General features: G+C 40.7%; 1 protein-coding gene and 2 long non-coding RNA genes across 21 annotated transcripts; 2 read left to right on the top strand and 1 right to left on the bottom strand.

Annotated features, from left to right (window-relative positions):
- Nucleotides 1–367,744: 367,744 nt before the first annotated feature.
- On the top strand, nucleotides 367,745–855,695 carry ADGRL3 (adhesion G protein-coupled receptor L3). Of its 19 annotated transcripts, none has more exons than XM_088164012.1 (28): nucleotides 367,745–368,021; nucleotides 368,303–368,419; nucleotides 456,046–456,112; nucleotides 541,403–541,653; nucleotides 593,480–593,500; nucleotides 594,245–594,458; nucleotides 647,086–647,195; nucleotides 682,340–683,140; nucleotides 712,994–713,074; nucleotides 750,175–750,480; nucleotides 752,159–752,262; nucleotides 761,501–761,686; nucleotides 764,358–764,396; nucleotides 776,710–776,893; nucleotides 777,711–777,833; nucleotides 779,941–780,149; nucleotides 780,827–781,003; nucleotides 790,107–790,316; nucleotides 790,813–791,033; nucleotides 797,771–797,837; nucleotides 799,251–799,342; nucleotides 812,156–812,182; nucleotides 815,345–815,513; nucleotides 818,271–818,396; nucleotides 821,036–821,132; nucleotides 836,795–836,923; nucleotides 840,330–840,347; nucleotides 842,425–845,305. In XM_088164012.1, the coding sequence occupies exons 4-28, from the start codon at nucleotides 541,599–541,601 to the stop codon at nucleotides 843,228–843,230; spliced, it is 4,572 nt and encodes a 1,523-aa protein (XP_088020138.1). In that variant the 5' UTR covers nucleotides 367,745–368,021; nucleotides 368,303–368,419; nucleotides 456,046–456,112; nucleotides 541,403–541,598; the 3' UTR covers nucleotides 843,231–845,305. The 19 variants fall into 19 exon arrangements, 16 of the variants coding, with proteins under 16 accessions (XP_088020138.1, XP_088020139.1, XP_088020148.1 ...); XR_015803336.1 differs by lacking the exon at nucleotides 367,745–368,021 and adding an exon at nucleotides 834,938–835,011 and having other exon boundaries at nucleotides 368,040–368,419; nucleotides 842,425–842,539; XR_015803337.1 differs by lacking the exons at nucleotides 367,745–368,021; nucleotides 840,330–840,347; nucleotides 842,425–845,305 and adding exons at nucleotides 834,938–835,011; nucleotides 851,799–855,695 and having other exon boundaries at nucleotides 368,040–368,419.
- Nucleotides 855,696–889,639: 33,944 nt separating this feature from the next.
- On the top strand, nucleotides 889,640–1,130,590 carry LOC148224033 (uncharacterized). Its single transcript, XR_015803572.1, has 5 exons — nucleotides 889,640–889,799; nucleotides 935,925–936,029; nucleotides 937,006–937,129; nucleotides 1,098,517–1,098,641; nucleotides 1,130,523–1,130,590. It is a non-coding gene; the product is annotated as an uncharacterized LOC148224033 (long non-coding RNA).
- Nucleotides 914,668–917,392, bottom strand: LOC148224034 (uncharacterized). Its single transcript, XR_015803571.1, has 3 exons — nucleotides 917,122–917,392; nucleotides 916,791–916,903; nucleotides 914,668–915,292 (listed from the first exon to the last, which is right to left on the bottom strand). It is a non-coding gene; the product is annotated as an uncharacterized LOC148224034 (long non-coding RNA).
- Nucleotides 1,130,591–1,130,851: the final 261 nt, after the last annotated feature.

The raw sequence follows: 1,130,851 nt of genomic DNA, 5'->3' as shown, positions 1-1,130,851 counted from the left end.
ACAAGTCATAGATGAGGAAGACCTGGATAATATTGATTTCAACAGATGTAAACTTTTCAATCCTTTCCAGGCACATAGAAAAAGCAAACACTTAAGGTCATGGAAAACATAACCATAACTTCCTTGTTATGTGTAGTTGTTCCTGTGTCACTTACATGAGGTGACACTGCCTTGGCAAGGAGTTGGATGAGATGATCTCCAGAGATCCCTTCCAACCCTAATGATTCTATGATTCTGTGAACAACAAACTTAAAATATCAGAAGATAGCTTAAAAAATTCATCTAATATGGATTAATCAAAGCTTTATATATTAATATAAAATCACATTCTATATCATACTACTTCAACTTGAGAAAATTTTGTTGCCTAGAAAACTGATAATAAAATATTGAAAATACTTCATATTATGCTATAGATTTTAAATAGAACTGACAAAACTCAAATGTAATTATCTTGTGTTAGGCCAGCTGATATAGCAACCAAAACTAGACAAAATTTTACAATTAGTGTTCTGTTATAAATCCATAGAAAGAATAGAGCAATCCAGCTTAACTGCAGGTTAATGATTATAGCTCTTAATGTGATCTAATTGCATAAATCAATTGGACCACAAGAGAGGGAGAGGTAGTTAACCTCTGTCAATGGAGAGGAGGGAAAGCTCTTAGCATCTGTGCAAAAGGAGGTAGACAGCATAAAAATTTCTGTGAGCAATAAAACCAATATCTCTTGTTCACAGTTTTAGTATCTTTGTTATGAACTCATACCCTAAAATTGGCTTTTCAAAGTATTTTGTACAACGTCTTCCCAGTTTTCCTGATTTATATTCTTGGATTATTGAGGATTTAGTGAAATGATAGCACTGCTATTTTAAACTCACAGTTCTGGAATAAGACACCTAACACTTAGCTTTATTCCAGACAGATCATTGAAAGACCAAAACCCTCATGGACAAAAGAATGGATGCTACCGAATGACAAGATTAAAACAAGAGAAAAAATGCCAAATCATTTGGTTATCCAAAAAGGGAAGCAAACCTAAACACTGCTTACCAAGCAAAGGCCAGGAAAAAGTGAACTGTAAAATCAGAGCAATGGTTCCCATCATAATTTCCTTGAACTTTTGCTTTTCTCTTCTTTGTCTAAAAGGATTTCTGTGCTCAAATGCTTGTCTGCTTTCTCTGCAATCATATCAAATTCTGCTCTTCCAACAGAGCTTCATCTTGCTTGTATTCCAACACCACGGCTGCAACAACCTTACTGTCCTGGACTTGTTATTTTTTCCTGAACCATCTAGATTATAAATTAAATTAGTGTAGATTCAATAAAAAGATATTTTACAAATATGAAGTAACATAACAGCAAATGACAGTGTGTGGGAACAGTATCACTCCACTTCTAAAATAGTTTTCTTTCCTCTGTCTTCTTGCAGGCCAACTGCTGGCACTAAAACCCTAGAATGTTACAAATGCTCTAGCTCAGGAATGACACATTTGATACTTAAGGAAGTTTTCCAAGGAACCGACTGTGAAGTTTAGACCAGCTCCTGAAAACAGTTTATGCAAAGCTATGCAGACTGTGAAAGAACTGTACCAAAAAGTATAAAAAAGTACCAATAGTAATAAAATATCCAGGGTTTATACTTCTCAGAGCCGTGTATAAACATATAGAGAAATCATTATACCTTTGCTAATCCTCACTAAACATTCTGTTGGTTTTCACAGCAGCGACAAAGAGGACCAGGCTTTGAACCCCAGTAAAAAGTACACAGAACTTTCCTTATGTTAGACAAAACCACCTAACTCCCTTGAGTAAGAATAATCATGCTTGTAGTACATTTATAACCTGGTTTTAGAGATTTGCAAACCAAGCAATAAATATTGAAGTGTTAGATATGGTTATGTGACACTACTGAGGTCTGATTCAATTATTCAAGGTATCCTTAAGGAAGTTTATACTTAATAAGAACAGTGACAGAGCCACTGCCCAGAGGAACAGAGTACATCTATCACAAAATGAGCACACACAGGGCACATATATGAGCATTACATGCATTGGGGATCAAGAGAAACTTTATTCCAAGATGGCACTGTCAGCATCTTCTCACCACTTTCTAATTCTCTACTTCATTGTAAATATAAAAAGCTTTAACATAAATAACCACTCACTAGGAAATTTACTTCTTAATTAATATAGTCTTAAACTAAAGCATTGATTATAAGAGGAATTATAAGCTTGTCTACTAGAGCAAGTTATCACTTGAAACATCATTTATGAAGACTTGATGGAACACTCTAATGTTAATAACAAATACTCTGCAAGCAATATATCCAGAGTGCACAATATACACAAGAGCACATCCAACTATCAAAGTTCACTGATTGACATATCTTCAAGACTCTGCAGCTAAGTCAAAATGAAAATAGAGCAGAAATTCAGAAATTATGCTCTAAGGATCTGCATCAGAGATAATAAATTCCTGCACTTGATATAAATTCTCTATAGAAAAACATAATTCCATTTCAAAATAAAAACTGAATACTTTTTGCTGAATAGAATGCCAATTTTACATGTAAAACATAATCTTAACTCATCAAATTTAGATTGTTTTAGTAAGAAGAATTTCCCAGTTTCATTCTCTAATCTTTTAATAAGGTATTTTTCAAAATCCAAAAACATGTAAAGCAGACGAAATAGAACAGAAGCAGGTTGTAGTGTAAAAAATATTTCACCCACCAAAAAGCAACTGTTGTGCCTAAGCATCCACCTGGGCATGTAAATATTGGTAATATAGGAATCAACATCTCATGGTGTCACACTCAGGATTATCTAGGCCTCCCAGGGTAATGCAATTCCCTGTCTGGCAACAGGGAAGGTTCCTCCCTTATTTTGCCCTCTTCTTCTGTGCGAGCCACATCCAGCCATAAATTTTTTCAGTTTAACCCAGATAAAAGTGAACTCACGACTTTTGTGTCTTGTTAGGTCAATTTATTCCAATAGACTTTTTCTGACCAGCTCCACTTTGGAAGTCAACCTATGCTTGTGCTGAAGAAAACATGTCATGCTAAGTGTCATTTTTGGATATATTTTTCTCTTCACAGATTAGTCCCCAGTACATAAATTGAAACAAACATCCTTCATTCCTCTGTCTTGTCAAGTAAGAGTTTAATTTCCTGATTGCAGTGACTTATGTGCATTTCCAAGTCTCCCTGCAGAGAGCTTTGAATTCGCTGGGGCTCCGGGGTGCTGCTGGGGCTCCATGGTGGGCGTCAAGGCACACAAAAGCAACAGTGCAGGATCCAAAGCAGAAGTGATTCATACTGAATTAGAGCTCATAAGACCTCCTCATTAAAAAATTCCACAGTGGCTCTACTTACCATGCATGTCATTCCCTAAAGTACTTGTGTAGCATCTGCCGCCCACAAATAATTAACTGCCTAAGAGTGAGGAAAGGTGCGTGCAGCGAGTCACATTGGCTGCTCCCCCATGTTCTGCTGTTAAAGGGATGGAAAAAGGTAAAAACACCAAGGCCAAGCAGCAATTACTTCGCCACACAAAAGCACAAGGCAGCAAAGAATGTTTACACTTGAGCACTGGCAGAGCAGATGAACACAGCTACCACAGAGCAACACGATAAGCTCTGAAAAGATTTGCATTTAAGCGCTTATTAAACTCCCTCAGAGCTTTCCTGCCAACACAAATTGTGCTGGCTTGACTACAGTGGAACTGTCAGGATTCTGCAGCCCAGACCACACGTACGTGTGGCTACAGGAGCACGGAGATGCTCACACAAGCTGACACAAAGTCACACAAGGATAAGGGATCATTGCAGCAATGTAAATGCATCCAGCCTAGCAAAACTGTGCTGCTGTAACAGAGATCACAACTAGGAGCAGCGTCTTTTCACATAAGCAACCTGCCTTTTAGAGAACAGATTTGCTCAGCCAACACAATGCAAAGGCTCAGAGAAACAAGAAGCAAGGGGATTCTGAAATAGGAGCAGCAGCTCACAGAAGATGAAAAAGGGGAGGCACTAAGTGCAGCTTTATAACAGCCACCATATTACTGACCAAATATTATTGCATTAAAGCTACAGGGTATCACTGAGAATCTTTTTCAGCATATTAGGTGCCAAAAAATACAGAAGAAAATGATAAAAATTATGCAGGGACCAGATCCTTACAGAGAGAAAGAACACATGAAACATTCCCCTTACAGTGGCTAATACCTTGTTTACATACTGGGAGAAACAAAACTGGAAAACCAGGATATAGGGTGAGAGAACGGTTCTTGTGTGTAATATATCAGTAGCCAGGCCCTAGCACTTCATGAAACACAATCAAAGCAGCACAGCTGGAATTTGTAGCCCACTGTGTTATCAGTTTATGAAAAGCTGCTTAATAGAGACAGTGCCATCTGGGCCAATTGCAGACAGCACATCTTAGGCACAATGGAAAATTATTCCAAGTCACTGTTAAAATTCAACATAGTTTTCTTTTGTCTTGCTTTTCCTTTGATTTTGCCTACAAAACAAGGACTATAAGCAATGACTTTGGCTTAGAATAAACTTACTAAAATCCTAGGGTAATTTCCTATCTACTTAACTGAAGGGATTTGGATGCAAAGATTTATAAGGGAAGAAATCAGCATAGTTTTCTGAAAGTTTCAATATAAAAGAACAAATCTCAGTTTTGGACTTGTCTACTCCCTCACACTTTATATACAAAGCACTCGTCTGGGAATAAGCAGACCAGTTTTCACTCCTTTACTATATTCAGATCACATGTAAGAAATAAAAAGAAAACATGCTGTAATGTCAACAGCACACCATTACAATAAAGCCTATGCAATAAACCAGAATAAAATAGAACTATAAGGATATGAATATTTTTACTCTCCTGATGCCCTAGCTGCCAACATTTTGCATCAGCTCAACTGACACATATTTTATGCCTTTCTGTTTGCTTTTCTTCTAACAAATACTGCTTAGGCAAAACTAAATCATACATGGGACCTGTCCTTTGGACTCCCAGCAGGACTGTAATATGCAGTAATATTCAGCATAAAAAAAATCTCTGTTTAAGAAAAACATTAATGGATATAGCCACCAGGTGACATTTAAAGGAATAAATTATTCTGGAAATAGGAATAAATTATCCTGGAAAAAATCCTATGTTTAAAATGTTACATTGGTTGTAAATAACTTACTGAATATTCAACAGTAAAAATTTCACTGGGCTACATAAAGCTGCTTAACATCCTAAGGGGGAGTTATCCTCTCTGCAGAGAATACTGGGATCTTGTTCATTCCTGTGAGGAACACTGCAAAAAGAACAATTAATCCACAGAAATTGGTCTTTTAGCCCCACCATGTAGCTGCTCTTGACCTTTAGCAGAAGACACAGCAACGTCATATGTGGTAGATATGTTCAGTACATGTTCAAATAGGCACCAAAACTCACAGTGAGGAGCTCTGAGCCTTCCTGTTATAAAATTGCTTCAGAAAAGTGCTTCATTCCAATACTTCAGTTTAAATTTGTAGGAGCTCACCTGTCAAATGTAAAAACAGAACTGCTCAGTAGGGAACTGTTATCATCTACCTTCAGTGATTGGTTTTATAAAATAATTGCTTCTTTCATTATTCTCCAGGAAAAAAAAAGGCAAAAAAATTATGAACAATCCTGTCTTGCAGTTACTTATATGACAACAAATAAAATCTATTTTTATTATACTGAGTAAAGTTTGTGTTGTTTAAATTTATAGGTAAACAAGCACAAGGAGGGTGTGGGAAAATGACAGGGGAAATAATTAGAGAAAACTGGGAAGCTATATTCACATTCCAACAGAAGTTATAATAGTAAGGTAATTCTAGGGTGAAATGCAGTGGCTAAATATAATGCCCTAAACCTCTGTAACATTCCCCACACAAAACATGCTAAGGGAAATGAAACAAAGGGTGAAGCAGAATGAAGACACCATGGCAAGGTTCTGTTTCAACCTCTGCAGGAATGGGAACTTGACATTCCCAGGTAGGTGATAAACCACATAGCAGCTGCTAACCAGGGGAGAGAGATGTCCTGCTGCTGAACCAGCAACTGTGGCAAAATCGCTCTCCTCAGGTGAACTTTGTCCATTATATTGTCATTGTCATAACTAGCTCACACCTGCATCCCAAAGTTACCCTTACTGGCATGTGATCTTTATTTTATTGGCTGTACATCTGAGAGCCAAGGGAGAGAATTTTACACCTCTAGGCTGCTCTGTGCAGAGTCCCCATGATGGGACACTGACAGACTGGTTGGACACAGGGATCTCACCTTTCCTGAGGCACTGATAGACACCAAACACAGAGGGTTTGAGGAAATCCTCCCTTTCTCATGACACTGGGCTCCTGTTAAGAAGAAAAATGTCATTCAAAATAACTTGGTGAAGTATTAGGACGTGCTGATCGTTGACTGGGTAACAGAACAATGGAGAAGTAAAATCTCACAACACACTGATGGAAACATTTCTGGAAGCAAACATATACAGAAAGACACTGCTTTATGGTAGCAAGATATTTTCATAACCAGAACCATTAGATTTAATCTTTCATTCTGGAATGAATATTCTAGTTGGATGTTGGCATAAAGCTGAACTCAATGAAGCATGAAATTACAGGAAGGTATTCTTATACTATTTGCTGCTTAAGTGCATCTGCATTTTTTCACTGCGAGTACTCAAATGACTCTATAAATACCAATATTCTATTTTAAAGACAGGGAAACTGAGATTCTGAATGGTGATGTTTGCTGCACAGGAATAACAAGCAGGTTTGCAACAGAGGTTTCACACCTAGTGGGGCTTAATTCAAACAGTGCTACCTCATGAGCCAAGCTCCCAAGTCATGACTGTGCAAATAACTTCTGTATGTTTTTGCTCCTCTGGAAAATCCTCTCTCCAGTCAAGAGACTTCTAGGTTGTCAGACAAAGAATATTAAATTCCTTTTGTTGCAGTAAGCAAGAGAAATTTTTTTTTTCAGAGTTCAACCTAATCAGAAGGAGGTGGGGTTTTTGCTTTTATGGCAAGGGCATCAAAGCAACTTAACCATAACAAGAAATAAGAAATGATTTAGGAAACTAATTTTTTGGAGACCAAACTGCAACAGAATCCCAAACCTTGAATTTGGTAGCTAGACACCGAGGGAGCTGGGGAAAATCGAGAGAGTCACATTCAGAGTCCTTGCTAGGGGATTCTTTTCGATGATCAATCATTTACTGTAAAATAGAGTAATAACCCCAGGTACGTAGAGCAGAATAAAACATTGATTATAAGTTTCTGAATGTTTTTTGCTTTTGATCTTTTTGAAAGTCTTCTTGAGGTCTGTAAAGATATATACACATAACGGCAAAAGACATAAACAAATAATCTTTTACATGGTAAGATAGAAAAAAACCCTACCTAGAATTTTCTCAGCATAAATCAGTACTTTTCAGAGCCACATTTTTGCAGTTTATTTTATAATAAACGTAAAAGTTGAAGTATCCAATGGCATAGCATAATGGAGGCGATACCTTCTTTGCTGGTTGTTAATTTGCAGAATAATTCATAATGATGGAAGAAACTTTATTTCCTAAGAAAATTTCAAGTCAAAAACATGTTAAATTAGAAAAATGTCTGCAGAGATGGAACTGCAGTGCCTGCATACTGAGCAAGAAGACTTTGGGATTAATTAAAAAACTACTAGCTACTTCTACCAGCATGCATTCACAGACATTGCAAAAACTCACCAGATATTATGAAGTGGCAGCAGTAACCAAGAACAAACAAAGCAAACATTTTTTTTAAAAAGCACACACAAAAAAGATCATCTCCAAAGCAAACATCTGCATCTAAAAGAAGTATAAAAGCTCGAAGTATGAGAGAGAATTAACTTAAAAGAAATAGAACTTTTAAAAATCTACTGAATATCAAAAAAATTTTTGACCAAAAAAGAGTTATCAGTAATATTTGTGATTATAATTTTAGTGGAAAAAGTTGATTTAAAAATGTGAGTTTAGGATAGCAATTTCTCTTTATTTGCAGTATTATTGGTACTTCACACTATGAAAAGAAATTTCCATTATTATTATTTTTTTAACCTACGTTTCCACCAACTAGAAAATGAATCAATCTCCAGTGCCATTAAAAATCTTCAATCCACTCTATTTCAATCTATAGGTATTCTAATTCCTGTGCATTTCCCTCAGTTCTTCATATGAAGCTCCTCCATCATTGATATATTATTATTAGTTGATTATTATTAGCTAATCTATCACCTTTGATAGAGAACAAGTAAAACATCACAACAGGCAAAGAAATCTTTAAAAAATTCAATCCAGTACTTTAAAATTTGGGATGTCCAACTAAAGAGACACTCGACAGCTTCAAGAAGTGTTGGGGCCTACATGATAAAAAGAACAAAAAACTTCCCTGAGTAAATTCTTATACCATTCTGAATTTATATAATCAGGATTTCTGGACCAGGAGAATAGCTGGAACAAAAATTTTTAAGATCCATGAATCTGTCCCTGCACCTCTGCACCCTTTCATCTACTCTTCTCTGCATTATTAGTTAGAAAATATTAAATTTATTAATTCTTCTTTGTGAAGACAGTGTAATATGCATATATAAAAGCAGAAGAAGCATCTATCCAGAAAAAAAATTACCTTTTCTTTTAACTCAGAAAACAATAATTAATCTCTTATGAATCAGAATACTCACTTTCAAAATATGGTGACACATTAAAAAGTAAGGTAAATGTGTTACTTTTTATTCTTTGCGTTTTTGTTTTTTAAGTAGCAGGTGTAGGCAAATTAAGAAATATAAATGTGTTTACACTCTTTAGAATGGATATACAACAGGAGAGAGAACTGAGACATGAGATAAAATGCCCTGTGTTTTATATAAATAGCAACAAGGCAATAACATATCTCTTGTACTAAACAAAGGTAAAACAATAAATCTATAAGAAATAGGAAAGTACTGCATCTATGGGGCACAGTGGTCAACTTATGAATTCTTGAGACCAGACTGAGGAGATAAAGCAGCTTCAAAGACAGTCTGGCATTGTTTTCTCAGCTACTCCTCTCACAGAATGTCTTTCAGTACAATGAAATGCAAGTTTTATTCAGGACTTGGACTCAAAGATTCTTACTGGTCTCTTCCAAATTGAGATATTCTATGATCTATAAAATTATTGCATTTTCACTATCAGCTTTAGCAGGCTACCCTGGAGATTTATGACACCAATCTCTCTCAACATTATACTTTCATTTAGACTATGGTGAGCCCATAGCTGTGCAAAGGAAGAAGATCCCAGATTTTATTTCCAGAGGAAGTTATTAAATGAAAATAACCCTGAGTAGACTTAAAGGAAAAAAAGTTAATTAAATGAAGTTACTTATTTTAATTAATGTTTTAAGTTTTTTGATTAAGCAAGACAACTGGTTCCTATGAAGTAATTATTCCTTGAAGAGTACTACTCAGCACCAGCACATCTGTGTCCAGCCTGGAGCAGCAGAACACTTGAGCACTGGCAAGAGCACCTTAAGTGCTGTTCTGCCACACATCCTGAGATGTCCCTTTGAGGGAAGGTGCTGCAGCACATGGCAGCACCGTGCCCCTCATAGCATTGTCCTTGCCTTACTGGTGCCTGCTTGGCAGCAGTTTAGAGGCTGGAGACACAAATTGAAATAAAAGACCTGCACATTCGTCTGCTGGGGCAGGCAGGTTTTTGATCTCTCAGCAGAATGTATTTGGTAAAAGGAGCACACCACAGATGCCTCCTCAAGGCAGCCCAGAATTCCTAGCTGCCAGTGGCACATAAGGTTTAATCAACACATGAGAAAGAAGGAGGGAAAGCATCTGCTGGCCTGCTCTAGCCAAGACACAGACAATTTCATTCTTCTTAAGATAAAGTAACTGAGCAAGCAATTCCCTGTTTTATTATGGGGGAAATGCAAGGCAGCCAACCATCCCTACTAAATCAAGATATCCCAAGCTGCCCTCTGAAGCTGTAATCCTCAGGATTGAAGTCTGCGGTCTGCCAAATTAAAACATTAAAACATTACTTAAGTAATCACCATTTTATAAATAGGAGAACAATTTCCCCTGTAGCCAAATGTCCATATGTGAGACAACAAGCAAATGTTTCCATATTTTAAATATCAACTCTTCTGTAGACACACCTCATTTAAGATGGTATCTTGTTAACATGCCAAGTCTCGAATAGCTGTACTATAAGAACGCTGGGTTATATCCTCAGCTCTGTAAATCATTGTCTTTACTTCAACAGAAATAACTCAATGCACATCAGCTACAGATCCAACACACTGTTTATTGCTGAACTTGCATAGAAAGAAATGCTTTGAAAAATATAATGTCCCTGTCATTCATTTAAGGAATGTATTTTCATGATGACTGGTCAAAGCTGGCTTCTCCCTTGTATTTTCCCTGCTTTACTGGCAGCTATTATGGGCAATTTTATTTATTTTAATAGGCTTGTCCTCATCCTTCTTATAGGCTCCCTTTGGGCATGGAAAGTCACAGCAAGGTCTCCCCTGAGACCTCTCCAAGTCTCTTGAGGTTAAACATACAGCAGTCCAACGTACAGATGATATCCAAATATGGCTATAAGTCAATCATTTTACTCCATAAATAGGGGACAGCCTGGTGAACTCTCCAGCGAGGGCTGCACACCAGGATCTCCCCTTGACTGGGGAAACCTCTCAGAATTACTCCTGGAGGCAGAGCAATTCCTTGCAACAGTTTTGCAGTGTGAATATCAGCATGTTAAACTTTGAAATCTTAGATATGTGATATAAAGGATGGATTGTAGACATATAATCCTCTAGACACAAACTTTTGACCAAGTCTCAGACTAATTCTGGTTCCAACTGCACCCAAATTCCCCTCAGAAGGGAATTTGCTGGAACTTTCTTTCCCAGCCAGATGGATATCTTTAAAAAATTTCTTTCAAGCATCTGCAATGAAAATGTGGTCATGTGAATGTGTGAATCAGGAATAGGTGTAAAAAAAACCTCAAAAAAAGAGAGACATTGAATAGAACTTTCACCTAAAAACTATGGATAAGCACACTTAGTTTTGACATCTAACCTTGTTTCTTTTGCTTGAGCTCTCATGGAGACCTTTCAGCTGGAGCAGATGTTCAGACCAATGGTTTTGACAATAACTGGTCGGGACAAATAAATGTTGAACCTGAGTTTGGCTAACACAGAAATACGAGAAACTGTGCCTGAGAAAGAAGATCAGGGAAAGTTTATGAAGGTGTTTATGTGTAAAAATAATATAAAAAAACCACATGGGCAGTTTTACTTCAAAGACTAATGTAAAAAGAGTACAGTAGAAAGTTATTATGTGGCTTCTTTGGTTTTCTTTGGGTTTTTTTTAAGTAAAATTAATCTAAGGACAGGGAACAAAATGAAGTCTAAGCAATAAGTTCAAAACAAAAGTGTTATTCTAAATAAAAGAATAAGTCTCCCAGTAACCAACCTTTTATTATTTAGACTCTGTAAAATTACAAATAACACTCATTTCCATCCAAAAAGCTGCAAAAAAGAATAAATCAATGGAACTTTTTAAGTCAAGCATAGTTATCTTTATTCTGGTGGAGGACAAAACACTGCACAGCATGATAAAGGGAGTATTTGTATGCATCCAGTATTTACATAATATCTGACAATGATGAGTTTTATCAGATTTCAATGTGTGCCCAATTTACATAGTCATAAAAATGTCTGAAAATACAGCCCCAGTTTATGGACTGTTTATGGACATCCTATATCTTGGTTACAAACAAACAAGGCCTCGCTTGAGCACACACAACATGCACCAAAGTTGGATGGAGAAACAAACCACACTTGATACTTCAGTCTTTTCTGTATGCAAGTGATAAAATCTTTTAATTCATAACCCAAAACATAGGAAAACACTGCCAGTGTGCAGACACAAAGCTGATTAAAGAGTCAGGTTGTCAGTGGAGCAGCTTAGTGACAATTAGTTACCTGAATAAAAGGAAGATGGTCACAACAGAGCAGCCTCCTATGATTTACAATCACCTTTGTACTTGGACTAAATTTGCCAAAAGCACAGAAATATTTCACAGTTTGTAAGAAAAACTTGCTAGAGTTCAAGGACCACATTTAAAGAGAGGAGTATTATTAATTCACCAGCAAGTGCAGACATTTAAAAGCTTAAAGGCAATGAACACAGGTTCATTGTTTGTGGGGGAAAAAGTAATATATAGACATAGACATAGATCATATAGATACATTTTCTTAAATAATAGCCCTGAAGTTCTGAAGTTTAAGGAACAATTCACTGAAGCATGCCAGTTGCTATTAGCCCTAAAGAATTTGTGAAAAAAGGATGAATGGAGTTAAATTGCATATTTTGTACCAACAGCAAAAAATGCTAAGAAAAAGAATATGAATGGTAGATTATTTTGACAGAGAAAACAGAAATATGCAAGAAGAACAGACATGCAAGTCCCCAAAAGATCACGTATTCATTACTGGTGAAGTAACAAGTCCACTTAAGTTTCCTTGAGCTGCTTAATATAATTGATACAGAGACTAAATCTGAACTATCACAGCCTGGCTGCAGAACTACCATGATGTGATGGGAATGACAGATTCTGATTACATGACATCACATTTTAGAAGAAAAGGGAAAAAACGTGTTTGAAACTTGGGCCAAAATGTTCCCTGTTGTGTGCCTTAAGTTGTCACCAAGAGAAATCTGTACTTTGGCACCTAAGTCCAATTGTCTTTATTTCATCACTCACAGCTACTAAATAAAGCCTTTGATGTGAGACCAATAGAAGATTCAGCACCTGTATAAATCCCAACATTTTAATTTGCATATCTATTTTCAGTATAAAACCTTGAAAAAAAAGGTCCTGAGAAAATGAAAGCGCAATTGCCCCCACTCATGGCCAAACATATGATGCAATTAAAACCATAAAAAAACCCATGCATGAAGGTATTTTTTAGTACTTATGAAATTGCTTCAGAGACAAGTAAGTCAGGCCTCTAGGTGAAAAATCACACTGAATTGATTAAATTTCAAATGTTAATACATTAACATGTAGCATATATAGGCTATTAAGGATTAAAATAGTCCAAATATTCCAAGACAGATTACAATGCATGAGATATAAAATAATCTCTTGCACAGATGGAGTTTTCTTGCTGGAAGAGCAGAAAATATAAATATAAAGAACTCTAGATAAAATCTATTTTTCAATAATAAAGAAATCGCTTAGCTAAATAGGGATTCATCTATATATACACTGATATTTTCTTAGTATCAAATAGGTTATAGATAACTCTGAATGAGACAGATTATGCGTTTCATTCCAAAGTGTTGAGTCTATGTACAGATCCATGTTCATCACAGCAGACAGGTTTCCAGCTTCCACATATAATTCCTTTCTGCTTTGGATAAATCACAAACACAATCAACTTTTACAGGATTATTTCTCTATGCATTGTGTACAATTAGAAGCAGAGGTGATGACACCTCTCAGGGTACTTTTGGCTGCACAAGAAAGAGGAAACAAGAGGAGATTTTATTGTCTGGTTTTGCATTCCAAAGAGGTTTAGATACCTGTTTATTCAAATAGGCAGGTGCTTAGCCAGCCTTACCCTAAGAATGGCTCGTAGATCTCCCTGCAGTAATCAGAATGCAGAGTTTAGCACTCATTTGCAAGGATCATAATTAATACAGTAGAAATCTTTGTTTAAATGCTGTCTTGGCTGAGCACATTCAAAACTGATGTCACATTGAATTATTGAAGTTGATGCTTTCATTTACATTTAATATGGGACTCAGATCTGTGGTTACTGCATTAAAAAAAAAGAGAAAGAGAGAGCAAGGACAGTAATACATATGGATTTTTTTAAGGGAAAAGAAAACTTGAACTTTTAACTTTATTGAACGGATAGTTTGTATTTAAAGCATATTACGTGGAGCTAGCATGGGATAGTAGCTCATTGGACAATTGGGAAATACATCTATGGGACCGTACTTCAGGATATGTCTCACGGGAAAGACACCAGGTGTTAACTTTTGTTATGAATTTCACTTTATTTTTTACTATATTGTCACCTTGGGACACTTTCTCCCTAACTGAAGCTATAGTCAGTTTATCAGCCTGGGAATGGACTTGAGAGTTAGGAGAAATTCAGGCTTGAAAAAGAATTTCCAAGCTGTAATTCCCTTGCTCTCTAAATGTGTGTGCCCACACAGATCCCTTGTAAGAATTTTGGAAAACACTGTATGCATCTTCATTTTGTAAAAAAGCTCTTAGTGTTCAAGGGCGTTTCCCCCCAAGTTTCAAACTTGGCAAGCAGTTGCAGGCCTCTCAGTGATTTCCATTTCAACATTTCATTTGTTAAAAATACCCTAGATATAGTTTAATTTACTTGCAATTTTTTTCCACCTGTCTTTAAATAGAAAACCTGTGCACTTGAAAATTGTTTATTTCCACAGCAGCATCTCCAAATATCTGTGTAACGTCTGTTGAAATTCTATTCTATAAATTATTGCAGCAGTATTTCTTCAGGCATCATAGTTTATATGCTTGTAACTTCTCTAGTAGCTGCTTTAAGGGAAAAATTTTTCTTTGTCTTTCCCAGTCCTGGATAAAGAAAAGTCCGAATTAAGTTTTCCCAGATCAATTCCGTAGTGTATTTACTGATAAAGAAAGTGAGGAGAGAACAATTGTAAAAGGTTTTATTTTTATGATGGAGCAACATGCTACACATGTTGCTTGTGTTGCAGAGACATGTATTATCACAAAACATTCCTTAATTTACAGTATTTGAGATTCTTTGGTATATTTAATCCAAAATCATAAGGACTTTGCAATCAATAATCAGTTAAGTCAGTTTAACAGGAGTTCAGATTTTGGATGATAAAGTTCTCATGAGATAAACCCTTTCTAGTTTTATTCAAAATACTGGCTTCTTCTGCCTTAAAACACAACTTGAACCCAAAACTCTGTGGCATGTCACCTAGCAGCTTCCTACAAGGAAGGGTTTATAAGTAACTTAACACAGTGACTCCTTCCTGCAATGCACAGTCAGAATACTTTGGTAACTGCAGCAAATATAACTTTCAGATTCTGTTTTCCTGTGGTCGTGGTAATTTGGGTAATCAAAATTTAAAGATAAAAAATGCTCATTCTTCAAGCTATGTCTTTTTAGTGATAAGTACTATAACTGGACAGAAAACCCCTCAACCTATTGTAAAGTTCACAGTATTTGGTGCCTATTAGCCTCCAAATAAACTTATTTTCTGTCTGCAGTTGTACATACATGCAAATTAGGCTATGACAAGATGAATTCTATCCGATGAAAAGTAGTCTGGACTGAAAGTTAGGCTGCAGATATTTTCCATGTGAAAAGACTTACCAAGAAAAACTTTCATGAAATATATCTTACATTAAATCCAAAATATAATATAAGAAATTAATCTTATAACTTCAATGGAGAAATATCATCTTAATGATTCTTCATATGTAACATCAGGAAGTATTATAAAATATTATATATATATGTTACTGATTTGCCACATTTTTTGTCAAATTTCTGATTAAAAATGAAAAATTCTAATTTGCTACGTTTCAGGTTAATAGTACTCCAAGTTTAAAACATATTTTAAAGATAATTAATTCGGATTAATAAATTTCTATCAAATGACCAATCTCTTGATTATTTTAATTAGAATTTGCCAAATGTACATTATTTCTACTGCTAGAGTAGGCAATAAATTATATATGCACTTAGTTTTATATGCCTTACAGGCTTGACAAATTGCTTATTCAGAATGACTAACTAATCCATCACTTTTTTAGCAAAGAGTACAATGTGTATAAAGAATCCTAATAAATTTACTAAACACTGTCTATGTACAGAATGAAATTAAACAAATTAAATTAAAATTTCATTTGCACACACGGTTAAGCAGGAGAATGTTCTCAGATACTAGAAGCTAACAATTAAATGCAATGAACATAATAACTGTTTCCATGTTCTAGAAATGTCTGCATTTTAAAGTAATTACCAATACAAGCTCTTTTTGCTTTTCTGGGACACTCATTCAATAAAAGCAGCACAAAGGACAGAAGTTACTCCACCCTAAGCCTGAAGTGCAGGACTGTTTTAAGGTTTCTGGAGAAAATTAATTTATAATTTCCTGAAAATGAAGCCAGAACACAGTAAAGTTAACTCATACATCCATAGTGGCTACTCTCGGGGGACAATGCCATCCTAATAGAACCTGACCTGATGTGACAGCCTTTAGGCCAGGCTTAGTGGGCTCTAAACTCACACTACACCAGGTGTACTTCCAAGCACCAACTCGGTGTCTGCCAGCAGTCACTGATACCACCTCTCCTAAGAAACTTCTAGAGATTTCTGTCTCCCTATTTCATTTTCCAGTGCACAGCCCAAATTTAGCTGAGCTCTTCTTTCTGGGGCCCTGACTGTGTAGCCATATTCATGAGAAAAGAAGGATTTGGATATGATCTAACTCATAACTACACCTGTTTTTTTTTTTACAGCCTGTGAACCTCCTGATGGCTTTCTCAGGTACCTGGTGAAAAGTATTATACAGACAAGTCATCTGTACAGCAGGGGAAGCAGAAGATTTCTGCAGGATATAATTCTCACCTAGAGGCCTGGGTTCACATTTCCTGTAGGGCCATGCATGCATACCCACTTATGCAAACTGATTCTTCAAGGGAAATATAAAAATGCCCCTCCATCACAGATGTTTTTCCTTTGTGGCACCACTGGATGGGAATTATGCTTCAAAACATCCCATATTATTACTATATGGATACAAAGAGGGTTCTTAAGCAAAGATCCTTGCTGGTGCCCACAGAACTGTGGTCAAGTAGAGGAAAAGTTTTCAGACACTTCTCTTTTGCAGCTTACCCCAGTCTGGCTTTAAACAAAGCTATTATGAATTACAAAGCTTTGGTTAGTTTCTAACAGTTCTAGAGGCCTGGAACAATAAAGGAAGGTCTGCTCTTCTGTTCAAGGCAGCTGAGACGGTTCAGTGTTAGCAAAAAAACAATCAGTGGTTCTTTCAAAAATGCCCAAAAAACCAGAAGTCTTTCGAACCTTAATCAAAACTTGGTGTCTGTGAATTGTTCCAGACTAAAATGCGTCAAGATTGTTATTTAGCTATCAACTTCTCAATAAAACTAAACCAATATTGACACCTTTTATTATACAGATTCCTTAAAATCAGAGGTGAGGGTGAAGATATTTACATGTTTCATCTCCCATGTTAGCACTTCCTTTGTTGTTCAGCCTCTACAATTTAAGCCTGTGAGGAAGGCAGCAGTTCAATCCCTGCAAAGCATCTAAGCTGTGAGCCCCAGATCTCAGGCTAAAGAATAAAGAACCATGACACAGCTGTCATCGCTGGAGCCTACAGGATTTTTAATCTTCTAAGAGTCTGCCTAATAACTGTTGTCTGCCTTATTGTCTCAGAGCTATAATTTGGCCAAGCATATGAGTGCAATTTTGACATCCACCCCTTAAAATCCATTATCTCTCTGCAACAGTGTACAAAACACTGAAGCATTCAAAGCAGGAGGAAAATCAATAACAGCCTGATAATAATATTATTCCAAGCATCTATATTAAGTCTGCACATATCCCTTTCCATCCTCAATTTGCTATCAGCTGTTATCAACAGCCTGCTGAATACCACAGGAAGTGGGAGAGTAAAGATGATAAATGCATACAGCTTTCTCTGTAAGCAGGCAATATTGTGAACATACTGCTGGAATAACACTGAGATCAGCAGGTCTCTCTATTGCTGAAGATTTTCTTGCATGTTTACAGTACAAGAACTGATGGCAGTGGGTGTTTTCCACATTCTGTAACAGCAGTCCATCACTATATGTATTTATGTAACTAGAAAAAATGTATGTATTTATGTAACTAGAAAAAAAGAGTAAAAGTGTTTATCAAGTTTTGAAACTTGCTTGTATCTTCATGGGAAATAGGTTGGTGTAACAGTTCAGGACTGAAATAAACAAGCTTTGTATAAAGAAAAAAGAAAGTGTAATTGCACAATTTTAAGGGCAGAAATCCTGTTTTAATGACGGACACAGAACTTGAAGTTATAAGAGGAAACTTCAGCTTTCTGCTTATTCTTTTTTATTTCTAGAGACAGACAGCTGCTGACATGGTTTGACCTAACTGTTAGCAAAAGCACTTGAAAGCTAATTGCCAGGATTGTCCATTCATCTGCCTTTTACAGAAACAATATATTTTCTTTTCATTTACATACCTCAACACGGTCTTAGATACTGAAGTTTCTCAGTTTAGAGGACATGGTCTTTTAGACCAAAGCTTTGCTTCTCACCACTAACAAGGGAACATTTCTTAAGCATTACCTTTGTACTCCTGCCAATCTTCAACCTACAGCAAGAGCTTCAGTACTCACCTCCCCACTGTGCCTTTCCCCAGTGTTTTCCTCTAAGGCTTGGTGATAGAAAGAACAGTTTTCTTGTTAGCAGCTCAGTCATCAGTGGACAGAGTCCAGCCACGTTTCTGCTAACTCCTTTCTTCTTCTTTTCTTTCCTAGGTACAAGCTTCTGCAGCACCTGGGTGCCTCCTTACAGCTTAGGCTCCCCTGCTCATCATTAGTGTGGCTCCCATGTTCAGACAGCTCTCCTTAATCTTTGCTGTGCAAAAGCACCACAATTAGCCTTTCCATCGCATTTCTCTTCTCAGCCTTTTGTTCCCCACTGCCACTTCTTTTTTCTTATTTTTACTTCCCTTGTCCAATAATGTTTGGCCTTTCTTGACACGTTTCTGGCGCACAGAAATCACATATTCCTTCTTAGGATCCGTGTTTTGTGAAAATAAATTAATATGCATAGAGTAGGATGACTGAAGGTAATAAAGGCATTTAAACAAGAGGAAGAAGGGTAAGAAGAAACTGCTTGCTAGTGTAAATTTTTTGACTGCTGTCTCCACAGAAAGCAGAAAAGCCTCCAACACAGTGATTTTACCATCAAAAATTCTTTTATGTTTTATCATTCTCAGAAGATGGATTTAAGATACATTCTGTTGGACATTATAATGTGCTATCAGTATGTATCCATTTTACTAGGGAAAGTGGTATTCTGTTATACTCTATTGGGGAATAGGCATTAAATTTTTTCTTTCCCTGAGTTGCACAGCATGTGAGTGTGTTAGGGTTCATGATATTGAAACCCTAATTCTTTTGTTTATGCAGTTAAATATCGTTCATTCTGTCTGGAAATTCAGTTCAGTCCTTGTTGTTTTGGCCATCTTTTCACTCTCACACAGTTCACCCAACCTGTGCATGATTCCTTTTATAAAGGAGGCAAGGTTTATAGAGGAGCTGTGGTATTATTTGTTAGACAATTGATACATCCACGAAACACAGATCATCTTTCAGGGAAAGTCTTTTAATTTTATCTTAAATTTTCTCTTAAATTTATTTTTCACAATTTTTCTCAAGTAGGATATCCTTTCAGATGTTGTTTTAGCTATATCTTCAGAACATCTTGTCTACCCTACTTGTACCACACCAAACACAAACCTTCATGCCTAGAGGAACATGGACAGGATAAAAAACCCTACTGTTAAATGTGAAAGCACACTTTCTTCATGGTTGTCTTCAAAAGAGAAGAAAGTACCAGCTGGAAAACAAAATTCTGCTAAGCCAGCTTGAAACATTTATACTTTGTTCTTTGAACATATGCAGTCTTGGGCACACTGACTTAAGGGATATAGGAAGGAAAGAACAGAGCATTGGAAATAAGACAAGAGGGAAGACCTACACATGGATAATTTATAGATACCTGTTTAGCTTAGTCAGCTAGTTTGGATCCAACATTTCTGCATGGCAGTTATTCCATGGAGTCATGGTTCTCTGAAATCTGCATGGGGAAAGAAGATCACTGCTCCATAGAATTGCTATTGCCTCAAAACTGAGTATCTCTGCACAGGGCATAAGAAGAGGCAGGAAGGCTCAGTTTCTGGAGGCATAAACCAGTTCTGAGTCTGAGCAGGTTTGTGTCTGGTCCCCTACTGCCATACTTTCGAATATTGCTGTCCAGAGTCTACCATCAGTCAGCCATTCAATTGGTTTTACACTGATACTCTTGTGACATCTGCATATCTCCCAGGCTTTCATATTCAGCTCTGTGATGCAGGAAAGAACAATCTCCAGTGGGGTCACAGCTCCTGGCAATGCAGGCAGGTTTAAGTGACTTCCCAAAGATCAAGCAGCTCTGTGGCAGAATAGGGATAGTTACAACAGCTCTTTGTAGCATTTTGAGGCACTTCCATGTAGCCTAGGGTAATTGCTTCAGGAATTCTTACCACAGAACCCCATGAAGACTTGCCAATCAATTGGTATGCAATAGTCCTTCTTCGGGACTCAGGACCAGTACATACTCTCTGAAATATAAAGTTATTTGAAAATATTTGGATTTTTTTTCAGTGATGAAACAGGAGCTGCCTAATAAAAATCATCAGGGTACAAATGAGGGGAGACTAGATCATGAGACCCTTTCACGAAAGACACTTTCTCTTATTAAAAACCATATTGAATTAATATCCACTATTTCAGAAATGTTTAGTTTTAAGCCAAGTTTGTCTTTGAGTGTATACAACAGGGAGCTCATCACTGCAGAGAAGATCATCCAGGGAAACAGAACTCTGAAAATTTATTTAAATATTAGGTGTGTTGTTTGCATTTTTTTTTTCATAAAAAAAGGGTCCAGCATAATAATTGCTTTTTCATAACTGTGCAAATGAAATAACTCACTTGAGATTTTTTTAGTTTAACACATATATGATTCCCTTAGCCATTATGCCCTTCCTCAAAAACTTTCTGTCCCTAAGGAAAAGCTGTATTGCAGTGTTAAAAGAGGTGTGGAAAGTACACTACCTGTAATGAAACATTTGATTTTGAAGTGTATTTAAAAATGCAAAATCTCTCTTGAAATGGAATTATGATATTTTTGAAACTGTGCTGGATTGGGCAGATTCAGCTAAAAATTAAATTACCCACCATAAGAGCAACCTTTCTGCTTGAAGCAACTCTGAAAGAGCATGACAAAGAAATAAATACATCTCTTATTTCAGAAGGAGGTGATGTAAAGCCTGTTTCATTCTTTCAAAGCTCAGCTTCTTGTAGAGTTGAACAGTTCTGCCATGTGTGGAGGGAGCATCCTTGACATCTACCAAGTCTTAAAGCGAGTAAGGGAGAACCCTGGCATTTCAGAAATGAGCACACCCTTTCTAAGCAGAGACTTCAAAGGGGACAAGACAGAATGCTTTTCCTTCTTTGAAATATTCAACTGCTGAATGAAACTGTATTTCTTATTGATTTTCATCAACTCCACTCAGCTTACAGCTCAAACCTTGAACATAAAGGTTATTTTGCAACCCATAATTAAAAATAATATTCCCCTGGAGTGTAAGAGTGCATTTTAAATTATTGCAGTTATTTTTTTCTTTGCTACTGTGTCTGATTTTTCTTTCTGTGAGGTCTTTCACAATTTTATCAGCTCTTGCCTTCTGCAGATTTTGTGCTTTTTCCAATGTTTGGATGAATGTTTGTGGGAATGTTTAACGTTTCTTGAATATTTGAATCTTTCCAAGTCCTGTTCCAGCACCCCTGTATTTAGTGGCACTTTCAGTTTCATCCAAACACTGAAAACAATGTTCTGTTGTTCGTGACTGTGACAGGTGGAAGAGGGTTCAGAAGAGATGGCCAAGGGAGATGTGCCTGTGAAACTGAAAAAATGTGACTGCCCCGACCTAGCCAGGCCACAAGCACAGTCATTTTGTGGCTCCACACAACACAGAGTATAAAATCAGACCAAAAGATCTGGGAAGAGAGCAATGGCTTCAATCCACATATACACAGCATCATGAAGATGGACAGTGGGAATCATGATATTGTGATTAAACTCTATATTGTAATTACTATGTATTTTTCTAAGTGTAACTTACAATAATATTGTTTTATGCAATATATTCTGTCCTTAAATATGGTAATTTGGTATTGACCATTACACTCTCCACATGTGAAATGCCTAAAAGAAACTGGTCAGTAGGTATTGAATTCTAAAAATGAATCTGAATAAAGAGCTGAGAAAAAAACCCAAAAGGTTTAAAAACAGTTCAAAGGAGTCAAAATCCAGAAGACACAAATGTTCAAGTCCTTTCCTTAAGATTTTATGTTAATTAAGTTAATAATTAACACAATTATTAAGTTAATAATAACATAAGTTTTTGAGGCCTGAATTATAGTCCTGGAGAAATAATTTTGTGCTTGGTGGAGGCTGACTTTTGGACATGCCATTTTCCCCCCACCATCAGAAGCAAATGGGACAAGAGTACATGTCACTTTTTAAATTTATTCTAAATTATAATATATTTTCAGAGGTACTCATTACCCCCTTTATGCCTGCTAAATCTGCTAAATTTTGCATATTGTATTATTAATAATTATAATCTATATTTTATTTTTACTCTATAATATATTATTATATATCAATATATTGTATTTTATGTTGTCAGAGTATTATTGCTTAAATAACAGATGACGCTGTAACTTCAGGCACAAATATATTATCTAGCTAATTTAAAGTTTTTATTTTATTCCTTGAATCACTAGACTAATCTGGACAGATCTAGGCAGAAATATTTGCGTGCAGGGTCTGAAGTAAGTCCTTAAGCAAATTCCACCACATTTCAAAATAGGTAATTTATGGGAAAAATGTCTCTGTATGGCATAGAGTTATTGTTTATTCATTTGATTTCTTGCCAAATAATGGGGCATAATTAAAGTAAGTTCTAGCTTGTTGTATGGAAAGGGGAGAGTTTGTGAACTTTGGACTGGATTTATTTATCACAAGCCTGATAATTAATTCAATATCTAATGTAAGTCTTCTTAAATTATTCTTAAAAATAGTTTAAAAGAAAGTTCAAAGACTGTTAGACTGTTGAACAAGTCAGCATTATTCCGTTGAATTCAATGCAGAAGGGTATTTGCTATCTGTGACTTGGTTTTCTTGTAAATTCCCACCTCTGTAACTAGCAGCATATACTGCTCAGGGCTTTTTGCTTATTTGGTTACTTATAACAATTAAATAGAAAGGAACTAGAGTGCATTTACATTGTTTTGAGTGTGGAACATGGCCTCATTCTGCCAAGACCTTTGACTTAGTGTTGGTTCAAATTAATTTCATTGTGTGACTGAAACTGATTTCTAGAAAGGAACATGAAAGAGGTGAAGAAAAATTACTCCAACTCCTCAAAATTCTAGATTTTGAAATCACACCCCACACATTTGGGCAGTGTTCATTGGCTATTTCTGTCTCTGCTGTCAATTTCTTACAAATATATTCTGACACAGACAGACGGTAATAAGGGGGAACAACACACACATCTCTTGTCAATATGGTAGCCCAAGGGAATTAGGCTGCCTAAACATTTGTGGAAGCAGGACTTTATGTTGCTGACCATTTGTGAATGGTCATGCCATAAAAGAAAATAAAAGGAAACCAAAGGTTGTCATTATAGTCTACTTTCTGCCTTGTCTACTTATCTGTAAAACAAACCATACAACATTAAACCTGAGAACTTGTCTAGTTTCATTTAAGGAAAACAAATACTCAACACTGCTTTTAGTAAGTAGGTCAGGAAACTCTTCAGGGCATCCAACATGCATTTTGTGTAAACATGAGTTGTTAGGCAAATGAACTTTAAAAAATGGATACAGAAGATTTTAGCATTTACATCATGATCTCTTCTTGGAATTAAAAGGAAACAAAAGAAGCTGTAAGAGTCTTGGCTCAATATTCCTCTTCCATGATATGAAAGTGCGCCTCAGAAACCTTGGGCTGTGTAAGCTTAGGTGTAATACCAGTGTACATTTCCTAAAGCTTTGACTCTGTCACACCTCCCCCCAGTTGACACAGACTTTGGGTATTAGCAGCCCATTTGAAAAGGGATTGAGCTCAGCTTTCGCACCCAAAGCAAAAGGACATTTTGTGTTCCTCCAGATGCTCCTGGGTTGCTACTTCGGGAGACAGGGTATAAATCTTCAGGCTTTCATATCCCATATTAGGACTCATTTGTCAAACTTCTCAATCTCTCATAGTGCAGGGTTGACACTGGCTGGTAGCTACAAGGGGTTGGATACTTCTACCAACAGCTGGCTCTTGTGTGGTTAAAATTATCTCCCTTCTTACTGCCTAAGTGGTTAATGGAAAATATCTAGTGAGGTGAATTTCAAACTATGACCCTCCCCTCAAAATGTTCCTTCTGATTTGCATGGTCTTTGATGTGATCCAACTCTCTTTGGATTTGGGTGTTGCTGGAAGCTGTGAATTCTTCATGGGCAGTCCATCCTGGCCTATCTGGACTGAGAACTACAACTTAATTATTGGAATGAATCAAGGAGTTCATCATCACCAAAAATCTAACATTTTTTGTGAGTGTGTTGCCAACAACCAAGCTGCAGTTCTCTTAGCTGTATTTGGTATAAAGCATAACCCAGTAAACAGTTTTTATGGATAATTCTGGCTTTATTATAGGTGATCTCCAAGGAATTCCTAGTGAATATCCAGTATTTGGAAGCAAAGAGGTTTTGCAGTGGCTACTCAGAAAATATGTCTTTCTGAGCAGATGAGTTCAGTTCTTGAACTTGATTTTCAGTGTGACTACTCCATTTCACTTTATTTTCTTGTGGATGCACATAGCTTAAATGTCATATCATTTTCTAAGCAACATGATATCAATATTTACTGATGTCAGCCATTTACTAGACTTGTGCTACCAGCATTCTTACTTTCTGGCCATATAGAATGATGCATTTAAGAACACTTTAAAGCTCTCCAGAATTTTTAGGCATCCACAGTTCCTTCTGCACCATTGCATAGGTCAGCAACAGAATAGGATGTCAGTAATTACCCCACCATACTGCCAGTAACAAACCATCTGTGTGATAGATTGGAAGCTCATTACATGGCTCCTTAAAATTAAGTAAAGCTTCTTCTAATGGAACTTAATCTGATCAAACCTGCAGAGAACTGTTGCTCTAATAAACCAGATCAATTGAAGTTCTGCTCTCTAGCATGGAATTCCCTCCTTAGTCTTATAATAGGTAGGTTTGCACTGCCATTCATTAGCTCTATTGTCATTGACCTGCTAATTGAACCCTTTGCCAAGTGGGAATAATCTGGTAGCTAACCCATAAAATACTAAATGTTCAGAAAGACAATAGGATAAAATACATTTTGTCTCAGTAATGAAGCTGTAATTAGGCACATTACAATTCCATATCTATTCATAATAAGGGCATATAACTACAAGCAAGCTGGGAAATATACCAACTTTAATTTCCAGACAAGTGTTATCTGTCAGACATTTTTAAGGTTATACATAGAAAACAGAAATACATTTTTAAGTATACAACTTGGGTCATTACTGTGCCCTTCCACTTCTTTCATGTTTACTTCCAGAATTTGGTTTTTAGATGAAAAAAGGTACCTTTTTTTTTTTTTTTTTTTTTTAGGGCAGAGATTCAATCCTAGCTACTGTTTGTAATATGCTTTTGAGGCATTTGGAGAAAAGCCAGTTTATAAATGCAAAGTATTCTTATTTGTTTTCTTTGTTATTGTAATATTTTCCCATCACTTTAGAAAACCAGCCACCTTTCCCCTCTGAAACAAAAGCTTCCATATTAAATGCAGCTATTCTACGCTTAAAAAGCATCTAACATTTGGGGAAGAAAAGAATAGAAATGTCACAGCATAAAATATAATTTCTTCTTTGTGAAAATTTCTGTCATATTTTATCTGCATCCTACATCTACATATGAATGGACAAGTATTCATCGTGAAACCATTAGGCCTTCACAGGATGAAAGGAAATATAAATCACTTGAAAAATGAATACAAATACACATGCAATATGTGTATTTTTTCCAGCATGATGTACGGTATTTTTCTGCTCTGCATTAGACCAAAATGTGAGCAGATTAAGGGCTTAAAGAGTTGGAAGTGTTCAAAAATATTCTGATTGGAACCATAACTAAATCAGAAATATGAGCAGGCTTTGAGCTACTGTACCTTAACTCCAACCAACACAATGAGCCCTTTGTGAGATCATTTAAAATGCACGTGTAAATCCCTGTTTGCCCAAGGCAGTCCTAACTAGCCAGAATTATAGATCTCCTATCTGCTTATCATCTCACCCAGACCAATTCTTTAGCCCTCTCTTAAAGGAAAAAAAACCAAAAAATTTCTTATCCCAGATCTTCAGGGCATGGTTTAGAAATGTCTCCCCTCCTTTAAGCTATATCCCCATAGTCATACCATAGCTGCTATGCAGAAGTAGTTCTATCAAAATATCAGCACCCCATCTTATCTAAAAAACATCAGTCTTATCCTGTTCTGAACTCTAAACAAAATATGTCAAACTTGCCAAAAATTTAGGTCAGTTCTTGTGTTAGAAAGACCTTTTTAAAGTATTTATATTGGTGAATAGGTGTAGGGAATTCAGGTGGATAAGAATCCCACACTTTTATTGCTGTAATATTTGTGTCCATTGCTCTGGTCAAATGCTTGCAGTCCTACTGATCTGGAAAGGATAAACAGCAGTTTATTTTACCTCAGTGATTTTATTTCCCATATTTTAATATGGAACGCATATAAAGCAATCTACCACCCACTAGGAAAAAAATAATTCTGAGACAGTCATCCACAACATCTGCAATATGTGAGAAATGTGAAGATTATCCTCTAAAATATACTGCCAGGTGTATGAAACCAAGATTCACTGTGACCTTTTTACAGCTAAAAGTTTGAACTACCTACAATAATGTGTCATCTGATCTTACGAAAGAGTACATGGAAATGATAATTACTGCTGCTTGTGCAAAGATTTTTTTACTATTGCTTCATAGTATTAAAAAAATACTTTCCTTTAGGTGCATTTGAAATCTGACCTAGGAATTAACACAACCTCCAGTGTAAGCAAGCTGAATTTTCTGGCTGCAAAGGGTTCGTCTGCTCTCACCCCACACTTTATTGTCTCCTCTGAGAGATTAGACATGTACATGCTTTTCCTATACTTTTTTTTTTTTTTTTTTTTTTCCCTGGGAAGCAATACATCTATGAGATAGTGGTCAAGAAATCAAAGCTCCTTGGGTTTGGTTTCCTCAAGTCTGCAGCACTGAAAATCTCAACTGAAACCCTTTGTTAGGGTGACGCTGGGTGTCCAGCATAAGAGATCTCTAAGATTCCTATTTTGTGGACAATGTGAGCCCAGAACTTAAAACACCTGAAGCCAGGTCTGCAAGAGCATAGACATCAGAAAATTTATCAACTAAAGAACTGCAGATGCTATAATACAGCAAATGTATTTCACCCAGATCATGAGACAAAGTTTGGTTCTTTACATCTTTATTTGTTAGCAGCAGAAAGCAAGTTGTGTTTCAAATGCAGTATTTTGCTTCTGTTTCCTTGTGGATGGAAGAAGTCAAGTCCTGAAAGGTATTTCCTTTGTCCACAGCCTAAAGATTTTTATTAGGCACCCTCTTGAAACGCATTCATGCTTTGTCTCTTTGTTACTCCTCCTCCCAGATGGATTTCTCAAAGCTATGCAATTCTCTCCCCAGTGCCTGGGGTTTGGGTAGAGCCTTTTCTTGTTTTGAGCAACTGGTTACACCAATGGGAGATCCTGAAGAGAGCAGCTTTCTGTTATTCCTTTGTGGAAAAGAGGTCTTAGACTTCCCAGACCACAAGCTCTGCCTCAACCCTTGCATATAGAGAATAAAGAACAAATGTCAAGGGTAACTGAGCGCTGGAACAGGTCACTCATAGAGGGAAATATCCAGCTTTAATTGCTATATTTACCAATTAAATTACTCTACAACAGAGGTTGTGGACTGTCCCTTCTAGATATCCAAAACCTGCCTGGATGTGATCCTGTGCAACCTTCTCTAGGTGAGTTGGCTTTAGCAGTGGGGTTTTGCCAGAAGATGTCCAGAGATCCCTTCCAACTCCAACACATTTGTGGTGACTCTGATTCTGTGGATACTTAAAAAAGATCTTTTCCCTATTGCCCCTGAGATGAAGTTGTTCAGCCCATTAGAAGAATCTCCTTTTTCCCACATCTCTAAACAAACAGTAACTCTTTTGTGTGTTTATTACCAACTCAAGAAGAAAGCTCCTGCCAGCAGTTAAAGCTGAAATACTGATTTAAAACAGAGTTCAACATTGTCTGGCATAAAGATACTTGGTTTATCCTGGAACTTTGATGCTGTAAGCCAGAGAGGTCTGCAACCTACCTATTACAGATTAATTCTGTTCAAGGATTTTGGAAGATATATGGGGAGGGGGATGGAGTGCTGCAGTTTTTTCTACTTTTCTCAGGGTGTCAAAAGCACATGAGGTCTGACCTCCTTGCCATAAAAAATTGAGATAATGAATGGAAAGTGCATGTGTGTGTGAAAAGTAAATTTTAAAAAAAACTACACTGAGATAGTTATGGGAAAAACTTCAGGAAATTTATCTCCTCCCAAACTAAGTGTGTTCTGATAAAATATAAAGTATTCTGTTGAATAGGGCTTTCTGCTTGTTAACAAGAATGTTCAGATTACCCAACACAATCAAGTTGTAGATGAAATGTCAACTGTAAGAAATAAATGAAATTTTCCCCTTCATATAGAACAAAGTCACAGGTCTCACATTCTGGTTTTGACTCGATTACCATTTCTTGATGGAGTGTCAATCCACGCTTTCAATGAGGTAAGTAATAACACCTAGAATGCTTCTATACTTTCACAGTAGGCTTCCATAGCATACTTTTACCTAACAGGTTTATGTTCCTCCACCTTTTATATTTCTATATTAGCTTTGGGGGTTTTAGGCAAGTGTTAACATGTGATGAGAAAACATTCATTTTGCCCACTGTGATGGTTTTCTAGATGTGATGCCCTTTTTGCCTCAAAGATTTTGGAGGTGGAGAGTCCTCAGTCCACTGGGAAAGGACTGGAACCAGCTTCACAGCATGCACAGAAATCAGTGAAGAAGAAAGATGATCCTAGGCACTGAAGTGCCTTGAGCTCTCATGCTGAATGCCCTTGGGCACAATGCTGACTTTTGCCACCCATTTGCTCTGCTTCTGTCTGCCTTCCACCCAGATGTCTCAAGGGTCATGAGGAATCACAAAAAATAGTTATTTTGTGCCTAAGGGCATAAGAATCAAGCATGGTTCTTGTTCATTCAGAAGCATGGTCTTACCCCTTGCTGGATTAATCTTGCTGAACCTAGAAGCAAGTGGATTTGATGGGTGTCACATTTGTCTTCTGAAGTTTCTTTCAGAGTATTATTGCTCTCTTTGTTCTCTGCTTTCAGTTAGAAAGCTATATCAGTACATCAGTGTGAGTCCTCCAATTCCCAATAAACAGGAATTCTTTCCTCCCCTGAGACTGAATGAATCCAAAGGCATTGTAGCCTTTAAAGAGCCTGCATTCTGAATCTGTATTGAGGTAATTCCATCCTGCCTGCTTCCTCTTCCTGGGATAAGTGTAGCCACATGGGAGGATTGGTGGTAGTAAAGACATGCATCTTACTATGCCACATATACTGGAAGAATATTCTTGGCTGCCTGTGGGGATGAATCTGAAATTAGATTGTTTAGACGTATTTAATGCACTAGACTATTTTCTAAAATGCTGGAAGAGACTTAGGCAAGTCGTTTCACCTCTCTGTGCCTCTGAGACACCTCATGCTGTCTGATGTTTTTAGATAAATGGGATGCATTTCAGGCCAGGGCTAGACTTGACTTTCCTGTTACAGCTAACCTGCAGGAATCCCTTTCTTTCTGATGAATTACAAGAGCAGGAAACCATTAAACTATTCATGTATTAAAAAGAAGGCATTGGAAAATCACACAGAAGGAACTGTTGTCTGTATATCAACTGGTTCACTGCTGAAATAATTCCTAGTGCTACCTGGTCACCTCTGCATCCTGAGCTGCTCCATAATGGTCCAGTGGGTCTCTACCCAAAGTAATGAGTTGATTGCATTTGAGGTCTCAAGACACTGACAACTTGTCTTTGGAAAGCTGCAAGTGTCTAAACCTATTCATCTTTCAGGTAATCTGATCTGGCTAGCGTCATTTTGTTCCCTTGGTCTTTTTGTCCATATGTCTCTCTATTCAGCCCCCTGGCTTGGTTTCCTGTCTCACTGTCACTTTGAATTAAATGTTTCCCCTCCCATTAAATCAGTCATGTTTGTGCTGTCATTCTCCTGCATGTCTGATGATCTTAGTCTTCACTTAACTTGATTTGCCATCCACTCTGGCTTTTATAGATGAGCTTTCCTGCCTTCATCTGCAATAATGCTCATACAGGTGAGAGCACACGTAACTTCTTAATGGCACTTCTTCATTAATGTAAAGTCTGGAGGCTCATGCAAATCCATGAGATTCCCTGTTTTCACCACATTTCCATCAGCTTATGTCAGATGAAGAACTAGTCAGGAATTTTTCTTCCCACCTCTCTCCTAAAAGCCTCTGGAAAATCTCCTGTGTGCAAGTCATGAAGAAACACCTCACATTGTTACTATTGAAACTGCTGTTTAGCATAGACAGGTGACACAAAAAGGGAATGTCTAATTCCCACTCCTAAAATGATGCAAGAGAAATACTGCTTCCATATGTGAGCTGACTCAGAAAGAAATTTAAGCTCAGATTTTAGTTTAATCTCGAGCCAGAAACTCCAAAATCTGAAAACCAAGCCTTGCTGAAAGTCTGTGGGACTGTGGTTCTCAACACTGGGGTTTGTGAGTATTAAATAAGTGAGAATTAAGCCTGAGTTCTGCTTTGTTTCAGTATTGTCTGGGCTTCTCTTCTACACAGATTCTCTCTGTGACTGAAGTAGAAAATCCTCTTAAAAACAACAGAAATTATTCAACAAAATGTTTACTTTACTTTACTTTAAAATTCAGATGCAGTCAATTAAATCACTTGAAAGCTCTAAGAGTACTGCCTATGTACCTCAGAAAATCTGTGTCTCACTACACACTGAACAGGTTTTTGTCTGACTTAAAAATCATGATAAATACAATCACAGAGTGTAGCTGTGTGTATTTACATCTCTATGATGTCCCAAGCCCATTTTCAAACCGTAATAGTTCTATCAAAATTGGCTGAATAGATGATGCAAAAATGTTTTATTTGACAGCTTCCATGAAATTATGGGCCTAGGCACTCAAGAAAGAGCCTCCTAAAACCTGCCGGATGGAAACACTGCAGTACCTTTTCTTTTGTGTTTTAAGACACTTGAGAATACTCCAGAGAGGAGTCTCCCACTGTAGACACAAGACTTCATTACAAACTGGACTTTACTCTCCCCTGTAGCTAGAAATCTTGTGGTAAAACCAGGCATTTAAAAATTCAGGCACAGACCTCTCAAAACATTTCATTTGCATTACTCTTGAGCTCCACTGAATACCTTGGGGAAAGAGCTATATCTTTCTGGAAAAAGTGCTTCTGCAAGCACTTAAATATTTACCCACTGAAAAGTGATTAATTAACTTTCTGGGATGTTTTCTGTTTGGTGAAATTTACTGTAATGCATCCATCAGGACAGTTAATTTAGTGACACAAGCACAACATGAAGAAATGCCATGTCAGCCAAAGCTAATGTCTTTCCCTAACTTCTGCTGGAGATCACTAGTGTTTACAAGATTAATACTATTTACCAGAGGATGTAATGTCAGGACAAGGGGAAATGGCTTCAGACTGAAAGAGAATAAGTTCAGACTAGATATTAGGGAAAAATCTTTTACTGTGAGCATGATGAGGTGGTGGAACATGCTGCCCTGAGAAGTTGTGGCTGACCCATCCCTGGGAGCATTCAAGGCCAGGTTGGATGAGGCTTGGAGCAACCTGGTCTAGTGGAAAGTGTCCCTGCCTAGGGAAGAGAGGCTGGAATTAGGTGATCTTTAAGATCCCTTCCAACCCAATTAATTCTAAAATTCATTCCATAATCCACTCTATGATTACTGGTTGTTGTGGCCCCCAGTGGTATCACTGTCCATTGAGGAAGCAGAGGTGCTCAGTAACCAATGCCTGTGTGCAGCTTGGCTCAGACCCCCTGGCTTAACTCTGTGTTGCCTCTGTCTTCAGTTTATGTACCTAGATGTTATTTACCACACATTCAGTTCTATTGTTCTCAGAGTTATTTGGTTTCTATTTTACTTACGTTTCCTCTTCTTCATAATGGCAAACTATGCTTCTTTCCTCCTTCAACACCCCATTAATAGAATTTTTCCAAAAAAGAATTTTGCCTTCTGCATTTTTTTCCCAGTTGTTGAGAGGAAATATAATTTGTGTCCAAAGCCATCATGTTATACTCCTCTTAATTAATGAAATCACTGTGGATATGAACTGCCTTCTTGAGCAGTGTGGTTTAGCCTTTAGTGCCTACATTTTCTGAGGAATTTTGTAGAAGGATGTACGTGAAATCAAAAATAGTAGAAAAGTTGAACTGCTCCCACATTGCTTTGCTTATTAGTAAAAATTGGCAAGGCAGCCACTAGACATTTTAAACCAATTCACATTTTAGAAAGTGTTTTATAGTTGGAAAATTCTGCTTCCTTTTGTTTAGTTCAAGTGCAACACTTTCAGAGAGCTGAGTACAGACTAAAATGCTCTGTAGAGCCATTCTGAGTGGAGACAGGTAGCACTCAAGTCCTTCAGAAGTTTTCCATTGCCTCTTCTCTCTCTTCTGAGGAATGATACCAGTGTCTAAGTTCTCCAGGATTCTTGCCTTAGTGCATGCCATGGCCAGACCTCCTTCCTCTCTAAGCAATGTATTTTAAATGGACTGAAAATCACCCACAGCGACAGCTCCTTTATTGCTTCTAGAAAGTATGAAAATACATACCCTTAAAAAACTATTCTCCTGTGGTGGTTTGAATAATGTGCTTCTACTTTACAAATGGTTTTCAGATAATGTACCACAGGGGAAACCCTTTATGCCCTTGTAGGCCTATCCCTTGCATGCTGTATATCAGCCCTGAGATACATAAAATTTTTAACAGTAGCCCTTGTGCTTAAACTTTCTTCCATTCACACAGCATTTCCTTATTACTTACTTTTATGGGCAGTGAATCTGTGGTGTCCATTACATAGATCAGTGTTTACTATCCCTCTTAATGTGTTTCATTTAGACTACAGCTTTATAGTGCATCTCCTTTTTTCTCTCCACTGTCTTACTATTAAATACTGCTGTTTGGCCTTTGCTCATGCATGCATCTTTTTTTTTTTTTTAGAAAAAGATTTCTTCCAGTTGTAATGTCCTACTTTTTTTTTCAGTACACTTCTTTCCAAATTAAGTCAGTTTTTGCAAGAATTTACTGCAAGGATATGTGAAGACACAACTAAATGCAACCTGTGATGAAGTGGTGAAATATCAGGCCTGTTGTACTGTGCTAGAAATAGTTTTCAGGATTTGAGAGCAAAAGAGCATACAATCCTAATGTAAAGAAGCTGAAAAAGGGAATTGTAGCACAAAAAACCTCGCTGTGTTTGGGCTGATGTTCCTTCTCACCATGTGCTGCTGTCTTTGTATTCGTAATCTACTAATGTGGATGGCTGAGACAGGGATATAAGTGTTAATACTTACCTAAGGGAAAGTAATGATATATTCATATTTACACCATTTTAAACGAAGAATAACACAAACCAGAGAGAGAATTACAGATGCAGCTGGCCACCCAGCCATCATGGGCATGGAATTCCATGAAATAACTGCCTATGTGGAAACTTTGAGATAGGAATGCTTCTGTCTAGTTTGAAGCAACATGCTTAGAATAAGCAGATTTTTCCAGAAACGGCAACTCCCTCTTTCCACACAACTGTGCTGTTTTTCTGCTCTATCACATTCTCTTACCTTGGGGTAGAACATCTTGTTCTGCTGCTAAGTCTCTCCTGGATGGCTTAAAATGAAGTCTGTTCTTTGACATAAGGTATCTCAGGATATTGCTGTATTTTGGTTGCTACTGTGAAAATTCAAAGCCAAAACATTTTCTACAGAGAAACAGCTTTTCTCCCAGTTGCTGGTGTGGACACCAAAAAAAAGCATATTACAGATGAAAAAGAACCCCACTACCCTACCTAGCTGCAGATAGAACACTTATGTGAGGACTGGAATACATAAAAACAATCTAGATTAATGTATCTGGCAGAGAGAATTCAAGAATTCAAGTTGTCTACACATATTTCTTAGTAGTAGGAAAGAACAGAGTGGGTTTTGGTTCAGAACTGCCAATTTAGCTATTCGTTAAAAAAAAAAAAAAAAAGAATTTCAAGGAAGTATTTCATCCCTCATTCTGTCTAGAGGTTTAGAAAATACAGGGTTAATGTAGTAGGAGAATCCTGAGAAGATGACATCAAGCACAGCTCTGTTGTTCCATGTGAGTCAGAAGGTGTAAGGATTTAGGCGAATTAAGGAGAAAATATATCTTGTGTCAAATATTACTCTCATTAAAGGACTGCATGTTGGCCTGGTCTGTCGTGTGTAAGTTTAAAACTGGAAGATATGTCCTGTTATATATTTGTTAGCAGAAGAAGAAAATTTCTCATGACATTGCAGCTCCCAAAGCTTTTCCAGAGTCTGTAGTGGCAGCAATAGAATCCATCTAAACTCATTTTATTATTGCTTTATGTGATGGAACAAGGAGCAATATTAATACCTTTAATTATTTACTTTAATTTCTCAATAAGACTGAGGGGTTTTGGAGTATTCTCATCTTTCCATTGGGAAGTTTTCCTTTGGAAAGTTTTATGACCAGCTCCATTGCCTATCAGCGCTAACGTTTTTAGCACCATTATTAATGGGGTTGAGAGTTTCTACTAAATGGAAAGACATAAAAATCTTGTCAGTCTAAGCAGTCTTACTTTTGGGTTTACCAGATTCTCAGCAGCTCATCAGCTGGCAAACTTTTTCAAATAATATCAGAGATCAAGATCAAAAGATCTGAAACTATAATGTAGACTCTAATTAGGCTGTCAAAAGTTATGCAGCAGGGAAGATAATTTGGCAATTAATCAGTGCATATCTAAAACTAAGAAAAATATATTTATTCAACCTCAGATCTTAGTACATTTCCATTGAAGTTTTCTACACTTTGTCATTTTCAGTAAAATGTTCATAGAAAGATCAAGTAATTTTATAGTTAATAGTTCTAATTCCTTAAGTAGGACTTAAAGTATTCTTTAATACTGAAATTTTTCAATTTTGAAGAACTGTATGTTTCAGTTTTGTTTCAGAGGACAAAATCGGGGTAAAAACTACCTATATGAAATGAAATTTTGAAGATGAGAACAGAAAAGTTTATATAATGATATCACTATCTAAAATTTTTTTTTTTAATGTCTAGACAAAACAGAGTTTTATGTTTCAGTTCTCTTTAAAGGACAGTGAGTTATCAGATTTCTACATAATTATTAATGCAAAAAGCCCCACTTTAACTGGCCAAAACTGCAGCTAGTGTTAGGCTTGAATTCATCCACTGGTTTATGCACCTAGATGAGATATTGAAAGCAGAGGACCAGTCATTTGAGGCTGCAAAGAGATGCACACATGCAGACCATTCACATATTCATTTTCATTTTCCCTCTGTACATGCCAGACTCTCAACTCTGTCGGGAGCTGAGGATAGATATTTTTTTATGAGCTGCCTAAGCCTATATCAGATATGTCTAGTCCTTGGACACCTCCTTGGTTGTGGACTAGATTTTTCTAGAGACCCTTCACATGAGTACCCAGTTCCTATTACTTTTACTTGCTTTTGTTATCAGCCTCTTTTGCTGGGGCAGGGCTTCAGTAAACAAGCTGGCAGGTGAATTAAAGCCCTTTCTCTTTCAGGTTAGGTGAAGATGCCCCTGTCAACAGCTCCCAGGCAGAGTCTAATCCATTTGCTGGGTTGGACAGTGTTGAGAAAGCTTTGAAACAGTCCACTCTTCATCTCAGTGTTGTCATTAAATTTGGCTTCCACATATTTGTTTTAAGACTGTCCAAGCAGCCTTAAAGCATAACCTGAGAGCATGGAGAAAAGGCAAGAACCTGGCCTGGCTGAGGAAGCAGTGTTACATGCCTTGGTGTGTATAGGTTTTCATGCTCCCTGCCTTTGGGAGATAACAGTAAGGATAACAGCCTGACTACCAACTTCACTGCACATTTTTTGCTTGCTTAGTGGTATAAAGGTTCAGCTGGCACCTGCTGTGCCAGGTCTCGAATGTCCATCTGCTGTTCAACTATTTTATTTGATAACAGCTGATGCCAAACTCTGGGGCACCTCTTTGGTATACTCAGCCTTTGAGCACAGAGAGTTTCTTACAAAGAAAAGAACTGAAACTGGGACTGGCTGATGAAAACAGATGCAGTGAATCAATAGCATCCTCACAGAATGAGCAAAAGGCAAACCACAACTCACTGCAGATTGCAGGTGGGCCAGAATCCAGTGATCTGTGCCAAATGATAACAATAGAGATTTGGAGCCAGCTTGTACTTTTTTATTTCTTTTAAGATGTGCTGAATGCTTCATAGAGTCTGAAAAATATTCCATGAGAATGCAATTCAGCCAACATACTGCTTTGTAATTAATGGCTCTCACTTGCTCTTTTTTTCCGTCTTAAATGGACACATTTGCATGCAGACAGCATCTCTCTTTATATAAACCCTTCTGTTCCTACCAATCACTCAGTTGAAGTCATAGCCCGTTTTTTGTGACACCAACATGGGTTGCTGTGTGATTATGATGTTAAGGAGAGTACATTATGGCTCCAGGTGAGGAATGAACAGCAGGGGCAGGCAAAATTGCAACTCAAAAATATACTGCTTGCATGCAAATACTGACATTGTCATATCACAAATCTCATGGTGTAAGATTTTCAGAATATGAAACATGCAAAAAATTGTAAGCAGAGTTGTTCTCCAGGCTCTCCAAAGTTCTCTAGAAACCATTACTTTAAAAAAAAAAAAAAAAAAAAAAGGTGAATTGCATGATTTTTTTGTGAGCATGAATTCTTAGGGTTTACTGACTTCTTTTTCTGTGAGGAAATATCTCTTCTGCTCAACTTTTTTAATTTCCCGTGTGTTCCCACTTTTAGTGTTTCCAGTTCTCAACTGTGTCCCTCAGTCAGCGGGCATTTTGGTTTGAACACAGCCTGGCTGCTCAGAGTCTTTGCTACCAGTAAGAGTTCTTTCTCAGAAATGAAACTTCAGAAACTAAGCCAAACTTCAAACAGAAGTACATCAGTGTGTTGGGCATTTGGGCATTCTTGCGCACAGAAAGTGCAGGAAAACTGTCAAAATTATTTCAAATGTGTGCTTTTTATAATGTATGACAGGGATTTTTTGCAACTGTGATGTTCTGATTAACAGTCTTACACCATCTTGAAAATTAGGTAACACAAAAGGACCTCTGATGATCACTTACTTAGCTGTCATACACTTTTGGTCCTTTTTGTCATATTTTCTTGCTATTAGTAATAACAATTAATAGAATAATTGTGACTAGAAAGAACAAGGCCTCACTTCACGAGATACAGAGAAAAGAAAAAATTGTTGCCTTAAATAATTTAGGATTCTGAGGATACCAGAACAGCAAGAATTTACAACAAAAATATCCCCCACTGAGGCTGAGGTTTTCATAAAATCATTCCTACTGTCTTGAATTGGAAAAATGTTAAACACCCTATGAAAAATCAGAAACTAGTTTGTTCATCAAGGAGGAAGGTAAATGAAACCTCTTCAACACGTGTGCCATATCTGGATTCGTATTGCAGCAAGCTGATAACTGTATTTATTACCTGTATTGATTCCTTACTATTTTTTCCCCTAGTGTTGACTAGGAGACATTTCTGATTTTCTTAAAATAAAACAGTGCTCAAAGTGAAAAGAAAGTTGAAAGGCTTCAGAATAATTTTTTTTCAGTACTGATTAGAGATGGGTAGAATTCAGATATGGTTCTATCCCCCGACCTTGAATTAAGGCCAGTCTGAAATCTACACAGCTGGGAAATACAGTTGGTGAGAAAGTCAAAAGAAATAGGGTATGTTCTCTGTCCACTAGTGAAACAGCAAAGAATTTTCCCCCCTTGGCTTGTTTGGAAAGCTTGCAAAATACTTGCAAATAAACAAACAAACAACAACAACAACAAAAAGAAAAAGTCAATATTTTTAATGTATACTTGTAATCCCAAAAGTTGAGTGGAATAAAATACTTCTACCTTAGCTTTCCCTCTACTTCAGGTGAACTGCAAGTGTTCTCTAGATTTATGCATTGTGAAGTGACTCTCTTTTTGCAGCAGTACTCCTTACAGAGTTGAGAAGCTCAACATGAGCCAGGACTGTGTTCTTAAAACAATCCAGAAATCCAGTTGTGTCCTGGGCTTGTGGTTTAAGCCCAGATGAAAATTAAACTGCACACAGACACTTGCCCCCTCCCAGTGGAAAGGGGAGAAGAATGAAAGTAAAACTTGTAGGTTTAGATAAGGACTATGTAATAGTTGAAAATAAGGTAAAATACAGAAATAATGGCAAATAATTATATTGATTATAATTTATATCATTATAATGATAATAAAAAGGGTAAAACAAGTGATGCACAATGCAATTGCTCACCTCCCACTGACCAATGTCAGAGCCCCCTTCCTGAACCCACATCAGCCCCTCCTTCTGTGTAGCTGCCCCCAGTTTATGTACTGGGCATGACATTCCATGGTGTGGAATATCCCTTTGGTCAGCTGGGGTCACCTGTCTCAGCTGTGCTCCCTCCCATTTTCTTCTGCAAACCTTCTCACTGGCAGAGCACATGACTAGGGGGAGGGAAACCACCTTTAACTTAGTTTAGACATGATTTAGCAAAAAAACAAACCATCATTGTGTTATCAACACCATTCTCCTTCTGAATCCAAAACACAGCACTGCAAGAGCTCCTGAGAAGAAATTTACTCTACCCTGGTTGAAAGCAGAGTACCTGGGCTGCATCAAAAGGCATATGACCAACAAGTTGAAGGAGGTGATTAAACCCCTCTACTCTGCTATCATAAGACCCCATTTTGGAGTTCAGGAGGAGGTCATGGACTTGGTGGAATGGGCTCAGAGGAAGGCTACAAAAATGATCAGAGGGATGGAGCGCTGCCATAAGGAAAGGGTGAGAGAGTTGGGTTTGTTTTTCCTGGAGAAGGGAAACCTCTGGGTAGACTTTCCAGTAGACACTTAGTTCCTATGAGGACCTACAAGAAAGCTGGAATCTTTGTACAAGGGCATGCAATGATACAACGCAGGGTAATGGCTTAAAACTTGAAGGATGTAGGTTTAATTTAGATATTTTTCACATCACGGTGGTGTATCACTTATATAAGTTGCCCAGAGCAGTTGCTCCTGGATGTGTTTTTAGGTCATGTTGGGCAGGGCTGAGTAACCTGGTCTAGTAGAAGGTGTCCCTGCCCATGTCCAGGGTATTGGTGCAGATGGGCTTTAAGGTCCCTTCCAACCCAAACCATTCCATAATTCAGTGGTTCTAGGTTTGCTGAAACCAGAAATGTTCCCCTGATTCCTAGGGGAATCTGGTGGAAGACCAAGATTTAGTGCTGTGATAGAATGTCTTTAGCCTCTTACAGTTTCTTCTTATTAATTTACGCCTTTTATCTTAGAAGTAGCTTCCTCTTTGGAGGAAAATGCATACCTTGGATCCCTTTGCTCACCAAGTCTCCAGTATAAATATAGCTGGATCTGTGATACAAAATATGATATTGCTTCCTCCTGCTGTTAAAATATCTTTAATCTCTTTATCCATACGTTAGACACCCATCATATATCCTGCAAAGACCTGGGAAATAGGACTTTATGGGAAATAAACTTCAGGAACCATTAGGTGGTTGAACTACAGCAGGCAGGAAGTACCACAACAGTATTTCAGAGTCAGCTCAGGTACAGTTACACAGCAGAATATATATTTATATAAAGATGTAGTCATGATTATATAGAGAATATTCATTACCCAGGGTCAGTGGCTTTCTATAATCTAGAAAAAAACCCTATCACTAAAACCTGATTTGCAAATGACCTGCCAGCAGGACTGGACATAGGGCAAAAATATTTGCATTTAAAATCTATTCAGAGGTGGTTAGCTCATGCTTTCCTTAGCTGTGTAGTATTTTCTTCTTGTGCAAATATTTGCTAGCCATAGATGATGGGGATTAATATATGTAGATGTGTTGCACCATTGGATTAAATGTTAAACAGACTGCTTCAGGGGTGTGCTCAAACTAGCTTCAAAACTGAATAATATCCACATTTTTCATTTCATTTGGTGAGGGTGTTGGGGGAGATGGAAAGAATGGGATGGTTCTGGCAATGCTAGCTATTTTCAGTTGGAAGGAAAGGAAAGCAAAGGAAGATTGTTGTTGAGACTGAAAGGAAAACTTCTCCCAGCTTGACTGAGCTGTAATGTTAAGATCACAAAGGAGACAGGACTTAATTAGTGAATAGCAATATTCTTTCTTATTATTCCTTGCTATTTCTGGCCTGGAATAGCTCCACTATTTTCTGATGCCCCTTGAATTGTGTACTAGAGAAAAGAATGAGCAACTTTCAACTTAAACAAAGCAGAATTCCCATTCAGCTATACTTTGGCTGTTACTAAGCCACAGCAAATGGGGGTCACAAAAACCTTTACAAAGACTTCCTGGGAGAATCTTGTACCTCTTGTCCTCCAGTGGAGAGAAAATATTTTTCCTCTAGAAGTGAAGATATCTACAAGCTAAATGAAAAAGTTCCATAGAAGACCAAAAAAAAACAACAAACAAACAAAAGAAAAGGCTTGCCCCAAGAGCTGCTGGGGGATTAACTTTTTTTTTCCAAATTGGACCAGTTATTTCAGTGTCTAAGCACAGACTGTTGGAGCATATCTCTTGGCATTTCCTTTGGCTTCCTATGGATAGACAGAAAAGCAAGCCTAACCTAGCAGAGTTGTGAGATGGTTGGGCAGCTTTATCAACTGGTTTTGAAATTTCTGGGTATAACCTAATCAGTTCACTGACGCAGAGCACTGAAGACTTTCTGGGCTGCTTGAAAAAAGTATGAAATTATTTTTCTTTTGTTTTTACTTGGTATTTTTTCCAAGACTTTATATCCTCATTTTAGTTGGAGTCAGTAACTTCTATAAATCTGGACAACTTGGCAAAATTTGGAAGATGAGGCATTGTGTGAATTAATAGGCTGGACATTTCAAAACTTGGTTGTAATCCACGACATTTACACCCTAACTTCCTGTCTACTAGAAGTCCTGGTAAACTGGAGATGTCCCAGTTGGCTGGAAGTCAGCAAATGTAATGCCCACCTACAAGGATTGGAAGGAGGATCCTGGGAATGGAGGCCTGTCAGCCTGACCTTGGTGCCAGGGAAGGTTATGGAGCAGATCATTTTGAGTGTCACCATGTGGAAGGGATAACCAGGGAAACAGGGACAGTCAGCATGGGTTAAGAAAAGGCAGATCCTGATTTTCCCCCCCTATTTATTATTTTATTTATTTATTTATTTTCTGTAAATTGTTGACAGGTCTTTTGCCCCTGGTTGCTGTGGAAGCTGACACAAAGCAGCTCTGTTTAACTTACTTCCTTTTCTTCCTCTTGCCTAAAAGACTCCATTTGTTGTCTGAAGTTGCCTAGAGGACCTGGTGGTATAATTCTCCTTAGCTTTCATAGAATCATAAGATCATTAATGTTGGAAAAGACCTCTAAGGTCATTTAATTAATTAAGTCGATTAATTAAGCTAGCTCCACCTTGTTCCCCACTGAATCCTATCCCAAATGTCTCTAGGTTTTTGAACACTTCCAGGGTTGGTGATTCCACTGCTTCCATGGGCAGCCTGTTCTGAGGTCTGGCCATGTTTTTAGTAAAGATGTTTTTCCTAATACCTGATCTCAACCTCCCTGGAGATCATTGCTGTTCTGGTTTTTGTCACCTGGGAGGAACATGTTCACCACATGGCTTGAAAAATCAATGCAATTGTCAGTGTACTCTGCCATGTTAGCTATAATTAGAAACTTTTTTTTCTCCTAGTTGTAATATCTTTGAATAAGCAGAAGGTGTGAGAAATGGTTATAGTGGAAGCAAAGTACATGTTTTCTCATAATTCAAGCCAGCTCTGTGATCATGACAATTGGTTTTGTGGTCAATTGACAGCAAGAGACCTTGGATCTGCTTAGAGGAAAAATTAATCTTTCAAAAGACTGCAAGAAGTAATGCAAGTGGTGTTTCAGGATTAACCTTTAAAGGACTTATGATAGATCAGTATAATTAAAATTACAGTAACCAGTAAATAAAATTATTGCTATGCCCTAGACTTTTTCAGTCCTGAGAAACACTAAGAATTTCTCTAAAAAATAGACACCATTAATTCTAACTTCCTTCACCTCACCTATTTAGACTGATAATTTAGTTTCAAAATAAGACAATAAATACTTTACATTAGATTATTGATTTAATACTTATTAGATCTCAGAAACAAGCACATACCTATAGAAAACATTATATACTCAGTACCCAGCAAATAAAAGGGAGCTGTGGAGCAGCCAATCTAATTACTTTAATCTCTCTACCCAGGGAAGAGTCTTCCCATCCCTCATTAGGATTCTGAGCCACGTCTGTAGCCTGAGGAGAACAAAGACATGAGGTGAAGGGGCAATGAAAGGAAAGTAGGGAAACATAGACAGTTCTTTATTTTGCTGAAGGAAAGGGGGGCAAATGACATAGCCAGGAGCCACAGAGGTCCAGGTGAAAGTTGTATTCTGTCCTTTCTGTGCCACTGCCACCGTGTGCTGCTTGCTGTTCAGCACTTCTCTCTGCTGTCATTTACTAAGGACATGAGCTCTGCAGCCTGGCTAGGCAAGAGTGTCACGCTGGAAAACTGCCTCTTGGGCAGTGACACATCTGGCCAATGAGTCCTGCATCTGCACAGGTAGTGGGATTAATTATGGCAATTCTTGTGTGTTCCTGACGAATCTTGTATCATCCTCTCTTGGCCCCTTTCTGGGTACCTACCATGCTGTCCAGCAAATTCTGTTCCCCCTCTTTCTCTTGACACGACCTCTGTTCAACCAGAATCCACACAGTGTGTCTTTCTGCACCTTGTCAAGTTGTTGGTAGCATAAAATTCCTGTCCTTTTTTGAATGAGGCTGTACAAAGGAAGACCTACAGCTTGATAACAAGGCCCTGAGTTGAGAGAGGACAGACAGACATCCACTGCACTGATTTCACTCCTGCTAACAGGTGAGATACCGGGGGACTGCTTAGACGTGGAAGAAAACAGGTCTTCAGTCTTCCTTGCAGAGGAGGAGAATGCCTAAGTCAGATTTAGGAAACTGGAAATTTAAGAAGTTAAAACAAAGGGGAAATGCCCCAGGATATGAAAAACAGATGCCATCTGTCCTGGGACCCAGAACTGGCTGGATTACATGCACCTATTCCAGAAAGACAGTGCATGGAAAGGGATTTTAGTTTCTAAAATTATCTTATTGGATAAGAAATAGGGAAAATTCAGATGTGCAATGTGAGCTAAACAAACCAGTCCAAAGTTCCTTACAGGAACACAGTCCAAGGCCAGGACAGCAACTTCCAGAGCAGTTCAAATTCCACCAAGTCCACTGAGGTAAATCTGAGGCAAATAGACAAACACATTAGTTTCAGCCACATAAATTTCGTTGGGACTATGAAATGTTTTCATAGGCCTATATCTAAGCCACAGGTTCTTGTCATACAAGCGGTTGTCACTGGAATAAATAATTGTACAAGTACAGAGGATAATCCTGAGGGTCATTTTCTGAATGGAGAATCTACCTTGACATGCAGGACACTAAATCTATATCTGTTGAAATGGGTAATTTAGTGGTTGATCTTAAATGATTGATCCAGACTCCCACATTTTTGATGTGAATTTTTTTGCTTATGGCCTGGCTCGTTTCATGAGGATAGTTCTCCAGGAAACCTGGACACTGAGCCAGAAGGATTGTATTTCATCATCAACACAGAAATAGAGAGATCAGGAACATGATCCCAAAGCCTAGCACAAGCATCAAGACTACAGAATGTCGATAGGAGGTTATGGGGCATCCTCTAAGTATAAGAGATGGAAAGTAAGAAACTCAGGAAACATTGAGGTTGAATTTGGCTCTTTTTCCCAAGAGGGTTATTTTTCAATGATTCCATTCAGATGGATTCTGAATGACTTGAGAGATTGGTCCACCCTGTGCCCCGTGGACTACGAGAATCCTCCCTCCTTGATGCTGTCTGTGAGTCTTCTCTGATGTAAGGAAAAAGAGTATTAGCTCTATGGATTTAAACAAGTAAATAATTTCTTGTAGATAAATCATGTAAATGTTTTTCAGTGTGTGAGAGCTAGGATTTTCTTTTCTTAGTCAAGTCTTTAACAAAGGGAACATGGAACAGCAGGAAAGCTGGCTCCCCTCCAAGAGCAGGGCTATATAAAGTTCAATATACTTGCAACTTTGCTGCTATTCTTGAATGACAGCAGCTTTTCATATCTGTTACTTTCCTTTAAATAATCTTTACTTTACATCCTACTTAAGTCTGTATATAAAGGTTTGAATAATATGTCAATTATTTATAATATCAAATTTAATTTTAATAAGTAGATTAAAAGACCACTTGGTTTCCTTTTTTAATGTTTTGCCAGTGGCAAGGATTTTTAAAAATACTTTTGTTTACAGAAAGACTTAACATTGAATATAACTGCTTGAAAATTATTGCTTATGGTTTCTGAAATCATTACAATTTTATTGGCAATTGTGTAAAATGCAGAACACACCTGTGCTGAAGGGTTAACAAATCATTATGGATAAAATGACGGAAATAGCAATTCACTATGATTACAGGGATGCATGGGATTGCTCCTCCATCCCTGAAGATGAAACATCCTTTTCATGTACCTGTGTGACTACTGGGAACACAGAAAGTGCCAAACCAACTCTGCCCCTCTGCCTGGCTCGGTAGAGTGGATTCACAACACAGTTCCCAAAACCTCAGAGTAGGAAATTGTATGATGTCAGGTACTTAATTGATGGCCACTGAAACTTATGCTGTTCAGGACTTGGAAAAATCATACTGTAAAGCCACAAGGTGATTATCCACCTGCACTTTTTTATAGGAATCATGGAAAAGAAAATAAATATATTTTCAATATATTACTCATCTCTAAATAGTATTCTTCATATCTAGTTACTCATTTAAATTGTCTTTTTGACAGCAATGGTGAGCCAAATGATGAGCAATGATGTTGCTTTTGGTGTATATAATGGAATCTGTGGCATTGAAGTATATTCAGATGATTAAAATCTCCTATTAATGCCGTGGAAATATCTCAACACTGTCACTTTCTCTGCTTGAAAGTCTAAAATATGTGTTCATTGCAATTGGGTTACTCAGTTGTCTGTTTGGTCTCCTGAGGGTTTGCCAGTGTGGCTGAATTGTTCCTTGCAGCCCATAACCATGGCTGGGAGCACCACTGGCAAGATGCTTTTGGGGCAAAGGCTGAAAGACACTTACTTAAGCTCAAACTCTGCTGGCAATGCATTGGAAGGTGTCAGAATCCATCTTCTTAAGACTAATGGAAGCATCTGGTGATGCTGTTTGGCTGCTTCCTTTTGGCTTCCCCCATGGGAGTTGTGCTCCGCCAGGAATGTGGTCCCTGCTGTGCAGAAAGGCAGGTATAAAAAACTGCAAGTCTGTGTTATAACGTGAGCCAGACCATACAGCTGGACAAGATAACAGGGTTTGTGCTGGCAGCAATCAGCTCCCCTTAAAACATGTTTTAATCTTACAGTGAAAATACAAAAACACTGATGAGTTTCTGAAGAGTTTGGTAGTTGGTACAGCTGCAACATCTCTTATTGGTTTTAAGTGTTGATTAAGTTGATTTTTTTCTCCAATTATTTCCATATTATTTCACTCATTTAATTTTCTCCTTTTCCTTGACTAGTCATCTTAACAAATTCCTTGAATAATGTAACAAAAGATTTTTATCTAGTCTGTTCCAGAAAGGATGTTTTCCTCTACTATAATTCTTAATACTGTTCTTGGACACTGTAATATTTGAATTTGTCTTCCTTGCAACAAACTATCAGAATAGTGGTTCATCCCACAAGAATGTAAAGCGCAAAACATTTCCATAATCTTTAGAATCCTACACAGACAGATGTCTCAAAATTGAGGATGACGGATAAAGTTCTGCTGGATTCTTGCTGCTTCTTGACAATGCTACTTAAAATGTCCCAATCTCATCGCCATCTCTCGTTTCTAAAAATCAGAACCAAGTTTAATAAGCTAGTGATCTCCCATCTCTTTTAGCTTTCTTCTTCTTTGTGCTTTAGCTACTTGTCTGTCTTGGGTTTAGCTTTGAAGACTCTCCCTGTATGTGTTCCTCTCTCCCAAAAGACTCCTAGATTAAGAGAGATATTTTCTCCATTGAACCTCAGTTTATTGCTTTCACTCAAAGTTGTGTTTCTCACACTTTTGATTCTGACATATTTCTCCCTGTGTACCCTCCTCATGGACTGAAAAAAAGAAAATTAAATTCAGCCACTTTTCAAGACATTTATACTAGCACTGAGGCAGAACTTGTCTTGGATGGAACAGCAATTTAGAGGTCATGAATGTCTGACACTGATATCCTATGGAATCTGGATATGTTTGCATCCTGAATTCCTCTTCCTAGGATTAGGACTAGGGGTTAGTGGTAGGGGTTAGGGCCAAGGTTAGTTAGTGTTAGGATAAATATTAGGATTAGGGATTAGGTTTACATTTAGGGTTGAGTTTGTGTTAGGTTTAGTAGTTAGGGGTTAGGGCTAGGGATTAGGTTTAAGGTTAGGATGAGGTTCAAGGTCAGGATCAGTGTTAGGGTCAGAATCTGGGTTAGGGTCTGAGTTTGAATTATGGTTATGGTCACGGTTATTCTTGGGTTAGGATTTAGAGTTAGGATTTTAGCTTCCTTTCAATTAGCATTCAGGTTGCTAAATAGTGGGCCTTATATCTTCATAATTTTCTTTTGGGATCAGCTCCAGGCTGTAGGCAGTAAAAATATTTGTCTGCTGGGTGGGAACGGCTGTGGAATTACCGTGTAATAGCATATCCTGTGAACAAGTCACAGGTACCATAAACAAGTTTGCTTATAAATCCTTGTCCAGCTCAGATCAAGGAATGTTTGGGCATAAAGGCTGAGTAAAGGGTGCTAGTCAAGCATGTATAGTGGTCATGGTATGCTATCCAGTGCTCATTTGGATTTATCAATACAAGATACTAAGAAAATTACTGGAAAAATCAACTTCTATGAATGTACTTGAAAAAAGAAGACAGACCGCAATGGTTCTATTTGGCATGCCTGCCTTTTTTGTTCATCTTGCCCCTTGGATTTTATTACTCCATTTATGTTGATGTTGCAGAAAGTAGGGGTGTATACATATGTGATCAAAATATCACTGAGGGATAAGCTAAATGCTTTAAAACAAGTGGCAAATTACCTGCACTTCATTTGGTATTGATTGCAAAAACATTAATCATGTTGAATTCTTTTGCTATTATGCATTTGGATGCAAGAGATATTCCATCTTAAGCACTGAATATTTCTAAGGGTAAATAATCTAAATACCATCCTGATTGTGTCTCACAGCTCTATACTCAAAATACAAGTATACAGCAAAGGAGGAAGAACAAGCTATAATTTATTGGTCCTTAGCAGAACAGCCAAAATTGTTTTTGCTGTCAGGCTAAGCTGTCCATCCACTCTGCTGATACACAGGCTGAACACCGTTTTCCTTTCCTGGAGTCTGTTTTTGTTGTAATGGGATGCACTTTCATGTGGATGACAGGAGAGAGGTGTTAAGATGTTATACATGACCGTGCAGCATGCTCGTATTTCCTCCTGTTAGCCAAGAACAACTAATTGGCAAAGCTGTTTTGGCAGAAGTTTCTTACTCAGAAGTAATTTCAAACAAAGGGAACAGAGTAACAGAGACCACTTATGTCTCAGGGTCTTTCCAGTGAATCAAGGACATCCCTTTATGCTCAGAATAATCATCTCTTTCCTGAAAAGCACGGGATTCTGAGGATGGTATGCACTGCAATGTATATGCAATGTATATGCAATGTATATGCTTCCCCACTGGGGAGCAAATCCCTGAATGGCTCATTCCTAAACCTCATGCTGGTTTACCTCCAAGTGGAATGGCCCTGCTGAAAAACGAACATGCAAATTATACCAATCTCCAGTTCTCAGTGGTCAAATGCATGAGAGGACAGACCTGTGCAGAAGTTTTCTCAGTGTCTTATTCCTAGGTCTCTGCAACACTTAAAAATGCTATTTTTTAAGCGTCAGTGAACAGAAGCAGCGCTGTATTTGAGAGAAAAAATCTTCAGAGCTGTAGAAATACAAACTTAAACCTCTCCTTTGATTGGCTGGCATATGCCAGATAGCACACTGGGTCTGTGTGGACTGACAGGATATCAGATCTTTGTGCTCTCCATCCTGTCACACCTCTGTTACAGCTGCTTTTGTCTGTAACACATCGTAACAACACAGATCATCATCAGGCGACAGCAGGTATAAGCCATAACTTGAAATTCTTGAAAAACTAATGTGGGATATCCCAAGGGAAGATATTTATGCCAGCAGTTGAAGCACTTCCAGCAGCAAACCACTATTAGAAGTGCGTGGGCCAAGTGTAGCTTTAGCTTTATTGCTTCATCCATAATCTCAAGGAGAAAGTGCACTAGGCTCTCTCTTTTGTGATTTCTGACTTGTTACTCTGTTTTTCTTCTCAAATTTTGAATAAAGCAGTTCTCAAACTTATCACCAACACAGTTAAGCACATTTAATTTACAAATATTGTCCAGACAACCTGTTTATTAGCAGTCAGACTCCAGTAAACTCAGCAACTAATTAAATTAATGCTTAATTTCGACAATAGCAATTTAGACTCTTGGTTTATATGGGTGATACAGTTCAGACAGGATGCAGGTCAATTAATTTGGACATGCCAATGGCTGTAAATGCTCTGCCATAGCTGATTTAGATAATTTTGGCTGTTGCACTGCTTTAGGCATGTCTGAGCAATTATTATATCTTCTTCTGGCTCATATACTTGCCAGTGTGAAGTGTCATTTAAAGTAGTGATGCTGAAACAGACTTGGGTTATTGAGTTTTGTACATAAACTTTTTGACTCTTGACCCAAATTTGCTATGAATTTGCTACTGAGGCATATATATACACAGTGCAGGCATTGGGAAGTGGTGCCATGAATCCCATAGCTGTTCACGACATTAGCCTTTTCTTCGCCACTTAGCAGCTGGACAAAAAAGATAAATTGGTATTTAGTGGCTACAATAGAAAAAAATATCATGGGTGAGCTGAAAAAACTCCAAAACTTTCCTGTTTTTTTTCTATGTCTGAAGGTGCCTCCCCACTTCATAGCTCACTGGGGTTTCTAGTGGATGGCTTGCTGTTTCCCAGACTCCAAGAAAGCAAGTGAAGCAAAGCGCAGGTGTACCGAGTCTGTGTGCTGTGAAGATGTTTCTCATTTTCTTTTGAGAGCATGTATCCATGGATTTAGTTTGGGTTTTTTAGGGCAGTAATGGGAACCAGCAGGCATAAAAGAGCTGTCTACAGAGCTGCTCTCTGTCACCTCACGTGCTTCAGGTATTCTCACCTCATCTCCTGGGACTTGAGTACAAGGGAGGGGTCTTACCTCTTCATCAAGCTCTTGTAGATTTGCCTTTCCAAATAACTAAAGAGAGATGTTGGCTCAAAGTCTCTCATTTAGGAAATTGAGATTATAAGGCATTTTTGAACTCTGCATTCCCATATGTGTTGATCCTGATGGATGCTCAGGGTGAACTTCTTGATACATGGTACTGAAAAGAAACTGCAGGGAAGATGGAAGACCTTATACTGGGGTTTCTTAGTGCACTGGAGGAAAATAAGCAGCACAAAGAACTATTTGGGGGAATAAATTTAATTTACTGCCAATCAATAAGAAAGCAGTAGAATAGCAAGAAATAGAACCAAAACAAAACATGCATTTCCACCGCTCCCTTTTCTCACAAGGTTCAACTTCACTCAGCAAGCAGCACAGCAGGATGAGGAAAGGGTGTTGTGGTCTTCTCACAACACTTTGTCTCTGCTGTTCCTTTCTCTCCATGCTGTTCCTCTGCTTCAGAGTGAGGTCCCTCACGCAGGACACAGTCCCTCATGGCTGAAGACCATTGAGGGAACCTGAAGGAGCAAAAGTACACGGGACCTCCTGAGATACATCTGTGAGTCCTGAGACTTCCTTGGACAAGGAAGTGGCTAAGCGACTATCCATCATATTTGAGAAGACATGTCAGTCTGATGAAGGTCCCACTGACTGGAAAAGGGGAAATATCCTATTAGTGCTGTGAGGGAGACCTTGCAGAGTGCACTCATTTTTTATAGATGCCATCGGATTTAAGTCAGGCAGAGATGTAATGAATATTTTAAATATGGGAAAAGCTTACTAGAAAATTCAGCCAAGAGATGCAGGGCCAAAAGAACCAGATTGAGATGATTCAGTTTTCATAGCAATATGTTTATATTTGGAGATAAGTAAGCTGTCACTTAAGTTTTGGTTAGAAACATTCACTTTATTTGATAAACAAGTCATCATTCATAGCCAAAAAAGCTTAAAAATACTTCTCTACGAAAACTACAGTTTTCTGTAGAAAATTGAGATGCTTTATGAAAAGCAATTTCGTGTTGGTAAGACACCTATTTTGAATGAATTTTTATTTGAAAAAAAAATAGAATAAAGTCCCTTGTTGCCTTTGAGTCTGAATGCAAAAGGTGAAAAACCTGAGCATTAGGAAAGCCAAAAAAAAGGGGAAAGGTTGCAGAGGATGATGAAGGAAACTGAATGGAGGTGGGAAGGACATGTCAGGTTGAGAAAGGAAGAACTTTCCTTTCTTCTGTATTTTGCCTCATTCTGACATATATTTCACTTTTAGAATAGAAGATCTGAGACATATTTTCCTTATGATATGTACGATATGAAATAAAAATTCAGCTCAATTCAGAAGAAAACAAGTCAAACTTTGCAATGGGAATGTTTTTCCTGTTTAAGTCTCCTGTTGGTTACCTGCATTTCTGGAAGAAACTTCAAGCACCTAAGTTGATTGCACATTGTAACTGCAAGCAAATTGCAAACTGCCTGAGCAATCCATTTGGAGAATACATGGTAAAAAAAAGTCTTTGGACATAGATAATGGAAGCTAACTTGCTCTCATGAGCAATTATCCTGCTGATCAATTTCCTCTAGACGTAGAAGCCTCATCTGGGAATCATATTTATGTCCAGATTGGTTTGTTTGTTTGCTTTGTCAGAAAATGTTCATCTGTTCCTTACAGTTTTATAGGTAGTGTAAAGCAACAGATTTTTTCAGCCTACATTGCTTCCCTGGGTGAAGAGACAGTTCGTAATTTTTTTGTTTGCTTGTGTCTTCCTTTTTGATGTCTATGTTAGGTTGTTCAGGTTTCAAAGCAAATTATGTTTGCAGTGTTTTCTGTTTCTGTGGGAGTTGCCACCTGCTAATAAATCTTGCCCAAGGACTCATAATCAGTCAGAATTTGGTCTAACCATGACACTTCAAGGTGTGAAGTTTCCAAGAGCCCAGAGAAAGATCTGTGGTCTGTCCCATACATATGTGTGTGTATACACATATATACACTTTTTATTTATATATTTATTTTAATTTATCTGGTAACCTCCATTGAGTGAACATGTGGTTAGAGAGGCTTGCTGAAATGGAAATTCACATACATAACAGCTGGTTCCAGGTGGACCTGCCCACGCTGGATACTGCTCTTGAATGAGTAGTGGGAACAGTCCAAGAAGCACAATGAACTCTTCACCATTAGGTTTTCAGAGCTGTAAAAGTTTTCTGAGATCACTGAATTTTACGTGATTGCCAGTGTAGTGCACAAGCTAAACATGCACTGCTGGGATATTTGATATATTTACTGCAAAGGTGTGATCAGAAGAGTGGACCTTGGACCCAGATCTGAAGAGGGCTTTTAAAGGAATTGAGAAATGAAGAATTGTAATTGGCATCTGTCATTTGCCTTATTTTTCCTGGGTTGCTAATCAGATGTAAGGCAGTCAGAGTGCAGAATGGCAACAGACATCTTTGAATCTTGGAGGTAATATTAGTTTTTTTCCCCAGAAGATGACATTTTTATTATCTAGGCCACCAAAAGATGTTACAGTTCATTTGGAGACCTTCCTCCCAGACAGAACTTCCAAGCAGTATTTAAAATTAAAAATATCGATGTATATATTTGTAATAAATACTCTTTTCTCTGTCAAGCTGTGATGTTTTATTAATTATTAAGCAATAGTTTTATTTGCCCATTTTCACACAAGGGACACCAATATGTAGATGAAGTCTTTGAGAAGGGTATAACATTGAAAATTGGATCAGGTTTTTATATGTTTTCCAGGTCATGAGAAACACCCACATTCAAACTAGGGAGCCAACCTCAGCCACATTGAAGGCTGGAGGTTTTGAAGGGCTTCACACTGGTTTATTGTAGAAGAGGAAATTCCAGCAAAGTGAGATTTGGTGTGTTTTTTATTGATGAGTCAGCAAAAGAAACTTCAGCCAAGAACTACAATGGGAAGAGGGAAAGGTACATGATTAAAGAAGTGTCCTGACTCTGATGAGGCAGGGGCAGCTATCTCCCAACAGAGGTGCTCTCTCACACACCACCTCTGACACCACAGCAATACTGCCCTGCTCCTTCAGCTTCCCAGGAGCTGGGGGTTGATTTCAAAGCATCAACACTTAAAACCTGAAATTCAGAAGGCCAGAAATTCAGAGGGCTGGGACTGGATTAAGCCACTTTCCTCTCCTGCTGCTGCTTTCTGGGAGGAGAGATGTCCCAAGCTGTCTAGATACCTATGACTGTGGCCTTTGAATGGCTCATGCACTGAAACATCCCTAAGTCTATGCTTTCTTGTAGTGAAAGGGCAAGCAGCTATAAAATACCTTCACGGTTTCATGAAAAATCTGGCTTTCTTCAGATGCCTCATCTTGCCCTTAATTTACTGTTGAGGGTGAAGGACATAGCAGTGTCTTTTTTTTATTATTTATTTATTTATTTCTCATTCTGGCAAGCAGGCTATGGTTATCTGGAATACATTTCCCCCTATGACAGCCACTTTTAATTTGTTTCAGTGAGTGATCTCTCCTTTCTGACACTTCTGCTGTTTGAAAAATATGATGCTGTGTGATTGAGGAGGCAATGTAATTAGCCATGGTACAGCTAGGACCACCAGATTTTTTTTAGCTTTACACAAATGCAACTCCTCCATTTTTGGGCCTGTGAATCTCTTTACTCATGTGCTAAGTCTAATGATTTTGGGGTGGGTTTCTTTGGTTTTTTTACAAAGCTCAGGATTACTAAATACTGGAATGTCACAAAAATATTTTTTCTATATATTTCAGTAGTATAGAAGTCTACTTTGTGTTACAGGACAGGAAAAAACCCTAATTTTTAATAATTCTATTTCAGAAAGTTTGACCAATGAAGTTTGACAGAAAAGACATTCTATTCAGTGTTTTACAGCTGGAAGAGTAAAACAGACAGAATTCCTGGGCTACCAACACAAGTTTGTAGGTGGATAAGAATAAAGGTGTAATCACCTTTACCTTCATAACCCCCTCACTGGAGGTCCCACACTTCAGGCTACAACACTGTTCTTGTCCTGACAGAAAGGTTCCTCCAGCTGCTGCTCAGAAACTTGCCTCTACCATGGAGATGAACAAGTGCACTTTGTGATGGATGCATAATAAAAGCAAGAAACTTATTAGGACAAAAACATTTTAGGGTCTGATTAATCTAGATAATGATTGAAGTACGGGGAGGATGTTGGAGGGGACTAATCCATTTCAGTGAATATGCAAGACAATATTGCTGAAGTTGATGAAGACGGCTTTATATGTAAAGAGATCAGGATTCAGAACACTTTTTGTGAATAATTAGGCAGAGAAAATTATTACTGCCCATTAAAATATCACGTTTCACACAAAATGGAAAATCTGATTAGTGCACCTCAGAGTGGCTTGCTTCTAGAATGATAAAATTAATGACTATATGAAATATTTAATTTCATGCATAAATATCTGTTAATAGAAATTAATTACTGCATGCAATAAAGGTCATTTATTGCACATTAAATATGGGATGAAATAAAAATGTGAGAATTTTCATTGCTTATGTGTAAGTGATTTGATTATCTGTTGAAGATTTTTGTTGCTGTATAAACAACATAGATCAACCTCAGTGATAAGATAAACTCTCTCTATATTTTTAGTGTCTCTCAAATGGTAATAAAAGAAGTCCTTGCTCATGGAGAGGATCACCTGTAAGTGCAATTGAGCTCAGATATCATTGGGAGTACAAGAAGCTAATGAAATGAAATAAATACTTGAGAGTTTACAGAACTGTAGCCTGTGCTTCCATCATAATGAATTTTCAGGCAATTGGACTATGAGAATAAGTACATCTGCAGCTTTTGCAACTGTCCCAGATAAACAGAACTCTCATATGTTGATTTTTGATACACTGATCCTCTGATCTGGCAGGCACATATTTGATATGCCATGATTTAAGTTGAGCTTATCTTTCAGCCGACTCCTGTCACTTGCACCGGATTTACTGGCTTCATTATTATGCATCACCTCATCTCCCAGTCTTCCTCTACTGTGTGAAAACTTTCTCTGTGTCCATGCAGGCAGGCCATTCACTGTCCTAACCTTATCAAGCTGCAGCTTCTGCTGATAGTTGTTTTCTCCTCCTGGTCTGAGCTTCTGGTGCACCTGCTTGACAGCAGAGCTTGGCAGACTAAAAAAGCCCTAGACTCAGAATAAACATTACTTAACAACAATCCAAGCATCAGTGTGTTATCAGTATTCTTCTCATAGCAAAGACAAAACACTGCACTGTACCAGCTACTAGGAAAAGTACTAAGAAAACCAGCTCCATTCTGACTGAAAAGGTATCTAGGTGAAAGTTCCCAGCTTGCAGCCTGAGGCTCCAGCAAATCCAGCTAGTTGTGGTAATCAATTAAGGTAAACAAATAGCATATTAAATCACACGGTATTATAACTCTGTGCAACTCATTCTATTCAAAACAGACTTATTTAAGCTGAACAACTGATCTCTTAACAGTAGATGGAAGTGTGCAGGAATAAGGCAGTATTCTTTTATATAGATTAAACCAGGTAGTGCTAGCTAATGTGTCCTATGAAATGTTGAGAGGTGTTGGTAGGAATGGCATGTCCAGCTGTATTTAATTAGCCATGATATTTGGAATTCATCTGTGCTAGTCTCATTCTTTCATTGTGCTTAACAAAACAACTGGAGGTGAAAACAGATACAGTGGTCTAACAAAAACAGAATTTCTGCCTGAAGCTACATGGCATGCAAGGAAATAGCTCACTTTTGGGAGAAACAGGATTACAAAATGTCTGACTGCTCAGGGAAAATGGACTAATGGGGGGGTCTATCCTCTTCTGAAGTAGGCAATAGAGAAAGGTTTTAAATGTTGTTAGTCATTAATAATGTAAGTGATAAGAAAGGGTGCTTGGGGTGGATGGCAAAAATTGGCAATTTAACAGCTACTTTTAAGCTTGAGGGTAAAAACTACTTAAATTGTAGAGAGTACTTTCCCAATGCTCTGTTGCCCAAGGCCTTGGAGGTCTACTTTAGAATGAAATCCAGAAAAAGAAACAGTTTCTAGGTGGTTTTTTTATTAAGAAAGCTTAAAAATTACTGCTGATTTGGATGGCTATTTGAGTAATTTTTCAAGTTCATCATTAGCCTCTGCAATCTAGAATAGATAAATTATTTGTCTTATTGATTGGTGGCAATCATATCCTAAAACTTACTTAATTAAAGTCTCTCTAAAAATGTCCTATCATACTTCTAGTCACTGTCTTCAAAGGACAGCTTTGGCTGTACTTATGAGCTGGCATTTGAGCTGCTGCATGAAGTCCTTGTTTGACTGAGAGACACACCAAGTATCACTGGATGTGATCACCTCTGTTAAAATTATGCTGTATAATTGAAAGCTAGCAGTAAAAACACAGAAAGTTATTTGCAAGTTCTAGGCATGAAGCAAAGGAGACCAAATATTCATTTTTCTGAGGTTTGGTTGTGGTTCTGTGGTAATGCCATGTTCAAAGGCAACTTGAACAAGTAATTTAAGCAAACTTTTTGACATGATCTCCATATAAAACCTCAGCTGTGAGGATCTTTTCCTGAGAATGGTTATTATCCTGATATATAACTTAAGAGTGTTACATCCTACAAGCAAGCTGTCATGGCAGAGTTGTTCTGTGCCCATGGTCTGCCTTGTTGAGGCTAAGAAACTCAGAACCCTTGGATGGCAGATTTTCCCATAGGAAGTAGCTTGCAGTGATTCTCAGACACGCTTATAGCAATCATTGCTTGAGATGGGTGGCTATACTGAAAGTCCTAGAAATATTGCTTTTCAAATTTCTTTGCCTTGTCAGAGCAACAGTGAGCTTCAAAAACCACAGAAAAGTTATGTGGTTAGTTTTCAATGAAAAGGTTTCTCACTGTCTCTGAGTAGAGTTTATGAATTGCTAGTCTGAATCCTTAATGCAGTGAAGGGACAGCTGATTGTACTGATTATTGCCTCCTGGCAGGGATGGGCAGATTTGGGGGTTAGCCTTGGGAAAGTAACAAATTTGGGTTCCAGGCAACAAGAAAATGTGTTGGGAGGTGTACTTGTGGGACTGGAGCCAGAGACAGCTGATATATTTTGCTTGAAGGTGATTAGGGACTTACTAACCCACAGATACTGTGGTGTTCATTGAGGCTTTCAGCAAATCTTACATGTATTTAAAGATGCTCCTTTGTTTTCCTGGGAATGGCAAGATAATGTGTGGCAGAGAATGTTAAACAGACTCCTTTGAAGCTTTTAAACAATGTATGGTTTAATTGCAGTAAATGTCCATTCTAGGCACCCTGCAGAATTATCCTCCAATTCTTTCAAGAGCTGACTCTTTACGGACAGTGGTGATATAAGACCTGTTTTTCCCATAATGATAAAATGGAAATTAAACTTGTTACCCCTCTACAGAAGTATCCTTGTTTCTTGAAACAAATGCTATCAAAATTTTCAATTAAATGTCACATTACTACAAAAGGTTGGCAAGGTATATTGAGGCAATCAAGAAATTTATGCTGTGTTACTGGAAAAAATAGCCTACAATATAGTGCAAACTTCTTATTGGTCTATGCAAATTTATTGTGATTTTACAGCATATTATATCAGGTTCTAAAGTAAATGTTACACTGAAACTTAAAAGGTTTATTGCAACTAATGTGAGGAAGAGGATTTGATTAAATCTGGAGTGAAGTGAGATACGAAATGGCTTTCCCACCTGAAGTGAGTGTCTGCAGGAGGGAACCAGCTACTGCCAAAACACTGTGAAAGATCTCTCCCTGGAGTGCCAGAAGCTCAGGGATTAGCATGGTTACCCACTTGCCTCGTAGCAGACTTGATTTGACAGGGTTGTCAGGTGGAAAAAGACCAGAGATGGCAGAAGCTAACTTTCAAACCTCAGTTTTTCCTTTTTTTCCTCTTTTTGTGTTTGTTTGTTTTCTTGTTTTATTTTTTCAAGGAGTGAAACACCAAGCAACCTTATCTCCTCTTTTCTTCCTTTAGAATCCATTCATAGTTCTGTCCTGTTTAAGTTCACTAATAGCTTTAGGGAGGGGATTTATTTTAAACTACATTTACTAAAGAACTTACATGAGCAACTGTGCTATAAACCTGCTTGTTAAAATATGATATTGAGTGAATCAAAACCCCACTGGTAGGGTCAATGAGTGAGGATATGGCCATGCTGATCTTCCTGATGATACAATGCAACCATGACCACTGTGCAGAGAGGATAATTGATGTCTGGCCTTAAAATCTGAGGGATTTTAATAACAAAGTTGATCTTAGAGGATTAAGTAATTGAAAAAAGAATGACAGAGCTTCTACTCTCAAAGGACTCAACATCTCAACATAGATCTGCCTGTTTAACTGCTTTAGGAAGTGTGCAGACATACAAAACTAGAAATCCATGTTGTTTCAGGTTGTTCAATTCACTTACTGGTTTGGGACTTAGAATTTGAATCTCAGAGACACTGCAAGGACTCTGAAAGTACTTGTAAATGCAGCAAGGATCCTCGGTACAGTAGGTATCACTGGGATGATGCAAACTTTTAAAAAGAGGTTGTTTTATAAGATATCATTGCTGACATGTAAAAATAACTGCAAAAGGCACAGAAGAAGAAACAAGGTTCCAACTACTCATATTGACCATGGAAATGTAAACCTGCTGACCTTCTGGTATTGGATTTAATCCTTTTCTTTGCCCTCAGGTTTGTCTACTTTCATCTGGGTTGACTTTCAGAGCAGGAAAGCTAAAAGGACTGTCCCAACAGTATTGGAAAGGTTTACACTTGCACAGTGGCTTGTATTACAGGGATAAAGCTATGCATAGCATTATGGTTTCATGTCAGCTAAAAGTCCTCTGATCTAATGCCATTCTTTTCTCTGAATCTGGAAATTATGATCTTTGTCATGTCTTGTTAGAGAGCATGAAATTGTATTTGGAGATACTTATGCACAGTATAATAGCACTCTGTTAGTAAAATGTAATGCAATATATATTCCCTCTCACACCCTCCCTTTACTGTGAAATGGACTCAGCAAAGGCTCAAGAGCAAAAAGGATCTCAGGCTATTTCACTCTCAATTGTCTGCTTCTTAAACTTGGAAAACAACAGCCATGTATGATTTTATTAACTCCCTGTAGATACCATCTATGAGAGGCATTTCCTATATTCATGCCTAATCAAATCCAACACGTAAAATAAAACTCAGTGAGGGATGATTAAATTCACCTCTTTCTTCCAACCAGCTGCCTTGCAGTGCCTACCACATCCCAAATATGAGAATGTCAACTACCACAAAAGGGAAGTGCTGTGTAAATGGCATGAACCTGAGTCGGGGGAGGTTTAGGCTGGATATCTGGAAAAAGGTTTTCCAACCAAAGAGCTAAATGACAAGCATTGTGTGTTAATGGGCTTAGACCATACTTTTTGTGTCTACAGTGAGAGTGAAGAGAAATCCAAATTTTATTTCACTTTCATCCTCTGGGCCTGTTTGCAGTTATTTGCTAGCTCTTCCTTTTTTACAATCATATGTCATAGCACGAGTGCTGTGGCATTCACTTACTTCCACTTCCTTGATTCAGGACTTCCTTCACTGCAGGCTTTGGAGGCATGCTGGCAACTCAGGCTGTGTGCACTGACACAGTTAGAGTGCAGATAAATAGTACCATGCATTTCTAAATGTACATAGTAGCCATGATGACCTCATGCCTGAGTTTGTCCCAGAATTTGCATGTGAGATTCAACTAATATTTAGAGATGGCTTTTGCTCTCTCTCCCTTCCTACTTCAAAGAGACGTGTCTCCACAAAGAATGAACAATCCTTTGAAGTATTTTTTTGAATTCTCAAGTACTTGAGAACTGCACTTCTGAAGAAGAAGGAAGGACATTGAAAAAGATCACAGAAAAATAATACAATTTATCACAGAATCATCAACCTTATCAGAAACTTGCAAATCCTACTCTGGTAGTTAAACATTTACTCCAAAATTAGCAAATAATGCTTCAAGACTGAGCTCTTCAACATTCAGTCTGTGTATGAATTGTTCAGAAATTCATTGTTCAATATTTAGGTCCCTTGCTTTGTAGTTTGTTGTTTTTCTTTTCTCCAAGAGGAAGATCTAAAGCATCCTTCTTTTTCAAAGGTAAAAATCTTCACACAATACATGGAAAGAATGGAAACTGAAGTCCTTTGCTCAATTGTTAAATGTGTAGAATCAATAAAAGATGACGTATTTGCTTGCCTGAGCCTCACATAATTACTGCCTGTGTTGTTTCCTTTATAGCAGCTGCTTAGAGGATTAAAATTAGTTTTTATTTAAAATTGTGGCATTAGTTATCAATTATGTCAGGTGTCAGGGGTTGGGTTGGAGTTCATGCTTTGTGTAGAGTTGCAAAAAGATTTTAATTCATTATCCATGTCTGAGTTTCTGTTTGCCTGTCACAGAGCAAATGTGTCACATTAAACACTGAAAGCAGTGGAGCTTCTCCAGAGCCTGGGTTGCCATGTCCCCCCAGTCTCTTGCAGACCAGGGTACATATTTTTTCTTGCAGATGACATGTGATAAGTTGTGCAAGAAATAAAGACATTTGCTTTAGGACTGTCTCAACTCCACTTTCCCAAAATAACCTTGAAAAACAACCTGTATTTATCTCATTTATGTTGGTTTAAATCAAGGCATGTGATATTAAAACAGCTGAAATCAGAATCTGGCCCTTGGCGTGGTGAAAAATGTTATGGCTTTCTCATGAGTTTTGCAAGTTGTTACAGAGACTGTCCTTCAGAGCACAACCTGACCTTTTTCTTTGAGAAATGTTTATGCAGCATATGACTTATATACGAAATTATAGCTACAGAGAAATTGTGCACAGAGCTATTAATTTGGTTGAATGTCTAGTAGACAACAATTAATCTAGCTGACATTATGAGACCCTGATAATAGTCCTTGTTGATGGGTTGCAACAAAAAGGTTTACAAGCTTCTTCATTAGTAAAAAGTCAGTTAACAAATAAAGCTAAGTAAACTTGATACTCAATTCTGTTCAGCTCAGGTAGTGGTTTGTGCTGTGTGCTGCCCACTGTGTCTTATTCATTAAAAAGGGAAAGAAAACAGGGTTCAAAGCCCATTTAACAAGCCAGTGCTTATTGCTGTGGGAGTATGCATATATCTGTGAGCAAAACAACTTTCTCTGAAAGGGTCTGTTGGCTCATTCCTTTCATCAGTGAGAATAGCAACTGTACACATCATTTGCACAAGAAGTTGCACCTTTTAACTCTTTGCTGAAAACACCTCATTATACTCCTCTGTAGAATGGCTCTGGATGCTAATTGTGTCTGCTGCCTTGAGGAATGAAGTTATTTTCCAAGATGGGGATAAACTTGGTGTACAGATTTGCTCAGGACCTACACAATATGGAGGAGTATTTGTGTAACAATTTCCACAGCTGGGACTTTTTTTATTTGCTTCAGTTTTTCATTGCAGCTTTCTGTTTTGCTCAGCCAATGCTGCGAAGCAGCTGGGGCATTAGAGATGTTACAGGAATTATTTTTTTTTAATCTTTTCTCCAGTCCTCCCCCCTTCACCCCACCTTTCTATCAATGCTTGTGCAATGATTTCAGCTTGTGCATATCCTGCCGAGAAGCAACTGCTGCTTTCATCAAGTAAAACTCTGCAGTACTTTGGTTTGTGAAAGCATCTGAATGCCCTCACTTGATATCAGAACTTAACTCTTTCTGTTAGGGAGATATGAGGAAGAAAACCTTCTTGTGCCTAGGAGTGCAAAAAAAGCTAGAATTGTCACAGCAAATGGCTGTGGAGTCTGCATCCTTGGACAGAGTCCAAAGCCATCTGGACACTGTCTTGAGCAAGTGGCTCTGTGTGGTCCTGCTTTAGCAGGAGGGTTGGACGAGAGGACCTCCAGAGGCCTGTTCCAACCTTAATCATTCTGAGATTTTGTGATAACCTACCTTTGGGTCAGAGTGGAGAAGGCTGGGGGATCACTGATAGAATTACAGTTAGGAGAGACAGGAAGAAAATGTTGGATTCATTTATATAAAATATATATTCATATACACGCTCAGCTAAATCTATATATACTTCTTTTCTTCTTTTTTTTTTAATTCATGGCATCCTAGAATCAACAATATCCCACACTGAGATAGACGAATAAAATATGTTAGCAGGATATCTTAGCATGCTCCTGGTTTTAAATATCGGAAAGGTTTTTTTATCAGTGATCTCAGTGATTTTAGATGACCAAGGGCAACTTTGGAAGTCTGACACCTGAAAAGCTTGGGATGTACTTTTGAAGGTGTAGGTCTTAGAATTTTTGAAATGTTGATTTTTCAAATACATGTCCTTCATTCAACTGACAAGAAGTTTTTAACCTAGTAATTACTACAAAGACAGCTAAAAGCATTACAGGAAAAAAAAAACCCAGTATTCTTTTCTGTTCTTTGTGGACTACTAAGAAAATAAGGGGGCCATGCTCTCATTCCAGAATCTCTTTTGTTGTTGGAAACACTGTATATACCACTGGCTGGAAAATGAATACTGCAGGAGTCAAAATGGATGATGTCACTGCAAAATGTTTGGTGGTTTGAAGTTTTGTTACATTTGGTTTTATTCCTCCAGAAAGGAAATGGACAGGTGGTCAGAAATGTAGTTGTTTGAGCTGCCATCTGAATTTGTGGCGAATAAAAGTTGGGCATCAGTTGCATCAGCTTTTTGTTTTCTGTCTAGAAGAATAAATTTGAAAATATTAACTGCTGTGGGGAAAGAAACATACCTAGTTCTTCATTGCATTATCACATTTCTGTGCAACTAGGACAAAGTAATCATGGTAAATCACAGATTGCAGCATTACTTTGATATCTTTGAGTCTTCTTTGGGAGCAGTGATAGAGTCAAATGCCAAGCCTAGCCTAGATTGACACAATATGCTGGCTGGCAATGTAGAGAGTCTCATTGCATTTGTTGGGTTTGCTCTGATGGAAGTGAAGATACCTGAGACTAAAAATAAAACCATGGCTCTGCTGTAGCCTCCAGCCTTCTCAGCTCACTTCAGTGAGACACAGAATGTGAAGTTTTAGTTGCAGAAGGTCAGACCAGGTCCCCTCCCAATTACTCTCTTAGTTAGCATGATAACATGGCATGGCATGTTGCCACAGCATGAAGTGAGATGCCTGCCTTTTCCTGTCACAAACCTTGTAAAAGCATTATGAAGAGAATCTATCCCTCTCCATCTTTTACTCTTTGGAAACATTGCCTCCTTCAGCAAAGCAATGGATTTTAGATGAAAACATCTGATAGGACAGTGGATGTATGATAATATATCTTCTATACATGTATATGAATATATGAGCACATACATGTGAATTTATGTACTGTCATTTAAAGTAGCTTAATGTTTCCTGGTCAGCATTTTTCTCTGATCTATCAACAGTGTGCTAAAGGCTGTAGAGTGATGCATATGTAAAGGTGACCAAGCCTCTCCTTTCTTCTTTTTGCATCTTAGCATGAATTCCTTAGATAAACTCTGAAATTAAAGGAGATGTCTTGTCAATGGATTATTCTGTACTTAGCTGAGACCAGACTGCTCTGTTAACAAGTTAGGGGAAATGTTATGAGAATAAGCCAGGGAAAAGAAAGCTTCACTAAAGTGGTTTGGTTGGCTGAGGTCTTAAAGAGATCTGGAGCTACAGGGAATTACTTAGGCACTGCTAGTAATGGGTGTAGGGGCACAGCATCTGTTCCACCCTCACAGTCCCAGCATGCACAACCCCTTTGTGCCTTGTGCCTGCTGGGTTTTGTAATGCTCAAACCTGTCAAGGTGATCTCCTGCTTCTACCCTTAGGGGAAGCTGAATATTTAACTCAACATTCCACTGAACCTGACTACCAGCTCTGTGTCAGTGCAGGACACCTTTTTAATCAATCTGTTTTTCTCAGTGAGAAGCATTCTCTATTAAGTTTACAAGATGACAAGAAAAACAGATTTATTACCAAAGTTAATGTCATAATTTCTGTGGAGTAAAAGCACTATGGCTAATGCTATGATGAGGTATCACTAATAGCATTACTAATTATAACTGCTGCATATTTATAAATAGCTAAAGAATATCATTAAGTATGTGAATCATGAAGAGCTGGCTTAATTGTGTCTTGTCTTGTTATCAGACAAAGACAGCTCTTTGACTAATACTTAAAGCTCCTTATCCATGAAAAACATCAGGATTTCATTATTTAACTGAAATATTTCAGTACTGATTCAGTACAGATACTCTGGTTCCTTCTTCTCTTTCCTCTGCTCTCCAAATGTGAGCCTCTTTTTTATACATTAATGTTCAGATTAGCTTCTGTTTTACACAGACTCTCTGAAATCTTTCATGCCTCAACTCCCAGCAGTATCCTTTGCCTAATTTTGTTTCATTCACATGAGAGGCTGTGAATGTGACTTGCAAACACCCTTCAAATGTGGGTCTTGATCCAAGCAGGATTTCAAAAAGAGGTATAGATGCAAATGTGATACCGAGACTGTAATTTGCCTGACTACTTTTAGAGGTTACTTTAAAATTTGCCCATGGGCTTTGGGATTTATTCAGTGTATATTATGCATTGTTCATAAGCTCCTCAGAGCCAGCAAGGAAGTAGATTGCATGATCATTTACACTGTAAGTGCAAAAGGAAATTTTAGATCTTTTCTGTGCACAGCAGGAGCTATTTGGTGATAAGCAGAGTCCAATAAAGAGTTTGGTTTAAGGTTGTATGTTAAAATCTGAATTTTTTATTAATTTTATTCCTTTTTCTCCTTTTTTTTCCTTCTTTTTTTTTCTTTCAAAATCTTTATTATCTTTAAATACACTTTTCAATGGCTTCTAGTCTTTGAATATCTGCTCTGAGATTCGGATATGTTCTTATTATGATTATTCTTCATCAAAAAAACCCAAAAAGATATGTGAAGGACAGGCTGGGGCTGCAGGTACACTCTCTGAAGTTACTGTGCATGCTGCTTCACAGTTACAATGCATTTCTTGAAATAAACTTGTCTCAAGGTTAATGTCAGCTGAGGAATTGCCACCAAGACTGCAATTAAATCCAGTCACCATCCAAAATCTTGGTCAATACATTTTAGAATTATGAAGCAAAAGCTGCACTACTGATTTGGGGCTGAGCAGTCCTTTTAGATGGGACCCTTTGTTAAAAAGACTTCTATCACCTAACCCTGAGCAAGGCAGTGTGAAGATTCATGGTGATTTAAACAGGAGGCAGGAAAGGTCTCTCCTACAAATCAGCTTTACAGCTCCCTATTTATGAACTTCCAACCATGTATTGCCCTTGTGGTAAACAGACTCTTAAAAGAACCTGATGTTGGCAAATAAATTTCATGAAGACAGTATCTGATGGGGTACCCCAGTCTGTTCTTTAAGCCTGGAAACACCACATTTTATGTCATTTATTTGAAAATTCAGAATGTTTTAAGATTCAGTGCTTTCTCTAGCTAAGTAATGATGCCTATGATCCTGAATATTCATTGGTGGTGACACCTTCTGTGATATCACTGTCAGGAATTGAAGACAGGAGAAAAGAAGAAAACCAAAGTTTCCTGTATAGACATTGAATTCCAGACACTAAGAGCTTTGAATAAAATGTGCCCTGTGGTCTGGGAAGAGAGAAAGGCTTCACACAACTAAATATTATTTGTATATTTGCATTAATGCCTGTATTTTGAATTTTGTCATAAAGCATGAAGAAATAGAACTCAAAGTTTCAAAAAGCTTGTGCTAAATGGCCACTTAATATCTTTTTTCAAAGACTTAATCTTTAAATGTAACCATTGTTACATTGTCTCAAAGAAATGAGAATGATTATGTAATGCATTCAATTCACAGTAACTTAATTGGTAAACATCTTTCATACATATTGTGCCTGGTAAGAAGTGGAGCTGAGGTGTTTTTTGCTTTACTTACTACAATATAGTTGTAATTTTACAATTTATATATATTTATAATTTTCTTCTTTCCTTTTTAAAATTTTTTTAAAACAACTGTAATCAGTATTTTTGAAATAATTCCTATGGAAAAAAGAGAAGTATCTGGGACAAGCCTTGTGTTTGGTATCGGTATGTAATCTGGACAAAGACTTTGGCTGTAACCTGAAGATTTTGGTCTTCTTAACAAAGCTTTTAGTGCTACTGACTTTAGTAGCAGAACTTCCTCTCCCCCTTCTCCTCCCCCAAGCCTGATGGTTTTTTATGTAAGCACAGCAAAATAGGTTCTGAGAAACTCCAAGCCCAATCAAAGTAATATTCCTGAGCATGCCACACCCCCAGCCTCTCTGGGAAGGAAAGGAGCTCATGGGCTTGGCAGCCATAGGAATGTCCAGTCTTCGTGCCTATTCTGAGAGAATATCTGGGCTTTCCAAACAGCTGTTTGGATTTTGCTACAGATGTTCTTTGAAAGTAAAAAAAATGGGGGAAGCATACTTTAAAAAGCCAGAAGTATCCTATCAAAACATTGACAAGAATTTGAAACTCGAGGGTCTGAAAGCATTGCATGCATAGTAAAAGAAATGTAACTGGCTAACTGTAAACGTTATTTTTTAGATATTGATATAGCAGAGTAAGCAGGTATGATGCTTAAGCACACGAAAAGTTAGGTTTTTAAGAAGAAAACTTTGAAAATTCATTTGCACAATATAAATCTTCAATTTTTCAGTTTAAAAACATTCACACTACTTGTGATATGATCCTGAATGTAGAATTTAAGCCTCAAAGACTGCTATATCTTCAAAGATCCTTAGAACCGAAAATTTCCACATCCTACCTCTAAGATCCAAGCTATTGTTATTCTCAAAATTACTAAGTCTGAAACAACTGTATCCTTTCTTCTTTCTCATATGTTCTCATTGATGGCACAGAAGAATTGAAAGGCCTCTAAAGACATTGCATGTGTGGGTTGCTGCACTCCTTTTCCAGGCTGATGCATCTCATTCTTAAGCTGTTCCTGCTGCTAAAGCCTTTGCTCATCTTGTCACCATCTTGACCCCTCGTTGCGTTGCTCGTGTCTTTTCAGAGAAGATTAGAACCCTGCACAGTGCTGCAGATTCAGATGCTGCACACATTTAACGCCATAATCTGCTCTTTGCTCCTTTCCTAACTTCTTTTTTGCTTACTGACTATTGCTGAGCACTGAACTTATATTTTCATGCAGTTAACTGTTTTTACCTTATGACTCCTTCCTAAGTGGTAGCAGTCAGCTCAGAAGCTGCCTTTGAACAGTTATATCAGGATTGTTTTTTCTTGTTTAATTTCAGTGCCCTGACACTCAGTGTCATTCTCCCACTCATTCATTCCTCAATATATAATTAAATTTTCAGGCTGCTGGCTGTACTTATCAGAAATGGATGTTGATTGCAGCGTGTATTCCTTAAATACAAGCTGTGTACCTCTAGATGGAGTCAGGAGCTTTCATCTGTGTCAGGCTTACAAGTACAGCTGAGTTGTTTTGCTTCTCACATTTTTGGGCATGATGCTCCCAAGGAGCATCTGGACACTGAGTGATCTGAGCAGACTTTTTTTGCCTTTCATTTCTTCTACTCCTTTTTTGTGACCTTTCATAGGCATTGAATTTGTGGAGAGAATACGGGTTAAGTTTGGAAAAGGCAGGGTATTGGACCTCAGATTTGGGTAATTTAAAGAGAATTAGAGCTCTGAATTAGAGCTGCCCTTAGGGGCTTGCCACAGTCATCAATTTCCAGCTTATTTTGTGTTCTCATGTTTCTTTGCTTCTTGTTATCTCAAATTGCAAATTGCAGTAGATGGGCTGAAACTTTCATGGTGGGTGAGTCTGTAGTGCATTTTTTTTCACACCTACGGCTTTCCTTACCAAATTATTTTTTAAGACCAACTTTCAATTACAGTTTTACTTAAAAGATACCTAGTTGGAAGCCTGTCAGTAGTGGCATCCCCTACAGCTCAATACTGGGCACAGTGGTGTTCATCTTATTAATCAAATATTTGGATATAGGGGAAGATTCTTCCTCAGCAAGTTCACAGATGACACAAGGCTGGGAGGAGTGGCTGATTCCCCAGAGGGATGTGCAGCCCTTCAGCAGGATCTCGACAGGATGGAGAGATGGGCAGAGAGGAACTGTCTGAAACTCAGCAAAGGTAACTGCAGGGTCCTGCTCCTGGTAAAGAATAACCCCAGGCATCAGCACAGGCTGGGGCTGACCTGCTGGAAAGCAGCTCTGTGGAGAAGGACCTGGGGGACAACAAGCTGTTGTCAATGTCTGCCTTTGGGTGTCTGAAAAACGATGGAAACTTTTGCATGAATGTTCAAAATTTGCTAGATTTCCACAAGGAATTATATTCCCTGTGCTAATTCAAGCATCAGTGTCTGGATACAATTATGATAATTTCCTCTGGGGTTATACACATCCTCAGAAGATGTGGATTGAACACATTCATTTAACGCTGTCAATAAAATAATTCCTGTCACCAAAAAAAATGGTTGACATTCATCTGTGTTTGTCTTCCCCATTTCTGTCAGTGTATTCCTTTCTCAGTCCTGCTTCTTTATAAAGAAAATTTGTTTAGATGAACATGCTTTCCTTTTGTAACTAAGACCTGTAACAACATGAAGACATCCACAACTAAATTAAAGATTTATACTTTAAGGGAAGAGACCTAAGGAATGCTAATTTTAGGAATGAATCTAAAAGTACTAATGAAGCTGCCTGTCTAAGGATCATTCTAATAGGAAGACTTGTGTGTTCTGGCCTGTGTGTGACAAGGGTAAAGCAGCATCTAGGAATACTTACTTCGTCAGAAATATGTTTGCTGTTTTATACTGGGCCAAAGGCAGAATTCAGATGCTCTACTTGACCAAGACACTTTACCCAAAGTGTGTTGGCTTGCAGACAGGAAATGGAACCCAGGAAGACATTCTTCTTCAGAGAATTGCTCCCAATCAGCTTTTTGTGTCTTGGGTTTTACTATTATAAATTGTCCACACATCATTTTAAAATATTACTCAGCAACAATTCATTAAAAATATGTCTGTACATACATAAGTGTGTATAAAGGCAGAAGGCAAAGAGGAGATCTAGTGAAATACTTGATATTTTTCTCTTTATTGCTCTGCTTTCTAGCCCTCTCACCAGCTTTGCTGTACTCTGGATGCATTCAAGGACCTTCACACCCTTCTTAAAGTGTGGGGCCCAGAAATGCACTCAGGGTGAGGCTGTCTCAACGCTGAGTGTAGTGGGATAATCACTCTTTTCATGGGCTGCTTGTGCTGTGATGCACCCCAGGGTGGAGTTTGCCTTTTTGGCTGCTGGTGCACACACTGCTGGCTCACTCTGAGCTCCCGTCAGCCAATATTCCCAATATTCCCTTTCTGCAGGGCTGCTCTCCAGCCAATCCTGTCCCCATTTACACCTCTGCCTAGACTTGCTTTGTCCTGGATGCAGAACCGAGCATCTCATCCCATTAATCATTCCAGTACAAGAAAGCTCAATTTACTTGACTTTAGGTGGTCAGTAGATCTAATGAGTCTTCAGGTTTGGGGTTTTGGTATTGTGGGGGCATTTTTTTTACTTTTTAATTTTTTTTTTCTAAACAGCAAGTTGTTTCCGGTTCTTGTACCAGCCCAAATATTTCCACAGATGCCTCAGGCAAAAAGCTGGCAACTAGCATACAGGCAACACACAGTACTCACCAGTTTTATCCCAGCCACTGCAAACAGCTTGAAATTGCTTATTCCAAGCCAGCCACACTACAGAGAGGCAGGAGAGAGGAACAGAAAGCAGCCAGAAATCTTTTGGCAATTGGACCTCAGTGCTGAAGTGCCACAGTGAAGACATGAGCAAGGCTGGTTTTTAGCATGTTCTTACTGCCTGACTCCAGCCAAGGGCAGTATCTGCCAAGCCCCTGAGAACAAGAGCAGCCAGGAGCTCATCCCATTTTCTATTTCCCTGTGGAGGTGACAAAGGCAGGCTGCCAGGTTGGTGCTGACTCCTGTAGCACTGCAGATAACAGGATCAGAGATCCTGAATATCTCAGTGGTGTCGTGCCTAAGTCCAGACCTGGTGTATAGTCTGGAAATCTAAGACATGCATCAGTAGAAGTTCTTCTGTGACATTCTAGGAAAAGGCAAAATGGGATTTTCTAATCCAAAAACATTCCCTGGAAAACCAGAGAAAGTATCAGTAAACAAATGAGCATGATAAATTTTTATAGATTAATAAGAAAAGACTTCCTATATCATGAACACATTACAAAAAGAAATATAGGTTACCTAACAGTCTATAAAGAAAATAAAAATTAATTATTGGATTAGCAAACAGAGGAAAGATGTTATACACCAAACTTACTGAAGTCTTATTAATGACCTAGAAGAAAAATCTGGCAGAATCTAGTGAAGTTAATGAAATTTGAGAATGGTGCAAAATTACCTCACAACCTTCTTACTTCCCCAGATACCAGAAACCCAGGAGGGAGGTTGGCTGCTGGCTCTCTATGCTAATATTGCACAGATTCCTAGGCTTGGGTTACTGAGCTGCTCAGCTAATGAATCAACACTTTTGGTGCCTTGTGTGTGAGAGGAATAGTGAGGGAGCCACGGTTCTCCCCACATCCTTATTCACACATCCTTACCCAGTGACAGTGAATGAAAAAGCTCAGTGCTCTATTTGTAGGTACACAGTCCATGAAAATTATTAAGACCTGGTGTTGCTGCTGCTCCTGAAAGTGTTTTGGCATGAAGCAGTGTTTGCACTTTAAAATAATAGTCTTGAGTAGCCCGGTTTCCAACTAGAATATGTTGAGGAGCTCCTGTCCTGTTGCATTGGATGTTTTGAGCCTTGAGCTCAAACTGTGAGGAGTGCTCAGCTCTGGGCAGTCTGAAAATGCACCAGGCTGCAAAGTCTGTCTCATTTCTGAGCTGTTAAATTTAAGTTTGTGCAACTATTACTCAGCTTCTATTTGGACTGTGTTATCAAAATTATTACTATAAAGAGAAAAGCATGTGGGAGGGTTTGTTATTAGTTTTGTGAGTCTGTGTTGGGTTTTGTTTTCCTCAAACAAAAGTTAAAATTTGTAGTGTTCCTACAGATGGTCATTGTAGAATGGCCTCTCTCTCCTCACTCATGCCTGCACCTCTCTCCATACACATGATTTCTGAGATATATAATGGCCCTTCCACACTTTTCCCTTCTTTGAGCTTAGTATTAATTCTTCTAACCTTTAAGCATTTGTGTCAGTCCTTATGTTGACAACAGTGAAAATTGTATTTCTTCTGACTGATACATATATCCAGTCAGATTTTTCTTCCTGCAATATACTTTATTAAAAAAAACCCAAATGATCAAAAGTAAAGTGTTTTCTTAAATTGTTTCCTGAAATGAAAATTGAAAATCTGTTTAGATAGGTAACAGCATTTTATTTTGATCTTTGTGGAACAAAACTTTCTAATCTTCTATTTTGAAATAACTGATTTCAGTATTTTCTTGAGTTCATATTTATAAAACAATAGAAAGAAACGCTTAAAAATTAAATATATTGACTTTTCAACACTAAGTACATAATGTGATAGACTTTTCAGTTAACAGAATATTTACATGAAAGACTTCTGTTCAGCTACTGAAGAAAAGGCATTTCAAAATTGGGAAACAGCTGAAGACATGGACATCACATGGTTTCAATGGATAGACAAAAAGCATGTTGCAGCATCAGGAGATTTCACCAAGTGCTTCATCATTCAAAAGCTAAAAGCTGATAGCTATTTAATAATGAATTTAATTAATTGTGTTAAATTAATTCAATTTAATTGTGTGAGACACAAAGCAGTTCATTTTGTGTCTCACAATTAGTAGTCTATCTTCTATAAGCATGTCAGTTTTAGGAACTAGAACGTTTTAAGCACTTTGCTTCTGTGAATTGCCAGTCTATGTCCAACAGATGGTTTCAGAGTGGCTGTCACAGAGCAATAAAATCATAGTTCCTTCAGCTGTCAGTGAAATAGGAAAAATTCTTACAAATTTTTACATACTCAGGTATATTATTAATATTATTGCTGTAGAAAACAAGTATTGAGAAAAAGCAACCTCCTTTACAGCACCTGAAGCTGAGAATTCAGAAATCACTCTCTGCAAAATTGTTATTCTGTTCAGAATGAAAATTTCCTCATATTTCAAATAACAATATGAAGCTTAAAAATGAGAAAGAGGAATTCTTAAAAAAAAAAACAATGAAAGGAGAAAGAAAGGCTCACGGTCTGCTGGACAACAAAATGCAAACAACTGCCTGTATTCAAGATGTTGGTCTGTGTCACGCTCTCTGTAGCCATGTCACTGGTCCTTCACCATGTTTCCATTACAATGGAATACACCTTTTATTTTTTAATCAAGTTGGAAACACCAGAAAACTAGCAAAAACCATAGGAGCAGAAAGCTGTTTTACGTCGCCATAGTAACAGAAATTTAACAGTAACCATATTTGCCAGAAATTTGTGAAACATTGCTCTGGGCAAATTTACATTGAACAAATTTCTAATTTCTTGTATAATTATTAAATAATGCCATTCAAATATAATGAATAATGCAATTCTCATTCGTATTCACCAAGGACTTTACTTTTAATAATTCTCATGAGTCTGGACAGTTTGCTTTTTGGGGCAGAGAAGCAGGAATTTATCTGAGATTCTTTTGATGTGCTTTACCTTCTGGAATTCAGGGAAAGGGAAAATAATGAGAGTCTGTGTTATCATGGAAGTGAGTAGCATATGATTAGACAATAGAGTACATAATTCATAACCACAGTCTATTATTTAGGATTAAATGTTCCTCGCTAAAACAAAGATATCAACAAATGTGTTTAGCCATGAAAAAGTCAGATAGCTTGCATAAAGAGCCCCTTTGGTCCAATTTTCCACTGTGAGAAGAATCAGAACAAAATTCTGGTTCAAAAAAATCCAGTGGCTGTTTTGTTAAATAGGATTAAGATTGGGATTAGTGCTGTAACCTCAATTTCCGCCCATAACATGGAAAGGCAGTTCTGACCAAGCCAGGGATATCTAGCAGTTCCAATCCTGCTGTTTACTGTCATGCTATCACTCCCCTATCAGATCAGCTTTTCCACCTTTAGGGCCCTCTTCCTTTAGTGAGAATGTTCCATCTCCTCCTGCTAGCTGAATTCTAATTTCCAGGCAGCAATTTGTGTAGGACAGACAAAGGTGTAAGATAGGATTCTGCCAAACAGAGGCATTTCGAGCGTTTTTGTGCACATTTTCTGGGTGCATTGCATGGATATGAGAAAACTCAAACAATTTCTTCCTAGCAGATAAGAGTGCTGAGCCTTTCTGGGTTAAAGAAAAGGAGAAAGGGACGTAAGTGAGTGTTGGATTTAGCTAGTGCATTATCTGTGAGTAGAGCAGTTATGGAAAAACATATGTTGTCTTCACCTGCTTTCCTGGGTTTAAATTTATCCACAGATATTAAAAGAAAATATTAAAGTGATTTCCATACCTATCCACTATGGCTGGAATAGCTGGACATCAAGCATTTTCCATAGAAACCTCTGGATCTCTTAGAGATTTTAAAAATATTTTTGTTTCTTATCTGCAACTTATATTAATTTTCCTTGTTTACATTTCTTTTATAGAAAATCAATGGGCCTCAGCAAATTACAAACATTGTAGCAGCTTCCCTTTAAGCTTGCAATATATTTCTTAATCATCCTTTCTATTAATAATCCTTGTACACATACAGTTATTCAATACTTAAAACTAAAACTGTAAATGCAATATAGTGCCTTACTTCAGCTTACAACTTGTACAAAACCAAAGTTTTTGTTTTTTTTAAAATCATTCAGCTCTTTCAGGATCCACTAAAATGTACCATTTATAGAAGACAATCATTTTAAGCTTTATTATGGCTTAAATACTATCTTTCTTTACACTAAACTTTGTAAGAGTAAACCTGTAAAATAAAACTCTCTTTTGTTTTCCTCTTCTGTTCTTCAGCATTTATAAATGGAAGAAAAATACCCCCTTTATGATAACAGAAAAACCCCCAAAACTTAAAACTGAAAAACAAAACTTTATCATCATTTTTGCTAGCTAAATACATCTACTCCATGTCTTTTATGTGTATGATCTGGAGAAAGATGATTTCTTTTCTTTAGGAACTAGAGAGGAGGAAAAGCTAGTTAGCTCTTCCCTAATTTTCAAGAGGTTGTTATCGTTATACAACTGCTACCCAAGTTTTGCCCTAGCAACCAGATGCTTATGAATCTGTACATCAAAACTCCCTCCAAAAGACTTCTGCTTTAGTTATGGATAATTTTAGACTCTGACCTTTGAAGCTTTTGATACAAATCATCACCTAGTGTCTAAGAGGGGCACTTTAAGAGAAGAGCTCTTTATCCAGAAGGGTACATCTCCTTTTTCTCTTTATGCCAGCAAATCACTACATGTCCCCGTCCCTGACATTTAATTGCAGCTAAAGCAGGTGGAGAAGGGGTGTGTGTGGGGAGGCAGGAGGTGTTTCCATTGCAATAAATGGCTATGCTTCTTTTTCTACACTTAGTACTTTGAAAAACAAGGAAGCCTAATTGCCTTTGAAAGGAGTGCTTAAAGTTATTTTTAAGCTAAATTTAAATATATTTGTTGAAATGTGTCACTCTGATGATCTGACTCCCTCTTCGGATTTCACACAGGTAGGATATTTTTTTTCATGCTCTGTTGCAATTTTAAAGGGAAAGAAAGCAGTTTAAAGCATTTCATAGCTCCTGTTATATTTGAAGAATATATTTTTGTGGCAGGTAGATATAACCTTTGTCCCAGCCCTGACTTAACCTAGCCTTCCAAAATCCGGAACTGGCTATAATGACATTAGATCTTCCCACATGTGTGAATCACAGTACAAATGGGTTAAATTTAAATAGGCTGACATCCCTAAGATATAACATATGTTACTGGCCTTGTGATATCTGTGATAATTAGTAGCCAGAAACTCACTTATTTTGCTGGCTCAGTCCTCATCTGATAGTGTCGGATGGTTACTGCTTTAGGACAAGGAATTGACAAATGGTGAAATATACAGGGTGGCAAAAATTGTAACCATATTATCACAGGATGATCCAGGATGGAATGAACATCTGGTCCAACATCCCTGCTCAGGTAGGGACAGTTGGCCAGGATTGTGTCCAGACAGCTTTTGAATATGATGGAGGATGATTTCACAGCCTTTCTGGTCAACCTGTGCCAGTTCTTGGTCACCCTCACAGTGAAAAGGTGTTTCCTAATACTCAGGAGAAACCTCCTGTGTTTCATTTTGTCCCATTGCTTCTGGCCATCACTGAAAATAGCCCAAATTCAGAGTCATTAAAAACCCCCTCCAAAGCATTCTTTTCTCCAAGCTGAGCTGTCCCAGGTGTTTCAGCCTTTCCTCACATGAGAGGTGCTTCAGTCCCTTCACATCTTTGCACAGCTTCACTGGACTGTCTCCAGAATATCTCTGTCTGTCCTACTGGGCATCCCAGAACTGGCCACAGTACTTCTGGTGTGGACTTAAGAGTGGGGAAAATAAAAATCATATTGTACAGGGGAAGGAAAACATAATTTCTGAGCTTTGTAATGCCTAAATTGGATTAAAAGGAGGGACTTTCTTCACTTTTCAAGTTTTTATTTAAACCAAGAAACTATTTTTTAAATTTATTTGCCTTTTAACAATTGCAAGGAGGTGTTGCTTTTTTTCCCAGTGAAAAGAACTTTTTCATCACACTCCTTAAGACCCATGCTGAAAGGAAAAAAATCTTGTTCCTCAAAAATAATTTTTTTGAGAAGCTGAAGCACATCCTTTTTCCAAGACATTAACTTGAGGTGCCAACAACTTCTGCAAGCCAACCTCTATTCTCACATAAATCTGCCCTGTGCTTTTGATGTCAGGAGAATAAAAGTGGCCCATGCCAAATTTTTATTGCTGGCATCTGCATGACTGATGTCCAAATTCACTTGGGAAAAGAAAAGAGACAAGGAGCACAGCAGAGAGTGAGGATATTCAGTTCTGCTGGCTTCATGTGTCCATGCTGACAGCCTCAGGCATCAGAAGAGTGTAAACTTTGCTGAATTGGGGGCAGGTGCTTCCAATGATTGTCTCAAACTCCTTGGCATTTCAGAGCTACCTTTTCTGGCTTGACAGGCACGGAGGAAGGAAACAATACTTTTGGTACTGATAATTTTTCAAAACTAAACGATTTAGCCACTGAATTTCTGCAAGGGGACAAGATTTGTGGCACCTCATCTCTTTATCAGTTGTGGTGCTTCAAAATATACTCTTTGCATCTGAATATTCCCAGTCCTCATCTTCCCTCCTCTCCTTCAAATTTCCAGACAATTGGTTCTGACCCCAAATCTATACTTGTCAGTGGATTACATAACACCTGAAAGTATGCTTTATTCCTCAAAGAATACAGCCAGGTAGGGAGTAAATTGTAATTCATATTTTCCAGCTTAAGATGACCCATGGCAGCAAACTGCAGTAGCAAGAATCCTGAGAGGGTGACTTTTGTTTGGTTTGCAGCTAAGCCACAGAGAAAGTAAAGCATTCCCATAAAATACCTTGTGCTTGTGAGTATCAGTGTGTTGGTGTATTTTCCCTTTTCCACTCTTGCTGACCTAATGTCATCTGCTGAAGATGGATATAAGATATAATAGCATGCTCTATGAAAAATAAGATTAAAATATTTTCCATCAGAAAAAGCTTATTTCAGGGTAAGTTTTCCTAGGAGTTTTCTTAGTTCCCCAGTGTTCACAGTGAAGTTATGGCAGAACTAGACTGATTTTACTAATCATCACTTCACAGTGGATTGCAGTGCTTTGGTTTTGAAATGGCAGTTAAAAAGAATATCTGAACAGTGGAATGGATAAACATTCCCAAGGGTAATTCCATGGTATGGGTAAACATTCCAGAGGGTAATTCCATATCATTCCCATCAATTTGTGCCTCCCCTAATGAACACCCAGAACAAAAAAACGTTCTTATATTCTCCACCTCTTGACTTTCCAGCATCCACACACTCTACAAAATAAGATGCTAGCAAATTACCTATTTGTCCTCACATTAAAAAAACCCAAAACTTTCTAATTCTTTTCAGTTTTTTGAGTTCAGGATACATTTAGACTAAGCTTTAAAAGATTTTGTTTTTCACAACCAAATTAAAATTATGCTTGATTTAAAAACCAAATAAAAATAAATACCATTTGCAAGAAATCACCTGATACCCAGGTTCTGGACTTTAAGGTAGTGTGGCAGGGAGAAATAACATTTTTGCTTGAAACACATCCAAATTGCCCAAACCTGTTAAGACGCATCACTAGGTCAGGAAAGGAAGAGATTCTCTCATTTGCAAGAGACTATCCACAAACACAGGAATTTAAACTGCAGAGCACAATTTGCTTCTTTGTTTGTTTCTTTTTTTTAATTTGGCCACCAAACAAGAAATAAAATTAAGCAGAAAAACATCCACTGTTCACTGAGCTTGTCTCTGCCTTTCTGAGTTCCTAGCTTCCCTTCATGGCCCCAATACATTTAGCACAGCATCCTGTCTCCTGCATGGGCTGTGGGTCAGCTGCAGCATGTGAATGGTATATGTGTTTGTCTTTTTCCCCAAGGTCAGGAGCAAGAGGTAGTTTCAAAGGCAAGTTTACAATGCTACCGTCCTTTGTGAAAAACAGAGCCATTTAATCTCCCTAATAGTGACTCTAATTAAGGATGCAAATATTCAATTAATTTGGAAAACGCAATGGGCTTCACAATTGAGTGAAATAATATGAATGAAGTAATTGTCCAGGGACCACAATTTATCTTTATACTCTCTCCATTTCACAAAGGCATTACTTTGCTAAGAGTTATGTTTTATTCACACACTTGAGTACCAAAGCCCTGGGGATGTGGGATATTTAATTACATCACAGCAGCACACACAATGGTTACAACTCACAGGACACGTTTTCTATATTCCCAACCCTGTTAGCACAAAACCCCCTGCTTTGCTGTCCTGGGAAAGAGGTATATGGAAGGAAATGGCTTTGAAGAAGGTGCATTTATAGAGTGCTTAGAAACTTGTATCTCAAAGCAATCTTTTTGCCTGAGCAAGACTGGCAAATGATCATTACTCTGAAAATCCTTTGTCATAAAGAAATTACACAATATGCCATGATGGAGAGAAGCAAACCAAGGAAGAACATTTTAATGGTGGGAAGATGCACAGCACCATGCAACAGGCCCAGACCTATTGGCCGGGAGTGAGATCTTAATTTGTGTTCTATTATGTTGTATGAGCTGTTGGATGAATTTCCTATATATCTTGCAACTCTGCAGTCCCTTGGTGGTTGTTGGAGCAATTCTCTTTCCCTCCCTAGCTCATTGATAATAATAACAGGCTTTCCATTCATCATTTTGGATATTGCTCAGGGGTCACAGTGGAGACAACTCATTCCAGGTGTAACACAAAAAACCATCTCACAGAACAGCTCCTTCAACTCAGTCTTACTCTGGGCACTACCACAGAGGAAGGTATTGCAAAGGATTGCAAAGGCATGGGAAAGGATTTTTGTATGGAACTAGTATTTTAGACGGGTTTTTTCCAAAAATATACGGCATCTTCAAAAGGAATAAGCTCTTATAGCACCCCATCTCACTGCTCACTGGTATGAGTTAAATGGAATGTCTTGTCTCACAGCAGCTGCTCAGGTGAGGTGCTGTCTTTTTCCAAACAAAAAAGGAAATATCTCGGGAGCTCTCAGTCAGAGATATGTTCTGTCTGTCTGGAGCATACAGCCAAAAATCTGGCTATAATACCCAGGAAGAGACACATTCAAATGATTGGTAATTGCTAAATATCAAGTTCCAGGGCATCTATCACTATCTTAATGTCCTTTCACCTCCAGTGAACTGTGAAGACTTCATAAATGATAATGTTGCGTGAACTCTGTCAGGTGATGCATCCCCTCATTTTCTCTTAGCAAGAAGGCACAGATCCACTATTCCAGACTCAGCGCCAGAAATCAGAGGCTGAACATGATTCATCAGGGTGTGCTCACAGCTCAGAGAGCCAAATGTGGTCTGGGCTGCATCCAGAGCAGCGTGGGCAGCAGGTGAGTGAGGGGATCCTGCCCCTCTGCTCTGCTCTGCTCTGCTGAGAGCCCACCTGGAGCACTGCATCCAGAGCTGGGTCCACAGCACAGGAAGGACAGGGACCTGCTGGAGGGAGTCCAAAGAAGGGACACCAAGATGATCAGAGGGATGGAAAAGGCTGAGAGTTGGGGTTGCTCAGCCTGGAAAAGAGACCCGACCTGATTGCAGCTTTCCAGTAGCTCAAGGGAGCTGACAAGAAAGATGGATTTTTTTGTGAAGATATTTACTTTGTTAGTTTTTCTCAAAATCGTCTTAGCTTCAGAACTAAATTCACCTTTGATAAAACTTGTCATAGGATTAGGGTTCCACTCTCTGACCTTGTCAGAGTAGCACCCTCTTATGTCTTAAAGCTGACCTAGGCATTGAAATACTTATGCTGTATTTCCTTCTATTTTTTCCAACATGTTTTTCATATCTTTTCTTGGCCCCTGAAAATCCCTAGCCAAATTGTGGCCAGATGCTCAGCACTCCGGAAGAAATACTGTAACAGCAAGAAAATGTGTGCTTAAAAAAGCTGAGGCGAAATGGATTTCAATAATAAAACATATTTTCAAGTTCCTGAGATATTACTGAAAGAATAAGCAGAATAAATAGGCAAGGAAACATGAAAGATATGTTGACAGAGTTCTAGCAAGCATTCAGCAAAAATGGGAAGTTAAACTGATGCTCACATCATGCCTTTTGTAATGGCATCCATTAAGGATTCCCTGGGCAGGAGTTCACTTCCTCCTGAAAGCTAAAGATTACTATAATCTTAATTTAATATGTGCTCTCTCTGATTCTAATGTCTATTTAGAATGCAAGAAGTCTCACACAGTTACAGCCCTTTTTATTTAGCATTGCATCAAACGATTGAACAAATAACACAAAAAAAAATTCTTAAACGACATTAGGCTTGCAATATCAGGCTGTTACAAGCCAAAAACATCAGAACTTATTTTAGCCCCATTATGTACTAGAGGATAATGACAATGCCCAGGTTCATCTGACTGCTTTCCCTCAGAAAGCCTCTCCAGTTCCTGCAGAGACAGAATCATCTCAGGAAGTGGCAGGACTGAGGAAATTTTTTTGCTTTGAGTCAATTGGAATTGCATTTCAGGTAACATTTCTCTCTTCATTTACCAGAGAGGCAGCCTAAGACTGCTCAGCTACCTTAGCCAGCTGAGGTAATTCCTTGACATAAAGCCACATGAATACTCTCCATATCTGAAGAACTGGGCTACAGCTGCAAAGAACAATTCTCTGACAAAAATTTTCAGGTTCTGTTTGCTGTCTTTCCTTTGGCACTGAGTTTGTACAATAAACCCCAACTTTCTGTTGGAAGCTCTGGTTAATCATACCTCACTATCTTCTAAACTGTTGGAGAAAGGAAGATCAGTGGACATATGTTTTTATTCCAAATATTCAAAGCTGGGTTGGAAAGGCAACTCTGGTTATTTAATAATTTCTGTCTCTGAACATGTCTTTTCTCCTCTGTAATTTCTTGTTTATTTTTAGTATCAATAATTCTATAGCAACAAGCAGTCTGTACTCCATATAAAATCAGGAATACTTTAAAATTCAAGCATCAGCATTTTAACAAGCTAAACAAGGGACAGCATTCTAATTCTGTATAGGATTTTCAAGTGAACTATCCTCAAAGGACTCTATAATCATTAAAACAAAGAGGTTTGAAAATTGAAATTAATATTGCACTTCAGCATGTCAGAGAAAATTCTTTCATGGCTTAATATATTTTTCCTAGCTCAAATAATCTTGCTCACTTTCCTATGAGTTTAACAACTTGGCTTTAACTTGTTATTTGTTGTGGCTATTAGGTACTTTGATAATCACTTGATTTTGCATTTATGCTCTGGAGTAAAGGGAAACTCCAGGTAAAGTATAATAAGGGCCAGAAAGATCAAAGGAGAAAAAAAAGAGAAGAATAGCAACACTAGCAAATCTTTCAATATAATCTCTGGTACCAAGAACATCACCTTTTGTAACTGAAAGATTAGTGGATTTTGCAATTTCATTTATCATAAATACCAGTCACATTTGGGTGGGACAATGAAAAGCACCTGAAAGAATTAGATACTGAAACCCATGTTAAAAGAAAAAAAGAAATCAGGTTTTTTTTAAGAAACACTGTTTCTCGAGCTTAAAAATAAATGTTTCTGTTTGGCTTTCCTCCTGCTAGGTCCTGCAAAATATTGTGGGACATCATAAATAAATCATACAAAGGAAAAAAAATAATAGAAGACCATTTATATGTTCTGGAAAGGCCTAAAGGGGGCAGTTCTTCATCTCCAGTTTGCAGTGAACTGCAATCACCAAAATGCAGCTAATCCAGTGGAATTTCTACCTTTTGTGTTCCAGAATTTCTGGATTTTTCATCAGCCCCTTCAGGCTAGAAAGTCCCAAGCAGTTCAGCCTCCATATACATATATATATATATATATATATATATATATATATATATATATATATGGTAACAGACTACATATGTTATACTTGAAAAAAAAGGTATTGTTAGTATTATTTCAACAGATGTTGCCTGAGAGATAAATTTAAAAGCTTGAATATTTCAAAATTGCTGTGCCTCAGAAATTGCTTTATGCAGACATAATTTATTTTTGGAAGGATACCCTCAAAAATTTATTTGCCTAATTGACTGGTCAGCAACATTTTCCAGACCCATGTGGAGAAATTTCTGTGATCAGATATTCAACAAAGGAAAAGGATAACTGTTGGACAGCTCCTTGGGTGGTATATTCAGTAATCTTTTGTGAACTGTTCATGAGCTGTCACCATTCTGAAATGAAGGAAGATGTCTGGGGCTATTTGCAGAATGCCAAGTGTTCAGTTCTAAATCTGACTGTTGCATTTGGAAAGAATCCAGGTGATGACTATGCAGGTAAAGGAGGTTGAGATCTGAGTACTCGAGTTCCTGAGCCATCACTTGGGAAAAGTCCATTGACATTTTTAAACTTTGAGCAAGAACAACATTCAGCACAACCACAGGCCATTTACCAAAGGGGAAAATATTAAAAATGCCATATTATGTGTCATTCTCCTAGCAGAGTTTCATTAAAAGAAGATATCCATTGAAAAGGGAATCTGAAAAGGGCAGTCATAGCTCAAAACTTTTAACTTGATATGACTCAGTTTACTACTAATGTCTTTGGCAGTGGGGGACGTGAGGTTATTTCTTATAAATCCTCCAAAATATATTGCCAGCTCTCAGAGAAGCTATGGATGCTACAGGCTTGCTGCTTGTTTGAAAGCAACCTTTAACTCTCCTTGTTTTCCTTAACACACACACACATACACATTTCTATTTCTATTTCTATTTCTATTTCTATTTCTATTTCTATTTCTATTTCTATTTCTATTTCTATTTCTATTTATATTTATATTTATATTTATATTTATATTTATATTTATATTTATATTTATATTTATATTTATAGGGGCTACATGAAAAGGTAAAGAATCAGCAGATATTCTTTACACACTCAAGTTTTGACCATCCCAATCCAGTTACCATTTGCTCTGCCATCTAAACTTTTTATTCTCCGATGCTTCAATATCTGTACTGCTTTACTATTTCCTATGCCTTGTATTCTTCTCTTGTTACCTCATGTAGTGTACCTATGTCCATGCTGGATCCCTTTTCTGCTAGTCTTTCCCGAGTGTCTTTGCTGAACTAATACAGCCTAAGATAAATGAAGGCCCGTTTTCAATGAGGACAAGTTTTTAGCTTGTTAGAACCAACAAGAGAGAGGAGCTATCCTTACCTAGGGACACATTGGCAACAATGGCAATCTGACCCCACTGTTGTGGCCACCAGGAGCAAAATGACTGATTTGGGGTGAAGTGGAAGAAAACCAGCTCAGAAGATCAAGGACAAAGCAGGCTTGTCTGCCATTTATTTGCAGGACTGTCTTCTGCTTGCACACCTCTGGATGAACTGGGAGTTTGCCTCCTCAGCTGAAAGCACATCTATTTCTATAGACTTTTATTAGAGCTGGCAGCTTGTCATGCCAGTACATCCTTCTGCTGCAGAGTACTACATGGCACAACATAGCAGCGTGATGAAATGAAATGTCGGAGCCACATCAGATGTATTTAGAGTTTTATGTGCCACTGTCCAGAGGGGGAAAAACACTATTAGATCACAGAGCCATTTCACCAGGTGGTACATGTGATGAGAAGTCTCTTTTTTGCCAAGCTCAGCTACTCTTATCATAATAGGAAGCTCATCTTTGTAATTTACTTCTTCATTGCCACAAAATTAACATGAAACAATTAGACAATTTTAAATCTGTCCATCATTTTGTCACCTGCAACATAGAAGTTGCATAATGAATGAATGGATTGATCCAGGCAGCAAATAAGATGGAATCCCAGTGTTCACAGCATTTTTATTAGGGATCTGCAAGAAGCTAAAGTGATATTTTTGTTAATAAATTGTACCATTGACATCATCTGGGTAGATTTCAGTCATATGAACACCAGAATGAATGAGGGTTGCACAGTCTAGCGTGTAAGTCTGGTCTCAGAGAATTTATTCTTTGTTTCTCATTCAGGTGGTGACCTGCACTGAGTTCTAGAGGAGGTCACCCAATTTTATGGAAAGGAGATTCAGTTGCAATTGAAATTTTATCAGTATTTTTAAAAGGTATTTTAGTCCATTTGAGAAACACATACCATTTCTCAATGAAGATTACATTTTCTTATTTTCAACAAAATTATATTCTCATGGGATTTTAATGTTTCCATTGGGATTTTTATTTTCTTCTCTCTTGTTTTCAAACAGAAGCAAAACTATATTTTTCCAAGTACTTTTTCTGTCCAGCTATTGAGACTGCAAAGGAAGTTTTGTTTTTTACAATTCCATATGAGGACCAAGCATCAAGCCATTCTTCCAAACATCATTGTAATACTTCAGAAGACCACCCAATATTAAGAGTGGGGATGAGTGAGGAAAATATATTTTCTAGGGCAGTTGAACATGTGCCTTCATTCTCATTGATGGCTATAAAAGCAGAAAAAAATTGCATCACTTATCTACTGTAAAGGTTCATTGAGGACACACCTGCATGTCCTGGCTAATGAAGCTCCTGCAGTTTTATATTTGCTTAGTTTTCATTTTCCAGGAGACAGCAGGAAAAGGGATGTGCTCCATCTTCTCCTTAAACTGTGGGGTTTTTTTGACCTTCTAGGTTATACATCATCTGAAGATACCAGATTGTGTAAGAAGAAAAACATTAGTATTGTAACATAACTCACTAATAGTAGCACATTCTTCAGAGTTGACATTATAGGAGGGTTCAAGTTACAGACAGACCCAAAGAAAAGGGAATGGAAATGGTCTTACTGGGCCCCACAGATATTTTTGTATTTGCTCTTCCTATCCTAAGAAACATGGATGTTTCACCTCTAACAAACACTTTCTTCAGAGAGAGTGGTTGAAAGGTCCTTTTCTGCAGACATTCATCTTTGTAAGGGGAAATTATAGGTTTTATAGAACTGCCAAAACCTGTATAAAAAGGATTAGACAAAAGTGTGTCTAAAAGTAAGCATATTCAGAAAAATGAAGCTGCAGGATATCAGAATTCCAGCACTTTAGAATGCCTTAAATTCTAGCATTTGTTAGCTTTTCAACTTTGCCACCATTTTGATGATGGACAAATAGATTGCTCCATTCTCCCTGACTCTTTCAATTTTAGCTAACAATAGCAGGAACATTCCTTCTAACCTTAAGATAAAAAGATTTAATATTTTAATCTCTTTTCCATAGAATGTCTCTGATTGTCACATAAATGCTCCAAGGCGTCTTGTGCAAGTGTATTTATATATGGGACCTTTTCTGAACTGAATTGAGTGCTTTGAGGACCATAAACTTGGGAAGCTGACCTGGGACATAATTACATAGATTTCTATATACAAACTGTTATGAAACAAAGCACCTTCATATGTATAAAATTGACTCACCTGCTTCTCTTTTCTTCCAGATGTACACTGCTTGCCTTTCAATTATTTTATCTTCAAGAGAAAGCATATTTATGACAACATTCAATTTTCTGTCATTTTTGCAGTCCTTATAAATGAGAAGCATGCAAGGATGTAATTTAACAGGGGGTGCATTTGTCCACAAATTCTTAATTACATCAATAATGAAAGGTTTCTTGTTGATCATCTTCTGTAAATATGCAAGTGTGAAATTTTACTGGCTTAAATACAGTATTGGTATATATAAAAAAATGATGCTGCTATGCTTAAATGTTCACTCACAAAAGTATTTTTTGAAGTCGGGTTTGTGAATTTTTCATTTATATCATGCTCATTATTCACATAAGCCACATAATTAAGGAATTTCATAAGAAACCCCATAGCAGAAGTGATTAATCAACTGACTATTTGGAAGTGATTAAACATCTGAATAATTTCAAAAAACTGGTTTATAATCCAAACTTCAAAGATATTCAAACATCTTTGAATATTATGGTGATAATTAATGGATTAAATATTGGAAAACAAAATTCGTCCAAAATCATATTTTTTGGTAACTTTTGGTTTCCTCAGCTCACAGTATGTAAATGGAATTTATTATCTGCTCTGAAATCAGAGTAGAAAAGTAATAAATACATGTTTATTTGCCTTCATTCAACTCCTGTGTTCATTCCAATAAAATGTTTCCCTCTTAATGCTTTCGAAGCAACATAAGGAAGTTAGTTGCAATTCCATTAGGTCCTTTTAAGCCATAGCATATCAAATACATAGATATTAAATTCTCAGGTCTTGGTAGCTTATGTCAGTTTAGTAATTTCTCATTAAAAAGAAACAGAAATTGTTTTTAAAGGAGCATGTCACCCTGAGTGCCACTGCACAGCTCATAAATCCAGTCCTTGTTTTAATTTAGTGTGTCAGAAAATGACTCATTTGTTCATTACGCCATTAATTCGCTCAGAACAGTACTTTGTCAGGGAAGTGCAGCTACTATAAAACTAATCATCTCCGACTATCTACTCCCTGGAAAGCCAAGGATACCTCCTTCTCAGGATGGGTGGAAGCATACCCGGGCTCAAAAAAGGCTTATGCTTTAAATTGTATTTGGCTTAGTAACAAGTATTCTTAGAAACCAACCAACAAATATCAGTGGCAAGTATTCTTAGAATTACCCCAATTAATTAGGGTAGATTAGTTTAAAGCAGCCCTACCAGAGTATTAACAGAATCACAGAACGGGTAAGGTTGGAACATATATATCATTTCCAAGTATTTCTAAAGATAGAGAATGAGAAAACAATTTTTGTGAATATTGTCACTTCTTTGCCTTTGGTGGGGCAGAGGGTGCATCCTTCCCTGGAGTAGATGGTTACACTCTGCTAAAAATCTCTGCTTCATGAGCACTCCAGCTCCAGTAGCTATCCCTGTGCAGTGCAGTCAGTTGTGGAAACCAGAGCTCATGACATGGCAGTGCTGAAAATATTTCGTTCCCTTGGATCCTCCTGCTTACTAAACATCCAGTTTTAGGGATCCCTTACTCTTAATCCTGTGTGATTGAATTGCCTGGTGTGGGAACTTCACTGTCAAGGGAATCAGACCTGAATGCAGGCAAGTGAAAGGACAGTCCCGGCTCTCAGAGTGAAGAATGGACAGAAATTAATAATTTCCTAGGTTATGGATTCAATTTTGGATTTGCAGCTTCCCTTGATATTGCTTATATAAGCTGTTTATTTATCTTAGAAGAGCATCTACACGTCTCAGTTGGGATTAGAGCTTGTTGGTGACACATGGAGCACGGGAGATGTGTTGTTGAAGCTGGTGATCAGCTGGCTCTGTTATACCAAATCCACACTGTTATCTCCACAGCCACATTCCTCTGCAGCTACTTGGACCACTTGTGAAACATACCAATAACTTCTATTCCACCAGGAACACCAAAGAAAATGCAGTGTTTTCCTTGGAGAACTTTGTAAATGGTTTCCTGAGTGTCTGTCAGCTCTTCTAACTTTCAGGAGTCATTTTCCTGGTGAATGAGGAGAGGTTATCTTACTCTTCTTAAGGGTTGTGGGTTAGAAAGGTTTATTGTTATTATTGTAACATGTTTGTATTTCCAATATGCTTTATTTACCTGGAGAGTTGTGAAAGGCACTCTGCAAGTTAGGCAAGGAAATCATGTGCTAAGATTTTATTAATAATTAATCAAAAATTATGGCAAAGATTACTTTCCTCTTCTTCTTCTCCCACATTGTTTCTCTGCTCACAGTACTACTCTTGTTCCAGACATATTTGAAGAATAAAAGGCTGAATGTCTTGAAACAAAGAATATGAGCCTGCAACAGTTAGTGTGGTAAAAGAAATAGGTTTTGTCACTAAACAGGATTAAGCCACTATGAAGCAAGGTGAATCTAAGGATACACAGTTCAGACTCTGACAGAGTTTCATTAGTTTCATTGTGCTCCTGTTAAAGAGATAAGTGCTTCATCTGAGCTTTTATAGTAACAATCCTGAGGCTACTTTTCTACTTTGTTATAAATTCAGTCATAATGCAGATTGTAGTTTATGTTGACAAAAGCTGGAATTAAGAGAAGTCATCGTAGTGTATCTTCCATTCTAGGAATTTTCTGGGGGTTTTTTTCCAGTACAATTACGTAATGTGCAGAGACAGAAAAGAGGCTAAATTTTTTAAATGGAGTATTTCTAAGACTGTTCTGTATCCATTTAAAAAGTGGGGGTTTTTTTCTTCTTGTTTGACTTTGGTTGGCTTGTTTGTCAGTTTGGTTGATTTAGGGGGGATTATAATTTTTGCATCATTAATTTCTGTCATTGTGCTCTTTGAAATGTATTATCCAAGACTGCTTGCTTTTATTGGAGGCCAGTTATTTTCCTACTATTACAGAGCAATGGCTTTCTAACCAGAAGCAGACCCAAAGCTAAATCACAGATCCAGCCACTTCCTCTGTACTGTGGATATTTAGTATCTGAATATTCTTCTAGTCGATGAGCCTTCCATTTTCAGTGCATACATTAACCTTGAAGGTGATTTTGAATGAAAAAAACATATAAATATGCCATCTAGTTGAAGTCTGTCCTTCAGAGAATTAACACCTACATTTGAGTGTTAAATGACCCGATACAATTTGCCAGCATGATGCTTATTCTTCAGTAGTAGTGATTGTAGTGAAATCACAGCAGAAGTGAATTTGCAAATAAGGGCTTTGTTTAATTCTCTGAGTTGATGGGATGCCAGATTTCAATGGCATTAGATGGGCTATAATGGAAAACATGTTTTCCTATTAGAAGAACTATATTCTGTAGCTGTAGGAGACAGCAAAAGGGTGGTCCCTCATTGCCCCTTGCTAGAGATAAATCCATGGTGTGTATCCACTGGAGTTTATTCATATTGATTTTTCATTTTATAAATCACTTCACCATTGCAGCACCTTGACAAGCTTACATGTTAAAGCACAATACATTAATAATTACTTGCTGCCTAAAAGCCGCATACAGGCTTTCCTTGCTTTCTAATGATATTCAAGCATGAATTAAAAGAGACTGAAAAAAACAATCTCTACAATGGGAATTCATCTGATTTATACCTCAAAATGGGAAATTATTATAGCTGTAATAATATACTTTCACATAAGCTGTCACAGGTGGAGCAAAGCTTGGCCAATAAAGACCCATTTTCTGAAATGGAAGAAATCAAATGATCAGTTCTTAAATGTCCAGCCAAAAGCAGTTATTAAAACTTGGAAAAATTTCCTCAAGACATGGGGAAGGGAAGCTGCTTAAAGGGCCCAGTGTTTGTTGTGCACCCATGGGTAGGGAGTAGGGAAAGATCTTATTCCCCAGTGTTTGCATTAGTTATGAGCAGTGTCTAAAATAACAAGCAGAGGATTTATTTCCCTGGAGTTTGCACTTAGCTGTTTAAGACAAAATTGCACATCTGCAGATGGCACAGATGCAGTGGGTGTTGGGGCTCATAGGGAAGCCAGCCTCAGGGAATGAGGCTGGGAATGTTCTCCCATTGTCTTCTGGAGGATTATCTGTCCCTATCTTGTCAGGGGCTGCAGGAGGTTCCTGTGGTTTTACTTGCCCCTTGGTAGGAAGGATTATGCATTCCTTTCACCAGGTGGTTATGGCCTGGTGAGTGAGGTGCTTTGGTCTGTTCCTTCCTCCCAAGGAGAGAAAGTCTGGCAAAAATGCTGCCTTTGGCATTAGAGCATAAGGTAAATGTCTGCTGGGTCCAGAGGCATCTGTAGGGATTTCCAAAAACTTTTTTGAACATGTACTCAAACTATTCCCCCACACCTTTGTATTTTAAAATTACCTGTGGCTGTGAAAAGTTTATTCTGAGTCTGTGTTAATGGTTCTGTGAAGTGAATGCTTTGCTCTAGAATCATGTGTATGCTCTGGGGAAATTTATGAGTTTCTCTTTTTCAAGCATATAAGGGTTGCAAATTAAGCAGTAGGATTGAGACGCTGCTTTTATTTGGCGACTTCTAGCAATTTATAAATTTGCCAAGATTTCTGCTTTTTTGTTGTTGGGGTTTTTTAACAGTACTTTTCTCTCTCTTAGCTTCCTAGGTATAAATGAATGAAAATGTAGTTTTAGTGAAATGGTGTGAATAGCACTATGGTTGAGAAGACTGTAAAAGGCTTTGGTTAAACTGATAACAGTGGGGTCAGGTCTTTGTAAGCCCATGGAGTCCTGTTACAAAGGGTATAAAGTGGCTGGCCAGAGTATAAGCTAAATCAGAGACAGAGATGGGACTCTCTTAACCCCTTAGCTGAGATTAACCCTACCTGAAGTTTGGCTGTCTTAGACTCTCTCTGCAGCTGACAAATTTGAACAAGTTCTGCCCAGAGTGCAATTCCTTCTAACCATGCCAAGAAACTTGCTTCTTAGTAAATGAAGGAAGTCTAAAAGCAGAAGTTCAGGGACAGGAAGCTTATGCCACTAACTTGGAGAGCACTTTTGTGAAGTAGGAGAGTGGATGAAAAATCTGCTTAGGAGCATACTTTTCACTTAAAAGGTCCTTTCTTATCTATAAAGCTAAAAGCACTTTTATAAATCTGTACTCTGTATTTTTTTTTTACCTGTCTACATATGCAGAGGGTCTAGAAGCAATTTGTACAAAAGCTGTGTTACAGTGAATAAAATCTTTCTATTAAATTGATAATCAAGCTCTTCTTACCAGACCTGTCACAAATTTTTGGCACCATCTTTGATGGGATGTTTGGGGCCATGCTCTCTGGAAAGTATACTTCCCACCAAAGCACTTGAATGAAGTGATTTCTGCTCATTCTCTGCACCCAGCAAGGATTTCTTTAGAAATATTCTCATCTTATTCTGTTTCCTAAGAAGTAATAAAATGCTTGCTGACCTACAGCTTTTCTGTCTCTTCTGTCTAGCCCTGCTAGGAAAAAACCATCTCCTCGATGGGGATAGAGAGTTTTCAGGCTCTCATTTCTTCATGAATAGCTCATGAAGGGCTCATTTATGGAATAAATACTTTTATTTTACTTTTTATTTTACTTTTTTTTTTTTTAATTGCTGCGATTACAAGACTTTTATTGTGGGTGCTGTCAGCACTTTTTATCCTTCCTAGATGCTAAAAATGTTCAGGATTTTTGTCACAAGTGCTGTGATCTTGGTATTTTTCACTCTGAGAAAGAGGTCTTGCACTCTGAAAACAAAAAGTTCCTGCTGCCCGCATTATCTGTAGTTATCTCTTTGATCACTAGAGGTTGTTGTGTACATGCAGGCTTAAAAACTGCCTGCTCTTCAGAGATGCCATGGAATAGGCAAGGAACTCAGGTGTTGAGGGAGAAGACAAAAGGGATTTTGTTCATAAGGACTGGCAATCCTGGCGTTGGGGTCAGTGGTCAGAAATATACTCTGAATTTTGTGTTCTTGTCCTGTAATATTGAAAATTCAAGCTCTTTGTTAACACATAACTGTACCAGAGCATAAATGCACTAGCTACAAACTCCAAATTAGCATTCTTTGCTCTAAAAGTCCCTAGATTTATTACAACTTTGTGGGTTTAAAGATTATTTTCTCTAGAATGAACCTTGAAGTGTGGTGTTTCATCACACAAAATTGAAAATATTCTTCATTAGTCACAATTTCTTGTTCTTGAACCAACCTCTTGTGGACTCTCCTGGATCAAGGGGAGAGATTGGACGGAATAATTTCATTTCAGACAAAAAGGATTTTTTTTTTCCTTAATGACCAGTATATTGAACAGTAAATTCCAATTAGTACACACACACAAAATAAAAAAAATCCCCCTCAAACCTGCATTCTCATCCCTCCACACATTACCACACACACACTCCTAGGCAGAATATAGATATATTACACGTCGGCCTGTCATGGGAACCCAAAGGTCAAGACTTGACAGGGGAGAGGTTTTCATCCATTAATGGAGAAAAGACAGATTTTGTTGTCATGGACTGGCATAGGAACAAGCCATTTTCAGTGATGTGACAGGTTTAATCTTTCCAACAGTCAGGGAGACCTACCTTCAGTGTCTTGTCCATCCTTATATGTTTCCTCCCACCATAGGCTGGTATTTCTTATTTAGGGGTAGGAAGCCTGAGTTAGAATGAGTGAAGTGTCATCAGAGGAAGGTGAGCAAGAGATCTGTGTCCCTCCCTGAGCTTCTGGACACACCAGAACTGGACCATGGATGCACCTGATTGTCCCTGTGGTGTCCAAGTGGCTGTAAGAAGTGGCAGAATTATCACCCTGGCTCAGCTGGAAACCCCTATTATAGCTATCAAAGTGGGTGTCTCTTATCTAATATTGAGAAAGGTTTCACTGAGAGCTCAGCTGCAGCCTCTCTGCAGAAAGATTTTTATTAGATAATGGTTCTGATTTATGATTTAATTTAACTGAGTTGGATCAACATCTAACAGGGCTTCCTCTGATTTTTCCCTGCAAGTTCAGCTGGGACAGTATCTTCTGTCTCTTCTGAGGTGTCCTCTTTACAGTGTCAGGAAGTGAATGTCTATTTTGCAGTGCCAAAAAAGCCCAAACCCAAACCAAACCAAAACCCCGAACAAACAAACTTTTCAAAAAATAAAGTCATGAGTAGTTCTTGCTTACAAAGTGAATGACACCTCAGGGAAAGATCTCTTATATTTCAGAAGAGCTGTGCCTGACCTCTGAAGAAGCACTTCTATTTTGCTCAAGAAATAGACTAATTTTTTAACCATTTTTGTTAATATCTGGGTTTCTAAATTTTATAAATGTCTATTAAAAAAGCTAAACTCTTACCAACAGTCTGCCACTTAAAAGTCTCATCAAAATTGAAGGTCCTTTTTTTTCATACTAAAACGACAGGTGTTGGGTAACAGAAAGAAATGTGGAATAAACCTGAAGTGAATGCTGACCGAAGAATGCCCACAAAATAAAATAAATATGGGAGTGAAACAGGGACATAACGCATGTAGTCCTCCTTCTACTTGCCCTTGCTGAAGCTAAGAGGAAAAAAGAGGCCAGATTAGAGGGTTTGTTCAGGAAGGGAACAGGCTGCCACATGTTATGATGTTAGTTTGCATTTCTTCTGGCCAGTGGGAAACAAATACTGCAATCAATATCAGGTGTCTATTTTACAGCAGTTTGCACACTTTTGCATCACTTTGGTTTTTCTTATAAAAAAACTCTGCTCATAGAGAAGAGTACGTAAAGCATGATGTGACTTAAATGAAAATGCACAATAGTATATGTGAAGTGCTCTGTCTCTGAATCTGAATGGTAAATCATCCTTCTAAATCAACATAACTTATAGTGGACCTAAGTTGATGTAATGGATTTTACGTTTTATTTTGTGTTCGTTTTTATTAATGCTCCATAGTAAATGCTTCTTTTAAATCTTTATGCCATAAGCTTATACCTGTTTAACATTTTCAACTTCACAGGGTTTTTTGTGAGTTTTGCTCCTTTAAAACTGTGAAGTAATCAGGGGTTTATGTAATTATGAAGCCCTGTGTTTCCTGAGAAAACTAGGACACAAGTTTCCCAGGAGGAATTAGAAAATAATTAAAATATTGAGGAAAAGAAAACAACAGTGAAGCATCAGCCAACAGGGTTACAGATCTCTGATATTTGACAGCATTTTTATTTGGTTTGTTTTTAAGTATTTGGCTAAAGGATGTCCTGTGCTTGATTCTTGTGCTGTTGTTTTGGGGTGAAGGAAAGTAAATGCAAGAAGAACTGGACTCCCTGAGTTCAGCCCTGCATCTGCCAAGGTTAATGCACATGCATCTGCTTCATAGTTTGTCATCTCTCTCCTATTCCATGTTGTTCTTTTGTCCTCCTTCTTTTTGCCTCCTCCCTTTGTCCTCCCTTTTCCTTCACTTTAGACAATCAGTATTCCTGCCATTGTTTGATATTTCCTGTGCCTCTGCCAGAGGCAGAATGACATATTTGTGACAGCTTTGGCTTTACTCGTGCTCTTCTGCGTCTGTGATTCCACAAAACAAAGTTTAAGGTGACCTTTCGTCCTCTGGAGTCTGAGGTCTGAGATCAGCCTCATGTCTCAGGGTGCATGTATCTCCCCCAAAGTTAGGCTTCCTTTTTGGAATTATTCCCTAGGGAGAAGAGGGAGCAGAGACTGGAGACATGAGACCTCTGAACTACAGTTTGCATATGCATAGAAACAAACTGATACCTTAAAAGTGCAGCTCTTGTGCAAAACTTGTGATTGCATACTTATGATACTTGTGTTAATTTTCCTTTTTTTTGTGGAACAGAAGCTCATTGATTTAATCTTTTTTTGCTAATCATATTATTCTCAGTAGTGCTTAATTTCTGTAGAAGTTGAGGGAATGGTGATCAATACTACAACTCTTACACTTGGCTGAAGAGTACTTATTGACTGCCTTTTCACCTAATTACATGTGACCATCTAGTCTTCATCTTTAAAAAAAAGAAAAAGAGAGTTCTTAAGCCCATTTGGAGATGGCAAGAAAATATCTTCCCATACTTTGCAATGGGCTTCATATTACCTGTTAAACCACTGCACATCTGTGATGAGAAGCCATTTGAAAGGCAATTAAAGTTAAGGGGTCTGTGTGTGTATTATATATAAATCTCTGAAGTTGGTTTTTGTGCCAGGAGTACCTTTCTCCTCAAAGGAATTATTATTTCAGTGATCACAGTCTAAGAAGCAATAAACTGCTGAAGAGCAGGCTCAATTAATGATCTTAATTTCTAAACTGAAGTGTCTGTTTAGGAGCATATGAGTGAATTATGCTCAGATTTAATTCTGAACTCAATACACTGTATTAACTTTTGGAAGCCAACCTGTCAAACACCAGCTGTGTGTTTTAGTGACAGGTTTTGATAGGAGCCAGTAGCCTTTTTGTTTCAACAGATGAATTTACTGTTCACATCATGGAAAAAAAGAGAGTGTCCATAGCTGCATCATTCATATGAGAATTCATATGAAGGTCTTCTACTTCAGCTGTGAAAATTTGTACCTGAAGCTGTATTACATGTTTTAGTTGTCATTGTTACTTATACAATATTAAAACTTCCTTGTTTCAATGGCTTTTATAATACCCCAAGTAACCATTATTTGGAGGTTGAATTAAATTTTTTCTATATCCTAATAATTTTTGAAATTCTCTCCAAACTAAATAAAATCCAGCTCATTTTGATTCCTCTCTGGATTATTAATCAAGTTGGTGAAAGACAAAATGGCTCCAGCTTTTATAGAAAGCTGTAGGAATTCTGACATACTGTAAGCAGAGGAGAGAGAAATCTGCTTCAGGGGCCTGATGAAATGAATGCTGATTCGCTCTTAGCTTTGATCTCTGGCTGGTAAGGTTGGCTTATTCCTTACAAATATTCTTTTTCATCTCCTTTACAACTTCGTTCCTGAAAGTATGGCTATGAGTTCTCAACTGAACATAATTGAGTTATAGTGACTTTAAAAGTGCTGTCTGTGACTAAACCTTGGCAACCAGCTGTGTGATTATTCTGACTTAGCTCCAATGCTAGGGAAAAAGAGTGTTAGCCCTAATGACATCACTGTTTGTTAAAAAGCTGGTGAGTAATGGGACAGGGTATTTCAAGGTAATTTTGTTTCCAAAGGCATCAGTAGGGCTCCTATTTGTCCTGGATGAAGATACTTTATAGACAATAGAATTCAGGGTTTTTCGAGGAATCCATTAGTGGAGACAACAACAAATCTTCAAATGAGAAAGTCTTCCATCTGCAAGAAATGAACTTGTTCAGGTAGTGGGCTGAGGAGTGTTATTTTTGAGGTCATTGCAATCCATAAGCCAGCAGTGAAACAAGCCACACCCCTGATCTGTAATAGTCAGAAGAGATGGCGAATGAGAAACAGTTGTAGCCATTTCTTTTTCTACTTCATCATTAGAAGACAGCACAATAAACCTTATCTGGCCAAACCTCTCACTCTCCAGAAGTTAGATTAGTGTTTCCTTGGCTTTAGTCCTGCCTGGTGTAGAAAGTAGACACTTTAAGAGAGTAGACCTGAGGAAAATACCCCTACAGTCTGAGTAGTAAAGCTTTGGTAAAAAAAATTTAAAAGTTGATTGAAAAATAAAAAATAAATCATCCAGGTTCTTTTCAGAAACAGCTGATATTTGCTTTAATGCCCAGTATTTTATCTTCCTGTTCTCACCTTGTCCTGTGATGAAGACCTCTAGGGGTGTCTAATATAATAATACTTCAGAATGAAAGCAGAAAGGGCAAAGAAAAATATGAAGAACAAGTCACCAAATTGTATTAAACTTTCTTAAATGTGTTAGGAACAAGAACAGAGTCAGGAGATTTTTCCATTACTTCAGAGGCATCTGGATGAGCAGTTATAGAAGAGGAGGGGGTAGTTGCTCTCAGCACCCATCAAACTGAAGATCCAGTGGCTTGCCTTGAAGACAGGAAAGTTTCAAGTTTTGCTGCATTGGCTTCAATTCTCCTTTTGAAGGAACTTTAATTTAACTGCTTTAATTTCAGTAGTACAGATTTAAGAGTCTAATTACAAACACTGATGACCTGTTTAAGAAAATGTGTGGTTAAGCTCTGGGCACTGGAAAATATATCATAATCCTTCTGTTGCCACCATGTGGAGTTTCAGAATGGTGGCATTTTGGAAGGTTTCAGTTCAAAGTAAAGCTTTCCATTTAATCTGAAAAACTATCTCTGAGGGGATCCTTAAAGATGCCAAATCTGGACAATTTTTGATCTATCTGCTCTGATTGGAACTGTTTTCTTCAGGAGACTGACTGGATGACTTTCTGAAGTCTATTTCAAACAATGTGACTGTATGATCATGTGGGGTGTCTCCATTTATTTGTATTTTGGGATGGGAGGGAAAGCCTAGGAATAGCACCGAGGGATGAGATAAACAGGAATAATAACACAAGTGAGATATGGTCTAAGCCAAGACTTAAAGCTGCAGGAAGCCTTGTCAGTCTCTGCTCCTGCCTTACTAATTCTGCAGGTAGAAAAGCTGAAGTTCCCCTCTCAGGAGCCAGTTTTGATTGGGATTATTACACTCTACAGACTTGTCTCTAACACTGCTCTCAAGTGGACCATGGCTTCAGATAATGTCTTTTTTGGGGTCCGGGATTAAACAGCTTGGCATTACATCACATTGCTCTCTAAGAATTTGTTTCTGAACTGCAGTACTCTTCACAAAGTGACACACACAAAAACAGGCAAGGGATGCTATTCCTATTAGGAACACAAGTGTTGTATGCATAAAAGATTTATGGTCCTAAATTCTTGTGTTTAAGCTTGATTGTACCCTTTGTCGTGGCAGGCCAGATACTTCATACTACTCTAAAAGAAGAGTCCTCCTTTAGACCTCCCATATTTTTTTATGGAAGGAGATGAAACTGTTCAAAAGCTCTATATGCCAATCTTGCAGATTTCTAGACCAAGTTAGAAACTAGTGTTTGATAGGAAACTTTGAATTTGTCTTTTCCCTTCTTCCCCGTAAGCAAATAAATGACAGGATGGCAATGCAAAGCAAACCAGTTTCCTTATTTCTGTCCCAGGCAGGAGATCATAATAGAAACCATCTGTCATGTTTCAAATCTTTTGTGCACCTGGACTACTACTGGCATTGCTGCTCAGTGGGTATCTTTCCAACAGATGCATATTTACACTTGTTTAGAGTTTAAAAATATATAATTTGGGTTTCATAAACCATCAAGTCATTTACATTCAGCTGCCATTTTCCTCACATTCTCAGGCTGTCTTCTGCTTCTGTGACTTCCCCATTCTCCTCCCATCCTGACTCCAGTTATGTTACATTTTGACCTTATGTTTTTTTTTCTCAAAATAAAATATATATACAGCTGTCTACCCAACCTTGTACTAAACTCCTGCTTTACCTTGAGGCAGATACTAATATGCATGTGTAATGCATTCCAGGGCTGAAGCTCCTACATGGTTTATACTCACAGCCCAACAGTGTTATGGAGCTCTATTTTACAGGGTGCCAACAACTTTATGAGTTTGCCTTAGTTTGCATTCCAAAGCAGTTGCTTAAACTGTGACTTTGCCTTGTTTGCTTACAAATAAGCAATTTATTTTTTAAATGAACTCCTTTTGGCACTTTACTGCTACTCCCTCAGTATGGTGTGTTTAACGTCTGTCATGGTTTCATCTTGCTATCAGAAAATATCATAGGAAAGAGACCACTTCCTTAAAATTAGACACCAAGACAGCCCTTTGCAGCCCCAGGTTTTCATCAGACTTCTACTTACTTACATAAGTAATTTGATTTCAAGGGGGCTATGCATAAAAAAATGATAGTGCCCATATGAACCATGTCTACATGGTTCAGAATATGATTAGGTGCCCCTGCAAGCAGTGTTATTGTTTCCAGCTCCACTTGCTGAAGCCACTAATTGCCCAATGAGACAGACAGCTGTAGAGCATACGTTTATCAAATATATCTTCCATGAAAATATTCAAGTATTATATGTGTGAAAATCTATAATAATGAGAAAAAAATAGATTTTTGTTTCTCTCCTGAAATGTAACACGCGCTTTGAGACATCTGGTTTTCTTGGCAATACAGAATAAAATCTTAAAATGCATGGATGTGTTTTCTTTCAATTACATCCTAAATGGGCTTATTAAAATTTGAAACTTTTGGAAAAGTTCTTCTCCTGTAATAGGCACACTGTGCTTGGCATAAGAGCTAGGCTGATATGGTGATTGTTTTTCTCTCTATTTATTTCCTTATCAATACTAAAGATTGAGGCGGAGGCAGGGGAATAGCCTTAACAAAATCACCATTCTGGGTAAAACTGGGGTCATGCTGAATTTGAGTTAAGACTCCCAGAACTTGACAGAAATGCCCATCACTGACCTTTGATAAACTTACTGCTCTGAAAACGGTAAAAGGTTAATTTGCTGTTGCTGTATTAAGTCAAATACAATATTGCCTTTCCACACAACTTTACTTACCCTGAATTGGATTCTGTCTTATCTTTCAGCTTGAGTAAACTTTACATAAACTTTGAATTGCTAGTTTGGCTAGTTAATGTCACCCTTGTGTTATATATATCAGATCTAAATCAAATGCATATTGGAAATGCACCTGTTGGAGGGTCACAATTACAAAGGGACAGCCTGGGAATGGAAAGGATAAAATTGCTCGTTGGCAATATTAATCCTTTTTGAAATCAAATAAGCAGGTGTTGAAATGACTCAGATATGTCTGACGATGGGTTTATGCCAGGCCCTAGGGGAGTTACTAAATGCACAACTTAGAAGTCCTTGAATTAGTCCCATTCTGTCAAGGGACTGCCTCAGGCTGGGTGAAGTAGTTTTGTTTCATAACATTTCCGGAGTACTAAGCTCTAGAACTTGCTGATCTGCAAGTTGGTGAAGAAAATTAGAATAAACACACACAATTGCCTGCATACTCCTGAATTACTCTATGCTGCACTGAAGCCAGGAGATCTCCTTCTGCTCCTTCCCAGCCCCTTCACTGTTTAACACTTTATCCTGTGTTTTCTTGATTATACCAGCACAGCTGTTTGTGCACCTGTATGAAAAGCTAGACTCAGGAAATTGATCTCAGTGAAGTGGTGCGAGAAAAGCATCTGAGTGGGTGTGGGGTGTGCTGTTTTTGGAATTGGTTTGATTGTTTGTTTTTAATGACCCTGCTTTGAGTAAATGCAGCAGTCTCTACAAAATGCACAAGTGACTGAGAGCAGTTTTGCCAGCCGAGAGGACAAAAACCTAGAAGTCTTAAATGTTGATTGATCAACTGAAAGTTTAAGATGTCATATTCTCTCAGCTATAAACAGTTTGTTAAATGCATTTTCCCTCTAAAGCACTGAGGATTATTATTATTATTATTATTAGCTTAAAACCAGACAAGTGGTCAGATATATTTTAATGTCAGTAAAGGTGATGTACAAAAATGCAGCCATTTACACAAAGTGTATAGGGGGTTATTTTAGCTTCCTTCTGTCCCTCACTATCAGGAGGTAATGGCAGCTGATACAGCTGTTAGGAAATGAAAGGGCCATTTAAAAGCAAGCTAAGTAACCTGCAGCTGCCATGTACATGAAAAGAAAGCACTTTTTACTTTCTCATCACCGTTAAAAGCTCAGTATTTACTTGAGGTGATTTTTGAATTCTGGAAGCCTGTTTAGTTTGATTTATTTGTGACTTGAGAGTTCAGATGCATATTTGTCATTTAATTCTTGCTGCAAGGCTTGCCAAATACCCTGTGACTCTAATGAACCTGGAGGGAGATTTCTTTAGTTATGAACATACTTTAAATTAAAAGCACCAACTGGCAGCTGAATTCTGAAGGTTGAGTGCACAACAGGGGGAAAGAGCAAATGATAGAGCACTGCTCATATCCACAATTGAGGACATTTTTCCCCCTGGAAAGGTGTGCCCTTATGGAGATTTCGAAGAGAGTTTTCTCCACCATGCTGCTCCTTGTCCTTTTTCTTGAATGCCAGAGTTAAAACCTGGCTTTAATGTTTCTCCATTTTGATGGATGCTGAGCACCTTGGGCAGTATGTGTTTCATTGCCAATGCAACGGGAAGCAGAAGGTACTCTGGAAAAAGCTGAAAAATAATAATAAAAAAAAAAATGAGCTCTGGAAATCATCTTCCTTCTAATGATCTGCTGAAAACTCGAGCAAAACAGTGTCCAGTCCTAGCAAAGATACAGGCAGGGTCCTCTTGGTGGGCAAATCTAATAAGGTTAGGTTTTCTTTGGCAATTATAAGCACAGAAACTACTTCTCTCCTAAGGCTCACATAATAATGTTTCCTCTCTGCAGGAGGAAGACTGAACTCTTCTTTTCATGTCAAGACAAATAAAAAACAGTTACCATTGAATGTGATAGTATCTATCCTTTATTAAGTCTCACTTAATTTTTAATTTGAGGCAGAAATATTACTTTTTTTGATGGATAAGTATTGTCTCTCAGTAATGGTCAGGGTAGGACTAACTCTTACTTTGCTTGAAATCAGGCATTCTAGTGACCTTTAAATTTATGGACATTCACCTTCATCCTGCTGGTCACATCTATATTGCATCTGGACTACGGGCTGAGCAAGCAGTGAGATGTGGCAAAGCAGTAGGGATGAAGAGGTGAGTTTGCTGCACTTCTATGAAACATTTCCTCCTCTGTGCAGGTAGCCAGGTACTCCCAAGCAGCCAAGACCTGGCCAACAGGTGATTTGCAGGGTCAAGGTGTCAGTTTTACAACATCCAAGAACAGTGGTGAAGATGTGCACATTTTGAAGCTTTCAGATAAACATTTAGACAACAAATGGAATTGTTAGCAGACCCTCTGCACTTTCTGTTGCATGAGAGGCTGTCCTGTAAGAACAGATTAAGTTGCTATCTTTTTTTCTCAAAGCTGATGCCTGTTATTTTTCTTTCCCCTTGACTTTTAATAGAAGAACATCTAAAGAGTTGCATCAGTTCTGTGTGTGATTGGTTGACTGCACACAGTTGAAAAAACCTACTTTTAGGGACAACAGGATCATCTGCAGACGTTACTTTTCTGCCAATTTTCATCTTTTTTTTTCACTGTAGTTTCATTCATCCTCATGAAAAACAGTAATTCCGGGTTTTTACCATCAAATATCCCAGCTTCCAAGCATCCAGCTCAGACTGAAAGGCATGACTGAAATCTCCAGTAAGCATTCTGTGGAAGAAATACAGACCCATTTAAGTAGTTCTAGGAAAACTGCCTTGTGCATAAATCTTTAGCAGATGCAAAACTTCCCATTAAAGTTACTTAAGGCTACAGTAGTTGCAGCTTCAAAGAAAGGGAGGCATGAGAGCTGAATTATCCATTTCCACGTGCTCCATCTGCAGTCTGCTTCCCTTTAACATGCTATATTACCATCTGGGCCTGCTAATTGTGCTTCATGAGTGCACATTGTAACTGACTTGCCAAAAGCCAAGGTATTAATCTCTCTAATCTTCCACTGAGGTTTATGCTCCCACAGTTGTGCTGAATTTCAAATTGGCTGTTGTGTGGCCACTGTAAATGGTGGGGCAGAGATTCTCTGTGAACTTTTACAGACATTAGTGAACATGGAAACTAATCTGTTGGACATGAAAACAACTACTAAACCAATTACAGCTCTACAATCTTACTGAGGTAAAATTACATTTTAAGATTAAGATTACAGCAGATCTTAGCCCATCAGTCTGGCCTGTCCAGTTCTCTCTGCAGAAACTTCCTACCCTCCAGCAGACAAACATACCAAACCAGCTTGGTGTCATTTGCAAAATCACTGAGGGTGCATTCAATGCCCTCATCCGGATTATTGATAAAAATATAAAACAAAACTGGTCTCAGTACTCAGCCCTTTCAATGCAACGTAATTGATTTTAAACATATTTTTAGAATAAATACCACAATATATAATTTTGCACCACTGACAACTTTTCTTCAAGGTGTGAATTAAGGAGTTTTGAAAACCAAAGTGCTTCCTGTTACAAGTTAGGGTCCATTCCTTTCTAATGGGGTTTTAATCTGGAGATCTGCCTCTGCCTGTGTAGAGGATGAGCAGAGCTGCAGCACCACAGGTTAGAATGTGAAATTTCACAGCATCCACCAAGCTATGGAGAAGCTCCTCCCCAAGAAACTCCATGGGGCCTGTGGTTTCAGGGATACTTCTGATGCCCTCTTCATAAATTCTTTCTTACCTTGCAAGGGGTTCAACGTGAGATTTTTTTGCTTGTTGGTTTTAATCTGGTGCTAGCCTTGTTCTCTGACCCCACAGGATCCATCTATTAGAGGTCCCTCAATCAGATATGAACTTCCTCAGGACTGCCTTTTACCCTACAAATGTAGAAATCTGCATTACTAACAGTCAGGCAAAGAAGCTTATGCTGTTATGAGGTCATCTGATCAGTAAGTATTTAATTCCACTGCTGAATCTCACTTTAATCTGTTCTGAATTATTTATGCACAAGAGCTCATGATAGAGATCTCTGACAAATCACAGACAGTAAGTACTGAGGGCTATTATGCCTATTGGTCATGCACATCTATTTTATCAATTTATTTCTTCTGAACAGTGATATTTTACATCTCTATTTAGTTCAAGTTGTCACTTCTCTGCCTCCTTCATGAACTCTCTATTTTCTCCTATTTATTTTCTTGAAAGAATCTTCTTTGTATAAGAAAATATAGTGTCCATGTCTCTAGTTGTAAGTTTCTGCAACATGAAATAAGGATTGAGATTCTTGGGAACTATTTAATCTCTTCTTTTTGTGCAAGGATATAGTGTCTTTTCCTTTCTGAACTTTATTCATTTCTCATGGGCTCACTACTCAAGTTTGTCTAAGCCCCTCTGGATGGCATCCCACACTTGTGTTGTGTCAACAGCACTGCTCAGTCTCATGTCACCAGCAAACTTGCTGAGGGGACACTGGATCTCTCTGTGTCAAGGATGAAGACATTAAAGAGCACTGGTTACATGACAGAGCCCTGAGGGACACCATTCATCACTGGCCTCCAGCTGGACATTGAGCCATTGGGCACATCCCTCCATCCTTCTCTGAACAGCCCACCCTTCAATCCCATGTCTCTCCAATCAGATAAGAATGTAGGGCAAGACCATGTTGGAGGCCTTATTGAATTCTAAATGTGTGACATGTATTGCTCTTCCCTTGTCACTCCGTCATAGGAGGCCACCAGATTGGTCAGGCAGGATTTGCCCTTAGAGAAGGTGGGCTGGCTGTCTCAGAAAAATGGGAGAACTTCTTGGGAAAACTCCTGAGCCAGTGCTCCCGGTGGGGTAACAACAGAGAAGAACTGAGGTGGATGCATACCCTGGAAATGCTCCACTGTGGTCAAGCATCAATCATGGCACTACACACATATTTGTTATTAATTAGAACTAATTTTATATCACCAGTCAGTGGAACCTGCTTCATATGAAGAGATGCAAACATCTGTGTTTCTAATCCCCGTTATCTGCTTTACACAACCTCAGCCGACATGGTTCAGATGTGCCAAGGGTCTGGTGCTAGTACTGAGGGCTATCATAAAATCCCATGGGAGAAAAGACATTACTTTGAAATATCTGCTTTCCCAACAGTCTCAAGAATAGAGATAAAACAATGCAATTAATGTATCTGGCTGCTTTATTTCCTTTTAGTCAGTTCAGAAATCCAAGACACCAAAAAAGCATCCAAAAGGATTCAAAGACTGTGCTTAGCTAAAGAGAATGAATAAGAACTAGCTAATTTTTGTAATCCAAGCTCGATTAGCAGTTAGGTTTAACTCAACAAAGCAGACAGAAGACATACCCTGTAACAAACTTCTGCACAATGGAAGAGGGAAAATTTATTTTGAAAACACACTAAGGATTTAGACAAGATAAGCAAATGTTAGAAGCAGAATAATGGACAGCTAAAACACTGAGGTTTTTTGACAGTTGAAGGAATTAATTAATATTTTGTAAAGTCTGTAATTAGGCTGGAAATTTTCAAAGAATCAAATATATATGGCATTAAAACAAGCAATGTAATTTTTGCTGTGAATCCAAAGAATGGGAGGGAAATTGTGGAGGAGAGAAATGAAGGGATAAAAGACATAAGGATTACAGATTAAGACCGTTTTACTTCTGAGGCTTTCCTGTGCTTCATACTTTGTCTTTACTGCTGAAAAATTAGTGGCTGAGGCAAGGTCTGGCTACATGTTTTATGCAGTCTGGTGTGCTGTGATGTGCACCCCACTAAAGGGAACAGCCACAACAGTAATCTGTACCAGCTCTGAATGATGTGTGTTGCTTGTTGTTAACTCATCCTGTGCCACTCTCAGTAAGTGGCTGGGATGCTTCCCCAGAAAGCGTTGGATATAGGGGGGTTAAGAGGAACACCCAGTGTGCAGCAGCATGCTGTGCATTGTAGCCAGCTCCTTTCCTTGTACTTGATGACAGCCAGCTGCAAAAAGCTCTAGGAAAAGAGTGTTTGGATTCAAAACCAAAGGGCAACAGGCAATGACCTGCATGGTGCTGTCATGGTGAAAATGCAGATGAAAACCATCTCTGCATCTTTCACCATTTTGGTGAGGAGTGAGGAACTGATAATTCCCTCATGTGCATGAGGCTGAGGATGGTTAGAGGACTTCCCTTCCATCTGTCCTTTCAATAGGCATGCTTGAAGGAGACACAGGCATGCTGATCTCTGGCAGATGGGTATGTCCATGTGAGGACAGGTTTAAGAATCTGAATCTGGAATTTGGCCGCTAATTTTCCCTTCTAGGAAGCGAGTAAACTGGATGGCATTCATTCATTAGCATAAGATCTGGAAGTTGACAAAGGAACTGGATCTTTCTGTACATGTCACGATTTGCCACAGCTAAAAGCAGAGCAGTTTGGAAGAGATGCCAAGCCTGGAGTTTGAGTCTCTGTTTGTGAGATATCGAGATATCAGCAAACAGACAGATGTATATGACAGCTAAATCCTTTCAGAGAGTAATCCAATTCTGTCTCCAGGAGGAAACTGTACAAAAAAAAAAAAAAAAAAAAAAAAAAAGAAAAAAAAAAAAAAAAAAGCCAAGGCCAGGTATGTGCTTAAAGTTCAGTGACTCCAGATTGGTGGATTTTATCTGTCTGGGAGGAAATCCTTGACGTTATGTTGAAAACTGAGAAATGGGGAATGCTTCTGTCCCTATTCATCTGGTTGTTTCAATCCTTTCTTACAGAGTACACAATTTTGGTATTTCACCTTTATTGTGCTGTTGATAATCTTTTGAAGGAGGAAAGTTCTTTGAGCAAAGAGATCAACATTAATGATGATTGCTGATTGCTAATTTCTAATAACAGACACTTTCTTATAATCACTTTTTCCAGGTTCAACTAAAGTATTGATAAAAAATGTGCAACTTCTGAGTTGTTGAGGAGGGTGAGGCTACTTCTGACCCAAAACTGTACACCAATCAAACACTTTCGAATGCTGCAGCATGAAACAAGTCCCTTATTTGTTTTTTGTTTTACCTTACAGAAAATAATATTATAGAGGAATTACTGAATAATCTTGTACCTGAATATCACTGTATGCACCATGAAAATATAGATAGTAGTAACTCCATAATTCTAAAACACTCATCTTATGTTTTCCTGCAATCTTTCATTAAGACACGACTTGGAAAATTTATGTAATGAACTTCACATGTAAATTCTGCAATAATATCTATTGAGGAAGAAGAGAAAGTTGATAAATGGTTTTCCCCTCCAAGTGTTGGGGTTTTTTAATAAAAAGTAGATAGATTGGTTTAGTCTTCTTCCTGTACAAAACCCCTCCCAAACACCAAAAAACAATAAACTATTTTATCCCGCAGTAATCTGGAGCACATTTAACATTGGTCTTAATTCCAATGGAAACTTCAGGAGTACTGTACCATGCATGTTCCCCAGCACATTTCTGTCACTGAATGGGTCAGAATTCAGCTAACTTCCCTACAGCTTTGCTCCCTTCATAGTGGCAGATGTCTGGACAGTGACATGTCTTTCTCCATGGAAGGTACAGCTTTAGGTCCTGAGGTGCACCTTGGGCACAGATCAATCTGGACTTTACTTGAAGGCTGTTTGACTGTGCATGTGCTGCTCTTCAGGTTTATACAGACACTGCAGAATGGGTTAGAGATGCCAGTGTGCATCAGGAGACAGTCAGCTGTCTCCTTGCCACCTGGTGCTCTCTCCCATGCAATAATGTAGAATTTATGGTTTTAATTAACTCACAGCAAATTCATTTCTTGTCCACCTTGTAAAAGCACAGTAAAAGGGTACAGATGTGCACACAGAAAAGGCCTTGGGTTTTTTCAGAAGGCAGAGGAGTGTACATTGCAAATTTTGTAGGAGCTATGCATCTACCTGGCTGGCTTTCAGGAAGGTTTATTGCAATTTTAAGTGTTGCTCACTGGTCTTTTCTCCAGAACCTGAGGTTTCTATGGAGTACAATTGGCAAGATGTCAAGCCTGTGACCATGCCTGATGCCTTAGTGTGGACAAAACCTGGGATAGGAGCTCTGTGTTCATGTGTCAGATTTTTAAACTTCATACCCCCTGCATGTCTTTCCATTATAAGTCATCTGATTAACTATTTTAATTAAGTCTGATTTCAATGCAAAGACAGCACTAGTGCATGGATTGTGGACTGGATGAGAGCCCCACCAGGAATCAGCAGCTCTCATGAGCAAGGAGGACCTGGCACAGGCATTGCCAGGAGCAGTTTTTGTGTAGATTGCCCTGTGAAACTCAGATGGATGAGGTAAGTTTTATTTTGCAACATATAACCTGGAAGATAGGAAATGTTTCATATCTGTGTGCATGTGGGTGTATATCTGTAGAAACATCTCCATAGATAGGTACACACAGAAAATTAACAGATGAATCTATGCTACAGGCATTTATCAGTCCTGCAGTGTGTTAACACTTTAAAGACACTTTTATTTATACATACAATAAATATAAAAAATAGTATATAAAAATATAAAATTAATATAATATAATTAATATAAAAATATATAATAGGTGTACAAAAATAATTTAAATGAAGATTTCAGAGTGTTCAACAAGAATATTTAGATGATGGTTGCATCTAAGAAAATATGGATACGACAGATCATGAATTGCCTGTGAAAGACCTGATAACACATCATGGTCTCTCTAAGCCAACCTAGGAAGCCAAATTAAGGATGGATACAAAGAGTAGAAAAGACTGCATTTAATGAATGAATGGTGTTATCAAAGGGCAGATTATCTCAAAGAGGTTAGGCATTGAAATGCCATGTCTAATATTTTTCTAGCTTATACCTAGTTGAGAGTCCTTTTGGAGATAATGATCTCATAGGTTTTAAAAAGCTGGGAATTTCTGAAGAACAGAATGACAAAGAAGGATTGGTTTTACTTTGTGGAGGTTTTTTTTAATCTAATTTTGTCACCCTAAAGGTCAATTTATCTGCAACTGGATTCTTCATGGTGTGAGGGAAAGCAAGAGGTAATAAAGGGTGATGTAGTTGGGCTTAGCTGACTTTTGGGGGAGCAAAATGACTCATGACATTTGCTGCTGAAACTCCAAGGACTATTCACTGGCTGTAGGTAGCTGAAGGCATATATTTTCTTGGCTGCTAAATCAGTTGTAGTTAGTTGCATAACTTAATTAGAATGAAAGACCTTGTGGTACAGTGTAATTTGTGTGGTGGAGGGAGTTTCTGGGGAATCAGGTGGAAGACACTGAAGATAAGCACAGATCTTGCCAAGAGTGTGGAAATATCCTGTATGTTTGTTTTGAAGTGTTGACTTGGTAACCAGATATTTCTGGTAATCATGGGAATACCGTCTGGTTCTGTGTTCTTAAACTCCCCTGGGTATTGGTATGAGAGGTCAGTGATTTGTTTTGAGCTCAAGACTAGAGTAACTGTGTAGTTTCATGCCTGAACAAATTTGTGGCCGTACACTGTCCTGCTGAGTCCCTGTGTACCTCATCTTTGTTCTGTGCTTCAGTTTTTCAACCAAGAAAACTGCCAGAGGGAGCCTCTTTCTACAAAGCCTTTGAGAAGCTCTGGAATTAAAGCCTCTTCCCAATATTGTATGTTGCATGCAGGTGAATGTGAAGCTGCTCCTTTATATGAATCCAAGGCAGAACTTCTTGGGTTGTTCCTGTGGCATAAAGTTCCTTACAAAGGGAAAATAAGATGCTCAAATGGAGCCACTGCACAGGCCACTGAGTGAGCAAGCACAAGCACCTCATGCTGGGGTGTTAAATATTTATCTAAATTTATCTAAAATAAATGATCTGACTCCAGCTCTGGAAGTACCATTTTATCTCTGCTGAGTAGAAGGGTTCTAGAGGACTACAGCAGACATTCCCAATGGTTTTTGCAGTATCCCCACTTGTAACTTTTCTTGTCACTGCCTCCTTTACCTGACTGTAGTGCAATCCTCCACTTGTGTTAATTGTTACTCTGGAGTTTATTCCATCCTAACATGAAAGCCTTGCAATAGAACAGAATTCAAGGGACCTCTATGGTTTGAAGGATCAAAATCCTACCCTGTCCCCTTGTTTAGGTTCTGTCTGCAACAGACAGCTACATCAAATTTTAAGAAGAAATTGGACAAGTCTTGTCTTTTTTTATGTTTCCCCTCTGAGGAACTTGAAGACCAAATTCTAATAAAATACAGGTAAAAATTTGAATGTATCTGAATATAGGGGGAGTAAGATTTTTGCTATTATTTACATATGTGTGTCACAAGAGATTGTTTTTCTAAGTTCAGCAGTAACTTACAGACATGCAAAATATTATTTATGCACAATGCTGTGTAATGAAAGATGAAGAATTGAGAATGTATGTCTATGTGTGTTCTCAGTGCAGTTGTCTTCATACCAAGGCTTATGGATTGGATGCCAAACTATGCTGGTATTTGATGCCTATTGGTAACTTCAATAAATGAACAGCAGTTCAGAAAATTTCAGTAGGAACTGTGCATGTGTATATCCATGGGAACATTTGTCTCCTGGGCTATCAGAATGTATTTTATCCTTTATCCTCTCTTCAAACCAAAGTAAACAAGTGCATCAGGGACACTGTATATGATACTGTAATAGAAAGAATAAAACTGAATCTGTGCTCCTTTGCTAAAGTATGGGCTTCAGAAAGAAATTAGAATCGATTTCTTTAAATGTCTTTAGCAAGAGACATGTGGATCTTGCATACAGGGGTTTTGGGTCTTCTTTTTCTTGTAGCTCTTTTTATCATCACAAACCAACACTGAAGTTTCTCCCAAATAACTTCAATAACTATGTTAAAGGCAATTTAGTAGGATCTATATTATTAAGGTATAATTTTTCCCAGCAGTGTAATTTTAACTTCATCTAAGGCACAAGACTGCTCCCTTGGGCCTGCTGAAAGCAAATATTGCTATAGTTTTCACTGTTAAAAGAAAAAAAAAAAGAAGAAGAAAAAGGAGAAGAAAAAGAAAAAAACTCACTGCAAGAAACTTAACCCCTGCTTACAGAGCATTTGCCTAGGTAAATAAGGTGAATAAGTTTTATTGGGAGTAGCTGCAAAATCTGCAAAATGATTGTCAGAAGTTCATGGGAAGGTAGAAAGATAAATGGAAGGACTGTGTGAGGAAGATCATAAAGTAATATTCTTTTACCTCATGTAATAGCTGTTGCTTCTGCATGGTGCTTAAGAGAGGAAGGAGGAGTTGTATGGAAGGGTGAGAGGCTGGGAAATGATTGCCTGGATGAAAATGTTGAGGACAGCAGCTTGGGACACTGGTGTGCAATGGCTGCATGGAGCAAAGAGGGAAAGATGCCCTGTGCTCCAGCACTGTAGGCAAGGGCCACTTGTGAATGAAGTGCTCATCTCTGCTACACTTGTGTTGATGTGCAGGTGAAGATTTCATTAAGCTTTACATTCTAATTTTGGTGATTTTTTTCCAGTGATAATGTCATTTCTATAAGGATTTTAACAATGTGCATGTTTAGATTTTATTATGGTGATTGTAGGCATTTGCATGAACCATTTAAAAAGCTGAGACAGGTACAAAATGCTGCTTTTGGAACATATATGGCAACATACCACTTACATAAATGCCATAGGTTGTCTCAGTCATTAAAGAGTCATGCTCCTATCAATGAGATGAGAATTTCTTGCAGTCAGTGATTTAATCACAGTCTGTCATGTACAATGGTTGGCAAAGGTGCTTTAGCACATATTATCTTTTAAAGGTTAAAATATAAGCCAGCTGGCAACTGGAGTAGCAAATATACTTCCATTATATGGTAGAGGCAGCAGAATTATCATCTTGAAAGAGCCTCACAAGCAGGGATACTCATACTAGAAACTGTACAGTCATGCATTCCAGCACTGGGTCTTACTCCCTCACCCTTTTCAGACAAACTCCAGAATAAATAAGACACTGACTTTTAGATCTATTCTGAGGTCAGGTCTGAAGGCTATTTTCTTTAGGAGAGGAGCAAGATCCCAAAGTGAGAACTGTCTCATTGAAGTATCTCTCAGTCAGACCTTGCTCTTGTGAGCCTGAGGGCTGTTAGCTCTAAATGCATCAGCAGCTGCTAATTGCTGCAGTACAGCAGGAGGAGAGTCAGTCTCCAGAGCACTGCTGTAAGATAAATACTGCTGCTGATTGTGGTATGTGAAATAGCTAGATGCCAAATCAACGCTAGGATTTACCTTTGCAAGTGTTAAGAGGATGAAGTTTTTCAGGGTTTGTTTTTCTGGTTTTTTTTTTTTTGGCTATGATTCTGGCATTAACTAGGAAAGGAAAAAGTTCACTGTGTTTAACCATGACTCTCACAGCATATGTAAATTTATGTAGATTTACTTGGAAAGTGGTGCTTGCAAAAAACCTTAATTCTGGACTTTAAGGTTTTATTTTCCCCGGGAAATGCCTATACTTGTTGATTGTTGGGTCATGGTAAAAGCTCAACTCTACTGTTATTATTCATTCATTGAGCAAATAAAGATAAATAGTTTAACTGTCTGCAAGTCCTAAAGGAGCCTGGATTGATTTTTGTGCAAAATTCTGCTATTCTCCAAAATAAGAAGGATGTGAACCTGTTAAAATTAGTCCAGAGTAGGACCGTGAAGATGATCAGAGTGCTGGAGAATTTCTCCTATGAAGACAGGCTGAGAGATTTGGAGCTGTTGAGGCTGGAGATGACAAGGCTCTGTGGACACCCTACAGCAATGTTCTGGTACCTCAAGGGGGCCTACAAGAAAGCAGGATAGAGACTTTGTACAAGGGTATGCAGTGATAGGACAAAGGGTAAGAACAGAGATTTAATTTAGATATTAGGAAGAAATTCTTTATTGTGTGGGTGATGAGACACTGCAACAGCTTGTCCAGATGCCCATTCTTGGAAATATTCAAGGCCAGGCTGGATGTGCCTTATTTTTGGCAGTAAACTTTTGAAGTTACTCTGCTGTGTACAGATTTAAAAGCTTAACTTCACTGCTGTGTTTTACAGTTTTGACTTATGTTGCTTCTGAACTGCCTGGAGACAACATGATACATATTTTTCATTACTATATCCAAGTACAGTCCTGAAGGATTTCTTTTGTCATTGAGTTGTTTCTCGGAATATTGCTGACTGAATTGTATAATGTTAGGTTGATACCATGGCTTTCTAAAATCAAATACTGTCTTACTGAATAACTTGGGGTTAAAGTTAACTTTGAGAGTAAAAGCATCCAATAAAAGTTGTAGATTTGGTCTGGTTTCTGCTTTGTCCCTATATTGTGTTTGGATGAGTCCTGAAGCTCAGGTTGTAGTGTTTGGCAGATTGCTACTGAAAAAACAACTTGAATAAAATCCACCCAGGCTTCTCTGAATCAAAATGAGCCCTGGCCACTGAGGAAAGCTCTTCTCAGCAGGCTGGATAGTATCACCTCACACTCTTTCTGGGAGGAATTAGGGAAGGAATTTAGATACCTTCCTATATTAGTTTTCTAATGGGTATTAAAAATTGCTTTTTGCATTATTGTTATCTCTTCAGAAAACACATCTTGATTCTTACAACTTTGTCACTGAATTCTCCAAATTTTTAAGGTCTGTATTCTCAGCTCTGCCTTCCTGCACTGCTAAATGAGCCATATAGACAGTCTGAGAACACTCTTGCGCTTGGGGTTAAATCCCATGCTTGTTCCAGTCATTGCTGCTCTAAGGGATCAATTAAAGAAGGTTTTACTTTAATTTACAGCTGACTCCAGCCCCTAGGAACGCGTGCATTTGGGTATTCTTGGGCACATGCAGGCTGTACCTAACCTGGCATGTAAGAGATCTGAGTATGAAGTAAAATGAATTTGCATTTCCAAATTTGTCATCTTTGCTAATTAGCATAGCCGCAGGCAAACTCAGGTAGGTCTTTAAGGATACCTAAAGAAAATCTCAGAAGGCACAACCATTAGAGAGTCTGTGTCATTCCAGCTAATCAGGGTTTAATTTCCCTCCCTTCCACTTCCTAACCCATTAAGTGAACTGTGCTTATGGATAATGGTTTTAGAAGTCAGCCTGTAGTCACCTGTATCTTGCCAAAAGAAATCCCACTCAGGGTACGAGAAATTCTGTTTGGGAGATCACATTTCTGGATATATAGTCTTTGAAAGTGCAGGTATTACATATTCAACAACCAGTTACTGTTACCTGGCTGCAATACCATAATATACTGACTTTGATTCTGTCTCTTTGCATTGCCTGCCTACTTCAAAGTCTGTTGTTTTAAGGCAGCACAGAACAGCAATTGATGTGAAATTAGTGATTTGAAGTCTTTATTGCTCAACTGGCACACAGGAAATGACCATAAATGTGTCATTCAAATGGGAACTTTTAGCTTTTTTTTCCAGAAAACTACGCAATGTGTAAGTGATAATTAGCTTTGATGCAGAATTTTTTAATGGAACAGCTGTCCATCACCACTAGCGTTATTCAAAGCAGTTTTCTGTTGATGAAGCAACAGTATTTGGAGGATTCTCTGATGCTAAGTGACCTGTAAACCAGCTGCACCTAGCACATGGACCATTAAATGGGAGTGGAGATGGTGCTTAACTTCAGTAAGATGTATGCTGCTTTGTGAGCTGTCAGCCTACAGAAGAGAGCAAAAAAAAGGTGCATGGAAACAGCTGCTGAACAATGTTACAGGGAAAAAAGTTCTCTTTTTGTGCCCAAAACATGGGCACAAAATATGTTTCCAGATCTCTCCTTCCTGTTGGTCACCATATGATATTTTCATGTTTAAGTGACCCCATCACCTCAGCTGAGCCCATGGGTTTCATTTCCCAGCATCTACTCCAAGGATCCATCTCCCGGTCTGAGGTGTGGGGATGGGCTGTATCCTCCTACACTCGGTGTAGAAGAGGCAGGGCATTAAGAAAGGCACTGTGTCACCACCCTGATGTGGGAGTTTGCTGCACCTCTTTCTGCAGGAACAGCTAATGGACCCATGAGAGGAGCATCCCAAAAACACTGATACTTGTGACTGTGCCTCAGATGCAGAGCAGCTCTGCACTGCTAATAACCAGGAGTGTTTCTGTGTTGATTTTTTCAAGCAACCCCTGCAAACTGCATCCAGTGGCTCCAGCACTGAGGGAGGTGTCTGGGAAAGCAGTCTAAATAACTCTCTAGGTTTGACCCAGACTTCCTCTGTTGCCTCAGTGCTGTCCTTGAGATCCAGATATTCCAGAGTGTTTGAGGACTTAATGGGCTTAGGACAATCTGAGCTCAGTCTTCATTCACTCTTCATCCAAATGACATAGGATCAAAATTAGCTATTGTTTCCTTTTACCTTTCTTGGCACAGGTATTGTAATGGTTGTTATTTCCAGTGCAGACTGGAAGCTTTTCACTGAGGAGGACTCACAACATTTGCCATTCTCTTCTGCTTGCCAACAGACAGTAACTAATGCTTCTGGAGACTGTGAGTTTTCCTCTTCCCTTTGATATCTACCCTGCCTGCACTCCTACAGTCTCCCCAAGGAGGACAACATACAAATTTGGATTTCACTCTGACTGCTATATGACAGGTTCAAGCAAATGTTCAGACTTCTTGAGTAGTTCCAGATGCAGGGACTGCCTCCTGTTAAAATATATAATCTGCAAATGATCAGTGGGGTATGGAATTGACTGGGCTGTCTCACTGGGCCACAATTAGACAGTAAAACAATACCTGCAGAAAGAGAAAAAAAATTAGAATTGTTTTGGGATTCTCTGCTGTTGTTCTTGCTGTGATCTCCTCTTCCCCACACTCCACTCATCTGTCCTGAGCTGACTGCACAAACTATGACCTTCTATTTCTCTAAGCAGATTTCAATAGACAACTGCATGAAAAGGCAGTGTGGGAGGTGCATGACATTCCTCTCTGTGTGTTGATTTTAAGAATTAAAAAAAACCCCAGACCCTCTCCAATACATCTTCAGCTGATGGAAATTGGAAGAAAAATGCCCTGGTTTGCTATGTCTGGTAATCTGGGATGGAATATGAGCACTATTTCATACCAACTATCCTGCTCATGTATTCATTCCATGCTGAAAAATAGAATGGCCTCTCTTCTTTCATTGGAATGACTGCATGGAATTTCCAGTTCTGGCGAAAGCAGTGATCAGCTCTTTAAATGTCTGTAACTGCTTTTGATGATGGTGAGAATAATCTCATTGTCCACAATTTACTTGTCAGCCATGTTCCTGTTGGGAGCAAATGAAAGCAAAACTGTTTTGTGCTTCCCCCAAGCACACATTTTCGTGCTAAAGCAATATCTGTGCATTGATGTTGGTTTCACTGCTCTTCTCTGTAATCATCAGACCTATATATATATATATATATATATATATATATATATATATATATATATATAATGTTGCGATATCAAATGATATTGGTTCATAAAAATGCTTAAGTGACCTTACTTGTTTGCCTGAAAAAAATGTTTGATTTCTGTGGTCACCTTCTCTGATCCATGACAAACTTATAGTCCAGCAAGAAATACCTTCCCTACTATTTAGAGACAGGGAATGTTTTGCTCACCATGTCAACAGCCCTACTAAATGGTTTCCAGCATAGCTGGAGCAATTGGCAAGCTTGGTGGTTTGTGTTCACTCCTGGCACCTCTTGATAAACAAGAAGATTTGCAATTTGGAAAGCTCACATGAGGTAGGTGTGTATATGTGTTATGACTGGCTCAGTGCTCATGTAGAGTGGTTGGACAAAATGTATAAATCATATAAAGAGTACAAATGTAATTTTATTCAAACCTAATCCTTTCCCTAAAGAAAAGATGACTTTGGATCTTGGACTATACAAAAATGTTTTGATTTAAAATAACTTTATTGTGGCTGTATTTCCTAAACCTACCCCTCAGCTTTGTGGATCAAAAAAACACAACACACACACACACACACACACACACACACACACACAATTAACGAAACCAAAAAACCCAACCATTTTTTCATAATAACTCCTTCTAAATGACTTGAAGAGGAAGTTAGAGATAATCAGCTAGATTGTTAGCACCGGGTGAATACACTTGTGCTCACATTGCTCTGCAAGTGACAGGACAGGCAAAATTCTCCCAGTGGATTACTGGGAGGCCTGGTAATATGCTTTTATTAGATTTCCTAGATCTGAGTTGATTTTTCAGTCACCTTGGCTGAAGAGTGACACAGTACCACTAATTTAATGTAAGCTATATAGCTGTAATATGTTAACAAAACAATGATGAATCAGACCTCTTTTTCTACCTAATAATAGCTGGGCTTTATAGTGAACTTTTGGGGTCTTTGTTGTTTTGGAGTTTTTTCCCAAAGGAGCACAATAAATGGACTCTTCCAGTTAGTCAAGAAACAAACAAAAAGGTTGCATCGTACTTTCTTGTGTAACTGCTCTGGAAAGAGTAAATGGTCACAGATTTGTACTCAGCAAATACAGATTTGTATTAGTTTTATTAGGTTAGAAAAATATATCATTGAAGTGAAGCAACTCTTCTGTGTAAGTGGTCTGAAATCAGTTTTGAATGTTATCTTGTGATTTTTTTGTTTTGAAAAAATGAGTGTTTCCAAGCTGAATCACAATGAAGAGATTGGGAATGGGATCCTTCAGCTGTGTTGTGTTACCTGTCTGTACAACCCAACTAGTTCTGCAGAGCTTGGTTTGCTTTTTGAATCTTCCTTATCTGAATTTCAGCATCCAAATCTGAAAGTCTTTATAGTTTATTACAGTTCACAGGTCTATCTAGTCCACACAATTAATTTTGCTTTAGTGTTCATACTTACAGCCAAAATATCTGACACTTGAGTTTTTTTCAGGGTAAATTTATTGTGTATTGAAAAATGTAGTCCAACATAGTAATGTTGAAATTGTGCTTGAATAGGGAATCCTTTTGTAGTGCTACAGGAAATCCTCCCTGGCTGTGTTGGTGTTTGGGTTTCTAAGTAGGTTCCCATAAGGCAATATCTGCTGGTGTCCTTTGAACTGGATTAGACTTTGTGTCTGAGATAGAGCTCAGTCAGCTTCACACTGCATGGTACAGAGTTTAAACACCATTCCATGTGCTACCACATTGCCTTGCATATTCATTGGTTTTAACACCTTTTGGGAGAGGCAGGTTTTTTTTTATGGAATTGGTCGCATCAAAGCTGTCCCAGGATTTGAAGTATTTGCTGATTTGAGGTGGTTTTGCAGTATTACCAGTACTGGTAACAAATTAAAACTCTTTCCTGTATATGTACCATTGTTAAGGGCACTTCATTTACTTTCTTTCAATGACTTCCAACTGTGTTGCTCTCACCATGCATTATCCATGTGCAGCCTTGTAAATAGCTTCTAGTTCTTACAGCACTGATATAAATCAGAGGGCCATTTTCTCTAGGGAACTTCAGCCTTAAGCTGTACAGCTTGTTTTGAAATGAAAACCGTGTTCAATTAAGGTGATTTGTTTGCTGCACAAAGATTTAAGTATCTCATACTGCCATTTATAGAGAGGCAGAGTTGGGAGGATATAAGCATGAGTATTTCTTGTGTGTTCTGCTTTCCACTTCCACCTATCTCTTTTCCAGATATCTCCAGCTGAGATACAGTCTGCTGGAAGTGGGGTGTGGTGAGAGTGCCACCAACAGTGTAGGCTGTGAGATTATCTATTCATAGACGATTCTGTTCACAGAGGTGGAGGAAAGACTAGGGTGCATCTCACACACACACTGGCTTGAAGTCAAGTTCCTAAATAAATGAATGTCTTTTCAAGACAGCTTGCTAGATACAAACCAACGGAAAAGTGGAGCAGGAAAAAATGCTCCTGAACCGATATTCTTGGCCTTGAGGGGGGATAAAATATACGAAATTGCTTTGAACCAAGATATTGTCTTGGGGGGTTTTGTGTGTCATTCACAGAGGGAGTTAGAAGGATATTTGGAAAAGAATGTTCAGAGTGCTCTGTGGTTTTGTAGTCTCATGGTCCCATGAGAATCCATATGGTCCTTATGGAATCCTTATGGTCCACCCATAAGATTTCTGCAGGGCTGTCAGTGCATTAGCTCATTGCCCTGCTTTGTGCAGCTCAACCCCCTGCACTGGCCTTGCTCTGTATACCTCTGGTAACTTCTGGCTCTCATTCCTGTAAAACTAGCCCCAATAACAAAGCTTATTTTGATGAAAAAAGTCGAATTTCTGTGAAGAGGCCAGGAGGAAAGAAATGCTGCTCCTGCCACATGGCATATCAGGCCTGTGACAGGCTGTGAGATGGGAAGACACATCTGATGTGTATCCCTGACATTTTTCTTTGCTACATGGGCGACTTTTCAGACAATGCCATGAAGATTACCTGAAGGGAACCCCACATAGTTTGACTCAGATCTTTTGATTTTCGGCAACCCTATTCTTGGCTCTCTGTGTGGAAGCTTTTTGCTTCTGCTGCTGAAGTTGAACTTGGTTCTCTGTTGTCCTTGCCTCTGTTCCATTTGTGCCATAGTGAATGCTCTGGGGTAGGGGAGAGGGATTAGGACTAGGGTATCTTCCTATACTAACCTGTCACAGGTGTGATCTCAGGGCCACATCCTCAGGAACCGAAGCAACAAACCCTGAAGATTTTCACATCCCCATTACACATATCCTGTGGGATTTACTTCAGGCTACATTTTGTTTGGTCCCAAACATCCTAACTCAGCATGTTTTTTTGGAGCTCTCTCAAGGAAAACCATCTTTACTTGCTCTACCACAGGACACAGTTTGAGACGTTCTCTGAAGTGCCACATGAGGATACCCTCAGGTAGATGAAGGTATCACTTGAGTGCACACATCCATATCCCTGCTGACAGTCTCCATGCTGAATTTGGACAGCATCTCTTGTTTTGTGTCTTGAAGGGAAAAGTGAAAGGCTTAATCCCAAAATTGTATCAGCTCATTCAGAATAGGCAAGGAATGATAAGGAAAAAAGAGCTGAGCAGGCACAGAAAGAGCCTAGTAAAGCAAAAGGGAGAGAAAATCAGATCAGGACCCCGCCATGGAAAGGTGATGGGGCCTGAAGACCCAATTGCAAGGAGGGAATGAGGAGGCTGTGAAAGGTCTGCATAGCAAATGACTCTTTCAGCAACTGGTATAGAGGGGTCATGGTATAAGAGAAATGAAGGTTGAACAGATACGGAGTGAGGAGAAGAGGGAAAGGCAAGGAAATCCCTTGTCTGCAAATTTCTCAGAGTGGGTGGTGTACCTTGAGGAAGTATTCCTACAGACTTTCCTTGCTCTTAAACTTTTCCAGTCATTCACTGTTGGCCCTGTCAAAGATGTTCTTCCTTCTCTTGAGGAAGTTGTTATTACATGGCATATACAGAGTTAGCATTTGGATATACACTCATAAGATGAGGAAAGGGATGACCAGATTATGTATCAGCAGAGAAATGAGGACTATTAAAATGTGAAGATGCTGTTACTGGAGGTGGAAAGTACAGAAGTGGAGGGTGGGATACAGAAGAGAAGCATGCATGATGGCCAAATGTATGGGCAAGCTTCTGTCTGTATGCTGGGAGCAGTGCAGCTGTAATATTCAGGTCACTGTTCCAATCCCGTTTTTGCTCCTCCTGCTGTCTCCATTTGCTTTATGTCTTTTAATTCTTTCTTTCACAAAAGCAGCCAGCCTGCATCTAGAGGGAAAGGGAAACGCAGCAAACTGACCTTTAAAACCAGGGATGCTCTTGGGTGCTTCTTATACTTTTATCCAATTGTTCAGTGCTCTTTAGCTAAAAACAAAACTGAATCATAGCAAAATTGCTGATACAGTGCAAGGGAGCACATCACTTACACATGCAATTTAAACACTGGAGGTTTTTGCAGAGGGAGGAGAAAAGCAGTGGTGTGCACAGCTCTGTGGCTGTAGAGCTGTTCCAATACTGTTGCAGCCTGAGTTGCTCCAAATCCTTTGGGGACATTTTCAGCTTTTTTCACAGTTGTGTGCACACTTGATTACTGTGTTAGTGCAAATCTCCAGCAGAGAGAGAGAGAGTCAGTAATTCTGGCAAAGCAGGACAAAACTGGTAAACTGTGGGAGTCTTGACAAGGCCATTTGTTGTCATAGTCTCAGGAGGATAATTTTGGTATAAGACCAAAAGGGTGCAGGGGAGGGAGTGGGGTGGAGAAGGAAAATGTGAAGAGTTTATTAAGGAAATGCACAAATGGATAAGAAGCTGGCTTATAACTAATCTAAAGAATTACTATAGAATTACTGGCTATTGTGTGTTAAAAGGAAGATAATTAGAATTCTGTAATTAAATATGTATTACACATATGGAACTGGTATTTTATTTTTCTGTGGATGTGATAGATATGAGTTTAATTAATATGTTTCTGTGCAATGTCGCAGTCTAGATGAGTCATGGTGTTTATGTATGTGTGTATGTTTATGTATATGTGTCTGTGTTGATAATCTCTTTGCATTTACATGACCAAAACTTCCAAACTCCTGTCAGAGACTGGAGGAAAATCTGTAGGGTGATAGAGGGAGTTTGTAGAGAGTTGAAGAGCATTTCCATACAGTGTAAAACTCCTTGCCCCAGGGGAGGTACCTGGGCATTCCCACCTGAATCTGAGAGTATATTAACCCATTGAACTCAGTGTTTTGTGGGCTTCCCTCATCCTTGAGGGGTCAACTGTGATCATCACTTTGACCTATAGACATCAAAATTGCAACAAGCAGGTCTTGTCAGGGGATTCACAGGTGGTCACTGCATACTTTTCTACTCTTATCCTTTGTTTCTCTTTCTTTCTTTTCCCTTATACTTTTTCTCAGGTGTTATTTTTCTGCTTTTATGCTGTTGCATTCCTAATCAAAATGGCTACATTTTCAAATTTGCCAAGTGCCTTATTCGACCTTAATGTTCTAAAGTGTGCAAGCAAAAGTTTATCAAAGCTCCTAAGAATGTTGTTGTTTCTCCTGTACACTTCCCAGAGTAAATCAAACAACCTTCCCCTAATCCAACAAGCGGACCCGGCAAAAGAATAGTAGTACTTCTATGTTGATGTGTATTCTCCCTTAAAAAAATATTGATGCCTTCAGCTTTAGACAACTGCCTCTAAAACCTGAAATATCTGAGAGGGAATTTCTAAGAGAAGGAAAATCCACTGTCCATCTTCAAGTTTGCTGTACAATTGTGCTTATTTTCAAGATTTGGAGAAAGAAAAATGACAGAAAACAAGAGATCTTCATTACATATCAGTGCCCAGAATCAAGTTATGGTCTGTGCTGTACTTCTCTTATCCTGCTGGTTTTACTGGAATGTCAGCTGTAACTGCACAGCAGAATTTGGTTTACTTCTCTAAAGAGTAACTAACTTAAAAACCAGATTTGTAACATACTTTTGCATCCATATGTAATGTCTTCACACATATGTCTATGAATACACACATACCTAGATTCACACATTCTGCTTGTTTTTATCAGTGCAGTTTTAGAACAATCTCACTTGCTGACCAAGATAATTGCCACAACACCCAAGGGCTAGTTCAGCTTTTTCTGTTGCAATGCTTGCTTTGAGCAACATGACCTTTAGGTGCAGAGTATAACCTCTGACTGGGGAATGGAAGATAAATTAAGCACTGCTGGCTTTCAGCATGAAACATTTAAGTTCTAACATTTAAAGCACATAACTTAAATACTGCGGTCCAAAGAGAAAATAATTTGGTGATATCTTACATTTCATGCCACGTGCATAAATTAAAAGGCAGCTTCTCTTAACATTGATGAGAGCACAGCCAAGTTTTGTACAACCCCTGTGCATAAGTAGCTCTTGTCAGCTGCTCTGCAGCAGGTGTCAAAACATTCAGTGACATCCTTTGCAAAGGGTGAGTGAAGTCTGAACAAGAGAGCCTGCTCTGAGTCTGGCCAAAGCAAGCCAAGGAGTGGACGAGAAGGCCAGCCCAGGGCAGAGCAGGTTGATGGCAGCTCTGTGCTGACAGCCTGAAGTAGCTAATGAGAACAGCTTTGGAAGAACTTGGTATGATCCAAAAGAGGCATGAGCATCCCTGCACAGGAGTGTTTCTGGAATGTTCAATGACATTATTCTACAGAATCCTTCTAAGATAAAACAAACCAGTCTAGGAAGGCTGCCAGAAAATGCACATAACCTTTCTGCTTCCTTTATACAACAGTGACCAAGGGGATACCAGAGAGGTCTCTAAGGCTATGATGCCATTTGATGTCAAGTCCCAGAGTTATGAGTCTTTGCTGCAGATTACCACTCACTCTGATTCCAAGGATGCCATAACTTAGAGGGGGATAGTCCATTTCTACACCACAGATGCCTTAATGTCCTGCCAGCTATTTTGTCATTGATTCATGGTTTGTTTTCTTTCTGAGAGATAATGGATGGCAGGATGGGGACTGGAATAACTAGGTGATTCCTACAAATAAGCAAACACCAGGTTTGTGACCACCTGAGGAACCTGAATGTACATGAGTCAAGCCAGAATGCTGAGGAATTGGCTGATGTAGTTGGCAAGCCACACTCCATATTTTAAAATCCATGGCAGTCAGGTGAAGTCCCAGGTGACTGGAAAAAGGGAAGCTTTGTACGCACTTTTTAAAAGGTTTGAAAGGAGCACCTGAGAACGACTGAGCTGTCAGCCTCATCTCTATGCCTGGGAAAGTCATGGAACAGTCATGGATCCTAAGGCACATGGAGGAGAGGAATGTGATACAAGTCCTGCCTGGACAACCCAGTGGCCTTCTGGGATGAAGTGATTCCATCAATGGACAAGGGAAGGCCTACAGATGTCATTTATTTGGACTACTGTCAAGTCTTTGACAGGGTCCCCAACAACATCCTTTTCTTTAAATGTTGTTCTTCTAGTAGTAAACCTCGCTTTAAACTGGAAGCTTTTGCCAAAGAAAAGAAATGAAAAGAAAGAAAAGAAAGAAAACAAAAAAATCTTCCTTTTATTAAATTATAAAACAAACTACTGAACAAATATTTATTTTAAAATAAAAGGTACCCTCTTCATTGCATTTTCCTGGTAAAACTGACTTCATTAGTTTTATTGCACCATTTCTACTCATTAAAATTTAATAACATTTGTTGATGAAATAAGGGAAGCTAAATACATTTTAAAATAATTCAGCACTAACTTACTCCCACTAATATATGGAGATGCTACATTGCTTTCTGGAATATTTTGAGCGTAATTCTTAAAGGCATTTCAAGATTTTAGTGAGTTCTATCAAATTCATTTAAGTAGGAGTTTTTATCCTTCATTTAGTCCTCACTTTGTGGCTGGAAGGGTCTTCTGAGGGAAAGGAAAATGGAAAACCTTATTGTTCTGTTCCTGTCATCACCCAGACTCCAAATGAGATGGGGGATCTTTCTGTATTGGCTGAGTGGGGAAAAACAGTCACATTCCATTTTCATGTATTAATTGAGGGGATGCTTATTTTTCTGTGGTCCACATACTAAAATATTTACAGTGGAATTGTTAGAGGAGGATACCAGTACGCCTTGAATAAAACAAAAGGGTCTCATATCACCAAAATCCTCCTCCTTTCCTTCAGCATGTAGAAAGAAAATAAGGTTTTGGAAAAGAGCAGCCTTCTTTTCCAAACAATCCAGACAATCTGAAACCACTTTTGGCCTCCCTGATTTTGAGAGCTAGTTCTTAAATAAGGTCTTCACTAACAGACAGAATAACATGTAAGTTAGGAAACAGGTAAGTGTTCTTGTGTGCTAAGGGAAACTGGGATTTTATAGATACCTGGTCTTACAGATGTGTAGCAGGTGCTTCCATTTCAACTCAATTCACTTTGCAGCAGAAAAACAGAGTCTACACTAAAAATGTTGTGTCTTTGAACCAATTTGCTCAGTTGAACCAACGTTTTCACTAAGAAAATTTGTCACACGTGCTTTCATTTGAAACAGACCTATATTCAAAGTTTCAAGAAGGTTAATAACATTGTGACTTCTGGAGAATAATTAATAACACAGCTCATTTTCTCTCCTACCTGTCAGATAATGCAAATATAGCTTGGCATTGTGCAATGATTTTACAATAAATAGTTTCTCTGTATACCAACGTTTTAGACAATTACAGGATTAGCTCATGTCTAAATTTACCCTACCCTTCAGTGTAGTTGGTTATTTCATGTGATGCTTGTATTTCACTGTATAAAGTATTATTTTAAATTTAAAAAAAAGAGTTTCTTGGAAATTTGTATTTATCTCCCAATTCCTTAAAGGGTTTCATTCAAATATGTAGTCTCTCTAATAAACACCTTCAAATAAGACATTGCTCACAAACAGGCCATTTTGGTTAAAAAAGGGCAATGTAAGATGTTTTCAAAAGGACCTACTTATTAATTCACTCTCCTATGCTACTAGTAATCAGTTGTGTCGCTTATTTACAGAACTTGGGTTCCAGTATGGCAGGCTTTGCAGAGTTAGCAGTGTACATTTTCACTTTATGTGCAGAAAATAGGGATAAAAATTGAGGCAAAAACATGAGGTTATTATGTTAACTGGCAAAACTGGGTCTATTTGCTGGGCCTGAATTTAGTTCCTTGAAGTCTGACAAACACTTCTAAATTAAAAAATAATGTAATGTAAAATTATAAGAATTTAGAGGGACTCAAAGGCATTCTGTTTGTATTATTTAAAGCCAGTGGCAAATTAACAATTGTCCTTCTGGCATCCGGGACAAGTGCTGCATTGTTCTAAATGTTATATTATAGAATATAAATAATTTGGTAATTTTAACAAGTTATTTAATTTCCATGCAGGCAGTGTTATGCCTTCTCAGTGCTTTGAAGCATGCTCTTTGTTTTCTATTTGTTTAGACAAATACAAAGTCTTGTGCACTAGAGTTCTGGGTATCCTCTGAGGGTGTTGAAGTGACATTTCCATTTCTGTGAATGCAAGACGTAGTAAAGAGTCTATAGGTGGCAGCCACTTGCAGCCTAGAAGGGTCCTCCACAATAATTCTTCAATGAAACATAAAACATGAACAGAGTTGTGATGTTGACATGGCTGTGACACCATAAAAACTGAAGAATTAAGTCATAAAATCCATGGCTCTCACCTCGGGCTTTTCATTTTCATTATGAGGAGACCTCTTGAATTAAAATAGTTTGAAATGAACCTCTGCTGTGTCCAGAGGAGTAGATCATCTGGAACTAATGACTACTAGTCTACTGGATATTGCTACTGCCAAACCTTTCAGGCTGAGCTCTGGGTCTTTTCAGAATGTATTTTACAGCTGACTGCTAATACAATCACTGCTTAGTCAAGAGCCCAGATCCAGGGCTTTCTATGGAAATGTCCAAACACCCTCATAAAGGGTCTGAAAATGCATTTGATGATGATTCTTCAAAGCATAGCAGCAACTTTATTTATTGTCTTGATATTGTAGGAAGGTTTTATTTGGCATTACTAAAGAAAACTGGCATTTTATCTGATTTTCCTCCATTTTTCTTTTGATTAAGAAAGAAAATTCTTTTGCTTTTGAATCAGGAATTAAAGATCTCATCTGCAAAGACCCGTGCCTCTCCCAAATGGCTGTAACCTGGCACAGCTAAGTCAAAGCCTAAAACTAATTTTTTTTTTCCCTAGCATACTATGGTAGATATCTGTCACACAATTTGAAGGAAAACCTTCCACAAAGTCATGTTGTCTTACTAGCACTAATCCAATAATATAATTATACAGGTCCCTGTTTCAGAGAAAGTGATAAATTGCAGCTTATGTGTTTGCAAACTTTGACAATTAATCTAACATTTGATTAAAGCTGAATATTAATATTTTAAAGCCAGATGTTTAAGTGCATAGTGATAAAATAACTGGGTGCCTGGGTACAAAGCAGATAAAAAATAGGTTTCTTTTTCACGGATCTTAACAGCTATTGAGTGCTGCTGGAAATGTGGCTCCATTGGGGATAGTAAAAGGCATTTACCATCTGGCCCATGAAGATATACAGTGCCCTGGGAGGCTGGGAAGATCAGGTTTTTCTTTCTGTGTTAGGCTTTGGGTAAGTACCTGCATTGCTTGTTAATGTGCTTCCCACCTGCAGAGCCAGGGCAGAGAGAGGGAAATGGCCATTCATCCTCCTGGTGATGCTGGGGAGGGGACAGTGGTCTTGATCCCCTGGTGTGGTGTGCTATGCACAAACTGACCTAGGATGAAAGGCTGCCCCTTTTGTCTGTAGTGGGCTGTGTGTGTTTTCTCCAGAGAGGTGATGTCCTGCAGGGGCAGATTTAAACCCAATTGAGGTGAGCTGAATGATGACTTCACACGTTCTGTACACTCCAGTCAGGTTTTACTGAGTCTACTGGTCACACTAGGGATGGACAACAAAGCAGCTATTACATTTAAACTCATCTGAGATGGGAATTTATTAAAATAAAGTCAAAAATTGTGAGACAAGGTAGCGTGTACAGCTCATCTGTCAGAAAAGAGCTCTGTTAGAAGATGAGTGTGTCTGTCAGTGCTTCAAATCATACAATAATGAAGAAGATACAAGTAGTGAACATAGATGGACATTGCTGTACCATAACAAACTGTGTCAGTCTTCATCTGAAAAGTGCTGGGGGCCTAAGCAGTGCTGCACAGACGTATTTGAAAAGTAATTCATAAAGGCAAGCCCACTATTGGCAGACATGCCCTGCAGTGATTTACATCTCCACTGAAAAATCCTATGAACTACAAAAGGTTGAAGATCATGGCTGCAGTAGGCACAAGGCAGCTTTGGCTGAGTCTCTGCTCTGTGGTCGTTGCCACCTCACAATGTCGTCCTGTTCAGAGCATTCCTAGGATTAATATTCCCACACCACTCTGCTCCACACCCTCTCCACAAGATTTACTTCGCTGTCAATTCACTCACTGCCTGCTATGGTGAAAAGTTCCTTGGATGACAACTGGAAATGTCATCAAAAACACACAAAAAGCTCTGCAAATGGCTCAAAATATAACAGTTTTCTCATGGATTATTTACATCATTCTCAGCAGCTCAGGCTGCAGTTAAGACACCTTTACTTTTTTTTTTCCAGTATTCATTTAGACTTTTGTCTGGTGAACATTCCTAGGATGTCCAGCTGCCCTTTCATCTCAGCATCCTTGGAAGATCCAATATTTTATTGGAAATATTTTATATGGACAGAAGACATATCAAAGAAGGGGACAAACAGTTGGTACTAAATATGTGTCCTTTAGTTGGTCAAGACACTGGATCATGTTCATCTGAAAACTTTTCACATTTTTCAAATTTTCACTTGAAATACTGAATGGGAAGGGCTGTAAGCTAATGCAAAATTGGTTCCAACTTTAAAAATTATTTCTGAGATGAATTGTAATTTTGGGAGGTTTTGTGTATGTTTTACTGTGTACTTACATTGGCTATCCAAGAAAATAAGTGTTTCATCCAAATGTAATATGTTTCCTGGGAGCTACAGTTCTATGTTCCCCATCTTTTTTTCCCAATTCAGACTTCTTCATGAGATCATTTTTTCTGTGCCTGTCTTTGATGCAAATGTCCTGTTGCTATGACTGGAATTCTGCCTGCAAAAGTCAACAGCAAATGACACTCAAGCCATCTTGGTTCATCAGATGCCATGTGGCAGCTTTCTGAAATGACTTGCTTCAATTTTCAAACTAATTGAGAGTTCAAACTGTCAATGGAAAGAAGAAATTTCTGTTCTGTACATGGAGAAGCAATTATTATTTTTTTTTCCAAATGGTTTTAGTGGCATGAAAGCTGTACAAGTCATTTGGATTGTGACAGCTATAATTCTTAGAGAACCCATTAGCTCTTATTGTGAGACACCCCCCTCTTTTTTTTTTTTTTTTTTTTTCTTTTTTTCCCTCCTTTCAGAAGATGTCCATAACAGTTTGTGGCAGTCTGGCTGAACCAGACTTATCTCTAAGTGAGAGTGTTAGCAGGCATTTTTCAAAGGTTTTTTTTTCCTGAGAATGTGACCTTTAACACAGGCGCCTCATTAACTGCAGTCATTTAACACGAAATGCCAGTAGCAGGGTATTTTTTCCAGTTACCATAGCAATATCATAGGATATCAGATGGTGTCAATAAACAAAACTCCACTGAAACATAATCATTTTTAAGCCATCTCTATTAAGACAGTTTAGTTTATCTAAGATCAGGTGGTAATGAGTTCAGCTTGTATTTTTGTACCTTCATGTGACATTTGGTTGGTTTGGGCATGTGTGGCCCTTATATTGCTTGCCTACACATCCTCCTACTCCCCTCAAGGACTGCTGTGCTAAAGCGGGTTTGTAAAAACTCATCACTCCCCCTGCCTTTTGGCCACCTGCAATCTCTGTGGTTCTCCTGCCTGATGGCAGGGAGTGTCGTGGTGAAGGGATACATGTAATAAGCCTTTTATTTCCATCTGCCATTTAGCATTTTATCAGTTCTTTTAACCTGATGTTTAAGTTTATAAGTTCTTTTAACCTGATGAAGAAGTAGCTGTCTGAGCATTCCTTCAGCCCTCCATATCTCACCAGGCCTCCAGGATTCTTTACCCTTATCATGACTATACTTGTCTGTTTTGGTGTTTATTTTGGTGCAAGACCACAGACCTGTTTTTCCTTCTGGCATACAGAAGAACAGATAAAAATACCCATATAGTTCTCCATGTAATTTTATCCTTCCAGCCTCAGTGAATTACCATCAGGAAGAAGTGAATGGAAGAGGGTTATACCTTTTTCTTGACAGGGTTTGAGCCAACACATCTTCAGATATTCAGATGTTAGATGCATAGGCCATCTGACAGTGTCAATTCCTATATTGGAAAAGCTGTGCAAACATTTACAGAAGTGACCTCACTTGTTTTATGAATATTTTCCTTGCCCATTGGCTGCATCTCATGATGCTTAGGGTCTCATGGAAACAGAACTAATTAAAGCAACACTCACAAAAGCCAGTGTAAATCTCACAGTTCAACGCCAACATCCAGTACATGCATACAAAACAAAATTTAAACTACTACAAAGAAACAGAGGCATTTAATTTTAATTTTTTTAATGTGCATGATGCTTGGGGGAAAAAAAAGCCACTGAATAACTAAAACTGGTACATGAATTCTTTATAGACACTAGGTGTTCTTTAGGAGAAAGTGTTTTCCTCCCACTGTCATAAGGCAATACCATGCTCAGAAATCTTAATTAGTGATGGGCCATGAGGCAATCTGGGTATAATTTTGTGTCCACCTACTCCCAGATATCAGCTAGTTCAGTTGCAAAATCGTGATGTTGAGATCATTTCTAGACTTTTCAGCTGTAGTCCAAAACATTAGAATTATGTACAGCTTCACCTTTTTGCCCATGTTTCTACCATTTTCTTACCTGATCCACTTCATTTTCTGTATTCTAGATGTCACATTTTCAGCTCATGGGAAAGGTATAGCTGCTTTTTCCACTAATTTGCATCTGTCTTTTGAATATATGGGACAGTATCCCCTCTGGGACAGAATTTATTTACCAGCTTTTGTTTCCTTACAATCAAAAATTTTAGTTTAGGAACTTTAAGTCTCTTGAAGTACTACCTGAATGGGAAAGTTTTGTCCATTTTCAAAAATAAAATGCTTCAGTTTTGTATTCTGGAAGTTTATCTCATTGTGCACCAATATAAACAGGGAAGAACTTAAAGTCTGCTTGTTCAGAGGTGTGCGTGACTGTAATACAATGGGGCACAGCACACAGCAATTTGAATGAAATCCTCACATCACAGCTGGAAAGAAATCCTAATAGTTATTGTTATTAGGACTTGGGGTTAGAAATAAAAAAAAAAAAGCTCCTTTTTCAGCTTAGTCTCCAGATTCCCTATGTGTATTTCTTGCCTGTAGATATATATAAAAAAACAAGCATCAATAACAAGCAAATTGCCATACAGATAAAGTGTAGTCAAAACACTCTGTTACTGTATAATTTGATCCAGAGAAATATTTTGAATTCAATTCAAGTGGTCACAAGTGGTTTGTGTTTCTGCAGAGAAGTACAACATTATGACTTGAGAAAGCCTCCCTACTGAAAGGCTTAATAAATTCATAGTCTGTTCTCAAGCTGGATGAAATACTAAGCAAATCTAAATAAATTGTTCTTTCTACAGAGAGACTAGAATTTTTAGTTTGCTCTTGTGTAAGCAAATTTGCAAAAGTGAGCTCCTCTTTTTTTTTTTTTTTTTAAATCTGCTTAACTGAAGAAGAAATAAGTTGCACTTGAGATTTTAGATAGAGTCGGAGTCATCCAGGGCTGAAAACTGATCTTCAGTTGTAGTTGACTGAGTTTATTGAGACTGTCATTTATTGAGACTGACATTTATTGAATGAAGTAATTTGGAATCAGTGTCACACAAATGTTTGAACAACTTGCCACTACCAGCCTTACCCAAGTGCAGAGTTTTCTGTCAGGATTAGTTCTTCCAAGAGCAGTTAGAGCTTGGTGAGGATGGCCTTTTCTTGGCACATAGAAAGACTTAAAACATCAATCATAAAATGATGCATTCATGGGAATTTTGTCTGTTCATAGTAAATAGGTTTTGAAGAAATACAAGAAATTACCTTTTTTTTTAAAAAAAAGGATCTACTCCTTCTTTACACTGTTGCATTTCTAGTTCACTGAATATGTCCTCTAAATAAAGAGCTAAGTACAATTCACTTTCCCTAAAACATTCATAGGCAACAACCACTTTTTATGCTTCTACCTCTCTTCGCTTGTTACTTTAGTTCTTCCAAGTGAAAGAGTCCCCATATAACCTTCTTCGATAGTTCTCCAGCTGATTTAATCCCTCTTTTCAAAACCTCTTCCATCTCTATCTCTTCTTTCTTTTTTTTCCCCCTCCCTGTAGATAACCAGAATTGAATGGGATTCCGTCTGAGAATACAGTCTTCATATTATCTCAATGCATTAAATAATTTCACTATAATTTTCTGTACCATTTCTGTTTCACAGTCCTGGGATAGAGTGAGAATATATTTTGAAAAATATGCCCTCACAGTGTTTATTCCTTCTGGTCTTGTCTCCCTTCAACAGTCCTTTATTGAACTGTTCTGCCAGTTCATCCCACCTCCACCTAATTTTGCCAGCTGCTTCTAGAATTCATCATAATCTTTTCTGGTGACTAATCTGAATATTCTGCTCCCATCTGTTTCTGTGATATGACATGACTATGATAAGCAATAACATTTCTATAAAGTCTTTTGGTGTTAATTTTCCTTTCAGAAGAGGTGATCTAGTGCTACTGTATGACATGACAGCTGATGGGAGGCCACAAGGGCTGTGGCTCATACTGGTTTTCCAGTAGTGAAAGGGAAATTTATGAAAAATAAGTTGGACTTAGATGGTATTAAAGGTCCCTTCCAAACTAAACCATTCCATGATTCTGTGATGGGGGGACAGAAGATTGGGAGAAGTTGTTTATTCTTTCCAAAAAAAAGGGAAAGGCTAAAAGACTTCTAAAAAATTGCTATATACAGTAAGTTTAGAATGACGGCAAGGGAACAGCTTTCCCTGCACAATATAGAGTTAACCTGTAGAACTCCTTAAAGAGCAGTTTAAGAATAAATTGATTCAGAGAGATGTAGGCCATATCCATTGTCCATGAGCATGATGACTGGAGTCTTTGGCTCAGGATGACAACATAAGCTGTTTTTAGGACATGAGATTGCACAGGTGAGGAAGGATCAGCAATGCTTATCTTAAAGGCAAAACTTTGGCTTGGACTAATCTTTGATTTTAGCAATTGGAGCTAGTCATACTGAACATGGATATTTCTATGTGGGACACATATTGAGAAAGTAAGAAAATTACAGCCTGAAAAATATTCCAGGCTGGAGCTTCTCAGCTCTGTTCCCAGCCGATAAGCTGGTCCAGCTCAAGGCTAGGGAGAATTTCTCCCAGGGTGATAATTTAGTCAAAATAAAAAGGAATTAATAACAAAGATAGAACACCTGTTGTGGTGTGTGACCAGGCCCTGGGAATGGGGTGTCTTCTCTCTGAACCAATCACCTTTCCTCTACTCTTGGAGTTGTGAGCCATGCTATAAAACCAAGTGTGTTTCTGAATAAACTTATCTCTTACTTCCTGTCATGAAAGACGACCATGTAGCTGTGCATCTTCTTTCTGCCGCTCTTAAAGGGTTAAAACCCCTTTCCAGGACTACATTTTTATTATTTTTCTGTACTTTGGCCACTGTCTTTAAAATGGAGGAATGATGTTCACGAAGATTCCCTTAAAATCTTGCAGTCGAGATGTGAGCACAAAGGCACAAAGTGTAGACAGCCATCCACTGCTGTATAAAACAAACAAACAAAAAAGAGCCACCAGAATTAGATGTGCAAGTTGACAACTTATTTCCTGCCATACACATAATGTTGTAGAGAATCCTCTGAGTCATAAAGATGCCACCAAATTTGTAGCTTTACAGATTGCTTAGGATGTGCCACCTGTCCTCAGATCTGTAAACATGGTTCTGACTACGGAGGAGATTTGCATTAACATAAAAATAACAGAAAAAATCTTTACATGATACAGAACTTTTTTTGCATTGCTATAAGGATTGTACATTCAGATATGAACATTCATTGAAGGAGACAGGCTGTGTAGAGTTTTCATATAAGAAGTGCTTTCATATATTCTGCTAGCCTATAGACAGAATCCAGCTGACTATATCACTTTATGCCAAGGAAATTTTCAGCACATGCATATCTCTTCCTATCTTCTTTCCCCAAAGAAATCAATTTAGATGGATGCTGAAATGAATAATTTCATTGGGGAAATCATTGTAACTGCTGGAAATTAATCTAAGTAGACCTATAATTTAATTCTTAGAGTGACAGTGAATCTAGTTTCATTATTTAATGTAAACTAATAGTTTATTGTAACCATAGGGATAGAATGGGATAACAATGACTATCATACAAGTAACTATTACAGTCTATGTGCCTAAATCAATGCAACCTTTTCTTTGCTAAAGCTATAAAGCTGTAAAATTATAATATACCAGAGATATGAGGTAGAATGGAGTTAGGGATTTTCAGGTGCAAAATGTGGGAAGGAACACTAGGGGTGCCCTCTACTCAATAAACGTATTCAACAGAAAATTAAAATATTATATTCCATTTTCTTATGTAGACACCCTTTTATTGGTGGACGCAATAAACGAGGCATTTGAGTTCTGGCATTTGAGTGTATTTCCCATCAGCAGATGTCTAAATTTGTTCTTGAAATTTAACCACGGAGCCTGAATAGATGAGGTGGGACCTCTGCTGCTGTTCATGGTGTCATATTTAGAATTCAATGACTACTTTTTATTTTTTATGCTACATGGGCATGATCATCATACACACCTTGAATTTGCCATACCTTTGCTCATGCTTCACGATTCTGTACTGTATGATTCAATAAAATCCTTTTCCTACGTTATCATGAAGACCTGGGTTTTGTGGGCAGGTTCTTTCTCTCCTGATTTTTTGACCAACATCTGTCCACGTGCTCTTCTGTGGTATATGTGAGAGTATTGCAATAGACAGGTTAAAGGCGAAGTTTAGGAGCTAAAAATGTGCTCACTGAGAGCTCTAGGTCTGGTAGACCAGATATCATGGCATGAACCAGGAAAACAACTTTTTGGGCCCAGAAGAATCTAGTTCACTGTAAGAAGCTCTGACTGGAGGTGTCTGTCCTGCCTAAAGCCACTAAACTCTGCCACACAGTATAGTTCATAAACAAACAAGCAAACAAAAGAAAGCTCTGCTAGAAGTAGCTATAGGTGCTGTTAAATGTCAATGATTGCTGCACCTAATAGGGCACTTTGTTCTGAATATTTATGTGTCTGCTTGGTCTTTGAGTCCAGGCATCTCTAAAATGAGTTATTTTCTTAATATTTATGTAACTGGAGTGTGCTAATTAATTGCTGTACAGTTTGGAAGAATCAGGCTGAGCAATTTACCTAGATCAAAGTAAGGTGATGGCAGGGAGAAAGGGCAAAGATTCAAACCCACATCTCAAACATTAAGCCACAACTTAAATTATACAGATTTTTCTTTTTCCCTATTAAGAGATATCACTTTCCCCCACCTCCATTTAGGACAGTCTGAATTTTATGTAACATTTAGAATTAAGCTTGACCTTTCACATTACACTGGAAAAACATGCATTCTCCTCAATTTACAGCACTTATCTTCTCAGGGTGGAATGAACTTCTATTAGAATTTACAAGTAAGCCATTAATTAGTTTAGGACTGAAAATTAATTTTAAGTTACGTCTTCTAAGAAATTTAGCATCTGTGCTACTGGGTTGTTTTTTTTTACTGAAGGTTCTTAGTTCTCTTAGAGAGTAACCAAATTTCTTCAAGCTATTCACACCATTAAAGATAATTGAAAGTGTGCATGCAAGTTATATTTAAGGAAGAAATTAGCTCGCAATTAAATGAAATTATTGATGATAATTTCTTGACTGTGTAATGATGGGTTTTAGGAAATACATAATGTCTCGGTAATGTTTTATTTTTTACCCTTAAGTTAGTCCCAGCCTTAAAACTATCTTAGCTTTATTTGTTTGGTAATTGGCACTCCGGGGGAATTTGAAGTACATCATACAGTTGGATTTGCTCCAGGTCCTTCTCTCTCTCCCAAAAATGATCATAGTACTTATTTTGGGGGTTGGAGTAAAGGTGGACTCATCTGCATAATACTCCCTCCTTTCCTTTCTTCCCCTAAGCAGCTCTGGGATGCAAAGCCCCAGGTTCTGCTAGAAGGAAAGATGGGCTGGATTTATTTCAAGTACCTTAACAACAAAATATTCTGTTCCTTTGTAAGCATAACCTTGGGAGGATTGCTTCCATGACAAGGTCTACACACAGTGTGCTGACAGTTCTCTCTTGTCCTGCCCTACAGCCTTGGATTTACTGCATAAAGGGTTCAGAACCTGACACTGAGCTTGCACTCAAGGTTCTGTGCCTTGAAGCATGTGACTGTCACACAGTCAAACCCCTCAGGAGGCTGAGTCCATTCGGCCTCCTGGCACACAGTGCAAGCCAGGACTTTTCATCCTGTCATGCTGAAATGAGGGTGATCTTTCACAGGTAACCATGGAGGACCTTCCCCAGACAAGACAGAGCATGTTTGCTGCTGTGTGCTTCACAAGCCCTCCTCTGGATAACATGAGAAACAGAGGCTTAGGATGAGTCTGGCTGCTCCCATTGAAAAGCTGGAATGGAGCTTTTTGCCATCTAGGAGGTGCAGGCTGAGGGAAAGCAGGAGCTGCTGCTCTCTCACTTCCCCCAACACCACAGAAATATTTTCTCAGGACATGGGGGCTATGAAGTGAACAAATTTTCTTTGAGATTAGGAGGTTCAGTTGGTTGGCATGAGTGATGCACAGAAGTTTCTGTTGGCAATTCTGAGTACTGACAACTATTTCCAACATCAAATCATTACTGTTCCCTTCTTACCCACAATAATGGCTTCAACTGGGTCAAGAGAAGGTAGCCCCTAATAGAAATTTGAAATTTGAGGTTTTTTACATTTCACATACTTGAAGTGCTACAGTGGCATGGCTCCCCTCCTTGTTAAAGGTGAATAAAAGCCAAGGCCCAAGTTGTTCTCAGCATGGACATGCTTTACAAGACCCACATCACCTTGCAGCTATGCTGTGTGTTATAAAATGTCAAATACAGCCACTCTGACTTGTTAGATGCATTATCCTTATTGCAGTGGAGTACTTAAGAAGCCACTGTGCAAAGCATCTCCCAAGCTTTCATGGATCACTGTGCCCATGAGGATGGAGCACTGAATGACAGAGCATTGAAAATGGAGATAATTTGTATCTTTACCCCAAAATGCTGTGGCAGTGAAAATAACACATTTGGGAATTTACAGTAGAGCTGAACCTTTCTCTGTGACAATCCAACTGTGCATCAGAAGGTTTTGGGCTAAGTCCAAAGTCAGAAAGTGCTCTTCTTTCCAGTAGAGTATAACCATGGTAAGAAGTGGAATGGCTATTCCGTGAGGGTGGGACAGAGATTAAGTTTAATTAAGACATGCAGATCAAGCAATTTTGCCTTAGTTCTCTCTAAAGACAGTGATGAAAGCTCATTATGAGAGAAAAAGGAGAACACAAAGACCAGGGAAATGGAAATTGCTATATTCAGAATGTATAGAAAGTTTCAATGATTGTATGGGGCGTTCAGGTGTTCACCATCTCACATCACACACTTCTCTTCCACTGCTCATACCTGCAGCTCTCAAGAGTTGAAGGTCCCCCCCTCCCCTTGGAGGACCCTGAGGCAGATTGTGAAACCACCAGTGAAATACTGCATACTGAATATACAATTTTGACTCTATTTTTGCTATTTCCTCACCACATTTTGGAGCTGGCTGCCCCACAGTGTAAACACAGGTAAAGGAATCATGCATTCCCTTATTTTTTATGCATAGTTCTGAACACCTGTTTGTGGCTGACACTGTAGGGGTGATGCACAGGGGAAGGACTCCAATTCATCCTTAAACTGAGGTGTGCTGTGACCTGTGGCTTTCAATAGGACAACATAAAGCAAAGTAATCTAACTCCAGACAAAAGGTGACAGATTCTGAATTTAGGGAGTTAATCTGTGGTGTGCTGACATGAGATATACAGAGAAATAACAGATTAATGGAGAAACTCACTTGAGACTAAATGTAGGATGGATGGCTGCATCAAGTATATCATACAGTGTCTTATCTAGATTCCTGTCACACCTGTGAGCACAGTACTGTAATTGATAGCTTAAAAACTACAAGTATGCTGTCAGCTTGCAGCTTCCTTATGCATATCCAGTGCTAAGGAAGGAATTTTCTAGAGTTTCAATTTATTTCAAACCAGTAAAATAATCTGGTTAAGAAATAAGTGCCCATACCAAAATGATGAAGAAACAAGCCATCTGAAAGTAATATATAAAATGAATTCCAAAACTGTGACTTCAGCTTTAGTGAAAAATTGTCAAAATGCTCTGAAATTGATCTTGGTTGATGCAGTCCTATCTCCTCAAAATCTGAATTACCTTTTAGTGAACTAAAACAATTTCTAATTAATCTGATGAAAAACTTCTGACTGGCTGTTTCCCTAGAACCATATAATTTCATGCTATATCCTTGATCCAAAAACAGCGACATTTGAACTTATGACATTGGATAAAAAGCATCCCTTTTAGCCAGTGAAAGATCTTTGGGCATTGTGTTGTATTTTTACATGTCTTCTGTATTAACACTAAGTATTCCTATTTGCAAGAAGGCTAAAAGTATACAATTGAAATAAATAAAGAAGCCTAACAAAGAAAGAGATCTGAAAGGCTGTCTGAGAGCCTTTCAGAGTGTTCAGAAAAACTATAAGTATTTCTAGGTCTGCGACTGAACTATGTTAGTAACACTGGTTGAGCTTTTTCACTTTTGCTGGTATGATATCCAATGCCCATAGCACCTATTCCATCTGATACATAACATTTTTTTTTGCCATAAAAAGGCCATGCTATGACAACCCACTATCTAACCCTTGAATGTGAATCAGTTCAGAGTTTAGAGCTAGATATCATTACCTGAATCTACCTCAGGAAGATGGTAAAAACAGCATTGGTTTAGAGGAACACAGCAAAAAGCAAAGGTGGTTGCCCACAAGGCTGTCAGTACAGCTGAACTCACATTTCACTTGCCCTGAGACCTCACAGTTTGGTACAAAGCTAAACAGGCTCTGGTTTTACACGGCTAAATCTGATAACAGCTTACAAAGCCAGCAGGCCCTAAGCATCCTCGTTTATCAATATGCAAAAAACAACATGAAGGCAAAAGAAGTTCTGGTATTAGAAACAAACAGTTCATCTTTTCTATCCTTTCTAACCCATATAGGATATTCCTAGCAAAAACTTGGGAGATATTTTTCTTGGTTGTGTTAGGGATTTTCACATCTATCAGGCTCTTTTCTCATCTGGAGTAAATCAGTCTGGTTGCCCAAACTTCATTATTACATGCAGAGGCAGAAAAGGGTCCTGTGATTCTTCATAACAGGACATAAAACTTTTTGTTTATGCTGGAGTGTAAACATTTGGTTATAAGGAAATGAGGGAGTATATGCTGCAAAACTAAATATACTCTATGCCAATAAAGAATCACAGCCAATGTCAGCAACAGCTGATGTTCAATTTGGTGCCTTCAAGTAATCTAGAGATGGATGTATCTGGCCTTAGGTGTACTTCTGGCCAAAAAACACCTCTGATCACTGCTTTGGATAGGAGGGGCAGAAGATTGCTTAAAAATATTTCAGAAAACTCAAGAGAAAATAGTAACTCCTGCAGAAAATAAGTGGATGGCAACTTCCTTTTCCTGTTATTGCAGGCCTGAGCCTTTATTGAACTCAGATTTATGAATAAACTTGATTCTGGAAGGGTGATTCTACTACCTCAGGTGGCTTCAAAGTAATGCAAACTGCAGAAAGTTCATGCAAAAATAGAATTCTAAGCCATTGAGGTCAGTGGTGAAAAGAATAAAATTAGATACCTGAAGTAAATATTTTTCCTTCCTGAGCTGTGAGATGCAAGTTTAGATTTAACTGACAAACAACACCAGTAGGAGTGTTACTATTTTTTGGAGATGTTAAATTTGGTTCAAAGCTCTAAGTGCAAGAGCTGGGTTAGTAATTGATGCATGTAGAAAACATTCATCTTGTAAATCTTTCAGTGACAATAATGATGAACAGTAGTTTGTACTCATCATGAGGTCTCCCTAGGAAGGTCTCAAGGATCCTTGACAATCAATAATTAAGTCTAGTTGCAGCCTCTGTGCTGCTTAAAAATTTTACTAGCTTCAAGAGAAGGAAACTGATATAAAGACAACTTTCTTCCCAAACTTCTCTGTATCCATCCCATCTCTCCTGCCATGTTGTTAGAACGTTAGAGAAGGGCATAATGTCAGAAGGTACCATGGATATTAATTTGAAGGAGTAGCACTCTCTGATAGGACAGAGAATTTGTCTCATTCGACTGGATGGAAATTTGTGTGGATGAGCTGGTTACCCAGACCTTGCACTTTTGGAGAAAGACACTTCTCATGCTGTACTGGTTCTGGGTGGAATATAGTTAATTTTCTTCATGGTAGAAGATAAAATAGTGTGGTTTGGATTTAGTATAATTTAGAATAATGTTGATAACACACTGATGTTTTTCATTGTTTCTAAGCAGTGTTTCTACCAGAGTCAAGGACTTCTCAGCTCCTCGTGCCCTGCCAGTGAGGAGTCTGGAGAGACACAAGAAGCTGGGAAGGGGCACAGTCAGGACAGCTGACCCAGACTGGTTAAAGGGATATTCCATGCCATATGACATCCCTCTCAGTATACAAACATGGGAGAAACTGGTTGGGGACCCCTGCTTGGGAACTGCTTGGGCATTAGTCAGTGAATGGTGAGCTATTGCATGATTCATCACTTGTTTTGTATATTGCACTTCTTTCATAGCAGTATTATAATTTTCTTCCTTTTTCATAAAACTGTCTTAATCTGAACCCATGAATCTTCTCACTTTTCCAGTTTTCTCCCCCATCCTGCTGGGGTCAGGGCAGTGAGAGAGTGGCCATGGGGCTTTTTTGCTGGCTAAGCCAGCAAGCCCTTTATATAAACTCAATAGAAAGGAGACATTTGAAATAGGACAGATGAATGAAAAGCTAAAAAGTGAGTGTTCTTCCTCACTGACAACTAATATATCTAGATCAAAACCATAGATATCAAACTTGCACACATATCGTACTAGGCAACACAACTTCCACATCCTAAACTCCTTCTGTCTTGAAAGTCATTGTTGTTGTTAGTGGACCTCAAAGGATCCCTGGCTTACATTACCAGGGAAGAGGAAGATGAAAAAATACTGAAACATGGACTAGAGTTTTCTAAAAATGAGTTGTTGGGAACCTTTTCTTGGCCCCACTGATACCATAGGAAGTTCTGACACTGACCTTGCTGGGGTCATTAATTCTCAGTGTCTCTGTAGACAGAGTGGGTGCCCAGCCCAATTTAATCCAGATGTACCTAATCTAGCACAGTCTAGCACAGCATATGGCCATCTATCTGTTGCCAAAGGGAAGTTCCATTATACATAGAGCAGAGATGCAAATTTTATTTTTCACTTGAAACTTATTAGACAGAAATATCTCACTTCAAGACCAGTCCAGTCCCCTCCCAACTCTGACACTGCTCATTATTATCAATCCTTTTGACATTTTCCAACACTCGGTTTACCTGCCCCTGCTGAACTGTAATTAAGTCAGAAGAAAAATGGTATTTAAAACTTTTAATAATTTTGAAATAGCTTTTTTCAGGTCCAGTAAAGAACATAAAGCTTATAACATTAGCTTTTGATAAACAAAAATCCATCAAGGCCAGCCAAACACTTTACTTGACTTAAGACTGTCAGTGTGGTTTTCACGGGTCGTCTCCTGAGTCCAACAAGTCTAGTATTTTGGCATGGCCTGTCATTAATGTTTCATTGTAGTCTCTAAAAGCTGGGAAAGGGCTTATCCTCTGATTCATGATGGCTTTAATGCCTTGTATGTTCAGAGGTTTTTTCCCTAACACTTGACCTCACTTTCACCATTTTTTTTCCTTTCTTGGTCACATTCTACATAGCAGTTCAGGGACTTGCTGTCATCCTTGTTTTGCAAGTGGAGACTTTGAAATGCAGTTATCAAAAAGAGAGCAGCAGCACTGAGCATAAGCACAGACTCCCCAAGAACTTCTGGTCCCAGTTAGTCCAATAACCCAACAAAATATGCAGAGGGGACTTAAACTAAGCTTACAAAAATTGAACACCTCACAAAAAAATAGGTACCTTTGTACCTAATTGGCACAGGAGAATTTACTAAACATTTTTTTAGTATCTAATAGCAGTTAGAGGCTGTAGGATACTAATATCTCAGGACACCTGACATTTTCTCTCATTCATTTGCCTCTGTGATGCTGATTTGAAGCAAAAATATTAATTTTAAAATAGAAGCATCTTTAAGGATGTAAAAGCAAAGAAAACATCAACATTATTGTAAGAAATAACATTGCCCTCTAGTTTTAGTCTTGAGCAGGAAGAAAAGGAAAGGAGTCATTGCAGGTATCAGGACAGGGAGTAAAGGGAATGCTCAGACGTCCTACCTGTGATGTCAAGACCAAGAGCAGAATTAAGACAGCAAATGGCAAGTTATAAATGGCTGCGCTTTCAATAACTGAAAAAGGGAGCAAGAAATAAGCTCTCTGCAAAGTATTAATTGCCCTGAAGGAGGGAGCAAAGCAAGAAATGTTTTGTGGAGGCTGATGAATGACATAAGCCATCTGCAAAGTATTCAATCCCCTATTGTTGAGTGGGTGGAGAGATGAGAGACCTCTCTTACCTGGGCAGGGTTGTCAGATTTTGCCACTCTACCCAATGCATTTTTAGTAGAAAGTGTTGTTGTTTTTCCTGTTCTCTTTACCTGAATGAGTGTTGCCATTTCAGAGAAAACTATGTGGAAAGAATAGCTTTGATTTCTTATAATTTAGCATACATGTGAGTTTTTAAAAGGAGTCTGATCACCCAGGTCATCTGTTGAACATGACAAGCAGAAAGGGGAAGAAGCAAGTGATGGGTGATAGAAAAGAAATACAGGGAAGAATAAAGGTAAGAAGAAGAATGGAAAGAGAACATCAAGATGGAGGCTGGCTGTACGACAGTGATTTTAGGAGCTTGGGAGACAGGGTTTTCTGAAGAAGAGCAGTGGAAGTTTCCAGTTTTTATACCACTTTCTTTATCATTGATACTTTGAATGAAAACATGCTGGAAGTGTGTGCATCAACAAGCTGCACCAAGAGAAAAATGGAGTATGGTTTTCAAGGTACGGATTACCAGTGTGCTGAGAGATTGTTGCAAACCCTTCAGTGAGGAAATATCTACCAAGTTTGAAAGCTTAGAGGCTGTGGTCAAGATCTGCAGCCCAGACAGCTCACCCTGCCCTAGCCCCAGTATACAAGAAATTCTGGATGTGCCAGAGGGTTAAGAACCACAGCACAGTGGTGCTGTGTGCTCTTCATCTCCCTGGGACATCTCAGGGCTGAGGTTTACCAGCATCCGCAGACAGGAGGGTTTAAATTCATTTGAAATAAATATGAAAGCTTTCCCCTGAGATATTCTCTCCAAGGAAAAACAGCTTTTACAGAAAGCTCATGATTCTTCTGCATACTTTTGCAAAGAATGATCCCTTTCTTGGAGGAGAGGGAGAGAAATGTTGAATGAAAACATGTTTTATGGCCAAAACAAAAGCAATTTTTCTAAGCTTGTAGCTGTTTTTGGCCAGAGAGGCTTTTATGGGTGTTTACCTTCTTGGCAGCTGGTAAATACCCTGCACAGCTTTATGAGAAATTAAATTCTAAATGTCTACAAATTTAATATTTCTGCTGCTGTTATCAAACTATGATTTCAGGCCAACTTAAGGGAAAGTTTATGTGATAAGAGTTTTTTACTTCAAAAAGAGTATTGTTATATTGTTTGGGGGGGGGTTCTTTTTAGACTGCTGTCTGCCAGGAATATGTCAAGGGAATTTAAATTAAGAGGAAACATACTTGCACAGGGATTAAGACAGGGGTGGGGGGGGGAAATGTTGGGGAGAAATGGAGTTAATAACTGCATCTATATTAGTGTTTGTGATTGGAGGCTAAAGTTACACTTCCCAGCTCTACAAAAAGAAGACAAGGAAAAAAAAATAAGAAAGAAAGAAAGATTGGCAATAAGGCAATGACAGAGCAAGAAAGCAAGATAAACACAATGAGGTACAAGTACAATTTCTTTAAAGTAGACTGTCGATTTAGATAATTTGCAGGCATCTGGGCATTGTGGCTATCAACACAAATATCTTAATTGCTTTCCCACAGGTCTTACACAGTAGTGCCTCTTCTTTATCTACTTTTTCTTGAAGGCATCTTGTTGAACCTTTCCTAGCCAATTTTCTTTCTACCACTTTGGAATTTTTTGCACTTTTAAAAGTTACTCATCTTCCTATAATCACTTAATACAGTAAGTTTTTTGTTTTTTCAGTTGTTGCTGGCAGGGGAGAAGCTCACATTTGTGTGGTCCACTCATCAGTCTGAATAAATGAGGATGAATTTTCTACAGGTAATGTGTTTGCAATTATTATTTTCTCTGCTTGAAGTTGTGAATACATCACAGAAAGAGTCAGATCACACTGATCATGGCACCTGATTTCTTCTACTGAATAAAGAGCTGAACAGAGAAAAATTTGTTAGTTGTAAACCCCCTCAGAAGAAATATAACACTCCAGTGGAGAAATGCACACATGAAATGAAATGTCAGTGACTGACACCTACTCTATTGCCTTAAGAGCTCTTTGGGTTTTGGACCTTGACTGCTGTAAGCTGTGTTTGTCTGAAAAATCCAAATACTCTATTGAGAGAAACAAATATGGAAAGATTTCAAAAGGATGTTGGAAGTTTCATTCTGTTTCTGTTTTCTCTTTGTATAACTGTGCAGTAGAATGCTAAAATTTTTGTGTTCAGTATAGCTGGGTCAAAGAGATGTTAATTATTTGTTAGTTTCATATATGCCTGTGAAGAGTGTGTGGTTTATACTTGAAAAAAAAATGTACCAGATGAAATCTCCTTTTTTTCATTTGATGCATTTTTTGTGTGAAAAAAACAAGAAAGTGAACATAGGGCAATAAAATTTGCCTCATCCTTGAAAAACAGAAGAAATTAATCAATACTGTTAGTAGAAATATTCCTCAAAGTCTCTACACTAATAGAAACATTCAGTAAGATTAAGCCTTCCTGTCTTAGCCCAACATGATGGAAGAAAGATAATTAAACTGTTCAGAAATGTCACAGCATTGCTGCCTGTATGTTTGCATAGGCAGAGAAACACAAGGAGCTTGTAAAAGGATTCTTGCATATAAATGTTGAATCAGAAAATATGTGTCCTTACAGTGAAACCATCAGAGATGGCAGAGGCAGGGGCTGACTGGGATAACAGGATTTCTGTTCTGTGAACAAGTGCCTCGGTGCTTGTTAAGAGACAGGGATAGCAGATGTTAGAATACTGAAAATGGTGTTTTGGCAATGACAGAGTTAGTTTTCCTGCTGGTTGGTACTAACCTAGAAAGGACAGTTCTGCTTCAGCATTTCAAATAAGCTGCACTGCTGCTACTGCCACCCTCTCCTCTTCCCTAAGCCAGGCTTTCTGACCATTCTCTCTCATAGGAATACTCCCATGTCCAACCTTGTCTCATGAAGACCAAGTAAACAGAATTTGTGTCAAAATGTCATTTTTGCTCAGTATTTTCTGCTTTCATATTTGTCTGTTACTCCTTCTTGATACTTTTTGTCAATTTGTATTTCTTGTCTCCCATGTAAAAATGAAAAAAAAAATCTGTCGATTGAAGAAATTTTTTAAAAAAGGGGGAGAATGATTTTTAAGTGAACATAATGGGGTTTTTTTCAATGATTGAGAAGACCATAATAGAAAGCCTGATCTTCTTGCCAACAATTTAACTGTATGTACAAAACTATGTTTGCGGTGGAGTGGTGTTGTGTAGTGCAGCAGAGTAGTCCTTAGCCAAGGGGGTGATATTACTGCAAAAGTGTTTCCATCAAATGATGTGTTGTTATAAAACCCAGTGTTATCTGTATGAGCAGCTCATAATAAAAAGTAATGGGTGTATAAAGTATTTAAAACATGTTTTGATTTTGAAATGGGTCATGAACAAATATATAAGAAGTTATGTTCAGTTTCACAACAGTTCTATAATATGAAATGGGATTAATTTAGTGGCACATAAAGCCACGTTGCCAGGACCATGTTCATCTGAAATTTAGGTTCCCAGCTGTGGTTCCCAGGAATTCCCAAGACAGATTGGGTAATGCTTCTGGCACAGGTCAGGTCTTTAAACCCTTGTAGCTTTATTTTAGCGAGGTGGATGCAAATCATTTTTTTGGTTGTCCTTAGTCTGGTGGGCTTGAGCTGGATGCCACAAAACTCCCTTTCTTCTCATGAAAAGCAACCAGTTTAGGCATGTGGAGTGCAAAATCTGACCCAGGAGTTTTCACTTGAAAATAGGCTTTTGAGGGACTCCAAAATACCCAAACAGAGGGATCAAAATTGGCGCCTCTGGTCTGGAAATGGAGTCCTAAAGAGTAATGCTTACTGTATGAACAAAGTATCAGAAAAAAATAAAATAGCTGGCAATGCCGGTTGTTATCTAAATTACTTAATAGCAAACTTCCAGGCATGCAGCGCTCCACTCTGCTTGCTTTTAGACAGATTTTTTGCGGCTTTGAAATTGGTCATAATCATATTAAAAGGTTGTTTAATTTTTTCAAGAATTGTTACTGGATTCAAACATTTTTGAACCATTTTTTGGCAAAATTATTATTTTCAGTCCCAACCATGGCAGAGACCAAATGTGCTCCCTTGCAAATATTTTTGCGAAACTCTAGACAGACAAACCAATCCCTCCAAATCCAAGAGGTGCCAGTGTTGAATGACTGTCTTTTTCACTTGATCCCACCAAAAGAAGGCCTGGATTTTTTGGAAAGGGGGGTGAGGGGTGTCCCACCATTTTTTTGTTTTCTTTTTGGTTTACTCTGTGCTTGGTGCAAAACATTTTCCTACTTTCAGACCACTTAGGGGTGCATAAACATCTCCTCAAATGCACTCAGCTAATGCACCATTAGCCACTGGTACAACTACTGGGCAGCTGCTGAAGTGCTCTGAGAATATCCTACAACATTTGCTCTGACCAGGCTTTTGTAGATTCAGTTTGTGCCTTTCAAGCCACTCAGCAAAGGGAAAGGAAACACCCCCTGTTACATGCGGATCTTTTTGGGTCTCAGAGAGCAGAAGTGACTCTGGCTCTCGAGGGACTCGTTCTGTCAAACACACACCCCACCATTACCATTTTGATACCACTACTACGGTGCTGATTAGAGTTTTTAAGCAACTCTTGTGGTTTCAGCATCTGTGACAGGGAATTTAATTGGTGCAGCAGTGCTGTGTTAAGCAGCTGAAGTGTCCTCAAGGGACTGCCTGGCTCCCAGCTCTCTGTGAAGACAGGAGGAGATCCTCAACAGCTTGTCCACAGTAGCTGATGATCTTATCCCTTATGTTCATGTTTTGCCAAGGCTTATTGCTGTGGGCAAACATGATGTTTCAGCTTCAGCTGTGCCTTCTGAACAGGGTACCTCCTTGAGCTACTCATGTCTGAAGGAAAGCCTGTGAAAGGTTTAGCTGAGGACTGAAGTACAGGCCAGGAAATGCACAGCCAGAAATACAGCAGCCACACAACAAAAATGCACTAATCCAGTTCAAATAGTTTGGCCCTGAAAGCACAGCTGTAATGTCAGATCAGGTCCCATCAGCTGGGGGGGAGCAGTCTGGTACTGCTGCATGACCCAGCAAGATCCTGCCCTTATTCCAAAGACTTTGTGTCGGGAACAAGGCTGTAATTCCAAATCTGTTGCTGGCTGCATGGTTCAGACATTATTGTAAATGTAAAATGAGTACAGAAATCACTTTAAAAAAAAAGAAAGAAAAAAATTCAGGTCAGCTGTAGAATGTTTCTGCTCATATTTATTCCATTCTGATTTTCCTGAAACCATTCAAAATTATTTTTCCCAGCCATGAAAAGGTTTTGCTTTAGATCAGCTGCTTTTTTCACATCCTTGGCTTTACTAAATCATCAGGTCTTGAGGATATTGCCCTGTGAGAACAGCTAAATGGAGAAGGTGAGCTCATATACACCATAGAAAGCTCAAGACCAATTCCCAGGTAAATAACAGTTGTTGACAATTTCCCATTACTACGCTTTTTCACAACAGGGGATTTATGTGAATTTTCTCTAACTGTGCAATCAAGTAAAACCTGCAGACTTGAGCACTTGGTTAATATTGTCTCTTTGGCACATCATATAGATAAGTAAATTTTTTTTGCAGTAAAGTTCATGTTCCAGCATTATACTCTACTTATGAAAGTATTTGTAATGTGCCTCTTAAGCAATTGCTGTTCAGTTGATGAGCTCAAGATAAATTACAGCTTTCTGTGTCTTATAGTTTTTCTTTAAATTTTGTTTCCACAGAAAATAAGAGGGCTGAATAATCTTTCCAGAGTCCTAGCTCAGCTTCCATTGTTCTTCTTTCTCACCAAGTATTTTAACAAATACTATAATCAAGAAAATACAGGTGGCTTGCACAGTGCAACCTCTTACATTATCACATCTCCTTTATGGATAATAAATGCTGACAGGGCCTACAGGCTGTTAGACCCCCAGCTATTTCTGTGCCCTGGCTTCTTAAGTGTTGTTGGAGCTGACTGCATACCCTTTCCTGACATGAGATGTGCTCTCTTCTCCAGCAATGTGTGAACCACACAGAGGAATGAGTGTCTCCTGATGTTGCTCTTCGTTGCATCTTTCTTTACTGCTTTACTGTAGTAAAACATTCAGTGAAGCAAGCATCTCAAAGATGGCAAGGAATTCAAACAAGAGACTTCTTCAGACTGAAAAGAAATGTTGCAATGAACAAACTTTCAGAATATTTTCTCTCATCAAAGAGAAAATTTTTTGCTTTGCTTTTTTTATTTTTTTTTCCAGAAATCTGATGCTCACAGCCTTTCTGTCTTATGTTTGAATTTCCAGATAAAGAGGCAATTTGGAAAGCTGTAACATTTAAGTATAATTCCAAATAACCTGACAACCTGAACCTCTAAAACCATGAAATAAAGCAAGCTCCTGGGGCGATTTTTTTTGTCCTTTTAATTTTTTTTCTAATCCAAAATGGCCTAATTTCTCCCAACCTTGGGATTTATGATAGCCTGGCTTTTGATCTCTCCCTCTTCCATCCAGTAATTTTCTTCATGACATAATTATTCCTGTGTGGAACTACTACTTTAATGTGTGACGAACACATAAGCTTCAGTACTGATCACCAAGACCTGAAATGTTTCACTACAAATCATTCCTGCTCTCTCTGCCAGCAATGAAGAATTTCTTCACTGAAAACAGTATCAAGCATTGGAAGGGCTGCTCAGGAAAGTGGTGGACTCATAATCCCTGGAATTATTCAAGAAATGATTTGATGAGGGACTTAGTGCTGTGGTTCAGTTGCTATGGTGGTGTTTGGTCAAAGGTTGGGCTCAGTGGTGTTGGAGATCTTTTCCAGCTTTAATGATTCTCTGAATCTGTGATACTTGCCTTTGTGCCATGCTTCCCATCCTGTTGTTCCCACTTCATAGGCTAGGGTATGGTGTTCAGCCCCCACAGCATGAGGCACCATGGCAAATGTGTGGCATCAGGGCAGGATCAATGGGTGAGAAAATGTGCCCTGCACTGGTTCTTCCCACCTCTGTCTGAAGGATCTGATGTTGGCTGCTCTTAAAAAGAGGGGATGAGCTCTATAGATAAATGCAGCCTGACAGATCCTGTGTTCATAGAATACATTGTTTGTTAATGAACAAAGTTGGATCTGCTGTTTGTTCACTTTTCACAATGATTTATCATTTGGGGATGAATTTTTCATGGAGAATAAAAAAAATTGAAAACACCTGAGGCATTCAAACACTCTCAAAGCTCCAAAGAAGCCTTTTTACTTAGATGTTCTGCTAGCTGACTTAAATAGAGTGATAGAGGTAATAGATATTAATTCATACCACAGGGTGTGCATGCCAGGTTGCCTCGAGGTATTTAGGGAAAAACACAAAATTCAGTTAAATCCAAACTCACTTGTGTAGATGTAATCCATATACCAGAATGCCACACATAACAAATCAAAAATAAAAGGAAAGACTTGATGGTAGTTAAAGAGGGCATTTTTTGCTGTGTACTTGCAGTGTGTTTGAGGGTGTTGTGATGGGAGTACCATATAACTTTAGAAAGAAAATTGAACTTTTTCTGACTTTTTGTGAGGCTTTAGCACTGTTTGCATCCCTGTGAATCGGGTGCCTGTGGTATGGACTTGGTAGGTGCTGATGCCAGTGGTCCTCGTGGAAAGAGGGGGGTGATACCTCTTCTGAAGGATGAGCTAGTGCCCAAACAAACTGGTCATGTTTTCTGGAGGAGGATGGGTGCTTTTTGTTGCAGGGACAGTGTACTAATCCTACTGGTATTCCTCTGCTCCAAAATCATCTATTTCACTGTGATTTATCCTAAGCTGACTTTGTCCCCAGGTCAGGCACTCAAGGAAAGGGTTTGCAGCCCAGGTTGCACCCTGAATGTGATGAGCAGCATTTGGCAAAGTCATCATCACATTAAAAATCATCTTGCAAACTGGATTTGTCCTCAGTTTCTTTTGTGTCCTGGAGGCTCAGGTCAAAATCACTGAAGTTCCAAAGTGCTTTAAGGAATCCTGGGTTTAAGCTATGTTCGTTTGGAAACAGTGCAGGGTCCACAGCCTTGTGCAGCATCAGCCAGTTGGGTCAGAGGGTTTGCTTTGAGTTTTGCTGTTCCAAGAGTGTTTGGGAACTGTTTGTAGTACATTCATAGCCCAGGCCAGACCAAGATGCTTTATTGTATGTGCACTGTGAGAGCAAATATAAACATTTCTGTACAAGGAAACAAAAGATGATTTTGACTACATAAAATTGCTTCCAGCAGTAGGACACTGGAGATGCAGATATAAGCAGTGTTGTATTTTGGACATAACTGCATGAGGAAAAGGGAGAGCTAGAGCATAAAGGCACGAAGTTTTAGGACTAGGACAGCTGACACAAACTGAAAAAAAAAAGGAATGCTTCATACATTATGACATCAGCTCAGATATAAAAAGTAAGAAAATGACAATGGCACTCCTTCCTTCAAATGTGTCGTCTTTACCTCTCTGTTTGGCATAGTCAACAAACTCTCTGAGGGTGCACAAAAGAATGTGAAAAATCAAAGTATTACGTCAACATTGCTTTAAGTACAACTATTTTGAGTTGTAATAGAATTTAATCCCAATGACACAGAAAAAAAACAGCCAAATCTGTTAAACCAGTGGCACATAACCATTCACATAAAAATGGGAACCCAGCTGCTGATTCCACTTAACCACGACTCTTCTTTGGAGAAATTGGGAGATCTGGATACCATAAAAGGAGTCCAGAAGGGCTTTGAATAGAACTATGTGTGGAGAGACAAACAGCTCAAGAAAAACATGCCTGGTTGAAAAGCATTTGGTTCAGCTTAAGCTCATCTGCAGAAGACTTTTGGCTCACTAAAGAGTTATAAGAAAGTGTGAGGAAAGGGGACTGACTGATCCTGGGAGAAACTGAATGCACATCTACCCTTTTCAGGCAGGACTGTCTTTCTCCTTCTCTCTCTTACTAGCTAGGTGATAATTAAAATACATCTATGCAGAAGAAAACTTCTATCTCCCTGAATAAGAGAAGCCTTGAAGTTCTGGAAATTCTTGAAAGTGTTAAACAACCTTAATGTGACACAAAGCAATTTTTAACTTGTCAGTGCCTATGGAAGGAGTAAAGCTGGAGCACTCATTTTGGATTTCCTCAAAACTAGTATATGCTTGCAGTTATACAGAACTCTCAAAAGGATGAGAACCAAAGGTCAGTATGATCAAAAGTTCAGAGTGTCCTGAAGGGATGACTAGGAATGCTGTAAGTGTGTTTAAGGATGATGTTTTATTGTCAGTGAAAATAACGGTAGGGGATGTCTTAGCTGGCACATAGAGAGAGTGTTCTGTGCTGTGACAAAAGCTCATGGGGCCAGCCTCAACTGAGAGCCACATAACAGCTGTCACTCTGCATGTCTGGCTGACTGGCTTTCTCAAGACTGAATTAAACAGCCCTTGGCCTGTGCTTCCATTTCTAAGCAGCACGAATATTTATGTGGCAGCTTTCAGACTCATCTCCTGCAGCAGGATTAGCCTGTAGGCAGGCTCACTGTCATGGGAGAGTGCTCTTCATCCCAGCAGCAGCTCCTGCACCAGAGGGGGAACAGCCATGCTCAGGGCACTGTGCTGAGGCAAAGTGAAATGCAAGACTTTCAGTCTTGCCAGTCTTGGTAACCCCTCGGCATGCTTGTGCCTATTGACCTGCCAGTGCATTCCAACAGCAGAATTTCCTAAGCCAGATGTTAACTCAGGATTTCAGGTGAGTCACCTGCAGGTCATAACCTAGATGTATGTGTTTTTCAGAAATATCTTTTGTACACTCCTGTTTGGTAGGCTGGCAGATTGTCTTTTATTACTACAAATTGCTTTCATGGTGTTTTGTTTCAGCTGTTCTGTCATACCAGGAGGTTTTTCTCACCTGGCTCAGGAGAGATGGGAACTCTGTTTGAAATAGTCTGTGACAAACATGCAAATAACCTCATCCAGACTTGGGTGTGAATTTTCATTTCTCAAAAAGGCAATCTTCTTTCAAACTGGGGCCTTTGCTCTGTCCTTGAAAGAGACAGGAGCTAGTTGCAGAATGCAGATCTGTAGGAAAGTTTTTAACATCCTGCTGTGTGATGGCCTATACCTTGGATTTAATTTCAGGTCACTTTCTAGCACTGGGTATTTAATTTCTCATCTGTCCTATGAGTCCTACTTTACTTTACAATTGTTGATGCCTCTGAAAGCTCCTGCCAACAGTTTGCCATCTGTTTTAAACTAAAACGATTTAGTTTCTCTTGATGTGAGACAAAACCATCTGATACAAAAATATGAACAGTAGGTGGCCAGCTTATCACTTTTTAATGTACATGAAAACTCACAAAGAGTATGCAGGGGCTTTGGTAATGCTCACCATCCATAGATCCTTCCAGAGAGCCTCATTCGAGGTTAAGTGCAGCCATCTCCTAGATGTGCAGGATTATGACTGCTCTTCAGCTCAAGAGACTGCTCCTTCATCATCATCACTATTCATCTAAAATATATGTGAAACTGTGATAAAATTTTGTTTTCTTGTTTGAAAGGATTCTAACTTTTCTTAATGTATGAGTCTTTGAAATGTTTGTGTTTTGTGCTCCTAGATGTTCCTTAAGTGCCCCTGGTGTGAGTGGAGAGGGAAATGACTGCTCATTATGTCCCTTATGAGAGAAATGAGGGCTGTCAGGTGAAAATAGCAGGAGATAGATTAAAAACAAGAGGTAGTTCTTGTGTGTGGCACTCCTGGCCAAAGCTTTGCTGCAAATAGTTTAGGGGATTCAAGTGGAGACAGGAAAAGCTAATGAACTACACTGTGAGGCTTTCTTAGATATAAAAACAGCATCCATCTCAGGAAGCTGCAGGCTGGGAAGCACATGACAGAAATGTTGCTGTATGTTTGACTTCTGATATTCCTCCCTAGAATATCTCTCCTGGCCACTCTCAGGACCCAGAGGTCTTTGGTCAGCCCTAGCACAGATTAGTGGCATGGGGTGGGATGTTGGAGGCATGGAGTGTGGTGCACCTTTGCTACCATCAGGGGGAAGAAATTTTGCCTTCTGATGAACTGACAGTGACTGCCATGTGACAAAGAAATACCCTCCAAGCCTGCTTAGACTGAAAGCAGCCTTGGTTTTCCAAAGTGACTTTCATTCCTTCAGGCCATTTTCTCAAATTACTGATCTAAATGGAGGCACCAGTGAATTACTTCATATCAAAAATGCACATTTCAGTTGAGATGAATCAACATGAAGCAACAGAGAAATCTATAATGATGCATCATAAGAGCCAAAATCTGTAGGAACTCTGTTTTGTAATGGTGCTGGTTTTTAGCTGAAATAGTGGCTCACCATTTGAACCACTCCAGTATTGGGGGAAAAGACCTCAAAGCAGGTCTCAAATGAATTAATTTTGCTGTTCCTCTTATGTAGGACTACCTGCTGTTACAGCTGGAACAAGAGGAAGGGTCAAAGCTGAATGTGAGGCAGGCGCTAAGGCAGCCGTGGATGGGTGAGGGAAAAGTAGGAAGCAGTAGCAGGACCTGGAATGGAAGATAAGGGAGCAAGAGGAGCAACTGCCTAGAAATTTACCAAGAAACAGAAAGGTCTGCAGAAACGACGCTTGTTCATAAAAAGAATATATCTTGGAAAAGTATCTGTATAAGAGAAGAGGCAGAGGAGTCTGTAGCCTGTTGCATTGTGCTAAAATGGAAAGGCCAGAGTTTGCAAGCCCTGGTCACTTAGGAACCAGGTCAGACCTGTGGTTCAGCAAGATACTGACCTCTATGTTTCTGCTGTACTTTTTAAAGTGATCTAATTACTTAAGGGAATATTTTTCAGGAGTTATCATAGGGGGATTTAGGAGTACACAGCTCAGTACCTCTCAAAGACTCTTATGCTCCCAAATTAAGCTCTCTTGAAATCTCCCTAGTAACCATTATTTATAATATAGTCCAATTCTAACAGTTGCATCTTAATTTTTCCCTTTCATTTAAGAAATATTAGTGATCATTTTAGTTGCTTGGAAGATAAAGGACAATGGTACAAATTGTATTTCTTCCAACTTGCTTTTTTATAATTAGCTCCCAGCCGGCCTTTTTCATCATTCCTGAAATGTAACTGAACCAGTGATAGAGAGAAGAAGGAAACAAAGGAAAATCAAAGCTGTGTTTGATCAGTATTGGAGTATGTATCAATCCTAAAACAAATGTTTCTGGCAGCTTACAAAAAAAGGAATACAAAGAAAGAAATTATATAAGGGGAGAGTCATCTGCAAATCACTGTTAACAATAATTAACAGTACAAAACAAGGGATTCTCATGGGAATATGCATCTTCCAAAGATAAGGTAGTGGTGTTGTAGCTCTAAGTGATTACATGAATTGATGCCTTGATCACAGCACTTCAGATAAGGCACTGACAAATCAGTGCTGCCAATGGCACTTAGGAGAAAGAGGAGCAATCGGTGCAGTTTCTGGGACCATTCTCAGTGTACTGATCCTGCACAAATGTGGTGTCAATAAAAAGTTTTCTTATCCAACCCAAAACACTCTGGGGGAAAATGAGAGTACCTGTGCAGGACAGGGACCTTGCCTTGCTTTATTGGAGCTTCCACCCAGAAAAACTGATAACGAAATTGGACCAGACAACACTGTGACTGTATCCACAAGTTTTTAGTTTAAGAACAGTATATAGACTCTAAAAGAAGAGAGAAGCACTTCCCAAAGGAGCCTGGGTGGCATTAGAGGTCAGGATTGAAAATGTTTTAACTTAAAACCTTGAATACCACTCCACTAGGAAACAAAGGGAAGTTTTTTTGTACACTAAGGGAAACTTTTTTTAAAAGGGAAATTCTGCTTTAAAACAGAGATAAACTTTTTACTGGATTTGGGGCTCCAAATTCCTTCTATTTTTCCAAGATGTAATATTTTAGTCAGTCTTGTGGTTACACCTTACTTTGCTGGGTTTCCATTTGGAAAGAGGATATATCTTTCCTTACATCTATGCAGAACAGGACAGACTTCCAGTTGTCTGCACATCACGTGTCCTTCAGTCTGGTTATCCCAGTTCATTCCAGATGAAGTTCAGGTCTAGTACAACCCTATGCAATCCCTGAAAAGAGACTCACATATGAAATTATGTGGCTCAAAACACAGACTGGTTCAATGTAAGTATGGACCATAAAATTCACATTGATAACCACTTTAATGTGAGCTAGATTATTTTACCTACATGTACATTGAAGACCCAGTCCTGCAGCACCTTTTCATTCACTCTCCTACAGTAGATGAAAAAATAGTTTGTTTTGATGATTGCAGTGTGAAAGACTTTTTCCAGTAGGTTTTACATGTAATGTGTCCAGATGGCCACTCTGTTAGCAAAGGAGAATAAAGTAGGAGCCCCCTCAGGATGTGAAGTTCAGCTGTTTGTCAGCTGGATTTTCAAAGCACAGGCTGATCCCAAGATCACCCACCTCTGCCTTGCCACATTTTGTGCTGCACCTCTAAAGCTTGTCATCCCCAGCTGCCATGCCTGACCTCACTGTGCATTCAGTATGGAAACAGCTTCCTAGAAAACACAAGGAGTGGGAAAAAAACACCCCAATTTTCTCATCATAAGCACATTTCAAATGAACAGTTTTGCTGAGGGGATTTGATGAAAACTTCATTCTTAAACTCATGCAACTATTCCTTCCTTCCCAACTCTGAGATCATACTAAAGATTACTTTTAATTGCTTTAAACATTAGGAATAAGATAAGCCTGAAAACATGAAGTATAAGGCCATAAGCCTTAGCTGTGCTTTCTTGTTCATACACATTCATGACACAAGTTGTTCAGAAAGGCAGAGAGGCAGTGTGTGGTGCAGGATATTCCACCTAAGCAAAATCAGGACACTTCTGAAAGATTTCCACTTGGTAGTTATGAACTGAATTACAAGTAGTAATTAGCCAGGAAAAAAATTGAAATTTAGGCGGCTGCTTCTAGTCAGATAAAAGTTAAGCACATGCTTAGATTTAATGGGATACCTTGAAAAACCCACTTGTGTCAGCATGAATGCTTATATTATGCATATATTTACATTTAAAATATATATTTACCGTGGAACAGAAAACAGAAATTCTCTTAAGTAAATTGTGATCCCATGAAGAAATAAAATTTCTCCATGTGATAAAAGTGGCAAAACCCCTATGTGTTTAGATTTGCTGCTAAGGCAGAAAACAGTCTTTCTGCAGTGTCACCACTACATTGAACGTTAAAAATATCATGTACTCACCTTAATTTTCAAAATGTCTGTGAAAGCATCATAGCGAAGACACGTGGGCGGAAAGATTTGGTCAGATGAACACTCAGTTTTCACTTTACACAGAATTTGAAGTCAAACACTTTTTGGAGGTATGCAGCACAAGGATAATAAACAATGCTTTACTTAGCACAGGCTAATAATTAATAGATGCAACAAAAAAGAGTCCGTGCAGTGGGAGCAGCTGAGAACTGGAGCAAGCTGTGGAGTGTCCATCCTTGGGTAATTTTGAAACTAATCTCTGCCAGAGAAGAATAGACTCTGCAAAATTTCATTTGATTGAACTGTGCTTTGAAAAAAATTGAGCCCAAGGCCTCCAGAGAGCCTTTCCAACCTGAGTTATTTGGTGATTGAGATGTTAACATCAAGCAAGAGAGAACCAAGTGAGGGAATGTAAGACAATGCAGTAGGAGTGACTAAAATCGAGAATGAGTTGCTGTGAAGGTGGTGAATTGATGGGCCACAGACTTCATTATTGAGAAGAGCATGAGATATCTGAAATGATCCCCTTTGTGAAGACTGTGGGCTCCTGAAACTGTGCAGTACATGCCAGGTGGGATTTTGTGAAGTACTTAGATGTCTTTTGTTGGGATTCATGCCAAGAGGCCCCTCGGCCTCTGGGTTTCAAATGTCAAATGTCTTTAAAGGTATTTGGGACTCATTATTCATGTGGGGCCTGCTGGAATCTACCTTGCTTTTAGATTTAGGTATTGGTAAAGCATAACTTGAAGTGTAGAAGTAAATTCAAGATTGCTGACTTTGGTTCTCCAATATGAAGTCACACACAACTAAAAGTGGTTTTAAGGATGAGTCCAGAGCAAACTTTCACCACCTACAGAGGTGTTTCCCAGGATCATTCTGAAATGCTTTTAGGACTGACTCAAATCTGATTGAAGTTTAAAAAAAAATTTAAAAAAAGTTTTACAGTAAACTGTAAGATGTTGAGTAATGGCAAGAAATAATTTTAAGAATTTCACTTGAAGCTTTTATTTTGGGATCAATTGCTACTGGTGAATTAATGTAGAAAAATATTGGGAGTGTTTTCAAACACTGAGAACAAAATTTTGTTTTGACCTTATTCACGTGCCTTTTGATCTACTATTTGGTCATAGACCAAATCTATAGAGGTGTCCATGAAAAGCTGGTTTTTAAATAAATCCATCAAATAAACCATCCCAACATGAGCATAACTAATCAGTATTACATCATCCAGTTGGGGAAACAGAAGCTGAACTGTGTTACCATGGTAACTGTTCTCTGTTTGACTACACTCTTGGGAGCATCACATTTTGATAAAGACTATTTGCATCATTTTTGGCTCAGACAATCCTCTCTTTTCCTGTTTTAAAAAGGAAAGTCCTTATATTTAATGCAAATATCTCAAGAGAAAAGCTGATGCTACCCTTCTAACGTGGCCTCAACATCACATCGGGTAGGTTTGGATGTAATTAATTGCAAGTGGAATGTGAAGGAATTGCATGCCAAAAAATCTTTAACATAATTTCTAATCATGCCTTATGCCAATCTCTCAGTCCTGCCAGTATAAGCTAATGATCCTAGGGATGGGATTTGATATACTCTGGCACCTGAAAAAAACTGTCAGTAGTTTTTGGAAATAAAAATGTGAGAACTCTTAATAGAATTTACCAACTCCAGGATATCACTTGCTGAAGGCTGTTTGACAACAAAAATCAGTGTGTGCTCCAGGAGAGAATGGTAGCCTCTACCCAGAGAGGAGACAAAACATCCGATTCCCAGACATATCCCCACCTGTGCCAGACTGTGAGCAAACTTTCCTCCTTTTTATTTTCTCTCTCTTAACACCAGTCCATCCTCTTCCTCACTTGACCACTGAATGGTCAGATTCCTACCAAAACTGTTTTCCTGGCTCCAATAATCATGGCCTGAAACATGCAGACAGGTTATTGAATCTGAAAATCTGCTCATTCAAGTGGACATGCCAGGTAGCAGAGAGCAGCAGAGCTGCTTTGAAGTCAGGATGAGAGCCTGGATCAGAACTAACTTCTCTGGAGATCCAACTGTTGTACTGCACAGTCCTGGGTCTGGATTCAAACACCCTGTCCAAAAATGGAGTTGGTGTTACTGAAGGGGAAGCCATATGTATGCTCAAAACCACATTTATCTCCTTTTTGCTTAATACTGGGCTCTTTGTTTAGTTCAGCAACAATAACATATCCCAACATTTGAGCAGCTGGGAAGCCCTGGAAGAACCCAAGTATCACTTGCCAGAAGACCCTGAGCTTGAAGTGACTCAAGACTGCATAAAAAGATAACATGGACACCAGGTATATTTGCATTGTAAGCCATCAACTTCTTTTCAGCCACTATGTACACCTGAAAAAATCTCAATAATTCTCATCAGTTGCATATGAGTTCTGCAAGGTTGTCTTACTCTGGTTTCTCCCCCAGTCTCTGTCACAAGCAGACTGGCTCCACATTTTGTGTTCTAACTCCTAAACTTTATCTCCAACTCTAGTGGTGACATCTCCTGGGATGGGAGCCACTGTCACAGTGGTAAGGGTGGGTACCGTCTGCACTGCCATGGCAACTGTGGGAGACTCCAATAAACCAAATTTCCTCTAACCCGACCTCTCGTCCTGTCTACATTAGACACCAAATTGGGAAGCTCTTCCCAGTTAAAAAAGCATAAATACTTAAGAACTGCTGACATCTAATAAAATTGCAAAGGAGGAGGTAGTTGATGCACAGCTGATAAAAACAAGAACTGGAACAGAGCACTACAATGAGAAGAGCATATCTGGTTTAACTTCCAAAGAAAAAGAATTCTGAATACATCAAACTGTGGGACATCACCTGACTTATCCTTGATAACACCAGCAAGATGAGCCCAGAGAGTTCACCGTGTTGCCTAATTGGCCAGACTGATGAAAACAGATGTCCAGGTTTCTATCTGTGAATATGTGTGGCTACATTTGCTCCTGGTGTGCACCAGCCTGAAACCTTTCCTCACTGAGCACCACACAGTCCCTGGAGCACAGGCTACCAGCTGCACCCTGGGGAACCACTGCCATGTGCTCCATCCTGCCCCATCCGACTGTCCTGACAGCAATTAAGCCCTGAAACAGGAATTTCTGTGAAGAGCTCATGGTTAAAAACTGAAAAGGAATATGAGCGCTGGTTCTTGCCTCTGTTTCTTTGCTGTGGGCATCCTTGCTGTCTTCTTGCCATCCTGATGACTGCAGTGCCCAGGCTTTCTGTACCAACCCAGTGCAGCCTGACTGCCCCTCTCACTGCTGGGGCCCTTGACAAAAGAGTGTGTTATAGGCAAGTCCATGCATTCAGAGGAGGTGTCTGGTTCCTTACTCAGCTATGGTATTGCCCCTTTGTGTGTGACTTTCAGCATTACACCTCCTTGACTTCATTCAGCAGAGCACTTAAACACGACATCTGCATTTGGTTTTGTGGCTGAAGCTTGTTTTACTTTTTAAAATTCTTTTTCTAAAATCTCCAAAGATTTATTTGGCAATACAGAAAAATTTCCAAAAATTTTCTCAGGTTTGCTGAGTTGTTCCTGTAAAAACAAAGTAGAAAAAACTTTTAAACCAATATCTATTTTGTCATTTTTAAGTTTCATGTGCTTATTTACCTGTTCAGATGAATTTTGTCTGATAGAATAAGAGAAAAAAGTCTAGTGGAATGTCCTGCATGGAGCATCAGGAGGTAGCTGTCCCCAAACAAGGAAGAAGGCAAGCCTGGTTAATTTTGAGGCTGTTCCAAAATGACATTTTTGCAGCTTTTTTCCCCATGATGATATAAACTGCACGAGCATGTCACCCAACATCTGGTAGGATATTGAAAAGTCCTGAAAAATATCACAGGTCAATTTTTTTCAAAGCATTTCCTTCCAAGTGTATCTGACAAAAACTTTTTTACAACTGGCTGTTTTCTAAGGCACATGTAAAAGTATTATTTTGAAAATCTCTCCTTCAGCCCTAAAAGAAAGAACTAACCACTCAGCCAGTATCAGAGCTACTTGTACACAGCAAAGGAACACTATATTAACCATTTGGTATTTTGAAATCATGAGTAACAGCCTCACCAAGACTTCTTAGGCTTGATAAAGGATTTATTTTCAATTTAAATTGCATCTCTGCTCATTATCTCATTTCTCCTCATTGTCACTGTGCAACAGATATTTTGCCTGTTGAGGCAAATCCATCAGCTCCTGGTGCTGCTCGTCTTCACCCTCATTCACCACGCTCACGGTGACTCAGTACTGAGTTACCCTGAATGTAAACAACGTGCCTTCCATCCTGTGTGTTGATGAATTTCTCTGATATGCTGATGGTGTGTTATCTTTCTAGTCGCTGTGGCAAGTCACATGATTTTATGTGCTGTGTCTATAATACCAGCCTGTTCCCACTAGCGTTGATGACAGCCAGGAACAGGGAACCTGTTTGCATTAAATCAGGAGTGTGTTGAAGTCTGTCACTTCAAGTGACTCTGACTCTCGGTGCTCTCTTCTTCATTGAGTGTCTGTGTTTGAGAAATGAATGGTCTTGCAGGTATTACACCATGATACATCAATGAAAGTATTCCAGTTTTGCTGGTTTTACCAGATGACAGTTTTCTGGGACCACAAAAAGATTTTGGAGGGAAGTTCCTTGCCTTCAAAGTAGCTGTTAACCACAATGGCCTACATACCATTTTTATTTTTGAGAAATATTTGTCCTGCATGGCTGTAATTTTGATGAACAAGTGAGGAAAGATCAAGCAAGCAGGAACACGAGGTGAGGATGTTAACCTAGAGGGGGTGAAACCTAGATTCAGTCTTTGTTCCAGGAAAAGTTTTCTGCAATTTGAATAAAAGACTTTGAATCAAATGCAGAACAGGAAGGATATTTCTCTCTTTAATTTCAGGGTCTCTTTTGGTATGGCTCCAGGTCTGGCCCAGATAATATTCTCTAGTAGAGCATCACCCTGTGGGAGGCCTAAATTCTGCATGCAGACAGAACCCAAGAGGACAGAGCATGAGGTGAATGAGGGGGCAACTACTGACAGCTACAGAGAAAAGTCTGGAATTTATTGCTGGTCACTAGGTGATGTATGTAGGGAGTAGATGAGCATTAGAGGCAAATAAATCAGTAGTTATAGAAATGTTATTCCTGTTTTTTAAAATCTTGACCTTCTTACTATCCTCCAATTATTGTGATTTTCCCAAGCTGTGATTCTTGGGCATATTTGCTGCACTGTAGAAAGTGTCTCTGTGCTGTTTCAGCTGTTTCATGTTCTGCCCTGGCTTCCTGCATGCTCTGAAGTTGTTAGTTGTCGTGCTGAGCCTGAGGTCTGTAGACTCTGTATCAGATTGCCTTTATGCACTCTAGATATGATACATGAATGAGCCAAAGAAGACAGGGAAAATTATATTTTACATTCTAACAGGCTGTGAAATCCAAATATAGCATGAGAGAAACCATGAAGACTGAAAGCTTGCAAAAACATGGTTCCTTGAAACATCTCATGACTTCATCTTCAAAAAAATATTCTGTACCATATCAGAACAAATTGTCATCAGATATATGATAACAGATTAACTTTTGCTGACTTCAGTCACTAAGCACTGTGTTCCCCTGAGCTCAGTCTTGCTTTCTTGGCTTCCCTGGGATCTGCAGGAATTGGTTGAGACAAATGCATTTGTCTGACTGTTCCTGGTCAGACCATGAGAGTGTGTACTAACAGAGGGTGTCATGTTAATCCTCATGTAGTCTTTCCTCAGCTAGTGATAGCTCCAAATCAGATTATTGTACAAAAATGTAGTGCTTTGAAATGCTTCTCTACATGGCTTATGTTAATTCCATTATAACGGACCACAATCACACAATTGTGATGGTAATATTTTTCACTGCTGTTGAAGATAGCTTGGCAGGGGCCCAGAAAAAATGTTTCTCCAGACACAAACAGATACCAGCCCTTACATTCTTGATTAGAAGATACATTCTACACTCTTCCATAAAAATGCAGCAGTGAAAGATTATTGACACAAACATTAGAAATGGCTGTAGGTTTGGGGAGCAGGGAGGGGTTTGGTTGTCTTTTTTTACATATGCAACACATCTTAATGGTGTATTAAGAATTGCTTTCACAGGTGTGTGAGGGGAAGAAGCCCAGATAATGAATGAAAATTCTCTTTATGCTGATAGAGAATGAGAAGATTGAAATAAGTCATATGGTCTCTAGTTAGGCTGAAATAATGTCAAAGGATTATCAAGAGTCATCAATAACACCTTAGCAAGGGACAGAATCCAACTTATTGTGAGCTACACAGAACTTCCATGAGACAGTGAATTAATATTGTGTGCAGAAAATAACAGTGTATTAGACTAAATGGAGATAAAAATACACTACCTGCTTTTATGTTAATGTATGATAACTTGTCACTTCATGCACTTAAATATTTTGTGACCCCAGTGTCTTGTTTCAAAGCCTTTTCAAAATGAGGAAACTGAGGCAAAGTGAAAATGAGATGACTTGTCCATGGTTGTTCAGTTGGCAATTTCAGGTCCCAGGCCACTGTTGGAACAATAAGATTTCTTCTAAAAAAGCCAGGGTATTACTTTGGAGGACTGTCACCATTTTTATTTAGCTCAAACATTAAAGGAAAGCATGCACGTACTGAGGGCAGAAGCCCAGGAAAATCCATGTCCTAAGTGGGATGATGGGAGAGATGAGCAGAGGTTGGGGCTTGGGCCTTTCAATTAGTTGCTCAAGCAAGGAATAAAAGAGTTGCACAAAGGGCACAAGTAGAGGAGAGCAGATGTATGAGAGATTTAGAATTAATTGAGTTGAGGTCTATGATGACTGAATTATTCTCTGTCTAAAGATGGAAATATTTCCTTACCTTCTGTTTGTGACTGCTTACTGTTGAGCTTACTAGCAAACTTGAAATATCTTAGAGAGAACGCTGACCTCTTTTGTCATTGATTTAATCATCTGTCTAGCCTTACAGGTCCCTAACAGTTTGCAAAATATCAGTTTTCATATCATAACTTCTTTGGTCTTTTTCACATTATCTCATTTTGGTTTATCTTTCGAGGATATTCCATGCCTGATTTGATTGAATTAATGCAAGGAGAATATGGTAGGAAGAGATTAATTATTATTTTTCTATGGGAAGGCTAGACAATCAGCCTGGATAAATCCAGGGGTACCTTGGGAATAACAAAAGCGACTAAGGTTATCCATATTAAAGTCCTTGGCTACATATCAGCTGTCTGGTGTGTGTGAAAGCCAAGAATGCTGTGCAGACCCTGCAGGTTGGATTTGAGACCAGACAGACTATGACAGTCACAAGTCAGGTTACCTGCATGTACCATCAGCCCTGCTGGAGGGATTAAGAAACCTTGCTTCCCATAACTTTGCAGCCACACAACTTTACAATGAAGATTCAGGAAATACGTGGTGGTGTTATTTGTCCTGGATATAGCACACTCAGCATGTCTGTGCCACAGCTGAATTTTTGTGTTTGAGTCTGTGCAAAGGGGTAGCAGATTTCTACTTACTGCTTTTATGTTGTGAAGTTTTTATCTTGCCTTCATTGCTGCTCAGTCAAGGTTAGGGATGTGTAACATCGCAGGAGTAGAGATGTTATCTTAACCTCTTTGTCCTTCAGTCCTTCTAAAAATGCAGGCCTGGAGTAGGAAAAGAAAAGAGCGATTTGATCCATAAGATGATGTAAGACATGTATATATTTCCCTTAGGTCAGTAGATGACAACTTTTTTGGACTATATACATTACAACTGAAATGGAGAGAAGTAATAAGAAAAAAAATGGGTAACATATTCTTTCTTGTGCTACAATTTCATAGTATTTTGCCTGAAACACTGGGTTTTGTGTTACTGTGATCAGGTATTATATAACTCTACAGCAATACAAAAACTTCCATCAGTTGCTAGTGGCATCCAAAGGAAAATAGTTAAGAACATGTTTTCAGGGCTTCTTTTTCTTTTTATTATTATATTCATGTATCTGGTAATCAAAGAGGAAAGCCAGGCCATCTTCTGCTTGGGCAGATTGGGAATGCTCAAAGTATCCTGGGGATGAAAATTGCCACTCACATACATGCTGCTATTCATCCTGTCTGGAGTCTGTAAGTAAATGTGTGTTCCTAAACCTAACAGTGACAGAGAATAAATGCAGTCTGCACCTGGGAACACCACAGGGAGCCTGGGCCAGTGCTTAGGGAGGTGGTGGAGACAATGGATGAGTTATACAGCAGTAGCTGGGAGGATGGAGGGGGAAGGAATTGGAGCTGTTTTCCCTGTTAGGTAAGTACAAGCACGTTGGAGACTTTTCTCCTAAAGGCAGACCTCCTCTGATGAGCAGCCAGTGATGGAAACAGCCTTTTCCTTGTTGATTTTCTCTCAAAACCGTGTTTTCTCACTCTAAGAACAAGCACCTTGTGAAGCCTTTAGGAAATGGAAGCAGAATAAAACCTCAGTTCAGCAGAAAATTTTGGGCTGACAGAATTAAATCGCTGAAGTGAGGTTGCAGCAGACTGAAGGCAGCTCCAGGTGCTGTAGCAGACAGACTGAGCCCAGGACCAGGAACACTGCTCAAGGGACAAAATTGGGCTGCGTTTAGCTAGGACTGAGCTCTGGAGAGAGGAAAAGACCATCTGGGATACACCCTAGTGGTGGGATTTTGAATGCTTCCCTCCAGACTGCCGGGGGACCTGCACACATTTATCTTCTACTGACAGTCTGCATTTCAAGATTTACCTCCATAAATACAAAGACCATGAATATACAGAACACCTTACTGGAAAAGGACTCTGTGAAATAAAGGAAAATCTTCATGGTCATTAATTTCTTTTAAAACTGTAGTTAACACTGGTTCCAGCAGCAGAACTGTGATTTTATTTACTTGAGGAAACCAAGACTAAGAAAAAGTAGACATATATCATTCAGTAATTAAATCAATTTTCAAAACCTTGATAATATGGCTGTCCTAATAATTTTGGAAAGTCAAATACTTCTTCCAATGATTGTAATTACAGAGTAAGGCTTTTATGTCACTATTTTTTTATTCTTAAATGATCATTGCTTTTTGGGGTACAAAACAAAAAATTAAAAGCCACAATGAAACAAATCTTCTATGAAGTAGAATCATCCTTATGTCTAAAATGGGATAGAAATTTAGATGTTTCAAATATTCTGACAAGTCAATTTGCAAATCCCTAGCAATTAAGTCTTCTCATAATTAATCTCTAATTTTTATCTCAAATCGAAAAGAATTGTTTTTTCTTTTTGTGAAGAAAGCAATCTGAAGGAATGTTGGTTAAGGAATTTCAGAAACTATCAAGTATCTTTTTTTCTCTCTGAAATACTGAAAAACCTCAGTAATACAAGATATGTGAGGAGTGTGGGTTATTTTCCCTTTGCTTTTTTTAGCAAAGAAAAGTCTCTTAAAAAGAAGTTATACTTATGGGTTTATTTGTAACACCGAACAAATATTCATATTTCAAAGTCTTGGTGGCTTTTGAATGTACCCACCCTTTGTTAAATTACACCTTAGTGAGCACACAGCCTAGCTCTGTGCAAAATAATCCCCTTCTCCTAAATTATAATCCCTCTTTATTCTTTCATGGCCTCTTTCAGGCATAAGGGGTGAAGAGAGAAACTTAATCTCACAAATTTAGGTAATAGTGAACTTTCAAGTTATATCTAAGAGAGAGATTGATCAGAAGTAGTTAAGCAGTTCAGGAAAAAAGCCCAACCAAAGAATCAGAAAAACCCACACTCAGATACTGTATTCCCCTTCCACTTCTGGTGAACTGGGGATTCCTTCCTACTGGTTGTTTTAATGCATTTTGCAGATCTCTGTCCTCCTGTGGAGAGTATTTATCATGCATTAGTATTCTAGTGAGGTATTTTTCTTGAATTGCACTGATTTTCAAGACTATAATTTTTCAACGAGCTTCTGAAATTTTTTTAGTTACTTCTGATTTTCTAACCAGAGAAAGAATTCAGGAATTAATCCAGTTCAAATCCAAACCTAAATAGTCCTTCACTTAACTTCTCATTGGCAAAGAATGTGAGAAGGTGTGGATCAGGAAAAACAACACACCCCCACCCAAACCAAACCCTCTGTGATAGATTTTACCAATGTCCTCATTGAGCATTCTTAATGAAACTGGGAGAAGGATTTACTGATTCAGAATCTGACCTCAAAAAGAGAAGTAAAGAGCAGCTCAAGAAATTCTGACATTAAAGGATGTCACCTTGCACTTCCTAGAGGTTCTTTAGATGTTACAGCAGATTAAATTGTAATGTATGTTCCCATAGTAACCACATTTTTCTTAGTTTTGTTCCTGCGTACATTTATTAACTTTTTGAGCTTAAATGCAATAATAATGAAATATATCATGCCATTCAAACCCAACTGAGCAAGAGGGTAAAAAAAAATTTTAAAAATGTTATAAAAACAAAGGGAGAAGAAGGACAACAACAAGGCAATTTTAGGGATGGGCAGCTTAGACAAAAAGAATTAAACATATAAACTTACGTTATAAAGCATTGTGGACCTTCCACTAACCATTTCTGATGTGCAAAATTGTCAAAGGATGGTGTGGGAGCAGGACAAACCATTGGTTTTAGGAACAATGGGATTTCTTACTCTACATTTTGTATGTAAACAGCAGTAGAGAGAAAGTAGCAAAGTATTCATAGCTGTGCTTTTGGACTTGCTAGCTCTAGTAAAAAGAATAATTCGTTTATACTTCTAAGGAAAAAGTACTGCAGGGCTTTTGCACCCTTCTTTTGGTATCTGTAGACCTTGGTATCATTTTTGGTTTGTAGCATCTAATACCTGTAATATGAGAGAAAAAGACAAGTTCCTTCCACTCAGTAGCCCCTAAGTAACATTGCAGGTAACAACTATAAAGCTGTTTTTCAGTTATTTATCTTTCCTCAACCTGTGGGATTTAATAGTGCTAGAAAAGTTTAAATAACTGTTTAAACATTTTGCTTTTGTTTCGTTTTTTACTTTCCCTTTGAACTCTGAGTTTCCAAAGACTTTTATACTGTCCTAGATGTCAAAACCAAAATGTAAAAAAGATATATGTTTTCTCTCAGAAATAAGCAAATCTGAAAGCTTTGCTTTTTTTGCAATGAGTATACTAACATTCTATATTTCTTTAAACATTTCTCTGTTCAGTTGCAAGGGAACACAAGGTGGAAGCTATGCCAGAATGCTTTACTGAAGTATGAAAAACTAAGCAGTGACTTACAGGTACTGACAAAATTGTACCCCATGTCTCCAAGCTCATAAACAACACAACTTTCTTTAAAATTTACATATAAATCGGAAAATAAAACTACATTTACCTGATCCAATCTATGAAATTAATCAGGTGAAGAATGCTTCATGCAGATTAGTGTGCCCTTCACCCCAGAAGATGCAAAATTAAACATAAGAGATATTTAAATTCCATGTATTTGCTAGTGGAACCTTGCTCTATGATGTTTCACTGGAATAAAGCACAAGCATCAGTGATTTACATTGCCCTGAATGGTATCTCCCATTTTCCTTGTTCTCCTTTCTTCTCTGTGTTCATAACAACACATTCCACCATCATGTGAGTGAGCTGAGGACATGACCTAGAACCACTCCACCTAAACATCACATTTCCGAATTTCTTGTTAGATAAAGGGTGCAGCAGGGCTGTCAGCTTTCCACACAGTCCCCCAGGAATTAGCAAGTGGTGCTTGCAGCTAGGGAGATTAGGAAATGGGTAAGGTCACAGGGAATTGTCCCCCCCTTATCCTGGCTGGTACATTGGCCTTGTGTGACATGCCACAAAATACACCCAACAGCACCACTGAAAATGGGAAGTTCAAACTCTCAAGGACAGAGAAGCAGTTTTGAGCTCCTCTGGGGCAGACCAAATTCCTGCTACCTGGTTTTCTGTGGTAATTTCAGTTACTTAAGTAAATATCTGTGGATGGCACTCTAAATCTTTGAGTTCTGTTGTATTTATGTGTCTTTACATATATGTGTGTGTGTGTGTGTGTGTGTGTGTGTCTTTTTATCCATATACGTGGTTGCTCAGTCCTTCTGTGTTTAGTAATGTCACAGAGGAAATTCCTGCTGCAGAATGTTGTACTATAAAAGAGTGTGGAAACACTTATAAATATGTAAATATACATCAGGGGAGAAAAAAAACAGCTTGAAACATTCTCATTTTTATTTAAGATTTAAGAATAAGAGCTGATAAGCTCACATTCTCCCTTAATCTTTCAAGGCAACACATCAAGATTTAGTTGAATTTAGGCTTTTATTCCTATTGATTTTCAATCTCTATTAGTAACACACAGGCAAGTGGTGTTGTCACATTGCTCACTATCCTAAAAAATGAGTCATTTTATGTCAGTGGTTTTATTCTAACCAAGCACCTGTTTCTAGACAAGAAACAAATCAACTTACCTACAAAATCTGGTGCACTGAGTTCCCTAAATTAGACAGACATAAGTATGCATGGCCAGGCCTCCAGACTTTTCAAAATCTCACATCATCCACTGAGCTTCCTGTGAGTTGAAAGGCACTTTACAAAAGCACTTGCACCCCTTGGGACTGACATTGAATCAAAAGGCCAGAGAGCTGGCACACAGCTTGAAAGGTATTAGGCAGGATGCTCCACAGAGCAGAGTCAAGGCAGAAAAAATCTGCCTTCAGCTGAAGGGACAAACTCCTAGAAACTCATCCTCTTCTGTACTCCTCAGGACATTCACTTTTTACCAGGTAAATTGTGACACTAATCCACAGCCCCTGAGACTGTAGCTTCACTCCTGTGGCTGATGGTTTGTTACTGTGGCTGGGGGATAAGGAACTTCATCATCACTTTTGCATAGCTGTAACATGACATGTAGGTAGAGGAAAAAAATGGTTATCTTCTTCCTGCTTAGCATATGCAAACACTTAGGAACATCTTTGCAAAACTTTTTTCTGACTTCTTTTTTAAGTTTCAAATTGCATTCCCAGAAGAATGCAAAAAAACCAGAAAGCTGTTTTCCTGCCCATAGCAGATAATTGTTTCCAGACCAAAGGTGGTTATACTGTAATTACAATCTTTCTGTCAATGAAAGTTTCATATCCTCTAATGAGTAGGTAGACAAGTACACAGTTATGTTGCCTGCATAAATATGAGCACTCCTATCCTGCACCAAAACAGGCCAATTAGTTTTGCAGTTGTTTTTTTTCTCAGCATAGATCTCTGTTTCGGTAATGAAACATCGTTCAGGAAATCCCTCATTTTCATCATAATTTTATTTATCGAATGCATCTTGGTATTGCTTGGCTGTAAAACTCAAACCTTTATCCTGCTGTTGAAGCATTTTTTATTTATATATTCTGATAGTACCTGCCATGGCAGTGCCATGGATCATGAATCGTGACCATGTAGCATGTGCTGCCTTAGCAAGACACCAGTGGGAAAGACATGAAGCTTGTGGTCCAAGCATGTGGAAGCAGTGCTGCAAAGTGCCCTTCAAGGCCCACAGGAACCATTCATGCCCATTTTCCTGGGGTACAGGTGTTTGAGCACAGTCCAAGGACAACACTTTTGCCTTCAGTTGGACACCAGTAAATAACAAACAATAAATAGCACAACTTCAATGCTACTTTCAGGTGGGCAGAGATAGATTCAGAGCAGAGGAGAGATTCTTTTCAGGAAGTACTTTGTAATTTTTCTTTGTGGTGGCCAAAAATCTCAAAGAAGTATCCTGTCTAACCAGACAAAGCAGCTTGCTATGGTGCATGGGGCAGGGATCTTGGGCCCTCCATTCAGAAGCCCTAATACAATGCTGGGAGAAGGAGGGGGTTTGTGCAACCAGCCAATATTTTGGTAGGAGGTCTTGCACGGGGCTGACCTTAACTGATTTGCCCAAAGGCTTTCTAAAAGAATCCTCCAAATAAATAGATCTAAGCAGTCCCATGATCATTACACAACCTCCTCTGCAATAAAACACTAATACTATATAAGATGAGAAATCAAACAGTACTTCAAAGAGTATTTTCCTTTTTCTCCACAAGAAGACTGTGAATAAAGCTGAGTAAATAATTTATAATTAATTTATAAATGTTGGCTGTTTTCCATTACTGAAGTGTTCACAACATGAAGACAATTTTCTCAAAGGTACTCAAAATTATTCACTGAATAATGTCTGCAAATAATCCTTAGTCTTTAACATATTCATAAACACTTTCTTGCAAATCAGAGATTTCAGAAAATAGAACAATTTTGACTGGATACCCCAATCATATAGCATGTTCCTCTGTGTGGATAAAATTTGTGGAATACTGAGGATTTTTGAAGCAAACTATGAAATATCCTGTCTCCATCTTTGATGAATATTCTAGCACATTTACAATTCTGAAACAGCAAATTTTGTTGCAGATAAACTCGTTTGCAAGTCAAAATAGTGCCCAATGGAATCACTGAAAGTCCAAATTGTTTTGACTGTCATTTCTGAGATGGTTCCTAAATTCCAGCTGATGCTTATGGAGCAAGCCACATCTTCTATTGTGACAGATAGTGAGGAAAGGGTCAGGAGAATCCACTGATTCCTCCTATACCTTTGGATAAATCAGAGCTTCTTTAGACTTCCAATAAACTCTAATACCTCTAAGAAATGCTACTTCATTGATTTGTCCCAGAATGAAATTAACTGGCAAGCTATTAAAGGTGTGAGCTCCTTTATTTCATTAGTGAGAGACAAAGAAAGCAGTCAACGTTGAGAAAAACAGCTGGACTTAAACATGGCCGTATTTTTGAGAGAGGAGACCCATGCTTGTGTAGTAACACCTCGTCAGGCAGAGCAGCAAATTACATTTTCTCCTTTGACTCTGAGGGTCCAGGCTTTAGAAGGCAAAACATTTTGGCTCCTTTCCATAGCAGGGAACAGAAAATGATTCCAAGTAAAACTTTGCCTTTCCCTTTCATGCCAGCACAGAGCTCTGCAGATAAGATTCCCCTACTCACCTAATTATCTGTTTATCTGTACAGAGAAAAAAAAAAAAAAAAAAAAAAGAAAAAGAAAGGCACAATGAAAAGTGGTTGACCCCTCAGGAAAAGATTGAAAAGATTCAGGAGATCCTTTGGGAAAGCTAGACCAGCTCTGTAGCATCCTTTAATCTTACAACTCACCTAACATGTCTATCCCTGCTTCACAGCACTCTTGCTTTATGATTCTCCAAGCTTACACTGACTTAGTAAAAGTTCCTTTCATAGCCAGTCTGGAAGTGCTTGTTTGCTTTGCTTTGCTTTTCTAATCTATGTTCTTTGCAAGTGTTCAAGTGCTTGACTAAACTTTCACTAAATTAGCTGTTGGGATGGATGCTCCTTTTCTGCACAGAGAATTGTGTCAAAGCTTGGCACAGCCAGTGATAAGTCTGCTTTTGGCTGAGGTTCTTCCTCTTTCTGAGTGAAACCTGGTCTGTTCCAGTGAGGTGGTGTGGCTGCCAGGTAATCATGTAAACCAATCATTTGGGTCACATAAGAAATTAAGCTGATAGATAAAACTCTGTCCATCTTATTCTGCCACTATAACAGGCCACTGACCTTTGAATGAAGTTGAAAAAGATCTTAGTAGAGCAGGTGAAAATTTGTGCAGTTTGGTTTTTTGGAATTTTGATCAAAAAGAGGCCTGTGGAAATGATATTTCTTCCAATTACCTTTTTTTCAAAAGAACTAATGTTCCTTTGAATGCCATTGATTTGCCACAGCATTCAAAATGAAATAATTTCAGCAATCATCTTTTGCCCTTTTTGAGTGTTTTTGCTTAAAAAATAAATTAGAACAGCTCAATTTATCTCAGCTTTTCATTCCTTTTCTTGGAGAAAGACAGCCTAACAAGGGAAAGGTATTAAAAATAAAGAGTGGGTCTTGACCATTAAAACAATTTAAACCATATTTAAAGAACCCTTTATAAATTAAAAACTTCCAAAATTGCAAATCATCTTTGAACTAGTCATTTTCTATATGACGTTTAATTGCACTTTTTAACTATCCTTTTTTTTTCTTTTAGAGTCAGTGAGCACATATCAATATCTTTCTTCTTTCTTAAAAGTTAAATAATGAAAAATAATGTTCCCAGTATTTACCTGACTTTAAAATAGATTTTTGAGAAAGTCTGACTGCCCTACAATTTTTAATGTGTACCTGTCACCAGATGAAATAATTTGGAGCTGCAGGACTGAAGTTGCCCAATAGAAATTATTCCTTTAAATATATATATATATATATATATATGTAAAAAAAGTGTACTCTGCAATTTTCTGGGCAGCCTTACATGTTGTTTTCTTTTTCCACCACAAAATCTCTAAATACTTGCAAGTAGTCCAAGTGGTATCTCCTATGGATGCAAAGAACAAGGGAAACTTTGGTGACTGCTCTGCCTTGAGAGGTAAATTGTGTTTCCCTCCCGAGCAGATCAGCAAAACAGTAGCGAGGTGAATTCCTCTGTAACATAGAGAAATAGCTTGGCATTTCCCCTCTTCTTTAAGAGTTAGAGTTACAATGCTAATTCCATTTGTTCCAGTCCGCAAACACTAAAAATTGTCCAGTTTTAACATATCAGTGCCTCTCTAATGGCTCACTGTAGAAGAAGCTAAAACTCCCAATTCATCTTCCAGCAACTTCCTTTGCAAAGAAAGAGCTGATGAGGACTCTCAGCAAAGTAGACAAGCTGGTCTTTTAAAAGACAACTATCTCCCCCTTCCAATTTTCAGGCCGAATATTTCCCACTGATGAATTTTTACAAGGATATCATGACTATTTATGAGGTATCATTACATTTATGAGGGTCTCATGAAAGGGGCATTTACTCTTCATCTGTTGTCCTTACTGAGAGTGTAGGAAAGAAATAAAGGAGATTGAAAGGGTCTCCTTTCCCATACAGATGTGGATTTCCCCTGCCAGAGATTTAAATGTTGGCATGAGTGTGGTGTAACTACAGGTTCAGGAAGATGTTCCCAGGTTTTTGTGATAATGTGCATACACCTGGGTGACACTTATTACAAGAAAGACATTGAGGGGTGGAGGAGGTTCAAAGAAGAGCACCAAAGCAGGTGAAGGTTCTGAAGCACAAGTATTATGAAAAGCAGATCAAAGAACTGGGGTGGATTGGTCTAAAGGGAAGGGGTCTCAGAGGAGATCTTATCACTCTCTTCAGCTATCCAAAAGGAGCCTGTGAAAAGGTGGATGTTATTCTCTTTCCTCTGGAAACAAGTGATAGGATGGGAAGAAATGACCCCAAGATGCAGCAAGAGAGGTTTCAACTGGATACTACTGGAAAAATTTCTTCACAAAAAAAGGTTATCAAGCACTGAAATAGGCTGTTCAGGGAAATGGCCGAATTACCATACCTGGAAGTATTTAAAGGACACATAAATGGGGCACTTGGAGACATGAGCTCAACTGGAAATTAAGCACCGGCTGGCAACTCACTCTTTCTGCCCCTACTCTAGTGGAATTGGGAGGAGAATCAAAGTAAAACTTGTAGGTTGAAATAAGAACAATTTAATAGTTGAAAATAAAGTAAAAGACAGTAATAATTGTAACTAATAATGATAATAAAAGGGAAAAAGAAGAGATGCACAATGCAATTGCTCACCACCCACTGACTGATGCCAGACTGTCCTTCCCCAGCTGGGCCACTCCTCTGGGTAACTCCTGCAGTTTATGTACTGGGCATGACATTCCATGGTGTGGAATATCCCTTTGGTCAGTTGGGGGTCACCTGTTCCAGCTGTGCTCCCTCCCAATTTCTTTTGCAAACCTTCTCACTGGCAGAGCACGAGACAAGGGAGAATAAAAGTTCTTGACTTAGGATAAATATGACTTAGCAAAACCCCAAAACTTCAGTGTGTTATGGACACCATTCTCATTCCAAATCCAAAACACAGCACTGTAAGAGCTCCTGAGAAGAAATTAACTCTACCATGGCTGAAACCAGCACAGCATGGCAGTGTTGGCTTAACAGTTGGACTGGGTGACTGTAGAGATCTTTTTCAGCCTTAATGATTCTATGATTCTATGACTGTGGTCTCCATATTTGTGTGTTTTCATGGGTAGGAACTGAATTAGATTAAAAGTAACCCTGCCAGAAAGCCACATGGCCCAAGTTGTGGCCCCATGCTAGCTCAGCAAGTGATGTAAAACTAATCCACTCTGTCTTCTTGTCTGGCTTCCTGGGATTGTGCTATTTGTCACTGCTAATTACAAAGATGGTAATGGTAAATTCATTGGGAGATAAGAAAGGCAGATGGCATATCGTTTAATAAAACATCACTGACTCCTTCTATTTTCTGTAGCTCTTTGTGCCTTCATTAGGATTTAAATTTTAAATTATATGTGATCTAATAAACCAGCATGGCACCTCATTAACAAGGATGTATCTTCAAGTCTCTACCTGAAGGGACAGTTGAGGGTTTTTTCTGCTTTGTATCCCTTGGTTTAAGAACCTGCTGGTTTGCTTTATCTCTGTTTACTTCAAAGTTTCCAGTTGTGTCAATGCAAACTTGGCAACTTGGCAAAATGCAAATTCAAAACTTTTGGCTGATTCCAAACAGTATGCGGGGAGGAAGATGTGGATTTACAAAGCTCTGGCTTACTCAATGGAAGTGTTTAATTAGCCATTAACCAAATATCTCCTTTTTTTGCCTAGGACCAGAAAGAAGGAGAAGGCAAACAAAGCTTTGTAGGCTTACAGCTTATTCTGGAAATCAGTGGAAACACATTTAGTTCTTTTCTTAGACACGTTCAATAACATTAGTTATGACTCAGATAAGAGATGCTGAGAGCAACAGGGGAGGGTGGGACTATACATGTTCTCTGTGAAAATCAGGTGCAGGGCAATAATTAAGGCATAATCAGAGTATCTTCCTGCTGCTTTTCAATCACCATTCAGCTAATAATGACTTTATAGATTAAATACCAAGTTGCAGCTAAGTTAGGCAAGTGCAACATAAAAGCAATACTGATGTTTAAAGAAATTAGGTAAACAGTCAATGAAGCATAGCATCTCATTCATATTAATCTCCAGCAGAGACCTGGTTGTTCCAGTCACTGATTCAATCATTTGCTTACTTAAGTATTTTACTTCCCCCTGTGCATTCTCCATTACATTCTTTCCTTCAGCATTCACCTCCTTCCTCTCTGGTGTTCCCAAGGTTAAACACCAAGCCCTCAACCCCACTTCATGGCAGTTTCTATATGAAAGGGGTTAAGGAGGAAAAAAAACAAGAAAACAGCAGCTAGAAAACATGTGCATACACATATACATGCACACGTATACATACATTTATATTAAAAATTATCTGCAATTAGCCATTAACCTCCACTGTCTCTCTGTGGCAGAGCTATAACCCTCATAGATGTTGGCAGCATAGTAAAATGCTTCTGTTTTTAAAGACTGTTTGATAGTTATTCTTGCTGCAGAGCTCCACAGCAGGTTGGGCTGTGCTGCCAGGAGAGCAGTTGGAAAATAAGCATGGTCAAAGCTGGGCAGGCACAGGCCCCCACCACTGTCCAACTTGTCCTTGCAGTGGCTATGTAGGACATTGGGCAGCAGCTCAGAGTGCAGGGCAAATCTGCATTTGCACATCCCATATGCACAAACCCCTTGTTAAATGCTGCCCTAATCTAACAGCATGAAAACAGGCAACTACCGAAATTGGGTTGATGATTGATTGGCATGTTCCTTTCTTCTCTTGTCATTATCTTTGCTTCTTCAGTAAATGCACTTGGCAAGTTTGGGCAGGATGTCTCCTTGTCAGTCAGTAGGACTGGGAGCAACAGCACAAGTCTTTCCAAAGGATCACAGTTCTTTGAGCAGCTGTCAGGGACCAAGCCATGGGTATGGAGGCTCAGCTCTGGTGCAGCTCCTGTTGAGGAGCACATCACTTCCCCTCAGTCTGTGCTGCCAATAAGGCTCTGTACTTACAACTCCACACTCTGACAGAGCACTGGAAACATAAGAAATATTAACTGGCTTTAGCTGTGAGTGCCTTTCTTTTGCTGGTTTAGATACTTTGTACTGATGAAGATTTTAACTACAGTCAGAGGATTAGGAAGATTGGTGACACTCAAAATAGATGTTATTGAAATGTGAGCAGTTTGAGAAGAATCACAAATTGTAAGAAAAGATTTGCTCTTTCTGCTATCCTCCTTTTCAATATCAGTCTTCTTGTATGTGAATTGTTCCAGAGAGGATTTTTTTTTTTTTGCCAAGAGGAAAGAAATTACACATAAACAGAAGAAAGAATGGCATTAAATTAGCAAAGATAAAATATTAATTATGTGAAAATGCAAAGCAGGGAGAGAAATCAATTGTGAGGAAACAGCATAAGAAAAGAACCTCTTAGCCTCGTCAGATGGTTTGTGGCACAAAGCCTTCAATCAGAAATGTGCTGATACTAAATTATCCCTGGATCTGATCTAGCTCTAATAATTGAAAACTCCCACTGCTGGAATGAAACCAGTTTGCTGAATGAACACTAATTTCTCAGACTGGATATTAAGTAGACAAAGCTGTTGCATGCATCTAATCAGATTTGTATTTTTATTCCATGACTACATCCTACACTGTTGTGATTTAAAACTATCACAGCCTGCCCTGTGACATGCGTCAGTGAGAGTTACATTTTCTTTAGCACTTTCTGTCTTCACAGCTGTGATTATAACTTCTGAAAGCAGATTTTCAGAAAGATATATTGGAAAAGGTGTGCAGATTAAATAAGTTGTTTATTTAGTGCCTTATTAACACTATTGGCCCCTGGATTTTGTAGTTGTGTCTGCCAGATAGCTCAGTATAATTTTGCAAATAAGGCTTGCATGTGAAGAGCACTCTTCCTTTCCTCCTGTTGTTAGTGGTGGTTTCCCACATCTCTGAAAAAAAAAGATTGCACTCTAGTAACTGTGGTTCTAAGCCCTCTGACCTGACTTTTTCTCTTTCTTTTTCCCCAAAAGGAGAAATATATTTAGTTTGAAAGACAAATTGTGAATTTTGCTTGTGAAATAATATGTAGGAAAAGGGAGTAGAAATAAGAACAACAGAACAAATTAAAACCTTGCTTAGTGTAAAATATATTTAAAATTCATTAAACATTTTACTTGCAGTGACTATTAAAATGTTAAAATTTCAGTAATAATTATTACTGATGTGGGACTTGGTGTTTATCCTTTTTCTCTCCAACAAGTTGTTTTAAACTTTCCTATAATCTTTTGGCTTATTGCCTTGCAATAATTACTCATTCCTTTGGATTGACCAATGGCTCTTGTTGCCCACCCTGGTCACTGACAATTGTCCAGCATCACCACTTAGAGCTGTATTTGTCCCTTGTGTCCTTATTCAGGGCAATACATATGCACAGATAGCAGGACAGATCAGTTTTAAGGTGATAACTTTTAGCATATAGTTATGTGCATGTCTGACACTGGGTAGCCTGCTTGGATAACGATTTGAGGGGTGTCATTTCAATGACATTTTTATTCAATGCAACATGAATCAACACTGGAAAGCAGTCAGGAAAACAGGGCATCAAGGAGTACTCCAGCTGAGCAAAACTTCAGTGCTCAAGCTCAATACTAAAGTATTAGGACTATTCCATCAGGAAAACTTCTTCAGTGCTATATTTCTGATTACCTGGTTCTTTGAGGAAGTTATACATTGCTACTAATTCTCCTAATATGAGTAGTTGAAACTGGGACTTTATTTCACAGTGTAGCAATAACCTTTCATTTAGATTTAACATCCTTTAGAAATAGAGTTGGTTTTTTGTAAGAAATTTTATACAATTGCTTGATGGACAAAAAAGAAAAGCTCTCTCTCTCCATGAACCAAAAAGGTCTGCTCTGCAATTTCACTGTGGGAAAATCTATTCAGGGTCTACCCAATGTTGCACGAAAGCAGTTTCCAGCATCTGAAAGGATGTAAAGTTTTCTTGCTTTATGCACTCATCTATCTATCTATCTATCTATCTATCTATCTATCTATCTATCTATCTACCTATTTTATTAAAACAGCTGTTTTATTGAGCTGACTACTGTTGGAACTTTCTTACTGAGATCCAGGTAGAATCATTATCATCATCGTCATCCTCATCCTCATCATCATCATCATCATCATCACCCAACCATCACAGCGAGTGGTTTGGGTTAGAAGGCACCTTCAAAGACCACCTAGCTCATACACCCATGGTCATGGACAAGGACATTAGAGAGGGTTTCTCAAAGTCCCATCCAACAAGACCATGAACACTGCCAGGAATGGGTCTTCCACAGCTTCTCTGCTGTGGAGAGGATGTGTTCCAGTGTCTCCCTAGTTTCACAGTGAAGAATTTCTTCCTTATGTCTAATCTAAACCTACCCTGTTTTGGTTTAAAGCCTTACCCCTCATCGTATTGCTACAATCCCTAGGAAATCCTCCCCACCTTTCTCGTAGCCCCCCACTAGGTACAGAAAGGCTGGTGTAAGGCTTCATAGAGCCTTCTCTTCTCCAGGTTAAAGAATCCCAACCCTCAGAGTGTCCTGATCATGATCATGGCCCTCCTTGGGACCTGCTCTAACAGGTCCATGACTTTCCTGTGCTGGAACCCCAGAGCTGTTCACAGTACTCCAGCTGGGGTCCCAGGAGAGCAGAGTCAAGGGACGGAATCACCTCTCTTGACCTGATGGGCACAGAAAACATTTGGCTTTCAGGGCTGTGAGTGCACAGTGCCAGCTCATCTTAATTTTTTTTAGCCACCAATATCCCAAAGTCTTTCTCCACAGGGCTGCTGTCAATCACCCATTGTGCAGCCTGTTTGGGATTGCATTGTTTGTCTCTCTCTCACCCTCACTCCCACCAGCACAGAGCAATCATCCTCAGGGAAGTTCTGCTGAGAGCATAACAAACACTCATTCATGCTTTCTGGCACGCAGCAGAGCCAAAATAAAATTTAATTATAAAATATAATTTTAAAGTTAAATGTTACTTGCTACTAAACTTTTATTTCAACTTTGATAAGCACATCTTGCCTTAAACGCTCAAAGGAACGATTTATGACTACAAAGACAGCTTTCTAAACTGGCGTTTTTTCACCTGCTCTGCAAAAGTAGGTAGTTTAAAATAAATACAGGGTATAAAAATTACACAATCTTCTAGCTTTTCTGCTTAAAAAGCATGATTCTATGGATGGGAAATGGAAGAGGGTTGTCGGCATCTTCTTGGCACATGGCAGCTGTGTAGGAAACTGTCTGTAGTGTGTCTACTGTGATGGACAGGTTACAAAAGCCCTATCCACTTGATGTTCTCCCAGTCTCTCTGGCCTGACCAGTGCTAAACCAAGGTGCAAAATGCAAAATGTATTTCCAATTCCACTTGCCACCTACACCTGGTGGACTAAAGTTTGCACAGAGATTAAGTCTGGTCTTCACAACAGACTTGAAGTTATCCCCAGGATGTGATGTAGCTGTGCCTGAGTGTTGGTTGCTCATGCAACTGGAAACATTTCCCACTGAAGAGTGATGCATGGAGAAGGCAGAGCACAAGAGGCAGAATATGCATGCAGAGCAATCAGCAGTGACAGTTATGAACCCATGCCTAAAATCTAGACCCTGATTATGCCTTTGCTGTAGTCTTGAGTGCAATGACAATTGTGTTAATGAGGGCCAGCACTTGTGAAGTTACATAACAACCCTTATGCCGTGCCCTACATCAGCTGTAGAGTCTTAGAAAAGCCTTGGACCCCTTAGCTCCAGGCTGCTGAGTACCCCAGTATGGGGGTCAGCTTGTAGCAAAAGCCACAGAGCTGTTTATATTGGAATACTGAGGCTGGAATTGAACTGAGATGGAAGAACAGCAGCAGGGTATCAAACAAAATTGAGCTGTTACATTTCATCATTTTCCCTTTTCTGCTCAATAGACCAAATCTGCTCCATTTGTATTTCTGCTAAAACCTCATTGCTGGATGAAATGCAGATAATTACCTCTGCAATGAAAGTAACTTGGCCATTTCATTCCATACCTTGGGGGACATGTTGAGGAAAGGGATAGTACTGCATAATGAGCTTCTCCTGTGGTGCCAGGGGAGAAGGAGTATTCAGAGCTTGAGATGGTACTGGATGGCTCAGGCTGAGAACAGATGCATGCCTCCAGGGCTTGCCAAGCTGGAAACTGTCCTTCTCCTTTATCATGGTTCAATCTCCCACATATGTAACATGCCAAGGCTGCTTCAGTTTTATGTTTGCCAGTTGGGAGAGGTGAGGCCACAATTCTCTTTCAGTCTGTGAAGCCTGATAAAAAGGTATTTTACTTTGACTGACAGGATGCTAATAGCACAATCTCCCAGCACAACTGCTATTATAATTTGGTCTGTTGAAAATACAGTTGTTCTTGTAACTCTGAACAAACACTGCCCTGTTTACTTCTCTGTTAAATGCAGATCTTCAAGTGACCAGACAGTGGGAATGTTGGATAACCCTGGCTGCTGTAGAGCTAGCCAAAACGAGGGGCTGGTGAAATGGGTCCATCTAGGCTGGAAGTTCTGAGAGATGTTCAACAACTACTGCTTCAGCTTTACCCTGACCTCCATCATGCTATTCTGCCTGCTCCATGGGGAAATCCAGAGAATAAGTGGTGCATGGAACAGAAATTGTGTAACAGTAGCTCGTGTGAAAGTGACCCTGGTAGATCTTATTCTGGTCAGTTCAGGCTGGACGTGGTGAAATTTGTTAGGTAAGGGATTATTCCATGGCACTGTATGGAAGGTAGCCATGACACTGAGCAAAGTGGCAGCACCAGCTAATCCTCAGCAGCCACAGTAGCAGAGTTATTGTCACACTCTTGGGCCTCTCTGTGATATGGGGGTGGCACCATCTGTGAGACAGAGCCTGCAGCTGGGAATGTTGGGTGACATTCCTTGTGAGCAAACAGCTAAGCAGGAGGCTGGATGGCTTCCTCCCTAGGCAGCTCCACATGCTCCACAGCCTGCAGCTCCAAGACGGCCCTGACTGACTCTCTCATTCCAGAAATCTCCATCTCCTCAGAGTTTGTGGAGACAGCCATGCTGCAAGATTTCCCTGTCAACAAACCTCTGCTCCTCCTCACAAAATGTGTCAGCAGAGCCACAAGTGTTGAATGCTTCAGTTAAAAATGTGCCATTTTGAAAACACAGAGCCAGTCTGGGAAAAAGTTGTCTTCATAAGCTGGAGTTTGAGCAACTTAAGCTTAAAAAGATTTTGAAAATTAATTCTGATACTCCTTCTCACTTCGACTCTTGTGAACACAAGGTCCTTCATATCTTACATGCAGCATTCATTTCTCTCCTTAAATATTTGAACCATTACTGCCCATCTATTTCTAGACACTATTTCTCTAACGTGACCTTTGATGTCATGAAACCTCACTATGGGAAAATAAGGAAACAAATCTCTGCCCCACAGCCATAAAATCAAACCCAAATGTCATTTTTTAAACATCAATTTTCATGTTTCCAACAAATTATATTTTTCATATATTCCCAAATATTCCAGGAAAAACCATTCTTGCCAAGTTAACATTTTGAATGAAATACCAATATAGCTAATTGGAAATCAATTTTTATAAATTCAGAAAATATAAGATTTAGAGAAACAAGCAAACCTTAGCATCCTTTCCGATGAGAACTACACAGAATTGCTGAGGTTCTGACATCAACAAGCTTATTGGAAGAGTGGAGGTCTCAGGAGAAAACCAATCTTCTTAATGGTATCAGTCCAGTACTTAGCACAACAGGATCCCATGTGTTGCTGCAGTACAAATGCATGAATCAAAATACTGCTGTTATAATTTATTATTATTATTTTTATTTTATGTGGATAAGAAAAAGCTCTCTCAAGTGTCAAAAATAATAAAATGGAAATGCTTCATAATTCCACTGTGAAAATCAGTGAAAGCTACAAAATGTTACTTTATAATGACTTAGAATGTTTCAGATAATATTCAAAAAACATAGTTTCATCACTATCCATGGGATAAATGCCCAGAGTCCCCAAATCCTTTTTACTATGAAACTGTCTTCTACACTGTGATAATACCTTGGTCTTTAAGTATCTGGGAGCTCAAAGTTGAGGAAAGGACTGCTAGTCCTTCAGAGACCCATGAGATGGTAATATGAATTGAGAAAAATAAGGTGGGGTGAACTGTAAGGTTTGTGTCTTGTTAGAACACAGACTCATATTTCTTCATTCTTCTGCAACAAATGATGAATAAACATGGTATTACTGTTTGCAAAATCACCAAACATGGTAACACTGATATCAAGCAGTTGGCAGTTGTGCTTTGGTTCCAAACCAAGGGTCCTCTTTTCATGATCCATTATTACTATTCATGTCTCTGCCCTTGATAATGGATTTGAGCTAGATGATCTTTAAATTCCATTCCAACCCTAACCAGCCTATGAATCAATAAGATTGCACAGCTCAGTGGATTCTTTAATGGTGGGGGAAGCATTGTCCTGCAGGTGTTCACCACTGCTAAGAATTAGCACCACATCTTTAAACACTCCTACAGGTGACAAAGCCCCTCAACAGATCTGTGAAAACCAAACTGGCTGTGTATCAGGATGCTCTTTTGTTGCTTATCAAATATGCTCTAACATTTTTCCTTTACAAGAAGAATTTCCCAGCTAGGAGCTGAATACTGTAATCACTGTCATAATTCATGAAAGTCACTTGCTTTGAAAATAACAAAAAACGTTATCATAATTGTCAAAATGATGGTTCAGTAATCTAGGAATGCTTGTTATCTTGCTGGCTGTAAGTTGTGGACCTGGTCCAAAATGCAGGAATATAAATGAGAGGCTTTTCATTGGCCTCAGCAAGTCTTGGATCAGGCCTTCCATTAAGATTAAGGAAAGAAACAGCCATTGCTGTAGTGCTGAGACAGAGTGCATGAATAAAGAACAAGTCCTAAGGTCAGTGAAGTGGTTCCTGGATGCCACATGTGGAGTATAATAGCATCCAAAATGGTCCATCAACACAAGGCAAAGTTACAATTCCAGATATTACAAACTGGGTTTCACAGGCGTCTCTACCATTCATTGGATGTGCATTCTGCTTTCTGGCAGCATTTTAAAATTCATTTAATAGAATATTAAACTAATCATGACGAATGATAAGCCAGATTTTATTATGTTCTGCTTAATTACAAAATCATATCTACCTAGTCTTATAGAAAGCAGATTAGTTGAAATGTAATGGGTCTTCCCTGAATAGCCATGGAAGGAACGAACTAAAGAGGAAAGGCAGGAAGCAAATCACCTAAGTCAGTGCAAAAAGATTTAGGTGCACCCTTTTTGCTGTGATCCATAATAAAACTCCCCTCCCCTCAAATATCAGGTGAATATACCTTTTAAAAGTCTGAAACAACCACTCATTTTTATACTGGGATTTGGTTTTATGACTGTATCTTAATTCAAGCATTTTCTGCACTGCTATTCTGCTGATTTATGACTGAACTGCTATTTATTTAGTGGAAAGGCATCCTATTAGGAAATGATTGTGTCCTACTCCGAAGGAATCAGCCGACAAATCACGCCAAAACCTTTCTTAGCGATTACTAGGTAACACTTACTAGTGAAATTAAAATTCATGAGAAAAGATTCTGATAACTGCTGAAGCAGCGGCTCACATTTCCAGATGGTCTGCACAAAAGTGACATCCTACACCCCTCGTGATAATACGATGTGTTGGCAAGTGATTGTGCACGTTTGCTTATTTAATTAATAGAGGGCTGCACATCATTCAGCAGTAAAGCCTGTGCGCTCAGCTCCACCCAAAGTCATATGTGCTTCGAGCAGGGATTATGGAGGATTTAGGCTCCACTGTCAAAACCTGCATTCCTCAAAACCATATCAGCTGCCATCTACCACAGCAAAATCCACAACTTTCAACTGAGGGAACAAGGGAACTCTTCTGGCATCACAGATGGATAAAAGCAGTGGCAGAAACCACTATGTTTTAAAGTACAGGAGAGGACAGACCCCACCAAAAAAGACAGTAAAACCCAAAACCACCATCTGGCTGCTGGAACACGCAGATTTCTAGGAAGAACCATCAGGTAGACAAATTTCAGTGGTTTGTTGCAGTCCAGCCGCACAGCCACTCCCTTTCAGGAGTGTATTTTCCTGACATAAAATCTTTTTTTCCAGTGTTTCCACTAATGATCATTGGAGTAGTTTGCAAGCTGCACATAGACACACATCCCTAGTGATTGGAGTAGACTTACAGGCAACTTACAGAAGAAAAGAGAAAGCGTGATAAATTAGTTTGCAGTGGGAGCAATACATGTGTTATGAGATAGTGAAGAAAAACCTGAGTGCGTGTGCATATAGCCATGTTCCATCATGGCTATAACAGCATGTACTTCCACACCTATTTTTGCCTAATAGATATCGTCTGTTCTCTGTTCTTTTCTTGGCTCCCTTACTTCACTCACATTTACTGCAGAGTTTGCTTTTAGTGAGTTTTATGCGCTGGGATTTTCAAAGTGGCTTGAGGCTATTGACTTTCAATAGGATTTGGGTAGCTAATTGCCTTTTCCTTTGTACTTTACAAATTCCAGACATAGCTCTTCTGTGAGTTCATTTTAGTCTTTTATGATTGAATTTCCTGAAATGTTATATCCCTTTTGAAAGGAAAAAAAAAAAAAAAGAGAGAGAGAGAGAGAAAATAGTGCCCCTGTCTCTTTATAATGTAAACCAAAGGAAATAGTTGTCCTTTTTCCTCTAAAGGTCCAAAGCTCTTGGTCTTTCATCTATTTAGGTTAAACAGTATAGACTTCAAATGCACTAATTCAAGTCCGTTGAGTTCTTGATTACAGCCTGGCAGCTGATGTGGGTGATAGAGATTTCCCCTGTAAACTCTTCTCGGTGTGTGCCATGCTGGTGGCTTAGAGCCTGTTAAGGGGGGGTGAAAATGCTGAAAACACAACAGATATCCTTGGGGCTGCCCATTCAGAAATTTCATTTTCAGTCTTGCACACCAAGCCTGCGTAAGCTATTGCTGTCTGTCAGAGCTGACATGCAGCTTTGACCCCTGGCTGCCCAGAGTACCTTGTCTTCTGTCTCACTGCTGGGGTTAGCTCTGTGTTAACAGCTGCTTACTGCCCATCTCGGAAAGCAAAAGGCAAGAGATGGCCAATGCAAAACAGGAGCAAACCATTCGCCTAACACAGCAGTTAGGCCATAAACGTGAAAGGAAAAACAAATAGATACTTTATACTGGTAGCAGAAGTCTGCCGAAGGCATTCAGAAAAAACAGGAATGCACAGAAGAAGAAAACTGCAGTGTGAGATTTTGTAATGCTACCTCAGCAAGAGTGAACCAGGCAGAGGCAAACTGAGAGAACTACATGTAGAAAACAAATTAGGGGAAAGTGGAGCTCGTAGGTAAAGGGTAAAATGCAGGGGGAGAGAGAGAGAAGCATTAGTCACTGGTTACCGTTTGTCCTTTTTTCTATTTTTCTCTGTCTCTGCTGAGCGCATGGACTGTGCTCTGGCTTCAGGCAACTCAATGCCCTTCTCAGCAAGGGATGGGAATAACTCCACAGAGCAGGTGTGCTGTAAGCTGTTTTAAAAGTAATTTACACACAAGGAGACTTCACTGGAAATGGAAAAAAGTAGGAATAGAAAAGCAAATAGAACATTCTGTAGCAGCCTTTTTGGTCCAACACAAATAGTGCTGTGTGACTGTCAGAAGAAGCATTAGGACAAAGACACCTCTGTTAGAGACTAAAAATTGTTTAAATTTCAAAAATTCTATTCACCTTCAAAAAAGGTGCAAAATGGAGTTAGCAGTTTATTGAGGTCACACTAGCTTTTGGAGGACATTTGCCTAATGAAAGAAGCTACAGAGTCTCCAAGATGATTTTGTGTCCACACACCTTGGGTCAGTTATTTTGACCTTCCAAACCATCTCCAGACACACGAATCTGGAGGAAAGCTGCCGTACCTGAACCTGTGCCTAGAAAAGGGTATTACCTCTCCTAAAATCCAGCTGCAGTGTCAATACCACTAAAGGATGGGTATGACCTGTTTCTAGATAAGTAAATACTGATGTCAATGCTAGCTCCATTTCACTTCCAGGATTCCCTGAGTAATGTGCCTCAGGATTGTTCCTCATAAAATTTGGAGTCATGGTTACTGCTTCTCAGCTTCCTTAGGCACAAAATGTGACTCTTGCTGATTGAGCTATCAAAGGAACTGCTTTAGAGTTTCATGCTTTCAAACCACTGTGACACATATTCAGGAAATCATCTTTATTCAGCAAAGTGTGGTAGCCCTTTCTGACTGTATACTTTATTGCAAAGGTTTCAAGCCATGTATCTCCATCAGAACTCCGCAGTCTGAAATAAAGAGCCAGATTTTTGTCTACTGGGTTATCACAGGTTTGGAGTTCCCACACCTTAAACCAAAAATATAAGTTAAATACATACTCCTTGGCATTTTATGGACCGAAATTTCCAGGGCAATAGAAGCCCATCTGGGAAAAAAAGAACTTAAAAAGCTTCCAACAAGATACCAGTTAGAAGATAAAAGCCCAGGTGTTGCACTTTGCATTTGGACTTGTTGAATTTCATTAGGTTCTTGCTGGCCCAGTTAAGTGTGTCCATCAGACCGCACAGACTTGTGGCTATTCAGGTTCATCAGGTGGTCTCAAACCTGCTCTTTGCTTACAGTGGGAGGGACTTCTGTCCCCTAACCCCCACCTAGAAGTTCAGGGGCTCAGAGATGTGGTAAGCCTGACTGCCAGTGAAAACTGGGTCAAAGTACCTCAATCTTCTACATATCAGTTGTCACCAGTTCTCCCTTCTCATTTTTCTCCTTAGCACAACACAGAACATGTCTACTTCAGCTAGGTTAAACTTATTCCTGAATCAGTCTGTTTACTACCCAGGAAAGGACCTGTAATTTCTGCCAAGTGAACTGCAGACAAATTGATTACAAATAAATCAAAATCAGATACATGATGTATGGCAGATTTCACCTTGATATCATTCATGTTGGGAAGAAATGGTCAGAGATAAGAGAAACAACAGCGACATAGTTTTCTACAAACAAATATCCCCAGGCTATGAAGCTCACCTTCATCAATTTGGCACAATTTAATTACATTATTTAGGATTTTCTTGCAAATCATTTTATAATTAGGTAAATTTGAGTATTTAAGTCAGCAATTACCAGCACAACTGCATTCATACATTGAAAATTGTTTTATTGAGTGTCATTGCCCTGTATTTGGGAATCTATCACAATTCAGGTAATTGTAACATGCCAGCATGACAGGAAACTAATAACACATATAAGCACATTCCTTGGGTTTTTTGCAATATTGTAATGAGCTATGAGACTAGAAAAAGCTGATAACCAGTTCTTAGTTTGTGCTCATATATTGCCATTCCATACAATGACAGTAAAAGTAAGTCAGGCTGTTAAAGATAAGCCAAAGCAACTCAGACAGAAGAAACTTCCCTCCTTTATCCCCATCTCATCTGTTTCAGTAGCTTAGAGCATCTCTTTCTGTAGTTTCATTTCTCCTCATCCCCATGACAGCTCGGGGCAGGAAAAACACCTCCACTAGCACCCACACTGGCTCCAGGCTGGTCCATGTTGGACTACACCACTGCAGAGCAAATTATGTCAGGGAGGCTGTCAGGGAGGTTTTGAGTTACTCCATTATCAACCCTGGAGTCAGCCCAGGCTGCTTCCTTGGACAGCTGTGCCAGATGTGCTGAGATGTGCTGCTTGGAGAGGAGGCTTAACAAACTCACCTTCTCTGCAAAACCACATTTTATTGCTTCCCAGTCATTTAAATGTTACTGTCTGGCCTCTCAGGTGAAATGTTTTCTGTAGGACCCCTAATATAAGGAGGAGAACACAATATTTTTCATCATGAGTAAACAATTGGATTTATTTCAGGATGAGTTTCGGATGAAGGCACTTTAAAGACATCCTTGTACTCTTGTGGAATAGAGAAATTTTTCTCCAAGTCACTGAGTTTCAGCACACCAGAACAGCAGAGGATATTGGAACGCTTTTGTGCTTTGAAAGTGTCAAGGCTGGCAGGAGGGACACTTGAATATACAGTCACTGTTACAGAGGAACCAACAATATTTCATGTATGAGGACATTAATCCTTAAGAGGCATATGAAAGTAAGAAATTATTTCTACAGGGGGGAAAACTGAGTTTCAGAGGCTGAACTTATTTAGGGCCAAGGCTGAGAGTAGGACCAAGCCCAAGCCTTCAGTCACAAGTCACAGTCCCATGATTTTCTTAAAAAACATTGTTTCATCTAAATAAAATAAATAGTTATTTCCCCTCAGTTCAAAAATGTTTCATGGGAACAAATCTTTTCCCTTGCCAACAGGAGTATTCAGATGTGACCAAAAGTCAAACCATCTCAATAATATGAATTGCTTTAGGTTACTTGTTTCTATCTTTCTCTCTGCTTTACCTCTGAGTTGATGTCTGCCTGACCTCTTCCAAAACATGATTTCAAATAGAAATTCTAGCAGTGCCCCATAGAGGCCAATTTAACTTGAAGATTGCAGGAGACAGAGAGGATAAAGTTAATAAAATCGTCAGACTGCAAATAGCCACTTGATGTTATTTAATGTTTTTTCTGTTCAAAAAGGTCACAAGGATCATCTTCCAGTTCTCTTATGAGGAAAATCAAGCATTAAGGGAAGGAACATTTGTATCAAGCTCACTTCACTGCTGAAGTGCAAAAAAAATGCAGAAAATTGCTATCACTAGCTAATGACTGCATCATACTTTGTTGAACTGTGGCTAAAAATAGATGGATTAATAAAATATTCCTAATAAGAATTAAAATGTTAAAAAAACCCTCTAATTCCTTTCCCTCTTCAAAAAGGTAAGGAATAAGAAGGTGTCATCTGGCAGCTAATCACCACACAGCTGCTACTTCATTCCCCACCACGTGTGGTGGGGGAAAGGATCAGAAGGGCAAAACAGAAAACTTGTGGCTTGAGATAGAGACTTTAATAGGTAAAGCAAAAGCTGTGCATGCAAGCAATATATAAAAAATTCCTTCAGTATTTCCCAAGTGCTTAGCCATCCCTAGGAGACCAAGGCTCAATTTTCAGCATAAATCCCAAATATAGCTCCACACAAGCTACTATGAAGAAATTTAACTCTTTAATCTAAAAGTAGCATTTCTACTTATAAAAAACAAGAAAAAAATAAGCTTGACTTCCATATCCTCTTTTTAATTTTGAGACTGTAGTTTTTTAAGTATCTTCCACCATATAACGAGTTTCTACACGATAACAAAATGTGATTGCATCTTTCAACCCAAGGGCAAATCAAAGTCCAAAGGTGTTTCATCTCCAAGGCACTTAACGTGCAAATAATCTGACTCAAGTCTAAGTTAGGAAAAATTATATTACACATATATCCTTTGTGCATTTCTGACCCTACCCAAAATTTTTGATCTTCATATGCTTGCTACTTACTTAAAATCACACGTTGTCTTTATGTCAAACATCATTTTCATTAAAAGTCTGGAATTTCTATTATAGATATGCCACCTTTGTGTCTGCAGGCTGAAATTAAAGTTATTTAAAGTGGCTGAAAAATATGACTGGAGATTTTACAAGCAATCAGAGGCAGGTAGGAGGTGTAAATTAGAAAGATTATGACACAAATCACTGTAAATTCTTGTGCTAACCAATTACTGGCATACAAAGTACAATTTTTTTCTGTAGTACTTTCTGCAGAAGAGTATCAATGACCTGGCAAAAATTTATGCTCTAGGGAAAGGTGGCTTGGAAAGATAATTGGAGACAGAGAGAAATATTAATTACCTACAAAATCCTCTTCTGCTAGGATATGGATACAAATTTGGTCCATGATCAGCTGCCACTGAAAGGTATTGTCAGATTAGTAATGTTCATGGACGTTATAGTCTCCAGTTTATTTCCTAGAAGTCATTAATTAATACATCTGCTTTGGAGATCTGAAGAAAAAAGATGAAAAATGGAACTGGAAGTCAGGTAGGGACTACCTGGCTACTCCAAACAGATTCAAATTATACAGATACTAAAGAAATATTTTGAGACTGAGTTATAAGTACTTCAAGTCTACCACCAGACCCATTTGACATCCATCACTGCCACTTGCTGATAAGAATTTGATATTTGCATGTCTAATGAAGTGTAGTGCAGCTGTGAGGACCAAAAGATCACCTTCACATGAATACTGTGCTTCATTATGCAGCAGCATCTAAAATGGACTCTCTTCTCTGAGGGCATTTATAGTTCCATTTTTCATTGCCATCAGTACACATCTCCCAGACTTCTTCCAAAGATGAAGCTCTGATTGCAACTTTCATCTAACTGGGTCACAATAGACATCTGTTCTTTGTGCAGGACTTGGGAGTTTGTTCTGAATTGAAAATTCTGCTAATTTTCAGAGATACTTAAATTATGATAATCCTCTTGACAATTGCTTACTGAACCAGGAAAGATAATTATGTCAGCATATGTATCCACAGTTCTCACACCCTTTTAATAAAATTGGAAATTGAACAAAGCCTAAGAAAGGGATATTGAAACTATGGATCAGCTCTCAAGCAAGGAATGACCAACAGAGTAGACTAAATTTCTCCACCTGGGCAAGAGACAACTGAAGATATGTTAGATACAAAACTGTGAATAACATACAGAGGATAGAGAGGGATTGATTATTCACTCTCTTCCAGTATAAGCATCAAGAGTATCAAATGAGGACAGCAAAGCCATAGACTAAAGGAGGTGGTTCTTCAGGCAATGGGTGGTAGAATTACCTGTTCAATATCTTTCCAAAGGACCTTGTTTCTGAAAGAGATTGTCAGGAGTTCAAGGATAGACAGAATGAAAGGCTTGGAGGAAAGAAACATGAAGACCTTTCTAAACAGACAAACTATGTCAGGAAAAGCCCTGCTCAGCATGAGACCCAAGAGCAGGGAAGTGTCATATATGCTTTGCTGGTGACAGAAAATGGCACTGGATTGGACCTGTGAGCAGAACTAGTACAGCTGTGCTTATCAATGCTTTCCATGTTCCATACTTCTGTCCATATAGTTAGGCTCCATCGTTTTGGAGAGCTCAAAAAGCACCTCCCTCAAAAAAACTACAGCCAATAATCTTTCCCATGTTTCAGTTTAAGCTGCTTTGCCACAGTGTTCTTGCTTACTCCTCTCAGAAAGAATGCCACAGCAAGGAGATTCCTGTATCCTAAGACCTCCTGGACACGTGTCAACCCTTTAATACCCTTTATAGAATAAATATATTATTTTTATTTAGGATGCTTATCCCCTAAGCACTTTGTTGCCTTCAACTGAAGTAGAGTGGGGGAATAACTCTGTCTGAGGAGATAAAAGGCATTTAAATATTTTTTTCCTCACTAGAGGATGGTATGAATAAAAGTTATATAATATTAATCAGTTATTACTATTATTATTATTATTATTATTATCAAGTATGCTCAGATTTTACCTCAGGCACTTTTCAGAGACTCATTTCTGTCACATTTTGCCAGGCTAACAAAGCATAATTAGTAGAACTCTAAAATAGTACAGTTTTTCCAGATCTAGAAGCTTGAGTTGGTGGAAGAACACAGTGGGGGAATCTTGTGTTGGAGTAGATGGATGCCATTAGTTCCTAAATGTCAATGTTCTGCAAAACATGCTTGGAATCCAGTTCCTAATGAGATATGCAATGCTTAACCTGAGTTCTAAGCATGGTGTTAGGAGGGCAACTAGATGTGTAAGAATAAATATTGTCATGGAAGCTTGCCCTGTCAATCATAAATTTCTTCACATGCTTTTTGATCGTGGCCCTCTCCTAACATACCCAGCTTTAATCAGCTGTAAAGGCTAATTAACCTCTACGTGTTTTGAAGAATAAAGGGAGTTTAAAATAGCACCTGTGCCAGTACTGTCAGACACTGGTTCCTTGCTCAAAACTGAGTTACTCCTGTTGAAGCAGGAGATAGCAGGGAAAAAAACTTGGGCAGAAAGAGCTCTAAAACATTTGTTGGACAGAAAATCCCCCTCTTCCAAAGTGTAATGGTTACCAGGTGTAAAGGGGATGTAGAGGTTAATGGTAATGGGACCTAATAAATGTGTCTCCTGTCCATCCTCTGATGAACAGAAAAGGAGCAGTGGAGCAGCGGAAAGGAGTACCAGGATCTTGGATTTTATGGGAAGTTTGAGTGATCTATGAAATCATCTTGTGGAACACAGAAGTCACAAGTGGGACACAAGATGAGGTTTTCATTGTGACAGATGTGATTAAGCTGCTGTAGGACACAGACCTTTGCTGACATAAGTCTTAATGCTGTTAAACTCTACTGACAAATGTGTAGAATCTTTTAATGTGTTGTTTTATACTTTTCTTTGTTATTTCTTAATTTGCCACTCACAGCTTCAGAATTCATTTTGGGAAAAAAATTAACAGACATGATAACTCCTCATTTTATCAAGATGTTCATCCTTGACTATTTACCCTGAGCTCCAGGAACCATGTGATTAGCTGAAGATTTTTTTGTAATCAATATAGTTTGTTTTGTAATCTGGTGACAGGATTTTAAAAACCTGACAAATCCACTGCCATGAAAATAACCCCACTACATTCTGAAAATTGGCATAGAGAGACAACTGAATTCCTAGGCACTACTATCCAAAAACAGGAAGCATGGAAGTCGTCTTCTATAAAATGTCCTCCACACTTACATATTCTTACATATTGAAGTGCTTAATCTATTATATCCTAAACATATCATGTGAATGAAGCTGCACTTAAGGTTTTTGCAGAAACAATTACAGAGATTTTTTTCCTGAAACCTACACAAAGTATTTGCAATGAAGATTCCTTTCTGTGAGCAGAAATTTAGAATAAAACCAGCGTGCCACCAGTTGTCATGGTGCCAGGATTTGACAGCTACAGCTGATACAGCATAGTATCACTTTCAAGCCAAAGTTTTTGTAGAGATGGAAGAGTCTTCAATCAGGAAACCTGATGAATTGATTCCATTGTGATACGTGGGCAGAGAGTAAAAGCAGAAATACCAGCCATTACTGAAATGAGATTGTGGAGTTAGAGGAGATGAGGTGGAAGGGAAGAGCAGTAAAATCAGGGAAGTTAAAAAAAGGAGGGGATGAGTGGGAAAAGAGAAGGAAGGACGAGACAGAGAGTGTTTGTTCAAATAGATACAAGAAAAGACAAGAGGGAAAATAATAAAAACAAACAGATAAAAAAACCCAAGAGAATGAGGAAAAGGTAAACAGAAAAACAGAAGAGGAGTTTACATGAGCATTATTTTTTAAATTTACAATTGATTAGAGTTGACTGACATGATCAGTTATTTACAGTGAGAAATCAGGAGTTTTCTGGTTTTGTTTGGGAGACCGTAAGGGATTTTTTTTTTCGTAAGGGAATAGAAACCATGCAGTATTTTTTGAAGTAGGAGTATACAAGTTGTTTAATCACGTCTATTTCATAATAAAAATAAGCTTCAAATAATCTTGGTCTTTCTCAGAGCAAAAAGGTAAGGATACATTAATTATCCTTAATTACAAACACACAAAACAAATCTAAGACAAATTCACATGTATGTGTTCAGTGGGGCTCTAAATTAGGGCTGTATCCATCTAGGTGCTTCCATCTTTCAAGCAGCACAACCCAGCTCTGGCATTTCAAACAGAAATGTGCCCAGTGAAATTAAATTACCCATTGATGAATGTGGATCCAGTCACTTATTTGAGGGAGTAGCATCAGAACTGTCAGCTGGGATATAAAATATGTGTTACTCTGTGTCCTCTCTTTAGCAAGTCAGCCCGGGCTCATGACACACCACTGGCAAGTGTGGCTGCTGGTTCTCACCATTTGTCTCAGGCCAGGGGCCATGGAAATGTGCTAAAGTTCACTGCAAGGGAGGATACACTTCCCCTGGGAAATGTGTAGATTCAGGGGACATCCAAGTCCATCCAAAGTGGGATACACTGAGGGACAGTGGTCAAAAACATTCTCAGCATAGAGCCAAACAGATTTCCAGTGAGGCATCTGGATGAGGAAGGGTTTATGAAGCTCATGGACTTGATTCCTAAAGGAACTTGAAAGGTAATAAAGAGCTATAAAGGATTGAAAACTATTGCAGTCTAAGCTGAGACACTCTCCCTGCATAAATTAGAATAAAAGTCAGGCTTCCTTTACCCAACCCTTGAGACATGCACAAATCAACTTGACAGCATTTATCTCTATTATAATTTATATTCTGATATTGAAAGTAAGAAGGCTAAGTACACAAACAAACAAAAAAATCGAAACCTCCAAAAAAACCCAAAAAATGCAACATAAAAAAATGGCTTCCAAATAGAAAATTGGAGAAAGGCTTTTCCAGGAGATAGGTCACCATGGAAAACTGATTTAATAAATTAACTTTACACACATGCTTTGTTTTAAAGCATATATTTATTCCATATTCATCAGAGAATTTAAATCTGTATTAGGCAGTCATTCAATAGAATCAAGGTGTACATACAAGATTAAACACGGGTTCAAATGCTTTGCTGAATCAGGGCACAATTTAGGTATCAAGGAACTGTAATTCTGCTCTCTCTGCACTTGCTAAATTTGATAGTGATGTGCAGGTTATATCCCTTCCATGCCTCTCAAATTATCATCTGTGGGAGTACCACAGTGTGACTCTGACATACAGAGAACTAATGAATACTTCATGAGACTCTCAGTTATTATTTAATCACAGCTCCTTTATGAGCTGATGGAATTTGTGTTGATACGAAGGCAAAATAGCACAGCACTGAAATGTAATAGTGAAAACAAAGCTAAATGTAAACTAAGTTACTATTAAAGTAGGAGAAGCACAGAAGAGAAATATAAAGTAATGATTGAAAACACAGATATTTGAAAGATTTCATCAAAAAGACCAGTGTAAAAGAACAGGCAAAGTACTCAGTTCTATGGTATGACACTACAATTCATTCTTATTTAAAGGATCAACTTTTTCCACAATGTGACATTAAATAATCTGAGAGTCAAGGCTAAACTAATCTACAAGTAGAATGCATTAAAAAAAATAAGCATTTAAAAACCTGGCCTAAACTGCCAATTTTTTTTAATAAACTTATTTTTTTTCTCTAAGAATATATGCGGCAGAATGTAAACTATGGGTAGTCAAAAATGAAATCTTTTCTTTATCTAATAAACTACTACCACCGAAGTTAACAGCCCAATCAAGATTATTAACGCTAAAGTTAACAACTTTAATAATTTTCTTACTTAGATTAATCGCATCTGAGATTTCTTTTTCCAAACCATTGTTATTATGACCAGTTTTATGTAGAACGAGTCACTATTCCAGATTTCATAACACCCATGTGCCAAGTCCCAATTCTCTGTGCTCATACTGCATTATTTATACTGTTGTAATAAGGACTGATCTAAAGCCCTTTGAAGTAAATGAAAAGACTCCCACTGACTTCAAAGGACTTTCTATTAGGCCCAGAGTATTTTCCTTGCAGAGCTTTTGTACTTGATAATATCTGATATGGTAAAATTTGTGCTGCCTCTCTCCCCTTCACCCTCACCCTGGTGTTATTTTCTATGTTTATGGGTTACTTATTATCTGGACTTTTTTTGTTTGTTTGTGTTATACAAGGATAATTTTTAATGAAGAATAACACTTTAAAAGCAAAAGATTGAAAAGTCACACTTCAAGAGTGTAAAATTCAAATATTTTGGAAATAAAAAATTCATTTTGTGAAGACTGAAATATTTTAAATATTCAGTAAAATATTTACTCAGTATTTTAGTATTTCTTTTTCCTGCAGGTTTCACTTGGATTTGTGAATATCCAAGTGAAATTATCTTCCTCAAATCATATTTCTATTAATGAGTTTTCAATGGGTGTCAAATATAATGTTTAGCTATAAAAATCCAACTGCTGATAATTTCAGAGGAAAACAAACTTTTGCAATTTTTAGAAATTATTGCCCCTATTAATCTTAGTGCCTATGATAAAGATTTTGAAATAGGTTTCCTTGGACCTGCTCAAACTCCTGTGTATCATGACTGCATTTTATAAATTTTATACTTCACAGTGAGTCCACTTTTGTTTGAGACCTTTGGGATGTATAGCCCTCTGTCTCTTCCTTCCCTTCTTCTAAATTAAAGTACTGGATTCACAGTCTTCCACCTTATCTCTCTTTTGTGTAGTAAGATGTGGGTGTTAGCAAGAACATCTTACTTCCTCTTTTTATGCAGTTAGGCCCTCCAAAATAATTTGGAGGGGGTTGTTTACCATTCAGTCTACATGGAATCTCCATTGCATTTTCATTACTTTTCATTCATTAGAGGATATAATTTTTCATTAGCATTTTTCAGGCCAGCACCTTCTGGGGAATGTATTTTCTCTCTTACATACAAAATCCTGAGTAAATGCAGATCAGTTCTTTCAAGATCAGCAACAAATAACTATGTGATGTATAAGGACACTATGTGGTTTGTTTTCTTTTACTTCCACTAGATAAATACCTGAATGCCCTGATGTTTAGATCAGTGGGCTACAAGTGTAAAGGGTGTGAACCAAAGTATACTGAAATCTATAGAAATCTTTAAATTTATCAAAATGGACTTTTGGTCTGAATTTACACATCCAACAAATTAATTTCACTTACTGTCAATCTGATATTACAGATTAATTTCTCTAATGGGGAAGCTGTGAGCTAACAATTTCAATTTGCATTTGTTAAAAGATTTATGTATCATTTATAATGAAACCATAAGTACAAGGCATTTGTAACAGAAGATGGAAGCCAAGCAAGAGATGTAAGTACTTCACAGACCCTCTTTGGAAAGTAGATATCTCTGGTAGTGAGCAGTGTCATGCAGATCAAATGGCACAACGACCTCAGCTTACCTCCACCCCCATGCTAAAGGCAACGTCAGATAAAAGGCACCCTTCACAGTCCTTGCAAAATAATGCTGAGCCCAGCAAACTCCTTAAATAGAGCAAAGCAGAGGAGTGGAAATATGGTTATACAAGGACTCAACAACTCCACATGCTGCAGTTCCATCCTGGAATTAACTAGAGCCCTCCTTTCTCATGCCCTTAGAACCTCACAAGTGTGCTGCCTTTCAGCCAGCATGGTGCCTCCTTAACTTGAAAGGGAAATGATGAGTCAATACTGTTTCCAAACTGTTCCTGTAGCACCAACTGAAGCTGGAAACCATCTCTGATGAACAGACCCACCGTTCTGGTCATCTGGCTGGGCTGACACCAACTGATTCAACACCTTCGGATCTGAAGATGACGAAAGTTTCAGTTCTTTCATGTATTGATGTTATTCTCTGTCCTAAGGGTTGTCATCTGGAGGGGAATTAGTAACAAGCAGCCAACCTGGAATTGCATTTGAGACTGTGGAGGCTGAAATTTGTTCCTGCTGAGCACCAGGACAGTGCACACTGATTCATGGAAGAGAGAAATATCATTATTCACAAAGAGTTTCCTCCAGCTGCATATGCCATTTATCACTTTCAATCAGTATTACTCACAAAGAAAGAGCAAGCTCAGGGCATGGCCACCACGTTCACTCTTTTGACTCTTAAATTTCTAATTTACCAAACAGAAGATATTTGTTCATACTTTACAACGGCCTTGTGGTGAAACAGGCAGCTAAAAGCACTCATTTCATGTTACGTATTTCAGGATCTTAAATGACTCTATTATAGTCACAACAAAGGGCCATAAAAGTAACTTGTGGGTAAAAAGAGTTGGAAAATTCACCAGAATAGACATATCCATCTACCATACTTGCATGGCCACACAAATCTAATAAAAACAGAAATATATATCGGATGGACAGAGAGAATTAAGACGCCTCTAACATCTGCATTTGCAAAGAAGAGTGCCCAAAACCATTTGCAGAATCAAAGGATAACTGAGGTGGGAAGGGACCTCTGAAGTCAAGTAGTCAACCTCCCCTACACAAAGCAGAGTCAGCTAAAGAAGGTTGCCTAAGACTCCGACCATTACCTTTTTTAAGATCTCTGAGGATGGAGACTGCACTATCTCTCTACACAGCCTGCACCCGTGTTCAATCAGCCTTAGGATAACAGACTTTTTCTTTACATAGAATTTTCTATATTTCAGTTTGTGCCCATTGCCTCTTGTCCTGTCACTGGATATCTCCAAGAGGTCTCTTGCTCCATATTCCTTAGCCCTCTCCATCAGTTGGTCAGATGGTCATCCTCTATCACATCCTGTCCCTTATTTGAACAGCAAAACCCAAAACTAGAAAAGCATTTAAACTGGGACCTTGCTACTGCCAAGAATAGAAGACTTACTGAGAATACTTTCCATATGAAAACCCTTTGTGGAAGCACCAGATGTGTCCTGCTAATAGAACAAAGATGGAGAGCCTTCAAAAAGGATGAGCAATCACCTGTTGCTCTTGCTCATGAAGGAGCTATGATATCAGCATGCACCCGTACTTTCACACCTCTACATGATGAGGAGGGTGTCAGTTTCCTGAAAATGCATGGAATTTGAGTAGAAGTTGCTTCTAAAGAACCATGAATCACTTCTTTTTAAGATGAGCCATCTCTCATCCCCCAGAATGTTATGAGAAGCGTCTCAGTCAGTGCAGAAATACAAATTAGCCATTACAGATATCTTCATCCTTCCTGAAGGAAGAAATATGTTCATTATAAGCCCAGTTCACCAATTGCTAGGTAGGCTAGGCAGATCCGCAGCAGAGTGCCTGGCAGCACAAAATATGTCACACATACTATAAGACTCCCAGTATGTGCAAAAAAATCATTGTGGGTATCGTGGTTAAAACAGATCAGATTTGAAGTGGGCACTGCCTTGTTTGATTGGTGGTTTTCTAAGATTTTGATGATGAAACTTCAAGCCCTTCTGCAATGACACATGACACATAAGAACAACCTTGTCTGTGGGTGGGTACATACATGGAGAATATATAAATACCTTTTATCTTTTCTTTTTTTTTTTTTTTTTTTTTAATTCTTAGACCCATCTAACTCAAGGGTGTTTTCTAACCCAGTTTTGGATAAATGGAGGAACAGTAGCTATACCACAAGTGATCCTTTCAGTTGGCATGAAAGTGACTCCAAGAAGAATTTTCTGTGTCCCATTGAAAATAACTTCACCTTTCTCATCTTGACCCACAAATTTGCCTCTTCAGGGGCTTTTTAATTTGCTTCTTCAGGCCATCATGATTGTGTCTTTTTATCATCATGCAATGCAGTTTTTACAGTACAACCTTGCAAGACGTAGAGAAAGTGAATCTCCCAGGAATAGGATAAAGAAGGGATGCTCTGATTTGCATGTAATGAGCACAAAGTTTGACACTTGCAGAGAGTGTCAATATGAAATACTGCATGTACAAGTAAAATAGTTTTTCTCTTTCACCCTGACTGCAAAGAGGAAAGGTTGATCCGATTGTCTCCCATCATAGAACATCATTTTGAGACCACTTGGGATCCTGGGTGCAAGGGCTCTGAGGGAATAGGATTATATAGTTGCCAGAACACTCTCCCTCATATTTGAAAAGTCACAGTAGTCAGGCAAAGTCCCTGGTGAATGGAAAAGCAAAATCTTCCCACTCATTTTTTTAAAAAAGTAAAAAATAACTACCAGCCTTTCAGCCTCCCCTTTGGGCTTAGTAAGACCATGGAATAGATCCTCCTGAAACATGAGGTGAAACATGGAAGGCAGGAAGGTGATTAGAAAAAGGCAACAGGGCCTCACAAAGAGCAAATGGTGCCTGACAGTGTAATGACAGCATCAGTGGGCAGGGGAGGAGCCATGAATGCCATCTACCTGGACTTCTGTAAGGCCTTTGACATGGCAATCCACAACAACCTTACCTCTACATTGGAGAGATACGGTTTGATAGTTGGACTGTTAGATGGATAAGGACTTAGCTGGAAGGCTGCATCCAAAGAGTTACAGTCACCTGCTGAATGTACTGGTGGACACCAGATATAGGCAGAGCTCCTCAGGGGTCCTTACTGGGACCAGTGCTATTTGATGTGTCCATCTCCAACACAAATAATGAGGCTGAGGACATGCTTGGCAAGTTTGCAGGTGACAAGCTGTGTGGTGGAGTTGATTCAGTGCAGAGAAGGGGCATTCAGAGGGACTCTAAAAGGCTTGAGTTGGGCCCATGTGAATCTCTTGAAGTTCAACAAGGCCAAGTGCAAGGCCAGGTTGGATGGAGCTATGAGCAAGCTGGGAATGTGTTCCTGGCCATTGCAGGGGATATGGAAATAGATGATATTTCAGTGTCCCTTCCATTCCAACCCATTTTATGATTCTATATACACAAGTTTGATCTGGCCCATGTTTTGATTTATTTCCTTTGGGAAAACTCCTACCTTCTGTTTACCCTCATGTATTCTAAAGAACAGGATTTTTAATGAGGAGAGTAAAATTGACATATCTGTGTTTGCAGTAACCAATCCTCCTCCACAGTTGAGATGGGGACAGTATTTAAATGACTTTTCTGCATCAATAATTTAGATTTCTGTAGCAGAAAATTAATTTGTCTCTTTTCTGTTGAAAATAACTCAATGCATATTCCTGTATCCCAGCTGGACCAGCAGCAGAGGAGAAAGAAGCAACAGCACACCTAGATGAAGAAATAGGATACAGACCTCTTCCAAAAGACAATTATATTTTCATCAGATCCTGATGTGTATTTCCCTGTTGTGTTAAACACAACACAAGCAAAACTTGGAAGACAAAGAAACAGAAACTATAATGAGCAAAAATAATCATTATATTGATGCAATACAGGAGTGCAGTGCAAGTAAGCAACAGAAGTAGTGGAGCTTTTCATCTGACCCCTGCAAGAATTTCTCCTTTCCTCTCACTTTTCATATTCCTATGTAAATATCTGCTGCTGATCAGCAGCACCCAGGATGAAGAGGAGAATACTGGCCTAGATAGGCCTTCTACTGTGAGCCACTCTCATACTTAGCAAGATCATGTTCATCCTCAGGTGCAGAGTCATGGCCATATGAATGCTCTCAGAGCCATTGCAAACAAGTTCATTTCTCTGAATCATGAACTACCATAATAGAAATATTCACAAAAATCTTCCTGCTTCCTTCCTCGTACCAGTCCTACAGTCCAACCTCTGTTTCCAAAAATAAAAGAAAAAAGAAATCAAACGATACTGGCAAAATTTGCACCCAAATCTTTTTACCTGAGTATTGAATTGCATTTTCAAAGCAGAACCTATCTTGTGATTACAGTCAGAACATAAACTTAAAGCCACATTGCTTGGCATTTCTTATTCAAAGCCTGGGTACAAAGCTACAGGTGCTGATGCCAGTGGCACATAATTTGCTCCTGCAGTGATATTGCCTGATTAGCCATCTGCTACTGCATCAAGAGTTTTGTTACCTTCAGTTTAACCATGTCATGTTTTCAGCTGATCTGCATTTTGGTTTATGAAGGAACATTGCAGCAAAAGCACTAGTGGTTTATAAAGCTGGTAAAAACAGTGATAATTGTACCAGGAAACAAAAAATGCAAGTGAAAACATTTCCCTGTTGTCTGCTCTCTGAAAATGACAATACATTTAAAGGTGAACACTTCCTATTATCTCTACTTATATAGACATTACTTGGAAAGGGGTACTTGAGGTTTCTGTAAAAATTAAACAAGTTCAGGCACTGAGGAAGGAATTAATTTGCTTCTGATAATATTCAAAAACGAGGGCAGAATTCAGGCTAGCACACAACTAGAGACCTCATGGTGAGATATAGCACAGCCACAAGGAACCTAAAGAAATCAAGAAAAACTGTCCTGTCGAAAGGAACAGGAATATGAATGTTCACATCAGAGTGAAGGCAACCATTTTCTTTGGTAGTTTCAGCCACCCCTACAGCCCTTGCTTGCCTGTAAATTTATTTATATTGTTGAACATATTTGTTTCAAACCATCTGCTTAAGAGCAGGGGCTAATGGAAAATAGGAATGGCCTTGGAACAATTAATGGAAGGCTAGTGCCATTAAATGAGAAAAGATTGAGGAGCCAGATGGCTGGTGTCGACGCTGACTTACAGCTACAGAAACTTGCCTGACTTTCCCTGCAGAGAGAAGTGATTAGCTCTGGTGAAACTAGATTGTCAAATGTTCTCTCATAGCCTGTGTGTGTCAGAGGGGAGAGGAGAGAGAAGACCTGTGTAGCTCGCCCTAGATTTAAGGCCTGTTGTGTACTTTCAGAGCTCAGCAGAAAGTCACAGACTGATCTTCACGAGGTGGATGAGCAGCACACTGCACAGATCATACAGTGCTCAGAAGAAAGCAAAGCATCATCACAATTTGCTAATATTTAACCCATACTCTTCTTAAGATACAGGTCATTGTAGAGTGGGGTACAGAAGTTGGCTGCTCTCAATATTTACTAGCTGAAAATTCAGACTTTTTATTGGAACAGATCCTTATGTGGACACCAATCAAAACCTTTTGTGAGAAGTTGAGTCGTATTTCCTTGCAGAGAGAAAATCCCTTGATGTTTTCAGTCCTTTTGTAGAGAAAATACAGAATAAAACCAAATCCCATCACACAAAATTATACACCTTTTTCTGCAAGTTAGAACTTCCTTTCACTTTTCCTTTTATTTTTTACCAGATTCCCAAATGTCCTTCCTCAGGTCAAAACCAAGGAAAATAGATCCATAGCAGAGATATCTCAGACAACAGAATTTGTCTCCCAGCATGGGTATTGAGGTACCAGAAATCCAAACTGTTGCTGCTACACACTCAAGGAGATCCTGTTTGCCCATATGCTTCAATATGAACATTTATTCTTCCACTCATAAGATTCTGCCAGAATCTTAAATACTATTTATCATTCTGCAGGGTCCATGACTGAAAGGCAGAATATAGCCTACAGATCCAATAAATCTTCTGAGAAAGAATTTTAACTGCATAAGAAATTTAATATAAATACAAAATGATACATTTTTTCATATATGTAATGAAATTAAGAATTCACTAAAAGAAATTCTGTTACCTGGCAAGTACAATCTAAGCTATTAATGTGTCACAGAATGTGTTAAGATACAAATTAGGATTCCTGTGAAAGGAGCTTGACTTTTACATATTTGTGTTCATGGATTTTAAAGTGATACTAGAATCAACTTGTTAGACTATGACAGAGTTTCCATCTGGATTTCAAACACATCCATTTCTAGAATGAAAAATTATGTTCTTGAGAAAGAAATATAAGGGACAAAATACAAAGAAATAAGATATTTTTTTATTTCCTGCAGAGAAGAAAGACCAGGAAAACACTGATTTTTTTTCTTCCTGTAATGCAAACATTAATAATACGGAAGTGACAAGAAGGTAGTAACTTTTCCTGTGGGTAAGAAGGAAGCAGGAACAGAGGAAGGAGCACAGATGAAACAAATTAATAAACATCTCTAGCACATGAAAAGAATCTACTTTAAACGACTAGGATATTTAAAGTATGTCTTCATGGGGAAGGGAATCCATTTTCCTCCCATGTTTGACCATCTCTTTGAAATGTCAGCAGGTTAAACAGACAGAAAAATAGAGAAAATAGGAATCTACCAGATGGTGCTACAAGTAAAAGTTGGTCTCGTTAAAATTTGAGTAAATTATTCATATACTTTTGTCATGAACAAAGGGCCAGTAGAAGTGGAATTAGAAGTGCATGCTTTGTGTTCCATGAACAAAACAATTTTCATTTGGCACATGACTTTTAGTCACCTGATTTTGCTCCCTAGCAGTGATCAGCAGCTATCCTTGTGGGAAGCTGAGCTTATGCACTTGGAGTAGCTGAAGATTTTGGTCTCCATAGTGGTACTCAGGCCATGGTAGGGATTATGAGCAACAGCAGCAAGAGATATGTTGCATAGTTTAATTCTTCCAAAGAACATCTTGAAGGTCTGTGGGGGATGTAAGGGAGACTCATCATGCAAAAGCATGTCCTGTTACCTTCAGTTATGTGTATGCCTTCATCAATAGCAATATTAGAAACCACCCACTGCAGCTCCTGAAGAAAAATGCCATGGAAGTATTCCACCAAAATGCTCTATTTTTCCTGTAAAACCTGAACCCTCTGAGTTATATTAACGATTCCATTAATATGATTCCAAACAATCTCTGTTGCAAACTTACCAGTTTGAGTCCCCTCAATTCGACTGGGCCAAACCCAAGAGTCTCAGCAGAAGTAAGGGTTTATAATTACTGGTTGCTAAGGGAGCAAAATTAATATGTCTTCTGCCATGCCTGCAAGACAAGGGAACATGGGATGAGGGCAAAGGCAGCTTGATGTAACCTGTAAAGGTGAGGAATTGAATCTGCTGTAGCTCAGATCTGCTGTAGCTCTGTCTCTTAAACAATTCAGGAAAATGTGGCTAATTTGAAAAGAATCACAGCATCATAGAATCATTTAGGTTGGAAAAGACCTTCAAGATCACAGAGTCCAACCTACCACTGCCAAGTTCACCACTAAACCATGTCCCTAAATGGCACACTTACACATCTTCAGGGGTGGTGACTCAACCACTTTTCTGGACAGCCCATTCTAATGCTTCCTAACATTTTTTGTGGAGAAATTTTGCTTAATATCCAATATAAGCCACCCCTGGTACAATTTGAGGCCTTGTCCTCTTGTCCTGTTGCTTGTTACCTGGAGAAGAGACCAGTCCTGACCTTGCTACAACCTCCTTTCAGGTAGACATAGAGAGTGATAAGGTCTCCTCTGAGCCTTCTTTCTTCCAGGCTAAACAATCCCACATCCCTTTTCTGCTCCTCAAAAGATTTTTCACCAGATTTGTTGCCTGTCTTTGGGTGCTTTTTTTTTTTTCTTTTTCTTAAACAATTTGAAATGCTGAAGCTCAGCCAAAGAAGTTCATTACAAGTGTGGACATATAAGGAAGGTGCACATAGGAAGAAAGAAAACTGACTTTGGTGTTAGGTGTTGAAGATTTCAGGATGGACAGGATCAAACAACACTATTTGATATGGCCAGTGCTATCTAAACCACTAGTACTTGAAAATTCCCTTTGACACAAGGAACTCAATGTGCTGAAAGAGCTTTGTTCCAGGAAAGAAAAGAAAACCTATTAACTGTGTGTGCACACAGGTTTGTGCACATGCACACATATTTGGGGCATGTTTGTCCCACACACTTCAGACATAGGTTATCTGGACAGCTAGCACTCACTACCTATATTTAAATGCCTTTATTTATATGGGAGACTTTCAGTTATGGTCATTACAGGAGCTATCAGGGAGAAGCATTACAAAAACATTTCTTGATTCCAATTCGTAGCATGCAGTCAAGTTTTGATTTTCAGCAGACTTGCTACACTGCATTTTTGAGCTCAGACAAAACTTTTAGAAGAGTGGTGCAACACTAATAGTGGATTTCTCTCTAAGCTCTGACTAGTTAATGTTCAAGGCTGAGTTACTCCTGAGAAGCTACTGTTAGCATAGAATTAAAATTACTGGAAGAAAATATTACCCTGTGTGGTTTTGTACCACAAAAAAGGAAAGGAAAACCTCTAAGGTTTTCTTCCTCAAGTAGTAGTATATAGCCAAAGCAGAACAAAGCCCCTTCAGGAATTAAAACTTTTAAAAATAACAGCAAATATTTTACAAATCTCAGAATTGCTGAATTCTATACAATTGGGTGGAAGGGGTCTTTGCCATGGAGAGAATAAGCCCACAGTAAACTGCAAAGGTGGTTCAGTTGCAGGCTTCTTCTTTTAGGTTATCTTCAGCCTGCTTGTGAATGGAACATTAGCATTGAAAATGGAGAGAGAAGGAGTAGAAAGTTGAATAGGTACGAAAAACCACAGTGAAATTATTGGATATAATTTTATTCTCAGACAGATTTTTGCATCAGTCATCAGATTTATCAATGCAGCTAAGTGAAGGTTAAACCATTTCTACCATAGGTTTTCTGCTGTGGTCCCATATGTGAGTAATCAGTACCAATTTTACATTGTGATGTTCAAATTCAGTATGAAGAGAAAAAGTCTAGTTTGTCTGGCACGGATAAAGCACAGATATTTTTAAGTAGTATTAAATATACAAGCATCAATGCATTGAAAACAAAATTAATTTGAAACACATTTGAGCAGTAAGAACAGCAGTATCTTTCAGCAGTGTAATAGCCTTAAAGTTTTTTCTTCTAACACCTCACAGAGTCTTTTCTAGACTAAGTCAAGACAAGAGCAAAATTAAAGCCAACTGTACACTGACCTTTATTCACCTCATCTCAGTGCAATATGATAAAAAATTATTTTGTTTAAAGGACAAATGATCCATACTTTTTCCTTCTTTGTCAGCCCTTCACAGAACATTTTGGACATTTTCTCCTAGATTTGTACTTGCAAAGGAAGTAAAAGTTTCCACTCCCAAAGTGAATTCTCTTGGATCAGCAGAAAGTTTACCATGTGTTTTAGACTACAAAGGTATCTATTATGGGCAACTTCCCAAGTCTGAATTTCCTGGTAAGTATTCCTTAAGGTGCTCTGAGGAGACTTCCAGTAAGCATTTTTGAGCTCTCTAAATTGAATGACAGTGTGATCCTTCCTACTTTCTTTCAACTTTACAGAGTCTACAACGTAAAATTGTCAAATACATGGAGGTGTGCAGCCACCATTGAAGCATCTAGTACAGCAGAGAGAAGCAGACCTGGAGAATACAAAGTGGTGAGTCTGAAAGATGAAATGTCTCCAGAAAACATCATCTGTGAGAGTGAACTTACTAGTGCCCACATCAGTAGCAGCCAGGCTCAAGTGTCCGCTTTAAAGAACATCTCTGCACTGCATGGACCATCAATCTAAGCCAGTGAAAAAATTCCTATGGGAGTTCTATAAGCAAAAGTTATTACTTCACCCCTAAAAGGAGAGCTGTAAAAATGAACAACTTGAAAATGTTCCACTGGAAAAATACAGAAATTTTGCAAAGTTATTTTCCCTTACTGTGTCTAAAAATATATTTGAAGCTTGTGAAAGATAAAAAGGGATGTTTTTGAAGGGTTTTATTAGAAACAATTTATCAGTTTGTAGCCATGGAAATTAAAAATTTAGCAAATGCTTATTAACATGTGAGGAAAATTGGTGGAACATCCATTAACTGCAACTAAAATATTAATAAAATGCTCATAAACATCACAAAAGAGTAGAGCATTACTAGTGTCCCTTGAGTCACACAACGGTATAGATAAAGATGTCCTCTGCAGCAGGATTATTGGGGAACTGCTCAGATTCCGACTCCATAAGAATTTTACCAAACACTACTACTATTCCAAGGAACAGATCATCTTTGAGAGCACACACTCGGACCCTTCCATAAAACATTTATACACATCAGCTTTTGTTTTTGTTTCAGAGGGTTTGGATCACTGATCTTAGTGTTTATCTACTTTCTCTACTACTTTCTTCTAGACCAGAAGTCATTTTTTGAGCAAACTTTCTTCTGTTTAATTTGACCATCCAATTTACTTTGATACAACTTTTAATTTGTAATGTTTGTCTTTCAAGTTATGTGCAAGCAGATAAAAATGAAGTTAAAAATCCCCTTTAAACTTGTAAACTCAGACAGCATATGAGAAAGTTTATATTTTTATACATATAATACATTGGATTTCAAATTATACTACTTAATGTTATATTCTCCATTTTTTTCATGAGCATGAATATCTGTCTAGGAGGCCTCCAGATTTTATACCAAGGAACAATCCAGTTACATTTGCTCAACTCTATCAAGCAAAATGAGTAGAGAAACAGCTACTTAGGAATGTAGGAAATCCACACTGAAATCCCTGTAATGAATCGGGTAGAGGTAAAACTGACACTGTCCTTCACCTCAGATGAATATATCAGGAATTCTAATCAGTGTGTCTCTTCTTGTCTAAATTATTATTAATTACTTATGAAATAGGGCACAGCTGCAGCAGGGAGACATAAAAAAAAAACATCCTCTAGCAGTCAGCAGTTCAACACCTCCAGGGAGGTTTGTGCACTCTGAGTTTTTGGGTGGATCTGTCATTTTCTCCCTGGCCTTAATCCACAGGCCATCACATCCTCCTGAGGAACATAGTATGAAAAAATTCCCCATGGGAATGAGGTCTAATGAGGTCTCTCAGATCTCTCTTCCCATTATCCAAATACTCAGCATTTGGAGAGACAGAAGTCGAAGATACAGAAACATCCTAGTCCACCTGCCCAAGCTGCTATCCACTTTTTCTTACAAGACATTATTAATTTCTAGGCACTGAGCCTTCTCTCCACTACTGCTTGTCAGCACAGTGGAGGATGAAGATGGTCACTCTTGCCTCCCCACTGACATGACAAGGAGGAGAAGGTTGTATCTGACAACATGGTGAAGCAGAAAGCCCTTTTCCTGATCAATACATGGTTTTTGGGGAGAGAAGGGGCAGATCAAGCACGATTACTTGGTTCCTGGCATTTCTACCATGATATCTAACAGGTAGCACCTTCCAAAAATCATTTGCTGTGGTTCTATGACCACCAGAAGTTCAGAAATGCTCCTCAAGGACCACACTTGCAAACTATCCCGTCTTCCCATGTGAAACTAAGGGATCTATTAAACAGGCAGGACATACAGCTTTCCTTAGTCTCACAACTTGTATTTGTGATATGTCCTTATGTAAAGCACTGATAAAGCACCACTAAGGAACATTGGCATATATTTAAACATAAATAAATACTAGCCACAGGGAACCAGAAACAGCCTCACAGAATCCCAACCTTACGTGGCCAGACCAGTGAGTGTCACCAGAGACAGCATTGAGTGGCAGTTCCATGAAATTATCTGCCCCAGAGAGGGCATCTTCAGTGCCACGGCCTGAGATGCAAAGACAGACTGGTCACATCAGGCCCCAAAGAGATGGACAGTTCTGTTCTTGAAAAGTCTGTCTCTACCCAGCCTAGTCATTGGGCTCTAAACTACACCAAGTTCTGGTGAAGAAAACATGTGGGCCTTAAGCATACTGAGGTAAAATCCCATAAGTCTGCTGAGTGAGTAAGTGGTTCCTTCTGCTGCTGAGGTTTTCCCCAGATTCATCTAAATTATGCTTCCACTTTCCAGGTTTAGGGAAAAATATTGACCATAAATTGAACATTTCCAGCAGGAATAAATTTCATACCAGTATTTTAGATGCATTTCTATTTTAAGAGGTGTTTTACTGAGTGCATAAGCTATAGCTGTATGGATTTGGGCAAGCAAATACTGCTGTGAAATGAAAATCCCATTTTACTCCTGTCTTCCTTTTATTCTTCTCCCACAAAGAGTAAAGCTGAACTGTTTGAGGAATGTTGCTGTCCATCAGATATAATAGCTGGAAATATGCTTTCTCTTTTTAATAAAACTGTTGTGAGGATGTTATTGTAAACTTTCTGAGATTAGTGGAAAATTGTAAGAATAGAGGGTCATAGGAAATAGTTTGCTAAAAAAAACAAACTGCACCCTGATTTTATTTGCCTCTTTTTTTCCTTTGCCAATATTTCTTTCTCCCTTCTTTTTCTGTTTTTTTTCCTCCACCTCACCCCTTCCAGTTATCAAATAAATCCTTTCAGAACTATCACTGAAGTAAGCATTTACTGAATAGAAACTTCCTGTTGCAGTGGAACAGAATAATGAATTCTGTTCAACAAGGAATTGCTTGTTTTAACATATAGAAAAGACCCTCCATTTCTTATGCATGTGAGCATATTGGGAGTGCCTTGAAAAGTGACAAGATGTCTATAGTCACTCAACTGCTAATTCTTCCCAGCACAAAAATGAGAATAGTGCAGAAACCTCTTTAACCCTGTGTCCTGAGCAAGTGGATTTCTAAAACACTCAGCCCTTGATAAGTGCATGTGGCAGGTTGTAAAGCACTGATCCCATCTCCTGGGCCTTTTAAGATCTACTCTTTGACATTTTTTAAAATGGTAAAGGAAAAGAAATAAATAAGAAATAAAATTAAGACACTCCACATGTTGTTAATCTCTGTAGGGAAAATGATCATTGGTTTTCTGAACTGTCTTTTCTGATGCCATTTTCTCAAAAGCATCTTTATGAAGGAATTAAAAGAATTATCAAGGAAACTTCTCTATTCACTCTGTAAACTGGGACTTAAATACTGCTTTATTCATTATTTAAAGATACATTTATCTAGGAAATTAGACAAACTGCTTTATATTTTCTTGGAATGGATTGCTTAGAAATATTGGTTTCTCTGCTTTTTTTTACACCTTTTTGCAACTCAAAGATTTTTCCACTCCTGCTTTGCTAAAATCCTCAGGGTATCAGCAGAAGTGAATGGAACATTGAATCATTTCCCCCTGAGCAACAGAAATTCTTGTGAAAATAACAGGACAGGCAGTCTAAGATGCAGAACCCAGATCCACTAAAAGTGTGCTGCTCCATGGAGTCTGCTGCCAAAATATTAGAGCAGTAAAGCATAGAAAATGCTGGAGGATCCTGGGTTTTGAGGCACTTAGCCCACTAACATCCTACATACTGGGATCTTGCCTGGCTTACCCCTATCAGCAGTAAAGCTATTCTCTGCTTTTATCTTCAAGCCAGGCTGTGTTGAAGATGAGAAATGCTATTTGCCTTAAGGAATGCACAGTTCTCTAATTACTCACTCAAACAGAACAGAGGTGAACACCTGATCAACTAAAAGTTTATTAGAAGTGCCACGAAGACAAAGATGGCAAAATGTCCATGGAGAGGAAGCTGATTCTGTTATTTTGGAGCACTCCAGTTAAAACTATTTTGATCCAGTAAATTCTGTGTCCTGGTACTGCACTGTTAAACTTACATTTATAATCATGGGATGCCTTAAAGGGTAAACAATCACATTGACATAATGCTTACCTCAAGTCACATTGGTATAAATGAAATAAAAGTATTAATTTACAAAATTACTGAAAGGAAGTACAGTTGATAAGAGTTCAGGAAGTTACAGGAAGAGAAACTGTAGAGTTACTGATCAACTTAGTAAATTTGTACAAGCAAATTCTTTCTTTGCTGAAAGTAGGTGGTAACTTGCAATGCCATGTTCTACATTCACTACAAGGCATTTCCAAAACCAAACCACTATGTTTCATCTAAATGGGTTTTTTCCTGTCTACAAGCATAAGATGGTATTTGTGTCTCATTATTGGATCCTGACAGAAACAAGTCAGGATCAATTAAAACACATGGGATCATGAAAATCTTGGGCTGAATGATCTCAACCGTGGTTCTAAAGAAAAAACTAATCCAAGAAGTGACTAACCCAGGCAGACTCTCATATGTAGAGAAGAAAAAAATGATATATAAAGAAATGAAACCATGAGTCCCAGCTAATTTCATTCTTTTAACATTTGCAACTGTTGTATCTCCATTTAAGTCAATTAACATTCATTTGTCAGTGAGAAAAGACAGTAAGTAAAAAACTCAATAATGGAGTACTAGGTGAATACCTGTTCCTACATGCACAGTTCTGTGAAAGCTCTGTGATTTTCACAATATCTGCAATTCTGTTGAGTTTGAAGCATAAGCATACCACCCCTGGCATTAAGCAGCAGGAGAAAAGCCAAGAAGCACTCTGCCAAATAAGCAACCCCAAAAATATAATTCATGCAACTTTGAAATGATCTAAGGCCAATCTACTGTAAACTTGGGATATTAATGTATAGAATATGCCTCTGACTGGATCTCAGATTTGCAATCAAACTGCAGTTCTGAAGCACGCTATCATTATAACCCAATCGTAATGTCATATATGAAGAGTTTTCTTACAGCAGCTTGGAAATAATTTCCACCTTGAGTCTTCAAACTCCTTTGGAAGCATTTCAAACAAGGAACTGTGAGGAACCATATAACCTGAGTAATAGAGCACTCCTCTGAGACAAGAGCAATACAATGCAGCCCTACAACTTAAACTCATGAGGGTTCTTAATGTTAAAGACTGAGGAGATGCTGCAGCTTTATGCAGGAAATGCTGTAGAATAGGTAGGTAGCTGGGTTGATCAGTTATTACTATTTATACTTCAGAGCACAGGGAATATTGGGGCAAGTATATGTACAGTTTTTGCATAATATGGTTCTGATGGTTAGACTCTTCACTGGAAATTTTTATGTTCAGATTACTAAGTGGAAATATCTTTTTATCTTTTTCTTCTTCTCAGATACATTCAGAAAGGAAGATGTTGTAAATATAATATCAAAGAACTAGTTTTTGTAGAAAATGAAGTTTCTTGGAAACATACTAACTATTTCTTGAAGCAGAAAGTTGGAGACCAGAGAAGAACCATCAAATCTCACAGCCACATTCATGGTGTAAGGCAACATCAGATAAAGTGTTATAAGAAAACTCAAACATTGAAACTTTATCTAAAGTGGAAGATGAAATCTTACCATAGCAAGGACATGTGTTCTGCATTATTGATTAATGAGTCTAGTCTAAAGAATAAATGGTGTTAAGAAGGCATTTGGCCACATTCAAATTCCCGAACTGATGTTTCATCAAGACCACTGTGAGGAAAGTTATCATCCTAAATTACCTCATGAAAAGGACATTTTACTGTGTTTGCCTTCCATGCTTCTATAATGGCTACAGAAAAGTCTTAATCACTGCAGAAGGTGCAACTACCCTCATTTCTGGTACGGCTTCAGCTGGATTGTATTTGCCCAATATGATCATAGTACCTGGATAAAGTCCACTAAACTCATGAGTAGCTTCTTCCTTTGGGATAAATTTATAGAACATGCATGCTCTATGACTGCTATAACTTTTTGGGATACAAAATGCCAGCTTTGAAGACAAGAGAAAGGTGACACCTCTAGAACTCATGAAAAGAAATCACACTTACCAGATCTAGACCAAACTGGGAAAGAATGGGAGTTCTTACAGAAATTCTTTCCCACCTTTCAGGAATTCACTTGCAATCTGTAATCCCATTCCAGAACACCAGCTGGTGTCACTGAATGACATTATCAATTCTGAAAGCAAGGATGAGGAGCTTGGCTCTGAGCAGCTTCCACCTTGCAAACGCTGCTGCAGATTCCAGCACATACCACACATGTGGCATGCAAGTCATTGAGCAAGGATGCTCTGTCTAACAAGCTGTGGCTGGGTGATTGTTGCCAAAGAGACTCTGAATCACCAGCAGACCAGAACTGCTGGCACCTACAGTCATTCCAGAGATTAACAGATGAAGCTCCTGTGGAGGAAGTGAATGTACACGTGTTGGGGAAGGTCTCCTGCATGGACTGTGAAACTTACAATAGAGTGCTCACCAAAAAGTTGACGTTAACTTTTTGCCACAATGGACAAAGTAATTTCAATGTATGTTTTGAGGGAAAAATAAAATAAATTTATTATATAATTTAAAGTAATCTGGATAGGCTGGGATTTACCTACCTGAACCTTTAGACTTTCTTTACAGACAGAATAAGACATTAACCCTCCAGATGGTGATTCATGCCATATCTGTCAAGAGGGAATGAATCAACCTCTGTTTTTAGCACTTTCTCTGTTGATTACAAGAAAAGCTGAGATGACTGTCTTATACTTACCACTCTTTTGAACAAAGGTTAATCCACCCATTCTATGCTCCAGATGCCATACAGTCCAGATGCCATACAGTTCATCCAACATTTTTTTCATTATGGAAGAATACTCCTAGTGCTATCTACTTAGTGCTGTACAGGACCCTTTAGGACAATAAATGTTCACCTAAAGCTGCAAATAATGAGACTATAAAAGTAAGGAATCAAATATTGTCTCTGCTCACCTATTGTTCTACAAATTTTATGCTGGCAAACATAAGTCAGGTTACAAAAAGCCTTTGAAGGCATCATGGTGACTTCATCTCAAATGGCACAAATAGTTAAAATTTCTTGCCTGAGATCTGCAGAAGTACATCAATTCAATAGTGTTTCATCCCCACAGAGAATCTGGGAATCTTGAAGGGTGTTTCATTAGTAGTCATGGTCACTTGTCTTTCCCTTTTCTACCTCTTTCAAATTAAGAGTTCAAGCAGGAGTTCAATAGGAATATCTCCTGTAGAAGGCTGGCAAGCATTAGCCCAGCAAGTCATTTGCATTGCTCACTGCAATTAGAAGGAAATGTGTGGCTTTGATAAAAGCAAACTTCTTTACCTAAGCAGCAACCATTGGAAAGTCCTTTTCCAATTTTTGTCTATTCTTCTGCTCTGAATAGTTCCTATCTCAATATTTTCCATATTTATTCAATCAAGTGTTATTTTATCCAGATTTATGGTAGGTAAACTAGTTATACTGAGAAGATCATGATTGTTTTCTCATGCTTTAAAGCATTGCTGATTTTTATCATACACTATATAAAAAAAATCATCTCTCTATTGTGAACATACTCAAGTACTTGCTTTTAGTTATTTCCATTTTTCTCCCGGAGTTTAGGATGCATCTCCTCAAAATGGATGATATTTATTTTCTCTTCTTTTCTTCTAACTTAGTTTTCCACTTCAGCTGCACCTACTACAATGGAAATTTGAAACAGCACAGTGAGAAAATGAAACACAATATATCAAGCTTCATGTTACCTCACCTTTAGGCTTCCTCTCTCATTTCTTTACAAAAGACATGTCTTCTGCTCCATTATTTAGTGGTTTGCACAGAATAGATTCATCATCTCTGAAATGGGCTCTGCAACGTAGGCATTCCTTTTTTTAAAAAAAAAGTCCTCCATTAAAATCTCTTATATATCTTTTATTCTGTGAGACTTCTTGACATGCAACTACTTAGGAAAAAAAGCCTTGCCACCAGTTTCAAACCTAAAGAAACACTGCAAAATTTGCATCTTCCAAAATTCTCATGGCCTTTAAGAGGGTGGAATCAGGCCATGTATAGAGACAGCTATTGTTAAACAATACTGTGAGAGTTTGTATATTTACAAGGTAAGGAGAATACAGGCAGTTGCTTCTCTTTCCCTCTGCCCTTACCTCCTTGGATTCTTCTCCTTGAACAACTTTAAATTTTCTTTAGAGTGATGAGATATGGTACCTTACATATGTGGAATGTGGCTCCAAGAATGTGGGAAGAACATTTAGGAAAGCAAAATTCTCTTTAGTACTTGGAGCTTTTGTTTGGGGGGCTTTTTCAAGTTTGGGAGGTTTTTTGTGTTTTGGGTTTTTTGGTTTTTTTTGGTTTTGGTTTTGTTGGTTTTTTTTTTTTTCTTGTTTGTTTGCTTGTTTTTTGATGTAAGTTTTTTTTCTGTTTTGTCTGTGATTGGGGTTTTTTTCTTAAATTTCCGTGGTTGCTGAGGATAGAAAGCCCCTCTGATGTTTCTGTTTATGTGCAGTTCAAAATTAAAAGGTCCCATCTAACAAGCCTAAAATGTTCTCACTGGAAAACTGCAGTTGTGCTGGAAAAAAAGTTTTTCCCAAGGATATTGGAAACTGGCAGGTTGCTATCTACAAGCTTGATTGTTTCTATTTTCTTATCTATAGACAGATTCCTGGAAAGTCTGCATCATGCTCTATCTTTTTTCATTGTAGTTTCCACAAGAAGGTGGAAAAAGGCACACAAAGCCATGAGAGTCAGCATTCAGTCTTCTGCAATTTGCCCATGGATTTTTTTTTCTGTTGAAGAGTGAAAAGGCAGCAAGTTGTAAAGAGAAATAGTTTGAAAACTTTCTTCAATTTAAATATGTATGTGTTTTTCATGCAAATCTGGGATGTATTTTGTGATGCAATTTATCCCTGGAAGTAATTTTCACTTTCTGAACTCCTCAGATATTCAAAGGGGAAAGCAAACCTAATGTCCTTCTCCCTTCTCCTTCTGTTAGTCAATCAAAGCTTTACCTGCCTCCATACACAACTTTTTCAATTAGCTATATTTAGCTAAATGGAAAAAAATTCACCTTGATGTAATGCTGTTACTACCCCAGAGTTTCTGCAGTATTGAATTTGGCCCCTAGGAATTCATTATTCTTTTGGATAGATGGCTGCATTTTATGAATGACACTCTTAATGTGGTCTAGAGAATATGATCTATGTAATTTGGTAGGCTATCTCCCTTTAAACCCAAAAACTAGACAAGTTCCTCCATGCAGTGAGTGTTTACAGAATCAGAAATTACATAAGGTTATGTTATGCAATATATTCAGCCTAAACTCTGCATATGTGCTTGATGATAGACTTGTAGTTACTTGAGAGGCAAAGCAATGCTAATGATATTGCCTGGTGATTTTAGAATGGTTGCTAAAAATGGTACAAATCCATGAGGATGTAAAAAAAAGAAAGCATTTCCATTTTCTTACTTTTCCATTTGCTTTTTCACTCCATACAGTTTTGTGCAAAATTTGAAGCTGTGACCCTAAAGTTGACTGAGACGTGGTACTGACATTGCTAGCTCAAAAGGACAGGAATCTATCTGGAGTCATCTAGTTCACACGAGCTAAAGTAAATGAATTTTTGATTGAATGGTTTCCTCTGAATCAGAAAAATCAGATTTTATTTTGAAATACCTCAAATTTCTTGAATTGAGGCTCCACCCCTCATTCATGGTGGAGTTTCTCCTTCAGTCATAAACCAATCTTAAATTTTTTATTTAGTCATGAGAAGAAATATTTTGTTGACATTGTTCTAATCCTGATACTCATGCATACTCTAAGCAATTGTTTAATACAGCTGCAACATAAAAAGTCCTAAAATATATTTCATATAAGGTAAATTCTTTCCCAAACCCAATGCTTCCCTCTTAGGGAAACAATTCCTAAAACCTGGATAGCTACTACAGCAGAATATATGTATCTCTAAGAATGAAAATTGAAAGGCTCTATATGCTGTAGTCTATTACTATTTTCTGGGGAAGTAATTATGGTGAGACAGCTAGGTGCTTTCATCTTTTTTTTTTTTCCTTGCCAAGACCAGCTTCTCTCTGTTATGCTTCTTACCTGGTGGATAGAACTCGAATAAGGTGTTTAATGAAAATTGTCTGTCTAGAGGAAAACAGTTTCTTAAAAATCTTCAATTCATTGAATCTTCTACTTCAGGGCTCTGATCACCATATAAGGTTCTCCATGTTGGCACAGCTGTACCTGTTGTGGACACAGCAGAAATAGGCATAAGAGAGAGCTATAAAAACAAAGCATCTCTCCTGACCAGTGTGGGAGACAAGCAGCCCATAACACAAGCTGTTAACAGTCTTTGGAAGGGCCCCATTCACAAGGATTCTTTTCTTAAATGTTTCTGACTAGCCCTATTAAAACTATTAATAAAATCAAAGGGCGACATGAAGAGGATGAAGAGGTAAAATTGGTGTCCTTTATTACTGGGATCAAAGACCCAGTTTCACAAAGCTAGTCTAACAGCTTGTTATCCCTTCTTTATTCACAGCATCCTGTCCTTGGCAGAGAACATACACACATTTTAAAGGTATCACTTTTGAAAATGGTTATATCCCCTCAGAGACACTCTCTGGTACCTTCTCAGCTTCATACTAAATTAAAACACTATATTGTCATACGTGTACCTCTATATACACATATATAGGAGTATTTATTGTACTGGTGAAATATTAGTTCTTGGCTGTTCATCTTGCTTCCATATTAATACTGCTTTTAATTTCACTAACACTTTATAAAAATCTCACAGAACTTCAGCATCAGAACAAGAGCAACCCAAATTCATAACAGTTTCAAGAAAATGTTTTCACTGTGCTGTTTTAAGCCACTCCTAGTCCAGTAATTCTACATACCTCAAGGTGGTCTTGCCTCATCATCCCATTAAAAAAAGGAAGAATTGCCTTCTGAATCAATGATAAATCTTTGCAAGTCAACTTACACAGCTTCTTTTTTGCATTCTGGGAAACATCCCAAACAGCTAGGCCTCCTGAGGATCCATGTCCTCTTCACATGCACTGCTTCATTTGGTTGCCAAATTTGGCAACCAAAGAATGGTTTGAGTGGGAAGGGACTGTACAGTTTAGCTGGCAGGTGCAATACTACTGGATATGATAAGGATTTGCCTGTATTCCCATTTGTCCTTAAAATTCAGTACTAAGAATGAAAAAGAAAACAACAACAAACAAACCAAACAAAAAAACCCAAACAAATGCACAAAATCAATCATAACCAAACCAAAAAACAGGGAATTGATCATGTCTGCTATTTTGCTTTTTGCTGAAAGAGGCATAATTCTGAGAATTTTGATTCATAAATATAAAAGTATAAAGCAGTACTATAGAAATTCCTCACTGGAATCAGCTTCCTGACATTATCTAAGAAAGATAAGCTCTTAAAGACATTTTCCATAATCTTTATGTTTTCACGTAGGCCTAGTTTCACTATATATTGTCTAAGAAGGGTAGCTATCACAGTGATTCCAAGAAATGGCCAATCGTTGCTAAATTTGGGCAAGGAAACAACTCTTACAAAGGGACAGTAACATTTTCCAAAATTTTTCCTGTCATAAAATCTTAGCACTTCTGGACAAGGATATATATGTGGCAATATACAGAAAAGAGACTCTTTGAGGTGGCCAATGAAACAAAGGAGCATGCTCCAGCCAAAAGTATCCAAAGTTTTTCCTTTAACTGCAGCCCCCAGAATGTTTTTTCATCATTCCTGCCATTTTCCAGGTGGTCAGACTAAGGCAGAGCTATGTTAAGTGCCTTGTCAAGAATCAATAAGCAGCTGAGTAAAACACAGGTTTGTCTGCCTGATCCTTCTAGTGCCAGGGACGGAGATTATAGGAGAGCTGCAAGTCCTCTTTGAGAGCAGCAGTGGGAGAAATATGCCTGACATATGACTCAACCTTAATTCTAATTCTGTACCTCAGTGTTCTTTCACGGAATACTTATTCTTGCTCCTGGAAAAAACAGGACACAAGGCTGAGTGGACACTTGATCTCGTCCAGCTTCTCTTGGGCTGCAGTCAGACACACCTTCTTTAAAGTTTAAATTTTACAATGTTTGACTACTTCATATTTTAACGACCACAATACTCAGAATCTTAAGACCCATCTGTACTGATTTCTGGGAAAATGCTAGTAGCATTTAAAGCCTGAGGGGAAAAAATCAAAACAAATTCCTCATTGCAATTAAAATAATGAAAACAGACTAACAAAAATCAATTCCAACTAAGTGACATTTCTCCTTGTGTTTGGCTATAATCTGCATAAAAGAAAAGGTAATTTTTTAAAAATAATCTCAAAATAATAAAATGAAGGTTAGTTGTGAAGGTATTGGTTTACTCTGAAGAGTCCTGATTGGGTCTGTGGTGAAGATGGGACTGTGGAAATACACCTCATGGTTTCATTTTGTCACAGTTTTCGGGTGACAAAAAGGAGCCACTAGGTTTGCAGCAAGCCTTACTGATATGTTAAAACAAACTATGAACTCAGATGTCCGAGAGCAATACAGGCCATTTCTGGCAGGTAATTTTCAAGGATGGGAAACTCATCTTGTGTTCAGGGATTAGATGTGATATTACACTTACATGAGCTATATAGTGCTTCCCGAATAGTACCAGCAAAGTGCTTTCTTGATCAGAATCTCAGCTAATAATCTGCCCTCGTGCTACTTTCTGTTTCAGATAGGAGCACACACAGTGCTCTTAGTAATTTTTTTCACTCATTTTAAGTGGGTATCTCAGTTTTCACTCAGAGTACCCACTGCTATTTTACCTGCAGTGACGCCTTTTTGCCCTGATCCTGCAATGCAGGGCAAGAGCAAACAGCTGTAGCGTATTTTGTTTTAGCTCCAAAGTTTTGAAAGCTATTCAGACAAAAGACAATCCTTCTTCAGTCCCTGTCCTTCTGCCTTTTTAAGTCCCCCTCCAGCCTTGCTTCTGAGCGGCTGCAGGTACGCCTCCCACCCTAATGGTGGCAGAAAAACCCTACACTTCACTCCATTGACTGCACATAAAGCAAGACTGCAGCGGGGGAAAGAAACGGGACACATCCTGCCACAGTGTAGGAAAAAGGAAAAAAAAAGAAAGCCATCGACAAAGTGAGAGATGCTCAATAGATCATTGTGAGGGAAAAGACTGCAACTGTTTAATTTAGAGATGAACTCGGAAGTTACATAAAAGACTGAGCCAAATCTATAAATGATAAAATCAAGAGGCCTTATTGCTCACAGACTGGGGGTAGAAAATGCTGGAAGAAATGCTATAAAATTCTTTCCTAACCCTTGGAATTCACTGTCAGAAGGCTTGGTATTTTTAGCACGAAATAACAGCAAAACAAATTTGGTATCTTTGTGGATGTCTCCTAAACAGTTATAGTAGATGTGGAATGAAATGAGTGTGTTTGTGTAACTGACTTAGAGTAAAAGGTGTTTGCTTAAGAGCCAAGCTAAAATTTGGCTTATGTTTTTGAAAATTCACTTTTTTCTAGTAGACAATTATAAAATTCCCTTGGCACAATCAGCTTCTGAGTCAGCCAGAGCCAGTCATGCATCTCCTACACTTATCCTATGGTTACATTACACAATTTGACAAGTTAAACTAAACTGGAATCACATCAATCACCTGATCCTAACACAGAATATTGTTTAAAAAAGAAAACCAAAGGGAAACAATGTTTCTGATTACAAATAGCAGTCACAAACTTAAGGCCCTGCTATAAAAAATCAAATGCATCATCCTGTGTTTGATGGGGCTAAAAAATAACTTTTTTTTTAAGGCAAAAGACAGTTCAGCATAAGCAACTCAGGAATCTGCTTGTTTTAGATCCATCTATGGTGAAATGCAGTCATCACTAATTAATGTTAGTAACATTTTCATTCCTCCTACTTTCTAAGTGTGTACATCTGTCAGAACAATTGATCCCTTGCAGAAATGACAGGAGGAGCACTGAATTTTCTCATTATGATCAAAATAGGCTGAGTGATTATAACTTACCATGTCTGATACCAAGCCTTAGCTCCTCAAAATTTATTGATATAGTTTATTTTCAGAAATGCTTAAAATGGGGTAATAGACAAAACTGGAGCTCCTTCACATTAGTGATATGATATTGGTAATGTAATTCTAGGAAGACTCACAGAATTCATGCATAAGGTTAAGTTGAAAAAAAAAAATTTGTTAAATTAGGCGGAATATAAAGACACAATATAAAAGAAATCCTTGTCCTCTTGTCTGGGTACTACCCATGCTGCCATAAAGCCCATGCAACAACCGTATGACATGATTAAAGACAGCATCAACTAAAAAGTTAGTTTGGAAGGGATTTCTGGAAACTGCCCAACCTGACGTGGGACACAGTGCTATACAGATTGAGCCATATTTTTCATTCCTCAAAGTTCATTTTCTTCCAGATAATGCTTTCAAAACAATCATGTTTACCCTATTTTGAACTCCATCCTAATTTTGACTATTTCTGCCTCCTTTTCCATATCCCGCTTGCCAAAGGCAAAAATTTCACAACTAAAAACCGCATTTGTGAAGTGGACAAAAGGGTTACCGAAGAGAGAAAACAGTGTCAAGACAACAGTCAAAAAGCACCCAACCCCCTGGAAAACAATCTGTCTAAAGCATACCTGCTACTGTAGGTTGTGTTAGGATCAGTGGATAGGAAATAGGCATTTGTCTCCAATCATGGCCGTGGGCAGTGAGAGCCCCCGTGCATTACTGAGCAGGAGCCTGCAAAGCTGACATCAAACAATGCCTCACCCGTGTCTGAAAGGTGCAGACAGGGGTCAGCTCTGTGACTGCCAGTGGTGATTTAAAGCACGTGTGTAATTGGAAACACAAATGGAGTTTGTGTTGTTTGGCTTTAACAGGGAGCTTTTGAGAGTGGCACCGTGTGACTGCACAAAGAGCAAAGCCACCAGTCAACCCTGCAAAGAAAGAGTCACAGAACGGGACAGGGGAGCTCTCCTCCGCCAATGCTGCACAAACTCAAGGGCTTCCTGGCAGATCCAAAACATCCAACACAAACTCCTGCTCCTCTGAGAAGGACTGTCACCTTACCTGTAAGAATCCACCAAGAAAGAGATACCGTTTGAATCTTAATAATGTTTATCCTCATCTGCCAGGAAGTTGTCAAATGCCTCAAGGTCTGAGTGTTTGGAAGAGGCTTGAAGTCTTTATAATCTGATGCTGCTTTAGAAGTACTACTGCAGCTCAGGTTCTTTGCTTTTTAATAAGGAGGCTCTTCTTCTCTTAGTCCCTGAAAAGGCTGAAAGCCTTCAAGCTTCTGATGGTTGTGAGAAGCACGATCTAATGTGTATGTTATGCAGAAACATTCATTTCATCAGAGTGTTCAAGCTTACTTTCTCCTGCCTAGAGTTCCTAGTTGCTCCTCTGCACAGCAGTTGCAGGTTTCCACTTTATATCCTTTTCTTATTTTCTGTGATTTTGTTGAGTCACGTTTGATTGGTTTAGTCATTAATTTTATTCAATTAGGATCAATGGCAGTTTCAGCTTATTTTGAATTGCAGCAGTCACACACCTTCTCTGTAAGTTCAAATTTATTCAATCACCCTTTTTACTAGCATTTTCCCATATCCTTCTTCATTCTTGTTGAACCTCAATTAATTTTGCATTATCCTTTTTATGATTAAGTATCTAGAACTGAACATAGCTTTTAAAGTAAAGTAGAGCTACTAATATAAATAATGGTGTTTATAATTGTTTCTATATTATTATTTATCCTCCTGCATTATCCTCCTACTTTTTTGTCTTCTCTTACCAAACCTGCACATCAAGCAAAAGACTGTATGGATCTGCCAAAAATTCTTTGGTTAAATTGTTTCAAGATCTCATTCTTCTAACTTTACCTCATAGCCTAAGGCAGAATCTTTTTGACTCTGAATTCCTGAAAGCCCCCTAGACAGAAGCCATATGTAAGTTGCTGCAACATTTGTGCAGAAGATGGACAATAGAGTTGTACAAGCTAACCACAACATTTTGAAATACCATCCCTTGTTCCATATGACTCGAGTAGAGGCTGCCAAACAAGAACAGAGTGTAGGAGGAGGATCTTCAAAAGCTGTTAGCTTTAGACTGAAATCCATAATACCCAGTGGGAAGCTCTTGTAAGTGAAAGGTTCTGCATGTTTACTGCACGCTTCCAAAGATTTGCTGGACTAACATGCTGCTGGAAAGACAGAATTTTGCTTCTTGAGCTCTTTCCTCTTTCAGGAAATGGCTGTGTCAAGATCAGGTAATTTTCAGATTTTAAGTCCAACTAGTGCTTTCTCAAGGGAGGATACACAAGAATGCTGTTTTCTGAAAAGATAAGGAAGTATTCTTCACCAAGAACTTGACAGATATTACTGTGCAGTGGCTGCACTTCAACATCAAGGGCTTTCTCCCATCTCAGAGTTTTCCATGAATGTGAATTCTTGTCTCATGTCACTCGAGTACTTTGGAGAGGAGCCCCAGACAGAGCATTCAATTTATTTGGCTTCTCCAGGCATGGATATTCTTCAAGTATAACTTCTAACAGTGTTCTGCTTTCTGTTGGTTCATTTTTGATCTGAGTAAATCAAAGTGATGTACACAGTTTTGTACCCCTGGCTAGCTTTAGAGAAGCCCAGTGCTTTGCTCAGCCCTGCTGGGATTTATTTTTGTATGTACACTTGATTTTCCTGGAAATTTGAATTTCTCTTTGTCTGATACAATTTCATGGCTGTGGCAAACCCACACAGTTCAGCATGAGGTTGGAAACTGTTGCTATCATAGTGCCAAGAGATAATTAGCTCAGCAATGTTAACACACATGCTTGGCATTCATTATCAGACAGGGTGGGAACAGAATGCAGCAAGATTTCCACCACAGTTGTCCACTGACCCTGCTGTCTGCTCTGTCCCAGCTGCCCACGCTTCCACTCTTCCTCTGCAGCCGTGGCATCAGTTTGTGCAGGTACCAGGTGCCAGGAAGCACTAAACACATGCATCTGTGCTTCTTTCTCCTCCAGGGCACCTTCCCTTCCCTTCCCTTCCCTTCCCTTCCCTTCCCTTCCCTTCCCTTCCCTTCCCTTCCCTTCCCTTCCCTTCCCTTCCCTTCCCTTCCCTTCCCTTCCCTTCCCTCCCCTCCCCTCCCCTCCCCTCCCCTCCCCTCCCCTCCCCTTCCCCTCTCCCCAGTGCCCAGCTCTCCTTCTATCCATGTTGACCAGCAGAACTCTGCAGGCTTGTTTCCCGATTTCTAGGAAGAGAAAATGGAGTTCAGAAGGATGTGCATGGAAATTTCCATCCTTAAAATGAAAGCTCACTGATAAGGCCAGTAGAGGTGATATTTAAATGCCTGTGTTTCGAAAGCTCTGTGTTGGAAAGCCACTGTTTTCCATGCTTGGTGCATTTGACCATGGAAGACTGAAGCAGTTGTCTAAATCAGAAAACAGCTTTGCACACAGGGTGTCTAAATAGCTGGCACATATTCATTATTGACAATGTGAAACAATGTAAAATTCTTTTTGTCTCAGAAGGGGATGAAATCCACCTTCTTAGAAGCAATACCTTTGGGGTTTATGGCCTCCAGACACAAATCTTTCCTTCCAAGCAGCTCCTTTTAGCCCTTGATCATAATGTTAAAAATCCCAAGAGAGGCCTGACACAGTAATTGTTATTAATTATCATTCTTTCATCTCTTTATGACCTTTATTTCTGAGAAAATGGCTGCCCGTTACTCAGTGACCATTTCAGATGACAGTGCAATTTCCGAGATAGCCTTAATGTTGGGACAGTTACCTGAAAGAAAAATTTATGTACATTTCTGTCTGTCTGGAGGATGTTTTATACAGTAGAAAGGAAGAAGATGATTCTTTCAAAAGACAAATCAAAACAAAACAAAAAAGAAAAACCACAACAAAATAACAACATCCTCACTATTAAGGAAAACCCCAAACCAAAAACCCGTAGCCTGATGTATGTCCTTGAGCTGAAGATATTTGATATTATTTCAATTGGGACTGTGGTAGGTTTGGTTAATCCTTGTGAGTATTTCATATTATGTAAACAGCTCTTATTATTACACAATGCATTTTCTAATACATCCCAATTAAGCAGTTTCCCAAGGGAATAAAAAGAACTCTTTCTTACTTGGAAGTACCACAAGTAAACCAGATTGAAAGTCATGTTATAAATCTCAAAGCAACAATATTTTTAAAAACAGCACACAACAAACCTTCTCTGGCTCAGGAGCAACAGCAAATATGTTAATATATAACAGCACGTATGTTACTATGTATGGGAGGAGAAAAAAAGTGCTTCTGCAAAAGTTATGTGGGAGATAGATTTTAAAAAACACACAGCAGTCCCAGAAATTCTAATGTTATTTTACTGGGCGAATCTGAAATACTATTGAAACCCTTTGAAAACCCAGGTCTGCATGTTTGTGTCTGAGATGTTGGACAGTATATTTATTTGGAAAGTCAATGGCAAGTCCTGATTTTTGAGGCTGGTGTGCACCTACAGGTCTTACCCACTTTATCTTGGATGAAGAAATTATGCTTGCAGTTTAACTCTTCCCCATCTTTGGCCACAGAAGCAATGACTGCCAGTAAACTTTGAGCCTAATTTTATCAATATTTTTGAACAAAATGTACAGAACTGGAAGAGATTCATAAAATCTCAAAGAAACCAACTTATTTATATGCAATGTGTTTGACTATCTTAACCCTATAGAACTAATATTTACTTCTGATAGAAGGAAGAGAGAGAATTTCAAAGTGAAAAGGGAAGAATTAAAATGCAGAAATGGAAATTACTCTGGCTTGTGTGATGTAAAACATTCTCACTGCATATCAAGGAGGTCAGTCTAGTTAGCATCAGTATGCAAAAGATTTGGAGCAACAGCAAATCTTGTACCACTACCTGTAGGGCTGAGGCAAAACAGAAGTGAAAAAACCCTCTAGTAGCAAATCCACTGCCATTTTATTTGCAGTGCACCTTCTTTAAATTCCAGGCAGATACAAACAAACTGCATGTTAGTTCTCTCTGTAGGAATATTTGTTCTGGAGTGGGATCAGCAGTATTCCCTAATCCCCATTTTTATTAGTAGTCCACAGAAAAATTTCAAAGTGACAGTTATAAAGTAGTGAACCCCACTACATCAGCAGAAAGCACATCAACACACCAAGCAGCAATTCTTCCCATAAAGCCACACTGCTTTATGTAGGAGACATTTCCTATTCAGGCAGCCCCTTAGAGAACTGGACAGCATTTGGGATAATTCCCAAATATCAAAGAATACAAAGTAGGCAGAAGTTAAAGAAGACAGTCAGCCAAAATATTTCGCTTTCTTTAACCCTGAGAAAGAATCCTTTGAAAAGTGCCAGCGCAGAATCTGTCCATTCTGATTATTTTGAATAATCCTTTGTTCCACCGAGTTTACCCATTGAAATGATACTGGAAATACTAAGAATCTTCATTAACTCTTTTGGGATGAGGGGAATAAATATGAGAAGAAAGAAGGAAAATCATGTTATAAACTTTAAAAAACCCCAAAACAAACAAACAAGAAATGAATGGACCAAAGACAAATATGTTACAGCATAAAATAAAATGAAAATCTTCTTTCTTTTCAGTTTTTCTTTTCTCCACTTCCTGTTTTAACAGCAGAGGGCTGTTTTTCCACTCAGAAATGCCTCTTTACAATAAGCATGTCCAGACCCGATTAGAAAACCGTTTTTCCCAACATCATTTGGCTTTAGTTGAATTGCTATGGTTTCCCACCCTTCCTATGAATCAGCACTCCTTTTTCATCATCCATCACTTTCCACACAGTCTGCACTGTTCTGTCTACCCAGGGCCTAAAAGAAATAATGCACGGGCTATACATCTGCCTTTTTCTGAGGTCCTTTACACCCACTCAGGAATGTACATCTAAAAAGGCAACAAGATGTACTTTTCTTACTTTGGAGGAATTAGGACATGTTGAATATTAAAATATTTTCTCAGAGCTATGCAAAATATGCTAATGTTTACATATTTACATATTATAATAGAACTCACAGGTTCCAAACAAGTATTAGAGATCCTTAGCTTGGGGCTCCATATAATGCAGCCAAAACACAAAGGCAACACACAAGCAACTGATGGATGGAATAGGAAAATTAAAAAAAAAAAAAAGAAACAAACAAACAAAAGAAACAAAAAATTAAAACTTATGGAAGAATAACTGGAATGTTAGTGAGTTTTAAACATTGTTCTTATTATTTTACAGTACTCTGTCCTTACCAAAGTAGCACAGAAATAGAAACAAAGGTATGGAGTGGATTTGTGGCATCTGTGAGTCTGCCCCACAAATTATAGTTCAATGAGAGAAGCAATTCAGAGGACAGGACAAACTGAAGCAGAAGCTTCAGAAACAAGGACAAAAGAGATTAAGCCTTTTGATGGAAAGGAGAGGAAGTAGAAACAGCAGAACAGGTGATTTTCCCTTGTAAAATTCATCGCTGGTGCTGCCAGGGTGAAACTCTTTCACCCTTCACAGGCTCAGCCAACCATAACGAGGACACGGGCTCAGCCTGTGAAGAACCAGGAGCAGAAATGTTTAGTGTAGCACGGACTGATTCTCTAAAAGGCTGAAACAAAATCTAGAACAAACTTGGGTCTTGTTTTAGCTGAGTGCTGACTGCTGCTCCCTGAGAAGCTCAGACAGGAGCCGCAGATTGCATCCTGCAAACTTCAGTGGGCAAGAAAATCAGGACATTGTGAGAAACACAGCCAAGTGTAGGATGGGTTAGACCAAAATGAGAATAACAGGGGAGCTGTACTACAGGGGAAGGTTTCAAAGAAAGGAACATCCAATGTGATACCAGGCACCTGTACTGCTGAGGGCAGAGAGATAAAAATCTGTAGGTCAGTTTCTACAGAAGTAACAAATAACAGTAGCTAGAATAAAGGAAAATGGAAGACATAAAGAGATAAATAAACTCAGTAAAAATTAATTCAGGCTTGGCATTCAGACGTCATTGCTGAAGGCCATGCTACTGACAAAGACCACTGATAGGCATCTTTTTTAATTTATCTGTTTCAAGTTGAAATCACTGTTAAAAAGACAAAATACTGTATTTTATTTTCATGGGGACCTAATCACTGTCAATATGCACAAATATCTGAAGGAATGGTGCAAGTAAGATGGAGCCAAACTCTTTTCAGTGGTACCCAATGACAGGACCAGAGGTGGTTGACACAAACTGAAACAGGGAGGTTTTTTACCCTCTCAACACAAGAAAACTCTTTTCACTGTGGTTGTGACAGCAAGGGCACAGGTATCCCAGAGAAGCCCTCTGGAGTGTCCCTCTTTAGAGATACTCCTGTCTAGAAAATATCCTGAGTAACCTGCTTAGGCAGGAGAGCTGAACCAAGATGACCTCCAGTGGTTCCTTTCAGCCCAACCACCCTGTGATTCTCTTTTACAATAACGAATCAATTAATAATTTTCATTTTACAGAAAAAAACAGCAATGTTCCCAGCCAATGCCCTCATTTGTATCTTTAAGCAGGATGTTACTTGACAGAGGTCGCCTTTACACTCTTTAGGACTGAAAACAGAGACAAAAGAACATGTTCAAAATGGATGGAGGAGCTAACACTAAGTACCTACCCCCATGGATCACTGGAATTTTTAGTTCACGTATATTTTCACATGGCAACTGTGCTCTCTTTGCTTTCACTACATGTTGAAAAGAAAATCATAAAAGCTTTTGAAGGCTTTATAGTTGGTTAGAAGATATTTTAGGGTATGCTACCTAACAGGAGCAGCATGTGTAATAGGTGTTTATGAAAATGTCAGTGAGGAAATGTTGCACACAATTATAAGCAACCTATTGACTTCTTAGAAACTTAAAACAAGGTATTAAGCATCTATGAGTAATTATTAACTTTAAATAAAGTATCTCTGTATCTATCGGTTCATGCCTACCTTCTCATACTAATAGCTGAAAGAAACTTTCATTTTTTTTTATATCCTCTACTTATTTCATGCAAGAGACTTAAAAGAAGTGTTTCTAACTGGACAGATGAGCTCGTAGACTGAAAGGTTTTTCACTTCTTTTCTTTTCCAGACCTGGTAACATTATATTTCCAGTGCATCCCCAAACCAAACACAACGTCCTTGGAAAGTATATCAGGAAGTAGCAACTGTCTGTTACAATTAAGGACAAAATGAAAATACTGTGTTAGGTATTACTCAAATATCTCCTGCTTTTTCTTAAAAATATATGTTAATTTAGCATGACTGCATTGAGAACTGCTAGGATTTTCATGGTGCTTCACTGTATCTGAAAAGAATAATAAGATGGAGAAGTGTTCAACCTTTCTCCTTATTGAACATAGATCTTACTGTCAGCTTTGGAAGCAATAAAACTATGATTTGTTCAGTGAGCTTGATTGGTAGAGACAAAATACAGGAATCTTTGGGGTTGGAATCATAGATATTGTGTGATGTTTAAGGGGAAATTTTTTCTAAATAAAACTAGCCAAGGTGACAAGCGTTTGACTAGCCATCAGCTAACTGATATCCAGGTAGACAGGGGAGAGGGGGGATGTGGACAGATTTTATGCACAGAATCTAAATAGAATAAAGCTGATCCAGGCATTGTTTTTTATATTATAATTTCATTCTCTCCTGAAAAGCAGGATAGCTGGGACAATTCCCTCAAAACCTAGAAAAATAGGAGTGCTTCTTTTCTTGAGATGTTCACTGCAGATAGAGGTACATAGAGAGAGATATAGATGCATAAATGTACTTACACATAGAAACTCACAGAGAAAATATGTGATGAAGTGGAGTGATAGAAAATCTTAAATTCATATGCTACTCCCACGTGGCAGACACCAGCAAAGTGGCCATAACTTTCCAAACACATGTACACAGATTCCTTATTCTACATAGGTCTCACTATGAGTTCTGCATATGCCATCTATTTACAGTTCATCTATTTTAAAGAATTGCAAGCAATCATAGCCATTATGTCTCCCTCTGCCTAATCATCAAGTGCCTTTGATACTATCAGTTCAGATACTGCAGCCAGGCCAAAATATGCATCCAACATGTTTTAGACATCTCTGACCTTTTGACGTCTTGCTAATAGGCAATGGTGTGAACGTACCAAAAGCAATATCTTTGATGCTACCAGCGTCAAAATCCTGTGTAGTGTGCTGGTGTGTGGTGTGCATTTCCACCACCTGTCAGAAATCCCTGCCTTTAGGATTTTTGATTTTTGTTCTGTTACTAGGCAAGGAGCAGATTTTGCCTGTCCTGGGCCCCAGTGAGTTTTGGAGGGAGAGAAAAGGGATTAGAAAGAAACTGCAGTTGAAGTTACTGGGAGGGAAATAGTCTGGGTAGATTTTAATTAGAAGTGTTAAATGCAATTATGCAATTCTTCATCTAGTCTTGCAGCTCACCATTGCAGCCATTAAAAGAGAGGGATACAACCTATTCCTCTATTTCTGCATCTCCCAGTTGTCCCTTCCCACAACCAAATCAGGAAAGTATGGATTAAAGTCTCTCTGGTTTCCACATCAGCTGCCACAGCATTCTCTGGCAGCCCTATGGAGGAGTAGCTGTGAGAGCTTTGTTCAACCCTGCATGTCAAAGTGCCTCTTTTGGGCCACTTGTAGGGCAGATGTAGAATTCATATGCCCACCCTTCCTTTGGCTGTTCCTGGAGCACTGCCCCTGTGAGTGCCCAGAACAGGGAGAGTCCTCAGGGAATTGCAGTGCAGCACACAAGGAAACCTCTATTAAGCTCAGTCCAAGGCAGATTTGTCAGACACGTTAAACTTGGACACACATTTTGCCTGAAACACATCTCTCTGAAACCAGCCAGCCATGCTGCAAGTTGTCTTAAAAACTCTAGTTCTTCTAGGAACAGCTAAGACTTTCCAGAAAAGAAAAAAAAGAAAAGAATGGAAAAAGCCATAGAATTAATTCTTCTCTAATTTAATTAATCATTTTAGCTGTTACTTAAATATAAGGCAAATGTAATAAAAACATCAGTTTGAGACAAACTGCTGCTGAAAGTGTTGGCTGGAGGCATTAAAATGTGGCAAAGTTGCACACGGCTGAATATTGGCAGCTGCACTTGCTGTGTCTGTTTATGGCACCACTGCCATGCAGTATTCTGCACATTACAGGCATTTTTACTGCTTGCTCAGTGCCCACCACTATCTCAGTTTTTGGAGGTTTGAAGCCTTTCCAGTCCTGAAATCTCTTAACAGCTCCCATGTATCAAATATGCTATTGAAAGTGGAAGGCTGTTTAAAAATTTACAGAAGGTGACAATCCTCCTTATATCTGCCATGCAGCCACCTTGAAAACATGTGGATTCCCACTGAATTAGAGATCCAACCCCTGAAAATGCATTTTTAACAGCTAAAATTCCTGAAAGTGACAGGAAGGTTAAAGGTGTGTTGAAACAATTTAAGGAAGAGACCAACCAAACATCAGAGATTCACTGTCATTATTTCAACATAGGCATTATAAATCTGGGAAATTAATAAGTAAGTTTTAATTTAAAATAAGCAAGCTGAGTTGTGGAAATGCCCTCACCAACAGCATAGAAACTGACTGCTTTTACTGAAACTATGCCATAATGCAGTGATGATTAACATAAAATAGACACTGTGACTTCTGAGATCTGAATACAGTTACTGTAAATGATACATTAGATTCAAATAAAATTATAATTTTGCCCCATTTTGACACTAGAGCTTTCAATAGAGTTGAATGCAAAGAATATTTGAAGAAGATCCATAGCAATTTTTTTTCTGACTAAAAAGGTACTGATGCTTAATGCGACATCTAGAATGCTACATTCAATTTTAAATTAGCTTAATCAGATAAATATGTTCATGTATTTGTTTAGAATTTCATGCAAAATTCATCCTTTGCCCAGTCTTTGCTGTAATTCCAAAGAAGCAAGATATAGTCTTCCTCACTAGTGAAGAGACCAAATTACTGTTAACCATATAAACTCATCTCATCTTAAAGAAGAACAAAACTTCTGTAAAATTTGAAAAACAGAATAAACTATCACGTGAAGAAAAGGTTCACCTTCCCTTGTCTATATCAGACCTTATCAAAATCTCCAAGACACATAAGCAAACTAAAAACCTGGGAACTGCAATGGAAAGGGAAATTCAATGTTGACAAAGTAACATATGCAGTAGGAATAATTTGTATTTTTACTAGGCTTTCAATCTGGTATTTAATCCTAAAAAAAAGGTAGACTGTTCCCCCAACCCAAGATAAGCATAGCTGCAAAAATTCAAAGAAAACCTACACTAAAAATACTACTTCAGAGGTTGTTCTTCACAAAGAACTATATGCCAAAGATAGAAATTGTCCCTGGGAATTAACTAAGTGCAAGGAAATGTCTCTTTAAGGAAAGTCAAACATTCATGCTATTAATTTTAGAAAATAAAAATGCAGAATCTGCTATGAAAAAGGTACCCACAGTGTCCAAATGTGCTGTAAAGGGAAGAAAATCTTCTTCACAAACAAGACTTGAAATCTAAATATGGAAAATTGAAAGCTGATCATGAGAAAAGCTTTCCCATCCTACACATTCCCTTATGAAAATCCTTGCTACAAAGTGTTGATAGAATCAGTAATTCAGAAGCATTCAAAGTAAGATACGGATATGGAAAATGCTCAGGGTTTTATACCATGTAAACAACAAAGTGTTTTAGAAGGGATATAGGTCTGACTATCTGTTCATTAGCCTTATCTCCCTGTGAAATATAAAATAAAAGCTGCTGTTGAGGGCAGATACAGACCACAACGGATCTGTCATCAGATTCAGCTTTACAAGACAGTGCCCACACTGCCACTGCTTCCCTGCCACCAGTGGCCTTTCTTAAAATACATTTCTTTAAAGTATAGTAACCTTCTCACCATTCACATATTCACATATACCTTACATATGAGACTAATTTCTCATACTGATATCTTGGATTTTGGACATGCAGGCAGCCGATCTGTAATCATCTGTCTTCTAAAGCATGAGTGTAATGGGGTTTTCCTGAAGTGCATCACAATCACAGATCTGCTTGTTAAAGCAAGAAGAGACCATTAGATAATGTAGTGTTACTTGATTTATTACACAGGTAAACAGGATGAGTGGGAGCCTGTTTTGCAGTCCAGTTGTCTTTTTTGATTCATACAACTGTTTCACATGTTCACAGAAGAGTTTAGCATATCTGGATACTGGCTTGTGTTAGTTACAAGCACGTTTGGACAGTTTCTTTTTCTTTGATGTGTGTATAGCCCAAGGCTACCCCAAAAGTATAATCTTGCTTAACAAAATATATTTCAAATTGAAAGAGAGGAAATACAGGTTAGATATATGGAAGAAATTCTTTACTGTGAGGGTGGAGAGACACTGGAACAGGTTGCCCAGAGAAGCTGAGGATGACTCATCCCTGGTAATGTTCAATGGGATGGGGCATTAAACAACCTGGTCTAGTGTGAGGTGTCCCTGCCCATATCAGGGGGATTGAAACGGGATGATTTTTAAGGTCCCTTTTAACCAAAACCATTCTATGATTCTATGACATCCACGTTTGGAGATTGCTTGTGATGAGAAATTTAATAGAGCCTTCAATGTTATATGTGAAAGAAACTTAAATGACCATAAAAATAAACACTTGTCTGTAAAATTGGAAACAGGTTCAGTTGCCTGCTTTATGTGCTATAAGATTTTTTAACTTAAGCTCAGTTAAGTTATGCCAATTTGTACATATAATCCTCAAGAAGTTGGCCTCCAAGAATGGATTCCCCGAAATTTTCACTCACTCCAAGACAAATAATCAGCCTCTCAGTGATGGGCTTCTACCAGCAGCTTTGATGCCAATGCATGCACAGAACTGTAAAAGTGGGACCTCTGGGAGAAGCAAATTCAGAGAGCACAGCTATGGTGTCTGCAAGAAGACACATTGCAGGTTGCCTGCCACAACCTTGTTGCCACAGTAGCTCCCTCTGAACGTGTGTTGGTGCACCCAGGGTGAGAATGAATCAGCAGCATACCACTTCTCCTATCAGGAACACCTGTTGATAATTTAACAGCCTGAAGAACAGCTGAAAAATGAGTCTCAGTGCTGGCAGCCAGAACATCTATTCAGCAGTAAATCTTTCCTGTTCAGCGGTTATTCAAGGCTCTTGCTCCTACACTCTTGTTTACAATGGCTTAGCTCTGTTGGTATTTGTGTGTGAAGAGAACACAAGAAAAGAAGCAAAGTAGGCTGTGTATTATCACCTAAGGCAAGAAAAGGCTGCCTGCCTCCCTGGCACATCAAAACTAGGATTAATCACACATGTATATATATATATATATATATATATATATATATATTTAAAAAAAAAACAAACTAAAACCAAAACAAACCCAACAACAACTTCTGGAAAAACTGTTTTAATTAAAAAAAAAAAAATACAAAAGATCCCTAATAGATATCTTACATGGAGGATAGAACGAGAGGTGAAACTGGATACTTTCCACCAGAAGAAAAAAGAGAGAGCAGATCTAATCTTCTAGTGCCTGAGGAGAGAGAAATGGGCATGCCCCTTTTACTGGGGCCTAGATGGAAAGCATTGAAAGGTTTCACTTCAATTCAAGGGTAGAATGAGAACATGTATGAAGTAATCTTAAATTCCTTAATGCTGTGGGCATATTTACCAATTTATCAGTTTTCTGTCTCACCACTGACAGATGAGCAGGGGGCTGAAAGACACCTGAAAAACCCAGCCTAGTTGTAGCCCTTCACCAAGATCCTTGCAGCTGTGTCCAAGGGTAACAAAAATGCAGTCCATACATGATATCTATTTTGAGGTTTCTGTTGTGGCTCTAACCATGTTAAGTTAAATCTAACCAGATTTAATCTCTGACAATTCTAGACAAATATCCAGCTGTACCATTTCACCAGAGCATATTTTTTGTGTTCTAGAGGAGGGAAATTTAGTGTACAGATAGCAGTGGAGGGAGAGAACACAAATAGTCAGCAATAATGTGTGCATATCATGGCAATATTTGCTTGTGGTTTCCTATGTCAGGAGGGAATCATTGCTCCTCTTTTGGAAGCCATCGTATTTCAAAGGACATAGCCACAAACTACATCATGGCAATTACAGTCAGCATTAAGAAGGTCGGAACAGTCTCTGACATATAGCTGAGTTTAGAAACAGAGCACTAAAATAATATCCTGCCTAAATGGATTTTGGACAATGCTAGAAAATGTTGCCTATTTATGCAGTGAAATTAAAATTAAACAAAAAGATTCATAAAAGAATACTTGAAACACTTTTCAAAGCTTTATAAAAGTCACAGTTCCAGCCCTCGCATATAAATCTTGATGATTTGAAGAAAAAGGCTAAGAAGGTAATACTTCAGGGAAAGTTTTGCTCTAGCTACTGTGATACCTTCAGATACATCCCTCTTCATTAATTTCTCTTCTTGATAGAAATTTTTACATGCTATATTCAGAGTATGGGCTCTTGGAGTGTTGAATTTCCTCATTCCCACACATCTTTGGACTCTATCTGTTTGTTCTAATGAAGAACAAGGACAAATTTCATAGAATCACAGAATGGTTTGGGTTGGAAGGGACCTCAAAGATCATCTAGTTCCAACAGCCCTGCCATGGGCAGGGACACTTTTCAGCAGTCCAGGTTGCTCAAAGCCTCGTCCAACTTGGCCTTGAACACTTCCAGGGATGGGACATCCACAATTTATCTGGGCAATCTGTTTCTGTGCCTGGAAAATAATTTCTTCCCAACTTCTAGTCTAAACCTACTCTGTTTCAGTTTAAATCAATTTGCCCTTGTCCTGTCACTACATGCCTTTGGAGTCACATTTCATCTTTTTATAGGCTTCCTTCAGGTGCTGGAAGGCCATAATTAGATCACCCAAAAGTCACCTCTTTTCATCCTGAACAATCCCAGTTGTTCTTAGCCTTTCCTCATAGGAGAGGTGCTCCATCCCTCTGTCATCTTGGCGTTTCTCCTCTGGACTCACTCCAGCAGGTCCCTGTCCTTCCTGTGCTGGGACCCCAGAGCTGATGCAGTCCTGCAGGTGGGGTTTCACCAGAGCAGAGCAGAGGGACAGAATCCCCTCCCTCCCCTGCTGGCCACGCTGCTCTGGATGTGTTTGTCTTTCTGGGCTCTGAGTGCCCACTGCCATCTCATGTCCAGCCTCTCCTCCACCAGCAGCCCTGAGCTCTTCTGGGCAGGGCTGCTCTCCATCTATTTATCCCCCAGTCCATGTTGAAACCAGGGGTTGCCCTGACCCAGGTGCAGAACCTTGCACTGGAAACCCCCAACACTGCCACAGAAATATAGTTTTTATTGTCTGGTCAACTTCTATTTGTAAAACAAATTCAGCTTAAAATCAGGTCCAAGAAAGAAAATGTTTTGTCTTAAAGATATGACAGCACACACACTGGCTAAAGACATTTACAAATGCACTTACAAGGCCATGATTTTCAAGCAATGTTTTATAAAGTTTTTGATTTCAGACCTCTGGATATTTATTATATGGCGGAAACAACACACAGCTCTCTCTATAATGAAGAATTGGAGAGTTTAGGGAAATAATAAAGTTAGTCAAGACGCTCAGCTATGCAAGAACTATAGAAAAGGCAGTGTAAGGAAGGAGCAGTTTCTTCTTCAGCATCTAGGTAGAGGTTGCAAGAGGTCTGCTTGGATGACAAGCAGAGGCCATTGTGATCAGTGATGGATTCAAAAACTTAAGCCCATTACTTAATAAGATCACTGGAGATTAAAAAAAAAAAAAAAGAGAGAGAGAGAGAGACAGTGAAAAATTTAAGTATTAAAACATAAAGACTCCCTGATTGACATCTATAATTACATTTTGAAACCCATGCCAGAGCAATATGTCTACTCATCTGTAGCAAGATCTGAACATTCAGCTTGGTAACAGTTAGGGATTTTATTTGGAATGTTTTACTGTTTCACTAATTGGGTTTTATTTAATAAACCTTTTCTCAAATGGCTAATATTAGAGGAGGAAGTGTGATTTTTTAATCTTTTAACTTATATTATGTTTTGTCACCTAATATTCTAATTGGATGTGTCTGATTGAATTATGCAGAACTGAATCAGGAATGGTTTAGTCATCTTGAAAATACTGTGATAGTCCAGGAAGAGGATAAAACACAAAAAGTTCAATTTTAACATACTTATTAATATTTTAGAAGAAAAATATTCTAAAAGTATATCAAAAACTGGTGTCCATCCAGAAGTTTGTCATTGTAGATAATGATAAATCTTATTCCTGCTTATTCTCCCAACAGAAGTATATTTTTTTTTAGGAATGTATGATATGAACTGTGACCCATTTGAATAAAATGGAGATGAGCCAGTTTTAATAAGTGGATTTTGTTCCCTTCTTTCATTTCCATGAAGACCATGAAAAATTGGACCAAAATAATTGGCTGCCTCTTTTAGCTGGATTTCTATGCACGGAAAGGATAAATAGCACTTATGCCTGGTACTAGCACAAGGCCTGAAGCTACAAAATGAGCTCTTATATGTTTCCATTGGAGGCCAAAACCAATTTAAACATCAATGACCTCAATGGATTTTTGGATCAGACTACTTGGAAAGAAAGCATAGAATTAGTTTGGACTATCTCTGTCCAAGTTAGAGTGAGCACATTTTTCACCACTCTTAAATAGCAGCAAAGGGAGAGTTAGGAAGGCAAACAAGAGCTTTTTCAAAGATCCCACCAGTTTTAGAAAAATATCTCATATGTTTGAAGACACTCTTCCTATAAATCCAGACTTTTATAAAACACTGACAAGTAAATTTACTTCACAAAAGCAAGTAATAATACTACTAATAATTTAATAATAAGAGTTTAAAAATACTTTGGAAAATTCTTAATGCGATTTGTTTTCCTTTAGGATAGGACTCATGTTGTCTAAGTTTTATCATCTGAAAACTGGTGGTTTTCCTCAGCTAGACATTCTTTGGACACTTGTTCAAGAAATTTGAAAATTACAGAGGCAATTGAACCTGCTGAATTCTGCATGCTGAGGCAGGGTGGGTTGCTTTGTCCATAGATCATAAAATGAACAGGAATAGTTTGGATAAGATGTTTAACATTTTAGAAAAATCATGTTAAGCAAAAAGAACCCAGTTCTCCATACAGATGAAAAGGCCTGATTGAAGGTGCCAAACAGTTACAATTGAACTCCTGTCTGAGGGTTGTGCCATTATAGTTGAAATGGAATAATTAAATAATAATACAGGAACTTATAAAAGTTCTTGGAAATCATTTTTCAGTCTGTTCTTGTTACAGGAAAGTCTGTTATCTCAAGCCATTTCAAGGCTTTCAGTAATGTACAGTTTATAGATTGCCTTGGGTCATGAGGATACACACCTTAAAAATAACTAGTGAGAGACAGAATTGAAGCTTACAAGCATAGGGGAAAGAGTTTCCTTCTGATCTCATTACATAATGGCTTGTCTCAATTTTGAGACTATTCTCATTTCTAGACAGAGAGACAAAAGCCTTTCTTGGGAAAGGGGGAAAATTTAAACATGTGGAGAGTCCTGCCAAGAATGAACTTCTCTTTCCATCCATACCAGGATAGAAGGAAGGAAATAACCTCCAACAATGAGTGGCTTTTTGCAAGAAATAGGAATCTCTTCAACCCTCACAATCTGTTCTAGAGGAGAACAAGTGCTCACAGAAGTATTCTAAAAACAGGGTGAAGGAATTCATGGGTAGCAACAGAAAGTCAAAGATTTGTGTTCAGTGGAACAGATCACATGATTGTGACCTCCTTAGACGTGACTTGTATGAGTAGCTGTTGATGGGAGAGAGAAATTATATCACTAACCTTAGCATACTTGGTATTACTCACCCTCTATTCCACTTATTATTATTATTATTATTTCTTCAAAATATTTTGTAGTGCTTCCAACAGATTTTCAGCCAAGATGATAGAATATCAGTCATAGTGACAAATTCTAATTAGTCTCTCTCAAGTCAAAATTAATAACATCAAAGTTATAATTTCTTTAAAAATTTCAATATGTCTTCATGGTTGATTTAATGATGATTGTATTCTAGCATATTTTACTATGCATGATGCTTTCTATTTGAGTTTTGATATGCTATGCATATCCTTCTGTCTGGGAAACTGGGATTGATAGTGTGAATCCTGAAATATTAACAGATTGTTTAAAAAAAAAAAGAGTAAATGAGCTTTAGACAAAAAAAAAAAAAAAAAAAAAAAAAAAAAAAAAAGACCAAAAATACACTGAAACTAGGCAGTTCATAACAAGGCCTAGTCCTTGGAAGAAGCAGATGAGGATGTATATCTAGTGAAAATATGATATAGTGAAATGGTCTAGTGAAAGGTGTCCCTGCCACAGCAGTGAGGTTGGAACTAAATTATCCTTAAGACCCCTTCCATCCTAAGCCATTCTATGAATCTATGGTGATTCTATGATGATTCTGTGATGGTTCTATGATGGTTCTACAATGATTATATGATTCTATTCTTCTATGGTATAATACCTTCTTTCACATTAACAGCTCCCTGGTAAGTTATTATCATCTGACCTAGAAAAGAGACCAAATAATACTCTGAAAAAGAAAGAACAGTTAAAAATGGGAACATCCAGGCCAATACTACCATCAGCTTTTCTGGCATTATAAACAGAAATTTCTCTAGTAAATTGAAGCTGACCCCATGACTTCACATTCACCAGGGTCTCTGGTAGAGTATTTGCAAGCCAGAGGCTCTCCACGCTGTGTAATTTCCTGTCTTTTGTGGCAGTGGGGCACTATAGCCAGATTACACTGCATTTGCCACCCCACTGTATTTTTGTCTAGGCAACCACAGAAATGCTTTGAAACTAATGGGCAAGGACAGCTGTCTCAAAGGGTTCTGCAAAACCACGATTCAGGTATGACACTAGGATGGCTTGTTTGCACAGAAAAGTTGGCAGTTGTAGCTACTGCGAGTGCGGAGAAAACAAATCTGATTCTATTTTAGTTATGCTGGTATAATGTCCACATCAGAGAGTTCTATTTCAGAGAAAAAGTCACTCTGTTCAGCAGCAACACTTTACCTCACTGGAGTAAAAACAGGCCAACACCTATTTTTCTCAAATTAGAGGCTGAAGGGATTTTCTTGCCGCTTTTGTTATTTTTCTCTTTTTGAAAAAAGAAACAAAACAAAATTGGTTCTGCAAGTTTCACCAAGAGGAATAAAAGAAGGGGAGAAAAATGGATTTTGTCTGGGTTCTTGCCCTTGCACACATACACTAAATAAAGGAATATTGAGGACAGACAGTTCTAAATCACAAGAGAAAAGCGTCAAAGGTAAAATAAAACCTTCTGACTGAATTGCAATGTTGCTACTTCCCATGCCCTTTCTGGAACACTTTATAATGAAAGCGTTTCATTCACTTGTTCTGGGGTTTTGGTGAGGTTTTTTGTTTGGTTTGGGGTTTTTTTGTGGTGAACAAAAATGACAGGAAATCTGGAGAGAACATTCTTCCTGTGGTGGCCCAAGGCCGGGGGAGTGATGGGGGCAACCACAGGTAGAGAGGAAGTTGTGTCCCAAGTTTGACTTTAGTAGCATCCATGGTTATACACAGGCAGCACCCCTTGGATGTGCATTCAGTGAGGAGGGAGAAGAGAGAGAAATGCATGGAAGCCCATTGAATGTATGTTGACTGGTCTATGCTAGCTAATTACCCAACAGGCCAGCATTCCAATGGAGCATGATTTACAAAGAAGCTGTGTAGTGAATGCATTTGCTGTGGTACCAAAATTAGGGTCACTCATTTGATAAGAGGGTCTGTTAAGGACTGTATGTCTCCCTGATGACAGTTTAGTTCTGTGGGAAGCTAGAAAAGCACAAAACTGCTGCTAAGAGTAGCTCTGACAGGAATAGGTAAGTGTGGGTTGAAGCAATCATGATTCATGATTAACTTATGGGAGCTAATCAAAAATCCTGTGGGCAATCCTTGGACCCCTACTGTCTTCAAAGCCTCTCACAGCAGTGTCTCAGCATGAAGAAGGGATTACATAAAGATGGAGAATGATTTTTAAGGGACCTGAATGAGAATCTGATGGAATGGGCTCCTGGGCAGACCTGTGGTTGGCAGTATCATCACCTTTCCCATGACATATACCTGTGAATTTGGCTTGCTTGGTGAGCCTGCTTCATCAGGTTAGGATACACTTTCAGACACAAAACCAGATCTGAATAAAAGATCAAAATTATTAAGACTCGTCAAAAAATTCTGGCCTTGGCATGCCTAAGAGAACAGAGATGTTGGGTGTCCTGCCTTGTCCTCCCACTTCTCTCCTCCCCTGCTGCAGTCAGACGCATATGAAGAGTAGATATGGTCAGACAGAGAGGCTCCATGTGGGCCACAGTGGGAGATGCTCTTGGACTGGGCAATATTAAGGTGATACAGCAGGAAACAGGAACTGCAGCTTTAATTTAATCATAACCCATATATTTTCCTTTGAAACATCAGAATCTGATAATACTTAGTGCTTGCTGAGATTCCCAGTTTGGCCACAGAGCACACAAGGTTATGTGAATCACTGTCAGAGGGCAAGTTTAAATTGTGATAAGTAGCCTATATGTAAAAGCAGTATTTCTGCATCAAGTAATAAGGCTATGTTTCCTGGGAAAGGAGTGGTTGAAATCCATCCTTTGTCACACAGTATCATGAACAATAAATGTAATTTTAAGTCCATTAAAATGCTGCCAAATACATTAAACAAAAATATACAGAGGATTTATTCAGCAGAAGATTTACAGATTTCCTTAGTAGTACATCATTATCGGAACTGTCAATTTGAAAATAAAAATGTCAAGTACCACTGAAACACCGTAAAAGCTGTGACAGAAATAGACAATAACTACTAAGTTTTTTTAAAAATAAAACCCTCAGCAAACCCACTCTACACTCAATTATCACCTCAGTGGACTACCAAGGAAACAGTAAAGTATTGAAGGATACCAAAGAGAAGTCTGGTATCCAGCATAGTTAGCATCAGCACTTTCCAGTTATTAAATGTACTGTTGAAAAGCAGATTGTTGTGCATTTAATGATGGGATCCAGAGGAGCTAACCTCCTAAACAAATAAAATCCCAGCTAAAATATAAGCATTTGTTGTCACATTGCTGTGGTTTGGATTTGAACCCCTCACTGGACTCCTGTCTGGTCAGCTTCATACTTGTTAGCTTCCTTGGTTAAGCTGAGACAAAGACAAGAAATAGTTTTGTCACAGTTTGCAGGAAATTATTAAATAGATTTGTGACATACAGTTTTTGGTAAGCCCTTCCCACTTACAAGTTTACCAGGCTGATGTGTTCAAATTCCAGGAAGCCAGTCCTACACCTTGCTTTGATCTGAGAACACCAGAGTGCCATCTTTCCCTTCCACATCTTTTATGACCACTCCACCTGATTTTTTCCTGGTAGACACAAGATTATATTGCAATATTGACCCACAAGTAAAATCTTGGGCTATCACATCCTGATAGTCTAGTAGTTTAAGCAAGTGTTTTTCACCTCCCATATCTTGCAGGTTCTTCAGATTTATACATTGACCCTCATAAGATATCTGAGAGTTAAAAACAGACAGGCACAGAGCCCACAGAAGTGATTCTATATGTGGTTGATCTGAAATCCATCTATAACATCTATACTGTGCTGTCCTATTTCCCTAGTGCTGTTTCTTCATCATGCCTGTCCACTTTCTGAAGATAGAAGGAACCTAGGATTATTCACTTTGATAGAGCATCTTTTTTGCAACACATGAGCTCTCTTTCCCAAGAAGCCCACTTCCTATCTTACTCACTAGCTTTAGATCCACTTGCAACAAAAGTATGCTTCACTTTCCTTCCCAGAAGATGGTCTCTTATCACATCTTTGCCATTTTATTTTTAAGGTGCTACAACGAGCACCTGTTCACAAAGAAATTCTTGTTCTGGTCCTTTGCAGGGAAGGTCTGTGCTGTTACCATCTCACTGCTTCACAGGGCTTCTGCTTGGATGAAAGTCATTTAGTCCATTATTCTTCATGTTAATTACATGTCCACTCTTGATAAGATTTCACTGACCGCAGATGTAAAAGATAACAGAGAAAGTAGCCAGTGTTCCATTCAAAATGAGTTTTCAGTTTCACACTTGGAAGCATAAAGAGATCTGAATAGGTGGCTTATTAACAGATCAGGAGGAGTCTTAATGAACTCCTATGGCTGAGAGATGAAGCAAGACTATCCCAGTTTAAAAGGAACACTTTATACAGGGAGAAAACTTAACCCTTTAAATGACTTAGCAGGGACCATGATTCTGTGCCTTTTGAAATCTTCATGATAAACTTGCAAGTTCTAAAATATCTCTGTTGGGTCCTCTTCTCAGGCTTGTACTGAAAAGTAGGGGGGACTGATTATCAGAATATTTCCTAGCATAAGAACAGTACCTTTACTTTATGAAGGGGCTATGGTGGCTGTTTCACTGCAAAAAGTATTTCAGAGGAACTTGATACTTGCACATAATGGTACATCTTGAAGAAGATCAACAGTAAAATAGAGACACCCATAAAGAGCAACACTCATAAAGAGCTTTTCTAGTAAACGATTGACCAGAGTGAAAGAGAATGAATGAACTGGTGTTGGGTCAGTATTTCTTCAAGATGGATTTGAATGTGAGAGTCTTCATCCTGGAATCAGACGAAGGCAACATTGAATTGTCTCCACTGAATCCAGTGTTGGGGACCTGCAGTTTTGAAGTCAGTGACTAAACCTGCATTGGCTTAAATAAAACCTAGCGAAAAGTTGGAGGGGTTGTGATACAAAATTGAATGGAATTACTGCAGTGTAGCAAGTTCATTGTGGTTTAGATTAACACATTAGTTTAATGCATTTTAGATAGCATTTGCTGGTGGCAAAGGACACTGCTCCAGTCAGTTCCTGTAGCTCTGCTGATGTCATTAAGATGCGGTAATTCATTTGTCTATTATCATGCTAAGCTTTTCCCGACTGCTGGTGTACCCTGGATTATGATCAGTTTTGTATTATTAGATGGCAAAAACTGACCTTCTGTTTGGTTGCACCTTTATTCAGCTTTACAAAATGCTATTTGGTCACTTAATACCATGCCTTGTTAATACTATCCTTAAACTGTGGTATTCTATAGAATGATTTGAGCTAATGCCCTGAATGTCCTTAGCTGGTCTGATTATTTATTCTTGCTGGATCTGTACCCCAGCCATATTCCTTTGTATTTCACGCTGTTACACTTACAATATTACTGTTTATTAACCCTCTTTTACAGATGATGAAGAAGTGAACTTGAAGAAGCAATATAATGAGTGAGACTTTGAAGGACCCTGCAAACTCACTCCTGCTTTAAAAAGGAAAACTGAAGTAGGTATGGTTACAGAATCAGACTCTCTCAAGCACAAACATCACTTATTTGTGGTATTACTCCCTTTTGCAAAGGAAAATCCCAAAAGCTTGAAGTAATTTTTGCAGCACAAACATAATTTGGCTTGATTTGCACGTTGTTATCCTTTTGAAATCCTGGCAACCAGAGATAGGTGTCTTGCTTTGGTTGTGGACATCTGGTCACCCTCAAATAGAGCCAGTAATGCTAATTAATTCTAGGACTACACAATGCCTTGTTCTGTACTGTCATAATTCACTGAAGGCAGTGAAAGCTATACCCCTCTCTGTGAGGTTGCAAGCAAGCACGTGACTGGAATATTATTCCATCTGTATTCCATCTTCTTCATTAGCCGTCATTTATCCCAAAAGAAAGTTCATACTTGGGAAAAACAGCAGGTTAATTTAACTTGCTGAATAGACTTTTAACCACTAGAAAAGCTTAATAATTTCTGAAAACACCACCAGTTTTGTTTATTGCATATTAACTGCAAAATTATTTAAATAAACAACTACCTTATCTTCACTTATATTCCAAAATCTCACAACCAAACAAAAATCCAAGCCAGTCCCTTTGAGTTCCAGTAAGGTTTAGCTGTTTAATAGGCTTAAGTGCCTTTGAAAATACCCTGTTTAATGGAAGAAATGTTGCAATATGAGGGGTTACAAATCATTCACATCTGCAGAAAAAGATAGTAATTTCAGAGTCCCAATTGCTTTATTTTAAGAATCTGGGGGCTAAGTGACATTTTCAGTACAGGTACCAATCCTCTATGTATTCAGATTCTTCCATCACTGGATTTATCTCCATTCCAGATTGTTGCATAACATGCTTTTAAGAAAAACTTTCAGCCAATAGAACCTAAAGCTAGATGGCAAGGCATGGCTTAGTGAAAATATTATTTCAGTGACAAGAGTGATATACCAGATTTGGTGGGGTGGGTGTGATGACAACAGGGGGTACTCAGTAAATGCATCTACAGACTTAATTCATATGCACACCAGATCATATCTTTAAAGCAAATTTACTGACTTTCTACATTTTCCTGTTGGATATCATCAGATATTGTGATGGCAGCAGCAAGGGAAGCTTGAGTAATAACTCAGCAGTAATTTCCCTAGTGCCTGTAAATAACAAACATTGTTAGCAAATGAGTGATGGAGGTCAATGGGCCATAGAGTCATTAGATGGTTTAATGATATGCTGCAGGTTATCTCAGGGCACGGTGCTCTAATGACATTCTCAGCCTTCCCTGCAGCAAATAACCTCTGCAACCCGAGATAAGCACTTGCATTGCGCAATACAGTACAATATCAAATGACCCCAGCAAGAAAATTTTTCTTCTGTTTGACATTTAATGGGCAAGTATCCGTCAAAATCTGTCCTGGGAAGAAAGCTGCCCTACTTTTTTTGCTAACTGAGAAGCTATTGAAGGGCAGAACCCAAAAGTCCTCAGACCTGTGGCTTATGGATTGAAGGGTAATAGTTAGAGAATAATTCTTAAGGCATAGTCCAGTGTGTAAAAGTATAAACAATATGGTCTGTTTTTTACTAGAGGTCATAGTAAAACATAATAGCAGACCGAGTAATGCAAGTCTTTGAATTTGTGAGAACTGCTGGGTCACTTGTCAATGGGAAGTTTAGGCGTATGATGGTAATTCAGGTTATCTTGATTTGGCATCAGCATGTTTCATAAGTATAAAAGGGTAAAGAATTTCAGTGTTACCCCAGAGCTTAAAGGAACCCAAAAGTAGGTGCCTAACAATGAAATACTGATTTTTTTTTTCAGTCTGATTCTACCATCAGTGGCACCATACTGTGTACACAGACATCACTTAGCTTAAACCAGCAGACCACATTCAGCATTTTCTTTTTGTTACCTCTTCTGTGCCAGTACAGAGAAGTGGCTGTTCAGACCCTCAATTACTGAGAGTGGTATAAGGTAAAACTAGAGATGTAGGACCGTGTTAAACAAAGGCATGCATGACATTTTGTCAAAGAAAGGATAGGGCAACACAGACTTGGGAGTTTCTCAGAACAGACATTATAAACGAAACAGAAAATATGCATCTGAGTTTTTCCATGGCAAGGAGTTTAAATGTAGACAGTATGTCTATTATTTAATTGATTTTAAGTTTAATAATTAATTATTTCATAAAACATGTTTATTAAGCATTAAAAAGTTTGTAATTTAAAAGAAAAAAATGCAGTAGAAAAAGTGTCTGACACCACAAGGGCAACAAGGAGTAGAGGCTGGAGAATCACTGTGAGATTTCCAGGAATCCTCTTTCTCTTCCAAAGGCTACTTAGCAAGGTCATGAGTTGGGAGCCACTTACTTCATCTAGCTTGTTACTCTGTTATGACTTGCTAGTGTGTCAGCTTTTAATCTGGTGATCACTTAATGTATGGTTGCAGTGGTATGAGTTCCTACCCATTATCTCTGCCTCAGCACCCAGAAGTATTATGTATATATAGCAAGGACACTTAACAAGCTGAAGTACTTGTTACCACTCTATATTTACAACCTCTTAAGACAAGACTAGAATTGTAAACATGAAAACAATTGTGTTAAAGTCTTAAAATGAAGAAGTAGTATTCTGATGATGAAATACAGTCTTTGTTCAGAACATAAAGGTACTATGAAATTTCCTGAGCTCAGATTACTGGGAGAGCCAAAGAGTGAGCATTTTCTATAGAGGTACCCTCTGCTACCAGCACACTGATGAACAATTATGTGAGAAATAATGGACAAAGTTGTAACACTGGTCATCTGTTTTTGATAAATGTTATGTTAGAACACTGCTGGTAACACCCCTATACCATTTGCCTGACTTTCTGGGAGAAGGAATCAGGAAAGGAATACGCACACACAACAGTTTAAACTCTGAGAGCTGGTGAGATAAATATGAAGAGGACAAAACTTGAAGTGAAATTCAGCATAAACTGTGGAGCAGATTTGTGCATTTATCGGGCTTCTAAATGGGCAAGACTTCCAAAGGGATCAATGGCCTCCCATTTAGAATAATTGAAACACTTCCCTTTGGGTCAGATAATGCAATTCCTTTCTTGAAGGTCTCACTTGATTCATTTGATTGCAAGCCTTTGAAAATTTCCTGAATACAGCAAATAAAACTTAGCATGCTTTTTTTTAATGGCACCATAAATTAACAGACCAGCCCATCCTGGGTGGTGCTGTGCATTTGTAAGACTTGGCCTCCTCAGTCACACTTCTCGGACAGCAATCAACATGTACAAAAGCTATCAGAGGACAACAGACAAAGAGATATGGACTGACAGCATGATCACCCAAGCCTTGTTTTCACAGGCTGACAGGCTACAGAGTTGAAGTCAGGTATCTGAAAGCTAGAAAGTCATAAAATCCTTTTACAGGTAAAACAAGGTCTTGAGAGCCGTAGTTGACGAACATAAGCTGTTTCTACTCTGTGTCTTAGCTATTCTGAAGTTTTAGAATGCAGCACCCAGGGACACTCGATTCACCACTGAATGTCTGAGGCCTCTAAACCACGAAGCACCTTTCCAGGGTCCATTTTTTAAAATGTACAACTGATTGGGGACATCATGAAAGTCCTGGGGTTTTGGGTCTTGCAGGATTAATACAGTTACTTGAAAAACAGCTGGGAATAGGTGAGAATGTGACTTCTAAATTAAAACATGCATCACGTTTGTGGTTATGCACTGCCTATCTCTCACAAGTGAGATTTCATCCTACTAAAACTAATGAGAGCCAGCAAAGACTCGGTGTCAACAAAACATTAACGTACTGCGAGCAGGTTGCTGGCCCATAAAATAAGGGCTTAAGGCCAGATAGTCTGCAAGCATTAGACTACTTGGCATGGGAAGTGGAGCTTCCATGTCAGAATACGAGCAGGGAAGACACTTAGACACACCAGTCAAAACACTTAGACCTCAGACCCAGAAGCAGCCTGCTGCAGCAAGAGTCTCTTCATGCTGTGATACGCACAGACACCACCAAGCTCCCCTTCACTTCTTCCTTCATAGACCTTTACTCTGACTTGTTTTTCTATGTAGATAATATAAATCTTTCAGAGGCTTCCAGAGCCATGCCAGACCTCCACAGAGCGGGACTGTGCCGTGATAGGGCTGCTCATTTAACACCCCTGAGGAGTCAGGGCAATCTACATCCAGTGTACACCACAGCAGAAGAGTGCAAGTGGATGTTTCTTACTTTAAAACTGGTTCACAGCCCTAATTGTGTGAAACAGTCTTAGTTTTAATGAAGTCCAAACCCTGGACTTCACCCAACTATCCAGTCCCAAGAATGAAAGGCAAAGAAAAGCTTGACAGGAGGTAGAAACTTGACAAAACCCACAAGTTTGTCATTATCATGTTGCCTCCCTACAAAGCTGAGGTTCATCATATCTACAGAGCTTTAGTTTATTCCACTATATTACTTTGAAGTACCTATTTTTAAGTACCAGAAGTTCCCTCTTTCTTCCCTCCCCCATTTCTCATTAGCTAAGGATGAGGCATCAAATGCAAGACTGGCTTCAGAAAGGCAGATTCACACTGTGTACTCTGGGGTTTGGCACGTTCCAGGACACAAAGTGAAATCCATTGAAACAGCCACAGCTTAGTAAGAATAGAAACAAGAGAGTTTTGTTTCTGGATGATGATAGCTGTCACTGTGAATGGAAAGGAGGACAACCCAGTATGAATGACACATGTATGAGACAGTAAACAGCACAGTGCCAACCGTAGATGTTTCTTCTAGTTTGGATGGGATTGGCTACAATAATTTACTGTCCTGCCCTGGAACTTACTCTTTCTTTCATTTGAAACATTCTTAGCTGCAGGGCTCAATTAACTGAAACTTTATTTGGGGCAGGGGGGGAAGAGGGAGATGGAGGAGGAGTATGAGGAGCTGTCTTAAAAGGGAGTAATTCCCTTTAAAATCTGTCTTACTCTACAGCAATCACTCACATAATTATGTACGATACATTCTGGTGTAACTCAACCTTTGGTCTGCTCTACACGGGGGAAATTAACCAGCAGAGCTGTTCTGTAATAACTTCCATTATTGCTATTTTGATATAATTTAACTATTCTGGAATAACTCCCCAGTGCAGACATTCAGCTCCAGAATAAAAGCAATTTTATTCCAGAATAATTACTCTGCTTCCAGGAGGGAATAATCATTCTAGAATAAAGTCACTTTTATTACAAAACCAAATATGCAGGGAGTTACTTGGGCATAGCTCCCCAACAAAGTTATTGTGGTGCCAGTTAATTTTCTCATGTATGCAGAAATGTTAGTAGCCTTCAGCAAAGATGTGTCTTGTTACATTTATCTGTGTTTATATGCTAATCTCCATAAAATTATGCACCAAAATCTAGTGGACAACCTGTTAAGCAACGTGAATTTTCTTTTTTACCTTGTCTTACACACAGACAGTTCAAGATTTTGTAATAAGCACATATCTCAACTAAAGAAAGGAAAGAATGCTTGAATACTTTCCTCTGCATAAATTGTATGATATGTCAGTGCAACCTGAAGTTTATTTCCAACAGTTTGCAAAAATAGTCAAACAAAAAACAAGTACACATGCACACACAAAACTACTTTGAATTTCAGAATTGACTTGGTAAACATGTAAAATGACTGCAAAGGCAACTTTAAAGCAATTTAATTGCACAGATCCTCTTCTAAGCTGTGCTAAGGAACATGGAGGATGGAGAGGTTTTGAGATTTGGATTTGAGACACCCAGCACATCTTCACCAAGGGCAGGTCCTGCCTGACCAGCCCCATGGCCTTCTGTGACAGAGTGACTCCATCCATGGACAAGGGAAGAATTATGGATGTTATCCCTCTGGACTTCTGGAATGCCTTTGATACTGTCCTGCATGACATCCTCTTCTCTAAATTGTAGATATATGGTTTTGATGGGTGGGTTCTATGATGGATAAGGAATTGGATAGATGTTTGTATCTGAAGAGCAGTCAACATCTCAGTGTCCAGAGGGAAATCAGTAATTCAAGCTGCCCTTCAGGGGTCTGTACTAGTATCTGTACTGTTTAATATCTTAATATCTGTTTAATAACTCAGTATTTGATTGTAGTTCAGACTACAAAGGGTCAGCAGAAATTTGGAGACACTTCCCTACCTGATTAGCCAATCACTTGATGTCAAAAGAAACATTCTAATTGCATCTCAGTCAAATCCTAACTCTGGGACAAGATGCAAATTAATAAGCATTTCATAAGAATTTTTCAGTTCCCCCAGTTTCAGTTATGGGAAACTGCACATAAAAGCAAGCAAACAAACAAACAACAATTTTACTTAACCTTTAACAATTTTTTGTCTATAAATTCAAAAATTAAATTCAAAATATTAGGAAAACTACAGGACATCTCTTATGTATAAACAATGCTGTGTTGTTTCAATTCAGATCAGAAAGTGAAGTTGGTAAACTGGTATTTATTTGAGGTTAGGAATGTTCTTTCACAGTTATTCTGCTGTCTGTGAAAATCATCTATTTTGAGCAGGATCCTGACAGTTTCTGAGCTTCTTCTGTCAGGCATTCAGCACCTGTCAGAAGCAAACTCTTAGGTACTTCTTTTTAATACACAAATTTATATATACTCTATGTTAAGGGAGTTGACAGATAGACAGACTGGTATGTATTTTGAAGAAATAGCAAATTGTTCTTCTACAGTGCAGTTGTAGGCTGCTTTCATGGTCATTAAAGCCTATTTTAAGTTTATCCAATAATTTTCTTCCATTTGTGTTGGAAAATCTTAGACTGAAAATTGTAGCAATCACACTGAAAATTAATAAAAAAAAGTATATAAAGTCTGAGAGAGGATATTTAGAATTATTCTGGATTTATGGCAATAAATTTTGCCTGGATTTTAACCATCTGTTACTTCACATTTTAACTTCAGTTACTTCACATTTTCAGTACCGTCACCTTGGGATGAAGTGGCTGTATTCAGAAAGCAGAGTTTATACTTAAATTAATTAAGGTGTTGAATTGGGTTAGTTTGGGGTCTTTTGAAGGTGTTGCTAATGATTTCAGGGTGAAAATGTCCAGCTGCATGTATGATGCCCACCTTGTTTTCAAGTTTGTCAAGATAGAGAGTATGCTACTCTCACGTGACAATCTTGGTTGATTTGTAACACAAGCAACTTTTGGTCTGCACATCTAATCAAGGGCCTGTCTTCTGCACATCTGTCAATTAATTCAAAGTCCATCTCAAAATGTCCCACCTGGAAAACATAAGATATTAAGCTGATACAAAAATCAACACACGGAGATTTCCTCTGGATAATCAGCATGGTTACAGGAGTACAGAAGAATGTATGCATGTGCATATTTAAAACGATTTACATTCTAATCTATTTCATTCTGAGTTGTTTTCATTTGACAGATGGAGAGAATTTTGCAAACAGTGTTTGAACCAGCAGTATGAAGTAGCTCTTTCTGGCTATACATCTTGATGAGAGTAGACCTACAAAACGATCTTTGTGACATTACTGTGCTCTCTCAGAAATAGCTTTCAGAAAGTTAAAAATGGAAAGCTAACTCTTCCAATTAAAAAAAAAAATAACCCAAATCAAAAACAACTAAAAAAGCAATATGATGGGCCACTCCCTTGTCCAATTATATTTTCTGTTTTTCACAATGAAGCCTGACACTGGTGCACTTGTTCTGGTTTTATTTCTATCATTCAAAAATAGTCAATTTCTTTAGACTTTTGATTGTTTTCATTGTGCTTGCGAATTTTGCATGCCCATTCAAGAGAGAATAGGGGGTTTTATCCCAGATTTAAGAGCCAGATTGAAAAAATATCACTCTTGCTGCAATAATTTTACTTTAAAGCTGAAGTATCATTCACTACCTTTCATAAATCATTATATATACAAAGCTTGATATTAATTTGCTATACGAGAGAAAAAGTAGCGAATGTGCATGCATTGAGCATGTGCTTTTCACAAAGGGAAAATATAAATTTTAGGACAAAATTAGAGAATAATCTAAGGCCTGATAAGGGATTTAGGGCTCCTTTTAGATATATGGTTGGTAACAGCCCACTCTGAACAGTGATCCTGCCATATGCAAACACAGTCCTGCACTCAGACCTGCTAAAAAATTTCATAATCTCTCTCTTCCAATAACGTGCCTGGGATATTCCTGGGCATTTCCAAAGATAACAGAATTGCTGCATTTACAATGCCCACTGATTGTGATCCTAGAATTTAGTGAAGTTGTAGAGCAGACATACATATTCTTCCAGGGTTTTCTAGCTAGAAGTATGCTCTTGTGTTTTATCCTTTCACGTTTAGTGCTTTGTTAAATATCTGATTTTTTGTGTGAGAGCATTACCTTCACAGGAAAACCCAAAAGCCAGATTTATGGATTATAATGCAGTTACCATTTGACTGGCATTTCTGCCTGACCAGAGTCAAGCCAGAGCTCTGCTGATCTGGCAAGTTGATGGGATGCCAGCAATACCAGCCCATGTGCTCGCATTTCTCCTTCCACACGGCCAAAAATTTCAGCTGGAAATAAAACCTAGCTATGTCATTTAGAAATATCTGAATTTTCCATATCTAAAATTCATGATTTTGTATTATTAAACAACTCTTCTTCTAAGTCACCATCATTCTTGAAAGCTTTGAGTCAGGTCATGAAAATATGTATAAGAGAGGTAAAAGCAACCGGATTTAAAAAAAAAAAAAGGAGAAAAATTTTACCAGCTTCTCCAGAGATCAGAAAGATAAATCCAACTCTATTCAGACTATGTAATAGCGCTCCTTTTCATCTTTATCACATTCAGATCTCAAGCTTAACCCACTCATTTGTAGATCGTTGTCATATGTTCATAGTACCTACAAATACACATGGTCGAAGTATGGGGCTAGAAGTACTTAAGCAGCAAATAAATGTCTGTTTTCTTCATAAGTTTCCCCCAAACCCCTGGCAAGGGATGTGAGGTATACTTCTGGATGATATGGAAGAGCTTATCCAAATGCTCTCTCTAAAAGAGGCAGCACCATCCTTGCTCCAGTCTATACCTGCCTCTGAAAGCTCTTGGAAGCATAAAAGCACAGTAGGAGTTTAAAAGTGGTTGACAAGGGAATACTAAACTTAGGACAAATCATAATTTCTTCAGTCTCACCTCCACAGCCCACAGTTGGATACGTTACAGGTTGAAGAATGGAAGAGTCTGGTCTGGTTTGGACTCTGCTCACCGTGGACATTTTTCCCTTATACTTTGGAAAGGATTTACAAGAAGGAAATTTAGCAGCTGGCTGGAGCTGCATTATCACAGCAGTGGGAAATTCGGTGGGTATCATCAGATTTCTGTGAACTAACGTCAGGCTTCCTGAACTGCTGCTTTATTTGTGCCCTGTGGGAACGCAGCCAATATTGTCATGGTATCACTGAGGCAAATCACAGAACAAAACCTGCTGATGATTTCCTGTTTCATACTCCCTATATACCACCCTGTTGCCAGTGATTTCATGAAAGTGATACCACAGCCCATGCAGATGCACTGGACTCCTGATTTATCCTTCATTACAAGGTGGTCCCTGTCACACCACCTACCTGCCTTGCCCTACTATGCATGCATGATTTCGATTAAAAAAAGAAAAAAGAAAAAGAAAAAAGATGTTCACTTTCAAAGGCAGTCTGCATGTCTGCATTTTCAGGCAGCTTGCCTCTTAAAAATTTCCACTTATCTACACTAAGCACATCTAAAAAAATTGAGACCTTATTGGGGAGAATATTAATTTTAGATATTCTAGTCCTGTATAGTTAAAACCTAGATGTCTCAGACTGTGGAAAAACCACCCTCAAATTGTCCATTTCCCTATCTAGTAAAAGGACTTTACTTTTGCAGACTGTCACACATACAATGCACCCTCCTTTGCTTCACATCCTGACTACCCTGTTGAAATTAAAATGCATATTTCCTTTCCTCTTGATGCCTCTCCCCCGTGACAATTTGTCGTACTAGTTGAAGAAGCAGCCTGTGCAACAGAGAGTGACACAGAATAATGTGTCATGTCAAATACATTAAGCATTTTAAGGCATCATAGACCTGGAGGATTTCAGATAAAAAGAAACAATTGTTTGAATCCTTAAAAAATGTTCTAAAAAACCACAGGGAATTTGATATTTATACCTGAGCTTTAATAGTGCCTGTGATTTCTGTTTAAGGTGGAGGTGTGTGCACAGTAATGTTAAGATTGCAATTGCCATCAGATTTTTAACAGCATTATTTTGAAATGCCAGACTTAATGTTGTGTGCTTTGGGGTTTTCTTCACTATTTTTTTTTCCTGTAGACATTGACGACGTCAGCAGGGTTCAGCCAAAAGGTGTCAGTAAGTTCTGGTAATCACCTCTACCAAGTGACAGTGAAGTAGGATTTTCTTTGCTTTAGTTTTGTAGGGTCCCTGATTTTGTTGGGATGCTGGGTGGCTGCTGAACACACTCTGCACAATGGGGCTGTGGAAAGCTGAACCACCTAAAGGTCTTTAACCCAAATTCATGTGGAAGTAAGAAAGTCAAAGGCCTCGTGGTGTGCTAGTAAGTTACACAGATAGGCCAGAAACCTCCCACAATACCTCCCTCTTTCTTTTGCCAGGAAATTCATTCCCAGAATCCACTAACAGCACCAGTTTTAATTAGAGTAACTAGGAGACAGAGCCACATTCTTACTCTTTATGTTTCTTTTTGATTGGTTTTTATATTAGTGAATCTGCTGCTCTGATGAAGACTCGTTTTTATTGTGTGATGAAACCCTAAAGCTTGCCACAAAAACTCTGCCTTATCATGAGAAAGAGAACCAGGAAGAAGGAGGTGAAGAGAAGTTCCAGTGCAGCTGTAGAAATCCAGTGGTTTTTTGGGTATCAAAATTAATTGATGTTTGAGAGAAAAGAGGATTTGTTAAATTTAGCATTATTAAGGCAGTTCCACTGGAATTGTATAACAGCCTAGCTAAGGTGAGGAAGAACAGTTATGTTTATGAGATGTGTGTCCCCAAATTTCCGGCATGACCAGAAGGAATAACAGCTTTGAGAGGTAAGTTTTGTAAGTTTTGAAACCAAAGCCTTTACAAAAGTCCAGGGACTTTACATTTGCACAAGACATTACTATAAAGAGGGAGAGTTTGCAGCACTCATAATTTAACATTAGTTTCCCAAGGACTTCTGAGGAGTCATACAGAAAATATTACTAGATGTCCTTGACTGAAGCTTAGAAGAAAAAGTTAAATGGTGTCAGTCTGCAGAAAAGAGATGGGTCAGTCTCAACATGTTGGAAGCAAAGCTCAGTGCTCAGTGGACTAGACTACCAGATCACAAATCACACAGTGAAAGCAAAACTGAGAGGGTATGAGAAATCTTAAAAAATACTTAAAATACAAAAACCTTAAAAATTCAGTAAAAATACTGGACTAGAGTAAAGAGCATGAGAGATTTTCTTTTTGCTTTCTGCATTGATCACAAAGAAACATAGCATCCAATCTTGAGACAGAGCTGAAAACACATCTTCAAAATAGCAAAGGTTGTTGCTTCTGTAGAATATGGAGAAGGGTGAAAATACACCTGAAATCAGGCTTCATAGAGATAAAATGTGCTGTAGAAGGACAGGAATCCACATTAAAAAAATCAGACAAAAACTAAAATAATTGCAAATATGAAGACAATAAAGATATGGTGATTTTCCAGTATATATGCAAATGCCATAGGGAAAAGTCCTAAAATAAATATTTTCAGCATGAATAAAGTTTTGGAATCAGGAGAACAGAGAGAATGAAGAGCACAATAAGATTATGTGCCTCTAAGTGTGCTGAAGAAAATATAGGATCCATGACCCAATATTGTCAGATGTGTGTGTTTCGTAAGGATCCTGCAATGTTCTCCCAGCAGCTAGAGTGAAACCTAAGTGTGAATACAGGTGCCTCTCCTGGAGATTTGCCTTCTTTGTAAAAGCAGTGCTCTGAAGTAGGGAAAGAATTCAGAAAGCATAAGAAATGCCTTCAGCTTCTTCCAATACAGTGCACAAGGGAGATGGAGAGCAAGGGTGTTTCCTCTACCCCAGTCTCTGCTTGCTCAGAGATAAGTTATCCAGGCTGAAACAAAATGGATTCATCCACAGTTAGTCCTAGGGAAATACGTAAATTAATTTCTGAAGAAAGACACCTACCAAACTTCCTTGACAATAAATGGGGTCTTGAGGACATCTCAGGTTGTGTATATAATACGAAGATGAGCAAAATAAGCTGAGATCAATCTCATGAAGAGTTTTGAAGGTTCAAATCTCATATACAGAACCAAAGTATCAAAAGCATTGGCAGAGGCTGCTGACTAGAGCAGTATGGGACTGAACCCCACAAGTTTTTTCAGATGTACCCAAGTGATTATTACATGAAAAATATTTCTGTACTAGCTTTTACTGCAAGGGGTAAGTGTAAAATAATGCCCCCTCTAAGGGCTTGAAAGATTTTGATTTGAGCCAATAGCTGTTAGAGTTCCAACTTGTTTTATGTGCTCTAGAATAAGTGAAGCAACACAAGAGGCTCCTTAGTTATCATGCACAATGAACAAGCCCAGCAAATTCAGTGTTAAACGTGAGAAAGCTCAAACACACCAAGACTTGGCAATGCATACTCTTGGCACAAATGAAATTTTAACTTGTCCCTTTGGAATATCATGCAATACCACTGTCATTTCAACAAGAGCACTTGAATACCTTTGGCCCAGATGAAACCAAATCACTTTGGTAAAGACCATGGTTTATTTCCCTGTCTTCCACTGGCATCAGCAAAGAGAAATTATCTTGCATGGCTGCTCTAATTATGCATGCCCACACCATGAAACTTCCCTGTCTTTTAAGTAGTCTAGTTTAATTCATTGGAACATGTAAACTAATAATTTACTTGTAATGCCTTGAAAAATTCACCCTGTGCCCAGAGAATAAGTCTTGTCAGCTTGCAGTGGTTTTACTGTGGTTTTATAACCCCAGCATTTTGTTCTTTGTTAAGAACAAAACTCAGCTGCACAATGCCATAAGCAAGAGCCTCCAAAGTCTAGAGCAAGGTTCCTGCACTTAGAGTCCACTGCAGTGTGCCCTCCTCAAGTCTAATATGAAAGATTTTATTTTCTGTAAGTCTTTTGCTGCTGTTGACTGCCCATGCCATGTCTTCATTTAATAGCTGCGGCTTCCACTAAGTTTATTTACTTGCACCTGAAGCTTTGAATGAAGGACCGCTTACATTTAATTACTTTATAATGCAGCTTGAATAGTAAATGTGTGCCTGCTAATTGGTAGCTCCTTCTCAATGAGGCTTTTTATCCCTGCCTGTCCTCTCAGGTGCTCTGGGTAACTTCTTTATTAGTATTGCTGATTCAAAGAGAAAGGGTACAGGAAATACAGATTCGATACTCTACAGTGTAGCCCATCAAATGTGATCCACATCTGACTTCCAGGGAGATGTGTTCAAAGGGGAATAAACAGCTGTGCTGACGACAGAAGCACATGGATTGCATGTCTGAGGCTAGGCTGCCACTGCCTAGTCGCCCTTTACAAAATAAACTTTGTTTAAAATAGGTGTGGGTGAATTAATCAGGTCAACTGAAGACTGAAGCAGATAGTCATAAGTTCAGCACTCCAGGAGCATTCTCAAGGGACCATTGTCCAACAGAAGAAACATCAGTGTGAACATTGCCACTAAGCTGAGAAACAACGAGACACTGTAAACAAAATTTTGGAATTTTGAAATTCTCAGCCACAGATCGCTGTTTTCAATAAACACAACCATCGTGGTTCTACCCAGGAAACGACTGCTGTTTTCTACTCCCGCCTGAGGTGGGGCCCTCTCATACTTGTCTTCTACTTCCCAGAGCAGTGGCCTGTCTGCACTGGACTTTAGACTGTTCAGGAGCAAACAATAATCTCACCAATAGTTTTGGAAGAGGGACGATCAGTACTGCTTGGACAGATGATAATTAATAATTTATGGCTCATGCATATATCCATGTTTTTGCCCAGAGTGAAATGATCTTGCTGAAACAGAAATAAGCATTATGCATTGTTTAAATGGGAACTCAATATCTGAAGAAAAAGTCTTTGTTGCAACCAGTCTGGGGAATTGTTCAGGTAGAAGCAGTGGCTGCTGAGTGATGTTTCAGGATATGACACAGCACCCGGAGACTTGGATGAAACTTTTCGTATGAAGTGCTAAGGAGATGGGCTGTGCAGTAGCAGAGATAGGCTATTTAGTATGCCTGCCTCTGTTACAGGACTCAAAATGTTTTCCCCTTGGGAAAACAGAAACAAAAATAAAACAAAACAAACAAAAAGTTTGTGGACATGTCACACAGACAAGCAAATGTACATGGCTTATTCTTGTACTCCAAAGTTTTGCACTGGATGCTGGATAGGAATACTTTAGGAAAATCAGAAGTGCAAATATAAACCTTACAACAATTTCCAGATGACTGAAGCTATCGTTTCACTTAGAAAGCTTATTATGAATTCCTTGTCTTATTGCAATAGGTGTACAATCAGCATTGTGCTAGGCACTACGTTAGAGATTATTCAAAGGCAATTGTCCAGAGTTATTTGGGGGATTGGCATAAATTGCGCTCTTAAAGAAAAGGGAAAAGCTTGCTCTTTGTGTTTGTGTCATAATATAAGAAGTAGCCTGGAAATTGCATCCTTATAACGTGATCACAAGCTCCAAATACATAGCAGTGTATTCCTGAAGTTTTGGTACCTACTTCCTTTACTCTGGAAGTACATAGAGATTTATGGAACATCCTTGCTTGTACTGAGTATAACATGAAATATTTCTGGTTTTCTAGAGCAACTGATAAGCAATACCAAGCTTCCATTTGTATGTGAGGATTTTCAGCCTTCTGTGCTCAGGTACAGAAAATTATAACTGCATAAGGATTTAACCAGAAAACATTTTCAAGCAAAGGCTGGCATACATTCTCGTCAGAGATCAAGATTCATCAGAAACACATTCACAGTTTATTTTACTATCCTTTCTAAACTTTCTGCAAGTCAGATGAATTGCCAGGCAGGTTTCTGTTGTCCTTTTTTAAAAAAGCTGTTCTTCAAAAGCCCTCTTTTTGCTTTGTAGTTTCAGTGGAGATAAAACAACTGTGCACATCTGTGCTTTTCTAGTTACTGTATTTATTTGTTTTGTTCTTGCATTTCTTCCTTATTCTTTGCATATCTGCCTGAATTCTGATAGAAATTGCTGTGCTCAAACAAACTCTTCCTGTCTTCTTGTCTTTCTCTGTTTATCCTTTTCATATGACCTTGGCATATTTTCTTCTCTGTTGTCATTCCTAAATATTGTTTTCTCTTTCAGGTTCAACTTTTTTGACTTCTTTGCTACCATCATCACTTTTATGATTCTTATTTTAAAGCCCATCATAAAAATCTTTGGTTTTTGTTTTATGTCTTTGTCTTCCCTTTCTTTCTTGTAAAAACACTGACTGTTTTCTGAGGAAGCTGTTAGGTGTCATTTATTTTCCCTTTGTTTCCCCTACATTATAGCTTTAGATAACAGAGGATATGTAACAAAATATACATGGTTTTGGAACAACTACATATAATTGAATTAAAATTACAACCAAAAAAATGAGGAAAAATAGATTCTACAAGACAAAGGGCAGATGCTATTCGCTTGTTTTGGTACTGGACCTTACTGAGATATAACTTTGGAGGTCTAGCCTTCCAGGCAGGAGGCTTTGCAGCATACAACCCTTAGAACTAAGCATTTTAGAGGTCCTGCTGAGGCTTTTCTCCATCTACTCTGGTTTCCACCCTCTGGGTTCTGAGCTGTAGTTAATGCTTAGCCTTTCATTTTACACTGAATATGATAATTAAAGGATTTCTGACATCAAAAAAGCACAGTCACAATAAATAACAGGCATTGTCCATTCGGTCAGAAGACACCAGAAGTTTTTGAATTCATTATTTCCAGTGGCAGACACCTTACCATAATGCATGGTCATCTCTTGGTCATAGAACATATCTTTAGCAGGAAGTTAAGTTCTAAGAGGACACAATTTCTTTTGTTGCCAGTGATCATGACTGGATAAATGGAACAGAATATTTCAGGTGAGTATTCAGCATTTGCAGGGGTGTCTTTTGATCGATTCCTAGCATGATGTTTTGGATACCAATCATCATAAATGGAGTCAGATTGGAAGGAAAAGGTATGTTACATGAGGTGGGATTTGCTTTGGTTTTGTTTTGGTTTTTATTTTCAACAACTAGATGAACTTAAATTAGACCTAGAGCTCAAACTGCCACTTGGCCTCCATTAAGACCCTGTTCTCCAAGTGGGTCCTCTGGAGTGGATAAAAAAATTCAGTTGAACAACACAACCCAAAGTCTAAAGCTCAGCATCATGTAAAACACTCAAAGTGTCACTGCTTGAAGAGTAAACATTAAGCAAGATTTTTAAAAGAGCTTTAATTCATTAATATTTTCTGCAATCTAACTAAATACTTTCTAGTAATCAACAGATTAAACATTACATTTTACAAACTGCTTCACTTCCTGAATGAATCATTACATGAAATCATGCAAGCTAGTGCACTCCATAAGCTCTTAAACTTTCACTTTAATGGCATTATGCAGTGATTGTTTAATGTAAAAAAGAGAACATCCTTACTTAGAAAGCCTGCGCCCATTCCCCGACTGCTGTACGTCACTCAGCATTACCTATCCAGGACAACTGCCCAAATCATTACAAGAGAAGGTCACATATGTTTTCAGTTTCTTTTATCTGGTCAAAAGAGTTTTATAGGCTTTGCTGCATAACGTGAAAAAAAAAAAAAACCAAAACATAAAAAAGGAACGGAAAATATCCTTTAATGTAGAGCAGCACCTTTCTGAAAAGCAGCCTGCCTGGTGGGTATGCAGCTCTGTTGGGCAATAAAAGTTTAATATTCATCTACATCTTCTGCACTCTGTAGGATCCTGTACACACTTCACAGACATCTGATTCTCTCATGTTTTAGGACCTGCCTGGTATACTCCCCCACGTGAATTTTTGGGAGCTCACACAGATGAGTACTGATTTCATGACCACATTCAGTTGTGACAAGATAGTTGCCCTATTCCAACAAACCCATCTTCACTTTCCACGTATTTTTATCCCCTTCTGATTTAGTCGTCCTCAGAGTCCAAGGTTCCTTACCTTTTTCCCCATGGTGATTGGTATTTCCTGGCACAGGAATTTCAATTGCTGTATTCTCCTTAGCTGAGGAGTAAAAACTCACTCTGTATACACTTAAAGACTCATTTACCTCAGTTGAGCTGTACTGCTTTGTGCCAGCTGAGGACCTGACCTACCTCTAAGAAGTGTAAGTTGACAGGAGGCACTCTTTGAACAAAAATATAATAATATTGTTTGCTACCTTTCTGTACACTGATAAGTTCTTTCATTTCTGCAACTGACACCTAAACATCCGAATTCAACACCCAGAGATAACATAGGCAGTGATACTAAAAGACTTTATGTACTCCAAGTAGTCCCCTGGCATAAATCTTTGAAGGCTCAGAGCCCTAACAAATACAACTGATGTACATGTATTGGTTCATAAATTCTGTTTATTACATCTTTGGCTGCCCTCTATTTGTTTTCCATACTCTCCTCTGCATGCTGAAAAAGCTGTTCCCCTACAGCTCGTGAGCACTCTGGTACATTTTTTGCTGTAACAAACTAAAATACTGGAACAGGTTTGGTAGCAGCGGATTTTTTGAGTTTTGTCTTTGCAGTGACAACAAACGCATCCTAATGAATAGTCAAGTAAGCAGACATAAATAATTAACAGATTTTCTTATTATTTTTAGAACATGCTAATTCTGGCTGGATCCTGGCATATAGAACAAGGGAATGCTTTGTAAAATCCCCTGTTGTATTACAGAAATGTTACAGAAATGTTACAGTTTTTTTCTTCTTGCTCAACTTCCAAATTCTTATTCCTCTTGAAGACCAAGACAACAAAGTCAACCTACCACAGTAGAATTTTAACCAATGGTTAATTAGCCATTCAGCTTCAATTTAAAACTAAATTGCTTTCTAAAATTCTTTTGTATATTTCTTGAATTTCCTGGATGAATTTTTCCTTTAAAAGAAAGGAGGATTATTTAATTGAACACCCCAGGTTTTGCTTTCCAGGTTCTTGTAATTTTTTTTTTTTTTTTTTTTTGGATATGGTCTTACAATGGTAACTGGCAAGCAGTCCTGTCTCAATAAATCAAAAAGTACAGCTGGGTGCCAAAAGAAAACTGACTTGCAATGAGTTTCTCCTATTGAAACCACATGATTTTAACTGATATTGACAAGCAGTACATTATATATCTTGGTTGAGAAAATTTAGTTAATATTGAATCACACACCCAAAAAATGAAAAATAAAAAAATAGTTTCAGAGATCCCAATTTCTCTACCTTCACGCACTCTAACAATTACCCAAAGGGAGGTATTTGAAGGTAGTGTGAGCAAGACACACGATATTTAATAGTGCTGGACTCTAATTCTGACCGGCTGCCGTGATTTTCTTTCCAAACCGCTGCGCATCTTTCATTCACGAGTGCTTTATAGACTTTGGAAAATAAGAGCCGGTTGAATATATGACATCATTGCAGCTAACACCAGGGAACAAAGGAGGCCCATTTACATGAGAAAGGTGGCTTTTCTGCAGCGGTGAGGGGAGGGAGGGTCATGGGTTCATTCCTCTGTTGGCAGGCTATGGATAGCGCTATAGGCTTACCGTGCCCCACACTGCGGGGCTCGCAGTCAGCACAAACCGCGCCGAGCCCACTGCTGACTACAAAAAGACCATTATCCCCTCTTAACAGTTGTGCTGTCTGTGACTTTTGCATGGCACTGGGAGCTCGTTTCATGTTCAATGGCTCTCTGAGAGGAGAACAAACCAGTCTGCCTCTTCTTTGTGCGGGTTTGTTCTGCGAGGGCAGCGGACCAAGAGCAGGGGAAGTTGTTCGGTGGCTGCTGCTGTCAGCAAGTCTCCCCCACGCTGCTACCGACTTCATCTGACCTCTCTGTGGGAGCAAGCGCCACGCACATGCTGTGCGGGAATTAAAAGATGAGTCTTTGGATCGCAAGAGCTCCTCAAAATGCCGCAAAGCCCCCAAATTAATTCCAATATATCGTTTCCTGCAGCTCAAAACGTCCATAGTATACATAAAACCACATTAACAGGGGACGTTTTGACAATTAAAACGTATCAGAAAACTAGCTTTCTTTGAGTATACTTATCATACAGAATTTTTGGCTCATGCAACAGCTTTGAGGGAAAAAAAAAAACAAACACTAGGGTTTTGCTTTTGGTTTGAGAAAAGAAGTAATGATCTGAGATTGCAGTGTTATGGATGTCTGGAAATATTTTTACATCACGCAACATGCTCTTCTTAGTTTCAGGGAGAAAGTGGGAAGTGTGCTCTTCCTCATCACGACTTGTGAGACTAGCAGGAAGAGGAGTGCTTTTGGAGATGCTCTGCAGGCTCAGGGAGTATTCCCTGATTATACTCCCTGTTTGTAGAAGTAAGCAAAATAAACCACCCCACCCTTTCAGCAACATCACTGTGATTGATTCAGTGTTGCAGAAGGTATATTAAAGGACTCAGCGAAATTGCAAAGACATCTAGACTTTTTCTATAAAGTGAAATAGCTAATATCAAGGACTGTAGGTCCTCATGAAATGATAGACATATCATATTCTTTAAACAGATGTTGAATGGACAGGAATCTTTTAAAGTTCAAATCATGTGGCTCTAAACTATCAAAAGACTAATGTCTTCTTCCTACTTATTCTCACGTGCTGGAAAGGTCTGTCTCTTATTTGCCAACGGAATGTCACAGACCTTACCTAACATTTTTAATAGATAGCTGACAACAGAGCAGCCCAGAAATTGCTGCATCAGTAAAGTACTCTGAAAGGGATACTGTAATCTTAAACCAACAAAGGCTGAGTCTAAATTAAGGGCCACAGTCATATTCTACTCTAGTGTTCCAATGAAATAACATCAGCAATTCCTCCTTATGCACAAAAATCCCGAATGTGCCACAAAATCCCCTTGCTTTACCACTGCACCTGAGGTGACCCTGCCACAACAAACCAGCACATGTTATCATTGCTGGAATCATAAGCAGCAGACAGACTGTTTCACAGAGCAGGATATTTATATACCCAATGTGTTCGACAGGCTGCTCAAAAGAGCAGATGAGCACAGCATTTAAAAACACTGGGTGTGTTTGTGTGATAAGCCTGTGTATGTAGCCAACTCAAAACACTGTTCTCTTGAACTCAGACAGTTTCCAATATCAATTTATCGAGTTCTTTATTTATTTATTTTGGTGACTATTTGACATTCCTTCTTAAGCTTAGAAAATTAAGCCTCCTTCTTCATCATTCAACTCCCTCCCTTGCCATATGGTTGCTCTGATTCATCCCAGCCATCAGCTGGTACAGTGCACAGTTCAGGGATGTTTTAAGTTTTACCATATTTAAGGGCAGGAGGATTTATATGTTGCTCATCTTTTTGATATTCTGGACTTGAATGTGCCAACTAACAACACTCATCACTGTCTGAATTAATGATATTCTTTTTTCTTTCAAACGACCAGTCAATGCAGGAGATGGGAAGGGGAAAAAGTATTTCAATTCCAATTCTCCTATGCCCAAGGCTGTGAAACCTGTAAATGTAATGTAGTGTATTTTCTCTGTTGCAAATTTAGCCCAATTCCCTCACAGCAAGTACAGATACATTAAGAAAAAAATAGACCACATTGTGTACAAGTGATTTAAGCTGCAACTGCTGGGCTTTGGTGTTATATTTATTCCCTGAAAGGTTTATCCAAGTGTGTTTGAAATGTAGAAAATTGATGACATTAGACAGCATTATACACTGGCCTGCTCTTTAAGTACCAACAAATCAGTCAAACAAATAGCTCTACAGAAGGAAACACAGGCAGGAAAAGCATTTTTATGAAGGCACAAGACAGGGCATTCCCACTATGGAGCCTATTCCCACACTTTTTCTATTCCCCAAAGACAAGAAGACACTTGTCTGCCAAGCCTCAAATCTCGAAGCCCGGAACCAGTACTACCACCAAGGCCATCACCAATATCCTCAAGTAAACAGTAACTAAAGGATAGACCCACCTTTGTACCCACAGCTGCTTCAGATAAATGTTGAGCACATCTGCCAGCCACAAAATACACAAAAAATCAAAATACAGTTTACCCAACCCATTACAACAACATCAAGTTGACTATATTGGGCTTTTTCTCAGTCACTAAACAAACCACAGAGAAGAAAGAGTAAGATGGATCAGAACCGAACAAATAAATGCAACCACTGGAAAAACAATGGATATTTTCACTCTGTTTAAAAGCATAGGCCACAGGCAGCTTTATCCAATTTAACGAATTGTTTTTATGTTCAGAAATATTTGCAAAGGAAAGAAGTCTAATTTCTGATGATTAAAATCTGTTTGAATAGTGTGACGGATAAACACTGTGTAACATTTACACAGTACTTCTTACATAGATTTGAGTGTTTAAAAGATTGGGGTTTGGATTAGATGATCTTCAGAGGTCCATTCCAACCTTAACTATTCTGTGATCTTGTGACTTGCATGTGTTAAATTGCATCTTATATAATTGACTATAAAAGAGTATTTCTAAGCCAGGCAAGATTTAAGCCAGAAGGAGGTTTGCTTTTTGGTGTTTTTTTAATTACTGGTATAGTCAAAACAGACCAGCTTTCAAGTATACAGGCTCTTTTTCAAGCTTGAAAGAACAGCAAAGGTCTTTGGAGTTTCATGGAGGCTAAGAACAACTACTTTGAATTTGTTAATCAGTTAAATCATTTGAGAGAAAATGCAGCAGATACCTCAGAAACACCTGCAGCAAAACAGACAATAAGATATGTATCTCCTGTGAGAAAAAAGTTATTGATCATCAGTTGAACTTGTGAGAATTAGCAGTCACGGAAAAAAGAAGTGCTATGAAATGTGCTATAAAAGTAGTATTTCTCTAATCAATTCTTTATTTCCGATAGTATTACGAGTTTTAGTTCCCAGGTCCTTATTTTGAAGCATTTCTCAGGTTACCCTTGAAGATAAGAACCAAATAGGCAAAAATTAAGTGAAAGGTTTGTAAGAAATATTCTTTCTGAGATCTTTGAGCGTGTCTGTTTTCCACCAACTATTCTCTCGTTCTGATGTTTGTTGGTTAGTTAGTTACACACATGAAATTTCCTTGTGGATGTTCGATGTGCTCACTAAAGTATATCACACATGGGATATGTAAGCTCCAGGTCTTGGAATGATCCAGTGGAGGACAAGGCATTGTAAGAGTGGAGATGTGTGGGCAGCGCTTACACGTGATGATCATGTGTTATGAATCTGTTTATATGTGTTTGTCCATCAGAGTGCTGCTGTAGCATTCAGTAGAGATCCACACTGAGGGCTGGAGGGCTGTTGAAGGAGATAGGGACTCATATTGCATTTGTGGTGGACTACGGGGAAAGACTCCAGAAGATAAAGGTGTCATTTATATAATCTGATGTACAGCATAAGTGTAAGCAGGAGCATGATGGAATAGGCATTTAAAATATCTTTTTCAAGGTGGCTCATTGCAATATCCTCTGCATGAGGCAGCTGTGCCCTCACTGTCAGACATGGAAGGTGAAGTTATGTGTGAAAATTTGAATTTCTGAGGATTACTCTCCGTGCTGTACATACTCAGAGTAGCTTGGGGGCTTTCATATGTGGGGTTGGTGAACAGGTAACATATGTCAAAACTAGGCTGGTCCTGGTGAAGTTGGCTTAGGTTGTGTGGTTTATGAAGGAAGTCTCTGTCCTGCAGGAAGGACATGCAGCATCTCCTTCAAGTTCCATCACCGTCTTGAATGTATTCTTTGTGGAACAAGACATTATACATCTTTGTCTGTTGGCTTAATCACAAAATTAGGACAGTGTTTTAAGCACTACTAAGGGTGGTCTTCAGAAAGAGGCTGTGCTACCACATTTTTATGTTGAACATTTAAATGGCCATTCTTATCCTAAAGTAGTCATTCTAGCAGCCCCACATGGGATTTTGGCTAAGCTTGTCAACCAGACTCCTTCTTTAGACTATGGAGGCATTTCCCTGCAGAGGCAGAACATGACATTTTGTCTAAGGCAGGTGGGAAGTACCATTTGAAGATATCCATGGTACTCGCCTAGCTGCCTGTAGTTAATACAAGGAATCAGTTTTCTTATCAAACACTCCCTTTCCAGTCACCTTCTTCACAAAAGAAATGAACATTTGCTCCTTCACAGGGTGAGATTTACAGGTTTCTTTTCCCAACCTATTGGCATGAAAATGTTTAATGGTGGTATTCCTACAAGCACCAAAGAATTTCACAAGAAAAAGCAGTTCTTCAATAATTTCTGCTTAAAAAAACAACAAAAAAAATCCTCTTACCTCTCAAAAGCCCATCAGAAGGAGGACTGAGGAAGAAAAATTGACACACGAGAAAAAAGCAGGAGTAAATTCCTTCAGCTCAGCAGTTCCTATAGTTCCAGAAAAGTGAATGTTTCCAACACAGATCTTGGATGAGTTGGGCAATCCATCCACAAATATTTACTAAAGATGTGTGAGCTGGCACTGGTGTTTGAGAGTCAGTCTCTATCCAGATGGTCCTGTTTTAATCACTGGACCAGGACTGTTGAATTTCTCTTAGTTTACAGCAGCTAGAGTCAAAATAGGACAATAAAAGTTTCCTGCTCATTTTTACATCCAGGCTCTCTATTCCTGTTCTTGCAGCCTTGGCTCAACTATTCCTGTTTCAGCAGCTTCTCAGCCAAGGGCTTCCTCTTCTGATGGTCTCTTGGGACAGAGTGAAAGGAATGGGCAGCTAAGCTCAAGCAGCTCAATCACCAGACTGTTATCCATGACAGATCATGGCAGTTTTATTCCTACAACATACTGGCACCACACGCTGTCTAGCTCTGCCCTGTTGTCCTGTCTGTACAATCTGACTGACTGAAGCAGTGCCCAGCAGCCCCTTTTGGCCTTTTCAGGGTTTCTGTGGGTTCAGAGAGTGTCTAATTTGCCTAAACTACATGTTTTAGATTTTCTGGATAAAATAAGACAAAACCCGGACTGTTTGGCTTTCAAGAGAAGGTGAGTTGAAGAAAGACATGCAACCTTAGGAACTGCAAGGCTTCTGAAGGACCTACAGTTTATATCAATCCATCTCAGCAGATCATAATTTCTTTCCAATTACCATTTCTATAAAAACCTAAGATGCTCCGAAGGTAACAACGCCAGAGTAACCTCATTCAACTTAATCTGCATCAAATGCTTACTAAATACTGCTAGCCACAAACAAATGTTGCCAGTTTGTCTCACTGTCAGTGATCAAACTGCCAACATAGCGAGGCACTTTAGTTCATTAACAGTGAATACGATACTAATAAGTACCTCAGGCAATTAAACCAAGCACTGCATTGTATTAGGGTACTTGCTGCACTTTGGACAGCCTGGTGAATATGTATTTCATGCAGTCCATGCAGCAGTGCCAATGACTCCAGATTGAAAACCAGCTGTATCTTTGGTGCTTCTCTTTTTTTTTCTTTTTTTTTTTTTTGACTACAAAATCCTGTCAGGTATGTGCAAAAATCTGCGGAACACAAACAAAAAAAGTAGGTGGGTGCTAATAAGAACGGCTTGAAAATCTGTTAATATAAAATCCAGAAGTTTCTTATTAAAGAATTTAAAAGTATTCTCAAAGCTAGCACCAGCTGCCAGTGCTACTATGCCAGAATTGTTTAGATGCTATGGTAACAGACAATGAAAAACACTGAGGTAGTTTCACAACACTTTACTTCATTCGACCATTACATTTACTTTAAATTCATATGCACCTACCAGTGGATGTTGTAGATTAAAGCTCCAGTGAATTCAAAATCTGAAAAAACCTTAGCTAAAACATCCACATTTCACTCAGTTAATACAGAAATGAAGCATACAATGCCAGTCTGTGCATTATCTCTTAGTCACTCTCATCCCCTTTTCCTCTAACCCAAACACAACTTTTTTATAGCTTCAAAGAAAGCTCACTAGAAGTTTTGATGAGTGAGTGTGAAAGACATGATTCCAAGATTAGGTCAAACAGTTCATGGAGACCTAAGAACTGTCGTGTCACTGTTCTATTAGCAAAAAATAATAAATAAATTGGAAAAGTTTAAAAAAACCCAAACAAACAATAAAACTTCACACATTTTTCCCTAGGTACACTGTTAGTAATACTTGTGTGACAAGTAAGGATTACACACATTTCAGATCCTGTTCTATACGAGGCAAATTACAGGTCAAATAATTATCAAACACCTCACTTTTTAGTATCTGAAACTAACCTCATCATCCCTTTAGCTCTGCCTCTAGAGTCTAAAGAAAGGCTCTGTTAATTCAGTGTTAACAAAACAAGAGCAACTAGGATAGCTGGTATCTAAACTCAAACAGGACTGAATAAACCTATTAGCAATGTGGTTGGGTAGAAGCTACAATTTAAATTAGATAAATGTGAAGTGATATGGAGTGCAAGAAAAGGCCTAATTATTTTTCACACACTGCTGGGATCTAAATTACCTAGAGATCTAAATTACCTAGAGTATTTCAGGAACAGATCTAGCACTTATCGTTAGCAGGCTGGCATGCTGCTGAGATTTCAGAACAAGAAAGTGATTGGAAAAATTATAAAAATTGCAAGGATTGCTAAAAGAAATATTGGAACAGACTAGAATTTTATGATTGGGTGATACTTCCCCCCACCTTAATACTGTGCACAAGGTAGTCTGTCTCAAATCCAAACTCCTGTGTGCCACAGATGGTAAAGTTTTACATGGACAGGCGATAAGAAAGTGGAAGAGAGATTAAATATTGAGAACAATTAAACAAACAAGGCTATTTAGTTTAAAAAGGAAGAGTATAAGAATGACCACCCAAAATAATGAACAGTTTAGGGGAAAGAGTTCTGGTACTCCTCCATAGCCAGTTCCAGCCCCGTAACACAATTACAAGAGACAAGCTGATTAAATTGACAGGCAGAAAATGTGAAATGAACAGAAGGGAAAGTGTTTTAAAGTAGCACATTATCAGTCCATGGAATTCAATGTCACAGGAAATTGTTGAGGAAAATAATTTAACAGGATTTTAAGAGGTTTGAGTTATTTATATTGACAAATAAAACTTTTGTGCTTACATGAAGTTAAGTCAAGAATGTGAGGGACTTTAACCCTTCAGACAGTAGAAAGCTGTGGGTAGGGGCTTGCAGAGAAGCATCAGAATGCATGAAGCCAAGGGGAATTCTTCCTTGGAACTTCAGAGATGGCAGAGTGCCTGTTAGGGCAACCTTCGCATTTGCAGTATTTGGTGAGGAAGGAAGAAGAGAGAAGAGAGCACTCTGGTATTTGATTGTGGTCAGGATAACATGTAAGATCCATGTGAGCTCTTCCTGAAACACCAAACCTCCAGCAATATTTAATGCACCAAAGTGCACTGGACTCTGAGTGCTTGCTTGCAAAAGCTGGAGAGCTGCTCACTGCAGTGCTGCCCCTCCCTGCTCCTTCCTCAAGGAATGATCATGTGTGCTCAGCTAAAGCACTATTACAGTGCTCTAATACACACTATGAAGACTAGACACTAGATGATCTTCTTTTCAAATGTTTTGCAGCTTTATCAGATCACAAAACAGCGAGAAAAGATAATGAAAGTATTGCAAAGTGTCTCACATTCCCTTAATCCAAATGAAGCTACAATGAACAGATGTGTAACGTTATTACACAAATCATATGATACTTATTTGAATGGGACACTTTTAATAAGGAAGCGTTCACAAGGAAACAACATTATTGCTGCTAGAATGTATGTTACTTATTGAATTGCAATGTTTGGGTATTTTTTAAAGCCGGTTGAAGCTAAGTACATTACCGAGCTTAGACATCCTACCAGGCAGTGTGGATTGCACCATTAGTTGCCTAAATACCTTAGCACTGTGTTGTTTTGGTTCTCAAGAGTTATTTAAATGTCTAATTCCCAGTGAGTTAGGATCAAAGGTGCCAGGTTTCCTATAGTGCAAGGATAATATTGTCAAGCCCAATAGGCATACTCACAGCATACACCCTCTTCCATATCTGATGCATCTCAAATTGCTGTTTGCATTTATCATATTTCTGTGAACTTAGGAGTGGATTTAACTCCCAGTGAAATCAGCAAGGCCTAAACTCAGACCTCAGGTTAAACACATGTGAATGGATTCTGAATGAGATGAGAGTGTTGAGTTATGATGTTATGACATTACAGAGGGATAACAACCTAGGCAGTACCAGCCAGCAGCTTTGTGGGTTTTCATTTGTGTTTCCAAATTGTTCAATGCACTGTCAAAATGTCCCTCTTAAGAGCTCTGGAGAAGCATATTTCCCTGCTTTTTCAAGAGATTGCTTTCATCAGTTCCTGCAGAGTTTCTCTAACTAAATCAGTGCCTCATTTTAATATATTTGACACAATAATGCTCTGCAGCTGCACACAGAAGGCACGGATAAACAGAGCAGTAAATTAACAGGCCTCTGAAAACTTCCCGGCTAAAATTCTTGTCAGATTTTCTCAGTTACAAAAATGAATAAATAAATAAATAGTTTTAAAAATCTCCAAAACCCTAATAAATATCCATCAGTGCTTTATCTTGCACTTAAAATTCAGATCCAAATAGGTCTTGGTTTTTTATCCATTATGATTTTCCATAAGGCATTTCATTGATATTTAACTCCTTGATATACATTTAAAGGGAAAGTTAACAAGACTTGGACCATTTCTGAATGATAGGGAAACAGCCCTGGTAAAATGCTTGTCTTTGCACCTACTTGCTGACTACTCAGAAAAAGAATTGTGGCATGTTAAACAATTAGAAACCACCTTCAAGCCTGTGCCAAGGTCGAGGTTCTGACTAAAGTAATATCCTTGTATTTAAATATCTTCTTTTATATCACTTGAAAGATTATATTTATGATCTAAACCCATCCACTGCCTTTGGTATGCTTTAATATTTCCCAAGCTATTTCCCAGTAAGATCTGACTTCTAAGACTGAAGTCCATCCGGGTGACTATTGCTGTGGTAAATCTGTATTATAAGAACCTAATTTTTCATCAATTTGGTTAAGAATTTGTGTGAGAAAACTTTCTTCCTGTTTAAAATAGCTTTTAAACTAAATGGAAGCTTGCACTAATTATGTTTTTAATCAAAGCATATCAGGTTTATGGCAAAAGACTCATATGTATCAGTTGCAATTGGCTATGAAAACAAAATAAATTGCTTTTGGTTGAGACTTTTGCAGAGGAAAAACATTACTTCCTAGTTATTTATAAATTTGCTCCTGATCTAATAAGGAAAGTACAAAAGAAATAAAATCTAAGAGATCCTAAAGTTTAGCCATTGATTATTCACATGTGGTTGCCTCACTGGAAGGAGGAATAACCTGGGAGATGCATGTCAGATTCCTTTATGCACAAAGAAACTTTGCCACTCTTGCAGAAAGCTGCAGCACTTTAATGCAACGTGCTAAATGAAATTTTATGCCCAGAAGATTCAGCTAACTTCTGAGCAATGTACTCTCAGCAATATTTAAAACTCACTCTGAAAGTCTGCAGCTGGCAGCTATTTTCCACTCACCAAATGTATTTCCCTTTTCCACATTTTAGGTAACTTTTTGCTTGCCTCTCTGGTAGGTCACAGCATATTAATCTCTCTCCTTTCCTTTTCTGGTTTTTTCCTCCTGCTCCTCCTCCAGTTTTAGACCAACATCTGCAGCTATCCACTGGCAACCTTCTCTCCCTTTCCTCTGGTGGATAACTCTTGCTTTGACAGCCTTTTTTCCTCCGGTACTCCTTGAGTTCAGGAGCCTATGCAATGCACTGTAAAACAGATATAGGACAATGTCTGTGACACATAATATGGAGGAAACACATGTTTTTATAGTCATGCTACTGTGGTTCTTGCTCCTTTAGGGTGTGGTTTCATTCCTGTCGACATTGGTCATTTGCCTTCAGCTATAGAATAAAAGTTTATGAGGGCATAATCATAACTGTTCTCTATCCTTTCATGCATATAAAATCTCAATTTTCTTCCATTGTTACAGAGATGAAAATGTGCATCCTATGAGGTTTGGATGTTTACCAGTCCCTCAAATCCATAACTACCTGTCCTACCTATCATGGCAGGGTCACTTTATGTCTTTATTCTGCAAAAGTAGGTAAACAGGGATTTGGGATCTGCCAGATAAGAGTTCAAAAAGTGGCACCCTAGTTTCTTTGTATGAATATTAAACTTCTCATGAGACAATAGAGAAGAATGGGAATTAATCTTAATGTTCTTGCTCAAAGGTTCAACTGCAGACACTGTCCAGTAACCCAGCAACTGATGCATGTCAGTGATGCCAACACATTTCTGCCAAGCAGAATGCTCCGATGCATTCACTTGTTAATCAGGATATCCAAGCACTCCATGTATAGCCTGAGCATATTTATAGTCTTTAGGCTGAAAGATGTTAGGTGAGTGTGCAAGATTTGTGATGACAGTAGCATTATGCCTTTAAAATTCCTGTTTAGTTTTCCATTTTCCAAGGAAATGGATTCATGCAAATAAATGGGTTGTAAGGCTGGGATTTTCAGAAGCACTTAGCATTGGCCTGTATCAGCTATCCGAATTCCAGAGGGAGTCTGCTCCTGACATCAGTGCCAGCAGATGCTCACAAGAGTGACAAGCACTTTGAAAGATCCCACACACAACATTTATTCAAATTTATTGTGCAAAGTTAAACTGAAGGTGAACATAGCAGAAGCATTCAGCACCCACAATTGGGACCAGCAGAATATAGTCCCTGTCTACAGAAATCAATTATCTTTAATAATAATTGTTAGTGCTACTGGAGTACTTAGTTCCCTTTCTGACACAACATCCTACAGATTCTGCCTGAGCCATGATTAAAGATAAGATATAACTCCTGGCTTCAGTGTCTCAGAATTGGACACAGAAGAAAGACAGTGCGTGACTCCAAAACAGACAAAGCCTGGCTGGAAACAAATCTGTCAAACTCAACACCTGCTGGCTTCTGTTCACTGAGCCAAGCTAAACAGGGCTCTGGTGCAACTACCTGATGAAATGAATAAAGATGTAAGCACGTGGAAGTGTATCTATATGAATCTTTCGTCTCTGTTTTTTTTGTACAGAGGTGCAGAATTATTGCATGTCTTTGTCACAGGAATATGAGGAAATAATTCTGCACTGATCACAAGCCATTAAAAATAATAGTTTGCATATTCCTAAGGTGTTGTCGGCCACTTGTATTAGAATGCTTTTATTTCTTGATTAATTTTTCTTTTTATTTTAGCTAAGAAAATTTTCTTCATTAGAGACCATATACAGACCATGCAGTGTTTGAACACTTAAAATAAATTAGTCTGGCTCATTAGAGACTCGTTCACTAGAAACTCCACCTAAATAACAGTCTCAGAGCAAGAGAATACCTGCAAATTCTCCCCTCTAGGCAGAGATTTTTAGTTTTTTCAAACCTTAGTATGAAAAGTCTAATCTTTAACTTCTCCCTGTCCTCCTCCAATTAAAATAAAATTCTGTGTAAGAAAGATGCTGAAATGAAAATCTGAGTGTGTTTTAAAAGAAAAAGAAAGAAATACAAAATCTGACACCGGGAAATTTCTCAGCAGAAAGGTTGGCTATGAAAATCCAAGCTTAGAGAAGCCAGTTCCTGGCTATATCCCCCATCTGCAGGATAACACACTTGTAGTTTCATGTTCCTAACTCTAGTGGAAGAGCTGGACCTTTGTCCCAACTACAGAAATGTATTTGAGCCCTACTTTTGTCAAAGAGAGTTAGGAAATATTTCCATTTTCACTTCCATCCAGTAGCAGGGGATTGTCAAGAAGTGAGGAAATCTCAGGGATCCCCATAAGAGTCCCCAGTCAACACCTACAGGTGTCCTGGTCTAGCTGAATCACTGGTGCAGTTTTTATGTCCTACATCCTCAGTGCAGTTTCTATGTCCCACATGCTCGCCTCTTCCCAGCTGCCTGTGTGGCACATCCCACACTCCTGATGGAGCACAGCCAGAACAAGGTAACTGCAGCAGACACCGGCACTGCTGCACTGCTATTTCTAGCCCGTACATTGTACCAATCAAGCTCTTCTTTGAGAGAAGCAGTCCTTATTAATTTGGTGACATGTGCACATAAAAGTTCTGGATTCCTAAACAACTCCCCCAGTGCCTCCCCCACAAGCTGAATAATAACCATCTGGTGGAGCAATTTTTAAAAAGTACAGAGATGCCAGAATTTTTTGGCAAGGTTTTAATCAAATTGAAGAAGGCAAACCCACAAACAACAGACTCCTTCACTCCACAAGCCTGATCCATCCACAGACATTATCCCTCCTGTGCTTTGGAGGAGTCTGGTGTCCTGTGGGGGGGGAAAAAACACCACAGAGTATAATTGTTTTGTTAAAAATCATACTTACTGGGGAGCAGAATAAATTCCACAGATCCTTGTGTTTCTGGAACTTATCAGCTCTCTTTTCTCAATTATGAAAACTTCTCAGTCTTTTGCATGTTTCGTGTCTGTGTGAAACTGTAATTGCCAAACACTCTCCAAGTTTTATTTCAGTTTTGATTTTCTGTAATGCACTTGCTGTGCAAAGTTTTATCCATTGAGTTTCTGGGTGAATATCAGCTGTTCAGATTTGGAATTTGGATGTTTTACATGCAATGTCCTTCTTTGACAGAGTTTCTTTCACTTGCCCATGAGAAAAAGCATCATTTTGATGCAGCTTGGACCGTGCTCTAGCAGTTGGAATAGATGCAGTTACTCTACTAAATGTACACTGACATTAAGGCCTTACACTGTAAAAATGCCCTTTGAACAGCTCACATGTGGACTGTTCTGACTCCTTTCCTAGGTCAAAGTCTTTTATAGTGAATATTATGTAGTCACAGCTGCAAAGATTTTCGTATGCTACCAGAAAAACTTTGAGAGAAAAAATTCTAGCATGCTCTGGAGTTACTCAGCCCTCCAGAGCTGCTCCTACACTTACACAGGCAGGTGTCTGGGGTTTCCTTCTGCTGTTACTTGCTCTAGAGCTGGAATGGGAATGCTGTGTTCCTTTATCTGAATGGACAGCACATATTTTCATCCTGTAGCATCAGTGTTGTGAGACTCCTGCCTGGAAACTGGCTCCACCCAAGAGCTGGAGCTGGGCTGTGTTCATGCAGAGGCAAAAGGGTTCCTCCACACCAGGAACAATTCTCCTCTAGCATGGACTGGGGGTTGGAGCAGTCATCCATCTTCACTTCATCTGCTCCCTCTGCAGCCAGTATTTACACTGCCTCTGCTGAATGATGCCATGCAGGCAGCTGGATGAAAGCAACGGCTAGTCTTTAGTAATTGGCAGCATTTCAACAAATACAAATGCTAGAAAAGATGTTGTGCTTGGCTGAAAGGTCAAGCCCCTGCTATCTCTTTTTCTTGATTATCAGATTGCCAGAGTTTGCATTTCTGGGATTTTAATCTCTTCCTTACACAAGGGAAACAGTATTTCATTTAAGATAGAGGCCCTTCTTCAACACCTCTTCCACAGCAGGGTGTTGATTTCAATACCACATGTCAGAAATAATCAATCTGGTTTTATTTCAAGGTTAACTAGAGGAATTTTATTGCTTTTGAGTAGAGAATTAATGTTACAGAGCAGAAATAGCACATCCACTCAAAGTAAAAGTGCTTTGGCCTCTGGAGTTAATGGAGAGTCCTCAGCAATCTGTGACAGATATCGCTAATCTTTTGACTAAAATTAAAAGAATGTAGAAATTATTTCACACCTAAATCAGCAAAAGGGGTGGGGCCCTTTCTCCTTTTCTGGGAGATGTTTGCTTTGAGTAACTGGATTCAAAGCTTCTCTTAATATTTAACTTGTATTAAAATAATTGTGAGTAATTACAAACTGTTTTCAGCAAGTCCAGTGAGTTGGCTCCTGATCTTATTTCCCTCATAGAGTAGTTTAATAAAGCTCTATTTGTACAGGCAGGAGCACAACTCTGATTTTGTACTCCTGCAGATCAGTCTGAATTGCTGCAAAATCACATCCACCCTGTTCATGCCTGGGTACAGTGGCTGCACTTCTGAGAGTGAAAGAGAAACTTTTGTTTCAATGCTTTATCTGAACCCCAGACAGAAAAACTCCCTGCAATTTGTATTTTGTAAGTGCCACTACTTCCCATTTCTGCCTCCACAATCACATCAGCATGGTGTCAGAAGGGAAAATTTTTTCCAGTAATGGGCCATCTGACAGACTTATCAGGAAACTCCAAGCACATCGTTAACATTTTCTACCAGAGAAGCCTTGACAGTGTCTGTGCTCATTCATCTTTTTCCTTCACCCCACACCCAATTTATCACACCGAATACTCATTCTACTGTGCTGCTAAACTCCTGATGAAAAACAGGGACAGCCCAGGTTGCTTCAGGAAAATGTCTTAAATCCATTTGTTACTTGAATGAAGAAAAGGATGCTTTGTTTGAGGAGCTAACAAATGAGGGAACATTCCAGACACTGAAAGAAGTTACCAGTCTTTGGTTATGCAAGCTGAGAGCATCCCAGTGAAATCAAAAAAGATCATCCTTGTCATCTGTTGTTGACATGCCTGACAAAGTGATACCTATATTTTCACAAACATCTAATGTGACAGAGATTTTCAGAGAGAGATTTACTGGCACTGATCACAGAACAGGGTAGGAGACTTATAATACTACAAATTTTCCTACTCCTTTCCCATAGTACAGCTGTACTTTCAATGTTAAGTGGAGCCAAGTGCTACTAAAAGGGAGCATCTGCCTTGCTAAATATAACAGCCCCAAGTGGTTGATGGCCTTTTGTATTGTATTGCTCACGTCTGTGTTTGCCTACTGTGATAAGGGTAAAAACCTAGTAGATATTAAGCATATAAGGTGAAGGGGGGGAAAGGGGGAAAAGTGTTTCATTAAAAGATTTTTTTAAATTCAATATTTTTAGAGAATGTGCTGAAGAACTAGATCTCCATGTGATAAGACAGTTTGGGACCTGGTTCAAGTAATGTCTGATATTTATTTAAAAGAGTCAGTCTAATTTTTTTATTTTTTTTTTACTAGTAATAGTAGTAGTAGTAGTAGTAGCAGTAGCAGTAGCAGTAGCAGTCATAGTACTAATAGTATTTCAGTCTTTCGGTTTGCTCTTGTTCTGCTTTGGTTTGAAGTCAGTTGTATCCCTTTTTTAGTCTAATACCAAATTCTCTATGTAAGTAATGCAGTCAAAATGCTTGGAGGGAAAGCAGCAAAACCCACTTTCCTTTCTGCAGTGATATCTTTCTCCTCTTCACAGTCAGTCATAGACTGGAAAGAACTCGTGTCCCAGAAAAGATGAAATAATTTTATGTGTGCCATAATATTAATCATCCTTCTAATATTATAATAACATTTGGAGAAATTCCCATAACCCTGGATTACTTCTAAGTGAATGTGTTATTTTTCTTAACAAGTTTTCATAAACCATGCTTCAGCCATTATCAAAAACCGAATACCTGTGCGTGCCATGGATTTGGTCTGCTGCAAAAATGTTGGGTTTTATTGACTGATAGACTACATGATTGAAAAATATAATTCTTTGCATAATAAAACTATAGGGTTCAGGGTTGCTATTTGGAGCTTGAGCTGTAGTGCTAATAAAAGAGAACTTTATGGAAGAAATTCCTCTTTAGCTTTATGGAATCATCAGAAACCAAGAGCCACGCCCTGTTACGGTGGCTGGCATAATTTCCACGACAAAACAAAAGTTTCAAGAACTCCCTCAGAAGCTGGCTGAAACCTTGAGCTTAATTATCAAAATAATTGGTCTCTGGTTCAGATGGAAGAACTGTGGTATGGTAGAGATGCAGCATGGTACAGATGACGTTTAAATCAGGTTTCCTAAATATGCACATTTAGCGTACTTAATTGACTGTAAAATAATTATTCTGTGCTGTATAATTATGTTGTGGCAGAGACCAAGGCTTCTAAACATCTCAAAGGCAAATGTTTACAGTCCCGGAATTAAGACATTATTCTCTCCTAAAATATACAGCAAAACAACAAAAGGATTTTATCTCCACAATGAAGTCTTTGCATCAGACTTGAGGCTCTATTTAAGATCGCCTCGTTGTTTTTTTCCACTAATTTTCTATCCTTCCTCATGCTACTTTAGTTAAGCAATACAGATGTAATTAGTCTTCAAACCATGGGTAGCATTGAGGATTAAAATCCCTGTATGACATGAGTGGCTTCAGCTAGAGTGGCATATCTAAATCTACCCAAGTGAGAATTTCAGGTGTCAAAGAAGTAGGCATCTCCTTCCGTTGGGTGTTGAAGGTGGATAATGGGACAAGATCTCGTGGAATGCTGATATGTGAATAGACCAGAGAAAAATTTGTTTTCCTCCTATTTGAGAGTTTTAGCATAACCCTGGCTGAGGGAGTATGTTGCAGCGCGAGGGTGTTCTTCCCTGAGGGATAAAAATCAGCTGGGAGCACAAAGCAGAGTTATATTTCAGAAAAAAAAATAAAATTAAGTACCAACTAGAAATCTGATTTTCACAGATCTCCCCCTCGTCTAACACTGCTGTTTATTTTCAAAAGTATCCTCAACACAAAGCAGTTTCTTCACAAAGGTATTGCCTCTGTAGAAGGTTCATCAAGTCTTGTACCCTCTACCTGAATGCTTAGGGAGAAACACATTGTGTGGAACAGTCGTATTTTCAACTTGCTTTCCAGAAACAACAGGCACTAAGGCTTTCCAGCTGGAAATCTTTCAGTGCCTCCAGTAGTGCTTCTCAGCAGTCACATTTATATGGACCACACCATTCTTACTTCTGAAAGTTTTTTGGTGGGATTTGCAAGAAAGACCCACCTTGTAACTAATGAGCCTCATGTTCTGCCCATCAGGAGGCAGTGAATTTGTGGAATTAGGGCTGCCTCTGCTTATGATGGGTGCAGAGGAATCTGCATGCTATCATCATGTTAAGAGGAGAAAAATAGCAGATGGAGCAGTGAGAACTGCAGACGAGGCTGTGTTCTAGGTTAGCATTATTATGTCACGAACATGGAGCCTTGAGCCCTGAAGCAGAGAAAGCATCTGCCCCTTTTCCAGGGAGATGTAGAAGTGCTGAAACTCTCTAAGACCCCCTCAGGAACAGAAACATCTGAAACTCCACTAGCAATGAGATGAGAGAACTGCAACATTGGCAACCTTTTTAAATAGACAAGGATTGACATAGCAGAGGAAAAACTGATTTATTCTTTTGATTAATAATAAATCCTGTTGCCCTTTCAGGAGACATCTTTAATTCTTAATATTTATCATATATCTTAGATAATAGAATACCCCAAATATAGCCCATTAGCTTTAAACACTGGAGGACATTAGCTGAGCAGGCTTTTGTATGTGTAGAAAAAACAGGAGACAGATTTGATAAATTATTGGTCATGGAGAATTTGAGCAGCCCATCTTCTCCATTCTCAAATGCAATAAATTTTTTAAGATCAGACTGTATGTCAAATGGAGTTCATAAAGTGGAAAATAACACTATTTACTTTTATCAAATAAAATAATGTCAAAATTTATAGCTCTGCACCTCAGAAATCTGTCAGAATACTACTGCTATTTTGTGTAACACTTTAGCAACCCAAGCTAATAGACTTATAAACTAAGTTATGCCAGTAGAAGTTCCTAATAAATTTTAAAATATTAAATTCATAAACTGAAGGAATGCTCCTAGTTTTTGACTTCTATCTAAGGGGAAATTTTGTAAGTCTATAATTAGCAGAGATGGGAATGTCATCTAAAGTCAGCTGAGAAACCTGACCTGTGTCTTGACCACACCTTGAAATGAGATGTAATGGTTTTAACCATCTTAACATGCAGATAACAGAATGTAAATCTTTACATAAAACAATAAAAATGGTCCTGATCTAGTTTTGCCAACATGGTATTTAATTGCACAGTGTCAGCTGGATTTCTTTAATATTGATATAGAAATCACTAGAACAGTAACATATACTCCATCCCTGTTTCAACTGCACTGAGGGAAACTGGGCCTATGAATCCCCAGTCTCATATTTCCAACTAAAATGATTATTAATATTGTGATTATTTAGACAGTCATCTTGATCCACCACAAAATTACTTTTTTGTGCTTTTTTCCACTCTCCCCAGTGTAAGGAGATCACATTTGCCTGTCTCAAACATTCTTAAGATCACAAATTCCCACTGTGGCAAAGTGCGTCAAGCAAAGATCACCCCACATTATGGGACAGATGTGGTGAATATCTGAGGCCACCAAAGCTGCCTCCCCTGTTCCCCCTCCTTTTCCCTGACCCAAATATGCCACCATGGATTCCTGGAACTCTTACTCTGAGTTAGGTCATCTGATGGGATCTTGAGATAAGAGACAAGATGAAAGTGGTACTATTGTCTGAGTGTTATCCCAGACCTAGGAGGAGGTAAACAAAGCTGGGGGAACACCAATATTGGATGCAATGACCTCAAGGGAAGACAACTCAGCAACTGTGCTGAAATCAGCTAATTCCAGCAGGAGGAGAACAGGACTCTTCAACTCAAGAAACCCACCAACTCAAAGAAGAGAAAGATTGAGCACAGGATTAACTAACATTAGAAGCGAGGGAATCATTTAAACAATAGAATAAGAGAATTGTGTAGCCAATGAGGATTAATTCTTTGTTTGCTAATATAAAAATTGTGAAGCCTCCAACTACCTTGGGACCCACAACACCTCTGAGGTCTGGAAATGGATACATCTACTGCAGGTATGTTTTGGAACAAGGCTTGGATGCTCTTGTAATAGAGGAAACTGTGAAATAACTCCTTTGTAGTAGTGCCAATGTACAGTGGTGGCTCTTACCTTCTGTTTCTGTCCACAGATGCCCTTGTTGCTTTGATTGGAAGAATCCAGCTTAAATACAGGTTCATCTAGTTAAAAATCTGAGGTGTAGAATTAGCAACCTTGTCGGTAATATCCTGATGTCCCTTGGTATATGCAGCAGCTTGGTAAAATATCAGTAGAAGTCTCAGCTAAAAATGTGTGCCCTATAACAGAAGGATAACTTTAAAATATAGTCATCCATACTTGTGAGGAGTTCAACTACAAAGATAGTCAATGCTCTTTGATGTTTATTCTATAAAGTAAAACATTGAGCAGCTGGAAATCCTTAAAGGGCTAAATGGTACTTAGCTGGGTTTTTTCCTACCTGACTCTCTGACTGTATCTCCCATTTCTTTCCTCCAGTCTGTAGTTAGAGCATTTACCCATTAAGTTAGCAAAAAGCTTCAGGCTGGGTTCTGTGACCTGACCTTCCCTCCAGTAATGTAAATTGAACTGCTGAAAGCCCAGAAATGAAACACCACTTGGCCAAGAGGCAACAGAAGGGAGACAGTGCAACTTGCATGAATGCAACAACTTTCAGTACAGAGCCTCCAGCAGCAATAGCTTCCCTTGATGTTAAACATGAACCAAAGCCAAGTTAGGAAACACGTTGGATTTTTTTTTCCTTCCTCTTAAAAACAGTTTGGACTGAGGCCCATTTTCTTTTTCCATGCTCTAGCTAGGAATTCTCAGTTAGCATTCCTGCTAGAGGAAATATAATACCTGCACTTCCTACTGCTGAAGAGTCTGGGCAGAGATGAGCCACAAGCTCAACCCCCACATAAACACATGAATTCATCTTTAAACTCCCTCTCTAATTTGAGTGGTAATCAGCGTGGGTAGTTACCATCTGATAATTATCTGGCACTGAGACGTTGTTAGCCAGATTTCTCCCATTTCGAGACGCTTTATAGAGTTGCGTGATGACAGGAGGAGGATGAGAGCCAATCGTGAGCCCCAGAGTGCACAACATTCCCTCTAAAAGGAGTCTGACACGTATCGGCAACGCAACAGGGTGCGGAATCTCGAGTGTGAGCAAATGAGGTTGGGCCCAGGAAATATGGGCCTGTGTGATCAAACAGCTTACACATTACACCAAACAGATTGCTGCCATTAATATTTATACACGGAAACTTGAGGTCTGTGACTCAAGCAAGGACAGCTAGTTTATAATAAATCACTATGCTGTTTATAGTTCTGCAAAAGAAAAGTAAATTAAATGTCTCCTTTCCACGAATGATCTTTGACAATAATTATACTGAAGAATTAACATCCTACAAACCTTTGTAAACTAATGCCATGCAATAAGGACTCTTCTGTTTTATGCTGGGATTAAAATTCAGCTTTCTGTGGTGAACCTTCTCAGCAGCACTTGAGACTGACACAGGGAAAGACTCAAACCCTAATTTATCAGACTATAATCATGAGAAGAAATTTAAGATGCAGAAAGCTATTAGCTTGACCTGTCCATACATTGTCATAATGTGCTTCATGCCCTTGCTTCAGTAACTGACAGGAGTGTTTAATATAATCTCTTACTTCTCAAAACCAAAGCCATCCATGCTGAAATGAGAATGGATTTTTGCCCTGTGAAAGCCCTGGCACAGTACAGGAACAGAAGAATGCTGTCACAGGTGTACACAAACGCTCTTGCTCAGCTGATCCTTGTCCTGATCCACGCAGCTCACCAACAGACCTATGGAGCAAATATTTTCTTCTTTTTGTAAGTCCAGGGCGTTCTCATTTGTACCTCACAAAATGTGAAACTGTATCTCTTCATCTTATTAGTATATTCCAGGAAATTATTTTTGCAATTATCAGATGTTTCAGATTCACTCTGACATTTAATCAACTAAAACACAGCTTATTGCTTGATGTGTTCAAGTGCCATGAACATTATCCCTTAAATAGAACATGTTTTGTTTTATGGTTTAATTAGTTACTGCTAAAAGACATTATCTTATTGCATTCATGCTTGTCTAGATTTTCTATTTGCTGTAATTGGCAGATAAAATACAGGTAGAGAGTATTATCAGGAAGCAAGTTTATATCATTTCATGCATTCTAAAAATTTGCAAATAAAGATGTTTTTCAGGGTAACAGAAGGGTATGAACAGGTTTAGAAGAAATTAGCAGGCTCTGATGTTATCTAAGAGCACAAAGGTGGAGGCAAAGTAAAGACCATTTTGGTGGGTTTTTTTTTAAATCTCAGCAATGCAACTATTCAGAAGTACAATGTGCTGGCACCCACTTTATTTCTTAAATTCCTATGAAGATGTGTGAAAGGGTGATACTCTGCTCCTGTTTCAATGATGAAACACAGTAGGTGGGATTCTCTGCAGTGTTTTTCTGGTTCTATCTAAATCTGCTCCAGCCAGCTTCAGGAGAGGGGTCAGGCTTCAATAGTCTTGTCCCTCAAGGTGGCTGTATGTTTGCTGCTACCTCAACAGAATGTATAGCTGCAATTGCATGGTCACACTCACTAGGCATGGTAAAGCTGGGAATGCAAACACTGATCTTCTCTCCTTACGCTAGAGGAGAGAAGATTCCTCCTCCATTCCAACAGTTCCTACATGTTGTGCTTAAATATAATTGCAACTTAGCCCAGCTGGTCAAAGTGGGGCACATACTTGTTCTGCTTAGCTGAGTTGTCCTCTGTGCTGCAGCCATAGGGGAATCCGTGGTCTCTTTGTCATCCTTGCAGAAGGCAGGTTAAAATAAGCTGGCTTTCAGTAAACTAAATTCATATGCTAGTGACCTACATCTCCACCGGAAAATCCAGACGTGAAATGAAACAGAGAGAGAGGAAAACCAATTCTGGATGGGCCTCTTTGAAAATTGCTCTGCCTAGAAACTGTTATAACCAGAAGTGCTTTCTGGAATACAACAGTGTGGTGGATGCCTGAAACTTGCTGCAACTGCTGTGCATTAATAATGTTTAGGATATCAATTCAGCAAACATGAATTGAGACTTGAAGGATGTAGATGTATTCTTCATCACTAAAGTCTGAAAATACAGCTGGGCAAATTCTTTTCAGAAGATAAAAAGCTCAAAAATGTGATTTCATGAATTTTTGGGCTGAAGTTGACAAAATGTTTTGAGGAAAAAATTGTAGGCTGTAACATCAAAGTACTTCAATGTTTTCTAAAGCAGAGTTTTCTACTTTTTACTTGGGAGTGCTGTTCACAATTCAAAACGGGGGAAAAAAATCAACAATATGAAGCCCTAGGAGAATTAATTTACTTTAAAGCTTGCCAACATGTTATGAATACACTCCACTCTTTCCATTTGGACTTCTGGTTTAATAAAAGTTTGTTTTCTATCTACCCAAACCAACACTTTCTTTTTTTATTTCATCACCACAAACACCTTATTTCACTCTCTGTTCTCTTTTTTCATTCATTTCCACGGTCTTCATGTTGCAACCAGGACATAGTAGAGTTTCAAAGTCACATATGAAAGTCAAATATGCTAATGCTAACATTAATAATTTTAAGATGTTTGGAGGCAGGATTAAAATGCAGCAATTTCTTTGACGGGGGAAAAAAAGGCTGATCAATCCCCACAGCCAAGCTGAGACCATGAGCTTTATTTAAGGGATTTTACTCAACAATATTCTCTTGCACAGGCAGGCTGGAGACATTCCTTGCACTGATTTCCTCACTGTCCCTTTCCTCTCCCAGCTTCATCCCAGCTCATATCACAGCTCGTGTCTGGCTGCAGCGGCCGCCGTGTTGTAAGGCTGCATTTGTCACTCTGTGCCCACCTGTTGGACTTGCTTCTGTAGCCACAACTGAGTTATTAATTAGAGTCATCTGGGGAGGCACAACTCATCACTGCTCCCTGTTCTGGGAATTCACTGGAGAATAACATCCGTAACCAGACCTTCCAGAACACGCACGGTACTTGAACGGTACTTGAACTCCTGGAATACATTTTTCTCTCCCGCAGGCATGCTGCTGACCTTCAAAATCTAGATTATTTATCCCCTTTCAGACTAGTTCTGCATGTCATCGATTTTGTTATGTAGGAGAATTCTCTTTGACCTATCATCATAGCTCTGATGTAGGAAATACCTTTTTTTTCCCTTCTAAAAAGGAAAAAATCAGATAGAGATGTTTGAAAGCTTAATGAAATAATTAAAATAATCTTTAAATAAATACATTTAACAACTCTGCAAAAAGAAAAAGAGAATAAAAAGCAATGAAGAATATATTAATTGGAATATTCTAATTGGAAATATATTACTCTTGCAGATGTTGACAAACCATATTGTAGACAAAATTAGCCAATTTATTATCCACATTATAATAATCAAGGATTAAAAGGTTAAGGGTGTGAAATCCCTTACAATCTCTGTTGTGTTCCAAAGTATATTTATTTCTATTTTTTAAATCTGAGAACTAAAATGTATTGAGCTTATTAAATCTTACTAAATAAACTGTATATGGATAAAGGGGAGAATTATTAGACAATAAGAAACGCTGGTATCTCTTCTCAGGTCTTCCAGGCCTTTCATACAACTCTCCTAATTTGTGGTTTAATGAGAAAATCTGTGCAGGATCAATGTCATGCATAGGAAGCAATGCAGTGGAAAGTACTGATGTTCCTGATGCAAATGCATTTCTTTCTCCTATCATTGGCATATTTTATTTTTTTTTTGTAATGAATTGATACTTATGCTGTGTTATTTATCTAGTGGCACACATTAATTTCAAGCTTTCATTGTCTGACATGACTCAAATTTCCAGGAACATCTATTGGACATCCAGACCATAGAATGGGTTTTCAGTGAGGCACTTTGCAGAAGATCCTCAGAGGTTCTACCACAATTGTAAGTGGCTCTGGAAATTCTTAAGCCCCAAATTGACCACACCTTCTCTATTTCACCACACAAGAAGTCTCTTGAGTCTCAACAGCCACATGGTCACAGCAGGCCTATTTTTTTATGCATCTTGTTCTGAAAACAACTTTATAAGCAAAAATTTACTGGTGCAGACGTTCAGAGATATCAGATATCCGAAAATCTGAATATCACTGCAGCCAATGGCCCATGAATACATAGAGAACCCCTCTCTGCCTTCTTGCTTTCAATTCCCTTTGAGACTATATAGAGTAAATTTCATCAGTACCCTCAGAAAGTCCCAATGGAAAAGCCACAGGCTTCAAACCATAAAGCATTTCCAGTCTAGTGTCATTTACACAACTTCGCCAAAGGCTTCTTCTGCTGATTAACTAGTTTATCACTTAAACCAGTCATTTAATAGTCCACAAAAGTCTGTAATAAAATGCTCTGCTGGCAATTATTGTAATTAGGCATACCTGTCATTTTAAATCTGATTCTGCATGCATCTCCAGAGATTTAATAATTCAATGTAGATCACCAAGTAGCTGGTTGAGTTAATTATTTGAATAATCTACAATTCAGACACTTAATATTATACCTACATATTCCCATGTGTACCTGCATTTTCTGCTCGCGTCTGCAGGAGTTTGGCAATGCTAAAGGGAAGCTTTGCTGTGGGTTGTAACAGTACAAGATAAGGGCATTGTTAATCCACTGCTGCTGTGGATTCTTCTGTCCCCAGATGAAATGGGTTGGCATGAAGACTCATGTGAATCTGGGCAGTCAGACCTAGGCACCAAATCAAGAGTGGGACACTTAAGCTACATAAATTTGAACAAACAAGTTTAATCTCGGCTTGTCACTTTTAGAACTGTGTGGTGGTTTGACCCTGGCTTAATGCCAAGTGCCCACCAAAGCTGCTCTTTCACTCTCTCTCTTCAAATAGATGGAGGAAGAGAAATTTTTTAAAAAGCACATGGGTCAGGAAAAGGGGATCTGTTGGATTGGGGGAAAGCTGCTGGCAGAGAACCTATCCCTGTAGCCCTGCCCTACCACTGCAAAAAACTTATCAAGCAAACCCAATAAATAGTGAAAATAAAAGGAGCCTATATCTTAGTTGTAAGTCCTAAGAACAAATCCAAGATCCCTTCACGTTTCAAGCAGGAATTTTTCAGTCTAGTGGTAGAAACTGGAATTAAAATGTGCTCAGAAGCATATGAGAGCAACCACCCAAAGCATTTAAAGGAGCACAGCAAAACCATCACTGTAACCTCTCTTATTTAATGATCTCCACTCTCTTACTTCCTTTTAGGGAGGAGAACTGATGGTCTATACCAGTTAATGTAACAAATATGTGCACCATTCAGTCTGCTGAAGGAAGAAACAACTCAAATGGCCACAAAGTCTATTTTTTTTTCTGAGAAAATATGGATGGGGAATAGCACTTAAAGATGAAGGGCATGAAGTACAGTAGATCTTTGGATGTTACAAATCAGGAATATGCTGCCCCGGCAGATCTGGCACAAGCTCTGCTGTGACTCAACTACTGCTAGAATTGAGCAATATCAAAAACACTGAAAGAGCTATTGGTAGGCTCGCTTGAAAACTTCAGTGTCCTTTCTCTTCATCACGATTCTTCCACCTTTTACTTGCAGGAGAATCAGACCTATCCTTCCCTCCAGGGAGCAATCATTGAGATCAGGAACTGGAACAAGAAGCTTTGTGCAGAAGATCCAGGATAGCAGTGGGAAAATTAATCCCTTGAAATAATGGGAAGAAATAAGAATGCAAATCTCATTATCTCTCTTGAGGAGGAAGAAAACAGTTGACCTGGGATCTGTAAATTCTAGAGGTTGCTGCTTATCCTTAATCTTCCCTTTCTTTAAGAATTTCCAAAATAAGATATGAAAGAAGGCTGCAGCTTTCTCCCACATAATAAAGGTAGTAAAACATGATATTCATAAAGGTCACTGTGCCTTAGCAGAGGAGGAGGGATGGATTTCTATTACTGGATTTCTCTCTTCTGTCTGCTTTTGTATGAATCACATGCTGACGTAATTTGAACTTAGAGGACACGATAAAAAGATAAAACATTTGTTTACCCCACTATACTTGCAGACTACACTAACAGAGGCACTGCTATTTACAGAGAGGTGGGTGATGCAATCCACCTCTGCAGATTCCAGGAAGTGCTCAGGAACTTTGAAGGGGTTGGGAGCATCATGAGACTCTCCCCTCCTTTGCATCTCTTGGGGTTGGGAGCAAAGTATATATCTGGTGTGCACTTTTCCTGATCTGCACCAACAGGGAGGGCAAGGGCTAACCTGGAAAACTGCAGAGGGTTCATCCCATCCTCAGATTGTTTACATGTGTCCTTTGCAATGTGGCTAATCCTCGAGAAAGCAAGTGCCTGTAAGCAAGTACCCAGCCCTTCCTCACTACAGAGCAAAAAGACTGTTTTTAAGTTGCCATATGTGAAGCTGTATTTTTTAACAAGTGTCTAGCATACAATTTTTCCAAGTGGTGATGTGCAGCAGGCAGTTCATTAAGATGTATCTTCATCTAATTGAGAGTTTTCCACTTAAAGTATCATTTGGCCAAAAGCCAAATGAGAACTTAGGAGGTAAGGTACATGTCATGTTCATCACGTCCCAAATCCTGCAATACACCCACAGAACTACGGATTGCAGAGGCTGATACGAGTCTGGGAGATGGCCTCAAACTGAATTGTGACTATCTGCATTTTCATTGCCCCCTGATGCACTCCTGAGGCTGCTGTCACGTGGCTCCAATCAAAGGAAGTCTCTTCTAGTGTAAATTTATTTTGTGTCGGTGGTAGTAGATAAGAATAATACACATAGCACCTTCTATTGAAACCATATGTTAAATCAGGTTCATATTTTAATAAAAATGTACATCTCCAAGGAGAAATGTGAACAGTAAAGGTATTGTTTAGCACAAAAAAGGTTGGAGAAATTATGGATGCCACCATATAAATGGTAGTTCATGAGCCTGAAATGTTGCAGCACTCTAAGTTTAACCCCTGACCCCTGGAAGGTGCATTCTTTACAGTTACTACATATCCATGAAAAATTGTGTTTCTGTTGAAAGCATGACTGGCTTCTCGTTGCATCTTCATGTTTTCTTTCCCATAGAGAAAAGGAAATAGAGACTCCCAGGCTAAAATGTTGAAAGCAGCCAGGAAGGGTCTGGTCTGATCCTGCTGAGGCAAATAGAATTCTTGCATCAGATTTCTGGAAATGCTCAAAGCTGCCTCTGGACTGGAGGATTTAGAAAACACTGTCTTGCTGTTTGCAATCATGCCTTTACAAAATAATTACCTATATTTTATGTTCTACATGTTGTTTCATAGCCTTTGAAAATGATCAGGAATTTACCATTAGAAAAGCCTGACTTGCATTTTTCCAAAATGCGAAAGAAACCTTCTAAAATACAATATGTCTAAATTAAATAATATTTCAAATTTCTATTTCTCTGGGTATTCAATTGATAGATGGTCAGGCTTACAAAGTCAAACACTCATTTGCATGTGTCTGCACAGATAAATCCCATCAAGACAGCTTTTCAGGGTCCTTGCTTAAGGAGTTCAAGGCTTTTTCCTGATTACAAGAAAGGTGACTCTCAAATAGTGCCCAATGCACTTCTATTTTCCATAACTAAGGCCTTCAAATTGGCAGCTTAATGTATTTGAAAACAAAGATTCCATCGTTTTTTCATAGCACTTGCTGAGGTAGTTCTAGTCTCTAGATAAGAATATGACATCCAATAACATATATTACAGTATAAATTTTGAGGTACAGAAAAACTTGTGAAGAATAAAATCTGTTCCTTTGCTTCCGGTCAAGCACAAAATACCTATGATGTATTCCCACTTTCTTGGTGTGCTTCCAGTTTTCCCTTGAAAATTATGCATGCAATTCCCAAATAATGTGAGAGAAAACTGTTGGCTCAATGGGAATCAATGAGCAAGGAAAAGACATCAGTCTCACTAGGAGCAAAAGGTCTGATGGGAAAAAATGATAGCTCTGTTTCTCAAAAAGGCCAAAAGGGAAATCAATGGCACAGTTAAAAGAACACTGTGCAGAGGAACTAGGCGAGTCTTTGACAACTTATTTTTTGCCATCTTGTTCCCCCCAACCTTCCAGAAAAAAAACAAACCATAATCTATTTTAAGTGTCCTTTGGGCCACTAAATACTCCAGTCTTCCCAAATGAGGGATGTGACCATCTGAAGCAGTTCTGTTGCTAAGAAACTTGCTAACATTAAAGCCAGGACAATGTATTAATCAGCCTCCTGCATTTGTTAAGGCAACCTCCCAGCATCCTGTGCCTTCTGTGCTCTTGTGAATTGGCTGGAGGTTGAAGTTAATAAACTGATACCATGTTCCGAAGTGTTTGCAAACAGCAAAGCAAACATTTCACCTTATCACAAGCTCCCAAAAAACAGGGCTGGCTGGGTCAGTGAAGAGAAGTTTTGGCTCCAAAGTGGACAGTATTGAAAAATACTTGGTAGTTATTTCAGGGATCTTACACTAAACAATCCTGCTGAACTTCAGTGTTCTTTGCTCATCTGTAGCTGTACAGAGCTCCGTGCAGTTCATTCAATCACCTATTTTTATAGAGAATGTAACTTTTTAAACCACAGTATTGAATTCCAGAAATACTGAAAATGCATGTCATAGGCTGTATAAAAAGTTTACTGAAAGGTAATATGATTTCTCCATATAGCACTGATTACTGTGGCACAAGTTCAATGAGTTAAATGATGCATGCTTGAAGAAGTGGCAGCTGATTTTTCCAGAGAATAAGTAGGATACTAGGCTTTTAAGATTGGAGAGTTCACTTATGTAAGTCCATAACTGCAGAAAAGCACTGGGGGTTAGTAACCTGAGCCCAGGACTGGTCACCAGGAGTGCTTGGTAAAGGTATATTTGCACAAATTATACAATTTTTCTCTTAGATGGGGGTGGGAGATAATAAAGGCATTGTGAACAAAAAAGCATTGAGAGTAATGCATTTCAGTCCACATAGATTTCTCCAAGAGAACAGTGATGTTCTTGAACTGACTGAAATTTGGACCCATTTCCAATTATTTCCTGTTAGTAAGATATTGTATTTCTCTGAGACTGATACACACTGACCTCTACTCCTGCCTCAACATATGGTGTCCTTTTTCCATAGAAACTCAATAGTAGCAGAATAACTTGTGATTGATCTCCTCTGAATGTTAACAAGCAAAGAACATGCCATTAATAAAATCCAAAGTATGAAAATCTATCTGTCATCAGTATGATGAATCTAGCCCATAATTCCACAAATCAAATCCCTCTGTGCAAGCAGTGGCTGTTCACAGATCAATTTGTGGATTCAAAGTAAATCAAAAATGAACTGCCCAGAAGCTAAACATTGAGTCTACCTAATTTAAAAAAGATTCTAGTTGCTAGGTCAGATTATTCACACAGTTAGTGTACGGCTTACTTATACCTACAGCTGCAGATTAGTCACCATTTTAAACACTCTTTCCAGCCAAAAGTGGGTACTTGGTAAAGCTGTGGAAATGAGCCATCACATAAGAAGTGAGCTGGATGTGGACATTTGCTGTACTCCCAAGTTACAAGTGACTATGGGTGATTTTTTCTTGTTACAGATGAAGACATTGGAAATATAGCCCTACTTCCTAGGGGAGAAAAAGGAATGATCTGCAATAAAGAGTCCTTTAACCTCTAAGCTGATCACAAGTATTCAATCATCTTTCACCCTTCTTGTGCAATGGCTTTCTTTATGTGTGAACACAAAGAATGAAATCCAGGAGATGCAAAGGTGGATCTTGTTTTCCAATGGCTTTCCCTATTTACCCCAGGGAAAATTTGGGTTCCCAGGCAACTATACTTAAACAGCCTAAATAGTGCAGGAAGAAAGGTGTAAAACTGAAAGCAGAAGAAAGCCTTTAAAATGTTGCTGAATTAGTTTTTGGAAACAGTGTCCTGGGTTTATTTCAGAAACTCTTTCATATAAAACTTAGAATTATTTCCATGGGGACAGACTTGTATCTTTGCCACCTAAGTGCCCTGCCTGCTATGCCACCCTCTCTGCTTCCTGTCCTGCTACATCCAGTCTCTGGGACTTGAATTGCCTTCTGCTAGAAGAAAATTTTCAGCAGCTCAGCTACTCCAACTCAAACAGCCTCTTGCCAAGTGATTAGGGAAGTTTCCAAAGGGACAGCTCTCCTTTTCCACTCTCTGCTGCATATCTTTGTTGACAGCACTAACCTCTACACTGTTACAGAAATGATGAACTAAATGTCCAGCTTTTGAAGGAAAAAGTCGGAGGCTAGTATTTTATTCTAAGCGTGGGATAGTTTTCCTTCTTTCTACCTTTGCAGATGCACCTGATAAAAAAAGTGTTTTCCTGTCAATCCCCTCTCTACAGTGTTTGGTATTAGATGATGTAAGCATTCCCTATCTATGCTGCATAGTCCCAGCCAAGCCATGGCTTTCCTTAGTGCTTGTGTGCAACAGCCAGGGCACCCTGTAGATCATCTCACATGGTTCAAGCTGAACTGTATCTAAACACACAGGGAAAATCCTGTCCGCTCACTGCGGTGATTAACCCCAGGATATTTGCTGGACTTCACAATGCCTCTGGCACTTCTGAGCATGAAGTGCCATTGGCTGGAAGGAAAGAGCTGGCAGGAGGACAGGAAAGAACACTCTGCCTTCTCTATTTAATCATCACCAGATTTTGTTCACTTTTGTCTGCAGAAACCACTTTATTCAATATGGATACACTGCTAAGAGCAATAGGGAATCAGAATCGTATTTTACAGATCAGACACCAGTGGAACTGAACACTTACATAACTCCATGAGGTTTTCACATGTCAGTCTGTGCTTGCAAGAAACAAAGAGCAGGATAATCTCCCAAATGAAAAGCCAGTGTCCAGTTCAACCATTAAAATCTGGCAGAAAAGCAGAAAAGTTTGTACTGGTAAAAACCAGCTGCTAGAGAAAAGAGGAATAAGGCAGAGGAGAGGAGAGCTGAGTCCTCAGAAGCAGCTTTTCAAGTGTTCAGCAAAACAAAAAAACACTGAGGAAAAGCTTTTACTATCAATAGTAAACAACAAACACAAGTGATCAGGGAAATGCAGGGATTGATATAGAAAAGAAGCGGGTATGAAGACAATAACCTTGTAGATGAAACACTAATCTCGTGCCAGTCCAGGAATACAAGGTACAGCCTTAGCAAACCACCAGTGAAAATGAAACCAGGCCTGCACAAGCTGTGAAGACAAATAAAATCTTCTGCAGTCATATAAAGCAGTAATCTTGCTGAGTGAGCACTGTAGGCTTTGAAAGACAGGGCAAGCATACAGAACCAGAAATCTCAATGACTTCCTTACATCCATGCTCACCAGGGACATGGGAGGAAGCAGGAATAATTTTGAGGCATGTAAGCAGGGGAGAAGAAAAAAACTAGCAAGTGAGGAAGGTACTGGAAGAATCAGAAAGGAATTAGACCAGTCAAAAAAACTCCAGATAGCTTCAGGACTTGACAAAATGGGACATTTTCAATATTTTCATTGATGGTAGCCAGGGACTAGAGACCTCCCCTGTTTTAAGATGTTAACAAGGGAGGAACCATGAAAATACAGCCCTTTACAAAAAAGTTCACATGTGTTTTCAAGTGAAATAATTAGCTGGTTTTGCTCTTTATTAATGAGATGCAAATTAACTATTTTGTTTCTTTAACAAGTAAATAATTATATATCATCAAAATAAGCTTTCGTGTCCAAATGAAGTTCAGGTCTTTTCCCTCAACTGTTTGGCTGCTGCTGTTTCAGAAATCTGGTCTTTAACAACCAACCCTCCTTTCAGCTGGAGACTGCAATGAAGTCACAAATCCACAATGAGGACATCAAATTGTTGCTACCAAAAAAAAAAAAAAAAAAAAAAAAAGCCATGACACAGATTCAATATCAGCAGTTTTTCAAGATTCAGAAGAGGGCAAGAAAATCTGTAGAAGTGCCAAATCTTACTTGAAATCATGTCCTTCATAAACAAGTATATGAACCAATTGAAGATAACACTGTCACTGTTAATTGAAGACGCTTAGATATTTTAATCTTGAAGCCCCACTAAAATGCATTAACTGCAGCCCTGGTTTGTCTTTTTGTGGGGGAACATGAATACCATCCAACTTGTGCTTGCGTGCTACAAAAGAAATGTGCTTTGCATATTGGATCTTAGGTAGATATTTTCTCTGACACACTGATGACATTTTTTTGCACTTACATTGCAATATGTGAGATTTTACCTTAAAATGTAGTTCCTGCCAACATATGGCTTTATATTAATATCACATATTTCACTTAAAATGCATCTATGAGGACCAATTTGAAAATATGAACCAAGCATGCCCTGATGGAAAATAAGGATAGACACAATCTTTAATTTTTTTCAAGATATCTCACTTGCCTTTTAGTTAAATCACATTTTCACTAACACTGACTTCTAACTTTTTTGTTTGCTACTAGAAAAACTGCCTGTATGAATTAATGCAAAATAGAATTTGAACATTACAAACAACATGGCTCTATTTTCTTTCAGTCACCAAAGATAGCAATGGACACTTTTCAATAAAGTTGTTTTAATTGCTGCATGAAACCTTATGGCTTGGTTCTGTCCTGTGTGACTTCTCTAACCTAAGTGGGTTTATGTGATGTGCAAAAGCAGATGTATAGATCCGAAAGAAGGACAAAAGCATTTGGGCAGACGTGGAGAAGTAAGCATCACAATGTCTGCTCTGGTGGACCACAGAATGGTCAGAAACAGGGTGGTGTAGAGCTACATGCCACCAAAACACACTTTTACCCAGGAATTAGGGCACGTTGCGGAACTTTCCCTGCAAACTTTAAGGAATATTGGAGTGAAACAAATCATAGTGTCATAGAAGACTTGTTGTGGAGCTAGAAAGACACTGTGAATGTTCACTTTTTCAATACTCATGCTCCTACCACTCCCAGGATATCCTTCAACCTCTTCATAGCAATGTAAGAGACTGTATAGATTTACCTTCAGAAACACCTTATTGCCAAAAGTAGTCCCTGAGAAAAATAGTTTCTCAACTCTTATGCTCCTATTTAAATATTTAAAGGCTTTTAAGTGTTTCAGTAAGAATGTGGTGAGCAAGAAAAAAGTTGTCTGCTGTAACTACATCGCATGCAGATCCTCGTCCTTTCCCTCTTCTGCATCGTTTTCTAACCAGTGTTGCAAGAATTTCAGCAGTAAAGCTCACTGGGTTTCAACAAGCTGGACAGAGCATCCAGTGCCAGGCTTTGATGGTTTTCATTGGTACCAGCTGTTCTCCACACTGCAGTAGTATCTGCACTGCCAGATACTATTGGCCACTTGGGTTTGAACTTATCCTTATCAGATCCTAATCAGCATGGAAAGTAGCTGTGTGTCTATAACAAAACAACAAGTTATTACCATTACTGTTGCTGTTGTTATTATTATTATTATTATTAAAATTATTATTATCATCATCATAATCATGGCTATCTATTATACTTATCAATATAAACTGGGAAGCTGCTAAAAATGTTAGTGTAATTAAGCTGAGGAAAATTTTACTTTCTGAAATTGTTGGAATTTTTTACCAGTTTAACTATTGGGTAAAACCCCTCAATCTGAAGGTGCATTCTGCAATTGTGCAAATATGGTTGCCAATTCGGCCAACCAGGCCATTGGTGAATAGTCCAGGAATGTATTTTAGCATCTTGTTACAGAAAAAAATACTCAAAATGCACACAGACTGAGAAGCTTTATTCCATGTGCTATGCCCACTACTCGTCTTGCTTTTCTGAGAGTTTGGGGGTTTTTTGTTTTTGCTTTGTTGGGGGTTTTTTTGTTGTTTGTTTGTTTGTTGGGTTTTTTGTTTTGTTTTGTTTTGTTTCGTTTTCTGGTTTTATTTTTTTGTTTTGTTTTGTTTTTTTAACCAGTAGCCCTCAAATCACAGAACCACAGAATCATTAGGTTTGGAAGGGATCTCTGGACATCATCTATTCCAACCCCTCTGTCAAGAGGGGAGTAACCTTAAAGCAGGTGATACAGGAACACATCCAGGTGGATTTTAAATGTCTTCAGAGAAGAAGACTCCATGACCTCACCGGGCAACTGTTCCAGTGCTCTGCTACCCTCAATGTGATGCAATTCTTCCTCATGTTGAGGCAGAACTCTGGGGTTTAGTTTATAGCTACTGCTCCTTGTTCTATCACTAGGCACCACTGGAAAGAGTCTGGCACTATCCTCTTGGCACCTACCTTTGAGATATTTCAATATGTTGATGAGAAAATCTATTAATTGATGGTTTAGCTAGTACCTTAGATTTGCTGAGGTCAAGTCTTAATTCACTAAACCAAATGGGTACTAGTTTTTGCACCATCCCTGGCTATATGCATAAAGTACATATTTTTTCCCCCCATGGCTACTTGAAGAGAAAGCAACTTGACAAGCTTTGGAAAAGAGGAAAAATCTATCAGAAACTCGAGTCTGCCTAGTCAGAAGTGACAAAACAGCCAGGCTCTGAGACTTGGAGAGTATTTCTCCATTACAGCTGTGCTGACAGGATCCCATAAGAGCAAGCATCAGATCTATGGGAGATGCAAAATCAATCAATAGATATATGGAGAGAATGCAGCACATGGAAATGTGGTGAAACATTAAAACTATTAAATAAAAGGGCTATGCAATCTATTTTAACATTTAATCTGCAGAAGGGTATTCAGCTGTACTAATTTCTCCCAAAGCTTTGCATTTAAGTGTATGTGTTTAACATTAAGTCAGACTTTCCAATGCCAAAAGCAAAAATTGACATGGTTTCCAGATGTAGATTTTAGTAGATCATGTCTCGGATAATTAAGGGCTGTCAGATCTGAGTGGGTTAGTAATTGAAGCTGTATAGAACACAATTTATTGTCAAACAATACCAGACCTTCAGTGAAAAGCAGAAATCACATCTCTCTAACACAAGCTTTTCATTCTGGGAATAAGCTTGAAGGTATGGATTGAAAACATCAGATTTTCCTTCCAAATGGAAAAGTTAAAACAAACAAAAAGCAGTTCTCTGGAACATTCTTTATATGTGCTGTGTTATTTGTCTCACCACATTACCATGTTTGCTTCTTGTTTTCTTCTGGAAAACATGTACAAATTACGCAGTTTCCCTAACCTACTCTACTTAGTCAGAGAGGCAGACCTGAACATCAACTGTTTGTATTCAGCTCACTGCTGCTCAAAATAGTTTATAGTTGAGAATAAACTGAACCATCAGAAATAGGATCTCAATCCTTTGAAATGTCAGCAGATCAAGTTCACTGCACAAGCAGGAGCTGAATTTTCAATCCAGAAGGCTGCATCATTGTCAAAAGCTCAAGATTATTTAGGTGAACTGATTTACTAACATGGCAACTAACGAGATTTGTGCTCCAAAGTTTGATTTATACTTTGGATTCATCTTGTCAGACTGGCTGTAAATAATATCTGCTAAGAGCAACATTTTACATAGTCCATTTTCCGTTTGCTCAGATTGCTGAGAAGCCCACGTAAGTCATCTCAAGCATCAGACTCAAACCCTGCTTTGTCCTGGGCCTCCATGTAGGAAAGCTAAAAGAATACTTGCAAATGGGATGTCAAGGGGTGGCAAGAAGCTGACCCAGCATCTGCAAAGGCTAAGCAGGTCTCCTGGTTCAGGATATCCCTGTTTGTCTCTTCACAAGTTGGACAGGCTCACGGAGGGAAAGAACCAGACCAGTGGCTGATCTTCCCTACATCTCTTCACTGACATCTAGGAGCAGAATTATCTAGCACTGATAGCATTAATTCACTGAAACCAAGGGTGAGATGGTCCTTAACTACCACGAAGGTTTAGCAGGTCTTTGGTTTTAACCTAAGGGAGAGAATAAAATACACACAGCCTTCTCTCAGTCTGCCCTACAAAAAATTAAAAAAAAAAAAAAAGGTGACTTGGGCAACTGACACATCAGTGCTGAAGAAAAATCAGAGAGCAGAGAAAGGCAAAGAAGGGCTCTTGCTTTCCAAATCCTGTCAGGCAGCTTCAAAAAGTTGTTCTTTCACAGCATTCACACCTTTAATCTTTTATTGTTGACTAAATCTGAATATCACAATGAAAAAAAGAACAACAAAGAAGTGTTGAAGAATCTTTTCATTTTTTCCTTTTATAGTCTAACTTTAAAAGTTGTTGGGAATATTAATGAATGAATAAAATAGAAGCACATTTTAGAAAGAAGGCAGTGTGTTTTCACTAAGGTTTGGAAATACAAGTTGCAGTTCAGGTACATAACATGAACTTCAAGTAATGATCTGCAGACAGCTTCCCACAGAGAAATCGGTGCCACCTATAACAAAACCAGTTTGCAACATACTTTTCTGTCTTCAAAATGCTTGAAGTTCATCAGAGCACAAACAGAAAATGTAGCAAGGACAGACAAAATTCTGCAAATGGCAGCATATTAAAAGGCTGTATGTCTCAGAATTTCCTTTTGGGTCCAGTGGCCAACTGGGTAAAGGACAGGGAGTGTCTATGCTGCGTTTTCATACCTGCACTAGACTCAGGTTTCCATAAAGAGATGTCACATGTCTTCAGATAGGTGGCTTCATTTCAGCAGTGCAAGGACAGGTCCTGTATGCAGCTGCTGGATGCTGCCAAGCTGCAGCAACCCATGACAGAGGAGCTGTGTAACTTCTGAAGTCTGGTACCATGTAATTAAAAGCAGAGCTGGGGCTCAGCTTCCCAGCATCTGCTCTGCAGCAACCCCACACCCCAAAACAGCTTCCCTAGCAGAGCTCAAATCCTTAGTACAAAGGAGTCATTGAAAAGCAAACCATTTTAATCTGTGTGATAGAAAGAGGTTCTGTAGCCAAGCTGAAAATTCTTGCTCTTTAGTACTGATTGAATGGTCATTTGTAATAATGATGGCTAAAACATTCAAGCAGATGCTACAAATATTGCTGTTTTGATTTATAAATGTAGAAAACTGTCTGCTTGCCACAGAAAACAGAAAAATGCAAAACCTCACATCCCCTGTTCTCCAAACACAGTTATCCAAGTAGATTTTCGGGGGTATTTGTCCTTTTGCTTTTCATGTTTTAATAACAGAATATTTCACAGACCAATGGCAAATTTGTGAAGGCTAATGATGTGGTGCTATGTGTCTACCTCAGATCTCCACCTCCAGTGCTAGGGAAGATAAGCCAGGATAACTCAGCAGGCTTGCTAACTTACCATGTCAACAGGGAATGTTTATTCTGCACATGCAGGATCAGTTTTACCTCAAGAGGTTTGGCACAGAAGAGCTGATAAATTCACAGCATGTATTCAAAAGCTGCTTTCAGCAAAACATTTCCACTTTTATTCTAGTGATGCTCAGATGTGGCTGAAGAAATCTCCACAAAGTGAAAGAGGAGAGGGGCCAGGAAGTACAGATTAAAGAGAAATCATAGATGAATTGTGCTTGATTTTTCAGCTGCATCAGATATCAAGGGCTTGCTCATTGCACAATGGAAGGAGGCAAATGAATATGGCTATGACATGGACAAGGTCTGGACAACGGTAATGAGGATGACTATAGCAAATAAAAGGGAGCAGTACAAATACAAGTAAGCAAATTAGCATATGGAAGGTAAAAGCACCATTTCATCATGCCACACCGACAAAATTACCCCAGAAAATTGAATGTAGAGCTCTAATTGATGCAATTGAGAGAGACAGTGAAGCTAATCTGGGTACTTAATGACTATGATGGGAGCATCACAATGTAATTGAAATGTACTTTTTTGCCACAATGTATCATCACACCACCTCTGTTCCTCTGGAACAAATACATTTATTTGAATAGAAGCACTTAGATCCCCAAATCCCTTTGTTTCATGACAAAACCTGCACGCCATCTACCCCGTCAAGGCGCTGCAGTTTTGGATACCTGTGCTTGTAGCATAATGTTTATCTCGGGATCCATTTTGTATCTGTGCCTCTGCACAGCCAAATTCATGAATTTAGTTTGTTAACTTAACTGGTCCAGAGAGAACTATGGGGGCTGTCCTGCAAGGACATAATACTTCTTCCCCTAATGCAGCCCCCTCTTGTATTACAAAACTACCTTATTTGAGACATTTGATGCCAAACCTCCTCAGTGAAGAGGGAAACTGATTTTTCCCTTTGCATCACTTCATCTATCATTTTCATCATGTGTAAAATGAAAACAACACCAGTCTTCTTCCCAAAGGCATTATTAGACTCAGCTCACTAGTTTCCTCTAAGAGATTCCTCAGATTATAGTAGAAAAATGTGTTGTTGTTGTTGCTGTTGTTATTATTATTATCATCACCATTATTTCTTCACCACTATCAAGACATTGCATGCAGTCATAAGACAGCAGAAAAAGTAAAGAAGAAGCCATACACTTTTCTTTGGTATCTTTTTCTTTTCTTTGATATATGTTCTATAACTGGGCCTGTCTCCGTGTAGTAATGTGCCTGCTGTTACAATCCTGTGATATGTTACATTACTAGTGAAGAGATGTGGTTGAAAATACCTTGTTTCTTGCCATATTTTTCAATGGAATTTCTCCCCTCTCCCTTATAGCAACTTGCTAAAGATTGCTATTGCTCCTCTTGGGGGAAATAAGAAAGGAAAAGCAAATCCTTCCCTTTTTCTTTTTTTTCCTTTTTCTTTTTCTTTTTTTCTTTTTCTTTTTCTTTTTCTTTTTCTTTTTCTTTTTCTTTTTCTTTTTCTTTTTCTTTTTCTTTTTCTTTTTCTTTTTCTTTTTTTTCTTCCAAGAGAAATGGTTAGCTTTTTGAAAGGATGTTAAGACATTCCTGAATTATTTCAGACAAAGTGCTTTTTTTCCTATTAACTTCCTATTTTTTTCTTAAAAAGGATTTTCTTTGAAGAGGACTCTTAAAATAAACAGATAAATTGAAGAAGCAGACAAAAATGTTTAACCTGCTTTGCTGATGTGCTACTATTAAAATCAGCAGCATGTGTTTTTAATGCTATTATTAAACTCATACAATTACTGCAAATCATTTCTGACGATCAGTGGTTGATCTTCTAAACTTTTTATATATAAAATTAGGAGGAAAAGTAAAAGTTAAGGATGAGGACCCCTCAAGATGTGTACTGCAGACATTCCCAGCAAAAAAAAAATGAAGTTGAAACAAAGGTTTCCAGCAGAATATAGGCATCAATAAACAGAAACAACCTATTTCCATGGAAACACCTCATCCAAAACCTGGACAAAGAAAGCATATGAGTGCTTCCCTGACTATGTGTCATCTTTAACATGAAGATGAGGTGAGGTGATGTATCCTCTCATGGAATCCACCTGGCTCCCTGGAGCGGAAGAATTGTGGTCTCCAGCTGAGGGCAAGTCATGGCACATGGCCCAAGTTTGGGACCGTGCAGGGATATCTGCATCCCAGTATCCTAGGCCTGTGGAGGGTGGGGAATTAAGCTGTTATTGTAAAAGGTATGAAGCACTAGCTGTATGGTTTTGTACTATCCTTGTGATTCGGGACAGGGAAACATGCTGGAAATATGTATTAATCACTGCAAATCAGCTGGATGACTTGCCCTAACAGTTTTATCCAATGCATAGAGAAAGATGCAACTGTATTTATCATGGTTTAAATGCTACTGGCACCCGGAGTGAAGATCACCAGCATATTGAATGAAACATTTCGTATTAGCACTTCTGTTATTTCGGCCTGAATTGGAACTTTTCTGCAGAGTTAGAGCAAACATAGAGCAAATATAATTCATATTGGAAATGTGAACACATGCTGTGTTAGAGGGGGAAAGAATGCACGTCTCCCGGTGCTTAGACTAATCTTCAGTTTGTAAGAGGTTTTACAGGAAGTTTGCAAGAGCTGGTTGCCAGCAGAACCAGCTTGGCAAGGGGGGCAGGCCTAGCTGGGAAAGCCCTGTGGGGATCCTGGTGAAAATGAGCTCAGATTTGGCCAAGTGAGCAGTCTTTGAGAACAGCATTTTGCATACATGTGGCAATGTTTCTGGTTTTTATTACCTAACAAAAGCATTCAGAGTGAATATGAGCTGCTCTCTGCATGCACAAGCAGCTGACTGGCAGGCAGGCCGAGCATTCTCACCTTGTGCTGAGTGAGCCACAGTCTTCCTTCATTCACTGCTTAATAAAATGCACATCTAGTGCTCCACTTGGACTCCTGCAATGATTCAGAGGTCTGGTTAAGTTTAGGGGAGCACTGTGATGATTTAGAAGCTGTTACAGGCCCAGAAATCTCCCAAGGCCCTGCTGCTTTCTCTCCCGATCTAAGTGCAGGCCTGCAGTCACCTCATAATAAGGCAGCAGGACGTGAGAATCTCCATCCTCTTTAAAAGCAGAAAATACCAGGAATGCCCAACATGCCAAGACCACAAACTGCAGGATTCAAACTTGGACTCTGTCATTATTTAACTTCTCCTTCTGGATTCCTGAGATTGCCAAGTATAGAGGACTTCAGCTTGCAATAGTCTTTGTGCTTAAAAGACTTTCTTTATTTCTCACTTCTGTGCCAGAGGTACTAGAACATGACTTAATCTTTGTGAGATTTATTCTGGATCACTATGCTCTTGATTATGCAAATTGTCAAGATGTACTACTTAAGGAAAAGCAGGTGCTCAGCACAGATTCTCACATCAGAGTTTAGCAGCCAGACTCCCAATGCATTCACCTATTTTGTATCAGCTGAAGGCGACCAAAAAAAAAAAAAAAAAGTGATATTTGCATTTTTGGACCAGTTTGAAATGTTCATGGCAGTTTTTTTGCAGCTGATCGTTTTTCAATGTCCAAGCTGCAGATGACATCTGTGTGGGGCTATAGGAAGGGCGGGATGCTTCCCATGGGAGGTGCTCTGGGAAGGAGGTTGTTGTAGGTGCTGAATGCTCTGTGTGTGACCACTTTAGGCTATTGGGATTTTGTTGTTCCTCATGATGCTCTGGGCACCAACAACCCTGATTAGGTATATTTACATTTTCAGTGCTGCATACTTTTCTTGTAACAGTGAAAACCAGAAAGACAAAGGAACTGATCCCATCTGCTTTCCAGCATGTGTCAACACCTGGCAGTGATAGAGCTCAGAAAGGGATGGAGAATAGGTGTATTTGGATGTTATTTTCATAACTTACCCCAGGTTTTCATACACTTCCTGACCAAGCTGCTTGTGGAAACAGACTTTCATACATTTCCAAGAACTCTCCATAGATGTGCAAACATTATCTCTGTTTGGCTAAGGGTGCAATTCTGGGGCACTCGGAGACTAAATGTGCAGTCCAAAGCATTAGTGGCTGTTATTGCTATTTGTTTTCATATTGTATCACCTTCAGTGAAAACCCATTCTTAGGTCAGTTCCGTAGTCACTGCACAGTTACAAAACTAAATGACGGTTCATGCACAAATGAGCTCAAAACCCAAGTAACAGCATGTTTTAACAATGCATGTATTCAGAACTTCTGTCTTTCCTGGTTAGCCAGGAAATGAGGCTTTTTTTGCCCCTGTCAAAGGCCTGGCAGGAGTCATCCTTCATTTGGACACATCCATAACAAACAGCTCTCCCTGACACTGACCACAGACAGTACAGCAAAAGAAATGAACCTGGATGCCACATTTAAAGTTACTTTGGGGTGCAGAGGAGATCAGGCTGCCACACTCAGCACTGCTGGGAATGGTTTTTCGAGCTCTAAACCTTGAGCTGTCTCAGGCTCACCTGTCTGGCCATGGTGAGGACAGGGCAGGGAAAGGAAAAGGAAATTAACCTAGTGTCTGAAAAAAGCACTGTATTTTTTTCCAGGGAAAAACAAAAAACAAACAAACAAAAAACAAACAAAAAACAAACAAACAAACAAACAAACAACAAACAAAAAAAACAGTAAAATTCTTTATGTTACTAGTTTATATTAGCACAGGCAGGATGATATCTAAACATATGTGTGAGTTGCACCAAAAAGAGAGACAAAAAAGGAATCCTAGGTGGCCTTGAAATTACAGAGTGTGTGCTACAGGAGCTTTTAAGTTCCTGTGCAAAATACTTCACATCCTGAACAAAACCATATCTAAAAATAGGCCCATAAAAGATATGTGATGGCATTGCTCTGTGTGAGTTCATGTGCATTGAACAAACACGAGAATCACCAAGCAAACTGTAGGTTTCATGCAGGATGCTCACAGTCATTTACTTTTTGTGACTGATCCATGTTCCACTCTTATCCTGAAAGAGAAAGCATTGATAGATCCCAGAGCAAAGGAATTGTTTCAACATAGTAAATTGAATCCAAACATGAAAATAAGATAGAAGACCTAATTTCCAGAGTTGTAGACACACCTAATTAGAGCTCTCAGCTGCAGACTCTAGAGATTCTAAATGAATGGGAATGACATATTACTAGAAGTAAAATAATATAAGCAGAAATACATGGCATAATTTAGTTCTAACAGATTATGTGAAGCTATGTAAAGATTATACCAACAGTTAAGTGAATTGAAACTCCACCAGTGCAACCAGAAATGTTTAAGCACAGTGCTGTCCTCCCAAGCACTGTAAATTCGCAGTGTTTCTGAATAATAGCATAACTTCCCATATGCAAACCAGCTGGTTTGCACAAATGTTTTAAAGTGCTTTGCTGTAGTATGACAAGCTTTCAATATCTGACAAATGAGAGTTGCAGACTTGCAGTGCTACCAACCAGTGCAATGAAATATTTTCAGATCTTGAATGGACTGGGGTTTTTTTGCCTAATTTATTGAGAGCACTGTAAGTTGTGAGGCACTATCAACAGTAACACTATACTTACAGCTCTGCTATGAGCTCTCTTGCAGCTGGCTTCAGTACAGGACTGAGACCTGGTTCTTGGGAATGCAAGCAGAGGCTGTTCATGATTTAAAGTGTACATAAAACACTGGGCAAAGGAGACAAAGAAATATGAATAACCTTTCGACAGATATTTTGATAATTTCAGAGGACTGCTATGGGAGAGACACCTACAATGGCTGCCTTGTGAGACTTCTCCATCCTACTTTCCCTAATCTAGGCATGCAGTAAAGGTAGCAAACAACTGTCTGCCAGGATGATCGTGATAATGTTTCAAGGTGCAGGTAACAATGCAAAGAAGGCCTAGCCTGAAGTCAGCCTGAAATAAATGTCCAACAAGAAAAATATGGGGTAGCCCCTGATTTCTCCTGAAAAACAACTAATGCTCAAAGTGGATGATGTCACAGAAAGAAATTAAGAGGAAAAATATTTGCAAAGAAGGAAGAGGAAAGTAAATAGATGTAGATTTAGTCCATGTTAGAGGGATGACCTAAATAGCAAGAAAAAAGAAAGGTAAATAAAACTGAAGCTAAAGTCTAAAGGAGAAATTATGACCTGACCAATAATTAATAGACTAATACCTTTTAAAAGGAAGAGACCAAATAATCATCTAATGTGATGTACTGCTCTAGTGCTTTGAGGAGGACAGGATTCTGTGATTTTTGACATCCACCTTTTTTTAGTTAAGACCTAAAGCTGGCTATTTGAAAATGCTGAAAAGGCTTTTCTAAGCACAGGAAAATAGACAAAAAAATAAAGAAGATAACAAAACAGTTGAAATTTTGTCTGCTTTACCATTATTAAAAATAAAGACAGTATTATAGAATGTAGCATGAAATGCTTTTCAAAATGAAAACTGCCATTTGGCTTTGACAACATTAAAATTATAAAATTTACAGTTAGAAGGAGTTTTTTCCTTCTCAGAGAACATGTGTGAAGTGAGCTTATTTGCACAGAATTTGAGGGTGTTTGATAGTAAATTTTCCTATGAAGAAAGGTGCTACTCATATTCTTCTAGGCTCACCTTTATCCCATGTAAGTCAGACAAACCAATTCTGCCCAAAGCTCACATTTTTCAGCTGTGCAAAGGTAGACTTAGAAGAAGATATCTCGTCAGGGCAGAAGAGCATTGAGGGATAAAGAATTTGTTATATTTTCACCATGACACTGAAAGGTTGTGAACCAAATGCTTAAGAAGCAGTTCAGGAGACCAGATGGATCAAAAAAAGGCTGACCAAAACAGAGAAGAATTGTATTCAGCTTCTGCAGGCTTTTCAAGAAGAAAGGTACTAATCAAAGGACAGTGAAGCACTGCATCAGGTTGCCCAGAGAAGTCAAGGAATATAGCCCGAGGATGGTGCAGAATTCCTGGTAAATGTGAGTTTGTGGTTCGTTGATTTTTACTCCCTCTGTCAAAGACTGGCAGAAATAATCCATACATAAAGCTGTGGAGGTGACTTTTGGATGTGACTGCTGTTGAATGCCCCGAGCCAGCTGATGCAGCAGGTGATGGGAAGCAGGGTCAAGGATTACAACACCAAAAGCCAGGTCATGTAAGGATCCATTTTGTAAGCAGGACACCTCAGGAAGAGGTATTACAGCAGCAAAGCTAAAAAAAGCTAACCTGTTTTACTTTGCACATAAACAAATGAGGAATGCCTGCTCTGATACTACATGGGACAGTAAGAGAGGGCTTTTTAACTCCTAATCCTCTTTAGTGAGATTACTGCTACATACGCAACTGGGCACCTCACCTCCACAGGGTTTTCTGTAGATTTGGAATGAATATATCCCTTTTAAAAGCTTTTTTTTGCATTCAGCCATTCTTCCAAGTTGCTTAATGCAAGAAGAGAGAAACCAAACCAAATCAACCAACCGACCAATCAAAAAAAAAAAAAAAAAGTGAAATGCAAAAATTACATTTGCATAGTGGAGAATTTAGAGGAGTGATGGTTGTCTAGAATTTCTCTGGTTTTGACCCATACTATAATTAATTACAGTGTAAAATGTGTTCCGAAATAATTGCAATCAGGTTAGAAAATGTCAGTTGCTCACCTGTGCATTCCAAAGAAGTATCTGGGTTGTGTTTTTAAAGTTACATGAGAACAAACTTGGCTAGAAACTTTTGCAATTCAAAATATTTAGCTGAATGACAAGAAAACTAATCCTTGGTTTATTATTAGACATGATAAAAGATTTCTGAACATCCTAGATGTTCATATTTTTCTTTTGCTTTTTTAATGCAGTGCTACACTGAAAAATGACTTTGTCAAAAAACATAGCTGAGTCTTTTGAAAGTGAGAAGTGTTTGTTGAAACACAAAATGCCTCAAAGAGGTCTAATGTTTGGAGATGTTTGCTCTGCTCTTTCTCTTTTCCACCCCCTTTGAGGATGGCATCAAGTTTGATGTCTAAAAATTGAGGTGCTCAGAATCATTAGCTTCCCCTGAAATGCCAAGGAAGGAGAAGCTGGCTCAGGTTATCTGTCCCTGGTGCAAAATCATTTAAAACCAGAAGCTTATTTCAGACCTTGACATAAGTTTTGCTGCTCCCATTAGCTCCAGAGCATAAACAAAGCAGTGGGAGAGTGCAGTGGATGCTTCTGGTGTATATGCTACTGATTGAGCACATTGTAAAATTGCTGAAGCACTTCTGATTTTGATCGTGGAGGCTCCTGATCCTGCCCTATCAACTGAGACACCAGGAGTCACACATCACCAGCAGATTTGTCAAACTCGTGGCTGGTACTCAGTGGAGTTTTGCTGACAATGACATTTACTTCTTGACTTTAACCATGGGACCAACTGCTCCCATCCCTAGTGAGATGTGGATGGCAATTGCCTCCCATTCCAACGCTGGAAGTCAGATCAAGGAATTTAAAAGCAGGATTGGGGAGGAAAGAACAGGGTATTCCTGAACTTACATGGAGGAAACCAGCACCCTAGAACATGCCAGTGACTACATTCATGAAGCAATTAGAGGCAGTCTGTGAGACTTGTTGGAAATTCATTACTCATGTTGATGTGTGAAAAGGAACAAACAAATTATTCACCAGGACCAGACTGCTATCAAGGGAAGCAGCTGAGGGAAAGGAATCCTTTCACTTGTAAAGGGAGCACTCATGACGCAGGATTACTAAGATACAGGAAACATAGTCCTCTAGAATGCTATTTTGACAGATCAAATTTTTGGAATGAAATCACATGCTAAGTGGCATGCTTAAGCAGATGCTGGGTGAAATCAGATTAGGGCTGGATTTGAATGATACTTTGAAATTATTTTAGCGGTTCTGATTGATTAGGAAATGTAATTTTACAGGACAATATTGTGCATAATCAAAATGCAGTCATAAAGAAAAAGGTGAGGATATTACTGAGAAATGGTCTTTATTTTTGCAGTAGTTAGTGAAGAAGACTGAAAACAGTAAAACTAAGCATCTTTTCCAAAACATGGGCTACTGTGTTCCCTCAATTTGAAATTAGCAAAGTGAAGAGAATTTATTCAAATCACCAGAAGCTGTATACCTCTTCTCCTTCTGACACAGCTGATACAGCTGTAGAATTTCATGCTACTATCTTAAATATTTTTCTGATTTCATTTTATTAGGGAGGAGAGAAATTGTGTTTCATCACATTTTGTACTGAACAGTGAGATGATGAATGTATTTGTCTTCACTTTATTAATTTTGAATAATTAATACCCCCCAAACTGGAAGCTTTCCCATGTTACAAATCCACTTAATAGGTACCTCAGTCAGAGCAGCTCTGATTTGCAGGGACACAGCAGGAGAAGCAGCAACATATAGATCCTTGGATCTTTGTTCAATCCCTTTTCTGCATTTGTGCTCATGTACCCTAAATTTCAGCTGGCATCTCACAGATCATATTTACGCACTGAGGAGCAGAAGGCATATCCTCTGCTGAGGGAGTCCTAGGAATCAATCCGTGATGGGAAAAATCCAGGCAGTGGTACATTCTATTGGGTTCAAACGGGTCTGAGAGAGATAGTCCACCTTCTTGGCAGAAGTAGTGGCTTTCACGGGTTGCTAGTGAAAGAAAGGTCACAAACCAAAAATGCTGGTAAAAATGAATTTTGAGCTTTCAGAAATTATTCATCTAGATGGGTTCTACTCTGTTCCCCCAAGTAGTATTGAAACATCTCATTCAGTAATATTTCATTTTGATAATAACTGAACTATATAATTAATTAGCAAAATTATATGCTGGATACATGTAGTGAAGGAGGTGTTTAAATTCAATATTATCATGCATATTTTATTATGCTATACAAGCTGAAACAAACAGAACTGTAAAAGTAGAAACAAAATGCATTCACATTATTGAAATGCAACATTCATTCCTTTTCAAAACCAAACAAGAAAATAGAAATGGTTCATTTAAACATTTTCCTGTCAAAAAAACCTCAAAAAACCCTCCTAAAATTGACATCCTCCTCTGAAATGTTTTGATTTTAAAAACTGTTATTCTCTGCTGAGGAAAAAGTATTCTGCAAAAAAAAGTCTGCCTGCTCTCACTGCCAGATACAAGCAACAGAGCATTGATTACAGTGTCTTTGAAAATGGAGATCAGTCCTGATGGCAATGACTTGTTCTCAGCCTCTCCTCTCCAACATGGAGATGCAGACTGAGATGGTAGTGATGTCCTTGTGAGAGGTGACTCTTAAAATGGTACATCTGGACTAGTCAGGCTGTGCACCCATCAGGCCCTTTGCAAATGGCACAAGAAGGGATCTGAGCATAATGAAAAGGTTAATTAACATTACTGCAGGTGAGGGATTTTTACTGCTCTGAAACTACCTGACACTAGTGAGCAGAATCACATCCACTCCAAAACATTTTGCTTCCAAGTTAGGGAAAGGTTATTTTCTGTTTCCTCACTTGAAAGCACCTTGGACCCTAAGACAAACTGATAAAGACGTATGTTTTTATGTGATGCTTGTTCAACCTGCTACACACCTGAAAATAGTCTTCCTCAGCCCTTTCCTATACCAGCCTGATTTCCACCTCCCCTTGGCTCATTAACATCAGATGATAACTCTATCTAATCAAACATCCAGGCTGACTGTCTTAGATAAAAAGTTACTTTGCTCCTCCTGAGAGGAAGTTTCTCCCAAATTCATCCAGAGAAACAAATTCAAGTGAATAAAAATAAGTAGGAGTGCATCTGACAGCTATTTGTAAGAGCTCCATAAATTCACTTATTTCCCATCACTTAGTGCACTTCAGGAACAGTAAAGATGAATGTGCTTTCCTCTCCATCTGAGGGTGCTTGTAGCTATAATTAAGAGGGTATTATTGCTGAAGTCTAATTACTTTCTTTAGAGTATGCTGATAAAAGCAGATGAGGAATTGTTTTAAAGCTTGATTCCACCACTGGTTCTTTTATCCATGCTGAAACCAGTCACCAAATAAATAAAATCTGGTGAGAACAAGTTTCACATGATTGCATTTTTACCACTCTTCCCAGCAAGAAATCTAATGCGAAGGAGGACTAGAGAACTTTGCAGAATTTTAGATGCATTTTTTGTGCAATTGAAGTTTACATTTTGGTGACTTTTTCCTACTTGAAGAGCTTTTTCATTTCAGTGACAGTGGTTTACATTAGGGGCTATCTGGGTTCATTTCTTGCTAATCCTCATCTGATTACTACTCTCTTTTTATTGTCTATAGGTGTGATCAGACAGTAAGCAGTTTGGGACCAAGGCAGCACATCTTCTTGCTGCCCTGTAGCATGTAGGAGATGAAGGCTCTACCCTCTAAGGTTTCCAGACACAATCAGAGTGTGATAAGTAATTTCCAAAGAATTTGCCATCCAGTTGGATGGGATTCTGTGTGGTTTTTTTGCTTGAATCCTTATGCTTTGCACTTATCGTTCTCAGACAAGCCCACGGAGTTTACTGCAGTTTACCTATTTTTTTACCTTCTCTTTTTTTTCCTAATGAAATGTTTCTTTGACCTTTAAACACTAGTGAAAGCAGATGACAGTGTGCACAAAATGCTTGTCTTAATTGTTTTGAGTGATGTGACTTCATTATGAAGTCACATTCAGAAGCTTAATTACTCCCAGTGCTGCATTAACAGCAAGGGGAAGGTATCAGATGAGACAATGAAGGGAGTTCAGTGGTTTTGATCTTATTTTCTGAAATCGGACGATCTCATGCTCTCACCATTTATTAATACAGATAATTTCCTCCCATTTCTCACAATTGAATTGAGTTGCTGTTTGCATGCTGATGTGGCAAATAAGTGGGGAGCTGCGTTCGTCACTGCCTGATAATAGATGAGAGCTGCTCGTTCAGAGACAGGCAGTTCCTCTGGAGGCCCCGCGATTTGCCAGAATATATTACATTTTTCCAAGATTATTGCACAGCAGATGATTAATATTGCATGCTCAAATGGCCTTTTCAAGGACTGAGCAGGGAGTGCGGGGGGACGGAGGGAAAGCCTCAGAAGACTAATTTCCTATCTGTACATTGTGATAGAAATGCATAATTGCAAACGGTGCTTTGTAACTCACCAGTATAAAAGGCGAAAGCCACTGAGAAATGTGTAGCCAGAGGAAATATGTCTTCAGTTGACAAAACCAGCAGAGCCCTGTTGAAATCAATGTGGCTCCACTGGTTTGCATCAGTAAAGAATCTTGCCCAAAATGATTATGAGGGAGCTGCAGCCAGGCATTACCATAGGTGAAGCAGTGGTTTTACCAGGATGAAGGAACATAGTCCTTAAATCAAGGACAGCTTCTGGTGTGGACTCTACAGGATTATGCAGCTGGAAGAAGGATGCCTAGAAAAGTTAGATGGTATTTGCTCTGCAGTAGTAAAGGAGTGTGCTGCATCTCAGTCTGAGTAGGAGGGTGAGGATGAGCTGCTAGTTATGGGAGCTTTGTACGGACTGGATGCAGTGCTTCTGTTGGTTTAGGGTGACTGTGAAATGTGTCAAAGACGTACCTAAGACTACATTGGCTTTCGTAGTCAGCAGAGAGCCCTGCAAAGCCCCTAGCACAGGGATCTAATAATGGTGGAAATACTTTAACAGAGTTGAATGGTGTAGGTGAGAAAAGGTAGTATAAAGTATTTCTCAGCTCTTGCCTCTCTGGTGCAGCTTGGAGGTCGTGTTTTGGCAGTGTTGGAAAGCAAAGCCTTGTGTAAATGCCCCCCACATGACTTAGCCGGGTTTGGGTAGACCTTGGGTGGGCTCTGTGATTTTTATGGCTAAAGCAGCATCAGTGTGCCTTCTAGCTCTCAGGCACAAGAGCTTGAACCAAATTCAGCTGTGAGCTTAAATAATGTGAGAAAATGTCTAAAATTATTCACCTTTCCCTTCTTTAGCCTTTGCAGGAGCACTTTTGGCAAGCTGCATGTGTCATGACTCAAAATCCTGGGAGCACATCCAAACTGGAAATGCTTCCCTCTCCTTTCACTCACGTGTCCTCCCAGCTGTGTTCATTGCAGGCAGGTTGTGCTATTCCTGACATGCACAAGTTTTTGATGCCACCTTGTTTTGGCCACTGCTTTCTGTGCATATTTGGCTTTTATTTCTTCCACTCCCTTACTGCTCCAATAGAGGTCCCCTCTAGGATGATACTGTCAGTGTTTTCCTACTTGTCAGAGAGAGAAAGAGGGTATGGGGGGGAACTGTGCTGGGGGACTCTTGGGTCTGTTACGGGTGCAAAGGCTGCATACCATGTTTGCTATCCTGAAGAGATCAGCCAAAATCATGCTTAATATATAGACCTGGATGAAAGTAGATTGTGTCCTTACCAATTTCCTCCTAGCCAGATACAGTCTAATAGCATCTATTCAGCATTGTTTATGCTTCACCTATGCTGCCACCTCTGAGCTGAATGTAAGGCCACAGAAGCACAGAAAGTTCAGCTCTCACACTTCTTGGTTCTGGATTCTCAGAGAAGGGTTGAAAAAAAGCTGAGTTCACTCTATGTGCAAGTATATTCTTGTTGGAGCTTTAGTTTGTCCAATAGTGCACCAATTGTACATTGAGTCTATTTATACATGGGTCTACCTGAATATGATTCATATCCCCTCTGGCTTCATCAAAGCATGTTGCCTAAAGCAAAATAAGTTGCTCAAAATTTTTTGTTAAAAATATTTGTCAACCTCACCGTGTTTGTGAGGAGACTGAGAGGGTTGATTTTTGGTTTATTTTTCTTTCCTTAATTAGAGATTCACTTTTTAGTCTTGTGGGTCCAATTTTGCCATAGAACTATTGGTCTGGAAATTCAGTTTTTTATATTTGATGCTTAGATTACTTGTTTATTGTCCCAGGAAGGATGCTGAAATTTAAAATACTACCAAAAAGACCTGAGAAGAAACCAATTGTAGTATATCATGAGTGAAGAAACCTGTAGCCTGGGCCCTTTGGCTTCCTGATAGTGTTTTCATATAGCTAAATTTGAAGAGAATTTTTTGTTTCCCTTTTTAAAATCCTCACATATAAATTGATCACTCTGAGACTGTTGTGTTGCATCAGAGGTAGGATGGTAATGTGGAAGAAGTGTTGGTTTATTTCCTTGCCATCAATTATCTGGTAAATATTTAGGAACAGTGAGCATTTTCAATAGCAGTTAGGTGGGTGAATGAGGGTAGAAAAGGTCATGGCCCAGGTGATTTATCTGCAGGAAATAATTCAGCTGCTTCATAAAACCACTTCTACATCTGGTCCTTTGATTGCCAAACTATTCATTCTTCCTAATGCATCAGATAAATGCTTATGTGAAGAAACAAAATAAAGAGCTGCTACAGTAGAGCAGAAGGCAGATAATTTAAACATGGAAAAGCTGCAATGCCATGGGAGATGTACATAAGCATCCCTTTGTTCCTTTGTCCTTCTCCTGGCTGTGGGAACAAGCCAAGCCTTAATAGCAAATGTGTTAATTCAGTTTCTAAGTTAGCTATTTGGGAAGAGGTATTGCACTGTTGTGTGGCTGACCCACAGGATGAAGTCAAAGAGATATTACAATAAAGGGGGAGGGGAGCCATAGCACAATTTCCACGGTGGGTCTGTTCTATGCAGATCAATAAAGAGGCTTCATCATCCCACTGGCAGTATGGCACCAACCAATGCTACAAACTGCTTGTGAGCAGTGCACATTCCTTGATACTGTATTTACATAGCTTAATGGAGTTTTAAAAGGTCAAAATCCAAGCAGTACACTTCGGAGCATTAACTATATAGCACAATTGTGTTGCTGGAGTTTTTTCTTTTTCTTTTTTTTTTTTTAACTGTGGGGCTCTCTGAGATGAGAACTGTCCCTTTTAAAATTTGAGTTGCAACAAGGACAATAGACCCTGCAACTGATCTGACAGGAATGCTTTTAAATCTGTCTTCCTTTGTTTGCAGTGGAGGTAGGTATAAATGCAGTAAATGTCCATCATTCCAGTATTAATGAAGTTAAATAACGTTTGTTTCAGAGCTACAGGAAAACAAGGAAAGGAATGGTGCTGATGGATAATTAAGGACTGAAGTTTGATTTTTGGTACCCTAAAGCAACCTATATTTTATGTTGGTTATGTGGGTAGAGGACTGAAACATTTTCTGACTTGTTTTGGACCACATCTTGGGACCATAAGACCTTTACCAAGGCCTCAGGCTGTTTACCTCTGAAGGGAAAGTCTCAAGCTGGTCAAACAGCAGAGGACAGAGCCACACATATTGAGTTACAGTATAAAGGCATAAATTATTTTAAAGAGCAGGTGTGCAGTGTCCTGTATTTGCTTTCTCTGATCACGGTGTTCTAGAGCTGAGTATACATTGTATGTTAAACCCTAACTATGAGATGTCTTGACCTTTCCAAATGACCATGTCCAGCATGGAGGGCACTGCATACAACAGAATAAAACTAAGCTCTATCAAGATGTTTCTACCAACCTTTTCCCTGGGCCTAAAATATTTGGTGTATGAGCTAGTGATGAATCAGCAGCTCACACAGATAAGACATTAGCTCATGTTTGTTCTTGCCAATAATCATTAGCCCTGTAATTGATTTCGTTCAGTACAGTCTAGGCATAGACTAAGCTGTCAGCTCATAGAAGTCTGCCATGAAACCCCTACAGCAAATCAGACAAACCCCTAAATGATCCCAGCAGGTCTGATAAGAAGATACAGTGATGGAGAGGACTTTCTGTGCCATTTATTCCTTTTCCAGTCATCTACCCTCATGGGTTCCTGCCATGCTCAGAGCACAGGTTTCACATAGGCAGTTGGTGCTGGTCTTTCTCTGTTGAGTTATTTTCCAAGTAGAAATGAAAATATGTGCATTTATTACCAGTTTCTCGTCACTTGTTGCTTGCTGTTAGAGAAACAATTATCTGAGGGATTTAAGTTGTTTATCATATCTGGTCTCTTAGTTCACTGACAAGTGAGGGTTCATTTCAGCTCTAGGGTTTTGATTGTGTTACTTTGGTAACTGTGGGGGAAAAAGGCTGCTTTGTCCTTCTTCAAGAAATAAAGGCTGGCTCTCCAATTCAGGCTTTTGACAAACTGTCCAGGATTTTTTATGGAGGGTATCCTACATCCCTTGCAGCTTTGTAATGGCTCTGATGCATAAAATATGTTCCTTAAGTGCTTTTTCCTCAGGGAGAAACTGGCTGGGAATAGTCAGGAGAATAAACTGGTTTTGCAACAAGCCTCAAATGATTCCTTGGGCATAACTACCCTGCCTAATCTCACCGTGCTCTTGCAGAGGTGTGTGGCTTCCCAGCAGAGTTCATTGTGTGTTTGCTGTGTTGGGGCTCAGCCACACGACCCAGACAATGCAGTTTATGAAGATAACTGTGAGCCAGCTCATGGTATGACTTGTGCTGTAGTTCCTTTCTCCTCTTCCCCTTTATATCTCCTGTTGACAAGGTGATATATTTTTGCCAAACATGGCTAAATGGTGCTCAGTGAAACAGGCAGGTCATGCTTCTGTTGGAACAACTATACTGACTTTTTAACCAAGACTGGAAGGCACCTTCTCCTGCTGGGTGAGGCTCTATTCTAATTCTTCCTTCCCTGAATCAGGATAAAACTCTTCCTATCAGTAAGACCACACAGGTGGTGCTAATGCCAAGAATTCTTCAATGCCTCTCCTCTGCAAGCCACACCAGGGAACAGGAATGTCACTTCAAAAACGTTTTCTTCTGCTGTCAAGCTGCTGGAGCTTCAAAGCAGTTTCTTGCTGCCTGTACTTTCATGCAGTTTGATGCCTGTGTTTTTAGAGTTTATACATTAATGTTTGTTTCAGGCAGTCTGCAATAGCTCATTCCACAGAGGGCAAAAACCTCTAAGAAATATAAGACCTTCAGTTACTCTGGCTTAATTCTGTTAATAACAATTCTTACGAGACAAGATAAGAGATCATTAGTTCTGCGGGTTCATGAGATGGCAGGAATTAAGAGAAGTAGCTCTGCTGCCCTGTGAACTAGTGTACACATAGAACTAGAGAGGGGCAGGGGTAAGAAATGGGCTTTTCTGAGCTGTTTTCAGGGAAGAATTATTTTCTATGTACAAAATATAAAACATCTTTCTCTTGATACATCTGAAAATGACTAGTGGAATGAATTAATGTAATAAAGGGCAAGAGTGAAGTGAAACACATGTTCTAAAATCCCCTTTCAGAAACTTCTAGGAGACTATAAAATGCTGAAACTCCAGAGCCTCTTAATGCCAACTTCAGCTTCAAAACCACCCTTATTTAGACACTTAAAATGTCAGGTTTCTGCCATCATCTTGCTGTGTTTGTGCCCTGCCATTGTGTCTGGGGGACATGGCACATTTCCTTCTAAAGGCTGCATTTAATCTGCTTTCTAAAGGTGTGTTTTTTAGCCATTAACCTCTACTCTCTAATCAGAACTCTTCAGAAAGAGCCTTATTTTTTAATCAATGTTTTGCTCCAAGGACAGAAGGAGTTTAAATTGTGAATTTATGCTGTTCCTAGATGTCTCCATGCCATCTCCCCTGAAACTAAAGTAGTGGGTCTGAGTCATCCTTGAAGTATTCCAGTTTTATGCTGAAATCCGTTGGATACACAGGATAAAAATGCAGTAATGCAGCAGTGAATCATCTCAGTGAAAACTTGGGGTTTGTAGCATCCCCTTCTGCAATACTCCACGGAGTACATGGCTGATTAAACTATGGGTGCCATTGCTGCCTCAAATTAGTTCTCAGAAATGCATGAGGAATAACTTCCTCCTGGTTTTCTTGGGACAGCAAGGAAGCAGAAGAATAAAGGTTCAATATTGTTCTTATTTATTTTTAATATTTTCCCTTTGATTCATTATCTGAGACACTGGATATTTCCCTGAGAGCTATGATTCTTTGATGGGTCTATTCAATATGGCCATTGATTTGTTTAGGCTGAGAGATCTGAGCTTACAATATCTAATGTTGCAGTCAAGTTCTCACAGGCTCAGAGAGTTTGTAAAATAGAAATTCCTCCTCCTGTTAAAGGAATTCTTCCTTCTTTGGAAGAAATGACAGGAACATCTTAATGTTATTTTTTTCTTTTTTTTTTTTGTAAGCACCATATTTTTATCAATGCCTGTTGAAAACTGTGCAATGGTTTCATATTTTGAATATTGTTTTTTCTGGTCTGCAGAGGTTAAGGGAATGATCAGGAGCTATAACATTACCAGAAGGTATTAAAAGTATGGAAGGTGATAAGAAGGGCTCAGTGTCACTACTAGCAGCATGTAAAAAATGAATAATGTGCAGCTTAATAGTTTTGATGCTGCTTCTATTTGCCTTATCTATGAAAGATACAGCAATCCTCTGCCTTGCCAGCTGCTCCTCTCATCTACCCCAACTCATTGCTATTTGTCCTCTTGGCTTCAGTCTCCGCCCTCAGCCTTTCCCACAATATCCTGACCTCTAGTAAAATGGGGAAAAGGAAAAAGGAGAAAAAAACTACCAAAACCGGTCTAAAAAAAATCCCTAAAGTTTGGGGAAAATATTAGAGTTCCCTGTGCTCCCAACATGCAGAGACAGGAGATTGCTTAGGGTCTTATGTACAGGCTGTGCTCTTTCAAAGATGCTCATGTGTCCAGTCCTGCAAGAACATTGATTTAAGTCTCTGCCTCTGAAGAACAAAGATGATGAAAAATTCAATGCAAAATGGTTGGCAAATGCAGCCAAATACCACTTGATGAATCACCAGTGTAATCCACTAGTATCACAAGCCTCTAGCAAAAGTGACAGCAGATAGTTTATCCCCAATGGCATAAAAATTGTGGATGTGGTATTCATGACATCTCTGAGTAAGTAGTCTTGAGACCGGTCAATATGGAAAAAATATGAGCAGTCCCTTGTTAAATCTCTGCACTAAATATTTATTTATTAGCCTGACAAAATGGATCACGCAGTGTGCATAGATGGCACAGAGCATACTGTCCTTGCTGTTCAGCTTGAGGGAGACACAGGAAGGTTACTCGGGTTAGAAAGCAGGTCAAGCAATCAGCCAAGGAGCTGGGAACAACAACATTATGTGCTGTCAGACCAAATCTAACCTGCTAAAAATACAAGCAGGGCAGACTGTGATCTTGCCCACTAGTTCAGTGCCTCTGTTGCTGCTGAGGCACTGCTGAAACCCTTCATCTCATTGAAAATGTTTTTGTTTTTTTTCAAAAATATAAACAGAACCCAACCCTGTAGAGGAGAACAAGTTCTAAAAGCAATCCAGTTATTATATTGGGAAATGGTAAGAAACCTTAGTTGAGATAGCACAGAGTGAAGATTTCTATACCAAGCTGCAGATACCACCAGTGAAAACAGTCAATGTGTTACCTAAAGTTTTATACTGTATTTTAGGAAGCTTCTTTTTTTCCCCCCAGTAGAAAATGTACAAATATGTTCCTTTTCTCTGAGTAACAGAAACAATTTATTTTATGGTTAATATGATTTGAGGTTTGGGGTTTTTTTGAGGACGCCTATTCGAATAATACTTAATGGGGTTTTGTTTTAATGCATATATTCAACTCTTTAGACCTGAGAATACCTCTGAAGTCTTCAGTTTCAATTTGGCCATCTTCATGTCTGTGTTGAGGGAGGAACATAATTGTGAAAACAGGCTTTGCAAAACCTCTCCGTCTTGGTTTTTTGCCCAGTGATACACTGGAGGACTTGGCTATATGAATGTATGTGTTCTGGAACATCAGAGATGAAGAGAAATGGAAATCAGCACTGCATTTTTCCTTCCTTTCAAAACCACTGCCATAATGTGATCTCCATTTACTGTCATGCCAGTCAGTGTGTGTAGGATGTATCTAGCTTACTTCAGGTCTGAAGAAGGCATCATACACAGGAGCTATCAAGACTCAGCTCCTTGGATTTGCAGGAAATTGAATTTGATGCATCAGTAATCTCATCTGCTTTTCCAATCCCATTTGCTTTTTCCTCACTAGAAGTATCGGGGAGCTAAAATGTCCCTGACCTGTCAACTGTGGAGTCACCTTTGTAACTGGCATACATGGACTAGATGGCATAGATGAAGGATGCTGGGGTAGTCTTTTGGAATTTTCTCCCTCTCTCACTAAAGTGTTTGGAAAATTTCCCACAGAACATATCCAACAGAAAACTGATAGTTTCATGCGGATTTATCCTTTTGATTCTGAGCCAATATTCACAAAAAGTGCTCATTCTATGTGCATGTGGATGGTAGGAAATGATGCCTTAAAGACAAGAAGAAAAAGCAGTGGATGGACAGAGTTTTAAGTTTTGGTTTTTTTCCCAACAGGAAAGAAATAATCTTTCTTTTGGTTATATTTTCTTTGAAAAACACCTCACACTTTCTAAACTCAAAAAGTTCCTTTCTGTTATTTTTTGGCCTCCTTATACCTTAAGTTTACCAGCATACTGAAGGATGGAGACTTTCAAGTGTTTGAAAGCTGAGACTACTTTTCATTGAAGTCACCAGGAGCCTCATGACTAATTTTAGTAGGGAGGAGGAAGGTGAGCAATCCTTGCCACCTGACAACAGACAGGAAGCTGAATACATCCACAATTGCTCATCTGCTGACAATTCAAGAGTATTTTGCTATCTTTAAATAAATAACATGAAAGGTCTCCTCTAGACTTGCCTCTGAAAACAGAAGGAAAGTTGCAAAAAGTTTCCATGGCTGCTCTGCTTTTACTTTTTCTGCTTGGAAAAACTATCCACTGCTTTCTTGTTTGTTCTCCATCCTGTGCCACTTCTGTCCTCATCCTTCACTCACATACATGTATATGACTAAAGGGCTTTGGTCCTTTGTGATCCAGCTCTTTAAACCACAGAAGTGCTGAGTGGAAGGGACCTCCCGAGCTTGTCCAGTCTAACCTCTCATTCACTTGTCTAAGAATCTTAGGAGCATCAATCTTCTTTACCAAGCGACAGCATCTTATTAAATATCCAGGATATCTGCAGCTTTGTGACCCTTCCTATTTAAAGCCTCTTCCTCTTCCTCATCTCATCTACTTTCCTGTGGCTACGGCAGGTTGCCAAGCCTTTCAGCAGGACACTTCTACATTTTGTTTTTCCCTCTGTTCCTTTTCCTTCCCACTGAGTTGTCCAACTCCCTGTAAATTTGAAAGTCTTACCATCTCTTCTCTCCTTTTCAAGTTAATATGGCCCATTGGGCACACTTGGAAGAAGCCAATAATCAAATACCACGGAAGATGGAAGTGCTTTGTTTGTCGTAGTGCTGGATCACTCTACAATAAAAAATCATTATCCCCCGAGTCATTCAATACATGTTCTTTGAGTAAAATACACCAAGATAGCAACTGAAGTATCTGATGACTATGGCCTGAAAAAGAGGATGAGAAATACTACTTGTTCTTTCTACCCATCTCAGATCACAGGACAGCCACACCATGAGTTTTCTCTGGCTTGAAATGCCTGCCTCTTCCCTCTGCTGAGGAAGACAGAGCCAGGGAGAACAGACTGTGGCATGTGGGAAGCGAAGACCACGGGAAAAAGTGCACTTGCTGCAGCTGCTGCTGAGTTATTGATGGTGGAGAAGGGCTGTTGAAACATATAGGACAGACATGGAGAAAGGTGGAAAGGGGAAAGGTGTGCTGAGAAGGTAGGCCTGGGAAAAAACCCAAAGCAAAAGAACTGTGGGGGTTTCCTCTGCCAGGGAGCTGTGGTGCTGCTGGGCTTCCACGCAGAGTGTGATGGCTAAGACAGCAGCAGAAACATTCATTAAAATGACTGTTTAAGCTTTTTGGACAATTAGTCCGATAATTACACCACTTATTTATTATAATAGCCTGCAGTTAATGGATGCTCTGCAAGGGAATTTAATGTCTCCAAATTATTTTAGAAATACCCTGAATATGCCATATTTTTAAATAATAACACAGAAACATCTCTGAAGGATGTTTAAATAAGTTGCAGATTGCCGTGTCAGGGCACCCTGCTACCCAGACATGCTGACCACTGTTCCAAAGCCACATTTGCTCCTCAGAAAGTCAAATACACATTAAGAAAAAATCTCTTGTTATGGCGCTGGGAGCAGGACCCCAAAGCTGCCATGTGCACTACCAGAGCAGAGATGCTCTGTAGAAAGCTCTGTACACCCATCAAGGCCCTACTCGTGCTTTGCTTCCATCAACAGCAGGGTAATACCTTGCCTGCCTCAGCCTTGGCTTGGTTTGTGCCTTGCCTTTTTGTCAGATAGAGATGGTGCCTTTGCCTACAGGCTGTGGCAGGCCTATTTATGATCTGCTCAGCACAGCCTGTCAGAGGCAGTTAAGATACCTTCACCTAAGCAAATGCTACTTGCTATTGCCTTGTTATAAAACAAAGGTCGTTTGAACTGAAAATACCTCTGTTCCTAACCAGAGTAGGGGAGAGTTCTGTTTAGCTGGCTGCTGAAGCAGCACAGGAGCCATGGGAGTGGGGAAGGGAGCAGAAGCTGGAAGCTAACACAGCTATTGCCAGAGCACAGATGATGTTGACTGAGTTTGCATGGATAAAACAAGCAGTCTCTCCAACCCTTGGTCTAGGTTTCAGCTGGCTGATCCAAGGCTCCATGTGGAGCACCACAGCTGTGTGACCTTGTCTAATTTCACTAATTGCCATTAAGATATGATAAAGTCCATGAGCTAAATTATATGTGAGATGAGAGAAAGAGTAGCAGGTCCAAGGATTCGAAGAAGAAACTGATAAGGCCTTGATAAAGGCATAAAACTCTAAGGAAAAAGCATAGAAGACAATGGCAATTGGGCAATGTCAAGCATCAGCCTTCTCTCATGCAGCAACACAGACAACCATTCCCTTACTCACAGTGCTGGAAGGCATGTAGCAGATTTCCTGTTGGGGTGGTGAATGAGTCCCTGTTAGTCCGTGCTGAACAGCCAGCTACCTCAGGACCTGCTTCATTCCCCTACCCCACTGCCCTGACTGCACTGGTTTCATTTTGTAATCACATTAAGTCCCATTTCCAGCTCCTTCTTCATGCTGACACAGCAGAGAGACAGGAGTGGTCCAGTAGTGGTTGCTTAGTGCCACACTGCTCTTTTCAGATACCCATAGCCTCGGCATGGTGAATTTAAAAGTCCTCTGCCCCAGGCAGGACTGGAGCCTGGATTTGTGAATCCTAATTCCAACAGCTACTCAAGTACTCAAGCCATGCTTCCCAGACAATGAGTGATTTGCACTGATTTGCATGGAGTAAATCAGCTGTACACCTAAAGCTGCAATATTTAATACCTCCATTAACTGCCTTTATATCAAAGGGGCAGGATGGAGCCTATCTTTATAAGTGCCTTGGTTTTGTGACACTGCTATATTTTTAAAGAAGGACAAGACGTTCTGTTCTACAAAGCAGCATCTACAGAACGATATGAACTAGCCAGGTACTTAAAATTATAATGGTGGCTAACTTCTAATGGAATGTAAACTCTGTAAACCTGACAAATCCCATAAAATGAAGATAATTATGCCTTCTGTATCTGGCATTTTTTGAATATGAACAATGTGTGTTCAGGAAGAATAAAGATTAACTGAAGCTACAGGGGAAATAATGGCAACTAGTATTCATGGAGCTGTAACAAAATACTGTTTACAGATCTCCACTGGTTGTGAAATTATCTCTACTGAAGAAACTGGATGTAGTCTAAAGCAAAGATTGAAGGAGCATAAAACATGTAATATTGTAGTTACAAGGCACATAAAATCTTATTGGATCTGTGATAAATATTTGTGCCTGAGCAATTTTACACTTTACAAACTGCTTTCCCTGGAGGATGGTTAAGGAATACAAGGACACTATTTATCAGTTTCAAAATCAAGGGGCTACGACCCTATGATGAGGGTACAATATATCTGTTTTCAAAAGAGTCCAATTAATTTACTTTTGTATTGAAAATACTCTCTTTTTTTATTAAAGCTGCTTTCAATAGATAGGGGTATCATCTCTTGGGCTGCATTAATAAAGGAAGATGTCCCTAAAGTGATGCTGGTTTGGAATTGAAACCATATATTAAACTCCCCATGGGGGATGGAGTCCACAAAGCAGAGTTAAATGGAAGCTCTGCATTCAGCTGCTGTACAACATTTGGGAAATTTTTCTCTGGGACTTGGAAGAGGCTGTGTTGTAAATTTTGAAAGGGTTTAGCAAAACATGCAGGCATGTACTTTGTGAAATTTGTGGGTGGGGAAGGAGGGCATTTGAAGATGAAGATAAGATTCCCTAAGTTGCAATGAAATGTTTTCTGCAGTCTTGTATTTTAAAATCTGTAAGGACCTCACATGGACAAGTTTCTTTTTCCTTTTGACTTGGCCTTTTATACATTTACACTGATAATTCCTTAGGCATTTTTCTGTTGTTCCTCATTGATTGTTCCTGAGTGTAGCCTTTTTCCCCCTGGGAAGAAGTCTCCACCTTTTTCCATGGAAGGAATTTAAAATACTACAATTGAAATAAATCTTCTCTGTAGATTACTTTCTCTTTTCCCACATCACTTTTTGTTCAAATCTCAAGGTTGCTCCTAGCTCAACTCTCTAAAGGAAGAGCTTACCTTAACCTTTTTTTAATAGCATCTTATTTGTCAACTTCCCTTTTAGTCACTAACCAGCATGGAGGTTTATTTCTTGCTCTTGAAAACAAGTATTTCCATCATTCCTCACAGAGGTCAAATAGTCTCAGGATGTGGTTTGGTGTTCTCACTGAGTCATCCACGTATTTTCTGAAGAATTGATTTGGAGAAAGCAGAAATGGGTGCCAAATCACCACAATTCTACTGGGGAAAGCTAACACCTCTGAGCCTGGTGCAAATCTCTGTGCTGCTGAACAGCTGACTGACAGCATGCTAAAAAACCAGAAAGATTATTTAAAATTGTGTCCATCATTGTGCACTGTGATTTGGTGTAGGGCTTGTGCCCTCTAGTAGTGCCTCTTTATCCATCTTTTTGGGAGGTAGGGGGTAATATTTTAAGGAACTGCTGTATCTGCACTGTTTCATGCTGGATGAGGACTGGAACAGCAATATTAGAGGGAAGGTGTTTCTGTTTAAGAAGCAGAGTCTCAAGGTAATGGTCAGCAGATAAATATCTACCAAAATGGGGGCAGTGGAAAGAGGAAGAGGCAGGCTGCCATGGATCACTTGCAGAGTAGTTCCATATAATGTATTTGTATATGCACGTACACTTGCTTGCACCCCTGGAGGGTCACAGTAGAATATTTTTTATTAGGGAGTAAGTGCCACCACACATATATTCTGCTTCACATAATTCTGAAACTGGGCAATGCAGCAAGAGGATTTAAGTAACCCAGCCCTAACCAAAATGATCAAAAGCAGATGGCTTTGACTAGGTTGCTTTTCAGACTCATTGGTGAGCACTGGGCGATTTTACCCATCTGCTGAAGTCGGGTGATTTGGACAGTGAACATGTTTGGAGAGCTAAATGCCAGGGTAGGAAGCTCAGTGCCACACAACTGTAAATAACTTCACAGTATTCCATATGATTAAACATCTTTAACTGGTTGATCACTTCCCATTAGTTATCTGGCCAGGACCGAGATTAAATTAAAGTCTTGCAACCCACTGGGACAGCTCTCACAACTACACAAGCTTACAAGCAATTTGGCTACCAGGCCACTCTAAGCAGCTCATGGAGGAAGAGAGTTAAAGTAAATTATCAGCCCTCTCACCCATTTAATTTCTGGAATGGTGGCTTAGACAAACAAACGTGTCTGTAAGTAAAGCTGAAAGTCTGGATTGAATGATCAGACCTGCAGCACATCAAATGGTTTTTAATTTTGTGTGATGCATCCTAGTCCTGATATTTTTCATTTCTTTACCTGTATTGAGACACCACTGGGGAAAGCCCTTGCCTCTAGCTGCTCCAGATGCACATTTAAATTAACAATTTTTCTGCTATCTTCATAATCAGAAAAAAAAGGAGCCAGAAAGATAAACAGGAGATGTCTAATCACATCCAACAGCAATCATCACTCAATCTTTCCTGATCTCTAGTAGCCTGAGGAAATAGCAACTGCATTTTGCATCATGTCCTGAAAGCCAGTATGTTAGTCTGTCCTGAAAGTCAGTCTGTATCCACTACAAAGTGATGCAAAATGCTGGCAAGTCTATTCCCAGCAAGCAACCAGAGTCCAGGCTGAAAGTCCCTGAAAAGTGCAACCTGTGTAAGGAAGCAGTTCCTTCCTGCATCCCAGTTATCAGGAGCAGGAAGCAGGCTGGTAGCACCTCTTCAGGGTTTAACTTGCGTCTCTCTTTGTGCTTTGTCACCTGTCTATATTTCTTGCAGAGAAAAGCATCAAAATCTGAATTCCCCATATTGCCATGTTTATTAATTCCATTCATTTTTTGTAAGGCAGGAAATACTAAGGTGTAAGCTCAAAGGAAAATGTGATTTTTTCAGTTTATATGCATGCTTCTTTGACCTAAAACCAAAGACAGACTGCTAGACCCACCTTTCATCTGTACAAAAAGCTCTCCTTAATGTATCTGATGCAGTGTTTTCTGTGCATTGGCTTCAGCAGGAGAAGGCTGTGTTTTTGCAGGGTGCAAAACCAGTTTCCTCTTTTGATTTGTAGTGGGGACACAAATGTATATCAATCTTTTCTTCACCATTAAAGTCAACATTCTGAATCAGCTGGTACAGTGATGGAAAAGTCAGGGCTAAATCCTGGGTCTGTACCTGAGCTCCAATGCAGTCAGCAAAGCAATGCAGATTTCTGCTGAGTGGGAGGCTGATGCCTACTCCTTAAACTGTGCAAAACCTAAAGCTGAAATATAAGAGGAAAGGCTGGGTTTCTTGGTCTTGCATCCTTGCTCAACTCACATCTCTAAGGCATCACTGGGGACCAGTTCTGGCAGCTATTTGAATTCTTGGAGGGTGGGCTGCTTACCATCCTCCCAGTACTTCCCAGTGTGGAAAGCAGGGAAAGTGCTTGTCAAATATGGGAAGAAACAAGGGTGCCATCTGAAGCTGACCAGCTGCTGGAGCAATGCTCTTGCTCACAGTGTGTGCAGCTCCAGCAAGTATTGCTCTCCTGGGTGTTCGAGCACAGGACATCTGTATCTCATGCACACCCTGGCCACCTTGTAGGCAGCCAAGAGGTCACTCATGTGAGCATTCTTCATGATGTCTGGGCAAGCCAGAGTGAAGGCATGGTCCAAGAGGGGCACATTTGTTCAATCCACCATGCTCTGGTGTTGTGGAGCTGGGAAAAGCTGCTGTTCAGGAAGGCACTGCTGAAGAGACAAGGTAACATTGCCTTCCCCCAAGCTGTCAGGCAAAATGCCCCTTAGGGTTGCATCTCCTTGCTGAGATTGTCACAGAGGCTCATCAGAATTATACAGCTAAACTAAAGTCTGGCTAAACTTTTGTTGCTACTTCTACTCATGCTCTTCCCTAAAGTTTTATTGAAGGGAAGGGCAAATATGAAAACGTTCATGTACAGTAAACTATTGAATTGTGACTGATGCTATTGTGATCCCACATGTAGATCATCATTCTGTGTTGTTAGCACTTTTCTGGGAAATAGCTTTGATGAGTTTAACTTTGTGAGCACTATTTTATAAACAAGCTGATTGGACATCTTGTCCTGAGCATTTCTCTTTCCTGGACAGGAGAAAAGAGTGATATGGGAACATAACAAGAAAACATGTTGGAAGCAAGGGCCTGAGATTTCTTTCCTGTAGGATATGATGTTTCCACCCATAATTATTAAGCGGAATATGAGCGTTTTCCTTAGTGCCTTACAAAATGAAAGAGGGATGTTTTCATCCATGTTACCAGTAAGAATAAAGGAAGAGACGATCAGAGCCACCAACTTTTGAGAACACCTACAACAAGCATGCTGGGGAGACAGAAAACCTGTCACAAAGTTTCATGTAAGAGAGACAAGCCACGCTTAATCAAAGCTGACACAAAATCAAGACTTTTCAAGGCATACCTGCAGTAAAAGATAAGTATTCAGACACTGTCAGTCTCTGCAAACATCTCCTGGTGCCACCAGGTAAAAAAAAGATCCTCATCAGTTATACGTGATTTTCATTTCATTGTATATGTCACCAAACCAGCCTTTCTCAAAACTTGGCTGCAGAAATTTCTGAGGCAGTGAACTATCCAGAGCTTTGGTTCCACAATCTCATCTCCAGGGAAAAGCCACATGAAGGTAGGCAGCCAGGGAGAAACAAGGTCAGGAAGAGGTGAGATACTGGAGTAAAATTTAATAAGACAGACAAGGTCAAATTTTATCCTTTTTTTTGGAAAGGAAATTGTAATTTCTTGATATTCACCCCAATAGATTTCTGCAGCACCACAAAAAAATTACCAAGAAAATAATGTGTCCATGATTTGGAATTATTTTGAGGAGAAAGACAGGCCTTGGTATCTGGAGAGTAAACAGGGAATTTACCTAAAGACTGAAGACAGTAAATATAAGCAGTGGTAGGCTGTGGGGCAGAGGTAAAATAACCACTAGAAACCTTTATTCTTTTTGGTCAAGTTGCTTCTGAAGACACACCCTGAGTGCTTTGGTGCTGCCCATTGCTGGCTTAAAATCAAAACATTGATGGAGTGCCACTTTTGGCTTAATAAACTACATGTATTGTTGAAAATGCATATTTTTGAATACTCTATTTAATGATTGTTTCACATGCCACATGCTGGGTAATAACAGGAGAGGGCTCAATTGTTTTTAAAAACAAATAAATGAACAAAAAAAATATCCCTTTTGGCTATGAAAAGAGCAGTTTGTGAGACTGCTATAAATGCAACTATGCTTTAGTTCTATGCTCCCAGACTCATCACTTAGTGCTTTCTCCAAACTGTTATGTAGCTAGTGCTGCTTTAGCCAAGATGTTTGTTGGAGACCACATCTTTCCTTTAATGACATGGTAGGGACAGGGTCTTTAGTGGTGATTTCACGTCTGTAGGCTTAGACAATTTAAGTACATTCTCATTAGGGAATTCTTAAATTTTCCAAAGCTATGTGCAAAAGACAGACTTCTCAGCAATATAAAATAAGGAAATACTTTAGGTTTCTTTCTATTTCTTCTGCTGCTTCATTACTGTCTTGTTTTCCAAAGAAACTGTCTGTCTGCTATCTTCTCCTGCCTTACATATTACATCCTCACATATAGGATTGTCCTGCTGGCAACATATTTTGGCAACTGATACCAAAGCAAAACTTCAAATCTGTTTTGCATTTTGTCTTTGGGGGGGGGGGGGGGGGGGGGGAGGAAAAAAAAAAGTTATTTTCCAGTTTTTATGCCCACAGTTAATTCTGCAGAATTGGATAGTACAATGAAGGTGTCCGAGTCCAGCTGAATATTGGCTGCCTGTACCTGAAAATTATGACCCACCTCGGTCACTGGGCTCCTCAAACTCCTTTTTGTTTTAACAGCTCACTGACTGGGTTCTCAAAGTTATCTTTTTCTTTGAAAAAGACTTGATAAGCTTTTAGCACATTAAGGTGCAAAAGCACATGATGCTTTTTATACTCCTTCAGAGGCTTCACTTCCTTTCTTTCAAAGTATTTGTTTCTCAAAAGAAATTTAAAGATAGTATAATGTGTAATTTGTGTGATTCACAAATTCACATTTTGTAATTATTTCTACAAAGGCCTGAGATGCTGGATATGCGGATGTGCTGAGGAGCATTCAGTTAGCTTCTTTCCTAATATTCAGAAGTTAGGTCTCTCATGTGTTTCTTACAGAAAGAAGCACTTTGGTGGGCATCCTTTGAGAAAACAGATCTCTTTCCTGTTTATGAGCTAGAATGGGGAAGTTGGTCATTTCTTTGCACACACAGCCCAATTGACCTGGGATTCTGCCATGCAGTCTCTGCTGATGGCTTAATTTTAGAACCAGCATCTAAGAAAGATTTAAAGTTTGTTCCTTCTTTTTTAACATCAATTACACTGTGAATAGTTACACAACACTTAACCCTTGAGTAACAATGACCAATGCATTTGGTACTTTTTTCCTCCTTAGATATTTTACCGTGCCTTTTTTAACTTCAAAGAAGTTGTTTGTGCCATTTTACTCCCCCAGGCCAGATGTCTATTTTTCTTCATGTTCTGAAAACAATATATGATCAAATCAATTTCAGAAGTAATGCAGAAATTTATTACATACTGGCTTTTAAACAAGAATTTCTAAATGTGATTTAGAAATAGAACCTAGAATAAAGATTTCTAAACAACGCCTCTGCTAGTGTGAAGTATTGTTACATGACTGCCTGCCCAAGGGGTGATCTATAGATCTACAGACTCATAAACAAGTTCTAGTGTGGGCTAAATGTTCTTTCTGTCTTACCCACCTTTTTCTGCAGAGAAAGTTGTGCCCACGGGATGGCACAACAATAGGTTGGGGAAACGTTATTTTAATTCCTCTGGTAAGGAAAATCTTACAGTAGGAAGTATGTATCCGTAATTTTTGCCATACAGCAGTTGGAGGCCTTCATTGTTAGGCTGTATTCTTTACTGGTCTTTAACTTAACCTAGCACTGTCTGTACATGGCTAAGCTGTGATGTAGTTATTAAACTACACTCCAAGGCCCACTCTTTACTGTCTCCATTCATAAACTTGCACCTCTATCCCACACTGTATGAAGAGGCATGAACTTGTCTGTAGAATTGCAGCAAAATTCTGTAGGGTGTTCCCTGGAGTCTCATAAGCTGGCTCTGTTTTAGCAGTGTACCTTTCAAATGAGAGTGTGGGGTTTGTGATCCACAGCCTTGCCCTCAGCTGGCTTCTAGGCTTCCCTCCACCCCCAGCAGAGAGCTTATTGAAGCCATGGGCTGTCAGGCTCAATTATTTGCACAGCATCTTAATAGGAGTTGCAGTTCTCCTAAAAAAAAAAAAACCACACCAACAACAAAAAAATGCCACTAGGGTCAATTGTCCTTTCTTTAAAATTGGTTTTATGGAATTCATCTCTCCCAGGGAGATTTGAGGCACTCCTGGAAGTACTGCATAATCAACTCATGTCTTCTCTGGGGACTACACTGCTATGAAATTAAATAATGTTGTAATCTCGATGTGAAAACCAACTTCAGTCAGCACCTTTGATCTCAAAGGTTTGAGAGTGTCACTGAAAGAATTACTTTGAGCCTGATAGTCTTCCAATCAAATTGCAGCAAGTATTGACTATGATCTCTCCCAAACCTGCAACCCAAGCAAGAAAGGGCCTGGGCAGGTCTTAATGAGAGGCTGCCAAAAAAAAGGCTCACATGACATGAGAGGTATTTTAGGAGCTATTGCTCGCCTCAAGGGCTTTCCATAGTTGTAGCACTGCAGTGTGGTTTAGCAAGTGCAGAGCTAAAGGGATTACTGGTTGCACTGCTGAATGTAACTATGGTCCAGATCCTTTGTGCCCTACAGCTGTCCTGTGGCCTTATTTAGAGAAGCTAACTGGCAACTTTTCACTCAAAACAAGACTTTCTGTGTGAAATACGCTTTCATTGGAAAGATATCATTTTTGTTTCTCTGTTTTTTTGGAAATAGATCTTACAGAAAAACAAGATAGGGGAAAATGCACTTTTTTATTGCTTTGGTCAGTCTTTTCTGTTTTCAGTTTCATTTTTCATTGGTAACAAAGAAGGCTGTTTTCACTGGCATTTTTTAAGATGAAAAACATTCCTATGAAAAATAATTGGTGTTTTTCAACTGCCTCCATATGAGAACCCTATAAACTCTAATCCTGCAGCTGGGGCTATTAACCCATACTTCTGTACCCTAGCAAAGCTGTATTGAAATCAATGGAGCAGATCACGATTGGCAGCAAGAATGGTTATAAGATCAGTGACCAATTAGGCAAAAAAGACAGCTCAAGACTGTTATGATAGTGGGAGCTAAAGCATTATCTTCTTAGGTAACAGAGATAAATCACTGTAAACAAATCCACATGGCTTTGTAGAAAGGCACCAAATAAGAGTTCTACAATATTGTAGTGGATCAGCTGGGGAAAAAAATGTCTTTTCGAGAATGTTTTGCAGTAGTTTCTTAGATTATTATATCTAGAGAACAAAAATACACCACAGCTTTTTGTACTCAAGTTAATATTGGGGTGAGGAAAATATTTGGTTTTCATCTCTACCAGTTTTACTGCATCCTGTAATTGCATCTTGTGCTGTACCAAGGGACACATGCAGCCTGCCTTGCCAACTTGCTTCCACTGAAGTTATGGGAAGTTTTATTTGATTATCATGCCAGATAGTGGAGAACATTTTCATGCAATGCCTGTGTTTCAGCCGCTTCCTTTTAAGTATTCCTTTGCAAGTGGTTAATGATAATGATAATTTGATAATTTCTTTATGATTATACTTTCCTGTAGGAAGAAAGGCTAGGCGGTCATGCAGTTCATCTGTGTTCTCTTTCTCTCCAAAATTTCTGGACCTTTTTGACCGCTCTTAAGTATATCTGACAGGTGGCAGAATTTTAATTTTATACAGGGGCAGTGGAAGGAGATAACTTGTCTGCGCTGGAAATGTCTTAATAAAGGTGATTTGGGGGTGAGCTGACCCTTTGTCAGTTACCACAGCCACAGCACAGGAGGGAGCCACCAAAAACAACCTGGATGTGTGAAAAGCCCCAGTTACAACTTGTGCTTTCTTGGGTACTAAAGCCAAAGTGCTCTCAGATGCAGAAGCATTAGACAAGGCTTTGGCAGCTTCATGCCCACAGACATTACAGCAGATGCTCACAAGATGCAAGAAGCCGTGTTGCAGTGAGTTTTGGGGCTCTCTTGGGTTACAGTTGGAGTGAATACTTTCCATGCACAGAGGAAAAAGAAAGAGGTCAAGTTATGAAGCTTAGAAAGTGATCAGTAATTCATCAGTGGAGCTCTAAGTGTTATTAGCTCTGAAGAAGTCATGATCTACTCACAGATAGTCTGCAAGTACAAAGAGATGAAGTACACCAGATAATTTATCTGTTGTATGGGAATCTCTTTGTTCTAGGCATTATTTTTTGCTGTACTATTTCTTTCTCTATAATTTACTTTCCCTTTCATATTGTTTCTTTATTTTTAAGATCACTTTGTATTTGTCTTTTATTTCCTCATTTAATTATGTGCATAAAAAGAATAAAATACTGAAATGTTTAAACAATTCATTAAAACCTACTTGTAATACTCTGTCTGGTACAAAAACTGCTGCTGTGTTCAATAGCCCAGAACACTGTAGCTTTATCAATCTTCTAAAAATCTTGTAAATCACTACTGTGGGCTGTCTCCAGTTTCTTGTAAATCAGGTAAATCGCAAACTGGATCTCTCAAAGAGATTGTCCAGGCACGTTTAACTGTCTGTGCAGCTTCTATCTTCATCCACTCCTGTGGTACAAAGCCTTTACTCCATAATCGCTACTACACACACAGCCTGGAGTTCCACTGAATTATTGGAAGGTGAGAGTGAGGCTTTCAGAGACAGGATTTTCATGCTTATAAATTTTATTGGTGTCAACTTGTTCGTAAGATATATGTAGGCCTCCTACAATATCTGTGACATCCATATCCTGCCTTATAATCACACTGTGCCACAACCATCACAATGATTAAAGAGATTACTTTTTTTTCCCGTTGTGTGGCGAGATTAGGGAAGTTCAGTTAAATGGGAGAAGAGCGATGAAGGAGCGCAACTCTGTATCATGATCAGTTCCAGGGAGACGCCTTTAGAGGAAGCCTCCCTGTGCTCCTAAAGACTCAAGGGAGAGGGGGCATCTGCCTCCCACACCCCTTCTGGGTCAGCTTAGGACCGGGTCCTGCTTTTGAAGCAGATTTTGTCCTGCAAAAAGCCTGCAGCAAGACTGCAAAACCCGCCAGACAGACTAGGCACAGCCACGAGGTGACAAGGGACAAATCTGATGGTGGCTCTGGGAGGGACGGTGGCTGCGCCCTACAGTCGGATGGGGAATCTGCCCAACTGGGAGGCTCCAGGAGAGCACACCTCTCTCCATCCCCTTGCACCATCAGCCATCTCAGCCTCTCCCACCTCAGTGATACTCTCATTTTGCTGTCGAGATTGACAGCATTTTTTTTGTTGTTCCTATTTCTACCCAGCCTCCTGCCCCTACCCTGGTTCTCCTCTTCAGTGTGTCCATTTCACTTTAGGCAGTGGTTTTAATTCCATCAGTTCAGTCTCCATTGTGGTTGTAGTAGTGACAATAATAGCCTCTGTGTATCTTCTGTCTATAATAATTAAAATAGGATCTGGGACTGACTCTGACTTTATAAAGAGAGCAGGGTGGATGTGAAGGGGCAGAGCTGCAGAGACAGAACTGGGTCTTATGGAAGTCCCAGTGGCCCTCAGTGGTTGTTCTGTGTCCCTTCCTCTGAAATTGAGGCTTGCATACACAGATTACTGTGAGTCTTCTGGTCTGCTGTCCCACAGAAACTATTTGTGAGGATAAGCTTTTGACTCAAAAATCACCCAGTTTAAGTTTTATACACACCACAGGTTACAGATCCAAAACGAAACACTGCAACGTTTGTGGTTAAATTAGATTGGAAAATGAGGAAAGTATTTGTGATAGTCCCTGTCTAATTTCAAGATTACCAGGGCACCAAAGTCGTATTAAAGACCAGAGAGGAAATTCCGAATTGGAAATGTCAACTTGTCCTTAATGTGTCCTGGTTTTCCCAGGCACAGTACATCTCCCATCTCCCATATGGTTGATGGAATAGATGGGATGCAATGCTTGAGCAGGGACATGGGTTACAGGGAGGCTGTGAGACTTGGACTTCCACTTAAAACTGTTGGCATTGTTTTAGTGCCACCTCTTAGCTGTCTTGTTTTAAAGGGCAGTGAGTCTTTGTAATAATGCCATGTCCTAAACTGCTGGACAAAGGGCACTCACTACCATGTGGTCTTAGCACTTTGGAAGCACTGTAGCCCTCATAAATAGAGACACAATGAGCCATCACCCGGTTTTATTGAAAGGTCACAGCAGATGAGGATGTCTGGAATCACAATTCTCAATATTCCTGCCTCAGTTTTCTCTTCTGTAGACCTGGACTGGTAACAGCTTCCCGTCTAGCAGGGATGTGCAAAGATTAATTATACATCAGATTATGAGACAACTTCAAGCATTATTTTTATTTAAGTAGCATGGTTTATATCCTAACAACCTGGGAAGAGTTTAAGTGACTCCCTTAACACCTACCATCTTGCATTCACTTTTAAGGTAGATCACCTTTATCGTCTTACCCTTGTCCCTAATGCTACCAGGCAGGTTACAGCTGTACTTTTCAGAAGAAAATTTCCAAGTCCTGTTGTCAGCTCAGCTTGGAAAGGAATTTGACAAGGAAGAGTGGGACCCTTCTCCACTTCCCCATCCATCCCTTTTTCCCGAGTTTCCCAGCTAGTTTTTCTGCCTAAATTCTATTACATCCGCTGCAAAGAAAGAGTAGGCTGTATTTTGCATACTGCTGCTAATGAGGATAGCAGAAATACTTAAAGCTACCCCCAGAGCCGTGGAAACAGAATCTGAGCAGCAGCTGTTCCTGGAGGCTCTCCCTTTCCTGCTCGAGAACTCGAGAACAGCTTCCTTTACCCGTGTGTCTGCTGGTAGCGGGCAATCTTCTCTCTGCTCACCAGAAGTGTTTCTGCAAGCTTCCCTTTGAATTGAAAGGAAGGTGTTTTAAGGCTTGGCAGTGAGGCCAAGTTTGGACTCTGTGATGATTTCCAGACGCTCGGAGGCATTGTCCAGTAGAGGGAGCAAAGGGAGCACTGTGGACACCAGGTTTGCAGAAAGGCTTCCCCAGCACAGGCAATCCTCAAGTGCTTCCCCCCAGTCCCACCCGTGGGGCAGAGTGCGTTCCTGTGCCACTGAGCCATGCACAAGCAATCCCCAGGAAGAAAACGGCCTTTGGATAGCCAGGTCCTGACAATGAAGCCAGGGTTTCAAAATATTTTCTCGATACTTGCTCCTTTAAATCCTATATAATAATTTATTTAGATAATATAGAACAATTCACATCTGTTATTTCGATTAATTATCAGGCAATTCGTGTGTAGCAATTAATAATATGTAATTATTAATACAATCATTAATATAAATAGGATTTAGTCATAATTACCCTTTGACAAATTTGGGGGAGATTCCCATGGATGGCATTCAATTTTCTCTCAATAGCAAGTAGTGTGCAAGGCTTCTCGAGCAGATAGGACATGATTAATTCTGCTGCTAAGGACCATTTCCAGTCTCTTGTGTTTAGTCCTGTGAACTGGCCCAGGGATGTGCTGTAGCCAGGCCCCAGTGTGGCTTGGAAACTGGAAGCTTTTCTGCTTGGAGGTTGGGTTTCCTCACTCGAGGTGGCATTGGCACTGATAGCTGGCACTGCTCAGGCTAAAACAGACAAGTCCAAACAACAGAAGGAAGAAGGAAGAAGCTTGGTGTTGGAATACAACACATCAATTTTCTGGTTACAATTAGTACATACCTGCCTTTCACCAGCTTAGTTATGACTGCCTCATTCCATGGAGTGCCTATTTTCTAATTAGTTTGTAAAAGGTTATAAAAGCCATTAGATGCATATTCAGAATATTACTTCATGTGTTTACTAACAGGAACATTAAAGACAGGATCACATTTTCCTGTAGAGCAATCTGGCAACATCAACACAAATCCCCTGTGTTACTGTAATACCAAATCCATTAGTGCTCTTGTATTTAGGTAAATGTCTGACTTCAGCATGACGTTTCTTTCTTTTTTTTTTTTTTTTTGAGACTTTTGGCTAAATAAAGACCATATTTCTCCATAAAATATGTATGTCACAGTGAACTGAAAAACTATACCACATCTTATTCAAAGACATCGAATGAGCCAAATATTTTTTGTCTCTACTTCATTTTCATGGCTTTAATTTTTTAAAAAAAATTACTATAAAGAACGTTCATGCAAAAAGTTTAGACTTGCATTTATTTGAAGCAGCAAGGAAGGAATATTTTAAAAAGTTTTTCAAATAGCCCCTTTTTCTCTGAGTGACAGAAAAAGAAAAAAGGTTCAATTAAAAATCACACCCATAACAAATATAGAACATAAGTTTAAAACCTACCACTAGGTTAAGGTATCTTTGGCTCAGTTTCCAGGGAGCAGGCTCTGCTCTGATTTGCTCCTCTCTAATTTCAGAGTGATCTGTTTGTTACTAATTTGTTTTAGTTCAGCCTAAATATGTATACAAGGTGCAAAGCAGTGGACCAGAATAAATAAAGAAGACCATATAGGGAAGCTAGGCTATGTTTGTATTTGAGTCCAACAACAATCATCCAGGAGCATTTCATACGAGAGCCATGCTTATAAAACAAGTTACACAGGCTGAATCAACTTTCTAAATCAATACGAATAGAGCATAGAAAACAATTCATGCTCTTTCAATTCCAACAATTACTAGAGAGTTAACCAGACTGAGAAAAATGTTATCAGGATTGACACGTTTCCAAGGTATATTCTGATTTTAGCTCAGTCTTATGTTCTGACAGAGAAATGTTTTGTTGGACATGTTCCAGCTTGTTCTTCATGTTATTAGGTTTTTAATTCTTGCTTTTCCTAATACAATGTGATTTTTGTGTGTGTGTGCTGCGGTAATTTGAATAGAAGCAGGAGTGTGCTATTCTTCTGGCAGTCATACTCCCTTCAGTGGCTTTCTTCTAAGTAACAAGACATCGCAGCAGTGAGAACTAAAAGGCTACACACAGGCACCTCAGGTGGCTCTGATGATTGAGTGGTGGCTAACAACGGGTAGCTCATTGTGACGGCTCGGCCGCCACCATCGCGCCCAGGCTGAAAGCGAATACACGAGTGCGTTTAGAATTCCCTAAAGATGTATTCTGTTTGATCCGCAAGGGATCGCTTCGGCTCTAACAAAAGCATCTGGCAGAAAATACCTTTGTTCCCGTGAATGGCAGTGGGTCTGCTTTTACGTTTTCCTTCTCTCATGGTGCTTTTATTTGCAGCCCTTTCAAGCCTGAGTGGTCGCAAGTGTGATACTGTGTTAGCACCCTTGACTCCTTCAGCTATGGTCTTTTGCATGTTTAAAACCTCCCTGGAGCTACCACCTATAAAATAAACAATTATTAATAACATTCAAAGGTGTAAAAACCCCAATATCATGATAGTAATCAGAGAAGCAACCATTAGCTCAACCCAGAGTCTGAAGATGTGTGATGATCTTTCAGAAACTTCTCTTCATCCATGGCATATGCACAAGGTATTTTTATTTAGGGCACATCACATTACATGCACAGTGGAGCCCTATCCTTATCATTCACAGGAGCTGGCCATTCCTCCCGTGCTGCGTGTGTTTTGCTGCCATGAGGTTCCAGTTGTGTCTGCTAGCACAGATGCAGCAGAGCAAAGCCAGTTTTGCAACAGGGAGCTTTTTGCTACACTCGAAACACAAGCTAGAGGCCTAATTAAGCACCATCAGGCTCCCCACTTCCTTCAGGAGATGTTGGGCCTTCAGCAGAAAAAAGCACTATTGCACAGAGTCTAATATTTGCTACCTGCACAATTAGAAAACCCTCGGATCCTGAAAACAGCTTTGTGAAAATGCCGTTTCAAGCCTTGTTTTTTTTGTCATGCGACTGCTGAGTCCTTCCTACCGTACTAACACATAGTACAAATATGTGTGGTGTGCTGGAATGAACTGGAGGCCACAACTGAAAATAAAAGAAGTGGAATTATTGAGTGCTGAGAACCGGCTCTTGGAACTTACATACTAAGCACTGGAAACAGCTTGAATCCTTGAAATCTTAAAAAAAACCTCAAACCAAAATACACCATCCAAAAAACCACCACCCACACACACAGAACAAACAAAAAAACCAAACAAACAAGCAAACAAAAACCCTAAAGACATAAAATAAGCAAATCATGTAGTTTAGGTTTTGGCTGACTCTGAGGTGTTTGCACACAAACTCTTTGCACAAGGTCAGAAAAAAAAACAACGGAAATTGCAGGAGCAGGGTGGAAAGCAGTGCAATCAAGGGGAAAAGGTGTAAAATCTCAGTTTCCTTATGGATTCCCTCTGGAATCATGGAAACAAGGTGTCTTAGTGTATATCCTTTGTAGTGGCAGATAGACAGGAGAGCTGGGGGTGCGAGCACTGCCATGGCTCCTCCATGCACTCATGTCTCCCAGGAAAAACCTCTCAATCCTCGTGCCCCACAAGGTAAACAGCCCCTGCAGCACTGCTGGGACCAAAGCTCACAGCTCCTCTCTTTTTGAGCTGATACAATTCTTCCTTGTTAAGCACAAAAACGTTTAAAGCCATGATTTCAAGCTTGACCGTGACCCCCTATGAAAACAGGTCAGGCAATTAACTCATCATGAAAAACATTCCTTTTTTTCCCCTCCCTCCCTTATCTCATTCTAAATCTATTTTAACTTTATGGGGGGATTAGATACCAACACGCCTTGTGTTGATTCCTTGTGTCATGGACTCAAATGAATCCTTCATTTTCCCCTTTTCCACTTCATCCAAGCTCCATAAAATGCCCAGGAAGCATTACTTTAACAGTGTGATGACAGTTTAATTAGATCAAGACTGCAGCAGAAGGGGGAGTATCAGGATTGAAGGCAGCTGTGGGTAAGAGTCAGGATGTTTGCAGCTCAGCCTTCTTCCAGCCCACCTAAGTAAGGGCAGCTCAGGGGTAGCTGCTGATATTTGCATCTGGTTTTCCCTCAGGTACTGTGTCCCATCCAGTGGCTGATCTATATGGTTAGGTTACAGTATCCATTGGGTGTTTTAATTCGATTTCCATTTCTGAAGCTTATGATACCAAGGTTTGTGCTCAGTGTTATCTGAATGAGCAACGAAGAATAATAATGCAGGTACGTGGAAGGCACAATCCTGGTGTGGCTAAAATTCATGCCAAAATTCCTATTGACTCAAAGAAAGGCAAGCTTTCACCTTCAGGAAAAAAATATTTAAAAAGTAGGAAGCCTTAAATTTGGAGGGCTCTAGAAGAAAGTTTATTCTGGTATGAACAAAGTGCCTTTCTCCACAAAGTCCATGGAATTTGACTTGGAGTCTCAACCTTTCTTGTAAGAGACATGCACTGTACCTGTTTTACAGCTCTATAGAGCATAATGGAGAGAAATGGACCTAGGTGCTATAAAGAATATCAGGGAGTAAAGTTTAGGCAATTTGACTCCCACCTTTCCACATGTCTCAGATTTTAATGTGCTTTTCAGCACTGATTTTTGTACAAAGGTACACTGGTTTCAGTGTGCACACTCAGGATTCCTAGGTGGGAGACATTTTATTGACCTTTTGATAATATCTTATTAATAAAGACTACTTTTTAGCTGGCAATCTACTTTAATAGAACACACATGTGATTATCCTATGTTCTATTCACTATTTGGCATCATTGGGTTAAATGCATTTGTTTTGCAGTATTCTCCACTCTTCTGCATTTCTTTTCTAGCACTCTGATATATGCATAGCTAAAGCTTTTCTTAAAGAGTTTGAATCTGAAGAAAAATCACTGAGATAATAACACCTTTTTATCTCACGTCACCATCTGCTGCATCACCTCTGCAAGGCAAATCAACCTCATTGCTACGTACTATCTACTAGAATAGATCTTAGATCAACTCTTGCTCTAACTCTTGCATTAGTGAGGAAATACAGTACAGGCAAACTTTTTCTTACCTTTAGTATTTTCAGTCTTCTATATTTAGGTTTCCTTTTACCTTAGTGTCACGTGCCTTATTTAATGCAATAATTCTCAGTGCACCACCATCAAGCACAGAAGTGTTATGCATCCTGTATTCCAGATGGACAACTAAGGCTTGCTAAGGTCACACTGTGGAAGGACTTAACTCCAAGTCCTTCACACATCAGAGAACTACCTCCAGCAGCAGACCCATCTGACACATCAGTTTGCTGCTGTCCAGGCCCTGCCTGACACTTACACAGCCTGTGTCCAGGACATCTTCTGGAAAACGCACAACTCAATGCCTGGGGTCCCCCTACCCTCCCCACTAAACATACTTGCCATTTAGCCAGATAGCATAAGAAATTCAGATTATTATTTCTGATGCAAGTTGGAGGGGTTTTTTTTCAACTGGGACCTGCTGGATTTTCATGTATTTATTAGGTTTATGAGGCAAGATTTTGGTAGTGGGGGAGCTGCAGGGTTGGTTTCTGTGAGATGTCCCCATGCTGGAAAATTCCAGATACCTCCAAGAAGGTCCCAATGCTGGCCAAAGCAGAGGTCATCAGTGAGCTTGGAGAAATTAATTTTGCCAGAATCTGTTCTGCCCAAGATTGCCAAGTGGTCTCCCTGCTCTTAACCCAACCCACAAGATTTTTCTCAAATTTTATCCCCTCTGTCTGTCTGAGGAAGCTGAGTGATAGAGCAGCTTGGACATCTGGCAGCCACCCAAGGTCAACCCACCACAATATAATTATCATTGCAACCTGCCTTGATGAGACCCCTGACATTGCTCCACAGAGGTTCTCTGGGTATCTGGGCCAACACATGTCCTTTCCTTTGCAAAGATGAAGTTAATTGAATTAACTCTTGTATGCCACATTAATGCTGATAGAACTGAAAGGAGGATATGCCCTCTTGATCTTGTGTGATTTATGTCTTAATGTAGAGCTGGTTTGTGTCTTAATGCACTTGTTTTTATGGTATTTCCTAGCAAAAGAAGTAATTTTATCTTAAACAGCATCTAGTTTTTAAAAATCCAGTAAACAAGGCAGAAAGTAGAGAATTAAAGTGTGTTACCTGTATGAGTGCTCTGAAGACACTGAACATCAAGGAGTTTGCCTTTGTCACCTCTCTGCCACTGCAAGTCACCCAAATAAGGTTTAATGTAACTGAGCTAATGATAAATCTGCAACTCTGAAAGAACAGCTTTCTATCTTTAGGCTTTAGCTATGCTTTTCTTTTGTCTGTATAGCCTATTTATGGAATGCTGCTGCTGAACTTGAATGCAAACCAGAAGAGCGTTCCTGCCTAAATTGTCTATAAATACCTCCTGGAGGAGCTTAGGGGGTTTTACTCTCCGTATTTTTGTGAAGTCCTCAGTGTGCTGCTTTGCTCAAGTATTTGTTTATGCCTCATTCAACATTCATTATCTGTCTTCAAAAAGTGACCTCCTGAAATGTATACCCCATGTCTGTGTGAGGCTGCTATTTTTAAATAACCCTGAGAGCACTGAGGCTGTATGGGCCTCCATGAGACAGGAATATACAGAAACCTGTGTGCGAAAATTGCCATAATGGATGCACCAAGGCCCAGATAAACATACAGATTATTTAGGAAACTAACAAATGAAAGGATTTTAGTGGAAATAATGCTGTAATCTACCATTTTAGATTAGACTGTTTGCTTGTCCCATAGGCCCAAGAGGAATCCAGAATAGGATGCAAATGATGACAGAAGAAAATGCAGAGCAAAAGTGTTAGAGGATAATTTGTACCTCGGAAAATTTTCCTCATTAATTAGGTACAGACTCATGCCCTCAGGCACAAAGCTTTCAAGTATTTTTCACATCCTCTAGGTTTGTCTAGGTGAGTTTTTTTGTTTATTTGATTGGTTGGTTGGATTTTTTTGTTTTTATTTTTTTGCTTGCCATCCTCTGTGACCATCTCAGCCTCCTCTTGCTCAGGTATCACACGTCAACAAATTGTATAGACTGCTCACTCAACAAACATGTAGTTTCTTTTAAGAGGTTGGACTTACCTGTTCTTCTGACTCTTTGAATCTCTTTGGAGCTTGAGCTGGAGGTAGGAGGGAGTGCACTCTTCTATAAAATTAAGCACTTTGACTTCCCATTGCATCCTTCCCTATGGCTTGAAGAAGAAAGGGACAAGGATAGAGTACAAGACATCCTGCACAGTTCAATCCAAGCTGCACAGGGCATTATATTTGTTTTATAATTTTCTCCTCCTTGTAATTAGGTTTTATGACATTAGTGAGCTCTCCTATATGATGAACTCCTTGTGATGGGATTGTGGCCATATTTTGGGTTGCTGCCCTCACCAACCTCTAGCAACACTGAGGATGTCAACACCTCTTGCTCTCCTCTGAACACCCAGGACTGGAAGGACTGTCCTCATCATAGCTTAGCAGTCAAAAACAGAGAGTATTATCCCAGTCCTGGGAAAAATACCCAGATAATGGCTCTGGAAAATGCATGTGAAAGTGCAAAATTATATTTTTGCCCAAGCAAATGTATGTGCTTTTGCAAGGGGCGTAGAAATAACGAAAAACAAACTCTAAATAGGTCAAAAGCAAATCAAATTTGCTTTTAACTTAAAAAAAAACAAAAACAACATTCAAGACAAGTAAACTGCAGCCTACACTGAGACTCATTTGACACTGGAAATATGAACATTGGCCACAATTTGGTAGCAGTAGTGTAGCATACTTAAATTTGCTTGGGTGACCAAACAGAAAATTTCTAAACTTCAGTAGAAAGTTGCAAGTTAAATATATTGCATTTAAATTTAAATTGTTAATAGAAGCCTTATTCACACAATTCACTGTTTTAATCTATTGTAAAGCAGTCAGTTGAAAAACAAAGAGTTACTACATGTCTTTTCTGTAGGAATTTATTGGCATTTTGAATTTGGGCCGAGGGATTTCACCTAAAAATAAGAAATACTTTGCAAAACAAAATTTAGAGTTATTGGGGTTTACAAAATTCGATATTTCGTTTTAGTAATATGTGATATGTGTATCAATTATCACTTTTACATTTGTTTAATGTTCCATAATGTAAAATACTTTTCCAGAAAGGCTGCATTCCAGTGAAGGTGAAGCGAAATAGGAATTTGTCAAGCCAGAATGGTACTTGGATTTACACAGCTTAAACCAAAGCCTGAATAATCAGAAATCAGACCCAAAAATGAAATGCTGGCTTTATAAAAAATGAATGGGCCATATGCAATTTAGAAAACAATTCACTCAGTTTTACAAGGACAAAAATGTTCACTTATAAAATTGTGCAAGAAGCTAAACAGGCTGACATCACCACCTCTTGGGTAATATTACACTACAGGTTTGTCTGGTTTGGTTTTTTATTGTTTTTGGTTGGGTTGGTTTTTTTTTCTCCTTATCCTCTACAGCTCAAGTCCTGCAAGTACTAAATGCTTTGTGAATACCCTTGTTGATGTGGCACTCAATTCTTTGAGGCTGTAAGTGGGTGGGGAAGGGTGAGTGTGTGTGGTGTGTGATAGGCCAACTAATAAAACCTTCCTACAAAATCAAAAGGCTAGAAGACTTTTGCACAGTATTTAAGCAAAAGACTGAGTCTTCTGGTTGACAGTTGACTGAAGCTTTGTTAGTCTTCCCACCAAAAGTGCCAATTTCTGGTAATGAAATAAACCATTGTATTTCTTCTTGTTTGTGTCTAGAACTCATAATGTGTGAATTTTGGAGTAGGCTCCAGAACTGGAGGACAAAGAAAGCAGCAATAGTAAATAGACATGAAAGGCTGGGATAAAACTGAGGTACTTAAAATAGCAGTGCTCCCTACAATGACAGGACCCTAGCTGTTTAGCTGCTTTTTGTTGCTATTTAAATTAGCAGCAGAAGTCAGTTTGTCCTTTAGATTGAAGGAGCATGGCCAGTGCCCTCAGGCCCTAGCACAGGTCATGTATTGAAATGCTTAGACAGGCTCAGTTTGCCAGCTCAAGACCAAGGGAATAAAATTCCTGTCTCAAAACGCATCTCTCTGGCATTTTGTTGCTACAAACTTGTTGATTTCTTTGTCTGAACTGCTCTGTGTCTAAGCAGAAGTGAGGACAAAACCTTTTGGCAAAGGTGTGGAGAAATGTATCAGGAGCATTTCTGTGAGTTTTCAGAGCAGGTAGAACCTCAAAGTCAGATGCGAACTGTAGTGTCACACATCTGTGCATTCTTCTTCCCCATGTCTCTTCCCCTTGGTCCAGGCTCACTTTTCAAAGAGTTAGGGGGTGGTTCATTCACCTGCTAAGGCTCTGTGCTGAAGTTGGCCAGAGTGTGCAGATATTAATCCAACTGCCTGGTTTCTGCAATTCAATATACAATTGAATGTGCATAATCTGAGCAGTACAATTGATTTAACATCAGTGTGGGAATTTTAGCTTTCAGTTTTCATGAATTATGTTCTTGAATTTTGAACTTTAATGCTGTACTAATGTAGATATTTGCATTTAATGACATATCAGCTAAGCTGAATAGGCCTGCCACCTCCTAAACCCTTAAAAGTTTCAGCTCTGTGAAGACCTCTTGCTGAAAATATGAACAACAGCTGGTAGATTGTTGCCTGACTGAAATACTCTAGTCTTGATCATGAAAAGAGAAGAAACACAGCATCAACATGATATCATGAATCTTTTGACACAGATTTATAATCATTGTCTTAATATATCATGGTATCTAGAGGCTAATAAAACTTAAATAAAGCCAAATTATTTATTCATATTGAAACAACTCTGGAAAGATGTATGACAGAATCACCAAAGAGATGAGATGAACATGATTTTTATCCCAGATTCCTGAAGTGTTTGTGATTTTTTTTAATGAATCAAACAAATTACGTAGACAAATCTGAAGGAAGATGTCAGAAACATCCAAAGTAGTCTTGCACTAACAAAAGCACCAAGAAGCATATTTGGCAAGGTACTTTGATAATCACCTCCCAGTGACTTCAGGAGCAATAACAAAGTTGGTTGAGGATGTGGGAATAAATTCCTGGAACTGTCAGTATGGACATTTATTCTGATCTCTATGGAAGCATTGAAACCATGGAATAATTTTTTGTTCCATTTAGTGTGTTTTAAATCTGGCAATTCTAAATGTCAAGAGATATAAAAAATTTAGCTGAAAGAAAAAAATAGTAATTTTAGTAATATAAAATAATGATATGATACCTGATCGTAATTGTTTTTGAAAAAACTTAGTTTGGTGCATTGTTGAGAATTCTGCTTCCCCTTAATTTTTTCTTCTAAACATTTCTGACTTTATCTCAAACTGCTGTAAGTCTTGTTTTTAGAAAATTAATATCAACATATTAAAAAAAAAGAGTATTAGTAGAATGTCTCATCTTTAAAACTGACCTTTTTTATAAAATGACTTTGTATTCATCTAAAATTTAAAAACTCTTTTCCACGTGAAAGTAGCTTTCAAAGTTCAAAAATACATTGACACTAGTTCCATGATTTTGACAAGCTTTTATAATAAGTTATCCTATTGCATGCATAAATTAGTTGGTTTTTAACCTCATAACCACCTGGAACATACATAACTTTCACAACAGAGATATAAATGTGTAATATGGAAAAAGAAAAATACAACTCTCAAAGGAATATGAAACCTTCTAGCTTGAAGGTTAAATATGGGCATTAAAAGGAATCCAATTAAATTGAAAACAAGGTATACTAAATTGCCCAACTCTAATAAATTCATTATATATGGATAAAGGAAAACATAACAATTCATAATAAATACATGTGCTTTTTAAGTACAATTGCTTCTAAAAGTAATTAGAGTAGATCATTCTTTGTTCCAGACCCATGTTCTCAGCAGTCTGATGGGTTTAGCAATGCAGAGGCATCACTACTGCTTGGGGAGATGGGAAATGTGCAGGAGCAGTAACGTGCAATGGGAAAACAATCTCATATAAAATTTAAGTCTTCTGTATAAAAACAGCAAATAAAAGTAGGAATCAGGTGATTTTCATTGTTAAACTTCAAAGACTATACCTTTGAAAGTATAGTGATTTCTGTGATTTTATATCTGGTTTAAATGCTAATTAGTTGCTAGCTTTTGGCTCCCCTCTTGTACCAGCATGATGTAATAACTGGAGTTAGATTGTCCAAAAACGCTATCTCCCTGTTTCAGCCTCTAGACGACCAAATTTTCAAAGCAGCTTATTCCTGGCAGTTCCCCTCGACAGGAGGAAAAGGAAGAAGGAGTCCTTTTATTCCAGATATCCTACAAAGTCAGGCTCACCTTTGTGTTTCAGATGCATTGTCCAAACTCTATTAAGAGCCATGGTCAATCATAAGATTCATAAGGCTGATAAGGCTCAGAGCTGCCTGTGGAAATGCATATGTTAATGCAAATTAATGTTTTTAAAGTACAAGACAAAAGACTGATTGAATAACCAGTGCCATGTTTCCTCTCCTTGCTCCAGTTTCAAGAGATGTTTTTCTCAATGTTGGGAAGAATATGGTTGCTGTTGGTTAAGAATGATACAGTATCAGAAAGCAAAAAACCCAGGATCAACAGGAAAAACAAACCTTTTAAAAAGCCAAAATGGCAGTGAACTTGCAGACCAGGAGAGCTGCTGACAATTACGGCAGCCTGTAGACTTTTCACCAAAAGAATTCAGTTTGCTGAGAATAATGCATGAAGGGTTTGCATGCAGGCAGTGTCAGAGGGCAGACTTACATAGTGATTGGTATTGCATGAAGAAGCTGATTCATTAAGGTCCAATGCATTCTTAAGGAGAAAATCTAGAACGAGTGCCATTATTTAAAAGTACATTTCTCACTCACTGAGTCAAGATTCCCAGGAGCTGTGAAAGGCAATCATGCGGTTCTCAAGTGATTGGAAATGTCATTATAATGTAAAATGCAGAAAACTTAATCCCCGTAACTTTTTCCACAACTTTTTTCCTGCCTGGACAGATGTTCCTTGTCAGCCTCTTAAAAAATACACGGACCATAATACAGGCTCACCATGGTCACTGTGAAGTATTAGTTGAAGGCAAGAACAGGAACAGGAAAACTTTCACTCTAAATAAAATATGTGTCTTTTGGCCAGTTGAGCAGAGAGGTATTATAAAACCCAGGAAATTAGGAAAACCCCCCTATTCTTGTATAGATGGTGTAGATGTTAAAAAGCCATGTTATGATAGAATTTGAAAGAAAGGGTTGAGACAGGCTGCGGAACACATGGGGCTCTGAATCCCAGTGGCAAGACCTCAAAAATCCTTTGGTGTTCAAGGAACAGCTTGAAGAGCAAGGAAGACCATAGGCCTCAGATATGTTGCAAAACATGTAGAATCATTGAATGATTTGAGTTGGACGGGACCATAAAGAACATCTAGTTCTGATCTAGTTCCCCTGTATCCTTGAGATTTTAATCTGCTGGGTGCAATCCCTTTCCAAAGGTTGTCTCAAGAGGGGAGCTTGATGATGAAATGCTTTGTTTTTGCTGTAGAGCTGGTATTATGAAATTATGCTTGTGTGTACCGCTCTTCATATTTTTGAAAAATACTCAGAGTTGGATTTTCTCAATTCCCATTTAAGCCAGTTCAGCCTGCCTTCAGAAAGGGAAACAGGCCAGAAGTTGGTGTAACACAACACCTTGTATAACACAGGTGCCCCCTTATAATTCTTACAAATCCAAGGTCATAGTGATAATCTCTCATTAAATTTTTCCAATTAGCATTCTTATACTCTACTACATGTCAGCCTGATCACTCCTACCAGGTAAATGCTTGCTTCATTTTGAAGAAAACAAACTAAATATGACTTGGCCACATTTTTTTTTCTTGCCAGATCCATTTTATGACTCCCATGTCTGGTTTCCCAGGTTAGTTCATCACAATGCAAAGGAATAGGTTTGTACAATCAGGACTGTGAATTACTAAATGCAGCATGAATTTTCTCTGTGGTAACCACACTTCATTACCATTGGTGGGCTAAGTCAAATAACTTGCAATCTCTCTCATTTTTAGAGTGCAGGTATTGACATTGCAGAAAACAACCGCACTTTAATCTCTTTCTTTTTGGAAAACTCAGGAACGGGTGGCATGGATAATTAATTTCCCTTACTGAGAAATTGTTGCTCCTTCTAAATGCTGTGCCACTTTTGGGCGAGTTCAGAGGAGTGGGAAAATTTACAGGATTACCTGAGGATAAGAATCTATTTGCACCAAGGAAAAATGTTGTAATGCCTACAAGCAGAAGTTGTGCTGCATAAAACAAGCCAGAGGGTCTTCAAATCTCTGAGGCTGAACCAGAACTTGTCAAATTCTCTGCTACCACCTATACAATGGCTTCTTACACCATATGAAGTTCTGCTCTGTAATATCTGGGGAGTTCCGGTAACCATCAGCAAAATTAGATTTATCAAATTCCTGCTGGATTGCATAAGAACATAATAAATTTGCATAGGATAGGACAGAATAAAAGCATATACAAATATAATATACAAATATATAATAAAAATATAAATACCTACACTAACTTAAGCTCTTCCCCTTGCCATTGTGACAAAGCTGATTTCTCCCATCCAGAATGAATCGTCTCTGTTGCATGCCTGTGGCAACAAGAAGATCTCTCCAAAGGGAAAAAGAAAAGAAGAAAAAAACCAAAAAGGAGTCCGTCAAAGAACAATACAAGTTGAAACCTGAATTGCCAACTTAGGGTATAAAGAGATAGTGATTTTTTGACTGCCATGGGAATAGAACAAGAATTAGGACTACATATACACCTCAACCTGAATAAACCATATAGATAGGGAATGACACATTTTTAGAAGTGATTGATTGAAAAATGGTAAAACAAACAAGCAGATATTATCACAGATTTTTTCACAAGGGAAACATCCTTCTTTACATTAGCCTCCTACAGAAATGTATTGTCTCAAGTTTGCTAATATAGGTATGCTTATGGATGCTTTTACAGTGTTTTGGTCCTTTAGGTATGTTTATTTTGATAAAGTAATCTTTTGTTGCCAGGCTAACTCTTGACTTATTTTTCTTTTTATTTATTTTTAAAAAGTTCTAGTCCTCAGTTTAGAACAGTCTGAAGGGGCTTCCATTCCTCCTCTCCCTAAACAATTTATCCACAGAAAACTGAAGCTTCCATTAACACAAGGCTACTCATGAGTCTGGGTAAATTCCATGAACAACAGAATGCAGAGGCAAAACTCAAGTGCAAGCTAAAGAACAAGCAGAAGATGGTTTAGTTCTCAAGAGAATCCAGTTGTTTTGTCCATCCACCATACAAACAATTTGTCAACAGGCAACAATGTGAGAGTCATATTGCAGAACTATGGCATAGAACTACCAGATTATAAGAAAGTGGGTAGTGGATCCTCTGGTCACTTCCCTACCCTCCCCAGTGAAATATGGGTAGGACAGGCACAAAGTGGTGCTTCCCCAGAGAGCTCTCACAGATACTGCAGGGTGCATTGCTATACCTGCTGTGGGAGGCTTGGCATTTGACAACTCTTAAAGCACTTCCGGTCTTTGAATGTGCCCAGCACTTTTTCACATATGCATGAGTCACCAGCAGCCCCACTGTTCCGTGGCCCTGAGTTCCCATTCTAATGCCAAGTGCCGTGAAAAAGGATTTCCTTTCTCTGTTTCAAAACTTGCCTTGCCTAGTTTCATTTGATGCCTTCTAGTTCTCAGATTGGAAGAGACAGGAAACATCAATCCCTGTTCCTGCTGTCCATGCCTTCTGGTGACTTTATGGTCCAAAGGCACACAGAAAAACAAAAATATGACCCTTTGCTAGGATGCTTCTTGTTACTTGCAGCTACACTATAAGGTCTGTACATACAGAGAAGTTTATAGCAGCTGGGAAGGATTTTCACAGCTAAAGATGATATGAGGTGATCCCAGCTGAACTGGAAGGCAATGGGTCTTGCACACAAATCATTTATATGCCCTCTTTTCCTCCCAGAATCAAAATGCACAAATTCACCCAAGCAGGATTTTAATTTCCCAGAATTATCTTCATGTGTGCATCTAATATCCTTAGACTTTGCTGTTTCTAACTGAGCAGGTGATTCAAGGGTTTTGACACAGCCATTCTCAGTTTGGGATTTAATGACTTACAGCAAAAGAGCTGAACCAAAATGCCACACTGCATAACTGATTTCAACTCAGCTCTGACAGTTTGCACAAGCCAAGGATCCATCCCCAAAGAAGGTGGATGCTAAATTCATATTTTTCTAAGAGCAGTCACACAGTATTTATAAGTTCTCCAAGAGCCTGAAAGCAAATGTGAGGAAGCCTCTCTTTTCCTGGACCTCTACCCTATGCCAGGGAAAGCAGCTTTGCCTTAGCTTGCTAAAAGCTCAAAGAAAAAAATCACTGCTTTCAGTAAGTGGGAAGGTTGACTATCCCATGCTGTTGTGGGGTGGATGGGAAGAGTTTGGCAGTTAAAAGACTATCAAAGAAACAAAATCACCTCACTTTTTTCTTTTTTTCTTTAACTTCATTATAGTTTAAATATATGGATAGCTTGTAATACGTGTATTTTAAACACAGTTTAAATTTTAATAAATAATTTAACATATTGGAACAATAGCAAGATTAGTGCTCTGACAATTTGTTACCAGTTGGGTATGGCAGTGAGGTTAAAAACAAGCTAATGTACATTAGCACATGCCCCTCTCCACTCACTTTTCCTAAGGCTCCTTTGTGGGTGATTGGTGACTGGAGTTAGAACACCTACAGAGGTAGGTGTTTATTTTTTGTCATTTTTCCACCAATACAGCTGCTTTAGCTGTTTTTTCTATGCATCAGGTTTGGACTCTGTTTAAACAACTAAGTTATCAATGGAAAATAGGACTGTCTAGGAAAATTTTTCCCTAGTCATTCCCTAATTCTTTTGGATTTTCTGTTACAACATCCCAACATGTTATTCAAAGCACAGCTGCCTTCCAGTTTCTTCAAGTGATGATCAAATACCAAGAATTTGGCATTCACCAACCAAAATCAGAAGAGGATAAGGAGAAGTAAAAAAATTCCTCACAGAGGAAGTGGAGGGGCGGGCATTGAACTATTCTCTGGTGACAAGACCCAAGAGAATGACATGGCCAAGGAGGTTTAGATTGGATATTAGGAAAAGGTTCTTTAGCCAAAGTGTGGCTGGACACTGGAAGAGGCACCCCAGGGAACTGATCACGACACCAAGCCTGACAGAGTTCAAGAAATATTTGGACAAAATTCCCAGGCACATGGTGTGACCCTTGGGGCGTGCTGTGCAGAGCCAGGAGCTGGACTTTGGTGATCCTCATAGGTCCTTTCCAATTTGGGCTATTCTATTATTCAATGATTCTATGAAATCTTAAAACCCTTTCCGCCCACCTCTCCCTCTTGCAGGACAAAGAGAAAGTTTCTGGCAGCTGTTGTTACTGCACTAAAAGGACAGAGAAAGGACAGCAGCACACGTGGACCTCTTTAGGGAAGAAAGGCCAACTTTATTGTACAGACAGCCCGTATTTAAGCATGTTATGTGGAGCTAGGACAGGACAGTAGCTCATTGGACAACTGGGAAAAACATCCATAGGACAGTACCTCAGGATGTATCCCACGGGAAAGACACCAGGTGTTAATCTTTATTATGAATTCCACTCTGCTTTTCACCATATTATCACTTTGGGAGACTTCCTCCCTAACTGAAGCTGTAGTCAGCTTGTCAGCCTGGGAATGGACCTGAGAGTCAGGAGAAATCCAGGCCTGAAAAAGAATTTCCAAGCTGTAATTCCCTAGCTCTCTAAATGTGTGTGTTCACAGGCAGCTTCTAACAGAAGTCACCCCTGTACCCCCTCTGCTACAGGAACTGTGCTGTGCAAACCCAATACGGCCTCACACCCAGCATTCCTGCAAACATTTACCCCTCAACAATAGCCCGCAGGCTGCCACTCTGTATTTGCATTATTCTACAAATATTTCTTGTTGTGAATAATGTAAAAATCATTGCCTATTGTGCTTCAGCTTTTTTAGCACCTTCTGAAAATAGAACATGCACTGAAGTAATGCAACATTGTGCTTCAAATTTGGGTTTTGTTTGTTTTTTAAGTTTGTTGTTGTTGGGATTGGGTTTTTTTTGTGTTTTGTTGGAGTTTTTTTTTCCCTGCTATTTTTCATCCTGTTTGAATGATCTGGTGGTGAAACATCTGTCACTTTATAGCAACCTTTTTCACTGACATTGCTGCTCTTAGGCACTTGAAATGAAATGTCTTTTTCTCAGCAGAAAGCTGGGTTGTGGTTGCTGGCTGATGTACAGGAATTGTTCCACCTGCCTGTGAGAGGCAGCTCTTTCTGTGCCATGACAGACCCACTGCCTAGGAGCTTGTGACTCCAAGGTGATAAAATAAAAATATTGCATCAACCTGAAAGTGCAGGGCAAGTCCAAATGGGCTGAGTGCAATACAGTTCAAACTGAGATGTATTTTTCCCTGTGTATATTGTATCAGTTTATATTACAGAGGTTTTGGCAAATTTTTGCTTTTTATGGTAGGGCATGAATTCACTGAAAGGAACAGGAAGGAGAAAAAGAGTCCTGGGACTAAGGAAGAGTCCTGGGAACTAAGAAATGCATGTATTAATATTAGAATAATATACATACATATGCAAATCACTGGTTCTGGATGATCTCAAGGTATTATGGTGATTTGCCTCCCACCTTCCCACCCAAATAATACAAGAGGGGAAAAAACAGCTAACATAATTTTTTTTCTGAATCCTTGAAAAATACATTTTGTTTGATAAACTAAAATCAGCTTTCTAGCAGAGACAAAACAGTTAATGACTGACTAGGTAGTTTCTTTAAAAAAGTAATAAAAAATCAATTTCCCAATGAGAGGCATTTCAAGAAAAAAATTCAGCCTGATTTTCTACTATAGCAATTAAAACCGAAAACTGAAAAACAACCAGGGATTGATCAATATATTAGTGAAATGTGAATATTAATTTTCAGAAGGAAAACAAAAATAAGAGATGGGACTGCTTCACAGAAAAATCCTTAAAAAAATTAAAGAGCCAGTACCAACAGAGTTATCTCTGAACATATAAAGCAAAAGAAATGTGGCATCTCTGGCACATCTCATAAAGAAAACATCTCCATGGACATTATATATATATAAACAGAATCACATCAGGGAAAGTATTCCTCTAAATTGTATTAATGAACTTTGCCAACAACCCACACACTAAAACATGTTTGCATTAAGTGTTTCTTGAATTTTTTCCAGTAAGAAACAAATCAGTAACAATCAGCCTGTTGATATGTATTTCATGCAGGAACATAAGACACAAATTCGTTAATAAATTATTCACCAGCTTTGCTCTCAAGTGTATTGAGAGCTGGCAAGATATCCATGGCCCAGGGTAGTGATAAATAACTGCACATAAAACAGAGAGGCACTGTCAGGTAGCATAACACAGAGATTACTGGCAGGTCTTGACTTAGCCAACATCCTCATTAATGATACTAAAGCATAAGTAAACAGAAACATAATGAAATCTGTTGGTGGCTGGACTGCATTCCAGTGTCAAAGAAAGTGGAATACTACAGGAGAAGTGAAATACCTGGGTGTCAAATAAAAACCCACTACATCAAATGAATAAAAATATTCCATTCATACTTGAGAAGAACCACAGGCATGTCTCAGATTAATTTTCCATCCATCACCAGGCACTGGTAGCCAGACAATCAGAGTAGTTCCACAAAAGTCAGTGGAAACACCAGTGAAGATTGAAGGAAGCATGGACCTGTTTTTCCCAGCTGATGAGCTGCTTCTTAGGGAGAGTGGCAGAGAGAGCAAAAGGTGATTTTTGGTCCTGCATGGTGAGGTGCAATGTTTGTGTTACAGAAAGGTAGCAGCTCTTCTGTCATAACCTACAGCACCCCATTGATTATACTATCAGTATTTTTTTAAATCTGTAAAACTGTTGCTCAAAATGTTTATAGGTGAGGGGGGTTAATAATACCAAAGGTAATTTCTTTAATCCATAAACTTGAAAATATGTATCTTAAGGTGGTAAATTAGCAAATGATTCAAGGAATCTTATTTGCTCTGGCTACCTCACAACCTGTACTGAGAAAAATGTTGTTGCTGAGGCCTCAAAGTGCTGTTTTGCCTGCTGTTTTCATTAGAAGCCATTCATGTTTTATTTAGATAGCTTCAATCAATGTATATCTCTGTTTTATTTTTCAGTTAAACCCTGCCAGCACAATCAACCTCGTCTGCAAATTGTTCTACATTGTCTGTAAGTGAATGCCTTCCAGTACTGTAAACCTTGTGTAGTTAATTGTTCTTAGAGAATAAGGGAATATTTCTTGATAGTGGGGCAATCATTTATGTGGCAATGTGTTGTGTTTATTTTGAATACAAAATTCACACTCTTGCTTTTGGTATTTCTACCTTTTGGTGCTTCACATGTCCTATTAGGGCTAGCATACAGGGGAAAACACCTGCTCTGATCCTTTAAAAGTAGATTGGGGACAAATGGGAATGATAGATCAATTTAGCTGGAAAAAGTTGCTCCAGTAAGGGGAGGTGCCTGGATATGTTTGTAATTGAAAACAGAATACAAGCTGTAGGAATTCATGGCTGTTCTTGATGTGGATGGAGTTCACTGATGGAATCCCTAAAAACTCTGTTAGGAGCCGTGCAGTTCCCCAGAACAGTCTAAAAAAAGTACCTATTATGAAAAGATCCCAATAAAACAAAATAGTTGGTCAAGCTAGTGAAAACAAGGGCTGATCAAAGATTTACCAAGTTATTTTTGAAGGCGGAGAGGCTAGGTAGTAAAATGGCAGGTGAAACCCATTGGAAACAGATTTAAGGTGATGCACCTTGGAAAAAAGCAATCCAAGATTCAAGTGAGCGACATGAGTTCTAAGCTGGCTGTAATTTTCAGGAGCAAGACCATGAAAACCTCAGCTTAATCCTGGAAAATGCTGAGTAAAATCATAGGAGGTTTTACAGAGCAAATAGAGAACAGAATATACTGTTAAACCCCAGTACAACCCCAAAGTTCATCCCCATTTTGAACACTGTGTGCTACAATGAAAAATTCACAGGAGAAGGACAAAGATGATGAAAGCTATGGGGCAGCTTCCTCTTGATAAATGAGCAAGTGGATTAGGACTCTTGCTGTGGTCAGACTTGACTTGAGAGGAGATGGTAGTTTTTGGAAGCTACAGTCACAGTGCTAGAGGGAGCCAGACACAGAATAAACCCATGGGGTGGTGGGCTGCAGCTTCACCTGGATTTACTAGGGCTGTTTTTACGGGTATTCAACATCTAAATGGCCTCACGGGAGAAACAGCATCAGATTGTGCAGCAGAAATCCAGAAAGCATTACTAACTGTGAAAAAAAAAAAACCCTCCACATGTAACTGAGAAAGTTCCTGAAATTAAAACAGGTGAAAGAGTACACATGGGGAAAAATGCCACAAGTGCTTGTGCTGTTGTTGCAATGTGTGCTTAGGGGAACAGCTGGAGCACGTGTGTGGTGGCAGGGTGTGTGTATAAGCTGTTTATATCCTGAACGTGAACCATATGCTGCCTTTAAATCTTCCCCAACTAAGCAGCCGTGTCTCCCTGATCAGACCTTATCTTTGAAACGATGATCGACTTCTGGGACTTTCTTCTGTGCTTGCTTCCTGCTTCTGTGAACCTAAACACGGCTCTTGAGAAGCATTGTGGATTGACAGCTTCAGCAACTGCAAAAAATAAGACATGATAATCGCTGTCAGAGAAGGACTGGAAAGAGAAACTGAGAGCTTAATTACTGCTGCAAAGGAATGGGCTCTTTGTACAGGCAATGATAAAATGAAGATAGAGGGAAGAAAGTAGAGAGCACAAGAATTGCAGTCAGCTTTTGGAGAATATTAGCAGTTCAGGTTATGATCACAACAATACAGCTAGAGATTTTTAAAAGGTGCAACCTAAAAGGCTGTCAAATTGGGCACCAGGAATTCTACAAGAGCCACAAAATACAAGTGGCTTTATCACAATAGGAGAGTAATAGGGGACTTGTTGCAATCTTAGTCCAAATAAGAAATACTGATGCATAAAAATCCCTTTGAGACTTTTTTTGGCTGCTAATGGCCATAAGGCATATGCTAGGAGATCCAGCATGGTGGCCTTAGAAAGAAAGGAAGCAGACTGTATCATTGCAGACACTGCTTGTCTACTTCTAGAAAATACCAGACTGAGAATTCAGCATAATACCAACACACATGACTAGCAATGACACAGAAAGCATAATTACAATTATTTTAAAAATTACTGGGAAAACTAATATAAATATAATAGAAATAGATAAATAAAAATAAATATAAACCAAATATAAACCAATATTGCACACACACTAAGCCACACATAAGCCATGCACCTTCCCAAAACCAAATATAAAACATGATAATAGCATCCGAAATTGATTGATAGCTGAATTTGAATTGGATCCCCTGAAAACCTAGCTGGTACGACAGAAAAACAGAGATAGCAGCAGTAACAGTGCCCTCTAGATATTGCTAACACATCTGTAGAAATATATCTACTCCTGATTAGCATTTATATACTACAGATAAAACCCTGGCTGGTTTTGATGAACATTGAGGTGTAGGTGTCTGCCACACAATGAGATCCAGCTTGATGAAGTGGGTGGTGTCTCATTGCCCAATATTCTTTGTACAGGAAAGCTATGCATGAAGGTCAGCTAGGTACAGATATGGCCTAAATAGGTGAAATGCAGGTTTCTGCCTTGGCCATTCCATTCCCTTCAGCTTTTATGTGAAGGATCAGCTTTGCAGCCTGAATGGACTGTTCTGCTTCAGCCTCTGTTTAGCCCAGGGGCCGAGATACACAGCCAAAGAGGCAAATGTGGATCCCCATTGGAAGGGCTATATCTTACTGCCCTTCCTGAATAAAACAACAGCTTTATTTCTTTAGGGATGACCCTTCCCTTTCAACACGTGTTAAAGTAAATATGCTTGTATTCAAAGGTGTAAATGACACCCAGGAATTTGTAAGAGGAGGATGCTCAAGGTCAGCAAAAGAAAAGCCAGCAGTCTGCAGGTGTTTGGTCACAGAGCCAAGCAACAGAATCTCCACCTGTATGTCAGTCCTTGGAAGGACACCAAAGAGCATGCAACCCCACTGTCTTGAACTTTCCAAGCTAGAGGACAGCCACATTAAAGAAAAAAAATAACACCTCAACTAGCTCATCAATAAGGTCAGCAGTCCTAGCAGGAATCCTTAGTCCAACTAAGGATTCTTAAATACAGTAGCACATGAGTGAGGACAGCTAGTATTTAACAAAGCCGACAAGGCAATGAGTGCAACTAATTAAAAGTAAATAAAAATATACAAATAAAAGAAAAAAACAGGGTGAACCCAAACAAAACCAAACAATAAACCTGACAAAATAAAATAATGAAAAAAAACCCAAAAAATCCACTGTCAACAAAAACCAAAACAACAAAAAAAGCATACATGACAGTGCTGTTGTATTTTGACTTGAAAGAGAGCAATGTGGGGCCAGTGATGTTACACTGCCCTTAGACTGATCACAGATTTCACAGGGAGAGACTATTCCTCCCTTCTTTGTACACAAAAGCTTGTAATCTTCAACATGTAAGTACACGTAAACGACAAGGGGTTTTATGGGCCCTGTTAAAAAAGGCCATTCTATGTCAGTGCTCCAAAAAGCAGAAGGCAGGTAACTTATAGCCTAGATTTAAATTTATGATGGGCATCCTGGATTGACCACCACAAAGCAGGAATTTTGCTGTCTGCATTATATTTGATGGTGTTCTCCACTGCCACATCCAGGCCATCTAGTGCCCAGAAAATGTCACAAACAAGCATGTGGCATCAGGTAAGCAACACTGCAAAAACCAGCTGTACTGCAGTTCCCTCCTTGGACAGATCATTTGAACAAGCTGAAACTGAGCAAGATGGACCTGAGGAAAAGGGTATACTGGGTAATACAGGTAACTGGGAGCTCTCATATTCTAATAATGGTTAATGGTTAATGGTATGTAGAGGTTTAGCTGTGTTCCATGAAAGAGCCCAGTGATCCAGGACACATCAATTTGCCAGTCAATTTACAGGGGCCTGGCATTGGATACAAATCTCCAAAATATATTGAGGGTCACATCTGAAAAGCAATTCCAGTGCTTGAACCTTATTGCCCACCTACTGCTCTAAGCATCTCCTCAGCATAATGATATTCATATTCTCCAAATCACTATGCTGCTCTCATCTTGGCTCACCGAGAAGCTGTTGTGTATACTAATTGGTGTGGTATGTCCTATACATTAGGGTGTCTGGCTTAATTTGGAAATCTTCTTAAAATTCACACTTGAGTTATTGATTGTACAGCTTAGACGATGAAATGAGATGGGGTGGATTTTAGAGTTATGAATAATAAACTCCTGCTCAGCCAAAGCTACCAAGTGATGAGTTCAAGCTTAAAGAGATGCCACCACTACACATTTTACACGTGCTAATATCAGGCAGGCTACCTATAGTCCTTGCCATGTGTTTGTTATTTTTCTTTATAGCCATGCAAAAGTAGGAATTAGTGTGTAAGGGATTTTAGAACACAATTCCCACTGGTCTCTGCTGAGATTATGAACCTGAAAACCACTTTTGAAATCTGCTCCAGATATTGATTGCTGTCTGATTTCCATTTGGCTGAATAGGTGAGGTCCCTGACCCCCTTTTCTTGTGTGCAGGTTGATAACATTTTATAGTCCATCCTGTTATCCTTCATGAAAGACACTAGGTACATCTTGCTCTCTCCTCTTTTCCTTTCAGAATTTGTCTCAGCAAGACCTTTCTTCTACAGCCCTAATAAGCACAAAACTAATTGGGTACATCTGTAGCCATACTTAGGAACATTCAAGACTACCTGGCACTGTCACCCTTTTTGCACTATTATGGTATCAGTACCTTGGTAATGGACTAGTCAGCATTTCACTCAGCTGTCAGGTGGGAGTCCACTGGTCCTTTCTGCATTTTAGTAATCTTTACCTGTTGGGTGTCTCTACTGGTACATTTTGGTGTTTTGTTGGCTTTCTCTTCAGCTGCCAGGCACTGTGCTAACTATCTGAAGATTAGATTGCCCATTTGTCTTGGATCATTTTTCTGTGACTCAATCAGAGGAAGCATTAAAAGATTTATAAAATGAATGTGTGAAACAAGGATGTGCCAATCAACTGTACAGCAGGGGGTAAAAAAAGCCATTATTTCAGTGACTGCTGCTATGTGTTAAAAGAAAACTGAACTTAATAAAAAATCATTCTACTGATTTCTGAAAAGGAGTCCAGGAGGCAAAAAGGTCATGTAGAAGACCAAAAAGATCAATTGCATGTCTCTGCACAACCACCCATTTCTTAAAGCTCTGATTTTCAGAATAATCCCTTTGTCTATGTTTTGACCCAGTCTTATTTGATTTATGTTTTTTATTCATTAAATTGTATGCATGAGATATCCGCTCAAGACTTAACCTTATGCATGTTTCACTGAAAGGATTTTCTGTTGTATTTGATACAAACCACTATACCTAGTTTTATTATTTGAAATCTTCAAAATCTGTCTTTGTATTATTGATTTCTTTCTTTTTGAAAACTGATTTACCCCTAGCAATAGCATTTAGTTTTAAAAATAATTAGGATCACTTTACCACTGCAGCATAACCTCAAGTAAGAAAGTTAATTCCCTATTCAGTTTAGAATTTTTCCATTACTACCATGAATACTAAATTTATACTATAGCAGTCAGTCCTCTGAGAGCACCTTTAAAACACCAATTTCTCAGCTGTGATCACTTCCTACTTTTTTTTCCCAAATGGCTTTAAATTCTCCCACAGTGTTGCCATAAGAGTGGTATTTTCCCTTGTTTTTTTTTTTTTCCTTTCTAATCCTGCTTGCCAGGAGATAGGTGTGATAAGTGTTTACAGGTGATATCAGCATTACAGGATAGATGGTTAACAGTACTGTAAAAGTACCGTGCCCAGCAGTGCACATGGCCAATACATTTCTCCCAGTGGCTCAAATTTCTCTCCAGCCCAGCAAACAATGTGAACTGGAACCTTCCCTTCTGGACATCAGGATTGTTCATCCTTCATGGTAACATTGTGAGGGATGCTAGTGGTGGATTTGCCATTCTTCCTCATGGGTGGGACGTGTTGGTTTCTTGCAGTGCCTAGAGGCTCCATGATCCTGGCTGGTGGAGTTACACTAACTTGCAGCATGCAAAGCATGCCTTCAAGTGCCCTATAAATAGATTAAGGTCAGTTTGTTGGTTTCCTAAGGAGTATGGGCACCAAATATCTGTGTGTTCTTGGCTGTCTGTTTCAAAGAACATCTGATTTTCCTGAATACTACAGGAGTAAATCAACAGCAGCCCAGAAATTACTGTCCACCTTTTTGGTCCTAAAAATCATTCTGCTTCTTCTCCTTCTCAACCAAGCCATTGATTTTGCTGTTTATTGGGTTTTTTCCTGGTTTCCCTGAACTTTTCTGACTTTCACTAGCAGCTGCAACCAACAAACCTCTTTGCTTCCAAATTTTCTGTCAGTTCCAGGGAAACCTCTCTGATGGCACAGCTTATTTACTCTGCTATTTCTGCTTCCTGTTGTTTCAGCAATAACTGTGTGGAAAAGCATTTAATTGCTCTTCCCATTTAGCCTGGCTGAAGCATGCTCAGCACACCCATCTGCTTCAACATGACTTCTGCATCAAAGTCCCACCCCTGCTCTACAATAGCCAGTTACATCTTACAGCCTAATTTATCCACACATAAAAAGAGGCTTTATTTGAAAATAGAATCAGAGCTAGCTCTGAGAATTCGCAGGTTCAAATTAACGAAAAAAAAAGCCACACAAGTTCTTTAAATTGAAATTCTAGTGACAATTTTTACTTTCTTCCACATTACATATGTACTAGAACAACAGAAACAGGTCATGCTTTCCAAACAGTTGAAATAAATTGGAATTGTAGAGGAAGTCTGTATTGTTAGGTTTCAATTAAGCTAAATTATTAATGATTTTTTGTCTAATTGCCTTACTACTTTGACTACAGACAGATTCAAGTCAACAGTTCAGATAGCTTTTATGCGTGGCCATTTTGCAATCCACGTCTAAGCCACCACCCAACAAGTCACCACCAATCTTCCACAGTGGGTTTGCACAGCCTTCCCAGTTGGACTAAATACTACATTTTTCAGGGTAACACCCTATCTTGAGCATCTATGCCAGGAAGTCTTTCCATGTCCCTGCTGCCTCCGCTTCAGGAAGCACTGAAACAGCACTGACGCCCCTCAAAAGAGTAGGAATACCAAAAGAAAATCAGGCATATTTCTGTTTGTCATGGTTTACCTCAGCCATCAACAAAGCCTCGTGCAGAAGCTCACTCACTCCCCCACCAGTGAGATTGGTGAGAGAATTGGGACAGCAAAAGTAGAAAATCCGTGGGTTGAGATAAAGACAGTTTAATAGGAAAAGCAAAAGCAGTGTGCTCAGGCAAAGCAAAACAAGGAACTAATCAGTGCTTCGCATGGGCAAGAATGTATTCAGCCACCTCCAAGAGAGCAGGGCCCCCCAGCACACCTAACTTGGGAAGAAAAACCATCACTCCAAATGTCCCCCCTTGCTCCTTCTTCTCCCCACTTTATACACTGTGCATGATGCCACATGGTCTAGAATATCCCTTTGGTCAGTTTGGGTCACCTGTCCTGGCTCCTGTCTCCTCCAACCTCCTGTGTGTCCCCAGCCTCCCTGCCAGCGTGGCAGCACAAACAGCCACAGAAGAGGCCTTGGCTCTGTGCAAGCCCTGCTCAGCAATAACAAAAACGTCTTTAGATTATCATCGCTGTGTTCAGCACAAATCCAAAACATAGCCCAATAATAGCCTCTGTGCACAAAATTAACTCTACCCCAGCTGAAACCAGCACGCTGTTATTGAGAGACTGAGAACCCACCCTCTGCTGCACAAGGCATTGGACATGAACAGGCTGCAAGGAAATAAGTTAGCTAAAAGTTAGGGACCAGATGTCCCATGGCACTTTCTCTCCTTTAGGCTTTTTTGTTGGTGCCATGGTACTGCAAACCTACTATGGTTGGCCAGTGTGCTGTGGCTTAAACTATCCCTTAAGTGGAAAGCATTTTTTTGACAACCCATGTTTTCAAAATTAAATCATTATTAGTTGCATTTTCTATGCAGTATGGGAGGGAGTCTTTTGTTACTTTTTGAGGTTATTCTTGCACCTAGAAAAATGGTATCAAAATGAAAGTATGTATTAGGAGGAAGAGAGTAAAAAAGTCAGAGTAAATGTGAGCCTTGACACTGATTTCTGCTTTTGAATTACTCCTTATTTTGGAATTTTGCTTGAGCCCATTGCAAGTAATCCCACTGAATTTGGTGCCTAAAAATGAGTGTGGGAAAGTTCAGCATGAAAAACATGAGGTACTTCCCTGGCACCTTTCCTGGTGCTTTCCTAATCCAGGACCGCAGAGGAGATGATGATCGGGGAGAAGAAAACACAGAATGTGGAGTCTTTTGAGGTCTAATTCAGTGTTACCATCTATCTATCTATCTATCTATCTATCTATCTATCTACCTTCTCAAATTACTAGGATTTTATGATGGAAATGTGGGCTTATTAGAGATAAGCTGAGTTTTGCTAGATCTATAGCAGGAAGCCAGTGATGTTCATTTGTATTACTCCAAAGCATTTGTTTCTAAAAATTCATGTAGTTTTGTCATGACAATACTTCAGATTGGGAAAAAAAAGGTGAAAACCAAGCATAATACTTGATCTTGAAGTAAAGAAAATATTGTATGTTTTGTGTAGGACAACTGGCAACAGTCCTGAAAACAGAAATATGTATCCATGAATTGGTCCAGATGACATGCATCTTTGAGAATAAGGTAATTCATTACAGAATGTAATGGCTTAGTGACAGTTATTTATGGAAGTTAATGGAGATATGAGAGACAGAGAGAAAGCAAATAGGACATATCTTCAGAAAAAGAAGAAAGAAGAAAAAAGGAGAAAGGAATCAGAATCACAGTCAATTACAATTCAGTAAACCCACTTTTAAACCATTGCAAAATAATGAAACTATCATTAAAGCTCCACATTTACCTGGGGGATAATGGAATAATGAGCAATGAACGATGCAAACACCATGGTATCAGGGTGGCATGTGTGACAAATCCTCCTGAAGTAAATTGATTGGGAGCTCAAAATACTGGGTGAAAAGATTCAAATAATACAACTTGAAACTGAGATTTTTTTTATTTTTTGGAAGAAAGTGTTCTGGAAACCACTCTAAGGTTGCAATTTGGTTCTGTTTCAGGTTTCCCAGTGTAAAACGCTACACTGAATTTCAAGGCCTAAAGGCTGTCTGCCTCCAAGTAAAAAAATATCTGAATGCCGGGGTGATGGATATGGAAAAGAATAGGAGTAGATTATAGAGTCTTACAAAATGATAGAGCAGCACAACAAATCAATGTGCTTTGGGGTTGCTGGCGAAGGTAAGTTATATCCTCCAACTGCACAGAATAACTGCTCTTTATGTAATCACACCTGGGATATGTCATTAAATTGCAATACCTCATTACCCGTCCTCACACAACACGGAAGAGTTTCAGGGAATTCAGATCCGAAAAAGAAAAATGATCAGACTCTTGGAAAGAGTGATACACAAGGAGAGATTAAGTAGCTTAAATATATAGCTTATCTAATCGATAATTAAGCAAGGGGAGGATAATAGCTTAAAAATATGTAAGAACAGGGTAATTATTTTGCATGATGCATGGTCCCAGTTCAGCACAGTGCTAAAACACATGTGCAGATCCATCAGCCCTGCAAAACACCAATGTACGTGATTTCAGTGGAGCTTGAGCACATGCCTAAATTTAAGCATGCATTGAAGTACTTTGATTAATTTGGGCCATAACCACAAGTAATAGTATGAAATTAAGAAATGCAAAAATGTAGGCTGAACAGCAGGAAAATCTTCCAAATGCTGAGATATATGAGACTGGGGAGTAATCACTCAAGGGAATTGGTGGAAACCTTATCCCTGGACACATTTCAAGTTTTGCTGGACAAAGTACTGGGAAAATATCCTTTGGGGAATAATCTTGCTGTTGCCTCTGGAGACAACTGCACAACCTACTGCAACTACTCTGTGTCTTAAGTTTTTCTGGGCTGACTCACAGCATTAAGCCCGAGACATGATTTTAAAAAACACCAACAGCGCAACAGGCTGGTGGCATTCTGAAGCTCTTCCTTGCCTCCCCCCACAATCTATTGGGCTTTTTCCATCTTCATTATACACAATGCTATGAGAGGCGAAAAAAAACCCACACCACCAGACTTCTAGCTTAGTGGTTTTTTATCTTTTCTTTACTCACTGACTAAACTTTGATTTCATTCCCACCTCTGCATTAAAACAGAGCTTAAAGATATAGAGGAAATCTAATTTCAACTTGTAGGGCTTAGTTTCATTCCCAGAGCATATGTGGTGAATGGTGAATATCATCAGAGAAGCAATTGTATCTTGAAGAATCTCATATCTCGTATCTCTGAGCATCCCAGCAGAAGCAGTATTAAAGATCTGATGATTTTGCTCATTTGGTTTGGGGATTTTGGAGGGGCGGGACTGTTTGTTTGGTTGGCTTAGTGGAAGATTTTTTGTTTGTGGTTTTGCTTGTTTGTTGTGTTTTTTGTTTTTTCCCTCCATGCAGATCGTGGAAGAAAGGCTTACAAAAAGGACTTTCCCAAAGATGAAGCAGTAGATTCTCCAAGGGCTTTTTCCACTGGGGATAATATTTTGGTGAACCAAATGTAAAGTTCAACGCACAACGGCTTTTTAATTGCTTTGAAATCTACTTTTTCTTATATCAAATGGTTGTAGAAGACTGTGCATCATTCATTTGGACATGTGGGGCTATTCTGCAGCCCTGTAGGATAGGAGCTCTCTAACATGACTTTGCAGAGATCTACTGGAAATGGAAATGTTTGAGACAGATCTGTTAAAAATTGTAGATTTCCCTTCCCTGACCACAATCGATATCCTTCCTTTATTTTTGCAGTGTCAGTGAATGGGCCCTGATTTTATTATTGGGAAAACAGCACTTATGTTTATTGGTACTAATTTTCCACGGTACATCAATGCATCCAGAATAGCAGTTCTTAACCTTAAATACACATTTCTGTGCCTGTCTAACTAGCAATTCAGCTAGGAACATGTGTGAGCATCTTCCTGACTCATAGTGTGAGTTAACAAACAAGGTTACTTAATTCCCTTATCCCATTTAAAAGGATGGCCTTGCAGGGTCTCCATCATCAAGGATACTTAGGAGCTTGTTAAGGAAAAAGCTGAGCAGGATAATAAACTCAGTGGATCTTCCATTGAGTTGGATCAGGAGGCCTCATTAGAGCCATTCCAGCTCTCTTGGCTACAGTCAAAGCTGGGAGTGCAACAGCAGCTCCCCGAGTAGGTCTGGTCACTGGGATAAAGTCTGGCATATTGAATGTACCAGCACTCGGGCAATTAGAAAACTACGATTTTCTGAAATCTACTTTTTTGTTTGTTTTGTTGTTAAAAGAGCTTCATTTGTTTGGGTCCTTCCCTCAAAAACCAAAAGCAAACAAACAATTTGGGTTGTGAGGAAAGTTTTTAGCACGTTCCAGCCAAGCACCATTATTTCCAGAGGTCCCATGTAAGCATTTAAGATTACAAACGTTGGTGCAAAGGCAGTCTTCTTGTCTTCTTTCCTGGAGGTTCCTGACTCCCAGGAGAGGAGGGGATTCATGTTTCCCACCTGCTGGGGGTGCCAGGGCAAGGACGGAGTGATGCCAGTCTGCCCTGAGCCCTAGCCGTGTGCTGGGCAGCAGGGAGAACATCCTTGGCCAGGACGTGGGGCCCGATGGGCTGCTTGGCTGGGGACAACAGGCTGAGAGGCCAATCGTGAGCTGGGGAATCTCGTGGGGAATGGTCTGTGCTGGAAATCCAGGCTGCACTTGGCTTTCTGGGAGGGCAGCAGTGGGCAGAGCACCCAATCGGGGGTGAGGGAACCACACAGGTGATGGATCGGTGCCGCAAAGGCAGGCTGCAATTGGCCGCTTGGATGGGGACAAAATTCCAAGCGGCCAATCGGGACGGGGGAGATCCAGTGTGGAGTGGGTCCGTGCCCTGTATGGAGGCTGCGATTGGCTCCGTGGCAGGGGAGCCAGGGGCAGAGCGTCCAACCGGGCGGTGCGGGATGCCTTCGGGAGGGGGCAGCGGGACAGGTGGTGGCGGGCGGGGGCCGGGGTGGCAGAGGGTGCGGGGTGGCTGCGGTGCGGTGCGGTGCCGGCCGGCTGGCTGCTAGGTGGAGCCCGCGTCCGCGCAACCCAGATCCGGGCCCTCGGCGCTCCCCCGCCCCTCGGCTCGCCGCCCGCCCGGCTCCGTGCGGCCGCCGCCGGGCAGGGCAGCAGCGCCGCGCCGCCCGCCTCCGCCTCCTCCCCGGGCCCCGTTCCCCGCTCCCGACCCGGCCCTGCGGGAGACGCGGGTGCCGCGGGGCGCGCTGCCCGTGCGCGGAGCGTGTGCGCTGTGCCGAGCCGTGCCGTGCCGAGCCGGCCATGCGGCCCCCCCGCGCCCGCTGAGCACCGCGCGGGGCGCGCCCGCCCGCCCAGCCGCCCCCTCCGCGCCCGCGGAGCCGCCCCCTCCGCCCGCCCGCCCGCGCCGAGCCGCGCCGGGGCTGCCGGTCTCCGCAGCGGGAGGAGGAGGAAGAGGAGGAAGGATCCAGGGTGTCTGCGGAGCGCGGGGGGCTGAGGACCACCCGCCTCCCTCTGCGCGGGCGCCTTTGTGTCCCCCAGCCCCGGCGGAGCGAGGGGCCGCGGGCAGGGGAGCGGATGCGAAGAGCGGCTGGTGCTGGAGGGGAGAGAGAGAGAAAGGGGGATGGTGGAAGATTTCTCTCCTTTTTATTTTTTTTATTTTTGGTGGTCTCTTCGACAGCGGCTGTTCTTCCCCAGCAGCAGCAGCAGCAGCGGCGGCAGCAGCGGCAGCAGCAGCAGCACAGGCAATGACTCTGCCGCATCCGAATCGCCTGGCCGGTGGTGCCGGCTCCGGAGACATCACCTTGCTCTGAAGTTGCCCACCTGGAGGAGGTAAATCGGAGCGGGGCTTTCGACCAGAGGGGTCGGCGACGGCGGGGAAGAGAAGGGAGCGATCGCCTCCCCCATCCCCACACACCCTCGTCCTCCGGGAGGAAAGCTTGTGTAGCAGAAGAACACGGCAGAAAAGGAAAGACTTTTACTTCTTTCTATTTTTTCCTTTTTTTTTTTTTTTTTTTTTTTTTTTTAATTTTTCCTTGCTTGAGCGACGTTCCGGTCTTCTCGTCCGCCGCCCCCCTTTTCCTCTTGGCTGGGGGCTTTGGTACTGTGGCCAGGTCTGCTTCCTACTCCCACCCCTGGTTTTAATGGCTGGATTGTGGCAGCAGCTCCCTGCTGCAGGTTGTTGAGGATCTGATGGGGACTCGCATCTCAGGAGCCGGCGGTGACTAAAGGTAACTAATGGATGGATGCTCGGCAGCCCTTGCCTGGCCCTCCGTTGCTCCCTTGCCCGCTTGCATCGGGCTGAAGGGTGCCGGCCGCCCTGGGCGCACGCTTGGATTGAATTACGCTATAATCAGGATAGTTTGTCTTCAGGGGGGCTGGATGCTCCAGGTAGCGGGGGAGCATCTCTCTGTGTCTGCATGCTGGGAAACAGTGGAGACAAGGGGTGTGCATCTTGTTTGGAAATGCCTCGTAGGCTCCAGCCTGGTTTGGCTGTGGATAGCCAGGCAAAGGCAGCGAGGAGATGAAGGGGACCTGGTAGATCTTGTTCTTGCTCTCTCTTGTTTTTTTTTTTTCTAAGAAAGGCACCACGTTGGACCGGGGGGTTTGCTGGTGTTACACTGAGGAATTCGTGAGTTTTATTATGTTTCCTCAATCTCCCCCCCCTTCCCCCGTCTTCATGCCCGCTCCTTCGTGGATCTGCGGTGCTGTTCAGAAGCTGAAGGGTGCCTCGAGAAGCGATTGCTGTCTTGGATATCAGGGGGCATGAGTGGGGGATGATGCCGAATTGGGGGTGTGTGTTGGGGGCTGCCTGGATTGAGCGGGTGGTAGGGTAGAGGTCTGAATCCAGCAGCCCTGGGTTACAGGTAGACGCGAGGAGCTTCGCCTTGCCGTGCAGCCAGAGAGCGAAGCGTACGGTGGAGGTAGGGATGTGCAGAGCTCCCCATATCCTGCCTGTGAGGCTGCCTTTGCTCGGTCTTATCAGTATAGGGCTGGCGTTTGTTTTGACCAGGAGACGATATGTATAGCTGAACGACGGAAATTGCATTTTTAATGCCTCTTTGCTTTTAACCCTCTGTTTATTTGCTCCCTTAATTATTTATTTGCGTTCCCCTTGCAATCATCTTTGGACCGCGTAACTTGGAAGTACGGCTGTGAGGCTGATGGTTCCTCCCTGCCATCAGCCAGGGAGCAGCCCTGTTTCCCAGTTTGAGGAGCCTTCCTCCAGCTGGTGCCCGTTAGTGCTAATGAAGATGTAGCTACACTACCCCAGAGATGTGCCCTGGGTATTTGGGGGATTGCCTTCGAGGACTGAGTTTGATCAGCAGCCTTGCACCCGGCGTTGTCCGGGGAAGTAACGCTGACCTCCAGCCCATTTAGTTAGGTTTTTCCCTCACCCTTTCCCCTGTAGACAGGCAGATTTGTAGTTTTGCTTTGAGGGGTGGCCAGGAAGGAAAGGAGCCTCTCTTTCTCTCCCTGTCGTGATTGGCGTGAGATTCTTCTCTGCAGTAGTTAAAACAACTCGTATTTTGGCCAACAGCAGTGTATTGTTTCTGCTTGTCAACTGTAGAGTTCATTATCGTTTTAGCCAAAACAACCCATTTCTGTTGTATTTACTTTCCTGTTTAGATGACTCCTTAGGAGTTATTGCCATTTCCACTCTCACAGTTCTGGTTCCAGGCAGCCAGCTGCTTAGAGGGAGGCTGAGATGCAAAGGAAAGGGCGAAAATGCCATCTGTTTCTTGATATAAGGCAGAGAGGTAGTCTGCCGGCTGTAATTTCTCTCTGTATTATAGCACTGATTATTCCAGAGTGTAAGATCAAAATTTTCAAAGCTGACCAAAAAGAAATCTTCCCTGGAGTTGAAAAGAAATAAATTCCATTTTCACTGTGGAATGCTGCCTCTTAAAGAGCGCAGCCAATGCTGCGTGCTTGGTATTGAGTAGTAGCATGTGCTTTGTAGAGCTCATTTATCATCATTTCCAGGGGTTTGCAATACGAACAGGCTTCTACTGTGCATTCATTAGGAAAAATTCTTCCATGGAGTTTTTCATGGGAGTAAACCAGGTGTTACAGGTTAAAATGGGCTGCTGTCAAAGAGTTTGCAGTCATCACTTTAGATCCATGCCAATGTTGGGTGGCAAAGTTCAGGTTAGGGCTCCATGGTAATGCTGTTTTTTTTTTTCCTAAAGATTAAACTGCTCTGAGAGAACAGGAGTCTGTCCCCCTTGTTGTGGTCGAGGCTGCTCCTGTTCCTGCACTTTGAGAGTACTTTTTCCTTATTTAGGCTTGATATACTATAAAGTGACTGTTGTCTTGTTACCTCCTAGCAAAAAATTAAGAGGATACAAATCTCTGGTGTGTTTATTGCGAAAAGAACTGAAGTTTTTATAAAGCTAGTCTTGACCTGCGAGTTCCATATAATTTCTCTTATTGAATAAATACATATTTTCCCTTTTCTTCTTGGGGTGGTTAGGAGAAGGTATGTTTAGTTTCGCATTGAATTCCGGAACAAGATAAATGACAGTGTAGATTGATGATGGTGAAAACATTGAGTGCTGCTTTGTGGGGCAGTGAGATTTTAATGGTATTTATTGAGTTGAGGCTACCGAGTCCTCACGGAGATTTTTTTTTTTTTTCCTGACAAAAGCGGGAGCTGGTATTTCACTTTGTTGGTGCCCTCCGGAGATGAAGTAGTTTATGTCTCAACCTAGGATATTTGAATTTGTCCCTGAGCCCTGCCGGGTCCATCCCTCCACCCCCTCCTTTGTTTGCTTGGCTGTGCATCCCACAGATTGGGATGCCATGGGGACCACGTCCTTCCTCCCAGTTGGGGGTGATGTGGCAGAGGTGCTCAGCTTGCCTATCCAAGCATTAGTTGCAAAAAAGGCTTTTTTCCTCCTGAAATAGAAAGCAAATTGCCCTGTGCCTGCTGGTGCAAACATGAAGCCGGTGCTCTTTGCTGGCTGGGAGGGAAGTGCAAGCAGGTTTGTAGGTGAAGATGCAGGCATGCACATCCAGCCACCTGACTGATGAGCTGGGTGTCTCAGCCCAGCGTTGCAGGGCTGTTAGAAAAAAATAAATAAATATTATAGAGGCAGGTAGAGCGAATTATCAGCCAGGACTGAACAGGAATATGCATAACCTTTAGCTTTGGGCAGCACTCAGCTGGAGGGCCTGATGCTGCCGTCAGGGTTTTCACATTCAGAGCATGAGTGGATGCATCATCAACACATTTATTCATGCACACGGGGGAGGGAATTCTTTGTAAATGGAGAAGTCCTAGGAATGGGTGATTTATTAATAATTTTAATACTAATAGTGTTGAGACTGGTGTAGATTGACTAGGAAGCAACTTCATGCGTGACACAGTGTAAAGGATGGGTTAAAGATTGATGGAAGAGATGAAATTGAGGGAGCAAGAATGGATCAGGGAAAAGCTAAAGCATGGAGGATAAGCACAAAGGTTTCTATGCTTTAAATAAGTTCCTTTTCTTCTCTGTTGTAATTATGTTACTTGGTGGTTGTAGAAACAGCCAAATGCTGTGATTTGAGTGATTTTGATAAAAAATTTTATTCTCTAGAGATATCACAAGAGGTTTGTAACAACAGCTCAAAAATTAATTTTTTTTGAAGCAGTGATCGTCTGAGAGATAGACATCAGAATATTGATGGGGTTGCTGAGGACAATACTGAAACATCAGGACAGCCTTGCAAAATAAAGAAGGTTTTGTCTGCCCCTTATGATGAGCTGCTTATTGGGGTAGTATGTACTGGTGAGCATTGACATTATGGAGAGATGTTTATAGACATCTATTTCTTCCCTGCTGGTCCTTTTCTCATTCGATAGATGCCTTCCTGCTGGGATGGGAATATGAAAAATGCACCATGATGCCAAATTCTGAGTGTACATCCACACTTCAGTCTCTATGTCTTTAGGCAGTGCTTTCAGCTGCAGGATGGAGAGCTAGAAATTGTCATTTGCAGGAGTTCAGTATGCTTGGGTGTATTTGTAGGAATGTCCCAGTAAGGCAGTGTGACATGCTGGCCTCTGGCTGCCTCGTCTCCCGGGGTCATACCTGCCTTGAATTATGCCAATTTGTCACGATCCTCACCAGCGCTTAGTGTCAGCCTCTTTAATCCCTGCTTGGGATGCATGTGAATATGCCCTGTTTCTGTAGGTGTTGAGATGCTCCAGCACTCCCTGATCTCATCCTAGTGCCTACTGGCAGTGGAAGCTCCTAGAGCAGGCTGATGAAGTAGAAGGAGAACTTTGCTTTTAAGCACCTACTTTTAATTCTTGCCTACTTTAATGGCAAGGAAACCACCTCCTACTCAGATCTGTGATGTGATTCTATCTAGGACGTTATCTCATTGCCTGTTTTTGGCCTCCAGGTTTGCAGTGTAATGCTTGCTTTACGTTCCTCACTAGATAATCTCTACAGTGCAGTCTGAAATTCTTGGCTGCAAGCTAAGTGTTCGTTTTTAAGACAACTTCTCTAAGGACACCTTGACGCTACAGCTTTTACTTCTGCAGTCTTTCCAGAGAGCCTTCTGATTTTGCCTGTAAGGCAGGTGTTTTTACCAGTCGTTGCACCAAGCATCTGTAACTATGGCAAAGTAGCTAGTCTTTTTAGGCAATGAAAGCATCATTTTAATTGTATTCTGATCCACAGTTTTACTTACTAAATGGTGCTCAGTGTGGGTTTTTTTTCAGCCTGCCTGAAACCTCTGTTTTCCTCTGGCTGAGTTATTTTTTTCCTCCCTTTTTGAACTTTTCATCTCTACTTCTTCAGGCCCGCTTCCATCTGAGGGAGGTACTGCTGCTTCTGTGATGGGAGCTCCCACTGTAGTCAGTGGAGCACTTCTGTTGGCTTCCCTGGGAGGGAAGATGCTCAAGAATCTTACATGTAGTATCTTCTGAAAAAAAGCTCCAGGATCTCAGATGTAGTATCTTTTCAAAAACGTTCCCCTGCTTCAGCATCAAGTTTCTAGTGATTGTTTTGTAGCATCTTTGCCAGAGGTGGCATTTCAGGCCGAACAAAGCAGTGAACACAGAGGAGGAGTAGAAATCTGTGTATACTTCTAAAATGTGTTCGTGAAAACAGTCCAAAATTAAAATCAAGACACTTTTGTTTGAGGCTTGTCAGCTTTCAGTTTCAAGGGTCACGAAATAGACACCATTCTGAAGAAAGGAAAGACGAGTTTGGCAGCTGTCCCAGTTAGGCAATATGAAGTTGTAGATTTCGTTTATATGCCTAAGAGTAATAAAGTTTGACAGAGCATCCATTGGTGCTCACTCTGCCAGAATTTTTGAAAATTATTTTTTTAAAGCACGTTAGTCAACACGTGAGTAATTACACAGGAATTATTTCAGAGGCCTCTAGCACAACTCCGATTCATTACAGTGGGTACCTGTCAGGGAACAGCTTTGAAATATTATGCACAGTGTTTTGAGTAGTCTGGATTATAGCTTTGCTACTATTAATTGTAAGAGCTTTACTGATTTGATTGCAGTTGCATTGATTTATATCAGGTAAAGTCATTGATTTTGAACTTTGGAACGGAGCTATGCATTTCTGAAACTTAGAGCTAAGTGTCATAAATGCAAAGGACCAACATGAGTGTTTTCTTTCAGCAATGCAAAGTTAAAATGAAGTGAAATATGGCTCTCTGTGATTTTGTAGAAGTGGTGCTTAAAATTTAGCCATGAATTGCCCTACTGCAAACTCCTGCTAAAAGGTGCCAGCGTTGCACAGCCTTGTTCTGAAAGGAGATCTAGTCTAAACCTGGCCCCTTTGGATAAGAGTTGTAGTGGTTTTATACCAATGGCAAGTAATTTGTTTGTAAGAGTCACTGTGTACAGTATATATTATTTTTTTACAATAAGTGCCTTTCCCACTCCCCAGGAACCAAGAATCTCCTTACAGAGGTGAGGCCACTGCATGAATGAACACTTTAAAGTTTGGGGAGTAGGAACATTCTGACTAATGCAGTCTTAGAGCATCTGTTTATTATGTGCAGGCACATATATAGACATATAAATACCATGATTTGGGGAACAGACACAGTTCTGATTTTTTTGTCAAACTCGGGGAAGTGAAAAAGAATTTTGGCTTTAGGTGAAATCTGAGAATTGTGCCTATACCCAAAACATATGCACCCACATGTGCATGTCTGTATGTCTGCATACATTTTGTTCATGAAATGATGGTGCTGATGCATAGGGTTGTTTGTTTTATTTTTTAAATTGTCTTGCTGGAAAGACTCTCCCTATTTATTTTCTGGCTGTTTATTGGTAGGTGCAGTAATGGACAATAACTTGTGCATGGGCCTGTGGTTTTAAAATTTTAACTGAGTTGCTTGGTTAGTAGTCTAACACCAAAATAGAACAACTACATTTTCAGATGTGTTGAGCACATGTTTTATCAGTCAGTGCTGGTCCGTGCTTATTTGTTGTAGCAGGCTTTTTCCATTCTGAAGTTGCTGATCCCAAGCCTGCCTTAATGAGGTTTTTTTCATTGCCCTCACAGTGAGGAAGAGAAGCTTCATTGCGTTGCAGAAGCGCTGTTTGTAGCATGCTCGGGGATGTCAATATTTTCCTTCAAGCAAGGAGTAAGGGCATGCTAGCTCCAAGTATGCTGCCTAACTTTGGGCAGGCCTAGGTTAGATGGAGAGTTCAGCTGAGAAGAGCCCGGCACTGGGAGCTGCTGAGCTGTTACCTGGGTTTTTTTAGTGATAAAGCTGGTGTGTTGTGTTGGAGGACTCCAGGAGACAAGGGAAGCCCTAAGCAGGAGCAGAGCCCCTGTTCTGTTTGATGGATGGGTCTCTGTTTAGGAGCCCTGCAGAGGCACTGCCCTGCCTTGCTCTTCGGTGTTGCAAACCAAGCCTTGGCTTAAGCCCGTGAGAATAGGGGAGGGACCCAAGCCCAGTTTTTGATGTTCTGCATGGGTGGGTACCTTGAATACTCGAATGCATTCCAGTGACAGCTGACCCTGTAAGGAGATTTTCAATAGCTCTCTGGATTTTTTTCTCTTTTTTTTCCCCCTTCCTTCCCCCATCCCCATTTTATTTTATTTTAATTTTATTTTTTTTCTGTTCCAAAGACTGCCGGAGGAGAGAAAAAAAAATCCCTTGTAGCTGTTTTTCTGAATACATTTCACTGATGGAGACAGTTGAGAATTTCAGGGATCATGTTAACTCCTTTTCTTTTGCTTTGCTTTTGCATGTGTTACCGACTGAAACACTCTGATTTCAAAATGGTACAAATTCCCACCACTCACTTCAAAAGGCACAGGTTTTTGTTGTTTGGGTGTTTTTGTTTCAGCAAGATGTATGTTTCGGTTTTTTTGCCCATATGTGCTCTGTAATGTGAATCCTTACTTACCACTTTCGTTGCTGTGTTCTTGTGCATTTTTGGTTTGGATTTGTTTGGTTTTGTTTTTGTCTCCTTTTTTTCCCTGCATTTACAAAAGACTTTGGGATTCTATCTTGAATGATTTTTTTATGTGAAGTTTATCTGGAGGTACACAGTACTGGTCTGTAATCCTGTAGTAGATGGCTTATCTGGAGTATCCCAGAGAACAGCCCTTCTTGTTTCCAGCACACCACAGATTAGTCTATACTGGACGTTATGTCTCAGCTGAAGCTCATTGAAACTGTGTGTATAATCTAAAATGTCATTCCTTTGGGTTTTGGATATTGCAATCACAGACTGTAATAGTTTGAAAATTTGATGTATATATCCCACTTCCTTCCGAGGGAAAATAAGATGTGACTACTGCATTTGCAATTCCCATAGCACAGACTTCTTCAAGAAAATGTCATTTTGGATTATCTTTAATGGGTGCAGGTGTGTGGAATGTCTGTGGGTCTTTTTTTTTTTTTTTTTAATATAGAGGACAGTAGTATTACAATCACTGCTTTATTTGGTACAACTCCAAAATGACATATACCTCCTTGAGTAAAATTCTTCCTGATAGGTATTTGAAATATAGCAATTATGCTGCATAGAGGGATAACTTGTGACCTTCTGACAAGGGATCCACAATTACAATTGTAATGCACTTTATAGATCTCCTTAAGTAGGTCACCAATTTGCAATGAGTCTTTCTAAAGTCTGTGCTAGGCCTTTCAGTTGCTGGAGTGGGGAGCCTTATTCTGTACAACATCACTGATATTCAAAAGGGAGGCTGAAATCACGGAATCACAGGATGGATTAGGTTGGAAGTGATCACACTGGGTCATCTGATCCGCCCTCCTTACTGATGCAGGATCATCTTAGAGAACATTGCACAGGTTTGCATCCAGACTGTCCTGGAATATCTCCAGTCAGGGAGAATCACAGTCTTTTCTAGGCAATCTGTTCCAATGCTTGGTCACCTACACAGTAAAAAAAGTTGTTCCTCATGTTCAGGTGCAACTTCCAGTGCCTCAGTTTCTGCCTGTTTCTTGTCCTATTGTTTGTGACTGCTGAGAAGAGCCTGGGAACATCCTCTTGACACCTCCCTTCAGGTACTCATAGACATTGATGAGGTTCCCTCTCAGTCTTCTCGAGGCTGAACAGGCCCAGCTCTCTCAGCCTGTTACTTCCATCTCAGAGAAGCAGAATCATGGAATGATAGAATGGTTTATGATGGAAGGGACCTTAAGAATCATTTCTTTCCAAACCCCTGCCATGGGCAGGGATACCTCCAAGTGGACCAGGTTGGTCAATGCCTCGTCCTACCTGGCCTTGAGCACTCATTGTCTGGGCATCCACAACCTCTCTGCAGTCTCTGCTTGTGCCTCACCACCCTCACAGTAAAGAATTTATTCCATAAATGCTCCAATCTCTTAATGCTCTAGGACCTTCATCATCTTTCTTGGCCTCCACTGAACTCGCTCCAGAAGCTCCATGGCTCTTGTCCTGAGGAGCCCAGAACTGGACACAGGGTTCCAGGTGAGGCCTCACCAAGGCAGAGCAGGGGCCAGGATCAGCTCCCTCGACCTGCTGTCAGTGCTCTTCCTAATGCAGCCCAGGATGCCATGGACCTGCTTGGCCACAGGGCATGGACAGCTGGCTGGCTCATGGATGGCTTGTTGTCCACCAGGAGCTCCAGGTCCTTCTCTACAGAGCTGCTTTCCAGCAGCATCACCCAGCTTGTGCTGGTGTGTGGGGTTATTCCACCCCAGGCATGGGACCCTGCATTTGCCTTTGCTGGTTTTTCAGATGATTTCTGCTGAAGGGCTGCACATCCCTCTGGGGAATCAGCCACTCCTCCCACCCTTGTGTCATCTGTGAACTAGCTGAGGAGACATCTGCCCCTTTGTCCAAGTCACAGATTAACCAGGCCTGGTATTGAACCGTGGGTGACAGCACCAGTGACAGGCTCCAGATGAACCCTGTGCAGTGACTGTGACCCTCCGGGACCTGCTGTTCCGCCAGCTCTCAATCCACATCACTGTCCCCTCATCCTTTCCACGCTTGCCGAGCTTGCCTGTGAGGATGTTGTGGGAGATAGAGTCTAAAGCCTTGCTGAAGTCGAGGTAGACAATATCCAGTGCAACAAGGGGATGATACCTATCGTTCTCACCATTGTTTTGGTGAGAAGTGCAGGCACACATCACTGAGCACATGAGGATATTCCCAACTGAGCAGCCCTATGTTTGCAGTGGAGCTGAGACCTTGGGTGAAACTCAAGATGTTTGAAACATGTAGAAGGATGTTCGCCAATAGACTCAAGCAGTTGTTTATGCCAGCCTAAATTGAGCTGCAATTTTCCTGTTCAAGGGGAGAATCTGGACCTTCACAGTGTCTGCAGGGATGTTTTTGACAGGGAAAATGGGATATGGTGACGAATATATCTCAGAGCTGCCTCACTGTTTGTCTTAAGATTTAGGAGCAGCAGATGGGGGATTGTCTTCTCCAATGTCTTTATGCTTGGTTGCTCCTTCATCCTGAGCAAGCACAGGGCAGCCCAGCATAACCTGTGAGCCAGGCTGCAAGGGTGAGGATGCCAGCTTTTGTTTGACCCTTTTCAAGCTGCAGGCTTGAGCACAGCAAGAGTCCACGGTTATCCCAAGTTCACGTAATTTGGGGGCAAAGCCTGTTTCAGCAGTCGTCATTATGGTAAAGCTGATTACTTAAGTGCATAAATAAGTAATTATTAATAAACAGAGCAACAGACAAGTTAGTGAAGAATACAATTTAAATCTGGGCTGTAGTAATACAGATGTATTTTGCATTAGTAGTAGTAACATAATGCTGGATATTTGAGCTGGTTCCTCTTACTACTACAATAAAGGGCAAAGTGTACTTTGGCTTAGTAGGGGTGCCAAGTCCACTCCCAATTTCTAACTCAAAATAGGTCTGTGCTGTATTGCAGTAGGAGCTATAGTTAAACATCAAGCAGATAATAACGTTTTGTTTTTGTTTTTTTCTTGGAAGTCACTTTTCCTTTTATACCATAGACATTTGTGTGGGTGATTGCTTGTTGACCACAAAGATGTGGGTTTTGTTTTTTTCATTTATGTCCTCTATTGAATTAGCAGAGTTATGTAGTTTTGTCGCACTTGGGTGGGATGCTGCAGTGATTTAATTGAAAATGAAAGAGGGATGTCTTCATTTTAGGGAAAACCGTGGCTAAGTGGTGAGAGTAAGCAGGTCTAACCATTACCAGAAGCCCTAATTAGAAGAAATCCCATGTACGGTTGACCTTGACTATTGAGACAACCCTCAAAGAAGAAAGAGCACTAAAAATTAGTATGCTGCCAGTGCTGCACTTTTATTATTTGACGTTATTAAGCAAACTCGGTGTGTATTTCTTTTTTGAAGCGTTTGATTAAATGTGTGATCTTATCTTGGTGAAATGGCCTGCTGGGCTGCAGACAGTGGTGTTCAGAAATGAAATTTGTTTAGAGCCTCTGAACAGACATTTATTCAATGAGACCTTTCTTGAATAATAGATGTGACAGTGAGACAGCTGTGCAAAGTGTTCTGGGGTTGGGCTTTTTATTTTTTTGGTGTAGGGTTTTGCAATGTGATTGAGGGGAAAAGATAACACAAGAGCATAGGCGTGAGAATAGGATGTAGGGGAATTATCATATGTTGCAGATTCAGGCCCTAGTTCTGCCGAGAATTATTTTCAGATCAAGATTTGCACACTTCAGGACTTCCCTGTTGGCATATGGTATGGCATTTCAAGTGATGCACATATATATCTAGCTCTGTATCAATAATCTTATCCTTTAGCCAGAGCTTTAAGATGCCTAAATTTTGTAGAAGTGAAAAAAAACCAAAACGAAAACAAACCAAAACCCACAAACACAAATCCCCAAATAGGGATTTAACTCTTGTGGTCAGTGCTGATGTAGCTGATGGTAGTTGACTCCTGTGATCAGTACTGATGCCCTTAAGCAGTCCTATGTTTTATGATAGTTCCAGATCAGTGAGACTGAAGAAGGGAGGCTTCACCACAGGGTATTTAACTTTTTGTATTGTGTCCAACAAGGAGAAAATGTGAAATGTGGGTAAATATTCTTGTCTTACTTGTTTGTTGTCATCAGTGCGCTGGTTTTGGTTGGGCTAGAGTTAATTTCTTCACAGTAGTTGTTATGGGGCTGTGTTTGGGATTTGTGCTGGAGACTGTGGATAACTCAGGGGTATTTTGGTCACTGCTGAGCAGCTCTTGCACAGCATCGAGGCCTCTTCTGCCTCTCCCCCCATCCCACCAGTGAGGAGGTTGTGGGTGCATGAGGAGCTGGGAGGGGAGCACAGCCAGGACAGCTGATCCCAGCTGACCCAAGGGATAATTCATCCCATGTGTCGTCATGCTCAGCATTTAGAGCTGGGGAAGATGAAGGAAGTGGAAGACATTTGGAGTGGTGGCTTTTTGTCTTCCCAAGTAGCCAGTGTGTGTGATGGAGCCCTGCTTAACTGGGGTATGGCAGAACTCCTGGCTTCCCATGGGAAGTGGTGAATAAATTCCTTGTTTTGCTCTGCTTCCCTGCACAGCTTTTGCTTTACCTATTAATCTGTCCTTATCTCAGCCCATGAGCGTTCTCACTTTTAATGTGATTATCTCTCCCATTTTGTTATGGGGAGCAAGTGAGCAGCTGTGTGGGGCTTCGGTGCCAGCTGGGGTTAAACCATGACCATTGAAAGCACAGTGCTTTTTTATTGGGCACAGCTACTGTGGAACCCTTCACCAGGGGAAAAATGTTCCACAGGAGCTTCCAATTTTGAAACATTATTGGACATACAGTGGTATATATCTGTTTTTCCAAAAATACAGTCAACTTCATTATAGTTCTCCATACAACTGACAGGGATAAAAATTCATTGAATGTGTGAACTGCACAAGTTTTTCAGGTGCTGACACACAGCTACATGACTTTCTTTTCCCAATATGAAGCTGAGAACATGAGTACCTGGAAGGATATTATTTTAAACTTTCTTTTTCAGTAGTGAGCTGTGGTGATCTTTGCGGGCTAGATGTGAGTTTTCTGAGTGATCTAGTCTTCCTCTGCAGAAGAAGGGGGAATTCCACATTTAAAGGAAAGGAGCCCCAGAGTGCCTCTGCTGCAAAAACGTGTTTTGATCATTCCCTATCTGCCCCACTGCTTCCCTGCATTGTACAGCAGCTGTCTTTACATCAGGTTAGATGGTGATTAAGTGATTGCTTAATCCTTAAGGAAGTAAACCCAAAACCTTCCCTTACAGGAGTTGAGAGAACATGTGAGCTCTGTACCTTAAAGATATCTTGAGGTGCCAACTTAATGTTTGATGCTCCAGCTTCTTACCTTCCCTGGGCTTTGGTTAAGGGGATTGTTTTTCCTAGGAGCTGGGCAGCTCTCAGGACTTTCTAATAACTTATAATTATGCATATTTTTTTCTCTCCTAGTGGACAGCTAATCCCACCAGATGCCCAATGCAGATTTGTGAGGCTGGGTCTGAAGTACAAGAATTCATGTATCTGTGAGCCCTACCATGATGTTTGCCTGAACTTCAGGGAAAATTTCTCCTTGCAGGGTGATTTGTGTGTATAGTACACTGAGGAGAAATATGGCCTGTAAGCATGTAGCTGACCATCATATTTTAAGTGGTTCTTCCATACATCTGCAGCTGGATATGAGTTGTCTTTTTAGCAGAGACTGCAAGCCCAGAGCCATGGGTCAAAGACCAGCAAACATGATCCTTTTTGAGCATCCTAGATGGTGTCCCCAGGGCTGGCTTGGTGCTGCCAAGGGTGGTGAAACTGCCTGCCATGAAATCATCATCCTGGTATGGTGGTGGACAAAGAGGAAGGGTAAGGGCAAGGAGAGCCAGTTTTTTAACCATTTTAGTGGCTGCACAAGGGTGACAAGTTAGTGAGATGCTTAGATAGGCCTTGTTTCATCTGGGTCCCTGGTTATAATCCAGACTTAAAAAAACCCAAACATTCAAAAATTGTCGTTTATGGAGATGGAATTTACATATGAAAGCACAGCCTGCTGGGAAAATAATGGTCTCATTATGTTCTCCTTAAGCTAGAAGTCAGACAGGAAAAGGAAGATGAAAAATTCACTGGATCGAAGTCTACTTGACATCTGCTGTTCTATAGAACTAACTTAGTCCTAGTAACTCCATGTATGATCTGTTCCTGAGCTGAGTCTGATAATTTATTTCTGAGTTGGCAATGACATCTTGTTGTGATATTTAACATTTTTGTTCTTTTTTTATTTAAGTGCTGCAGAGCTATAGGATTTCCCCTAATTTTGGTCTTCTAGTGGGACTCGAAAATGAGCCAAAAAATCCACCACTGATAAATTTCTCGGGTGACTATATAAAAAAGGGAGGTGCCATTCTTTACTAACATTTTGTTGCTCCTAAAGCTAAGCTATTTCTAAAAATTAAAATAAAAGTTGCTTGCCACATGAACCGGGTGTGGTGATTGGGTTGGTGCACATTGTGAAAGTGCCTGTGATGCTTCCATCCTGAGAGATGTGGTAGCCCTTGGCAAAGGTGCATAGGAGCAGGAGGTATTTTATAGTCCCTTTTCCATGTCTGGAAGTCACCTGTACAGAACTTGAGGACTTTGTGCAGTTGTGTGGACTTCGAGGCTGAGGGTCTCAGATATGCCAGCAGTCTCAGTGGCAAAAACTAATGCTGGGCAAATGCCACAAGGAAGGGAAAGTTCCTCCTCAGAGCTCAGAGGAACACCCTTTGCCAGATGTTACAAAACCTATGAGAAGGGGATAATGCCCACGTTGGAGGTTGCACAAGGTTTCCAGCTGTGGTGCATACTAATTATTGTACTTGGTGACATTTCTTGCTTTCTACTCCTGTTGAATTTTTGCCTAATTTTTCCTAACATGGCTAATTTGTGTTAGGGAATAAGGGACTAATGACAGCCATACAGTTAAACCTCTGTGTGTATATGCAATAATAAAGTTCAAAGGTTGCTGTGTAATTATGTTAAGTTTCCAGCCTCCTTCCTAATTTTCTGTTGATTGAAGGAGAAAGGAGGATCCTCTGGTGTCCTTACAAGTGTCTTCCCTTCCAGCAAAGCAGGAGTTGATTCCTGGCTACTCCAGCTTTTTCCTAGCTGGATTCTGACTCCATTTTCTTCAGTTTTTCCACTTTCATTTCCAGCTTCATTATGCCAGGCATCAAGGGTACGTAAAGATGATCAATGTGTATCTACTGGTGCTGTTGTAACATGGAACAATTATTTAAATTAATCAAGAGGACATCGTTCATGAGCAGGATGGGATAAAATGATAGCGGGAGCAGTGCTTTGTTTAATGCAGGTCTGTGGTCTCAGTATCAAGATTTCAGCTGCTGGCAAGACACTTCATCATCTGGGAAGACCTGCTGAGAGCCACAAATAAATCATGTTATGAAATCTTGATGTAGCCTTGCAATGTTTGCCCTTTGGTGGTCAGCTCTAGGTGCTGGTGTCACATCATGGCAAAAATGGTATCAAGCATGTGTGGATGGAGGAGGATGAGCAGACAGCATTGTGGTTGCCTCCATATCTGGGTGCCCTGAAGACATTATGAAGGGGTGGATGGGGCTTTTTTTTTTTCTCCTTGCCTTTTGAGGTTTCCCACCACCTTGCTGATCCGTTCTCATATTTTTTACATTTCAGGATATAAGACCAATGAAATATGCATTTCCTGTTCTTTCATATTGGTATGATTTTGTTGTGTTTGTCTCCATACTGTTCTTGTCAGGTAGGGGTATGGTAAAGAAACAGTTTCTGGTTTTAAACTGAGAAGAAGCTGTCTTTCCCTTATTAATTTGGCTTTGGCCAATGCACTGAAATCTTCAGAGTGATATGGAAATGTCCCTTAGTTTGCATGCTTGGATGAAGGCCAGATGAGGTTTTCTTGTGTGGGCTTGCTTTGTTTGTTTTCCTCAAAAACTCTGTTGATTCAGGCCAGTTGCTGCTGATACAGTCTTTGGATATAGTGTTTGTAGCTAATTAAAAATTGCTTCTAATTGAGAGCTGAATGCTGTGGACTTGAATTTTCCTGCACATTAGTCATGTAAGAGGTTGCCTGGAAAAGTAAAGGGTGAATCAGCTTGAAGAGGCTTGCAAATATCTGCTTCATTCAACGTGGAGACACATTTGAAAAGTAATCTAGTGGTGACTCAATATTGCTAAAATACGGGGGAAATTAAAGTTTCTTTTAAAAGTACAATGTCTCGTTGCTTTCTTTTACTGATACCTGATAAACTTAGAGGTTATTATGCACCTCGTATGTACTGTATGTATATTATAATGCTGTGATTAACGGGACTGTTGCCTGCAGGCAGCAGAAGTATTGAGTTCAGTTGTACAAGTATGACAGGGTGTAATCCCCTCGTGCCCTATGATTCGTCTGCTGAACTTCCTTCAGTCCCCATGCTGACCTTTATCATTTTGTGTCCTTTCTCTTTGGACAGCTCTAAGTATGTCACTGATTAAAAATGATATTTGAACACTCCAGTGGGAAGTTGCATGTATGCAGCAACTTCACCAAAATCATGATGTGCCAAAGCCTGTGAATTTTGGAGATACCTTAGGAGTTGTTGCCGTTCCAGAAATAATACCTCTTCTACTTAGAATATGAAAGGAATAAAGATACAAAACTTTTTTTTTTTTCTTTTAATTACTGCTTTATGCAGAAATAATGGTTGGTGGTTGGATCCTGCCTGTGTATATTTTTATCATGATGTATGCTTAGCTTTTCCTTACAGCTAACATTGGCTCCAAATTTCTTGATCTTCTGCTGACTGCTTTTTAATGAGAATGGCACTCTTGCAACTTTACCTTTTTCTCTTCCTGAACAAAATTATTTGAGCTGGTCAGGTATCTAGAACAAGATCCCAGTGAGCAGTCTGCCTTGCTCTTGTGGTACCCATCCAGACACTGCTTTGGGCTGAGCTGCAGCTGGGGAGCATCCACTGGGATGTGTTTGGTGGTTGGTCAGCTGGTCACTGCTGTGGGCAGTGAGTAATCTGGTGTGGTTAACTGGCTCATTAGCAAGCTTTCATTACAGTGCTGAAGTGTGGTAGACAGGAAGGGGGCATTGTTCTGGCTTGTTCGAATAACTGATTGGTACTTTTATAATTTTATTCTTTTATTCTGCATCCCACTTTTGCCGTGGGATTAGTGTGTCTAGCTTTTGTGATCTTTTGTTTTTATTTTGTTTCTTGGGGTTTTTTTGAGGGGGGTGGGTTTTTGTGTGGGTTTGTTTGTTTGTTGGGGATTTTTCTTTGTTTTTTGTGAAATTTTTGTCTTGTTTTTGTTTTGTTTTTTAAAAGCAGAAAGATGGGGTAGGTTTTGTTTGTCTGGTCCAACTCAGATGTCTGTATGCAAGCTAATCATTTAAACTGACCTTCTGTCTAATGGAAAGAGGCAGGCACTTTTGAGACATGATTCCTCTCCTTCTCATGTAGACCTTTAAAATATGTCAGATGAATCGCATCCTAAAAAGATTATTTCTCTTCACTGACTGTAAAGGGAGCCTAAGGTGCCAAACTCAGATAGAGACATTTACATTGCAGATACCTTAAGATGGAGGAGGTGAATCCCACCCCAGGAAATTACTCTCCTTGGCTTGCAGTGCATCTCCAATTCAAATGTGAATCTCTGTGATAAGCTGGTACCTGGCACAGCAAAGCTGATCCATCAGGATGTGCATGGAGAGGAATTGAAATGGCCCCTGATTCTCACAGAGCTTGTGCCCAGGAGGAGCTCTCACTTCAGTTGGTGTAAGACATGTACCTTAAATATCACGAAAATAAATGCAGCTGTGGTGGCATACAAGTGATTCCTCCTGCTAGTTCCTGTGCAGTCCTGTATGTTATGAGAGGAACTCCCAGCACGGGATTTTGAACCTCTATGACTTTTTTTTCCTCAAGAACATGGAGTAACCTGCAAGCCTGAGCAATTACACCTCTGCTCTCCCTTTCTCTTTCAAGGACTGAAAGCATAAAAGTCTGTGAAGATGGTGAAAAGGCAGATGCTGGGAGATGTGTCTGCCTTGACTCGTATGGGGAGGCATCCCTTGGGTGGATGTCCTGGGATGCTGGGCCAGTTGGTGGGAGAGGAGCTTCCCAGAATGCAGCCCTAAGCTCCTGGTTCCAGGCAAATTAATGATTTCTCTAACAAAGCTATGTCCTATGAATAAGGTATATGTAGATCCTGCTAGTCTCTTCAAGGCTCAGGAAAAAGAAACACTTTTTTTCTACTCTCCTTTCTTGATTCCCTGAGAACTGCGGTTTGGACAGATGTTCCAGTGCAAGTTTTGACTGCTTCCCCTCCACCCCCAAATCAACCCTCTTCATTTCCCATCTGTTTCTGTGGCTGTATGGGCAGCCAGGCTGGGAAATGAAGCTCTAATTTTAAAATCTCTCTTGAATTTGTAATCTTGCTAGGCTGTTTTCACCTGGGATCAGCTTCCTGGCTGGTTTACAGCTAATTTTTGTGTGGCTGCATAGTAGTAGCACAAGCTGTGGGACAGTGCAGAGCTGCTCAAAATGTGCATGATGTTTCCTCTGCGGTGTTGGAGTCTCTCTCAACCTTTCTGATTCCAGTCTTAGGGGATCTGAAGGTCAGTCCCCAGTGTGTTGGTTAAGTCTTCTGCCCCAGGGAGCACTGAGCATTGCATCTATGTGTATTACACATGAGTATGTGTGAGGAGGAATGTGTACAAATATACACATGCATATGGACTTAATGCCTTCTTTGCCCCAGTCTTCAATATCAGGGCCAGTTGTTCTCAGGATACCCAGCTCATAATCCATGAGGAAATGATTAGTGGCCTGCTCTGCCTATTAGGCACTCACAAGTCTGTGGGCCCTGATGGGATCCACTGTCAGGTGTTTGGAAGGTGTCTGGATCTGCTGCTGAGTGATGATTTAGGAGATTCAGGATGGTTGGACTTGATGATCTTAAATGTCTCTTCTAACTTTGATGATTCTGTGGATCTCCAGATGTGTGTGTGTATATGTACAGTAACTTGCTTAGCAAGGTGTGTTCTGTTCTCTTTCTTTCTGTTTCTAATATACTCCAGTGAAAACTAACAGAATCGAACCTCAGCATCATGCAAATTAATTTTAAAATTTGTACAGAGCTTTGGAGAAAGAGAGGTGTGAGAGCAAACTGCATCTTGCGTCTCCAAAGCAGAGCTGTATATGCACAGCACATGCCTCAGTCCATCAATATTGCAGATACGTAGCACTAAATTCATTCACCCTGTTCCTAATTACTTGGTGCTGATTTCTTCTCTACACTGTTGGTTTTAATCTTTTAAGCAGGTGACCGAATCCTCGGACAGCCCTGACTTTTGAACTGGATGGAGATGGGGATTTTAGGAGTGTGCTGTAGCAGTCTCACACTGGTGGCTGAGGTTTTTTTGTTTGTTTTTTTTTTGCAGCTGGTAACTTCCTGTGGTGCCATTGGAAGAGTTTGCCCTCATTAGAGGACTAAGGGAAGATTTCTTTGTTCTTTAGTCTTGATGGAAAATGGTGTATGTTGCTTTTTCTAAATAGAGGAGAGCTGATTGAAGTACTTAAATACAGAATAACAACTAGTGATGGAGCATTTAAAACTTCTGTTTTTCTGAATAAGTTTTAATGAACAATGAAAACAGAGCAGATGTTGCTGAGTATTTACTTCAGTGTAGCTTAAAAATAATTTGTGCTTTATGGTAATAATTGTCAGATCTAATTAAAAAATTGGAGGAAAGCAATATGGAGTTAGATCCAATGAATGATTTTGTATGACTCGTTACCACAAAAAAAAGAAAAGAAAAAAGAGACAATATTGCTTGAAAATTTTAGCCACTTTAGCTGGAAATGAACAATTCTGATTCAGGGGATTGAGAAAATTCTGTTCAGAGTTACTTGGTAGCCCTTGAACTTGGTCGTTTTGCCTCAAGTTACTGATTATGAAGTATATTCATGCCTTCCATAGTGTTCTGAAACTACGTGTGTGTTTCATGACAGTTTTTTACGATGTGTTTGTGTCTCTTACAGCATAGTCCTCTTACTTTGCTCCACTTGCTGGGGATTTATCAGTGCATCAAACATTGTGCTTACTTTCAAGTCAGCATTATACTCTAATTCCAGTGGCCAAACAGAGTGCTTTTGCACAGACCTCTTCCTGAAATTTTCTTGAGGTCACAATGACATGTGTGTTCCATCCTGAATAAAATTAATTAGCATTTAAAAAAAAAACAACCTCGGAGTAGTTTGAAGGCTGTAGATCTGTAAAGTTCCTAAGTGTGAGTTCAAAATCTTTGTTATTCTCCCAGGCAACACTTGCTGAGAGAGCCAGGGTTCAAGGGATTTAAACATGGTACTTGATTGTATCTTAGTTGAATCTTATTTTCAGTGATTTTCCTAATATTTGCGAATTTGAACTCTGAACAGATCTTTTTACTGGAGAAAACTGCGTTTCTGGTTAGAGCTTGTCTTACACTAGAGGCTCTGCTCAGTGCAACTTAGCATTTGCCTCTGTAAGAATTGATTGAGCCTGAATGGCATTGAGGTGTTGCATTATGATCAGCCCTTCCTACTGAAGGACACACTTGACTAGACAAGTCCAAGCACCGGCTCCTTTCTGAATACCGTTCTGTATTTCTGCAAATCTGCTCGTCTCTTGGTGTGAAAACCTCAAATATTATTTTAATGTAGGGTTGTGTTCCCACTAGTTTTACAGCAGCTGTTAATATAAACTGTTCATGAAGCTGCTCAGGCGTCTGTAGTGTCATGTTATGTGGGAGGTTTTTATTATTATGTCTTTAAAGATTGTCTTTTGTTTGTTTGTTTTTTAAAGCATGCGAATTTGAAGCTCTGTTGGTAAAGATGGTCCATGGGGATTGGTTGGCATAATGTATATGAAAGACAGTGTAGCAGAGAAGCAGCTTGTTTACAGAACAATGAAAAGTTACAGGAAGCACTTCAGTAGCTGCATCTGCACTTCAATAGTTGTATCTTGGCAAGATATCAGTTTTGATTTCTATATCGGTAAACTAGTATTTAGATAGCTTTTTCTACAGGTGGCTTTTTTAAAGCTGAAATTCTGAGAATGTGCAATGTCTAAGATTCATCCTGCCTGAATGCCTTGAATATTTTTAATTTTTGGCTTTTATAGTCACAACTGCTCTTCTTGGGAATAGTGTTTAGCAATGCTCAGGAATGGCATGTATGCTTGCTCTTTTCTTGCAGTAATTTATTTTTATATTTTCAGTCCTTTGTTTAAAAACAAATTCTTAAAAGGGGTATGATAATTACCAGTTATTAACCTTCATTTGCCATTAGTTGTGTTGAAAGCTGGCATCAAAAATGCTGTGAGTGTTAAGAAGTGTTTTAATTAGGTCATTAGATCCTATGTGATTTAGTGATAGCCCAGGGAGAAATGATAACAGGAAGAGGTGTAAACGGGCAGAGCTTTAATTCAACAAAGCGTTTGTACAGATGCACTAATAGGGCTTAAATCTTCCCTTTTAGCTGAGCATTGGCTTTGCTGGGTTTGAGCCTAAAACCAGATTTTCACCTCAGATGGGGAGGGCTCAGCATCTTGGCAGAAGTTGCTGGTGCTGTGCACCTGGTGAAGTTGCTCAGGTTTGGCTCCGTGGGTACCATTTTTGTGTTAGCTGGATGTGGTGCCACACATTGGGTAGCATCTACCTCAGAACTTCTCTTTTGAACACTCCTTGGGAGTGTTGGGAGGAAAAAGAAAAAAAGGAGAAAAGCAAAATAAAAAAAAATGAGTCAGTATTAAATTAGTAAATTTACCTCAAACTGGAAAATGACATTTTGTTTCTCATTTGCTGCCTTGAGCTTCAACGGATGGTTTTCACTGTGGCAACATAAATGTGTGTATTTTTATCAATATAATTTTCTGTGCTTGGGGGTAAAAACGTTTCCTAAAGGGCCCATTGCCTGCCTGGATTTTTATGTCTTCCCAGTAGATGGCTTATAGCAGGAAATACTGGGTTGATTTCAGAAGTCAAAAAAATGTGACATTTATTTAGGGAAATTTTTTTTTGGCCTGCTTTACCAAAAAGGGGAAAATTCTAATATAGTAATTTTGAAGAGATGTTTAGTAGCCACAAGCTGTCATATCCTCTGCAATTGGATTCTAACCTTTTTTTTTCTTAGAGCACAATCAATAAGATTAATATTTTATCACTTATTCCCTTCCTGCCTTTAAAAAGTGATTTGCCAGGAGAGAAGGCTTATTTAATGGTTGCACAGGTCAGTGTCCTCTATGCCATGCCCTGGTAACTTTTGAACCTGCTGCTGAATTTGATTACCAGAGGAGGAGAGGTCTCAAATTATTTTCTTTGAATTCTGTGCAGGCTGGTGCCCGGTTTTTCATAACCTGAGGTTTTGTTTGCTTTTTACAAGTGGAGACTAGTGAGACCTGGACCTCAAATGATGTATTGAGACAGTGCTTATAGCACCTTCAGTGGGGCTGCAGTCTATTTATACCATCTGCAGCCTGGCTTTAATTGATGGGGTTTTGTACCTTTTTAGGTGAACATAAATTATGTGAGCACTTTACAGTCCAAAGTAATAAAAAATCTGAATTGTCACCATTTCTTCCTAATCGTATCACAAGGCAGATTCCCAAGTAAAGTATGCACATAAATTTTTAGCCCATTGAAATATGCATATATAATTTAATTTGCATACATTAAATTCTTAGTTTCATTAATGATTTAAGATTCTTTTGCAGTTGGAAGACTCTGTCACATTTTTTCTTGATTGAATTGCCTATTCTATTCAAATAAGACTTGGTAATATTGCTTGTGCATTACAGAATGATATTGGTAACTTTGTTAGACCTTTTATCAACGTGATTAATTTATAACTGGCTGCGGTGTATTATTAGCTAAAGATACATTACAGTGTAAGACTTCACCAGAATGGAAATTTTAAAGTGCAGATAAGATGGCAATTGCAGGGCATGTAGCTGAAAAGGTGAAAGAAGGGAGGAAACCTTGGCATCTTACATCAAAAGAGCATTTTCATATTAACATTGTTAAAAAAGCAGTAAACTTGATTTGTGGTTTCCTTATAAATACAAATATTAGCTTGTATAAAAAATTCAAAGAGATCTTCTTTTTTTTCTATTGAGCTCTAGCAAAATAAATGCTGCATATTTTAAATAAATTTTGAGCAGCAGCATGCTAAATGAGTGAAAAACCTTATTTTGCTGCTTGCCCAGTGCTGCCTTGGAAGCTGCTGTTTCTCGTGGGCTTTTTCCTTTACTGGAATTGTTTCTTTCTTTTAGAGGGTTGTAGGAGTATTGCCCTACTAAGACAAGGTGACTTTTAGTTGTTTGTTTTGAGGTTACTTCCCATTCTTCTTTACCAATAGGCATCCTTCTGGTACTTAGTAAACATGGCTTTTAAAAGATTGCTCTGTAGGAGCCTGCTGTTGTTGGGATGCCATTGCGTTGCACTTTCTCTTCATCTCTTCAAAACGTCAATTTTCTTCTGATTTCCTTGGAAATTGGAATAGTCTGTCAGGTTCTAATGTCCCCATAATCCTAGCTCTCAGCAGAGCTGCTTTGTGGAGCACCTGTACCGTGGTTTCTAAGCACTAAAGAAACTAATGGAAGAAGCATCCAGCCAACAGGGTCTGGAAAGTAGCAGCTCAGTTCCTGGAGAGAGTGAAGCTGCCATGCAGGAGGGCTCTTCCAGGAGGAATGGATGGACATCCCTTAAAGGATGCACTGGGGACAAGATGTAAAGCAGCAGGTAGGAATGGGTGAATTGAGGAGCCCTGTGTGTTAGGTCCAGGCATGTGTAGACTTTTGGGATTTTATGATCTCAGTGTTAATTTCATGGGGTGGATGCATCCTGCTTTTTTATCCTTTTTCCCTGCCTACTGTGTGTGCTGAAATGCGAAGGAAATCTGGACTGTCCTGTCTAAAACACTGCTGATGAGTGTGTTAATGGGTTCTAGTTGTCCATGACAGCCCTGATCCTGTAGATCCATGTGTAAGCTGTGGAGGAGAGCTGTCCCATGGAGCCTAAGTGGGACTTCTTAGGTATTTGAATGTACACATGTAGATATTTGTGCTTGCCTTGGTTTGACTGTGGAATGTTGCTGTGGGCTGGTCTTGGGTTTCTGAGATGCTGTAGGTTGCAGAGAAGGGAGGATTAAAGAAGGTGTAAGAGAAAAAGTGGACAGTTACTGAGAACAGAGAAGTCACACAGTACTTAAAGTTTTCCTTTTCACCGAACATTAGATATTCCCTAAGAATGTACTGACACTTGCTCTTGAGTACTCCCAGTTTGCACTTTGATATTAATTGAACCAAGGACTAAAATTCCTGCTTTGTTGATTGATTTTTAAAAAAATTTTAAACTGATTAATGTTTTCATTTGAATAGCACTGCTGACTCTGCAGAAGATGTGATCTTTTAATTAGCAGATGTCAGGATTAGCATTAGTGTTGAGCTGTAATTAGCATTTGTACGCATAGTAAAAGACCCAGGCTCAGTTTGGCAGCAAGGAGAATGAAATTATAGGTAGTGGTGTAACTTGGCACTTGCCTGCATATCTGTAATAGGTTTTTTTGGAAAAGTGAAACCCGCAAGTATCATGATCAAAGCATGAAGTCTAGCAGATTAATCGCTGATAAAAAAAAAATACGTATAAATTATTGGTATTGTTCTGTTAGCTAAATCATAAGTTTTGTTGGCCTAACAGAATTTAATATATCTAATTGTCACACATTGATACTCTTAAATTGAAGGCTGGAAAGTGCTAATAGTTTCTTGGCTAGATTGCAGCAGTAGTGTGCATGGACATGGATGTCTCTGGGAATGGTATTTGGAGTAGAAGAGACCTAACTGAAGCAGGTGCCATTTGGGGCTCTTGGAGTCCCACTTCAGCTTAATTCAAAGAACAAAGGTGCATTAACTTTATGTCCTTGTTTGCACAAGTGAGGGTTTATGTGGAGGGGTTGTATGTGAATGTAGGAGGAGGCATAAACACAGTGTGTTTATCACAGGTCAGAAGGACCCAGGTACAGGAAGTAATGAAATCTGAATGTCTCCGAAGAACGAGACCTTTCCCTTCCTGCTGATGAAAAACAAGCATGACTCCATGTTAGTGGGAAGAGAACATCATGGCTAATATGGGACTTAAAAGCTGGTTGTTGATTATTGTGGGGAAATCTATTCAGTAGCATTTTATCCATTCAAAGGAAAAAATAATCCTTTTTAATCCTGATAAGGTTATTGAAGACAATGGTGATTTCTGTGACCATTAGTCAAACAAGTAGACAAAACTCAGTAGTTCTGCTTTTTGGTGCACCAAAGAAAAGGAAAAGCTACTTAATTACAGGAATAGAGGTAAGAGTTCGCAAGTCAGTGGTGCTTGGGGGAAAAAAGGAGCCTTCTGTACAGCACATTCTGTGATAATGGTCGTAGTGTGATGATACAGAATGAGTTTGCAGTGCTCCCATGGCTGGGTAGGAGAGCAGGATTCTATTCCTGCCTTGTGTGCGTGCGTCACTCTTTCTGGTTTTGGTCTCCTTATTGCATCTAAACCCCAGTAAAATGTAGTTAGTGATTCTGATGACCTTTGTCAAGGTGCTCTGAAATTCACCTCTGACAAATGCTGTTCTAGGCTGATGAGTTATTTCTGCTGGCCACTTCCATGTGGTTTTAAACTCTATCGGACTGTAACAAGACAAAGAAAAAGACAAATGTTATGCAAGTTAAACTATGAAATGAAACTTTAAAAATGAAAATTTTTTGAGAGGAAACATAGAAATGAGCCTTGAATCTGTATTAGTATTTTTTTTCCTTCTCCCACTTTACAGCTGCATATTTACAGGTAACAAAAAATTCAGATGCTTAAAGCAGATGACAGGCTGTTCCCCTCTTGCATTTCCACCAGGGAGAAGTGAGAAGGATTTATCTGTCATCTTGCATGTATAAATAATGCTTATGAGCATAACCACCCCCTACAAACCTTCTCTTGCTTCCAAGCCCCTGCTTGGATCTCTGGAAACAGCCATGAATGATCCTAGGCACTAAGCGTATGCTGGTTAGTGTATGTTTGTATGGTTGCATTTGAACTTCCCTCCAGTGCTTTGTTTCTGAAAGGAAAAAGAAATGCCATCAAAAATGAAGGTTTTTCAAGGTGTTGACCTTTTGAAGGAAGAGCCTGGTGCATACATAGCAGCGTAAACCTGCAATGATCATCCCATAAAATGGCATTAAGAGCAGTGGTGTGTCTGATTTGTCAAATGAAGAGGTGGCACATCTCACCTTCCTGCTGAATAAATACAGCTCATAGCAGAGGGTAATACTGTCATCATAACGTAATTGAAATTTTATTATTCCAATGTACAATTCAATAAAACTAACCACAGTAGTGGTGTTATCGATTTAAACTCAGTTAAAAGCAGTTCACATATTCAGTTCAAAATATTTCTGATGAATATCAGCCCTGGTAATAAGATTTCCTTCATTCAGTAGCAGAAGTTTTTATCAGGCTGAAAGATCAGATAAAATGTTAAGAAACAATTTGATTTTTGCACCATTGGCCTAACCAAAAAGACTCCTTAACAGTCAGCGCTCCTAATTTTTTTTCAGTCTCTGCATTTCTGATACATCCTCAGCTTTTAGTGTAATTTAAAAAAAAGGATTATTTAATGGCACTTGTTCAGAGGAGGGGTCCTTCTATGCTGGAAGCAGCCACTGCTAGTTGTAGGCGTGATCATTTGTCATGTAAATGTATGGCTCCGACCTCTTCTGCACCAGAGGAAGGAGTCTGCAGTAATTACTTGGGTTTTTCCTAGTGTAATTAGTGAGTAATCTGCTGTGACATCTAAGTACAACATATGTAGTCAGCCTGTGAGTAAATATGTTGTTTAGTGAATTTTAAAGCAATGTCACCCTTTTTTTAAGCGGTATTGCAAGAAAGCCCTTTGCAGACACTGGCTCTCAGGGCTATTTGTTTATGGACCTTTCTGCTGCTTCCAAAGAGGAGCAGTGGAGCTGGGGAAGAGTCTGGAGCACAAGTCTTAGCAGGAGTGTCTGAGGAAGCTGGAGTTGTTCAATATGGACTAAAGGAGGCTCAGAGGAGACCTTATCACTCTACAACTACCTGACAGGAGGGTGTAGCCAGGTGGGGTTCGGGTCTTTTCTCACAAGTGACAGGACAAGAGGAAATGGCCTCAAGTTGCAGCAGTGGAGGTTTAGATTGGATATTAGGGAAAAAGTCTTCATGAAAAGGATTATCAAGCACTGGAATTTGCTGCCCTGAGAAGCAGTGGAGTCACCATCCCTGGGAGTATTTAAAAGATGTGTAGTTTGGCTTAGGAACATGGTTTGGTAGTGGACTTAGCAGTGCTGGGTTGAATTTGGTGTCAGAGATCTTTTCCAACCTAAATAGTTCTGTGGTTCTAAGAGGTCGCTGAATCATAAGGATGCAAGAGCACAGATGATTTCACGGGAGGGGAGATGAGAATGTGTAGGATTGGCATTTGCTTCTTACTTGTGACAGGATCGATACTTCAATCCTAAGGCCAACATTGCCCTCTTTTTCCTTCTTGTTCTCTTCTTCTGTTCCTTCCTGTTTTAAATCCACTTTTAAGGGGGCCTCACGCTGGTTAATACTTTGAGAATTTAGATCTTGCAAGAAGTGTACTAGTTGTTACTTGTTTCTGGCTTTACAGTCAGAATAGCTATCAACTGTGTACTATCACTTCTTGTCCTACAGCAGCGAGAGTCTTAGAAAAAATCCATAAGCTTCTTTCTTCCTCCCTTGATTTCAAGAGCTGTGTTCAACTTTTTCCATTTTATATGTTGCTTTTTCCAAGAAATGCCAAGTTGTACACTCTCCTTTTGTTGATACTTGCCCAAACCAGAATACTTGTTCTATGCTTACACACATCTCCCTGCATTGTGGCAAGTGTTTTGCAAAACCTTGTGTGGTAGGAGCAAGCCAGCTGTATGCTGAGCTGACCTCGGATCCTTGCTTTGTCTGAGACTGCTTTGTCACTCTGAACCTGAGGTTTAAGACCTATTCCATGTTGCTTCCAAATGCAATGGCAAGTAAATTATTGATAGCTTAAAGTATGTGACAAAAACTTTACATTTTAGTCAGAGTCCTTGCATTTCACTAAACCTTTTCTGTTTGGCATGTTCATAGAGATGCAAACCAGTTTCTTCTATCAGCAGCACATTGAATTGATTTCAGAGTGAGGAAAAAAGTAAAGCTGGAGCTCGCCGTGAACATTATTCCTGTTTGCAATGTCCTGAATACTTCAGTTTTTTACACCATTCCAATGAAAAGGAAGGTTGTGTGTGTTCTCAAAGAAATGGACAGTGTCTGCACTTGCTCATTGTTGTTCACTAGGCTACACCTAATTTTCTTTTACCTGTCATTGCTTAGGTTGATGGCTCCCCACCTGTACCCACATAGCTGCTGTCCCACCTCCTTTTCTCTGCACAGGTCAGGTAGTACTGGAAATGGTTTGGGGGAGAAGAACTCCAACAATGGGATAAAGCATTGTCCTGGAAACAGATCTTTGCTGGTGATTTGAAGGGGTTCAAGCCCAGAATCAATATTCATGACTCATTTGGCCACAAATACAGGTAAACCTGCAGTTAGGAGAGCAACCTTGAATTTGTTCTTAAATAGTATTTTTGGTAAGGCCAGAATTTCCAATTTCAGTTCCAGGGTGGCTACAGAACAGTGCTGAGACTGTCCCTTACCACCCAGGGAAACTTCTCTCATTTTTAAGAAGTCCTTCTGTCCCTCGCATTCCTGTTTCCAGAGAGTTTAACTCCTTCTTGTAGTTGGACTTCTTGCCCTCTCTGCCAGATAATTTCTCAGTCACAAATCACCACTGCTGAGTTGAATTAGAATTTTTCACGGTGTGTTTTCCCCTCGCTCCTGATTTGTAACCACTTCAGGAAGAACGTTTCAAACAGCCTCTAGCAATGCTGCTGGTGGTACTTCACCCATGCAGCATCCTACCAAAATGTCTTGCAAAGATTTAGATGAATTGAACGTACGTTCATGCTTGTGCTCAAATGTTGCACAGTTGCTGAATTTCACGAAGCACAGTTCAGTTGTTGTCACATTGTTCTGAGTTCTTAGGAACATTTTTTGAGTTTGAGATTTTAAAAAATGGAGTTGATGTGCTTGTGAATCGTGCTTGGTAAAAACATCTACGGCTGAGACTCACTGAAACAGTAACAGCAGAAATCAAAATGGAGCATTTGAGGTTGCATTGAGGGGAAACGCTGCTCCTGAAGTAATAGCACACTTTGAGTTATTTCAGTGTCCCATCAGTTTAGTCTTGTTTATTAATGTGGGTGTATAGAAGTCAATTTTCCTTGAGTGGATGAGGGTGGTGAAGCTGTTGGCTTGGAGGTGCAATGTGCCAGGAGCAGATATCTGCAGCAGTGGTACCATGTGATGTCTTCTGTCCTCCTGCAAACCTAGGGATGAAGCAGAAGCAGAAATGAGCCCTGCAAAAAGAAGCCTGTGTAGTGGTGTGAGAAGTGATCAGCATACAGAGGAATTAGTCTATCTGACCAGATGAGCTAAGGTTTGGCTCTCTGAGTGGGAAAAAAAAGGCTGCACTTACATAAACTGCATGTGTATAGCTTTGCTGATGTGGCTGCTTTCACCTTCTGGGGCTCAGTTATTTGAGCAGGTGGCGAGGAGAAGCTCTGCTCCATGATGTGGGTGCGTGTGGAAATTCATTAGCTGAGAAAATATCCTCACCCTAGCGGTGCTGGCTGGGTTATTTGAGGAGGAGCGCTGACCTTTGGTGTGTTTCTGTGTGCTGGGCCCTGGCAGGAGCTGTCAGCTGGAGGGATGCTGCTGCTCTGCCCTGCCAGGCAAGGCTGGAGGGCTCTTATCTCCTTCCTTCCGCCTCCATAACAGCACTTGTCATCTCCCTGCACATGTGGATTTTACACAGCTCAGCGTGCTTTCCAGCAGACACCAACATATTAATTATAATGCTGTAAAAATTAATTGAAACACAGCATAATCTCTGTTAAGTAAGGTCACTGAAATTGTCTTAAAATAGACTGCTCAAGAAATAAGATGAAATCTCTCTACAGAGAAGCTTAGCAGATTTCCTGTGCCAGTCCTCTTGAGATGCTTCTTATTGCCTTTAAAGTGCATTCAGTATTTCTGTATTTTCCCTGAGAGTTCCTGCCAGCTTTCCTATCCTGCTTATCTCTGCTAACCTGTTAATAGTGTTTTGGCCTCCTTTGCCCAGATTGTGGTGATGGGGACCTTTGTCTGAGTATTGACTCTTTGGGAGAAGACATGGGCCTATGGAAGATGTGGCTAGAGATGCAGTCTGGTGATTCTTTGATTCCTATTACAGTTCTAATACCTGTGCTGATCCTGACAGGGCAGAGCTGGCCCAAAACATTTGGTTGTTAATGGGTTCCCAGTGCCTTCAAAGTTGGTTCAGCAAAGTAGGTAGAAGGATGAAATTCTACCAGCTTCCCAGTGGCCCCAGTCCAACTGGTTTATGGCTTTCAGGAATGGCAGCCGTGTCTTTTTCATCACATTTGAAGCCAGCTAGTACTAAATGTGGTTAGATTTGGAAATAAAATGCATGTTTACTCTAGAGATTGTTCTTTTTTCATTGAATTGGCCATTGGAAATAGATGGCCCATAACTTCAGTGTGACAGTGGGATGCAAGCTAGCATTTTAGTTTGGGGTGCTGCCAGTGATGTCGGTGCATCAGGAAATTCAGGCAGCCATGTGGTGCGATAAGCCTTTACTTTCAGAGGCCGTGTGAATGGGAACTCTGACAGTTTGCAATTTCTGATGACATCTGCTACATTTTATTTTATTTTAAGGTAAACTGCTCTCTGGAAAGGTAAAATTACCACCTGCAGTCAGAGAAGGATCTAACTGGACCAAACAAGCTTCCCGACACATAACAGTGTGACCTTTTTCCAGCTCTGGTTTTCTCTTTTGGTGTTGTAAAGTCCTTTTCTCTGGCTGCACATCAATGGCCTGCAGAAATAGTAACCTTCAAGTGGAGAGGGGAAAAAAAAGAAAGAAAAGAAATAAGAGCTTCAGGTGAGCAAGATCAGAGCACATGAGGAGGAGCTGCTGTGTTGTCTGGATGCTGTGATGTGCTCCGAAGACAAGTGACAAGTCCTTCTACAACTGCTTCTTTTTTTTTTTTTCTTTTTTTTTTTTAATTTTTAAAATTCTTTCCTGTTGACAAAATCTTGGGGAGGAAATAGGTATGTGTGAATCCAGCTGTCTTAAAGCTGATAGAAAGAGGCTGCTTGGACATCACAGCCAGGTGAAAAGAGAGGCTGTGGGGCTTTGGTGGGGAAAGGAGGGAGCTCAGAGCAGAGGCTGCCTTCTTAAAATTTGTTTTTGTTTTCAATCAAAATCACATGTTTTTGGAAGGAGCCTCCTGAGAGAGGGAGGGTAGCAGCATTGTGTGTGAGTGTTTAATTCACTCATATGGTAGAGCTTTAAGGAAAAAAACCTGGATGCCACTTAATGATTTTCTGTGATTTTGAATGATATAAATATAACTTTATGTAGTGTGAACTCGAGGCTGTCATGGTCTGTGAACTCATGCAGCAGTGGAGAAGGGAATATGTTGCAAACTACAGCGATTAATCCTAGCAGTTTGTTTGCTAGGCTTTGTGGAGGCATGCCTTGCCATGAAGTTGAAATAAGTCATTGCAGTGGAAATCTGAAAATCAGACAGCAACCTTCTCTTAGATTTGACTTCACACGAGGCATCTGAACGGCATTATATCCATATTTTTAAAATTTGTGGCTAAACTTTGCAAGAAAAGAGCAATCAGACTTCATGTTGTGATGACAAAGGGTGGATCCACTGTCAGAGTGATTAGAGGCTCAGGCTATCCCCAGCAATTGCCATGCTGTAAATATTGAGTCCTCCTTACCCTGAAGCCAGCAGCCTATAACCCTTTTAGAGAAGAAATGCGATGAGGTTGTGAGCCAGCAGACCCATTTGGAAATGTATTCTTCCTGGGCTGTTGGGTGTTACAGCACTAAAAATAAATTAAAAGGCACCATCATAGGATATTATTACTAGCTTATGATACAACTTAACTGCTGATAGACAGTCTATTATACCAATTCCTTCTGGCTGCTGACAGCTCACCAGGTGCTTGGAAATGTCAGCCCCTGCCCCAGGATATATGGAGAGGTTATGGTTTAATTTTCAGGTCATCTGTGCTTTCTGTGGGTGGAGAGTAGCACAGAGTTGGCCCCAGGAGTCTTGCATCCAGCTTGTGTTTTTTAGTGTTGCTTAGCCTGTTACCTGAACAGTGCTCTTGCCGATCTCTTTGTTCTGTCAGACTTGTGGGTTTTGGTGTGTTTTCACCTGCTATGCTAGTTGTCACTTTTTTATTTGCTGTATTGAAACCATCTCGATTAGTTCATATTGCTGCCACTTCTTTTTTTTTTTTTTTTTCTTTTTTTTTTTCCCCCCTACTTAAGGAGGGACCCACTCAGCCTTCCTGGTATGTTTGGTAACTGTATAATTAGAAAGCTAAAAATAATGTACGGAAAGCAGCAGTTTCACAGGAGGTGTCCCAGTTTGGCAACACTGGGCTCTGAGTCACACTTGCTTCACTGAGAGCCGAGCTGGTTGGAGACAGCAGTGAGTATTGGGCACTGCCTTCCTGAGCAGCCAGGGTTTGCCAATGTGTGGTGCAGCATAGCTGAGGTCTGGCCATCCAGCCCAAGTGGTGCTGGCAGTGCCAGAGTGCCGTGGGTGGAGATTTATTGCACTCTGTGTTTATTTTGAACGTGTTACGATGCTGACCAAAACCCTGCCCAGCGCTCTGAGTATCTTGGTGGAAGGAGCAGTGATACAAATAAAAGAGTGAATGTCCCCATCTTTGTCTGACAGCAGATCTCAGCTCTATCAGCAGGAATGCTTTTATTCTTAAAGATAATATTGCAAGCAGTATCCAATTTTCTTTTAATTAATATTTTTTTGCTTCCTTCCATGCAATGACAAAGCCATAAATTTCTCCTTCTCTCATGCTGGCTTTTAGTATTTATTAGTAGCATGTTAATTCTCAGAATCTGAACTCCAGTTGGGACCCTATTAATATTGATTCTTCGCAGACCCACCATAAGAAAGGAGATGTCTGGAATACTGAGGCAGCCTGTTTTACACCCTCTCTTTATTATTTGATTATGTACTGTTCTGGGATAGAGTTTGAATGAAGGAAATTGCAAATTTCATACTATGCTGTTGCACCAGGTGAAAAAACTCTTGTTTCCAATTTATCATCATTTTTATAATATATCTTCCAGTGTACACTCTTTTTCATCAGCCCTATCACTTAGATCTGTGTGGTCCCAGGGGAATCTCAGCACATTGGCTGCTTCACCTTGTACCTGCCTGGGAAAGTTTTAACTGTGGATCTTAAAAGTGATGGCACCCAAATAGAAGTGGAAAGACTCCCAAACTTCTTGTCCTTAGGCATTTATTACTTTGTGAATCACTCACCTAGTCTTTCTGGGGGCTGCTTTGTGACTTTCAAGCACAGAACACCTGAAATGCCATTGGGGTGGCAGGAAGTCAGGACTGACTGCACAGAAAGCTCATAGGAATTAACTTAGTTATTTATCCTTTTCCTTCTCACTTTAATCTTCTTTTGGTAACCAAATTCAGTGAACTGCAGAGCTGCTTAAAGGTCTGCCTTGTTCTGAGCAGTTTATTTCAAACTTTGTCTCTTAGGTGAAACAGGGATTAAATTTACAGCATGGTTTGTGAGCCATGGTTAGTTCAAATTACAGTAAATCATTACATTTGCTACCATTGGCTTTAGAGGGAAAGCAAATGCAGCCCAGTACAGGGACTGTTAAACTTCCAGGAAATGGTGAATACCAAAAATAAATAAAAATGCACGAGAAGCAGATTTTGGCTGAAAAATTCTAACCTTCATTGCAAGTGCTTTTTAGAACCTCTGAGATTTGGTTTGCTGTCTTTGGAAGGAACATGACTTTATCTTGTCTTGGCTAAGCTTTGGGGAAGAAAAGAGGGGGTGCTGTGCTAGGTGAAGGTGCTCCAGTGGGCAGGGCTGGGCACTTTGGATCACAACACACAGCTGAAAACTTGGCACCTCTAGCCCTGTGATGGTTTACCTTCAATGAGTTGTAGGAGTTTGAATTTATTCTCACTGGGTCAGTGAAAGAGGGTATAATAACTGTCTTGGGGAGAGAGGAAAAGATGTGCATGTAGATTTGTTTATCTGGGTTGCTGTGGGTCATTTATTCATTGCTGGAGCACAGTGTTGTTCTTGCACACATTTATTTACTTGCTAATGAAAAAGCTACAGAATTTTGGAGGAAGGGCTGGGAACGCTGATTTGGTATCTGAATGCCTTCCATATTCATGCTGTGTGCAGGCAGATATTTCTTTATATCCCGTTTTAAAATTCTAATCTGTGATGCTGTTGATGAGCTGTGGGATGGCGGCTGACATTTCAGCTCATTTCTTATCATTTTAGTTTTAATCAGAAGCTAGTGCTCAACTTTATATAAACACTGGTAAATCAACTTCACTGGTCTCATTGAGTGGTAATGAGGATTGTGATTTTATTCTTTGTAGCATGAGATTTTGAACATTAAATTTTGACACAGTAAACTAATTTCTCAAGAATTCTTATCAAGAGTTATACAGAGGAACATCCACATGTATCCAGGGTCGTGACTGCAATTGACTGGAATCAAATACTTTTGCCACCCAGGTTATAGGTGATTGACTGACCTCACAGAATTCAGTCAGATTTTTATTAGTGATTTTGCAGTCTCTGGCCTCCAGTGTCACCAAGCTCCTTAGAAGAGAGGAGAACTTCAAAAGGAGGACTGTGCTGTATCAGAGCTCTCATTAAACTACTAAACCTTGTCCTTCTTACCCTGTTTTCCAGATTGATTTTTAACTAATCTTTTCACAGCACACAAAATCTGCAGGCCACCTGCAAGAAGGGGGTCGATTGCCATTTAATAATATTTTCTCAACAGAGATACAAAAGAAATGCCCTGCAGAGTTAATCACAAATATCCATTGAGAATAAACATGCAAAATGTTACATCAACAGAGTTCCTACGTATGCAGCGCTCCAAGCTCTGCTGCTATTAATAATATGTTGAGAAGGCATGGGTGTGGAAAGGAATGAAGATGTTATATGTATATATATATATCTATATGTACCCACCAACTGTATAACCTACATGCTAGACTTTACATAGCACTGTATCAGTTTCATCCTACTGCTGCCTGCAGGACTTCCCTGGACTTAATTACGTTCTGGAAGATCTTTTCGGCAGCAAACGGTAGATACATTATTAAAAAGAAGAGCTTGGCAATGGCACAAGCCACATTCAGGAGTGCTAACTGCAGAGTGCTGGATGATGACTTGTTTTTGTCAAGCTTGTTTGCCACATGTGCACCCCAAACCGTCCTAGCTGCAGGTTATAGTTAGGTCATCAGAGGGAGGATGGTTGTGTAAGCACCTGAAATTTATTTGGATAATAAACAGTTCCAATACAGAAAATAATCCTTAAAAGCTGAGTCCTGGGGATTCTCTTCTGAAGAGAACTTGCTTTTGCCCCTAGGAGCAAACCAATTTGCTTTAGAGAGCTGGTGAGCAAGCTGCCTGCTTCTGGCTGCGAAAGGAGCAGTGCTGTGAATCACTGCAAAGAGTAGAACCCTGGAAAAAAATACATTTTTACAAGTCAAAGCTGAGTTACTTGGGTTACTTGTATTACTTGGGTTGCTTTTGGCACTACAGAGCTTCTTTTGCCCTGTCCTCTCCCTCCCTATTTTATTTTCTATTAAACAAGACTCCTGCCTATGGAGGAGAGAAAATTCACAGTAATGAAAGCACACCTCTTGGTTCACACCTGGTCTGCTGGGCTTTTTTTGCCCTTCACAGTTTTATAAACAGCCATGCAGGAACGCAGCTTTAGGTGTATCCTATATAGAGCTCTGGGCGTGTCTCCTTTACAGACAGGTGCAGCTCCGGCAGTCTCATGGGGCTGCAGCCAATCCTAATTTATTTTTGGGTGCTTTTACTGGTGAGATGAATTACCTGTGTTCCACTCCTCTGATGGTGTGGGGTAAGTTTTGTGATTAGCAGCTTTTAATGCTTTGCTGCACTGGAGAGTCAGCTCAGATCCCAGCGTGGGGCATTGCAGCTGGTGTTTGGCTTCAAGGCAGGAGAGGGGGACTATTGAAATCATCCTTCTGCCTGCCCTGCGCTCCTGGCTGGCCACGTTTTTCCCCTGTTGTTCGGCATTCATCCAAACATGGTGCCTGGAGAAGGGATTTGCTGTGCTCTGCAGGAGCCTCTTGCAGTGCTCACTTCAACGGGGAAGAGCAGCAGTGTCCCACTCTGGCTCAGCAGGGGAGGATGCTTGGGCTACATCTGTCTGGGTGTGAGGGTGGACCTTTACTTGACACCTTAGTGCCTGTACTTGATGCAGATTAAAATAAAATTATATATATATATATGAGTATTATATACTCCTGTGTGTACTCCTATACTCATATGTACACATATATACAAACATATACTCAAGAGTATATTACCTTCCATTTCCTCAGCTTGGAGTGATAAAATAACTCTTTACATCCCTGGATATGTGCATTGCCTATACATGTTTGCAAAACCAGCAAGAGCAGGACACAGTTGTTTCTTCCAGGGACACGGTCCTTCCTGTAGGAACTCTACCTATTTGCTTTGCAGGTCCCAGGGTGCTGACTTAAGATGATATCACTTTCTGGGCAATTTGAAATACAAGTATTAGTCAGAAATTTCAAGTGTATGCTTCTGGGCGGGAGACAGGATGCCAAAACCAACATTTATCCATTAAAATCAATCTTAATTACAACAGGGCTAAGTATTCTGATCTGACCACAAGATTCAGTTTGAGTTTCCTTTTTATTATTTATTTTTTTGCCACTTCATGTCTTTCTAGTGAGCCACATTCATACTCTACTTACTTTTTTTAAAAAACTGATTTCTGATTTTTTTTTGTGAGGGGGAGGGATTTAGTTTTGCTCAAAATGGGAATGCAGAATCAATAATTTTTATTTCCTTCTTTCCTTCTTCTTTCCTTCTTCTTTCCTTCTTCTTTCCTTCTTCTTTCCTTCTTCTTTCCTTCTTCTTTCCTTCTTCTTTCCTTCTTCTTTCCTTCTTTCCTTCTTCTTTCCTTCTTCTTTCCTTCTTCTTTCCTTCTTCTTTCCTTCTTCTTTCCTTCTTCTTTCCTTCTTCTTTCCTTCTTCTTTCCTTCTTCTTTCCTTCTTCTTTCCTTCTTCTTTCCTTCTTCTTTCCTTCTTCTTTCCTTCTTCTTTCCTTCTTCTTTCCTTCTTCTTTCCTTCTTCTTTCCTTCTTCTTTCCTTCTTCTTTCCTTCTTCTTTCCTTCTTCTTTCCTTCTTCTTTCCTTCGTTTTTAATTTCTTGCTACAGTCCTATCCTCCCCCTTCTTTTTGTCCAGAAATAACAGCTTTTTCAGAGCTCTCTGCCTGCTTTGAAAGGCTGTATCTACCAGCTTGACTAGATTCCTCATGTAATCACGACAGATGTCATACACCACCTTTCTCCTTCCTGGGTCTGAGGCTATGGTGGTTTTAATGGGTTTAAAGACAACTTCAGCATTAATAACAGCAACATTCATTTAATTCTATTGCTTCTGACAGGTTATGCAGATGTTACAGTTATTGTAACATTGTGAGCTTCAGATATCAGATGTACTTTGATAATTTTACAAGATGCGTTTTGCCTAATTATTTCATCCCTATTTAATTCAGGTTGTCCTTGACGTCAGGGCAGCACCAGGCCCATGTGACATGGATTCCCAGGAAGGGATTTAAATTCCTGGGCTTGCTGGGGCTTGCAGAAGTGGCTCCTTCTTGCTTCAGACATCAACCAGCAGCATCTCTGGTGTCCATGCCCCGGCCAGGTCAGGGATCCTTGGCTTCTGCTCCACCTCAACTCTTCCTAGCCTTGGTTGAGTGGTGGCTCTGGCTTTCCCTGAAAGCCACAGGTGACCCCAGGCAATGCTGTTCCAGCCCCTGCGCTCCTGACCTGAATCTTCAGCTTGCAATGCTGGAAGATTTCCCTTGGAAGGGCTTGAGAAAGAGAAAATATTGTGGACAGATCAAAAAAGTGTCTCTTCTTAGAGATCTAATGCATTAACTGCAGTCAGCAGTTGGGCCGTGTTGTTTTTATTGCATTAGTTGGGTTTTTCTTACTCTAGTAAGCACAGTGGGGTTAAAATTAATGAAATTCCTCCATTTCAGTTTCCTTAAATTCCTGGGGCTTTCTTGTTATTTTTATTTATTTATTTAGTATTTATTATTTGTATTGTAAACTAGAGCAAAGGATTTATTTAAAATGGCTGCACAAAAAGCAAGGAATAGAAAATGAAATTAAAATGTGGTGGAGGCAGAAGTTAAGCAATTCATTTAAATGAAGGAAAAAAGTGGACTTCTTTTTTAATTATTATTGTTATTATTTTAAGGGCATCACCTTTTAAGTGTTGCAAGTGGAAATAGGCAAAAAAGTATTAAAACCCCCCCCCCAACTCTCTCCTTTTTACCATTGCTGCTGGATGCACCCAGCTGTGCTCACGGCAAGTTTTTCTGCAGGAGTAAAGTCAGCGTGGAAAGTCTCAACATGGGGCAGCACTGTTTTTGTTGTTCCCCAGCACACCTACTGCATACAAACACGACTTGGAGCTCTGTGGTAATTTCAGGGCTGGGAAATGAAGTAATTGCGGCCCAGGAAATGATTTTCTAATTGTTCTGTACTGAACTTGCAGAGGGGAGGCTATATCCAAGGCAGTTCCTCCTATGAGCTTTCTGTAAGCCCTTGTTTGTGTGTTTGGCCACCTTTTGGGCTAGCATTGGTGCCACAGGGAGGAAGAGCCTTTCCAAAGCTCCATCCTGGCATTGCTGGCAAGGTTCTTTGACAAAAGAGCACAGAAAATCACTTAATGCTGCTCACTCGTGCAAATGTTGCCCTTTTGAAAAAGAGGCTGGTGCATACCTTTGATTCCAAGTAGTCAAGTAATAATTACATGTGAGAGATTAAGTTTTTGAAATTTAGGTGTTTTGCTCATTCACCCAGTGAATCTTAACAAGGTTTTGGGACAATTGGTGTCTTGGGTGCAAATGAAGTCTGTGTCCTGTTGTTGGTTGGTAGGCTTTGCTCCTTAAGTTGCTCTTGAATTGAAGGAGATGAAGGTGGTTATGTGCAGAAACATTGTTTTACAAGGAAGGAAAATTTTCCCAATCATACTTACTGAGTTTGTTGCTTTTTTGGTCAACCCGAAGCACCATGTATCTTTTTTAAAAGGCTGAAATTACTCAGAATAACTGGATTTGTAGTTTTGAAAGTCAGTTGTAAAGTAATTTTGCGATCATTTTGCTGACTGAGACAGCAGCATTTTATATTTCTGCTCTTTTTGTCCCTTAAGACCTTCATAAAATGAGATCTTCTACCTCATGAACCCGTCAAAATGACTGCATTCTAAAGTAAATATGAAGGCATCAGTGAACATAATTTTCTTTGAGTTCAGTCCTGGTCTAATGGCTTTGACAGAACATCCAGTTAATTTTGCTCTAGGCTTCTGCTGCAATCTATCCTAAGGAAATTACTGAGGATGATCAGATTTCTTTGTTTGTGAGAGGTGAATTCTGCTGAGTTGCCTGCTTGCTGGTGTGGCCATAAACCGGGGCTGCCTTTCCAGAGATGGTAGCCAGGAGCAGGGATGGAGAGTTCCTCCATAGGGAGGAATACCTGGTGTCCTCCACCCCGGCTACCACTGCAGGTGGCTTTGGTAGGGCACTGGCTCTCTAAATGTGCTTTCACTGCCCTGCAGTAGGGGCAATGCCTCAGAAACCTCCTCTGGTAGTTGTGGGGCTGATCCCTGCTTGCCCTGCCAAAAATGGACTCATCCTTCCTGTTCCCAGCTGCCATGCACAGCACAGTGCTTTCCCTGCATTTGAGTGCCCCTGGGTGATAGTCAGGCAGTGACCATTAAGCCACTTGGGCTAGCTATATTTACTGGCCCAGAGGCTCACCTGTTGCCTGGTGGAAAGTCATTGCATTCTGTACACCAGCAGTGCTTTGCATGGGCCAGCAGAGAAGCTGATGTGAAGCTCTTGGCCCAAAAATTTTGTACACCTCACAGTTAGGTGCTTTGCATATAAATGTTGGCAAATGGATGGCTTGGTTGCCATCTTGTAGTTAATCCACAGGGTCTTGCCCTGAGTAGCATTTGTGTGTTCTTGGGTGGTGATCCAGCTGTTTGAAGTTTACTGTTACCTTCAGAAAAATGTCTTAAAGCAGAGAAGAAATAGGGAGAAAGTCACTTGTCTTTATAAAGAAAAAATATACAGAGTGTGTTGCACACAAGAAGCAAGAAAAGTTGAATATCACAGAATCACAGAATGGTTTGGTTTAGAAGGGACAATAAAGATCATCTAGTTCCACTCCCCTGCCATAGGCAGGGACACCTTCCAGGAAACCAGGTTAATCAGAGCCCATCCAGTCTGGCCTTGAACACTTCCAGGGATGGGCATCTACCACTTCTCTGGGCAACCTGTGCCAGTGCCTCATTACCTTGACAGTAAAGAATTTTTACCTAGTATCTAATCTAAATCTACTTTCTTTCAGCCTGAAGCCATTCCCCCTCAGCCTATCAATACCTAACCTTTTAAAAATCAGCTTCATGTAGTGGAAGGGAAACAACAAATAAAGCAATATCCCTTGCTAACTGGGAGCAGGGCTCTTGCAGCAAATCCTGACTGAGGCAAATTCCTCTCCTCCTTTTTACTTTAACACAGCAAAACACGCAGTCTTTTCTCTTCCCAAATTGGTCCTCCTGCATGAGCCCTGATCTTGTAGAGTATGGAGCATAAATACATAAAAATATTCTGTGTTGGTAGTTTTGAAAACAGTGTGTTCAGAATCAAAAAGAATATTCTGAACAAATTGGTACAGGGACTATGATCTGAAACTATTGTACTCTTGCATTCTAAAAGCAGTAATTTTGGACTTCAAGTCTCAATTTACTCTTAAAAGAAAAAGGTTGTTTAACCTTAAAAGGAATAAAATGGAGCACAAGTTTACTACCTAGCTTTTAATATCTTGCAGAAGACATATGTTTTGCAATAATGTCAGTGTTTTTAAGTTTTGTTTTATCATAAAATAGGCTTTTTGAGTAAATTGTTTAATCAGAAATGTTGGCACTAAAACACAGTTTTCATTTTCTCCAACATAGCTTCGGTTGTTGTTTTTTTACACAGAATATTTATGGAAAATCTTCCTATTTTATGTTTTCTGGGGAGAGAAGTTTATATCTGGTTCAGTAAACTATTTCATGCTTTCGCTACTGATATCACTGCATTTTTAAATGTTAAGACTTGAAAATCCGCAGTCATTCCTTGGAGGAGGTAGTTTTCCATCTTCCCCGTTGCTCTAAGCCTGAGGAGGACTGGCACAAATCCCGACTATGCCATTCCCAAGTTTACTCAAGGGTGATGCTCCTGGGTGCTGGTCTGAGCCAGCTGAGCTTTTCTGGGCTGTTGACTTTATTCATCTCCCTGCATTCATCTCCCTGCATTTCCACGGGGCAAGCATTTAGCCAGGAATGCGTCCTGTTTTAGAGATGGACAAAGCCCTCCACCCCTACCCTTTCCCCTCGGTATTTACTGCTGCAATCCCTGATGGTTTGCATCACAATCGCCCAACCAGTTCTCCGGGAGCCCAGAGACTTTATCTTGGGAGTTATTGAGATATTCATTTGTTGCTGAAGCCAGTTGTTAGGCAGGGTTTGCAGACAGTCCCGAAAGTTGGGAAACACTCAGTAGATGCCCTGTGCTGATTTCCAGCCCTGCCTCTGGAATCACAGACTGAACCATTCAGGTTGTGCTGCCCAGCCAGGTATTTAAATCCTCTTAGCCAAAGACAACATCCCCCATTTAAACACTACCTGTTATGGTGAATTCTTGCATTGGTGTCTTTCTTTTTATCTCAAAAAGCCCCCCAACCTCTTGACATCAGTGTTTCCTTTCCTTCTATGAAAGATGTTTCAATGGGAGTACTTAAGTTGCTGGTTTCTGTGTAGATGAGACCAAGTGGAAAAACCTCGGAATATGCCAGTGAAGAAGTTAGCAGAAATTTAAATTAATCTAAATTAATAAATTTTGACATTTTGCTCAGTGTCTTAGTGAGCTTTTTAAACCTTTCTGCTGATTTTGTTTTGCTTTCTGCTTCCGAGTTTTGCACTTCCATTGTGTTTCTCAAAATCAGTAATGCAAAGAAAAGCATTGCTAGAAAAAGAGAAAATATGTGGGGGTTTTTTTGTTTGTTGTTTTGTTATTCCTATTTTTTCCATCTCTCCTTTTTTTTTTTCCTTCTTTCTCGTCCATTACAGGATAGGAGCTGAAATTACCAGTAATTCATGAAGTTTAAAAAAATCTCCTTTAAATAACATGAAAGTTTAATTGTTCGTTGCCCTTGGGGAGTATTTTTCAAGGTCTGTGGCTAATTCTTGTTGATTTCAGGATGAAATAGGAGCCTAAACACCTTTTAAAATTCTTTCTGGTAGCACTTAGGGCACTTTATAAGTCAGTGGGATTTGTGTGCTTACATCAATGAAGGACTTAGGAAAATCATATTTAGCAGTTTTAGAAGCAGACCCACCAGTGGAAGCTGTGGGAATTTGTTTTTCTGAGTTGCTTATGTGCTGCTGATAATCTGAAATGATTGCAGGTTTCCTGTGTATGACTTAAAGTCCACATCTTTTGGCCCAGGATCATTTTTCTCAGCCTTTTCTGTTTCATAGTAAAAGCCGTGCAGCCCCTTCATGTTTCTGAAAGTAAGGCAATGCACAATAAGCTGTGCTTCCCTAAAGTGATACAGAAATCTTAATTACAAAGACTGAGGAGAAGAAAAGCATTCTTCAGTTAATACAGAATGTATTATCACTATGCAGGCAAGCAGGCAGATCAATTCTTATCTGACTTTCAAAAAAAAATTCACACTCAGAAGGATCCAAGGCTCTTCTGCAGGGCTGATTGCATCCTACTGGCTGGGAAGGGCTAAACCCACCTCCAGCTTGGCTACTTCTGACTCTCCATGTCAAGGTACATGTCTGTAAAGCCTTGCATGCAGAAAAATCTTTGATTTCAGGTGAAGCTGCGATCTTGACACATATCTTTTCCATCCCTTTTAAAAAATATTTTCGGTTTGTGGTGTGGTTTTTTGTTTGGGTTTATTTGGTTGGTTGGGTGGGGTTTTTTGTTTTTTTAAATTTTTTGTTTGCACAAACCCATACATTTGGGGCAGGAGCAGCTGTAAATCTCACAGCAATGGATTTTAGAGGGATTTCCTTGGAGAAACTCTGGATGAATTTTCAAAAGGCAGGACAGTGCCTCATAACAGGAATGTTTTCTGCCGAGGAGTTACATTGGGTGGAAATAACTCTTCCCTACAACAATCCTCATCTATCCTTTGCTGTCTGCTTTCTGCCAGCTTGCATTGCTGCTGATGGGGTCCAGCCAGAAAAACCATTAAAGATGGGCTGGATGGGCGGTGGGTCTTTTGAAAATTTGCCTTGATATTAGAGCAGTCAAAAAAATATGGCCGAGTGCTTGCTGTAAGTAAGTAGTGGTACAGAGCATGATTACCATTTTCCATTAATTTTCCATTGGAGTTCATTGGGCTAGCTTAAGCCAGGGTAAAAGCTAGGCATGTTCTTACCCTGGATTCTTACTTGGAATCACAGCCGCAGTGTGGCAACAATTTTAAACTTACTAGAAAGTTCTGAGTGCCTGTAAAAATATTTCTGAAGCATTGCTTTCCTGGGATAGAGGTGTATAGATGAGATACTGCCCTTGGCTCCACGTGGTGTATCCAGAGGGGGTCTGAAATTTCCTGGTGGTTTGCGATTAAAAGTAATCTATAATAATAAATGCTGGAACAAGCTGAAATAAAAAGTAAAAAAAAATCAACCTAGGGAGCCTGTTTTGGTTCTAGGAGTATTTAAACAATCGTTAGACCTTAAATATTGGAATTAAGGGTTTGTTTTCTGAAAACTGCTGCCAGCTAGCATGCTTTGGGATGCTGTAGAAAAGCTGAGGGATTCACCTGCTAAATTTAGCTCTTCTCCACTCAAAAATATTTTTTTCGCTTCTTTCTGAAAGCATTTCTGAGCAGATTTTCCTGCCTTAAAATACAGGGTGGTGTAGAAGATGTAACATAACCCTCCTAAACAAACATACACACTTATCCCCCTCTCACCAGCTTTATTTACAGAGATCCTCCAGACCTCTCCAAGCCTCTGCACGAGGTTTCTTCAAAGGGGAAAACTTTCAGAGACTTAAATACTTACTTTGAAACGGTTGTAAAGATTGCAGCTTCTGGAGCAAAGCCTAGCTTTTGCAGGAGTCTGTTGGCCAGGTGTGAGAATCCATGGGCTGCTGGCCAGAATCAACCCCATACATCAGGTCTGCGGGCCAGTGTAAACCCAGTAAAGCATCTTTGAGGTCTTGCAGCTTTGAAGTTCGGGGAAGGAGTCTTGCCAGCCCCGAAGAAGGGGGCTCTGAAGTTGGAAACAACCACAATTAGTTTAGGAAGGATTTGCTGGCTTGATGTTTCGCTGTGGGATGCTGCAAGCATCTCTGCAAAGAAGCTGTTTGCTGCTGCACTGAGATTCCTGATTTCTCTCCTAACTATTCCTATGTCTCAAGTAATTGTTCGATGAGCGATTTTTATAGCACTTCTAGTTTATATTCCAGACTGTCTGGTGGTATCAATCTTGATTTTCTATGAAATATCAATTGATAGTATAAATGTGTTTTTAAGTAGCAGAACGCTGTTGAGTTTAATATGAAAATGAAGCCATACTGGCAGAGGCTAAATTACATGCTGGATTTAGAAAACAGAGTGGATTCCTGTTCCAGTGTGAATTGATCTCAGGCTGGTGTGAATTCCTGAGGATGGTTATTGTGTTTATTGCTAAGGTGGGTGATGAGTTCATGTCATCTCTTTTGCCCTCAGAGCCAGGGATAATTTGTCCCTTGGGAGCTGGCTTCAGGTCTTACTTTCCTTCTGTAAAGCACTCCATCTGTGCATGGACCCAAGATCTTTCCTGAGTTGGGATAGATGTGGTTTTAGCTGAGTTCAGGATCTTGTCTCAGAAAGTATCAGCCAGCTTTCTACAGCAGGGAGAATTCTGAATCAATCTGTTAGTCTTGATGTACGGGTACCTTGCCTGTAGTGGCAAGAGCTTTCCTGAGTGAGGTTGCTTTTGACCTTTCCAAAGATTCTTCTCGTTGTCATTAGTCTGTCTGGGTGAACAGAGGAGTTGGCAGATCCCCAGCTGTGCTTCCTGCTCCATTTGGAGACAGAGATGTGTGCACCAAAGTGGCATTTCATTTTTGCTGTTCAACTTCCATGGCACTCTACTCCCCAAGTGCTGATACAGTAAATCTTTGCTTAGGTCTGTAGTTTTCTAAACTTAGGTGTGATGCATCATCAGGATGGTGCTAAAGCAATCTGTAAAAAGATGCTTGCTGTGCAGGTAAGCATTTCTTATTTGTCTCCACTATCAAATGAAGTGCAATATTTTCATACATTTTGCATTTATCCAGCTATCTTGGTGCATAAGTGATGCAATTCAATTTGTAGTTTTCCTTACTAAGAAGTAATACAGCTCTTCATTTTAAATACAGTCCTCTTTTGTGAGTAATTTGAGGATCAGTTGGTCCTGTTCTTATTACTGTCTACCGTGAAGAGATCTGGACATCTGAATTTTGGTGTGTATCAGGTTTGAAGCTTCTTCACTTTCACATTGTAGATGATGATGGTTTTGTAAGACAAACCCTGTTAAAACTTTTTCATTGCTGAAAATGGAAACATGAACAGCTGCTCGTTGCTTGTCTGTGTCTTGGCTAATTTTTAGAGATGGGTTTGTTCTCATTTAGTAGCAGTTGTATGATAGCTGTCAAAATGTCTGATTATTTATAATTTATAATAGTAATTATTTATTAATTTTACTTCAGCGTTTAATTCATGTTTCTAAATGGCCTAACGTTGCTCATGAAGTGTCAACAGAATAACTTGCAACTGATGAGGAAGTACTATTACTCTGAAATAGAAATTTGAGCGTCCCTGGATATAGGAAGAGCCCTTTATTGTCTGCTTGTATATTTTGACCCTCTTTGCTGTCACAGCTGATCACCTCGTGAATTTTTGACATGGAATTCTTCCTGTTCTGTTGTCTTACAGGTGTGGAGCTGGGGCAAGATGATACCTTAAGTCATGGAGGTGCCCTGGCTCCCATCCCATTTGGCTGTGCTCCTCCTGAGCCATGGAAATTGTGTCTGTGGCTGTAACATTAGTGTAAGGTGGTGCTGGTGGTGGAAAGTGATGCAAGAGCCCTCCACAATTTATAGGATAATTATTTGGGCTGGGTGAGCAGAAATTGAGGGCTCATTCCCCTCCCAAGGCTTGGGGTATCATGAGAAAAAACATGAGGGTAAAGGAGTCTCTTGGTTTGCCCTACCTCAAGGGCTAATAACAGACTTAAAAATGCTGCCACTTTCTTGTCAATGGCTCAGTCCTGTTGGCTTTCTAGGAAGCTTTCTGGTGGTGCCAGAAAGTGATGCTCATATCCCTGAGCCTCTCCCCTTCAAGACACCTAGTCGTAGTTGTCTGTGTGTGAAAAAGTTCTTGGAGAATTTTATCTCCCTGTTAAATGTCCTACCTGGTGGATCTGATGATTTTTAATTTTTTTAAAAAAACTCCATTGATTTAGTAATACGAAAAAAAATAAAAGGTGGGTGTTTACTAGTAGCATGATGTTCTTTTGTTTGTATTGCTCATGAAAGTAAGTGAAAAGCCACTTAAGCAGGACTAAAGTCTCCTTGTAGAATAGAGGTCCTATTTGGATCTCTGCACACAGCCTTGTATTGTAGTAAAATAATTTTATGTTTTCCTTCAGGTATTTTAGTTCCTACTTGTGAACAAGATGCATAAGTCATTAAGATTTCGGCAGCCCTCACAGTCCTGAGAAAAGGAGCAAATTATGGAGATATTGAAGGGAAATGCCATGATCTGAATTACACTGAACTGTTGAGCAGAACCTCTCAGAGAAGCTTGTTGAAGCTTAACCTTCTCCCTTTGCTGGGAAAACAGCTTTGCTGATATTTAGGGTATGCACAAAACTCTGTCCCATGATTCAGGAGGACAGGGAGGAGGTGTGGGGCAGAGAAAGCTTGTTCCCTGGGCCAGTCATCCTAATAGCTGGCTCATGGTGCTGTGTGGGTGAGCAGTCTTGGTAAAGGAGGATCAAAGGAACAAGATTTTAAGGTCATTGCTGCTGTACCAGCTCCAAGCAACAGCCTTGGCACTGAGCAAGGACTTCTGTTTTCAGGGCCACCTGGGAAATAGCACTGTATTGTTTTCCCATCCTAGTGGTAGCTGAGCTAGTGGGTACTGGTAGTGGCTTAAAGAAACCCTTTCCTACTTTGGAGATCATAAGGGTTGTGGAATTTCTCATTTAACTCGATTACTCCAGCCTGTGGTTTGAAGGGAGTTTGTGTCTGTTGAACATAATTGTAATTCCCTAAATTTTAAGCTCAGATAACTAAAGCTGAAGTATGCTTTTTAATATCTTAAGCAGGAATAATTTGTATCCAGAGAGAAAATAGCCTAGAAATGCAGGTATTTTGGTGAGATACAAATGAAATAGTGATTGTGCTGTGCTGGGCAATTTATCTAAATGCTTTTTACCTTGGAGCTGTGCGTGAACTGACTCCACTGTGGGCTCCAGGCTGACCTTTTTGGTGGGTGCTTGAGATGACATGCAGGGGAAGAATGTTCACTTGATCATTCTGAAGTTTCAGAGTCCCAAGTGTACATAGCTGAGGCATCATTATGATAAGAATCTTGAAAATCTAAGAAGCACTAAGCAATGAATTTGTACTAGATGAGCGACTTTAAACATTCACTTTTTAAGGCAAAATTATTTCCAGAATTTATCTTCTTGACCTGCTGTGTAACTATAACACATAGTTCTAAATATAACATTTTTGTAAATGACCATTCCTGTTGCCAGTAATAGGTCTTACACAGTGCATTGCCATGACACCTGACTTGCTAGAAGTGCGAGTTTTTATTAATGGGCAGATAAAGTTGCTGTTGCATTCCATCTTGTGGTCATTGCCTCCTGGAGTAGAAATACACATAATAATGTTGTTTAAAGTGACACGTACTGTTTCACCATATTGACATTTCCGTTCTAATGCACTATACCTGTCTGGTGAGGCTACCTTTAATGCTTACCACGAGCATAAAAATCATCAGCAGAAAAGAAAAACAACCCACTTGAAGAAATTATAGCTCGTTTTGTATTGTATTACTTCTGGGAAAGTTTTATGTGTGAACAAATGTTGCAGTTTTTCAGAGTGTGCTCCAAACCTCAAAATGCGTTGTGCAACCAGCATAATAAAATGGTGATTGGGCCATGGGAAAGGTGCTGTGTCTCCCAGAGGGAAAATTGCTCCTTCTTACTCATTTGGCCTATGGCTGTTCTAAAGGAGATGCAGTTACAGAATACTGAAGTTGAATTATGCACAGCCCCCACTTAGGTGACTCTCCATCTTTATTAAATTGAGTGGAATATTTTCTACATGAAATATGGAGGGAAGAGAGGGAAAGTGTCAAGAGATACCAGGGGAATAGAGCTGGAAAGGATCAGGAGGCTTGGGGAATAGGACTTCTAACACAAAGAAGTGCAGAGCAGAGTCTATTGTTTTCATCAGAGAGCAGAGTTCATTTTGTTGTTGTTTTTTATTTTGCTGTAAAATTTCAGAAGAGAGAGGGAAAACCAGTGAGATTTTCCTTTTTTAGTATTCCTGAAGACTACTGGGAGAGTTTAGATTTGCAACACAAAATTTAATAGACTCCTATTGCATAAGGTAAAATACCATCCATGGATATGGAGAAATAAAATAAAATGCCAGAGTATTCTTTCATGCTGAGCATCTCTTTCCCCCTCTGCCCTGTGGGTACTGCTTGTACGCTGCATTACCAAGATCAACTGGAGCTTCATTTTGTCCAAATCTTTCACATCTTCCTATGGAGCTCCAACAAATTAAATTCGTAAGTTTTCTTCCCTTTTTTTTTTTTCTTTTCCTTTTTTTGTCCCCCGACAAGTGGTGCTTGTGCTTTGGCAAGAGTAAATAAGAAGTGACATGGTTGGCAGGAGCGGCTCTGAATTGGCCCTTGTCTCCCATTGTGTCCTTTGCCAATTAAAGGTCATTCACAGGGCACAGCAGTGGGGACATAGAGGCTAAGCCTATTGTCCACACATTAATGTTCACTGAGATCAGAAGCAGCTGAAAAATTCGGGGGCTAAACCCAGTTTTTGTATGCTGACAGGATGATGCTGGGAAAAGAGGCACATGAGCATTCCTGCCCAAGGATGCACAGCTGTCACCAGCACCCAACTCTGCTTGATTTTTGCCCAAGCTGCTGCTGGCTCTGTTGCATTCCTCTGTGTCTTGTTGGGATGCTCTTTGGGGCAGGCACTCCAGCTTGCTGGTGTCACTGTGCAGATGGGATGCTGAAGGTGCTGACACGGTAAGAGCAGACCCACTTCCCAAGAGTGTGTGGCTCCACTCCTTGCTTCCTGTACCACATTTCTTTGGAGGATGTCAGGGCTTTGAAGGCAGTCGTGGTTTGAAGGTTGTGACACTCTTGTTGGATGACCTATTAGGGTCTCTGTTTTTGATATGGCAGAACCAAGAGGAGAGACTTTTTGCTTCAGCATGTTGAAATCTCTGCTGAATTGTGGTAGATGGCAAGAGCTTAAAAGAGTGGTGTGGAGCAAGTGAATGCCCAGTGCAAAAAATCAGTAATAAATGGAGAATTTTGAGCAGGCAGGACCAGTTCTGTCTGGGGGCACCTTCTCCCATGTTTTAGTGGTTTACTTTCTGTCAGGTTCTTGTATTTTCAGTATTTCTAGTGTGCTTATTTACCATTCTGTCAGTTTTAGGAAATAAATAGTAAAAACTTTGTTTCTCCAACTGCCTTTTTGGAGGCTTAATACATTAAGAGAATGGAAAGGAGCAGCTAAAATACAGTCACTGCCATGCCATATATCTTTGTCCATGATTTACCATTGGTGAAGGCAAAAGGCTAAAGTGGGGTTGTCAGACCCAGACAGGGATGATAGGTCTGGGACTGGATTTAGGAGTTTTCTTAAGCAGAATGGAATTAGGTAGCAGGTTTCCCTTTGAGTGGGCAGGATGGCTTAACTCTGACTGTGGTGCTTCCATGGGTTAATGGCAGGCTCAGGTGTGTTCCTTAGAATTTGTAGCTGAGACGAGAGAAGTAATGGTGTAAATGTGCCAAGGCAGCAGGATTAATAACAGGTGTTAAACCGTATTTCAGGAGACGTCACTACTCAGAAAACATACATCTCCAGCCTCTTCAGGCCTGCATTGTTTTGTGGGGGGTTTATTTCATGTTGGGCATGACAATTTGATAGCGGATTTTCTTCACCTTATGTTCTCTAGGCAACTTCTCAATGTGGCTGTCATATCTTGGTATCTTTTTTACCATGAATCTCATGGTTTATTTTTTTTTTTTTTAATTCTGGTGCATCTCCTGGAATTGGAATATTTAGTACTGGTTTTGCCATTCATTAAAAAGAAAAATTCAGGAATTATACTTAGCACCCAGTGTCAGGAAAGGTGCACTGAAGTCTTTAGAAAGATGTGCTGAGGAACCCCTCTTGTTCTCCCAAGTGCTGCCCAGGGGACTGAGGGAGGCTAGGAACTGAAGATGCTCTTTAGCCATAGGTTTCTGCTGCATTTTTATTGTTGCCTAAATAGTGTTTCCTTGGAGAGACAGGATGAGCTGATGAGGCAGCTGTAGAAATTAATGTCGGGGCGGCTTTTTCTTCCAGGTCTGAGTAGCATCCCAAGGTGAAAGCCTGGTTCCTTTGAAAGGATTGCCAAATTCGCATTGACTGGAGGCAGTCAGGGTAGCACAAGCAGGTTTTATTGCACTGCTTGCAGCTACAGCATTATAGCACTTGGCAAAAGAGACACCACAGGTACTATTGACTTTGGCTGCTACAGTAGGAAGTGCATGGTTTAATAAAATGAATGCCTAAATGCAAGGAAAGATAACCAGTGTAATCATCCTGTGCAGGAGTCCTTGATGTTACCCCTGTGTGTGTGTCATGGCCAGGGTTTTGGCAGAGCTCATCCAGCGGGCTTTGGAGCCTGCAGGAGGTTAAACCCTTGTCCAGCCCCTCAGCTGATGGTCCCAAACCATGAGGAAGAGGGAGCAGAGTTGGATCTGTCCCTCAGTGGGTGTTGGTCCCACCTCCCCTTGCCCAGGAGTGCCATCCTTCTGATTTATGGTGCCCACCTTTGGTTTCAGCATCAGCATTACTCGTGTCTGCTGTCTTAATTTCTCATGCCTGACAACCTTCACGGGTGAGCTGGCTTTCCACTCCTTGATCCAGAACACTTCTCAGTTTATTGCTCACACAACAGAGTCTTTTAATTGAATTTATATTTGTTTGGATAGCACTTGTCAGTGTGGCATGAATCTTCATCAGGTTCAATTGTCTTTCACTGAGCTTGTACATAATCCCCACAGTAAGTGCTCCAAAACTGGAATGCTTGTTCCCCCTTGAGGGGAAAGGAAGCTACTTTGGAGCATGGCTATCTTTTTCCAATGCCCATCCTATGTCCCATACTGCAGACCATTAATAAGGTTGTGATGCTTGGTGGTTTTTTGGTTTTTTCCCTTTTTTTTTTTTTTTTTAATTCAAATTGAATATTTATTTAAGATAATTGTAACTATACTTATTTTTAATATTGGTGAAGTACAGTATTTTTAATACTGGTGAAGAGATATGCCAAGGCATCATGATGGAAACCCCAAAAGGAACGGGGTTGTATGATCAGGTGCTTCCCATTTGCACGTTGGAGGACCAAAGTCTCCTGTGGAATAAGCAGCTCCCCTTTCGCAGAGTCTGGGTTGAAAGGCTCTAAGACCTTGAGAATTACTGACACAGGAAACAGGGTAACAGTACTGGAAAAGGGATAAAAGAAACAGTACCGTAGTAATTCAGTTAACAATATGTTCGACAGAACGCATTCATAACTCTTCCTACTTGGGGACACAATTTGCTTGCTGTATTATGCCAGTAGAGATAACCCCTAATTCCTTTGTATCCTGTTTTTGAATCATTTTGTTAAACAAAGGCCTTTGAGTCCTCCTTTGTTGCTGAGAACAAATGGTGAGATTTTGGGGACTGTAGCTACTTTTGTTATTCACAAATTCCAGAGCCTTTCAAAATTCTTCATCGTTCACATTCTGGGCTTCACCACACAATCATTCATTATGTCAGCAGCTGCCCGGGGAGTCTCACTTCAGCTCATTCAGCCAAATAATAAGCACTGGGACGACTGCTTCTGCATTAAAATAATAATAAAATAATAAATAGAGGTTCTTGCATGTGAAGGACAATGTGACTATTTCTGCTTTTAGACACATCTCTGTGTCGAAGTCAGTGTTTGGTTTTGCTCAGCATCTGTTTTGGAATGAACCTGGCCATTCGGGAAATTATATTTTTGATATGACCAAACACTTCAGTTCTGCCCAATTTTTGGTGGTTTTAAAAAATATAAATATAACATATAAACATATGTTTATATGTATATATGTAAAAATATGTTCTGTTTCTCAGATAATCTCTTGTGTATTCCATTCATTTGACAGGAGGATTTGGGATGCTCACTTGCCATGCCTTTGCAGGTGTATTAGCCTATATGTGTATAGCTGTGGAGATAACACAGCCCAGCAAGCACAAAGTGGTTATTCGTGGTATGGAAGCAGGATTGCAGATGAGTGACCAGCACAGTGAATGTGTATCTTTTAGTGCAACTGTTTTGTTTTTTCAAGTGAGTGCATCCAACAGCCTAATGATAATATTAGTGTGAGGCTTCATTCTTTCTCTTTAGTTAGGATAAGGAATGTAGTTTCCAGAGTGAGGCAGGATTATTCGTTCCATCTCCTGTGCACACAGGGCGCTAGCTGCCTTCCCGTGCAGTATGCAAACATCAGCGTCCCATCGTGCAAGGTATCCGTGCTGCAATCTGCCTGGTAGCAGACTTATCCAGGATGGCTTTATCCAGATGTCATTCTGTCCCGAAATCTGAAGTGATGCACCCTGCCTGTGCCGTTGCCTCATTCATCTGAGTGAAATTTGCATGCTGATTCAGCTGAGCAAAGGGAAGCCGCCTTATGGCTTTTCAGGGATGTATAGCTTTCCATACATCAGACAGGCTGCGCATGATGTTGCCACCTTTTGCTGAACTCTTCCCGCCTACACAGATAGTACCACATGCAACTGAAACCCACTATTGATTGTGTGGAAGCAGTTCTGTCTGTTAGAGGAAGTAATTTGGCTGTTTATGGGAGATGGGTGGAAAAAAAATAAGCTAGCTCATTTTTATTCCTCTTTTTTTTTTTTTTTTTCTTTTTTTATTTCTTTTTTAAAGTGAGCATGAGAACTATATGGAAGTGAACAAATGTTCCTGAAGACTGGTGGTAGTCAATTATAGGACAGGGTCTGGAAAGGTTTGGTGAAGACTTTCTCTGTGAGCATGAATTCACTGTCTGGACACAGGTTTCTTGTCCTGTCCAGCTGGCCTCACTCCTTTTCCTACATACACTGGGCAACAAAAAATAGAAAGGGAGAAGAAAAGCATTTAAATTGTATTTTTGTAGCTGTTGTTCTTCTTGGTGAAACATACAGAGCTTGTATTTTCAAATGACATAATTTGTTTTCAAATACTAGTCCAGCAACAGGAGCTCCTTATACACTGCCATCTCCTCTGTGCCTTGGAGATGGGGACATTGCTTTTCCAACTTGAAGCTGAGCTTTGATTTGCACAGTCTCCACTATTGCTCACCTCAACCGTGCTGTGACCACTCCATATTTATGGTCAAGCACTTTTTTGTCTCTTTATTTTTCTTTTATTTTTTCCTGTTTCTTTGTTGGTTTTTGGCTTGTTTTTTTTTTTTTTTCTTTTGAGTAATGGAAAATGTCCTCAGCTGTTGCACCTTTGGTGAAGAGCTGTGTTTTCTCCTTGAAGAGCTGCTAGTTCAAGTGAACCCTCTCTGTAGCTGGGCATTCTGTGGCAACACAACTGGCAGTTATTTACATATTGCATGTTTTGTTGGCCTTTTTTTAGAGGTGGTGTTGATCTGAGCTTCCTAACCTCTTGTGCAACTCCAAACCCAAACAACAGGCCTTGTGAGCCACATTCCTAACTTGACACGTAGCAAAGTGCCTCATCCTCCCTCCTTCCACACCCCCTACGCCCCAGTTTGGCTCCCAGCCTTATTCCTTCTGTTTCTACACCTCCCTGCTTCGGTGTCTGCAGAGGATGCTCAGCCCACGCCTTCGCATACCTGACGCATCTCACAAGGGCAGGTTCTGATGACTTTCAGGGGGCCTGGGGCCCATGTCCAGCAGCTTCAGCCTGATTATTTGTCAAGTAGCTCTTAGTCACTCCCTGGCTGCTCTACCTCTTACTCATTTCTCTGCCCCATCTTAATTTTTAGTGTTCTTCTAGTCTCCTTGTGAGACAGTGAGGTTGGAAAAGTCCCTTTTTTCCCCTAATGCTTGCCTGGAGCAGAGTTGGAGAGGTGTGGTGTGAGTGATGGCTCTTCTTGGGGGAAGGCAATGCTGGACTTCACCAGTGGAGAGAGGCAAAGGGCTCTTCCGGCAGCATTTGTGAACCTACATAAAAAATCCCCTTATCTTCCATACCCAAGGCACATTGTAAAGTGAGATGGGCTACAATCTTCATGGCCAAATCTAAATGTGTCTTGCACTAGAGCTAGATATGCTCAATAAAGAAACACATTAAAAAAAAAAAAAAAAAAGCAATAGATTCTGATGGGGATAGTTCCTTTGCAGAATTTCAGTGGCTGGAAGGCTGCCTGGGAGAAAAAAATCTGGGATGCTTGGAGACAGGAGCTGAACATGAGCCAGCAGTGCCCAGGTGGCCAAGAAGGCCAGTGGCATCCTGGCCTGGATCAGCAGCAATGTGGCCAGCAGGACCTGGGCAGGGATTGTCCCCCTGTACTGGGCACTGGTGAGGCTGTGCCTGGAGTACTGTGTCCTGTTCTGGGCCCTTCCCTAAAAAGAAAAACACTGAAGTGCTGGAGCATGTCCAGAGAAGGGTGGTGGGACTGGGAAAGGGTCTGGAGCATGAGTCTAATGCAGAGCAGCTGAGGGAGCTGGGAGTGTTTAGTTTGGAGGAGACGAAGGGGATCTTATTGCTCTCTAAAATTACCTGAAAGGAGGTTGTATAAAGGTAGGGGTCTGTCTTTTCTCCCAGGTAACACATGACAGGACAAGAGGAGGTTTAGATTGTGCTTTAGGAAGATTTTGTTCACTGCCAGGGTGGTCAGTCATTGGAATGGACTGCCCAGGAAAGCAGTGTAATCTACATCACTGTAAAGACTTTAAAAACTGTGTCTGTGTGGCACTTAGGGACATGGTTTAGGGGTGACTTTGGTGGTTCTGGGTTAATGGTTGGATTTGATACATTTTAGAGGGCTTTTCCATCCTTAAAGATTCTATCCCACTCTTTCTTTTATTTCCCTAGGTTACTATGAGCTTCCTAAAAAACGGAAGTGATGCCTGTGTGTGCCATAGTTTCCTAGACCTTTCCCAGCACCCTGGTGCAGTTTCAGTGTACACTGTCTGCAGAGTATGCATGCTCAGGTGTGTTCCATCTCCCTTTTCAAAGTCGGGAATGCAGCCTGGACATGAAGGGTGATGTCTGATCCCTTTCATCTGTTTTACTCAGTTGAGCTGCTGGGGCCCTCTTTGCAAACTTAAACAGAAGTCTGAGAAGAAACATAATTGTGTCTTTATGCAATAGCTACACAAGTTATGCAGAGGCTGTGAGGACAAGCATCATTTCTGCTGGCCTGCCCTCTTGGCAAGCACTTTGCTTTTTGTACATGCTTTTGGACACTTCTGTCTGGGTCAAGATGAATCACTCCCTGAATTCCCCTGACTATATTTACTCAATCTCTGCTGACTATAAAAGGAGCCTGGTGAGTATTTAGGTTCCATTTTAGCCACCAGCCTTTGGGCAGCAGAATCTTTTGTTTAAGACTCACTAGCCTGGAAACTGCTGGGAAATGATGATCTGAATGCCAGGAACCCCTGCAGCTGGGCCACCCCAGGAGGGGGAGAGGCAGGTAGGTATGGTAGCTGCAGCCTCTCCCATCCCTCCAGCATTTACGTGTGCCCAATGGGAAGATCCTCCTGAAGCCTGTACCCTAAAATTTGGTTTCCCTTGGGCAAACCTACCTGTCCATCAGAGCTGTGCCTGCAGGTCAGCTAAGTAGGATTCTCCATTCACCCTGTAAGGGTCCCTGCTGTGGCATTCTGAGCAGCTCTTGGTCCTTGAGGGGGTCTGGGGCTACAAAGACCTATTGTGTAAGACTGCCAATGTATCAAGTTGCAACAACTTTCCCATGAATTAAACTTACTATGAGTGCAGGAGCAAATAGCTTATCTTTCAGTCTTATTACTAGAATGGATATGCCATAAGCGTTCCAGAGATACGCTCTTTAAAGATATATAAAGAAGACTGTGTAAAAATCCATATCTGTTCAGTTACAGTGTGATGCAACAGCTATGCTTACCAGCAAGGTGAGAGCTGCTGGAGAGATGGTTGAACATAGGGCAGGGTGGGAAGGAGCTGTTGGTAGCACATTCTCTGGGTTTCCTGCACTCCAGCATCCCTTTTCCCTGATGAAGGCAGCAGCTGTTGCTGCTGTACACAGATGTGGCAAAGTCCTCCAGGAGGGGAAGAGCTGCCACTCTGTCTTAGGAGCAGCTGCTCTTAAATGGTTATTTTCCTCTACGATTTCCCCCAGCTCTGAATCTCACTGATGTCTCCTCATATGCCGCCTGCCTTCTCCAGTTCTCAGAGTACTTCTTGCATGTCAGGGAGGCATTTTTACTTTCTTGTCTTTTTGAAGAGGTAAGAGCTAAAGGCCTTGCTCTTATTTTAGGAAGCCTCTCTGCGGTGTATCCAGATTAATTTGTCTGTAGTGTTCTGGTTGACCCATGAAACCTGGTATCTCCTCTCTTCCCCTGAACAGCCCCTCCAAACTCAAACTCCGAGATCTCCAGATCTCCTCTATCTGATGCATTTTGATTATTTCAAGCTGTGAGTTTTCATGTTACTCAGGAAAATTCCTTTCAATCTTGTATTTTGCACTTTACCTGCCCAAATCAATACTTGTTTTCCGTGTTACCTGCCTTGTGTCTAGATACCAGCGGAGTTAAAAAGTACCGCTTTGACTTTTTGACTTTTGCAATTTGTTCATATGAACTTTGATCCTATTTTTGCTTTCCTGCATCTGCTTTTACACTGGATTTATATGTGCCTGTCGTGCCTCAACCACAGCTGAGAAACTTCCCCATAATATAGGTGTGGGTTGAGCTTTCCCATATTTCTGCTTTTTTGCTCTTAGGAAATCCTTTTTCTTAGCACAACTGGTGGTCTTTGCTAACTTGTTTCATTCAGAAAGCAAGGCACACCTCTATTAGTGTGTTTGCTAATCAGGCATCTTGGATATAATTTTCTTTTGACTGAGCACTATTCTGAGATACCACCTCCTGTACCATGATCTAGAAACTGCCTGGCAGGAATTGTGTTTTCAGGTTGCAATCCCCTACTTTTGTGAGGCCTGCACCTTTGCTATGTTCCTATTTAAGTACTTGAGCTCACTCTTTTTTATCAGTGTTTTTACAGGTACTGGTCCTTGCTCTAGTATCCTTCACACATCCTTCTGCTGACCATAAGGTTATCTTTCCAGGTGAAAGTTTGTGGTTTTTTTTCAGAGCGGAAGCAATTTTCTGGAGAAAAAGTCCTTATTTTTTAAATAAGACGTCTGGGGGAATGATAGTTGGTTCACATTCTCTAAAATGTCATCATGGTCTATTATTGTTACAGATTCACAAAATACTTTAATGTGCATAATTGTCTTTCAGTAATCAAGGAGAAGATGAGTCATTATTTGTGTTAATGTATTTTAAACACTGAAAAAACAAATTTGCCTTTTGCATCCTGTAGCTCTGTTGGACTCTTGTGCAAGTTTGAGAGGCTGAAGAGATCAACCTTCTTCCTTCACTGTCAACTATTTGCATTCAAGCACTTGTTTATTTTTTTAAGCAAAGGACAAAACTGAACTAAAACCTTGAGCAGACTTTTTCTCTTTGACCAAAGTGTATAAGCTTTGGCCATAAATCACCAGGAAGGCATTTTAGTTCCACTTTCTGTCTCAGTTTTCCTCAGCAGAACACAAGGATGGAGATTTTAGTTTCATCAGTACTCTTGGTTTGACCACATTCCTGCTGATTTGTCACCAGTGAGAATGTTCTCAGAATCAGTGCTGGATGAACCTTTGCTGAGACCTGGCTCCTTGGACTGCTCTTAACCTGTTGGTTTGAGTTGTTTCCAAAGCTGCGTGTCATCTCTGTGAACTGCAGGTACCATGAAAAGATGCTGTATGTCTGTTCTCAAGGACAGAAACCATTTCTGAAATTGGTCTATATGCATTTGGCCAAATGAGGAAATAGCACTGTGGTGGTGGTCTCAAATCAGGCTAATGAGAGAGGAAGTAAAATTTAAACATCTAGATTTCAAAGGAGCAAACCCACCCCACTCTTGCAGTCCGGAGCACTTCACATCTTTCCATTTAACCTGCAGACCTGTGTGGCCGTATTTATTTAATCTGCCGACATCCAGGGACAGATGTACTGACAGGGACTCTGCGGTCTTAAGATTTGCAGTCAGTCCTGTCTCCTGTCCCAAAGAGATGCTGGAGACACATCTTCTCCCCGGGTGGCTGCTTGGGTTGTGGGGCTTTCTGGCATCTCTCACACCGAGGAGAAGCTGCCTTGTTTTGCCATGTCTGTGCCATCCCCTGCCTCTTGCCACATTGCCTGATGGTGTTGGTCTGACTTTTTTTCCCCCCATCTCAGTGAAGTCAGTGTGATGCTAGTGGAAGGCTCAGCCGGAGTTTAGCAGCCCCTGGTTTATCATCCATATTACTTAGAATGATATGACAGCAAGGGCAAGGATGAGAGCCCTGGAAGAGCTGCTCAATCCAAGTGTGCAGCTGGGTCAGGATGTGACCCCTACTGTGCACAGCAGTATGTAGAACACATACCCTGGCTGTCAATAACCAAACTGGTTTTGTGTCCTGACTTTAATAATACATCTCTCTGAGGGATGGTTGCTCCAAATGCTCCCTGTTGGTCTGCATTCCTAGTGAAGGCTATGTCTGGAATCACCCCCTACCCTTTCAAGCTACTGATGGTCCTTTTACTTCTGATTGCAGCATTAAGCTCGAGTGAAATAATTTCGCAAATCCTGTGCATCGCCACTAGCACGTCTTTAGTATTACCAGGCAAGGTGTATTTTTAGTTGTGATAAGCTTTCTAAATGCAAACAAAGGAAGCAGCAAATTCTTCCTTTCATCTGTAACAGTATTTTTATTTGTGTGACTTCGTGTATGTCAGGAGAAATAGAGTTTCCTTTTCTTCTACTTACACCACTTAGTGCAGAAAAGATGGGAATACATAAGGTAGTTTAATGCAGATGTCAAAAACTGCTACAGAGGAGTAAAGTGGTCACAAAAGAACAATATACGAGGTCTTTGGAAAAGAAGGAGTGTATTTGAAAGGAAACCGGCACAGGATAAATTCCTCAGTATAAATCCTTTCTAAGTTACTATACTTGCAGTTTGTGGCTTTGTTTAGTATCAGATTGCCTTCATCTTGTGGGCTCCTGCAACTGGAGTTTATCAGGATTGAGTGACATGAAAGTGTTTGCATATTCAAAAATTAGTCTTTTTGAGACTTCCCAGTGGGACTTTTAACTATGCTTAGTCTGCTTATCCATTCAAATCCACCGCTACAGTGTTTTAAAATCATAACTGCATCTGAATTTCCCCATGAAATAAAATATTGTAAGTGAGGACACATGTTAGCAATCAACACAAGGTCTTTCAAATGAGCCCTTGTGCTGCAGGACGGGAGGCTGTTTCCAGGGAAGTATTGACAGACCCTTGATCAGTTGAAGCCCGGGGCACTGAAATCCATCAGTAGGCACAGAGGTTAACGCAGAACAGGTTTTGGAGGGGCTCAGTGCTTCTCAGAGATGATGGACCAGATTGTTTCTGTATCTCAGCCATAGCTGGCTGAGCTTCATCAGGCTAGCTGTAAATCACGTCATGGGGAAGGTGCAGAGGTAACAGCAAGAAGAAGAATCTGCTTAAATTGTGTGTGTGGAGCAATCACAGCTTTTTTGCAATCTCCATGTGCCCCCGAGTGCTGACATTTTGACTGGCAGTAAATTTTTCATGTAGGAACAGGAGTTGTGTTGGATTGTTTGTCTTATCTCAGTCCTTTTCATTTTCATGCAAGCTTTGGCCAGTCTGCAGGATTGATGATTGAATTTGTTCAATTAACAGGGACTTTCATGTTACAGAAACAAAAATTCTAATTTTTAAAATTTATTGCCGGATAGCTAAAATGGCCAACTGTGAATGAACTTTTCAGAAGATAAGAAACAATTAAAGTTGAGTGTCATGGCTGTGATTTTCCAGCAGACTGGAGATCTTGTGGGTCACACTTTTTAGACGTCCAACTTACTTTTATTTTTCTATTAAATACAAGATTTTATTTTAAAGGGCAAGTGTGTGGCATTTAAAAAATATTATGATGGCGAATTGTTGTGCTTGCTGGAAATAGTTGTTTTTGAAACAAACAAGTAGATGACTAAAGATGCTTGTTATAGTAAAGAGAAGTAGAAAAATCCAAATACTTGGTCCATTACACTACAAGGGGGAAGCCCTGGGAAAAGTGCTGCACCATAACACAAAGCACTGCAGAATGGAGGTACTGAAAATAAAGGCACAGAAATATCTTCACAAAAAGCTGATGTAGTTGGCTGAGGTTAAAAAAGTATGAACATACCCTCTGTTATTTGTGAGGGCAGAGGGCAACTTGTAAAAATAGCAGGTAAATTTCTCATTTAATATTTTAATGAATTCTGTGATTTGTAAAGCCTTAGGCCATGTTTTTATATATATTTGTTAAATTGAAATTATTTTTTCTTCTAAGCCACTGTGAAATTCCTTAGTTGATTTGGCATGCCTTGGCCACTACAACAGCAGAAGAATAAGAGAGACCTGTGGTCCTGGTGTGTGCACATTATACTCTACTGTATAGCAGCCTGCATTTCCTAACAGTACTCTTATCTTCTTCTCCTTTAAAGCAATACAATTTAACTTTGCAGGCCTTGTCATCCAGCAGTAATTTTCTGTCACTGCAGGATACCAATCCCCTGTTTGCAGCTTAGATGCATTTTAGCACTTCACCCTGTTAGAACACATCATTGTTTGAGGGTTTATGTAGATGAGGGATCTGTAAGCTGAGTCTCTTAAAACTGAACTCACTGTCTTGTTTCAAACATTCAGCACTATTTTTTTGCCATAGTTACTTCATTTTAGTCCTTGACTTATATTTGCTTTCTGACAGATAGAAGAACAGGCAAAAGGAAAAAACACTCAAACCCATTCTCTGACATCTCCTTATTTCAATTCCTGGTGGTAGTTCTTGTCTTATAGCTGGGTTTGCATGGGATCATTTAATATAGTTTTCCCTAGATCACTGTTGTATTTCTTTACCCAGTCATGACGAAATTAGGTTTGATTTTATATTTAACTCATTAAGACTAAAGGGAAAAAGGCTGTAGAAAACACAAAAAGGACTCCAGAACTGTTAAAGGTGAAAAAAAGAAAGTTTTGCAAATAGGAGGACTTAATTGGCTTAAAGAACATAAGAAGAAAACGTAAAATGAGAGAGTGAAGAGAAACAGTAAGATCTTATGCAGAATATTGAAATGCTCCATGTGCATAAGCTCCTGCTTTTTGTGTGTGGATGTGGGAAGTCAACTCAGTAGAGCTGCTGCCTTGTGAAGGATTGGAATTTAACCTGCTCTAGCTGGGAGTTTCTCTTCTTTTTTATTTTCTGTGTTAGGCTTGAGTATAGACTGGTGGAGAAGTTTGGAAATTTGTCCTTTCTTGCTACACCCCAGCTTGTTACAACACAGTGGTGTTCAATGACTTTGTAAGCGGTTTTGTGGTTGCTAAATTTACTTTTCCTGTGATTCAATGTGATTTTTAGATTACCCATTTTCGAATTTCTTTTCCTTTTTAAAAGACATACTGTATTACTGTTCTTTGAGCCCTGTGGAAATTGTAAAATAGGTTCCATAAATAATAGATGAGTAAAGAAAAGTCTTCATTTAAAAAAAGTCAAGAACTACTGATCTCTGCAAGATTAAGCTCTCTATCCTAGCACACCTAGGAAAAAAACACCCTAAAACACGGTAACTTTTCAGTGCAAACAGGCAAACAGACCAAGTCCCACACTTGTTCCTGGTTCTCAGTTTCTCCCCCTGCAAGTAAAACACGTGTTTTGTGCACCTCTAAGCCTCCTGCTTCCAAACTGGCCTGTCAAGTTCTGCATTTGCCCAGACATTGCAAATTCTCCCATCCAGAAGGTGCCTGTGGAGATTTGGGAGCACCTGTGCAAGGCTCCACATCTGCTTTTGCCCTACTCCCTCTTTCCCTTCCCAGTGCCAGTGATGCTGAATCCCAGCATCCTCTTGTGTGCTGAGGAAGGCAACCAGGCACTGGGGGCTGGAGAAGCAAGGGAGATAACTACTTTTGGTGCAGGTTTTCCCAAAGTGAAAGCTGTTTTCCTGAGGGCTGGTACTTGGCAGAGAGGCCTATGAAACTGTGTGTGCTAAAATGGGCTCTGACCTTCTTTACTTTGCTACAGAGCTGGATCAAGCCCTGGTTCCTCTTTGAACGCTTTACAGAAGTGGTGATCCTGTAATATATATTACAGTGAGCATAACTTGGGAAGGAATCCCTTCTCAAGCACCTTTTTCTTTCTTTGACTATTTTTAGGAGATGTTGTTTTTTTTTTAATTTTTTGTTTTGTTTTGGTTTTGGTTTTGTTTTTTTTTTCTTAAAGGTGTCAAGGGCCAGAAGCGTCCAGCAGTGCTTGGTAGCATGGGGTTTTCAGGGAACATAGCATCACTAGCTGTTCCCTCTTTACAAAGATGGTGGTGGTGTGGGGTCAGAGCTGAAAGTTGTGGTTCCTGGCATGGGTAAAGGTGGAAAACATTGTGCTGCTGGGGGCTGAGGCACCTGCAGCAGGAAAGGCTCTCGTTACCTGGCTCAGAGAATTTTGATTAGGAAAGAAGGGATGAAAGTAAGAGCTATTTGAGCAAGTTGTCTTTTGGTTTTTTTAATGTGAAATCACATTGACTGAAATAAATTTGGGGTGGAGAAACCAAATGGTAATCTTAATGATGCAGCAAAATGTTAATGATGAAGTGTAGTTCCTCGGGCTCCATTTCATCATAGCCTGTACCTTTAAAACCATGGGCTTCAGGGGGCAGAGATTGTAGCATCTATCTGTTCAGGCTTTTATTTGACATGGTTGGATAGGCTATTGAATTCTTACTCCCTGCCTTTAGCTTAGCTGTGTACTGTATGTTCTCCACAATACCTCAAGCTGAAAATTGATCTCTGGTCAATACTGTGTGATGATTTGAGCCACTCCCGTAATCAGCACCGCTCGTTGAATGAAATTCGTCATGGGAGGCCTGATTATTGTCTCCACCAAGACTAACCCTACTGAAAGGGCTATCAGACTGTCTGAATTTGGACACTTTGGACAACTGCCATCAGGAGTTATCTGTGCTTCCAGAAAGGGCTAAATTGAGCAGAGATGAAGTGCTGGTGTTTATTGATTTCCTTTTCCTAAAAAACCCCAACTTTTTTGTCTTTCACTGCTCCTGACTAGGTAGAGCAGAGGCAGCTTTAGCTACATGTTCTAGGCGTTGAGATAGCATTACTACAGTGATGATGCATCTTTTTGGACCCCGTGTCAAATTGTCTACAGCACACACTGGAAGATTTCAGGGATCCTTTTTAAGGAAAGACTTTTTGTCAAATATACGTGTTGTGTAAAACAGCCCTGTGGTCCTCCTGGCTATATGCTGTGGACGAAATAGAACAAAAAAGTGCCACAGGTGAGGCTCAGCACTTACCAGTTTGTGTATCAGCCTCAATACAGAAGTTCTTGGTCTACTGGAACAGGAAAGAGGAGCTGCAGCCTTCAGGTAAATGCCTGGTTAAAGAGATTCACTATGCAAAGTGATTTCCATTTGGTTATTTCTTGGTATACCCTTATCTTATGTGATGAAGCTTTCTGGGGCTGTATAAGCAAAAGAGACATACTATCCCAGCACAATGAAGAGCTTAGTAGCAGATAATAACATTTAAACACTCGATACTTGCTTAGATAATGCTGTTTATTTCTCTTGTGCTGTGTTTGGGAGTACAGAAGTTGGGTCAAATTTCTTTCTCCCCTTACTAGTGTAGAAAATTTCAGTAGTACTGGTGTGACCTGTATTGGGAGACCATGTTTCATTCTACAGGAGCACATGCCACTGATCTTTATTAAAAATGTATTCAAAATAGCAATAACTAATGAAGTGCAAATACCATGATTGCATTTATTTCACGGAATGTTTTTAAAGCTAGTGAGGATTAGGGCATGCCAGGCTTCAGTCATGGAAAACTAAAGTGTGAAACTACACCACTGTGCACTGTTGCCTGCCTAGTAAAAGAGCATTATGCAGTAACAGTGCATGGTCCAGGCTTGCTAATAGCACAGTTTGTCTTCCCAATGACAACTCTGCCTCTGACTCGAGGACCTGGACCGAAATCTTAATCTCACTGCAAAGCTCTCATTGACGTGTATGGACTTTGCTTCAGCTCCGTTTGATGGAGCGCAGTGGAAGCTTTAAAAGCATTCAGGCCAAAGTCTCTTCACCAGGGGCGTTGTGCCTGTTTGTCACCAGATAACCCTGTGTCTTTTAATAGAGTTAAAGCTTCGTGGGCAGGCTCTGCCCTTGTTTAATGCCATGGCATTGTTCCCATTGGCTTCAAAAGGAGGAGGCACTTAGACTGGGACTCTCAAAGGCCCTTAGGACCCTAAGTCCCATTCATTTCCTGATTTCAGTGGGACTTAAGAGTTCTAAATCCCTTTGTGAATCCAAGCCATAATGCTCTACTGTCTAGGCACAAGTATTAACAAGAGTTCTCTTTTTATCCTCTTAGCATGGTAAGCCTGGAAAGTGGAGCTCTGTGTTATCTTCCCTGTCCTCCTGAAATAGGCTGAGAATATGTGTAGCTGTTTAAATATGGAAGTTATCTTCTTATTTGAGTCTGGGTTGTCATCTCCTCCAGAACTATAGAAACAAACATGTCTGGATGACCAAGCTCCTTTTTGAGCTGAAACTCTGCAGGATGGGTGTTGGGGTGGAGAATGGGTAATATGAGTGAAAGGGGAAAATAACATCATTGCTTTAGCCCCTTTCTGTCCTTCTGCCAGCTGGCTTGGGTCTTTGGGGTGTGCATGAAAATCATCTGTGTGGCAAACCTTTTCCATACTGGTAACTACAAAGAGCCCTGTGCTGTAGTATCCACAAGCACTTGATGCACAGAATCTGTGGGGAAGCAAGATACTCACTAGTGGGGCACCATTAAAAGGAAACTTTCAGTAAGAAACCTTTGTAAGAGCCTCTCACAGCCACTCTTTTAATGCTAAATGAGTTTTTTGCATCTGCTTGCTCATTTCCAAATCTGTTAATAATGGGCCCAGTGTTCAGCTGATGCAAATTTGCTTAGTTCCACCAAAATCAGGTCACTGCCTATGTTGATTTAAGTTGTCTGAGGAGCTGATACAGGCTCTCTGGTTCTTCTGGTGTTAAACAGCTTTCCCTCTGTAGCCATCTTCTTCCATTCAAGGGCAATGTGAGTCTAGAAATGATTTTGAGTAAAAGAAAAAGCTGTACGATGTGTTATGTCAAAAGTAAATAATGTATAGGCTTACAGAGGATCTGATGTTTAGCTGTTGGCATATATTCTTGATAGATTAGGAATCCTTATCCCATTAATGGGTCAACTCTTAGCCTCTGTGATAAATAGCTGGGATTGACAGAGAAGGAAGATGATGAGGTATATTCTCTTTGCTATGATGATCCTGAGAAGCAAGGAAAAATCCTTTCACCAAACTGTATAAAACACCCACTTGATCTACAGTTAGTGCAGGGAACTGCTACAGAGGTGCCACTCAAATCCTACTGTTTACAGTAAAGCATGTTTGCAGCAGGTAAGGCTTTAACTGATTTTCGGTCTATTTTAAAGTCCCTGAAATATAAGCACTCACCATCTTCCACTGTTCCAGCAAGGAATGGGATATTATTAGTTGTGCAAGTTAATGGAAATAGAGAACATAGAATGCTCTTGCGTTTAGGGGCCAGGGGTAACAATGCTGCTGGGCTTAATTCTGCTCCTCCCCTAGTGAACCATCCTGCTGAGCCAGGATGAGCTTTTCCAGGGAGCACTGCAACGTTGAGTCTTTCTGTTGTGTGTCACTGTGGTTTTAGTGGCTTGTGCCACAATTTTCTCTGCAAATTGGGCCCTTCCTACTTTTAGGTAATTTTGCTACAAATGAATGAGTCCCAAGGGAGGCACAGAGTTTTGTAACTGGAGAGATCTTGATTAGTGAGGTTGTCTGAAGATCTTGCATCCCTCAAGGGATGTGTATTCCTTCACACTTGGTATCTGTTTCACTGTGTCTTGTACCAGGTGGGTCTGCAGATCCTGAGAGAGGCTCAGAGCACAGCTCTGAAACAGTCGGTTTTTCACTGGGTGTTCAGAGGGATTTCCCTGCAGAATTCCCAACTCATGGTAGCAGAGAGTGGTATTCCAGGAGGATGCACGAAGAACCTAAGGGCAGCATTTAGCAGTGCTGGCCCAGACATCAGAGTGGGGAGGGCTGGCCTTTGCAGTGGACTCCAGACTGCAATTCAGGTGACCTGTGCTTGCACACCATTGATTTTTCATCTGACCTTGCACAAGAGGCATAACCTCTTCCTGCCCTGGTTGGCCATCTGCACCGCAGGGACAGTGCCACTGCCTCTTTCATGGTCTTTGTCCTCAGACTTATTGAATATATATTGTTCAGGGCAGAAGGGGTTTTACTTTACGTGTATGCAGTACTTAGTGGGCTGGAGCTTAGGACTCCACTGGGATTTTTGGGTACTCTGGTGGTAGTAAAAGAATGAATGATACCTCACGTGCTGCTTTCCTCCCACTTCATCACTATTGCCACCCTGACCCTTTCCTGACTATAAAGCTCCCATATTGGCTTTGAAATGGTCAATTGTGATTGTCAGTCTCTGCAACGATTGATGGGTGATGTGTAACTTACTCCACCAATGGGCATTTTGCATTTTTACTTCATTACTGGCTGCAGGTACCTTGATTTGGGAAGAGTCCTAGTCTATAAACTCATTATTTGCTGAAGCTATGTTAAAAGTTTAATGGCATAGCAAAAAACCTAACCTGGCATGCCCTTGAGAAGTTCGAGGTGTTATTCCACCATCAAGAGCCATTGTTGAAGCTTCCACAAACTTTGTTGCATCCTGGTTTGAACAGATATACTGGAGCAAAATGTCAAAATGTTTACTTGAAAGTCTGCAATTAGACTTGCTGGGGAATGGGGTTATAGAACATATTAGACAGAGTGACTCTTAAATAATCTTCTTAAAAGCAAATTCATCTGGTTCTCAGAATTGCTTTCTCTAAAATTGCCAGTTGCCATGACCAACAGGGCTCCAGTGACTCTCAGGAATGTATCATTTGTAAAAGTGATTGCAGATTAATTAAACAGTTTCATCATCTAGTGGAATAGCTAAAATACATGCTTGCTTTGTGGGAAGTTGGCAGTAAAAGGGATGTACGTGTTCCTGGTGGCCAGAGGTGCTTCTTTGCATTGTGAAGGCAGCATGTTGCCCTTTCTTGCCACTTTGGCAGATTCCTCAGCTCTTCATGATTTTGGTGGTGAGGCAAGAGCAGGGCATGGCTGGGTATTGCCTGGGGCATCATCGACCTTCCACGCAGGACAGGAGGGAGGGGTCATGGTCCCTTTCAAGAGAAAGGAAAAAATTTTATCCTTATCTTTTGTGGTTTTCCTGGGTAGCAGCTTATCTGATAAGGGACTCAGAGATATTTATTTAATCCCAGGGTCTAAAGGATGATGCTTTTCTTTTCTGAATTAGCATAAAAGGAAAAAAAAAAATAAGATGCCTTCTGCATGTCATGTTTGACTTTCACTGGCAGCTTCTGCTTCTCCAACTGTTGGTTGCTAAAACATGTGTTTGTTGTGGGTGGAAAGCAGGGTAGTAAACACATGAAACTCTCCAAACATCAAGCAAATTTGGTGTCTCCCCCCACTCCCTATTTTGAATCACAAATTTTTCTTTAACCCCTTGTAAATAATTTGAAAATCCATGTTGTATGCCTGTGAAGGATAAGTGTAACTGTAAGATCCTGTGAGCTTAGGCTTAAAATCTTCATGTTTGATACTCTGGTACTTTTTATACGTTCCTTAATTTTATTTTTAAAGTAGATATTCCTATTCCACCTTCTCCTGGAATTAACAATGTCTTTGTCATTAATGATCAAGGTAATTCCAATAAGAAAAAAATCACATGAATTTTTAAAATGGTTCCAGTTCATGCTTGCTTTCTTCTTCTTTTCACCCTGCCCTGTTGAAACGATTATAAAATGTATGAGAAAATGTATGGTTATGCAGGTCAAATTATCCTTTAACAATGATTTTAATGTTTTGAATCTTACTCTAATGCCCACGTGTCAGAATTTTGGAAGCTCAGATTTACAGATCCTAATGCCACTTCATTTTCTGGCTACAGGAAGCAGCTGTAGCCCTTCAAAGGACAGGAGCAGAAAGGGGTCTGTAAGCACAGGACAAATCAGCCAGGATGCTCTGTGTGTGTTCAGTGTGCAGAGCGTGTGACAGCAAAGGCACCGGATGTAGCTCCACACCAAAAACCAACATTCTTGGTGCATCCTAGCTGATACTCCACACTTTGGCTGTCCTGGAGCATGAAGAACCCAGGTGTGGCCACACGATGTGTTCCGTGTTGTGCCATCCTCAGCAGCTCCCTGGCATTCCTGAGTGCTGGCTGAAGCACTTCCTTGTGCCAGTGCATCCCACCACTCCATCAAGGTGCTGATCATTTCATTGTGTCCCTTCTTGGGCAAGCACATGAGGTAGCCAGACCATTTCCAGATCTGTTAGAAATCCTGTAGGAAAAAAGGTGGAATTTCCACCCTTGGTGGAAAACTGTGTTGGGATCATCTGCTGTAGCAGATGAGCATCATTGTCCTGATCTTGATTCTAACTGTAACTTCTTTTTATTAAGATCTGAATACAAAAACCAACTTAGATGGTTATAAGATGTTACTGTGCAGTTTATTTCTCCTAACCTACTAGAGTGTATCCTTGCCCAAGGCAATACAGCATGCTGTCAGATTGTCGGAGTGGAGTTGTACCAAACATGAAAAAGAAAGAAAAAAAAGAAATCTCTTCATTTTGTTCTGGCCTTAAATGCAGCAAGATGGCAAAGAAATCCAGTGTAAACCTTTAGGCAGTCTATGCCTTTATTGCAACCCTTGAAAATAATCCAGTAAACAAGCAAACAAGCATAATTTGAAGTGAATGGTGAAATACTGTGTTTCTCTTTAGTCAGCTCTCTGCAGCCTTCAAAGATAGGTTAAGTGTCTGGCAGAAGGAGGATTTGTGTGTAGTCAAAGGGCTATGCTTTATCCTAAAAATGACCCGATTGCCTAATTATTATTTTTTCCCCAACCAGCTGTAGTTGTGAATACCACCTAAATATAGACTGGAAGGGTTGGTATCTATTTTTACATTGCTTGCTTTGTGTTTCCCCTCTATCCTTCAAGGATTTATTATTTGTGGCTTTGTGTTTTCCCCCTGCAAGCAAACAAAAACCCCCAAACCAAATCATTTTGTCAGGGGTATGAAAATCTCAGAGTTAAGGTGCAGACTTGGCAGTAGAATATCTAAAATATTTTCCAATGTAATTTTGTAGAATGCTACCTGTCAAATCAGCAATGCATCCGTTTAAGAAAGCATTACGCTTCCTAGTCCTAAGATCATTGCATGTCAGTTGTTCTGTATATACATGCATATACATGTATATATATATATATATATCTGTTTGCATCTGTGTGTGTGTGTATATATATTCACTAGGAAATTTAAGTAAATTGGGGAAGTAGTTGTATCTCCTCTTCTCTGAAACCATTCCCTCTCAGCAAGGTTAACCTGCACTGTGGGGGGGTAAATCCTTTCTGAAATGCTTCCTGAGAGCCAAGTGCTCAAGCACTTGAAGAAAACTTGAAATTAGTGGACTGTGGGCACCTCAACTCTGTCCCTTAGTAATTCCACATTGCTGTGTAACTTCACATCCTGAACCCCGTCCCACTGGTGTAAGAAGGGACAATGGATGTATAGTGAGCCCCTTCACAGTGTTTTGTATTCCTTTGGCTGTTGCCCTCATATTTTATTGCCTGCAAATTAATGAAATGCTGAAGACACAGTTGTTAACATAATTTTGACTCCTTTGTGCTGTTTGTTTCAAATGTATCGCTGTGCTCCAGAAGCAGTGATGAGGTTTTTTTCTCCTGACTGTTGCAAAATGTCTGTCTGTCTGTGTATTTATTTGGGTGGCTGCAGATGGGGAAGTCAAGATTGGAGAGCTCTGCCTACTGGATTCAGGTTTGGGGTCAGACTTGCCCTCATAGAGTGTGTATGTTGTGCTCTGTTTATCTGAAGCTCCCCTGACTTCAGTTGTAGGTTTATGTGCACTAAACTTTTGTAGTGGAAATCCTGTTCTCACTTCAGCTTTCCTTTATCTTTCTGGAAGTCCAACTCTTACTTCACCTTCTCAGATTTACTCCTGTTGGATGGGGGTGTTCAGAACAGAAAAGGATTCTACTGGTGGCTGGGAAGGCATATGAATGCTTTGAACACCTTCTGCCTCAAGACAACTCAGGTCTTCACAGAAAGCTCGTGGAAATGTGCGTGTTGAGTAGAAAGGAGCAATGCAGAGGGCCATTGAGGAGGAAGGAGAAAAGGCATCTGGCAGCATGAGAAGTAGCCAGCATCATTCATATGGGAGCATCCAGTTGGAAAGCCAGAGTTATGAATCACTTCCCTTTGCCAGGTTCTGCAGCAGAGAAATGGGTAGGTTTCCATTCAAGTAGTCCCGTGCAGGGCCAGGAATTGGACTGTGATGAACCTTGTGGGTCCCTTCCTACTCAGGATATTCCATGATGCTGTGATTCTTTGAAGTGCTGCTGAGTGCCCGGTGCCTCCCAGCACTTGCCTGCCCTCATCTCACTGGGTGCTGCCAGCTCTGCCTGCTGGGCTCTGAGTGCCTCCCAGCCCTGCCATGTTCTGCTGAATATGCTTTTTTTCTTGCACAGCTGTGTTCATTTTCCTGCAGTGGAGTCCCTTGTGAGGCTCCCTGCCTCAGGAATTCGTTCGTCAGCCTGCAGGATTCAAAAATAGCATCCAACCTTCTGCAGGGACTCCCTGGCTGGAGTAAACAGAGCAGCCCTGTGCTATGACTCCACACACTTCAGTGGCCAAGCATCTCCTCTGGGCACTTTGCTCTTATTTACCTGGGAAAAAAAGTAACTGGCACTTGGGGTTCTTGATTTCTCCAAAGCCTTAAGCTGCCTTTGGCTGACTTCCATCCACACCTGAGGAAGGAAGGGAAGCCTGGCTAGGCAGTGCCTGCTGACCTGGCCATGGTGACTCTCTTGGGGAAGGAAGGCATTTTTGGTTCCAGATGTAAACTGGCTCCACACAGCTTGCTGGGGCTCTGTTGCTGCCTCCCAGTAGAGCTGAGAAGTTACACAAGTCCAATTTCCCTGCAGAGGAGTGCAGTGCTGCTGCCTCCCTGTGCCAGTTCTTCCTCCCTGGGAAATGAAATGGCTAAAAAGTATAAAAAGTTTCTGTGGACTCTGGAAGCAAGCCTGTGTTTTGGGGTCCCATTGCTTTCTCTCTTTTATGCCTTACTGGTATTTATGGAGATTTTTTCGTTGTGAAGGAATTGGAAAGTCTGCTCAGTCCTCCCTTTTAAATATGTGTTCCCAGTGTTGTCTCATTTCCAGGCTAAGGCATAATGTAGCTATCAAAGCCCCCCCCCTTGGGCTCACCATGCAGTGCAGCATATTTTTGGCCTTAAGCAAGGCAAACAGATGATAAGCTGAAGCTAGTTATCCTTGTGTTGAAAGTGTCAGAGTGAGGCCAGCAATCCCTGCTGCTGTGGGTATGGACCTTCTGCAGACACTTCACCTTCCATTATTCCATACCCTGTGCCAGCTGCCTCTTTCCAAGGCACTGCAACATCCTAGGAAGTTGCTCTGCAGGGGAAATGATCAATGTAGAGTCCTGCCTCCACGTGTCCTTGTGAAGCAAAGTGTTAAATGCCCTTTTCTTGTAGTGGTGAGAGATGGCATTTTTCTCCTCGCTGCTTGTGTGTACGTAGTTTTTGGTTTTTCTTTAGTTTTGATACCAGGAAAAGTGCTGACTGGTAGATACAGATCCCCATCCTCGAGTTGGCTTTCATGTGAGGACTTCTGCTATTGACTGCAGAGGGTCCTGAGCAACATTGCTAGGTGAGAATGCTTAGGTATGGTGCAAGTCAGAAAAGAAAACAGGAGAAAAAGGAGCATTGCTATGTAATATCTGCAGATCAATTCTCTTTTCCCTTTTGAGGGTTCAGCCAAATTGCCTGCCTTCATCTTCTGTTCCCAGCAAAATCTGGAGATGAAACCACTGTGCTAGCCAGAAGGAGCATAGCTGTGGGAGGAGCACCAGGCACACCCAGCAGCATTGTCCCTTGAGGCTCACAACTGCCTGCTGATTTTGGGAGTTCCTGGAAAGCTGTCTGTGCTGCTACTCCTTGTTGAGGGTTGATACGTGCAGGAAACATGCAAAATCCTACTGTGATGACTATCATGAACACAGGGCATTACTTGGGAGGCTTCCTGCCTGCTCTGCCCAACCTCTTGGTTGTCCTCAAAAACCTAGAAGCCTTGAAGCGCTTTCAGACTTTCCTTCTGTTGAAGGAAAACAAATATCACAAAGACAACTTCAGAGCAGTATGGCTCTGATTGCAGTACAAGACTATCAGATGGTTTCTCTAACCTTTTGATTAGTTTTGCCCTTTTTCTGAAAACAGGGGCCTGTGTCTTGCCTGCCCTCTATCCAGTCACTAGTTCAAGTCCCACACAAAATACCAGCAGCATTAGTGCTTTCAGAAAAGCAGGAGTGTCCTTTGGCTTGTCAGAGTTCAAGGGAATACAGTTGTCTTTTCTATGATAACAAGTGGTTGATTTTGTGATCCAACCTCCTATCTTAACCTTCTGAATTGGGAACCCAGTTGGATATAGGTTTATATGCTACGATATATGAAAGATAAATATTTGGCAGGTGTCAGAGACTGTGTTTCTCATGGTGCAGTGATCCTAAATTCTCTACCTTTCCTTTTAATGTAGTTTCTGTTTTACTCATTCCTGATGATGTGAGATGTACCAGCTCCTTTCTGGGCCATATCCCTTGCTGTATTCCTCTTGGTGTCGTCAGAAACGTACAAGACAATTACAATTATTTACTCTCCAAAGTGCTGTGATTAAAAGGGAAAGCTGACTTGTTAGCATCTTTGAGGATAAGTCCTCTGTTATTTGGGGAAAAAAAGAGGAGCTGCTAAAATGCTCCAAAAGATCTTCTCTGTAAAATGTTTTATTTTTTTTGCCTTTATTCCCCCTTTTCTTCGTTATTTAGGTGGATAGAACAGTATTTTGTGAGCTGTATTAACTAAATCTTATCTGAGATGTGACTCCAAGGTAGGGACTGCTATGAGACAGAGTTGAACCACACCAGGATTTTATTGCAGAGTGTCCAGAGCTGCTGCTGGTCTGAAACACTTGTAGTTTGTCAGTGTCTGGGTGGTGGGTGGCTGTTGGCTCACCAAGGGTGTAGGACTCAAGTCAGGCTGAAGGATGGATATAGTCAGGAATTAGAGGGCCACAGATTGGCTGAGCAGGACCACAAATCATGCATTAACTTGTATTTGCACAGTGCTCTGAAGATGATAAATGCTGCCTAAATGTTCACTTGGGCTTCAGCATGAATTAAATCCAATAGAAACATGATTTAGGTATTATTTTCAAAACATTGCAGCTGGACAAAGAGTTTTCATAATGGCTTTCTGGTCTTGTTTATTTAAATATTTATGAAAAGTATGGGGAAAAGATTTCATTAAGAAAGAAATCTTGCAGTATTCAACTGAGACGTCTTCATAGCACGAAATCCTGCAGACTCCTTATTTTTTTCTGGCTACAGTGAAACGTGTATGATGACGCTGGGAAGGGCAGTCAGAGTTCAGTGTAGCACTCCCCTGACCCTTCAAATTTGCAACAGGAGTTACCACCAATTTCCCTCTTTCTGGAGTGGAGCACCGACTGGCCAGCAGTGGCTGCGCTCGCTGTGGCTGGAGCAGTGAGCTGAAATCCTTTGGCTGGTGTTACACAGAAATCCAGAGCAGCTGAGCCATCAGTCCCTTCCAGCCTGGAAATGGGAGAAGCTGGGCCAGGATTCCAGGGAAAGCTGCCCAAAGCTAGGCTTTAAAACACAGCCGTGCAAATCTCAGACATGCTAAAACCCCAGTGGCTCCTGCGGATGTTCAAAGCTGTCTTAGGAGTCTTGGCCACTTTTTCCAGGTGACTGAAGGCTTTAGGACCAATTTGGGGAACCTCAGCCTGTATTTCTGGGATGATCAAGGCCTGATATGCAAGGACCTATAAGGTCTGAGCAAGTGATAAAAATATAAAAGTAAGTTTGTTGGTTTTTTTTTCTCCACTCCCAGTAAGCCTTGCTGGGTAAGACAGTCCCTCTCAGTTTAATGTCTTTGTGCTCTTCATCCTCCTACTGTGCTGTGCAGAATCTCAGCCTTCAACATTTTTCACCTTGTTGGATTCACTGTGTCTATTAGTACAGCAGATGAGTCATCTGGCATATATAAGTGCACACCTTGGGAGAAGATAGCTCTAAAATTGCCTTTTCCAGTGGAATCTGATAAGCTCATTACATATGCAAAAAAGGATACGTATATCAGGCAAAGCCAATATACGGCTTGGTAGCAAAGACCAGTCGGAAATACAAAATATATGTAACGATGAATTTAAACACTGTACTAAATCACAGCTATGCTGTTTTATTAGACGTTCCTTCCTCAACTATGAAAGCTTTAGCTATCATATAAATCTGTCTCTTAATAGTTAGCAGTTACAGTTCTTTATAATTTATTTATCGGATACTGCTCAGCAAAAAACGCACCTTCCTGTCAGCTGCCTTTATATACTACATTTTGTTCAATGCTGCAAGCCAGAATTTTTTGCTGTGCTCTCTCTGCTGTTGCCATGTGAATGATTCAAGTACGGTCCAGAAGTTGTGAAGATAGGTCTGACAAAGAAGTCCTTGGTGCTGGTGGCGCTGAGCAAGGGTTTGAGATGGGCTTCTGCAAGCAGCTTCTCATATTTATCCTGAGGGACCATCCACTGCTTGGGGTTTGCTTAGCACTGGGAGCTCTTGGAACAGTTCAGAATGAATGTGAAAAACGTACATCAGCCATCAGGGGTTGCTGGTATCCCAGTTCAGACCAGTTGCTATCATTTTTATGACCCTGATGGGATGTCCTTTAGTGGAGTCTTGTTCTAGGTGTAGGAATAGGTGTGAATGTCTCTGATAAGTGTTCGAGGAGATCCCAGCCAGCTGATAAATTGCAATTTGAGGATGTTGAACATGAGTTGTGCTGCTGGTCAGGTGTGTGTACAGACTGCCTTTCAGGATAGTTCTCACCTCAGCTGCCTTGGTTCCCCCCAGCCATCTGGGATGAAGCAGCATTGGCATCTGGGAGTTGCCATGGGTTTGTCCACCCTTCTTTCCTTTTAGGCCATTAGTGTCTCACCAGCACTTCCAGTCAATCAAGAGAGTGGTATTCAATCCTATTCTGCCAAATGTTTTTTAATTTTTTTGTCCAGAGTTTTTACTGGCAAATCCAATACTGAATGAGAGCTTAATGCCTCTCAATATTCTGCTAACCGACTAGCATTTTTTGACTGGCACTTTTTTTTCTGTTCTTCATACTGTTTAAACAATTCTAGTCTCTGGTTGTCATTCACTTGATGTTTTTTCAACCGATATTCTTGCTCTGTTAAGATGTTTTGGATGCTGTGTCTCTGTTTATACTTGTCCATATCAGTGAAGAAGCACCAGCAGGAATGGGGTTTCTCTGTGAGGTTCAGCAAACTCAGAAGACACATTTTTATGTGGTGTTCAGCTGCTGAGGCTTTTTGACAAAATTACCTCTCTTTGCAAAGGTTTATGCAAAAAGAAGGGAAATTTAAAGAACTTCTTTGTTCTAATTACTGGAGGTCTGCCTTCTTCATTTCAGAAGTAAGATCTTCTCTTCCATGTTAAGGAAATCCTGAGCAGTGCTCATCATATTAAGAGTTGGTTATTCCTTTCAGATGTCTAAACACAAGCCAACTGTGAATAAAACTGTGGTATCCTTTGAGACTCCCATGTACAGAATGCCTTTAAAGGATCACCCAAGAAAAGTGCACTTTTTCTTAATGTCTTTATTTTTTTTTTTTAATTTCAGAAAGCATTAATAATTTATGTGGCTTGTGGAAAACATATCAGCCAAAACCAACATGCCTAGAAGGTAGTCTGGTTTTTACTATTGCCTTCAACTGATTGCAGTTTTCTAGAAGTAGAAAGTATCTATAATGTGGGCTTGGAATGGGTAAAAAAACCCCACCCTGTTAATTGGTGCTTTTGTAATCACGTATCATCATCACACAGAAGTTTTGATTTACGCGAAACCAGTGTCTCTGCCAGTTCCTGCAACAGGTTTTTTTCACAGCCATCCCATTCAGTATGTCTCTGTAATTTAAATAAGTAATTTAGCTCCTTAAAAAAGCACATGATTACCTGGAATACTTTCCTGCATTTTTAATTTGCTTTTACTCGTGTCAGACTACTGATGACATTGCAAAATGAAATGAATATTTGATTGCAGAGTTTATAGCAAATGCAGGTCTAATTGCTTAAGCCAGTCATGTTTATATATCTGATGCCATCAAATTTCTTTTGGAAAAATACAGCAAGACCCCAGTTTAGCAAGGACCCTTAACTACATCCTTAATTTTCATCCACACTAGTTTTTATGGAGGATGCTAGGGCTTCTCAGTTATTTGTAGCTGAGAAGGGGGCTGGCTTGTTTTCCCTGTGCAGGAGTAATGCTGAGGTTTACACCCTGTATCAGGGATGGTGTGGCAGCATGAGCTGGTGGGTCCTGGTATCTCAGAGCACATGTAGAGTTAAGCTCATACTTTAAACTGGTGCAGCTGATTGCTTTGCTTAGTGAAAGGCACCCATCAGCTGAATGAGAAGTGCTACTCCGAGCATCCATCTTGTCTGAGATTCAAGGAGAGGCCAGGAAAGAGATGGTTTTGCTGTTTGGTCAGGCATGGCAAACACAAGTGGCAGCTTGGCAGCAGTAGGACTCTTCTGTCACGGATATTTAAGCAAGTTATTAAAAAACTTACTCTTGTCCTTTCTGGGAAAAATTGTGGTGAGTATTTGAGATATCCTTTGTTTATGCTGGCTAACTGCAAACAAATCTTTATTGTTTACCTATTAAAAAAATTAGGATAGAACCAAGCAAGGAAATTTAGAAAGTTAAAAAAAAAAAAAGAAAAGAAGCTGTTGAAAACCAGTGAACTTCTCAAACATACAGAGAAAACGTGTTAGTGAGAGCTGGTTCTGTGCTACCTCTGGAAAGCTAACAACAATTAAAATACGTTCATCTGTTCCAAAGGGAACCCCAAAACTGGTTTGATTATTAGTTACCCTTTTGTATCATAGCACATAAGTTGAGGCATTTGTTCTGAATTGCAGAAGTTTTCGTGGGAACAGAGGATTACCCAATTGCTTGCCTGGAGCTGAGCAGGTAGGGGCACAGCACCTGGTTTAATTGAGAGCCCTGTATGGCTGGGTGATGCTTCACCTGCATGACATGGGGTGACATATGTGAAAGCCAGGCCTGAGTGCCTAAACCTTCATTAAAACTGTGGCAAGGTGATGCAGGAGGATAACTCCTGAGGATTTTAATGGGATTGCAGGTGTGTGGCAGATATTGTTGGAGGCACACCATTAAAGGTATGAGCATCCCACACCACAGAAGTTTCCTGTGCACCTAGAGCAGCTCTTACTCCACTTTGGCTTGGGATGTATCTGACACTCGATCCTGGAGCTGCCAGAAGTCAGGGTCCTTCTGCTTGTAATCTGTTCCACTTTCTGGTGCGAAGAAGAAAATACTTCTAATGTGAAATCCATTTTAAAACACACATTAAAAAAAAAGAAAGCCCCTACAGCTGTTTGAAAGCTGTTCGGAAGTATGGCATATTAGAAATAGTCCCAGCTGAAATGGATTAGCAGGCAGAGTTCAAGTGAGGAGGTCAAATTTGTAAACTGAATGCAATTTATCTTGTGGCACTGCAGTTTATCACACGGTTGATGGAATAAAGAAATGCCACACACATGCACATATTCACACCTAATAATTTATGAAAACTGGAAAAGGTCTTAAAAGACATTAAAAGGCTTCTGATGACATCATGCTATCTGAGGTAATAAAACAAAGATGGTTTAAGGCAGTTCCAAAGCAACTGTAGCCAGTGATGTCTTTATATGCCAGTCTTTATGTATCTTTCATGTCTCAGGAAAAAGGTGATTGAATCCTAATATTGAATGATAACTGTGTGAGGAGACACTGGTTAAGGTTTTCCCTCTCATGGATTTCTTCATGCTACATTTCATTTATTTATTCTACATTTACAGAAAGTCTTTAATGTCCAGATTAGCTTCATTTACAGGTCTGTAGAACTTGTGAGATGGTCTACCCTGTAGAAAATCAAAAGAAAACTTTTTCAGGGCGTGACTGTGTAGATCCTTGGAGTCTCTCTTTTTGGGAAAAAATTATTTTCTGCTTTAGAAGGAGCAGGAGCCTTTCTTTCTTCCTTTTTAAAATCTTCACCATGAGCTGAAAGTTTTCTCATTTAATTTGTGTAGTAGATTGTTGGATAGTTGATTTCGTGAGGATGTCTGCATAGGGACTCTGCTTTTCTGGTGGCTTCAGGTCCTGGTGGTGCAGAATTTCCAAGGCCCGTGCTTTGCCAATGCTGCCAAGTTGATAATCTTCACTGCTTTGTTCACATGTGATATTTTCCCTGACAGGATGCAAAGCTCATAGAATGAGCTGGGAGAAGGTGCTCTTGAAAATCTTGTCACCTTGGGACTTTTGGATTGGACTGTTGTCTTGAGACTGTGCAGCCTGTTAATAATCTTTAGTCTTTGTTATGAGTGTCATGTAAGGTTGTGCCTGTGTGTTCATCATGCACTGACATGGGAAGGTGTTCTTCTGTCCTTCAAAAGAGCTTCACTAATGTCACCAAAACAGAAGAGGTGATGGGCCTCCTTTTGGAGGAGGACTGTGACTGCTAAGCCACTTGGAATTAAAAAAGGTCAGGATAATTCTGCATTTTAGTCCCATTTGGTGCTAAGTTTAACGATAAGGAAATTTTTTCAAAGACACTTTAGGTGGTGTAAGCTCCAGGGAAAGATGTTAGTGTCACATTAATAATAATTATTTAGAAGTGTGACAAACTCATCTTGAGCAGCCTCTATTAGACACAATTTCGGAATGAAATTCAAAGTAGAAGGTAATTTCTAGATGCAATTAAAAACTTGTCAGAGTGAAGAAGCAGCCACTTTCTGTCTCATTTTGATGGTAAGCACTGTAATGAAGTGGCAACCTGGCATTTTCCTGCCTGCAGCTTGATCATGGACAATTCTAGTGCAGTATCTGATGCAGTTTCTGCATTTCTAATGCATTAAGCGCTAAATGATCTCAGAGGCAAAATATCCCAGACTTGTTTTCTATGATAATTTTCTTTTAAGGTCTTTTTTTAAAACAAGTCCGTGAAGCATCAGTACCCCTTATTCCAATTACAGTCATTTCAAGATGTGATCCCTGCAGAATACTATGGAGTTGGTGTGTTTGCAGCTTTTCCTTATCCTCACATGCCAGGTGCTAGAGGGAGAGTAACTGAAGCATGCAGCCCTCCTTCCAGCATGCCTTTCCAGGCTGCATATTTCTGTTCTTCTCTTTTGCTTTTGCCTGCTTATCTTTTATATTATTTAGGAATTTGATGTGTGCAAAAAAGCTTCAGCCACAAAGAAGCCTTGGGGCGTCTTTGGTTTTAGACCAAATCCATCGTGTTTTGCTGTTTATGCATCCCCATTCACCACTTCCAGTTACTCCAATCTCCTTCTAGCCCAGACAGTCCCTGTAATTCAGCCATGGATAGACTCTAATTTTGATCATCTAACCCCAAGGATGAATTTCCTTATTCCCCAGTCCAGTTTTGACACCTGTATATCTTAGAGCCTCATTTCAAGTTAACAAACTCTGGTGAATGGCTTTAATGCAAGACTATGATGGGCTTAAAATATCCACTGTATGCTAGTGTCCGTGTTTTTGTCTTGACACTTCTCACAAGCAGCACATTTAAGAGCCAATCTATCAGTGTTTTGTCTTGATTTCTCACCGGGCTGGCTTTTTCAAAGGAGCTGGTGGTGACTAAGCAGAGAGAGGTCATTTTAAATTGGAATTATTGAACTTAATGTCCCTCAAACCCTCAGCACCACTGACCATGCTTAGATCATGTCTTAGTTCACATATAGAGTGTGACCTGCTGTGAGATCCCTATAGGGCCATCCCTTTCTGGTGCATTTCCATGGTCTAGGATGCCCTTGGGCTGCAAATTGTGGCAGACCTTCATGAGTGCCTTCTCAGTGTCAGCTGGAGCTGACAGCAGTACTGAAATCAATTTAGCATGGAAAAAATGGAAACCAGTATGTCCTAAGTGTGGATGCTGGTGTCTGCTGAGATTTTTGATTTGTGTGTGCTGTTTTGGTAGATTGGAAGAGTTCTAAGTTTGTGCAGTGCTAGGCATTTTATGGCATATTTAAATGTCTATAACATAATTCGCTTTACCATCAGAAGGCATAAATGTCAGCCTATTGACACATTATAAAGACACAAATGGAATGTAGCCTGGCAGACTGGTGCTGGTTTTGAGGTTTAATAGTACATCTGTATCATTTTTCCCAGTGGGAAATAACACAGGATGTTGCCTTGTAATTTTTTACTACTGTATAATAAAATGTAACCACAATAAATGGTGTCTAAGCAAGTAATGCAGCAGATTCTGGAGTTTGTCCAGTGTGCCTTTACCACTTAGGTTAGTTTTGCCCCCCTGCAAGTTTAGGCGAGATGCGATTTTGACTGGATACAAACGGAATGTGGATCTCTTTAATGTGCTGCATACTTATCTATAGAAACCTTTCTATGCATTCCACCTTTTAATTAGCTGGTGTTAACAGTGTATTCCTCTTTAAATCACTCCCATCCGAAGCTGAACTGTCCTTGAAAAGGGTCTGTTCTGCATTTCTGTACTTCAAGAATCTCTTTGCAGGTTGATTGCTTTCCCAAATGTCCTCTCTGTGATACAGTGTTATGTGCAAGTAGGCTTTTGATAAAAACTCAAGTGGTGACGTTTCATGGAAGTGTTATTAGACTCATGCAAATGGAGAGCAGGGATTCTGTGTGTTTGTGTTGGTTGAATTTACCTTATGGTTCATTCCCTGCTCAATGCTAATGGGGCGTCTCACACACCTTTCAGCATCCTGGAAGGTGCTGTGTCCTGCCTGGTGCCAGTGCTTTCCTGCCTTCAGTGCCTGGGCTGCTGCACTGCTGCAGGCTGGGACTTCTTGTATTTTAATTAAAGCCATGAGAAAGGAGTCAGCACCCAGCTAGGCACTTCTGCAGGGGCCTGATAATGCAGAAGGGCTCTCTGGTTGCTTTGTAACATCTGTCCTGTAATGTTCCAAGTGAAGAAAAATATGAAAACATTATTCTGTGCGTATGAGAGTGCTGCACATTTGTAAAAAGACAATTAACATAGAAATGAGGGAAGCTTTTGATTCATCAAGTAGATTCAACAGACTGTGTCATTTCCTTGATTTTCATTTTAATTAGGATTAATCAGTTTTATCTCCTAAGGTCTTTGCAGAGAATTTACACGAAACAGAAGATTTTGGTCAGCAGTGTGCCAGTGTAATAGCCCCTACTTGAAGAAATCCAGCTGTGGCACGTATAACCAGGATTAGATTTGGCAGGGCTCCAGGCTCCCCTCTCCTCTCTCATTAAATGCCTTGCTGTTGCAGGGAGCTCTCTGGATCTTCCAATACCAGATCCTGGGTTTCACATAGCTGCTTGCTTCAAAAACCATTTGGAACCAGTATATTGCTTGGAAAGAAATATCTCTGGGATGCCAGCTTGAAATAATGGCTGCTTGCTGCTTCAAAGACAGGCTCAAAAAGTCTCGCTTAACCCCAGCACCCATTGGTCCTGACAGCTGGGAGCTAGAGCCAGCTGAGGCAAAATGAAGCTGACCTTTTTCTCCTCAAACTCAATATATTTAACAGAAGCATTTGGGTTTGGATGAAGCTGCAGATACGTTGGAAGTGGAGAGTGAGGGAAATGAGCCAGGTAGTTCTGTAGGAAGGAGAGCAGCAAGTCAGTGGCCTATAGGGGAAGCAGCAAGGTTTGAGTGTGTGTTCTGCATCCTGCACAGATGCAGCATGACTCCAACACGCCCTAGATGAGTGTTGCTGTCTTGGTGTTGGGCTGTGTTCTTTTTCTTCTTCTTCCTCTTTCTTAGTTTTTTTCATATTTTTAGAAGTATTTTATCCCACCAAGAAGAAAAAAAAAGAATCTTTGAAAATGGTTACAAAACCAAATGAAATCTTTTTGATTTAGTTATTAGACATATTTCTGAGTGGGTACATTTTATAATGGAAATTAGAATAATCTGCAAACACGAGGAACATTTTATTATGGTTATTTTTCATTACCTGAAATAGATATATTGCTACGAAAACTTCCATATTTATGTGCAAGTGAAAATTTAACTTCTAGTTTATTTCTTTAGTGGAGAAGATATAGTTGTTCCAAAATACGTGAAATGTAAATGTATTCCTATTAATCGTAGGAGAACAATATTTTATCCATTTGGGTCCTACAACAGTAAATATCAAGTGTAGGCTTTAAGCATCTTGTACACTCAACAGATTTGAAAGCCATTAAGTGTATGAACAAGAGGAGAATGGAGACAGAAGGCAAAAAACGCTGAAGGGAAAATCCTACTGAAAGCTCAAAAAACATTTTCAAGCTTTACAGAAATGACCTGCTCCATTCCTGTTACACAGAAGTGTTAAAATGAGAGCAGGCGACCCCGTTCCCCCAAATCATTCATCTGTTATGTCTGCGATGTATTTAGACTGAATCCTTTCCCAGATGCTGCGGATCTGTCGGTTCCAGGGGAAATTAATGGGATTTTACCATTTGCTTTGAGGAAAAGAGGACTGGACTTTCTCCTGCTGTCTTTGGCAGGAAGGAGCAAGGAGCTTTCCTGTCTGTTCTCATTAAATATTGCGTCTTTTTAAGCTTTTTTTTTGCCAGATAGCCTAATTTGTGTTACTGCAATATACCATGTTGGAAAATTACAGAGGTTAATGTACAGCACTGTGATACACAACCATAATGGTAGACTCTAATGTTTTTTAAATGGTAAACCAAAGGCATTTGTAATATGAGTTGTAGTGAATTGCCTCCACTTCTTGCCAGAGATTAGTTTAGCATTGCTTTTAATATTTTATGCACTGAAGTTGTTTGCAAAGACTAAAAGCTTCACTCACTTTGCACACTTGTGCTTTGTTCTATCCCTGTACAAAGCACAACAGAACCACTCTCCTGCTGATGAATTTTATGTCAAGAAGTTCTATCAAAAGACAGTTATACTGCATTGGAAAGATTTTTCTAGTCATCAGTGAAGGCTGCATCAGATTTATGGTGTCATAACTGAGCCAGGTAGTTAGAAATCTAACCTTTCGTAATATCACAGGTTACATATTAATGTTTTAAATATCTAAACCACACATGAATGACGTAGGACATTTTTACTTTAAATGTTACTGTAGAGATTTGACGGTACATAATCCCATTAAAGCAGAAGAGTGCAAGATGAAACGATCCATTTGCAATTATAATTATGCATATTGAGATTGACCATTCTTTAAAAAATTGGAAGTGCAAGGTTGAGAAGGGTGCTTGAGCAATCACTCTTTGTTGAGAGCATTGATGGAAGAATAAAAAATTTGAGGGGGATTGATTTGTCAGTAATCTGCATGAAAAAGTATGGGAAGCATTTTTTTGAAACGTGTAGGGGAGGTAACCCTTTCACTGTCATGGTTAGCTTTTCTTGGAGATCCACCACAAAAAGATATCATCAAAACCAGAACAGCAAGTAACACTGAACTACTTCACCTGCTCTTGACACGTGATAAAGAGTTTTAGTTGTTCAGCTTAGTATTGGAGAGTCAGCATGTCCTCATGAGTACTCCAGAAGAGGTAGGTTTTGTTCTAGCTCTGTCAGGGGCTTGCTTTTTGACCTTGAGCAAAAAATTTTTGTCTCCTTGCCTTTCTTTCTGCTATTCCTTGATTGCCTTGTCTTTGTGGAGGATGAGCTCTTCAGGAGAGAGATTTCTTTGCATTGTGTTCTGTGAACAATGCAGTCTGAGCCTCGCCGAAGCCTCTAGGGGCATCTCTAAAAGAAATTATAATTGCTAGCTTTAATCACTCTCATCAAAAGAGCTTGGTAATGGAGGGTGTCAGTGTGGAGAATTTGGAGAAATCTGTAGGGTGCTTGTTAATTAAGTCACCATGGGTGAAAGTTGCTGATTGGGTTTCCTTGGCTGATGCAGAGATGCTGATGCCCAGGAGCAAGGCAGTGCTGCTCCATATGGGTTTTCATCCCCAAAACCACAACGCTGATGCTGGCTGCTCACTCCTCTGCTTCTGCAGAGCCAGAAGCAAGGTGCTTGGTATGTTTTAGCAAACAAGACTTTTTCAGAAGCCTCCTACGGGTTCCCTGAAACTTCATGTGGGTCGCTCTGTTGTGAGCATTTGCAGCAGAGATTGGGCTGCTTGGCTTTTTGCAGTGAAGACAGATCCTTGAGGGTGAGCCATCTCATCTTGATGGATTCTCCTCCTAGCCTTTGCTGTTGCCAAATAAAGTGTTTATTGTTGCTCTCCTTATTAGCAGCTTCTGGTTTGGGATAGAGGTACATGCCAGTTTGCAGATTAATTATCCTTCTTGTGGTATCTTGTAATGCAGAGCAATGTGCCCTTGTCCTCTTTGGGTGCATGCATTACTCACCATAGCAGAGGATATAGAAATATTTAGCCACATGAACACCAGCAGCCATGTTAGTAAAAATAGGCTATGTTGACATATCTCCATTATTCATTTAGCAGTAAACTTGACAGGTACAGGTCCCAATGTAATATGGGATGAAGCAAGGGAGAGAAGTGATTTCCTGTCTCCTTAGCATCCTGAGTGAGACCACTTTCCAAATTGTCCAGGCAGAGTATGACCAGAGGAGAACTGGGGAAGAAGCAACAAATGCTTTCTGAGGAGCCCTGTAGGTTTGAGGGCAAGCAGGTTAGTCAGGTGATGTGGAGAGCAGTAAAAGAGGATCAAAACAAGGATCCCTTGCATAAAGGGCAGGAGCTCCACTGCTCTGAGTATTAATAAGAATCAGAGATAAAGCAATGCCTCTTTCTTTAGTGTGTTTATTCTCTGTTTTAGGGCTAATGCCAGATCCCTGTAGTTCCTGCAGCACACCACTGCCAGTGAGCATCAGCTCTCTAACAAGTATTTTGCAAGATCTTTGCTCTTGCAGGAATCCCTGTATGGTTCCCTTCCTATTTTAATAAGAACAAGAATTCCCCAATCTGCAGTTGGAATCTGCGTAGAAATAGCATATGGCAGAGGCCAATTCAAGGTTACACATTTGGCATTTGGGAAGGGAAGGCAAGAAAAATTTACCAGTCAGTACACTCACATTATGATAAAATAAAGGTGAGCTGGGAGAAGAGCATGTGCTGAATCCTAAAACGACACAGAAGAGCCATAAACCACAGTGTGTTGTGCTGTCTCTAGTCCTTTATGCTTCAAGCAGAAGTAAAATGCGGGGTGCCATAAATGTAACAAAGATCTTGTTTTAATTTCATTTCAAAAGCCATTGCAAGGCAACGGGGTAACAAACATTAACTTCTTCAAACCAGGCAAATTACAGTTTCTTTGCTCTGTACTGCTCCCACCAAATAAGAATTATTCTCCAAAAGCTTCTTGGAAACAGGTAAAGGTTTTGCTATAAAGCGCAAGTAGAGTAGTCTAAACAAATGGCTTTTTTCCTAGAAATAAAGTATATGGATGCCCTTATGAGGTGTGCCTGGTCTGCTGTACACTTGTAAAAGTGGTTTTTCCTACTGAAACTGTGTATATTTGGTCAAAATCCAAGGCTGAAAATGGGTATAGTCTGTACATCTAGGGACTTTTTCATTTGTGCAGTAAGGAATAATAACTGGCCTTACCTCGAGTTTGCCTGTAAATTTCTTAGATGATCCAAAGCCTGTTTATTGCTTACAGAGGCAATTTTGCTGACAGGCAAGCTGGAATAGGTCTCTTTTTCTTCCAGAGCATCCATACTTGCCTATTATAGAGAAATCACTCAAAAACCAGCATGCATGCTGGACTTTCAAGCCTTGTTTTAAGTTTTAATTTACTTGTCTGACTTCCAAGGTTACTGAATGCAAGCAATTGCTTCTTCAGTACATAAATAAGATGAATTATGCGTTAGGGACCAATGCCTCGGCCTCCTTCTTCTCATGCTCTCAGGGGAGGATCTGCTAAGGAGTACTTAGAGCTGGGATGCAGCTTTCTTTTTTTTGCCATTGAAAATTAAAGGAAGACCGTTCTGGATTACCTCAGATGTGAAACCAGAGCCCCAGTACCAGTATTTCTGGTCTGAAATTTTCGAAGGTGTAGGGTGGTCCAGGGTGTTGGACGATGATAGCAGAGTGAAGGCTGTGCTACAGCCCTGGTTGGGAAAGGCATGGGAACTCACTTCTGTGACTGGGACAATTTGCTATGGTTTAACACTAGATCCTTCTTTAATCAGCCTTTAAAGTTTTTTCATTTCAGTACACTTCTTTCAGATAACCTGACCTGTGTTCTCCCCTACAGGTTGCAGAAAATGAGCTGGGTTTGTAGTTGATGTTGGGAGCAAAATTCAGGCAGGTGGACTCATTGCTGTTTCCCTTGCATGGGTTTTTAATTATATTTTCTAATTGTTTCACTGGGATGGGATGAGGTCCTGGGGTTGTGTGCCATCCAGCCTGACTCTGACAAGACTGATTCTCACTGAATCTCACTGAAGTTTCATCTGTAGCAATCCCAGCTGTGAGAAGCAATTTTTCATGTGTAATTAATCCTGATAAAACCAACACTTCCAGGAGGCTGACCTGGATCCATCCATTTCATTGTTTTGTCAATTAATGTTATATTTAGCATCTAACACTGTAATTAGAAGAAAATACTGAAGATCTAAAGGGACAGAGAAATTTTAAGTTGTAGCTGCCGAGAAAAAGGAATTACTATCCTTGCAATCATAATTTATTTTAACTTCTTTTCAAACTAGATGTTTTTTATTCTGGTGCAGTGACCTCTAAAAACCTGTGATAAATTGTCTGGTTTAACATTAGTTTCTCCAGATTACATTGGATTCTGTTGTGGGAAGAGATACTCATGTACCTGCATGTGTGTTTGATATCTACTTGAATCTCTGAAGTTTTTATAAATTACTGGCAGTGATATTGTCCCCTGATTTTTCAATGTTCACTAACAATTTTTTTGTATGTGTTACTACTGTCTTCCCATGCAGACATAGATTTCATAGACATTAAAAATTCTTACTTTTCAAAAATCAGTTCTGTAGACCAAAATCAGTTGTTTATTGCTCTATCCTCTGGCAAACGCATAGTAGAAAGTTCGTGAGTGCCTGATAAGTCTCAGAGGCAACTATAAACATTTTTTGATTGTTTTCTTTTTCTCTTTGTTTCCAGAAATGTTGAATACAGTACTCTGCAAAAAATAGTGTGTGGATTTCTCGCACCTGAAGAACAAGAAAAGGTAATTACCCGGCCATACAGTTGAGCCTCATTTGTTTGCTGTGCTAAAATATTTAGATCTGATCACGTTGCATCCAGCGCTGTGTCTGCATATGGGTTTTGTGTATTTTCAGTTACGCAGGTGCAGTTGTTTCTTGAGAATATTCCTTTATGTAAAGGGAACAGGGGAACAAAAGCAGCAGAGCATGAAAATGCTGAAGCAAATGGTAGGGAAGAGCGTACCGTGAATATTTTCAGTACATGTAGAAGTGAAAAGGGTAAAAAAGGTTTAAAAATAATCAAGGCTTGTATGTGCCAATGGGAAGAGGGCTGCAGACTTTGCTGTGTTTGCAAGACTGCCTGGTGGAGCCTGGCAGCCTGCTGGGCAAGTGTCGGAGGAGGCTCAGTGATCATCAGCCTTACAGCAGCCTCCTCATGTTTCAGTGACCCAGTAGCTCGTGGGGTGGTGCACCCTGCTCCAGAGGTTGTGAGCCCCTCTGCTGCCTGCAAGCCTGCCCCTTGCAATCGAGCTTCTTGATCCTCCTGGGTCGTGACATTTTGTTGGTGCAGCACAGCTCGGCAGGGCTGTGGCTCAGTTGCTGGTGTTAAACAAAATGCTGTTCATCAAACTTTTATGAGACACTTTGCCAGGGGCTGCATCTTGAAAGAGTAGGCTCCAAAAAGCAGCGAGCAGAGCTGTGCTGCTCCGTGCTGCTGCCATCTCCTGTATTTTCTTCTACCTTCTTTCCAAGGCTGAGAGGTGAGCAGCCCTACAGGGCCTTGAGTAGTTTTGCACTCTATCTTCCCTGGAGGAAAATTGGACATGGCATGGCCATGCTGATGAGTGGTGGTCCTGCTTCAGCTGGTACATCCCTTCAGCTGTATGGTGATCCAGAAGAGGGACCAGGAACTCACCTCTGTCTTAAAGTCTGTGTCGAGCATGATTATTACTGGGATTAAGCTGAGCAATCTACGTGAGCTGAGCCTTTCAGTAAGTTTTTGTAGTAATTAATATAAGGATTTTAAGAAAATATGTCGGTAGGTACCAGTATCAAGAACAAAATGAATATATAATGTGAAAGTCTGTAAATCTGAGTGTAGCAAACCAAGCCTAGTGAGACTTAAAAACATGGATATGAGGAGAGACACAGCAGATGTTGCTGGGGTCAGGAAACTTTCTGTATGAACATGTGACATGTTTTTACGAGACACTTCCTTTCATTCCTTGGTTTTGAAAAATGCATGTGAGTGACATCTTGTGTTCGCTGCATCTGCAGTGCCATACTGCTGATAATTAGCATGTGCATTTTAGAGGCAGTATGAGGCCAAGATGACAAACACAGACAAATCATAGGGTGGAACAATACTGCTTTCTCCATATATCAGCATTATCATTTTCTGAAAGTCCATCTTTCCACCCTCCATGATGCCTGTGAGAGGCTACCTAGAAAAGAGGCTAGACAATATTAAAGGAATAATGTAGGTATTTATTAAAAGAGGATACACCTTGGGCAGTACAAGAGCCTGGCTCTGGCTCTACTCAGGATGGATGCAACATGGATGACTGCTCGCGAGTTTTCACACTTTTAAAAGTTTTGGTCCGTTTACATAATGGAGTTAATTGTCCAATTACAGCTTCAGGTTATGAAGTTCCATCCTCCTAGATTGCTTCACCTTTGTTTACACTTTTGGGTCTGAATCTACAATGGTGTCCTTGTTTCTCAGGCTGGAAAAGGATTTTTTTGTCTAAATAAACTGTGCAGAGAACTTGCTAACACTTTATATGAAGTTCCGAGTTACACACTAAGACAGTACAGAATCTAAAAATTATGAAAGCTAAACTTAAGGCATCATGCAAATGGAAGTGTTATCTCAAGAAGCATGTTGAAAAACACTTCAAGGGCCTACATTTGCAACTTGTGTGGAACCTTGTGTATTTTTCTCGTGGTGGTCTCTGCATGCATCCATTTAGTGCAAAATTATGATAGCAGAGGAAAAAGAGCAGACAGAAGAAGTTCTTGGAGCAAATAAATGCTTAGTCAAAGTAGGTTAAACTTTCAGAGAACTACATTGTCCTGTATTTGGGGTCAAATCCTTCCACATGCTAAGAAATTGGATTAATTTTGTTGAATACTTCCATTTGTATTTATGGTGTCATTTAAAACTCTGTAATGCTTTCTGTCACCATCACCAGCTCATTTCTCTGCCGTGGGACTGTCCTGTTTGGGCACTTGACGTGTATGGGAGATACAGGATAGCTTTACTGGGAGTCAGACAGTTCAGTGCTCTGTTTATCCATGTCCAAAAGAAAGGTTGAAAACCAGGATTTCTTTAAAATAATGAGTTTTCCAAGGGAAATAATAGTGCAGTTTATAGTATGCCACAATGTGTTGGCAAAGAGGAAGACAGTACCTTGCTGTTAAGTTTCTCTGCTATTTCACTGCTCTTTTATAAGAAGGTGAAATATTAGTCTAGGTTATCCGTGCAATTGAAAATTATCTCTATAAGTTCAGTTTTTGTTTATTTATGCTTTTAGGACAGTTGTAAAGAGATTTTTGGAAAGAGCAGTGTTTCTTTTTGCAGGTAAGATATTAAAAACATGCCCACATTCATCATGGCTAAGTGCTTTCCGAGGCCTTGAAACACAACTACCCGTGCTATTGGAATGTGGCTCAAACACGGGAATTATTCCCACTGGATTTCTTGAAATCTATAGGTGTTGTTTTAAAATTTCACGTAAGCAATAGTGTAAGTAGATAAGGCTATATGTGCAGCAAAAGTACGGCAACTCACGTTGTTATATTTGATCTCCTGTGAGGTCAGGTAGTCACACGCCATTTTTTTCATCCCATGAACGGGATCCCACAGAGTCATTTAGTCTGCCAGCTGTGTGAGCTGAACAACCACGAGCTCTTTTATTCCTCCAGACTGCAGCCGTGTCTTTTTATTTGGTGCTGCATGGCACTTGGTTGCAATGGCTGGGCTAGGGACGTATCAGATGTATTTCATTGCAGAAGACACAGTGGCTGCTCTGCACATGAGCCAGCCCCTAGAAAAGGCTTTGCCCCATCCTTAGGAGGCAGTGACCTTGATGGGGATGCTCACCCCCATGCAGTGGGGGCTTTTTGCAGATGGAGTGGATTTCATGCTGTGCTGCTCTTAGCATCAGTGAGCAGGGTCCAAAGCTGCAGGAATTGAGACTGTGCTTTTACTTCCTGTGTGGCCAGACTGAAGGAAGAAATCCCAAGGCTCAAGGGCATGAGAAGCGCTCTCTTCTTTTGTTCTCGGTGTCTTTTTTTTTTTTTTTAAACTGGCTGGCCATGACATTAAGATTTCTAATTAATTTAGAAACCACAGGCAGTTGAAGAGAGTGAGCAATGTAATAACTGGGCCATGGGGCAGAGTAAAAGCACATCAATTATTCAGGCAGTCGCTGCTGCTTATTCCCTTCCCAAAGCTGGGCTGGCTGTCAGCATGTGTCAGTGATGCTGCTAATGCCCTTCAGAATTTACATGCATAAATAGTGGCCTTTTAAAATCTGCATGAGGATAACTTTAGTATTTTCAACAATAGCTTCCAGCAGCATGCTCTGACTAGTGGCCACCCGGGGCTCCAACCACTATTTTGGGGGCCTTGTTCAAAAATAGGATTTTGGCAGGTGCGTCCCCCAAAAGCCTCTGCTGTGGAGAAGTTGCTCCTCAAGGAGGTTGAGGGGCAGCCTGAGCCATGCAGAGGAAGAAACAGTCCTGCTTTAAAATGCAGGTGGTGTTTGAGAGTGTTCTCTCTGAGCGAGTGAGTCCAGCATCTCTTACAATGCATCATCCCTGTGCTTCTATTACTGTGATGTCTCCAAAGCACACTCCATGAAGATGCCTTGGATGCCACTGGGGCTGGACCCAGTGCAGTTCCTCTACAGGTGGAAGAGCTGGAAGCATCCTTCTGCTCCTCACTGCTCTGGCTATTGCAGCTCCTGCACTTTGAATGAGCAGTTGGGAAGTTTGAAATAGAGGAAGCTTCTCTGACTGCCAGGAACTACATTCACATGACTGGCTGTGATTGTCTTAAGTGGGTGCACCTCATAGTCTCATGTTCAGAATGCTGCAGGGAGCAGCACTGATTCCTGCATTGAACCAGTCAGGGGAGTGGAAACCAGGGGACCTGTTGGATTTTTCTGCCGTGCACTACAAGTGGATGACAAAGCCTTATTTTTCTGTTTGGTCGGCATGGTTATCCCTGCTGCTGGAGGCAGCCACCTTGCTTTTTAAAAAGTTAACTAATTTGTGAAGGCCACGAAATAAAATGAGCCTTGCTAATTACGTGTTGTGCTGGCAAAATGACCGGCTTGGGTTTGGAAAACGCTGGCTGTAATTAATGGTGAAAGGCTTTTTCTCTCATCTGTGTAGCCATTATGAATCACTTCTCCCCATGGAAACTTTTAAATCTGTCTCACTGGGGAGCCTGAGGAGGAACAGGTAAAATGGATTTGCCTTAATAGCTGCAGTTGTAACTTAAACACTTGAAATGATATTAAGCATCTCTCTCCATTAGCATTTCATGTTGATCCTGATGATATACCAGCCGAGGCTAAGACAGGATCAACGTTCATTAGATGGAAGAAACTAAACTCTGTAGACAAATGCTTTGGCTAAATGGGGCCTTCATTGCACTGAGAACAAGAATGCAATTAGCTGAAATGTTTGTTTACAAAATCTAATTCCTAGGGAGTATCTTCTCAGATTGCCACTTACATCTCTTGGGCTGGTTTTGTTGCCAAGGTTTGCAGGTTGACGGATTTTGCAAGGCTTGGTTGTAGCCTGTATATAACAGATGTTTCAAACTTTGCATGCTAAAGCTGAACCCAGGTGAAGAGCAGAGGCTAAGTTGCAGGTGTGCCAGAGTTAATTTGTGCATTCCTCACATTTATTTTGCAGTTTGCAGTTAAGTGCAATTAATAATAATTATTAGATGTTCCAGATATTAAACAGTGTAGGCTGAAGAGAAGCTGGAAACTGTGCAGTGCTGAGTGCTTACTGCTGTCCTCCTGTCCCCCACCTGGAGCCTAGCCCAGGGGAATCACCGATGGGTTCCAGCTGGGTGAGCATGTCTGCCAGGATAACTGCAGGAAGAGCCTTGTGCTAGTTGGTTGACAAACATGAACACCCCCAGAAGGTGATTTTGCCCATCTGCAAAGTGCTCTGGAAATGCTGCTTCTCTCTGAGTTACAGAAATGGCCAATGGGAAACATAACTATTGCTGTCCAGATATTAGAGCAGATTTTGTCGCTGCGTAGGGTTTGTGGAGTGGGAAGGATCAGGCATTTTGAGCCTGTGCTGATACCAAGAAAACAGCTTCATACTAATTGTAAGTGTGCAATAGAACATTGCACTGTATGCTTGGATATGGTGTGGCAGTATTTGTTAGATTTTTTGGGTTTTCTTAGTCCATGTGGTGGTTTTGCTTTCCTTGCAATTTTTCCTAGTGGCTTCCTTGCAAATGAAGAGTGTCTGCACTTACCCATGGGTGTTACTGGGCGAGTAAGCATTTCCTGGACACATTTCCATCATGTATCTGGTGGCAAATATGAAACAGTTACCAGAATAATGCCTTTTCTTCCTCATTTACTGAATACAGGATATTAATAAAATAGTCAGTGTAATCTGTTTGGTGATGGCTTATATAGTGATGTGAAATCATGGGGAACAGACTAATGAAGGCTGTCCTATTGATGGATAAGGGCTACAATTTACCAAGCTTGCAGTAACTGAAGTAAAACTAAGTTGCTTTTGCCTGACGTGCAGAGTGATAGGTGATGCACAGGTATGTGTTTGTATGTTGTACTGAGCACAGCAACAGAGCGAGGAGGTGAGCTCTGGACATCTGTGGGAGTTCAGGATGGGATGGGACTGCTGCAGAGGCTCCTTAACGTGGTTGCAAGAGGTAAAGTGTAAAAGTCTTTCAGATGTCTTAGCTGTGACTTGTTAACCAGCTCATTGCAGTGTTGTGTGTCTTGCTGCCTCCTCCCATGCTAAGGATGCTCCCTAGCAGCTCTTCTCCTTTGGTCAGCAAAAAGGGAATTGCAGGAGTCAATGCTGGGGTTTGCTCCTGGAAAGGCACTGATCAGGAGATCCCTTGGGAGTCCATGCTAATACAGCATTTAAAACACTGCTTTTTCAGTGTCAGCACTGGAAATGACAAATGCTTCCCTTAATTTGAGAGAAGTGTGCCTGATATTACATGCTTATGTATGCCTGAAAGTCTATTCTCAAGACAGTACATGGGCCTATCTCCTATGAAAGCTAATTGCACTATTAGGAGAAGATATCCTGCTAACTTAATAAGAGACATTTATTTGTGTCTTAGAGGATTTTTTTTCTGAGGTGGAAGAAATCCTGAATGGTGCCAAATTTTATTTGAAGCATATTGTTCTTCACTGTCCCTTCCTCTCTCCCCATGTCAAAACTGTTCTGGAAATTTAAAATATTTTATAAGTTCAAGGCACACCAATGTAATTGAAGGCAGGCAGCACTTATGAGAGCTGAAGGGGAATTCATCATGCAGATGACTTGAGGCTGATTTTTTTTTTTTTCTGTAGAAGGAAAAAAGTCGGTAGAAAGCAGCATTGCCAACAGAGCTGTATACATTAAAGGTGTAGAAAAGCCAGGTGAACAGAAAGAACTGTGGCCAAGGTGTCTCCCTTTGCCCCTGCTGTGATGTTTTAGCTCTACCACAGATGCTGTCAAGAATCTGGGGTAGATCAAGAGTTTTATTGCCTGGGCCTTCTTTGAGGTGGAAGACAGGACTTGGAGCCTAGGTAACTGCACCTACCCCCTCCCCAAAAACATCCTCCTCTTGGCATTCCACAATGCAGGTCATCTTTGTCTTCCCTGCTTTCCACAGGCAGTTACAGCATTAGGAGCTAGGTATTGAGGTTTTGTACCAGCATAATTTGAATTTAAGTCTAATTTTGACAGAAGTTTAAAGAGCTCTCTCCCCTCCCTCTCACTCAAAGCACACTGGAGAGTCTAAATGCACTGTATTTGGCTTGGAGACATTTCCCTGTGGTTTGTTGCTTTGCTTTTATTGATGGGCTGTGTTTGCTTTCACACAAACTGATTCATTTGGACACAATGATTTGTTTTGCAGAAGTTGTTTGCTTAGGGATGAAGGCTGAATTAAGGGGGGTTTTATGGGGTAGAAACTTTTATTTCCACAAACTTATTCAGATCTCAGTTCCACTCCCTGCAAAGCTTGTACAGACTGGGATAAAGTGGCCCTTGGCCAAACTGGGAAGATGCAACGTGCCAAGTAGCTGTAGGGAGAGCAGGAGGATATGTTAAATTACAGAGAGCTTTTGAAAATTTTAGAATGTCCTGCAGGAGCAAAACGATGGACCTTGTAAAAAAATGTAAGATGATCTGATTCTGCTTTTTAATTTCCAAAAATAAGAACAAAATTGGAACAATCAATCCAATTTCATTAAAATATGAAGATATGCTAAGTACAGCATTAGATATGTACTTTTTCACTATAAATACACCCCCAAGGAATCATTCTATTTTAAAGATGAACTTGGTATTATGATAATGTAAAAGAAGTCTATAATTTATAATTCCAGTTGGAGGTGAAGAAATTTAACATGTCAGTTTCTCTATTCATTACTTCAGCAGTCAAGACCAACGGGCTGTTCCTTCACCTTTGCTGTCAATAATTTAGATAGAACAATTATGGATTCGGTTAAAATATATTTGTATCAAAAGAGAAAATGCAGCAGAAGAAGGTTCAACATTCTAATTTTAAAAATTCTAATTTAAGAAAAAAACCCCAAAGAACCCCTCATTGGTAAGAGTACATTTGGTCCTATATTGTATGAGCTTCATGGCCAAAACTCCTCAACTGTTACTCTGGTCTTTCTGAAGATGCCATATGGACTAAGTTGAGAAGTGTCTCTCCAGCCTTTTTGTTTTGGAAAAAAGCTGCTGACAGCTGACAGTCACTTCCTGTACTCGCTGCCTGGCAATTCTTTGAGAAAAAAACAACAACAAAAAAAAAGGAGGTGAACGATAAAGTCTTGTATTGGTATTTAGGTCTTCATTTTGCAGACCTAGTCATGTATGCTGAAAAAAAAAGTGTATTCTGGCTGGCTTGAAATCTTTATGAATTTTAAGCATTCGTTTTGGAGTTTTGAGCCTTAAGGTCTCCAGTGCAGTGCTTCTTTAGCCCTCAATTTAGAGGGGACATAATTGCATTGACCTCTGTTCTGCCAGTCCTAAATATTCAATGTGCTCCAGAATAATTCCATAGACCTGAAACTGGAAAATCAGATTCCTTATTGAGATGCATAAATAGAGTTGCAAGTCTTGTAATCTTGTATTAAAGCAGCAGCATTTCTTTGGGTTAAGTTTATTATTACAAAATACACATGGCCAAACTTAAATACAGTTAACCTAATATGATCAGACTGATTTGGAGCAGAGGTAGGTCAACACTAAGTGCTTTTGAAAATCTCATCCCAGCTCTCCAGAGATTAGGGCTATGAGTGCAGAGCCTCAGCCTAAGTCATGCTGAAGAGGCAGAAGGAATGTTTCTCAATGGAGAGAGGCTTCATTTGGACAGCAGAAGCATGAAGCAGACTCGGGTAAGAAAGGTCTGCAGCTAGATGGAATAATATCCAGCTTTGCCCAAGGCACAAGGCTTGGAAGTTAACCCACGTGGAGGCATCTGTGAGTCTCTGCTGCTGGCAGTGTGTATATGGGCAGCCTCCCTGTTTTTGGGTGGGTAGGGGCATCCTCTCCTCTTATGTTTTGATCAGTACTGCTGCACCAAGGCAGTACAGATGAAAAACTTGAGGCTACTGGCCCCAGTTTTTTCCTTTTTTAATGAAAAAACCTACATTCTTACAAAAGTAGTGTCCTTGGGATTTGTAGCACTTGATGGAATGTCACAACATGGAAGCTTATTTTTGGTGTGATATTTTAATTTAAATACCTAAAAGTTAAGTGCTCTTTTAGGCATTTGAGTGAGTAGAGTCTCCCTGTTGCATGTGAGAAAAAGCTTGAGAGCTCTCCTCTTGTATCTCTGTAAATGGTGCATGTGACTGATTTAGTGAACGAGTCAAAGCTATAAAGTGTATTGAGGCCTTGACAGAAGTACATACACCCTTGTGTGCATGACTTCCCACTGAAATAAGTGGAGTTGTGTTTTTTGAAGTGAGCTTGAGTTTGGCCCCCAAATCATGTGGGTATGATGAGAGGTTTGACCAGATCCAAGTCACGCAGTGTCGGTTCCTTGGTGATCAATGAGATGACTCACTCTGATACCTCATCCTCAGATATTACTCACTGCTGGTGCTTCATCCTGCATGTGTCCAGCTGATGCAGGTGCTTCTCCCATCAGCCATGCTGTCCTGACATCAGCTGAGTGCAGTCTGCAGGTGCCTCCTCTCCTCTCTTTTTTCTTGGACCACATATCAACAATTTTAAGAGCATTTTCTGCTATTAAAAAAATAATAATGTAGCATAAGCAGTAAGTTTAGCCTTTGAACTGCAGCAACACAATGTCTTTTATAAAAGCATACAGCTGCTTTATGTGTAAAATGTGTGTGACTTAAACCTCAAGTGTTGCTTTCCATGATCAACCATTTTATACAGGAACACAATGACTAAGTGGGTCTAAACCTATTGAGGCTAACCCTTTGGGAATGACTTTTGCATGTCCTTATTACATGGAGTCTGCAAAAGACTGGAAAGACATTTTGTCAGTGTCAGTGTATCCCTGGGCTAGGCCTGACAACAAATAGAAGAAAGAAAAACCTGCAAATTCTCAAGGCAGAGGATAGGAAAGAAGCAGCAGGTTGAGTAAACAGATGGGGTGGGCCAACATTAAAAGCAGGATGGTTATGGTAAGTGTAATGTGCAGAAGTCACAGTACATCAGCTGGCTAATCAGTGCTGAATGATTTGTAGGCATCTCAGCAGAGGTGAGCTTTAAGGAGGTTTGAAGGAGAACAGTGTCATGGCTCTGCAGATTTGTACTCTTCTCCTGCAGAAAGAGGGACTCTGTGAAAGGCATGAAGGTTATTACTTCAATGCTGCTTTTCTGAATATGTTCTTCTTTTTCTACATCCTTTTTCTTTTTATTTTCAATTCTTTTTTTTTTTCTCCACATTTGCTACAGAGTCTCTCTAATGAGCCAGGGTCGTTGTTGGCCCAGATGCTGCACTGCAAATGCTATTTTTTAAACCAGCTGAGAATTTGGCCTGATATTTAGCAGTCACTTAGTACTTTCATCTTCAAAGTACTGTGCAAACATTAATTAATTCTGCTGGGGAGCGTACAAGAAGGTGCTGCTGGAATAGTTATGCTAACTGCAGAGCCACAAGAGATGGCAAGGACAGTGTTGCTGGGTTTGGGAGGTCTGTGCTTACATACATAATTCAGCAGAGCACAGCACAACAGGTGCTTTCGTGGCAGGAAAATAGCTTTTAGGTACCTGTTTTTTCCATTGAGTGGGTGCTTGATGTTTTCAGTGGAAGAATGTTGCTGCTGCCCTGCTTAGGAAGATGGGCAGCCTGGGTTTTCTGTTTGCACATCTACCCCTGCAGATGGGCTCCAGCTTGCAGAGACAGTAACTGAGCAGCCAGACAGATGCTCTGTGGATGCTCAGTGCTGAGGCATGGGGGCTGTGCAGAAATCAGAACTGCAGTGTTTTTCCATGCTTTTCACTTGGAAAATGAATAAACCACTTGCAGCACATGCAGCTTTGGAGGTGCACAGTGCTTTGCTCTGCACTGGGGGCTCTTTGCATGGGGAGAACCATTTTGCCCACGTGGATGTTGTCTTGAGCAGGAATGAAGAAGCTCAGCAGAGCTGCAGAAATGACTGTGGGAAAGTCTTCCAAGTTCTCTTAAGGGCAGCATCAGCAGCATTAAAAGCTGGCACAATCACCAGCATCTCCCAGCTCCACACCTAACATGCTCTGGCATGAGGCAATCAACTCTGCCTGTGCCTTGAGACTTGCCTGGAGCACCTCTTCTGAGTGATAACACAACTCCAGGCACCAAATCCACTCAACCAGGCATCATATTAAAAGGAGCTTTTAAAAGATTGTGCCTACTGATGCCGAATTAATAACAGAGAACCACATGAGCCTTATATGACTCGATTCAGGTTGGATTCAATCCAACAGGCATCTAGGTGTGAGAAGATGTGTAATTTTTTGGTATGATGGGGGTAAGTCAGGGTGGGAGCACTGATGGAACAGAACGGGAAGGCAGAGAGATTCTTGATGGCAGAAAATAACATGGCTGGAAAGAGATTTTGCTCGTTGGATGTCTGTGAGGGATTGGATGTGAATCTGGGCTTTGGTCTGAAAGCTGAAGGCAAGAGGTTTCTTATATTGAGTGGAAACAGGTCTTTGAGCAGAAGACAGTTTCAGGTTGACAGGTGGGAGCTGGGTTTTGGTTTGGCTTTGCTGACCTTACTCAGATGAGCAGGTGGTGGTGAAGCTTTAAACTTCTCACACGACCCATTTAATAGCATGTATCGCCATGGTGATTTTTGAAAGCTGTGCAAATATATTTAGAAAAAGTGTATTTCTTTTAGCCTTGCCAAAATAGGTAGATTAAATGTTCTGATGGCAGGTTTGCATTCTCTGAGATCCTACTGATAGTTTTCTGAATTTATGGTTCATATTGATGAGTTAAGGAGCCAAGGAAGGAGAGATTACCACCACTGAGACAGTTGCTTTTCCAGTGTACACGGTCTATGCATTTAAGATAGTAAAATTATATCTAGAACTGTGCAGTGTTAATTTCCCGCTCTTCCTAAGATTTCAATAGATTAGCATGCTCAGAAATATTTCTTTTTAATCTCAAGATATTACCATGCCTAGGTTTGCATGAAAGGCAAGGCTGGATGTCTTGAGGCTTGAAAGCTGTAATCAAAGATGTTTATATGGAATTTTAGTGTTCCATCATATCTTGCCGTCTTGGGAGTGAAAAAAATAAACTTAATGAACCTAGATCAGACAGATCTGTGATGAAGTCCCAAAGAAGAGAGAGGGCTTGCAAGTAGCTGTGATTTTGCTGTGTGATTTTAATTTTATGGGCCCCTGTTGTTCAACGTTTTCTTCAGAGTAACTAAGAGTTGCATTAAATATTAAACAAACGGTGTGATGATTCATAAAGAGGGTCATGAGCTCCATATGTGAGTTAGAAATTTAATCTCCAGCTGGTTTCGCTATAATCCATGTCATATGTCCAGGATCAGAGAACTCCAGTGTCTTCGAATAATTAGTTAGTGATCAAAACAGGGGAAAAAAAATCTATTGAAACAATTTTCTCTTAGAAAAAAGCTGTTTCTTCAAAACAAAATTGCTTGTTAAAGCTCCTTAATTTTAATGTGGTTTTCTTTTGAGCGAAAGTAAGACACAAACTTTGGAATATGTCAGAATGTCTTCTTGAGAGTTGCAGAATTGATAATAGGTTTTTGTGTTCAATATCTAGTATTCAGAGTTGCAACTCTTACTCTGTTTTAATAGGAAAAGAGGAAAGTTAGACTTTTTCTTTTCATCAAATGTGACTTATTTTAATTAATGTAAAATAACTTTCTGTCTAGAATGCTGTTTCACCAGAAAGGAAAACTTGATTAGCTTTTTTCTGATATGTGTATATAATTTTAATACTAATACAGGTGTGGAACAAAGAATTAAAATCTCCAAGTCTTTTATTTGGACTAGGAAATTAATTTTTTTCCCTGCTTCCCCCTGGAGCCCTGTAAAAATACCTGTCAGCCTTTCATTGCTGAGACAAATATGCTGAGGTTTTCCCCAGGCCTTGCTGAGGTTGCATCCTCCTTTGCATGACAATTATGAAAGGATGCTGGGGAATACCAAATGAGCGAGGATGCCCAAGTCGCTCATCCTTTATAGGAGCCATGTGCACACACAGACACACAAGACCAGTGCTCATCCACAGCTTCCCAAGGGGTTTTTCTGTGCTCCAGGTTTCAGCCTGCACACGGAGTTGATGTATTGTCTCAGTTGCATCTTCCCTTTGAGCTGCAGAAGGTGGGATGTTACTGGTCCAGTCTCCCATTCAGGGCAGGACAATTGTCTGCATGAGACCAGCTTGATGGTGACTCTGTACAGCTGTTTTCTTGAAAACTTCCAAGGCTGGAGGTGGTGCTGTCTCTCCTATGACCTGCCAATACCCAGGGCATTGAATGCTTATTTTTTAGTCCTTCTCTTCTTTTACTGGGAGAAATGTGAAGACACAAACAAATTTAAGGTAAGAAAAAATAAACTAGATTCAAAAAATAAAAAGATGACATCTACTTAAGTGTGTTAAAAACATGTAGTGGGGAAGCATGCAAATGATTACGCAAGCAGGAGTTTGGTATCTAATTGTAAATTAGATAGACAGCTGCAGGGTATCAATAGACATATGGCAGGAATGTAAATAGTTTGCTCTCACTTTAGTGACATCCTGGAAAGCTGTGTGTAAACTTTCTGAAGTGAAGAGAGAAAATACGATTTCCTGGAAAAGAGGGTTTTCGTGAGAAATAATTGCTAATAAATAATCTGTGTCCCTCTGGAAGGCGAAAGTTTTATTTTGGCACTCGCTGAAAAAGCAGCCTCTAATCAGACTGCATTTTCCCGTTTGGCTGGTGAGCTGGTAGCAGGCAAGCTGAGGAAGGTGCCAGTTCCATTGTGTGGTTGGAGCCATCCTAGACCAGAGCAGCTCCTCCGTGGCACCCGCCTGCTGATTTCAGCATGACCTCCTGGCAGATGCTTTGTGTCTGACAGGATTTAGGGAAGATTGCAAAGAGGAGGGTAAACAGTTGAGTGATTTGAGAGAGGATGTTAGATTCCAGAATGTAAATCTGTATGTCAGTGGCCAACACTCCTAGGTCTTCCACCAAACAGAATACGAGACTTGCCTGCGTCCCAGCTGTAGGAGTTTCTGCTGCTTATAGCCACCTTGAAAAAATATCCTGCTGGATTGGAATGCTGTGAGGCACTAATTTTGGCTTATTTTACAAGCCAGCAAAGATACCTAAATATTTAATGGTCTTTTGTTAATAGCTGGCCATCACATGTTTTGCTTTATATTAGGTGATACTATTGAGGCCATAAAATTCCCAATGTAATGCTAGCTAAGGTTGGTTCTCATATTATCTAAAAGATGTAGCAAGAGTAGACCTTGAATAGCTTGCTTGATTTCTGGATGGGTGTCTAGTGACTTCTTAAATAATTCTTGTAAAGTTTGCAGTGGGCCAGACTCTGGTGCTTTTGAGGTCAACAGTAGCTATTCCAGTTTACTTTGCTGGGTTCGTGCATCTGCCTTGGGGACGGTTTTCAGTCCCATAGCTTGTTAATTGTAATTTTAGTCAAAGGGCTAGACTTATTTAGGAACTTAATTTAATTTTTTTTTTAATAAGACAGTTTCTGAAGGATGCAAAGAAGCTTTTATGGAGTGGAAGCAGTGAAAGGAGAGCGAGGAAAATCAAAGAAATATGGACATCAGTAATGTTTCAAAAGTGCATTTCACAAGGGAGTTTTCCTTAACTATCCATCAAAGATGATATGACAGAAAATTTGGTTATTAATCAATGCTACTATATCTCTGTTGGGTTCAAGAACACTTTTTAGAAATGAAGATTAACATCTGGTTTAGTCTACAAAGAATTTTTAGAATTGTAAAACTTTAAGTAACCATAAATTACTTAAAGTGCATAGAGGATTAATATGGGGAAAACCAACTACTTCCAAGCATTGTTCTTTAAGAGGTGAGCTTAGCCTGTGTAGTCATAAGAGTTATGTCATTGGTATATCCTTACCAAATAATTGCAAACATATAGCACAAATCAGTCCCTGGAATCAGTGGACACACAAATACACTTTAGGGAGTTTTATTACAGCAGAGCTTGAGAATTGCAAAACCAATTTTCCACAGAAAAATTGCTTTCATATGATCTGAGTGCCATGATTTGGTTTATTTGAAACACTGTAAGTCAAAGCTATTCGTTGGTGTTCCTAGCAGGCCTCTGTAATTCTACATTATTTTACAAAGGTCTAATTTAGAATAGAAATTGTTCCCACTGTTTGTAAATAAGAAACTGAGATATTCCTTATGTGTGTGTGTGTGTGTTTAAGTGGATAATTTTCCACTCACAATGTAGGAAGGCATGGCTCATAGCAACAGCCATTGCTTTCCAAAAGTCACTCTGAAACATGAGATGTGAGCTCCATTCTTCTCTTTTATTGCAGCACATTTCTGATTTGGTTTACAGCAAGCAGAGGGCCTCACAGTCAGCCCATGGCCATAATGTGTGGATGTTTTCTTCCCATTACTGGACTTTGGTATTTCAGTAGCCTCCAACTGCTGTCTCAAAGCACTTCTGTATTCACTTAAAAATTAAGTTATGCTCCTGTTAGCTATAGTGGCATTTTAATGGCAGGTCACTGGCATTTTGGTGACTCTGCAAGCTCAGTTCTGCTCCAGATGAGTCTAGAGAACAACATGATCAAGATCTTTTCACATCCATGTTGGAAATAATTTGCTATGAAATGCCTGGTAGCATTAGGTGGTTTTCTGTCTGTCAAAAGCCTTGGTGTATTTTAGTGCTGAATGCTGGGACCTAAATAGGCCAGGATTGTAAGTGGATAAAATGTCTTTTCTTCTTCTGTAAATATTGGTCAGTATTTTTGTTGTTTCTCAAGTAAGTCTAGGTTGAACTTCCTGTAGGTAAAAGAAGCCTGATGCTTTCTTTCAGCCGTACAAAGCCATAAGTAACTTATTTTCTAGTGTGTGGTTTTGCACTTACATGGCTAAATCAAGTACAATGGATGCTGAATCAGGCCCTCAAAGAATGCTTAGGAGTGAATTCTTAAAATACTTTAACCTATATTTTTCATCAGCAACAGATGGATAGAGCATTAATTCTTTGTATCCTCCGTGGGCTTCCCTATAGTGGGACTTGCCTGAATTCCCAATCTCTTGTTTTCCACCACCATGGATATTTGGGTCACTATCTTCTCTCTTCTCATCTCCCATCCATAGCTTCCTTCTCTTCAAATCTGTCTCCTCCTTGGTCCCAGGTGTAAGTGATGGCAGCTCTGTGGTAACATGAAGGTTCCGTTTGAGTAAAAGTGTTGCTGATTGTTTCTTGCCTCTTTTAAAGCACTCTTAGGTGTTTTTTCAGTGCTTCAGCAAATATTATAATCTTCTGGCTTTCTCTTTCTCTGCCTTTCTAGTCTGAGTCCATTTCAGCCATGCCTGGGGGCACTGTGCCACCCCAGAAGCCTGTAGGTCTCATGTTCCCATGGGAGAATTCCCTGGCCCCAGTATGGGAGATGCTCACTGGTGGTGGGGTGAGATATCTCTGGTGGGAGATGCCCATTTCTGCCACAGCTCCAGCCCTGTTGGGGCTGCTCTAAGGCATGTGAGCTGAACCCGTTTTCCAGTAGTGGAAGGGTAGAAAGGGAAGAGGACTGGCTGCTGCAGAAAATGTCAACTTTTTTCAGGGGAGAATGGGAAAAATCAAAAAGGGAAGGCCACTTCTAGTGCAGATCATGCAGAAGAATCTAACACTGTTAAAACCTGCAAGTTTGGCTCACTCACCCTTGAGCTGGGTGGTCCTTCCCAAGTGTGCATGGCTTTTCCACAGCCAGCTGAGCTCCCTGCCTGACTGCTTCCTCTGGGTGCTTTCCAGCTGTGTGACTTCCACTGGTAGATGAGCAAAGAGGTTTTGTACCCAGGGAAAATGGACTAGAGGAGAAAATGGAACATTTCAGTCCTTTCAGAAGGACTGTAGTGGACCAACTGATGGAAAACTGTTTCCAAGATAGCTTTGACTTGTTTTCACTGTCTTTGAAATAATGTAGGTTTCCTGGGGGGGGGGGAGGATTTTGTTTTTGCGTAATGCTTTATCTTCTTGGAGTTTTCACGAAATGTCAAAATGTGAGGATCTTTTCCAGCCTGCTCAGTTTTGCCCTTCTGTAAAAAAAAACAAGGTAGAGAGAAAAGCAAAGTCAGAAGCTTCATTTTGCTTTTTTGAAGATGGGAAGCATGATTTCTAGTAAGATTTAAGGGTATAAAACCTTTTCATAAGAGTTTAGCATTCAGAAACTCCTCTTATTCTTGCTATCTGGAGTTATACACTAACCTGCTGAGAGAGAGGGAAAAAAAAATTAGAAATTATCTTCATCAACACCCCAATATATAACTCTGCAGTGCCAGCTCCTGCTGGCTGGTTGTCTTGATTAACATTTTCTGGATTGGTATAACTGAAGTTTGCATTTAAATTGCATGCTTACTAATGTACATTTTTATTTTCCATTGTCTTGGCTTGACAGAAGCTTCACCCTCTGGGCTTGCTGTGTTTCACGCTCTGACATATTGAGGGAATCTCAAAAGTCTTTCTCATACTTGCTCTCCATTTTAAAATGAAAATATTACACCCTGAAGTTGAGCAGCTCAGTCTTCTTTAATGCAATATGCAGTTTGCACTCAGATCACTGGCTCCTGATATAATTTATACATGAATCATGAATTATGTTTGGATTCTCAGGAAGCAAAAATAAATTGGGTAGAGCCACATCCAATTATGTAATGAATTCCTCACGGTAAAATTTACAGTGGGGATGTTGCAAAGTGGAACACTGATAAAAGATTTCCAAAAGATTTGCTGCAGTATCTCCCGATAAAAACAAACCTCTGTCCATTTGAGGCATAGAAGAGCCATTTTGATTCAAACAATGAAATATTTAAGGGTACATGGGATTGTTTTTCATTGTAGCTTAAGTGCCAGTGCACAGAATAAGGAAGAAAAGAAGTACTTGCTGCAGTTTCACCAAAAAAAGTTCTTTCCCAACATGTTGTAGAGAACCTGGTTCATAACTCTTTTTTATGTCTCTAAAAGCACTTTCTGTGCTGCATCTAACAGATGATATTTTGAGGAGCTATTTCCTGACCCTCAACTTGACTTTTTTTAAACTCTCTGCTGAACCCTGCCTTCCTGGGCAAAAACACAGCTCACAAGCTTTTGTAAGGTGAGCAACCAACCAGTGGCACTGGGAGAAGCACTGGTAATTTCACCTCTGTTTATGGCATTGATTTCTTTTAAAGGCTTTTTGTTTGTATTTCTTCCACATGTTTCTCACTGTGCCTTGACCTGTTGCTTTTGCTTCATTTTTCACTCGATACTCAAGCAGCCCAGGCTTGGGTCATGTTGTGAAAGTGTTTTCCTGAGCAGGAATTCTTCACTCTTTCCAGTGAGATGTCCTTCTTTAAAACCCATGACATGGCTCCTGGAAGCTGCATATCCATCTCTACTGAAGGGTGAAGAGGTGGATACATCCATGATGTTTGTATTAAACAAATCTCCTCCGGGTGCTGCAGCTTGAAATAGAAAATTTTCATGACAGTGGGCAAATACCTCTATCGTGTAGACATCAAGAGCTATTAAGGGAACATTTTCCTTTCTTTGCTTTGACTTTTCTGTCACAGCAAGTATTTGTGCTATTTTGCACCAAAAAACCTCACCTGCCTGTGTGGTAGGGAGCTGGCTTTTGTGTGGGAACCAGGCTAGTCACACAATCCAAGAGCTTTGCAAGTAGAACACGTTAGCAATTCCCAAGGCTTAATACCATTTAATTGCTAACTGTATCTGTTGGATTGACTGTGTGATGTGTTGAAGCACACCTTTACAGGGGAAGAGCCTGGGACCTGGGCTTCTCATTCCTGCAGGTTTTCAGGTGGCTTTAATTTTCTGAAAGTTTTAAGGGTACTATCTTGGCCTGCTCTCAAGCTGATGACAGGAGGTTTGCCATCATCTTCAACAGGCTGAGGATTTCCCTGAAGAGGATTAAAGGAGATGTGTGCCCAGACAGAGTTCAAGGTCAGAGAGAGAAAGAAAATGCCCTTTTTCTTACACAAAAGCAGCCCTAAACTCTTAATTTCTGCTGCCCACATGGCTGTATAGAAAGGTGCAGGAGACATGGCTGGGGCAGCCTCAGAGGGGCTTTCTAAGCAGAGAGCGTGGTGTAAGCAGGCATTTGGCTGACCACAGGTTTGCATCAAGGGCTGTTGTGGTGGGAGCACTGCCAAACCAAAGGGCAAGTCTTCTGATGGGCTCTTCCAAAGCCCAGAGTGAATGATTCCATTCCCTCGGTGATGAGGCAAGTCCAGTGTTTTCCCCTGTGATCAGAGGCATGTTTGGCAGCACTGTTGTTCAGTAAAGAAGAACACCCAGTGCTGATCATACTGAGTTCTGTACCAAGTGCATTCCAGTTGTGCAGGTCAGAGTAGAGCTGGCATGAGTTGCATGCTTGTGCTCACAGCTCTGCTCCAGCTATAAGCTTGGGGAAGGTATCCTGAGTGAATGCTTTTTTGGACATTAAAAGCCATAACAAAATCAAGATGAACTATAAAGTTCCTGAGAGTTTACAGCTTTTCCTATAGTCTTAGCTAAGCAAAACTTGATTCTTTTTTCCAAGTGCAAATTCAAGCTGAGACAATAATTAGCATCGTGTTTGTTTGTTTCTCACCTTGAAGGAAGAAAGGTCAAATATAGTCAGCCTGAGAACTACTTTGCCTTTCCGCCTTGAAGCATTTAATTAGATTTCTCATGTAATGTAAAAAAGAGATAGTAGAGAGCTTGATGAAATGACTTATCCATTTAAGACTTCTTTTTTTTCCCTCTGTTTTTTTATTTCTTGCTGGCTTCATAGACCAATTTATAATTTTTCTGAAGAAGTGACAGGTTTAAACACTTAAACCTTCTTGCAGAGAATAGGCAGGGTTATTTTTTTTTTTGTTTTAGAAGGGAGGGCTGTAAATCAACACAATGTACAAATAAAACTACTTCTGTATAAGGCAGTAAGAGGCACTTTAGAAAACGCCCAGAATGAATGTTCTACAACTTGTGCCTCTTTTATTCACCCCCCTCTGGAATACATACATAACTGCTATATGCATAACTATTTGAAAACAGGCTAATTATTTCTTGGATTTTTTTCCTGGTATATTTTCACTTGTCCCTCCTGGTTTTGTTTGGCTTTTCTCTCCTCTTTTTTTTTATTTTTTTTTTATTTTTTTTAATTTTATTTTATTTTTTTTTATTTTTATTTTTATTTTTTTTTATTTTTTTTTAAATTTTATTTTATTTTTATTTTTTATCTTTTTCCCTTCCCTCCCTGAGAACAGGATTACTAGATAACTTGGAACTGTCCATGTTAGGTTGTGAGCTTGATTCAGTGGTTTTCATGATGCAATGCAATTGCAGGGAGGAGAGAAGCTGCGTGGATTGCTGGGTTGCAGATCAGGATTGCTGCATGTCACAACAGCTGAAAAATCCCTTAACATTTTTTTTCCCCCCTTCAGTCATGTCCTGATTCATTGGACAGCTGGAAGGATGCTTCCCTTTTTCCTCCTGCAGTGCAGTGTTGCCTCATGCCTGCTACAGGGACAGCCACTGGTTTTCTTTAAAATCCCAATATAATTCCTTTCTATGCCCACCCACAGGACTGAGCTACCCTGTGGGTATTTTTTTACCTATGCAGATACTCATTCACTGTTTAAGGTGTGCATTAAAGTGCAGATACATATAACCCCCCCCCCCCAATAAATCAAAACAGCAGAGTGGATTTGCAGTATTACGTGTGTCACAGTATTAAAACTGGAATTTTTCTGAAACTTCTTTCCCCTGTGTGCTGTCCCATCCATTTTATCTCCTAGAAAGCTGAAGTTTGTAACCACTTCTAATCCAGGTCTTTTTGCTGTCATAACTTTAACTAGTAATGCAAAGCCCCAGAGGGGATTAGCCAACCTGAACATTTCAAATTTTAAACTTCAGTAAGTCTTGAGTTATAAGTAGGGAGAAAAAGCCTTTCTCAGTCATTTTCAAATCAACTTACTATCTGTGCCACCATACCTTCCTTGCCTGCTCCTACAGTAAAACTACATTTTTTTGGTGAAAGTAGAATGCAAACCCTTAAAGGGAAAAATTGTGCTCATCCTTCCTCAGCATGGAGAGGTGGCAGAGCCTGGAAAATGCCAGAACACAAGGATGATTTTTCAGTCTCTCCTGTGTGGAGAAATGCTCCTGTGAACTCCACCCCTAGCCAACATCTTGCAGGCACTGATTGCACCTCTCTTTTAGATTGGACACGTCAACCTGCTGACTATAAAGAGGGGAGAGTTGAAGGTCTCAGGTTTTGAATCATAGAAACCACTCTCCAAAGGGGAGATTTTTTGCAGAGGTATCAGGAACCAGCAGATCTCCTCATTTGTACCAAGACCTAGTTGGTAGCAAGTCAGTAAAACAAACAAAAAATTTTATGTTTTCATTTCGATTTGAGTACCTGTGTCACGTCCGTGAGGATGCAGAAACATGTAGAACTGCTTGACTCTTTCCCAAAACCTTCCTCAAAAACGCAGCAGTTCTTGATGTCAGAAATTAAGACACATATCTCAGCAAATGCCCATAGGCTGGAGTCTGTAAAAATGAAGAGAGAAAGGCAGATTTACTGTCACACCTGGAAGGGAAAAAAAAATCTTAGAAAATGGAGAAGACAATTATAGGATTACTAAAGTCAAAATAGTCCTATGGAGTGGGATTTTGTGTTGAGTTCTTTTGGGTTTTTTTCAGTGGTGGAAATAGATATATTTCTGCACAGCACATTTGTATTCATGCTGCTTAGACACACCATTAAAATAGCAATTCAAAAGTCAATATTATATTTAAATGTCAGACAGTTGAGATTTCAGTTATTTCTTAGCAAAAGGGCTCCAACTGAGAGCATAGCAGCATACATAGTCTTGTAGGTGGAAATAGCCTGTAATGGACAATTATGAACCAAATAGGCAGAGCTATGTGGTGTCTATTTTATTTGGTTTTTTCAGCATTATTCCACATTTCAAAAACAACAACAAGAAAACCCACTAATGGGTAACTGATTGCCAAAAGCATTTTGTGTTTGGTACGTTAATTTATTGGGATTTTGTAAAAGGTGGTTGTTTGGATGGTTGTGCTTTAATTTTCAATGAACTTCAGTAACTCATCAGGTTGATGATGAGGAAAAATCTGTTTGAACAGGGTAAAAAGTAGACAGAAGAAGATCTGGGTGATGAAATCCCATCAACTTGGTTTTGGAATAAAGCATGTGTTTGTTACAGCAGCCCCTCACCTGGCTGTGATCCAGGTTTGTTTCTATTGCATCTTGTTCCAAGTGAGGGAATTAAAGAGTCCCACTTGAGTAGGAGCAAATTATTTTAGTTAACAGGTCTCTGTTTCTTTAGAAGGAGTTTTGCATATTCAGGAGGCATTTTATTTATTCTAGAAAAAAAGCAGGACGTCCAACAGTTTCTTGATTATATGTTAAAAAGGGGGGGCAAGGAGGGTGAGAAACAGGCTTAAGCCATCCTTGGTTGTCAGTTCAAATTAAAATGTGGAAATTACCTGTGCAAACGAAGAGCCAGATTCAAATGTGGCATATTGTTAGAGGCACAGCCATAATTCGCTTATGATATATTAAAAAACAGAAACACCTCAAGCTGAATTAGGTAGTGTTGATTGCCAGTTCCCTCCTGCATAAATGCCATTAGATGCCTAAAGTTACAAATTGCTTTAATAACTTTCACAACTGATTGGTAATCACCCTGCAGTTAATGAAATAGGGAAAACACCTCTCGCTAAATTCATTGTCTTCATTTCCTCCTGCATAATTTCCAAGGTGTAGAGATAATTTTCGACAGTTCCCAAGCTAGAAAGGTCATCTGTTAAGTTTTACTTAAAATGACATTTGTATCTTCCTTTTTCAGTGCACATAACTCTATATCCAAGCCAGCTTTTCCATGCCCTTTTGTCCAGTGCAGCTTTGTGCAATACACTCCAGCATTTGGCTGCTTGTTAGTCCCAAGGAGATCTTTGCATCTCAGTGGAAGTGGTGCTGAAGGCAAGTTTTCCAGAGCTGTTCTCGCTGTGTGTCCGTCCAGGCACTTGGAGAATCACGCTGTAAACCCCCACAGCAGTGCACTTAAATCCTTATAAAACCATGTGAGCTGAAGAATTGCAGTTCAGGATAGACTGGTTTGATGCAGTTGAGGGTTTTTTGTGTCCTCCCAGAGTAGTAAGAGTTACAATAATTGGTCTCTGGAAAAGTCCCATAAAATTGTGTTGTCGTTTAAGGATAAAATTAGTGGCTGCCAGTTAATGATGCAGGAATTATATACATGGCACTGAGCTGAGTGCAACATTTTACCTCTTGCTAGATTTCAGAGACATTAATGTCCCTTAACAAACATCTGAAGGTAATTTCAAAAGGTGGGGGTGATTACAGAAAAGAGCACAGTGGTGTTTTATAGTTGAGATTGCCTATCTATTAGACAGCTCTGACAGAGCGTGTAATTAATTTTTTAAGTGTTTATATTAAAGAATAAATAACTACTAATACATATGGCACATTATAAGTGTTTCAAGTGTGCTGTAGTTGGGCTAGATGTTAAGTTATGGCTTTGTTGTGGTTTTTTGCAGAATCAGCATAGGTAAAATTGGCCATTTAGGGTCAGTTTTTCTCAAGTGCATTTAGCACACGGTTAAGATCATAAGTATGGTGGCCTTATTTTGGAAAAGTCTTCACATCCAGGCTGTGTGTCAGCAAAATTCAAGAGTGTGGTGGTGGTTTCTGCCATCCTTGCTGTCCTCAAAAAAAAGTCAGCTGATTTCTCCAGCAGTCTCTGCTGACAATGAGTATCTAAATGTGTTCTGCGTGCTTTTGAAACTCTGGTCCTTAGCTTTTTATATGATCTATAATTTTATATGCAGTGCATCTAAAGAAGAATATGTATGATTCATATACACATACAGGAACAACACAGAGGGATCATTTAAATATAAATCCCAGTGCTGTTTGTTATGTTCTGAAATATTGCATAGAATAATTCAAATATTTATAGATGGTAGTTCAGCTTGTGCTTTGCTTGCAGCATTTGCCTTTTTTCATGTCTCAGTTGAACTGTTCTTCCTTCCTTCCTTTGCAATGTAAACATTGCCCGTGCCCAGCACAGTCCTTCTGCTCCTTCCTCTGGAAACTCAAACGTGATAAAACACCCCTTGGATTCTGGGTCCCATTTTCCGCCCTGCTCACTGGAGCTGTACCAAGGAGCAGGGCTCCATTTCTTTGCCATGGAGGACTTTGCTTTCTGTGGAGTGGGTCCTTTTGAGGCTCCTAAGGCAGAGAGGACTTTGTGTAATAGCTCTGTGTATATAGAGTAAGTTATGACTGTGCTAGATGTGAAGTGATGATTAGAAGGGTATTAACATCTGCATTTTCGTGCCGACCACACACAGTGTCTTGGCCTGGCAGTCCCACCCTGAGGGGGTCCTTCTAAGCAGCTTCTTTGCACTGTTATAAAAAGGGGTTTTCTTTCTTACCAGGAAAGCCCCAAGGTGCCCCAAGAACTCCTTAGGTTTGAGATGTTCCTGGAAAGAAGGTTTAAAATAATCACCCATACAGATTTGCGTCTGTCATCAGCACTGGAGAGTAATTAATCTGTATGTATGAAGTTGCCTGTTTAGGAGGTTGCACATTTTGCTTGTTTCTCCTTTTGCTCGTGCTTTAATTCTTCACTGCCTGGCTGGGAGACAGAGAAGCAGTAAAGTCTCAACATTGAGAAGTGTGGTATAATATTAAAATGCTCTAGTTTCCATTGAACAGATGATGGTAAGAAGTTATTTTAATGGGTTTGTTGAGAATTGTGCTTTCAAAGACTCTTTAAATTATTGCAGACCGTGGTGCTGGGATATGTATGGGAAACAGCCATTTTAATTAGGAAGATACACTTGGAAATGAAAAGTCATTTTTTAAATGTAATTTCCTTTGTGAGTGTTTTACTGACCACTTGAATTTATTTACCACACAGGCCTAGCGATAAAATAGATATTTATGGGTTGGTTTTTAATTAGAAATAATGGCTGGTAGAACTGAAGTGATTAATCATCTCATCCATATAGGCTGTGGTAGCCCTAGTGAAAGACAGTTGTATAGACAGTTTAGAGAGTGATCCAATGGTGTCTTTTGTCCTTAAACAACACCACCACCAACTCGGTCACCTTTTGGTGACTATCCTGCTTTAGTAAACTTCACATGGGAATGACTGAAGAAATACTTGACAGAATTGGGGTTTTGGCCTTCTGGGTGTCACTGACATCCAAACAAGAGTAATTAAAAGAGTAATCCAGTGACGTGGCTTTATTTCTCCGTGCAAATGGTGCTTGGAGGGAGTGGACCAGGGATGACAGATTTATGGAGAGAGTGCTCATGGCAGCAGGCTTGCTGCTGCTGAAACACTTGGGCACATGCAAGTGAGTATTGTTTCAGGAAAGATCAGAGATTTTTCAATGAGCCTTTTCGTTCTTGGTTGAGAAGCATGGGGACACAAATGACAGGAAACCCAACTTCACAGCTTTAATGGCCTCAGCAGAAAGAGGGTAAGAGTTTGGGGATTGTAGCACAAGGAGAGTTTTGCATGTAATGCCAGTTAGCTTTATTGAGTCATACATTTCCTTTACCCTCTCTGCCCGAGGAGGTTTCTACTCCATATTTCAAAATGCAGTGTGTCAGAAACAAGAGCCAGCATGGGGTGCGGTGTATATTTTAGCATGGGAGAAAAGACAGCCAGTGCATATAATTTTCTGGGAAGTAATGAAGTGTCATGGAAAGTGCATGAAATGAATGTGTTTTTATGTACTCATTTTAGTAATGAAGTTAGGGATAATATTTGCCTTTTTGTTAAAGGGTCTCTGCAGAAGTCTGCATCCATGTGTGAGCTGTGTGACTGCTGCTACCTGTTTTTCACTCTGAAGTTATGCTAATTATCTTTGCCAGTATCAAGGCACTTTCTCCCGTTTCAGTATCCATAGGAACCCTTTGGGGATGAAAAAGCCTGACATTTTGATTCCCGTCTTTTGTTTCTCTAATCAAAAATAAAGGTATAATGGACAAGAAGAAGCAATTTCATTTAGTCCTCTCATCGCAGCAGGTTTTATTATTCGCTTGAATCTTGCTGCATTTTATTAAATTATACTTCTGTTTGAGTTTGCAGCATTGCTTTTCAAGGAGAGCCCACTGCAGCCCATTTTGTAATAATATGTGTTTTCTTATAAGCTTGGTGTTTGTTAAGTGAGCTTGAAATTTCTCCCTGGCCTGCCTAATCTCTGAGTTTGGTGCAGAAACCAAATCACTGCTTGCCTTGTTTGTTGCCCCCTGCCCCATCCTGCAGACTGGAGCCTGTCCTTGCTAATGTAGGCAAAACAGAGGCAGGGCTACATCACATTGCTGGCTGATTTTCTTAACAAAACAGGCTTTGCAAAAGCTGCTTAAATTCAATTTGCATTTGTAAAATAAAAACACAGCGCAGCGTGGTCCGCTGGGAGATTTTTCATGCTATGCAGGTATATTTTCAGAAGTGGTAATCAAATATTCTGGTGCCGTACACACACGGTTTCTGGTTTAGCTGTGGTCCTTTTGTTTTGTTTGGGATGAAAGTGAATGACTGTTGTTGCTTTCCCATTGAAGAAATCCATTCACAGGACAACAGAAATGTAAGCGGCTCTGAAAGTGCTGTTTATAGACTTGAAAACCGGTTGAAAGGCAGTCTTGTCATCCTCTAAATCTTCACATGGTGGTTCATGTGTATGGCCAAAGCCCCTTCATCTCCGAGGGAGACCTGTGCTAGCTGACGCTGAGCCCAGGCAGGTGTGAGAGAGCTGCACCATCACTGGTGAGATGAAAAGACATTTACTCTCTATTTGTCATTTTACTGCCTGCTCGTCAGAGCAGACCTGCTTTGTGAATAGCAAAGGTTCCAGGCATCAGGGGGAACACACAAGAACTGGTGGGATAATTCAGTAGACTTGAAAAAAAGTCTCTGACACCTTATGGGGTACAACTTGATGCCTGTGGTATTGCTAAGGTATTATATATAAAAGTGTAGTTAATATTTATGCAGTTATTTTTGTTCTACCTGATTTTGTCTGTGTCTGCCTTTAGTATTTTCCTGCTGATTGTAGGCTGAGAACCTTAATTTATCCTCATAGAAACCTTCTCAGGAAGAACTTGCTGGCACTTCTTTTCTGCAGAGGGGCTTCTTTTAAACAAGACATCTTGAATAGTCATTTGGACTAAGACACCTCTCATTTCCAAAATGTGCAAGGTTTCTCCTCTCTTTCTCAGAGCACTCTGAACCCAGTGTGTAGGTGGCCACTGATTTGTGTTGGGATGAAGGGCAGGTTTTGCTGTCTCATAGCTGTTCATGTGGCCACACAGCAGTGAGTGGCCTCACAAGCCATTTTCTTTTCAAAGGTCTTTAAAAAAATCTGCAATCAAGAGTTAGTCTATGCATTAGACAGAGACCCTGTTTGATAGTTTACAGCCAGTGTGTATGAGGTAAGTATGGCTTTCATTAAAGAGGAGACATGTATTTTAGCTCAGCTGAGGAATGGGGAAATGTGGGCCATAAAGACAATATTGTAATAGAGTCTCCCTTTTTAATACCAATCTGTGTGCTGCACTTCCGAAAAGCCTGGAGTTCCGGGGGCTGAGCTGATCAGAGCTCAGCAGGCTTTTTTTTCCTTGCCTTATAACCCTTGTTAACTTTTCAACTTGTCAAGTACATGGTGGTTTATGAAATTTTAAAGCTAACAGTATGCTGCGTGGGGATGTCAGTGATACGCTAGACTTTTGAGTGCATCCTGAGATGAATAAATCATGAAGTCACAGAAAGTTGCAATTAAAGAACCCCAAACCTGGATGCTTGAAATATTAGACCTTGGGTTCGTGTGACTTTAAACAGTAATCACAGCTGGAAGAAGTCCACACTTGACTTGTAGATCAGCAATAGGAAAAAGGAAAAAGGTATCTGTGAAATATGTGTCTCTTCCAGGGCATCAGACTGATATTTATTGACCTTAAGTGGAATTATTGTTGAAGGAGTCGATTCTCTTCAGACCAAACAGGTAGATATGATCCTACCTCAGTGGAGTTGGAAATTGCCTGGCCTGGTTTCCTCCTAGTGCTGCTTCTTTATAAATTAAGATAACCCTTCGTTTGATGTTTAGTCGGTGACCTTCCTGTATTTTGCAGAGTTTCTGTAAAGATGCTGCGGGTTATATTCATTTTTGCTAGAATCCACTATGGCTTTAGCTGCTACACCGTGACTGTGGGTCAGGCAAGGGTTGCATTAACATTTCATCCCATCTCTGGCTCCCCAGTTGCCTTTGAGATATTTCTGATTTTCCACAGACTTGAGATGAGCAGCCGATGTGTCTCATGCTTGCACTGCTTCTTATTTTAGCTTTTCCCTTAAAAAAGTGTGGAAAAAAATTGTCATTATAGCTGCGTGTTTCAAGAGGGTCTCCGTGGGAATCGTGCATTGTCCGTCAGTAGGGACACCCGGTGAGTCACATCTTTGACTCCACATCCATGAGTAATCTCTCTGACTTCAGCAGGATTACCCAGGTGTTTAAAATAAAACTGTGTTGTAGAGGTCCGTGGGATTATAGGACCAGAAAGATTGGTTGTGTGGCTAGTCACTGAGATTTTCTTTTATTTTCTCATTTTATGAGTTTGAAAAGTCAATAAAAAATAATGCAAAACACATGCATGATTAAGGCAGGGGCTTAGCTGCTGCTGTGCCGGGAAGTTCACAGTTAGGGTTTCTGGAGGAACTCTCTCATGGTTTTTCTTCCTTAACGTGCTTTCACTATTAATAATGTGTATTATGTGTCCCCATATGTGGTCTGATAGCACCCCAGTTAAGGTAATTTTAAACTAAAATCAAATCTGTTTGATCAATCTCATTGGTTCAGGTGGATGCACCACTTGGCCTTGGTTTCGTGTGGTTTTGTTTTTCTCTCCTCAGTTGTTTCTTGGTATCACCCTTTATTGCTGCGGTTTCCAAATAGCTTCCAGCGGTGCACATCTGTACATGCTCTTTCATCTGCTCCCCAGGGAAAGACGGCTGTGGAGTCGAGTGTTTTGGTTGTGAAGCTTTACATAACCATGCACATGCTTGTGTGGGTAATGTATATGTATGCTCTCTGTTAGAAAAGGGAAGTAAGTGCAATATTACCCTTACACCCCAGGCCAAAGGTTTGTCCACCCTGAGCAGCTGCCAACAAACCGCTGCCCTGTCTGTGAGCAAACCTGACCCGACTGCAAATTTACACACCCCCACCATCTGACCTGGGTCATCCCTATGGCTATAAGGGCATTGAGGGCCTCTGCAGTAACAGCAAAATATATGTAGAGCTTGACTGGAACATTTAAAAAAATATTTTGCAGGCTGAAAAAGGTTAAAAATCACCATATGACCTGTGTGTATATAGAGTCCCAAATGTATTAATCCTGACGTCCTCCCTCCATCCAGGTTGTCCTCTGTTTCTGACTGCCTTTGTGAATGTGCTTTGAATGTCCTGCCACCGTCCCTCCCCTTCAGAGGCTAACAAGGTCCATTTGTAAGAGTTTGTATGGGAAACATTAATATGGGGAAAAGGTAGTTGGAAACAAAACCACTAAGTATATGGATTTCATCTTAATTTCTGAAAATTGATTTTAGATTTTATTTTCCCTCCTGTGAAACATTTTTAAAATTATAGGAATATTAACCTGCTAGCAGAACTTTATTTCAGTGAAAATGGTAGTTTTCTCATGGCTGGAAGCTTTCGCAGCTGCAGGATAATGTAGAACTCACACATGTCTAATTTTTGATTTAAAAAAGAAAAGCTGTGGAAACCTGTTGTTAAGATTTGAGAATATTGGTGACATGAGATGTATGTATGCCTTAAATGGACGTCAGCTGGAAACAAACAAGTAACATTTCATTTTAGGTTCCTATCAACAATGCAGTGACAAACATAAAATCCATGGTAGGAATAATTCTCTTTCACACACAGTACATATAGGAGAGGGAGTGGAGGGCCTAGATTCACATCTCTTCTTCCATGGTGTTTTACTTCCATTAATAGTGTGCCTGAGCTGCTTTCACTGAGATGTTCCTTGAAGTGAAACAATTTGAGCATGCAGTCATTCTGTCCCTGTCTACCCCTCCCCTCCCTGGCTCTTCAGTAATTGCGTTCTGGTTCACATTAATTCGGCACGCTAATTGTTAGAGTTAAGAAATAAGAGGCTTGCCAAGATGCAGAAGAATTAAAGTGATTGCCCTTTTGTCTGCAGAAACAGTGGAAGCTAATAATTATTACTCTTATATTTTTGTTGTGAAAACTTCTCTCTCCTGCTCTCAGTTTCCCAGACTTGTGTTTTTCCTTTGACAAAAAGCGATCTGATTTGATGTACATAGGCAGTACTTCAGAATCCATCACTCACAGCCACAGCCTTCCCAGCCTACTGTATATTAATAAGCAGATGTGTCATCCTGGCAGACTGCTCAATAATAGATCTTTTTAAGAACTGCTTTTCCTCTATGTAGTTCAGGTACTCCAGAACTAGAATTTAAGCACTGCTTTCATTTTATATAGAGATATCAAGAGATACTCAGCTTAATGTAGAGTTGTATATTTGCATTTGCAGAACATTTTGTCTTCCTTTATTCTTTTTGCAGACACAAGGCTTGGAATGCCAAATAGCTCATCAAGATATACAGTGTGCAGAGAGAAAATAATCTTAATGTCTAACTGTCTGTGGTTTGTTTTTTTTTTTCCTTCTTGTCTTTCCTTTCCCAAAATTACTTCCTTGCATTGCTTTCAAAGGAGCCTGAGGAAGTACATAAAACCATTTTCCTCTCCCTGGGATGCTTGCTCCCTGAGGATGCGGGAATGTTGTCCTTGCTGAGGCAGCACTTTGGTCTCCTGGGCTCACTCCTGCAAACATCCCTGTGACTTTGTGTTGCTGTCCTGCAAACTCCTTGTCAAGTGGTTTCTTCTGTCCATGCTGGTCAGACCTCTGTGGATTTTGATGAAAGCCAGAAACCTCCCTGTTTTCTATTAATTTGGGCTCCTCCTGCCTTCTGCGGAAAACAAACAGGGCAGGAGGTGAGCCAGCTGGGAGAGAGCAGGGATATAGAACTGTGTTGGAGGAGAGCTGCTAGGAATGCCAACCAGCTCCTCAGGTTTTTCTCCTGGATTCTCAATGATTTTCAGGGAAATCAGGCTTTCCAGGACTCTTGCAAGACTGCTATGTAGAGATAGCCAGGAGCAAATTGAACTAACACATAAGGCATATGCTGACGCCCACAAAGGTGCCGTAAAACAAACAGCAGGGCATGTTATTGTTATTATTCAAATATTATCCGGTTCCTGTAACATCTGGGAAGCCCAGACATGGATCGGAACCAGATATGCTCTGTGCTTTATGGCTGCAGAGCAGAGAGGGACACCTGCCCCAGAGCCCCACGTTGTAAGGTGTAGGGAGGCTGGGGGCCAGGGATCTGCATCAGTGATTACATGTCAGCCTCAGCATGCCAGAAAGCAGAGTCTGCTTAAAAATCCACCAAGTAAATGCAAATGGAGATGCATGTATTGATTTCAGTGACACTCACAGGGCCAGAAGTGGTTTTTTTTACCCTCTAAAACCAGGTGTGGGGTCTACCTTTGGCATTGCAGCAAGGGGATGGGTTTAGGGAAGGACCAGAGAGAGTTTTCCAGCAATGAGTGTGTCTCTTCTCTGTATCCCAGTGTAAGAGAAAACACATTTGTTTGGTATTCAAATATACAAGTTCAGGGGAAAAGCATGGGCAGAGTTGAAGTACATCTTGGTAGCAATAGAGGTGATGTTCAAGTTGGAGGTAAGCCATGAAAAAAACCTGGAGCTACAAGCACAGTGTTTATTCTGGATGTGTGAAACAGAGGTAACCACAAAAGAAAAACATGGAAGTGGGATGTGGTCAAAGCAGCAAGGTGCAGAAAGGATCTTCATGGCAGCGTTTTGAAAGAAAACAAATGTGTCAGGATGATTTTCGGCAAGGCCACAGGAGAGGATTTTGCAGTAACCAGAACGTGAGTCCTTGGAAAGGAAAGGATAAAACATTCTGTGGAGCTGTGAGCTCCATAACAAACCCCTTCTTGGGTACAGCAAGGAAAACGTCTGTATGTAAAGCACAGCCTTAGGAATCCAGGTGCACCCTTGCTTTTGGTGAGTTTAAATACCCTGCTGGGACCACACTTAAAGCAGAATCACAGCAGAGCGTAAGCAGCACCACAGTGAGGAGGCCAGCAGTGCCCCTGGGGAGTAGAAGGGGGAAGATAAAATGGGAGCAGGAAGAAGCAGGGAGGGGAAGAAAATGTCATCTTGGCTGCTTTTTGCATACTGATAAATGTCTTTGTAATAAAACCTTCCTGGAAGGAGGGAGAGCTGCACAGCCAGGCTTCCCAGCACAGAACAGCGTCACTTGGAGCTGCAGGGAACCTGGTGTTCTGAGTTGGGTTATGGCACTCAAGCTGATTTTAACATGAGACTTTGTGTGCAATGTGTCATAGTTGCTGTTCTGTTTAATCCTGTTGTTTTTGTTTTCTGGGAAACATTAGTTGTTTTGTTGTTTTTTTGGTTTTTTTTTAACTTGCCTCTAATAATTAGTTACCCATCCACTTTCAAGTTGAGTCCAACAGCTGAATTTTACCTGGCTTTCCCTAGGCAGCAGTTTGATTGGCACCTCTTCTTCTGTCCAGCTGCCAATGTCCACAAATGATAAAAAAACCAATTTATCTTTCTGCCCTTCTTTCAAATATGATTGAAAAGAGCCCCCGGATTCAGAGGCACAGGCGAGGGAATGAAGGCAATTAAAAAAGACCCTAAAAACAGTGGTTGCATTGCTCTCACTTCCTTAGGAAACATGCAAAAAAAGGTTGCACTCCAAAATCTGGGGGAACTAGAGAAAAAGTGCTTTTTATTTTATGAAAACTTCACTGTTGCTGTGGGGTGGGCTTGTTTTTGTGTGTTTTCTTTTGGGATGGTTGTTTCCGCCCCCCCCCCAATTTGATATAAATCTGGTGAAACTTCTGCTGAACTTTCAAGGCAATGAATTTGATTATGCAGCCATTATATTTGTAATTTGATGGATTTTAAAGCCACATGAGTGCTGCCTGCCTTCTGCAAGTCAAAGGAAGCTCGCTTGCAGTTGCAAGGGAGGCGTGCGAAGCACCTGGCTTGGTGCAGAGCTTTGGCGGTGGAAAGACTACTTAAAAATTTCTAATTGATTCTAAAAATTAAGCCATTATGTAAATGTTTGTAATTCTGAGCTGCTCTGAGAAGCTTCATTAGTAGGAATACAAGAGCAGGAATTAATTTTACTTATGTGTAATGAAGAGCGGGTGGGTCCTGAGGAAAGGCTGCAAAGAGAAGGAGGGAAAGGGACGTTTGTTTTCCCTTTACCAGCTCTGTTCATGAAGTGCCATTTCACAGGGATTAGCTTCCTATTTGTTTTTATTTTACAGGGGGGATATCTGTGAATATATGGCATGAGATTACACTTTTATTGTCTGCCATGAATCCCTCGTAAGGGTGGGACAATGTGGAAATGTGCAGCCAGTGTTGCATTACAGGGATGCATTATGGGTCTCTGTCTCCACCAGTTAATGACCACTGAGATAAGCAAATGAGAAGTCAGGGCTACTTAGAGCTTTAACTCATTATTTCCTGACCACCCATGGACAAAGAGGCCAATGTTAGTATAGTTTTATTTAATGAGTATTTCAAATGAGCATGGGACTCAGTTCATGGTCTGGCAGGGGGGCTCTCTGGACATTTTGCTTCCAGCCTGTGTGATACCTTTATGAAATTACATAACTGGAAGAAAATCCCAGATCTGTGTGGTGGCTGTAAGAAATTTCTTCAGTTGCTGCTCAGCACCTGGGATAGGCTGGTAGGATTTCCAGGAGGACTTGGCACGAGCTTTGATGTTGATGCACTTCAGGTCAAGGGAAGTGAAATTTCAGGTGTACTTCTTGTGCCAAATTTGCTGTGCAAAATGAGTCACAGAGCATCAGGTATGCACTCTCACAGAGTGGAGTTCACCACTGTAAACCTCCAGGGGTTTTACTGGGCCAACTCAGTGAGAAAAACAAAGAAATAGACAAGGTGGTGACAAAGGAGGTGTACCCTGTTGTGTGTTGGACATCAGATTTTCAAAGCAATAGTGAAATAAGAAGTGCTCATTTATTTCAATAGTTAAGCTGAGAAGCAGGAACTTAAGGTAAAATATCTCCACTTGATTATACTCCTTACTTGAGTTTTATTGGTTTCACTGGGCACCTGGTCTTGTCTCAAAGCTGGATGTTTAATGACTGGTACTCATAAAAGTTATTGACCAATCAGGATGGCAGAGAAGGCTTGGAATGAGAAAAGGAGGCAGAGAAATCTCAAAACTGGGTGGGATTGAATGCCATTAGCAGTGAGGGCAGAAGGGTGGAGAACTCCATATACGATGCCACTAATACCAGTTGTCTTGCTCAATGGTAAGAAATGTCCCAACCAGCACTTTTGGGTGGGACCTTCAGCAGCAAAAACACAAGTGAGGGGGAATATGCAGCATCTGAGAATGCTCTTCTGGCTGCTGGGACTGGACTGTTGACAGCCCAGATACAGAAGTTGTACTACCCCCCATATTTCCCAACCTGCTGCTGTTTTACTTTTGTTGACGGCAATGGTAGCTGCCACTGGGAGCCTTCAGCATCCTCAAGCAGAATGTGTCCTTTGTTTTGGGAAAAAAAAATAATCCTGCTTTTATTGCTTCATCCTGCACAGCCTCACACAATCTGACAGTGTGATCCCTCCAGGTTTTATAATATGGGCTCCCTTTGTGAGGGCTTTGGGGGAGAGTGGTGTTATTAATGAGCTCTTCTCTGTGGCTGCTGGGCAGAGGGGTAGGAAAGAATAGCAGAATGTCCTTTTGTATTGCCCAGGCATCAAATACTAATGCTTTGTAATAACAGAAAGGAACAGACAGGGGAGCCCTTGTAAATACATTTAGAAGAGGCTGTGGAGGTGATACAGATGCAGGTTTATATCTGTGGCTTTGGGAGGGAAGGACAATTAGGTATTTCCATGCATGCCCCTCACTGCTGCTTTCATTCCTGCATCCTGGGTCTCCAAGCACCTCTCGAGCCCACACATCACATAAGTCCTCAAAAACAGAGAGAAAATGACAACGAGCGAGAAGTTGTTTTGCTTTGGTGCCACAGCTTCAGGGAAGCAGCAGGGAAGTTTCACTACTCATCAGTGCCGAATTTGGGCTCCCAGCCCTGCCTTGTTAGTCGGGAATGAGGCATTATGGCTCTCAGCTGTGCCTGGGGAGGAGATATGTAGCTCTTCTCCTCTTAGGTGCCTCCCGTATTTGCAAGTGCTGGAGGGGGGTTCTCTTTTGCAGCAGCTTGTTGGAGTGGTCCTGCTTGGTCACATCGAGAGGAGGCTGCAGAAGGTGATGATAGGTGAGTCAGGAGTTCAGTGATTGATAATTCTTATCAACAAAAAGAGGAATGAGGTTTTTCAGGGCTGGTTTTGTGAGGTCTTGGAGGCTTTCTCGATCAACAGAAATAGGATTTAGGCCAAATTCAACTGATGTGTTTGCAATAAGGCACTGAGTCCATGTCCACTGGCTGCATCTCTTGAGTGGTGTGCAGTGGTTCTCTCTGATCCTCTCTTCTCCTTGATGCTGTTATTGCTCCTTCTTTTGCCTAAAACACAGGTAATGCCTTACACAGTGTTATACAGGCTTAATGTTTGTCTCAGGTCTTCAACCCAAAATGAGGCTATGCTCAAACTCAGACTTAAAATGCTTTTAAATGTGAATTAATAGCTCTCAAAATGAGTGTTCCTGGTGGTGGCAACATTTCTCAGCCAGAAGTGAAAGACGATGACTGTGTTATTTGAAGCCTCATATTATTGCACTTTGAAAGGGTTTATGGTGTTCTGGTTGCTCAGGGAAAAGCAGAGGCAGGACACAAATAGGCAGTGGGGAGCTCCGTGTGTCTCTGAAGCCCTGCCTTCATTATTATGCAGCGCAAGTGGCTGTTGGCACAAGAACAAATTCCACTGTAAATTATGTGTGATTTACATGAGAAGCTCATTAATTCCCTAACACCGGATTTAGATGGTTTCATTTGTAAAGGGTGTCATTTTAAACACTGCTCAAACATATTTCCTTCTATCTGCTGACTCAGAGTGTGTGCTGAGAGATGATAAACAATAAAGTGTGTATGTGTTCATAAATACATGCACACAGACACACATTAGAAAATGGAATCAATTAGAAGGTATGCTTTGTGTTTAGCAGTGCTGTCTGTGATACACAGTTTGGCTGCCTATTTTATGATTTTGCCTGTGTATTGTGGACCTTGCAGGGAGGTTTTTTGTTTTTGATTTTTTTTCCCCGTTTTGTTTTGCATTTATTGGTGCAGAGGTAAGCCTTTTAATTTTGATTTTTAATATTAAACGTGTATCCTGATGCTTATTCTGTGCTGCCGTGGCCCTCAGTTTAAGGGCTTCTCCTTCCTAGACAAGACTCTGCCCTGGCTTCGGGAGCAGCAAGACTCAGCATGAAAGAGCAGTACAGTTCTGTGGCATAAGCAATAAGCAGGGTGGATTTTTTTGCATTTTTTGTTGTATGTTCCTGGTTTTTCTCGGCTCTACCACAACTCACAAGTTTGGCAAAAATAATAGGAGGAAAAAAAAAAAAAATCCCTCAGTGGAAATACTTTTTTACTGGGGGCTCTGCCTCGTACTCCAGGACAGACACAGCCGATAGGCACACCAGAAGTGTCTGTGGTTGTAGCTCATATGTTGAGGCAATCTAGTCCATAGTTTCATTTAATGTTGCTTTTGCATTAAGCAGTATGACCCTTCTGCATTAGCTGAAAGAATTATATGCTCATTTTCAGATTGCACTTATTGTTTTAATCCAGCATCTGGAGCTATGTGTTCTCTGATATAGGGCTGATGTCGAAATTTGGATGATGGTGTAAGTGTTTTATCATACATTCATGTGCTGTTCGGGTTTAAGTTGCAGTTTATAATTATTTTAAATGGGCAGTTGCTCTTTAGAAAATCTTAAGCTTGACGCAAACAGTAAATGCAGGACAAGCTGCCAGACTCACCTTTGAAGTCTCTCTGGCCTAAGGAAACTGTTCCTTGACATCTCATTACTTTCCTTCTCTTATTAGAAACAAATGTGGATTTCCTACACGTAGATTAAATATGGCCTGAATTAAGAAAGCTGAGTTAGGCAGCAGCAAAAGAGGAGAAATTATGCCATGCTCCGCTGCGGTTTTGTTTATCAGGACATAAGTCTGAATTTATTATTTTTTATGACTTGTAAGTTAGTGCAAGGAAAGAAAAAGGAGCAGTCATTTTTTCCCTACGACAATCAATCTACTGTTTCATACGCATTTAAACAATTTTGCCACAGGGAAAAGAAAAACATGCCCGTCTTAAGTAACCTAAGCATCCATGGTGGTTGTTTTTCTGCACGTAGCAAGGCTTTCCTTGCTCAGGGAGAATTTTTTTTTCTGTTATGTGGAGAAAGTGATTTTTGACTCACAAGGTATGGGAAAATGTAGACAGGGCTTCAGTGGAGGAGGAGGGAAATCCTGTAGCTCTTGTGCTTGTGAACAGCACGTATCAGACCTTCCCTGACTTTTTGGTTTTTTTTGGGCCCCAAGCTGAAGTTTTATGTCATGACCTGTCTGCACCGCTTGCTAGGAGTGACTAAACATGTTTTTGAAAATAAGAATACTGAGAATTTTTTTTTTTTTGTCCAACAGACCTGCTTGCATTCAAGCTCGTTATCTAATTTATTAGAGACGAAACTGAGGGGGTGGGGGGGACCAGACCAAGAAGCATTGTGCTATTTTAATCTGTCTTGAACAACTTCTTACAAAATGGCACAGGGACAACATTTTGTTTAATGTCACAAGAGTTGCAAAGGTGATGACTGTGCTTTGCCCCTCGCCCCACACTTGCCCAGTCTTGAACTGGAGCAGTGTTGGGAAGGATGTAGGATGAGATACAGATGGTTATGGGTTACAGACAGAAATCCTGTACCCAAAGCCAGCACATGGCAGAATGGGTCACTCTTCAGGTGCTGCCACCCTGCATGCTCTGTGTATATAAACCACTGAGTGCAAACCCTGTGCTGATGGTTTTTTTCTGTAGTGCTTTTCTTTTGAAAATCCAGTGCATCTGCAGGAATAGGATGGGTTCTTCCTAGCTTTGCTGCCCTTTAGGTCTGGAAAAGCCTTTTGAAACCCATTTCATGGGTATCTTTTCTGAGGGAACGTGTTTAGGTTTGTTCTGTTTGAACTGTCCTAAAATGTTTTACCCTCAGAGGGCATTTGTGATTTCAGCCAGCTGTTCCCTCATAGACTGAGAAGGAGGCCTGTGCCTGGTGTAAATCTGCACGAGTACTATTGGGGAGAAAAAAAAAGTAGGAACAGTGCCAGATGACACCAGCTGTTAATAGCACTCATTAAGCATCATGTTCTAACACAATGTTATTTTCCAGTGTAGACAAGCCCTCAATGAACTCTTCCTTTCCTTTCCCCAAACCTGTCATGCAATATACAGCCTTTAGTGGAATATTTTAATTATTTGAAAATTTTCATAAAAGTTTTTTTTGTAGTTTAAAATGTAAGCAGAGCACCTAGTGCTTATTTATCTTTGAGGTTGAAGGTGAGAGCCTCTTGCTTGTGAAGAGTTTCCATCTTGAAAAAATATACAGCTGTCAGTAGGCAAGATGGGCAAAAGGTGGGAGAAAAGCATTATCCTTATTTGACAGGTCTACTGAGGCAGAAAGGGAAAACAAAGAATCCCTAGTTTTATAGATCTACAAGTCTACAGTGTAATCCCATTTGGAGAGACACAGTGGAGTACAGAAGTGAAACTTAGCTTATTTCTCTAAGGGAAAGCTCCCAGGACATTTTTTTAGCTTATGTTCCTGGTACATAAGAGGCCAGGCCAAGTATTTCCAAAAATGTAATGAAACATTCTGCCAGCAAACTACTCTGTAGATGTGTATATATTCATACACACACACACACATATATATAAAATAAGAAAAGCCTAATCACTTACCTTTTATATGAGGATGTTTGAGTTTAGTTTCTCCATGGTACTGTTCATACCAAACATGTATGTAGGTCATTTTATTTCCAACCAAAGCACTGAAGAAAATCAGTAGTTAATGCTGTGCAAAATGGAATGAGGCAAACATGTCACCTGTAATACGACAAGGTATTAACTTCTTAAGTCAGAGAAATTTAGCTGGACAGACTGGAGTTTTAATCTGACTCCTGACTGCTGTGTCAAATAAATTTCAGCTAAGTGAGGCAAATGTTTATAATTAATTTCAGAGTGGCTTAATTTTTGCACATTAAGCAAATTGGTATCTTGTTTTAGACTCTGGAGCAGGGAGGCAACTCAGCATGAGTCTGTGTGTGATTTATTTAACGAGAGACCAGCTTAGGGACTCTGAAAGCATGCTTGGTGTTGAGCTGGTGCCCAGCATTCACACGCTGTGGCATTATCTCTCTCAAATGGCAGCTTCATGGTGAGGCAAACTCGGAAGTTCTAAAACTCAGAAATTCACAGACAATACTCAAAGTTTATGAGCCTGTCTCTTTTCTTCTTGTGATGGTTTGGTGCTGGCATAACTCTAATGACATCAGGCACTTAAGGAGTGACACTGCTGTAATAAAGACCTGGAGACTAATGGTGTTTGCAGTACCATTGCTCATGCAGTCCTTGTCTGCTGCTAAAAGCTCCCTGTTTGATTCTGCTCCCCCTTTGCACAGTTAAACACACATTGTTGGCCAACAACAGTTTCTGCCTTTCGTGCTCAGGATCCCAGGCAGTGGCCAAACCTAGGTCGGCTCAGTTTCTGAGGTCAGACAAAATCTGGTTTATGGCCGTGGGTGGGAGGTCTAACAGTGGCAATGTTAATTCACAAAATGAACGATCTGTTGTTTTAAAGGCCAGGGGAAGCTTAATGCAGCACAGGACAGACACTTCTGTCTTTTGAGTGGTGCTGTGTACAGTTCTGTATAGCTTGTTCCTTGCCTTATCTTCATTTCTCTTCTCTGAACCGTGACCACTGAAGGTGCCATCTTCTTGCTGGACCCTCTCCTGCAGTTTGTGTCTGGTGTGCCCACACAGAACAGGTTAATGTTTTATTTCTGAGTTAATGTGTGCCTTTAATATTGCTTCTCTTAGGGGCTTTCCCGGTGAATGTTACAGAACCTGTGTTTGTCTCTAAAGCCTGGTCCCCCTGAAACTGAGAGAATGATTATGGAGGAAACACACTAGCTCTTAAAATGCTACAAGTAGTGTTTCATCCCATCACTCCCCTCCTCCCATGGTTTAAAATCTTTAAGGATCCCGAAATAGGCACTTTTAAAACCAAAGCATTAAGAAGCAAAAGTGTGGTGCAGAATTATGAGCCAGATGTTGATCCTGGTAACTCAGGTATGCCATTCTCTCACACCCACTCAGCTTTCCTTGTGGCATTTCCCTAAAGAGGACCCTGGGGTTGGATGCAAGCTGAGATCAATCCCCAGCCTGTGGCATCTGTTTGCTGAGGGCTGGAGCTGCTTATTGAGTTGAAGTCGTGTGAACTGAGAAACGGAGACAACGTGATGTTGGGAGCGAGCCTGGATCTTAGGAACACATTGCTTAAGTGACCAGAAACTAAGCTGCTGTCTGTGTGCCAAACCGAAGTTAAAAGCCATGTGGGTTTCAGAACTTTGTTTTTTAAAGAAAACACTTGTTAAAGGATAAGCTGCATTCAGTGATTGATTGCTTGTTGCTCTTGCCCAGCTATTTGTACTCTCAGCTTTGACTTATGTCATACACCTGGGGCCTTGCATTATAGGGAGTGCAGTATGCACAGCAGAGAGCTGAAAATTTGGCCAAAATATTGATGTCTTGAAGTGCTGAATTGAGGGATATTTCTGGAGGAAGTAGTGCTGCTGTGCTTTGCTGGATCAGACTAAAAGTTAGGAGGGATTTTTCTCATAGCAGTTCTTCCCCCAGGCTTTTTCAAAGTTTTGCTTGGGACTCTGTCTGGGGTAGCGTTGGATGTCGTATTAAGGATTTTAGTTCTCGGCTGCAGGTAGGTGCTGTTCCATATCTGTAGCCTGTAGAGAAAAAAAAATAAGGAAATAAAGGAAAAAAAATGTTTTGATTTTTTTTTTTTTTTTTTTTTTTTACCTGATAGGTGGTAGAGCACAAAAGGGGAAGGCTTTCCGTGTGGAGCAGAGGAGGAAGATGCTGTGTGTGGAAGAGGGCTGTGCTTTTTAAAAAATATTTCTGAGACCTCAACTTACTTTCTATGCAAAAAAAGAGAGAGGATGGTGGGGGTAGGCAAAATTCTGGGACATCTGGCCCCAGTCAAGTTCTTGGTGGTGATTAGGTCCATCTTGAGATCAACCTTTCTAGCCAACACATAATTACTGGGGTTTTGTTCTTACTTTGAATGGTTAACATATGATACGTCTATACATTGTTGTTCTTGCAGCTCATTTTTCCCCTCTCGTGTGATTTGCAGGATTTACACACTTGGTTTGTGTTGATGGTGCCTCTCCTGACAGCTCTTTGTATGGAAAGGTTAAGGCAGCTCATGGGCTCCTGAAGACAGGAGTATTATGCTTGAGCCTGGCATTAGTCATGCTTAGCTGCTCGCATACTAATTTGGCACTAAATCATGGCTTATTTTTTTAACTAGATGCCACCATTTTAGGCAACTCTACTTGTGCAACTTGCAGTCAGGCTGATGAACCAGTGAAGAATGATGGGACTGCACAGTTTCTTCTTTCCACATATGCCCATGCTTCAAATGTGGTAGGAGGACTGGAAAATACAGCCAAGTGAACAGAAAATGTAAATTGGCTTCATATTGTTACTGGAGCAAGTTGCTTTCTATAGGATGAAATCTGAAAAATTTAGAATATGCTACTCAAGTTTGCCTGAGAAGTTCTGCATCTCCTTACAACAAGTGAAATAGTGCTCTCCTGGCAAAGGTGTTTGTGAAGAGTTATGTTGCAGTTGGATTTCTCTTGATACTGAAACTGGATTAAAAAGGTAATAAATGTTACCACACTTGGTTTCTCCTCTTGTGTTGGGAAGATGATCAGGCAGTGTGGAGGACAGCATCAGAACTAGTGGAGGTTTTAGCTGTCTCTTGGGCTCAAGCCTTTTTCAGGGAGAAGATTTTTGATCTTTATAGGGAGGTGGGATCGTTGGCTTTCTCATCTGCAGCTGTCTAGATACTGTCTCATACTCAAGGGGAGTTGCTGGATTGTTTTTTCTTGTCATTGTATTATTTTGTCATGAATGTCATTCTTGGTCTGAATTTGGTGGAGCTGAAACAGTGAGAAAACATTCAGGGCATCTCCTGGCCGACAGTTTGATGAAAGAAGTGGGCAGGACTGTATTTATGAGCCATTACCCCTTAGCTATTTTTGTGAGCATAATAAAAGGTTTCTTTGATTTTTCATGTTTGCCTTTGCTGCTTGTTATGCTAAAGAGCCCGATCAAGTACAAGAAAAAAATCACTTATCGAAATATGCTACTACAGCTGAGAAGTTAAACCATGCACCTCAGTTGTCAATTTGCTGTGTGTTTTTTTTCATTTTTTCTCTTTTTTTACCCTTTCCATAGCTCAACCTTATATGCATGTGACTATGATACCCGTAGTCAGATTATCCAGGTATCCAGAAGAACAACATTTTATGACTTTTTTAAAAATAATAAGATTAGTAAAAGATATAAGTACAGCAAATAACACAGTCTCATTTATGACCATCTTGGGATACCCCCTCCCCTTCTCAGCTTTTCTGCAGTGACAGATGGAAGAAAATATCTTCCCAATTTTAAGAGTTAGTTACAACTGTGCACAAGGACAGGCACCACGTGGACCACAGTGGGAAGTAGTTTTGATTTCTTAGATGTGCATCGTGTTCCAGTCAGCTTCAGAAGAGAGACCCCCAGGATTGATACTTTTAATGAGCTAGAGGAGAGTGTTAAAACTGCTTGCCTATCTACCTACAAACCCTGAGGGTAGAGAGCTAAATCAGTGTGAAGCATTACAAGCAGAAGAGGTTATCTAACTAGGCATTTTCTCTGGTGTAAATGGTATTCACGCATGTGCCTATCACTTTTTTCTTTTTAATTTCTCTATTTTCTTATAAAGCAGCGTGAATGACTGTGCTCCCATCAGCAGCCTTGATTAACTCTTGTCTAGCTGGCAGCCTGAAAACAATATAGCAGGCACAATTTCCTTGAGGGTTTGAGCCACTGAACAAATTGAGTCTCCTTTATGTTTTTTCTACCCTAAAGATATTGAAAGTGGAGCATATGTGCAAGAATAAGTGTTTGTGTGCATGGGGATGTGTTTGTTGTATGGGTCAGTGAATGTCTGGGTTGACCTGGAACCTGAAGGAATACCTGTGAATAGGGTACTTTATAATGAAAATAAATAGAAAGCCTTTGGTAGCAGAACTTAATGGAATTAAGGAAAATATTGGATTCTGGGTGCTGTTTCAAAGTCGTTTTCATCAGAATGGAAGTGGCATAATCAATATGTAGCTCTTTGGCTGTTAACTCTTCAGATTTAGCTGAAATCACATTAAATGGAATAGATTTTATTTGTGGCTCAGGCAGTAGGGTTATATTTAACTGAACTCTCTGGAAGTCAGCTATTTGGGAGCTGCCAGCTCTTCACAAAGTGATCCTGTCTGTAGCTGTAACCAAACAAATCATGATATCATTCTTTTGTCATTACTGATGAGGGTCCTGCTTTATAAACACCAGCTAAACACAGAAAGTTCTCCTGGTGTGTGTCCTGTTTGCTCTTCCTAATTTGCCCATTGATTTCTTTCCCCGTGTGATCCCAGGTGAGCATTGTTATGCCTTTCCTATTCCAAGGCATCTTTGCCAGAAACAAATCTCCCTGCCATTGATTTGAAAACCTTTGCTGCCAGCAAAATTGCAGGCCAGAGTTTTGGGAAGGTGAGGGTCTGGGATGAGTTTGCAGCTCTGTGGAGCATCGGTAACCATGAGAGGTGTCAGTAGGAACAGTTACATTTACCACTCCTGAAAATGACATGTATTCGTTTTAAGTTCAATATTCACACAGTCTGCAATAAAATCTACGGGTAGCAAGACAACAAAAATTATTTCTATTAACTACCAAAAAGACCCCCTATTAATAGATTCATTTGAAAAGCCTTAGAAGCCAGTATTTCCAATTGCAAAACACTCTGTAAGAAATTATTTTTGTGTCTTGCAAAGAAACCACCATACCACACAAACAGAATCCAAATGAAAAACTGTCTTGTGTTCTGGAGATGCTGTCATGAGAAAGGCCTCCTATGTAGCATCTGTTCACACTTCCCACATATTGTGTAAATATATCTACTTCAAGTATTTAATCTTCCCAGAAGTTATGCTTGCCTTTCTTCTCCAAACAAGAAAGCTGGAATCCTCTCCCTCCTTACAAAACCCACCTGTAGCTTGGCAAACTACCAGATTAAGGTTGTTTGGGTTGGGTTAGTTTTTTTTTCTTTTTTTTTTTTTTTTTTTTTTTTTGATAATGCTCCAATTTTAAATTTTGCATAAAAGCTGTAAATGTTTCTGGAGTTATGACTGATCTCATTTCCCCCTTTCCCCCATTCCCTAGGAACATTCCTAATATGTTACTCAGTCTCTCTTCTGAACAGGGAGAAATTCAGCCATAAATAAGGCAACACTTGAAATCGTAAATAATGTTTGGACAGCTTGTGCTGAGGGCTTCCCAAAGGGAAGGAATTATTTTGTCGTGGCAGTGTATCGTGGGGCTGTCTGGTGTCATGCTTGGAAGCTGATGCCTGTTTCTTGTGCAAAGTGCCTCCAAGTATCTGGAAGCTGGGTCGTGACTCCTGAAAAATTGGCTTGTGGGGTAGCAAAGCAGATCACACTGATGAGAAGAGGGAAAGGGGAAGAAGGTAGGGGGAGAACAGAAGCCACCAAGTACTAACTGATGCTAAGAAATTCCATGCTAAGGCTGAAACGGCAGCTTTATCTCATGACTTGGTGGGGAAAAAAAGAGGCAGGAACATATGTCAATGACAGATTGCCAACCTTAGCATTTAATTCCGGGCATTTTGTGGGTTTATAGGATTTGCTGACAAAAAGATGAGGGGGAAGGGTTGGATGGGATGTAATTTCCTGAGTGTTTTTCTTGAAGAGAAAAAAAAAAAATCTCAACTCATCTTCTTTTATTTGAATATATTGGAAACAGCCTGAACAATCATAGTTTTTCATTAGAGTAAATACCTTTGAGTTATGACACTTTTTCTCCTTTAAAAGCAGTTTCCAAAGCATTGGAGAAGTATGCATAATTAAATGCTTTCCTTATTTGAACTTCATTGGGAGGCAGTCTCTCTCTTTCTTCGTTTGACACCTCTGTGCTGTGCAGACTCGTGGTCTGTTGAAATGTGCGTGCTCACAGAGATGTGAAGAACCCCAGTCTGCTTGTTCCAAAAAGATGTATAATGAGCCATGTTTTGAACACTTCTGAGAAGCAAGACAGCTGGGATATTAAAAACTGTGCCCTGTATTGCACCAAGTGTTTATTTAATAGACACCAAGTAGCCATAGTATATAAAGTTCTGTGTACTCTCTTGCTTTGGCTTTTTGTCTGTAAGTCTGTACTCATGAAATGTCCTTGATCAGAAAGCCTCTAACCTGCTTTTGGCATGGGCCCTTGACAGGGAACCATTTTAACTCCTGCTGAACTTTTGAGGGTTTCGTTTGGATACTCTGAATAAGATAAACTGAGTGGACAAGATGCAGGAAGTTATTAGAACTTCGCAGGAAAACCATGAAGCAATTGGAATAGAAATGATTTCTTTTTAATTTTTTGCACTCTTTTTCCTCTCCAGACCGATTCCTGGAGGAAGGAGGTGGGGATTAGGGGGATTTTTTTTTCCTTTGGAGGTATGACCTGTTTCTCTCGACCAAGAAATAGCTTGGGAAGAGGAGAACGCTGTGCTGATGAAGGGCTTGAAGCATTTTCAGAAAAGGCTCTTGGCTATGTTAAAGGTCTTTTAATATTCACAAAGGCCCTGTTTAAGTGTACATCAATCTGCTGCTGTTTTTCTCATTGAGCAGGAATACATTGAGACTTCTTTCAGGGTTGGGTGCCAGTTTGCAAAGTGCTGGGTTGCAAATTTTTCCCTTTTTGCATCAGCATCTGAGGAGAAGTCAAAGGCCTTATCTTTTGGCTCTGAATTCTCTCAGTATGTACTTCAGTGAGCTTGAGGTTCCCTGGCATTACAGAAGGCATATACATAATAGTTTTCCTTTTTTTTTTTTTTTTTTTTTTCCTATTGCTGATGTAAATTTTTGCAGATTGGAAAAACTCTGTTCTGATTGTGGTGAGGTCTTCCTAACCTGAGCAAATTCGATATTACGAGATGTGTGTGGTTCTGGGTTGGTTGATGAACCTTGTAAACCCCATGGGTGACACCTCCAGTGGAAATTAAAATACACCTTGATCCCTTTGTGTTCTGAGTTTTCTGAGCTGACAAACTGCTCTAACAAAATTACGTTTTATGTTCTCCTTGAGTTGTTTGTTCATTTCAGGGTTCATGAAATGTAACAGGTTGACAGGCCGGTCGGCAATACTTGTAAAGCCCATGAGCTTGTCTTTGCTGCTTGAGAGACTTGAAAATCCCCAGCAAAGTGTGGATGTCCATAATAATCTTCACTGATCTGCCATGAAAGGCTTGGGGGAGTTCACAAAATTCTCTGGTAAACCAGAAGATCATATAACCACCCACAGCATGCCATTTCTTGCAGTATTCTCTTAGGATCTTAACATGCTGAAATGCCATCCCTCTCAGGCTCCTGAGGGTTCTGAAGCCTGTGGGGATGGCAAGTGGTGTTTTTAATCCTGCTCTGAGGCTCTGTGGATTTATGTCCTTCTCTGCTCCATTTCATTTGGTTTTGCCAGCAAAGAGTTTTTTATTCTCAGTAGTATTTTGAACTGCAGGTTGAGTGACTTAAGCTTGGGCTTTGACAGTGCATCCCTCTGAGCAGGTAGGAACCCTGAATTAACGAGATGGAGCATGTCTCTCCTCTGTGTGATAAGTTTGAGCATCACATGTGTCAGCACAGACCATGCTGCTGGTTCATCCAGCTTCATGGCATACATGTGAGCAGAGAAGAGAGAAGTGTGTGGCTTAGTATTGTCTATTGGACTTAAGAAAGGCAGTGAAGAAATACTTGCTTGCTTAGTCCTGTGGCAAGCCCATGATGAGAAGTTGAAAGTGCTGTCGTGCTTGGCACATGTAGGTAGGGCAGTTTGTAGGGTGTTTACATAGCTGAGTGCTGTAGGTATCAAAAGAGAAGGTCTCTTTCATGCCTTTCCTGAAGGGTGCTTGTTTTAAAGTCCTGAAGTCCTAAAGTCCCTCTTCCCCTGCCTGGGACAATGACAAGGTGTTGTTCTTAAACAGAAGGATTCCAGTCTACAGGCTAGTGCTACCCCTGGGCTGCCAGGACCAGGAAATAAAAGCATCTCCAAACTTGATTCTCTTTTCGAATATAATGGTGCCTGTGTTCTTTCTGGAGAAACATCTGCGTGATTGTAAACTTTTGCCAAAGACTGTAATTAGCAAATGCCCCATTTTGACCATCAAGGGCTGAGTCCAGCCCCTTGCAGTGGGATTCTTTCCCTAAGAGAAACTTACTGGGTTGTCTGGCCTATGTGCGTGCACACACACATATGTATGTGCATACCTTCTACACAGTAATTTGTTGTAAATTGCTGCCAGCTTTTGAACTTAGAGGGGAGGATGGAAAAAAGAAAACCAGAATAGCAGAGGGAAAAGCCCACCCTACCTTTCAAGTATCTCTGGTTCTTTTAACAAAACCTGCGTGCTCACAAGGCCCATTTGGCATTAATGCAGCCTTGACTAATATTTTTGCAGCTGGATTGGTGCTAATGAAGACAGTTAGTTTTGGAAAGACCTCTATGCAGAACTCAGTGTTGCTGAATTTCAAGTCCCTGGATTGCTTGAGTGTGGGAAAGCACATGGAGGGTTGTGGCTAAATGGCTGTCCTGTCCTGGTGCTCTGGGCTAGGCATCCACTGTAGATGGTGTTTCAAGACAATGGAAGCCTAGGCTGGCTATGTGAATCAAGAGATAGCAGATGCCTAAAAGTAGCTTTGTGGTTTCTTCTTGATGCTCTTGGGGCTGAAATGTGTGGTGTTGCCAGTTAAACAAAAAGATGAGAACATGCCCTGAAGTGTGAGGGTAGTCCAGGAGAGCATGCAATTTTTATTTTGCAGCATTTAAAAAACTGATGGATAAAACCTAACCAACCTGTTGTAGTTACAAAGTGTTTCACGGCAGCAGAATTGGTGTGTTGGATACCCTGGGACGCAGGACTGCAGTGGTCCATGTCATGGTTTGGTGCTCTTGAAGCACCCAGGTGTGTATGATAGGGCTGGAGCTGCAAGAGGAAGGGGAAGGGTGTAATAGTGCCTCCTGAACATTGTTCATCTACTTAGTGTGCAGCTGATAATTTAGCCTTGATCTAACTGTTCATGTTTACCCATAAAATTAATTTATTGATGAAAACAGTAAGCCAGGTACTTTCTTTTTACCTTTTTTTTTTCCTGTTGTGTCTCTGCACTGACACCAGCTCATACCAGGTGTGGTAGTAGAGTGTTTATTTGTAGAAAGAAACATCTAGGTTGGGAAAGAAGAGTTGTTTGACTTGTTCTCCATCTCTTGCATGTCCTTACTTTGGGTTTGCTGTGTGTTACATAGAGGGTTGTGACTTCAAGTTTGCCCTTGAGCCCTGGAAATGCTGTATGTTCCACCTGAACTATCTGCCTTAAAGGTATTTCCTCTGAGGGTGTTGTCTGCCTTTATTTTAGGTTCTGTTTCCTTTAAACTCTGCTAAGAGGACTGCACAGATAATGTTTCATGGAATAATTTTTTTCGTTTGAGGGAATAATGTAAATGTATGCAAGCAGGATGTTATTGTGCAAGAGCTGTGATGTGTTTATATAAGGTAGGAGGGCTTGATTTATAACACTGAATATTTAATGGGAATAAGTCTGGGTGTCTGAGATCTCTGCTGCTTTGTGTGAGTTGGCAGATAGAAGCGTGGCAGGTCAGGGTTTTCTGTATGCACCTTGTGGATTTTCATATGCTGGTGTTTTACATCATTATGTCAATTTAGTGAGGCAAAAGGAAACATTTTTATTTTGAGTTTTGAAAGCATGGGGAATAGAGGAATTTACTGCCCTATTTGCCTGTCCCTACATTCTTCCCATTAGTTCCTGAAAGCAGCCCCAGCCCCTGTGCCTGCAGAGCAGTATGTTGCACTGGAGTTCCAGCTCCAGGATATTGCTCACTGGTAGCAGCAGCACACAGGGTGGGGAGGTAGCTGGAATAGCCAAAAAGTGGAAAATATTTTTTAAATGTAGAAGGTAGCTGTAAACTATGCATGGGAAGACTGATATTTATTATTCACTTTAAACCTGAAGCTGTGTCTGCAAAATCAACATGCTTCTGATCTACAAAAAAATCCCCACTGTTCCCAAACCAAAGTAGGGAATGTGAGGGAACATTCAGGTGCCCAGCAGAGGGACTGCTCAGGCAATGCCAGACTGGCTTTTTTCATGCCCTGTTCCTGATGTTGGCATCTAAGGGATGAAAGGCAAATGCATCTTTGAAGTGTCATTTTGGGGATAGGAAAATAACACCACAAAGGAAAACTTGGAAATTTCTGGTTTATGAAAAATTAAATTAATGGTTTTTGGTTCTGTCCCCCCTGAATTGAATTCAAGACCAGTTAAATAAGTAAAATGTTGATAATGGGTAAGTTATTGCTTCTGAATGTAGAAAAGAGTTATTATAGAAGGCAAAGTTAGTGATGAAAGACCTCATGGTGATTGGTAAGCCTTTGGAACATTAGAGTAATGTGCTCTATCTAAATAGATGCTTTGCCTGGGCTAATTTTTCCAAGGATGAATTGATGACATACAATCAGGAGGTGTCAGAAGAGAAAGCATCCAGCCTTGAATGGCAAAACTCAATTGTTTTAGACACAATTGATAGTGGCCAGTATTGGACTCACACTAATGGTTGCTGAAACTGTTAGATTGGCTTTTTTTGTCAGATCTCAGATTTGACCTGACAGCAGCAAGCGTTTTCTATCAAAGCAGTGGTTTCTTCCCCCCTGCCCCCCCCTTCCCTGTTCTTTTTTAGTCATTTGACAATAATTTACTACTTTGCTTAGCTTTTTAGTCAGCTGTCTCCCACTCCGGAAAGCCAGGTTTCTTAAGTGCTTCTATGATGCCAAGTTAATTGCCCGAAAATAAGTGCTTGAAGATGTATCAAGTATTGTCTCATCAGCATTCAGCATCCCTGCCAGAGCATGGGAGGGGGAAGGAAGGCAAAGCCAGGAAAGTTTGAAGAAAAGAGATGGGGAACAAAGAAAAATTCAACTGTCCTGCAAATGGCCCCGAGCATGGCCAGGCAGGAAAGGTCCCTCTGGATGTGGCTGAATCCCTGCTGTACTTGCAGGTGGTCCAGTGAAATGTCATCAGTACTGCAGTGTGGACACAGGTGGGATTGATCTCTGCAGCCCCCAAATGAGAGGGGGGTCTATGCTTTTGGGTGGCCTCAGGCTTGACTCTTCCTAAAGCCAAGTTGAGGCATGTCCCTGCCTATTCAGTGTTACCACTGCCTCGTTTTCTCTGCCTCTCTATAGAGCAAGGGAGGAAAAATGGCATTCCTGGCTTGTCATTATGGTGAGGATGATTTCTAGATAAATGAGCAGTCTCAGAGGTATGCCTAAAATGCAAAGATACACAAGAGTGTTGGTGCAAGTCAGAAGTGTGGAGAGCAGAGGAGAAATCACAGCTGGTGCCTGTGAGTCCACCTCGCTGCTGGTATGTAATGCAGTCAGCACAAGACTGGATAAATCACAGCATCTTTTCCTTTTTAATGGATAGTATGGGGGGAAAAAAAGGGAAAAACATATAGCTACTGCAATGAAACAGGTTGATTTGAGACAGGGCAGGAAGGATTTTATTGGATAAAATACCCAGCAGCCCCATTTAAGTTTGCAAGGGACTTGGAAGGAGCTGATGAGAAGGGACGAGGAGTGAAGACAAATGCTTGATCAACATGAGAAACAGAGGCTGTGCAGAGACTGAAGTGCAAGCTGGGTCCTGCTGAAACCCCCGGTGCCTCAGCTGTGAGTAAGCCTGTGGCTCCTTGGTAGAGCACAAAAATGTTGGGGTACCTGACTGCTCAGCCCTGCTTGTCACCTTGAATTGTGTTCCCCAGATGTGGGGAGAGGAAGGGAGCTACAACCCTCTCCAGACTTGCCAGGGCTTTGCTTTATCCTCCTTTGCCAAATGCAGCCAGAGCTGCTCCCTGGGATTTAACAAATCCTCTACTATTTCAGGGCTGGAGGGTATTGGCAGTGCTCTTGATCCCTCCTGCCCCATTCTTCCTCTGACTGCTTATGCTTGACCGCATTGGACTCTGCATCCCGAGAGATTTCTTGCAGTCTTCCCTTTCTGGGACACACTGGGCAGATTTGCTCTAATGGCACCCACATTTGTGCCAGCCCACTTACCTGACCTCAGTGAGTTTCAATACCTTTCTGCTCTCCTTTAATCTGGGAGAGCAGCCCTGCTCTGTAGAGGGGCAGGCTTTTATTCCGGCTCGTGCGTTGTCAGCGGATTTGTTAACTAAGCTTTATATGTAAAACGTTTAATAAGTGTGATGTCAGCGCTTTAGAGAACCTGCCTGACTTTCACATCCCCCTGGCAGGGCCTGCAGTCAGAAATACTTGTTCTTGCACTAGAAAATTTGATGGAGGTGTGCGAATATGTGTATAGTCTGTATTAGTCACTCTGCAGAGCACACACGTTATTTGGAAGCCTTTTCTACCTTTCAGCCCTCATCTTGAGATCAGAGATGTTGCAGTCCTTTACTTGATTAGGTAGGACTGAAAGTAAATGATTGCAGTTGAAAAGCACTCTGAAAATTGCTTAATATTGCTTTAATAAGGGCTCTCCATCTATATTTGTGCCTTTTGTCAGATGTGCAGCCCTCGATTAACGCCTCGGTCTTTCTTTACCAGTCACCTGTGAACGCTACCCCATTCATTGCCCGTGTTTCTGAAGGACCTTTTGCTGCAGTGTCTGTGCAGCTCTTCCATATCTCATTCACCAAACAGGCTGGGGCTGGCAATAACCAGGAAAGGAGTGTAATGAGCCAGAGAGAGCCCAGCATGCCCGGTGCAGAGATTCAGCTGCATCCTAGGTGATAAATGCTCACGTACACCTTGCTCGGTGCTCACACAGTAATGTCAGCTCAATATCAGCCCTTCAGGATGCCAAGGTGGATTTTACATTTATAATGAATGAGAATTTTATTGTTGTTCCTAGCAGCAAGGAAGTTTAGTGATAGTCCAGTTCTCAGCCTCCTGAGGAGCAGAAATGATGAAAGAAACGTCGTGGCATTCCTTGATTCATCAATCACCCAGACAAAGCATGCACTCCTAAACCATTAAAGTGTGACATCTTCTTCTCAGACTCAGAGTTTACTGACTTTAAAGCAGCAAGTCAATTAGGAAGCCAAACCTAGGCTGGGAGGAGAAGAAAAAAACACTATTAAAATACTGACTTGACATGCTTAGGTTTGTTTGATAGGCTAACAGACTGCTAATATTTAATTTAAAAAACCTGGATGCTGTCCAAAGCAAACTTATGAATAGTATAAGTCATATTAAAGCTAACTTTCATTAAGCACCAGCTTTCTCATAATTAGTTTCAGCAGAATGATACAGTTTCAGAGAAACTATGGCATTTCTTTATTTAGGTAACAGAGCTTTCTGCTAAAGGTTATTTCCAGAGGGTTACTCATCGTGTGGTGTGATGAATTTAATGGGGGATGGAAAAATACAGAAGAAAACCTGGGCCAGGAGTCCTGCTCAACTTCGGGGGGGGGAGGTGTGTTGGTTGCAGCTCTCTATTGGAAATGCCACTATTAGTTACCCATTCAAGTACTAGGCTGGAAGAAAAATAGGAAGAAATGCAGCATTGAGTGGTTCTGAAATGACATTGTCTGCTTAAATGGCAGGCCAGGGTAATCAAATGAGTGTACTGGAAATAAAGATTTGACTGATGTGTGAGATACTTGCAGCCCTTCCATGTTTGCACCCTGTCCTGTTGCGTTGCTGTGACTGAAGTGGATCATATGTGTCCCTGCCACTGAAAGTCAAAAAGATTTGTTTCCAGAGATTTTGGACGGGTGCAGGATTTATGCATTTGCTTTTCCTTTCATTAATTGTATTAAGTTAATTGCTTATGAGGGGAGGAACATGCACAAAAATATCCAAAGGGAGCTAAGAGCCCAAATTCTTTTGCTCAAGCTGTCCTTGATTCCTTAAATAGAAATACACATGTGCAAAAATACAAAATGCATCCCAATATAATTAGATAGACATTATGATGTGTAATTAGTGACTCTTTTCATTATTATTTTAAAGCTTTTGTACTTTCACAGTAGTTCTAGCATTTGACCTAGTAAAACCTCTGCAATGATCAGGAGCAAGGGAGGATTTTTTTTTTTTTTTTTTTACTCTTTAGCATGTGTTTGTTTTCAATGTCCATGCCTTAGAAGCCATAATGTGCATGTGTGACAAGTGTTTGTATTTCCTGGGTGAAGGGGATGAGCTGTGGGAGATAAAGGCATCAGCAAGAAGTGCTGAATGTGGCCCTTGACACAAGTCCTGCAGCTGCTCCTCAGAGGCATGGGAGTTCATGTTCTTGACAGCTTCCCCTCCAAGGTCCTCAGATTGGCTCTTAATTGGCAAGCTCATTAGCAGGCGTGCTAACAGGAGGGAGAGCGAGCCAAATTTGTATTCTGTCAGCACTTGCTGTGAGGAGTCAGTAATCAAACAGCTTTTTAACAGTGTCCTTTTTGGTGTCTATTTCTAATGGCTCAGGTTTGTAGGTCTGCTATAAACCCCAATAAATATAACAGCCATTAATAACTGATTGACCAAAGGGATTTATGTAATCATGGGATTACAGCTGCTAATTCCTTCCTGCAGTCATGTTTCTGCATTTCATTGATCGGGGAACTGGCTGTAACACTGATTTAAACTAATGACTTGACAATGCAAGGGTGGCTTTAATGCCACTTGGATGCCAAAGGGTTGCTTGGGTGGGGAGTGATGCTTAGGCTGGTTTCACAGAACTGGAAGAGGAAGGTGGGAAATGATTGTGTGTCGTGGAGGGCAATTCTTCCAGGAATTGCAGCCAACTCACTCAGTGGTCATCTCAGAGGAGGTGGCCATGTGAGGCTGGAGTAAGCTTCCTCCTGCTCCCAAGCTGCTCCCATGACTATGCTGCATGTCTCCCCACTGTGTGTCACCAGCTGGCCACCTCATTAGGTGGCGTCTCTGTGCCCTTCCCCTAACTGGTGTATGGTGGGGGGATTGACTAACACCAGCTATCAGCTCTTTCGTGCATTTGAAACTCATGTTCTTAAAACCTCCTCAAATCTCTTCCAGAAATTACTAAGGAGCGTTTCTTCTGAGGGTACTGCCTCAGTGTTTTTCCTAACTGTCCAGGTTTCTTGTCTGAAATTTGACCCAAATTTTTCACTTGAAAACAGATTGGATTTTTTTTTCCCAGATGTGACTGAAATGAATGCAGGTGGCAGGAACGTTTGGCTTGCTGAGCACAGGATGCTCCTGAACTAGTAAGGCAGAAATAGTCCAAGTTGGAGAGGTGAGGTGGATAGGGATAGGCATTGTAAGGCAGCTCTTACTGGGATGACTTGTTGCTGTCTGCTAAAAAGCTGCAACTTGAGGTAAAGCGATGAAACCTGAACCTATTGAAATGTGTGTCAGCTCATCAGTGCTTTTAAGTAGGCTGTGGGAAGTGCCTCTAATGAACCATCTCTTTTCCATCTTAAATGAAATTATGCTGAAAAAAAAAAGCTGAATAGAAAGCATCAGATGGCAGTGGTAGACAGTCAGTGTTTGTAATGTGAAATGTGCTCTGGATTCCCCAGGCATAGGATGCAGGTGGTGCCACGTGTGCGATGCCTTTGAACGCCAAATGCGCCAGCTACATCTGAAAGGTATCAAACCCAAAATCTGAGCAGGGTGAGCAGTTATCTGCTCTGTCAGGCAAAACCCTCTGTGAAAAGTGGCTGCTGGTAGAAAAACAGACAATATGCAGAGATGAAATGCTTTTCATCTGTTTCTGAACTGGATGTTTTCCCCCAAGCTTAAATTATTTTTTGTCTTTTTTTTTCTCTTTTTTCTTTTTCTCTGTCTCAGAAAAGCAGCACTGACAGCCGCATAGTTACTGTGAATATGAAGAAAACAAATAAAAAGTACAAGTGAGCTTGCTGGGTTGATGCCCTTGCTCTCTGGTGTAGTGGTGCACAGAGCAGAGCTTTTTGTAAAGGCTGTGGATGATTTTTCTGCTGCACCCTTCCATCCAACAGCAGAAACAATTCCCAAAGGTAGCAGAAGTCTTTGCCACCCAACTCTAGGAACAATAGCCCTGTTATGCTGTTTTGGTGGGCTTCAAGAAATGAGGCCTTTCTAAGAACAGTGGTTTCTGGACAAGCTGTTGCCATTTCTGCTTCCACCCTGTTCCTAGACAGTCGTGTCTTCTCTGCTTGGGCTTGGTGCATGGGTGGTGGGCACAGCCAAGGGAAAGCTGTCCTTCCCCCAGAGGAATCTCACTTTGTTTTCTTAACAATTCCACGTGTTTCTGTCCTCCTAGGGCTTAGTTGATATAAAAACTAATACTACAACTTTGTGTGCCTATTATTTTTTTTTTTATTTGCCAGCAGCTCAGAAATGAGTGTTATGATTTAAATGTTGTATCTGGGCTCTGGCTCTCTTTCAGGGGACAGCATGAATGAGCAGCAGATGCTGGATTAATGTCTTGTCCTAATCTCCTTTTATTTGCAAATATCCAGTTTCTTGCAGATGGCTCTGAACAACAAAAAGCATACACAGCCTGCCTCTGGGGAAAATTAGGTTGTTTGTGGCCACTGCTGTCTGCACTATAATCCCTGCTGGCAATTTCTTCTTTTGTGACCGGAGCAAGGGTTCAGTGGCACTTTGAAGGCATGGCACAGTTAGGTGGTATTGGAAGCAGCATCTCTTTAGGCTCTGAAGCAGGGGAGGTGGAAAGAGAAAGAAGAGGACTTTCTCTTTTTAGAGAGCAGGTGGTTGCATTTGTTTCTTCTCATCACCCTTTTTACCAGTGCCACAGGAAGAGACTCAGGACAAACAGCTAATGTGAGCTTCTCTCCTTGTAGCAGGAGATGTCTTCCTGTGGCCATGGGCTGACTCTGGAGATAATTTCAAGACAGACTGTCAGCTCTCCATCTCTGCTGTCCCTAAGCTTAGCTGATGTGTAGCAAGGCAGTGCTTATTTCTGAATTTACTCTCAACTTGTCAGAGTTTCTTTTGACAAAAGAGATCAAATTTGATGTAATGAATTAAGGGCAGGGCTGGGCAATAGCTGCTCTCATGGAAGGTGGAGGAAAAAGCTGCTTATCAGGAGATAATTAATCATGAAAATCAAATGATCAGATTAATCTTTGTGACCAGGCTGTGTAACAAGTAGTGACAAGAGAAAAATGCAAGAACCTTCCATTAAAAAATAGGTGGCACAGCAGAGGAAGTGAGCCTGAGGTACTGTGTGAGATCAGGGGTACAAGGTGGTACTATGAGATTTGTCACCACTATTCAGCAAGGAGATTGTACTGTAGATGCCAATGTCACATTTTTAGCCCAAAGTGGAATGCTTTTTGATGCTAAGAAGGCAGGAAATTGCAGAAGATAATTAGCTTCCAATGATGTATCACTAAGGTATGTGAAGTAGCTTGCTGGATGCTGCCTAGGTAATCTAGGAACCAGTCTGAGGTTTTTTTATTTCTTCTTTTATTTAACATGAATTTTTGTGGGTTTATGTTGTATGAGTTATAAAGAAGATCTCTTTTTATCTCTTTGGTGGCACTGGCTGGGTTGCCAACTCTGCTAGCACTCTAGTCCCAAGGGGCATTGCAGCTCTTGAACCAGCACAGGAAGGTGAGCTCTGAGCAGAGAATAGCAGTGGCTGCAGACACTTCAGGAGAGAATCTGATGTCTTTGCCTTCAGAGCAGACAAAGACTCTCACACTTTTAGTTTGTGGCTGCATGCCTGTCAGGACTGGTAGCTCCACTAAAAGTAGTTGAAAATGAGGTTTCTCCATCACTTAAACACCTTTTAAAAGTGGGATCAGTTAGGAATATTTATTCTGTATCAACTTAAAGCATATCAAAAGTCTGTAAAATACAAACATACTAGTACTGTGAATTATAATTGTAGTGTGAGACCTACTTTTCATCAAGTCTATCATGACAGCAATAGCAGTGAAGCTGTGGCGGGACAAGACTCCCTTGTCACAGTTTCTGGCACTTGAGTCAGGCTGATTAAGCATCCTGCAGGTATGCAGACATGTGTTAGTTGCACCTCTGACAGAAATATGTCTGTGCCTTGAGGCTCCTACATTTTTGGAAGTATGGGGTTTATCTTATTTAAAGCCTGGAAATTGAAACAAGTTATGTGCAGTTTTTTTTCGCTTTGAAAGCTGACAAAATCACTCTAATATATAGACCCTATTCTAAATCCTCTGCCATCACTGGATACTCTGCCAGATATGAATAGTAAATAGGACAGGTCTGACTGGAGACAAAAAGCCTGTCTACTAATACGGTGATTTTAATGTAGCCTTTGCTCCATTTTCCCCTCTCTTCTCTTTGTTGGATTTTTTTTTTTTCTGTAATTTCATTTAAATTTGCAAAAATGTTTTTGCTGCAATATATAAGAAAGAAGCTCAGCCAGATGTGCTCTCATATACAGGTACTTCCCTAGCTAGAGGATGTGAGTCATCTGAGTGCCCAGTGCCTGTTTTTGTCTAGGCTGGGCCCTCTGGCTTTTAGGGCAGGAAGACTGTTTGGTTATTTCTGAAGGAAAAAAAAAAAAAAAAAAAAAAAATTGCTGTTTCCAGATGGCAATTAAGACATGTCCAGGGTTTGTGCCATGACATTTTGTTCTGTCATAACTACTTCCTTATGCTGTTGCTTTTTGATCCTTTCATCTTTTCATGGCACACTGCTGCAGGTGGCTTGGCCCAGGTGTAGCATCTCAGACAGATGACTTAAGGATCCTCTTGAAAGAAATGTTTTTTGCAGTGTTGAACAGGCTGTACTTCTTAAAAGTGGGTTAAGTGAATTTGAAATATATCCAACACTTACTCTGTGTCTCTGAATCCAGGATGTTGAAAGAGGTTTTGCAGGTGAATGTCCTCCTTGGAAGGAGTTTTATTGTTATTTTGGTTTGGTTATGGGACATTTTGTAGGTTTGGAGTGCTGACACACATCCCTAGGGAGGAAAAATATCACAAGCCATGTTGTGGCGTGTTGTCTGAGCCGAAGAAAATAATTGGGTATTGGAAATCTGTGCATGTTCTTGCTGCTGGATGGGGTCCAGTGCCTCACAGATGTCCAGCTGACAGCCTTCATGTGGGTTTTGGGTGGTTTGGGGAGCAGAGGAGGCTTACCTTGTCCCCAAGCCAACTGGGGTGATGCTGGAAGGGGGTTTGTCCCTAGATGAGCAGTAACAGTCTGCTGCAGGAGCAGTCATGGGCTGCAGCCAAATGACCACTGTTCCTTGAGCATCATTTCTGTTCCTTGATGTCTGTGGAAGTGTGACTGGAAGGAATCACTGCAGACTGACCTTTGCCACTGTGGTGTAATCCCACCTCTGCTCATTCCAGGGCATTCCTGCTGGGAGGTGCATGCTCATACTGACCAATGCTTAGTAAAGTGCCTTCATTCTGGTTTGTTGTAGGGTTTTTCGTTTTGGGCTTTTTCTGTTTCTTCCCCTCGGAGCAAACTGCCACTGTCTAATAATTCTGAGCCTGATACATCTGTAGTTTGGTACAACAGATCAAGGCAGTGCTGCCAGCTCTAAGAATAATGCTGTCTCCAAAGCACATGGAGGAGGATTAAATGGTTTTCCAGCAACCTGCTGCCATCTGTGCAAATGGTTTCCTAAAATACGCTGGTAAATGCCTGTGGGAAGAGCTGCGAGTCTGGTTGTGTTTGCAAACCAGTGAATTAGCCAGGAGTCCAGTCAGCAAGGTTAGACAGACATCAGCAGCCTGGGTGGGAAGGCAGCAGTGGGAGGGGGCAGGTACAGAGCCAGGTGTATGGAGTAATGCAGTTTCCTTGGAGGTGGTGAAGGAGAGGTGGCAGCACCAGAGAACTGGGAAGTTTGGAATCCTTGCTCAGTAGAGGTGCCTCCCAGAGCATCCATGTTATTAAGCCTTTCTGAGCAGGACAGTGATGGTGCTGTTGTCATCAAATGATTGCTGTACAGGTGAGAGGCTGCTATTTCTGAAGATTAACTTTGAACCAGATTCTGCAACCTTTGCTTGCATTGAGCAGCTCGATCTTCTGAAGCCTGTGGGTTTTGGAGACAACGATTGAATGCTAAACCCAGATCAGCTTGAATATTGGTGGAATAATCTGGTTTGATTACCCCAAGTGATATATAGTGAAACTCTGTAATTAAAAGGGAGAGAGGGATCTTCAAAGCATCCTGCTTTTCATGTTGGTATCTCGCCTGAGAAATGTATCTTTCTGGGAGAAGCTTTCCCACTGAAGTGTGCCTCTCTGCAGATGGAAAAACAAATACTGATTCTGACATAAACTCTGTTCTTCCTTGAGGCCTGTGAGATAGCAGCATAAAATGTGACATTTAACATCAGCCTTTTCTAAAGGCTTCTAGATAATTGTGAAGGATTCTTTTGTTCAGACCAGTCACTTTTCACAGATCCTCTGAAAAAACTCTGGAGGCGAATATCAAAAGCAGAAACTTTCCACTCTGATCTGGAAAGCACAGCATTAAGAGGTCTGTTTTTAGCATTTGTCTTACCTTAAAACTGATAAGGCTTTAGACATCTTGCTCCTTCTGGAAACTGGTGGGTTCATGACCATGAGTTCAAAGCTGCTACACTGATGCTTGTCATACTTGAAATGAGTCCATACTTGTGACGAGCCCAGTCGTGAAAATGATCCATTATTCTGATGACCTGTGCTTGCATGAAGTCAGGATTAGTCACTGGCGCTTATTTGGTGTTCTGCCATCAGCTGGTTTATTTGGAGCTCAGGAGCTCTTTGAGGTTGAAGATTCTGGCTACTTCATGTTATACCACCTAGGGTAGTAGGGCCCAGAGCCACGATTTAAGTCTTCATTCAGCTAGAATTTTTCTGGGGAAAACGTTTTGGTTTGCAACTGGAAAACCCAAAAATAAAAGTAAATTCTTTCAGTCACCATCAACAAGGTCTCTCTTGATGGTCCCAAGTACTTTTCTGAAGGATCAGGAAGTCAGTTTGAAGCTTATAAGTACACCAGAACATACTCTTCTTTGGAGAAGTGACATTAAACAAAGTACAAGCTGTAGCACGTCAGAGAGGCTGGACAAGGACATAGCACAGATGAGTTACAGAGGCTCCCAAATCCCTGCTCCTTGCCTTGCCTCTCCCATTCCATGCAACTTCTCCTCACCAAGCAGGGTAGGAAGAAAGCTCTACTTTTGGTGGGATATGTCAAGCCCTTCAATTGGATGTGAAGCTTAACTCAGAGAGCTTGAATGTGCTTATGGATTTGGGATTTTGTGCCCTCTCTCTTCCTTTGGAGAACTCTGATTTGCTGCTCTGAATGCTTTCTGTGAACATCAGGGCTTGAGTTAAGGCTGTTCAAAATCATCCATTTACATCTGGCTTCAAGTTGAAGTTATAAATACTCTGCTGGCACTGTGAGAGGAAAAACAAACAGATTATGCCAAGTCACAACCATTCTTAGGGTGGTGCTGACACTTCCCTGAACCTTTCTTGGGGGCTTGAGCCGAATTTCAGAGTTGTGGTGAAACCTAAACGCAGGTCCAGCACAGTGCTGCCTCAGACATGGTAACAAAACCCCTTGGTTGGTGCTATTTATAATATTTTAATTTGTATTCTGGCCTGTCGAGCTCTCTGGGGACTAAAATAATGGTGACTGTAACTCAGCTCCCAACCATGGCCCGTTTCCAGCAGGGTTGCTCTCTTCTGTAGCTATTGAGTCCACATTAAACAATCCTGTTGACCTGTCTTTCCCCTTTTCAGAGGGGCCTTATAACATGGTTCAAACACAGTGCTTTTAACAACCTGACCAGGGCAAGCAGGAAGAAATTTGGTTGTGCTTCTTCCTGGAAGGTTCCCAAAGCTGAGGCTCTGGCAGCACTGACCTTCCTCTCTTGCTCTACGTACCATTTTGCTGAAATCGATAGGCTCTTGGCAGTGTGTGTGTTGTGAGGGGCTTAAAAATGGAACAGAAATATTGGAAAGTAATCTGAACAAGGAGCAAGCTCAAAGCGAGATGTCTGTGGAGAGTAGGAGGAGCTGTAATCTAGTGGATTAGTTGATAGCCAGTGATTTCCTCTTTTGTCTGCCACCAGTCCCTTAACTTTTTCCTTGTTTCCACCCTCAAAACCATTGCGTGCCTTGTTTTAGAATATGTAATTAATGGAGAATTATTTTCCTGGCACTTTGGATTTGGCTATTGCTGGGACAGACTTTTTTTGTCTCTAGCACAGGACAATTCTTTTATTTTTTCCAAGTTGCTTCTCTCTGGATTCCTGTAGCCTGGGCTTTAGGCAGTCTGTAAGCATTGCTATTATTCCTACCCTTCCTTGTACTCAAGAATATGTTGTTAATGTTGTTATAACTCTTACATATATTTGGACAGAACCCTGACAAGGAATCCTTTCCTTCTCTCATTATTGTTAGACTTAGAACAATCCCTGTGCCAGGAGCATGTCTGAGGATGGGCAGTGCTGTGGTCTTGCTTCTCTGGCTCTTATTCCTGTACTTCCTACAGATGATTTTGTATTTTCTGGAGGTTTGTTGGTTGGCTCCTTGTTTCTTTGGGTTTGTTTAGTTTGTTTTTTTTTCCTCCCCTCATCTTTGGTGTTGCAATTTCAGTGCTCTAATGAAGGGGCTTTGTCCACTGGTTGCCAAGGGCTGTTTTTGGTCCTTGAAGTGGTCACTTGAAGTAACCTGAACGATACTTTTAGGGGTGGGTTTTTTTGCTTGTTTTTGTATTTTGTTTATTCTTTCTTTTTACAAATAATAAAGTTGTATGGTTGTTATTTAAATCTGTGGGCCTTTTTGTGCTTGTGAAATGATAATATTTTTACAAAACACTTTTGTTAGAAGTAATATGCACAGACTGAAACTGACTGATGGCCAGATAAACAAAAGTTGTCTGCTTCTCTTTTAGGTAACTAAAACAAGCTAGGGAAGGGGACTGGTTTAGGGTTTTGCATCGCCCTTGCAGGCTGTACCTGCAGCTAGATGGATGTCTCATTCATGAGCAGATGACTGTGACAGCCTGCGCTGTCACACATAGTGTCACACTATGGTTTGCTGCACATGTTTGCTGTTGTCCTGCAGGAGCAGGTTGAGATAGATCTCACAAGGGAACAAATGAGGTCCTGCTTACCATGGAATTAGGTGTGTGTACAGGTTCACCAAGGAATATGTTGTCTTGTTTCAGGTTATTGGGACAGGTCAAGTTTTAATACTAGGTTTATGAGCACGTTGCTGTCAAAGGCAGCATTGCTCTTCTGCTTGCAGGCCATTTCTGTTTTGGCTTGATTTCCCGAGTTTTCCTTCAATCACAGTAGAAGCAATTTGGTCTCTGGAAATAGGGCTTTTTATGTTAAAATTTATTATTCTAATTAAGGAAATCTATGATGTCCAAGATAATGTTTTCTGTTTGCAGCTCAGTTCCTCATTTATTAATATCCATGAGTACTTCTCTGTTGTGGCTGAGTGCAGTTTGGATGAGACCATAACACAGCACTTGAAAATGATGAAGGAATGTCTGCTAAGGCTAAATTCTTGTCTGTGTAAGGCAGTTTTGTGGTACTTGGGTGTACTGACTGTTTTGCCCTTAAGCAGAGTTTAATGAAGAAAAAAAAAACCAAAACAGCATTCTGATAAGAGGAGGCATCTTCCTTTCTCCACACATGAAAAACCTAAAGGATAAAAAAATAATCCAATCAGTCCTTAACGGGGGGGTGTGTGTATTTTTTCTCCCTTAAAAAAATATAATTCCCAGTTTTTCAGGCAAAGAATGGTAATATTAGAGAGCAATGGTCTGCAAAACAAGCAATTCAAGTGCATTAGGCTTCTATGGAAGAAACACTGAGAATTAGTGTAACATATGCAGCATTTGCCCTACTCTTATTTTGTAATTTTTTATTTTTGGCTCAATGTCAAGCATGGAGGTTCCAGCTATTGGAACCTACTTTCTAATACTGCAGGTTTTTTTGTGTTCCTGTCCGATGTTCATGCTTCTTTGTGCACATATTATAAGCAGGTGAGTGAAGGCATTGCAGCAAGCAAGAAAAATCATGAAGTTTGGCCTTGCATGTGTTGCTCTGGTGTTTCCCCATTAAAAGTAGACTGTGTTGGCTTGCTTTAAAACCAGTATTAAAGTAAGAGGAACTTAAAAAGAAAAAAAAATGCAGACGTACATGCATGCTGTTTACTGCCGGTCAGCAAACCCCAAGGAGAGGTGTTTCATCATCTCTGGGCTGGGAATTTAACACCAGCAAATCCCTCCCCTGCGGAGATAAAGCCCTTGTGAACAGTTACTTCATTATCATAGTCTCTGTTTTGCTCCCTAGTTCTTTCCTTCAGAGAATCACCTATTTAATGAACCTCTTGTGAAGGGCCTTGGGAAGACCAGGCACGTTTTGGGCTGTGTGGGCTGGCAGAGCAGGGTGTGTGTGCCATCCTTGCCACCCCCTGAAGGCATCTCCTGCAGGAGGTGACCTGTGTTGGGAACAGCACTGGTGACACCATGGGATGGCTCCTTTTGGTTGCCTGCTCTCTCTGCCACCTCACAGGTGGATGGGATTTGTGTTCTGGGTGTAGTAAGCGTTGCCCTTTGCACAGGCAAAAAAAAAAAAAGAAAAAATGTTTGTGTATCTGGCAGCTCACTTTTCAGCTGATGCTTTGATGTGTATATTCAGAATGGCTGTGGGACTGTGAATAAGGGACAGTGACTGACCTGAATTTTGTTTAAAATGCCTGAACTGGCAGGCAGGTGAGATTTCATAAAGTGCTAGAAGAAATAGGTGGTAGACCGGCAAATAATGGGTTTTTTTTTAATCTTTAAAACTGTACTGCTCTCATTTCCCTGAACGTGGTTTAAAGTTGTTTTCACCTCCCACTGTAAATTGTAAGCTCTTCCAAGGAGGGGAGCAATCATTTCTTCATTGTACTAAGTGCCAGGACACATTGGTACTTACATAAAGAATGACTGTTCATCTTTTTTCTTTTTGTGTGTGTGTATGTATTCCTACCTGTCTGACATCTTTTTTTGGCATCCTCCTACCTGTCTGACTTAATGAAGGCGGTTTCTACAGAGACAGTCTTTTTGTTGTACTGTCTTCTACAGCCATGGACTGAGTAAAAGTTGATAACTCTTTAACAGCACCTGGGGAAAAGGAGTGGGTAGGTGTCCTGTGCTGAAGAGAAGCCTTTTTGCATAGAGTCATGGGATCAGGTTGGAAAATACATATAAGATGGAGTTCAGCCATAAGCCTAGCACTTCCAAATCCACCACTAAACCGTGGCCTGAAAAGCTACATATACAAATCTTTTTAAACACCTCAGGGAATGGTGGCTCCTTCACTTCCCTGGGCAGTCTGTTCTAATGCTCAACAGCCATTTCAGTGAAGAAATTTTTCCAAATATCGAAAACTCCTCTGATGCAACTTGAGGGCATTTCCTATCATCATATCATTTCTTACCTGGGAGGAGAGATAGACCCCACCTGGCTACAGCCTCCTTTCAGGGAGATGTAGAGAGTAGTAAGGTCTCTCCTCAGCTTCCTTTTCCCCAGGCTAAACATTCCCAGCTTCCTCAGCTGCTCCTCATAGGACTTACCCTCCAGACCCTTCCCCAGCTCAGTTCCCCTTCTCTGGCTTGCTCCAGCACCTCTGTGTCTTTCTTGTAATGAGTGGTCCAGAAATGGACACAGGATTTGGGGTGCAGCCTCACCAGTGCCCAGCACAGGGGGACAATCCCTGCCCTGGCCCTGCTGGCTGCACTGTTGCTGATCCAAGCCAGGATGCCACTGGCCTTCTTGGCCACCTGGGCACAGCTGGCTTGTGTTCAGCTGCTGTTGGCCAGTACTCTGTGGGTCCTTTCCCCGGGCAGCTTTCCAGCCTCTCTCCCAGCCTGTAGTGCTGCAATGGGTTGTTGAGACTCAAGTGCAGTACCTGGCACTTGTTCTGATGGAACACCACACAGCTAGCTGGCCTTCTCCCATCAATTCAGCTTGTCTAAATGGTTAGTAGCCAATCTGAAGGAAACTCTCTACCAGTTCCCTCCCTCATTCCCAACCTACTCTGTCATCTGAGATTTCTCTGTTGTTAAGTGCTGTGTCAGAGTTCTGTTTGGAGCCTGCCTTCCAGGGAAAAGGAATAGTTGACTTCTCCCTCCTCCCGTAGACCAAATGTCTATGATTTCACTATTAAAGTCCATCCAGTGCTCAGGTGAAGATGATGCTGGGGTAGCTTCCCTTCAGATTCATGTTGGGTGAAGGTGACTTCACTTTTTCTTTCCTCCAAACAGTGTGATACGTTTTGGGCTTTATACCCATATATGAGCTGAATTCTCACTTGAACTTCCATCTTCAGCTTGTGAGACTGCAGATTTGTACTCCCAATGGCTACTCCACAGGAAATATTGCTTACAGGATGCCAACTCCAGAAGCAGATTTCATGTTGGAAAGGATTTTCTAAATTGTTTTGTTCTTGCTTCCAAGAACCACATGGGCATTTATTGCTCTTCCTAGTCCACAGGAAATGAACTCCAGGTTAACCCAAAGGACCTCTCAATAGGACCTCAGTCTCTGTGAAACATTGATGAAAAGTAAATAGTTTCTCTGGTGAGTTTTTTGTTTTCTTATTATAGAATGCACATCCAAATCCCTGTTTTGAAAAAGAGGGAGTGTTTTTGTGGCATCTGTTTAATGCTCCAAACTTCTTTGTTTGAATGCAGAAAAAGCTTCTCTGGTGTAGCAGCACTTTTTTGCTCATGTAGCTGTGCACCTCTGGAACATCCAGGATGGTCCAGTGTTCTACCTGAGTGAGCAAACCTGCACAGAGCCTGCATGGCTGCTGAGAGGGCCTTCAGTTCATCTCTTTTTCAGCTGCTGTAACTCTTAGTTCTTCTGCTTTTGTAGGTTTTGCCTGATGTTTGGTATTTCAGATCAAGAACCATATCTTTTAATCGGGGTTTCAAATCACCTGGTACTTTCTGAGAACTGTGTAATATAGGGATTTGCTGTCAACCACTCAAAGCTGCAAAGAAAGTTAAATTCTTAGCAGAGCAAAGGGTGATCACCTTCTGATGAATAAACTCGCAGGCAGTTAACATGGTAACTATAATGTCTCCAGGCATCTGTCCTCTCCCTTTTGCCAGCTCTCCATATGGCACAGGGTTTGTAGGCAGAGAGTAAAAAGGCAGTCCCCCATGAAATGTGTTGCTGTGTTTCATGGGACCATTCCCTACTCAGCCAGTGCCACGATCCAGCCCTGAAACTGGCCCCTGTTCACATAGAATACGGTGATGCTTCATGAACAAAGCTCTGCAGGGCTTCAGAGTCCAGGAGGTACCTGCTGTCACAGCAGTGTCAAGTGCTCGGTGAAAGATAAAACCGGTTCTGAGGGAGATTTTGGCACTCCTGGAGGACAACTAGGGTCTTTTGGCTGTGTATGCTGGTTTTGACTGGGGTAGAGTTTTCTTCACAGAAGCTGGTATGGATTTGTGCTGGAGACTGGATAATTCAGGGATATTTTGGTCACTGCTGAGCAGCACTGAGACCTCTTCTGCCTCTCCCCCTACCCTGGCAGTGAGGAGGTTGTGGGTGCATGAGGAGCTGAGGGGGGACATAGCTAAGACAGCTGATCCCAAGGGATATTTAATCTCACATGGCATCATGCTCAGCATTTAGAGCTGGGAGTGGAAGGAAGGGGAGACACTTCTAGAGTGTCTGTCTTCCCAAGTAACTATTGTGCATGAATGGTGTTCTGCTTACCTGGGTATGGCTGAACAGTTGTTTGCCCATGGGAAGCAGGGAATGAATTCCTTGTTTTGCTTTGCTTATGTGCGCAGCTTTTGTTTTATTAAAGTGTCTTTATCTCAACCCACGAGTTTTCTCACTTTTACCCTTCCAATTCTCTCCCCCTTCCCACTTGGGAAAAATGAATGAGCAGCTATGTGGGGCTTGGTTGTTGTCTGGGATTAAACCATGACACTAGAAGACACCTGCTCTCATGCAGAGGGGAGTCCTGGGGATGTTTGTTAAGGAATTTTCCTTTAAGCTTTTGAGTTTAGCCAGGTGTTCCAAAGACTGATATTGGATGTGCTGTGCCTTGAACCCACTGTATCTTCATGAAGAAAAAAGTTTATGAAAGTCTGTTTTGCTTTAGATAGAAGGAAGGATGTTTAAAAAAAAAAAATCTAGAACTAATTAAGAAAGAATGTAGGTAGGTGATGGGATGGAAATCGAGGGAGAGGAGATTAAAAAAAGCTTGTTTGTTTATTTTTAGTTATTAACATAGAAGTAGTCTCTGATGTGCTCTTGCTTGGATGACTTCTGTCAAAAGTTTCTCAGGGGATGATTGCAAAAACGAGTTAGAATCCATTTGCTTCCCTGTTGCTGACTTGCTGTGGCAACAAATGTGAGAGTTCCTGTGCATGTGACTTTCTTTTCTCATTTCCTTAGTTCCTGAGCAGCAAAGAGATTGCCAGATTGTCTGATAAATAGTTCCAGGAGAACCTGGTCAGAAGGATTTTGTGAGCTCTGGAGGATTAGGGACTGGGATATAAACATCTGCTGCTTTTGTGAATTGGCTTCATCACCCTCTTGTGGCAGCAAGTTCCCTGGCTTAGGTAGGACAGGGGAAATTTCTTCAAGATGTATTGATTTACTGCTTTTTAGCACTGCTGGGTGACCCTTGATCCCATTTTGGAGAACCCAGGCTACTCAAATCGCTTTGCACACTGTGACTGATCCCTTTGCTTTAGGAGAGTGATGTGTTTCTGTCACACACAGGATGTAGGGATGCAGTTGGTCTGGTTTTGGTGAGCCAAGTTTTGTAGAAGGGAGGAGGCTTCTTGCTACCATGGAACGTGTGTCCCCTTTTGAGATTGTAGAAGTGCTTGTTAAATCAATCCCACCTAGTAACTCAAGGGGTGCTGAGGGACACTTAGTGGGCAGCTATCTTTTTGTGGCCCTAACAGTGTATTGGTTTTACACTGACTTTTACAATATGAAAAAAAAAAAGGATTGAAATGCTGATAAGGAAATTAAAGCTCTGGGGGGTGGGGTGGAGGAAAAACAAGGAAACACAGGATTTGAATTAGAGGCAAGAAAAGGGAAACAAATGACTGCTGATCCAAACTTTCTGTAGGTCCAAGTGTCTGAAGTCCTTTCATAAGTCTTTGAATAGGTCAGCAATATCATAGGTCAAAATCCAAAAGATTGCTTTATTCAGCTGGAAGGGGGAAGTATTTGAATCATGAGACTTTGAGCACAGGTCATTAGTGCAGAGAGGGGATAAAATAAATCGTGGGAGCCATTAACACAACAGTGATTAAAATATATCATAGTGGTGCCATAATTGGTACCTCGGCTGAGTGAGAAGTGAAGTACTCCAAGCTAGTTGTATTAAGTGTTCATTTCTGAGAGGCTGACAAAGATTTATGGCTTCTTTTCTGTAAGTCCCATTTAGTCTCTGTAGCACTACATCTTTTACTGATGCACATAAGAAACAGTTACTGTTAATGACTGGACCATTTCTCTGAAGGGTATGTTTAAAATCTGATTATTCTAGAGGAGAGGAGGAAGCATTGTAGACCTTGGGCCAGCTTTTGCTAAGGCTGTGGGGTTTTTTTTAGAGTACCTCTGTAGGTGCTGCTTGACTACTTAAATGCAGTTGGTCCTCTTCACTTGCTGAAAGATAGCAGCCATATTCTCCCCACACTTTTTGGCTTGCTGGGGCGTTTTGGGGCTCTGTGATGGCTTCAAGGCATTCAGGCTTAGATAAAGAATTTTCTGCAAGCCATTATTCTTGTCTGTCTGACCTAAAATCTGTGCTAGCAGTTTATTGGCTTTTTGTCAAGGTAATAGGCCCTGGGCTGGGGTCTGAAAGCAACATTAGGGACCTGTGTCTCCTCTGCTGGGTCTGTGAGAGCCTCAGCACTGGGGTCACCGTGGGGGCTGAGCAGCAGGGTGTGGGAGGAGGAGTATGGCTCCTTGGAGACGCAAGGAGAATTCCTTGAGGGTCCTCAGAGGAAAGCCTTGGGGTCAGGAGTGGCCACAGGAGCAAGGGACCCTGGTGATGGAGGCTGTGGGGTAGGACCCACATCACCTGGGGATGGTCTGTAGCCCCAAAGAGAAGGTCCCAGGTTCATGTTCCAGGACTTCTGGGGGGAAAAAAAAAACTTAAAATTTTAAGTTTTTATCTGCAAAACCATATCCACGTACAACATATATGTGTGCAACTTGCATATATTTTTTTCAGAAGGAGCAGTGCATTTTATCTGTCAGTACTTGCTGCTGCTGTGGTCTTTGAACTTGTAATCTTCCTAAACATCTCCTGACCTTCCAAGCTGTCTAGCTGGTATTTATTGTTTTACCGATGTGTTTATCCCCGGTTTCTTTTCTAATCCTGCCCTGGTTTTCACCCTGAGACCAGGGGAGCAGTGGGGGAGGGAGAGGAAGGTAAGTGTGTCCCCAGAAGCCTTTCACCTGGCTGGGAAGGAAGACGGGGACGTGCGAGTCTCCAGTGGCTGACAAGCTTATCCATCTCTGATGCACAATAAAATAAGCCTGGGCATTAATTTTGCCTGGTTTTGTCCCCACTTAGCAGTGTGCTTTGTCTGCACTGCTGTGTGCTCAGCAGGAGCAGCTTCCTGTCAGGCAGGGTGTCACAAACCCAGCCTTACTGAGATATCTCAGTTGGTCCTAGCTGAATCTTCACCCTGATATTTTTTAAAATTATTCTGCTTTTTTAAAATTATTTTTTTGTTCTTAATGTGTTTAATGCTACCGAGGGTCCTTGTAATCGTCAGATTTTGACTTCAGGTTTTTGGGGAGTTTTAATTAGGAATTACAGCCTCCAGTTTTACATTATACAAGGTGATGGAAATGTTTCAGAAGGTGAAGGAAGAAGCATGGAAGTATAGCTGTACAGAATCAATAGGTTCACATTGCTGCTCGTTTGGTTAGTGGCTTCTCAATATTGCCCCTGAACAGTATTGATTTAATTTTCTCACTGTGGATACAGCATAGCTTTGCTGTACACCACAGAGACACGAGTTTCGTGTTTTCATTTCATAGTGATTTTCATGCAGGCTGCCTTTGAAATTGCTGGCCTTACGGACACAATTATTGGCTTTGTGAAGATGAGCTCTGGCTTTGCTGCTTATCCCTGCAATTGTTTCTGTCCTGCCTCGGATAGCCATGTGGTGGTGTTCCTGAGCATTCCTCTTTGTCCCTTTTCCTAATATAGGAAAACCTTTTCAGACACTCAATGGTCAAGAAGATAAAGGAATGGGTTTTAAGGGTTGGAGCTTGCTCCATTTCACAAGAATTTGCTGATTTAAATTACAGTGAAAAAGTGCAGAGCCACTTGAAGGGCTATGAGGACTGCTAAGTCCTGGTTTAGTCTTAAGTGTGGTCTGCAGGTATTCTCTGAAACTATGCATGTGACAGTGATTTCATTAGGTAGGGTGAACCAGCCTGACTGACATTTTCACTTAAACTGGATAAAACCCTGCTGCTGACTGGAAGATGAGCATTCAAAAATGAATCAAAGGTGCTGACTGTTTTTGCAAGGAAAGGCAGCATAATGCTGTGGGAGAGGGAGGCACAAGGAAGTCCTGTGGATCGAAAAGTACTATGCTAACCATTTCAGGATTCACTCTTTTTTTCTGTGCATTTTTTTTTCTTTTTTTGAAAGACAGCCCTGAGCTTTACTCCCAATTATTCCTGTCATGAGCTTTGTAGCTATAGTGTTTGCTTGGCCAGTGGTGCCACACGTGGTAGGGAAGACTCTGATGCTGCCTCTCCAGTACCAGTCATTTGTGGATGAGAATAGCAAGACCCAGATTAGGTCAGAGAAAGATCAGTGAAAGAACCCTCCAGTCTGGCACCTCACTTGTCTGAAAGCTAAATGCTGGTGACTGTATTTCAAGGCAGGTAGGAAACTAAAGTATGTAGAGGAAGCTGAAACGCAAGAGAGTCTTGCAGAGAGAGGTGCTTGAGCTAATTGTGTGGCACTGGAGGATGGCAGTGCTGGAACGTGATCCCCTCCCTTGATTCTCTTCCCTGGTGCCTTTTTGCACAAGGAATGCTGAAGTTGGTGGGGAAAACCAAAAGAGGATGTTGCATTCATCCTTACTGCTGGTACTTGTGAGTTTGCCACCAGGGAGCAGCCCCACTGTCTGACGAGCTGTTCTGGTTTAATTGTGGCTAATATCTAATTAATTATGAAGACAATCCTAGGGAGGTCTGTGTCCTCAGCTATTCTCCACCTATTGGTTCCTCTCAGTCCTGCCTTACAGTAATGGAAAGCTTGAACTCATGGCAGTGCTTCTGAGGGAAAAGTCAGTGGGTTTGGGGCTGAGCCCTGTGGGGTGGAGGTTCTAGGTATTTCAAATGTGGAGCATATGCAGGCTGGAGCACATTTGGTAGCAAGAAAAAGTTGACCTGGAAGTGTGTGTGTATTTTGTGCTGGAGGAGGATGGAGAAAAGGGGCTTGGCCTTTTGCTGAGGGAAGCACAGCAGAAATGGTGGGGCAGTCAGGGACATGGAGAGCTTTCCAGCAGCAGCCTTCATTTTCAGCAGCCTGGTGGTTCCTCCTGGTTCTCCTCTCAGCTCATAGAAGGCTGCCCAGTGGTCTGACCAGTTTATGTGACAGTGATCCGAGTCATCACATTGCACGTATCCTCTCCTCTGAGTAGAGGGAAAATTGCTTTCAGTTATTGGCAATTTTGAGGAGGGGAAAAAATATCCAGGGATACTATTTTCTCCAGCAAATTGACTTTCTTAATCAAAATCATGTATCAGCCAGAATGTTTCGACACAACTGAAATCTTCTGTTAAGAGCACCTTAGTTTCTTAAAATGAAGTGCCATGGATTGAAATGTTATCAGAAAAAGTAATTTCTAACTGGAAATTACTAATTTCTAATAGGAAAACCTAATTTTTAAAAAAATATTGAAATTGATGATTATTTTCAGGAAAATGTAAAATTCAGGAAAAGCAATTTGGATCAGAAATACTTGGGTAAGAGCAAATCTCTATCTTTTGTGTTCTGAAGAGAGAGCTTACATAATTTTAATTCTCAAGGAGGAGATAAAGGTAATTTTGTCAGGATTTCTCTGATATGTGCAGGTTGGTTGAGAAGTCCTAATATAACCAGTCATGTGAGCCCGAGACCTCTGCTAATACTAATTTCAGAGTGAAATTCAGTTCTGATGCTGAGTAATCCAGCATGATTTCCTTGTCTCTGAGTTGATTCCTCCTCAGGTGATGTGACTTGTAAAGACCTCAGGCTTGTAAAACAACCTGACATTCTTGTGTTTGGAGTCGACTGTGTTAGTCTCAATATTGGAGTTTTTGAAAAACAAGGGCAGTTTGTGGAAGGGGGTGAAAACTCCTACAAGTTTCCCCAACCTGATTAATATGAAAAGGCATTTTTGTTTCCTGCAGTCAATATATGACTGTGGCACTCAACAGGACACTCATGGGTGTGAAGACTCGACCTCTGACATTAGTGGAGCTCTTTCCAAACATTGTTTTCTCCCTCTAGCTGTGACAAGGTGCTTGTTTGGGTCATTTGTCCCCCCTTCACTCTGCCAATCTGAGCCCCACATCACTGGGTTTATTTCCTAATGTAGAAGGAAGAAATAATGCATGAACACTGATAAATTTCTGATAGCGAGCTGTCCTGCTTGGGTTTGCCTGTTCTCTCACCCTAAAGCTAACTACAGCCTGAAATCTCCTGGCATGCAGTGCTTTGGCTTTTTACATGCAGATTCTGAAGCATTTGATGCTAAATTGTTCCTGGTGATCACATCCAATTTAGGAGTGCTATTTCTGTTTTATTCTATAATGAGACAGCCCTGGCTGGGACCTCGGTCTGTGGGCTTGTGTACGATGCACTGCTGAACTGTGCTGGCTGTGTTTGCACCGCCAGTGAGCTTTGGGCAAAGGCAGTGTTGGACTGTGTGCTCAGAAGGGACACTGATGCCAGGGAGCAACCTACCCCTTCCTGCTCTCAGAAAACACACTCAAGTCTTCCCTCTATATTTCTAGAAAGTATAGGCCAAGATCGAATGGAAAAACAGTGTTACTTTGGGGAAAGTTAATTTCAGATGTTGAGCTTTTTCCTGGATGATAAGTTTGGATCAACAGAAGGTCTTGATCTCTCTCTCTTATCTGAAATACAATTCTCTTTCAATTCAGTCACTGCCTCTTTGAGGTCCCTTTGCTTTGGAAATGAAACTGATGTAAATGTAAGGTAAGCAATGAATGAAAGGATCTTAATGTTAGATTTTTAGCCATCAGTTGGCTCTCTTACATTTGATAGATTTTCCCATCACAGGCAATCTGTGTTCTTGCTTGCTCAGATCCACACTGGTGCCAAGTGCTAAACAATGACACTATCTATCTTTCTGCACAATTTGCCAATTTTGGTTACTTTTGAAGCCCAGTGTTTCTGCTTTAGCCTTGTGAATCTCCCTTATAGGGAGAACAAAATGAACAGAAGAGTGATTTCTTTGGCAAAATATTTAGGGTTGATGTCTCTCTGTCATTTATTCCCTTGTTTTACAAACTACAGTGCTTAGTCCACTTACAGTAATAGAAGTCCAAGTAAAGATGTAGTAAAGAGTTGTTGTTTGTTGTTTACAGTGAATTGCCTTTCAGATAATCAAATGAAGTACTTTATTGCAGTTTCACTTCCAGCTATGGCCTTAAATAACAAAGGTTTTACTTGCTGCTTACTAGGCTTAGGGTGATGTTTTCAAAAGCTCTCTCTTGATTGTACATCTTCCTTCAGCAATCAGCAGTATTTTGCCAGTGACCTCAGATGAGCTAGCGTTCAAGCAGCAGTGCTTCCGAGCCCTTCTCCTGCAGAGGAATGAGAAATGGGGTCGGTCTTTCACAGGAAACATTTCAAGAGTTACCAAAATTCTTCCTCTTTCCTCCAAATTCCTGTTGTCTATCAAACATAGCTACATATTGGTATTTACAGAGTCCCCTGCAAAATATCACAAGAGACAGGCCTATACATCAGATTAATTATCTTGCCTTCCAGTTGCCAGAGGTGCTTAATTTCTTCTTTGGAATTGAATGTGACTCCTGCAATTACATGTTACTCCTCGACTACTGAGACATCTCAATTTTTATCTAGGTGGAAGCAAGGCATTAAGAGCAAAATCAGAAGTGGACTTGCATACCACAAATAAAGGTGTTACTGCAAATTTTACAGCTGTTATACTCAGGTATATGGAAATGAGGTTATTTACTGTTTCCTTATAAATAATGGAAGCTGAATAATTAAGTTCATCACAGAGTTTCTAGTGGTACAGCCAGTCTGTCTGTATTAGATGGTATTTGATTTTGCCAGATAGCTGTGACTGAGTTAAATGTTTATAATCCTTTCATGATTATTCTAAATTCAATGTATTCTTTTAAAATGCAAAATGTATAGAAGTTTGTTGCTTCAGTTGGACAAATTACAAATGAGAGCATTGTTACTGAATGCAGCCACTCTAGTCCAGCAGTAGTTTAGCTAAGAGATAAGTTGCTTTCCCATGATTTCAGAGGGAATCAAGTAGGACTGCTAAGTTTCCCCCCAAGCTTAACTGTGGGGAGAAAGGTATTGAAGAATTTTCTGGGTTTAATTTGGGATTTCCCCCTTCCCATTCTTTACATGACACACTGCATCATATTCAGTGGGACTTCTGCTTTCAGTTTTCTGGTGGACCTCTCAGTGGTTGTTACTGTGTAATAGGTCACTAGGAAATGTGTCTGAGGCTTACAGAAGCAGGCACGTTATACTGGCAAATTTCTCAACAGGTGCATTTTTTTCTTTAGGTGGTTGCTGCTGATGCTCAGCTATGAGGCATGAAAAGAGGACAAGTGTCTGGTAGTCCTTACTCAGCGCCCAAGACAATTCACTTAGAAAGCACGTTTGTCCTGATTGTCCTCACAATTAATTTCTGCTAGAAAGCACTCAAGGCATTAATTAATTTTAGCCTTTCACTCATCTACGTATTTTGCTGTTTGAAAACTTGATAGTACTCATTAAAAAAGCACACATGCTTACTGGAGTGAGATTTTCTTCTGCAAAACTTTTCTTTTGCAAAAAGTGTTTGGCTTTTAAAAATACCTTTTGCAAGAGTATACATTGTGATGATGCCAAGTTGGGACGTGAGAGAGGAGGCTTCAGCTGGAGGCTCCTGATGAAATTCCATTCAGGTTTAAATTTCTGTTTAGTTAAGATCCCTCTTGTAGTTTCAGCTGGAAATATCTGGCCTTTGTTTCACTTCAGAAGGGAAGAGAGTGTGTATGATCTGTATTATATAAATATTTTATCCATGCAGAGCTTCTCATATAAAATGTTTTCTTTGTAGTACCAAGAGAAGTGTTGACTCTCAGCTGTAGTGCATGGCCCTTTCAGATTTGAAGTCGCTGTTGTGTGTAGTGATGCTATGCTCCTCATTAGGAAGAAGATCAAAAAAGAGTTGCAGTCTTTCAGATGGTGTTAGAGGGGTATTTTCCTTAGGGATTGGACTGGGTGCAGTTCTGAAGAGCTGCTTCTGTAGGGGTTAAGGAGATGTTGAGTATTTATGACTGGTTACCAAAGTTGGCTGGAAATGGTCCACCTACTGGCTGAAGATGGATTTCGGAATTGAAGGGCACACCTAGAAATCCCCAGCCCCTCTCTCTCTACAGCTCTGTTCTCTGCAAAAGAGTGTTTTCATGCTGTTTTTTGTTGACTGGATGATACGGGGAAGGAAAGGATAAGGAGGAAAAAAGCTGTGTCTTACTGTGACAATACCCAAGACCTTTTATAACTAGGCTTTTGGTGAGATGGTGACCTCTGTTAGTAGACTATAAGTAATAACAAAAGTATCTGTGCAGAAAATGAGTGCAATAATTAAATCTCTTTCTTTTTATTTTCCCCTCCAAAGATCAAAGAGGTTTGAGTCTTGATTAATGCGCAACAGAATTCATTAACGTGGTAAAATGTGGAAAAACAGGCTATTGGTTATTACTACACAGACATTTGCTTTAGGGAGCTATAAATTCTTTTTGTTCAGTAATTTGGCCTATTGTTTCAGTGTATGCAACTCACTCGAGAATACCACACCTAGAAATTTAGATGCAACCTTTATTCTTCTGTAGGCATATCCTTTTTTTTTTTTTTTTTTTTTTAAATGATGCAGAATGCTGCTGCTGTGTTCCTGTCTTGTTTTCCCAGGCAATGTATGCAGGGCTTTGCTTCAGTTGCCCGCTCTTTTTATACCACATCAAGTGCTGTTTATTTTTCTCCTAGCAACCTACTGGGCTGCTCTTTGTCTCAAGGTCTAAAAAGATGATTTTTTTTCTTTTTTTTTTTTTTTTTTGTATGTATGAATGTTTACGATTGACTGCTTGTGTTGAAAAATGTGACAAAATTTCTCACCTACTAATGCTCATTTTTGAGGTAGTCCCAAAAGAGCAAATTCTAGCTATGTTTTTTTTCCAACACAGCAAGGTCAGGAGTTTTTCATAGATTTTACTTCAATCCAGAGTCTTTTAATTTGCATAATTTGCTTGAATAATGTAGCCCTCCTAATATTTTCCAAGCCACTTACACTTAACTAATCACTTACACTTATCTTCAGCATAAACCTCATTGATTTTATTTCTCATTGAAAACATCAGTAGTAGCAAATACAATCCTATTGGCTCACAGTCTATTAGAAATAAAATTATATTAAATGTCTTGTGGGGTGTGAAGAGGTTAAATCAAGGAGAGTCATCTGAGAAAGTCATCCTGGTGTGCAAAACATAAATCTGGTTTATATTTAAACTCTGTGTCACCCACCAGCTAAAAATAGCAATGATCATTAAAAGCCAATTTGCTGCTAAACATTAATAGACATTTATTACATCATAACAGATCTGAAAGACAATTAAACTTATCTTTTTCCTAGATAACGCTCCTTCAAAAATGTATTATTCACCTGGCTTTTGCCATTAATCTCATTTACTAGCGATTTTTGTTCCACTTGATATTGTGCATGTATGGATAGGATTGTGTGTAAGGTGATTTCTTGTTTTTACTCGAGGTCTTTCAAGAGCAGTACCTTTTCAATGGGAAAAGCTATTATCCCTCCTTTTACTGCCTGTTAACTTCCTAATCAGTAAAAAAAGTGAAAGAAATTTATTACACTTTCTTAGAGCAAAACAAGTAACATGTGCTAATATTCATTTGAGAAGATAATACTAAGCAAGAGCGAGATGAAAAATGCATTGGATGAACATTTTACACATAGGAAACAGATTACAGCTTTCTTGCTGTTTTCATTGCAATTCCTCATTCAAGTGGTGCCTTCTCCGTGTTTTATTACTGCATATCATCACATTTGCAAGTAGTGACTGGAGCTGGGGCGAGTCAAAGGCTAAGGAAGCCCAGCACTGTCACAAGTACTGCTTGCTATGAGAAATGCAGTCATGATCCTGGTGTTTTTGGTTCATGTGCTGCTATCTGTCGTGTCCCTTGAAACAAGCCATCAGAGGAGGGGCTTTGTGCTTCAGCTCCGCAGTGCTCAGGTCTCTGTAGCTGTTGATGTCTTTAACCTTCATAGCCAAAGGACTGTGGGGCCAGCTGGGCTGTGAAGGAGAGTGCCCCAGGGTGGACACAACTCAGCCCTTTCCTCCTTTTCTGAACTGCAGCCTCGAAAAACGTGCTCCGTTGTCTTCTTTGTAAGTAAGAAACTCCTCTGACATGATGCTGCTTTTTGGGGGAGCAAGCAGCTGCTCCTGGCTGATGCACAGAGGGAAGGAGGCCACTAACAGGAGCTTTGGGCTGCTTCCTGAGGGATTCTGGCAAAAGAGAAATGGCTTCTTCCTGCATTCCCCTGTACACCTCAGCAAGAAATCCTATCCTGGTAGTGAAGGTAAATGTCACTGAACTCTTTCTCTATATATATCTGCAGCTGCAGGTCAGTCTGGAGCAAAGCAAGTTAAAGAGGTCTTTTCCTGCCAGGAAGAGGAAAGGAAGAAAGTTAAAGGTGGTATGAAGGAGACAGAGCCGGAAGGGAGAGATAGGGAGGATAGATGAATATTGAAAAGTATTTTAAAGGCTGCATCCAGAGGCATTTAGGAGTAGTCCTCCTCTGGTCCCAGTATCAGACTTTGCTTCCCCTATCTGAGATCTCATGGAATTTTCTGTCCCATCCTTTGGCTGCTTTTCTCCTTGGAGGCTGTCATTTCCTCACGTTAAAGCAAGACTCAGTGAAGGATCTGTGCTGTCACAATTACAGCCATGGTAAGGCTCTTGAAGAAACAGGGCCAGGATGTGTGTGAGAGGCGATGCCTCAAAATATAAGCTGAGTTTGTGGTAGCAAAGGGAAATTAAAGTTACACTGACCCTGGTGATAAGCTTGTCTGCATTTTGAGTGCACGCACCACACATGTTTTATTTGTCACATAAGAATTGCCAAAGGCTCTGTGGAATGCAAATAAGCATTGGGAAAGTATTGTCAAACCCAGACTTTCAACATCCTGAATCATTCACAGGAAATAAAAAACAAAACAAAAAAACCCAACGAGATTTGATTAAAAGTCATGCGAATTTCGAATCAAATATGTTGAATTATGTTTATTTACCACCAGTTTACAGAGCCTCTGAGCTGTTCTTAGGTCCTATTTTTAAGCTTCTCTCTACAAGGAGAAATTTACTTGAAAGCTGAAATTTTTATTATTGCGAGGAGCTGCCACATATTGAGTTTTGCAGTGAAATCATAACTGTTGGCAATACTGTGAAGAGAGCTTGCCTATGCATTATTTTCCCTCTATAAAGATGTGCTATCAACTAAAACATTTGAAGAAGATGGGTGTATTATGTAGGTATAATAAATTTTTGAGAAAGATCTTAACACCTTCCTGAAATTTTTTCAGAACATTGTTGCAATGATTGCTGTGTATGGTGATGACATAGGACTGATCCAGGTGGTCAGAAGTTTATGGTGCTGTGCAGCTTGTGTGAAGGGCTGCATAGCTTTTCCCAGTGCTTACAGTTTTGTTTTTTTTTTTTTTGCCCTGATGGGTTTGGAGTGGAAGGACTGAAATGCTTCTTGCCAGCTGTGATCTGCTCTAGCAGGTGGTGCTTAACCAGTGAGAGTACCAAGTTTTTTGTAATCAGTTTTCAGAAAGCCCGTTGATCTGGGGTGGTAATGCAATACAAACATTTGCATATTTTACCACATCCTCACATGATACTCTGCACCTTTTGAAATTTTGCATGTGTTATCATATATTTGCACACACGCAGGGACCTTGTGAATGGTGTACTTTCCTCTTAAATCTGTGATGAAGTATATTGCCAAGGGTAACCAGCAGGCACTTAAAGGAAGTCTGGAACATTCAGTAGCTGTGATATTCAGATGTACAATTCAGTACATTCTTTCTAAGCTTCTAGACTTGTGTTTTCAAGACTCTTAACTTTTCTCTCTCTTTTCCTTCCCCCCATCCTTCCATGCGTAGTCACAAGATGTGTGAATGGCTTCACTATTAATATAATTATCATTTTATTCTGAAATTGCTTTGATTCTGGATTGAATTGGAAAACCAAAAAGCAGCTGATAGCTCAAGTTCCCCTTTTGACCTCTGGAACAGCACAAAAGCCTCTATTTCACCTACACAGGAAAAAACCTCAAGAACTACTATATTCAGCTGATCTGTATTTGGGTGTGCTTTCATCAAAGGCTTGATTAATCTGAAATGAATTAACTCAGTTAACACTTGAGAGTTATTTTGCAGCAAATCCCGCAGAACATCTAAAGAGCTCTTTGTCACTTTGAATTATAGCCTAAACAGGTGGTTGATGAGCCTGGTTTGAGCTGAGAGTGGCTCCTTGCTGCCCTGGCCTCTCCCCTCAGGGAAGCGTAAGTAGCACTGCAGTGATACCCGAGAATCCAGGATAAATACAGTCTTATTAAACCTTGCTGTCGTCGTTGCATGTTTTTAAGGTTTCTGAATTGCTTTCCTGAATGCTGCATCGGGTATAAGGGAGGAAATAACAAGCAGAATGGTGTTGGGTTCTCAGACAATATGGATGAAATGAATATTAATGTACAGTAATGGCAATTAAGTGCAATAGAGGTGCAAATGCTCATTTTAAAATCTTTTTTGGAAGACGTGACTTAGAAATACCGTGTTATTTTGCACATACTGAGAGGGTTGAGGCATTGCCTTCAGAGCTCACAGCCTCAGCAGAGGTGTGGGAGCAGAAGCAGGGTCTGCAGTATAGAAAGAGGATGTAGATGTGAGCAGTTTGGGCCATTATCTGGTGAGTCCTGTCACCCTAAGAAGGCTCGCTGGCTCTCACAGTGGTTCCTCACATCTGGCAAAATCAAAACTTGAAATGAAGAGCTAAAAGCTGTGGACAACTCTCATTATTTTGAGAAACAAATGTGTTTTTTTCTGAACTCAGTGAGAAATCTGATCTCATAAGTATTTGTGGTATAGGATGAAAATTCTCCTGGGCTGAATGCAGACAGATAAAAGTTTTTAGACAATTCGTTTGTCTCAGAAACATGTTCCTGACTTCTTAGAAATGCACATGGAAAAATCTGTCCATGGATGACCATGTAGCAGTAACTTCAGTGAGTGGTTATGAGTGAGAGTGCATGTGGAAATGCCAGGAGTGCAGCTTGCTCCTGCCCTGCTCGCCCTGTGTTATGCAGTTGGTAATGCCTGTGTGACCTTTTAAACGTGGCAGGTTGTGTTGCTGCCACCACAGTGTGACCAGGGAGCCACATCCTGAGTACCTGACAGGGAAAATGAATTGAAATAGGATAAAGGTGGAAAGAGACTGGAGGAGCAAAACCTTTCCTTTTCAATAATGTTGCAGAAAATAAACTAAATGTTTTGGAAACAGCTTATGGCCAAACATATCGCAGAAATTCTTTTGTTTAGGCATTCGTAATGGGAGTGGAAATACAGCTCATTCTCTTACTTAAAGAAATTTTCTAACATTAAATTGCAGTTAATTTAATTTTGCAGAGATTGCATGTTTTATTTTTTCTTATTGAGTTATTTCTCTTCTCTCTCTTAGCAAAATTCTGAGTATGTTGCCTGAAATAAATTATCTCAAGTAGTAGATGCTGAAAATGGGGAATTACACCCACGGTTCCAGCTTGGACCATTAGCTTCAAGGAGTTTAATTACTTCCAAACTTTTCCCCTCCTAAATAGTGAATTTCATCAATATTTGCTCAAAACATCACACTTATTTCCTATTTATTGCATGACTTTTGCCAGAGGAGGAGAATAAGTGCTGGAATCTTTTCTATCAAGAAATATAAATCAATCGTTGTATCCTTGATTTGTTTAAGCTAGTTTTGCTATGCACATTTTCAGGGGTGGGGAGGAAATTGCTGCAAGTAAAACTAGATGAGAAAACCCCAGCATTTCTATCTGCTTCTTGCTAATGGGCACCTTTGTAAGATGCTCTCTCCCTTCCCCTGGCTGCCTAGAAAATGCTGGATACCTGAAGCAGCTTTTGTCATGTGAGAAGGGCATTGTACAGTTTTGTGCAGGTGCAAATGCTTGTGTTTGGAAGAAGGCAGTAATAAAATGGGGTTCTGACAGGTTTGGCTTGTGCTGCTCTGAATTCTGCTTTGAATTCAGCCTATATGTTAACTCACCACACAAACTGGTTTCCTTTTCTTTTTCACCCTCCCTGTAGACTGCCGACAGATGAGCTCAGAAAATGCTCCATGTGCTGCTTGACATCAACTGCTGAAGAACAGACTTGGGTAGATGTTGAGTTTGTCAGTGTATCTATAATGCTCTTTTATGAGCAACGCCTTGATGAATACTTCACTGCTCATCTCTTCACTCTGAGGCCTTAGTTGCCTTTATTTAGCTTTCTCCTATTCTGTCAGTAGCACTTTGAGCTGGATTTTTGGGAACTGCCAGCATGCAGTTTGGGTTTGGGTGATGCAGCAGATCAGACTGTGGAGGTGTCAGGGGCAGCCCTTTGGGTATAAAGGTCAGTGAGCAGAAGAACTTTCTCTTAAATCAATGCAGGCTGCATCATCTTTGTGGTTAAAGTCCAAACCCCGTAAGTAAAGCCCTTAAATTTTTCACTGTGATAGTATATCCCTTTCTTGCATCAATAAATGTAATACTCTGCACCAAACAGCTCACAGACAGTGAGCTGTTTTCTCTAGTTTCTCTCTTTGACTGTACTTTAGCTGGAGGTAATCCAACGATGAAGTTAATTTTATTTTGCCGGCCTCTTTCTGTGTCTTACAATGCTGCTTGTGGGGGTTGAGTGACCATTAAGAAGAAGGGTTGTTCCGCTCATTTCCTATGTAGCTGTTTTCCTGCAGATATCCAGTTCACAAACACACTGTGACTATTTGATTACATGAAATACAAACCCACCCAGAATTTTTCAGCATTCCAATGTATTTGGTTAATCTGGTGGTGCCCTGTGTTGTTAAACACAGCTGGCATGTCTCCAGACGCATTGTGTATTTGGTAATACTTGTGTGTGAGCTGAAGCTGGAGGAGTTGAAGGCTTTGCAGAAGCAAGTTTCAGGGCAAGGTTGTGCCAGCCAGGGTGTGCAGACATCACCTGACAGGCCACGGCTCTGGCGTGTTCTCCCCTGGCAGGAAGGACAGTAGGGCAGAGAATATTTGGTCCGATTTACAACTGGAGTAAATGGTGCGTAGTGATGAGCTAGTCCTCGTCTCTTTTGCACATGAGCTTTGTGACTCAGTAATGTACTTTTCAGGAGGATAAAATGTTTATTTGTGGCTCTAGTGGTTCCAAGACATTAGTTCTCAAAAATTAGTGTTTGGACTTTGCAGAGGGCGTGTGAATGCTTTGCTTGTTCAGCCTCAGCCCATGAGATGATAGGAAAAAAAATCCTAGAATCCTATCATGCAGGAATGTATAGACAGATAAAAAAAAAATGTTTAAAGGGCTCTGTAAGTATTGTGCTGACAATTATCCCTTCTCTGGGATAGAGAACCTAATTAATTTGTGGCTTCTTAGGTTATACCCAAAACCTGTTTAGTGCACCATAATGTTATCTCTTTATAACAGGCTTAGATTATTCATAAGTGATTCAGTTAAAACAAATGAAAATCGAAAACAAACCTTTGCTCCTTCACTGTGCTTCCCTGAGCTTTTGCTTCAGGGAAGTGTACCTGTGCTCAGATAGTTTTCAACCATCTCTGTATGTCTTTTAAAATCTTGTAGCACAAAAAGCTTCTCACTTTTGTAACTTTACAGAGGATGCTATAGAAAAGGCATGCATAAATAATGGCAGTGCTGTAGTTTGATGGTGTACTAGTAGCCTGCTAAAATATAAATGGAAAACTTGATCGCTGTTTAGAATGTACAATTTAAAACATTCATGAGGCTCTTCTCTATTTGAAAAACAGACTTTTAATATTATCAATGACCATTTTGATTAGTCCCAGCTCAAGCCAAGTTTTAATATCAAGGATGTCCATAAAGAAGCCACTTGACTGCAGATTGACCTTGGATTTTTTAGTAACCCCACATACAGAGATCAGAAAAAAACTATGGAAACTAAAGGCTACATTTGAGTGAACAAATTGCAGGGGCAGACTGGGGAGGAGAGTCAAGTGAGAGAATAAAATCTTGGCAGTGCAAGATATATTTATTAAAAAAAAAATGAAGCTTCTTTATAGAATTTGATTCTGAACAATATAGGGCTTTATTTAGTTGATCAGTAAAGATAGGAAGCAAAACAAAGGGCACTTTGTCATGCCAGACTTTCAGAAATATACTCGCATCACAATGGCATGCAGCACAGTTTTTTCATACAGTTTTTTGGCTCAGACTTGGTTTTGGGCAAGAACAAAAGTTGGCAAAAACAGCTTCTGTACTCAGAGAAGAATAACTTCTGTTGATCAGAGATTTTTGGAGAGATTTTTAATTAGACCAGTACTGTGAAGACTGCAGAGTCTAAGGAGTTCCAAACAGATATATAAAGTACTTCTCAATTCCTCATATTTCCTCATCATTTCGAAGTCAGTGGGGAGCTAAGTTTCAAACTGCTGCCGTAGTTTAACTCTGTATAGTTGTTTTTTTCCTGCCAAGTTTGAGTCACCGTGGCCATGTAGCCCCTTCTGGAGAGATTAAAATGATGGAAAGCTGGAGTACATTCTCCGGCTAAATGAGCGAATGTTTCTGTTCAAGCATGGATTCAGATTTCCACGCGCTTTCCTGCAAGCGTGTGGCATGGACAAGACCATTATTTTTAATTCCACAATAAATAACTGGAGAGCTTGACTGGCAGTGAGAAGCTGGTTATAGGATAAGGGTGACTTTGGGCTCTGCTGGGGTCCAAAGCCTGGTCCAGATTCAGTGATTAAAAGCCATACAGGTCGCCTCAAACAAAGAGAGGCTTTTTGGCATATCATCAGTGGAAATGCTCCCAAGCTATGTTACTAATCCCACTGCCTGGCCTGGTATCTTGCCGTTAGCATCCACATCGGAGGCATGACAGAAATGCAAAAGGGAGGGAAATGTCTTAGGTTTTTTGTTCAAAACTGCTGTCTGGGGCCCTCTTTTGAGAGAGGAAGCAGAGCACTGGTTATCCACCAACTGGTAACTGCTTCTCTGCACAGGCAAAAGTTTTAATTCCTGTTTTATGTTGGAATGTGCATGCATCTGAAGGGCCAGGGAGTGGGGAAGACACATTTGCCTTTACAGCTGCTGGCAGCAAAGAAACGCAGCAAGACTTGATTGAAAACACCTATCTTACTGTTTTACTAACTGCAGTTTTTTTTTTCCTTTCTCATTTGTAGGTCTCAGACTCTGGATACTGGCTGTGGGATTTTTTTTTTTATTATTATTATTTTTGATTGTTTTTTTCCCTCCCCTTTTTGGATGTGAATTGAAGGCCAACAACAGTTGAAGTGTTGGAAGCAAGTGCAGGAGGACGCTCACCTTTTTATTTGAACCCTTGTTTGCTGGGATACTTTCAAGCTCTCCTTCACAGTCATGTGGTCATCACAGCTGCTGTTCTTCACAATGCTCTTAACACCGTTTTCCCATGGTGAGTGAGAGGTGGTGTAATTGTGCCTGTGGGAAGGGAAGAGAACATAGCAAGGATTTTGTCTTTGTTTTCCTAATGGTGTGGGTTTTTTTACAGGATGTTTCTCTCCCTGCTTGCACCTCAAGTCTTTGAAATTCCCAGGTTACATTATGACTTAACTGCTGAAACAAAGAACTCTGGTGACAGATAAAGGTTTCTTTTTCTGAGTTTAGCTGTTACACTAGATGGATTTTTCTTCCTTCTTTTTGGGGAAAAATGGATTTATTACCAATCAAATCAGAGTAGGGTAATGAGAAATAAAGGCAAATTGTAAAAACACTTCCCTCCCACCTGCCTTCCTCCTGAAGTGAAAGTACTCCCGATTGTCTCTACCTCCCCTCCTGCAGCAGCACAGGGAATGGGAGTTGTGTTCCGTTCATCCCATCTTGTTTCAAGAGGGAGGAGCCCTCACATTCTTCCCCTGCTCCAGCGTGGGTTGCTCCCATGGGGTCACGAATCCTGCCAGCAAACCTGCTCCAGCGTGGGCTTCTCTCTGCACAGAGCCACAGCAAGGCTGCAGGGGCACAGCTGCTTCACCTCCAAGGGCTGGCTGCAGGGAATTCTCAGCTCTGGCATGTGGAGCACCTCCTGCCCCTCTTCCTTCACTGACCTTGTCTCCAGAGCTGTTTCTCTCACAAAGCAGTGACTTTGTTCCTTTTCTTGGATAGCTTATCCCACAGTCCCTGATGGACTCAGCCTTGGCCAGTGATGGGTCTGTCCTGGAGCCAGCTGGCATTGGCTCTGTCACACACAGGGAAAGCTTCAAGCAGCCTCTCACAGAAGCCACCCCTGTAACCAGCACCCCCCTCCCCAAAACCTGGCCATGCAAACCCAGTACAGAGCTGCAGCAGAAAAATTTGATCTCTTTTATTAGTCAGGAAACTCTTAAGTGAAATGTGACACATGTAATTCTTTGAAATAAGATTTTGAGGCCTGTTGGGTTCTTTTGATGTGAGGAACCCAAGCGTCTGCTCTAGAAGTACGCTGCCAGGTTTCACGAGTGCTGAAGGGCTGAGGAGCTCCTATTAGCAGTGATGGTTACTAAATGCTCAGGGCAGGGCTTTGGAAAACCTGGCTGCCTGATTTTTCTGATGCTTAAATGGAAGGTGAGCTCTACTGAGGGTCTCATTTTAATTAAAGGCCAGCAGAAGCATGTCTGTAAGTGACGTGCTTCTAAAATATTCATCAGGCTTTTTGAGGTTTACCAACTGATGCTGTGTGTATGTGCTAAGACACTGGAGCAAAATTTTATGGAAAAGAAGGTGATTAAAAAAAATTAATTGGCTGAACACATCTATAGAGCACAACCTGTCCTCTTATATAACACCTTTGTAGACAAGGGCTAGCTGTGCTATTGTTCTTTAAGCAGGACTCCTCCTCACTGACTTGAAAATTATGAGTGTTTAAACTGAGTTGACCAATGAGGGTGGAATGAAAGAGCACTCCAGTTCTCTGCGGGAAAGTTAAATGCTAAATGTTTTGTAAATCTTTAAAATTAAGTAGTATTAACAGAGAAAGCAATTATTAGTTTAAATGTGCCTCTGGCAGTCTTGTTTAAGGTTCTCAGTGCCACTCTACTTGGGAAGTCCTACCTGATAGTCCCAGTAAGTGAAAATGTCACAAGTATCCTAGGAGTCATACTACAGATAAGCAAATGCCAGAGGTGTAGGAGCTATGTCTGGAAATATTTCTACCCTTTATGCTGCTCTCCAGACTAAATGTACAGGGTGTTTGCTGTGGTGGCTGTGGCAGTCAGTGGTGGTAAATCTGACCATCACACATCTACTCAAAACCCATATTATCTGATCAGTGGCTAGTGGAAGTGTGATAGCTGTCTTTGAATAAGGGAGAGAGAACACCTTGGGTCTGAGCTAAAGAACTTTGGTTTTCCCTGTTCTGATCTCTGAGTGGCCAGGATGCAGCTTCCATCTCATGTTTAAGCACATGCCACAACTTCACCTTCCTTATAAAAAGAGCCTAGTTAAGCCTTGCTTTTTATATTTTTTTAAATTTTCCCTTTTAGTAATCTCTTTTCATTGCATGCAGAAAGCATTCAGAATTTATGCTTAACAGGAATCAAGCATTTGAGTTCCTCTTTTGTGATCTGGAATGACTCCTGTCCTGTAGTGATTGCTGGAGATGATATGAACTACTTTTTCAGACTGACCTTACTACATCTCATTCCCTTTTTGAGTTCCCTGACACAGCCTCCTTGTCTGAAGTGGTAGTAGCATTACAGACAGATTTCTTAGACCAGTGATCTCATAAATTAGAAGTGATGGTGGTTTTTTTTTTTTTCGGGGGGGGGTTTTGAGGGGGCCTGGTTTTTTTTGTTTGTTTGTTTTTTATGTTATTGTTTTTTGGGGGGGTTGGGTTTTTTTTGTTTGTTTGTTTGGTGGTTTTTTTTGTTTGTTTGTTTGTTTGGGTTTTTTTAGCTATTTTATTTCTTGGAGTAAATTGTGTGTCTTGGGCTGTTAGGACAGGTATGGAGTCAAAGGATGTATACTTAAAGTGATCTGCAAAATGAAAAGTAATCTTCCAGAATACTGCCCTGGTACAATGTCATCTTGTTGATAATCTGTAGAAATCATAAAAGGGGAAAAGGTCATGAGTCCTTGCATTTCCCCAGTGATGATGTTTATCTGCTGTATCCAAAATGCACAGGTACAGCACTGTCTAGTTTTGCTCATTGCTTTGAATCATAGCTCACCAAAAAATTAAGCCATGTGAAATACTTGAAATAATAATAGATTTGTGTAATGGCTGCTTTCTTTACTGTTACTCTTGACTTGAATGGAAAATAGCTCACAACTTATGGCACAACCTGGAGCAGTGTAGAATCCCCTCAAAAGTTATCCTCTCTACTAAGCTTCAGCAAAGCCTGTAAATCCATTTGTTGCCTAAAACTAAACCTGTTTTACAAAATCAGAGAATTACACCAGATAGACTGAAATAATACCAAGGAATAAAACAAAACAATAAAGCAAAGCCTTTTTCATCCTTTGCAAGGGCTCTGTAAGGGGTCAGGATTTTTGCACCCCTGCCTTCTTTTTGCCCCTCTTTGGAAGCTTTTCCCAAAGCATCTGAAGGTCGGGACCCTGGGAATGTGTTCCTTGGTTTGTTTTTCTCCCCCACCACGTACACCTGAGCAAACTGATCCTCTTTCCCTGTAGCAGGTGGATTTCCAAGAGGCGTTTTCTGGAATGAGCAGCTGTTCTCTTCCTCAGCCTTCCTCCCCCTGACCCCAAACAAAGCAGATTTCTCTTCACCCAGAAACGAACGCTGTCAAAAGTTCACTTGAAATGAGATAGACATGACAGGCAGCAGCTCAGTTTGCAAGCCTGGAGAGATGTACACCTGCTCTGTCACATTGCTGTCGTGCTCATGTGTGGCTCAGAGCTGAGATTTAAGACTTCCAGATTGCTGGACAAAAATAATAATAGAAATAAAGGGATTCAGAGCTGCATGCTGTTAGGAGTAGGATAGGAGGGGGATACCACAGTGATTGCTGTGGGGTGAAATTCTGCATGTCTCCAAACAAGTAACTTATTTTAGGCTCTGGAAGAGAGCAGAAGGCCTGTTGTATGCAAAGATCTTTATCATCCCATCAGATTGGTTTATTATTATTTATTTGCAGATGATTTTTTTTTTAAGGATTGTACTGCGCTTCTAATTATATATGATGAGCAACAATGAATGAGTTAATTGTTACTCTGCTTCTTTTAATAATTCAAAAAGGGACACCCACTTATTTTTCTAGTTAAATAATCCAAATTGCCCGGTTTCTATTGGAGATTGTTACAAATGCAATAAAATCATCAGATGTGGTTATTTACCTGTTTCTTCTGCTGCTAAGCTCTTGCCTTGCACTTGTGATGTGAGAGTAAGCTGTCAGAATCCTGGATCCTGCTTGGGCAAAGTTCTGGGGTTTGTTTCCTCCTAGCCTTAAAGGTGCTTGGGGTTGTTTTGTATATAGTGTAACCCTGTATTTATTAATGGCTGCACATTGTTCTCTCCTGATGATCCATGGGCTGGGTTAGTCATTGTTGTGATTGCTTAAATTCCTTAATATTTTCCTTGATATACAATATGATTTTTGGCTTAGAACCACACACTTGGCCAAAACTAAGCAAAACTGAAATCAGAACAAGTTAAACAAAAATATAACCAAAACCTGGCTGAAATTACAAGACAAACAAATACCTATCTGTATCAAGGTTTAAGCCCAACTAGCAACTAAGCACCATACAGATGCTTGCTTACTTCCCTTCAGCCTTGTATACGAAAGCGATTTTGTATTTTCATACTGAATCTAAAACACAGTGCAGTACCAACTACTAAGAAAAAATGAACTCCTATCCCAGCCAAAGCCAGGACAATCTGACATGGCAACTAGGACAGACTAGGCAAAAGTTATCTGATCCTGTGGGAAGTTGCAAGTGCAGCAAAGTTTCTCAAATAACTTTAGGGATTAGAGCTAAGTTTAAGTTAAAATAGGTTGTAGTTCAGACAAAGCCTGTCAAGTCCTGGAGCCTGGTATTGTCTTGAAGCTTAAGGCCTAATACTGATACTTGACAGCACCAAACTGGCAGGACTACAGATGCTGCTGGCCCAGTTCTAAACTTAAAAAAACTGGTTGCCTCCAAGAATTTATATATGCAGTCTTGTGGCATAGCTGTAAAGTGACCTTCCTGCATTTAGGGACAGATGCCATTTTGTCTCTCCATATTGAGAATTAGTTCGAGATGGGGCTGAACTAATTTATCATTTGCAGAGTAGGAAATGAAATTTGAAGTCCTTTCAAGTCATTGCAGCTGCAAGGAAAAGAGCCTCGTCTTCTGTCCTGTTCCTGCCCTCTGAGCTTCTGCTCCATCTTTGCAATGCTTCTGGGAGACAGCCGTGGCGAGGGCTGCATCCTTGTGAAAAGATGGCACTCCAAGGTCAGGCTGATCTCTCTAGGCATTAGCAGGTCCAGATGCCGAGCCAGTTTCTGTGGGAACAGTGGAAATATTTATTACTGAACAGCACTGGTAGTTGCCTGGTGACAATGATTCTGTTAAAGCAAGCAGCATTATCTGTCTTGGGGGAATATATGATGCTAGCAGGCTGGTCTTCGGTGACAGAGTGCTGTTTAATGTGAGCTGAACATTTGCCTCACTACTATTTTAATACGGTGAAAATACTGTCACTGCTTAAAATACATACTGTGTTTCTTTTATACTTGTACAAGTGTTATGTTAGCTAGTGAATGGTGGATAATTGCCTTTTACTACAATACTCTTTATACAGTCACAATGAAATACAAGATACATGTTTTATTAGTTGTGAAATAGCGAAGTTGACTTCCAGGCTTCTGCCTAACTTCAGTCTTTTAAAGATTAATCATCCTTGAAATATTTATAATGTTTGCTATTCTTGGCAATTTGTATTACCTGCAGCCGTGCCACCTTTTCCATAGTGGAACAAGTGATCGAGGAAGGCTTTTCCTGATAAAAGGGGGGGTGGCTGTTCTTTGTATAAACTACAGCGCTTCCATTAGCAGCATTGCACTAAAATTGAGAGTATTAAGTTCCCCATCTGATGACAGATCAATCTATAAACTGATAGAGGGTGAAATTCAACCTTTTTAAGACTATCTACTATTTAATCCTTGTTTAAGCCATTATGCAGTGCAGAGGTCTGTGTGTGGACCCACTTCTTTCATGTCTAAATTTCACACTAAATGAGGAGGGATATTTTAAGTGGGTTTTCTCATAATGTGGGGTTTTTTTCTTCAGTTTTTGGCAAGTATGTCTGCTCATAGAATCTTTCTGCTATAGGGAAGAAACAAGATCTTTTACCCCTGGGGTCCATATCAGGACTAGGGCTATTAAATGTCTTCATCAGCAGCACGGACAAAGAGGGATCAAGTGTGTCCTCAGCAAGTTTTTTATTGACACCAAGCTGTGAGATGCACTGACATGCCTGAAAGATGGAATGCCATCCAGAGGGATCTGAACAAAGCTGAGAGAAGGGGCCACGGGAAGGTTGTGATGTTCCACAAAGCCAAAAAATGTCTTCACTGTGAGTGTGGTTAGGCACTGGAACGGGTTGCCCAGGGAAGCTGTGAATATCTCATCCCTAGAAGTGTTCAAGACCAGATTGGATGGGGCTTTGAGTCACCTGGTCTAGTGGGAGGTGTCCCTGTCCATGGCAGGGGAGTTGGAACTGGATGATCTTTAGTTCCTTCCCATCCTAAACGATTGATGCTTTTTAGCATGTGTGGTGTACAGCAGCAGGGCATGGGGGTTTGTTTCTGAACTGCAGCAACAGGAGATGTCCTTGCTCTCACAGCAGCAGGAGTGAGTAAGCTGTGTTACCTTTCAGGCCTGCAATATCTGATGCTTCTGTCATTTGTAACAATTTCCTGACAAGACTGATTTCTGTTCTCTAGTGACCAACTCTGAGCTCTGATTTTTTCAAGTGTTAGCCAAGCCATAAGATGTGACAGCATGTGAATTACAGTGTAGTAATTCCCACCCAGCACATTCAGACACAAAGATGAAGGCCAAATGGCCTCTGTGCAGTCAAGTGTGAATTATTGTGCCATAATTTAATTCCTATTATATTTTACTGTGATTGTAAAAATGTTTTTATTAGTGAACTTCTTTAAGAAAAGTCACTTTTTAAAGAACAGAATTGAAAAGTGCAACACTGAGCTTCTCACAAAGAGGTGTAAATAGCTTTATGCAATAAGGAGCTCTGTTAAATCCTGAAAATTTGTGTTTGTGTGGTTAATAACCCTAGGTAATGAATAGGTGTCACGGTGCAGACATCTGCTGTCTTAAATGCTGACCTAACTCTAAGTATTCATTTTGTATCAGCTGCCAGGCAGTTGCTAAGTAGAATGATTAGGTTTCTTTGTTTCTGACCTAGTCTTGATTTGATCTGGAAACCTTAGCTTGCAGCCAGTCTCTTGAACCTTCCAATCTTCTCCCAGTTCAGGCTTTACAAATGCAGTGTCTGGTGGGTGCATTTGAGTTTGGTTCGAGCAGGTGCTGAGCAAATAGACAAGGAGGCTTGGTGGCAGCAGTTTGGAGGGGCATCAGAAAGGGATCAGGCTGATGTGTTGGGGGAAAAATAAACCAACCTGAAAACAGCTTGGGTGGTACTGGAGAGGAAAAACAAAAGGGCCATAAATGCCTTAAAAGTCTTTCTTAATTCTCCTTTTCCTTTGTCTTTCTACAAACCTTTATCATTTCATTATTATTATTTTATCGAAGAGAAAAGTCAAAGCTCATGCAGTTAAGGGGACTTAAAGGTTACCAGGCTAAAACCTTCTTCCCAATGAATTGTTTTTAAAGAATTAAGAGCAACCGTTTGCTTGAAATGACAGGATCTCTAGGGTATTGCCTGGCTTTCTCTTGGGATTCAGGAGGATGTTGAAATTATCCAACCATGCTGATCCAGGTTGGTCTCTTTTGTAGTAGTTCCTGGCTAGCAAGTACTGTTAGATAGCCCCATTCCTCACTAGTCCTTGTCATAGCTAAGCACAGAATAAACATGGGATTGTAATTAAAAAATGGGTACATTCAAGGCAGTTACTCTCTAAATAAATTTTACTCATGTTCTCAGCAACTTACAGCTCATCAGGATATTGATGGGGCCAAAGCTGTTTCATTTCTGATGGATATATGGGTATTAAGAATAGCATCCCAATGAAAAACCACAGTAGTTTTCCATGTAAGTGATGCAATTACTGTGGTTTGGCATTAGATGAAAAAGCTTGAGAAAAACAAACCAAACCAAAAGGAAAAAAAGCTTGCCTGGCTTTTCTGATTAAATGTGAGAATGATCTCTACACATCCTTTCAGATCAGAGTTAGTAGTCCTAAGCAACCAGGACTGAAAAATGTAGTGTGTCAAAGCTGACTAGTACGGGTACAGGCATCCCTTAGCCAATACCCACAGGTACCATGGAGCACCAGGAATATTTTCACATCTGCAGCTTTCTACACACCTTGTGTTGGGTCTTCCTGGACATGCAGGATACTCCAAAAGGGACTGGGTTTTGGGACAAGCTGAGGTTGAATGAGGGTGGTGCAGTAAAGAAGCAGCAGAAGTGAGTGACTTCCCTTTCCTTATCCTCATGAATAGGGGAGATAACTGCCCACCCATTCCCTATTTGTTTTCACCTATTGCATCATTACCTTAACTTGGCTAATTGCTGATTCCTGTCTACTTTGTTAATGCTAAGCTTCCAGATAAAGCTCTTTTTCAGGAAAACAACAGGAAGCTACCAGGGATTGGAGAGATCCTGACTGGATCCTGTTCTAGGCTGATGAAGGGGGTTTGATGGGTGAGGCCATGCATCCATTCCCCCAATGAATGGAGAAGTGCAGGACCAAAGGACACCTTTACAGACAAAGGAGCTGTATAATGCTAGGGCAGAGACATCCTTTCCAGCAATGCAGGTGGAAGCCATGGCCAGGTTCTGTAAGTGCAAAAGCTTGCTGTGCTCATCCTTTCCATGTAGCTGGAACAAATGGGTTGTCATTTCTCTTTTCTTTTTCTAATAACTTCAGCTAACCATTGGAGTTGGATAGAAAAAAAAATTCTGGGAGTTTTTTGCCCCTACTTCTCTCGTACATTTAAGCTGGGTATGTTGAAGTACTCTAGGCTAAAATGAGGAAAGAATGACAGTGAGGGAATTAATTATGGCCACCTGAATTCTTGCACCTCTTCCTCAATTGCTGCTAACCTGCTCCCACGAGATCTGGGCAGAACTGCTGTTTTCCTGTTAAGGAAACCACCTTTTGCCCAGCAAAACCAACAAGAAGCAGCTCTTTATTGCAAATGAAACTGCTGATTCCCCAGAAGATATCTCTAACATCCATTTTATCAGCTCCACTCATGTTAAATGAATCTTAGAGCCATCTGATGTTTATTACCCTATGGCATATTCATTGTTGTTCAGTTGTTTCCTTTATTGATCATGATTTTTTTTGAATTGGATATGTTTGGTGGTGTGGTTTTATGTGAATTTGGAAGACATTTCCTGCTGCTCAATGAGCAACTCATCTGGGAAAGATGCTGTGGTATGGGAAAAAATTAAAAGCATGTCAGAGACTTCGGTATATTTTCTTCACTTGAAACTTCCCCGATTTCATCAAACAGTTTTGTGCTGGGCAGCCTCCCTGCAATATCCCTCCCAGTATTTGGCAGGATGATCCCTGTTCTGTCATGGTTCTGCTCCAAGCTGTGGGATGTGCAATGGGTTTTTAGCCAGCACCACACAGATGCTGCAATCTGCCCATTGTAGCAAGCGTGGGCCTGGGCTGGTGGGATTTTAGTTACAGTGCAGTTCTGAATGCATCCCATAAACTCAAGGAATTGCAATCACAGCAGCGTATACTTCTATGTGTTCCCTTGTGCTTTGCTGTGTTGGGCTGCTTTCTGTAGTGCTTGGTAGTGGTGGGTGCCTTGTAACATATCCTGAGGTGTAAGTTTGTTTCCTGCAAGACTCACAGGTGCTAAAAATCCTTCTCAAGACTGTCTGTGCATTAGAATGGGCAGAGGAAGAGATGAGGGCTAGAAATAGGTAATACTGTTACATATTCTGTTCTGTTACTCCCTCCTATACCATAATCTGTGGAAACTGAGATGCCTGATGGATTTTTAGGAGCTCGGTCACGTTGTCACCTGTTCTTAAGTCTCCAGAATGCAGAGCCATAAATAAAAATATAGCATATTAATACTGAGTTCATTTAATCACAGAATCTGAGTCACTAGGTTGGAAGAGACCTTCAAGATCATTGAGTCCAACCCATGCCTTAAATGTTTTTGGGGTCTGATCCAAATCCCATGGCAAGTCAGTGATTCCATGTAAATACACTCTGAATCTGGTTTGCTCAGCCCAGAGGGGTTACTTTGGGAAAAGCTGGAGTGTAACATGGAGGAGAAGGAACCCTGGGCTAACCGCTCAAATCTCAGTGCTTGCAGTGAGTTCACTAGACTGTGGGCTGCTCCCCTGCCCTAAGAGTTACAGCACTGTGCTTGGTCCTTATTCTTTTGGTAGACTGATTCACCTCAAGCTCTTCTAGGAACAATTAGAAGTCCATCAGTGCTGCTGATTTAAGTGAGAATTTGTTTTGGTTTTTTTACCCCTCTGCAGTTCTTGTTGCTGAATATCTGTCTCCAACTTTTAATTCACAGTGTCTTGTTTCTATTACTGAAATGCTGGAGGCTGCAGTAAGGGCTGATTCAGTGTCAGGAGAGCAGATGACAAAAAGGAAGCTGGCTTTGGTATGTCAGTCTCGTACAGCACTTCTCTCTGCAGTGGGCTGGAGGGGGAGATGAGCCTGTTGGCTTGTGAGCAAGGCACTGTGGCTGGCTGTGCTCCTTGTGTCAGGATGGAGCAGAGCTGGGAGCTTAGTGCCCCTTCCAGCCAAGGGTGTGGATGAGCAAACCCATGTGTCAGTGTCTCTGCAGGCAGGGAAAAACCATGGCAGTGCTCCACAGAGCCAGGGGCTGGTACTAACCCTGCCAACTGCTGCTTGCTGTGCATTTCTCCAGAGGCATCCTCTTCCTCCCTCTCATGTGTCTGCTCCTCTGCTGGAGCAGGGCAGTCAGCAGGGGCTGGCAAGTGTTCCTGGGAACAGGTATCCCCTTTATTCCTCCACTCTGAAAGACAGATTCATAGCCAAGTCCTCAAACTCAAACTGATTTTTCACCTCAAACTGTATTTTGCCAGCATCACTGCTCAATTCTGTGTACATGTAATTGGTAGTATGTTTTCAAGGAAGAATGCTTACTTGTCAGAGTTGTAGGAAAATCTAGATCACTCGATTTTATTTTTCTGTGTGTGTTTATGTACACGTGAGGATGTATATGTTCTTTAAATGTAATTTTTGTACTGTATATATAAATAAACTCATAGCTAGTCTATCTAAACTTGGAATAATGCAAGGAACATTTGACATGCCTTCATGTCTTTGTGGTGACTTGAAATCCAACCTGTCATCACAATTGTAATCTTATAGGCATGTGCAATTAAAAATCTTACCATTAGGTATTGCTCTGGGGGAATTCTGAGGACTAAAAAAAAAGAAATCTAATAATGTTTAGTTGTTTTCCTTAATTTGATTGGGGGAAAAATGGCCTCTTGGCCAAATGCCAAATACATCATGAATTCCTATCACCAGCAGATATCTTAGAGTTTGTGAGCCCTGGTCACAAAAGTGCTTGGAAGTCATGTGTTACAGAATCAGCCAGCCATTAAAAAAATTTCAAAAAAACTCCAACTTGCTTACCTTTATATCAAAATGAGTCTGGGTCTAAATTTTGAGAGTTCTTATTTGTAAGAAGCTGTTTTGGTGTGTCTTCAGCACTGCCACCTCTCCAGACACAGAGCAGTTGCTGTGAGGCACTGCAAGCACGTCCTTGTTTCAAATTGCATACCTGAATTCACAGGAGCCTAAGATTAAAGAGCTGGAAGACAAGAAGATGGAGGAGATGAGGCACAAAATGGATGAACCTATAGTCTCTGTGCAGTGCCCTTGAGGATCTTAATTAAAAACAGGATTGGGAATGCTGTTTAGTAGAAACCCAAATGGCTCAGACTGTTTGCTTTCTGCTGTGATTTGTGGCACTGGTGCCAAAATCTTCCTAGTGGGTCCCAAAAGGTGGGACTGTTCTGTTTTGATGTCTTGCTTGATGTAAATTCCCACTTTGTCCTGTGCATTCTGCCCTGGTAATGCTGGCTGGTCCCCATTCACCTATGTAATATATGAGCTCTTTCTGCCTTTCTCTCACTAGGATATTGAATTGTGGTCTTTCTCCTCTAAACAGCCAGCAGTTCTTGCAAAGCATAGTAACTTAATTATTTAGGGCCTGCACTGATTAGCCTCACATCTTGAGGCTGCACAGACTCTCAGCTGTGGAACATCTGGTGACAGCCCTGTTTCTCAGAGCCCTAGCCCTTGTACAAATACAGTGCCTTTCTTTTTTGGATAGTAAATATATGACAGATGTGAAATTCTCCAGCTCTTGGGGGAGTGCTTACATGTTAAATTTCATTATCCCTTGTTGGCCAGTTGGCAAAATGCAATCAAGAATAACTTTTGAGGAGAGCTGGTGTATCCAATATCACTCTGGAACGCTATTATGGTGAGAAGCTTAGGGCACAGAAAAGTTGATACAAGAAGATGAGATCAGTCTCTCTAGCACTCACAAAAATGCACTGAATTACAAAGGATAAACTCAGAAGTCAAAGGGAGCTGTGGGGTATGAACCTCTCTGAGAGTTAGACTCACAACCAGTTTAGGGGCCAAGTCCATTTTAATATGTTTCACTGCAGTGTGCAATTTTTATTTTATTTATTTATCATTATTCTTTTTGGTAGTTTGCACTGGGATATGGCAGTCTGAGTATCTTGTGGAAGTGGTAGCTGCAGACCTGTCAAATGTTCCTTAGTTTTTATAGATCCCTTCATTGGTGGTTATGTAGTAATAATGCTTACACCTCTAGAGCATTATGTGTGAAGCCAAATACACATATGAAATGGTTAGTAACCAGATATACTACCTAGAAAGTAATAGACATAGCAGCTAAAGTTGTGGGAAAGAGCTAAGTGTAGAGCTGAAAAATAATAGTAATGAAAGGTATTTTTTCCTGGGGAAGCCCTGGTGAATGTTGGTTCATAAAACAGAATACCTGGCTTTGACAATATTTAAAAAAAAAATCTACTTTGCCTCGGTTTGCTGTGATGCCTCTGAGTTCTCATGCCTTTGTGCATGTGGTGCTTGCTCCTGGTTGGGCTCCTTGTCTGAGGAGCAGAGGTACCAGGCTTGGCAAAATGAAGACCATAAATGCAGAGTCCTCAGTTCTTGAGCAGAGGTTGATTGAGCTCTGCTTTTACTGGATTGCAGGGCTGAAAGCAAAGTCTAAGAAAAAATCACCCAAGAAACTGAGAAAGCTCCTTACTTCCTGACAGTAAAATGACACTATTGCATAGTAGAGGGAGTGATGGGCTTTTCTTATTATAAAGATCCTGGAATAAGTTCAAAACAGTACTTTTCCTTCCCTCACCTTCATTTTCCTTCCTGCTTCCCAAACAAGGAGTGGAGAACTCAGCACCACATCCTCTCACTTAAAATACCAACCCAACAGATCATCTTGTCTGGGGAAAATTGTCGCTGTTCCTCAGAGACTGTCTCCAGGGTAACTTTGTTTGCAACATCCTCGAGGGGATGCTGCTCTTCAGATGTTCTTCTGGGAAACAAAGCTTTTGCCTCATGCCCTCAAATACGTGGCATTGTAATCCTTTGAATGTATCTGAGCACTCACTTGAACCCTGCAGAACCACAGGACTGTCACGCCAAAATAGGGCAGGACTGAATAGGTGTCAACAGGATGTCGTGCTAGCCAATGTGTAGCCCTTCATGTATTGAAATAGATGCTCAGTGAAGCAAGATACTGGCTTGAACACAGAGGTATCTGGTTTAAAAGCACTCTTTGTTTCAAAAGCCGTGCTGTTCAGACCAATTCCTCTCTTTGTATTGTTCTTTGCTGAGTATTAATTGGTGGCCTGTTAACTAATTGACTCCCTTTCGAATAGGGAACTGTAGTAAATAATTTATTACTTGACTTTGAGGTTATGTGATGGCTGGGATTGTTGGTGTGGCACTTGCAATCTATCTGTTTAGTGGGAAGAAAGGAACATAAGATAGAATCTTAACTCTTTTCCTGCAACTTCAGTGCACATCACACATTGACATCAGGAGACTCTTTGCCTGGCATACCTGTGTCCAATGCAGAAAGACGTGATAAGTCAAAATATTTATCAGTGCCTGTACTTGCAGAAAACAGTAGAGATTTCTGCTGTGGTCTTTGAATAAGTTGCTTGTTAAATAAACTTTATCATTCTGAAAAGACAGCTTGTTTCATGGGCAAGAGAAGTAAGGGAGATGGATTTGTATTTTGGGTTCTTTCCTTTATTGTAGAAGGTAGTGTGGGGTGCCTCCAATGCCAGGCTTTTCACTTTAATGAAACTTACAGAAATTGAATTATTTATGCTCTGTTCTTTTTGCCAGATGGGATTCCAAATGGAACAACAGGCTAAAAGTGGTTTGGGGGATACTGTGCAGCAGACATGATCTACAAGATTGATCTACTGGATCTTATATTAGCTCCAATACCCTTGAAGAACAAAACAAACAAAAACCATCCCCTCTGGTACGCAGTTGGTTTGTCACTGCCTGCTGCTTCCTTGTGTGGATGGCATCTGCTGGCCCAGCTTCTTCTGCAATAGCAAGGCTGAGGAGGACTCCAGGGGCCACAGCCCTCTGTGGCCGTGAATGGCAGAAGTCAGCAGTGAGGGAGATGTGGGCTGTCCACGGAACCAGGCAGGTTCTGTCTGTACAGCCCTGTGCCTCACGTCTCCATCACAGCCTGAGCTGTGTTACAGGCTTAGCTGCTGGGTGCGTGTCATCTGCCACCAGCATCTGTGCCTGAGAGGAGCCGGGATGCTCTGGGAGTCTTTTCGTGGAGGTGGGGGTCTCTGAGGCACATGCTAGGGCACCATTACAATTATGTAATAATGCTGTTGAAATAAAACCCCATACGGTGCTATTACAGATAGAGCTTCATTTTAACAAAGTTTCTGGATTTGACACCGCCTTCCTTAATTTGACACCTTTTTTCCAAACAGAATATCCAAATGGTCCTTAAATTACACTGTGGGTGAAGAGCTTTATAGTAACCATACAGAGTAACGTGTTTAAATGAAAGCACAGTGCTGTTTCAGTCTGGGGTTTCAGATTTACCTTTCAAATGCTTTTAATCTCTATACTGCAAATTTGACAGATGCCTTTTATTGGTAGAAGACTTTTCATCTATCTGACCTAAAGGACACAGCGTTTATTTGCATTTAGGCAGGAGTTTGCAGCACAGTGAATTAGCAGTAAGCCGATACTTTAGTTCTAGTGTTTTCTTTGAGGCTGCCTTTGTATTCTTTTGGATCATAACTTGAGTGCCTTAAATTTCGCATATGTAGAATGTATCAAAGCTGATTTGCAGTGCAGACGTGTGGTCTGCTGTGTACCTTGCTAGGTGTACTATTAGTGTTTGTATCCTATGCTATTTTTATTTTCTTCCGCTTTTAATTCTGCTGCTAATACAGGGTTAAATCTGCAAAGGCTATAATGAAAAAAATGGGAAATACTAGAATCCAAGTGTCCTTGACGTGGTGAATCTGACTAGATATCCCACAGCGCTGAGGTGCTCTAACTTTATCACAGTTTTACTCTAAAGTCTTAAGAGCCAGAGACAGCTTGCTGGATAATTGTGGAATATCTCACACAACATCTTGCCAGGCTGGGTAGTTTCTCGTATGTTTCATTTTTCATTTCATTTAATCTTCCTAGTGCCAATGTCTATTCCTATCAGTCAGGTGTTGCTATTCCTATATTCCTATACTATATGTTGTGATGGTGGTATGATCAGCTTTCAGAATTGTGGTTACAGCTACAGTGTCTCCCAAAGGTCACTTAACTGCAGGAGGGAAACAAAGAATTGTCACAGCACTGCTGTAAATCCACCCCTGGAGATGCTGCACAGTATCAGCAGGAATGGGCACTGCCCTGTCCAGTGCATGAGGATTGATTTCTGAACACATCAGGGTGTGCATCATGTGGGACCATTCTTGGTCACCAGGTGCTTCCTCCTGGGTCAGTCTCCAGGTAGTGGAGAAGGCAAAGAAAAGCAACTGTAGAACTCTCATGCCCTGGTAATTTCTCTCCCTTTTCACCTGGCATCAGAGGATTTATTTTTTCGTTGATTAATCAATTTATTTTCAAAATGGACTGCCTACTTGTTCTGGTCTTGGATGATGATAAATTGAGGAGGCAGTCATTTTCAAAATAACATTCTACTGGCGTCATTCCCTGCTCTAAGTGATACTTTTTGCCTGGTGAATTGAGTGGTGTCTAAATAGGAGCAACAGCTGGTCTCTGTGTGCATCGCTAGAGATGGGAGAGGCATATGGTCCAGGAGATACCCTTTCCCAAGGAGCTGAGATAAAATCTTCTAAACCCGACCGTGTTCACAGCATCCTAGTGCTTGCTAAGGGCTAAGCTATTCCTTGCTCTTTTTCCACCTCTGTGGAAAATGCTCTTTGGGTATATCCAGGAAAATAATCCAGGAAAAATATTTAAGTAAATCCTTCTCTTAAAGGCTTTAATTAAGTATTTCCCTAGCTTTGGATCAGCTAATTTAATAGTAGGCAGGGTTTCTGTCAGCAAAGTCTACACTTACAGATCCCTGTTGAGATGCAAATAGTTACTGCAACTTTTGATGTTCGAGGCACTATGAAAACACTGGAACCTTCCACCCAAGGAATAATTCACTTTACTCATGATTTTAATAAAAAAAAAAGTAATTAAAAATCCCCTCTGTTTTGAGGTTTGACATTTTTCCTACTGCAGCGTGATTTTTCCCATCAGAGCCAGCTGTTGTCTGAGTTTTGGTGGAGACATTCAGTATGTGCTTGTTATAGTCATAGTCAGGGCTCCTGGAAACCTCTTACCTTTCATTTGCCCTCAGTGGATGGAAAAAAGCGAATGCACATGAAAAATGGAGTTTTAGTGTTTGATGGCCAGGCCAGATTTTGAGCAATATAAAAAGAAAATGTGATTTCTTTTCGGTCATTTTGGAATGGAAGATCAATTTTCTAACTAATGGGATGCTTCTAACCAGAGGAAAACTCTTGACTCAAACCAGCTTGGACTAAATTGTATTTCATTGTGAATCCAAATGAAATGAATGATTTTTTTTTTTCTTTTTTTTTGCCTTTTAGGTTTTCTTTTGTTTTGGTTTTTTATAACGTTTTAGCCTAATTTTCTTGTGTATTATTTCAAAATAAGCTTCCAGAAGGTACTCAATGTCTTCAGGACTGCTTTTGAGTGACTTGAGTATTGAAATTAAAAAAAAAACAACAATAAATTACTGTGTTAGGCAGAAAAAAATCATCTCCTGCATCACTGAATTTGGCATAGAGTTATATCTTGAGATAATTTGTGGCTTGCCTTGTGATATGTAGTGGTTTTCTTAAAAGACCCACTGTATAGAAATAAGTGATTACCTTAGACTGTCAACTTGTGTTTAAAAAAAAAAAATCTGTATTGCTCTCGAATTTAGTTCAGGGAGCCTTTTGATGATGTGATTTAAAGTTACTGCCTCTCTGAGACAAATAAGAATTTGACTTGGATGAGTACAAACGTGTGTTCTATGAAGTTCTCTCTCTTGTTTTTGGTTTCCTGTTTGCTTCTTGTGAGGTTCACACTACTCATTAACTGAATAACAATGAGGGTTACATGGGAAGGGTTGTGGTCCCTGGAGAGAGACTTCCTTGGAGGCACTGCCTGCATCTTTTTTAAGCTGAGTTATATTGAGTCATGATTTAGGTTATAAAGGAGTGAGGTTGATAATGAATGCAGTTAAGTAGTAGGAAAAAATCTTCCTCACAGAGCTGGTTTGACTGGGCTGTTGTGTGCAGAATTTTTAAGCCTTCAGTCATTTTTCATGCTTCTTGCCTTTTCCTGCATTGCTGTCTTCTTACTCTTCTTCAGTAAGCCCCTTTGTCTCTTGCTGGCTTGTCACTCTTGCTGCTCCTTGAGGGGCTGCTGGCAGAAACGTGGGTGGGGTCAAGGGGCTTAAACAACCAGGAAAAGCTATGAGCTTGGAAGGAGATTGCAAGATTTTGAAAGACATTAAAATGGCATGAAATTGCCTGTCTTAGGAGGGTGAGGCAAATGCTTTGAAATTTTGGGCTGTGCTGTTGTGGGCAGCACTCGAGGAATGCATTCAGTTATTTGACATCATGGGGTAGTTTAGTAAATGAACACCTCCACCTGCTAGTCTTTGATGCCGTTTTTGTTGTCAGTGTATAGCAGGTTTTGGGGAGCTAGAGCAAAGGCAAGCACAACATATGAATGTAGTGATTGTAGGGCAACTCTTTCATCAGCTCTAGTCACACTCTAGAAGACAATAAATAGATTATAACTGGGCAGTAGATAGAATCAAATATACCTGAGGAGCAGACAGAAATGTTTGTTTTGGTTTTGCTTTTTTTTTTTTTTTTTTTTTTTTGTTTTGTTTTGTTTTTGTGGGGGATTTTGTTTCGTTTTTTTTGGGTTTTTTTTTTTTTGGCTTATTAGGCAGTTTAATTTTCAGTCTTGACTGCTTAGGCTGTTGTGTGCAAGAAAGGTTTTACAAGCACAAGAGCAGCTAGTATCTTGCAAAGAGGCAGCAAGCATGCAGACTCCTCATCTCTGTGGGTTTCACATTTTAGGAGATGATTTGCCCAGATTTCACTTCTAAATGTTCTTCTACACCTATTGTAAGACAAACTTGGCCAAAATGACTTAGCCAGAAGAATGGATGGAGTGCAGGAGAAGGCCCTGAAGGCTCTCATGGTCTGCAGGGTATGAGCAATCTTCTCCACTGCCCCTGGGCACCAGGTGCATTCTTCCACAAGATACACCAGATGTAGCTTTGGGTGACAGCCCCGGCATGTAAGCAGCACATGCAAGCTGTAGACTGAAGAGACAGAAAAAAAATTGAAATCTGAATAATAATACCCTTTTTCTTTGAATATATTATTTCCCCTAAATTCTGTTGTACAGCTGGCTGCAAAGTACATTTGTTTCAGCATTTATCTGAGTTTAGAATTGTGTTGGTGTTACTAACTTCCTTTGCCTTGAAATAACAGTATTTGTTGTAGCTCAAAAACAGTGGGACAGTCAGATGCTAATAGAAGACTCATGGGAAAATTCAGCTTTTTAATGCTAACCAGCTTGTAGGACAAAAAGGTATGGAAGCACCTTGTGCATCAGCATCAAAGGAAGGTTGTCAGGTAAAGAAGTGCAGCCTGTGTGCATTTGTCAACATAGATGTCTCTAGAAGTCTATTATTAATTAGGAAAGTGTTCTACTACTAATTATGAAAATTAGCAGGAGACTGATTTCAGTTACTGTTGTTTGTTCTCATTAACACTTTAACATAATGTGCACTTCAGTCAAATAAAGAATGGAACCTTTTTGGTGCCTTTTGAGAGTGCCTCAAAAAGGACCTTGATTTATACTTTACTTTTTAGCCTAATTAAAACTGATGATTAAAACACGCAAGTCCCTTAAGATGACTGTGCTAAACTGATTTTTTTTTTTAATAAGCTGAATAATGTTTAATGTTCAGGGCAAAACTGTCTGAAAATAGAATTACGGCGTCTCATTATGTTTTGTATTTAAACTTAAGTAATTAACATCAACACTGCCACTGATTGTGGTTATTATTGTGGAAGGTCATACACAGTTAGCAAAATCACATATGAATGACTGCTCAGAAACACACAAGGCTTGCATCTCCCAATACCAAGCAGCAGGGTGGCAGCCCTTGTCTCACTGTCTCTGTGTTTTCCTAGGGCCTCATCGGACCTGTGAGCCTGCAATTTTGGGGAGAGCAGTCTCTGTGTGTTTAGAAGGGCCCAGCTGAGCTTTATCTCTGTTGGGTCAGCTAGTGATGGGAGCAAAGGAGCTGTGACAGCAGACATCTGATGTGACATCTTGTGGTTTGGGTGACTGGATATTGTTTCCTCCCAGGGAAATTGCCAGACTGAAGCTGCTCTTACGCACTTTTGGGTCTTGATGTATTCTCTCTCATTTTGGAAATCTCAAATTTGCTGCTGGTATATGAAGATGCAGCCTTGCTTGTGTCTGTCTGCATTTATTGTTTTTGCTGCTCCCACATCAAGGAAAGAGAGGTTTACCCTGCCTGAGCAGGGCTCACCCCCATTCTGCACAGTCACAAGGGCTTTGCTGTGTGACCAGGCTACTCAGAAGAGCAAAGGACAGTCAGGAGAAGCTGAAGTCTTGGGATGAACGGATCTGACTGTGGCACCCATGGGGATGTGTGCTTAGGGTGGCAGGAAGCAAGCAGGCCATCATACACACTTTCCTCCTTGTTGGTATCATGGCATGCTGCAGAAATCTGCACAAATGAGCCCTTGGCAATGTGTTCTCAGCCTGTGGCTTCTGTACAGGGTGAAAATGCGTTTTAAAATGCTGCACTATCACTCCAGCTTTTTATGCAGTGCTGTTGTATTATGTGAGATGAAGGGCTCTGTTTGGCTGTTACACTTAAGAGTGCATGATTTGATTTTGCTTACTGATTTAGACAAGACAGATCACATGACTTAGGGATACAAAAAAACCTCGTACACCTCAGTCCTTTGAGGTGCTATAAAGCATCCTTTGCCAGAAGCAGAGTAGTCTCGTTGCTAGATTACTTTTATGGGAGCTCTGGGCAGCTCAAGTCTCACAGTCCTCCTCAAACTCTGCGGATTACAGCCATTATTCCAAATTTTCGAGGTATTGCTCTGGGTCGCATTATCTACATGTGATGAGGGAAGTGGGTATAGTTTGTGCTTGGGGAAGCAGAGACAAATATTAGCTCTGTTGCCATTTTATAAAAGCTGTTGCAAACCATCACTTGCAAGAAGCATGAGCACACAGAGACATGATGTCGAAACGTGTGGTGGATTGTAGGAGAGCTGAGTGTCCACAGCACCTCCAGTGATGTGACAGGGTCTGTATTTAACCTGATGAACAGGAACAGTGCTTTACCCTTGTCAAATTACCTTGAGAATTCACCAGGGGAATGAAACCTTAACCTTTCTTGCTGCATTGCATGGGGGTGTGTGAAGGATTCTAAATAATGAGTCCTGCTGAAAATAGTTCCCTTGTATAAACAGAATATAAATGCTCTGAGTGCATGGCTGGTACAGACTTAAGGCTGCTTTAGCTTGTCTGCCTGCTCTGAGAACTGTGTTTAGCTTCTTATATCCTTGTAAAAATTGCTTGCTTTTTCCTTCTTGGGCAGGAGTGATCAGATCACCCCTATTTTGAGAACAGCAAAACTGTGTGTACTTCAGGGTCTTGCCATGGTAGTGCCCAAACACTTGGCAATGTTTCGGGGACTGCAGTGGGAGTCAGATGCACACTTTGCTCAGGAAATGAGCTGTGATGAGAGGAGCCCTTACTCCTGTTTGATTGTGCTGGTACTTTCTCTAGCTCTCAGATGGATGGTGTGGCCAGGCTGTTCTGAGGAAGGTAACCCTCCAAAACAGGCTGGCTGTCCCCAGCTAACTTAGAGGATGTGGTCCTTAGTTTGTCCTGAGCCCTTTGCCTTACCTAGATGTTGGCAGGATGTTGTTGCTGAAACCCACGTGAGGATATCAGTTTGTATGTGGGTGATCACATGCAGTGTCCTGGCCTTGTTCAATTTGCTAGCAGAACTGTAATTTCAGGGCTGGAGATACTTGGGTTTTACTCCAACCGTGTGCATGACCAGCGGTATCAGGAGCAGCCCTGCTTTGCTGAGCTGTGCCTTGCAGCTGTTGATTGACAGCTGTTCTGAGACCTCGCTGTCTGTGACAATTGACACTACATCGAGTGGCACTGAACCAAAATGCCCAAAGGAGATCGGGAAAGATGATCTGGAGAGCAACTGGTGGCCCGGGTCGTTTCTCTTGGGCTTGGCTGGCAGCCCTCCAACCAAGGGACTCTCTGATGAAGGGAGGGACCTGCCACCCTTTGGGTTTGCCAGCAAAATCCTCTCTCCTTGGGGCACAGCTCCTGCTGTCTTCTGTGCTGGCACACCTGCTAATGCACTCTTTAAAGGTCGTGGGTCATGGTTTGAATTGCTGGTGCTGTTCTGGGAGGAGGACAGAGTAGGTGATACCACAGAATGAATGAAGGCACTAATATGAGAGTGGGGTTTTTTTCAGAGATGTAACCTGAATGTTTTCACACTTGACTTCCTTGAAAAATAGAAGATTTTAGCCTTCTATGCTTAATAGGTTGCAATGAAATGTAGACGTGGGTATCAAATGAAACAGAATTTCTGAATTTGCGTATTTGAATTATCGTCCTTGAAACAAATTGTTTTCACTCTGTTTCATATTTATAATAAAAACGTAATCCCTTGTACATTTATCTGAAAGAGTAATAGCCTTTTGTTTCTGGTACTCAAGATTTCCTTCAGGGGGAAAATAGGTGTTTATTCTGCCCAGGTTTTTACATTTGCTTACAGTTTAGTACTCCTTTGTACAGCAAGTGTTGGATTAGCTCAAAGCACTAGGCTTCATTGTTTGGCACTTCGGGACCTGGAGGCACTCTGAATAGGTGTAAATAGGGGTTCTTATGCACGGTGAATGTTGGGAAGCCTGGATTCCTGGGAAGCAGCTTCAGAAACCTGCAGCTTATTTTAGCTTTGCAGTACTTCTACCTTGGCTGCTCCTCTCTCGACTGTCACAGGAACGATGGGAGATAAGGGAAGCAGAGTTAAAATGCATCTTTTTGGTACTCTCTGGCTTAGCTTCCTTAACATGCTGTGTGGATCTTTTTTACTTTAATGCCTGGGTCAGATCCCTGGAGGCAACTCACCAGTAGGTCGGCTCTGACATCATCCCTCAGGACTAGGGATCCTGGAGATTTGATGCTCTCCAAGAGCTGGAGAGATGTTAGTTGTCAGGAGGTCTTGGGTGGTGCAAGACGACCTGGGAGATAGAGAAGTTAAATTCTGAAAGTGCAGAAAAAGTGCCTCCTATTCACTTAAAAACTTGCTGTGTACTTTGGACTACAATTAGTGCAGTGTTCATAACTGAAGGAGCAATTATTTCATGAGAGATTTTTCTTTTCCTGTTTTGAAGAAAGCTAATGATTTAATTTTCTTTTCACTCTTCCTATATATGGCAGATAAATAATTTAGTTGTTTTGCTTCCTTATTGGAAGGAAGTATCTGCTTTAGAAAAAATTAGATGTGCTTTTACATTTAATTTTCCTAGTAAAAGGAATGTGAAAGGAATTTCACTGAGTCAATGAAAAACAGCTCTATTACAATAGCTACTAAAGGTGAATCTTAAAATTTATTTTTTAATGGAGTCATGAAAAGCATTGGCAATATTAACAGTGTGCTTAGGTCTCTTTCTCTCTTTTTTTAATTAAAAATAAATCTTCAAGTTCCATTTATGTTAATGCACTTAGTAAATAATTTGGTAAAGAAAGAGCTGCAGGAATGAGGCTTGGAGTTAACAACCAGAAGGGGAATGCAGTGGACTTAGGCTGTATTGTTTCCAAAAGACTTTTCTAAATGTTAGAAGCTCACGGTCCTTTAAGCAGATCTCCCCACTCAAGGTCACCACAAACCCTCTGTGCCAAGAGTTAAATGTGCCGTGGATGCACTGAGATTGTCTTGACATTTTGAGTGAGACACATGAGGATGCTCTCCACGTTCACAACAGTTGCTTCTTCTCATCAGTCTCTTTGCTGGCTTTGTCTTTCTTCCTGCGTTTTGGTAGAGGTTCTTATTTCCTCCTGCTTTATATGTCACTGAAACATTTCTTTCGTGTTCGTTACCTACTCCCCATCTCTTTCCAGCTGCCTTTTGTGAAAAAAAAAAAAAACAAAACCCTGGATAGATTCTTTTTTTCTCTCTACCTTTTCTGTCGGTTTCTTTCCTTGTCTCCAGGGTGACCCCCTGCCCTCGAATGCTTGAACTGTGGCTCTTTTGTCTCAAGATATGTCAGGAATTAAGTTCTCTGGGACATTCATCTGTGTCACCTTTATTTGCTTGGGAAGGAGCAGGGGATGTTTATGGCAATGCAGCTGTAGTGATAGTAATGTGAAAAGAACAGCTCTGCCTTTGCTGAAACTTTGTCTTTTTTATAGTTTTGATGAAACAGCCAGGATTGGGGGGGGAATACTGAAGGTCATTAAAAAAAATTCACAAAACGGTGTTCCTTGCATCCCTGCCTAACAAGATCTGATCCTATTGGCATTATATCATTGGCAGGATGCTGGAGTGCCATACTAATGTCAAAAGCATGGAGATAAATGACAGCTCCATTAATTGGGTAGGCATTTGGGCTCAACTTGGGAACGTCACATATTTTATAGGTGTGCTTGGGGCAACGGAAGGGGTAGCGTGCTGAAAAGTGACTGGGCTCGGATATTTACTGCTGGGTATGTTAATGTGAGTGCCAGCACCGCTCTGTCTGTGGAGCTTGCACTGCTGGAGAGGGAGTTTAGGGATGCTGGGCACATCGCCTGGAAGGAGGTAGGCTCTCTGCATATATCAGGTTTTTTCAGCTGCAGTCCCCTAGCACAAGGGGGGCTGTACACAGGCAATACACGCTGCCTACTGATCAGGCACACAGCTCCTGCCCAGGAGGGCGTTTTTAGGGAGCCACAGCTAGAGCCAGAAAAGTAATTAGGCGCTTCAGCTGATGTTGAAATCTGTGTGAGTATAGGATGTAAAATGTTAGAACTTTGGTAGTTTTGTGGATATTGGTTTGTTGTTCAACAGAGCATAAGCTTTAGAAAAAAATACTGTCTCTAAACTGTGCACGGGTTTGGGTTTTGCTGTGATGCTGTGTTGTGGCAGAGGTACATGCAGATGTTTTCTTCAAGCTCAGTAGTCGATCAGTGACAGAGGTGGTGGGCTCTGCCTCTAGAGGTAGCAAGGAAGAAAATACATCCTTTGCATCCACTGCCCAGCTTTAAACAGACTGCAGAATTTGGTTGCTCAGGAATCTTTGAAACAGAAAGGCTCTTTTTGATGGTTTACCTGCTTAACGTTACCTTCCTGGTGACAAAAACATTGCTATATTTATACCTCAACAATTCCCCATAGTAAATGAGAACTAAGAAAGGTGGTTATTTATCTCCTGTACTGGAGAAAACATGGCTTAGTTAATTTTTTTTGTACGTGGATAATTAGTTACACTTGTGCAGCTCAAGTAAATGCCTTCAAATTGCACAGCAACAACTGTGCTTTATTTGGCCAAAGAGCTATTACTTACAATAACATAAAAAAAAAAAAAAAAGTATCCTGTGCTGATTTTCACATTACAGCCTCATTCTGGGGGGGAAGGGGGGGCTGGCAGTGAGACATTGTTTTCTGTTTTCATTTTATGAAAGAACCCTGGAAGCCTGTGGTCTGTGTATATATGCCATGCACATTTAATAAGCAAATTATAGAGACAATAAAATTGGAGCCCTGACATGCCTTTTCTTTTTCTTCATTTTTTTAAACAAACAAACAAACCCAAGCTGCTTGTCAGAGCTGAATCACACTTGCAGGCTTCTGCTGCAGCCATTGCATGAAATTTGGTTAAATAATTGAAATTGCAGCTGGCTCTGGAGACATGCAGATTTTGGAGATAATGACATTAAGTAAACCTTTATGACTTATCTACCTTTCCACACGTGGCAGCCAGGATATACTCATTTTAACTAACATTTGTGCTTCAGGTAATTTTACATGCTGAGTAGGTCTTGATTAAAGTTTGAGAACCCTTTGCTTTTTTATTTCATGGTGGTGATTAGTTAACAGGTTGCTGTTAATATAAACAGGAGTTTTTGGTTGTTCTGCCCTATGCTCAGCTGAGCAATCTGGACTTAGCCCCAGGCCAAGTGCAAAGCAGTGAGGGCACTGCAAAAGTATGAGGCAAGGCTTGCAGTAGTGGGTGATCTCATTTCCCACATGAGATTGGAACTTTCTCCCTGCGGAAGGTGGGAGACTCTGCAGGGGAGTCAGCTCAAACGGAATGCTTTAGCACAGCTGGCCTTGGAGATTCACAGTAGTCTCAGAGCTGGAGGGGATGTGGCTGAGCCAGAAGGGAGGTAACCAGCAGGAATAACAAGCCATGCATTTATTAAAAATGTCTTTAACATGATGCTCATCACATGAATAGCACTGCCTGTATCTTCATAACTATCATAAAAGCAATAATGGCTGTGGGAGGAGTTTATCAGTGGTAACAATAATAACCCAGGACTCAGGTTTTCCAGGCACAATTGGCTGCTCAGCAGCTGTGACTGGAGTTGCCCACTGCTGCCACTCTCAGGGGCCAGCTCCCATGTCACAGCCCACTGTGACCCCACAGGTCACCTGCACAAACTAGTCTTCAGGTGCTCCCCATTAGCTCTGCTTTTGCCATGTCTCTCTCACCTTCTTACTTAAAAAATGAGAGTAAGTTGTTACTGTGGCTGTCATAAATCCAGCTGTTGCCAGGCTTTAACGGGTGTGATGATCACCATGGTTCTGATAACTTGTGCTCCCCAAATTTGAATGGTGATTTTTATGGTGTACCCTATCTCACAACTCTCCAACTAGTCCTGAAAATAATATTAAGCTATTTGACAGGGAAGAAAAAATCAGGTAAGAGAAGAAAGTTCTGCAAGACCTCCTGGCAATGCTGTCTTTTCTCCATATGGTTCTGATGGAGAGCGACCAGGTAGACACTTGCATTTCAGATTTTCCCCGTTGAGTCAGTGTTTGACAGGAGCTGGAAAGGAAGTTTTTTTTGGGTTTGGATATCTTGAACGTCAGGAACATGGGGTAAAAATGGCAGTGGTAATTTTAGCTCTGAGGAAAATGGTTTTGATGGTTTTGTAGCTGTAATGGCTTCACCTGAGACCAGATTTTTGTTTTGTTGCAGTTGTTGTCAGAGGTTACACTCACCAGAAACAGAAATTGGATTCCGTCTTCCTGTGCCTCAACTGAGTTGTAAAATGTATGATTTGTGGCAAGATTTTGCCGTAGGCAGTGGGATTTTTTTTTTTCCCTGATGTTCTCTAAAAAATTGCAATTTATGACAAACATGGCTGTTTTTCTTACACCATCTCCTATTTCTCATCTTTAACATTCATTAGAGATGGTTTGTTCCATAAAATCCTAATCCTAAAGGAACTCAGTAGAGTGTGGCTGTGTGCATCATGGTGACAGTGCAGATTCCCTATCTGCTAAGAAAAGCCAGAGGCTTTTTTGATCATGCCAAAATAATTTTGAGGGGAAAACAGAGGAAAATTTTCCCATCCTGACTGGAATGTTAGTGTCTCCAGAATAATCAGTGTATAATTCGGGAGTGGGGAAAAGGGCATGAGAACTTCTCAGTGAAAATACTGGATTTCCAGTATTTGGAAGGCACTGTATTTTAATTTGAACTTTTTTCCAAAATTGATAAAAAAACCCAAAAAAACCCTAAGCACTTGAAAATGAAAAAAACCACTTGGGATTAGTTTTATCTGTTTATTTAAAAGATGTTTAAATCAGGCATTCTGACAATTCAAAGTTTTTGTTTTGCATGAATTTTTCTTTTTCCAAAAAGACTCCTCAGAATTTCCCTTCTTCTCATGAACAGATTTAGTTTTGACAGATCACCATTTTTTGATGAAAGAACAAATTTTTTTCAGAACATTCTCAGCCAGTGCTTCTGGGTGCTGTACATAGTGAACAACATCAACCTGACGAGCATAATTTTTTAATCCATGTGTGTCAAGTAAACCATTAAAACAGGTACATGTTATGCTAGAATAAATAGAATAAAATGGTTGATTTTATGGGAATTTTAGAGTTTTTTTGGTATTACTAAGTAAAAGTGTGACTTAAACCACAGAGCTTTGGGTTTAAACTAAATGTGAAGACAGGTAGATTTTTATGTTTTTTGTTTTTTTTTTTTTTTTTTTTTTTTAATGAGACAAATTATACAATCTGGTTAAACAGTAGCACAGTTAACAAATTATTTTGTGGTGGAAGTGTTTGTGCACATGGCAGTCCTTGGAGGATGCACGCTCTCTTTCAGAAAAGCTACTTTTTTCATGCAGAAAGAGCTAGAAGACATTACAAAGAAGACACCACTTGTTAGGTGGGTCGAGAGCTCTCACAGGTGAGGATAGCAGAAATACATCCAGTTGCAGTAACCCATAGGTCTCTGGTTGGCTGCTGGAACCAGGGCTTGGCCTCAGCCATGGTCTCTCATTTGCAGGTAAAAATACAATGGGAGGCTGATTTCCTCCAGCCCTTGGCCACTGGGTCCTCTTCTGGCTGGGCACTTCAAAGCCAGGCAGCACTGGCTATTCTAAAAAATGTGATGCTCCTGCAGCTGATGGTGCTTTCAGCTCCTGCTGGGCTCTCCAGCTGTTCAAGGTGGTCTCCAACAGCTGCCTGCGACTTCTGTCAGCCTTTGGGCTACCCCTGTGTGCCACTGGGCCTGGGGAGCAGCAGCACACATACAGATGTTCACTTCTCACTTCAGTAGAAATGTGACAGGCTTTTATCACCATTTCTGCATCTTTTAGATCTCACTGTAAAATGGCGAACATGCAGTAACAGAAGGAATAAAAAAACCAAACTTGTGTTTTTATCGAAGCCTTGTTACTTCTCTTTGCCTCGGCACACAATAACATAACCCTGTTCTGTAAATTTGCACGGTTTTGTTCCGCAAGGTCCTGTGCACCCTCCCAGTCTTGTTGGTCCCAGCAGTGAATCAGCAGTTCACTGGCCTGAAACATCTGTGGGATAGCTGCTAAAGCTTTGGTTGGCTGCTTCTTGGAAACAGTTTTAGCCCCTGAGTTGCTTTGTCCTCACCCTCTCACAGCTTCTGAATGCTTGTCCTGCAGACAAGAAGTTAGATGCTCATCTAAACTTCATTGCCTGAATGGAGATATGGGCAGAAGTCGTCTGATAATTTGGGATGCCTGGACTAGGAAATGCTGTCCTGAACCAGGCTGGAAGGCAGCAGTTCTCTTGCTTTTTGTTTTGTCCTTTGTGATTTTTTTAATATCTGTATTTCCGCTCTCTGCGCTGAATTTCAGAGATGATATTCGTTTTTTTTTCAGAAAGCACGTATTTTTCAGTGCCCTAAAGTACAATTATATAGAAACTTCAAGCAGCCTGAAACCTGGAATTCCTGCTTTCTTTCTGATAGGATATAAGAAGAAAGAGTAATGAAGTTACCAGTTATTTAGGCCTAGATATTATTTGCAGCTGAATACAGATGTACATCACTTAATTTCAGCCACTTCTGCCAGGCAGAGTGACTCTTCTGAGGTTTCTTTGGCTTACTTGTTTATTGTGAGTGAAAATAATTGTTTCAGTGATTTTCTTCCTCTGATGGTTCTGAATTGACTTTGTTTTTTGAGGATTTTTTTAGCTACTTTCTGAAATTGATTGTTTTTGTGACTGTCTAGACTGCCCTTGTATTTCACAACAGGTCTTTATTTTCAATATATATATATATTTATAAATATTTGAAACACAAAATGGCATTACATATCTGTGCCACTTTTTAAGCTTCTTTCCTCTCTTCTCGTTGACAAATCTTGAATGGCAGTGTAATGCAATATCTCGTTAGTTTTATGCAACCTACAGATTTGATTAAAATGTGGTGGAAAAGTGCCTGCAGTACGTATGAGGAAGTGAGGGCAAACCTTTCCTGAATCACGGCGTGGATCTCGCATGAGGATTGCTGGGAGAAGCTGTAAAAGCTAAGTAATGTGTATTAATAGAACCGTGCTAAAGATCATGGGAAAGTGTTTTATTATATTCCAGAAATATTGTATCTTTTTTTTTTTTAATGGTAATTTGAAATGGCAAGAAGAAAATGAAGTCTAGAAATTAATTTGACTGTTGCAGTGTAACTTTGCTGAGAGCTTACGGTAGGGCCCTTAGCACAATTAATTCTTCTTAGACAGTGACAGAGCTGCTTGACAGCTGCACCATCTGGCTGGGTGTGGGATAGATGGGATGTTACCAATATTTATTTTATAATTAACCCCTAAATTGCTGGTCCACTTACAGGAGGAGGAAGGGGTTTAGAGGTTGTTGGTTACTGCAGGGTTGGAAGCAGGGTGTGGAGTGGGAAAGACATTTTGATGACTGGGAAGCAGAGCAAGAGCCCACTTTCATGGGGATTGACTCTTCTGTTGTGGTGGGATATCCTGAGGTCTGGATACAGATTGGATTAACTGGGATATGCTCACTGGTATATGCACCCCCCCTGTGGGAGCTGGAAGATGGTAGCTTAGCAAAGTGTAAAATACTGAGTAGACTGGATTCCTGTAGTGTTGAGTCTGGGCTGAGTTGAAGCTGCAGCATCTTCTTTTGCCTTGTAATTATTCTTACCAAACAGTTAGAAAGTTAATTAACAAAGTCTCTTTTCCTTGACTTGAGAGGCAGTGACTTGGTGGGATATGGAAATACAGACCTGTATATAACAATATGATACAAGTCATGTTCCTATATGTAGCAAGACTAGTTATGCCACAGCAGAGTGTCAGGATGTCCTGAAACTGAGCTCTTCAGCCTGCCCCTGTTCCCAGTGATTTTGGTTGGATGACAAGTTAGGCTGTGCTCCTGTGATTGTACGTGGCGTTTGGGTGTTGGAATTGAAGAGCTGTTTGTTCTGGTTGAATCTTTAGGCATTAGTGATAGAGGCAGATAATGTGTGTAGAGTTCCTGTTGAATGTTTGGTTCTAGTGATTTTTAGCTTTAGTTGGAGGATTGGCACATGAGATGTGTTCTTCTCTGCTGTCATTACTACCTCCCTTCAGGCTGTCATTGAACTCATCAGGAGTTTTAACACTGAGTTCAGGGAAAGTGTGGTAGGCCAGTGGAATCTTTGTAAATCTATTTCTTAGGAATTACCTTTTTACACACATTTAATGATAGCTTGCTTAATAGAGCAATAGGGGGCAGGGAAGAAAACAACAGCACATGTACTTCTCCATTTTTTTCCTGCAGAATAGATGGGTAAAAAGTCATCTCGGGTTAATTAGCTCTAATTTATCCTTCTTTCTCGCAATCATTCATTTTTGTTCAGGAGATGGTAGGAGACACCTTACTCTTTCTTCTGTTCCAAGCAGGGAGAACATCCCTAGGGAAATTATTACTGGATCAGGCTGAAGACTTGCTGACCCAGCGTCTTGTCTCCAGCAGTAATTACCAACAGATGGGGTGAAGGGAAAAGTAGTATGAGAACAATGGCACATCTGTGATCTTCTGATGTAAAGACTTTCTAATCTGGAGATAACATCTGGACTGTCAGGGTAAAGCTACTGATGAACCTTGTGCTATGGGGATTTTTCTAGTTCTTTTTGAATGTCTCTGGCTTCTACATCATCCTGCTACAACGAGTTCCCAAAGACACCATAAGTTGTGTGCAAAAATACATCACTGAGCTCATTTTTGAACGTTGTATCTGCAAGTAGTTTCTTGACTTCCCTCATTTGTGGTGTTAGGACGAGTACTGAATAATTATTTCCTGTTACCTTCCTCACACTATTACCAGTGTTAGGCATGTCAAACCTCTCTCTCTTTCTCTCTCTGAAATGTCTTTTCCAAGTTGAACTTGCTGCTTAATAATGGGGCTTTGTGCCTGTGGGCTCCTTTACCTACATGCCTTGCAGCAGGATTCTGCATCTGTGCACTCTGACCAGTCCTGAGGGATGTCACGGAGGCAGGGGCAGAGACAGAACAGTCCCTTTTCTTCCCCCAACATTTCCAGCTCTCTCAGCTAGTGGAAACAGCTAAGCTGGGAATCCTGCTTTTGCACTGACTTGCCATATGACCACTGATGAAATATTTGGGCTCATTCCCATGTGTCAGGAAGCCCCCTGAGATGGCAGGTGAGTGGGAACAAGGTGCTGTAGCAGCAGTGAGGCAACCAGAGGTGCTAACAGCACTGCCAAACTGGAGCTTGTAGGGAAGATGCAGCAGCAGAGTGAGCACTGGGTTTTGGCTGAAGTTCCACGTCAGTCCTTGAGCCAAAGGTCATGCTGGTTCTTCTGAGCCACTCCTTGCGGACCTGGCCCATAATCCCTTCAGCCCATGGCATGGTTTTATAGAGTGAGGACAGGAGCACTGATCTGTGTTTCATTGCATGGCAGGCAGAACAACCGGAGATGTGCCTTAACACTGTGGGAACTGAGGCTGCATAAGTGTATAAAATAGCCTTGACTGAGGACTGCATTTATCTTCAGACTAGTTAAGATCCTTACATAGCCCTATCAGCATACATGATGGAAATAAGTCAAGATAACGAGGTCAATAACCAGAGAAATTGAAAACACCAAACAACATCCACGCTCTGGCATTTGTTTTGAGGAAACTAAAACAAGGCATAATCTGGAAAAACTGAAGCAATCGGTATAGTTACAAATATCTATTGTCTAATCTCTCTTAGACCTCGCTTCTCTTCATGCTGTTAGTGTGTTGGTGATAAATGACAGCAGGATCATTGAACAATCCTGAGTACTGCTATGAATGGAGCTGATGTAATTTGCCACTGTATTTTCTGATTTTTTTTTTCTTTATTATTTCTTCTCTTTCCTTGACTTGTCTGCTTCCTTTTATCTTGCCTACCTGTCTTTTTTGGATTGAGAGCCACAGGGGCATCTTGGAGAAGGTGGTGAAAGACTGTACTGATCACTTCAGGAATTCTCAACAACTCTAAGAGGGAGGAAAAAGGTCTTAGGGCCTTTCTGACTGGTTGTTGTAACTGCTTTGTCTTGTCACACACGAGTATATAATTCTGCTTCAGCATCCTGTGTTGCTGGGGTACCATTCAAAGGGGCTGCCACCACTGCAAAGTCACTATGCCATGTGATGGGGCATGTGCTGCAGAGCAGGATTGTTTGAGGGTCTGGTCTCTTCATCAGTGGCTTTCCAGGTAAAGATTTGGGGGAAATGGATTTATTAACACAAAAGATACATCCGTTTTGTCTTCCATGCCTTTCTTCATGCTTTGTGTTTCTTGTATCCCTTTTTCCCTTTGTTTCTCAAGAAATCTCCATAGCAACCTCCCTACTAGGAGGAGGAAAGAAGCCAGGCTAAGAGAAGCAAGAGAGAGGCAGCCTGTGAAAATGGCCTGGGTGTGTGATGGAGTTGTAGCTTTACCTTTACTAATTCTGTTCCTAAAAACTAACTGTTTGGTTTGGGCTGTTATCAAGAAAAGGAAGTATAACGTGTGGTGGTGCCAGGGAGATCCACAAGGAGCAAGAATTACATCCATGCTGGTTTGAAGAGACTTCTGGAATTCTCTCGTCCAACTTCCTGCTCAAAGCAGAACCGTTGTACATCAGGCAAGCGTGTGATGAAAAGGAGAAGAAAGAGCACCGCTCTCACCATCAAACTAAAGAGCTGTATGCAAGATCTCCACAGCACAAAAACCCTTTAATTTTGAACAAAATTCCCCTGCAGCAGGAGCAGGATGATAGAGAAAGGAAGATGAAAGTTTGTGCACAGACCAACCTGGGGGATAAAGATGAGAAAACAACCATAAAATTTACTTCCTAGCTTTTGGGAGAACAGTGACACTGGGGGTAGGACTGGGAAGCTGTTGCTGGAAACAGTGCCCAAGGCTACCTGGGGTTTGGGAGTGTCCTTGCCCAGGGCAGAGCAGCGCTGTTCCTGTTGCCCAGAGCCAAAGTTTGTGACTCCTTTAGAGAGGTGACCATTCTGACCCCAGCACATAATTTCTGGGGACATTGAAAAGCCACATTATGCATGCAGGTTAGCAGAAGGGAGGGTGGAGAGAGGGCTGACTGACACACCCAGTGAAGGGCTGAAAACCTCATGCAGAAGCAGACCTGGTCTGCAGGAACCCAGAGCACAGGAGGTAGGGACCCACTTTCCCTGTGTGTGGCACTAGAGGAGGTTGCCAGACATTTCACTGCTGTATTTTACAGCTGTGCTGTGGAGTCCACAGCTTGTTCAGTTTGCTCTGGATTGCCAGGCCAGCTGCTGTATAATCCCAGCCACGCTGATAAGTGGAAAATGCAAGCCTAGAGGAATATGACCAAGCCTTGATGAGATACAGTGCAATCATTCTGTGCCTTGCAGGCAAATGCAAGTGTGTTGTGATACCAAGCCCATGTGGAGAGGTTTTTGCCTGGAGGTTCATGCAGCTGACACACAGCAATACCACCTGTGGCAGGGCATGGATGTAATCCTAGGGCAACCCTGGAGCAGGGGGGCAGAGCAGATATCTGGGCCCTGTCCAGTATCTGAATGCAATGTGAGAAGGCAGCTGAAGGATATGAGTGTCTACAGGGCAACGTAAGGAAAAAAATAAAAAGAAACCTCTTGTCTCAGCCTTGTCTCCTGCTCCCTCCATCCATGCAATGTTTGTGTGACTTCTGAAAGATAAAGTACTGCTGGTGGAAAAGCCATCACATCCCTTGAAACTGCCCCATCCTTGGTGTGTGGCTGACAGCATCAAGAGAGCCTATTACCAAACTGAGGAGTTGATCCCGTCCAAGGCCATTAAGGAGGATGCAGAAAAGGAGCTGTTATTGTTGCCAAAGAGAAAATACAGCTGCTTAACGTGTGACAAAAACAGCCATGGCTCTGGGTTATGCCAAGATGACCTGGATTAATCCCTCAGCTTCCTGACTTCAGGAGGTCTTGTGGTGTATGAGAATGTGCCCCTGCTGTATGAATGCCATTATCTGAAAGTCCGTCCACCATACATGAGGACAAAGATGCTGCTGGAAATGATGGCTGGGAAGGGCAGTACCAAGGTCTGTGCATTCCTAGAGGTGGGAGGATGCAGAGTATGGGCAGGCTTACCCAACAGAGCCAAGCTCTCCATCACTGATAGCCTCCAGCCTCCTCATTTCCTGCCTGCTGTCTCTCTGCTCTGGTACCCTTCCTGAAACAATTAAGGGGGGGAAAGGAAACAAAACCCAAAAGCTCACCCAAACCACTATGTGGGATTCAACTAAGCTTTTTTGCTGGGCTGGAATGAAAGGTTTCCTGTAGGTTCTCTTTGTTTATTTATTTTGTATAGCTGTTTTAAATTGCATTTAAAGAAATATAAAGAAAAAATTCTTTGTAAGGAATTTGTTTTGTTTGGAAGATATTTCAATGGGACAGTGTTGGCTGTGTGTTTAAAAATAAGAAGGGGAGAATATGTTGCTTTCCAGTTCTGGTATGCCTTACATACTGCTTTGTTCAGTGTGAATCTGGATAAATAACACATTTGATTGAAACAACTGCCACAAACTCCTGCCTGCGGCTTTGAAGTTCAGTAAAATTGCGGCACCTCTTTGTTTAATTCTGCTAATAAATACGGTTTAACTTTAGAAACATTGTTTTATCATGTCCTTGCCTGACACAAGATACACAGAAATAAAACAAACTGTCAGTATTTACCAGCTTCACTGTGCTTTGCGTGCATGTGTTGAACAGGGATGGTGATGCAGTAAACATTCACACAAATGGGAATTGCTCTATAACCTAGGGATCCTGGACACAAGCCATGCTAGAGGGAGGTGAAGCAAGGATAATTTCCAGGACTGTTTCCATGTGTGACAGATTCATCAACAGGCATCAGTCAGAATAATTTTATATTTGATCATGTTTTCTTGTTGGTGAATAAGGATGGAAGCAGAAAAGGCTGCTCATAAAATGTCTCATGTCTGTCTGCTGAGCCTTTGGAAGCTGTTTCCTGTGCTGCTCTAAAGGTGGGGCTTTTTTTGCAAAATGTCCTGTCTCTCAAGAGTCCTACCCAAGTCTGGAAGTGCCTCTGCTGGGTGTGTTCTGGATCTGCCGGGCTTTGTGTCTGCTAGGATGCCTCTTGCATAGCTCTGTGGCTGGTCTTCAAATTTATCAGTGCAGGGAGAGATACGGTTGGGTGGTGACAAGGAGGGAAGACTGATGTGATGTTTTCCCCTCACGGATGTGTTGTGTCCAGGGACCTCTCAACACTCTGCTCAAGTTTTCCTGTCCTGTTTGGTGTCGGAGCAAAGACCAAGACTGAGCTATTTTCTAAATTTGGCTCATGTTGGGTGTCCCCTGCAAGGCATGTGCTAGAATCCCTTTGTGAGAGAGAAGTGAAAGAGGAGGGGGTGAGCACCTTGCCTTCAGGTAAGGAACGGGACAGTGCGTGAAAAAACACTTTAAAGTTGGTGTGACAGGGTGCATTACAGGCAGGTTTTTAGGAGCTGATCTTCCACGTTTTACATGGCTTATTTGTTTAATTCTAGTCAGCTCAGTGACTTAAACATTTTCGCTTCACCTCACTTAACTTCTGTGTGCAGAGAGGCCTAAGCAATTGATATGACTTTTGCTTTTTGCGACTGTTATTTTCTCAGGCGTGTTTTTGATTATTGTTGTCTCTGTTGCAGTTTTGTTCTTCTGCAAAAAGGGTGCAAAGTACTCATACTCTGTATGTATTTTATTCCTTTGTCCTCACATGCATCGGTTTGAAAACAAAACAAAAAGACAGAGAAGCAAGGTTCCTTCCTTGTAGACTGTTCTCCTCAAGGGATGGATTCTCATCCATCTCTTAAAAGATATTAAACCAGGAAACCAACATGTTACTTTGGATTTTCCCTAGAAGTAACTTATTTAGCGATTACAGGAGAGTTGTGTCATCATTCTTGTGATACTGCATCTCTGCCATTTCTGTGCTTGGCTTTTGACAGAAAGCCTGACTTGCCCAAGATGTGATAATATTCTGGCAAGACACACGTGTGTTACACCTGTGTGATGTAGCTCTGCAAGCCAACAACGTGGCATTGCTTCACCAAAGCAACCATAACCCAAAATCCCTTTTTTCCTCCTCATTTCTGGCTGCAGCAGTAAACAAACACTTTGGGTTTGACTTGTGTAACAATATTATGATGTGCCCATCTTATTGCAGGCTTCTTCTGGAGCCTCACGGAGCTGCCGTGTTACCTGCAGCCTGTGTACGGAGGTGAGGGGGGGCTGACTGGCATGCTGTCTTCTCCCTGTCTGCTGGTATTAGTATTCATATCAAAGAAAGCTGTTTGGTTCCCTTTCTCCTGGGCAACTGCAGGAGTCAATCACTGCTCCCTGATGTGAATGGCAACAAAGAGAAACTGTTCATTGATTCAGAGCAAAAGAGCCCAAGTGGGTGCTTTGATTTCAGAGAAACTCTGCCCTGCAAGGGATCTGCAAGGTTAGACTGCCAGTGTTTTTGCAAATTTTGTCCAAATTGTGACTCCCAAAGTGTTCTGGCAATAGAGTGAAAGACAAGGAGGCAGGCCTCATGGATAATTTTAAATTAATAACTATGACTTACATGTGCCAGTGTAAGACCTATGATTCCACTGTGAGAGTCAGACCATAATTAAATATCTAACTCTGTAGTGGGGCTATGCTGGTGGTAAATGGGGTATTGACTTTTGGCTCGTATTTTGACTAAAACTACAAACACAATGTAAGGACTTCAGCAAATTCCAATGCCTAAGGTGGTAATGTATTCTGTAAATCAATAATATATTAGTAATAAAAATGACCAAAGCATGCATCCATTAGGAATTCATAATAGAAATTTGTTTAGGTTATATAGTGTATGTATTGATTGCTGCTATTTAAAGATGAAGTATGTCTTTGAAGCAGAGTGCTTATATATGTAGCTGTCTACATTTTAAATTCATTTATTTTTAATATGAAGATGGACTTGATAACATGGGGAAATATGTATGAATAGAAGTCAGTATTTTATATTGCAAAATATTATGGGAATATAAGTGTGCTGAGAAGCCACAAGTAGATGTCTGATGCTTCTGAAACCTGAATCTTGGACTTCAGCAAAATAATAAGCAATATATGTGGCAGCCACTGTTTGCAACTCCAGGTTTCCAGGTAGCTGAGGTTTTTCTTGGCTTCATGCCTTAAGATTGAATTGCTTACCTGTCCATTTTATGGTGGAGTGTATAATGTAAGCTGAGGTGATACAGGGGTAGTGTGTGTATGCCCTGCTTTGCCTGTCTGGCAGGGGCAGATCTGGGGCGCTGCCAGCAGAACACAGACCCTGCTCCTCTGCAGCTCCCAGGGCTGGCACCAGGGGCTGCACTGCCAGAGGGGACTCCCGGGACAATGACAGGGCTGGGAGCACTTGTAGCACCCTGCCTGGGAAGTGGGATTTAGGGAATAATGCCCCTGACGCATCCCAGTAATGTCACACCAGGCCCCTGCATGTCTCTGATGTTGATTTGATATTGTGGGCTAGCTAATGACACCGAGAGGCCAGTTAACATGCCTTACTGAATTACACTAATATATTAGATAGCCATACTAGAAGGCTGAATTAAGTAAAAACAAGAAAGCCCAGCACAGACAAACCTACTACACACATAGTGCCATACCTACACTTTCATCCATCCTAAACTGACTCTGGATGATTAGTCCAGGTCCAGTGCATCTGCACTGTTACCTTCTGTAATGACGAAGGGTGGAGAAAATTATTCACATGCCATAGCTGCAGTCTTTGTCTCACTGCAGCAAATAAAAACTGTTTTAGATTACACAGATTATGGTTCATTATGAAAACAAAGCAAGCCTCTGACTGAAAATCCCATCTGTTGGTTTGCATTAAGCAATTCCCTTCCTCCTCCTTGCCATTTTTTATTCCTGGGCATTCAAAGAAGCTGTCCTGAAACATTTTTTTTTTCTATTTACAACCACTAAAGGCAGTATACAAACCTTCTCTTTGTGGATAAGCTTAGCAGCTCTGCATGAAAGCTTACTGGAACTTTTGTGCTGTTTGGTTTTTTTTGTTTGTTTGTTTGTTTTGGGGTTTGTTGTTGAATTTTTTAGCATGGGGTCTGTTTTGTTTTGTTTTTTTGTTTTGTTTTTTCTCCTATAAGTTAATAAATTCAGTGGGTTCCATGCAGCTAAAATGTTCCCTTCCTCTTCCTGTTCTCTTTCTCCCAGATCTACATAGATCCTTAAAATACAAAGAAACTCCTATGATCCACAAGCCAGACTGTTTGCACGTTAGAGATCTCACCCAGTAATTTGTGAATCAGGCATCGGTGTGTTCCAGAAAAATACTCAGTCATTGTTTAGGGACTTCAGCTGATAAGGAACAAATCATATATATATATATAAAAGTAAACTGTTCCATGGTAAATTGCTCACGTGGTTAAAAATACTTACCTTATTTCTATCTCCATGTATCAGACTTCAGATTCCAGATCTTGAATCTTGCTTGCCGTTTTCTACTAGATTAAAGAGAAATATCTTCCCTTGGTGGTTACCTGCAGACTAAAATAGTCTTTTAGACTAGTTAAACAAACTAAGTAATTTTGGTGGCTCTCTTGTTAAACTGGCTTTCCAGGCTCTACTTGATTTTTTTTTTTTAAAGTTCTTTTGCATACCTTTTCAAAGTTTCTAGCAAACCCTGTGAAGTGTAGGCACCACGATGTGTGCATATTCCAGGAAGGGTCTCATTAACACCATATGCAGGGCAATTTAATCTTCCCACTTGTACTTATTATTCACCTCCTCATCCTTGCAGAGATGGTGTTTGCCCTTTGAGCTGCTGCGTGTCGTTCCAATTGTTGTCAGTTATGGAAACGCTCCTGTTGCAGAGCGACTGCCTGCGAGGCTGTGCTCTCACATAATGAGCACTTCTTGTGCTCCTACATGGACTTGGATTTGTCTGTGTTCAAGCGTGGTCTGTAGATCAGTCTGCAAAAAAACCCAGCAAGGTCTGTGTCGTTACCTATCATTTCATCGGTTTTGGCGCTGACTGCAAATTTGGCAAGCACTTCGTCGAGAAGTGTGTTGAATGATTTTGGACTGATGAGGTTCTTGCTGAACTTCCAGAAATGCTTTAGTTGAGATGACAGTTCCACATTTACATTAGCTGTTGCTTCTCAAAAACTAATGCATTTTTCCTGCGTGCAAGTGGACTTACGTTCTGTTTTCGTGCCTTTTTTTAAATCTTGTTAGTAGCAATGTGCCAGTGCCCAAAATAAAGCTAAAAACAGCAAGGAGGGTTCCTAAGAGGGTTGTGGGTTAACTCCTATTCTTCAGATTGGAAAATACTGGGTGTTTTGCTATTAATGTTTTTCCAAATATCTGATAAAACAGAAAGCATCTCTATATCACTGTGAATGATGAATAATTCTGTTTGCCTCTTTCTAAATACAGATTGGAGAGAGTTACTGAATATTTGTAGGCAGTTCAGTTTGTGCTTGATAGCTGGTTGTCTTTGACCCACAAACTTTACTAGTTTAAAAATACTGATGCTTCTTTAAAAATTCTGCAAGCGTATTTTTTCTTAGTTCAGTGGTCTTGAGTTATTTCATTTGTGTTTTGAGCTTTTAGCGCTGCATGTTTGTGTTTCCAAACTGTAATTTGTACTTGTTAATTACACTGCTGCATTTTATTTTAAACTTATTTTTTTTAAGTGAAGGTAGACTACTTAACAAAAGAAGCCATTTCTCATGATTGCAGAGTTGGGGATTTTGTCGTCTGGAAACAGACTTCTCAGTTTACTGTCTGCATTTTTAATCTTAGATCTTAATTTCTGTTGGATTTTGTGTTAAATATTTTAACCTTTGAGGGTGTATCCTGGCTAAAACTCTCAAATATTTGTGTTACCAGTCAACACTGTGATCTTTTTTTACTTACCAAGTAAAATTGGTTTGTAGTTACTTGCACATAGACATTTGTGTCTTTGTTGATGGTGATGGTTTTGCTTTTGTTTATTGTTGATTTTTGGGGAGTAATTTTTTGCTTGTTTGTGGAATTGGTTTGGGTTTTTGTTTGGGTGGGTTTTTTTTTTTTTTGTCTGTGATCAACAGAGGGCATCAATAAGGGCAAATATTACAGTGCATCAAAAAGACTGGCTTGACAATAAACTTGCCCAGGTTGTTACCCTTTGAAAAACTGATTTTTCGTTTACCCTATACAGTTTGAGGAACTTTATTACAGAATAATGAGTGGCATTAGAAGAATTGTAGGTAGAAAAATCTGCTTTATTTTATGGAGGTTTTTCCTTGTGCTCCAAAAATTCCCTTGGAGGGACAGTGGCAGCAGAATTCTCTCCTCAAATATGAAATGAGAGCACAATATGATGGAAATATGTAACAATTTTATTCTTAGACAAAGCAGAAAATTCTAAATGTGAAGTATAAATAACTCTAGAAGAACAATGCTTGAAACAGGTACAAAAGGAAATGGATATTACAGAGAGAAGAAAAAGCGCTTGAAATGGATCCTTTGTTAGGTAAAAGTCAGTTTCTATTTAGAAAGTGCACTTAAATGTACTGCAACATAATTACATTAGAAATTTAGTTAATAATCTCCCAGAAAGTTTTCTGGAAACATTTCCCTGGTACTTTTTAATTATTTTTTTCAACTTGAAAGAATCTTTCAAAACCCTTTAAGGGGCAAACAGCACAGGGGATTTACCAAGTGCCAAGCAAGTGCTTGGTTTTCCAAGAGCCCTTTCTGTGCCCTTCTGCCTGAGCATCTTCTGATGTCACAGCACTGCTGGGGCTTGAAAAAAGTCTTGCTCTGTCTGACACCTTATTTATAGGGGAAGGAGGAATGGACTCTTTCATCAGGTTATTTTGCCGAAAATATTTCTTTGCCTTTGGGCCCACTATTTCTCTCTGATTAAGCTGGGCAAATATATCCTGGTTTTTGCTGCCACAGAGATCTGCAAAAGATTTACTTCTTTCATCTACCTCTTGAAGAAGGACAATTTGAAACAAGTCTAGTGATTGTGTTAAAAAGAAAAAAAAAAGGATAAAAAAGAAAGGGTCTTCCATCCATCACAGTTGTTTGCAGTGGTTTTCTCCTGAAGCAACTTAGATAATTTTTTTCAGCCATATTTCCATCGAACTGGTGAGCATTGTGCCCTCAAGTGTAGCACTGCACCTGTTTGTTACTCATGCTGCATGCCTGTGCTTTTGTGTGCCACTGTAGCTCCTGTTCCTAATATGCACACATTTCTTCTTCTCTTTAAAGTGTCCTTTGGGGCACAGACCCTCATTTTTTTCAGTTGTGCACATGGGTGTCTCCAAAGGAGCCCTGCAGTTTCCCATAGAAAATGTAATGGATCATGGTATCCATGCTGCAGGGATTTTCATAAAGCAGGGATGCCTTTTAAACCAGTATGAGGTTAGTGTTTTGTTGTTGTTGTGTACTTTTTTTTTTATTTTTTTGGTTTGTTTGTTTTGTTTTGGTGTATTTTGGGGGTTTTTTGTTTGTTTTTATTTACTGACCACAATGTCTCTGTGACTACTCACACTTGTTATTGCTGCTTTTTAAAATGCTTTTTAGGCTATTGTTAACCACTTCGAGGGCTGGAGTGGAAAATGGATAGAAGCTTGTATCCTGGGACACCAGGAGCTGATGGCCTTTGGGAGGGCAGGATTCAGAGCATTTGATTGCAGATAAAAATGTAGTAAGTGAGTTTGGCCACACTGTTGTGCCCCGGCTGCTCCAGATGTGCAATGGCAGTCCAGGTGGTACCACGGGGTAGCATCCCCTCCCTAATACAAAGCCCAGAAACTCTCACCTTTCACATGACTTTTCTGGGAGCAGTTTGTACTTCCACGGCGTTTCTGGGAGCCTAGAGCTGAGCATTATTTCAGATTTTTTTTTTTAATTATTTTTTTGTGACTCACCTTGAGATGAGGGCAGTATTGTGTGTGCATTTAAGTATTTTATCTACACACACCCATGTCTAGCTATATCATGTTTCTGGAGCAACATTTGTACAGGTTATATTAGATGTTCTTAATACTTAGGCATAGTGCTTGTTTTGAGCAGGTGAGCACAATAGGAAACTTTATCACTCAAGATTATAGTCGTGTTTCCTATAAGGTGAACCATTTTCTGGAGGTAATTAATTAATTTTAACGTTTTGCTATTTTCTACTGATGAGAAAAGGATATTACATGCAAAAATATGTGAATTCCTTGAAAATCTGCTTTTACTTTAGATATATTTACGCCTGGAGCAAGTGTGCATGTTTCAGTTCATTCCCCAAATTTAATTCTCCTACTGTTCTTTATTTTTAAGATTGAGGGCAAGTAAATAAAGTTGGCCACTGTTCAGATGAATGTAAATGCTTCTGATAAGCTCTTTGAAGCTGCTGGTAACTTCAAGGTGAAAATCTTGATATTTTGAGGTTAAAGGAGGAGGGGGAGTAATCGTCACAAAGTTTGGGGAGTCGTGATTGAGAGGACTGAAAAGAACGGCTTGGCACAGCCTACTTGTAATTCTCGTTAGTGCATCAGCAAAAAAGGGCCTTGGATCTCATGCTGGTGTTCCTGGCATGCTATGGAAAACCTCATCCAGCAGCTAGGGACCGGGTCATCTTTGCAGATTACTCACAGGTGATCTACAGTAGGAAGCACCCATTGGTTTCTAAAAATCGGTGACCTTTAAGGTGTGTTCAGTACGGGATACCAAATGTCATTTTACCATGCAGAAAACTACACTTGCCATTTTGCCTGTTTCATATACATCATGCTTTTCTAGAAGTTTAAGAAGTGCATATACATAAAAAAAAAAATATACTGGAATGCAATTCTGAGAAGTCAAGATCTTAAGGTAGTCTCAGACTTCTATATAAAACTTTTACAGTTACGGCCAGTGGAAAGAACAAATTCCCTGTTGCTATTTATGGCAGAGACTCAAAGGAGCTGTGATGGCTAAAACACAAAGAAAAATCAGTTATTAATGATCTTTGATTTAGCCATAATACTTCCTTGAGATGGATAGTCTTTGAGGTCTGGGTAACTTCTTGTAAAATGAATGCTAAAGGTGACATTTTTGGCCTTAAATGTAAAGCAATTGGTTTAAATAGTAAATACTTGAGGCCCCAGATTTTTCTGCAGGTACTTGAGTGACAGGTTCTAATACTTTGGTAGAAATTTCTTTTTTGTCTCCCTGTCTTTTCCTCTGGACAGTTCTTCACATTTCACACAGTTCTCCTTTTCAGGCAGTATGAACTTAAAAATAGATTTACTGCTCTGATAAACAAGTCTGTAAACAGCACAAAGTAATCTTCACTCTGCTGTTCATCATTTCTGTAATAATGCAGATATTTCTACAGGAGCTTTAATGTTCCCCTTCAGAGGCTTTTCAGGGAACTGTAAATCAAAATTAAACTTTAACTTTGTGAAGGTATTACTTGGTAGGAATCTATTATTTGCAGTTCTTCAGCAAAGCTCCAAATACATCCAACCTGTCTAATTTTTGACAGCCCAAAAAGAATTGCTGAACCTGCTGAGTTCATTGGGTCTCTTCCTGACTTTTTTGTTTCTTGAGGTGGATTAGTTACTTTGGTGTGGTTTTATGTTTGGGTTTCCCCTCTTCTCAACCCTCCCCCCATTTTTTTTCTCCTATGGTGAGATGAAAGTCAAATTAGGGATTTATTTAATCTTCAATGGCAGACTATCTCCAGCTTTTGAGAATGTATTTGTATCTTGGCCTCCTCAGTTATCCTCATCCTGCTTCCTGTAGCCCAGGGCTGTCACCTCCCAGTTCACTGTGGTACAAGATGCAGAAGAACACTTGGGAAATATCCATCTGGGCCACCACTAAATCCTACTGAAGCCCATTCTAATGGCAAACCTAAATCAGCTCTGCTGGTAACAGGAAAGCTATTCTAGCTTTGCATTATTTTAGAAAGGGTAGGAATTTAAGCTAGTGTTTTAAATGGGAACAAAAACAAAATATAATTTTAAATGAGCTTATGATATAGTATGAAATCTGAAAATTATGAACAGATTCTTTTTACTTAATGTTCTTAGGCTAAACCCTTGATGCTTATTTATCTAACTGCTTCTGTAATTATACCTGTTATGGTGGTTTATAAAAGTTTTTATATGAGATTAAAAAATTAACCTTACTAATGGCTACAATTAAAATCTACACTGGAGTAATTTGAAATGGGGCAAATTCTGTTATTACTCAAATCCTACTTGCTTCACCACATTAATTTGTGCTGTATTAAATTTGAGATACCAAGGTTGTTCAGCAATGTCAGAGACAAAGCTTCTCTGATTTTGATGTTTGTTTTTTTTTTGGGGGGGGGGGGGGGTGGGTTAAAGACAGTTGAGTGCCTACTGTAACAACAATAACTTTGAGGTGGGTAAGAAATAAGTGGCATGTTTTTCCTTACTAAGGACTCCAGTGAAATATGAGGTGTACGGATTTGTAAAAAGGACTGGTCCCTGTGGCTCAGAACCTAATGCTTCCTTTATTAAGAATACAAATGTCTCAATGTTGCAGACTAGGGATATAAAAGCCAGATATTTTAATAATGTCACTGTTAGGCTGGAGGGCAAGTTTATCATAAGGGTTGGTTATAGAAATTAAACACTACAGTGCAGGGCTTTAAACTCAGACACTTTCCCTGTCTGTGCACAGCTTTCCTATGCTTGAAAGGTAATTCACATGGAGGAAACCTGTAAATTTAAAGAACATTTGTATCTAAGTATCTAATGTGCCTTTCATTACAAATTGGATGATCCACTGCAAAGGAGAAGATATTTGGGAATAGCTTTTTTCCTGTGATGTGGCCTAAATATTAATGTACTTGCATTCAACATCCCCTTGGAGGGCACGTTTTATTTGTCTGTTGTTCTCAACTTCTTACTTCTGCTTTAATTCAATTCATTAAAGTGACATTTAGCTCAGGCTGGGACTGTGCTTCTGACCTCTGATTTGAAGGCAGGTTGTCATGTATTTTTGAAAAGCACTCTAAATTCAGCCTCCCTTCCTTCTAAAATCTTTCACTTTCTTCCTATGACCTGAGCTAACCTTTTCTGAGCTGATTCCACACTCTCATCCCAATAGAAATCCCCCCTTTCCCTTCTCCCCATGCTGGTTTGGTTTCTTGGTGAATTAATTGAGTTGACCTGCACCATGGAGGGGTGCAGCAAGCACAGAGCTGGATGCACATCCAGCAGCAGAGCCATGGCTGGAGATAGGAGGGTTTGTCTTGGGGAGGAAACCAGGATCCCTTTTCCTTTCACCAGCACTCTCCTGGCAGGTGGACTTAGCCCAGAGCACTGCCTCTTCAGCAGCCTGCAGGGTGGTGATGCCTTGCTCCAGTGTAGAGCTCACCTCTCCATAAGGGGGAAATAGGTGAGGATGAAGCCTTGTTGAAAGGCAGGTCTGTTGCAGTTCTGAGAGTTTCCCATCACTCACTAATGAGGCAGCAGCCCATGAGTGCCAGAGGGTGGGAATGGAGAATCAGAAAGGAAGTGCAGTATTGCTGGTGCACTGCTTCCTCCCACAGGAGGAGACCCTGATTTGGGTCTCCCTGGCTCAGTCTGTCTTCACACAGTGCCTCAGTCACCTCCTCCTGTCCACCTCCTCCATTCTACCATTGTAAGAGCTACCATCTTGATTCTGTGGTTTTGTTCTTTTATCACTTCATTTTCTTCTCTCCCAGGGCCTTGCAATGACCGATTTCCCTGGTGAACACTCATCCCTGGGTGCAAATGCATCCACTTCACTGTTGTTGTCTTTTTCTGGTGATCTTCCACAGTATACTTTGCCCACTGTCTGTGGGTTTCTTTTGTCTTCTCTAGGAAGCTGCTGAGACATTCTAAGAGAATCTAATGCTTCTTACTCGTAAGGAAAGCTTCTCCATACTTGGAGTAAGGGTTTGGAAATGTAGGGGGAGAGAATAAAGGTGTTTATCAGCTGAGCGTGGCAAAGAGATGAGGAGTATTGGTGGTATGAAGAGTGAGCAGCAGTAGAATTAGCCCAGGATTTAGCTGTCTGGTGCTTAATCCTCTCGCTGCTGTCCCTGGGCTTTTTGGGCATCCAGAGGGTGGTGAAAAGGTCCAATTGTCTGTCCATCACTGTTTTGAGATCTTGGGTGCCTAGAAATGTGGAAGGAGATCTCTCATGGAAATAAAAGCTGCTTTCCATGAGGCTTATGCATGGAGACAGGCTTGCTTCAGAGATGTTCAGTTTAGGACTTGGCTTGGTTTTGGAGTTTTTTGTGCTCCTGTTTGTATCCATAGTTGTGTCACCTTAGAAAGTTCACTGATTGTGTGTGAATTTTGGCAGTCCCTACAGAAAATCCTCTCTATGTTTGCTACAAACTTCTGTGTATCCTTTTAATTGTGGGGGAGTGCATCAGTTATAACCTTACAGATGAACATCTACTATTTTCACTCATAAAAGCTGGGAGCAAATCCCTAGCAGATGCCCCTTGTGTGTTATAATGGAGATAGAGTAAGAAATTTATGGAACCATAAGGTAGTTGACCTCAACCTCCACATAAACAGCATGGGGAAGTATATGAGGATTTTCTGGTTTTTAGCTTTTCTTTGCTTGCTTTGGCTGGGGTGTTGCCCAGCCTTCTGCTTCTCTTCTTTCTTTGTATTCTCCATCCCACCATGTAAAAAGATGCTGTTTCAGTTTGTGAAGTCCATAGCTGGCTGTTTGCTGGGTAAGGGGGATCAAGGTGAAGGTGACCAAAGGAAAGTTGCAAATTGCTTTTGATATCATCTATAAAATAAGAAAGCTCAAGATGATCTAGGAGGATGTGGGTGTTTGATTCATGTGGGGAAACCAAGCTGAAGCCACATGCTTCACTTTCTGAGGATACATCCAATTCTCTTCTTCCTTTCCGTGGCAGATTTGAGAGTGCTTAATGGAGGAGATAAGATAATGTTCCCATTTAGATAGATGAGACAGCAATCAGGGCAGAGCTGGGAGTGGGGACCAGGACTGTCCAGCCTTGCACTGCTGATGGCTTCAGCTCTTTGGCCACACTGGCTCTCTTCAGTTTTCATTTCTTCCAGGGGGAGCTGGATATGGATGTTGCAGGCATTTGCTGCAATGTCTTGGCACCAGCCTTTGTCTGTAGGATGCACCTTTCTTTAACCCCACTGCAGGCTGAGAGTAGAAGAAATGCTTTTCCACCCTGTCCCTCTAGAAAAGACCAAGCTGTTTTGTTTTGGATTGGGTTTTTTTAATTGTCAGCATCCGTAGAGAAACTGGAGAGAAAAAATGGTATTTTAATATTTGCATATTAATCATAAGATTTCAGAGAACTTTGGACCAACCAAGCTATTTTAAGCTTGTCAGAACTTTGTTGATATTTGTGAAAATACTGTGAAATTGGAGTATTGGATGCTTGAGAAATGTTTGTTGTCACCATCGTTAACCCAAGCTTTTGCTTGCTACTGATATTGTTCTTGGGATCAGAGGCCAGACATAATTTGGATTAAGGACAAGAGAGAGAAGAAATACTGAGCAATGTCTGCATGCTGCAAACAAATGCACTAAGGAGATTTTATATCCTGATAGGGAAAGGTAGGGCCCTGGTTTAGAAAAGCACTTCAGAATGTGGAGTGAGCCCTACAAAGGCCATTGACTCACTGACTGAAAGGGATTTCCACTCCTACCCACACCTGAGTAGGCTTGAGAATAAGGGGAGGGGGACTTTTTTTATTATTACTTTATGTTTTTTTTTTCCCCACAGAGCCAAGGTGAACTGTGGGAGTATTAAATACTGCAAAATTACAAACACAGAAGCATTCTTCCAAATTACTAGGAAACCTCTTCCCCCAGCATGCTCTGTTTGCACTTGGGAACAGTAAGTCTGATACTTAGCTGGGCAGACCAAATCATATACAGAGCTTGTGAAAATAATTATCTCTACAATTCCAGCTTTTGTTTCACGGCCCTTAAATATGCACTGAAATTTCGCTCTGAAAATTCTGAGCCAGAACATGATTTTGCTGGAAAAATTGCATATAAAACCTAATTAAAAGCATCAACCCACACTTTTCTTTTAAAAGTACATCTACTACCATCATGCCTCTAAATGTAACAGAGCTCAACAAGTCTCTAGCAGCCAAGGAGACACGTAATTTAAAGGCTATTTCGGCATTTGATTAAGCACACAGTGATAACTACAAGCCCGTGCCCTGCAGGCATGACAAGAGGCAATTATGTTCTGAGGTCAAAAGCGAGGGGGAGAAAAAGCACAAGATTTTGATGACTTACTTAATTTTCCAGCTCCTGAAATTAGCAGAGACAAAGGAGTTCTAAATCGCCCAGATAAAATCCTGTCATTATCTGTTGCCTTTTCACCCTCCGCTCTCATTTTGCCCTGCAGAAGCTCAGGAGGATTATTTTCCACCAAATGGCTGCACTTAAAAAACTCAAGTTGGCACACATTTAAACGTTAAAGAATTTGAAAAACACTCTCTTTAAGTTCTGTATTTGGTTGGCTGTCTGCACACAGAATCCTGGAAAAAGACACCTGTTTTTCAAAGTAGTGAGCAGCCATCAGCTCCTCTTGACTTCAAGCCAACAATTAGGTCACTTATTTAGGAAATTAAATAAGGAGCTCAATGAGAGACTGCGAAGATAGGGAGCTGCTCAAAGAAGAGAGAAGTGTATTAATGAATTAATACAATCGTGCTGTGTATTTCACAGATGGGCTTTGATGTATCTTGTTTCACAGCAAAAAGCAAAACGTCTTTGCTCCTTACAGGAAAACCAGTAAAAATGATTAAGTAAGATTATCATATAGGGACACAACAACAAAAAATGTGTTTACAAGGAGATAAACAGCCAGCCTCTAATCTCCCTTCGCAGTATTTATTGCAGATACTGGAGTAGAAAAAAAAGCCATGCAGAGCGAGTGATTTGGTGGACAATGGCAGGATGGAAAACATGTGCCTATTGCTTTAGGAGAAAGCACGATAGCAGAGCATGCTGTATTACAGTATTCAGCTGCTTCTAGTTTTTCCAGGGTGTTAAATTTTTTATGCTTTTTATCCAGAAAATAAATGTAAATGTTGACTCCATGATACCACAGGAAGATGTCTAAAGTGAAAGCTGTCCTTACAGCAAGCAGTCAAGTGATTATGTGAAAAGCAAAAAGGCGAATTCCAGGAACTTTAAAGCTGAATCTAGAAATGTCTGCATCCGTCCAGAGATTCTTTACTGGAGAGTAGTACATGAGCTGCTATTTTGGGGGCATCCTTGGAACTGATACGCATGAAGTTTTAGTAGATCAATGCTGTGAATTCTCATGTACAGGAGACACACCCATGATACTAGAAATGTGTTCTCATTTGAGGTAGAGAAATATCTTTAATGGTTTTGTAACTTGCTGCTAGTAATTCTTAATGTCTTATTTCCAGCATAAGACAAGAGTTAAGGTTAGCTGCATTTGTACAGTATTACTGTTTGACAAATACACCAAGTTTGTATGAGTGAATTCTCAGGCATTTAATTTTTGTGATTTTTAAGCAGGATTTTCCTCAGCCCTCATGTGTTTAATTTCTTTCTTTGATATAGAATAGTTACTAAAAAAAAAAAAAAAAAAGAAAAAAACAAACCAAAACATAGGCATTAAGAGCAAAAGTATACTTTCTGAATCGCGTGGCTCAGAAGTTTTGTATTCTGTAGTGGGAACTGAAAGAAGTAAAGTAGTATTAACAACTCTCTTTGCCCTTTGTATAGCCTGTGTTAACCTTCCAAGGAAAAGAGATCCAAATTGCCCAAGGACTGGGCCAAACCATAGCTCCAAACAGCTAATATTGCCTGTAAACCTCATTTTGTCATTTTTTTGGCAGTTAACAGGAGTCATCTAAGCACATGGCAGGAGGAGGGAGGGCCCTTGGCCTCAGCATTCTGCCAAAAGCTGCTAGAAACCTTCTGCCTCCCATGTCACCAATCTGCTCAGGTTTAGCACAGAACAGGCTTGAGAGGAGAGCTTGCCACAGCTCTTCTCCAAAATCAGAATCCTGGCATCAGAAGTTTTTTGGTCAGCACTGGCCTTCTGCCACAGAGTCCAGAGTTTGACAGAGCAGGGCCTGCTGCAGGCTGCTGTGGACAGATCCCTGGGAGCAAATTTAATACCTCTTGAAGGTGTTTGTTGGGCAGGCTGAAATTGCTGGGCTCTGCTGACTCTGCCTTTCTGGCTGGCTTATGTCTTCTATCAAATGTTGTCTCTAACAGTGTCCCATCCTTCCTCCACTCTCCTTGACTGGTGGTGTCAAGCCAAGGGTAAGAATGAGGCAGTGCTCCTTAGAGGTTCGTGCTTGTCCTCCTCATTTTCCTCCTCTTGTAACAGGAGAAGTTGGTGGCAGTGAGAATGTATTGCATTACACAAATGCATGGTGCAATATGAGCCCAGGGCAAAACTGTTTCTCCAGTCTCAGGGAAGGAGGACATCTCAAGTGATCCAAACCCTAAAGCTGTGCTAATTGTGCAAGCTATTATTCAAGAATAAGAACATGTCTGTCTTGGGAGTTTGGCAATTAGTCCAGGGAGGGTCTGATATCAAAGTAATCCCTGCAGATGTACAGAAGTTGGAATCTGAGAATCTGTCCAGTGATACATAAATGAGACAGCTGACAATAATAGAAGGATTCATGGAAGTCAATGTGTTGGATTGCTACCAGACAGACAGGGCTTGGTATGGTCAAAATGGTATTCTGAGAAACATCAACATACTTTTATTTTCCATAAGCAAACTTATGGTTTGTGTGTACCATGAGGAAGTTTTATGGAATAAACAGCAGAACATTGGATGGGATTTTTGGTTTAGGGGGAAGGTATTTTGGTGCTCTTATAATGAGGCCAGGAGGAAGGGGAGTTGTTGGAAGATGCCTGGTATCAGATGGGCCATGGATTTACTGGAGGCTTAAACCTCTGTCACCATCACACAGAGACAGGCTTGGGTTGTATGTTGAGTTTTATGGTTGGAAGTGTACAAATGTAGAAGGGAGGGCACATCATCCCTACATCTGGAAACCTTTTTGGTGGGGGTGAGTTTTCATTCTTGTGTAATAAAGGAGGAAAGGAGTTGGCTTTTATTTCAGCTTGTGACTGGTGTGCTAGGCTGGGAAACAAGTATTTGGTTCCTAGCATAACCATGGATTTCCCATGAGGTCTTCTGGAAGCTGCAAAACCCTTCTGTGGCTGAATTGAGAAAGACAATGTGTAGCTACTTCATGTGAATATTCGGGGATTAATATATTCATATTCGTCAAGCTGTTTAAGATCTTTGGATCAAAGAGGCTGTAAAGATGGGAAATACAATTGCTTGTTGTCAAGTGACATTGTTTACTAATACTTTAGGGCTTTGTTTTCAAGGCATCTCAAAGTGTGTTTCTTTTTTTTTCTTTTGCAAACTGTAGCCTGGATTTCTTTTAAAACAGGTAAGATTTCTGAGAGCTCTTTAATTTCACAAGTATTTGCCAGCTATTTGACTGTCTAGGCAGATCCAATGCAAAGCTAAGACTGAACTTAAATCATCTGGTATCCCATAAATTGGCCTTTCCATGGAAAGTATCACTGCAGGGCCCAAACTTTGGGATGCTTGCCAAAACCTGCAGGCCATCCCCTGGCATGCTGCAGGCTACAGCAAAAGCCTGCATTAGGCTCACTAGGATCACTTTTTCTGAGGGCTAAGAAAAGGACCAGGAGCAATACAGATGTTATTACATCTGCTGTAGGACAGGTGCAATCTTGCTGAGCAGGTGGGATCCCGGTGCTTGGGTTGCTTGTTGTCATAAAATGTTCTTTGCTTGTTCAAGTACAGTGCAGGACTGTAATTTTATATATCAAAGCCAACTAGTTTTTCACCTGGTAAGTAGAAATAATAGCAATGCCATAGTTGCTATTTACCTGTTTCAGTAAGGAATTTCTAAAGCCCTAGATAAAAGGGATCTATAACTCGTTTTTAAAATGAGAAAATCAAGCCACTGAGTGGAGAAGTGATTTTTCTGGGCAGCCAGCAAGCCAGCGAGCGGACCCGTTCCTGCCGATCTTATCTGAATGGTACTGAAGCTATCTCAGCACAGCATAAGGGTAAAAGCTGCTGCTGAGCGTGATCCCGCTTTTAATTTTAGCCTCGGTGTGGGAAGTCGGTGTTGACCGTGTTTCTGTGTTAATCCTTGCAGCTTTCAGCCGTGCCCCAGTGCCCATGGCTGTGGTCCGAAGGGAGCTGTCCTGCGAGAGTTACCCCATCGAGCTGCGCTGCCCGGGAACAGATGTGATCATGATTGAAAGTGCCAACTACGGCAGGACTGATGATAAAATCTGTGACTCTGATCCTGCTCAGATGGAGAATATCCGCTGTTATCTGCCAGATGCCTATAAGATTATGACTCAAAGGTATAGTATTTAATATTCTTTGTTTGCTGACTGTTGGTTTTTTTTTAATCCGGAGTGCACACACCAGTTTGTGTGTGTGTTTGCAAGAGAAAATGCAGGTACTTAGTCTGGATGTATGTGCACAGAATTACAGCTATCACTGCTAAACTGTGGGTTTAACCGAGTTGGTTTAGAATCACGCAATATAAATAACATTTCCTGTAAGTGCTGCTCATCAGTCATCTTGATTCTCACTGTGTCCCAGTTTTCCCTCTGAAATACCTAAATATCAAGGCTCTTAATGAATGTGGAAGTGAAATCTTTCTCAAAATGCATATTCACTAGTTTTTGTGCTGTGTTCAAACAGAAGGCCAGTAATCTCCTTGAAACAATCAATATTTTGTGTTCAGAATAACAGTTACAGTTCTCAAAACACAAAGAGGCGTTTGCATCCTTCCTTGTGTTGCCAGGCTTAGTTTTAGGGAAGATCTGAATTTCCAGTCAAGCATTGGTATTCTCATTGATGAATTGCTAAATTTCTGTTTAATAACTGTAGCTGTTAAGTGTGGCTGCTGCATTTGGAAATGGTAACTGAGAATACAGTCAGACATGCAGACAGACTCCTGTCTGGCTTGCAGAGCCAGGGCCTAACAGTTTATTCCAACCTAGAGGTGTCTTGGTTATGAAAAGCCTCTTAAATGCTGCTGAATTTTTAAGGATATTTTCTGGCACAAGTGGTGTTGTGGGAAGCATTCATAAGTCACAGCTCTCAATGTGTAATTGAATTCCGTAATACATTCCTAATACATGAATAATTATTTAATGCATTTGACTGTTAATTAGAAATAGAGATTAGTATTTCAAGGTATTAATAATGGCATTGGCATAGGCAAAGTGTTGCTAATTGACGTCATGACAACAGTGTTTGGGTCCTAACAGTGACCTCATGGCTTAGAGCAGTGCAGGGTTTTAATGGAGTATCTTGCTGTTGTTTGCTGTGAAATGCTTTGCACTAAAATGGACTGGTGTGAGCAGCATGAGTTTAAGCTGTGTTTCACATGCTAACTGCTTTTTTTTTTACTTCCCTTGAAGAAACTGGTCCATGTTGAGTATTTAGGTCTCAAAATGTTGAAAAGTCTCGTGAGAAATGTCCCCACTGCTGCATGTAGCTCCTCTAAAACCATTCTTTATGTTGGACTTCCTTGCCTAGCTGGTTGAAGTCTTGTTTACAGGGCTGTGCCAGCTGACATTTGCAAGAGAAGTAGGAAGGGTAACAACGTGCCATCAGCCAGTCCCTTGGATTTGGTGTGGTTTTAGTGGAATTACTGTAATTCTCCTGTTCAGGTTGTTAGTGGCTTCAAGCAGAAACCCTTAATCCTCTGCATATTGGCAGAATAAAGCCATGTCGTCTCCTCTGTGGCCCGTTACAGAGTACAAAGTATTAATATTTTTAGATATATATGCATTAATGTCCTCCAGGCAGCAGCTGCAGAGCCAAATGCAGAGCTCTGCAACCTTCTGGTCAGTCCCTACATGTAGCAAGTCTGCAATGAACTTTGGCTTTTGGGTCAGGGAGGGCACATAATCGTCTTCTGTGCCTGTGGCACTGCAATGGAAACTTCTGGTGATTACTTATCTCCAGGTATCATTAGTGCAGGCTCAAATGGCTTAGCAGAGAGTTAGCATGGAAGCTCATCTATGGAGCAAAGCATGTCTGTTCTTCTGTTTGGGCAGAAAGTGGTGCTGGAGAGGATGGACACTGAAGGGAGGAAAAGGTGTCCTGTTATTGGGTACTATTGAGTTTCTTGAAAATAATTGTAGCCTGATGTAAAAAGACAGGTAAAAAAAGGAGAAAATATTCTACTTTGCATTTTTGTCAGTCTCATTTCTTTTTTGAAATCTCCATTAATTCAAAGAGTTGAAACAATTTAAAAATAAAGCCATTAAAATGAAATATGTTCTTAAGATGCAAACCAGTCTGTCAGCTCACAGCTCTGAGTACACTTTACAGCTGAGCCTCTCAAAAAAGGAGTTTAAAAGGAAAATTGTGACAGCCTAGTAGTTGTGGCACTAACTATGGCATTTTCTTCTGAAAACCTCTACCTGCAAAATTAATCAATTTGGCAGTATTTGGGTGGGTTTGCAGATTAATGCAGGCTCTAACATAGTGAGCTTGTCTTTGTTAATGCTGCAGGGTGGGGGAGCAGCTACTGGGACCTGAAGATTGTCATGACAGTGAAACCTGCATGGCAATTGAAGCTGTCTGTGTATGGAAAGAAAAGTGGTATGTGCAGTGTGTGCTTATTATGCATTGATTAATTATTGCACTCATAAATACACAGTCCCCTTGTAGGCTTGGTAATAAGTAGTCTCACTACTGGCAGATTTTAATCAGCAACACTGCACAGCCAACTCAGACACATTCCGGCCTGGCTGTGGGGAGGGAGAGAGGGAAAGATGGGAAGGAAAGTGTGCGTGAGACAGAGGTGGTGTTAGTGTGTGAGCTCAGGCTGTGAGTGAGCAGATTTATGGTAGAGATTAGTGATTGCTCCCCCAGCCTACTCCCACCGAAAAAAAAACCTGGAAAAAAAAGCCAAAAACCAACAGCCTGAGCTGACATGTTCCTTTCTTCTGTATGCTTATATAAATTAATTTTTGCAGATGACTATGTAGGTTATTTTGAAAGGGAAAGGCATAAATCTTATGGTGTGTTTGTGGAGCCCCCTAAGCAGAGGGAACACAAGGAGTTCTTGCTGCAAGTATTGCCCTTAAACTCTCTACAATCTTGGGAGTACTGCTTGAAGTAAAAACAGCTTGTAGGGAGGTATTTTATAGGACTTTAAATCTCTGAGGCCTATGTTAGTTATTTTTTTTTTAATTTTGCCAGCTCCTCCTTCAAACATCTGAGCAGCTGTTGTCTGTAACAGCTCAGAAAGTGTGCTTTATGAACTGAAGTTTTTCTGATGTGAGTGCTTAGAAAAAAATGTATTTTGTAGCACGTTTGCTTTGGAGAAGCATCTTTGCAAGGCCTGTAACAAATAATTAAATTCTAACCATGCCCATTGTAAATTGTGTGCACTGTACCATGGGAGACTTTGCTATGTCCTCCCTTGAGCGACTGTGCCACAAAATTAACATATCATCCATTCCAACAGCCAGGGTTCTCTGTGAACAATAGGGAGAAGTAGCCTCCTATTCCCTTAAGAGTTGCCTTTGTTTTCATAGTGTTAACACAGTTTAATATATTAAAAAACCCTAAAGAAAAAAGGAAAGAAAAATAGTTTTTGGTGTGCTCTCTTGAATTTCCTGTTGATGCTTCCCACCAAGGAAGCATCCTGGGTTGAAAGCAAGGGAAGGAAGAAGAGGGCATCAGGTTTTTGCATGTATGTTCACAGAACTTTGTGCTGTCAATACCACCTTTGCATTTAACTTTGAAGTTTGGAACGTTCTTTTCCGTAGACTTTAACCTCAGATGTTAAAAAGGGCAGTGGGGAGAGGGAAGTCCAAGTAGGAACAGTAGGAAGTGCCTGACATGTAGATACACATACACAGAGCACTTTTATTTTTTGCCCTACAGGCAAGAGCAAGGCTTTCCCTTTGCTTTTCAGATCCTTGTCTACCTCAGCCATCATCTGCTATTCTTAATCTGGGGGAAGGAAAGGAGGGATGGAATAATGAGGCAAAATGACAAAACCAGCAGGCAGAGCAGAAGAGAGGCAGAAACGTTCACAGGTCTCAGCAGTTGTTCCCAAGATCAAAGCAGAATTCTTTCTGCCCTAGAAGATGTGGAAGGCTCTTTCTGGGGAACTCTCATCTCTCTCAACAGCACAGAGAGCCCAGTTGGCAAAGTAGGCAGTGTTTGCCTTTTGCCACAGCAGAACCATGCAGAGCTCTTGTATGCTGCGCTTACCACTTCTGGCTTGGGGATGAGGGCTGCTGAAAGCTGCTCAGCTATCTCCTCTCTTCTCCCCTGAAGGGAGGCACAGCTGGGAGGTGCTAGATGTCCTGCTGGGCCTGCAGTAGCTTAGCTGAGCTAATTTCCTTAAAGTTTCAGTCGGATCTGCATGGCTTGTCACTGTGGTTTCAGTGCTGACATCATTGATGAAGACTGCAGGTCAAGACTTAAAGGGAAAAAATAGAAAAAGTGCAAGACTGCAGGAATGTAAGACTGTGGTCAGATGCTCTCAGATTTCTCTTTAGTTTCATCAGAGGGCTTAATCATTTTATGTGAGAAGGGGCACTCACAATTCTCTTGGTAGTTGGAGGGATGGTAGCAGCCACTTTGCACAGCATAGGGGAGAATAAATAAATTGAATGAAGCAGCTTGCATTACGCTGCAAAGATTTTTCATCTCCTGAAGGGCTGTGTTTTGCTAATGTTTTTGGTTGATGACCTGAAAAATGCGGGAGTCTGAAATGAAGGCCATTATTATTGTAATAATATTGCATTTCATGGCGTGCTGTTATTGATGTTATCATCTCCTGCAATTTTCAAGACACTTCTCAAATGTCAGTGATCTGCACTTGCATTGGGAAATAAAGGGGCAGGATTACCTGTATTTTACAGAGAGGATCATTCACATTGGTCATTCACAAAATGGCCACTGGTTTTGAACAGACTAGTTTTGGGATGTTCTTGTGGAGTCTTGTATATTGAGTAGTTTGTTGCAGTGGGGAAGGTGCAGAGGACAAGGAGAGCTGCAGACCTGGAGGCTCTGTACCGACAAAGCCATCATCAGGACTGAAAGGGATGGCTTCAGCTGAACTGCAGTGCAGTTGTGTCAGGCTCTACAAAATTAATGGCATATTTCTTAGAAAACAGCCCCCTGCTTAGATGCTGTCATCACCTCTGACTCAGATACTGAATGCCCTATTTGGTAGGAACCCCCCACCATCCTCCTCTGCATCCTGAGCACATTTTGGTAAGACTGCCAAGATACTACTCATTTTTCTAAATTTGTTACCACACAGATGGCTTGAGAAGTACGTTTCTGAAGGACTGAGATACTGCAATGGGAAGCTAGGCTTTCTGGGAAGCCTCAGTCTGGCGCTTTGAGATCTCCACGTGAAAAGCATCAATATGGAAAAATACTAATGTTTCAGTGAAACAGTTTTTGTAACCAAAAAAAAATCAATGGGGAATACTGAAACTCACAGTCCCTGTATTCTGATTTTAAAGGTTAGAAAACAAGCCTCACCACTTGGTTAAATCATCTATTTTCTCACCATGTGGAAAGATATTAAAATGAAGGGAATTCTGTGAATCTCACCTGAGCCTTGACCCTGGGACAAGGGCCCATATGCTGTACTACTAAGACAGGGAAAAAAATAAAAAAATAACTAAACAACAACAGTTAGTCCTAGTGGGGTTTTGTGCACTGGGCTGTTGAATCACCCTAAAATAGGTTGCTACTTCCTAGCCTACACAGTCTTAATTTATCCTACCTCTTCCTTTCCTGAAAATGATGTCGGAGTAAATTCTTAAAATGACAGCTCGTTGGAATTGCCCTGGTACCCTAAGAAATCAGAGTTTGCCAGCTCAAATATCTCAGATGATTGCAGCTGCTATGGTAACACATGAGGAGGAGGCAGTAGCTTCTGAAGGTAATTAGGTTCCAAACCATGGAAGGCTCTGTAGATCAAAAACAGTGCTTTAGGCCTCCCTGGGTACCACTTGGTATCTGTGGCCAGCTATAAAACACTACACTTAAAATAAATAAATAAGTAGTTGTATTATGCTGTGGCCGTTGGGTTTTGGTTGCTCTTAGCCTGTGACTCCAGTGCACTGCCATTTGGGAGAATCCAGACTTGAGCTGAGAAAGCAACATGCAACCAGGCAGCCCTTGTGGCCAGAGGGAAAGGTCTCCTTGATGTGGGCATGTTGGAGGAATTGGTCTTTGCTGTTCTCTAAGTTTCAGTTTTTCACAGTATTTTGTTTTGTTTCTTGCCAGTTCTCCCCCAACCCCGGCCTTAACTGACAAAGAGAAGACACAGGTTAATCTCTTGGGTAAATCACATCTTGAAGTGGCCTTGGAATCTCTGAACACATGATGTGCTGAAAACCATGCAGGAAAAATCCAGGTTTATTGCTACATCCATTACTTCACTAGTGTGAAAGTGGCCACCTCCAGCCTGTCAGAGGGAAGGAACTGGCCAGCCCTTGGCAGCCTTTCACATGTACCCTTTGCCAGTGGGAGAAGACCTCTGTGAAACATACTCCTGTAATCTGTTTTTCTTCTGAGTGTTTGAGACTTGAGAGCAGCTGCTCAATTGTTAACGTGGGAGGAAGGGCTGAGCAAGGATGGATGTGTTGCTGGCTGCAGAGTCCTGGAACTACAAGAGGGGTGTTCAGGGAAGATGCAGCTTTAGGCTCTTGGGTGTTGTTCTCTGCTTTTGCTGAAACAGGTTTTGTACCATGCAAGCATTACCTAAGTGCTCAAAGATCAAAGTTTAAAGCCAGGCATCTGTGTGCTTCCTGTGGCACCTCCTGCCCATTACCTAAATAGCTGAATGATAAACATCCAAGATGCTCTTGCTCAGTCTTCTTGCATCTTCCATCCACCTGGATGTGGCAGTCATATGAGGCTGTTGCAGGCATTGGCCTTCAGATGCTTGGTCTTGTTGTCACAAGGCTTAAATCTATGCAAAGCATTGCAAGATAGTCTATAAGATTTGTTCAGGCTAAGTGGACTTAGACTATCTTAAGATAACAAAGCAAAAATTTCTTTTGATTAGAAAGATGTGTGCACACTCCTTCTCTGCTTGGTTTTCTGGTTAGAAATAATGTCTGAAGGGCTGTGAGGTAAGAGCTTTGAAGTAATCTATATCACTTTCTTTTGCTTCTTTCTTTCTTCATGTACAAAAGAGCTCAGTTAGTCTGTGCCTGAGGTCGAAATTGGGTTTATACACAGGGGATTGTCTATTCTCTAGGACATTTCAAAGCTTTCATTCAGCACATTTTTGACTGCATCGTTTGTAGATTCTTTGGAGCTTGAACTCCATATTCCGTTCCAAGATGTGTAAAACCAGCCCTGGCTCATACCACACCCTCTTTGTATGTATGCCTGGGATTTCTGTGCCTCTCTGCAGGGCTGGAAGTGCTCCCTGCAGACCTCCCTCACCTCTGCACACTTGCACTTTGGCATCCACAGCGTGGCTTTGCATTTTGTGTGATCACTCTGCTGATACCAAATGCAAACAGGCAAAAGATGTCAATTAGACACAAAACATTTGCTTGCCAGCATCAAAAATATGGACTGAAACAGGTGACGTTCCTGGATGACCAGTTCAATGTGGTCCTTAATTTTAGGTGTGCTTTTTGTTAGAGGGATAAACTGAAGTTTATTTCAACCTCTTTGGGAAAAGGAGGGAAGAAATGGCAGTTAGTGGAAGCTGTGACCCAAGAACAGGTTTTGCTGCCCATTGTAATTCAGCAGAAGGATTTTATGTATCAGTAAGTGGAGTGCATAAGAAATGCCAGGCCACATTTGTGATGTAAAGAAAGGGCAGGATATGGAATTTGATTAGAGCCATCTTCTATGCATTATGTATAAGATAATACATTGGTGTCAGTTATATTGAGTAGAAGCCTTAATTCAGCCTGAGTCCTGCTGACATCGTAAACTGGGAGACAGGGAGTGGTTTATGGGCAGTAGTGGAGTCTCCAGACTGAATTATGGCCTCAGCATTCAGTCTGTTACCGAGAGTTGCAGTTGGTAGCAGGCAGTATATTACATGCTTTTACCCAGAGTAGGGCTGGTGACAAGGAAGGGAAAAACTTTATCACAGAGACACTGTGAGAAATGGAGGACTGAGTTATGGGCAACAAACAATAGAGAACTATAAAACTAATGCAAGAGAAGAAGGGAGGATTTTGAGCTGGCCAGAAGGAAAGATGCCAGAATGGGAATAGAGTTTCCCCACAGGGTCACTAGTTTGCCCCTGTGCCCAGTCATGCCTCCCTCAGGGCAGGGTGTGGCATCCCATAGTGGGCAGGAACTATCTCTGCCAGTCCCATGCCTGTTTTGTTCTTGATCCTTCATAGTTAGAGATGGCCTTTCACTCCAATGCCCAAGATTTTTAATATCCTTTCTAGATTTTCAACCGTAATTCTAATTGTATATTTTTGCTATCTGTATAAATGGTCAAATCCTTTCTGAGTCTGGTTAAGTCCCTGGTCATGGTGACTTCTGGGAGCTCTAAGTCATGCAGGATAATAGCTTACTGTGTCAAAAATTAATGTTAGGTCTTAATTTCATTGCCATCCTTCCTCACTGTGGAGACGGAGGCATCCAAGCAACCTTTGCCATTTCTGTTCCTTAGCTTGTATTCATTTGTCATATGGCTTCTAACCTTTCTGTTCTCCAAGGGAGAACGTGATGATCTTTCAGACATTTCTTCTTATAGGAGTTGGTATGGATTTTTGTTATAAGTGTGTGAAGGTTCTTGTTCTCCCTGAATACCCTTCATTTTTAGGCAAACCCAAAAGGACAGAAGAGGGAGAAAAAAATTGTGATAAATCTGAGAGTTTGAGGTAATTTCTCTCTGTAAAGCCTGCTTCCACTCCTCCTTTTCCCAAGTGGCTTTGAATTACACAGAATGTCCCTTTTGACTCAAGAGCATTACACCCACATAAATACAATTGCGTCCTTCCCCAAAAGGCCTGCTTTGCTCCTGGTAAATTATTATTTGTCTTGCTTGCTTGGAACATATTGTTCCACTTAAATAATTGCAGTGGTGCCAACTAGTACTGATGGAAAGTCTGGTCCTTGATGCTAGCAAATGTGTGGAGTAAAATGTCAGCGTCCATTAGGGTGGAGGGAGCAAGGTTAGTTCTGGGAAAAGTGTAAATACTTGTTACAGGCATCCAGGGTCTTAGTCACACACAGTGGAGCACTATAACCTTGTCACAGATGTTGGTGGACTGGAAGTGTGCTCAAGTTGACATGTCAAGTGATTTTCCCATGGATCATGGAACATCTCACGTACAAATGCAGATCAGTCATCGTCATCATTGATATTTCAGGGAGCAAAGAAGACGTCTTTAAAAATACCCAAGCCTGTCAGTGTCTGAAGTGCACCTTGACACTCTTTTCAATTATTGGCAAGGTTGCTGACAGCTGAAGACAGGTATCTAATATCCAAGATACCTTAAAAAAAACCCCGAACCCCTTAATGATGTACGCACACAAAGAATATAGGTCACCTTCAGTGCAGTGGATTAGTCGGAGCTCTGGAAAATCAATTTTGTTTGATTAGCTGCACTTGTAGCTAGATGGAAAGAGTTAAAGCCAGGCACCAAACAATGCAGGGTAGTGCCTGCCGTGGTGGGCTGCAATCCAGAGAACACTTTGGTGCCTGTGTAGCTGTGCATGTGACAAGAGATGTCTGAAGCCAGCGTGGAGGCAGAAGCCTTCCAGGAAATCTCTGCAGAGAGAGGTCTCTTCTCATTTTTGTGGCCTGGATGGCATCCAGGTGGTAAAAGCCACCCAGTGGTTCACCTCATCAAATCACTGGAAGTCAAGGGGACCTAAGGGCAACTCACCCACCACCTACTTTGCTGCAAACCACGTGGATTGGGGAGCCAAGCATCATAATCACTCCTTCCCCTGTGTCTGCTGATTTGGGGGGAAGTCTTCTATGCCTGTAGGTGGCTGAAGGGAAACTAAAGTTGTAAACACTTGACAATTATTTAAAAACCGAAAGTACTCCATAAAATAGAGTAAAGGGAGGGAAAGAAGATGAAGGTTTTGTTGTATAGTGCTTAAAAGGTACTTGGTTGGATCAGCTAACAGATATTCAATGCCAGCTGACACAGTGTGCCCCAAAGATAGTTTTTTTTAATCAGGAAACTTTGGTTTGGAGTAGAAACCTCCTATACACAAAAAAGTATCCTTCAGAATGACCCATGCATTTGTGCTAGTACTGACAATAGATAAAATAAATTCCTTTATTCCTTTCTCCATAGCTTAAATGTTAGAGGTTTAAAAACACTTAAAAGCACCCATTGCAGCTAGGAGCCTGACTCCCCCTGAACTGGCATGAGTCCTGAGGTCTCAATGTCCAGAAATTTCTTTTCAAAATGGAAGTTTACTCTTAAATGGCTCTAGTACCTTTTAATATTTTGCTTATGATCTAATTTGGATCTTAAGTATACCAATTTGGAAACAGCCTGCCTGACATCAAGCTATGAGTTTTTAAACTTGTATGATTTAATAAGATTAACTTGCTGCAGTTCTGATACAGTCTTTAGTGAAAGCTTATTCAAATTAAGAATCAGTCAGAGGGGAAGTAGCCTCAAGCATAAAGTAGGAGTGAGGTAGTGCCAAAAATCAGGGCTCCAAGAGGCTTTGTTGTCTCAGCCTTCGCTGGGAGCAGAAACCTTTACTTCCATATTAATGCACTAAGAGGAGGGGGGGGAGAAGCATAATTAAGAGATTAAAACCCAATATTCCCTTCTTCAGCTGTCATCTTTAGAGATGTGCGCAAATATGCACCCATAGAAATGGATACGTAGTTCAATTTTTTTATATTTTTGAGATTCTAGAATATGTATTAAAATATGTGGGAACTCTCTTACACGTCTGCTTGAATTATGGAGAATAATTCACAAAGTACAGCAGGGCCACTAAAATGAATGAATAAATAAGTGAGTTTGAAGAGTATACCTGCCAAATCTGTGTTTTGGGGCTCTTCTGCATAAAATAATTAATTCATGTATTTTAATCATGTTAGTTTCTTCCAGTGTTTCCTCACATTTCAGCAGCAGAGTACCCCACCATGAATTTAATTTCCTCAGTGTTGGTACAGGAAATCCTGATTGTGTAACCTCTTTTAACCCAAGGTTATATATTAATCCCCTTCCTCCCAGGGGGACACCCTCAAGTTTAGCAAATACTATGCAATTTCCAAATGTGCACCATATTGATAACATGTATATGGAATCAGGACCCTTCTGGTTCTGATTTGAATTCTGAGCATGTTGAGCATTTTCTCTTCTTCCATGAAGAGGAAAACTCTCAGCAGAGCTTCCATGCATAATTTCATTCCACTGTTTCAGCAGGAATAATGCAGCTGTGAAAGAGGAATGTGAAATCAAGAGCATATCACTTTTTGAATATCACAAATTTTATTAGGGGCCTTACAGGAAGGAGGAAATCTACAGGACAGATTGGTCACAGTCCAGTGTTGCTCAGTAAGAAGAGAAACAAAGCGGCAGTGCCTGTGGTGCTAATTTAAAGTTGTGTTTAGCATTGGCTACAGGAATGGCTGAAGGGTTTAGCTGTGAGTATGAGGCCCTGAAGTAAACAGTGGGTAATTTTGAAATCCCTGTGCTGCTAGAGGAGACATCATCAGTTGTTGGTGGTCCAGGGGAGGGCTTAACTAGAACAAAATCATACAAAAATGTGTTGACCACACAGGAAAATAAAAGCAATTGAGACACTGAGATTTGTAGGGGTATTTTTGTAAGGGTGATGAAAACATGCCTGTCCTGTCTTCTGTGTCATTTAAAATACACTGAAAATAAAGATGGTGGCCTACTGGAGTTGGTTGCCCTTTGGCATAGCTTGGTGGTCCTTATCTGGGTAAAGCTATTGCAGTAATGGTTAACTTGCAAGAGAAAGAGTAGCCGGAACATTTTCTTTCTGGAGAAGTGTACAAAATCCAGTTTGGTTACATGAAGTATTTCTCTATGCTTCCTTCCCTCTCCCAGATGGCTATTGGCAAAATAGACAGGATACAGTATGATGTTTTAAGTATATGCATTTCTTTAATGTGCAACACTTGGCATGTTTGTATATACATCTATAGTGACTGCATATATGTAGAGGGGGATATACATATGAGAAAGTACAGCAACACGTGCACAGAAAAATAGCACATGACAGCCTTTTAAAAAGAGAAAACAGCACAATTCTTGCCTTGCACGTGCACAAGACCCAGAACTGCTTTAATATCAAGAAGGAAGCAGAAGCAACACACGGTCTCTTCAGAGCTGATACCAGTAGCAGCATCCACAAGACCCCGAAGGTATTGCAGCAGACTAGCAAATCTAAATTGTATTATGACGTAGATGTTGGCCGTTCGGGTTTCTTCAAAAATGCAAAGAAAGCAAGAAGTTGCACTGCCCTGGATATCTGTTAAGCCCATGCTTCTATTCCACATACAATGTTGAAAAATCGCAGTGTTAATATCCCACACAGATGTCATGACTTTCATCTTGGCACCTCCAAACTTTTATGACTGCTAATCAATGAACTCACACTGTGACTGTATATCCCACTTTTGCCCACTGTGTCTAAGACCACAGTAGGCAAATGGGGTCCAAGGGAGCTGGCTTTGTAACATGCCCAAGAATTTAGCTTTTGACTTCCAGCTGCTTAAATATTTCCTTCTTACCCAAGCTTTTCATTTCATTATCACCTTATTATCATCCTCTTATCATCTCATTATTAGGCATCAGAGATGGCTGTAACTCTTGCTTTAATACTTTCTATTTTCTCCTGGGTTTACTTTCTGCTGGACTTTTTCTTTCTTCCCAGGCACTTCTCAGTGTCCTTTTGCTCCCAGGTGATCCCTGTGTTTTCTCTGCGAAAACTATGCTATTGTTGCTTATTTCTAAGTAATCCTTATGTCTTTTTAAAAATAATTGGTTACAGGGACTCCTGTGAGGCTGTGTAGAGGGGTAGGTCCTAGACTGAAGTTGGAGTGTCCTGATTTGGAGGTGCTCAGGATCTGCTGTTCCCAACAGCCTTTGTGTGGTTGCACCAGCAAGTGCGTCCCATGGGGACAGCACCCCCAGGGAAGGCAGTTCTTATTTGCAGTTCTTATTTCCTACTGCCAGCATTACGGGGGGAAGCAGATGGGTAGGCAGCAAGCTCTTTGCTTGTCGTCTTCTAGCACTGAAGAGGCAATCTGTGTTTTGCTGGGGAGCGGCATATAGCTGGGATTTCTTTGATGTCGCACGGTCAGCCGGTACGGAATTAAGTTAATGTTTTACAGTGCTTTTGTTCTGTGACTGTGTCCAGCCCCTTCAATCTTCCCAGCTCCTAATGAGGTGAGTCCCCTGACTCTTCCTGCTCTGTGCATGTGGCTCTGCCAGCGCTAGCAGATCAATCCACGTTTGTATTCCTGGCCTTGAGCTGTGCCCTGACATGGCAACATCCCTGAGTGGGGAGACTTCTGCTGCCATTTCTGCTCAGCTTTGAGTAAGTGATCGCGCTTTGCTGAGGCTCTGAGTAACCTGAGATGGTGTGCAAGGCAACGTGAGCAGCAGAGCAGGGTGAAAAGTACAGGACTGCATGCACAGGAAGCAGCCCCAGATTTGTTTGGAGCCTGGGTGTGATCCATGATGTTTCTAACAGTGTGTTGGAGCATGAAGAACATGATTCTGGAGGGTCTGGGGTAATGCAAAGCACTGTTGAGATTTAGTAGCTCAGTTCAGCTGAGAACATTTCCTGAATCACGGTGGTCATCTTTGCAAGCAAATGTTAGCAGGATCCAGGCTATCACTTTTGTAAGTCCCCTGCTGCAGCTTTCAGGAGGCCACAGAAAGGGCAGAGAAGGAAGAGGAATGTGCTGGGGTGTAGGGAGGATGAGAAGCCTTTTATACTGAAATCTTGATTCAAGGAATTGGCTTTCTCTGTCATGTAGTAAATTCATTAGTCATGTAGAGTGAGGAAGTTGATTTATGGCTATTAACTATATTGAATTGACAAAAGTAGCTTCTTGAAAGTTAGTAGCCAAAATTAAGGGCTCTCAGGCAGTAACAGATTAGACTGCTTGAAACAATTTAATTATTTATCCTGTGCAAATGGGATGGGATATTTCCAGAGTGATGCCTGTACTGCTTTAGACATATTTTAGTGTACTTCTGATTAAAGGTCTGTTTGTAAATTCTGCTAATTGACTGTTGGCACAAAGTGGTGGAGGAAAGGAAGGACCTTGGATGAGACTTAATAATTTTTAATTTTGAGAATTTAATGGAAAACAAAAAAAGAGGAAAAATATACCAGTCTGATTTGAGCTAATACTCTCTTCTTCTGTCTTCTTCTGCTTCCCATGAACTCTGTCAACATCTGTTCATACAGGAGTTAAAGGAGCAAAAAGGGATGCTATTAATAGCATAGTATGTCTGTATTGAAACACAGTATTATGCATATATACTGCTATTTTTATTGCTGTACAATGCAGCATCAGGTGAGGTCCCATCATTATAGCATCTGCATATGCATCATTCCCCACCTGGAGATCTTAAAATATCAGTGTTGTGTTGTTTTTTTGGTTTTGTTTTTTTTTTTTCTTTTGTGAGTGATCATGGCATGCAGTCGTATCATCTCCAAAGGAAATGACTGTGCTGTGTCTCGTCCATAAGTGCTATCCTACCCAGAAAGAGAAGGAAATAATTAAGATGACATGAATTATGTAGAACAGACTTGAATAAAGAGTGACAGAAGGGTTGGCTTTGACAGCTGGATGTTAAATGAAATTTGTTTCTGTTGTTATAGATGCATAGCTTGTTTTTAAATGTATAATTTATTTAGATTTATTTGAGGGGTAGAGGAAAGAAACAAGAAATCCCTGATGCGGAGAATTGAAATAATGAGTTGTTATACAAACATAAATAGTCATTACAAAATATTTTATTGGTCTATTTTTGCTGTATTTATAAGGGCATTTTAAGACTTCTTGAATCTGCATTTTACATGCATGCAAATACATGCTACATTTTACCCAGCAATCCTTACTGCGTGCTTAATTGAGTTGATAGCAAAAAGACATGAATACTCCTGACTGCTTCAGCGTGGCTCTGGGGAGAGAATGAATTTTTCATCTTTTCCAGAAGAGAATTTATCCTGAATGGCTGTATCTCAGACTGTGTTTTATTACTCATATCTGAGAATGCTGAAGCTGTAGGTGTGGGAAGGCTTTCTACTCTAAGCTGCAGGAACTTTTTAGCTGTGAAGTTGAAACATGTACAGAGAAGTACTTAATTGTGTTATAATTGGGGGTGTGTGGGGTGGGGGAAAAGGGCTATTTCCAAAAAAAAAAATGCTTTCAGATGGTTGGCTGGGATGGAACTGATCCTCTGGTTAGGATAGTATAATGCTTTATTGATGTGTCCAGCATCACTGCTGACCAAGGATTTATAGAGGGATGGGAGAAATTATTTCTTCTGGATTTATTAGACCAGGTCACATAGGAACTCATTTGCTATTTGCTCATGACTTTTCCCCTTATGCTATATGCAAATATGTGCTACTACTATAATTTTTAATTTTTGTCAGCACTTTTTTTCAAAATTCAGAGTGTTCAACAGGCCATACTTATTATATGGAGATTAATCTGAAGGAGTGCTTAGGACTCAGTAGTCCTGAAGCAGGCAATTACAGTAAAAGTTGCCTTCAGAGGAAATTCTTGCCTCTTGTCTGATTATTGCTGTCCTGTTCCGCCATATATAAAATTATGTGGTGGGTTTTTTTTGTTTTTGTTTGGGGTGTTTTTTTTTTTTTTTTTTTTTTTTTTTTTTTTTGTTTTTTTTTTGTTTTTTTTTGTTGGTTTGTTTTTTTGTTGGTTTTTTTTGTTTTTGTTGTTGTTGGGTTTTTTGTTTTTTTTTTGTTTTGTGGGTTTTTTTTTTTTTGTTTGTTTGTTTGTTTGTTTTTTTTTTTTTTTTTTTGTTGGTTTGGTTTGGTTGTTTTTTTGTTTTTTTTTTTTTTGGATCCTGATACTGTCTTAGAGCTTTTGGGCACCCATGAGGAAGGTAGCAGAGGAGGTCTCTTTTCTCCCAACCAGCAGCCTTTCTGTGCATTTGCTTTTCTCAGTGTGAACACCACCGGGGGTTTTTAAGGTTTATATGTCTGTGAAGTGTAGAAAGAGATCTCTTTCTGCCTGTCCATGGCATTTGCTTTTCCTATAGGTTGTTTGAAATCAATTGATGTCACTGGTCTTTCTACTTCTGCTGTTCCCATTTGTTGCAGGTGTATTTGATGCCTTTGATTGCTGCTGACAGCAGGATTCTCTGATAACCTGTATCTCTGGATGATTGCTTAATTGCCTCTATGACACCCCCAGTAACATGGTCAGGAATTTGTCACTTGGGTCTTGAAAATCATACAGTGTGTGGTTTGCTCACAGGTGGTTTATGGCACTTACAGAGAACTGAGCATCCTTCTTTTCTATTTTTTGTATAGACTCCCAAAATTGCCTCTGAAGTTGCTCTTGCATGGTGAAGTGGAGCTAGTTTGAAGTTTGGGAGGCACACGGGCAGCAGTTCTGGGGGATGGTGGCATGGCCAAAAAGCTCTGATTCCCTCTCCTATGCAAGCACACCATTTGGATATTCAACAGAAGGAGGGAGGGCAGCTTCCCACACCCTCTACTCCTCATCGCAATTCCACCCAGAAACATGCAATGTGTGGGTCATTAAATAATACTTGTTCTTTGTTGCCCTAAAATGAACACTAGAGACCTATTCAGGTCAGGAATTAAGTTGCAGTAAGGGTAATTCATTGTTACGTACTTGTGTACCTCAGTTGCCTGCACTGGGTGACAGAACAAATGAGAATTTCAGCAGGGCAGCAGGAGCAGAGTTGTATGGTCAAAGCCTCTGGCATTTCTTATGTTCCTACAATTTTTTCTTGTGTGCTTTCTCAGAAACAACCTGAAGAAAACAGATTTTCTCTCAGTTGAGGTGTGCAGTAGATGCTGTTTCCTGAAACATGAAGCAGTGCCATTCAAAAAGTCGTTCTATGATTAAAAAGTTGATTACCTCTTTGTATGTCTGGATCTATACCTTGCTTTAGAGGATTGATTGGTGTGCGAATACGGCGTGAGAATTATTCTTTAATCATTGTTTTCCTGATTTTGTTATTCTTCGATGAAAACTGTTTTTTCAGCATGTCAGGAGATAAATGCCACCTCGAGATCACAGCCCTGTGGGCAATTCCCACAGGGCTCAAGGGAAGACTGGGTTTCTAGTCATTAAATGCAGAGATTTTGCCCCCCAGTGCCTTTTTCCCACAGGTCAGTGAGTTCACTTGGGAGAATCTCGGATCCTTCCCATGCCAGAGATGATGACTTTGTACTAAGTGATCACAAAGTGGGGCATCAGTGGCATTGACAGCATCTGTTCACGAGTAGCACAGTGCAAGGAGAACATCTCCCTTGCACTGGAGGCCCTTGGCTGGCCCCAGTGCCTTAATCAAGGCAGCAGGAGAGTTTGGGCATCCTCATGGAAGGAGGGTTCCTGAGACCAAACTGGACAGGAAAGCTGGGTGTGACAGGAATCTGGTGCACTGTGTGTGAAGTTGTAACTCGTCCCTTTTCTCTGTCATTTCCAAACATAAGGCTTTTGCCCTTATGATATGGCATGTACTGAATAAAGTAAAGACATGGCAATTTCTCCTCTGCAAGCCATTTTAATGTGTGCTTTGGATCAATAGAAAGAATGAAATGCCTGTCAATGCAGAAATTCTGGGAAGAATGTGTTGGGAGGACTGATACCATAGATACTAGAGGAATAAATTTGCCTTTTGTCTCTCCAGAAGCCAAAAAACACTGTGACTCAATGTATATAATAATAAAAAAAACGTACTAGCAGGTTCTGTTCAGATTACTGAAAATGTCTTTTGTGTGCTAAATCAGTGTTTAGGTCAGTGTTGTGAGGAAGGAGAAGTCCCTTGGTTAGCTGTCTGAAACTATTACTGCCAATAACTTCTTTTTCTGCTTTATTTTCTGTTTAGATGTTGCTTGATGTGGAAACGGGTGCTATAGATTTATTTTAGCATTACTTTATATGGGTGAGGTTACTTGTGAACAGTAAATAAAATTCTATTTCTGAAGAAATACTAGAAAATTGGATGTTTGTGACATTCTTGTGTATTAAAATGCATGGTTATATCAATAGATGCCAAAGAAACATAATTGAATCATCTGTGAAGTTGACGTGGTATCCTTCTAACCACCATTTAGAAGGTAATGGGGAAGAATGACAGTATCTGTCTTAGCAGAGTCTTAATTTTAATTAATTGTTGTGATTTTTCCTCACATAAAGACTTGCATCTGTGTTACACAGTTCTTTGGTTTGACAAGTACTTTTGCCTCTTAGAGAAATTTTGATTCCAAGAAGATACTGTAAGTTCCTTTGAGAGAGAAGAAATGTGCATGAAAGCCTCATGAGCAGGTGGATCATTTTGTACAGAGATGCATGGTTTGGTTTTGTTCTTTTGGAAGGTTTTTTTTGGAGGTGAGGGAATTGCTGCAGGTACTACCTGCTATGTGTTGTCTACTAGCAAAGTGAATTTAGAGAACGATAAGAGATCCAAGGCATATAGCGCAGGCATAGCTTGGAAGCAATCAGGTTTGGTCTTTACAAACGTGGGGGTAGCAAGGATGGAAGGCCACTGCATGGCTGAGAGAGATTTCTAGCAAGGTATTTTAGAAAGGAGCTTGGAGAGGTGATCTGAGGAAGAAGAGGAGGAAATCTTGTGGGTGAAGACAGAAGCACTCACTGGTAGGGATGCAAACCTTTATGTGGATCCTCAGGCATCTAACTCAGTGATACTCTGTGTCCTCTGGGGCATGGAAGAAAATGGAGGCCGTCCCTTACTTCCATCACATCCCAAATTAGACTGTGCCCAGGAGGGAGCTGTAATTTAATTAACTCCGAGAACCTCAGCATCGCCGAGACACTGGAGCGGCTTCGCAAGCATCCCCATGACTTCACTGTGCATTCGTTATCCCAGCCTGCTCTCCTGTCACGCCTCCCGCTTTCCAGTTGATAAGAGCCTCTGCCTTTCCATTTGGTCGATTAAATGCTGTAAATTCTGCAACGAGGGGCAAAGCATTAAATTTCTCAAGCGTGTCTGTGCGTCTTATCGTGGAGCCGATTCCATGTTGCTAACAGTATTTGATTCATACTGAAGGAAAATTGATGACCTGAATCCTCCTCACATAAGAGCTTCATTGTTAACATCTCTTGTTCTCAGCCACCTCCCCATTTTTTTCTATGCCTTCCCATTCAATTTATCAAGCGTGCTTTCAGCAATCAAAGGCTAGAAAATCACTTTCATTCTCGAGCAACATATTCTGTGTCATTTTATCAAGATGCGGAGCTCCTAATTCTCTGAAGAAAAGCTAAAGAAGTGGGAGCTGTGGCTTATCACTGTCTCCCATGTCACGTTAACAGAGGATTGCAGCCAAGGTGACAACAGAGCATTCCCAGTAAAAGAAAGCTCCCTCACATGCTCAAGGAGCCGTGGGTAAAATAACCTTTCTCATTGAATCAGTGTTCACGGCCGGAACGCACAGCCTCAGCTCTGGCGTGTGGTAAACTGCTCGGGGAGCAGGCTTTGTAATACCTGACCTGGGAGATGCAGAAGGACTGTGTGTGGATTTAAAAGAATAAGGAATATCAAGGGAGTTGATAGATGAAAGAAAACAGGCAATTAAAACTGGTCAGGCAGCATCAACACGAGTTCAAATAACCTCCTGCTTTACAGAGGGCAGAATCTCAGGTGGATTTTGTAGCCTGAGTTGTCTGGCTCTTTGTGGTCAGGCTGCTCTCACCATTACTAGTTACTATATTTTCTTCGTGATTTTAAGATTAATTCTCTCTCCTATTGTATAAATACACCTGGTATTAGTCCGCTGTTTATGGAGACTCAGAAATGGGTTAAGCAGATTTAGGAAAACGCAGGAGTAGTTAAGGATGCAGTTAGCTGTGGAATGGACCTACACATAATTTTACAATGTGTTCAAGAAGTGTCTCTAAGGCTTTTTTGACGTTGTTCTTTTTTAAACGAGGCTGATAGATGCATAACCCAACTAAACCCAAACTTTTTTTTCCTGTGTGCTTAAAGTGACAAAACATGTGACACTGGTGTTTTGAAGGATTTGGCAATTACAGTCTGTACAACCTCCACTGTAAATGAAAAATGGTAGCATTGGTTTGAGTTCTAAGAACTGAAGGGAAGGTGGCATGTCATTTTCAAGAGCATCTTTGTTGGAGAATGGCAGTGAGACTTTTTGCAAGACCCTTTAAAGATGAGCTGGTTCACCTAACAACTCTGAACAGGAGCTGAGCCCTTTGGAAAATTTGGCCCAAGAAACACAACAGTCATTATGTATAACCTGGTGTTGGATATTTCAGATTTACACAGGCAATACGCATGCAATTGCTGTTTATTGGGAAGAGGACTGGTGGGGGAAAAAGCATACAAACTTAATTGAAAGCGTCTGTCTGCACGTCACTATTTCAGTTCCAGTGCAGCTGGCAAGTCTGCCTGCTGTGTGGCCACTGTAGTGCACAATGGGAAAGGATGAGATGGTAACTGATGCCAGCATGGTTATGGTAGTAAAAGAGGGGGAAAGTAAGCAGGATGAAAGAAAAAATAAGTTTTTCACCATCTAATTTTAATACCTTTGGTTATCTCTTGCTTGCCTACTGTAACTGACAGCTTTCACTCTGTGGAAGCTGTTGTCTTTGTAATCCCAGTAACATTCAAGATCTGTCTCTCGAGGGGTTTCTGTCATCCTGAGTGCTTGACACTGCAGCCCTCCCAGAAAAGCAGGAGACTCTTTTTAATTTTTTTTTTTTAATTCCCTTAAACGCAGTGGGTAGTTCAACCCCTAAAGAGGAACTCCTCTGACACTAACCACTTCCCATCCATCCAGACATTCCATCTGATAGGTAGTACAGTTGAATAGCTTGAAGATGTAAGGCATGGGAATTATTGGGAAATGGTCAGAAATTGCATTTGGTGGTTTGCCAGATGAGATTTTTTGCTTCAGTCCATTTGGGTTTGCTGTGATGATTTTGTAGCATTTGATTTTCTTCTTGTTAGTGAGTTTTAGTTTAATCAGAAGTATTTTTGAAATTGTTTTGAGGTACTAATTGCATTCAAGCTGGGGGTCAGGGAAGCCTAGATATCTTGAATAGTCTTCCAGATAACTTAATACGACAGCAGTCTTAAACCAGCAACCTTTTCGTTTCTATAATATTTTAAATTAAAATAAACAGATACTGACACTTCTTCAGTTAGTGCTTTCACCCTGTTTTGTTTTCTGATGGTCATAACAAGCAGCATGTACATTCTGCATTAAAGTTTGTTTGTATCAGAGTTTTTAGGGAGGCTTTTTGGGTTTTAATCCCCTCACACAGCTAATTTCTCTCTCACTGTTTTCAAGATATCAGAGCTAATTACCCAGGGGCATGGATATAATTGTGCTAGAATGCTGGAGAGAGGGGTGGTTGTGGTGTGCACTAGAGAGCACTTAAGATAGAATTGAAATAAATTCTGTCCTGTGTCGTTGTCCCTGGACAGCATCACCCCTATCATAAATCTCTTACTTTCAAGTATTCTTGCAAACTTCAAGTCAGGACCCCAGTATGCCCCATTTTCTGTGTGTGTTTCCATGTGTTGTATATACACGTGTCTTTTCTGACACAGGTCATCAAGCTGAGCTGTCAGGTATGTCTTGTTATGAGAGAGTCACTTATTGGAGCAATGCATTGTCTTCACTGAATTAATTTTCACTCCGACAGGGTTTTCAGTGAAAGTTTACAGACACTATAGTTTAGGCAGGCAGCCAATGCAGAAGGGATTTCTGTTTGCATTTCTTTATTTCGGTGCCAAAGGAGGATTAGCTTGTGCTGAAAGGGTTAGAGAGGTGAGCCAGAAATGCTTGACCTAGTCTTTACTAGACATTTGCTCATTATTTTCTTTTGAGCATTCTGAAAGGCCTTCTTCACACGTGTGGGAAAGAACAGGTTAAAAACCATGTAGACCTGCCAAAGCTTTACAAATCTCTTTACTAGCTTTATTAAACCAAGCTAAAAGAAAACCTCTGTATCTTTTTTTCCTTTTATTCCCTTAACACCACCCTCCATCCCCCAGCCCTCCTCCCCCTTGCCCCATAGGATTTTGGTTTTTCTTTCCAGCCCACACATCTGTAAGTGCCTGCTAGGTACAGGAGACACATTTTCATGGTTTGTTAGTTTGGCTTTCCAGCCCTGGCTTGTCAGTGCCCCCGACTCTGCAAAGTGTTCAGAGCTTTGTTGGGTTGCTTGTGACAGTGTTTGGATGAGTGCTGCACATTTTCTGTAATATATCTGGTAATTTACTTGAATGTAGCACGAGCTGGAAGATGGGAATGAGCTTTTGATCCCTGACATTGTGATATCAGCAGGGGAGAAAATAAAAAACACCTCAGAGTCAAGATGTATTAAATTAGTTGGAAAGTAAATTGACAGAGTTGGCAACAAATACATGATCACTAACCCTTTGAGTAAAGTGTGGGTATGTTCCAGCAGTGGAAAGTAGTTTGCCCTGAAGCTTTTGTCTAAGAAAACTGACTAGTAATAGTAAGAGCAAAGGCTTAGCACTTCCATATCCAACAACTTCTCGAGGGACATCACAACATTGTCTTAAGAAAATGGAAGTTCTTAATACAGTAAGGAAGTCGTCACATGTTATTTAGAATTCTTAACTCTTTATTTAAGGCTACATCCTCAACTGATAGCTTATCAGGTTGCCATTTGAGCAAAAATCTCTCCGTGTCCCTCTTTTTGTAAGTCAGTTTGTTTTCCTATTTCCCTGAGCTATGTAGCAAGTGTAATGTAGTTCATTTAACAACCACAACATTGCAGACTACCAACACTGTCAAATGGACTAGCACAGGACGTCTTTGAAATCTCCACAGTATTTTGATGATAACGTATCAAGTGTAATCATCAGTCTACATTGTTCCTAAAAAATCCACCAGTCCTCAAACACAAGTGAAAATGCAGCATATTTCCATTTTCACCTGTCAGTGTGCTGGGAGTCCCTCTGCTTCACCCTTTGGAGGAATGTGTGCACTCCTAAGATGGTAAATGCATCCTGTAGCATAAGTTACTCACCTGATTTCTGTATCCAGTGGCTTTTGTTGAAGTTTCTGAAGTAGCTATTCAACAAGCATGCATTGAAATCCTTTTGAATCACTTCCTAGAAGTTCTTCCTAGAGTCCCTTCCCAAAAGGCTGCTCTCAGGGCGGATCTGAGGCATCGTCTAAATAACTTGCATGCAGATTTCTTCGGCACAAAATCTGACAGCGTCTTTTTTGGGAGCAGTAGCGGGACGGTAAATCCTGAATGCATTGCGACAAGGAAATGTGGAACAAAATGGTATAACTTAAATTTAGGCCAGGAAGCCAGAACACATCAAGGAGCAGCTCTTTCTGAGTTAAGGCTGATGTGCACAGCTGGGAGCAAACAGGGATGGGAGGCAGAAGGAAGACCAGCAGTTAAACCACTTAGCCAAGTCGTTGCTCTACATAGGATGTGTCCACTCTTTGTAAGCAGTTCATGTGTTTGGTTCCCCTTCAGTCTGCATGGTGTTTATGTTTTCTTCCCAATGATTCCTCTCTATTTAATAAGATCAAACTCAATTATTGAACTACTGTGGACCTCCTTCCTTAGAACTCTATGTGCCCAGATTTCCCACTGGTCTGCCTGGAACACAAATACCTGTGTAATTTAAAAAGGTGGCCATTTGCAGCGTAATTACTGCAGTTGTTACTGATAAATAACAGCCTCAGCTTGCAAACCCCAAGAATATCTAATTTGTTTGCCTGCCTGCAATGGATTGTCTTTTCTGCAGAATATAGATGATCCTGCAGTCACAAGCCAGAAAAAAAATAAGTTATTTCAATTCATCCACTCTAGTCCTGGAACACTCACAAGCTATTTGCAGGATCAGGGCCATCATTTACTTCTGTGAGGGCACCTGCTCTGCACCAGCTTTAATGATATCCTAGTTCTGCAGAGAGGAGAGGAACCCTGGAGTAGTTTTCTGAAGCTTCCAGTTGGTGATTTTGTTTCCACATGTATCAAACTGGCCATTTTCTTCTCTCTAATCTCTAGCTGATGAAGGCATGTAGTATTCGACAGTTTTGATTTTTACAATGATATTTTCACACTGGCTATTTAAAAAAGCTTAGATTTTAATGCAGAGTTTGTTTTTTTGGTAAAACCTTCCTTTAAGGTATGACAGATATTGGGAAAAATTATTCCTAATTTTCACCGATACTTAATTTAAGTTTCTTTAACATCTTAGTAGGTGTATGCTATTATATATAAGATACATCCAGGGATGGGGCATGCACAGTTTCTCTGAGCAAACTGTGCTAGTGCCTCAGCACTTTCACACTAAAGAATTTTTTCCTTATATCTAAGTAAAATCCAATAATCTTACTCTTAAAGCCATTCCCTTGTTTCCTATCCCTACGTGCCATTGTAAAAGTCCCTCTTCAGGTCTCTTGCAGCCCCCCTTAGGTACTGAAAGGTGGTCTAGGTGGTCTCCCTGGAGCCTTCTCCAGGATGTACAGTCCCAACTCTCTCAGCCTTGAAAAGTTACATCAAAAGGTTGCTCAAGAAGTGTAGTAAAAGACTTTGCCTGAATTTGTATACATCCTTTATACCATTCAAGTTGATTATGTCATTGCTACTACAAACTTGCATTGGCATTACCAAATTTCTGGATGACAAGTTGATGGAGTGAGAGAGGAATTTGGTTACAACTGCACTTTTTAAGTATGCCAGCCAAAAAACGAGAGAGAGAATTGAGTTGAACATTAATATTTTTGGAACGTGTGATAGGAAGTTTCTTTTCTTTGATCTTTGAAAACCTGTCTCCCAGTAGATATTCTCTGATGCCTTCTGGGAAGCTTGCAGTTGTAAACCTTTTGTCTGCCTAGAGACATCTTTAAAAAATCATAAAGCAAATAACCAGCAAAAATGCAACATAGCTTTGCATGCAAAAGCTGAACATTCATGCTGCATCTGTATATATATCACAGGAAATAAGTCTTGAAGGAAGTTAAATCTGAAAAATTTTAGACAGATAAATTGCAAGGATTTTTGATACTACATTTTATATATTTCCCATACCAGTGTTAGTGAATACTGTCTTTATTTTGAAACCTTCTGACCATTTGGTGATGATATTAATTAATGTTTGTTAGAAAACAACTGATTTATCTAGTTAGTTTGAGCTGCTGAACTGAGGGTTGTCAGAGTTGGTAACCAGAGTTTGAGTGATTCCAATTGTCAATATATTGTGCGAGACAGCAGTGTGCAGATGCCTTTGTGGAGAGCTATGCTTTGTTAAATATTTCAGCTGTATTTTGTGTTTCTTGACTAAGCTCCCATTGGGCGAGAACTGCATATTAAAATACACCTTGTGGTTTGAGCCTGATCTCATTCTATTTCTTGTTGCTCTGCTCACAGCTTCCAGTGTTCTCTTCACTATCAGTCTGAGTCAAGAATACTAATGATCTGGCACTCATTGGAGTTGGAAAGCTTTGTAGGTAGTTATACTGTTATTAAATCCAGCTCCTCGGGGTTTTTTCCATCTGAAGAACATGATATTCTCCACTTCCTTTTGTGACAGTGATGCCACTGTCCTATCATAGCTCCACTGTTTACCAGTCTCTGTTTCAGTGTCTTTTACATATTACTGGCCACACACTCGTTTTTAATATTTCACAGAGTAGATCCATGTTCTGTATCTTTTGGATGAAGCCACTTTTGGTCATATCCAAGCAAGCTGCTGTTATAAGCTGCCAGAATTTGGACTCCTTTTTTGTTGGACATGTTTTGTAATGGCATAAGAATTTTGGCATGCTATGTTGTAGAGGCTGATGTCAGTCAGTGCTGTCTAAACACACTAGATTTCCTATCAATTACACCACTAAATCTTTGACAGATTCTGCCAATCTTTGGGTAAATGCTTCCCAGTTCTTCATTTTGACAGCCAAAAGAGAAGAGGGAATTGAGAGCTACTTTGCAAAGAACGTTCAGTATGAGGAGTGTGTCAAAGTTTTTTTAGCTGACTTTTTCCATAGTTAAGAAATCTTTGGTAGGTTTTGGTTTTTTGGGGTGCACTCTCTTTAGATGCCTAGCATCAGAAGTGTCCTAGTATTGTGTTTGATTCTAATTTGACTTAGTATAGCTGTTGTTTCTTTTTCTATTTTTTTTAAGTGGATGGCGTATTGAGTTTTGCTTTCACTTTTTAACCAAAGAGCTATTTGGTGGTTGAATAAAAACAAAGACAAGTGTCAGTCTATGTAACACTGATAATTTCCTTGCCTTGAGTACTAAGGTACCTCTGTCCAAGACATCTTTGAAGCAGCATTTCAGTGAGAGTGTAGGGAGCTTCCTGCTTCATATCCATGGCTGTCTGCTCATTTCCTTCCTGCCCAGGAAATCTACTGGATGCTCTGGCAAAGGGAGTTGTCTCACTGCCTGCACCTTAAACTCAATACTTGTGTAAATTGCTGGATCTTTCGTGCCTCACCTGTGTGTTTCTGTATTATCTGTGTGTTCATGTCTGTATTTTTAAAGTGGTTTTTGAAAAAGATGTCTGCATTTATATACATATATGATAAGTAAAGTTATTCTTGAAACTAGGAACTTTGTTGTTAGCATATCCCTGTACATATTGCTCAGAAAAATTAAATTATATTATTAGGAATGTGATTTTATACAGATGTGATCAACATTTGAACAATAGTCGTTGAAACCTTTTTCCTCATGAAAATCATTAGCTGTATACCTGTAGGTACTCAGGAATCATATTTTAATAAGCACAGGTAAGCCATCTGAGGAAAGGTGAAAAATAATTCGGGAATGTAAACCTGATTTATTTTATCAAGGTTATTCTTTATTAGTCCTTAAAATAAACATATTTTAATTGGCTCACTGCAGGGTTGGCTGACCACTAAAGAGAGGAGTCAAAAGTCATTTAACGCAGCAGTTCATTGTGGCTATTAATGCTGCTGTTACTTGCTTATATGTGTGTTATATGCACAGAACAGTTAAACATAGGCAAATTAATGGAACTGGAGTTGTTCTGGAATGGTGATGCCAAGTGGAAAGAGATGGCTTCTTTTCTGGACTTGTCTAAACAGAAGTTTTTTTCTCTTTTTGCGTGGAAATTAGACCTAATGAAGTGTGCCTTAATGTGGCCTTGTGGTTCAGGGCATTCCTTTCCATTTTGCAGCCCCCTGAGATGTACTGAGCCGACTGCAAAAGGTCCTGATAAAGTGCCAGCTGGTGCAAAATGAAAGGTTAAGACAGCCTTCATTCCTCTCTCTTTCCAGCCTTTGAGACTCCCCTCACTGTCAATTTTGCTGAATATTCTCCTTTGGGGGTGTTGGGGAGCCCAGAATGGGCAGCCTGAGCAAGCCCTTTCACTGATGTGTGTTCATCTCTCCAGGCTATGCCATTAGGACTCCCGAGACCCCTTGCAGCTCTTGGAAAAACAAGCTAAAGTATAAATGCAGGTTCTCTCCTGTAAATTAATAAACTGTTATTACTTTGTTTTCAACAGCTGAATGGCTTTAACATTCCTTTTTGACAGAGATTTTTACTGTCTCCACCTCCCATCCATCCTTTCTTTTTAAATAAATGTTTTCTTTGGGTTTACTTCAGGTTGAGGAATTTGTATTGTGCGTGGCTGTTCTGTCGCTTACAGTGAGGGAATTCTGTTCTAATCCCTTAACTATCATTGAACAGGGAAGGAGTTTGTTCTTTCATGTTGATGCAGGGAAGCCTTAGTGGTGATAAAAGGATATATTGTTTAAAACAGCTGAGAAAAGCTGCTGTCTGTATTGCTCTTTCCACCTTTCCTTATCCATGATGGGCTTAGGAGGAGCCTTCACTCACTCTTTGGCCATGGAGGTCTTCATTGTGGCTGTCTTGTGTGGGGCAGGGGAAGAGAGAGAGAAAAGAGGGAAGAGGGCTGCTAGCATCCTTTTTGGAGCCTGGTTAATGGCTCAGTTGAAGGTTGGGAATCCTCTGATGTACAAAGAGGTTAATTAATGATCTGCACTCACAGAGCTGAAGCACTAAAATGGGATTTTCTGCTCTTGATTGTCCAGTCTTTTTTTTTTTTTTAACTATTAGAAGGATGGCACTTCTCACTCACTCCCTGCAAGTTTTGATCATGATATTAATGGAGTTTTCTGAAATATGTGAGAAAGCAGCCACAGTCAGTGGTTTAGCCATGCAGACATACATGCATGACTACACTGAATGTCACCAAAAGCAAGATTTGTGTTGCTAAATACAACATAGTCCAACACATGGTGCTTCTTCAAATCTTAAGCTTTCAGCTTTTGAATCAGACTTAATGTAAGCAGATTCTTCACATCGTTGGAGAAGTTTTGGGAAGAGGGGTTTTAACAAATGGGACACAATTCACTGCTTATATGTGGATACTAAAGGAAGCTGCTTTAAATGTGGTCTCAAAATGGAGCAAAGCCAATTAAAGGGCTGATACAGTCACCTCTGGTGATATAGCACCAAGCCAGAGATGTCTAGAAATGAGTTCGCATGCCCTGTGGGTTGCTGGTCGGCAGAGGAATAAAAGACTAAATGGAAATTGCAATCCATCTGGAAAGGATTTGTTATCACCCAGGATGGACTGGAGTCAACAAGGGATTTTATTAATTCAATTAATAAAATCTTTTTTCTCTTCCTGCTGAAAAAAGAAATTAAAAAAAAATAGCTTAAGTGGCTGAGAAATAAGGTGTCAGTGATGGGATTAGAGAGGTTCCTGCAATTTTGCAGTCATTTGCTTTGAATTAAACACAATTTGAGTGTTCCTTGGGGCACTAATGCTTCCCCCCCCCCCCCCCCCCCGCCCTTAGTTTCAGACTATATTTGTAGGCTTGTTTTGGTCTCTCTAATCAGGCCGGGCGTGTGTCCGTAATTGTGACTATGTAGAGGCTACTTTTTGTAGGTTCTGTTTCTGGTAGTGTGTTTGGGTGTTTGCCCCCATATGCCCTTGCCAGCTGCTTCCCTGGAATTAGAGCTTTGCTCCTCGCAGGGTCTGATCCAGCCTCTCCTGCCTCCTGAACACCAGTGGCTTGGACGTGGCTGGCTGTAGGCACATGAGTCTGCCCAGCAGGATAAGACCCACAAGCTGCTGGTTTTAGGTACTCAGAGATTTGTGCTTTTCTTTTAAACTAGCTCCTTATCAGCAGGGCACACACCGAACTATCTGGGAGATGCATTAAGAAGTAGATTTTAGGTGAAAGCTTTATTTGTTCTTTCTGTAATTAAGTGATTTGTTCCAAACTCATAAATCTCTCCTGGCCCTTTCTTTTGCCACTAACTCATCCTTCCAGCTTCATGTCAGGCACTCTACTCCCAGCTTGCTTTCTCGATCAGGTTTCCTTCATTGCCTCCTTTCTTCTTACACCTTGTGGTGGATTGGATTTTTTTTCTTTTTTTTTAAAAAAAAAAAAAAAAAAAAAAAAAAAAAAAAGCTCCTTTTGTTCTTCCTAGCAGCCTCCATTTCCACAGAGGTTTTGTGAAGAAACTGGGTTGTCGTTTCTCTTTGCCGAGCATCTTCCTGTCAAGTCAAAGCTCCCAATTTTTGCCTGGCTTCTGACCCTAGCACGATTTTGGCTGCGTTAGTTGCTTGTGGCTAAATTAGCTGGCTTTTCCTTCTCCTCGCAGTTCCTTTCCTTTATGCATCTCGCATGTCCCCCATCAATCACCGTGTGCCGGCCTCGGAGGCTGGCAGGAGCAGCTGGCACCTCCTGCTTCCCCCCTGCAGCCGGGGATCCCACTTTTTTTGGTTCCTTTATCCCTGCCGGAAGGACTCACGGCTCCTTTCAGTGTGCTTTGTGCCCTGCAGAGCTGGCTCCTCTCCGTGCCTCGCACACCTTGTGCAGCTGAGATGTTCCTGCCCTGAAACCGCACTGGGCTGGGCTGAGGGGCTCCTCGGCTCCTCAGTGCCTGCCACGTTCTCTTCCCGGACTCCCGTTGTTTCCTGCTCGAGTTCTCCGTTAAATCGCTGCTGTGCCCTCACTTCCAATCAGTCTTGTTCAGATATGGTTGGAAAAATACGTTTAAGCTTCAGGGGACACCCCTGAATTTGGACTCCCCAAAAGAGAAGACTTCCATTATGAGGAGAAACATTTGGAGGGGAGACGGTGGCAGTGCTGGTGGGAGCAGCAAGGTTAAAGTTGCTGTGGAAATCGGAGCTAGCTCTCTGGGATCAAACACAGCAGTGTTTGACACTCCTGAAGATCTCTGGTGCCTTTTTGATCATCAGAAGTATTTAACTCTCATATTGCCAGTCCAGGATTATGGAAGAGCTTCATCCTTTGAAGAGTCCTGGCATTGCCAGTGCCTTCCCCAATACACCTGCCTTCAATCCTAAGGCAAGTGTGAGCTCTGCTTAGTGATATTAACCAAGCAGGGCTGAGGCTTGGGTGAGCTCTCATGAAGAGAACTCTTTTTGAAGTTGTTTGGAGATGAGTGGAAAGGAAAGATGTGTAGGCTGATCCAGGCAGTAAAACAGAAATGTTTTAATTAGGAAGCGCTGTTTGGATCCTTGGTGATATGCTGCAAGTCCACCATGTCATAAGCCAGTGGTAATGTGCTCTTTTTACCCTCTTATCCATGAATCACTGGAGTAAGTAGTGTCCAGGTTTGTTTGCTTTTTACTCACTCAGGGCCCATACCCTGACAAGGCCAGTAGAGTCAGCCTTGACTCTGAAGGAGCCTGCCAGCACTATCAGTAGCTAATTAGAAATCTGCTCCTGTGGTCAGACTTGCTTTCAGCATGTTAATTAATTTTCCAAACCTCGGTTAGTTGGAGGAATGGGACCACCGTGGCAAGATAAGGAAGACCTGGCTTCCTTTCCAGCTCTGTTACACTTCTGGATTCCCATCCTCCTGCATGCCAATCAGGCCAGTGAGTGGAGACGTGAGCCAGCCCTAGGAGAACATGCTCCTGCCTCTCTCCTCTCCATTTGGTATTCTGTACGTGTCCCCCACCTTTATTTTGCATTCTCTTGCAATATCTAATTGATTCTTTATGAGACCTCCGTGCTCCATTTCTTTTCTGTGTAAAAATGTCAGTGCTGTTCAGCATTGTTGCTCTGTGGCAGGAGTCTTTGGGGTCAGGAGGCAGGTTTTGGGTTCGTGTCCTCTCTGTCTCTGTCTCAGTGCCTAAACTCCCCCAGGGCAGTCTGTGACCCCCTTTTCTCACGCAACTGGGCTGCTCTGTGGGGTTTTGGGGTGTGCACTTAGAGCCAGGAGCTGGAGAAGGAAACGACTGTAGCTTCTAAATTCTGCAGCGTGTCATGTTGTTTCTCTCCTTCCACCTGCAAAACAGAGATAGCCACTCTTAACCCATCTGTACCAGAACAGTGTTGAGAGATTTAATTAGCTGCTGTCCACAGGGTTTTGAAAGGTGTAAGATATATCTGGAGTATTATTAAAGGTCTTGCAAAGATTAGCCTCGCTGAGTTCTGCTCTTTCCCATACAATTACTGGGCAGATGTACACAGTGTGTGTGCAGATATGAAATAGTTAGGAGTTTTTTGCGTGTCTTTAGAGAAGTCATCCCATTAAAACAAAACAACACATCAAAGTGAATCAAGTCCTTTTGAAATAATCTTTCTTACTGTATGTGGTTTCGGACCAGCTGAACCATCTGAAAAGCCAAAGCAGGGAGCGAGAGAGAGAGGGGGGGAGAGAGAAAGACATTTATTTATGTGAAGTCTGTACCTCTGTTCGACTTTGTGCAGCCAGAAGCTGAAAGAAAGGCTTCCCTAGTGTGTCCAAGTTTCTGGTGAATGGCTCCTTTGGGTGCGGAAGTGAGTGCTGAGGATCCTTTCAGCCGAAAGGAACAGTTAATGAGTGTTTCTCTGTTCTGCGCTGCTGGAATGAGACACATCCCTCTTTCTAGGTCACTAAGTTAATCAAGTCAAGGATTTCTGTCCATTGTCCTTCTTATCAGTCACAGCTGCATTTGCATTAGGAAGCTTTCTGTTTCTTTAAGCCTCATTCATGTACTGATTAAATTCCTTCCCAAGTCTGCAAAAGCAAATGTCTAATGTATTATATAGCCATCTCCTGACCCAAGTAAAAACAACATACAGTAGAATATGCTTAAAAGCAGAAGAAAGGAAAAAAAAATCACTGCTGCGATTTATCTGATCTGCAGTGATAAAACACAAGGGTAAAACAGGTGGAAGCTTATGTTTCTAATGTGTGATTTTTAACTTGATGCCTGCTAGCATCAATATCAGTGTGTACCTGAACAAACAATCTAAGGTGGGAAGTGAAATTGCTCTTATTGAATGTTTGAATAAACACTGCTGCAGCATCTCCTAATGAATAGCAGTAGCTGTTGCGACGTGTTAGATAATAAATTGGTCCTGGCAGCACATTTCCATTTCACAAGAATGACTGAAGGATAAACTTGAGACAAAAATGTAAAATGACTACCTTTGTAACCAAACAGTTGTAACTCTTAATTCTTAAAAAGTTTGCAGTCTGTCTGTGCTTATGCTTTGGTTTCACCACCAATTTATAGTCTTGATGTTTGGAGGCATAAGCTAAAATGTCTGTCCTGTTGGCTATGAGTACAGTTTTGGGCAAATTAATAAATATTTCATTGTCTTCTTGTGCCTGCTGCAGCTCTCCAACATCCCTAAGGGGGCACCTCTTTGATTTGGCTTTTTGGTCCCTCTGAATCTTCTGAGTTACTGGGAGATGCAGACTGTAATCTTCTGCCAGTACAAATCTTGCTGTTAACAGTGTGGGTGAAATGGCCTTGATTTTCTACCTTTCCAGTGGCTACTTCTCCATTTTCCAAACCTTCTTTGGCAGTCTTGGGAAATTCTTCTTGGGAAACAACTCTTAGACTTCAATTTTGTTTGTAGTAACATCATCTAGGATTTCATGCTCACCAACTCTGTTTTACTCTTCCTCATAGATTTTCCTGCAGGTTCCTTCACAAGGGGCCTTTCTTAGACCATAAACAATGCCCTGAAACTTGAACCTCTCCATCCTCCCTCATCCTGGTAAGCATGGACAAGTTCAACTTCTTTGCAGAGTAGGAAGGAGCTCCTTTGGCTCACTCGATTTTTTTTCTTTTTTTTTTTTTTTTTTCCCCTTCCTCCTCCACTCAGAAAAATATTTAATTCCCCTCAGCCCTGTGGAATTCAGGTGCTGTGTCCTAATCATGGGGTTTCCCTCAAAAAGCAGTCAAATGGAGGTCAGCAGTCCTGACAGGCAGGAGCAGGCTACTCAGAAACCATGTACAAGCTGCTGATCTTAGAAGGCATTCCAATGCAGTTAGACCAATGAAATCTTCTTTTCTCATGCCTGCAAAAGGCTTAGACCGTCTCTGGCTTTTTTTCCTTCTAGACTGCAGTTCAATCAGTGTCTCATGTGTGTTTGTGTTGGATTTTAATGCCCACAAATCTACTCAGCCAGTGTTCTGAAATTCTGTAAGTGTCCGGAATTGAGGACCAAGGAAGGGCTCTGGCTGGCCGTGAGTTGGTGAAGATCAGTGGCTGTGTAGTAACTCTCAAAAACACGCAGACACGCATTCTGAAAAAACCATATAGTGATCTCACATTAATTTGAGATAGCCTGGAAGATGGTGAAAGAGGGCTACATCACTTGGCTTTTGCTGAGAACACTCTCAACTGCTACAGCAATTTCTGCCACTGCAGTGACAGTGTAAAACAATTCTGAATCAACACAAGATCAATAAAACACTTGTAAATTGTCCAGAAGACTGACTTTTTGCTGAAAGAAATGTTTGTTGAATCAGAATATTTTGCTTTTCAAAGCTATGCAATTAATTTTAATAAGAGCACATAAAACACATTTTAAACTGGAAAGTTTTTTCCTAAATGGCAATGTGAATCAACATATTCCCACACAGCGTTTTGATTCAACAGTTCATAATTTTCCAAGGGAAAACAGTGCCTCAAAAATATTTGGCTGTGACAACTCTTTGTATTTAACTGCATTGATAAGAAACAATGCATCTGTGTCTGAAGAAACATGGAGGCTGGAACAGCTCAGCCTTTGGAGGTAATAGCTCTGCATTCATCAGGGATCAGCAATAGTTCCATGGGATCTTTATTTACTGAGTCCTGCTAAGGATCTGGCTCACTAAATATGCAAGATAAAAGTATCTCAAACCTCTAGCGTACATAGGAGCTGCTGACAGACGAGCTACAGATTATTTGAGTGCTTTAATTATTCTTATCGTTTGTCCACATTAACCTGTGGCTTCTGGAACTACAGTTTGATTAAAATTCTTTGATTAAACAGACAAGTTGACAAGACAAATGTTCCTTTCTGCCCTCTGAATCATGGTATGAAATTAGGAACCTTTCCCTTGTTCAGTTTTTGTTCATGTTTTCTCTTCCACCCACAGCCAGGTGGATTTAGGATCAGTCAGTAGGGACCTAAACATAAATTGGAGCAGGATCGCTTATGCAAGAAATTGTAGCAGCAATATATGTAAAAGGGAGAGAATTGAGTTTCTTAGTATCTTGTGCACTGTAATTTTTTCTTTTTTTAATTGGTGAAATAGTTTCAAACTTCCTTAGTTCCTAGTTTAACATTAAAAAAAAAAAGTCAGGAAGAGGCCTTCATGAATACAAATGCTCAGTCTGTTCAGGCTGCATCTGAACAAAGTTGTCCAATTCCCTTTGTGTTGCTGTAATCAGGATTTGCCTGAAATGGAGGGAAATATGGGAAGAGGCAGGCAGTGTGAGAGAGGATTTGGAGTGGGTGATGAGGGATGCTCCAGCTTTGTGCCTTTGTAATTATTCTGTGAAGTAATGCAGAGGGATAGTCTTTAGGAGCAGATGTTTAAGGATATATTGGCACCACAGGAAACTTAAATCTGAATAGGATTTTCCTGACATGAGGCAGAATCCTTTGAAAATGCCAGTGGACATGGATCTGCAGGCTGGTCTGCACTAGATGTTTTGCCAGTGCAGTTGGTTAACGGCATAGGAAGAAGTTGTGCCATACCACCAGGACTCCTAATTTCAGCACAGACCTGTCAGTAAATAATCTGTTTTGCCTGGGTAACTGGCTTTACAGAGAGGATGAAGACAGCTCTGCCAGCAAGCCCTCTCCTACCAGCCTCATTTACTTCATGAGGTTGTTGCATAGGTTTAGTTTGAATATGGCTATGCCAAAAACAGGTTTTGATGAAGCAAGAATTGTTTTTATCAAACACAGATACTCAACCAGATTCATCATAATTTGTGATACTTCTAACATACAGTTAAAGTGATTTGCTGGCTTTGCTCCCTGTGCAGACCTTGGACAGAGGCTGACTCCTGCAGACAAGGTCCTCACTCTCAGATGGCACAAAGGTTCTGGATGCTTCCCCGATTTCTGAGCATCATTTTGAATATCAAGTCTACAAGCTAGATAGCAAACTCATCAGGTCAGGGATGGTGATTTAAAACCAAGGGGGAAGTTTGGTCCCCTGGTGAGATCACTGGACTGACGTAGTAAAAATAATCATCTTTGTTGGAAAGGGCTATGTAATGAGAAATCTGATCAGATTTGATCAGTGTACATCTATATTTAAGTAACCTAGTGATGTTAGACCACCAGTGCAGCTGATCAAATGTGCCATGTGGCCCATTTTTTACTTTTTCCTCCCAAAATTTATAGATGAAAGCTTCCCAACAGGAACAAAGAACTTTCATTTTGCTTTGAGTGTTTGTCTGCTATTTCACTTGATGTAACAAGTTCCAGGTGAACAGGCAAAATTACTTTTGCTCCCATGTTTTCTTTTGGTGCAACCATGTTTTAGCACTTACATCATCACTAGAAAGTGCTGACCATTTATCACCTCCAAGAGGAATGGGAATAAAAATCTAAAGCAGCCTATGACCCAGTTTCTTAGCACTGGGAATCCCAATACCCCTTAGCACAAAGGTGATCACAGGGGCAGAACCACAGGGGGTTTGATTCACTTCAGTGCTCATGCACTGGGGGAATGCAATAGCTGCTGAAATCAATATTGCTATTCCACTGTACAAACAGAGCCTTACCAGGATGAAATCCTGTCCTTTAAAACAAAGTGGGCATGGATTTACTCACCTAGTCTGTAGTCCTCTTAATTTTACTCATGTGAGTAGCTGTTCTTGGCAGGGGTGTAATAGAGTCTATGCTTGTGGCCTGACAAATCATTATGCTTTTCCTGTAGAGCTATCTGCCTCCTCCTGCCCCCAATTTCCACTGGAAACTGCCTTGTTTGTCACAGGTCATCCCACATCACTGGGGCTCACCAGGGAAATGACAATAATTCAAGTGCTTGGGTATGGATGTCGAGCTTTTCTCTCCCTGTTGTTTCGTGGTGTGACTGATGTTACTTGGCCTTGCTTGAAGGCAGTGGTTAAGAGGGCAGGATGAGCAAAGCTGTGATTGCATCAGACGTAAATATACTTGGGCTAGTTCATTGTTAATACCATTCCACAAGTGGTGTAAGAGTGCTTCAAAGTGGAACAAAGGGAAAGCGGGGATGAAGGAGGAGCAGGGAAGGCAGAAGACGGCAAGGTCAAAACACCAGTAGCTGCCCCTGGCAGTGTTTGGGAGTCTCATCAACAGCAGAAGACTAAACTGATCTTGAAAATACTATCCCTAGATGGTAGAAGATGCTGGGAATTGCTGCAGCAACAGCAGGATGTTTGCATCCTTGTTGTCATTTCCATTATATTTTTGCTGATGAAGAGAAGACATCTACTGTCTCCTCTAAAAATAGGAATTATTCACATGCTGTACTGGAGCCTTGGGAGTCTCTGAACTGTCTTTCCAAAGCCTTTACTGGCACTAAATCGTCTTTGCAAATATATACAATCAAGAAGAGAAAAGAATGAGGCTGGATATGGTTTGTTAGAGACACCAAGGAAAAAGGCTCAAGGTGTGATCCCCTCTGTATTACGGAGTTGAGATCAGGTATCACTGAAGTTAATCCCAGTTAGCAGTATGGTGTTCAAAGAGGAGAGGGGCCCAGGGGTTTGCTTTGGTAGGCACAGCAGGTCCTCTAAAGGACAGTGCTGTGGTGGTGTATCCATGCTCCAGCTGGGTTACAAATGGCCTGTGTAAGCCCCAAGGGCCACTCCTCCAAGCTCCCCACGCACCAGCTGGGACAAATGCAGACTGCAGATTGAAGGGAAGGAGAGGGGAGAAAAATTGTAACATCCTATGGTGAAAACCATCCTATGGTTGCCCTGCAGTGCTTTAGTCCACTTCCTTTTTTTTTTTCCTTTTCTCCTCCATCCCTAGCATCACTTGGAATTAACTAAAGTTGTGGGTTTAAATTTATGTAATTTACTCTTGCTTGGAGACATACGTTGGTGTTTTAATGTACCTTACTTAGTTTGATCATAAGTCAATTAGGAGCAGGTAGAAACTAAACTGATTCTGTTGCTCTTAACCAGGGTTTGTATCAGCTTAACTAAATTAGTTTAATTAAATCAAACACTATTGCATTCCTCAGTGCTCAAAAACAGTGCCTGTGCTTGTGCATGTGTAACACCAAAGGTGCACGTGTGCTGAATATCTATGACATCACGTGCAAGCAAATTTCTGAATAACAACCTGCATATCTGTCTGGACATTTATAGGTTGTCAATTACTCTGATGTTGTGTCTAATGGGGAGATGAAAATCCCCCTATAAATTCAGCTCACTGCTTTGGCGGCTTTGCTGACAGACTAGTAAACAATTTCTATGCAGAGTGTGATTTTCTAGTTTAGGAATAGAGCCACTTAGATTAGAACTCAGTGTTTTAGTGAGAAATGTCTAAAACGTTTACATAACCTATTTACATATGAATACAAACATTACAGGCTTTATATTAACAGCCCTTGTTGTTGCTCATTACTATGCATAGAAAAAGACATCAGCATTTCTAGTAGCATCTACAAAATTATAAATATGTGATAGAGTAATTACTGATTTGGAAATCCAAATTATATTAAAATGATTGTAGCATCTGTGTCTCCAAAAACCTCTCCATTTGTCAATTCTAATCTTCTATTGCTTAGGCAATAAACATGAGTCTGATGCCTATTTACACAGTTTTGTATGAATCCCACCCACCCCTTGAAATTTAAAAAGAAATTGGAGGAAGGAGTGGTTTGATAAGGTACCTGAAATTGGTCCATAGCTGTTTCTTTCACCTTTTCTTTACTTCACATCCCCAAAAATATGAGAATTTATGATAGATGTTTCAGGTTTATCTGAAGCAACCAGGAGCTGCCAGAAAGATCATACTGGAGCTGATTAGATTGTGCTCACACAATAAAAGCTGCCAAGGAAGTTCGTCCCAGACAACAAAGGGATCAGTTCAGGGCTGATTCTTTACTCTTTTTACTGCAGTCCTACTTGTGTCAAATGGTTTTGAAGGGCCTCCTGTAAGCCAGGGAAACATTTGGTGTGCTCCATGGCACGAGTCAAGCATTACTGTGGTGGCTGTGATGCAAAGTAGAAACCAGGCAGAGGTTCTGATGCCCTTCACTGTAACAGAGCTTTACTTCCAGAAGAGACCCTGCAGATCTCAGCAGGTTTGGGCAGCAGATTTCCCAGGTCAGTAAACAGTTATAAAAGTACTATGTGTATAAAAAAAAGTTTTCCTTCTGTGGCTCTTAACAGACTTTGCAGGGAGCTCAGTGTCGCACTTCCAGCGGTGTGGAAGAGCAGAGATGTCCCCCATAAGGTTGCTGTGCTCCACAACAGAAATCTCAGTAGGGGCTCCTTTGTCACTTCCCGTCTGGGCTTTTGGCCACTAGAAGACACCACCCAAGGAAATTTATTAATGGCTGATAACTGGTTATTTCTAGGAGTGTCTCCTTCCAGGTTTTTTGGGCGTGGATTGGAATTCTGGCAGGGGGAGTCAATGGGAGATGATATGCTTGGAAATAATGTGCTCCCTCCAAGGCAGAGCAGTTGCTGATGTTGTGGGTGCTCTGATAAGCTGGGCACGGATAGACATTGTCACTCTGACCTTTAAGAAGGTCTTTGGGAACTGGTCCATGTTTTTCCCCTTGCCTGATGATGGAGAATGAATGCTTCATCTGAAGTGGTATGTTTTCCCTGGCACGTGTGTCACAGTTTTAGCTGAGCCATCCATGATTCCCCCTGTGGCTTTAATGATGGTGCTGCCTCTAGTTGTCATCTGTCTTTACACCTTCTACTTACACCACACAGGGACTTAAAGGCTTGTGTATGCATAGTAACAGTTCTACGAGATGAAATGCTGCTGTATATAAATAAAGCATTCATCACACCTGCAAGAGAGGTTTGAATAAAATCCCACATAGTTGTACTGCATGAGCAATGAAAGATCAGAAATGATAAATGGGTTGACAAATGGTGTGCAGTGCATAAATAGCATTATTTATTTGCTCGGTCATGGCAGAGTGAGTGAGATGAGGCTCGCTGGTGTTTTGAGAGTTGTCAGGGCATTTGTAAAGGCAGAGGCTGCAGGATCAAGCCCCAGCCCCTGGCCATAGCAGGTGGGTGGTAGCCTTTAGGTGGAAAACAAAAGTGCCTTTTTTCCCAGGCTGCATGGTTGTAGGGAGTGACACATAGGATGAGACTAGTTGGGACAGAGGAAATTTCCTAGTTGGTCAATATTTTGGGGTTTGTCTGTCAGTCTCTGAACTTTTTCAGCCCTGTCCATATGTCTGCAGTGACTAATTCAGTACAATGAGGGGGCATTGGCTGTTTAAACATGACACTTCAAAAAGCCTGTAGTAAGGTAAAGTCTACCAAAAGCACAGATGAGGAAAAGCCTCATCTTCTCAACGTTTGGAAGAGAATTAACTTTTGATGCACTGAGAAAAAGAAGAAAGAATTTGGATGCCAGCTGTGTCTTAACAAGCAATTCTTGTTTACACTAAAAAAGAGAATAAAATGTGGTCATTTGCTTATTATTTTACTACAATCAGGGTTAGCAGTAATGAATATATGGAGAGTTCTGCTGACCCCAAAGGTGAGTTGAGATGTCCTCACCCCTGAGTGCATACTCTCCAGCACCTGAGATCTGTTCCCCACTGCCCCTTGTTACAGCCAGGCTCCCATATGGACTACTTAAGTACTGCAGGATTTTAAGTCACCCTTCAGAAAAAGCAGAGCCTCTTGCAAGGAGAAGAGGTTTGGACTTCACCACCATAAGGATGCTCCGCTGCAAGCTGGGAAGTAAGTCTTTATAGCCATCTGTGGAATTAAATCCGTTTCTTCCAGATCCACAGAACGGAATCTGTGGCAGTGAATTTCTTCACAGAGCAGAGACAAAGTAGCTGCAAGCATCATCATACCAGTGTGTTTGGCTCTAATGGTCCTGACAGCGTGCGGACTTCAGAGCTTCTTGTGATTTTAAAGCCTGGGAGGTGTCATGGCATTATTAACAGCTGCTTGCTGTGAGTTGCTGAGCTGATGCAGGGCCCCAGTGTCACGCAGGGAATTGCTTCTTGGTGCGTGGCTGTCACCTCTGTACCCATGCCTTTGTCTCCTGGCAAGAAAAGGGAGCTTTATAAATATAAATGTCAATAGGGCACATGTGGAATTGGATGTGTCGGAACATCCAGTAGCAACTTCAGGGTCACAAGCACCCAGCAGAGAGTTCAGTAGGGCCAAAAGCCAGTTGGCAAGTTACCCTTGGCTTGGAAACACAGTGTGAGTCGGTGTGTTCAGAAGTCATTTTCTGGTCATGGTGCCAGTGCTGAAAAGCTGCTCGAGCCATGGCCTCTGCTCAGCAAGGGACGCTTTTTGGGTTTTCTCCTTCACTAGGGAGAAATTTTCCCATTACCTCACCAAAGTTTGTCTGAGGATCCACAGTCAGTTCAGTGAAAAGTCCAGAGTCTGGGCAGCTGGTAAGTGTTTTTGTCTGGCTCTTTGCAGTTCAAGTGCTTGCTTTCATTACTTGTACAAAGCTGGGGACAGATTTTTCTCCTCAAAAATGGATCTTTTGGTAAGTCAGAGCAAAGGAGCTGTTTGTGTGAGGGCAGGAGGAGGGCATTTTAGGGAGAGGGTGGTTAGGATGTCGCATGTGGTTGATAATCCTGTAGAGAAATTGGGCAGAGTTACAGTCCATGAGTGTGGGTCACAAGTATGACATGGTCCTTTTTACAAAGCTTTGCAATCTTTTAAAACCTTAATATTCCAGGTAGACTTTGTGTGGATGATTTGAGGGGAGTCTTTCTGGTGGCATGAGCTGGTGGAACTCTTCACATAGTTTCTTAGTACAGGAGTACCCTTGATTGTGCACTCCTGCCACCCAGCTCAAACCCTGATAATGGTATGTGGTGCCTCAAAGGACTGATCACTCTCTGAATTTCCTAGGAGGTGGATCATGCCTGTGTGGGCAGCTATAAGGCCAGCAGCATGTTTGAGTTGGTTGGTTTGTTTGTTTATTCCAGGAGCAGAATGCTTTTTCACTTGTTGCAGTAAAGTGAATAGTTAATGCTTTCCTCCTGGCAATGCTGAAGCACTCATGACCTAGCCCATGATGTGGTTGGGAATAGACCATGTTGCTCAGGTGTCCAGCAGGTCTCCTAAAATAACAGGGCAGGTATCAGAGGCTGTAGTCCTCTCCATCCTGGTGACAGCTGGCAGAGAGAGCTAGAGCACCCCAAGGAGCATTAATGCATGAAAATATCCTCCATCTTCTTATCCTTCAAATGCACGAAGGAGGAATGTGATAGTGGGAGCTATGCTCTCTTGGGAAACGCCAGTGACAAATTTGAGGGCTTTGCATGGCAGAAACAGTGCTTTTATTAAGTAACAGAAGCTTAATTAAGTTTCTCCTGAATGTAATAAAACAATACAGCTGAATGTAGATCAGTCCCAAGTAATTGTTTCACTGCTTTAGCAGCTATTTAACTAATGTTCCAGTGTTAAATAGGAATGCTGATATTTTATTTCCTTTTTTTTTTTTTGTTTCTGTTTTAGAAGGGGCTAAGTGGTCTCTTTCTCAGGGGGACTGTGAGGTTAGCCTTGGCCCTTTGAACCTAATTAATCAATGGCGAGGCAGGCTGTGGAATGCTCTTTAATTGCTCTCTTGTGCAGTCATTTGTTTTGTTTAACCTGCGACGGATTAAACTCAAGTTATAAAGGTCCTTGCTTCTGCTGTAGAACGGCTCCAGCCATGCAGCAGCAGGGTCTCAGCTTGATTCCCGACCCCTCGGGGATGGAGCAGGGAGAGCTGGAGGGACATCACTCCCTGCTCCCCCTCTCCACACTGCCTGGACACCCTGGCACTCCTGTGGGGTCCCCCATCACTGCCTGTGAGTTTCCCAGGGTGTGCTCTCGGCAAAGGGAGGATCATTAGCTGTTAATATAACCCTAGAATTCTCCAGATATCTCCCTCTCTTCCTTTCATTAAATGTGAAACTTTAGAGACAGAAACTTTAATGATTTTCTGTGCGTGTGTGTGTGTGTAATCCTGTATGCTCCACTGGGATCCCTCTGGCATCCCATGTCTCCAAACAGCTGTCAGGCAGCTCAGTTTCTTTTCCAAACTGCCAGTCTCCAAAAATATTTCCTTCTCTTCTCAAGTATGGAATTTCGCCCTTGAGTCAGAGAGTCTGAGCAAAGCAATGGCAGGTTTCAGTGACAAAGCTGCCCAAAACATTAGGGCCAGAAATAAAATCTTTTACACCAGTTGGGGTGGTGACCAGGACTGTGAATTTCCAGGCTACAGTGAGACTCTGCTTTCTCTTCCAGCCCTAGTGAATTGTTTTGAGACATTGTATTTCTTGTAATGCTTGCCATTAACATTCAAAAGAAAGCTAGATCATTTTAACATGTTTCAAAAAGGGATGTTAAAATTTATCTTCCTTTTTATTAGATCCACTGCAGCAAGGCACCCAGTGGCTTTAGAAATGTAAGTAATGAAAAGCAGAGAACAAATGTTAACTATAGAAATGATTTATGGAGACATCTGATGAATTTATCCTGCATCTTTACCCTTTCATCCATCTCCCTGGACTTCAGCTAGGATGTCTGAGCAGCATCAGTCACATATTTTAAAGCTGACTTGCCAGAGACATGCTCCATGCTCTGGAATGTGGATTTCCCAGTTTTTGCCCCACCTTAGGCTCCCATACAATCCTGTGCAGGCTTAATTTTATTTTTTTTCCTCCTATGGAACTCTCTGGGTTGGATTACCAAAGCAGGCACTCTGTGACACAGCCTGCTGCCTGAAAAATGCTTAATAGCTGTCAGCTTCATCTGCTCCCCATGAGAATTGAGGAGTCCCAGGCCATACTCGAACAGCTGTGCCTTTTTTGTAGCTCTTCTAGGAAGAACTGAGCTCTTTTGGAAGAATCCAGCCCTGGTGGGAGGCAGAGGCTTTCTGGAAAACTTGGCCTTTGAGTTTAGCTTCCTCAAAGGAAGCTGTCTTACAAACAGGGAGTTTAATTCTTTAATTCTCAGGTGGACTCTGAATTATGAAATAGTGAATCCTCTCCTAACAAAGTATTTTCCGCGTCGTCGCAAAGAAGACTTGAGGTTTTGCAGAACCTCTATTCCTACCAGCTGTTGTCCTGCAGATGTTCAGAGGCCCTTTTCATATCAGACTTTTTATCAAATGAGTATTTTTAGCCAAATCTCTGTTTTTTAAACATGTGTTTTAAAGTCAGATAAGGTATGTAATGAACAGGTAGTGTCCCTGTCAGGATGGTGACCAGAGGGTGAGGAAGGAGAAGAGCTGGTTGGATAAATAGCTGATAAGAGAGAGGGATGGATGGATGGATGGATATGCTGAAAACTACCCTGGGGAAGGACGAGTGTGGAAGGAATGGGGGGAGTGAGAGGGTAGAGGTGTGTGATCAGACTTCACCCAGCCTGGTGCTGAGCACAGTGTAAGAAACCCTCTCTGGAGCTGCTGGACATATGTTTTTAAAAATACTTCATTCCATCCCTTCCTGTGTTACTTCATGAAGCCACAAAATGTTCACTGCTATGTTTAGGCATTTTGAGCAACTTCACAATGGTGGTTTCAATGCATTTGATTTTTGGCTTTTTTTTCTTTTTTTCCCCCTTACCATTTGGTTCTGAATGTGCTTTGCTTGGGCAATGCAGAGCTGGGAAGTGTATGAAGGTTTTGTGACATTGTGATTTCTCTGGAGCTTAGAATCAAAGTGCAGACTGCCTTTATTCAAGCTTTGGGCTGAAGATCAAAGAGGCAGCATTGGTTGTGTTGGAACAAAATAAAAAAAAGAAATCACTTTTGAATATTGAATAATGTACTTAGTTCGTTTCAGGGTTATTTTTTTGGGAAAATTCATTTTGTTTCTGGTTATTATTCGTCTTGCTTTAATGCCTGAGGTGCAGAGAGGGCCAAGTCTCCTTTGCACGAGGTGCTGTACAAAATCAGGGACCACGAACAGATTCTGTATTCATAGCACACGATGTGGCAGCCTGTTGGAGGCTGTTTCTTTACTCACTAGTATTATGTTTTTGTCTGAACTGCTTTAGCCGTGGTGCTAAAGTCACAACCTATCACATGTTGATCCTGTGTTTCATTTAGTCGGGAAGCTTACTGTACCCTGCTGCCTCCTTTCTCCCCCACCTTACCCCCACGAGGCTGAGGGCCAATTGCCACCTTAACTAAAATCTATGTACCTTTTCTTAAAAATCACCTCAGTATCATGCTCTTGGCAAGGGCAATGAAGAGAGATGTTGCTCTGGGTTATAGAAGCCAGAACTGCCTGTGTGCCTTTGGTTCACTCTTTAGTTCATCAGGGAGTTGCCCATCTTTGACCTTCTGTGCTGTTTGGACGTGTTCATTTTTGTGTCATTCAGTTATTATGTCAAATTTGAGATGGAGTGCAGTACAAATTATTTTGGCCCCAAACCTTTCTTTAACCCTATTTGCAGAGGTGAAAGGCTAATATGCTAAACCTACCATCCCATGCATACAGATTACTTCAGCCCCTTTAAAGACAATATTCTCTGATTTCAGTTTTATCTTTTTCAGGAGCTGTTGAGTGGCTGGGATGGGGGCACTGTGTGGTGACAGTAAATGTCAGCAGTAACGTGACGATTAGCAAAAGAGGGATGCCATGAAAGTAATACTGGCTTTTCCTTTGAAAACAGGGTGGAATATTTACTTACAATTTTTTGTTAACATATTTTAAACTTTTCTAAATGTTCACGTTCATATTTGCTTTCTGCTCAGCCAGTGCTGAGCAGTAGGTCTGTACCTCACAGTGCTACAGGGCTGGAGCACCTTGGTGTCAGGCAGAGCATCACTCCCTGTGCTGCAGGCTCAGTGGACAGGCAGGTAATGGTAGACTGGGGGTCTGAACACACTTCAGAGCTGATGTAGAGAAAATAACCCATTTCAGCTTGATCTGGCTGTCCCAGCTCTGGGTAGCAGCATTAAAGAAGAAAAAATGGGCTTTAACTCACATTGACTTGCATTAAAATGGCAGTGAAGACAAAGTAATGTCAAAGTAACGTGGAGTGCCAGCTGAAATTCAGCCCAGATCTCCCTTAGCCTTTAATTTGACCTCCTAGCTCAAATTAAAAACCAGATTGTTTTCTGTTCACAGTTATTTTAACTACTGTTAAGTCTGGTTAAACTGATGAGCCTTTTATTGGTTGGTTTGTTTTAGGTATTTGCTCTCCTCTCCAGATACCCCGACAGTGTTTTGTAAAGTGGTTTTTTATTAGGCTGCTACAGAAGTTTATGGAGTTAGAAAAACTAGAGTACCTGTAAAAGGGCAAATGTAGTTCTTTAAAAGATGAGCTTTACAGTCTTAAGGCCTGGTTGGTGTGGCTTTTAGCCTTGAGGACCATCCAGTAATGTCAGCCTGCATTGCTCACCTGGCCTTGCTTGTGTCCTCATCTCCCTGCAGCTGAGCAGATACACCATGTTCAGGGGTGCCCCAGATTTTTACTGAAAACTCTTACATCTTGTGAATTTGCTATTAAATGCCTCTCGTTAAATTTTAAGGATCTTATCAATGAGTTGAAACAGTGCAATTATTTATTTTTCCTGTTGTTTTTTACTGTGTAAAACTGGTATTTATTTCCAGGACCTGTTTTCCTTCTTGCTCCCAGGTCCTCCATAACATATCAATGTAGTCCCTTTGGTGACCTTTGCAGCTCATATTTGGTTTGGCTCTGCAAGATTTTTCTGGTGTTTTGCTGGCTGGGGTTTTGGAAGCTTGTTTTCCTTCAATTTTCCTTTGTTCAATATAAAATAATAACAAGGGGAATGATACAGGTTGGAGCTATAGAAAGAGGATTCCTTTCCCATCAGACTGTGCAAGATTTTACAATAATCGTAGCAGTTTAAATGTATCTTGTTGGCATATCTGCACAAAGGCACTCGGTGAGGCTGCAATTAGAGTGCTCTGCCTCATCTTGTATTAGTTTGATCACATAAGAAGCAGCATATCTGACAGCTCTAGCACCTGGATAATTAAAACCCGTCAATAAAACAACAAAATGCACTGTGCAGTGGGACTCGTCTGTGCTAGCATTAAACACCGCAGATAATTATATCGCAGCAGAGGTTGGAAAGCCAGCCTCTCAGTGCTCTGAAAGATCAATAAAAAGGCCCATTCATAATGACAAAAAATGCTAGAGAAACTGGATTTTCATCTACTTGTCATTAGATGCTTTGCTTTTAAGGTTTTGCAGAGGCAGAAAAAGATTCTGTTGAGGAATTCTTTGTTTCTGGAAACTAAACAGGTGGAAGATTTAGCTTTGCTTTTGTGCAGCACATTGCTGAAAGCAAATGTGCTGAACCCATCTTTTCTTGGGGCTTACAGTTCTGCTCTCCACTCTCCACTGCCTCCCTTCTCTGCTTGTCTTTTTTTTTTTTCCTTTCCCCTTATTTCTAACCCATCACGTGAGGTACACTTTTTAGTGATATTCCTCTTTGCTTCCTGTTTACTTTCTCCAGGGCATTATTATTATTTTTTTTTCTCTTGGCTCTTCCTAAAGGGCTGATTTGAAAATATCATATATTGACAGGGGAGAACACACTCCTAGCTGACTTATTTGCTGTGACAGCCTCTTTCTTAAAGCACTCATCCAGAGAGGAGATTTTTGTGTTCCAGGGAAGGAAAAGGATGTCTTGCAGCATTGCCGTGAAGGATAATGAATTAAGTCTGTCTGTTACTGTAAAACCATTAGAAAAGCATAATAGACCTTGAGAAAGAGGTTTAGGTATTGATGTCTTGGCTATATTAGTGTGCCTGGGCACATGATGGCTGCCTTGTCTTTGCAGAAAAAAATGAAGTCTGTGTAAAGTAGGTGTTTCAGCTGAGGGCAGAGAGAAAGAGTGCCTTGTTTTTAGGCAGCCAGTGCTCATGAAACACCGGCAGGTGGTTTGGCTGGCACACGAGGGCATTAAGGATCCCTTGTTGGAAGCTGCTGTAGGTAGGAGGGTAGCACCAGCTATGAGCAGGGTGTGTTAGCAGAGCATGGGCTGGATGTGGCAGCTCAGTACATGCTGTACAAATCTAAGTTCATGGATCTGAAGTTTTCCAATCTTCAGAGTATTTAACACCCTAAATTGGACTCTGACAGTCTGTGAATTCAGAGGAGGCAGGTGGCTTCCCCATTTGTAGTAGTTTCCACTGTGCCATGCTCACAGGAGCTCCTGATGTTGCAGAAATTGTTGCTTCATCCCTGAAGGGCTTATCTCTGGAGGATAAGGAAAAGGAGAGTGTGTGTTGGGATGAAATCAATGTTTGAGCCTCTAGCCTTGTTATGGAGCTGTGCGTGGACTCTGGTTGCTCTTCTCCCGATGTCCCTAGCCTGACAGGTGGTTTAGGCACCTGTTTTTATTGTCTGGTCCCTCCTAGATGGGGAGTTGGAGGACTTGCTGGTATTGCACCTGCGATGATTAATGCTGAAATGCTTTTGTTTGGGATTGTTCTTTTACTTTATGCTGCCTTTGCATTTTTGTTCTGGCAAACATATTACCCCAGACATGTTTAGGCTGATGTTGTTGACATGTCTCTCCTTTAAAAGTTTCTGGAAAGCCCAAAAACAAACTGCAAAATTATTATTTTTTTTCCCTTTCTTTGTCTCTTGATAAATATATTACCAATGTCAGTGTTGAAAAAAAGAATTAAAGACATCACAGCCAGAATAAGCAGCTGTTTATGTCTAAAGTGTTTCTGCTTTGCTATATCGCAAGATGACCTTGTCACTTAAAAATCATAAAAATATTTCCAAGGAGAAGAAATGGAAGTTGGCTGAAGGGAAATGAAGTTTTGTTGTTGTTTTTAGTTAAAGTCTAAACAGAGAGTTGTAAGCAGAGTTGAGCCCTGCAGCTGGTCCTGAACTCAAATGTTTCCTTCAGTCCCACTGCTATAAATGCAAAACAAATGACATATGAAATACTATTGCTGTTTCACATTAACACTCCTGAAAGTAGTTTTCCACTGGAACTGAGAGAAGTTCTGCTAAAATAATCCATGTTTTCTGATACAGTGTATTTATTACACTGGATTGACACCTTGCTTCTAGTTAAATACTTTTCCACACATCCAGGTAGAAATACAAAATGGAGGTCTTAACAAATAGGAATAAATGCAGCTGGAAAGAATGCATAGGGACCCCCCCCCCCCCCCTTTTTTTTTTTTTTTTTAATAAATCTTGCAACTGCAGCAATTTACACTTTTCCCAGTAGGGTGATTTTTTCCTCTCCAAAATATAGATGTGAATAACATGAACTTATGTTTATGAGATGATGGATGCTTAAAGGCTGCCAAGTACCTTGGACTGACTTTTAGGAGGGTTTGGAGTATTCTCTTTTCCTGAACATACAGGAACAGAGAGGAATCGGTGTCTCAAGTCAGGCTGAAAATGCTGATCTTGGGTTTTGCTTGGGTTCCTGCTCTCTTGGTTGGTCTTGCTGAGCTGTGTGGAGACTGTAGGTTCAGGGAAAGTGTCCACAAATCCCACCAGCAATTATGGAAGTGGCCCAAGACATGGCGAGGGTCTTTGAGAAGCAATGTCTTTACTCATGTGTCCACGTTGCACTTCAGGGCATAACAGGGAAAGGGGAATGATGGCAGGTAGAAATAAGGACTGCAAAATAAAACAAACCAACACACACACAAAAGTATGGCTATAAATTTCTTGTCAGATTTCATAATAAACAACAACAAGGTGAACTAAAACCACTTGAGGGGCTACTTTAATTCTCCTGTGTCTCCAGAACATTTGCCTTTAAAATGCTGGACAAACTAATAAAATGGAAGCTGTTTTTTAATAGCATAAAATTGTCTATCTGGTCCCCTAAATTCCAAGAGTCCTCTCACACTTCTCTTGTTTGCTTGGCATCAGAACATATGGAGAATGAGGAAATACCCCAAGAAGCCAGGGATTATTTGGAAAAGTTGTAGCATGAGGACAGTGATAGGGAAAGAAGAGTGGTTTTCTTTGAAGGAGTTGATGAAACAGTGCTAGAAATAAGAGGTGCTTGTGTAAAGGGAGTAGTAAGAGATCTAGATGGGTGTGAAAAAGGTGGCTGTAGTTTTCTGGGGTACAGTTATGCTCAAGCCAGCAGTGCAAGCAGTTCCTGCACTATTGCAGGGGAATCCAGGGTGATGCAGAGCTGCTGCTCCTACTATATAGCTAAGGGAGCTGGGTGGTGTTTCTGTGATTGCCCAGTAGAGGAGACAGATTCATACTTAGCAGCTTCGTACCTGCTGGTGCAGTGCTGGTTCTCACTGCAAACTGTACCTCCAGCAGCTGGCAAAGATCTTCCTTCAAGAAAAGAGAGAAAAGCTAAAAGCCAAAAGAAGGGAGGGGGAGTGGAGTGGAGTGGGCAGTGGCAGACAGGACATGACAGAAGAAAAACAAGAATAAAAAAAACCCAAAACATTCTTGCTGCATTTACTGGAAAGCTCAGTACCCAGCATTGAGCCTCACAACTTGCAGGAGTTTGGAGCAAATATTGCCAAGACCCAGGTGCCAAGAAATACCAAGATTCCCTGTAAAATCCTGTGATTTACAAGGAAGAGCTCATGGCCTGGTTTGCTGGAAATGGAGTATGGCACGAATACATTATGGTTTTTCTCCCTGTCATTTTCAAGGCTACAGATTCATCATCTTTTACACATCTCCTTTCCTGTGTCACTTTTTGCATGTCACTTAGTGTCACCCGGGCCTTTAATCTGTCTGGAGAGAAATATGACAAAGCTGAAGGGACCAAAAAGCTGTTGTAAAAGGGATAAAATGCATGAGCAAAAGCAGAGCAACCAGAGCTTTAATGATGAGTGTTTTTTACCTCTTTCTCCCTATAAAATTTCCGTAGCCTGATGTCTGACAGTAATAGTTCATTGAACAGGCATTAGGTTTGTTCCTATGGTTTTTAGTGTAAATTGCCATCATCCCTTAAGTGTTCTGGAATGAAGAAGCCTGTGTGTTTCAGCCTGGGATGATAAAAGGAAGCTCAAAATGCCAAGTGCCAAATGCAGCTCTGCTGCCCATAGTAAAGGAGTGTGAAAAAGAGAGGAGGTTAAGTTCTTCTGGTTTTCATGGTGTTTTTGTTGGTGGTTTGTTTTTTTTTTGTTTGGTTGGTTTCGTTTGGTTTTGTTTGTTTGTTTATTTTTGGGTTTTTTGTTTGGTTGTTTTTTTTTTAATATGAACCCTTTTAAAAGTTAATGTTGTGAGGTACTGACACCACGTAGTATTTGAGACTTTATTTGAGACTTTTTCATTTAGTTCTGTGTTTTCCTCCCCAAGGTGTCACTGATAATTTGATCTCACCTTCTTTGAAAGTTCCTGTGCTTGGTAGGCTTTGCCACCCTCCGTTCCAGGAATGCGTAGGGGGACTTCAGGATGTCCTTCAGCTGGGGGGAAAAGCTTTTGCATTTCTGTGCATCCTGCATTCCCCATTCAACTCCCTGTATCATGAAGCTTTTAGTCTCTTTGGCGATATTGCAGAAGGTAGCATGCATTTGAAGAGGTTAAAAATGTGGTGTTCACAGACAACTTTCTGGGTTGTGTGTTTTCACTTCTGTTTTATGTATCCAAGTTCTTGCATCAAAACACAGGGCCACAAGGAAATGCTTGAGCATTCAAAGCAAATGCTTCCTGGAAAAGAGAAAGAAAACACAACAGAGATGAACCCTAAATGTGTTTGTTCCTCCCCCACCTCAAATTCCTCATAATTCTGGATCTTTACTCATGATTTTGAAATATATCTTTGATCCATTGCTGTTATTCTGTGTAGTGTGGCCAGTGCTGTCCCTTCAGCCAGGAAGACTATTGATTAGACCAGTGAAATTGCTTTTTGAAAGGCACATTGAGCCTAGTAAAGGATTTTTGTTGAAAGTGAAATTTTGGATGATGTTCAAAGCCTCTCCTGGAGAAATGCCCGCTTGCATGGTCGGAGCGATGTGTCATATCCCAGCATGGGTGAGGACAGTTATCTTTTTTGTTAAGAAAATTATTTTTCTGTCTATATAATAAAACTAGTCGCTTGCTGTGATAACTGTTGTCTTTCAGCTAGAAAACATGAGAATGTCCCAGCCCTCTGGATTATCTGGTATCCAGCAAAACAGCCTGATGAGCAAGCATATCAGCTCTTATTATTCTTTCCATGAAATTAAAGAAATTAGGGAGCTTAAGGCAGTCGCTAATGAATCAATTTTAATTTATAGGCTCAAATAAAATCTGCATTAAGGCTGACAAACTGTAGCCTCAGGTAAACACAAAGCATATCCACTGCAGACCTAAATGAATTCTGTGCTGGATGTCACAGCTTCTGTCAGAAGAGCAGGAGGGTCAGGGGTCCCATTTCACATCAGAGAAGACAGAATTCTAAAGAAAATAAATGCAGTGGTCTAGCCGTTAGGAGGTCTCTTTCTGGCATGTAAAAGCAGAAAAATCAAAGACTAATAATATTTCTCTCTTTTTTCTTTAAACAAATAAAGAATCAGAAGATCTTTCTGTATAGAATCACTCTTTGCTAAACATTTTTCATCACCAATTGTACATTAGAGGTGCTTGTCCCATGAAATCAGAGGCAAATAAGGGTTTCTACACATGGACGAGTCAGTCACCCATGGACCTGTATATGCCTCAGGAAGAGCATCTTGCACAACCCAACCTCTGTGTGTGTGCTCTTAAGCTGAAAGATGCTCACTGCAGCAGGCAGGGTCATTCTTTCTGTGTGTCTTCTTCATGGAGAACAAGATTTTTGGAAAAAGTACCTAACTTCAGGAGATGCATTCATGCTGGGCAGAATGATGGAATAAAACTTAGCCATGTGCCTAATGCAAGATTGTTGTCTTGTGAATGATCAGACTGGGAAGTTTCCCTAATAGGCCTTTTAATGTATAAAAACCATTATTTTGGTTTTTAGACAGCTTATTTGGTGATTTTTTTTTTTCCTCCCACTCAAGTGTTGGTGTTTCTAGTCTTTGTTTAGGCTTAAGCAGTATTATATAAGATAACTGGTTTTGTGGGAACACTTTAGAAAAATGTTGCAAAACATACTGTTGTGTCTGCTGTAAAAGATGCAATGATTATTTTTTGTCACCGTTGTTGGCTAAGTCCTTGCATTTTGTTTAGTGAGGATGCTGATATTAAAGAAATATCTCCTGGAGGGGAAGGGTCGTGCCACCATGCCTCTTCTCTTTTGGCAATAAGCTGATGAAGATGTCGGTGTTTACTCTCAGCCTCTGCGAGCTCACTGCTGAGCTTCCCCAGCTGATGCTGAAGTCCTGGCTCCTGCCTCTTTTTGACACGGGAGGGGCCACTCAGCTTCTTTCCCTGTCCTTCTGCCTGCTCTGTTCCCTGACTCTCATCCTTGTTTCTTTCCAGATGCAGTAATCGGACCCAGTGTGCGGTTGTTGCCGGCCCTGATGTGTTTCCAGACCCGTGCCCCGGGACCTACAAGTACCTGGAAGTGCAGTACGAGTGTGTCCCTTACAGTACGTATCCTGATACATTTGCACTTGTCTTTTTCAGTAGAGATTTATTGTGGAGATTGGGCCAGCCTTGAGCTTGTCTCTTGTTGCTCAAGGGCAAGTAAAGCAGGCCACGTGCATCATATGAGACTGATAAGATATGAAAAATGGTGTCAGGTTTGTGCTTAGGTTAAAAATATCCTAATAATGTCCCGTGTTGTACAGCATAACAGCAACATATCATCTTTTGGAAAGCACTTGGGAAACACCATTAGAGAAAGCAGACCAGAAGAGTGAAGCACTATTGCTAGCTTACAGCTTCTCTTTATAGGTTTATGCTTGTAATCATACAGCAGTGTGCTTTGACTGACCTATGTCCATGTAATTGGTAGCATTTGATAAGTGCCTTAAATACAGTATTGTATCACCAAGGAGGTGGGAAGCTATTGTTTTGGGTAATTTGATGTTTGATGGTAGAAAAATACTAATTTATAAGCTTCCAAAGTTACGAAGGCAAATTACAGTCAAGCCATTTAGACTGAAATTTTGAGGGTAGAAAGCCAATCACCTGAGATCTCAGCAATATGTGCCAAGTGGGAAATTCAGAGTTACAAGAGGTTGCGTACCTCAAAATTAACTTTCTGTAGAAACCAAATTTGTTACATGCAGTTAAAGCCCTTCTGCCAGAAAGGGCGTACCTGGAAAAGGAAATAGCAGTGATAATATGAGAAGTGCACTTTTTATTAGCAGTTGTAGCGAGCTGAGTGGTGAATAACAGCGCCACTTCCAGGTTTTCTGTTTGAGCAGGCCAAAGCTGCTTATAGCACACCTCTCAAAATAATAAAGCAGGTATGGGAATGTATACTTTAACCCACAGTGTTTTACTGAGAGAACAGCAGGAGGCATCAGTTTGCTGAAACCCAGAGCCTGGCTTTGTTGCCATCTTTGTTGCCTCAAGCATGGGCTGCAGGAGAGCAGATGTGGCTGAGCAATGACAGATATCCAATCCAAAGGGGAATCTGGGGGTGGTCCCCATCCCTCAGGCAGGAGGTGGCCACGTGCCTGCTCCTGTAGCCTGGAAAAGACTGTGTGGTGTTTGGCTTCTGTGAAATTCCAAGATCACCTCTCTGAGTAAAAGGACCTCTCTATTGAGGGACTTGGATACTCTGCTGGCAGTGATCTCAGTGTGTCCATATTTGATTTTTCTTAACAAAACTGTGAAGCTTCTAAATGCAGCAATGGAATACTTTTTATGGGGTGAGCTATTAAACCCACGGAAAGATTGACATCAGGGCTTAGAGTCTGCCCTATCAAGCAGAGTATACTCCAAATTATAGTTTGGAGTTACTCCACTCTAAATGAGGCTTTTCATTTCAGAAGCAACACTGTGCATGGAAAGGGTTAGGGAAGATTGGTTTCAACTTATCACAGCAGGTTGTATTTCCTTGTGATTTATGGTTTGCATGAGGGTATGCTGTTCCCTCCAGAGACTGGGCTGGTAAAGCAATAGTCATTACCTGGTACCCCTCCACAGCCTTTGTTGCACATAAAACAAAGAGTAATAGTGGTGCCTTGTGAGAAAGACAGTATGTCAGTATTACACCCCGAGGTGTTAATTGGCCCTGTGTACAAGAGGTAGAATAACTCTTGTGAGAGGTTGCTCAGTAGCAAATGTACAGTAGGGATTGAGTATTTTTTAATGATCTGAATGTAGGGAGGAAAAGGATGACAACTGACACGCTGCCTTTGCAATTAAGGTCGGAGCTCTGATGGCTGTTTCTTCTGTTTCTTTATGACTCAAATATAGTGCTTCTGCAAGTAGAGTTGGGGGAAAGACAAAGAGTGAGCACATGATGAAATAGGAAACAGTCTTCTGAGGCTGTTGTGTGTTACCTAGGAAATTTTGGGCCAAGTCTTCATGTGTTATTATTCAGTGCAGCACCAGTGAAATAGGTTGTGTTTAGGCAAACTGTGTCCCTTCATGTGCCAACATGGGGTGGGAAACCTAGAGCTCCATTTTATTCTTCTCCTGCCTCAGTCTCTGCCTGGCTTTGTTACTGCCTCTATTTCTTCCCTCAGAATGGTCAGATTAACGTTGTGGGTGTTCCCCACCTAGGCCCCACGAGTGTACCATAAGTGAAAGCCATCCAAGTGATTGGGAAGGTGTCAGCTCTGGGCAAGTAGGTCAGCAAAGGCCTGTTTGGACCAAAGCCACGCCTGGTGGGTGAAATCTGTTCCTCCTTTTATGCCCTGTTATCATCAGAGGTCAGTTCTTGTCACTGAACCCACATGCCTCAGCCCCTGTGCAGCCAGCCTTTGGTGAGAGGTGGGGTCTGCCATATGGCCATCTCCTAAAGGAACACCTCAGTTGCATAATGAAGGGATTAATATTTCAGCAGGCAGTTGTACTTGTGTGCAATTCCAGCTTGCCTTTGCCTGGTTGGATGGGTTACTCCTCACAGTTTCAAATTATTCTTTATGGACAGAGAGTGGGCTTACCCAAGTGCTGGCTGAGCAGCAGAAGGGAGGTTGTGTGCATCTCAAGAGGAGAGGGTTTGGGAGTCATCTTTAACAGATGTTGTTAGAACTGACCTTAGGCACTTGTGCTCAGTATAGTGCTAGCGTATATGCTCCCCCAAAGAAAAAACATGGAAGATTTAAAACTCCATTTGTTAGTCTGGTTCTCTTGAGGTTTTATTAGTTATTTATTAACTCTTCCACCACTAGCTCATAATGTTTTCTAGAGGAAAGCATCCCCCTTTCCTCTCAGATGAGGGAAATGCAAATATCCTCTGACTTAAGTAGCTCATATATTGTAAAATGTCCTTTACATTACCCCACACACCACATTCCTGTGTGTTCACCAGAGATAGCCCTGACAAGAAGAGTTTTATGAGGCTGCAGTTACTCTCAACATGTGGACAAGATGAGAGATGATTATGCAGATAGCCCAGTCCTCGCCTCATATTCCTGATCCTGTAGTTGCTTTATCTGGTAGCAGCAGCCTTCTACTAGAATGGACAGTCATTCCAGGACATCTGGGCATCTTCGGTTGCCCTCTGACAATGAAAAGCAAGTGAAAAGTAGGTGATATCAGCAGGTAAAAAAAAATACCAGACCTAATTTGTCAGGCTTCAGTGGCATCAGTTGTCCTATTTTTCTGGTATCAGAAAAAATTATCCAAGTAATTTTGTCTTTCTCAAAGCATGTGGCATCTATTTCTCTAACACTCGCTTTAGGTACTGCCCATTTTTTTCTGAAATACTTAAGTCGCTACTCTAGTTTTCTTAAATTGAATTTGCTTTTAATAATTACTTACCAAGAGAGATTTTACATGGTTTTCAACTGAATATGTGCTACTGCAAACCTGCAGTCTGCCATTGCCAGGGCTGTGGACATGTTTCATCGTGGAGAGGTGATTGAAACTGCATTTAAGCTGTTTTGTGGTGTGATTATGAGAAACCTGACATGAGGAGGGTCCCCTAGATCCAGTACCCTGTTGTTTCCTACTAGATTCCTTCCCCTTCTCCCTTTACAGAGCAGAGTTAAATGGGTAATGGGAACAGCAGTGGTGGAGGTTGTTTTGTAAAGCTAAGTCAACACTCTTATTGCAGAAACACTTCACTATCATCTTCTGGTGCTTGTACAATCCTGTTGTCATGGTGCCAGTACATCTAAGAGTGTAATTTTTCTTATTCCACCTTTGTAATGTGCTAAGGGCCTTCCAGTTTTACTCATGAGCCAGCACAGAAAGCAGACGAGTGATTTATCTAAAGCTGTACATAAGACCAGTGGCCAGCAAGAGAGCCCAGTTTTGCAGGAGCAGTGGTGTTGGGAGAGCTGCCCAGCTAGTTGTCATTGTAATCAGACAGATTTTCTGTCAGTAACAGGATAAACCCCAACCCACCCTTGGGTTTTGTTAATACTGCCTCTGTATGTGCGTGGCACTTCACAGCTCAAACCATCCATGTTTTAGTAGTTCTGCAGGTATTTCTGAGAAGGAGGAATAGAGTGAACAACCCAGGTGAGGCTCCCTTTTCTCTCTCAAGCACATGTGCCCTGTGGGACATGGCAGTGGCACTGCCCTTCGTGGGTGGCACTCCAGATCAGAAGAAGGGGAAATTCCAACATGTGAGCAGCTATCGCCTACTGGATTAAACTGAAATTTAGGGATTGTCTGCATTTAGTTTTTATTTGGGTTTTGAAAATGGTATGAGTTGAAAGCACCAAGGGTATTTTGGAATGCTTTCTTCTGTCCATTTCCCTATAGAGGCAACCTTACAGGCTCCCAAGGATCCAGCACAGTGTTGAAAAGAGGATTTAGGTATCTGAGTCAGATTTACCTTCAGTTTTTCCAGTGCTCCCAGTACCCGTAGGTTCTAGCTTTTGGAGGTCACAGAGTAACTTGTGCACTGTTGTCCTTCAGAAGCAATCTGTTTTTTAAGCAGGGATTTGAAAAATTTAAGCTATGGGATAGGGCAGAATGGCAAAAGGGTGGTGACTCAACAAGGACAAGCCCATTGCTGCACTGATGGAAAGGATGGCAGCAGCAGGAGGGTGCCTCAGGCATGGCATACCCTGCTGTGATGATAACCTGCCTCACAGCCAGGCCACAAGTCTTGCATCAGCTTTTCATATTGGGGAGATCTGTTCAAGGGGATGTTTCTTGCACGGGAAAAATGTTCATGGCTTCCAGGGAAGGATGAATTGTTCTTTCTTTCCGTTCTGTGTAAATGGGCTAAGGTGAAGGCACCACACATCTCTGGTGCTTACAGAGAATTTCCTTCTTCTTTAATACTAACAAGAGGAAGGGGAAAAAAAAAAAAACCCAACACATGAGCATATTTCATCCTTTCTTTTCTTAGGACTTTTTTTTCTTTTTAAACATGGAATCTGAAATCACATTTCCCAGTTGCTGTAGTGATGGAAGAAAAGGTCATAGCCTTGCTAGAAATATTCCTTTTATTGTTGATAGAAGAGTAGATGGGCTCACATATCAATAAAAGTGAGGGATAGTAAGTGTGATGTGGGAACAGAATTCAATAAAGTTTTATTGTATCACAAGTGGACTGAAGTGCATCTAAAAACATTAAATGAAGGTGCACAATATCTGCTCTGCTGGACCTTAGGGCCAGTGAATAGACAGATAATTGAATAATGACATTTTTAAGAGAATGCAAGCACTAGAAAGCAAACCAATATTTTTGTTGCTCTAAGATTGCTGGTAGAAAGGGAAAGAGGGGGAAAGATGGGACAAAATTGCAATCTGAAAACAGTTTAATGAGACCGCTTTTCCCAAGAATACAGTTCTTAATTATTTCTGGAGTGCTCCAAGGCCATTATGTGGCCTCTAGGCTTTCCCTCTGCATTTTCTTGCTGCCTTCTCCATCGGTTGAAAAGCAGTGTTTGCCCACTGAGAGCAGTGCTGTGTTTTGTTAAACAAATGGACTGGCGGCTTCTCTGCTTTTCTTTTGCCCTGGGTTTTTATGTTTGCTTTGTTTTTGTTTTCTCCCAAGAGAATTTGGTCCCTCAAGGCCCAGCAGGGAAAATGGCAAACGTTCCCAAGGGATTAAGCCTGACTGTTGGCATTTTGGCCAGTAATGAGCGAATTCCCTCCTGAAGCCAGGCCTCCTTTGTTTTATTTGTTAAATAGATTATTTTTGTGCATGGGCTGGGAAGAATAAGTAAAACCAAACAAAAATACCCAAACAAAAAAAAAAAAAAAAAAAAAAAAAACCTCACCCCAAACCAAAAGCCCAACAGCAGACCTAACTATCCATTATGATTATTTCTGAGCAAAGAATCTTTGTCTCCTGCTGACAAATTGCCTTTCTTCCAATGCATACAATTTCCTGGGCATTGCAGTCAAAAAAGCCTCTTTTTTGTATTCACTGAAATTCCCAGCTTTGGCTGCTAGTTTGTTTGATTTGTTGTTTTTTTTCTTTTTAGTTTTTTTTTTTTTAATCCACAGAGGCAGAAATAAAGACTGTCTTGCTTCCCTCATCAGTCTTACTGTGTTTTTGTGGGGAGAGTGCACCTACACATCAGCCCATTGGAAAACAGTCTTGAGTTAAAATAACCTGATATTATGGGCCTTTGCAAACCTGCAGGCTGACCTGTCTGCATAGTTGTGTGCATAATGTTCAAGAAGAGGAGGAAAGCTAAGAGCTGGGGAAATAAAGGTATTTGAAAACTTGAGGTAGCCTGATAAAAAGGGAAATTAACTTTTTTGTAAGGCACAGTGAAATAAATGGCAACATGGTTAATATTTGAATATGAGATGAGTTTGGCTTGAAATAAGGAAGTTAGGTGGTTTCCAGTGTGTCTGTAATGCATGCTGGTTTGAAGGTCTGCTGTCAGCAGGAACAGCATGGATTTTCTGTGAGGAAAGGTTAGATACGTGTTAGGCAATCTCCATAGTAAGGAGGGCCATCACTACCTGATGCTTCTCTTATACTTCTTATACTTATACTCTTATATACTCTTATACTCTTATACTTCTCATGCTTCTGTGAAAAGCCAACTCCTGCTGGCTCCTGTCATCTCTGTCCTTTCCTCGAGGCAGTGGGACACTTCATGTTTTCCAGCCATGCCAGTATGAGCCTTTGTGTGAAAAGTGGTTTTTTTTTTCTCTTGCTCTCTTCTGAGTGTTTAGCTGATTACCTCCTGAACCAGCTCATCACTTCCTAGTCCCAGACTTGAAGTATTGAAATGCCTCCATGCACTGATGCATTCTGTATTTAAAACATGCATTGGTTCTGGAAATCTCCATGAACAACAGGTTTTGCTCCCATATGTCTTGGAGTTGCACAAGCTGTCTTTCTCAGGAAAGTCACCACAGTGCTGTGCTCAACTCCATTAGGTCTGAGATGCTGCAGTGTATGAGAGTTGGAGTGTTTTGCAGCCTGGGCAACCTATGAACTTCTCTGATGATCAGGGGATGGTTGATTGCACATTTGTTGATATTTTTATTGTATTTTTAAGCTCGTACAGCTGGGAGAAATTGTTTTGTTTTGTATTTAAGAATATAAAAAGGTTTCTGTGGTAGAGCACAAGAAGCAAAATTCACATCTCTCCCCACCGTCACTTCACTCTCAGAAAATTTGCAGTGTAGAGACCCAGACTTTAAATAAGTCAAAGAATTTAGTGTAGGTCTGTTACATGTTTCTCACATAGGCTGTTTTTCTTGATACAGAGCCCTGTCAGTTCTCCTGAGGGCCTCTATAATTGGTTTATTATGGAAGTTGAAGGTGGAAAACTGTGATGCGTAGTGTAAGTTATTTTATGAAGATTATGAATATAAGGGGGTAACTTAATTCCTTGTGTGACTTATATGCACTATTTATTTCCTTCCAGTCCTGACCCATAGCAGCTGAATTTTTAGTGAGAAAGTATATGGGTTTGGTTTGAGTCTACTCATTTAAACTAAAAGGGGCTTAAAATCTTTCAGTTTGTTGCTCAACTGCCTTTGGCCTTTGGGTCTGAATCAAAGGTCATTAAATTGCAGGGAAACTTTCTTTCAGTGTCAGCAAACTTTGGGTCAGGTTCCTGGTAACCTGAGGCTGTCTGAATTCATTAGCTTTTTTCAAGAAACTCATCTTTGTCACACCTATTTCTGGCCTAGTAAATAACTGATATTGTCTCAGCCAAAAATGGAATTGTAGCCAATACTGCACAGAAAGAAGAATGAAAATATGGGACATTCTTCAATAAAGTAATAGGCTGCAGTCTTCCCACCTTGGCAGCTGATGATTGCAGATCTAAATAGTGGGCTATCTTTGTAGTATCTGAAATAGATTTGTGCTACCTTAATAAAGATGCTGACAAAACATAGCAGCTTGACCCCTGAAAATGCTTTTCTGGAGCACGAATGGGAAGAGCCCCACTGACTTTGGGTCATCTGTACCAAGCTGTGTTTGTCAACTCTTTCTGACATGACACTTCTAGATATTTGCCACCAGTTTGCTGTCTAAACATGACCCCACACTTCCCAATTGTCTGAACAATTCTGTCATCGTTAAGGGAAATATATATTTCTTCCCATCTTTAATAACCTGTTGCCTAAATTGTGCTATTATGCCAAGCACCCTCTGGAGACATTGATATGGATTTCATATGTTTTATAACAGATCTTCATGGAAATAATATTTCTATTTCCAGGTTTTATTCCTATTTTCCTTTAATTTCTCTTACAAGAAGTATTGCAAAGGTTTCTTTCATTGGTGCAAGCAGTCTAAGGAGATTAAGGCCATCCTTGCCAGGTGCTATTATAAATCCACAAAAGAAATGAAATACATTTATTGGGTTTTATTCTGGCCAATAGGGAGAACAGAATATGTGTATCCAGTGGCTAAGTTGAGGATTGAAGTTTATTTCGTCTAGCACATGAGAGAGGAGGAGGGAGGGGGGAAATTTGAGTATATTAAGGCAAATCCCTTTGGTGTGTGAAATACGAAAACGCATCTTTCCAGATCTAAAAATACAACTTCGTTGAGTTTCTTTATATTAAAAGGGCTCCCAGGAAGAAAGCCAAATAAATCTGAATGTATTACTTCTTTCCCTCATTTCCTCCACTTTTCTTCCTAACAACATTTCCAGTCAACTTTTAACAATATAGCCCTGCATGAAACCACAGTAGTTGTATGCACTTCAAGCTCTGGCAAAGGAGACAAACATAGACTGCATAGTACTTGATTCTTGTTAGCTTCTGTTTCCAAGAGGAGTAAAATGGGAGGAATTGTGGAAGACTAAGGCAAAGGGGCCTTCCCCAGGGTATCCTTTTGAAAAAAAAGCAAAACACCAAACAAAATCCTGCAGTTTATCTCTAGAGGTTTCTTATCTCAAAATAGTCATGGCATGTCATTTACCTGGGCTGATTGCTAGACTTTACAGAGATGCCCTTAAGAGGTTTTTGAGGTGTGTCTGAATTTTTTTTTTTTGTTATTGGGGGGTGGCAGGGTGAGGGGGTAGGGAGTGGAATGATGACCAATTCAGATTAGAAAAGATTTATTCCAGTTGATTTCACAGATTAATGTATTGCTGAGGGTCTAAACTAATCTCCTCCTCCAAAGTCCTTTTTCACTCTATGGGTAACTTTAAAATGTCTAATGTAGTTTTAAAATATGCCTTAATCTCATTTATCTTTAATTTCTCTGTTCCGCTCTACAAGCCCACATAAAAAGATTTACAGTGGGTATTTATCCTTTCCAATATCAAAAGCAAATTCCCTTCCAGATCTCAATTTTCAGTGATAATCCTCAGAGATGTATAATTTTAATTTACCTTGCAGATGACGTCTACCTGGTTTCTCTCTCTGCTTTTATGAAGGTATTATTCAGCTGCACCTCATTAACTCTGGTTTGTTGGTTTTTTGGGTTTTTTTTTTCCTTCTTCTCTCTTGTGTGTGTTGAACAGTGTCTGTGAGTGAAACTATTGTCTTGTCCTTTGCTGAGTGCACATGCTGGTGCAGCAGGGGCTGGGGTGGCATGTCACCATGTAATCCAGCTGAGTCCTTTCTTTTTATCCCAGGAGAGGCAGCGTCGGGGCCTTGTCCTTTTTGGTTTTTTTGTTTTGTTTTGTTTTTTTGCTTTAAAAATTAATAATCTCACATTTTTCCATTTCATCCCTTACAATGCCTTGCAGGACCACACAGATGCACACTCACGCACCTGAAAGCTTCCACAACTTCAGATGTTCAGATCTGCAAAATAATGGTTCTACTAAACAGAACAGGAACTATTGTACTCTTGGGATTTTGAAAATGAGTCTATTATATTTAGGTGCCCTAATGAAAGCTGAGCTTCCCTGGAAATCTACCTTTAATGTCTGTATAGGAAACGCTCTGGCGTCATTCCACCTATGTTACTATTAAAAGCAGCAAATTGTGCATTTAAGTACTATTCTGAATTCAGCCCTCAAAGATGGTTTTTGCAGCAAAACAGAAGGGGTGGAAGGAATGTCTAGCCCGTGGAGTAAATGCAGACTTGAGTTTGAATATTTGACTTTAAGGGGAAGAAAAATCAGGAAACAATGTATAGATGGTGTTGGAGATATTTTTTTATTAGTAAGACGTGGCTCAAAACATTGAAATTGTAAGATAAATGAGGTTTCATAGTCTAGCCTCGTGTGGGAGAGCAGAATGGAGTGGCTAGTGGCTCTCTTTGGTATGAAATTACACTGTATCTCTACTGGTGGTCTTTTCCTTATCACAGGCTGAAATTAGTCCTGCTTCGATATAATCGCATTTGTATCCTGCTGCTGCTTTGGGTATTTACAATCCAGGTTTGGCAGTGCCTGGAACAGGAAAGGCTTTTTCAGTCATTATAGAGCTGAAGGTATGGAGGCAGCAGCTACTAAAATGTAGCAGGGAAAAGATGTTCCAATCCCACAGGCACACCTGAGCCAGCTCTGATGGAGGGCAGGGCATGAGATGCAGAGGCACAAGCTGCACAGCAGGGATAAATTCACCACGTGGATGTTTGCACAAGGCACAGTTGTACCCCTGGTTTCCCTCTGGCCTTTCCCATTGGCACCACTGGGACGCTCCCAGCCAGGCTTAAAGGTTTGATGGATGTCAGCTTGCGTGTTTGCATCTTATATATTGGTGTATGCAACTAACAGAAGCCTAATTTGGGGGGTCCTTTATGTGCTCAGGCTGGGGTTTCAGAGAAGGAACAAATAGGCCTTTGTCCATTTAAAGACTTACTCAGAAGAGTGAGCATGTGCCATGTACATTTCCAATGAAGTCAATAATTAAATATGTTCCAGATGACTCTGGTGGGGGAGGATATTAGTAATTACCATAAAGTGACAAATCTACATTCTGTGGCTGGTACTTTGAAAACAAAAAGTCAGTGTTCCTAATAGAATCCACTAAAAATATGACCTGATTCAATTGTCACATGTAAGTTAAAATAATGTCTTGAGTTTTGGACTTTTTTTCTGATTTTTTTTTTAAGTCTTAATAAACGTATAGTAGCTGTCTTCTAGCACATGCCTTTGATGAGAGCCCACTGAAACACTTGAGAGTTTTCTTGTTAAGTTGGAGGGAATTTGGATTCAGAGAATGAAATTGGACAGTATTTAAATCCGTGCAGCCTTGCTTATTAACCAGCGTTGAGTCTTCACAGTTGTGAGAATTTTGTGGTGCAGTGATGATAATATGGAGAGATTTCCAGTGAAAAGGAAAAGCATTTCTTTCTCACAGAGGACGGGTCTGTTCTGCCTTCTTATCTCAGAAATGAAATTAAGCGGCTAACAAAGTCTCGAACCAGTTCTAGACTACACAAAAGCAATCATTCACATTTTGCCTTGGTAAAAGGAAGATCACAGAGCTGAGGTTTGGGTATGCAGGGAGAAGACAGGAAAGGCCAAATCTCAATCAGAGTTGAAACTGGCCAGTGTTGGGGCAAATAAGACAAAGCTTTTTAAGAAGTACTTTAGTAGCAAGATGAGGTCTAAAGAAAACACTGGGAGTGATACTTGTGAAGGCGATTCCCTCTAATGGAGATAAAGTGGAGGCTTTCAATGTTATTTGGTTTTTGTTTCCTAAGTCTTTAACAATCCTGGTAGGCCTTGGGCTGCCTGGTCCTTTCAGTTGGAGGACCATAAATTTGTGGGAGCAGTGACTTTCCTTTTGTGAAATTGTGAGGGACCATCAGCCAGATGTTTATAAATCCACAGTCCCTGGTGGAATTCATCCCAGAGTGCTGATGGAAGTAGCAGATGTTAAGGCAAGACCCCCCCTTGATCATCTACCAAGTATCTTTGGAGTCTGGGGAGGTCCCTGCTGACTCAAAGGTAGCCAATGTTATTCCAATTTATAAAGACTGTTATTCTAATCTCAGTTCCTGGAAAATTATAAAGATCATATTGGGGCACTATTGACAGGCATTTAAAGAATAGTCCAGTTGTCAGGCACAGTCAGCCTGGGTTCACATAGGCAGATCCCTGTTTAAATAATTTGATATTCTTCTATGACAAGGTCATTTGCCTAATGGATCAAAGATCTGGATACAGGATGTGAATGCACTATTAGGAAGTTTGTTGATGATCCCTGACTAGGAGTTGCTTTTTAATTCTCTTGAGGGATGAGAGGCATTGCAGAGGGAGTTCAGATAAATTGAAGCATCAGACAATGATTAATGGGACAAAACTTAACAAGAACAATTGCTAGATTCTTTACGTGGTGTGGGGGAGTAGCAGCCCTGCAGAAGGGGATCTGGGGATGATGGTTGACAGCAGCTCAGTGTGAGCCACCAGAGAGTGCCCTGGCAGCCCAGAGGACAATCCCCATCCTGGGGTGCATCCAACACAGCATAAACAAAGAGTGATTATCCCATTGTACTAAGTGTTGGTGCAGCCTCCACCTTGGGTCCTGTGTGCAGTTCTGGATCCCACTATATAAAACAGATGTTAAGGTGCTCTAATGCAACCAAAGGAGGCAAAAACAGTGAAGGGATCCAGCAAAACCAGTGAAAGGGGATGGAAGACACGTCCTGTGAGGAGCAGCTGAGAACTTTGGATTTGTCAGGTTTTTAGAAAAATTTCAAGAGGACAGCCTTGTTGCTCTCTACAAATTCCCAAGGAAAGGATGTGTTAGAGGGAGGTGCTGAGCTCTGCTTCCTAGGATCCAGTAATAGGACACATTAGAATGGTTTAAACTGTGCCTGAGGAATCTTAGTCTTGAAATTAGGAAGCATTTCTTTACTGGGAAGGTCCAGCACTGGAAGAGGCTTCCTGGAGAGATATTTGATACCCTAAGAAGTTTTTGTACAATGCCCTTAATGTTATGCTTTGGTTTTTGGTCAGCCCTGAAGTGGCTGAATACTTGGACTCTAGATGGTCATTCCAACTGAAAATAAACCATTTTTGCCATGGGAAGATACTGATGCTTCCCAGTGAAATGATAAATGGGGTTTCCAGAGCCCATGTGAGTGCCCGCAGACAGTCGGACATTGTTGGTGTAATGTGTGGTAAGGAAGCTCAAACAAATTCTTTGCAATACTTCTTCATCTGAACATCTACACTCATGTTGAAATGGATTTTTGCAGTCAAACACAGCCCAAATCTTATCAATTATGAATGGCTCCAACAGATGGTATATATTATCGTTTTTAAGAATAACTGATACGTTTCAAACAAGAAACACATGCTGCTCAGCAGCTTTAGCTGCCACTTCTGAGATGGGAACCAAATCCCTGACCTTGTCTTCCCCTCCACTTGTTGGATAACATCCTATTTTAATAACCAAAAAGTGAAGACCATGAAATATATTGCATGATGGAAAACTGTGTGCAAACATCAATTCCGGTGTAAGAGGATCCTGCTCTTTCTCAGCTTGCTGGGAGCTGCACCTGTCTGGGCAAGGGTGAAATTTGTGTTTGCAGCACAACTATCGATCAGCCTTTCCCAAGGGTCCTTGGGAATTCCTGCAAAACTTCTTACTTGAAGTTTCAAGAAGTTTGTTCAATGTTGCTGCAAGGAACTGGCTGTAACCTGAGATAGGGTATATCATGATGATGTTGATGAGTGCTTTGTCAGATACCTGGCTTTGCAGAAAATACTGTGTATTCCTTCAGTTTTTCTTTCAATCCCCATTTGTTGCATTGCATTCTTTTAAAAACGGAAATAATTGCCAAAAATATAGCAGGTGAGAGATTTTTGGGGCTAAAAGCCTGGCTCTTGAAGAGCTATCCAGATGAACTGTAGCAGTCCTCAGAAACTAGACGAAAAGTCTTGGAGACTATATTCTCTTAAGCTTGTGCCCATTTTTGCTGTAGATAAAAAATTCTGTGTACCGTCCTTATCTGGAAACAAATAAACTGTGTAAGCACCTGCAGGATTGGTGCCTAATTTGGTGGAGAAAAGTCCATTTAAAAATCTTCATTGCTCTTACAAAATTTGCTACAAAAACATTTGCAGTTTATGATGCAGAATACATCTAGATGAATTGCCAGAACAAATGAGCCAAAGGTATTTTGTGATAGTAGCCATTCAAAAATGGAATAACAATAATTTGTTTATTTTCTGATTTATAAAATTGCTACAGCATCTTGGCTGAAACTGCGGGTAGAAAGCGTGTATTTTCTTCCTCTGGTGTTTTAAAATTCTCGCTTAACATTCATAACACAGCAAAATACTCATTTCTGTGTCTTTAAAACCAATCATATTAGTTATTCCCCTGCTGAATTTAGTGCTTATTCAAATGCGCTCTCCTTGAAAAGGAATTTTGGCTCAATTTCTTTAGTGCAAAGCCCTTCCTTAGTGCCTTGATAACACAGTGTTATCTTATTCTGTAATACTTCACCACACAAAGCAATCTCAAACTCAAGGAAGCATGCCAAGAGACACTGGGCAAAAAGCCCTTATGTAAAGTTTGAACTTCTTTCCCTTAACAGTGCAGCATTTGCACAACTCTCTCTTCAGGCAAAGAAAATAAATAAATCAAAACAAAGCTCTGAAGTTAACCAAGAAGTTGTTTTTTTTTTAAGCAGTACTCTTGATATTTATTTTAATGGGAAGAAATCAACTTTATGTCACTTTTATCAGACTAAACTAGAGGAATTCTGCAGTGCTCTTTGCTGATAGTGGGACAAATTCCTTGTATTGTGCCCAGATCTGTATGTAAAAAGTTTCCAATGTAAAAGCTTGGGTTTTTTTTTTTGTTGTTTTCTTTGGCTCTGGAGCTCAGGATAAGAAAAGGCAGACTTAGGTACTGATGGCCACCTCAGTTGCACCTCCTCCTACCCAAATCTTGCTGCTTGAAGATGCACAAGAGATGCACTTGTTTCCTTCTTTGCTCCAACTTGTGATCATCCTTCCTGTGATTCTTTTGGCCCAGCGCTGAGTTACTGCATTTAATGTGCTGTTGGATCTCTTTGCCATGCAGTTTGTGGGCTGCATAAATCTGAGCAGGCTGACAGTCTCATTGGAACTCAGGATGTGTGGGAAGGAGCCTCTGGTACTCAAGGTTTGCAGTCTTCCTCATGATATCGCAGTCCATGGAAATTGGGTGTATGGATACTATTAAGTAGTGTCAAGATGAGTGCCATCTCTAGAGAGATTATTTATCACTTTCCTTTCCCTCTGCCTGAATTCAGGGAGGTTTTATTGAAAATTCACCTCTCATCTCCCCTTTTATTCTTTCCACTTCATTTCTCACATTCCCACTTGCTCCATCATAAATTTACCTGCACAGCTGTGACTGTAGCTTTACAAGCTTCAGCCCCTTAAACCCAAATGCTGTTCTTTTGCAGGTGACCTCACCTTTCAGGAGCAGAGGCTCTCCTGGAGCATGCAGGAGGATACTGGCTTGTAGAGCATTGCATTGGATTTGGGATTTACTATTAATCAGTCAAACTGTTAGATTTATTTATTTATTTATTTATTATTTTAATTATTTATTTAGTTTTATTTTATACCTTTTTTTTTCTTCAATCCAGTAGAGAGTCCCAAAATGTGACCCCTCTCGAGAATGCAGAATTAGACTAACTTAGTGCTCACATGGCTTTTTTTTTCTTTTTTTTTTTTTGTGGTACCAGTGGTGTGTTTTTCTTTGGTGGATCAATAGGGCCAAGAGGCGAGAGTTTGTCTGGTTTATGTCAGTGTTTGCCTGAAGTCAAATAGGTAGCCAATTACATTTTCCAATACTGAATGAGAAGAGAGTGGTAGTATCAGCTCTTCTACAAATGCATGTTAAATTACATGATGCAAAAGTGGCTAAAGATGATTCACAGCAATAATTTGACCCAGTTATGTGTTTATTGCATTTAAAAGACAACTGGGGGCTTGATTTCATTGCCAGCTGTGTGGTAGTTAATGATCAGTAAGAAAGCATCAAACTGAGAACAACTTCTGTTTCTAAATACAGCCTGCCGTGCTGAATTTCAGACATTCCCAGAATGAATTGTGTGTGTGTAATGTATCTAAAAATATGAAGAAATATGCTTTTATTGGAGACTAACACTATATATTCACTGCAAAACTGTTCTTAACTAACAAAGAAAAATCATATGCAGAAATGATGGACTTGCTTCTAAATGCACATAATTGCTCTGACCTACAGCTATATGACTCCTGATTAATGCTGGCCATAAATGAGTGTCCTAACACAATTTTGAAACCTGTGTGATTAGCAGGAGAAGACAAAATTGTTACTTCCTCTTCAGACTGACATGTTTACTGAGGCCATTAGTTTAAAAAACATCGGGCAAGCTCTCTGCCTGAGTGGTCTTTCCAGTATCATTGTTTAAAAAAATTCATTTGTGAAAACAATTGCACATATGATAAACATCAGTTTGAAAATTCAATTTACTGCATAAAGAATTTGGGGACCTAGCTTTTCATAAAACAAAATAAGTCAATTAGAGCCCTCTTTTCACAGCCTGCAGGTTTTCTTTCAAGCAAAATAGCAGTGATTGGGTTTGGGCTATGAAAGTGTAGGCATTAAAGCTCTAAAGACAATGTGCTACAATAATGTTGAATCGAAAGTGCCTAAGAGAAAATTAATGTTACAGGGTTTATTTTTTTTTTCTTTGATTTTAGGTTTTATTATGTATGTGCCTTGTTAGTTCCATTTAAGGAAATGAAAAATGCAAATATCTCTTGCTCTAAAACATACTTTATTTGAAAAAAACATAAATTCTTTCATGAATTAATTGAAATGTAGCAGCAGCCTGATGTCTCTCTTCACCCAGTGCTGCAGTGGAGACAGTTCTGTGGTGATGTGTGGCAGCTCTAAAAAAAACATGGCAAACTGAGTGATGCTCTGCACATCACACAGAGAAACCTCTGGCTTCACTCACTCGTCATTCTAGTTGAGAAAGAAGCCATTATGTGGGCCTGAATTTTGGACCAGTAGATGCTCCCATTGGGCCATTTGGGCAGGTTTTTGAAGTGAGGTTGGAGCAGAAAACAGCATTTCAGCACTGCTTGTATCCATACTTTTAGCTGAAATCCAAACAAAATTTGGTTTAGTTTCTCAGGGAGTTGCCCAGTCACATTGTTCAGAGATGAAGTTTTCTTAGCAGCCCAGTACCCAATGGCAGAGCTTTTCCAAAATCATGGTCTGCCAGACCCCAACTGACTGGACCTAAAAATTGATACCAAGGAATTGCTGGAAATACACATACTCGGTTGTGTGTCCATGCAACATGCAATTGATCTAAAAGCTGGGAATGTTTTGGGCTAGGCACACAGAAGGAGTTAAATGTTTTTAAAAAAGCAGTCATGTCTCTGCAAGGCTTAGTCTGCAGGAGTTGATTAATGCAGCCATGTTTGATGCTTATCCTGCTAGAGATGCTTTGCAGTGGACATTGCCTACTGCCTGCACTTTTCCTGGCTGCTCAGGCAACTGCATAATTGCAAAAAGATGAGTGAGAAAAATAGCAAGCTTGGCATGTGAGCCTTGCAAAGGAGCTAACAGACTGAAAAAAAAAAAAAAAAAAGGCAAATAAAATCTTCAGTTTAGGGTTCAGTTGTAATTATTTAGAATTTTTGAACACACTTTCTCTTTTTATCCAGAAGAGCTAATCCTAATCCTCCCTGCAAAAACTGATGAAGGATGTTGTTACTTGCCATATATCATTCTAAGGAAAGGCAAGCTTTCCATGGTTCTACAGGTCATACTGACCAGCTGCATGTAGATGTTTCACTCTAAGTTTGGCAGTGTTGCAATATAAGGTGTGGGGAGGGGAGGGCAAGACCTGAAAGGTTGTTCATCAGTCCTGTTTTCCTCTTGCTGATGACCTCACTCGCTTGTGTTGGATTTTGGAAAGAAACACTGTATTGGCTTTACAGTGTGATGTTGGTGCTCCAGACTGCATTTCTGTTACCAGGGTATGAGATCTCACTCTACATTCCTCTATCTGCTAGATATTACTTTTAGAAAAGCTAATAAATAGACTCCACATTATTCCTGTTTAGATTAGTTTGGTCATAATGTATCTCTTTCCTCCTATCTTCCCCTGTTCTCTTTAAAATGTCCAGTAGAGGACTTTCCCTGACAAGAATTATTTTTTGTTTTGCATCTTTCCCATTTCCAATTCTAATCTTGTGCCCTTTGAAAACTTCCTGTTCCTTTGTTTTCCCTAAAACTGCAAGGCAATACCCTATGATGGTGCTATACATTATTTTAATTTTTACTTACAGTTCCTGAGTGTGTGTGGTGCTAGGACATCCTTTTTACTTTTAAAAAAGCTTCATTTGTACATGTGTTTGCTTAAATGACCTTGCGGGGAAAAAAAAAAGCCTTGTTTTTAAAGAGTTTCCAAGCACCTCAAAATTATTTTTGATATATAAATACAATTTTTCTCTTGCTATTTTCGTTTGAAATGTGCAGTGAAAACTGCTGAATGGTGATCCTCACATTTTCTCTGTGGATACTGTTCTGTACAAGAGACCTCATGTGTAACAGTGTTGAAAATCTAATCAGGAATGCTTCATGGAGCTGCAAAATCATTGCTGGATAAAACATTTTCACAGGGAAGCAAAGCTGTAATTTCCAGAGAAGGTCATGATTGCAAACTCTGTGTTGACTGGGTGTGACCTGGATGAGTCCTGATGGTCCAAGAGGAAGCCCAGTTATGCCCTAACCTGATGACCTCTCTTTTCCGTCTCAGTTTTCCTTTTGTGAAACGTAGCTGTTTTGTGGCTAAAGGTTGTAAAACAAAGCAGAAATTGTGATTACAGTCAACAAGCTCAGCATTCTCCACGCTCAGGTCCCAGATGTGACGATATTGTGTGTGGCAGTGCCATTTTCCACTATCGACTTTGTGAGCAGGAGCTCTCCCTGACCTGCTCCATAAAGCCCAAAGTCCCCTTTAGATTTATTAACAAAGAAAGCAACAAAAACTGGCGTGCTGAGCCACTCCTGGGGCTCCTCCCCAAGGACTGCACTGCTGAGAGCTGGAGTCCTCTCTGCACACCAAGTACAGACAGTGGAGAGCCAAGATGTGCTTTGCAGAGCTGCTTAACCCTTTCCTGGAAGGCACTGCATCTCACGGGGGCAGTGAGGAGGAGGAGGAGGCATTTTGGTGTTTATTTTTATCTCAGTCCCCACAGCCCGCATGACTTTTTTTATAATCTAATGGGTAGATTCCTGCTGTTATAAGTGGGAAAATTCGGAGTGGAAGATCTTGTGATTCTGAAGCCATTGCGTGCATGTCACACACCTCACCACATCAGGCTACCCTTGCAGTCGTGGTCAGGGAAAGCTGAGAACATGACACAGAGCCCCACTGGTGCCTGTCTATCTTGGCATTTATTTTCCTTAAGCACCTAAACATCTCATTTTGCTGATCCCTGCAGTGAGTGCCACCCCAATGTGGTCTCTCAGTGATCCTGAACTCCAGCTCTTGCTGTTGTGTTTTCTGCTTTCTTGTGGTTCTGGTCTGTATGTTTTTAAAGGTGGCATCTTTGAGATCCTTGGCCTCTGCTGGCATTGCTAGGAAAGGAAACAGTAAGGCCTTTATTCAGAGCCACTGCGAGCTGGCGCAGCTCTGGTGGTGGCTGTGAGGCATGTTTCCTCTCCCAGTATGGCATCCAACAGTCCAGCCGAGTTTTACAAGTGTGTGCATGCAAATCCACTTCCAATTTTGTTTTACCTTGCAAGTTAAGAGCCTTCTTCTGTGCAGACATCAGAAATGGCGGAGAAGGATCATCAGTAAGAACACCAAATGCCCTGGTGCTCTGTTGTCAGACACAGAGGATGGTAACAGCCATGGACCATTTGTAGGGGGGCTGTGGCACCAATCCCATGCTGGTTCCCTGTATTTGCTGCCTGTCAAGCAGCATCCCTGTTCCCATCCCCAGCTGCCTCAGACCTCATTGACAGTGGTTCACTGGTGGTAACAATGCTGATGGAGATGAAGCTGTCACCTCCTTGGCTGTCCCTGCTCGTGGGATGGGCACCACCATCAGGTTCATGCAAAGACAGCTGCCCTGGCCACAGGGTGCTGGGGTGAGCAGCTTCTGAGCCTTTGCCAGCATCATGGGGGACTGAAGTGTGACCAGAAGGCCGTGGGCCCTTAGGCCATGGTCTGTGCTGTTGGCATTCCTCTTGGGACCTGACTTGTGGAAAAAAGGAGCAGCAGCTGTGTTGTGCACCAGCTTTAAAAAGATGGCTTTCCAAAGTGCAGCCTGTTCTGGCAGTTTAACCCTGGAAAGACTGAGGCCAGGCACAGCTCTCAAAGGAAGAGAAATAGCTTTTGATGTTGCTTCCTCTGGGAGACTCACAGGAGCAATTCTTATACACTTTTCTCCCTCCTGCTGCTTATTAATTCAGGCGTAGAGTCAGATCCATGGGGAGGCTGTCACCAGGAAGGGCTTGGCCAGTTTGCAAGCCAACACCTGAAAACAATGCTGTAAAGTAACAAACCTTCTCGGTTCCTTAGAGCAGACCTCCCTGTGACCAGGCATCAGCTGATGGCAGACAGGCACCCAGACAAGTAGGACGACTGGGAAGAGAGCTCAGAGTTCATTGACAAGACATCAGTGTTCAGAGCCTGCATCCTCTCTCCTGAGCAAATGTGATCCACAGGAGTTCACAACATTGAACGTGTGGGACTAGAGGAAAAGAAAAATTCTCTCTTACACGTGTTTACTGTCTGCCTAAAGGGAGGCCACCATGCTGTATTCTGCCAACCATCCTTGCAAAAACCTGGGCAAGGTGACCTTGCCACAGCACACTGGAAGGAGGCTGACAGCTGCATTTGCAGTGCTCATCCCTTGAGGAAAGCATCCGTGCTTGCTCCTTGTGCTTCCAGGTTTTCACGCTTGATTTTGGACTGTGGTTAAAGCACACGAAGCCAGTTTTGGCGCCATTTCCCAGCCCTGCCACAGCTTTCTTGGACAAAGTAGGTAGTATTTTCCTGCCACTGTTCCCAAATGGAAATATTAATCAATCTTTAATTAGCTTTGACTATGTTGTTTGTTTAGCTTGCAAGCTATTGGGAGAACAATCTTTTTTCACTTAGTAGTGGACTGCTGCCTATTTCTGCTCTGGCCCTGGGATATTGCTACAGGATTAGTACCATTAAAATTAACAGGACATTTCCTCATCTGGTATCTTTGCCATCGTGGCAGTATCACCCACAGTGGAAATATTTCCACTGGCTTTTTGTTCCACAATTTTGACTAAGTTATGAATTCCAGCACGCAAAACCAGGAGCATTCACATAAGCAGTCTGGCAACATCTGTGTTGCTTATGTGTTTTTTTTAAATAGGAATAAGAGGAACAAAACACAAGATATATCCATGAAAAAGCCAGCTTTCTTCCCCAATGTTTTAGGATTTTTTTTGCATTATATCTAGTCTTTTCATTAGTTTTCTAACTTTGGGCAAGTATGAACAAAATGCTTTCTATTTCACAAGGCCTTTGCATAAAGGAATCAGCATGACAAGTTGAGAATATGTGTGGAGTTTTTAAATTAGCATTTTTTTTTCCTGTAATTGAGTAAGTAATGAAGTGATTGTTTCATGCCTTTCTTTAGGAAAATGAGGCCTGTTCCTTTTGGCTGTTATTTTCCCTCTATATTTGGTTATGATGCATTCAGAGATGACCAGAATTGTAAGCAGTGAGATAAGTTTTCTGAGATAGAATTGCAGTTCTGATCCAAAGGGCCATGTGGCTTTGGATATAAATCATGGATGATTTTAAAACACCTATTTAGGTAGTGTTTTATGGTTTTTTTGGGGGGGGTTATTTGTTTGTTTGTATTTTTGTTTGTTTTTCTGTTTTTTTTTTTTTAACTTACACATAGTTTTCTTACCACCACCCCTGTCTTTCCCCCCAAAACAGAGAATAGAAAGGGATTTTAATGTGCTCTTGCTGTTCATACTGTGGATGTTTTCCTCTGGCTCCACTTGTGCTTCAGGAAGAAAAGACATGTTTAACAAATGGAGGTTTATTGTGGGACATGCAGATCTCTGAAGAGCTCTGATGTACCAGACTTGTCATCTTCGTTTTTCACTGAACATATTTCTTGTGTCCTTGTGTTCATATACAGCTGTGCATATGTCAAACACAGTTTCTTTTTGCTTAATTCACTACAAATTGTGCCACAAGCACCTGGTCCAGTTTTTCTCTGGCTTCATTGATGACTAGGAGCAAACTGCTAAAATCCCTGGTTTTTCCTATTTTGTCATCCTGAAAACTTAAGTGATAATATTCCTAGAGAGCTTGTGAATTAAGAATTGCTGTAAGCTAATGGACAGTGAATTAAACTCCTGGCCAGCTGTCCTAGGCCACTGCTCCTTGCTCTGTCAGAGTTTCGAGGTGTTGGCATTTGTGTTGGCTTCCTTATGTGTAAAATGGAAATACTATTTGCTCAAGTGTGGTTTGAAGGGAGGAGCTGTGTAGCAACTACTCTTTGCATTGAACAGGGAGTCCAGAAGCCATCAGTCAAAGGTGTGTTTTCAAACTGGCAGGTCCACTAAAAGATCCAGGGGCCAGCAAAGCTGGCTGCTTCGTGCTTACATTTCTTTCCTGTTGGCCACGACGAGACCAGCGCTGTAGCCTTGCTCAGAAGGTTCCCCATGGCTTGAAAACACACTCAGCACCAGAGATGTCCCATCCATCTTTTTTCCTTTCTCTGAGTGTGGCAGAAGAGACAGCAGCAACTCCCCCTTCAGCTTTCAGAGAAGGGCAGTCTCTCAGACGAAGTAATACGTACACTTCTGTCCTGTCTCTGTGTCTCAGGTGACACACACAACCTGCTATTATCAGAAACATTGGTGTTGAACCAAGATATGGGCCACTATTTTTGTGAAATTCTGTTTGAGTACCTGCTTCTTTAAATCAGAACCCTTTTTAAAAAATGTGTTGGTCTTCTGCTAATTTAGACTAACATCTGTGGAGCTTCTACCTCAGAAAACCCAGGTAGAGCTGTCATGGGGACTTTCTTCTTATTTTTCCTATTTAGTGCATTAGCTCAAGGAGAATGTAGTAATGCACTGGAAGTTGTTTAAATTTTTATAGAAATATGCATTTGTGGAAGACTTCATGCAAGCTCCTGGCAATGAGGTAGGCTACCCAGAGCTCCTCACTGAAGGCACTGCTCTTGCCTTCAGATTGTGAGGGAGGTGCACAACATTCCAGACTTTCACAAGCCTGCTGAGGCCACACAGTTGATTAAACCTTTGTTGGGTTGGGCCTAAGCATGATCTGAATTTGTGATGTGCTGTCACTGCCAGGAACACATAGAAAAACATGGAAACATGGAAAAAGCAGACCAGGTTAGTAATGAGCTGTGGTGGCTGATGGTTGAGGTGGGTATCAACAGATGCCCTCTAGGCTGTGTTTCCATACTGGTCTTAATGGTGATGCTCTTTAAGCTGCTTCACTTCACTTTTTGGCCTGTTTTCACCAGCCTTTCTTATTGTATGTCTGCATGGTCCAGCTCTTCTGAAAAGCCCTTCCCTCCCATCCCCAAAGTTGTTTAGGAATGTGGTGGGAAGCTGAATCTCCTCTCCCAGGAGATGCTGTAAGCTGTGCTTGTGCTGTTTGTGGGTTCAAGCCATGGCACAATCTCATCAGACCTGTTAGATGCAGAATGCAGGCTGCAGTGAAAGGAAAGGGCCAAGTCCTCTGCGTCACCATATCAGCATGGCCCCATTGATGCCCCTCTGGGAACTTCTGGCAATGTGATAATCTGATTTTTGAGGTTTTGCATCATCTAAATTATCCAAAAGAGATTTCTAGAGAGAAAGGGCATTTTTATGTCAAGCAGGCAAAGCCTTGGCATCTGGCTCTGTCCCCTAGATCTCTTAATGATCCCTTTTAACGCTGTTTCCTATTTCCAAATTACTAAAAGCTGGACTGAAAACTGAACCTCACCCTTAATTCTTTTTCTATTCTGAATGTAGCAAGATAAGTAAGTGTTGTTTTACATAAAGACTAAGCCTTAGCAAAGTAGACAGATTTATTGAATTATCTCATACCAAAATGAGTGTGTTTCGTGTCACTTCCTTTTTTTTTTTTCATTTTGCAAGATGTTTTTTAAGCTTTTTTGTGTACCTGTTGATGCCATGGGGAAATAGCTGCATTGACTATGAAATAGAGAGGGCACCACACATTGACCGCTCCAATAATGTGCACAGTAAATAATGTGCAAGGGCCTCAATGATCCCAATTTCTGAATATATAACACATTAGAAGTTAAGCTGTTGCAAAAGCACAGAAAATACTTCCCTCAACCTTCATAAATTCTTATGCTTTAAATTAGAAATAAAGTAGTCTCTTTTTTTGTGAAATGATAGGTCTTGGCAGTGCCTAATATTCAGCTCATTGCAAATAGTATGAAATTTCTACATATTCACTGCATATATTTTATTGCTGTAATTTGTGGTTCTCCCAAGCAGAATAATATTTTTACTTCATTGAATATACCTGTGGAAGTTAAAGGTCTCAGATGTATTCCTTTAAAGTGGCAGTTCATTCCAGCTACGTTCCTGCTTTATATCAGCACTTTATTCATTAAAAATAAGCATAAAATACAATGTCATCCTTCTTAGTTCTATATTATGGGGGACACCCTGGCGTTCAGTGTTACCTTCTGCTCCCCACCTCTCAAGGCGCCCATCTGCAAAGGCGTGCACAGGATCCCTCCCACCCCCCTGCACATCTGGAGCATGAGCTGGGGAAAAGGCACGGGAGCGTTTCACAATTCATCAGCACATGATCTCCTCTGGAACATCTGCCTCTCAGCTGAGGCTTGGTTGACTCAGAGTACAGAGGGCTGAAGCAAAACAGAAGATGAAGCGAAGGCTCCCAAGCAGTTTCCTGCCATACTTGCTTTAGCAGTCTGTAGATGGGATGTGTCAGAATCATTTCTTATAGAGGGTTTTAGGAACGTGCCTCGAGGTGTGAGCTGTGCCAGTATCTTTGTATCGTACATGTGAGGGAATGTGCGTGTGACACATGCTTGGGTTAATTATTGAAATCTTAAAATGTTGGAAGCCACTCCTCTGCATATGTGCACATATGTGCGCACACACACACATACAGCACACTGGTGTTAATTACTTTAGCCTAAAAATGCTAGAAGGCACGCCTGGCTTCCTTTTTTCATCTTCTCTTTTTAAATAGCAGATGTTGTTAAAATTTACACCAGATTGTAAGATCTGTTCCGAAGGACTGGTCTGAAGTCTTAACATCTCCTTCCCCTGCTCTTCGCTTGCTCTCTCCAAAGCGGTTGCAGTAAAATCCCACCTCTCCTGTTACTTTGTAGGTGTTTCGCCAATTCGTGGAGGGGAAAACAAACGTGCCACTTTGTTTGTCTTTGTGGAAATCCTTTTCTGATTTTGATGGGCATTTTACTACATCATCCAGTTGGAGACACTTAAGAATAAGTACTATTGACAGAGGCAATTGATACAAAATCCTTCCTGACCGTTCTCTCAATAGGTAAAACGAAGCAGTGTTTTACCTACCAAAGCGTTATTAAAGGAAACTCAGCCATAGCAGCTGCTGTCAGCAATATGCCTTGCAATCAAACGAGAATTATGGTAGATACTCCAAGACATGAGAGAACTGCCAAGGCTTATTGCAGAGCAAAGAGCTTTTCAATAAATGTTTTCTCTGAAGAGCATCAGATTTCACTCACTTCTCACAGCTCAGACATGCCTTGGCAATCATGATTAGCCTCATTTGGGCCTGTGGAATCTATTATTTTATAGCTAGTCTCATAGCTGGCAGGGTGACAAACAGTTTATTCCTCTTTGGAGAGAGATCGGACTGAAAGACACGGAGCTTTAATTCAGTGCTCCCCCACCTAAGACATTTTTCCTTTCCCACCTATTGCTTAAGGCAAGACATCTAATGTTTGCCTCCATGGCACTGTCAGGCTTTTGACATCCCAGATTGAGCTCATTCCTGGATGAGGACAAATTTTTAAGAGATTTAAGGTTTTCTTTCATTTTAAGGAGGCAAGAAATATATTTTAAAAATCCATGCAAATAGTAATTGTTCCTAGTTAGCTGCATTTGCCTAGATATGCCATGCGATATTCCTGTACATATGAAATCCCAAAAGGAGGATCAAGTTGGGTGGTTATCCAGGTCTATTTACCTGACCCAGTTGCAAAGGCTGAACGAGCAAGGAGAGTAAGATCTAGAATCAAACTTGATTAGAAGAGCTCTCTGAGATTTGTTTTTACCAGAAAAAGTTATTTTTTTCCCAAACAGCTGTTTTGTTGTGGGTCTTCAAGCATTCTGTCAGTTTGTCTCTCCATACCCCGTCTCTGAGCACTCCTGGGCTGAGCTGGCAGCACTGGGAATTAGATGTATGTTCCTGCCCTCAAAAACCACACTTAGCAGCCCTGGAGCACCAAACTCTGCTGTGAGCACCTCTTGGTCCACCTCCATGTGCACAGAAGCCTTTCTTCATAGCTCAGCTATCTTTTTTTTTTTTTTTTTTTTTTTTTTTTTTTTTCACTTGGTTAGGCTTGGAGCTGTAAGTAATGCACAGATGCACAGTAATGCCTCTCTCCCATTTTATAAAGAAGCTTGCAGCCTGGACGAGGTTTAATTCATGTCTCTGCTGGGGAGACTAGATCTCCACATCTCGTTTGTCCTTCGCTGCAGGTCTGTGTTGCAGGAGGCTGATGGGTGCTCAGCATCAGGCCCTTCATTGGCAGCAGGAGCCAGCCACAGAAAAAGTGCTGCAGAGGGTCAGCCCTGCAGTGCTTACCTCCCTTCTTTCTGGAGCTGTGCTTTCACTTTTTTTTTTTTTTTTTTTTTTTTTGTTATGGGAGAATGATGTCCAGGTGGCTGATTCTGCTATAATTTAATGGGAGCTCACTCATCTGCTGTTGTGTTGGAAACAATATGAGGCCAACTGCCAGGCAAAGTTTGGCTGAATGACCTGTAGCCTTAATTGAATTTTGCGCAGTGCTTGTACAGTCCTTTCCCCCTCCTTTCTCATGCTCACTCATCTTGCTGCTTCTTTTTTAATTGGCGAACTTAAAAGGAAAATTCTGGTGCACAACAAGTTGAGAGAAACTTTTCTATTTGTGAGGGTAGTGAGTGGTGGCCAGTGCTCTGACGAACACTTGGAATAGCACAAACAACTTTTTGTTTCCCAGATTCAGGGATGAATTTGTTTTTCAGGTCGCTTTATCTTTGAAATGGTGCTCTAAACATAAAATCTCATCTACAAAAGAGATTTATACACATTAGAAAATCAGATATTCCTTCTGAAGATGAACTTTGAATATAACAATTCCTGCTGCTTCTTTTCTTTCCAGTGCAGTATATTTCAGGACTCATTATATCTTAAGTGAATTATCTTTACTCGAGAAAAAAATATTTATCTCTAGGAGTAATACATTTAGAAGTGCAGCACAATCACATTCAGTATCTGCTGAAGCTGATTAAATGTCTGCTTCTTCAGAGAAGCCAGTCACTGTGACTGCCACCTGGAATAATAATGAGAGGAGAGAGGCAAAAAAAGAATAGAAATTATTCACAGATTTTCAGGAAATCCAAATGTTTGCAAAATCGTTGAGAACCAGCTCACTGTTTGCTCCTCTTGCAGGGCCAGGCACACAGCATGGATCTGTTTAATCCCAAAACTCAGAATCCTCACATTTCATTTCTTTCTGTAGGAGAGATTTTTGGTTCTCCCTTTACAAAATATTTAAAGGCATATTTTTTTTGTGTGTGTGTGCTTTAGTACCTAAAATTAGGAAATGAGGTAATAACATTTAAGCTCCTAGAAAATTTGCCTCAAGGGGACAGTGCCATGGAAAGCATTTGTTATTACTCGGGTTTTGTGAGAGAGTCCATGTGAGAGCTTGGGCCTCTGATGCCTGTCATGCATTATATGAATGTCTTAACAAAATTATGGCTTTCTCCCAAAATAGCCTGAAGTTTGATCTATAATACACAAGGCAATTTTGTAGGAAGCCATAACTTTTTTTCATCTCACAGAAACCTCTAGTGGACAAGACTTAATGTATATTAGTGGTTTCCTGGGTCCTGATGACTTTCAGTTACACTGACAGGTGTTTTAACATTAATAATCCTTAGTTTTATTTTAGTGAGCATCTATTAAATTTAGTTATTATGTATTAAAAAGCAGACTGAAAGCACTGACATTTTAAGGAAGCCCAAATTAATGGTTTGAAAGGTTTCAGAAATTTATCAGATGAATGGAAATCTAAGGAGGAAAAAAAATCCACTTATGAGAAACGACAGCTTTGATTTCTGCAGATCTATAGATACCATATTTAAGGATCTAATTTAGGTTGTGGTTCATGAAAGCATAGATTATTGACATTTCCAGTCTTTGTACTTCACAGCAGAATTAATTAGGAGGTGATAATTTTGGGAATGTGTTACATGAAGCTATTGTAGCAGAAAATACTCGTAGAGCACCTTTGTTTACTGGTGCTTGGATAGTATATGAAAAATGTAATCTGAAAGTTAAGCGAGATTGTTCCTCCGTTTTATTAAATAAAGGATTAACTCTTAATTTGCTGTGGAAGGCAGGCATGAGTCCTGTGCAATTTTTTTCCCAGCATTATAGGTGAGAGTCTAATGTTCACACATAGCTATATACAGCCAAGAATAAGGAATTTCTCTGTTTACTGAGGTCTGAAAATGTTACAATCTAAGTTACTCTCACCACTGTAATAGTTTAAACCTAAACAAACTTCACAGCTTAGCCTGTAGAATATTTTTTGTCTGGTGGAGAGCTCCATCGGAGAGGCTCGAGGTTGAATGTTCTTTCATAAGAGTAATTGTCAGCTACAGGAAAGATAATTCATGGTGATACACTTGATAAGAATAACTTCCTCATTCCTCTGGCTGGAGAATGAAAGTCTGAGTGCTTTACATTCATGTGTCAGGTTGCTCTTTGTCTGAAAATTCTGGTAATGTTAATGGGATCTGTTCTCCATTTAAATGCATTCTAGAAATCCCGTCATGTTGAGGAAGAAAGACGAAAAATCAAAGTAAAGGAAGACTTGATGGCAAAAAAAATGGAAAAATAGCAATAGTAGTATGTATTTGTAAAACTAGTCTTAGAAAACCTGATTCTTTCATTCTTTCTGCTTGCTCCTGAGCCAAGACTCAAGAGGTCTTCCCCTGTTGCAAGTTCAAACTTTTACATTAAAAACTCATAAAATGAGTGTTTCACTGGCACTGACAAGACTGGAATTTAGTTATGACTTGGGGACATCTTCATGTGGAGGTTGGGGACAAAGGCTGGTAATTTCTGTAGAGAGGATAGTTGCAGTGGAGGGAGCCAACCCAAGGACCATTGCATTGCTGTTTGGTTTCTTTTCCCAAAAGGCAAACTATCACCTGGCTTTCTGCTGCCTAGAGCTTGCTGCAGTGGATGTGGGTGTGTTCCCATTATTGAGGCATTTGGGGTCTGGTGGCCACCCACCTGCCCTGCAATGGGACCCCAGGCTTTCCTAGGAGTGGGTGGATGAGAGAAATGGTGCCATGCTCTTTGTTTTGTGTCTGTGCTGCACAGAGTGAGCACTGAACTTGGCTGTGTGGTCTCTTCTGTCACTTTAGTTATGTGTGGGGAGAAGAAAAAGAAGCAGAGATGGGCACTTCTGCAGCATGTTGAACTTCAGGTTGCCAGAACATGTCATATAAATGCCGAGCTAGCTCTCTTAGCTTTTCTTCTAGTAAACCATACATGGTGGGTTGAGTGGGTTTGAAATGCAAATTTATTTTTTTTAAAGTATTTTCATATTTTAATGAGGCTTTGAGCAACCAGGCATAGTGGAATGTGTCTCTGCCCATTGCTGGGTGGTTGGAACTGGGAGATCTTGAAGATCCCTTCCAACCAAAACCATTTTGTGATTCTGTGGTTTTCCTTCCCTGGGTTTAGGATTTCAGACCTGCTGCTGCCCTGAATTTTGAATGTGTCTCTTGCTTTTTTTTACTGTGACTCCAGGACTCAACCATACCTTCAAAAAGAAGAGTACCTTCACCTTGAGCAGGCTCTACATGGGCGTGCTTTGGGGTGCCTTGGTAGATTTGCAGCTTTTCAAACCTATTCCTGTTCAACCTAGGACCCAATCTGGGGCTGTGTGTTAGGGAGAAACACATAAATTGCTTTTGAGCTTCACCTGCTGATTCAAGTGGTCAAGTTGGTTGTAGGTGCAAGGTGCAGCAGCCACGTCTGCCATGAAGAGCACTCCCAGCATGGCTGAGAAGCTTCAGCTTGTGTTGCTAAGGTCAGCCTCAAAAATCTGGGTTTTTTTAGTCCTTCTGTTGTGTCTTTAACTATGTGTTTAGCACTGAGTGTACTAATTATTAGTCTGAGTATATTAAATTAATCAGATCTGTGAAGGACAGGAGCAGGGAGTGGATGTCACTTATTCCACTGTTAAACATCTGCCTTGGAAAAAAAAAAAAAAGAAACAAACAACTAGCAAAGTACAGGTCAAAAATGTTTGCACTACTTTTGCAATTGCCTTTTAACATTCCCCTACTCACATATTTTTTTTCCAGGAGTTTTATGCTGCTGTTGTGTGGGTTTGAAGCAGTGCCAGGGAGACAGCTCTCTATATGGCTCTGCCACTGTGTGCTTGTGCCTTAAATAGTTGAGTGCAATTCAATGTGGCGGTAAGAAAATGAGCAGTTAATGTTGTTCAAGTGTTAATTGTGCCAGAGTGTGTTTTCAGAGCCTCGACACAGCAATACTAAGAACATTTAATTAATGCTTTTGTGCGATTTCTCTGAACGGGTGGCAGGAGTCTGCTTCGGGACAGGCTGTAGTGGCTCATGATTGCACATTGTTCTCAGTTTTCCTTCCATCTGAGGAATCATGAGAAAAACAGTCTATGTGGAAAGTCTTGTTAGTAACTCCCCTCAGACATAGCAAGTGGTCCTTGATTTCCTTTTGGCTTCTGGCACTGTTGAAGTCAATGGCACTGGCAAGCACTGCAGGGAATCAAGGTGAAATACTCTTGTTCTCCACCCATGCAGTGACAGCAGGAATGGAAGACCTCACTATAAGAGTAAAAGCTGTGTATGCCTGTTTGTTTTTTTTTTTTCCCTTAGATCTGTGTAGGAAAGTAAGGTGCATGCTGTGCTGTCATCAGTACTTAAATTCTGTAGATTAGTACAGGCATTACAGAGATGAAAAATTGTAACTGCAAAATTAAAAAAAAATAAATTCTACCAGTACTTTGCATAGACAGTTTTGCAGTGGTATGTCGCGTAACTGAAAGGGTACTCAGTCTCTAATTAGACCCTTTCTTTCTAAATCCAAGCTTCTCATTGGAACCTGTCTGAAGAATATGGTGCCCCAACATAAACTGAGTAACTACTGAAATTCAAAAGCATTAAGTCTTAAATTAACAGAGGGAAAATATATATTTGTGATACATACAATGGAAGCACATTCAGAAGGTCACCAAAACACATCCATGTTTGGAATTAAAAGAGAGCTGGATATGGCAGTGAGTGTTAATAACACATATGAGCTATTCAGCATGAGGGTAATCAACACTTCAGGTCACACAGCTCAGCTGGTCACAAATACATTATCTCCTCTAGAAGCTTTTCTCTCCCTGCTTTACAATATCATGCTGTTGTTTGAATGCATTGCAAAAGCTTTTGTGCATTTGGAAACGTAAATTACTACTTTCTATGCTGCCAGAGGTACTGTATACCATCAGCCAGGGGAATCAGTGTGAAGCCATACATTTGGGGATCTGTCATGTTGCCTTTTTGCTTTTGCCAGGAACATTTGATGCTTTTCTGAACACCTTGTTTAACTGTGACCAGCCACAGCCCAGGATGGGGAGACCAAGTGGTGTGTGGGTTTCTCTGATTGCTGAGTCTGGAGCCTTTTAATCTTACTGGCTCCTTCCCCTTGCAAAACCAGATTGCACTCAAATACATTGTCTCTGGTCCCTAGAGCCCTGACAGCCACATGTTGAAAACATTTGCCTTTAACCTTAACCTGTTATGAGGTAGAAAGGCGCCTGAATCAAAGCCCAGGTAAAAAAGGCAGTTGGAGTTTGGAAGCACTGGTTATTGGGAGCTGCAACTGTCTCCAGCTGTATGCCTCTCTGGACAGGGACGTGTAGATCCACATGTCTAGCCAGAGCATTTGCAGCCCTACCCTGAAACTGTTCTTCCTCCAAGCCTGCAGTTTCCCATCCAAATGAACAAGACTTAAGAATGCAAACAGTTTAGCAATGCCAGCACCAGAGGACACTTGGCAAGCATCTCAGTCTGGAAGGGGCTGGAGTGACCTGGGCAACAAAACCAAAGCACGTGTACACACCTGTGCATTCCTGTCTTGCTCCTCCAAACAGACATCTCTCAGCTGTCACAGCCATCCTGGTTTGCTGGTGAGTTCTCACTTCTCCCTCTGATGTTTCATGGAGCCTGTCTTCTCTTACACCTTTGGGGAAGAGGCCCCTTGGAAACAGCAAACCATGGCTGGGGCTGCAGAGGCTGTTGGGTCCCCACCATGCTGGAAGAAGTCAGGGCCTGTGCCACAGCTGCAGGAGGTTTTTGGATGAGAGCCCTCAAACCTTCTTGCAGGAGGTTGTTAGGTATAGAAACTAGTACTGAGTATTTAGGGATTAATAAGTGCACTTCATTTATTGATTGCACCTGAAAGGGGCTTTGTCCAAAGGGACGCAGTCTCTTCAGCAGCATTATGATGTATGGTGAATAATTCACGTGAAAATATCCAGCAAGTTCTGGGGTTGGGCTTTTAATATAGTGCTTATATATTTTTGTCTCGTTAACACTGTGAATCTTTGGGATCTTATTTATAAGTGCTACGATGTTTCCAGTGCTTTTTTCCAACTCTTACTAAAGTGTGTTTCTCCAAGACCAAGGACAGGACTCTACGAACATCCACGGACATGCTTCATTTGACTCTCCTAAGTTTTCTTTTCACATCATAAGTTAATATTCTCCTGTTTTAGGCAGGGATCTCTGTTTTACAGGATTTGGGCAAAATATATGAAGATGTATATTATATAAAGTTTCTCCCTGGTATTTTTATTCTATACATAAAGCTGTATCAGTCATATTTCATTTAATGGGTATTTCATTTTGCTCTTTGAAACTAGTCCAAGGTTGCTGCTGACAAGGTAGAGTCCAGGGGGCTCTTTACGTCCCAAGTGTTGGGCTTTTTTTTCCTTCTGTCAGATTTTTCTAAAGTTAAAATTTATCTGTATTTTGTTCAGCTTGTCTGCATATTATCCAGTGTATATATCAGAGGAAAGGTTTATATATATTTATATATAAATGTTCACAAACCAAAGTAAATTAATAAATCTTCCTTTTCTTATGAAAGAGGTAAAGAAAAGTACCTGGCCAATACAGTACCATTAATCTATTCTCTTTTCTCCTTTCTCTCTTTACCTCTCTCTCTACAATAGAAGTGGAACAAAAAGGTAATTAAATACCTTTCAAATTATATATATATATATTACTTATGTATAGGCTAAGTTATTTAACAGTTTAACGTTTTAGTTGAAATACTTTGTCATTAATTCTCACTACCTTTTTGTTAAAGTTTATTTAGTATCTCTGCTGCTCAACTTCACCAGATAACTCATATTTGCTGAAAAGTTTTTACCAGTGCCACCTTTTTTTTTTTTTTTTCCATTAAATTTCTATTCAAAGGCTTAGATATTTTTCCTGCCCCAAAGAATTTGGAAGGTGTGCATACATATGTATGTGCATAAGTATATCTAATTATGGCATAAAAGCCTCTTGGAAATGGCACCCCTTTTTCAGCAACTCTGTGTGGTTACTTAGACGCCAATGGATCTATATCATTTTATACTGGTTATTAAATCTGATTTTCCTCCTGTCTTGCTCTCCAGACAGCATTACCAATTTCTGCATTTACAAAAAATAATGAATTACGCTCCGAGCAGGAAGTGTGAATGTGGGATCCCATCTGCCGGAAGCGCGCGGTGGGATGCTTCTTCATGCCTCCCTGCCGCCCATCCCATCGTCACCGTCACTGTGCCTCTCACGGACATCAGCCTTCCAAATAACCAGCCAATATTCTCCCCCCCAAGCGTGTGCAGCACCTCCAGGCCAGGAGGGTGCTGGCGGGGATGGCGAGGGCCAGATTTGCTCCACAGCATCCCTCCTCTTGCCTCCCCATGCATCCATCCATCCATATACCCATCCATCTATCCATCCATCCAGCTGGCCCCTCGGTGGTGGTGTTCCAGTGGGGCCGAGGTCAGATGGCCTCTTCCCAGGTCTTGGGCGTGCCCTGGCCCCTGTCAGCCCCCCCTGAAGTCTGAGCAGCAAAGCATCCCAGTTAGTCAAACTGCTCCTCTGTGCTCCTCTCATGTAACAATAGAAGGTGTATGTTTTTAAGTTTGAATTACTACTATATTTAACAGGACATTTTTTTAACTGATTAAAATCTAGACATTGGGCTCCTCTCCAGCAAACTTTATTCTTTTCCTTCCTTCTTTCCTTTCTTCCTTGTCTTTTCCTTTCAGCATCCATATATGTCATTCGTTTTTAATTGTGTGGACTGCATGTTTCATGTGTCCTGTAGCAGCTTGGAAAGTCTCATTTCTAGTTATACTCCAGATGGGTGTTCCCTCCCCCCCACCCCTTTGCTTTAAACGCTCCTCTGAGTTGCTAAGAGATTTGCCTCTGCTTTGGTATTGGTATCCTTTAAATATTTAATATCACTTGGGCTGTAAGGATGGGAATTTCTTTCTCTTATTTCCATTTCTAGGCCACTCTTCTGTGGGCTGTTCAAATAAATATGTGGATCAATTCCCTCGGAGTTTAGCCCTTCACCTAGTAGGTACAGATTCACTGCAGAATATAATTTGGAAATACAAACCCAGAAATCCTTTGGGGGCACATATTCATTTCAGAGTTTGCAAAAGCGAGTGGTCCAAGTAAGTATACGTGTAAAAATAGATTTGGAAAGCAATAAGAAAATGAGCCACAGTTGATAGAAAAAGCTGGGGGGGGGGGGGAAGAAACCCAGTTTGGTGGAGCAGATCTTTTTCCAGAGGTATGATGGGCAGGAAGGATAGTCTCCAGCTACAAGGCATTGCTCTTGGGTTTCCTCTCATCTCAAGTGTCCTCTGCTCCAGGTCTAGAAGGTGTTGAGATGCTTGGGCCAGCCACCCCTCAGCTGTCATTAACTTTGCTTTTCCTGTTAAATTCTTTTCCCCCACGACAGTTTTTCTTTGCCCTGGACTGCTGAAAGGAGTTTACCAGAGCGAGCACCTATTCGAGTCTGACCACCAGTCGGGTGCCTGGTGCAAGGACCCTCTGCAGGCCTCTGACAAGATCTACTACATGCCCTGGACGCCGTACCGGACGGACACGCTGACGGAATACTCCTCCAAGGACGACTTCATCGCCGGCAGGCCGACCACCACGTACAAGCTGCCGCACCGCGTGGACGGCACGGGGTTCGTGGTGTACGACGGGGCCCTGTTCTTCAACAAGGAGCGGACCAGGAACATCGTCAAGTTTGACTTGCGGACCAGGATAAAGAGCGGGGAGGCCATCATAGCCAACGCCAACTACCACGACACCTCTCCCTACCGCTGGGGAGGCAAGTCCGACATAGACCTGGCCGTGGATGAGAACGGGCTCTGGGTAATCTATGCAACAGAACAAAACAACGGCAAAATAGTCATTAGCCAGTTGAACCCTTACACGCTGAGGATTGAAGGGACGTGGGATACTGCCTATGACAAGAGGTCAGCTTCCAATGCCTTCATGATCTGTGGGATTTTATACGTGGTGAAGTCTGTGTACGAAGATGACGACAATGAAGCCACAGGGAATAAAATAGACTACATATATAACACTGACCAAAGCAAGGATAGCATGGTGGATGTGCCCTTTCCAAACTCTTACCAGTACATTGCTGCTGTGGATTATAATCCCCGGGACAACCTCCTGTATGTATGGAACAACTATCACGTTGTAAAATACTCCTTGGATTTTGGCCCGCTGGACAGCAGAGCAGGTAAGGGGTTCAATACCAAACCAATTTTTTAATTGTTTGGATTTTTTTTTTTTTTTTTTTAGTATTTATTTTTGTGTAAAATTGAAGTACACTCTTGTCTTACTGACCTGGCTGAGTTTCTGCAAATAGAGCCCCACCACAGAGCTATATAATAACCCATCTATATACTAGAACCCATCGATATAATATAACCCATCTATAATGGTTATTAAGACATTAATATGTGCAGATTTTTTTTTTTTGTCTTAGTTGAAATGAAATGGACAAAGGAGTATCTACACATAAGTAGCCTGAAACAATTTCCAAATGCCGATAATTTTATTCACAGGGATAGCAGTCTTTTCTCCTGAATCGAATTTCTTTCGTACATCATCAGATCATTTTCCGTTCTGCAGGAGTTTTGACAAAATAAAGCGTGGAGGATGTTGTTGCAAACAGCTGGAGGAAAACTGTCTTCCAGTTTAAATTTCTTTGTTTCATTAAGCTGGGGGAATTTTGTCGTTTTAGAGAAGCTGAGACTAATTGAATACGTGATCATGCACCCACAAGTGTGTCTGGAGTCAGGAGGAGAATCAACAAAATCCTCTAAATTCTTCCTTTATTTTCTGTGAAGTTTCTCTTTCTTTTTAAAGCATTTCATGACTTAATGTGAATTACTATACTTTATCTTAGAGGATCATCTGGCCCCCAGAGATTTCCCAGCTTTTCCACCATTTTTCCTGTTTGAAATTGTGCTGGTAGTTACTTAGGTATATTCCCTTACCTTTATCAACTCCATCATCATTTGGCAATTATAAAGTGACCACTTCACTACTAACAAGACTTAGCCTACACTCTGTGTTGAAGCTTGTATGATGTTGCAAGAATTTCTAAACAGGATCTGCTCAGTCACTTTAAATGGTTGTCAATTTACTGATGGAGTCATAGTATAAGGTAGTTCTTGTGGTGGACTGTGTATCTGAAAGGCAGGATAAGTAAGAAAAAAGGCAGAATTAATATAATTTGGACAGTAAAATATTCAACTCATAACATGGCTTCTTTTGAAACATTTCTTTTTGTAAGTAAGAAACTTGAAGGTGGGTGGGTGGATTCAGGGCTTTAGATTGCAAAAGAAAAGTGAAAAGGTTTCCAATGATGAGATTTTCATTTTCCTGTGTGCAGCCTGTTACCCATATAAAATGAAAGTTAATCAAGAGATGCTGAAAGACAAATTGTGGGTATGAAAATCTGGGGAGGGCTGGAATAAAAGTAGTAAACTGGCAGTGAAATTGTGATTCTTTTTTTTTACGAAAATGTAAGGAAGGGGAGAAGAAAATCTTGAAGAAGCAGATGAATAAGAACTGAATGACTGTTAAGGAGTAGAGATATTTTCAATGATGTTGACCTCTGCAAGATCTCAGATGAGTAAGAAATGAAATAATACTTCTCATTCTCCAAACTTAATGACAAGCATGTACTTTCTGGGTGGTGGAGTGAAGCAGAGCAATTTGTGAGCTATTGGCTATCCTCAAGGAGTGGAAATCAATTGCATCCCTTCCATTTCACAGAGTTTTTCTCCTTTTTAGTGAATTATTTCCAGGTATTATAATGGACTCTTCACTGACGCTTTTTGATGTGGCGACCATTGTCAGTAATAGCAGCTTTAATAAAAAAAAAAAGAAAAAAAAAAAAGAAATGAAAAACCTAAAAAAGGGAAAAAAATCCTATTAAAAAAGGAAATTGTCCTCTTTTTTTTTTTTTTTTTTTTTTGCAATGTAAGATGGTGAAATGAGAGTAGGTGAAAACCTCGCAGGGGGCTGAAAGTCTGTGAGGTGCAAGGATTTGATTTTTGTCTTTGTGTCACTCTGGTTTGAAGCCCCTTTAGTTTCACTCTGGTTTAGATGAGAATTTAGAATCCCCCAGTGCCTCAGATAGGAAGCTGAAGCAGTTCTTAGCTTTGAGTGGTGGGCATGAGAGAGTTAATTTGGTGTCAGGGAATCTGGTGAGCCTTCTCTGACATTCCCGGTGTGCAAATTTTGTACAAAGCTTTGTAATGTCGACAAAAGACTAAATTTTATATGGAGTTTTCTCCTCGGAAAATTGTTGGGAGTTCCTTTCTGGCAAAACTGCGTAAGGATCCCATTACCTCACTATTTTACAAGTTTAGAGGACTTTTGAGAGGTCTGCTCAGACAGCAACTGAATTTTTTGATGAGAAAACTTGAATGGGCCAAGATATTTCAAAGAGAAGAAAAAAAACCACTTCACTAGGGGAGTTTACTGCTCCATTACCCACATAGCCTGATTAATGGGAACCATTTTTGATGAATCATCGAAACAGGAGCACTGATTTTAAGTTGAACAGGTGAGCAAATAGTTGCTTGACATCAGGCTTTTTTGCAGAGAGGAGCCAGGAGACCAGGTCTGAATGATGCTTTCTCTTCCAAGTTCAGTGCAACCCATTTTCAGGTTAGCACCAAATTTCATGCTGCATTGCTTTACATATAACACTAAATATCTGATTGGCTTAAACCCAGCTCTTCCACCAAAGAGCAGGAACAGAAGCTGATACCACCCTGGGAAAGTAGTGAAGAACCAGGGTATTTTTATTTGGGTTTTTTTTTTTAGATTTTTAATTTTTTTTACAGAGTAGATTGTGGATATGTGTTTCTCTTCTCTTCAAAAATCACCAGAGTTTCTCCATATTAGAGCCATGTTCAGTGCAGGCATTTTCCATGGTGCTACAATATGAGTAGCAAAATTTGTAAACAGTATCAGCTTAATTAAAAAATAAAAGAAGGATTGTAAAATTGATGGGTTGAACATATGGGTTGTTAAAAAACAATTAAGGGTAGGGTTTTGGAAGAGCTCTTAAAACCAAAAATTGATCATAACAAGAAAAGTGAAATATTTAACTACTTAAATAGCCAGTAACATATTTGAAATCACTTGTATCATACATTTTAGGGATACCTAAAATAAAATACAGGTTCTGGGGATTGCAGTTCACCTAGAATCAAGCATTTTTAGTCTTTTCCCAAACTGTCCAGAGAAACTGGAAGTTGGCAAGAGTTGCTTAATTTATAGGAAAGGCAGGACTCTCGTATCCTCTTGCTGTTCACAGTGTCTAAGCATTTTCTGTGATTTTTAATTAAAGATATGTGCATGTAGGTTGGGAACAGATTTGAGATCTTTGCTGTTGCAGAGCATCTCTCACCTGCTGTTTAAAAGAATGGGCTATTTTACTCCTTGGAGAGAGTGAGTGTCAAATCCTGGAGTTCTGTGCTCAGCTTCTGCAGCAGTTGTTAGTTACCAGGGAAAACAAAATATTTTGAAGTGCTAAAAGCTGAGTGTAGCTGATCTAGAAGCAATTCAAGGCTCTTGATGGAATTAAACCTAGCTGTTCGTTTTTCTCAGAAATGAGAAAAGCTGCATTTTAAGGTTTTACCCCACTCTTTTTTTTCTTTTTCCCCCCCTTTTGTCTGGGGTTGTTTTTAATTTATCCCAAAAGTGGTTTTGAAAGCAAACACTCTTAGTGCCTGCAAATCCCAAGAAACCTATAATTAATGTCTGCCCTCAAGAAGTGAACTTGAAGTTACCAAAAGCCTTTGAAGTGTATTTTCTTTGAGCTATTTGGCCTTAAAATTAGCATTTTGGGGGATGCTTCTTCATAAATGTTCTTGAGTTTTTGGGTTATTTCTTTGTAGCTTCTATTGAGTTTTTGAATTTGAAGTGTTAGTAAGGATAGCTCTGCATCTTTTCTCATTCTTCTAGAAGTTAAACCCAGAATAGTATTCAGGTTATTTTTTTTAACGTGTCCTACTAGACATATGCAGCGAAGGAAACAGAAGGCTGTAGTGACAGCATGAAAATTTTCTGCAACCTAATCAGTTGATATTCACCAGAGTTACCGTTTTAATCATCACTCACTTAGGATACGTTCTGTGCAAATAAACTCAAGAAAATATCAACAAACCTTCCTCTCCAGAAAGGTGAAGTGCTCGTGTCCTGCCTGTGCTGCATACAAACACACATCTCCCTGGTGTGCCTCAGCACCTCCCTGAGCAGCCACAGCTCCTGCCTGCCCCCCAGCCAGGGCATCACAGAGACCGCAGGTTCTGTCCCTTAAATGTGCGAGGTGCGTGCCCTGGATTTGCCCACTGAGCATTCGGGTGCTAAGGCGGGGACTGGAGCCTGTTCCGTAGTAGAGAAGTCCAGAGAAGAGCTTGAACCAAGTTAAAGATCCCTTTGTGCATATTTTGGCCTTGGATGTCCCAGCAGCCGTTCCCAGTGACATGAGAAACACAGACCTCCTATTTTCGAGAAGGTGTTTTAAATTATGTCCAGGAGACCCAAGCACTACCATATGGGCTGTTCCATGGATGTGTGAAGTTCTTAAAGGAGGTGCCCAATATAAGGAAGATGCTGATTTGATATGTAGGACTTCTAATACAGCCTAAATGTGCTTAAGTGGCTTCCACACATTTCACATTAACATTGTGGACAGCCATTCTGTTGATACAGAAAGTGATACAGATACAAATGTGATACAGAAATTGCATGGATATCTGTGATATTTTAAGAACCTCAGAGGAGGGTGCACGTCAAACTTTTCCACATTTTGTCAAGTATTGTGGGATGCTCTCTTGACGTGATAGCAAGTATTTTATTCAGTCAGAATGTTTGGGTTGTTTTGTGTTTTTTCTTCCTGAAGCAGTTTCACAATGCAGATAAGGTGAACAGTCTGTCCTTATAATATGCTAATTAAGTGTGTTTGTGTCTTGGGTAAAAGATGTGGCAGCATGGTGATGAATAAGGACTTTAAACACATATGACACCTCGTTAAAATGTAATTTTCACATCATAAATCTGAGTCCTTTCCTTTGACAGCTGAGTAATGTGGGTAGTGGGCAGAGAACCTGAACGTCTCAGAGCTGCCACGTGCTCACATGGAGCTGGGAGATTCCAACACCCGACTTTCCTGCCCAGGAGCGCATCCAAAGGGATACGGAATCTTAAATCCCACTTGTGCACAGGATACGAGTTGCTATCCCTTCAAGAACCCGTTGTGATAAGCCACATTTGCTATCTCTGAGCTTGAATCCGGGCTGTGTTTTAAAAGGCTGGCTGAGCCTTTCTGATGAGCAGCTTCTCCTGGTGGACAAAGGCCATTTTTTAGGGAGCTGCTGAGTGCTTAATTGCTGCTTCTCCTGTGTTTTTACTTTCCAGTTGCTTTCCTCCCACCTAGGAGCATCCCTGACTCTGACTGCTGTTCCTCCTCATTGCTTACAGTGACAGCTGCTGGTTGCACAGTGTTGCTGGAGGCTTTCAGAGAGATAAGCTCCTGCTTTCAGGAGCTTCTGCTAAACGTGCAGAGTGACTGGAGCCCTGGCTTTTATCCACTAATACTCGCCCACATATTCATGTTACATTTACTCAATGAATATTTCAGTCTCTTTTTGCTATCTAAGACAAACAGGGATGTCTAAGTTTGGAGGTGAAAAAAGCAGAACATCTTTTACAACAAAGCAGGCCTTTCAGCCTACATTTGTCGGGCAGACAGTACCTTAAGCCCAAAGGGACAGGAGGACAGTATTGCATTCATGCTCAGTTTTGAGGCCTGTTCAGTCTCTTAATTTCTATCCTGTTTTAAAGTTGCCCTCTTTGTAAAGTAGTGTTTGAGTAAAAAAATTATCAGAAAGCATCATACCACACTACACTTCTGAAATTAGGGGTGTCTGCTTTCTGCCTGGAAAGCTGGAATTCGAGGTCTTTTGTCTACCTTCTCATAAAAAAACCCTTAAAAAGTGCACCTTCGAAAGTGTCACCTTCAAAATTCTCCCTTTGCAGAGCATGTCATAAATATTAATACTGTTTGGTCAGCACAGCGGGAGGAACTTCAGTGTCTCTCCAGTACAGATAACTATGTGGTTGCTCCTTTTTCCTTAATAAAACTACCATGGAACAGCAGATAACTTTACCAGAGTTGGAGCAGCCTTCCTCAGTTCATTGCTCCTGCTCTGAGACACCTATTTAAACCACCCTGAGAAAATGGTACCTAACCCATCCATGAGCTGGGATACCTTCTGTATCCTTGGCCGTCCCTACATCCATGGGCTGAGGTCCTGTTCCCATGGGAGTGCTTGGGGACTGGGCTGGTGGGTAGCCAGGATGGTTGAAGTAGGGGAAGGGCAGGAAGAGACAAAATGATTAAACTAAAACTTCACTTTCAAGCTTCAAAACAAAAGCAGCCTGAGGCTTCAGCACTTCATAATCCTGTCAAACACCATGAGGGGGGAAGGACCTTGCCAAGAAGTGCCTGAAAAGCTGAGACAGCTGTTTCTGGCAGCAAGCATGGGCTGCAGATACAGGGGTGATTGCATAGGGAAAAAAGCATTAACTGCCAGTGAAGGATAGGGGCTTTTCCTCTTCTGCAGCGGGCTCCTCAGCGTGAGGAATTGGCCTGATTAATTGTTCTTTCATTGAGTTTGAGACCACTGAGTCATGCTGACCTCAACCATGGCTTATCAGTCCTGTGCAAGTTCTTTGCACCAAACCCAGCTGTGAATGTGCCAGCACTTTGGGTTAGAGCTGTTTGCCAGCAGCAGGGAAAAAGAGGTGACACATTGCAAGTGTCCAAGGCTACTTTTTGCAGGAGAAAGGAGGACAGCCTTTGAGTGTTGGATTTTTAGACATGATTTTAGTGATTAGCCCATCCTTGACCAGCAGATTTAGCTGGCTTGTATGCATTGATGGGGGTCTGCAGGGCATTGAGCGTTTAGCCCAAGAACAGACTCCTGGATGTTCCATTTTTGAGCTGTTGCCTCTGCCAGCTCCTTTCTTCCCAGCCTAAACCAAGATTATAAGTTGCCAGGCTTTTTCTCAAGGCATTACCCTCTCAATGTAGGTTATATTTGTGCACCCCGAGGCCCTGTGTGGTGCAAACACCTTCTGCTCCTAGCAGTTCTGCAGTGGCCTGGCTGCAGAGCCATTAGCCTGGCTGGGGACATGGTTATCCTGGATTTGTTTTTTTACTTCTGCGTTTTTGAAATGAGCAGCCTTTATTCCTGTTCCCCACTGAAAATACCTCCACCACGGTAGCTCACGGGTCTGGATTGCTCTCCTCCCTCGTCTGCCACTGATTGTGTTTGTTCTGAAAATGACTAGAGTAATATTTTTAGCAACACTTATTAAGACTCGTCTCCTAAATTCTAGTTCAATGCTGCTAATTAACTTCTTCGATGCCGCCAGCACTCGGCAGTGCTGCCATGGCAGGTTTTTTTTTTTTTTTTTTTTTTAACCGAGGAAGCAGATATGGATGCCCTGCCATATTCTGCTTTAGAGTCAAAGCAAGCAGGGGAGGCACCGGATGCCCCTCTTTCTGCCTTCATACTTAGGTTAAAGTAGAGCAAGAAGCTCTTCAGGAGTCAGCTACAAAAGTATTTAAGGGGAGGCTTTAAAGAGCGTTGCCTTGACTTCAGGCAGTTGTGGTGATGTCCTTAGCAGGTCCCCATCCTTCAGATCCAGCAGCGAGTCAACTTTCCAGAGGTATATCAGTGCAGATAAAAAGTATTCCAAGGCATGTATGAGGAATGGAAGGGTCAGCATTAACCTCATAAATCCAGCTGAACTCTCATGGTAGGGTTGGATTGCATTGATTACTGATGGGAGGGAAATTTAGGTTGAAGGGGCAAAAAGACTCTTGGTAGATAGTTTGAAGATCTCCACGTTCAGGGAGAAGTGGGGCCAGCTGTGAAGGGCTGTGAAATGCTCCTGAAAGGGGAACACAGATTCCAGAAGAAAAGAAGTAGTAAGCACTTCAAAGCTTCCTTCTCAAAGTGCATTTTGTAAATCAAGAGAGTTGAGTTGTGAAAAAATCAAGAAGTGTTGATTTCTTTCAGGTGAGTCCACCAGGTGTGCAAAAATAAAGGTTGATAGAATGAAAAACTTTCTGGGACAAAATCACAGAAGAGTTTCAGCTCAGCTTTTACTCAGATAAATCCTCTGAAGCTGGTGGGAGTTTGGGCTAGAGGCTTCATGAGTGAGTCTGCAGTGGATTGCTCTGTGCCCTGGAAGGAATTGCATTTTACCAGTGAGAGGCTTTTTGACCTCTTGATTTGTGTCTGAAGCATCCAAAGAGAATATATAAATCGTAAGCTGGAACAAAAGGTGAATATCCATATGAGTTTGAGTTGCACTATCTGCCTTACATTTTTATGTTGAAAAGGTTTTTTGTTTGTTTTTTTTAAGGGTGCGCTTGTGATTGGAGGGCAAAGCAGACAATAAAAACTTAGGTGAACAAGATGTGTGCAAGAAAACAATGTCATGATTGTTCGCTGTAATGGGATTTCTTCACTTTAAATAGGATTTTTGCTTGATTAAAACGTGCTGAGAGGAAACAGGACTTAAGGCAAGTTTCACTGAAATACGGGATTCAGTTTGAAAAGACTGGCAGTGAAGAGGCAAACCGGCTGCTTCATGTTACCTAGCTGCTCGGGTCTGTTTTCACAGAGTACCACCTGCTTGAGACTCAAAAGGGAGGGGGAAAAAAAGCAAAGAAACATCAGAGCTGAAAAGTATAGAAGTTATAGACTGGTCATGACAGAAGATGGGAAAATCAGCTGCCTTTACACCAGTTTGAGCTGGCTTGCTGGGGTGCCATTCATGCTTCCCTCAAATAGTTGGAATAAATTAACACAACCACTGGAGAGATGAGGCATTAGGCAGCTCTGCAGTTCTTTTTCATCTGTTGATGTTTGGGACAGAGACAGGGGAAAGGCTGTCTAAGCTGCAGGCAGAGAGAAAAAGTAAAGGCAACATCAAGTATAGACATGCCAGCAGAGATGAAGTCTCTACCCCACTTCTAAGATCTTTCCAACCTACCATGTGAAGAAAAGCTTTTGTGAGCTCCCATGTATTGGCCTTCAGTTGCTTCTCTGTGTAAAATTATTCCCTCTATCCAAGACATGCTTGGAGGACGCTGTGGCTCACTAAGGTCGATCAACCTGGATTCATGTGATGCTTTGCACTCTTGTACTGCCAAATTAAGCAAATGAATGGTGATGTTAATGTGAACACCGAGGCTCCAGGAGGAGGGAAGTACTGAGGGAAAACTGCATGAAGATTAAAAAAAAAAAAACCACGAAATTTTTCCTTTTTTTTCTTTCATTTTCTTTTTTAGAAGGAGGGATAATAACATATATTTGCTTGATAGGAGCATATTGAGTACCTTGATGGCATTAACAGCAGTGAATATTTCTGGCCTTCTCCTCCTGAGTGCTTGCTTTTCTCACTGGACAGAAACTGCCAAGTGTTTTCTTGGTGCAATATTGAGCGTGTTGCAAGTTATTCACGGGAAATATCCTTGGAATGACTGGAACAGATTTTCTTGATGAAAGCGTTGTGCTCTTCTCCATGGCAAGTGTCAGGCTGACTGAAGGATGCCATCACCCCAAAAACTAAGCCAAGGTGGAGAGTGCTCTGGCAAAATTCTGGTTGATTTGTACAGTTCCAGGTGAGCATTCATCCAACATTCTGTTGGGAGAGGTGCCTGTGGCTGGTGCCTTGCTTGTAAATGTAAGCTCTCTTTATGGGTAAATCAGGCCTCCTCCTGAGCTTGGTGGGCAGTAAGTGAAGCTTTTTGGGTAGCCAGAAACTGCATGGTCAAACACAGTGTTGTGTAAGGCTGTTGTAATGTGTTTTTTTCATATAAATGAGTTCAAATTGACTCTGGTATGAGGAGTAGAACAGAGAATTAAATTAGATTAATAGATTTTTTAAGACCAGAAGGGGCCATTAGCTCATTTAGTCTGACCTCTGTAATGCATTCGATTGGATTTCATCCGCTTCCTCTTCTGCTGAGCCTAATGACTTGACTTTAGCTGAGGTGTACCTTCCAGAAAGGCACCCAGACAATCAGTGCCTCACTTCACTGAGTGCTTCTCTTGGTCAGATATTCTCTCCCTCAGTTCAGAGGTAAAATAACATACGCATTATAAATGTTTTGATTGTGCCTATTTGCATCGTACATAAAAAGGTAAAAATTAGTTTCTTGAGTCGTGCTCTTTGGACCTTGCTCAGACAGTGCTCTGGAGGTTGCCTTCTGTGGGAATTAATGGTATGTCTGATTTTTTATTTTATTTTTTTTAAAGATCTTAGAAACTTGTTACTGCAGTGGGAAATTCCTGAACAGACCAAGAAAGGAAATAATTCACTAGCAATGAGAAAACAGCTTTCTGGGCACTAAAATCAAGAAAGCCTTTACTTTCAGATGTGTACTTTATGATGAGTGCCACTAAATGTGTGTGTAAACTCTGTTTTCTAAGTGAAAGAAATTACTAGTCTGCAGACTGTGTTACCAGACTGCATACTGCTTTCTTAATGCCACTTCCATTTTTATTTGAACCAGAGTGCTAGGGAGTGACATTTAAACCTTGGAGTTTGTCATCAAGTTCTAATTTTCTTCTTGATGAGAACATCTGTCCATGGGAAAGGGCAGAAACTTGTTCCAGCAGATTTTGCATAAGGTATTGAATGATTTTATTCCAAATGGGTGTTTTGATTGTTGGCTTGTCTTTTTTTCCCCCTTTTGTTTCCCATACTCTTTTTAAAGGAGTATAATGGGTAAAAAAAGATGATGTTGATGATGCAAAGAAATGAACTTTAGAGGATACAAGAAGTAGTTGAGTAATTAATTGTTTTAAGAGTCTTGTTAACACTAGTTTTTTCATGGCAAAATATACTGGCAAATTCTGGAAAGAGGTTGTGATTTTCTTAATATGTAAGTATACATTTCTTGCTCTCATAAGTGCCTTAATTCAAATTGAAATATGTTTTTTCCTTCAAACACCATTTTTTACAATATTTTGGAGAGACTTCACCTTCAGGCATTTCTTTATGGCTAGTAACCACCCGAGAGAGGCTTTATCAAGGCTGTAGCTTCATTAATTGAGCAGTGTGAGGGGTAGGCATGGATCCCCCTCTTTTCACTGGAGAGAGGAACCCTTAAAATGGGCATATATCAAGGAAGGCTAGGGAAGTCCTCTCTTCCCCTTTACAGCAGAATTTGTGACCAAAGTGGTCCTGTGCATGTTTGGAAGTCATTGCCACGATGTTCTTGGCAGAGTAAACATCAGCTATAACCAAAGAAAAATGACTGGAATTAGCCAAAATTACTCCAAAACCTTTTTGTGGATAGCTGATATAAGGCAGTGCCAGTGGGAGCTGTGGGCTGTGGATTTCCAGGCAAGCTGATTTGTACATTGAACATGGCAGGCATCACCTTGCTGAACCCTATGTGTTTCATTAAATCTCTTCTTTGTGATGTCTTCTAGGGCGGGGGGAAGTGATGTGAAAAGTTTCCTTCTACAGCTGGTTAACACCTAGCAGTGAGGAATGTCTTTTCTTCAGTGAGGAAAGCCAGAGCTGTAAAAGCAGGTCCCCTCCAGAAGAAGCTCTTGTTACAGTGACCTGGCTGTCCTCTTGCTACTCCAGTTTGAAAGCTGATTTTAATATGCCAAAGGAATAATCATAAAAATATGACATGCATCAGTGCAGTTCTCTAATTAATCTTCCCTGGAAACCTTTGGACCCTTTTCTGATAGGTAATATGTAAGGAAAGATGGCATCGAGGGAAGAGGAGGGCTAAGGCAGCCTGTGTTTCCCCTTGGAATCCACAGAAAACAATAATACTTTTGCCTGAAATTAGAAGAAAGGAGAGGTGGTGAAGTTTTAGGAAATCCTCTGCAAGGCAGAGACTCTGACCTGTCACTAAAGGTGATATTTCCCATAACTAGCATGACTAGTGATTGAAGTGAGATCTTTGAGGCATTTAATACAAGTTTTTGTTTGTTTAGAAACCTGTAACAAAGTCCTTTGGAAGTTTCCTGACACGGTGTTGATGTTATCTTGTCCCCTCAGTATCTCTGCAAACTTCAGTTGTTGATTATAGAAATCTGTTTTACCTGTGCTGGGCTTGTCACTCTCGTACTGCAAGAGATTGATTATTGATTTTTTAAAAATTATTATTTTTTCTTATTCTTGCATATTTAACAATAAAACTAAATAATGTTCTATTCCCAGCTGAGGCTTCAAGGAATACAACTGTTCCTTATTATAAACGGGGGGAAAAGTAATTAAATTTTGATTATTTTTCCCTTTTGCCCAAATATCTTCACACAGTGCAAATTAAATAAAATTATTTAACCATGACAAGCACTTCTGCCAATTAATCCCTCCGAAGTGAAGCTGGAAAATGTATGCCACACACAAGCAGGCAGTCACACATGGATGCCTAGAAGAGAAACCCAGAGGAGCCTAAGACAAGCATGAGTTAATCAGCCCAACAGAGCCGTGAATGGAAGTTTAAGTGATGATGACGTCCCTACCAAAGCTGATATGAGCTCTTTGCAGCTTTTTTTTTTTTTTCCCCTTTTTTTTTTCCCCCCTCCTCTGCCTGGTACTCTGAAGAATCTTTTTTCCTTCTGGCTTAATTGCTAGAGATTAATTGAAGTTCAAGAGCTCAGTATTTCTAGTAGCCTTTATACTGAAATTTAAGATGGGTAATTTAACTTTGAATTGATTTTTTTTTCTCTCTTCAATTTTAGCTTTTAGTATGTGCATATTTTTATCTTGGCTACACTTGGGTTTCCTGAATTACAGGCAAGCTTACCAAGAGATATTCATTAGGCAAATGTGTTTATTAACAACATAAAAATTGTTGTACTGAATGCCTCAAAACTGGATCCCATTATTAAAAAAGAAAATATTTTAGGCAATTCCAGAGCATTAAAGAAGAAAAACTGTCTTATCTACCTGGATTTTTATATACATAGTTCTGTTGCCTTTTGCAAAACACTGATGATTTTTGCATGGGCTTCAAGGTCAAGGTTAGCCCTGTTCCTGAATTTTAGCAGATTAAAGGTCCAGCTTGAAGTCAGTGGCCATGTCCCCGGGAAGCAACTCTTCCCCAACAGAACCTTGCCTTGCCTCACTTTTACAGGGAGGTTCTCAGGCAGCTGGAGGGCCTGTGAGGTGGCTGCTGACATGGTAAAAGCCATGCCTGCATCTCTGAGATGTTTATTTAGGCCTGTTTGCTGTTCATCTTCTTGTCTCTGAAATCAAACACTGAGTGCAGAGTTGTCTGAAGCTACTGCTGCAGGGAGCACTATTGACAGTGGTGCTGTGCACACTTCATATGTATAATTAGATAGATACTTGTGTGTTGATGAGATGTATTTGAAAAAGTAGGATTTTCAGGCAAAATACGTGTTTGTTCTCACAGAAGACAGGGACAGAGGAGGGTTTTTTTCTCCTTGGATGAAGCTGTCCCAAGCAATTCACATGTTACGATAGATACAAACATTTGATAGGCTCCCCTGACTCAAGACATCAAGATATTATGCAGGCCTAATTAATTTGATTTTGCACATCACTCCAAATGCAATATAGGGAATTGGTATATTTCTATCCCTTTATCTATTTTCTGTCTGATTGGATCTTCTTTTCTAGGCAAGGCTGCTCGAGCTTTGGCAGAACAGTGAAGGTCCTTGGCTCTGTCAGACAGCATCAGCTGGCCAATACCAGGCTTAGCAGGAGAGGAAAAAGGCTTAGACCAGACCAAAATGGGGCAGCAAGATTGTGAGGGAATGGAGAGGTTCCAGAATTAGGCAACATTCCTATAGTTTTTGGTGAAGCAAAGACTCAGTTCTAACTCTGATGCAGTTAGACTGTCTGGATTTATTAGGCAGCAGTTTGCAGCCTCTGATGTTTCCAAGTACAGACATGGCTTTGAAGAGGAAAAAGCATCAGCCTGATGGAAATTCGGACAGATTTTTGCAGGCTGGAGAGGCGTCATCCAGGTGGCAAATAGGGTGGCAAATAGTTGGGACATTGCTGCTTTCAGCCTCTTCCTTCTCTATTAAGGTTCAAGGTTTTCTATACCATCCTGGGGATTAGGTGTAGAAAACTGTACATTTAAACATGCAGCATTTTAGTATTACCCAAATGAACAAAGAAAAAAAAAACAGTTCTATGGAAATGAAAGGTTTGATGGCCCTTGAGTCAATATTGTTTGAAAGTCACAATCCTTTATAAATTTCAGTCTTTTCTTCCAGGTCATAATAAAAATAGATGCTTGCACATCATAATTTCCTTTGGTGAACAGATTTTTCTCACCTGTTTTTTTTTTTGTTATTGGTTTTTTAGTTTGTTTTTTTTTTTTTTTTTTTCTCGTATGGATTGAGATTATGCCCTCTCAGCCTTTCCAGAAGAATGTGCTGTTGATTTGAGCCTTGTATCCTCAACTCACTGCATTTTTAGACAGAGCAGGGAAACTCTGGATTATCTACCTAGAGAGAATGTAACAAGGAATATTCCCTCCTTTTCTATCTGTCCCTATAGCTATATTATGTCTGTTTCATACTCTGCCCTTTCCCATAGCTCATAACTTTCATCTGCAACTGGGAAATTTTGGAAAGACTGGGCAGTGCTTGCTGAACTGACCAAGGAGTCTTAGGTTTGCTGACCACTGGGTAATAAGATGAATCACACATCCTGCATTTTGCCTTGGGAGAAAAAGGAGCAAGCGTGCCAAGCAAATTACTGGGTGATTTACTTATTTGCAATTCTGGGAGAGAGTCTTTATCTTCATAAATCTCATGTTAGGATAGGTTTTGTAACTGTGCCCTGTGGTGATATATTTGTCTATATAAAAATCAGCGCCTTAGCTGTGCATAGGGAGCAGACCTCTGTGCCTCACCCCGGCTGTGTTTGATATCCAGAGCTAACTAGGATTGCCCAGTGTTTATTTATCTGCTGAGATGAAGCTCTGTGTTTCATCTGTGTTGCTAGATGCACGGGCTGAGATTCAGCTCCTGGCTGGAATGGAGGGCTTGGCATGTAGCAGGGAGTGCATCGTGTGCCAGGTTTTCTGATGGTCGGGTGCATCACGCTAAGAGCAAACCAGCAAAGGGAGCTGAAACACGCAGGAAAAGCAGGAAAACGTCACGTGCTAGGAGTAGAGGGATGACAGCAAGGTGGTCAGTGGAGTTACCTGTCAGTAGGGTCTTTTTTGTGAGATCTAAGCACAGAAGACTTTGGTTAAAAATCACCCTTGGTGCCTTTCCAGGGTATCGCTCTGAATACGAGACAGGAATGGATCCAAGCCCTGCATCTTCTTCAGCTGGGCTGAATTTCTTTCTGAATTTTCTGCCATTCTGAGAGCTTGTCTTTCCACTTTATATTGTGTGGTCCTCCTCCAGCTGCAGTCTCACCTGAGTGCTTGGATGCTCACTGTTACCCACTCATCTAAGTCATCTTCAGACAGTCACAATATTTCCTCATTTCATTGCACCCCACAGTAAGGTTATCTCCTGCATTTCTCTGTGCATGTTAGTGCTGCATTCATAGTGTTTTAAATTGAATTCTGGACCTTTGGTCTGAAAGTAGATGCAGACCAGAGCACAAAGGTTTTGCTGATATCAAAGTTTGTCTACACAATCATTGTCAGCAGCCTATCCTTTGGTTAAACATGCTGATCAGTTCTGATGTTTCCAATGCATTAATTTTTTTCTGACAATTTTCTTAGCTAAAATTTGAGCAGCAGGACTGCTGACCTAAAATGACCCTAAGTTCTTCATCTTGGAGACCTCTTCAATGGCATTTTGGTAGCTGATCATCAACTTGGGGAAATTGTAACAGAATTGCTAAGTTCTCCTTTGTCCTGTGCCCACTGAAAAGGTAAGATGCATCAGTTCACTGGAAAGTATTATATTAGTTCAGAAAAGCTTCTGATCACAAATAGGCTAAGCTATATCAACAGCCTTGAAAACCCTTGCCAGCTTCTGGTGGGCAGAGGGTAGCACCAGGCTTGGCTACCTTTTTGTCCGGCTGCCCCTAGTAAAAGAGTCCTCCCATACCTTGAGAGAGAAAGCCAACATAGAAGGTGGCTGCTGCTGGTGGCCCATTGCCATGTTGCAAATCCCTGTAAAGTGTCATTTTTCGCCTCCCTGCACCATGGCTCCTTCCCAGCTGAATGCAGTTCACTACTATTTATATCACAGTCCTGTCTGAGGCTGGAGAGGGCTGGCTCCACAGCTCACATGGAAAAGTGCAGCCCTGCTGAAGGCAGCGAAGTTGCTGCCATTTGCACCACCAGAGGAATTGGTCTGTGTCTTGTCATCTCTGCAGCTGCAGGGAATGCTGCTCCTTGCTTGCTTAATTGCCAGTTTAATCAGAACCTGACTCTGTTTCAAGTATGATTTCTCCGCTGAACACCTCAAGCTGTCTCAGCAGCTCTGTGTGTGTGTCCTGTGCACACCACAAGCAGCTAAAACGTATGGCCCTGGTTCAGGGTGCCCTGAATCTGAGCACACTGCAGCTGCCCAGGTGCTCTGGCTGTGCAGTGACGTTTCCATGATTCCCAGCTCATCAGTAACCTCCTTGAGAGGTTATCCCAGCATAGTTGGTAGGACAGAGCATACAAGCAAACATCTGCTCCAGTGCCAAGTCCAACAGCCTGACTGCTACCACATCACCAGAAGTTTGGGCTTCTGGGACTGTATTCTGCTTTCATTTCCTAAATGCCCTCCAGAATATACAAGTTTTCACAAAGATATCTCTAATGTATTACTTCAGGCCTGTCAGCACTAGTGATGGTGTTGTTGAGCTCAGGGATGGATTATCCAGAGTCTCTGTGATCACAGGATTTTCAGTTCCGTTGAAAAGTATAAAAGTCATCTTGCATTTTTAAGTGGAAAGAGAAGCTTTAAAGTATAGGTCCTGAAGACTTTGAAGCACAGAAAAGAAAAGCCTAAATCTGTAATATTTATTATTTCTCCTGGGTTTTATTTTCCTTTGCTTTAAAAGTCCTAGGATGTAATCACAGAATTTGGGGGTGCCGCTGCTGACTTGTACATGCTTGAGATTGAACATAAAATGTCTTCCGAGCACTGACTTTTGAGGAATGTCATTCCAAACACCTGAAAAATGAGGCTTTATCACATGTGTTTTTTTTCTTAGCTGTCCTGGGTGCTCTAAGCTTGTTCCAGTCATTTGTAACCTTTGTAATCAGCTTGACTGCAGTACCTGGGGACAACCTACAGCCCTGCTCATCCATCTTATAAAGCTGAAAGTGTAGGTATTTGCCCTCAATCCACAGCACAGATACTTGGTTGGCCTCCATTTTTTTTCTTTCTTCTTTTGTTCCCACACCTTAATGAAAATCTTCCAGTGTTTTCTAAACCTCTGCTTACCCTGAGCAGAAAGCCACCTTTGTGTCAAATAATGGGCAGCTTCCAATCTGGCTTCTCATCTTTATGAAACTAATTGGAGATTTTTTTGTCTGGGGCATCTTGCAAAGGAAAAGCTTTCAGAGGACTTTACTCCTTGACCATAGGGATACAGGATTGGATGCCAAGGTCTCTAACCTGCTATGAAAATGTTCTTGTCCTTTTTGTGGATGCATCAGAGTATGGCTCCCTTCCCCACCCCTTCCTCCTCCCCTCTTTTCCTCCCCTCTGTCCATCTTTGCTCCTGTTTGATTTGCCTGGAAATAACAACAGCGTGATTCCTGAAATCCAGTAACTTGAGAAGGAAGCCCCATCTCTAATTAGGACATCCCTGGAGGGAAAGCACAATGAAAGCTTGAACTCCTGCACAAAGAAGTCACCTGTGCCAAGGAGCTTTAACACACTTTGAAATGACTGGCATAGGGAGCAGTCCAGCCACCTTCTCAGTGGCATTCCCCTCCATCCACAGGGGCTGTGGAAGTGAGGTGAACTTTTGACTGAGGCTTGCCCAGTATTCAGCTGGCTTACTTGGGGACTTAGGGCTAGATTTAGAAAGCTGAATTTATACTGAAGGTGTCACTGCCATGGTGGGGTCACAAGTACTTTCACACTGGAAGTTTTCTGTCTTTATTTCTTCTATTTATTTTCTTTAAGCAGATTATGCTGCATAACAATCCCTCTGCAGCAAGTGGGCTTCTTCATAATGCAAGTTACTGAAAGAAAAATATTATTTTATCAGATGCTTGTGTACACACAGTTCTTGCTGTAGTGGTCACTGAGCCATTTGGCCAACGTTACTTGAAACTATCATATCAATCAGAGCTGGAATGGCTGTTATTACTGAGACTGCATACAATCCCAAGATGCCAACCCAGATATCATACCTCCCTCTGAGTGTCCCCAAAGCCATTGAATGCTATTAGATATAACCCTACAAAAGAAAGATGAAACAGGATTGCTCTGTCCTTTTTCTGATCCAGGTAAAAAAAAGCATGTATCCATCCTGGGCTCCTAAACAATGAGATGGTCATTACTGGGGCTCAATGTGAAGCTAATTCTGTAGAAGTTAGAATCCCACATGGGTCAGATACCTAATCAGAAATAGAGGTGTTCTTCCTTTCTTGCTTAGGTCACGAGAGTGTAAAGAAAGAGCTTCATGTTGCTGATAGAGGCCAGGTTGTCCAGATAATTGAAGCTTGAATTTTTCAGTTCTTTAGTCAAGAGATCATTTAAGAAACCTGAATGCAAAGTTAAGGGTTAGCCTGCTAGAGGAAGTTGAGCTTGAAGTGGTGGTCAGGGCTAGTATGTATGAATATGTAAGTCTGTACATTCATTAAAGCAGCTAAAGGGTTGGAGTCTAAAGGGAAGAAAATACTTCTCTTGCATTGAGATATTGGATGATTGTGTTTCAGAGGTGATGGAATGTATGACTGAGGATAATTTGAATGCTGTAAAGGAAAATACTCTAAACTTGTCTATTAAGTTTATAGCAGCGTATTTTTCTGCAAAGAACAGGAGCCTGAAGCAGAACAAGCTGAAAGAGTTTTCAGCTGGGCTGAAACACACAACCTTTTGGGTGTACTTTTCAGACTCTGTGGTCTCATTTTCAGTCATGCTTTATGTTTCCTGTATTCTTTTGGGTGGTCTCCCAGGCACATCAGAAGCGATGTAGTATAACAGCCTCTTCCCCTGCACGTATGCAGCTAGATCCTTGGGATCAGGAAATTTGGCAGTGCCTGGGGACCCTTGCCCCAGTGCTGGCAGACAGAGCAGTGCCCCAGCAGACCTGTCTGCTGCCCTTGCAGAGGGCAGACATCCAGCATGATTCATACAGGGTGAAGGAGGCTCAGGCGAGAATTATTTGTATTATTCAAGGAGTACCAATCAGGATCTTATTGTTCTAGGCAGTGTGCAAACTTATAATCAAAACTGTCATCCAAAGGCCTACAGTAACATCATGGGAACTAAGATAAGAATAATCCTGAGACATGCTTGAAGGGCCTTAAGGAATGGAGGTCCCAAATACAGAATATCTGATGCTGAAAAATTTGACATTGTATGAAACATTTGGTCTGTAGATGTTTGGTATATGAACCTATGTTCTGTGCACAGTTATTCAGAAGTTTGTGAGCTGGAGCAGTTTCTGGCCCATTGTAAACTTCTCATTCCCTGGCCACAAGGAAGTAAGTAAGTGTAGGATGACAGCATGAAGGGAACAGACAGTAAAATCTTCTGTGTCATTCCTGACTTTGTGAAGCAATGAAAATGGACACAATGAAGCTTATAAAGTCCATAGTTGACTTCACTAGAAGTAAAATTCATAAGCTACAGACTTAAAATCTCTTTGAATCTATTCTGCTTCACAGGTCTTTGGGGAAAAAAAAAAATAAAAGAGCTATGTCGAGCATGGGTTTCCTCAGGTGGGTAAAGAGGAAAAATAAATATCACAATGTTTTGGTACTTAGCTCAAAAAACTGGAGAAAGACCCTATAAGCACAACAGCAGTCACCAAGTTACAAAACTGTGTTATATGCAGAGGTTAAAAGAGTGCAAAAACAACAAAGCACCAAAATGTCTTTGCAAAGCACTTTTGGGCTACTTGGCATTGCTGCTTTTTAGAGGACTGGAGATCTCTGAAGTTCCCAACCGAGGTGGTTGAAAAAGATGCTCTTTCACTGACTGTGACAGGAGCATGCTTAATCTTTGCTATAAAGTGGTAAGAGTGCTCCCAGGATTTGGCCATCAAAAATTGTATTCAGAATCGTCACTGATGCAGAAAGGTTAAAGATATATTCACAGCTGGGGACAAGGTTTAAAAACGCTTTGATTTCATTTTCTTTGGGCTGAGGAAGGGGAAGATGATTCCTAATGATTATTTAAAAAAAAAAAAAACAAAAAAAACTCCAGTAAGGTTTTCTTCAGATGGCTGATCTAGCAGTTTGCCTGATATTGTCATTGGAGATAAACTCAGGCCTATAAGCTCAGCTTCCTGTGCTGTTCATGCACCCAAACTGTATTGACTCTGTCCTCAGTGGCAGTCAGAAAGTCCATATGCAGTTACTGTATGTGAATTTGGGAAACTGTTGTGTTCAGATCCTGTATCTTTATGCAATGGGGAGATGCAAGAGACTTCTGAGACCTTCCTCTTCCTCTCAGAGTTTTCTCCATCCAGCTAGGTTAATGATGAACAGTGCAGCAAAAGTAGACTATCTCCCCTCTTCTCCCCTTTTCCCTGACATTGAACTGAAAACATGGATTCTTTAGGAGGCTTTTGATTGAGAGAGAAAACATGAAAACAGAGAGGAAATCTGTCAGAGTTGGATCAATTTGCCCAAACGACTCATTTTTTCAGCTGACAGCATCTTAGCACTCAGAGGGGAGTTGTCAAAATCTCTCTACAGGCAGTCATGTCCTTCATGCTGAGAAATACCTTATATTATCTTGAAAGATAAGAAAGAAGAAAAGAGAAAAGAAAAGACAAGATGGCTTAGATTCCTGTTCTTTTAGGTCACGGAGAAAATACCCATTCTTGTTTCATTTCTTCATCAAATCATGTTGTGTTAATCTCATTTGCTGCTTGATCACTCACTTTGAGATGGAGTCTGTCCCCTCTTGCAGTGTCCTGCTGCACCACTGCTGAGGCTTGGCAGCAGGCAGGAATGCAGAGCCAGCCCGGCAGCACTGCCTGTCTCAGGGCTCCTGATGCAGATCAAAAGAAGTGATTAAATGCAGTTAAGGTGCACTGACCCTCTCGGAAAACAGATTACTCATCTCTTTGCACTTCCTTAATGAGAGCAGTTGATTAAAAATACCTGTAATGAAGAAGATGCTTTAATGATGCTTCACTGTCTGACAGCCTTTTCTGGGCTGCAGTCGGGAATAGTCCCAGAAACCCATAGGAGATAAGATTGAAAGTTTGCATTGTGTACTGGCCATATAGCAATGGAAGATGCAGCTGATTCAGCTGGACTGGAGGATGCAGGTTGAGAGGCAGGGAATCAGGCCTGTGATCAAATGGGGGCTCACAGCAGAAGTGCAGGCAGTACTGGGGAGGTACAGTGTGGGAATGGAGATTGTGCTACACATGCAGAGATACGAAGGTTGGAAAATAAAGACAAAATTGGAGGGGAAATCTGCTATAGGCTATCACAAATGGAGGCAGGCGAGAGTGACGAATTCTTGGACCACATCACACAGTATCTGAAACCACGAGACACTTCATTTACTGTCTCCAGGCTGGTGACTCACAGATCTACCTGTCTGCTCTGGATGTGTCTCCTACCTCATAATCCAGCATCTCAGCTGATTTCTCTGACAACACCCCTGGATGCTTTGCTACTGAAATTTAAGCTCAGCATGGCAAGAGCTACTGCTTGATTTCTTCTCTCCCCCACTGCTCCCCTTTCTGCAATGAACCAGAGTGGCATAAGCAAGAGAATGACAGGGCTGTGTCCCAAGCTCTGCGTGTGAGGAGTTGCGTGCTGTAACGCATTTGGCTTTCATTAAACCCCTTGACCTGGAGTTGCTCTCTAAATTATGCTGGCAGGTGAATTTAAAGCTGTCTGAAAGGCAGCAGAGGAAGGTTGCAATTGGTGGGAGTCTCCCTGGGGCAAGGAAGAGAGTCTGATGTGGGGGTGGAGGGGTCGTCCAGATACAATGCCACTACTGTTCCCAGGTGTGGCTTTATGTTACGGTTAAACTGATAGCTGTCCCCATCCCACCTTGGCTCTTTCATTTTTGCCCTTTCCTATGCTTCAGATCTGGCACTGCTGCCACAGCAGCCTGAATTGGTTCTGCTCATTGAGCCAGTGGAAAACTAGTAATTACTGTTTTCAGTGGGGCATTTTCCATCAGATCAGCTCTACCTCGCTCTGTGCTTTCAGTAATTCCCAGATCTGCTCCAAGAGAGGGGATGGAAATGCCTGGCCATGTCACAGGGGAGAGGAGACTGCTCTGAAATGGTTCAGCTATCACGAGGCTGCAACCTTTGTTAGAAGCTGCACCCAGCTAAAAGAGATGGGGAGAAAAGAAATAGTCAGCAATATTCCATCCCCCCTCAAAGAAAGAGAAAACTAAACCAAAATCTTATGATGATGAGATCTGCTGCTCAGCATCTGATAGTGTGAGGTGAACAGCCCCAAGGAGATAGCTTTCAAAGCAGCATAAGGAATACTTTTGCCTCTGCATGAGATGGACTGGATGGCTTTGGCTGGGTTTTCCCTAAACTTCTCCATCCCAAGTCTTTTCAGGCATGCCTGAAGCAGAGCCCTTAGTGGCTTGACCCACTAAGGAGGTTGGAAACCTCCTGTTTGACTTTTGGGACAAGAGCAGAGTAGGGACAGCAGGAGCTGGCCCAGAGCTCCTCATATCAGATTCAGTCTCCAAGAGGTGGCTACAAAAAATCTCACTGGGTTTTGCTGCATTCACCATTGTTAAACCTGCTCTAGGTGGTTTGTGACCAATATTTGTAATCTGCTCTAGGGCTCCGAGGACTGCATTGCTCCAAATCCCTCTGCTTCCTCTGCACCAAAATCCTTCTCCTCCTGCCCCATGTTTTTCAGTACAGGTGACTGATAAATCATATTTCATAGCACAGCGAGCACATCTGGGACAGGAGGAAAAATTCAGTGTGTCGTGTTTCTTTAGCCTGCTGGGCAAGCCTCTGGGGAGACAAGCTCAAAAAATGTGCAGCCCTGGAGGTGAGGTTCCTGCTTTGGGCACTGGGGAAAACCAGGTTTGGATGCAGCCTTCCTGCATGTGCTGCCATATGGCAGGAGGGGGAAGGCAGGGAAGACAAGAGATCTTTAACACAGTTTAATTATCATGGCATGTGTGAAGTATTTCCCAGTTTTTTAAGTTCCTCTTCCTTCCCAGCCTTTATACCATCCCTCTTGTACCACAGTGTAGATTTTGGGATGTGCACTGCAGGATGCAGAGCATCACTGGAGCCAAGGTGCTGCTAAATCAAATGTTTTGAGTCCTTAGCAGAAGGATGAGGTTCATCTAAAAACCTAATTATGACTATCTAAAAACACAAATTATGATGATCGCACATCAAAACGAGGAATCTTAGTATGCCTTGAAGAAGCTCATTCACCTCTGACTTCAGCTGGAACATGAGTTTCTGAGTCCTAAATGCTCCTTGGAAAATACACATCTGCCACTAGTGCAAAGGTTCCAGTTGTTTTACCTGTTATAATACTCAGTTTTTAACCCATTCCTTTGGTGTTATTTTTGTCCTTATTTTCTCGTGCAGCTCAAAGCTAGCCTAAGGGTCGTTTTGATTTCCTTCCTCTCATGGCTAAGGCTGTTTGTTGTGACAAATTAAAAACAGGAATAGTATTGCCTCAAAAAAGTCTAGGCGAACCTCTGCTCATTCAGGTGCACTGCCAGGTGCTGCTTTTGGGTTTTCATTTACTCTAAAACATGAGATGCATGTGTGACAGGAACTTAGCCAAACATCTTCCCAGTTTACCCCTTTCCCTGCATTCCTCACTGAACTTTCTTCCTCGCATCCAAGGTCTTTGCATTTGGCAGCTGCCTCGACTGAGCCTGAAGTTTGCTTTAGTACTGGGAAACTCATCTGTATCCCATTGAGGCTGTTGGTGTTGGTACCCTCTGTTTTCAGCAGGCAGATGTGACCAGGAGCCAGCTGTCCCTCTTGGAAGCCACACTGCAGGTACCCTCCTTTTTCCTGCTGCAGTGGCTTTAAGCTGGCAGTAGTTCCCGGTGTGAAATACAAGAGGCAAAATGGCAAGAGAGCAGAGATAATGTAGTCAGAGAGTTCCTCTTGGAAAAGAGGGTTTTCTTGTATTCAGAAGCATCCACAGCTCCGAGGGAAGGACAGGGAAATGACCGTGGGAGCGAGGGAAGAAGAGGGAGCGCGTGAGTCGCTGCTACCCTAAGGAGTTAAAAGGGCACTGGGAGATGAAAGAGAGATGTACAGATGAAAGAGAGAGACTCCATAAAAGGCCATGAATAAATGAAGCAGTGGACAGAATCCGTGCTAACTCTGACATGTCTGAGGAAGAGAATGGCTTTATAAAAGCTTTATTTAAAAAGAAAGCTTTTAATGCAAAATGGAAAAGGGTGGGCAGTGAGGGAATGGTGTTTTGTAAATGAAAGGCAGAAAAAAAGGCTTCCAGGAGAAGTCTGAATATATGCAGAGTAATAGGTCTGAATTAAATTTGTTTAATGGCATGTCAAAAGAATTTGTTAACAAGCCCACCAGCTTTTTAATTTCTCTTTTCATATGTTTTCTATATATGCCTACATATTATGGGATTCAGAAAGACTCATGAGGAGAGCAAAAAGGGCATGAATAAAATTAACTAGTTTTGAAAATTAAAGAGGATGAGAGTGATGATCCTAGAAGCTGCACTCCAATAAAGTAAATGTAGTCGTTTGCTAGATAATAAATTGGATTTTTAAAAAATCTTGTTAACATTTACAGAATTACATCAATGTGCCCAAAAAGTAATGTTGCATTTTATAGATCAGATCATCACAGACAAACCAGACTGTTTTTAATTTTGTTTTTTCCAGTTACATGGGGGAAAACAAAAAAAGCCACAGCATGCAAAGAATATTTTATCTGTGGAGATGTTAGTAAAATTGTCGTTATGTTTTCCGAGACTTTTCCTCAGAATATGTATTTTGCATACCTAGTATGTGTCTATCCTATTGCTATTAAAAAAAAAAAAAAAAAAGTAAAAGTATATGAAAAACTGAAATCAAAGGCTCAGGAATGAATGCGTGGTTTCATGAGTATTAACGAATTGATGATCCAAGCAAGTGGACTAACAGATGAGGGATTAAATCAATGGAGGTGCCTGCATTCAGAGCTGCAGACCAAAAATGGTGTAGGAGAGGCAGTATCTGGGAACATGGGTCATCAGAGATACCAGCACGAAATTAAATTAAATCCTCTGCATGAAGTGCTGACTAGGTTGTCTAAAAGGGATCTTGGGAATTGGTGAACCTGTGGAAGACAAAAGAATGCTAAAAGAGGCTGGAAAATGGGTGGAAATATGAGTAATCTGACATGACAGCAAAAAAATGTGTTGCAGTGATTGCCTGTGGATAAGGACAGCAAAGAAAGGGGACTCTCATCCCTTGAGAACAAAGAGTGTGAAGCATGTTTGTTTTAAAAAATTTATCTCCTGGTGGCTTCTCACTGCTGCTGCTGGATCTGAGTCAGGAGTGGGACAGAACTGCAGTTCAGGTCCACGAGTGTCCATTCCCACCATGGGCACTGAGCAGAGGAGCAGCAGGGAAAAGGGAGAGCCATCCATTCAGGTGACTGTGGATATTTATCTTCTTGGCATCACCAGGGCATTAGGAGACAAGTCATCAAATGTTTTAAAAAGCCTTATTTTTAGCCTGGTAAATTTTGGGGGTTTGAATCTTTCAGTCTTATGTTTTCTATTCAGGTTTTCTCTTTGATAGTGCTCTGGAAAATCTCAGGTAGAACATGAGCAGGGGCCAGGCAGAAAATTTTCCCATATGCACACATGAAATAGGCATTGTACTCTAGAAGAATCTAATGTCACCAGCACTGGAAATTGGGCCCAGCATCAGGAGGAAGGCCTGCCCTCTCAGGTACTACATACAGTGGGTATGCTTCCAAAAAGGATCAGGAGGAAGGGATTCTAGTAGATAAATAGATGAGAGTTCTTTGTTGCTACTTTACTAGGTTAGTCCATGCATTTGCAGATTTTTTCTGTAGTTTTGTATCACTGCATCTGTAGATGACTAAATCACTTAGGGGCAGATTTTTGAAGATGTGTGGATGTTTATTTTCTGTCTATGAGCATCCAGATCCCTTTTTAAAAAAACAGTTTTAAAAAAATCCCTTAGGCCAAGTTATTGTGTTTCCTTCAGTCTTTACAAAACATTATCTTTGTTCTTCTAAGTTATTGGCTTTTTAAAATGCATTGTGTCTCTCATGTGTCAGACCTGAAAATAATGGCCACTCAAGCACTTTTTCTAATTCACAAACATCTTTCTCGTTTCCTCTACCTGAGGAAGGCATGTCACCAGATAGACTTCCAAGGTCATATCCATCCTGTTGCTCCCAAAATCGTTTCTACCAAACACGAGGTTTTCTTTTTCACATGGTCACAGCACATGCAGGTGGCCTAGCTGCTGTGAAGACTGCTGGCTTGTGGCTCCCTGTGCCACACCTGCTGTTTGCCCTGTCTCACCTGAGATGGTGCTGATATTTAGGCAGTGTTGGCCAGGCCTGCATCCCTGTGTTGTGATGCAAGAAAAGCAGGTCAGGGATGATCCACAGCTGTCTTCCAGCATTAGCCCTCGCAGGGAGCCATGAGCAGAGGCAAGAGAGATAAAGGAAATGGAACACAACCTGAGCTGCTAGGTACAAAATTGGCAACTTCATCAAGTATTACTTTGATGGCTACACTTGATTGCTGTTTACTTTTTTACCTGGAAGCTGGCTGCAGAAAGAGCAGATGGTTATAGGCAGGGTGGGATTGGGAGAAGGCCATGCAAGCTGTTCTGATACGAGGAGTGCTCAACTTCCCATCAGCAACAGAGACATCTTGACCTTTGGTATTTTGTCAGAAGTCTTCTTTCTTTTTCCTGCACCACTGTCAGCTCAGACTTCATGTACAGAGAAAACAGCTGAAGGATTGGAGAGACAGGCGTGTGGAGTGTTGGAGTGTTTCTGCCTTTTATTTTATTTTACTTTTTTAAGGCTCTCACATCTATCTTTTAAAGTGCTTTTCTACAGCAACTGGAACTGAAGAGAGGGAGATAGGAGTCCCTCATTCCTAGGGCTGGGGCTTGCAGTAAGCATCTGAAACTGCAAAACTCACTCCACAGGGACTGGAGTCTGCCTCACTTGGGAAAGCTCGTTCTGCAAGTCTTTGAGATCAGCTTCAGCTGTACCACTAATATCAGTCTCAAAACCTTTCATAGGTCCAATGGGTAAAAGTTTGGTTTTCAATTGAGTAAGTGGCAGCACTTTTAATGCCATTATAGCCAAGAAGACCATGTGCTTGTCTACCAGTCCCATTGCCAGGCCTTGCTTCAGACACCTCCCCTTGCCTCCCTTCCCTCAGTTGTCTCAAAAGTCAGCAGTAGTAAAACCAAAGCAAAAATGTATAGGCAATAACAGTAGAACCAAAGCAAAAATGTGATTCTATTGATTACTTATAAGGTAACAGTGGAGACCCTTTGTTTCTCTAGTGTGAACACTCTGATGATTCTGAAGAACAAGTGAGCTGGCGTTCATGCCCAAAAAATGAATCACAGCAATTGTTTGCATTGCTTTTTTTGGAGAAGGAATATTAAAACCCAAAGTTTAATTTATTAGCATTGGAAGAAGTGTGCAGTCTAACAGAAATCTGTTTTTTCAGTAGTAGTATGTAGTAGTAGTAGTAACAGAAGTTCGATTTCTTTTTTTTTTTTAGAAGTACTGTGTTTTGCATCAGCAGCAAAGAGATAAAAGCTTTCTGCAACTTGTTTCATTTATCACTAGAGAGCACTTGATGCTACTGCTTCCTCCATATAAAGTAAAAGCCTTAATAAGGCAATAATAAGATTCCATAGTTATTACTGAATTGTAATGAATGTCTAAACAAACAGATGTTTTTTAGTCTTTCGTGTAATGTGGATGTATCTTCTTTACTTCAGCCTAGCCCTTTAAGCTTCCAGAATAATTCTTTTTTTGGTTTGCACCCAGGAAGACCAAGTGATTAAAAAAACTAATCAAATAAAAAACAAACCAAAAACCAAATGTCAGCAGTGTGCCCAGAGCAAGTCCAGCAAAGGACCATACTGATGATAAAGGGATTGCAGCATCTCTTTGTGGGGATGGGCTGAAAAGCTGTGAGTATCCAGCCTGGACCAGATCATCCAAGGGATCTTACTGATGTATATAAGTACACGATGACAGGGAATAAAGGAGATGGAACCAGGCTCTTCTTACAAGCAGATAGTGGAAAAGATTTTCTTTTTTTTTTTTCCTATGAGGGTGGCAAAACGCTGGTACAGATTGCCCAGAGAAATTGTGGAGTCTCCATCCTTAGAGATATCGGAAATCAGATTGGACACTTGCTGTGGGCTCTTGCTGCCCTTGAGCTGGGCTAGGTGATTTCCAGAGTTTCCTGCCAAGCTCAGCTATTTTACATTTCAGTGGTATCTTTGATGCAGCAAATGGGGAGACTGTTCTGTGGTTGTAAGGGCACTGATCATCCTGCACATTGAGCAGCTTGGAGTGAGAGCAGACTGTCTGTTTCTGCTGCGGAACCAAGCAGCTATTAAATGATGACTTTTGCTCACTAATGACATCAAATGGGTTTTTAACATGTAAACGAGAAGAGGAAAGCAGAGTAACTTGTTATTTGCTATGGGTTTGCCTGAAGCAGATTTCCCATGTTAAAGCACTTAAAAGCAAATACAGAATTTATGATGTGTCGGTAGATTTTAAACCTGAATTACGTCCAGTTGTTGTAATGGCTAATAATGCAGATTATCTGAGTCATCCTCGGTGTAAAGCAGTAAATATAACCTGCACATTCAGACACACTTCTTTTTTTTTTTTTTTTCTTTCTCTCCCCTTTCTCATTAATATTTTATCTCCCTGAAGAGATGTTTTCAAGATATTATGTGCACCAGCATACTGTGCTTGTGGTATTCCTGGATGTCATTACAAAGAAGCCTGAAGAGTGTACTGCTGCTCCTCTGCCTGTGACGCTAGCTTGGAAATTGCTTGGAGCAACAACAGCAAGTGTCAACAGGGAGCTGTATTAATTATTTGGAATGTGTCTCTTAAGAGGAATCAACTGCTTTTATTGCAGAACGAATATTACTTGAAATGGGAAGGTTACTCTAACTGTTATCATAATCTATGTGTCATTAACTTTCCATGTTTAGAAGAAGAGATTAACAACCCTGTAAATTGGTACAGTAAATAGATGAATTATAAAAAACTGTTTTTATTATAAATAGAAGTTTCTTGATATAGCTACCTCCAAATTACTGGAGAAGGATTGAGTCTTTAGCAACTGAGAAACTGCATGATGGTGTTGGCAGCCAAAAAATCTTCCACTCATGTGAAAGCAGTGCTGAGCTCTGAGAAATGAAACATGTATCTCCTGCAGGTGGGACAAACAGGTGGGATTGTGCTTCATACCATGCTTCCTTCAAAATGGCTGTGGCGTGGGAATGCTTGTTTCCCTCTTAAAGTGAGATTAACAGATTGAATAGGCTTGTGTGAAATTGGGTTCTCTTCCATAGCATATACATGTATATATATATATATAGAGAGAGAGAGAGAGAGAGAACAGGTTTCAAGAGAACATGGTGTAATGTATATGTAGTAGTGGTAAAGCAGGTGTAACTAAAGTTTACCAGAGTACCCGTGTCTGCAAGGAAAAGTGAGAGATGGAAGTGGTTTCAGCTTGTCATCAGGTGCCTCCACAAAATGGAAGTTCATTGTGAAAAACACACAGAACAAAATACATGCAAACCTTTTTTTGGTCCAAATGCTGTGTATTTGACTATAGCCCTGATAGATCTCTGTAGGAAACAGCAGAACTAAACCACTTATTTGTCCACAGGGCAGGCTCACCATGGGCAGGTTTCCTATATTGCCCCACCAATCCACCTGGATTCGGATCTGGAGAGGCCGCCATCCAAGGGTGAGTCAGTGGGACAGTCTCCATTCACTCACATTCCAAACCAGCCACAGGCCTGGGTGGATATCACTCACTTGATCACTGAGCCTCCATGGCCAAGCTGTCACCCTCCATCCGAGGACACTCTGGGGAGAAAATTAATTCCTGAAGGAGAGACATATGTGAGATGAGCGTGTCCCATGTGTCCCATTACATAGCTTTGAACATCCCATCACTTCACAGGGTGGTTTGCTCTCTCCACTAGTTTACTCCTGCAGAGACAGGTACACCTTAGGTCCTGCCTTGTGTCTTGCACCTTTCCTTCCTATCGGTAGTGCAAAGGCACTGGGAGCTGGTGGCAGAATGCAAAAGGGCAGATTTCAGCTGCCCCTCAGGTGAGTAAAGGGTACAGAACGTGTTGTACGGTGGTTTTCAAGCCTGGATTCAGTCCTCATTGCTGTTACTTGAGGGTTTTTCTAGACTTGGTGAGGAAATGTTCAATATAGGATTACTCAAATTTTAAGTGGGCTAATTGTCCTTGGGAGTGATGCTAGTAGTCAATATGTACAGAGTAAGTCCAGAATAGCCCTGTTAAGACAGGTGCCTGTCTTGAATGGTGCAAATAAAGCAATATGTATGCAAGCCCTTGATTTCTCTGCCCCATTTAGAGGATCATTCCCTAGTGCTGAGCCCCCAGTGTTTGCCTCTGAGGCCTGGGGAAATAAGCTTGTCCCCAAAGCAAGCATATGTGGTGGTGCAGACTTCTTACCCCTCCCTTTGCTCCTTTTGGTTAGGCTAGTCAATATTCAATATCAAAGTAAATATCTATTCTTCTTGGAATAGATAATAGCAAAGCAAAAATCAAACAAGAATATGAAGGGATTTCTTGGTCAATTCTGCAAGTGTGTATGAACATCAAACCCAGGGAATGCTGTGGAAGAAGAGAAGGGGAGGAAGAGGACAGCTTAAGTGTAATAGCATAGAGATATATTCTATACCTTAAGTTTGTGGTTTTTCCCCTTTTCCCACTCTTCAAAGAGTACCAAATTGACCTGTGTGGTGATTGTCAGCATTCTGTGTGTTTGTGCCTGCACGTGTTTCTCTAACTGCTCTTAATTGAAAAATGTGAGGTGGAGCCCGGCTGGTGAGGATGCCAGATTCACAGTCCTCTCTCCAAATCTGGTCTTGCCATTAGTCGGGCTGGTTGAGTGCAATCTCCTGGCAGTCCACAACCTCCATTGTGCCTTAAGTGAACTACCCTGGGATTTGACATGTGCATTTGAGACCATCAGCTTTTTCTAAGTCATTTGAAAACCTCCAGTTCTGTGGTAAAATTTACTACCTTGCTTTTATAGCAGAGCACTCTAGTGAGGCAGAGACAGTTATGACTTGCAGGACCTTCTTGCTCTAGTCTGTCATTGAGGTGATGAATCAGAGCTTACTTAGAATAGGTCAATGTAAATCCTTGCCTTGGCATCTAAACAGACTATGGAAGATTGAAGGATGCCAGAACAGCAGCAGACAGAGAACCTGTGTCTTGCTTTCTCCAAGCTGAAAGAGCTAATGACTAAGAAAACTTCAGTGATCTGCCCTTCATGAGGGCAGAGCTACCTCAGCAAGATAAATGGCAGTGCCACCAGGAGCAGGGCAAAGTGGGTCAGGCAGAACAGTTGCAGTGCTTGCAGAGAGGGTAAAATAGAGTTTATCCAGCATGAACTGCTGCACTGACAGCTTTCACCAAGGCCTCCACCCCCCTAGCTGAGATATCTTAAAGAAGAAGCTGCTCATGATGGAAGGATTGATACTATTGCTGCTGTGTGCTGGTAAAAGGACTTGAATACTCTTGTGTAACTTAATAGGAGAGGGCCAGAGAGAAAGCCAGCTCTGGAGGCATCAATCTCTTAGCTGGTGAATAGTGTCTGTTAAGAACATAGTAATTGGTACTGTCTCCTGGGGGAAGAGCAAGGCTTTTCCTCTGGCCCTGTGATGTGGGACGTGTAGCTCTGCTGCATCATTTCTAGCTTCAGCATCCAAAATCCATTAAAGTATTGTAATATTTCCTTTTTCCCTAAGTATATTAGGCTTATGAGTCCTTTTTGTTTGTCTCCTTTTTCTTGCACCTTAGGACATGCTTGGGTCATGTTCCAAGCTTCATCCCATAGCCATAAGAGCTGTTTTAAACAAAGGAGTCAAAAACACCTGTCCTTAAGCTTGTGTTCCTCCACATTTCCTGTAGCTGGATCTCTAAAACCAGAGCAGCATTATGACAGTCAGCATAAATCACTAATGCTTGTGGCTACTCCTTCAATGTTCTTCATTTTCCCTCCATGCTTCCCCTTGCCCTAAGCTGAACACCAGGTGCTGGTCAACCTTGCACTTAGAGTGGCAAAAAGAAGCATCCACCATACAGTTTTAATTGTAATAAACGGAAATAGAACCTGGGTAGTATGCTTTAAGAGAAGAATCTTTCCTTCCTGTATTATCGAAAAAAGATACAGCTTTAGTGCTCCTGTGGGTCTATGCAGTTGCAATTCTCAGCTGACAGATTTATTTGTAACTGCCTCTTCCTTCTCCTTTTTAAAAACTTTATCACTGGTGACATTTACACACATTGTTTATGCATGCAGGGGATTTTTACCTGCCTTTCAGAGTCCTGACGCTGGTGGTGAATAGAGTATAAACTGCAGTAGTTTACTAGTACATTAGTGTCAGTGTGCATTACAGGGTAATTACTCTGAGCCACTGCTCTGTGCAGCCACCCAGTAATGACACTGTACATCACTGAATAGAAATGAAGCCTTGAATCAGCATTTTTCATCAAGACACTCCTTAGTCCCCACCCGCTTTTTAATTCAGGGCTGTTGTAAAATTAGTTCCATATATGAAGCACTGTTAACTGCTGCTTTTACACCTCCTTTCAATCCAACAATTTGGATGTGACTACATGATTTTTATGCAAATGTTTACACCTTCTTTGTACAGAATAATTCCAGACATAGCTGAGACGTTAGCTCGGCTAACTGAAGATTAAACCTGTGTTTAAAAATGGTTACTCACAATAGCAAGGAGTTTCACAGATGAGAGTGACACTGATACTCTGGCTTAGAAAGGGATTTTATAGAATTATTATATATAGCAATAAATTAAATTAAATGTTTATACTCAGATTCTGCCAGGTACTAAAACACAATAGAGAAGTGAATTAAGCACACCAAATATGTGCCCTAAAACTATTTATAAAGCTGTGTAGAAGCAGATTTTAATGTATATATGGAATCATATTAAACTTGAAATGTGTGCCTGGCATTTAAAGCTAGGCATCCTGAGAAACTCGCCCTGTTGAGCTGATGTTTTGTAAAGGTTTCCTTTTAAGCTGAAATCCAGAGACTAGTTATCTTGCAGATTGATATACTTGAAGTCAGTACATTTCCTAAACATGAACTGATAAGCAAAACTCTGTACTAGTTCCCAGTTCTAGAAATAAAATAGCAAATAAAGGAGGCACAGGAAGTTCTTACCCTTCTGTGCAGATTTCTCTAGCCAGGGAGGTTGTTATGGAACCGTGTTAAGGCACTGTGGGAGGTTTTCCTGTAAACCTCAGTTATCAGGTTCATATTCCATAAACACAGATTCTGACCCTAGTCCTTAGATAGCACGTCAGGGAGCCAGAGGTTTTGCTGGGTTTGCACTTTTCCATTTTAGTGGAAGATGTCCCTTTGTACTTTCTTTCCTCAAAACCTGTATCCGTTCTGCCATTTTTCCCCCCTTTGCATTTGCAATCTCTGAGGGAGACCCTTTCCTGAACAGCAGAAGCACAGTGAAATCTTATAACCAAAAATAGGGTAGGCTCTTTGTAAGTATGTGTTCTGGGTCTTATTTATTTTTTTCCCTCCCAAAGGTCCTAAGAGGGTCGATGGCTTTGCAGATGATGTAGGAGGATCTGACAGCTGGGCTTATTGCACAGCCCCAGTCCTCCTTCCAGGTCCAGAGAAGGGGAGTGCTGGGCAGGGAGACCCAGTGGCACTCCTTGCCTTGATTCAAGCTGACTCGTGGGGTCACATATCCTGTGCTCACCAGCCCTGGGACACCAGCCTGCCTGCCTCTGCCTCCCCAGGTCCAGCACTGTGACAGAGGTGCTGTTCAGGACTCTGCTGTGAGCCAACAGTGGCCAGGCACCTTCTCTCTCCAGGCTTTTTCATTTTTTGCTGGAGCTCCCCTGGGGAAGGCATTCTCTCTGTTCAGAAGTCCTTTGCAGTGTCCCTCTACTGCTCTTAGAGGTCCTGCTTTTACTCATCCTGCTCCTTCTGAGTTAGCTATATGTTTCCAGCTTCTTAAGGCAATATTATTTTCCTCACATCATTCAGGTGGAAGAGTCCAGGGGAAAGACTAATTTGATGCCTTTGAGCCAAGAAAGGATCCTGCAGTGAATGCTATTTGGGGTCTCCTATGCTCAGGACCCTCATTCTCTTTTCCCTCTGCGATTCTGGGATGCTGTATTGTGTCCTGCTCTTTCTTGATCATGTACTTTGGTTTTGCTCAGCCTTTTTTTCAAGGATGACATCTCTCAGGGCTTCCCCTTTGTGGCTGTGCTAAGCCCCCTAGAGCATCCCACTCACTCCAGCACGGGGTGTGAGTACTCATTGCAGCAAGCCAGCACCATTCTGTTATCCCGTGTGGATTTTAGGAAAGCAGTGTGTGAGAGGCACGCAGGTAACTGGTATTGCACCAGCTGGGTTGAAGGGAGGTGACTGTCACCACACCTGCACCATCCGTGGAAAGGTTTTGCAATGACTGCAAGCCTCATGTGTACTGTGAATTTGTAAGTGCCTTGTTTCAAAGTCTGTTCTTGAATCTGTCTACAGAGATTTGTTTGTTGTGTTCCTTTGCTGTTTGTTTGCTTTTCATTTGAGTTCTGTTTACGTTTTTTCCTCCCCCTTGTTATCACAGCCTCATTTGAGGCTGGATTCCACCTTCAAACAGGTTGGCATTGCAATGGGGGTGAGTTTTGGGCGGGTTGGTAGGTGTGGATGCAGGAATCTACTGCCAGATATAAAGCTTGTTTGGATCCTGAAAATGGTGGAGGGATGGATGAGCTCTGATACAACACTTCTCTCAGTTTTATGCAGAGCTCTCAGAAAATCTCCCATTGTGGCTCAGGTCTATATTGAAATGTCCACCTTTCTGGATTACACTGATGTTCCTAGGGCAGGCAGCTGCTTTGAACGTGGGCCATGCTCCATATTTATTAATTTCTCATTAAGTATCATGGTTGGGGCTAACAAGTATCACAACCAGAGCAGCCAGAGCTCCTGGAAATCCTGCAGCCAGCCTGTAGTTCTGTTTGCTTGTTGCCAGCAGTGAGGTCCTGCCTTGCATCCTGTAGCTCTCCACAGTCAGAAAGAGTTAATTGCACACTGCTCACCATTTTGGTTTCCACTGTGGTGCTGAACTGTTGCTCTGATTTCTCTGGAATGTGTGTTTTCACTGCAGAGGAGCACCTTGGGGCATTGCTGTTTATTTATAAGATAACAGCATTTGCTCTAGCTGAAAGCTGGAGCTAACAAAGTCTCTCAAGGAGGAGTGCTAACTCCTGTGTGCTGGTGGAAACTGTTCATATTTACACTTGAAAATATTTAAGGATTTTGAGGAAGGGGGGAAGAACAGTCTGAGTGATATTTAACACCTTTTCCATTATTCTTAGTTATCTGAAAAAAAAAATTAAAAGGGCACTTTTTAAGAAGCTTTTTTTTTACCAGCTAGCTACTACCTTGTAAAGGAGATTTGCTATGGAGATCAGCCTGAGCTGTGATTTAAAGATGCCTTGAAATGTTACTCTTTGTAGGCCGTTTGAAGCCACTGTATGACCTGATAAGCTCAAAATGGACATGGACATGCACCCAGGAGATTGTTTTGACAGTGGCTTTCGTTTTCCGCTGCACTGAGTTTTGCCACTCGCCATCAGTGGTGGAAGTTTTCACCCACCTGACAGTGGCAACAGCTGGAAAGTAGAGTCAGCTATGGTGGTGCACCCTCAAGCATCACTAATCTAAAGTGAATGTCCTATTACCAGCTTGAAAAAAGCTGTTGAACCAGTTCAATGTGAAAAAAAAAAAAAAAAAAAAAAAAGAGTGTAGTGCTGCATACAGCATCAGACCCTTCTCAAACTTTTTTTTTTCCTTTTCTGCCAGACTAATTTTTGGCTACACTGCTCTTCCTGAAATATTTATAGGGCAAATAACTGCTTTAAATGAGCAGATGGGGGAGACATAAGACAAGCTGTTAAATTAATAAACATGTGTGGTGCTTTATCAGTAAGGGAGCCCATTTTGGCATTTCTTCTGGATGATTTGTATGGCCTATCACCATTGCACCTGGTGCAGGGACAAGAAATGGGCACTTAATAACCAAACAATGTGCAAACTCCTTCCATTATAACTTCATTATGTCAGATATAATCGTCTATAACTAGATGTCAAATACATAATTTATGTCCAGCTCCCCTGTGGAATAGTGGGCATATGAATGAATGGCCCCATTAATGGGAAGGAGCTTTTACTGTAACTTTTCCCCTCCTGGTACATGGTCCGTTTTGTCATCTGGTATTAATTCTGAATCATTTCAAGGCTGCAGAAAAATGCCTGTTATATTTATATTTGTGTAATGGGAGAAGATGGCAAATAAATCATATGAGAGATCAAATTTCAGGTTCACTGACTTCTTAAGCCATATGCCTGTGTGAAAGACACTGGGATTGGTCTGCAGTGCTTTGATTGAGAGGCATAACTGGCCTTCATTTTACACATCCAGAGATGGTAAAAAGGCACATGATGTGAGGTAGCACTTCCTGTGGGAGCCCTCTGGCACAGGGAGCCTGGCCCCTGGAAAGCCAGGATTTGCCACTGCAGCTGTGCTGCTGGCATCCTTTAGTGTGTGTTGTGTCATCTCTTGCACTGTGTCGTGTGGGGCATATCTAGAGAAGGGCTCCATGACATAACTGAAGTGTGTCATCATCACCTGGAAGGGTGGCGGATATGAAAACTCTGTTTTTCTGGAGGATTCCTCTGGAAACATATGGGTGTGTTGGAGGTGGGACATGGGATCCCAAAAAAATTCAAATTCAAAGGATCAGGTTGGCAAAATTGCCTTTCATACATTTTTTAAAATTAATGTTATAATATGTAATGCTGTTACAATGTGTTGTAGTGTGTAGTGATCAGGGGTCTGAAGCACCTCTCTTATGAAAGTAGTCTGGGTGTTGGCATTGTCCAGCATAGAGAAGAGAAGAGAAGAGAAGAGAAGAGAAGAGAAGAGAAGAGAAGAGAAGAGAAGAGAAGAGAAGAGAAGAGAAGAGAAGAGAAGAGAAGAGAAGAGAAGAGAAGAGAAGAGAAGAGAAGAGAAGAGAAGAGAAGAGAAGAGAAGGCCCCTGGGAGACCTTCCAGCACCTTCAGGGGGGCCTACAAGAAAGATGGGGACAGGGCTTGTTGCAATAGGACAAGGGATAATGGCTTTAAACTGAAAGAGATATTAGAAACAAATTCTTTACTTGTGAGTGTGGGGAGATGCTGGCACAGGTTGCCCAGAGAAGCTGTGGATGCCCCATCCCTGGAACTCTTCAAGGCCAGGTTGGATGGGGCTCTGAGCAGCCTGGTCTAGTGGAAAGTGTCCCTGTCCATGGCAGGGGGGTTGGAACCAGATGGTCCTTAAGGTCCCTTCCAACCCAAACTATTCTGTGAGTCTGTGGTTTTCTGTTGCTGTTATTTTTCACTATGTGTGTGATGTATTCCCAGAAAGCAAATCACCCTTACAAAAGAAATGTTAAAAATGTTCTAGTTAATGACAAGTTAGGAACAGCAGCTTCTAAAGACCTGGGCTATCCAGTGGTGTAGCCTGTAAAATGTAGAAATATAGTTTACCATGTTCTTGTAGTTTATCAGCAACGCTGTAGAAAGGCAGGCAGATGATTTCCCATACAAGCAAATCACGTTAGGCTCAGACACACTACTCCTGACAGCACTGAGTCAAAGAGTTTTGTGTTTATTTGATGGCTCTTCAGCTGTGCAGTGGGATTTTCTGTAGGTAAGCAGTTTTTTTTTACAGCACTTGGCTCTTGGAATCGTCTTTGGCTGCATCAGATATTGTTGGAAATGAGAGATTTCCACCAGAGACAATGATCTGACGCTTTATAAAATGTCTGGATTTTGAACCTGTTTTGGCCCCTGAATTTCTTCAAAGTGGATTGTTGAATTTTGAGTCTTTTCTTTGTGGCTTGTTTGTTGCAGGGAATCGTAGTTATGTGATATAATCCATTCAGAGGGAAAGTTATACCTGTGAATTGTGTACCTCACTCTTAAAAAGTGCTTTTGGAAATCCCAGCCTTAATAAATGCATACTAAATACTGATTTACTGATTGTGGAACACCATGCTAAGATTGTAACTTGGCTCCCTCATAAAAGTCCTCATATTTTATGACTTTCAGCCAAGTAAATTTGGCTTGAAAACCGCAGTGTTTGCTCAGAAGAGAAGGACTGCTATCCTCTAGCTCCAAATGGTTTGTTGCTGCCTTCATATTGGCTTGATGTAGTTTGTTCTTGAAAATTCACAAGAAGCAGTATTTGAAAGATTTTACTGCCTGCAAGAGCAGATACTAAGGTGGTTTAGCTGTAATTCTATGTGTTAGAGGGCCAGCATGCATGAGGGTGCAGCAGCCATGGGGCTGTTGGGATGGAGAGAAACAGCTGGGCTTGGGGCAAGAAGACTTTGCCTTTACCCAGCCAGGGATGCTGGGTTTTTTTGCAGATAGATACAGGGAAAGGCTTATAGATTAATCATGCTAATTAGTAGCAATTCACTGCAGCTGGTTGGGGTTTTTTTCAGAAAATTGCTTAGGCTTTCTTCATTAGAAAATGACCACAACTATGGATGCTCTCATGGCAGTCTCCCCTTTAGATTTTCTCAAAGTCATGGTTTTGTGTTTACCTCATTATGAGCACTGCTTTCCACAGATGAGTGTGTGTGTGACTGTGTTATGCCCACAAATTTACTAGTAGACATGCAGCAAAATAACACTGTTACTGAGTAAACAATTACATTTCATTTTCAGGAATAAAAGGGAATGTGTGCCCATAAATCTTCTTCTAAATGATCTGTGTTGGAGAGTAAAAAGAAGATGAGGTTTCTAAATTCATGAAGGCCTTTCACAGTGGAATCCTGTGTGCCACTGAAGTGTAACAAGCTTATTTATATTTTATTGTGCCTCTAGATCAAGCTGTATTATTATGGGCTGCATTCCCCTGACACTATAGCTGTTGCTAAGGAAGAGGTACATTATGTTAATATTTTGTGACCATAACTATGCAGGGTGGGTTATGTACATTGAAGAAGTTGGGGTGGGGGGAGAAGTTAATGCACCATCTTTATTAGAGCCTGCTCAGATTGCTGCTCACATTTAGAATCAAAACCTAAGCTTGAATTTGAGAATAATTCACACAGAAAATGGGAGAAAACCAAACAATTGAAACAATTTGTTCACTGAACTTTAAAATTGCTCAGCAGTTGGAATCTGGAACCAGTACTGCTAAGAGGGAATCTGGCAGAAGCAAGCTGAATGCTTTTACCAAACACGTACAGTGAAGAATTTCACAGCTTCCTCACGCCTTAATGTGTTTGGATCATGTAAACAGAGCATTCATCCTTAATTCCCTTTTCCTGACCATTTCCAGTGCTGGTGTCTATTATGTGAGTTTGGTACTTTCTCATTCATTTAGCTTGATTCACTAAGAGCCTGCAGTGTGGCCAGCACCATACACAAAGTAAAATGGCAAAGGATGCATTAGCTCCAGTGTATGGAGTCAGAGAAAAGGCCAGAGTCCTGAGGAAGATACTGATGTCCATGCTGGTTATTTTAACAAATACACTCTACAGACTGTATTGATAAGCATTATGAAAATGTTTACACAACAAGTAAAATAAACAAGGAAGGATCTTGGCATTTCTCCTAAAGGAACGTTCTGAACTGAGTTTCCCCTTTCAGAACTGTTTTCTCATTAATATTGCTGCCAAGGCATGAAGGAACCACAGAGGAGGACTGGATGGGTAGAAGCTTGCCTCAGTTCTGCTGTGCCTTGCACCTCACTGATTCAGCCAGGACAGTGTCCTCAGGAAATATTCTCAGGGTTATCATGGTCATGGCACCTGACAATAGATAATATTTGCCTTATACTGCTGTCTCACACTTTGAAACATTCAGTGCAAGAGAGCTGGGTTTGCACCTGGATCAAGTGAGTGAGACTTATGCCCTGCTAATCTCATCTCCTAAATCCAGGGTGCTGAGCAAGCAGGTCCACCCATCTGAGATCAGTCCTGTTTGCCAGAGCTACAGCAAGCAGCAGTTCTCAAGTAGGGCTGGGAAACCCATCAGAGGCTTGCCAGCATCCTAACTCTTAGTGCTTTTTAACATCAGCTTCAGCCTCTGACCCTGCCATGATGAGCACAGCAACCTTTCCTCCCTAATCCTCCACCTTCCCTCCTCACTGTCCTTTTTGCTCAAACCTTGTGCAGTGGGTTCTTGTGACCCTTAACAAGGCTTTAGGAAAGTTAATATTGCCTTTTCCTAGCTAAGGTTGTAATAATTTATGTTAGACCTTGTTGCACGTACCTGATCATAAAATCCTTCTGGGAGCTAAGGTGCCTGGCCTGGGAAGTGTCTCTTTCTTGGGAAAATTAAACATAGTCTGAGACAAGAGCAGAATGGAGGGGTGAGAGGGAAAGGAGTGCCCAGTTCTGAGTCAGTGCGTGGTTCATGCTGGAGATGTGTGTTGTAAAGAAGAAAATGGAAGGAATAAAGAGGCAGCAGGGTCTGTGCAGAGAGGATGGACATAGAGAGCTGTTTGGGCAAGCTGCATGGCTTAGAGCAGAGGAAGGCAAGATGGGATGGAAAAAATGGAGTGGGGGGGATTTTAAGAAGGTTTTTATGTAATGTATAGAGAAATTTAAAATCCTTTAGCTTTAGACAATTGAGACTTTCACTGCCTCCAGCAACTATGCACAGACTAATCACATAACATTTATATTCCTGCTTTCCTACTCCAGGCGCCTATTTCTATCTGCTTGCTTCTTTCCAGCTTTTGCTCTGAGGTGCTGCAATTTAATAGCAAAAATCCAGATATTTCCTTCATCGTCATTAACTACTCCTACCCTGTCTTCCCAGCAGTAATATAGAGCTCAGCCTAAATGTCAAGAGCAGCTCAGTGTGCTCATCCATTTTTGGAATGTGTTGAAGTCTCCTCATCCTGGCCACCCAAATCTTCAGCTCCTGTCCCTTCCAGATTGGTGTGGCTCTGCCTGCTGGCTTCTGAGGCCATGTGCTGGGATATTCAGAGTCTGTGGTCTCCCCATAATCACCCATGGTTTTAAAAAGTGTCCCCTTACAGCCTAAGGTTTGTGCTTATCCTCACAAGACATTGCTCCTCGCATTGTGTTTGGTTAAATAACCACGGCTTGGTGTAGGTATTTTGCATGTAAGCTGACAGGGTTGACATTGTGAATATTTTGCAATCATTTGTTTAATTAGCTGAAGCTCTCTGGGGAGGAGTATGTGAAATGGCATACTCCCAAAGTCTAATTTAAATCTGTTTTGCAGTTTTTTTATGATTTTTTTTGATGGAAGGCTCGTAATGCAAAGCATTAAAAAAGGTACAAGTGAATAGAAAGAAAAGAAAAAAAACCCCTTCTGTTAACGGGCAGTGCCTCAGCACAAAATTGTGCAAATATAGAAAGGAAATTACATTGTGTAAAATGACCCATAAGATAAAAAAAACGGAATTAAGTCTGCGCAGCTGTCTTGTCTTTTTTTTTTTTTTTCTTTAACCTGTACTTCCTCTCTGTTTTCTTTTAGTGCAGTGCTTAATTAAGCTTCTCCTTTGTTTGGAGGTTAATTCCTTTTCTAATCTACAGCTATTTGTACAAAGGTGTTCATTACTGGAGCGAACAAAGGCTGGAGACAGGAGAGTGGCAGGTGTTGAGCCTCGTTCAGTGGGAAGAGATTTTTTTTTGCTCCCAGCCAAATCTCGAGGCCCCACTTTCAGATGCAGGGCTTCTGTGTCAATTCTCCTCTGCTTGCTGCTTCCAGTGAAATGGCTCCTGGGGGGAGCTGAAGGTTCTGCTGCAGCACCAGAGCTGTGCTGTCCTGTCTGCTTACTTAATGCACTTAATTAGAGATCTTTGTGCTTAGACAGACCTTCAAATTCTTACCTGACTTACATATAATGACCACTGGTTTCTTTTTGATGCTTACCTGCCCATTGAAATCACCAAAAAATTAAGATCCTAAACATCCAATGAGGTCCAATGCCACCTTCTTGAGTCCCCCTGGAGGAGGGACTTCCTGCACAGGCAGTCACAGCGTGTCCTCATGGTTCAGGGTAAGCTCTCCTGCTCGCTGGCATCACAGTGGTCAGAGTAGCTGAAGTCTGTGGTTTTGCTGCAGTGTTTGTAGGACATGCAGAGCGCACATTAATCATATAGAAGTGTTTATATTGCAATAAACTGGGGGAGTGATGCTAAATTTAGCTGCTGAGCTGAAGTGCTGGGGAGCAGGCAACAGTGATGGAGTAGGGACCACTCCACCAAGGGATGTCAGTCTGTCTCTCTTGCTTGTTGTGCTTGCCCAGGAAAATGGAAGTGAACACAAGAGCAAGAGCTAAAACAGCTTTCAGAGGAATAACGTCTGTGATTCCTAAAGGAATGGCAGAATGCCCCAATAGTTAAAGCAGGATCCCTCTTACTTGGATAATCCTGTTAGGAGCGATGTGGCCAGCCCCATTTCCAGGCATTGCTCTGCCCACACAGTCCTTCACCTTCCTGCAACATGGTTTTAATAAAGGGTTGCTCCTTCCAGACAGTGGGGAAAGCTGAGCATGGCCTAGGAGCCATTGCTTGCTGTTGGGAGACCAGATTTTATTTTTACATTTCCTTGTGCTGGTTGTGTGATTCGTCATTACATGCACTCACACATAGATCTAGTTTCTGTAGAAAGTGATTTTTTAACTGTTGCACCCTCTAACCTTGTGGCTATTTATTTCATGTACTATTCTGAGTAATGGGAAATGGTCTTTTTGGTTCTGTAGAACCTCTAGGTTTGAAAGAAAAGAGAAAAGGCAATTGTAGAGTTGGTCAATTATTGCTGGCACAGTGTAATTAATGTACAAATATTTCCAAAATCAGCAGCTAATGACAGACATACATGTCCTATCCTTTTCATGCAGAAAATAAATGGGTTTATACTTTAAAATGCTTTTTGTTTGTGGTGTTCTCTAGGCACCATTGTTGATAATCTGCATGCATGAGTAAAATATTTTGACATTTTATTTTTTTCTGGAAGAATTGTCAAGATGAGAAATGGCACAAATGGCTCAAGGAGTATTGACTTTTGCAATCAGCAGCTAGTGAAATTAACATCTTCCTTCTGTTCTCTTTGCACAGACAATTACAAATTAGATCCAGAAAACATGTTCCCAGAGGCGTGGGTTTGGGTTTTAAGAGAACCCTGGCATGGGAAGGAGGGAAAACATCTTAGCACAAAGCACTTTATCCCCATTTGTAGGTGGCTCAAAGCTACAAGCCTTAAAAAAAATTTAATAGAAGAGGAGAAGAAGAAAAGTGTGGGTGGAAAAGCAACACAGGACAAAACAAGGGGCTGTGTGAACAACTTAATTAGTACAGATTGTGCAAGAGGTGCTGAGAAAATACAGAGCATGGTGTATGAGCAGTGAGGATGGAGGACCAGAGGTGCATACTGAGCAAGGCAGGTTCTCCCATCCACCATAATTGTGCCTTTGAGCATTTCCAAACACAGAGGTAGAAAAAGCAGGAGCAGAAGGGACTCCTAGTGAAGAACCCAAGCTACACTTACAGTCCTGGGCTTTTTCTATAGCCAGATCCCATTGGGGATGTGGTGGTATTTCTAGGGTGTTTTCTTGACCCAATTTCCAGCCTAATCTCCAACATATTGTCCATGTGCAGCCTCTTCCCAGAGGCACTGACTATCCTGGAGTGGTGCAGCACAGGGAGAGAGTGCTCTGTGAGCACCTCAGAGTTGTTAGTTGGATCTTTAGCAAACCCAGTTTCTGCTCCATAATCCTCACACACACACACACACACACACACTCACCCCAACATGCCCCAGAGGTCCTCAGTACATAAACCTGCGTCTCTTGGGCTCGGATGCCAAAGAAATGTAAGGAACAAACAACTTTTATTGACCATAATTGCACTTGAATTAACTAGATGCTTGTGTAGTTGATGGCTCCTGCAGCCTGACATCCCTCCTGCAGCACTGGAAACCTCATTGCTTTGCCTCACAACACTTCCTCTGCCAGAAAGCTTCAGAGGGCACAGCTCTCTTGGCATAACTCTAAAATAACTTGGCAAGTAAGCTCTGGAGGCTTAAACTCTTGTCCCAGATGGGATACATAATGATCTAGCTACCTGCTTCTTTGATCTTCCCTTTGTTCTCTGATTTTCACAGAACTATCATTTGTTCACACACCCCCCCAGAAAAGGGAGGGAGGCAGAAATAGACGGGAAAAACGAGAAAAAAAAGGAATAGGATTGGACACACTCCCTGCAATCTGCAGGCAGAGCTGAGATGCAGCCTTGGCTCTGCTCTTCGTGTCCTCAGGGTGGTAGTGCAGCTACTGCTTCCCCATGCACTGCTTTGCCCGGCTGGCAGGGAGGAGGAAACATATCCTAACATTTAATTTGCTGTTTAGAGGTTTGTTGTACCTATATCCCTGTATTTAAATGACACGGATGCATCTGCTCGTGAGCTTTGTTTCCTTAAGCTCTGTCAGGGCTGCTGGGATGAGGAGCAAAGGGGGCGGGTTTGATACAGTGCTAGATGAGAGGGGTTGGAGTTGGAGAAGTCACTGTCAGATCAGCAAGGATTTAGCAAAAATTTCTTCTGCCACTCTATTGCAACCTCAGGGGGTGGGTGGGACTTCTGTGGGCAGCTAGGTGGGTGAAGAATAACAAAACAAATATATAGGTAACTTTTACTAGGTCCAAAGATACTAAGATTATTTTTTTTTCTCTGTGTCCCATTGAAGACCAATGCCGTTTTTCAGAAATCTTTAAAGAAGCTGCTATTACTGGCTGAATAACTGAGAGTTTTTCATGCAGCACTTTTCAAAAGGCAAAGGCACTTCACACAGTTACAGCAAGAGCCGCAAGCAAGAATGAAGCACAGCGTAGTTATTGAGGCTGCATCCCTCAATGCTTCTTTTGTCCTTAAATTTCTTTTGTTGGGGTTTATTCACAATGCAGGTGTGCTGCTATTCTGAAATGTGTGGTATTACAGGAAAAGATAATCGCGTGGTGGGATTTAAGCTGTTGCAGAAGGGAGTGTAGAGTACATGATCCACTTAAAATGAAGAGCATAGCTAAAAAGTCACAGAATTTTACAGTGCACAGACCATAATATACTGCAGGACATCCGTCTTTAGCAGGAGGGGTTCAAATCAGTGGAGCTTTTCAGCCTTCATCTATGAAATCACTTTAGTGTTTGGGTTTTTCATTTGGCTTTCTACTCTATTTGATTGTGGCCATGTTTAAATAATGTCAGAGCGGAAATTGGTTTTATTGGACTTAATTTTGTCCACAGCAAGATGTACATTGCCTTGAAATATGATGTAATTCCCAAGCAGAATGAGATGGGCTTCTCTTCAAGTCAGGCCTCTGCTCTGGTGTCTTGGTTTTTAATACACCAGGCTGCAAAGTAGCAGGAAATGGTGGAAATTGCAAGGTGGAAGTGGGTTTAAATGGCAGTAATCTCTACCCTTGCTTCAGGCAGAGAGCTGTAAATTGCCACTCTCTCTTGGCTCTTGCCCTAACGCAGGTTGTTGCTTGGCTTTTGTTTGATGGTATTTCACCTTTAAGTGGAAAAAGGTAAAAAAAAAAAAATATTGGGAAAAGAAAGTTATATAGCACTAGAGGGAAAAAAAAGGAAAAAAAGGGCTGTCCAAACACCTCATAGTGCTGTATGTGACTATTTCTTAGATAGAAAAAACTTCCAAAGGTGAATGCACACAGATGGATATACTGGCTGTGAGTGAGGAATAGCTGCAGTCTTTGATTAAATGCAGTTGAGTGAAAAAAAAAACAAAGAAACATGGTGCAAAACCTCCCAAAGCCTTGAAATTATTAATGGCTCATCCAGCAGCCACGTTCCAGGTTGGAGCCTCCAAGGCACCACACTGTTACCTTAAAAAACAACGCAGGAATTTCAGTGGTGTGAAGAACTATTTAAAAAAAAAAAAAAAAAAAAAAAAAGGCGAATAAAAAAAAAATTGCTCACGTTTTCAGGTTGCCATGGTTTTTGGAGACGGTGGTATTCACTGCATTCTAGATATTGAATATAGACATAGCTAATTTCACCTGGAAGAGTGATGGGATTTTCTCTTCTTTTTAAAGGGAAGGTTTTGTCTGTTTGTTCTTGCCCTACATTTTCTGTGGGGCTGCTTGTTTGTCTATGGATTTTTGTGTGTGTGTGTGCAGAAATGTCACCAGATAAGATCGATGGTCAGTCTGTTGGGCTCTGCTTAATAATGCTGAGGCTTAGCTGGCGTAGGTGTGCAGTAACTCAGTGCACTGAGTGCCCGTATCAAAGATAAAGGGTGGCAAGCCAAATTTTGGCTGAGAGTTGCTACTTTGTCAGCAGGCAGATTCAGCAGTTGGACCAATCTGACAGTGATGCAAGAGCCCCAGAGCCCGTGTTTTTGGCACAGGGGATGAAACAAGTACCAGTTGGTTCCCACAGAGGTCAGAGCAGATGATTCCCGATGCCTTTCTTGCTTTAGAAGTCTGCGAACCAGTGCAAGGAGTTTCTGTGTATATTTTTTGAAGAGGGATAGTTTATTCAACTGTGCATACTCTAATGGCTTTGTGCTGGGCTGCATTATCCTCCCTGGCTTGGTGGGAAATGACATTTCCCCTTTCCTCTTCCTAGCAGTACTTGGGATTTGGTGTGTATATTCAGCTTCAAAGGGATTTTGCATTTGCACGTGGGAATATTTGTCTTGTCGTAATAACCGTGGCCTCAAAATTTGCCGCTAACTGAAAAAAGCAGATTGTCTCATGGCTGCACACATACTTTATGAAGATGTTTCTCTTGCCCTACACAGTGTTTTTTCTGTTAAAAAATTTATGACTGGAATCCAGGATAGGCTGTGCAAGTCAGAACATGGTTTGTTCACTCTGTGCTCAATCCCCCCTTGAGCCCAGTGCAGTTCGTCGCTAATCCATCTGGATTTGAGCTGCAGGCTGTAATGTAGGAAGAGAAATGCACAGCAGGGTGCATGTCCTACCAGGTGAGAAACGTGAAAGAGGCTGTTCCCAACACGGGACTGCAGCTGGGACTGATGCTCCTCCTGCCTTTCTCTAAATAGGTCCTGGTGGTCGCACACCACTTTAAATGTGAAGAATTTGAGGCAGAGGTGGAGAAGTAAATACACTTTTCTGTAAACAAAGCAGTACATATCCACACATTTTATCTGGAGACAGGAGTGGGGGTAGCAAATTCATTGCATTTTTTGTTCTTCTCAATATTCCTTTTCCCTGCTAAAAGGCACATTTTCTTTTGCCTTTGACACCTGTAGCCATTTGCCGTACCAGTGGAAATGGAAGGTAAAAATATCCCTATGATGATTTGGTAGTATTTTACACCAACTGTGCCATCACTTTGCACAGGCATAAAAATGACTAGATGAGGTACAGAAAATCAGTCTGTAAATCCATAAAAATTGTGGGGTTTTTGCATCTACTGATTTTCCATTGTCTATATTCATTAACAGAGAGCAAAATGGATGAATTAGTGCTCAGTTCCAGGCAGCTGTTCATCTAACTTCCCCAGGCTGCACATGCTGAGGGTGTTTAGGATATTTTCACTTACAAAGAAATAAAAAAAATTCGCCAGCTTCTGTTATCTCTTCTGCTTTCTATGGAGTCTTCTGAGGCTAGGGAGCTCACTGCTGTGTTTTGTGCTTCCCTTAAGCTTGGCTCTGATGGTGTGGCCACCTTATAACAAAGATTTCATACCAAAGAGTGCCTTTTGCAGGGATCTTTCTACTTCTCTGAATGCTTCCCAGACCTCAGCCCCAACCTCTTGTTTTGGGCCTTACATTTTCCATTAAGAACAGCCTGGGAGGTACTGAGCTCTGCATGCTATGTTGGTCCTGCTGGAATGCATAAAGAAATAGCTCTAGGTTGGCAACAGGGGATTTTTTAACTTGGAAGAGCGGTGGGAAAGCTTTGAGCCTACTGTGGCAGCATAGTAAAAGGACTGTAACTTGCATGTGTCACTTACCGAGCAGTAGAAATTGATTTATGTTACGAGAAACCATCCTGCTGTCCTGCATGTTTACAAGGATGGGGAAGGCTCTGGATTAGGCACACTTTGGCAGGAGATCTGTAAATTCACAGCCCACAGGGAGAAGGGATTTGGAGCAGAGTTGGGGATGTCCCACTGCTCCAGGCACAGCTGGAGAGGCCAAGAAACCAAGCAAAAGCCAGCTCGCAATCAAGGACCTGGTGTGTGCTGGAAGGAGGCTGAAAGGAAGCTGTCTGGGATGCCAAAAGGAAATATTAGCCCTGCTCCTTTGGCCTGACACACCCTGAAGAGCAGAGAGACAAAAGCCCTGCTAACAGAGCTGGGCATGAGAGCCCATCTTGGTCAGGAGGCTGAGGAGAGGCAGCCAGGAGAGGGGCAGATGCTTGGACCTGCCTGGAAAACATGACTGAGTAATTTGGGATGCAGATGGCATTTCAGAGAGAAAGACTGCACAGGTAATTAATATGGCAAGTGGCTTTCTTGGGGAGGGCACTCCTTAAGCTGTTATTTTTCTCCCTTTCTGTGGCTCCGTGCTGCTGATCACAAGAGGAGAAGAGAGTTATTATAGATATTAGCTATTTAGACACTTAGAGATAACTCACAATGCTGAAAACTGAACTTACCTCTGATTAAAATTTAATTGCTCCCAAGCTTCCACTAGTTACTTGCATTAAGTTTCACACCATTGGAAAGTGCTCATCAACCAGTGTTGGATTTAACAGGAATTTGGCAGATGTTAGTGAAGTGCTGGAGGAAGTCCAAACCACAAGATCTGTGGCATATCATATGTTTGAAAATTTGTTGGCAACTGAAGGAAAAATCACAAAACTGGAAATAGCAAGAACTGGACATGGATCTTTTCTCATCAAACAGCCAAAAAGTTGGATCATCACCTCCAGCACCTGGAATACAAGCATAGGTCATGAAGTGCTGTCTGCCAGGTGTCTCAGTGAGGTGTTAAAGCAGCAGATATTATATTATTGGCTTTTGGAGTGCTTTGTGTGAGGAACATTGGTATCACCATGGAAATATTCATGAAAAAAGCCCAGTCTGTTCTGAGGCAATTTAGCAAATTAGCTATGTTTTATAAAACTTATGTTTTCATTGTGGATTTTCCTTCCTCTTGAGGACATTTATTCAGAAACAGGGTCCTTGTTCATTAAGAGACTAATTTATTTCTGGTACATATTTCCTTCCTATTGTTCTTTGTCTGTAGCATTGTGCTTTCAGCTCTGCTTAGCTTTTTCTCACCAGGATGTACTCCTGATGCAAGGAGGGGACAAACACAAGGTTTGAGAAAGCTTGATCTATTTTTCATCAGTCTATAAAAGTATAAACTTGTCTGTGTGTAGTATTAGGAAAACCTCAGCAACTACAGCACAGTGAGATGGAGAGGAACAAGATGCCTGTTTTAGACAAACAGGGGCTGAATTAAAATTTAGAGTGATGCAAGTCATTTTCAAAGAAACTAGTAAGCTGTGTTTGAAAAGAAATGTAACACACTTCATAATTTAGTATCTGTCATGTTTTAGTGCAAGCAGGAGTCTTGACAGTGGTTGTGGCAGAAACTTGTATGGAAAAAAGTAAAGCTCACCTTAAGCCTTTTTCAATTGAAACAATGTTTGGTAGTGTTTGTGTGAAAGATTAAGTCGGATTCACCCCTTGTTGGGGCTGAGCTGATAGGGCACAGAGATAGACCAGGATCAGCCTTGTGCTACTGCAGCATTTGATCCCTAATACACTATTTCATTTGTTCTCTAGTGTATAACAAAATGCATTTCACATGCTCTCGTCCTCTGTAATGTGGCCCAGGGGTGACAGATCTCTGTTAGGTAAGCCCTGCCTGGGAGAGATGCTGGATCCCTCTCTTTGTCCTGCCTCATCTTCTGGTGTCCATGTGGCTTTTTGTTTTTTGTCTCTTGGGGAGTTTATTTGTTTATTTTTAAATGAGGATTTAAAAGTTTGTGTCTCTGGCTGTGAAATGAGTCAAATCCATGTTAGGCTTTTAAGTATAAGTCTAGATATAAAAGCTGTTCTCAATTGGGGACTATGTACTGCCATGCTCTGCACTACCAGGTTAAGAAGTTCAGTATGAGGTAGTCCATGTCCCTAAGTTATGTGTTGTATTCTTGCCAATAATTAATACAGTTTTTATTGTAAAAAGGCAGAGCAAAATGCTTCAGAGGTCAATCTCAGTTCAGATGCAAAACCTATCAATGCTCTATTTCACATAGTATTTTTTTAAAGATGTATAGACTACATCCTCTATATTCAGAAATACATGGGTAGAAATTCTTTTTCCAGAAGTAAAACTTGTTCAAAAGCTGATAAAGAGATGATTCTTTTTTTTTTCTCAGCACCAAAGACATTCAATTTGGAACTCGAATAGTGACGTGGGAGGCAGAAGGTACACGTAGGCTGGTGCAGGGCTCTCTGCCAGAGAGAGTGGGGAGAAATAGGGCAGCACAGGCTCTCTTTGGGTGTTTCAAAGCAAATCTGGAGCAGATGTTCCTTAGCCCTGAGATACTGTTCTAACCACGGGCACTAATCTAACCTGACCGTAATAAAGGCTATCCCTGCTTCTAATTCTGTCCAGCAAATGCAAAGAGACATATACAGAGGTAGCAAGCCATGGGAAGGATTTAAGCCATCTTGAGCTGTTTAAAATTTGATGGGTTAAACCATCCACCAAGGAAGAGGAACACCTTTAGACAGAGATTAGGTAAAGCACCTTGCAAAATTGAGCATTCCTGTAGGTGTATGAAGAGGATGTTTGTGGTTTACTGGAAATTATAGGTATTTTAGGTGTGATGTAAATGCATCAATCACTGCTTGCTAATGTGCACTCAGGATTTCTCAGATGGCTTGAGTGAATTGAGAGCCTTAATTTTTTAGGGTTCATCTTAGATCTGATCTCCCATGTGCAGCTTCATTAGATAGGACTCTTGAGTAAGTACTGAGCCTGTGATATGAGAAGATGAAACTTGATTTGAAAGTAAGGCTGACCCCCCCTGAGTAACCTGATGCTCAAAAGGCCAGTGTTTGTTTAAGGCAGTGGGAGATACTGCTTTCTTAGTGTTTTTAAAAATCAGGTCACTTGTTCAGAGACTAACATTGGGATCCTGTTTATTAAAGTCTTGACCTAAATGTCTTACCCACTGTGTTTACATTGCTTTTTCCTCTTAGGAAAATAATGAAGTGCAAAAATTAAGAGAAAGGGAAGTCTGCAAAGTTCTGCCTGACCCACTCATAATGGCACAGGTTGTACAGGACTCAGTCTGTACTGAGCACTGCCCATTCCCCTTGCATCCCCCCTGCTGTTTTGCTCTCAGTGGGACAGTTGTTTCCTAAATATCCACTGCTCAAGCAATTTTATTTATTTGGTTAGGACTGTAACCCTTCAAAGAGACTAATTGCAAACAACAAAAGCAACTAAACTTGTATCTGCTTTACAAGCTTCTTCACTGACCCATGGAGCAGGAGCTCCACAGGGAGCACACACTGGACTTTCTCTCCTGTGACACATCTCTGTCTCAACTTACTGATGTTCTCAAGACAGCATTTGGGTAGCTGTCTCACTTTTCAAAGGTCGAATACTTTTTCAACTCTCCATAGTTCTTTACATCCTTGGCCTACAAGCCTGATAATAAAATGAGTATTTCTTTACCTGAGAGCTCTTGGAGGATTATTGCCAGGTGTGTGGTGACATCTTCTTCCCCAACAGCTCATGCTACCTCCAACAATGCAGGCCTGGAATAAATATCCAGCTGTTCCTGCTGCATCCTAAAGCTTCTGTGCATGAATGCAATAAGACTAATCATTATCTGTGTCTCTGACTGGCTGCCCAAATGATGGGTCATGTTGGCTAAATCATTACTTATCGTCATTCATGCCATTTCCACGCCTGCTGCAGATGGCCTGACCTCAGCAACCAAGGACGGTGAGAACTGAACACATGCTTCACTGAGAAAACTGAGGATGCCCTGCAACAAGGAAGGTTTAATCAGGGCTTTGTTGTGCTCCCATCTTGCTGCATGGCAGAGTGGAAAGGAGAGACAGGCAGTGTGGAAAATTTTGCTGACACAGCTCTTATATTGTCAGCAATTAATTAGAAAGTTTTGTTCAATAAAATGTATTCTGGCCTAGGAAGGATGCCCTTGACAGAAAACTGTCTCATAATATACTTTTTTTTTTCCTAGTATGCTTGCTTATCATTGGAAAAAAACAGGTCTTTTTCCTGCAGTTCTGATTGAGCACAGATAACTTGTAGAAGGTCAGTTCACAAATGTTTTTATGGGTATCAATTTTGGTTCAATTTGTCTATTAAAAAAACCCAAAACAACCTTTAAAAGAATACCAGTTACTGCCAGTTATAATGAGATAGGTATTTTGTGTGCAAATCTACGATCACATCCTTTTTCATGTGCTGTTTGATCATATGCAGCTAACTCTAATTGTAATTTGTTTTGTGGAGGAGGAAGAAGAGTATATGCAAACAAGTCCACACAAACACAAGTAGTTCATGTGGCAGTTCTGGGTGTGGGGAAATGCATGAAGTTTCCACCCTGCAGTCAGATTTTAATACTTCCCTGCTGGTTATGGTTCTCCAAAGGTGGAGAAAGTGGTAATTCAGCAAATATTACCTCTGGGATGTAGCACATGAGCCAGAAAGATGCCACCCCACGCTTCAAATCGTGCTCACTGGACTTTGAGGGGGGGTCGGTGGGGTAGCATCAGGTGTCAAGTAAAGGAGATACCCAAAATTGTTTACCTTGAGAGAATCCTTCATTTTGGATTTAAGGGAACAGAGACTTGAGAAGTGGGTGTGAGGCTGAGGAAAGCTCCATGTGAGGACGTGTTCCCTTTCCTTTTCTGGGAAAGAAAAGCAAATGGAAGACAATGGAGAAATAAAACTGGAAGGAGCAGCTCATTGCCCAAAGGAGAAGATGTAGAGGTGGTTTGTAGGCAATGACAAGTGAGACAGGCAGGGGTTAGTTTTGGAACTGACCCGGGGTGAAGAAAATAGCTAAAATTAGAGATTTAAGATCCTGTTTAGTGGAGGCGAGCCAGCACTCTGCCCAGAGAGCTGTAATGCCGGTTCCACATGAATGAGATTTTATTCAATGTGCAGAGAGAGAAATCTGGATAAGAGGGAGATTGGGTTTTTTCTGAATGTTAGCCTGAATTTCCAGCAGGGATCCTATCACCTGCAAGGGCTTGGCCACACCAGTGCAATGTTTCTGTTGGCTGATGAAGGAAATATAACACTGCATTCACCACTTGGAGGATCCCTGCAAAGAAATTGTCTCCAAAGGAAAAATATTCAGTAACACTGACTTAACTTGCACTGCTTTCATCCAGTCAGACTGGTTTTAAGATTTAGATACTATCAAAAAGGAAAAAGCAACCTAGAAAGGCCCAACAGTTAATTGTAGGGAGAAGGAATTTTTAAGTCAGCTTGGTCCCTGCATCTGGCTTCTTTCTCATTTTACACCCTTTGCATCTGCTTCCCCTTTTCCTCATCTCTGTCCCATCTCACCCAGCATACTCTCAGGCTGGCCTGGGTTAGTTCTGTCACGTTTTTGTTTTTCATTTAGGCAGACACCACAATGTGAACTTGCCTTAGCTTGACAGAAATGGACAGATAATATTCTGTTATATTGCTAGTGGAGTCCTGCACACCTCGGCTGCCAAACAGATTGTTAAACATCCTTGAACAATGTTTGCTTTGCATGCAAGAGAGAAATGAAATCTAATATCTGCTTTTAGATTCAGTCCCTTCTTTATGTGTTTCATTTCATTTTCTTTGCACACACTTAAAATTTCCTTTCTATTGGAACATATTCACCCTGTGCTGCTTAGCAAGATTTTAAATCCAGTGACTGCTTGCTCTTGTTTAAAAGCTCGCTGTTTAGAGCTGATTGTTCTGCTTATTTCTATCCATTTCCCTAGGGGTGGTAAATGGCAGTGGATAGTACCTCCTCTTGGAGCTAAACATCCCTATCCTCACATAAATCAGCAGCTGCCAGTGGATGAAAGCCATCTGTGGCAAATAAGTGTCAGGTCAGGGTGCCCTGGTAGGTAGCAGTGTCTATTGGCCATTCTCGGAGATGCTCTTGAGTCTTCAGTGCAGGATGCACATTGCTATTACTGAAGACAAAAGCTCAGCCAGGAAGCACGATTCACATTGCTGTCCCTGGACCTGAAATGATTCATGCTGCTAAAATAAAGTTGCATCTCCTTTAGTTACAACTCACTGGAGTCTGTTTGACCAGGCATCTCGATCTCTATGAGATTTCTGTGCACTCTGCTCTGAACAAGAGCTGCAGACAGCGAGGGTTTAACTGAATCAGTGATGCTGATTTAGCTCAAATATGATGTTTAATAAGGGAAAATAACAGCTTAATTTGGAAAGGCATCTTGTTGGCCACGGGGACTGACCTTGTAGGAGTGACTGCTGCCAAGAGGATTAGGGAGTTGCATGTTGCGCTCAGAAATGTGCAGTGGACATGCTGAGCTTGGCGCAGAAGATGTGAAGAGGGGTCCCTCAAGCCCAATACCTTGTCTGAGCTTCAGGCTTTGCAGAAAAAGATTCCTCATGGAATAACCTGAATCGAAAGAAGGGCTCGTTCTTTTGCATTAGTGAATAATTTCCTCATACAATAACACGGGAGGATCAAAGCGTCCCCTGTCCCCCTCTTGTTTTACTGTAATCCTTGGCACGTCTCAGCATTTCCCAGGAGTGTCTTGTGGACCGTGATGAATGATGTCCTCTGCAGGAGGAGAAGGAAATAAGGACATCAGGTTGCCTGCTTGAGGTGGAGTTTTCCCCTGCTTCTCCCCACTGCGTTGTTCTTAGCATCTGTGCTGTAGTTCCAGATTTTCTGGTTATCTATGGAAAGGCTTAAGCCTTGCCCAGCACCAACTTAAACACCTCAAGGACAGGTGAACAAACAGTTGAGGTGCTTGCAGTGTCTTTTGTAGCTGGGAGATTTGCTGTAACAGACACTGAGCTTTTCAGGGCATGAAGTCAGGAGTTGTTTGCTGATGGATGACACAGTTTTCAGCCAAGGCTCAGGCGTGGAGATGCTGACACAGTGAAGGCAATGGCATTGCACCAACCTGTAGGCTACTGCACCTCCAAAGACCACTTGAGGTTTTGGACAAATTGAATGGCTTTTGATGCTACCTTTTATTGTCTATAAACTGGCTAACTCAGATTCTTAAATCAAATCTCTCCCTTTTTCCTCAAGCAAAACCACATTTCTCTCTGCCTTGGAACAGTCTTTGTGGCAGCTAAACATAGTGGCTGAGCTGCTTGGCACTGCAGTGCCTACACTTGGAATTTGTATTTTGTTGAGCCATCTTCAGGTTGAATGTCATGCCAGTGAATGCCATGACTCTGATCTGTGGTCAGCTAAGCTCTAGCCTCTAAAGAAGAAAAAGCAACAAAATGTGTCTAAGATTTATTTGAAGGTTTAAGCATTTCTTGACTTGCGTAGTGCTGACCATGAAGGTCTATCACAGGTGACCTCCTTCCTCCCTTTTCGTCTTCAACCTGACCACACTGTAGAAAGTCTGTTTTTTCCTTCAATTCCAAATTAGTTCAGGGTTATGCTCTATTTTTTTTAGTATTACTGGCATGACAGATCTCCTCTCATTATAAATTATTCTGTCTGCTCCAGCTGCTTGCTTTTTCTCATTTATATTTAAGATAATGGAAGAAGAGTTGCTTTTGATGACATAAGTGAGCTAGATTTTCGGTTGGTATTATTATAAAATGAGAGTTCTGGCTGGATAATGTAAAATTTTAGGGCTTTTGAGTTTTTTAGTACCTGTGAAGCACTGCAATGACTAGAAAAACGAATATACCTCTTCCCTGCAAATTGATGAAACTTCTTGATGTATGCATGGAATGTAAAGGCTCAGGGCTAATAACATTACAGGTCTCAACACGTGTATTAAGTGGTCTGCTCTAAAAAATTTACAAAACAAAGGAATTTGAACATATTTGATACTGAAGAGAGGTAAAACTAATAATCACTGTCGACTGGTGCATTTATTTTATGTTACCTGTGAGAGCTGTAAAATGAGGTTTAGGCTGTGTGCTAGAAGAAGCATATAGCAGCTCCTTAGCCATACACTGTAGCAGTAGTTTTATCCTAGTTTGAAATTAAGAAAACATCTGTAACTATATATGCATCTCTGCTGTATTTCACAATTGGATACATACTGCTTGACTGTTTTTTTTTTCCTTTCTGTTATGCTTTTGAATCATGCTGTCCTATGGAGATGCATTCACATTTAGTTAAGTTTATATGTTTGTGTTTGTCTATAAAACAAATGTAGCTATTTAGCAGTTATGTTTTTAAGACATGTGCATTGGACCAGGTCAGATTTTCTTTCTCTCCTCTCCTCTTTTTTCACATGTTGAATATGTTTATTTTGTTTTCTCCTTAAGAGACATGATTCTTTTGTTCAAAGTATCAAATTTATGCTTTTCAGTGACATCAGGTACTTCACTTTATGGATGATAAATTATAAAAAGGCAAGGAGATTACACAGCTTAAAATCTCTAAAGAATACAATTTGCTTTTTTCATTTCTGTGTCATTCTATTTGTTTTTTGTGGGTTTTTTTCCTACCAGTTCCCACCTTCCTGATATTCTGCTGTTATTTGTGAGGATCTGCAGTGCTTTTGTTGGTAGCCCGAGTGGATCAGGTGCAGTTTAGGCTTCCAGGCCAAGAGTGCATTATGGAAAATCCCTGGTCTGGCACAGCAGCACCTGGACATTCTGTTGTGCATTTGGTGCCTCTGGTCTGTACCAGCAATTCCCCTGGGCATGTAAACTTTAGCACCTGACTGCATGTAAAACCACATGCCAAACCTGGGGAAGCAGGCATACAACTTTGACCGAAAATACTTGCTTTTTAATATTCCTGTTCACTTTCTTGTAAGTTTTTAATGTCTTTTCTCTTTTGTGGGCCAAGTTCTGAGTCTTAAAAGGTCAGTGGGTATATTCTTTGGCTTCACATAAAACATACTCACCTTGCAATGTGCTGGTCTGAGCTATCATTAACAAGAATAATCTGAAAGCTGACAGATGTAAAGCTACAAATCAATGTCAAAAGTTTTTCCACCCTGGGATTATGTATTGTCATCTTGTCATCAACCCTTCGGGTAAGAGTCTGAAACTACATCCTGGCCAAAGCTGACTTCATGAGTGCTGGTAGCCCTTAATGGTTCAGAGTAAAAATTATTAGGTAAAAACTCCTTTTCTGATGTTTTGGAGGCTGTTCCTTCCTGCCTCTCGGGTTTCTGCTGTGACTTTTCAACTGAGATGACTGGCCATGGCAGTGCCTCCAGCCCTAGAGCCTTCAGGGTGGAGATCTGAGATGCTGAGCGTATGAATGAATATTAATCATTGCTACCAGCACCCCAGTGGCCTCCCTCAAATGAAAAATTAGCCTCTGGGACATGGGTGAGAGCTGCTTGCATGCCAGGCTTTTTAGGATATCAGCATGGACTTGATAGTGCACCGTGCTGCCTGTGTCCAGTACTCAAGTCTGTCAGGAAAACTGGAGATCCCTGAAAGTGCTACCCAGTTCATTTCACCTTAAAAAACCCTGTATATTGCACAGTTTGTTTATTTGTTATAAATCTGCTTTGCTGAAGTAAATGTGTTTTTCATAATATTAATGGTGTTCTCATTGTTGGAGCCCTCTGCAGAAGTCAGATATCTATAAAACAAATTGAGATGCCAGTGCTGTAGTTAAGCATTGTTTAGGCAGATCCCTGAGCCAACATGAATACAGCTATTAGAACTGAGCTTTACAATATATTGACGTTTCTACATAAGTAATAAAGAGTTTAGAAAGGGAGCTGAGCAGCATTTTATGTTTTTTCAGGGAAACTGCTTTATTTCTGAAAGTAGCTGAATATTGATATTCTTACAAGGGAGTTTTGTTAGCTTCCTAGGATTGATTTACGTGAGATACTCTTTTTTTTTAGCATAGGCTTGTTTCTTGTCTCCCTCCTTTCCATCCGTGTCTCCAAGGGTAGAAAGCAAACCACTGGTAAGTTTGGGGAGAGGATTGAACTAACCTGAACTCCAAACCAAGATATGGCCAAGAGGCTGAAGCCATGCCTGTCCTCTGATTTTCAGGAGGGGCTTGACAGCACATCCATACCAAAGTGCACCAGGACATGCTCAAAGGATGAGAAAAAGCAGCCTTTCTCGCCATTTCTGTATTTCTTGTGGCTTCAGTGGTCAGTTTCCTCCACCGTTCAGGGTGGTTTCCTCATAGTAACAAGAGTAAATGGAACAAAAAAGTAAAATAGAAGCCAGTGCAGACAGAGACTGAATGGAGCAAATGCCCTGTAGAGAGGAAGCACCTTCGGTGGCTTTGAAGAAGGAGTTTGGGTTTTAAAACAGGTTTGAAATAGCTAGTGGGTAGCAAGAGGAGAAAATAGATGGGTTTGGTGAAAGACAAAAGGTGAGGTTTTGCTGGCAGGTTTGTAGTTCCTGTTGCTCTAGACTATGGATGTAACATGTACTGTACAGACAGCAGGGCCTGCTGTCAGGGTTCCAGTTCACGTCTGGGAATGCAATATGATCTGCATGCTAATGAAATCAGTCCTAACATGGGTTAGAGAAAGAAGGGTGTGAGCAACTGTAACTCCACCTTTGATATTTTATGGCTTATTCTTTTCCTCTCTTTGATTTCAGCTGACCAGCCCACATCTAAAACACTGGGCATCAGGGCTGGATGCCCAGTACATGAATGCAGGAGGCACTTCAAATCTCAAGTCTCAGAGAAGTTGGGCTCAAGGGATAGTGGTACAGAGGGTGGTGAATTGTAATGCAAACAGCAGCCTTTGTGATTTTAATCTGCCAAGCTGGACAGGAGGAAGTGGAACCAGGCAAATTTTCATCCATCTCTCCCTGACACCCCTTGCACACATGTGTGCTGTGGAGCCAGGGGGCTGATTTCTTGTAGTTCCAGTAGATTGTCTCCTTGGGCTCGATTGTATTGTGCCCTGTTCCTCAAGATAACAGCATAACACAATCAGGTTTTAAATATTAATACAGAGATCACAGGAGTGTAGCTTGGAAGCACAGAATACTGAGAACTGAAAAGTCTAATCTGTCCTTTTTGAAAGCTGTCCAATTTCTTTTTTTATTTACAGCTTTTGAACCATTTCACAAATTGGAAAGCAACTAACCAGCCATTTCACAGGCAGATTATGATATGTTTAAGAAAGTCCGAGGCATTTATCTGAATGCAATTGGCCATCTTGCTGACTAACATCTAGATTGGAGATATTACACACACAGTTGAACAGAGACTATTTGAAGATGATGGTTTTCTCTTATTAAGTTGTGTTTGTAGCTTGCAACTGAAGAAATGTTTTGGATAGTGGTATAAGCTGACTGCTTGTGGCTCTCGTCACATTGATTGGGTAGATGAGAAAATGCTGGGGCGTGAGCAGTCACTTTATGACTCCTGCACTCGATTCCATTCTTTGCAAATGCAGAGGTGGAGAACTGCTGGAGAGAGACTGGCTCCATCTGGCACTGCCTCTGCACAGTGCACACAAGTTGTTTGATTAAAGATGCACAAGTGCAGGCAAAAAGTGGGGAACACACATTAGATGAAGCTTTATCCATTGCCATACAGATGGAAAAAATTGGGTTTTCCTCTTACCATCTACACATGTCCTTGTTCTGCCTAGAAACTAAAAGGTATGTTTCAGCTTGCGTGGATAGAGCATACATGGTTTAATTAATTAAAAGATAGAAAAACCCCAAACCCCAAAAAAGCTGGCAATCCTAGCATCCAGTAAATGTCTTAAAGCTGTAAGTGTGTAGTGCTCACGTGTCTGCACTCTAATGTGGTCTGAATGAAAAACTGACAGCACCTGTTACTGAAATCAAAAGTGATTTCTCTAACAATGGGATACTGGGGAATTCCTTCCAGGCTTCTCTTTAATAGAGTTTGAAGGATTCAGGTTGGAAGACTGTGCATAAGATCTGCACCACTGGCTCCGATGGATGTGAATCATGCCAAGGGACAGTGATTGTTTAGAAGGTTAGAAGTTCACTCCATACTTTCAGTAATAATACACAGCTGGTATGTCCTTAAAAAAAAAAGATTGTATGCTTCTTTTTTCCCCTTTTCAATCCACATGTGGATTGAAAAAAAAAAAAAAAAAAGGTCAGATTTTATACATTAAAATCCAGAAATTCAAAGTAACTACAACCACATCTGACAGTATTTTTGAGAACTAGAGTGACGTGAAGTTAGAGTGCCTAAAAATAGCCCTTGAACTGAACTCTAAAAGCGATTAGATTTGTCCATATATAATAAATCCTGATCTACTGTCTATTAGATCATCTCTTCTGTAATCTTTTCCTATGGGCATAGTTCATCTGCATTTCTAAAAGCATTACAGCATGATGTTGAAAGAAATGCTCAATTTTTTTGTGTCTTGTGCATGATGGTCCAGTCAAGTTTCTGCATTCTGCGTTCAGAATCAGTTGCCAAGTCTGGAACAAGCAATAGGACATTTATACCCTCAGTGGATGATTGACAAAGGGTACAAGAGGTTCACAGAGGTGGATTTGGCAGAGGGCTTGGGAAATGAGATAAGACTTTAGGAACTGTCTTCTGATAGAAGAGTACCATGGTGAAGACAACAGGTGATGTTCCTGTGCAGTACCCATTCATCTCCTGGTGTTGCTAGATATGTGCTGAAAAATAACAGTTAAAATTTTGTCTGATGTCTCTGAAGCTAGATATTTTAAGCAGGATTTAGTAGTTTCTTGGAGAAGAATGGGTCAGAGAGAAAAGAAAAAAGGAAGAAAATAAAGAAGTATCTTCTTTTATTCAAATGACAACTAAATTGGGGACCTGACATTAAGAGCTGTTTGGAGACAGAAAAAGTATTAAGTGCTGACACATGCACACCCCCACAAAAGTCCCACAGAAGCATAAACGTTGATATTTCACAAAAATGCAGTCAGGCTGCTGTTTGGGTTCTTATTTTTTCAGGCAAAACCTAGAAATTTGCAATAACAGCGAGAATGTTTTTGACAGAACAACCTTTCTGTAGGAATCCAGCACATGGAATGAACTGCTGATCATTGTCAGAAATGCAGAGTCTTGAGTCGAAAGGGCTGTGGTAGGCTTTTTGCCTGTTGAAAATCAGTGTGTTCAGTGGCTCTTTGAATGTATTCACTGTCTTGCTGAGAGTGGTGATGCAGTGAAAAGGACGAGCTGGGGCAGTTTGAGTAAACTTGAGCCTGTTGTGATGATTTTGCCCACTTTGGCTCTCATTCTTTGTTGTTTAATGTTAAATGCTGAGACTGAGACTCAGAGGAAAGTCCCGGCACGTTAAGTGATTCCAGATTGAAGTGCCTTGAAACAGCTGAGTCTGCACCATGTCTTGGACCATTGCTGTAGGTTTCCTCTTAGTACAGGAGCTCAGCATATGGCCCATTGCAGCACCTGCCCAAGGCCAGCAGAGCAGTCACATGTGGGCAGAGTAGCCTTGGGCACAAAAACTGATCCCCTGCTAGAAGAGATAGGAAAAAAGAAAATCCAGAAAGTTTTTGGGTTTTTTTTTTCCATTTGTCAGCTGTCCAAAAGGGAACGGATCTTCCTTCTCTCAGGTGCAGCATCCTCCTCCTCTGCTTTTCCTCATTACCGTGTGTTAGTTAAGAGGGAGGAAAAGGAAGAGCTGTAGATCATACTTCATGTGCCTTTTTCAGGGCACAGGGCTGTGTGCAGTTGTGTTGTTGAAGACAATGTGCCACGTTGAGCGCTGTGGGGCTGCTGCATATGCAATCATTCCATCAATGGATTTTGCAAGCCTTTTGTCAGTGTCAGTAAATAAAGCTCCACAATCCCAACCGCCCCAAAAGCAGTGTGTGAACTTACGTTCACACACAGGATTCTGGCTCAGCTTCCCTAAATAATGGCATGTGTGAGCAGAGGGGAGAACTGTTCAGTGTTTGATGTGAGGCCGACTTGGCCTTCGCCTGCAGTAAAAATAAATCATAGTTGCTCTCAAACACGTGGAAGGAGCTGTACATAATTTAGGGGCTAATCTTACCTTGTTGATTCCCTGGCCCGCAGCTCTTGAGTGGCACCAGCATGTGGCTTTTGGTCTTCCAGCAGGCATTTACCATGAGAAGGTTTTGTAGGGTGATGTCTTTAACATAGACTCGGTGTAGCTTTGCAGTCCAATAGTGTGTTAATGAATTGGTGCTGTCTGTGTAGGTGCTTCTTTTCATCATCCTTTCCTGTCACCTCACATGGAGTTCTTTGAGAAAAAAAGCCCAAGAAAAAGAAAAAAAGGCAAAAGAAAGTGGGAATATATTTACTTTCAAATATTACTGTTTTTTAAGGAGTTTCAGAAGATGTTCTGAAATGCATTTGAAAATGCCTGTAGAAAATTAATTCCCACGAGATGCATTTATGTGACAGAGACGAGAAAAACAGCTGTGATATAATCCTCCAATTGTATTAGGTTTGTAGGGTTTTGTGCCTCTTCTTTCAAGGCTTGCCTAAACCTTCTTATTTGCTATGTAAATACAGCTTGCACCATCTTTCAGTGGAAGAAGAAATGATAAAAGGGATGCTGTAAGCGAAGGATGTGGCTGCCAAATATGAAAAGGGCAGAAGTACAGGGAAGGAGGAAAGGGAGGGACCTCCAGGTTTTGTGCCTCTCGCAGCCTTCCCGACTCCTGCAGTGCTCCACTTGCCTTCGTGCAGCTACAACATGTGTTAATAATTGTGCACGGAGTCTGGACGTGCTCAGGCCAGCACTGGGAGTGCTGCTGTTGAGCTGCTGGATTAGTTGTACCTCTCGTGGTCCAGCCCTGCTTTAGGTGCAGCACAGGGAGCAGGCAGGGCCTCCTGGCTGCCAGCACCCCATCCCATCTCCTTGGGCGTCAGGCTCAGGAATGCAGAACTCGCCAGAGAGTGAAGTCATCATGGTTTGCCTGGACCTTGAGCGTGGAACTTGGAGTGCAGCCTCTCCTTCCAATTACGTGAGCAAGTGCTGGCTCGTAGCACAGAGCCAGCAGGCTGAACCTTTGGATTGTGACCCTGGGGGAACAGCTTGATGGATGTCTCCTGTCATCCCTCACCTCACCAGTGAGCCTCACCCAGGAAATCCTCTCTGCAATTCCTGCTCCAGGGGCACCTAGTTATCTTCATTCATGGGACAGAAAGTGCATGATGTCTCTGACAAAGTATTATTGAGTACACCGGGTCATTGGCTGGAGACTTAAGTGCCAAAATTAAAAAAAAAAAAAAAAGAGAGAAAAGGTAGAAAATAGCCTTTCTTGCAATCAAAGCTTTTGTGATAGGAAAACACTCGTCAGAGTCATTTGGGAAAGCTGTCTCCTGTGTCTGGGAGCACCAGGAAGAGGTGAGCAGAGCATCTAACCACATTGTGGTTATTGACATGTGGTGGATTTTCCTCGTGGCAAATACAAAGTGCTGGTCACTTGTCACGTCACTACTTCAGGAAAGGGGAACAGAGAGAAATGGGGGAAAAGACAGTCCATTATTTATGTGAGATTTTTTCCCTATGAGCAAATCCCTACCATGATTTTCCTTCCACCAATCAAAAATCTGCCTCCACAAGCCTGAGTTCTATGTGGAGGTTGGGAAATAAAAGAGAGAAGGGAAGAACGTAAGAATTTCTATTTTCTTGCTAGTCAAATGTACCCTGAGTAGAGAGAGGCTCCTCTGGGAGTTGCAATTGCTCCCTTGTGGATGCTGGAAATGCTTTGGGGTTTGTTTTTTTTATGACTGCAGCTCTAATCTGAATGATGGCAAAACTTAGTCTTCTGCTATTACTGCCAGCTCTCTAGATAGAGCAGGGAAGAAAAAAGTGAAGTATCACTTTGGAGTGTTTTCTAGGGAAGAAATGTTTCCATAGCCATAAATTGCTTTCTTGGAAGCACTGAAAATTCCTATCCCAGTGCTGTGCTTTGTGGAATCAAAGTCAGCAAAGTCTTGGATTCGAAAGGAGTAAAAAATGAGTCTTATTCAAAAACTTTAACATCTTGATATGGCAATGCGTGGTAAAAACAAACAGTAAAAATAAAATAATTAACTTGATAAATTTCTAGTTGTAGTAGTTATGGTGTTTTTTAAAAGTGCTTGTCTTGGAGCAAAGATTGTCTTGTGAAACGTTATCTGAAGAATCCCTCTGTTGGAGCAGTGCTGCTTTCCCCCAAGTTAAAAATTCACAGTTTATTGACAGCCTGAGTTAATCTGGAGGTTTGATCTCTCTTCTGTGGTGTAGGATTTAGGTGCTTTGCACAGGTTGCAGTCTCTTCGTGGTTTTGCTTGGATTTGAGAATCATTTATATGTAAATGATCCTGATCCCCTGTTCTTTTCCTCCTTACCAATTAACCTGGTTTTTGAAGCACACAGTTGTGTGAGCAAAATTGGCAAGTGCTGCTTCCTGGTGCAAAACTGAGTGGTGTTAGCATGGTGATCATGATTGCTGGAACTCATTACCAAATTGACTCTTTGAATAATCAAACCTTGGAAGTCAGTTCAGTGGTGTCCCATCAGTCTCACTCCGTTAGGCGACTTGGAGGCAGCTCTTTCATGTCGCCTTACAGCTTGTCCTCTGTAAATGGTGGATGTGTTTATTTTCAAAAGCAGCAAGAAAGCCCAGTGGAACAAGAAAAAAGTTGGAAGAACAAGCCCTCAAAGAGATTTTGACACTGGTGCCAGGGGGTTTATGAAAGATAAAACAGCTCATTTTTTTATGGCTAAAGGAAAATGCCATTAAATCCCTCGTGCCTAACTGCTACAGTAAACTTGCCAGAGCTGTTCCAAACACAGCATGCCATGGGATATTCAATGATTTTCAATGAAAACTAGGCTTAAAAATGCATATCTCCTGCGTGTGGATCAAGGGTAGCTCCAGGGTGCTCAGTATATGTTTCTATACATGACTGTAAGTATTATTTTAAACAGGGTTTGCTAGCTTTGACTTTGAAACTGCATCCACTATATCTACTCAGTTCCATTGCATGTGGCATACGTAATTTTGCAGAAGGAAAATAACTTGTTATTGCAAGAGTAAATGGGAAAAATTTTACAGGTTGCTATCCAGGCAAATCTATATTATGAAGGCTAATCTATATTATGAAGAAATAAAATGTACTTGTGGCAAATCCTGCTGCAGTAAAAATATATTTGCTGAAGTTTTCTACAAATTTTAGTCCTCCCTGTAATATCAGGGAGAAATCATTGCTTGGTGACCCAGTGCAGCTTTGAGCAGAAACTGGAAGAAAGCTGTCAGGGTCTGCATGTTTTTGCATTGTATTGTTCAGAGTTCATTTAAACTCAGGGTTCATGGTGAAAGGGAGGTGGCAGGAGAAGGCTGGAAAATCTGATCACTGAGTGTTGGAGACCTGTTTTCAGATTAGTGTCCTGGTGCTCAGGTGAGTTAGTGTAGAAATTCCATCTCCTGTTACTGGACATGGAGCAACAGTGACTGAAGGCTTTTTGGATGCTGGAAGAGGTGGGATGGTAGTGAGGTGTTAAGGCATGGAAATTAAAGTGAGAATGGATCAGACAAGCCTTTTCATATTGCTTCCTTACCTGCATTTCACAGTCAACCCTAACATTTTCTCAGGCAGGGATTGAGGGGGTAGTTGTGAATATCTGGCATTTAACTGGAGTATAAGTCTTATATCCTGAGAGAAGCTGGAGGGTGCTTATCCTTGAGAGGGGTAAAGGAGATGGGAGAAGCTTTTTCCATGAGCTGAGTATGACATGGCATGACAGGGGTGATGGGGGAGCAGCTAGGGGCAGCCTGCTTCAGTTTCCCCACCTGATGTTTCAGGTCAAGCCATAGACAAATCCCTGTCTGTGCACCTTGGTCTAAATAGGAGTTAAATAAGGTAATTGTAAGGTGGGCATCCCTCAATATTCCCCACACACTGAGTACTTGGTGCAGCTATTGCAGGATGTACAGGGGGTTAATGCACTTCTAAAGCATGTTCCCCACCTCTTGCTGCTTGGCTGCTCGTTGCAGGTTTTCAATTAATTAGCCCACTGAGCATTAGTCTTGAGGATCTGGCTGGGCTGATGTGCACTTTTTGCTTGTCATGTGGCCTGCAGATCAAAGGGCCAGGCATTGCTCTTGGGATGGAGCAGCAAAGCATGAACCTCAGAGAAAATTGATGGCTTGCTCCAGAGTGCAGCATTGTGTTCATCCTTCTGTGAACTTTTGATTTTGGGAATAGATTTGTGGTTTGGTTTTGGGTTTTGTTGTTTTGGGTTTTTTTTATTACACCATGGAAAATGCTTTTCTGTCCAAACGAGCTGGGTCTTCAGCAACACTTAACAATTAAAAGCACTTCTGTGCTAGGTGTTCCCTAAAAGATGGAAAATAAGATTTTTACATCAAAATGCCAGGAAGAAAAATGGTGAGGGCATTAAGTGCTGCTTTATTTCCATCAGATGCTAGTGCTTTTGGAAAATCAGTTGTGTTCCAGTGATCATTACCCCCCTGTGTGCTTCTCTCAGAGTTTGCTCCAGCTTCTCTCTGAAGGGCAGCTGTGCACAAAGCCTTGCCTGAGTCGTAGCTCCAGTTACACCCTGCGGGGCACTGGAGCCATCAGAAGGGACATCCTCATGACCTAGGCTCGAGTCCTGTTCCCTTCCTCTTTCTAACCAGCTCTGCCTTTGTTTCAGGAGTATCCACATCGGGGGCCCTGGGCCCGGGGAGCACCACGGCCAGCACCACGCCGCGGGTGGCCACCAGCACCACCGGCCGCACCACCACCACGTCGGCCTCGGGCAGGAGGAACAGGAGCACCAGCACCCCGTCCCCCATGGCTGATGTCCCCGATGACATGACCACGCACCTGCCACCTGCCTCCTCCCAGCTGCCGCCGGCCGGAGCCGAGAGCTGCGATCCCATGGAAGCCCGCGACATCATGTGGTCCCGGACCCGGCAGGGCCAGGTGGCAAAGCAGCCCTGTCCCTTGGGCTCCATAGGTGAGTCAAGGGCTGGGAGGACACAGCAGGCTGTCTTCACTTCCTATGTCACCTTGTCAGTGTGCATCCAGTACTAAAAACCTTGCGGGTTGATGTGCTGGAAGAGCCTCTGCCTCCAGAAGTTGTGTGCAATGCGCCTTACCTGGTTGTGCCTGTCTTTGGCAAAAGCAAACCCTGGGCTCGCTGATTAATGTGTTGGTGGCTAATTCTTTTCTTGTTTTGCTAAGAGAGGGGACAGAGAAGGAAATCAACAAAACTTGTACTGTGAAGCTCCTGAACCAGTGTGAGTGATTTTTTAAACTGCAGCCAGCATCCAATGTGATCAACTGGGAAAGTGGGAGGGGGAACAAAGCCAAATCTTTCAAAATGGTTTATTGCTTATTGGATTTTACTCCTTCTCTTCTGCTCTTCCTGCAATTGTTTTCTTGAAAAATGTTGCTTTTGGAAATTTTCTGTTCAATTTGAAACATAATCGCGTTAAGAATGGGTTTTGGCATATGGTTCAGCTTGCTGTGTTTTAACAAATGCAGTTTTCTAAAAATAGTTATTTTTCATACTGGTCTTGGTGTCCAGCCCCAAAAGCTCGCTTTCAAAGAAGAAATGTTAAAAGTGGAGGAAATTGCCTGAAAATGAGGACTGAAGGGATCTGTTAATTCTCCACTCTTGGAGAGCCATTCACACCTGTGTATATGAGTACTGACTCACTCTGGGATTTGGTGAGGACAGACTGATAAAATGTACGTTAAAGTATAAGGAGCATGGAAAAGCATCAGGGGTGAGAATAGATAAAGAATAGTTTTGCTGTCTTTCCCAGCCCAACCTGGTAAAATTAATGCAAAAAGTATGATGTGATTCCCAGAGAGGAGAGAGGATATGCTGAACCAAAGCCGTAAAAAGGAAAAGATGAAAAAGGAAAACGAAGGCTGGATGCAGAGAGTCCTTTCATAAGCACAAGAGCTAAGGACTGGATGAAAATAACTAAGGAAAAGATAATGGCCCAGCTTATGGATAGGAGATGGCCATAAGCCTTTCCCATCTCTAATTTCAGTGATTCATGCAACTTGTTAAAGCTGTGCTATATTAGCAGTGATACATTTCTCCTTGTCTGAAACGGTCTTAGGCATTTTGCTGTCTTTCCAGCAGGGATTGGGCAGCTCTTCCCAAACAAAACCCTCCTCTAAAGTCCCTCTTGACAGCTGGGGGCTGACAGTAAACTTCAGCATTATATCTTGGCATTTGTAGCATTCAGACTTTGGTGTGTTTCCACCCAAATGTTGTAATGATGATTCAGAGCCATAAAATCTTCATAAAGCAGCAAGGAAGGTGAGGCACAGGGTCTGATCCCAAATCACCAGTGGTGGGGCAGAGCACTCAAGGTGCTGACTCAGTGTTTGAGATCTACTTCGGTTTTCTCACTACCTGGCAGCTTTCCTGCAATCCTCTGTCTGTAATTGCTTTTTGCCAAATTGGAAATAATATTCCTGCACAACATCGCGGGTCTTTTATGACTTAGGGCTCTTAAAGGACCAAGATGATGGGAGACTAGGACACTGAGATGACTCAGAAGTGTCCTACTCAAGACCTGAGCAGCTAATAAGCTCCCAGAAGCCTTTGACACAGGCTTGCTGGGGGCAAAATGCAACCAGTCACACTGAACACAGCAACTTTCCTATTACAGGTGTTGCAACTTTCCGGTGTCTTGCGCCTGACGGTGTCTGGGAACCTCAAGGACCTGATCTTAGCAACTGCTCTTCACCCTGGATCAACCACATCACTCAAAAGGTAAAACTCCTCCCATGTGTTGACCACTTTGAGTCTGCACACTGACCTTGCTCAGCTCCTTGGTTTTCTCCCACAAGGAACCCAAAAGGATCAACAGTCACACATAAAGCATGAGCCATGTATAGTAGCCAGGATTTGCAAGGAGAAAGCAAGTATCTCATGGAAATTAATGCAAAGAGGGTAAGGGAAGGCAAAGGAGAGGGACTGGAGAGTGGAATTAAACTAGAGTGAATGACATTTCTTGTTTGTGACAAGAAAAGGAAAAAGAGGGAGGAGGAGGTGGGTGGACATATGGAAAGTACAGAGTTGTTGAAAAAGGAAACACCCTTTCATACATCCTCAAGGATTTTTTCATGTCACGCAAGCACAGGATAAACCCCATAGTTAAGAAATCTTTACCAAAGGAAGGCAGGCTCATTGTGAAATGTTTTGTTTTTGCCTCTGACTTTCTGTTTTTAACTTCTGCCCAAATTATAAAAGAACTGGTGGATAGAAAACAATGCTGCAGTAATGCTTATCGTTTGACTCCAAAGTCCCTTGATGAATGTTTTCTAGCACTTCATCATTTATCAGTGTTAAAAGTGCATTAACATGTGACAATAGAAGTTCAAGACAAGCAGAGCTTATTTGGTAGCAATATGTTGAGCATTTTTGTTATTAATGCACAATGGTGCTTTCAGCTGATTTCATTACAAACAGAGACCAGATGTGTGTTTACGCCACGGAGTCTGTGGGCTGAATCTTTATTATAGCAATTTGTGGGGATTTATTCACTCCTTTAGCCAGAGTGAGCAGGTCCTGGTGTTGCAAGTGAGCTGTGCTGCTGCACAGTGGTGACACACAGCTCCCAAAGAGCTTCTGCTCTCTGGTCAGTGGGATGGGGTCATCCCACAGACAAGACTCTTGGACATTCTGCTCCCCATCTAAACTGAGACCTGATAATCTGTGAATTTCTAGCTCTAGTCATCCCTACCTTGCTTCATCTATGCTTATACCCTTCCCTCCACAAAGGAAAACATCAATTAATATGGGGCTGCTGTGATATGGCACAGCCACTACAAAGCCCATGTTCCTTCTGTCCCTCTCCTGCCAAACACCCAGAGAGCTGATGAATACAAGCTGCCTTTGCTGGCATTAGCAGCTGTGTGCAGCTCTTGTTTTATGACCTACGTCCATACCCTGGAGGGGTTAATATTACTTACTCCAGCCATAATTCACCCAGGCAGCTGGGAGACCTCTTGCTGCTCAGTGAAGATGGCTTAGGCCGTTAGCCATTAGCAGAGGGAAATAATAGCCTGCACTGATGAAATCTCCATCAAGGTTAGGCTTATTTTATTTGAAACCTTAGCTATCATTTGCGTAACAAATGAGCCCCATTTAATTTGTTACGTGCTTTCAAAGCAGGCTAAAATTGAACAGGCAAGTTTTCAGAAATGCCTAGCAGGTTACAACTGGGACTAGATTTAATTTTTTTTTCTGAAGGAATTTAGCTTTGTTCAGCATCGGGACATCTATGAGATGACTCTGGATCTGTGGTTTTTGCCTGAGTGGGAATTCATTGAGATCTTGAGATATGTGACCCAACCTCAATGACAGCTGTTACAAAACATCAGGACTTTTCAGGAGTGACTTCTGAGGGGAAAGCCTTGCAAGGCTCATCTAACGGTTTGTGTTGGGTTTGCAATCATTGAAACATTTATATTGAAAAAGACCTCTTAAGATCATTGGATCCAGCCATTCACCCAGCACTGACATGTCCACCACTAATCCATGTCCCTAAGTGCCATGTCTGTGGGACGCATATTGAGAAAGTAAGAAAATTACAGCCTGAGAAATATTCCAGCTCTGTTCCCAGCCGATAAGCTGGTCCAGCTCAAGGCTAGGGAGAATTTCTCCCAGGGTGATAATTTGGTCAAAATAAAAAGGAATTAATAACAAAGATAGAACACACCTGTTGTGGTGTGTGACCAGGCCCTGGGAATGGGGTGTCTTCTCTCTGAACCAATCATCTTTTCTCTACTCTTGGAATTGCGAGTCATGCTATAAAACCAAGTGTGTTTCTGAGTAAACTTGTCTCTTTCTTCCTGTCATGAAAGACGACCATGTAGCTGTGCATCTTATTTCTGCCGCACTTAAAGGGTTAAAACCCCTTTCCATGGCTACACATGTCTACATTTCTTTTAAATCTCTCCAGGAATAATGACTCAACCACTTCCCTGGGCAGTCTGTTCCAATGTTTGAGCCCTCTCTGTGAAGAAACTTTTCCTAATACGGCGTATAAACCTTCCCTGGTGCAACCTCAGGTGGTTTCTTGTCCTATCATTTCTTACCAAGAGAAAAGACTGACACCCACCTTGCTACATCGTCCTTTCAAGTAGTTGTAAAGAGGAATTGGGTCCCCCCGAGCCTCCTTTTCTCCAGCTAAACACCCTCAGCTGCCTGAGCAGCTCCTCATAAGCCTGGTGCTCCAGACCCTTCCTGAGCTCTGTTGCCCTTCTCTGGATGTGTTCCAGCACCTCAATGTCCTTCCTGTAGTCAGGGGCCCAGAACTGGACACAGGATTTGAGGTGTGGCCTCACCAGTGCCCAGTACAGGGGGACAATCCCTGCCTTGGCCCTGCTGGCCACACTGCTGCTGATCCAGGCCAGGATGCCACTGGCCTTCTTGGCCACCTGGGCACAGCTGGCTCGCTGTTTATGCTGGGCAGCTTTCCAGTTACACTTTCCCAGCCTGTAGTGCCACATGGAATTGTTGTGACCCAAGGGCAGGACCTGCACTTGGCCTTATTGAACTTCATACCATTGGCTTTGGCCCAATGATCCAGCCTGTCCAGATCCTGCACATGCAAGGTGAGGGCACTCAGCATGAGCTGCTCCATGATGCTGCATCACATTTTCAACTTCCAGTCCACTTGGACGCCCCCAGTTAGCCAGGCCTGCTGATAAATGACGGAAAGTTGCTCACTATTCTCTCAGTACCCTTGGGGGGATCTCATCCAGCCCCATAGAGCTGTGGATGTGTAAATGGTGTATCAGGCCACTGACCTTTTTTTCCTGAGTTGTGGGGGTTTTCTTCTGCTCCTCATCCCTGACTTCCAGCTCAGGATGCTGGGTACCCTGAGGACAACTGGTCTTGCTGTTAAAGACTGAGCCAAAGAAGTCATTAACTACTTCCTCAACTATTTCCTCATTCTTTGTCACTATATTTCCTCCATATCCAATGGAGATTCTCTGTAGCTCTCCTTCTGTTGTAAGTATATTTAGAGGAATATTTTTTGTTGTCTTTTATGGCAGCAGACAGGTAAAATTCTAGTTGAGCTTTAGCCCAGCTAATTTTCTCCCTGTATAACCTTAGAATATGCTTGTAGTCCTCCTTAGTCACCTGCCCTTTTTCCAGAGGCCATAAGCTCTCTGTTTTGCTTTTTTCTTTTTCTTATTGCAGCCAAAGCTCTCTGTTCAGCCAGGTCAGTCTTACTCCCACCAGCTCATCCTCTGGCACATGGGTACAGCCTTCATTTAAGATTCAGTAGGATCCTTACAGTAAATACACTTTTAAATTGCTTATGAAATAACCAATAGGCATTTGGTTTCCCTGCCCAAGCAGGAGGCTTGAAAATCATCACTGCACTAAAGATGGAGACCGATTCATCCATAAATCAAGCACTGGTTTCTAACATCCCTGCTGTGGATGGGATGCTTCCCAAAGCTTGCAGATTTGCTCCAGCACTTCTCTGAAGATGAAAAAGGAGCCTTTCTCCTCTAAGTCAAGCCAGCTTCTCTTCTTGCTGCTGTGGGGACAGCTAGAGGGAGCAGTTAGCCAGCTGTGCTGCGAGGACAGGGCTGGTTACACCCTGCAGCTCTGCTCTCCTGCATCCCCACTCAGCCCGCTGCAGCACAGCTGACAAAATGGATAAAAATACTTCTTTGTCAGCCAGGGTTCATACCTGCTCAGCGTGTCTTCATTCCTAATCTGCTTTGTCTCCCAAAAATCTGTCATCTGCTGGATCCAAACATGCTCAGGAAGAACAGTGATGGGTCCCCTGGAGGGATTTCAGCCAAGCCAGAGAGGATGGTAGGGAAATGCTGTGCTTGCTTTCATATCTGTGTAGTGAAGTAAGAATGATTACTTACTTCTTCTCTTTGTCCTGCTGTGCTCAGACTGTAGATTGGGTGTTTGCCTGCTTGCATCATGGTATTAGGTTTTACAGCCGTTTCCTAGCTTCCATTAGAGTTATTGTGCTTGATGGAAGATCAGAACAAATGTTCTCCTCAGCAATTCATTGGCCTCCTGACATTTACTTTAACTTTATTGTTGGTGCCTACCGTGCCCTCGTAACGGAGTGGGAGAATAAACTTGCCAGTGAGATTGAATTATGCACTGCTACCTGGGTTATTTCTAGAGTCAAGCAGTAACAGGAGGCAAAAAGGTCAGCTTTGGATACATTGCATCATCCTGATCATGAGGTCACTCGTTCAGTCTCAGCCTGTTTGCTTTCATCGGTGCCATCCTTAGTGCAGTGTGTGACTTGCCTGAAGACATCTCTTCCTTGCTGCAGCTTTCAGCTGTGGGTGCTGCCTGGCACTGCTGTGCTCAGCTTCCAGCCTCTGGAAGACAGGAAGCCTCTTTTGTAGCAGAACAGAAAAAATTGTGCCCTTCACAAATGCACAAAACCCTTCAATTTGTAAATCTAAAGTACATGCCACCCATGCCCTCCTGAGTGGCCTGGATCATGTACTCCCAAAGGGCAGGTGAATTCATAGAATTCATTAGAATTCATAGCACCTTCCTGAGGTCCTGTAGAGTTGCTTGGGTGTGTGTTACAGGGTTTGAGGTTTTGTGGAGGACTTCCCCACAAAATGGTGCAGTTCGGATGACAGCACGATGAAATCCTCCATCCAAGTTGCTTTTGGCAGTCTGTTTTTGGAGCACCATCATGAATTGGATGGAGCAGATGCCACAGAGGGTGTCTTATTAAAGGGTCATTAAATGCAGCTTAAGTTGGTTGAATACTGTCGTTTCAAAGCCACTTTTTCAGTGTTCTCTAGGTCTGCTGTACTCTGTGGAGAGTATTGTCTTTTCTCCTAGGCAACTGGCAAAAGGACAAGAGGACACAAGCTATGCCAGGGGAGATTTAGGTTTTTGCATCAGGAGGCATTTCTTCATAAAAAAGGTGATTGGCACTGGATTGGGCTGCCCAGGGAGGTGGTGGAGTCACTGTGTCTGGAGGTGTTTAAGGAAAGGCTGGATGTGGTACTCAGTGCCATGGTCTGGCTGACATTTTGGTGTTTGGTCATAGGTTGGACTTGGTAATCTTAAAGGTTTTTCCCAACCTAAATGATTCTGTGATTCAGAAAAAAAAACAAGGAAAGGATGGTAGATATGCTCTGACTCTTTTCTGTGAATGCACACATGTATATTCAAATTCTTGCCAGGAGGGAAAAATGCCATGAAGGCTTTGCAGTGTCAGAAGTTAGCCCACAGCCCCTCTTACAGCCTTGCTACCTGACTGCTGGCAGCTAATGGTGCCTGGTGAAACCTGTCAGATGTTTGTTCCTCCAAAAAACAGCATCAACTTCATGGTCTTCCCAGCTGACCAGTCCATCTGTACATTATTGTTTCTAAAAATCCTACTTCAGTCTTTCATGTCATCTTTCTATTTTTTGTATCAGTTTGCCTCTTCAGAAGGCTGCAGGAAAATACTTTTGCCTTTATGACTACTGGTGTTTTAGTTCATTTGCTCCCTTCTCAGCATATTTCTTATTTCTTCTGATTTTTCCTCCCTAAACACTGTTTTTTTCTTTTTTTTTTTCCAATTTGTCTAATTTTTATTTTGCTGTCCTCTTATGCAGGTGGTTTCCTCTGAGAAAGGTAGGGCTGAAACAGTGAGTCCTGCTACAGAAGGGTCTTTCTTCATCTTTCCAGACAAAGCTCCCCAGTTCTGTTTGTTGGTTTATATGAGACAGGCAGGAGAATATGTCCTCTCCAAAAACTATTATTTCACAGTCTTTTCATTCATAAGAAGGTGCATGATAGTGGCACAAACTTGGAAAATGGTAGCAGAGTGTTACACAGAGGGATTTCAGGTGCCAGTGATCATTTGTAAATCTGGCCTGAATCCTGTCTTCCCAAATGGAAGAGGGGAGCAATTTTTTTGTCAGACCTATAAAACTGTGTTTTGTGTGTTGGCATTGTTGGCCAGAAACATGTTTTCACTCCATCAAATTTGCATTCTGAGACTGGTTTTAATCAGTTTGTAAAAGGTAAAAAAATAGGCCAAAAAACCATAGGAACCAAAAATTTAGTTTCAAATTTGGTTTGAACACAATGTCTTCTTTTATCCCAGAATCCTATTTAGCTTTAAAATTTAATATTTTCATAATCAAGGTAGAAAATGTTAAAAAGTAGTCTCATATCAGGGAGATACTTAAATCCCTTTGTTTTTCTTCTCAAGCCTCCCAGTAGAAAGGTCCGTTATTTACACATTTTTTCCCCTACTTCTTACTTGTTTCTCAATATCAGCTTGAGCCATAGAGAACCTCCAGGGGTTGTTCATGTGTGCATGTGTAACTATGTCAGTGTTTGGGTTAAAGAGTATTACATGTTTTGGAAGAAATAACAAAAAGAGCTCATCTTTCATGTGGCAATAATGAAGAGAAAGATATGGAGAAGTATTTTATAGAAAGGAAGTAAGTTAGTAATGCATCCTCTTGGGTAGCAGTAAGCTAAGTAAGCAGTAAGTTTGCAGAGCATTATGTAGAATTAACAAAAAAAAAAAAAAAAAAAAAAAAAAAGGCTCAGTCCTGTTGTTAGAGACCAGAGCCTGGAATATTATATTCAGCCAGTACTCGGGACTCACAAGAGAAGTTGGGTTTGACAGCGCTGCAGAAGAGACACTTCAGTTTCAGTGGAAAAAGCTCAAAAGAATCAGGGAAATCAGCATTAACATGTCACACAGCCATAATTCTGGACACTTCTCTCATGCACACAGCCAGAGTGGAAAGAGTGTTTCAGCACTGCTGAAGTGACTTATAGCTGCACATTCTGTGTGACCATGTGTAGGTGTGGAATTGTCAGTGCTAGGATGTAGTTTCATTACCTGCCAGCCAGAAACATTTTCCCAGAAGAATGGTCCATCTATGTTTTCAGGAAACCTGGGTGTGTGAGATAACTTTGGGTAAATACTTCTATGTCCCAGGAGTTCACAGAGTCTGAGTTTTAGTCTGCCTTTTTCTTGGGCATTTCTTCCATCACTGACTATTTTTTGTCTTGTTTATTTGGCCACAGTAGAATTCCTCAGATTTGCAGTTTTTAGGGTCAGTCCAAGAGAAAAAGAAAAGAGTTAATTAGTGACCAGCCTGCATCACTTTTGCAGACAGATAGGAACAGTAGCAGCCTGCAGGGAAAGAAAATTCTTGTGTTTGCCTTTGTAGCAGCTGAGCGATTTTCTTTGAGTGTGCCAGTTTGCATAGGTGTGTGGTCCAAGGGAAAAAGTGAGCATCAAATATTGGGTAGTGGGGTTTTTGGTTATTCTCTGATGTATCTGTAAAAAATATATTGAATTCCTGCAGTTTTCTGCAGAGCTTACACAAACACAATGTGTCATGATGCATGCTAAACTCCAGCAATGAACTGCAGGAAAATGTTGAAATTGATTTCTTTAGGTAAAGGGATTTGATGATACAAAATCATTGTTTCAAGTTCTGAGAGCCAACAGCAGAGGTTAAAATTCAGCCTCTGTGCTGATGCATGGCTTCCTTCAGCTGCTTAGGAGAGCAGGCAGCTGTAAGAATAGGAGCTGGTTTCTATGGCATTAGTCTTCTGTGTAACAAGAAAGAAATAATTTTTGAATATATCTTATCATTGCTCTAATGGGAAGAACAACACATTATCTCCTTTATTTATCTTCTCTGTATCATCATATGCGTTAATTCTCTGAAGATGAGCATATGAACATTTTGAGTTAGATTTCATTAAGTCAGATTGGCTTTTGCTGTCAAATTGATGGAAGTAAGTTATTCATTTATAACTCGGCTAATTGATTTACAGAGAGGTAGAAGCTCAGCCTATAATCTTTCCCTAGAATCTTGCTTTTATAATAAGCACCAGAAAGTGAGGGAACAAGAGAAATATCTGATTTCTAGCTGTTGGTAGTTAAGACAATTGAAAATTCATATGAAGAACACAGCAGAGTTTGCCATTGAGGCTGACAGAGAAGTGGGAACTTCATTTAAGTGTAATCCTATGTAATTTCTCCTTGTCCCAGGCATATTCCACATGGATTTGCATTCCAGATCACAGACTGGTAGATAATGAATTAAAGACCAGCAACCTGCAGTGATATTTTTGTAGTGGGCTGCTCATGAAAAGGAGATGGGGCCAGCTGCCCTGTCCCAAATCTCCATTGCACAGAAGAGGAAAGGTGTACCAGATAGGGAGAGCAAAACAGAGCAAGAAAGGGGGAAAAGCCACAGGGAAAAAGTGAGAGTTTCCCAAATAATTACATGGTGAATTTCCCAGCAGGTTATTTGTGAGTTTTGTGACTCAACTAGATGATACAAGTCTTTTAGTAGAAGATTCAGCCAACCAACCTGCTGGCTTTTCCCTTCTAGTGGGCCTCTGCTTGAGCCTTTTGCTCTAGAGTTAGGGCACTTTTACAGTGCTGAGAGTTACTGGCCACATTGCCAGTGGCTAGTGTGACAAGTGATGCTCTGTGATAAATTAGCACCTGATTATTAAGTCAATAAGATGGAAATAGTGAACCTTTCGCTCTGTTTTTTCTTGGTTATATCACCTATTTTTGCTCCTTTTACAATGAACTCTTCTGTGGAAAAATCATCTCTTTGCTATCACATAAACTTTGGAATCAGAAACGACTTTCTCTTGACAGGAGAAGCTACTTACATTTGTTTTTTTCAAGTGGCACAGTAAGCCAATGGGACAAGATAATTAAACCCCTCCTTAGCCTGGAAATCCCATGGAAAACAGTGCCCAGTGAGAAGAAACTGTTGGGGTCACCACGGTTGACTAGAAAAACCATACTCAGAAAACTATTCATGCTCGAACCACAAAGACTCTTGTTGTAATTGACTTCTTGGCCAATGCTTCCATTCCTCCTTCCTTCTCCTCTTCTCCATCTCTTTTCTTCTTCTTCCTGAGGGGAGTTGACCTGGCTAACGCTGTGGGGTTGGAAGGCACTGGAATGCCATCTCACCGCATCCTTTCCCTGTGCTTGCCGCAGATGAGGTCGGGGGAGATGGCCGCCAACATCGCGCGGGAGCTGGCGGAGCACACCAGGAGCCACCTGTACGCCGGCGACATCGCCTACTCCGTGTCCGCCATGGTGCAGCTGGTCAACCTGCTGGACGTGCAGCTCCGGAACCTGACTCCCGGCGGGAAGGACAGCGCCGCGCGCAGCCTGAACAAGGTGAGGCCGGCGGGGCCCTTTCGGTGGTAGCCCGCCCGCTTAGCCCAGCCAGCCCTAACCGCAGCACAGCACCGTGGCTCCCCTGCCCACGGTCTAAGGACAATTATCAGTCCTTTCGGCATTTCCAGAAGGGAGGGGAATTGCTGCATAGCACTAAAGGTGCTGGGAGTTGGCAGCTGTGGGAGAAAATACGAGCTGTGGGCTCCTGTAAGAATGCATTTAAAGCTGAAGGTTTCCTTAGTGAAAGGTCCTCTTCATCAATGTAAGCACATGGGATAGCACTTACCTAGGATTCCGACAGTGAATTCTGTGGGCCTGAATTGTGTGACCCTGGTGACTATGAGCACATGGTTATATTGGCCACCCAGTTAAAATAAGACAGAGAATTTTGTTCTCAGCTGCCTATCGGGCTCAGACAGTTCTGGCATTCATGTAAGCATGAACAGAACTTGGTTCCCAAGACTATGGGGACTAATTGATCCCAGCTAAACCTGAAATTTCTTTGGTGTTTTATGAAGAGAAATGCTTTTCGGAGAAGTAACATGGTCTTTTTTCTTGTAAGTTGTTATTGTAGACTGATGCTGTTTTAAATGCAAAGGGCTTTGGGATTGTTTGAGATTTCGGTCGCATGGGAGCTGAACTCCTGCATCTCATGTGCTTTGCATGTGCTGTGAATTGGGTTATCCTGATGCTTTTAATTAGTGCTGCTTCCAGCCATTTCATAACAATGTAGGCAATAAGTGTATTAACTGTTACATCAGCATAACATTATTTATTATAATCATACCATGGTTCTTTGTTAAAATGATGGTGATGTCTGACAATATAGGTAAAGGCTGCAATTAATGTCACCTACTAACGGGTTTCATGGTTGTAGTCTGCTTGCTCTTCTGGATGCCTCCCAGCCACACCCAACATTTTGTCAATTCAGCTTTGCAAGCACCTATTTTTCATCTTTGTTTTTATCTCACCATATGGTTTTTGTTTCAATTACATGAAGTGGGATTGTATCATGGGGGCAGGAATGAGTTACTGAGGGGAGGACTGGACAAGGCAGAGCTCCTTGGCTCAGCTGTCACTCCTGGGGTCTCCACTGCAGGTTTCTTCCCCCTGCCATCAGCTTTGCACAAGCAACTCATACAAATCAATTGCATTCCACATTAAAATTCTGGACCACGTGAAGTCCTGCAAAACAGCGATGCGAGTCAGTGATCCAAATGACAGGCTCAGTAATTTACTTGCTCTCATTCCCCACTTAATTCTTTAGAAGAGCAACTGCTCTGTGTTCATTTAAGAATGCATGAATTCAACTTGGAAGTAGTATTGGGCAAACAAAAGGCAGCAGAGTTACTGCTCCATTTTCCCCTTCACTGATCAAGAGTATTTAAAAAAAAAAGGAAAAAAGTAATTTGCAAAGAGTTTTGTTTAGTGCTGTTTAGTCAGAAAGGAGAAATAAAGTAAGCACTAGCCATTAAATATTCTTTTAATCATTAAAGGAAATGTGCTGGGGATCCGAAAGTAATCACCTGTGCTGTTTTGTACTGGTGGGTTTTTTTAACAAGCTGATGTACAATGAATTGAAATAAACTGGCATAATCAGAATTTTTAAAAGCCATCGTCTTTCAGGAACCACTTTTCTGTCACTAAAAGCTTTATGCTTTCCACTGGATCAAGCTTAATTAAGGTGATAATTGTTCCATTTCAGACTGGGAAGACCCCCAAGTGGATAGCTCTGTAATTTTCAGCAAGGCTTTCTTTGATCTCCATTTGTTTCTGTAAAGTCTTCGTACTGGCCAGATTTACCCAGAGGAAGATTTCTACTGTTACAAATTGATGAATTAGAAATTGAAATTAGGCATTGCATGATACCTGGGTGTATTTTGCTTATTTCAGAGCCTCAAAACTCTCGAGGACAAATTTAGCTCTCAGCTGTACTAATGGGATTGCACTGCTGTGTGTTGAGAGCACAAGTTGCCCTGAATTCTTTGTTGATGTGCAATTTCCAACCAGGCACATCAGCAAAAACAAACCCAGCCAAGCTCTGAGCAGCCTGGCTTTGTGAGCTTTCATTGCAGTGATGCAGAGCTCACCAACTCCAGCTCACTGCTGCAGACTGCCTGCCAAGCCCCAGGTCTGTCAGGATGGGTCCATACAGGTCCAGGCTGTATCAAGATGCAGTCCAGCACAAGTCTTGCCCCCTGGGGTTGGTCCTGCTCATCTGAAGCTTGGTTACATTTCACTGTGGCATCAGCACTGTCTGACTTCAGAGCCCACACTCCTCTTATGCAAATAACCATCACCCTCATCCTTTTCAGCCTTGTTTGACATGGAAATGTCATGTGTGATCTCTAAACTGTAAGGGAAACATCATCTCTTGAGTATCTCTATTAGACCTCAGCGTCTTCTACCATCTAACAGCTGCTCTTGCAAAGTTGCCAGTCTGTGCTTCACTTCACTGAAAAAGGACTAACCCACATTTCTGGAGCCAGTCCTTCCAGTTTTCCACTGCTGCCTAACTCACACTCACTCCTTTAGTTTGCTTGGTTTTCCAGGAACTGTTTAAGAGAGAAATGAGAGTTTTTTCACAGGCATTTTCTTCATTTTTTTCCCTGTTCTGTCACTAACTTGTTTTTTCTATTCCGTCTTTAATCTGCTCTCTTTATGGACTCAGCTTCAGAAAAGGGAGCGCTCTTGCAGGGCCTATGTCCAGGTATTTCTTGTGTTTTTAGTACATGTGTCCAGTTGTTTGACTGAATGACTGTGAAGTGGGTCTTGTCTCTGTGAATAATCTGATTATTATCACCTGTGTGGCAGCAAGTTCTAAGGTTAAGGTCACAGGATAATAATGCCATTTTTTTACCTTGCCGACCTGCCCCATTTCTCTCAGACTTGACAAAAATGTGGGACAAAATCGCTGAGCCAGAAAGTGGGAAAAAACCACAAGAGAGATCTGACAAGATTCATCTGGCCATCTGAATGAGCAGGACAGTATGGAGATGTGCAAGTGAAGAATGCAAAGCTGCTACTCACAGAGCTGTCTCCAGACCAACTGGATTTTGCTTACAGCATGATACTCATGTTGCTGACACCTGCATATCCTTAATTTTCCTTCTTCCCCTTTTACACTTTTAAATTTAGAAGCAATTCAAAATGGTAACACTCTACATGCGGGAGAAGGTAGGATTGTAATGAAATGCAGAGTGTCTCACAGAGAGATCTTGAAAGGAGGAGAGTGCTGCAAACAATGCATGAACAATGCATCCCATGAAGTATACCCAGGTCTGGCCTGACTTTCATAGGTTTACATTGTGTTTGATGTGAACCAAGTCAAGCCCCAGCATTCTGGAAAGATCTGGAAAAGCTTTTCAAGAGTGGGACCTCAGGTTATTTTATTAATCCTGTCACCTTGCCTTATAGCATTTGCTCCAGTGTATTTTTATATAAACCTGTTTGTATACTGTAGGTGAGTTAATGCTGCTTCAAGAAATGTGAATGTTTTACCTTCTAATCTCTGTCTTGTGCTTGTGAATGTTGATACTGTTTTTATGGGTGGTTGATCATTATTTATATGTATATGTGTAACACACGTAAATGAACTCTTATGTTTCTGGAGAAATTTCCTGCAAAATTCCACTTGCTACAGTTGGTACTGACTTTATTTTGTGAGCACATATTTCATTTAGCAAATGGGATGGTCTGGTTTTCTAGAGCATTAGAAATAAAGCAGTACCCCTCTGTGCTGATAGGCTCTGTTCCCTTTGGAAAACGTCACAAGAGAAAGTCACCTTTTCCCTTCCAAATACATTAATGGATAAAGACGAGTTATGGAGTCCATCCCTTGTCTGGGATCCTGGAGAAAGCAACTAGCAGGCATTTGAAGGAATTTAGGAAAGTTTGCAGCATGGGGATCACTCTCAAGCTAGCTACTTTTTTTACTGCTACCACTGGAAATGTGGTGAAACTGCTTTGACTCTGGGCTGCACAGTCCTGTTGGGGACATGGGGTGCTACCTGATCCATGGCTGTCCTTTCCACTGGCTGCACAGGCATTCTCCACAGAGCTCTTGCTCTTCTGTCTTTTTTCAAACAGTAGTGATTGGTGAGTTTAATGCACCCTACAGAAAGCTTGGCCTTGGTAGAATACAGCCTGAATACTCTGCAAAAACTTCGGCTTACCCTTAATTTCAAGGACTCCTTTCCTTTCACTTGGAAAGGTTGTTTGTGTGTTTAAAAGATTAATCATGCACCTACTTCTTCAGTAGATGAAAACTCATGAGAGCTCATTGCTTGAGCTGTTAAGTATGGATATGGACAAATCTGGTACATATATTGAAGAGGACAGTCCTGTAAAAGAGGGCTTGAAGAATGAATTAGATGACCTAATTGAACCTTTCCAGCTCTGCTTTGTACTATATGAGGTAAAGTAATGTATCTCGACATATTTTCATACAGTATGCTTCCATTTGGAAAATTGTGTGGCTAAAGTCATCAGAAAATCTAGTGAGGAAGAGGTGGTCTGTAATAGCAACTAGATGTGACTGCAGATAGTCCTGTTACAGGCTGCTCATCCTTTGCCAGGAAGTGAAATGTCTGGGCTGGCTGAGGGAATCTAGCACAGACTTTTCAACAAATCTTAAGTGGTGACGCCCTGGGCTTCGTAAAGTCAGTGGAACATGGGAAGTCACTGGGACATATGACATTGATGGCAGAGAAACAATGTTCAACTTTGCTGACATGATCTCCTCATGCTGATCCCATTATTGTGAAGAACATCCCTGGCTGAATTTGGCTCAGAGGGCTGGAAGTGTACCTTCAATTCTGTGCTCCCTAGACAAAGGAAGGTGCAGTTTGAAGTTTGTGCGAGAGATGTCCAGGAATTGTGAATATCAAAAGTGCTATTGAGGAAAGGTGGTTTTTTGGAAAGAGGAGGGTGACCTGAGAAGATAATAATAGCTAAAATAATAGCTAAAATAGCCATGACAGAACTCCTGTAGTGATCGGATTGTATAAAGTCCTCTTAAGCCCAAAATAAATTACTGTAAATAAATATACAAAGTGGAGGTAGAAATTTTGCAAGTTATTCAAACATAAAACTGAGAATGCATTATCAGATTATCATCTCATCTCTTTGGGTACCTTTAAAACAAACATGGATTTAATTTGTTCATTTTCACAGTATTTGTTGAGTTAAAAGCTCAGGGATTTTATTTACTCGAGATAGAGGTTACAAATGCTGCTTCTTTGGTTTCAAATGTGGTAAATGATCTTTTTTTTTGTCTCAAAAATCCAGCAAGAACCAACCTGGCAGGTGACACAATGAACGCATATTAATATAATGACTGGGCAGTTGCTGGAAGATTTTTCAGTGATGGTGATAATTAAGAAACTGCTAAGTGGGTTTTAATTTGTGATACTAATTAATAGTCAGCTGAGACTGAGCTGACCAAGGTGTATATAAAGGTGGCAGAGTGGCCTCAGCAAGGTGCCCCATTGGCAAAGAGGGGTGACCCTCTGGAGAGCAGAGATCTACATCTCCTGTGCCCACCTTTCTGTAGCTCTTGCACTCTGTTTTGGGAAAGGGATGGAAAAGTCATCATGTGGGAGAATGAGTCACAATGGGTGATGCATTTGATTAGCATAGCTTGGTTTGGTGGCTGGTCTGTGATGTAAGCTGGTATGAATTTTATTTAATTTTTTCAGAATTTATGTTTGTTCTAGTTCCAAAAGTTGTTGTCCTTAAACTGAAGCACTAGAATTGTAGAAAAAACAAATCACTTGCCTTTTGGGAATTGTGAAACTGGGTTTGGTATTACAGATGTCTTCCATGTCCCTTAGCAAGTGTCATGAGCTCGATATTTCTCAGCTTCCCTACTTAAAATGCCATGGATACAATTCTGTCCTCTAGGAACAGAGGTGGGGTAGTAAAGGAAAAAAAAAGGCTAAGTGCTCACATAATGTAGTAAGTGAGGCTGTATTAAAACAGAAAACTTAAACATGAGGAAAAAATAGAGACTTTTGCTGATTTAGTAGCTGGAAACACAGGTTTTATTAAAGGTTCATACCACACCCATGCTTGCAGTCTTTTTATCATGCACATGCACCTGATTGCAAAGTCTGAGCTCACCTGCTTGCTTCACTTGGATTTGTGGGCTGCAGCTCTGGGGCATCAGGAGGCCAATGAATTTCCCTGCAGTGCCAAACCAGAGGCCTCTTCCCACGTGAAATTGCATGATGCATTGGGATGAGGATCTTGGAAGACAGAAATTTCACAGGGTTGCCATTCTTTTAGTTTATTTTATAAAGTCAGTATGAGTGGTTTTGAAGCCGGAGGCTGGTGAATACAACAGATTGACAGCAAACAAATGGCAGCTTTGGGGAAAGGGTGGAAGGAGGCATCAGAGAGTTGCCTTTGCAGCATCTTCCTCATCTAATGGAGTTTGCTGCTCTTGGCTCTTGGTTCCTGCATTGTCTGAGCTGCCCTGTAAATCAGATTGCCTTGTTTTGTAATTCTGCACTGGTCTGGATAGCAAATGGCAAAGATTATGGAGGTGCCACCTGCTCCTTGGTAATTACAAGACCTTCTGGGTACAGGTGTCATCAGAGCCATGCATGAAGCCAGTGCTGAAATGATGGCAGGCTCGTGGTAGGAGACAGTGGCAAGTGGTTGCAGAGTTGTCCTTCTGATTCTCCTGGAAGTTTTCTAAACTCTTGTTGGAAACATGGGCTGTTTGAATTGCTGCACTAAGCAAAAAATGAAAGGCTTTCCTCAGAGGATTCAAGGCATTAAGTTTAGACCTGAGCAGAATTTTTTTTTCCCTTTGCTAACCTAGTAATTCTCATCAGATAAAAGGTGCATCTGGGACTTAGCCAGTACTATTTAAAGTGGATTAATTCTGTTTGTCCTACTTCTCTCTTGCTTGCATGATTGGTCCCAACTTCCATGAAGACTAAACGAAAGAAACTTACCGCTCTGAGAGGGAGCACAAATTGAATTATGTCGTGTTTGCTTGTGTTCTTGTTGCCCCTGTGACAAGAAAGACTCTAACCTCCATTTATACAAAAAAGAGGCAAATTAATGAAGGTTTTCAAGTTCCTTGTTTGGTGACTTAATTGGCTGTATGACAAAGAGCTCTGCAATGTGTGTCAAACAACTCTGAGAGTTCTCTGATTATTTGTGCATTGCTTGACTCCTGATGCTATTCTGCACAGCCTGTCAGGCGAGGTATCGTTGTTAAAGTGGCTGGAATAAATTGGCTAGCAGTGAGCATACAATGTTGTATATTAACTATAGCTACAGGGAGTACTTTTAGCTGCTTTTTCAAGAGATCGAGATGTTTGCCCATCAGCATCAAAGTGCCTAAAACTTTCATTTAATATAATTAAAAGGACATCTGAAAGAAGTGTGACTTGCAGTGAGGTTCTGTGGTTTGCTAGCCCTTTGTTAAAACTCTGTGAACTTAATATACTTCACAGCTTGAGAAACCTGCACTTGATTTGTGTCAGCAAGAGTGAAACTAGAAATCCTCACCCTGCATGTTTCTGCTGTGGTGAGCCCGTTGTTAGGGGAGAGGAGGATCAAAGCAGCAGGCTTGGGTTTGTGACCAGACTCCAAAATTCATTGCATAAATGTTAAAAAGGAGGGTGACCCCATGTTCATCCACCTACAACTCAGCTATGCCTATGGTTAGGTTCTTACATGGCAAAACTGAGAAAAAAAAGTCTAGTAGTTTCTGTGTTGCTCTGTGCTTACTCTCTGCTTGAGTCTGAGTCACTCCTGGTATCTGGTGTCACTGGTAAAAAGTCTGGATATAAATTGCCATGGGGGCAGCGGGAGATGTCCCTTTGATTTCAACTGCTGGAGTAAAGGATGAGTCTCACAGACTCCCCAGGAGTTTCCTTGAAGGCTGTGGATATTCTGTCAAAGAGGCATTTCTGATATGTGGCCCATTTTCCTTTCTTGCTACAGCCTTGCTCACTTCCCCAGTGTAATTACTGTAGCAGTTGCTTGTATGGTTCCAAATCCCAAACAGTAGGGCAGCAAATACAGATGATTCATAAATGCAGCTCTCAGCTTATTCTGCGGGGAAGATCTCATTAGATGAAATAGATCGTATGTTATTTCCTTCTTCCCAATCAATTCCTTTTATTTCAGTCCTACGGATGCCTTCTGACCTTAAAATATTCTTCCTCGTATAGTAAGTAAAGCAAAACCACAACCTGTAATTTGTAACCTTGTTCTGTTTCTCATATCGCCTATTATTTTTTGCATGCTCCCATTAGGAGATTATTGGTAGTTCAAGGCCAAGATTGCAAACCTTGCATACCTAGTAAAAGACCATTAATTCCATAGTTAAGCATTTTGTAGATGGCCTAATTTTAATAAAGGTCAGTGCCTTTCTTCTCACTACAGTGAGTTCTCAGCACTGCTGGAATTCAGGCCGTTTCTGAGTCAGTACAGTTCCTGTAGCCACAGCATAAACATTTGCTGTATGGTTGAAGAGAGAGGGTTGCATGCTCTCTCGGGAGCCTTTGTTCTCCATCTGTGGAGCAATTTTAGAAATTCCTGTGCATGGTCATGGGAAGTTCTCTTCTTGCTTTTGCCATGAGTAGTAGGCTTTGTCTCAGTTCACCAAAACTGATACCATCTGTTGCCAATCACCATTCTGGTACCAGATGTAGGCTAGTGCTTCTGGTTTACTATTGAAGGCAGAAGCAAAGATTAGCAGTATGTATTCAAATTACTTACTTATTTTGAAGCACTCGCTGTGGCTGAGCTCCTTTCAGTCTGAATATGTTTGTCCATTCCATTGAATACTACAACTGTTTTGTGATGACCGTGTTGCTTTTTAAAAAACATTAGACAGTGGCTGGGCTTCCCTGTAAAAAATTGTCTCCCTTGTGCTTACTGATGCTTCAACCAGAGACGAATTTTGATTTTGAATTAAAAGAATAAATGGCAAGGAAAAAAAAATCATCCAAGAGTGAAGTGCCTTGTCAGACAGATTTGAAGGCACTTTTCAGCTAAGAAGTAGGATTTAATGCCATCATGTAGCCAAATGACATTTTCCTTGTTTAGGAAGCTGAAGAAATGACATGTGCATCTCTTTTTGTCCTGAAGTCCCACACAGCAGATGACTGTAATCATTTGATTGATGACCCCTGTGTGGTGGGATTGAGGTGCTGTTCATGTGCCACTCTAAAAAGACATGTAATTACCTGAGCTGGTCTCTTTCAATGCAATAACCTTTCCAGAAGTATTTGTGTTCCCACATCCATACTTTCACAGTGGTCCTCCCTTCCTACTGTACCAGGTACATGCAGAGTTAATGGGAGTTCCTCTCATACTGGTGGTTTTTCTGGCCAGAGGCAAGAATCAAACAACTTCCAGCAGAACTTGTCGTCAATGGCATTGATTGTGCCTTTAACTCAATTAGTTTGGAGGCTTGCAAATATTGATAGCTTGAGGAACGGGTTTGTTTTAGCACTAGGTGTTTAATATGAATACAGAGCAAAACCAGCTATTCTTGAGCAAAGAGACAAGTAAGCTTTTTCCAAGTGCCACTGCTTTCCCGGCGGAAAAAGGGAAAAAAGAGCATAACATTGTGATCATTGTACTATATTAACATTTTAGTGCATCTGCTCTCTGATGGGTTTTTCATTTGCACTGTGAAGTGAACACCTTCTGAAAGGGGTTTTGTACTTTTATTCCTCTGCTGATTTGCCATAAAACCTCAAGCTGTTATAAAAAGTGGGCTAGTTAGGTGTTTTTGTTTTGAAATAAAGACAAGGCATTTGTTTGGGAGCAGTGTGTGGAGACCTGAGGCAGGAGGAGAAGCTCAGGCCATGAGGACGGGCTGAGGCTGTGCCTGTGTGATTGCACTCTGAGGTTGAGCACTGCTGTTCTCAGGAAGGGTGAGCAGATCTCTATGGATGAGTCTGTGCTGGCAAGCACCTTTGGCACAGTTGTACCAAAGCACTGCTTTCTTCATGCACCAGCCATGATTTTAGCCTAGCTATGCAAAGCCTCGTGGCTGTAGCTCCTTATATACTAATTTTTGAAAGTGCACTGCATGAGATATTCCTGTGAGATCAAGTGTTAGCAGTATGAGACAAAGCTTTAGAAGTTATAAAATTCAGATGTTTTAATTAGAGATACCATTGCAAAAGTGGTACTTTATTGCCCATGTCACTGTCCTCATTCTCCCAAAAGTGCAATAGGAGGTAGGTTTTTGATAGAAGTTTCATGCTAAATAAAGTATACTGTGTGTTCAGTCTCTTCCTAAGAAGATCTTCTTCTGTAAGGAAGGACAAACTGCATATTTGAAAATTTCTCAACAGAAGGATTCAACCAGTATCCCCTGTAGGACCTGCTGGTATTCACCTGCCATAAAGCATTATTTTCTCCAGCTGTAGGTTTGTTGAGATTTTTGATCTTCCATCAGCTGCTCAGCAAGAGGCCAAAATGAACAATAAGGTTTTAAAGAGATCCCAACTCTAGGAGAGCTGCTGGTTTTCTAAGGTTACGATTGCTGCACTTAAGCACTGTAGCACATTGCAGTCTGGTGCCAAATTTGGCAATGAGCTGGGTACCTCTAACATCTCCTAGTGATTTTCAGTGTTGAGTCCCAGTCAAAGAGAGATTTGACATTGCAAAATCTGTTTTTATCAAAGAATGGTAGCTTGGATGTTGGTACAGTGAGAGAAGAATAAATAGATATGGTATCACTGGATATATACAGAGTTCAAACCTAGGTTTAAACTGTGTGCCATATAGCCAGGTAGTCTCACCAGACGTTTCTAGAGGGAGAGAATGAACAAGCAAAATTCAGTTTAATGAAATGTAGCAGCTGTCACAAAGGAAATCAATGGGATATGTACAACTGGCCTTTTAGTAATGCATAATTACTGTAAGGCTTCTAATTAGTTTCCTTTTTACAATGCATCTTTTAATACCAATTTGTAAATGTCTAAGAAGAAAGATTTACATTTTGTTTCTTTTTTGTAACCTCAGGATAGAACCAAGAAACCATGAGCACATGCCCTTATTTGGGAAAAGCCTCCCTCTGCAATTTATTAACATTTATTTGCATTGAACATACAGTCTGTGGTTCTATATAACCACATAATGAAAGGTATCACCATCATGGGATTTGTCTTCTGTGCTCAGCAGGGTCTTGCTCTTTTCTCAATGTCCAATTGTAGTCACTGCTGGGGACATGAAAAGTCCACTGTGTCTAATATTCTGTGACCCAAGATGGTTGCTCTTTACAGGCTGGTAATTAGAGGTTTTGGCTTTGCATGTATAGATACTCTGACATCACAGAGAGCATGAAGCTGTGCATCTCAGCACAGAAAGTCTGCCTTCTCAGCTTCCTTCTGCCATGCCCTTCCTCCCTCATTTGATCTTAGCCTACAAACAAGAGAGCTGTGCTTTATGAAAGCTTTCTCTTGATCCAATTTGAGTTACTTTTGTCCTTCTCCTGGTGCATCTGTGTGCTTGTGCTCTCTAGTCATTCAGTCTAAGCGACCACAGCATTGGTCTGGTGCCGTGCTATGCATGGTGTTGAGATATGTTTGGGCTTCAAGCCCCACATTTTTATTTTGCAAGCTCAGCTGAGCTGCATTTGGAAGAAGGATGAGGCAGAGGAAGAAAATAAAACCATAGGAAAGGTAGTTCTTTAGCTTGAGAAGCAAGGGCAGGTCTTCAAGTGAGGTCATGCAGCATTCTTTCATAGATGCTTGGTTCTTTATGGATAGGTATAATCTCATGTGATTTTGGGCAAAACGGGAATAATCTTTGGTGTAGTTTCTCGTACTTTCAGTGGGAAGAGAAACTAGAGAGTATCTGGGCTCCCTACTTGGCTGCATGTTAAATGCTAGAAGTGGGGTGGGATGAAACTGTCTATGTCAGAATTTTCCTATCTCCCTCTGCAAGTCCCCACCTTTATCAGGATCCCCAGGGCTCTCAGGTAAAACCTATCAAGCCATCAGCTCCCAAGCACACCTATCCCATGCCTTCTTCATTTTGAAAGTCCTCTCTCAGGGCTAACCCTCCTCCAGCTGGTCACTGAGAGGCTTTCCTGGAGGTTTGGCACAGCTGTTTCTTCTATGCTGGAGCTTCAGCAGACCACAGAGTCATTGGACCAGGTGCCAAAGCCATGTAAATCACAAAGGCTCAGCTTAAATATAAAGACACAGGCCTACCCTTGTCACGTGTGCCTGCTTTCCCACAACTCCCCTGCCCAGCTTTTCCCAGTTGGCATCTCTGTCTCACTAGGCACTGTTGCTATAACAGCTGTTTTGTTTCATTTAAACACCTACCTCAGCTCCTGTCCAAAATGCAAACATTTCATTAGCACCTCATCTCCTTGGCTTCAGCCCACAGCACTCGGCCATAATGAAGTGCTGCACTCAGAAATATAATGTGGGGAACACTTGATTAATGCACTGAGACAGGTGAGGGGAATGACCCTCTGGGAAAAGCTGGGGACTAAATTAATCTCGGATGTAATGCCAACAAAGACAGTCTACCAGCTTTGTTCAGATACATGATAAGGATGTGACCCAAAGTCCTTGGAAATCTTCCTGGAGCTTTTGTGTTTGACCCCAGACCCAAAGTGATGTGAAGTGGCTGGTTTCAGGTTAGTCACTTCAAGAGGATGATACTCAGCTTCGGGTGGGGGGTACACATGGTGCAGGAAGCAGTACATTAGGCTTAACTGGTGTTCTCTCTCAAACTTGCATGCACACATATGTGCACATTTAAAACAAAAGAACGAATGCATTAGAAAAATATTTTTTCTGGGGGAAAGTCTTTGCAGCAGATGTTTCAGTGTAACACAAATATTTCAGCATCTGTTTCATGTTCTGATGAATAGACATTACCTTTCTGTCCAGAGCCAGGAGCTGGATCTGCTGCAAAGACATTTTCCACCATTCCGATGTTGATAAAAGTATGCAGGACGTTGTTTTAGCAGAGAATTTAAGACACCAGTAGGAGCTGAGCTAAAATGAGGTAAGGCAAATTTTGTGATAACATTGAAAGGGGAGAAAAACCCTCATTTTCTACTCTCCAGGCGTAAAAGGTCTTTACAAGAAAACACCATGTTGTGTAGAAGCTGCACCACAAAATAATCAAGCTTGTTGGTCACTGGAAAAGAGTACCACCTATTTTTTTGCCTGTGAAGAGATAAGCTACCAAATGATACTACAAATTCTAAAACACAGAAAAAGTATCAGATTTAAATGCGATGGATTTTTCCATTTCTTCTTGACTACTAATTTCAACCAGTTTGTTGTATGTACTTCGCAAATGTGTTAAGATAATTTTTAGACTATTCAGGAAAATCAGTTTAAGAATCAGTTTAAAAAAATTCCTTTATGGTTATCAAGTTCCACTTAAAACCAAATGAGTGAGGCATTCAGCTTATGGGATAGGAGAGGTTTGGCATAAGAACAAATGCATTAATTGACCATGAATAAATGTAACTGTGAAAGTAGGAGCTTTGTGCTGTCAGAGCAGCCCAATTATGGTGCAGTCTCCCAACAGGAAACCTGATGGTGAGAGAAACCTTCCAAACTCAAAGAAGGTGTCTTTGCTGGGACCAGCAGTGGCAGTTCTAGCTGTCTTTGATTCCCCTCAAACCTTGCTGTAATTGAAATGTTTGTTAAGGTCACATGGATATAGCAATAAATTCTACTTCGATGTGGTTGAATCTCCCATTGCTCATTTGCACCTGAGCGTGACTGGTGAGTGAGTCAGGATTCTCTGTGCCATACATTGCCATTGGAACACTCCTCCTGAGGAGTGGCTATGCCACAGCTTCTTTTCACCCATGGCTTTAGCAACAGTTTCAGGAGTAAATACTGAAGTATTCCCGTGACAGTGAGCCCATGGGGCACACTTTAGGCTTGGAAAATGTTGAAGTCCCATGGGATTGTCATCAGCTTGCAGAGCAGAGGTGTGGGTTTGATGCCTATGTGCTCAGCATACAGAAAATTATTATGAACAGCAATTTCATCTTGAAGAGGACGTTGGTTTCTGCAGTCAGCATATAGCTGGCAGTGGAGGTGTTTCTCTGTGGGATAGGTCTGCCTGGTGACTAGACTCTAACCAGCTGAAGAAAGCATGATCATAAGTAGCTTATTTTTTATCCTTTTCCTTAGCACAGTCAGTTCTATCAACTGGTACAGCTGGTCTCATTAAAAACTGTTAGCTGAAAAGTGGTTGAGTCAGCTCTGGTTAGTAATGAAGCGGAGGGTTTAGATTGGGAAAAGCCTTCAGTTTGGGTAAATTCTACTGCAATAATTTTGCAGTATATGAGACCAGTACAGTTTTGTGTGATCCTATGTGTGCATCCAGATTAACCTGTGTGAAGTTATCCATGGGAGAGCTCTTAGTGTGTGTCAGTGCAGAAGGTGCACTGTAGGAGGGACTGAAGCAGTTTCCGCAGGGCTGACTCCTTCCTGAATGCAGAAATTTGAAATGTAGTGTCTTATCTAAATCTCTACGGGCACCTGCTGCTGCTCTGGATGAAGGGGTGTAACTCAGCTATCTCTGCGTCTTCATGGCTGCCTGCTAGAGGTTATGTGGTGGGAAATGTTTTAGGGAGCATAATCTTTGCAGGTATTAAATACCTGCCTTGAGTGCCCCAGCCCTACTCTTTAGTTCTGGTGCTGCAGATGGGTTTTTCCTGCATGTTTCCTTAACCATCATCTTCCTCCTACCCCTCCTTCCCCGCCTGCCCTAGTTCCTTCTTTTTCCAAGCCGAGAGCTGATGATTATGGAAGCAGAAAAGCACCATTCCCAGGCTGCCTTTGTAATAAAATCAGTATCTCCTCCCTGTCCCATCTGATGGCATAAAAGTTGTCCTGCTCCACTGCAGGCTGCCCTAATGGGTGGGGGAAGGAGATGCTGCCATCCCCCTGTAAACTGATGTGTGTGGAGGATGGGAGTAAGCATATGTCAGAGGTCTCTGGTGCTTTAGGTGTGCTGGATCCTCATTCCATCCCTCTGCCTTGCAGGCCATGGTGGAGACGGTGAACAACCTGCTGCAGCCTCAGGCTCTGAACGCGTGGAGGGACCTGAACGCGAGCGAGCAGCAGCGCGCGGCCACCAAGCTGCTGGACACGGTGGAGGACAGCGCCTTCGTGCTGGCTGACAACCTGCTGAAGACAGACATCGTCCGCGAGAACACGGACAACATCCGTAAGGGACACATCCCATCGCTACCCAGAGCAGCCGCTGGAGGGGTGAAGGATGCGAAGCCCGGCTTTGGTCACGTTCTCCCTAGATTAATTGGAGAGTGATTTGTTAGATATGTCTTGGGCCTTTGTCTGAAGGACTTCAAAGTCTTTCCAAAAGAGCCTAAAGGAATAAGGCAGCTCTCTTCCCTTGAAATCCCATGGAAAATGAGCACCCGACCAGCCTGTATTACTCCCAGCTTTGAGGGTGTAATCTGGGCTAGAGCAATGAGAGCGCTGCTTCACTGGGGGATTGCTCATCGTGAGGCAGTTGTGTTTCATTTCATACAAATTTGTGTCTTTATTCAGCTGATTGTTGATTTTAATTAAAAAACAAGCATGATGGAAAGCACCAGCACTCCCACTGTGCATATGTAAAATGAGAACAACTCTTCTTTCTATTTCCATGAATACAGATCCTGAGCACTGATAACATTTACAGAAAGTACCAATCGCCAGTGGCAAAGAACTAGTATTCTCAGATTTTCATTTTAACTGTTGTCCTTAATATCCTGAGGTCCTTGTTTACAAGAACTGGTTGTCTTTTGTCTTCCACAGAGAGTAGAATTTATTTGCACTTTTTTAAAAATTAAATTTAAAACTTCTTCAGGGCAAAGATTTAAAAAGAAATAGGAACCCAAACACATTCTAGCATCCAGCATTGTAAGTTGATTCCCCTCCTCTCAGCTGGTCTGGAACACCATTTTGTAGCTTGGAAATACTGTGTTGAAGATTATTTCAGCAGAGATTTTTTTCTTAGTGTCTGTCTCTCTTGCACACAGAGCTGGAAGTTGCGAGACTAAGCACAGATGGGAATCTGGAAGATCTGAAGTTTCCCCAGAACATGGGCCATGGGAGTGCCATTCAGCTGTCAGCAAACACCTTGAAGCAAAATGGTCGAAATGGTAGGTCTGGCACCTCAGGTCATGCCAGCCTCATTGAGGCAGTCATGCCTGAGGCATTGTTTTGTGTTTAACCATTATAAGTAAGTATTAATTGCTGTGTCAACATTTAAATTAATAGGTAGTGTCATTTGCCCTTGACTGCAAGCTACATTGGCTGACTGGAAATGTATTATATTGCTAGGTGATTCACAGCCTTCAAATGTATTTTATGATGGTAAAAATGCATCAGATCCTTAAATTATGGGGCTTCTGGGGCACAGTGCTGAATCCAGAGAAGTGCTTTTAACTGCTGAGTTTTGCAGTAGGAGGCTTCAGATGGGATAAGAGGCTCATTTTAGTGAACTGCTTCACAGCAGGTCACCATACAAATATCTGAAAAAGTAGATGGAAGAAACAATAGTAGCAAATATTGCTAATGAGCCAACGTGGCAGAAAAGGTTGATTAACTGTTATGAGTCTAAATCTTTAGTGCCTTTCTGTATCTTATGAACCTCCTGATACAGCATAAATTTTAGATGATGTTATATGTGAATAGTCTTCATCCTGCCAAGCCATTTATTTCCAGATCAGGAGTCTGAGCAGACAAATATGTTGATCTCCAGAGCCTCACTGTAGACCAACTTTAAAGTCATAGGCTTCCACTATTGGGCCCAACATGCTCCTGTTTCTGAGTTCCTTTAAAATTTAATCTGTGTGCAGGGAACAACACTCATATACAGGCTTTGGTCACTGCAGGAGAATCCTAGAATGGCTTGGCTTGGAAGAGACCTTTAAGATCATCTGGTTCTTTCTACTAGATGAAGTTGCTCAAGCCCCATCCAACCTGGCCTTGAACACTTGCAGAGATGGGGCATCCCCAGCTTCTCTGGGCAGTCCGTGACAGTGCTTCACCCTCCTTTGTGTAGAGAATAAAGAACATGGAGTGATAGGGCAGCATTACAACCAGACCAGATGTGTTAAAGTTTCCAAAAATTTTAAACAGAGTTTGGTCTGGTGGTTCAGAAAGAAAGTCTTGCTTTTGGCTTGCTTGCAGATAGGATTTTAGGAGAAGTATTTCTTTTAGAGACAGTTTAAAACTCAAGATGTGTAGCAAAACTCTAGCAGGGCAGGACTTTTACTCTGCTATCTGTTGGCAGCAATGAAAGGGAAGTTTTGTATTGCTAAACACAGTATCACTGGAGTTCTGTTCGAAGCAGAACCTCATCAATTTGCACCCGCTTGACACATGCCCAGAGGTCATCCAAGAGCTACAAATAAAAGTATCATAAAAGGATTTAGGATGGGAGGAACCTTTGGAGTCATCAGTGCCTCACCTTCTTCAGATGTTGTGGTGATTCATATAGAAACAAAAACATACCTCTCCACAACTAATACATATAAAGGCGAACTAATCACATTCCATAAGTATTTATAGGCTGTGAAATAATGTGCAAAACAGAAGGCAAGCTGGATGGTTTCAGTTAAAAACAGTTGCTGGTAGACTCGGTTTTCTGCAGGGTCTCTAATGGTATTTTTCTGATTATCTGATTGACAAATGAAGAAAATAAATGTATTTTTAAATAAAATTTCTGAAATTTTGTTTTACCTGTCATGTGTGATTGGAGTTAGGTCAAAAGGATTTTGGTTTCTTTTCCCAGATTTGTCCCTTTACTTTTCTGAGGTAGTCTTAATTTATTACCAGGCTAAATTATAGTTTTATACTGCATCTGTGCAGCATGTCAGCTTGAAACATGTTTCCTGGGTATATCCAGGAGGATAAAGTGATGTCAGGTGGGAAATGGACCACCTGGCCTCTTTTTCCTGTAGGCAGTTACACCTACTGATGCCAAAAGTAAGCCCACCTTCTCTGTCTGTGTTCTGCTCATGTGTTTGCTTGTAAAAGTTTCTTTTGGAAGAGGCAGTTCTGCCCTTCTTATCCAAGTAATGCTTGTTGCACCTCTTGGTGCTCACTGGAATTGGCAAGAGGTGGGTTTTCATATGCCACATCCTGGTCTTTTCACATTTTCTCAGAGAAGTTTTGAAGTAAGAGAAGAGATTTGCAATCTATAAAAGAAAAAGCCACCCCAGTGATTCGACCTGGCTATCTAACCTCTTACCTCTCTTCTAGGTGAGATCAGGGTGGCTTTTGTGCTGTACAATAACCTGGGCACCTATCTCTCCACGGAGAATGCCAGCATGAAGTTGGGAACAGAAGCAATGTCAACCAATCACTCCGTCATTGTCAACTCCCCTGTCATCACGGCAGCAATAAATAAAGAGTTCAGCAATAAGGTTTACCTGGCTGATCCTGTGGTGTTTACTGTCAAGCACATCAAGGTGTGTGAGTTCAAAAAGCACTTCTCTTTTTTTTTGTCGGTTTCTGAAATGAAATTATGCAAAAGTTGGCTGCTGTGAGGCCCCCAGCAATCCTTGATTAGATTTTGAATTATACTTTTGTTCCTTTGTACTTTGTGTTATTTATGGAGAAGGTCTCTTTTACATTGCATTAATAAAAGTAAAGAAAGTGTCTCCTTTGAGCTGATGCCCATTGCTTGGTTGCTGACACGCATCATTCTGTAATTAAAAACTACCAATAAATTAGACTAGACCATAATATTATTTTATCATGGTGGCAGGGGATGTTAGAGGAAAGTGGAATTACAGTGAAAGAGGACAGCTAGTCCTCCTATTAGCCAAGCTCAGTCATTGCAAAAGTTGATTGCTTAAAGCAATTAATTTCTCTGCTCTGCAATGCAAATGAAGCAGTCTGGTTTTGAAGAGCTGGATTTAGTCAATGTCTGAAATTAATCAAGAACAAAGAATTAAGTTTGCATTAGCAAAGAGTGCAGCAACAATCTAACTTTCTCTGTATTGACAAGTAATACTTGATGTATAAACCACTGCTGATTATTTATCTAAAATTAAAGGGTGAGAGTTACAAAGAGCCTCAATAGCATTTAGAAATCTCTGAGAGCCTATCATTGTTACTGCATTTACTAATTTCTTCCCTGCAGCAGTCAGAAGAAAATTTTAACCCAAACTGTTCATTCTGGAGCTACACGAAGCGTACAATGACAGGATATTGGTCCACCCAGGGCTGTCGCCTCCTGACAACTAACAAGACACACACCACGTGCTCCTGCAACCACCTCACCAACTTTGCAGTCCTGATGGCACACGTGGAAGTTAAGGTAGGCATTGCAGATTCCCAGGCTGGCGATGCACTGGGCAGGAAAAGTGGTCAGTGTGTGGCACCATTTTGTTACCACTAATGGAGCTGAGAAAGGAATTTGCTGTGTGACAGTATCTCTGAAAGTAGAAACCATCTGTGTGAGTCTTCCTTCTGCTCTGTGGTGAAACAGGAAATAGTCACACCAATTCAAAGCCTGTCTTGGGCTCTTAGCATGGGCAGTTCTGAGCTGGGGATGGCGTTTAGCTGTTGCCATATCTTTTGCTAACTGGTGCAGAGCATCTCCTGGCTGGGTTCTTTCTCATTGGGTCCTCCCTGGGCCACCACGGGTTAGTGAGGTGGGGGGACAGAAGTGTGCAGTCTGCCTCGTGGGGCACAGGTTGGGTGCCCTGCTAGCAGCAGCTGCAGATGCGCTGCCACATGTGCTGGTGTGAGGTGCATGTGTAGAGCCAACAGTGTTTTCCTTCTTCCATCTAGGGGGAAAAATACATTGTCTGCATCTCACTGTGTGACAGAGAGATGCAGAGTGTGACACATGAGAGAGAATTCCATCCAGTACTCTCTTATGTAGACTGGGCATCCACTTGAGGCCAGTACATGACCAGCTGGTTCCCTTGCCTGCATTTATGTCCGTGGTGTAAATCTGGCTTTCCATATGACTAACCTCACTGGAGCTAAAGAAGTTAATACTGAAAGTAGATGTTCTTCATGGTAGCAGTGGTTTTGGGAGTGAAGCACTTTGGGATTTTACTCAAGAACAGGAGGATGGTTGAGATGCTGCTCCATTTCCTGAGCTGCCCTGGCTGTCTTTAGTTGAGAACGGTCTAAACTCTTGGAGAAAGAAGAGAAGGCCCTGATGCCCAAAAGATTTTGGCCTAGTCATTTTCTTCATTGTGGTGTCTCCATTTCATGTGCCTGGCACAGCAGCAAAATCCAGAGCTCTTAGCTAGATATGGAACTGGCATCTTCCATGCAGGCAGAACTTTTCAGAGTAACTTCGATGATAAGCATAACCACAAAAGCTATTATGGTTTTAAAACTACTTCTTCTCAAGTAGTCTTCCAGTGTCACTACTTTGTGTATCTTTGTTCCACTTAATAACCTGAAGAGGAATGTGAAGAGCTACAATAAAATATATATTAAATAAGCATCATGCATGACAAAAGCTCTGCAAAAAAAAGAAATGGGAGTCATGGGGCACATTTCCCACAACAGCTGGGTCCAGCTGAGAGGGACAGGATATATCTGTTCCTCCTGCAAGTTGCAGTAAAAACTTTATTCTGCAGAAGTCAGTCCTAGTCCAGGAAACATGCCATTAAATGTTTGTGTCATTGTCCTGGGAGATGTCTGAAGAAAGGGCCTATTCAGAGAACATATTTACAGGTTAATGGCATTCTGCAGTCCAGGTCTGGTTTTGCTAGTTTCCTACAACTGCTTGAATTTTCATAAGAAATGTGTGTTTGGCTCATTATCACCCACCTGGAATTAACAGAAATGCCTGAGTCGCTGAAGTCAGAGGCTGCAGCTGGGAAATGCAGATAGTGATCCACTCCACTGGTGTGAATGGGGGTGATCCCTCCTGAGTGGTGCAGACACAGCCTGGTGCTCAACCAGCCTTTTCTCAAACTGCAAATAGGTCAGCCTTGTCTGCACTTTCCATCCAAACCTCGTGAGAGAAGTGGAGCTGCTGTTATCTTGCAGGAAAAGTATATAAGACCCTTCCTCGCCCATGTTCATCCAGCAGGTTGGAAAGAGCTGCAGCTGGAAGCTTCCCGAGTACCAAGCCAGCGTGCTATTAGCTAGTGGCTGTTTCTGGGTGTTAACAAGTGCCCTCAAGACTTTCAGGTCATGTTTTATCATTTGGCTGCAGCCAAAGTACCATTGCTGTAAGAGCCAAATTGGCTCCACTTTGTTGACTGTGATACAACCAGACAGCTTCCTGGCATGTCCACTTCAGTGATCATCCTGGCCTGAGGGCAAAGGCAGGGCAGGGTTTTCTCCCACATAGCACAGACACATATTTCAGATATAAATATGCAAACTTTTGCAGCTTGTCCCGCCAGCTGCTTGTCACCTTGCTCTTCCTGGTGGCCCTGTCTCGCTCCATGGTGGAGCTGACCATGTGGCTCTTGGCATAGAAGGTGGCTTGTATGACATTCCTTATGCTGTTGTAATGAGTTGATTTTAAAGTCTTGGCAGCACAATACCTGCTGGTTTGGAGAAGTGGAGGTGTAACAACAAATAGGGGTTGTTGTCATTCATTGATTCATGCTCACTGCTGACAGATGTGCTTTTGGGCCATTTTTTTATCTCGTGGCTGGTTCAAAAAGGCATTCCTTGGTCATTCCAAGTTCTTGGAGGTGGAATGATCCTTGGGGAAATGATATTCTGTGCTTCTGCAAGACCTCTTACATCAGTGTTCTGGCAATGACCAGGATCTCTAAAAAAGACTGTTATACACACAGCAATTAATAATATTCTGGGAGTTTTGCAACGGAAACTATTTTCTCCTGTGATTGAGATTTGTAGTTTCCTGACTTCAGTTGTTTGAATTTTTGGATCCATAGGGAACATCCTTTAGTGTAAGGAGTGCTGTGGAGCACCCTGCCTAATGAGACTGAGCACTGGGCATCATGGGGAGCAGATATCCTAGTCCTGCTCTTTAATCAAAAACCAGCACCAATTTGACAAGTGTCACATCTGCTGGTGAATGATCTTCCTGCCTGGTAGCATGGCACAAGGGCGTGTTCTCCAGAGGGGATCTCAGTGGCTGCTCTGTGAGTTCTGGGCTATGGTTTAATTATAAGCAGAGTGTGTGTGGCAAGGTGGAGCTGGAAGGTAGTGCTGCTGAGGAGAGGTGATTGATGGCCATCTGGCTCTCCAGCATGAAAAAGCAATATGTCTTTGTCCAAAGGGACAGAAAATGCCACCAGCTGACCATGGCAGCAGGGATTTATTGGTGTGCTTGAAGAATAGAAGTTGCTGGGATGAATTCTCATCTGACTAGGACAGTACCTGATTAAGAGGAGATTTTAATTTGAAGATGCTTTCTGCCTGTTAAAATAAGTCGGGCTCAGAGTTTCTTATTCACCCACTGGGGTAAAACAACAGTGTCCAAGACCAAGGGTTGGCCGTGCACACAAGCAGGATGCATAACTGCTGGGAAGAGCAGTGGACCCTCACCTGCAGGTCCCCCTCCAGCCACTGTCTACAAAAATGTGGTGACTTCCATGCTGTGGAACAAAGCCCATTGTTAAATAAGCCATCCTACCTATGTAATTGCTGTAGAATTATTCAAAATTTACAAGTTGTTTTTCATAAGCTTGTGCTTTGCATCATACTAATTATAGCAGATGCATCTTAAATGTATCATGGGAAAATTATACAGCCAGAAAACAAGTTCAGAGCTGGTGGGAAAATGCAATTTAAAAAAGCCACCCAAACCAGAATAAGCAAAGGTACCCCCCGGGTAGATAAATGTTGCTTATCAGTATGTAACGAGTGCCAGATCTTACTCTTCTTTTTTAGATACAGATAGAAAGGAGGAAAAAAAGAAAGGTGTTTTGACTGTTGCAATTCATAGGACAGTTTCAGGTGTTTTTCTTTATCACAAACATGTTCCACTGTGCTAATTATTTGAGGAGTGGAAGCATAAGGCAAACTAAGGAGAGAAAGGAATAAAAATACGTGAAGTCTAAATGGAATGTAGCGGTCCATTGCCTAAAGCAGTACCGGAGCAAGCTGGGGTTATTGCAGGCTGATCCTATGTTCTAAACTTCATGTGCAAGCCACATAGCTCACACTGGCAAGAAAGATTTCCCAGAAACTCACATTTCTGGCTGGGTGGATGGCTACACTGAGTTTGGCACAACTGCTGTAGCTCATTTCTTGGGTTGGAGATGCCATGTGAGTAATCAGAGCTGCCTAAACCCAGCCATCATGGGACAGCAGGATGATGGATGCAATTATTATTCCTAATTATTATTCCTCACCTCCTCTCCACGACCAAATCTCACCTCAGCTGCCTCTCAGACTTAAAATGGCTGCTGCTTCTGGCAGTTGCTGGAAGGCCATTGCATTTTTGGGGTGAAGTTTGTGGGAGAGAGTTCTGCTGGAAGGCCTTTATCTGGCTGAGAAAGGCAGAAGAGGAGGAAGCTTATCTGTGTTGCCCATGCAGAATATGAAGGCAGCTTTGTGGACTGAGGCAAGGAGAGAAGAGGTGACAAAACCACCTTGTAGGAATGCTCACTGATTTCAGTCTTACTGTGAATGGCCAAAGTCAGAAGACAGTAATGCTGCACGGGGCTTCAGGTGGGAATTTTGCTCTCTTTATTCCTGAGTTAGGACCTGATGGTGCCAATGATGGCATCACCTTTGCAGAGCCCAGAGGGGATGCGTACCAGGTCCATGGGTGCTGTATTCACTGTGGAGCACAGCTGCCTATCTCCCTTGGTGTGCATCCTGAGGGAAGATGGAGAGGATGGATGCTAAAGCAAAGGGATCCCCCAGCTTGTATTCCTCTTGGCCACAGAAGGGGAAAAGCTCCCTTAAAACTTCTCATGCCTTCATAGCCACAGCAGGTGATGACTTTTGCCAGCTCGGACACACTTCAGGAATCCTTGGGGTTTCCTCCCAGTCCATATACCCCAGCTGGTGCTTTTGACACATCTACAAAACCATCTGCCTCTTTAGTAGCCCTTTGCACATAGCCACAAAGCATTACAGCCAGGTCATAGCAGTAAATCCTCTCTCATCACCAGCGATAGGGGAAGAAGGGCAGAGAGACCCCACACGGCCTCAAAGAGCTACAAATCCAAGAAGCAGCATCAGCAATGCACAGAAGTTCAAACCTGTCCCACTTGGGTCTCTGCCCAGCCCAGCACTCTGCCAGCTCCCACCAGGCACCAAGTGGTCATATTTGAGCTAGTTGATGACATTCTGTTTTTATTTACTGCTTGCTTATTCTTCCACCCCCAAAGATATTACTTCTTCCATTCCTGGAGGGACAGATTAGGCAAAGGAATGTGTCCTTTGCTGCTGGCAGCTTGGTTTGGCTGCTGTTTTCTTCTACTGATGCTTTTAATAAGGGAGGAAATGGCTGTTCATCTCAGGGAGAGCCATTCTGTCATACACTGACATTCCCAGGGATTTGTTTTTATTAGCTCAGCCTGGTGTACAGGCACTGCCAGAGCTGCTCATTGATTTTCCCAGCCTGGATAATATCGGGGCTGCCTGCTCACCCTGCTGTGGTTGCTACCAGTGTTCCTGTAACTCCTCCTGCACAAATCCCCATCAGCACTCTCCCTCTTAGTGCTCTTGGCCTCAATGGAACAAAACCAGGTCTTTATTCCAAAGCAGAGACATCTCCTTTCACTGGGCTTTAGGTTGAGTTCATACCTAAATCATAAATATAAAACATACTTAGCATAGCATAGAAACCCTGCCAATTAAGTGTGTTGTTTTATTTTTTTCAATTACTCAGTAAGTTGTTCCTGTGCTGGAAATTATCTGTGTGTCAGCTTATTCTGTGAAGCAAGTGCAGCTTAATGGTAACAAACCTCAGTGTCTTGTATGCTGTGCCATGTAGCACCAGTCTGGAGAGCCATGGTGCATTGGGAAAGCAGTTTTTGGTTGATGCTGTCACAAAATTGTTTCTTGGACTGATATCTGGTATTTCTCATGGGCTCTTCTGGTTGTCCAAGTATTTGGGAGTATCACTGAGAAGCAAGAGGTGACTGTTGTTGATACACTGGTGGTCTCAGATGTATGCTGCATGCTTTAGAGACTCTAGGGCTTTCAATGTGCTGGAAAAATCTCTCTAGGGATCTTCTGGGAATGGCAGATCCCAGAGGGTCATGGTCAGTGGCACAGAGTCCAGTTAGACCTGAGCAGGGAGATCAGACCAGAGCTCCACTGGTGGTCCCTTCCAATCTTCACCATGCTGTGATTCAGTGGTTACCAGGCATATCAAAGCTGTTTTATCCTCAGTCAAGGAGTTTTGAACAGTGCTGGACAGGGTAAAGAGAAGATTTTCTCTCCTTGCAGTTTTCTGGTTAAAAGACCAGGCCTGAAGGCTGAGACCTACATACAAAATCCTGGTGTGCCCTGTATCGTATTTAACTCTTGAACTCCAACTCTGTAAGCCGGGTTATGCTGCTCCTTGTTTGTCACACAGCAATCAGGTGATGGCAAGGAAAAGCTCATGGCATTGGTTGAGGTCACCACTATTGTTCCTTTCCCCATATTATTCTGATTGCTGTAACAGTGCAGTAATTTACAAGTTTCAGTCTCCAGCAAAAGGCAACTTGCTTTTTGTTGTACTTGCTGTGTACAAGCTCTGGATGTGCCTGCCCTGAGGGAGCAGTTGGCACTGCCATGGGAAGGATGCCAGTGCTTATCAAGTCTTCCTTGATCCATTGGCTCTGCAGTAGCGCCTGAAATTGGGCATCCCAAACAGGCTGGAATGTACCCAGCCTTTAAAATTCAGCTCACTTCTTCTCTTGGACTTTACTAGAAAAGCTACAAATTCATATTTTTTTCCCCTGAGGTGTTCTAAAATTGCTCTTGTTCCCAGTTTATTGTTATTATTCCTTTCTGTTTGTTCTATGTGTTTGTAGAGTTTGGGGAGGGAGTTTGTAATTTTATGGAGAAGTTGTTTTTATGGTTGTTTCCCAGCACTCTAGGGATGAGTGTTATGTACATAAAATCAGTATTATCTTTACAATTAATATTAAAAAGAAAAGCAGTAAGATAATAATAATAATAATAGTGATAATAATAATACAGTAATGAAGCATGTTTATTGCTAAGCGTGGTGAGCTTTTTGGGCAAGCAGCTCTTCCCTGAAGAAGACAAAAAACCTAGATAGTAGGATCTCTCTCCAAGAGCAAAATCACCTGTAATTCCTGCATCACATCTTAAATCCAGCAGTTGTGGTATTGTGATAAGAGGTGCAGCAGCTGGGACCTGTGAGACTTAGCTAGTGGGAGAAACCCTTGGAGAATTTTCCCTGCACCATGCTAAATTTGTCTTCAGGTGAATGAATCTGGCCATATCTGGGTGGGGTGCATGCATCTGACCAAAGTCTGCCTGGTTTCTGTCTCCCTGCATCCACCTGCATTAGCTGCCTTGTCCTGTTGCCCAGCCCAAGAGCTCTTGGTCCATTCAGCCTGGCAGGCCAGTCTAATCAGATGAGGGCTTGTTCAGGGAGATGTTCTCCTGCCATTCCCCTGCAGCCTCAGACAAAAGAAAGAATGATTTGCAAGGTGCAAGGTTTGCATTAACATTTTTCTGCAGAGTTAAGAGGGATGGATGAGCAGGAATGACACTGAGATAAAGCAATGTGCAGCTGCCAGGGAAATGATGTGCTTCATCTTGTCAGGTTTCTGGGTGCTGCTGGATGAGCTGGCTGGAATAGGCATTTCTGTCATGAGCTACAGAAAGCACACAATGATTTCTTGTCTCCCTGTTGGACCTCTAGTTCCTTAGGCATTGGAAATAGTGAGAAAGAGATGCAAGGGAGCTTGGGCAAAGGAGCCCTCCATCTCACCACCTCCGAGTCTTCCTTGCATGGAAGGGGTGGAGCAGAGAATCACTCCCCATCTTTCATTATCATTTGATGCCTATCACTCATGCTGGTAAAGCCAAAGAGCTGTAAAGTTTGAGATGTTTCTTGGGGTCGGGTTCCGACGTAGCAGAGCGTATATAGGGAAAGGCCTGATAATTGATGTGGCTTTATCATTGGCAAACAGGTAAAGAAAATTGATAAATTAATCACTTTTTCCCTCCATCTGTCATAATCTTTTATCTCATGGAGAGAAAAATGTTTCCACTTTGCCCTGGCTTTTTGAAGTGTGACACTATTGTATTTGCCAGCCTACATAATGCCCAAGTCATCGAAATGCCAGAAATGGTGGAGGATGTGATTATCATTTGTAACAACCTGGTGGACCACAGAAATGGGCTTTGAGCTGCTGTGGTCTTTGTGAAATGCCCCTAGAGATTTCCAGCCAGTCTTTTCCCCAGCTCATTGACTCTAACCACTTGCACCCAAGCAGTCATCTCGTGACTCACCCTGTATTTCTTGTGTTTTATTTACATTTTGCTAAGTAATGATACCTATAATTTCACCACGTCTGGTGGAAGCTTAGGGGTTGCAGGCAAGTTTTACAGCCTGAATAAGGAAGAAGGTGGTGGGGATACTCTGACCAGGAGGGTCTCTCACGTCCCTTCTCTTTTTGTGAGGGACATGCAGTGTAAGCTCAGGAGCAATGCAGCAGTGTTTTGTCAGCAGAGCCAAGGCTCACATATCAGGATATGAGCCTCACACAAAACTTTGTGGCCTAGCTTTGCACTGGCTTTGTTTGTACATCCATGTTAAAAGTTCATGGCAGGGAATCAGTAACTTTCCAGACTGTCTTAAAATCACTGTTCTGTTACAGTTTAAAAGCAAATTCGCGTTAAAAAGGTTTGTCTTTTTTTTTTTCTGGGTAATGTTCTTGGGATCAATCTGACTTCCCAGGAGTTCTAAAATATAACTCCAGGGTTTGAAAAAGAAAAATCAAACTTCCTTTCTCCTTCCCTTGTGGAAAAAAATAAATAAAATTAAGCAATCTCTTTCTTTCTAAAGCTTCCAAGTTCATACATCTCTGAACATTTAAGGAGAGTCTTTTTTCACTGTTGGCAAATGGTTGTAATAGACTTGCAGTTGTTGGACATGATGTTGTTAGCATGAAATGCTTTTTTACACTCGAATCACTCTGTTCAATGGTTCTTTATACCGTGTGTCCAGGCACTGCTTTGCCACGCTTGTGCAAGATTGAGCTGCATGCAAGACCAGCTCTGATACCTCTGTATTTTCATCAACAGCACTATGTTTATGCAAAGTTTTGGGGTCTGAGTCTGTTCAGGGCACCTGCAGCTTGCAGTACACTTTGGAGTCTGTGTTTCAGGTTACAGCTATCTCGCTGCAGGGTGCAAGTTTAGGTCCATTTAATGTTTTTGGTACTGGTGCCTTGTGGCACAGACAACCTTACTCTGTGGTCGGGATGCATTAGAAGTCATGCATCATGCAACTGATGAGATTTTTTTCGTTTTACCTTCAGCACAGTGATGCAGTCCACGACCTGCTCCTGGACTTCATCACGTGGGTTGGCATCCTGCTTTCACTGGTCTGCCTCCTGATCTGCATCTTCACCTTCTGCTTCTTCCGTGGGCTGCAGAGCGACCGCAACACAATCCACAAGAACTTGTGCATCAGCCTCTTCGTGGCAGAGCTCCTCTTCCTCATCGGCATCAACCGGACTGACCAGCCGGTAAGAGACAAAGCCCTTTCTGCTTCTGTCACAGGCTCCTGTCTCAGTGCATCTGCCCAGTGAGAAACATTCCAGCACCGTCTTCATTCCACACACGAGTCCTCACGGGGCTGGGCCCCCAGCTGATAACTGGGACTCACATGCTGATGTCTGCTGTGATTTCAGGGGCTGTATGTGTGCTGCTTGTCAATAATGTGTGTGTATGTTTAATAAGCAGGTTGTAAAACGCAGCTTATACCATGTACATCTTCATGTGTTTATTTGCCTGATTGTGTATGTGGCTACCTTTCTATCTTTTAATATCATTTATATATGCAAATATGTATCTGTTTTGAAACAATTCACACATGTTTTCCAAGTGAAAAGAAAGTTCTTCCTTTGGAGAGGGAAGAACACTCTCACTTTTATTAAGCCTCCAAGTAAGAGTACTCCTGACTGTTGTATTAATGAATCATGGTACAAACACCTTCCCTTGCTCTTTTCAATCCTCTCGCAGATTGCCTGTGCCGTCTTTGCTGCCCTCCTGCACTTCTTCTTCCTGGCAGCTTTCACCTGGATGTTCCTGGAGGGGGTGCAGCTCTACATCATGCTGGTGGAGGTTTTTGAGAGCGAGCACTCCCGGAGGAAGTATTTCTATTTGGTGGGGTACGGCATGCCTGCGCTGATCGTGGCCGTGTCGGCAGCAGTGGACTACCGGAGCTACGGCACGGACAAAGTGTGAGTGACCTTGGCACTGCCTGGACCTCCTCGGGAGAGATGGCAGTGGGGGCAACAGAAGGATGTGGGGAGCCCAGAGGGTTTGTTCAGGCAGAGCTCAGCATGCCTTGCCTTATCTCTGTGTTTCTTGCAGGACAAATTCCCCACTATGAAATGATTTGCAAAGGTATTTTCTAGGGAAGTCAGTTGAGGAAAATTTTGTCACATCATTGCATAACATTAGCAGAGGTGACTGTCCCGAGTCTCAGCTTGGTACTATATCAGTAAGATCCTCCTTCTCTATCCAAAGATTATTTCTTATTTGGATGAAGATACTGCTTTCTTCCTCTTTTTTTTTTTTAACTGTTCTATCAAATTTACAGAGCCTGCAGGCAAAATAGGTGGTGACTGTGGAGTGCATTCGACTCTTTGCAAATCAGAACAGCTATATCATTTATCATTATGAATATTCTTAAGTGTTTTCAACATTGCTGAAGCTGGTATGAAAGCACAAGTTAGATTATCATGCAACAGTCTCTAATGGAAAACAAGGGGAAGATTGAGCCTTTGATTCTCTTTGCCATCTTTGCTGCAATGGGATTAATAGTGTGTTTTTATTGACCTTTTTTTCCTTCCCTTGTCAGTCTGCCTTTCCAGTCTCACTTTAAGTGAGTTAAGGGCCCAGTATGAAGGCATATATAGCAATGAGCTATGATTGTGAAGCTCTTTTTTAGCATAGATTGGGGCAGTCCATGGCAGCATTTGATCTTCTGTTAGGTTCAACTGCAGATTTTTTTGCCTGAAACCTTATTAGTATATATGAACCTTTATTACTTGAAAAAGCAGATCTGTAGAGCAGTGGAGCTGCTCATGATCCATTACCATGCCAGCAGGCAGGCTTGGATCCCAGATGGATATTTGTGTTGTGTTCCTCCCATGAGTAGGAGAGCAGCGACCTGAATTTATATAAATGTCACGCTTTGTGGAAAGGAAAGGAAATGGCCCACACAGATAAGGGTAGGAGGGTGTAAGTTTTTAAGGATCTCTGTGAATTTATCCAAAGTAGTTTGACTGATTTTTACAGGCCTAGAGGGCAAAGAATAAGTAACACAACAGCTGATTGCCATTTTTGAAGATTTTTCCATCAGTTGCCACCTGCTTTCTGCCCCAACAAGCTCTTCTATTCACTCCCCCTCTTGAGCATTATATAAGCACCTATTGAATCAGGTATGGAAACAGTTTGCCTTGTCCTTTCAGATAAATTTATTCCTAACTATGGTGTTTCTGTGAAGGACATAGTTCCCCACAGTGGCCTACATTGGGCACTCAAATGTATTCCAGCTGTCTGGAAAGTCAGTTTCTGCATATCTGCCATTGCTGGAGCACTAACCCGTCCAGTTTGCAGTTTCCACAATGTTCACCCTTTGGCTTTTGCAAATGGTTCTTGGGTGCCCAAATGTTTCCATGGCATGGAAGATACAGGCAGAAAGTTTGGCTGAAATTCACTGAAGGCGAACACTTCACTATCTTGGCATTGAAGAGGCAGCAGTCCTGTGTGTGTGCCAATAAAATATGTCTCCCTCCCCACAGCACGAAGTGGTATTTTTAATGATTAAACATGTATATGTAATATTTTGCAAATAAATATTTACAGAGATTTGCAAATCTAAAATATTTATTTATAATTTTTAATTCCAGAATGCACGATTTTATCACGTTATCATAGAGGAAAATAAAAACCATACAATATGTTTTGTATAACTATCATGCTCCATCTGGTTGATGGATGATGATGTATTTTTCAGTATAATATTATTAGAAGGGTAGAACTGATTAGAATTTGTAGTGAACTATATGCCAGGCATACATAATTTGATTGCAAGAAGTTACTTGGTTTTGCCAGGTTTTGTAAAACATCCTCTGGAATATATTACTTGCCTCCCTCCATTATTTACTGCATTTGTTTAAGCAGGACTTATGGAGCTGTTAGTGTTATTTGTTTTTTGCCTGGCATTTGGTGCCACCATTCATACATCTCAGAATGATTTGCATAAACATGCTGTGTAGGGTTTTCTTGATTTCATTTTCCTTTCTAAATCCAACCCTCCTGTAACACATGCCCAGATTTACATAGCCAGGAACAAGCAGTTGTTCCTCCCTCTGTTTCTTTACTCATCACTTGGTGCTTGTGATTTTCTGAAGTGTCCTGTGTCCTAGTATTCATATTGGCATTTTAAAGTAGCTCTTCCATAAAGATACTCTTAATACACTTAATTATTGCAAGGATAGGGATTGATCCTTTTCCTGCTTTTTTTTTTGTTTGTTTGTTTGTTTTAGAACAGTTCAAAACCCTTCTATTAGGAGATTAATTTGCTTTTATGATTAAGCAGCAGCATAATGATTCCCTTAAAAGATCAGCCCATTCAAGCTAACTCAACTGTTTTTGGTCCTTTCCCCCAGATAAATCAGAAATGTTGTGTCTCACCTTATTCTGATTGTAACCTCTAAAGTAAAGATGAAAAGCAGGAAGCCCCACTGCAGACAGTGTGGTTCCCCCACATTGCCAAAAAGATTCTGGCAATCCTCTCATGAAATTTCAAGTGACCATTTCTTACAGGCCATATCTTCAGCTGCTGCATCTTAAATGGCCATAGCTCAAGTTTTGCTGCAAAAAAAGAAGATACTGGGATTGTGCTTAAAAAAAAAAAAAAAAAAGAAAGATACATCATTTACCTTATCCTGTGTGTTAACCTAATCCACCCATCTCCTCAATGGATAGGATGTCAAGGGTCATGATGGGCAATGCTGCAAAATGCAAAGAAAATAGTATGGAAAATGATATTTGCATTTGTAGTTAGAGTTTGAAAATAATTTGCATCTAAAATTCAGTAAAAGCCCTTAAGAGGACTCATGCTAGAAGCAGGCCATCCCAGATCAGGAGTAAGCAGCTATTCCATATTTCCATACTTTCCTGGGTTTCATATCGAAGCCTCTTACAAATTGCAGAGCAAAGCAGCTATGCTTTAAGTGGTTCAATATATTTTAGAAAATGCGCTTGTAGGTATATTCATCCACTGGTGATCAAATCCGTCATGGCAGGGATCTCTCTTTTCTTTCTCCCCCCTTCTTCCCCCCCTCTTGGAATGCTAGAAAGCAGGGTATACACGGTAAGCAATCCAGCTGTCAAGAAAGCAAAATGAAAGCCCTGTGTATGTACACAGCCTCCGAGTCCATCAGCCAGGCGCCGACATTTCATGCATGTAAATGCTGCTCAGAAAATAGCTTCTAACAATGTGGTCTGTCTTGGGTGGCTCCACTGAACTTGTTTTATTTGCAGTGCTGCTGCCAGTATTTGGAGGAGGAAGCGTGAGCTATGTGGATGCTGAACTCCATTAAGCAGAACCTATATTGCACCCTTGAAAGGCATGTCTGGTGCATACATAGCCCATTACTGCACCCTGACAAGGAGGCTGTACAGCCACATGAAACAGACTGCTGAGCTCCCATGAACAACATGATATGTTTAGGGCTCTTCAAATTTTATGGTCCAATGGCAGCTAATGATTGTTTATTGGTTATATTTAATGCACACCAGGGATAGTTTAGTATTTGATTTCTCTTCATGCAGAAAATAGAGTAAACTCTTTGTAGTCTTTATTACTTGGGAAAAGCTTTAGGTGAATATTGCGAGTTGCCACTGTGGAAAAGGAGGAAATTAAAAAGTAAAGGGAGAGCAGCGCCACCGAGTTTGTCGTGAGAACTGAATGCACTGGGGTGACTCCTAGAAGAAGCAATGGGGTTTTGAGCAGTATTCCCTGCATGCACACATTTCCTGATAATCCTTTGCCTTGCACTGAGCCCCGAAGGAGCTCGTTTGCTTAATGGCAGCACAGCCTAAACTCGTAATGTGGCAAGCCCGTGCTCACAGCGCAGCTGCGCGTGGAGGGTCACAAGCAACTCGGCAGCCCAAGATTAGCAGCTCTGGGAAGTGAGTTGCCTGATTGCTTCCTTGTTTTGAGGAGCTCATTTATGCAGCTCATTGTGCGTGTGGGTTTTTGTCTTCTAAGGCAAGAAAAGCTCAGTGCGGTACTTGTCTGATTAGCAATTTACAGCTCCACAACGCAGTTGGTGGGATGCCTGTGTTTTGATGTTTTGGTCCTAATTTGCATTTTTAATGAGGTATGACTTAAACAGGTTCAAAGTTTCATCTCTTCCAGATAACCACCAAAAAGCCCAGGTTTTTTTTTTAAGACCCCCAAGACTAAGTATCATACACAGTTTCATAGAAAGGCGAATTTTCTATTCAAACAAATAAAAAAAGACATTGCATTCTTTGAAGTGTGCAGAGAGGCCTTAAAAAAAGCCTCCTTAGTTTTTCACAAGCTGTGCTCCAGCTTAGGTGAAACCATCTCAGGGCTCCTTTTGCTCCATGCCTAGCCCCCACTTATCCTGGTGGCAGGACCTGGCTCCTCTGCTGTTTCTCATCCACAGCATCCATCTCTTGTCACTCAATTGTTTTCTATAGCTGAAGAGACAGATATTTTAGGGGAGTGGAGTGGAAAATTTCATTCTTTTTGCTCTCTGGAAAAGGAACCAGTTGCTGAGCCTGGCACAGCTTTTTGCTCATTGTGTATTTCAGCTTTCCCTGGTTTTCCCCACGTCCCAATTCAAAACCACATTCAAAACCAGCTGCACCAGATGTTGCTGTAGGGTGGTCACCATGCTTCAAGAAGTACAGAGAGGGTTTATGTGTTTCCTCTTCCCCAGACTTTTCAAGAGCCAGGTCACTCTTTATGCTGAAAGAAAACCAGTTGATGATGACTAAATACAAGGTTCCTAACTCTTGATCAGCAGAGGCTGGGGGTTGTTTTGAATGTTAAACTGTAAAAAAAAAAAAAGTTCAAAATATTTTCATTTAAAAAAAAATAAAACCCCCACAACCCTCTGAGTCCTCTCCCACACACCAGTGCTCATTATCAGTAGAAAAAAGTGATGGGGCTGCGTATTCTGTGATTTATATGCAGCAGCTGAGGCATAAACACTAGTTACTCATTTTTCCTGAGGGGGATGGGATAGGTATAAAGTCTGAAATGCCGTGTAAATATGTGAGCTGCTGCTATGCGGACATCCTAGTTTAGGAATGGGAGGGGGCACTTTTTACAGGGACTTCATTATCCTTGAAACCTCTCTTCCTTTGTCAAATCTAGTTGCAGTTGGGCGACATTTCAGATGTTATTATGGGTGATACACAGATGTCATGATCGCATAAACCTTTTCCTATAGGGAATCAGACTCAAGTAGTTTCGAGTCACTCATGTTGTTCCATTACCAGCTGCATCTAAATCACCTTGAACTTCAGCAGCCACGGAGGAAACAAGATTTCCCAGCAATCGCTGTGGAAGCCTCTGTTTGCCTCTCACATTAAGATTTTGATGCTATCACATGAAGATTCTGGATGAGCAGCTGCAGAGGCAGTTCAGGAATGACAGTCACGGAAGCGACAGTATTTTAATTTGTGACAAATAGCGTTATGAGTGTGTGTATATATATCAATGCATCTCCAACACTGATGAGACCTAAAATTTATATGGTCAGGGAGGGAAGTGAGAAGATTTCTCTGCGAATTTGAATTTATTCATATCTTGGCTTCTCCCAGTCACAGAGGTTCAGGGCATGTTTTATTCCCTTGTTAGGCATCTCCTGCTGATCATCTCCCATGGGGCTGCTGGCACAGACTTTTCTGCCTGTTGCAAAGTCCATTGGAAGGGAAAAAACATTAGGCACTTGCACTAGAGCTGTCATTTGTGAGAAGTGCTATCTCCACCACCATGATAAATTCATATATACAGTTCCTGTCACTTCCCTAATCATGAAATTCCATCGGATGTTTAGTGTAAGAGTGGCTTTATGCTTTCTCAGTCCTTTGTGTATAAGCGGAACTGTGATTTGCAGCATTGCAAAGATGTCAAGATATTATTATTTTAAACATCATGTGAAACTTTCTTGGAATTTACATTCGTCTGTCTTGTAACGAGTCACTTCCATTTTATCTTCCTGTCGCCTGGAATGAACTAGGAATGGAAATGTAATTTCCCAGGGGCCTTAAAAAATGTGGGGAGTATTAAATGCGGTTGAAATTAAGCGATTAATAATTTAGTTTTAGGCCATGAATCAACTTCTTGTGATAGCGCAGACCATATGCAACTCTGGAAACATTAGTGGAAACAAAACACTCAGGAGGTTCAGGGAAATAAAACACTTTAAAGGGGAGATTTCTGAATCTAATTAAACCCCAGCCTTCTGTTACCCAATTCATACTTCCTATTTGCACCAAAGTTTCTCTGATGTACTTGCTGGAGAAATGTCATCTCGCTTGACAGCTGACAGACAGCTTGCATTGCATCAGAGCAAAGAGGAGCACAAAGCAAAGGAGAAGCTCTGTGGATGTTCATCAGACCCCTTCCCTCAAAAAAAAACCACGGTTTAAGGAGTTTTCCCGACAGATGCAGAAAGCCTTAGCAAATAGGCCTTGTGCCATTTTCTCCCTGCTTCCTCTAGAGGTAATTATCTTACTCCATCAATAGCGCTGTCAGAAATTGGGCACATAATTCAGCATTTAAATGAACAAGCAATGTAATATTTCCTGTCTCCCACCGGCGTGTTTTGCAGCTCACATTCTTCTCTGTCACTCGCTCACTCTTGATGTATGTCCTGGGTGCAGTCCTTGAGTGCCTTCTTTCCCCTGTGTTTCATTACAGATGTTGGCTCCGACTTGACACCTACTTCATTTGGAGCTTTATAGGACCAGCGACCTTGATAATTATGGTAAGAACTCCTAATTAACTACTCCATCTCTCAGGTCAAGAAATAAAACTTTTGCTGTCCCTTTTCTCTTTATCTTTAATTTACACAGATTAATTTGAGGAAGGCATGTTCTTCTTTGACCCCACCTGGCATAGCAATTAGACCCTCATTATAAGAGGCTCTTGGCATTGCAAAATACTTGATCAAAATGGACCAGGAAGCTTCAGAACGGGCACTTGCAGAGTTTGGTTTCTACCACTGGACATTCAGAAGTGCCAAACTGTTTTGATGTGCCAGTCACTGCTCACACCCTTTTTGAATTCCAGAGTGAAGTTTTGCATTGATAATGAAAAAAAAAAAAAAAAAAAAAAAAAAAAAAAAGTAAAGGGAAATCTGTGAGGGGGGAGCAGGATGAAGAAAAGTCCAAACTGCAAAAGAAGTTTGAGGGTTTTTCCTAACCAGCAGAAGTTGAAACTTGTGTGACTTCATGTTTAGCACATTGCCAGTACATCAGCTAACACAGCAACAAGGTAGAGAACCCAACTTTAGAGACAGCTGGAGTTTTCTTATAGTTTAATCGTTACAATATGGCTTAAATAAACCATCCTTTGTTTTGACTAGACTACAGTTTGGCTAGCACAGAAAACCAGGCGCTCCCACCTCAATGCAGACATTGTCTCTGCTTCTTCTGCTTCTCCTGCAACTTGGGAGCCATTTCAGCAGCCTTCCACATCAGGAAAGGGGCCATGCCACCAACTACAACTCTTGGGGTTTTTTTTCCCTTAAGCAATTCATTCATAAAAAGATATCTTCCCTTTTTGATTATGTCTCAAATCCTAGACTGGGATTTTGCAAAACTCCTTTCCAGGAATTGGCCGCCTTGTGAACACTAAGGCATGAAAACACCATGCCATCTTTTACAGAAAAAATCAAACCCATTTTTCTTTTTTTTTTTTTCTGCTTTGCATTGTGCTAAACATCAGTTGTGATTTCCCTGCCCATCTGCCCCATTACAATGTGTTTAAAAGGAGTATGCACAGAAAAAGATGCTTTTATGCTTCATTACAATGTGGGTGGCTAAGTAAGCTGCTTGGCGTGACTTTTCATGACTGTACACCTCTCAGACACAGAAAAGCCCTTACAGCAAGTATTTTTAATTTTCCATAATGCTGTTTGAAGCACTACAGCTCAGGCTAGAACTAGCCTTGTATCAGCAGTACCACAGCTCTGGTAAGGCTGTGGCATACCCGGTCCTGTAATCTACAGGCCAGATCACCTTACAAAATGCTTAGAAATTTTCTGTGATTCAGTCACTATTAAGCTGTACTGTGAGCTAATTTCTTACAGTAACCCATCTGTTACAGAGAAGGAGCTTTTTCCCCATCATGTGCTGTGTCACATAATCCTTTTTTTTTTTTTCCCCCTCCATTGCAGCTTAATGTCATCTTCCTTGGGATTGCTCTCTATAAAATGTTTCATCATACTGCCATACTGAAACCTGAATCTGGATGTCTTGACAATATCAAGTAAGTGGTTTTTCCCTGCCTGTTTCTTTCTTTTGCTGTTTATTCCCTCATTCCTCCGAGGAGCGAAACAGGGGAACCAGCTCTGCCAGCAGCAGTGCTAACCAGGGATAATACCTTTGTGCTGTGGCACTGCAGAGTGGTTTCTAAAAGATTCCAAGTGGCTGATGATAAAGCACTATACTGGAATTGGGCTGCCATTGTTGGCATTTTCCATTCAATATTTGCAAAGCTACATTTTCTGTCCTTGAAACAGGTAACCTTCTAGTCAATGTTAAGGAAATTGTGCCCAATAATTACCAGCTAATTATTGCAGTCTCTACAGGGAAGGTGTTGAAACTGTTGATTATTACTACTTCTGTGTGCTCTGAGGGCGGCTGCCTTACTTGTTTTCTGTTTGTTTTGGCCCCTGACAGATTCCATGACCCAAATTCTCCCTCAGAGTCTGATTGCTTTCAGCAAAGTTACTGAGAATTTGCCTGGAGGTGCCCACATCAGCGGGTGGATGTGCTTGCCAGCCAAAGCATGTTTTGTCCTTGTACTGGGTTAACATCTGAGCCTGGGCATCTTACTGTCTGGCAAGCTGCTTCATTATATTGATAGAGTATTAGTCTCTGTCAGTGCCTGTTTATTCAACTACCTCTGGCTTTAATTACTCTCTTCAAAAACACAAGCGAGATTTCAGGTGCTGCGCATTATAAGATTGGGAGCCTGCTAATTAATAAAACCATCTAATGAGCTTCAGGAGGAGGAAATTGTTGGGAGTCAGCGCTTTACTGCTCACCCAGGAAAGGAGAGCGTGGTGCAACGTAGCTTGAAGTGTGTTCTGCTCTCTCTTTCGTGGTAGGAAAGGGAGAAGAAGCATAAGGGGAGCTCGTTAGAGATGTCTGAATTGCACAGTTGCAAGGCAGCTCTCAGCAAGGCTGCTGTTCTTACTGCTGAGCCACTCTTGCAGATACGGCTTTCATTTAAACCAGGTCAGGGCCCCCCCGAAAACTTCCTCAGCAGGCAAGGCTTGCAGTGCCATTGGTGTGCCATGACCTGGCATGGGCCTTTGGGTGAAGTTTTAGTTTCTTAGGTGCAGCTTCTCCCTCGAGGGTTGGGAGGAAAGGGAACGGGAGTCTGCACCAACGCAGGAGACCCCAGTGAGCTCAGAAGCCTTCCCTGGGTTGTGGGGAGTCTGCTCTGCAGGGAGCCTCAATTTTTCCTGCCATCACTCTGCTATAAAATGAAATTAGAGGAGTAGTCCCTCCTGGGTGTCCAGGATTCATCCCAAAAAGATATTCTATCACTTGGTCTTGGATGAGGCATCAAAGGCATGGTACATTTAATAACATTTATTAATATGGCTACTTGTCATGCATTAGTGCTAAGGCACTGCTCACTGAGAACAATCTCTCTAAGGTTACCCACACAAAATCATCTTACAGTCTGACATTTAAATTAAAAACTGGGAAGAAAAAAACAACAAAATCCTTATAATTAAAGCAGAAATAATAAATGCCTACTGAATAATCTTCTTGAGCTAATCTCTAGTATCTTTGTTTAAAATGCCAGGAATTTATCCAACCAGTTGCATCAATTATAATGTCATTGTAAAATATTTTATAGGTTCTTTGGCAAATGAGTGTTTATTCCTGATTTGACTTCATTAAAATGTTTTGGAAACACAGGCAATTAAAATACTTTTAAGTATGTTGCTGATACTCTTCCAAATGTGTTGCTTCATTACAAATTACTTTTTATGCTTGAGAAAATAAGAGCAACATAACATAAACTCAGGAAGACCCCAGGCTCACTCTAGGAAATTTATCAAACCAAGCATTTCAGAACAGACTTGATTGTAATTTCTGAATACCTAAGCAGGACATCATTAAGTCTAAATTCAAGACATGTGTTTTCTCAGTGTTGGATGTGCTTGAGTTAGGAGGAAGTGCAGATTTGTAACAGAGAGCGGAATTCACCTTGGAGAGAGGTTTCCTAGGGAAGCAAGGGGCTTGCAATCTCTAGAAAATTATTCATTAACATCATAGTTGTCTTCTAGATACAATCATAGTCTTGTTGCAGGTAAGAGCATGGTCTTCCTGCACAGTCATTGGCTCTAAATCAAAGTGTGGATGTGTTACAGCAGCTCTGGAATAAAAAGCAACAGAGCATGTTATTTCACAGGGGGCCACAAAGATCCTTTCTGAGCTTCCCTCCGTGGGTCTACAGGGTTAGTAAAAAGGCACCCAGGTCCCAGAGCCTTGTGTCCTGTTGTATCGGTTTATATTTAATGAAACAAACTGAACCAAGGGCCTGCATTGGAGGGCCCCTTGCTGCCATCTGCATGTGACAGCTTTACAGCACATGGAGAGCTGAATGAGAGTTTGTTCTCCCAGCTCATTTCCTAGCATTACTCTGTGTTAGGCTGTGCTGAAGCTCTCTCAACATAAATCCTGAGCCTGTTTAACAACAGCAAAATACTTGATTCCCTATGGCAACGTAAAAATAAAGGCCATAAAATATTTTAATAGGCTGTTAATAAGCGCCCCTGCAATCTGGTCCTTGCCTATGTCACTTTAAAGGTTAGAAATACATTATGAAGTATAGAAAATAGAGAGCCAAATAACTCCACTTAAATTAATGAACTTGATAAGGGATCAGGTGTCACCTGGGATACCTTTAATTACTGCACCAACAGAAAAGCCATTCAAAGGGCAGTGCCTGAACCAGATGTTGTGTGGCTGATAGATTTGTAGGTACTGTGCAAAGTTGTAAAAATAAACTTCCCTAACCTTCAGGAACAGTCCCTGGATTATTGTGCCAGCATGGGAGATTCTGACATTCCTGCGGTGGGGCACTGGTTACCCAGGGGTTGCCCAGCAAGAGATTTGATGAGTACAGAGCAGGTTTATTTTTGTCCTTGTTAACTTTTCTGGCTTAGCCCAGCACTTTCAAGAGGGAAGCAGGGTAACCACGTATGTGGGTCCTTCCCCCTGTGCCAGTGGCATCCTCCCTATGACATGTTGGCCCTGAGCCGATTCACTGGGTTGTGCCCACTGACACAGCAAGATTCCTGCTCTAGTCCTGCTTTAGAGGCATGTAGCCAGGAAAAGATGTGAATGTGTTTGTGGGATATGTGGCAGAGCTGCAAGAGTTTCTGCCACCGACACCAAGAAGACATTGGCTTTCATTTCATAAGAGGTACCATCCCCTACTTTTTACCTAGGTCCTTATGAAAGAGTTCTGTTTGGTGTTTTCCTTCAGTATATTTACACAGGTATTTTATGGATTCATCCAGAGTGGGGATCTCTTCTGCCCTTTAAAGATCTCTTTAGTAGGAAGTGACACAGACAAGGATGCCCAAACAGCTGCCTCTTGGGTGGTGTGTGTAGCTTCTCACCATGCCTCCCCCAGCACAGGCTGGAAGGGGCCTTTCCTTCCCAGCCTTTTACAATGGCTTTTTCTGGGTGCTTGAAGTCCGGTGTGGCCATTGCTCTTTCATCTGTGTGTGGTTTGTTGGCAAATAAAGGTGAGCAGAGATGGACAGAGAGGAGCGTTGTTTAGTCCTCAGCAGCTCTGCCCACTCATGCATATCTCACTTCTGAGACTAAAAGTGGGATGCAAAGGGTGCACAGAAAGGGCTCTTGAGCACAAACTAATTTACTGTCAACAAATGTACCCAGAAAGGCATTGTTTTGGAAGATTGATTCCCCCAGCCCTTACGAGCTTTCAGGGAAGGAACATCTTCCAAGCCAGGGACTACGTAAGCTTTTTGGATGGCAAAAGCCTGCTGTGCTGCTTGCACCTGTAGCCTATGAGGTGGAGATTGGAGGCATATCAGCACAGTATTGATGCACTCTTGCTAGCAGATGGCTCCTCATGAGGATGTGTTACCAGCTGGAATTCTTTAGAGCAGCTGTGAGGCTGTTTTACCGGAGGTTGCTGCTGTGTGGAGTGATTTCTGGAGCCCAGCGGCTCAGAGTCTCTCCTCTGTGCTTTTCCATTGTGCTGGGAAGATGTTAGATGTGCAAAATGCCTCAGACTGTCGCAGACAAGACTACCCTGAATCTTTTTCATATTCGCATTCCTGTAGGAAGCCTTATGTGACAACAGAAAATACATTTTATGTGAATAGTCCAGCATGGTTCCATCCATCCATCAACTCCTTTCCAGGTGGTCAGCTGTGTACTGTGGCAGCTTGCACACCAGGTTTCCATCCAACCCATGCCAGATGCTGCAGCACAACAAACCATCCACGTTTCCAGATGCTTAACCACGGTTCTCTGTGCAAAACAGGGTTTAGACCCTCCTCAAGTGCCTTTGCACTGTGTGGCAGAGCAGTTCTGCTTGTTCTGCAGCCATTTAAATCCTGCTCATTCAAATCATCATGGTTATAGTGAAGGGGAAAAAGGAGGAGCTACACTGATGGAAATCCAGATGCGCTCTTGAGGATATCTAGTGAAATCTGAGCTCTTGTCTTTGCTGCAAGCTCTCATTGTGCACTGTGTGGGGCTTATTAGTTAACAACGTGGAAAACTGCTGGAAAATTGGGAGGGAAGAGCAGTCGTTTAGCTAGCAAAAGGCAAGTCCTACAAGCAGAGAAAGAGGGTTCATCAATGGGGGCCAGCAGCTGCTGCAACAGAAGTTCCACTTGGCTGGAGTGGAGAGGATCTCTCTCAGCAGAGATCAGAAACCATCATTTTCTCTTCCTTACAGACAAAACCTTTCCTTTGAAGTTCCCACGGGCATCCATCCCTTCTCTCCCTGGTGCTGCCTGGCTGTGGTTGAGTCTGTTAGTGTTTCCCCAGGCCAGACCAGACTTCCTGACATTCTTCTGTGCTGTAGTATGTGGCAACGAGATTTTATTTTGTTTGCTTTGGAAGAGCAACATGTCAGCTGTAGCTGCCAAGCACAGTTGCAGACCCACAAGAAAGAAAGCAAGAGTCAAAGGGCTTTGCCAGTTTGTTTCCCTTTTTGTCCAGTTTTATTCTGTTATTGTTTTAGTCAGGGTAGAGCTTGGGTTGTGCCATAGGCCACCTGGATGGTCTTTAGAAAGCACAACATGTGGGGATCCCTTCAAAGAGTGTGAGGCTGTAGTCCTGGGTTTGTTGGAAAAACTCATTTAGTGCAGCAGAAACTCACCTGAAAGTCATCCTGGAAATTTAATTTTCTTTCCTTCAGGCAGGGAGGCCTGGGGTCTTAGCTGGGAGCACCTTTTGTTGCTAAAGAGGCACTGTTAATTAGAGACCTTGAGATAGTTTAATCCTGGCATTAATCACTGTAGTTCTGCTGCAGTTTTCTTCCTTTTGTAGAAACTAGCTCCCATCCCATCTTCCACAATGGAAGAATAAGCACTATATCAAAAACATGAAATTCCCTAGAAAAACATGTATTTATTCTGAGCACATAGGAGATAATGTTTTTAGGCATTGTGACCGGATTCACAAGAACACATGCTGAAATCCCATTAACGGGGATGAAGCAGAAATGTTCTGCATTGCATCCTTCAGAAATCAATCCTCAAATGACCAAAATGAGCCCCCTTCAGCTTGCTGGCTGCCATGGAAGTTTCAAATGGTCCACAGCTAAAGGCACACAGCCCTGATGTAATGAGTAAACAAAATTGTATGTGTTCTCTCAAGTTTCTGAGTGGAAACTCACACCATACTCCTCTATTTTGTATTTTTTTTCCATAGAAGTCTCTTGCTCAAAGGCTTGCAAGAAATAAATCTAAGAATGTGCAACTTAACAGCCAAAAGTAGGAGCCAAATGTAAAGATTTAACCTTGATTATTACTATATAAAACCTTGCAAAGCCCAGTCTGGGCTCTTTCAGGGAGTCTGGCCCAGGTTGTGGGAGGTGAAGGATGGGGAGCGCCAGGCACAAAACGGAGAAGCCCCTTTTGAAGATTTGCCTCTTTTGAAACTGTTGCCATAGCCCGCTCTCCCCATATGTTGTATGGGTGTAAGTGATTATCTGCTCATTTTCGTGCTTCAACATATGTATTTTATTTAAAGAGACATGACTAATCCCAGCCCCCAGATTAGCTTGTTGTTTCAGTCCTGTGGGTTTGCTTAAGTCATAAAAAAAATCCTGAGTTAGGTAGAAAATTGAAAACAAAGGTTAAATAGAACTTCCAAAAATCATCTGCAGAAATGTTTAAATTAAATCCTTGATTCAACACAGAGGTATTGTGCTGGCAGGAGCAGAGGTTTACCAGTGTAGTTTTATTTACTCAGCTGATTGAAATGCAGAAGAAAGTAAACATCCTGGGTTTGGTGCAGTGGGGAATGAGTTAGACTTCTGAAAATGCAAGGTGGGGGTTTTTTTCTCCTTTGATATGAAGAGCACACATTACCGATGAAGAACAATAATTTGTAGCAGGTATGCATTTACTAATGGAAGATTAATTTGTGCTTTGTTCTAGCCATTTTAGAAACAAAACAAAGTAGGAGACAATAAGGATTACTACAGCTTTTTCTATGGAGATTTAAGATTCTCTATTGGTTTCCAGATCTTCCTTCTTTAATCATAAAATGCTGCAACTTGGAAGTAGTTTGTGATGGCAAAGGCTCTGGAGCTGAATATTGCGCTGTGTTCACCTAGGGGGCTAGGCTTGCAGAACTGCAGCACTAATCCTTCAATACCTCTGGGCGTGTGGTTGCTTGGGAGTGCAGAGGGAGGAGACAGTACAATGAGGAAGTCCAGCTCTTGGGAGCTTCCCAGCACAGTGTCTAGGTGCAAAATCTTTATCTTCAGAGTGCTCAGATTTGTGGAGTAAGGGCTGATAGTCTGGCAACATGAACACTCCCTATTAAGGAGCAGCAGGCGTGGAGAGGAAGTTTTCGTCCACCCATGTCCTGACTGGACATTACCTATAATTTAAATAAAACAACAGTGCCTGTACAGAGTGAGCTCTCTTTAAAGATTTTTATACAGCCCTGCTAACAAAATAGAAAGATTAACTGAGTGGGCTGTTCAGGAAGAGGACATTGAAAAATCTCACCTTCCCACCCAGCTGTGCTATGTGCAGCATTTTTGGAGTCCTCGACTTTTGGAGACAGCAGGCTCAGAGCACAGCAGCTCCAGGGATGGCTTCTGGAAAGGAATCATTCATGGATTCCTGTTCCAGGAGAGATAATCTGATCTTAGGGAAGCACAAGGGCTCCCAAACCAGTGTTTGGGTCTGTATAAACTTGGATGAGAAGTGTGTTTAAACAGTGCTTGGGACATGCAGACAGCACATTCTCTATCACCAAAAATATTAACACAGAAGTGTTTTGCAATGATAACCAAATGATCTGGGCACTTTGGAAAATGAAGAATAGCTTTTTCCTCCTTTGGAAAGCCTCCTTCTCTACAAAGTTTAGATATTAGCCATGGAGTACTGAGCTGGGCATTTAGAAACTTCTTCCCATTGTCCCACAGCTCAGACCATGATCTATGAGTTTCGTATGGCCTGTAGAGAGAGTACCATGTCTTCATAGCCTGGTGGTCATAGAATCATAGATTTATAGAATATCTTGAGTATCATTGAGGTCCAGCTCCTGGTTCTACACAGGAGAACACTCAAAAGACATTTTCCAAAGGCTTCTTGAGCTCTGTCAGGGTTGGTGCTGTGACTGCTTCCCTTGGAGAAGTCTGTCCCAGTGCCTAACGCCTCTCTGAGTGAAGAACCTTTTTCTGATATCCAGTCTAAATCTCCCCTGACACAACTTCTGGCTATTTTCTTGGGTACTTCCCATGGGTACTGTCACTGGTCACCACAGAGAAGAGGTCAGTGTCAGCCTCTGCTCTTCCCCTCATGAGGAAGCTGTAACTGCAGCTGTGAGGTCTCTCCTCAGCCTCCTCTTTATCAGGCTGAACAAGCCAAGAAATTCTCTTGGATCTCCCTGGATCCTGTGTAAGAAAGCACCATGCTTTTTAGTCCCCTGGTTAACTCAGTGCTACTCCTGTATAGCCTTCATCTGCATCTCTGCATGAGCAAACTTGAACAGGCAGCCTAAAGAAAACCCAGAAAAACAACTCAGAGTTGGCACAAAATGAATTATGTACAAGCTTCCTACCAAGAAAAGGTATGGCAAATTTGTATTTTGCCTGAGGGTCGAGTTTATGACCACCTCAGAGGCAGAAGCCCTGCCAGTGCTGGAAAAATATCTGAGAGTGCACTTTTGTCTGCTTGCCTTTTCCCCACAGAGATGTTGATGGCAGCATCTGATTTCATTTGTTGCAATCTGCTGCTGTTTGAGTTTTTCACAGGAGGGTTTGGTTGATATCTGATTGTTTTGGTTTGGGGTTTTGGTTGTTTACCTATGTTTTTGTGATGTTTGTGTTAATGTTGAATGGTGATCATAAAGCACTAATCTTCCCACTGACAAGTGTTGTCCTTTCTGAATCTGAAAAAAAAAATAAAATCAATCAGTGGTTATTGATTTGAGAAAGTCTCCTGGAAGATATTAAATACCTACAATCTTTCTGTGAACTCATAAATCATTATTATTGTTTTAAAAGGCCATACATTTTAAGCACTTTGTCAGCAAGCCCTGCTGGTGCTATTTGGATAATACAAATGTGTCTAAAGGCTTTGCTGAATCCATATAGTGTGGAAACAATTAGATATGTGGTTACATATCAGTGTGGCTTGAATAATTGTGCCATGCCTTTGCAAAGTTAAGAGGAAGGAAATAAACAGAGTAAGCAGTTCTGAGGGTAATTAATTACTTACGGAAAATGAGATGAACTTAACAGAATTGCTCTTTCCAATTGCAATAATTAAGGACAAGTCTGAGAAAGCAGGACATGACTTCCCTGGGTGAGTTGAGCAGAAAAGTCCAGCCAGTGGTTGCCCCAAATCATAGTCTTGGGCATCACATAGGGCCAAGGAAGGTTTGGCCTCATTTATCTGAATAATATTTGCAGATCTACTGGTGGGAATCAAAAGTGGCTGTGGCTTTCAATATATATAAAATTGCCCTTATGCCAGGTGGTAAAGCCCCAGCCTTTACAGATCTCCAAAGCATGTGAAGGCAGGAGTTTCTCCTGCAAATGAAGCTGTGCAGGCTCACTGAGCCCCGCGATGGTTACAGATGTCTTGAGGGGACTGCCCACCTACTGTCAAAGACAGTGCAGGAGCCAGAAGATGAGACTGGTAAATGATGACTTGGAAAGCTGTGTGATGAACACCAGCAGCCTAAGGAAGGAGATTAGGAAGCCGTTTGGCTTCATGCCATCAAGGTGGTAACTTTGTCACGAAATGTGAAGGCAAAATCCTTTAAGCACTCTTTTATTGCTTGCTATTGATTTTTCTCACCATGAAGATGCTCCTTCACTAATTAACGATGAACCCGTTTGCTTTATGAGGGGAGTACAGGACTTTCCAGCTCCTTCAATAAATCAATCTTTTCTAATCCTTTAAATTGGAAAAAAAAAAGAAAAAGAAAACAAAACATCCCTCCTACTTCATATCAGCAGGCAGTGGGGGGACACAATAGGACGCTTTATTTTGTGTTTCCCTCTTGCTTGCCTGCAGGAAACATCTGCCTCTCTGCTTTATTTGCACCATGTTAAAATTAATTCCATGGGTCTTTCTGAATACTTTTGAGGGGGCACATCATCCATCTATTTTTATTTGGGTTTCATCACCCCTAACAGCTACTGAAGGTCCTGTATACTCATTTTGGTGTTTTTCCTTGCTATCCAGACAGTTATTTTGGGGCCCAAGGCATCAGTCCATGTGCTTATTGAGCCTTTTCCTGCTATCACAGAGATAGGGAAATACTTGGAATTGTCAAAAGAGTGATGAATTCAAGTTAAGTAAAGTTAAACCGTAATGAGTTGTATAAAATTATAATATGTTAAATCAATTAGTTTATGTAGGGCTTTATTAAAGGCCTAGGTTTACTCTAAATGTGGCTCAAAACTACACTTTGTTAAATTAAATTTTTTAAAAAGCAACTGTTTTCAAAGTATAAGAAGACCAGCCATTATTATTTTTAAATGAGAGCTGAATAGCTTCTTTCTGATGACAGAGTTCCTCTGTTCAGCAGCATTTTAGAACCAATCTTCATGTGAAGGTAAATTCTTGACTTATTTTTCCTGCTGCAAAAAAAGTGAAAGCTTTAACATTTCATGATATCACTAATCTAGGTACACGAAAGTCATTTGCTTCATGTAGTATAAGCTGCAGATTGTCTGTAACTGTTTTGGGCTGTCCAGGTGTATCCAATTTGTTCTCCTTGTGACAAAAAGGTATTTCTTGGAGTTTTAAAAGGATAGGCAGTGCAAAAGGGGTTCCTGAGTTTAGGATGAGTTTGTTTTGGAATTCCTTAAGCATCTAAATAAGGATATAAGTAGTGAGTTTTAGCAACTTTTTTAAAAAAGTATTGGTCTGAAATACCACAGGAATATAGAAAGTAATGTGAGCAATCCTTTCTCATCACTGAAGGAGAAGGCACTCTGGGAAATTGAGAGACATCTAACTTAAATAAGATTTTGAAAGAGTTTTACATGATGTGTAATTAACCTTAAGAAGTCTTTGCCCCAAGGTAAAGTCAGGGCTTTTTTAAGATTAGAAAATGAATTAGGTATTTATACAGATTGGTAGACCATCCGCTATCCATCATCTGGGCTGCAAAGAAACACAAGGGAGGTGAGGTAAGATTTCACAGGTCCAATGAATAATGCAGCCACTAAAGATCAGCTTTTTACCTTCAGGTATTTGAAAGTGAAGCCTCCACCTAAGCCATCATTCAGGTTTCCTCTGCAGTCAGTAGAGAAATGCATTTCTTCAGGGAATGTCAAAGCCCCGCCTACCTTAGATACCTGTTCTTTTAATGCATAAATTCCTCTTTGGAGGTACCAGTCCAATATTAACTGTGGGGGGAGCAGAGTCACATAATTTATATGCAATGGGCTATATCCCTTACTGCCAGGTATTGGATGAATTTAACCAATTCATCCAATTTATTAATTTAAATTAAATTTAACCAAATCTGGAGATACCACTTTAGATGCAGCATCTCAGGCTGTGCTAGGCTAGATTTTCCAACAATTTCTGCTTTAATTATTACTTTCTTTTACTACTAGTGAATATAATCTCAGTTTTCCAGTCAGCACCTCCATTTTTTTCTGAGAACTGAGGCTCTTCCAAGGCTTTTCTCTTGTCTAAGTGATGGGTTTTATGTATTGCAGATAATGACAGAGTATTACGGCAGCACTGATAGGTTTCACAGACTTCACCAGGGTAAAAAAAACCAAAACATTCTGAAGTAATTTTTGTCAGAAATTGTTGCTAACACAAGAGTTAAGCTTCTTACAACACTTGAGTTGGTAAAATGAAAAGGATTGTATTTCATGAGAGATATAAGAGACTAAATTCTGTGGCCGCTGTGTGTAGAGAATTAAATTGCGAGTTAGGCATCTTTGAAAATCTCACTTCTTTAGGCACCTGTTTGCTTTGGGCAGTGGGTCTTAGACACATCCATGTTGAAAATAGGGTAAAAACTGCTAAGGTTTTTAGCGGTTTTCTCCTGAGCTGCTTTGAAGTGTTAGCCTCAAGCTCAAAGGGAATCGGAGTTTACCGGTTCTGCATTTTGTCTGTACAAAGATGAAATGGAACCTTCAGCTGCCTTGAAGAAATGCTGTTGTGGGGTTGCTGAAAAACTTCAGGGTCTGGATAGTAACAGCAACATTAAAAAAAATTCTAATTCTGTACTTCTGTAATCTAGTGCTGGTTGCTTTTCAGTATAAATTCTTTGCCGTAAGACCTGCATGCCTGTGAACACAGTAATAGAAAGCCAGGCCCTGCTCCTGCCTACGTTGCTGGGCTGACAGCTCCAGATTGTGTCATATCTTCATTTCATTTAATTGCATTGTAGGGGAGCTGCAGGTTGCCAGTATTGACCAAAGGAGGTCTCAGCAGGATGGACTGGCCCTGGCAGTGTTGACAGGGGTAATGAGATGAACATATTGAGCCATCCTCCATCTCTGGCACCCTTGGGGGATTCTGTGAGGGATGGCAGGCTCTGAAGCTCCCTGTCAGTGGGGAGAGGAGGCCTGGGAGTGGCTGCACATCACAGCCACACAGGCAGGGTTAGGGACACAGCCTGTCCCAGAAAGGCAGGGAGACTCCCCTAGGAAACTGGCTGTGCCTAATCTTGTGTTCCCACAGCATCGGGAGCTGAGTGATCCAGCTTGGTTTCTTCCTCACTGCAGTGAGCTGCTTTTCACCCCTGCCTTTCTTTGCCCTTCCCCATGAAATGGTAGTAAATGGGTCCATGCCTTGTCAGCCAGGGCTTTAGAAGATCTTGATGCCATTACCTCAAGAATGCTGCAGTCTGACTCATAATGTGGCAACTTGGGAGTTCCACTTTGGAAAAGTAAATGGCAATAAAGATAGTCCTGTAACTCGCTCCAGCCCCACAGGCAGAGAGTGCTGGAGACGTGGTGAAGTTTGAACCCACGAAAGCCGCCTGTGGTGGCTGTCCTGGGGTTTCAAAACTTGTCTTCTCCAGGGACAGCCGTGGCATTGGAAAGATATTTCAAAGTCCATTGGCAGCTCTCTGTGGGATGGTAGCCAGGAGGGGTAGCTGCAGCACACAACTAGCGATGCCTGCTTTTGTGCATTAAGCCAGCATTCCCAGTTGTGTTTGAATTCCCTGGGGCAGCAAGCCAGGCTGGCTGGTGTGTTCCAGGCACACCTGATGCCAGTCCACCTTTGGTTTTGGTGATGGCTGGTGGGAGAAGGGAAGGGAACTAGCAGTAAACTCTATTCTCTATGTCATTATATTTCTAATGTTGGTGTTCTTGTCTTTATGTCTATGCATTCTTTAGCTATGAGGATAACAGACCCTTCATCAAGTAAGAATGACCTGAATGGCTGATAAATTTCATTTATCAGTGTGGTCTCATGAACCAGCTGTCAGATCAATATTGAAAAATCATTAAAGCTTCTGTCATTCGCTTTTGAGGCAGAAGAGCAAACTGTGCAGGAAAATGGTCAGGCATACAGCTAAGGTGTGCAGAGTAAATGTGCTGCATGTGTATTGCCAACCAATTGTCACCTTATTTGCTTTATATTCTTTAATTGGATGTTACTTGAATTCAAGGTGAAAGTTCCCAAGTAAATCCTGTGTAGTACAGACTTGTTTTACCAAATACAGCCTCTGGTCCACTGTGCTCTGTCGGTGGGATTGCTTTATGGTAATATAAATACAGAAGCAAATTTTCAAAAAGGTGCATGGCTGCTATTCCCCATTATTCCCTTTCTAGTTAATGGGAGTAGTGGGAGCAAATCTGTGTGCATTGGTGCATTGGAGACTCCTTACTCATTGGAGTACCTCCTAATTGTCCCTAATTGCAAAAATCCACTGATTTTCAAATGTACCAAAAAATGAATATTTTTGTTTCTTTATTGCAATAAAATTTCACTACAGGAAAGAAAAGCCATGGAAAAGCAGCAGCAAGTCTGTACAAAGAGCAAGATAAAAACCTCAAGCTGTACCACAAAAAAAAAAAAACAAAAAAACAAGCCAAACCTGTGAAGAAAGCAAAAAATGCCTAGAAATTACATACCTTAGGACATCCATGCTCTTTCTCCTGCAACCAAAAAAATTAATGTGCAGTAGCACAAAATAGAAGCAAATCAATATTGCAATAGACTTTCAGTTTGTTCTTCTGGTGAAGAGTCCTTTGTGTTCGTTCTTTCAGCACCATTCCCATGTTCTCTTTCATTGCTTGGTTCTGTTTTTTTTCTGCGGATGCAGGATGGAGCTATTCATAATAATCTCCACGTCCTCTTTATTGCCAGGTCTTGTTTTCTGAGGCACAACACTGTTAATGCATGCAGTTTGCACTGTTGGGGGTCTTCTAACCCACAGATTCCTTTCCATCACTGAAGGCAGCATATCTTCACTAAATAACTGTTTCATTCCTGCACACCTCAGCAGCCAAAGGCTCTTTAATCAGATCCAAGAATGGGCTGTGCTTCAGAGCAGAATACTTTTCTGATATCCAGGAAATAATATTTGAAAGACTCTGGAAGTGCAGGAAGCTTTCATCTGGGGATGAGAAAAGAGGAAAGAGGGGGAAAAAAAAGGGAGGGGTGTTTCCACTTAATTTGTTCTCCTATTTTGTTGAAAAAGAAAAATTATTTCTATTTTATTCATTGGTATGCAACTAGGACAAAAGCGTGCTCTCACTGATGGTGGAATCTTGGGGAGAAAAATGTCCCAAGTGACTAAACCTGCAAACTTTATCTAGTGGCTAGTTTTTTGAAGGATTGTGAGAGTGTATTTTCAATTTGCATCACGCTAAATATTTATTAGTGGGATTGACTGGAAATGCTTGAAAGGAGCTGTTCTGGTCTGCTAGGTACATAATAGTGGTTTTTAAAGCACTGTCTTAATAAGCAGTTACTTTAGGGAGCTCTTCTGGTCATGTGATTAAATAATACATATTTTATAAACTTCAGTGGAAGACTGAATGCTGCATTTTCATTCTAATACCTAAAGAAAAAAAAAAAAAGGAAACAACAAAAGACTTGAATACAACACTGGTATGCTTTTGTTTGTGACAAGCCCTGCTAAAAGGAAAAGGATTCAAGGCTGTAGCTGCCATGGCACCTCTATAGCAGAGATTGTCTGACCTCTGCAGGACTGCTTTGTCCCCCCAAGTTGCTGCTGCTTCGTCTTTCTCCCCCTTTCCTCATGCTCTGCTTAGCAGATGGAAGCCCAAACCTGCTCAAAGCCAGGACATGTTCCCACAAGGCTGAAGGGGCTTGGAAACATAGGCAGGTCATTGTCCCTGTGATCCCTTCTGCAGAACCTCAGGGGGCCTTGGGGCAGACAAGGAAGCACAGGTGCTGGCTCACTGCAGTCTTGTCTGATTTGGGATATAGAAGGGCTAAACAGTTCCTTTAAAGCTGTAGGTAACACATCATGTGGGGGACAGAGTTCCTATGCTGCTTCTCATACTTCATCTCATGTCCTGGTATTTGAAGATCAGACTTTGAGAAGGTAATTTAGGAGATGACTAAATGTTATTTAGTAAGGTAATATGGAATACTCCTCCTGCCATCCCAGCAGAGCTTCCAGATTTCCTGAAAACACCCAAAAAACCTAACATGCAGCAGTCATCCGATGTCCCCAGCTCTGTTGTCCAGCCAGAAAGTCAGTGGGAGAAAGCAGGCAAAAGCATCCTGCTCCCCTCTGTGTTGGAACAGCATCTGGGGCCAAGTGGCTACGCCTCTACTCCCACTGCTCTCCTGAGGTGGAGCAAGTGATAATCTTAGTTTTGCAGCCCATGTGAAGAAGGATTGCCCCTCGTTTTCTCTGGGCAGACGTGTGGCAGCAACTACTGTGTTAGTGAATGTAGTGTGTGAGTGCCTGTATGAGTATACACACTTCCCCTCATCGCAGGGTGGAAGAAGTGTGAAGCAGCATTGCAAAGAACATCCTTGTGTGGAGTGGATCTGGCAAGCAGGGAAGGCTTGCCCACCTGCCTGTAGCTGTTTATCTGGCTTACGGGCATATGGGAGACTAGCTAAAATGCAGCAATACATGTGTCTTGGTGTTAAGTGTAAATAAAGTAATCCAGCTGGCATTCCTGTGAAACCAGTGGACACTAAAAAAAGTGACAATCAGAGTTGTCATTTCATTTGGTTTATTTTCTTTTCATCCATTTGCAGAAATAACATCTACATGTCATTTACATGCACACTGCTTTTACATATTTAAAAAATAAAAGAGACATTGTGGTTACAAATGTGCTTTGGTTATGATAAATTTCTATGCTCATAACACTTCCATTTCCTTGTATTTCCTCAAGCTTTAAGATTTGTAAACTGCATTCAGCTTGAAGACAAAAGCTCCCTATGATTTATTTTGATATGCTGTTTTCTTTTTGCTAAAACCAGGGGCAAAATCTTCCTGCCTGTAGACACATGCCTTCTTTTGTGTAGATGAAAAACCAATCCCATTCTTCTTTTCTTTTTTTTTTTTTTATTTTTGTTTCTCCTTACAGGTCCTGGGTTATAGGTGCAATAGCCCTACTCTGCCTATTAGGACTGACCTGGGCATTCGGACTCATGTATATTAATGAAAGCACAGTCATCATGGCGTATCTCTTCACCATATTCAATTCTCTGCAGGGAATGTTTATATTCATTTTCCATTGTGTCCTCCAGAAAAAGGTAAGACGACGGTTCCCAGCAGCAAGAGAGGTGGTAACGAGGTGTTTTGTTGCCTAACAACCACAGCATAGCATCGCCTGTGTGCCCTGAATTCCTATCACACAGCTCTATCTCTGTGCACCTAATAAGAGTGGTATTTAGACTGGAAACTAGCAAGATGCTGGGGAATGAGGTTCTAATAAGAACGTGTGGCAGTGGCATTTCAGCAGCCAGGGCCCTGGCAGATGTGTCAGAGGCAAGGGAAAAGGCAGCTGTCAGTTTGCAGGGCCCTGTTACAGGGCTTTGCCTGCTGTCAGCCAGATTCTCCTTCCTTGTATGCCAGTGTGAGAGGGAAGAGAATCCATGAGCATCCAGAAAGTGCTCACGTGGCTGAGTGCTCACAGCAAAGTGGAGCTTTACATCCTTATTTGCAGTCCCTGCAGGAAATTACCTCTTTCTGTGGCAGCATATGTGGGTTGATGGGATGTAATAGGGGCTGCTTCCCCTGCTTTTCCAAGAACTGAAGGACCTGTGCTCTGCAGCAGTTCATTAGCCTTTGTATTCCTTGTGTCTGATACAGTGTTTTGGAAATCTTCCTCAAAGCAAGCACAGCAAGTGCTTCTTGGTGGAAACTGAAGTATGCCCCAATTAACATTTGCATGATAACAGTGGAGTAACCTAGATAAATTCTGGGGAGGAGGGAACCCCAACAGAATAAAAGTTCTGTGTTTATGTAGATCAAATTTATAGCTTCTGACAATAAGTATTTTTAAGAACCTTTTTATTCTCTACTTAAAATCAGTCTAACGGAGCTCTCCAGCTCTGTGCATGTCTGCTGATCATTTGCTATGTACATCTTAGTTTCAAAGGGCAGTTTACTGAACCAGTATAAACGTAGGAAAGAGTTTGTGTGGATACATTGGTCCTAGTTTCTCAGGTTTGGTGAAATGACTTACTGAGTAAAGTCAGGTCCGTGTTGAGATCTGTCCTCCATCTGAGAGCCACAGGCTTGGTCCTCTGTTATTCACATTTTCCTATTTCAGGCAAGGGAGATCTGACCCATTAAAACATAATCATAATTCATCATAAAAAGTGAGCTCTGCACGTGATGCCTCTGGAAGGATCTGCAGAGCTGTGTGTAAATGTCATTTTTAAAACCATAGGAATACTTTTGGGGTTAAGAGTTTAGTCCTTGTTGTTGCATCTCAAATTTGTCCATCTTAAGAAGCTTAAAAGCTTTATCTAGATGCAACTTCCTGCTGATGATCCCAAACCTTTCAGCAAGAGAGTTTCCAGGCAAGATGATAGTAAGAGGGTAGGAAGCATCACCATTGCTTATTAAACGTGCAGGTGCCTCTCTGTGAGGAGTTTGAATTTCTGCACCATTCTGACTGGTACATCCTCCCACCTCCAAGGCACCCCGCAAAGGGTCAGTCCCTAACCCAGCACCCCTGTACTGCTCCACAGCCTCCCTGGCTCATAGAGTTCTCAGTCATCATGACAGAACCATTCTGTTTTCTGTCTTAAGCCAATTTACACCCTTAAACCACCACTGATGAGTGTGGAATTGTTCCTGATTTACGGCTGCACAGAGGGAAGGAGAATGCAGCTGGTACCTTGCTGTGGGGTGGATGCATCTCTCTGACCTAAGAGCTGAGGGAGGTATTATTTAAAAGGAGAAAAAAAATTCTTTCCTTTCCTATCTATCACGGCCTAGAAAATCGGCAAAACGCTGCAGAGAGGCAAGCAGTGGGTGGCTAATTAAAGCAATTGAATTATTTTCTCTCAGCAAAGGATTGATTAGGCACTCGAGCATATTGGGCACTTGTGGTATGTGTTTGTCTCAAGCGCTTAAGGAAGAGCCTAATGAAAAAGCTGTAATTTGCTATTTAAACAGTTGTTTCACAGAGTTGTGAAATGCTCGTGGAGAGTTTGGCAAAATTTTACAGCTAACTATGTGCTTCAAGGAATTTCAACTGATGTTTCGGACATGCATGATGGTTGGGGGCTTTTTTGTGTCAATGGGTAACATGACCCTCTTTTGGCTCTTCAGTACAGTCTGCTCGCCTTCAGCCCTGTCCCATCTGGTTTCTGGGTATTGTTGCCCATAGAAAGCCACACCTGAAGCTTGGTGGAAGGTTAGATCCTGTCCTGGCACAAGTCAGTGTGGTTCCTCTGAAGCAAAGGAAGGTGGCACGGGTTAGACTGCAATGCCCATTTAAAATGACTGGCTTGCACAGTGCTGTGGAAAAGCAGGCTCCAGCCATCCCTGAGCACTGGGAATATAACCTCTAATGCTGCTGGTCCTTCAGTTTCCTCAAATTTCAATTTGACTGCAAGAAACATTTTTTTATAAAAAAATCAATAGCTTTCATATGTTTCTCTTGGAATTCTTTTTTCTTAGTCCCCTGCCAGAAGCAATAACTTTTAGTACCTTGATGAGCCAATATGCTAGTTTATATCAAATCTACAACAATATTAATTTTCAGTCATAAATAGTGTACCTGCACTTTCTCCCGTGCTCCTTTGATGTGCCTCAGAGGATGCTGTAACTGGCTGGTGCCAACAAGCAGATTTTGCTGCATGGGAGCAGCCTCTTGTGACATCCTAAGCCTTGAGCTCAGCTGCAAGGGGTACTAGACTGCTTTCCCACACACTGCAGCAGATTTTGTTTTAATGAAACACTGAGGAAAAACCAGGGGCTGTGTTGAAAATCAGAAGGCAGTGGGCTGGACGGAGGAGCTGTCTGCTAACCACCACTGCTCTTTCCTTGGCTAGGTACGTAAAGAGTACGGAAAATGCCTGCGCACACATTGCTGTAGTGGGAAAAGTACAGAGAGTTCTATCGGCTCAGGAAAAACCTCGGGGTCAAGGACACCTGGAAGATATTCCACAGGCTCACAGGTAACCCCCACTCTTCTTGTTTGTGTCCCAATGCCATGCCAAGACCCTTCTCAGGAAAGCTCCTCTCAGCACCAAAGGAGCTGCCTTAGACCTCTCCCCAGTGCACCTGCAGAGATTTCCCTCATTTCCAGACCTGAACTCAACACAGTGGCTTCCCCTGAGATGTGATGGCATTTAAATGCCTCTCCAAGAATCTTCTAAATAGTTCTGTTGGGAATAAAACATCCAAACTTGCCTTCCAGAGGCAGGTGGGTGGTTGTCACCTGAGGTGTCCTGCCTGCTCTCCGTGGGGGGAAGGAGGTGGGAACATTTTGTCAGCTGTGCTACATTCTACTACATCCTTTAATCATGAGATGAAGGTTGTTACTATTAACTATTAACATGTACAAGAATGATGCTATAAGCACCAAGTGTTTTTCTTGTAAAAAAAACGAAAGGCTGCAAGTGTCTTGTATCAGACTTCCCAGTGAAAGAGCTGGCTTTCTGACATTCGGTGGTTTGGTCTGTTCTGTGTCTCACACAATTTGTCTTAGCTTATAGACCTCTTAGGGCAAGCCATTGGGGTCAGACTGTCTCACTAAGCTACTAGATTTGTTGTCTTTGGTCACCTAAAAATTCAGATTTTGTGAAGTTTGCGCGCTTAGCAGTTTTGAAGCTAACGTGTGTAGAGATGCAAATTTATGGATAAAGAGTTCATATAAAATGAAGAAGCTTATTTCTTAATCAATAGAAACCAAACACAAATTTATTCAGTATTAGTAATGGAAGTAATTATACATGACAGTTCCAGTATTAAATTATAAAAGACATGCAGCGAGTAACAGCTTATAACTTTCTAGGAAAACCTAATTTGCAATTTATGTCTTGGAGCAAATCATTATTTATTTGCAGTGGTTTCCAAGATGCCATCCAAAAGCTCTGCTTTGGTGTTTTCATAGGTCTGATAGCTGTGCAGAGCAAATAAAAGCAATAGAACCTCTCTCCAGCAGGCCATCAAATCCCAGTAATGTCCAAAACTCACAATATCCAGCAGCATTTAGGTGGCTGATTTGAAAGCCTCTAGTGTTACATAACTTAGCTGCTGTGCTGGTGCCCTCCTCTCCAGGAAGAGTTGACTTCAATGGTCTCCCCCATCACCAGTCCCAGAACAAGAGAACAAGCCCTTTTGAGGGTGAACTGAGTCCTCTGGCAGTGATCCCCTTGTGGCAGGTGAAGTTTGAGGCACCAAGGAAGATTATTTTGTCAGCAGAAGCATGTCCTTGGAAGGATGGAATTTCCTAAGGCCCACTGTAGCCAGGAGAAACCTCATACAGGTGATGGTGATGGAGAGTAGATGGAGATCAGTCTGAGTTGTTGAAAACATCTGGCTTGTAACTTTAAATAGAGAAGACCGTGAGGAGGAAAGCTTCTAATATCCCTTTATTCTCTGAGAAGCACACAGAAAACAGAATAGTTAATCTACAATGGATCATGTCAGAGAAATACAATAAATTAAATGTCCCGGTTAAGAATAATTACTGTAAAAGGGCATGGGCCTCATGTCACATAATACTTCCATTTATAGAGGGATAATGTGTGATTAGGAGAAGCTGTTATTCCATGGTTAATGAGTAATCTAGGACTTTTCAGCCTGGGACTATATGAGTAAGCCTTGGTAGATCTCCCATGGCTAAAATCTCACTATGGGACCCACTGGATTTTTGGCAGTTAAGAAAACGTGGTCTGTCAGAGTGGGAGAAAGGCTTCCCAGTCCCCCAGACCACCTAGCATCCCTTCCACACAGCCAGGGAAAACATCCATCGGAGTCACAGATGTGAGGTGAGGGAGAGTTTCCCTGGGACACCTGGGATCTCCAGTCATCTTCATTCAGGGATTGAGACTGAACTGCTCACAAGATGCATTTTGGCTGATTTTTTGATATTTTGCAAGGTCTAGTTGGGGAGGAGTGAGACAGTGATGTAAATGCCACAGAGGCAGATACTTCACAGCATATTTGAGGAACAAAACAGAAGGCCAACATATTCAGGACCCTTTTGCCAGTAGCAGAAGTTACACCACAGATGGCAAAACCATCACAGATTTTTTCAGTATGGGAACAGAAGTCATTCATTTGTGGGGAATTTTTTTGCCCCCCTAAAATCCCCAAGATAGAAAATAGCTATAGAAAACTTCTGTTCATTCAGGGACACCAAGATACAAGTCAAGTCTTCTGTTACACTTTACAAAAAAGTAAGAAACAAGTCGTCTGAGTATGAGAAGCACATGTACTTACTTCTGTGTGTGGGTTATTTTTTCCATTATTTGGTGCTATATTGGTAAACCTGTAGCTGGCATGGGGTCTGGGTTTCTCTCATGCATGTTTTTGTTGGTTTGTTTTTGGTTTTTTTTAAATTAAGATGTAAGCAATTCAATTATACACTTTTTCTTTGAGCTAGGCATTTGTGTTACAAAGTGAGTCTGGCAGGGTCTGGCATGCATGAGGCAGGTTACAACAAAACAGCAACTGCTTGCTTACAGCTGGCTAGAAGCAAGTCTCATCCTGAGCTAGACATGCCAGTAGCCATCTTTAGTGAGGCAGAAAGAAACCTCTCTACAGCTGCTAAAAATTCATTGCCTGCTGTGCTTCAATCCCTCTTCAGAGCCGGATCCGTAGGATGTGGAATGACACAGTTCGAAAGCAGTCCGAGTCTTCCTTTATTACTGGAGATATAAACAGTTCAGCTTCACTCAACAGAGGTAATTATAAACTGTTTTTCATATCTCTAACTCTTCTGATGGCTTTAAGGAGTCAGAAATGTGTTGCCTCTTTGCCCCCTGCCTTTTCCTCCTCACCCCAAACATCACTGGACCCTGTTCTACCACCCAAGAAATGTTACAGTGATAAATGTGAGGAGGTTTTATGGTGGTGTTGCCTTCTTTTTCTTTTCTTTCTTGATTTCTACACGTGCATTTTCAAGAATTGTAATTTCTGGAAGGAAGTTAGGAAAAGTGAGAGGAAAGAAATTAAATTGAAATCTCCCCTTTCCCTCAGAAAGCTGCTAGTGCCAGAAGCTGCTGATGTGTCAGGCCGTGTTGCTGACAGTGAAAATGGGCCATTACAGCATTGTACAGCCTGTGTTAAGCATCACAGGAGTCCTGATTGTCCTGCATATGTAGCAATACTGTCATCTTTAGAGAAGCAAAAGTGAACAGCAGAACATAGACGTAAAGAAAAACTGTGCTTGGAACAAAATTGTCTGTGTTGATGTTAATATACCTAGTTTAAAGAACTGACTGATGTGAACTTTATAGACATCTGTGAAGGAAAGGCTATCAGAAATGTATATGCCAAACAAAATGTGGTGTCTGGCACAAGAGGAAATATGAACAGCTTTTTTAAACCAAGTGTTTTTCAGGGAGTTGTAGGAAAGCAGTGGTAACAGAATACCAGAAAAAGAGCCTCAGAGATTGTTTCTTTTCTCTTCCAGTACAGCTACTTTATGAATTAACCTTGAGCAACCAGATGCCAAGCTCTGTTTTGTGTTATCTGTCCTGTTGATGCTGAAACTAAGAGAGGGTAGAATTGGGATTACTGAGCCTTGCTGTTCTCTTATAATGATGAAAATCAAACATATTTCCAGTCCTGATGGTTGGTCTGCAAAGCTCAACTGAGAATTGAGTTGGGACTTTAGTTCCTGTTCGGTTTTTATTCTCACAGAATTCCCTCTGATTTTAGGGTGAGTTTTGCCAGAGGACAGGCTTGAAGGATTTTGACTGTGCTGAGTAATATTGATTGCTGAGTGCTGGGGGAACTAGTAGTATATGATTCTGTTCTCTGAACATTATAGACACTGCCCAAATCAGTGCAAAGGGGGAAGGCAGTGTAACATGGAGCTGTACTGTTCTTCAACTCATTGGTCTTTTTTGTGCCAGGATATTTTCCCTTTGCACTGAAGATTCATTAATAAAGTTGACTCTAAGATTCCATTACTGCAAATGCCTGATTTATCCACATACATTGGCCTCACATCTCTCTCTATCTCTGCATTAAAGACTGCAGAGCAGCAGCCAGGCTTCTCTGGGTCTAATGTAGGGGGGAATTGGTTGTCACACAAAGTTTCCAGCAAGAGCCACTGTTTCCCTCAGCCATCTCACTGCTCCATCTCAGTGGCAAACCAAAATGTGTCATGCATGAAATGTTTGCTTCTTCAGTTAGCTCAGAAGTTGAAGTTGCTCTCTAAAGTAGCTGAGGTTGCCAAGGGATGTTTTAGCAAACAGGATCTTCTGGTCTTGTTAGCAAAAGAAAGGTCTCTCCTTTTTTGGTTGTGCGTTTTTTTCCGTGCAAATAGGGAAGTATGACTGTCAGCTGGGACAAGTGAAGAGGTTTCAAGTGGACAGTCTTCATCCCAGTGTGGTGAGAGCCTCTTACTAGAGGTGCCTGTTATTTAAAGGTCAGCTGGGGAAAGAACTGCTAGGGGAAGCATCTTCAAAGCAGGTTTCATCCAGCTATTTTCCTTGTGCAACACTGGATGAAGTGAATCACCTGAAGGGCCTGAATCTCTCCGCTGCCTAGAGAAGCAGCCTGATAAATGTCTTAGAAGGGAAGCCTTTTAGGTGGAACACTGAAGTGACTTGAGTAAGTTTTACAATTCTACAGTCATCCTCCCTCTTTTTCACACAGGCAGGCACAACATTTGTTGTTGTTGGGTTTTGGGGTTTTTTTTCTGGTAAACAGAAGTATTTGCAAACTGGACATTAAAAACATTTCAATGGGAGATGGCATCTCCAAAGCAGCAGGTGGTCAGTTCCATATGGAAATTCACCTGACACCAACAGTAATCACAGCTGCATGGGACTCCAGGTATTTCTCCCTTTATCCTGTTTATTTCGGCTGAAAAGCAACATTTGTGGTCTTAGGGCTTTCCACAGAGAAAACTCTTCAGAGAACTGCAGCCCGAACAGAGCAGTGGGGAAATGTGTTTTTCACAGTTCTTGTCTTACTCTTAATATTTACATGTATATTCATCTTTAAAGGAGCTGTTTCTTTAATGTTTTATTTACAAGCATGCTGTTAAGGCTCAGAGGATTCAAATGTGAGCTTTGAACTGTATGGTCAGTAGCTTTCCCTGCCTCAGGCTGATACAACAGAATCCCGTTCCTGTTTAAAACTCCCACTCCACCCCTCCCAGCCGAGACACCTTTTGCACAAAATTATCTGTATTATCCCACGTTCTATGTGTGCTGGTATTTTCCCCAGAGCCTTCAGAGATTAGTCTGTGCTCTAAAACAGGAAGAAAATTATTCTTTGTCCCCAGAATTGTCGTGGTATGCACGTCTGGAAGCTTAACTCCACTTCTCCATGTCCTGGGCCAGTGGTGAGCTTTCATGTTTCTGCTGGGGGAGCAGAAAGCAGTGAGACATCCTCTAACTGGGGTACTATCTCATTGAAACCTGATTTTCCCTGATACCATCCATCATATTCACAGCCTCCTGCCACATGATAACATCCCAGGCAAGACAGTTCTAGCTATCCATATTTCCCGTATGACAACTGGCATTTCTGTATAACATCTCATCCCTTCTTCCTTCATGAACTTCCTGGGCATCAGTCTGGAATATGATGTATGTGTTAGTGCATCCCTCCTTTAGACATACAGCCCTGTCTTTTTCTGATTTAGCAGATAACACACTGCTTATGGCTCTTTTCAGCTTCATATTCTCTTCTGTCTTCTATTCCCCCCTCTCCCTGCCAAAGTAATTGACCATAATGTTACTTTTTTTATTCTCACTTATCACACCAGGAGTTTCAGGCATAGCCCCAAACTTGCCTGATGTAATGTGTTCTGTAATGAAAACTTTACTCTGTCATAAGGCATACGAGACTATTTCAGATATTTCCTGAAGGTAGTGTCTAATTATTGATTAATAAAAAGTATGTCTGGCTTTGTTTCCCCTTGCTGCTCATTATGGCTTAGTAGTGATGTGGATTTGGGATTGTTATGCCACTGAAATCAGGAGGAAGGGAAGAGAAACTGGCTGTGGATTTCCTTTTTTACTGTTGAATGAAGAGCATGCCTGTCCACCCTGTGATCATGGTCTCGGTTTCAGGATCCAGGGGATTCCTGCTCCTTGCACTCCCACTCTGCAGCTCTCTCCAGTTTTTCACACCCTGGGTCTGGCTGCATACTTCTGCCATGTATTTCACATCCAGCCTGTGCTCTACATTTATTTTCCTAGTGCTGAAAACTTCAGAGGTGTAAAAGCTGAACCAAGCTGATTACCTCATAGGTAGGAAAAGAAGTTTCCCTTTGCCTGCAGGGTGTTTGGTGTGTGATCTTAACGCAGGCACTTGGATGCAGTGCTGAAAAGGCAGTACAAAAGGAATGCATGTAGGATGGACTGTTTGCTGGAGTTTAGTACTTTGAAGGCTGAAAAGCGCAATGTATGAAGGAAAAGCAACAGAGCTTGCCTGAGCTTTGGATACATCCAGTTGGCCACCTCAGGATGTGAGGGATGAGTCTGTTTGCACCTTTGGAGTGCTAATGTCAAAAAGCTGTGGGATAGCTCAGCCAGCCTTGCAAACAAGCAGTCATAGCACGACACAGCAATGTGACTGACGCCAGCCTATTTTTATCCAAGTCTTAGGTGAGAGGCAATACAGTAATTACTGTCTCTCTTTGGATATGAGACAACTAGGAGAGAAAAAAAATCGTCAGGAACAACGTGGTACTTTGTTACCCTTCAGGTTTTCAAGCTGAGGGAAGGGAGGTGGTGGTATGATGTGTGTGATTTTTTTTTTTCGGAGGAAAAGTGGAAGTTATCTGTTAAAGAAAGGACTGTTCCTTGTTTGGGTAAGGCTCAAGAGCAGCAGAGACAAAAGATTTTGTCACTGGTGCAAGGCAGTGCTTTTTTAAAGGAAAATGCTCAGATGGAGTTGTATGTATCAATTCAAGTTAGCACATAGTAGTTTTTCCTTCTTCAGGGAAATAATTGGGCAAGGGGTAAAGCCACCAGATTTCATAGAGAATAGAAACTGCTCCAGAAGTGTGTTGTGTTAGGTCAAGTGCTGTTCTCCCGCTGTAATGCTCTGACTCTTAGCTTATAAACTAGACAGCAAATTTAATAGTTTATCCCAATAGCAGTCCTGCTATAGAAACAGGAGAATGTACCTCTTGTGTTTTGGCTATATATATATATATATATATATATATATGTGTGTGTGTGTGTGTGTGTGTGTGTGAATATATAGATATATATGTTTTATGTCCCTCCACCCCCAAAGTACTTCTCACCATCCTCACCACCCTCATCCATGGAGGTCTCCTGGAGGGGCTTCTTGGTGGTCTGCATTGCTGCTCCACTTGTCTGAAAGAGCAGAAGCAGCAGGGAGCTGTAAGAGCAGAGCTGTTCCATGAGGGGAGAGCACCTGGGGGGGAGTCAAGCACAGTGCAAACAGTGATGGTTCATTGTGCAACAGGGGATTAAGCCAGGAGGCAGAGCCCTGGACAAGGTGAGGGAATGAACCTGGTCCAGAGTCCAGCCCAGACCACCAGGAGATATTGGCAGAGACAGAGCTGGAAACTGAGCTACAGCCCGGGTAGATCCAGCCAGGAGACAGACACAAGGCAAGGACTGGGTGCCCAGAGCCAAGCAGGGCTCTGGCTCCCTGGTGGGTCTCATTGAGATCATACAGTGGTCATAAGGACCTCAAAAGCTGTTGCAGATCACAGCCCAGGACCCCTGGCAGCTCTCACTGAAGGATGGCAATTCTTAAATACAAATTCATCCCTGTGGCCCTAAGGGTCCATCCATGAGGGATTCGTTCTCACTGGCAAACCCCATCAGAGTCATCACAAAGCCCTCAGATCCCCAGTATCGGCACAACAGGTATTATCCCTGACTAGGAAAGCCGTGTTCATTCCCTGTTTGCTCCCATGCAGATGGACTGAAATGGGAAATGGAAATGAGGGCATTGTTTGTTCCTCCCCCTTGCTCTTTCTTCCCAAGTGTGTAAGTGCCATTGCACGTTTCCTCTTCTGGGTAGCGTTCCAGAATAAATACTTGGTTTCCCTTTTCTTTATTATTTCTCCTCTGTGGTTTTATATCAACCACAAAGACTTAATCTGAAACACACACAGGAAAAAGGGAAATTATTGCTACTGTTTTCAGAGGTAATCAGTTTAATGTCAAATTCATGTGGATTTCTTCATAATGAACAGAACAAATTGAGCTCAAATTCAAACAGTGGGAATCTGAGTCAGAGAGGAAAATTAAAATGAAGAACATTAATATCCTGATTTCTAACCCAACCGAGACCTGGTTGTTTCCTAAATGAAATCTCCCATCAAATTCCTTCCACCCACCCAAAAAATATAATTAAGCTGTGATTTCCAGGCTGAAATTGTATCTGCACTGTGAATTCAGCAGGGACAACTGTGTATGTTGCAGAATTATTTTCAGGTGGATATATTTTCCTGCATTTTTCAGACGCAGTTATTTAGAAAACACCAGTAGAAGGTTAAATTCTTCCTTTGGTAGGAGACTGTCACTTCGGAAGACAGGAGGTATAGGTTAGCACTGAGACAGTGCAACGAGTCAGGTTTTGGTCACCAAATCTGCCCTTTCTGCTGAGAGATGATGGCTGCTGGATGTGTCTCAGTGCTGCAAGATCAAGAAGTTTCAGTTTAGCTGTCTGCAGGGGTGGTGGGTGCCATGGTGTGGACATAACCGGCCAATACAGCAGTGAAAGCAGGGTGTGGTAAAAGCACAGGCAAGCAGGGGAGGAAGGAAAAAGGGAAAAATAAAAAAAGAAAGGAGCAGAACTGGATTCCTCAGGGATCTCAAACCCCATCCCTCGTACACTTCAAAGTGCATTTGCTGCTCATTATAACCCATTTGCTAATGCTGACCCTTTGCTGACTAGATAAAGCAGAGAGAAGGTGGAAATTTGGGCAGTGGAAGTGCTACTGTTGTCATGCATCAGCCTCTCTCAAGATGCTTGTTTGCTCCTTGATGGATTAATGTGACCGGCGTGACAGAGAGATTTCTGCTAAATTTATGTTGCATATAAAACAAATAGCAAGCAGCCAAGTTCTAGGAGAGGTGGAAGTGCCTGTGCTCATCTTGATAGGATATTCAGAGGACACCGCAATGATGTATCACAGTCTGTCTACACACTACTTACCTACTCTGAGTAACACCTATAGCTTTTCTTGTGGCTTGACGATTTTAGAGAATAAATGCTTCCTCTGTTTTCTTTCCACTTGTTGTATTTTTATGGTTGGCAGCAAACAGTGTCCCAGTTTCTCTTGTTTAGTCAGTCAGCGTTCATGTAGTTTTTTTCAGAGAGATCATTTTAGGGTGTGAAGACTTACTCATTTTAAGTTAGTGAATTGTGGCTGTATGAACATGCATGTTGGCAGCAGTGTTCATGGTCACTTTATTTTTCCATTATTTCTTGTTCCAGTTATGGTTCTGGGGTAAGCAGGTTCAGTGCAGAGGACTCACAGGATGTCCAAGGTGCCTGCAGTAGCTGTCTGTGTTCATGAATGCATCTGTAGATGCCACCAAAATAGTCATGGATATAAAAATACACGTTGTTCTTGGTTTCTGAGCACTTAACAGCTCAAAGACAATTGGACTAAAGAAAAGTTTCTGTCTTCTGCAGACGTTTAGATCTTGTGAGTACCATCACTGCACAGCGGGGTGTGTGGTGCGGAGCAAGAGCCATGCCTATTTAAAACTAAGCACCCTCTGGAGATGCTTTAAAAGCTTTGAGCTCTGTTTTCACTCATGCTCAGGGTTTGATGGATGTAAATGCAGTGGAATTATCGAAGCTGAACCTGGCATGGCCTTTGGCAGGGACAGCAGCCTCAGTGACCATTCAGAGACCATCATCTGTCAATATGCAAATCTCACTTCTTCATTGTCATTGCTTCAAATCTAAAACAGGTACTCTCCCCCCAAACCTGTCTCTTTGTGCAGAGTGCTGAGAGGTGCCAGTGCCTAACATTGTCTGTGCTGACCATTGCTAAGTTGGCAGGGGCAAGGTGCTGCATGAACCTGAGGGATGCAGCAGTCCTTGCCCTTGAGCAGCATCCTTCACATTGCAGAGCCCTTAGTCCTGGGAAATTTATTCTGTGTTTCAAGGAGTCCTGGAGCCTGGAGGACTCTGGTTTAGCCACAAACAGGGCAGCAGTGCCAGTCTCTTCCCTCTCTGGAATATGATTAGATGTTCAGTTTCTATTATTTTTAATAAAGGCTGCTACTTGAGAAGGGGTTTTTTATGGAGGTGCTTAAGTGTCCCCTGGTTGTTTGGTGGAAATCAAGGGGTAAGAAGCAGGGTAGAATCCCTGACAGCACTTGGCTTCTAATCCAGAGGCAGCCTGTTGCATTTTCTAACATCTCATCCAGCCACGGCTGCTCGAATGCTGCAGCTCCTGCTCTTCCCTGGGCAGACTGGTGTTCAAGAGTGCTCGCTGTCCCAGCACTCTGGGTGCTTGTATTAGTGCTCACAACTCCAGGGACAGCCTGCAAAAGAAATAGCGTAGTCAGTTTATATCAGGACTTCAAAACTTCAGTTTTACCCACTGCAGGAGGCTGTTTCTTTACCTTCCCATGTCACCACCACTGGCATTTTCCTAATGAAGCTCTTTGGTCTCACCCCCCCCTACCCTCCTGCTTTTTCTGTTCCCCCTTGTAACTCTTACAGACACACTTACCCTCCCCTGACCCCATGGATACCCCTTCCTGGGGCCCATTGCCCAGATGGAGGGTGTATTTGGAGGGAGTAATCCACATGCCATTGCACCAGTTCTGTCACAAGGGATTGCTGTTTGTAAGTCAAAAAATCTCTGCAACCCTGTTAAGCAGCTGTTGGTTTGGCTAAATGTCAGCAACAAATGACCCATCCTGATAATCACATATGAAGTAAAGAGAAGTACCAGGTAGGTGACAGCAGAGGAATATTTTCTTTTTGTAAGGGAAAGTCATCAGCCTTTTGGACTACCAAATTGCTTCTGGTGGTTTTTATCTTTTTTTTTATTCCCTCTTTTTCAATCAACTGTACATTTTATGCTAGAAAAATTATGATTTTCTGCATCAAAGATCAAAACTTAGAGAGTTTAACTCTCATTTCTGCCTCTATGCAAAATTAATCCCATTGTTGATATTCTCCTGGTTTATTTTGCCTCTCTGCTGCCTGGGACTGAGTTAGCTGAGATTTGTTGCAGTGATTTCAGTGAGTGACATGACATTCTTCCTTTGGGAGATATTATGAACTGGCTTTGATTTTAGGATTGACAGCCATATAATTGGAAGTTCAGTCATTAGGTGGATCAGCTTTAAACAGGAAAAGTAAGGGCAAGGCAATTTCTGAAATCAGAGCCGGCTTTGGGGAGTATTAGATCTGGCAGAGTATTGCTGCAGAGCAGTCTTAATATGATGACTATGAAGGAGGAAGGAAGGAAGGAAGGAAGGAAGGAAGAAGGCATAGCTGCTTTTATAGATTCCTGGAAGCATGGTCCAATTTTCACCACAGGTGGGGCTCTCTGCATATCTTGGGTAAGGCCTCAGGTTTAGTGAGAAATAATCATATAGAGGAACAATTAGAGATAATGCATGTTTGTATAGTCAAGATACAATGTGGTATAAACCCTTGTAAGGGGTAGTGGTGGTATAAAGAAATGTCCCATCCTGGGAAGTGTGAAAAAGTAATTAGTGAGTGAGCAAATACTTATACATTGATATGTTCTAGCTGTGTTTTGAACATGGCCTGCAGATTATAATCTGGCAGAGGTTTGCCGTCTGAAATCACTGCCAAAGAAAGGAAGGGGAAAAAAGGGGCAAAGAAATACTTTCACTCTCCTGTCTCTGCATAAAAGCACAGGATTTTTCATGTGGCAGAAGATGGCCCAGAGCCTAACAACCTCATTTGCTGAAACTCCATTTCACTGCAGTCAGTATTAATAGCTTCACAATGAATAGATTAGATGCTGCAAGTGACAACAAACCTATTTGAGAGAAATTTAATAGGGAAGTTTATTGAAGTTTATTAACTGAATCCTGTTGGCTATTATAAGAACAGAGCTCAATAAATCTAAGTGTCAGAGCATTCGTTGAAAGGAACCTGGAAAAATGCTGAAAATACCTGTTGTCCTCCAGCAAATACGTGTGATTTTGCTTGTCATAATTGCATTTATTGTTAGAACAAATTGTGAACACATGGAAGACCAGGATTCATTAAATACTTGAAAGCTCTACCTGTATAAAAGGACACTGTGGAATGCTGGTAAAGAAAGTCTCAAAGAAAACTAGAGCTTTGACTCCTACCATCCTACTTTTGTTTCCCTGGGAGCAAAATGGAATAAGTTAATACTGAGCGAAGTATAAAACCAGCCAGAATTTACAAACTGAAATCAGTGGAGAGAGGCTATTCCAGTGACATTCAAGTCTGAGCTGTGTACTTCACTTAGGGTAAGGCAGCGTGTGTTATGGGGTTGTTTTAATGGACACTTAGAGGAGAACTCAGCTCTTACCCCATCATTTGTGTGTAAGCTGAACTTCATCCCCTGATAGCTCAGGAGCTGTTCTGCCTTCAGGAAATGGTCCATGTTCTTCCTGGCTGCCACTTGTCCCTGCAGGGTAGTCTGAAGTCAAGGATGTGATGTGCAAGAAGCTGAGAGACGTGGCTCATGGTGGATGTGAACCACAAGATGAGTTGAGTGCTTCAGGAATCAGAGCAGGCAGGAGTACAGCACTGTGCCCTTACCTTGCAGAGAGGGAGCTGCATTGCTGGCAAGACAGGGAGGAAACAGGATTGAGACTGATTGAAAACACAGCAGTACATATAGTTTCTTCTGGAACAAACGAAAAAAAAGCCCAAGTTTTGGAATTGCTGGGTCAGAGGCAATGAAACATTTTGTTATGACTCAAATGTGCTTTTTAAAAACTATTTCTGCTTCTATTCAAATAAAAAGTTGAAATAATACAAAAAAGTCAAAGTCAGCTTTCGTACCAGCCATTCTTCTGGAACAAAAAGCAAAAACATTTAATTTGGAAAATGCTGATTTTGTATGGACATTTTTAAAGCATTTAAATAGTTCATCCAATTAAATTTGTAAGCCGGTCCATTCTGCTTTCTCAGCAAAACTGCTTTTCTGTCACATCTGCTGGGCAGTGGGGGAATGTCTCCAATCCCCTGCTAAAGTGCACTTATCAAAAATATTTTGGTTTGTGCTTGAAAAGACCATAAGTCAAAGAAGATACATGGTGATGGTGTTGCCTATGTAGACACATGATCCCAGTTAAAGCAGTGCTGCTCAACACTTTCAGCCAGGCAGAGCCATGATGAGTGACAATATTATTCAGAAATCTGCAGGAGCAGTTGAATCCATTTCCTTTCCAGCTGGGTAGACCATGCAGATGATTCAAAGTAACCTGTGTGGCTTTGTCAGCCAGCTGCCCACAAGATATTCTTTTGAATTTTATTCCTGAGTGATGCAGTCTAGAGTCTGGAAACATGTGCTTGTCATCATAATTTTCATCATTTGCTTTCAGTGAGTGAATAAACCATACTTGTGTTTAACAAGGTGCAGTTTTCCCATACAGTCATTACACAAATCTCTTCCAAAAATTATCACTATATTCAATGTTGTCCTGCATCAAGACATCACTGTCTACCTTAGAAAGGAAAGAAAAAGGTTCCATTTGGTTGCACACTGTCATTAAAATAATGCCTACTTTCATAGCCACAGAAAGCAGCTAAGTGTAGCTGTCTGAATCCTCTGTGTCTGGTTACAGTGATGTTAAAAATGGTGGGATTTTCGTCTTCTTTGCCCTGGTTGGTTTTCCTAGCAGTTTTTCTCAGATTGCAAGTCAAAAGTGCAACCCTCCAGATCTCCCCCTGCACCCTGAGCACAGGCCATGACTTCTCCTGGCCTTTTAAATCCAGTGTGGCTGGATGCGTGGTGCTTGAATCATGAGGATCACCGATGCTGTGAGAGGGGCAGGAGTGTGTTACCTAGTGAATACTTGCCTTCTGAAAGACCATAATTTCTTTCTCCTTGTGATCACAGACTGCAAATCCTTCACTTGAAGAAATCTAATGTCAGGAAGCCTTGAACTGAGCACTGGTTTCCAGAAACCCGAATTTGAATGTAATTTTGGATATTAGAGCTGACCTGGTAGCTGTGTTTTGCTCTGAACTTTGGTTGAATACCAGTGGAAACAAGGAGACACGGGACAGTAGTTTTACCAGTGTGGTTGCAGGGAAGATTTTTGTAGAGGTGTGAGTTCTGCTATTAAATGTTTGCTGGTTTTGATGGTATCATCGTGCTGTATAAGATTAACCTGTGGGTTTGAACCTATCTTTTTTCCAACCCCAAATTCATGCTCCCATACCTACACAGCATGATAGGGGTTTGGAAACAGAATGAATTTGCTTTCAGTAGGGTGCCTTTGACTAGCAGAACTGAAGGTGATTCAGCACAGCTGGATAGAAGGCATTTCCCCTAACTAAATAAAGAATGATGGCTGTGTGATGGGCTTAGGTGTTTCAGCAGATGGCAAAGGAGGGATTTGTATAGGGGCTGCTATTGCTGGAATGTAGGAAAGCAAGGATGACACAAAGCTGTGGGGTTTGCTGGGAGAGATCTGTGTTGCACCACAGATGCTGAGAGCTGAGGATCCAGCAGTAAGTGAATAAATAAAAGTAAGTGGTGATAACTGCTGCCTGCTGAGGATATTAGGCACATTGCCAATGCCAGGCCAGAGAGCTGCCAAGGGTCCCATCCCAAGAGTGCTCTGACAGGGAAGAGATTCCAGGTGGTCAAGAGGCACTTGCAGCCCTGATCTTTCTGGGTTTTAGGTCCCTGGACATGCACTGACCTTTGTAATTGCAGCCCCAGTGATGCACACCCGCACACAGGACTGCAGAATTACCCTCTTTGCTGTCTCCCTTTGTGGTGTTTTGGGAGAGCATGCTGCTATGATCCTGTGCTTACTTTATTGGGGTTTTGTTGGCTTTCTGTTACCAAGGCCATTTTCATGCAAATGAGGTCATAGCTCCATAGTCTACCTGCTCCTTCTGCTCCTGCCTCATCTGCAGACCTAATCTGATCTTCCTAATAGTCCTGTTGGTTGCTATAGCAATGATAAAGTGGTATGAAAAAGCCAGGATGATACTTAAATGTATGGCTGATATTACATTTTTTCTTTCTCCTGGGAAAGAGAAACCAAATAATGAAGGGTTTTTTTGTTTGTTTGTTTTTTGCTTGTTTTTGTTTCAGGGTTTTTTTTTTGGTGTAATACTCTTTTATCAAAAGCTTTAACTGTGGGCTTTTTGGACCCTGGATGCAATCCTCTCTCAGCACCCTTTTAGACTGGGAATTTTGCAACTTAAGAGCAGTTAGTAAGAAACAAGAGCACAAATTTATGAATGCAGGGTACGTATAATTTTGTATTTAAAATGCCAAAGTTACATTTATTGTGTCGTGCAGAGAGTATGAAGTTTGCCAGCTCACCATGATGGGAACCTGCTGCAGAGTGCTTGGGGCCCAGTTGGATCTCTGAAAGTATTGAAAGATACCTGAACATGTTAGCAGGGGATTTGTTTTGGATTTGCACCAGGAGACTTAGTCAGCACTTCCATTGAAAGTGTTATTTGGAACAGTAAATTAAAACATCCTAATGAAATCAAGGGAGAGGAAAGCAGAAGATGGAATATTTTTTACTCAGTTGCTGCATACAGGAATGGGTGGCTGTAGTACCAAGCCCTGTCTTTTACACACCTGAGAGCAAAAATGTCTTACTTATTCTATGTTCTCAACTTTTTTTTTGCCAAGTTTATAGTCAGAATCATGGATCTGTATTAAAAGTTGGCTGGAAGAGCCATATTTGTGTGAATTCAGCTCATTCCAGAGCCCACCGTTCTGGCAAGTATAGGCAAGCAAAACCTACATTTAAATGTTTGCACAGGTTGAGCCCTTCTTTCTTGTCATAGTCTGAGAGTATCCCTCATGCAAAACAGCTTCTCCTGCCCAGCCATGGTAGCATCAGCTTGTTCCTGCCTGCTGGGGCTCACTAGACAAGATCAGGCTGTGGATATATTGAATGAGATGCTCTTTCTGGCAGCTGGCATTTAAAGATGCCTCAAGCTAAATTTCTCAAAAGCCCACCATGGGTGAATTTTTCATATCAATTCTCATAGGGACTGAGTTGGAGATTGAGTTAAATCTCAAATGGGAGGATTATATCCCTTCTGAGTTTATGGCTGGCATTAAGTCTGGACATTCTCATTACTTGTATAAAAGTGAGCCCCTTTTTGAATCTTTTATGGCCTGGCTTGATTAAAAGTGAGATGAAAGCAGAAACAATTTTAATGGCTTTAGTGCTCACTGGTATAAAACTAGCACAAGAAGAGAAATGATTCCTACGGTCCCTCCATCCCAGACGTGTGTGAGATTGAGAGAAAACACATTACCAGAAAGAAAGAATTGACTCATTTACCTATTAGTTACATTCAAGGTTACTTAGTTAAGCGCTCATATAATGTTTTCTTACAGGAGACAGCTTTGTTTCCTTATTTTCAAACACAGCAGCTCATCTTGCTTTCCATCAGCATAGACAAAAATATCAGGTGAGAGAAAACAAGTCTTCTTTTTCCAGCTGCATGTGTCGAGGAGCCTCCCTGGCATGCAGCCCCCATACAACGCTGCCTTCTACTTTGTCCTGTGCTCAAAAAACCGATTAAGTGATCTGCTAATGCCATAATGCCTGGGGCTGGGAAGTGCTGGGGAATGATGGGGGGAGAGGCAAGAAACAGCCCGCTCTCTCCTCTACCTGCAAAGACATGGGGAAATGCCATCCCAGGCCTGCACACAAGCATGGCAGGAGGCAGCCTCCTCCTAGCCTGAGGTTTGGCCAGCTTTTGCCTTTCTGTAAATAATTAGTAGGTGTGAGCTTTCAGAGAACTGGCTGCTAAGGGGATTTATACTAGCCAGAGGCCCCCAGGCTTATACATCCTCAGCAACTCCATCCAAAGAGTTTGTACCCCGTGCCCTACACACCTTGCAAAGACAGCCTTCACCTCGGCACGGGACCACCTCCACACCTAAAACAGGCAAATGGGATCTCCATGCCTCAGACACTGGTAAAAACATCCCTGAAATGGTCACTGGTTTTGAGGATTGGCTTTGCAGTTACTTCTGTGGGTTGAGGCTGTCGGAGGTTGGTGACAGCCAGGGCACCTGAGTTCTCTGACAGTCCTGTCCTAAGTAGTTCTAGTTGCCCCACCAGTGACTTACTTTCCTGGTAGAAAGGTTTTGTCGTTACAGTTCAGTCCTGGAGGTTAAAAACCATGGTCATCCTTCCTGCTATAGAACTCAGTAGGAATGGCCCTGAAGGGCAAGCTTTTTTATCTGGTCACGTCTCTGGAGATAAGAAGAGGTTCAGAGCAAGGGCTTTAAGGGGTTTTCATGCAGTAGGTCAGCTAAAAGGCAGGGGGGGGCTTTGCTTTCTGGGTTGATGCCTGCAATAGGAATTGAGGTGGCTCTTGGCAGCCACCTGCCAAGCCATGATGATCCCAAAAAGCACAGGTCCAGGGGCTGCTGCGTCTCCAAGGGATAAACGACAGAGCAAAGGACAACTGCTGGCTGAGTGCTTGGAAAGAGCAGCAAAGAGGTGCGGGAGTGGGGAAACAGGGTGTTTGTGGGGCACACAGAGAGCCTTGAGACAGGCACTTCCTGGCTGCTCTTGTTCCTGATGGAAAAGCCTGACAGAGCTGTAGTGCTCTCACATTCCAGGATGGATTCAGGTGGTTGTGGATGTTCTTGATGGTGGTGTCAGAGAAGTAGCTGAAGTGAAACTTGCCCTCTTAGACATGAGAAACAGCTGCTGTCTGAGAAATGCTGAGAGTCTCCATCCTTTCTCTTTAATTCTGCTTTTTTGATATAGATGTGTTGCAAAGGTAAAAGAGATCCTAGCACATAGTGGGAGTTGAATGTGCTGTTGTCTGTTAGTCATTATATATATATATATTTTTTTAAATTCATTTGGCACTTTCCAGAGAGTTTTTCCCCCCACATTGTGTAGGCTGCCATCTTCCTTTCTTTCTTTGTAGCAAGCATGTGGGCGCAGCCTTGCTTACACTCCAAGCAACTGGGGAACCACCGTAAATGTAGCTTATCCGCTTTCTGATACATTTTCTTTTGCGTTGGTTTGGATTTGTGCATCGTCAGTAACATCTGTTCTGCTTTAGTGGCATACAGTTTTCCGAGTCTAATTAGCTGGCTGCTTGTAATCAGGACTATTTCAACTGTTGTCATTCTGAATGTTCTTTTTCCCTTTTTTTTAATACCACATTTGCCTGATTGACCTTTTTTGTTGTTTTTTTTCTCTGTCTTTCTATCGGGCTGCTCCAGGAGCCATGGCTAATCATCTTATAACCAATGCTCTGCTTCGTCCTCATGGCACTAACAACCCTTATAATACATTGCTCGGGGAATCGGCGGTCTATAACAACCCTTCTGTCAGCATGTACAACGCACAAGGTGTGCTGGAGTTTCTCTCTAATTTTTCTAGTGAGAATTCCATTTTCTGTGGCTTATTTTGGCCCATTTCTTTCTTTTTTTCTTCCTTTTTCTTTTTCTCTCCCCACATACACACACACTTTTTTTTTTTTTAACTGGGCACAAAAAAAAAAGATCCCTTCCCCTTCCTTTCATTTCAATGCATTTTTCCATCTTCCAGATGCTATTTTTCCATGAGCAATCCAATTCACTTTGAAAGGCTCTCGTCAGTTTTACTCAAAGCATTCACAGAGTTTTGATTTTTATTTTTTTTTATTCAGTCTCCTTGCTTTTGTATTGCTTTGGACTTTTGTGCGTGTGTGTGTGTGTTTTGTCAGACACATCCATTCCTCTCTGTTGTCAGCGCATTTCCTTGTTAAACCATTCATTTCAGAAACAGGAACGCCACTGAAGGTAAGTGAAGCTAAACTGGCATTTGCCACCAAAGCTGCTCTCATTTGAAATGGCCTAGAGAAATGTGGTCAGCAGTGCACTGGCTTTAACAGGGGGTAAAATGCAAAATAAAACAAAACTGCCCTTGATCTCTAAGAAAAATGACAGTTGAAGCAAGAAGTGTAGGCCAACTCCAAAGAGCAGAGCTGAGATAAGAAATGTTTTGCCGTTTGCATTTACACATTTTACCTGTTCTTCTGGGGGAAAAAAAATGAAAAAGGGTGTAGTGAATCTAGATAATCTTTGATATCCTCCTTTTGGCAACAGAAAAGAGACAGGCGGAGTCAGTTGTACCTACTGGAGGTTTCTGCTATGGAAATCACTCTCTTGTCACCTACATGTTTGTCTCTGCTCTGGCTTCTGTGGGAAGGGACAATGTTTGTAAGCTGATATCCTGGTACTTCCATGAGGGAGAGGCAGATGTGTTTAAGTAGGGCCTGAGAAGGAGATGGGGAGTGTGGAGCTCTGACAGTTCCTGTCTCTTGGTGGCTCCATCCTGCTCTGCCCCTTCCATGGGATTTTTTTGGTTTGTTTTACTTGTAAGGTGGCTGAATCACTGCAGAGTAGCACTGCATTCCAATGCAAGTGTGCCAGCACTCTGTCAGCTCTTCCCTCTCTATGGAGGCATCACTTCTCAGTAAAGGATATCCAAGAGAGGGAAAATAATGATGGTTATAATGCAACAGGAAAGCCCCCTTTGTACTCTATGGCAGCATGTTGTTTATGACAGTAATAGATGTTGAAATGTATCAGTAGGGTATTTACATTCAAAGAATAAAGGAAGCACACCTGTTTGACCTTTTTGATGTTTATTAATTTCCTAATCTATGCTAACTTTGTGCAATAAATTTACTTCCAAGAATGCTTTTTTAAAAAGGGACTACTGTTAAACATGAAATGTTCTGGATTTTAAGAATTTCAGTGTACTGCAAATGTTGAAATGAGCTTTAATGTTCTGACTAGTTTATTGCATGATAACTTTGAGGTGTGGGAGTCTTTTAAATCAAATTGCAAGAGGTAATTCTGGGTCAGCATTTGCCTTAAGAGGAGTCCTGATATTCAGGTCTGGGTGCTTCAACTGAATCCAGGCGATTTGGGCAGAAATGTGTGTTACATGTATTTTAATAATTTTGTGTTCTTCAAATTTTTAGAATCTGATACCGTTGCCTGAGCTAACAGAATGTTATTCTACAAAAATAGCATAATTTTTTTGCAAGTGCTATTCTGTTCAACACAGATAACAGAGAAACCTACCCAGGCTTCATCCATGGGAAGTGAAGAAAGAGAATGGGACCAGCCTGGTCCCATTTAAGCTCCTGGAGCTTTGCCATTGACTTCAGAGGGAGCAGAATCCAACCCATTTTTTCAGGAGGCTGCAAGTTAATTAATGACCATAGAACTGGTGTAGCTGTTAATTTTCAAACTGGTTAGGTCCCGGGACAATTACAAACTGTAAATATTAGGAGATCCCATGGCAGAAATGGAGGGTAGCAAAACCAACCAGGCTTAGTGATCTCAATGGCCCTGTGGGGTTTACGGATGCTGCGCCAGCAGGAATGCTAGAGCCAGGAGAGTGCATTGTAAAAGTAGATGCTGTCATCATCTCTGGGTGTGCCTTGGCTGTGGTTGGCATGCAGTGAGGCATTGTTAGCTAACACCATCCAACTAACTCATTCCACATCACTAAAGCTATGATTTTTTTTTTTTTTTTTACCTTTATGTACCACTGCTGGTCCTGGCCGTGGATGGGGCAGGACACCCTAAGGAACAAGGGATTGATCTGGTCCGTCTATTTCTTTTACCCTCCCCAGTTATGTCTTTTAAAATACCGTCTCTGCTTAAGCCAAAGCTGCCACATCTGTGGTAGACAGTCACCAGCGGCAGGAAGTCCCTTGGAGAGAGGTGGGGAGTCAGACCCTAAAAGGCCAAAATTCCATGTTCCAGTGGCATAAGCAATTCCACAATAGGACACAGAGTGTAGAGGAAGGAGGAGATGGTAGTGAGGGGCCGAGTGCTCACTGTCATTGGAAGCTGAGGAACATACACTGGCTCAGTCTCTCCAAAGCAGGAAAACATCCCAACACCTTTTGTCAGAACTGATTTTGAGAGAAGGTGTTCACAAGCGTTAATGACCATTAACAAGCTCTACTTAAAATCCAACATGCCGCAGACCACTGAAGAAAGTGGGAAGCTGAGCCTTATCACTGCCTCTTCATCTTATTCTCTGACTTTCCTGTATTAAGCCTTTCTTAATAGTTTCATTTAGCAATGCCATTATTCAAACTATTATTCCTCTTTTTTTGCTGTTGTTGACTTTTTTTTTGCCAAGTCCATGTAGTTTGCCATATGTTTGGTTGAAGTAAAAATCAGACTTACCAAAGTTTGTAAAATGCCAGCAGCCCCATGATGAGCAAAGTCATACTCTTACAAAGCACTGTTGCAAAAGATGGACGGCAAAACATTTTTAGCAAGGAAAAAGGTTTCCATTTCAACTGCCAGGGGTTATTATACCTAACAGTAAGTAAAGCTATTAATTTTAAGACTTTGGAAGTGACAATGACAGTGCCTGTCTTTTCAAGCATGACCGTTACCAGCTTTAGATTTTTCTTAAATTTCCTGGCATTATTTCTTCATTTGTGTTGCACGCTGAACATTTTATAATGGCATTGGAAAACAGTTTAAATGTGATAATTTTTTAAATAAAAATGTAGATTATTGAATATTGCGCGTAAAATATTTTTTTCTGTCTAAAATGTCAATATTTTTAACCTGAAATAAACCTTGTAACAAATTCATGTATTCTGGGCAGTGGAAATTATTTCCGTTAACTCTCTTTTCTGCATATCATCAATTTGCTTTTTACTCATGTTTCTCCTACTGTCGCTGTAAGCTTACTTGTTGTTTTTTCTTTCCTTTTCTTCATGCTGTCGTTTAGAGCCCTACAGAGAGACAAGTATGGGAGTAAAGCTAAACATTGCATATCAAATGTAATTTTTTTTAGTTCACTTTTATTGCATCACATATAGATGATGTAGTTAATAAAGGAAATTATTCTCACAGTTTTGAAATCAAAAGACTATGAATAGACATATGTATATATATGTGTATGCGTGTATATGTATGTATGTATATATATATGTGTATGTGTACATATATATATATGAGATTAGATGATGCTTTCTTTGTTTATTTCTCATTTTTGTGGTATTGTTTACCCAGCATAGTTCCTCTTTTAGTTGTGTATGCTTTTCTTTTTTTTTTTTTTTTTGACTTCATGTTTTTATTTGCGAGGTCATGGCATTTTTATACGGCGCGTTTCATTGCAGCCCCCACTCTGTTCTCACCTGCAGTGCCTCCCATTTTATTTCTGCACCAAACCCCCCAGATCTATGCATTGGCAGCAGGAGCACAGTGCTCAGCTCCTCAATGCATGCGTTACTCAGCGTAACCATCAAACAGATGCTATTGTACCTGTCACCCATTACATACGGCCCTCCCCCAAAAATGCTCACTTTTCATTTCTCCCCAAGCATCGTGACTCGGTTGGAGAGCTTTCACCGTGAAAATCAACGGCTTTGCTCTATGTCTGTGATGGCTAGTTGATTTTTTGGCATAGCTCCCTCATTTGCTGGGGAACCCAGGATACAGCAGCACCCTCTAAGCTTCAGAAACCTAAAAGGTGACCGACACATTTGGGGCATTTCACTCAAAAGCAAGAAGAAGCCTTCAGTAGCACTTTCCAGCCCTTGACAAACAGCAACTACTCCATCGCAGATATAGACTGAATCCTGTATTTTCAGAAGGTACACATGCCATGTACTAAGCATGGTATGAGCAACTGTTCATCTGAAATTGTCAGTTTAATGGCTTCTCTGATCCACTGTGCCTTTCTGGGAGCTGCTTGCCAGTTTTTGGCAATGCCAGAAGCCCTTAGCTGAGAGGTCGATAAGTTATTTGCTGTATCCCCATGCCTGCTCTCCTTCCAAGGAGACCAGTGATCCCAAAAAAGAAGGCATGGTGGCTTAACTGCTGGGCCTGATTTTCTTCTCCCTTGCCCACTCATACTGGCATTGCTCTCAGAGCATTTCCCTGCCATCTCCTGTAGTGCTTTGGGAAAGAGCTGAGCTCCAGCCTTATGTTGTCAGCATTTAGGCACCTCTGGAGATGCAATAAGCAATTAGAGCAGGGACACCCTGAGACCCTGCTACTCCTCTCAGGTTCCCGTGAGCCCACCATACCGTGGCAGTGATGGTACTTGCTGTACCCTCCCCTGAACCCACTGCTTTAACCTTGCAGGTGGAATAGAAGCTATTTTTAAAGGCTTCACAAGACCCCAGAACAGCTGCCTCCAACATCAGTTGTATTAGAAAATCCCCACCTGGCCAGTGTGGAGTAAATATTTTTGATTGTGCCCTTAAGCCAGAAGAGGTTGAGCATTTAGCCTTGTTCCAGAAAATCCTGGGCCAGGAAGCACTTTGTGCCTCCTCTTGCTACTCCCTGAATCCTGCCATTCAGTCCTTATGTCTTTATTTATCCTGACACCCTGCCCAGTGAAAGGGAAGAGCGGACTTTTTTCATCTAGGAAGGATACACTCCCAAATGAAGTTTTGGTAGTGATTAGCCTGAGCTGCATATACATTTCCCTTAGCTGATAGGAATTGTCCCCTTCCTCCAAAGCTCCTAGAGCCAAGGCAGTTGGGAGCAGCCCAGAGTCGTGAATTTTTCAGCGCCCCCAGGAATACATAGAGCGCAAGAGCTGTAGGAGAATGCTGGCCAGGAGAGGTTATCCTTCCGGCTGGATGTTGCCATATCAAGTCACACACTTGACAGTGCTTTCCATTTCTTTTGGTGGGAAGCCCTTGACCACCAGCTGGTTAGGTGGAGCTGCGCCCTCCCATTTTGGCCGCGATGCTCTCCTTGCTGCCCAGCCCCCAGCAGCCGCGGCAGCCTAGGAAGGGGGTTTGAGTGTGCACATCCTGCATGAGTGTCCTGTTTGTACAAGTCACCCTCTCTTGTGTAATGTTTTTCAGAGGGGCTTCTGAACAATGCCAGGGATACAAGTGTCACGGATACTCTACCACTGAATGGTAATCACGGCAACAGCTACAGCATCGCCAGCGGCGAGTACCTCAGCAACTGCGTGCAAATCCTTGACCGCGGGTACAACCACACGGAGAACGCCCTTGAGAAAAAGATCCTGAAGGAACTCACCTCCAACTACATCCCTTCCTACCTGAACAACCATGAGCGCTCCAGCGAGCAGAGCCGCAACTTGATGAACAAACTCGTCAACAGCGTGGGCGGCGGGAGCGAGGACGATGCCATCGTGCTGGATGACGCCACCTCCTTCACCCACGAGGAGAGCCTGGGCCTGGAGCTCATCCACGAGGAGTCGGACGCCCCACTGCTGCCTCCCCGGGTGTACTCAGCAGACAACCACCAGCCCCACCTCTACAGTCGGCGCCGCATCCCGCAAGACAACAGCGAGAGCTTTTTCCCTTTGCTGACCAACGAGCACACGGACGACCTGCAGTCGCCCAACAGGGATTCTCTCTACACCAGTATGCCCGCGCTGGCTGGCATGCCCATGACGGAGAGCGTCACCGCCAGCACCCAGACCGATCCTCCACCAGCGAAAAGCGGCAGTGGCGATGCCGACGATGTTTACTACAAAAGCATGCCCAATCTTGGCTCCAGGAACCACGTCCATCAGCTACACACTTACTACCAGCTAGGTCGAGGCAGCAGCGACGGTTTTATAGTCCCACCAAACAAAGAGGGAACCTCCCCGGACGGCAATGCAAAAGGACCCGCTCACTTGGTCACTAGTCTATAGAAGATTCAGCAAAAATTAAGCAAAGAGACAACTCAAAGCCTCTCCGTAACGCTCGGTTTACTGTTCTGAGTTAATCCAAACAGTGGTAATATTGTGTGTACTCCTAAATCTTCATGCTGTTCAAAAGGAAATTCTCAGACTTTTTTTACTGGAATTTTTAGGCCGGCCCGGAGAGGACAGTAACTGCTGTGCCCCCCTTATCTTCCCATCCTTCTTCCCTCCAGACAGACTTCATTATGTTAATGAAAGAGATAGATAACGGCACACTTCGTGGCCTTCTCAAGTTATGCCGTGTTTGTTTAAACAATCCTTGATGCTGTGTTGCTCTTAATACCGAGGACCTGATTTAAGAGGGAAAAAAAAAATAATAAAAGGCCAAAAATGTGCATTTGAAACTAGTAGCGATGACGCATCTAGGTGGGAGCGCTGCGTAAAACAAGCTAGCAAAACTCTTTCTTACCAATCCAGATCACATCATGGGTTATGGTCACTCACAACTTGGTTTCACTGCAGCGCCCTTTGCTGTGGGAGCAAACAAAACATAAACAAATTAAATGAGACGGAAGGGAATCCTAGAATCCTGTGCTAAAGGCATATTTTACATTTTGCTGTATTAACGGATGATAAAAACTAATGGCAGAAAAAGAGAAGCGAACAATTTCTATGTAATGTACAGATACTAGCATTGCACATATAGTCTGCTTTCTGTTCCTCCAGAATTGCGTCCCTGTTAATGTAGTGGAAAAAAAAATAAGAACTTTTTTCTGTTGTGCTGGTCTTGTAAGTTTGTCTACCAGTAGGAGCAAGGTTTTTCATAACTCTTTCTTTTTTTATTATTTTTTAAATTTTGTTTTGCCTCTTCCACTGCTCCTTCCCTCTGTCCCCTTCCCATCCCAGAAAAAAACTCACTGGGCAAAAAAAAAAAAAAACAAACCCAGACATCACTCTCTAAGGACCATTTTTAGTAACACCATCACCATTTCTTTTCAGCCAAGGCAGTCTTTTAATTTCCTCGCTGTATAACCTTTTTCAGCCGGCGTGTTGCCAGCAGACCTTTTGGCAGACTAGAGCAGGGCAAACTTCCTCGTTGTCAGTGCACAACCGATCGATAATCCTGGGAAGCATCTCTGGTGAACGGCCCCTCAGCCAGGCCCTCGGGGCACATCCAAGGACCCAGAGGGGGATTTGTAGTCGCAGTGGGGGTTCCACAGGAGACGGCCATTTCCCTGGAGGAGCAAAGGGCCTTCTCGGCTCAGTCTGGTCCCCGGTTTAGGCACTTGTACTGCAGTGGTTAAGAAGAACATAGATTGACGCGTAGTGAGCTAAAAAAGTACTTTGCGGTGATTTTTAATTAAAAAAAAAAAAAAAGTCCTCTGTTCATTATTTTTCCTAACAGGAAATTTATTTATTTGACCGGGTTTTTAAGTAACATAGGCTTTCTGGAGGTAAATTAGCAGCACGGAGTATGAATTCTTCTTCTTTTTCTCTTTTTTTTCTTTTTTTTTTTAATTTATGATCCATTTTGTACGGTCTCAACAGTTGAATGACCTCATTACTAATATTTGTTGTAAAAGTGAAGCTTGTTTGCCAACCAATAAACAACTGATCACGATTTAGAAGATACTGTATGTATGTACTGTACAATTAATCTCTCTTTTTTTGTCGTTGTTGTTCCTCTCTCCATTAATGTCTTCAGTATGAGTCTCCACTCCTTTACGGCATGGGTGAGCAATGCTGAAGAAAGGAGGACTAAGATGAGAAATTTAAGCACAAAGGTTATGCAGCTGTGGCTGACTAGAAATATCAGGCTGGTGGTACTTGTTTAGGGGCAAGAACAACATTGGTTGACATTTGTTGCAGGTGATTCTAGGTCTGTTTTGTGCCTACTGTATAAAGTAGCCAACGACACGCGGATGATTTGAGTATAGCGTTTCACGTGTCGTATCTTTTAATCATTGTAATTTTTTTCTTTTCTTAATTTTCTTCTTTTCTTTTTTTTTTTTTAATTTGGGTTTTCTGAGATTAAAAACGCTGGTAGCATGTCAAAGAGTAAAACAAGTCCCCGTTAGGCCTTCTTGGTCGTTGTTTGCTGTCTCTTTATTTTCTTGCTCCGGGCATATGCCAAGCGCCCTCACCATCCTTGGCCACATCGTCCTTCCTGCCCCACCTCTGCCAATGGCCCACTGGCACTTCACTGCTCTCCTCCAGCCTCCCCCTTCAAATCCCTGGAGTGCAATCAGGAATACAGAAAGCCACAGAACAGACTGGAAAGGTTGACAGGGAAAATAACCACCTCTGGATATGACTGGTAATGAATTTTCAGTGATTTTTCGCAAAGCCCTCCCATCACCTAGGCTTAGGGGCTTGGTGCTGCTTCCACCTAAACTGTTCCTATCCAAGTCCTATCATGCTGGGTAAAAACCAAAAGACTTGGAGCAGATATTCCCAGTGCTGGAGGATAAATGCAGCAGCAGCAGATCAGTGGAGCAGTTCTGCTCCATCCCAGGGTTGTCCTCGCGTTGGGGCAGCGCTGCTCGGTGCTTCTTGGGCAAGAGAACCAGGGGTGGTGGTATTTGGTGCTATTCATGGCCTACAAAAGAGTCTGGTTTGAGTCACCTGAATCCTTCCTGCAGCCACTCTGGACAAAACACCTTGGGGAAGAAACTCCATGTGAGACCAAACACTGATCACAGCAGAGCCTCTTGCTGGGTGTAGGTTTTGGCAAGGGAGCATTTCCGATTGGAATATTGGGGAATCACCTGCCTACATAGCAGAGCAGCCACTGGCCAGCCAGGTAGTGCTCTTGCTCTTGATGCTGCCTCCCTGTTCCATTTTATTTTCCATACCAGCAGCTATGGAAGTGTGGATAGTGTGTGGTGGATCCCCTCTTACAGGTACAGCAGGTGATCCACACCTGTGGGGTCACAGCAATCCACGTAGCAGCCCAAGAGGCTGCTGAGGCTTTAAATAACTGAGGTACCTCTTATTTTGGGGAAAGTAAAAACTCTTTTACTGTAATAGACTCAAAAAAAGTTTTTCAGGGATATGGTGGAATTGAGTTCATGCAGAGGGTGAGATACACCCTAGCAAATATCATCGTGGTAAAGTGGGAGGGAGGTGACCAACACGCCATTTACCAATATTTCTGACAGTCTGCAAGAACAAACCAGTGGTGGATTTGCTATGGGCTCGTTTAGTCCTACTGAAAAATCTTTAATTTATTTTACTACAAATGCTCATTCTTCCCCAGCCCTTCTATGTATTTCAGATTTATCAGTGTGCAGGCTGTTTTTCCCCTCCATCCCTTCTCTTTGCCAGCCTACCCGTGCCTATTAGCACTTTGATTGCAAAAAAACACTGTTTATTTTCAAGCTGATTATTTCTGTCCCCAGGCTGTTCTGACATCACAAGATTCACTGTTGGTGCTTCCTATGGCTTAGGAAACAGCTGAATCAGAAAATACAGAGAAAATATATATTAATGATTTTATTAAGCCAAAAATGGTTTAAGACTGTAATATAGTGGGGGTGTTTTATGAAGGGGAGCAGGACACAGAATATTTTTGGCATTTTCTTCCCCTTGAGAACAGATTTTGTTGTGTCAGATAGTTGATTATGGGCATGGTGAAGGTCGGTGCTTGTTGATAAGCTCACTATGTACAATTCTTATGTGACTGGCAACAGTGTCTCCTCTGCGGATTGCAGCATGTGAAAATCCACTCACTGTTAAGTCCTCAGTGCCTACAATGCTCCTGGGGTATGAGGGAGAGCTGCAAAATTTGTAAGGCGTTTCTCAATGCTGAGCCAAGGCAAGAATGTGAGAAAAAAACGTGATGAAAATGCAGTAGTGATTATGGTGTTAAATCCATACTCATGCTTGGGGCACATAACTGTGTAGGCTGGGTTGAAGGGGGTAATCAGCCCTGTACTCGAGGGATCTTTTCTAGAGCTCCATTTAACAAAACAAAAGCAAACAAAGAAAGCCCAACCAGATTTGCTTTATAGGGAGAAGATCAAAGCTTCATCATTCAACTGCAACAAACATCCTACTTTCAGCTGAAAACAAACAAAATAGAAGCAAACAGGTAGTGCTTGATCTGATGAGAACATCAATTGATACACAGACCAATTTCTGAAACACAGGGCACCTTTGGGAAGCATGAGCTGCCAGGCATGTTTGGAGTGAGGATTGTTAATGCTGATCTGTTGATTGAGTTGCCCCTTCAGAAGGCTTTTCTTGCAGGTGGGAAGAGGGGAATGGAGAAGTGCAAGGCTCTATGCTTTGCATTTTCCTGAAAATCGTCTTGAGATGCTTTAAAAGTTATGAATACCTTTTTTCACTCACTCCTAATTTGCACAGGGTTGTTTTCTCCTGTGTAATCCCCTTGCACACCACCCCATAAAGAGCTGACACATCAGCTTACTGCTTAAGGACACTGACTCCAGCAGGAAATTTCCACCCATTTTCTGCAAGAGCCAGAAGAGACTGTAAGATCTCCGTGAAACGTGAAGGAGAAATATAAGGCAAAAGACATGCCAAGAAAGACCATGTAGGCTGGAGGATTGCTGGGAATGGAGGGTATTCATTGCAGCTTTGGAGGCACTGTGTAGGCAAGATTGCTTACCATGGTCCTGTTAATTTCTGCCTGTTGATTGCTTTTAATTTCAGCTACAATCTGTAGTTGTTTACCAATCTCTTTTCTTCCTCCCATGCCCCAGGTAATAAGCAGTGAGATACCTCAGAGGGCCAGGGGAAACAGTGGTGATGGAGGGAAGCACTGAGTTCCTGGGGGTCCTTCTGTCTCTCTGTGTGTGTCTCTATTGCCTGCATCCCCCTTCCCTGACCAGCTGGCCTCTCTGTCACACCCCATGTGCCCTTAATCTCACCAGGTTATGAAGAATGTAATACCCTGCAGAATTGCCTAGTCAACGGGGATAGAAAGATAGCTCATCTTATGAAAAACCTCTCTCAGGAAAGCCTAAGAGCACAGGCATGGTCATCTGTCACACCCTGATCTCCTCCTTAGCTTTAGAAAGAAAAGTGCTCTATTTTTAGCTATCTGCTGCATTCAGCTACACTCTATGCAAATTTTATTTAATGAATATTTTAGGGTTTAAATAGTCTGGGCTCATGAACATCATGTAAATGTCATGTTGTTGCAGGCTCTGTGGTAACAGCGTGGAGGACATCCTGCAGTGTAAAGCTGACGCCAGATAAAATCTGTGATTAGTGCTCCCAGGGAAGGCAGCCCTGGGTTGTTCAGTGACTGTCCTGGGTGGGGACATTAGCAGTGTAGTCAGGGGAGGGCACTGCAGTATCCTGGGAGGCAGCAGCACTCCCCTTTCTGGCCTGAGGGACATTTCCTTCAGCACAGGTAGCTGGCCTAGGGCCAGTTTTGCTCTTCCAAAGGCTTTGGCAAGCCCTGGGAATGTATGGATCATACACCAGACCATTTATCATCGCAGTTCCAAAGAGGCGATCTGTTTAACGCTGAAATATTGAGACTAGCCAGGATAGCTTGGAAATCTTCCTTTTTCACATCAAAATAGCTTTTTACAGGTGCTTACTGTTTATTGTATTCGGTACGCCAGACAGATGGTGATAGTCTTCTTCAGGAAAATGCCAAGAACAAAAAAAAAATTATCCTAAATGTTTTCTGTCTTTTCATTTCTTTATCTTCCACTCACTTTCTTTTCTTATATTTCTACTCCTTAAATACGCTGTACACATGTAAAAACCCAAGCTAAAACCTCAATAAATAAACAAAAAATATTGGTACACAGAGCAATTATTATGTGTTGGAAACAAATGCTTGGCATTTTAGCAGTGCTGCTTAAAACCCCAAACAGCAAGTTTGAAGACACAAACATAGCTGCTGCACAACCTCCTCAGCTAGTGTGATGGCAATATTTGTACAGATGATCAAATATCTCAGACTTCCACTTAAAATGGACTGCATCTTGTGTTACAGCTTGGGAAAGGTTATTTCCAGCAGAAGGGTGCTTGGTGGGTAAATTACGGCAATAATAAAACTGTTTTCAGCATGTCTTCCCTCACTTCTCTAGGAGGCATCTCAGGCAGAGTTAAATTTGGGTCCCTGTGCAAGAAAACCTCACTCCAGACATGAGCCCTGCAGCCTTTGTGTCCCACCAGCAGCAAAGGCTTCACCTTTTAGTGGGCACAAGTCTGTGGTAATATCCAATATCCACAATTCTGTGGTAATATCCACTGAGAAATGGCTTTGGAGGATGAATGTTGAAAAACAAGTGGTCAACAAACTGGGTGGAGGATGTCTGGGTATTCCACTTGGGAAGCAGAAGCCCTGTGTGGGCACCCCCAGCTGTGCTCCAAGCACCTCTGAGGACTTGGTTGCCCAAAAGCTGCAAAGAGAGTGTGGCAAAATGGACTTTGGTGGGGGGGGATTAAAAGAAAAAGCCCCTAATATCTGGTATTGAAATATGCCCAGAAGAGTTTCTCAGGTGTTTTCTGTAGGCAGCTGGAGAGAAGTGCAAGGTCATGGGGAATTAGAACTGTGTGTGATGGGAGGCATATTGGAGGCAAGCTAAAGCTTTGCTGTGGCTATTGTGTGCCTGCTCTGGCCAGCCCCTGATTCCCTCACCTAAAAAAAGAAAGAAATATATACGTTTTAAAGGTTTGCAACAAAGTAGCCTTTGGTTTGGGTTTGGGGTTTGTTTGTTTTTTTTTACAGGGTCCCTTGCTGATAAATAGGAGGGTTTTTTCAGTACAAGCACCTCAGCTCTGCCCTTTGGTCACCTTCCCCTCACCCACTTCTTGCTTGCTTATTCAAACTTAGAGATAAAAGGCCTCATTGCTTAAGCTGCTGTTGATATCAGCTAGGAAGAGTGCTACATATTAAATAGGTGGGATTTTTTATTTTCTTTATTCTTTACACACCGTCCACCCAGGCATTTTCCACTGCTAGCAGTTTATAGTTGCAGTGCAAAGCAGCCCACTGAGCTAACAGCAGTGGAAATTAAAGGAGAAAATGCATCCCACTACTTAGGAAAAAAAGGAAAAAAGAGAGATGAGCAACAAGGAAAGGATGAAAGTTCCTCCTCCTCAGAAAAACCCCAAAAGATCAGCCAAAATGGCCAAGCTGGGAGATGCCTGAAAAGTTGCCAGTTCTGCCCCCTCCACTTTCCCTTTGACGCCACAGAAAGCATATTTGGGAGGGCGAGAAACAGACTGAAATTATTTATGCTTAGAAAATGGCTCCAGAATAACTCTTGATCCTTCTTGAATGTGATTAGCCTATCTTAAGATCTCCCTGAGATGTGATTTACGAAAAAGCCTGTATGTGGTCACCCCAAAGTGCGTGTGGCTGTGTCTTCCCAACACGAGCTTGTGAAAGGAGGTGCTTTCCTCCCTAGGGCTGCAGTGATTAAAGGCAGCTGTAAAGCAGAGCACTCACGATGTAAAGTGCCCTTCAGATAATGCCTGATATCAAAACAAATCTGTTTACTCTGCAGTCATTTATACTGAATATTTATTATTAAGGGGTGGGGGGACGACACAACAGAAAAAAGAGTTTGCTCAAACAATCCCGGTTGTGTTGATATGAACTGGTGGCTGCAGCTCAGTGATGTGCTGAACACAGAGGAGCAGAGAGACACCTCAGTGTCACTTTTCTTATGCAGAGCAGTGGGCAGCAGTGGCCAGTGCTGCTGTACAACAAACTGCTGGCTCATGTGGGGGCCAAAGCCAGGCAAAACTCTGGTACCAAATTCAGCAGAAAGGGTGGGAGATTCCCAATGGGTTGCTCACCCATAATTACATTCACCTTCCCTGAGCAAGCCTACCTTTTCAAGGCAAGTCCAGGCATCCCCTGCTTTGTTTGAGGATGGAAATAATCTTAAAAATAGCTGCTGATGGTTGCAGGTCCTGTAAATGGGTTAATTGTACTACTTAATTAGTGGGGTTTTTTGGTTGTTTTGTTGGTTTTTTATTGTTTTGTTTTGTTTTGTTTTTACTTAGGATTAAAAATGCGAAGGAGACAAATTTTTTGTGTTTGGCCTTGGTTGTTTATTAAATTTTATTTATAGTATAGAGAGTTTTGTGACACTTTTAGCTGCTAGCTAAAAACGAGTACAATGGAGTTGAATTTAGTTAGTTATAAGGATTTTTAAAGCTAAACAGTTTAATAAAGAATTAACACTTATTTATATTTTTGATCTAATAACTAAACATTTGTGACCTGTAGTGTAGCACTGTTTAACTAAAAACTACTACTTGAAATCATGAAGAAGGTAGAAGACAGAGACAATACTTAAAAACTTCCATTTTGTCCCATACTTATTATTATATTCTAAAAACCCCAAATTCAAAACTCTTCACTAGGTGAAATGACACACTTCCATTTTAACTGTACATTTGTGATTTTAATTCCGTCACTTAAATTTGGAAGCCTTCTCTAAGACCTTAGGTTAAAAGCAGTGTTCCCTTGGGGGTCAGTGTCAGAAAGCACAGAAAGTTTAAAACTCCCCGGGCTTCTGGGTTCAAACAGGTGCTGCTCCAGGGATTTACCTGCTCTCCCCTTGTTTTTCACAGAAGGAGGAAGGACGCCCAAGCAGGAGCCGGTGTTCAGGCGAGTCACCATGGAGGACAGTGTCATCTAGCCTGGGGACCCGTGAGCCTGCCCCAGCCGGCACACCGCCCCAGCTCCTCTGTGCCTCAGCTCACATCCCTCGCTTGGGATCGCGCCGCAGGAGAGGCTGGAGAAGCTGGCCTCCACCAAACCCTCAGCAAACCCTCGCATCCCCAAGGAGAGAACAGCCCGGCTGAGATTCCCACTGCCCCGTGCATGGCAGCGCCCTGGGAAGAGCCCTCGCCGTCTGGTCGCTCGTCTCTTTTTTTAAGATGAGCAGAACGGGTGAAAATTGTCTTTTGTAATAAGAAATTAGTTTCACCTGCTCCGAACACTGACTTTGCAACTTAATAACTTAAAAATGGCCGAGTGTGCTTAATCCACCATCCTGAGCCTCTCTCCATGCTCTCCAGCTGGGCTGTATAAAGGGGAACCTGCCGGATCCAGGTTGCTGTTGTAAATACAGACCTGTCAGTGCGAAGAGCCAACAAGGGAAGGACCAGAGGGACAGAGAAGTAGTCCTTACACCAGAAGAAGCTGAACGTGCCAGCAGAGTACTGTCAAGTGAAGCTGTTGCTTGTAAATAGGGACCGGCGCATGTGTCCAGCAGCAGCTCCACTTGGCCAAAGCTTCTCGAGGGAAAGCTGCTCAGATTTTATTGTCTTGTGTAAATAGAAATATTTTTTTGAGGAAAAAAAAAAAATGAGCCTTAGTATCTTGAAGATAGCGTTTCTCAATCAGCTCAGCTGGGGATGGATATATGGGAGCCCACAGGATCTGCCTGCTGGAGTCTGGCACGGGCTCTCGCAGCCAAGCTGTGCCATCACCGTGGCTGCAGCAGGCAGCTGAAGGAGGATGGACCTGTCCAGCAGAGGACTTGGCAGACATTCCTCCCCAGTCCCTGCAAACAGGGTGAACTCACTGGTCCCATGGTCTCCGCTGGTGTAAATACTCAGCTACAGCCCACAGAGGACTTGGACTGCTTGGTGCAGTTGTGGGAGAGGGGGAGGGTGGGATGGGCAGAAATCATCAGAGGGATGCAAACCCCATCAGCGTGGTGATCCCCAGGCTTTTGACATTAGATTAAAAAAAAAAACAAAAGAAAAAAAAGAAAAAAAAAAACAAGAAAAAACCAAACCCTGAAGGCTTATTAATGGTGTTGGGCCAAGTGTTGGGCTGGGTAAATGGAGGCATGCCTCGACATGTTCTGTGTTCATGTCAGCCAGTGCCTGTCTGTGCAGTTCTGTGTCTGTGTGAACGCGTGTGCAAGGCTGTGTCTGGTCCAAGGAGCTGCCAGCCAGTGCAGGTCCCCGTGTCTGTGTAGCTGTGTACATGAGAGAGGAGAGAAAATGGATGTGTGTGTTGTACTGCCCTTTATACGCCCAAACACATTCAAGGAGTCATAAGTAATGCTGCTAGATCCAGCTTTAGTAGCACGAGTGCAGGGTAGTGTCCACATCTCTCCAGGGAATGAGGCTTGTCAGGCAGGGGAATGCTGTGAGCTGAGTGAGAGCTGATACATCTCTGCTCTGCATTGAGTTGTCATCCACTGTCCCCTGCTTTGGCACAACAGTGCTCATCTGCAAGCACTGCCAGCAGAACAGGGCTGCACTCCAGCATGGGTGCTGGCAGGATGGTCCCTCCTGGAGGTTGGACAGGAGCTTTGGGGTTTCCCTTCCATCATTCACCACCCAAAGCTTACTTATGCCTTATTTACTCTGAGTCCAACTGTTCGGATTCATGCGGTGCAGGGAAATTAGGAAAAGAGAATAAAATTAGAAATTGAAATCAGAAGAAAGCCCATACATGAGAAGAAAACAAATATTTTTGAAAATTACTCCTAGTCATTTTCTCTCTCTTCAACTTAGCATTTTGCAGGAAAGCAGTGCCAAGGTGAAGTGTCTTCCCCGTGAAGAAGCCAGATAGCATGAAACAACTGTTGCACTATTTAGCACAGCATTGGGGCCAAAGCCCCTTTACCTTTGCAAGGAATGGGCAGTGGGTAATCAGCAGAAATTGAAAGCTGCCTCAAATTCCTGAGGGATGTGGGCATCTAGAGTAGTAATTTGCTTGCAGTGGTTCAAGGTGAGCTGCAGGGATAGTCTTTTCCACTTGAATACTTGAATACCTCCTGTCATCCAGCTGTGTGTGTTACCATTAAGACCTAACAACTGCCAGTGCCAAGTGATTTATATATTTATCAGGCCATTTTTTTATGTATCAAACCAGTGCACGGGAGGCACTGTGCTTTCCTCTGCCACGTGTGGACCCCTCTTCCTTTGCCCACTTCTCCAGCCTTGTATAGTGTCCCCAGGCAAGGTCACCATCATCTTGGGGAGGCTGTTAGTCTCTTTTCCAGGTAGAAAAATAGTGAAAGTTACGAGCAACACACCCTGACTTTGTGCTGGAAATGTGCTGAAAGTCAGCCAGTGTATGAAGCAAAATAAATAACTCAAAAATGTTTGAAAGTTCACTATTTTTCACAGACGTGAGGGGACCATTCTTACAGTTTCTAGGGCGCCAAAGGGCAGTGCTAAATCCTGAACCCAAGGCTTCATGACCCTGGGGAGGTTTGAGGTGCAACTTGGGAGAAACACAGGGGCAGCAATTATGGGAAAGAAGATATTCCCCGATTTTACTAGGTTGCAGGAAAGCAGTACTCCCCTGGGTTGAGTGGTGGATTTTTTTTCATTGGAGCACTCACTATTAGTTCCTTTCCCCAGATAATCCCATCATCCTGTACCTTAAATCCTTGCCTTTATGTCTAGAAGAGTTATTCTTGGAGGCATTTACAACAACCTTCAATGTTTCTCTCTCTCTCCAACCCTAAAGAGGCTGACACCCCACAACTGAGAGTTGTAAAGATGAGCCAGACCAACCCCAAGTCCTAATAAAAACGATGAATCCCATCCACTGCATCCATATCGATGGCATACAGGTCACAAGTGGAGATGAGCAGTGAGAAGGGGGAGGCAGATAATCACTGAAAATTGTGTGTGGGAGGTGCTGTTACCAAACCCACCCGGCAGAGTTTTGATTTAATCCAGCCCTGAGTCAATACTGATTGACATTTCACTTGCTTTCCATATCGTAACTGGACTTCCTTACTCCTCAGGCATGGAATGAATCTTAATACATTGTAATTACTGTACTCCTGGTGGTGAACCGGTATGAAAAGCTATCACAGAAAGCATTAATAAAATGTACATTATGAAAAAGAACTCGGCATTGTCTGAAATTAATAATGCACCAGATTTTTCTCATCCACGCCTGCTCATTACAGGCCTGCCCTTGAGTTTTCTATTAAAATGACTTATTCAAACTTGTATAGCTGTGTTCAGCGTGAAGTTATCTGCTGTAGGTTTGCATCCCGGTTAGATGTACCGCATGAGGACTTATTAATCTGTTATATCTTTCAGGCATTGATTTTGGTGACATTTATATAACGCTGGTGTGACTAAAATGAACTGATTGATTCATGCGTATGGATTAGTTTGCCTAAGACTTTGAGGCTAGGTAGCTTTATCATGCACTGTAACGCCAGAATTCATCACTGTATTATTTACGAGAGACTGAACTGGCTGAATCTCAACAACTGAAGAGATCTTCACTGTTTTATTTATGTATAAATGTTTACTTAATCAGCCGCCAATTTTGTTTAGCGGAATTTGTTCGCAAACGGAAATTGTAAACGATAACGTGGTTGCTATTTTAAAATTTATAGGCTTTCATCTATAGCAAAATCCAAGATTTCCAAAGTGTCTTTGTCTACTGGCAATCAACGAGCTCTCTTGTATATGCTTTCTGGTAATTGCAATTAGCTGCTGCAATATTTCACATAAAAAACAATGCAACCCTAATACGGGAGATGTGAGTGGTAGTGTGTCAAAGTCAACATAAATATCCCAATGCCTACAAACGCTGCTGGAGGTTTAACAAAGCAACAAGGAGCTACCAGCCAGTGCAAAGGCAGGAGCTCATGGACATGTGTGGTGATCTCCGCTGCCTTACCCTACAAGAAAATCCCATTTCCAGGTAAATTGTGTCTCAATCACATGGGCCATATCCCCTGCAACAGCTTGAGGAAAGCGTGGTCAAAGGGGGCAAGGAAAACATCTGCTCACCGTGCATTGCAGCTGGGAAAGTGGCTGGGCTACAATGAGTGTTTAGGGGTACAACATTCCAAGGAGGCTTAATCCCAGGTTCCCAGTCGATGGCACATGTTTTCTTTGGACCATGCTGCTTCTCCCAGGGACGGAGGAATAAGGAGACATAAAGGATTTATTAAATGAAAGCAGAGCCTTTCCTGTTAGGAGCCATTTAGAAATATTTTTAGTGCAAAGGCACAGAAGAAGTGACATGCTGGAGACCTATAAAATAGTAAGTAGCGTCCAGAGAAGGTGAATTGAGTGCTGCAGTTCACCATAGGTAATACAGCAAGTGGCACTATGTGGGGCAATGAAGAGGTGAAGTCTTAAATGTAGTTATAAGTAATGTTTCATTACCCATCACGGGATTAACCCACGGACTCCCTGACCCAATACACCAGTCAGGTGATGTACAGTGAGCTTTAGTAAGATATTATGCTGTTTTACAGTTTAAAGAAAGAAAGGAAAAGAAAAATTAAAAAAGGAAAGCCTGTCACCTACAATCTCTTGTTTCAGGGTCAGAAGGAATTGCTGGCTCCCTGAGGAACTGCAGAAACACCCCTGCTGAGTCTTCAGCCATACTTCACACTTGTGATTTTTTTTCTCAATCATATTTTATTAACATAAAAAATTACCATAGTATGAGGTAGGCCTGGAAAATTACTTGCCAGCTGGCAGTACGGGAAGGGGAGTAAATTTTGCATGTCAGCACCCTGGGCTGTACCTTCAAGAGCATGGGATCACAAGAGAGTGATGCTGAGGGGTAACTGTGCCTCACAACCTTGAACCCCTCATTCCAGAACTGGTGTCAGAAAATAGTCCCTCTCCATGTTTCTTTTTGACTCCCTCAGGTAGAAGAAGGCTGCAATTACATCACTCCTAAGCTTTCCCTTTTACAGGCCAAACCAACCAAATTCTCTCAAACTACAGGTTTGTCCATTATTCTTTTAGGGCATTATTCTTTTAGAAGCACCTGACAAAGGCTAGTGAAAAAAAAAAAAAAAAAAAGTAAATACAAGTATGTTGTATGAAGGTTAGGAGCTGCTTTAATCAGCTCTGTGCCCACCAGGATGTAACCCTGGTCCCTAATTGGAGAAGTAACAGCAGCAGCTGTGGATGTTGCTCAGAAGCCCTTAACAAGCTCAAAAGGGTGTGTTGAGAAGGGTGTCCTTCATGCAGGCCAAAGTGATGAGGGTGATAATGTTAGCAGTAATTTTATGACTCCTAGCTGAACTGGAAATTAAACTTTAGGAAGAATGTTTCAAGAGTGGCTGAAAAGTGATGGTTCTGTTGGACCCCTTGGTAAGACACCCCACATGCTAAGTGTTTCTGTTGATATGTAAGTATGGCAGTTTTGCTCGTGTTTCAGCAATTAAAATTTATTTCCTGTCTTATGCCCTGTTTATCCATGATAATAGCTCTCCTAGATCTTCTTGGATAACACCTGCTGTGTAGGAAGGTATAAAATTGTAGGAAGGGCTGAACATTTGTCACCGTAATGTCGTCAAAATGGTCTCGACTAAAAGGTGTTGCTGCAGGAGTCTGTTTTTTTTCTAAAGCTTCCCTCCATGCATATGAGCTTTTAGTCATGTTTCAAAATAAAATGAAGACATGGGGTTTTGGTTTTTTTGTTTTGTTTTTTCTTTTGCATCTGTAAAGCTAAAAATGAAGCTGTTATGTGCATGCTTCCTTCTGCTTGGATGCACTTGCCAGCATCTGCTGCTGTGGGAAACTGAAGTCACTGATGGTGAGGCTAAATTAAACCTCCCCAGTCTGTGTGTTGAGGGGGCATAAACCAACATCTACAAGGTGGATTTGGGATAAGGGTAGCTGACCCTCAAGCTGATGCACCCTGCTTAGAGCTTTGCTGTCCTGGGGATGCAGCAGCTGCACAAAAATGAGACTTAGAGACTTCAGTTTTCTTTACAATATCCTTTATTTACCCTTACATATGTATTATTGTATGGTGCACTCCCCCTAAGCCCCACTCGTAAGGACCAGTGGCTGCTGCTGCTCTTGCACCTCTGCTGAATATTAAGCAGCTTCCTAAAAGCAATGAGGCTGTTATGGCTGGACAGCTTCACCATGTGCAGGCTGCACACATATCCAGTAAAGAAATCAAAGGCATGATGTCACTAGTATTTCTTATCTAAAATTAAATATCTGTCTTACGTCCCCAGACACACAGAGACTTTGTATTAGAAACATATACTGAGAGTTCAAACTCTGAGTCATCTCATATATATTTCACTCAAGCCAAGGGAATAACAGTGAGAATAGACCTGCAAAAGAGCAATTCTCTATTCTAGCAAGACAAGGGAGGAAAAATATATTCAGGGAAATACTAATGTGTTCACAAGCGAAAAATCTTGCCAGTGAAATTGTGTCTCTAATATTCTGTACCTTTGCAGTAAAGTCATGATTTGCTGTGAAAAATGCAGCAGAGAATAAGTGGGTCAACTTGTGCTCATTAATGGCAGAGACAGCGTAAGTGGCATTTAAAACAAGTCCACTCAGAGGGAAAGTGAAAATTATTTATTCTGAAGGCATCAAATGTTTGTTGTCACAATTGGATTTCAAGAGCAAGTCACAGTGCTTTGGGGTGCCATTGTCCAGGCAGAGTTAAGCCAAGCTCTGCATGTGCTGGAGACAAGGGCTTCATTTCTGCTGCTGTTTCCACTGCATTGCAGGACATGCTGGGTGGCCACTGCTGTGCTCTTTCCAGCACATGCCACAGGTGTTCCAGCCCAGTCATCAGGGGCTAAAGTGGGAGACATGATGCTGGAAATTACTTGGTCCCATCTGTGATAAGGGGTAATTTGTGCCAGGCTCTATGTCAGCCCACTCACACATCAGCAGCTGCACTTGGGTGCAGTGAATATCTCTGGATCACGAGTACTTTAATATCCTTCTACTTCTTGTCTCCTTATTATCCCTGTGATGGGCTCTATGTAGGCCCCAGTCCTTTGGTGGTTCATCTTCCCTCACTCATTTCAGGCTGTGCTCCTGGTTTTCTTCCCACCTGGGTAGGCTCATGTGTTGTGTGTGCACCTTAGCTCCTAAATAATTTTATCCAAAGGTACATAAAGATGTTCCCTACTCTACAAAAATGGGTTGTCTTCTCCTGTAAGCATTCCAGTCATGAAAAAGCTGTGCACTGGGTTCTCTTGGATTCTGGGGATGCTGCCCATACAGGAAGGCATGGGGCAGGAGGAAGCACAGAGGCATTTCTGGAGTCACAGTGGAAAAAACCCCACACTAGGCTGTTCTCCAGCTTTTACTGGATTATAGCCCAGACCTGAGACCCAACAGATGCACTGTCAGGTATGAAGTATTGGCCCAAGATTCGTGTTGGCTCTGTAATGGGAACCAATTCCCCTCTCTAATGCACAGTTGTTGCATTGCATAAAAATCATTATTACACATTGTGAAATCTAATTACATTATTGCACACTGTGTATACACTCTAATAAAGGCAGTGGAAGCAATAAGACTGCTAGTAATACACCATTCCACTGAAATTGCTATTGCTGTCAATTTTACATTCATTTTTTCCTGATTTACCCTGAAGAGCAAGGCTTTCAGCCTGCTTGCTTTGGCAGGTGCATGAAGTGTCAAGACCTTACATGGGCTGCAGAACCCTGCTCCTGCTGTGGTAGGGAGCATGTGAGGGGACTACCATGTCCTGGTACTCTGATAACTCCTGGTAACTCTGATACCAGTGGTGAGACCAGTCCCTCCTGAGGGTCACAATGCTGTCCTGAGATGGGTCCAAAGCCAGCTGGGCTCAATTTCCCTTGAAAGTGCCCCTTCTTCCCACTGATTGTAGATCCTTGGGCGCCTGTGCTCTTAGATGTCTGAAACCAGATTGGCTCAAATGCCTCCACCCCTCTGTTGTTCTGGTGTGCATGAGGAAGAGGAGGATAGATGGTCCTTTGTCATAATTCAGAGATCTATATTTGCCAGCATTGAGCTGAGAGGGGTTTAGCTCTCAAAGAGTATTTTCAGTTCTCTGCTTCCCCACCAGTCAACTTCTCATTGTAAAGCTTGTGTGATGATTATGGTGCACTAGTGCCAACCTGCTGGTTTCTTGCACTCTGCTCTCCTTGCAAGCTGTCACACAAGCTCTTTTTAGCAGTGGAAGAGATGAAGAGGGGCTCCTTAAGCACCTCAACATCTTCAAGGAGGTAGGTGCAGAGTTACCAGCCATTGCAATGCTGTTTGCAATGTGCCCTGAATCCATCAGCTGAAGAAATCACATTAGGAGCTGAGGAGAGAGTTGTAGGGCTTGTGATGATCTTCTGAAGATCCTGTCTTTTCAAGTGTGGCAAATGAGCCCAGGGTTCAGCCTTCGAAAAAAATAAAGGAAAAGGAAATATATCAAACCACAGATTGAGGAAAAGTATAACTTTGTATTTCCTTTCCTAGACAGTTTCAGATACTGAAAACTGCTCACAACCTCTTCAGAAGAAGAGAGCTTGAGCCTGCAGTGTTTCAGTGTGTCTTTACTTCTAAATGAAATGGCATACCAGAAGCTGGTCCCCAAATAACAGCTAAGCATTTACAGGAGAAAAATCCTGGTACTGCTTGAGTCTCCTGTAATCCCTTTTTGCCAGGCCAAAGGCTGTCCAGGGTCCTGTTCTTGAAGCCAAGCACAGCTGGGTTATCACTTTTCCTGGTGTGCCAAGGTTGGTCCCTGTCCTGGGGTGGGCACAGTTTTGGCCTTTTCACAGTGTAGGTCTGTTTTACACTGGGTAGCACAGCACTGCAGGAGCCATAGGATCGTCTCTCTCCTACTCTGGCATGCAAACATCAAATGCACCAGGTCAAGACCCAACTGCTCTGCTGACCCTCCCTCATCCAAGGAGGCATGTCCTTCCATGTTTACTACTGAATCATCTTGTAAAATAAGTGATTCATTTAGTCTGCCTACAGACTGCCTGAAAGTGGCCCATGGCTTTTGCCTGTCTTTTTCCAAGAAATCTGCATGGAGACACATAAGCCTGTGGAGCACCTGTGGATCAAAATGTGTAATTTCCCTCACAATGTGCTGAACTGTAGAGGACCTCCCTCTCTTTAATACTGCAAACTGTGTCTTACAGATGTGTTGGAAAAATATTCTTTGCGGTAGCCAGCAGGGTATGAAATGCATTCTGGCTATAGATATTACTTTTCTAGTTTTTCTGTGCCGCCAGAGGCTCTGCATGGAAAAAGCTGTAAGAGAGCAGAGGCAAGCAGAGAGAAGGTGCTGAGATGAAGGAAATTATGGGGGAATGTCAAGGGAGAGGAAAGCATTTATCTCTACTCTAGGTATCCCACCAGTTATCAGACTTCATCAGGTAAAAGATGTGTGCAGGTAAGCTTTAATTTAGTTTTGGCTGCTGAATAGTATTTTTTTTTAATTACCATGAGCTTGTAATAAGTTAATTAAAAATCTCAGTAAAGTATTCAGCTGTCCTCCACTGGGAAGATATGCCTGAACTTAGCTGTGTCCTCTTGGCCCCCTGAATTCCTGTTCTGCATGCACATTTCACATTAAGGATGCCACCACTCCTTTTCCATCTCGTGCCAGTCTCAGAAATCACAGATCTCTGTCTCTGGCAAGCTGTCTGGCAACCCTTCCTTTGGGAGGTGTTTTTTTCCTTACTTCTCTTGGACAAAAGTCTGGAGAAAAGAGAAGTGCCAAAAGCTATATATGTAAAATCTAAGAGAACTTGGGAGGCATTGGGCAGTGACAGATGAGGAATAGGAGGAAAACACCATAAGCAACCCTGTCTTCCTTTCCTGTGGGGTAAGAAGGTCAAACTTCCTCAGCACACAGCTGAGTGCTAGTTAGAACTGTCAAGTTTGTATCGAACCTACTACCTGATTTTTCCCTGTAGTAAATTACTGTGGAAGCCAACAGTATTTCTGCCTTTATTGCAGAATCATGGCTATCAGATACAGAAGAGACAAAAGGGTTGCCTTGATAAAGGCCTTTCCCTTGATGCAGTGATTTATGAGCAGTACCAGCTCTCTGGGCCCTGCTGCAGCAGATATTGCCAGGAGGAGTCTGGTCTCACTCTCCCCTGGCCTGAAACAGAGGTGGCAATATTGCTGTGGACAAACAAGGGCTTCCTGAGCCAGTTTAACTTCATAAATCATCTGTGCTGTATTGCAGTGGCCAACACTGGGCAGTCCAGGCTCACAGTTCAAGCACGGAGGATATTAAACCTGGAGATTGGGAATGGTCAGGAGACCTGGGATCACAGCTTTGGCATACCACTGGTGTACAGTGGTAATACTTTACAGACAGGTGCCTTTATTTTTCTTTCTTTTTTAATCACTTGTGGCTTAATCTTGCTCCACACTAATGGGTAATAATGCACCATTAGTGGAGATGAACTGCCTTGCTAATGAACCAGTCTGAAGGATTTGTACAGACCATAACCTTTCCATATGCCTTGTGCCCTTTCCCTCCTTCACCACCACATCCTTTAGTGATTGTAATCTTTTTCTTATTAGTTTCTAGCCTTCTTTTTTTAATGGATAATTCCAATTAGTCTCTCGACCTGCAGGTGCAATTCAAAACTCATAAAAGACTCAATATCCTGCCAGTCCCAAAATTTGATGGCATCCTTCACTAGGGTTCTGATGCTGGAGAGCAGTGATGCACTAAAACTTTGCAAAATGTTCTAGGTGCCAAGGAATGCTGCAGTGTGGCATGAGTGGCAATCCCCCTCTGTTTATATCTGTCACAATGTTTGGAGGAAAACAAGAAAAATCTGGGCCCCAGGTAGAAACCTGAGGCTGTTGAGGCATTAATGAAATCACAGAGTTTGGAGACTTGCAGATGCTGTTCTGTTGGGAGCATGCTGAGGCTGCCATTAAATCCCTTTGGATAAGACTCAGTAAACATCTGGTAGCTTTTTTCAAAAAATAAAAACTGTAATTGTTCTAGGCCTTGTTGTCTGCCCACGCTGGTAATGTGCCTGCGAGGTCTAATTAGTTGACAAGTGACAAAAGAGGCCACTGTGGCGAAGGGGAGGCCGGGTGCCAGGATTGTTAGATAGGTTGGGCAAGAGCCACGAGAGCCAGCAGGTGATGGATGCAGGAAAGGTGTGTTATCCCCTGCTTTGTTACAGATACAGGGACATGAGGAAACGAGGCAAATTGATAAGCCAAAGGCTCAGCGTTTTGCTATTCATCTTATGTAGAATTGGATCTGCATTAGTCTGTGAGTAGGGTGGTTTTGTCCTGTAATAGCTGGCCAGTGCTAAAAGAGCCCTGACCTTCAGGCTCTGCTGAGTACCTTGAAATGCTTGTGGAATTAAGATGGAGAGGACTTGCACTTGAGTCCAGCATGAGCAAGATTAGTAAAAACTGATGTACACGGATGTAGCTGTATTCCTGTTTGCTATCAGTGATAAAATCCCCACTCACTGTCAGCAAAAGCTGAATTCATTCAAGGCAGAAGAGTCGCATCTGCTCTTATGAGTCTGTGGGACAGGACCATTCATTGGGCACTGCAAAATCTGACTACCTGCTTTGCTTGTGGCTTCACCTTGAATTGTGGCAAATTCATAAATCAATACATTTATAATATTTTTTATTATGTATATATTTATGTGGATAAAATATATTTAAGATGTTGGCTTTCAGACAAAGAGATCTGGGTGCTTCAGAAAGCTCTCCAGATCTGGAGTGGAGTGTTTCAGCTGATGTCTACCTCCTTATCAGTGTTAGGACTACACTCTGACTGTCAGCACCAGAATTGGGCTTGGCAGTGCAGGATGCCCAGCATGTGTGAAGCTGTAGGCTCAGGTGCCATATGTAATTACTTTTGAGTCTGCCAGTCCCAGTGTTTGGGCTTTTTCAGTACTGCGTCTATAGCTGGGCTGAAACTCTTCCTCGTTCCTTAGCTGGTCACATATGGATCTGGAAAAATATTTTTAAGTGTTTAAGCCCTGCTTAGCACGTTACTCTAGTTTTGTTTTGAGGAATTAGATCCTCTTCATTTGTCTTGGCTCCTCTCAAACAGTTCCCGTCAAAGGGGTAACGAGTCATGGGGACAGAGTAGTGGTGGGTTATGAGAATATCTCTTGGCCTGTGCTTGCCAACACTCATGCTGAGATTGCAATACTTTTTCCAGGTGTTCTGGTAGATTTAGGGGTCTCACAGCTGTTAGTGTCATACCTAGACCAACTTCTGGCCCATCACTGCTAAACTGGCCAGACCGTGCTGCTGGAAGTGGATTTGATTTGGGCTGAGGTCACCTTGAATCACAATTACTAACGGGAAGACGTGGATGCATGTGAACAGCCACGGATAAAATTGTGTAAAGGAGATCACCAGAAGTGAAAATGAGATCACCAAAATATCTGCCAGCAAATTCAAAGTCACTAGCTATGTTTGTTCTCCCACACAGTCAATACTTCCCTTCTATCTTCCCATTGCTCCATAGGGAGGATGTGCCAAGGACAGTCAGGAAAACCCCACCCTGGGCATTCCACTACCTCCCTCTCCTCCTGTAAATCAGGAATAACCTAACCCTCAAATCAAAAAGAATTCTCCAGGGTAGAATTTTGTAAATGAAAAAAAGGAATCATTTCACACTCATTTTCTTCTGTCCAGGACACCATGAAATTAAAATTTTTGGGTTTAGATTACTGCTAACCTTAAAACTGTGTTCAGTATTAAAAAAATAAAATCAAATGTATAATATATATTACAAATATTGCAATGTATTACATATCATATGTAAAGATACCTATCAAATATATTTACATATACATATATATATGGAGACTTCCAAGGTCATGTTTTGGCAGCCAGCTGAGTGCCCTGGCTTGATTTTTGGTCTGATAAATGGGTGCAAAAGAAGTGATTGAATCTCCACACCTGGAAACCCCATGTGTTGCTCCAGATCTTGGCTGAGTTTACCCACTCTGAAATGGCATTTAGTGAAGCTCCCTCTGTGTAAGATATTGCAGTGAAATTTTAGGGCAGACAGAGGAACAAGAGAGTGGGAGGTGGATGGAAGCAGGTAAAACGCATTAAATTTTTTTAAAAGAAAGGCTTTGTTCTTTGAGAACAACAACAGTAATGCATGCTATCCAGCTGCCTTTAATGCTTCAGTCTCTTTATTCCTTTGGAAGCAGGGGAAATCCAAAACCGAAGCAAGGCAGCAGCACTACACTCTTTTTGTTCTTGCAACACAACACAATTCAAGGGCAGAACATTTCAATTTTTATTTTAAGATCGCAGGTAAACGAGTTACCACCATCTTTACATTCCTGGCTTGATCTGTTTCTCAAATGAAAATTCGGGATAATAATCACTATTTATAAACAAGAAGGATGACAAAGGCGAAGTAGGAAATGCTCTGTAAATGCAGATAAAATTATCCTGGCACCACCTGCACATTTGTACATGTATATGTGTACACAAAAATAGGAAAGCCTACTGAGTTAATGAATAGAAATGAGACTGGCAAGAAGTGTTTTTCCCCAAGCCGTTGCATATTCCACAATTCTGTCACGAAAATGTCTTTCCTCCCACCTCTGACATTCTATTGTTGCTTTTCAACCAAAACAAAGTGAAAGGAGATGAAAAGATTGAAGAGGAAATGGTAAGTCATTTTCAAAGGTAATTTCTGTAGGGTTTTTTTTTTTTAATCGTATGCTGGCATGGTGACAAAAGTTACCGGTGTGTGCTCAGAATGATGTTTGGTGATTTGTTCTGCCTTTTTTTTTTTTTTTTTTAAACTTAAATAACAGCAATGTTTGTAACACAAAAATGCCTCTTTTCCAGTTTCAGGGGCTCACAGACTGAACAGCAAAAAAAAATAGAAGAAAGAATAAGAAGTCCACTTTGGATGTCCTAGCTGGTACAAAACGTCCCACCTTTTTGAGCAGCCTTTCATTCCTCAGAAACGAGAATGAGCAGCAAAGGGATGGATAACATTGGTACAGGCATGAGCTGAGCAACCCCAAAGTTGGTGTTCAGCCTAGTGGTGCTGGTGAGTGCATGTGGGATGCCCAGATAAACCCTTGATCAGTGCAGAATTAATCCCTGAAAAGTGCTTTCTGTATATTTTAAGTGATTTTTCTGTATTTTCTAGGTGCAAGCAGCACCTACAAGAGCAAGCTGCTGGCACACACATCATTAGCGAGCACACTGGTTTAATTTCCTTTTGTTTCAGTACATATTTTATAAGATTATCTTATTTTGGAAAAGTTTACCCTAAGTGGTGCTTTTTTTTTTCACACATGTTGCAGCTGCAAATGCAGGCAGAGTTGTGCCACAGAAGAAATGTGCTGTTCAATTTTTTTTTAAATTTTTGTATACGAGGAAGCACTTTTTCTCAGGTTTTTAATGTTTTACCCCACCTCTTCTAAGCAAATGCTTGCTTACCAAGAACTAGCACTGATACTTACATAGACAATTGTGACAGAAGAAGTATATTTATCCTTTCTTCTGCTTTTGTGTATGGTTTTGCAAAGGAGGCATATGCTCCTTCTTGGACTAGAGGGTTTTAGGTCCAAATAGAAGTGTTAGCTGCCTGCCCCAAAGCCTAAAATCCCAGGGAAATCAAAAGAATGGAAGAGCATCCTTTAAGTGGGATGTGCTAGACCAATTTCCTTAATGGCAGCTGCAGGTTCCAAGCTTCCTCAGCTATAAACATTTGTCATTTCAACCCTGAGACATCACAGGTTTGGCCATTGTGGTTTGAAATCTCCCCTTGGAAAAGCCATTGTCTTCTGTACTGAGATGGAAGATGCAGGAGACCAAGCTGCTGATTTGGGATGTGGATGCCATTTGCTCCTGGCAGAGGAGCTGCACTCACGTGGAATGAGCCCTTAGCCACGATGGGCTCTGTAACTCCACCACCAGGCTCCAAATCTGGCTCTTGCCCTTGAGAGGCTTGCTGGCAGCAAGCACATCCCCTTCCTGATGAACATTCTGGCCCCTGTTTTCTAGATGCAGTGCTGAAGTATCCAAGCAGGAAATGGTCTCATGGGATAATGCAAGAACATCAGTGCGATTGGGATCACCCCAAAATTACCCACACTGGTGGAAATGGATCTTGCAGGTTTGGAGCTGAGCTGTGAGAAAGGCTTGCTTTAAAGACCAGGTGATGGTGAATCACTTGCATCTGAAATCAAATGTAGGTCTCTTGTGAGGGTGGGGACGAGCCCACCTTTATAATGGGAAGCCACCTCGTTTTCTGTGGGATTAGATCATGGGAACCCTTCCTTCTCTCAATTTTTCTCAAAGAGATACAGCACATTCAATTAACAGATTCTGTCCCTCTGAATTTTACACATGTTCATGCCTTAAAGAAAGTATAACAGCATTTTATAACAATACCTAATGGAGATTAAGCCTAGAAAAGAACTCAGTGTAATCCTGTTATGTAAGAGTAAGAATATTTTGCAGGCTATAAATCAAATGCTTCCCACAATAGAAAGCTCCTTCATTACCTTTTAAACCAGATAAATGCTCCAAAAAGCTCAACTATAAGGTATGTGTTGTGATAAATAATACACAAATCAAAATTTTAATTGCTAGTAGGCTTCCCATTTGCTCACAGTCATGCAACCTTTTTCTTCCACAACCGAGCATGTGCAAAGCCCTTAGAAACTCCACACATTAAAATTGCAATTATGGAAACAATTTATAATCAATATGTGCTTATTAGGGTAACCTGCATGTATGGGATATTTTATAGCAATTATAATCCTGACAGTGCTTTCTGGGAGCAAAATCTGGGTCTTGTTTTTTCCCTTTCAGGTTTCAGTCCCCGCAGTGCCATCTACTGCTGAGATAAGTTTGAATGCTGAATCTATTATTTCTTTGGGGGAGAATTTTCAGGGACCATTATCTGCAGGTGGAACACAAGCTCATAGGGAAAAAAATAAATGGTTGTAAAAGCCCAGAAATCTCTGACTAAAATCTCCCTACCCGTATGTGACTGAGACCAAAAGAACAACAAAAAAAAAAATTTCCAAACTAGGATCCGTCATTTGCAACGTTATGTTACTGAAACCAAATGTTTCTTTGATCACTCCTCATTCACTCATGACAATTCATTACTCAGCCAGTGGGAATTGTCTCAATTCCAGTGAAAACCATGGAGTTATACCAGCTGCTATCAGCTGAACTTCTGGCTCAGAGCTGTTAAGAAAAAGGTATGCAGATTTGCTTATTTGTTTTGGAAACAAGGACAAATTACTGCTGCCAACCAAACCTACAGCTTTGCTTGTTTCTGAGTGACGAGAAGTCACTTCACTCTTCTAAGAATAATTATTAAGTAATATGGCTAGTGAAGGACAGCTGAGATATGTTCTTGGCATCTCTAGTTTAAGTTCAAAGGATGTCAGAGTTCTGATGTGACTTTACCAAACCACTGCTAGCAAGGGAAGAGGTGTCTAAGGTAGGCTTTAAGGTTCCCAAAAATAAGGGAAAAAATACCAAAATAGTGTTTAAAAAAAAAATAAAATAAAAAAGCCCCCACAGATAATTTTTTCAGTTTAAATATATCTTCCTCAGGTGGTACCTTGGAGGTGTTCATGTCTTATTCTTCTCTCGTTACACATCTCCTTCCCATAAAAATAGCTTGTGGACTGGACTACCTCCCCCAGGAAGCCTGTTTTCAAGCCAAAAAGGACATCTGGCTCTGCTCTGCTCTGCCAAGGAGTTTCAGCTATGGGAGAAAAGGGTACAAAACTCTGCACTGTACCCGAGACTGAGGGTTCCTTCCAGCAGGACATTTATTACAGGGTAAGGAGTGAAAATGAGCAACCATTGCTTGGCTGAGAGCGTCAGTTTTGAAAACTATTTCACTGTTAAAATAAACTTTGAGAAAGCACCACTCTGGAATTTATTTATATATTCATTGAGGTGAAGAGAGATATTTCTCCAGAGTTCTCCTCACTGTGTGCTGCAGGTGAGGTGAAATCCTGTCCAGCCTGGCAAACGCTCCTTGTTTAGGTGGGAGGAGCAGGGGTGTGTTGAGCAATAAGATGGCTGTAAGAGCATGACCCAAAACAGGGTCACCTGAAAGGCTGGAGAAACAGAGATTTGGTGAGGAGGTTCAGCTGGGAGCTGACAGCAAATGCTGAGCAGTGGTCAGTATTTGGAAGAGCTGAAGAGAAAACAAGTAGAAGAGAGCAAACAACTGTGGAAGCAGTGAGTAGAGCACAGACTGTAAAATGAAGGCTGGAGAGGGGATCCTGGGGGTCAAAGTGATGGAGAAAAAAATAAGGCAGGAGCAGGGATACCATCTGTCCTACAGAATCAACTTTTGGTAACATATATACTGGGCTTTATGAAAATCTCTATGAATAATTCAGCAAAACCATATATTGCTTCCCACGAACCTTAGCAAGCATCCTCCATGACAAGTCAGAAACAATTTTATGAAGAGTAGCTAGTGGCCATTTGTCTTTTTTAATTACTTTGGTGTCAGCATGACTTTTAAAATTTATTTATATTGTAGCTGGGAAAAAAAGAATGAGGTGGAACAGGAGACACTGAGGGTTCTCACCATCACTGGAAGCACCCAGCTTAGGTGCCTGGGACAAACTGAGTGCGTTGACCATCATCAGAGGTATTCATCTCCCAGCAAGAGCTACAAGCCCCAGAAGGGTGAATCTGGTGTTTTACACAACTCAGAGCAACTTCCCATCTGCTAGGAATTTCATTGATGCTACAGAATGATGCCCCCTTGCAGAAACTGGTGATGTGCAGCCCAAAGATTCTTTTTCTAGACATTCTAAACATCATCTAGACTGCTCATCTTTCCAGCCAAACTAGTCCTTTTCTTTGCATTTCTCAGATGAGACCCTGAGTTTGCCAAATTAAAGGAGGAAAAAAAAGGATTGATGAGGGACCTCTTTTCTGGGCCCAGCTTGAGTCTGAGGGATTAAGTCTGGATGTTATTAAATTCTGCTGATCAGTGACAGAAATGCCTTCAGAAAGCAGTGCTGAGCAGCTGCTTAATATTGTTTTTGTGATGGTAGAGAGCAAATGTCTCTTGCACTGGCTAGAAAAAGCAGTTTGTCTCATTCCTAGAAGCATTGTATTGTAGAAACACAGCTCAGAGTCATACTTTACAGGCTGGCTGCCAAAACTTCAGCAGAAACAGAAGAGCTTCAAATAATTAGCTAGACAGTGCCTAGCAGGTGTCACTTTGGAACACTTTGGTGATGATAATCCTCAAAGATTGCAGAGAGGTGATTTTACCAGAGAAAACAGGTCCACTACTCATATATTCCTTCATGAGCAACCACTCTCCTTGCTCATGCACCAGTTCTGATAGGAAGCAGCTTGACAAAAATATCTGCAATTTGATCTAAAAAGAGAGAATAAATTGCTCTTTTATGTTGGCAGAAAAAAAAAAAAAGGATCCCCCCTACCCCCAAACAAATCAATACAATGTCTTGAATTGGGAAAGGATGCTGTGTAATTGGAATACAGATCCTACATGAAACCCTGATTCTAATCTAAGGTATTTAATGCTTTTTGCCACAATAAAAGAAGAGAATTAATGGACTCAGTGGGAAATCTAGATGGTATTTAGCTCTGAATCAGACTATTATTTTACACTTGGCATTGATAGGAGTCAAAATGAGGCCACAAGCCCAAGACTTTCTCAGCAACTTGTGAGTGCCAATTCCTGTTATATTCCCATGATCCCTGCTTGGAGGCTTCCCTTTCTCCAGCTCTCAATCACAGCAGCAGCAAACTGAAGTAATAAATAATGAAGCCACTTCAGGCTAAATGTGGGTAAAAATTGCATGCATTTTCTCTCTTTTTAAATGTGTGCCTATTGCACATATATGTATCTGACAGATTATAAAATATATGGTAAAAAGGCAGATATTTATTGCAGAAAATTTATCCTATGAATGCATGCTTTCTCTATAAAGAGTGTTTTTTTTTCCTCTGATCTTTATATTATGCATGTATATTTGGGTTGAATTAAATAGGGAGAAGACCTCAACAAATTTTTGTACTTTCTAGTGACAAAAAAATGATAGATTTTTGCAATCTTTTTTCCCCCCAATATTAAAAGAGCATGTAAGAAATGAGGCAGGGGAAGGAATGTCATGAATAAAACAAAAACATGGGAAGCTCTCCAAATCCATCCTAGAGTCTCTTTCCAAGGACAGGATTTATTTGTAAGGCATCTTTGCAATGGTCCTCAGGATTTCTTGGATGTATCAGGAGGGCTGTGTTGCACTTTCCAAGCTCACTGTTGTGCTGACTGCAAACAACACAATACTGTGTGTAGAAGCCATTATTTATAAACATAGATGTCTGATAAGTCCTCGTGATACCTTCGGAAGCGGATGTGTAAGGTTATGAATATCTTGCTCCAAGCCAAATGGCAAGCAGGGAGCTGAAATGAGGCTGGGATTTGAGAGCTCCCAGTTCCCACGCCTTTCTTACAAATCCTGTCACACAAAGATGAGGTGTGAGAGCAACAGCACAACGAGAAAAATGCTGCTGATGATCACCAGGTGCTGTGTACTCATTCTGATGGTATTCTGGATGCTTCCCTCCAAGCAATCTGGCTTCCCTCTTGTCTGAAATACCTAAGGGTTGGCCTCAGGTGTTTGGAAACCAAGAGGTACAGCAAATCATCAGCAATGCACTTGCCAGATCCCACAGAGCAAGGATGTGTGGCTCAGCAGGGAAGAGGAGGGGCAGCGAGGCACCCTCCAGCAAAACCAGATGATGGACAGTAGGAAAACAAGGAGGAACCCTACTCCTGCAGATCTTGTCAAAGAAAGGGCTGTGGGACTGCACTGGGGAACAGAGAGCCATGTGAACAGCTCGTTGGCTTGGGGCTCAATGGCCAGTTTCACTGCAAGCATATTTTCCCTTTTACTTAGAAACAGATGTCTAGAAAGACAGATGAGAAAATCTGTTTGAGAAAGACTTAAGAGGGTTTCTCTCTCCTTCCCCAGAGCAAATGCTCATAACAGGAGATTGCACTGTGATATTGCTGGAGCCACCAAGACATTTTCAGGTGAGGGAAGGCTCATCTGAGTGGTGAGAGGAAGGGCTCAGCTGCAGGGCTCAGGTGACCCACGGCTGACTGGCTCCTTTCAGACCTGCAGTGTTTTATTTCACAAGCCAGCCATGCTCTGCAGAGGCCTGAGCATAGCTTGACAGAAGAACAGTGGTTTTGTCCTCCCTATCTTTTCTACAAAATGACCTTTGCCTTTGTAATCTGATGGGCTCAAATATTTGATAATCTCAGATTTGTTGGTAGTGGATATCGTGTGTTGGCAATCCCCAAATTGTGCAGCCACATTTTAAAAATAATTGTGCTGAAGTGAAGATAAGCTATTGTTTCCAACTACAGGCTTTAATAAAGCCTGTGTATCAGAGGATGATGATCCAAGCCAATTTAACCTAATTGACACTCTTAAGCCTTCTTTCTTATCTAAAAGCTCATTCTTTGCCAGTCAGACTCACGGTACTTGTGGCTTGAAAAGTGAAATTTTTAATGACCCATTATCTATAGCATTCCTGATCCAGATAAATAAATGCAGGTATCCATCTCTAGATGGATGATTGATTTAGTTAGTGGTCACGTTCAGTCATTTAGGGAGAAGCAGCCTGCTAAAGCCAGCAAAATGAATATGAGATGGAGGAGGGCTAAGCATAGGGTTTACTTTGACAGAGGAAGCAATTTAAACTAAGGGAAATACAGTGTTGCCTATTTAATACTCCATGGAGTATGAAAAGGCCTTTCAGAAATAATTATTCTCTCTATGTACTGTTGTAACAAGGAAAAATTTAGTTGCTGCAAAGTGAATTCAAAATTTACCTGTAAGTTTTGATGGCTCATTTGGCATTAGTTTTAGGAAGTGGAGAAGGAAGGAGCACACCATGCTGACCAGCGCAGGGCTGGGGGGCCTGGGAGCATGCTGACAACAAAACTTGCTGGCTACATCAGGAAAAAGGCCTCCAGCACCAGCACAGCTCTTTGCTTTTGTTGTCTTGTGTCCTGCAGCCCAATGAGAGTGTTGAGACAAGAGAGGAAGTGGGAACACAACTCCTGTGGCATGATGAGGAATACCACATAGCTCAGGCAGAGAGGGAATTGGAGAGCAATGCTGGGAGCAGACAGATTAATCCATCTAAAGGGCACACAGTGGTTTGGCTGGATACCTGATGTGAATGCAGAACAGATCTGCTTTTTGCTTCTGAGTGGAAATACAAATGACAAAATGAACTCCAACCACTTCCCCCTCTTAAAGACAGAAGCAGCACCCAAGTGTGCTGCTCCACCACAGCAGGGCAGACCCAGCAGGCTGCTGGGAGCCTTGGGAAGTCTACTCACTGGACATTTTTGCTATTTTTTTGTTGTGGAGGTTTGCTCTGCTCACTCCCATGGGCTCTGCTGGCAGCGGGCAGCTGTTTTGAATCACTGACCCCAGCTGGCTGGAGCAAACATCTGCCTTCCATCCAGACACAGCTGCTTCTGGGGTCAGGGCTGCATCAGAAGGAGGGGGCTTGCCCTCAGTTAAACCTTGTGTTGCTGCATTTAGGGGGAGCAGTGGAAAAGGAGCATTAGCCTGTATTCAGTCCGTGTATTCCCTGCTTCTGTTTGCAGCCTCCCTGTGGACGGTTCTCCATTTTGCTGTGACTGGAGAGAGCACCTTAGGAGATGGACAGGGATCTGTCTCCTATGTCCCTCCCTAAGCACTTGCAGGGTGAACAGCTGCATTCCTCAGGACTGATGGCTCAAAGTCTTGGTGTTTCTCATGCTGTTCACAGTAGGAGCATGTGTGCACATACTCGCCTACATGCACACACATGTTGTACCTACAGAAAAACGTGCAGGCTTCTTCTGCCAGCTTTTGAAATTTTAGCATCCTTAGCATCCTGGGGCTGTGTCAGGTGGCACTTTGTGTTGTGGACTCAGGAACCATAACAATTTAGTGTTGCTGCCTGGTTTCAACACCTGCATTTCCAAATGAGCCCTATGTCAGGCAAGAAATTCTCAAAATTGAGAATTGAGAAATTGAGGTCAGTCAGGGAGACAATTTGGGACCATTGCCTGCAGTATTTAGCAGGACTCAGCTGCTACTTGCAATAAAAGGCATCTCTTTCTCCCATATTATTCTCCTCAAAACACACTATTTCTGCAAACCATGTGGAAGAATTTTACTCCACAGGGAGCAAAGAAGAAGGGGCTGGCAGGACTCACACCTTTGTAGCATCAAAAAATGCCCTTGGCATTTATTTATTTTTTCTTTTTACTATTCGTATTCCATGTATGACTAATTTCTCTAGCTGCTGTTGCTCATCCTTACATGCTTTCCGTGTCTGGTGGAAATGGGCAAGAACTCTCTGGCCAGCAAAAAACAGAAGTAATGATTATATTACATGGAAAAAGTATGATTTTGACAGGAGGAGAAAAACATATTGCCCTAGGTGCCAGTCTGTAGCAAGGAATTTGTTTTGGGGCAATGGCAGGACACACCCACCACCACAGCAAAGGTCTCCTAGACCTTAGCTGCTATTTTCCTGCTCCAGGCTGAAACTTTGGCTTCTGCAGCATCTTTAGGCTTTAAAATAAAATCTTCCTATTTAGGCTTTAAAATAAAATATCCAAGCTGTACCAAGCTTGTGCACCATGTGTAGAAAATTATCAGGGCACCATGGCATTAATAAACCCTAATTTCCTATTCCAGCTTCAGCTGGGTCTCCACCTGCAGTGTCCACCCCTATCACCCACTTAAGCCCTGGCCCTAGCCATGGCTGAGGGTGCTGGGGAATAATTTATGGAGCAAGATGAGTCTGTGAGAGTACATACTTGTCTCCTTCAGGAATTATGCAGGTTGAGTGAGCCTTTAATTGCAGTGAGAGGAGTTCAAGAGCAGCTGCATTTCCTCTTGCTTCTGGTGCTGTGAGAGTGCAAGTCAATGCTCACAGGCCAGTGGCTGAGCCTTTGGTCTGCTGCCTGCAAAACAAGCAGAGATTGAGGTAGGACCTTCTTTGTCCTGGTTTTGTGGGGAGCAGTTGTTGCGTTTATGAGCATGATGTGATGTATTGCTGTGTTTGTGACCCAAGAATCATTTGCAAGTGGTTGCTCCTTCTCTGGGGTGCCTGTTGGGGAGAAATTTGAGCCCTTTGGGGAAGCTGAAGTCTGCAATTTCGTCTCAAGGGAGGATAAGATGTTTTTTTACCAGGAAGGGTCAGAGATGGGAGGAATTAACTGCGTTGGGCAGTGGTTTGAGATTAGGTGCTGTGATGAGGAGACCAGGTTAAGAGGCAGAGTAAGGTGTTGCTGCCTAAATTATGGCATTAGACTTTTTGTCCCTATAAGGAATAGTCCAACTGAATCAGATTCCAGCTGTGCCCATCCCTTGCTTGTCTCACTGACTATCACCACTTCAGGATGCTTCAAAGGAGCGTGCAGTCAGCAGCTGGTGTTAGTCAAGAGTAATCCTACCCTGTTGGAAAGGAAGGAGGGGAAATATGTTTGACAGTGAGTGAAACAGAGCAACTTCTGTAGGAGATTGTCCCAGACCAGATTCAGCAGAGAGGGAAACTTAGAGAGGTATCCCAGAAATCAAACTGTATGGAGGAGAATAAATGCCACTGAGTGTGTCAGGAGAGATGTGATGTTTCAAAAGTGTGCAGTGAACTAATGCATATTTCCCCTGCATATACGTGCATTTGTTTAGCTCCAAAAATAGAAAAGGTGACATTCTCTTTTTTCATGGTGCAGCCCACCTACAGAATTCAATATTGTAATATTAGAGAAAAGCCATTAGTATGGTCTTTAATAAAATACTTGGACCTGACAGGTAGGTTATTGACTATTATAAAGCTGTTAGATTTAATATGAATTTCCTTGGCAAACCCTGGTATTCATCACATTTTCATGAGTAGGGAGAGTTTGTAGATATTGCCAGATGTGGTCTCAGAGTGGAGAGCAACTCAGATAAAAATTGCAAAAGCTGCTAAATGATGCATGGGCTGAAATCCCACTTCCAATCAGACCCAGAGCATGCTGTGAAAATATTTAGTGAGTTACCTCCCAGCAGTTTGAAAGTCTTCTGAACACTTTACCCGGTTGCCTTGGGAGAGAGTAGAGTGGGCAGAAACTGGTTAATCTGACCTTTATATTAATTTTATCATAGAGATTACTTTAAATCCTGAAGCAGAAGGTTATATAACCCTGTTAGTATTTGTTGTTGCAGCTTTGAAGTGCAGCACAAGTGTCTGATCCCTGATTTTGTTTTGATTTTTTTAGCATCTTACTGTAGGCAACATCCTAACTCTTTTCACTCTATGACATGCTGCTCTTTTTAGCACTGCCTTCAAGTTTACAATTTCTCAGTAATATCTTGTGCGATTTTGGAAAAAAAAAAATAAAAATCTCCCTTCTACCTTACCTGGCACACAGTTTGATCAGTCCTAATTGATATCCCAGAGAGGTGAGGGAAGGGCTGCTGTGAACTTCCCTGTTTTCTCTTCCGTAACTCCACAGCTTCTATCTTCAGTACCTAAATTTATTTTGAAGTCATGCCTAGAGATGTTCCCAGTAAAAGTCTTAGTGTTGTTCCTGTAGGTGCTGTAAAAATACAAATAATAAATCCCATGTCTTTGGGAACAGGAGCTGCGGGGCTCCTAAACAGAAGGGGCAGGTTTTGAGAGAGGGGCTTTGCTAAAACTGATCCAGCTGCTGCCTATGGGAGATGTACAATCACAAAGCAAAGGTGCATCATCTGAATTCTCTGTGCTGGGATCCTCTTTCTTTGTATGGTTTGGGTTTTTTTTTTTTTGTTTTTTTGGTTGTTTTGTTTTGTTTTTTGTTTTTTGGGGTTTTTTTTTTGTTGTTGTTGTTGTTTTTGGTTTTTTTTTAAGATAAGATGCTACTGCACAGCCTCCCTGCTGAGCTTCCTGTTGTCCAGGCTTGTACCATCAAGTTTTGCCTTTGCCAGTTGGCTCCTGCACCCCATATTTCTGTAAGTCTGGTGTGAGCTGTGAGTGCTGTCATGGCCTCTTCACAGGCTTTTGAATCAAATCAAAGGGTTATTTGAGCATTGAGGGAATGAACACATTTGGCACAAGAGATGATAAATAAATGGTGACTAAAACAGACAAGGAAATTTCTGGTAAATTGAAGGCATTGGCTGAAAAACTTTGGTAATGAAGTTTTTGGAGACTAAGCTACTGTCTGACAAATATCGTTGTCCTAAAGAAAGTGCCTAAATATGCTGTGTGGACAACATTAGGACAACTTGAAAGAGTTAACATCTAATCAGAGATTTGGTTTCCTTGATTGACAGACAATTTTCAAAAAGAGTGCAGTTTGTCAAGAAGTCATTCCCTTCTTCTTCCAGAAATCTCTCTTTGAAACCAGGGCAGGCAATTTCCTGCCTGTGATGGCATTCAAGACATGAGATACCCTTGTGTTTGACAGCAAAGGACACTGGTTTCATTTGAGCTTTTTCCTTTATCACTGACAACAATAAAATTGTCAAGTGTGTGATTTGAAACATCAAATTCAGTATGAACTTTTGTGTAAGCAAGGGACATTGGACATAATAACTTTTTTCTCCCATCTGTACTGATATATGGGACATCCAAATTGATAAATGGTAAAGATTGGCTGATGTATGTGTACGGTAGCTTATGTATGAACTATCAACAGACCAACAAGGTTATAATGAAGTCATCTTTTGAGTTTAATAATAAATTTCCCTTTCTCAGCATTGGTCCAAGGTAATGGAGTGATGCTTCTTAGCAGTGAAGATTTTGTAGCTGAGGAAGTGCCCATTTTGATTGCAGGCATGGAAATAGTGTCTGTCAAATCACGGTAGTACTATTTTATTTTTATAGAGAAGCTGGATGCATTTGTATCTGACCCAAAACATCAAAGCTATCTCTTTTCATTTGGAACATATCAATCATGTTAAACAACTGATGATTCTGAGTATTTTAGTTCTTGAGTGCCTAAACAGTAAGATTTGAAAGTCACCTGCATTTTAGATTTGTTAACTTCAAGTCTGTGTATTATGTAGAGACAAATGAGATCTTTATATATCCTCTCAGATACTGGCCTTGAGCTTCTCTTTGTTGAAGTGTAAATGCTACAAGGTGTGGATGAGCTGGTTCATGGAGAGGAGAGCAGACTTTGCCTTGTGAGCTATGACTTCAGTGTGAAATGTCAAACAACTAATCTTTATGTGATATGTATCACTGTATTGTAGCTCTGGCCAGGTGAACTGTAAATATTAGTTTTTAGCCCTGCAGATGAGTCCTTTGAAGGTTTCAGCTTGTCATGGGTATGACATACTTTTAAAAGTTTTGTGGGCTTTCTTGTCTTTTAAAAATAAATTTGGATTACCATGGAACTGCATCTCAATACCTTTTAAAGTGAGCTTTTATAGTGGGAATTATCTCAAACTACAAGTATTGGTCTGTAGACTGAGAGCAGCCATAAACCTTAAGCCAAAGTTGCTTGTCAGGAGCAGGGACAGACCTAAAGGTTACAGGAATCAGAGCTTACATCAGTTATGTAAAAGCTCAGAGGAAAACTAAATAGGCACATGTTTAAATGTGATAAACTCAGAGCAGTGCATAGTCTATGATAGAAGTCACTCTCCACACTTGTGCTTTTGTTCCTCCCCAGGTACAATACCCTGCATTTTGCCTTTACCCTGAGGTTAAGTGCACCTGTGGGCTTGGCTGGTTATAGGGTTGGATCTGGCTGATGGTGTATTGCTGTAACCCAGTTGTATTCAACATTGTGCCTACACCCAAAATTTGACCAGAAATGAAAATTGGTGGCACTAAGCTGAACTGATCAAAAACCTGTGGGGTCCCACTGAGGTGATCCAGAAGCATCACTCATTTTTATGTTAGTAGACGATGGCCCCCAGGCCAGAGCAGTGTATTGGTTTTAACTCCCAGACCTTTTCCCACTCTTAAATTACTACTACCTGCAGCCCCCAAAGAGCAAAAATACATGATGCTACAGCTTCTTTGTAAGAGCAATTTAGCTTTTGGTGCTGAGTGGCACTGTTACCAGATGAGTTATGGGGAAAAGCCCGAGTCTAACAGGGTATTTATTTTACTTAGCAAAAATTATCCAACAGTAAAAGCATAGTTGCTGCCATTAGAAATATGACTGTTTGAATAAAAGTTATGGCAATAGTAAGATTCCGCTATGGTATGTTAATTTGAATGTGCAGTAAATCTGTCGGGATTGCAAGTCAATTTAAGAGCTAAAATATAATTGTTGTAAAACACCGAACTGCAATTTATATGTATTTTTCCCAACTGCTTGTGGGCTAGCAATATTTCAGTTCTATAATCACAACTTGAACCTTTTAAAAAGGGGTTTTTTTTTATACAAGTCAGCAGAAGTGGTATTTTATTACTTTTCTTTTTGTGGAGTTCTTTGAATGCAATACACTTTTGGGGAGGAAAATGGTTTGGGGATAAAAATCAGCAGAGACTACTTTGCACTCGTTCCTCTTTTCTGAAAGATAGACATGTCTGAGTGTACAATGAATAATTTGTCAATCAATTTGCAGCTCAGTGAAAACAACTGTCAAAGTGGGCTTTTGTTACTTAGATTTCAAATGCCATTTGACCCTGTAGATATGCTTTCTGCAATAATGTTCCGTGATTCCAGATAGATATGTTTTTTGAAATAAAAGCCCATTAGTAACCTAATATCCTTTTAAAAAAATTACCTTGCTTGCATAATTGTGTAGGAAAAAAAATCCTATAAGTTGATTTCATTTTGATTGAAAAGGTAAATTAATGCTCTGACAACTTTCAGTCTCGGGCATCTTCAGGAGTGGTGTTGCATGGCAGTTGCCTTGCCTGTTGGTTACTCAGGATCTGCTGCTCATCTCCTCAGGTGAGCTGTGTTGGTCTCTGAGGAAACAGAGTGGACATGAGCCAGGGTACCTGCATCATGCTTTGACCATTTGGTTAATATTAGTTATGTCATGATCCTCATCCTCTCATTTGAGAGCAAGTAACACATCTGAAGAGTGGTGTGTGAGCATCACCCCCCAGCAGAGACTCCAAGGGATGGTGGAGAAGAGGCTTTAAAGCCAGCCCAGTCTTCTGTAGGAAAAGGGCTTGGTGCCTTCTGGGGTGCATTCCCATTAAACTCGTCTTCACCTGGGTTTTCAAGAGAAATGTGTTTTTATATTCCCTGACACCCTCAAAGGAAAAAAATCCAAATGAGTTAGATGGTGTCTTTTAAGTCCTGAATGTTGGTGCATATACTTTAATTAAGTAGGTTCTCTGAGCTTTTAGAACAAAAACATCAGCTTTGGACAAAGAGATTGAAAAACATTAATATTGTCACAGGCAAGAGTTTTGGGACAGAAGTCCCCAGGAGCCAAATGCCCTGTTTTTAGGAGATAAACTCATGGTGCAAGGTTTGGGGGGACTGATGGCTGTGGGTCCTTCTGGGTTAGTGATGAGATCTGAGCCCTTGGGATCTCATGTGGTCTCTGCCCACACTTGGGCTGTGTCAGGCTCCTGAGAGGGGTTATTGCAGAGGGTGTGGTGATGTGTTGAGTTCAGACCCACAGAAACTCCTCTGGAGATAACCTGGGAGCTGCCTGAGGACAGAGAGAAGGCAGCCTGCTCATTTATCCTTATTAGGAATTACTTTTCAAAAGCTGGTAAAGCTTCACTGCTCCAGAGGAAAGTTATGTCTGCTGATTGAGGAGAGGAAGGGAAACAAGAGAACAAGTTTAGCTAATGTAGCCTTTTGAGTTTTACAGTCAGATGAGCTTGAGAGATTAAAAGGAAAGAGAAAAGGATGGTGCATATGCTTAAGAAAAGGATAAATCCTCCTTTGTACTCATTACTTTGCTGTGGTTTTGCATTTTACTTCCTTCATTTTGGAGGTTTTTAAAGCATTAACAGAAAAGAGACTTGACAAATCTTTGGCAGATATGAGATGAGCCTGAATTAGTGTAGTGAGACCCGTCTGCACAGCCTGGGCTGCTGTGAATTTCAGAGCTAATACACTTTATATTAGTCTGGTGTGATGGTCAGAGTGCACAAAAAGTGAGGACCAGGGATAATGTTTAAATTTTTCTTGTTATGTATATTGAAGCATGGCATTTCCTGCTTCCTGCCAGGAAGGGGCCAGGTGCTGCTTGCACTGAGGTGCACACCTGGCGTTTAAATGGCTCTCTTATCAGCATCTCTGGGCAGAGGATGCAGAGAATGCCCAGCCCCAGAGCATTCACGATCCACTTCAGAAACAGGAGGAAAAGGGAAGAAGAGGCAGCATATGGGGAGCAGAGTCCCAGTAGAAGTCACTACTGGCCCCATAAGCAAATGAGGGAGTTTTGTGAATCCCAAGCAGGGATAATTGTCACCCTGCCTTTAATATCACACTAGTCCTTCTCTGGGCATGAAATTCCCCTTGCTGCAAGTCTAGCACCCTTAACGTAGCAATTCACCCTCTGCAAACACACACAAGGCCCTGGCAGGGTACCAGGGGTGTGCCAAGGTCTTCCCTGCACGTTCCCTCCACCAGCAGGAAGGGCAGGTGCCTGCAAGGACACGGGCCACATTCCCTGGCTGTAATTCAGCACCTGAACCGGTGCTTGCTGACAACTGCCTCTCTGATTGCATGGGTCTTTCAAAGTCAAGAGATTGCTGCATATAATGGGAGAAAAAGCCTTTCAGATGCTGTTTGTGGTCTTTGGGTTTCAAAATCAAGACATCATCCATCTGTCAGCAAACACTGCATGCAAAACTTGTAGGAGAATCCTCTCCAGTTGCTATTTCCCTGTAACAAGACAAAACAAGAAAGAAGAAAAGGCATTTTATTGTGAAGTCTCTCAGGCTTGCAAATGCACTTTGCCATCTCTATGCTTTCTTTTGTGTACATTGTGCTTGGCTTGGCAGGAACCTGCTCTGTTATCCTTCCCCATCCCTCTTGCTCCAAAGCAAAGCTGCAAACCCCATTAAGAGCGAAGTGCAAGGGGTGCAGAGCTCTGGACTAAGGGAAGGAAAACAAGCTGAGAGAGGCTGCAGGCATAAATGCTCACACTGCATAGGTTAAGAGAGAGATGGAGAGTGACAGGCCCCAAGGGCAGGATTTAAGGGAAAGGAAAAGCCCTCCCAGGGCAGAGGGGGATGTGTAGTGGCACCATGAGAGTCCCAGCAGGTAGCTACTGCTAAGAGAGACTTTAAATGTATGGAGCTGCAGAGAATGGATGGGATGATCTGCTTGTTGGACACTGAGGGCTGCAAGAAGAAGCTGACCAGGTACCTCTTCCCTGGAGCTCTCTGGAAAAGCGCATGACAGCCACTGGCCTTTCTTGCCGTTTCCTCCCCATTTTTTATCTACTTTTACATCAGGTGGCACACTGTTTTTCATCTCATGACTGCTCAGGCACTGGCAGGTCACAGAAGGTGAGCATGCCCAGCGTTGGGGCCAGCTATGCTTTCCCTGTCTCTTTGTGTAGGAGCAAGGCATCAAAAACCCCTGTTCCTGCCTGCCTGGCTGGACAGGGCTGAAGTCATTTCTCTCTAAATATAACTCTGCACACATGGTGGAGCCGAGCTCTGCTGGCATAGCAAAGCACAAGGAGAGGGAAGGCCAGATGGCTAATTCATGCTGAAAGGCAGCATGAGGCAGAAGAGAAGACAGGCAATAACTTGGCACAGTTATGGGTTTCTTGGATGCTTTTGTAGAGGGTATTTTACCTTTCTGTGCCACTTAACCTTGGCTTGTCAAGTTTTTTTTTTCAAATGGTGATACCTATTTGTCAGGGACTGTAAAATCCTCCCAAAAGGGGATAATCATGGCACACAGACTTTAGGCATGTAATATATGAGATATTTAATCAAAAAAGGGAAGCAGGTGCATCCTCATGGAAATCCAAATCATCCATTTCTGTGACTACAGCAAGCCTTGGCAGGTAAGTATGGTGGTGACTTCACTCATTTGTACCAAACCTGTGTGCTGTAGGATCTCCTTGCTGTACATGAGGTTAGAGTTCCCTTAAATCAGCTGGGGAGCATGGTATCACTTTTATGTTCATTTTAGGATGACAGACAGCACCTGATCTAGCAAACAGTCACTTGGGTTTGAGCTAACCTCTGTGGATTTGTAGGTTTTTTGGGGGGAAAAGTGGTTTTGGTTCTGTGAGCATGGACCAGAAAGTAGGCAGTTAATGATTTTGGGCTTAGTGCCATTTTTGACTGAGTTGTAAATAAAGGTTTTCCTTCTTGTGGAGCTACAGGACTGACACACAGGTATTTCCCAGAACAGATGCTGATACAGATTTCCTGCTCCTAAACAGAGTAAGTGGGTGAACAGGATCCCTATTTGCTTAAGACTCAAAAATTATTTTATATGTGACTTTACTCTGACCTTACTTGAGTCCTCCCTTTTTGTATCCACTCGGCCTGGAGGCAGGTTTCCAGAGTCCCTTCAGACTGCCTGCCAGAATGGCTTTCTGCCCCCTGGTCCTCAAGCCAGGGACTCTCTCCATGTCCAAATGTGCAGGTTATCTATCCTGCCTATGGATGCAGCTTCATTTCTAGAGCTGAAACTCCGAGGGCTTGCAGCCTAGTCTTGTAGCTCTAATTGCTCATTCCTTGCACAGGAAGCTTGAGTACTGATCTGTCCATGATTCTTAGATGTGTAGAAATGGACAAGGAAGTTGGAAGGATGCAGCCACTCCTCACTGGATGCTCAAATGTTGGAAAGAGGGGAAGATTGTCTGAGTGCTAAGTTTCTGTCTCAACACTCAATACTTGCCTGAGCTGTTATGTTGTTTGGGGCAGAGTTCTCTCATCTGCTTTGGCACATGCTGTCTTTGCAGGTGCTACAAGAAAAAGTTAAGGACCACCTATCTCCTGCTAAGAGTACACTTAGGCAAGTACACTGTGCCCCCCAAATGAAATACTCACAGGTATTTCTTCCAGTGTATGTGTGGTCCATATTTGCCAAGAGTGGAGAAACTGGTGCCATGCTGTACCACAGGCTTCAGGTGACACAAACAATTACAGGTCATGAATTAAGTACAAACATTGCAGATTATCACCTTCTTTGCAGCACAGAAGACACAAGCCAGTTGACCAAAGTGGCAGTGTGATGATAAAAGCCTGAAACCAAAGCAAGACAAAAGGTATGCCTAAAACCTCTGCTGATTATCCCTGACAAGCTGAAGCTGGGATTTCTCCTGGTCTGGGGAAAATGAATGCAGTTAGTTATTGGCTACTTGCTGAACACCCACAGACACCATAAGTGGGATGTCAAAGTAACTCCAGCTTCAGGGCTGCAAGGTTTGCCAGGTTGCTGTTGAGACACAGCAGATGGGGTGAATCCCCCAAAATGTGGGATAGATTAAGAGCTATAGAACTTCAAGGTCTTCTAAGCATTTAAACAGAAGCTGACACAATGATCTGGAAACTTGATTTAGTAACACCAGGGAAGGTGTAGAGAAAAGTGCCACAAACTCAAAGCTTACAGCAGTCAGCCTAGAATTACAGGGATTTAATCTGTAACAAGATCATGTCAAGGCGTTTGAGCCATCCCTACTTAAATTATTGTGGCCCCTCAGATCCTTCCCTGTGCATTTGGCATGGTAAGAGGGTCCTGCACAGGTCCACATCTGGATCACACAAATGTGGTACTGGAAGAAGGTAGCATGGCAATGAGTGTGTGTTTGCTTCTTTGCTGTGCATTAAGGAAGACATGAGAGCAGAAACTGGGAGATTCTGCAATGAAGCCTTAGAAAAACCCAAAATCAGACAGGGACAGGACTGGCACAGAGGTACTTGTGTAGATCTGCTCTGTGCTGTGAGTGAAGGCAGAAAACCTGTCTTCAAGTTCTCTAGAGTAGGGAGAAATGTTGCTGGCTTACCAGGTGATTGTGTGAAACACTGCCTTTCTGCAGGAAAATGAGGCCTTTGAGTAACTCCTGTGCTAGCTGCTGTGGCATTTAGAGTACATTCAAGCAGAGTCCAGAAGTGCAGCTTTCTGGCTTGGCTAGCTGTTGAAACCAGTTTTTCTGATGATCTCTGGGCATCTTGGACCTGCCCCTCCGTGCCCTTCTCACAGCAGTGGAAAGTCAATTATACCATAAAGTATCTCTGCTGTTCTTCTTGGAGTCTAAAAGGAATAGAAAAGATGTCAAAATCTCCTCTGAAGCTTGCATTCCCCTGCCACTGGGCACACAAACATTAGTGGGGTTTTAGACTCCTAGATTCCAGAAAGATTGAAACCTTGCTTCCCAGTGCAAAAGATTGACTCAGTTATTTGTAAAGAATCAGGCTGCCAACCTTTTGCAATCTCTGCAGAAGGAAATAGCTTCAGTATTGCTTGCTTTATTCATCTGCCATGCTGAGTTAGGAATGGCTGAGCACAGGGCTTGCAAAACAGGATCCAGGCTGTGCTCACACATCCTGCTCCAGCTGCAGCTTTATGGATGAAGCCATTCACTCCCCCATCCTGGGCTCCCTCCCCTCTCTTCACCTCTTGCTGCCAGGCATTCATTCTTTTCATGCAGCCAAGGCAACCACAAACCACTGTGTAATTGCACCCAGTCAGACTTAGTAAAACATACAGATCAAGATAAACCTGTTTACCTGGTCAGTCTGTGATGGCCCAGCCCCGAAATGGTTTGGGGGATGATGATTTGAGACTGCTGGAAAAAGCCAAAGATCTCGAGGCCATGCTGCCTGCGGGGTTGCCCAACATCAGTCAGGTCTGGACAGGAGCAGAGCCTCCCTTCAGCCTGAGCTGCCAAAGAGGAGTTTTCAGTGGGGAGCTACTGTGGAGTCGCATACTCCAGCAGCTCAGCATGGGGAAGACACGGGAGGGCTGTGACCCGTGAGATGTGCATGTTGTGGGCTAGAATGCCATCACTCGCTGAGCAGGGCACAGAAAGCCGCACATCTGGAAGGGGTGGGAGCTGTGGAGGCTGCAGTTACAGGTGTGTGGCACACTGGGTCACTGTGCTGGCTGCTGAGCTGTTGGAGCTGCTTGAGCCTGGACTAACTTTGGTGTGATTTGTGGTGATAATGATGCACATTCTTTGCCGAGAAGGAAGAAGCCTTTTGTCCTTTCTTCTTTGTTTCAGGATGGTTTTGCTTTACATCTGTCAAATATTATTATTTTGTCTCCAGTTTGTATTAATTTTTGCAAATTGCTCCCCACAGTGAGAGTTTGTACAAAGGTTTTGTGCTGCATCTTCTAAGCCTGCCTTAATGTCAGTGTTTATCTTTTGAAGCTAATAATTAAAAGGGAAAAAATACTGTCTGTGGATTTCTGTCGTGATGCCAGTTGAGTCCATTTTTCTCTTTTTGGTAACTATCAGATCTGACTTGCACCCACAACAGACTGTGTTTGGGGGGGAAAAGTGTCACTGCTTTTATTTCATGTCTGGCCTGACAAGAATAGTAATGAGAGCAGCAAAGCACTTGCATCCCCAGTTAGCCAGCTACAAAACAGGCAGGCTGAGTCCTCGATGTACTGTCAATTCTGTGTGTTGTGTAGGCAATTAACATTGATGCTGAATTAATTAATGATGAGAAAACATCAAAGGGTTGGGGTGCTTCAGTTCAGATGAGCACCAGAAGCTCAGATTGTTATCAGATTGTCTGAGGGGATCTTATAACCAGTGTTTTGCTGCATGCCAGAAAAGGGCTGGGGCTTCCACCCTGTATGTCATGTGTTCAGACCTTTAAAATGTTCTAGGAGACATTTTTATGGAGACTAAGCATTTCTCTTGTATCTGTTACAACCTGCTTTGTAAATATTTCATTAAAAGTCTTACAATGTTCTGTTTTAGAGATACACTGCATGGGTCTTCTTACAATAGGTTATTAGTCTCATCTTGTGAATTTTTAAGACAATGAATGAATTCTTATAAGCATGATCTCTGGAACAGGTATAAATAAAGGAGAGGAGGTTGGCAGTGAGGGTACAGGTAGAATTTGCCATCTAAGGCAGCATTTAGATTCCCCTGTTTCTGGAGATAGTTCCAGATAATACATAGACTAATTCTATGGTTACTGAACTTGCCTTGTTGGATGGATCAGAGAAACCCACAGGATTAAGTTTGTGTAACAGAGTGGATTCAGTTTGTATGACAAGGTTTTGGTGGCAAAGTGGCTACAGGGGTGGCTTCTCTAGAAGCTGCTAATAGTTTCCCCTATGTTAAAACTAGATGATCTTTAAAATCCCTTTCAACTCAAACCATTCTGCTAATTTTTGGTATGTACAGCAGTGTTTTTGGTTCCATCCTACAAAAAATGTCTATTCTTCTTATAGAGCAATGCAAGTCACTGTGTTAATGACTGAACTGTCAGCTGGAGGAAGGCATGAAAAGGAGAACTGAGCAGCATGAGAGTCACTGAAAGGAAATCCCACCACAGTGTGTGGAGTGTGGCATAGAAGAGCTGCTGGTGGGCCATGAAGCAGAATTTCTTCCTGCATTTCTGTCCTCAGAATATAATTAGGTGTGCGATCCCACATGTGCGCCTGAAAAAGTTTCTTACTGACAAGAATAGCAAAGTTTTAAAATTAAAAAAATATGAACCAAAGGGAATGAAAGTAGTCAATGTTTTATTATCCAAAGAGAACTTTGATGTAGAAAAGTTGCACACAACCCAAACCATCAATTAAATTCACCTCATCTGTGGCCTGTTTGATTTCAAAGGTCTTTGACAAGACTTGTTCAAAGAAAGTTTTAAAAGTTCTTGTATTGTAGTTAGTATTTTAAAAACCATGACTTTTTTTTTTTATGACTACACATACCCCATGCCTCTTCCTAAGGTAGCAAACCAAACATCTGTTTTTTAAGCTCAATGATGCTTGGATCACGATGAAAGGGAAAGGTTGCCAATTAACCCCCATGATCTCCCCACCATGTGTGTTTGATGCCATATTTTTTCCATCTGATTTATTTCATCTAAGCTTGATATTAAATCCCTTACCAAATTCAGATTAGCCGTGGCTTTCCCATTGCTCTGACAACACTTCAAAACTCCAGAGGATGCAGAAGATTGAATTAGCCACTGTTTGAGTCTTCACTGAGCTGCTCTTAGAGACGGGTATCTGTGTAAAGAACAAAGGGAATAAGTGATATCTCTGCTTTGAAACTTTAAGAAAAGTTAAGTGGTTATAAGGCAAGACTAAGCTAAATTTAAACAAGAAGTATGCAGAGTGAGCTATATACAACAAAACGGGCTTGTATTCCTTAAAGAAAAATTACTAGAAAATAAGCAGCAATGAAGATCTTGAATAAATTGGAATAATTTTAGTACATATTTCATCAAAATGGGGTGCATTGTGTTACTAAAGGAAATATGTTTGCTATTTGCATTAAAATAACTCTAGAAATGGAGGGAAGAGCAACGAGGCACTGTAAAAACCACAGTGTACAGTCACTGCTTATTGCAATCATTAGTTACCTTCTCAGGGCTAAGGGACAAACACTTTAAGTCTGTCTGAGAGAGCTAGATACTGCCAGGAGCACACAGCAGTGAGGAAACCTGAAGGTGATGCTTGGGAGAAAGAGGGTAACAGTTTGTTTAGAAAGGAGGGGGGGGGGGGGGGGGGAAAAGAAGAATTTTTTCTAATTCTGATTTATGAAGGGTGTGAATTTAGCCTTTAGGGCTCAAAGTTAAAAGATTTGTGTACAAGACTGGCTTGACCTCATTGTCCAGGTAGGAGAGCTGTACCTCATCCCCAAAGATGAAAGTTATTTATTTTCAGGAGGCTGCACGTGTCCCTCACACCTCAGTGAGCAGTCTAAATCGGAGTTAAATGAGCTGGCTTTGGTGCCATGCCATTGGCATTGCAACAGTGACAGTGACCAGTAGGTTGGGCAGGGCTTTGCTGTCACTTTCTGAGACAACTCCCTGCACATCCTCTGTCAAGGCACAGGCAGTGTCAGATGCCATGATGTCTGTATAATTGCATCCAGTCTGTTTTGTGGGAGAAGGTGCAAAATCTTGGGCCTAGCAGTTGAAATCAGGATTCTGTTCCAAGGGTTGTTCAGAAGTCAAGGAAGACCAGTACAAATCTTTGGACCTGTGCCATGCAGTTTTTGGTTTCTCCTTCAAACACATCTGCCACTTCCTGGTGAGCCAATTCAAAATTTTTCCATTTGGTAGACTGTGGGGAGTAATTTCAGAGATGAAGCTCAGGCTCAAAATAAGAAGAAAAGAGTAAAGGAGGGAGCTGTGGTTTGCTAAAAGGATTAGTGAAGATATAGAGGTGAGGAAATCCTTTGAGACCTTGAGTAGGATCTATGCAGGATGGGAAGAAATATCTGTAGCAGCACTGTGGGTTTTATTGACCGTTCCTTACAAAGGCAATTGTGTGAAATAGTAAAGCATGATACAGTGGCACTGGAAGGGCATTTCTTAAAAAGAAAAAAAAAATTCCTTGTTTGAAAAGAAAGGAGAAGGTCAGAAGAGAATAATAAGGAATACAGAGTCAAATGTGGTCCCTCTCACACAATGGGCTGATGGAGGAAGACTGTCCACTGTAAGAAGCAGTGCTTGTGTTAGGTAATAGTTATGCTGCTTAAGGAGGTGCCTGAGGTCAGAGTTTGGACCTATGCTTTGTTCTCAAGCCTTGTCTTTAAGATGTGCTGTGTATGTGCAGGTATGAAGGCTGCTGTGAAGAGGCAGGAGATGAGCTGCTCTGTATGGTGGATGGGACAAGAGAGGCAGTTTTATATGGCAACAAGAGGAAATAATTCCTGGCTTCTGGCTAGTACTGCCCTGAACTTCTGCAGGGGCCTTGGAATATGAAACCTGAGGTCTTGCTCCACTCAGGTATGTTTAAGTGCATGTGTAAAGCTAAGTATGTAAATTAAGCCATTTGTTTTCATTGTGCAATTAATCTAAGAATGTTTATTATCTACAGCCTTTGAAGTCTTGGCATATACTGACATAGTTGCTGTTAAAATTAGGTATGTGTGTGTGGGTGGAAGGGCAAATGCTGAAATAGGAGAATATTGCTTTTCAGCAGCTGATTGGCATTATGGGCCAGCAGTGGCCAATATTATGCCAGTACTTAGTAAAAAAAAATTCCAAAACACTCACAACTACAAAACTTCAAAAACAGACTTATCATACCCATCAGTATCCAAAATATAAGTCTGATGTAGGAATGTTCTGCAAAGATGCACAGGAATTTATGTATTCACATCTCTAGCACTTGGAGTTTAGTTTTTCCCAAATGTGCCCACTCAATGCCAGAAAAACTGTTTTGGTTCCTTTTCTTGGAAAAGATATTTAAACAAAAAGCTTTTTTCTCTGTACTGAGATCACGTACAGCTGTACAGATGGTTTTGGTTTTGTTGTAGCACACTCTTACCTACATTACTATCTTCCTTTCTAAAATCTTCCTTCCTTTCCCCTGCTTTATTTATATTAACTCTTTGGTAACATGAATCTCAATTTTTTCTCTTAATAGTAAGTGTCTCCAGACAGTTTATCTTTGGATAAACCAACATTCATAGGCAGATCATAAAGTTTTCTTCCAGAGAAGTGTTGGAAATTTTGTACTGTTTAATGATGAAATGGGCTTTGTTTCTTTTTACATATTTTTTGGGCCAGAACAATTTTTTCTTTACAGTGGAGTGCTAAAATGAGCCAGTATCATCTGCTGACCCCCTTTCAAAACATAGGGCAGAAAACACTCTGCTATTCCTGTCAGTGAACCTGGCAAAGCTTCTTTACCTAAAACATGATTTCCATGAAGATCAATAGTCCTGATTATATGAATTCAAAAGGAGAAATGTCACAGTGTTTTCTGGCATGTCTCATGCTTGCTGGTTCTTACCATTAGAAATCTTGTCTTTTGATCTTAGTTTGCCCCCTTCAGCTTTGATTTTAACCATGAGTGTTCTTAATGCTTTGTATTTGAAACAAGAAAAAAAGAATTTGGTTGCTCAAATGGCATTTGCAGTCTTTCAACAAAAAGAGGCCATTCAGAGCCACTGAAAAGCAGCACTGAAGTGGTAACTAAGGTATGAACCCCAGTTCTACCTGCTTCCCCCAAGTTTTCACATAGGCTGGAAAGGACAGAAATCCATGGGAAGACTTTCAAAAGCAGAAGTAATAAGAGTTTTAAGTTGCTTTTGGTTATTCCCTTTGCCATTTTCAACCCTGGGTCTGAGAAGGGAGAAAGGGGAGGGTACCTGAGGAAAATGGGATGGGAGAGGCACAAAAATAAGACTGAGCACTCAAAAAGTGTTGGAATTGGCCCTCACAGCTAGACTATTTTCCCATGCATGTCTGAAGTCGATAGTAGAGTTGGTTACAGAAATACAGATACTTAGAGCTCAATTTTCAAAATCAGGTTTTTAATTCAGCAATTAAACACCTGCACACTGATTATTCAGAAAGCCTGTCAGCGCTTACCTCTTACAGTGGGTGTCAAGTGCCAATTTTAGGTCTAAGTGCAGATGTAGGTGCATGAACAGAGGGTTTCAAGATTGGAAACCAGGCTCTTAACAACAACAGGTTCATCTGCCTCTGACTTCTCTGCACTGAGCAGCAAAATCAGCTGAGCTTAAAGGACGAGAAGGCTGAGAATAAGGAGCACAATCCAGCTAATAGCTGCTGTTATGAAACTGTCAGAAGATGACTTGCTGCCTGACAAGGAGAGTGCTGTTCTGCAGAACAGGGCAGCAGGCTCTTCAGCTCCACATTTACGTTTCCTTGCTTTGCTTCCTTTCAGTTTCTGAGCTGGTTTTCAGTGCCTTGCCCTGCAGACTGAGCACATAATTTATTTAATATATTTAATGGAGTACAGCACCTTCTGAACCCAGAGAGACTGGCTGTTGTTTGACATCCTTCTCCCATGGGGCAGAGGTAGTGTGCTAAGGGGCACCAATGTACCCTACTTGCCACAGGGGTGAACAAAAAGCCTGAGTGCTGGAATCTGAGGAAACAGAGGAAAAGAGTGAAATGAAAGGCAGGATGCAAAATGAGACATTGAAGGCAGCAGGGCAAACACAGCTCCTGTCATCAGGTTTCTCCCTGATCTGGGCACAGATGGCCTATCATTCCTACCTTGCGCTTCAAAATCCCCTGGGAGCTGTGATCAAGTATTTTCTTTAAATCCAGGCTAACACGTTGATAGTGTGAGCCACATATATCACAGATTTGAGGTATGGATTTCTGCTTTGTTCAAAGGAAACCCAGAAAGAAAGGCAGCCTTGTCAGCCTTGTGCTAATATCTGCTGGGATATTTCTTGTGCGAAGGAAAGGTATCAGCTTCAGGTTGTGAGAGAGGGAGCTCCATTTCTGCACATTCCCAGTCAGAAGCTGACTGAGAAAAAGCAGCAATCTTTCCAGTGTGTAAGGCTCAGAGCAGGGACAAAACGCCATGAATATATTTGTGCAGGAGAAAAAAGAAAACCCTCCAAATGAAAGAGCTCAGGCTGGTATAAAGACCCTTGCAAATGCCAGTAAATGGTGATAGAGCCTTGCCTTAAATAGTTTAGCTCTTTGAAAACAAAAATCCCTTCTCAACCAGATCAGGACTTCTCATTGAGATGAACAAAAGGTTGAGGTGTGCACCCAAAAAGGCAAATTTACTGTGGTCTTGAAGGGGGTAGAGGAAGAGCTCTGTCAGTGCATTCTCAAAAGTAAAAGCGATGAGACCCCGACCCCTTGCTGCCTGTGAGTGGGAGAAGGATGGCAAGAGCTAGAGTTCTTCCCACTATCAAAGGAAGTGATGCTGCCTCCCAGATAAGTGTAGTAGGCTGAAGGGGCATTTTAGAAAGCTGCCTCAGTTAGCCGTGGCCTCAGGAGAGCTAGCTCAGTGGTGCTGTCACAGGAAGACAGGAATGTCATGAGGAAAATGCTGCTTGGGTGCCATGGGCAGCTGCAGCTCCTGCAGCATGGGGGCTGCACCTCTCCTAAGGATGGCAAAAGTGAAGGGTCCTCTAGGGTTAAGATTTAGAGCACTAATAGCTGATATTCATCAGTCTGACATCAACATTTATCAAAGTAATATCTAATCAGTCTAGACCAGAGTCAGCAGACCTTTGTTTTGTTTGCTCCTTTTCTCTTGCAGTGTGGGATAAATTAAACAGGAGGACTTCTTCTCCTTTGCTGTTCATTTGTTTATTCTTTCCTACCTCCTTGCCTGTTCTTTGCCTCTTTTTTGAGACTTGGCACTATCTGCTTGGAAGAAGAGTGTAAGAAATGGACAACAGCTGCCCAGAGCTGCTGAGGCCTCAAATCCTTTTCTCAGCAAATAAATGGGAACAACCACACCCATCTGGATTGGTGGAAAGAGAGAAATTATTATTATCAGTATCTTAGAAATGTCAAATGATGTTATCAATAGTGGAGGCCCAATGTGCCTGATGCTCCTGTGTATCTGGTGTGGGAACACTGCCTCTATTCAGAGAAAGCAGGAAAGCGTCAGAGAGGGGATGAATTATCTTACAATGAATCATTGCAGGATCAGAGCATTTGTTTTTATTTGCACTTGGGTTTCCTTTCTCCAAATTTCATAACTTATTCTAGAAAAGAGCACCACCTCCCTGTCTTGTGTCATGCTGGTATTTCTGAACCTTGAGTAGATGCCCTCTCATTTGAGGTTGTTGGTGCAACAAAGCTTTACTGATTTAGTTGCTGGGAATTAAAAAAAAAAAAAAAAAAAGCCCCCAGTTATTAGACTGCTTGTTAAATCCCACCATGGCTAAATAACATCTGGCTTTCTATAAATACAGCAAGCCCATCATTAACAGTGGGACTATTCACTGTTTACAGAGCTGCGTTTGAAAAGAAGCAAAATGCAAAGTATTTGCTGAAAACTGCACAGCATCTGTCTGCAATAGCCTTTTGATAAACCCTGTCTTACATTCCAGTCATCATATTCCTGTATTTGGATATCTTGTGTATGACTAGCAGTCTTTTTTTCCAGAGTCACAAGCAACATGAGGGTTTCTAAAGTGCACAGATACTTCTTGTGTTCAGAACAACCCTGGATCCCTGCTTCTATTTAGGTGTGTGCAGACAGTTCATCAGAACCAATCAGCCTTCTATCCAGGTAAAGCCCTTTGCTACATCAGGCAAAATAAACACAAGTTGTGTGTTACATTAGGGATTTCTTAGAAACATCTTAATTGTGACTACACTGCAAACCCCAGCCTCACAGCTGTGTGTTGAGAAAGCCAGAGGAAGTGTGCAGAAGTAAGGATCTCATCCTCTGAGCCTGAGCATCTCTGTAATCTACAGGACGTCTGATGCACAGTTAATCCACTGACACTGCAGACCCTCCAGGATCAGGCTGCCCAGACAGGCCATTGCAAATAGGTACATTAAGACAGACTACTTTGCACATGCTGAAAGTTAGGAAGCCTGGTTTCCACTGCCTTTTTCCTGTGCAGATATGCTGATGCTTAATAAAACTCATTAGACATTTCCCCAGGGGCTGAGGAGAGGGGAATTTTTCCCTACCTACAACCCAACTCTGTGACACACATGTAGGAGCTAAGTGTGTGTGAGAGATCCATCTGTTGTGCGTGGCTAAAAATTGCCAGAGAGGTTAAAAAAGTGACCCTTGAGTGGACAGGCAAGAGTGTGCACAGTGAGATCCCCTAATGATTCCTTTCAGGGAAAAATCAGACTGGAAGGGGATGTTTGCAGTCAATGATGGAAGTGCCTGGCACCGAAGCACTGGCCCTGTGTGGTGAATCCACACAGGTTTTTCTCTCAGTGGGGCTGCTGCATTAATGATATTTCCCAGCAGGATGCTCCAAGGAGGTGACACAGGAGGGCCAGAGCAATCATTTTTTGCTGTGAGAAAGGCCCAATAGCTGGCAAGGCTCTCAGCTGCTTTTGCAGAGGTACATTCACCCACATCAGGATGCGCAGGCTCCAGCACGTGGTGCAATTATGTGCAGAAAAATCTGTTTCCTTTTCATTGTGAATAGACACAGGCACGGATTCTTGCACCTTTTCCTGCCTGCTTCATGCTGCTCCTACCAGTCTGAGCCCTCTGCTGTAGTATTGGTGGCAAGAGTCTCCTGGGGAGGAAGCCTTTCTGAAGAATGTGTTGTTTCACAATGCACCAGAAAATGGATGGGTTTGAGCTCTGCTGTGCCCATTTGAGTTGGAATTTTAATTTTTTTGGTGTTACACTGCCATCCATGGCTTCTGAGTGTCTTCCATATGATAACAATTAACAATTCTAATTAGTAATTTTATGGAGTCTGTTAGATAAATATCCTTCAGGACTGTGCTGTAAGGCTGTAGTTTTCAGTCTCACAATGATAGTGCAAGGCACAAAATGCAAAATACCTCTTTTGTGCAAGCTGCTGGTGATGCATTTTCTGATGTTATGGACTGGACATTTAAGGGAACTGGAAAGAATACGAAGTGTTTCCTGGATGGTACTGTGGCACCATTCCCAGTCTATCCACATATGCACACCAATACACATAGCCCAAACATTTTTTAGGCTTTTAAGGAAAAGATGCTTAGAAAGATCTCCTCAGCAGAAATACAAACAAACAAAAGTTCTAAAGGAAAAATAACATAGGTTATAGCCATTCACGAAACCTGCACAATGGAACTCCTGAGTGCTGAACATTCATGGGGTGAGAGCTATAGGAAGATCCCATACATTGCTTTTTTTTGCCTGGGACACCTAGAGCAGTGGTGTAAAGAGAGTAACTACATCCTCCTGCTTTGTGTCAGCCCAACAAAAAAAGTGGAACCACTCTGAGTGACCCTGAGATTGGTTGACTTATTTTTTAACCTGTGCTTAGCTTTGGCTGCATGAGGAACCATGAGCCTGCTGAGAGCTGTGGTGGAGAATGTGACCACAACCCAAGATCCTGTATGCTGTGCTCTCCTCTAGCACTGTGTTCAAGAAGTCAAATGTGTGTGTGGGGGGGTGTTGTGGGGGGCTGAACACTTTGAAACTCAGGTCAGTAACAGTAAGTGCTATAGAATATGCACTATTTAAATATTGTCAGTAAACCAAGGAAAGCTGTCAGAAATCAATGTAACTTTTGATGTTCAAAACGGTAATGGTAGAGGTCATTGCAGCTTTATGCAATATAGAAGGAAGAGATATTTTAAATTAAACTGGAAATTGGTATATAGTGATAACAAACAGTAAGTGAAGATGTTTGTGATGAGGTACCTCAGCCTGTGGGACTGTGTATATGCAACACGTGAGCAAAATTTCTTGCTGAAACATTCATGTCGTGTGCCTAGCCTAGAGAGAAAGAGACCTGAAATCACCAAATTAGAAAAGGGGCAATGAAGAACAATCAGGACTTGGGATCTACTCTGCCATTATCTTTAAGTAAGGGAAGAATATAAGCAGAAGAGGAGTATTTAGGGCTCTAGGAGACTCCCACACCCCATCCATAGTCTGATCTTCAACCTAACAGAGCTTATGGAGACCTTGGTGTTAAGTATACCTTATGGTTCTTAGAAACCATTGAAGGATTTAAGTAGCTTGGGTCCCACCTGAAGAGAAAGATAGCCTGAGGCTGAGATGTAAAAGTGAACAGAGAGCCAAAGCCACAGCCCTAGGGCCGTCACCTCCACCAGTAAAAGCAGAGTGTTAAAATCAAAGGTGCAACACTCTCCTCTCCATGGGCTGACACTCAATGCCAGACAGAGTGAGCTCCCCAAAGCACCTGCCTGCAAATCCCCTGAAACCACAGCTGTGTTATTCCTTTCACAGAGATTGCTGGGACATTCTCAGCCCCAGCTCATTTAAATCTTTGGCTGAGGTATTAACACAGAGCAGGAGAGGGATGAAATAAAGTGTGCAGGGCCCAGAAATGCACACTGGGTCTCCTGCTGACTCCTAAGATGAAATCCCAATGTTGACAAGTTTACTGTGGCCAGTTGGGGTGTAAAAGTTGGACATGATTGCAGGGCAAGACAAAAACTTCCCTCTTCTTTTCTGAGAGTTTTCTCCCCTCCATAAACCTTGCTACTGCTGTGTCACCCTGCAAAGAGACTTAGCCACTCCGTGGGGACATGCATCTGCAAGCCCTTCTGGCTACATAATTTTCTACATATAACTAATCTGGGGTAAAAGTGACTTAAAGATGGACATTTTCCAGCTTAATAAATTTCTTTAAAGCAGAGAAGCCCAAAAACATAACCAGTATAGTAATATATTGCAGGAAATACTCTTTAGCTTTAATTTAAAATATTTTACTGCTGGCATAAGCGTTAGAATGGCTTTTAAGTGTATTTTATCTGGTCTTTCTATGATATACACTTTTAATTAGTCATAATCAATGGAAATTGGGAGAAGTGTGCACCACCATGTAAAACGAGAGTTGCATCCCTGACCTATGCCAGCCTTAGGGAGCAGATGACAGTGGATGGTAAATGCAGGCCTTGTAGTATGAAATAGCAAGTTAACTGATTATTAATTATTGCTGCTAATAAAATGCACCCTGAAATCGGTGCTTTACTGTGTTAATAAATTTTGAGTAGCTATTCTCTGTAAATATTATAGCCTTACCATGTTGAGATGTTTTCCAGCCATAAAAAAGGAGGCTGAACATGGCAGTGGTCCCACCCTAGAAGGAGGAGGGTTCTGTTCCCCACAATGAGTTCCCCTATTAAAGCCCATCTCCAGTGTTTCATTACTCACATAAATACTTTCTGCCATGCCAAGTTGGTACTAAACTGGTAGGACTGCACCACATTAAGGGTATATGGGCCCAAACTTCCAGAGAAAATACTTCATTTAAATTCAGGAGCCCTTGGACGTGGCCAAAACAGTGGGAGCCATCTAACCAAATACCAGCCATCTAATAGTACTCTACCCCATGGGCCTTTAGGCTCCCCACAGGATTGATGCATAGTTCATAGCACTTCTAAGAGCAGCTGGTGTACAGCCAGAGGTATGGTGTGTATCCACAGGGGCACAATTTGGGTTTGGACACAGATGGCTTTGTTTGGGTGTTTTTGTTTTGCTGTTACCACCAAAACTGCGTTACCCTCATTACTGGCTCATTCAAGTCCCTCTTTCCTTGCTTGCTGACATATTCTTTATCTGCAACAGCAGTCACAGGTCGTCTATCCATAGCAGTTTTCATACAATGGACAGACTCATTTTGGGCCAAGTACTGAGAAAAAAAATGGTTGAAGCAGCATGAGAAGGTATTTATGTTTTTTTCCCTACAGATCTGTGCCTCATGAAAGCCCCCTGATCCTCCTTCAGAAAACCAGAACCCTGGTAAGATATACTCTAGCTTAAACCACAAGCCTCTAGAGTGTGTGAATATGTATTTAAAACAGAATTTTGTAGGAAAATGAGCCATTATTCCATGTTGCCTCTGCAAAGAAAAAATGTGGGACCTCTGTTAGGCACTGTACAAACAAGGGATGGAGGGCAACGACTGAAATCGTGTGTGAGGGCATCTGTCCAACACCATGGAACAAGATACAGCAGAGATGCAGGGAAAATTCCACAGTGAGGGTAGAAGGGAGGAAAAGAGACTTGAATGAAACTCAGCGAAAAAAATATACCCTCTCCCATTTTCTTTTTCTTTTTTTCCTTAAACCTAAATCTACCTGGTATAGTGTTAAGCACTATTCCAAATGAGTGTTGTTATAAATAGGTCTCTGCAATGCAGCCTTCACATATGACTGTGTCAGCCTGCTGACAGCAAAGTGTGTCTCCATTTATAACCTCGCTTTCTTACCTTGGTTCGTCACCTTAATTTGCCACTGTTACCTGGGAGCTGACAGCTTCCAATTACATTTGCAATTCCGACAGGAAGCATCAGGGTCCGGGTTTTACAAGTTTGGTCTATTCTTTCCTGAACAAGTGTTCTCCCTGAAGTCCACTCAACAGCTTGTTTCTGAGATTGTCATCTTTTCCACAGAGGTGTTTTGAACTGTAGTGAAGTGTAACCTGTGTGGATCCAATGTAGCCCTCACTAAAAATGTTATACACCGTTACTGAAGATTCTAGGTGCTCTTTGAAAGTTTTTTGCATTTATACAAATAAAATGACCTTTAAATTTGGATCAAAGTTTTCTTTAGAAATTTCTGCAGGTATAAGCTGCTGAATTGCTCATTTAAAGTGGCTCAGTGAGTAACACACTGATGTGAAGACAGATTTGGAAAGAAGTCATGGAGAAATCAAGGCTGGTGGTGAGTGAGGTAAATTGGAGGAGAGTACAAGGGAGCTGCTGCTGCTCAGGAGGCAAGTACAAAGTTTAGTCTGCCCTTCTTCCCCTTGTCATCTCCTTTGATGTCCAGACACTGCAGGACTTGAGGAGAGCGACCAGGAAACCAGATCTTCCAGCTCCGTGTTCCCCGATTCAATCTTTCTGCGCTTTTAACCAGCTTCTGAATATGAATGAGTAAGGGAAGAAGAATGTCATTGACAGAGAGTGATTCCCCAAAGGGGCTGAGCACTGCAGGCTCTAGGGAAGCTGGTGAAGTATCTTGGAAGTGCTCTGGAGATAAAAGATGCCTCTGGGGAGAACATTTGTGGGACATCAAAGTTGATTTTTGTGGCTGAAGATGGATCTCAGACCTGATCCCCAGCTTTGCTGTTCTCTGATCACTGTCACCCTTTATGGCCCCAGGACATCAACCATGTAGGGTAGGTCCAAAGTAGGAGCTGCTGCATCTGAATGATTGATTTTTTTCTTTTTCAAAAAACTATGTAGAAGATTAAGCTAAAGGAGAGACCAAGGGACTCTTAGATGCTGGCAAGGACCATGTCAGACAAGCAGTCTGAAATTCATAGCCAGCTCAAAAGAGATCCTGCTAGTAGTGGAGATGAGAGAAATAGACCAAATTTTCCTTCCAAATATGTGACAGTGAGTAGAAATGAAGTCTCTTCCATGTTACTTCTCTCAGCTTCTGATGATGCCCGCTGACAACAGATGCACAGTTAGAAGGACGCAGTCCAGGAAGGGAAGCCGGTGCATCTGCCACCTCCTGGTTTGTGTCTTTCGTTCAAGCTGCAGCCATCCCTCTTCTTTCTATTTAGTGGCCTCTAACAGAGCACTGCCTCTCTACTCTGTGCAGGCAGGAGACAAAAGCAGCTCTGAAATAAATGCCTTCTCCTCAGAGAAGGGCTACTTGGGAGTGCCACTCTCATCCTGAAGTGAATGGAGAATCCTTGAATGGGGAGAAGTTGCACTGGCCATGTCAGGGACATCCTGGAGTTGCTGCTGAATCTTGCTTTTGTACCTTCATTTTCCCTCTTAGTAACAGGTATGAAAAATGACATCACCTTACATCCTTGTGTCAGAGGCCTTGACCCATTTTTCAGTACTTCTTTACAAGATTAAATAGAATCTCTTTGGGTACTTAAACAGGGACAAAGCACAGGAAATTGTATAGCTTTCTATCCTGCTGGGATCTGAAAGTAAATAAGATCTGCTTTTTAATCACAGGATCATATTTAAAACACAGTATAAAGGGCAATTCTCTCCTCTTTCCAAAGAAATTAATTTTGTGGTGTAGGAAATTGAGAAGGAAGCAGGAAGGGACTGGTGAGACTGTGGGGGCCAGAAGTCATATGCTCCAAGCAGCTCCCTAGTGTAGTTAATACAGTTTGATTAAAATTAATTTGTTTTTTTGTTACACTAGTTATCATAGAGGATTGCTCCCAGCTCTGAGAGCCAATCCTTCTGGGTGCAGGAGGAACTCCAGAAGCATTTCTCCAGTCCCATGAGCAGAGGGATCAGTTATTCCCAAGCAAGGTGGGCCAAGGCAGCAGTCACAGAGTAACTGCAGGATGGATTTCAGCATGGGCAGGATGATGTAAGCATGCCACAGGCCCACTGCCCTGGTGCAATCCCTGATGTCATGGGCACATGCTAGAAAGGACCCAAGACGCAGCTCTTCAGTGTGCAGGAAAGATTAGTCTGGTCTAATTTATCTCCAATATGAAATGCAAGAAGAGAAGTGAAGGTGCCTTCCTTGAGGCCTTGGGTCCCTAAGAGAGAAGAAAAGGCTCTGCAGAGGGTGGGACCAACCCACCTCTGTGTGCTGCTCCTGAGAGGAGCATTTTCCTCCATGGTGATGCTGGGGCTATTGCAAGCTGCTCCACACACACATCTGCTGTTTCCCATCTAAATATCATGCAGCATGGGTGAATAACAATCAGACACACCTGTGCCTGCATTTCACTTGTTCATTTTCCTGTTTATATGACGCTTTTTTGTGGGTCAAAACATACTAAAACCACTTAGTGGAAAGCTGGTCAGAGGTGTGTGGATGACTCACTAATAAAATTGCTGTGTACTTAGTACCTATCAGAAGAGCCCAAAGCACGTCCTGGATTTTGAGCCTGATTTTCTTTTCCCTTACACCAGTGCAAATCAGAAATGACCCCTATCAGTCATTGCCCACATATAGGCACACACATAAAGGCTAAGAGGAGGAAGAAAGTCCTTAAAGATGGATGGGGAGATTAAATGTATGTGAAATGCCCTAGACAGCTTGGGTCACCCTATTTGCAGTTGCACAGCGCCACAGGCTGCAAAAAATATGGAATAATGAGTGTACATCCTGGGACTTCCTGGGATATTGCTGCCTAGTACTTGAATCTGACTACATGTATGAGCTGGAAAAGAATTCACCAGTTTGGTGATAGGATGAGGGAGACAAGACAAGGAAAAAGCAAAGCAGTTTGTGTGGAGGGAGCAGAAACCATTTCTGAAGCAGAAACCCTCTCCAAGCCCCCGGAAGGAGCCCCATGGAAGACAATACCTTAAAGATAAAAAGTTGCCTAATACCAAGAAGTATTTTGCCCCCTCCTTGTAGAACCCTGTGTTATCTTTCTGTAATATTAGTGGTTCATTTTCCTCTTATATTATTGATTAGTTTCTCATCTAAAGTCCTTCATAGATTGGTTAGTTTTAGAATTCTCTTGGTAATTGGTGCAAAATGTAAAACCCTCAAAATAGATTAAAACTCCTTATAAACCCGAACCAGTGGATTTGCTAGACTGGATCCCTTCATAGAATAAACTTTATGGAACTTCCCTGTCTGCTTATCTCGATCTCTTATTTCTACTGGCTTCGGAGGCACTTTGCAAGCAAAATTCTATCTTGCAAACGTGCCTTGTTGCCGAGAACTGCTTGGGCAGTTTTGGGGTCTCACAGAGGCCCCCAACACTGGAGACAAGTTTGAAAACAAAATACCTTAAAAAAAAAATCTGTGTTATTTAGAGGGATGAGGTACGGGGGCTTTCTCTCGGAAGTTCTTGGAAGCTGCAAAATGCAACCAAATGTGCAGGACTGGGAGAGGTAAAACACCACAAGTGTGTGTGAAAGAACAGTTTCCTAAGGCACCTTTGGTCCTGCCCATACACAATAAATTGCTGTCCTTTCCAAGAAAGGCAGTGGGGGAGAGAGTGCAAACAGGGAGGGAGGAACACAGACCTTGCTGAAGGGATTTACTGTCTCCTTTGGAGGTGGGGACACAGTTCTGGGAAGCTTTTGTCATGATTTCTACACGTGCTTCCAACCATGTTGCGGAGCGTCCCATTGTGCCAAGGTGTTTGTGTAGTCTTAAAGTCCTTTATGAATCATGTCTGTGCTATGCAGGTTTTATGTTCTGAAGAGCTAAGAGATCTAACGAGAACTTTTCCTGTCTCTGGCATAGTGCAATTATTTATTGGAAGAGAAGCAGTCAGGTATGAAATGAATGAATTTCATAAGCAACTTCTTTTTAACATGTTCTTTCAGTTCTTTTTCCCTTGAGACTTCCCACCATCCTGAGCCTGCTTTCCCCACTTGATCTGTTGTGAGGATTGATTTCCAAAGAAAAAAATAGCATTTTGAAAGACTTTTCTGAAATCATAACTGACTGGCAGGGAGACAATTTAATAGGGGGAGATGAAACTGGGACACTGGAGATAAGAAGTTAATAGGGGATTTAGTCATATACACAAAACAGCACTAGACAGGTGGATGTAAAACAGCTCTTTGATTTCCTGCAGAGTTTGCTGTAGTGAACAACACGTTCTCTGAACGTCAGCAAGGATACCTCTGTGACCACCTCAAATGTAAGTGGCCAATGTCTTGTGGGTTGTAGATAGCTGGAGCTGGAGAGAAATGATGCTTGTATATTCATGCCACACAATTGTAGAGAACCCCACCATGTTGAAGCCCACAAGATCAGTGTCAGAGGAAGATAAAAGATATAAAACGTGTAATTATTTCACAGCAGAATTTTAGAATTGTTACCCTGCTGTCTTCTTTTTAAAGTACTGCTGGAAATATACTTTTTGATGATGTTTTTTGAGGGCACCATCAGTTTTATTGCAAGTGTCTGCAAGCACAACAGTAAGCATAATTAAAGCACAGTGTTGCATGTTTTAAACAACAGCAATAAGGAAGCAAAATATATGCAGAATTAAAAAGTGGAATCGAGCACCTCTAAATCCCTTGTGTTTGCACAGAGAAAAAGTCTAGCTTTTCACTAGTCTGCAGAGATTTGTTATGGTTCCTTCTCTTGGATGGCTTGGAAATGGCAGGAACTATTCCAGGATATCCCAGAACTCCCATGGTCCCAGACAATTGCTCCAGGAATTCAACATCATTAAAACACAGCAGTGCATTCTTTGTAGACTCATTGCTGCAAGCAGCAGAGGGAAGTGGGAGTGTTGGCTGAAGGACCCATAATATGGGTCTTAGGACACAAGGCACAAACCAAATCCAGGACTTCAGGATAAAAAAAAAAGTAGAGCAAGTTGGGAGGTAGGCATTCAAATCTGTAAATTAATAGGAATTACTGCCTGACAGTAGATGACTCTTTAATGTCCAAATTCACCCAGTTATTTAGGTGTCTAACTCACATCAGTTTAAAAATACTTGATGGCCTACCCTTTTATCTCTTTTTTTGGGTTTAGTCTTTTTTTGCATGAATTTCTCACCTGCGCATGGAAGGAGTAATAGCTTTCCTTTCCTTTACAGGGTGATGTGAGGATAAATATCAAAAGCTGTTAGGCTTGGTTAGGGCACTGGAAAGGACAGAGCAAGCTCACTGCACATCAACAAGTATGTGAGCTATCAAACTGGCTTTAGGGCAGAGCTGTAAGTATCTAATCTGTGTGCAAGATGAGGAAAATAATTTGGATCAAGTTACTGTTCATCCGCTGTTCACAGCTCAACCCAAATATTAAAGTATGAACTCAAATATGAGGTAGATACTGTTAATTTTTTTTTTCCTTCGAGGTTAATATTTCCCCTGTGGTTTCTCCTCACAGAACTGACCTTACTGGCTCAGTGCCATTACATGCCAGTTTACAGGTACCATCAAAATGCAAAACTCATGAAAGTGTACATTGCAGCTGGTTTTCACCTCTGACAGCCAAACCAAGCACAAAATCAGTTCAGACTTGCCCCACGTGTGTCACTGACATGCTTCTACAGGTGCCACCACCAATCTAATTAGAAAAACTTTCCAGTTTTCCTTTGCCTCCCTCATGGCTATATAGAGAAGAGGCACCAGCAGAAGCCTTCAGCTGTTACAAGCACTGCTTTGGCAGCTCCAGTTGTTTTCAATACCCATTGATTAGAGCTTCTCTTCTGCTGAGGCCAGGCACACACGTCTTTCTTCACCCTGCACCCAGGGCTGGGCTCTGCTACAGCCCTCAGAGAACCTGGGCGGGTCAGTGCTCAGCACAGTGAACGTGGGAGAGACTATGATGGAATTTTCCTACATTGCAATATACTTTTGCAGGTATGTTCTTTTTCTTGGGAATTAGAGGTTGGTGGGGTTTTTTTGAGTACTTTCACAGGTTCTGAGTGTTTCTGGTTTTTTTTCAAAGTATGATACATTGGCTTCTGTTAAGGTTGTTTTATTGGCATCACTGGACCTTTGAATCAGGTATGACAAATTCCCCATGATGCAAAACCAAGTTTCACTGGGATAGGGAATAAGATTATATTTAGTACTCTAGGCTTTGCATCTCTTTCTCAACTAGATTTATTTCACTGACCTCTGCACAGCTGCTCTTGATGCTTTCCCCTGTAGAAAGAGAATTACTTTTTCCCTCGAGATTTGCAATTCCTAAGAGATTCAGAAGCTAACTGGAAATTTTCAATATCAATTACACCTTTACTGCTGAAATACAGCTGCCTGTGAATAGTCATGGGTTTTTTACTGCTAATAGGAAAAGAATCTCTCACAGTTGTTAATTAACACTGCTCCAGATTTATCATTATTTCAACAGGATAGCCTCGGGATGGATTTAACCCCTTGCTCTTCTGAAAGCAGTTTAAATGACTTAGTCCTTTTCAAGAGCATACAATGAATTGTTGACTGGGATGTTCCAAAGGATGGGACTACTGGTGAAAGCTGCTGCCCTGATGCCACTGAAATCCAGTAGGGTTTTGGTGTGTCTTGTCCCAAGATTTGGGTATGGCTCTTCCCTGAGGTCAGACTCTGATTATTGCAGTAATGGGCAGCAATTACCATGCTCACAGTAAGTTGCAGAGGTCTATCATCAGAGAGTCCTGATTGCCCAGAGCAAGAATGAATTGCATTTCTTGACCCATTAGTGATCTCTAATTTTATGCAAAGTATTGCTGCTTAATTTGCTTATTGAGGTTAATATTGAAAAGCGTTGCTTATACTGGATGCTTTTCCTCTTATCATTTGCAATTAACAATGGTGCAGTAAGGAGAAATGAAAGATCAATGAAGCCTCTCTTATCTTTTAGTATCCACCTTGTGAGGTGAATTTCTATTCTCTTAGAAGATATTGGTGTTGGGTCCATTCTGAAGATGGATGTTTTTGAGACTGCTTGGCAACTTTCCACCACTTGCATGTCAGACTTGATCACTAATTCCTGCCTCTGTCAAAGGTTAATAGAGGACTGCTATGTGTGTAATCATGCCTCGCTGAGGAAAGGGGTCAAATAGGTTTATAGGGATGAATCTCTATTGATTGCCAGGAGTATTTAAAATAATTGGACTCAAGCAATCAGATTAGCTAATTATGATTATGAGATAGGTGTATATGGGGTAATGTACATGCTTGGTATAGATTGCAACTGATCAAGCTTCGTTTGTCTTAACATGCTGAATTTTCACTCATTTCCTTATTAAAGCTGAGACTAATTAGAATAAGTTTTAGGTATCGGTACATAAAATTGACTAGAAATTAATAAAATAATATTTATCTCCAGAGAATAAATACGGAAGAGGGCCTTCACTTATAAATGAGGGAATAAACTGGGTGTTACAAGCATTAATGAGGCCAGCCTATGACAAAGAGAATGCAGGTGTCTCTCAGACATACCCACAGAATGAGCATCATTCTCCTGTCCTTGTAACAATTTGCCAGAGGGTGAAAGAAAACCCAAAAAAACACAAACGAAAACAAATCATGGGAATTATGAACCTAAGTCAGAGGAGCACAGTGCAAAAATAGCTTTACCATTCAGAGGGTGGAGAACTGCACTCATATCCACCAGAGGCACCCTTTAAAAACCTACCTCCCCCTTAAGGGATTCCCACGTGTTTCTGCAGTCTTTTGGGAATGCTACAAGTGTAGACAGGAGGTAGGAAGACCCAAAGCTTAGGGGTCCTGCTAGCCAGGGGGCTGCTTTTACACTGTAGGAAGGAAACTCAAATATATGATTCCAAAATGTTGATGTCAAAGAGTGATAATTCAGACAACCCAAAATGTGTTATTTTTGAAACTTTGCCCTGTTTTCCTGATTCCAGGAGGAAACAACTCGCTGTTTTAAACATGAGCTATTCATGAATTCAAATTTCAATATAAAACTGTGCTGTTGCTGCTGGGAGACGTTCAGGGTTACAGTGCTGAGGAAGCAAGCAAAACCCTCTTGCTCTGCCTTCACAAGCAACATAGAAAGTCTTCTTTCTAAGGCTTTCAGGCAAGCAGTCGAGTTATTAACAAATCTGTTTCTTTTTTAATTGTCCTTAAAGATTTCAAGTTCCCCCTACTTTACAGATTACACAGGGACGCATTTACATTTGTACACTTCTGATAAGCTGCAGCCACTGCTGTGTAATACAAAATGAACATATGCCTGTGCCATAACCCAAGACATCACAAACTGGAAAACCTTCTCAGTTAGTTAAAGGATAAGGCAAACTCTGAGGCATTTGGAAAAATGTTTTAATCCAAATCAAAAGTCCAGTGACCTTTGACCTGTCTTGAAAAGTGGAAGAATGGTCCTACAGGGTGAGACAAGGTCCACCTGCCCCACTATCCCAATTTAAAAGGAAGTGGGAGAAGATGAAGAACCAGACTTGAATACAGTGGTGTCTTCCCAGCTAGTACTGTAAGAGTTAAGACCAAAAGCCAGAAGTTCTTCAGGTTAAATAGCCAAAATTTGACGGTAGTCAGTGCTATATTAAAAAAAGCTGGGTTGTTGTCATGGATATAGCAAGGATCTACTTTCATTAATGAGTGAAGTTTACTCTAAAACAAAAAATAAAAGAAAGATAGGTAAAGCTCACAAACCTGGCTGAGAGCCAGGCTCCAAGTTCATTGCTATCAAAATAAAGACACTGTGAAGCAAAGTGGACTTTTGAGTCAGGAAAGGGGAAGAACAAGCTTGCCCTTGTATTTTTAAATTGGCATTACCATAATCAGTCCCGCTAGTATAATTTGGAGGTGAAGAGTTCACTTTTTCCTGCCATCCCAGCACTTTTTTTTGTACTCCAGACCACAGAGTTAATTGTTGCATGCCATCCTTTCAAATGCACGGCTCATCAAAAGCAACTGTGGCAACCACCGGCTGCCAGCACGGGTGGGATATTCTGTGTCAGATACTGAAAAAGTTAAGGCTGTTGACATCTTAACATTATTAATTAGGTTCTAAAACCCTTGTAGGTCACTATGCTGGAAAGCATAGGTGGAAAGTTTCTATATCTATTCATCATGGTTATTTCAGAATTCAGAAAGTTATTTTCACAGATAGGAACACTTTAAGTGAAATTTTTCATGCTGCAATAACTGGGATATCTGTGAAAATATCTCAACAATGCCCAGAATTTCTTCAAGCACAGCTCCAATTATCATCAGCCCCATGCTTGTCCACAGAAACAATTGTAAAAGATACAACAGAATAGGGAAAAATCACACCTTAAAATTTTTAATTCTCCTTTCTGTGGCTTGCAAAATGTTTTGCCAACATTTGCAAACTACCCTCTTCACGTAGTAAAGTTTTAAGTGCTGTTTTGACAGGTGGATGAATAAATTAGAGAGGGATCTTCCCATTCTATGGCAGATCCTCCTTATTCCTTTTCAACCTTGCTGGCCATGTGTTGCTGGGAAGAGCTGAAAATCTCCACTGGTAATTTTTCAGTGAAAGCAGTTTTCTTGCCCAAGATCTCAGGGTTTTTGTCAGGGGGGCAAAGCAGCCCCAACACCATCCTTGTGTTGTCTTTGGAGCTAATGAGGGAGAGAGGCTGGAGAGTTACAGGGCTCAGGTTCACCCGGTCAGCCACAGGCGCCTGGCAGTGCCCTGTTCAGCCTGCAGTGCCTGCACAAAGGCAGCCCTGGGGGACAAGGTGAGCTGAGCACAAACTGGCCCCTGCAGGACCCTCACTGAAGAGCCTGCTGGCATGTGACCTGGGGCTGTGCTGAAGGGGACACCTGGCTGCCAGGCCAGGCGAGCTGAAGCTTTGCTGTAGTGCTGTGGTTCTCTCTGTGTGCAGAGATGCCTCTGGCAAGCTCCTGTGGCTTGGGTTGGCAAGGCAAGAAGTGTTTTTTTGATTCAGCAAGACCCCTCTACTCCTTCCACGGAGTGGCTCATCAGGGAAGCATAGGGCTAAATGGCCATTGAACCGAGTAAGACTATGACACATTTTCCTATGATTTATATTAAGAGAGTAGTGATTTAAAATCATGCCATGGCCACTTGTTTCATTCCTTCAGGGCCGGTCAAAGGTATATTCTCCAGAAGCCAATTTTCCTAGGAAAAGCTACTCTTGCCTAAGGACAATCTCAGCTGAAGTTACTATGTCACACATTTGAGGGAATTTTAAGCAAAAGACTATGGAAAGCAGGGGAAGAGTGGGAACTTCATGAATTTTTAAGAAAAAAAAAAGAAAAAATATCTCTCTTCTTTTTCTCTCTGAAAAAAAAAAGGTTTTAAAAAGGAAAAAAGATGAAATTTCTTCTGAAAGCTGTCCCATCAAAAGGCTTTGGTTCCTCTGAAACACCCACGGTGCTTTAATATGGGTGTGTGTTACCCCTCATCCCTAGTGCTGATGCTCGTAGCACTCATTGTAGGGCAGGACCTCTGCCTGCCCAGTGCTGCTCAAAAGCAGAATAAAAGGATAGTCTCTACTGCAAGGAGTTTGAATCCCACACTCTCATTCTTAATCTTTCTTGGTATTTTGAGTCCTGCAGCAGATTTTGTGACACGGGTACTGTCAGCTTGCTGCAGTTGAGAGGTCTCTGCAGCAGGCAGGCTTTCCTTCACAATGCTCTATTAATTGCTATTATGTTTTGCTTTCTGGTTGTGGCATGTCAGTAATCTGCTACTTACAAATGTCTGCTCCCTAGGGAGAAAATAAATCACATGTATTTTTTGGAACCAATCCTGCTTCAATACTTAGGAAATACGTTTGGTAATAATATTGGCTGTAATCCTCCTGAGAGAAATTAATTATAAACATGTAGCAATGCAATCAGGAAGCTGCTCTTGCTGTGACATTGAGCAAAGAACACCAAAGCAAGCAGAAACGTTGGACTGAATTAAAACCAAAGCGTGTCGTGTTCCCATGGGTCAGATGGGATACAACTCTGTGCTCAGGAGCTCCTGGTGCAGGGAAAGGGGATCTGGTTTGGACAAAATAAGGAATTATAGCATAATGTTGTTATAGCATGAGTGCTGGTGCAAAGGCAGAGACTGCTTCTGGAAAGGTGGTGGATGCTGGTCTTGAGTTAGGATGCAGATGTGTGCCTGAGTGCCTGTGCCTGCTCTTGGGGAAAAATTCCTGTGTGTAATGAGTGACAGCAAAACACCTCGAGGGTTAAAATAGTGTCATCATCAATACTGTGTTATTGCACTGCCTCTTCTGTATAGCTGTCTCTTTGCCCCTCTGTTCCCATTCATCCCTGGAACCTCACAGATCTCCATCCATTCCTACCATCTTCTCTTTGCCTCTCTCCTCAAGCTTTCCCCACCAGGTAGTTGAAGGGCTGAGTTTTTGTCTTGCCTTCTCTATTGCATTCCTCACTCAGCCTTTCCCAGCACAGTAATACCAATTTATTCACCAATAAAACACAGATGAATGTGATTTTCTTGAAGCAATTTCTTATGAGGGCAAAGAAAAAAAAATCTGCTTTTATCTTCGTTTCTTTATTTTGTTTGGATTTTTTTATTAGCAGCAGGACCTGTTCAGGTGCCTGGAATACAAGAAGTCTGTCCATATATATTGGATTAATGAGAAAAGCATGAAGGAAGTGGTTAAAAGTACAGGAGAAATCCCTGCAGATTATCCCATGGCACATATTCACTCTACCCCCAGTCACCCAAGCCCAAGGTATAGATCTCAGTGTAAAACTGTTTAACTTATCACAGAGACATTTTATAGCCTGAGAAAATGAGAGATACAAGAGTCATTTGAAAGTGTGGAGGGGGGAAATCAAAGCAGCAGCTCTGTGGTAGAGTGGTTTGTTCACCCTGGAGAACCCCTGCTGCCCAGTGGGGCAAGGCTGGGGGGATGGCAGCTCCAGAAGGCTTTGGCTCTACTCCTACATAGCTGTAAATATTTTCTGAGCTCACCAAACCTCTTTGAAACGGCTGTAATGTTCACCTTCAGGTAGTTACTGCAATTGGCCTAAGTTGCTTTCTGCAACATATAAGCCCTCAAAAGCTTCCAATTCTGTTTTTAGCAGTGACCAGGTCATTTTTATAGAGGCTGTCCAGCCATTTTTGCCCTCAGTCTTTATGCAGGTCTTCTTTGTCTCCTTTCTCTTTCACCTCTGGGCAATTACATCTGTTATTTTAAAATAACTTTTTTGAGATCTGAAGCATTTAGGAGAAAAAAAAAAAGTTCAAAGAGAAGCAAAGAACACCAGAATCAAGATATTGCCGCTGTTTTTGAAGAAATGACAACATTGCCATTTTTTCTCTTTACTTCTGAGAGATTAAAACTGAAAGCACTGATGATGCAAAGACTTGCCTGCATTTAACTTTCTTAAGTAGTCACATCAACATAATTTGGATTGCTTCCACTCAGTGTATTTGTGTTGCTTTTAAATAGATCATTGTCCTTTAGAAAAATGATCCTATCTTGCATAGTTCAGTTTTCCAGCTATCTGTTTAGGAGGTCCCATTTTTCCTTTGAAATATATTGTGAAATGAAAATTCAAGGCTGAAATCCTTCAAGAAATGTAATTTGCTATGGTTGAATGGCCGGCTGCTAATAAGATGACTCCTTTCATGTCTGAGGTCACTAACTTGGTAACATATGCCATCCCTGATCTCCAGAAAGTGCCTAAAGACAGTAATGAGTAGTGCTCCTCAGAGGCTGGAGAAAAAAACCAAGATCTGTGTTGAAGGCACAGGAGTACTAAATTTGACCTTGGTGTTGCAAGGTGCTAGTCTTCACCTTTTAAATTAGTGGAGTCCATGGATTACCAGGTCTCCCTGAAGGTCTGACATTGTCTGCTCTTTTCCATTTAAAAAGGCCTGGATACAAAGAAATCCTCTACATGGCTGCACCCTCCTTTGCTTCAGCTCCAAGTAATAGCAGAGGCCTGAAGGCCACCAGGCAGGCTGGGTTGCTGGGCTGACAGGCATCTGGCACACAAACAGGGAGGCAATGCTGCCAGAAGGGAGAACCAGAATATGCCAGGATGCTGGTGGGTTCATTATTATTAGTTTTGTATCCCCATGAGCCTGCTTCCCATGAATACTGGATAAAGCCCGAGAAGGTCACTACAGCTTGTTTATTCTCCATATGGCACTTCTGCATGTCCCTGCTCTGTGTGTGTGTGCATAGGATTTTTATCCTTTAGCCTATGGCACTCATCCAGATCCCCCTTTTTTCCCTTACCTGATTAATTCATGGGCAGGGGAATAAAAGGACAAGCTCTTTATTATTCATCACAGGTGAAAAGCTGTATGTACTCTGAGCAAACCTGAGGGGAAGCTTTCCTATGTTTTGTGTTTGTGTGTGTATCCATCATTATGGAAGCCAATTACCCAGGAATGGGTCTCTGAACACCCTGGACGGACTGTTTACACTTCAGTGGGTTTTGCCAGTTTAGGCACATGAGTTGAGTTAGGCTGGCAACCCCCTCAGGGGGAAGTAATCTTATTCAGCAGGGAGTCACTAGCCAGTACAGATTAAAGAGGTTGCCTGGATGGAGTGTGTTAAGCTTGCAAAGTGAGTTTTGCAGGGATAATTGCCTCTGTGTTCGCTTTTGGCTGGAAAAAACTGGCTGTGCTCAAGTTTCTTATTTCTCTGTGCCATGCAAACCAAGCCGAGATAGCTTTACTGAAGTGTGCATGAGGAGAAACAGCTCTGGGCTGTGGTCTGGGGAGGACAAAAGCCGGGGACTTGGGACGAGGCAGCCTACAGAGGTTGCTGGTCTTGGTGCAAAGTGGGCAGAAAGAGCCATGCCCCTGCAGTGCCCTTGCTCCAGCCAAGGGTGTGGTGAAGCAGTTATTGTCCTTGTGAGATGGATTTGTGTTGCCAGTGATGGGATAGCACAGCTCCTCCTCTGACAGCACTTGTGGGTTTCACAGGCTTAGAGGAGGGGCCCTAGGCTGGGATTTTGCAGCCTTGCTCAGTCTTTGGCCCTGGCTTGACAGCCCTTTATATACATTAAGTAATTTCCGTTACTGATAAGAAAAAATGTTTTGGTATTCCTAATATAAGTGAGGAAACTGAGATAGTGTGATGATTCACACCAGAAAAATGAGTCACTCTTCTGTTGTTAAAAATTCCCTGTCTTTGATGCAGCTGCAACACAAACTTAATGGAAACCATTTCAGTATTTCCTTGTCCTATCAGAGATGAACATCATGAAGACCTCTGGAATACGAAGTCCTGACACATATCAAATGTTCCCTGGTTTCTCATGATGCCAACCTTGTTCTTTGTCTCCTTTTGGTTACTTGCACAGGGTAATGAAGGCAAAAAGTCTTTTCTGCTGTCTTGGGCGATGTGATCCAGAGTTGATCAAGTGGCTGATGCTTACCTAGGCTGGCTGGTAAATTTGTCTGTGTTAAAAATTAGGAACAGGCTTATGTACTTTAGCTTAGAGGAGAGTAGGTGAGAGCCTTCCTCTTTAAACCGGGTGTAACTACATCTGCATCTCTTCTAAAAGTTTTGGCACATGGTTTCTGGAGAAACATGGTGCTTGGCACACTGCAGTGGGCATGCAAGAAATGTCATTGCAACCAATACCCACTACTGCCGTGAGTGACACTGGAAGGTACAGAGATGAGAGAAACCATTTTGTGATTACAGCTGTGTTTCTCTCCCCTTCGTCAGGTGTGCAAGGCAGAAGACACTGGGTACAGACTCTTAATAAACTGTGATAGTTTTAATAAATTTAAACATGCTCAGTAGATTTCCCATAAGGGAATTACTCACAAGGAATAAAGATGATTAATGTGAGAATTTAGCTGGACAAAACAGATGGTGCAGCAAAGTGTTTCATGTGTTTCAAAACTGCTCTTATTTGGTGCTAATGAAGAGACTGCAGTCTCCTTGTGTCTTAACTCTCCACTGATTCTGCAGCATCTTTTTGATCCCTGTTTTCTCCCTTACTCCCTCTCACTAGGAAGAGTGCTGTCTCCAGTCCAGGCTAGCTACTGTATGATAACCAGCCAAATAAAACAAGGTGGTCTGTAGTTTTTAATGACCACGGTGATCCACAGGTGTGTACTTGCCTGGTTTTAGCACTGGGCCAAAATCGCTATCAAGCTGCCTTTCTCCTAAGAGCACATTGGTAGAGGCATGTGCTGTCAGGGTTTTTTTCCAGTTAATAGAGTCTCACGCATGGGACTTCCCTTCAGTCACCCTTGCCTGGCAGGACATTGCTGATGCAGGAGCAGGGATGGGAACCAGCATCTCTGTGACAGCTCTGTGTAAGGCAGTTGCAAGGGGAGGATGGGGACAGCAGCTGCTCTATAAAATCAGGCTTCCCTGGATGCCTGAGATGGTCTTTGTCCTTTATCCCCTGTTTAAGCCCTCTGTTCCTGGTGTCAATACATGTCTTGTTATCGCTTTCCAACTGATCTGGCTTGTGCCTATGGCTGCTGTCTAAAGAAGTGCAGTGATGGCTCCTTGGGCCAACCCCCAAATGCCCTGCCAGCTCCTGCAATTGATTCCCAGTTTGGCCCCAGGTAGCTCTGCCCAGCCCTACCATGGAGGTTGGTGTTGCCCTGTGCACTGTGACAGACTAAAGTGATCCCACCACTCCCCTCTCCTGCCACAAGGAATCCTGGTTATGCTCTCCCATAACTGTCTAAACTGGAGCAAAGCTGGAAGGAAAAGGAAGCGCCAGTAGGATCTCTCCTGCTTCCCAAAAAAACCTGGCACCATAAGAAAAGCTGTGCTGTGGGGCTAAAGAGGCAACTTGAAGGGAGGAGTCCCCCCAGTGGATTTGGCTGGTCAAAATGACCTTTGGGTCTCCACATCATTGACCTGACACAATCTAGATGATACAAACAAGCATTTATTGATTTTTGTGTATGTGGGGTGCTCAGATGTGCTTGGCATGCCCTTGTCTCTGGGGAGGGAGTGAAGAATTTTTCCAGTGGTTTCAATGGGAATCAAGAGAGCAGCAAGAAGTAAGTGCCTTTGAAAAATCCTACCTTAGGTTTACTTTTTAATGCTAACAGAGAAAAGATGTTCTTCCTGTGTCAGCTGGAATTTTGTAAAAGATGAGAGGTGATACCAAGATCAGATCTTGGGCTTTAAAAAGACTTGGAGTTGTTTTCTTTCTTTCCACGCAATCATTCATTGCCAGTTGTTCACACTGGAGAGCAAGGAATTAATTTTTTCCTCAAAGTTCAGGCTTTAATACTGAACTAAATAAAAAACCAATTAAGTACCCGATGACTGTGACAAGGCTAGGTTGGTTTTCTTTCTGACCAATATTTGAACACTAGAAAAAATTGTTGGAGAAAAGAATTATTCAATTCCAAAGTGTCCTCGTTTCTAGTATTTAATTAAGTGATGTTCTAAATGATAGCACATCTTTACAGCAGAATAGGGCAAGGGAAAAAGCTTTCTTCCACTCACTGCCATGAATATCTCACTAATTAGAAGAACAGAACTTTTATGCAGAAAGATCTTGTTTTGTAGAAACTCTTCCTTTTCTTGTATCTGGTGAGGGGAGAAAGAAATATTTGTGTAAACAGGCAAGAACACACAGAATTTATTTTGATTCACAAGGTTTTGGTCCACCCTCAACTCAATTCAGATGCTTTTTGTCTGAGTATTTCATCATAGGCACTGGGGTTTCCTAATGCAATGATGTCCAAATGGTGTTGCTGTGTGGGAGTTTTTTTGGGGTTGTTTTTAGTTTGTTTGCTTGCTTTTTAAAAGATTTATTGGATGGCAGTAACACCAGGGAGAGATGGGGAAAGGGAGCTCAGAGTCACTTGTGACAGATTGCTGGTAACAGGATCACCTCTTAGACCTAAAATTGAACCTAGAGGCAATCCAGGCAGTTGCTGGAAAACGTGACAGAGGCTCATCTACCTGCTGTTTGGTTTAATCGTTTGTGCAAAACTCCCCAATGTTCTCATGGAATTTTGTGTGACTTGATTACATTAATGAATAACTCTTGCCTGCAGCTGTTAGTCAGCAAGAGGACACTCAGCCTCACGTCACCCCTTATGTGCTCTTGATATCTTTTCCACAAATACTGCACGTTTCCTTTAATCAGCAAGACAATTTCCTCTAAATATCACTTGGTCAAATGACACTCCTTATGGTGGAGAGCCAGGGAGGGCTGAGGTTGCCAGTGCAGGCAGGGAGGTGAAGGGGTGTGGGGATGCTTTCCCCAGCTCCCCTCCTGTAGGGAAGGAGGAGTGCAAAGGACTCTGAGAGCCCTCAGCAGCTGCTGGTAAAGGAAGAGAGGAGAGTTTTGGCCAGGTTTGGGGGGCTGGTGAAGGTGACAGTGATGCTGCATATCTTGTGACACGCTGCACAAGCGTGCCCGTCTGAGCTTTCTGCAGAGGTTTTGCAGCCAGGTCGCATCTAGCCAGGTTCATCTTCTCTTGGGATTTCTGGCTATCAGGGAAAAATGTAAACTTTTGCAGGCTATCCCCATCTCAAGACTGGATTTAAAATGACTGGCAGAGGGAGGGAAAGATAATAGTCTTGTTTCCTTGATTTTTCAGGGAGGGATGATTCTCTCAAATGTTCTCATAGGCCATGATTCCTACCTTCCCCCCCCCACATATTTGTCAAGGTCATCCAGATTATTGTTAGACTGAAGTCTAAATGAATAATAATAATAAAAGGGATTATGCAGACAATAATAATTCTTCACTCATAGTTTATGAAAACTTTCTTCTCCATGGTATAAGATTATTTTTGATTTATTTTTTTAAGTGCCAAGCAGATGCTCCACTGTAATGAGAGGAAACAGAAGTGGAAAACACAGAGGCTCATACTTAAACAAATGAACAGATGCAAGGAGTGGAAAACAACAAGGTAAACAAATGAGTACTTTGAGTAAACAACCTAAAACAAATAGGAAAAAACCCACAAACAATCAGCCTGCACCAGTCTGGAGCTCCCCAAGCTTTTCACAGACTTTTTTTTTTTTAAACGGAAGTTGCAAATGAACTTTTCTAGCAATTTTGCAGTATACCTTTGTGTGGAAATCCCTGCCACTGCCCCAGTGCTAGTGCTCATCTCAAAGTCCAGATGAGGTTGCTGTAATGCTCGCTGCTGCCATCTCACTTCCCTGAAGAAAATTGAGAGCTGGGGAAAGCAGGAGACATGCTCAAGGTGTAACCTAGATTCTGTAGGAGAGTCAGAATAGAGACTCAGCCTCTTTTGGGTGCTCTAATGGCTCCTCCAAAAATGCAGCTTGGCTGCTGAGCTCCTGGATATGGAAACCCTCTGTAAACTCTCCCACCTTTCATCCTAGGAGACACACACAATATACTTGTTATAGACCATAGTAAATACTCCCATACCTTGTATCAGTGCTTCTGCTGGGGTGAGCAGAGGAGCAGGAGACAGAAATGCCACTTCAAACTGTACAGGAAAGTCTAGATGAAACCTGTTTCTTGCTAGATGTCAAAAGTCCTTCTCAGTGCAAAACACTAAGCTTGGGAGTTTTCTGTTTCCAGGAATTGACACTGGAAATTTGGATGTGACAACCTTTCTCTCTACTCCTACATCAGCTGATGAAAATTGCATTTCCTGTGTCTAAGCCTCTGCTTGGTCTTTCCTTTTGTCTCTGCTTAAATGTGCATCTGCACAGAAAGGAGCTAGACCCAAGGCTTTTTTGGATCTGCTTTTCTGCAGAGCCACTCTCCTGGCTAACAGACTCTGCTCTGTTCTCCTCTATTAAAGGGCTTTGCATAACACACAGACAGCATTTAGGGAAAACAAGACCCAAGCACAGCTGCTGGTGCATCTGAAAAGGGGATCAGTGTTGAGCATCGTGCTACCAACTCCACTATTTTCTTCCTCACTGCTGAGGGAAGTTGCTGCTGCCTGGAATCTTTCTGTTCAAAACTGGGGGCCAGCCCAGTCTGGACAGATTGAGCCTGCCAGTGGTGTGACCTTGTCCTCTGCCTTGGTGGTGGTAGCTGCAGTAAGACAAAGGGAGAACAAAGGGAATGGGGAGCTCCGGTCCACGCCGTGGCAGGATACCAGCTGTGGCTTAACTCAGGGATGCACAGCTATTTCTGCTAGAAAATCCTTCAGTAAAGAGCACATGTTGTAAGTAGCTGATGAATTTCACTCCCTGACATTTCTGTGATAAGGAAAAGATGGGCAGCACCTGATTTCTGAAAAACATTTAGACATTTTTGCAAGTGCTTACATAATTTTAACCCAGTTTCTCATTACCTGCTTTTGAACAAGGTTATTATTCATTCTTTATAAGATCTCCTCCTCTCTCCCTGTCATCATTTATCCTTCTTAATTAACAAATGGCATCAATTAAAATGTCAAATATGCTCTGCACAGAACATGCCAAAGCCACACTCCATTGTATGGTGAAATGAGAACATCCCCCTGTGGCTCAGCAGAGACGAGGATAGGAAATCTTGTCTGAAATGCAATTTCTTGCAAGTCCTGCCTGTAAGGAAGGGATGGCACTTGTCTTGAACAGAGGAGCAGACCTGACAGCCGAAAACCTCTCTTCTGAAAATCTACTCCTTAATTTAGATGGTTGGCTACTTAGGATGGGAAAAAGCTTATTGCTTGGTACTTATCTTAAATTATTTCAGCCAACTGACCCCAGGGCTGGCCAGTGCTGAATATCTGGGCTCCTGGGAGAGTCATCAAGAGCTGAGGAGGAGAGAGGAGCATTACCAGAGCGTGATGCAAGTCCCTGGTTTACATACCTATTTTAGGATGGGATGAATCACCCTCTCCTGTGGTGAGGCAGGTAGCTCTGAGGGAAATGAAGCCCTGAATCTCTCCTGAGCACAGTGTACCCCAGTGACTGCTGTGTCTGGGTAGTTAATTTCTTGACAGCTGAAATTAGCTGAGCTGTTTCACAGTGTTTAGTGTGGCATGAGGGCAGGCTGATTCTTCATTGGGGGATTCATCAGTATGCTTAATCAAAATGTATTACAGTAAAGGGCATTTAGAGGCCATGACCATCATTTTCTAGGAACAAATACTACTTATCCACTAGGGCTTAATGGTACAAACCCTTCACTGTGAGCACTCTGCTTATTTCAGGTCCATTGTATCAAGCAAACTCTAATTTCTGCTCATGCAGATGGAGCAGAAATGCAATTTGTACAGGCCAGAGCAGGCAGGTAATGTTCTTTCCTCGAGCATTAGTTCATGATGTGACTCTAAGTGAGCCCCCTACTCCCACTTACCTGCTCTCCCAGGCAGCCTGCAGAAAAGCATTACCAGTTTGGCAGGCACCTGTTGGCTGCCCATTAGGTCTTTCAATCACTGTTTTTACCTAAGAGCTGAGGTCAGGGGCTCAAACCCTGTTGTACTAGAGGCTATAAAAATACACAGTAAAAAAGGAGTTTGGAGAGGATTTTGGAAATAACAGTACTTTGCAAAACTGGTAAAACAATTGATTTTTGTTTAAATATACACATATGTAACCCAGTGCTGGCTTCCAGGTTCCAGTCAGAGTAACCCTTCCCCTTTGCTAAGATTTTTGTATTTTTTGTGCCTGCTGCCATTGTACCATGGTGCCAGCACTCAGAAATCCTGCAGGAAGACCCTCTCTCCCTGCTCTAAACTACAGTAGGTCCCAAAGCAGACTGCAGTTTTCCATGTCCTGGACAGTACAATAAGACCAGAAGGAAACCCTTCCCTGTTAAAACACAAGCTGGAGGATTAAATGGCTCTTGCTTCTCCCAACCAAAGGCCAGGCAGAACTGCAGGGCAGCATTCAGGCTTTATTACTGACTTATCAGAGGAAATCTAAAGCTCAATAATTACATTTTTTAAAAAACCCTAAGTGCAATTCATGGGATGTGCATGGACCTCAAGGGACTCCTGTGGCAGTAAGCCAAGGTCAGAGAGATGCTCTCAAGAGAAAATGCCGATGTTTTATGTCCATTCAAATTTGGTAATGGCAATGTGTGTGTCTGGTGGGCTGCTGCTCCTGCCTTTCTCTTCCAGACCTCCCCTTGGTCTGCATCTCTTGCTCAGTGAAGCTTGGCTCAGGTGAGGCACAAATAATGCAATTCAATTCACATATAGGACAAATAAGGTAGTGTTTGTGTTTGCTTGCAGAAAATAATTCTGATGGACAACTCCCACGTCTGTTTACTTCTTAAGCTATGCACACAATCAACCCATTTCCAGTAGGTGAAAGCCTAGGATTTAGGAAATATCCTTGGTTTGTTTGGTTAATTAATTTGATAAAAGCTTTGTTCAGGAAGGCATCTCCACTCAGCAAAAATGCCAAAGTTTGTACTTCAATTCAAACAAATGCAGAAATCCTGCTGAAAAGGATTTGTTAGGTGTATAATGGTAGTTTTGTTCTTAAATATTTAGCTAACTTGAGTGGTTATTAAACATGCTTGCGTGAGTTTCTTGAATGGAAATCTGAGAGGGTACTGCGATAGGAAAATATCCCAAATCTGGGGTGATAAGCTGTCTGGAGCACTGAGTGGGGGCAGCTGCCTGTCTGTGAATGGCTTCTGGTCTGTATTAGGGAGGGACTGATATGCTGCAGATGACAATTTGCCAATTGGGGGTGACTCAAAGCCTTTATTTTCTGCAGGATGTGAAAAACCATTGGAAACAACAGCATGGGGTAAAAAAAACTTCAAAACTTTACACATGTAGTTGTGGGCTCTAACATGACTGTTGCCAGTAAGAAAAGAGGTTTTAGAGCTTCCACATCTGCTCGGTCCTCATTAGTAGTTATGCTAAAAATTATTAGGAAAGGTGAATAGAAAATCCCCTCAGGCTGCTGTTTAAATACATGGTGTTTTTACATCTTGAGTGCTGCATGAAATTTGTTTGTCTAGCTCAAAAATGATCTAGCAGATCTGGGCAACCTCCAGAGCAAGGCAAAAAGGATTATCAGTAGTATGGAACAGCTCTCTCAAAGGGGTGATTAAATGGTCCAAGGCTGCTTGGTGTGGGGAAAGAAAAAAGGTGTCCGGGGGGAAGATACATGGGAAAGTATAGAAGTAGGAGTTTGGTGGAGAGGAGGAAGTTGGTTGGTCTTGTAACTCAGGAGTCCAGAACATCAAATGAAATTATAGAGTAGTAGACTTGGTACAAACAAAAGAAACCTTTGGATTTTTTCTGACAGGGGTAAATTATATTGCCAAAGTCATTGCCAAAATGGAATCAGATCTTGAATTGTCTTTTGGACTGGGGACCAAGAACTAAAGTTTTCAGAGGGCAGGATCCTCTAACAGAAAAGGGCACAAAAATGTCCCGAGCCACCTAGGAAATATCTTTTTCAGTTAGCAAATTAAGCCCTTGCTGTCGCAGAAAGGGAGTCTTGTGATCTTACCCAAAGATTTAGGAATCCCCCTATTAAAACTAGATAGCATTTTCCTAACCTACTCTTCTGGTTGGAAATCTGTTATTGATAGACGTGAACCATCTTCTAAATTGCCAGTCCTAATTTATTCATGACTCAGGTGAATGTATTTGCTCTTGTACCAGCCTTAACCCTCAGCATGAGAGGCTTTTCTTTCTCCCCTGGTGTTTATTGCCCTCATATATTTTGAAAAATTGCAGGAAAAACAATGTTGCAGGGAAACATTCATGGTTAAGTAGTCCTTACCCTCACTTCAAAGCCAATCGTGTCATCCTGATAAAATTCCTGATTGATATTTGTGTAACCCATTTATGGAGACATTGAGCAGAGAAAATATCCAGACTGTACTTGGCTGGTGCATTCTGGTGTTTTGCTTCTCCACCTTCGCATTCAGGAACAGAAAATGTGCTGCTTCATTTTTTACTTCAAAGGGGAGAATTAAAAGAGAATGTGGAAGAATGAAAAAGCTTACTCTCTAGCCATCTAGGAAACCAGACAGGAATAAATACATAAAAGGAACAGTCAAAAGGGTCAAATTTTTGGATTATAGCATAAATGCTTTAAGTAGAAGCTCAGAGTAACTGTATGCTACCCATGAGAAAAAAAAAATAAAGAGATTATAGTCAAACTGTGCAGTAAAAAAAGCTGCCAAGGAAAGCTAGAAATGGTATTTCAACATTCATGTACACACATGAAAAGACATGCCCAAATTCTGGAAAGTTAAATGCTAAACCCTTGGAAGAAGAGCTTTGAGGAAAAAAAAAAGGGGGGGAGAGGGAGGTGGGTGTGGAGCTGAGCCTGCTAAATGCACTTTCCACCTCCTACATACATCAGAAAAAGAGATGTTGCTGTCAGTAGGGATAATAAATGATTGAGACACAGTCAGGGGCATCCAGAAAGGATCAGACTATGTAATAAAAAGGCATTAAAAAAATTCATTTTGAGTAAAGTGAGGAAGATTTCTCATATTGCAACATCTCTTTCTGGGGTGTTTTTCTAACAATCTAACTGAAATTACTGATAGAAAAGGTTTCCAAGTAAATTAGCAGGAAGAATAGTAACCAAGTGCAAAAGCTAACTAATATTCACACAAGAGGTGTCAAGAAATGTAAGTATGAAAGTGTTGACCTACCAGCTCTTTTATTTTCATATACTCTTCAAATAGCTCTTGGTACCACAGAGATGGAAAGTGGTAAATATAACAAATATTTTTGAAGTAACATCTTGGAGCATCTGGTGTAAACTGTAATTAAGAATGGAATGAGTAGGCAGTTGGATAAATTGATCCAGTAAGGAAAAAACAACTATGCAGCTTTTATAAAAAAAAACTATTACCATACAAATCTATTGAAGCTGTCTGCAATGTGTGTATTAATAACAAGAATCCAATCAATACAAAGTACCAGATTTTTAAAATCTTTTGACAGAGATTCTCCGACCAGTCTTTTAAAGATATCAGGGGATGAGAGCAAAGGTTAGTTAATTTGTATATCTTGTTGCTATGCATTAATTGTAATTAATTTATTCAAAATACATTTTTTTTTCCTCTCTTAAAAGATAAGTAATGAAGTGAAGAGGTAATGGCAATCTATACCTAGGACCTGGTATGTTTTGCAGTCACAGGTGATTGCAAAAGGAGTGATTAGGAAGCAATAAAATTTCCTGCTATTTTCATGCTAGTCCAGAAACACAAATCTAAATTTGCCATTGAAATGTTGAAGACATTAAGTGACCGGCTGACAAAACAGCAGACAGAATTCAGTGTCAATAAATGCAAAGTAGTACAATGGAAAATGGTGCTAAGTATGTGTACATAATAAGGGGCTTAGGTGAAATATTTTCCAGGAAAAAAGAGGTTGAAATTATGGTGAGTTCAATGGAAACAACAGCCAAAACTTTTTTCACCTCCCTTCTCCCATTGAAATAAATGTTATATATCTTTCTAAGAAACCTGTAGATTCTCCTAGGTCTCAAGCTCCTTCCTCCAGTATCCTCCCTGTTATACGAGTGCAGACCCATGGTATTGTAGTGACTTTACGTCTAGGACAACTTTGCATTTTCCTAATTCAAAATGCTGAGCTCTTCAATTTAGTTAACTACTACTTATTTTTCCACTAGTATGTCAAAATTTACCAGTCCAGATCTGGAAAAAGAAAACTGTAGATGTCAAAGTGAAACACTCCATCTGGGCAGTGGAAGTAATTAACTGCAGGGAGAGATTGCCCAGAGGTGACAGCAAACCATCCTTCACGTCAACTTTTTGAGTGAGATCAAACTCCTCTGCTTTGAGGTCAGTGTTGGTTCAGAAGCAGGACTTTGGGCTTGGCACTGGCTGAACTCCTGTGCTTCACAGTCCCCACCTCAGCTCTCCCAATGCCTCTTTCCTTGCCACCATCTCTACTGTACATGCACTTCTCCCCCAACAAAATGCTGCTTGAACCGTATTGCATTTACTAATTAGGATAGCAGTTACTAATTAAGTTTAAATTCCAATGTACCAATCAAATTTTATTTCCTAATTGTGCTACATTATCACTAATTAGAATAGCAGTTTTTACTTAATGGATTATATTTAAATTAAGATGTCTCCATCCAATGTTTTTTCCTACTTACATTTTAACTAATTGGTACTGCAATTATTTAGTTACGTTGAAATTGAAAATATATCAGGCTGGTAGGGAATCATATGATAGTAGTAGGAATGATTAAGATATAGTCCAGTTAATTAGTTCTGGAATCAAAATAATTTCCTAAGTGTTTGAATAAGAAGTGAATGTATGCTAGTCCCTCGCCACAGCATTAAGGAGGAGCATATTATGGGCTCAGTGAAAATCTAATGTGGTTATGGGTACTAATCAGCTCAGATACTATCTGCAAATGTTTGGGCTCAGCTTCGGGAGGGAATTTAAATATATACTTATAGGGATGTCCTTACTGGTCATCCCACATTTCTGAATCAGTCTTTTGATTCCTACTTGTCAGGACTTTACTGATTCTGAGATAGATTTAAGGTTGGAAGGGGCCACTGAAGATCACCTGGTCCAACCTCCCTGCTCAAGCAGATTTCCCTAGAGCACTGTGGCCTGGACTGTGTCCAGATTGTTCTTGAATATCTCCAGTGAGGGAGACTCCAGAACATCTCTGGGCAGCCTGCTCCAGTGTTCTGTAACCCACTCTTGTTCAGGTGAAACCTTCTGTGCATCAGTTTCTGCTCGTTGCTTCTTGTCCTATTTCTTGGCACCACTGAGAAGAGTCTGGTTCCATCCTTTTGGTATGGTCCCTTCAATTAATCACATACATTGATAAGGTCCCTCTCAATCTTCTCTGATCCAGGTTAACCTGGCTCAGCTCCATCAGTCTTTTCTCCTAAGAGAGGTTTCCCAATCCCCTAATCATGCACAGCACTCCAGATGCACCTCACCAGGGATGAGCAGAGGGGCAGGATCAGCTCCCTGGACCTGCTGTCAGTGCTCTTCCCAATGCACCCCAGGATACCATGGACCTGCTTGGCCACCAGGGCACATGGATGGCTTGTTGTCCCTCAGGTCCTTCTCCACAGAGCTGCTTTCCAGCAGGTCAGCCCCAGCCTGTGCTGATGCCTGGGGTTATTCTTTACCAGGAGCAGGACCCTGCAGTTACCTTTGCTGAGTTTCAGACAGTTCCTCTCTGCCCATCTCTCCATCCTGTCGAGATCCTGCTGAAGGGCTGCACATCCCTCTGGGGAATCAGCCACTCCTCCCAGCCTTGTGTCATCTGTGAACTCGCTGAGGAGACATCTGCCCCTTTGTCCAAGTCATGGTGAACACGTTAAACAAAGCTGGGCCCGGTATTGAGCCCTGTGGGACACCATTAGTGACAGGCCTCCAAGTGGACCCTGTGCCACTGACCACGACCCTGAGATATGCTGTTCAGGCAGCTCTCCATCTAATAGTGATTTTGTGGTGGCTAAGAGAGAAAGGGCTTTGAACTGTTGCTGACCATGCTGTACCCTATTCTGTAACACCATCCAAATAGATGTTGGTAGTGCTGCACAAACACAAGGCCTATACCAAGGGCTGACAATTAGCAAAGAAGTAAACAGCAGCCTTAAATCACAGATACGTGTCACAGTCCAGGAATGAGGTTTATTACCAAGCTAGCTAGAGCACGGAGAGGGAATCATCACTGGCTAAAGGAGCTGTGATTCTTGCTCTCTGCTGACTGTGGCCTTAAAGCAGCATGTGGGGGCTGCATTTCAGATTGCAAATGCCATGACCTGGGTGTTTTAGTGGCACAGCCCTGCAGCTTGCACACTGTGCTTGTCCTTCCCAAGTGCCAGCTGACCCTCGCTGCTATCACCTGAGCTCAACAAAAATAAGGGACTTTTCTTGTGAGCAGAGCCCATGGAGATGAAGAGCTACAGCCTTGGAAAATCCTTCTGTATTTTCCTTTTAGTGCCACTGGAGACCTAAAGAGGAATGGGGCAGCATTCTTATGGAAACTCTGCCTTTTGTTTTTTATGATCCAACATATAAATCTTGACTGCTTGAAAGCAGCCAGGCAGTTTCGTAACAGCATCATGACAGAAGAAAATATCTGGGAAAAGAAGTCTAGAACAATTTATTACCAATTTCAGGGTTGCAATATTATTAAAAGCAGATGAGGATGGGTATAATGACTCACCTGATATATAACAGGCTAACAAACTTCCTCATAATAGGTGACGTTTAAGAAAAACCAACACAATAAAATTAATAAATAGATGAGGTAAAATGAGAGTTAAATTAGAAGGATAAGTTACTTCACAGGCAGAAGGTCCCATTCAAAAATGTTATTAAATGCAAAGTTATGTATCCCTGAGGTTTTAAAAATATTTCAGCAGTATCAGCTCACCTCACTTCCCCACCCTAAGAGAAGGTAAATTTCAAAAAAGGCTCATATTCATCAGTGCCTTCTTCTTCCCCCTAACCTATGCTTTTGGGGCTTTACAGAAGCAGACTACAACTCCAGAGAAATCCATTAAGAGGAACCCAGTCCTTTCAAAAAACCTGCACCATGTAAGGATAAATGCAGAAGAAAAGATATCAGAAAGTCAGATTGTCCTCATATTAAAAAAGATGGAGTTTTGAAAGTCCTGTAACAGCCAATGTCATCAAAAGCTCCTGGTGTATTGAAAAAGAACATAAAATGTCAATGGAAAACTACTTAATAGAGGCAGAAGGATCAGTTTGAGAGGTAGGAGATGATAAGCCAAGCTAGCAATGTATGTTTGAGAGACTGATTGTGTCCTTCATTGTAATGCAGCTATAGACATGAAGGCAGATGCTGTATGATTATTCTTTAACAGTGAACTATGAGGGGATTTTATCCATTTTCTTTCTAATTTACTCTGACTTTGTAAAACTGTGGTACTCCAAGCTCTGCTTCAGCATGCTAAGGACTCCTGTCTGTACAACGTGAACAAATGATGAAAGACCTGGGCTGTATTTTTCCATCTGTGTGACTTATTTTAAGGCAGAATGTGAAGTCTTTTTCCTGATAAACTTGGATGGCTTTTAGAGTGTAGCTGCTTTTGACTGAAATGGGGATCCCAGCTGAGAGTCATGGCCAGGCAAATTTCTCAGAGTTGGGTCAGCTCTGAATGGAAACTACAAATCTGCCACTGGGTGAATACCCAAGGGATGCAAGCAAGCATCTGTGGGCTACTCATAATTAATATAATATACACCCCATCCTCAAAATATCTGCATTTCACCCTCTGGCTTAAATAATAGAAACAGGAGGACACCTTGGGTTAGATACACAACTGGTAAAATTGCATGGAGATATCCTGATTTACTGCAGTGGCATCTGTGCTGTACCAAAGAAATGATTTCATGGACTGCAATTCAATAACCACCTTTGATGCTTACAGGAGGTACCCTTAGCCAAACCATATAGGGACCAGTAGGAACACTTCTGATTGAGTTAGTTGCTGTGAGAATATTATGTCATGCCACATCATAACTTTTTTGTGCTATGTATTGCTTTTAGTGATATTTCCACATATTTCTGTTTTCTTAAACTCATGGGGTTCAGCACACCAGCTTTGGATGAAAAAAAAGAAGCAGGTTCAGACCCTTGCCCTCTGAGTTGCAGTCATCCAAAGAGAAAAATTGCTCTGATTCAGACTAAAGAACAGAAAGAAGACTTAGATGAATGCTGTAGCCATAAGGCTGCATGCGGGAGAAGCTTAAATTTTGTTTAGTATGAAGGTGAGGGAACCCAAAACTATGGGATTCCATTTTTACAAAAATTACCCAGCGGGGTCTGGTCATGCTTCACACTATGGCTCAAGACCTTCAGACCTACCATGAAATGTGTACAAGCTTCCTGTCTGGTCAGGTTTATATTCAAAGCATTATCTAAATCTAGCATACAATAGTGCTCATGCTTTCTTATATAAAAGCATGGACGGTACAACTGAGCATAAATGGTATGAAATCAGTAGGGAAGCATTACTGTTAGAGGCTCTGATTGCAAAATCTGAACTTCAACGTACTATTTTTGTTCTCAGTAATTTAAAAGGTTTAAAAAAATTATACAAAGCACCGTGTAAGTGTGTAACTATGATAACTATGGCAAACTAGTTAGCAAAACCTTGGAGCAGTGTTTAAGTTAGACAGACAGAGTTTATTTTATTTAACTGTAATTCTGGTGGAGAAATATCTTCTGATCCTTCTATGTAATTCTTCCAGCTCAGCCCTCACCCCACACAGATGGGAATTCATTTGCTAAAAGGACAGTTGGCAGCAAAGACCATCCTGAGCTTTGTGGGCTATGTCTCTTCAGGAGACATTATTATGGCAAACACTCCCTCTGTGCTGAGACATTTAAACAATCTTCCCGGCAATGTTAAAAATGTAAGGTGTGCATGATTATGAAATATAACTATACAATGACTTTCATATTTAAAAAGCAACAGAATGTTTTCCAGCTGCGGCCAGTAAAGTGTCAGAGTATGATATTACTCTCAGCGTTCATTTCTGAAGGCAAAACTATTCCTGCTTCCCTCTCTCCATCTCTGAAGTGTTCTCCTCCACACCTGATGGTCTCTGTTGTTTGATGCAAGCCTTCATTATTCATTAACTTCTGAAACTGACTGAGAAATACAGACCCAGAAGGCAGTCCAGCACTAGTGAAAATTCTCCCATTTCTTTCACAAGGACAGCATGTTCATAGATATAATCCAGATAAAAATCTCCTGCAATCCAGATAAAAATCTCCAGGGCAGTTTTGCTGAAGATAAGAGAAATATTCCTTATAGGAATGCAGCAAATACCTGCCAACTTTCTGACTGAGCAGAAGGTCATAAAGCAAGTATAACTCAGAAAAGCAGAGGAATATATAAGCATCAGAATGAGAGGTGAGAATTAAAAGCAGCTTTCGTACATGTGGGAGTGGAAAACAGCTGAATAAAACAAACTCAATATTAATGCCAGCATGGTTTTCTGTCTAACAAAATGCAAAGCCATATGTGTGGAGCAAAAGCAAACGGCCACACTGATTCCCAGACCTGGAAGAAAAGCCAGAAGGAAAAGGAAAGGAAGGTGAGTTGGGAGCAGCAACTACTGGATGCTGCCAGGATCTCTGAGACCATAAAGAATGTGAGAAGATGTGGGACATGAGTGCATTGTGATATGTTTGCCTTCAGTGAATATCAGAGTAACAGCAACACAATTCTGTGGATTGAAATTCAACCAGTGACACAGCCCAGTCACAGACAGGTCAATACTTTTGCTGTCATGGATAACAGATGTTCTGTCTGAAGGGGCCAGGAAGCCATCTGCTTATGTCCTCATCTACAGAGCTCCACAGCTTCAGAGAACAAAGAATCCGGGAGCCTAAAATTTTGCCTCTCTTGTCCATTAAAAGTCTGACAGAACTTCCCCTGGCAAGAGCAGTTTCTCTGGGCTGCTCAATCCACTACTTGATTGTAGCTGCATTTCTGTAGATCTATCTTTATTCTTGCTTTCTGCTGCTGAAGGCTTGTTCTTTCTCCTACTTGTTTTTTCTGCGTTACTTTGGACTCAGTTATATTGTATTCTCCATGGTTTCCCTTTACCAAGAGTGTGTGTTTGCCTTGCTCCTTGCTTGGTGATCTTTGAAGGTCTCTGACAATTCCTGACCACTGAAAAACCTCAGGCCATCCTTGTTGCTCAGACTTCTGGCCTCAGCTGCATCTTGGTCCAGTTATTGGATTCTCTTCTGGGTTAGAAGGTCCTCACTCAGCTGCAATCTCTCCATCTACCTTTGTGATCCTTATCACATAATTCCAGAAGCCATATCAACTTAAATGGGTCGAAAGAAGAGAGTAGAGAAAGGAGAGGCACCTGCAGTTGTTAGAAATTAGATGAAAGGCCCACAAGATCCAGGAAGACACATCCCATCTTCTTTCTAGCTGTCAGTTCTGGCAAGTAGTTTGTGTAACTAAGTCTCAGCAGCCAAAAAAAAATGAGCATCTCTTTTTTTTTTTGTGTCATCCAGTGCTTGTTAATGTAATGCGTGTGCTTTGAGTGTTAGGATTATTTATTATTAAACTAAGGGAAACATTGTGTGAGTCTGTCAGTCTTTCAGGAATAGCTTGCACCCTTGCACATGCCTTTCTCTTATATACAGTTTGGCACCTTTGAGCTCACTGTTTTTGTCTGTGCTTATTCTAAACTGAGAAGCTTAAAGAAATGCAATAACAGTCACGGGGAAAAGGGAAACCAGGTATTTATAGCACTGAGCAGTTAAGCTTTCAGGATGGTTATGAGCATGTTTAGTGGCAAGCAGTGCCCTAATTCTGTAAGTGCTTAAGGACATCCTGCACTTGACACTTTAGGCAAGGGCTGCTCTTGGCCCAGTGTCCCCCATGCCACCAGGGTTGTCTTTGAAAGGACGTTTGTGCTCAGAACAGATGTGTGAGCTACGAATCTGGGCTTGAGCATCACTGGATGTAGCTCAAGACCATCCAAGACCCATCTGGGTGCCTCAGCACAGCTGGCAACTTCATGTGGTGTGAGGATGGTGAGCCCGTGGGGAGGAGAGCACCTTCTCCTCCATCTGGATGGACAGGATGGTCTGCAGGGTGCAGAAGGGCTTGTCTGAAGGTGCCTGCTGTGGGGATGTTTGCAGATATGAGACTTGTCTGAGAGGGTACAGGGCTACATCATGCTGCCAAACAGCAGAACATTACAGGTAACTTCTGAGCTTTAAAAAGAGGATATTTGCCACAAAAAATAATCTATGGAGCCTTTGTAGCAAGTGCTCGTTAATTCTGTCAGGTTAGTTGAGTTCTAGCCATCAAGAATTTTTTCCTATTTTTTCTTCTTATTTCCCCTTCCAGCACAAATTTGTCTTTTTTTTTTTTTTTTTTATGAGAAATATTTTTCTAGGATGCTCCACACACGTGCTCTGAAGGGGAGTTAGTGTTCAACTGATCCTGTTAGCACTATGAAGAAATGCTGTTCCTGACAGACACTTTGATGTGCTAAACTAAATCCCAGAGAGCAGAGGTACCAAGAGGAGCCCTGCAAAACATGACAAACAGGTTGTCATAATTGGCCAGAATTTTTTTTATTGTAATACATCAATATTTGATTAGCAATAAGTATTTTCTCTGATCTCACTCTTGCCTTATGAGACTGAAAACAAAGGTAGGTTGGGATCTGTCAAAATTCACTGGGCTGGTCTCAATCTCTTTTTGAACTCAAGGATATAAAGCCCTGTAGCACCAGTGGGAGGTAAGTTTTGCCAACAGTAAACACTTTTTTTACAGTCTGTTGCTTATAGGTACCAGAACAACATAGGACTTGAAGCCGTGTTTTACCAGAGGATATTGGTTGTGGCTTAATTTCACAGTGCCAAGAAGATTGGGTCGACAAAACATTTGAGAGAAATGCCAAATCAGTATGTGAAATAACTTTTAACAGCATAGTAAAGTGAAAGTTGTTTTTGCCTTTTAATGCTTATTAGCTCTACATTTGTCACACATTATAGTCCACATAAGAACTACAGATGTTCATCATTACATGGGGTACCTGTACAAAGTTTCATATTTGCCACATAAACATATCATGGGCCTGTGATCCATTCCACAATGGTTTCACCTCTAAGATGGATTTTCCAGAACTGTAAGTTTAAAGGAACGATCCCAGGCACATCCTGGGATTTGTTTTTTCAGCTTTTAGGCTTTGTTAGATGTGAATCTACAACTGTTGCGCTTTAAAAGAGAAAATTCAATCAACAAAATTTATAAAAACATTTCTGCCCTGTATAGCATGTTGTTGCAGAGGGTTTTCTTTCTGACCAGCAGCTTTTTGTTGCCTCCTGCTTGCAAAAAGAACCGCAAAGTTCTTTACTGTGTCTTCAAACATTTTTCATTTCAGTTACTTTAGTGTCTTCTGGACTCTCTCTGACACCTAGGACTCAGAGGGCCAATACATCTTTGCCCTGTGGTAGCAACCCCTCACTGATTGTGCACAGCCCTTTTCAGAGGGAAGGAGAGGCTTAGAGAACAGCAATTGCACCTCAGCAAAAGTGCCTGTCCCTCTCTGCTTCCCCACATAATCCTTTCGAAGACTGAAGGTAATGACAATTTTTTTAACCCATGTTGTCCACTGCAGACCTACTCATGGTGAGCAACAGGTTTAATTGCCTTAGCTGCTGTTTGTTTTTTCTGCCAGTTATCTAGGAGAGATTGTCTGCTCAAGAATTGTAGTTGTCATATATATGTGACAGTATTTCAGTCTAAATTCTGCCTTAAAACTAATGGTTCAAATATCTAATCCACAGCCAAACCACAGTTTTGTGGTTTGTTTTAAGCTCTATGTTGCCTGTTTTCTTCCCTCTTGAAAGACACAATTTTTTGAGTTAAGGACATAAATAAATCCCATGAAATCACGCAATGATTCAGCCACAAATATGTGTGGTTTCAGAAATGTTCACAGCCTTTTTATTTCTTCTATGTGCTGCTGAACAACTTACCTTTGCACAAGTAAACTCTGGTCACAAGAGTTTTGGAAGTAAATTCACAGATTTACTTCAGAAAATATTAGCCAATTTTCACTTTTTTTTTTTTTTATTTTCTCTATCCCTGTCAAGTCCTAACCACAGCTCCTCAAGAAGAAGCAGGCTATTTTAAAATAATTAAAAGTTTCTGCTTTAGCATGGCTTCCATTGATACCACATCTGCTTGAGCGTGGTAGGAAGCAGTTTCAAGCCAATTAAAAGGAGATGGGTGCATTGTACAGCTCCCTTCTCTCTTAGTGAACTTTAGACCAAGGGGGCACTGTATTGATGAATTTCATTTCTTACTAATCTGCTTGTACTCTGCTTGATAGCTTGGGGCTTTGCTCTCTTCTGTTTCAGTACAGTGACCCTGCTCTCGAGAAAGCTGTGGGTTCAAGGCAAAGATTTCAAGTTATTACAAGATGTTGAGCACACAAATCTCTCCTTGGCTGTCTGCAAGATGTTGCCTGAAAGTTGAGAAAGGCCCTCACCCCAGACAAGAAGCAGCAAGGCATTATTTCACAGCTTTTAAGGCAGGAACAAAGTTTCATTCAGCACTACATAGACAAATAGACTAAGTCCCTCAGGGTGAATATGTGAAAGGGACAAAGTAGGAGCACCTGGGGGTTTCTTTATTGAAAGACATGAGTTGTATGAGGCTTTTAAGAGCTGTTCTTCAGACAGGTGTTCACGTGCTGGAAAGGCAAGTCTGAGGTCTGTCCCCCTATGAGTAACTTTATGACAACTAAAGGATGTTTCTATACGACTGTTTCTGGGATGGTGCTGTAGGTATTTTTGCAGAGGTCTCCAGTTGCAATTTTGCCAGCCTTTCTGCCTGTTCTGTAATGGCTTGTCTTGAGCAAAGTCTAGTGAACAGGGCCAAGGGTGCAGTGTTGCAGGATCCATGCTCCAGCCTGCTCACTGTTATGTTAGCCAGACAAAATGGGTTTGCTTTTTGGCCTGGTCAACAAAAAGTGTTGGTCTCAAATAACTGTTCCTTGAACAACCAGGAGAGGTTCTTCACTCGTTTCTGCTAATACTTGAGTGTTAGATGTTAATTGAGATAGGCAACAGCAGAACAGGGCCACAAATCACTTCTTGTGAGCAGAGGATGATGCTGAGAGGAAAGCAGTTTACATATCCTTCAGGAGAAAAGCAGAGCAACAGAAAAATTATCTTCTTAAGCATAGCTACAAGGAAATACCCGACACCTACATCTTAATATTGGAAAAGTCCTTTGCTGTTCAGAGACCGTACCTTCAGGATCTAAGTGACAGGTGGAAGTAACATTCTGAAACTAGTACACCATGAATTTCCATTTCCTTAGGAATTTAATATTTATAAAGTGGCTTAGCTTTGAATTGCTATGACAGTATCACAGCATTAAGAGACTTGCCTGTCCTGATAATATAAATGTAACTGCTTTCCCCAAGAGCATTTTTGACTAGTCCCTGTTCCAGACTTTTTTATTTTTTCTTCAGTTACAACGCCTTCCACACATACAGAATGTGTCTTTGTGGCACGGAAAAAAAAGTAACCATGACCTTTATCAAATAAAAAATATTCATTGCCTCTGCAACAAAGACTAAGTGTAGATGAAGTAGAGAGACTTGTATTTACTCAATATCTGGAAGACAAATACTGACCAAATCTTTTTATCACCAGTACACCACTCCAAGTTAATTGGAAAGACAGAATGACATCACAAAATCTCATCAAAGGGATTTAGAGATGTCAGTCTGAGTTCCTAAACTTACAGTGAATCTGGCACCTAATTTTTTTACCTTGTCTTTTGGACTTTCAGGATAATAGAAAAGAAATAATGAAATGGATAGGATAATTTAGGAAGAGATTGTGTTTGAAAGCACATTATCAAATAAATCACCCTCTGTGGGAGAAAACAATAGAGTGGGACCTTGATTTTACCGCTTGGATAAAGATAAGTATTCAGACAGAGACAACTAAAGCTTAGGAAGATAATAGCTTGTCCATTGGGGCAATGTTGCCAATTAATGTAAATAGCAGCATATAGATCTCCTCAGTATTGCCATTGGGCATGCTGGGAATATTATTAACACCTGTGTGGCCATCTGCTATTAAGGAATTGGAGGGGCAGAAGGAAATAAGAAGAAAGGATCAGCTTCTCATTGGAGAGCAAGGGTTTCCTCTTAATTTAGCAGCATTTTTTCAGGTCTGAAACAGAGCAAGAGTGTTTGAATTTATTTATTATGTGACTCCTTTACAAACACGCCACATTTTGAAACATAAGATCAGGAGAGAGATTTTTCCAAGAGGAAAGCATTGTTTATGCTCCTTACAACACGTCTTGAATAGTTTGTTAACGTTACTACTTTTTCCTTGTAAGTCCACTAGTGTTTCAGATGGGAACAGCTGTCTACTTCTCACCTGGACAACCCCATAGCAGATAAAAAATGGATTATGTCCTGGAGGCTGTGATCTGTGGAAAACTTATCATTATATTAGCTCAGCTCAGGTTATCTCTTTGAAACTAGAGGAAAAAAACTTCATAACATTGTTCATTCTAGGCAAACGAAGATTGTTCCCAAAGCTAGTTTTTAGGACTGATTATAAAAATATTATGGGGTTTTTTTCAGCAATGTTATTTTTTTCCCCTGTGGAAATGGTGTATTAGAACATTCTAGTGGGAAACAGAAATATTGTGGCTTAAATCCACAAAGAAATTAATTTATAAATACTTCTTTTACCTTATGGAAACTGCAATTCTGGGTTAAACAGGAAAGATCAGATATACCAATTACCTGGCTTGATCTCAAGCCACTCTTGACTCCTAAGCAGGGAGAGAGGTCAGGGGCATCATGAACATCCTGGCCATGGTGCATCATAAAAACTAGCTTAGAGCTTTTTCTGCAGAAAGGAATGACAACCCACAGCATTTGGACCATAGGGTGTCAAAAATACATACAGAAATCATTTTGTGATTTGATTAAAACATCTAGTTTTCACTGACTGGTTCCTCCGTGGGGGGAAAAAAAAAGGGAAACTAGGTGTTGTTTGTGATCAATAATACCTAGTTTAGTTCCTCAAGTGATGTACACTGGTGATTTTGCATTTACTATTATCTGATCGAAGTAGAAATACCAGGAAAAGGCTAACAGAACATGCCTTATATCAATACAGTAGCAGCTGCAACAGCATTGCAAAAGCAGAGGAGAATTTTAGAGTGCTGCCAATAAAGTCTTTTCATCTCAAGTCTGAGCTTACAGAACCTTCTGACTTGTACAACAATCTTGTTAAAAAGCACCTCTGAAATAACATTCATGATTAATGTGTTCTGGAAGAATCTCTTTGACTCCTGGTTTCAGTCCACTCCCAAAATCAAGGTTAGCAATTGAAAAGGGCTCCAGCTAAGAAATTTTAAGTGGTCTTAATAGTCTTATGAAAACAAACAAACAACAAAAAAAGAGCAGAGGTATGACAGCATAAATTCCAGGTAACAAAGGTAAGTGCATTGGCCTGACTGACAGGCTGATTGATGGTGGGAGATTCTTCTGCCCTGCAGGTGTCCATGAGCAGTTGGATGCTCTGGCTGCAAGTGAGGATTTTGCAGAGGTGGCAGTGAATGTGTGTTTGTAAAGTTCCATGGCCTCAGCTCTCTCCTACATGACCTAGTGATGGGCAAATTTGCCCAACCACCAGCAAAAGGCAGGGTCTGCCAAAACAGCACTAGGCAGCTGTTATTGATATATGGCCTTTTTGCTAAGACTTACAAAGAAATGAATTTTGCAGGGTGCTGGCCACAAGCATGAGAAGATTGAGCTTGTCCCCTCACACCACTAATTGAGAGCACACCAATCAACACTAGCTAATTGGCTCCTCAGCCCACTGCTTCAGGTAAGGCTCTCCTCCATCCTCTTGCTATTACCCTGTTCTGAATTTTGTTTCTAGCCTTTGGTTTGTGAACAAGGATTGCGTCATTGCATCATAACAGCAGTTAATTAAGAATGAAAACCCACTCAAATCGATTACAACAAATCAAATTACTCTTAGGACAAAAATGCAGCAATGACTATTGCAGTGAAATATACGAAAAAGCTGTCTTGATGGTTCAGTATTTATAGTGGCCAGCAGCCACTGCAAATTCCCCAGTATAACAGGAAACAAACAGCATGTGTGAAATGATCTCATCTCGTCAGGGTGCTGATTTTATGAGCACTTCTGCTGGTGCTTATCTTCAGACATGTAGATAGATCTACATGTGATCTGAGCATAACAGGTTTTGGAGACAGCAGGAAGAGAAGAGCCCTGAATAAATTCAGAGGGAAAAAAAAACAAAACCAAAAAGTAAAGGAAAAAGGAAACTTGGGGGGAAAAAAAAGAAAAATAGTTCAGGGACAAAAAGATCCCTTTGTTTGGTGAGTTTTGTTTAAATTTTGTTCAATTTTTCTTTCCCCTTGTGAGTGAGATGAACTATCCCCTAGTAGCATCGTTTTTGCAAGCCAGCTGTGTTCTCACACATGTGGTCTGACAATGAGAACAAGGCTTGTGGTGTGAGAGGAAGGGGCAAGCTCAGGCTTGAGACAGAAATGAACGTTTTAGAGAGCCAAGATTTTTATGGAGGCTGCACAGCAGAGAGGTGATAGAGAAGGCAGGAATGCACCACTGCTTTATGCTGTAGCCACAGGCACAAATAATAAGACACAGGATGTAGTATGAGGCTTTAGGGTTAGGTCTCTGCTCAAAGCAATGCATGGTATGAGGTATGGCTGGTAGAGATGCCCACTGTTCAGGTGCCTTGTAGGCTTTCATTCACATAGAAGTACAACCACCAGAAGGTAAATTAAAAGAAAATATTTAACATATTTTACAGATCTTTGAAGGTGAAAAATTCTAACAATGAACCATTTTCAAGTTCACCTGATTGCTGATTTCCCAAGGAAGAAGAGGCAAAGAAAAACAGAGGAGAGATGAGCAGGGCTCCCTTCAAGAGACAGGTGAGTTTGGGCAAAGGTGAGACTACAGGGAAAAAGGAACAAAAGAAAGGAAATAGACTGTTGCAAAGGAACAGGGTGGGTACTGGGATGCCAGGGATAGCTGCGAGGTGCTGGTGCAGAGACAGTGGGATTTATACCTGCAGATAGGATACCTGAATGAGAAATAGTCCTGTTACCACAGGGAATTTCTGAAGCTTTTTACCAGGAGTGTGTTCTTAACAGCACTGAAAATACGGCTGGATGGAGCAGATGACAGCCAGCATAAATCAACAGAGGGCAGCTAATTAACAACAGTGAGGGACACAGCCCAGTATTTCAGCTGCTGTAAGGTGCTGTGCTTTTTCTCACAAGGGGGTTAAGATGCCGTGATGAATTGGCACCATTTAAAAAGTTTCCTTGTTTTTTTTCATATGTCTGTTGGGATGGGCTGGTTTGACTGATTCTCTGAAAAGAAAATTGATTTGGAGGGTTCTTCTTATATTGGGGAAAAATAATCTTTCCCTGCTGAAAAAGATGCCATAAAAGACTGGTTTTTTGTTTTGTTTGGGTTTTTTAAAAATTTTGTTTGTTTGTTTGTTTTTGTTTGTTTTTTTAATCTGTATGCTGAGGATAAGAGGCTGCTATGACACTTCTTTCTATGTCTGACTCCCTCCTTCTTTGTCCTTCCCCAAGATATATTTCTAAACTGGTTTGACTCACACACATGTAAGTGAGGTGGCAGGTGTGTTAGGGTATTGGTTCCATGGGATCTGAGGTCCAAGAAGGGGCAGGAAACCAATGCTGAGCTTTCTTTGGAGCATGTACTTTGCTAGATACCAAAAAATCAACTAATAAGGTTGCTGCTGTCTCTGCTTCCCAGACAGGAGGAGAAAAAGTTCCACTTTTCTTAGGGAAAAAAAAATTGGGATTATAATGAGGATGCTGGAAAGTTGTGGGTTGTCTTCTCCAGAATTTCTTCCCATGGCTGAGGGAGGGTGAGAAAGGATGCATGACTTTCTTTAAATTGTAATGCCTAGGAGCCTCAGATAAAGGTCTCATTTAATTCTCTGTTTATACATCACATGGCTGCAGGCTTCATAAGACTTTGAGCATCCTTTAAGGAAAGGTGTTTATTGGGGACAGATTGTTTTATAAGGCTGGTGGTTTGTTTGAGTTTTTGTGAGATAGGGAGGAGCAGTGTCCAGAGGATCAGAGATGCTGGGAATTTTAAAGAACAGTTGGACTGAATGCCAGCAGTGATCAACAAGTGCAGCTCCTAAATGCCTGTAAATGTTTGTGGAAGAACTTCAGACTAATAAACATAAAGTGCTTGTTTGTTTCTTTTTTTATAAACAAAGAACACTAAAGGCAAATTAACATGATTGGAGAAAATAAGGAGATGAACTCGAACAGCTTGCTGCAGTAAATGGATTTTGTCAGCTTTAATGTATGTGCCAGTGACACTTCAGGTATAAATGAGGACTTGAGAAGCTCTTAAATCTGGAGATGGAAGCTGATGAAACGTGATATTCTTCCTATATTTAAATTAGGCTAAGCAACTACTAGAGGATTACTTAAATGCTATCTGATCCATCATTTCCATGTCTTAATAGGCCTTAATTTCTCCAGCTATTTTGAAGGAATTTATTACTATTGTCCTGTTAAGCACCTTCACTGAATTAATTTTTGGGTTAGCATTGTCAACTTTGGATAAAGGTAAAAATCAAGATCTCTGTGTGAAGATAAAAGATGACCATATTTTGAAAACAACAAATACAGAGAAAAACCTCCCATGCAGTGTAAACATTTCAAAGTGATTTGATAATAACTTTTTTTGCTAAAACAAAAAGGCCAGCAAGTGTTGCACTATATGTATGTTATCTCTATATGATGCCTTTATGGAGAACTGAAGATTTCCAGGCCCGCTCTGTTTAGTTCTTGGGCTCCACTGATTGTGAGACCTTTTATTTTTCAGAGATATTTTCTTTGTGTTCATAACACTATTCATGTCTCTGAGGAGAGGCAGGAAGGGGGGTAAATATCTGCTAAAGCCTAAATGACAGCACTTGTTTGGTTTGTTGGTAGAGAATAAAAGCCTGAAGTTTTTCAGCATGCAGTGCATAGATCAATGTGTACTTAGAAGCAGAAAGAACCTCCCTGGTTATCCAGGCTCATTCCTGAAGGCTGTAAGTTGTGAGTGATTCAGCTACCTATCCTTCTGGTAGAACTTATTTTTCCCCTTTTGCAATTAAATCAGGACAGGGGACTGTTTGAAAGGAGATGCTTTTTCACTGTTTTGTGGAGACAAATGCCTGTTGGCTGACTGAGAGTGTGTTTGGGTCGCTGCAGGTGCTGCACACAGAGATGCCAGTCTGCCCTGTCTAATGCCTCTCCCACCTGGACATCACTGTACCTTCCACCCTGCTTCAGCCAAGGGCAAGATGGACAGCAAAGGGTGGCTACTCACACTGTGCTTAGCTGCAGTGTTGCCCCAGTGGGCAGAAGGAGGGTAGGGGAAGGGTTCTAACCTCTCCAGACACCACAACTGCTGCCAAGAACTGATGTGTGAATAGGTCCAGGTGCCATGGCCATGCTCACCCTTCTTTTGAGGCAAAGAACACTACATGTCCCACACAAAGGAATTGTTCATATAAGCATACATAAATCTGCCAGCCAAGCGGATGAAGAGAAACGTTCTCTCTGAGATCCTTACCTAGGAGCAGCATCTGTCTAAAGGACTGGCTACTTCTCCAGAGAAGCATACCTCTTGCTCAGCTGAATAAAACACAGGAATTAATTCTTAGTGCAGTGCTTGGGTCATTGTTCAGATCTGAAGCACTTTTTATTAAGCTCTTTAATCTGGATTTAAAAACTAAAAACTCCTTGGTTTTGAAGTCCATGTCTTAGAGAGAATTGCTTCCCCCCACCCACAGTCTCTCTGATCCCTGAATATAACTGTCTTCCAGGAGATCTGGTTGAAATTTTAAGTTGCTGAAAATAAAGGATGGGATAGTTCTGCAGGTTGGCACAGGCTGTGGGTTGCCCAATTTATGCTTCATGCTCCCTAGGGAAGTGGCAGCAGGTATCCTTTGCCTGTGTGACAGAGCTGGGAAAGATGAGATGCTCTTAGTCCTGAAGAATCCAAACAGGGAGCCAAAGATAACTAGGATTTTCACCTTGTGCTCTCTGTACACACTCTCTGAATGCTGTAGAAAGAGTTTAAAGCAGTGCTAGGTGAACTAGGCTTGTGGAGAGCCAAGATTTAATTCTGAGCCCAGCACATGAACCACGTTCTTTGCTCTGTAACCATTTCTAATTACTAGAGACATTCACCCCTCTTAGTCTACTTATTAAAATTATTAGCTTAGAGCTCCTCTGTTACAGAAGGGTCCTAGAACAGGTCTTTTATTTGCAGTTGCATAACATTAACAAACAAATTACCTGTCCCTGCTCTTTGCAATGATAACCTAACAGCAAGGACAGCATTTGCCATAAACTACTTCTGTGCTGGCTGCTTTCAATAAGACTTTCATCAGATTAAAGGATGAAATGAGGTTTTGCTCTGTCAGCAGGAGGAGTTAAAAGAAACTGGCTTGTAAACAACGAACAGTTATGCTGGGAATTAATTTCCAAGGAGAGGACAAACTCCTTCAGAATATAACCAGCAGAAATTAATGTTAGGCAAATGGATAAGAATTCTCACAACCATGTCCAAGTCTACCAGAACGCTTAATTTCCCTTGGCCATTTTGCAGCTGAAGTTTGTACTTCTCTTCCAGCAAAATTCCAACATGTCAAGTCCCTGCTCAGCATAAGCACGTGGATTTTATGGCCTTCACAGTATCGCCATTGCTTTTTTTTACTGTTTTAAGAGTAGAGGAAAAAGGAAAATTGTGAAGAAGGAGGCTAATTAGAGAAAATGGGCTTAATTTGGAAGCCACAGGTACCTCTTTTATAAGCTTTTGTTGAGCTTGTGCCCACAGTAAATTTATACAAGCTTTAGAGAGATGGTAAATCTCTGTTTGCTATGGCCTGCTTTAAATGGGGAGCTTTCAGCACTACTTTGCTCATAGCTAAGGACACAGATGAGGTAATAAAACCAACAAGTCCTGGGAAATACCCACTCAGCTGTGAGAAACATTTCCTTGAATCCCTTGTTTTTTTGGGTCCATATAAAACAGCTTTTATTGTTTCAATAAGATGCATGGTAGCTCCATCACTGTGGGTTTAACAAGGGTTGTTGCGAGGTTTGATTCCTCAGCTCTCTGCTGCCTTCTGTCTTGCCAGTCAGGCATTTCAGGCCTCCTTTGAAAAGAATGCCATTTGTTATCAAAATTTCATCTTGCAGGTCCTGGCCAGCCTAATTGTGGGAAGTTTCATTGCAAGAATTGAATTCTGATCGAACTGAACCACCCCAGCTGAATGAAGCTGACCTGTGTACACCTCTCCATTGAACGGGAGTCACTTAGGTGAATTACTATTAAAACAGTAAAAATCCAAGCAATGCAATCACATTTCCAAACTGTAGCTGTATTTGATGGAGGCATCTAATTAGACATCCAGAATGTAGTGTTGTGGCTTGCACAATGCTGAGGCTGAGCAAGAGCAAACTCTGACCAGCCCACTTTTCAAATTTCAATTTACGTTGAATGTGATGAGTGTGTGGGTTTCTCTGTGGCACAAGCTCACCAAAGAGGGCAGCCAGGAGCAAGTCAAATTGTGATGTCCCACTATGGCTTGGTAGCAGCAGCTTGTATGCTTTTACCCCATTTAGGGGCAGGAATAATTGAAATGACCTGAAACCTCAAACCAAGCTACACCTTTGTCACCCCCCTGTCCAAACTACTCAGCAAGATCTGGAGAGGTGAGAAATATCTGTCACTTGCAGGAGCTTCAGCTGCCTGGTGAATGGCCCAGCATGTTTTTGCCTGGATCTCATTGCTTAGGATAAAGGCCTGCTAATAGTCTTAGCTGATACCAGTCATAGCCTAGCAGCTCTGGAATTAACATTTTGAGAGCCTCAGTTAGGTCTCTGGTGTCACCTTAATGACTAACACATTAGCAGCTCTGAAAAATCCATGTGCAAAGCAATTACCTGCCTAAAGAGCAGGTAAAATCTGTGAAAATCTAGTGACATGTGTCTTGTGTTGGTATCCAAGAGCTGAGACACAATTACTGAATGTTTAGTGTCTTGTCATCTCTATACCACCAAGGCAAAAGTGGAGTAAATTACACCTGCTGGATACGAATGCATGGATTGATTGAAAAGGGTAAGAGGTCTCTGTGTGGTTTGTATTAAATTTGTTATGCCTCTTAGCAAGCGTGCTAGGTTTGTATGGGAAGCAATCTTGGCACAGGATGGGGATGACCAATGGCATTTCACAGTCTTGGAAAGTTGTTTCTGTCTGTAGAAGAAAAAGCCACAAACCCCAAATCAAAATTCATATTCCTGATAAATACTAAAATTTCCCTTCATCCGTAGGATGGCAGTACTACCAGCTCTCAGCTTCTGAATGCTGAAGAAAAGCTCTGCCACTGAACTTCAGCCCTCCACCGGTATGAAAGACTGAATTTTCTTTATGAACAACCAGAATGGCTATGCTTCCCTGAGACAAGGGAGGTGGTAGTCTTCTCCCCTCCAAAAAAAAAGAGGTTTTAGCATGGCACTGATTTTATTAAAGTATTTGACTCTTTAAAAAAAGTTTATCGGTCAGGCTTGAGCCTAAAAAGCAGATGTGGTAGATATAAATGAAATAGAAATAGTAAAAAGCTCAACAGTGACAGATGGGCTGAGCCCAGGCACTGGAGGCAACTCAAAAAAATAATCAGATTGAAAAGTTGAAAGAATTAAGACTTTTTAGATATGCAGACAAAACTGGAGTCAATATGCTTATTTCTTTTTCAAAATAAAAATTCAGTTAAGATTTCCATACATTTAAATAAAAAATAGAAGCTGCTCTGGCAGGGTTTTTGTTTTGTTGTTTTTTGTTGTCTTTTAAAATAAAACCTTTTCATCCAAGCACAGCATTAGTAGCTACTGTAATTCTAAAAAAACATTTGAGGAAATGTTTGTAAGGTCTCAACAGACTCAAGGCAAGATTGATTTGGGGAAATGACAAATGGCCATTAATCCAGGAAACTCTGGCCCTTTAATGAAATGGCTTAAAGAGCAGCACAGGAAAAGATGATCAAAGGCAGATCCTTTCTTAGTAACTACAAATGTGGAGCAGAGATAAGAAGAGTGAACAAGTGTCTGATTGCCTTTTACAATGAGATTATTACTCTGTGTGATCATTAGATATGAATGAGGTCTTTTAATCACTGTAGCTAGGTCTGGTCATTGCCCATCGGCCAAGTTCTAACAGAGGTGTGGTGTAATTTATTTAATATTAATAAAGATATTCCCTCCCTCACCAAATAACTCACTATCTGTTTTGACTTGCAGACCTTGCAGAGCAATGGGATGGTGCTGTCTGCCAGCTTTTGGCCATTGCTTTTGGCTAGTGTATGAATAATGACACCTCTACCACTTTGAAATTTCTGCAGAGCAGCAATTTGCAATTTCCTCATTGAGCTACCTCTGTGCAAATCTCATCCTTTATCCCTCACTTCCTTGAACCGTGCATTTGCTGTAAGACACTCTGTGAAATCCTGAATTTTACCAACATAAGCTGCTGTTCACAGCTGGGCTCTGTCACAGTGGTAACTACTGGTGTATCAGGAACTACTGGATTTCTAGGTGCTATGGGGTCCTGCCCCATCCTCAGCTTTCCACTTTGCAGCTGCCCAGATTTTCCTTACAAGTGGCTACTCCACCATCTCTTTGCAGCATCCTGTGTCAGTGTGTATTTCTGTATCTGGACATTTCTGATGCATGTGAGAACGTGTCTTGTGCAGCCGTCTCTTGGGCCTCTGATGGATGCCAGACATCCTGATTACTAATCTTTTATCCAACTGCTATTCAAATTCATTCTCAAATGCCTCATTACATCATTTGCACAGCCACACTAATTAAACATGATACTTCTCATGGTTTCCAAGCATCAGTTCGGCATGTTCCACTTCACTGCAAAACCTCTCTCTCATCATGCCAGTCTCACTGCTGCCAAACCTGCAACTACCTTCAGTATTTCCTGCACTTCCCCGTCTGACTGAGCACCAAACTTGTTGAATACTCTGTCCTGTAGTGCAAGTGAGAGAGATAATGGACATTGTCTCTGCATTACTGGCATTTGACATTTTGTGATAACAGCTCCCTCTATCAGCTACCAGAAGGCACTGAATAATAATACTGGGAAAAGAGCCATCCCCTCTAAAAACCTGCAAAATTATCCTAATAAAATCAGTAATGAGATCTAGTTTTAAAATAACACACATCCATCTCCTGCATACAGATAAAATGCAGACCTCCATTGACATCCAGTGGATGCCAAATTCATTCCACACTGTGGCTTGAAGATTGACCTTAAAGCATTATCTCTTGCTTTTCTTAGGGTAGTGCTCCTCATCCTTAAATTCTTCTGAAGCACCTGACCAGAAAGTTAATACATTGTGAAAGAAATGCAATATGTAATGTTTCAGTTGACTTAAGGTACATAATATAGAAATTATTGTATTCTGGATACTATTAATTAAAAGGATTACTGAGAGCACTGGTTTCCAAAGAAGTATTTCCAATTTGAATTGAAAAATCAAATATGTTGGTGAAGTGCTTTTTTATCACAAAAATTAATAGCAACTTCTTTGGTTTAGCTGACAGTTCACCTTTAACTCCAAAGATAATTGTGTTATTTTGCATAGGTGTACAGAGATAGTTACACTGCTAAGCACAAAGTTGCCATATAGGTTTGCTAAGTGCTCACAATATAAAATATCATATATGCTAGAGCCCTCTTTATCTTGTGCCATAGGTCAATTACTTTTCCCTTCAGATGAGAGTGGAAGATAATTATTGTGGGAAGGGCCAACTTGATCTCATGGACTGCAGTCACAGTGCAGCATTTGGAGGCAGGTTTTCTATTATGGCTGTATTTTTCTCCCTGAAGTAAAAATCATTCAGTCTTAAAAGATAAGTAATAATTATTCACCCCTCCACTGATGATGTTTTAAGACATCATCTCTGAGCCAGGTACACTTAAGTAGAACTGGCAAATGCATGGAGGTGTGATGCAGATTTTTGGTGTTAAAATCTACAATCTACCCAAAATGTTTGCCCTCGCATAACATAGGCTGCCTTAGAATTGGACTTCAGTGTCTGGGTGGCTATTATTGAAGCCATTCAGGAAAGCTGGAGATCTAAATCCATCAGAGAGTTTTGGAAGCCCCAGAGAATTTCAAAAGTGTGAGGCTGAGCTCAGACCCGGCACAGGGCTTTATGCTGTTCATCCACCCGTGGAGAAACTCAAGTTTAGATGCAATGAGATGGCTCTGTTGTATATTGACATCAGGAACTGAGACAGGGAGGGCTTAACCTGGGAGTTTCTGTGCATTAACCCACAGGGTGTCACGCTGATTGATGCAGCAATGCCGTGTGCCGAGCCCACAGAAAACACTTCAGTGCAGGCTCTGTAACAAGAGGGCAGGAGAAAACATTGATGTTGTGCTCTCTGCATACTGCAGTGTTCAAAGTTACAAAGGCAGTGGTACATATGTTTCTAATCCTGAGTTTCTCTTGTGGTCATTTTCGTATCTATTATTGGGACAGCTTGAAGGAAAAAAGAAGGTGATGTATTGTGCGTGACTTTCATCTGCTACTAGGATGCCATTTTTATCCTCCCTTTCATCTCATGGTTATTCTCACTTTCCATTCTTCCACATGCTTTACCTGCACTTTTCACATTCTGCAGTTTAGCAGAACTGGCCTAGCTCAGGTATCAAGAAGAACTTTAGTTCTAGTTCTTGATCAAGAATTTTAGTCCAATTTCAGTTGCTCTCAGCAACTGATATTGTTTCTAGTAGCGTTTATTGTTAAAACTAGACTTATCCATGTTTCCTAATAAACTGGAAAAAAAAGTTTCTTCTGTTTCCTTGTAAAACCCCTAAGAGGTGTAGCTTGAATCTCTGCAAAATACATGAAATGAAAAAAGAGTTAATCTCTGGATGCAGCAGCCAACATAGTGTGAAATTCAACTCTGTGATGGCAACAATATAATTACCACTCTTAATACAGATAAGCTTTTTAGCGAAAATTCTGTTCTAGTTATACCAACATCATGTTTTAATTTTCTTAATGGAATGGCCAATTTTCTCAATTGATCAGTGTTTTTTTTAGTAAAAATACTGCTTCCTGGTTTTGAGCAGTAGAGTCTGTGGATCACAGATCAAATTGATCAAATTTCCTTTTTCTGAAGAAACGCTGCTAATGCATAACTTTAGGAATAAATTCACCCAATGAGGAGTAGCAAAAATGAAATGGCTAAACAACATGAAACAAAATTAGCCAAATGAACTTAATCTGTTAAAAGTGGAAGATGGGAGTAAACCACCTCATATCTGAGTTTTTGAGCATGTCTGAAAGTTCCCCATGGAGCTGTGAGCAAAAGTGGGTGTCTGGGAATGGAGTCTGGGAACACTGCTTTTACAGGTGTGCTCAGTTCCCAAAGGCTACTGCTCATCCTGTTGTTATGCCTGGAAGATATCCCCAAACCAGCAGTTTTTCCTCTTTGAATACAGAATTAAGTTTTTCAAAAACGTAAAAAGGAAATAAATTTCAGGTAATTTCAACTCAAAAACAGACAAGGGGAGCCCTTAAGGATTTGGTTACTTCTAGCAGAGCTCTTTTGCCTAGAGTTATCCAGATAAAAAAGTTCATCAGATCTTCCAGTGAAATTCTTATTTGTGGATGTGTAACTTGTGAGAAGCAGAACTGATGAAATCTTATTTCCTATAATTTTTTACCTCCCCTCAGGCAGCCCTGCATTATAAATAAGTTAAACTAGGTTCCTTCCAGACCTCTCAAGTGTTAGGATTCAGCAAGGACATTGTCCCTGCAGATTGCTCTCGCCTGAACTTGACGATGATCAGCTGGTGATCCCAAAGGCAGAGGAAAACCCTGAACAGGTCTCAGGCAAGTGCATAATAGAGTATGAGGTCAGTACTGATGCTGAGGACAAAGGTTTCATAAAGCAAAATTTCGTCAGTCTCTGGGACATGTAACTCTGCTTCCTAACCCCCTCAATGTTTCCTGTGGACTTCTAGAGGATTGGACTAATCTTTGCTCCTTGTTTGGCACCACCAGGTAAGGCAAAAAGCGAGTATAGATTTCTGTTTGATGCAAAGGAGGATGTGTCTGAATTTATTCAATAAATCTGAATCTAGCATATGACTCAAGCTTGCTCTAAAAGACAGGTATCAGTGCTCTTAGCTGTTAGCTTTTATTGCTGATAGTAATACTTTGGATTTTAATATAACTTCTGCATCCACTCAGTGTAATATTTTAGGTCTTTACTATATTCATGTTCTTTGATATTTTTGGCCTACACAAACAAGTTGATCTCAAATTAATGTATGTTTGCCACAATGCAATTGTAGCTGCATGCTCTTGCAAAGATCTTCTAAAAGTTTGCTTTAAGTTGGAGTTCCTTAGCATTAACTGCTCTGCTGTTTTCTGTTGGAGTGAGCGTTTCTGCCTTCGAGGCAGCTTCTTGCTGCAGCTGGAAATTGGAAAAGATAAGAGACAGGTTTTGTGCTTGTTTTCCTTTGTCCCTAGACCTCTGTCTTCTCCAAAGATATTCTTCATGTCTTTGCTTATTTTTCACTGCATTTTGACCTTCCCATCAGCTTGCTTGAAAGCTGCAGGTATTGTGTGTCCGTTTTTCCAGAATTTCTCCTGACCTCATTAAAAGAGATTTTCTCCCTGCAGGGGATCATCACCTGCAGGGCTGGGGGGAGGAGTGAATCTGTAGTTCAGCCCAACCTACAGTAAAAAATTAGACAACTAGAAAAATCATGTTGAGGAGTGCAATGGGTTTGAGATGACTTCAACCCACCTTCTCCTTCCTGGTGATCAGGGATGCCTGTTATCATGCCAGCTGGCATATTACAGGGATCAGCAGTGGGAATCATGCTGGAGCTGTGACTGAACTGTGTATTGCAATTGCTGTAATTTACTAAGTGTAACATACATTTGTATTATACTTTCAGTACATTTTCTGTTGTTTCACTAAATCAGAAATCCCATGTGGCACCAACGATATTCAAACAAGTAAATTTGAAGTGAAATATTTCATCTGCCATGTGTGGACTATCTAAAAGAACCTAGTCTGACAGAAAAAAAGAGGGAGGAGGGGAAAGGCAAGATCAAGATTTAACCTTAGCAATGAATTCACACTGACATTTTTCTGGAACTGTCTTGATCTCCAATGGTAATGGATCAATGCAAAAATTTAGTCTCTACATCCATATAACATGAGGTACAGTAGGCTTCTCTTTCCTGGTATTGGGGACAAGCTAAAAGAATCCCATATCACATGTGAAAAATGCCTAGTTAATTAATGGGTAAAGCTAAGCAGGGCTGCACTTGGGGTGAGAACAAGAGGTTTGCACAGACAAGACTGGGAATGCACATACCTCAAGGTTAAAGATGGAGCACTCCTTTAAGGGCAGACATACAGTGTTAATTTAAGTACTCAAAGTGATTTTGTATAAGCGAGAGGGCAAAGGGACACCAAGTTCTTACTTTGTCATTGGGTGATACAATATACTAGCTGGAAACCTACTAGAAACTTATAATTAAAGGTCTCTGCAGAATATAGGAAGGTTCTACTGTGCTTCCTGCATAATTCTCAGTGAAAGGAGAGGAAAAATTCCTTTGAAAATACAGGAGGCAGTGAATCTGTCCTCTCTGTGTGAGAGAGCTCCAGCAGAGCTGCTGAGGCCTGATGTCACTGAAGGGATATAATACTTGAAGTACAGCATGATCAAATAAAATATGCAAAAGCCAAGCACAGCCTTAGGCTCATTTCCTTTTAAGCAAACAAATAAAAAACTGTAAGGATATGGCAGGGGAACACAACACAGGGAAGAAAGCAAACCTTTCATTCAGGAATTTGAGGTACCTGAAGTCACTTCTGTGACCACAACAGGACACGAATATTATTTGGCACGAGTTATGGATCATGTTCTGTGGTGGCCTCTGTGTTTCTGAGAGTGCAAAACGTGGTATCCAGAGCTGTTTGCTCAAGTCCTGCTCTTTCAAATTGATTGATATGGGTGGACCTGGTTGCCTGTAAAGAATCTCTGTTGCATCTGGTAGGGCTGCTTGCAAATGTGGTTTTACTGTGTGCCTATCTTCATCCATTCTGGAAAAGGAAGGATGAATAAAGCTCATTTGCCAGAACATCCCCAATGGTCACTGTGACCTGATCTCCCATCACTGGTGCCAAAGCAGTGGATTTGGTCTCTTGGGCATTTTTGAGCTCAGATGGAAGCACATGCATCTGGCAGATCCCTAGGGGAGACCTCTGTGATCCCTTGCCTTCTTCCTGTGCTTCTCCTTCCCATGTGCTTGCCATCACTAAATGCAGAAGGTACAGTTGGGTAGCTTGTGGTAGTGAGCAAAAAGTGCACCTTCACCAGATGCAAATTGGTGTTTTGATCTGCTCCCCCACCACACTTCCCAAGTTCGTGGTTTAAAAGAATTGCTTCTGTCTTAAAGTTCCTGTGCTCTGATAAGCCTTCTTGTCCACTAGTCTTTCTGGACCAGAATTTTGTCTTTGATCTTTGACAGAAACTGGATAGGTGAATTAACATATCAAAACAAATAGGCTTCTTTTGTTACCTTTCCCCAAATCAGCTAACCTGGAGCTTTTCCAAGAGCAGGAGCTTCTCCATTTATTACATCTTTTTATGCTGATCAAGGTTTGCCATCTTTATGTAATAGGACACAGAGCTGGGAATAGAAGATGATTGTTCCTACCAGTTTCTGTTTGATCTTGTCTTCACCACTCTGCCATTGAAAGATTTTCCCCACCCCTGCAGTTGGCTACAGTATAAAATCACTTGCTGCTAACAGTGCTCTGCTGCTCTTTCTCAATTTTTCTGCAAGGTTCATTTTTATTTTATTTTTTTTTTTTGACACTCAGCAAGGGATAGAGTTTGTTCAGCCCAAGAAGTTGTTGGGCTAGAAAAGTAGAGGAAAGACTTTATCCCTTAAAGACACAGAGGTTAAGGACATTTGTTTCCAATCTTTTCATTTAGTTTGTCTCTACCCAAGATTAGGTCAAGGACAAAATATAATGTCACTATGTTCTGATATAGAAGGCTTTTTTTTTTTTAATTCCTGGAACATAGCAATTGGAATTAGCTTAGAGAATGAGAAAAAAAGAAGAGGACAAGTTGCTTTGAACTATCACAGTCCCCTGTTATAGTTGCTGACTTTCTGGATTTTATGACGTCTCAGTAGTTGAAGGTCAGCTCAGTATTCCATCTTCTTAAGGCAGGTGTTTCAGTGATGCTCTGAGCTTTCGTATTAAAAACAAGGCAGCCCTCCCAAATCCCCATTTCCCAACCTGCTGGCTGTGTAAGAAGTGATAAAACATGTTTTCCTGGTACCAAGGACTTCAAAACTGCTGGGCATTTTTAAATCGCATGCTACTGATCCTCTTTCTCCAAGTGAAATAATAGCACTTCCCACTTTGTAGACAATGGGAATCTTATCACTGCTGTGTTAAAAGCAGAGTAATTCCAAAGCTGAGCTGAGCTGTTTTGAAAATCTCTCCTTGAGTTCCCAAGCTTTAATCTCCTGGTCCTGCAAGCGAAGCCTGTACACTCCTTCAGCCCCTCTCTGGCTTTAAAAGAAGTGCACCTTCTTAGTAAGCTTGTGCCTCAAATGTGAAGTGATATGGGGGTGAATGAGAAGGATTTACATGGACTTGCAAGTCACCTTTTAGTTTTTTCACTCTATTGTCATAGGAACAACAACCTTTCCTTTGTGTAGTAAAAAGTTACCAGTATATGTTAGCTAAACTTTACAGAGCAGGATGTGACATGTTTTATCCGAAATGATGACAAGGCACGAAAAATAATCATGGTACTTGAAGACCCAAAAGCACAATTTTGTGCATGGTCCCATTTCTGATTTGCATTTCACTGTGTACCAATGGCAGGAAAAAGGACATAATTAGTGCCATAAAGCATGGACTTCCAACCCCCTTGAGGAACACAGCAACCCCTTCTAGAGTTTTAGTTGACATGGTGATATTTAAAAACAGCAGTATAGGATCTTGGAAGCCATGGTAACTCTTACTGCACAGAGACACTAAAATGTAAAGCACCCTGTGGTGAGATAATGCAAAGGGTGTGTGTTGGCATTGGAGCTGCCCTGCTGGGAAGCACTTATGAAGTGAAAGCTGTCAGGGACAGACATTTTTTGGTGTCTCTGTGCTCTCATGAGCACGTCCCTGTGCTCATGAGAATTACCTGCATTGCCCAGTGCTGCCCTTCTGCAAAGCTGCTATTACGGGGTCACTCTATTGACCCCCCTTCCTTACAGGCATCTTGTGAAGGAAGGCGGTCTGTCAGGCAGTACATCAGGGTGCAGAATCTGGGCTCCTGTGCTCTATGTTGAGCTTCTCCAGAGGATTATAGTGTTGTGTGGCTTTCTGCTCTCTGCATGGGTCAGACTTGACTCCACGGAAATCTGGAGAGGCTTGCAGAAGGGATTCTGCCTGAGGATACTGTGCAAAAATTTACTGGGGCCCTGATCTTGCTCAGAGCTTCTAGATTGCTAAAGCAATATAAAGGTTAGCAAGAATAACTTGTTACAGACAGCCCAGCAAAGCTATTCCCACAAAGAGTCCTAGAAGGGTTGTCTCTGAGGTGTATTTGACTGGCTCCACATACTTCTGCCTAATGCAGAGCTGGACTTTCACACCGGTTTCTGGCAGGCTTGAGCAATCAGTAAATCACATCAGGTCCTTAATACCATGGCTGCCAGATGTCCTCCTGCAGCCAGAGGGAAAACTGCACTCACTGAGTTGTGGTATTTCCCACCTTGGGGAAGGTGGCTTTTGTTTTTCCTGCAGTATTCAAATGAAGTTAAGTGCCATTAGTGTATTTTTTGTAACTTTTTCTGGCAGCATGTGCTAGTGAATGGATAAATGCAGTTATTCCAGATGTTAAGACTTCTACCAGTCTGAAGCTATAATGACAATACCAAAAATGTCAATGTATTTCCAAGCTTAGAGAGAAGTGATAGCTTAGTATTACTGCATGGTTTTTTCTGTTTGCTTGTTTCTTTTAGACATACCAAAAAAAAGTTCAGCTGTTCCAACAATCTTGAATGACCCTCTAAAATTTTTCCGAACATACAGTGGTGGTTGACTTCACACTGGTGATCCAGTGGCTGAAGAGACTCATTTTGCTAACCTTGTAGAGGATTTTATGCCTTCATCAGTCTCTTAATGTTTTACTGTGCAGATAATTGTATTTTTGTGCTGTTGTCATGGTTGCATAGGTATGGACTTTCCCATTCTGGAAGACAGAGAGGAAATCTAACAACATGTCACTGGGCAGGTAAAATGACACAGGGACACATGCCTGTTGAAGCAGCAGGATTTTGTTCTTCCTCTTATCTTTTCTCCAACCCCTCTTCCTCCAGTTCTGCACACATTTTAATCTGTGTGGCACATTCCCTGTGAGGCGCTCCTAAGCTCTTTACCACTAAGCTAGGGGTTGATATTGGTAAGAGCACTATCACAGAGATAAACAGAAGGGCCAGACCAATGCACAGAGCTTCTGACAGCCCACCTTGCATCTCCCAGCTGCATTCCAGTATAAATCTGCATGGATTTCAAGGTTTTTTTCCCCCTCCTTGCACCATTTCTTACCAATCTCCTTTTTCTCTGAAATGTTTACATCCATGACTCTCTGGCCCTTAGACTGTCTTTCCTCTTCTGCTTCCCGGGGTTCTTTACTGATTTCCTTCTTTCTTTGTGCTCATGTCTGCACTTAACAGAGAGATTAGGTAAAGAAGCACAGGCTGTGTCAGAAGAAGGGAAAAGATTAGAAGAATAGTCAATGTCCTAGGCCAAAGCTGGACCTCTAGAGTTGTAGATACCAATTCTGTCCTCCTGATCCTGGATAGGCTTGAGCAACAGTTGGAGGTCAGTGAACCAGCAGACTCTTCTGTCATCATTTGTCATCGTGTAATGAGGCACTTGTGTGACATGGCTGCCAAAGATTTTTCTGTCTGGACCCTTTAGGCAATTTTGTTTTGGCTCTTTGTAACAAAACACGTGTGATCACAGCAAGCCCAAGCAAATGTGTAGTGTACTGCATTGACATAGATAAGACAGCCACTGAAGAGGCACCAGCAAGATGCCCACAGCCAAGGTACAAATGCTTCCAGTGAGCTGGATATCTGTTCTGGTGACTAAGAAGTCTGGTATGACTAGCCAGCAAGGCACTGACTGGTGTCTAAGACAACAAACTACTTCTGCACTGGAAGTGGAGGAGAAAGAGGTGGAAATCTAGAGCAAGTGCTGAAAGCCTCCTGGTTTCCCTCAAAAATTCATACTTGCTAATGTGCCAAAACCTACTTTCTTGCTATTGGGTCCCTGTTGGAGCTTTCAAGGCAGCACAAAAATGTTGGCATTTGCTGCTAAGGTGCCTCTGCTTTGTTGTGTAAACACGTTCCTACTGTTTCTCAGGACATATGACTTTTGGAGCTTGGTTTTCTTTGGGTTAGCAAAGCAAGTAAGGGAGTAGCTGTGTCCTGCTGCCACTTTGAGGGGAATGGAAGGAGACAGAAAGCAATTATTCAAGTTAGAATGTGTGCAGAGCATTTTTATTATTGTTATTTATTGTTTTATGGTCACATGAGTAGCGCTGTGCTTTGGAGGAGACAAAGCGACCCTTCGGCAGAACTCGTGTAAATCACCACCATGGCACCTCTGGATTTACACCAGCTTGCTTTTTCTACATCCTGGCCCTTGGTTTCAGCCTCCAAAAATTACCTTGTGCATTTTAAATGTGAAAAATTGGGACAGCAGGCATGATGAACAAAAGAGAGAGGATGGGGAGGAAGCAACCCAGCTTGCTGCCTGATGTGAGATGCTGGATGCATGGGCAGAGCATGACCTTCTTTCCTCTCTGCTTTTTCATCTGAAAAGCTTTGGTAAACCTTTTCATAGTATTCTGACTAATAATTACATTGGAGAAGGAAATGCACTTGGGAGGCAGGGCATGTTATAAATCCTTGAGGTGAAAATAGCTAAAACAGCTAAATTCCTGTTTGCTTTAAAATATGTTGGTTTGTCTGCTTCTTCTGGCTGTTTAGCTGGCATAAGTATTTTTATTTCCTTTAAACATGTTGATGAGTATCCCCTTGTGCTGCTTTACACACATGGAAGCTGCTGCAATGCCTGGAGGTTCAATGTGAGTAATTCACCCGTTGGTTTGGGTTCAGCCATGATTTAAAGCCTTTTTTGGTGGCTGTGGTTTTTCCACTCTACATCTCAATGCTTAAGATTTCCCAGGGTAGGAAGTGCAGCTATGAAAAATCATGGAGGTGGTTGTAGAGAGATAGTGAGAAGTTGTGTAAAAAGATTTGGTTTTAGGGTGTGCAAGGATTTAGTTATTGATTTATTCTGTTTTGAGAGGGTGGGAATGAGGCTTTCTGACTCCTTTCACTTTGGAAAACTTCCTGAGGCTCCCATGGATGCTGTGCTCTGTGCACCTACCACCTTGGGGACCCTGGCTGAGTGGGCCACCAGCTGCCACTGTTCCTGCAGAGACATAGATTGAGGGTGACACCACTCGTCAAAAGAGGGGCAGGCACCACATGGGCTTGCCCCGTTTCCTCCAAGCAGGTGCCTCTGGAGTTGTTGCAGGAAACCCAAGGAAGAAGTGGGTTGTGTGAGCTAGCTGAAACCAGGGTGCTGGCATGGTGGTGATTGGGTTCCTGATCCTTGCAAAAGCCAAAGCAGTCAGCACTATCCAGATGTGTAGGATAATAAGACAAGGTAGCTTACAAAATTTAATCCCTATTAATTTCCATGGGTTTAAAATTAGGTTGACCCTTATAATTAGCAAAATAAGGCTTTTAATAATCATCCCCAGGGAAAAAGAGACTTCTAAAAAAACCAAAAAAACAACCCAACAATTCAAAAACCCCTTAATTTTGCTCCATCTATTCTATGCTAACTTGTTTTACTGCTGCCTCTCCCCAGCAGCCCAGGTGAGGTGCCCTGCTCGGCCATCAGGCAGTGCTCTCTGCAAAATGTCCCTCTGACATCAGCAGCGTCGCTACAATTCACCTTGAGGGTGCTTATCTGTGTGTTCACTGACAAAACAACTCTGGCAAGCTTTCTAACTAACCTTTGTAACTAATCTTTTTAACAAGCTGTGATGTCTGTATTTTCCCACCCTATCTGTTAACATAAGGTTGTAAGTTTTTCGTTTCAGCTCGATTACTGTAACTCATGCATTTGGCTGTATCCGTACCCTTGCAGTCTCAATACTGACAGTGACTTAGCTCCAGTTAAAGTGAAGTTAAGCCTTCTGAGGCTTCAGACCTAAAAATGTCCTGCTTGCGTTTTTACAAAGCAGAAGTAGCAATTTTTTCAAGCCTAATTTGCAGTTTAACTATGCAAAGTTGTGATGAGCTGTATGGAAAGAAACAGAAACTCTCACAGAATTGCAGATTTCTTTTCTCCTAAAGAAAAGCTTAAGCCACTCATTGATCAAAATGGATAAATTTTTATTCTTGTAATTTTAGTAAAGCAGGAAGTACAGCCTTTTTGCCTATCAAAACCTGGAAAAAGTATTAGGTGAAATATTGTTTCAATCAATGGAAGGAAAGGTAAAATTGAGCATTTTACCAAAACCAAAAATAAAATACTTTTCAGGGGGGAGAGAAATATTTTGGAAATATTAAAATGTTTAATTTTGAAAGTGGTTTGTTTGATGAACACTTTCATTTCTACTTTTACCTCAACATACCTGTTAGCTAAATTTAATTTGAATTTTCAGATATTCCTAAATAAACCAGAACAATATTTTAGACTTCTTTTTCTTGATAGTTGATTTTATATTCATATGAAGACTGTTGTCTAGCAACAATTAGCATAACAGAGCTGAGGTCTGACCTCCAGAAATAACCTCTGGAACTGAAATTTGCTGTGCATTTGAGCCACCTGCATCACCAAAAGAAATTAAGTCCCTCCCTAGTCCTGGCTTTTCCCCAACCTCTTTATGGTGTTTCTGTCCCAGCTTGTGTTGTGTTTGGAGGTGTGTGAGGGGTTGGGTATTGATGCAATAGACAGACCCTTTCTTTTGGCATTAGAGAATTGCAAAAGTTTAGAAAGGAAAGGACCTTGAAAGATCATGAGACTTCCAGCCTGCTGTTCAACTGCACCTTGAAAACCTCCAGTGATGGACACACTACCACGTCCCTGGGGGGATGTTCTAGTGACTGGCTGATGGTTTCACTGTAAGAAATTTCTTGCATCAAGATGGAAACTCTCTTGGTGCAACCTCTACCTGTTGCCCCTTGTTTTGTCCCTGTGACCCTCGTGCTGAATCTTTTCCCTGTTATGTGCATCTTTGCAGGAACACTGTGCTTAAATCCATGTGCTTCAGGCAGTGAGGTGCTGGGAAGGCAGGACACCTCAGTACTTTGCCAGGCAGAGAGAATATTGATAGACACTGCAGGCAGAATTTGTGGTGAGCCTCACAGAGTTTGGATAAAGCTGTAGGAAGCCTAGAAAAAAAATTGGATAGCTCAGAGAGAAGTGACCTAATGAACACTAATTTCCTATGTGTTTGTATTTTGAGGAGCAGCTCCATGTAGGTTTGCTGGGGCTTGGTCAGAGGGAGCATTCATGGCAGAGTCTTCTGCCATATAAGCCAGGGTCTTACACAGTATTTTCATTTGCTCTCCTGCTAATTCCTGCAAAAAACATGAATGTTCTGAGGGCGCTTCCTCCCTGCCAAAGGCAAGGGAAATTGGCTAATGAGCTCAGAGGCAGCATGGGGAGGCAAAAAGGCACATACAGAGAATTTAACTGGTTTGGAAGCCAAACCACAAACTTAATCCTTGGAGAGCATAGTCCCGTGACATGAGGAGTTGAATTGCCAGCGGGTGTGGGAGGGAGGTGAGGGGTTATTACCCTAGCATGCATGGAGATGCTCAGTGGGTGGGAAACTCCTAAACTTCAGTTTTGATTGGGAAGTTAAAGCAGTTATTAGAAAGAGACTGCTATTCTAAAACTGATTTGCTTGGTCTTGTGTCCCATATGTATGACTAAGGGGCCTTGCCAGCCGAGAGGAAAATAGGGAGTTGGACTCTCAGATAGTGAAAGCTCCCTGAAGCTGTCAGTACTCCAGGGCCCTGATGCCAGCAGGGCTTCCAAACTGATTTAGAATGAAATGAAATAGTGGGGAGGGAGAGAAGGAGGCATAAATATTTTTCCCTTGTTAACTTATTTTCCCCTTTTGTGCATGAGCTAATGTGATGGGAGGCGATGCAGCTAAAATAAGCGTGTTAGTTGGGAGCTGTGTGCTGTGCTGTGAGTTATGGCTGGAAATCTCTCACTGGCCAGTCCATTCCTTTCCTGCACTGTATCACCATGTGTTCCCAGCAGTGCCCAAGGCAGAAGGCCCCTGGGAAGTGTAATGAATGTGGTGGGGTGACAAAGGCAAATCTGGTCAGTGCACAGAGCAAGGGCCAAGTTGTGGAGCTGCTTTTGCCATCCTGACTGTAGTTCAGCACCTGAGCCCAAAAAAGTGAGGGATGTCACCAGCCCTGGGGGAAGGAATAGCAAAACGGCAGACTTTCAGCAGGACAGGTCATGGAATATGCACTTTCTTCAGGAAGCAAGAGGGCTGCTCAGGGTGTGTGCACTTCTGAATAAGGTTTCCCTTCCTATGTCTCCTTTTGCCACCTATTTGAGGGACTGTGTTGCATCCTTACCTGACCTGCAGCATGTTACCACAAACTCTGTAATGCAGTTCTAGCTGTGAAGTGCCTCATGCTTTCCCGTGGTGCACATCTCCTGCAGAGACTTCTCCCTGGCCTGCATGTTCTAAATGAATCCCTCATTTTGATGCATCTTCCATCTGCTTAAGTGTTGGCCATAAATAACAACATATTACAAAATTGCCTTCTTGTCAACACACAGATTGTTTATGTGTCATTTCCTCTATCCTTTGTGTTGCTGCAGCTTCCTAAGGAAGGAGGATTTTATTGGTATAGCAACATTTGGGAATGGAACCAAATCCTATGGAGTATGAAATAAATATAGTCAGTTTTTGGTACTACATTTTTATTTCTTTTTTATGAGACATCTTCTTTCCTTGACGGCTTTGTATCTCACCATGTGGCATCCACTAGCTTTGCCATATCATCTGTTGTTTAGGGTCTTATATTTCCAGAGTATGTTTGCAAGCTGAGTGGAGAACTGTGAACCACAGTCCCACGGTATTTTTGACTGAAAGCTAATCTGGAATTTGCACTTAATGTAAGCTAATCTTGAATCACCACAGCCTCATTTTGAAAGAATTGAAAGCCTCAAATTGAAAGAGGGGCTCTGACAAATTTGAGATGCAGTTGGGAGGTTAGTCAAGGGTCGTATTAGGAAAGAAACAGAAGTTTCTGTTTTCTATGATCTCTAAATCAAATAGGCTATAAATAAGTACCCCTGACTTAAGTATTGCATTTCTTGTGCCAGTAAATTGTTGAAGCCCTTCCATTCAGAAGACAGTGCACTTTGTTGTGTGAATGTTCCCTTCCTTAGTGGCTGACTGGGTCTGGCTCTTTGGGGACCAGGTGATATTGGCATTGCTTCGAATGCAGAATTTCACAAGAGCTCACAGTTTTCATGTTGAGCACTCTTGGAATGTTGCTCTGTCGTCTGAAATGCTGTTACTGAAGCTGTTAAAGGCCTGTATTGTCTCAGTGATAAGTGCTGTCTTCTCAGTGAGATTTACTGTAGGTGCAGTGGATACAGTGTGTGCCTGGACTTAGACCATCAGGGTGGTAAAAGTGGAGAGCTGTCTGTCTGTCTGTCTGTCCCTTGTGGCCCTGGGCCAGCAGTAGCACAGCTGTCCTTGATGCTGAATTGTGCCATTCCACATTTGTTTTGTAAAAGCAGGCTTCTTGAATTCTGGCTTAGTGAGGATAATTATGTATGTGCTATGTGCGTAGCTCATCCTCACACGCAAATGTATTTCCAAGCAGAGTTACTTCAAGATGGAAATGCTTGTCGTTCTTTCTTGCTTTTGTGCAAGAATACTTTTGTTCCATCCCCTGGAGGAATGGGGTCTGGCTAAATATGCCAGGCATATGCTTTTGAATGAAAAGACCTTATCTAAGCAATGAATACTCCTGGCTCTAGACCACTCAGTTGGACCTGGAGAGTTTTGGTGATGATTCAAGAACAAAAGCTCTGCCTAACAAGGCCTGTTGCCATTTCTATGTAGACATAAGTCAAGTCTGAGACATGCTGCTAGCCTTCTTACAGCATATGTGACAAAATTCCCAGAATCTGCTGCTCTAACTTTTCCAGAGGGATAGAATTTGAACTGCTTGTTTGCCTTAAGGTTTATTAGATCCTTTGGAGAACTGACAGCGTGGATAGCTTTTCTTAAAAAATGGTTTCCTTTAATCTTCACTGAGCTTTCTTGGCTTTACTGGTGCTATGTTTTACAATTAACACTGGTGAATTTTGTGATGTAGAGATCACTGGCTTAACTCTGTTTCTGTTCAAATCTGCAGTAAGCCTCCCAGAAAATCTCACTCTTCGTTTCCCTTACCCAGAGCTTGCTTATACAAATGTATACAGAAATTTACCTGTTCTCGCATGCATGAATGAGTCCCTTAAATAGAGTTGACACTCATCTTCCTTGGAGAGAAAGCTAGAAGGCTTCAGGCTGCTGAGAAGAGGGAAGGTCAACACAGGGTCTGCAGAGTGCAGGGAGGAAATGCACAATTTGGCCTCTGCTGTGACAGGTGGGCACATTGTAGGGACCCCAAGGCTCACAGAGCATTTGCAGAGCCTTGGAGGTTTGGTTGAAACCCTGGAGGCATGCAGTGAAAGAAAAGCAAGCAGGGGGATTATTTATGGTCTGCTTCTCTTCAGGTTTTTTTCATTATGTTTTTTTTTATTCCTTCAAATGAGAAAGTTGGCTAGTCCTGCTTGTTTCCAATAAAAATTTGTCTTCTGAGATTTAAAGATCTCTTCAAACAGCTAGAGATGTTTAGACTTTTGGGGGCATTTGTTGCTAAAAGCAGAACAAAAAATTCTGGCTGCATTATGTTTGTAACATGAAATGGCTCTGTTTTTTTCTTCTTAGTATAAATATATCTTATGGAAATAGATTTCATAACTGATCTTCTGCTGACCAGAAAATAGGTGGCATTAATCACAAGAGGGAAAACTCTGATGTACAAATTTATTTTTTAACAGTAGTGAAAATATTGTAGTTTTAAATAAGGTGGACATTCCCCAGAAATTATTATTTCATTGCCTGCTTAATTGTACACTGAGATTCTAGGGAGATGTATTACAATCTCTAGGTATATTTCTCCACTTTAAGGGTAGTGACGATTATCAGAATATCAACAGATCTGAAATAATTTTCCTTTTAAAGAAAGGAGGAAACTCATCCACTATACACCAGGTTTGTAGTGGATAGCATGGGAATTTGTTTACATTTCTGGAAGAAAAGATTAAGAAAAAGCATTCCAACAGAAAAGGACAGGGGATTAGACTTTCTGCTTAGGATCTGAAGTCTCTATGGCTGTTCTTTAATTGCCAGTCAGGCAGAGACATTGATCAGGAATGACACGGGCAAAACTGAGCTTGCCTTGAGGTGGAAGTTTGCCCTGTGACTTCTAGAGGTCCCTTCCATCCCTGTGGGTGCGTGATAGTTCCAGGCACTGTGGACTTATCTTCCTGACAGCTGTTGCTTCTCATTGGATATGTGTGATTTTTGTCTCCCTATACAGGGAATAAGCTATATGCTTAATAAACTGAGGACCTATTTAAGAAGGAAAAAAAAAGGGAAAAGTGGATAAATTGCCAGATCAAATGCTAATTAATTATAAACCTCTCTGATTCTGAATAGGTTTATGTTGATCTTTTCTCCTTTTCTATGTATATTTTGTATGTGTGGGGCTTTAGCTGAATGATCTAGCTTTAGTGTTTTTCCTCTAGAATCCCTGTCTCAGCCTGAGCAGTGCTTGCAGAGCTGATAACAGCTTACTGTTGGTTGTTCATGCTCAAAATCAGTCCCTGTACATTCTCTATTTCACGCTGTATCTTGCTCTAAAGGCAAGGCATCTTTGTTTTCCAACAGATACTTCCAGTGCTGCTTCCTGCAGTAGTGCTGGATAATTGGTTAAGTGAATTATCAATGAGTACAACTCACTGTTATCACCTTCACACTGCACCTGACAGACAGACAAACTAAAATCAGTAAAAATGCAAATTTATTGTCTCGATTCAGCTATTTGATTGTGCAAATTCTTATTCTCTGCTGTGGTGTCAAACAGCAGCCTCTAGGCAACACAGAAGTTCGAGTTATTTACTGTTCTTTGACAAGGTGGTTCAGCCTGAGTGTTCAGAAAATGAGGTTCACACTGTTAAAGAGCATGCAAACCTTTATGGTTGCCAAACATTATAGATATAAAAATGTAGTGTCCCAAGTCATGGCCTTCATGTTCTCTTTTCCATGCCATACTGGACAAAAATGAAAGAGCCATGACATAGAGGCTACTATGTTTTATTTTCCTTATAGTACTGAAAAGCAGCTCTGGGAAAAGGGTGATATCACCCTGTGTGCCATTTCTTGGGTGGATATTCATAGCCTACATGTTAAAGCAAAGTCACAGACTGAAGCAAAACATGGGGAATACAATTGTGCTGCTATTTTTCAGTACAGCTAATGTTAGACTTGCTAACAAGTCTCTGCCCAGAGTTCACTGCATGGGTTTTTTCTCATTGTTAGCTACCTTCTGCTAGGTGTTTGATGCTGCAGGAAACAATGGTGTTAGCACAGAGCCTCGTCCTCATGTGTATCTCATGAAAGAGTGCCCTTTCTGATGTAAGACTGCAGGTTCTCTACTAGTCTACTATGACTAGGTTCTGCTCAGCTGTCTTGTTGAGAAGAGCTTTTTTTTCCCTTGCTTCGTTTGCTGTGTTCTGTTAATTGAGATTTCCCTGTATTTTTGGTGGGTGGTCAGGGTTTAGCCCTTCCACTCCTGCAGTTAGAGTTCCTGCATGATAATGAAAAACAACTTAATAACAGTTTTACTGCTTTGGGATGGAGGCAGGCTGTTTGAGGTCCATTTTGAGCATGCTTTATGGACAGTTATGAAACCTAGGCTGCTAAGAAGAGTGGAGCCATCCCCAGTGTAGCAGCCAACGATCTCGACTCAGTAATTTCTGTAAAACAGAGAGTTATCAGACATTTTTGCCTGGTTTTCATTTTAGTATTTTAAAATAGTTTCTGTCTTGGAGAAATAGGTACAAATGGGCCATCTCTCTCAGACTTGTGCACACAGACAGCTCTTACCATGACACAGATCCTGCTGTTTCACCGTGCAAAAATGCGTAGCATCCATAGGCCAGGGTAATCAATAAAGCTGCTGCTTTATGGGAGTCTATTTAGGCCTTTGCAGTCCATTGCTAACCTGCTCACGAGTTACTGGCTGAACCTTGTGCTTGCTATCAGGTTCTCTGGTGTGTCTTGCTTCCTCCCTGCTAAGTGAAGTTATATTTCTGTGTGGTACAGCAGTGAGGATGCTTCATGAATGGTGCTTTTCACCTGTGTGTGGCGGGCTGCTGTACAAGAGAAATGCTTGGTCCCCTCTGTTGCACAGCAGCCTGAATTGTGGGGCTGTGAAATGCTTAGTACAAAGTCTGTCCTGCTCTGGCAAAACTCGAGCTTTAACAAACTGCTTGCCAGACAATGTGTCTGTGGAGTATTTTCCATGGAGTTCCTGACCTTTTAGCAAAGTTCCTGACCTTGGTACGCAAAGCACAAAAATGTTCCCTGCTACTTAATATCTGGCAACTAAGGAACTTTATAGCTTTATTGCTCTTTTCTCCTCATATTCTGAACTGGATTGAAAGTTACATCTTCTAGGAGTGCTGCTTTGTCTTCGATCTCACAATTAAAGCTGAGGGTAGAGGACCTGGAGCCAAGACTGGGTACACTGAGAACAAAGTGAACGGGAGCAAAAGTTGGTTTCTCTGTTACATTCATTTCCAGAGAGCCACACAATTAGCTTCAGGACTTGAGAAAACTATTGCTGTTGTCTTCTGACACTTCAGAAGTGGCTCCACAAGAGCCATTACCACTCGAGCGTTTGATAGAAGCGCGATCTTCACTTATGGGCTGCTGATGCGTACAATATGAAAGATGAATTTTCTGCTCAGACACTCCCCAGCTTATTGTAGTAGAAAATTGTGCTCAGTGCTACATTGTTTCTTTTGCTGTACATTCTGTGTTATGTTCCCAAAGCTTGAATTAGGGTTACAAATTTCTAGAGTTATGCGATGACAGCATAACCTTGGAACTATTTTAAGACAGCATGGCAGGTAATAGAGGCCCCAAATTTACATTTGATAATAAAAAAATGCTTCTATAAAATTTAATATGGACATAGAAATATTATTATGACTTTGCAAATCACTGCAATGGAAAAGCTCCCCTGCAAGGTTTTCTGTCAAAAGGCAGCACTTGGCAGTGGTGGTTTTCTCACTTAGGTTAAATGTGCCATTGTAGTTTTCAGTCTCACAGGGTGATGGTAACAGAAGGAAGTGGTAGCAAAAATAAATTTGATTTTTATTGTTGGCTTAGTTTCAATAATCTAGGAAGTTATTAATAACTGCAGCTACTTGAATAGTTTATAAGATGCATCTCTGGGTTTTTTGCACATTAGTTATTTGATTATTTCCCCTGATTATTGTTGTTTTGTAATTACAGTGGTGCCTAGAGGATATCAAATTAAGTTGAGGGTCTCACTCTGTCTGCTAAGATGGAGTTCTTTCCTAAAGAAGCTGCAAGCTAAGTTGCTGTGATAAAGAGAGAAGAAAGAAGATAAAACAGTTTTCTCAGGGTTATAGCAAAGTCTCTGGCAAAGCTGAGTTGTCATCTTTTTGGAATCCTTAATGCCAAAATGACAGACTGCAGGTTTTTCTTTAATACCCAAGATTGGTGGTATTTAATAGAACTGAGAAGTCTAGAAGGAGAAATGAAATCCATTTTATGCCAAGGTGAATGAATCCATGAAGGCTTGGATGTGAGGGCTATTTTAACAGTTTTTCCTGAAGCACTACTTGTCTGTCACAGCTTGTCCCCAAGGCATGCACCAGAGGTCTCTGACTCTATCACATGAGGTAGTTCTTAGGCTGAACTCAACAAAATTCAGTATAAATTTCAGATTCATCTGCATGCCTTCCATTGCCTTGACAAGAAAAACTGTTGAAACTGTCTAATTACATTTCTGTGGTTTTATATTGCTTACTGTAATTTCTTATCTTGATTTAACTTATGTACAGTGTTTACCATTGTAGCTGAAGTTTGAGAATTCAATAAATTATGAGATTGACTTATTCCCATTAAAAAAAGTAATTTTGAAATAAGATTGCTCCTCTGTCTGTCATGCTATAATTGAAGACTGAAACATAATGAGTGCAAACAATTGTTCTGTGGATTTCAACAAGCCATTAAAAACAATGAAAAAAAAACCCTTTGAAAACCACAAACTCACTCTCTCTGTTTTAGTTTAATAGCAAATTCAGAGATATAGCTGCTCAGTGAAATTGAGACAAGGGACTTGGTTGTGTTTAAGACCAAAGAAACAGAATTGAATTGAAATAGTTTATGAATAAGGTAATTTGCTTGAAGATGTAGCCTTTTGGCATTACAAACCTTTTCCAGTTGACTTAGAGCAACAGAGATCCTTTGTGCTTGCAGTTAGGCTTTGATGTAAGCCAGGAGAAGAGAGAGATCAGTCCCAGAGGATGAGTCAACCTCTGTGTCTTAGAAGGCCATGAATGAACTAAACTTTGGTATAGCTTTTCTTTCTGTATTAGACAACCTTAGAGTAGAAAGTTAATCCTCAGGACACAAATGCTTAAGACTTAAATGTCTTATATTTGAGTTTTTGGGAAAACAAGGAATAATTTCTGGGAAAATAAAGATTGCACATCTAAGTTTTTAATTTTTTTTTTCTGGAAGTTGCATGGAGGAGTTCCATGCATGGAAGTTGCATGGAGAAAAAATTGTTCAGGTCGAATCTCAATGGCCAGGTACTTATTGCCTCCTATCTGAGAGAGGATATAGTTGTGGGATTTTTTTGGTGCACATTTGTTTGAAAATTTCTTGAAAATCTGCCAGCAGCCAAGATTCCAAATACCACAGAATAATCAGTTTCCCTGTTTCAGTGGTCTCTGGCCTCTTGAAGTTTCAGTTGCAATTAGGAAGATGGCCTTGAAACTAAAAAGCTAACTTGTGCTTTTTTTATGTTCGCTTGTGCCAAGTTTTGTAATTTGTGGAAGAGCCACCGGGCATCTATGCTGTAAGGGATTCCTGGAAGTGTTTTGCTATTGCAAAGAGATTTACTGTATGTACCAAGACAGAAGACTGTCTCATTTTTCATATCTCTCAGTGATTGAAGGATTGAAATTCAGGTGTGTGCTGTGTCACTGTGTGTATATGTGCAGTGTTTCATTTTGGTTGTGTCCTAAATGTGTTATTTTGACATTCCTTGGCACATGACTCAGGTTTCTTTGCTGCCTGTGGACAGATATTTGGATATGGAAGCATCAGTGCTCTTAAGGAGAATACTAGCCTTATTTTAGCAGTAGTGGAGACACATGCCTGTTTCCAGAATGGTATTATGGAGGTTGACCTGTGATTAGTAGGAATGCAAGAGATGCCTTGAATCCTTTGACACGTATAATGTTAGAGCTGTGCCAGAGTAAAAATCAGTTTCCTGCTGGAATCTGATCATCAGTTCCTACAACAAAACCACTCCAGTGAGCCTAAACCTTTGTGGCAGCTGGGTTCTATCCCATTAGGTTTCATTGATTTGTCAGTCGCACCTTTTCAGTCTGCTTAGCTGGACAGGTATTCACTGCATCACCCAGAGGGAAAGTGGCTGGCTGGGGATATGGTAATGAGTGACGTAATTACAGAGGTCACCAGGCAGCCTGGCTCTGTATCAGGACACGTGCGACTTCTTGATTATTCCCAGGTTACCAATGTTTTAGGTCTGTTTATTTTCAGTAAAACATTATTGGTGCGTGAAATTACTGCTAAGATCTCAAGAGGTTCCAGAGGAGAATGTTAATATTGTTAGGATCTCACACTTAGAAAAGGAAGCTGGAAAAAAGTGCACAAAGGTAGGGAGGCAGGGTCTAATTATAAGCCCAATTAAAGTATCTGAAGGAATACAAAGCATAACTAAGAGGTAACACAGAAAAAACAGAAAACAAATCCATCTCTGCACTGTGATTTCTGTGACAGAAACCAGATTGTGCTCTGGTTTTACAAGAGCATGGAGATTCCTTAACAGGAATAATCAGGAAAAGAGAAGGATATAAAGTAAACCCATTATAGAAGGTTTTTTGTGTAGTAATCAGAGGGGTGGTGGTGGAATTGTGTGCACACAGCAGCAGGAAAAAGGTTGGTTTCTAGGCCCCCAGACCTTCTCCCAGCTCCACTCCCAAGGCCAGCAGGGCCTTTCTGTGCTTACTCTTTGTTAGCAGAGATAATTATATGTGTGTAGGACCCTGAATGCTGGCTCAGCCACCGGAGCTGAGTGAGGCAACTGAAGACCAGAGTTAACAACATTGAAGGTGTCAGACATGTTTTAAGTGGATTAAACAGAGTGGAAGCTGTCTGTTTATACATCTCAGCAGGTCAGGCTGAAGCTTAACAAAATGTTTAATGCATGTGCTTAAATCCATTCCTCTACCACAGAGCAATGGTAGCCCATCCATTCAGTGTGTTGAGGCTTCAGTGGAGCTGCTGTGCTGATTGACTTGCAGGCTCACATGCTGGTTTTAGACATATATTTTCCCTTCTTCTTGCAAAACTCATTGCTATTTACTGTGCTGGTTTAGCTGAAGTGCTGGCATCAACCAAAATATCAGGATGTTGAAGTTTGCTGCCTCTGACAGTTTGTAGATACAGAGGGGTGCTTCAGAGCAGAACCCAAGTGGTAACTGAATCCCTTTCTGTTTGGAAAGGTTGTTCAGCTAAGAAGTGGCCTGCAGCTAGATCCAGGGATTTGTTCTACTTATTTCTGTGGATGTCATAGAGGATCACTTATTCACAAGGATCCTTGCGTTTTTCTGACTTCTCAGGAGGGTTGCTTTTTAAACATTTATTTTGGTATTAGTGTTAAAAGTGGCATTGCATTCAACTGTGTTTTCATTTGTTCAAATGCATGGGATTATTTTTTATTATTAGTTATTTTTTTCTTTCGCTACCCTTTCAGCTCTGTAGTGGAAGAGATTTCTGGATTAGAATGGAAGTTCTTTTCTACCTTGCTCTCAGTGAAGTGATTTTTTTCCCAGAGTTTTTATTTGTTGTTCTTGTCCCTAGCCTTAGCTATTTAGTAGCATATTCCACAGAGGAAAATAAATTGTGAAGCACAAATTGTCTGCACAAAAAGTAAGGTTACAGAGTGGGTAGGTAAATTTCTTCAAGGGAGAGGAAAGAAAGGAAAAAAGAAGGCTGTAGTGTAGATAAAGATGAAGGAGGAATTTCCTCAAGAAATGAAGGTAGTAAGTCAGGCTATTCTCTGGGTCAGCAGTCCATAACCACCTCTTACCTGCTAGAATTGCCACCTGCATTTGGGAAGTGGTGTGTTTCACTTAAAGGGTCTCCTTGTCTTGGTGAATGTGCAATTTTTTAGGAGTGTCCTGGTATTCTTTGGTCCTTGCCAGAGGAGAGCAGAACATTCAGTTGCTCTGAGATTGGAGAGCTGGTAATCTGACACATTTCATAAACTCTTTTCCAACACCCCTTTGCTGAGGTATGGTCACAATGGCCAGCAGAGTCATGTACCAAGCTATGACTCATGGCAAACTGGAATGGAAAAGCCAAGCACTGATGCTGTTTGTAGGATTCTGTGAGACATTTATTAGAGAAACTGAAGGAGACCCTTACTGCAAGGTAAAGAGACACAGCATGATTTACCGAAGACTTTGGTAGAATCTCTAATCCTGGATATTTTTTACTCTCTACTGGATGTTTTTCCACAAGATGTCATCATTCAAGTGTACTTTAGTTTAGGAGAATGGTTTTCCAAAGGCCAGGTACAGTAATTGTTCAGGTATTTCATGTCTTTGTTTACCTTTCTATAGGCACTTAAGTAAATGGTTTCAGGGAATGCCAAACACAAGAAAGACACGGAGACAAGAGGATTTGTGCTGAATGAAGTCCAGACTGAAAGCCACTGAAGCACAGTTCTCCACAATAATAGTTGTGTGTACCTGACACCATCAAGTGTTTGTGTCAACCATATTGTCTCAGTTTTTCAGCTGCTAAAGAAAGTATGGATTTTTCAAGAGTTGGCAAATCAATAGTCAAGAGACATTTCCATTCAGAAACTCCAATAAAATAGCCTAACATCTAAACATTGTGTGCAAACTGATGACCTTGGCGTAAAGCCTATAACATAATAAACTTTGAAATAGGTGGGAGGAAAGTGATTCAGGAATTACAAACTATTTGGAAATTATATGAGAGTGCATCTGTGTATTTCAAGAAAAATCAAAAGCTTCATGATAACTATTTAGCATTTGTAACAGTTCAATATAAAAACAGAATCAGAGGTAATTTCTTGATTTAGCAGACATTTTTTTGGGAGCAAAAAAACCCCAAAAATTGTTGGTATCTGATTTGTATTTTTAACTGTGAATTCACCACAGGAGGACTAGGGCTAAGCTTGACACCTTTCTCTTTCCAGTCCTTCGTGTGCTAAGCTCTTGCAGCAGTTTTTGCTGGTAGGGTACCCAGAACTGCAGGCATTGACACAGGAAATGTGCATCCTCCAAATTTTTCTGGAAATGGAAATGGCCATGCAGTGCTCCTGGTAGAAGTCAAAAAATAGCATCTTTAGCTCCTGTTGAACAAGAACATCACACAATGCTTTCTGAAAAATAAACCTCTCTATTTCTGACCTCCTGTTTTAATGCGGCCAACCTGATCAGACCACTGGTGCTTTTCTCAGTGCATTTCTTTGATTTGGAACCAAAGTGAGGCATCCAACTGTGATACTTGCTTTGATGGAGCCACTGAATAGAACAACAGGCAACTAGTTAATACTGCTATCCCAAAAGCAGGGTTCTTTCACCCCAGTGTTCAAGAGCCAATCTACAAAAGGAGTTGAGATATTTGATTTAATTACCATTCTGAAAAATGGGGTACCAGGCATCTAATGCTGCCAGCACACCTTCTAGGAAGCAGTCAGTCTTTTATCCAGAAAGGGAATAAAGGATGAATAATACAGAAAGAGGTGTCTGGTCACTCACAATTATATAACAAAATTCCCTCTGTGCATGTGGTGGTTTTGGTCTGGTTCATTGTGTTATCATTTGCATATATAAATTTCCCTGGATGTGTGTTTTTTAGCATTACAATAATCTGGGGTAACTTGAGGTTATATTTTCATCCTATCCGCTAATACTAAGTTATTATTTAATCATATCCTCAATTACAGTTTCTGCTTGAGTCTATTTGAACAAATAATTGTCAGTGAAATAAGGATTTATAATATTCTGTTCCTGGGGACTCTTCACTCTTCCAGTGCTCTGGTAAACTGTTGTCATGGTTTCAAAACTAAACCGGAGTTACTGTGAACTTCTTTGTGGATTTTCAACCTCAACTGACACAAAATTCTCCCCTTTGAGACTCATGGACATATCCACAGAACATTACTTAGAAGTCACACACTGTGTTTGAAAAAAACCCCACAGTTATTCTGTAACCAGAAAGAACACAATAAACATACAGTTTTTGATTTTGTGATAGATATTGGTGCATCAGTATAGTCTTTAAGGGCCCTGCAGCTCTCTATGTAGCCACCAGAATAATGTAAGGTCCTTTTCACTTTTCTTTCCATGGCTCATCTCTCCTGGTGTGCATATAAAGTTTCTATCTTTAAAATGGCATGGCCAGGAGCAAAGGTGCTCACTGAGTTGAAGTACCTATGTAAAGATGATAAAATGTGCAAAATAGACAGCAGATAACCTTTTATCATTCCTTACCCTTTAACATGCACTTGATTGCTTCAATTGCTCAATGTTTTAGCTGGATATGACTTCCCCTACAATACTTCAGAACTCACTCTTTCGCTGACTCATTGAGTCTCTTCTAGGCAGTCAGTAAGATATTTACCCATTTGCTCTGAATTGCCAGGCAAAACTTTGAAAAATGTTGTTATTTTTGTTTTCAATCATGCTCTTCCCCCTTTTGCTAGACTGGGGCCTTCAGAGGGTATGTAAATCTCATTAAAGCTGCAAAAACTTTGATATGTCTTGGACATCTGTTCCCACATTAATTTCTTCATGTAACTTCTTGAGAGGGATCTCATCATTTCAGCAGTTCTGAGAATGTGCTGATTTGGAGTTCTTCACCATTCTTCTGTTTTTTGGGGTTTTTTTGATTTTGTTTTTAATTGTTTGTATTTTTTTTTTTTACATTTTGTTATTTCTGCCAGTAGATCATTCTTCCTTCACCAATGTATTCCAACAAAATTGCATTGTTGTTGTAACCTTGCAATTGTTCCAGTGGCAATGTATTTTTTCTAATGTATTACCAATCAGAGTAGAGATGTTTTCAATTCATAAGGGAGCACAGTACAGCACAGCTGCACCTTTCTTCCCATTATGGGATTCTCTGATTTGAAGGCAAAAATTATTTGTTGTCTAATGGGATAAAAAAAAAAAAAAAGGTACCTTTTAAATCCAAAACAAGTAAAATAAGCACTTGTTTCTGGAACTGAGGTTATCAAGGTGTGAGGATGGGGTATGGTGGGGTACGTGTGTATGCATATATATTCATAGTTATTTGGTTTATGGCTCTTAACTTCTGTGTCAGTCCATATTCCTGAGAATGAGGCTTCTTTACTGGTGAAATAGGAGTATTTAATTCAGACTGATGCTCCCCAAGCAGTCCATACTGCATGGCAGTATTTATCAAGGGCTCCAATCCTTTACATGCTTCCAATCTAATAGGGTATTGATTTACCCTCCCTGGTTGTGCTCCTGGCTTGAGCTCTACTTGAAGTGGAGTTCACGTTCCCTTTGCTTGGCTTCTCTGAAGCCCATCCCCCAGCGGGATTACCACATTCACTACTGGATCTGAGATGTCAGGTTCATCTGAGGTCTGGTCCATTAGTAAACAGATTTCAGTCTTCTGTGCTGTTTCCTGAGGGTCGTATAACTTGTACAGACTTTAAGAAAAAGGGTTTTGAGCATTTAACTTGCATCCTGACAATGTAAAGGACATTCTGGCATGCATATATATATATAAAATATATATATATAAAAAAATATATATAAATATATATATATAGATATTGAACTCCATATATATATATATAAATTCATGAAGCAGTTTAATATCTCCATTGTACATTTTGTTGCCAGAATGGCTGCAAAGGTTTTTTTTTTTTCCCATTGCTCCAACCATCAGTACTGTGACACTACTTACAGGCCCTTACTGCTCATTATTATTGAATGTGAGGCTCTGCTGTCTATTAAAAGCTCTATTGCTTTGTTCCCCAGCTTTATTGGAAGTGCAGGATCTGCTGGGTATGCATTGATACTTTCCCCCAGACTCCTTTACTCATCAAAATCCTCCAGCATGGTAATGTTAACATCTTCTAATTAACCCTTACTGCCTACGAAGAGCTCATTGATTCAGGCTCAAGGTGGGGGAGGCCTTTTGGACCCCAGAACCTCTGGATATCCTTTTGCATTCTTTGATATCAACCTCTTTTCGTCTGCAATAAAAAGGTTTTCAATACAGTCTGCATATCCCCCCCCCCTCCATTAGAGTCATTAGTCAGCATAATATTTTCTAGAAGTTGATATGTTCCTTCTGGATTTGCTGGATTCTCTGAGGGTAAACAGACCAACTCAGCAAGTCTAAAGTGCTAAATGGGACATTTACAAAGAGCTGGCAGACCCTCCAGTGATTGCCTTAGAGTTACCTTTGTCACTGACTGAGTATGCCCTTGAGTCCAACTGGCAACAGGACTAAAATTTTAATTCCCATAGCTTAGTGTCAGTCTCTTGCCTCACCCAGAGGGTGATCTTGGTTCTGAGGGGCAAAAGAGGGATTTCCAAGGCAATGGAACTCAAAAGAAAGGCAAGTCTTTCTTTGGTCCTTGCCCAGTTCTTGAGATCAAATGCTGAGCATTCCAATACTGGGAGTGGGAATGACAGGCTTGTTTTGTTTCTTCATTCTCATCTTTTCAATTTTTTAACAAGGTATGTTTTTTGCAATATATTATTTGGGAGTGTATACTACTCAATCCATGCATCAGGCATGAGTTGTTAGAATCTAATCATATATCTTCAATAGCCATGTAAGTTTTTCAACATAAAATTTTAATGTTTTGTTACTGCAGCATGTTGGGTGGGTTTTTTTTGTTTTCTTAGGTGAATGACAGATTTTTTCAGATCCTGTCCAAGCTTGGGTAAGGAGGCTTCATTTTAAGGGACCAAATGTATTTTCTATAGTAAATGTACTGTATACTGACTTGGTGATGTCTTTCTTCTGGCATGGAATAAGGGGATGATTTGTTATCAAGTGCTCTGTGTGCCATGTAACTTAGGAGCAATCAGTGATCAGGAATGATGGGTTACAAACGACTCTGATTGAGGACTTGTTGATGTTTAAGACTGCACTCCCACAGGTAGGATGTACCCCTCCTCCCCCTGGGCACCTCACCTACACATACCTCGGTGTTCCTTCTCTGAGAACTGGAAAATGCTGCTTCTTTCTGTTAGCACACTTCTGGAAACTTAGAGCTTGAAGAAAACATGCTAAACAAGGGCTGAAATATCTTGGTTACTGATGCACCTTTCTGTGTGCTGTGCTTCTACCTTGGAGACTGCCACATGTATTAACTAGCAATAGTAAAATCCCTTCTGTTAGAAGACTTATGGTAAAAATTATTAACATGCTGCAACTGTTTTGATCTAAATAATTCAAAAATATTGTGATGAAGCAGTGCTGAAATGTCTTAATTCTTCCGGATTATCATGTTCTGCCAGTAGCAATGACCTGAGACTGCTGGTGCTGGATAGATGAAGATATGCTTGCATTTTGGAGTCCTATGTTAGCTGCAATTATCACTGTTGGTGATTATTACCCTGTGGTAATGCCTCAGGAAATCTTCTGTAGGATTTGTTGTGATGATAATTACCTTTTCTCTGGATAAGTTTCTCTTCTGCTTGGCAGTGACATTGGACAGTGAATTTCTGTATTTGAAATACCTTCCATTTTGTCCTAATTTAGCTAAAACCAAACCATAGCTGAAGTGATCTAAGAAATTATTCTTAGCTAGATGCTTTTCAGAGGTGTAAAGGCTGTAAAATTAACTGGAATCTTATTCCAATGTCTGCTGATCTGAGACAGCATTGAAAACACCAACTTGTCTCCTTTTATATCCCACAGTGGAAATGATACTTGGCCCACGTGGAGGTGGATCTGCATGCAGTCCATCAGACACTGGGACGTACTGCAGGAGGCTGTTTGGTGCTTAGGCATCACCTCACACATATAAGCATATGAGCATATAAATGGATTAGAAACAGAAACAGAGCCATGAGGACTCTCGTGTCTAGTCCTTCAGTACTCCTCTGGCCTTTCTAGCAGTGCTACTCATTACCAAGTTATGGACTATGGAGCCCATATGTTGAACTCGGTCATCATTTGCTCATCTCACACGTCTAATCCACACAGAAATGGTCTTCCATCTGCTTGGGGTTGTATGAGCAGGTTGAGTCCACAGTAAACTTTCCTAAAGTGTTGGATATTAAGGCTGTGCTCCCTGTTCTGCTCCTCTGGACAGATCAGATGGATCCTCCACCTGAGTGGCCCCTGCTGGGTTAATGATGGGGTCCTACCTTTGTGGTCCTTTGAGGTAAATTAGCCTTTAAATGCTCTGCACTATAATTATGAGGAGTCAAAGTGCATTTTAGAGTTTCTTGCCTGTCTTTTTTTGTTATATCAGTGGTGGCTAGGAGGCCAGATTAAAATTCTGATTTTAATGATGAGCTGCTTAACTTTTGACATTAAAAATCTTCAGTTAAAAAGGGGAAATGTGTCCAAATCTGCTCTACAGCTAACACCTCAAATTTAAGCCTCAATTTACCTTTCCCTTTTGAGGAGTTTGCACAACACCTGCAGTCTGATTTTTCTAGTGCCATCAGTATAAATCAAGCCTCGTAAATCAAGCTGCAGCTACAAGCCTTTTATCTGTGAATTTTATTTGCAGTGAAAATAGAAGACTTCAGGAGGTGAAACTGCTGTCATATGAGCTATGTTCACCTGCCTGGAGCAGCACACAGACCATGCTGCTCAAGAGAGAGCCTTGTTCTTGGAACTGATCTACAAATAGACTTCCAAGCTAGGAACCTTCCACATGCTATTGGCACACACATGAGCTGCACTGAAAGATGGCATGGCACTTACGGCCTATCCTTGGGATATTGGCATTTGCCCTTGCTTTGGAACAGATTCCTTATGGATTGCAGGTGCTTTACTTGGACTTTGTGTGGGAAATTGCCAGTGAAAGATGTGTGAGTAGCCAAGGAGTGAACAACTGTGTTAATTATCTTGCAGAAAGGCTGCAGATGTGAGAACCTTTGCTTTTTATCTTCCACATAGGTTTTTAAATGTACCAATCTTTGCTTTTATGTTCCACATAGGCTTTTAAATGTACTAGTCATGCTACTAAGTTTCCATATCTTCTTGATCCTAACATGTGGATAGGTTCTTTTTTTGGTGTCATTTGCTCCATATGAAAAAGAGATAGTAGTTCTCAGTTGTTTCACTGAAGTGTCACAAGGACAGAGGCTCGAAAAGCTGTCACTTGTGGTGTTGAATGTTGTCTCTTCCCTGGTACAACAAATATGAGTGGGCTTGGATGGGGGTGTTGCTCAGCCTGTCAGAATCCAGGGCCACAGAGTGCTGTAGAGTTGGGCCTCAGCTTTCTGTAGTGCTTCTGCTGTTGAGGTGGGAAGTTGGAAAAGTTATGACTGGGACAAGGTCATCCTCTAGTGTCTAACAGCTCCTGCTGCCAGAACATCCTGCCTTTTGAACTGCAGAAAAACTCAGAGCACTGTGGGTCCCTGCTCTGAGACAGTTCCAGTTGCTAAATTGTGAGTGGAGTAATTCAAGTTTGGACAGTAATTGGGGGTAGGGTTGTTTTCTGGGGTTGTTTTCCAGGGTTGGTCATCTAGCTCTAAAGGGTGACAGGACAGCCTTTCAGATTACTGAATCTAGTTTGTCGCTGAAAACTGATAACATTTCATTCAAATACTTGGATTATATGTCTTGTGTCTAAATGAAGAATGTGTATATTTCTGATATTGTGAAAAATCTCATTGTTTTTAAAAACCTAGATCAAATGACTAATGCATTCTTCAAAGTAAGGAGAAACTCCTGTGGATGATTTTTCAACACTTGACACCTTCCCAGCCAATTCACTTGCTCTCAGCAGAATAAATGGAAGTAGCTTTTCTCTAGCATGACTGCTGGCTATTTCACACAGCTATCTTGATGCTCTCTAAATGGAGCCCACAGAGAAATCATTGCAACAATAGAAGAAGGGATTGAAATTGCAGGGAGCTAATTAGTTTGCAAACATGGAGATTGTGAAGCCTTATTTTGATCTCAGACAGGTAAGTGAACTGGGTTTAGAGAACTCCTTTAGTTATTAGTGAACATATTTTTCCTGATATCTGCTTGCATGCATTCTGTGGACACATACATGTAAAAAATGGCCAGGTGAATTTATCTGCTAGCTCTGAATCTTGTCTCACAAGTATGAAGGAGTGGTCAGCTATGGGTGATTTTGAAGGAATTGTTACAGCACTCCTTGCTAAAAATTGCATTTAAGTGCAGCCATGCCATCAAATTTTGCCATGCTTTTTCTAGATCTCCTTGGATAGAAAAGCTTTTGTTTTGCTTTTGGCCTTTCCAAAGCCAAAATTGATGAATGGTAGGAAACAATTACCTGAAGCCACAGAGAGGGTCTGAAGTTAAAGGCATTCAGACATTTGTTTCTGTTCAAATACATGTGATCCCTTGGAATCCCAAAACTGTTTGGGATATGGAGTGCAGAGAGAGAACTATCCCTTTGTTTTATTTGCATACACACTAGAGGCAACAAGGTGATTCCACTGCAGGAAATGCAGTTGTTAATATTCCAAAATGTGTTAATAGGAGTGAACTATATCAGGTGTGAGAGGTAGTTGTAGTTATTCTGCTCCACTCGAAAAAAGTGTGAACATGGTTGTTTTACTGGTTAGGTCTTCCTGAGAGCATGGAGATTCATCTTTAGAGTCCCATGGTGATTCCTTATAATTTTTACCCAGAATTATAAGCTGTAAATGTTACCTTTAAGAAGAGAAAACTACTTGTTCAATCTAAAAAAATTCTCCTCCTGTGCATGAAGAACTCATAAGAGAAAGGCAATGAACAATGAAAAATGAACCTCTCTTTGAGGTTAAGCCAAGAAGTAATTAATCTAATTGGAAGCAATAGAGATCTCAGCTTGATATTAGGAAAAACTTCTTCACCTTAAGCACTGAAAGTATGTTGCCCACATGCCCTGGCAGAAGAGTTGAGTGCACTGCACACAAAGAGGAACAGAGACCAGCCTATATTATGGTGTCTCTAGGCTGGACCCATCCTGCACTTCTCTGTTTGTTTGATTGGCTTTTTTTTAGAAAGGCCATAATAAGTGAAGGCTTCTGGCCCTCATGGTTTTGTTTTGCTAGGACAGAAGAGTGCACTGAGATCCTTATAGGACTTACATGAAATTTTACTACATGCCACAGTCAGGCTTTCCTCCTCTTTATAAATTTGGTGTCTCCTTATCCTTTCTGTAGAACATTCTCAGTCATTCTTAGGGAAGGAAGATTCCCTTGTTTTCTAAAAAGGTAAATTAGATGCAAGGGAGAGTTCTGAAAACAGGCAAAAACTCCTTCTTGTATTCACCTATGCAATAAAATGTAAGCAAGTGCATTAAGCACTTGTACCATTTGCCACATAGGAGGTGGGAGCAGTGCCTTGTTGAGCTCCCTTCACACTCTGTGATTCCCCTTATGGATGAGATGTGAGTTGGACAAGATGTGAGTTGGAGTGCTGTACATCCTGTTTGGACACGTAGGTGATCCCACCAGTCACTCGTACAGTGTTCATCAAAATGTTCCTATCTCAGAAAATGCAGCACTTCACTGCAGCCTGTACTCTGGCTGATAGATGTGTGAAACTGCACACTCCATAGTTCTGGATAAATGGAGTGCTTGCTTCAAAGACAAAGTGCAGGGCTCGTGAACTTGTGCCTGTACAGTGTAAATAGTATTCAGTTTCTAGTCTCTGTGAGACACCAGTTCAAAATTTTGCTGTGGTGTCAGTGGATAAATGAGGAGTACCTTAAGGGTTCCTGCATTCTGGAGTTAGTGCTCAAATGGAGAAAAAAAGAGCTTTTCACATATCCACTTTAATTTTGATAGATGAAAAAAAAATAAAGGCAGTCAGACCTTCTTATGTGGTTTTCTCAGGTATGGGTTGAAGCAGCTAACATTTATATCCTGTGCTGGGATAGCACAGAGAAGTCGACTGCAGATAACAATAGTTTTCCAATAAAGTGATCACAAATTACGTAACTTAGATTATATCCGTGCTCTGATTTATCTTCCTGGTTCAAACTCAACCTATCTGTGCTTATCCATTACTTGAATTCAGTTCTGCTATGTGAAGAAAAGGCACATTTGTACTGTTGAGTCCATGTGTACACTGCCTTGTTTGTGCAGAGACAGCTCTGGAATAAGATTCAGTGAGAGATTCCATGTGCAATTGGTTTCAAAGGAGATTTTTCAAGGTGCTTCTTTTTTTCTTTTTAAAAATGCAAATCTGCTTTTGCCTTCTTTCAGGAATTCACTCCCAGCCTTTTCTTCACTTCTGATCCAGAAGCTTTAAGCAAGACACTTTTGTCCCAAAATAAGCCCAAGGTCCTTTACACTAGTTATGTATGGGAAATGTTGGTGGAGAGAAAGATCACCAGTGCTCGCTAGGAATTGCACAATGTGTTCCACAATTGAAGACTCTTTCTTTCTTCACTAAGGTACCATTTTGTTCTTCAATAAATGATATAATTACACAAGAACCACAGGAGAAAGGTGTGATGTGGGAAGCGTGTACACCTGCACTATTTTGGTCTCCTGATCAAGAAAGGTGGATTCCAGAACAAGGGACAAGGAGGCTGGAAGGAAAGAAGGTCCTCATTTTAGGGAACTAGAAAAAGTGACTTTTTACCTACAATATTATGATATAGAGACAAAAAGGATCTAAATAGCAGAAGTTAAATGCTGGGGAAAGAACCACTCAAGTCAGCACCTGGTAGTGAGAGAAAAGCCCATAAACACCTGAAATAGCTTAGATGGGAAACCAGTAGAAATTTTGATATAGCAGAGGGCAGGGAGTGAGCTTCTAAAAAAGCTTCCCAGTGAGTATGTGTGTGCAAAGGGGACAACAGGCTTGCTAAACCACTTCTAAATGGAGCTAAATCACTTAATGCCCCTTTGTTTGCAGAGACAGAAGTCTGGATTTGATGAGCCAGATGAGAAGGTCAATGCAAACCCTGTTCTACCTCCTCACTACATATAAACACGAACTGATTTAATTATTACATTTCTTCAGGAGGCGAGAACATCTTAAGTGCATTTTGCAACCCCATGCTGTGGTTTAGGGCCTGACACCACCAAGTCTTTGCTACAATTAACATAAATCATGCAGTGTGTGGATGTTACCTGCCCATCATGACTGTGAACTAGTCTGTCCTGTGTTGAGACTGTTTCCCTTTTAACAAGAATTGCCACTGTCCAATTTATAAACCTGCCTGTTGAACTGGGAATTGGGATGGCTTCTTGGGCAGACTAACATCCTAGAGACTCAAGAGCAGCTACTAACATTATCTGTCTCTTCTCATGAGCACAAAATCCATCTCCCAAAAAAAAGCAAGCAATTTCTGATGCTTTTTCAATGAACTGTCTCAGAGAAAGAGTGAGAGGAAAGAAAAGTGTTTGTTCCAAAGTTACGTGGCAAAAGATTGACCACGGAAAACTCTGGATTTCTTTTGTGCTTGCTTCATAGTTTGTAATACCACTAGGATTGCACTCTGAAACTTTCTAGCTAATACTACAGCCTCTTAAACACAAACATTGAATCTGGAAGCAGGCTTATTGCAAACACTCAGAGAGCAAAGAAGATAAACACAAGAAAATTGTTTCAGTATTTTGACAATCAAGTCTGAGAGCTTTTACACACTGACTCTTGACAGTTCAAGATGTCAGAATATTGGAAGTGAAGGGTAGTGACAGGTGGAAGAAAACAAAATAGGAACCCATCCCCCGCAGCAAAATAATAATTAAAAGGCGGATCATAGAAGAAAGATGTGATTTTTTATTTTTTTTCCCCAAGGTGCTGACACACAAATACAAGATTTTGTGTGGTCAGGGTGCTCATGGGGCTTCATTAGGGCATTTATGACTGCTGCTATTAACAAACCAATGGTGTGTCCACTGAAACTCAACATCAGCTGTTGAGTGTCGACACGGGAGCTATAAAAGCATAATGCTAATTTCTCCACATCTGCCTTTTCTTCTTTGTGTATATTCCCTAATTGCAGTATCTGGTTTTGGGTGGGTTTTTTTGAGTGGTGACCTTCAGTCAGATTAGGGTTGATTTGTTCACAAGTTTGACAAGTTTCAGCTCCTAAGAACTTCAATGATAACATCAACAAATGAAGTATTGGAGAAATAATAATCGTCACTAGCTTTTTTGTCTTTCATGCTAGTTTATTCTTTTTCCCATAGGACATTTCTCTGGCTTTCCTCTACACCCCATTTATATAAAAGAAAATTATATTTTCTTATTGAACAGTGTTCTGGTTACCTTCCTCATAGCAGTGTGTGATGCCTAATTTTTTCATATCTCTGTGGTCATCTCTTAAATGATATGTACATGGACAGTGCTGCTTCATGTTTTTGTGTTGTTTTGTTTCTTCTCTGGTAGAAAATAAATGGGATGTTCAACTTGGGGCTGTACCTACATGTTCTTGTATTTCTTACCTTGCTGTGCATGGGATTAAATCCAGTCCAGCAGAAAAGCTGTTGATGGATGCTGAGTTGACTTCCTCAGTGCCTGCTTAGATCTGTGTGACCTCCTGCCACAGGGATACAGGGAAACAGTGGAACTGGGATATTAAGAGGCTTAATGGTGTACTTTGGTCCTTATGCCCACCCAGTTTCAGTCAGCAAAGTGTCCTTGTATTCACCTCTTTTGAGCATTCTTGGTACATTGGTAGAAACAAGAACTTATGCTAAACGTGCAACCTTTAGATGGTTTTGAACAGGAGAGGACCAAAGATATCTTTCTGAGCTTTCTAACAGATTTTCACATGCATGACTTTTGTATATGCTTTGCCCAAGGCTAACACTGAAGTTACAGCACAGAGGGTGAATCTGTACCATTTATGAACCCCCATTTGTGGTTCTCAAACATTCATGCATGCACGTGTGAATACAAATGTATGTACTTTTGTTTGTCAGCTTCTCTGCTCTTAAAACTCTGCATGACACAGGCTCATAGTCGAATTCAGGAAGAATTCCTTCATGGAAAGGTTGCTAAGCATTGGAACAGGCTGCCCGGGGAGGTGGTGGAGGTGTTCAAGAAATGGGTGGACGTAGCACTCAGTGCAATGGTCTGGTGACAAGGCGGTGGTGATCAGTCAAAGGTTGGACTGGATGATCTTGGAGGTCTTTTCCAGCTAAATACTTTGTGACTCTGTGACTTGGCAGGCTTTAGATTTGGGCCTGGCAGCAGGCAGTGGTGTTTACTCAGAGCTGCTGATGGCACTATGTGAAATTGTGGGTCTGTTGAGGAAAATTGCTGAAGCTCAGATTACAGTAAAGGTTGCAGAATTGCTGCTGCCACCACAGCTATTTATTTTCCTTTTTGGATTGTCAGGTGTTTACTCTTGCAGAGGAAGAAAAGGGAACACTAAGCACCTCCAGAAAATACCTTACCCTGGATGCTGGATCAGATCATGTGAGTGCAATAGGAAGGATTTCTAACTGAATGGTTTGTCCTGACACCAAATCCAGATTTCTTCTTTAAAACATCTTCTTCTGGGCACTTTGTATGAAGGAAGAAATTAAAGATCAGCATAGTAGTATTTTTTCCTGTTAAATTCTACAGAATGTGAAGCTCTGTGGAGAAAAACATTTTTTTTTTCTCTTGGTGATGTAGAACTGTGTTTTAAAGTGAGCTCTGTGTCTTTACAAGAGCTCAGTAGTGCTCATATGACAGTCCTCTTTGTAATAAGATTTCCTCTTCCGCTTCTCACTGTATGGGAAGAGGGCTCTGATCATATTGATCATTAAATAAAGATTGTGAACATTCTACTCAGAATGTTGCTGCTATTATAAGCAGTGACAAAACAAGTGTGATGTCAAAAGTTTCAATTAGTCATGCTGGTGAGTTACTTCCTGGAAGATACTGTTTAATAGCCTCTGTAGAAGTGATCTTGGACCATCTCCTTATAGGTGGGTGACTCATGCTCAGTATGAAGTGCCGTTGCATCGTGGGCTTGTGTTTCAGGACTTGGAAACTGAGACAAATAAGGCAAGTTTAAATGACTGGTATTCCTGCTTGTACATGCAAGGCCTTCAGCCCACAAATCACCTTGGAAACCACAGTACCTCGGGCCCACCAGCCAGCAATGAGTGTAACAGCACAGCAAGTAGTCTGGGAGATTGTAGGGGAGGCTTCCAATGTTCCTGAGCTGGAGAAGCTTAGCTCCAGAGAACAGATCTCTTATGGTGCCAGCATGATAAGACCCTCTTGCTGTGCATTGATAACATAGTACTGTGTTTTCTTCAGTCTTCTGAATCTAGTCTGACTAGGTTCTGGTCCTTTATAAAGGTTTCCCAGGACAGGTCTGAAGTACTGGACCAACCTCCTCCTGCTTCCCTCTTAGGCTTCTTTTGTCATGGTAACCAGTGGTACATGATATTTATGCCACTTTTTTCTGTCGCTGGGCAACTAGACAGGGATGACGATTCCCAGAGTGTGGGAAGGGACAGAGTGTTACCATCATCTATCCATAAGTGAGATAAATACCATGTTGCTAATGTGTACAAATGTGTGTTGGGGCAAGCACACTCACTTCTTGAGGTTATGCTGAAATATAATGTACTGCTGCTTCAGAGAACGGCAGTTGAAGGTAGCTCTATTTGCCTCGTTGCCCTGGGTTGTGTTGTGTTTTGTTACCAGATAGAAAAGCCCTTGGGAGGCAGCAGGGAGTAGTGGTAGCAGCAGCTGCTGCTGCTTAGAGGAGAACAGAGCGATCAGCTATTATTCCTGTCACGGCTGAGAGAGGGCAAGGAAAGAATTCTGCAGGGTTTGGGAGGTGGCTAAGAGGATGAGGAGGAGGAAACCTTCACACTTAGTAGATGCTATTAGTGTTGCCCTAGTGGTGGGGAACTTCTGCCCACCCTCCTACTTGAGTAGTTCCTGAGAAACATCTGTGCCTGATGTTTCAGCCAGGGGACCATACCGCATGTGCTCACCCTGGAGTTATTTGGAGGGAAGAAGGCTGTGGTATGAGTCTCCACATGTAGTACTGTTAGCTATAGAAGCCTATTGGGTGGATAAAATCATAAGATGAGGTCAGTAAGAAGGTACTGGGATCAGTAAGAAGGTACTGGGACCTACAGTGCCTGCTGTAGGACAGAAAACTGTGGGTGGGTAAAGGTCTAATTGTGTAAATGATCATCTGAGAGTGCTAGAGAAGAATCCTAAAGACTTGGCAGGGGACATTGTCATGGAATACTCCCTGCACATTTGTGAGTCCTGTCATTTGCATAGTGCAGCAATTAGTTGGGAATCCTAAGATGCATTAGCTGAAATGATGCCAAATGTTGCTATGGTTCTGTAACACCTGTCATTTCACAAAGGTTATACTTTTTTTTTTTTTTTAATTAATCTTTCTTTTTTTTTTGTTTGTTTGTGTCTATGTAGACAGCTAAAATGAGATCCTGTTGGTTAGTTAGTTATAATGCAATGGTCTTCAGCTGGCTCCTACTCCACCTCTTCTGGTTCATCCATTTATAGTAATAGTGGAGGAGTCCTGTGCTCTTTATTTCAGCAAAAATTAAGCAAGCTTGTTGTTTTGAAATACAGTGGGAAAATACTACCTTAAATATGTGGCTAAATCCTTAGAATAGATTAAGAGTCTGATGATTCTAATAATAATTAGTGAGACAGTGCATTTTCTGCTTGGTAACTGACTGGAAGGCAACAAGATTACTTTCAGTGTTTAGCTTCAAATATTAGTTTTCTCTTCCTTAAATTGCATTAGTTATATCTAATTATAGGTACAGTTTGTGGTAATCAATTTGAAGCATAACGATGTGAGTTGCCTCTCTCTATAAAGAATATATTTTGACTTGGAACATTAGAGGTATTTTGAATGCTGTGTGATTTTCATTTATGATTTGATTACCCAGGTAATTGAAATGTGACAGACTCTGATAACATTTTGTTGGAACAAATTGGTGAATTCAACTTTTTTCTCAGATATATTTTTTTGCCTTCATACAGGCAAAAGAAATGAGAATTTCAGCTGCTTGACATACAGATATTTATGAGGAATTTAATATTTTTGTACTGGGTCTTAATTTTTCTTTTCTCTGTGATGCCTATTGGAAAAAATCCAAACAAATAAATCTCAATTTCCCCAGCTAATAAATCCAGGAACAGACCTGTTGCTGCCCAGTGACAGTAAACCAGAATTAAGTGCAACTTTAGCAACCTAGGTATAGATTATAATGAACATATGGCAGTTCAAAACACTGCCTTTGCAATTATGATATGATAGTATTCACAAAAAAAAATCTAGTAGTTCTTGGCTGTGATGAATTGTGAACCTCTACAGGCACCTAAAGATGCCAGAGTTGTGCAATACTGCAAACATCTGTAAAGGCTGTTACAGCTTTTTCTGGTGAAACAGAATGGCCAAGCTTATGTGAAATGTCAATTACAATAAGTCCTTTTTACTTCCATCTTATAATGTGTCTGGGGACTGATTGGGCCACTGCACACAAGTCAGCACACAAAACCTTTATTCAGAAATAAACTATTCAAAATAATTATATGTGGAAGATACTACAAGCAATTAGATTGTACTTAGACTAATTTTTGCCTTGAGTAACCAAATTTTAGACTCCAGTCATGTAAATGTACGCACCTAGATTTACTTATGAGTACATTAACTGCAGCAGGTTGTTACTTAACCATGAACTAAAATGTGTGCATAAATCCACTCAGCATTGAAACTTAAATATGTTGTGATAAATTGGTTTGTTGGAATGAGTAAAAACAAAAAAAACGAGGCTAACTAGAAACTGTTGTTTCCCTTTGGTGGAGAATCTGAGGAAGGATAGAGAGGAAGAGTAAAATGAGAGCTGTTCTTTACCTGCTGATAAGAAAAACTTGACTCTGAAACTTCCCACAGAATACAAATATGCAATATATTAATTCAGGACTATTGCTCATATTATTATGGGTAGTATTAAGGTGTTTGCCTGGGAAAGTGTCTAAAATTTGAATTTACATAATGTATTTGTAGATTTGTGCATAGATATGTGTGAAAATGCACTCTAAAAGCATGAGTGCCACACCATATGTAATATTACAGGTACTCTTCTACTACCATGATTTGCAATTTTTTCATTCTTCATTCTGTTATATGCAGATTGCTAGCATTTCTCCATGGGAGATGTGGATCTCCATGCCTAGTAGATTTAAGCTCTCTAAAAACAAGTCTGCTCTTCCTGGAGGTTTTTGGAATTGTCACAGATTTGTAGAGAGTCATGAAGTTGAGCACAGCTTTGAATTACGGGCAAACGTTTTGCTAGTGGCTTTATTCTTTTCAATTCATCATCAGCAGTGTTTAAAACAGGAAAACAGTCCTGATAATTTTTTTTTTTTTTGGGGGGGGGGGAATATATTGTTCTGTGAAAGTAGGCTTAGTGTGATGAAGCTGCAGAACAAGGTAGAAAGGCTGCTGCCTTCAGCTGCCTGTTGGAAGAGACGAACCGTGGGCTGCTCCTGAGGTTCTGTGTGTGCCGGCTGATTGTCACCACCCTTGTGTGGAGCAGGAGCTCGCCTGGCTCCTTCCAGAACGTGTCCTTCCAGTGCCACCTCTTGGTAGGCTCACAGGCTGGCTGTGCTGCGGAGTTAATTCCACAGTGAGTGAGGAGGTCAGCACAGGAACAGCCTCTGTGCCCTGAGCTGCCTGCTGTGCGAGCACTAACCTCCTCTGGTACCAGGACTCCACATTCATTAGTTGAAAACACTGCTGGTCTCATAAAATGGAGCGGCTGGCTGATGTAACGCTGCTGGGTTTAAGGCATGTTGCTACAAAGCTTTGCATGCATTTGGATTTAGCCCAGTAAATAAAAAGCTGTAAAGTAACATTTTCCAGCAGGTTTTTGTCAATTCAGTGTGTCTCGTTGCCTGGATTATGGTGCTGAGTGCTCAGCAGCTTTTACAGCTGATGTGAAAGGAGCAGTGCTTTCAGTGCATTGAGGTTGCATAACCTTATGTGCTCTGAGGAGTAAAATCAAGCAGCATGGCCTTTCTGGACTTCCTTCTTCCTGCTTCTCCTAAGATATCCATAGTACTTCAGGTTTTAGGGAGGAATATTTTCAGGTGGATAATGGCAGTGCACATTCAGCTTCCTGAAACAGGATCCAAGAAACAAAGAACAAAATGATGTGGGTTCCTAGCCCCAACACTCCAGATATTGTAGTTTATTCATTCTGCCTCAATTTTATCCCTTTCTCCTTTCTTAAGCTGCTGTCTGTGATTTTCTGTTAATTTCCATAGCAGCACAACTGGTAAATCTGCAGGTGAGCACTGTGTGCCCTCCAGCCCTTGCATGTGTGGGCATGCTTTGGCACAGCAGAGACCCTCCTGTCAATTTTGACCTTTGGTCTGTTTGTTAACATCTCTTCTTTATGGAGATGGTATTGGTGGTTATAGTGCTATAATCAATAGCTCCCTCACTCTTTACTTTGCTATAGATTGTACTTAAAAGTGCTGAGGAAAGCCAGAGATGAAGAAACAGCTTCAGAGATCACTCCATAAAGATGCTCATCTAATCTAATAATACAGACTGAACAGAAGAAGAAAAACTGAAAAGTGCTATTCAAATATCAAGCAATTCCAAAGAAAGCATCCTGCAATAGTGTTTTGCAAGGATAATTAGGAAAGAAAACCACTTGTAACTGTACGTAATCAAATGCGAAAGGGAGCACCTCTATCAGCAGAGAAGGTGAAAAGATTAATTTTTCTTTCAAGTTTACTCCTAATGAAGTTGTGGATTTCTGACTGGCAACTGAGCCCAAATGTCCTGCTGCAAATCTCTTACTCATTTTAACAGCAGGTACTTAATGTTTAATTGCTTCAGTATTTTCAGTTGTTTTCCCTCCATATGTTTTGAAAGCCCTTCATAATGATTTTTGCATGGTGGCATACACAAACATCCTCACTTTCTCTCAGTGCAACTGTCAGGGAGGATCCACTGGCAAGGCACAGGCCTCTGGGTACATAGAAAATTAATTTTCTCTGTAGTTTATCTTAAAGATAAAAAAGTTTATCTTGTTTATCTTGTTCCTCTTGAAAATCAAGATTATGCTGTTTGACTTTCTCAGCTGACTGTCCTATTAAAAAAAAAAAAAAAAACACAAAACACTAAGCTTTGGGTAAATGTTACTAGGCCAGAAAGAAAAGTTGAAACATTTGAGGCTCTAGGCTCATCAGTAGGACATTCACCGAGGGCACGAGAGACTGCACTACTTGGAATGTGGCATTTTTATAGAGTTTAATTCTTCTTGGATCAAAATGGAGTTAATTTCTTTGTGTGTGGGTCAGTGAGATGTTCCTTGCAGCTCTCTGCATGATGCTTCTGTTTGAGTAGTTCAAAATTTGGAGTTTTGTTGGCTCACTTTATGGGTGAAGCAAGTTATATGTTTTTCATGGTAAAACAGTGGGCAGCAAGCCAATCTTCCTTAACTGTTGCTGAATCATTCCTGCTTTATGTTACTGCACTATATAGTAGCTTTTTAGTCATCCTGTATTTATTCCTACTAATTTTAGATATTCTGAGTAGAGTGGAGTGTTTCTGAAGTACCCAAACCTGAGTAGTAGGTGTTTGTAACAAGGCTTGAACTCTGAGTGCAACCCCTTCAATACTGGATGGAAATCTTTGTCCAGCTGAAGCTGATGCAATTACCTTCTATCTTTTTCCTTGAAACCAGCTTTTCCAGCCCTTCTACTGTGTCCAGAGTGTCAGCACATGCCTCTGTGTAGAGTAGTTAATGCTCTACTGTTAGGAATTAGCTGCATTAAAACAACCAAAGGAGGGACTAAAATCAAGCTTTGATTCTGCTGTAACATTCAGATTTCTGGGAGAACTGACTTGATCCACAAAAATTTCCAATTCGGGTTTGAGGAGGATATTTTTGTGCGTCAGTTCCATCTGTTTTTCCTTGTATACAAGGCCTGCATCTTTGACATGACCAGCTGCCTCTGCCCATTGTAAAATCCACCTGACAAGTTTAGAGTCCTTGATGCCCTTATTTGTAATTACATGTTGCTCTCTGAAACACAGCACAGCTGATCTTGGTCAAATGTGGTGATTTGTCCCATAGCACATTTTACAGGCAAGTGATTACAATGCAAGTACTGTGCTGCAATTTGAAATGGGCAATAATACTAATAATCATGAATGTGTAGTCATAACGCAGATATATGGAAACCTGCCTGAATAGCTTCTATAATTTTGTGTCATATAAGTGTTTGTCCTTTATAATTTTTTTTCCTTATAAGCCACAGAAGTTTTAATAGGATGTGGGAATTCCCCAAGGGCTCATTCATCACAGGCATACTTATTGAAGTGTGTCTTTATTTTTCAGGAGATGGTCTGCAAATATTGTCTTCTCTTAGTTTGATTAGTGGATGGGAGGAGAAGTGTGCATGGAGTGGTTACAAGCATACACCTTTACTGCCTTGCAGGGATGCACCCTGGGCTTGTGGCACAGGGAAAAACTATTGTGGAAAAGCTGAGTTGTTTGAAATGTGGCATGGTTTGGTGTTAGATTGCGAGTAAGATTAAGTCATTAGTTTTGATGATGATATTCTGATGCATTGGAAAATTGGCAATGGCACTGTAACAAGACTGACCGAACTAAAGTGTTGTTCTTGATGTGAGGTGATACTTCTACTGTGAAAGCACATGAAAAAAACATTATTAATGCAAGTGGTACACTGATTTTAGATTAAGTCAAAGCAGTATGGAATTTTAACAACTTTCAGGATAAGTGAAGCCCTACAGAGGTCATATTCTCCTTGTGTACACTCCAGACTAACATTGAGGCATGTTGAAGAACAGCCGGAAAAGAGCTGTCATAGAGGAAAAACATACTCTCTTCTTCCTTGCCCTAGGAATTGACCCATCAGTTTTCTGCTATGGTGATAGCAGATGGTCCCAGCTGATGCTGCAGGAGCCAAGGAGAGCATTCAGCCACCAAGAGTCAAGCTGACCTCTCCCAGTATTGGTCACCTCATCTAAGCTAACAGCTAGGGCTCTTTCTGTGGCTGATGGAGTTCTCTTAGTGCAAAACCCATCCAAAGTGGATGAACTTAGCTGGCTTTTGGTGACACCTCATTGGTTCCTAATGGGAAGCTTTTAAATGTCCCAGACCAGGATAGTTCTCACTGACAACAGTCAGAAGGTCCTCTCTCTGGAGGGGATGTGTATCAAAATTAACTGTTGGCTCCAGCAGTTGCTGGGAAGAAGTGAGGAAAAATAGAGGGTGAACCAAATAACAGATAACTGAATAATGCATTTGTTTAGCTTCATAAGAACTCGATCACTCTCTCCTTTTTCATTTACATGTTATCTGAGAATTGAGCGCTATTTACAGCTTTATTCCTCGCTGACTTATTTCATCTGCTCATTATTCCAAATAAGAACTTTCTGTAAGTCTCTATCACAGGTGAAGAAATCTAAATAAATTAAGCACATCTGCAAACAGAGCTGCTGCTGTATTTCTTATGAACAAATAGACAAATGTTAGGAAAAATATTCTCAGCTCTCTGCTGTGTCAATGTGTCAAATCTCATCAGGATTAACTTCAACCCCTCTGGGTATCTGCATATCTTTCTTCACAAATATTTATGATTTCCTGGCACTGGTTACCCTGTCCTTACCAACAGAGAGACTTTTATGCTGAGATGAGTTACACAGATTGGGCAGAAACATTAGCACAGCAATTTGAAATGATTGATATGTGCAGAGCCTTGTCTGCAAAGCTAGTTAGTTTGCTACTTTTGACAAGGCAATTTAACAATAGAAAATTGTTGATAGTGATCAAAACAGATTGCCATGTGGAGATGGTGGGTTTTTCAAATGGAATTTAAGCTTTGTAAGCCTCCTAGTTCTGCCAAAAGATATTTACCTAAAGTTACCCAAGTTCTTAAATTACTTAAATGCTTTGGAAGTACTGCCTCTAAAAAGGGGCTCTAGAGAATCACAAAACCTAGATTTCATTTAATTGTCACAAGGTAAGATTCTAAAAATTGCCCAAGTAGGAATAGGATTTGGGCATTCATATATCTTTGAAGTCTGGCTCTAGAACTTCAAAGGCAGACTGTGAAAGTGAACTCCAAAGATACAGAGGTGTGCTTTGGTATTTCATCTCCAGATTTCCTGTTAAAATTAATGGATTTGCTGTACAAATAGAACAATGTGGTGTCTTCTAGGTCGACAATTTTCTTCTGAACACCACTGTGTATTCCCTGTGTTAGTCCTGAACTGTATGCAACCTCTGGTTGCCTTGTGCCATTGTGATGTGTAACTGGAGCTCTTCACCTGAGGTGCATTTCCTTCTGCCAGCCCTCAGTTGCTCCTTGTAGCTTCCTGTACTCTTGTTATTCCTTGTATCACTGAGGTGCTTGCACACTCCAGCCAGGCTTAGGCTGCTTGTTGAGCTTGATGCTGAATGAGAGGTCTAAAGGGATAAAAGGCAGGGAACAGAGAGGTAGGAGCACTTGGAAGGACCTGCCCAGGAAGATGGTTTCATTACCTTTGTTCTTCCTTATTTTGGTTTAACCAGGGATGTGAACATCATATCCATTGGCCTGGGTGGTGCTTCTTTGGATTAGCTCCAGCTTCTGTCATCTGCTGTGGGAAATGTGTAATGGCACTAGAACAGCATGAAAAGGGGATAGCAACCCTGTACTTGGCATTTCTACATTTTTATCAGCTCTGTTGAGCTTCTGTCAACAAATGACTATGTTTTTATCATTGTTGTTCAGCTTCAGGTCACTCCCATGATCTCGTCTTGTATGAAAAAGAAAAACCAAATTAGTTTGTAAAAAAAATTAATTTACGAGATCCAGTTTATGACAGTAGTCTGGCTTCTGTAGAGCAGCAGCTCCCTTATCAGGATCACAGCCTGAGGAGCTCCACAGCCCCTTTGTTTTTATGGTAATCAGATTCTTTCATCCCAGAATCCAAAATGTTGTTGGAGGATATTTAATATTCTAGCCATTCCATGTGTAAAACAAACATTTGGGCTGTATCTAAGGTGGAAAACAAAATTGCATGTTTTTTCCTCTTCCTCTGTATGGCCACCTGTCTTTATGCATGGTGGTGAAAGGGTTTCCCTGGGCCCAGCTACTGTGGGGAAAGGTGAAATTATATCTTGGGAGCCACAGGAAAACCTAAATTTGTTAGCCATGGTAGAGATGCTGCAGAACAAATAAGGAGAGCAGCAGATTCTGAAAGACGCTTTATGATTGACGAAGGTATGGGCGAAGCTGGAGGAATTTTCCAAAGCATCCAGAATTGACTGTGAGCTTCTTGCCATAAATTACCCTGGAAAACCCCATTTGCAAAGTGATTTTAAAAAACAGGCTGGATATAGAAGAGGAACTGTGAATGTCAAGCATGATTTCTTGCCCAAAGCAAGATCGTCTCATGCAATAGGGTGCAATCTATGTACCTGTCTTTTACAGACCTGATTATGAGGGTAATTGATATCTTCTTTTTTTCTTTTTCTTTTTTTAAAATTCACCTAAAAACTGTCTTTAAAATCATAACCCTCTGTACCCACATAGAGAGATAAGAGACAATATGCCATAGATTATTTTGCTAGGTGAGAAAGAAAAGCAAGATGTTCAGAAGACATATTATTTAATTTTTAAAAAAGGTAGTTAAATATATAGATCTTTCCTCATAAATTCTCCCTGAATGGTCCTATTTGGAAATTTATCACGTTGAAGTACTTCAGTTTCACAATTCATTTTTTCCTAATTTACATCTTTAAGTTGAAGATTGATGCCTGATTAAAACATTTTTCCCACACCAGAGAAATTTCCAATTAAAAAAAAAATCCTCAGCAAAAAGGAACATGTCAAGTAAGAAAAATCACAGCTACCTGCTCTGTGGGTTTTCTACCAGATACTGACACCTGAGCTCTTTGTAGGCTACAAGAATAATTACAGTGCATTTGCATAGTTTGGTGCTGAGTTCCTACAAAAAGAAATCCAGGAAAGGATTAGCATGCTTATTCACACACATTGCATATCATACAGTGGATTCTTGAACTAATTGTCTCCTCTTCACCCCCACCACGTCCCCACCTCCCAATTTTATTGTTGTATAATGTTTCTAGCTTGAAAATTCTAGATAGAAACTGACTATATTGGAATTTGTGGAGGGAACCAAGCAGAAACAAAATCAGTTTCCTAAGTAAATATTGGTTTTGCCTGACTTTCTGTGAGCGTTCTGTGAGAGTGGGACCTGAGTATATCACAATCCAAACAGTATTTTCAGCTGGTTGAGGCTGGTCACGATTCTCAAGCTAGGATGAAACACCAACCTACAGTTTGGGGGTTTTTTGCTAAAAAAACATCTAGAAACCCTATCTGAGTACTCAGTTTTCTGTACATAAAGAAAGCACATTCATCACAGGACCTAGAAGAACAAGACTCTTGTCCTACCTACTGCATCTTCTGCTCTTTCATTCCATAGGTTCTTCTGTTTCACTGTGAAGAAGTGATATTCTGCCATTGGTGAAGGGAAAGGATTTTCCTGGGACAGGAAAACCAAGGAGAGCTGTAACTGTTTGCAGGTTTATGAAAGGCTGCTGCACTGATAGGACAAGCAGTGATAAGGCTGAGCTTCAGAAAGGATGATTTAGATAAGATGTGTTAGGTGAAACACAACAACACAGGTAAGAGCTTGTGCTGCCTGGGTATGATGCAGAGATGCTGTAGGAAAAGCCTGGACATGCTTTTGCAGAGGATAAAGATGACTCTAAGGCATTCTTCTAAGCTGCTTTGCTGTCCTGTGTCTCTGCCTTTCTCTGCCTTCAAGGAGATGATGGTCTCTCGGAATTATTGATTTATTAGTAGACAGAGCACTAATGGGTGTATACAAGGCCCTGTGGTTTTTTTCCAGTTTTATTGCTAGCCTGATGCATGTCTTCATGGCGCTGCTGATCAGGGAGACTGCAAGAACCTTCTCATGTGTCTTTGTTACAGGGACAGGACACTGCACAATCCCTCGAATGTTAGAAATGCCCCTATCTTTTTATGGTAATCACTCCTTTCAGTAAGCACTGTATGCACTCTATGTCAGAAGGAAAAAAAGGTTTTAATTTTTAATTTTAGTTATTTCTATTATTGTAGTGTCTACTGTATTACTTTTATTTATTGCAATTTATTTCTGGGTACTAAAACTGCCTTGTTGCTTTGCTTAAGAGGCAACACTAAATAAATAAATGAATAAATTATTTTCCCAGCTTTAGTGTGAATTGCACCTATTTCACTGTAAAGTTATGCTTTGCAGAAGTTATTTTTGATCCTGCAGATTGAAGGGGTTTTGAGATTATGAACTAGCCTTTTGGAAATTCTCGTAGCTGCTCTCGCTCAGAACAAGGGAGAAGAGTTCCCCATCGAGAACAAAGGGAGCTGGGAGGTGCTGAGCAGTTTTGAAACTTCATCCATACAGCTTTAGACTGTGCATTTTGTTAAGGATTCTCTCTGAAGGTTACAGTAGAAAGACTTGGTTTCAGCAGGCAATAACACCAAGAGATTTGAATTGATGCTTATTTTTCCTCAGTTGGGCAAACTAGGGCATACTGGAAAGAATCCGGGACCTGAAGAACAATTTGGTTCCAGCCTGAAATTTACCACTGCTGCTTAGTATAGACCTGCTGCATTCACATGTATTTTTAAGCTCCAGTCTTCCACATATTTATATTTCTCCCTCAGTATTTGCACTCTGACATGACAAGGTCTTTGCCTGCTTTTTTACCAGTGAACCCTACCTTCAATTATTGGTCTCTCTCATTTCAAGACTCTTTCTTTACAGAAACTCTTGAGGCTGACTTTTCAGAAATACTGATCTCTTCACTCTGCTTTTCTACCAATAAAGTCTTGTGCTAAGGCAGTAAATGCTTTTCAACACTTACTTTCCTGTGAGAAAGTTGAATGGTCATGGTTTAAAAGCAGATATCTGCATTTCTTTGTTGCCTGTTAATGTCACAGTATCAAAGTGCTTCAGCACAAACTCTCATATCTCTGAAAAGCAGAAGAGTATTTCTATATCTAGTTTGCAGAAAAGATGTAGTACAGACATGGTATTGCATGACATTTTACTTAAGAAGCAGAAATAAGTAATATCAATATGGTCTATATTAAACAACGTATAATGAAAGTGTAAATCTAAGATTGTTGGGTAGGGGCTTGGATGAGTTAGTCCTTGGCTCTGCCTGTATGACATTTTCATCAAACAGAGCTAAAATCCTTACTGATAAAATCTACAGATGACATTAAGGCTAAAGGAATAGCAAATAAAAAATAAGTGGAAATCATAGCAGTCTGCCTGCAGCTTTTTCCAAGTCTGCAAACATTGTGGGTTCCAGCACGATCTTGTGAAAAGGTGCAGAATGCTCCCTGTACGTGCATGGGTGGGGGCTCTGTCCTTGGACATCAGGTCTCCAAAGTAGCTGGGACTCTGATGGTTGATGAGTGGGACATTGAATGATGGATGCCCTACAGTGCTTATGAGTCAAGATACAAGGGATTTGGAATTCGTGTACCACAGGGGTGCAAGGTTTATATTGTGCTTTGTTGCTGTTAGGACCACTGATGGAATGCATCTGATTTTCATGTTGATAGCTAAAGAATCAGTGAGAAAATTGAGGAGAGCTGTGAGGAAGACAACTGAGGACCTGAAAACCAAGCTATTATTTAAAAGCATACTTGATTATGAATTATATTTCCTCAAAGAAAACCTGGATCAATCTGATCACAGTCTAGCGATATGTTTGGGAAATACAGTAACAGGTGTCCAGCCTTCAAGTGAAGGAACAACAACATACACTAATGAAAAGTTGAAAGCACTGCTTCATTTTCAATGATCAAGATAATTAATGACTAAATATTCAAACCTAATTATAGATTCACTCCACACTGAAGATAAAATAAGGAAGCTTGCTAGTGTTGTGTCGTACCAGCGTTGAAATTAGAAGGTAGGATTGGTTCTAGATGGCTGTAACACCTGAGTCCTGGGGGCAGAACTTAATAAGGGCTGCTTGATATTATTCTCTTCTCTTCTCTTCTTTTTTTATTTTTTTGAGCCTCCTGGATGTAAAATGCAACATGCTATTTCCAGCCCTACAAAACTGAACCTATCTCAGTGCCCTCAACACTAGAAGCTGCAGTCTGCCATATCTGTTTCTTAAGAAACCAGGATAACAGCTAGAAATAAGGGGCATTTCAGTAGGAAACTAGGAGGCATCCCCCTTCCTGCAGTGAAACCAAATTTACCTGTTTACTAGATTTAGGTGATTGCTATGTGAGTAGCTTGGAACCATCTTCTTTCCTATTCATTCACACCTGCTTTTCTCAAAATTCATTCAAACTTGAAGAGTAAAATATAATCTCTAATGCTTATTTCATTACATCTAGGACTGAAGCCATCCATTTCAATAAAATATATCCAGAAGGGCACTGTGTCATTTTCCTGAGCATTGCAGGAGACACATTAAAATGTATATGCTAATTGAATGTAGGGAAGCAGGATTTGAAGGTTATGAGCTCTCTCTTGCTTTTCCTAGCTATTCAGTATTTCCCTTATTTTCATGTCAGTTCCCTGCCAACTTCTTTTCTGTATGAAGTAATCATATTCCGCATTAGATTGTAGGATAGCAATAATAATAATAATAAAGGACTTTATGAATATTTTGAACAGCATGGTATATATCCATGCTCAAAAAATTCTTTGAATATGACCATGATCTCATTTCCTTCCTGTTCTTTCACCATCACACATGCACTGAAGTGATGGACAGTCATTGCCAAGTTCTGAATCGCATGAGATCCAAGGGGTATTTTCACTTCTTTCATCAGCCAGGCTGAAGTGTTCATTGCAACCAGAGTAAGGTCCAATAACGTGAACATTGATGAGAAAACTGCAGAGCAAACAGAAGTACGGCAGCCCTTTGTGTTTGAGATTCAGCAGGCACACAAAGCTGAAAGCGTCTCTTCTGCTTTGACATTATCTACAGGTTCAATCTACAATATGCTGATTCTATCATAATACGGAAAATTGGTTAATTCCCTCTGGAAATTTACAATAAAAATAATTCTCCCCTTGAACTACTCTTGCTTCTTCCTTTGATTGGATGATGCTATCGCCTTCATTTTTAAGTGGGGGACAAAGACAGCATCTATATAGACAAGTTATGTGCATTTATAAAAAATCTGCATGCTTTATGCACATACTTTACACTTTCTCTAGAAATATTGGCAAGTGAAGATAATTAATCAAAAGTATTTCCAAGTCACTAGGACCTTTGCAAAAATTATATCACTCACAGTTGTTATCAAATCACTTTGTTAATTTTTTTTTCCCCTCCCCACAACTTGGCTAGTTCTTTTCTTTTGATTGTTGTCCTCATCCAGGATGGCCAATTCAGCACTGGAATTACAGGTCACCATGTCAGCTGATACCGATGTTTTATTACCCCAATAGGAACCATTTTGCAAGTGAAATGGATGCATTTTGTTCATTCGTGTATGGAAGACAGGAAAGCTTGGCAACAACAACAACAACAAAAAAACCAATTTGAAGTTTGCACATTTCTGCAGAGCACACGCTAGCCAGAAGCTGGGAATAAGGCAGCCATTGTTTTGGCAGGAAATTTAATTAAGCACTGGCACAACTCGACTGTAATGAGGATGAAGTCTCTAAATATAAAGTAAATAAATATAAAGTAGCTGCTAAGGATCTGACCAATGTTATGGGCTCGTCTGGTACTTAGGAGGAGGGGACCATGACTGGTGGATTGAAGAAAGATCAGATGGAGATGGTGACCACCTTCTTCTGCCTTCCTAATCTCAGACACTGTCCATATCCTGAATTTTTATGTGTTTATAAGTAGCGTGCACTTGAAAGTCATGTGGCTTTACTGTCAATTCATGGTGACACAAGCCACACTTAATGGGATGCAACTCCTATTTTCCATGTGTGCCATTGTGAAGCTTTAAGGCATCTTTGTGTTCTCCTGAATTTTGTTATGGGTGAAATCCACATCTGATGAAAGGAGTTCTCAAAGCCATGTCAACTGTTTGCCTTCTGACACAAGCTAGCACACATTGAGTCTTTGACTAGGAGTGAGCATAGATTGGTAGAAAAAGGCCCTCTGGGGGCCTTTCTAGTAGATCTGCCTTGCCAAGTGTGTGTTTTCCCAAAAAAAGTTCTCAAAAATGACAGGCTTGCTGTGTAGTGTGTAGGAAATGCACACCTCGATAGCAACCAGTTACAGAATAATAGTAGACTGGTGGTGATCTCTTATTTTTTTATCAATTAATAGCTCTCTTCTATAAGGGCTGGCTGTGGTAGAAAACACAGATATAGGGAAGCAAAATTTTGTAACATACCTCTGCAGACTTTGAGGCATGCTGGCAAATACTGCAATAACATACACATGCTGGTTCCTGAGCTTGGAAGGCTTTGTGAGAAACTCCCTGCAGTAGAAAGTTTCTCACTAAGAAGTGTGATTTCTGTTTCCTATTGAGATTTACTGACTTGCTTAATTTCCCATAAAACATAGAAAGAAATAATCCACTGTGTAAAATATATTTTTTCTTTTTTCTCTTTTTTAAAATTTATTTATTTGCAAGAAGCCATTTTATGAGCAATTAGGGTTTTTTATTTGCCCCAGAGTAATATTTTTGTTTCTGATTTGGCATATCTTTATTAGGCTAAATAAAAAAGCTCTGCTTAATTTCCAGAAGACTAAAGAAAAATAACTTGTCTGCCAAAGACATATCATGTTCATAGCCAGGCACTTAAGCTTGAGATTGCTTCAAGTTCAGCAAAAGTGCAGGGAGGAAGGGCTGGCTCTGGCCAGAGAATTGCCACAACCTTTGCACTGCCTTCCTTGCTTATTCTAGATTTTGGAAAAATCATGCTACTGGCCTGTGACAAAGCCAGGATGAAGTGGAAGCAAACTGGATCTGGTTTTGAGGGGGAGAAGAGAGCAGCTGCAGCCTCTACAAACAAATGTTTCTGGTACCAGAAGCAGGAATAGCTGTCCCGGGCTTCCATTCTGACCAGTCTCCTCCTGTGGCTGGCAAATGCCTTAAGCCATTTCATGGTCTCCTGAGAAACCGTGTGATGTGTCTGCAGGAAAACCAGATAAAATACTCAGGTGCTCAGTCCCCAGGGAAAGGGAAGCGAGATTGAGGATCTCGATGGTTTTTACGGCTTTCCTTCTAGATCTTCTGCTTCTGAATGCTACAGTCTAGTACTTCTACTTCCCAAAAGGGGAAGGGATATGTTATGAGCTGGCTAGAGAGCTAAGCTGATAGAAATTAAATGAATGGAAGAGTTTGGAAATATCTCAGTTGCTTGCATAATCAGCATTTTTTTTCATTTAAAAATTATCTCAATAGAACAGAGCTTTTAGAAGCAGTTAAAAAATAATAACAAAAGCAAGATTTAGTTTAGCATCGAACTGCTTATATATACAAACCAAAAGTTCTATTTTTTTTCATCTGTCATAAATATTAAAAGCTAACTTTTTGGGAATTACTTTCCTTTTCTATTTTTTGGATTTTTTTAATGAAGCGACTAAGCAACTTCTTATTCACAGGGAAAACAACCTGTAAATGCTGTATAATACTTTTGCCTGTAAAGTGGCTTACCATTATTTGTTATAACATATTCTAGGCAGCTTGCTACCAGCCAAATGAGTTTATGATGAACAGGTGAGTAAAAGATTAATTCTTGTTTAATTATTTCTGTAACTGAATAGCGGAACAGTGAGCTGGAGCATTTCCTGCTGTAAGAACACACTCCCTAAATAATCTCACCCTTAATTCTACATTACATAAGAACTATGCATGTTCAGTTTTGCATTAGAATATTAACACACATCCTGATTGATAGAGTTTTCTTTTTAGAGCAAGGGCATACAAAAACAAGACTACTTTCTAGAGCCTAACAGCTTTGTGTATCTATTAGTTAGAAAGTTCCACCAACTCAAAATTAGACAAGATAGAATAGGATATGTGATATTCTGTTCATGAATGCCTTTTGAAATGGATATATATTAGAGCACTCTCATAAAACAATAAAAGGCAGTATCATAATGGTCTTGTTATAAACACTTTGAAAGTTCCAGGGCATGGAAGAAATTATTCACTTATTTTGAGTTGCTACTTTCTGTTATGACAGAGGAAAGGGAATAAAGGTGAATTGTAGATTCCTGCTGGATGATCCTCATTGCAAAATATCATCTTAACCTCTTGCTTGCTCAACAGCCCAAAATTTTGTTCTTGCTGAGACATTGCCTGTATTGCTTTCAGCAACTGTAATAACTTTCTGTTGTCCCTCCTGATACAACAGTCTCTTGATCCTTTAATTAACCCAGATATGTCTAATAAGCAGGAGATCACAGCTTTTAGAAATCAGTCCGAAATAACACATACTGGAGAGAAGATTGTATTGCTTTGACTACTTTATGTGTTGAGTTTCTTAGAGGAGAAAGCATTGAAAAGCAAAATAGGAATAATAAAGAATTTTATTAATGATAGGGAATGAATTGGGAAAACAGTTCAGATACAATTCAAAAAATTGAAGGAGAGAGGGGTGGTTTTGCTGATGGTTGCCAGTGGCATCTCAGCAACAAGGAGCCAAAATTTCTGTTGGCTCACAAAACAAGGGAAAGTGAAAAATGTAAAAATAAAGAGATGAAAAAAATCCCATATGTCTGTGTGATCCTGATGAACCTTGAAGACACAGTTTTGGTAATCTGGTGCCAATGCTGCGAGCAATAATTCAATAGGAGCCTCTTAGTGATTAAATATCCTTTTTAACATCAGTAATAATTACTGTGTACACTTAAGCAATAAACTAATTCCTGACTCCAATCCCTTATAATTAAGGTTAATGAGTTGAGTTGTCTTTAGTATCAGATAGGGCTAAACATTTATAAAACTACAAGGAGAAGAGAGAAAACAGGAATCTTTTGCAGGGATAGTATAAAAATAATGTGACATGCTCTTTCTTTAAAACAGAAATATCTGAAATTGAACAAAATGTGTATTTATAAAATAAAAAAGTCAACAGAATGGTTTAGATGCATTTTGGCCAGTTGTCTCTCTTCATCCCCTGGTTATAGAGGCTTGTTGTAAATTTTCAGAATTCTAACAAATATTTTGATTATCTATTCCTACTCTCTTTTGAGCTCATTTTCCCATGTTATTCCTGAAACTATTGTAATGGGAAAGTATTTGGATGATTCAAGTAGTTACTAGTGAGATGGAATTCTAAAGCTCTCAGTAGTGGCTTAATTGTGTTTGCCATTCAGCATGAGAAGAAGCAGTGTTAGGGCCAGCAGAAAATGCCAAAGTAAGGACTAGAAGAGTATTGCTACTCATTCAGTTTTGTAGACTCGTTAAAAATAATAATAATAAACAAAAAATTCTATAAAGAATCTCATAGCGAAAAAACACATTACTCTAAGTTATTACTTCTCTTAACATTCCAAGAACTCAGCAGTGCAAAGAGACATTTCATTTCGTCCTACATGTGTGTAGTACAAGCAGAAAGTGGTTGAGGGATGAAGAAGGATGCTTGATCCAGTGGATTCATTTTGTTCTATTAATACCTGCTGTAAGGGGAAAGAAATACAATGAGTCTGTAGTTTTACCTCTATGCCTTTGCTAGCTGATCTCAGTGCAGAGTGATTTGGAATCACATCTTTGTCTGGAATGCATGGTATTTGGCTCTGTTTCTCATGCAAATGTGCAAATGCAGTGGGGCCTGTATTAAAATCTCAGCTGGGATAAACTGATGTCCATGGATTTTGGTACAAATCTGTATAGCCTCAGAAGACTGACAAGGCTCAAAATATCTGGATCCTCTGCAGATTTCATGTGCCTACATGCACAGTTTAATGGCTATTTAGTGTCTTTAAAATGTCTGATATTTGCTAGTATTGCCTTTTCTGAAAATTCCTTTAGATGGCACTTGGGCTGCCTTTGAAAAAAAAAATCTGACTCAAGTCCCTTAAGCAATCCCCGTTAAATGAAAATGTTCAGCCATTTCAATCTCAATGGGAGATTTTTGTCTGAGACAGAATTTAATGTGGTGCTCATTCACATCTGTAGGAATATGTTCAAAAAATCAGAATGACCCAATGTACTAAAATGAAGCACATAAATCATATTATGGCATTAATCAGATTGCCATATGCAGTTGCCAGCCTCTGCTTAATTTGACTGGGATATATAAAAACATAATGCATCAAGTAAAAGGTATTTTTAAATGGGCTGAAAGTAGCATATACTCCATTACCATTTCTATTTTTTTTTATTAATGATCAAATGGAAAAAGCTCATTTGTAGTGTTGATAACTTGAAAACTTGGCAGTCATGTTTTTGTGCTCTTCATGAAATAAAAAATGTGAAAGAGTACGTGTGCCTCAGAAATGGCACAATTTTGTGTCCATACATAAGAGTGTGTTCATATTCACATAATTTACATAATCCCATGTAAGGGCTTTTTTACAAATGGGGCAATGGAAAATGTCTTGAGTGACACTTCTCTGGATATCCCATGCACTTTCAGTAAATTAAGTTAAGGTCCAGTGAATCAAGTGCTTTATAAGGAAAAGTGCCTCTGATTTTTCCATCCTTGATGCATAGGGGATTGAGTGTTTAGTTTTCATGACTCAGATAGAAAGCAACTGAGCTGCAACTGGCTGTATGATTTTCAAGGTCTTTTAATAAGGCTTTCCCTTTTCCATTCTGCATAACACTTTCTCCCATCAAGGTTTGGCTGTTTTTTCACCATTCTCATCAGAATTTCTGTCTTTTATTTTTAAAGAGTGTTTTCAAATAGAATCAACTCATTGTGGTTTTTAGTTCTTTCTGAGTCTGACATTCATAATGAAAATCTAAAAGTGTCAGTGTCACTACCATGCTGGAAATTGATATAATGCATGCTAATGAAGACTTCAAAGGAATAACTGTTTTTATTATTTTAATTTAAAAATGACAGAAATGTTTTCTTGATTCAAGTCTAAGAAGGTACATTTGAGGTAGATAAGTTCAGGGAAGAAGCAGAAAGAGATAATTTATGAAGTGAGCAAAGCTGTTTCTTGCCATCTTTCTTACTGAACTCTGGCAAATTTAGGTATACCTTTTTGAATAGCTTACATGGATTGATTGAAAGTTTATGTATTGGTTGCAGACATCTCTTTCTGTCTTCATATTTTGTGGAAAGAGGAACTGAAAGTGTCAGCATTGTAAACAAGTCACAAGCATTGAGTAAAATGTAAAAATTAACTACTAAATTTAGGTGAAAATTGTAATAAAATCTCTAACTGTGGGGAAAAAAGATAAAGTTAGTTACACATACGCTTTGGTCTCTGTCTCAGATTTGCTGATGGGATTTTTGAAGGGATGAAGTAAAATAGAGGTTTTTTCCTTTTCCTGAAATCTGTGTAGTCATTGCCCTTGTTTAAGATAACATTTCCTTTTACTGCAGCTCATTGCTGCTAATGCCTTTGATATAACTACTTCAGAGACATGTTCCTGATCCTTCTACACCCCTACTTCAAGCCATTTTCTTGTGTGATCTGCAAATTTTTAGTGGCCTGATGAATGGGTGTTAGTATGGAATGGGAAAGGAAAGGCACGTAGGGGCTGCATTTGAACTTTTCACTTCGCCTCAGGCTTCAGCAGCATCCTTTCAAAGGGCTGCTTCTGAAACAAGATGGGCAACTGTGTGCAAGCCAGTAAATGGTTTTCCTGTTTTATGGAGAAGTCACCTCTGGTGGTGGCTCAGCTGAAGCTGTACTTGCAGAGCAGTAGGGCCGCATTTGGCTCAGTTTCTGACCCTGCTGTCCTTGCCCATCTGATCTCTTCAGCTTTCTTCCTCTACTGCATCTGCTAAGCACTGTCTTGCTCTATCTTGTCTCTGAGATATTTCTCAGCTGCGTCAGTGGGCTCATGATTAAAACCTGAGTCTTTTTTATCTCTGAATTACAGGTTTTTCAGCATAGAGTTAATTGCTACATGCATTTTTTGGTGACAAAAGCTTAGGCGTTTATATTCTGTGTTTGCTTTTCCCTCTCGTGTTCTGTAGCTTGCTCCATATTGCATTTGCTAGGCTGTTTGGCTTCCACTGTTTTGCTGTATTTTTCTAGTCCAAGGTGCTCACTTAGGATGAGTTTTCTTCTCAATACTCTTACATGCCATTTGCAAGAGCTGTGCAGGGGAGGTGACAGACTCCAGTTCCAGCCACAGCTGAACTTCTCAGATTTAAATTTCAGGACTGAAAACCAGCCTTGCATTGCTGATAACTTTATAGTTCTATTTCAACAGCTGCAACTTTGAAAAAGTACTTTGTTTTGGATTTTGAACATTTTAATATGTCGCATATTTGAGAGCCCTGTCATCCAGCCTCTAGAAACTAGAGGGGAAAATGTAGGTGGTTTGTGGTAACTTTCAGGGCTAAACAGCAGTTCAGTCTTGGATATTGCTTTTCTTTTCCTCTGTGGGGCTGTGTACAGAGCAGGCTACATTTCCCTCCTGCGCTGTACAGCATTCTCTGCTTCTCAGGGGTACAGGTAACTTCCAGCTTGTCATTTGCTTGATGTTTCTAGTGCTGCAATAAGCTTTCATATGTGTGCATTCTTGCCAAGTATATGCCCCCTTGTCTGGCTCTATTCCTTCTAGTTTTTAAGAGTATGTGCCACATTAAAAACATTGGTGGAATTATCTGCTGGGAGATGACGCTCTGAGATGAAAAAGTGAACTATAAGTAATGAGGAAAGTGGGAAGTAATGTATAAATGCAGAAGTTTTATGCTCTGAAAATTACTGTAGTATCCAAGTCCCTAGATGAGTAAAAACAATGCACCAACATTTCATCACAGACTCTTATCAAAACTTCAAATAGAATTTTTACATCTATACACTATCATGAAGTATTTATAATTATTGTGCCAGGAAATCTAGCGGGTGATTCTCAGAAATCAAAGGATGAAAAATAAAAGATACATAAATGAATAAATAATTACTGACTCTCTCTGTGCATTCTCTAAACCTAGAGTGTCAAAATTTTTCTGTAGCAGGGGATGACTGACATTTTCAATTGCGCTCCCTAGGAGAGGAAATACAAAATGTGCCAGTGGAGGAGGGAAGGCTTCTCTATACAGAGCTCCTCGTGAAATCAGCAGGAATGCTGGCTGTACAGCTTAATATCTATGCCCTGACAGTTAGGGGCAAGTATATTTTTCCAGATATTTAGGCACTTGGTAAATAGGCAACAGTTGGCATCTAAATATCTCTCTAGATGTGGCCCTCGTACAAATGAAGTGTGATGTTTTTCTGCAGCATATAAACATTGTGATATGCACAGGATGCTGCTGCATCAGGATTTCCTTCATTCTGATTGAGGGCCTGTGCTTTCTTCATTAGGATCTTAGAAATCTTAGAAAGGTTTGGGTTGGAAGGGACCTTAAAGATCATCTAGTTCATGGACAGGGACAACTTTCACTAGACGAGGTGTTTAGAGTTCTATCCAACGTGGTCTTGAATACTTTCAATGATGGGACAAACACAACTTCTCTGGGCAACCTGTTCCAGTGCCTCACCACCCTCACAGTAAAGAATTTCCTTCTAATATCTAACCTAAACCTGCTGTCTTTCAGTTTGAAGCCATAATGCCTCTTCCTGTCACTACATGCTCTTGTGAAGTAGGGGAAAACAAAACTGTTTTTTGGAAATCATTGAGGCACTGAACTCCTAATACAATCAGGGTGGAAAGATGGAAGAAGTTGGAGGCTTCCAGCTGAGTGGCTGGGCTGATGCTCCTGTCTTGAGATATCACATGGGGAGCAAGCCAAGGTTTAGGGCGACAGGTGGTGGAAGGCAACAAAATCTTCTTGACCCCCAAGGCAGTGAGGGAGATGGAAACTACTCATTTTGCCTGCTGATGGAGCATGAGAAAAGCATAACCGATTTCTGCTCAGGTTTTACCTGGAGCTCAGTAGAACCTGTGTGATGAGCCCAAGGTAAAGCATTGTGCTGGGATAGCCAGTGTCCTTACCTAGATGCCAGCCAGGCTGGGGCAGGGTGCAGGGTGAGGCTGTATCCTTTCTGCACTGAGAGGGCTTCCTTTTTGTGAAGTGCCATGAAGGTACTGTCCAGGTGGAGGAGCACAGACCTGGTGCCATCTTTACTGCCTCCAGCTACACAACTGAAATAGAGGTAACTAAAGGCACTGGCATGACTTATGCGAAGTGCCAAACAACACAGAACTTTTTTTCCTAATAACATTTTAACAGTTACAGCATGCTGTCAAAAATAGCTCAGTTTGTGGAAAATAAAAGGTATCCCAAAATAGGGGGATAGCAAAGGAGAGGAAAGAAGGAAAGAAAACAGGAGCACATCAAGATCCTGGCCATGACTCATTATCTAGATCCTGCAAGTGGCTTTACAAGATCTAAGTTTTACAGGAAAAGATTCCATATTCTTTTAAGGTCTAGCATGGCAGCCTTATGTCTTAACTTACACATTTTTTCAGCTCTTGCTTGTATTCAGTTGTTCTACTCCCACTGCAAAGCTGAATCAATCTTCGTGCCACAGTTAAATACTGGATGATTTAGTGTGCCATCAAAAACTGCATAAACTGCCTATTAGAAATGTATTAAACATTCAGTAGGAAATTGACTGTTCACATATCTCCTTGCAGTAACAATACCCAAATAATACAGCAGTCATTACCCAAATTATCTAAACTTGGTTAATTGTACAACAATGTGATCGTGGTTTTGTGACTGATGATTTTGATTAATAGAGTGCAAGAATAAAGTATGACAACTACATTTGAAAAGATGAGGCTCTGTTTCCATGAGTAAATGACAGGGGAGTATTTGCAGCGGTGTTCCTTAATCCCTAGCAGGATCTAGACTTCAGACCTGTGACCTTTTCTATAGTAGGTAGATCTCTGATCTAGTAATCACAATTCCAGTGGCAAGAGTAATGAAACAAATTCAGTGCACTTCATGTTAATAGCATGAATTTTCTTCGCCAGATTTATGCCAAAGAGAGAAATAATTTTTCAGATATATTAAATTTTTGAACAGACCTGGAAGATACCTTGAATCACAAGGTGATAATGTGTCCTGACAGTGGTAAACTTTACTGATGGAGTAGGCTCATTGGTTTATTATTATTCACCCACAGTAGTAGAAAAATCCCACATATTAATCTGTATGTTACTCTCATTTTGTTATGAAATTCTGGATAGGAAGTCAGGTCTAATGGCTTCAGAATGTGATACAGTTTATCAGGGTGCTTAAAAATGTCTGACACCATTTTGAAATAGATACTGCCTTTCATATGGCTGAAATACTGAAAGAATATGTACTTATCATCTAGAATGAGGGGATCAGTCCAAAGAGATGATGGGGCAAAAAAAGCCTGTTGATTGAAAGATACCATGAGGATACTCTTCACCATCACTCACACATTGGATGAGGCTGCGGATATGACGACCAGAATTAACTCTTCTCATCATATCTGGCATTTGTAGGAAATTATGTGGAGCACTGCCATGACTCATAGCTTCCATCTAAGCCTCATTACTTCCATCATTACTCCTCTAAAAGTCTGTCTGCATTTTCAGAGTATTTCTGTGCTTTCATTTTGAAAGCACAGAACAGCTGGAAAAGAAAAGAAGTTGTTTGGAACAGGAAGCATGCCTTGAGTTAAAAGAAATGCAGAGCATATTTGGAAGAATTTCTAACATAATAAAGGAATTAAATATTTGCCCTGAATTGCCAGTGTGTCTGTGGAGACAGGGGATAATTAAAAGGAATGATGGTCCTCTCTCTTTCACCCAGACTGATTTATGGTTTCACATTCTCTAAGCAGGGAGCTGACTGATTTGTCTCCAATATGTTTCAACGGGTGCATTTTCTTGTCCTATCTTCCCCAGGGTTTAATATTATGCCTTGGCCTCTTACTATCCTGCAGATTTTCCTGAGGTGGAAGGGTTAGTCCTTCTCATATGAGAACTGCATGTTGAGAAGGAAATAAATTTTGTCCATGGTTGGGCCCCAGACCCAGAAGATATCAGAGCCTAGAGACAGGTTCCCTGTCCCTATTTGGGGTCTATAAAATTGCTTCTCTTTGCCTAGATCCAAACTTTATTTTCAAGTAATGAGAATGAAAGGGAAAAGAATGTGTGCCTATAAGGAAATGCATTGGAAATGGGTGCAAATCAGGTCTGCTGATGCTGGCCGTCTCGTTGAGATGCAAGGATGTTTTTTACAAGATTTCTGTCATAGTCCTACACTGTAGGCAAAAGACTTGAAATGTCTCCTTCTTTTCCTGTCTCTGTACTGCTCAGGCTTTTGCACCATCAGAGGAATGAAAGTGTTTAACTTTTAAACATGTTGTTGAAATATTAAACAAAGTTTTTCCTGCTGATTGTTAATGCCGTATCAAAGCAGGTTTGAAAGGGCTTCATAATCTCTTACATAATGCTGTCATGCTGTTCGTGTCACTGATGCTATTTCATCCTGATAGCTGCCACCAGTAGGAGGCTCAGAAATGTGATTGTAACCATTCTCAAATGCATCTTAAATAAATTTCACAGATTGCTCTTCGGGAGAGGTGCTTTCCTATACTACAGTTTTTAGGTGGAAACCAAATAGAATGCTCCATTACCTCAGTATCTTTGTCTGTGAAATGCAACACAGAAAATCCTCCTCTTCCTCCCAAAAGGTAGGTTTATGCTTAAAACAGTTGCCTTTTGCTGGAGTAGTGTTAAGGAGCTAGAACACAAACTCTTCCCATGCACTGACTTCTTTCATACAGATGATTTGAGGGTTGAATCCTGTGTGGTATTTTCCATTGCACCTAACTCTGGTGCAAGATAATCCCCTTGTACCCAGAGAGGAGTCTGTGAGAGAAATCAAGAAGTGTCCCCTGTCCCCCTCCCCACAATCTCTGATAGCTGATGAAGGGATTGATTCATGTGGGATTAGGAGATCCTGCTTCATCTGAGTTAGATCAATAACTTGAGTAATGTCTTTCCACTTCAGTGGCCATGTCAGTGTGCCTGGATAAAGGAAATCTGTGCTTCTTTGGGAAAAAGAGAGAATTCTTCAGAAAGAATACAACTTAACCTGCTATGGACTGCAATACATACTGAAATAGCAAATATCTTTTGCCAGTTAGGAAAATGACTTAGATATGGGCATGAGAATTTTTTAAAGATTATGTCCTTCAAACCTCAGTGTAAGAAAGTTGCTGAAGCATGTAATGATATCTTTTGGAACAGGAACATTCTTGACTGCTTCCCTGAGACCGAATGCTTCCTTGGAGTTAGCCTTCAGGTAAATATATCTTTTGGCATGTTAATTTCTACCTGGAGCCTTCATGAGCAAACAGGTGTTGGCAGTCCTCATTTGGAGAATGATACAGAATAGTGTGTGTTAGGTGAGGGAAGGGAAAGAAAGAGGAAAAAACAACAGAATAGGGACCCCAGCTTCTTCCCATTTCCAATTTGGTAGAGTATTTTAAATCCAAAGAGAATATAAACCCTGAGATACCTGTGCTTTGGTTTAATAAAAAAATTACAATTGCTGTGCCTCAAGACAAAGTCAACTTATTTGAGAAAATGCTGTCGCATTTCTTGAAAATCAGACATGTTGTTTCCATAATCAAAATTTGTAAATTTGTACAGTCTGTTTTGAAGCAGCAATGGTCATCTGGAAAGAGAAAAGTTCCACTTTGGATGTCATAGGAAGTTTTGATCTAAGAAAAAAAAATCAAAAATTTCTATGTTCTGAAGGCAGAACTGCCAGAAGGGAAATTCAGAGGAAGCCCATGAATGGCCACAGCCAGGGTTGGGAAGGAGGACTGAGAGGATAACATTTGTGTACACCTGGACTAATCAGGAAAGTCTCCCTGGAATCACAATAAAGATATTTTCATTGGAATCCAAAGCTTTGGCAACTGGTCTACTTTTTTGCATGTCTATTGATACTTACCAGATTTGGCAGATTGTTTTGATTTAGTTGTTCAATGTACCAAGCATCTCATGGAGTATGGAATAAGTAGTCAGCTAAATGTTAAATCCAATCTGCTGTCCACTTAATTCAAAAGGAGATCTCCCTTCTGAATTTGCAATCCACATATTTCTTAAGGAGAAAAGAAAACCCCAGGATCTTTTAAAAGGGCAGTGAATTTTAAAATATTATAAATACTGCTCAGATTACCTGTCACTATACTTCAGAGTGTGATATTTCCATCTTGATCTTTCTTTTTGCCGAGGAAATTCACAGCAGTGTGTTGTTTATTCAGTGTTGGGGTGGGGTTTCCAGCTCCAGCAGAATAGTGCCTCACTGTTAGCCCACTGCTGATCACCAAGGACCAATGCCAGCCTCACAACTGGCTGCTTTCTGCACACATATTGGGAAAGCACAAAAAGTTCTCTGGCTCATTCCAGCTATGCTTTTAAATCTGTCTGGAAAAGATTCTTCCACTTCAGCAGTCCTGGTGATTAATTAGCTAGCACAAGCCTCTGCAATAGCTCAATCACACTGAACAAGTGGTGTCACATTCCTTTCCTAAATGTGATTATTGCAAATGTCCATGCCACAGCAGCAGGTTCCTTCAGTGAGATCTTTTACTGCTGCAGAGATTACAGAACATTTGCTACTTTCATTTACTACCAGGCACCAGAACATCTCAAACAATTTCAGCTGTAAAGTCAGGAAATACATATAGAGTTTTTGGATGTGTTGGAAACTTACCTGCACTATTAAAAATTGAACACATACAGGATCAAACTGAACTTACAAGATAGGTAATTTGGAGATTATGTTCTATGATTGATACTTCATTTTGAAAATGTGATTTTATTGCTTTTTCTTGTCTGCTACTGCTTACTTGCAAACACCAACATCTTCTCATGCAGGTAAATTGTCGCCAATTGCACAGGGCAGATATTCCCTGAAGATATTTCTCCACAGCTCCCCCACTTTTTTGGCACAGCAGACCCCTGCCTCCCTTCTCCGGATGCTCATACCTAGGGAAGACAGGCACCCTGTCCAAGAATCTCTGAAACCAGAAAGCTGGGGTTAACTACTGAGCAATGTAATTATAAAATTAGCTCATACTACTGTCACTGGTATTCTGCCTGAATTCTGAACTGGCTGCCATGTCCTCCTCATTGTAATTTCAGCATGTCTCAGCAGGATCATCCTAACATCAGCATTTACAAAAGAAGCTGTCTTAAACCCTTAAGGCCTTTATCATGGTGCTTGTTAAAGAGGAAGGCCATACTAGAGAAACAAGAGACCAAGGAAGTGTTTAACACCAAGGCAAGCATTACACTGGGAGAGAACTGGGGTCCTGTGCGTTCTAACGCAAAATTCTCCCAAGTAAACTTCATTGTAAAAAATGCAGCTCTGAGCTCAGGAGTAAAGGACAAAGCAAGAAAAAAAAGGTGTTTGCTTTTCTGTGTTATAGTTAAAAACTTCCTAGATGTAACTGTTTCTTATTAATAAATTTCCCTATGGAAGATAATACAGGTTTTTTTACACTGTAGTGTGTAGTAAAGATTCTCAGTTTTAGAATCATTTCAGGCTTTCCTGACTTTTTTTTTCTTTTGGTAGGCTTTATAGAAAGTTTCAGGTAAATTTTCTGGTAATGCTGTTTGTGTTCTGGAATCTACCTGTTCTGGTGTCACTTTCATTAAATCTATTTACATCCTGATCCATAAATGTCCCATGCTGATAGTTATTAAAACTGGAGATAGGGTCTGAGCTGCCTAGCAAAGGAACCAGTAGGAGATTAGTCTCTGTGAGTGCAGCTCCAGACTGGAATGCATAATTCAAGTGAAGATAAGGGACAAAAAAATGAAAGGCAGATAAATCCAGTTTCAGTTCACAGGCAGTGCTCCTACTTCAGATGCCTCTAGGAGGGAATTTGTTGGTTAATCAAGAAAGGTGCATAGCAAGACCTCTCTCAGCAACTGCTGCGAGCTTAGTAATATGACATCTTGCCTAGACACAGTGAGGACAGGCATCTCTGGAATATTCCTCTTTGGTGACCACAGACCTCCAGGATCTGGTTGCTGCTCAGACAGTGCAGCAACAGGTATTTGGGAAAAAAAAGAGCTTGTATGTCATGTAGATATTACCATTAGAATAAGGAGGTCCCTGAGCACTACGGGGCAAGACACTGCTAGAGGAGGGGAATATGCAGTCATTCCTGCTCTGCAGATGTTTGGGAAGAGTGGTGTGCTGGTGTAGAGATCATCAACAGAGAGTTACAGTCCCCTTTTATACTGAGTTGCTCTTTATCCTCTAGGATGACATTTTCCTTGCCTCCTTCTCCCTCAAACCTGGCATGTGCCCACAGCTGTTGCTAGATGTAGAATAGATGTTTTCCTTTTAGCTGTTTGGTTTGCACACCTAAGATGTCTTTAGAGTCAAGACTGAGGGACAAGAACTTGTTTGGAAGAAAGGAACTGAGCTTTCAGGCTGTGCATATCTCTTTGTGTTGACCCTAGAGAGCCTCACCAACAGGAGCCTCCACCAGATATCTAAACTCTGTGTCTGGGGCTGCCTAGCAAGATGTCTTGCAAATGAGACAGAGAAAAAGTAATGTTTTTAAAAGCATGGGCAAACATGGTCTCAAGGGTCAGGTGTGTTGTTAAAGGTAACAGAGATTTTAACAGAGTACCTGGTAGTACTAGACCACTAAAGAAGTTGTTACCTTTCAGATGACTCCTTGTATCTTGAGTGATTTCAATCATCCTTACAGAAATTAGGTTATTAGGCTTCGTTTTCTAAAATCCTTTGTTTCGGAAGACATTTATTCTTGAGTAAACTGAAAGTGAGGGACATCATGGTATTTAAGTGCCTCCTTTGCTAATGCTGCCAGTAAACCCTTGGCCTCAGTATCTAAAGCTGAAAAAAACTATGATATACTAATGCCTACCTTCTTCCTGAGTACTTGGCTCTGACGTGGCTAATTCATTCCCATGTTCAAAGCACAGTGGGTTGCAAAATTATGATTATTAAAGCTAGCTATTAGAGTGTTGTCTCCTTTGAGAATATTGATTTAATCACATGTCTCTCTGTATTTTAAGTCTGAAGTGATATGATGTGGAAAGATCAATTCATTCTGTCTGTATGTAGTGAATAATTGTGGAGTCTTCTCTGTTTTTTCTGTAGTGAATAAAAATAAATTGTCTTAGTCAGAAAACACAAGTGAGCATGCTTGACAAAGCAAGTCCACCAGGCCATGCTGCATCTGTTTCTAACTTAATTTTCTTTTTCAGATGTATTTTTTCCTTCTTTCCCATTTTCCCCATCTCTGTTCTAGTCAGAGATGCAAGGAGAGTAGATGCATTGCATTCTGTTGTGTTGCCCTTGTACCATGTTTCCAGAGGAGCAGGGCAACTGGGGGGATCATGCCCTGCCTTCTCTCCAAATGTGGGTTTGCTCGTAGCCAGGTTTTTCTCTTCCTCTCTGTCCTTGTGCTGTTTATTGCTATGGAAAGAAACAATATACTACTGTTTCCATAGCTACATACGGATTAAATCTTTCATGTCACTGTTTTTGAGACTGTGTCCAAAAAGGAAAAAAATTTATAATAGAAGGGCATTTATCTACTTGAGTACTCCCTTGTCTCTGGTAGTAAAAGGTCCAGCTGCAGTGAAACCTAGTCCCCATGAGAGTCTGGCTTGTCCTTCTGGGACAAACATTACCAAATTCATGTGTGTGGCCTTGTTAGTAGGGATGTAAAACCGGTATCACTAGGGGCTGACCTTTTTCTACAAAGCCACTTCAAAACTCTCTGAGATTGCAGACAAATGTTCTTCTTTGTTGTTACTGGCCATGCTGCCTTCCCTGTGTTTTATGGCTTAGGCTGAAAGTAGATGTAGAAAAGAAATTACTCTGCTTCTCTTGAGATGTTTAGGTTTTTTCCCAAGATTTTTGGGGTCCCTGGGTGAAGGGCAAGCAGCTTTGAGAGATGGTAGCAGACCTTTGTAGAATTGATACAGCAGGAGCACAAATTCTCAGCCCTGCCTGTGTGTGTGCACAGAACTGGAGCGCATGTGAACATCTTGTTTTTCTGTGAGGGAGAAGGTTGTGTTCAACTCAGGCTTAAACCCAGTTTATAAAGAAATAGAAACCCACCAAGTATCTCTAATTTCCAACTCCAGCCCCTAACGTTTCCTCAGCTGTCAGCACTGTTTTGGCCAGCTTTCCTAACAGCAATTTTGATCTAGCCTTAAAGAGAAGATTTGAAGGATTGAAGCGCTCCTTTGGGGAATGAAAAATATTTTCAGGTCCAGTGAAAGCTGATTTGCTTTTATTAGATTCACTTCTCTGTTGTAATAAACTAGGGCATAATGTTGTGAAATGCATGTTACAGTATTACCACCAATAATGTCAACACTATTAATATAATGTCTGTAATTCACTGCATCGTGCCTCATTATTTCATCTCTATAGATTCTTGTTGTTGTGAGTATAATAATTTTTATATTGTATTAAATTAACTCTCTAAGAGGTCCAGCACTCTGTTAATATTCCTCAAAAATAGAAGGTACCAAGGTATGCACTGCCTCAAAGGTGTTACATTTTTATTGCAAAGTGATAGACTAATAAGAGAAAAATCTCCCCTTTAAAGTATTTCCTTGGGATCACAATGGCTCCTGCATCTGCTGCTTTGTGCAGACCCTTTTGGGCAGAATACTGTAGTTATGTTATTGTCAACGAAGAAGTTTGTTTGTATCTTACTGATTATCTGAAATCGTTTTCATTTCTGCAGTCTACTGGGTTTGTGTTAGCAAACTTGCCTGCTTTATGTACATGCAAGGATGTGACATGAAAGATAGTTTGGGCTCCATTTTTTGACACTGAAATGATTACCTTTCATTAATTTTATATTGTATGACTATATTATATTTAATAGTAATTTCTGACTTCAGGCAGCTGAGGTGCATAGAGTATTGTGGGAATATGTTAAAGTTGGTGTAGGGATGTTGTACTTTAGCCAAGGACACTACAGACTGCATTAGAGATATAAAGCAGGTACTTGGGAAGTTTTGGAACTTGCTGGTCTGGATGTAGCTCATGCTGTTACTGTGGCACCTTTCTGAAAAATTAATGTAGTCCATATCTCAGAGTTTCTGGCCTACAGAATTCTTTAATCTGAGGGTGGAGTTAAGGATGAAGTCCAGAAAAAAATGGTATTATTTTTTGCCATTTATTTTATTTGAACTATATCTGTATATTTGTGGTGATGTTTGTCTACTACTACCACTACCAAGGTGATGTAACTGGTGAGATGTTTTGGTTTTATTACAGGTCAGGCCTATGGTTTTGAAAGTCTTCCTGCATTCTGGTTAAAATTTTTCAAAAGAACATGCACTTTCAAGCTTTCTCTCACACTCACTTGGACTACTCCCAACAGTTTTTCAGGAAACTTTCATGGACCAAATTATACAGAATGATATATACTGGAAGTAACAATATTATGAAAATAGAAGCATACTGTATGCCCTATTGAAAAATGGGCATCTTGTAACATTGCATCTTAAACTGAACATGGAGTTTCAACAGGACATGGTTTCCTAAGAGCTACAGATGTTTTGGTCTTTGTCTTGTTTCTAGACTTGAAACATAAGGAAGTCTACTCCTTTTAACATATATGAATGCAAAACCCATGAGCTTGTAAGATTTGAAGATTATGATAAAGTGAAATGGAAAAGGCACAATCCCTTAAAATATGTGGAAGATTACCCAAAAGCCTATGCTTAATAGTAGGTTTCTGTGCATTATATGTACTTCTCCTCAAGTGCACTTTTTCTTTTAAAGACCTAAAAGTCACTGTGGAAACCTACTGCAACAGCTTTTGAACCATCAGCAATGTATAAAAGTCTGTTCTGAAAAGGACTAGTGACAAATGAGGTGAATTAATTTCTGAGAACGGCACAGCAGAGCTGGAAAGTAGGAAAGAGCAACAATTAGTGTCTGTAATAAGAGCCTTTGGGTTCGAAGAGGTCAGTGGGTTCGTTTCTCTTCTACAGAAACTAGTAGCTGAAGTTTCATTTACCAACTTCATTTCATAATGAAACTTCCTGCAGGGTCCTTAACAAGAACAAAACTTGTGGAGGAAAGAGATTTAGTATTCAACTGGCTAAAACTACTTTTTCTATGCAGTCAGGAAGAAATTTTTATTTACTGCTCATTATTGTTTATGTATGCTACACCTCTGTATGTAAAACAAGCAATCAATGTTTTTTAGCCTTTTTCATCACTGAATGTTTGCAGGAGAAAGAGTTTCATTTATTTCACTTAAACAAATAGAGTTACTGTGAAATCCATCCTGAATACCTGAAATTCATTTTTAATAGCAAGCAGGACTGATCTTAAAAAAATAAATAGGAAGGTAACGAGAACATTTGGCAGTTAACTTCATCACTTCTTCCCATCGCTGAATTTTTTCCTGTTTCAATTTGACTGCAACTGAGGCAGGAACCAGAAATGCTAATGACTGCCTGTGTATAGGGAATACGGCAAGTAGTCCTCATTTGCAGGCACCAATTACTCATAAAGGAAATGCCATGACACAAGGGATTTTTTCGTTCTTTCATTTATGGTTTGATTCTGTCATCATTATTTGATAGTCATAGGCGTAGCAGGATGCTGCTCAGGCTTTAAAAAGAAGGGGAAGTCAGCCTGAAGCAAATCGCCTTGCACACTGGGGAAGTTCAGAACTGACTCCTCACCAGGCTTGCTTTCCCATTTGGATGTGACTGGAGAACAAAGCTTCCCCCACAGGAAAAACTAAATGTTTTGAGACTTCCTTTCAGCAGGTGTGAGGATGAAAGCAAATCCCTTGACTCTGCTGGTTCACTCTCCTCATCAGCCATGCTGTTTCCTACATCCCTTCACTGCCGCTTTGCATCAGTCATTGTCTTTTCCCTTTGCTTTCAAACATGTTAATGTGCCTCTCATGCTACCCTATGAAAATCCCCCTATATCCCATCTGCTTCCATCACTGTTGCTTCTTCCCTTGTTCCTGCCTCCCTCTGTGTTTCATCTCCTTTAGCAAACTGTACCATGGCATACGTTCCTAGCTGTTCACTTCCATGAGTGGATTGCCTCTGTCCTCTTCTTGCTGTGTGGGCTCCCTGCCCAGCACTAAGCAAGTCCATCTTGGCTGTTCTTTGTATCCTGATCCTAAATTGCCTGAAGCTCTAGGATAAAAGGCTGTATTTCACAGCTTGCTTTCTCGGGAGCTTCTTCCTCAAAGGATGGAGTCTCTGTTCATCAGAGACGAAGTTTACGTATCAGAGTGCAGATTCAACACCTCCACCTTTCTTCCCCTGCTACACAGATCCAGAGATTAAGAAGTGTGCCTAAAAGTCTTCACTTTTCCCCCCCATTGTAAGTCTTGTCTCTCTTCTGAGATTGTCTCAGAAACAAACAAGGAATGGAGGACCTTAAATACATCTAATAAGACTTTTATAGATTTGTTTTCCAGTTGCAAAGGAAAAGTGACACAGGCCATGGGTGCCATGCTCCACTCCTCCTCTTCTGTGGTCAATGGTGTCAATGGCTTTTGGTGTTTTGTACTAAAGGTCCATACAAAGAGTGATGGGAAGGCTTTGGTTTGCTTTGGTGCTGTCAAGTGTTCTGTGACATGTTTATGGGGTTCTCAAGCACTTGTTGGATATGTGTTCCATGGTGAACAGTGTTTCCAACAGAATTGCATGGAGGAGTCAATGAAATTGTTCACTCCTCAGGCCCCAGAGTGGCAAATAATGATTTCTACTTGTACCGCTGGTACTGTTTGGACATAAATCTTCAATATTGTGTGGGAAAATATTGCCACTAGGAAGAGCCAGCTGAGGAGCTGCGTGGAGTCTTTTCCCCTATGTGCTGAAAATTTTGGTCCACTTCAGAGTTCAGGTCAGCATCTTAAACTTCCTGGTCTTTTTCTGTTCTCATTTTCCTCAGTGTCTGCCTTTGCCTTCATCAGGAGGGACTTCAGTTTTCTCTTTGAGTTGTCCTTGAAGACTCTGCCATCTCGTGGTGGTGTTCTCTGGTGACTCTTCCTTTACTGCCCTTTGGGTGGGATAGATCCAAACTGTTGCATGTGAATTCCCCATGCAGATGGTAAGACATAACAAGCTGGAATTCAGAGAAATTTTGTATTCTCTCCACATCTTAGCTCAGAAACTGAACTGTGGGAAGTGAAATAATGTTCCTGTTCCTGCATGGTGAGAACTGATTGGGAAAGTGGCCACAACTATCTCCTTTCAGCTCTCAGCTTTAGCTTCTAATGCTGTTTTCTCTCCCTCCTTGTAACAGCTCTACTTTTTTTTTTTTCTTCCCATAAAGAAGGAAATACTTTCTGCAGTGTTGCAATAATATATATCTGAAATTTAAAGAAAACCCAAACCCAGCTTTTCATGCCCAGTATTCTTGGCACTATGACATCATAACCCCTGTGTGTCCTGTCACTAAAACAAATGCATGAAACAGTTCCACTTCTCCTCTTTAATTGGAACTAGCTTGTTTCAAGGAGCTGAAGAGGCAGACTACTCACAAAGGTTAGTGTGGAGAAATATATCATTGTCTTGCAGGATGTTCTAAGTGGGTCTCTTGAGTATCAAGGTCAGAGTTTATTTAGCAGCAAGTTCTACTGGTATGAATCATCAATAGTGTTTCTTACACAATTTATCAATGCCTGGCAATTATACTTTATTCTCTACGGAAATTCTACATTTTTTTCTCAGGAAATGGTGCATATTTTTAACTCTTCATTGTCCTTTTCAAGTACAACTTTCAGTTTCTTTGACACAGAAGAATGGAGATGATACATCACAATATTCTTTTGAGCAGGTTTTAGCTCAAAAGTCAGTTCTGTATCAAAACCAGAACTTCTTAAAAAGGAGAATTGATTCAGGCAGAATTAATTTTCAGTAAAATCCTGTTTTTCCTGATTTTCTCTGACTTAAAAAATATAAAATTGGGGCAATATAGATATATTTTAATATATATATGTATGTATATATATATTTAATTTCTAATGGGGGAAAACCACCTTATTTCAGACTGGGAAATGAATTTTTTTCAGCAGCTTAGCCCATGCTTCAGTGAAATTCATGAGCTAGGTATTTCTGAAAATTCGGGATGGTTTTTATCAGTTTAGTGAATGAACTCAGCAGCATGAGCTGCTAGACTAAATGTAGGTGGATTCTCATGGCTCAAATGGCTTTGAAATTCCAGCTGCTGGCACCTGTTGTCTCTAGAAATGAGCTGAAGCACTTGAACTGGGGATGGGTCCTGTAAGTGCCAAACATAAATCATAATAAATCATGAACTTCAGCTCACCGAGTTGCCAAGACATTTTTTAGCAGTTAAAGGAATACTGAAGCAGAGAAGATAGTAATAATGGGGGTAGAATTTTGCAAAAGTATAATTAGATCTTGAACTGCAGTTCACCATCTCTCTAAAAAAAACCAAACCAAAACAAACCCAAATAAAAAACCCCAAAACTCCAAATCCAAATAAACACCTAATCACCCCCTGCCAAAATAATCCCCAAACAAAATGAAAAAAAACTCAAACCAAATAACTCAAATAAACACACTCCACACCCATGCCTTGATTACTGAAAAGGGGAGAGGCACATTTTTCAAAGAAGGCTGTTTTATTTTGTACTAATAATTCCCAGTCTCACTGTCTTTGCCTTCTGGGAGCCCTGGTACACTCATCTGTTACACAGTGCCTAAGTGACAATGCTCCTAGACCAGCTCCTGTGCTTTGCTGGAGTGTACAGGACGTGATGAGGTTGCACGTTGCCTTATGTTGCATTTCTGGGGGCACTCCTTATTTCTAATACACCTATTTAGTCAGAGTTTCTCAATGTTTAATCAAACACATTATTTCTTTCTTCTCTGCTCTCACAGAATCCAAAGTAGATGACATAAAATAACCCGCTGAAAACTCATCCCCCTGCAGACCATTTGTTTTTAATTTTTCTGACAATTTAAGTTTCAGAACGTGTCTTCAAGATTCCCCTGCAATTAGGCAGACTAGCAGTTTCCTTTTTGAGAAAAGCTCAGATTGCCATGGAACTGAATTCCAGGAGCTTGGTCTTCAGTGCAAATACTAAAGATCATAAGACTCCCCATGTTTCTATGGAGTGACTTTCCCAAGCTGTTCCTTGAACTGCAGTTTCCCCAAGTTATTTGTGGAGATGAGGAATGCTGCAGGTTAGGCTGTGTCTGAATGGCAGGGAGGCTCTCAGCCCCAGGGAGCAGGTGTAGTTGATATTACCAATGAAGCAAATGCAGGTATGAGCTGACATGTAAGTGGCAGAACTGCAGATCCTCATTCCTTCCTATCCTTTGTGTGAGACTCAAAAGCTGTGCTGGCTGAAGCAGATGTTGTGATGTGGGTGCACAGTCAGGGGAGAGACAGCACTCAGCCCTATCTTTCAGCTTGTAGCTGAATGTAGAGTTGAGACAAGAGCAAAATATTCTGCCCTGCAATTAAGGAGGTTCTTTGTGTTCAGTAGTAGCAGGGGGCTATGCTGCTTTCTGATCTTTGCTTTATTATTTGGGATTCACAAAAGTGTTGATAAACTTTGGTATTAAGTGCATTGAGTCAGCCAGAGCTGCACTGTGAATTCGGTTACAAGGTGAGAAACTCACTTCCATATTTGTATTCTGCCAGGAGAGGTTTGGATTAGATTTTATGAAAAAAAAAAAAAAAAAAAAAGTGCCAAATGAGTGTTTAGAATAAATTGCTCAGGGAACTGGTGGAGTCACTGTCCCTGGAAGTGTTCAGGAGCTGCCTGGATATGGCACTCAGGGATATGTTTCAGGGGTGATTGTGATGGTTCTAGGTCGATGGCTTGACTAGATGATCTTGAGAGTCTCTTCCAACCTTGTTGATTCTGTGATTCTGCATGAGCTGTGCAGATAATGTAGGGCTCTGCTGAGAAGTGCATAAGGTGGGAAAAGAAGATTAATGGGGTCTGTGACTGTACTTTTCTAGTTACCCAGTAGGGAGATTTGTTTCTGCTATAAGCCATCAGGAAATAATAACTTCACTGGAGCAAAAGGAAAGGGGGAGAGAGCTGAGATGCAGGAGTCCTGGGATCTACATATCTCTTTAATGCAGTCATGTCTCAGAGGAGAGTGTCTGCCCATGAATTTTGGTCAAAATTGGCTCATTCCAGCTTGGAAGACACGTACTTGAGCTGATTTGTGAACTGCACTTCGACACACGCCTTCTTTTTTGTACCCATTTGATTGAACAATGAAATATTTCATCAGAAGTAAAATCGAGCTGGTACGACTGAGTGTGTGTTGGCAGATGCTGGACACACCTTCTCTGTGCACAAGTTGCAAAGCAGAAATAAGGAGTTAGATTTGACAGACCTATCACCAAGTCTGGAGGCAGTACAACCATGTCAGCATAGCACTAAACCTGGAGGCAGAGTTTATGTTCTTTGGCACCATGCCATGCTTTTAAGGCAGTATCGAGCCAGCTATTGAGTTAGCATCTCCTCAGGGACAGTGTTGTGCAACTGAATGTGTGCAAGATGAGAGTTTAGTGGTGTAGAGGGTTGTTTTGTGGCTTTTGGGGTGGTTTTGCTGCTGCTGTTGGTTTGTGGGTTTTTTTTTTAATGTATTATGGTCAGCAAAGCAGGAGAGGAAGCTTTTTGGTGCTCTTGGCTTCAGACCTTGCTATGGACCTTGTTCTCTTCATTACAGGCCATTTTGTTCAAGCTATGAGATGACTGAGTTGTACTGAATTTTGTGAGAATGCTTTATGAGAACCCTGAAGTAATGCTTTAAGCTTTCATACAGGCTGTACTCATAAGAAAAAGCTTTTAAGAGGAAGAGGGAAGAACTGCAGTCTTTGAGGCAGTCACAAGTAGTTTAACATAGAAATAATAAACTTGGTTCTTCTAGAATGCTCCAGATACATGTGTAACACCCCAGACTCCAAGGCAGAAGATGTTGATATTTCATATAGTGAATGTTCCATCCCAGATTATCCTGCAAGCCCTGTGTACACAAAGCACAGCAGGGTTTACTAGGATACCACACAGTCTGACAAGCATTCATGAATTAAAAGAAGGTGCACTCTGTTCTCAGGCTCCCTGCCCATGCCCTTTATCTTTTCCCAGGAAAAATTACTATTAGAAGGGAAACAATGTGAAAACTTGGTGGAAAGTGGCTATTTTATTTGCTTATGAGTTATTGAGCCTGCTGGTTGCCTTTTCATTCTGATTTCATCAGAGCCCATGATAACAAAGGATTGTAGTCTTGGTTTTGGTTTCCTTTTAGGGGCACTTCCAGAAAATACATAAAATGGTCAGATGTGTTGAAGAGCTGCATGTTGCTTAAACACTGTATTGAACAAGTAGCAATGCACTGCTGGGGAAGTAGCAATGTCAAATGGTGGCGGATCAAGTGAACAAGGAGCAGTGGAATAGAACAGGGGGAATCCTCCTAATATCTTATCCTCTTATTGATCCTGTTTTCTCCCCGACAGCTAATAACTACTTGAATGTGTTCCCACTGCTTGTGAATCTTCCTCTTGTGAGTCAGCTGTGGCATTGTAAAAACTCAGTGAACTCTGAGTTATCATAATTCCCACAGTGTGAAGAAATTACCTGAGAACTGCAGTGAAAGGTCACCTTAAATGCAATTCATGGGCATTTGGAACACCTGGTCTACTTCTTTTGCACAAAATGTTACTTCTCCAAATTCTCTGAGGATAAGCTGTTCCCATTACAGTTTTCATAGAGATGATGGCTCTGGTACAGAGTTGTGACATGCACCATGCTCTTTGTGGTAAATCTCTGAGGCAGAATTTCCACCCTCTTCCACTGCCAAATCTCAGAGCTTGCTCACCTTGTTCTTTTCTACTCTCATTTCCCTCTTTAACCAGGGAAATTTATAGACCTAGGTGTTACTTCTCTCCTTCAGTACTGTTTTGTGAAGTGCTGATAGCACAGAATCATTAATCTGTCTGGGGGCACTGTGGGACAGAATTTTATGTTCATAGTGCCCTTGGTTTGGGGTAGAACTCATCTTCAAAGGATGTCATCTATCTTCTAGGTATCTTAAGTAGAAGCTGGAGGTTGCATATATGAGAGGTTGTTGCAGATTGCTTAAGTAATTCAAGCCTGCAAACCCAATAATTGTAGAACCATGGTACTGATTAGGTTGAAAATGACCTCTAAGATCATCAAGTCCAACCATTAACCTAGAACTGCTCAGTCCACCACTAATTTGTGTCCCTAGGTCTACACAGCTTTTTAAATACCTCAAGGGATGGTGAATCAACCACTTTCCTGGGCAGCCTATTCTAGTGCTTGATGACCCTTTCAATGAAGAAATTTTTCCTAATATCCAATTGAAACCTTCCCATGAGCAACCTGAGGCCCTTTCCTTTTGTCCTGTCACTTGTTACTTGGGACAAGTGACCCACTTCCCTACACCCTCCTCTCAGGTAGTTGTAGAGAGTGATAAGGTCACTCCTGAACCTCCTTTTCTCCAGGATAAACACCCTAGCTCCCTCAGACACTTCAACTTTGTGCTCCAGACCCTTTCCCAGCTCTGTTGTCTTTCTCTGAGCTCACTCCAGCTCGCCTCAATGTCCTACCTGTAGTGAGGGGCCCAGAACTGAACACGGGGTTTGAGATGTGGCCTCACCAGTGCTGAGTGCAGGGGGACAATCCCTGCTCCTGCTGGCCACACTATTGCTGATACTGGCCAGGACACCATTGGCCTTCTTGGCCCACACTGGCCCACGTTCAGTGACTGTCAAAAAGCACCTCCAGGTCCTTTTTTTCTTGGCAGCTTTCCAGCCACATGTCCCAGCCTTTAGCATTGAATGGAACTGTGACCCAAGTGGAGGACCCAGCACCTGACCTTGTTGAACAGATGGCTTTATGGATTGATCCAGTCTATGCAGGTTCCTCTTCAGACTCTTCCTGCCCTCCAGCAGATCTGTGTCTCTCTGAAACCTGTCCCAGGCATTGTTTAATACAGGCTGAGAACTTCAGAGTAGTAGGGACAGACAGTGTGATTGTGTACTTTTCTATTCCTTAGGACATGGAGACATTGGCTCACTGTGTGTAAACAGAGCACAGTGTCTTTGTAATGGTACCTTTACTAAAATATTTTCTAAGTATTTGTTTAATAAAACTGGAGAAGGAAAAACGGCCAATTTTGCTATTTGCCTGCTTCTTTTCTGTGACTTGGTGTTAGTGACTTCAATTTCCAAGAGGCACACATTTTACAACTTTTTTAAATTATTTAAAATTATGCTGAAGCTCCAGGGGACACACATGGGAGACTGACTCTGGCATTATGGGAACAAGAAGTAGATTGAATGTCAGAACTCTTGGGTGAATTGCCCAGATGAAGCCTACATGACTTCTCAAATAGATGGTCTAAAAATCATCTGACTTTGCCATAAGTTTTCCTGAGGAATTCAGACATCTTACTGTTTTCAGGCACTGAATTCCACACTATAACTCTACAATCTCTGTTTGAGCAGATCAGTAATTTTAGCTTTGACATCTTCTGCAGAATACCATGTTTTGGTTTAGTGGTGAGGCACTCCATTTGAAAAATCATTTTTCTGGGAAACTAAATTTTTAAGGTATTAGAATTTTTTAGACTTTTTAAACAAAATTCTTTGACAAACATGTAAATGTTGTCAGATTAATTATTTTAATTCCGTCATTTTTGTCTCTGCTCTCACTTTTCTTTCTGTTGTTATTTTCTTATTGCAAATAATCAGAAGGGAAAAGTCTGGAAGAAATAATTTTGCTTATATTATATTCCAACAGCAGAAACTTCCCTCTCTGTCTCTCTCTCTCCTTTCTGACTAATTTTCAAAGAAATGCTTTAGACATTTTTTACAGATCTAGTAATGGAATCCTCCCTGTCCCCTGTGTTTTTGTTATCTGAAAAGCAGGGCACAGCAGGCTGTGACTGTGCTGTGTGCCTGTCCTCTGGGTGCAGGCACACAGGAGAGAAGCCCTTTATGATGCATTTACTGGGAAATATTTTACCTGCAGCTGTTGTATTTCCTTCTTGGATGCTTCCTAGCAGGCCTAGGATGATGCTGTGAATCCAAAGAATTAACTCTGTGTCATCATATTACAAACATTTCAAGTGACTCCCTCCCACAGAGCATATGGACTGGTCCCACATCTTTAGTTCTGTGTGCTGCTCTAGAACAGCAATTCCACATAATTATAAATAATTAAAGGACCTGACTACTGTTGAGAAGGGACCCTGTCTTAGTAGCAAGCACAATTTAAATCACTCCCTCCCCTTCATTTCCTCCTATTACCTCATCTGTTCAGTACCTGGAGTAAACATGGAGGTTTTGAAGGGCATGCAGAGTTTTAGTATTCTGTGGGATACCAGTCTGAGCTTTAAATAGAAGCTTTTATGGTCAGTCAGTGAAGAGTGCTTTTCCTCTATGCAGTTTGCCTTGTCTGAAGGGAGAGGTCCTCTGGAAAGTCATTTTTCCTGTTGTCTTTCAAGACCCGGGGAAGACTTGGCTTTCTGTAATAATACTTGGGAGAGAATTTCTTCTGTGTTAGTGCTTAACACGTCCTTGGCACCTGTATGCTGCAACCATGGCAAATCCAACTTCTCATGGAACTGTGCTATGAATAACTGCTGTAACTTGGATATTTTCAATCTGAATTCCAGACAGCTGGCAATAGTGAAACATTAAACATCATGGTTTCTCTAAAGATACAGTTTAAATACTTACATAGTGCAAATAAGTTGCTCTGAAGATACCAAAGATATAAGTTAAGGCAGAGGATACTATTGTCACGTGCTAAGTTAGTGATATTTTGCAATTTGCTGTGTTGATTCCTCCAAGATTCTGCAGTGGTTTTGCTCATCTGTATCAATGATTGGTATCAGAGTCTCCTGTTATGCAAAATAAATCAGTAATATCTCTCCCTTCCAGGGAAAATGTGCAACAGTTTATTGCCTTGTAGAAGGAAAAATAAATTAACAATGCTGACTGTAACTGGAGTGAAACACGAGGGAAATCAGTTTGCCATGAAAACATCTGTAAAGAAATTATCTTGCTGAGAATCAGGTATCAGAGCTGCCGCTTTAGTGAGGCCAGCTTAGATGAAAAGCTGAATTGCTGAGCAGCGTTTCTCATACTATGAAGTAATACAGCATATTTCTAATGCAAACACATGAGCTCAGGGCCAACTTTATGGTACCTAGAGTCGGGATTCCTGGATGCTTGCCTAAGCGGAGCTGAGCTAACCACATGCAGCAAAACTCCAGGCCCTGTGGTTATTAGGAAGAAGACTTACACTGTTTGTAGCATGACCAGAGTCAGAGGCAGGAGGGTTGTACTTGAGGATTGGAGGAACTGCCTGCCTTTTAGGAGAAACACAAAAGAAAATGGGTTACCATGCAATATGCAAAAAAGGCAAATGTTGGGCCTGAGGAACAAGTTCTTGTAGGCTTCAGGAATAAATCTGGAAACCCATAAACCATATGGGACTTGCATTCTCAGTGGCTCTGATGGGGCTGTGCCCCATGCTGAGAGTCTCAGGTGAGTGACCTCTGCTCCTGCTGAAAACCACCTGCAGCTCATCTGGCTGTGAAAGAGAAGCAAGGCATGGGGGGTAGGGCATCAAGGATGAGCTGTATGCTGGACAGATTTCTCCATTGCTATGGAAACAGGTATTGCACTTGCTAACCCAGTGCACCAAGTAGGTGTGGGGAGACCTCTGACCTCTCTGGATTTTACTTTCTTAAGCTACTGAAGGAACAGGAGTGGACAAAATGTGTACAGGAGGAAGTAGTCAATACAATATTTTGCTCGAGGCTCGGATCAGAATGAAAGGGTGTGAGTTTACCTGCAGAAATTGATTATTTTGAACATGCTACAGCTACATATATGAAGTATCATTAAAGTGCAGGGGCTTCCCCACCCACGCCTTTCTTGGAAAGATTTGTATATTGCCATCACCTGGAAAAGAGGTGGGAGTAGACACCCTGTTTATCTTATGCATGCTCAAAAGGCCCCAGGGTGCTATAAGTTCAAATTGAAATTTCTTGCGAGATTTCTCTGTAACGTGAATCCTGGTTCACTTTTAGAATTATTTTAGTATTTCCATCTGACAAAGTCTGTGATATTACAAGGATTTTAGTGATTCTTGATCCGTTTTAATTCTGTGTCACATTCTACTTAAAATTTTTATATACCATGCTGGGAGAAATTTTCTGGCTTTTGAGATTTGGATGGGAAGGAAGGGGAATCTGGACTAATTTCTACACTAGGCCATGCTCAGCCTGGTAAGTCTTGTGGAGATGCCTGGTGAAGAACTGGGTTTGATACCTGGTCTGATGATTTTATGCCTCTGTGAAATAATTCTGTTTGTATATCATATTTGCATAAACATATAAAATGTGGAATACTATCTTTCCCTAGACTGCTTGCTTGTCTTTTTCCTATGATGTAGCTTTGCAGAGTAACTCAGCCTAAACTCTTGGACTTAATAGATAGAGCTGGGACTTACATAAGGCTTTTGATGGGAAATTATCTTTTAAATTCTCTCTGATCTCATCAGTTGTTAAAATAATTTTAACTAGTCATTAAGTGCTTCATTAGAGTGTTTTCTTCTTAAGCTGCTTTAGTTAGATTAAAACTGAATTGTGCCTATTTCTTATTACTCATTTTTGCCTTTTTTTTTTCCTAAATGGACTTTGGCTCATGTATTTTTGAGGTTTAATATCAGTTCAGCTGAACGCTCTTGAGTTTCTGAATTAATTCAGTCATTTTGTCTTAATGACCATGAAGAGTTTTGTTAAGCTGGAGTGCCATTAAACTCAAGCGCTGTAGTGTTTAGAGCTAGTGATGACTGGGGGAAAGCTTGCAGGTAGAAAATAAGATTGGAAGTTGGACAGAACGCATGAGGGGTTCATTTGCTGTGAATTCAGCAATAAACACCTGGAGAATACGTGGTCAAAAGGGATGCCAGATTAGTAGCTTGCTGAAGGAGAGTGTGCTAATTTTTTCAGGATAGATTTTGATCTGGAGCTCAACTCTGCATTTTCTTCCTGAAGTCTGATTAATACTTTATCATCTGTTGCAAATAAAAATATTATATGTTGAGAATATGTTTTATATAGCTACTCTTTAACTAAAGAAAGCTCAGATGACCTTGGCATACTTGACACATTCTCTTCCTATTGATGCTGGGGGAAAATAACCAGACAGTTTCTTTTGTTGTCATATCTGCACCCATTTAAAAAGAAACTGAATTGAATAGAAGGGGGCTATTGTTTTCAGGACAAACTGCATTTTGTCTTAGGACAACCTAAAATTAAATTACTTTTTTATCTTTAAAAATGAAATGAAAGGTTTGAAATAAAAAAGTCACTGAAAAGTAAGTTATTTCTCTCAAATTCTTTTGAATTTTTTTCATCTTTTGTTCAAACACATTTCTAAACATTTTGACATTACCCAATTGATATTTTCACAATGAAAAACCCACCAGATTTAATATGTTAACCTAATTCTGGTTTAATTATTCGAGCTCAAGTTGTGCTCTGTGGATTATAGGAACTGATGTGGAGAAGTTCCCAGGTTATACTACATTTGTGACTGGTAGGGACCACTCCTAGGAGACAAGGGCAGTGTGAAAGCTGCTGGTTTATCCAAATTTCAATGGAGAGTTTTTGCATGTAGTTGGACAAGGCAAGGTTTTCAGGTTGGCTTTGTGCTGACTGAGATTGTTGGGATTAGCAGCCCTGGCAGGCAGCTGATGAGCACTGTGAGAAGCCCATTTACACCAGCTCTCAAAGCAGAATGGCTTCTTCCCATTGCTGAGTGTGTGTGGGGTAGGTGGGTGATGCTGTGGAGAAGCTAGGATGTTCTTAATTTAAGCTAGTGAACTTCACTGAAAATCTTAGCAATGGCAGAGCAGTTTTTAATCTTCTCACGAGCTAGCAGCGTGAGGTAAAATGAAGAGTTTACCTTCACTGAAATGTGAAAATTGTGGTTTTACTTTCCTTCTAAAAATAAGCTGTTATAGTAGAAAATTAATTGTCCCAGGCTGAGGGTGTTTAGAAGGTGTTTGATTTCTGTTGGTTTGTTGTGTTGTGGGTTTTGTTTGCTTTTTTCATGTTTTTTTTTGCTTTTACAGTGGAAATATGGCTCTTGCCCTTTATGCTTAAAACACATCAATGATTTTAAGGGGTTATGTACTCTCCTAGGAGTCTCAGTTTTTAGGTTTTCTATCTGATACCCTACTGGCTGTCAGAGAGCTTTTGTGGCTAATGCATCTCAGCATAAGTTGTTTCTCCTTTGAATAGCTGTGAGTGGTCACCAAACACAGACAAATGTGTTTGCCTTCGTAGAACTTTAGTTCAGGCCAAGTTAAAATCTAAAGGAAATGCTTGTATATTAATCAAATGCAAAAGGGACAAAGTCGGTGTAAATGGTGTTCATAGTGACAAAAGTGAAGAAAAGGAAAGGAAAAGAAACAATATGCCTACTTCACTTACTTCAAGATCACCTTTGAAAGGTGCTTGTGGTAAGCCTCTGGCTCTCCCTGTACCCACTTGGCAAACCTGGAGCTCATGCCAGGCTATGCAGGGCAGGAAGCTTGCTCTTACTGCATGCCCTGTCTTCTCTCTTCAGTAAAGATGCTTGGCTAGAACAGAAAAATATGCTCAGAGGGGTTTGTTCAATTTCTCATCCTTTGCTCTAGATTATTGATTCTTTCTCAGCATACACTTTTGACTTCTCCCTCCCTTCTCTTTTTTACTCTATTTTCCTCTCCCTGGAAGGGTGACCTGGTTGCCCTGATGCACATGCATCCAAGACATGACTGACCTGTTGAAAGGTGTTTGCCTACTCTGTTCCACTTGTAAGGATGTGTGTATGAATTTTTTCCCTACCCTAAACTTAGAGATTCTCAAAGTAATTAAACAATTTCCTTTGGTATAACGTTTATGGAAAGTGAGGCTCATTCATGGCTTCTGTTGTTGATCAGACCCTATGGCAGCTCTTACGCTGGAATGGGGACAATTTGTGGGAGGGAGGAAGTAACTCAAAATTTGAGGCTACTGCTGTAGTCCACTCATCTGTCGAAGTTTTTCACTAATAAATTGCTCATAGGTTAGGCTGGTAGAGAGGTGGAACTTTCTGAGCTGTTGTTATTTAGCACATTCTCCTTGTGAGCTTTAAAACTATGTGTAGCATCCTCCTTCTTGACTGACATGTACATCTTCATAAAATGCGGGCAGAGAGCTACTCCAGCAAAGATTGCCCATGCCTAACAAGCTACAGTGCACTTAACAGGTATACTTCAACTTTCTTTGAGAGCTTTGAAGTAGAACAAGGGTTGCTTTAAGTTGGACAGCTTTACATCACTGCAGCATGTTAGTACAGCATGAACACTCTATATCTTGCATTAGAATAGATTCTAAACTTATCACAGAAAACTGGCAAGTAACTAGGGATCTTCCTGTACTCTGAAAGTGAAACAAAAGCTCCAGCACATGTTCCACTACCTGTAAAAGACACCCAGACCTATGTTTTTGGGCTGTTGAGTGACAGTGCCATTCAATGGGCAGCACAGTATAGGAGAAGTTCTTCTTTGCTATAAAGGCCCCAGAAGCCACGCACTTTATAGCCTGCTAAAACCAAGTGGGAATGGAGCAACATCTAGCAAGAAACAATACGTAAAAGCTGGAGTGGCTTGAGCTAGCAGTAGTGCTTTGCAATTCCAGCAGATTCTGTGACATACCTGACTGGAAATGCTGGTGGAAAACTGGTTGGTTTTGGTCTCAGGTGGAATTGTCTTCAGCTTTTCCAAACACGAAGATAACCTGACAGGCTCTCCAGACTACCAACAACACCTCTTGACAGGTCTTTCCCTTACATTCCATGCAACTCTCCTCTTTCTTTGTTTTCTGTCAATATCCATTGGCACAGCAATCCAGAAAAGTTTTCCGTTTTCCAAAGACTGGTTAAGAGTGTTTGGAATGCTCTGTCCCTTTCCTGTCACTGCCTCTCTGATGTGTTTTAAGTAGATCTGAAGAGATCTGTATTCTCTTGGATCTCAAACCACAGGCCAGAGGGCTTAGTTGCCCTGGATTGTATTTGAAAATATGCCAAGCTGTGGACAGATGCTATTGGATATAGGTGAAGATGTTTTATAGTGAGTTTTGGGGGCAGGTGCTTTTTATGTTCTTTTTCAATACCTGTTAGAAATAGTTGCTACCTTTAATTTATAAGTGCAACAGGAAAAGCAAAAAAAAAAATCATTGCAGTGCTTGAAATATAAAGGGTCAAATAAGGCATAATCAGTCAATATTGCTTTTTTTTGCTTTATTTTTTCTTAGGGCTGTTTGAGAGGAAGAATGCTTTTGAAGCCTTTGTTCAAATCAAAAATTGATAAAGACCACAAAATGGGTGAGATGGGCTAACACTGCAGGAATTCTTGTTCTTAAAGTATGATCATGTTTCCATGAAAGGAATTAGAAATGAATGCCTCTTGAGGGGCTAAGATAACAACAGCAAAATAAACAAATTTATTTTCTGCACCTGGTGTTGACTGTAACTGGTAACTTAGCAAGAGAAATGGGCAGAACTTGTTGTCCATCATCCAAAGATTAGACTAGCTTCTGCTGGGATGTTTAAAATTTTTCTCTTCCCTGTACTTTCAACAACTGGCTTATAGAAGTGTTAGAAAAGATTCCACCCGGTTTGGGGAGGCCATGCCTTTACTGTGGAACAGGGAACATCATCTTCTTGTCTAGCCTTTCACTCTTCCCCTTCATTTCTTCTCTTTCTTTGCCTTGTAAAGAGATCAGATTCTTGGTGAGACATCTGTAACAGAAGGTGAGGAAAAGCATGAAAGTCAAGGTCTAAGAGAATGAATGATGGTCTTTTTCCTTTCCTCAACCTTATTTCTTCTTGCCATCCTGCTTGAATTTTCCTTCTGATCTTCACCAAATGAAGAATGCTGGATAGAGATGGTGGTGAACAGGACCTGTTTCTTTGGTTGTAGGTGCACCAGTTAAGTGTAAAGCTGGCATTGCTTCTGTATCCTTTGACTCAAGAGACCGTGCTGTTCTCATTCAGTAGCTGTGGTCTGACATCATCTGAAAGTGGATGTAGACAGCTTTTTGCTTCAGCTAATTGAGTATTTTTGGTTTTAGGTACTATTTTATGAAAATGAGGTGTCATGGAGTCTTACCTCTTGGACACTTCAGAATGTAGGCATTTCCCTGATAGCATCTGTACATCTCATCTGCATGCTCTTATTACGTAAATAGCAAATACTGCTATTTAATAATGAGTAGTATATCCAACTGTTGACATAATGAGCATGTAAGATAGTGAGTGCTTCAAAAATGAAAAGAAAATCCTGCAGCCAGTTTTGGATAATGATGTTGCCATGGGGGAAGCTAGTAAGAGAGACAAAATTCCTCAAGATGTTGCAGCAGCTGGCAAGGTCTCCATGGTTACATTGCATCAGGGAAACCACCAAGAGTAGTTCATTGCTTGACAATAAAATACCATAGAGGAGTACTCCTTGGTGCATCTGAAGATTATCTTAAAGAGAAGCTTTAATTAAATAAGAGGAGAGAGAAGAGACAAGGTTTGTTTAGAGGAAAAATGCTTAAAATTGAATGCAGCCAGTGACAAAGATGTGTCTGGGACACCTTTAATCACAGGTTGTGGCTGCAATATTTATGTGAGCTGTTGTCTGTCTCTGCTTATTTCATGTATTCATGTGGCCTGACAAGATCAGAGAAATAATCTTGTCTGAATGCAAGGAAATTGTCACAAAAAGAGTAGCTATTCAGATAAGATTGTTCCGCCGTGCGTCGTGGGACATGAAAAGTCCCCTGCTTCATGCTCATAGATGGGAAAGTTCTGTGAGATTTCAAGACGTTGGACTTCTCAAAAAAATTGTATTCTGTCTTAAGAATGCCAAGTTTCAGAACAGTATTTTCTTAATAAGAAAGGATAGCAAGCTACAACTGGTTTTAGGTGGGATGTAGATCAAAATCTGCATATAAGATTTTCTTTGTAAGAATGCTGAAAACGGAAGGAAAATGGCCCCTTTTAAAAGGCATTGTGATTTTTATCAGCATTGTGTCCAATATACAGTGTAGTGCAGTGAATTACCTCTTTTATTTTCCAATACTCACACTTATAAAAAGTAATATTGAGCATCACCTGATTGAGTCTGAATTTCAGGTAGAGCTTTGTGCATATGGCTATGCATCAATATTAAATACCTGTGTTTTTCAGCCCTGCTGCTGAGTTTCAAGGTCTAAGTCACAATCTGGTGCCTCATGAGAAGAATACTAAAAGATATTTTTCCCAAGGAAATATAAGCAGCATTTGAAGACAGTCTCACAGTTTGAGCAGTCTGGGGTATTTTTAGTGAAATAGAAAATATTGATTTGCCAAAAATGTTACTTTGTTTCATTAGCTTATCTACTTTGGCTAAGTTTTTGAGGGATAAATGTTTCTGAAATTTAGGGCTGTCAAAATTTAGCCAGATGTTGAATGTCAAACACTAAGATGGACTGGCTTGGGGTTAGGGACACACAAACTCTGAACCAGCCTTAACAAGAGACTGAGCGTGGGATGTATCCATCCTGCAAGTGCTCCTGCAGGTTTGGGCAGCTGGTTGTTTTAAATATGAATCTTTTGGCATCTCTTGACAGAGTTGATTCATCTTGGACAAATGCAAATTGCTAGCTTATGGGTCCTGCCTCAGTATTTAGTGCTGGAGCACCCACACAGCTGGGACATGAGAGCCGGGCAGACCCCTCCCCATTATGGGAACAGGTCTCTTAGCCACTTGGCCCCACCTCTCATACAGCTGCCATAGAGATGGCCTTGGAGCAAAGCTGGAAAAGCTCTTAGTTAAGAATCTGGAATGCTTTTTGTTGCCCCTCTTGTGCCCAGCTCGCCGTGGAGAATTGAGATGGTTGGGAAGGTGACAATGGGCTCCTCCCTCAGCAGTGACTCTGCAGTGTTGCTCAGCCTGTAGCCTGCAGAACACTTTCCAGATCACTAGATTTCTACTCAAAGGCAGTGATACCTTTTTGCTAGAGATAAACAGGTACAGGCTTAAGCAGAGAAGAATCAAATACCATTCTGGTAGTTAATTAAAAATAAATGATGTTTTGCTTTTGTCAGTGTTTCACCTTTAGAAAAACAGCCTTTAACCAGGTCTCTGTTTTTGACTTCTATAGCAAATGAAGCATTCCTATGTTGTCTGAGAGACTGAATACATGACCTGCTCATTTGTTTCTGTCAACTCAGTCAAAAAAACCCCAAACCCTCCATTGATGTGTTGCATCCTTCAGATCAAATTCTGTGTGGCTGGCTTGTGGAAAAGGCTCAAGCTTTCCTTGAGTGCTACATGTGCCACACTCATTGTTTACATGTCCCTGCCAGAAGGAAAGGCAGGGGAGGGGAAGGCACTGAAATGGGAAGAGGGGATGTTCTTGTTTTCACCTCCTTCCTAGTCTGCCACATCCTCCAATCTCTGTGGTCTTTCAGAGCCTGAAAATCGTCCCAGGGATTCCTGGGGGAAGTCTCCCTGGACTATGGGGAATGACTCAGACTTTGGACTCAGTGGCATGAGAGGAAAGATAATCTGAGTAATTATTTGTGAAATGAAATAATTTTTGACTAAATCTACTTGTTAATCTTCAAAGGTCTTGGGGTTGAGCTGGCCTAAATGTAAAAGACTGTGCTTGGCATTACCAGCTGAGATTTTTCTCACAGCAGTTAAGGGACTTCAGTTTGTTTCTATGAATTTTTTGCACACCACTGGTACACATGAAGCAGCGAGAACCAAAGCCAATTATTTCCCTGGTTGTGTACTGTTCAGGGATGCAGTGATAAGCATTCATCCATCACTAACCATTTTCTGATCTCATCAATAGTCATGATAGGCATATTTAAAACCATGACCTTAATATTATGTTCACAATCTGGACTTAAACTGGTCTTAGTAGTTTTGCAGTGCCTGGGCAGTGTAAAGAAAAATCTGGTTTAGCTATATCCTGATTTTATTGCTCTGAAGGCACCTAAATACTATTGTCTTTCCCATTCTACTTATCCAGGGCTCTTAATGAAACACTTTAAGGCGATGTAAGAATTCCCCATGGTGTGCTCAATCCACCAAATGTTGCTGACAAGTTTGTTCCCTCGGGTTTTCTTGCCTGTCCATTGCCTACCTAACAGATTACACGTGGGGGCAGACCCTTTCCATCTCCAAGATGATGACTTAGCTCACAGAATTCCTCAGCCAGAACTGGGGATTAGAGGCAGTATCACAGAGCAGACTACAAGAGATAACTAAACACTAATTTTTACTTTCTGACTTTCTCTTCAGAGCCTCGTTCTGAAAATCATTAAAGTGAAATGAAACCTCATATTTATTCTTTCCATGACTCTGAGGGAATAATAAAAATTCATACAGAAAATTATTAGTCCCATGCAATATTGGGAATGTCTCAGCTGAATGCCAGTCCAAACTTGCTTTCTTTCCTCTGTATAGTGGTATCTGAATCTGCTTGCCAAGATTGCTCAAGCATTTTCATTTAACAACTCCCCTGCTACTTCAGAATTCTTAACATTGGCGGGTAGTTCTGACCTCTTTTGCTCTCTTTCTGCTGTGTGCTGTAGTTTTTCAGGCCTAACTTGTACGTGTGGAAAGGTCACAATTTTGTTGTGTGATGCTGGGGAGGATGGCCCTTGCTGCTGATGTGGGCCTCCCTGGACTCAGCAATGCATCTTATATTGTTGACAGGTTTACTAACATTCCTTTTTCCATTTCTGCTGTCCTGGGTTAATTCCAGGTCCAGAAACCAGAAGTGCTGGAACCCTCTGAATGATGTGATATGGCTGTGACTATTACTGATTCTCATAACAGCTCTTCCCTCAGGAGACCTTCAGGGCGAATCCATTAGCTCTTCACTGCAGGAGAAGTGAAACTTTCCATACTGCCTGTATGTGTCTGACCATGCTGATAATGAGATTTTCTCTGGAGCTGAAGCAGCCTTTGGATTAGTTTTGGAGGGGGCTGATTCTCTTTTTCCTTTGGCACCAATGTCAAGGGCAATGGCTGATCCCAAAAGGACTGGCCACTTACTGATCTTGCTCTTCCTGCAGTCAAAGACCACCTTGGAGCTGTGTTCTGGCATGGATTCAGTGACATTTAGGATACTTACATCTTGTGGAAGCCAAGGACCTCTTTTTTTCTCACTCTACAACTTTGCAGACAAGTGAGAACTGCGGTTGTTCTCTTAGCAGAATTTCTGTTCAGGAAAAGAAACAGTCCATTTCTGAAATAAAATGGGCAGGGATGTCCCATCCCTAGAAGATCTTTTTCTGGACTGGTGGAAGTTATTGTGAGAGTCCTTTATGGGGTGGTCAATACAGAGCAGATACATTCTACCATCAGTATTGAGTATATATGTGCTGGGTAAAGGAAACATTAAACACACAGAGCTCAATCTCAATGTCCTTATGTACAAAAGCCTGAAGGGTTTACAAAAGTGAAAAAGAGAATAAGCCTCCTAATGTGGAATCTTGAAATGTGACAGACTACACTATAGATTGTCCTTCAGTCATATCTTCTGGGTTTTAAAAATTCAAGTGGCTTACCTATGTTTTGAACAAACCAGTAAATCCTCTGTTTGGGATGTTTTTTAAGTCTAAAGTTATCAATCACCATCTGTCTTCTTTTGTTTTGTGCTGAAAGTCACTAATGTGGTAATTACATCTAAGCAGGACAAACTAAACTAAGTTGGAAAGGCTTAACTGTCTAGATCCTAACTGGCAGTAGGGACTTATGGAACACTGGCTCATTGAATGACATTTTGCAAATGTTTGTTTTGATATTCCCAATTAGAATTAGCATATTATTGGCAGTCAACTCTGTGTAACATTTGGAGCATGATTGCATAACTTCCCTTTTGTGTTTTGTTGTGCATCAGGTATGGGAGCTCTGTCAGGAGAAGCAGCAGCCTAAATTAGGAGCCAGCATCTAATGTCTGCTTTTCATTAGCTCAACCTGTTAATTTCTCTGGGTGTTATTTCTTTTTCTGATGTTATATAGACAAGTCCATCTGCCACAGGTATAAAGCCAACCTGTAGTACCAGTAGTAGTACTGGGTTGCTGAGATGATGGGCAAGGAGCTTTTTCAGCAAGTAATACTGTTCAGTGCTGTTTTAATGGTTCTCATGGCTCTGATTTCAACATATATATATGCCATTGAACAGCTAATATTATCTCAATTTTCTTTTCATATCAGTCTTCAGCCAGGCATTATGTATCATGGACAATACAGCCAAGTTACCCTTGCCATAGCACTCCAAGCTAGTATTTACTTTCTCTCTCATTTCTCAGTAAAAACACAAGTTAGACGAGTCTTTTGCTACTTGTCTATTTGTTGACTGATATAATTTCTTTTAACAATAAGTTAAATTCATAATCTGATATTCAGGAAATGGGTGTTTTTGGAAATATTTAGATCTTGGTTTTTGGTGTTTAAAAAATAGGCTGAATAATAGGGAGGATGGTTAAAGGAAATGTAGCAGGGACAAAAAATTCTGAGGGACATGAAGGAGCTCTCAGCAGAGTAATATTTGAGTGTCCACTGTAGAGTCTGAATACATGTGTAGCTGGAGCATGGAACTTCTCCCAGCAGAGTTCTCCGCAGCCAGCCTTATCCTACAGAACAGGAGCACTGTTCTGCTGGGAGAAGCTGAAGAGACAGAGCAGATGAGGTTCCTAGCTTCCAGTTCTAGACTGTGTCCTCCAAATCTTCTTTTCGTCAACAGTCCAATATTTTCAGCACTGGATTTTCTGGTCTCTTTGCACAAACTGTGAAAAGAAATTAAGTTACAAGAAATGTAGCTTAAGAACATTGCCCATTAATATCACAGGCACGTGGATGGCTGCATGGTGAACTTTATTGCTGACTCTTGAGTGTTCCAGGGTCATGTACAAGGGTGTCCTATTAGCCTTTGCTGCTGATTTATATATTTTATTGATGCTAGTATTAAAATGTGTTTATGTAGAACAAGAAAACTGTGTGGTGTACCATTCAGAATAGACTTTTTTGTCTTGCCTATTTGTTGAATTCATTATTTGGGATGTCAGAGGATTAAGCCCCAAGCCACAGTGGAAATAGGCAGAGCAAGAAGAATTAGGAAAAGCAATGCTTTCCAGACCTGGCCTAAGTGAACTGCTCCAATTATAGCTCAGTAATGAGTTTATTAAAAAAGACAGATGAAAGCAGTAAGTGGTGAGATGGCAATTGTTTTTCATAACTGACCTTAGCTAAGAGTAATTTGAATAGACATAGATAATGTTAACTTGGAGGTTTTAATTTTGGTTAGGATAATCATAGTTTGAGCACTCTGTGCTCTCCTAATGCAAGATATTTATATATTCCATATTTTCTTAAGGGCCCTGGACATAAAGTTTAGCTAACAGATGTGCAACAGATTGAGTTGGGAACAATCTAAGGGTAGTCAAAGGAGCCGCTTTGATTGTAATTTATAATAGGCATATAGTTTCAAATTTAAAAATGTATAAGTCTGTGTGACTTCTAATGCTTTTGATTCACAGGCAGTTACCACCAGCTCCCATTAATGAAAAATGATGATTTACATAATGCTAATATCTATTCATTATTTAAATCCTTAATTATGTGTGCAGCCATGTGGCGCAGTAAAATAATAAAAGGATAAAAAATGCAGGAAGTAATGGCTCTTTCAAGCAACTGGGAAGTAAGGTGGTCATTACATTAAAAATAAAGAAGATAAAAATCATATTTGTACCACCTTTTGATGGCTTTTTAAAAAGGGAGGGCTTCTGTTAATATTGTCATATTTGGGTCCTAGATCTACCCTGACTTTTGCAATATAGCTTCAGAACTCAATTTTGTTTCTCTTATTTGAAATGAAGAGTTTTTAAATCCCATATGAAAATTGGTTGTTTCTCAGAAAATCAAATCTTAACTTGTTCTTCCCCTGATAACACTGCCTACTTGGGGAGTTCAAAAGTTCACTTGTAGATCTTCCTTGCCTATGGTTCTCTTTTGCTGCTTCAGATTTCTGAGTGAATGTCACAGGCTACAGGGTACTCATTGCTGGTCTGTTGTAACCTTTTCCACAAGGTTTATATAAGGCTGATCCCATAAAGACACACTCATGATTGATTTGCTATTTTCCTATTAACTGATTCTTCATTAATACAAATCTATGTGGTACTAAATTTTAATCTCAGTTCATATCAATGCTGAATTTTCATACCTACTGGAGCTTGAAAATTGAATTGTGCTTATCCTAGGTGTAATTTTTGATAGCAGAATTCAACTGACCATTGTTGGTTTGTTGTGGGTGGTTTGGGGTTTTCTTTTTTGGGTAGGTTAGTTGGTTGGTTTGAGGTTTTTCTAGGTGGTGGGTCTGGTGAAAAGCAAGAATATTTCTGAGAATGAATGCTGGAATATTGATCTTGCACTAGATTAATACAGGGATGCTGTTCCAGGATAAGAGCTGGCAATAGGTCATTAAGATTGGAGGGTAAAAAAGAACTCCCTTAGGCAATGTGAGAGATGGCTTAAGAGTTGCTCATCAATTTTCAACACTTCCATTTGACTCCAAAACATAATAATGGACAAGTCTGTGCTTGTCAAATATTAACGATCAAGACACCAAGCTACACTTGCAATTAAGTAGATTAATAACTTCCAGATTGTTAATGATACACTAAAGGGGTCTGCAATTGGTGCTGCCTTTTAAATTCAAGGGTCTGACATGTCACTGATGTCAAATGCATAATTGCTGTTGGTACTCCTGAAATGGCATCATTACCTTCTTACCCTGCTGCACAGCTGAGAAAGATTGGTTGGTGCCATTTTGTATGTTGTTCAGGCAGCTACTTCTACTGGGCTTGTCCATTCCAGTAGATGCTGCTGGGTCTGTTTCCATTCAGCTTTGGGGGAAGGGGAGGGAGGCCTATGGCATCATTTTTGTACCAGAGTCTTTTGTGCAGGCATTGCTCTCTCCAGGACTCTTTGTTGGGCGCTGAAATAGCACCTGAGAATGATCTAGCAAACAGTTTTTCTGAGAGCTCTCCCTGAGGATGTGCCTGTGCATGGTTTAGCTGGCACTGTCAGGCACATCAGATGCACTCATGCTTTCCAGTAACCTCAGTGTGTCTGGAGTAGGTTTCAGGAGAGAGGGATGGGTCACTTGAGTTTGATTTGTATGCACCATTACAGGTAGACTGCAATGAGCATCCTGAGGATAGTCTTTTTTTGGCTCAGGGTGAGGAAGCAAGGTGCAATATTTGGGCCCATCTTTTGACTGATTCTGGTCTCCTTTAATGCAAACAGAGCCCTGCTCACAAGTGCTAATTCCTAGCAGCTACAGAGTCACAGAAGTTGGAGTAGGATTTTCCACAGACCCTGCAGAGACATCTCTAGAAATCTGTCCCAGGCTGACAGCTTGATAGGTCTATGCTTTTGGTGGGGCTGCATGAATAACCCATGACCTGACCCTAAAGCTGGGTAAAGTACAGTGTAAAGGACATATGCAATGGGTGTGCAATGCTTCTGCATGACAGATAATGCAGATGCACTGTAGTTGAGAGATTAAGTGCTAGAGCTGCAAATATTTCAGTCATTGATCTTTTTGTGCCATGATTGCTATGTATTACATATTTTTTGCAGCCCTCCCAGAGCCAGTTGGAGAAATAGGTGGTATAGGCAACTTCTGTTGGTTTGATCACATCTCGATAGAAAATGGAAAATGCGAGACAACTCTCAGTAGAAAATGGTCTCAGAGGCTCTAAGATTACCTGTTACAAATGGAGCTTTGAAGTGACAAAGGGAACAAAGTCTATGCCACTGCATTAATGCTCTGAAACTGTCCTCTGTAAGGTGAGAAAGAAACCTGAAGCATTATTAGAGAACACTGCTTACAAATGGCTTGGCTGCAGCAAATTTCAAGTGTACTTTGACATAACCCTCAGCTTTATTGTGGTTGCACTGGCCGCAAGAAACCTTGACAGCAGATTTGATGACTGATATTTCTGTTTTATTCAGACATTTTATTTTATGCTTGCTCCAATCATCCGTTGAGGAATGGATTAAAATTCAAGCACCATAGGATTGCTTGGACAGAAATAGGAGTTCAATAAATGTCATCTTTCATGGCACAAAATTGACTGTTTATAGGGCTAGGCCTTTGATTCAACCCTCTATTGAACCTCGGTTTATGCTGATTGAAACCTTTGCTGAGGACTTAGTATAGAGAACATATGTAATGGCCAAAGCTTTCTGATTGCCCAAGGCTATTTATAGAAGTCTCTGTCCTATTTCGAAAAGAGATCTCTGCACCAAGAACTCTGAAGTCCTGATGTCCTTCACGGAGCCTTGAGCTGCCTTGTGTCACAGAAACAGCCTCTTAATATGTTTAGGTGCTGAAGGCAAAACTTCACAGCAATTCAGGGATCAGAGCCCAAAAATGTCATTACAAAAAGCTGCTGGCTGAATGCAAGCACCAAAGATGTTGCCTCTTTAAGTATTGGCTTTCTTTTTCCCTAAGGACTTCAGGGAAATATAGCTGTGACTCTCATGTCCAGGACTGACCCAGTTCAAAGAACTGTCCTTGCTTCACACTTAGATCCATCCTAGCTTCCCTCAGGGTTTCATGTGCACAGCACTTGCTAGGCTGCTGGGAGACATAGTCAGTCCTTCTCCAGTTTCAGGGGGATTTTTGGCTCTCTGAAAAATGCTTTGGTGAACAAACAATTCAGTCTGAAGTTTCTTCACCTTCTGTGAAGAAAGTTATATTTTCAACCCTAGCCCACTCAAAATACTTCCCCCATTGTATTTTATATTGTAGTGAGGAACCCATCTCAAACATCCTGACAGATCAGTTGATTTGTCCCAGCTTCCCTGCAAATTTTTGCATTCTTTCTTGCCCTCTATTCCCTCTGCCACGGTGAACTTTTAGAGGCTGAGCCAGAGGATTCTCAGCTTTGCCTTGGGGCATCTTGTCTCTTTCCACTGCAGCATAAGATGATTTTAAAGGTCATTTCACCAAGATGCTGTGGCCTGCATTCTCCTCCAGGCATAAAGATAAGGCATAAACAGTGAAGTCCATTTGCAATGCATTTAGAGGTTGTAGGGCTCTTTATCTTGTGAATGAGGGAAAAAGATGCTAACACTTCTAGCTGTGGATGTCAAAGAGAGGCTTCCTTTTCATAAGAAGATATGGCCTTCCACAGAGTTAAGCCCTGAAGAGGAACTTACCATTTGAGTTTAATTTTCTCACAGCCATTTACTGCAGCAGTGGAGGAAATGAGAAGGGATTGTCTAATGGAATCCTTCCCAGAGTCTCAGTTCCTGAGTTGTGGGAAAGAAAAATACATTGAACCTCCATCATAGGCTGAGGTTACTCTAAGAATATAAGTCTTCCCACGAATATCTTGATCCTCTATTTTCCCCCTGTGCTCTGAGGCTGATGCTTTTGAGCTATATAGACCCTTCTGCTTAAGTCCTCTGTGCCTGTGTGGTAAATATGACGTCGATGCCTTGAGGTAGCCGGGCTGCAGCAGTGCATTATCTCTCACCAAGGTGTCCCTGGAGGATTGGGCAGTGAGCTGAGCCTTATCTCATCCATTGCTGCATACTTAACTGGGAGTGCTTTAGCTAGCAGTGGGAGCACTTCTGCATTGCTCTGCTCATCCTTCCATTAACAGAGAGAAATCTGAACTGCTTTTTGTGTCCTGTTTCTTTCTGGCCATTTCAGAGGGTGATTCGGCACACCATTTTTGCTCTTTATCCACACTGATTCCCATTTAAGCAGTTTTAACTAAGCACCTGAAGTTTTATGGAATGAGTCCAGGTCCAGTGTCCTCACTTTTCAGGGACCTCTACACAGGTTGCTTGCACTGTGATGGCCCTCTGCATATTATCCTGCAGAGCCCCATCCCCCTCCCAAATCCTAGACACGCTGTAGTTACTCAGGCTTATATTAGCTGAATATATGTTCCACTGAGCAGTGTTTCTTTTACCTGTTGGCACAGGGATCATCCAAAATTGCCTAAAAATATTTGGCATCCTAATGATCAAAATTTTTTATTTTATTGCTGTTTCCAAAGAAAAGCTGCTGTTAGATCAGTTCCCGTGATCTCCCACAGTATTCACAGAATAGCATAGACAGGGCAGCCAACAAGAATAACAGAACTGCATGTGTGGGTATTCCATTCCATTGGCAAATTTGTAACTCCTATCAGGATTAGAGCCTTTTATCAAATCACCTAGAAGGGAAACATATTGCTTGTAGTAGAGAAGCAGAAGTAGAAACCTAAAGCCCTGAAAATTTTCAGGCAGTATTTTTTCAAATCCTTATTTTTGCAAGTATTTTTAGCAAGTGAAATCAAGTTATCTCCACAAGCTCCTCTTACTGTTCTGGCTGGAATGTGGGGAGCAGAGACAATGGGATTCACTGTTGGGTTCAGATGCTGCTAACTCCATTTACTGCAGAATATCATCAACAAACTCATCTTCCACTCATTCTTGCTTGTTCATTGTTTACTACTTTCTCAAACAGAAGAGAGCTCAGTTCTTGAGACCAGGCTACAGAATTGCACAGATGCCACATCCTATGTAATACAGTTCATTATTCAATTCTGTCATGCCCCTTGATATCAGAAAATGTTTTATGAGGGAGACAGTAACATCATTCCTTGTTAAATTGCTCCCTTCTAAGAGATGCTGAGACATTGTAAAGCAATGTTGGATTTTTATGCCATTACATGTAACAACCAGAAGATCCAGGAAGCTTTCCTGTTATACTAGATGTAGGAAAAGCATCCTTGTTCCTTCCCCTGATCTGCTGTCACCCCCAGCCAGCAGGGGAACCTGTGCATCCAAAACTCTGTTTGCCTGTACTAGTTCAGTGGGGGAAATGGCACTATTCATCAGCACTTTTATGGTTCCTTAAGTATTTCATTATAGTCCTGTTCATCCAGCTACTTGCAAACAGAATCCGACAATTAGGAAAAGTGTGTGTTCTAGAAAGTCTGGTCCTGATGTGAAAACTAGGGCTATGGAATAGGCAGACACTGGTTTAAGAAACAGAGCATATTTTTTTCTATGTCACAGCTTCTGATAAATACTTGAAACAGGACTCCCAGTAGTTAGTCTGAACACAAATATGAAGATACGCTACATTTGGAAAAAATAGAACAGGACTTAAAAACCAAACACATCAAAATCTGGAGGAAGTAGATTCTCGAATGTAAACTATTCACATTATTCAAAGCTGTGTCTAAAAAAGTGTCAAGAGCTTCTGTGCTAGCCAATAAAACACAGTGAGTAAACATTGGAAAATGTGGAGGGGTGTACTTGTAGGGTGAGAAATGCACTGCAGTACCTTGGAAGGCTTAAGTCAAGCCACACATAATGCAAGGTTCTTCACTAATTACAATTACCTAAAGATAAACCTTGTTCAATTTCCCAAATAACAGATTCCTTTTAAGTTCTCATTTAAGTATTTTGATATGTACCATGAAAATCATAAAAAATTGGAGAAGATGCAGGAAACAACCACCAAAAAAAAATGGGCCGAATTCTAGAGAAAAGTTCTGATGGTGAGAGTTTTAAAGAACTCCATCTCTCCAGCTTATAAAAATGAGTTTGAGGTAACCTGATTTCCGTCAATGGGCCTTTATGGGAAGCAGAAACTAGGCACTAAGTGGACTCTTTAATCTTACATAATTGATTTCAGTAATGTCTACATCGTGTCTTCTCAGCACTATAAGGTAGTAGAATTAAAACTGACTGGAAAATTTCTGATGAGATGGTTTTGAATTGACACCTGGAAGCTACTGGCTTTGAAAATTCTTTTGATGAGAAGTTTCTCAAGCTCCAAAGAGTGTTTCAAGCCCAAACTAATGAGTCTTCTGGAGTGCCAAAAGAAGTAAGGTAATTGTATGGGGTATGGAAAGGAAAGTTCATGCTGTCATAGCACATAATTCATAGTTTTCCTACTGCCTTATGAAAGGGAATGTGTCATCAGCTAAGCTACCTGCTGGTCTGGGAAATAGTTCTTGACCTTTTTTTTTTTTTACTCTTTTATTTTCTCCTTATTTTTTTCTGTATTGACCTTCCTCCCCACCCCCCACCCCCCCATCATTAACAACACCTTTTCTTGAAACAAAAAAGACCCTTTCAAAAACATCCATGCTGTCCAGATACAGGACAGAAGATACCTAAATTCAGGAGAGTCAAAGGGTAGGGAGACTATTTCCTGCAGAGCTGTAGGGAAAATGCCAAGGTAGCTCTTCATGCTGGTTGTTGCATGGTTTTAGTTGGAGCAGATGGATTTTCACTGCTTATGATACAGGCTGTGAGGCCCCTAAGGCAGATGCAGTAATGTAAAGTCATGCTCATCCAGTGAATTTGGTTACAACACCAGTTGCATTCCTCATGGAACAGAATTCTGTAGAGAAAAATTTCCTATTCAGGTGGCTTCTTCAGCAGTTTATTTATGCACCAGTGTTTCAGAAAACATCTTGCTTCTGCCACATTGTAAATAAGGCATTTTTCTTGTAAATAAAATATTGATTGATCTAACAATAAAGGCTTGAATCTATATTGCATAGCAGCTCTAATAGAGAAAAGAATGTCTGTGAAAACAAAAATAAATAAAAATTACATGGTATTTATATGAAAAGAAAGGTGTGACATTCTGTGAACAGCAAAGACCATCCTTGGGAGAAGACTGGCAGCAAAACTAGTTATTTAATGTAAAACAGTGCATGCAAAACAGGACAGATTTGGATCTAAATATCAACTTAATGTCTTATTTCAGGAGGGTTTTGAGCAATAAGGCTTGTCATCTATAAGCTAACAGCTATCATGGGATGATAATTTTTGATGAGGATTTATGAATTATGAATGTTTCCTTTTGACATCATGAGTTAGAACACATTAATCCTGTTTCTTCCTACAGTAAACAAGGAGTGTTTCTTTCTCAGTTTAACTGATGTATTGTAGCTTTCTTCTTTCTGTGCGAAGGCTTTATAAAAGGAAATTTTGATTTCTTGTTAGGGCACCCCAAAATAAAGGAGCTCTGTGTTGTGCTTGTAGTTTTGTTCTCAAAACCTTATGCATTAAAACACAGTGCCTATCTAGGCTTTGTTCACTCTACCCTGGTGAAGTTAAAGTAGCTGTGAAGGGTCCAGTTGTGTTTAGTCAGCCAAGTAGGGATGAGAGCTCAGGATCAGTCTGGGCTAGGCACACGCAAACTCACCCTCAGCTCCCAAAAGGTTTTGCATTTTGTTGAAGAACTTTCAGTTCGCACAGTCTTGCTGCTAGCAGGGAGGAGCTGTCACTTCCTGCAGGTCTATGTTTGGTCCAGCTGCAATCAGTCATGGAGCTTATCACATTCTGAAGGAATGAAAGAGTAGGATTTCAGCAGAGTTGCAGCATTATGGTGATATATGCCTACTGGGTCCTGTTCAAGAAATGTCTGCTGGAATTTTTCCAGGAACCTAAGGGAATTAAATGCCTGAGAGCTTTCAGAGAGCAGTAACAATAGGATACCTGTGATCAATAATTTTCCAGAAGTTTTTGTTTGCAATTTGCCTTTTCATTAAACATGGCACACCTGTCTGACATTCTCCTTGTTTACCACCCTGAGACTTTATTGGGCAGAGTGCTGAGTTTGGACTGCTCAGTCCAAGACAGAGGTGTTGACACTGCAGATAAAAATAAGCACCGGTGTCATCTCCAAAATGGACTCTGTCATTACTGAGAGGAGCATCACAGGAGGCTTTGTCTGACAGCAGAGTGACCAGAGCTGCTTACAGGCAGTCTGCTTACCAAAATATTCTGGGAAAAGCTTGCCTCAGCTGCAGCCAGTTGGCTCAAGAATTAAAAATTCAGGCTCCTCGTTTGGTTGTTACACTTATGTGCTTAGACTACAGCAACGTGAAACCTTCACCATCGAGGAGAATGCAGCTGTATTTTATCTTCCATTTCCTACAGCCTATTGCCCGGTACAGTTTCCCCGGTTCAGCTTGTACGTGGTGGATGGAAATGCTCAGTTTTCTGTGTTTGCAAGAGGAATTATACGGGAAAAAAATGTTTCTGTTTGATGGCGTCTGTAAACTTTGGTGCTTTAAAACTCCCCTTCCAAATGTCCTGAGTTCCTTGATGTCCTGAAATGTTTATGTTTCATGAAAAGGGTTGGCCTAATTTGTGAATATTATCTTGTACTCTGGATGTGGTCTGGGAATCCTCAGCACCTCTTTCAAAGGAGTGTTAATCAGGAATTCTACTGCCTTGTTCAGGCTGGCTTTACCACAGAAATGTGCTTCCTTTTTAGTGCCACTTTGAAACATTCACTTGCAATTGCACTGGCTAAGGTGTGTAAGGGGAACTGAGTTGAAGACAGTGTAAATGTGTTCAGCTCCACTGCTTGGCTAAGTTTGTGCCTTCCTAGGAAAGAATCCAGTTCTTGGATTGTAGCAAAACCATAGAATACTTTTTTTCTTGTTTCTTATTTGTTTTCAGTGCAAAGCAGTATTGGAAAATAGTCTGAAATTAATATTTTTGCATCATCACAAGTTCTGCATTTTGAACATGCATTAAAATAAACCTACTGTGAGATCACAGGCCAGTTTAAAGAGAGCTTTGCAAATTACCAAAACCTCTGGAGAGCTTTTTTTTTTCTTTTTTTAAATTGAACTCTATTTTTACTTACCCATCACAACAAGAAAGGGATATACCACAAAGAGGATGAATACCTGGGATTTAGTCATGGTCGAATCACCCCTGGCATTTTTCCTTCCTTGATTAGGATTTTTTTGCTATTTTGTATACATGTCAAAAGAATTTAAAGCGGATTTCTCTTGGGATTGTTTCATTGCTTTTTTTTTATTTTTCCTTGGGTGCATATCTTTAAAAACGGCAGTAAATTTTATTTACATTTTAGCAATGCCTGGTTGCCTGCAGCCCTTTTTTTTTATTCCTGTCTTGCTGTGGAAAGTGGCTGGTTTGGTTTTGGTTGCTTGCAAGTGTCCTTACTTCTGAATGTCCAAACGAATCTCCCATCAAAGCTGACATCTTGTCTTTAAAGAAGTAGTCTTTGGAATTTCAGTGTTATTATGGGAGTTAAAAAAATGAAAAAAGTTCTAATGAAACTATTTCAAAGAATTTGAAAAACAGTGCAGTGGGGATCTTTGTGCTTCTTCTAGCAGTTTGCTTTCATCTTCTGTATCAGCCTCATTTCCTGAGCTGACGATAATTGATTACAGTCTCCATTTCTTAAATAGCCTTAAGAAAATATACTGGCATCCCTGTGCCTCATTACAGGATTCACATCAAGGCCTGGGTGACCTTGTCAGTTTTATCTGTGTTACAGAGACACTCTCAACCGTCAGGGAGATGAAAGCTGCACAATAGAGAAGGATGATTCCTGGAGGGAATGCTTCCATGAGATGCTTTAGCATCTCTGAAGAGGAGTGGCACCTTGAAAGGTCTGGAGATGTGCTTGTGGCTAGTGCATCTGCCTATATGATTTTGGACAGGAGATTTAGGGCAATGTGTGCCACTGGGTGCCTTGGTGTAGATCCAATGACTGAGCTGATTTCTTTCCATGTCTCTAAAGTGTGTATTCTGTGTTGCATTGCCCCATAAACAAGGAGATATTATGCCATTTTATCAGTCTTTTACACTAAATAGATTTAAAAGCGATTCTGAAGTACTACTGCAGTGGTCAAGGTGTAGGACAGAGGGTTGCATTTAATTTGCTTTTCAAACTCTTATTGGAAAGGGAGGTGGAAGGAACCAGTACAAATCTAAAGCTATCAGGCCCTGGTATGTGGTGTAAAATCTGCATCTCTGGAAACAAGACCTAGAGATTTACACAGGCCTGGGAATGGCAGCACTGAGGTATTTTGCAAAGCATAGGTACTATTAATACTGTCAGCAAGGCAGACTCTTTGAAGGAAATCTTGAGTGGGGTGGTGCCAAAATGGAATGTACGAAGTAGCAGTTTCTCTAGAAGGATATTTAGAAGTCTCTGCTTCAAAATAATATTGGGACCATATTTGCTTTAGTGCTGTTGAGTGCTCAGGTTCTCTGGTAATGAGGAGCATGTGGCTAGAAAAGCTAAATAGTGCTTTAAAGCTCAGATCACAAAGGTCATGCAGCATTAGAAATTGCTATGCATCCTGAGTGATAATATCTTAAAGGGAGATGAGATGTTTGACTTCTTCTCAGTTATATTTATATTCTTGATTGGAACAGGATAAATGGTAAGTACAAAGACAGTGACAATGCCCACGTTGCAGTGAGGAATTACTGAAACACTTAAATATAGTCTATGTGGCTTTTACAAGAGAGGGGTTTTTTCTCTTAGTCATGTTTTCCTGCTTTCTCTTGTGGGATACCTTTTCTTGGACTCGCCTTTTGTAACTTCTAATAGCATGACATGTCCTAAGATGCACAGAGTCCTCTGTTCCCACTGTCCCAAGCTGACCTGAATATGTCCAGGGCTGTACATTCCTGAGTGGGGCATTGTTGTGGAATACATGTTGTGCAGGTAGCTCAGTGTGCAAGCTGCAGGTTGTCCTGAGGATGTCAGGAAGTGACTGGAGTCCATGACAGGAAGCCATGACCTGTTACTGACCCATTTAACAAAGAGTAAGGAAATCTGTCTGACCTGTGTGTGTGTGAGGAGTGCAGGGAGTCAAGCAGGGCACTGGTCGGGTCACAGGAGCCTCCTGGGGTGGAGGAGCCTGGGTCCCAGCAGTGACAGTCTCTGCTGATGGGAGGGTGGCTGCCAGAGCGGATCCTGAATGCTCAGACAGGGAGGATCCCTGAACGGGCAGGTTGTGGTTTAACAGCTGTGGAAACAGACTCTTTGTTTTAGGCTGTGAGAAAATGGCTCTGAAATGACCGCAGTGTGGATATGCCTCCTTGAGCTGGCACTGCTTTGCTGCCAATAACTTGTGTTCAGCATTCACAGCTTTTCAAAAACAAAAGCAGCTCCAGTTTTCAAAGGTTAACATCCACTTAATAAGTTCATGACTTTCCATCCAGTCTCACTTTCTCTTCTTCTCTGTTACCATTTTTGAACACAAAAGTGAATTGATGAATTATATTCTGGTTTTGCATGGTGAGAGAAAGGGAAATCAACAGTTAGACATTTAGGGCTAGTGGATGCTGCCTGTATGTATCTTATTTCTTTGCTGGTAGACAATTATCTTTATTCCACAAGACTGCTCTCCACCTGTGAGGCACAATCCAAGCAGGGACAATAGAGTATGATTCTTTATGGCACGTTAGCTGTTTGTTTCCTTTCTGGTAACGTGCTGTTTTCTGTGAAGAATGCTGTATTCATGCAGAGCTGGTTTTAACACTACACCAAAGCTGCATGGTCTCAAGGCTCCTTTCTTCATAAACCATTTTAGTAACTATTTTGATTGTTGACAATTACACATTCTATATTTGAAACGCATCTAACCCTTCAGAGTGGCAGCATGGCTGAAGGACAGCTTGAGGAACTCTGAACAATCTTTTTGTGTGATCTGAAGGTTTTGGAATGCCTTATGAAGCTTTATGAATAAAGCATTTGAATATAATAAGAGTTTTAGTGTAGATTTACTTATGTTATAGCTTTTCTGATTTCCAGGTGCTGATGATAGCTCAAGGCATAAAGCCAGGCTTATAAAAGTACTTGCTTGGCATTTCAGAGATTCAGTGAGACCTGGATGGAAGGGTCTAAGGATCAGTCAGCTTAGTGACAGTAGGAGGACTTGGACATGGATAACATCCATGTCTGTGATCCACAAGAAACTGTGAATATTTTGAATGTGGTCTTTAATGTATGTATCAAAGTTTCCTTAAAGCATTCTGTCACAAACTCGGAATATCTGAATGTTTGATCTACCCTAGGACTGTGCCATAGCAGTAGCTGAATATCAGTGTTTCTGTGTTTTTAATGAACATCCTGTCATACTTATCTATAGATAAGTGAGGAAAAAAAAAAAAGAAAAGAGCCACTTGGGGTGGACAGATTTATCCATTCAAAGTGCTCAACCTCTTGTTCTTTGTATGGGACATTGGGTTGCTATAGATGTTATTTTGGTTTCTTTAGTCATGGAAGTACTTTTTCTGTCTCTCTCTAAAGTGTTGTTTTGTGTCCTTATCTTATAAAACATGAAGGTAGCAGATACCTAATGAAACAGGAGGAATGTGTCAAGGGTAGAAGGTGAGGTGAATTGGATAAAAACTCGTTAATGAGGAGATAACAATATTCTGGGAAAGGTTGGAAAAAATTGGCAAATCAAAGCTTCTTTCACATGTAGTAACTTGTAAGTATTATGGAATTTCTTTTTCAAACGGTTATTATAGACTTTCCAAGCCAAAGCTTATAAATATGGCACAGTGAATTCCTAACTTAGAGCAGTTTAGACTTATCACAACATGAGCAGACAAGAAATGGGATTACTCTGAGCAAGGAAAATGTGCCTTCAATACTAGAATTCTAAAAAGCTTTTTTTTATGTACTTAAAACATGACTGAGACAGTTGAAGCATGGAGAGTATAACACATTTTTTCTCTTTCAGAAATGTATATTGTTTAGGAAGTGGAATGATTTATTTTCAATGGCATGTTAATTTTTTTTAGCTGAAACATTGGATTCAAACATCACTGTGAGGAATCACTTTGGGTGCAGCAGAACCCTTGCAGTGCCACATGCCTCTCTCATCAGTTGTCCATTCCAGAACATTTTTACATGGGTCTTACAGAGAATGAAATGTGACCAAGGCCCTACCTTCCCAGACCGTGAGTTAAAGCTTGTTTGAAGCACTAGTGGTTGCCAAAGGATTTATTTTTAAACTTATGCTTTTTAGTTGCTGTTTTTCTCTAAACTTCAGGCATCTGAGGCACAGCAATAACTCTTTAACTTTTAAAAATGTTTTCAATAAAGAAAAATATTCTGATTTTAGCTGCTGGGGGAAAAAAAAGTAAAAGTAGAAGCAGTAAATGAAAAACCAGTAGGCTGGGATCATTTTAATACCAAGCTTGATCAGTTTTTTCCCTCCCTTACTTTCATTAAGTACACAAGGCCCCTTTTCTAACTTAATAATTGTCTAGTGAAGCAGGGGCTGTTCTTCAATGAAAAGTATGCAAAATCTTTACTGTGTAACATGCCTATCATGTAGCCATTGTTAGGTACACAGTAGATAATTGTTAGGTCTATTTAAGATCTGCATTTAAAATGTCACTGTAATAACTAGAGAAGAGGAGACCAGGTTGAGTTATCATAACTTTGTGGCAGGGGTGCTTTACCATTGCAGAAAAAATAAGTAATATTAGTCCCACTCCTGTATTGCTGGTAGATGAAGAATGTCATTAGGTCCTGTCATTCATTCAGAAGTGTTTCTGTAATGAGTTCTTTAACAAAGGTTGCAGAAGTGGTTAAAGGAAAATGAAAGGACTCTTTGTTCCACTTAGGAAATTGCAGAGAGTTATTTTTTGTAATGCTTGTGAAACAATATTACTGTATTAGAAAAAAAAAAAAGATTTCAGACCAGAGATTTAATTTAAAAAACAAACAAACAAGCAAACCAAATAAAAAGGAGATGAACTGCAAGGATAGTAATAATTTAAGTCTTCAGCTTCTAAAGGAAATCTCCTCCTTGATGCAAGGTAATAGCTGTGTGGATGTTGGCCTTGTAGTGGTAGGCAGCATGCTCTCTGCCCATTCTGTTTTGGTTTTGTTGTTTTTTTTTTCACAATCAGCCTGGAGACACTGCAGCAGCAAGTTAGCTATCAAAAGATTATGGGGTGGGTTAATCTCTCACTGGGGCTTATGAGCAGCATGACATTCTCTGACAGGTATCAGCCCTTCTCCCAAACACCCTGTGATGTCAAGGGCAAACAATGACAATGGAGATGGCAGTAACTGAAAACATGCCTTGGAAGCATCTCTTTCAGCTGCAGACCCTCTGCTTGCAGAATGACTCTGACATTTCAATGTCTCCAGCCCATTTATTGTAACTGGGCAGGCACTGTACACTGGTGATTTGGGCTGTTTTGGGAACTGCTCAGCTGTCAGGTTGCTTGAGTGAAAGTTGTTATGCAGAGTGGCAGGGCACATCTGCACTTGTAATGTACAGGTATTACACTTGTCTTGCTGTCCCTGGCTATTATGCCTCCCACCCTGAGGTTTCTCTGCCACTGCAAAGAAGCTGAAGCTCTTGTGAAATAACCTGAAAACTTAGAATCTACCATTTAGTGCATGGGCACTGATTTGTTTAACCACAACTGTTGACACAACAGAGGGAAGGGATGCTGTTCTGGGGGTCCTGACCTCAAGAAGTGGGCCCACAAGAACCTCTGGAAGTTCAATAGTGCTGCACCTGGGTTGGAGCAATCCCAGATGTGAGTACAGACTGGGAGAAGGAGTAATGAGTATAAATGTGTGGTTGTACTGCCTCAGGATGAATTTCAGTGGAAACAAAGTTAATTCATTACTGTGTGTTTTTGAAAGTGATGTCTAAATATGAAAGTTCAGTGGCTGGACACCAGAGCTAAATACATGCAGAAATTATACATGCGAAGATTCCAACTACTGGAAAAACTTACCTTAGGAACACGGTTAGTTTGCTGTCACCCATATGATTTGACCAGGATGAGGGATGTTTTGAAAAGCATTTTGTTGTTTAGCAACAAAAATGAAGGATTAGTGAGTCAGCCCTAGTGTTTAAGAGACCAAATGAAGTGGCCATAAGTGTATTTTCTGTGCTTGTCTTGCTTATCTCCCTTAAAAATGTGATTCTTTGGCTGGAGATTGAAACGAAAGACATGAAGAGAAGCTTTTCCAAAGGACAAAATACCAGGAGGTTTGCTTTGCTCAAAAACTCTGTGTACTTCCAAATGTGAGATGTACCCAGCAGATGTGACACCCTTCCAGAAGCTGGCAGGCAGAACGGGCCAGGTGATCCTGCCAGGGCTGGGCTGTTCCGGTTGTGCTTGGACAGGCTTCCCTTCATCCAAGAGATTTTCTCCAGCAGGCTTAGTGGTGTGCTGCTGCTCTCCCTGCAGGGAAGAGCTTTCAGTGACAGTGCTGTCACCTCCCCCAGCCCAAGGCTTTCGCTTTGGTCACGGCAAATTGACCCAGGGAAGGCCTTCAGAAAGGAATCACTTGGCAGACCTGTATTGGAGAGAGGCTGGATGGGGAGCTGCAGGACAAATGCAGATCTGTAACCCCTCCTGTTGGCTGGCTCAGAGACTGCTGACAGCCTCCTGGTGTCTTCCAGAGGGATCTTTCCTGCAGGCTGCCCTGTCCCCTGTTGTGACTCTCCCTGAGCTCAGCTGGCAGGCGCTGGGATGTGGCTGCTGATGCAGGGCATTGGAAGAACCTCGCTGGCAGCAGCTCAAAAGCAGCACTTCTCTGCAGCAGACAACCTCAGATATGTCTTTTTACATCAGCTGTGGTTTTCCAAGGTTTTATTCTTTGAAGGAAACGTTGGAAAAAACCAACTAGCACTCAGTAGAATTACTGCTTTCTTTTTAGATAAGCCAAATGGGCATAAATTAGAGACAAAGTCTGCCCCACATTTCAGAGAGCTTCCTGTGAGATAGAACTGTGCTTTTCATCTGGCATTTGGGAGGGCAGGGGGAGTTTAACATGGGCTTTTCTAGGTAGTGATTTGGCCCTATCAAGTAGACCCATATTTAGCAATTTGTTCTATGAAGTATAACAACGCTGTCTGCAGCACTTCAGTGTTTCTAGATGATGTTTGGACTGTGCAATCAGAATGTGATTAGGTGGTTTACAGTTCAGAAAGCGCTCTGACAGCTGCAATTTTGTGACTGCAGTGGCAGCAGCAAAGGTAGTTCTCAGAAACACCTTTCCTGACAGTATCATCTTGCAATTAGTATTTGAACTTTGGCTAAAGGCCTCACAGGAAGAATCTGTGTGGCTGTGTGCCTTGGTAGTCTGTCAGTGACTGTGAGTGTTTGTCAGACCTGCATCTCGACAATGGCTCCTTACCTGCTATATCACTGGGCACCTGTGCCCTCTTTTCTTGGTACCCTTTATGAACCAAAATATGGTTTCCTTTGCCTGAGAGTAGGATAAGTAAATCCCTGTCACACCCCCTGTGCTGAAAACACCAGCAGATTCCTACTAAAACCCACAATAATTCTTTCTTGGAAGAGCAATGTAGTCACTTTTGTCCTGCTATCAGCAGCATCAAGGGCAATGTAATACCAGCCTGTCTTCTTTCTTCATCTAATGCTATAAAAGAATATCCTCAAAATTTTAACCTTGTAACATTAAAAAGCAAGTATGTGATTTCTATTCAGGGACTCAGGAGACACCTGATTAGCTGTTACTATTATCATTTTCTCTTGATAATAGTTTTTACTGTAGCTGAACAGTGGTGCTGACTCTCGAGGCTTCAAAAATGATTCTCTTTTTCATAGTAACTTAAGTAGAGCCTTTGAAAAGGCATTTTGGGAAACAGACTTCTGACCAAAGTTTCCTTTTTGGAATGAAGGTCTAGTTTTACCCTGTGTATTTTGTATTCTTCCTTTGGGAATTTTTTTTTTTCACGTGATGGTCAGATAGGCTGAGGGAACTACCTGGGTGCCCTAAGGATTTTCAGGGTGCTGTGTGCCAAACATTTGGCTCTTTTGGAACTTGATTTAGCTTCAGACACCCATTTAATTAAAAATGTTCTTTTCGTTCTGATGATTGCCCCAAAATGAAATAAAAATGCAGGGTTTAATGCCAGTTCTTACTGAAACATGACAAAAAAGACTTCATAGAAGATCATTCAACAATTTTATGCAATGTATGCAGTCCCAGTTTTCTTCATGGAAAATACCTCTTAAACCAGCTAGACTCTTTATACATGATGGCTCTAATTCACAGCAATAAATGGGTTGTTTTATTGCACAGACTGTGGAAAAATGGAGTCAGTGTTCAGTTGTATAATTCCACCAATGCAGAACTACTGAAGATGCAAAGCAAACAAAGCATGATTTAAAGAAAAGCCATTTATTAACACTCCACAAGTTTCTGTTAAGAAAAAGATAAGAACATTCCCTTATATTTACCACAGTTTAAAAGTATCACTGTTACATTTGATAATAAGAGCCCATTTATAAATATTTTATTGTGGTTCAATAATTGATAAAGTGATTTACAGCCACCTTGGCATTACATTAATGCTTGCAAAGTACATTATGCTAACCATATTAGCTGAAAATATGTTTTGTAATTGTAGTGGTTTGTCGGTGCATCATCTGTTAAGCTTTTATTGCCAAAGCCTTTTAATTGTTTCTTTGCTTTGTTATTTGAAATTACTAGCTATTTATCTGAAGTGTGCCTGGCCTTTCTGCCTTTTCTCGTTAGTGTGTGTGTGATAAAAGTGCTCCTAATAAATGCAAAGTAGCACGTTGTTACAACCTTTCTGTGGTCCAGCATCACAGGGTTGGTTCTGCATGAACACACCTTGCTTTCCCATTTTTGGAAATACCTACCTCGAAAAAGCCTGGTAAATTCAGAAACTGCTCAGTCTAAGCCTTTTGCTTTCCGAGATTAAAAGCCCCCCAAAATGAGTATCACAGACTGATTTCCTCTTGTCGTAGGCCTGTCATTGTGCCAGGAAGATATGTGCAGCCTGAGAGCTGACCGCTGAAAAGCCTCCAGGATCTCCCCAGGGAGGATTTACCTACTCCAGGAGGGACTTCTCTGTTGTAAAGCTGTGGATATTCCAGCAGAATTTTTGACACAGGAAGCCATTGTAACAAACATGGCAGAGCCCTGTATAAAGGCAGTAATTTCTTTTTATTTTACCTATGAAACTGATTTAGTCAAAAAGTTGAGAGGTGACATTTTTAACAGAATTAAAGACAAACTTGGATTTTGAGGGGATAACTATGTTGTGTACTGGTAAGAGAAAATAGTAAACAAATTAGGCTTTTGGAAGAGGGAAAGAACTTCTACAACAGGTACTATCATCTGTCTATTCAAAGTTGGGAGGATGCCATCCTTATATGCCCACCCAAAAAATTTCCTTGCATTTTGTTCTGAGATGCCTGGCCTTAGCTGCTGCCAGAGGTTGGGCTTGGGACTCAGTGCTCATGGCTTAACCCTCTCCTGATATTTTTAGCAAACTTTTGAGACAGTTTGCTGCAATTCTATCTTGTGTTCCTTTGCCTCTGTGTGCAGAAGCACAAAGGCAATGACTGATGCATGTGAACAATTCGTTGAGAAGGTACATCTTTGTGGTCACCATTGGTTTAAGCCTTAACAGGGATACACATTCACAGGGCTGGCTGCTGTGAGAAGATATTTTCAGTAACAATAATATTTCAGTGCAATATAATTATCTAATTCATCATTATCATGTTCAAACTGAACAGGTTTTCGCAAAGTCAATCTAAAACTATAGCAACTGCCTTTTTCTCTATCATACACAGTTTGATTCTTCTTAATCAAACTTAGTCAACCTTTTGATGGGAAAAAGAAACAGCACCATCACACAATTCACTGAGTGTTTTTCTTTTTGGTGGTAAAACACTCGCTGGAGAAGTGAGTTTTGTGTGGGCTGGAGAGTTATATTTGGGGCTATGCCTGCCCACTGCAGTCCCTGCTGAGAGTAATTAAACAGTGTCAGCATTTTCAGGCTTGGCTTTTGCAGCTTTCCAGAAGATTGGCTGGGAGCTCTATGGTGCTGAGCTTGTTTGAGGAGATGATCCTTTGTAAAGTTTGATCTAAAGGTCTAATTTTAGGTGTGCCAGTCAGGAAATTTGTTTCTTGTTTCCTTTGTGAAATTATTGCATAGCATTAGTATTCAACTGATATTAAGCCTACATTTTCACTACTGTAGCATGACCCATTTTATGAAGTGAAAGCCTCCACATTGCTCTTTAGCTATGTGGCTTCATACCTTTGGAAGTGTACTGTGGATCACCATCTCTCTCCTCATTTTTTATGTTTTGTGTCCCCTTTTTCAGGTGGAAGTACTCTGCTCTATGAATATCATATTTGGTGATTGACCTCCCAGGCTGGTAACTCTTGGGGCTCATTAGAGAGCTCCTTCAGCTTGCTTATTATTTTGGGAATGCTTTGTTTTCTATCCATGCCTGAGTGAACTCACTTTTGATTCTTACAGAGGTAGTTTGAATCAAATCAAGGGAGGTGACCATTCTGTGTACTGAGATGTCCTCAGGCTCATCTTAATATCCATGCCAGTCACACCTCTCAATCCAAAATATGACTGTGTAGAGACAGTTCTAGAAACTCCTCCTCTGTATATGATGTACTTGGAATATGATGTGAAGCTTGAAGTTGATGATTTTGTAAGATCAGTAAGGTTGCTTATGTCCTTAAGCTTTCATCAAAATGCCCATCATTTCATATGTTGGTTTGAGAAATGTGTGCTGTGAGTTGTTCCTTATGGCCCCTACTAAGTAATCTTAGACTTGACAGGGACCTAAAAGGGTCTTGTGTCTACTCTGTACTGCCCAGCATTTACCTCTGCACAGTTAATTTGTGAGAGCTCTGAGAAGCTAGGGGCTTTCTGTGTCACAGAATGTCTGAAGAGGTAGGGAAAATGAGCTTTTGGAAGAGACTTCTAAAAAATGAAGGGTAAAAACTAAACTTTAACCCCCAACAAAGCAACTGAGAAGTGTCTTAATTAGTTTCTTAAATTATATGAAAACACCTTCTGAGACAGTGTGAGACAACATCTTCAGTTTTCACTAAAGGTTGTGTGAAACACTCAGGCTAGAAACCTACAGAAAGAAATAGTTTATCCTAAAATGCTCTGAAGTGCTGGAGCACACCAGGACTCAGCCTGTAGGAAATCTGGAAATTGTAACGCTCGTGTCTTCTGCCAAAAAAAAAGTGCCCCTGGCACTGTACTGAGGTTTCAGCTTCTTGTAACTTGAAAAATTAATATGATTCAGTCTTATGATTATCCAAGATTCCAGACAAGCGTTTGACATATGTAACAGAGTTTGTGTTATCTGAGTAGGTTTTGTTATCCAGAAAGGGGCAGGTGTCCCAGGTCTGTGTTATATTTTTCAGCTGTAGAGTAGATGTTTCTGGTACCTGGGATGTTGTGATGGTGATCACCTGCCTTAAGGAACCTGGGTCACACCAACAATTAACACTAAAGACTGAAGTTTATTCTAGAGCTCTGGGTGTAATATTGTTGGATTAAAATTATCAGTAGATTTTAAAATAGGGACGTGAAGGAAACCAGAAGCCAGCTAAGGATGTTAAAATGACATTATCATAGCACAGAAGTATTCAGTTTACAAACCTGGATCTCTGAAGGTGTGAATGAACATCTGGTGTTAATTGTAGTGATCTAAAGTAGGCAACTGTGATTTTGGGAAGGAGAGATTAGCAAAGCCCTGCAGTAGTGGTATTGATGCCTGAAAGGGATAATTTTAGAAGTGTTCCTCCTTGCATGCAAAGACTTTTGATGTCTATTAACTTTTAAATATACCAGTTTACTTGCACACTATGCCTGCTGTCTCACTATTGACATGGCTTTGGTTTTAAGATCAGCATTCATAGGACTACTGATTTTTGAGTCTTTTTTTTTTTGTTTCATTTTGTAGGTTGTTTTTTTTCCCCCCCATTGGCCAACGTGAGAAATCATAATGGCAATAATTCCAAATTTCTGAAAGCTGAGTTCCCCTCTTAGGTAAACTATATCAGTTGCATCGATCCATCTAAAGTGTATTCAAATATAGAAAAAAATAGTTCCTTTTTAAGACCCCTGTGTTTTGATTCCATCTAGCACATTAGCTAATATCTCAGGTTTAATAATCATGTAAATTTTTTTTATACTCGGTCTTCTGCAGAAGAGTTAATTTTATACTTTTAGCAGATAAGGTAAAAAATTCATTGAACATCTCTCTGCTGAAAACTGACATTTGTCTGTTATAGGAATCCCAGCCCACACTTCCCTCAAAAGTTTCTCTTTTAATTTAACCTTACTCATGATGTGATTTCTGATGTAATTTCTAATGCTACTGTTTTTGTGTGTTTGAAAATATTAGCAGAAATAAGCCAGACTTCAAAAGCTCTCTCTTTGGAGAATTCTGACCAATTTACAAGGGGTTTGTATTACTTGTGAGAGATATGATTTATAGAATTCCATTCATACCTGAGAGTCTCAACAGAGCAGTTAAACCAAAGAGGCAAAGAAATGAGACTGAGTTTTTGGTATTATCATTGGTAAGACTAATTACCTTGAAGAAAGGAGGCTAAGGGACCATTGATTCTAAACCAAACAGATGTGTGGTGTGGTGCTTCTACAGCCTCATATTATTCAAGTAATATTTGTGTCCTTTTGAAATAACACAAGGGGCACCGATTTGATTACTCTGTTGCTGTGGAGACCACAAATGTATGTATCTCAGAAATTTCCACTTCATTCCTGTTTTTAAAGTCATGTGACATCCCCTCAAAGTGACAGTCTCAGAAAGGGCAGCTGCATCCTTACAAGAATAAAATCCTATGAGCAGGACTGATGGCATATGGAGAAGCAAACAACATCTTCTCCATTAGGAGATTAGAAGTAACACCTGACAAGGACACCTAATGAAAGATGAAGTGGGTGAATAGAGCTTTTCCATCTACCTAGTTGCAGTAAAGTTGCTTTATGAAGAAATACCAATGAGTTTGGTTCATTCAGGGCGTTGGGTGACTGCTACACTCCTGAATGGGACCTGCCTTGTTGGTAGATGAGATTTACATTAAGTCAGTGCTTAGTAGCTCATGGCCTCCAGAGTATTTCTGATTTAGCTGAGATGAAGAAGAGAAATTCAGAGAATTTGAGAAACATGTGAAGGAGATCTGAAGGCATCATGGAGCAGTCCTGCCCTCACATGACATGAATTTGAGATCCTGTGTTGGTGGCAATGAATAAACTCTCCAGAAAAGAAGGCAGCCAGGTGAACAGGGGGAAAGACTGCCTGAATAACCACAGCTTGGGATGATGATCTGACATTACCATGTAGTATAGACGCACACCCAGGCACATATCTCAGCTGTTGGAAGGAGATGAGTTATTGAACTGGGAATCAATCAGGGATGCAGGTATCAGGGTGCTTAATGCCAGTGTAAGCTGTGCAAGGACTAACTTGATATGTGTGTGAACATAGCAGACACAGATTTTAGGTTAGGTTGGAGTGAAGCTATGAGTTGTGCTTCCTATGTGTTCCCATCGTATGGAAGGAAATTATGATGAATTATTGCATGTGACAGTATGATTTTAGGTAGTAGATTCAAAACATGAGTCTATGAGACAGCATTCTCTGACGTGCTGGCTGTGTCATGTGCAGGGACAGATGGAGCTGGGGAATCTCAGGTCATGGCTCAAAGGAAAATAGTATGGATGAAGGATATCATATCCATCAGAAAAACTAGGAAAAACTGGAATGGATAGAGGCCATATGGGGTGAGAGAACCAATGCAGAGCCAGCCAGCCAATGCTTGAAATGGAAATTAAAAAAAAAAAATAAGAGAGTTTTAAAACCAAAGGCAAGGAAAAGCTAAGAAATGTGGGCTTGTTGAGGGGAGAAACATCTTTTCAAGGAGAAGTTAAGAAAGTATAATTCTGGACAAAACTAGGACACAAGTTGGTAAGAATAAGAGAAAGAATAACAAAAAGTTTGCAAAGGTGAAGTCCCAATTTATCGGGACATGGAGACACAACCAACAGGACTTCAAATATGTGTAGCCTTTCTGAGAAGACTAGGAAGTATCTGTTATAATTAGAGAACCTGATATAACAGCTATTTTAGAAAGTTGGTGGAATTTTTAAAAAATGGGACACTGCTATCTTTAGGTATAAGGTCTATAGAAATGATAGAGCAGGCAATTCTTTGGAAGTTGCATGCTAAGGAAAGCTTGCAGTGAAGGAAGCGAGCCATCAAGGAGTATCTTTATGGATTAAATTTCTCCTGAGAATGGAAAGAAATCCCTGCAAAACCATTGTACCAGCTAGTCAGAGTATCTGTGAGATACATAGATTGAAGAGCATGTGGGGGAAGAAATGCCACGATTATGGGAACCTGCATGGAATACACAGGGAATGATAGCAAAGACAGCATTTTTTACCTCGGTTAATAAGTATGGGAAGCAACTACTCTGCTGAGTGTTAAAGGAGAAAAATTCTTGATATAGCCTCGAGTAAAGCACAGATTCTACTTCAAATTATAAACTTCCAGTATTTGGAGGCAGAATTATTCAGTGGCCATTTTTCCACAGAAACTCCCCTCCCCCACACACGCGAACTAACACAAGGAAAAATAAATCACCAATCTAGTGTTTAGCTTTTAAATAGAAAGGAGAAAGCTTATTAAAAAGCAGTTTTCAGATAATGTCTCAAAATAGGTGTTTTGTCTAGGTAGGGGACTCAGGAATAGCAACAAAAGTAAAGCTATGAGACTTTGCACTGCTTGTTTTTTTGTACTGTAAAGCAGATGTGTGACAAGGATGCCTTATAGCAGGCACTATGTCTAAATATATGACAAAAATACAATCTTTTTCCTGAAATATTGATGGTTTGAGGGGAAAATAGGAGGGAAAGAAGAATATTTTAAAATAAAACTGTTTTTTAATGAAATGAACACAGGGACTTGGTAAAACTGGAGCTTGCACAGGGTTCAGTTAAGGTAGAATAGATCTATCACAGAAAATATAGTCTTTAAAAATAGCAGAGTTGCTATCCATACCGAAGCTTTTCACCTTTGCTTTCTGAAGTATGAATTCCAGAAAACTTTGTTAAATTGTGTATACATTATACATTTTTCCTGTATGAGAAAGGTCATGTTCAGAAGTGGTTGTTATGCTACACTTGCTGTCTCATGATATAGCTCATAATGCTCTATTTGGCATGAAACAAACCTGATAAATTGTCTCTTGCAAGGAAAGGACAAAAGATTTGAGGGAAAGGAACCCATAAAAAGAAAGGGACCAACTCTCATTTTGCAGATGTTAATTTTTCCTGTGCTGGCTGGGATGACACAGCTATTCTGATCAGGTCTGTCCATTTGTGACTCCACACAGCTGCCTTTTAGCTAAATAACCCAGATGCACAGTTCTGAGCTACAAGCTATGATGCTCATTATAACAGTTTGGAGTTCTTCCATCTGACTGCTTTCTCAAATAAAAAGTATTTGGTATGGTTAAGTATCTTGTTTTCCAAAGGATTTGTGTGAGCATCCTTATTGCAGTCCTGAACAAGTAGTTCATGCATCCACTGAAATGGATGTTGCTGTACAGGTGACTCACCCTCCTGTTTTCTTCTGCAAATCCACACACCCACACACCCCCCAGAGTGCTGCCAGGTGAGAAAGGGTCATGGTTCCTCAAAGAACCTGTGCTGTCATTGAGGATGGAGGCTTGATGGCCTGAACCTGCACTCAGGCACAGACTGTGCTTTCAACTGAAATGATTTGTGTTTGGCTTTTAGGTTTGCTTCTCTGTGTGTGTATGTTTGCCAGAGGTCAACTTGACTCTGAAAAAGTGTTTCTAAAATGAAATTAAAGAGTTTAATGTGGAGGAAAGGTCAAGAATTTCTTTTTGGGCTGTGCTGAGGCAAAGTAACTCATAGAAATGGGCTGAAAGAGAATTAAAGAAAATGTCAAGTAAGATTTCCTAACAATGAGGTTCATTAGTCTCTCCAGGGAATGATAGGAACCTGTGTTAAATCCTTTCTGCTAAAAATGAGGAAGATATTCAGTCAGTCCTGATTTTATATCATTTGGCCCCTTTTGCTGGAGTTAATTCAGTTTGTAAAGAAAAAGCCTCCTGCCTACTCTTCATACCAAGGACTTTTTGGGGGTTGAAATTGCACAGCAGCAGATAACAGGAAATAATGCTACCCTCTCTGTGTGGGGTGGCACCTGTATTCTGTCCCTGGTCATCATTTGAAAGTATAATATATCTTTCCCATGTGGAGGAACAGAACCCCTTGGAGACAGTAAAACAGCTGATAAGAGTAAGATTACACTTAGGCAGTTTAGTATTGAGGATTAGAAAAATGTTTACAGATTGTGCAAACACAGTTAACAGGTGTACTAAGTATTTTTGGCATTGTCAGACTACCTGAATGTGACACTGTACCTTCCACAGGTCTCTGAAGCAGCAACGTTCACACTGTTGGCCAAATCTTAAGTCTTGTGGTCAATTGGGGATTGTTGAGGGTGTGCAGCAAAAAAAATGAAGCAAAAATGCAAACAGTATGGCCAGTAGTGATTCTTTTTTTATTCAGTTATGTGTGACTTGCATGTAAACTCTTCACTTGAAATCCAAGCAGCAACATTATGCACTTGTGCTGATTGTTAAGATATTTTTTCCCTCCTTATATCTCTAATGTCCTTATGTTGAAAAGTGAGTTTTACAGTAAACACATGAAGGCAGCATAAGGATTATAGTAAATCCAGTAAGAAAGTAGGCATGGCTTCAGCCAGAGTTCATTTGTCAGGATTTATATATAGAATGATCACACAGACCACTATTCTCTTGAGACTCTCCAGATAATAATGGGTCAACTCTGCTTGATCACTAATGGATCTGTCAAGAGAAGTGGAAAAAGAAGTAAAGGAGTAGTTTCCTGTTGTGTTTGCATAGAGGACGTTTAAATAGGTGAATTCTACTTTGCAGAAGGGTAAATACAGGTAGCATTCGATACTCTTATTTGGTTCAGACATGGAGTGGATGTAAATTGCCACTACTCTCTTAAGTCAATAAAAACAAGCTACTTATGTTTATGAAGAGTGTAATCCAAAATGTGCATCCAGATTCTACGTAGGTTTTGTGAGAGGCAGGAAAGGAGTACTGGAGACCACTCTGTTTCTATATGACTTTTCCACTTGTACATGCCTTACAAAAGGATTCTGCCTTTGTTTTATGCTTCTCCCAAGTGTATGGCATAGCCTGACTCCCTGATGATTGAAAGAAATAATACAAATTCTGTTCCAAAGTGCCAAACAGGGGGTTACAAATCCATAATAATTAAGCTTTCACCCCTCAACAAAATAAAGTAATTAACATCTTTTTATAAAAGAGCTTTAGCAGCTGAAGGTTTTACCCAGCTGTGATTTTTCTGAACATGATGAAGTTGGAGTAGGCGATTAATACACTTTGCATGTAAAGGAATGACCCTTAAACAATAACTGTTACCAGACTTCTGAGAAATCTCTTAATAAAAGTAACACCCTTATACAATGATGCAGTGATTGAACTGTTTCTCCAGGCATTATTTTGTGTAAGGAAAAAATAACAACTGAAAGTTAAGCCCCGTGTTTTTTAGCATATCTCTCAACGGGGAAAAAAATCATTAATGAAGAAAATACATGTGGCTTGTAACTTGTTCTTAATTAAGTGAAAGACTTTTTTTAAGAGCAAGCAAGGAAAAGAAATATTATCTTTAAATATCACACTCTATGTTACATGAAGCTCCTGAGTTTTTACTATGTCACTTTTTCTCATCACCAAGAGAGAGAGAGTGCCAAGGCTTGAAATCTGGGCACCATACTTGGGTGATGTGACCACTTTGGCATTACAAGTGAATCATAGAATGGTTTGGGTTGGAAAGCACCTTCAAGATTATCTAGTTCCAGCTCCTTTGCTGTTGACAGGGACACCTTTCACTAAACCAGATTGCTCATAGCCCCATCCAACCTAGCTTTGAATGCATCCAGGGATAGGGAATTCACAACTTTCCTGGGCAACCTGTTCCTTTGCCTCATCATCCTAGCCGTTAAGAATTTAATATCTAATCTAAACCCATGTTTTCAGTTTGAAGCCATTCCCCCTGTCCTGTCACTATATGCCCTTGTAAGTGATCACTCCATCTTTCCTGTAGGTTCCCTTCAGGTACTAGAAGACTGCAAACAGGTCAGCCTGGAGCCTTCTCTTTTCTAAGCTGAAAAATCCCAATTGTCTCAGCATTTCCTTATAGGAAAGGTGCTCCATCCTTCTAACAATTTTGGTGGCCTCCCCTGGACTCTCTCCAACAGGTCCATGTTCTTCCTATGCTGGGGAGCCCAAAGCTTGGATGCACTTTTTGTGTCTCTCAGTAGGCTGAGCTTGGAAATGTTTAATTTTTTTTGTTTAATTTTTTTTTTCTTTTTAGGGAGGAGGTTCTATACAATGAAAGTGATCTGTATGTCCTGGGCACGATTCAGAGCATTGCTTGAATTACTCATTAGTCTTTCTGATTTCTCAGTAAATGGGAAATACTGCATCCATTATATTAATGCGAATAGCACTACTATTGCTAAAAACTAGATTCTGAAATGCCCATGAGTCATCTAACTAAATCACAGCTTGTGTTCATTAGCTTATCAGTATTTATGCCCTATGTCCTTCAAAATGTTTTCTGTAGGCCAGTACTACTCATTTGCATACTAATATATTAAAATTCTGCACTCTTTGAAAAGACCTGGGAGATTATTGCATCATCTGGTGATTCTTCCTTAACTTTATGATACCAAATGTTTTGAGAACACGTGCCTAAGCATTTCAGCCACTGGGACGTGCAAGATTTGTGTTTGTTACGTGGTGGGAAAGTTTTCCCTAGTGGGAATTGTAGGAATGAAAAGGGAAGAGAACAATGGTCACTGAGCAGAAGCTGCTGGTTTTTAACTCAGGTTTTGTATACTTGGTGGTTTGGCTATCTCAGGGCTTTGGCTGACAGAACTAACATCTAGATATTTGAATATATTCTCCAAAATAAATTCTGGTTTCTCTATGTGCATATTTCAGATGCAGTATTTCCACTCAAGGCTGGATCTTGATAAACTAAATGTAACTATGGAGCAGTTTTTCACCTGGAAAAGTCCAAATATCTGCTTCTGTATCCACAGGGCTTTTTGTCCCCATTGCACTGGTTTCATATGTATTTGACAGTGGCTTGCTTTCACCATCTTTTACAGGCAGGTACTTTGGTTTGAATTTATCAAGTCACAGTTAAGAGCTGACTGTCACAAATCAGCCTTCCTCAACTGAGGGACTATGGATTGAAACTCATGCCTTCATTTCCTAACTAGCCTGATGTTGTTAGCAAAACGTGGAAAAATTGCCAAAAAAGAGATGGGAAACAGCAATGTCAGACATATTTAATGGACAGTTTGCTACTTCATTTACAGTACAGAAGTTGTGGAAAATGACTGGTTAATAGCAGGATTTTGCTCGGAAGATTCTTAAGGTAATGGATTTTAAGAGCAAGCAGCACTGTTGAACTGCAATAAGGTAGGCAGCAGGAAGGTCCCAGGGCCATGCCTAATGATGGAGTAACCAGTACTGAAATGTTGCATATGACAGTATGCAGAGTGCTTATAACTAGGAAATGCCAAATATGAAGTTATCAAATTAGGTGGCTATTCAATAAAGGCTAGTGAACAGGACTATGTATTCTCTGTGATTTCTTCTCCCCAGCTGATTGTGCTCCACCAGAACAATTCGGTTTCACTCTGAACTTGAGAAACTCAAAAGTCTCCTGCAGTTTAAATGCTGTCAAAGGTTAAATATTTAACAGAACAAACTGAGGCTGTGGTCACAACTGGAAAACCCTTTCTAATAATAAGGGATGCTTGGTAGGACTGTAAATCTTAATTGTGTTAGGTGGGGACAGTGCTATGTAAAAAAAAGGGGTTTAATATGTTTTTACAGTTTGATTTTTGAGTGGATTCACTTACACAATCCAGTGAAACTTTCTTGTTTAAGCTGTGCTTTTCACATGCAGAAAATGTTATAGAACAGGAGTCTGGCCCTGATTTGCTGGCTTTTTGGGTCTCTCTTCTCACATGCATGCTTTCCCTCCTGTTCCCAGTCCTTTCAACACTTCTTCTGCCATTGTGCACATATGAATGTCTGAACCAGCCTTCTAAACTCCCCCAGATGAAAGTCTGGCTATTGAAGAGTTTTAATTTACTTAGTGATGCTGTATTTTCCCGAGGGCTTGATGTATCTCTGCAGTGGTTTCTTGACCTTTCTCCCATGGTTGTGGTGAATAGGTTGTTTCCTTTGCAGAAACCTTTTGTGTATTTAGCAACTTCTCAGCAGTGACCTAGACATGTATATCCTTGCAGTCTTGCCTTACCTGTTTCATACCTAATTTTTATTGTCCTCCTCAGGCCTTCTCCTGCTGTGTCCATATCCTTTCTAAACTGCTGAGTGTTTTTGCTGTGGCCTTGCTGCTGCTGAGGTCAGGAGCTTTCCACCTATTTGGGTACTCTCTCTTTACATCCCCTGGAGCAGCATTTACTTTATCTGTTCCTGTATTTTCATTTATTTAGAGCTAGTTGGGTGTCAGCTTATATTACTGATAAGGATTTTCTTTAGAATTTTGCAGAATTTCAGACGAGTATTTTGTATTCTGTTGGTTTTCAGTCATAGCACGGGATAATGCAGGAATAGGAAAGACCTTCTTGGGAATCTTCTTGATAGTCTGATAGTTTGGGTGGAAAATGACACTGAAGAACTTAGAGCAGTTTTCTGTAGAGAAGCCTGGACTCTGAACACCTGTTTTTTGAGCATTTCAGGGGTGTTTAAACATTCATCTGAGGCTTGAAAAATTTCCTATATTTTAACTCCTTGCATCCTTGAAAAACGCCCCATCTTATTAGATATTTGCTCACATTATGCTCAAATTTACCTGGAAAGGTCATTTGAAGTTATACCTGAAAATGGAATCTACTTTCCTGAATAATTTGTGTGTCTTGTCAGGTTTTATAAAGGTAGTTTAGCCATTAGTGCCAGGGCTGATCCAATATGCAATATTTCAAAACAAAAGAGGAGATGAATATTGGATGCAAACTTATTTACTGAATTTTCTTGGAATTCCTATAATACACCTTATTTCAACCAATAGAGTAAATCATCAGTCTGCTTAAATCTTCAGTGAAGAATGTGCTTGTAAACTACACTTGCAACCAAGTGTAAGAGTTAGTCATTATATGTCAGCAAATGCTCTTGTGCCTGGTTTGGTCAGTTTATAAGGCAGTATACAGAAAACTAGCAGGTTTTAGTGGAATTAGATGCCAAAGAGTTAAAGTCCCTCCAGGGACAGCAAATGTTACAGAGAGCAGGATTCAGAATTCAGTCTTTATATCCTCCCTCAATATGCTGATATCAGTTTAAAGAGTATTTATATTCTCTAAACCTAAAAATTACTGGAAGAAAATGAGTAACTGAAGGTCAAATGCTTTACCTGAAAAATGTATTTTTTCTCAGTGTGCTAAGATACTGTTCACAATTTCATCTATAAAGCAGAAAAACAGAAATCATTATGCAAAGACTTATCCTGGCTGGGAAGGAGCTGAAATTTGAAATACCCTGTCTTTTTATACAAGAATATTCTGCTTCAGAAACACTATGGAGAGCCCTGGTGCCTTAAGCCTATGAAGCTCTTGCAGAAAATTGCAGCTCTGTCCTAATTTGGAGAATTCAGTATCCTTACCTGAGGCACATGGAAACTATATCTGCTGGGGATGGGACTATTGATTTGTTTCTCTGGAGCTCTGCAGTATTCTCCTTGTCACTCAGGCACTCCACACTGATGAAACCTGCAAGTAACAAAAGGAATGTTTTATGGAAAATACTTATTTTTCACTGTGATGGGAAACCCCTGACTTTTTGTGTGTGTGTGTAATTGTCTTTGTTGAAGCAGATTTTAAGCAATCTTCTATTGTGAGCTTTGCTGAGGTCTTTTTTCAATGTCTATTTATATGTGTAAGCTTGTTTAGGAGAGCTGAATATTTAGAGAAAAAAGTAACATCGAACTGAACTATTTCTACATAGTTCTTCCAGAATAATCTATGAGGGTGAATAGAGTCTTTTACCAAAGTACAAAGGAAAGAATGTTTGACTGTGAATTTAGTATTGATATCCTGGGAGAGATAAGAAAAAACAGTGCTTTTAATGGGCTGCCTAATTTCACAAATTACCTTTCATATTAGTAACTGACTTGAAATGAAGAAACATTAATTATATGAAACTAAAAATCATGGATAGTTTCAAAGTAGAGGAGTCTCTGTGGAATGTTAAGTCTTGGAAATATTTCTTACATGAAGTCCTAAAAATGTTGAATGTTGTTCATAAAACAATTTAATATTGAATTCTCCATGTAAGTTTTCCAAACGCCGAGGAGAACAGTAGCTTACTTCCATAACAGAAAATAAGTGCATTTATATAGTTCAAATTGGTCAGGAAACCTCTGCTCTTTGGTTCTATTTTCACATGCACCAGTGTTGAGGAGGGAAGCCTTAACACTGTTTCCATGCTCTGGCAGAAATAGTCTTTTTCAGCTTTCCCTCCTTAATATGAAGTTTTCTGGATATGAAAATCTCAGAGGTTTTTTTTTTTTAGTGCACATTTTTATTAAAAATTGCCTCTCTTCAACCATAGTAGAAAAATGCAGTGATGTTTTAGAGGATAATTTTGTGATAATATCTGCTTTGAAAAAAAAAAAAAAAAAAGAAAAGGAAAAGGTTTCAAAAGGTTTTGAAATGTTGAACTAATAGTGTAAAATTCCCTGCTATTGCCATCACAGATGAAAAGGAAGGAAGTTTCATCCATTTAATTAGGTTTCTGAAAGAGGGCAAGAGTCTGAATGTAGTTTCTGTCCCCATCATCTCCTTAAAGGGTTTAATTTAGGAGCTTGGCACATTTGATAATTTGGAAGTGTAGGAATAAGGAATAGCACAGGAAAACCCCTCAAATATCTTAATGGGAGGCCATAGTGTTCCTCTGTGTAAAACAAGGCAGGCCCAGCTGATCCTTCCCTTGCCAACGTCTAAATAAACACTGTGTAAAGTACAGTCAAAAAAAGCATCACTTCAGAAGGCACTTCAGTAGCACCACAAGTCCCTGTCAGAGCTCCTGGCCTTTCCAGGATACATGGACATGAATGCAGTTTCTTCCAGGTCCCAGTAAACTTCTGGGATTTGAGGTCTACCTCCATCACCCACTACAAAACGAAAGGTGCTGGTTTTACTCCTTTGTAAGAGTGCAGCAGTAGCTGTTGAGTTCCTGTGACTCAAGCTTTACTACTTCCACCAAATCTGTGTGTTTCTTTTTACCTGGAATGGCACTGTTCAGCTTTTCACATCTGCATTGCCTAATTGTGGTTATTTTATGGATCTAACAAAGTGGTAGAAAGCACAGGGCTTTGAACACTCATGTTTAAACAGTCAGGGAAAAGCTGCAGATTTTCTTTTCATTAATCATGCTGGGCTTGACCTGTGCCTGGCTTATCGTGTAGGAACTTGAGGCTTTTCAGGTACACTGAACACACTTTGGGCTGACTTTACAAGAGGCAGGTATCTGCCATCTGCCTTTGCAGCTAAGGAGTCACAACACTCTGACTACTGAAGGATGTGTATTAACCTCTTCTAGCACCTTTATTTCCCTAAAGTATAGCATGTGTTTAATTTTAATAAGGACATGTGCAGTTTTATTGCTGTATTTATTTGAAGATTAGATTTTTAAGCATTCTCAGATGTTAAGGATGCATCAGTTCATCCTATTATAAGACCCTTTGTGAGAGGTTTTAATCTTTGTTTCTTGGCTCCCACATCTATCTTGGCTTGTAGTACCAAGGTCAGGAAAGAAAGTTCTGAACTTGCTGAGTGTCACTACTTTTTGGTTTTCTTCCTCTCTCTGCAGAAGAATTCTTCCAAAACGAAACATTCACCATGTGCATTGATATGTATGGGAATCATTGTCAAACAGGACACAGCTCTCATTTAATTCCTTCCATCCGTATTTGCTCATGCTGCTTTGGTTGAGCTGTTTTGGCTCTTATTTAAACATGGTATACTTGTGACCGTGATTGATCCCAGGCTTTGCACCTTATTTTCTCTGTCATTTGGTCAGGGAACTCACCTTCAATGCATCCAGGAACCTCATGGATTGCTTATGCCCTGCTGCATTGTCCCTCCAGCAGATTTCCAGGTGAAGTACCCCAGGAGGACCAGGGCTGGCGAGCATGAGGCCACTCCTATCTGCCTGCAGAGGATTCATCTGCTCAGTCTTCCTGAGGGGGTGGCTTGTAGCAGCTCCTCACTATAATGTCACCTGTTCCTGCCCTCCCTTTAGTCCTGATCCATAAGATCTTGGTAAGCTCCTAATCCATCCCCAGGTAGCATTCCATGGACTTCAGCTGGTCTTTGACGCAGAGGACAACAAGCTCTCCTTGCCACAGCATCCCACCAAGTCTCCATGATGCCAATGAGACCACAGTCCACACATCTCCAACCCTTCATGTTTATTCCCCATGCTACATGCGTTGGTATAGAGGCATTTAAGCTGGGGTTTGGATGAGGCAGATTTACTGGCTGGAGCCGCTGAAATTCCTTTGTGCTGTGCTTCAGGTGCTCTCCTGCTGACCTGTGATCCATCTCCATGCCCTGGGCATCCTTCACTGTCACAGACATCACATCACACTTGGAGGAGTGGGATGGGTTGAAGTCCATCTTCCTCAGCAAATGTAGTTTAAACCCCCCTCACCATTTGGGCAAGCCCATGAACAAAGATGCTCTTTCCCTTCTCTGGCAGATGGGGACCTCAGGCCAGGTTTCTCCATGTGAGTCCCATGGTTGAACCCCCAGCTGTGGCATCTGCCTCATATCCATTCCATTTGTTACTTACTAGATTTGACTGGCCCTTTCAAGCCTCTTCCTTCTGACTGGGAGGATTGATAAAAAAGCTCCACCTGCAATCCAGAGTCCTTCACTACTACTCTGTAATCCTCCAGTTTCATGGTGACCTCCCTGAGATGAGCCCTAGTAAAAAACACAACTCCCCAGGGTGCACAGGTCTGCAAATGGGTGCTGATGTACCTCTAAGACAATACTTGTTGTATATGTGTACATTTCAGTCATGTATAATATACAAGACCTTTTCCAGGAGATGATACAAACAGGCAGCGTACAAACTATTGCTCCAATCTTCTTCTCTGGATACGATTTGATAGAAGCATCTCTGGTTTGGGAACTAAAAGCCCCAGGGTCACTCTTCTGCCACTGGCTGGAGCTCTTACCTTTAGCAAAGCACCTCTTGTCTCTATCACCAGGTTTGTTTTGCTGGTCAACTTTCTGGAATAAGGCTCTTCTCTCGTTTAAGTGAGTAACTCCTGTGAGGCTTGTCTCTTTTTTTTCTACACCTGTGCTTTTTTTTTTTCTAGTATTGACTTTACAACCCTCTCAATTTGCAGATCTTTGGAATTTTTCCAGTGCAGGTGTGGACTCCAGTTGAGTAAATTTCAGCTTTCTGATAATGGGCTTTCTTTTCTTCATTACCTCTGCTGCCATAATTAAGTGGTTTTGCTTAGTAGAAATGAAAATCCCCAAAATGTTTGCTTAGTTCACAGCACCAGCAATGCTAGATTCAGCCTATTCTTTTATGTGCAGTGCTGAGAACTATCTTAGGAGTGCATGAAAACAGAAAATGTGTTTTGCTTCCAGTGACAACATGATCTTCCCCTTTCAGACTGGAAAAATGTTTTCTCAGAGCGATTGATGAAGATTTTGGTTGTATGTTTATTTCCTCCTGTAAAGACTACTGCAGGAGATGCATGCCTTTAGGTGCAAACCATTTTGCAAACACTTCTAATCCTTTCCAAAATTTTTTGCTAGTGATGTTAACAGAGCAGAGAACAGGAAGGAAATTAATTTGTGGCTGTGTCTGATTGCTGCGACTTAATTCCACATCTAGGTGTGTTCAGTCTGGACAAAGTGCTTCTTGCTGCTGTGCCTGTCCCAGCTGGAAGGGAGCTGGAGAAACATGTGCTCTTAACTTTTCCACATATTAGCCCTCCAAGTGTTCCTTGAAGCTTCTGTCAGGCTGAGCTGATTAGAGGATCAATTGGGCATTTCCATGTCAGAAGTCTACTGCTGTTGTCTCGCCTTGTGAAATGGTTGTTATGTTCAGTTTCACCAGCTTTGCATAAAAAATATGTTATAATTTTTGTAGATTGTGATCTGTTTTAATGGGCATCTCAAGCTAATCTAGGGTGGCGGGTAGGTGGTATAATTTGGATTTATATAAAAAAGATGTTTTGAGGCCTCTTCTGAGTCAAGTGGCAATGCCAATATTTGCAGTAACTGAGGCATTCCTTTTTGTCCTCTGCTTTGACACGGCCAAGTTACCTGAGCATTCCCTCTGTGGTCACTGGCCAGATCCAAGCTACACAGTGCAGGAACACTTCTCTGCTCCAGCATATGCTTTTACTTTATACTCAGCTCTTCAGTGTCTGGACAATTGTAATTCTTATTTGTGCTGAGAATCAAAGTCTTTTCTTGCTGACATAGCGCCATTTAGGTTATAATTTTATTTGGGGAAAATCAAAACGAAATAATTTGTTTTGGGGTAATTTGAAAAGAATGAATTTCCAGGCCTGAACTATTGTGGTGGCATTGAGCTGTAGTCCTTAAAGCTCCTGCTGTTTCCTAAAGCCTGGCTTATGGGTTAACTGAAGTCTTCAGTGCTTGCCACAGTGGCAAACATTGCCTGTGGTGCTCTCAGAAATCCTAGAGAACAGAAATTAGCTGTAATATTACCTTGTACAGCAAAGGGAGTGTCACAAAAGAGCCTTTTCAAGGTTTCATTAAGAAGCTTTAAGTTGTACTGTTTAGATTTTGAGTGCTTAACTCAAAGGCATGTTCATGTGTAATTTCCTTAGCTTGGTCTATTATGATTATTTATAGCACTATAAAATACAAAAATCCCACATGGCAGTGATGAATGCTGGGTGAATAACACGAGATATTGCTGAACTTCTGTAAGACTCAATCAAGTAAGTTACTTCACAGGACCTTTTTTTCCTATGACACCAATTAAAACTACTTATCTTCAGAACTACGACCACAAAATTGTGAGGCCCAGTTCTACAACCTTGCTGCTCAGTCAGAAAGTTATTCAAACCTGATTTGCTTATTTATTTTCAAAAGAAACAAATGTGGGGTTTGTAATAAAATGTTTCCAACTTTCAGAAACAACGGAACAGGTTTTCTTTTCTCTGAAGACCCCTTCCCAAGAAAAATAAAACAAAAAATTCCCAGCCTGGGGTAGACACCTAGAAAAGGAAGTTGCTGGCCAACCAGTTAATTTGGCAATGCTGTAAGTAACTGAAAACAAAGTCTTACCATGAGATATGTCAGACCACTCTAAACATCGGTGTAACTGCCAGTTCCTTCTATATTATCCAGCATTCTGTTCATGCTGTTCTGACCTCTTTTTAAATTAATGGATACAGATTTTTCCCTTTCTGACTGGTAATGGCTTTGATTTTGGTGTCAGAGTGGAAGGTACTTTGAAAAGCATTCACTTGCCTCTGACAAACATCCCCACCAAAAAACCCCAAATGTAAGGCTAAATCATAATGTAAACAGAACCAGTTGGTACCATGCTGTTTTGCTCTTGTTCAGATGTGACAAGCATATGGAAATCATTATATAACCACAGACCATTGCCAAAATGTGTGGATAAAAGCCTCACTCTGATTTCACAAACAGAACAAATGCTTTCCCATGTCTTTGCAGGTGGAAACTTAGGGCTAGGTGTGGAGCAAACGTTTTCAAAACCAGTTGTTTAGCTGTGCTTCCAATTCCTTTCAGAATGAGCAATAACAAGAAATACTGTTTTTCCCATGAATGCTGTTTTCTCCTAATGAAACTGTTTACCAGATTAGTGCCCCATTAATATTTTAATACTGTTTTATCATTTCATGCTCTTTTAAAGGGAATTGCATTTTTATGGATAATAATATTTTAACTTATGTTCTGAAGATATTTTTCATATTCTTAAAGAGGGTTTGGGGATTTTTCCTCTCCCTGCCTGTGTTGGAAGAAGATCTGACATTCAGAGACTTGTTCTCCCTAGGTGAAGAAAACAACTGATTGGGGGTGGTTAAGGGGATCTAATTCCTTTTCCTGCTTACAAATCCTTTCCCTTTTCTTAGAATTTGTTTCCCCTCATTGGTAGCATGGACTGGATTGAGTTTTGTTACCTGCTTTGAGTACTGCTAAGAAGAGACAATATGCAAGAGAGTTTGCTGCATCTTCCTTTGAAGTATTTTCCCTTTTTACATTATCAGATATAACTAGATTTGATTTAGCACAGAGCTTCATTTATGCCTTGAATAATGCTCTTCATTGTTGAAATTCATATTTGGAGATTACTTCAACACTTCCAGATCAAGATAAAGAGTTTTCCCGAGCCTATATTGGCAGCTTGGGTTATTTAACAGTCACTTAATCAGATAATGCAGATATAAGCCCAGTGACTGAGATAGGAAGCACATGAAGTAAATGCACTCTTTTCAATTTATCTAATCTCTTGTACAAAGTACTGGTGGTGTTGCTCTGAGAGTGGGTGTACTTGGCAGACTCTTCTACTGAGTCTATGTTGAATGACATATTTGTTGGCACAGTAAGCAGTGGTACCATTATCCTTCTGATAATACTGTGCAGGCACTGCCTCAGAGGTCTCACACTGTTACTTTGCATCCAATATTTTTGGTGCACATTCTCATGGGAAGCTGCTCTGGCAGAGATCCAGTGACCTGGTTTTGTAAGATGTTTGCTGTCAGAAGCCTGGGCAGAATTTTAGAGATGCTGATTCCTTAGAGCAGAAGGATAGGTGGCACACAGATACAGACTTCAGCAAACTGCATTGTTGTGTTTAGGAGTACAGAGGGCAAGTCCTGATAAGCTTCTGTGGCCCAGGGTCAGAGAGGCTGGGAACTTGTAGCACCCAGGTGCAGCAGAGAGGAGACTACGGAGAGAGAATGTGGCTGTGGGATGGTTGTGATGGGCTCAGAGATTGTTTAAGGGTAGCAGTATCCAGGAACAGGGAAGGAAGGCTGTCATTTTGGTACAGAGAAGACTGAGGATAAAATAATTAAGCTCTGTTAGCTGATTGAAGGTACAGAGAAGATCAATATTCCTATCATGTTTTAGCTAATATTTTGCATTTGAAAGAATCCTGAGCACAGAATGAGGTTTTTATAGCGCTGGTAGGAAAGCCTGGCCTTTGAGTCTGCTCTAACTTCTGACTGGGTTTAAACAGATGGTCTTTGTATTCCCAAGATGTTCTGTACTCTGAGGTACAGCTTCCTGCAGAGCCTATATACAGCCTATGCTCTTCTTCCCAGGAATAATATTTTGAGGTGCTGCTATTCCTCTGCTTCTCATGTTCAACCTTCTTTTGTGAGATACGTTTCATAACGTGAATATTTCCATCAGTAGAGAGAAACTACTTGCTTGTAAAGGCTTCACTATATCTGTAGGAATGGGGAGGAATTAGCAGAAATAGTTGCACTTGCAGTTGCCTGCTGAGATCAGTATTAAGGGGATGAACATATTTTTCCCCAAGGGGTCTGAAATAACAGCTCTTTTCAAAGGCAGCTGGTTTACTTGGCTCCACCTGTTGCTTTGGGTCAGATTCCTGAAATTTTGCAAAGCAACGAACTTCATAGCTGTTTTGGGCCAGGGGCTTTTTGTTTTTTTCAAAGGATCATTCTCACACGGTCTCCCATCCACCAAGGGGATCACCCAGCATGATTGTGTTTGTGCCACTGCCCTTGGTTCTTGGTCTCCTGTGTGTTGTCTGCAAGAGTAAACCCTGTGGATAGGTGTGCTTTGGGGAGCCTGGACCTAGCATTTAGCTGGCCTGAGGCTTCTGTGCCATGCAGGGCTCCTCTTCCATGAGCCTGTCACCAGTTTTTCTCTGTCAAGCCATGCTTCCTTCACTGGCATAGGTAGAGATTTTTAAACTCAGGACATATTACAAGGAAACAACAGTTCTGGGTAAGAAGAGTGTTAGGCATGTTAGGCAGCATGGATTTGAGAAACAAATCCAACCCTATCCCAGACAGGGAATCCTTTTGAGCAACTACCAAGCTTTTTCACCTTTGGTATTCATTTTGAATTCCAGCAGCTAAAACTCTTGCTAAAGTGTATAGAAAATTTAGTTCTGTTGCATTGTGTTGGCTATAGATTCTACTCTTTCATGTTACCAAAGTATAAACTATATGAATGAGCAGGGTTTAGGAAGCTATTTATTGCCTTCAGCAAGCTTATAAGCTCCTCTGAGCAATGTGGTGACAAGCAGTGGCAGCTAGAAATCCCCAACCATGAATCATCTAAAGATTTGCTCTCCACTGCAGGCAGCATCTGCTCCAAAGTTGACGAAATTTGAGGTGGAATACCTGGAAGAATGGTGTCTTGGGATTCATCAGCAATCTTCTTAGTTTTTTCTTTGCATGCCACTCTGTGGGATGTGCATGCCTTTGCCAGTAACCACATTAATTAAACAAAAATAATCAAACAAACAAAACAAAACAAACAAACAAAAAGCAGGAGAAGAAAGTGGATCACATCCCTAGGCTGCAGGAACTGTTTGGCAGGAAGAGTGTGACATTAAATGCCTGAAGTGAAAACAGATTTTGGTGATGGCAGCAGCATGTCCTCAGGTGTGAGGGTAATTGAGAATGGCTGTGGTGATGTGCACAGCCATTCTCACACAGTTCTTCCCTTTGCAAGCTCTGTGCCATGGGAGTAGTCTGTACTCACGGAATGATCCCTTTGCTGCAGCAGAGTTTATCCTGCCAGCAGAAGTGACTGCCTGCCTGCCTCAGGCCCTTCCCTTGGTGTGTTTGCCCTTAGCTCTGTTCAGCAATGCAAGCAGCTCAGCAGGATGGTGAGTTAGGGAGCTCCACACTCACTCTTGTTGCCCCAGACTGCTGTGGCCTGGACTTGCAGAGTAGCAGGGCTGGAGAAATGCACAAAAAAAGCCTTCTTCCCTTTCCTGGACAGCAAACCAGCAGAAGTAGAGAAAAACAGGAGATGTTGTCCTCTTTCTGCTGCCCTAAAAAACAAGAGGGCGACACCAAGGAAAGGCACCTGCAGGAGCATGGTGAGTGAGTAGGCTGCTGATGTGGCTCTCTAAGCTGCAATGGTCACTTCCTTCACCCGTTAGGAAATGCAGATGACCCTAGGGAAAAGGGGCTAGGAAGGGAAATCTGTTGCACAAACACTAGCTGCGATGTAGTGATGCTGAAGTACACCGATATTTAATTGAGAAGAAGGGAAGACTTTTTTATTTTAAGTTTCATGGGCTTTGCGCTATTCTTTCCTTGTCTGTTGAAGAGAGAAATTGTGCTGGACAAAGGACAGAACTGAAAGTAAAGCTTGCAGAAGTGATTCTTTGTCAATGACATTTTGGGGTTTTTGTGGAAAAGGTATTTCAAGTGTTTTGCCTGAAAGATTGAAAACAGTTCTGCAGTTAACAGTTATTTTTGCAGAGCCCCTTGTTTAGCATTCACAGAATTGAGCTTTTGTATGCTAGACATCTCTAATAGTATTTTAGCCTCCAGTGGTATTTTTCTTGGAAATTCTTTCTTTGAATAATAAAACAAAACAGAATTGTCATTGTTGCCTTCACACTGTGTGCAGCAATGCCTTGATTTCAGGTGTTTGATGTCATTTCAAAGAGAATTGTTATGCATAAGACTGATTTCTGAGTGATAAATAGTATACGCAACTGGTTGAAAATACAGATGACCACCTAATTAGCTGGCAAGGGATAATGAATGCTAGTCTTATTAGTACATTTTCTTTCAGCCAATGTATGTATCAAAATATGTGCAAATTCACATAATTCCGTAAAATCAGCTCATATTTCTTCACAAACCTACTGTAAGCACCCACTAATACGTTTTAAATTAAGAGCCATGAAGTATATGCTGCATCATACAGTGCTTGAAAAATTAAATCATAGTGTTTTCATGCAAAGGTCCCATACCTGATAAGAAGAAAACATCAGTAATGGGGCTAGAAATGAATGCTTAAATGAGATCTAAGGCTAAGAGCCACTTAAGAAGGGCCCCATTTTGTGTTGTCCTTACAGGAGTACCATACAATCCTGCTGTGAGGGGGAAGGCAAAGGAATAATACGTTCTCTCTGTCTGAACAGCACTTGTTGGAGTGTGAACAGCTTTTCAATAAGCCCCTGCTGGTAAGAGTGCTCCAGAGTGAGGCTGGCAGTAGGAAGGCTTCCTACTGCCCTATCTTTTAGGTTTTTATACCCTACATCTTTGGTGGGTGGCAGCGAGTAGTTTGAATTCTGATGGTCGACATAGGTTTGTGGCGTCTCCCTGACACACAAACACAGCTGAGCTAGGTTTGTGAAGCAAGAACATGGCATTCCACACATTCCTAGCCTTCGTTTGCATGTGCAGATAAGTTTCTTGTGGTCCACTGGAACCGTGTTCTTTGAGGCAGCATGTGTGGATTTCTGCAAAATGAGACAGTGAGGCTGCCTATGTAACGTGTGCATTGAGTCATGTGTGAAAAAGGATGTGTGGAATTAATAAGTTTATTTTACAATGTGGTCATTTTCTGATGCCATAGTCTTGAAAGGTTATTTCAGTCTCTATCTCATCTTGAAGAACAAAGGTGATAGATGAAAGCCTGCATGAGTTCAGTCGAAACCTAATGACGATGTGCTTTTCAAAAAAAGGTTTTTCTGGTGAGTTATGGTCGTGAGAATTAAAGAAATAGCTGCAGGTTAGGCTTTAGGAGCCTTAGGAGGTAAGGGTCTCCAGTTCAACATTAAAAGAATGCAAAGGATACAGATTCTATGTTACTTGTATCTGCAAGCCTGCCACTGAAAGCAAGAGAGTTGTAGATGCTGTCCCTGAAATCAAGACTGCTCACTGGGACCATTAAGCCTAAGCAGCCAAATTTGAAACACTCTGTAGCTGTGGTCAAAAATATGACAGTAATTCTGAGCTGTAGCCTTTATTAATTGTCTGACAGCTTTAGGATTATTGTAGCACAAGTAGAAGAGAACTAGGCCCAAGAGACCTAATTAATGAAGTGCTTTGTTGCTTGGAAAAAATAAATGAATTACACCTATGTAAAGATAAATATAGCAGTTTGCCATGTGATGATCCAGAAAAGTAGCCCTTGCTGTTAATTAAGAAGTATAAAATGTAAGGACTTGTTAGGCTAAAATTCACGCAGTCCAAGTTTAAAGATTGTTGTAATTCTAAATGCTTTTATTAGAAATTTGCAAAGTTAGGTTATTGTAGTGTCACTGTTTGACAGTAGAGTGCTGCCACAGAAGTAACCACGCTGTGCTTAGCTCCTAGGAGGGATGATTTGGTTCCAAGGTATGTGCAGTACATGGATTGGACTAGGTCATAAAAATGGCAAGGTAAAAGGAAAACCTGCTGGCATTTATCTCCCAAGCAGAGGCATTGACTTGGGGCACAGAAGAGAAGGTGAAACCCATGGTGGTGCTGAGTAGGGTGTCAATGGGGTGATGGCAGGAGCAGAGCCCTTCTGGGGCTCATCTCATTTCTCTAGAGTCCTGCAGCATTTTAAAACCCCTCTGTGTTATGGGGGCTCCTTCTCTGGGCAAATTTTGCCTGGCTTTCTTGCATTTGCTTTTTTCCCTTTTGGATTATTTGCTAGCCTCTTGCTCCTTCTCCAGGTTCTCACAAGTGTTCTTGGCCAATGCAGTGTGTTTTCATATCTTGTTTTGAATCACAGCTGGGCAAGAGGTGGTTGACATTTTGTTTATACCAGTGCTATTTTGTTACCCTTTCTTTTTTGTTGTTGTTTGAGCCTCTTTTACAACCAACCAAATTTACTGCCTCCTCCTTGTTGCTATTTTCCTCTTTATTGAATTCCCTTCTCCACCCCATTCCTTCCCCTGTGGCTCTCCATTTTCCATTGTCTTAGTTCTTTATTTCCCCCCTAAGATCCTGAAACAGCTCTTGGAAGATGAAGCATTCAATCTTATTTTCCATCTCCAGCTAGCACTTTATTAATAACCCATATTTATTTAGCATCCAGAGTCTGCCAAACACACACATACATACACACAAAGCCAGTCACCAGTGTTTGCTGTCAGGATAATGTCTTCCCGGAGGCTTACCTCCCTCTGCCAAGCTAGCTAAATGCCTCTTTGTGGAAAGGAAAGAAAAGGCTGCTCATGTTGAATGATGTTTATGCTCCAGCATCTTTCTGAAGAAAAATGAGCATTGGTCAGAAATGCTCGTGGGCCCTGCTATTGCTGCGGCAGAGTGTGCTGGGCTGGGAGGATCTGCAAGATGAAGAGATGAGTTAGAGCTGGCTGCAGAGCTGTGATCTCAGCATTCAGGGCTGTGAGCAGAGGCAGCAAAATGTCTCCGTGTGTTTCATGGACCTCCCAGTTGCCTTAGGAAATGCCTGAGACCTGGCTCCACCAGGACTGGGAGGCTTCTGGGTTGAGGCTGGCTACTCCCTACCATATGACAGTGAGGGCAGAACGCAATTCCCCCCAGAATGCTGCCCAGATCTGCACAAAGATCCAGTACATGAGGAAGCTGGATGCCTGCAGTCAGCTCAAGCTGCATCAAACCATGGAGAAATGCCACAAACCCCACTTACATGGCAACATTTGTGGATGGCTAGGGATCCCAGCAAGGGATCCTACACTCCACTGGTACAGAAGTATGAACAGCAGCTGTAGCAGTGATGACTTCAGACCCTTTCTTGGGCTTTTGCTCAGTCTTGGGGTCAAAATTTGCAAAAGCTGACTTTGCCAATTTTCTGTCCCTGTTATTAAGAGAACTAGGCTGGGATGTACTCCCTAGGCATAAAACTAAAGCTGGGGGGCATGGCTTAGGTCGCAGTTTGCTAAATCTTCATCTCTCACCATATTGGACAGCCTCATCAAATCCACCATCAGGTCCTGATAATGATCTACTTGTGTCCTGAAACTATCTGGCACAATTCTAACTGGCCTGGCCAAAACTATTCCGATAGCTGCACTGTTTAGATGTTTCTGTGTCTGTGCTAGGGCTCTCTTTGTTTCCCTTGGTGGCATAGATACTGCTGCTGAGTCCTGGCTTCCAGAGCTGAGACTGTGCCAAATCCTGAAGTGTAGCACTCCCCAGTAGACCTTAGGAGGCTGGAGCTGAGCTTCACAGAGCAAAATCAACCTGACCTGGCATGCTGGCCATGCCTGTGAACAGCAGGATGAGCCATGTCATTCTCAGGGTGCTCCCCATCATCTGAAAAGAGCTCCTTCAGAAGGGAGTACGAGCTGTGAAAGAGCTCTTTGAAAAATACTGTTAAAGGGGTGTCAGGCAGTCAGCTCAATCTGTTACCATGGAATCAGTCAGGTTGGAAAAGACCCTTCAGGTCCCTGAGTCCAACTATAAACCTCACAGTGCCAAGTCCATCACTAAACCATGCCCCCAAGTGTCACATCTACATGTCTTTTAAACACCTCGAGGGATGGTGACTCTGAAGAATTTTTCTTAATAGCTAAACTAAGTTTTCCATGGTGCAACTTGAGGCCATTGCCTCTCATCCTGCTACTTATTAATTGGGAAAAGAGACCAGCACCCCTTTGTAAGGCATGCCTGTTGCATGGATCAGACAAGTTGCTGCCTGAGTGTTTAAGGAACTGCAAAATAAGAAGAGCTAATCTCATATGAGATTTAAATGTCTTCCACTAATCCAACTAGGCTTCAACAGGCTTTACATGGCAGGCTGCAAAGCTGGTTGGTTTGTGAAGTTCAATCAGGTTATTTTCCAAATGTCACTGAATACTTGTTCTTGTCAGTTACTGTTGAGAAATTGGGAAATTGTTGAGAAATTTTAGTCTCACCAAAGACTTGGGTTTCCCATTGCCTTTCTTCCCTCTGATTTTTTGAGTGAGACCAGAGTAATGGAGTTTTACTTGTTTGTTGTTTTGATTGTAAGTAACTTTCAGAAGGAGACAAAAAAATTAGAGAAGGAGAGAAATCAATGCTTGATTTGCAGGGAGAAGTGCAAGGGAGGCTTCTTCTAAACAACCCTGATGATCCAAAGATCAGGCTGGTCCTAATTCTAAATTAGACCTGCATTTCATCAGGAATGAACATGAACAGTTTCACTCCATTTGTGACAAAATTCACTAGACATCTGATTCAGGTAGGTTTAAATTCTTTGTCAGGGACCTAGAAACCCAGAGCTGCTGCTGCCTTTCTTGTGGAAACTTATTTTCTCTTGCAAGTACATTCGGCGCCCCCAGAGAGCAATAAGGGTCAAAACAGCAGAGAATAACAAATGAATAAATAAGATACATGTACTGAATATACGTGTTGTGAGTAAGGCACACTTGTGCTGGAGCAGTAGGACTTCCAGACAGAGCAGTCTTTGCTCTGAATTCAGAGATAAGCATGGCCCTTTCTTGAATTGTGCTCAAGTCAGTGATGAAACTGAATGGAAAAGCAAGAAGTTAGGTTGGATGAAACTAGCACTTTTTTAAACCATGGCACACAGCAAAGGGTTCTTCACAGCAACGATACATGCATTTTTCATATGTTCCTCTCTGATATATAGTCAGTTCCAAGAAATGATTCACCTTTTTCCTGATTCTTTTGGCAGTGGAAGGTTCATCATAACAGCCTCTTTGGACACCATTCTGTTTCAGAGATGTGACTTTATTTTCTTAATAATCATCATCATATGATAACCCCAGCGGAAGGAGAGACAAAATATACGTGTCACAGTATGGGGTAGCATTTGTACTACCAAATGCCTACTAAAATGCTTTTATGCATCCACAATGAGCTTTCAAGTTTATTCTTATTACCAAAGTCCTAGAGCTGTTTACGACTAGATGAGCCCCACAGCCTTAGCCACTGTCTCATTGAGTTAAGAGTGAAGCCTTGCACTGACTTCAGGGGAGAACAATATGCATTCAATGTGTACAGAACAACCCTATTGTGAGATTCACGATTATCCAGAACCCAAACTGGGGTCTCTTGACTGAAACAAAAATGCTGACTTACTGTATGCATGTTTGGCAGCTCCAGACCTGCCACTCTATAGCCATGCTTAGGGCACATAACATTTGCACTCAGTGTCCTTCAAGCCTTCAACTTTTAAGGAACTGATTTTTAATGAACTGTGCTGTTTTGTATACGGTTTGTGAGAAAAAAAAAGTTATTTCAGTGTGGGTATAACATGTTAATTTTCTGTAGTACAGTTAAATCTCTTTTGGACTGGGAAGCATCGTGCTGCCAGTACTCCAAGGAAATGCAGTCACAGTGCAGGAAAAAAGTTCACTTAAATTCTGCATTCTATCTTTTTTTTTTTCTGCTTTTGTCTCTGTATGGCATGTTCTTACAGAAGAAAATCATTAGAAAGTCAATGTAGAACTTTGAAATTAGTCAAACTGCCAAATTTCCAAGTTAGAAAGTTCTGTACAAACCTTACCAGAGCTACTTTCTGAGGTTTTGGAGGATAGTTTCATTACTATGATACTTGAATCCAAATTAGCTGTTTCTCTAATGAAGCTGGTATCACCTGCCAGTTTCTATTGTGTTGAGTCTCTCCCCTCAGACGTTTTTTGTGTCTTCTGAGTTCCTGAAACCTATTGCTATGTTGAGTATCTCTAGTAAATTGAGATACTTAATTGAGATTACTCAGGGTGGGGGTTTTTTTTTAGTTATTGTAGTTAGTTCTTTCTGTTTTTCTTGCCAGTCACTTGTATAATTTTATTGAGGTGACCTTGGTAAGATTTCCAGCTGTGGAAAGCAATTAAAAAAAGTAATAATAATTTCCAGGGCTATTTAAATCTACAGTGTTGTTGTTTTGGCTTGCAGAGAGTCTCCATAAGATTGGTGTTAGGAATGTGAAATGTTTTGTGAAACACAAAAAATTCCTGGGTTTTAGCCAGTCGGACATTTCTGATTTTCTGGGGATGAACCTGGAACTCATCAGAGATTTATAAATGTCTCATTTCTTGTGACAAATCCTCACAAATTAAGCACTGAAGAATGGCTGAAACTCTTGGGAAATGTATTTGTGACATCAATAATTTACCACATGTATAGAATGATGACATCACCTTTTTTTGGGGGGGGTGGAAGGAAAAAACTTCTGCACAAAGACATCTAAAGATGGAAACAAGTGATCCTAGATTTTGCTGCAAACAATTAAAAAATGGATCCCTTTAAGGAAAGTTTATGGAAATCTTACAACTCCTTCAACTTCTCTGTAACTGGGATAGCTGAATTTAGCATCAGAATCTTCATGGTTCTTATATCCTGTTGTGTAAGTGATCTGATGGGAACCTAGGTCCCTGAACATGTGTCCTATAATTCTTAAACATCAGATCCTATTATGGGATTCATGCAGTCATGATTCTCAGGCTGTTTTAACCTGAAATTCTTTGCGTTGTTTGCTTTATTTTTCTGGTAGTATTTGGGTTTTGATGGGGTCTTCTCTTCTGATTTTTAGGGTTTTTTGGGGGGTTGGTTATTTTTAATTTTTTTTTTAACAAGAAGACATTTTATTAGATGTGTTTAATTTTGAAGACAATTCAAACACCATAACAGACAATAATGAAGGGAAATATGAGATAATTACAATTGACCATCCAAGGTTGATTGAACGCACAGCAGTTGAATTTTTCCTCAACAAATTGTAATCAATCAAATTATGAACAAATTTACAGTCTGGTAAAAAGAACATTTAAGCTGTTCTGATCTAATTAATGTTTGCTATTTCTTTATGCTGGGATTTGGTCTATTTTGCATCAATCCAGTTTCTGGTCCATTACCAGCTTTTCCCAGACAGAGGAGAAAACAGTGTCATGCTGAGCTGGCAGAGCTGTGATTGCAGCTAGTTGAAATCTTTGCCAGCTGGAATTGAACTGTGGAGATGAAACAGAAAAATGCTGTCAAGGCACAGGTCTGCCACTATCCAGGGAGAGACTACAAGTTCACGTTGGAGAAATCTCCATTGGTAAAGGGAACAAGTCTGAGGAGTGAGGATGGTCAGCTACAGGATAAGAAAATATTCTTCATGGGGAAAAACATCTCAAACCAAGGTGTAGGGTTTTTTTGTTTTGTTTTCTTCTTTTTGCAATAGCATTTCTTGGTTCAGTGAGTGAAATTATGTTACTGAGTGGCAGATCTTATGAGTTCCTGATCTCTATTGACTTAAAACACAGAGATGTGTTTGGTCTCTCAGCTTTCTAAGCAGACTACTGCTACAATAATTTCCATAAGAGAGGTGTTAGCATTGCCTAATGCCCTTAGAGTGAGGGATGCCCCATCGCTCTCTTAACATCTTCTCCCTTCCCAAAGAGAGAAAAGTACAGCTGGAGCTCCAGTGCTTTACTCTTCTCTGTGGGAATTGGTAATAGAGACCATTCAATGCTTTTAAATTGCTTTAAAAAGCAATCAGGAAGTACTAGAACAATTTTCTTCTTTGTCTTCCCACATTTAAAACCTCTTAGAGGGAGCCTTGAAGCTATATCTTGATGATTTATCCCAGAGCTTTCCCTAAATTAAGAGAAATTAGAATTAGAGACAAGGTTGGTATGGCCTGGTAGAGACTGGTCATTCAGAGAATGAGCATGATTGAGATAATGAACCCTTTGTGTGGTATAAATTCAGCAAGAACAGCGTTTTGCCCCTTTTATGGCATTTTTGCTGCTTTTGTTTCTCATCTCTGGCCAGAACTCAAACCAGAAAAAGGACTGTGAAGGTGAATAAAGCTGATGAAACCAATTTTTCCTAGTTTTGTGAAAATCGTAATTTGCTCAGGTTGCATTTAATTGGCAGTTTGTACCAAGTTTCTTTAGAACATATTTAGTTCTTCCTAATTAGTGTGTAGTCTTTGGTTGAGTAGATTATCATTGAGGAAGAGCTGTACTTGCTGATTCCCTTTGAGGTGGTGGGATGGTACAACTGATACTTTTTCACTTCACCAAATAGCTTTTTGGGAGGAAGAGGGTGAGTTCGATATAGCAAAGGCTGTGTGCTTGTTTCCTATGCCTTTAGATAAATAAAACAAGGTGTATCAATGAGGCAGGAAAAGGAAAGACTCTCCTATGAGATCATTTAGGAATCAAGAGCAAATAGTAGGAAAAGTCTTGCAAAACGGGTGTACTAAGATTAGATCTGCAAATATAGAAACCTCTCCCAGCTGCAGAATTTTTTCCTTCCAAACCTTTTGTGATGAATTCCTCTATGCCGAGTAGGACTGTTCATATTTCTGTTCACTAGAAGGTGTGATTTACAAAACAGGCTGCCATAATTTTGGCAAAACTTTCTCTCCTTTTATGTATCATGAAAAGAAAAAAAAACAGCAAACACCTGTTTATAGAAACCTTTCTGTTTGTCAGACTGTCCTGGGCATCTCTGCAACTCCATCCTGTTTGCCCACCTGCACAGGAAGTAGATTGCTAGAATATGATGGGTTTGTTTATTAACCAGAAATTGCAAAAGCAGGTTTCTGTGTTTCATTGGTGCTGTGCACTTGAACATGGGACAGAAGAAAATGATCCATTTTAAAGTGTGTGTTTGGAATTTGTTATAGTTTTACCTGGAAACTCTGTTTTAATACATTCTGTAAGTAAATTTTTGTTTGGGAGGCTCTAGTTCAGTGATGAAAATGCAGAATTTCCTGACAAAAAAACAAAACAACTAATCTTTCAAGTTGAGAAAAGGCACCTTTCAACAACTTAGCTTTTAGACACTGAGCACTGGATTAAATGATTGTGGTCTTCATTGTAGGGAGAAATATTTGAGACACACGGAGATGGAAATCTATTGCAAAGATGTAATTTTGCATCTTCTGCTTCAGTGATAGAGTTTGTTTCCAGAGTCTTGAGTCTGTTTATTGTACATACCTGGGTGTAGTTCTGCTAAAACGTCCTCAACAGTACGTGTCTTTGCTTCTTCTCCGTGAACTAAGTCTATAAATTGCCAAAATTTGGACTTCTCCTGAAATTATGATTCAAATATGGTATCTACTGAAAAAAGGAAATTATAGACCATTCCTTCACAGTCACAGATAGTTTGTTAGGTATTTTTTGTCTTTAAGGTTCTTGACAGTTCACTTTAACTAGCAAATCTATATACTTTCTTTCAGCTGTGTGGTCAGTAAATAGAAAAGCTTTCCTGAGAAGCTTTTCTTTTCTTTTCTGGTATGCTAATATTAGTTGCTGAAAACTCAGATCTGTTTTGTTTTATTATGCTTTTACACCACTGTGGCTCTGTACAGTGAGAATTTTGTTTTTCTGACCTAGGGAGTGAGCTTTCTTTCTGCTTGCTTATGTCTGAACTCTGATGACACTGTTTTAAAACCTCTTCTACCTATTTACTTATGTCCTCTGATTTTTCAGTGTAAGCAAAGAGAGTTGTTTGTTTCCATATTATGAATCTGGCAGATATTCAGAGCTAGTTCTTTGGTTTTGTTTTTCTTTGTTTTGTTGGGCTTTTTTAGCTTATGTAGTGTCTAGTTATAAGCACCTGAAAAACCCAAGCCCAGGAAAGCAGGGCATACCTGACTAATACCTGACCTCACTAATGCTTCCTTGCTTCCTTGTTAGTTTACTTTTGTTTTGCTTCTGTTGACAGAAGTCAAGAGATTTTCATCCACACACTCTTTTCATAACAGTGGGATCACCTTTCACTGTTCTTGCTTATGGTTTTGTACCTCATTTTTCCATTATGGGTGAAAAGGAGACATGATTTGGCAGTCAATGCAGCATAATAGTACCTAAGAAAAAAATGCTTAATTCCTTAATTAATCCTAAATCTCCAACATAACCCTTGGCAAACCAATTGCACCTTTTCTACTTTTAGGAAACATCTTGCATGGAGATTTTTTGTAAATTTGTGATCCCCACCTCAGCATATTTATTTGGACTCAGTGATCTTATAGGTCTTTTCCAACCTAAATGATTCTGTGGCTTAAAAATGTACCCTTGGCAGCATGCAATGGTTGCACAAGTGTTAGCAAACCATAGAAGCAGAAGCAATCCAAATGTAGATAAGGCCTTTGCTACTTACATTTCAGTTTCTGCAGTGCAAATGGAAACATTTTAAACTATTAACAAATTCATGCATTTTCTCTTTTATACATCTTCTGCTCACTACTTCTGGAAAGTGAAAACTGGGGTAATTAAACTTTTGGTGTGCTGCTACAAATTTTGCTTCTGCTTACAATGACAGATTTTTTGTTGGTGGTTATTATCATCATTGGCATTTCTTTGTTTCAGTCTTCTGTGCATCCTCTGGTGTTACTGCATTAGTACTGCTTAGAGTGTGCTGAAACAGGAATTCCCACTGCATGGAAAATCTGTTTGATTTCAAGGACAAAGTTTCTTAGCAGAAGGAAAAATATCCTTTGAGAACAGACCTGAAATGGTACCTAGAGAAAATTAAAGATGTTCATTGCCTTTTTTTCCCAAGGATTTGTAGAGCTTTTCAGAGCAGCCTGCCAGGGAGCAGAGCGGCCTAGAGAGACTGATCCTTGTGGTTTCCCAAGAGCACACCGAGATGCACTGAGCATCCTCCTACTAAATCTTCTTCCAACAACAGGAGAAGCCTGATTCAGTTCTTTAAATATGGAAGATCTTGCAATATCTGTTTCAGTCTTTTTGGAGGAGTCTGTCAAGCCGCAGTGCTAGCAGGGAGCAGACTGTCAGTTTTGAGGAAATTGCCATACTGCAAGTTTTCTGTAGTGTGTGCCCATATGAAAGCATGCACTGTAAGTTGTGAAGCTTCTTAGATTTGGAACCCTGTCTAATGTGCAGTTAGAGAAAAGGAGGGGTGGGTCTTTCTCAACCACAGAGAGTACCATTGCCTTTACATTTTACTCACCAGTCCCTGGTAACTTCTGGTGCCAACCTGGGGGATTTCAGAGGCTGTTGTTTGGACTCTGTGACACTATCTTCATCCAAAATGTAACTGCAAAAATACAATAGGAGTTTAATGAATATCTTCTGTTCATCTAGTGCATTGTTTGCAGTGTACATCATAGAAGAGGGTTAGTGAGACAGAGTTTTTTCAGGCATTTTGTCCATCTCCCCATTTTTTAAAGGGTTGGGCTTCTGGTTAAATAAATTTGATTCCGTCTGCAGAAGGAAAGATTGAAGACATGAAAAGTCCCAAACCAAAATGGGTAGTGTGTGACAGTTTCATCCTTCTAGCCTATTGCTTTGTGATGTGACTGTCTTTAATAACAGACCTTCAGAGACTCATAACCTTTTGTGTGATCTACTGTGATAATCCTGTATGGCACCTGTGCACAGTATTAATTAAGACTTGAAAAGACAGTGCCCTAAAGCTGAAAAATTCTCTTTGACAAAAGGTAGTGCAATGAAAACCAGCAAACCCCCACATGCAGTGATTAAAAAGTTCTTCCAGAGTTGGTTTATGACTTTTTTCCCAAGAGCTGGGAGGAATATGGCATCTTAAAGATAAACTTACAGGCTCAATTGCCTGCTTAGATGTACAACCATGCATTTTTGTCCACTTGAATTAAATGTGCCTAAGGGACTGGGTTTATTTTCTGCATCTGTTCAAGCACACGATAGAAATAAACAGCATGGTCCCAAACATAGCCCGCTAGCTATTAATCTACTAAGTACTCTATTAGTACCTGTCACTTTGGATTAGCAAAGAGTTTTTTATGTTCATCATGTATTTAAGTATACTGACTTTTGGATGGATTAAATCTCTCTTATTCAACTAATTCCCCAAAAGCATCCATCTGGAGAACTTTATGCCTTAGAAGTCTATTTCTCAGCTGTAAGTCCAATAAGATGGCTTTATCATCCCAGAGAGTCACTCAGGATGAGGTAATGAGAATAATAATTGGTTTATTCAGTTTTAAGTTTTTCCTGCTAGAAACCGGCTCATACTAAATCAAAAACAGATATTTCATTTCTGTCAAGCATTTAAATTGTTCAGTGATTGATTAAATGTCAGGCAACCTAATAATTAGTGTATCTGAGAATCATTTAGAATGTAAACTCCCTGGGTGGGGATTTTTCTTCTTCCTTCTTTCTGTATAATCACCATTTCAAGTCTCACAGTGCATGATTTGAACTCCTTAACTGCTGTCATAAAAGAAATAATAATGTCTGCACAACTCCCCAAACTAATACCATATTCTCTAGTGATAATCTAATCACTACATCTCTGAGGCACGTCAATGTGCAGTTTTGGAAAGAAGCTTAAAAGGGACAACTTGGAGTTTTATGTCATTTTTTTTCTACCCCTGTAGTCTGTTGTGCATATGAAGTACCTCTTGCCAAAGCTCTGTTTGAGGTCAGAGATTGAGCCATGTTACATTCACTAACATATTTTAGTTATCAAGGTCAGTCATTGTTTAACTGAGAAGAGCGGGGTGTAGATAGCAGACATAAAATTAATACATGGCTGAAAACTGTAGACTCCATGGCACTGTCAAACAATTTCCTCCTCCCAGCGAAAACTGGAACAACAGACCTGGAGCTTCACTCCCTGCTTTCCCACAAACAGCAAACTGGACTGTGCAAGCGAGGAAATACAGCTGCTGTGACATGCAGCAACCTGCAAAAGGAAAATGGGGAATCTCATGGACTGTTCATTTGGCTCACGGTCTCTCTGCTGTGTCTGAAGCTGTTGGGAATGGATTTTGATAGTGTTTCTCTTAGTGGTCTCAGTAAGAAAGATCCTCCAGTCTATTCTCTTTGATCACCATCAAAGAGCCATTTCATGACGTTTTCTCATAAAAAGATCTGTAATTCTGGGGAGCCAGAATCTCCACAGAAAAATGAAGCTTTACTGCAAAGTGTTGATTTCTTAAGTTTGAAATGTCTGGGAGTCACTGAAATGTTGGTGAATCAAAAGCAATTCATTGAGGATTTGAGGCCTTTGACAAACAATACTTTTCTGGACAATAATCAATACCAGGAAGAATTTGTGAATACCTTCCTCCCTGTCCAATATTATTTTAGCTGCTCAGTAGAAATTCTGGTGTTTATTTTGTGATTGGAATTAGAGGGAACCAGAAAATCCATTTTGCTAATCCATTTCAAGTTCCTAGGGAGCTTCTACTTCACTCAAATTTTCTTGAGTTTTAGGCTTTGAGTCAATGAAATTGGAACAGTACTTTGTGGAAAATAGTTTCCAGAGAATCAGCAGCCATGATTTTTGACCAGTTGAAGTTATATTAGCAGATGCCATGGTGGAATGAGAGACTTGCCCTGGACATGGTGCTGGGTCTGTGTTCTACTCTGATGTGCTGAAGTCTGAAATACAGTCTCTGTTGGCACTTTGCAGACACTGTGTAATTCCAGCAAAGCAAGGTTCCTTCACTGTGAGTCCTCTGGCCAGCAATAAACCCCATGCTTCTGACAGATTAATATGATTGCATTCTCCAAATTAGTTGTAACACCTAATCTAATTTAATTAAGGGATTAAATTTTGTCAGTAACATGAAAGCTTAGGAAACTGAATAATAATAATTAAAAAAACTTAGCTTTTCAGATTTCCTCCACAAAATCCCCATGGATTGTTTTGTTGCTACTTATGTTTGCTGTGCCTGCATCAATGGAATGCTTTGGGTGGTAAGCTTGAGGGTGTTCAGAATTTCTGCGTATCAAACAGGCCTTTTCTCTCCTACCTGATGTATACAATTTTCTATTTACCCATTTTAGTCAAGATAGTGTATAAACATGCAAATGCTGCATTTTGGGGATAACTTGATACATGTGTTTTCTCGACCTCCAGCAAAATAAGTTTTCAGCCAATCTGAAAGCTAATTACATCCTCTAAAACATGACAAGGGTAATGTATTCCTCCCTAGGCAGCCTAAATTTCTGCCATGTTCCTGGCCTTTTTGTTAGGGTAGTTCATGGTTTCTTAGTTGCTTAGCACAAATGCTCAATTTACTATTTAGCTTCTACAGGGAAAAATAATGTATTAGAACAGACCATCCTTTCTTAGATTTGTGCACCACATGCTTTTCATGTCTTGTCACTGCTCATATCCCATTGTTCTTTCTGTGTGTTGTTTTTACAGGTTACTTGGAAATTGTAAACTTGTGGTAGAGACCAAGGCTGGGTTTTCAAAGATACTTAAAGACAAAAGCAGCCCAGTGAATGGTGAAGTGGATCAGAGATCCAGGATGTGTCTTTATCTAGTGCTTTCTCTCCTCTGTAGCTTACAAACTGCATGCATACTGCTCTACTCTCCAATGTATTTATGAAATGTCTAGCACCAAAGATAGGCTATGTAGAAGACTTTGGAATGGGACACTTTGTTCAGTTTAACTTGTGGTTTCAGAACTTCCAGTCTGAATGTACAAGTATCTAGGCTCACATCTGGTATCAGCTTTTGCTTGTATTTCAAGATCAGTCCTGAATATGCATGAGGAGTGATGTCCAATGAGGGGTATAAGTGCTTAAAAGTCTGTCTGGCATTTGGAATGGATTTCACAACCATGAGCAAAGCTCCTGAGTTGCCTGAAGAGAAGTAACTTGGTGTCGTGGTTTTTGTTATTTATGTGATGTTCTGGTGCACAAGCAATTATCTTGGTATGCTTGGTATGCTAAGCCTAATCCTGTACCTCCCCGTGGGACCACTCTGAGAGTCTGCTACAGCAGTTTCACCTGCCAGGGAAAGGATTGAGTAGAAGGGGTAGGCAGTGACCAGCCTGAGGCATCGCTTGGACTAGGCCCCAGTCAAGTAGTTAATTTTATTTTAAACTAAGTTATAGAATTAGGTAATTGTGCTGGGTCCTTTTTCATGGTGCCAAAGCTCTTTCTTTGATGTAGTTCCAGGTGAAGTCTCAAATCTTGTGATCATGTGCAATCTGTCGAGGACCACACCCTCACTGTTTCTACTTTTATGAATTTCTGAAGTTGGGTTATTAAATTTTCTTTAAAGCAACCTCCTTGTACTCAGACTTGCAGATCCAACCCTATAGAAACCTGCAGAAATATTTTATACAGTTGTCTATGTCTGGTTGCTCAAGGAAGGGCAGGAGGAATGTTCCCAGCACACCTGTCAGCACAATTCATTTCTCCCCAGCAATCAGCTGTATAATCTGGATATAACCCAATTAATCTTCCCTGATCAGGCACTTCCTATTCTGTTTTTCCATTAACTCTCTAAAAGGTTATTATCTATCTGATCCTTTGTTCAGTCCCAAAACAGCTTGAGAAAGAGATTTCATGTGTTTCTTGTCTGAGTTGCCATGGCTTTTGGTTGTTTCAGAGCTTACAGAGATTTCCACAGAGGACAAATGGACTTAACTGGACTACTGGCATCAGTGAGATAATTTGTTTGTTTGAAGGATTCATTTACAAATGCTTCGGGGACTGCTCTGGAAGCTGTTCTAATCAAAACAAGATTGACAGACATGAGCAACTTGTGGCAAATTTGAATGTAAGAACTTGAGATAGTCTCTTTGCACATCAGTTGTGGTTATGAGGCTTTCTGCCACACAGCTTGAGGTACTTTTTTGTCTTAATTCTGCCCGCATTGTGCATTTAAATTTCAGCAGGGCAAACGGATTATGATTTCTGCAAGTATATGGAGAGGAATATCTGGACTTTAGAGTAAAGTGATTTGATTGCTGAGAGATGTCTCTACCCAAATTAGGGTGCAAATGAGAACATATGCTGAAGTCAGTAGTACAGATTTTATTTAACAATAAAATGTGTAAGAGAGAAATAGAAAAAAAATAGAAAACAAGATGGGGAGAGAGAAACAGAGAGACAGAGATAAAGCAGAAGATGTTCACCACCCATAGATCCAGTGGCATTCTGTTGGTCCTTCTTCACCCTGGGCTTCTCAGTAACGGGGGTCCCGAGGTCACCAAGAACTTTTCACTATTTATACCTTTTTGCAAACAAGGGAGTTAATAGTGTATAGTTCTCTTCTTTTATTGGTTAGTTATTCTCTTACTTCTAATGCTGAACAGTCCCATGCTCAGTCTTTCTCTTCTTTTGAGTCGCTGGGTTTCTTTGATTTGGTGGCTTGTGAGCAATCTTCCGCTGCTGGAATTGCCTTCCCCCCTGTTGGAGCTGGCCTCGGCACAGTAGCTGAGGTGGCTTTGCTTGAGGGCTCTTTGCAGTGATTCATTCCTCTTCCCCCAGGCCTCAGACAGCACTCATATTCAGAGGATGCAGGAGGGGGTTTTGGTGGCAGATGATGCCATGTGTCCCATAACTCGGGTGTTTTGTTTGACTTTTTGATGTGCGTGGGCAGTGGCCCCTGCACAGTTGGCCACCATGGGAACCCTTGTCCGGATGCACTGCCCAGGCTGTGCCAGCCAGACTGAGCCACAACTAAAGCCAGGCCTCCCTTCTGTCCATTCTGTGCTTATCTCACAGCAAAACCCTTCCGTGGTCCTAACAGTGTCTGAGAAAGGCAATTATGGAGTCCTTACAGATGGCAGGGAGCTAGGGAAGGTGTGCATCCTGCTGGGTTTGGTCAGAAATCTCTGCCACTGGTAGAGGAAGGCAGAGAGTGTGGCAAGAACACAGAGACCCTCAGTTTTTGTTTGCAGATATGCTGGGTATTCTTGTAGGGGAGGTTTTTTTGTTGTTTCTTTTTCTCCTTTTTTTTCTCAGTTGCAAAGTGGTTATCCTGTGTCGGAGAAGGGAGACGCCGACACCAATTCGGTCATCAGCAAAGTCTCGTTTATTGATACGCAGAATGGCGATTAAATACAGTGCTTAATTAGCTCATGCATAGTGCAAAATCTGAGCTCATCATTGGTCTAGCTGTGCGACTTAGCTAAGCACTTCGGCATTCATGTTTTTCTCAATTCTGCGTGTCTTCCTTATCTCAAGGACACTGTATCCGTGAGACTGAGGCCCACTTTGCTAGCTTTACTAAGTTGATCTGACTATGGCCTTTTTCTTCCAGCTATTCCTGCACCAGGCTCTCTACAATCCTGGGTTTAAAATGCAGTGTAAAGTATGAAAAGTTTAACAGGAAGGAGAGATATACATGCTTCCATTTCAAGTTCACCTGCTTCATGCATATTAACACAATGTAGGTAAGCAGCACTGAGGCAGGCTGATACTATTACAATAAAATATATTTCAGCTTGTGTTCCTTTCAGTCTGGTCATTGGAAAGCTCCAGGCCCATTTTTCTTCCTTGTTAATAAAAATCACTAAATAAAAACCACACTCTACCAATATGTAGCAGCAGGAACAACAACCTCACTCCAGCAAGGCCTGATCTTTCCTTGCAGCAAAAGCATTGAATTTGCTATCAGAACTGCAAATATTTGATAGCTGTAATAGCTACACTGAAGGAATTGACTACAGTAATAATGCTTTGTTCTTTCTGCTCAGTTTTTCTAAAGCAAAAGAAAATGAGAATACCAGGCACTGCAGACAGACACCCCACTCTCCCCTCACTCCAAAATGAAAAAAAAAAAGTCTAGTGCACGCAGATACAGAAAAGATTATTTATTAGGAAACTCTGACAAACACCAAAGGAGAATGGTGAAAGCCAATTGAAAGTTTCCCAGTATATTATGCTAAAAAATGCAGCATAGGAAAGCAGGAAGGCAGCAAAACCTTTCCTGTCTTGAGACTAATTTGTCTTAGGTCAGCCAGAGAGGGATTACACCAGGCACTTTGTACCACAGGGATGGAGCTTACTCTTGTACCACAGCCTGCCCACGCAGCAATGTCCTCTGAGTACTGGAGGAGTTTTATACAAAGCACCTCTCAATCTAGCTGTAGATACATATTTGTGAAAATCCAGCCCAAATTAAATCAAAGCCTTTGTTATAAGGTAAAATAAAAAATCAAAATCTGAAACATCCAGGTACTTGTTGGCTGCATCCAGTGGACATACAAAGTGCTTCTCCTCTCATTCAAACACATTCACTAATTAATTGTAAAACTGGACTATAAGAACAGAGTCAGACCATGATAAGGAAAAATGAAATCATTTTCTGTTTTCTCTGGTGCTCCACATCCTGGAGTGTCATCTTAATAGCTAACAACTGAAGTGTCCTTTAGATGTGAGATTTCACATGATTTTGAAAACTTTTTGTTGTGGTTTAACCCTGGTTGGCAACCAAACTCCACACATCTGCTTGCACACTGCCTCCTACTCCAGTGGGATGAGGGAGAGAGTCAGAAGAGTAAAAGTGAGAAAACCTGTGGCTTGAGATAAAGGCACTTTAATAGGTAAAGCAAAAGCTGCACACATGAAAAAAGGAATTCATCCATCTCTTCCCATGGGCAGGGAGGTGTTCAGCCATCTCCAGGAAAGTATGGTTCCATCACACGTAACAGTTATGTGGGAAGGAAAACACCATCACTCCAAATATCCTTTCCTCCTTCCATCAGTTTATGTGCTGAGCATGATGCCACATGGGATGAATTATCCCTTGGGTCAGCTGGGATCAGCTGTCCTGGCTGGGTTCCCCTCCCAGCTCTTCATGCACCCACAACCTCCTCACTGGTGGGATGGGGGAGAGGCAGAAGAGGCCTCGATGCTGTGCAAGAGCTGCTCAGCAGTGACCAAAATACCCCTGAGTTATCCACAGTCTCCAGCACAAATCCCAAACACAGCCCCGTAACAACTACTGTGAAGAAATTAACTCTAGCTCAGCCAAAACCAGAACCCATTTCCATTAGATTATTTAGGAAAAAACTAGCAAGTCCCTGTTAATGTTATTTTAAGAAAAAATTGCAATACAATATAGTGGCTCAGGTACACAGGAAACAATTGCTGAGTTGAGAGATTTTTACTCCAGTTAGGTACTGAGTTAATTTACTTTTTCCCTCGGTCATACAAACCTAACAAACCTAAGAAACCTCTGAACATTGTAGTTCAGGAAAAAAATAGCAGTAAATCACCATAAAATTTGTACTTGAATTATGTACAATTTTGTGTTTTAACACGATCTTCTGCAGTATGGTCTGGTCCTGACTGGGAGTTTTGGGATACTAATTCAATCCTAATGTGTGATAATAGTAATATATGCCTTTCTGAGGCAGCAGTGACATTTTAATTTTCCAAGTGGAGATCAAATAACAGTCTAAAGGAACAGGTGATTTCATTTCTTCAATATATTTTCCAGCAGAAGATGGAGTTTTACTGACATTGCATTGTATGTACTTAAAAACTCTAATGTTTGTTTGAAAGGGTTTTTTTTGAGACTTTTGGGGAAGATAATAATTTATTGTTCCAAATGTTAATAAGTTGTTCCTGTGAAGCACAAGACATTTCAACTTCAGTAAACAAAGTCATAACAATGAATTTAAGCATTTTTTTGTTTACTCTAAAACAATGTTTGCAGTTTAGACTGTTTTGAATGAACAGTAGTATTACTCTAAATGTTTCACAGAAAACTTTTTTTTCCATAAACTTCTTTTTCTCCTATCCTTTTTAAGTATATTAAAAAAAATAAAAACAAAAAAAACTTTTAAATATTTAACTTTATTTTAACTGGAAATCTTTTGATTAACAACAATTTCCATTGCAATCAACAGGAAAGTTCCCTGGCAGAATGCACCTCTGAATCAATGTTGGACAGAAGCATGCTCACCTTTGAAGCTGTAAACATCCAGGGAAGAAAGACATCCCAAAACATCCCAAAAGAACATTTTTATTTCAGGTAGGCACATAGCAAGAGCTTCATTGTCATTTTAAAATCAAATGTCCATTATTTTTTCTCACTTTAGCTCATATGTGTGTTGAATGGCAGCAAGTATAATCTCAGTCTGCAGAGAATTAAAACCATACAGTCATTAATGATGTTTTAAGCCCCAAATCAAAAAGTTTAGCTCTAGGTAGAACAAGTACTGATCAAGTAGCAAAACACACACACATTTAGCATAAAGGACCATGTACAAAATGAGCCTTTCCATTTAGACTTGTCAACATCAATGCTCCTATGAGCAATAGAGATGCTCCTATCTAATCTTCCAAGTTCTATATTTGTCACATGCATGTTGCTGGTAGTACTTTGATAATTTTGTGCTCTGTATGCTTATTCACATTACTGGTCTCTCTAGTGCTCACATGCTTCCAATTTTAATATAGATTTCTGAGAATCTAAGTCATGGTTCAATTACCAAGACTGCATCTGGTAGTCTCAAAATGCCAGGGATGAAGACTATACAGAACTCATTAAATGTTTGCATGGCTGAAAGACTATGAACCAAACATGTTTTTCAAAGAGAATTGTTTGGTTTTTTCCCATTAAGGTTCTTAGGAACAATTTATTCCCTTCCAAGGATCCTCCCTGATAGAGGACAGGGGGAAAATATAATAGCTCAGAAGTGACTGTGTTTTACTCCTCTTCAATCTGACAATCTTGTGTCTGAGGTATTTTTCCAGACTACCATTTTCCTATTTAGCATTCACTCATCTCCCTTAAACTTTAATTCTGAAATTCAAAGTGACTTCAAGAAGACTCAGTGCATCAGTGCTGGCCACTTTCAGAACTTCCCCCTCACATCACTGGATGACATTTAGCTGCCTCAATGTGCCTCCAATTGCTGTGAGTCAAACATGTACATGTAGAGAGTGACCTGGCTCAAAAAGGGCCATGGCAAAGCCTAACAGCATCACAGACAGTAATAAATCACCATGGAGCTCCAAAACCAAGGACTGCAGTGTGATTCTTTTGTAGCCAAATTGGGCTACTTGGCTCTCATGGCCAAATACTCCCATTTCTAGTGTCATCCTTCTATTGTTCTGTGGTGTGAGCAGCAAGGGAATTCCTCACTGCCCATGGCACCCAGGAACTCTTGCCACTGGGACTGTGCCCTTTTCTTTGCTCCTCTGGACCAGAGAGGAAAAGGACAGGATCTGAAAACGCTACTATGTCCTGCCAGTCTTTGGTGCATAGATAAGTGGAAGAAAAATATAATGGGAGGTTGGTGTTTGTTTGTTTGGCCTTTTTGTTGTGCATGCATACCTGTTTTTTTTCTGGCATTCTCGAAGGCTTAAAGTGACATTTGGGCTTATATTCACCTTGAGAGCCACTGGGAGCTGACTGAGCATATATTTTCTGCAGCTGTCTAAGAAAAAGGCAGCTTTTATTATTTTGTCCTAATTAAATGTGCTAAGTCTGATGCACTAGGCATAGCCTGTACCTCATTCACATTTCCCATCAGTGCTCTGCAGCAGTGACAGTCTTCTCTGTGCATAGGGAAGGGGAAGTTGAGGAAGAGAAGTGCAGGGACATCCCATCTCCTGAAGCCCAGGGCAAGAGGTGTGGCAGCACGGGCTGCACATCTGCATGGCACCAACGCAGGGTCCAGCTTGCTGAAGTGTGTATGCAGCACAACCTGGGCAAGAAATTGGAGCAGATGTCCTGGGATGCAGATCAGTGAGGTACAGGACTCTGGGTGAGTTAAGACACAGTATTTCCTCCCAGTGACTCTGGGGACTTCAATGCAGCCTCCTGGCACCTGACACCGGTGTCCTCTACAGCCTCAGGCTGTACAGGGTGCAAAGAGGTCCCCATATGTGCAAAATTACAGGAAGTTTATACAGGCCCCAAAGTCTTCTGCTCTGTATGGTAGCAGAGAGGCTCAATACTCAGGGCTTTTGGCCTCCTCTGACTTTGGTTCATGCTTATTTAAGATTTTTAGGCCACTGCTGTGCCCAGAATTAGCTGCAGGATAGAAAAACCCCAACAATTCATATTTGATAAATTGCAGTTTTCTTATGATGTGGAGTATCTTACAGTGCAATGAAATATCTCCCTTATTGGTCTACTAGTCATTAAATAATTCCTCCAACTCAGTTTATGTCTTTCCGTTGCCAACTTTGAGGCTTATACTGCTTTCTCGGTTAAATCATCGGCTCCTAATGATCCAACTGAATTTTTATGTCCAGCCTATCCCCCAGGAGACTTTTATATACACTGCAATGATACTGGTTTGCCTGGGCCCTGGCAGTTAAGTGTTCTAGCACCTTCTTTTACAGCCTTTGATACATTTCTGAGAAAGCAAGTGCTTATACTATTTATGAGAAATCAGAATGGCAGTTGTGCTAAGACTGCAAACACAAAGCACATGCTGAGCTCTATTCAGATGCTCCAAGCTTTGCCTGAAATGAAAATTCTCTCCTGTACTGACCATTTGTTTTGTCATTGCTATTGCTGCCTTAGTGATGCCATTATTACAACCAGTGTGAGTGAAGCCACTGGGAGTTTGGCACTGGAGAGGTGTCTCAGCATGAGGGAGGGTTTCTGACCATGTACCTTCATCTCTCAGGCTCTTTGGGGTGTCTCACACAACCTACCTGTTATACTTGATGCAGAATTAAGTAAAATAAAACTACAAAATGAGGAGTATTTTAGACGTTTTTTTTTTTTTTAGTATTTTTAATTTTTGAAAATCATGGCAATTCTGGATTATCAGAAACAGAAATGCAAGCATAAATGGAAAAAAATCCCCATGTGATTTGAATATTTTCAGAACAAAAAGATTGTGCTGTTTGGTTTCAAAATATTTTGATTTCAGCTTAAGGTTTCATTTGTTTCATTTATTAATTTAAAAAGTAAAGGCAAGTTTGGGATGAATCACAGTATTTTTTTACTTTTTACATCAAGTTTGGGATGAATCACAGTATTTTTTTACTTTTTACATTAACTCTTGAGGAGAAATATTTTTAGTGCAAAACTAATGGGCTTTTTTTAGGATCAGCATCTTTTTGCACATGCTTGCACACACCAACGTTTTCAGAGGTTTCCAGTCCAGTTATTCAACCAAAAAAATCAATTACTAGCTGAGCCCTTGCTAGGAGCCAAACTAGTTGAGCTGAGGGCAGCTCTCACAGCTTTGCTGGTTCCTTTCTCTTCTTGCTCAGATTCTGGCTTCCACCTCAGGGCCAGGTACCTGTTGTGGGAGGCACTGCTGGGTATCTTCCCTTTCTGGCAGGGAGAGCATCCTTCTGCATCTGCTGAATTGCTTATCAGGCTTTCTTCTCCCCGTTGTTCCCTGTGACATACAACTCCGGGGCTGTGCATTCATCTCTCCTGCCACAAAGCATTCAAGGATAAGATGCCCTACTTGCAAGGTGCCGCTGCAGCTGTTTTAGGGCAGGTAACACAAGTAGATATTGCCTCTCTGCCTGTGGAAGGCTGGGTAGCAGGAAGCTGTGAACAGAGATCCAGTCAGACAGCTGAGCTCTGGTGGGCTGGATGTCCCTACACTGCTTATAACGGAGTTGGGACAATGGCATTTCTCCCTGCTGTGACAGTCCCTGCCAGCCCGGTGCATAGACTGCCTTTTTTTCTTTTTGTTTTTCAGTTTTACACCAAGACTAAAACTCCTGGATTCAGCTGGAAACATTTTGCCTGCAATCCAGAGCTATAAACCTGTAAGCTGTAGTCCAAAACAGGGAGATAATGTGCCTCTTTTTGATTTCAGATAGCTCTGTTTCATTGGGGGTGTATTATGCTAAAAGAGATTTTTATTTTTTAAAATTTTTACTTAAAATCATTGGCATGGCTTTCTTCTTCTGAATGTTTCTTCCTTCAGAGCATTGAGATCATTGCATGAGGCAAATCTCTCTTGGAGCCTGAATTCCTATGCAGCAATGCAATACAATGTGCCCATAATTTTGAATGTAGTGGGGTGTTACAGAATAAAGCATTAACTGAGGAAGATGGCAGAGTTTGAGGGAGACATGTTTTCTTTCAGGGTAGGAACGTGCATGCTGTGTCCATGCAAACCAGTAGTAATTGGGGTTCTCTGCAGGCAGCAGAATTGAGATTTCTGTGAATAATTGAAATTTCTTTTTAAAACTCGTTATTTTCCCTTTCCTTGTGTTATAGTTTGCTGTCTTCATTTAGTTGGCAGAGTTCCTCGGTGCTTTGAGAAATGCTGTGTAAATAATAAGCTAACGATTCCTATTCATCAATTCCTGTTCATGCTGTTTGAGACCATTAGGCGGACACTGAGCCCCCTCCTACCCGCGTCAAATTGCTGTGTGATTTCTAAATAATGATTTTGTGTCATATAACTTAGGTTAACAGAAACTCCTGGACTGAAAACATAATACTGATACTTTGTATTTGGTATTGTAAACATATGTAATAAAAGGCTGCCTGATGTAGTGCAGGCTCTCTCACACTGGATCTGCAGATTTTAGATGATTTGCAGTCACCATGTTACAAGATCTAGGAAGAGATTTGTACAGCATCGGTGTCATGCTAGTTCCCATTAAAATCAAAGGGAGTTTTTCTGCTGGCTGCAATTAAAGCAGCTAGACAGCACAGAACCACAGGGTTAGAGGCACATCCTTCCAATTACAGGTAGCTCAATCAAACCCCTTGGTACTCCTGTTTGTTTACTCACTGAATGGATACCACACGGGGCTATGTGGAATCCCCCCCACCAGGGGAAACAACAAAGCAAGTCGAGTTTATAATCTTCTGTCACACTGTGCTGTGGCATAGCAGTTTCCTATTTATTATCATGTTTTGGGATTTGAAGTTATGCAGTTGCAAAATACCCTTTTAAATATATCACAACAGTTCATTAAGTTGAGACCCTAAATCATAATTTAATAACTCTAATCCAGAAACTGCCAGAGGAATCTGCTCTGAGGCTTGCAGCTATGTTTCCCCACCCAGGCAGGAGTAAGACTTCAACCTGAACATGTGCAGTAAGTTTCCTTCCTCTGATTATTCAGATACCTGCAGGTAAATTTTCAGTCTTAGTGAGGAGAATTTGCCACACAGGGTAAAGCTTGAAAAATAGTGTTTAAGCTCTCTTTTGGAAATTGCAAACCTTAAACTGTGGCTCCAGAAGGAGCATTTCTATGAAAAAGAGGCTGCTAAACTATGAATTCTTTAGTTTGAAAATGCTTTGAGATGACTTCTGCACATGCAGTTTCATGCAGGAAGCTGTAGGTGACAAACAAGGTCTGTTCCCTTCTGAAAATTAGAGCCACACCATTTCCCAAAAGCACTGGTAGCATTTTGTTGTCCCTGTGAGATCCAGCCCTTAGTAATCGGCCAGCTGTACTGTCATCCAGGAGATGGAGGGGACATGGTGACACTGACTGGTTTCTCCAACCAAGACTAAAGGTTCTAAAACAGATGAGATTGGTTGCAAAAAGAAACAAATGTTTCTGGGAGCAGGCCGTGCTGCCCTACCAGCTGCTGACCACATGGCAGTGTGTGTCTCTGTGCCTGTGCCACACAAGACCATCCTTGCAGGAATGATTCATTCACTCCCTGCCTTTCAGCAAACCTGGAGAAACACTGGAAACACAGCAGGGCCACGGCTGCTGTGAAATCAGAGGGTGACAGGTCTGTCCAAGGGTGCAGGCAGGATGAGGGAAGGCAATTCTCCCCTCTGAATGGCAGTCAGTCCCTGAGCCATGCTGAGGAGCAGTTTCCCAGAGATATGGGGCTCATGTTGGCTGGACAGGCTGTTTGACTCCCTGCTCCCTCAGCAGCGTTGGAATTTGCTTGCCACTTAGAACCAAAGTTAGCTGAAGGGCAGGAATTGGAAAATGAAATATTCCTGAAACATAACTGAGAGCTCGTGATGTGGTGGAGGAGAATGACTTCCAAATTGATGTCTCCTCAGTGGAAAAGAGGGCAGCAGGAGCCCAGCTACTTTAATTAGGCACTGGAGGATGTGGATGGGAGCATGCTGCAGGAAAGCAGGCTGGGAAGTTCACAGACTACTTGTTATTAGGCGGGCAGCCTGCAGGGCTCAGGGTTTGCTGGCAAAGTTTGTTTGTAATGCAGCACATTCTCCCAGTCTGCTGTAAAGGAAGCCTGGATGGGGCTTAGAAATGAAATTTAACTCTTTGCTGAGTCCAGTTAAACCTTAAAACACACAGCAAAGCTGAGTATCTGCTTTTCTCCCAACCTTGCCTGCTTGCTCTTGGAGCTTTTCCCTGTCTCTGACCTGAGAACTGTTTCCTGTGAGTCTTGTGGGTCACACACACTCCTGTGAATATGATTGGATTTATCAAGCTGTCTTGTCAGAACAAAAGAGCTACTTATGGTCAGGAACTTTATGATCCCCAACCTGATGGGGAGGAATAGGGCAGCAAAATCTCCCAATAGGTAAAATATCCTACTTCCATGAGGTTCTAGAGCTACTTGTTTTAATTTTATTTGAATATAAATAAAAAAGGATTTGAATATGCAGAGGCTAATCAATCATGTAGGCTTCTGTGATCCTTTTGGGTGAAACAAAATTAATTTTAATCTCTCAATGTTTGTACGAGAGGGAGCAGTAGTATTTATTTGGCAGGCGTGTGGGCACGCTCTCTCTGAAGCACGCAGTAAAACAAAGCATAACAAATCTGTATTTACAAATCTGAGGAAGCCTGCACTGCAGTCAACATATTAAAGTTCTTTCAGCAGCTTGAGAGATGATTTGCATTGAGCGCCTTAGCCCAGGTTTACTGAGACAGAGGAAGGTGTTGACACAATATGTGTTTGAAACATTGCTTACATTTTCTCACATGAAACTTCAGCTGTTTCTTCGAGGTTTGCCACATGCTGAGATGAAGCAAGAAATACTAAAAAAAAATTCTTGTCAGATGCTTTGCTAGATGAGAGAAAAGATAAGAAAGCTAGTACAAAAATACAGAGAAATTATTTCCACCCATTAAAGTCTTGAATTTGCAGTCTTATTCGCAAATTTAGCTAGAGGGAGAAGATCAATATCAGAACTCTGCTAGCAGCATTAGTTGTTGCATGCTTGAGAGAAATCAGGAGCTGGACTTCAAAGTGCTCTTTATTTGGTGAAGGTTATACTGTTTAAGGGTTGGAGATTGCTGCTTAGCAGAAAGAGGTAATTGGAAAGCAGAAGCAAATGCCACTGCTCCAGCAGCATGGAAAAGTGTAAAACACCATTGCCATGTGCATCAGGCTGCAAAATGAGGAAACCCATCTGGGAAATAATGGTTCAGAAAATCACTGTGTTAAGGGATAATGGAAGGGCCGCTCCACCCTCTTGTTGGTCCTGAGGAGGTCAATGGAAAGATAGGTGAAAGGAGGAAAATTGCTTAAAGATCCTGTGCATTCCCTTTGCAGGTAGAAGCAAGAAAGCATACATTCCCCTTGGGCTGGGGACAGCTTTTCCTCCTCTCCTTCTTAGCTGCTTTTTTTTTCCCCCCTGGAATATTTTCATGTAATCTTTGAATAGAGGTTGGCTCTTTTCCATAAGATATGCATCAGCTCCTGTAGAGCCGAGGGTTTGGTAAAGGCACAGAAGATCTCTGTTACTCACCGGGCCAGCTGTGATGTGCACATTCTTTCAAACTATCACAGTTTCAGGTGAAGAAGCCTGGGAAGACATTCCATAGATGAAGAAATCATGCAGATTGTGGCCCTTGCTTATTGTAACTAGCACTGTTGGCTTCCTGAGACTCAAATTCTGACAACTGCAATTTTTTTCCACCTAAATCATGATTCAGTTGCTTGCAGGAAATATGGGGCTGATATACACCAGGGCTAAAGGAAGACAGCAGTGGTGCTTTGTCCCTTCCACACCCCAAGACAGATCCTAAATAGACAGTTTGAAGAGCTAAAATCAAGTCAGCTGGAGAGATGGTGGTGAGGGGATTCTCTAGTCTGAGAAAGCAGGTGGAGGGGATGTCAGCAAGAGATTTGCTTGTCTGGCTCTATTGGCTCCCTGTTGTGCTAATCTCCAAAAGAGGAAAGAGGCTGCAAAGCAGGCTGGATAAGGCTCCCCACAGTTCCTGTTGTCCAACAAATCAGTCCTAATGGAGCACAAGGACAGAAATTTGTCTTAGGAGTAGAGGCCTGCTCCTGGAGAGAAGAAGATTTACAGACAGGTGCACAGCTTGAGAAGTTGTTGGCTTTTTGCCATCCCTCTATACACTTGCTGATGAAGCTAGAACAAAGTGAATGAAATTAGATCTCATTAGGGTTGGTCCTGCTGCTTTTAACTAACCCAGTAGTTATGTCAGCTCTAGGATTTTTCATTTTGGCTTTGTTTTGGGGTGGTTTTTTTTGTTTGTTTCTTTTTTGTCTTTTTTGGTTTGGTTTTTTAATTTATTTTTTTGGGTTTTTTTCTGGGGTTTTTTTGTTTGTTTGTTTGTTTGGGGGGGGGAGGTTGTATGGTTTTTTGGTTGTTTTTTTACTTTCAAGTGTACCTGCCCCACCAAAGGAGGCTCAGAAAGCCACCTGGCATTTGAGGCTATGTTCAGATGCTGGTTCCTAAATGAGCCCTTTCTATCAGTGCCAGCTGTTGTAAGGGGAGTGACTCTTTTCTCCACACTCAGCATCAGAACATGTGGTGACAGCAGAGCTGATGGGAGCATGCTGTTCTTGCTGCTAATCAGAGGAGCTTTGCTCTTGATTTGTAGCTCTCCTGTATTAATCAGAAGAAACATGATATGGAAAAAGATTTGGGTGGCTGTTTTACATCCTTATGCTCATTCCCCACCACTCATAAGGCCTCTGAATTACAGAACAAAAAAAAGTAAGTAGTGCTTATATTTTCTCACAGTGAAAAATAGGCTTGTCCTGTTGTCATTGAGGTTTCCCAAGTCTAGCTAGATTTTTACGGGGAAGGAAAGACAGGCAAGTTTAGTGACTTTTGAGAGCTCCTCCATCTAGGCAGCCTTTTGAATAAGGTCTTTGTATTTGCCTGAGTTCACAAGACTTATCTTGCTGTTTAGATCCTTTAGCTTTTCAAGTACCCTGCAAGAAAAGCAATGTGGAAGCTATTGACTACCACCTTGTGTGGCTTAATTTGTTTTATTTTGGTCAAAATTTAAATCATTGAAGATGTTAATGTCACTTTAACTCTGATCCCATCTCTTGCTGTGAATCCCATGCAAATGCTTCCTTGGTGGAAATCTTTTCTTTTTAGTGCTTTGGCTACAAGGGTGACAAAACAGATAAAAAAGTGATATTTTCCATAAGTCAGACACAGCTCTACCTCATTTGGGTTTTAGTGAATTAAAAGTGCTAAAAAAGGGATTATTCACAGGTTCCCCTTGTTCCAATGACGTTCACAGCTGTTGTGGTTCCTTTTGATCACTGCATCTTTACCAAGGTCCATTTTATTTCCTTTTGCATTGCACAGCATTCCTCAGTTTTAATTGCACTATCATGGGTGGCAGCTGGATCTGATTCACCTCTAGGGGGATGTAAATAAATCTGGATAGTTCTATAGGGTAAAAGCTATGTTAATATTTTTCACAAATAGTCAATAGGAAAACAATGCTTATTTGTCACAGTGCAAAGATACCTGTACAAATTCAGGGATGTTCTTCTGCAGCAAAGGTGCTTCTGTCCACCTGCCCTAATTCAGTCTTCACGTCCTGCTGTAGTGAAGCAGTGTCCAAGTCACCTAAGAGCCATGCCAGCAGGTGGCATCTATTCTAGCCTAGGTGTCTTGGCTTCCATGTTCAGCAGAGATTACTGCACTTTACAAGCCCATCTCCAGGCACATTCTGGGCAGGAGGCTTGCAACATGGGTTTGCATCAGTTTACTTTCTGACAACATTAGTAGGTGAGATGGGATCTATCTCCCCAAATATTTGGTTTACTAGCTGTCTAGGTGTAGGCAAGTGAGTTTACGTTCAGGAATAGACCCTTCTTTAAAATTTAAAATAAAAAAAAAAGAAATTCCACTTTGTGAAAGAGGTTGAGGCTGTTTCATGACCTGCCATTGTAGACCTGAATACAAATAATTCAGTTTGCCTGGGGACCATGCAGGATTTGACTTTCAAAGAAAACTTTCAGTAGAATATGCAGGCTTTCATGTTTGCTTTTTTGAGGGTTTTTCTCCTCATTGAGTCAGTCAGAGGTAACTGGGTTGTCCTGGTGCACCAGGAAACAATCTCTGAGAGGAACACAAGTCTTAAAATACAGATGCTCTCCCTGTACAGAAACAGAAATATAATCCCGGACTAATCACTAAAACAAGAGCCAACTGTGCTTGTGAATCTGACTGCAGCCCAGGCTGAGGGGGACAGTGCAAAGCAGTGGATTGTATTTGCAAGGATTCCCTAGAGTGGAAGCAGTGGGAATGTGATAGTCAGGAACACAGAACTGTGGGACCTGAAACTTTGATCAGCCCAAAGGCTGTGTACAAAATTCCCTGTTTATTGTAGATACCAGTAGAGCTCCCCAGTTCAGGAGATGAGTAAAGGGGCACTCCAAGTGGCAGAAGCTGCCTGCTTTCCCCTGTATGAAGTTACTGTGGGGAGATTTTTGCTGGTAAATTTTAGCCCTCAATGTGATGCCCATGACATCTCCTCTCTAGCTGCACTCACAGCTCCTTTGCTTGCAGGTCCCACACCTCAAGGAGCTGCTCCATAAATTGCCCCTGGGCTGCCTCCTAGCACTGTAAGACTTTCCCTAGTGTGGGGCCTGAGAGCAGATGCCAACTCTTTGGAGAGCAGACAGCTAGATGGCAAATTCAGCCAACAGCCCCTACAAAACTGTAGAACAGCATAATTACAATAAAGTTTTAAAATATTCCTGTATCACTTGGATGATTTTTTTCATTTTCCACTCTGAGAATAACCTCTGATCTTCCATGGAAATGCATCTAGCATTTAAATGGAATCTACATGTTTCCCTTGGACATTCAATTCTGGCTAGAGCTTTCAAAAAAAAAAAAGAAAAAAATCAGACAAAAGATACTTATTCTGTTATAATGGTTCTGTTTCAGTGGTGTCTTTTAATTATGCTAGCTGGCTGTGTAAACTTAATTGCATTAGAGGCTACTAATTATCTGATTAGGAAATGCTTGGCTGTAATAGCTTATTTTAATGAATTGATGATGGATGCATGTAATTTTTAGTTGTTTAGCTGTTACCTCAAATTGTTAAACTTCATAAACTGAATTCAGTCTTTTTTTTTTTAACTCTTAATTTTAAATCTAATACGTGAAACATGAACACATTTTTTTGCAATCTGGGATGGTTGCACGTTTTTCTGCTTGTGCCTTCCTACAAGTGACCACATCTCAGTTGTCATTCTTCTGCTGTGGTGGGTTTTGTGTGGCTTTTTCTTCTTTATTTTTTTGTTCCCTCCTTTCTCTTCATCACATTTGTTTCTACTGAGTGACACAGGAGATTTTATTTAGAAGCTGATTTGTATTTAAATGGTCTCAAAAAGGAGCTATTGGGGTATTCTGCTTCTCTGAAGTATCTGAGATAGCAAAAGGGCTGTCAGAAATTGCATGGAGAAAAAAGATGGTGTTGAGATAGCGTCTTCTGGCGAATGAATGTCAGAGGATCTGGTCCTTTAGATCATCTGCAGGCCTGGATTGTTTGGCTGAATGTGGGCTGTCACATCCATCCTAGGGGTCGTGTCCCAGTGATACCATTGGAATGAGAAGCAGAGATGTGAGCCTGACTAATCTCATTGCACCAGCTGCTTATGCTCATTCTTGGGAATGCACTGAATTGTAAATCTGTAAGTAGAGTTGTGGCCAGGAACACTTCTGAACAACTGTCCAAGCTAAAACAAGGCATTTATTCTCTTGGTTTCAATTGATTTTCAAGGAATGATGTCTTAAAACATTTCTTGCCCTTTTGAGCACTTTCTGAATGTCAGGGGGATTTTGGAGTCACTGCAGAAATGATGATAAAGAAGATGAGATGAAATGGAAGAAATTTGAGGTGTTTCAAACTCCCCTATTCATTTAACCTTTCTGAAGTGGTATATGAGCCACCCATATGCTTTTGAAGCTATGGAAAATATAAAAATACTTTGGCATAGATTTTATTTAAGATGACTTTCAATCTTGATATTCCAGTTCTGATAATGCTGAACAAAATGCACACTCTCAAAGTGAAATATAATTTCTTCATATGGCAGCGTTGGTTTAAAACTCAACTGTCCTGCTCAGATACAGCAGCAAAGTAATGACAGCAACTGGAAATTCATCTTGCTGCTGAGATAAATCTCGGGAGAGTGGCTGTTATTTATGTATTTGACCCTAACCTGATGTTTGGGTACCTGAGGAGGGCTAACATCTGGATCTGTTTGCAGGAAAATTTCCAGTGGAGCTTCCTCATTGTGGTTTAGTCTTGCTCCCATGCCCAACTCTTGCTCTGAGCCCTTTCTTCCTTTACTGTGTGCTTCCTTTTGGATGCATCCAACATGAGTTTTGGAATGTTCCCAAGGAACAGCAGGCAGTCCTGCGTACTAGGCAGGTGGAGAGGGCACTGATAATATTGAATGACATCCATGTTGTCCCCTCTCTCCCTTCTGCCCTCCTCCACCCCGTCTTCCTCCCTGTCTTCCCTCGTCAACAAAAGTGCCCAGCACTGATAGACTCAATTCCTCATTTTGGGTTTATCCCAAATTAACCATCTCATGTAGGCTCACACCAGCAGCTGTGAGGAAGATTCTTCTGTGCCCAGTAGTGCTGGGAATCTGTGGTGCTGGGAGGCTGGAGAGGTGTTGTTTGAGACTGAGTGAAATGCTGTGGCATCAGTTCACAGGAGCTCTGTTGAGCCCTGCCTGGCATCCTTTGGTTCTGACTTATGGATTTTTTTTCTTGATTTTTGCTCTTGAAGTCAAACAGCGTTGATAAGTGCATATCCTGATGCTTGGGAAAAGGTGTGCAAGCCTAGGACAGAAACACAGGCCTAGAGACAGGCTCTAGTGGTGGAGGATTAGGGCAGCTATGAAAAGCATCGCTGGCACAGAAGTGTCAGGCTGGGTTTTACCTTCAGCAGAAGGATCTCCAGACTCCTGCTGAGGTTCCCCAAGCACGTGTGATGATCCCAGGCCTGGAGAGGAGCTGGTACAGCCTGGCAGTCCATGGGAGGGCATCAGTGCCTGCTCTAACCTGGCTGCAGGAGGGACGTGTAGCATGAGCAAGGAAAGCTGTGAACAGCAAGAACCAGAGGAGGGGAGAAGGAGGAGAAAGTCCAAGAGAATGATATATACAGCTAGAAAGAAGGGGTTAAGGTACTAGCTATTGTTTAGTCTTCTGTCACTCTCTGAAAGGCTTGTAGAGAGCAATTAGGAGCTGGTAAGCAAACCTCTGTCCTGCTGCAGGCTCAGCTTTTGCTGCCAGGTGCTGCAAATAAAGGCAGGCACTGCCACTTCATATTTAATTGCTGTTTGGCGAATAAGCCTTTGGCTTTTTTTTAGTTTTCCTTATTGCCACCTCCAGAGTCTGCAGGTGGAAGAGCCAGAAGAAATAGCTTTGGGAACTCCTAAAATGACAGCCCTGCAGGGTTGGTGATAAGAATTAATCTCAGGCATATTTCTTTTTGTTTTGCTGCCTTTGAAGAGAGAGGGGAAATAAGGGGAAAGGTGTATGGAGATATTCTGAGACAGTCTTCTGCTTTTTTTTTTTTTCCCCCCTAAAAGACAGATATGGCTATTGGCCTATTAGCTGTCTGATGGGAGAAAGAATATAAATAGAGAGAGAATGAATTACAGTGTAGTTATTTCTTTCAGGGGAAAAAGAAAAAATTATGGATTTTTGTGATATGTGCTTGAATATTTTTCAAGGGACTGGTGCAATCTATAGTGCAAGATTATGCAGACTTTAAAAGAGTGTTTTCTAATCAAACAAAGCTTTCTTCAATGCTTTACCAAGATTGCACAACCTAAGCACATGACAATTAAATATAGGCACTTGCCATGCTGAAGGTGGCCAGTAATCTTTAATTTGCTGAATGTATCTGCATGGCTGTGTTGAATATTATTTCCATATTCAGAGATGCAGTTATTATAACTATTCCCCTCCTCAGTATCTGATAGCATTAATGCCAAGATTAACTTTTTCTTTACTCTCCTAACAAAAAAGAGGTTGATATAATAAAAAGTAAATTAGGAAAGGCTACTAAATGGGAATAGCCAGCTATAAATAACCAAAACATTTCCTATTAATTACAGTTTTGTTGCTTGCCTTGAAATTTTCTGGTTTTCCTTCTAAAATATTAAAAATCTGACAGTGACGGGTTGGCAAAAACCTTAGGAGAACTGCTGTTACTTTTCATTAGTTTAATACATTATTTTTTCAGTGTAAGATTTTCAGAGTTTAAAGATTCAGGAACTTCAGTTCCATGGAGCCTGTGATATCTCACCTCCCACACTGATGCGCTGTAGGTGTGAAACTTGTCTAAAAGGTGTTTGTGAAAGGATAGCAATGGCCAGTGCAACCATGGTTAGTTTGGGAAGAAAAAAATTTTCCGCAGATGTTAAAAATATGATTAATCATGCAGAAGTAGATTGGAAATTTGCACGCTATGAAAATCACAGATCTAATTTGTTCCCAGAGGATATATTTAAGTACAGCTCCATTGACTTTAATAGAGTTACTTGACACTTCAGAGTAGTGTCAGCAAGAGGACAATCGAACCCAATTTCCTCAGAGTAAGCAAGTGCAGGGGAATTTCAATCAGCATTCTTTTTAGATTTTGGTTACGAAATTGAAGCCACAAATACCCATCTCAAACATAACTTTTAAAACTTAATTGTATTTCTTTTTGACTTTGTGATGAAGGGCAATAAAAAGGAAAGATGTTTTGTGTTAAAATTGGTAAAATACAAGGTATGCATACTTCTCTACTGGCTGTAAGTTGATGCACAGTCCTTGGGGATGGAGTGTGGTTGGCACAAGCAGAAGCACAAGGTAGCAAAGGAGACCCCAAACTTACAGCCTTGTGTTGGTAGCTGGACAGAAGTTACAGGGGAATATGTGACCTTGCTCATGAGTGCAGACCAGTTCCTGCACCCACCTTCCATAAAATCACCCTGACCATTCTCTGGCTTCCCTCTCAGTGGTGCTGCTGGCTATGGCCACACTGCACTGCACTGGACTGCTCTCACCCCCACCCAGGCATGTTGGTCAATTGCACTGTTTTTCTGCCGCTGGTTACAGCCTGGAGATTCTTCAGGGTTTGCTTCGAATTTCATGTTAAACAGGTGCTTGTTACCCTCTCATAGGATCACAGAATGGTTAGGGATGGGAGGGACCTTAAAGATCATGTAGTTCCAACCCTCCTGCCATTGGCAGGGTTACCTTCCACCAGACCAGGGTTGCATAAAACCCCCTCCAACCCCAAGCAATCTGAGTGCTGTTGTTGCTGAGGCTGAGACACTTGTTTGAGATGGCTCACATGGGAAAGGAGGGCGATGTCAGCCTTCCCACTCTGTGTAGCTGTTGTTTGGTGTCATGTAGGGATGAATGTTGTCATGTGAGCAGGGAAGATAACGTGTTTTCTGTGTGAATGGAACACAACAATTAGGTAGCAGGAGGAGGTCGAGCATAATGACTATAAATCCTGGATTGTGAGGAAAATCTCTCTAGCCCTAGACATTTACACAGCTGGAGCTCTATCTGCTCTAGCTCTGTTGGCATTGATCCTGATGTGAGAGAGGAGGAGGAGGAGGACGGTCAGAGTGATTATTGGTCTTTTGTGCCTTGGTCAATGTAAATTTTTGCCTTGCTGAAATGTTTTGATAAATGGGAATCTTCTTTTAACTCCTCTTGAGATAAATGCTTCTATTGAGCCTGGCTTTTTTTTTTTACTGCACAACATCCAGCTCAATGCTGCATTTTGAAATACATTGAAGCACAGTACAGTAAGCAAGGAACATTTTTGTGCATGTAAGAAAAAAGACAAGTCTCTGCTGAAGTTGCAGACAGTCTCATCCTTATTTTGGTTAATTTTGCATGTGGACCAATATGTCAGTTCATGACTTTGTAGATTTATTTTTAAAGAGATCCTTGTAGAGGTTTTATTATATTAAATTTCTATTTGGTGAGTTAAAAAATATTTTCTTAGATCTAACTGATTTGTTTCAGAAAACAACCTAAAAAGCCTCAAACCAGCTGCACAACTAAGGTAAAATTCATAATTGCATTTCTCCCCACTTGAAGGTGAGGTGAAATGATGTTTGCAAGTCCTTTCAAAAAGATCTCAAACCTGAAATCTTGTAAGAAAACAGAGCACTTAAGGCATGTCAGCCTTACACACATGACCATTAGTTTAGCAACACAAAGGGAACTTCTTTTAAAAGCTCTTAAAAGGAAATAGGACTCCGTGGTCTTTTCTCACAGTAGTAAGAAAATTTCCAGTGGCTTTCCAAAGGGTTTGTGCTGGGATCAGTGCTGATACTCGTTGATATTCATCTATTCATTCTCAATATATTCATAAATGAAATGGAAAAGGGGAGAACTGTTATTAGGGATATGATTTAGTGCTATCAATAAACATTATTCACAATAGTAAAGATGAAGGCTGACTGAAATTTATGGAAGGGCGTTATGAGACTCAGTGGCTGGGCAGTAGATGGGCAGATCAAATTAAACACAGATAAATGTTAAGTGATGCATGGAAGGGAAACAATCATAGTTTCACATATTATATAATGGTTTCTGGATTGGCCATTAAGTTCCTGGGAGGTAGATCTGAGCTTATGGCAGAGTTCCCTGAACACATCAGCTCAGAAGTCAGAAAGCCCAGCAGTACTGGCATTATTAAAAGTAGAATAGAAATGAAAACAAAATCATGGTACTGTACAAAGCTGTGGCTTGCATTTTGAAAGTTTCGTGTGGTTCTGGTCCCTTTATCTCAAAAAGAATATGATGCAACTTGGAAAAGTTTCAGAAAATGGTTAGGGCCTGATGGGGTATTGTTGGGAGTGTGGTGGGGAACAAAACTGAGTGGTATGAGAAAGATGAGAGAACCTCTGGTCCAGGTTCTAAAGACACAAATAGTTTTCATGTGAGATTTAATTATGCCCTAGAAGCCTTTGTAAAAGGATGCCATGAACACTAAAAATGCCATGGTTTCTCTGGAAGACTGGATGAATTCATGCAGGAGACAAGTGGTTCCCCAGAGTCCTGGGGAGTTTTCTCAGCGGGGGGAAGTACCAAACATTACTGATCCGTTCTTACCCTTTTACCTTGACATCTGATTTTGGTAGTGGTCGGTGAGAGGATACTGGCTCAGACACTGAGAGGACACTCAGTGAGAGAGCACTGGCCTGACCCAGTGTGTTATGTTTATCTTCTGAATAGATGGGCTGCATAGTGTCTCTGATACTTACAGACAAATTCTTATAAATTCTTGCTGCTCCAGAAACTGAGGGCAAGAAATCGAATATTATCAACCTTCTCTCTAAACTGGAGAGATGTGATGTATGTGCTATTCAGTGGATGACATATCCCGGGTTGCAGAAAAGCAGTGTGGCCAGCAGGGTGAGGAAGGGGATTCTGCCAATCTACCCCTCTTGGAGTACTGCATCTGAGTCTGGAGTAGTCAGTACAAGAAAGATGTGACCTCCTGGAGCAGGGCCACAAAACTGCTCAGGGGGCTGGAGCACCTCTCCTCTGCAGACAGGCTGGGAGTTGAGGTTTGTCCTGGAGAAGAGAAGGCTCTGGGGACACCTCATAGCAGCCTTCCAGTACCTAAAGGGGGCTTGTAAGATAAACGGAAACAAACTTGTTAGTAGGGCCTGTTGCAATAAGACATGGGATAATATTGTGGACTAGAAGAAGGTAGATTTAGATTAGGTATAAGGAAATAATATTTTATTTTATATGTGATAAAACACAGGAACAGGCTGCTCAGAGAGATTGCTCCATCTCTGGAACATTCGAGGTCAGGCTGGATAAGTCTCTGAAGAAACTGATCTGGTTGAACATGTCCCTGCTTACCGTGGGTAGGTTGAACTAGGTGACCTTTAAAGGTCCCTTTCCAGCCCAAACTATTTCATAATCTTATGAAAAAAAAAATCATCTTCTCAGTCCCTCCATTGTCCTCCTCAAAAGATAACTGAATTGTTTAAAGGTTTCTAGAAAAATTTGAATTCTGCTATGCTGATATTACAGATAAAATGGCCAAGAGCTCTCTTAGCACACAGACTGGGGCATGAGGCCACGGTGCTCTTCTTGCTCCTTTGGGATACTCTGGGTGTTTCTCCAGGGCTATCTTCTCTCTGCCATAACAGGCATGTGTTTGATCTTCACCTTGTGCAGGGGACCTTGGTAACATTTATGTCACGCTGGGAAGCTGAAATCAAGTTAAAGCATAGGTAAAAATCCTGTGGGAAATCATTCTGCAGGTGCACAGCTTTTACACATCTTTATATATGTCTGTAGGTGTTTTATCCCTGGACCTTCAGTCCCAAACACTCCTCATATGGTGAGGCAAGATTATCAAGGGATGCAACTTCACTAGCAACTGGCATTCTTTGAAATCCATCTATGTTTTGCCCGTGTGTTTTTGGAAAAAAAAAAATCCATCTACCTCTGACCTTTTGCTTTTGAAAATAATCAGTAAATCACCATGGTGTTTTAGCCTCTCTTTGAAGGTCATGTTTAATTGTGTATATCATTTGTACATGGCTGTGATCTTGCTATCCTTGAATCTGCAGACATCCCTGAAAAGACCTGAATAGATATTTTACATGTTGATGCAGAGGAAAAATATCTCCAGGGATACTTCTTATCTCGTCTGGCAGTGACTGTAGGAAGTCATAATCCAGGAGGTAGTAGGGAGGACAAAGGGTAGCTTTATATTTTTAATGAGATTTAGCACAAATGGTAGGGAATTGTTAGATTTTAATTTATAGTACTTTTTAATTAAAATCTTTAACATCAGAATCATGATGTTCATTCAGAGAATCTTATGGGAAAATCTAAAACAAATTTCTGTCTTTGATTTCTTTTTGCTTATGACAAAGCATCTAAAATGCCAGAGTCTGGGTAGAATATTTCCTCCTGCTATTGAGGTTGGCTTTATCTGGGTAATAGGCCAAAGCAGAGCCTTCAGGGGTAGCTTGAAATGTATTTTAGATCTGGAATGCACAGCAAAGATCCTCCTTTAGCTGTGTTGTCTCTGCATACTTTGATGCCATTATGACAACCTTCCTATCTGATTTTGTCTATGATTACATCAAAATTGCCCTCCTGGTAAAGTGCACTATAAACTTTAATTGAATTCTGCGAAGTTTACCACACTCTTACAGGCAGGAGGAGGCTGTAATGGATTTTTGTGTGCAATGTAGTTATTTCTATTTTCTGAATGCATTTGAAAAGTTGGCAGATGCTAAGAGAAAGGACAGAATGACAGAAGCTGCCCACATTGTGGACTCCTATTAGGACACCTGCATATAAATCATGTTCTCAAGTATGGTGCCTTTATACGTGACATTTGAAAAAGTTCAAGTACCCTCTGGCCCTGCCAAAACCCATGTATCACTATAAAACAATAAGAAAATGTGTGAACACTGCCAGAAACCTCTATCCCTGTGGATCTTTCCTGGTTCAAAAACACATATGTAATCTGGACAACAGAAAATGCCATAAGTTACAAAAGAGGAAAAGCCAAATAAAAATATTTGCTGTTCCCAGCAACCACACACTTTGCAAGGTGTTTAACATTGAGTGTGCAAGCAAAAGTGAGCAATGAAGGAAAACTAGCAGGTTTCTGTGAAACCAAGAGGGTGTGTTTCTGTCTGGCAGTAAATCCAGTGCTTGAGAATTGGTATTAGGTATCCCAGATCTCCCTTCCCAGGAGATTGCAATGGCTTCAGTGGCTTCCAGGCAAAGGAAAGAAGAGACCACACCTGAAAATGCCAGTACATGAACCACAGGCTGCTGGTCACCCACATGATGCTCAGAGAATCTTGTGGGTCCCTTTGTAGGAATTGTAGGAATATCTTTTGAGGAGTAACAAATGTCAGAAGATAGTTGGAAGAAGCACCCTGCAGGCATCAAGAAAGCAGCGAAGAAAGACTCATCTGAGGAAAGAAGTCTCTGCAACTGCAGTACTGAATCACAGACAGAGTAGGACTGCTGAACTTCCCCTTCCTTCAAAATTGAGGTGCAGTTTGGCTGCTACACTAACCTCTAGAGAAGTGTAATGTTTGAAGTTTAAGTGGTTGCTAAAAATAAGGCAAATCTTGATTTCTTGCTTAAACTGGCAAACTGGAATGAGTATCTCCCCATTGGAGGTAGACTTTTAACTCTTGATAAAGAGACAAGATTTTCTTACATATAAAGCAACAACTCTTCATGGTCAAGTTCTTTGCTGAAAATAGTCTTGTTTTTATTAGTGATGTAGAATTGTAACAGGGTTTTTCAGGTCATGCTGGTCTTCATCAACCCTCTGCTCCGGTCAGGGATCTCATCTCTTGAAATGCCCCTATTCAACTCACCAACAACACACAGGCAGTTCAGAGTATTCCTGTTTTGTTTTTTTTTAAATTTCACATGTCAATCATTATCAATTTGTGACATTTGTTCATTTTTTTTCTTTTTTTAAGCAGACAAAAGGAAGGTAAACCAACTGCAGGAAGGATTTTCCTCTCCTTTGATTCTGAAATTCTCTTTTGATTCCTAAAACACATCTTCTTAAGCTGATAGGACTTTGTTCTGCCTATAGTCAGTTGAGTAACAGTACATCTGATTCCAGAAACCTCTACAGTCTGCAGTTTCTCATTTAATAATGCAGAATAAACAGTCACTGATTTACATAATTTATATTTCCCTTGTTTCCAGTGCAGTTTCCTGATTACATTAACAAAATCATGCTTTTACTTTCTCACCTTTGAAGTTCTTACTTTGAAAGCTGAGGATATCTGCTTTATTAATTCAGCATAGGTGACATTAGGAATGGGCCATGGCCCATAGTGCACCAATTACAGGCAGATAAAACAGATTCTCATTAATATGAATATATAATCAGTTTATTAAGGTAGGGTCTGTAGTCTGCAAGGAAACAGGGAACCCTAGTGAAAACTGCTTTGTTTATTTAGGAAGAAAACAAACCCAGTCTTGGAGAAAAAATCAACTAATAACGAATCAACTGAAGAAGACAAAAAACACGAAAAGGAAATGGATGGGGGGAGATCACTATCTGCCATTAGAGAAGTTCTGATAATAGCTGACACCTCCCCAGTGCAATGCACCTTTTCCAGACCAATCTTTCCTTTCATTTTCTTCTTTGTTAAATCCAAGGTCTACATAAATGTTTCTATGTAATTTCAGTCCCTGTATTGCAAAACTGGCTTGAAATTGGAGCTAAGAGGTTTAAGGTGGCATTTTGGGTTTTTTTACCTCCTAAGTTTTATTTCCTCATGTTTTGCTTGTTGACTTGGTGGACTTTGTTCTGTGCTCTGTTTGGGCCCTACAAAATAGCAGATTGATGTGGCCAGGAACTTGATCTTCTTATCTGCTCTGTATCTTACATTGTGCTCCTCAGTGCTCTGGTGTGACTTGCTAGATGTTACTACCTGTCTCTTTCCAGGAGTCCTATGGGGGCTAAAGGTTTAAATTTAACCTTTCTCCTTTAAAAGTGATGTGTTTTTAATCTTCTTATGGAACTTTGAGAACAATGCCCCAACAAATAACGGACTGCCTTTTGAGTCTGGAAACCTGTTTTCATTTGGTGATTAATTTCCCTTAAATGGGGAGCTACGTGTCCTATTTGGGCACCACTGTGTCCACATTGGGAATTAAAGTCTCTGCCTAAAGATATTTGAAGTGTGAGATGATGAAATAGAACTCATACAGCCAAATGGAGAAACTGAGTATGTGTTGAAGACAGTTGAATCTTGATTCTGACAGGACATGAATGTAGTTGAGCACAGTGATAACATGATTTGCCTTTCCAAATCTGTGGTATTAAGGAAGGTTAAATATGCTAAAAAACACTAGGCAGATGTCCTGCAGGTTGCTTAATAAAAGCTGAGCTCAGCTATCCATATTTAATATTCAGAATGGACAAGCTTGCAACAGAGAAGACAAGTGTTTTCTCTGCAGTCATCTCTACTTTTATCTTCACACCGTGTGTTAGAGACAATCCTCATAAATCTTAAAGGATGTGCAGATTATTTCACCCTGTTTAGCTTTCTTGGAGGTACTATGAACTTTCTACTGGAAGTACAACCCTAGCTAGCAATTACTTATTGTACACCAGCCATTAGAGCTGGCCACTGATACAGAAAAGAGAATTGCCTGCTTTAGCTGGAAATGAGCAAAGCTGTATATTCTTGCATTTTCTATCCCACCTAGAAAGGCAGAGAGGAGATATTACCCAGTGGAAAGGCAGGCAAAAGTTGGAAATCCTTGTACCACTATATTTTGATATATCTACCTTGGACCATGTACTTTCCTGCTGTTTGGAAATATTTGAGCTCATTTCTTGTCTTCCCAGATGTGGAAGCTGAAACAGTTGCTTGTGTGTTATACTGCAGAGAGAGATTCATACCTCTTGGTTTAATGCGACTAGTTCAGTTTTCTTGTGCTCAAATTAGGTTCATTTTTCTCCATTGACTGTAAAGGGAACTTTGGCAAACGTTCTGTTTTGTTTTTTGCAGAAATCTCTCTTCATTGACTGTGTAGGAAGCTCAAGGAGTTGAAATTTCTAAATATGCTGGTTTAGGTGTGGAATGTTTGTCAGCGTTCATAGTGTGTCCCCCTTCCTTCTGGCATAGAATAATCTGTTAGTGGGAGGCTCAGGTGAAGAGAGGCTCCATGATCTATGCAGTGCTGAAGTGCCATTAAATTTATGTTCAGGTGTTGTTCTGAACAGTCATGTGCTTCTCTTTGTATTCTGTTTCTTCCCAAGTCCTACACATTAACATTCTCCAATGCTGTATTAAGCAATAGATCTAATATCTCTCACTCACAGCTTATCCTTTCTTGAGCAGAATTTTACATACAGGGTACGTATGTAACATTTGTAAAATATGTATTTACATTTTTGCTCTTTCTAGAAGAACAGAATGGATAAGGGTTTCTAGAAGGACCACAGTCAGTCTCCAGCCATCCAGAATTCCCTTGTTTGAGGCTTGCCCAAATAAACCAGTCATCTCAATGACATTTTGACAGTTGTAGGTTCCATGCAGAGGATGGTGTTTATGGGTAGTGAATCAGCAGGAATCAAGAAATTAAAACTTTCACCCTAGCAAAAGCTTCACTGCACTTCATCTGTCTCATTAACCAGCAAAATAGCTGTGCTACCAATGCTCCAAACATAGCATTGCATTTCTTCTTGTAGCTGAGGGATTGCCTTTCCCTGTGCCATTTGTTGATTCCCTTGTCAGGTTGAATTTGCTTTACCAACTTGTACTTTCCACTGTGGACTTGCCATGGTGCTAATTTTCATCAGCTGTTCTAATGAGCTTGTTTTCCTTAAAGAAACAAAGAAAAAAACAACCAGAGAAAAGCTCACACACCCCTAACTTGGGCTGCTGCTGTTGCAAGGCCCTGAGACTGAAATTGTCCTGATGGAGCACTTTTTCCCTTGAAAATAAAACTCAAACCCAAGTAAGCAATCAGGTGGCTGTGTAAGCTGCTTAGCTGTACCTCGCACCTTGCTGCATGAATGTGCACTGCCAGCTTAAAGTGCATCAGAAAATTATAGTCTGTCTTTTCTAACGTAGGAATGGTCAGTCTCGAGTTTTCTTCAGTGGGGGAAATTAAAAAAGTATCTGAGCCTGAAGGGTAAGTTCAAGATATCTTTTGTTGAAAGGTCTGTGTCATAATATTGATTTGGTTGGGTCCTAGATTTTCTAGCCCCTAAGAAATTCAGTTATGAAAAGGATATAAAAGAGGCATAAAAATATATGGTTTTTTCTATTTTTTTTGTTTGATGACATGTAGCATGTAAGCAGAGGGAACCATTTTGATGCTGAATTCATGAAAAGAAAATACCTAAATTTGTGTCATTTTAGTGGTGGAGCAGGTGTTTTTGTCACATGTAAGGTCAGCTCTTGAGGCTTAAAATAAAAAGGAATGCTGTAAAAATTATGTACATTACAATGAACTTAGTGACTAATAGGAAAAAAGTTATTATGAAATACAGATCTGTCTTACAGAGTTGCAGACTGTGTTTCATACTTTGGTTTCAGTAGGATTTTCAAATAAAGTTAAGATTGAAGAAAATTCTGACAGTAGAAATACAGTTTGTTGGACTCTGTTGATTTCTGTCTATCCTGTGGCTGTATATGGTTTTTGATGTATTTTCAGCTTTGAATTGGTTTCTCCATTCTTACTATGACATACCACAGGGTATGAACCTGGATGAGCAGAGTTAAGAAGCAGTATTAGGAACAAAGGCTCTCTGCTTGCCTAGTATCATACTAGAAACTAAAAAATTGGAGTAATTTGGGTCTAAAACTAATAATAATTTTAAAAATCAGCTAAGGATAGTATTTTACCATAGAGAATATATGAGTTCTTTTAAAGCTGATTAATTAGCCTTTGTGGTAACATCTTTAAGGCTTTGTTTGCAACATGGAGGCTACAAATTAGGTTACATAAAAATAAAACTCCCTCCCCTTGCCATGACTCTCATATATCATATGGACAATCTTACCCAGGTTCCCATAGGACTCTTGTCTCAACATAAATGCTGAAAGTTTATGTGATTTTAAAAGAAACAACTGGAGAAATTTATTGAGATAATATATGCACCTCTGACTTGGGAAGTGTGAATCCTGTGAGACTGAGAGTACATTCTGGGAAAGGTGGCTTGGGAAGAGCGTTAGCTGTATCCAAGTTAACCTTGAGGGGAAGCAGTGCATGCAGAAGTGACTAGAACAGTGTGCTGTTAGTGCTCTCCAGCTGGCCTCCAATGGGTCATGCTGTCTGGGAACCTGTTGCCTCTCTCCCTTAGCCCTGAGATGCCAAACAAATCTAAATGCACTTGTCTTTCCTGTTTTACTTTCAGTGCTCGGTCCTTGAGCATTGCATTCTACAGAAAGTGTTTCCTTCTTCTCTGGGTAGCTCAGAGCAGTTCTTGTGCTCACAGAAGCATTTCTATTCTGATTATTTGGGAGCTTTTATCTCTGCTGCAGAACAGATATTAAACCATTTCTTATCCAAGAAGAATGGATTGATGGCCAGACAGGGAAACTGTGATAGCCCAAGGTTTTTGTAAGGACTGCAGCAATTCCCATCAGCACCCCAGCTCAGTGACAAAGTTTTGCACAAACATGTTACCAAGGAAGGAAGCCAGCCAGCATTAGCAGGCTTGTCTGCAGTTTGGAGATGCAGGTTTAGCTTCACACTCAGGCAGTGCTCTCATGTGAATGTGAGCAAGTCAGCCTGCCTGTGTTGTAATTCTTTCAGCAGCAGCATGGGGATACGAGCAACAGTCCTGCAAGGAAAAAGCAAAGACCACAGGGCGCCCTAGTACAGTGCTAATGAATTTGTAAGTACCACAGGCAGTAATAGGCAATGCTACAAGACTCTTCTGCTTCTAAAATGAAGAGTACATTATCTGCTCCTTAGTGTGCCTCTGTGTACTCAATACCTGCAGGGATGGACTTCTTTACTGAAATTACTATAATTTCACTTGGTAGGTTTGGATCAAAGATTGTCAGTTGAGTCTAGGGATGATAAATTAATATTGTTTTAGCCAGGTAGACTGCTACACTAGTTAGGAGGTTCCACTGATAAACCCCAAATTATTTGGTCTAGGGCACCTTGTAGCAATAAAATAAAAAGGATTTTTTTGATGTCTTGAATAAAAGTGAACTCAGACTCTGGCTTTAGAAGATGCCTCACTAACTTTACTCCTTTTCATTTTGGGGACTTTTTATTCCTCAAAGATAGCTTTATATTTGGCATCTTTCCTGAACATACTATGCTGCCACACTACAAATGTGTCCACATACTCTATTTTTAAATAGAGCTTTTAAGGCAACTGCTGCTCTCACTGGTGTTTGCAGTGGAACACAGATGCCCAAGCCCTGCTGTGGCTGATGAAATAATACAGGCACAGCCTGTGCCTGCCCTGCCCTTCAGTTATCATCTCAGCAGCCACAGTAACGTTCCTGCATCAGCCCACAGGGACTTTGTGCAGTAGGAGAGTGTAATTCTTTGATCTGTGCTGCTTTTTCCTCAGAACCTCTGAATCCTATGCCTTATTAAACGCTCCTCATCTTGGAATGTTAAGGCTGTATTCTGTGTTGTGGTTTCAAAGTCAGAGATTCACAGAAATTAGGTCTGGAAGGAATGGCAAGAGTTCCTCTAATCTTTGCACTGATGCAGTGCAGGGCTGGCTAAATCTATTATCCTTTACAGCAGAAAAAGAATAGGGGAGCTTTATTGGAAAGTATAGACATAGATCTTGAGATCTGTAATTGCAAACTTTATCATGCTCCCATATTCTTAGAGCACTGCAGCCACAGCAGCACTATTGTGATGTTATTTGTGGCAGATGACTCTGAAGACCCCTTAGGTCTGGAGATGCCCAAAGCAATCTGTTCTCTTGCTTATCCAGAACACTCAGTGGAACTCAGCTCCTGGGGATCTCATACCTGCTGCTGCAACATTGACCTTTGCCAGCAGATATGTGGAGCTTATTTTGTGCTGTTAAGGAAGGAAGATGATTGGGTACTGTTCACATTTACAGACACTAAGTAATACTTATAGCAGTAAGTGTAGAAAGCTATTTAATGCAAGGAGAGAAAACATCACTGTAAATCATTGAGGGCGTTGCTGTTTCTCTTTGGTCAGGTGGGAATTTGGGTTTGTGTCCGTGACTGTTGTATGCAGAAGAGTCACAGACTCCACAAATAAGGCATTTTTCCCAAAGCCTGGGTGCAGGGTTTTAATTTTACTAGAGGTCACCTTTTGTTTCGAACAACTTCTGTTTCCAGAAGAACTGTTCCAGAAGTGGGCTTATCTTTGATGAAATGTTTTGTCAATGTTGTGCTTGTAGAGATGGCTCTGATGATGTAGGTCATAGCCATCCCCTCTGTTTTGCTATTCCACAGATTAATACAGTGTGCTGCACACAGAATGTGCAGGGGCTGTGTATATCACCCTAATAGACAATGTTTGCAGAAGTTATAATTCACTAAGGCAGTCACAGCAATGAATTAAGTGCTCTTGGCATTTTGGAAAGAAAGCTCATTTGAAATCCAGCTGCTTGCCAGCTGTGGCTATTCATAGCAATTATTACATTGGTTACTTTTTTCACTCCATCTTTTCATTTTAAAAGTGTAATGAATGATTTTATTGCCATCTTAAAAGTCTATTTATAATCCATTCATCTTGTGATGAACATGTGTATCCGATTCTCGACCTCTGTTTAATACTCTACAAAGTAATGTTGCTTACTTTAAAGTTTTCTTGGCACACATGTGAGACAACCACATTTCTTAACACCTTGAGTGACCTTAACTTTCACTCCTGTACTACTAGGGTGTGAGTTTTAATCAGGACTTAATATATAACTAGGATTATTTTTTTCTCCTCTATGATTTTAGTCATCCCTTCCTTTCATTTCTCTTGGCTAGCAATATCTAGGGAATGACTGGTGATGCTTGGAGGCAGGGCAATATGGGCAGGATTTTGTTAATTGATTCTTTAAGGTACCCACTGCAGTTTTCTTTGCCTATGTGCACAAAATAAGGCATCTGATGGTCATATGGTCGTGACACTTTTGTTTTAAACGTGTTTGCTCTGGCAGCTGCAATTGCAGTGACCACTTGACTGCAGCACCACGTTTTTCAGCTTGTATTCTTATCTGTCCTGCTGTGGCATTTTTGCTCACAGTGACTTTGCCCAGAGCTGATGATGGAAGCAGTCTCAGTCATTGCCATGCTGTTGGCAAGCCTGGAGCCTAGTTGAAGGAGCAGCAGAGGTTAAATGTCTTAGGTGGCCAAGGTTTAGATTCTTGGCACGTGGTTGTAGCAGTGGGCATTAAAATTTCAGGTATTTTTGGTCTTATGCTCATGTATTGGCTGTAATCACCTTTCTTAGCTGCCCTGTCCCAGCTTCATGCTCAGAAACTGGGAGATTTGGGCATGTGACCTTGTTGTTCTAAGATGATAAGATTCTTGATGGGCTGTATCTGTATTTGTAATCCCATCCTCTTCTAAGCTCACTCTGCTGTCCTCTAATTTTCATTAAAATTATTATTCTGTCAAGCCTCTCTGGATAAAAAGGTGGATATTCAGCCCAAAAAAACCAAGCCTCTGTGCTGTGACCTGGCATTCTCAAGACAAAGCCCATGGTCTATGACTGGGTACTGTATTTCCTGACCTACTGGGCAGCACTCTGTGGGCAGGGTGAGGAACGTGGTGGAGGAGCAGATGGATTTTTTCTGAGTCCCTCTTTGGAGGGGCATGCCTGATGTTGCTGCTGGTATCAGCCTGCCAACCTGGGTGTCTGAACAGAGGGCTGTAGCAATCCCTCTCCAGGCATGGCTAAACTGCAATAGTTTGGAGGTGGCCCTTTCTCTAATGAAAACAAACCATAGGCTGTGGGCCCTGGCCAGTGGAAGATCATGCCTGAGAACATTGGCTCTGATTTTTATAAGCTCCTTTTTCATAATTCCCTACCTCAGAAATAAGAGAATTGCATGCATACGCAGGCAGTAATTGAAGGGTGTAAAGAGAAAAAATGAAGCTAAATGATTTATGACAGGGAGGGTTTGAGGAACAGGAAAGGGATCTTAATGGGGAAGTCAGAAACGTTTCTGTGCCTTGTGTGAGGGTACTCTTTTCTGTTTGAGGACAGTGGTAAGACTGAAAGCTGATATCACAACCTGAGCCTTTCTACGCACTAGAAGATCTAGAAAAATATGGCATATATCCATTTTTGCCCTCTTGGGTCCCCAATTTCCTTTTCCATTTACTGTTGTGATATATTCAGCAGAGAAAGCTTCAAGCATTCCAAAACATTATCGTCAACTGTACTCAATAGATTTACTTTATCTATTGGTAGCTAGGAAGAGGAGAAATGGCCTGCTAAAGGTAGTTCTAGGGATAAGAAGCTGAGAAAGTAAAAGAGAATTAATGCATAAGACTTGGCAAAGAATTAATGGATTGAAAATAGAATTGCAAACGCTGGTGTGCGTGCATACTACTAATACAAATAGCTGCTGCTTGAGTTCCTATGTGGTTGGAGTCATTAGCTTCGTGGAGAGTTACTTGAAGAATTACTTGCAGAGTTCTTTATCACTCCTTCTGCAGTTTTTTTCAGTCCTTCTGTGTCCTGGATGAGATTGGACCTCATCTTGCACAGGCTTATGCCACTTCATCATGGTGATAAGCGTGGGAGTTGCCTGTTTGCAGTTAGTTAAAATGCAGGAATGAACATTGGTTTAATATATAATTTAACGATTTTTTTACTCTCTATAAAGAGAGTATACTGTCTTTCAAAACCACACAGGTTACCCCTTCTCCAAAACTGGTTCCCAGTATGAGTAGTATTTGTTGTCTTGAACTGAGATTGTTCCTTACTTAAAATCCTGTTAGAAAAGCTTGAAGTGATTTTTAATTTATTCTGTATTTTCTAAAGGGTTTAAAATGCCTAAGTTTTTCAAGCTGTTACCTGATTTTATGGATTTCCAATACAGGAAATACAGACTTGATTTTTTAAAGAAAATTCTGTGTCTTGGGCATTTAATGTGGCTAAAATGTTAATATGGATAAAAATTCCATCTCCTCCAGACAGATAAATAGTTCCATCCAGGTTTAATCTATCTGTGATATTTTTGTCCAAAGCTTCTGTCCAGTAATTAGAAATCTGATCATAGGATCTAGAAATATTGTTTGGAAGGACTTTTGCACCTTGGAAAGTTTTGCTAGTAATTGTTGTAAAATGACCATACCAGTTAGGAATATAGTTTTACTTTCTGATATGTAAAACACACCATGAAATTAATAACCAGACACAGTAAAGAAGTTCTTTTCATTACTTAAATGGGCTTAATTGGAGTTACAGCAAATTTAGATGGCATACTAGCAGCACTATATAAATTAGGTATGGCTTCCCATGAATAATACAGCTGTTTTCCAGTTCCCCTTCTTCCTAATTTCATTCTCCTTCTTAAAAGAAGTTAACGTTTTTGTTACCTACTTAATACAAATGATATTTTACTCTTAGGAAGGAAATAATAGAAGAATAAATGGTGCCAAACTGTAAGACAACAATTAGAAAGTCACTAGGAGCAGCAGTGAAAGTCTTTTTTACTTTTGTGGTAAAATATGCCTTGAATTTGACTGTGGTTTCGGCATGACAAGAAACTGTAATGTGCTATGACCTGCTACATTTAGCAGACAATGGCAAGATTAAGAGTCAGCAATAAAACATTTTTGTTGATCTTTTTGCTCACCTCTGCTCTGTGACTGAACTAGAGGCACCTGAACAAAGCCCCTCATAAGGGGCATGGGATAAATCCTTTCCAAAGCAGTGACACAGCTCCTGTACCGACATTTACCAAATTATTCCATCGATGGTGAATAGGTGGTGGGCTGATCTCTGTCAGTAACTTTGAGAGAAAGGAGATATGCCCTTAAGGTCAGCTAAAATTTTCGCAGCTGGATGCAAGTGAGGCGGTTTCATAAGTGCTGCTCAATCAGCAGCAGCAGCAGATGGGAAGCCCGGGCTGCCAGTTCAGCTGATGGGGTGACTTTCACATGGAAAGACCACTGAACTAAACACACTCCTAGCAGCTGTTTGCTTAGACAGTGTTTTTAATAGATCATCCAGTATGCCTGAGCAGAGTGGCACTCATTTTCCATGATTGAAAAAGCCCCTAATTTTCAGACTTTATAAAGCCCATGAAGATGTTCCATTTTCTCTTATCCCTCATTGAAAGAATTGAAACAATTCTTATGAAATAGGAAATCTTCCCTTAAAAGCTTTAATTTCTCCAAAAATGCTTTTTGAAAAAGAGGTGTCTGGAACAACTGGGCAATTTAACTTTTAATTTGTGCTTAATCTTTTATCCAGCTTCTCTAGAAGCAGTGGAAGATTTTTAGGACCCAAATGAGAATTAGGTTTGCAAAGCTTCTCATCTTTCACTGTAACTTGAATGTTTCTGTCTTTGAACCTTTTAAATATCCTCTCATAACAAAGATGCTGAGTAAGCATGTTCTTTCAGCTTGATTGAGGGCCAGATTTAAGGGTCAGAGTTATTTTTTAATGGCTGTTTTAGCATTTTTGGTACTTTCCAGTCTCATAGTTATTCAGAAGTGTGCATGAAATGGAAATGGCTTTGAATATTTATCTTGCTTCCCTTTCTATTACTTGCCATGCTTTTTATAGGCTTAATTTTTCCTTCAGTATTTATGATACATTCTGCCTAACCTCAATTCTGAGTAGCAGTTGTAACTGAGACTTAATGAAGTTTTTTGATGGTGAATATAGATGCATTCAAATAAAACATTTTATTGTAACATATTCCAAAACTAGCCAGTGGTATTAATTGCAGTGTTAGAGATTCAAACAGCAAGGTGAAATTTTAGTTTGTATAGTCCTATGGTAAGAGTTAAGTAAATCACTGATAGAATAGAAACTAATAAAGTACCTGAATTCTCACCTCATGGCTGATTTGGCAAAAATTTTACGTTTTCATTCTTATATTCAATTGACCTTATTTATGGATATTCTTTCTGGTGTAAACTCAAAATTTTTCACAAATATTTTTAATGAATATTTCTAAGCATTTCCCTGATCTGTGAGTTTTTCTAAGCATTTGATTGCAAGTAATTGGCAATCAAAATGCAAGCTGTGCTGATTCATTTTTATTAGGCACATCACTTACAGCAAGGTATTGTTTCTCTCCCGAGATGGAGGTTCCAGTGCAGGAAAATATTAAAGCAGAGAACTCAAAGGGACTTAATAAAATGCTTACAGGTATGTTCCTCAGCACTTTACTGAGTCCAGAGTATAATGAGAGTAGCTCTTTAAAGCAAGTTTCTGCTATGCATAGTTAGTGTTTATGAGTTTAAAATACACTTTCTGTCTCTGTTTCTCTGATGTTAAATTAAAACTTGCTGCTTCCATAATATCCTTGCCAGGAAATTCACTTGCCAGAAGTATCTATAGAGAGGGAGTAGAAAATGAATGTGAATGCAACCACAGCAAATGCTGGTGAGTGAATAGTCAGGGGAGCAGG

Source organism: Sturnus vulgaris, chromosome 4 (assembly GCF_052056855.1).
Source record: "Sturnus vulgaris isolate bStuVul1 chromosome 4, bStuVul1.hap1, whole genome shotgun sequence".
Classification (NCBI taxonomy): Eukaryota; Metazoa; Chordata; class Aves; order Passeriformes; family Sturnidae; genus Sturnus; species Sturnus vulgaris.
This window is presented reverse-complemented; position numbering and strand designations above follow the sequence as displayed.

Bases quoted from the DNA above. Each gene is read 5' to 3' on its own strand.
- ADGRL3 (XM_088164012.1), top strand. From the start codon at position 541,599: ATGTGGTCATCACAGCTGCTGTTCTTCACAATGCTCTTAACACCGTTT. The intron at 683,141-712,993 runs GTAAGGGGTTCA...ATTTGTCCACAG, and splicing joins CCCGCTGGACAGCAGAGCAG to GGCAGGCTCACCATGGGCAG. The intron at 821,133-836,794 runs GTAATTATAAAC...GGGCTGCTCCAG, and splicing joins TTCAGCTTCACTCAACAGAG to GAGCCATGGCTAATCATCTT.